Here is a 1,125,649-nt window from a genome sequence, read left to right on the forward strand (position 1 = left end):
CGCTGCTTCACGCTGCAAGAATGAGAAGGTACAGGGCACTTCAAGTGGAGATAATAACACTTTAAAGCTGGATCACAACCTTTAATCTGAGATCAAAGCCATGTAAATAAGTGAACAGAGATGAAGCCCTTAAGGCTGGATGGCAATTTTTCTGAACTTAGACTCCATGTCGATGAATTGTTGCTGGAGGGGAATATTTGACATCATTAAGTATATTCTCTCATATCATGACACGAACAAAGAATCCTTCCACTTTTGGAGAATGGAAGTCTATCAGGTGACTTCAGCATCACCCTGGACTCTCATGCCAGAGACCCAGTCCCCTCCCCTTCAGGGTGCACCCAGCCTGCCTTCCCTCCTGGACCAGTGGCCTGCCCTCCCACTTGCACCCCTGCTTCTGCTCTCAGCTGTTTGCACTCAACACAGCCCCACAGCAGTCCAAGTACAGCAGGTCACACCACTTACTCTCAGAAACCTTCAGGGCTCCTCCTTTCCAGGGTCTTCAGAAAAGGTCTCTAAGGATGCCACCTTGCATTGCCCTCTGAGCTCATCCTGCTCTTCTAGACCTTTTCACCCTCTTCCTAGAGCTCGCCCACCTTCAGGTCTCCTGAGCTTCACCTGGTCAGGGTCCTTCCCGACCACCCTGTTGGAAATAACTGCCTCCCCCTGCCCAGCCCCATGCTCTCCCCCCTTCCCTGTTTCACTATCTTATCATTCGAGGTTCTATCCAACCCCCTCCCCGAGTGCTCCAGAGTGGGGGCTTTGTGTGTGTGTGTGTTGGGGGGGGATCTCAAGTGCCGAGAACAGTGGCGAACACATGGTAAGTAGCCAAGAATACTTTGTGAGTGGGTGAACAAATAAATGATTTGAAAGAAATTGAAAAGAAAAAAATGATGCTCTTTAAATTGAGCCCCAGCCTGCTGAGTATCAGAGCTGCACTTGCCAAGGGAGCCCAGAACAAACCCGTGTCTTGTTCCCCAGCGATGTCAGAGAGGAGAGCCAGGCCAGCAGGCGGGTAAGAAATAGGACAAAGGGCTGGGCTGGTAGGACACCAAGGATCCAAAAAAAAAACCCCACCTTCTTAACTGAGGAATTTTTATTTAAGAGAATCAATGATACCACTGAGCAGATGCTACCAATACATTATCTATATATCCTTCTTAGAATAAACATGTCCATCATCCCTTTGGGGAAGTTGTTATTCAGGTATAAAAAGAAGGAATCACAATAAAAACATTTTTAAAAGAAAAAAAGGGAATCACAATAAAATGTGGGAAAAAAACCCAAAATATAAGCATCACTGTCAATGTTAGCAACATTTACTCTTGATAATAATGCACAAAACTTTTTGTAACATCTACCAACTACCTCTCCTCCTTATAGCTAAATTAAGTACAAAGTATGAAGTAATTTTAAAATGATTTTTAATTGCTTAGTAAGTAGATTATACAGTCAGTGACTATTCTTAATTAAAACGTTAAACAACCCAATTACCGTATTTTAAGGGTCATGGTGAAACAGTCCACTCCTGTCATAGAAAAAGCCTCAGTTCCTCTCAACCATTCACACCTCAGAAGCCTCCTACCAGAACACGGGCTGCATCCCGCCTGCTGCTGTGATACTGCTCTGCGGCATCTGCCGGAGCATCTTCTTGCTAGACATCCTTTCTGAGGCTCACTACTGAGTGCGCTCCTGCAGATGTCCTCAAGGTGTGGCCCAGCGATTCCCTCCCAAAGCCTTGCTTAAGTCCTTTAACAAACAAAACCACAATGTGGTCGCTCTGGAAGAATGACTGGTACATTCTCAAGCTATGATGTCTACTTTTAAAAAAACTTCAAGGAGGTAGGACAGACATCGGGGCAGGGTGGGGTGGAATTCTGGGGCCAGGGACTGAACCCGAGCTACAGCAGTGACAACACCAGATCCTTAACCTACTGAGCCACCAGGGAACTAGAACTGACATCTTAAGAAATACAAACAAATTGGTTTCCAATGTGAACCGAAAAAACAGTAACAGTATTTCACACTAAATTATCTAGTTGTAGAGAAAAAACAAAGTTCTAGCCCCGATTTTTTTTTCTTAAAGAAAAATTTATACTTAGAGAAAATTTTACATTTGGTAAGTAATTACTAACTCGAAATCTTTAGAGATGACATTTCTGTTCAAGTAACATGAAACATATGCACAAGATAGTATGACAAGCCCCTTCTGAGTCATCTAATTATGGAATATTGTTATTAGCACAGTGGGAACTCAACACTTGCAAATTAAGTATGTGATACCAGCTGTAGGAAACTGACAATTTAATGAATAACTAAAATGAAGATACTTCCATATGAAACAGAAATTTTAAAGGGTAAAGGAAGATTACTCCTGAGCAGACCTTCAACATTATTATCTGAAGAATACTATGATTACACAAATATACATATAAAAGGACCAATATTATTAAAAATAAGTCTAATTCTATGCAAATATTTTTACATCGTTCCCTTTAAATAGGAGATAAGACAAGTCACATAAAAGTCTAAGCAGGTAAAGGGAATGGAGAAGTTTCTTTTTAATACTTTCTAAGAAATGAGGTGTTCCTTTTCTACATCCCAGCGATGTGCTGCTCTAATTAAAGCAGGACTGCCCGTCTGACACCCACAGAGAACACTGCTGGGGAACTTCATGTTTCCACGGTCACTTCCATCACTCTCTTCCAATAATCATAATCGAAGATCTCAAAGGCATTAGGTATTAGTGCCACATCAGACGTAGGCTTTACAGAAAAAGTGAGCTATGGCAGCTTTATTTATATTCATTTTCACTCCTAAAAAAATAAGCTAGAATTATCTGTACAGTACAAATAAAATTAAAAAACAAACTCTATTTGGGAAACATGTAAACAATAGTCAAGAGCTTTTCTTTTCTTTTTTTTAATTCCTTTAACCTAAATATATGACTTCAACATTAACTGGGAAACGGTGACACCTGTTTTAGAACACATGATTTGTATTTGCATGAACATGTATTCTATTCCTCTATACATTTTTGCAAAGTAGCACAAAAATACAAAGCAATATCATATTTTGAACATATGAAAGCAAAAAAAGCGTGTTTTCAAATACATCTGCACTAGTAGATTTCTAGTCTCCTTTAGAAAACTCAAAAATTCATTATCCTGAGTCTCTTCAAGGCCACTTGATGTTGTGTGGTAATATCTTTAATTACATCTCCTCAAGACTTCTTCTAATTGCTTCTTCTAATTCCACATCTGCATTGAAAGAGAAGTTTAATATTTAGAGCAGAAACCAAATAAAGATATGCTTTATGTAAGCATCATCAACGAATATTTTCAGGAAGGAGAGGAAATACAAATTGGAGAAACTGAGGATAACTTAGCAGTTTCTTCTGACTCTTCTGAAATAAGGGAAGCTGGATATAATCGCAAACTGAATTCTAATATGTATGAGCCTACTATGCTAGGAAACTTGTAAATTATTTCCATTTAGGGATACAGAAAGTCAACAAACTTCCATAATCACTGACAGGTAATCACTAGATTGATCATGAAAAAAAAAAAAAAAAAAACCAAAAAAACAAAAACACCCAACTATGTATTTTCAAAAAGACTCAAGGCAATCACATAAGACTATAGAAATAAAAAGGCAAAACCATGAAATGACAAAATCTCAAAGGCAGTTTAAAAATTCAGTTTTCATAAAGCTTTTCTGGTATCTAAGGCAAAGGGTGAAACTCATGGCTGTATCATGTCTTCTGAGAAGGATTTATTATAGACACATGCATTCACTGAACAAATATTTACTGAACACCCACTGTATGCCAGGCACAGGCATACAACAGTGAGCAAGACAGACATTCCTGGGTTCCTAAAACCTTCTTTCCCTCTCCTGAGAATGATGATGTCCAAGAAGGTGGAGCTAGGTGTCCATCTATTGGTCTTCGCTAGCTTCTCACCCCAGATTTATCTCATCCCATCCTGTCCACAGTCACCCAGAGCCTGCATGGTTCACTGGTGCCAATAATTCCTCTAAGATACAGCTACACCTTCCTCTGAGCTGGGCACTAGTGTGGTATAGTCTGCAATTTAAAATATCACAAGCTACTACACACTGTGTTAGTTAAAGCTAGATTTAGGTCAGTGAGTTGCCCTAAGATGAATTCAAAGGGATGAAGAAATACACTAAAAAGTCAAGATGCTCTTTGCAAAGAAGAAAAAGGTGACAAGATTTATTTTTATGAAAACTTATTATAAAGTTACAATAACTAAGAATGTGGTACCAGTGCAAGAATAGATGAAGACACCAAGAGAACAGCATATATGACTCAGGAAACAGACCCATGCTTATATGGAATCTTGGCTGATAACAAAGGCAACACTGCAGAATGGTGAGGAATGTTGGGTTTTGTTGTTGTTTTTGTTTTTTTTACTGCATTTTAGGACTGCACTCTTGGCATATGAAAATTCCCAGGCTAGGGGTCAAATTGGAGCTACAGCCACCAGCCTGCACCACAGCCACACCAGATCCAAGCCTTGTCCATGACCCATACCGAAGCTCATGGCAATGCAGGATCCCCAACCCAGTAAGCAAGACCAGGGATCAAACGTGCATCCCCATGGATGCCAATCATGTTTGTTAGCATGGAGCCACAAGGGAACTCCAAAATTTTTTTTTAAAAAGACCAATAATTCTACAAAAGATGTAAATCAATGGGAACTCCTATCTACTAATGGAGTGAAAGAAATGGGAACAACCACCTTGGAAAAAATAAACCACATATGCAACCTACACCACATAACCACATATAACCACCTAAAGTGAACATAAGCAAGTCAATGCCTCAGTATGTATCCCGCGAAGCATGGACAGATGTGCACCAAGAGATGTGTGAAACTGCTCCCAGCAGCACCACTTGTAGCAGCCAACCGAATGTCTATAAACAATGAATAAACTGTGGTGTGTATGTAAAATGATTATACAGGTCCTGGAAACCAAAGCCATGTGCTAACAATCAGATGAATCTGTAAAACAGTGTTGACTGAAGGCATCCAGACCCAAAAGAATTCATGGCTCAGCAGAAACAAATCTGACATGCATCCATGAGGACGAAGGTTCGATCCCTGGCCTCACTCAGTGGGTTAAGGATCCGGCGTTGCCGTGAGCTATGGTGTAGGTTGCATATGTGGCTCGGAATCCCACACTGCTGTGGATGTGGTGTAGGCTGGCAGCTATAGCTCCAATTCGACCTCTAGCCTTGGAAGCTTCATACACTGCAGGTGTGGCCCTAAAAAGATAAAAAAATAAAATAAAACTTAGAGGAGTCGGTTCCTCAGTTAAACCAGATTTCAGATGCTTAATGGCCATGCATGACTCTTGGCAACCATATTAGTATAGAAATAGAACATATTCATCATCACAGAAAATTCTACTGAATGGTCTACATGATCCCATTTAGACCAAGTTCAATAGCAAGTGCTACTAAACTAGTGTTTCAAGACCTGACCATGGTCACTAACCTTTGGGAAGGAATGAAGGGGCAGTAACTGGAAAAAGGAATGAGGCACTGAAGAGCAACAAACATCATGCAGAAAAAGGAGAGAAGTTAATCACTGAAAGAAGTGAACTGCACAGGGTTAAATCTGCAGCTTTATGGTTTTGTTTTGGCTCTGCTTTGCCTTAGGGCATGCCTGAATCCTTGTGAGACAAGATGCAGAATTCCTTGTGGACTGAGGAGTGAGACAGTTGAGTGTGACAGAGACGCTGGAAGGTGGGGCTGGCGGCGGGGGTCGGGTGCAAAGAAAGAAGGCAACCAGCAGAAATAAGAAAGTAACAGAAGAGGATGCTCCTAATCTAAAAATCCTTGGTTGACTTCTGAACTGTGCATACCCAGGAGAGAAGCCAAGGTTCTCGGTGAAAAACAACAGTTGGACAGCTGAAGGAAGTAAGCAATTTTAGCTACTGCCTGCTGTGGAGGAAGCAGAGTTTGGAGTCTGAGCCTAGCAAGTTAACTACCTACCAAAAAAAAAAAAAAAAAATCCAAAAAACGACCGACATTCTTCAGATGAGGTTAACACAATTCAGAGAATCTAAACTATGCATCTACAAAATATCCAGTAAATATCAAAAATCACTTTATTTGCAAAGAAATAAGAAATGGTACCCATAGTCAAGAGGAAGAGGAGTCAAAAGAAACTGACCCCAAACAGCTAAGCTGCTGGAACCAGCAGAAAAAAAGACTTTAGAAAAGTTATATTCTCCAAGACTTAAAGTTGGGAGTCCCCTGGAGGCACAGCGAGTGAAGGCTCAGGTGTTGTCACTGCTGTAGCTTGGGTCACTCCCTGCATGCCCTGAGTGTGGCCAAAAAAAAAATACTAAGGCTGAGTGGATAGGAAATCTCAACAGAGAAATAAAAACTTAAAACAAACAACACAAAACAGCTAAATGAAAATTCTAGAACTGAGAAATACAGTATTTGAAATGGAAAATTTACTAGGTCAGCTTAACAATGGAGGTAGTAGAAGGGTTAACAATAAACATGAAGACTGAACAGAAATGACCAAATATGAAGAATGGAGAGAAAAAATACTGGAAGAAAAATGAATAAAACTGTGGATAAATTTAAGCTACCTATCATATGTATAACTGGAGTTCCAAAAGAAAAAAACAGACAGAAAGTGAGGCAAAAAACTGAGGAAATAATTGGGGGAACCTAGAAACTTACAGATACAAGGAACTAAGAAAACTCCGAGTAAGATACAAAGACACCACCACCTAGAGACATGATCAATAACTGCTAAAATCCAAGGACAAAGAGGAAATATTAAAAACAACAAGAGGGAAAAAATGATATTTTACATATAGTGGATCAATAATACAAATTATGGCAGCTTGTCATGACAAACAATGGAGGCCACAAGACAAGATAATGGAATAACATCTTTAAAGTGCTAAAGGAGGGTTCCCGTCATGGCTCAGTGGTTAATGAATCCAACTAGGAACCATGAGGTTGTGGGTTCAATCCCTGGCCGTGCTCAGTGGGTTAAGGATCTGGCGTTGCTGAGAGCTGTGGTGTAGGTCACAGATGTGGCTCGGATTCCGAGTTGTTATGGCTCTGGTGTAGGCTGGAGGCTACAGCTCCAATTCGACCCCTAGCCTGGGAACCTCCATGTGCCTTGGAAGTGGCCTTAAAAAAAGACAAAAAGACAAAATAAATAAATAAAGTGCTATAAGGAAAAAAATACTAGTCAACCAGAATTCTAAGGCCAGAAAAAATATTCTTCAAAATTAAAGGGAAAATAAAGATATTCTCATATGAACAAAACCAGAATATCTGACACTCACAAAACTGTATTACATAAGAACAGAAACGAAGTTCTTTAGGCTGAAGGAAAATGATACCAGATGGAAACTAATCTATTGGAAAGAATGATGGTCACTGGAAATGGTAACTATGTGGGTAAATATAAAAGACTATACATTTCTTCTTTTTCCTTAAAAAAGCATCATTGAAAGCAAAAAATAACATTTTCTTGTAGAGCTTATAACAAAAGGATAAAATACATATTGTAACCTTTAGAGCAACCATAAAAATTCAAGAAAAGGGCTAAAAAGTGAACAGACATTCCCACTGTGGCACAGTGGGTTAAATCTGACTGTGGCAGCTGGGGCAGCAGCACAGGTGTGGGTCCAATCTCCAGCCTAGCCAAGTGGGTCAAAGGATCTGGTGTTGGCTTAGATTCAATCCCCGGTCCAGGAACATCCATATGCTGCAAATGCAGCCATTAAAAAATATATTAAAAATTTTTTAAAAGTGAATTGAGGGTTAAGGATCTGGCATTGCCATGAACTGTGGTAGCTGCAGACACAGCTCGGACCCCACGTGGCTGTGGATGTGGTGAAGGCCGGCAGCTCCAGCTCCGATTTGACCCCTAGCCTGGGAACCTCCATATGCTGAGGTGCTAAAAGACAAAAAAAAAAAAAATTAAATTTAAAAATAAAAATAGAACTTCAGACAGAACTAAGAGAGAAAACAAATCTACAATCATTGATGAAGAACTTCATTGTTCCTACTGTAGCAATTGATCAACTAGATAAAAAAATCAGTAAGGATAAAGAAGATCCGATGTTATTAACCAGCTTGATCTAGTGACATTTATAAAGTACTTTACTCAAAAACACAGAAAATATATTCTGTTCAAGTACATATGGAATGTTCATCAAGACAACCATATGGCGGGCCATAAAAGTCTCAAAAAATTTCAAAAGATTTAAATTTTACATAGTACATTCTCTTACCACAAAAATTAAATTAGAAATGAAAAATAAGACATTCAAATATTTGGAAATTAAGCAGTATACTTCCCAAAAGCCAATAGGTCAAAGGAGAAAATATGAGTAAAATTAGAAAATATTTCAAACTGATAGTAAAAATATAAGATATAAAAAATGTGAAATACAGCAAAAAATAGTGTTAACAAACTATAGTCTGTGGGCCAAATCCAGTCCACTGGCAATCTTTATAATTAAAGTTGTGGTGTTGGGTTTCTCTGTCGTTTCGTTTTATCCTTTCTCTTCAGTGGTTAGATTGACTGATTGATTGATTGGCCGCACTCGGGGGACTGAACCCAAGCCACGTCAACACCGGATCCTTAATCTGCTGAGCCACACAGGAACTCTAAGTTTTATTGGCAATATCTACACTCCTGTGTATTGTGTATGGCTGCTTTCACGCTACAATCACAGAGCTGAGTAACTGTAACACAGACCACAGGACCCACAAAGCCTAAAATACTTACTACCTGGCATTTTTACAGAAAAAGCCTGCTCATTCTGGTTTAGAGGGAAATAAACAACTTAATGTTTACATGAAAAAATAAGAAGTCAACAATCTACGTGTCACATTAAGAAGCCATAAAAAAATGAGAAAATTAAACCCCACATAGACGAAAGTTAATAATAAAGAGCAGAAATCAATGAAACTGAAAGCAGACTAAAAAGAAATTATCAACTAAAGAAATGTTAATTCCTTGAAAAGATCAAATTAATTGATAAACTTCTAGTTACTGATCAAGAAAGAAAGAAAATACAAATTATCAATATCAGGAAAAAATGAGATCCTACAAGATCATACAGAAATAAATCATATATAATAAATACCAGAGTTCCTACTGTGGCACAGTAAGTAAGAATCTGACTGCAGTGGCTCAGGTTCAGTCCCCAGACCAGTGCAGTGGGTTAAAGGATCTGGCAAAGTTGCAGCTGTGGCCTGGATTCAATCCCTGGCCTGGGAACTATGCATGCACCCATTAAAAAAAAAAGGAATATTATTGCAAAAAACTTTACATTTGTACATTTGACAATCTAGGTAAAATTTCTTGAAAAACACAATTCTCCAAAACTGACACAAAATGAAAAAACAACCTTAATACCTATATATATTAAGAAAATAAATCTACTGTCAAAAGACTCTTCAGAAGGGAGTTCCCTTGTGGCACAGAAGGTTAAGGATCCTGTGATGTTCCTGTAGCAGCTCAGGTTTGATGCCTGGTCTAGGAACTTCAATATGACACAGTGGCTGGGAATCTCCATATGCCGTGGGTGCAACCCTAAAAAGACAAAAAAAGAAGAAGAAGAAATAAAATTAGTCTAGAGTGGTTACTCAAAAAAATGGTAGAACAGGCAGATCCAAACACCCATCGTTCCACAGAAACACTGAAAGAAAAGCAGGAACTGTCAGAAACAACTTTTATCAAAAGTCTACATTTACTCAAAGATTCACAGCAACCAAGGGAACACTAAATCAAGAAAAAGACCAACATAAAAACAGTAGGAAAGCCTAGTAGGTATTTTCACCTGCCCGTTCCCCACCATCTCCCTGTCTCTGCAGCAGTCTCATACTCCTACTGTGGAACCCTAGTCCCTGGTTCCAGACAGAGCAGAGCAGAACTTAAAAATTATTGTGTCTGTCTGTTCTAATCTGTCTGAGGACTACCTGAAGGACTGACACAAGGCGTTCATCTTTGCTTTACCAAGCTCAGAACCCACTCAGGGCAGAAAAGCAGCAGGCATTGCTCAAAAACGCTGTAATGCAAACAAAAAGCCCACATGGCCTGGGGAAAAGATTATAGTTGAGACATAAATAGAACACCTAATACTTGGGAGGAAAAGCCATGAAGAGAATCTCTTTGGGAAATTAGGGCATTGGAAAGCACCCATGTATACTGGGGAATTTAGAAAGCCAGGTCATACCCAGGACAGGGTGCATGCTCAGAAAATAACCGAGAAGATTCTAAGCCTTCACCACTGGCTCATCTGTAGGCTCCGTGCAAGCCTGGCTAAATGATGAAGGGCCCCAGCACAAAGTCAACCTGCAAAGCCTGTGAGAGGTTTGGTTTTGTGTTTATTTTAGCTCCTGCTAGTCAAGGAACTGTCTATCAAAATAGTAGCTGAACACAAGCCAAAGGAACAGAGACTTCAATGACCAGTAATGACATGGAATATAGCTTCTATAAAAAGAGTTTGTAAAAGTAACTGAACAAAATAGACAGCTGCAGTCTTTTAACAATCAAGGACTGCAAACTCAGGGGAAGAGACAGAATCTCATTTACTACATTATAATATTTGCATACCCAATTTTCAAAAAGAACAGAAATACAAATAACACTAAGAAATAGGAAAAGGATAGCCATTTGAAGAGAAAAAACCTGAGTTAAACTGTCCCTGAGGACACCTAGACACTGAACTTACTAAACAAAGACTTTAAACCAACTGTCTTAAATATGTATGTTCTGGAGTTCCCATTGTGGCGCAGCGGAAATGAATCCGAGTAGGAACCTTGAGGTTGCAGGTTCGATCCCTGGCCTCACTCAGTGGGTTAAGGATCCAGCGTTGCCATGAAATGTGGTGTAGGCCGAAGACGCAGCTTGGATTTGGCGTTGCTGTGGCTCTGGCATAGGCCGGCGGCTGTAGCTCTGATTAGACCCCAAGTCTGGGAAACTTCATATGCTGCAGGTGCAGCCCTAAAGACAAAAGACAAAAGATATATATATATACTTAAGAGCTAGAGTAAACCATGGTCAAAGAACTAAAGGAAACTAGGAAAACAACATATGAACAAAATGTGAATGTCAATAAAGAAAAATTATGGAAAGCCACCAAATACAAATTCTAGAGCTGAAAAGTACAATCAAAATGAAAAATTAATTTCATGAGATTAACAAATTTAAACAGACCAAAAAAAAAAAAAAAAGGCAAACTTGAAGACAGGACAATTTATCTTGTTTGATAAATTTATCTCATTTGATAAAGAACAGAAAGAAAACTGGAGAAAAGTTAAGCAGAGCCTAAGAGACATATGGGATACCATCAGATGGACTAAGATACATATTATAGGGTCACAGAAAGAGAAGAAAGGTGCAAAAAAGGGAGTTCCCTTGGGGCACAACAAGTTAAGGATCTGGCGTTGTCACTGAAGCAGCTTGGGTCACTGCTGTGGCACAGGTTCGATATCTGGCCCAGGAATTTCCACATGCCAAGGGCGTGGCCAAAAATAAAATAAAAGTGTTATTTAAACTTTCTGAGTTTTGCTATCAGGTCTGGACTAGAACATCACCTTGCTTCCACAGTGCAGGTCAACAAAACCAACCAAAATTCTCCCAGCCAAATGGCCTCTATCTTAATTTCCTTTATTCAGTTATAGGGAGATGGATCCTAGTAACTCTAATGTTTTAAGTTTATCTGTTCAGCAGTCACTTAGTGCCAAACGCTGTGCTAGGTGTGTTGAAATAAAGACAAATGAAACATGAACCTCCTCCCTAAGGAGCTCAGAGTCTAGTGAGGATGAGATGCACACAAAACAACGTTTCAATCAGGGGGGGGGCGTACACATTCGGTCACACACATCTCAGATTTCCTGGGTAAGCCAGGAGCCCACAAAACTGCCAAGGCTTCCCAAGTGTGGTTATTTAAAAGTTATAATTTTGTCTGGAACTTTCCATGGATAACAAACAAAGGCTGCAAAATCTGAATGACTCAGATACTCCATGGTGTTTATCTTTTCGTGGCCTTGATAAGCACCTTAGCTGGCAGTTTGTTTAAATCTCACAAAAGTTCTTTCTTCTGTTTAATTCATCATTACGTGGCTGCTAAGCACGGGCTAGACCTTGTAAGACCATGTTGGGAAAAGAGGGTGGTCAGAAAACTTGTTTCCAATTAGGCTGTAGATTTACTGCCAACTTTGTTTAATCAGTTAATTTTTACTATAAGAGCAAAAGATTGGAGTTTTCTACCTCACTAAATGGAAGACTCAATTCCACCGCCAGACTTAAATTTCCCACTATGCTTCTGGTCAGACTGACTGCATTCTAGGTGAGTACAAGAATGCACAGAAGCACAGCAGGGGCCATTCTGTTAGTGACTGTTCTGCCACGCTGCCCTCCCTCTTCACACATCCACATTCTCAAATCTCCACCAACAAATTCCACACTGGAATGTATCCAAAGATTCCTTCTGTTGACCTAAAATGTCAGAGATGCCAACATAAGAATTTCAACTTCTCCACTGAGGCTACAAGTACTTTCTAAAATTCACTGTTTCATTTTCCCCCATGGTTAGTAAAAAAAAAAAAAAAAATCTGTTATTAAAAAAAAAAGTAAAAACCACATCCCAATGGTGGTACAGCCAGTAAATGATCTAAGTAATAAAAAAGTTCTCTTTAACATATGGAAAGAAACAGCTTTTCTCTTAAGAAGAGAGGAAAAAGCTAATTTATAGAAAAAGTCCATTAATATACAGATATAAGTGCTTCCTTTCCACTGCGTAGTTTAAATATCCCTAATTTAATACTACTAAAAATAAAGTAAAATTAGGAAACTAAAATCTTTTCCTAGCCCTGTGGACAGGATCCTTTTCCTGCAAAGGCCCAAAAATAATTATTTTAGGCTTGGTTGTGGGACAGGGAGGATCTAAACTGTTTATGTCATGAACGCTCCCCTTGCTCCAGCAGTGTGCAAGCGGCAGCACAGACAGATACCTAAACCTATTTACAAACTAGACAGTGGACTGGCTGATTCCTCTTCTAGCCCCTAAATCATCTCACATGGGAAAATGCAAATTATCCTTTAAATGAGAGGACAGAAGACAAGAGAAGCCTCCTATATGTTGGTGTGAATGTAAACTGGTGCAACCATTACGGAGGACAGCATGGAGGTTCCTTAAAAAAAACTAAACATAGGAGTTCCTGATGTGGCACAGTGTCTTAAGAATCCAACTGCAGTGGCTCGGGTCACTGAAAAGGTGTGAGTTTGATCCCCAGCATGGTGCAGTGGGTTAAAAGATCTGTCGTTGACACAGCTGTGGCTTGAATTCAATCCCTGACCCAGGAATTTCCATATGATGTGGGTATGGACATAAAACAAACAAAAACTGAATAGAGGAATTCCCTGGTAGCTCAGTGGATTAAGAATCTGGCATTGTCAGTGCAATGGCTGGGGTGGCTGCTGTGGCACAGGTACAATCCCTGGCCTGGGAACTTCCACATGCCACGGGTGTAGCCAAAAAAACCAAATAAGAAAAACAAACAATTAAATATAGAACTACCATATGATCCAGCAATCCCGCTCCCGGGCACATATCCAGAGAAAACCATAATTTGAAAAGCTACATGCACCCCAATGTTCACTGAAGCACTATATACAATAGTCAAGACATAGAAGCAACTTAATACCCTTAGACCAAGGAATGGATAAAGAAGATGTGGTACATATATGCGATGGAATACAACTCAATCATAAAAAAGAACAAAGCATGTTTTTTGCAGCAACATGGATGGAAATTATCATTCTAAGTTAGATAAAGACAAAGATCATGTGATATCACTTATATGTAGAATTAAAAAGGGGGGGGAATCCCTTGTGGCTCAGAGGAAACCAACTCGACTAGTATCCATGAGGATGCAGGATTGACCCCTGGTCCCTCTCAGTGGGTTAAGGATCCAGCATTACCCTGAGCTGCGGTGTAGGTTGGATCTGGCATTGTTGTGGCTGTGGCTGTGGCTGGCAGCTGCAGCTCCAATTCTACCCTTAGCCTGGAAACTTCCATATGCCGCACCTGCAGCCCTAAAAAGCAAAGAAGATAGAAATGAACTTATTTATAAAGCAGAACCAAACTCCCAGATTTTGAAATCAAACTTAATGGTTACCAAAGGGGAAACTGCGGTGGCGGAGGGTGGAGGGTGGGAGGGTGGATAAATTAGGAAGTTGGGATTAAAGCATACACACGTCTATATGTTAAATAGGTAACTAACAAGGACCTACTCTATAGCACAGGAAAATCTGCTCAGCATTGTGTAATAACCCATGTGGGAAAAGAATTGGAAAAAGAATGGATATATATATATATAAAACTGATCCACTTTGCTATACCTGAAACTAATATAACACTGAAAGTCAACCATACTCCAATAAAATTTTAAAAACGAAAAAGAACAGCTTAATGGGGAGTTCCTGTCGTGGCGCAGAGGTTAACGAATCCGACTAGGAACCATGAGGTTGCGGGTTTGATCCCTGCCCTTGCTCAGTGGGTTAACGATCTGGCGTTGCCATGAGCTGTGGTGTAGGTTGCAGACGCAGCTTGGATCCCGCGTTGCTGCGGCTCTGGCGTAGGCCGGCGGCTACACCTCTGATTCAACCCCTAGCCTGGAACCTCCATATGCCGCGGGAACGGCCCAAGAAATAGCAAAAAAGACAAAAAAAAAAAAAAAAAAAAAGAAAAAGAACAACTTAAAAAAAAAAAAAACCCTCAGGGATAGAAGAGAGTAGGAAGAAGAAGTAAGAGAGGGAGAAATTAAAAACACATACAGATACAGTCAGGTTGGGAAAAGATTAAACTCCATTATATTACCTTCTGTGGATCTGAATTCTTCTCCCATTGAAGTACTTTTGATACCCAGGTTATCATCACTGTCACATTCTGTAAGGCAGAATCAATAAATGCAAATGTACTTCTGAAAAAGTTATTGTGCCATAATTTACGTAGCCTAAGACAATATTATTTTCAATGACCTCTCCCCACCCGAGCTTACTAATTACAATCCATCTGTATAGTATTACACAACTTTCCCTACAGGTTTGGCTTTTTAAAATCTTACCAAATAATAATACTTAAATCAAGAAAAAATTTTAAATGAATGAAGTAGGCAATTCAATTTTAGCTTCATATTCAAAAAATTATTTGAAAAAGTTCTTGTAGCATGTTGAAAAAATACACAATTCTAGCACTTTAAAAAAAACTATAAATTTCATAAAGCTGGTATGTTTATTTGGATCTCACAAATAAACTCTGTTTATCCTATTTTATTTTTTTGTTTGGGTTTTTTTGGCCGCACCCATGGCATTTGGAGGTTCCAGGGCCAGGGATCGAACCTGTGCTACGGCAGTGTCACCACCAGATCCTGTTACCTGCTGCATCACAAGGGAACTATTCCAATGTGTAATTTCCATGAAATCATTTTAATTTTTTTTAAAGTGGGACAGATAAAATTCTGCATTTTGAAAATCACATGCATTCATGTCTATAGAAACCATAGGTTTATATTAACTTTGCCTCTGCATGGTACAAACTCACTTGATGTCTTATATGCTTTGTAATGAAAGATCTAAGGCTCTGAAATAATGACACAACTGACCAGGTGTGACAAGTCACTTAAAATTTGAACATGGTTCCATTGGGGACCCAGTATTTGTCTTATCACTTTACCTTTAAATAAATTTCTATCAGAGTGACTGAATCAGGATTTAAACACCTTAACACAAATTATATGGACATACTTGCTTATGTGAAAATACGTAAAAACTTAAAATACGCACTTCAAAAATTAAAGATATCATTGGGTTTTTTCTTTTTTTCGTCTTTTTAGGGCCATACCCGAGGCATATGGAGGTTCCCAGGCTAGGGGTCCAATCGGAGCTGTAGCTGCCAGCCTATACCAGAGCCCCAGCAACGTGGGATCCAAGCCGCATCTGCGACCTTCACCACAGCTCACGGCAACAGCAGATCCTTAACCCACTGAGCAAGGGCAGGGATCGAACCCTCAACCTCTTGGAGGCTAGTCGGGCTTGTTAACTGCTGGGCCAGGATGGGAACTCCTATCATTGTTTATAAATAACTATATTTCTCTTATATTACTCTGCTATAAAAATCTACTACAAGTAACCTTTCACCACGGCAGCAAAGAAACCCACTATTGCAGCAAAAAAACAAACAAAAAAACCCAAAACTACTGCTCTTTTGATTATCTGTTATATACATCTACCACTTCAAATCTTTCAAGCTGTGGTGAAATATTCACAATTTGAAGAACAAAAAACTAAGTCTTAAGACATTAGGAACAAAGAGAAAATACCCAGGGTTTCTGTTATTACAATTCAAAGTCAAGGCCAGTCAAAAATAGCATGTTGTAACTGGCCTAAACAATTCATCTCTGCATCAAGCCTAAGGCAAAACTGCAGGTTTAAGTTATAAGGATTAGCTTGACATCAGGTTGTAAAGATTTTAAAAGGTTTCCTTTGGACTTCCATGTGACTCACAACATAACTACTTGGCATTGCTTCCACAGTGGCTGTGGCTCGACCTCTAGCTTGGAAACCTCCATATGCCACAGGTGTGGCCACTTGTTTTTTTTTTTTTTTTAAAAAAAGGTTTCCTTTGCCTCCAACGGCCCCACCTGCATAAGAGAGAAAATCATGAATATTCTTCCCTATTTTCATTAACTTGCACAGAATTAACTATATCTTATAGATATTTAGGATGGGGGCCCAAAGCAACAATCTACATGCTCTCATTAACAGGTTGAGGAAACAGCAGGCATCAACTATTTTATGCAGTGCCTGTTCAACAGGACATGGTACCACTTCAATCATCGACACTTTCGAGTATGGGTGAACTATTCTATTGTTCAATTTTTAAGATGACTTTATTTATTTATTGCTTTTACCTGCAGCATATGGAAATTTCCAGGCTAGGGGGTGAATCAGAGCTGCACCTACCAGCCTCAACCACAGCCACAGCAACACAGGATCTGAGCCGAGTATGCAATCTACGTCACAGCTCATGGCAACCCTGGACACTCAACCTGCTGAGTGAGACCAGGGATGAAAGCCGAAACCTCATGGATACTAGTTGAGTTCGTTTCCACTGAGCCACAACAGGAACTCCATGTTCATCCTTGCACTGCCTAAAAAAAATTCTAGGAAAGCTCATACTTTACATAAAACTAGAAGGAAGATGTTTAATTACTGAAGAACTAAAAACAACTGAATACACAAACTGTGTCTTTAAAAGGAAAATCCTGCATAAATCAAATCAATATTCTTGAAACTAACCTATAAGATATGGTCAAGTTCTATTATATAAACAGATCATTCAGAGTGCAGAGAATTTACTATATAAGCAATCGTGGTCACTAATTAAACAGCGGAATATGGCAACTCAGAAATTGAGTCCTCAAGTTGTGACTGAGGTAGGTGCAATAATCCAACAGTCTGGAAAGTAATAAAAGCAAACAAACAAAACAATTAACCTGTCCTGTCAGGGCAGCACAGTTATTTTATCTCACAGAGAGTGGCCTACAAGATGGAGCAAGGTCACAAGGGTATATAAAAAATGGTGCAGGTGTGGTGGCCTTAACTCAGCACATGCCCACCCGAAAGACTACTCCTCCACAGGTGGAAGGAAAGAAAATGGGGCTGCATGCTTTACCTCCAAGACAGAAGATCCTAGGGAACCTTCTTAGGCAACGCTTGACCATTCACTTTATAAAGTACCAGAACCCACAATCAAACCTCTTTTTCTTAAAAAACAAAAAGGACCTTCCTAAATATAAAAAAAAAAACAAACAAAAACAAACAAACAAAAAAACCCCTCTCATATTTGGCATCTGCACACACTGCAATATTGTCAGACTGACAGAACATATCCCAGCATCTTCATTCTTCAGGGACATGGTAAGAGCCTGGTTCTCTGTATCAGAAAGTCAGGTCAGTGTGTCAGTGAAAGCTTCCACCCTCGCAGGTGACACTGATAAAGAGAAAAACACCCGCTGTGTGACCCCAGGCAGCTACTTCAACCTTCCTGGACCTATGGCCCTCATGGTGTAGCAAAGAGGATTAAACAACATGTGTTAGAAGTTTTTGTAACATGTTTAAACATCTTCAAAAACCACACATATAAAGCAGACAGCACCATGGCTGGCTATGCACAACAGGCCTCAATAAAAGTTCCCTTTCTTCTTCTTGGAAACATTTAAGTGACAAGTGAAAACTGCATCTTTGAAACATGAGGCTTAGTTAGAATGAACACATATCTGTGAATAAAATGTAAAAGATTTAAAAGAAGAAAGTCTAGGAGTTCCTGCTGTGACTCAATGAGATCAGCAGTATTGCTGCAGCACTGGGATTAGACCACCAGACTGTGGGTTAAAGAGCCAGTGTTGCTGCAGCTGCAGCTTAGTTTAAAAAGTTGGCTTGGATCTGATCCATGGCTCAGGAACTCCGTATGCTGCAGGGCGGCCAAAATAGAAAAGAAAAGGAAAAGTCTACATGGCTCCTCTGATTAGGATCAAGAGAAAAGATCCATATATCTGGGCAAATTTTTATTTTTTAATTTTTAATTTTTTAACTTTATTTTTGGCTGCACCCACAGCATGGCAGTGACAATGCAGTGACAATGCTGGGTCCTCACCCTGCTGAGCCACAGGGGAACTCCTTGGCAAATTTTTAAAAAGTAAAAATGAGTACAAAATAAAATAGAATTGAAGAAGGATAAGGAGCCAAGGGTGTCAATTAAGAACAGATCAATATTTTTACATTATCTCTAAAGCTATTACCAAAATGCTGGTGCTGGTCCTGGAACCTTGATGCATAAAAGTAGAGGGAGTTTTCAGGGCAAAAACCATGACACATTCAAATCTCAAACTTAAGTCTACAGGCTCACCCTACAACAACAGAGGGTAACTGATTTACCCTAACCAAGTCAGAGACCTAAAGTTCCAGCCCCTACCAAGCAAAGACATAAGACCTTACAGCCAAATGACTGGACATTCTTATACAGAACCAGCAACTTCCAAATGCCTCTGTTTCTAATGAGATAAGGATCTCCTGAAGAAACATTCAATTCATTGAAAAACTGGCCAAGAAAAGTATAAGCTGCCATGTGATCACTCACTCTCCTGACAGTATTCAACAGACTCCTCCTGTTTACAGAGGAGGAACAGAGCCATTCACTGGTCCTAATAGTGGAATGTTTTGAAAAGTTAGGAATAAGCTGGAGTTCCTGTTATGGCTCAGTGGAAACAAATCTGACTAGCATCCATGAAGATGCAGGTTCGATCCCTGGCCTCGCTCAGTGGGTTAAGGATCTAGTGTTGCCGTGAGCTGTGGTGTAGGTCGCAGACACGGCTCGGATCCCGCATGGCTGCAGCTGTGGTGTAGGCTGGCGGCTACAACTTCAGTCCAACCCCTAGCTTGGGAACCTACATATGCTACCAGTGCAGCCCTAAAAAGAGAAAAACAAACAAAAAAGAAGTTCAAACTTGTATCATTTGTCTATGCTATGGCAGAGCTTTTTAGAACCTGAAAAACATCACACTGCTTCTAAAATAATGATAAATGAAAGAACCTTCGACTGTATGTTACTTATAGTATGAATTTTTGTCACATCCTAAAGATAAGAGAGTTCTGTGGTTGGCTGTTTGGTTACTAGGAGACTTGAAACTATAGATCCCCTGAAATTTGCATGTGATGTTGTATACACATGTACTTTATGGGATAAAGATTTTGTTAGATTCTTAAAAGGGTCCATTGACTCTTACCCCAAACCACACTGCCTTAAAATAACTGGTAGTCAAATCTGGGGCCGGAACACTGAGCTAATTAAGCTAGATGAAAAGAGTTATCCTGGTAACCATGTGATAACTAAAATTACCCTACAGGTCCAAAGAGAGCTGCAGTATTTGTGGACGTTGAGAGTTTTCTCAGTCCAAATACATATTAATTACTGTTTCTTAATAAAAACTATTACTCTACTGGTCACAAAGTCATTTGTTAGGAAAGGTGAAGGGAAAAAGTTATAAGAAAGTTACTGTTGTTTGATTTTCTTATTTTAAGGTTTATTATTAGGTAATTTGATTCCTTTCAGTTTTCCATGAAGAAAAAAATTTGTCTTAAATCAAACTGTCTGAACTATGATTCATCTTTTTTTTTTTTTTTTTTTTTTTTTTTGCTTTTTAGGGCCCCACCCTCGACATATGGAGAGTCCCAGGCTAGGGTTCCAATCAGAGCTATAGCTGCTGGCCCACCACAGTCACAGCAACACCAGATTCAAGCCATGTCTGCAACCTACACTGCAGCTCACAGCAATGCTGGATCCTTAACCCACTGAGTGAAGCCAGGGATCAAACCCGCAACCTCATGGTTTCTAGTTGGATTCATTTCTGCTGTGCCACGACTGGAACTCCATGATTCACCATTTTTTTTTTTTTAAGTTTAGAGTTAAAAAACATCTTTAAACTTAGACCTAAATAAAAAGTGTCCTAAGGACTATACTTTTTGGAGTTCCTGCTATGGTGCACCAGGTTTAAAATATGGCACTGCCCGGCTGTGACAAGGTTGCAGCTGCAGCTCAGATTTGATCCCTGGCCTGGGCACTTCCATATGCAGTGTGTATGGCCAAAACAAATATAAAAGACTACACTTTTTTGCTACTTAATTTTTAATAATTTTCATTACTTTTAAATTGCAGTGTGGCTATACAGCACATGAAAAGATGGTCAGTATCACTAACCATTACAGAAACGGAAATCAAAAACAAAATGAGATACTACTTTGCACCCATTAGGATGGCTAATATCAAAAACAAACAGGAGTTCCCATTGTGGCGCAGTGGTTAACAAATCCAACTAGGAACCATGAGGTTGCGGGTTAGATCCCTGGCCTTGCTCAGTGGGTTAAGGATCCGGCGTTGCCGTGAAATGTGGTGTAGGTTGCAGATGCGGTTCGGATACTGCATTGCCGTGGCTCTGGTGTAGGCCAGCAGCTACAGCTCTGATTTGACCCCTAGCCTGGGAACCTCCATATGCCGTGGGAGCAGTCCTAGAAATGGCAAAAAGACAAAACAAACAAACAAAAGTCAGAAAATAATAAGTGTTGGCAAGAATGTAGAAAAACTGGAACCACTGTGCACTATTGGTGGGAATGTAAAATGTATAGTCCATGTGGAAAGTCATATGGCGGTTTCTCAAAAAATTAAAAACAGTATTACCACATAATGCAGCAGTTCCACTTCTGGGTATATACTCCTAAGAACTGAAAGGATGGTCTTGAAGAGATATTTGTACACCCATGCTCAACAGCTAAAGCATGGCTGCAATCCCAATGTCTGTTAACAGGATAAATGGATAATTAAGCAAAAGGGGGCACATACATGTACATGGGTATACAATGGACTATTATTCAGCCTTAGAAAGGAAGCTCTGACAGAGGCTACAACATGGATGAACCTGGGGACATTATGCTCAGTGACCTAAGCCAGGCACAAAAACATAAAGCTTGTATGACTTCAGTTACACAAAGTACTTAGATTAGTCAAATTTATAGACAGGAAACAGGATGGTGGTTGTCAGGGGCTAGGGAAAAGGGGATGGGGAGTTAGTGTTTAATGGGTATGGAGTTTGTTTTGCAAAATGAAAATAATTTGGGGATGGATGGTGGTGATGGCTGCACAACAATGTAAATGCAGTTAATACCACTCAACTGTATACTTCAGAATGCTGGGAGTTCCCTTCATGGCTCAGTGGTTAACGAACCCGACTAGGATCCATGAGGATGTGGGTTTGATACCTGGCCTCAATCAGTGGATTAAGGATCCAGCATTGCCGTGAGCTGTGGTGCAGGTTGCAGACATGGCTCAGATCCCAAGTTGCTGTGGCAGAGGCCACAGCTGTAGCTACAATCCGACCCCTAGCCTGGGAACTTCTATAGGCCACAAGTGCAGCCCTAAAAAGGAAAAAAAAAAAAAAAAGAATGTGTTAGGATGGTAAATCTCACGTATATTTTGCCACAATTAAAATAAAAGAAAAGAGAAACTAAAAAAACATATACTGGTTAGTGCTGGCATTTTCTTTTTACAGCTGTCATAATTAACAATGGCTGCTACTTAGTATCTTCATTCAGTGTTTCCTATGCTATGCCAGACAATACACATATCACTAACTCCTAGAACCGTACAGATACGAGAAGTAAGGCTCAGAAAAAGCTGAATAACTTGCCTGAATTCACACAGCTAGGAGCAAAGTGAGCATTTGAACCAAAGCCCACACCCTGCAATGTATAATCTCTACTTCACAAAAACTCAGAATAAAGTACACATGTGCCCCAAAAGAGCAGCAAGTTCAAAAGAACACTGATTATGAATGAGTGATTTTTTAAAAAAATACCTAGATCATGAGATATTCAGTATATAACAGAATCCCATATCTTACCCCCAACCCTATTATACCCATGCAGACCTGCTCATGTGCAGCTCTCATTCCAAGTAAGGTTGAAAGAAAGGCAAATCCATAACAAGTTTCACATTCTTAATTACAAAAGAAATGCTCCTCAAAGCAACAGCACAGGAGAAAGACAAGGGGGTTGGCCTAAGTGGCAAAGGTGAAAATTTAAATAATTTACAAGATATTACGTAGATGTTAAGGATCTGGGAAAGGTTGGTTAAAGAGTGGAAGAAAAAGAGGTTTAAAAAGCCAAAGGTAGAAAAAGCAAATGAATGAAAACAAAAATTACAGAATAGGAAGATAGAATTCAGTACTAAAGCATGACCATACATATGCAAAACAGAGCTGATTTTCCTTTAAAGAGCACAGTTGTGCCAGTGGCTTAATGATCTGCAGAAGTGAACTGATCCCCTGCAATAAGCAATTAGAGCAAAATTTTTCAGAATAGATTTTCAACCAAAATGTGGTTCTAGGTATTCCCGTTACAGCACAGCGGTTTAAGAACTCGATTTGTATCCACAAGGATGCGGGTTCGACCCCTGGCTTTGCTCAGTGGGTTCAAGTATCCAGCACTGTGGTGAGCTATGCAGGTTGCAGATGAGGTTCAGATCTTGTGTTGCTGTGGCTGCAGTATAGCCTGGCAGCTGCAGCTCTGATTCAACCCCTATCCCAGGAACGTCCACATGTCACACGTACAGCCCTAAAGATTTAAAAACAAAAAAACAAAAAAAAAAATTGGCTCTAAATACACTGAAAGAAGAAAACTGCTGAGAGAGTAGACTTGGAAAATTTAAAGGCATACAATAAAAATTCCAAAAAGTAGTCAGTTTTTCATTGAGGTCATTTATCAATACCTTCAAATCCTATTCATGGCTGCAAGTTATTAGGATGTTTAAAAATTACTTTTATTCTCTTCTACTCTCATCTATTTCAGAAATTATGAGAAAACCCATCAGAATCTGTGGAATTACCCCTATTCTTAAATCCTGGTTAGTGCACGTCTCTTCACTGAACAACCTAATAGGAAGGCAGAGAAGAGTAAGGAGGGCCTAGTGCCCAGCCCTTCAAGGCCATAAAGATCCCTCAGGGCTTCACTATGTTACTTACTGTCAAGCCCAACCCTGAAAAGCTGTCTTTTTTCTGGTTTTTCCTATAAGCACTTTGCCTTTGAAAAACTAAAGAATTTTAGAAACAAAATGATTATCTAAACCCTGAGCTTTGCAAAACTGTACTAACATGTTTCAAATCCTAAGTATGTTATATCATATAAACGAATATAAATTTTATCCATTAGATTAAAAAAGGCTCCAGAAAATTATGTATTCATTCTCCCTCTAATACACTAAAGATGAATGTAAGAAAAAAAACAAACAAGGCTTGAAGTGCGGGCGCATGGCGGTTAGTGAGCAGGCAGCAGGGCACTAGCGGACAGCAGTTTTATTGGTCTCTCAGCAGTGAGGCCTCCTCCTCTTGGGCGGGTGGCCCCGTGTCTGCAGCTGCGTACCTTTGGTGGTATCAGATATGCTATTTAACAAGGCACACATCATGTCTCCCTCTAAGTGGTGAGGGTTCAGTATATGTGCTGGCCTCTGAGTCTTCTTAAATTGATTCTCTAGCTCCAGAAAACCTTGATCTCCAGAGAGAATGGTGAAAGGAATTTGCTTGGGCAGTTGTTCGTCGAGACGGCCAGCCTGAGTGGAACAAGGGGCATATGTTGATACAAATCAGCATGTGAGCTTCCAGCCAAGTTTCATCTAATTCATACAGCTTGCTCCCTTACTCCCACCAAAGTACGACATAAAGATCTTGCGCATAAATGACATATACCACATTTAACCAAAGATAAAGTGCTGTGATTGCAGGATAAGCTATTTTTATGTACCACTAAGAATGGAAAAAAAAAAAAAAAAAAAAAAAAAGCCAGAAGAGTCAAAAAAGGAGGCCCCCACATCAAGGTGGAGCATGAAAAGGGCTCCACACTCCACCTAAAGGGTAAATACAAAGAGAATCTGCCATAGAGAAAAGGGAGGCCAAGTAATTGGCATGACTCAATCTTAACACTGGCTGGATGGAAAAAGAAATTATCCTGTGGTTTCAAACGCCCCAGCAGTCAACAAGTTTCAGGGTACATTCATGATATCAGTGTGACACGTAAGCCCCCAAGCAGGCAGTTTCTCCAGGTGACTGGCAGAGCCAGAAACAAATGCAAATTCCCCCCGGGCCAACAGTGATTGTTAGGGTGCCTCCCAGTCTCAGAGATGTTACAGTGTTAAAGTGTCTCTGCATCAAGCAGAGTCATCTCCACATCATTCACTCAGGAATAGCTGAGGGTCCACTATGAGTAGCTGAGACTCTGCTAGGGAACTGGAGGTGAAGCAGTAAACATTTGCTATGGGTTCCTGCCCTCCACAGTCACAAGCGGAACCTGATGCAAATGCTTTTATACCAATACAGCACTGGAAATGAATCTACGGTGTCATTTTGATTCAAGTGGAGAAAAATCCAAATGGGTCCTAGAGTCACATTAGATTCTGAATAAAACAATGACTCACATGCATACAAATGGCAAAATCAGCAGCATCTTTTCTTTTACTACAGCGAGGATGAAGGAAGAAGCATCCAATTCTGTTCAGGTAATTATAGATCTTGCAGTTGATGGGAGGCTTCCAGTTGGTGTTTCCTCCTATAATTTTTAGGAAAGGCATAAAGAAAAGTCAAAAAGGAGAAAAAGAACAGAACACTTGATACAACTGAAAATTCTGTAAGGATAAACAAATGCTAAAACAATGTTTCTAGAGGGAAAGACCAGATCAGAAGGCAGGACAAGGCAGTCCTAGCGCAGGGATCAGCAGGAAAGAAGACTCCGAGTCTGCCTAGTCATCTGAAAACTCACAGGGATGTGAAGCCGACTCAAAGTAATGTGTGTCAAACTTCCTTGAATGGCATTATTCACAAACATATCACAGCTGCTTGGTGGACACAAACAATGAACCTAAGGAAAGCTGGACTTACTAAGAGGCTGTACTGTCATCCAGGTCAGCATGTTCCCATCCCAAATCCCAAGCCTCCTCTTTATATGCTGTTTCCTGCCTAACATGACAGGCGTACCTTTGCAATATTGTGTTTTTTACATGTTGAAGGTTTGAGGCAACCCTGCACTAAGCATTTATTGGTGTCATTTTCCAAAAACATTTGCTCACTTTGTGTCACATTCTGGTAGTATCTGCAATACTGCAAAATTTTTCATCATTATTACATCTGTTATCATGATCATTGATGTTACTACTGTCATTTTCCAAAAGCATTTGCTCACTTTGCGTCATATTCTGGTAATATCTGCAATACTGCGAAATTTTTCATCATTATTATATCTGTTATCATGATTGTTGATGTTACTATTGTAACTGTTTAGATTAGAGTACATGGGGACATGAATTCGATGCCTGGCTTTGCTCAGTGGGCTGGAGATCCAGCATTGCCATGAGCTGTGTGGTGTAGGTTGCAGACGAGGCTCGGATCCCATGTTGCTATGGCTGTGGCTGTGGCTGGCAGCTGCAGCTCCGACTGGACCCCTAGCCTGGGAACTTCCATATGCCACAGATTCAGCACTAAAAAGAAAAAAATGAAATGTCAACAGAAAAATATTCTAGCAGAGTAACCATAATGCAAAGTGACAACATATCTAATTATGTTCTTATCTTCTATTCAGAAAGGTTCCAGAGTAGTCCTATTAAAGCAAATCATAACTACAGTCAATATCCGTAGTAAACCATAACGGAAAAAAATATAAAGAACGTATGTACACACACACGTATATGTATAAGCGAATCACTTTGCTATACAGCAGAAATTAACATAACACTGTAAATCAACTATACATCAATTAAAAAAAAAAAAAAGGAAATCATATTCTAAGGGGAAAAGAGGGGAGGTTATCTCTAATGCTTCCCTTATTAACCATACCTTGAAAGCCCCAAATAAAGGTTCCTTGGTTAAGATGCCCTGGTAGATGACCAAAAAAGTTGGACCAGTTATCAAAGTCTACAAAGACGATGTGAGTCATGGTTCGCAGGTAATCCAAATCTGGAAGCTCAACATCTTCTTCACCTGAGAAGAGAGAACCACTGGTATGAGTTTGATAAGAATCAGCTAAAAACATCTGCCAGCTTAATATTAACCTTGCATGTTATTTATTTCTAGCTAAATTATTTCGAGAAATCCAAGTATGTACATGACATAGTATATTTATATCAGCTAAAAATATTTTGAATATTTCAAAAATGATTATCCTTTCTACAAATAAGTGGCAATGGTCCTAAGGCTTTCTTTGAAAGTCATTTTTAAAAACATTAGTGTACTGGGAGATATAGAAGATCAAGTTTTAAAGCTAAATAATTAAAAATTTGCTCCATCCATCCAAATAAAATTTCAAAGTTACCTGCTAAGAACTTTCTCCCCTGAGAGTATGTCTTCCTTTCCTAATCTGGACTCATTCATAGCATCCTCCAGCTCTGTGCTCACACACCCAGTGGGAGCAGTGTGGAGCACCTCCCACCACAGATGCGCTTCCTGGGTCCCTTCCAGGGCTTTCGCCCTCCACCATCCCTACCTCTTTTCCTCCCCCTTCTCCCTTCTTTCTTAGCTCTTCACCTTGACAAGGCCTTAAGTTTCTAGTGGTAGCAAATCAATCTCTAAATGTTTAAATTATGTTATGAATGCCTAGTTTCTACTCCACCTAATAGGGGCCGCTCAAATACACTCCCACCATCCCTCACATTTCCAAACCGCCCAGCTTATCTCTTCTTAAAATACTCAGTAAGTGTAGATTTAGGTACTACAATGACCTCCTACCAACAGACCATCACAAATTCCCCAAAATGGAGTTCCCTTTGTGGCTCAGCGGAAATGAATCTAACTAGTAACTATGAGGATGCAGGTTCAATCCCTGGCCTCACTCAGTGTAAGTATCCACCGTTGCCCTGAGTTGAGGTGTAGGTCACAGATGCAGCTCAGATCTGGTGTGGCTGTGGCTGTGGCGTAGGCCGGCTACAGCTCCCATTTGATCCCTAGCCTAGGAACTTCCATATGCTGTGGGTGTGGCCCTAAAAAGACCAAAAAAAAAAAAAAAAAAAAAATCCCCACAAGTAATCGGAAGAGCAAAAGAAAAACAAGAGAACATAAAACAGCATGACCACTGTTTCACAGAATGGGTCTGTGGTAGGTCATTTAATCCCTTCTCACACAAAACAGGCTGTGACCAAAGGTGATGCTGAGCCCCACATATGCTACAGAGCAAGCCTATGAAAGTTCCGTAGGTCATAAACATTTTATTAGCCAAAAATTTCATATATCTTCATTTTTTCACTCTATTATCATGTAACTTTTGAAGAGTTAATATTTATTTAAAAGTATATATACTTAAAATTATACTCTGAAGAAAATAATTCTATTTCTAAACAAAATGAAGACACTGCACTCTTCTAGACTTCCTTAATCTTATCACAGAAAAAGAAAAGTCTAGAGTGGGCACAAACAAGGACAGCCATACCTCAGTGTTCTCCTCTAAACTCTTCTCTTTTTTGGCCGCACCCATGGCACATAATAGTTCCCAGGACAGGGATGGAACCCTAGTCACAGCAGTGACAACTACGAGTCCCCAGCCACTAGGCCACCAGGGAAACTCCCTACAACTCTAACTCTAAATTCTATTTTAACTATAAGTAAAAGTCCTGCGCCCAAAAAAAAAAAAAAAAAAAAATTTACAATCTTAAAGTGACCTTTAAGTTTTCTCACACTTGCAGAATAATGCCAAAACAGAAACAAAAATAATTCGCTTCATTATCTTTTCACTGAACCTAAATCTAAATGACGGTAATATGGAGAAGTTTCAAATCTGACTTTCACAAAGACCATGTATTTCCCTCATCTTTCAAAATTCCATGCTTTTTGGAAAAGATAATGTTAACAGATATTCCTGTCCTGCTGAGTTTAGGGAGTGACTGAACCAAGGGGCAGGAATACAGCCCCTACCAAGTACATCGCTGACCACTGTGTCATCCCTCTCAGCTTTCACAGAAAAGACACCCACTGCCCGCGAACTTCCATGCCCACCCGTGAAATAGCACAGCATCAGAGCTGCCCAGCCGTACCCACGCTCTGGCAGCTGAGGTCCTTCTCCACCCCCTTCTCCGGGTCTGGGGTCATGGGACAGCTCGCTGCCTGTCTAGGCTTCCCCTCAGCTCGGGAGGAGCTGGTAGCTGTGGAGGGCGGGCCCGCTCGGGTGGCGCTGGGCTGCTGCAGGAAGCAGTGTTTCCAGTGGAAGTGCTGCTGGGCTCTGTCCGGGTCCTGGAAGGTTTTGGTGCAGGTGCCGCACTTGACTGTGAAGGGCGCCGCCCCGTCGGCAGACCTGCACTCTCCGTGCGCCAGACCCACGTGCGCAAGCAAGTCGGCGGCACTCTGCGCGGTGGCCGAGCAGGAGCTGCATCGGAACCAGAGTCTGCCTGTGGCCAGCAGGGCCTGGAGGCACCTGCCATGATCCTCCCTGCGGTTGACTCTGCAGACGTAGCTCTCACGGCAGCCGCACGTTAGCAGGGGGCTGGTCTCTGTTACTGGAAAGTCACTCTCAGTTTTAATGGAATTTTCCTTTTTCTCTGACACAAACACATAATCTAGGCTGTGGTGCTCCTTATAGTGACTCAAAAACGCTTCCTCCACATTGAAGGTCAGGTCGCAAAGCCCACAGAAGTACTTAAGCTTCATCTCGCCATCATGCTCATCTTGGCAATGTCGGGATAGCGTCTCCACCTTGTGAAACGTCTTCCTGCAGTGGGCACAGCTGTATCTGTGAAACTGGTGACTTGCCAGAGACGTGCAGTGCTGTTGGACACATTCCTGGGAGTCGAACATATCTTCACAAATTCGGCACTGCCACCTACCCTTTGGAGGGCTGCTGGCCGGGGAATGATCAATAACACTGACAGCTGAAGGACACTCCGCAGTCACGTCACTCGCCACGGTTGCAGAAGATGACGGCCGGGCTTTACCCTCCAGCTCATCCGTCTCATAAAAATACCTGTGTCCCCTGTGGAACTCAGTCACGTGGGCCATTATAGTCTCCTTCCTGCTCAGCTCCTTTCTGCACATCCGACACCAGAACAGAAAGTTATTTAAGTGCGCCCCTCCATGAATTCGGCTCATATGTAAACGGATGACCCCCAAGTCCTCGCACACCTTCCCACAGACCACGCACTTGTAACACATGGTGTTTGCAGCGAACACGTGCTTTTCTACTGCATCTTCACTAGCAAACTGCTGACGGCATTCACAAAACCAGGTTTTAACAACTGCTTTTTCCTTCTGAACAAAAACCACAGCTCCATGGCTTTCATCTCCTAAGTTCATCTTCTTTTTTGGAATGGTGCTGCAATCTTGGGAGCCAGATTCTCGAACAGACAGATTTCTTTTCAATGATGAAAACTCTGACTGATCTTGCAAAAGGTGCAAGTCAGAAGGAGGTCTGTTCCTTTCACTGCTGTGGCAGTAAAGTAAGACTGACTCTTCCATTGAGTTAATGGCTCGAACTTTGTGTCCTGAAGTCTGCCTATGAGTCTGGGTGCTGGCTTCATCCACAAAGACATGGCTGCAAAGTGGACAATACCCTCTTAATTTGAATTTCTCTGCCACCTGAGCAATGCTCTTCTCAGCAACAGCTACGGGACCAGCATTTCGACAACGAACTCTACATTGGATAAAAAAAATAAATAAATTTTAAGTATTTTCTGAATGAAATACCTCTGCTTTTTATCACAGAATTATAAACAATGTATACTTAAGCACTAAAAATTACTTTTCATTAAAATGCAGATGACAGAATAATATTCCATCATCTCAAAATACCTGAACATTACCTACATGTTGTGTATCCACATGCCAAAGGATAAAACTAGAATGAAAAGATTAAAAAAAATTCAGCGTTCCCATTGTAGCTCAGTGGTAATGAACCCAACTAGTATCCATGAGGGTGCGGGTTTGATCCCTGGTCTGGCTCAGTGGGTTAAGGATCTGGCATTGCTGTGATCTGAGGTGTAGGCGGCAGACAGGCTCGGATCCCATGTTGCTGTGGCTGTGGTGCAGCCTGCAGCTGCAGCTCCAATTTGACCCCTAGCCCAAGAATCTCCATATGTCATGAGTACAGCCCTAAATTAAAAATAAATAATTTTTTTAAAAGATTAAAAAATTCAGATAAACTTCAGAAACCTGAAATCAACATCAAACGCACTGACAGGAACCTTATGAGACAAGCAAATAATTAACTTCTCTATGTTTGGAGGAACACTATGTAAGATACTCAACAAGCTGGCTACTTTTATACTAAAGAACCAAGCTCAATCAAGATTACACACCATTCCTAACATTTACTCAAAGTAAGTCAACTTCTCTAGAAGAAAAGAAATTAGAACAACTGCGCTTCAACTGTCTTCCCCTCACTAAACTCCAGAGAACAGACATACTACCATGGTATATTTGTAATATATCTTAAAAGTGGGAAATTTTACAAAGTATGGTTTCTAATTATAGTGGAATTAAATTGGAAACAAGAAATAATAATAAAAATCCTTAAATATTTGGAAATTAAATCCCTACATCTTTATAAGTGAAATAACACTTTTCTAATAAATCTATGGGTCGAAGAAACCAAAAGATAAAAGGTAAAACATTTTTAACTGAGTAAAAATGAAAATAATTTATCAAAATCTGAGGGATGCAGGTAAAGCAATGCTTAGAGGGAAATTCATGTTTATTTAGAAAAAGAAGGTCCAAAGTCAATCTAAGCCTCTACTTTAAGAAGCTAGAAAAATAAGCAAATTAAACTTAAGGTTTAAAGAGCAGAACTCAACAAAATAAAAAATGGGCAGACAGAGAGAAGCATCAAAATCAAATGCTTGGGAATTCTTGCTGTGGCAAGGCAGAAATTAATCCTACTAGTATCCATGAGGATGCAGGTTCGATCCCTGGCCTCGCTCAGTGGGTTGGGGATCTGCCAACGTTGCCATGAGCTGTGGTGTGGGTCACAGATGTAGCTCGGATCCCAAGGTGTTATGGCTGTGATGTAGGCTGGCAGCTCTGTTTCAAACCAAAGGTGTTGTGGCTGTGATGTAGGCTGGTAGCTCTGTTTCAACCCTTAGCCTGGGAACTTGTACATACCGTGGGTGTGGCCCTAAGAATCAAAAAAAAAAAAAAAAAAAAAAAAAATCAAATGCCGTTTTTCTAAAAACCCCATTAAAACTTGAGATAGATTATAGAAATAAATATACAAGCTAAAAAAATTTTTTAAGCTAATTTTTTTTTTTTTTTTTTTTTTTGTCTTTTGTCTTTTTGTTGTTGTTGCTATTTCTTGGGCCGCTCCCGCGGCATATGGAGGTTCCCAGGCTAGGGGTCGAATCGGAGCTGTAGCCACCAGCCTACGCCAGAGCCACAGCAACGCGGGATCCGAGCCACGTCTGCAACCTACACCACAGCTCACGGCAACACCGGATCGTTAACCCACTGAGCAAGGGCAGGGACCGAACCCGCAACCTCATGGTTCCTAGTCGGATTCGTTAACCACTGCGCCACGACGGGAACTCCTAAGCTAAATTTTTTAAAATTGAAGAAATAAAATAAATTTCTGAGGCAAGAATAAGCAACTGTTGGAGTTCCTGTTGTGGTGCAGTGGAAACAAGCCTGACTAGGAACCATTAGGTTGTGGGATCAATCCCTGGCCTCACTCAGTGGGTTAAGGATCTGTTGTTGCTGTGGCTGTGGTATAGGCCAGCAGCTGTAGCTCCGATTAGACCCCAGCTTAGGAACCTCTATATGCCACAAGTGCGGCCCTAAAAAGCAAAAAAAAAAAAAAGAATAAGCAAACGTTTCTCAGACTGGACAGAGAAAGCATAACTATAAAAGTAAAAAAACAATTATATTTAATGAGATTTAAAGCTTCTGCTTATCAAAAGATGTAATTAACAACATATATTAAGAACTCCAACCCACTAAAGGCAAACAATCCAATTTTTAAAATCAGCAAAAGACCTAAATAGACATTTCCAAACAAAGACAAATGAATAGCCCATAAGCAAGTGCATGAAAAATCAGTGAATGTCACTGTTTATCAGGGAAATCCACAATGAGACACTCAAAAGAATAACTAAAATGAAAAAAGACTGGCAACCGGAATCCCCGGCAAGGATGCACAGGATCTGTTTCTCTCAGACCTTGCCAATAGGAAGGTACTCCATACAAACACTTTGGAAAAATGTCTAGTAATTTCTTATAAAACTAAATAGACACCTACTCTTTGATCCAGCAATTCCACTCCTAGATATTCACCTAAGAGAAATGAAAATGTGTCTATAAAAAGACCTGTGGCTTTATTCATAATAAACATGAGAATGAATAAACTGTGCTACAGAATACTACTCAAATACAAAGGAACAATGCACTGAACAATATGGATGAACCTCACAGATATTATGACAAATAGATAAGTGCATATTATACTAAATCCATTTAAATAAAGTTCTAGGGAGTTCCCATCATGGCACAGCAGAAATGAATCAGACTAGAACCATGAGGTTTTGGGTTAGATCCCTGGCCTTGCTCAGTGGGTTAAGGATCTGGGGTTGCCATGAGTTGTGGTGTAGGTCGCAGATGTGGCTGGGATCTGGCGTAAGCCAGCAGCTATAGCTCCAATTTGACCCCCTAGCCTGGGAACCTCCATATGCCGCAAGTGTAGGCCTAAAAAGCAAAATAAATAAATTAATTAATTAAATTAAAAATTTTTAAAAAATTAAATAAAGTTCTAAAAACCAATGTAAGGTGGAAAAAAGATCTGAATAGACTGGGTGTGAGGGTGGGAAATGACTGGGAAGGGACACAATAGATAAAAGGGTTAACAGAAGAATCCAGTTGTCAAAATCATAAAGGTTAAGATCTATATACTTTAACAGAGCGAAACTGTATCTCAAAAACAAAGAACTTTAAAACACAACTAAGGTCGGTAAATAGCATACAGATATAAAATAAGAATGGCAGTGTTCATTATAATTAAAGCTGGGAACGTGGGTAAGCTGAGGTTCATTATACTATTCTGTTGAATTTCATACAGTTGAAATTTTCCACGAAAAAAATTCAGAATAAAAATAAAAGGCAGAACCAGGATTTGAACTCATGAATTATAAGTTAGAACCAGAACTGTTAACATCAGTAACTATGCTGAGTATATACAGTTACTACATTCAAAGAACATATTTTACTTAAAGGTTTGTGAAAATAACTGTTCTACTTAAACAAATGTAACCATATCACTTAGTAGATAGAAACTTTTAATGTATTTTAAAGAAATAACAGGAAAAAAAAATACCTAGGAGACAGAGCATGTAAATGCAAAGTAAAGAATTTGGATTACGATTTCAACAAACCAAATGTAAAATTTCATAATCGACTAGGCATTTGATGACATTAAAAAACTACTAGAATTTTAAGGTATGATTAATGGGATTAGAGTCATTTTTCTTTACAAAGAGTCCCCTCTATATATATACAATATGTATTATATATACATACACAAATAATATGCCAAGATTTGCTTCAAAATAAGAACTTGCAGGGGTAAGAAGATAAATGAAACACACAACTGTTACGTGTTGGTAACTATTGAACCTGGTGAAAGGTACACTGGGGTTCATTATACCATTCTCTTTACTTTTATATATGGCTTGATAATTTCCATTGTAAAGACAAAAAAATCATACCCAATGATTTAATAAATTCGGCCTTTCATTAAAATTTGATTTGCCTCCTTTGTGATACTCTCTATTCTGGCTGACTCAAAGCCAAGGTTCTATTTTAACCCTCTCCTCCCCTATGCACACCCCTCAACAAAACACAGAAAATAAATGCACAACTCAGAGGAGTGTTAGCTTGTTTCACATTCACAGCAACACCAACATATCCACTTCTCCTTCAACTCTCACTTCTCTCATGCTAAATTTGGTAAGTTTCCAGGCGAATATACATTCTCTTTTTATTTATTTTATTTATTCATTTATTTATTCCATGTCCATGGCATGTGAAAGTTCCCAGGCCAGGGATTAAACCCGAGCCACAGCAGTAACAACACTGGGTCATTAGCCCACTGAGCCACCAGGGAACTCCTACATGTTCATTTTAGAAAAAGAAAAACAGGGAATAGAAAAGTCTTTGCTGAATCCTGCTGGCAAAGAGCTTCTTGGGCGGGACTCTCACAGCCCAAGGCTGGACCTGTACAAACCTGAAATGGGCAGTGAGCTCCATGTGGGAACGCAGTGTCTGGTGGCAGGCCACACACTTAACTTGAAATGGAACATCTTTGCACAGAGAGATCAAAAGTTTCTTTGCAAAAGATGGAAATGATATTGGATGTGCAATTCCCTTGTCATCTGAAAGACAAAATGAACTATAACTTGCAAAGATTTGAGTAGTGACCCAGACTTCCTCCCCTTTGCCCTTCTCAATATCTGTTGTACTAAGAGAAGACAGTTATTTTAGTGATTAAAAAAAAAATCTAAGAGAAGTCATTTTCTAGCCTCAGTTAAGTGCAAAGGATGCTGAACTCATGCTCAAATTAAAATTTGAATCTCAAAGGCAAAGAGACACCCAACTTCCCAGATGTCACAAATATACAAAAACATTACCCTGGAGAAATGTTTCCTTCCCAAGTTTCTCTTCACTCAAAGTTTTACTCTGAGGTACACAGAAATGCTGATAATCTTTTTTGAAAAATAAAAACTGAGATAAAACTCTTTCACCTTCATGGCTGAAACTAATGTGAAGGTAAGTTACCTCAAGAATTATCTGAGAAGTATGGTAATTCACCAAAAGTAAAGTAGTTTAATAATTTTCAGCAGAAGAGAGCATTAACATACCACCCAGTTTAAAATTCTGATGGAAATGATTCTTTCCAGACATATGCTTCAAACACTCATCCTTGCTGCTAAAAAGAAGGAAGCAATTTGGACACGCAAAACACTGAATAATCTGAGGAAGGAGGTTGTTTTTATGTCCATCATCTGCAGCTTCCTAAAATATAAGGCAAAGCTGTATTATAGACAACTAAAATCAATATTCATAAATCAACTTTTAAGATTTCCTATTTATTATTTATTTGGAATATTTTGTATCAGTCTTTAACATGAAAATTTTCTTCCCTGAGTGTGAACTACACAATTTTTCTTTATCATAAATGAGATAAAATTTCATAAATGAAAATTTAATTTTTGCTTAAAAACAAATTATTACCATCTTTCTTTGACAATAAACGTAGTTATACTTGCTTTCTATACATTTTTTTATCTACACATCCATATGCAATATTACATAAATGCATACGTTTTCACAACACATATACGTTTTCTTAGGTTTTGTTACTCTTCTCTGCACTATGAAGTACGTTTACAAATATGTATTCTTCTGTAAATTTCTTCATGCTTTTAATCATTTACAAAAATACAGAAATAGATACAAGGAACTGCCATTGTTTCATAACATACTGTCATCTTACAGATTCTTCTGCCTCTTGGTCTTCTTATTCCCCAATACCCAATGGAAATCCCTAAAAAATCAACTGGTGTAGTTCTCATTTATCCATCTTAATGGTTCAAACTACTCCATGGTGTGTATCTTCTAAGATTTAATCAACTATTCATTTCCAGACTTTTTTTTTTTGGCCACTATAAACAATGATTTTGTAAATAATGTTGAATACACATCCTTATTTATAGGTGCTTTTCTCTCATTATCAGGAGTGGCTCTACTGGGTTAAAAGGTTTATTAATTGAATATTAAAAGGTACCATATAATTGCTTTTCAAAAAGGCTCTACCAATTCAGGTATCTCCTAGCACTGAGTGAGCCTGGCATGATAGCTGTTATAGGTATTTTCATGTTTGCAGTCTAACAGATGTGAAACTCAGTGTTACTTTAATTTGCATTTCCTGTCTACCAGTGAGTTTGAGCATATACTCATACAATTCTGTGGCTGTTCCATATTCTGTGGTTTGTTTATTCCATATTCTTTAGCCTTATGTTTCGGTTGTTTTTGTTTTCTCCCCCTCTGGTCAACCTGTATCCATTCTTTGCTATCAAAACTAACTCGGTTTCATTCTCCATTTTCCAAATTTTTTTCACCAAAAGCTGTCAATGTTATTATATACAGTCATCTTAAATTCTGATATAGTCAAACAGCTATACTCTGTCTAGTGTGTAGGTTTCCAAACTTGGTTAAGAGCCTCCTCTGTCCTAAAATTGGAAATATACATTTTTTTTCTTTTTTGATCAAATCATGGCATATTAAAGTTCCTGAGCCAGAGATCAAATTCAATCAGCAGCTGAGACCTACACCACAGCTGCGGCAATGCTGGATCCTTAACCCACTATGCCACAGTGGGAACTTCTGGAAATATTTTGTGTGTATTTATACGTGTATGTGTATGTGTGCATGCTTGTATATAAATATAATTTAACTTCTTCGTAATGATCTTTAGACAAATGGCCTTAAAAGTTGTATTGTGTCTTGTAAACTTCCTATCATTAACATTAAGGGTATCAAATAATGTGTGTGGTTGCTTATGAGATGCACCAGGAGGAGGAAGAGGCCATTACATTTACATTTATATTCAGCACATGTCATGTACCACACTAGCATTCAAGTGTTTTTCCACTTAATTCTTACAATAACCCATGAAGAACTATTTACAAATGAGAAAACTGAAGTTTAGATAATGCAACAAAATCACCACTCCCCTTCTAGTTGTAACCTCAGGCAGAAGAGACAAGGCTACCATTCACACCCAGTTTCATATCTTTGGTGGTAAATCCTATGCTCTTTCCACTACGGTTCACCCCATTTTATTTTGGTGAGTGCCATGCAAAACATTACAGTTGGCAAGCTATTTTGCGTTTGAATTAGAAGGCTCCAAATAAGAGCTCTGAAAGCATTCACTAGCCGCCAATTTATACAAATGTTCCCTACTTGAAGAACTCTAAGGATATGAGCTTTAAGTCAATTGTGAGTTATAAATGGATTCAAATTAAGCTTCTTCAAATTGTTTGCTCAGGAGTTCCCCATCGTGGCTCAGTGCTCAACAAACCTGACTAGGAACCATGAGGTTGTGAGTTCAATCCCTGGCCTCACTCAGTGGGTTAAGGATCTGGTGTTGCTGTGGCTGTGGTGTAGGCCAGCAGTTACAACTCCGATGTGACCCCTAGCCTGGGAACCTCCATATGTCGTGGGAGTGGCCCTAAAAAGCAAAAAAAAAATAAATAAATAAATTTTAAAAAATAAATTATTTGCTCAATAAAACAAAGCTGTGATTCTACATTAAATTTTATTGACATATACTTATTGTACAAGTATAGCATATTTGAAAATATCTTCTACAAATTGGGAAAAGGGATGGGAAATAGGATGTCTGGTAAGTTAAAGTACTCAATACTTTAATTTTTGCTATTAAATTTCAAGCTATATTAAATTAAAATGTATCATATAAATTTGTGTATATAAAAATGCAGAACCACAGTAAGATACCACTCCACTGATACCCACTAGGATGGCTATTTTAAAATACAGATATTAAGTGTTGGCAAGAATATGAGGAAATCGGAACCCACACAATTTTTGGCGGGAAGATAAAATGATACACTGTGTTGGATAAACAATTTGGTGGATCTTCAAAAACTTAAAACATAATGACTACATGACCCAACAATTTGAGAAGTGAAAACATATGACCACACAAAGACTTGTACATTTGTTTATAGGAACTGAATTATTTACAACAGTCAAAAAGTGGAAACAGGAGTTCCCATGGTGGCTCCCACAAACCCTAGTAGCCATGAGGACTGGGGTTCGATCCCTGACCTCGATCAATGGGTTAAGGATCCTGTGTTGCCGTGAGCTGTGGTGCAGATCACAGACAAGGCTCAGATCCCACGTTGCTGTGGCTGTGGTGTAGGCTGGTGCCTCTGACTGGACCTTAGCCTGGGAACCTCCATATGCCATGGGTGTGGCCCTAAAAAGACCAAAAAAAAAAAGTGGAAACAATCCAAGTGTCCATCAACTGAACTGATAAAAAGTGGCATATGTCCATATAATGGAATATTACTTGGTAATAAAAAGGATGCTACAACATGGATAAGCATTGAAAACGTTATGGTAAGTGAAAGAATCTTGTCACAAAAGACCATATATTGTAGGACTCTATTTAAATGAAATGTCCAGAAAAGGCAAAACTGAAGAAAGTAGTTTACTGGGTGCCCAGGGCTGGGGAGGATAGACTAACAAGAGGAAAAGTCCCCTTTGATGACAGAATGAGAGCAAGAAGTGCAATGTCTATTGGCCCACAAGCAACACCGAGGCACACAGGGGCTGACAATATGTCTTCTGCCACCCCACCAGTACCAAGAGTGAGAGAAGCGGGAAGCCACCCGGTGACACACCCACTGGATAGCTTTAATATCAAGAAACACCTGCAACTCAAAGTGTGGCCCAAAGACCAGCAGCACTGCCATCACCTAGAAACCTAAATCTCAAATCCAAAGCCCCACATCAGATCTACTGAGTCAGAACCTGCATTTCCACAAGATTTCCAAGAAACTCCCATGCACATTAATGTCTGAGAGGCCCTAGTATAGACAGAAGAAATTGGAGATAAAAAGAAACAAGGACGAAGCGAGACAAATAATGCAAACTGTGGACAGTTCCACACTCTTTCAGTGAAGGACGTCATCTTCATGGAACAGAATTCATAGGGATACAATCTTCTAGAGACCTCTTCTGGCTGATTTAGATACCTAACTGCAGCCGACTGCACACTGGTTCCTTCCGAGTCCTTGAGTCAGACACTCCAAAGAATAAGCAATGAGGAGCTTTTGTTGTAAGGCCAGAAGTGCCTTATGCCAAATTATATTTTCTCTCAACAATCCTGTATGTAAGTACAACAATTCCACTTTAGAGATGAACTACTACTAAGCTCACAGATATTCTGCAACTATGTGAAAATACAGAGCTAAAAGAAGTGACAGAGGAATCCAGGCCTGTCTGATACCAAAACCTTTGCAATCATTGCTTCCCAGAAGGCTGAATATCACAGACTTACTTCCTGGAGAGACAGCAAAAGGGAAGGCAAAAAAGCATGGAATAAGTGATTCCCCAAAAAAAGGGAAACAAATTAATAAATTTGGGGAAATACAATTCAAATGAGTATTAACTAATTTTAAGGTTAAGATACCTACTCAGATTTACTACAGAAAAGAGATACCTGTGCTTACAGCATGGACTAGAGAAACATGTCCTGACAGAGCTCTAGTTCTGAAAAAGGCAGAGTATTGATGACCTACTACAAACACTAAAAACTATGGAACATAGTCATACCCTTTTCCTTTCTCTCCCCAAACCAGTGTTATGGCAACAGACAGCCCTATCATTTCTTTCTTCAGCTTGTAGCTTTCTTCCTTGTAGCTTCACTTTAAGGTTTTAATCCTAAATGCTGCTACCTAAGTAAGCCGTTTTCTCATCTCAAAGCTAAATTACTGCAAAAGTCACCCAACTGGTCTCTTTGCCCACATCTTTGAATCTACCCTGAATACTGAGACTCTTCTAATACCACTCAATCTCTTTGGTGTCCCCCCAAAAAAGGAGAAGGAATTTGGTTCTAGAATTTAAGGTCCCTCCAGCTCTGAAGACAGAAGCATTATTTTCATGTCACACCCTATGATAAAAATCCTGCCAATATCAGTTTAAAATCTTGTGCCTATATAGTCAAGTTACTACTTGTGTTGGGAGTCTCCGAGACCACTCCCAGGTCCGATGGTTGGTAGGAGGCACAGGACGTGGTGTTCACTAAAGTATTACAGTGAAAGGACACAAAGCAAAACCAGCGAAGTGCAGAGGAAAGCAGGTGTGAGACCCCAAGGCTCCTCTCCCAGGAGAGACTCACAAGGCACACTTAGCAATGAACTGTGACAACATACATGAACACCTTAGAGACTCACGGCCCAGGAGACTGGGGCACAGCTGCCTAATGCCAGACTCTCACATGGAAAGCAGGTATTCAGGACAGACCATGCTGTTTGCACCAACCATTTAGGCTCAATGAGCCACTCATACCAGAGTGGTAGGAATCTGCCAAAATCCAAGCTCCCAGACACCAGCCAAGTGCCAATCCTGCAAGCAAGTCAGTCTCAGGACACAAGCCTCACGGCTGCTGTGCTAACAGTTCTCTGCATACCACCTAGTCCACTATTCTGTTTAGGCCCATGTGCAGCCCCCCTGGAGGCACATCACTTGAGCTTTCTATGTACCCCAATCCAATCCCTAAGGACCTCTTTCCTCTGCAGTGCTTTGTCAATTGCCCTGCTACCTCTCTCCCCTTCCTCTGAACTCCTATCTCACCGTGTGATGTACCATTGAGGCGTAAGCATTCCCAGAGTTCACTGATTCCTCTTGGATCAAGTGACTGTCAGTCACTGCCCCAAACTGATGACTGAGTATATAACAAACTGCGTCAGGGTGCATGTCTACCCTGGCAAGGACTGCCAGCGCCAGAGCAGGGGTAAAGTCCACTGCAGAACTCAACCAGAGACACTTGCGAGCACAAGGTTTCATTCTCTGTGTGAACCTGTACAGAATCCAAGTCATTACCCACAGTTCTTCTCTAGTGTAGGTCCAGCTATTAGCAAATTCTGAAAATACAATTTAAAGAAAAACCCTACTACTCTCTGGACATTATCATTTTACTATTTTCAAAACCTATCAATACGGATCTTCTCATAGGTTTTTAGCCACAAGGGTATTTAATGTTACTGTTTTTAATAACAGAAAAAGTTAAACAATTAATTATCTAATAAGAAATGAAATCAACTATAATATTCGTGCAGTAAAATGCCATTCATTGATTTAAAATGTATGTACCGATTCAACAAATAAACATTTATGTTTCCGACAGTGCCTTTCTAAATTACAAAACAATTTAGATACTTTATTCTATGTAAAAATATTTACATATGGAGAAATAGCAGAAACACATATACAAAAATCTTAACAGTGGTTATCTGTAAGTTAGATTCAGAGGGATTTCTTATTTTATGTTAGTATTTTTTAAATTTTCCACAGTAAATATATTGCACAATTAACATTTTGTAGTGTTAATAAATCACTAAAAATCTCTAATATCAAATATAGTAAACACTCATTACAGAGTTAGTACACGAATTCGTTAATACCAAGAATCAACTTCACGTCCCTGCGATTTAACACTTAAGGCAAGTTACACAACACAGCCTTTTAAATACCAGATCTATTTCTTAATACTAGCATTAATAAAGGAATTGTTATTTACTACATGACTCCAACATTTCAACTAGCAGTGAACCGCAGTGCACTTAAGAATAACATTTGGGGAGTTCCCATCGTGGCGCAGTGGTTAATGAATCTGACTAGGAACCATGAGGTTGCAGGTTCAATCCCTAGCCTTGCTCAGTGGGTTAACGATCCTGCATTGCCGTGTGCAGATGCAACTCGGATCTGGTGTTATTGTGGCTCTGGTGTAGGCTGGCGGCTACAGCTCCGATTGGATCCCTAGCCTAGGAACCTCCATATGCCGCGGGAGTGACCCAAAAAAAGCAAAAAGACAAAACAAAAACAAAAACAAAAAACAATGTTCTAATTATCATGTGACTAACTCACAGAACATCTTGAACAAAGTAAGTTAATTTCATTGAGCAATTCCCTAAAAGGAAGGGTTTCTGTGATAATCTTTAGGATTGCTGGCTTTTGGCTATCAGGCTGACCCACCCAAGGTAATCTATTGTTCCAAATCATTTCATTCTCCACAATCACAATTTGGATCTTTATGTGCATCACTTTTGAATGCAAGCTTAAGAGCAACAAGAAAACACCTATATTCCACTCCACAGTTCTCTAGAAAAATGTCTACTCTTAATCTAGAATATGTTCTTACCTTAGCAAAAAGGTGATCCCTATATTGCTGTTGAGTAACAAAATGTTTATAACACACTACACAAGCAAAGGAACTGACGGAAGGCCCACGGAGTGTAATTGTTGGATCACATGGAGAGTGATCAAACCTGCTCAGCAAAAGAGAGGTAACATTAGAAAATCTGACATTCTTTCTTTCTTTTTTTTTTTTTGTCTTTTTACCATTTCTTGGGCCACTCCCACGGCATATGGAGGTTCCCAGGCTAGGGGTCGAATCTGAGCCGTAGCCACCAGCCTACACGACAGCCACAGCAACGCAGGATCCGAGCCGTGTCTGCGACCTACACCACAGCTCATGGCAACACCGGATCCTTAACCCACTGAGCAAGGCCAGGGATTGAACCCACAACCTCATGGTCTCTAGTTGGATTCGTTAACCACTGCGCCACGACGGGAACTCCCTTGAAAATCTGACATTCAAGGGGCAGACCTATGTTGTTTCATTTGTTAAGCTATGCGCACAACACATACATTCAAACTTTACAGTTTTTCTATTGAACTGTTAAATAATATTCTTCATATTCAAGAAATATCAAGCGGCTCCCCCATGCCATGCAATCTCTTCAACAGTAAACAACAACTTAAGATTTCATAAAAGTATTCAAGACCCATTTACCATGTCTTGCCAAACTGGTAAACTTCCAGTCTGAAAACTATAGAGCCATCATCTTTCTTCTTGCCTTATTTATCATAAATTGACACATAATTTTAAATGAAGAACTGGATAATACTCTCATGTCAAGGAGTTCCTGTGGTGGCTCAGTGGTAATGAACCCCACTAGGATCCATGAGGTCACGGGTTCAATCCCTGGCCTTGCTCAGTGGGTTAAGGATCTGACGTTGCCGTGAGTTGTGGTATAGGTCATAGATGCAGCTCGGATCTGGTTTTGCTGGATCTGGTTTTGCTGCGGCCAGCACCTGCAGCTCAGAATCGACCCCTAGCCTGGGAACTTCCATATGCCATGGGTGCGACCCTAAAAAGCAAATCATCGTCTCATATCAAGATTTCTGGTACACACTTATTTCATAAAAATGGCTTTTAATCCTTTCAATAGTATTTTAACCATCTGACAAATGTGTGTCATTTAAAACTATCTCAAAGATTTTGTAAAATACTCAAAATGCAGTATGCTACCCAGTTATCTGCAGGATGCCAAAACCCGTTCAGAAGGCTCTATTGGTAGCATAGGGTATAAGCAGAGCAAGGCATCTGGGAAAGCAGACTGAGAGCCACAAACTCTCGATTCCCATTTTTAAACTGTTGGCAGGGAGACTGTGAAGATAAGACTACTTCACACCTTTAATACTGCTTCCCTTGATACTTGCTTTCTCAAGCTCTCTAATCAAAAATTCAGTAAGATGGATTTCATAAATAAATTAAATAACAATACATTTATTGTTAATTTTGCTAAATTTGGTTTGCCTTTAGCATTTATTTTGTAATACCATATTAGTTTTCTTTGGGCTAGACCAAATATCTGTAAGTGCTTTGTGTCTTCTGAAATCTGCTAAATGCTGGATTTGCTAATGGACTGGATTTCTCTTAAATAGATCCAAATGCATATATCAATGCAAAAAGTCTGGTCAGATTTTATAAGACAGATAAAGATGCAACATCACAGAATAATCTGACTTCAACCCTTCTAGGAAGCCTAAGAAGCGTAAATTAGAAAAAAGTATATCATAATAGCACAAAACATGAGTTCAGAATACAACTGCTACAGCCACCGTGGTGGGGGCATCACACTTTCATTTCAGAAAGTCACTTTGTAACTCGCCTCATCTTCAGCAACCACCCTTCTGAGCACCACACTTACCTTTTCAAATGCCCTAAGAGAAGGTGCCCGTTATCAAACTCCTTGTTACAGTGCATTATGGGACATGAAATTGGTTTTCCAGACACTCGTATGTGGCCTCCTCTTCGGAATGAACTTTTTGTTCCAGAATTAATCGTGCCTGTTTTGAGTCCTACATCATTGGAATATAAATTCTTTAGTTTCTATTTCAGATACCTGTTCTTTAGATTAGTAATCGAAATTATGAAAAAACAATGAAAATATGGTGTAGCATCAACTAGGTGATCCTAATTGTAACTGTTAACAATCTTTCTTATAAAAGATATAACAACCTACAAGTAAATAGCTATTTGGGATAAGGAAAGCTGTTAACATACCCAAGTAACATTATCCCAAGGGAAAAAAAACTGTTTAACACCCAAGAAGTCAAAGGACGAACTCTACTAGCAAATCACTTGCTCTACAGAATTCTTATCCCTGCCCCTCTCCTTTTCATTTATACAACGTGGCAAAGACCTATTCTTCTAATTCTTACTTCTTCCTTTATCCATCTGAGACACCTTGTAAGTTTTAGTTATAGTACAGAGGATGTGAGTTCCACAAAAATATGTCAATAATGTAATTGGGAGGGCAGGAGGTGTGGAAAGGACAAGCCACAAGGGGAATGCCTTAATTACCCTACGACCCAGCCTTCACCCTTTTTCTCTGAATATAATCTTGGTCTTACAGTCACACAACCTTCCAGACTTGGCCAAATTTTGTTCCCAGGGAAACTCCCAATACATGTTACCCAAAGAAAAATTCAGAGTTATGTGGTATAAATGAAGAACGATAAAAACTGTCACGATTCTGACAAACAGATCATTTGATTATGGTCTTTTATTATAATTTCCTATAAATTGTTTCACTCAAATCTCTTGAATATTTCATACAACAAAACACTAGGTATTTATCTTCATGGCAGTTTCTACAAAGCCCCTAAGCATTTAACTAGAATAAAATGTTAATCCTTTAACATCATCTAGTTAAGATTATCTAGTTAACATCATCTATATAAATGGTTATCTACGTTAAAGGTTTCTTTCCTTCTGTTTTTTTGGCTGCACCTGTGGCATATGAAAGTTCTTGAGCCAGGGATTGAACTCTCGCCATAGCAGTGACATGAGCCACAGCAGTGACAACACTGAATGCTTAACCCACTGAGCCACCAGCAAACTCTTAAGGTTTCGATTGCTTTGTTGCTGTTTATGAAAGGAATGCCTCTATTAAATGCTGCCAAAATCCTTCTAAATGTGTTGTACCAATAGATGACTACTATTGACAGCATTAATCATTTTAATCTTAAAGAGGTATTAATGACAGCAACATATCTTTTCATGTTTAATTTTTAATGCCATCAGAATTATAACAATTTTGGAGTTTCCCTTGTGGCTCAGCAGGGGACCCAATTAGTATCCCTGGCCTTGATCAGTGGGTTAAGAATCCAGCAAGCTGTGGCATAGGCCGCAGATATGCCTCGGATCCGGTGTTGCTGCAGCTGTGGAATAGACCAGCAGCTGCAGCTCCCATTTGATCCCTACCCTAGGAACTTCCATATGCTGCAGGCGTAGCCCTAAAAAGCAAAAAAAAAAAAAAATTTAACAATTTTATTGTCTATCCACAGTGCAGGTGCTGCCCAGTAAGACCTTTATTTAGCCAAACAAGAGATTCTGGATAAAAATAAAATTAGAGAAAACAATCAACTGAAAGAAAATAAGCTTTTTTCCATAGAAAGGCAAAATACAGAGAGATTTAAACAGCTCTTTCCTTAAAGAGTATAGAGTGTTGTTTTAAAATTACTTAGTATTCAAATACATGCAAACTGGCCTACCTATGAAAGTCTTTAAAAAAATAAAAGATGGATTTCCAAAGTCTGAGTAATTACAAATAAAGTACTTAAACTACTTCTAATCAAATAACTGAATTACAATAGCTAGATACTTTGGAACATACTGAATGGGTCCCTTGAAGCTTCTTAGAAACAGAACCTCACTTTTTGCTTTAAGAGAACAACGCCTCATCTGTTTTCCCCAGTTTCACTCTCCTTAGATAGTAGATGGGCTTTAGTTCATCCATGGAACAGTCTGATGCTAAAGCAGCTCTTGCAGCAACAGATCCCAAACTTCAGTTTCCCAGTGTTGCAGGGACCAAGCAAAAACAGAAAACAATGCCATAATACAGCATAGCTCAAGACCTTAACTCAAGGCACAAGTTTATCAACTGCCAATGAACCAGGTGTGACCTGAAGTTATATAAACCACCACCTTGCCAAGAATCAGAAACAGCTAAGTCACTCATCTGTTCCTATGTGGTTGGCTCAGAGAAATACATAAACAGATATTCATGAATTCAGTGTATAATGAATTAAAATGTTCTGACAATCTAGAGGCCAGGGATTAGGCCTAAAGGGACATCTTACTGGTCCAGCGACCATTCTAGACAAGACTTGAAAGTGTTAAGTTCATACAATAGATGTTTAGAAGATATCTTGTAGAAGGAAGTCTTACAGTTATAGTCCATTTTCCTATCAAAATCATGTAGGAATCTTCTCAAGTCTACAGATGCCCTAGAATTATTTTTGGAAGTGAGGCAAAGACATGTATTTATTTAAGACTCACAGGTGTTTCCAATGCAACTAAGGACCATAGATTCTAAGTATCTTTTCTAAAGCACGTCTGGAATGCCAAGCAATTCTTTGGTTTAGCTTAAAGACAGTCATACTTGGAACCCAAGCTCTGGGCTACTTTTGTGTTCATATGCAAATGTGCAGAGCCCACCAGGTATAATGTTCAGCCAACACTTAATTGAGCATCTCTGTGCTAAGCCTTCTTTTTAGGCACTGTCACTAAAAAAGATTAATAAGCCTTGGTCTCTGTCCCCACAGAGCACAGAAGTCTAGTAGAATACACAGAGAGATAAATATATCAACCCAACATAACCAGGTAAAAACTCTATTAGAGAAATGAATAAAACACTCTGGGATCAAAGACAGCTGAGCAACCAAATATTAGCAGAAATAAATAAACCTAGCAACCTCTAGTACTGAGTACCATCCATGGGGCTAACCCCATAGGCAAGTAAGAAGAAAAAAAAGAGGAAAAGGTATTTAAAAGGGAAGACGGGGTAGGGTGGAAGTTTGCAAGGTACAAACAAATTAAGAGATGAGAAGGAAATAAAGTTTCAGGGAGTGGCCAAGTTGTCAAAATAGCTATAAATTATTGGGATTACTTTTAAAGTGGCAATTTGATTCTATTCAAAGAAAAGCCCTCTAAAAACTATAGAGCAAGATACCTAGGTTCAAAGTTGAGCACAACATATACTGATATTACTAAGGCCTTCTGCAATTAAACTTCTGCTAGATCAAATTCACAGCTGAAGTTTTTATGGATACCTCAAGCCTTGAAGGGCTCAGTGGATTTTCTACAGGACAGGCTAGAAAAGTTGCCAGGATGGGACTGGCTCTTAAAAATTTCACCAAATTATAGTTCCCACTGTGGTGCAATGGGATCGGCGGAGCACTGGGAAACCAGCTAGATCCCCAGCCTGGCATGGTGGGTTAAGGATCTGATGCTGATGTTGCCACAGCTGCAGCTTAAGATGCAACTGTGGCTTGGACTTGATCCCAGGCCCGGGAACTCCAAGTACTGCAGGGAAGCCAAAAAAAAAAAAAAAATTACCAGATTATCTGGTGGAAGGAAAAATACCCCACAATGACTTACAGGAATCTAAAGTCTGCACATTGTTAATAATGAAGAAGCCACCAGTGCTCTGACAGGCCTCCCATGCAGACACTTCCTTAAGAAAATAGCTACACAGCTTCTTGCACTGACAAATAATAAATAAATGCTAGTCTTTTTGCTCAGCTTAAATTCAATTTCCTTAGAGAAGCCTTTCCTGACCTCAAAAAAAACCTGTTACACACCCTCCCATAGACATATGTCCTATTTCAGGTAATAACTGAGACATATGAATGAATAAATAGGCAAGATCTAATCTGCTCAAGGATTATTTATACTTAAAATAAATCTAGCCAAAGTAGGAAGATAATTGGTAGAGTAGGCCCCCTGTTAAGTATCACTGAGACTAAATTTCAATGCTTTATATACTCATCAGCAACTGAATAAAACAGACACAATGCCTTAAAGGCTTCAGGAAGGCTCAGCAACCTTAGTGCTCAGCTCTGATCTCTAGAGAATACCTGGCATTTTTAACCACTGGTCCACACACAGTCTTGCTGCTTCTGTATCAGAATGTCCTCGAATAAATTCCAATTCTTGTAACCCATGTGCATGCTGAAAATCGATTTTTTCCTAAAGATATTAAGAAAAAAAAAATTAACCTATGATTACTAATCTGGTTTCCTTAAGAAAATGATTTTGTCACAACAGTGATCATAAAATACTGACTCTCCTTTATCCTTGTAACTCCACAGCTAGAAATCTATCCTAGAGAGTTAAGTCAAAACAAAGGTTCATGCTCTAAGATGTTGACCTCAGTGTCATCTACATTTGCACCAAGTGTGCAACAACTTAAATCTCTAACAACAGGGTACTGTTTACTTATGGTATGTACATTTCATAATAGTACACGGCCTATTATGCTATGGCTGTGTAATTATCCTATAGTATGTACAACACTAACCAAACTTTTTCAATGATGTAAGAATATACTTTTGATATCAAGGAGGTTACCGAACAATACTAAACAAACATGGCCAAATATAAACAAAGATCATTTCAAGATATATGTAACCCTATCTGCAGAGAGGGAAAAAGGCAGAAAATAAATATGATAAATGTCAATGGCTATCTCTGGAATGGAAATCTGAATGATTATTTCATCTTTAAATATTCATGCTTTTTTTTTCAAATTTTCCATATATACTCTGAAGTACACAGAAGCCTATTCAGTATTTGTTCAGTGAACAGTATTAGTAAGAGCAGATACTCATTAGTACCTAATATGTGCCAGTATAAAGCACCTATTGCCATCTAGATCAAAGGCTGGAAAACTTTTTCCATAAAGGGCCACAAAGTATATATATATATAAAATATATATATACATATATATTTTTTCAAATATGGAAAGAGACCATATTTGCAGCCCACATGGTCTCTTTCTCAACTACTCACTTCTGCTGTTGCAGTAGGTATAGATAATATGTAAACAAATGGGCATGGCTATGTTCCAATAAAACTTTATTTACAAAAACAGGCCCTAGGCCAGTGCCAACCACTAAACTAGATGCTTTAGACTGTTGCAGTTTCTAAATCTTTCTATCATGCTATCTATAAATCTATTTGTATACTCTCTAATCATGCTGTATCTAACAATTAACATCTATTAACCACTTACCATGTGCTAGGCACCATTCTAAAAGCACTTTATGGAGTTCCCGTCGTGACGCAGTGGTTAACGAATCCGACTAGGAACCATGAGGTTGCGGGTTTGATCCCTGGCCTTGCTCAGCGGGTTAAGGATCTGGCGTTGCCATGAGCTATGGTGTAGGTTGCAGACGCGGCTCGGATCCCGAGTTGCTGTGGCTCTGGTGTTGGCCAGTGGCTACAGCTCCGATTCGACCCTAGCCTGGGAACCTCCATATGCCAAGGGAGCAGCCCAAAGAAATAGCAAAAAGACAAAAAAAAAATTAAAAATAAAAAAATAAATAAAAACACTTTATATTTAATTCTCACAACAGGTACTATTATTGCTCCCATTTTATGGTGGGGAAACTGAGGCAAAAGGATAAATAATAATGCCAGTATTTAAACTCTCATTCTCCAATCCAATTCTAGAATCCATACACTTAACCAGTACACCATACTGTGTCTCAAAAGGGTTATCATATCCTTATAAAGAAATCACAAAGCCACAAAAGCTGGATTTGCAAAATATAGGCCAGAATATTGAATTGCCTAATTAGCACTATAACAGGACCTTCTATCAGGAAGCATAAGTGGGAGAACAGGGAGATTCAAGATTTTAATCTGAAAAAAAATCCTCCACACGACATTGTTCTACATAGGGCCATAGAATATTAAGTCTCCAAAGATCTCAATATGCACTATGTACACTTTTGAAAAATCCTCTGAGATCAAATTGAGTAAGTATAGGAATGATGGTTTCAATACAGAGTTTAAAAGGTTCCCTCAGGGCAGGATTTCCAAGCCTTAAGTGCTAACGCAACTGCGATTTTCCATACAGTGAATATGGAGTATCCTAATTTGCTAAGTCACCAAATTACTTTTTTTCCCCTCAAAGTGTATCCTAGAGGATCAGTGTTCTAAATAACATGCTATGGGAAACAAAATTAGTTTATCCAAGAAAGCAATATGGCAGGTCTCTGGTAGACTCTAAAGACATTTTCTTATGTACAAAATTAAAGCATCAATTAAAGTTCCTTACAAAAATCTATCACAATAAAAACTCTTAAAGAAATATAACTGAGATTAAATATTATTACATGCCACCCAAGAGCCTACTTTTTTTTTTTTTTTTTTTTTTTTGCTTTTTAGGGCCACACCTGCGGCATATGGAGGTTCCCAGGCTAGAGGTCCAATCAGAGCTGGAGCTGCCAGCCACAGTCACAGCCACAGCCATGCCAGATCCAAGCCACGTCTGCAACCTACACCACAGCTCATGGCAGTGCCGAATCCTTAACTAACTGAGCAAGGCCAGGGCTTGAACCCGCAACCTCATGGTTCCTAGTCAGGCTCGTTTCTGCTGCACCATGACGGGAACTCCTACTTTTTTCTGGCCACACTTATGGCATGAGGAAGTTTCTAGGCCAGCCAAGGATTGAATCCAAACCACAGCAGTGACAACACTGAATCCTTACACTGCTGTGCCACAAGAGAACTCCAGTAGCCTACTTATTTTAACCTACTGCCAAAAATTTTTTAAAAATGGATTTTTAAAAAAAGTTCTCTGCCATTTCTTTTAATGGAATTTGAATTCTATGGCCATACATAGCCAACTTTCAAAAAACATTTGCTGGTTGAAATCACCCCCAAATTAAAAACCACTGTCTTCTGTCACATAGCTACACAAACTTGAGGGGTACACACCTTCTTGCTTGTCATCTTAGCTTCTACAGCATCAATAAGCAAAGCTGGTAACTGGTCAACTAGTCAAGTGCAACACATTATTTCTGAAAGTGATCTATCCAGTCAAGATTCTAATAAATTTTCTTTCTTTTCTTTAAAATCTTTCCATCACAAAGATGGACAATAGTTTAATAGTAATCAACAGTTCCCAAAGGTCTAGAATCATTGGAAGACATTTTCTACTATATCTACTTTTAGTCACAGTTAACACCTACTAGAATTAAGAATCAGCTTTTTGGAGTTCCCGTCGTGGCGCAGTGGTTAACAAATCCGACTAGGAACCATAAGGTTGTGGGTTCGGTCTCTGCCCTTGCTCAGTGGGTTAATGATCCGGCATTGCCCTGAGCTGTGGTGTAGGTTGCAGACGCGGCTCGGATCCCACATTGCTGTGGCTCTGGCATAGGCCAGTGGCTACAGCTCCGATTCGACCCCTAGCCTGGGAACCTCCATATGCCGAGGGAGTGGCCCAAAGAAATAGCAAAAAGACCAAAAAAAAAAAAAAAAAAAAAAAGAATTAGCTTTTTTTCCCCCCAGTTTCACTATGTTCCTTTCTGGGTAGCAAGCAATGAGTTAAAATATCAGGATAGAATGAAATCTAGATAAACTTATCCTTTACAATTGGTTAAACAAGAATTTCAAAATTTCAAAAAATGTTCTTCAAGGCTAAGGTACAGTCTTTAACACAATGAATGAACATTTATATGTGTAAAAGCTGGAATGCCCTTGAGAAAGGCCCAGATGTCATAGTGACGATAAGATTCTGAATTCATCACAAAAGCTCTTTTATCTAAGCAGCGGTTAACACAGCCTGGGACGTCATCACTGAGGAAACCTGCACAAGAGAAGGGCAGCTTGCAAACCCCTCCTCTCTCAGAGATGCCCCCGTGACCCATAAACACACTTAACATAGTTTTGGGAAAGAATCTTCCTTAAAACTGAATAGTGTTTCTGCCAGGAAAGAAACAACTCTTTTTTTAAGAAAATATCACTAACAGGAGTTCCCATCATGGCTCAGCAGTTAAAGAACCTGACTAGAATCCATGAGGACATGGGTTCAATCCCGGGCCTCCCTTAGTGGGTTAAAGATCTGGCGTTGCCATGAGCTGTGGTGTGGGTCGCAGATGTGGCTCAGATCCTTTGTTGCTGTGGCTGTGGCGTAGACCGGACCCCAGCCTGGGAACCTCCATGTGCCGAGAGTGTGGCCCTAAAAAAAAGACAAAAAGACCAAAAAAAAAAAAACAAAAACAAAAAAACCACTAACACATATAAGCATTTTAAACATATGATTAGAATACTATGCTCTGATTTATTTGGTATTACATTATAAAGTTACCCAAAAACCCTACTTCTAAATTTAAAGATTGATATATTCCATATTAGATTAGAAGACACTAAGACAGAGGCTACAGAAATATATAAATTCCTTTAATAATAATTAATGGAACAAGGAATCAAAAACATACATGGTAAAATTATGCATGACTTTTTTTTCTTTTTATGGCTGTACCTGCAGCATATGGAGTTCCCAGACCAGAGACTGAATTCCAGCCACAGGTGCAACCTACACCATAGCTGTGGCAATACCAGATACTTAACCGACTGTGCCAGGCCAGGGATCAAACCTGAACCTCTGCAGTGACCCAAGCCACTGCAGTAGGAATCTTGACCCACTGTACCACAGTGGGAACTCCTCTATTTCCATTTTTAAACTCACAGTAAGAAGGTTTTTTTTGTGTGTGTGTGTCTTTTTAGGGCTGCACCCATGGTACATGGAGGTTCTCAGGCTAGGGGTTGAATCGGAGCTACAGTAGCAAGGCTACACCACAGCCATAGCAACGTGGGATGTGAGCTGCACCTGTGACCTACACAACTCATGGCAACGCTGGATCCTTAACCCACTGGGCCGAGGCCAGGGATCAAACCCTAGCCCTCATGGATACTAGACAGGTTTGTTAATTGCTGAGCCACAACAGGAACTCAGAAGAGGAATCTTTTTAAACTCAACTTACCAATAGTCTACTCCTAACAGACATTTGTCAGTATTGGGGGAGTTCTTTAAGGTGATTTTATTTGGTGTCTCTAAAGCAAGTCAAGTTTTTTTTGTTTGTTTGTTTTTTGTCTTTTTGCCTTTTCTAGGGCTGCACCCAAGGCATATGGAGGTTCCCAGGCTAGGGGTCCAATCAGAACTGTAGCTGCCGGCCTACGCCAGAGCCACAGCAACGTGGGATCCAAGCCTCGTCTGCGACCTACACCACAGCTCACAGCAACGCTGAATCCTTAACCCACTGGCAAGGCCAGGGATTGAACCAGCAACCTCATGGTTCCTAGTAGGATTCGTTAACCACTGAGCCATGACAGGAACTCCACAAGTCAAGTTTTAAAAGACTGATACCATGCAAGATTCTAAATTAGGCTTCATTTCCTTTCTTTTTTTTTTTTTTATTTGGTTGTTGTTGTTGTTGCTATTTCTTGGGCCGCTCCCACGGCATATGGAGGTTCCCAGGCTAGGGGTTGAATCGGAGCTGTAGCCACCGGCCTACGCCAGAGCCACAGCAACGCGGGATCCGAGCCGCGTCTGCAACCTACACCACAGCTCACGGCAACGCCGGATCATTAACCCACTGAGCAAGGGCAGGGACCGAACCTGCAAGCTCATGGTTCCTAGTCGGATTCGTTAACCACTGCGCCACGACGGGAACTCCAGGCTTCATTTTCTACATAGCAGCTCTTCTAGAGCCTGATTCAAAAATCTGAAGGGAGAGGCTGAAGTGAAAGTGGCCTGGCTCTATTTAGTAGAAAATAACCTTTCAACAGCTTGAATCTACAAAAGCTCTGATAGGCGTGTGATAAGGTAATTATAAATCCTTAATTGCTTATTGGCTCGAGAAATCCCATGATTTTTGATTCCCCAAAATATAGTCCACTCAATTCTATTTTTTGCCCCGTATACATATATGATGAGAATCCAACAAACTAGAAACAGATATAAAAAGCCATCATGAATTACTGATCAATCAGTGAGCTATCTAGAGTTTATGCTGAACTTGGATTCAATTATATGCTTTTTTGAATACACAAGTATCTCTCTAACTTACAAGCAATTCCATAATTTGATAACAGATCAACTGAAACAGCCACATACCCTGAAAGCTCTATTCTTCTCTTCTTTCTGCTGTTTCTCCACTTCAACATGGCGGGCCAAACGAGCCAAAGTTAAGGCGACTTTATCCTTCTGATGGTCAATATGGTCTTTATGCTTCACATTAGCCTATAATTGAAAAACCAGTTTTCATTCCTTTTAGCTAACAAAATTAGCTTTGGGATAACATATATCCATTTACCAAAGAGTTACTAAAGAATGATTTACTTTTATCATCATCAAGTTTCTAAGAACCTGTCCTGTGTGTTTTATATTTTAAAATTGTGGTATCTTGTAGGTCAGCCAATCACCCACCAGCATCTTTAGTTTTCGAAAAGTTACATAACCTACCTACCTACCATTATTTACTTTACAGTCCTTTGGATAGTGAAAGGTTTGGCACCACCTTGCTCTGAGCCTGTGAGGCAATGCCAAGGCCCAGAAGGTCTAACAGCACCAACATCTGGCTCTGGTTTTTTCAGCAATGCCTGGACAGCATTTATGTAAGAGAAATTACTCATTAAAAAGAAGAGATGTAACTTCTGGTTTCTGACCCAAGATGTGAGGAAGGAGCTTAGAAGTGGCCACTCCATCCCAAGGGCAAATGAAGAGCTGAACAAACTGTAGAGGCAACAGCTCTTCTTAGACCCTCCAGAGAAGCGAGGTTAGTGTATGTAAGTGGGGGCAGCAAAGATGGGAGAGACAGTGGGGCTGGTAGAGAGAGTCACAACCTAGCAGAAGCCTCGGCAGAACCAGTGCTGGGTGGGAAAACCTTAGCTGTAACTGACCGAGTGCTGAGAGCCCAGGGTGCACAAGTCTTAAGAGGACCTAAGGCCCCAGGGGGACCTGGTCATGAGGGCCCTCACTCTTCTTTGAGTTTACCCTCCCCCAGGTTCTCACGGGGACGACTGGAGAAAATCTCACGACGCAGGGGGGAAAGCAAAGTAAGCATTGTGAAATATGCCAGAGCGTTCTGTTCTTAACCATGCCTGCCCTCAAGAGAAACTACTTCATGAGAGCCTAACCAACCTGGGAGATGGGAAGGAGGCAATTTCAGGCCACTCAGGCCATGGTTCCCACATGAGAGGAAGGCCTGAGCAGCACTGCAGAGGGTCCAGCCCGGGGCACCGGCCATTCAAGGCTGACACCTGGTCACACGGCACACCACCACCTCCTCCAGAGCCACCACTGCACCACCGAAGGCCTACTGACCATAGTTCCTTTTACCTAACACAGTACATGCACCTTTCAACAAAAAATTACAAGGATACTGAAGGGCAAAAACAGAGTTTGAAGAGTCAGAGCAAGCACAAAATGGCAAACCAGGCATGATTAACAGGCTGAAGGCTCCCGTGGAAAAAAGCAGACAACATGGAAAACCAAGGTGTAATGTCACAAGGAGGGAAACCCTAAGGGAGAAGCACCAAGAAGTCAGAAATGAACAGTGCTTTGACGGTTCACCAGCAGATCACACACCACTGAGCAAAGAACCTCTGTGCCTGAGGACATGTCCACAAATAACTCCACAACCAAAAGACAGAAAAAAATCAAACAAAACAGAATCTCCAAGAACTGTTAAAAAAGATGTAGCATATGCTGGAGTTCCCATCGTGGCTCAGTGGTTAATGAATCTGACTAGGAATCATGAGGTTGCAGGTTTGATCCCTGGCCTTGCTCAGTGGGTTAAGGATCTGGCATTGCCGTGAGCTGTGGTATAGGTCGCAGACGCAGCTCAGGCTCAGATCCCACGTTGCTGTGGCTGTGGTGTAGTCCGGTGGCTGCAGCTCCGATTCGAACCCTAGCCTGGGAACCTCCATGTGCCGCGGGAGTGGCCCAAGAAATGATTAAAAAAAAAAAAAAAAAGTAACATATACAAAATAGGAATACAAGGAGAAAGAAAGAAAAGAACAGAAGAAATATCTGAAGCAATAATGACCGAGAATTTCCCCAAAGTAATGTCACACACAAAACCACAGGACAAAAAAGAAATAAAACCCCAAACCCAAAAGAAAACAAAAAGACAATTTACAGAATGGGAGAAAATAGTTTCAAATGATGCAACGGACAAGGGCTTAATCTCTAGAATATATAAACAACTTATACAACCCAACAGCAAAAAAGCCAATCAATCAATGGAAAAATGGGCAAAAGACCTGAATAGACATTTCTCCAAGGAAGATATACAGATATACATGAGAAAATGCTCAACATCGCTGATTATAAGAGAAATGCAAATCAAAACTACCATGAGATACTACCTCACACCAGTCAGAATGGCCATCACTGATTAAGTCCACAAATAACAAACGCTGGAGGGAGTGTGGAGAAAAGGGAACCCTCCTGCACTGTTGGTGGGAATGTAAACTGGTACAGCCAGTATGGAGAACAGTTTGGAGATACCTTGGAAATCTATACATAGAGCTTCCACATGACCCCGCAATCCCACTCTTGGGTATATATCCAGACAAAACTCTACTTAAAAGAGACAAATGAATCCGCATGTTCATTGCAGCACTATTCACAATAGCCAGGACACGGAAAAAATCCAAATGTCCATCAACAGTTGACTGGATTCGGAAGATGGGGTATATATACACAATGGAATACTACTCAGCTATAAAAAAAGAATGACATAATGCCATTTGCAGCAACATGGATGGAACTAGAGAAACTCATACTGAGTGAAATGAGCCAGAAAGACAAAAGACAAAGACAAATACCATATGATATCACTTATAACTGGAATCTAATATCCAGCACAAATGAACATCTCCACAGAAAAGAAAATCATGGACTTGGAAAATAGACTTCTGGCTGCCTGATGGGAGAGGGAGGGAATGGGAGGGATCGGGAGCTTGGGGTTATCAGACACAACTTAGATTTACAAGGAGATCCTGCTGAGTAGCATTGAAACTATGTCTAGATACTCATGCTGCAACAGAACAAAGGGTGGGGAATAAAAAATGTATACATGTAAGGATAACTTGATCCCCTTGCTGTACAGTGGGAAAATAAAATAAAAATAAAAATAAAGAAATAAAACCCCTTTCCTTGCAGATGACATGATCTTCCTAAAAAAAACAACATGCAAATAAAACAGTAATTAGGGGTGAAAGAGCCTGTGTAATGAGATCTTTATAGCCACTTTATTCATAACTGCCAAAACTTGGAAGCAACCATGTACCTTTAGCAGACAGATAGATAAACTGTGTGTATGTATCCAGATGATGGAATATTATTCAGCGTGAAAAACAAATGAGCTACCAAGCCATGAAAAGACATGGAAGAATACCTAAGTACACTGAACTAAATGAAAGAAGCCAATCTGAAAAAGCTACATACTGTATGATTCCAACTAGATAGCATATTGGAAAAGGCAAAATTAGGATGACAGTAAAAGATCAGTGGTTGCCGGGGTGAGGGGGTGGAATGAATGGGCAGAGTACAAAGGATTTTTAAGGCAGGAAATCTATCCTGAATGATACTAAAAAGGTAGATACCACATCACATTTGTCCAAACCCACAGAATGTATTAACGCCATGAATGAGTCCTAACATAATCTATGGACCCTGGGTGGTGATGTGCCCACGGAGGCTTATTGATTAGAACAAATTTACTGCTATGGTGGGGAAGGTGATAATGAGGAAGCTACACATGTGTATGTTGGGGTTGGGGGGTGGTTATAGGAAATCTCTTCTCCATTTTGCTGTGAGCCTAAAGCTTTTCTCAAAAATAAACTCTATTAAAAATATTTGGAGTTCCCATCATGGCTCAGCGGAAACAAATCTGACTAGCATCCATGAGGACACAGGTTCGATTCCTGGCCTTGCTAAGTGGGCTGAGGATCCGGCATTGCCATGAGCTGTGGTATAAGTGGCAGATGCCGCTTGGATCCCGCGTTGCTGTGGCCGGAAGCTACAGTTCTGAATGGACTCCTAGCCTGGGAACCTCCATATGCCACAGGTGTGGCCCTAAAAAGACAAAAAAAAAGGTAAAAAAAAAAAAAGTTTTTTGACTAGAAAGACTGTATTACTAACTAAAACATCAGTCTTTAAGCAAACCAGTCATATTTGTACAACCCAAATTTTATCTAAAGTTGGACAGAATGGCCTCAACCAAATCAAACCACAGGCATGATTTAAAAGTACACAACATATCCCACTGAAATGAGCATATATATATATATATATATATATAAGAAGGCCTAATTGGTATTTTTGGCATGAGGCTACATCGTTGCAGTAGGGAATGTTCTTGGGTCACTATGGGTGGAAATAGTCCCAAATTCATTTTCTGACCACTGTACCAGGTAGTACGATGCATTCTACTAACTTCAAAATGTTCTTTTGCAAGTCTCAGGACAATGAATCTTATTAAAAATAATAGCATGGAGTTCCCATGAGTTTGTGGCTCAGCAGTAATGAACCAAACAGTATCCATGAGGACACAGGTTCAATCCCTGGCCTTGCTCAGTGGGTTAAGGATCCAGCATTGCTGTGAGCTATGGTGTAGGTTGTAGACACGATTTGGATCTGGTGTTGCTCTGGCTGTAGTATAGGCCGGCAGCTGCAGATCCGATTCAACCCATAGCCTGGGAACCCTCATATGCTGCAGGTATGGCCCTAAAAAGACAAACAAATAAACAATAGCCATAGAAAGCTATTTAGTAGGAGTTCCTGCTGTGGCACAACAAGATTGGTGGTGTCTCTGGAGCGCTGGAACAGAGGTTCAAGGTATTTTTCTTATATTTAGCTTCAGTAGCCTATTATCTTTTATTTAACTATATGGTTATATTTAACAATATGGTCATATTGATAACAGGATTATTTATGTTAATTCCAAGTAATTCTGCTGATCTGTTCATTAACTTTCATGACTTTGAAGGGTTCAAAAGACCTAACAGCCTTGGTGCTGAAAACAAAAGACATCTAGAATTGTGTTTCGTTTCCTTCTCCACTAAGGTGGAAAGTTTCTGTTTTCCTCTAAGGAGAAAAAAGACGAACTCTGGCTACCTATATTCAAAGCAGATAAGCAGCACTGGGAGACAATCTGTTGGGAGTAGATGAAAGGAAATGGTAGCTAGAGAAAGGGAGAACTTCAACTTTGAAATCTTTGCCATTTAAAAGTGACAAAATGGAAGTACTTTAAACAAGACTGTTTCCTCTTAAAGGAGAAAAAAATTAAGCATGTGATATTTGCGCATCACAAACATGTGTTTTGGGATCAAGCTCCCTGGTTAAAGCCAGGCACGAGTGACAGGTTGTCTATAAGCACTCACTCTCTCCTGAAAGCTAAGTCCCTCGGATTTCCACTGTTAGAGATCCAATCTGGGCTGGCCTCTAAGTCTCATTCTTCTGTGCTTCTGGGAGAACATGTCCGCAGTGGAGAAACAGAGGGATCACTGATATTAAAATGCATGTTACAGATTTTACCCATTAGGCCACAGGTCTTATTTTGCACAGAAGTTTACAAGATAGTTCAAAGTCAGTATGTTCCGAAATAAATTTTCAACAAATGGAACGCAAGGGGGAAAACTTACTGGAGGCCACCTTATTAATGATCCAACTGCAGAACCAAAGCTACAGTGCCATCAGGAACATGGGCAGAAAGGGGCCAATAGTCAGATTTGGGAATGAACTCCCAACATTCTGTTAGAGCCACTGTGCTGAACTGTAATTTAAGGTGAAATCACAAAATTCCAGGGCTCTTCTGAGGCTGAATCTCTCCCAAAGCTTATAGTCTAAATAAGCATTTAGGCAAGGTGAGGCTTTCAGGCTTTTCAGCCTTAAGCTAGAAATGGAATTGGCTTTCAGTGATAACAGCGATAGGCTTTAAATTTACTTAGAATGTTAACAGCCATAGCATCCGAAGCTCTGCTTCATGAAGCACTTGCTGTCATCATCCTGGGTTAATTTCCATATGAAATACTACTAAAGAGTAACAGTAAAGAGTCCACAATGAGAGCAGATGACCAGCAATAAAACATATCACTCAGTTATTTTGGGGAAGTAGCACAGTCAAGTCCTAGGAAATATACCAGGGAGGGGAGAGTCTCTAGCTACCAGTATTTTAAACCACTCTTTCTGCATGTCTTCCTTCCATACCCACCCTCCTCCCAATGGGGAAGTTGTGCAGGGTCCTAACAAAATTAGGGAGAAAACTGTTTCGTCAGAAAAGGTTAAAAAGCAGATTCTAGTTCAGTTCCTATGCAAAAAAAAAAAAAAAAAAAAAAAAGACTAAAATGAAAACTCTGTGGATGATGAGGAGCTGGGAGGTTACAAGATGAGGGTCCCACTGGGTACAGGAGAGGTATTCCAGAAGCAGAAGCCAGGTGAATACAGCCTCCCCCTGCAACCCTGTCTGGCTCAGCCCTGGACACTAGGAAATTCTTTTATTTTCCAGTGTACTCCACATTCTTACTTGAAACCTGAGGTAAAACATGTTAAAGCAAATGTGGATTGTGTCCTAGAAATGCAGTCAGATTAAACTGGACTGCACACATCCATGAGAATCAAGCACAAAAGAGGGAAAAGTAGGCAAGAATTCTTTTGTTCTGGAGCTTGGTAGAGTTACGGCAAAAACTCCAAGTCTGGAAATATTAAACTTGGGCAGGAAAGGAAGAGGGCTTTCTTATGATAGCTAATCTGGAATAGTAGAGTTCAGTGGGTCTCCATAATTGGGATGGGAGATGGGACGAAAGCCTGATACAGCATTCCCTTATTTTGCCAAAGGCATTTTTAAAAAGGAACTAACAGCAATGGTCAGCATTGTGTCTTTTCATTTCAAAATTTCCCTTAGCAGTCTCATTACTGAACAAACTTTACCTTGTGAAAAACCATTTGCACTGTCCTGATTTTTTAATCCCTTTGCTACAGACCAATAACCACTTCAAACTCCAAATCAGTTCAGTTGAACCTGAAGCCAGTTCTGACCATAACCTCACAATCCTGATCATAAAAGATCATCAGGAATAATGTCCAATGAGAACTCTACTACTTAAGCAAAATTTTTACCAAAGCACTTAACACATTCATATACTAATCAAGTTTAATGAGCTAACAAAGATTTCCTGGAAACTATTACAATTTCTAACACTGCTATGAAACTGAACTGCTATGTGAACTGTAAAATAAATGCAAACAAAATCATTAAATAATTAATGACATGGCACAAAATCGCATTCACTAATGAAGCTATAATCTGTATACATTTCAACCTTTTTTTTTCCTCCTATCATTTATATTTATTAAGTGAAAATGAACCCATTTTACGATAAAAATATTTAAGTAAATCTAGAAGGCTATAAATCAAAATGATAAAAGTAGTCATTTCTGTCTAGAGAGTTTTTTTTTTCTTTTTTCTTTTTTAGGGTTAAGGTTAGGTTCTTAAGTAACAAAGCTATCAACTTTGGCATTTTCTACACAATTACTTTGATAGAAATACGCCTAGAGTCACTGAACTCTCCTTTTACCACACAGGAGGGGATACAAGCTAGAAGAAAGCCCTCTGTAATATCAGTTATTAATCAGACAGGTGGTCACAACAACCCAGCTCCCCATCTGACTCACCAAAGGTATTTTTATGGCTACTGAAAAAGCTAGTAATAAGAAAAGATGAAACTGGGGTGGGCATGAGGGGGACAGGAATGTAGAGGAGGCGACACAGACAGAACAGCCTCAGGCAGGGTTACTGTACTGATACCTCCCTGCATGTAGGCTAGCATTGATCCGTCACAGGGGCAGCACTGGAAGATCCCCTCCGACATCTGCATCTCCTGGGTAAGGGGTTCCGAGTTCAAAGAAAACTCAAAGATGCAACCAACTGCAAAAGCGGAATGAATTAACTTTGAAAATTATCACCATATTCATCTAATACACCTGTCTGAATGCAATTCCTGAAACAACTGCCTTCCTTCACACAAACTCAAATTTCAAAGCCTGCTTATTATTGCTCATTCCAAAGCTGCAGTCTGCAGTTAGGTCTGATAAGGTTTACGCCCCCAGAATAAGTTCTGTTTACCAGAATCCCCTTGTATCCCACTTATAATTGAAACCATACCCCAAAGAACATTTTGAAAAACAACAATTTTTCTGAGGAATTTTATATTCAAATACAAATAGAGTAGAAGAGAGAAACACAGCAAAGCAGTACAATATTTATTTATCATCTCCAGCAGCAAAACTTTGAAACCAGAAAACTCTTTGTACAAAGCAAACTCCTTCCCACCCCCAAACTGGTTATTGTTTACAAATACAAAGTACATAGAACATACGCTTTATACGAACAAATTTTAAAACATACATATAGTTATACCCCATTCTGTAAAGTACTACTCAGCTAAGAAGGCTAATACCACCAAACCTGTTAAAGAAGACTCTTCCAACGTTGTCTTTTGGGTAAATTGCCAATATCTATACTAGTAAAAATCCCCTCCTAGGAAGAATAACTTTGATTCTCCTTTGATACAAACCCCCCCAACCCCCTCCAAAAAGCAACCTTGGAGCTTAGGGAAACTGTTAATGATCTCCTAATGTGAAACTGTGACAAAGCAAAGAGGAATTACAATGCTTTAGCCCTAAGTGCCACTGCTCTACCTCTAGCACAGGAAGAAAAAGGATGAATTGTGGAGAGAGAAGAGGTGAATGTGGCAACCAGAGCAAGGAAAGATACTCCAAGCAGAGAAAACGCAAAAAGCAAGCTGACAACGTGTGTTCCAGGTGCTGCTGGAGATGCCACTGGCACAGGGCTCACAGGCCCTGCTTCAACGCCACATCTGCAAACTCCAATGAAGCAACAGCTTAAAGAAAACCCCTCCTTCTGCCCAAGTCCATCCTCAAGTTATCTGCAGGCCACACACAAGGAAGGCACGACATCCAGGCACACTGAGGACCCCTGGCCCAGGTGTCCCTGCCCATGAGTAGCAGCATTCTGCTCATGGGCACCAGGGCCCTAGCTCCTATCCATTGCTGGAGCCATCCCTGCATTGAGAGGAGCCTAATCCAGAGCCTTCCTTCGGCTCAGCTCAAGGAAGAAAAGGAACCTAGGTGTCCAGGATAGACAAACCAACTTCCAGAAAGACTACTTCTACAACCTCACTAGTAACGGCTCTACAAGCTTAGTGCGCTCAGCAGGTAGAAACCATTACATTTTCAGGGGTAATTTATCCTTTCTTCAACCTAACCTCCTTCAATTGTGACCATAAAGGCTATTCCTTCCACTTCTGAAATCAGAAACATGCTGTTCCTCACACCAGCATGCGGATTCCCTTGCCTGAATGCCTGGATCCTGTGGCTCCACTGGTCAGATGAGCTCCTCTCCAGTTGCAGCCACCTGGTGAGGAAAGGCTCTCTGACCCCTCTAGATGCCTCACCCCAGGCATCCCTCCAAACAGGACAATTCCATGACCAGTAGTTCTTTCCCTTAAGAGAACATTCATCTCTTCCTAACTCCCAGTATCCTCAGACCTTCCTCAGAGCCTGCCTGCACACAGCAGGTATGAAAAGGATGTTTTACAAATAAAGATTGTTTCCAACAGAGACACAAAATGACCAAACACCATCCATCAAAAATTGTATACTTATACCAACACATTCTAGCTCTTCATTCTACATCTTATTTTTTCCTTATTATTATAAGCATTCTTAGCTTGCACTTAAGAGACTATTTCACTTTAAATACATCTTTCAATGCCTTTCAATCCTTTATTGGGCCTGTATTATATGTAGATCAATGGCTCAGCTTTAAAAAAAATTGTAAATAGGGAACATGATGTGCTAACATGAAATGAATTACTACGTACTATTAAATACATCTTCAAGTATATCTGTATTTATATCCAATACCATCCCACAGTTATAAGAAATCTACAAACGTGGGCAGAAACAGCATAACTACTAAAGAAAGTAATCCATACTGGGCACTGAAGTTTCCAAAGTACTTCTGGGCATAGCCTCACTTGAGAGTAGGAAACTGAGTCTCAGAATTAATACCCACATCAAGGTCTCTGGAATTCAAATTCCACCTTCCTTCCATTAAGCCAATATCCTTAAGACACCAGTTTAAAAGAAAAAAAAAAAATTAAGCACATATCTGAAATGAAATGGGTATTATAATAAAGGTACAACAAATTAAAAAAGGATAAAAATGATCAGTACTGAAAATGAATGGGATACAAATAAGCAATACATGAAACCGAAGCCAACGACAACACATTAAGGATCACCTTAGTCCGGCACAGCAAAACTTTAGGGTTAGGGTTCCTGATCAGGCAAGTGAAATAACCAGGAATTAGTTACTACAAGACATCAGGTAATAAGGGATTAGAGTAGAGCCATAAATACAAAATCCAGGGAAGAAAAAGGGTAGTATTTGTCAAATTAACTTCTCAGAGAGGTTAAGATTTGAGTGGCACCTTGAAAAACAAACAAAGGCAGCTAAGTACAATGCTGAACTGAGACTTGGAGGAGAAGAGTGTATATTCAAAGCTGGTTCCACCATTTGAGCAAGTTGCTGGACATAAGTTCCATTTCCTCATCAGCAAAGTAAGGGTGAATTTCTGCCTCAAGAGTACCCTGCAACTAGCACAAAGCCTAGTACATAGAAGCTCTAAGGAAGGTTCTTTCCTCCATTCCTTCTAGTAGGAAGACAACAATTAAAGCCAATACTATCAAGGAGCTTCCAAGATCTGTCAAAATACATTCTTGTCAAAAGTAAAAGCAGGAGTTCCCGTTGTGGCTCAGTGGTTAATGAATCTGACTAGGAACCATGAGGTTGCTGGTTCGTTCCCCGGCCTCGCTCAGTGGGTTGAGGATCTGGCGTTGCCATGAGCTGTGGTGTAGGCTGCAGACACGGCTTGGATCCCACATTGCTAGGGCTCTGGTGTAGGCCGGCGGCTACAGCTCCGATTAGAACCCTAGCCTGGGAACCTCCATATGCCGTGGGAACGGCTCTAGAAAAGGCAAAAAGACCAAAAAAAAAAAAAAAGTAAAAGTGGTTATAAGCCATTAAACAAAGACCAACACGCATCCAACTCTGTGCTAAGCTTCTAAATGAGACCGATTACAAATAAACTATATTCTATCCAAGACAGAAAGGAGTGGGCTGCACAACTAGAAGCAAGCAGCTTAATGTAATTAAATAAGTCTTAAAACATGGAACTGAATCTAAAGCTGTGCTTAGTAACCTGGAAAATGTTTTCTCCAATCACCTACATCTCTGTCACCTCATTAAACAAAAGCAGTACAGATAAAGGGACCACGAACATGAAAATTATTTTAGCACATCACTACCTTGTGAGCCAAGGCCATCACAGATAACAAGAGGTCTAACTGTAGCCCTTAAAACTGAATGCTGTGACAGAGCCGCCCTTATAAGTGGGTAATGAAAGGAAACAGCACAGGATAGCTCATAGGAAAAATAGCCTGTGAGTTTAGTCTTACAAAGGGATGACTAACAGAACTCCTAAGACTTGAAGCATTTAAGGTCAAAGAACAATTTTTTTAATACCGCCAGATATAAAGCATTTATTTTCACTACCAAGGAACATACTACTCGGGAATATTAGAAAACTCAATACAACTTGAGAGATCTCCGAAGTCCTAAAAGAAACTACAGACAACCTGAGAACTCTTGTTGAAATGACAAGGCATCAGAAAATCCAATGGACCATCTGAAATAGACAGTTACCTCAACAAAACCAATAAAGCCTTAACCACCTAGAGAAAACCGATTAAGATAGGGCATATGTCAGGGCTGTACTATAAATTCATGGTGATGAGCTTAAAATTTTTATGAGAATGAAAAGATACAACTAACAACAGACTACATGTAATAATATATTTGTATAAGGACTATACAGAAATGAGAAAATACTACCATGGAATAAGAAGGCATTAAAAACTGGTGAAAGTTCAATAGCCAAACTGATAATAAGACTGAACTGCCCACATTAAAAAAAAAAAAAAAAAAAAAAAAAAAAAAAAAAAAAAAGGCGGGGAGGGGACATTTTTAAGCAAAAACTAGAAAATGCTGAAGGCATTGTATTTAAACATACAACTACAAAGCCACATCAAAATCCTGGCTAGGATACACTGGTAATGAAAAGTATAATCGACAAGGAGATTAAGGAAGACCAGACACCCTTTTAGAAAGAGGTGTTACATAAAGGGGAAGAAAAGATCAATACAAAGAATGAAATAACTGACATGTTTAACATCAAAAGGACATGGCTGGACTGTGATCACTTCCAGATATGGCCCACCAGAAGCAAACATAATTTCCAGTGATGAGATATCTCAGTGGTACCAAACACTACTATAAAAAAAGGTTCTCATTCCTACAAAGTCAAGCAAGTGAAAAAACAGAGTAGTACAAAAATATCATCCCACTAATCAATTCAAGAAAAAAAGATTTAATAAAACAATATTATGCTCATCATTCCTCCAGGAAGGAGAATTCCATAATATATATTAATGGCATAAAAAACTTATAATATCTGGAAAAATAACAAAAAAGTTTGCATTCAATACAGTGGTCATCATCAGTTTAGAGATAACTTCCACCTGCATGTTTTCTTAAGTGAAAAACGAAGACATGATTGGTGGAAACACTAATGAAGAACTATACAGAATGGTTCCAACCAACTGAATGGCATGCAGGAGATGCACACAGATACCACAATCAATGACTGGACGGGCCCCTAACACTAAGGAAGGAAGGGTACCTTTATAGAAACAAGGCAACTTAAACAGTACAAGTCTAGGCAAAACATGCCTCCCATTTAAACAAGAAAAGTTTTGTTATTGCAATCTTTAAGCTATCTCTATGAAGATCTAACACAGAATTTCTAACCTTTACCAGAATCCCAGTCAATTAATCATGTCCTCAAGAAGACAGGGTGGGGTTTTTAACTCTGTATCAAATTTTACAGCTAGAAGGGATTCTGGCTTGTGTCTGTTCCAGCCTCCTTGTTTACAGTACCTGAGAGGTTATCTTGGATGTAGCAGGCAGGCCCTTAAGGACATTATCAGTCAGGTCACTTAGGTACCATTCAGTATATTATTAGTAAAACACCAATGTAATATACTAAAACAGTACCCAAGAAGCCTGAGTTAATGATCCCCTCGAAGTATCATTTCGAGGGCTACATAAATAAATGGAATTATACTGATAAACAGCCACACAATAACAATAACAACAACAACAATAATAATAATAATATATAAGTCTAAATGTAAGTACACTGATGAGGAAGCTGTCACAAAGTCTAAAAAAAGAAAAAAGATAAAGTGTCAGCAAATGTACCGCTTTATCCTAATGTCTTTGTTTCTTCTCACCATGTAAACACATCCACTTATCAAATATGTGTGTTACCATGGCAAAAAATGAGATTAGATAGGAGACAAATGATTCAATCAGGAACCTAGAACCTACAGATAGAAAACAAAGCTGCCACGATGCCCAGAAAACTGAGCCAATCACTAATAACTATTGTGAAGTTATTTAAATAGTCATACTATACAACCTTCTGAAATGGATCAACAGTGCTGAAAAGAAAACTAACACTCAAAAGAAGTACATTTAGATAGTGCAATTGTATAGATGATGAATAAACTGCTATGAGATTAAAAATCAATGTACAGAATTCACATAAATATCACCAGCAACATATGCAAGACATTTAAATGTTGTTTTTAACAACAGCATGAAATTTAAAAAGGCACTTGATAGAACAATTAATGGAAACAGTATTTCTACGTACACACAGTAACTACAAGAAACCATATTGTCTCCGCATACATTTTATGTGTAGTCAAACAGTAACACTTTGAAGAAAAAGGATCATTAGATGCATCCCTTTTGAGAATACCAAATCAACCTGTGATGGTTCCAAGGCCTCCTAGAAAGCCTAGAGGTATTCAAACGCAAGGGGGAGAATCTTGCCAAAGGCTCTGCACAGGGCAGACGGGAGGTAAACACCTGTTCCCTGACTACGAATGAGTTCCATACACTACTGCAGGGCTGTTTCCCCAGACCAAGTCACCATTTTAGCTTATGACACCATCATCATTCAAGTATGCCAGACAAAGACTTTAAAATAACAAAAACAGGTTAAGGATATTGTTTCTTCTATAGTCAAGAGACCCATCTACAGCTAAACCCATTCCCACTCTACAGTGTTCTGCCCCAGCCTATGCAACCACCAAACCCTTCAGAAGCTAGTAGCCACCTGACTACCAACTCCATGATTCCTCAATACCTTTTTATTTTTAGGAAAAAGTCTCTGGAGGTGCTTGGGCACATCAGTTAGAGAGTGGTACAGCAACATTACTTATCTTTTTAATTAGTTATCTTTACAACTGAGCAACATAATACAAAGGAAAAAAAACAGCAGTGCTGTCATAAACATTTAGGAGAGGAGGAAGTGCACAACAGTGGGAATAGTCAACATGACTCAACTATACGCTTAAAAATGGTTATGATGGTAGACTTTAGGTTATGTCTTTTTTAACCACAATTTAAAATTTTAAAAAAAACTTAAAAGGAGAAGCATGTTAAGTGGAAATGCCAAAGCAGTTTCAGACAATCAGATCTTCAAGTACCATTTATTTTGGTTTGATTTCTGGAAAATAATCTCAAAAATCATCAAGTTTGTGACCAGCATCTAATTCAGGGCAGGGAAGGGGAGAAATGGCAAAGTGGGAGCTGTCCAAAGCAGCCTTCACTACTGGGAACTAAGGGCAGCCATACAGAAAGGCAGCATGGCCTCCCTCCCCAGCAAGGTCCCTGGTGGCTGATCCTTTCACAGAATGAAGTACAGCGTCACATCCAGGGGCAGAGACCGTGAACTGGTGCAGTGGCCAGCATCAGCTATAAAATCTGTGAGTTCTTAGGCCCTTGCTTCTTTTCAGTTAGTTATCAATGCTCTAGGGTTCAATTCAAAAGACAGTTTCTAGAGCACTGGCATGGACCTAAAAAAGCAGAAGCAAAACTTTGTGAAAAATATAGAAAAATTCAAGGTTAAATCTTAACTCTAGACATGACTTGACCAAATCTGCCAAGAGGAGACTCTACCAAGACTGAAGATTAAGCTTATCTACAAATAGGACAAACAGAGTCAATACAGAACCCTGAAATTATCTGACAAAATAAAAAAACTTCAAATAGGGATATATGCATCTTCAAACTCTACAGCACAAATAGGGAGACGAAGAAAAGTCGACACAAAGGGTGCTGACTATGGTTATGAGGAGGAGAGGGAATGCACTTCCAATAAGCTATGAAAAAGTGGGGCATCAGAGAAAGCGCTGATCACCACTGTTCCTGCAGGAAATAGAAACCACACAAAACCCAAAACAGTGTGTCAGTCCACTAACAGGAGACCCAAAATACTGTTCTCAAGCTGATGAAAAAGAAATGCAGATGTTTGACAAACCAGGAAATTACAAAACTGTAAGCCTGTCAATAAAACTTTTTCTATTTGGCAAAGCAAATAATACTAGATGACATATGCAGACCCCTCCAATTTAGCATTTTCTCCATCTCTGAAGTCAGGCTGCAAAGACCAAGGTCTCAGGGCTGGGACGCCATATAGCCATTGCCTGGAGACTAAAGATGCTGTGGGCCATGTAACTGAGCTATCTGCTGCCAGTGCCAGTCTGGAGGAGAAAGAGTAATGGGAAGAACTGGGAACAAAAAGGTGAGTCATCTCTCACAGCAGGAGTCTGACTAGATTAAGGGACCAATAAATCAAGAACGGGTCACTGCAGTCTTGACTTCAGATTCTCAAGAAATTGTTGATGGATATCCAGAAAGTGAATGTGTAGGGCGTTCTCTTTACCACCTCCAGTTTCATGTTAAATCACAAGGATTTCTCAGGAACGTCTAGATTGATGGCATCCCTCTTTATTACCATTAGAGGACCAGGCTGTCAGGCATGTTTGGTTCTTGCTCTTTCAAGAGCTCAGATATGCATGCCTGGATGATGTAACATCCTTTATTTCCAGGGCAATAGCCTGTGTTATCTTTGTTGTATCTGGAGTGTGATAAATTATCAGCTCAAAAAAGTGCAGAAGGGAGTCAAGAAGGTCATCTTGGTGAAGGGCCCAGACGATCCTGGGAGAGCACCAGGACTGGGTCTCACAGCCTGTCAGCAGATGAGAGCCTGGCAGTGCCAACTGCAGAGAACTCTCACCCGTAGCTTGCAGCTCCGGGTAGTGACAGTACAGCCGTCATCTGTCCTGCTGACGACAGGGCATTACTGCAGCAATTTCTACAGCGATGTCACAGGCAGGACAGTCGTCTTCTGGCTGTGTCCACAACACACCTGTAACATCCAGCCATCCTACTGGGTACAAACTGGATTGGCAAAGTTTGGTCTGAATTACAGTTCTTGTTGTATGGCTTCAAGTCTGATCCTGAAGCCTCCCAGAGCTGGAGAGCAGTGTGAACCCCTGGTGAGTTGATCATCCTGACATAGAGAGATTACAGCAGATTTGTCGTTTTGTGAGGATTTGATAAATTGAAGCCTAAACAAGGAAGCACTGATGACCTAAAAAGGAAGGATTTGCCTCTGGTGTTAGAGACCTAATGGTAGATTATTTCCAAACCCCAAATCTGCTATCCTCAGGTTACCACTAAGATTTTCCTGAGGAAGAAAGAAATCTTTGTATTTTTCCTTCATCACAAGAGAACTCAGATTTCTGAGCACCCTCCTCTAGACTTCTTTTGGACTAGAAATAATGGGTAAGCCTCTGTCCAGCCCTACCCAAAAGTCTCTACTGCTCACCCGGCCAACGAAGCATGAGTCTCTTTACTAATTACCTCATTCCAAAAGTCTACAATTCAAATGCCAGCTGTGATAACTCCATACATGCGTTCAGTCTCTGAGGTGACTTCTGGCCTGTAGGTCCTGTGAGTGGGAAGGGCAGGAGAAACAGCTGGCTCTCGGACAGCCACACTGCAGACCATGAAGGGTTATCAGTTCTTGTAACTGTGGCGCTCTGGAGAGTCTCCCTTCTTCCTATATCTGTAGGGGTGGTTTCGAGGTTTGTACCAATCCCCTCTGGAGTGGCCTCTACTGTGATAATGGGCTTTCTGATCGTGCCCATAAAAGTAGCGGTGTTGACTGTAGTATTTGCTGTGGTCTTTATACTCGTTTTCTTTTATACTGTTTTCTTCTGCAACAACAGCATTCGCATCTTGTCCAAAGAGGGAGGTACCATCAAAGGGCAAGTGTGAGATCTTCTCCTGGGTCTTCTTAGTGAGAGATGTGAGTCGAAGCCAAGCCTGCCTTCTGTAGTCTATTGCCATTGCCATAACTCTGACTACAGAGTCCATGATGTCCCTCGTGGTGCAAAGCTGCCAAAGGCCGGCATCCATACCATCAGATATTATACACCTTGCTTTCCCGCGATCAAACTCTGGGTCATGGACCAGATCCTCCATGTCTTCCCAGAGTTTACGCTGATACTGAGTCATATAGGCCATGTAGCTAGCAGCTCGGGCTGCGATGGAGGCAGCGTGGTAGAATCTACAGCCCATGACCTCCATTTCTTTGGAGGTAGAGTCCAGAGGCGAGGTGGTGCTCCCTCTCTTGCTGTGCTCTAACGCTTCAACAATGGGGCCCCCAGCTGGTGGATTTGGCTGGAAGGGAGAGGTGTCCTTGGCCACAGGATACACCCTGTGTCCCATGAAGGAAGAAGGATGACAATCAGCAGGGTCTTTAAAAACCTCCGTGGTGGCAATTTTCAGAAGAGGATGCAGTGGAGGAACCAAACGCTTTTTAGAGGTCACACAGTCAGGTTTCCCATCATAGGGTTCTGCTTCGGCCTGCAATGTCACTCTCTTTATCACACCTCTTTGTTCCATTCTCTTCAGGAGACCTGTGAAACTAGACTGACTGGGGTCTGCTGGCTGCCCTCTGTCATCGGCTGATGGGGATCTGCACTCGGCCTCCTCTTCAGCTGTGGACACGTGTTCTTCCCTGGAGGCAGAGACGTCCCAGGGAGCTGAGGAGCTCTCACTTGGCCTAGAGTGATGGAATCTGAAACAGCTCCTGGACTGCAGGTCACGGATCACTCGGGACATCTCGGCCACTTGTGTCTGGAGATAGAGGATGGCATCCTGCCCATGCTGGGGAGCTGAAGACTCTACAGGTAAGTCCTCCTTGACCTCCGAAGAGGCCAAAGATTCTCGGGGAACCAGAAGTGGAGGCGAAGGCAGAATCTGGTTATTTTGTGATGTCTCTGTCTCAGAGATCTTAGTATCTGAATTACTGGGATCATGTGTCTGGTTCTCCAATGGGTTCTCAACAGAAGAAGGTTGGGAAGCTATCTTTTGTGGACTGCTGGTGCAGTCCCCAGAGGAGGCGCTGCTGTCTCCAATGGGAAGAGGGACACTGCAGCCAGAGCACATCCCTGGGCGATGACTCTCAGAGGATGGCGCCTTAGACACAGGTGTGCTCTGAGTTATCCACATGAACAAGGAAACCAAGGGAGAAAAAAAATAGGCTTTTAATATAGTAACTTTCAAGTGCAGAGATGCATGTCCAGTAAGTAGAACTCAATTTTTAAACTATCATCATTAACAGTGAAAGATGCGATCCATTACAAGTCAGCAAGGGGATCAAAGACGTCAAATCCACAACCTTCACCACCCCAAAGGCCCAAGCCAACTACTGGCATTAAACTGGCACTGTCTATGAAAAAAGAGAGCAAAAACAAGCCCAGTTCACGATGCCATCCTAGCCGGCTGCTCGTTCCCATGCTAGAAGAGGTAGCAAGACTACTGGCAACAATTTTTAAAAATCCCCTTCAACATCTGTAAGTCAACAAGTAGAAGTTAATAACGGGAGAAAGACTTGGACAAAGGTCCACTGAGAAGAAAAAACTTTTCTAAAAGTTCCCCCTTGCAGAGTCACATTTTAAGTCCCTTTAAAAATTCTCTCATCCACTCTCCATGAGTAACAAAACTTTCAACTGCATGGCTCTACTTAACGGTTTACAGTTTTCAAGGAGCTTATGTATATATTTGTTACCTTATTTTATCCTCACAACAACCCTGTGAGGTAGGTATCACCGCATTATTCTTGTGTGATAAGGAAACTAGGATTAAAGGGCTACTTAGTTTACCCAAATTCAGAGAGTTAACAAGGAGTAAAGCTGAGACTAAAACCTAGGTATTCTAACTATAAGTCCAAGTCTCAATCGCTTACATCATGGAGCAAGACTTCTTCCGGCCACCCTCAACACATAGCTGGGCGTTTCCTAATCCATCACAAAAACAATCTATTAGTAGAAATTTGGGCTAAGACAAATCAAAGACAAGATTGCTACAAAGGGCTCAGCTAGTTTGGTTTCTCAGAGTCAGGGAAGTCTTCGTTTAAGGTCAAATCTACAACCAATAAATCAAAGGTTAAGAGAGAAAACTCCAAATATGAGGGAGGCAGAAGAGCTTAAAAGGAATGATGTCTGAATAACTTGGAACCCTTCCCCGCATCCCATTCCTGAAGAATCTTTATCTATCTTTTCTTCTAAGATAAAACAAATTTCCTGTAGCCACGTGGTTCTGGAAGAAAAGGATCCGGTTCTACAGGGCACATGAGGAGAGACGGGAAAGGAGAAGGGAGCCAAAAAGCTTGCAGTTTTTATTCCATTTCCCTTTTATCAGATATCATCTCCAAGGCACATAATCCTTTCTCATCCTCAAGGAAAGCAGAGGATCAAAGCTGGAAGTAGGGGATCTTCTGGGCAAAGGACCCCTTGGACTACTTCTTACTGCCCCTTTAACAGAAAAGGGCCATTCTGTAAAGCACAACAGCACCTGAACACAGCCATTACTGAGTTGATCGCTCTCTCTACAGAGGGCCTCTTAGATGCTGAAAGTGAAGAAATGCAAATCAAATGTAAAGTACTTACCTCAAGATGAGAGGTGCTAGGCTCTTCATCATCACTGCTGACCAGATCAATGTATTCCAGAACAGGTCGTAAAGGTCCCTCCTAGGATGGAATGAACAAATTAACAAGCATCTGGAGTTATCCCAACTACACCAGCACTTAAATCAATCCCTTTTTGATATTGGGAACTGCAAGAACTCCTCTGCAGAGGAAGCCTTATGGGTGGTAGAAAATAACCAGAACAAATGCAGAACCAAGAAATGATGACAAGACCTAGAAGAACCTAAGCCCAGGGAGGGTACTGAGACCTGTTGGTTTCTGGGGGAGAGGATTCCTAATATAGGAGAAGCGCTACAAGGACATAGCTACTAGAAGCCAGTGCGTTTCAGATGGGGTGGTGTCAGCAGTCTCTTAGAAATCTAAGCTCAAAACATGGAGCTCTCTGACTAGTGAGTGGGCTGTACCTCCCACACCTAGAGTCGCATATCAAACCTCCTTCATCCTTTCTTTCCATCCACACTGACTCCACCACAGACCAGGCCTGGAATGCTAAACTTAAAAGCCTAGATTTTACTCTACAGGCAAAAGGGAATCAGTAAATACTAAGATAGGAAAAATATCATGAGAGCTTACTTTAAGACTAGTCACCTAGAGGAGTATGGAGAGCACGAAAAGCTGGATAATGAATAAATCCAAGCACATAATAACACAAAACTAACATAGTGGCAGTGGGGAGAAAACAAACAAACCAAAAAAAACAGTGATGTCATGCTGCATATACAAGAGAATTCTGAGAAATAAAATCTGCCTGCCGGATCAGTAAACAGTGGATGTTCCAGTCACCAGCAACTGCAGTCACCTCCAAAGCTGAGCCCTGAGGGAACTCAAGAAGGAAACAGAGAATACCTGTGATCTATTGGGCAGCCCTCAAACCGCAGCCACTTCCAGGGGTGAGCCCTGAGAAAACTCAGGCTGCGAAAACACAGGATTTTGGCCCCAGACAGCCAAGACGAATATCAAAGGAACGATTTCAGTGAGCCCAGACCACTGCATCTTCCCATACACAGAAAAGCCCTAAATTCCTTGAGGTATCTAGCATTCTGTTATTAACAGTAATCTTTGTTCCCACTTCCTGCCCTTTGTTGCAAAACTCCTACATATCCTAGCTCCCACCTCACCTCCCTGGAGCAGTTTTCTCAGGGTTACCTGAGATGCTGCCTCCTGGGCTTAAGTCCTCATTTTGCCTCAAATAAAAATTAACTTTTGGAGTTCCAGTGGCTCAGTGGATAACAAACCAAACTACCAACCATGAGAACTCGGGTTCGATCCCTGGCCTCGATAAGTGGGTTAAGGATCCAGCATTGCCATGAGATGTGGTGTAGATCAGTAGCTACAGCTCCAATTCAGCCCCTAGCCTGGGAACCTCCATATGCTGCAGATATGGCCCTAAAAAGACAAAAAAACAAACAAACAAAACAAAAAAAAACCTTAACTTTCAACTTTTAGGTTGTGCTTTTTTTTTGAAGTCAACAATACACAGGTATAATGAAAATAAAAAACAAAAAATGGCTGGGGCTATTAAAAAAAACACACACACAAAACCCTGGAGTTCCCTGGTGGCTCAGCAGGTTAAGGATTCAGCATTGTCACTGCTGTGGCTCTGGTTACAGCTGTGGCGAGGGTTCGAACCCTAGCACAGGAACTTCTGCATGCCATGAGTGCAGCCAAAAAAAAACCAAAACCACACACACGCAAAAAAAAAAAAACAGAAAACCCAACAACAAGGAGTCCAAGTGATCATGGTCCCTCAGATTTCAAGCTTCAGCAACTACAAGGAGGATAAGTTTGGAATAGCATCACTTTGGAATTAGCCTAAGTCTGGAACACAGAGACAGAAAGCTGGCAACCTTTTGGACAGATGCCCAAGTGCTACACAGAGGCAGCTGGCCAACAGCTGGAAACGCAGGCCTGTGGACACAAGAACATGAGTAGAAATGGAGACTGGAAACTGCTCCCCTACGAAACTATCAACTCCAGAACAAAACCAAAACTATTTTGTTGCCAAAGAAGAAAGCAAAGAGGAGAAAGAGATCCAAGGAAGCTCTTGAGAAAATTATGGAATTTTAGGATACAGGAAGAGATAAGCAGGTAATCATATATCTGAGAAGAATCAGTGATACAGAATTTCAAAGAAGCTAAAGACAGAGAAAAACCTCAACAAAGCTGTCAATGCTAAATGTGGCCAAAACCACTGACCACCAAAAAAAGCCACTGAATTTAGCAACAAGATTTTTTTTTTGGCCACACTCATGGCATACAGAAGTTTATCAAGCCAGGGATCAAATCCAAACCACAGCAGTGACAATATTGAGTACTTAACTGCTAGGCTACCAGGGACCTCTAGCAACAAGGTTTTAAAATGCCTTTGAGACAGAGTTCCCTGGTGGTTTAGTAGGTTAAGGACCTGACGTGGTCACTGCTGTGGTTCAGATTTGATCCCTGGCTTGGCAAAAAAATAAAATAAATTAAAATGCCTTTGAAAGAGCAATGTTCAAGAAAATAGTGAGCAAAAAAGTCAGGGTCTAAAAAATTAAGAAGAAAATAAGCCAATAAAGGCCAAGAGTAAAGATTATTCTTTACAAAATTCTAATATGTTCAGAACAAGAGAAAGTAACACAAGGGAAGAATGTGGCTGGGGGAAAGATCTCTTAGGATGAGAAAAGATGGCAGTTGGTAAACCAGAGTGACATATGCAGTGGGAAAAACTAACAAAAGAGACCTCAGGGTCAGGAGACAGAAAGTGAGATCTAGCGGAAGATCCTCTTCCTGAGAAGAGATATCCAGTCTCAAAGAGTGCCCCGTTTCTCCTCTCCCTAGGCCACAACGTCTCTCTAAGCAGGAAATTGCTTTCCCTGCAGGCAGATAAACCAGAAAGCAAAACTTCTGGGCAGGGATCAAGTAATACAGTACTTAGGATTTCTCCCCAAACTGTAAAAATGGAAATTGTGAAAAGAGTATAAGAAGGACAGACATTCCCCAATGTATGGTCAAAAGATGCATCACCTACTCTAAAACCTACCACCTGTACTAAGATTGTCAACATCATACATTCAACCTAAGAAGGCAGTAGAGGAGATAAAAATATAACAGCTTGTGCTCTTCAAGAAATGTACATTAGGAATTCCTATTACATCCCCACTCATGTAGCACACCAAGAAAGACCCCAAGTTTCTAGAAATACAGAGGGTGGGCCAGAGCATCCATGAAGGGATAAAAGGCAGAGGAGAAAAGGAAGATAAAGGAGATTAACAGGGCACAAAGCAAAAATAGAATGGGCAGGAAAAAACAGTAAGGAAAATGGTCACAAACCAGATTAAATATCCTAATTTTAGGATAGAGGAAGAGATAAGCTGCAGAAATAGGAGAAAGGGCAAGAAAGAGAACAGACAAGAGAAGACTACCAGAAATTTCCTGTTGGCGTCAACCTTCACACTGATGGGCAGCCATTTCTGAACTACTGAAAAATGTCAATTTACGATTCACGTTAATTAGAGCAGATAAAAAAGAAACAGGATAGGAAATCCATAAATAAGAAAAAGCAGGAGTCAGTTAAGACTATTTTTTCATTCACGTGATAGAATGGCAGAAGACAGCATGTGTTTGAGACCCAAAACGGCGGAGGCTGAGTGGAAAAACAACACAAACAGGTGTCCCAAAGGAAATAAACTCTATGCTTCAGCTAATTTTCATAAATGAACAAATTTCCATGTAATAAACTTAAGGAATCAGAACACCTAGATACTCCATTTATTTTACCCTAATCTGCAACATTTGTCATGAGCATGAGCCCTGTACAGGCACTGTGCTCAACTTTTCACGTGCGTCATTTCACTTAATCCCCACAATTACTTTACTATTAGGCCATTTAACAAATGAGAAAACTAAGGTATACCTGTTTCCATAATTACATAATTGGCTGTGTGATCACTGTTATTCTGAAGCAGTTCAAAGCATACACACTACTTTTAAATCAATGTTTATTTCCTAAGTTCCTGAGATATTTTCTCTTCCTTTAATATGAGAAAAATGACTATCTGCTATTGTCTCCATCTCTGAAAAATTCATAACACTGACCAAAAAGTATGTTAATTCTCCCCAGAAAGTAATGTTTATAATACCATTATCAAGAGAAGGTAATTTTTTATGTTTATAATGACTGCTTATCTTAAAAAGTACAAATGCACATGGTCCTCCAATTACAACGTATTTTATTTAAATTTGCTCCATCCATCAACCACCATTTCATCCCCTTAGTACTGGGAAGTTTAAAAAAAATTTTTTTTTTTTGCAATTTCTAGGGCCACTTCCACGGCATATGGAGGTTCCCAGGCTAGGGGTCTAATCAGAGCTGTAGCCACCGGCCTACGCCAGAGCCACAGCAACGCGGGATCCAAGTCGCGTCTGCAATCCACACCACAGCTCACGGCAATGCTGGATCCCTTAACCCACTGAGCAAGGCCAGGGATGCGAACCCGCAACCTCGTGGTTCCTAGTCGGATTCATTAACCACTGCGCCATGACGGGAACTTCTAAAAAATATTTTTAATGACAGAGTTCCTGCTGTGGTGGGACATGTTAAGGATCCTGCAGTCTCTGCAACAGCACTGGTATGATCCCTGGCATGGTGCAGTGGGCTAAGGATCTGGAGTTGCTGCAGCTGTGGCTCAAGTTGCAGCTATGGCTTGGATTTGATCCCTGGCCTGGGAACTTCCATATGCCACAGGTGTGGCAAGAATATATATATATGCTTTCGTTCTTGTTATCAGAAAACTAATTCACAATACAAAACTAAAATACCAATTACCCACTAATTGGAAAGTGATGCCAATATACTTAGTCTACAAAAAAGCAATTTACCATTTAAAACAAAAACTATGGGAGTTCCTGCTGTGGCTCAGTGGTTAACGAATCCGACTAGGAACCATGAGGTTGCGGGTTCGATCCCTGGCCTTGTTCAGTGGGTCAAGGATCCAGCGTTGCCGTGAGCTGTGGTGTAGGTTGCAGACACAGCTGAGATCCCGCATTGCTGTGGCTCTGGCGTAGGCCAGCAGCTACAGCTCTGATTTGGCCCCTAGCCGGGGAACCTCCATATGCCATGGGAACGGCCCAAGAAATGGCAAAAAGACAAAAAAATAAATAAATAAATAAAACAAAGACTATGGATTTGAGCACAGACGCAAAATCTAATTAAAATCTTAGATAATTCATAGGCTTTTTCCACACAGAGAAGTTAGGGATATGGTTTACTTCTACAGTCCTGCCCAATTCAAAAATTTCCTTCTTTCTCTCTTTTGCTTCTTTTAGGGCCGCATCTAAGGCATATGAAAGTTTCCAGGCTCGGCATCGAATCGGAGCTGCAGCTGCCAGCCTACACCACAGCCACAGCAACACCAGATTCAAGCCATGTCTTCGATCTATACCACAGCTCACAGGAACACCAGATCCTTAACCCACTGAGCGAGGCTAGGGACTGAACCCACATCCTCATGGATACAAGTCAGATTCGTTTCCACTGTGCCATAACAGGAACTCCAACCAATTCAAAAATTTCAAATGATTCCCAAATGCCTGCTGTAAGTTCAAATTTAGTTCACAATTCAAAATCTAGAGTATCTGGCCCATCCTTCTCTCTCCTACTTAAAAAAAAAAAAAAAAAAAAAAAAAAAAAAAAAAAAAAAAAAAAAAAACGTATCCTTCATAATTAAGCATAATTCTCTCTTTCATTTTTATGACTTTCCTTATTTCATCTCAAAATACCCTTTTAAACACAAACTAAATGCTACCTATAGAAAAGTAATAAACTGAAAGCCTTATGTCTTTTTTTAATAGCACCGTGTATTTTTTATAAAATAACTTTCTACTAGAACTATTTACAATGTTCTCATCCCTATCTCATCTTTCATGCTGAAATGAGTAGGATGTACTTCCAATTAATCTTTGTAGCTCCGAGGCACTTAATTCATGAATTTACATATTGTGAGCTCTAACATTGTTTTTACTTACTGAGCTAATTACAGCCCCAAGACACCCAGCCAGAAGACAGCCTTAGTATTTGACCAAGACCCCCTTGTGCAGCTGAAGTATTATCACTTGACCTTTGGGCTCCTGAAGCAATTTATGAAATTATACCTTGATTTCCTTCACAAATTTCCACACTATACCAACAATCTTGGCTGAAGCGTAAACCTCATGGGCTTTTATCCAGATGATGACAGGCTGCCTCGGCAGTTTTTATACCTCTGTATCTAGAGCAGCACTGTGAATAATCATGTCATTAGCTCTTAAACACTTTCCTGGAAGTAAATTAACATATCTGCAATTTCAAAGAATGTAGATAATATATATGAAAGATGGTGGCTAAATAAGGGATATTATTAAATTAAACAAAAAATTAAAGCAGAAGACCTAAATGAAAAGTTTTGTTGTTTTTATTTTGTTTTTGTTTTTTTGTCTTTTGGCCTTTTCTAGGGCCGCTCCCACGGCATGTGGAGGTTCCCAGGCTAGGGGTCAAATCAGAGCTGTAGCCACTGGCCTACGCCACAGCCACAGCAACGCAGGATCCGAGCTGCATCTATGACCTACACCACAGCTCACGGCAATGCCGGATCCTTAACCCGCTGAGCAAGGCCAGGGATCAAACCTGTAACCTCATGGTTCCTAGTCAGATTCGTTAACCACTGCGCCATGACAGGAACTCCCTAAATGAAAAGTTTTTATGGTAACTTTTGTCTCCTGTTTAAGCACTGTTTTCACAAGCATGCTGGCTTTACAAAAATCGAATGGTACACTTATGAATTGTGCAGTCCTCTGTACGTGTATTTCAATAAAATTTAAATGAAACAGCTCAGTTTTGAAACTCCACATCTATATCCTTCCTTTTCTTCAGCATGCTATGTTTAGTTTCAAGCTCTATATTTTCCAAACCACGAAAAGACTGCTGTGCCACCATGCAGATTAAAAATGGGAAAATTAAACTAAGAACAAACTAAGAAATCCAAGTAGTAACATCACAGTGTTCTTTTTCTACCTGAAGAAATCTTAAGCAAAGAACTATCTGTTAACTTTATTGGACAAGCACTACTTGAAGGAGTCAAGATTGGCTTACAGAGAAGTAGAAGATTCCATCTCTAATGTATTTTAAAACAGAATTAAGGTATCATTAATTGTCATTGAAGTGTTATCACTAAAAAGGTAGAATGAATGTATTTAATAGGTTTCTTCTAATATTGTAATTGCATGTAATTCACTACACCACTTGAAGTATCAAACCTTTAAACCTATATTCAAAAACAGTTAAAAATAGGCTGCATCAAAATGGATACAAATACATTGTATATTTTTTATTCTCATGTAAAGATATAACAGATTCTCTACATTTAAAATACTACTTATTTTTGGAGTTCCCACTGTGGCGCAAAGGTATGAGCAGTGTCTCTGAAGCCACAGGACAGTTTCAATCCTTGGCCTGGCACAATGGGTTAAGGATCTGGCAATGCCACATCTGCAGCATAGGCTGCAACTGTGGCTCAGATCTGAACCCTGGCCCAGGAACTCCAAATGCCGTGGGGCAGCCAAAAAAATCTTATTTCTATTTAAAAAAAAAAAAAATTATGGCCACAGCGGCAGCATGTGGACACAGATGCCACAATGCTAAATCCTTTAACCTACTTCACCAGGCCAGGGATTGAACCCCGTGCCTCCACAGCGACCAGAGCCACTGCAGTCAGATTCTTACGCCACTGTGCCACAGCAGGAGCTCCTAAAATAAAGTTAAACTAAAAGAGAATTCTTAAACTTCAGTCTAATGCAAGCTTATATTAGGTACTCACAAACTACAGTTCTTCATTTCACAGGGTACCAAAAATATATTTTTTAAATCCTATTTTTGTGTATTCCATCTGTGATTATCAAAGTAAACTCCACAGTTCCTAAAAAAATGTCACTCTTACTTGAATTTCCCCAAAATATCAAGGTAAATATTCTCCATTCACAAATATACCAATATTCAAGGGGAACCTGAATATTTGTCCTGAAGGGCCTAACACACTTCAGTTCACAGTGAAGGAAGGGGCAGGATACATTTTTCTACCCTCATCCCCCAAGCCTTAAAGTTTAAAATAAAAAGGACAGAGCACCAAATGTAGAGGTAAAGATGAACAAAGCCAAGAAGTGATTTTGTGAAGGACTCCCAAACAAACCCACAAAAACACAACAATGGATCATCACACTGGCCTGACTTTGTGGTACATAGAGGACATTGCCTAATAATCAGTTTTTCAAAACCGTCCAAACCCAGCAAACACAGGTGCACCTCAGACAGTATATTAAAGAAAGATTATACACCTTTAACAGCAAACCTCAACTAACTACAGTTCATTCAAAACGAGCAGTTTACAGTAGAAAACTGCTTTAGCAAACTAAGACACTAGTTTAAGCAGAGGCTTTGTAAAACAGTTCGGGGTGGAAATTATCCCAAAATCTATCCTAGCACCCCCTTCCGTTTTTGGAACCAATCTTTACAAAGTGTGTTCAGAGAGTCATAGACCCCTGCCTCTGTGCCTAAAGGAAGATTCCTAGGCCCTCCCCTCTCCAAATTGATTCCACAGATCTGGACTGGGGTCCAGGAATCTATAAGTGTCCACTTGCTAATGCTTGAAAGGTACTGTGCTGCTGCTGAAGAGAATAAACACACAGACAGGGACCCTGTGCTCCTGCTGATGCAGGCGTTGCATTGTGAACATCACCTGCTGCTCTGTGCTGTAGCAGGATGATCTCAGAGCCTGGGGGGTCTTCAAGCTATCTGCCTGTGCACTAGGGATACACCCAGGCTCCGAGTCCCAGTTCCTGCAGCCTTTCTTGTTTTCCACTTCCTTCACCATCACCAGGGGTCCTTCTCCCTAACCTGTGTGGCACCTTTTAGAAGCTGCTCTTGTCCCGTTTCTAAACACAGCCTTAGGAAACCAGAACCTGGCACACCTTAAGTATCAAACGGTTCCAAGCGAAGGGGGAGAAGCGTGACTCAGGGTACAACAGGAACTGCAGGCCACAGTCTTTCTGGTGGCTGCTCAGAGACTCTGTGGGTATATTCCCTAATCCTGGGCCATGCCCCAAGGTGTCCAGTCCCCATCAGACAGTCACACGTGCCTTGTGAACGATGCACCGACAGGTGAGGGTTAATCACATCAGGGTTCAGCGTGCTGACTCGGAAAACCCGACCGTCGTGGCTACTTACACTGACAAACTGAATGTCATCTTCATTTTCCTCCGGGGTGGACTCGGACGCCTCAGGCCCAGCTGGAGGGACAGATTCTATCATCTATAAAAAGAAGCCAAGACACGCTGACCGACACAGCCACACACTTGCAAGAGATTTTTCCAAAAGGCACAAACTAGGGAAGGTCTCGAGAGGCCCGGCCGACCCTCCGCATCTCCGTCTCGGCGAGAAAGGGCGCGCTCGCTCCACCGCAGACTGCTGGCCTCGGCACCCACGCCGCGCCCACGGGCGGGGAGCGCCCCCGAGCCGGGCCGGGCCGGGCCGGGTCGGGCGGCCATTGTGGCTGCCAGGCCCTCGCCCCAGGTGTCTCACCCCACGTCCGTCGCCCCCTCGCTCCTCGCCCCAGACTCCCCACCACAGGCACCGCGCCTCTCACTCCAGGCCTGCCGCCCCAGGTCTGCCCGTGCACCGCCCCAGGCCGAGCCCGCTACTCACCTCCGACCCTGGGTCTCCCATCTCCCCAAAGGCCCGCCGGACAAAACCAGCGCCGCTGCCGTCCCCGCCACCTCCCCGCCCGCCGTGACCCGCCCCCACGTGCGCGCCAAGCAGCGGACGTTGCCGAGCCGCCGACGCCGCGGGCGGGAAGCGAGGTAGACCGCTTCCCCAAGAGGAGCGGCCTTCTGGGCCCGCAGCGCCGGGGCCGGCCTCACACAATCCCGTCCGCCCGCCTCCGCCGCGCGGGCCGCTGGGAACTGTAGTTCTGGCTGCACAGAGACTGGCTGTTAGCGGACCGAGAGTAAAAGGGCCGGGGGCGCGGCGCGTGCGCGCCTCGGAGTGACGTCACTGTCGCTCGCCGAGCGGTGGGCGGGCTGGGGACTAGAATGGAAGGAGATTTTGGAGATGAGGTTCGTGTGGCTATGGAAGCGAAGCTCACTGATTTGTTTGAGCCCAGAAAGCAGGTGGTGCGAACTAATTGATCAGTTCTCCTTTTTCTCTTTAAGGTTTGGAAGTATGGGTGCTTGGCTGGATTCTAAGATCAGCACGGATCTGAGGCGGCCTCACGCTGCTCATCTGTTCTCCATCTTTAGTCTCCGCCATTCAGAGCCTGTGTTCATGCACCTGAGGAAGAAACCCGGAACCCAGAGCTCTGGTCTCCATATGGAAAGCTGGCGAGGCCACGGAGTCCTGGCCCAGTAGGACAGGGAACCGAGACATCTCTAACTATCACTGAACCCTACCTTCTAAAGATGTTCTCAGATGGATCCTTAATAAAATAGAAGAGTTCACACGCAAAAATCTATAAAATAGTTCACCCATGTTCAAATATGTGTTCTCATTTTCTTTTCACTTACTGCCTTACCAAAAAGCCTCTCTTGTGGAATTCGGTGTCACAGCGGGTTAAGGATCCAGCATTGTCACTGCTGTGGCTCAGGTTGCTGCTGTGGCACAGGTTCCATCCCTGGCCAGGCATGCCATGGGAACAGGCAGAAAAGAAAAAAAAAAAAATTTTTTTTTTGAAACCTACTAAGATTTATTATAAGAGACATGCCTATCGTTCCCATCAGGCCAGGTTTGTTTGGCTTGGTGTAGCAAATGACAAACTAGGCAAAGCTTAATGGTCTCTCCAGAGATCCAGGTTGGGTGATTTTGTTTGTTTGTTTGCCTTTTAGGGCCCAACCCGCAGCATGTGGAAGTTCCCAGGCTATGGGTGGAATCAGAGCTATAGCTGCCAGCCTAGGCCACAGCAACGCAGGATCCCAGCCTCATCTGCAACCTACACCACCACTCGTGGCAACTCCAGAACTTTAACCCACTGAGGGAGGCCAGGGATTGAACCCCACATCCTCATGGATCCTAGTCGGGTTCATTAACTGCTGAGCCGCAAAGTGAATTCCCAAGATTGGGTGATTTTTAAGGTCAGTCTCTGTGTTAGGGAACTGGTTAAATGTCAAAGAAACAGATTGGTTCAGAGTTCAAAACGGAGACTTTTAACCATGGGAAAAGGTTTTTTGTGTGACAGGAAATTTTTTTTATGCTTCACTTGGACTGTGGATCTATTATTTTGCTTTCAGTTGAGATCTTGAAGGGAACAATTATTGGGTTCGATAACACCTCTAATTCAGTTCTCTTAGACTTGGTTGGAAGCAGCATTACAGTAGATTTCCAGATGTATATCATTGATACCATGCTGATATTCTTCCTTCAACTCATTGTACCAAGTAAGTGCAAGCTCAACCTAACTCCCTGTGCCACAACGGGAACTCCTCGATCAGTAATTATTGAGAAAAGCATTTTGGAATTTCCAGTTATAACTGTGGACATGTCTGTTTCTCCTTATTTCCACAAGTTTTGCTTCGTGTGTCTTCAAGCTCTGCTATTTGGTACTTAGAGCTTTACAATTGTCTCCGTGATGAATTGATCCTTTTATCATTATGGAATTCTTTGTTTTGAAATCTTTCGAGACCTAGGGTCCCCTAATTCAGTCTGTGTAATTTTGAGTGGCCCTTGATTTCAGAGGTCACACACACACACCCCCACACACTCACCCCCCCCCCAAGCACCACAGCCTTCAAATCCCACCAGCATTACATTGCACTTAAGGTGGGGGCTTATCTACTAAACTGATTATCTGAATGCCTGCTTGACCCCACTGTTAGGGCTTCTCTTCTTGGTGTGCCTCACAAAGTGTCTCTCCCTGCCGTTCTTGCCCATCGCCCAGCAGTCAAGGATAGACTGCTCTGACCTGTTATGTGACGCTCGGGATCCTGGTTATGGATAGAGATGGGTTGCCTTCTCTGTTCTGGTTAAGACCATCTCAGAAAAGTGAATCCTTGTGCTCTATTTGTGGGGATGTAGAATTATGCAACCACTATAGAAAACAATGTAAAGATACCTCAAAAAATAAAAAATGGGGGAGTTCCCTGTTGGCTCAATGGGTTAAGGATCCAGCATTGTCACTGCTGTGACTCTGGTGTGGGTTTGATCTCTGGCTTGGGAACTCCTGCATGCTGTCAGCACGGCCAAAAAAAAAAAAATTAAAAATAGAATTACCACGTGATCCAGAAATCCCATTTGTGGGTACATATCTGAAAGAAATGAAAACACTATCTTAAACGTATATCTACATTCCTGTGTTCATTTTAGCATTATTCACAATAGCCAAGACATGGAAACAACTTAAGAATCTATCAAATGGACAAAGAAAATGGGGTGTTTATTTATGTGGTGGAATATTATTCGGCCATGAAAAAGAAGGAAATTATGCCTTTTGTAATGACATGGATGGGCCTTGAGGGCATTATGCTAGTGAAATAAGAAAGAGAAAGAGAAATACTATATGTTCTCACTTATACACAGGATCTGTAAGAGCCAAACTCATGGAGAGTGGAAAGGTGGTGCCAGGGGTTGAGGGAAGGGGAGTGAAACAGAGGTTCTGGTCACAGGGCACAAGCTCCTAGAGTCAGATGAGCACATTCAGGGACAGTGTGGTGACTTTAATTTACAACATTGTATTTTTCATTTGAAGTTGTTTGTTTTTTTCTCTTTTTTGGCCACCCCTCAGCATATGGAGTTCCTGTGCCAGGGATCAGAGCTAAGCTGGACCTATGTCACAATTATGGCAACACAGGAGCCTTAACCCACTGTGCCAGGTGGGGAATCAAACCAGCCTCCCAGCACTCCATAGATGCCACTGATCCTATTGCACCACAGCAGGAACTCCTGTTGTTGTGTTTTGATTTGTTTTGTTTTGTTTTTATCTTTTGTCTTCTTAGGGCTTCACTCATGGCATATGGAGGTTCCCAGGCTAGGGGTCGAATCGGAGCTGTAGCCACTGACCTACACCACAGCTGCAGCAACTCGGGATCCGAGCTATGTCTGCAACCCATGCCACAGCTTACGGCAATGCTGGATCCCTAACTTCTGAGCAAGGCCAGGGATCGAACCTGCATCCTCATCGATGCTAGTCAGTTTCATTAACCACTGAGCCACGACACGAACTCCCCTGTTTGTTTTTTGGACCATGCACTCAAGACACAGCAGTGACACAAGAACAGCAGTGACCCAAGCACAGTGACAATGCAGAATACTTAACCCGCTGAGCTACCAGGGAATTCCTCATTAGTTTTCTTAATTTCTGACACATTTAGAACCACTATATGAGTGGATGCAAACTATTGCTCTTGGAATGGATTTACAATGAGATCCTGCTGTGTAGCATTGAGAACTATGTCTATACACTTATATCGCAACAGAAAAAAGAGAGGGAAAAAAATGTATATATGTAAGTGAAACTTGGTCCCCATGCTGTACAGAGGAAAAAAATAAAATTAAAATAAATAAATAAATAAATAACACCACACACACACACACACACACACACACAAACCTATGACAGAAGTGACACTGCAGAGAAGTGAGAATAAAGATTTTTTTTATAAATGGTAAAAAAAAAAAAAGAACCACTATATGAAGCTGAATTTAAAAGTATACATATATTCTATTATCCATAAAAATATCAACATAATCTCAAAACTTTACCGAAGGACCATAGAAGTTCTAGTTAAATAATAGTTATGTTTTGCAAAGGGAATTTTATTTACATTTGGTAGGCAAAACTTATTATTACAAAGTAGGGTTTTTTTTAAGATAATAGCATATTATCTTAGTGAGATTATCCTTTTGCAATAAAGCCGTGAACTTCCCTGAGCATTGTGTGTATGTCCTAATGGCACGGCTCTTTAGAAGACAAACGAGCCAGAGAAACACAGTCCAATTATAACGGTAGTGCCTCAGTGTGTGGGTAAGGAGCCATCAGCCTAGAAAACGATTTTCTCCCTAGATTTTATGCATTAATGAGAAACAGGAGTTCCTGTCTTGGCTCAGTTGTTAACGAATCCGACTAGGAACGATGAGGTTGCAGGTTCGATCCCTGGCCTCGCTCAGTGGGTTAAGGATCCGGCGTTGCCATGAGCTGTGGTGTAGGTTGCAGATGTGGCTCAGATCCTGCATTGCAGCTAGCTGTGGCGTAGGCCAGCAGCTACAGCTCCGATGAGACCCCCAGCCTGGGAACCTCCATATGCGGCAAGTGCGGCCCCAGAAAAGACAAAAAGACAGAAAAGAAAAGAAACAAGCAAATGCTTCTTATGTTTTCAGTGAGATTTACTTATATTTAAGTAAAAGTAGCAAATGTTAACACAAGCTGTTTCCCGAAGACTATTTATTTTGTACAACCACACTGTTATCAAGCAACTTTTACCGACTGTTCCTGGGACCACAGCACTGGACGTTCTAGCACATGCACCCTCCTCCAGTGTGAGCATGGCCTTGAGCACTGAAGATGCAGGGCCTGGGTTTGCAGAGCTGTCATGTGGGACCCCCTGAGGTCCAAGGAGAGACGTTGATAAAGAATGCTTTGTCTTTCATTCACTTACAAAATGGTATTTGTATGTGTGTGTGATTAGGAAACCCATATGATTTTGTTTTCACTTATTCTCTTCTGGCACAATGAAAACACATCAGTTAAAACTAAGCAGTGTAGCAGCATAACCAACCTGAAAACATTAGATTTTCTAACCTATGTACAAGGTTTCAGATGATATTGATGTTTTATATTACACACATGTATTCCATACTCTTTGGGGCAATAAAAAGAAGCAAGTGAACAAGGAAACATAAAAAAGACTTTTTAAAAAAGCTGATGCGTTATTTTAACAATCACAAAAACTTGGGCTTCTTTTTCAGGAGTGCAGTGAAATAGCTTCATATTAAAATAGAAAGTTCTTGTTGCTCTCATTTATTTTTCGGATTCCTGCTTTATACAATTTTATGTAACAGAACGATCCTGTAATTTTATTGCTAAAACACTATTACTTCGTTAGAACATGGTTATCAGCTTTTAGGCTGATTTTGCTACTCACGTTTTTGAACATTGATTATTTCATTGTTTACTTTCCCAAGCATGTACTTATACTAAAGAGCCAACAAAATGAAAATGGGGAGTCGTTGGTATTAAAAAATGTACAGGGATTGATTAGGACAATGACGAATCTTCTGGGTTAGAGTTTTTGTTGCTACGATAAGAGCTCTGATTATCCTGTTAAGATAGCTGTACAGGGAGGCATTTTGGGGAGGAAAAAATGCATATTTGCAAGAAACCATACTGCATGCTCTTGGGGCTGCTAGAAACCCTCCGGTTGGAAGCATCGCTGGTACTGAGGGTACAGTACACATGCAGGTTTTTGCAGGCCTGTGCTCTGTCAGGACAGCCCAGCGATGACACAGGTATTTCCCAGCCTGTCACTGTGCGTGTCTCTGTGCTCACTGCCTGGGAGGGTACAGTGTCTCCCACAAAGTCCAAGGTGAGATTGACAGCTGAAGGTGCCTTTGTGTCAGGGGCCTGTAATACCTATAAAAAGCAAATTTAAAAAAAAAAAGAGCAAACTTATAACTGAATTCTCATAGCATTTTAACAGTTATGTTATAATAACAATATGAGTTATTCATTTTTGTGTCAACTACAAATTTGTGCTTAAAAATACAAGTTGGTAATAAGAAATGTTACTACTGAGGTGACAAGAATTATTTTATGATCTATTCAGAGAAATTCCAGCATAGATAATAACTGAAATATTTAACACATATTTTTATCTCGAGTGGCTTTTATTTATTTATTTTTAAAATTAAAACCTTTTTTTCTTTTTCTTTTTTTCTTGACTGTACCCTGGGCATGTGGAAGTTCCCGGGCTAGGGACTGAACCTGCACCACAGCAGAGACCTGAGCTGCTGCAGTGACAACACCAGATCCTTAACCTGCTGAGCCACCAAGGAATCCATAAATATTTTAGTCACCATAAGGTTTATATATGGCAACCTATCTATACAAGATTATTTTAATTTGATAATGTCCTAAATTCAAACATAGTCTAATAACCCTGGACTTTTACTTCCTCCCCACCACATGGCATGTTTCTGACAGCATATTTACATATTTTGGTTTTGTGTACCCCTTAGCTACTTATTATGGATATAGATGATTTTCTCCTTTAACTTTCCTACCAGATTTATGGGTATTGAGTAAACTACATTTACTGTATGCTTGCCCTTACCAATGAGATTTTTTTTTCCTTTTGTAATATACATATATTTTTTTGGCCGTGCCCACAGTATGGAGAAGCTCCCAGGCCAGGGCTTGAACACGCACTACAGGAGTAACCCGTGCCACAGCATTGAAGACAACAGATCCTTAACCCTCTGAGCCCCTAGGAAACTGCTTCCTTTTGTAATTTTACAATTCTAGTTGTGGTCTTTCTTTTCCACTTAGAGAAATTCCTTTAACATTTCCTGTAAAAACAGTTTTTTTGTTTTTTTGGTTTTTTTTTGTCTTTTTGTTGTTGTTGTTGCTATTTCTTGGGCCGCTCCCGCAGCATATGGAGGTTCCCAGGCTAGGGGTTGAATCGGAGCTGTAGCCACAGGCCTACACCAGAGCCACAGCAATGTGGGATCCGAGCCGCATCTGCAACCTACACCACAGCTCACGGCAACGCCGGATTGTTAACCCACTGAGCAAGGACAGGGACCGAACCCACAACCTCATGGTTCCTAGTTGGATTCGTTAACCACTGCGCCACGATGGGAACTCCGATGTAAAAACAGTTTAATGGCGCTAAACACTTTTAGATTTTGCTTGTCTGGGAAATTCTTTTTTTTTTTCTTTCTTTCTTTCTTTTTTTTTCGTTTTAGGGCCACGCCCACGGCATTTGGAGGTTCCCAGGCTAGGGGTCTAATTGGAACTACAGCTGCCAGCCTACGCCACAGCCACACAGGATCCAAGCCGCGTCTGCAACCTATACCACAGCTTACAGTAACCCTGGATCCTTAACCCACTGAGAGAGGCCAGGGATCAAACCTGCAATCTCATGGTTCCTAGTTGGATTCGTTTTCACTGTGCCACGATGGGAACTCCAGGGAGATTCTTTATCTCTTCTCAATGCTCAATGATAGCCTTGCTGAGTGAAATTTTCTTGATTTAGGTTTCTCCTTTTCTTACTTCCCACTCTTCTGGCCTGCAACGTTTCTGCTGAAAAGTCAGCTGACAGTGTTAGGGCAGGTCCCTTCTGTACAACTAACTGTTCTTCCCTTGCTGCTTTTAAGATTTAATTTAATTAATTTAATATCTTTAATTTTTGCACTTCAGTTACGATGCATCCTGGTATAGACCTATTTGGGGTCATCTTCTTTGGGATTCTCTGTACTACCTGGACATGAATGTCCATTTCTTTTCCTGGGTTAGGGAAATTTCCAGTTATTGTCCCTTCAAATAAGTTCCCTGCCTCTTTCTCTCTCTCTTCTCCTTCTGGGACCCCAACAATAGGAATGTTAGTACTTTTGATGTAGTCTCAGAAGTATTTTGTCTGTCCTCTTTTTTTTTTTCTTTTCTTGTCTTTTTGCCTTTTCTACGGCCACTCCCTTGGCATATGGAGGTTCCCAGACTAGGAATCTAATCAGACCTGTGGTGACCAGTTGGCCTATGCCAGAGCCACAGCAATGCCAGATCTGAACCCTCAATCTCATGGTTCCTAGTTGGATTCGTTAACCACTGAGCCACGACGGGAACTCCATGTCCTCATTTCTTTTTTTAAATTTTTTTTGGTCTTTTTGTCTTTTTAGGGCTGCACCTGCAGCATATAGAGGTTCCCAGGCTAGGGGTCTAATCAGAGCTATAGTGGCCGGCCTACACCAGGGCAACAACAACACCAGATCTGAGCCAAGTCTTCGACCAACACCACAGCTCATGGCAACACAGATGCTTAACCCACTGAGTGAGGCCAGGGATCGAACCCACAACCTCATGGTTCCTAGTCAGATTCGTTAACCACTGAGCCACAATGGGAACTCCATGTCCTCATTTTTTTTAATTATTTTTTTCCCTTCCTCTTGGGTGATTTCCCCCTCTCTGTCTTTAAGTTTGCTGATCTGTTCTTCTGTATCATCTAACCTACTCTCGACTTCCTTCCAGTGTGTTTTTCATTTCAATTATTGTATCTGCGGCTGTTTGGTTCTTCTTTATATTTTCAGATCCATTGTTGAACTTCTCACTGTGTTCATCCATTCTTCTCCCAAGGTCGCTCAGCATCTTTATGATGACCTTGGACCTTTTCTCAGGCAGATTGCTTATCTTTGTTAGGTGTACATGTAGGTAAGTTGGTTGCACTTCCTGATCTTGGAGAAGTGGCTTGTTGTAGGAGGGGCTCAGCAGCACACTCCCCTCTGGTCTTCAGAGCTATATGCTCTAGAGGTGCCCCCATGTGGGCTGAGGGGGGCTTTCTGTTGTGGTGAGGCTGAGAACTTGGGGGGCACTGGCACACAGGACTGGCCCCTGGTCCAGTTGGCTGCCAGGCCCTGTCTCCTGCAGAAGCTACCGGCTGCTGGTGGATGGGGCTGTGTCCTGATGCAGCTGGCTGCATGGCCTGGGGAGTCCAGGGGCTGGTGCTGGCCCACTACTGAGTGAAGCAGGGTCCTAGAGAGGTTGGCTGCAGGTCTAGTGAGTGAGTCCACTGGTGTGCAGTGCTGGGTCCTGGCATGCTGGCTGTGGGGCCTGGGCCTCCCAGTGCTGATTCTGGCCTGTTAATGGGTGATACCAGCCTACCACTTGGTTGGACCAGGTCCTTCCTCAGCCTGAAGGGTATCAGGACTGGTGGTGACCAGTTGGCAGACAGGTAAGCCTCTGCACTAACAGACTAAAGAGAAGACTCCAAAACAGGGGCTTGGGAGTTCCCCTGTGGCACAACAGGATTGGCTGCATGTCTGGAATGCTGGGACAAAGGTTCAGTCCCCAGCCTGGCACAGTGGTTAAAGATCTGACATTGCCATGGCTGTTGCTTAGGTTGCCACTCCAGCTCTGATCTGATTCCTGGCCCAGGAACTTCATGTGGCACAGGGTGCCCAAAAAGGAAACAAAACAAAACAAAACAGGTGCTTGCAAACACCGGTGTTCTCATGATAGGATGCGTCCTCTCAAATAGCTGTTACTCATGCCTTCCCACCCCCGGGGGGCTGGGGGAGTGGTCCCAGCTGCCTGCTGCCCCTCCAGGAGGGTGTCCAAGGTCAGCAAGCGAGTCTGACCCAGGCTCCTTGAAGATTATTGCCTGCGAGCTAGGACTTGGAGCATGTGAGATTCTGCCCGGGCCCTTTAAGAATGGAGTTTCAGAGTTCCTGTTGTAGCTCAGCAGGTTAAGAATCCAACCAGTATCTATGAGGACGTGGGTTCGATCCCTGGCCTCACTCAGTGGGTTAAAAATCCAGTGTTTCTGCAAGCTGCATTGGCGTTGCTGCCACTGTGGTGTAGGGTAGCAGCTGCAGCTCTGATTCAGCCCTTAGCCTGGGAACTTCCACATGCTGCAAGTGCAGTCTGAAAAAGAAAAAGAAAAAAAAAAAGTGGAGTCTCTGTTTCCTATACCTCATACTGCCCTCCCACCCCGCCAGCACTCCCAAATGCAAGCCCCTGCCTTCAACTCCAGATGTTCTGGGGGATGGTCTTCCTGGTGCAGGGCCCCAGGGCTGGGAAGCCTAGTATGGAGTCTTGGACCCCACACTCCTTGGTGTGAACCTCTGCAATTGTGATGTCCTGCTGTTTATGAGTCGTTCACCCAGGGGTGTGGGCTTGACTATGCTGTGGCTCCACCCTTCCTACCCAGCTTGCCGTGGTTCCTTCTTTATATTTTTAGTGGTAGAAGACCTTTCCTGCCTGTTTACATGCTATTCTCATTGATAGATGCTCTGTAAGCAGTTGCAATCTTGGTGGGCTGCTGGAAGGAGGTGAGCTCAGGGGCTTCCTACCCCATCGTCTTGGCGATCAGGAAATCATTTGGATCAAGATTTCTCAACTTCAGCAGAACTGACCTTGGGGTGGGTAGTTCTTGGTGTGGGAGCTGTCTTATACTTTGTAGGATGTCCCGCAGCCCTGGCTCCCGCCAGCTAGAGGCCAGCAGTATCACCTCGTATGATAACACAAAATGTCCCCAGACATTTTCAAATATCACCTGTTTCACGGGCAGGGCACAAAAATCTCTCCTGCCTGTTCAAGCACTGCTGTATTTGATCATCTTTAAGTTATACGCATATGGCATATGATGGTAGAGATTTAAAAAAATGGGGCAGCTTCAGAAATTTCAGAAGGCTGTTTGGCTGCTTAGTGGGATGTTACAGAGGTGGTATTCTAATATTCTGTAATTTTTACAAATAAAGTTTTCTTTAGCTCTTGTAAGAAAAAAAGCAAAAAATGGAGGAAGGCCAGAAAGATTGGCAACATCAAGTCCTAGGCAAAGAGTGAGCTGCATGCAGGTTGAGGGCCGGTCTGGGAGTGAGAGCAAATAGATGAAATGGAGGGGGATGGAATTAAGCTCTCTCTCGCTTTTTTCTTTTTTTTTTTTGCTTTTTTTAAGGGCCACACCTGCTGCATGTGGAAGTCCCCAGGCTAGTGGTCAAATTGGAGCTACAGCTACTGGCCTAAGCCACAGCCACAGTAACTTGGAATCTGAGCCATGTCTGTGACCTACACTATAGTTCATGGCAATGCCAGATCCTTAACCCACTGAGCAGGGCCAAGGATTGAATCTGAGTCCTCATGGATAAGAGTCGGATTCGTTACTGCTGAGCCATGACGGGGAACTCCTGGGCTCTTATTCTCACAAAAATGAGTCTTAGTTGGGAGGTGATGGTCCTTTCAAATCTGGGCCAGGGGCCACTATGTGCTCAGTCCTGAGTGGAAGGCACGGTCTAGCAGGGCCCTCGAATTCTGAGACATCTATGTGATTTTTGCAGCATCTATTGTCTTGCTTTTTTGCTTTTCTTTTTAAGTTTTGGAAATAAGTTTATTTGTACCTTTTATTTTTTTGTACCTTTTTTTTAAAGTGACATAGTGTTTGTCTTTCTCTGCCTGACTCACTTCACTTAGTATGAAAATCTCTAGGTCCATCCATCCATCTGCAAATGGCATGATTTTGCTCTTTGTTGTGGCTGAGTAATATTCCATTGTATATTTGTACCACTTCTTTTTTTTTGGCTGCGCCCATGGCATATGGAAGTTCCTGGGCTCAGGATCAAACCCATACCACAGCAGGGACCCAAGCTACTGCAGTGACAATGCTAGATCCTTAACCCACTTTGCCACCAGGGGACTCCTGTACCACATCTTCTTTATCCATTCATTTGTCAGTGGATATTTAGATTACTTCCATGTCTTGGCTATTGTGAATAGTGCTGCTATGAACACTGAGGTGCATAGATCTTTTCAAATGATGGTTTTCTCTTTTTAGATGATGCCCAGGAGTGGGATTGTGGGATCACATGGTAGCTTTATTTTTTTTTTTTTAAGGAATATCTTACCTTGCTTATAGTCACGGAAGGACAATTATTTTTCCAAAGGATACTTTTGGGGGCAGGGTGAAGTTTGTCTAAATAGGCAATCACTGTAGGCTCCTGTTCGTCAAATGAGCAAGAAAAGTAAAATATAGCAGTATTCCACCAGAGGGAGCTATATCTAATTCATCAAACAGGCCTGAATTCAGTTTTCTGTGACCCTGTCTTTCCCAGTGTATTTTCTCAGGCTTTTTGAAATAATCTGGGAGTACCCTGGTGGCCTAGGAGTTAAGGACTCAGCGCTGTCACTGCTGTGGCTTGGGTTTGATCCCTGGCCTGGGAAGTTCTGCATGCTGTGGGTGTGGCTGGAAGAGAAAGAAAAGAATTTACAGCATTTAGCTATACTTCAAGTGAAAGGTACCTGCCAATTAAAAAAAAATTTCCAATGCAGTGTTAATCTCTACTTATAACTCAAAATATATGCATTTCTATTCCGAGCATCTTGGCTCGGGAGACACCAGCACAGACTGGGTTCATTACAGAAGACTTCATGCTGTTTTCAGTGTCTGTCAATGCCATGGCCAGGTGATGTAATAGCACCACTACCAGGAAGACAAGCAACACATATAAACACTTTTTACTTTTTTTCAATACTCTGCTGTTATCAAAGATGAGTTTTGTGCCTACCCACAGCAGCCTGAGCTCTGAAAAAGGCTGAAGTTAGGATATCGAAATGCCTTGCTGAGCTCTGAAACACAATAAAGTGCTCCAGGAGACGGCCCTATGACCTGGAATCTGTTTCCACAGCATTTAGACAGCAGCTCAGCTCCCTGACACCAGGACAACTCAGTAGCCTCTCATCAAAATGAAAAGTTCTCAATACTCAATATCCTGTGATAAACCATGATGGAAAGAATATGAAAAAGAATGTGTAGGAGGTTCCCTTGGGGTGCAGGGGGTTAAGGATCTAGCATTGTCATTGCAGCAGCTTGGGTTGATGCTATGGCAAAAGTTCAATTCTTGGCCCGGGAACTTCCATGGGTAGAGGATGTGGCCCAAAAATAAATAAATAAAATAAAGAAATACACAGAAGTCCTGATCTTAAAAAAAAAAAAAAGATATACATATAACTGAATCACTTTGCTGTAGAGTAGAAATTAACACAACATTGTAAATCAACTATACTTCAATAAAATAAATTTTAAAAAACTGACCAAAAAACCCCAAGAAGTTCTAAGGGCTCATTTATGCAGTTACCGCCTCACTGGGAAATTGTGAGATTCACAGCCTACCAACATTTTTAATCCCTTGGGGAGGAGTTCCCATTGTGGCACAGTGGAAACAAATCTGACTAGAAACCATGAGGTTGTGGGTTTGATCACCTGGTCTCGCTCAGTGGGTTAAGGATCTGGTGTTGCTGTGAGCTGTGGTGTAGGTCACAGACAAGGCTTGGATTTGGCGTTGCTGTGCCTGTGGCTTAGGTCGGCAGCTGCAGCTCCCACTCGACCCTTAGCCTGGGAACCTCCATATGCCACGGGTGCAGCCCTAAAAAGATTAAAAAAAAAAAAAATCCCTTGGGGAGAAAAAGGATATGGATAGCTTTATCCTTTATAAATCTTCAAGTCAGTCTAGCAGTGCAGATCAAAGCAAGGTTTTTTTGGTTAGTTTGTTTTGCTCTTTTTAGGGAAGACAGACTATTGCTGTCCCTCAACAGAGTAGCCTTAATTGTCCAGCAACCCAGTAAGGGACCCTCCAGGAGGATGGGGTGGGGGCCAGTTAGTGGGTGGGGGAACCACTGCATTACATGCAGGTCCACATGCACTTGAAACACGGTCAGAAGACAAGTGACATGGCCTCAAGGTGACTTGAGGCAGGGGAGGGGCAGGCAAAGTGGAAGTCAAAGACAGAAGTAAAGAAAACAGAGGGAACAAAATTCCCATTGTGGCTTAGCAGGTTAAGAACCTAACTAGTATCCATGAGGACTCGGCTTTGATCCCTGGCCTCGCTCAGTGGGTTAAGGATCTAGTGTTGCCGTGAGCTGTGGTGTAGGTCGCAGACACAGCTGGGATCCCATGTTGCTGTGGCTGTGGTGTAGGCTAGCAGCTGCAGTTCCGATTTGACCTCTAGCTTAGGAACTTCCATATGCTGAGGGTGTGGCCCTTATTTAAAAATAAAAAGAAAAGAAAAGAAAAGAAAGAAAGAAAGAAAGAAAGAAGGAAGGAAGGAAGGAAGGAAGGAAGGAAGGAAGGAAGGAAGGAAAGAAAGAAAGAAAGAAAGAAAGAAAGAAAGAAAGAAAGAAAGAAAGAAAGAAAGAAAGAAAATGGAAGGAAAACCTTGCCCTCATGTGTTTATCACATACCTCTATTATCAATTAAAATAATGAGTGTAACAATGCCTATTTGCCATATATTTTCCATTAAAATAATGGTGAGGAAGGACTCTGACTTCTAAAGTGAACACAGGAGTTTCCATCATGGCTCAGTGGTTAACGAATCCCACTAGGAACCATGAGGTTGTGGGTTCAATCCCTGGCCTTGCTCAGTGGGTTAAGGATCCAGCATTGCTATGAGCTGTGGTGTAGGTCGCAGACGCAGCTCGGATCCTGAGTTGCTGTGGCTCCGGCGTAGGCCAGCCGCTACAGCTCTGATTAGACCACTAGTCTGGGAACTTCCATATGCCATGGGTGTGGCCCTAGAAAAGGTAAAAAGACAAAAAAAAAAAAAAAGAAAAAGAAAAAGAAAAAAAAGAAAATAGAGATAAAGTGAACACAGAATCCCCGACACCACCCTGCCTAGAGCAGGGCCTGACCACAGAGTGTATTTCCTTCAGAATGCACTGAAACACATAATTCTTCCTTTAATTATAATACAAATATATTGTTAGGAATCCTCATCAAACAAAAACCGTAATAACTGACTTAAAGATTTGTTTGTCTGTTTTTGGCTGTGCCTGCAGCTTTTGGAAATTCCCAGCACAGGGATCAAAGTTGGACCACAGCAGCAACCTGAACCACAGCAGTGACGACGACAGATCCTTAACCTGATGAGCTACCAGGGAACTCTCTAAGGACTTAAAGATACAGAGAAGCAGGGTGAGGTGGCAGAGGGGGCCCTTCAACAGTCCCAGCCAGTCGTCTGTTCTTTGCTTAGTGATGGAAGTGCAGCCCATGATCTCAGCAATTTCCCCAGTGTCTGTAGCCCCTGTTGCGGGAAAACGTCCTAAACTGCCCTGTGTCCCTTCTGTGGCTCCTTCTCACTCCACCCACAAGGTCACATGTGTTCTGTGGAGAAAAGGAAAAATTCCTCCATCAAACACATTTGGAAAACATTACAGACTCTATCCACTTCTTAGGGATTGCTGATGCACTGGGGGGTATTTAAAGGGTATCAAGGGAGTTCCTGCTGTGGCTCAGCAGGTAAGGAACCCAATGTTGTCCCTGTGAGGATGCAGGTTTGATCCCTGGCCTTGATGAGTGGGTTGAGGATCTGGCGTTGCCTAAGCTGTGGTACAGTTTGCAGACGTGGTTCAGATCCGGTGTTGTTGTGGCTGTGGTATAGGCTGGCAGCTACAGCTCCAATTCAGCCCCTAGCCTGGGAATCTCCATATGCCGTGGGTGTGGCCATTAAATAAAATAATACTCATGTTAATAATAAAGAATATCAAAATATTTGAGAGGCTCTGGGAGAGAAAGCAGCGTCTGCATAACTGACTCAGCATTTCCCAAATTCAAACCCCCTTCCCTGTCCTCACTGTCACCCCCAGGACCACTGACTACAGCATCTCACAGGTCTCTCTAGGAGAGTGTTTGGAAAAAGCTATTTCATCTCCTTGCCATACTGAAAGGATTGTGAAGATTTATGAGACTTACCAAAAGGATCTACTTAATATCCTGAGAGTTCAGAATTTTGCTTAGATTTGGTTTCTTGGTACAGTTATTTAGCTTTTGCCCTATCATTCTCCTGATTGAAACATCATCTGTGTTGGGAAATAACTGCTTTGTGACTCCTGTAAAAAAAAAAAAAAAAAAAACAAAATATAGAAAAACACTTTGTCAGAAGGAAGCCGACTCACAGATACAGAGAACAAACCTGTGGGGAGAGGGAAGGGGAGGGGAATAAGGGGTCACAGATTCCGAGTTTAAAACTCATAGGTGTAAAATTAGCTACAGGGGGGTTCCCATAGTGGCTCAGCAGAAACAAGTCTGACTAGCATCCATGAAAATGCGGGTTTGATCCCTGGCCTTGCTCAGCAGGTTGAGGATCTGGCGTTGCCCTCAGCTGTGGTGTAGGTCACAAATGCGGCTCGGATCTGGCGTTGCTGACGCTCTGGCGTAGCCTGGCGCCTTCAGCTCCAGTTCAACCCCTAGCCTGAGAACCTCCATGTGCTGCAGGTGCAGACCTAAAAAAAAAAAGCTACAAGGATACATTGTACAACAAGGGGAATATAGCTAGTGCTTTATAATAACTGTCAAAGGAGTACAAACGCTAAAAATTGTGGATCACTAAGTGGTATACCTGTAATTTATATAACATTACACATCAACTATACTTCAGTACAAATTAATTCATTAATTTTACACACATCACTTTATCAGGCCTTTATATCTTAAAGTATGAATTGAGATAAAACACCAAGCAATTCACATTACAATTTTGTCTTCATTTTGAAAAAGCAACCAAACACCCATGAGACATTTAAATAGATGAATCCATAGGCAGGTTTTTCAAAGCAAAGTGAGAGATAACAAAGGTTTGCATCATAAACTGACACATACATATGTGTCTTCCAATGGGAGTACTCAACTTTAACCTTGCTTCTTGCTGAGAATGCCAAGTGCCCTTGATCCAAAATGCTAGGAAGTTATTTTTATCCATTCCTAACATCAGTTGAAACATGCAGATTCTGATGGACTCTTTTCCAACTAAGAAATGATGTACCACGGGCGTTCCCATTGTGGCACAGCGGAAATGAATCCAACTAGTACCCATGAGGATTTGGGTTTGATCCCTGGCCTCGCTCAGTGGGTCCAGGATCTGGGGTTGCTGTGAGCTATGCTGTAGGTCACAGATGAGGCTTGGATCCTGAGTTGCTGTGGCTGTGGTGTGGGCCGGCAGCTATGGCTCTGATTCGACCCCTAGCCTGAGAACTTCCATATGCCAAGGGTGGGGCCCTAAAAAGCAAAAAAAAAAAAAAAAAAAAAAAAATGTGCCATTAAAGTGTAGAGAACCAGGATTCACTGAGTCTTTAAATTTGTTGGGTATTTGCAAAAAACAAACAAAAAAACACTTAATAATCTATACTATTATATTCAAGGAGATTAACTTAAAAACCATAAGTAAGATGGTTAAATTAACCTCTGTTTTTCTGAACAAAAGATAAGGGATGTGTGTGTGTGTGTATATATATATATAACCAAGATAAGAAAGAGAAAATAAGATATAAACTGTTACTAGAATTTTTTTGAAAGAATTCTGAAAATTTACTTTTCTAAAGCTATGAATTTTATGACTCCAATCTTTTCACAGATATAGAATTTATTTTTATTTCAATAACCACTTTTAGTGTAAAGTTTTTCCACAAAATTCCCTATATATAATAAGAGGTTTAGGAGTTCCCTTCATGGCTCAGAGGTTAACAAACTCGAGTAGGATCCATGAGGATGCAGGTTCGATCCCTAGCCTCACTCAGTGCATTAAGGATCCGGCATTGCTGTGAGCTGTGGTATAGGTCACAGATGCGGCTTGGACTTCCATACGCTGCGGGTGCACCCCTAAAAAGCAAAAAAAAAAAAAAAAAAGAGGTTTAGGCTATACTGAGATTTCTTTCTCATAAAATAATTGATTTTTAGGAAAAAAATGATGATGAAATAACAACCTAACTTTGGTTTTTTGTTGTTTTGTTTTATAAATTGTATTGGAGTACAGCTGACTTACCAAGTTGTGTTAGTTTCAGGTGTACAGGGAAGTAAATCAGTTATACATATACACACATCCATTCCTTTTCAGATTCTTTTCCCAACTAGTTATTACCCAGTGTTGAGCAGATTTCCCTGAGCTGTAAGCAGGTCCTTGTTACCCATCCATTTTATATCCAGTAGTGTGTATATGGCAATTCCCAACTCCCTGATTTATCTTCCTCCCACCACATTTTCCCTTTGTAACCATAAATTTGGTTTCCAAAATCTTTAACAACTTAACTTTGAATGGTAAAATTATGTTAAATGCATGTGATAATGCAATGCAAAAGTATCATCACCTATGATTTCTTGGACTTCATTCTGATTCATGGCTGGTTTCACGGCCTTGTCTCTTGAAGTGGAGGATTTGGCCCCCGTCAGGCTGTGTGTGGCCATGTATTCATTGGTGTAAAGCACCTGCATTAAATCATTAATGAACTTCTGAGGCTTGCTCTTGTTACAACGGGCAATCTGCCATTTTTCAATCTTGAACTGAAAAATTGAAAAGAATAGTGGCAGTAACTGAAAAAGGAGAGAGCTGAGGAAATACATTGCTAATTGAATTCATACAGACCAGAAAACAAAATCAACGTTCTTTTTTTGTCTTTTTACGGCTGCACCTGCAGCATATGGAAGTTCCTAGGCTGGGGTCAAATCGGAGCCATGTCTGTGACCTACACTGTAGCTTGTGGCAATGCCAGGTCCTTAACCCAAGGAGCCAGGCCAGGGATCAAACCCACATCCTCATAGATACTAGTTGGGTTCTTAACCTGCTGAGCCACAACAGGAACTCCCAAAACCAACATTCTTAAAGGTGATGTGTGATTTTTTTTCTGTCTTTTTTTAGGGCCGCACTTTCAGCATATGGCAGTTCCCAGACTAGGGAGCTGTAGCTGCCAGCCTACACCAGAGCCACAGCAACTCGGGATCTGAGCCACCTCTGCGACCTACACCACAGCTCATGGGATGCCAGGTCTTTAACCCACTGAGTGAGGCCAAGGATCGAACCCACAACCTCATGGTTACCAGTTGGGTTCATTAACCACTGAGCCACGACAGGAACTCCCTGATACTTTTAACGTATATTTTACATTTCAGGGGTTAGCATTAAAGGTTATCTTGGAGATACTTCCCATTACTTAGGAGGTATTTGCTCCAGAGTGTACACAAACTCTTGTCATGTAATCTGGATGTGATGCCTTAAGCAGGCAGGATAATGACCCAGAGAAGATGTCCCAGCTCATCCCTGGGCCCTGTGAACACGGTACCTTATGTGGAAAATCCACTTTGTAGGTGAATGGGGAAGCTATCCTGGGCCAGCTCAGCCCAATCACATGAGCCCTTCAATGCAGAAGAGGGAGGCAGAAGAACATCAGAGAAAAGACAGGAGTTTTTTGGAGTTCCCATTGTGGCGCAGTGGTTAATGAATCTGACCAGGAACCATGAGGTTACAGGTTCAATCCCTGGCCTTGCTCAGTGGGTTAAGGACGTGGCGTTGCTGTGAGCTGTGGTGTAGGTTGCAGACGTGGCTCGGATCCTGCGTTGCTGTGGCTCTGGTGTAGGCCGGCAGCTATGGCTCTGATTAGACCCCTAGCCTGGGAACCTCCATATGCTGAGAAAGTGGCCCTAGAAAAGACAAAAAAAAAAAAAAAAGAAAGAAAAGACAGGAGTTTTTGTCGTGGCTCAGCAGGTTAAGAACCCAACTAGTATTTCATTCCTAGCCTTGCTCAGTGTGTTAAGGTTCCAGCAGCTCTGATTGGACCCCAGTCCAGAAACTTCCATATGCTGCAAGTATGGCCATAAAAAGTACCCCCTTCCAAAAAAAAAACAAAAAAAGAACCCAGAGAGGAGGGAAGAGAGCCTTGAAGAGTGAGCAGGGCTTTGCCTCCTTGACTGGCTTTGAAGGTGGTGGAGGTGGGCCATGAAAAAGGGAACTGGCTTGCCTGGAGATGGGGGAACAGCCTTCAGGTTACAGCCGAGGATAAAACAGAAAATGGGGAACTCAGCTCTACAACCACGAGAAACTGAGTTTTACAACCATGCCAAAGGGCAGGAAACGGGTTTTTTCCAGAGCCTCCAGAAAGGAGTGCACCTGCCAACACCTGGGTTTTCCCACACTTCTGAGCTGCAGAACCTGCAGGTGATGAGTTTGTGTTTTTAAAAAGCACCAAGTTTGTGGTAATCGGTTGCAGAGGAAGAGACTGGCACACGAAGTTTCGAATATTCTGAATATCAACATGAGCATTTAATTATTGCCCTTGAAGGCATATTTTCCCAGGCTGATTCTACCAAAACTTGTATTTTTAGCTTCTGTTTCTTGATTAAGAGATGCTGGGAAAACAAAAGACTCAAATTCAGCACATTTTATCTCAATGGTACAGTTTTATACCCTTTAATGCACAGTTGATCTGTCACAGGTTTAAGAATTTTCTAGTTTAATAATTTCATTGTTGTCCACGATTTGACCTTAATTTCCTCATCGGGATATTTGTTTCACAAATATTAGAGTCATTGTAAACAACTGTTTTAGGTAGTCAGGGTATTATGATTGTCCTCAAGTCACCTGGAGTGATCTGATAAGACAACTACTGTTTTGTAATCTTTTTTTTTTTTTTTTTTTAATTTGGCAGTGCCCACTGCATGCGGAAGTTCCCGGGCCAGGGACTGAACCTGCCACAGCAGTGACAATGCCAGATCCTTAACTGCTAGGTCATTTTGTACTCTTATATCTTATTTATTTACTTATTTTTTTTACAGCCAAGCCAAGGATCAAATTCAAGCCGTCGCCGAGACCTATAGCAATGCTGGATCCTCTGACCCACAGCACCCCAGCGGGAACTCCCCAACTCTTAATTTTATATATAGCTGCATCCCAGAGAACCACAGGGCAGGTGCTCCCGCTGACCTGTTTCTCATCAATGTGAGGTTCCTCTTCAGCCTTCAGCGAAATCGGGGAACTGGAGTTAGAATTGGAGTTACTGCATGTGGAGGCAAATGAATCGGGCGAAGCGTTATTTGTAGCTCGCCAGAGGGTGGACGCAGATGTGGACAGGGTTCCTCCGCCCTTGAGCAGGGCCTCTGCCATGCCAACCAGTTCTTCAAACTGGGTGACAGCGTGTGGTAACACTAAAAGGGCAAGAAAAAGCAGCACTTGACCAAGGCCTTTCATAACAGCAGCAGAGATGCTTTTGAAATTGTGTATTTGCAACCAGGTATGTAGAACAAATTATTAACACCTGCTCCTTTTGGAAAACGAACATGGGGAGTTCCTGTCGTGGCGCAGCAGAAACAAATCCGACTAAGAACCATGAGGTTGCGGGTTCGATCCCTGGCCTCTCAGTGGGCTAAGGCTCTGGCGCTGCCGTGAGCTGTGGTGTAGGTTGCAGACTCGGCTCAGATCTGGCATTGCTGTGGCTCTGGTGTAAGCCAGTGGCTACAGCTCCAATCACACCCCTAGCCTGGGAACCTCCACATGCTGCAGGAGCGGCCCTAAAGAGCAAAAAAAAAGAGATCGTGGTAAGAAGAGAGCTCAGAACATATTTACTTTTTATTATTAAATAACTTACTAACTGCTTAATAATAATACATCAATGAAAAAACATTGGGTGGTTGTATTCAAATGTATACGTATTACTTTATAACCAAAATGAATGTTTTTACAAGTTGATTCTCTTTCTAATTGCTCATGAGACTCTTTGAAGGTGTTGCTTCGGAGATATTACCGATTCTGCCATCACTCACCTTCTGTTGGGCCAGTTTAAGTGACAAGATAAAATAAACCACTTCTCATAGATTAAAATCCATTTTCTATGGCCTTAATGTGTCCTTTGCCAGGGAGTCCAAAGCCATCAAATTAGTAAGGATTCATTGTCATCATTCACATTGATGTGTTCATATATTAAATATGGGTTTTGGACGTCAACTTGAAAATTGTCTTTGTTCCTTTTTAAAGTGGAAATTTGCACATTCAAAGCTTTCATGCCTCCATGTAAAATGGTCTCTTCTGCTGTTATATCTACTTTGTTTCCTTAGGACAAAGAACATTTTGTTGGCATTGGAAGACATCTCGAACTCTAATTCAGCTCCTCACTCTGTGGTTGGGGGTAACGCCTGCTGGAGGGTTGAAAGGACTCTGAAACTTTGCCTTTTTCTTAGCATATTATTGAGCTCTAATCTTTATCTTTTTATTAAAAAATTCTTTTTCTTTTTACAGCCACACCTGTGACATAAGGAAGTTCCTGGGCTAGCAGTCGAATTGGAACTGCGGCTGCAGGCCTACATCGCAGCCACGGCAACGTGGATCTGAGCTACATCTGTGACCTATGCCAAAGCTTGCGGCAACACCAGATCCTTAGCCTACTGAGTGAGGCCAGGGATCAAACCTGCATCCTTGCATATACTATGTCTGGTTCTTAACCTGCTGAGCCACAATAGGAACTCCTAATGTTTAGAATAATAGTTGACTGGAGACCTAAAAATCAGGCGTATTGATGATATGTCCAAATCAATCCATTTAGTAATATATTAATGGAAAAATAGGAACACCTACAAAAGAAGAAAATTTTATTTTATATTCTTTCAATTAAAATTTGCAAAGCAACTCTCATGTGCCAGGCAGTTATTCAATCAGCAGTGATTTATTGAGCACTTAATAATATTAGATATTTATCTAGCTTTTACCCTGTGGCCAGGCACTCTTCTGGGAACTTTACTGATGTTCATTCATTTAATCTTCATTGCAATTCTCTGAGATAAGTATTATCATTACTCCCAATTTACAGACGAGGACAATTAGGCAATGGGGGTTTAAATAACCCGTCAGGGTCAACCCAGTTAGTAAAAAAGAAGAGCCAACATTCAAATTCAGACTCTACTAACTGCATCCTATAAACTGCATGTTACGCTGCCTCTCAGCACCTGCTGATCACTCTTTTAGGTGCTAGGGAGGAGACTGGAGGCAAAACCAGATGGGATCCTAGCCTTTTGGAACCGAGAGGGGATGGGGAGCTTTACTTTCATAACTGTGCGGTGTGTAAGAATTTGGCCTGCTCACAGCAAGGTCTGGCCTCCTGCCCTAACCAGTTCTTGGAAAGTAACCTCTAAACCTTGAATTTCCCCAGTGATAGTTGGAGTGTCTTTATAATTCCTGGTGAGCCCCTCAGAACACACCTGACCTATGTTTACACTGAGGGGTTTCTCAGGTGGGGACAGTCACACCCACTAGCCTTAGGGGAGAAGCTGGCCACAGCCAGAAAGCCAAAAAGACCAGATGGGCAATCGCTCAATCAATCAATCAATCAATCATGCTCACCCTCAGTAAAAACTCTCCACACCCAAGCTCAGTGAGCATCCTGGGTGGCCACTCCTCCGGGCATTTTGTAACCTGTAAATACCAGGAGATAATGTATTCCGGGGGCAAGGGAAGCTCTACATTTAGAAATCAGCCAGACTCTGCCCTCTGTGTCTCTTCCAACTCTGGCTGGTTCTAATTTGTATTCTTTCCCTGTAATAAATGTAACCATGAGTATAATGGGTTTCAGTGAATCGAATTTCTCTAGCAAATTAATGAACCTGAGAAATGGTTTTGGAAAACCCCTTAACTTGCAGTCGGTCTCAGAAGTCTCAGCAGATCTGGTTGGCCTGGAGGATGGTGCCCTTACCCTTGTGCTGTGGGTGACTCAAGGTGCATGCAAAGAAAGGAAAAATTATGAGGACAAATATTGATTGACGGATCAATTGAAGTATAGTTGATTTACGATGCTTTAGGTGCACAGCAAAGTGATTCAGTTATACATATACATATAGTTATTCATTCTTTTTGTTCCTGAGTAATATTTCATTATATGGCAATTAAACAATTATCATTCGCCTGCTGATGGGTTATTTTTCACTTGAACATGACTTTCAGGATTCTCTAATATTTCAAGGTATTGGTCTTCTAAAGTTTATTGAAATGCTCCTTTTTTTTTTGGAATTTAGGTTGCTTCTTTTCTTTTTTTTTTTTTTCTTTTTATCTTTTAAGGCCGCACCTGTGGCATATGGAGGTTCCCAGGCTAGGGGTCCAATTGGAGCTGTAGCTGCCGGCCTACACAGCAGCCACAGCAACTCGGGATCCAAGCTGCATCTGTAACCTACACCACAGCTCTTGGCAATGCTGAATCCTTTAGCCACTGGCGAGGCCAGGAATCAAACCCATGTCCTCATGGATGTTAGTCGGGTTCCCTAACCGCTGAGCCGCGACGGGAACTCCCAGTTTTTCTTGACTATAGACAAAACTCTCACACGCTACCGAGCATGCATATCTTTGTATGCATTGCTGATAGTGTCAATGCCATAAATTTCTGAAACATTCTGAGATATGAATGTTTTCCAGGCTCAATTGATATTGATGAAGGGCTCTCCAGAAAGATTCTTCCGTCTTATAGGCCCATGACTACGCATTAGCAAGGGGTGTTCATCATGGACCACAGTCTTAACTGTTTTGATAGGTTAAAATATTAGGACAACTTAAATTGCCAATACTTGATTATTGTGACATTAAATACATACTTAGTTGTTTATTGGTTATCTGAACTTCTATGAGATACTTATTAGACTAAGGGATATTATAACAGCTCTGATGGTTTCGTAAAGTGCTCATACAAGAACCTGGTATATTATAAGCACAGTGTATTAGCTATGATTATTAATTCCCAATGTCTTAAGCACTTTTACCTTTATTTGTCATAAGTTGCAAGTATTTTTCTTAGAGTGTTTATTTTCTTTTTGTGACTATTTTTTTTTTTTTAGGGCCGCACCTGTAGCACATGGAAGTTCCCAGGCTAGGGGTCCAATCGGAGCTATAGCTGCTGGCTTACACCACAGACACAGCACACAGGATCTGAACCGTGTCTGCAACCTACACCATAGCTCACGACAACACCAGATTCTTAACCCACAGAGCAAGACCAGGGATCGAACCTGTGTCCTCCTGGTTCCTAGTTGGATTCATTTCCACTGTGCCACGACGGGAACTCCTGATGCTTTATCTTTTATTTTTAGGGCTGCCCCCATGGCATATGGAGGTTCCCAGGCTAAGGGTCTAATCAGAGCTACAACTGCCAGCCTACACCACAGCCACAGCAACGCAGGATCCGAGCCATGTCTACAACCTATACCACAGCTCAAGGCAATACCGGATCCCCAACCCACTGAGCAAGGCCAGGGATCAAACCCGCAACCTCATGGTTCCTAGTTGGATTCATTTCCCCTGCGCCACAATGGGAACTCCATCTTTTTATGGTGCTTTAAAGCTGCATCTATTTTTAGTTTTTACTTCAGTTAACATAGCCGTCTTTTTCGTAGTATATTATTCATTTACTTTATGCTTAGAGAGTCATTCTGATCAGTTAAAACTCATCAGTTTCATACTGTTTAAACATCTCTTTTCTCAAGTAGGCTTTTTTCTATCTGGATATATTTGTTTCAATTTTTAATGGAAAAATTTAGACACACACTATAATAAACTCCCATATACTCCATACCCCAGTTTCAACTCCTGGTCAGTCTTGTTCCACTTGTACCCTCGCACACTTTCTCCCCACCCCCAGACAACTTCAAGGAAATCATAGGCATCATTTCACTTTATCTGTGAAGTTTCATGTGTCCCTCCAAAAAGGTAAGAAGTTAAAAAATATAAATACATATAACCATAACTCCATTGTCACAGCCAGAAATACTTAGCAATAGTTCCTGAATATTGTTTTAAAAAAATGAAAAAAAAAAAAAAAAGAGGAGTTCCTGTGGTGACTCAGCAGGTTAAGAACCCCATTAGTATCCGCGAGGATGTGGGCTTGATCCCCAGCTTCGCTTGGTGGGTTAAGAAGCTGGCATTGCCACAAGCTGTGGTGTAGGTTGTGAATGTGGTTCAGATCTGGCATTGCTGTGGCTGTGATGTAGGCCGGCAGCTACGGCTCTCATTCAACCTCTAGCCTGGGAACTTCCATATGCTGCAGGTGCAGCCCTCAAAAGACCAAAAAAAGAAAAAAGAAACCAGCCAATGTTCAAATTTTTCTGATTGTTTCATTTTTGTTGTAGTTTTTGCTTTGTGTGAATCAGAATCCAAATAAAGTCTATATACTACAATTAGTTGCTGTCTCTTTTACAAACTGTTGGTTTCCTTTTCCTCACCTAGTTTTTTTCCGAGCACTGTATTAGTTGAAGAAGCTGCGTCGTTTGTCCTGCAGGCTTTCCCATGGTTTGGATTTGGCTGACTGCACCCCTGAGGTGATATTTAACATATTCTCCCGTTCCCTGTATATACTGTAAATTGGTGGTTATTTCTAAATGCTTATTCTGTTTTAACTTCCACCAGGTGGCATTTAAGGCATGGTTAGCTTTTACTGTGATATTAGCAGTCAGGGATGACCACTGCTTAGATTCACTGCACTGCAAACAGTTGCAGGAGTTCCTGCTGTGGCACAGTAGGTTGAGAACCTAACTGCAGTGGCTCAGCTTGCTGCAGAGGTGCTGGTTCAATCCCTGGCCTGGCTCAGTAAATTAAGGATCTGGCATTGCCACAGCTGCAGCATAGGCCACAGCTGAGGCTTGGAGTCAATCCCTGGCCCTGAAACTTCCATATGCTGCAGGTGTGGCCAAAATATATATATACTTTGATGTATGATGTATGTATGATAACCCACTGCCAGGATCATTCTTATTGAGCTCAAACTGTCCCATCTTTGGCCAATGGGAATCTCTTCCAGTTGACACGTCTACAGGGTCTTCGCTGACCCTCTTGCTTTCTGGTAGGATGAGATTCTCATCTATATTCCTGTCCAAGGCTCCCGGCCAGGCTCATCTGTGCAAGCTCCAGTATCAGCCATTTCTCCAGGGAAGCCTGGCTCCCTTTAGTGGGACACGGTGCTACAAGACCTCATGCAGGTGCTAGGACTGGTCTTGTTTCTAACCCTTTTCAGTGAACAGCATTAGGAAATACATATTAGTGATTTTTTTTTTGTCTTTTTACCATTTCTTGGGCCACTCCCACGGCATATAGAGGTTCCCAGGCTAGGGGTCTAATCGGAGCTGTAGCTGCCAGCCTACACCACAGCCACAGAAACGCCAGATCCAAGCCGTGTCTGCGACCTACACCGTAGCTCATGGCAAGGCCGGATCCTTAGCCCACTGAGCAAGGCCAGGGATCGAACCCGCAACGTCATGGTTCCTAGTCGGATTCGTTAACCACTGAGCCACGACGGGAACACCCATATTAGTGATCTTTAAAGATAAAATTCATCAGGTGTTTAAACCAGTACTCATCAAATTCGGAACACCGAGGTTCTTTTTTAATATTTAAAAAAATTTCATTATAGTTGATTTACAATGTTCTGTCAAATTCTGTTGTACGGCAAAGTGGCTCAGTTATACACATATATAAGATCTTTTTCTCATATTATCTTCCTTTTTTTTTTTTTTTGCTTTTTAGGGCTGCACCTTCAGCATATGGAAGTTCCCAGGCTAGGGGTCAGATCGGAGCTACAGCTGCCAGCCTATACCACAGCCACAACAACTCGGGATCTGAGTCACATCTGTGACCAACACAACAGTTCATGGCAATGCCAGATCCTTAACTCACTGAGTGAGGCCAGAAATTGAGCCCGAGTTCTCATGGATACTAGTCAGGTTTGTTACCACTGAGCCGCTATGGGAACTCCCTCTCATATTATCTTTTATTGTGTTCTATCATAAGTGATTGGCTATAGTTCCCTGTGCTGTACAGCAGGACCTCATTGCTTATCCATTCTAAATGTCATAGTTTGCATCTACTAACCCCAAACTCCCCGTCCATCCCACTTCCTCCCCCTTCCCCTTGGCAACCACAGGTCTGGTCTCCATGTCTGTGAGTCTGTTTCTGTCAGAACACGGAATTTTAATTTAAACTGTAAGTTATGTTTTTAGCGCACCACATGGTGTGAAATGAGAATCGAGCTGCCCTCCCCTCCAAACTGTAATTATCAGTTTTCCCAGCACCACTGTTGAATAATTCATCCTTGTCCAGAATGGCTTGCAGGACTCGCTGCATAAGTTGCTAGGCCCATTGCAAAATGAAAACGCAGGACCCCATGTTCAAAGTTCCTTCAGCATTTCATCATGGTGACAGCTGAGCCTTAGCCAGTAACCAGTATGTGGGGCCTTCCCAGGAGCAGACCCTACATGACTGCACCTGTCACAGGATAAGGAAAGCAAACACTGTGCGGCACTTGCTTTGCCAGGCTCTGCCCTGAATGCTTTAATGTCACCCAGGTAAGTACTTTCATTATTTCCTTTTTTTTTTTTTTTTTTTTTTTTGTCTTTTTAGGCTTGCACCTGCAGCATATGGAAGTTCCCAGGTTAGGGGTCAAATCAGAGCTGCAGCTGCCGGCTATGCCACAGTCACAGTAATTCAGGATCTTCAACCCACTGAGCAGGACCAGGGATCAAACCCATGTCCTTGTGGATACTAGTTGGGTTCGTTACCGCTGAGCCACGATAGGAACTCCTGAGGCCTTTCTCCTTTAAAAATATTCAAGGAAATGTGATTATTTTCCAAATTACTCCTCCCAACCGCAAACCTCGAATTTAATATATGGAAGCTTTAATTCATTTTCTAGTACTCTCCTTAGAAGACGGGAATGAGATAAGTACAGCATGAACAACCTGACATATTCTGTTTACTGATCTTTTCTTTGCAGGCCTATATTCAATGCTCAATAAATATTCATTGGACATTATTAAATGAATAGGACATCGAGTGTTTTGTAGGAATAATCTAAAATCATCTAAGCAATAAAATAGAGACTTCAACAGAGTGCTTCTATGTTATGTAATCATAGATTTTCTTAAAAGTGTTTTTTGATTTTTTTTTCCTCTAAGGTACTGATTTTTTCATTCCTGACAGCTGATTTGCAATACTTTTCACTCATCACTTTTTCCTTTCATCTAAAAATGTAGTCAGTAATGAATCTGACTAAGAACCAGGAGGTTGTGGGTTCAATCCCTGGCCTTGCTCAGTGGGTTAGGGATCTGGCGTTGCTGTGAGCTGTGGTGTTGGTTGCAGACGTCTCAGATCCTATATTGCCATGAGCTGTGGTTTAGGCTGAAGGCTACAGCTCCGATTGGACCCTTAGCCTGGGAACCTCCATATGCCTCGGGTGTGGCCCTAAAAACAAAAAAACAAACAAATAAAAATATTGGTTTTCTCTACGTTTACCTTGAAGCATGACCAAAGACTGTCGAAGTCGGCTGTTCTCCTTCCGGGTGCTGCTTAGTTTTTGTTTCAGGCTTTTGATTTTCATGCACAATTCCTCCTTTGACAGTTCTGCTAAGGGCTCTTCCTCCTCACTGGAGCTCTCCCCGGGCAGAAAGGCATTGCCTGAGTAAGGGTCTCTCTGAAACACAAGGCAAGCACAACAAAAGCATCAAGGTGGCCCTGGTGGTGCGTTCTGTGTTCTAAGCACCCCTGGAGTTTCATCAGACCAGCAGGTACCTGATCTCCCAGGGCGGGAGCTGGGTCCTGCGAGTGATCTAGCCTCACCTGGTCCTCTGCCACCCCAGGAGTGGGGTGAACTCAGAACCAGCCAGGACCTCAAGGTATCCCGCACATGTTTCCTTCAAAGCAGTAACCAGGGTTCTGACTTTAGTGAAAAACGGACAGTAGAACAATAGCGCAACAGCAGAACCAACCAGACCATCATTCAGACCTTTGTAACTCAGACCCATCTGCCACTTCTCGCCCGACTCCCTGTTCACGGCCTCCCTATTGAGTCCAGGCCATGAGGCCCTTGCTGTGGTTTATTCCATCAGAGAGAGGATTTACCCAGAACACAACACTGATGCCTATATTTTATTTATTATTTTGCTTTTTAGGGCTGCATCCACGGCATATGGAGGTTCCCAGGCTAGGGATCGAATCAGAGCTGCAGCTGCTGGCCTATGCCACAGCCATTGCAACACCAGATCCTTAACCCACTAACAAGGCCAGGGATCGAACCCACAACCTCATGGACACTAGCTGGGTTCCTCACAGCTAAGCCACAATGGGAACTCCAGCCTTTTAGTTTAAAAAGCATTTTTTAAAGGACAGCAGGACAATAGTCTGAAAACGCATGCATGTGAGTTGTAAAAACCAGGCTGTGTTGAGACAGAAAAGAATTTTCTCCAATTACAAAGCTGGCCTTTATATTTATACAAATGCAAATGTGCAACACTGAAGCACAGAATGGAATTTACAAAGAACCAAACATAGAAGCCTGGAGTACGAAGTTTATTAAAAATCATTTTAGCATGGAAGACATAAAGGCCTAGCATCAAGAAAGTTCCTGCTGGGCGTTCCCGGGTGGCTTATCAGGTTAAAGACCCGGTATTGTCACTGCTGTGGCAAAGGTTCCAAGTTCCTGGCCTGGGAAGTAGCCAAAAAAAAAAAAATTTCTGCAGAATAGGAAGGGAAAAGACATCCTGGGGCCCAGCTAAGGAGCAGAAAAGGCAGGGAGTCAGATTCCAGGGTCTGTTCCTCCTGCCCTGAACTTGGGGGAAGAGAGGAGGGTCACGGGGCGGAGGCCGATGATAGAAACATCCAGAGCAGCAGGGCTGGCTCCATGCTCCTCACTCCATCAGATGCTCCCTAAAGGACCCATGTCCAGAAACGGCAGGGCCACACAGTGCCTGTCTGGGTCACAGATCAGAAATGGCCAAAACTAGAGTTCCTACTGTGGCACAATGGGATTGGCGGTGCCTTGGGAACGCCGGGATGCAGGTTCAATCCCCACCCGGCACAGTGGGTTAAGGATCCCTCGTTGCCTTAACTGCTATGGCTTTGGTAGTGACTGCAGCTCGGATCTGATCCCTGGCCTGGGAACTCCATGTGACACAGGGCGGCCAAAAAAAAAGGCCAAAACTGGTGTGGTGTCTGGATCAATGGGCCAGAGATAGTTCCAGACACCCCAGAGCTTGTGCAAAACAGCTGCAGAGTCGGAATGTCCCTGTGCCAGGAACTGGGTAAGTGCTGAGGGAACAGGAGAGGCAGAAACCATCCAGGATGTGGACAGGGATGCCACGGGTGCCAGAACCTTTCAGAAGGTGGCAGTGGGTACCAGCACGGCAGCCCTGACAGAAGCCCAGAGAGCTGGAGGGGCCTCAGCAGCAGCAGTGCTGGAGCCTTAGGAGCTGGCAGAGGCATTAGCGCCTCTGCATAGGACCTGCCGGATGCTGGGATGACATGTAAAGCTCCTGAAAACTTGAACTTCCTGAAGGAAAAAATAGGAAGTGGGGAAGGGTGCAAAAATCTGGTCTCCATTGAGACTTCATGCTGAAATGACCGAAATTACACCGATAGCCTGAAGAGACTTTTTTTGGCCCTGCCCACGGTATGTGGAAGTTCTCAGGCAAGGGATGGAACCCAAGCCACAGCAGTGGCAACAATGGATCCTTAACTGCTAGGCCCCCAGGGAACTCCTCAAAAGGACTTTTAAATACAAGAACACTAACTGTAATTCACTGTCGTTGGACAAATTTAAGTTCTCTCCCACCCCCTTTCTTGTCAAGGAGGGATGGAGAATTGAAAGCCAGATGAGGGGATCCCACCGCGGCACAGCAGAAACAAATCTGACTAGCATTCATGAGGATGCGGGCTCGATCCCTAGCCTTGCTCAGCGGGCTGGGGATTCATCTGTGGTGTAGGCTGCAGACGCAGCTCAGATCCCATGTTGCTGTGGCTGTGGTGTAGGCTGGCAGCTGCAGTTCTGATTCGACCCTTAGCCTGGGAACTTCCATGTGTGGGGGGATGCAGCCCTAAAAAAAGCCAAAAAAGAAAGGAAGAAAGAAAAGAAAGAAAGAAAAAAAGAAAGAAAGCCAGCCAGATGAGGTCAGTTAAAGAAAACACAGCAACATTTTAGTATGCTTGGTAATGTATACATTCAACTTCACTCCTTATTGTACAAACAAGTGAATCTGTGTATATGCATATATTTCATTATTCCATATGTATGAGTGACATATATAATATATCTAACACATATAATGGTAATGAAAATTACTTTTGTCCTGTGTGGGCAAATAGGTACTATATACATAAATCCTGAAGAAAGAAAATGATGGATTGAGTTAAATAGAAATGCATAAAAAAAAAACCCTGAAGGATGGAGTTCCTGTCGTGGCTCAGTGGTTAACGAATCTGACTAGGAACCATGAGGTTGTGGGTTCGATCCCTGGCCTTGCTCAGTAGGTTAAGGATCCGGCGTTGCCATGAGCTGTGGTGTAGGTTGCAGACGCAGTTTGGATTCTGCGTTGCTGTGGCTCTGGCATAGGCCGGTGGCTACAGCTCCAATTTGACCCTTAGCCTGGGAACCTCCATATGCTGCGGGTGTGACCCTAGAAAAGACAAAAAAAAAAAAAAAACAAACAAACCTGAGGATACCATTGAGATCATAGTTCTATGCAAAGTAACTGGAAAAAACCTAGAATGTATGGTGTAGTTCTTGTAGCAAGTTCCTACAAGAGAGAAGTGAATTCAAGGAGGAGTTCCCTGGTGGCTCAGTGGGTTAAGGATCAGCATTGTCACTGCTGTGGTGTGGGTTCAATCCCTGGTCTGGGAAGTTCCTGTACACTGTGGGTATGACCACAAAAAAAAAAAAAAAAAAAAGGAATCAAAGAAAAGTAAACCCATTTGGAAGCATCAATGGAAGACAAAGTTAATTGACAAATTGGGAGTTCCCGTCGTGGCGCAGTGGTTAACGAATCCGACTAGGAACCATGAGGTTGCGGGTTCGGTCCCTGCCCTTGCTCAGTGGGTTAACGATCCGGCGTTGCCGTGAGCTGTGGTGTAGGTTGCAGACACGGCTCGGATCCCGTGTTGCTGTGGCTCTGGCGTAGGCCGGTGGCTACAGCTCCGATTCGACCCCTAGCCTGGGAACCTCCATATGCCGCGGGAGCGGCCCAAAGAAATAGCAAAAAGACAAAAAAAAAAAAAAAAAAAAAAAAAAATTGACAAATTGAAGATATTTGCAAAATCTAAAACCACGTGAGACTAATTTCTACAATAGACAAGATATATATGCTAACTGATAAGAAGAGAACAGGAAACTCACAAGAATAGACTAAGAAACCTAACAGGAAGTATAAAAATTCAATAGAAAAGCAGATAGTGGGAGTTCCCATTGTGCCACAGTGGAAATGAATCCGACTAGGAACCATGAGGTTATGGGTTCAATCCCTGGCCTTGCTCAGTGGGTTGAGGATCTGGCATTGCCGTGAGCTGTGGTGTAGGTTGCAGACGTGGCTCGGATCTGGCATTGCTGTGGCTGTGGCATAGGCCAGTGGCTACAGCTCTGATTGCACCCCTAGCCTGGGAACTCCCGTATACTGAGGATGTGGCCCTATAAAGACAAAAAGACCAAAAAAAAAAAAAAAAAAGAAAAGAAAAGAAAAGAAAAGCAGATAATGGCAGAATCCACCAGCTACCTCCAGGTGCTTGTGTCCCCATTCTTCTACGGTAATGGGTTTTCAGCAGAGCAGGTAAGCTGTCTGCTAGAGTACATTTCCCAGACTCTGAGGCTGCTCAGTGTGGCTCTGTGACTAATCACATGTGAGAGAAACAGTGTGTGCCACCACTGGGTCATGACCTTGGAAGGAACAGGCTTGCCTTCTGCCTGAATTTTCCTTTTTCTGTTGGCAGAGAGGAAAGCATGGGGTGGGAGCTGGAGCAGTCACCTTGACCTTGTGTTCAGGAAGGGAGATGAAGCGAGCAGCCATAGCCACCAGGACTGCCCTTGCTGTTAGGGGACAGGGAAGTAAACGTCCATCGTTACAAACCACTGTCACCTTTGGGGATTCCTTACAGACTTTACCTAATGCAGACTTTGGTATCTAGCATTACAGTACTCCCAGACCTGACATATTTTTGAATTACTTAGAGGTCAAGTTGAGGGCACAAAGAGCACAGTTATAACAAGCTGGAAGGTGATGATAAAACTGTCACCTGCGGTGCTTTGGAAGGAAGACCATGTGCTTACTGAGGCTAGAAAAAGAAAGAATGTTGGCTTCCTGTCAGTGCTAGCTGGTTTGCAGAAATGGAAGTTTTCTCCTTCCATCTACATTAGAATGCAGCATGCAACAGAAAACGGAGTCCAGTAATGTTAAATCCTCAAGGCCTGAAAAAAAGCAATTACTTCTGCACCTAAGTAGCAGAAGGTAAGACTGTGACCTCAAGGCTTTCTCAAGAGCTTCTCTTTAAGTGTTTCCTGCCAGACACTGAAATCCATCCCAACAGTAAGCATCAGATTCACTGCATCCCCTTTAAGCTTTTTGCTTCACATGGTGACTAAGTAACTGCTGTAAGCTGGAGAGAACTCTGCCCTATTAAAAGAGGAGGGTTTTCAAGGTTATTTATGCCCAAATATGACCTCTGGCTGAAGGTACTTGCAAAGTAACCAAACAGAAATAAATCATTTGGGAAGCTATTAAGTTTTTGAGGAACACAAATTGCAAAAGACACCACAATACTGGCCTGCAAGAGCAGGTGATTTTCACCCTCCAGGAGCCACTGGATCCCTAAAACCTGCACCAGCAAACTGAAACAAGATATCATTTTCTCCCATCAACCACCACAATATGCAATATGACATAAATGCTGATAATTGGCAAGGAAGCCCAGCATGCACTCCTGCTGGGCAGGCAGGCAAGGCAATTTCATTGTCACATGAAAGCCATTACTCCCCTCTTTTGTGTTTATTCCAGAGACATCCTCACACCCCTTCTTTTATTTTTGTCTTTTTGCCTTTTCTAGGGCCACTACCATGGCACATGGAGATTCCCAGGCTAGGGGTTCAGAGCTGTAGCTGCCAGCCTATGCCAGAGCCACAGCAACGCAGGATCCGAGCAACATAGCTCATGGCAACACCGGATCCTTAACCCACTGAGCGAGGCCAGGGATTGAACCTACAACCTCATGGTTCCTAGTCAGATTCGTTAACCACTGAGCCATGACAGGAACTCCCTCACGCCCCTTCTTAAAAGGACTTGTATGAGGACATTTATTCTGCATTGTTGGTAGTACCAAGATGCTGGAGGCAATCTGGGTTGTTGTCATTGGAGAGAAGCATGAGTAAAATAGGGTGCTATGCTTGGTCAGACACCATGGAGCACGGGTGATAGCAAGAGAGACAGGTGTGAAAAACAGCACTGACTGCAAAATCAGAGACAGACTGAGGTGAATATTATGACGCCAATGTAGGAAATGATGTAGGAAATGATGTGGCCATAAGGCTGCACAGAGCAGTGATTTCTAAAAAGGAAAAGATTAGACACAAGCTGTACCTGTCCTAGGCGACTGGTTAAGTAAAGAACCATGTGGATGTCCAGCGGGATAATAGGGAGCCGTGAAAAAGGGAAAGTTCCTTTTTTTTCGTCTTTGGCCACGCCCACGGCATGTGAAAATTCCCACCCCAGAGATCAAACCTACACCATGCAGCGCTCAAAGCCACAGCAGTGACAATGCCGAGCCCTGTAACCACTAGGCTGCCAGGGAACTCCCCCAAAGGGAAAGTTCTTTATCTACTAATGAAAAGATTGTCAAAATACATTAGGTAAAAAAGCAAACTCAAAGCAGCCTGTCTAGTAAGTGGCTTTTTGTGCAAAAGAGGGGATGAGAATATTCATATGCATATTTGTTTTATGTGGACAAAGAAACACTGGGAGGAAAAATAAGAGAGCGGCAAAGGTGGTTATGGGTGGTAGGGGGGCGAGAGGCGGGAACAGAGTGGGCGGGAGATTTCTCACACACATACACTATATAGATATATGGATATATATTTTTTAGCCTTTGGATTTCTTTTTTAATTATCCCAAAAAGCTCCATTTAAAATTTAGATTTCAAGATTTCCTTTCATGGCTCAGCAGTAACAAACCTGACTAGTATCCATGAGGATATGAGTTCGATCCCTAGTCCTGCCCAGTGGGTTAAGGGTCCAGCGTTGCCATGAGCTGTGGTGAAGGTCACAGACTCGGCTCAGATCTGGCATTGCTGTGGCTGTGGTGTAGGCCGGCAGCTGCAGCTCCAATTCAACTCCTCTCCTGGGAACCTCCACATGCTTCGGGTGTGGCCCTAAAAAGACAAAAAATACAATTTAGATTTCTGACTTGAGCCTGTGGCTTCAACACTTTCACCAGGGCTTTCTGCTCCTGGGTAAGGAAAGCATGCACAGTCAGTCATTAGCAGACATGAACCCACAGGTCCTGCTGACATGTTTCTTTTTGAGAAAACCTTATAAGAACTTTAAGTCTCTGAGCACCTTCTTAGAGTCGGCCTGGGCACATTCCATGTGTGGACTCTGGTGCTTTCCCAACCTTCTGGGTTTAAACGTAAACAATTCTGTTCCCGGGGGTCCCGGACCACCTAGTTCTGTGAGAGGCGGCCTTGAGGGACAGCCGATGATGGACAGTAGGCCAAATGCTGGGTTAATATGAATGCCTCTGGACACCATCCCCAGGCACTGAAAGATACTTTAAACCATGAGGATGTACAGTATGTATTTTAAGATTTAAACAAAAATGCATGTACATCAACATTACACGTATGACAAAGACACAAATTAAAAGATAGAGAATAAACACATCAACAGTTCGTCTGCAGTGTAGGCAGAGAATGGGAGTGGGAAATTCAGATAAAAAAGGAATAAATACAAATAAAAAAGGGGCTCTGACCAAACCTGTGATGAGGATGGGCTACAAACTGGAGTCAAAAGAGAAAAGCAGGAGTTTCCTGGTGGCTCAGGGGGTGGGGGATCCAGCATGGTCACTGCAGTGGCTTTGGTTGCTGCTTGGCATGGGTTTGATCCTTGGCCTGGGAAGTTCTGCATGGCGCAGGCAGCCCCCCCCCCCCCAAAAAAAAGAAAAAGAAAAGCAGAAAGTAAATTTTAGAACAGGTATTCCAAATTCTCCAGTGAGTTCTGGGAAGAAAAAAATCATTTCTTGACAGTTTCATTTCCCAGGATACTGAGGAATGTCTGAACAGCGCATAATTGGCTGCACCTAAATAGGGGCGAGAAAAACGTCCTTCCAGTGTGTTTCCAATTCAACTCATTCAACATTAAAAAGAGAACATGAATTTTTTTTTCCTTCATTGAATAAGAAATTAAAAGGAAGAATAATACAAGAGGGGGAACATTAATAAATTAGTAAAGGAGTTATGGCATCAGGGCAGAGCAAGGTCAGAAAGCCACACCCCAGTACCAGGACACCAACCTGCCCTTTATCCACGTCACTGTTGACGTTCTCTGAGTCCATTGTCTCTGTCCTTTTCCTCTTTCCTTTTCTAAGAGCTTGGGTGTTGGTAATTTCCTCTGCTTGCAAGATCTTCTGCATTTTCTCAGTTAGTTACCAAAGGCTTTCTGAAACTGTAGGAGGAGGGAAAGCCCGTGAGATGGTGCTACTCTGGACGTGGTCCAAAAGTTAATGCTTTTCCTTAAAGTGAAAAACAGAGGGATACAGAATATGTTTACAACTGGGTGTTTCAAAGGCACTAGCTACTTAAGTGGACGCTTTTACTCAGTGCTTCCTGTCATTCCTCCTCCCCCGGGGCCAATGTAGATCACACTTTCACTGCTTCCAAAGTCTTCCCTTTCATCCCCATCATGAGGATGTCATGTTACCAGCGCAGAGGTTGAACCCAGGCCACACAGTGAAAGCGCTGAGTTATAAATCCGTTGATCCTACGTGTGTCCCCACAAGCAATCTCGAATCAAGGATATACAATTAAGGGCACTCCCCAGACAAAAACCCCACTTGTACCAAATCCCATTAGTCTGTTTGCTCAGGGCAAGGTCAGCACACATCTTCTGTGACGGGTCAGACAGTAAACATTTTAAGCTTTGCAAAAGCCAAGAGGCAAAACCAAGGATATTGTATTGGCATGCAGAAGCAAGAGAGAAAATACATCTTTGCAAAATTTTATTCATAAAATTGAAACTGTGCTTAATAATTGAATACAAGTCCCCCACCTCACCCCCTGCAGCATATGGAAGTTGCTGGGCCAGGGACTGAACCTGTGCCATAGCAGTGACCTGAGCCATAGCAGTGAATGTCAGATCCTTAATGGCTAGGTCACCATGGAAACTTGAATACAACTTTTGTAAGACAGCTCTACTAATGATAATGGAATTTTAAAAATAATATCTTGTTTAATTGAGTTCAAAGTGTTCTCCATCATCAAAATTAATGGCAAATGCTCATTTGTAATGCACTGTTAGATTTTATGTATTTCGTCTTTGAAAATGTCTCCCACACTGATAGGTACTGCCATGTACTGATACTAAACTATGAGTTTATAATTTTCTTAATTGAGATAAAAATCCACATAACATCGGAGTTCTTGTTGTGGCTCAGTGGGTTAAGAACCCGATGCTGTCTCTCTGAGGATGCCGGTTTGATCCCTAGCCTTGCTCCATGTGTAAAGTATCTTGCATTGCCACAAGTTGTGGCATAGGTAGCAGATGTGGCTCTGATTCAACCTCTGGCCAGGGAACTTCTATATGATGTGGATGTGGCCGTAAAAAGAAAAAAATTCACATAACATAATGTTTATCATTTTAACCATTTTAAGTGTATGTTCATTCAGTGTTTTTTTTTTCTAGCATATTCACAATATTGTTCAACTATTAAAGAAAGTTCATACCTCTCAATTTGAGCTTATAATTCTAATTATGCATATTCATCTATTACTAGACTTTTACAGAATTCTGTTAAATTCTTTTGATATTTTGCCTTTTAGTGTGCCACTACATTGTAGATTATTCCAGATTAAAGTTTGGGTGGAAATTCTTCAATTGCACAGTGAAATGCATTTCAAAGCATGGAAATTCCTTTTGCATTTGCAATGAAGTCTGAAAGACAATGCTGGAAATGTGCTTACTTTCTTTCTTTTTCTTTTTTTTTTTTTTTCTTGGCTCTTTAGGGCTGCACTCTCGGCATATGGAGGTCCCCAGGCTAGGGATTGAATGGGACCTACAGCTGGCAGCCTACACCACAGCCACAGCAATGCCAGATCCAAGCCATGTCTGTGACCTAGACCAGAGCTCATGGTAATGCCAGATCCTTAATCCACTGAATGAGGTCAGGAATAGAACCCACATCCTCATGGATCCTAGTTGGGTGCATTACTGCAGAGCCACGGTAGGAATTCTCTCAATTCCTATTTTAACTTTAGGCATCAAGGCAAGTATACAAAGCAATCTGACAGCACTCATGAGTCACATTTCGTTGTTATTGAAATGACTTGACCTCCTCAATGTAAATTTTCCAGCTAAGTACTGGTTTTGCCTTGAAATTTTATCTTGTAAGTTGTTAATGAACTCACTGTCAACATTATCAAGTGTGCAGCAAAAGCACAGTTTCAATCCTAAGAATATACCTAAGAGAAATGAAAACCTACATCCACACAAAACTTCACGCAAATATTCATGGCAGTATTATCCATAAGAACTAGAAAGTGAAAAACTGGAGTTCCTGTCATGGCTCAGTGGTTAACGAACCCGACTAGGAACCATGGGGTTGCAGGTTCAATCCCTGGCTTTGCTCAGCGGGTTGGGATCCGGCGTTACCGTGAGCTGTGGTGTAGGTCGCAGATGAGGCTCAGATCCGAGTTGCTGTGGCTCTGGTGTAGGCCAGTGGCTGCAGCTCCGATTCGACCCTTAGTCTGGGAACCTCCATATGCCGCAGGTGCGGTAGCCCTAGAAAAGGCAACAAGACAAAAAAAAAAAAAAAAGTGAAAACCCCCAAACGTCTATCTCATGGATAAGCAAAATGTGGTATATCCCTACAGTGAAATATGATTGAGCAACAAGAAGAAATGAAGTCCTGATACTCACACTACAGCATAAATGAGCCTTGGAAACGTGACATCACGTGCAAGACATTAGTCTCAGAGACCATACATAGTTTGGCCCTACATGAAATGTCAAGAACTGTCAAACTTCTAGAGACAGAAAATAGATTAGTCGTTTCTTAGGGGTGAGAGATTGTGGAATGTGGGGCCACATGACGGCTAACAGGGGTTTTTTTTAGTTTATTTTTTTCATTTTTTAAAGTTTGATTGAAGTATAGTTGAGTTACAATGTTGTGATGATTTCTGCTGTACAACAAAGTGATTCAGTTATACATGTACACACATCCATTCTTTTTCAGATTCTTTTCCCACCCAGGTTATCACCGAATATTGGGTAGAGTTCCCTGTGCTAGATAGACAGCAGGTCTGTGTTGGCCAATCATTTCATATAAGACAATGTGCGTATGCCAAACAGGTTTCTTCTAATGGGGACAAAAATGTTAAAAAAAAAAATCGGTCTATGGTGTTTGTTGCACAATCTTGTGAATATTAAAAAAAAAATTGAACTGGGAGTTCTCTGGTGGGCTTGTGATTAGGACTCAGTGCCACTGAGCCACAGGGTGGGCTGCATTTGCTAGCTTTGGGGCAATGTCCCTGCACCCACATAGGGTGGGGCTGAGGGCTTCCTCTGCTCATTCTTGACCGATGGTGCTTCAGAATCTTCTCCCAGTCTCAGGGTAGGCACGTGGGTGAGGTGATGCTGATGGAGCAGAGAATGAATTGATGCTGCAGAAGCTTTGGTATCTGTGTAGACCTGTATGGTTCTGATGATTCTTTTTATTTTTGGTAATAGCTCCTAAAGAACCTGGTGAGAACTGGATCGTGCTCCTCTAAAGAGTCACACAGGTTTACAATTAATTTCTGGTCCCTAGACTCCTGTTCTTGAATTCCAGGTTAAAAACTCCTATAGCAGTGAGGACCAGCTAGAAGAGGCTTTTAGGTTTTTGTTCTTCTGCTTTAAAATATAACATTTACTATATTCTAATTTAGTGGGTTTGCTGTTTTTAGTGGGTTTTCTGTTTGTCTCCCCTTTTACCCCAAAAAGCATTTTTGAACCACAGACATTTTAAGACACATTTTTCTTTCTGTTCCTAGATGCACAGGATGTCATTACACTGTGATAACTTCAGTGTCCTTTGAACTATGTGTTATTGAAACATCTTTTACTAATCATCAGTTACTCATCACCATTCCCATTCTCCTTGGTACACTTGCTTCCTCTGTGGTCTTAGTGACATTCTTTTAGACCATCAGCATATGGATACATTACCATACAAACCTATTACCACAAAACAGTTAATGCAAAAGTGCCACGAAAAATTATTGTAAGAAAAGGAGATAATTTAGCTATTAAACATTGCTGTTGTTTTATTAAGACAACCTGGAATTTAATTCATCAACATTAGTTAATCAAGAATTCATTCATCTCTGGATAAAGATGATGTGTATATCTATCTATCTATCTATCTATCTATCTATCTATCTAAAGATATGTATATAATAGAATACTACTCAGCCATAAAAAAGAATGAAATAAGGCCATTTGCAGCAACATGGATGGATCTAGAAATTATCATACTAAGTGAAGTCAAAAAGATAAAAGAAATTATCATACGATATCACATATATGTGGAATCTAAAATATGACACAAATGAACTTATCTAAAAAATAGAAACAGATTCACAGATATAGAGAAGAGACTTGTGGTGCTAAGGGGGAGGGGGTGAGGAGGGAAGGACTGGGAGTTCGGGGTTAAAAATGCAAGCTATTTATAAAGGATGGATAAAGAAGGTCCTACTGTGTAGCACAGGGAACTATATTCACTATCCTGTGATTAAACAATAATAGAAAAGAACTTGAAAAAAATATATCACTGAATCACTTTGCAATGCAGTAGAAATTAACATGACATCGTGAATCAACTACAATAAGATAAATTAGAAAAAAAAAAAGAAACTAGGGAGTTTTCCTGTGGAACAGAGGATTAAGGATCCGGTGTTGTCCTGCAGTGGCTTGGGTCACTGATGTGGCTTGAGTTCAATCCCTAGCCCGGGAACTTCCACATGCTGTGGGAGAGGCCAAGAATAAAAAATTAAAAAAACCCTAAACTGTCCCACATGGGAAAAAAGAGTATTAATCTCGTAACGTATTTACTATGCAGCTGTAAACCTTTTACCTCACTTTTCCCCCCTTTTCACCTAAGAATGTAGAAATGCTTGTTCCTGGCAACTCTTAGCTTAGATCTAGAAGGTAATGACCTCAGGTTTCAAACTTGCTTTGTAAGTTGTCCATTCTTAGAAATGGTGGAAATATTTCACACTATCTGAATAATAAAGAACAAGGCTTCTCAGTGATTTATAACTCTGAGAGCTTTATAATTTGACTTATGAACAGCTCTCAGATTTTCCACTGGCAGTTCATACAACTATGAGTAAATTTTCTGGCCAAATGACTCAGTGTTTTGCTGCATGACTAACCCCACACTCAATGTGGAAACTATACAAATGAATTCTATTTGCTTGTGGATAATAAATGATTACTTTCCAAAAGCTGCCTGCAAAGCATTATAGAGTAGATGAATTCAATTATATTGATGTTTTTAAACGCTCAAATGTAGACTTTTCTAAAGTCTGTAACGCTCACAAAAAAGAACATTCACCCCCAATGCCAGCATGTCATGGATTTTGCAACCCACAGGACAACCAGTCCTAATTCAGCTTATAGTTTCTAAAACGTTAAAAGAACAATTTAGGATGATTGCCTTTGAAATATTTTCTTTTACAATGATGCCTTTTTAAAGTTTTTGTTGTTTGTTTGTTGCTGAGCTCAAGGCATGCGGAAATTTCTGGGCTGGGGATCAAACCTGTACCATGGCAGTGACTCCTGAGCCACAGCAGTGACAACCTAGGTCCTTAATTGCTAGGCCACCGGGGAACTCCTTTAAAGCTTTTATTATGGTAAAATATAAAGTCCTTTCCTAGGATATGTTTGGTGAAAACAATATTTGATATCATTGCAAATAACAATTGTTTTTCCTTCCAAAACTCTAAATTTAGAAAGACTGCAGTAATCCATCCTTGTAGCTGGAAATAATCTCGGGAGATGACAGCAGATGCTGTAGGTTCTCCCAAATGGTGTAGCTCCTTGGTGTTTCAATACGAGAACAGGTACACCGTTGGCAGAGGCCCTAGTGTCAGACTGCCAGGAAAACCATTTGCACCTCTGCATCCCTCTCCGGCCCACTGCTGTCTCGTATCAGCCTCTCCCACTGCCATGCGCCAGGTCTCTGAAGGTGTCCAGAGGTCTCATCACCTCAGTCCTCCGCCTCCTTAACCGGGATGTGTGTCTGTCCCAGAGAGTCACTGAACCAGAGCATTCCCGCCGGCCTCCCGCTCCCTGCTCCAGGCTGCAAGGGGAAAGCTCTCCCCAAGCTCTGATTCCAGCTCTTCTCTCACCTTCTTGTCCTTAGTTGTTTCATCTGCATCCATGACTCCAACTATGATGGATGCTGGAGGCTCCCATCTGTCTCCCGTTCTGTCCTCCCCACCCTTGTTCCCGTGGGTAATTTCACACAGATGTCCTGTGGGCACCTCCACCTCAGTGGGTCTCATTCACTTTATCAAATTTTCCTTCAAGACCATCCCTTTCAGGAGTTCCCGTTGTGGCACAGCAGAAACAAATCCAACTAGGAACCATGAGGTTTCGGGTTTAATCCCTGGCCTCGCCCAGTGGGTTGAGGATCCAGTGTTGCTGTGAGCTGTGGTGTAGGTCGCAGACGAAGCTTGGATCTGGTGTTGCTGTGGCTGTGGTGTAGACTGGTAGCTGGAGCTCCGATTGGACCCCTAGCCTGGGAACCTCCATATGCTGCGGGCGTGGCCCTAAAAACGCCAAAAAAAAAAAAAAAAAAAAAAAAAAAAAAAAAGACGTTTCCTTCATCAGAGCTCAAAACTTGCATCATCTGCGATTCTTTCCATCCTGTCCCCTGGCCACCACTCAGCTTAGGGTGGAGCCTCCTCTTCTTCCCAAAGTTTCTTCCTGACCCGAAAATCAGGAATTCATGTGGCAGCTTCCTACCTCTAGGTACGCACTGCAGGAGATGTCTCTGCCACCTTATCAAAGCCCCTTACTCACTCTTTTTCTTTTTCCTTTTTAGGGCAGCATCCACATGGATCCTTAACCCATTGATTGAGGCCAGGGATCAAACCCGAGCCACAGCCGGGTGACAATGCCAGACCCTTAACCCACTGAGCCACCACAGAGTGGTGGCCAGGGAGCTTTAACTGGCCTTAAGCCTAAACCATGCACTTCAGTCTGACTTCATCCTGAATAAAGTTAATACTTAAAATTTCCTTTTGGTTCCTCTTGTGTGTTCTCAGTTTGGTTGGGATTCTAGAGGGAAAGGGCTGCATGACTAATCATCTTCTACATATCTGACATCAAATATCTCAACTAATTTCCCCAATTAATTCAACTTCTCCTGGGAGGCAGTGCTGTCACTATCATAAAAAGTAAAAAACTTACATATACTTTTCCTCTTTACTTTTTATTCTTTGGTAAGAAAGATTTAGCCATGGACCTTCCTCCTCCATCCCTACTCCAAAATTTAAAATTTGTGACTTTGATAGAATATCAATAGTTTTTTTAAATGAAAACCTATCAGAAAGGAAAAGTGTGAATTCGCCTAAATTAACTTCCAAAAAGGACTGACTGGCTGATTTAATAGTTATTGAATTCCACAATGTATTAGCTTCATATAAACACACAGAAAGAATTAATAACATGCCATTATTTGGAGAAGGAAATGATAAATTAGCAACAAATCAGAAAATAACAATGGAACCTAAATACTAAATTCTTTCAACGATTTGGTTCGCTTATTACGAGTATCCTTGAGTAAACTGATGCAAGGAACAGACATGAACGCATCTAAAAAGAAATATCTACAATCCTACTGCAGGGCAGTTAAGTATTTGCCTGCCAAAAGAGATAAATGATGTTCTTGTGTGCACTTGAAGCTTATAAATGGCTGCAGCTAGACTGCAGGATGATAACAATTGTGCTAAAGTCATAGTTCAGAAAACCATAATTGATATTTAGTTGCTTTTTGTTGTTATAAAGGCACAGTTTGGGGTAAATTGGTTACTCTGTTGTGTTTGTGGTCTTAGGCTGTTTCAAGGCTATTTATGCCATTTCAGTTCTCTCACAAATTTTAGCCAAAGAGAGGTATAAAGTAAAGATGACCTTCTTACATTCTATTAGTTATTTCTCCCAATGTTTGCGGAAGGTGAATTCAGTTTTGTTGTTGTTTTAAATTACTCCACCTGGCCACTGTGAGGCAATGCAGGTACAGAATTCCCTTCCTGATGTGCCCTGCAGGGTGGACTCCCAGGCTTCCCTTCCATAAGCTTAGTTCAACGGGTGGGAATGTGGTCTCTCACTGCAGTAGGCTGCGGCTGCAGGGCACCTCTGAGTCACCTGCAGGAGAAGCAGTGCTACCTGCCTGAGAGCCAGGGACCCAGGAAGCTCATCTTGCCCTGCAGTGCAGTGGGCACCCTGATTCACCATTCTCACCTTACAAAGCATCTGCAAGCACGGTCTATCTTCAAACCGGAAAAATGAGTTAATGCTTATTTTGTTTCAGGAAACAGGTTGTGCAGAAGAAAACTCAATCCACTGTTTCTCATGTTGATGAATCTGGCATTTAACAAATACATTAGGCAATGCCTTTTTGAGTGCTCTTTATTGGCTACACAGAAGGCAATGGTTAAGCCTTTAAGTAGAGCTGTACATTTGATTTTGACATAAAACCACATTGATTTTGCGATCCTACAAGCAAATAAGAAAACTTTATTGCCCTTGATTCTTTAACTTCTTTCCAGAATTTTACAAATTAATTTTTACGACACAATTTCTTCAAGTCTTCTAAGTAGTCCAAAGAGGCTACCTTGATGGTTATTAGAAACTCCACAAATGCACGCAAGTGCTCCCTTGTTACTATACACTGCAGTTTCCTTATGCGAGTAAATTAAGCAAAAAACCAACCCCACGCGGGAAAAGTCAGCACTGGCTCAGAGCCGCAGGACGTGGCACGGCGCCGGCCAGCCGGTCGAGGTCGCTGCCGCAGCGGTCCGTCCAGGTGGCCAGGCGGCCGCAGGGACGTCACTGCAGCGCCCCCGCCGCGCCACCCGCGTCCGCACTGCGCCAGCTACCCCGGGAAAATCTCCTGGCCGCCTTCGCTGGTTGAGAAGAAAGGCGAGGGGGCGAGAGGGAGTGTGTGCGTTTGAGTGTGAACATCATCTCCTCAGGTCTCCTACAAAATTTCTCCGCAAAACATTTACAAGCCAGTCTCCAACTTCCTCCATCTGACGGTTCCCTAAATCTGAATCTGCCTCTCCCTTCAAGTGCACTAAAAAAGGCAAGGTTTTAGGGTCAACGCAACGCATGGTTATGAGAGGATGCAAAGTGACCGTTACTCGGCTGCGAAACCGCGCCCCGTCAGGGGGGGAAGAGTTCAAGTCCGCAGACCGGAGCGCTCCGCTGGGGAGCGCGCCCAGTTTTGAGGGGCCGAAGAGGGCGGGCCCCCAGTCGTGGGGGACCCCGATTCCAGGGAAGGCCCTGCCCCGGGCTCACGCTTCCGCGTGCGAGGAACCCCCCCGCAAGCAATAGCTCACCCGGCTGCATCCTCCAAAGCCCCAGCCTCGGGGCGGGGCGCGGGGAGGTGGGAGGTGGGGCAGCACCGCCTGAAGGCTCCCGCCGGCGCCTCGCGGTCTACCCCCGGCTCCGTGGCGCCCCCTGTCGCCGGGTTCCCCAGCGATCCGGCAGCGGCAGGCTGGTGGCAGCCCGGGAGTCCGGGAGCCGAAGGGCGCCCGGCCCGTGCCCCCCGGACGGCGAGGACGGGCGGGCGGCCCCGCGGGAAGGCGCTGGGCGCTCAGGCCCGAGCGCAGCCCGCGGCCGCCGCCGCAGCCATGTCCGCGCGCCCGCGCTGCCGCAGCCCGGCCGTGATGTCATCCGCCGAACCCCCGCCGCGGCGCCCCACTCCCGCCCCCCGCGGGCCGCCGCGTCCCCGCCCCGCCCCACGTGTTCCCGGCTTCGGGGATGCCGAGGCCGGCGGCGGCCGCAGGACGATGCACGGAGCCCGGGTGGCCGCGGCGGCGGCGCTGCCCCTCCCCGCCCTCAGCGTCTCCGGCGGGGCTACGCCCGGGGGCTGCGCACGGACGGGGGCGGGGGAGCCTGGGGGGGGCGGGGAGGGCTCCCGGCCGCCAAGTGCCTGCCGGGTCGTCGTCTGCTGAGTCATGGCCAGAGCTGCCCGCAGTCCGGGCTCACTCGCGTAGCGCGGCGGGCGCGGGTGCGCAGCCATTGGGCCGGGCGCGGGGCCGCGAGCGCCGGGCATGACGCGCTGAGCCGCGCTCGCCCGTGCCCGCCGCTCCGCGTGCGCCCCGCGCGGGTGCCTGTGCCGCCGCCCTCCAGCCCCGCCGCCAGCCGCCCCCGCCTCGCCCGCACCATGATCGCCGCCGCTTTTCTCGTCTTGCTGAGACCCTACAGCATCCAATGTGCCCTCTTCCTCTTGTTGCTTCTGCTGGGCACCATCGCCACCATCATCTTCTTCTGCTGCTGGCACCGCAGGCTCCAGAAGGGGAGGCATCCGATGAAATCGGTCTTTTCGGGCCGTTCAAGGAGCCGAGGTAAGACACACCGCGACGGGTTTCTTCGGGCCAGGAGGAGCCTTTAAGCCGATTTGGAGAGGGAAGCGCGCTCGCTGCCTTCGGCGCTGCCGCTCCTTCGCCGTCCTCGCCCGCTCCCCCGGCCGAGTGCGTTTCCATGTTTAAGGTCCCTGTCCCCCTTCTCCGGCCCCCCAGGTTGGGGTGACCGCGGCAAGGCAGAGCGCGGTGAGGGAGGAACGCACCAGATGCTCGGTGTCAGCTTGCTTAAGCCCTGTGGGTGACTGGAGCGGAGTCCGGGCTGTGGCGGTCTCCTCACCTCCCCCAACCCCGGCCTGAGGTGTGGGGTGGGAAAGTGTGGCATGGACAGTTCGGGGCTCCCCAACTCCCCCAGAACTTTCCCTACAACTTCTCGCGGAGAAGTCATGTAGAGACTGATGGCCTCGTAGCCAACCCGCCTTGCAGGCTGTCCCCAGGCGTCTGCAACGCGCCTCCCCGACCCTGGTCTCCCAGGTGAGTCGTCGGTGACTCGGCAGGTGAAGCACAAGGAGTTAATTGAAGCCTCGTTTTTTGTTTTTTCTCCCCAGATGCTGTTTTGAGATCTCACCACTTTCGTTCCGAGGTAATTTATTTAGCGCGCACGCCCAAGGTCAGAAGTTCTCTTTCCAGAGTAGCAATAGTAATGACTTGCGTGTTCAGAAACCAGTAGGGTGTTGAATGGTGAGCACGCTGCTCCCAAGCCGAAAGGGACATGTTTCCTTTTAAGCGACTCCCTAACATGAGCGCCCGGGGAACGGTTTTAGCACATTTCTCGTGTCATGGAGCCGCAGCGCTGGGAGGGGAGAAACGGCCCCTAAAATCGGTCAGACCTCAGGAACTTCGCCCCCGGGGTGGATGTCGGCTTCTTTGGCGATCTTGTAACTGGCCGGAAGCTTTTGGGCGCAGTCGGCCGGCTGCTGGCTTGGGTGTCCAGCCACTCGAAGGAGCTTTTAGAGAGTTAGTGCGGAGCAGTCTGACCCATATGCATTCCACTCTAGACTTTGGAGTTTACGTTCCCTTCCACCCAGACAGCAGCGCTGGGTGTTTCCCTGGGGACATCTGGTGATTTTTGCAAAGTGTTGGTGGTAGTGATCTGGCATGACTCTCAAAATGCAGACCGTCTCTCCATGAACAGGTGACCTGGCTGCAGCGATTGGGTGGAACTGCTGTAAGACTAGTGCTGTAGGACTAGACAGACCAAACGAGAAACATACCCTCTCCCTGACCCAGCGTTTTTTGATGGGTTTCCAGGCCAACCCCTACTTAAAGCCAGATGATCTTTCCTCTTTTCCGGAAAAAGGTTGCTGTTAGCCATGCTTGCTGTGATTTGGTCATCTTAGCAAAGACTTTGTAGTTAGATACCCTCCTTCCGCTTGCCATTTACCTGAGAAGTCACTTCACATTTCATTTCACTAGTTAATCGGATGTTTTATTGCCCCTGGATGTTTTATTGGACGTTGGTTGCTTGAAAGCTTTAACTGCATTACTGTTACCTCATTATAATGCTGCACAGTGAGTAATTCTGCATGAAGCCCCAGCCAGGGAGAGGGGAGAGCTCTGTGCTCAGTTTAGGACTCTGAAGAGGATAAAATAACCAGTTGAATAATCAGAGGTTCTGTTCCTGGTTTTACACTAACTAGCTGTGTGATGTCCAGTTAACTCTCTCAACTTACCCCATCAGTCCCCCATCTGTAAAATAGGAGCAATAGGACCTTGTGGGGCTGTAGGGAGAGGGCAGGGTTTACAAGTACTTGTGTTAACAAACCCCATGTAGTTCATGGTAATTATTCAGTACTCGATAGCTAGCATTACAATTTGTAAAAATTGAGTTAAAAATGTGTAAAAATAAAAGGTCTGTTGCACATTTTGAAGTCTTTATTAGATTAATTAATTCATATTTATAGGAAACAACATAAACTGGGTCTTTTATGAACCCACACTCTTGAGATATCTGAGTCATTTAATAGAATAACCCATCTAGAGGTGGCAAAAAAACCACAATGACAAATAAATAAATAAATAAATAATGGTTGGAGTGTGAACATCAAAATTTAGGATTTTGATTTTAAAAAGAGGTGACCCGTCTAGTACACAGAAATGATAAAACCAGGAGAAGAATTCTGTTATGAGCCGTTCTGTTAGCCATCAAGTGTTTCAGCTAAAGCACAGACAGAAAACACCAGCTAGGACTATGTCTTATTTAGTTATCTCTGAGTTAAGCCTTTGTCCCGAGCTTGCCTTTGATTAGGAAAGCTGGAGCGACTATTTAATGTAATTCCTTTCAAAAGATTCCTGGTTCAGGCTGACACCCTGTCTGGGCTTCGCATTTGCCTCATCTGCTGGGCTGTGACCTTGTGACATGTGGCCATGTCTCTCTCATTTAGGGCTGTGTCCCCACTGCCGGGTATATACAATGGGTTATTAATACATGTGTATCGAATGAGTGAAAAATTCCTCTGTGAGTAGCAGGTCCCATCATACCGCTGAGAACTGGGCAGAAAAGAAAAATGCATGTTCTCAGGACATTGCTCAGAATTTAACATTTGTGGAATCTCAACTCCTATTTTATCTTTCTAGACTTTAAAATATTGTCCTGGAGTTTGTATTAAAAATGTGAATCACTAATTATAACCTAAGGGGTTTGGTTAGAATTTTTTTTTTCCTCAGAAACTTAAATGCGGTGTTAGCTTAATTTGTTCCTTGTTCCTTTTCTTACCAAGTTCCTTTGTTAAACTGCTCAAAGAATGTCATTTTATAAGTGCAAATCCTGCGACTGTTTCCTGAGAATGTCATATTTTATCACCGTTTAATGTTCACCACAAATAAAACATTTTCCCCTCAGGAAAACAGGAGATTCTCCCCCCCCCCTCCCCGCCTCTATCAAAATGCCATTTCCTGCAGGACTTTTTCCTTAAGCAATACCTCTGATTTTCTTGGCGTCTAGCATATTTGGAAATTAGGACTTGTGTAGCATAACGGCTGTTTGTCCTGTTGCTTTTTCAGCAGTAGTTGCTGCAAAAGAGAATAAAATAACCAGTTGGACAATCAGAGGTTCTGTTCCCGGTTTTACACTAACTAGCTGTGTGATGTCCGGTTAACTCTCTCAACTTAGCCCGTCTATCCCCCATCTGTAAAATAGGACCAGTGTTTTGATTTTCCCAGAAGCTATATTCCCATTGAATATTCTGTTCCCCATCCCAGTCTCAGGAAGTAGATAATTCACTGGGCTTTTAAGTAGTGGTCAAGTGAGGAAAAAGGGGTTAGGATCTGCTGACTCATTTGGAAATGGGCAAGAGCTTTGGGAAAGTCCTCGGGCATGTGGAGAAGTTCAGTTAGCACTTGGCTGCTTTACCTGGTGGAGGCTGTTGCTTCTGCTGTCAGTACATCCAGGGTGGAGTCCAGCTGGACAGGAAATTTCAGAATGTTTGTTTTTCGGTAGTGAGAGGAATACTTCTGCAGGGGGGACGCCGTGGCATCAGGACCCGGTGTCCTTTGTGACATTTTTAGCAGGGAAAAAAAGCTATGTCTCTTGTCTGAGGGGCTCTGGCTTTTTACTTCTCGCTGTGTTTAATCTCCACCTTTCTTCAACTCAGCTTCTTCCTCATGAGACTAGGAAGAAAAAAAAAAGAAATGATGCAGCTCTTTGTGAGATGTTTGGGTACCACCAGCAGCCTGTTTTATTTTCACATACTTGCAAACTCATCTTTCCTGGCGTAATAGTTCTCTAGATTTTTTTTTTTTTTCTTTTTAGGGCCGCACCTATGGCATATGGAAGTTCCCAGGCTAGGGGGTCAAATTGGAGCTGCAGCTGCTGGCTTACGCCACAGCCACAGCAACATGGGATCCTTAATCCACTAGAAGCCAGAGATCGAACCCTCGCCCTCATGATACTAGTTGGGTTTGTTATGGCTGAGCCACAACGGGAACTCCTTGTTCTCTAGATTTTAATAATACCATATGAAAATGTGAAATTACTAATCCATCCAGCAAGGGCTCAACAGTAGAACCCCAGTTCTCTGGCAGATTAAAAAAGGTCCAGTTAGATGGATAGAAATATGTGCTTTGTAGGAGTTCCCTGGGGGCTTAGTGGCTAAGGAGGCAGTGTTGTCACTGCTATGGCTTGGGTTTGATCACTGGCCCAGGAACTTCCACATGCTGCAGATATGGCCCAAAAAAAATACATGCTTTGTATATGAAAATAAAGAACTCATGCCATATACATATATACATTCATATATATATAGTCATAAACAACATATGTGTTGATGAAGAGAAGTGATTTCACGCTTTCATGTTGATGTCACACACAGTCTAGAAACCGGGTGTTCATTCTGTGTCTCTGGAAGGTACTTTTCCTGAGGACTTGTAGTGTTTTATGCTGTGACTTTACCCATCGCTTAGGCCTGTTACCCTAGATTCCTGTGGTAGAAATCAGACCATGGCAGCCCATGGTTTTAGGGAAGTTCTAGAAGGTGATATGGGTAATTGAGGGACCATTAGATCAGCAGCCGGAGTCCTGGGCGTCGAGTAGAATGAAGACAATTGCGTCCACTGTCCGTGGAGAATCCCCGGAGTGAACAGTGGTGAGTGATCCCTGTTCACCAGCTCGGCAGAATAAGGGCTACTTTGTTCGACATCGGGAGGAGGGGGTGCGTTTTGTGTCCAGCAGGGCAGAGTCAATGTCTTCACTTCCCGTTTCAGGTAAAGGGACGAAAAGAGTGACCTGGAGCAGCTCCCCAAGAGTCACGTAGCAAGAGGAGGCCTCAGTCAGACAAGAACTCCGTGGTGCGTTTTGTCTGCCTGTGGTTTTAGCTGTGTCACTCTCAGCGCAGAGTCAGATGCCCAAATTTCTCCATGAAAACGGGAAGCTAAGTTGGGTGGATTTGTGACAGACATTTCCTACAAAGCTGAAGAGGCAGAGCCTTTTGGTTTTTCCGGTGTCATCCACATGACCCTGGATGAAAGGTGGTCCACAGAGACCCTCTTGGCTTCCTGATGCTCCCAGAGTGTCCCTGCCCCAGGCCGAGGGAAGGGTAGTCAGCGAAAGAACCAGACTTCACAGCCTCGCCTGGAATTTGCATCTTCCATGAAGAATGACCAATTTAGGATTTCCGGTTGTGCCTCTGCTGGTTAAGGACCTGACATAGTGTCTGTGAGGATGTGGGTTCAATCCCTGGCCTTGCTCAGTGGGTTAAGGATCCAGCATTGTTGTGGCCATTATGTAGGCCAGCAGCTGCAGCTCCAGTTTGAGCCCCAGCCCTGGAACTTCCATGTGCTGCAGATGTGGCCCTAAGCAAAAAAAAGAAGGATTATCAATTTAGGGAGTTCCTGTTGTGGCTCAGTGGGTTAAGGACCCAACGTTGTCTCTGTGAGGATATGGTTTCTATCCCTGGCCTCGCTCAGTGGGTTAAGCATCCAGCATTGCTGCAGGCTGCTGCATAGGTACCACATATGGCTTGGCTCTGGTGTTGCTGTGGCTGTGGCGTAGACCTGCAGCTGCAGCTCTGATTCGACCCCTAGCCTAGGAACCTCCATATGCTGCAGGTGTGGCTGTAAAAAGAGAAAAAAAATTAACCAATTTAGTGGATTAGAGAAAATGATAGTTTATTATTTAGCTATATTTTATAATTAGGTTATCTTAATAAATAAATCCTTTGCCTAGAGTTAAATTCTAGGTCTAAATTAGTTTGTACTAATTAAGTCAGTCTTACATTGAATGCCACATGTGATGTAGTGTTCATTTTCCTTCGCTCAAAAATAAGCTTTTTTTTTTTTTTTTAAATTCATTATGAGGTCTGATATCGGATAGCAGGAATGACAGAAGGTCTGAGGTGGAGCCCCTGCCCTTGATGATTCCTTCTAGGTCACTCTCAATATCAATGCTGAAATTTTATAGTTACTGCTCTCTTGTGTTCCGGTAACCGAACTGCTGTGCGGTTTCCAACTGTGAATCATGCATGTGATGGGAGGCCAAGCTGTGCAGGTACAGCCGGTACATTTGGGAAGAAGAGAAATGAACCCCTAGAGTCACCAGAGTTACCACCACCGTATCATTTACTCCTATTTCAGCTACAGCGAGACAAAACAGAATGCTGAAAGCAAAAGAAAAAAAAGAAGAAAGAAACCTACTCCCCCCCAAGCAGCCAACCCTTTTAAATCCAATCCAGATGAAAGATGAAACGAAAGCTTTTTCAGAGACGCCTGAATCTTTGACCTTAGGGCTTAAGAATGACTCTTTTTGAGATTTTAATTACAAAATAGAACCAGGCTAGTAACAGGTATTGGTTTAGTGAAAAGAATGCAGGAATAAGAGTTCAGGATCTTGGTCCAGTCTCTTAGCGTCTCTGAGACTGCCTTGCTTTGCTCAGTGGTAACATGAAGCAGTTGCTGAAGCCCTTCAGAGTGACTGGCCGTGTTTCTGCTCCGGGCAGAGCATCATGCCAAAGAGGCATCATGTGAAATGTGATTCCTTCTAGGAACTTAAGGCAAGTAGAGATAAGGATGGAATTAGCATGAATACCGAGTGACAAATTCCGGATCGAAGAGGAACGGTTGGAATGATTCTGTTGACAGGACTGCTCCTGGCAGGGGTGATCAGAGAAGGCTTCCAAGGGGAGGTGGTATTTCTGCTGCTGCGTACAGGTTACAGGGAGGGGCTGAGAGCAAGCCCCCAGGCCACGGGATGGCAGGAGAAGAGGCACTGATTCGGAAAGGCATCTACATGCCTGTTTTCAGAGCTCAGAGCATACCAATATGATTACAAGAAAGGGTTCTTGATATCACATAAAGGAGTACAGAACTGGAAATAGAAGTGGGTGCCAGCTATAACACAAAATTCTGGGGAGTTCCCTGGTGGCACAGTGGGTTAAGGATGTGGCACTGTTACTAATGTGGCTCAGGTTCAATCCCTGGCCGGGAAACTTCTGCATGACTCTGGCATGGCCAAAAAAAAAGTCTGAAAAATTTGCCTTTTGATTTTTCTTCTAGCGTCTGTGGCCAAACAGCCCAATCAGTCTTTTTTCTGTGTCAGGGAGAGTGGAGAGTTGTGGCACCAGCCACAGAGGCCCGGGGTTGTGATGGGCTCTGGGCCTTTCTGGTCACCCTGACATTGTACACTTGCAGGGCACCAGGTTTCAGATCCAGCGCACAAGCATTGCTGGGTTTTATTGGACCTCGGACACCACATGTCTGGGGCTCTGTGATAGCTGGCCCCGGTGCTCCCTGTGGTCATTACAGAGCCTAACACAAAGCATAATACTGACACATAATACTTGCAGGCAGTTCACTATGTCCAACACCTTTTTTTTTATTGCCTTTTAGGGCCTTATCTTTGGCATATGGAAGTTCCCAGGTTAGGGGTTGAATCGGAGCTGCAACTGCCAGCCTACACCACAGCCACAGCCATGCGGGATGCATGCCCTGTCTGCGACCTACACCACAGCTCACGGCAGTGGGGGATCCTTCACCCACTGAGTGAGGCCAGGGATTGAACTCATGTCCCCGTGGATATTAGTCAGATTCTTAACCCGCCGAGCCACAATGGGAACTCCCAAGTCCATTTTCCAATAGGCCATTTCTATTCCATTTTGAAACAGACCACAGTTTTTTAAAGTATGTAAAATGTGTCTCTGCTTTTAAACTCCTTCCTCGAAAATCCCCCTCCTGTTGTATTCTTTCTAAATGTCTGCGTCCTCCTCAGATCCTCAGGCCCACCCTGTCACCGTCAGCAGGTGACTCCCCCCCCCACAGAGGACATCAGTGCCATCACATAATAGCACCTTCGGTGTCTTTGCCCTGCCAGCTAAGTGGCATCTTAAACCTTCCTCCCAGCCCAGGGAGAACTTCCTCCATCCCCACTAGCGGCCGTCTGTACTTGTGCTGTGAATTCCTGTCTTCCCATCTCATGGGGGTGTTGGTTCTGGGAGCCGACCCCTCCCTCCTCTTTTCTCTTCTGTTGCTCCCTTGCTGCTGGCCTCTTTCCCCGACACATAAACATCCTATGAGCATCCTTTTAAAAACGCCACCACAAACCTCCCTAAGGCACCAGTTCTTCTTTGGGCAAGAAAAGTTTCCCCCAAACGGTTCCACCTCCTGTTCCTCGCCTCTCAGTGAGTCCTGAACTTAGTGTAATCTGGCTTTTGCCGCTACTGTTTCAAACCACTCACCCTTAGCTCAGCAGTGGTTCCACATTGTTCCTTCAGATATTTCCATCTTTTTTTCTTTTTTGGTATTTTTAGGGCCACATCTGTGGCATGTGGAGGTTCCCAGGCTAGGGGTCCAATCGGAGCTGCAGCCACCGGCCTACGCCAGAGCCACAGCAACGCAGGATCCAAGCTGAGTCTTCGACCTACAGCACAGCTCATGGCAACACCAAATCCTTAACCCCTTGAGCAAGGCCAGGGATTGAACCCGCAACCTCATGGTTCCTAGTTGGATTCGTTTCCTCTGCGCCACGACGGGAACTCCAGATATTTCCGTATTCATCTTTTTTTTTTTTTTTTTTGTCTTTTTGCCATTTCTTGGGCCGCTCCCACGGCATATGGAGGTTCTCAGGCTAGGGGTCTAATCGGAGCTGTAGCCACCAGCCTACGCCAGAGCCACAGCAACGCAGGATCCGAGCCGCATCTGCAACCTACACCACAGCTCACGGCAATGCCGGATCCTTAACCCACTGGGCAAGGCCAGGGATCGAACCCGCAACCTCATGGCTCCTAGTCGGATTTGTTAACCACTGAGCCACTACAGGAACTCCCAGATTAATTCTTAAGACTTGTGTTCGTCAGGAAGACATTCAGATTTAAGCCATCCCAGCATGAGATGGTTACTAATGACAGGGATTTCTGTTCTCTTGTGCCAAGAAGTCCTTATGCTGGCTTTGCTGCCAGCGGCCCCACCATGTCATTCCTGTGTTTTGCGGGGGTAGTCCTGGCCTTTCCCTTGTGGCTACAGAATGGCTGGTGCTGCTCCAGACATCATGCTCCAATTCCAGGAAGGAAGGAGGGGAAAAGGCCTATCCAGTTCTGAAGGATATTCATCAGGACATCCAAGTCTTTGCCAGTGGCCTTTCCAGTTAGATTGCTTGCAGTCCACTGGTCCAGAACTGTGTCACAAGGTCATCTTTCAGTGTAAGGGGAGCTTTCATTTTTTCTGGCTTCTGTGATCGAGGCAGGCAGGGAGAAAGGCTTGGGTAAGCCACATTCCTTCTCTGCTTAAACCTCTGCAAGAATTTTCCACATCCTTCCAGGTAATAAAAGTTCGACCTTCTTAATGTGACCCCAGAGGGATCCCTTTACTGGTGTCCTGGTGATGGTTCTCATGTAACATTTGCCTTCCCTTCTTGTAATTCTCCAAACAGACCTTGAGCTTTTAGGATTATTCTTTTTGTTCATGTTATTTCCAGCTGAGAAAGCCCCCTTTTGTCTTCCTTCTCTCTCTTTGCCCACTCACCTCCAGCTAAAGCAAAAATACGCAGGCACAAAAGGCTAACTCCTGCTCGTCTTTCAGCAGCCAGCTTGTAGGTCATCCCCAGGACACTTTTTTAGCTCTCTTTTCATGGTAATAATTGAGCTTTTTTGTACATCTCTCCTACAAGGTTGGGGGTATCTTGAAGGTAGTCTGAATCCCTGGTTTTTAGTTCATTGTCTAGTACAGAATAAAGCTCAGCAAGCGGTTCCCTGGTGGCCTGGTGGTTAAAGGATCCAGCATTGTCAGTGCTATGGCTCAGTCGCTGCTGTGGCTCAGTCGCTGCTGTGGCTCAGTCGCTGCTGTGGCGTGGGATCAGTCCCTGGCTGGGAACTTCTGCCTGCCACGGTGTAGCCAAAAAATAAATAAATAGAGTTCAGCTAATGTTTGCTGAAGGAAGAGTTCTCTTGTGGCACAGCAGGTTAAGGATGCAGTGTTGTCACTGCAGTACCTTGGGTCGCTGCTCTGTCTCAGTTTGATCCCTGGCTCGGGAACTCTCACATGCCTTGGGTTCAGCCAAAAAAAAAAGTTTGCTGAAGTAAAGAATGTAGTTGACATTTTCTAAAGTCAGTTTAATTCTCAATTTTCATGGATTCCAACTTTCCAAATATTCCTGTACCCCCCTTTTATTTAAAGGGAAAGAGGCAGGAGTTCCCATCGTGGCACAGTGGAAACGAATCCACTAGGAACCGTGAGGTTGCGGGTTCGATCCCTGGCCTTGCTCATCGGGTCAAGGATCTGGCATTGCCGTGAGCTGTGGTGTAGGTCACAGACATGGCTTGGGTCTGGCCTTGCTGTGGCTCTGGCGTAGGCTGGCAGCAACAGCTCTGATTAGACCCCCAGCCTGGGACCCTCCGTATGCCACGGTGCGGCCCTAAAAGGACAAAAGACAAAAAAAAAAAAAGGAAAAGAAATAGAAAGAGACAGATGCATTTCACTTTTTATTTCACACATACAGTTCTGCCTTAATATCCTGTGTTTACTTTGAAAATATGCAGATTCAGGCACTTTTAAAAATGAGTTGAAAATGTTTCTTGACATTTCTGTTTATTGTTGAAGAGATTTTTATACTTGGATGTGAGTATTTTGAACAAGAGTTCTAATATTTCATGTTATTTCAATTTATAGTCTGAAAAACCAACATAAATATAAGAAATTTACCTTATCATCAATATTTGCACCCATTTCCATTGCCTGACTTTATATTTTGTTCACAGATTGTCACCAAGTGGTTTTGCTTTAAAAACTGTCATGATCTTAAGAGAAAAGACCATGGATAATTTTAATGTGTAATTTATGCATTTGTGCCAGGTGAAGGCTAAATAGTATACTTTGATTAGCTTTGTTAAACTAGTTTTAAGAAATACAGTGGTAAATTTGAATAAAGAGCATCAGAAATGCCAAATACCAAAGTAAATATAAAATACCATTTTATTCTTCCTAATTTCTTTAAAACACATATAATTGTTTAAAGTACAGGGGAGTGAATGGACTCCCCATATGAATGCAAAGTTTCTGCATTTTATATGAAGTGGCATATTAACTCTAAGTAGAGTCAAAAGTTAAGGATACATTTATTTTTTGGTCATGCCCATGGCCTGTGGAAGTTCCTGGGCCAGGGATCGAACCTGTGCCATAGCAGTAACCAGAGCCTCAACAGTGATGCCAGATGCTTAACCTGCTGAGCCACCAGAGAACTTTTAAGGATGAATATTTTAATCCTTAGAGAAACAAATAAAAATTAATGTGAAATCAGTAGATAAAACCAAATTAAATTCTAAAAAGTATCCAAATGATCCAGAGAAAGAAAGGACAAAGAAATAAAGGAACAAAAATAAAGGGGGCAGGACAGACTGAAAATAAGTAATAAGATGGTAGACCTAAATCCAGTCACATCCATAATTATATTAAATATTAATGGACTAAACACTCTTAATTAAGAGACCAAGATTATCAGAAGTTCCCATTGTGGTGCAGGAGAAATGAATCCAACTAGGAACCCTGAGGTTGCAGGTTTGGTCCCTGGCTTTGCTCAGTGGGTTAAGGATCTGGCATTGCCATGACCTGTGTTGTAGGTCATAGACACTGGATCTGACATTGCTGTTGCTGTGGCATAGGCTGGCAGCTGTAGCTTTGATAGTACCCATAGCCTGGTAACCTCCATGTGCCATGGGTGCAGCCCTAAAAAAAAGGAAAAAAAAAAGAAATAGAGAAAGACAGAGATTATTAGAATGAATAAATAATAAGACCTGAATATATGCCATTTATAAGAAATGCACCTAAAGACTTAGATTGAAAGATAAGGAATGGAAAACATACATCGTGTAAACAATAATCAGAAAAAGTTTGGGTTAATCTCAAATAAATTAGATATGAAGGCAAATAGTATTAACGAAGATAAAGAGGTATGTTCCTTAATAATAAACAGACTAATTTTTCAGGAAGACATAATTATAAACGTGTATGTACCTAATACGGAGCCTTAAAATGCATGGAATAAACATTGTCAAAATTAAAGGGGAGAAATAGTCAATTTTGTAATCATAGTTGATGATTTTAACATCCTTCTCTCAGCAATTGGTAGAACATCCATACAAAAAATAAGTAAAAATATATAATCCTATCAACTATCTTGACCTGTTATTTATAAAACACCATAGTCACATGACTCATTTTCAGAGACAGACTATATATCTTAGGCCATAAATCAATTCACAATAAATTTAACTTAAATTGAAAATGATTGAAATAATATCAAGTATATTCTCTAATAGTAACATCATCAAACTAGGAATTAATAGCAAAAATATCTTTAGGAAAACCTCAAATATTTGGAAATTAAATAGCATGCTTCACAAAGCTCATGCATCAAAAAAGAAACCATAAGGGAAATTAGAAAATACTTTGAATTGAATGATGATGAAAACACAGTATCTCAAAAGTGTGAGAGTGCTTTGTAGCCAAAACAGTGCTCAGAGGAAAACATACAGCCTTAACTGCTTATATTTTCAAAAAGAAGGGTCTAAAATCTTAGCAATTTTTAAACTTTAAGAAACTGAGGGATAAAAAGATAAAGTAAGAGTTCCCTTGTGGCTAAGTGGGTTAAGGATCTGGTGTTGGAGTTCCCTGGTGGCTCAGTGGGTTAAGGATCTGGTATTGTCACTGCTGTGGCATGGATTCAGTCCTTGGCCTGGGAACTTCCACATGCTGCAGGCACAGCCAAACCAAACCAAACCAAACCAAACCAAACCAAACCAAACCAAACCAAACCAAACCAAAAAAAAAAAAAGGAAAAGGAAAAGGAAATGCAAAATAAGTAGAACAAAGGAAATAATAAAAATATGAGTAGACGTCACTGATGAAATAGAAAAAAGACACACATGCTTTTGATATCATATATAAGAACACCTCACCCAGAGTCATGAAAATTTTCTGCTGCTTTTTTTTGGGAAATTTTACAGTTTTGATTCTTACATGAAGACTATGATCCATTTTGAGGTTTTTTTTCTTTCAATTATCTAAGTTTGTGGATTATTGGGATTATAATTCTTTAAATATTTGGTGGGATCCATCAGTGAAGCCATTTGAGGCTGTATTTTCTTTTTTCCTTTTCTTTTGTCTTTTTAGGGCCGCACCTGTGGCATATGGATGTTCCCAGGCTAGGGGGCCAATCGGAGCTGTAGTTGCTGGCCTACACCACAGCCACAGCAATGCGGGATCCAAGTTGTGTCCCTACACCACAGCTCACGGCAACGCCAGATCCTTAACCTACTGAACAAGGCCAGGAATCGAATGAACCTACGTCCTCATGGATACTAGTCAGAATCGTTTCCTCTGAGCCACAACGGGAACTCCGAGGCTGGTATTTTCTTTTTTTTTTGTCTTTTTGGTTGTTGTTACTGTTGCTATTTCTTGGGCCGCTCCCGCTCCCGAGGCATATGGAGGTTCCCAGGCTAGAGGTTGAATCGGAGCTGTAGCCACCGGCCTACGCCAGAGCCACAGCAACTCGGGATCCGAGCCGCGTCTGCAACCTACACCACAGCTCACGGCAACGCCGGATCGTTAACCCACTGAGCAAGGCCAGGGACCGAACCCGCAAGCTCATGGTTCCTAGTCGGATTCGTTAACCACTGCGCCACGACGGGAACTCCTGGTATTTTCTTTGTGGGAACATTTTAAGTTATCAACTTAAAATTTACATACTTGAATTCTTTACTTTATATATGCCTATTAAGATTCTCAATTTTTTCTTGAGCCAGTTTGGTAGTTCATGTCTTTCTAGAAATGTGTTCATTTTTATGTAGTCTAATTTGTTGGCTAACAGTGTAATTTGTTGGTCTCTTTTACCCCTTTTAATTTCTGTAGAGTTGGTAGTACTTTCAGGTTCCTTTTGTGTACATCTAGCAGAAAGTTGGGGTTTGTTTTCTGTTCTGTGGCACAATTCTGTGACTGTGCTTATGTCCGGGGCAGGTGTCAGGAAGAGAGAGAATAGAAAGTGGTGGGAGTTTGTCCCACTTTCTTGGCATTAGAGAGGAAGGTTTCTTTCTCAAGAGTTTTATTTTCTATTCCTTTGGGACTTCTAATGTCAGTGCTCGTGGAATTGCTTGAAAGCTGAGGCTCAAGAAAACTCAGAGAAAAAACGTGGGGGCCTTGTGCCCTGTGTCTGGGCCTTAGGGATTCCTTTCCTCACTCCTGAAGCCAGCATCAGGGGCTTCTCCTGGTGCTGTCTCTGCCTCAGCCTGTGTACCCAGTGCTGGGTTTCAGGCTGCACTGCTGCGTTCCATTCAGGCTGCGGGATAATGGGGAAGTCAGACATGATACTGGAAGCATGCTCATAGCTGGTTTGGTGGTGCTTCGAATTCTGGCCTCCCCCCGACCCCCCGCCACCGATCTGTGGCCTGTGGACGTTCCTGAGCCAGGGATCGAACCTGTGCCACAGCTCTAACTAGAGCCACAGCAATGAAAACACTGGCTCTGTAACTGTTGAGCCAGAAGGGGAATGCCCTGAATTCTAGCCTTTTTTGCTTCAAGCCCCTCGATACTCCTTACTTTTCAAAATCCTTAGAAGCTGATCAGTGCATTCTGTCTAGATGTATAGCTGTGCTTAGTGGGAGCCTGTGCTTGTTCTAATTTATTGTAATCAAATCTAGTCTGAGAGTTCCCGTTGTGGCTCAGCGGTTTAAGTACCCAGTGTAGTGTCTCTGGGGATGTGGGTTCGAGCCCTGGCCTCGCTTAGTGGGTTAAGGATCTGGTGAGGCTCTGAGCTGCAGCATAGGTTACAGATGTGGCTTGGATCTGCAGTTGTCATGGCTGTGGCTGTGTCGAAGGCTGGCAGCAGCAGCTCTGATTCGATCCCTAGCTCAGGAACTTCCATATGCCGCTGGTGCGGCCCTAAAAAGAAAAAAAGTTCTGTTTTTAATCAGTCTATACTCTCTTCACCTTAAGCCCATTGCTTTCCTGCTTTTATTTATTTACTTTTGGGAAGACTCATAGACTTGCCATCTAGTAAGACGAGGATGGTAGAGATGTGTGTTGCTGCATGTAACTCATGCAATGCTGAAGATTCCATGTGTTTTATCATTATACAGAATTTTTAGGAATCTACCTTCAGTACATTGTCATTTGAAGAAAACTTATGTTCTTTTCGCTCCATCTCATCATTCGCCAGATTTTCTGGCTTTTCCTCTAATTCTTGAAAACCAAATCGATTGTGATTAGAGAACTCCCTGCAAATTTCAGAGAAAACAATATACATTTCATCAAGTTTACTGATGTTCTTTACAAAGAGAACGGAGCATTCTCATTAAGAAGTAATTTAGCGGAGTTCTCATGGCTCTATGGGTTAAGAACCTGACTTAGTGTCTGTGAGGATGTGGATTCAATCACTGGCCTCACTCAGTGGGTTAAGGATCTGGCATGGCTGTGAGCTGTGATGTAGGTCACAGACGCAGCTCAGATCTGGCATTGCTGTGGCTGTGACCTACCAGATCTGGCATTGCTGTGGCTGTGACCTGCTGCAGCTTCCATTCCATCCCTAGCCTGGGAACTTCATATGCAGCAGGTGTGGCCATAAAAAGAAAAAAAAAAAAAAAACAACAAACTGATTTAGCAATACACTGTTAATAAATTATAGATAACTAACTGGCCACCTCTGAAGAATAATTAACAAAGCTCCAGTAGGTAAATTCCTGACCGTGGGTTGCAGGGAGGAGGCTGTGAACATTTCCAGTCCATCGAGATTGTAACTCTCTTGTTTCGAAATCTGCTGTAGGGCTTCCTGAAGGCTTCCCAAATATATTGGGGAGATTTCGTGAAATGGTCCGACTTTTTTTTTTTTAAAGCAATGCAGTCACAAATAGGAACTTAAAACATTTTAAATAAAATAATAATAATAATGAGGTCTAACTGATTTCTCCTGTTCTGAAGTCCTTTTGTGGGATCGATCTTAACCCTGGGGGGCATTCTGAGAAGCGATGAAAGCTGTGGTCCACATCTCTAGAACAATTAGGGATACACAGACATATGCTTCTGTATATACTTTCAAGGGCATGCAGGGGCCCTCCTCATGCTCATCTTGATTCTGAGGGCAGGGGAGACCCCGTGAAGTCCTGTGATAAGATGACCAGGTAGCCTTGCCTAGCTAGGATTATCCTGGGTCATGCCTTAGCAGGCAGGCTGAGCTCTAGTTCCTACTATGGTTCAGGTGTGAGATGCTGTAGAAAACCTCTTGTAAATTCCCTGTGATATTTGAAGAAATAGTAATTCACAAAGTCATCCCCAGTCCCCAGTACGCAGCTTGAAATGTCAACTCAGATACTTTCCCTGCAGCCAGGAGGCAGGAGGCACCCCTCAGGCTGATGTGCTTGCTGCAGTTGCAGGTTCATTTGCTTGTTTGTTTGGCCATGAAGCTGTGGAAGTTCCTGGGTTAGGGATGAAACCTGTGCTACAACAGTGACCTGAGCCCCAGCAGTGACAATGCTGGATCCTTAGCCCACTGAGCCACCAGGGAACTCCAGGTTTGTTTTAACTAAAGAAGTATGTGTTCAGGAATACAGGGGCTCCTTGGGGAGATGTTTGTCAGCCTCCCTTCAACATCCTGCAGTGACCCAGCCGTGCAAGAGGGACAGTGGGGAGGGTCCTGAACCAGCAGTGATGGGAGAGAGGGTCCTGTCTTAGGCATTGAAGGCCTAGGGTCAAGCCTGTTCTGTATTGCTGAATGTCACTTTCTCTTTTGCTAAACCAGAAATGGCAATACCCGTTCTATCTTTTTACAGGATGTTGTGAGGATCAGTGACCGTAATATAGGCGCTTTTTATTTAAAAAAATTTTTTTAAACTTTATTTTTTTGGCTGCGCCCACAGCATGCAGAAGTTCCCTGGCCAGGGATTGAACCTGCCCCATAGCAGGGACCCAAGCCATGGCAGTGACCCTGCTGGATCCTTAACCTGCTAGGCCACCTGTGTGTGCCTTTTGACACATGTCAGCCTATCACATTGAAAGGTAAAGGGACACGAAGCACAGCAGCTATGACAGAGTGGCACCTGTGTTCACTTAGCACACATGTGTTCATTAGTAAATACCTATAATCTAATGCTTGTGGGGCATCTTTAACTTCCCTGTGCTCCTGGTTCAGAATATGGCCCTTCTGTCTCTCAGTAGAATGTCTTCATTGTATACAGAAAAGAGAATAAAAGGAAGTTGGGTGAGAATGAGGAAGTCCGATGGTTTGGGTACCACTTAGGTTGGAAAGATCAGTAACTGAGTAGATTATATTAGTTCTTAAAATGAGAGTCAAAGGGAGCAGGATGATTTTCGGCGATTCTGAAAATAGTGAGATCTTGTCCTGCCCCACATCCTGTCCTGGAGTTGACCTAGTTGTGGGGGAAGTGCCGTTTTCTGAGAGCTCGTCTCTCTCCCCACGTGTCCTATCTCATTTAATCTGCACTTGCCCGAGGTCACGTGGTTCTCAGGGATGACATCCCAGCCCTGGTGTTTTTTTCCATTTTCAGTTTTACTTTAGGCCTTACCTGCGGAAGTTCGCAGGCCAGAGACTGAACCTGTGCCACAGCAGTGACAACACAAGGTCCTTACCCTCGGAGCTACCGGGGAACTCCCCAGCCCTGTTTCTTTTCCACAGAGTCCATGCTCACAGTTACCCAGAAGCAGGACGGTGGGGCTGATTACAGTGAGCTGAGCTGGCGTTTGCCTTTCCTGAGGTCATAGGGGTCAGTGTTAATTCACATTCTTCAACCTTGAAAGCCTCGGGACTTAGTGGTCATTGCCACCTGAGAGCGGGGTGGGGACTGAGATGGAATCAACCTTTAACTTTAGGAAATAAGGGTCTCGGGGTTTCCATCGTGGCTCAGTGGTTAACGAACCCGACTAGTATCTGTGCGAATGAGGGTTTGACCCCTGCCCTCACTCAGTGGGTTAAGGATCTGGCGTTGCCGTGAGCTGTGGTGTAGGTCACAGACGTGGCTCGGATCCTGTGTTGCTGTGGCTGTGGTATAGGCTGGCAGCTGCAGCTTCCATTTGAACCCTAACCTGGGCACCTTCATATGCCATGAGTGCAGTCCTAAAAAAACAAAAGACCAAAAAGAAAGAAAGAAAGAAAGAAGGGTCTCTGAGCTCCATTTTTTTTTTTTTCCTTTTTTTAGGGCCGTACCTGCAGCATATGGATCCTTAACCCATGGAGCGAGGCTAGGGATCGAACCTAAATCCTCATGGATACTAGTCCGGTTCATAACCTGATGAGCCACAAGGGGAGCTCCTGAGCTCCGCTTTTTAATTTACGAAATCCTTAACGAAATGAATTTCCATTATTTAATCTATTATCTATTCAATCTATTTTCTGAAATCCATTTCCATTACTTAATCTGTTTCTTGAATTTCCATTATTTAATCTGTTTTTTATCAAACATATTGGAAATTTTGAGTTATTTGAAGCCATGAGACAAGAAGATTATAATAACACACAAAGACAGTGCATTTTCTCCATTATTGTTCGAGAGAAATGTGCTGGTGTTTCCACCGATGCAGTCAGTGTGTTTGTTAGGCTGAACTCCCCTCCGTCTGGGTCTGCTGCCTTTGACTAAACCGCAGTCTGCTGGTTGCATTACTGACGTGGCAGAACAGAAGAAATCAAAGGCTGAATTTTAAATAACATTCCTGGTTGTTTAGACTCCCTTGAAATATTCAGAATACCTATCGAGATGTTGCCTGAGTCATTTGCTGTTCTGGGTGGGAGGTAAAATTGGGAAATTTTGGCTGGCTACCACTCTATTACAATTTCTCTAGAGAGATCTCAAGAAAATAATGGACTCAAGCATGCCTCGAGCTGTTCTCAGAGAAACTATGGCAACGGACCTTTTAATTAAAGCTGAAGTAGTGTGTGTAGCTTAGGAAAACAGAGAGATACTGCCAACTGATAGGGAGAGTGCATAGAAATAAGCCAGACAAATAAAAAATATATATCATTTTAGATATATTTGATAATTCTTTGTTCTCTATGTTGCTCAAAGAGAGAAATTCTGTTAGTGGCTATCAATATTTGACTTTGGAATATGCTATATATATATATATATATATACACACACACACACACACATACACACATTTATAGAGTATAATTGATTTACAGTGTTGAGTCAATTTCTGCTGTACAGCATAGGGACCCAGTCATATATATATATATTCTTTTTCCCAGATTATCTTCCATCGTGTTCTATCTCAAGAAACTGGATATAGTTCCCTGTGCTGTACTGTAGGACCTCATTGCTTATCCATTCTAAATGTCATAGTTTGCATCTACTGACCCCAAACTCCAAGTCTGTCCTCTTCCCTCCTCCTCCTCCCCATTGGCAAACACAAGTCTATTCTCTATGTCTGTGAGTCTGTTTCTGTTTTATAGATAGGTTCATTTGTGTCATATTTTAGTTTCCACATGTAAATGATAATCATACGGTATTTGTCTTTCTCTTTATGGTTTAGTTCACTTAGTATGAGGATCTCTAGATGCATCCATGTTGTCGCAAATGGCATTTTATTCTTTTTTATGGCTGAGTAGTATTCCATTGTAAATATAGACCACATCTTATATTTTAAGAGAATATAGTTTGCTGATTATGTTTTTTAAGATTACTATTCAAATTAATTTATATATTTTTAAGTACATGTTAACTCACAGTTGGAAAGCCAGCTGAGAGGGCAGCCAACCTACAATGGTCACAGAATGGATGATGACATTTCCGTTTTGATACCGTAGACTTTATGTGCCCCAATAAAATGCACTGGTGGGTTAATGATCAGCTAATGAACAAAATGTTCCCCTCTCGAGTTGAACAATTTACAACCCGCATGCCAGGACTTGTAACCTCAGAGCATACCAAAAAGTAATTTTAAAAAATCCGAAAACTCAGAGCTCCCTGGGGGCCTAGTGGGTTAAGGGTCTGGCGTTGTCCCTGCTGTGGCTCAGGTTGCTGCTGTGGCATGGATTTGATCCCTGGCCGGGGAACTTCTGAAAGCTGCAGGTGAGGCCAAAAAGCCCCGCAATGCCCCCCCCCCCCAAAAAAAACCCAGAAACGAAATGGAAAGCAAGAGTTGCCATTGTCTCGGATTAAACTATGCATTTTGCTAACAACCCCTAGTAATGGAGAGATTTGATCACCACCTTTGCCAGAAAGATGTGCATTTACACCTATTGTTTTGGCGCCCCCCTTCACACTTAAGGGTGTACCCGTTTGGAGGATGAATTGCACAGTCACTGGCAAGAGCAGTGGCTGGGAGGTGAGAAGCATGTGATGAAATGCAGTGTGGTAGCAACAGTCATAAAACTCTAAGCTGAGAACAGGGAAGGACCAGCTCTCATCATAGGCTGGTGCCTGGTCTCCTGGCCCCTGGCTTCTGGTCCCTCTTGCTGTATGGCTGCAGTCAGATCCGTCCCTGCAGCTCTGTCAGCCTGTGGGATTAACACACCTTTTCTCAACCCCAGCTCCACACCACCCGTCGAGGGTGGGAACCCTCAGCTGAGGGCCCAGCTGCTCCATGTTCACCGTCCTTCTATATTTTCATGCTATTCCCAGTGCTGGGCTCCTGCTAGTCTTTGTGTGGTAGTTCCTGCTCCTGCTTCAATGTGAGGATTAACCATCGCCTCTTTCCTCCATTTACCTCCCAGCTGCCCCTCACCCCCACTGCAGGTTCTCCCCCCGGAGGTCCAGCAGGCAGGTCCTTGTGTAGTTTCCATCCTGCCTCTGAGCCTCGTGTGACATCTAGCGTGAGATGGGTCCTTACTCACTGGGTTGACTAATGTTTGGGAAGCTCCCTGGTGGTGCAGCAAGTTAGGGATCTGGCCTTGTCACTGCTGTGGCTCAGGTCACTGCTGTGGTGCGGGTTCAATCCCCGACCCGGGCACTTCTGTAGGCCTCGGGTGCATCCAGGAAAAAAAAAACAAAAAAATATTTGCTGCTTGGTAAATATTGGATGAATGGGTCAGTGGGATGCAGTGGGTGGAATAGGGGCCCTGGGGCGCAGGTGAGAACACGCAGAGCGGTTGGGTTTGGTTCTCCTGCTTTTCCCTTTCCTCCTGCCCCTCTGGGCGCCACTGCTCTTGGGCTTCCCTAAAGGACACCTTCCTGGTCCCCTGAGCTCTGGCAGTCCCTTGGCTTTTGCTCCCCAGATTCCTACGTTCCGCCCCAGGCGGAGCGCCCTTTCCATCCCGAAGCACGCAGCTGGCTGTCATTAGCGGGGGTCCTGTCCCCCTGATTCATTCCAGGGCGTAGAAGATGGACTAGAGTGTGCCCGGGGTGCTCGTCTGCTCAGGTTGCTGCCTGAGTACATTGGCTTCCCTTTCAGGCAGCACGTTCGTGCTCTCCCCGCACAGGTCGCTATGCCAGGATTTGGATTATGTCATTCAGTCAGGACAAAGGAACATCTTAAGCGCTGCTGCCTGTAACCCGTTTTAGCAAAATTACTCTCTTTGTTCAGCAGCCTTTGTGCAATTATCTGAATATTTTCTTGTGTCTTTTGTTAAATGTAAGTGACTACACATTGCAAAAATGACTACTCACGCTGGTGATGGGAAATGAAGTTTCCTACAGCTAATGCCCTTTGGACGAAGGTATCCACAATCACCAGGGGAGGCAAGAGTCGATTTCGAGCTTCCAGTGGAGGCTGGTGGAATTGAAGCCCACGGGTGGTCTTTTATCACATGGGAAAAAAAAGCCAAAGGGATGGACATGTCTGGAATTCTGGAGCTCTGTCCTCGAAGGTTGGATATCCAAGGGGAGCTCTTACTCGGGATATTTTTTTTTTTTTTAAGTTTTATTGAAGTGTAGTTGATGTACAGTGTTATGATCTTTTCCGCTGTACAACGAAGTGATTGCAGTTGTGCATGTACACACGTCCATTCTTTTTTCAGATTCTTTTCCTGTGCGGATTATTACAGAATATTGGGTAGAGTTCCCTGTGCTATACAGCAGGTTACGAAGAATTTTTTAAATCCTATACTTTATTTTCTTCTTTTTCTCTCTTTTTTTTTTTTTTTCCATTTTTGGCCACCCTCTGGCATATGGAGTTCCTGGGCCAGGCATCAGATCCCAGCCACAGCTGTGACAATGCCGGATCTTTAACCCAGTGTTCCGGGCAGGGGGATGGATCCTGCTTCCTCGTGCTGCAGAGACACTGCCAATCCTGTTACACCACAGCAGGAACGTCTCTTTCTTTCCTTCTTTATTTTTTGTCTTTTTAGGGCCACACCCATGGCATATGGAGGTTCCCAGGCTAGGGGTCTAAGCAGAGCTGTAGCCACGGGCCTATACCACAGCCACAGCAACTTCGGATCTGAGCCTCGTCTGCCACCTACACCACAGCTCAAGGCAACGCCGGATCGTTAACCCACTGAGCAAGGCCAGGGATCGAACCTGCAACCTCATGGTTCCTGGTTGGATTCATTTCCACTGCTCCATGACGGGAACTCCCCTCTTTCTTTTTTTAATCTTGCAGTGGTGTATGAGGCAATGAGAAATTTGTCACTCATTCAAGCTAGTGTTATTGCTTCTTTTCTTCTCTCCTTTGGCTGTACCTTCTTTCTCCTGAATTTCTGTATCTTAGGTATAGAGTCAAAGGGTAATCGGAATTATGATGTGTTTGTTTGTTTGTTTCTGGCTTTACACATGAGATCTTAGTAACAGGGGAGCTCCCTGGTGGCCTAATGGGTTAAGAATTGTTGTCACTGCAGTGGCAAGGGTCGCTGCTGTGGTGCAGGTTTGATCTCTGGCCTGGGAACCTCTGTATGCTGCGGGTGTGGTCAAAAAAAAAAAAAAAAGAGAGAAAAAAAACATTTTAGTAATGGGATTTGGGGAGTGGGAAAGGTAACAGAAAGACTTTTTGGGAGCTCCCTTCATGCCTCAGTGGTTAACGAATCCGACTCGGAACCATGAAGTTTTGGGTTCGATCCCTGGCCTCACTCAGTAGGTTACAGTTCCAGTGTCACTGCAAGCTGTGGTGTAGGTCGCAGACTCGGATTGGATCTCGAGTTGCTGTGGCTGTGGTGTAGGCCAGTGGCTATAGCTCCAATTGGACCCCTAGCCTGGGAACCTCCATATGCCGTGGGTGTGGCCCAAAAGAGACTTTTTGTGGGCTGGTATCTCTTCCCAGACTTTGAAGAGTCTTCTCTTCAAAGACTCCAGTTTGTAGGGATTAAGTTTGGCAGCATTTTCTGTTATTCCTTATTTAATTTTTATTTTAATTTTGGTTTAAATTTTGCATAGGTAAAACATTCACATAATTCAAAAATTAAAAGAGGAGTTCCTTGGTGGCTCAACAGGTTAACAATCCAGTGTTGTCACTGCTGTGGCTCGGGTTTGAGCTCTAGCCCAGGAATTACTATGTGCCAAAAAAAAAAAAAAAAAAAAATTAAAACATATACAGATATATCAGTGAGAATTTTTGTTCCTCATTTTCTTTAGGAAATCTCTTATTCACTCTTCTTAGTTTCTTGTGAATCTTTTTAATTATTTTTTTATATACAGGGAAGTAAAAACACTTTAGTTTTTCTCTTTTTTATGGATAGTAACTGTATGCAGTGTTTTGCTTCTGGTTTTATTTACTTACTGCGCCTTGGAGAGCTTTCCATTGAGAGTGCTGCTTCTTTTTATAGCTGCATAGTATTCCATTAAATACTTGTGTATAGCTTAATTAGCCAGCCTCCGATTAATGACACTTGGGAATTTTCTAATCTTTCATTATTATAAACAATGCTGAAATGTAAAACCTTAGTCATATGGTGTGTGCATTTGTTACCTATAGGATAAACTCTCACAAGGAGAATTATGGGGCCAAAAATTCATATAGTTCCACCTTGATAAATATTACCACATGGGAGTTCCCATCATGGTTCAGTGGAAATGAATCTGACTAGCATCCATGAGGATGCAGGTTCAATCCCTGGCCTCGCTTAATGGGTTAAGGATCCCGCGTTGCTGTGAGCTGTGGTATAGGTTGCAGACACGGCTCAGATCTGGTGTTGCTGTGGCTGTGGTGTAGGCCATCGGCTTCAACTCCAGTTGGACTCATAGCCTGGGAACCTCCATGTGCCTCGGGTGTGGCCCTAAAAAGACAAAAAAAAAAAAATTACTATATAGCCCTTTGTAATGGTCTATTTTAATTATTGTGGCTTCATAGCATGCTGTAGTCCTCTCTCATTGAAAGGTGCTTTTGCTTTGCTCTTTTTTTTATGATTTCTTTCTTTTAGGTTGTCTCCTTCTAAGCAAAAAAGTATTTTTATTTGAGAGCATGTTATATGTGAATTCTGGTAAAGGAGAATTGAATCTTTATCATTTTGAGTTTTCCTATCTAAAAATTGGTATGCTTTTCTATTCAACTCTTCTTTTGTGGAAGAGTGGCTTTCATGGAATTCTTCCACATTTTTTGGTTAAGATTACTTCTAGTATTTTATCTTTTTGGTTGTGGTTAAAAATGGGTCTTTAAGAGTTCCTGCTATAACTCAGCGAGTTAGGGACCCAATGTTGTCTCTGTGAGGATGTGGGTTCGATCCCTGGCCTCATTCAGTGGGTTAAGGATCCAGCTGCAGTGTAGGTAGCAGATGAGGTTTGGATCTGGCGTTCTGTGGCTGTGGTGTAGGCTGGCAGCTATAGCTCTGATTCAACCCCTAGCCCAGGAACTTCCATATGGCACAGGTGCGACCATAAAAACAAAAAAAAAAAATTGGGTCTTTCTTTTCCATGATATCTTCTGTTTGTAGATTCTGTACATGAAAACTATTGGTTTCATTATCTTAATCTTATAATCTTCTAACCCCCTTAATTATTTTATGGTTTGTAGGACTTCTCAGTGGAGTCCCTTGGGATTTTCACGTATACAAATGCATCATCTGAGGGCAGAGATTTCTGTAATCCTCCTTTCCAACTTTGACATTTCCTACTGATTTCACGTGTGTGTTTGTATTGAGCAGGACATGCAGCCAAATGTCAATAAGAGTAGGTGTCCTCTTCCTGTTCCTGACTTCACCGTAATATTTCTGGTGTTTCCCTGTGAAGCATAAGCTGGCTGTCAGGTTGAGACATGCACACTTTACTATGCCTCAGAAGTACCCCTCTGTGCAGGTTGACCCTGACCTCCAGCTTCTCCTCGCCCTGTGATGCTGTACTCTGCTGACAGCTGCTTCCTGGTGGGGGATCTGTCCAGAGGGGGCGCTGGAGGGGGCCTGGAAGGTGACCAGAGGGTGGACACTCCCTGGCGCTTCTTCTCCTGGCAGAGGTGCCCCAAACCGGCTCTCACCACTGCCTCCAGCTCTTTCTCAAGCTTTGAGAACCAGCCCCATCACTCTGCAGAGGTGTGCGCCTGAGCCATGCACCCGCATCACAGGCCTGAGCGCCAGGTTTGGGGACCTCCCTTTGAGCGCCCAAGTTCTTGTAACCTGGTCTCCCCCTCCCCCAACTCTGTGGGTGGTAGCGAGTTGTTATCGCTGCTAGGTGACCTCTTTGGCTCTTCTAGTCCTCAAGGGGCTGTCTCACCAATTCCTTTTATTAAATTCCCTCTGTCGAAACACTTTCCATTTTGCTGAAAGGACCCAGTCTGATTTGTTCCTGTTTTACTGATTTTTTTTTTTTTCTGTCTGCACCTGTGGCATGTGGAAATCCCAGGCTAGGGATCAAACTCTTGCCACTGCAGTAACCGTAGCCACAGCAGTGACACCAGATCCTTAACCTGCTGTGCCACCAGGGAACTCCTATTTTATTGAATGTTTTTATCAAGATTTTTTTTCTGAAAGATTTTCCCTCAATGTGTTTTCAGTGCCAATGAGGATGATTGTGGATTTTTCTTTCTTTAGACTTAGGAAATATAATAATGGATTTTCTTTTTTTTTTGTCTTTTTAGGGCCGCACCTGCAGCATATAGAGGTTCCCAGGCTAGGGGTCCAATTGGAGCTGTAGTCGCCGGCCTACACCAGAGCCACAGCAACTTGGGATCTGAGCTGTATCTGCAACCTACACCACAGCTCGCGGCAATGCCAGATCCTTAACCCACTGAGCAAGGCCAGGGATCGAACCTGCAACCTCATGGTTCCTAGTCAGATTTGTTAAGCACTGAGCCACGATGGGAACTCCAATAATGGATTTTCTAGCATTAGATTCTTCTTGAATTGCTGGAATAAATTGCCTTTCACCGTGTATTCTTCCAATGGGCTGCTGATGCTACTCGCTGATGCTTTCATTAGGATTTTTGCATTAGTATTTGTGTAAGAGACTGGTCTGAAGTTTTTCTCTTTTTGGATAATCTGTGTCAGGTTTTTATTTCAGTGCTGTTATGTATATTGGAAAAATTTGCAGTTTCTGGATTTTCCTGGTGACACCTATTCTGATGTGGGTCCCTGCTGAGGTTGCCTACTACTGTCTGGTCCTGTTTTTGGGACATTAGCCTGAATAGAAATGCTTGCATTAAAAATTTTTTTAAATTTTATTTTATTGAAGTATAGTTGATTCACAATGCTGTAGTTAGTTTCTGGTGTGCAGCAAAATGAATCTGTTATATATATATGTGTGTGTGTGTCTAGTTATATGTTATTTTCCATTATGCTTTATTACAGGATAATGAATATATAGTTCCCTTTGCCAGGCATTGGTTTTTTTGTTTCTTGTTTGCTTTTCCATTATAGTTTATCACAGGATCTTGAGTGTAGTTCCCTGTGCTACACAGTGGGACCTTGTTGTTTATCCATCCTCGATATAACTTTTTGTATCTACTAACCCCAAACTACCAATCCATCCCCTTTCCCCTTGGCAACCACAAGTCTGTTCTCTATGACTGTGAGTCAATTTCTGTTTCTTAGGTAAGTTCATTTGTGTCATCATTTAGATTCCACATATGAGCAATATCATGCAGTATTTGTCTTTCCTTTTCTGACCTACGTCACATAGTATGAGAATCTCTAGTTGCATCCATGTGGCTGCAAATGGCACTATTTTGTTCTTTTTCATGGCTAATGTCCCATCGTATATATCTTCTGTTGATGGACATTTAGGTTGCATCCATGTCTTGGCTATTGAATAGTGTGCTGCAGTGAACATAGAGGTGTGTGTATCGAATTATAATTTTCTGCAGATATATGTCCAGAAGTGAGATTGCTGGCTCATAGGATAGTTCTATTTTTCGTTTTTTAAAGAATCTCCATACTGTTTTTCGTAGTGGTTGCCCCAGTTTACATTCCTCCCAACAGTGTAGGAGGGTTCCCTTTTCTCTGCATCCTCTTTAGCATTTATTGTCTGTAGACTTTTTGATGATGGCCATCGTGACTGGTGTGAAGGGGTACCTCATTGCAGTTTTGATTTGCATTTCTCTAATGATTAGTGATATTGAGCATCTTTTCATGTGCCTATTTGGCCATCTTTATGTCTTCTTTGGAGAAATGTCTATTTAGGTCTTCTCTAACCCACTGTGCTGGGCCAGGAATTGAATCTGCACCTCTGCCGTGACCCAAGCAGCTGCAGTCAGCTCCTTAACTCTTGCACCAGAGCGGGAACTCCTGTGTCTCCTCACTTGTTTCCAGGGCTCAGTACCATACTGCACATAGGGGGCCTCAAAAATCTTAGTGGATTATTGAATAAGTGAAACCCAAGTCAAAGTGGTTCCAAAGAAAGATGGCTGGCAAATGGATGAATGGAGCCTGAAGGGGCTTCAGTATCAGGTGCCAGATGCTAAAAGGGTGTTTAGAAAACATCCACTTGCAACTGTATGAAAGTAAACACCTTGTTTTCATTCCGAGGGCATTGGATTTATATCTGCTGTGTTTACACGGCAGATGCTTTCCTGACAGCACACGTTTTAGATAGGCTTACTCAGACAGTGTACATGAGAGGAAGTCAGAAAGACCATTTGCAAGGCCATGGAAATCTAAAATCCGCTGGCAGCTTTGTGATCGTTCACCTTTTGTATCAGGATATTTATTTTTTTCCTTCTTGCTTTAGAAATGTTGAGAGTAGAGGTGAAGGAATCGAAGGGATGATATGAGGGCTTAAGAATCGATCTGCTTAGAGGTGGACTGACTTGAAAGTGGAGGATTAAATTGAGGGGTTTGAGGCAAATCAAAGCTCTTTCCATGATGCCCTCACCTGCGGAATGTACATATAAGTAGAACTCGGGATTATGTTTTGCTGGAATGTGTTCCCATTTTGAGCTGCTGGAAAGTTTTTAATTGGCGAGCTGTGTTTGGATGGCAACGGGAAGACTCTAGAATTCTTTCTGGACCCACATTAGCCACAGAAATTATTCAGGGCCATCTAAATGCTGTCCTTACCTCACTGCTGCACTCCGTGCCCTCGGCCCACAATTCAGATCATGTGTTTGTGTGTTCTTTATTCTTACTCTCCATGTAGGTATTTTATTGCTGGTTTTTCTTATCAATGTATTATGTTTGGTGCACACATATGTATGTTTTATTATGGAATTGCATCAATTGCCAAAATTAATTGTTTGAGGAGTTCTCTGGTGGCTCATCGTTTAAGGACCTGGCATTGTTGCTGCTGTGATGCAGTTTTGATCCCTGACCCGGGAACTTCTGCCTGCTGAGGGCATGGCCAAAAACATTTACTCTTTTGAAAGAGTTTAGCATCACTCCAAAGGAAGGCCTGTGGTTTGGTGGTGACAGTATAAATTGGCTGATTTTATACCCTTGCTTCAGGAGTGTTTTCCTTTTCACTTTATCCACTGTGATAGAGGAAGGCTAATTCTTACCTGCGAATTGATGTGAGTGACTCATTCTACCCCCTCAGAGCTCGTTTCTGTCTTCTCTTTTTTTCTGCAGGGTGGCCACCCCGCAGCATATGGAGTTTCCAGGCCAGGAATGAGCTTGAGTCGCAGTGGAGACCTAAGCCACAGCTGCCACAATGCTGGATCCTTCACCCACTGTACCAGGTTGGGAATAGAACCTGCGTTCCAGTGCTGCAGCGATGCCCCTGATCCCACTGCAGCACAGGGAGGCCTCCGTTTCCGTCGAGGGGTGGGGGCCGTGGGTGCGGGATGGGGTCAGCCAGCGTTACCCCCACCCCGGGAGATGCTCCTCCTCTCCAGGGCCACACAGTGTGGACACCACTGCCGCCTCCCTTCCTTGAGTTGAGTGCACCTCGGGTCCCAGTGAGACTTGCAGCTTTAGTGCAGGCTTTAGACTGGGGCGGAGGGGGAGAGGCTCTGTCGGGGGCCAGCCCAGGCCATCCTTTGGGACTTGGATCCCTAGCTCTTCTGTTGTTACCTGGTCCTTTTCATCCTAAGCACTGGCATCTTCTCTGGTTTCTCTGTCCCAGACTTTACTCCCCCCCCCCCCGCCCCCGCTTCCTCACTACCCACCCCAGCCTCAGGCTCCTGTGACTTGATGCTTTCTCCTTCCCTCACTTTCTGGGCTCTGAGAAGGGCAGGGAGAGCTCTGACTCATGACTGCTGGCCCTGCCAGTCTCTCCAGGGTCCGGAGGAGGAAGTCACTCTTCTTACTTCACGCTGTTGTGACTGTGTGTTTTTTGTGACCCCTTGGCCCTGCATTCCTGTGCTAAGAAAGCTTTTTTTTTTTTTTTTTTTTTAATGCACGTGGAAGTTCCCATGCCAGGGGTGGAATCAGAGCTGCAGCTGCGACCTATGCCGTAGCTTGTGGCAACACTGGGTCCTTAACCCACTGAGCGAGGTCAGGGATGGAACCCCCATCCTCACAGAGACAACATCAGGTCCTTAACCTACTGAGTCACAATGGGGACTCCAAAAAAGCTTTTTAAATTAGCTAGCCATTAGGGTGGCCAAAGGAACAATCTTTAATCTTTATGATAAAAGAGCAGACATGGGGAGTTCCCTGGTGGCGTCATAGTTGAGATACGGTGCTTTCACTGCTGTGACCTGGGTTCAGTCGTTGGTCTGGGAGCTGAGATCCTATGTCATCAAGCTGCTGCACACTGTGGCCAAACAAAGTTTTAAAAATGAAGCAGATACAAATATAATGTTCGTCAATTCAATCAAAATTTTGCGTGAGATGGAATGTCATGGTCCTCCTTCTCCCCCCTCAGAAGATTAAGGAAAGTGATTATTTTTGGGGGGCGTACCTGTGGCATATGGAAATTCCCAGGCCAGGGCTCGAATCTGTTGCAGCTGCAGCATCACTAGATCCTTAACCCTCTGCGCCACAGTGGGAACTCCAGGCAATAATTTTTCTTAAAGCAAGCATTTGAACTTAGGGTTTTTCTTTAACCTCAAATGGCCACCTATGGAACTTGGGGGCCCCCCACCCCACAGCCAGTGCTCACAGAAGGGTGATGCTCACTGCTCTGGGGGAGGTGTCCGAACCACAGGGGTGAGAAAAACCAGCCCCTTCCCATCCTGCAAGAACAGAGCCTCTCATTCTAAACTATCTTGATTTAATTTTTTTTACTGTAATTAGAAGTTATTTAGGGAGCTCACATTGTGGCGCAGCGGAAAAGAATCCGACTAGGAACCATAAGGTTGCGGGTTCGATCCCTAGCTTCGTTCAGTGGATTAAGGATCTGGGGTTGCCATGAGTTGTGGTATAGGTGGTAGACGCATCTTGGATCTGGCACTGCTGTGGCTGTGGGGTAAGCCAGCAGCTGTAGCTCCGATTGGACCCCTAGCCTGGGAACCTCCATATGCCTCGGGTATGGCCCTGAAAAGCAAAAAAAAAAAAAAAAAATTATTTAGGAACATTTTAGGTACATCAGACGTGGTGAAATGAGAGACTGTTCCTCTACTGTGGAGGCAGTCCATGCTTCTGGTGATTAAATTAAAATAAGCAACATGCGTTCGGAAACTAGAAAGGAGGATTTTTCTGGTTTGTGCATTTACAGTGCTAAAGAAAGTCTGGCTTCCTGGACATATTTAGCTTATTTCTGCCACCATAAAAGAGTCTTAGTAGAAACCTAAGATGACTGAAGCTGAGAAGAAGTGGTATAAATCGTCAGCGAGACACCATGCTCTCCGATTCCCTGCATAAGCACATTAAGAATGTCCTCAGGCTGTCCTGGAAGAGGAAAACTGGGACTGAGTGGTGTACATGTATATAAACGTATCGGTATCGATGTAAAAATGTGAAGTCAGTCGCCTCCATCCGGTGGGGTCTGGAGCTGGCTTCTGTCAGAGCTGGACCACTTGTACGCATGTCTTTCCAGTTGTGTGTTCAGTGACATCATGGCTGTGATGGGAATATTTACACCATGGAAATTGGCAAACACGCTATCACAGCTCCCCCCTAAACCCCAGTCAGTCCGTTTACCAGCACCCCCTTTCTCCATCTAATCTAGGGAAGAAATCAAATATTCCCCAATAAGCATCCGCTATTCCCCAGACTGGTTATGGGGAAACACAGCTATAACAACAAGCTAGTTCATATTTTCAGTCAAATGCTTATTGAGTTTTGCATATTTATTTGTATCCCTTTATCGTACTCACCTCATAAGTTTGACAGTTTTTAACTGATTGCTTAGCTTTTCTAGAAATGTCGTCACATTTGTAAATGTTAATGATGACTTTTTTTTACTAATGCTTAGACGACTTCTTTTTTCTCTTCTATTTTTTTAGCTGTCGTCTCCTAAAATTTTAAAAGTAATTGTGATAATGAGTACCTTTGGCTTGGGTTTACTTTGAGTCATGCCTTTGTATTTCATATAAATCAGCGTTCGCTGTTGATTCCTGACATATAATCTTTTTAGCATTTAGAAAGTTTCCTTCTCTTTCTCTTTTACTCCCTTTTTCATCAACAGCTGCTCTTGAATTTATCTGCAATCTTGATGCACCTATTGATATTATTATTTTTTCTTTATTTTATAACTGTAATAAAGTATGGTGCTGGGTTCCCTGTTGTTGAGTTAGCCTTTAATTATTGGAACAAACCATTTAGTCTTGGAATTTTATTATTTGAACTCACTGCTTTCGTTCTGGTGTGATTTTATTTGGGATCTTTTAATTTATCTTTGTATGTTAGATGGGTCGATAGTTGCTTCTTCTCTGGAATTTACCAAGCTTTGTTTTTAGGCTTCGTAAGCATCTTAAAATGGGTTGAGAAATTTTGCTTATTTTTCTATCACTTGGAGTAATTTGAATAATATAGTAATGATCTGTTGCAAGGGTAGCTAGAACTTGACCGTGACTGCACAGCCTTTTTTTTTTTTTTTTTTTTTTTTTGTCTTTTTGCCATTTCTTGGGCCACTCCCGTGGCATATGGAGGTTCCCAGGGTAGGGGTCTAATCGGAGCTGTAGCCACCGGCCTACGCCAGAGCCACAGCAACGTGGGATCTGAGCCGCGTCTGCGACCTGTACCACAGCTCACGGCAACGCTGGATCCTTAACCCACTGAGCAAGGCCAGGAATCAAACCCGCAACCTCATGGTTCCTAGCCGGATTCGTTAACCACTGCACCGCGATGGGAACTCCTGCACAGCCTTTGTAACCTAAGTATCTGCTCCTGGAAATGAGGGTTTTAACGGAATCAGCGCTGTGGCCATGTCTTTCCTGCCACTGTCCGGTTCTCTTCCCTTTCAGTGGAATAAAACATTTCTCGTGGCCATTCTTCTAGCTGTGAGTCATCAAGCTGCTGGTCAGCCCTTCCACCAAGGATGTCCACCACATTGCATTTAGTTTCAGATCTTTGCTCTCTGTGTCTCTGATTGTTCCTTTAGAGTTGTCTTGAGTCTTTGTGAAACATGTTTTGTCACTCAGTGTGGCATGCTTTGTTTCTCTTGGCAAACACATCTAGAGCTTTCACTTTTTTGTCAGTAATGATGGGCCAAAACTTTTAGCCAGAAACGAAAATCAAGACAGGCTAGAGCGGGGCAATCATTACATATTGCAGCATAAGCTCAACGTGTAACACAACGCCCTGTAGCTGGCGGAGCTTGTGGCAAAGTGCGCTGGGGCTTTTAGCTGGTAGTCTGTGTACTGCCTGGAGCTTTGGGGGCATGTAGCATGTGGGAAACAGAACTTGAAATTGTTAATGGCTCTAGGAACTTAGAGTATATTTTAATGGCTCTAGGAATGTAGCGTATAAAGTATATATTATATATATAATCTGTTATTGAAATTAACATTATAACTAATAGATAATTGTCTTACTTATGTGCCTATACGTATTTTTATAGCATATCCCTGCACATAAAGTAAGTCATTTCAAGAGTTCCCACACAGCCATAACGAACCCAACTAGCATCCATGAGGACAAGGGTTTGATCCCTGGCCTCGCTCAGTGGGTTAAGGATCCAGCGTTGCTGTGAGCTGTGGTGTAGGTCGCAGACGTGCCTTGGATCCTGCATTGCTGTGGCTGTGGTGTAGGCTGGCAGCTGCAGATCTGACTCGACCCCTAGCCTGGGAACTTCCATATGCCATGGGTGCAGCCCTAAAAAGACAGAAAAAAAGGAAACCACCTCAGAAGCAAACTGTAGTATAATAACTCAGTGCTGTGTGGGTGGCATTAGATGAGACTATGTGTGTAAAACTCTTTGTGCTTGGAGCATTTTTCCATGTTGTATCTTATATCCTATTTAGTATATCCTGTGATCACTAGTCCATTTAGATTATTCTCACTCTTTTATATGTTAAAAATAAATGTACAAAGTGATGCAGATGCCCTTTTCTGCCAGTAGTCCTCACAGTTTTTTGGAGTTTTTTTTTTTTTTTTTTTGGTCTTTTTAGGGCTGAACCTGCGGCATATGGAGGTTCCCAGGCTAGGGGTCAAATCAGAGCTGTAACTACCAGCCTACATTACAGCCACAGCACTGCCAGATCCAAGCCACATCTTCGACCTACACCACAGCTCACGGCAATGCTGGATCCAAGCCCTCACAGTTTTGACTGTTAACCCCACCAGGAAAGTCGGATATGTATGTATTTATTTAAATTAGGTCGCATACCCCTGTGTTAATGTGTTATGTATAACAAATTTCATCTAGAGAAAAATATTAACATTATTAATTTTTAAGAAATCATTGCTTAACCCTGTACAAATTCAGTAATTCAAATGTCAGTTACTTTAAGCACAATTTATTTTTTTAATTTTAACTTTTTTAAAAATTTTATGGCCACATGTGTGACATATGGACTCCAAGCTGCAGCTTTGGCAGTGCTGGATCCTTTAACCCACTGTGCTGGGCTGGGAATTGAGCCCACACCTCCACCGTGACCCGAGCTGCTGTAGTTGGATTCTTTTGCTTTTCTTTTTTTTTTTTTTTTGGCAACCCTGAGATGCTGTGGATTCCATTGCACCACCATGGGAACACCTGCAGTTGGATTCTTAACCCACTGCATCATGACAGGAACTCAGTTAATTTTGATGTTTGGTTTTAGCCATTGTTATCGTGAAAAAGGTAACAAAAAATAGATTCAAGTGGGAAAATTGTACTAGTACCTGCTCTTAATAATCTCAACATTCATTTTTTAATTTCATTCATTGATTATGGTCCCTTAAATGGGGTGAGGGTGGGGGCGGGTTGGGAGGGGCTTAGATAGCCTGCCTGCCCCCTCAGTGGTGCTAGTCCCTGCTTTTGCTCCCAGCACCTCAGACCTGGCAGCTGGTTTGTGGCCTTTTTGTAACTTATTTTCCATAATGTGGGTGTGGTTACTTCATGCCTTGGAGATTCCTTGTATCGGTTATTCCAGGAGATGTTGGTCCAGGTGCAGGTGTAAGCACTGCAGCCACGGCGGCCCAAGGTCCCAGGCCCCAGCCTTTCTCGTGTTTACCTTCTTTGTTATATTTTGAAATTTTCCATAATAAAAATACACACATATTTAAAAAGGAAAAATAAAACAGTGTTTGGAGAAAGAATAGCTAGTTCAGTGGACATTACCTCCCTGGGAGGGAGGAAATTAGTCTGTACCTCACACTGTAGTCAGAATCTGATCTCAGGAGTTCCCTGGTAACACACTGGGTTAAGAAGCTGGCATTGTTGCTGAGGGGCTAGGGTCGCTGCTGTGGCATGGCTTTGATCCCTGGCCCAAGAACCTCCATATGCCATGGTGCAGCCAAAAAAATATTAATTTCATACAGATTAAACATATGCACATAGTTAATTCAAGAGGGATGATAAACATGCCCTCGAAGGATTTGAGGAATATAAGACAATAGAGGAGACCACTTGGTAATCTTGCAAATTGGGAGAAACTTTCTAGGAGAAAACAAAATTTCGGAGTCATAAAGGGAAAGATAGGCAGGTTTGAGTGAAATAATTGTAAACGTCTGTACAATAAGATTAAAAGACAGGTTGCAGCATAAATGGTAAATAATTGTATTCCTATTATATAAAAAGCTTCCACAAAATCAATGTGGCAGATACATATAATCTGTAGAAAAATGAGTAAAGGAGTCAAACAAACAACTCAAAAAAGAGTATAGGAGTTTCCGTCGTGGCTCAGTGGTTAACGAATCCTACTAGGAACCATGAGGTTGCGGGTTTGTTCCCTGGCCTTGCTCAGTGGGTTAAGGATCCGGCGTTGCGTGAGCTGTGGTGTTGGCTGCAAACGGGGCTCAGATCCCGTGTCGCTGTGGCTGTGCTGTAGGCCGGTGGCTACGGTTCCGATTGGACCCCTAGCCTGGGAACCTCCATATGCCGTGGGAGCAGCCCAAGAAATGGCAAAAAGACAAAAAAAAAAAAAAAAAAAAAAAAAAAGAGTACAAAATGGTTTATAAAAGTATGAAAAGATTCCCAGCATTACTCATAAAAAATGCAAATTAGACTAGTTTTTTGCCCATCAGACTGGCAACAAATAAAAAGATTGGTATCGCACAGTGTTGATGGGGAGAGGAGGGAATGGTGCTTTTTGAGTATGGCTGGTAATGTAATTGGTTCAACATTTTTAGGGACACATTTGGTAGTAGCTTTACAATGAGATTTTTCTGTGGCCTGGTAATCCCACATCTCAGTAAAGATTTAGTTCAAGATATCTATACATTTTGTTTATCACACTGTTTACAAAAGGAGAAACCTGAAGGATCTCACATTTTTAAACAGTGGGCCACACCACTTCTCCATGCCTTGGGTGCAGCTGAAAAAGTGTGCCACACCAGTGTATTGGAAAATTATTCAGTTGTTCAAAAGAATGTACCTCTGAAATGCTATCCACAGTATAAATAAATAAATAGAGCAAAGTGCGACACAATGTGTATAGCAAGATCCTTTTTCGTTAAAAATTATTATTTATCTGTAAATATCTGAATAAGCATAGGAAAAAAATCAGGATGCTATTTACCAGCTTCCCAGGTATTATTCTGGAGGGATGTGTTTTGAGGTACAAAACAGGGACATTCTTTGATTTTATATATGTATATATTTTTTATGGCCACACCTGCGACATATGGAAGTTCCTGGGCCAGGGATTGAATCCAGCGGCAGATGTGACCTATGCCACAGCTGTGGCAACATGGGATCCTTAACCCACTGCACCTGGCTGGGGATGGAACCCATGCCTCGGCAGCAACCCCTGCTGCTACAGTCAGGTTCTTAACCCACTACACCAAGGCAGGAACTCCTGACTTCATACACTTTAAAAAGAGCGTAGTATACTCTTTTGGAAGGGCTTAGGTTTCTAACTTGTTCTTTTCTGCAATTTTTAGGCAAATAGATCTTTGAAAAAGAAAATCAAACCCCAAACTTAATGAGAATCGACTCTGTGCCAGGTCTGGACAGGAACAAGGAGGATACTAAGGAAAGAGAAGCAGGTTTCTGTCCTCACATCCACGAGTACATTTGAAATGAGTCAGACCATGATTAATGCTGCAAAAGGCCACATGGAAATAAGCCCCACTTCCATGGTCTGCAGTGAGAGTCAGCAGGATCGAACGATGTGGGTTAAAAAATTCCTAGCTCCTGCCCAAATAGCTGCAGGCAGGTAACACAATCCCTTTCAAGCTTTCAGCTACGATCCAATAACATCCTCTCAGGAGAAAGGGTCAAGGTGACTTCTGAGGAGAAATTTTGTGGCAACCATGGGATGCAGGTCAAAGATTGAGCAGAAATGCACAGTGAGTGACAGGGCGGCTCGGCCAGCCTGTTCCGGTCTCACATTTCTCAGTCTCTCATCAGCTGTCCTTGTCCTTGGTCCCGTTAGCTCTCTGCTCCTTCTCTCTCTCTTCGCTTAGGATGAATTATCAGGAGATAGCAGGTCGTGAAAACATTCTTTTCTTCTTGCTGATCAGTATGTCTTCAGAGTAAGTGGACTCTGAGAGGCCCTGCGCTGCCAAAAAAGCATTTAAGACTTGAACACAGACCAAATCCATTCACTTAATTTCTTTGGGGGCAAAGGTTCAACCATCAGACTGTGGGTGGGAACGGTCAGTCCTTCCTGCTCTGCGTGTCCCCAGTGGGGGCTGTGATACTTCTAGATGTTTCTGACCGTAGCTGCATGTGCTGGGAGCTTCTGCCCAGGGAGTCTTAGTCTTGCCTCAAGTCAGGAACCTGGGCTTGATGGGAATCTGGGCTTGATGGGAGCCTGGGCTGGATGGGAAGCTGGGCTTGATGGGAGCCTGGGCTGGATGGGAAGCTGGGCTGGATGGGAAATTGGGCTGGATGGGAAACTGGGCTTGATGGGAAGCTGGGCTTGATGGGAGCCTGGGCTGGGCGGGAAGCTGGGCTTGATGGGAGCCTGGGCTGGATGGGAAGCTGGGCTTGATGGGAGCCTGGGCTGGATGGGAGCCTGGCAGGCATCTACCCGCCCCCACCCTCACCTTCCCACCCCACTCCCGCCTGGCCCGGGGTTGGGTATTGACTGCCTGCTTGCCTGTGTTCGTGCTGTCACTCACCTTTGGGACTTGGAGTCCTGCCCTGAACTCCAGCCCCAAAGCCTGATTAGCTTTCTTTAACCTTGTATGTTGGCAGAGGTGATGTTTAGAATATTTAGCAGTCAGTAGAACATGGGCACGGATCAATCAGAAGAGTGCCAACTGAAGCCTTTTAATTGTTTGACCCTGAGGACAATTTGGGAGGTCAGAGTGGGCAGGAGGTGAGCAATGGTGAGGACACACGGGGTCCTGGGGCTCCTACCCTTATGGCCGGTCACCTAGGTCCTGACCTGCCTGATTAATCATCCAGTGCTCTGAGCTCCTGCACGCCCGGCTGGAGCCTACACGGCAGTGCCTACCCACAGGCACATGCCTGCACAGACGCAGGACTCTCGGCAGGCCTGGCTTGCTGCTCCCTGTCACTTCTCGGCTACCCGGACCCCGGGGGGCCCCACCTGTCTCCTGCCTGAGTTGTCCTGAGTCACGATGACATCAGCCTGGCTTGCTACTCCCTGTCACCTCTCTGCCACCCGGACTCGGGGGGGCCCCACCTGTCTCCTGACTGAGTTGTCCTGAGTCATGATGACGTCAGACTTTCTCATAGAAGCAGTATTTTATTGGGATTATGTTGGGCCTTAAGCCTGAGCTATTACTTTAGAATAGCTTACTGGGGATGCTGTTAGTAGAGCCATAGTTGTAAGTTTAATTTATCCATCATTTTTCCCTTGTACAGAGTGTTAGCTGTTCGGTTTGCATGTACCTTTAGGTCTTTTATTTGTCTGCTTGGTTTTTTTCCACTGCCCTGTCTTGTCTTGGGTTGTTTCTGATGCACTGTCCGATAAAGTGACTTTAGTCTCTTAAAGACTGATTTTGGAAGTTCCCATCATGGCTCAGTGGTTAACAAACCTGACTAGCATCCAGGAGGATGCCAGTTTGATCCCTGGCCTCCCTCAGTGGGTTAAGGATCTGGCATTGCTGTGAGCTGTGGTGTAGGTTGCAGACGTGGCTCGGATCCCATGTTGCTGTGGCTGTGGTATAGGCTGGCGGCTACAGCTCCAATTCGACCCCTAGCCTGGGAACCTCCATCTGCTGTGGGTGCGGCCCTAAAAAGACAAAAAAAAAAAAAAAAAAAAAAAAAAAGATTCTGATTTTCAGTTCCCTGTGGCCTAGAGGTTAAGGATCTGGTGTTGTCACTACTGTGACAATAGGTTGCAGTTGCAGCTCAGGTTCAGTCCCTGGCCTGGGAACGTCCACATGCTGTCAGTGCGGCCAATAAATAAATAAGTAAAAAGAGACTCTGATTTTGTAACAGATATTGAAGGTACTTAAGGATGCTCTTGAAAAGACTTAGTGACCACTTAGTAGGTCTTTGCTGTGACTTGTTGCAAATTTGCACAAGTTCAGTTTTTTCCTCCTTTCCTATTTTCCTTTTGTCTTTTCTCTCTTTTTCCTTCCCCATCTTCATTTTCTCCTGCACGCTCAGGGGGCTGCACAGCCTCATCGTCTCCCTGCCTTTCCTCCCTTGTCGCTTCTCCCCCCCCCCCCCCCCGATGTGCTGTTTGGGTGCTATCTGGCATCTTAGCAGTTGGGACGCTATAAACACTTCATAAAACACACTTCGTTGTTTTATGTTATCTAGTTTTTTATCTTGAAAAGGTCGTGGTCCCTGGCATATTCCGATTTTGTTTCACTTTTTACATTTAATTTTTATCGTACACTGGAATATGGTCGACTTAACAATGTTGTGTTAGCTTCAGGGGCACAGCAACGTGAGTCAGTCATACATATACATATATCCATAATTTTCAGCATCTATTCCCATATAGGTGATTACAGAACACTGATAGGGACAGGCACATTCCTGTTGTGAATGGTGACTCTGCTTATTTTGTGGACACAGGGTCTGGTTACTGTCTGCAAGTGGGTGGCTCCGAAAAGGCTGCCTGCAAGCAGACTGTGCACAGGCTTCCAGTCTTCATCTGTGAGACCCCTGGCTCTGTAATTACAGAGCCTGGGCTGGGATTGGCTGGGGGTTTTGCTATTTATAGAGCTGTTACTGCGCATGACTGTCTGTGCCGGCAGCTCTGCCTGCGGGAGAGCGATTCCACAGAGGCAATTGCTTCGCAGGCAGCCATCCTCTCGCCATCCTCTCACCCTCCTTAGAGCTCGCCTTCCCTCCAGATCTCAGTCTACCCCGCCTCCCTTCCCAGACAGCTGCCGCTTCTCCAGCTTGATGCTCCCTGTGTTGCTGTGTGCACCACCCAGGGTTTTGCTCTTACTGTCATTTTTGATACTGATGGATTTGCTGTCCTGAGAAGCTCTTTATTGCTGTCATTGGATGTTAAATGTAGCGCATCAGTTATTGATGGCACAGTGTAAGAAATCAGACTTCCTGTTTGTTGTTTGGTCAGCTTCCCAGGGAAATTGACTTTTGAGATGGAGACTGGGTGCAGGGGACTGATGGGGGAGGGGGAGCAGCCCAGCAAGAGAAGGAGTGTGATGCATATGCAGCAGAGGCCTGGCTGATCCCAGGGAAGTTCTGGAGCTGAGAGGCCCTTCAGATTTACTCCTCACTGAGGCCAGCATGCCCCCTTTCCCCTGAGCAGCAGCGCTGGCCCTGGAGGACAGTGTGTGGCGAGGGCCAGGCAGCTGGCTTTCGCTGAGGGTAATTCCCACACAGGGGTTCAGCCAAAAGCCTCCTGAAGGTGGGGCTCAGGTGGTGCCCGCCAGCACCCGCTAAGATGTCCTTGTTCTAGTTTTGCCCAAGTAGATGCAGTTTCCACCCTACTATTAACTTGATTGAATGTGAACGCAGTGTGGGTTCCATGCTCTGAGTCTTGTAAAAACCAAGCATATTTATATTCTTTTTATGGCTCATCTTGGTGAAAAAAAATGCTGATGAATTCCATCTAAGAAAAAATAGAGTAGATAGGCTCGTTTCAACACAATAGGCCTTGCCTTACTGAATAGCCACTGACCATAAGATTCACTGTCCTCTGTGCTAATGGCTTTCTTTCTAAAAACTGGAGCAGGAGGTGGGAGGGGTGAAACCATTCGTATCCAAAGCCATCAGGTTGATCAGCTTGTGCAAACCTTTCACTTGGTAGTTACAGTCCAAACATAAAGGGAACAGACATAATCATTTTTAGAAAGTAATGCAGGTGCATCCTTGATAGTATCATCTCTGTGTTTGATGAAACCGCCCGACAGATGTTGTTTAATCTGCCTGTGAAACCACAAACAGATGGAGCAGACGAGGCTGCCAGAGGGGTAGTGGACTGACCTGTGTATCTCACAGGCCCAGTTGCCGGTGCAGAGCACAGATCAGCTGACCAGAACACTGAGTCAAAATTCCTTTTCAGAGTGATGGAATCAGAGTGCTCAGGGCCCCATAGGATACTGCAGCGCCCTATAGGATACTCCAACTGGGGATTGAAAAGGATTTTTTTCCTTCCTTCCTTTCTTTGTCTTTTTAGGGCCGTCCCCATGGCATATGGAGGTTCCCAGGCTAGGAAGGGGTTGAATTGGCACTGTAGCCGCTGTGGCCTCCACCACATCCACAGCAACGCCAGATCCAAGCCGCATCTTTGACTGACACCATAGCTCACAGCAATGCTGGATCCTTGACCCAACTGAGCGAGGCCTAGGATCGAACCTGTGTCTTCATGGATACTTGTCAGATTTGTTTTCTGTGAGCCACGGCAAGAACTCCCGGGAAGGATTTTGTATTAAAGATTTTTCTCTGTTTGGAGTTCCCATCGTAGCGCAGTGGAAACAAATCTGACTAGGTTCAATCCCTGGCCTCATTCAGTGGGTTAAGGATCTGGTGTTGCCTTGAGCTGTGGTGTAGGGTGCAGACTCGGCTCGGATTTGGTGTTGCTGTGGCTGTGGTGTAGGCCAGCAGCTGTAACTCTGATTTGACCCCTAGCCTGGGAACCTCTGGGTGCGGCCCTAAAAAGACCAAAAAAAAAAAAAAAAAAAGGAGTTCCTGTTGTGGCGCAGCGGAAATGAATCCGACTAGGAACCATGAGGTTGAGGGTTCAATCCCTGGCCTTGCTCAATGGGTTGAGGATCTGGTGTTACTGTGAGCTGTGGTATAGGTCGCAGATGCGGCTGGAGTCTGGCATGGCTCTGGCTCTGGCGTAGACCAGCAACTACAGCTCCAGTTGGACCCCTAGCCTGGGAATCTCCATATGCCACAGGTGCAGGCCTAAAAAGACAAAAAAAAAAAGATTTTCTTTGTTTAAAGACTTCACTATAATTATCTCTATATGTCTATTCATGTTATTGCAGACGGTATTATTTCATTCTTTTTTATGTCTGAGTAATATTCCACTGCATACATGTACCATATCATATCTTCTTTACCCTTCCTCTATTAATGGGCATTTAGGTTGTTTCCATGTCTTGGCTATTGTAAACAGTGCTGCAGTGAACATTGGGGTGCATGTATCTTTTCGAATTATAGTTTTCTCTGGATATATACCAATTATCATGTGAGCTCACTAACACATGGAATTTTTTTTTATTTTTTATTTTTTTGTCTTTTGTCTTTTTAGGGCCAGACCTGCAGCATATGGAGGTTCCCAGGCTAGGGGTCTAATCAGAGCTACAGCTGCTGGCCTACACCACAGCCACAGCAATGCCAGATCCGAGCCGTGTCTGCAACCTACACCACACCTCACAGCAACGCCATATCCTCAACCCACTGAATGAGACCAGGGATCAAACCCTCAACCTCATGGTTCCTAGTTGGATTCGTTTCCCCTGAGCCACAACAGGAACTCCTAACATGTCGAATCTAATAAAAAAAAGATACAAAGGAACTTACGAAACAAACAGATTCAAAGATTTAGAAACCACATTTACAGCCATCAAAGGGAACAGGTTGTGGGGGGAGGGATAAATTAAGAGTCTGTGATTAACATACACACCCTACTATATATAAAATAATCAACAAGGACCTGACATATAGCACAGGGAATTCTACTCAATATTCTATAACAACCTGTATGGGGAAAGAATCCGAAGAATGGATGCGTGTATGTGTATAATGGAATCACTTTGCCATACACCTTTGAGTCAAATATACTCCAAAACACACGACATTCTAAGTCAAATATACTCCAATAAAATTAAAAAAAAAAATTTTTTTTTTAACTTTGCAGCGTGTGTGAACTCTGATGCAGCTACTCAGCCGTGCTTCTTTCTAGCACAGAAGTAGCCGTGGGCAATGAGCATGAATGGGCATGGCTCTATTCCAACTTTGCAAAGATAGATAGTGGGTCAGATTTGGCCTGAGGGCCACAGTTTGCTGACCCCCTAATGGAGAACTGAGGTTTGGCTGCCAGAGTTTCAATCCTAGAGAAAAGACAGTCTACGTCTTAGGCAAACTTGTAAATGTCTCTTTTTTACATCTATAAAATGGCACTAAAATAGTACTCACTCCCTAAAAATACTACAAGAAACAATGAAATAATGCATGCACAGAATTTGGCACATGAGAAATGCTTTGTAATTAGAAATTATGATTTATGCAACTGTAAAGAGTTAGAGTTGCATGTAATTAACCAACTGGACAATGTTGGGAAAGCCTGAGATAAATGGGGCTCATGTTAAGTCTGGCTTTGTAACAAGGTGTGTGCAGGAGCTCTTGGTGTTAGTTTGTCTGAGTTGTGGTTGGTGAGGAGGAGAAGCAGAGGACTCAAAAAGGAGGTGCGTGGCTGTGCACCTGATTTGGGAACCAGCTCTGGGGTTGAGCCTGCTGTCGGGGCACGTGGCCTCTTCTCCTGACCACGTTTTCCAGCGTCCCTTGTAGGTCAGTGATGGCCACGTAACTGGGTTCTGGTTACCAAACTGCGAGAGGTGATGGGCACTGTTTGCAGGCCGGGCCCATGGACACCATCCACACCCAGTCCCAGCACCTTCTCTTTAAATTGGCATAAACTGGAGTTCCCGTCGTGGCTCAATGGTTGACGAATCCGACTAGGAACCATGAGGTTGCAGGTTCAGTCCCTGCCCTTGCTCAGTGGGTTAACGATCCGGCGTTGCCGTGAGCTGTGTGTGGTGTAGGTTGCAGATGCGGCTCGGATCCTGCATTGCTGTGGCTCTGGCGTAGGCCTGTGGCTACAGCTCCGATTCGACCCCTAGCCTGGGAACCTCCATATGTCGCGGGAGCGGCCCAAGAAATAGCTAAAAAGACAAAAATAGATAAATAAATAAATAAATAGGCATAAACTGGGAAGGCGCTGGGTGCTTCATGAGCTGCAAGGTGGAAGGGGCCTGTGCCCTGAACGACTGTGCAGCAGAGCCCCCATCGCACGCGCAGGTCCTGTGTCACTGTGCTGTGAGCCACACTTCAGCTTGCTTTGTGCTGAGGTGCAGAGATCTGGGTGTGGCTTGCTGCAGCAGTTAGCCCGCACTGATATTCAGAGTTGCCCACCACCTAATTTAAGCTCTGTGGGTAAAGGCTGAGTGTCCAGTGTTGAGAGGCTAGACCAGAGCTGTTGAGTAGAACTTTCTGAGACAATGGAAACATTTACCTGCATCCTGCCACATGCCACACGTGGCGCTGAACACTTGGAATGTGGCTGGCAAACCCCAGGGACTCAATGTTTAGTTTAATTTTAACTCTAAATTAAATTAAATTAAAATTTAAGTGATGTATAGCTTGGGTCACTACAGAGGCGTGTGTTTGATTCCCGGCTCTGCACAATGGGTTAAAGGATCCAGTGTTGCTGTGCTGTGGGTTGTAGCTGCAGCTAGAATTCAATCCCTGGCCCAGGAACTTCCATACGGCCTGGGTGCAGCCATAAAAATAAAATTTTAAATGCATATATATATATATGCAAAGAATATTTTTTTCAGTTTTTTTCCCTAAAAGGTTATTATAAGATATTAAATATACTTATCTGTGCTATAAAGTAGCTCTGTGTGGTCTGTTTGATATGTAGTAGTGTGTATTCGTTAATCTCAAATGCCTAATTTATCCCCCCCTTTCACCTTTGGCAACTATCAGTTTGTTTTCTATGTCTGTGGGTCTGTTTCTGTTACGTAACTAAGTTCATTCGTATAATTTTTTCTGAAAAATAATATATATGTATAACTGAATCACGGGCTATATACCAAAAACTAATATGACATTGTAAATCAATAATACTTCAATGAAAAAAATATGTAAAGCCTAAAATTTAAATGCAAATAGCCACATGGGGCAAGTGGCTACCTTATGGGATGGCTCAGGGTTGGAGGCTGGAAAATGTCTTTCTTTCCTCCTTTTTTTTTTTTTTTTTTTTTTTTTTTTATGGCAGTGCTGCATCCTTTAACTCACTGCGCCGAGCTGGGGATTGAACCCATGCCTCTGCAGTGACCCAAGCCGCTGCAGTCAGATCCTAGCCCACTGTGTCACAGCGGGAGCTCTGAGACTGGAAAATTTCTCAGTGGTGCCCCGAGAGTCTTGCTTTAAGCCCTCCTGCCCTTAATGAACCACTTTAGGAGATCATTAGGAAGCTTGACTGTGGCCTCAGAGATCATGTGCCAAGGTGGGTGCCAGACCGCATGTGACAGTTCCAAAGGACTAGAGACTGGCCGGCTGGCTGCCCTCGTAGTGGACAGAGCAGGGGGGCTGCAGGGGAAAACAGAATTGTCGGGGGAAGGGCACATGCGGTTTTTCTGTGGAGAAGCCTGCAGTCACTTTAAACCCTGTTCAGGAGGAAGCTGGGGGAGTGGTATGACCTCATTGGAATGGCACTGTTTTGTCATTAGAAGTGGCTGGAGGAGTTTTTAATTATCTGAGAACCACCAGAAAAATGATAGGATCTACCCCAGATTTTATGTAGGGTTGGGAGAAAACAAACTCCGTATGACGGGTTTGAGGGGTGGCTGGGAGGGAGACTAGGCTTGGTTTACCGGGTAGACGCTGGGAGCCCCGTGGGTGAACCTGATGGTTATAATTAAGAAATGCTCCAAGCTCCCTGCAGGAAATGATGCTGCGTCTCAAGTGGTTTCAACCTCAACATCTCCCCTTACTCCCCTTTCCACCCCTGCCTCCACGGAGGACATGTCCCAGCTCCTCTGGGGACAGCATCAGAGACCTACAAGATTTTAGGGCGTGGTCTAAGGGCATATGTGTCATTTCATGGAATTGAACGGAAAAACCCACCCCAAGGTCTGGCTTCACTGAGATGCGGCTCGGGGTGGGATGTGGACATGGCAAAGGTGTGACTCGGGTTTATTCCACCAGCTGCTGCTGCCTCTCACTTCGATGTCAGCTGGTTTTCCCCCCTCCCCTGGCCCCATCCCCTACCCCGCCTGCGTGAGGGCCACAAGGCCTCCATCAGGCCTTCTGCATCCTTGTTTGGTCTGCAGACCAGCAACACTGGGATTCCCTGGGAGCTTACTAGAAATGCAGAGTCTCAGGCCCCATGCTTTGCATTTTGATAAGAATCCTGGGCACTGCATATGCATAGTAAAGTTTGAGAACAACAGAAGGATTTTTTTTTTTCCCTCAGGTTCAAATTCTGTGCTAAGTGGCCCAGGCTTTTGGTGTTGCCGGGTCAGACTCTGGAGGGAGGGGCTCTGCCCAGGTACCAGGACCCATGACGTGAGAAGTGGGGGCCGTGGTACAGAGCACACTCCCCTGGCAGCGGGGGGAGGAGGGGGCTGTGTCGGAAAGGGAGTAATTGACATCAGGAAGGGATTGTACAAGACTGCTCTTTACAAAACTGCATTGACGTAATTCATTTGCAGTTTGAATAAACATCAAGCTCTCTGCTAGTAAGAGCTTCTGATCAGCAGGATTAATAACCAGGTGATACAGTATCGGTACATACTAAATTATATTACTAACCGGTGAAACCTTGTCTGAAATAAGTGTGGTATTTCTTAGAGTTTGCAAACATGAAAAATGGACTTTTGGGGGAGTTCCCAGTTGTGGATCAGTGATAACGAACCCAGCTATTATCCCTGAGGATGCAGTTCAACCCTTGGCCCCGCTCAGTGGGTTAAGGATCTGGGGTTGCTGTGGCTGTGGTGTAGGCCAGCAGCTGAAGGTCTGATTTGACCCCTAGCCTGTTACCCCTTTTTGTCAGGGAATTATTTGCTTTGAAGGCAAACAAGAGGTACTGGTGTTTCCTTAGGTCAGTCTCCCAAGCGAATAGAAATAAAAGCAAAAGTAAAAAATGGGACCAAATCAAACTTAGAAGCTTTTGTACAGCACAGGAAACCATCAGCAAAATGAAAAGACAACCTACAACCTATGGACTGGAAGAAAATATTTGCAAATAATGTGACTGACAGGGGCTTAATTTCCAAAATATACAAACAGCTCATACAGCTTAGTGACAAAAAACCAATAGCCCAGTCAAAAAGTGAGCAGAAGACTTCAGAGAAGACATGCAGATGGTCAGCAGGCCCATGAAAAGATAATTTAACATCGTTAATTATCAGAGACATGCAAATCAAAGCTACAATGAGGTGATCACCACACACTAGTCAAAATGGTATCATTAAAATGTCTGGTATTGTCGCTGTTGCAGTTCAGGTTGATGCTGTGGCTGGGTTTGATCCCTGGCCCAGAACTTCCACATGCTGTGGGTACAGACAAAAAAAAAAAAAAAGTCTATGAACAATAAATGCGGGAGAAGGTGTGGAGAAAAGGGAACCCTTGGTACAACCACAATGGAAAATGGTATGGAGGTTGCTCAAAAATCTAAAAATAGGAGTTCCCACTGTCGCACAGTGGGTTAATGATCCAGCTTGTCTCTCTGGAGATGCTGGTTTGATCCCCAGCCAGGTGCAGAGGGTTAAGGAGCCAGCGTTGCTGGAGCTGTGGTGTAGGTTTGAGCTCTGGCTTAGATCTGATCCCCAGGTTGAGAATTTCCATATGCCAAGAAGGTGCCAAAAAAGGAGAAAAAAAAAAAAGCTGAAAATAGAACTACAGTATCATCCTGCAGTCTCACTCCTGAACATATATCTGGAAGAGATAGAAGCTCTTAATTTGAAAAGATACACGCACCCGAGTGTCCATAGTGGCACTGTTCACAATAGCCAAGATATAGAAGCAACCTAAGTGTCCGTCGACCGAGCAATGGATAAAGAAGACATGGTGCATATATACGGTGGAATATTACCCAGCCGTAAAAAGAATGAAGAATGCCATTTGCAGCAACACTGATAGAACTAGAGATTATCATTCTAAGTAACGTTAGCCAGTGAAAGACAAACATCATATGATATCACTCATACGTGGAATCTAAAAAAAACAGTACAAATGAACTTATTTGTAAAAAAGAAGCAGACTCACAGACCCAGAAAACAGACTTATGGTTAACAAAGGGAGGGGCAGGAGAGGGATGAATTGACAGTTTGAGATTAATTACACACTAACACACCACCGTGTATAAAATAGATTATCAACAAGGATTTACTGTATGGCACAAGGAACTATATTCAATACCTTGTAATAAACTATAAGGAAAAGAATATGTATGTATGTATAACTGAATTAACTTTGCTATACACCTGAAACTAACACAATATTATAAATCAACTATATGTCAGTAAAAAACCATTTTTGACAGGGCAGTATGTGTACTTCTTTATTAATGCATAAAATTACAAGATCTAGTAGCAGATTTACTAACTACTGAGATTTTGAAGTAACAGTGAATGAACATAAATGGTACTTCAAGGTATGTGCAGCCGCTATAATTTAGTATTTAAATATCAGCATTCAGAGTTCCCATCGTGGCTTAGCAGAAATGAACCCAACTAGTATCCATGAGGATGCAGGTTCAGTCCCTGGCCTTGCTCAGTGGGTTTAGGATCTCACGTTGCCATGAGCTGTGGTGTAGGTCATAGATGCAGCTCGGATCCCGCATTTCTGTGGCTGTGGTGTAGGCTGGCAGCTGTAGCTTTGATTTGACCCTTGACCTGGGAGCATCCATATGCCACAGGTGCAGCCCTAAAAAGTTGAAAGACAAAAAAAAAATAAATAAATAAAAATAAAAATAAAAAATAAATAAATATCAGCATTTAAATATCTATGGCAGAAGTCACAGATCTGCTGATCACAGTCCAGGTTTATGGCCTACTTTCATGACTGAGGGATATGCTAAAGTTTTATCAGAATTTAGTGCAAATAAAGACATAAATTTTCCCCCAGTTGATAGATTGTTCACGCTGTCTCCCTTGAATTTTATCTGTGGATCCAAGATGCTCTATACTTTATTTCTAGCCTTTTTTTTTTTTTTTCTTCCTTCTTAGGGCCGCACCGGAGGCATTTGGAGGTTCCCAGGCTAGGGGTTGAATGGAGCTCTAGCCGCTGGTCTACACCACAGCCACAGCAACGTCAGATCCGAGCCACGTCTGCTACCTACACCACAGCTCACGGCAACACTGAATCCTTAACCCACTGAGAGAGGCCAGGGCTCGAACCCGCATCCTCATAGATGCTACAGATTCGTTTCCTCAGAGAGCCATGATGGGAACTCCTATTTCTAGCCTTGGTTGAGGAGAATCATAGTGTTTTTATGGGGAATTATATGCTTTATAAACATCAGCTTGCTGAGTTTCATAATATTTGAATGGTAGATTTGCATCTTGCCTTCCGATAAACCCCGGTTTTTCAGGTACAGCCATAACGCAAAAGCAACTTCATATAAATAATGCTGGATGATTCACTGATTTTCCTTTTGTTCAGATGCATCATCTCAATTTTGATCTTATATAACACTAATTCTTATTTGAAAATGTTCACCTTTTCAATTTCTGCCTCACGTACCTAACACCTTTGTAGATTTTTTTTTTTTTTTCTTTTTAGGGCCACATCCACAGTATATGGAAGTCCCCAGGCTGGGGAGCGAATTGGAGCTGCAGCTGCTGTCCTACACCACAGCCACAGCAACTCGGGATCGTTAACCCATTGAGCAAGGCCGGGGATCAAACCTGCATCTTCATGGATACTAGTCAGGTTCTTAATTTGCTGAGCCACAACGGGAACTCCCACTTCTTGTTTTAATCAGTCAGCATAGCTTCCTGAGCATCTCCGTGGCGCCCAGGCCAGTGAGTATATGCCGATCAGCTCTGAGTACATTACTGCCTTGTAATCTCTCTAGAGACCTGAGACAAAGCGGTAAGGACACCGGTTTGGAGTCATGTAGACCTGAGCTTTTTAAATTGCGAGTTCTTGGGTAGATTCCTTAATCCTGGCAAGCCTTGGTTTGCTGGTCTATGAAGTGGCTGTAAAGGGCTTAGCACTTGCGTGGTCTTTAGTAAATTATTGCTGTTAATACCTTCTCCACTTTTTGCACAAACAGCCTGCTTAAGTCTGAGTATTGGACGTGTGAAGAAAGTAACGAACACATTATGCCTCGGGTGTGGCCCTAAAAGACATAAATAAATAAATCCATACATACGTACCTAAATAAATAAAAGGAGTTCCCATCGTGGCGCAGTGGAAAAGAATCTGACTAGGAACCAAGAGGTTTTCGGGTTCCATCCCTGGCCTCACTCAGTGGGATCTGGCTTTGCCGTGAGCTGTGGTGTAGGTTGCAGACGCGGCTCAGATCCTACATTGCTGTGGCTGTGGTGTAGGCTGGTGGTTACAGCTCCAATTAGACCCCTAGCCTGGGAACTTCCATATGCCGTGAGTCCAGACCTAAAATTAGACAAAGAGAAAGAAAGAAAGGAAGTAGCTAACACATGAACACCTAACAGGAAGAGCGTGCCCTAGGGGTTTTGTTTGAAGCCCACGGAGTCTGACTCTGACAGCAAACAAAAGAGCATTTATGACACATGTGCGGTAGAACTCATGGTCAAGACTGTGTGTCTGGTTGGAACAGGCAGAAGTGGGCAGCCTCAGAAGGCCTTTGGGGCGGCCGCCAGACCGATGAATTCCTACTGCAGTTTTCAGTCTTTAGATCCCTCTGTTGAGTAGTCAGTGTCCAGGCAGAGAGGCTGCAGTTGGTTGAGCCTCGTGTGCCTCGCCAGGAACGTACCAGGTTATTAAGAAGCAAGGTCTCGAGGGGGCCATGGGGCCCCTGACTTAGTGGTGTATCAAGACCGTGCATCTAAGTTATTACCCAAAAGGTGCTAATGAATCAAGGTGGCCTAAAAATGGCAGACGTCCACGAAAAGAGCCTGCCAAGTGCCTGTCACCTGCTGGTTGAAGGGCTGGTTGAAGGGCATCCCGGCAAGATCAGATGCAGCGAGCAAGAAATGGACTTTATAGCCCGGCGCCATCAAATCCTGGGAGAGCTTAGAGCACCACCTACTGTTTTAAAAGAACATTTCCTTCTGTTAAAGTCGTGATTTATCTTCTGTAATATTTAGAACAAGCAAGCTTGATAAACCACAAACTCATAAATCAGTGCAATGGTTTAAGGAGATGAAAAAAAGATTCCTGGTCAGCGATGACTCCCTGCTGTTTGCAGTGTTTGTAGTCGTAGCTCTGAACTGCTGGCACGTGAGTTGTTGCTGCAGCGTCCAGGAAGTGAAATGGCAATGATCTTGTGTTGACAACCTGCTGTAATCTGGGTACGGCTCTAGGAGGCAGATGTGGACTGTCTCATCTAAATACCATGTAACTACGAGAGAGGTGGTATTGTATGCCTTTGGCAGGTGCAGAATCTGAGGCTCGGAGAAGGTGGACACCTAGTTAGTGGGAGAGCTGTTTTCCAGTCCATGTAGGTTGACCCCCCCCCCGCCCCCGCCCCGCAGGACAGCCAGTGCCTGGGTCGTTTGGAGCAAAGTGCTCTGTCCTGACGGTCAGGGTGGTTGGGAGCTCAAGTGTGTCTGTCAGCAGGGCCCACCTGCAGTGTGATTCACTTTCCTCTCTACAACTGATTATTAACACGCTTTTGTCTTTAAGAAGATCTTTTATTCACACAAACGGTATACCTAAAAAATCGTAGCCTACGCATATAGCAGTCTGTGCCAGACACATTTCTAAATATGTTACATACATCCACTCATTTATTCTTCTCCACAACTCTAGGAATTGAGTACTACTTTTTTTTTTTTAATGGCCATACCTGCAGGTATGGAAGTTCCAAGGCCAGGGATTGAATCTGAGCTGCAGCTATAGCAATGCCTGATCCTTTAACCCACTGCACTAGGCGGCCGGAGCCATTGCAGTTGGATTCTTAACCCACTGAGCCACAGCAGGAGCACTATTAAATACTACCTTGAATCTCCATTTTACAGATGAGGAAATGGTTAAGTAACTATTCAAGATCACATGACTAAGAAGTGAATGACAGTCTGTGAACCTAGGTAGTCTGGCTGCTGTCTGGGGTCTGCACTGCAGTTCTCATAAGAAGTTATTTTCAAATAGTACACGCATCTCCATAATGGTGCTCAGATCTTTAAAAAAAAAAATGTGAAGTTTAGGAAAGACTGATTTAAAAGGTTTCTGGTTTTTGTTACAAGCAAGGCTGGAATATCTTCCTGGGTCTCCTAGGTAACCTTTCTCAGGAGTGTGGATTTACTGAGTGGTTGTTCTCCAGAATCACTGTACCAACACATTTTAGTTTTTTGTTTTGGTCACTTGAGCGAGTTTTGTGTTTTCCTAAGTGTTTCTAGAATTCGTAGGCCATCAAGGACTGTTGTTAGTAATGGGACTTAAGTAGAATGTGCTTGCTTATAACTTCTAAGAGCATAAAGGAAGGAGAATATGAATTCTTTTTTTTTTTTTTTTTTTTGTCTTTTGTCTTTTTGTTGTTGTTGTTCTTGTTGTTGCTATTTCTTGGGCCGCTCCCGCGGCACATGGAGGTTCCCAGGCTAGGGGTTGAATCGGAGCTGTAGCCACCGGCCTACGCCAGAGCCACAGCAACGCAGGATCCGAGCTGCGTCTGCAACCTACACCACAGCTCACGGCAACGCCGGATTGTTAACCCACTGAGCAAGGGTAGGGACCGAACCCGCAACCTCATGGTTCCTAGTTGGATTCGTTAACCACTGCGCCACGACGGGAACTCCGAGAATATGAATTCTGAGCAAAGAATTACGCTCAGCTCACCCCCAGGACAGATGCTAGTGTCTCATCAGATACTCTTTTCATTCCGCCAGCACACACTCTTCTGAGCTAGAAGGGAGGCAGGGCTGTGGAATCAGTGACTGAACTCCCCACCCCTGCTCCGCCCTCGCCCGGGCCTCGGAGTGTGTGTGTCTGAGCGCGTTGAGTGTGTGCGTTTGTGTTTGCCTCAGCCCTAACTCTGGATCGGTGGCTATTTCTTTTCCATCCCCTTCACCACGGTTACTGCGCAGCCGCTGGATTTCGTGGTGCCTGGGGAGCTGCTGGGCCTGTTTGGGGTTGAGGGGCTCCCCTTTGGTGGCACATCGAGATGGGGTGAGAACATTCTCCTTTATTTGGGGTGAAGGGAAAGGGCCCCAGCTGGGACCTCAGGTTTGCGTTTCCCCCATGTTGACTCCTGTTGACCTCCGTGCACCTCCGACTCTGTGGGTCACCCCAGCTTCTGTCTTTTTCTCCCTCTTCATCCTCAGCCTGGTACCTGGGCCCCATGACCAGCCTGCAGGCCCTCCCGAGACACCCCTGCATGTGGGCCTCCCCTCGTGCTCTCCCCTGATGTCCCTGCTCTTAGTCTTTACACTCCCATTGCAGTCCAGGCCTTTATACGTCTTGTAAAGTTCAGAAGATCACCGCCTCCAAGAAGCCCTGGGGCTTTGTCCCTCTAATTCCCTCCAGACTTAGGGTGTGACTGTGATCTATCCCCAGCACATCATCAAATCGTTCTCTTGTTGCTGCATAAATGTTCCATCCATCAATCATTTTACTTCTTCATTCTCGCCTTATGTTGTTCCCTTGCCCGGAACTTCAATTCTATCCATTCTCGATACACACCTGCTCCACTGAGCTCACTTCATGGACTGATTCCTCCTGGGGGGGATCTGCCTGCACCCATGCCCTGCGCTGCCCCTCATCCTTCATCGCACAGCCCAGTCTACCCCTGAACTCCCAGACAGACTTCCACTCCGCAACCAATTGTCAGATACAGGACAGACGTTATTTTATGTAATTCTTTGATGTTTTCCGAAACCGTTGGCACCTTCCCAGATGCACAGCGTGGCTCAGCTAAATTTGTTTCCTTGTCTTTATACTCACCTTACACTAAAACAGAAGGAAAATGAACATTTTTATTGAACACCTGCTCTTTGCCAGATACTGTGCTTAGAATTTTGTTAACTATGACCTTGTTTCAAGAGAGAGAATATTATTAAACAGAGAACATCATCCATTTCTTAGGTTAGAAAAGTCAGATCATAAATGTTTTATGAATGTGTAGCTATAATGAACAGGTCAGTTTGGATCCAGGCCCACGTGACCCCCAAACTCATAGTCTTCAGTTCGTCTTACTGCCTCCATTTGTTGTTTTTTAATTTTTTAAATATTCATTTCTTAGTTAAAGTGTAGTTGATTAACAGTGTTGTGTTAGTTTCTGCTTTACAGAAAAGTGATTCAGTTATACACATGTGTACTCTTTTTCATATTCTTTTCCACCATAGATTCTCACAGGACATTGGATGTAGTTCTCTGTGCTGTACAGCAGGACCTCATTGTTTATCCATTCTAAATGAAATGGTTTGTGTCTACCAACCCCAAACTCCCCATCCATCCCATTCCTTTCCCCTCCCCCTTGGCAATCACAAGTCTGTTCTCCACGTCTGTGAGTCTGTTTCTGTTGTGTAGACAGGTTTGATTATGCCATACTTTAGATTCTGCATGTAAGTGATGTCATATGGTATTTGTCTTTCTCTTTCTGACTTACTTCACTTAGTATGATGATCTCTAGTTCCATCCATGCTGCTGCAGATGGCATTATGTTGTTCTTTTTTATGGCTGTGTAGTATTCCTTTTTGTATATGTACCACGTCTTCTTAATCCGTTTATCTGTCAATGGACATTTGGGTTGTTTTCATGTTTGGCTCTTGTGAATAGTGTTGCAGTGAACATAGGGGTACATGTATCTTTTTCAATGAAGGTTTTGTCCGGATATATGCCCAGGAGTGGGATTGCTGGATCATATGGTGGTTCTCTATTTAGTTTTCTGAGGAAGCCCCCTACTGTTTTCCATAGTGGTTGTACCAATTTACATTCTCACCAGCAGTGTAGGAGGGTTCCCTTTTCTCCACATCCTCTCCAGCATTTGTTATTTGTAGACTTTTTGACTGATGTATTCTGACTGATGTGAGGTATTACCTCACTGTAGTTTTGATTTGCTTTTCTCTAATAATTAGTGCATTTCTCTAAAAATGTTGAGCATTTTTCCATGTGTCTGCTGGTCCTCCATTGGTCTTAGATCTTCACTTACGGTTTTTCACGGCGATGCCTTGCATCCTGCCTTCCTTCCTGTGGTGCACTTTCCGGGAATGCGGAGTGGCCCTTCCCTGGGGTAATGCTGGGTCCCATCCCTAAACCATCTTCACGCCCACAAGGAGCCCCTTCTTCCTACTTAGTCGGACTTATATGCACACAAGTAAAGCAATGTGCCCATCTCCTTTTTTTTTTTTTTTTTTACATTAAAAAAAAATCAAAGTATAGTTGATTTGCAGTGTTGTGCCATTTTCTGCGGTACAGCAAAGTGACCTAGTCATACCTTCCCTTTCTTATATTACCTTCCATGACGATCTATCCCAAGAGACTAGATAGAGTTCCCTGTGCTGTACAACAGGACCTCCTTGCTTATCCATTCCTTTTTTTTTTTTTTTTTTTTTTTGTCTTTTTAGGGCTATACCTGCGGCATGTGGAGGTTCCCAGGCTAGGGGTTGTATAGGAGCTGTAGCTACTGGCCTACACCATAGCCACAGCAACACAGGATCCGAGCTACATCTGTAACCTACAGTTCACGGCAATGTGGGATCCTTAACCCATTGAGTGAGGCCAGGGATTGAACCTGGGTCTTCCCGGATGCTAGTCAGATTCATTTCCGCTGAGCCATGAAGGAAGCTCCTATACCAGATTTAATAGTTTGCATCTAGTAACCGCTCTTGCTGTGGAATAGCTCTGGCCCCCAGAACAAGAGGTGTTTTCCAGGACACGCAGGCCTTGCTACACACTGAGCCCATGTGTTGGCAGACTCCCTCCGAGAGCAGGGGGACTTTGGGGCTCTCTGTTCCCCTTCCCAGCAAACTCAGGACCCAGCTGCATTTGTTCTCTCTGTTTCTGCAGGGCTTCCGAGCCAGCCCTCGGCACCTTCGGAGACGGGCGGCAGCGGCAGCAGCTGCCCGGCTGGAGGAGGCCAAGCCGGTGGTGGAGGTTCACCACCAGAGCGAGCAGGAGGTTTCAGTGAGGAAGCGAAGACTCAAGAAGAGCAGCCGCGTGCAGCCAGAATTCTACCACTCCGTCCAAGGCGCGCCCGCCAGGAGGCCTGTAAGTAGAGAACTGTCTTCTGGGAGAATACGTTGTCGAATGCCACCGTCCTTCCTTTGGGCTTAAGAAGTGATCAGATGGGGGTTCCTGGTGGCTCCAGGGGGTTAAGGATCTGGCGTTGTCACAGCTGAGGCTCAGCTTGCTGCTGTGGCGCGGGTTCTACTCCTGACCTGGGAACTTCTGCATGCCTTGGGGGTGGCCAAAAAAGGTTGAAAAAAAAAATGTGATGAACTTGAAATACTCAGGTTTTTCTCTTGGTGTCCCCAACGCTTGGTGGTGAACTCACAGAGTGCCATCCAGGTGTGTGGTTTCAGAGGAAGCGCTGGGGCAGGTGTCCAAGAGGCCAGCTCTGGTTCCCGGGGGCAGGGGGTGAAAAACTGGTGAATCCTGGCCCAGAAGAGCAGGGTCCAGAGCAAGGATGGGGCCACAGAGTTAAGCTGAGGGCTGGAGTGACGAGAACAGAGGCAACAGCAAAGTGGCAGTGGGACTGGGGGCTCTCTGTTGCCTGGGGCAGTAAATACCTTCCCAGGATCCTTCCTTTACCTGCATCCCCCTTCCTTTGTCTGCATCTCCTGGAGGCGGAGGGTAGCAGGAGGTGTGGCTCCTTTGTGCTTCCTGTGCGCTCTGCTCTTCTGTCTTAGTTGGGGCTCCTTGGCAGGGACCTTTGCCCAGGCTGTGACACTTAGGGATCTGCAGCTTAGAAACTGACATTTTAAAACTTTTAAAAAAGCATTTTGTGACTGCAGTACTCTCATAGTGCTTTAGTATTAAAAAAAAGTTTCCCTTCGAGTGAGTCACTCCTGTGCTGTGGGAGCCAGCCCATTATTTTTTTATCTGATATTCCATTCGAATGTCAGATAAAAAAATGAGTGATTTTTTTTTTTTAGTATAAATGTATCCCAAATATTATATGGGTTAGACTTATGAAAAAAGAATCCCCTCCGCATTCATGGCTTATCTGAAGTTCAGTTTTAACCAGCCATCCTGTGTTTTGTTGTTGTTGTTAAAATATTGTTGATTTACACAGTTGGGCCAATCTCTGCTGTACAGCAAGGGGACTCAGTTATACATAGATGTGTATATCCCTTCTTTTTTTTTTTTTTATTAATTAATTAATTTCGTCTTTTTGCCTTTTCTAGGGCTACTCCCAGGTTAGGAGAGAGATTACTTCTAGGTTACTTCTAGGGAGATTCCCAGGTTAGGGGTCTAATTGGAGCTGTAGCCGCCAGCCTACACCACAGCCACAGCAACGAGGGATCCGAGTTGTGTTTGCAACCTACACCACAGCTCACTGCAACGCCAGATCCTCAACCCACTGAGCAAGGCCAGGGATCGAACCCTCAACCTCATGGTTCCTAGTTGGATTCATTAACCATTGCGCCACGACGGGAACTCCAATCCCTTCTTTTTTATATTCTTTGCCACCGCGGTTTTATCCCTGGAGACTGAATATGGTTCCCACTGCTGTACAGCAGGACCTCATTGCTTTATTCATCCTAAATGTCATAGTTTGCATCTACTAACCCCAAACTCCTACCCATCTCACTCCCTTCCCCTCTCTGCCTTGGCAACCACAAGTCTGTTCTCCATGTCTGTGAGTCTGTCTCCGTTGTGTGGACAGATTCATTTGGGGCATCCTGTGTTTGTAGTCCCTAAATTTAGCAACCCTAATCCATAGACAAGGATTGGGGAATGTGTGTTCTTTTTAAAATTTTACTGAAGTAGAGTTGATTTACAAAGTTGTATTAATTTCTGCTGTACAGCAGAGTGACTCAGTGATACATATGTGTATTCTTTTTCGTATTCTTTTCCCTCGTGGCTTATCACAGGGTACTGACTAGGTTTGCTGTGATAATGCGGCCCTGTAAATTATTCAGACAGATCTGCCCTTCTGTGGAGTAACTGTGTGGCAGATGCACATGGAATTTGCTAGAAGCCAGAGAATGACTCAGTGACCAGGCCAGTGACAGTGGCAAGAAGCTGAGTTCCTTTACAGAAAAGGTCCTGTTAACCGACTGTAATATAAGCACGTATTTAGAGTTGAGAGTCTTCCTGTCATGATTTAACAAAGGCTAAGTAGAATTTGGTATCTATGTGGGACAAAATCAAATAGTAAGAAAATTCATTCCACAAATGTAAGCTTTTTTGGGGGTGGGGGGTTTCTACCTGAGGTATGCAGAAGTTCCCAGGCCGGGGATTGAACCCACGCCACAGCAGTGACAATACTGGATCCTTAACCGCGAGGCCACAGAGAACTCCACACATAAGCTTTTTTTATTCAGGAAATAAGGGATGCACAGATATGTATTAATAATTAACGGGGTTGAGGGCTTCCTTGTGTAACAGGAGTTATTCTCTGTGACTCACTTAACAACCCTGTGAGGTAGATGCTGTTGTTATTCCCATTTTCTGGATGATGAAACTGAGGCCCAGAGGAGTAAACAACTTGTGTAAGGTGTTAGGTGTTTGGGGCCGAGTCTTGGGTTCGGGCCTGGGCAGCTGCCCCCAGAGCCAAACCCTTACCCGCCATCTGCGGCCACTGGCTTCCTGCCCCCCAGGACCTCACAGCTGAGGCACTGGACAGATGTGCACACGGGCCAGCATAGTGTGGGTCTTCGGAGCCACACCCGGGGCCCTGGAGACAGTGGTACTTGCAGAGCAGCTGGAGGGCGAAGGCCGGGCCGGGTCCCGCAGGGCCAGATCACGGAGGGTATGTCCCGCTGAACCCTTGGGTTGTCTTCTGTGATGGGGCCTCTGTTGAAGGCAGGGAGTAGGCACATTTATGCCTATTTGCTCAGAATCTAGTGAATTCCTTCCTCTTAGCTCGCATGTGGATCAGGATGCAGAAGGAAGGAGTGGCCATCAGAGTGCAGAAACCTCCCCCTCTGCTCTTCCCTCCTGAGCCCCGTACATTGCTGCCTTGGGTACCAGGACACGTCCGCCTGCCTCGCAACTTTGCCCTTAAATGCCTCTCCTCGTTCTGTTTCCCGGCCAGTTCCAGTTCCTCTGAGGACTGACTCCTGATGAGGCGGCTTGTTCAGAAAGCCGTTTCTGATCCTGCCTCTCAGAGTGTTCTGACCCTGGGCGCTTTGTGCAGATCTCCGGTTTAGCAGTTGCCCGAGTGAGAGAGAAGGCTCTGTAGCAGGATGGACATGGGTTCGACCTGGCTCCAGGCCTCTGGCAGGACACCAGGCCTCTGGCTGCCGCCCTAGGGGAGTTTGATGGGAGGACTGTTGCCAGAAGCGTGGGCAGGGCCAGCCTGCTGCACCAGCCTCAGCTGGAACCTCCTGGTCTGCAGGGGCGGCAGAGGCCGGGGTCTTGCTGGGTCTTGGTGGGAGGAGCTGAGCCCTGGAGCAGACCCCCAGAGCTGTGGGCAAGGAGTGCAGCTGAGCCCTGGAGTAGCCCCCCCCGGAGCCTGGGGTGGCAGGGGTAGGGGTGGAGGATCAGGAGGGGGGCAGGGTGAGCAGCCCCCCTTATAGCTACCGCTGGTGCCTTCCATGGACCCAATCCCATAGGCTGCAAGTCTTGCTAATAACCCTGTGCCCTCACAGGAACCTGTTAATGTGGAACAACCCTCGAGCCTGAGAATATTTATGTGTGGTGTTGGGGGTTCGATGATGGGAAATCCAAACTTGAGAGCCCCGAAGACAGCCAGCTCCCTGCCTCCGTCGCTGTCCCGTTGCACTGACCCCAGTTTTGTGCACATTTCAACCCCTTCACCTGCATGTCCTCAACTTAGACTCTCTGATGCTTTCTCAGGGAGGTGAAGGATCATCTGATTAAAACCCACCCTTGCCCCCAGGTCCCCACCAAGTGGTGGCTCTCCCCCAGGTCACCGCCCGGGTGCCGGCAAAGCGCTGCTCTGGGGCTCCTGCCCCAAGGCTGTTGATTCTGGAGCCCAGTACTTTTGACTCAGGGGTTGCAGGGCAGACAGGCTTTGCACAGGTGATCTGTGGGCCTGCTTTCTGAAAGGTGAATGCTGGGAAAGAAGCCGGTTAGGGTTGGGGGTGGAACTTGAATTTCCAGTTTGATCTGTTAAGTCTGAAATATCTGCGAGATTTCCTAGGGTCTGGACCTCAATGGGTCCTTAGTACATGAATGTCATCAAACCCACGAGGCTGGAAGGGACGACCCAGGGAGTGAAAACTGATGGATGAGGGAGTCGAGGGCTGAGCTGGGCGCTCTAGAGCCAAGAGGTCAGGAGGAGGATGGAGGTTCCCTTTAAGGGCCAAATCTTCCCTCAGAAATACGGACACCAGAGTTCCCGTCATGGCTCAGTGGTGAACGAACCCAACAAAGATCCATGAGGATGCAGGTTTGATCTCTGGCCTCTCCCAGTGGTTTAAGGATCCAGTGTTGCCATGAGCTATGGTGTAGATCGCAGATGCAGCTCGGATCCCATGTTGCTGCGGCTGTGGTGTAGGCCGGCAGCCATAGCTCTAATTTGACCCCTAGCCTGGGAACCTCCATGTGCTGTGGGTGTGGCCCTAAAAAAGTACAAAAGACAAAAAAAAAAAAAAAAAGAAAGAAAGAAAGAAAAGAAAAAAGAAATACAGACTCTGAGAGCAGACCAGTGGTGGCCAGAGATTGGGGGGGGGGGGTTTGCAATACATTTTGAGATGTACGAACATCTCAACACATCTGTTGTTTTCAGTGACACAGAAAAACAAACCCTTAAATACACCAAAAAGAAAAGGAAAAGAAAAAATAGAAAAAGAAAGAAAAATGGGGGGAAAAATACAGATGCTTTAGGCAGAGGTAGGTCCAGGGTTCTTGACTTTCAGTTGAGGATGTTCGTCTGAAACCAAGAACAAGGCATCTGAGACAGAAACCAGAGAAAGCAGCAGCAAAGAACTTCCCAGGCAAATGGATTACTCCCCCCTAGCCTCACCCTTTCTGCTGCTGGACCGTTTCCTCTACCTCACCCCTTTCCTTCTGTTGTTGGATTTTGTTTTCAAGTCTTGGGGGAATTTTTCTGCTTTTCTCTTTGCAGCTTAGGTCATTGTAAGTCTGCAGGATATTTTTGAACATTGCATAGCTTTTATTTATTTATTTTTTTATTAAAATTAGCAGGATTTCAGGTCATCTTTGTAGTTGGAACTTGCAGGGCAGAGAAGGCTAAGCACACATCCTTGCTCTCCTTGAGAATGTAGCTGTTTCTGTGTCCCTTTCCTGCTCAGGTTATTCAGGGGATCCTCCCTTCTCTTTCCGTTTCCAGCTTGTAGCCCCAGGCAACTTTATTTGAATAACCTTGGGACACTTCCCTCTCTGCTGAAGGCTTGACTCTACAGCTCACACCTTAATTTGGCTTAATTAATTGGCAGACACAAAGCTTCTAAAGGAAATATTTGTTTCCTTTCCTTCTTTGGAATTCTAGAAGAATGAATCTAGTCATGGAATGCATCAAGTCAAATTTCTTTTGCTAACTGCCTCGGAAGAGTTTTATGGAATTACATCCATTTAGCTTACTGAGTCTGTGCTCGTGTGGTGCCACGCCTCCCTTACTGTACCCTACAAAAGATATCCTTTATTTTTTTAAAATTTTTAATTACACAACTGGTTTCTTTATTTTTTGATGTCATTTATTGTAAATTTGCTGTCAGTGGGTATAAGGATAATAGCTGCACAGGAGCATGCAGGGAGGGGCACTGTACCGAATGGACGGTGCTAATAGGGACAGAATTTAGTTTCTCAGACAATTCATGAAACCAAGATGAAATTGGTGAAAGGATCCATATGCACTGCTTGGAGAAAAATAAACACATCTCCTAATTGATGATTCTCTTCCAAGTCAGCATCTTTTTTTTTTTGTCTTTTTAGGGTTGCACCCATGCCTTATGGAGGTTCCTGAGCTAGGGGTCAAATCAGAGCTGCAGCTGCTGACCTACACCACAGCCACAGCAATGTAGGATCCTTAACCCACTGAGCAAGGCCAGGGTTCGAACCTGCATCCTCATAGATACTACTAGTTGTATTCGTTACCACTGAGTCATGGTGGGAACTCCACCATTTTTTTTTTTTTTTTTTTTGATCACACCTGGGGCATATGGATTGAACCTGAGCCTCCACAGTGACCTCCAGCTGCTGCCTTTGGATCCTTAACCGGCTGTGCCACAGAGTGAACCAACCCCCCAAGTCAGCATTTTGGCTGCCACAGCCGTGTTGCCGTTTTTTGGATCTGGTTCACAGCATCACTCCTTGTTTTAAAAACCTTAAGTCCTTTCAGCTCCAGGCAAGGAAAACTTGCAGAAAATTTTTAGACAGGCGCTGGTGCCTTCAGAGTTTTCATGGACGACAGTGGGTCAGAGAGCTGAAAAGACAGCCCCTTAGCCCCTTGGGCTAGTTTATCATTCTACCTCTAACCAGAACAATCTTCACATTGTGAGGGGAGGGTGGATATAATCGTCTTTATTTTTTTTTCCTCTTTTTTTTTAAAATTAAATTCTGGGGGGAGGTGGGTATGGTGACATACAGTGCTGTGTTAGTTTCATGTGCACAGCAGAGTGAATCAGCCATAGGTATTTTCCCAGATTCTTTCCCATAGAGGTAATTACAGAATGGTGAGTTGGTTCCTCTGGGCTATACAGCAGGTCCTTGTTTGTTATCTGTTTTATATATAGTAGTGTGTATATGTTAATCCCAAACTTAATTTATCCCTTCTCCCCACATTTCCTCTTTGGTAACCTTACATTTGATTTTGAGATCTCTGTTTCTTCTTTGTAAATAAGTTCATTTGTGTCATTTTTATTAGATGCCACGTGTAAGTGATATCATGTGATATTTGTCTTTTTCTTTCTGACTTACTTAGTATGCTAATCTCTAGGTCCATCCATGTTGCTACATATGGCGTTATTTCATTCTCTTTGGTGGCTGAGTAATATTCCATTGTGTATATGTACCACATCTTCTTTCTCCAATCCTCTGTTGGTGGACATTTAGGTTGTTTCCATGTCTCGGCTACTGTATGTAATGTTGGCTTTGAACACGGGGATGCATGTATCTTTTCAAACTATGGTTTTCTCTGGATAGATGCCCAGGAGTGGGATTGCTGGATCATGTGATAGTTCTATTTTTTGTTTTTTAAGGAACCTCCATACTGTTCTTTGTAGTGATTGTACCAATTTGCATTCCCATCCATAGTGTAGGAGGGTTCCCTTTTCTCCACACCCTCTCCAGCATTTATTGTTTTGGTTTTTTGTTTTCTTTCTTTCTTTCAGGGCCACACCCATGGCACTTGGAAGTTCTCAGGCTAGGAGTCAAATTGGAACCTCAGCCATCGGCCCATGCCACAGCCACAGCAATGCCAGATCCCAGCCTTTGTCTGTGACCTACACCACAGCTCACGGCAACACTGGATCCTTAACCCACTGAGCGAAGTCAGAGTTAGAACCTACATCTTCATGGATGCCAGTGAGAGTTGTTTCCACTGAGCCCATCAGGAACTCCCTCCAGCATTTATTGTTTGTAGACTTTTTGATGATTGCCATTCTGACCGGTGTGAGATGGTCCCTCATTGTAGTTTTGTTTTGCATTTCTCTAATGATTAGCAATGTTGAGCATCTTTTCATGTGCTTTTTGGTCAACATCTTTATGTGAAAGGATGCTCTCAGAGTGTCCCTTAGGATTCTGTTTGTTGTATCACAGCCGTCTTTGCCTGGGGATGACTCCTTGATCTCTGCCCTAACTCCCAAGGGTTCCAGTTTAAGACTCTATCCAGTTGTGTCTTCAGTGAAGAGGGGGGAAGCAGCCCTCAGGCAACAGTGTGGCTCTCAGTCCTGGAGAAATGAGACTGCTGAAGGGCTGGAGCTCTCGGATGCCCCTTCGCCATACCTTCTGTGATGGGGCCCATTGTCTCACAGCTCTGCTTAGTAGCTGGTTAATTGTGCTCAAGGATCAGAGCTGTTTCTTATCTGGGCTCATGCTTCCTCCTCTCTGGACCTTTTCTCCTGGACCGAATTCTCAGTTTCCCCCAACATCACCGTGCACTCCTCTCGGCCCCTCTTGGTGCAGGCAGGAGCCCATCTGATTTGCCCCAGCAATGCCTTTTTTCTTTTTCTTTTCCAATTGTGAAATGATAAGTGTGGTTCCAAAAATAAAATCAAATGATGGAGATTGGGAGTTCCTGTTGTGGCTCAGCAGAAACGAATCCGACTAGGAACCATGAGGTTGCTGGTTCGATCCCTGGCCTTGCTCAGTGGGTTAAGGATCTGGCGTTGCTGTGAGCTGTGGTGTAGGTCGCAGATGTGGCTCAGATCCTGAGTTGCTGCGGCTGTGGTGTAGGCTGGCAGCTGTAGCTCTGATTCAACCCCTAACCTGGGAACCTCCATGTGCCGAGAGTGCAGCCCTAAAAAAAGTGAAAAAAAAAAGAAAAAAAGGACCATTCATTAAAAAAAAAAAAAAAAAAGATGGAAAATGAAAAGCTGAATATATCCAAACAGAATTTAGCTTGTGCCTTGGGAGAGGAGGGGTTGGTTCTTGGAATGATAGTGATATTTCAGGAAAACTACTGCTTTGAGGTAAGACTTATATATGTATATATTTTTTTGTCTTTTTTTTGCCATTTCTTGGGCCACTCCCGCGGCATATGGAGGTTCCCTGGCTAGGGGTCTAATTGGAGCTGTAGCCACTGGCCTACGCCAGAGCCACAGCAACACGGGATCCGAGCTGTGTCTGCAATCTACACCACAGTTCACGGTAACGCCGGATCCTTAACCCCCTGAGGAAGGCCAGGGTTGGAACCCGCAACCTCATGGTTCCTAGTCGGATTCATTAACCACTGTGCTACGACGGGAACTCCCAAGACTTCATATTTTGAAAAGCGTGTTGATATTCCTCATCTCATTTAATGGGCAGAACCACCGTGTGTGTGGTTTGGGGCATATATTGTTAAGGCTGTCTGACCTCGCTGAGTCTGAGAGAGTAAGGGACCCACCCGGGTGTGAGTTGAGATGGAAGGCGACTTCCCCATCCTTGACATCTGTTTGGGGAGTGTCGGCTCAACTGGCCCCTGGGGAACTAGGCGGGGGGTAAGTTTCAGGGGCGAGAAGGCAGATTCTGGTAGACTGGAGAAATCAGGCATTTCTTCATCCAGACTTGTTCCCAAGGAGTAGCTGGATATCCCTGAGAGTGAGCCCACAGGCTGCATTTTCTGGACGGCCACCCTGGGCACCGATGTGCTGGCAAGTCCTTTTTGGTCCAGTACTGCAAGTCATGCTGCAGCCTCTGCACATGCTGCTCAGTTATCATGTGGACAGAAGCTGATCCGCTCTGATCCTGGGACCTGTCAGCATCACCAGAGAGTGAAGATCAGATTCCTAAGTTGATCTGGTGTTAAAATGAGGTTTATGGAGTTCCCGTTGTGGCTCAGTGGTTAAGAACCTGACATAGTGTCTGTGAGGATGCGGGTTTGATCCATGGCCTCACTCAGTGGATTAAGGATCCATTGTTGCCAAAAGCTGTGGCATAGCTCACAGAGGTGGTTTGGATCCCGTGTTGTCGTGGCTGTGGTGAAGGCCAGCAACTGCTGCTCAGATTCAACCCCTACAGGCTGTGAACTTCCATATGCCGCAGATGCAGCTGTAAAAAGGAAAAAAAGATTATGATGGTAGATTTTAGGTTTTGTGTAGTTTACTGCAATTAAAAAAAATGAGTTTGGAGTTCCTTGGAGGATCTGGCGTTGTCACTGCTGTGGTGTGGGTTCAGTCCCTGGCCTGGGAACTTCTGCATGCTGCAGGTGTGGCCAAAGAAAAAATAAAGGAACAAAAGAAACTGAGTTTTATCAGCAGCCTCAGGGAAGGAGGCAGAAGAATAACAATGAAGATTCACAGAATAAGGGCCCAAATGATTAAAAAAAAAAAAAAAACCTCACAGAAAATATATTTCACTTATTTTAAGTAGAGTGATCGTGCAGTATGTGAGGGACAAGGTAATTAGAAGAAGCAAATGCTAAGAAAAGGACTGACTTACTGTGGAGGACATGTCCTTATACACCGGTGTGGCCACGACTGTGGACAGAATGTCACATGGCAAGACGTGCTGTTTCATGTGAATAAAATGACATTATTTTTCAAAAAAGAGAAACTACTTCGAAGGCAAAGTCTTAATTGAGGTTGTTTTGTTTTTTCGTTTGTTTGTTTTTTATTGTCCTTTTAGGGCCGCACCCATGGCATATGGAGGTTCCCAGGCTGGGGTCAAATCAGAGTTGTAGCCACCCGCCTACACCAGAGCCACAGCAACGCGGGATCCTAGCCGCATCTGTGATCTACACCACAGCTCACGGAAACGCCGGATCCTTAACCCACTGAGTGAGGCCAGGGATGCAACCTTCATCCTGGTGGATACTAGTCAGATTTGTTTCCGCTGAGCCATGATGTGAACTCCTTAGATGAAGTTTTAAGGGCTGTTGGATAATACATTTGTATGAGTTAAAACATTATAACCTAAAATAAGCAAGATTGCTTTAAATGCAAACTTGCATTTCAGGTCAAAAGATTGTATTCTTTTATGATCAATTTTTGTTTTTGTGTCAAAAAATTTCAGAAACTTATTTAGCAAGTAGATACGTTGATGTCAGAACCAGGATTTTCAGTTGGGAGAGAGAGGAGATGCAGGTATGAAATAAGAGAAATAAATCTGAAAAGTCCTAAAATGGAGTTGGAAATATCAGGTTGAACTCATAGTGAGTTTGTTCATTGAAAAAAATATTTCCTGCCTCTGGTCACTGAAACTGACCAACCCATTAGAAACGCCCCTGTTATGGTTTCCTGTGATTTCTTTTTAAAAATTAATTTTTAGGATTACACTTGCAGCATATGGACGTTCCCAGGCTAGGAGTTGAATTGGAGCTATAGCTGCTGGCCTACACCACAGCCACTGGATCCTTAATCCAGTGTGCAGGGCCAGGGATGGATCCTGTGTCCTCATGGATACTAGTCAGGTTTGTTACTGATGAGCCACAATGGGGACTCCCTAAAAATTAGTTATTTTTTTAACTCTGAGGGTTAAGGTGTCAATATTGTCTTGTTAAGATTCGAGTTTGATCCATAGCTCTGCTCAGTGGGTTAAAAATCCCGTATTGCCGTGAGCTGTGGTGTAGGTTGCTGATGCAGCTCGGATTCTGCGTTGCTATGGCTGTGGTGTAGGCCAACAGCTGCAGCTCTGATTCGACTCCTAGCCTGGGAATTTCCATATGCCACAGGTGTGGCCCTAAAAAGAAAAAAAGTTAATTTTTAAATGGACGTGTAGTTGATTATTTTGTTTCGCATGCACAGCACAGACCCAGCTTTGTGCAGACCAACCTCCCTTGCCGGTTATTACAAGATGGCTCTAGTTCCCTGGATCGTTTCTCCTGGAAACAAACTAAGGCTGTGTCTTCAGTTGGGTTCCAAAGGCAGAGCCTGGGAGGCGAGGGTGCTGCTGTGCAAGTGGTTTCTGGAGGGGGAGTGTCGGAGGGGCCCCGGGGAGGCGGCTGGGTGGGGCCCAGCCCGACAGCCAGGCTGTGGGTCTGGGGCACGGGCTCAGCCTGTTCCTGCATTGGCTCTGGATCACGAACTGCAGCATGGGCTTGTGTCACCTGGAAGCAAGCCTTTTGTCCCAGCTGACTTAGTTGCAGGCCTGGGGCTCTTGTGGGTGTGTGAGCAGGCTCGGGGTAGCTCCAAGGAGAGCTGGGAGGAAGGGCAGCTGTGAGCCATTGGCTCGGTCAGTAGCGAGATGGAGGGACTGGCTGATTCCAGCTCCGGAAGCCGGCACATCTTGTCAAACCAGAGGACCAGGAAGCATCAGAGACCGGGGTTGGCATGTGCACCCTGTGGTCTGTGGACTGGATTGTCAACAGGGACCTGCTGTGCAGTCCAGGGACCTCTACCCAACGTGCTGTGACACCCTGTATGGGAAAAGAAGCTGAAAAAGAATAGATGTGTGTTTGTGTGTAAGTGAGTCACTTTGCTGTATAGCAGAAATGATCACAACATTGTAAATCAACTGTATATAAATGAAACTTAAGGAAAAAGATGACTGTGTTCTGGTCAGAAGAACCAGGGCTGAACTTGGAGAGGCTCCTACTGCCCAGGCAATGAGAATAATGATCATACTCTAATTTAAAAATTTATTTATTTATTTATTTTGTTTTTTCTTTTTTTGTTTGTTTTTTCTTTCTTTTTTAATTACTCAGATGAATTTATCACATCTGTAGTTGTATAATGATCAGCACAATCTGATTTCACAGGATTTCCATCCCACAGCCCATGCGCATCCCCCCACTCCCCAACCTGTCTCCTCCAGAGACCATAAGTTTTTCAGTGTCTGTGAGTCAGCATCTGTTCTGTAAAGAAGTTCAGTCTGTCCTTTCTTCAGATTCCACATGTCAGTGAAAGCATTTGATGTTGGTGTCTCATTGTATGGCTGACTTCACTTAGCATGATAATTTCTAGGTCCATCCATGTTGCTAAAAATGCCGGTATTTTGTTCCTTTTAATGGCCGAGTAAGATTCCATTGTGTATATGTACCACATCTTCTGGATCCACTCCTCTGTCGATAGACATTTAGGTTGTTTCCATGTCTTGGCTACTGTAAATATTGCTGCAGTGAACATTGGAGTACATGTATCTTTGTGAGTCATGGTTTTCTCTGGGTAGATGCCCAGGAGTGGGATTGCTGGATCAAATGGTAGTTCTATGTTTAGTTTTCTGAGGAATCTCCATACTGCTTTCCACAGTGACTGCACCAATTTACAATCCCACCAACAGTGTACTAGGGTTCCTTTTTCTCCACACCCTCTCCAGCACTTACTGTTTGTAGACTTTTGGATGATGGCCATTCTGGCTGGTGTATGGTGGTGCCTCATAGTGGTTTTTATTTGCATTTCTCTAATAATGAGTGATGTTGAACATCTTTTCATGTGTTTTTTGGCCATGTGTATGTCTTCTTTGGAGAACTGTCTGTTTAGATCTTCTGCCCATTTTTTGATGGGGTTGTTTGTTTTTTTGGTATGGAGCTGCAGAAGGTGTTTATAAATTATGGAGATTAACCCCTTGTCAGTTGAATCACTTGCAAAGATTTTCTCCCATTCTGTGGGTTGTCTTTTTGTTTTGTTTAGGGTTTCCTTTGCTGTGCAGAAACTTTTCAGTTTGATTAGGTCCCATTTGTTTCTTTTTGTTTTTACCGTCATGACTCTAAGAGATGGATCTGAGAAGATGTTGCTGTCGTTTATGTCAGAGAGTGTTTGGTCTGTGTTTTCTTCTAAGAATTTTATAGTGTCAGGTCTTCTATCTAGGTCTTTAATCCATTTTGAGTTGATTTTTGTGTATGGTGTTAGGGAGTGTTCTAATTTCCTTCTTTTCCATGTGGCTGTCCAGTTTTCCCAGCACCACTTATTGAACAAGCTGTCCTTTCTCCATTGTATATTCTTGCCTCCATTGTCATAGATTAGTTGGCTGTGGGTGTGTGGGTTTAATTCTGGGCTTTCTATCCTGTTCCACTGATCTATATTTCTGTCTTTGTGCCAGTACTATATGGTTTTGATGATTGTTGCTTTGTAGTATAGTCTGAAGTCCAGGAGCCTGATTCCTCCAGCTCCATTTTTCCTTTTCAGGATGTCTTTGGCTATTCTGGGTCTTTTGTGCTTCCAAGCAAACTTTAAAATATTTTGTTCAAGTTCTGTGAAAAATGTCCTTGTTAATTTTTTTTTTTTTTTTTTTTTTGTCTTTTGTCTTTTTGTTGTTGTTGTTGTTGTTGTTGCTATTTCTTGGGCCGCTCCCGTGGCATATGGAGGTTCCCAGGCTAGGGGTTGAATCGAAGCTGTAGCCACCGGCCTATGCCAGAGCCACAGCAACACGGGAGTCTGCAACCTACACCACAGCTCACGGCAACGCCGGATCGTTAACCCACTGAGCAAGGGCAGGGACCGAACCCACAACCTCATGGTTCCTAGTTGGATTCGTTAACCACTGCGCCATAACGGGAACTCCTGTCCTTGTTAATTTGATAGGGATTTCATTGAATCTGTATATTGCCTTGGGTAGTATAGTCATTTTGATAATATTAACTCTTCCAATCCACGAGCATGGTATATCTTTCCATCTGTTTGTGTCATCTTTGATTTCTTTTATCAGTGTCTTATAGTTTTCGGAGTACAGGTCTTTTGTCTCTTTGGGTAGGTTTACTCCTAAGTGTTTTATTCTTTTGGATGCGATGGAAAATGGGATTGCTTCCCTAATTTCTTTTTCTGGTCTTTCATTGTTAGTGTATAGAAATGCCATCGATTTCTGTGTATTAATTTTGTGTCCTGCGACTTTGCCAAGTTCATGGATGAGCTCTAACAGTTTTCTGGTCGAGTCTTTAGGATTCTCTAGGTATAGTAAGTATCATGTCATCTGCAAATAGTGATAGTTTTACTTCTTCCTTTCCTATTTGCATTCCTTTTATCTCTTTTACTTTTGATTGCTGTGGCTAGGACTTCCAAAACTATGGTGAAGAATAGAGGCAAGAGCAGGATATCCTTGTCTTGTTCCTGTTCTCAGTGGGAATTCTTTCAGCTTTTTACCACTGAGAATGATGTTAGCTGTGGGTTTGTCATATATGGCCTTTATCATGTTGAGGTAGGTTCCCTCTATGCCCACTTTCTGAAGGGTTTTTATCAGAAATGGGTGTTGGATTTTGTCAAAGGCTTTTTCTGCGTCTATTGAGAGGATCATATGGTTTTTATTCTTCAGTTGGTTAATGTGTATCACACTGATTTATTTGCAGATATTGAAGAACCCTTGCATCTTGGGGATAAATCCCACTTGATCATGATGTACAATCCTTCTAATGTATTGTTGGATGCGGTTTACTAGTATTTTGTTGAGGATTTTTGCATCGATGTTCATCAGTGAAATTGGCCCATAGTTTTCTTTTTTTGTGGAATCTTTGTCTGGTTTTGGTACCATGGTGATGGTGGCCTCATAGAATGAGTTTGGGAGTATCACTTCCTCTGCAATTTTTTGAAATAGTTTCAGAAGGAGAGGTGTTAGCTCTTCTCTAAATGTTTGATAGAATTTGCCCTGGAGTTCCCGTCGTGGTGCAGTGGTTAACGAATCTGACTAGGAACCATGGGGTTGCAGGTTCGTTCCCTCACCTTGCTCAGTGGGCTAAGGATCCGGCATTGCCATGAGCTGTGGTGTAGGTCGCAGACGCGGCCTGGATCCCGCGTTGCTGTGGCTCTGGTGTAGGCCGGTGGTTACAGCTCCGATTAGAGCCCTAGCCTGGGAACCTCCATATGCCACGGGAGCTGCTCAAGAAAAGTCGGAAAGCACCACCCCCCCCCAAAAAAAAAAAAAAAAGAATTCTCCTGTGGAGCCATCTGGTCCTGGACTTTTTGTTTGTTGGAACTTTTTAAATCACAGTTTCAATTTCAGTTCTTGTGATTGGTCCATTCGTCTTTTCGATTTCATCTTGGTTTAGTCTTGGAAGATTGTACTTTTCTAAGAATTTGTCCATTTCTTCTAGGTTTTCCATTTTATTGGCATATAGTTACATATAGTAGTCTCTTATGATCCTTTGTATTTCTGTGATGTCCGTTGTTGCTTCTCCTTTTTCATTTCTAATTTTATTGACTTAAAATTTTTAAAAAATTTAATTTTTTTGGTTGTGCCCACGGCATTCAGAAGTTCACAGGCCAGGAATTGAACGTGGGCCACAGCAGCAACCCTAGCTGCTGCAGTGACAATGCCAGGTCCTTAACCCACCAAGCCACAGGAGAACTCCATTGTAATTTTTTTTAATGTAGAAAATGTGAACATTTTTCGTCCTCTACTTTGCTGACGTACTGTGTACTCCCTTGGTTGTAAAGACATCTGAGTCCACCCTTGCTTCTCCTTATACTCACCATGTGCAAATTTTTGGTGTGTTTTATAAGCTTTAGCTATGGTTATACAGCCTGTGTGACAGAATCTTGTTCTGCTGATTCTTCCTTATAAATATTAAAATGACTCCCCAATTCTTTTGCCAAAAAAAAAAAAAGAGTGATCGAAGTGGATTGAATCGCATCAGTATATTTAAAATCCATGACTCAGGATATTAAAAAAAAAAAAACGAAAAAACAAAACCTCATTGTTGACCTTCGGAGAATGCTAAATGAAGTAACTCACTTTTCTGGAAAATGCTGAAGGGAAAGAACCAAGCATTAGTGTGTCTTTGCTGTAAGGATTGTTATCATTATTGATTTTGGCTGTGCCTTTGGCATGTGAAAGTTCCTGGGGCTGGAGATAGAACCTGAGTCATGGTGGTGATTCGAGCCACTGTGGTGACAATATCGGGTCCTTAACCCACTGAGCCACCAGGGAGCTCCTGTATGGATTATTCTACACGGAAATCAAATGGTGGTGGAGGGAAGAAGAAATGATGGAATTAGATGTCACCATTTTGCAAATACCAGTGGATATTGACGATGACACTTAGGGGACACTGTCCATGATGGCTGACACTGCAGCAGAGACACCACACATCAGGTGCCTCCGATGAAAGGGTGGGGTCATGCTTAGGGTCTGGCCTCTTCTGGCTTTTGTTTTCCAGAGAGCAAGCCTACGTTTTTGTTAATATCATTTCCAGAGTTCAGAGATTTACTTAAATATTTTTAAATTGAAGTGTAGTTGATTTACAACGTTGTGTTAGTTTCTGGTGTACAGCAAAGTGATTCAGTTATACATATGTGTACATAGTCTTTTTCATGCTCAGATGTTTACTCTTAGAAGGTTTTTAGAAAAACAGAAGAAAGCATGATTTCCGTGACCATCTTCTGATGCTTTTCGTTTCTCTCCCTCTCTTTTTTTAATGGCCTCACCTGTGGCATGTGGAAGTTCCCAGGCCAGAGATAGAATTCGAACCACGGCTGCAGCCTACGCCATAGCTGCAACAATGCTGGATCCTTAACCCACTGCACAGCGACCTGAGCTACTGGCAGTCGGGTTCTTTACCCACTGTGCCACGGTGGGAACTCCCTTTTTTCCTTTAACAAAGGATTATTTGCTTGTCGGCTTTTTACTTGGAACATTTTATAATACCATGTTAGTGGGAAAAATGTACTTATTATTTAAAATCTAAACAAGTAGTGTAAAGCAGACAAGGCAATTATATAGGCATATTCTTCCTTTTTTTTTTTTTTTTCCTAATTGGCTTCACCTGCTGCTTATGGATATTCCCTGGTCAGGGATCAAATCCCAGATACAGCTGTGACCTACACCACAGCTGCAGCCATGCTGGATCCTTAACCCCCTGTGCTGCAGCGGGAACTCCCACAGTCTTCCATTTTACTATCTAAAAGCTTATTTTTTTCCCTGAAGTGGCTATTTTCGTTCTTCGTAGATGTATTGATGTGAAAATAGAATCATTATTGAAAAAAATTGACCCAAAGCCCACGTGCCGTCCATCGTGTGACTTTCTCTTGCTGAAACTCAAATGATGCTTCGTCTCAGTCTTTTCCTAGTGAAGTGGAATTCTTCTATTCCAGTATTACTTTACTCCAGCAAATTGCACTTATAGCTTCACAGGGCTCATGAAATTTTGATGCTGGCTGAAATGCAAGCTCTTGAGTTGCCTAATCGATTTGAGTTAATCGTTAATATTGACATCCCATTCCATTATGTGACTCTGCTCGGGAGATGGTTTTCCAGAGATAGATTATTGTCTTCATTTTACTGCTTGTGCTGGTACTTCTCCACTGCTGAATAGGCATGTGAGCCCATGATGATCGATGCAACTCTAGCTCTGTTTAAAGCTGGCTGTGAATTTTATTTATATAGTCGCCCTATTAGAAAGAGGCATGAATAGCTGAGAAAAACCAGAAAAACCTTGGCTAAGCTGGACAGCTAAGTGTAGCTCTTTAAGAAGCAACAGAATCCTTTGTGTGTGTGTGTGTGTGTGTGTGTGTGTGCTATTAATTTTTACAGCTTGCAGCTGCAGAAAAATAATTCTTTTGGAATAGGCAGCATAAGTGTTGAAAATGAGCTCTTTTTCTTAGCTGTCAGAGTAACCACTTTTCTTGAACTGTGGTTATAATCACTTGTGACATATCACTGTCACCCTTTTCTTCTCTGGCGTTCCAAGAAGGTTAAACATTATTGAGCCTCAACCTTTGTCCTAAGAGTTCAGAGGGACAAAAATCGTGCATTCAACCTCAACATATACTTTCCGGTGGATTTCTGTGTGTTCCCTGAGGTCTTTGGAGTTTAAAAAAAAAAAAAGAGATGTCAGGAGTTCTTGTTGTGGCTCAGGGGAAACGAATCTGACTAATATCCATGAGGACGCAGGTTCAATCGCTGGCCTCGCTTAGTGGGTTAAGGATCTGGCATTGCTGTGAGCTGTGGTGTAGATGGCACATGTGGCCCAGATCTGGCGTGGCTGTGGCTATGGCCAGCGGCTACAGCTCTGATTCAACCGCTAGCCAGGGAACCTCCACGTGCCACGGGTATGGCCCTAAAAAGACACACACACAAAAAAGTCAGAAAAGCCATTAGTCAGGATTCATTCTTTTTCCATCCTTTTCTTTTTTCTTTCTTTTTTTTTTTGCCTCAGTAAAACAGGATTTACTCTTTGTTTATTTAATAAAATATGAACTGCACTTGATTTCTTCTAGCAGTGACAAAGTCTAGAACTTTGTGATTTTCATCAATTAAAAAAAAATCACACGAATGGGATGGAACATGATGAGGTTAATGTGTGAAAAAGAATATGTGTGTGTGTGTGTGTGTATATATATATATATATACATGACTAGGTCACTTTTCTCTACAGCAGAAATTGACAGAACACTAAATTAACTGTAATAGAAACATAAAAATCTTTTAAAAAGGGGAAAAAAATCACACGGATGGAATATCTGACCGTTGATCTGCCTTAGAGTCATGTTATTGTCTCTTCTTAGGAGTCAGACTCAGGAGGAGGGTTGGAGAGTTTCAGAATTCTGTGGTCCATGGCCTGCTTCTAAAAACCTGGATGATTCCTTTTTTAATCTAAAAATAAAGTGTTGGGTCTGAAGGTGGAGGCAGGGTGGGAGCATGAGTCGGCTGGATGTCAGCCATGTCTGATTCTTCTGGGAATGACTTAGCATTCTTGGTTCTTTTGATTTCCCTGGGTATAGCTAACTTTGAGTAAGAGCGTATTTTGTATTGCTAAGCACTGTATACACATTGCATTAGTTGATAGTTTAAAATCTCTTTCAGTAATTGTAATTTGTCTTTACACCATTATCTCTTTATCTTAGTCCTGTCTCTACTCTGACCTTCTGTTTTTGTTTTGCCGTGGTGTGCAGCGCTTGATATGGGGTCTTAGTTCCAGGACTGACCTTTTTTTTCAATTGAAGTATAGTTGATTTGCAGTGTTGTGTTAGTTTCAGTATATAGCACAGTGATTCAGTTATACACATATACATATCATATCTATGCATGTATATATGTATCTATATCTATATGTATATACATGTATCTGTATCTATGTGTGTCTATGTATATATGTGTATCCACATCTTTATGTATAGATATATGTATCTATATCTATATGTATCTCCATCTTTTTTCAGATTCTTTCCCCCTGCAGGTTATTACAAGATATTGAGTATAGTTCCCTATGCAATACAGCAGGTCCTTATTGTTTGTCTGTTTTGCATATGGTAGTGTGTGTGTGCTAATCCCAACCTCCTAACTGATCTCTCCCTTCTCCTTTTCCCCTTTGGTAACAATAAGTTTATTTCCTATGTCTGTGGACCTATTTCTGTTTTGTAAATGAGTTCTTTTGCATGTTTTTTTTTTTTAAGATTCCACATATACACATGTCATATGATGTTTGTCTTTCTCTGTCCAATTTCACTTATCTACTCTGGGTGTAATCATGAGAAGAATAATGTCCTCTTAGAGGAAAGAGCCGGGATTTTGTGTTCTAAACCTCAGCCCTTGGGAATTGGGAGACTTCAATACATTTTTAATAATGACCCTCTGATCTCCGTTTTTTTCCTGGCTGGTTATTGCTTAGCCATTATGGAGTAAGAGCGAGTTGTAAGGTGAGAAGTCAGAGTGAGGAGGAGGGGAGGAAATGGCCAAGTAGCACACGGTCAAGTTAGACTGTATTTTGTGTAGCCAAAAGTCCCTTTCTTGATTATCATTTGAAAGGTATCTATTCATCGCGGGAACAGAAGTTTGAACATTTGTACATCACATGCTGCCATAGCAAGATGAGGGGCACAGGGTGTGGTGCGGTCCAGAGGCAAATATCTTGGGTTTTGTGTGTGTGGATCTTGAAATGTCTGTGAGGGATCCAAGGAGTGAGGTCTAGCAAGCAGTTGGCTATTAGTGTGTGGAATTCCCAGGGAAAGAGCAAGTGGGCAGGAGAGGCGAGGTGGTCCCTTCCTAAATCTGGGCGTGAATGAGGCTGGTCAGTGATGGAGGAGGGGCTGCAGGGTGAGGAAAGGCGACAGAGCACAGATACTGTGCTGACATTCCCAGTAGTGACATAGGAGGGTTCAGTGGTGGAGGAGAAAGTCATCCAGATGAAGCAAACAGAAGCAACCAGAGACCCAAGCAGGGAGAGTGACGTCACAGGAGAAAGAGAAGAGCACGTTGCAGAAGAGGCCTGGTAATGATATAAAATGTCAAAATGTTAGAATTTAATGTATACGTTTTATTAACAATGACAATGGTGTTAAGAAGGGTGAAGGATGAATTTTGTGCTCGGAATTTCAAGCCACAAAGAGGACTTTAATGGAGCTCCCTGGTAGTTCAGCAGGTGAAGGGTCCAGTGTTGTCACTGCTGTGGTGAAGGTTTGATCCCTGGCCCCGAACTTCCCTGTGCCCCGGGTATAGCCAAAAATAAATAAATAAATAAAAGAGGACTTTAGTGTGTGGGGAGGAGGAAATTTTAGTTGTATTTCAGTGGGTTAAAGGACTTTTGGGAGTTCCCGTTGTGGCGCAGTGGTTAACGAATCTGGCTAGGAACCATGAGGTTGCAGGTTCGATCCCTGGCCTTGCTCAGTGGGTGAAGGATCCAGTGTTGCCGTGAGCTGTGGTGTAGGTCGTGGACGCAGCTCGGATCCCGCGTTGCTGTGGCTGTGGGGTAGGCCAGCAGCTACAGCTCCGATTAGACCCCTAGCCTGGGAACCTCCATATGCCATGGGAGCGGCCCTAGAAAAGGCAAAAAGACAAAAAAAAAAAGAGTACACAGGACTTCTGATTTCAAGACAGCAAGTAAAAACCTTTCAGTTCCTGACTCCTCTCGCAAAAATCACTCCAAGTAACAAAGACAACAAGAAACCTCGACTGTCAGTGTTTGGTGAACCTGAGAGATGGTGTAGCCTTGAACCACAGTGGGTGGAGAGGAAAGCCAATGAAGACGGTGAAGGACTTGGCCATGCCCCCAACCCAGCACCCTGGCCCCACGGGAGCAGGAGTCACCAGCTTTGTTGCAGGCAGAAATGAGGTGGGCCCTGCAGGTGGGAAACTTTGAAAGTCTGCACAAGGAATGTTGTCACCAGGCACCTTCGTGACCCAGTCACACACCACCTTCCTCATTCCTGCAGGAGCCAAGAAATGTGCTTTCTGAATAAATTGGGTCAGAGAGGCTGTAGATGCAGGAAGGGGCCTGGAGGAAGGCGGGAGTGACCTGGGGGATGAGTAAATCCCATAAGGCCTCTGCACCGTCACCCCCAGCCCAGGACCCCGGCCTCCAGGCTCATCATTCCCAGCGTGGGTCTCCTGTGAAAAGGTCAACTGCCCCCAGGCCCTGGCAGTGAATCCCCAGAACACCAGTCCTGAGTGTGAACAAACAGCTAAGCATCACCAGAAAGTGGGGCAGGCCTCCAGCATAAAGGAGAGGGGACAACAGATCCCAGACTAAGAAAGGGGAAAAAAGAGGAACTCGGAGCAAACAATGACCCTGTGCGGGAGCTGAAGGGAATTCCTAACGAGTCTCAATATCCTCCAAAGGGTAAGAGGAGATCTTGCGTCTGTGAAAGTATAATGTTCAAAACTTTAAAATATGGCCTTTCTGCAAATATAAAATGAGCATGCGTTAAAGATTTTATTCAGCTCATTCACTAATGGGGAGCCCTTCAGATGATAAGGTCAATTCAGAGGAGAATCCGAAGGACATAGGTCATCAGTCAAGAATGCAGAAATGGGAGTTCCTGCTGTGGTTGAATGGGATAGGTGGCATCTCTGCAGCGCCAGGACACGGGTTTGATCCCTGGCCCGGCACAGTAGGTTAAGGATCCATGTTGCCACAGGTGTAGTGTAGGTCACAACTGCGGCTCAGATCTGATCTGTGGCCTGGGAATTCCATATGCTGTAGGTCGGCCAAGAAAGGAAAAAAAAAAGAATTCAGAAATGAATTTGCTAATAGGTGCAAAACTGGTCATATCCTATAGGGGAATAATGTGTGGTACTGAGGTAATCATTTTCTCAGGGTGGAAATTAAGTCAATTAGATAGATAGTGAACAAAACTCGTTTGCTTGACTCGAAGTTAACTTGATCGGCTTAGGGATGTACAATATAAATAGCCTGGTCTAGTGCTTCTCAAAATGGGGTTCCTAGTCCAGCAGCCTCAGAATCACCTGGGAACTTGTTCTTTGTTCCTTATCAACTGATTCCGAAATTCTGGGCGTAGGGTTCAGCAGTGTGGGTTTTGGCAAACCCTGTAGGAGGTACTGATGCATGACCACACCACTCGGGGGGACCACTTTTCTTTATCCATTTCTCTGTCACTGGACATCTAGGTTGTTTCCATGTCTTGGCCATTGTGAATAGTGCTGCTGGGAACATAGGGGTGCATGTATCTTTCTAAATTGTAGTTTTGTTTGGATAGATGCCCAGGAGTGGGATTGCTGGGTCATCTGGTAGTTCTATTCTTAGTTTTCTGAGGAACCTCCATACTGTTCTCCACAGTGGTTGCATCAGCTTACATTCCCACTAACAGTGTGAGAGGGTCCCCTTTTCTTCTTGGCAGTCTCTTTTCTTAACTCCTACTTTTGATGCACTTTCCTATCTTTATTTATTTATTTTTTTTGTCTTTTTGTGTTTTTCTAGGGCCACACCTGCGGCATATGGAGGTTCCCAGGTTAGGAATCGAATCAGAGCTGTAGCCGTCGGCCAACGCCACAGCCACAGCAACTCGGGATCCGAGCTGGGTCTGCAACCTACACCACAGCTCACGGCAACGCTGGATCCCTAACCCCCTAAGCAAGGTCAGGGAAGGAACCCGCGACCTCATGGTTCGTAGTTTGATTCGTTAACCACTGAGCCATGACGGGAGCTCCACTTTCCTATCTTTAAACAAATGAAATACACTTATTTTATATTTAATATCTGATAATTAATATTCAGGAGCTTTTGTTGGTGGATTTGTGTCTGTCTGTCCTTTCTGTAGTTCCACCAATTGTGTCATTATGTTTTGCAACTTTGTAAAAAAAATGAGGTGTAATTGATCGCCAATATTACCTTCCTTTCAGATGTACCACTTAATGGCTCGTATTAGTATCTGTTGCAGAATGATCACCGCATTGTCTAGTTAACATCCATCACCATGCATAACTAAACAATTTTTTTTCTTTTAAGATGTACTCTTAGGGGCGTTCTTGCTGTGGTGCAGTTGGTTAAGAATCCAATTGCAGTGGCTCAGGTCACTGTGGAGGTGTGGGTTTGATTCCCAGCCTGGTGCAGTGGGTTAAGGATCTGGCATTTTGTGTGTAGCCACAGCTCAGGTTCAGTCCCTGGCCCAGGAACTTCCATATGCTGGGGGTGGGAGTGGCCATAAAATTAAAAAAAAAAAAAAGGTATTCTTAGTAACTTTCAAATAGGCACTACAGTGTCATTAACTAGTCTCTGCCACGATTTGCTTTGCACCCTCTGGCTTATTTCCTTGGTCACTAGAGGTTTGTACCTGTGGACTCCTCCCCCACTTGGCCCACCTCTATCCTTGTTTTGCAGCTTTTTGTCCTGAGCTCTCCTTGGCTACAACTTTGTCGTCATTTTTGAGGCTTGGATTGAACATACATTTTCCCAGAGAGAATCTTACTGAATTTCCACCAAGCTGTATTGTTAACCAAGAGCAATCGAAAAATAAATTCCCTGGAGTTCTCGTCATGGCTCAGTGGTTAACGAATCTGACTAGGAACCGTGAGGTTGTGGGTTCGATCCCTGACCTTGCTCAGTGGGTTAAGGATCTGGCATTGCCATGAGCTGTGGTGTAGGTCACAGACGTGGCTTGGAACCCGAGTTGCCGTGGCTCTGGTGTAGGCCGGTGGCTACAGCTCCGATTAGACCCTTAGCCTGGGAGCCTCCATATGCTATAGGAGAGGCCCAAAAAATGGCAAAAAGACCAATAAATAAATAAATAAAATTAAATTTAAAAAAATTCCCTGCATCAGAAACCTTCTCACTGTGTAGGTGTCTTTGGCCACCAAAAACTCCTGAGACCCAGCGTTTGCTCCCCTGCTCCGGCCCCTGGCTTTATTGGTGACCGTTCCAGCCAGACTTGCTCACCTGCCTGTGTCCTGCCCCTGCCCAGCTGCTTGGCTGGCAGAGGGGAGCTTTCGGTCCCAGGGGTTAGCGAGTGTCCTGCTTGTGCTCGTGCTTCCCTTCTCTGGCCTCTGAGGATTCCCTTTACTTTTCTGCCACCTCACTGATGCACTGAAAAATAACCATCATCGTGTGATTCTTTTACCCACACCTTGTATGTGTTGTGTGGTGGGAAGGCTTGTTGGGTCTCATCTGCAATATGTCTGAGAAACTCTTGTCTTTTTATTTTATTTTTTATTATTTTTTTCTTTTTTGGCCGCCCCACCGCATATGGACTTTCCTGGGCCAGAGATCAGATCTGAGCCACAGCTGTGGCAACACCGGATCCTTAACCCACTGTGCTGGGCTGGGGGTCAAACCTTCATCCCCCCTGCTCCAAGGATGCTGCCAATCATGTTGCGCCACAGTGGGAATTCCTTTTAAAACATTTTTAATTTGGGAGTTCCTGTCGTGACGCAGTGGTTAACGAATCCGACTAGGAACCATAAGGTTGCGGGTTCGATCCCTGCCCTTGCTCAGTGGGTTAACGATCCGGCGTTGCCGTGAGCTGTGGTGTAGGTTGCAGACGTGGCTCGGATCCTGCGTTGCTGTGGCTCTGGCGTAGGCCGGTGGCTCCAGCTCCGATTCAACCCCTAGCCTGGGAACCTCCATATGCTGCAGGAGCGGCCCAAGAAATAGCAAAAAGACAAAAAAAAAAAAAAAAAAAAGACAAAAAACATTTTTAATTTGTATGATTATTCTGACTTAACAATTTTATTGAAGTATGGTTGGTTTACTATTATTATTATAAATAGTTGGTTTATTATTACTAAGTCGTGTTGATTTCTGCTGTACAACAAAGTGATTCTGTTATACATAGATTCTTTTCATATTCTTTTTGGTTTATCATGGTTTATTACAGGCTATCGAGTGTAGTTCCCTGTGCTGTACTGTAGGACCTTGTTCATTCACCCTACACATGCTAGTTTGCATCTCCTTGTCTTGTGTTCGTATGATGAAAGCAGGTCCCCAGAACGGGTCTCTCAGGTCAGAGCCGCGTGTCCCCAGGGTCCCAGCCTCCATCCCTGTGGCTGTGGGAAGTACGGCTCCTGCCACACTCATCTGTCCAGGATACCCCACGCCAGTCAGGGGCCAGGACTTGACTTACGTTCTTATTTCTAGGATAACATCTTTTCTCCTTAGGGCTTCGCAGTACTTGGAGGCAGTTGCCTCTTCTCTCTTAGTCCTAAGCAGGTGACACAATGCCTTCCCTTCCCACAGTGGAACTCATGCTGATGGAGCGTACTGAGAAGTTCTTTGGTCACTCGCTTATATCTCACATTTCTGTACAGGTTTGTCATTTCAGTTGAGCCGAATCCACTTCCTAATTGCAGTGTTCTGCTCTACTTGGAAGTGGAACCTAAAGCCTGTTAAGACCGGCCTAGACTTTGAAAAACTTCCAGTTACCAAAGGGACATGTGGGGGAGAGGATGCTGGGGCAGTTGGGATTCGTATATGCCCACTGAGGTATATGGAATCATAGGCCAGTGGGAACCTGCCATAAAGCCCAGAGAACTCTACGCAATAGTCTCTGACGATCTATGTGGGGAAGGCATCTGAGAGAAAATGGAGATATGCACGTGGATAACGGAATCACTTGGTTGTGCAGCAGGCATTGTCACGACCTTGAAAATCAACTGTATGTCAATAAAGCTTAAAAACGAAAGATCCACCCAATGATCTGCCTCCTCAGACGACCCCCATTACCCCTCTCCCCTCCCTCTGCTCCATCCCTAAAGCCTCACTTCTGTTCTCAGATCTCCTTCAGGCAGGTGCATCTCTAAGGGTCACGGCGCCTGTACTTTCTGCTTCCCAGGACCATCTTCCCTCAGATATCTGCACGACTCCCCTGCTTCCTCATCTCCTTTATTTTTTATTATTTATTTATTTATTTATTTATTTATTTATTTTTTGGTCTTTTTGCCATTTCTTGGGCCGCTCCCGCGGCATATGGAGGTTCCCAGGCTAGGGGTTGAATCGGAGCTGGAGCCACCGGCCTACGCCACAGCCACAGCAATGCTGGATCTGAGCCACGTCTGCGACCTACACCACAGCTCATGGCAACGCAGGATCCTTAACCCACTGAGCAAGGGCAGGGATCGAACCCGCAACATCATGGTTCCTAGTCAGATTCGTTAACTACTGTACCACGACGGGAACGCCTCATCTCCTTTATTTACTTACACTTAGCGTTCTTAGAGGGATCATCACCGAGAATTCTATTTAAACTGGACTACCACCCAGCCCTCCCTGCTTTATTTTTCTCCATAGCATTGATGACTTTCTAAGAGAAAATATTATTTCTTTGTTCTTCTCTAATGTCTGTCTTCCCCTCCAGAATGTAAATGCCACAAGGGGAGAAAATATTGATGTATTTTTATGACGAAAATGCAGATAAGTTATGGAGTATCAGTCGTGGTTGTCACGTACACCCGCAATTTATTTATTACTTTTATTTATTATTTTTGATGTATTGTTTTGAGTAATAACAACTTTGTGAAAAAATGTAGTCCCACTCGCATTTGTTTTCAAAGGGGAGCACGTTTTCCGTTTTCTTTCTTGCCTGTGAAACTCAGGACATGGTACGTGCAATTGATCAGTTTGTAAGCTTGCTTCAGGATAAGCATATTGTATAAATAGGCTCTGTGTAAGTGTGAGAACCAAACATTCAAGATACTGGAATTTGGACATCAAAAAAACTTGAAAGGTAGTAAAGGACCACTTCCCACTGGTCAGAATGGCCATCATTAGTAAGTCTCAAATAACAAATGCTGGACAGGGTGTGGAGAAAAGGGAACCTTCCTTTACTGTTGGTGGAAATGTAACTTGGGGCAGCTGCTATGGAAAACAGTATGGAAGTTCCTTAAAAGACTAAAAATAGAGCAGCCGTATGATCCAGCAAGCTCACTTCTGGCCATATATCTGGAGAAAACCATATTTTGAAAAGGTGCATGCAACCCAGTGCTCATTGCAGCACTATATACAATAGTGGAGACATGGAAACAACCTAAATGTCCATTGACAGAAAAATGGATGAAGAAAATGTGGTACATATGCACAATGGAATACTACTCAGCCATGAAAAAGAATGAAATAATGCCATTTGTAGCAACATGGATGCAGCTAGAGAGCCTCATACTAAGTGAAGTGAGTCAGAAAGAGAAAGACAAATACCATATGATATCACTTATATCTGGAATCTAAAACATGGCATAGATGAACCTATCTACAGAAAATAAGCAGACTCATAAACATAAAGAACAGACTTGTGGTTGCAAAGGGGAAGGGGGAGAGGAGGGAGTGGGATGGACTGGGAGTTTGGGATTAGTAGATGCAAAGTAGTCCATTTAGAATGGATAAGAAATGCGGGTCTTGCTACACAGTACAGGGAACTGTAACCAGTCTCTTGGGATAGAACATGATGGAAGATAACATGAGAAAAGAAATGTATATATGTACATGGCTGTGTCACTTTGCTGTACAAGCAGAAATTGGCACAACACTGTAAGTCAACTATACTTCAATATAAAAACTTTAAAGGTGATGAACTTGTGGATAATTTAGGGACCTCAAAAGTCATCCAGGCTGGGAGTTCCCATTGCAGCACAGCAGGTTAAGAACCCGACTAGTGTCCATGAGAATGCTGGTTCAATCCTGGCTTCGCTCAGTGGGTTAAGAATCCAGCATTGCTGCAAGTTGCGGTGTAGGTCGCAGATGTGCCTTGGATCTGGTGTTGCTGTGTCTGTGGCTGTGGCTGGCAGCAGCAGCTGCAATTCAACCCCTAACCTGGGAACTCCGTATGGCCCTAAAAAAACAAAAGGAAAAAAAAAAAAATCATCCAGCCTGGGTTGTCATTTTGAGAAAAGGAGGCCCAGAAACGTGACCTGAGATGCCAAACGTTATCCGTCACAACTGTACCAAGGACTTCCTTATTGAATGCACCCTTTTCTGGGCTGTATCGTTTCTTTTTTTTTTTTTTTTTTCGTTTCTTGTTTATATGCCCCGTTTAGCTAAACAGTTCAAATTCTTTACATCCATATATTTTTAAAAATATATATTTATGTTTTACAAAATGAACTGACTCCCTCCCCCCCCATGTTTAAAATTAATTTAGAAAATGCTGACATCTTACATTTTAAAAAGCTATGTAATAATATTTGGAATTTATGGGCATCTTAAGCAAACAACACAGATGTCTTAAGGTTATTTCTAGAATGCCTGTAATCACCATGCTTCCGGGCAAATTCATCTTATTATTGGAGCCAAAGAATCAGGAAGTCTGAGGTTGTAGACGGTTCAGGACGCTAGGGAAGTGAAAATGGCTTCTGAAATGAGAATGTTGCTTTTTATAAATAAAGAACCATCATTATTTTCCGGTTTTAGATCCTATGATAAACTGTTCGGGGACATCATTAGCTCCAGAGGTAACCATAAATAAGTGAAACTGTACAAGAGAGGTCGTAGAGACATGCAAACCTCTCACGTGACAGGATTTGTCCTGGTGCTGATGGTGATGGCAGCTGGCATTTCTTAATGGGAGCACTGGGCATTATGCTGGGCAGCGGGTGATAATGAGCTCACTTAATCCCCACAGCATCCTTAGACATTAATTCTCTTGATAGATGAGGAAACCAAAGCTCAGAGAGGTTCAGTGACTGGTTCCCCGTCACGGGGCAAGTGAGTGGGGAGGCTGGGAGGGGGGCGTGGTGCCCGCCAGACCCCAGGGCTGTGTGTGACCTCAAGTCTCTGATCCTTTCCAGCGAGCTTGCTGAGAAGGGTTTCACTTCTGCTTTGTGGTCAGAACGTTGACTGTGGGTTGGAGACTCTGTGATGCTTTGAACCCCTTTTCCTGAGACAGGCTTCAGGGCAAGTTTGAGAGGCAGTGATTGGGACGAGCTGGAGCAGAAGGAAGAAGAGAGGTGGATGCTGAGGGAGGAAGTCGGGGTTTCCTGGGCAGTGCAGATGCTTTGCAAACCCCACTCGCTGTTCATCCTTCCATTCTGCAGACATTGACTAAGTGCCTGCTATGGGTTTGTCACTGGGTGGGAACTGGTGACAAGACCAGGAAGAAGGAGTTCCCGTCGTGGCGCAGTGGTTAACGAATCCGACTAGGAACCATGAGGTTGCGGGTTCGGTCCCTGCCCTTGCTCAGTGGGTTAAGGATCCGGCGTTGCCGTGAGCTGTGGTGTAGGTTGCAGACGCAGCTCGGATCCCGCGTTGCTGTGGCTCTGGCGTAGGCCGGTGGCTACAGCTCCGATTCAACCCCTAGCCTGGGAACCTCCATATGCCGAGGGAGCGGCCCAAGAAATAGCAACAACAACAACAACAACAACAAAAAAAAAGGCAAAAGACAAAAAAAAAAAAAAAAAAAAAAAAAAAAAGACCAGGAAGAAAACAAAATCCCTATGCTTCAGAGGCGGAGACAGATAACACACAGGGTACCATGGACTCTGTGATGTGTTGGGTGGTGACAGGTGCTTGGGGAAGTTGAAGCAAGCTGAGGGGTCTGGAGTCATGGAGGGGAGTGGGTAATGTTACAGCACAGGGTTTTTTGGGAAGAACTTTCTTTTTTGAAAGGAAAAAAAAAAAAAAAACCTTCTGGTGTGTGGAAGTTCCTGGGCCAGGGTTTGAACCTGCCCCACGGCGGCAACCAGAGCCACAGCAGTGACAACCCCAGACCCTTAACCCACTGAGCAACAAGGGAAGTCCAGGACTTTCTTTCAAAAGGTGACATTTGAGGAGTTCCTGTCGTGGCTCAGGGGAAACAAATCTGACTAGGAACCATGATGTTGCGGGTTCGATCCCTGGCCTTGCTCAGTGGGTTAAGGATCTGGCATTGCTGTGAGCTGTGGTGTAGGTTGAAGATGTGGCTTGGATCTGGGGTTGCTGTGGTTGTAGCATAGGCTGGTGGCTACAGTTCCTATTTGACCCCTAGCCTGGGAACCCCCATACCCTAAAAAAACCAAAACCAAAACCAAACAAAAAACATGAAAACTGACATTTGAGCAGAAACCTAAAGACAGGTGGTGAAGCCATGTCGGCCAGGACACGGTGTGACATGGAGGTTTAAGGACAGGCAGGATGAACCCTGATGGCGTTGAAGACTTGGTCTAGCGTCTGTGTGGGGAGCAGGCTGTGCGGGAGCAGGTAGGATGGACGTGGAATAAGAACAGCGCAGCACTCATCTTTGCAGTGCCCGCTAAGCGCTTCTTGCCCACCACTCCGACCCTTTCAGGAATCTGGGTGAAGGACTCCATCCCTGCATAGCAGGTGGTGTGGCTGAAACTCTCCCGAGGGCTGAGCACTTGGCCTGAGACTCCACAGCTCTGACTCTGGGAACTCTCCCCAGTCAACAGGGTTGTTGCTGTTGTTGTTTGTTTTTTATGTCAGCACCCGGGGTATATGGAAGTTCCCAGGGGAGGGGTCAACTTGGAGCTGCAGCTGCAGCCTGCACCACAACCACAGCAACGCTAGATCTGAGACACATCTGAGACCTACACCATAGCTTGTGGCGACACAGGATCCTTAACCCACTGAGACAGTGGGAACTCCCAATAGGTAGCTTTGGGGCAGCTCTTTAAGGTGACCGCTGTCATTGCGAGGGGCCCTCTGTGCTGGACTTGGTGCTCGGAGCCTTGGCTCTATTACTCTTCCGTAACAACCCTGACAGGCAGGTGTTATTCCCATGTAGACAAGGAATCTAGGGTTCAAAGAAGCTGTGACCTAGGACTTGCAACAAGGCCACAGGGCTGTTAAATGACAATTGGGAGCCCTGATCTGTGGGCCTCCTACTTCATGGTGATAAGGCAGAGAATGTACAGAAGTGTGTTTGTGTTTCGGGATTGTTTTGGCCTCGCCTGTGACATGTGGAAGTTTCTAGGCCAGAAATGGAACCTGCACCACTGTGCCTGAGCCACTGCAGTGCTAATGCCAGACCCTTAACCCGTGGCACCACCAGGGAACTCCAAAATTGTCAACAGTGTTACTTTGGAGTTCCCACTGTGGCTCAGTGGTAACAAATTGGACTAGTATCTATGAGGATGTGAGTTCAATCCCTAGCCTCACTCAGTGGGTTAAGGATCTGGCGTTGCTGTGAGCTGTGGTGTAGGTAGCAGACACAGCTCGGACCTGGCATTGCTGTGGCTGTGGCCGGCAACTGCAGCTCCGATTTGACCCGTAGCCTGGGAACTGCCATATGCTGCAGGTGTGGGCCTAAAAAGATCCCCCCCCCCAACAAAAGAAAACTGGTGCTTTGGCAAGGAGGAGAGGGGGGAGGAGGGGGTCTTGTTGATGGCTGTGTGAGAGACAGACACTTGGCATCTCCAGACCTCGTTGGCTGGCCATCCTCACTGAGTCCCTCCTCCCCCTGGGATCCTCTACCCCCCAGTCCAGGCTGCTGAGCCAGTGATCCACTCAGCAGACAGTCACAGGTCCGCTACCGAGACTGGGGTTGGGACGTCAGGAGACAGGTGGGGCACATAGTGAGTTTGGATCTTATTCCGTGGGCTTGGCTGTGTCTTCATCCCAACTCAGGTTCTGACCCCCAGTCTCCCATCGTGCAGGGCCTTGTGGTCCTTACTCCCCCCACCTGGGGTCGCGTTAAGGTTTTAGAGTCTTATAAGATGCCAGAGCGTCAGTGGAGAGGAGGGAGCACAGGTGCCCCCAGGTTCGGCTGACACCCCCCGCCCCATGCCTGCTGCCCAGGCCCAGAGGTGGCTCTGGGTCACACTCGGGACAGGGATCTTTTGGAAGGTTGACCGTGTATGTGGTCTGTCCTCCTGGACATACCTTTTTGGGGTTCTAGAAGCCCTTTACCAGGATCCACAGAGGGACCCTTTAGCCCAAGGGACTCTTTTTTGGCTGGGGAAGGTCTTCTTCAGAATCCTCTGCCTTTTTCTAGAACCTTAGCCTCAGAAGATCTAGGTTTGCGGAAAGTAAAAGGCAGGTGTGCCTGCAGGCTGTTTCTGTTTCCTGCCTGCGCACCTGGCTTTGCCTGGGGATAAAGCGAGGCCAAGACAGCCCAGGTTACCTTCTTTCTTTTTCTTTTGTTTTCTTTTCTTTTCATTTATTTTCTTTTTGTTTTTTAGGGCCAGACCTGCAGCACATGGAAGTTCCCAAGCTGGGGGTTGAATCAGAGCTACAGCTGCCAGCCTATACCACAGCCTCAGCAACGCCAGATCAGAGCCACTTCTGCAACTTACGCCACAGCTCATGGCAATGCCAGATCGTTAGCCCGCTGAGTGAGGCCAGGGATCAAACCTGCATCCTCATGGATACTAATCGGATTCATTTCTGCTGAGCCACGATGGGAACTCCCCAGGTTACCTTCTGAGAGACAGATGTCATGAAGACCCAAGGGTTGATGTGGGGGCTTTGGACCGCAGGGTTGTTCTGCGTGGATTGCAAGCGCTCTGGGACTGGATGTGCAGCACATCTTATAGGGAAAAGTCAGGTATGAGTGAAGGGTGCTTGGAATGCACTTGGCGCCGTGATGGACGGGGTGGCCATCCTCCAGAGTGAAGCATCCCTGGCTGCGCAGTTTTCCAGCAAGCCCGCGTCAGGCCCTGCTCTGATCCCAGTGGGTGTGGCTTATGCCACAGGGTTATTTTCACTCAACACACCTGGAGCCAGCCCCGTTTTCCTCAGGAGGTGAAAATGGAGATGCTGGGCCCTGAAAGTGCCAAGGACCTGGCTTTTTTTTAGTGAAAAAGTAATTCTTCCTCTTAATCGCAATAGTAACTGAAGCTGTTGTCTGGAGGCTCATTAAGGAAGGCAAGTTGTGAAAAGAAAGGTAGAAAGACGTTGTCTCACATATGTTTCAACAGGGGAGAATTGAAGGTAATTGCTTTTTAATATAATGTGTTTGTCTAAGTTTTTGTTATGGCATTTAAAGGAGAAAAAAACAATTGAATTTAAAAGAATAAAAGAAGGAACGTATTGGAAAGATACAGGGTACCCCAAAGAACTAAAGGTTCAGTGACCAAGCTTAGGAAGGCTGGATGTGGGACAACATGGACCAGGTTAGTATGACCTGGTTCCAGTAACTTCCAGTGTCTCTGTTTGTTGTTTCAAATTTCCTGGAGTGACAGTCATACTGATCCAGCGACCTACTCCTCTACTCCTGGATCACACAGCCATCCCCATGCTCTTCCTTATTTTATTTTATTTTAATTTCATTTCATTTTTCTGGCTGTGGCGTGCAGCAGCAGGATATGGGATCTCAGTTCCCAGAAAAGGAATTGAACCCGGGCCACAGTGGTGAAAGCACAGAATCCTAACCACTGGACCACTAGGAAACTCCTTCCCCCCCACCTATTGGTTACCTTAATACTCCTTTTGGAATGAGGTGTGATAAGATAACATGTGAATGTGTAATATATGTGATGCTCCAGTTCACTGAAAGCTGTCTACACATTGGGCGCTGCTCTCAGTGCTTTTCAGGTACTGCTTATTCTGCCACCGCAGCCCCAAGTCTTAGGCACTCAGATGAGAAAACTAACGCGCAGCGAGGCCCAGCACTTTTTCAAGTTCATAAAGCCGTCCCCCAACACCCAGTCTTTGGCACATCAGGCACAGATGCTCCCCACAGGTGCAGCCAGAAAAAAATTAATAAATATAAGATGGCACAGTGGGTTAATGATCCGGCTTGTCTCTGTGCAGGTGCAGGTTCAGTCCCCAGCCTGGGGCAGTGGGTTAAGGATCGGCATTGCTGCAGCTCCCGTGACATAGGTTGTAGCTCTAGTTCAGATTTGATCCCTGGCCCAGGAATGTTCATATGCCATGGGGCATTTGGCGGGGGGGAGATTAAGTATTCTCTGAGTTCCCCTGTGGCTCAACAGGTTAAGGATCCAGCATCGTCACTGCTGTGGTTCAGGTCATTGCTGTGGCACATGCTAGATCCCTGGCCTGGGAATTTCTGCATGCCGCAGGTGCAGCCAAAAAAATAAACAAGATTAAGGATTCTCTAGGTAACGAGATGTTTTCTTCCTAATGTGTTTCTGTGTTGTGGGGCTATTGCCAGAGTTATATTTTGCTTTGCTTTTCGGCAGACTGTTTAGAGCATCCTTCCTCGGGTGGAAAAGCCTATTTGCAGATGCTCTAATGCAAACTAGGTCTCGATGCCTTGATTCCTATCATTTTAGTATGATTTCATTAAAGTGGATTTGCAAAAAAAATTCTGTGGTATTTTTGAAAGATTTTTACAATTTTCATAAAAAATCTGGTGTTTTCATACTTAGTTTTTCTTACATGTATCATCTGTTTGGGGAGAGGGTTCGGGGAGGGGTAGGAACACACAGGACCCCGGAATCTGGGGTTGGAAGAACTTGAGTCAGTGTGACGTCATCCCTGGGAAGGTGTGGCCCCTGAAGGAGTTTCCTCCTCTGAGTTGTTGCATCTTTTGGGATGGTTTTTCCTTATTGTGAATGGACACCTGGTCATGTCTGTGCTTGGGGCTGAGCACGGAACAAGTCTTATCATTTTGGGCAAATGAGTGGTTAGATTGTGGAGGGCTGTAAGAATGTTCTCTGTTCCTCCGAGGGTGTGGACCACATTCTAGGGCACTTGATGACAGAAGCTTTGGGATCCAAAGGACCTGCGGGGAAATCCAGGCCCCCCCTTGTGCTGACAGAATGGGTGGGATCAGTGACCTGACCTCTGTAAACCTCTGTTTCCTTAGTGGGTTTCAGTGAGTATTAAATAAGGTAGTTAGTCGGACAAGTAGAACAGCCTTGTGGTTGCTGGGGGTCGGGGGAGTGGGGATGGGGGGTGGAGTGGGAGGTTGGGGTTGGCAGGTGTCAGATATGATACGTGGAGGGGAGAAAAAAGGTTCTAGTATATAACGCAGAGAACTATATTTGATGCACTATGATAAACCGTGATGGAAAAGAATATTGAAAAGAATATATACATAAAAAGGAATATATACCTATATATAACTGAATCACTTTGCTGTGCAGCGGAAATTAACACAACATTGTAAATCAAACTAACTTCAATTAAAAAAAAATAGGGAGTTCCCGTTGTGGCTCAGCGGGTTAAGAACCCAACTAGACTCCCTGAGATGTGGGTTTGATCCCTGGCCTCGCTTAGTGGGTTAAGGATCCAGCGTTGCCATGAGGTGTGCCATAAGTCACAGATGGGGCTCGGATCCTGAGTTGCTGCGGCTTTGGTGTAGGCCGGCAGTTGTAGCTCTGATTCGACCCTTGGCCTGGAAACTTCCATATTCTGAAGGTGCGGCCCTAAAAAGAAAAAGAAAAAGAAGGTGGTAGGTGAAAATGCTTAGCACGGCCCCTGACGGCAGATGCTCAGTGAGTGTGATGCGTAGTCAGGGCTTGCTGGTTAGGTGGTGAGGAATTAAGTCTTGCTGGATGCCTTAGTCCTGAGCTACGATGGGCTGGAGGCCGTGGCCAGGCTCCTTGGCAACGAGCCTTTGGTCCTTACCTTGCAGAGCATCCCACTCAGCTACAGGGAAATGATGAGAGCACTACCCCTGCCTGTGCCCCAGGAACGGCCACTAAGGACAGGAGCCCGTGCACCATCTCACAGCCTAGGGGAGCGTGTGGCCGAATCCCAGGGCCCTTACTTCACAGGCTGATGCCCATGACCGGGCCTTTCCACCTAGAGAGAAACCTCTGCTTCCTTCACTGCCCCAAACCTCCTTCCTGACTCGGCCCAGGAACCTTCCAGCTTTCCCGCACTCTGACCCCCTGCTTCTCTAGCTGCACCAAACTGCCCTTCTGCTTTGGGTTTAAGGCTTCTGCATGTCTCCCCAAAAGGAGAGAGTGAGAGCCAACCTGGGTCCCACCAAGCCAGAGTGCCCCCCTCCTTACTATTTGTTTGTTTGCTTGTTTATCTTTCTTTTTAGGGCCCCATCTGCAGCATATGGAAGTTTCCAGGCTAGGGGTTGAATCGGAGCTGCAGCTGCCAGCCTACATGGCAGCCATAGCCACTCCAGATCCCCAAGTTGCGTCTTCAACCTACACCATAGCTCACGACTACACCAGATCCTTAACCCACTGAGTAGGCCAGGGATTGAACCTGCATCCTCACCGACACTATGTTGGGTTCTTAACCTGCTGAGTCACGATGGGAACTCCTCCTTTGTCTTTTTTTTTTTGGCTTTTTGCCTTTTCTAGGGCCGCTCCCATGGCATATGGAGGTTCCCAGGCTAGGGGTCTAATCGGAGCTGTAGCTGCCAGCCTAGGCCAGAGGCACAGCAACGTGGGATCCGAGCCACGTCTGTGACCTACACCACAGCTCACGGCAACGCCAGATCCTTAACCCACTGAGCAAGGCCAGGGATCGAACCCGCCACCTCATGGTTCCTAGTTGGATTCGTTAACCACCGTGCCACGACGGGAACTCCCTCCTTTGTCTTTTTGAATTTAGAAAAGCCTCTGCCTTTGGAGTGGGCATGTTTCATGACATGGGCTTTTTCCTTTTTCGAAGAGTCCAGGATACTTATCTTGTGCAATGACTTCCAATCGAAATTTGTCTCATTGATTTCTCACATATTTTTTATTTTTTTGGTTAAATTTTTGGAACTATGCCTATGGAAGTGTGCATACATCTTAGGATTGCAGGTTTGTGAAAGTCCACCTTCCAGGGACTTTCTGGGGTTCAAGAAGTCTGGCTGCTGCACAAGCCCTTATCTCTGCACTTGTTTCTTGCTGCCATCAGAGAATGCCTGGTGCCTCAGCAGCTTCCTGGCACTTTGCTCCCGATCAGGTGCTAAGGCTGGGCGCCTTCCGAGTAGGCAGTTCCATTGTGCTTATCTGAGCCCCCCACCGGGGTTCCGACTAGAGCAGGAATTGTTGAGTTCTCTTTCTAAAAATGTTGTATTATGCCATTATCCTGGCTTAAGGAGACTGGGGTTGTTTTTATACCCTGTGAATGAATTGGCAACTAGGAAAGTCATTTGAAAGCTTTTGGTGATCTAATTCAATTGTTAAATCTGGCCTTAATAAGTGGGTTGTAAGACCCAAAACATGTTTTTTTTTGTTCCGCACAATTTAGTGGGTTTTCTTGGTGGCTTACGCGCTTTGTCCTGAGGAGAGGTTTCTGTGGATTTCATCAACTTTTCAGGTGTCTGTGAGCCCCCAACAGTTAAAAACACGAGCTTAAGTGGTATTTCCTCCCAAGGCCTCTGATGTTTTCTGTGATCCTTGATAGAGTATTTTTTTCTTTTGAGTAATCTTTCTGTGTTATTTGTTTTGGTTTAAAAAAATCATGAGGAGTAAAATTCAATTCATTAATAATATTAGGAGTTCCCGTCGTGGCTCAGTGGTCAACAAATCCGACTAGGAACCATGAGGTTGCGGGTTTGATCCCTGGCCTCGCTCAGTGGGTTAAGGTGTTGCCGTGAGCTGTGGTGTAGGGTACAGACGTGGCTCGGATCTGGTGTTGCTGTGGCTCTGGCGTAGGCCGGTGGCTACAGCTCTGATTCGACCCCTTGCCAGGGAACCTCCATATGCCGAGGGAGCAGACCAAGAAATGGCAAAAAGACAAAAAAAAAAAAAAATTAGTCCTCACCCAGAGATAACTGCTGTTTGCAGACTGTAAATAGTTATCAGTTTCCTTATCATCTGTCCACCTATTTATCTTTAAATCAGGTCTGTCTACCCATCTCCACACACATGCACAGATTTTTTTTTTACGGCTGCACCCAAGGCATCTGGACATTCCCGGGCCAGAGACTGAATCCGAGCCGCAGCTGCAGTCTACACCACAGCTGCAGCAACACCAGATCCTTTAGCTCACTGTGCTGAGCCAGGATTGAACTCGAACTTCTGCGGTGATGCGAGCCACTGTAGTCACATTCTTAACCCACTGAGCCACAGCAGGAACTCCCGTGCACAGGTGTTTTTAAAGGAATCATTTTGTACGACCTCCTTCCACTTTGCTAAATGTAGATCAATATTTTTGTTTAATTGCTATAGAGTAGTCCATTGTATGAATATACTGTCATTTATTTAACCAATCCCCTATCAATGGAAAAGACATTTGTATACATATATTTTTTTACTTTTTATTTTTTGGCCACACCCATGGCATGCAGAAGTTCCTGGGCCAGGGATTAAACATAACCCAAAGCAGTAACCAAAGCCATGAATCCTCAGCCTTCTGAGCCACCAGGGAACTCCAGATATTTATATAGTTTTAAATTAAAAAAATTACTATTTTATTTTTATTTATTTATATATATATTTGCTATGCCCAAGGCATGTGGAAGTTCTTGGACCAGGAATCAAACCTGCACCACAGCAGTGACCTGAGCCCCTGCAATGACAATGCAGGATCCTTAACTCACTGAGCCACAAGGGAACTCCTACAGTCTGTCTGTCTGTCTGTCTGTCTGTCTGTCTTTCTTTCTTTCTTTCTTTCTTTCTTTCTTTCTGTCTTTCTTTCTGTCTTTCTGTCTTTCTTTCTTTCTAGTCTTTCTTTCTTTCTTTCTAGTCTGTCTGTCTTTCTTCCTTCCTTCCTTCTTTCCTTCTTCCTTTCTTTCTGTTTTTTTTATGGCTGTACCTGCAGCATACTGGAGTTCCTGATGTGGGGGCAGGGTGTTAGGGGTCAAACTGGAACTACAGCTTCAGCCTACACCACAGCTTGTGGCAACAATGGATTTTTTTTTTTAATAGTTATTTTCCCAATACAATTTTTTTTTCTACTGTACAGCATGGAGACCCAGTTACACATACATGTACACATTCTATTTTCACACATTATCCTGCTCCATCATAAGTGACTAGACATAGTTCCTAGTGCCACACAGCAGGATCTCATTGCTAATCCATTCCAAAGGCAATACTTTGTATTTATTAAGCCCAAGCTCCCCAATCACCCCACTCCCCCCCCCCACTCCTTGGCAACCACAAATCTATTCTCCAAGTCCTTGATTTTCTTTTCTGTGGAAAGGTTCATTAGTGCCATATATTAGATTCCAGATATAAGTGATATCATATGGTATTTGTCTTTGTCTTTCTGATTTACTTCACTCAGTATGAGAGTCTCTAGTTCCATCTTTGTTGCTGCAAATGGCATTATTTTGTTCTTTTTTATGGCTGAGTAGTATTCCATTGTGTATATATACCACATCTTCCTAATCCAATCATCTGTCGATGGACATTTGGGTTGTTTCCATTTCTTGGCTCTTGTGAATAGTGCTGCATTGAACATGTGGGTGTATGTGTCTTTTTCAAGGAAAGTTTTGTCCAGATATATGCCCAAGAGTGGGATTGCTGGGTCATATGGTAATTCTATGTATAGATTTCTAAGGTACCTCCATACTGATCTACCTAGTGGTTGTACCAGTTTACATTCCCACCAACAGTGCAGGAGAGTTCCCTTTTCTCCACACCCCCTCCAGCATTTGTTATTTGTGGACTTATTAATGATGGCCATTCTGACTGGTGTGAGGTGGTATCTCATGGTGTTTTGATTTGCATTTCTCTAATATTCAGTGATGTTGAGCATTTTTTCATGTGCTTGTTGGCCATCTGTACATCTTCCTTGGAGAAATGTCTATTCAAGTCTTTTGCCCATTGTTCAGTTGGGTTGTCGGCTTTTTTGCTATTGAGTTGTATAAGTTGCTTGTATATTCTAGAGATGAAGCCCTTGTCAGTTGTATCGTTTGAAACTATTTTCTCCCATTCTGTAAGTTGTCTTTTTGGTTTCTTTTTGGGTTCCTTTGCTGTGCAAAAGCTTGTCAGTTTGATTAGGTCCCATTGGTTTATTTTTATTCTTATTTCCGTTGCTTTGGGAGACTGACCTGAGAAAATATTCATAAGGTTGATGTCAGAGAATGTTTTGCTTATGTTCTCTTCCAGGAGTTTGATGGTATCTTGTTTTATATTTAAGTCTCTAAGCCATTTTGAGTTTATTTTCGTGCATGGTGTGAGGGTATGTTCCAGTTTCATTGATTTGCATGCAGCTGTCCAGGTTTCCCAGCAGTGCTTGCTGAAAAGACTGTCTTTTTCCCATTTTATGTTCTTGCCTCCCTTATCAAAGATTAACTGACCGTAGGTGTCTGGGTTTATTTCTGGGGTCTCTATTCTGTTCCATTTGTCTGTATGTCTGTTTTGGTACCAGTACCACACTGTCTTGATGACTGTAGCTTTGTAATATTGCCTGAAGTCTGGGAAAGTTATGCCTCCTGCTTGGTTTTTGTTTTTCAGAATTGCTTTGGCAATTCTGGGTCTTTTGTGGTTCCATATAAATTTTTGGATTGTTTATTCTAGTTCTGTGAGAAATGTCATGGGTAATTTGATAGGGATTGCATTGACTCTGTAGATTGCTCTGGGTAGTATGGCCATTTTTACAATATTAATTTTCCCAATCCAGGAGCGTGGAATATCTTTCCATTTCTTTACATCTTCTTTAATTTCCTTGATTAATGTTTTATAGTTCTCGGCATGTAAGTCCTTTACCTCCTTGGTCAGGTGTATTCCCAGATATTTGATTTTTTGGGGTGCAATTTTAAAAGGTACTGTATTTCTGTATTCCTTTTCTAATATTTCATTATTAGTATACAAAACACAACTGATTTCTGAATGTTAATCTTATGTCCTATTTTGCTGAATTTGTTGATCAGTTCAAGTAATTTTTGGGTTGAGTCCTTGAGGTTTTCTATATATAGTATCATGTCATCTGCATACAGTGACAGTTTTATCTCTTCTCTTCCTATTTGGATGCCTTTTCTTTTGTTTGTCTGATTGCTATGGCACACTGGATCTTTAACCCACTGAGCCAGGCCCGGGATCAAACCTGCATTCTCACAGAGACAATGCTGGGTCCTTCACCTGCTGAGCCACAGCAGGAGCTCCCGAATATTTATATTTTTAACAAGAACCAAACCTTTGGCCGTAAGTAGAACAAAAGACAGGAACTTGGCACTTTCTGGTTCCAGGAGTCCTCTTCCCCTGTCTCCCCATGTTCCCCTGTCTCCCCATCTTCCCCTGTCTCAGCATCTTCCATGTCTCAGCCTCTTCTGCCATCTAACTCTCTTCTGCCGTCTCACATTTCCCGTCGTCCACTGTCTTGCCTGCTTCCACTGCCTCGTCCTCTTCTGTTGTCCCCTGCCTTACTCTCTTGTGCTGTGTCACCCTCTTCCACTGTCTCACCTTCGTCCATTGTCTCGCCATCTTCTGCTGTCTCACCCTCCTCCACCATCTTACTCTCTTCCATTGTCTTACCTTCCAAGCCCCACCCCCACATCGAAGCTTAGCCTCTGGGCTCTGGGTCAAAGAACAGGTTTGCTTTTTCACAAAAGAAAGGAGAATGGTGCTCTCATGCTCTTCCCTCTAACCCCCAAGGTAGAGCCTTGAATTTGCAAGTCATTTCAAATCAATAAAGAATTGTTTTAGTGGGAGTTCCCATCGTGGTGCAGCAGAAATGAATCTGACTAGGAACCATGAGGTGGCAGGGTCAATCCTTGGCCTTGCTCAGTGGGTTAAGGATCTGGCGTAGCCGTGAGCTGTGGTGTAGGTCGCAGATGCGGCTTGGATCTGGCGTTGCTGTGGCTGTGGTGTAGGCCGGCGGCTACAGCTGTGATTATGCTCCTGGCCTGGGAACCTCCATATGCCACGGGTGTGGCTCTAAAAGACAAAAGACCAAAAAAAAAAAAAAAAAAAATTAAAGAATAGCTTTAGTGGCTCAGTGGACTTCAGACCAGCTTCACTGAGACCATTTGTAATTTTCAAGGTTCAAATGGGCCTAATTTTGTATAGCTTACTTTATACTTAACAAGTGTTTATGAAAAGTTATGGTGGGGAAAAACTGAATAATGGTTTAAACACTTGCATCCTGTAGCGTGCTTTCCCTCTGTCTGTGCATCTCTATTTCCCTGCGCCCCTGAAAGGGGTGTTGCTGTTGGTCCTGTCTTCCTTTCTTTCTGACCTGTTTGCCAAGGATGCTTCCAGGCTGGAGGCTGCACCAGTCAACACCCCTGGGTCCAGAGTAGTAACTGCTCCCATCTGGCGACGTGTGACTCATGGCCTTTATGTCAGAGTGTAAATCACTTCCTGCTGTTCCATCAGCTGAGACTCTGACCATTAAAAAAATTTATCTCCGAAAATCAATAGCCAGTGGGTTTTGGAAAGGAGCACTTCGTGAGCAGTTATGCTTTCAGTCTGTCTGTAAAGATAAGCAATCAAATTACTACACTCCCTGAAATAGAGCAGGCAACAGTGAGAAATGCACCCTCACAGATAAAGGATGACCTTAGTCAGGACAGGTAGGAAGCCACTTTAAGGAATGGCAACCAAGGAAACCCAGGACCCTTTGGGAAAAGTCCTGAAGGATGGCACCTTTTTCCCAGATCCAGCCAATGCAACCTCAGAGTTCAAGATGAATTTTCAGAAAAGCATGGAGAGAAGTTCCCGTTGTGGCTCAGCATGTTTAGAACCCGACTAAGTATCCATGAGGATGTGGACTGGATCCCTGGCCTCCTCGCTCAGTGGGTTAAGGATCTAGCGTGGCCGTGATTTGTGGTGTAGGTGGCAGATGCTGCTCAGATCCAGTATTGCTGTGGCTGTGGCCTAGGCTGGCAGCTGCAGCCTCAATTCAACCCCTAGCTTGGGAACCTCCATATGCCGCAGGTGCGGCCCTAAAAAGAAAAGAAAAGAAAAAACAAACTGTAGACAAGCATGAAGAATTAAGTGGGTTGATATATTAGCGTTCTGTGACGGACTTAATCCACACACAACTCTCTGGGGTCTGGGGAGTACAGCGAATAAATTTTATTTCTTTATTTGCCTAATAACATGATTGCCACTAGGAAAACATACAAAATGCAAATAATTATTAAATTAGCAAGGGTGATGACACTGCCTGTAAAATAAAATGAAAGAGTGCTTTTGTTGGGGGTGGGGAGGGGGTTAGGATAAAGCTAATGATAAATCTTAGATGATTACTTTACAGGAAATATTAGGCGTACTTTTAAAATGGTGGTGTTGGCCCCGTGTGGCAACATGCCTGAGTAGATGGAGGTGGGGTCCTGATTCACTTCTGGTTTATTCCCCCAGCCTTGGGGTGTTGTCACGAAGCCTGCTTTTGCTGCAGTTGCCACTGCCTTTGTGAGCAGCCCAGGCTTTCGGTTCCGATTGGAGCTCGCCTCACTGACTCCTGCCTGCCACTTGAATCTTGGGACTCTGCAGCTGCAAGGTCCATTTCAGGAATTGGAATTGTACTAGTTTTGCATCTTGAACCAGGGGCCCCAGCCAAGTTCGAAGCACAGATTTCCCTTGGATGCTTTGTCTTATTTATAAACCCGTTTACAGCAGGGATAGGTAGCCTCCTTGTTTCCGTGGTCACCTGGTGGGCCCCTAGATAATCCCAGAACTAACCCAACCCAGGAGGAAGGGAAAATGGCTGGTGCCTTTTCCCGTGATGGAGACAGGCCTTTAACACAGATATGCCTGGCTCCACGGAGGGGGGGACTGGGTCAGCACATCGCCTTTCTCGTTTTACTATGTGATGACCAGGGGGCGGAGGAGAGCTGTTTCCTGTCACTGCCGGCGTCATTTTCATTTCCATTATTGGCAGCTGTTACTTTGCTAGAAGTTGAAATGATCTCATGAACTCTGCACTGAGTTCAGATGTCTGTTTATTGGCGCTGCCTTCGGCTTCTGCAAACAGCCTTTTGTGTCCTGCGGGTCTTAAGAAAAGGCTCTTCTCAGAATCGGCTCTCCCCCCACCCCGCTTGCTCTCCGCTGGGAACCGGCCTCAAGCTCCGGAAGAAAATTAAATCAAGAGGACGAGGGGCTCCAGCCTGGTCTGAGGGGAGGCTGCGACCTGAAACGGAAAGGCATCGGGGCTCCACATCCTGCGTTTGTGCTTTTGTTGCTGAAACTTGGAGTTAGTTGCGTTAATGAATTAACCAGCAGCCGAGTCATGGAAAATGTCGGTCCTGGCCGGGTGGGGGAGCCAAATACTATAGATTTGTAACAGGAAGGCTGTTGATTCTGGCTTCATTGTTGGGCCGGTCATTTGGGAGCTGCTGGCCGGACGGCAGGCCACACACTTGGGTGCGAGTCCTCCACGAATGGGAGCTGCCTGGCTGCTGCTGCTGGTGTCCGAGCCGCGGCCCGGGGACGATGGTGAGCCCCGATGCGCGTGCTGGCTTGATTACCCGCTGGGCGCTGAGGGTGGTGCAGGACGGCGGACTCCGTCTGGGGGCAGGGAGGGGACTGCTGATGTGGACGAGCAGATGCGAGGGTCTTGCTTTTAACGCTTTTCTCCGTGTCACCCTCCGCAGAGTTCCGGGAACGCGTCCTACCGCTGCTCTATGTCTTCCTCTGCGGATTTTTCCGATGAGGATGATTTCAGCCAGAAATCTGGCTCTGCATCTCCAGCTCCTGGAGACACCTTACCTTGGAATTTGCCTAAACATGAGAGATCGAAGAGAAAGATCCACGGGGGCTCCGTGCTGGACCCCGCGGAGAGGGCAGTACTTCGGATAGCAGGTAAGAGCCGGTGGGGTAGAGTGGGGGCTGGGGCGGGAGGGGGGGAGTTGCAGAAATTCACCCATCTGCTTCCGGGGTGGGGGGGCTTCTGTCTGGCCTGGAGCTGATGCTCTGGGCAGAGGTCTGTGCTTCGGGTGGGGGAGAAGGGTGGCCGTGTTTATTTGATGTACCGATTTATCGAAAGAGCGCCTGCCTGCTGGTGACTAAGCTGTTTGGCCTTGTTTTCTGGTTGGATGAATCCATACCTTTGAAAAGGCAAGGGGATATTTACAGGCATCTGCATGAAAGTTTCCTGGTTCTGTGCAGTAGCCATCGTGACAATCTGAAAAGTATTAACTTAGTCATTCTCAGGGTGTTTGCTGGAAGCTTCTCGTCCCTGTCTGCCCAGGATCACTAAGCCACTGGCTTTCACAGGGGCGGGGGTTTCTTCTTGGGTTCTGGTACCCAAGCTTGCAGGGTATATTCTAGCAACCTGGATGCTGGTTCTTTTTTTGTTTTCCTTCTCTTTTTTTAAGTGTAGCCTCTCTGCCAGCATCCTGTGTTTGTAGCAGCGTCTGTCCCTGGTACTTTTGAGGGTTTAGCCACCAGGCGCTTCTAATTAATTAATAAATGGGAGGTGCCAGCCTTTCTCTTCTGTTGCCCGGTGTTCCCTTGTACTGGGTAAGTCTCAGAAGTGGTGGCTTCTTCCACCAACTGAAAGCTGAGCCCAGCGTGTAAATCTATCTCCAGGCCTGCAGGGCCCGAGTGGTTTGTGTGTAAATGAGCTATGCTTTCAGGGTCCGTGTCCCTCAGTCTTCCTCCGCCTCAGAAATGGTAATGGGGTTGTTGGGGTGTGTTTTGGGGGGCTGTCTTGCAAAGGCCAAAGGCCAGGTGTTTATCCTGTTTTTTTTCTGGGCGGATCATGCCTTTCCCCCTCCCCCACTCTCCCCCAGGCCTTTCCCTCTCACTTTTTTTGGCCTTCCACCTTAATCTTAATGCAGAGTGGATTCTCATCCAGTTTCTGGGAGGCTGGGGCGGAGGTGGGGGGTGGAAATGACTAGATCAGATTCCAGCCACCATGGCAGCTCAGAGTCCCTGAGGGTCCCCCCGCACCCCAGCGGGATTTTCTGATTACGGGAAAAACAAACAGCGCCAGCCAGCCGTTCTCTAGTCCGGGTTTCTGGGGCAACAGCCTTGAGCTTCTTCTGGCTTCCGTAGTGAGAAGCTGGCTGGTCTCACCCAGGCCTTTGAAGACGAGGGGGATGGGGAAATGATGGAGACAGGTTGGGGGCCAAGTGAGAGCGAGTGGGGGTGGCCTGGACAGGGGGCAGAGCTGGGCAGGTCCCCAAAAGTGTTTAGTCACAGAGGCCTGATTCCTTGTCCTGTTGGGACACCCAAGGGAGCCGGGAGACGTGCTGGCACCCGACACTTGACTCAGGCGAAAGGGAAGAGGGGCGAAAGGAGGGTGTGTGAGAAGTTGCTGGGTATCAAACAGGATGCCCTCCAGGCCTGAGAGTTCCGAGAGGTGGCAGACAGGATACTCGGCTATGAGTGGAGAAGCAAGGATTACAAGAGAAGGAAGGGCAGATGTTCATCAGTGGGAACGAGATTATATAAACCACTAGTCACGAAGTCAGGAGGAGCTGGTGGCAGTAGCCGGCCGTGTACACTGCCAGTGGGGAAGGGGTGGAGGAACTGGGGGTTCTGATGGGGTGCAGTGGGCACACAGGCGCTGGTGTCAGCAGACCCAGGGGGAGGTGGGGACTCTGGGAGGGCAGGGGCCATGTCTTGCTTGTGGTAAAATGTTTGCCATGAGGTCAGCAGTAAGTTGGTGCACTTGAGCCCTCCAAGTTACGTACTTTTAAGATGATATGAATTCTTAACAAATTGAACACCAGGACTTCCCGTCATGGCTCAGTGGGTTAAGAACCCGACTAGTATCCATGAGGATGAGGGTTCAATCCCTGGCCTTGCTCAGTGCATTAACGATCTGGTGTTGCTGTGGCTGTGGTGTAGGCTGCCAGCTGCAGCTCTGATTCGACCCCCAGTCTGGGCACTTCCATATGCCTCAGGTGCGGCCCTAAAAAGAAAAACAAAACAAATCCAAAAGAACAAAACCACGCAGCAAACAGAATAAGCAGCCCTAGTGTGGAAGTGTACTTTTTACCGTGTTTAAAATAAATTCTTGGTAAATTGGCTCTTGCCACAAAAATCATAATCAATCATCATATGTGGGGCATGGGCTCAAGGGCCAGTCTACAAATATCTGTTTCATTCTAATATGGCTAAAATATGAAATTCAGATAGACCATGTGTTAAACTTGCCACGGATCATCCAGTGTGAGGATGAGGGAACAAAGCATCTGAGGGAATTTGGGGCAGTGGATTAGATGGAAAAGATACTATTAAGATTTCAGGAATTCCCTGGTGGCTCAGTGGTTAAGGATCCGGCACTGTCACTGCTGAGGCTCAGTTGCTGCTGTGGTGCAGGTTTGATCCCTGGCCCAGTACTTCTGCATGCTGCGGGTGCCACCAAAAAAAAAAAAATTTCAATCTCTAATTTTATTAGAGATTTTCACACTTTGCCTGTAACTCTGCTGTCTGTGAAGTTCATCCCAATAAGAGACTAAGAGAAGGGGCAAGGTTCAGACATGGTGTGAAGATGTCCTAGCCTTTGTTACTTAGTAATAAAGGCACTGACAGCTTGGTAGTTTCACTTGTTTTTAAGGTTGTGAAACTAGAATTGAATGAAAACGTATAGAGTCAAAAAGACCCTAGGGGAGTTTTCTCCTGGCGCAGTGGATTAAGGATCCAGTGTTGTCACTGCAGTGGCTTGGGTTGCTGCTGTGGCATGGGTTCAATTCTTGGCCCTGGGAACTTCCCTATAAGTCATTCACATTTAAGATGTATTTATGGACCCCCCTGGAAAAAAATGATGACAGGCAGACAGTTCTGCCTTTAAAGGAGCCTTAGCCTTACAGGACAGTGGTGAGCTGAGACAGTTCCGGGGGGGGGGGCGGTTATTGGCTTCACAGGAGTACTTGTAGTAAAAAAAAAAAAAAAAAAAAACCCAGAGGAGGGTCTGATTAACCTGGACAGAGAAGGAAGGTGGGGGAAGTTCCTGGGAGGTTCCTGCAGGAATGCTACCTGAAGGGAGGTTTCCGGAGCTGAATGGAACTGGGGGGAAAGAGAGGGCCACTTGAGAGGAGGATGGCGCCACTGAAGTCAGGAGCTGGGTTCAAATGGAAACTGCAAGTCATCTGTGTAGAGAAAGCCTGGGATTTGTAAGGAAGAGGAGCAACTGGGATGATGCTTTCGGGCAGTTCCGAGGAGACTGGACGATTTATATTTATGCTCTCAATCGGAGGGAATCACTGAAAGATTTTTTAAGCAGTGGAGTGACATAGCCAGATTTACATTTCAGAATGTCTTATTGGCCATGGTGTCACATGTCTGATACGTCATATTTTTTAAAAGTGCTTTTGCATTTATTGTCACATCTTCATTTTAAAATCTGAGACTATCATATATATACCTTTTCTGTCTCCCGAGGGTCAAAGTGAGAATGACATGATCAAACAGAAGGAAAGGGGCTTTGTACCCACTGTATGGAGGCCTTTAACATCATAGCAAAACCCATCTGCTGTTTTTACCTGCAGGATATTGTAAGTTGGGTTTTTCAGTACCTGTAAAGGTACATGGTTTGTTAGTGACAGCGTTATTTTAAAAAATGGATATTTGTTCCATGTGAATTCCTTGGAGTCAGACTTGAAGGATCTTAGCAGTGTCAGACTTGGGACTTTCATTCCCGCTATATCACTAACCAGTTGTGTTTTCTGTTTTTCTTTCTTTCTTTCTTTCTTTCTCCCCCCGGGCTTTCCAGGGCTGCACATGCAGCATATGGAAGTTCCCAGGCTAGGGGTTAAATAAGAGCTACAGCTGCCAGCCTACACCACCGCCACAGCAGCTCGGGATCAGAGCCGCGTCTGCCACCTACCACCTACCACAGCTCACGGCAATGCCGGATGCTTAACCCACTGATTGAGGCCAGGGAGCAAACCCACATCCTCATGAATACTAGTTGGGTTCATTATTGCTGAGCCACAACGGGAACTCCACCAGTTGTGTTCTCTTGCACAATTTACTGAACAATTCTCAGCTTCATTTTTCTCTCTCAGAGGGTCATGGTTTTGGTGATTACATAAAGTAGTAAATGCAAAACGTTTTATACATTCCTTGGCACATGGAAAATACTTTGTAAACGATAGTTGACTGATGGCCAGATGCCCTCATTGGCACCAAATACATTATCTTATTTGGGCTTCCCAACAACCCTGTGAAGAAGGTACTATTATTTTCTATATTTTTCAGTCCAGAAATCTGCTGAGAGAGGAGGGACACTTCCCATAGTCATAGCAAGAAGTAGAATGAGGATCTGAATTCAGGCAGTTTAGATCCCAGAGGCCACGCTCTTAACTGCTGTGCTTCTGGAATTTCCGTAGTGGAATACACTATGATTATTGGCATATCAATCCCTGATTATCATTCCAAGAACACATGGGGGAAAGCCTGTAAGATTTTTTTTTTTAATTTTATTTTTTTTCTGTCTTTTTAGGGCCGCACCTGCGGCATCTGGAGGTTCCCAGGCTAGGGGTCTAATCGGAGCTGTAGCCATCTGGAGGTTCCCAGGCTAGGGGTCTAATCGGAGCTGTAGCCGCCGGCCTACGCCACAGCCACAACAACGCCAGATCTGAGCTGCGTCTGGGACCTACACCACAGCTCACAGCAATGCTGGATCCTTAACCCCCTGAGCAAGGCTAGGGATCGAACCCCCAACCTCATGGTTCCTAGTTGGATTCGTTTCCACTGCGCCATAATGGGAACAACAAACTTCTAACCACAACCCTAAATGTTGCTTGTTTATTTTGACTGGTTCCTTATAGGACAGTTAAAATCATGTAAGTGTGCCACGATTATATTTACAAAACTGGCTGCTACTGGGTATCAATTTGTGATGAAGGCTCAGAGTCTGCCCTCAGTGACCTACTCACTGTGAGGGAGACCGGTTTGAGAGATCTTTCTTTGGGGACATGTGTGGTCTGTATGTGGAGTGACCCTTAGGGATCAAACTGCTAACACTTTGACTTCGAGAAGGTGTCCTCTATGGTCCATGTTTGTTACTCCATAAACTGAATAACGTGCATATACACGTGTGCCAAATTGCAAGAAAACTCTGGGGATCCTATAAAGGCTGAGCGGGATGTCGGCTCAAACTCAGCTTGTAAGCCAGTCAGTGTGGTCAGGAGAGAAAAAGAAGCATGGTATTGCTTTGTTTGGAGTAACAACAATAGGCCAATTCCTGATAAGTAAAGCTTTCCAGTTCTACCTCAAGCGAGTTTTATTCAAGAATATACAGTTTGGGGAGTTCCCTGGTGGCTTAGCAGTTAGGGATTCAGCATTATCACTGCTGTGGCTTGGGTCACTGCTGTGCCCAGGTTTGATTCCTGGCTGGGAACTTCCACATGCTGCGGGTGTGGCCCAAACAAAAAACTGTATACATTCCCATCTAACAGTTAATGGAAGACGGTCCAGATTTTCAACATTGAAAAAGAAAAAAAGAATCATCAAGGACAAAAGGTCAGTACTTATGAAAGGAAGCAATAGGGAGGGAAGATGTGGGCCGAGGTGAAGCTGTCATAAAACGGAGGTCAGTAATGAGCTGGTTCATCTAATAATAATAACAGCCAACACTTATAGAACTGCTCAGTATCACAGCTTTATGAGGTAGGCACTATTCTCACCTCATTTTACTGATGAAAAGAGGATAAGTGATTTGGCCGTGTCGCATCCAGGGCCGCCTGACCTCGTCAGTACTCACCAACACACCCGGTTACGGGTCTGGCTACCGCCGGGTTCCTCCAGTGGCCCCTTAACGCACCACTTTAGTATATGATATGTCAGCGCGAGAGGAACTGCACCCGTGTTACTCACATTCAGCGGATATCAGTGCTGTGCGGCGTGAAAAATGGGAGGGAGACGGGCGGGGGCAAGGAGGAGGCACAGTGCGCCGGGCTGCGGTGGGTCCACACCGGCGGTGGCCGACTTCCCCGAGCGCCGCGGCAAATGCGCCGGCCGGCTCTGGGGGGCGGAAGGGAGGGACCGCCGGCTGGTCCCCGGGCCGCGGGGCGCGCAGGCGCAGGCGCCCCCAGGCTGTCGAGCCCTGCTGTGCGGGGCCACCTGCAGAGCCCCCCCACCCCCTACTCCCAGATGCGCCCGGGGGCGGACCCCCGGCCCTCTGCCCACGCTGCCGCCGGGACCTGGCCCTTCGGTGCCACCAGCTGGGTCCTCTTCTTTCCCGAGCCCCGCGGGGGCTGCGTGCGCCGGGGCCGGCGATCCGCGGCTTTGTTTCCCAGGCACCTGTTGTGGGTCCCAAATAGCAACCTCGCCCCTGGGATCCGGGCGGGCCGGCCAGCGTCCGGGGTGGGCGGGCTTGGCCGCGCGCTGGACCCGGTGGGCCGGCCGGGGAGGGGGCCCGACGCCGCGGCGTTGCCTGCGGGAGGGGCAGGGCGGCGTGGGTCGGAGCCGAGCCAGCCGGGGCGCTGACCGCGAGCCTCGCCCCCTCCCTTCCGCCCGCCCTCCTTCCCTCTCTCCGCCCTCCCTCCTTCCCTCCCTCCCTCTCCCCGGGGTGCGGGCGAGTGTCTGCGGCGCGGCGGCCAGGAAATGCTGCAGATGCGCCGCGCAGCATTCCGGGCGGTGGCAGCGCGCGCGTCCTCCCGGCCCCGAGCAGGCGCCCACCGCAGGGCCAGGGTGGCGGCCGCCACGGTCTCCGAGGGTCCCGGCGCCCGCGGTCCCCCGCCTGCCCCTGCCCGGCTCCAGGCTCCTCCGCGCGGCGTGGCGCTGCCGGTCGCCTCCCCCGGGTTAGCCGAGATTGGCCGCTGCTGAAACCCGAGAGGGACTACGGCTCCCGGGGGCCGGGCGGCCCCGCACCCGCTGCCCGCCAGGGGGCCTGGGCGTCTCCCCGGCGGGTTCCGGGCTCTGCCTCCCCCACGGCCCCGGCTCTGCGTCCCCCACTCTGCGCACCCCCCCCCCGGCTCTGCGCCCCCGCTCTGCGCCCCAGCCTGACCTGTTTCCGCGTTTCCGCTCCCAAGCCTGCGTCTTGCTGATTGCGATCCTATCGGGTTCGATCGGGAGAGGGGAGTCGGCTAGTCATCGCTTAGATAAACTTGGACATGGCGGGGTACCTCTCCCCAGCCGCTTACCTGTACGTGGAGGAGCAGGAGTACCTCCAGGCCTACGAGGATGTCCTGGAGAGGTATAAAGGTATGTAGTCCCCCGCGCTCGGGCAGCAGGGCTTGGCAGGGACCGGCGGGGTGACCCTTTGGCTGAAACCGGGCCACCGCTGCTTGGGCACAAATAACAGGTGTCTGGACCAGTCTTGGGAATGGACCATGTCTTTTTTGGATGGGGTTCAGTATCTCCTCGCAGGGAGGGTGGTGAGGTGGGCGACGGCCTGGAGACGCCCTAGGATGGGCGGTGTGGGGGGGAGGGGTTTGGTTTCCAAGAAGCACGTTGCGTTTTCTCTCCCTTGCAAAAGCTCTTAAGCACTAAGCTTCATCATAATTCTTCCTGGGAGGGTGGGTACGGATGAATTCGCCATGGGATTACTAAGGCATTGGTGCTCTTGCTTGGTGTGGGGTATTGGTTAACCCTATAAAAAAAGGTTCTTGAGTTCTAAAATAAATAACTGAGACGACCACCAAATCGTTTTTCTTAAAATGGTTTTATTTGAAAAAAAGTTTATGGTATGTGACTATATATCTATTTTTACGTATCATAAATAATATTGGATGGTGTGATGAATGACTTTCGTCAGCGAGTCCTTTGTGAATTTAAATGTAAAGGAGTACATTTTGACATGTCTTTCTGCCTGTCCTTTATGTGGGGGAAATTCTATGCCAACCTGGTAAATATTGATATTTTAGTATTATGTTTACTTTGGCTTTATAATTAAATACAGCGTTAGATAAAGGGCACCTTCTCATGTGAAAGGGTCTTTTTTGTCTCTGGAAATTATTTTTCAGTGTGTAGCAGAAGGTCTCCTTACTGTGGCTTCTTAGGATCCACACCCAGGGATAGCTCAAGAGCCTTAATATATATATAGTAATGGTGAATAGTTGCATGGTTGCGTTCAAGTGGTTTTGCATCTTTTGGATATTTGCTTTGGTTTTAAGAAACTCAGTTTCATTCAGTTGGATGGGGATTTTGTGGTTAAAGTGCACGTATTAATAGTTTTCTATTAGTAGAAAGTAAAAATACAGCATCCTGAAGTGAGTAATGACAGTACAAGACCCCCAAAAGCTCAAAATCGACCCGCGTATATGTTTCATCTCCTTCTGGAACATGTTTTGTTGTTGACATTCTTTTACTCCGTGTAGAATTCTGTAAACAGCACCATCAGAATTCCTTTGTGCCAAGACTCTATTGTGTATAATGCTGCCACCGAGCAAGTGCAGCGATATTTTAGGTTAAAGCCCATTTGTAGTATCTGTATGTGTACAGTCGCAATACGCTCATGTTTACATCTGTCCTTCCATTTAAAAATAAGGTTCTTCATCCGTTGTCCCAGAACTTTGAAAATGAGAAATATCGCAGTATACTATTAAACCTTCTTGAAGATGTTCACATGTGCTCTTTGAGAAAGAAAGAAAAACATAAAAGATTTCAGAAAGAAAAAAGGCCATGAAAAATTTCAGAAAGAGAAAAGGCCGAAAGTTTTTACTCTCAGAAGGAAAAAAAAAAAAAAGCCGTATGAATTTTTATCCCATCAAGTTTTACCTCCATGACATGTGGGTGATTTCAAGTGACTTTAAAAACAGAAATAACCAAAGTGCTGATTTGACCTGCCTTGAAGAAGCAGACTGTGTACAGTTATTTAAAAGGTGGTTTTTCTTTGCCTTTGGAAAGAAAAGGAAATTAACGATAGGCAGGCCATTGCGGTTCTCACTGCACCTCATTTTAAATAAAACCTAGTGATCAGTATCACACTGACATGGAGACTTTTTCAAACATAGGGTCCCCAGTTTCACTGAAAAAGTGAAAACTTCACTTTTGCTGCATTGTCTTTGTGGTTGGAAAATGCTTAGGTCATCAGTTTGTCCTGGGCTCTATCGATGTGCTGTGCTTCATCTGGTCTTGGAAAGGAGAGTAAGCGTTTTGGCCAGTGTATTACGTGAAATGCTGGAGACCTGGAAAACTCATTGTTTCCCTGTGTGTTTTGAAGCCGGTTGTGACTTCCCATCAGTATCCAGTGCGATGACTTCACTAGGGCGCTTATCCTGATGCCTTGCTGCGGGGCTGATCTAATCCGAAAAGAATTGTAGGCTTTGAATGGGGAGTGTCAGTTCACTCAACTTTCAAAGTACAGTTGTTCCACTTTCTGAAATCATGCATTGTTGGGAACGTTGTATGTTCCTATTTGAACTTAAGAGCTTGTTCTGATTTTCATTTCTGACAAAGTCCCCTGGTTACAGGATGACTCGGCATTTGGCTGGAGTATGATCAGGTTGCCGAGTGATCCTGTGCCCCAGCTGTTGAATGTGTAAGTGGTGGGGTCAGCTGGACCAAATTCAGTCTGTCTGTCAACAGAAATGTCGAATTCCAGTGATCTATACTGTTAGCTGTTCTGAATATTGGGGGTCGAAGTTGAGAGTTCCTTAGGCTTGGTCCTCGCATGGCTTTGGAAGGACTTCAGACCTCACCTTCTGTAGAGAAACAAGCATATTGGAGAGCGAGTGAACCCTAATTATTTATGGTGTGGTCTATTCTGGTGTCTTGCTTTGGTCTTTTACTTCTGAGTGAACATAGGCAACTGGTTTGCTGAATGAGAAGAACACAGCGAGTTATTTGCTGCAAAGAAGACTGCAGTGTTCTGATTTATATTCCAGACTCCTTCCTTCTAAAACATACTTGTTACCAGGATAGTCCAGGCACTGGACTAAAAAAAAAAAAAATCACATTACTTTGCAGCTTACCACCGTCAGCAGGAATAAAAGCATTTATTTACAAATAAAAGATATTTCTTTATTATGGTTTATGCTAGAAATTGCCCTTGTCACTGACTTTCTTTGATGTCTGTCATGAATTATCCGGCATATTTATCATGGACTGTAAATCATTTTTAGTAGCTTAGCATAAAAGATACAGGACATCCCTCTTGTCTTTCCTGTCAATATAAGAAAACTAACATACACACTGTTTCTATAATTATTATATGTTATTATATTATTAACATTAATTGGCTATCATTATAACCTGAAATTCTGCTGTCTGAGCCTATCATTGTAAGATTTTGTTTTCTCAACGCATTCTTTCTTGTTTTTAAAAAATTTTAATTTAATTAATTTATTTATTTTTGGCCACACCCACGGCCATCCCAGAAGTTTCTGGGCCAGGGATCAAACCCACACCACAGCAGTGCAGCGACCTGAGCCGCAGCAGTGACAACACCAGAACTCCTCAATACATTGTTACTTTAAAAAATTGGGGGAGTTCCCGTCATGGCGCAGTGGTTAACGAATCCGACTAGGAAACATGAGATTGCGGATTTGATCCCTGCCCTTGCTCAGTGGGTTAAGGATCCAACGTTGCCGTGAGCTGTAGTGTAGGTCGCAGAGGTGGCTCGGATCCTGAGTTTCTGTGGCTCTGGCATAGGCTGGCGGCTATGGCTCCGATTCGACCCCTAGCCTGGGAACCTCCATATGCCGCAGGAGCAGCCCTAGAAAAGGCAAAAAAAAAAAAAAGACAAAAAAAAAAATTGATGTTGTAATTCCCTGGTGGTTCAGTGAGTTAAGGATCACTGTAGCCCCTACCAAAATACTGATGGCGTTTCTCATAGAAGTAGAAAAAATACTTAAAAAATTTGTATGGAAACAGAAAAGCATTGTCACTGCGGTGATGAGGGATCGATGCCTGGCCCAGGAACTTCTGCATGCTGTGGGTGTGTAGCCAAAAAAAGAAAAGGAAAGAGAGTATTAAAAAAATAAAATTGATGATGTTAAGTGTGAAAATGAGATCACTAATGTGAACCCAAGAAATTCTGTTCTATACATTTTAGACTTAATTGACAAGGAAGGGATGTTATTTTGGTCCAAGAGAATGGGTATTTTTCCAGTGATCTGGAAATGTATTGGTTATCCCCAGACAACTGTAAAAAGTGTTTCATTATTATTCTTTATGAAAGCTGAGTGGCAGATTTCTTATTTATCAATAACTGCATATATATGTATATATGACTAAGAACCCTCTTCAGTTAAGAAAAAAGGCATCATGTTCGGTTTTCCACGGAAACGCTGAGTAAATGCTTTTTCTCCTCTCATCAGGACAGTGTGATTCCACTCATGGGCTTGGTGACTGAAGGAAATGAGAACTGTTCCAGCCGTAGTGGTCATTTTCAGTTCAGTTTTATGGCCTACTGGTGTATATGTGAATGGTCAAAATCTTGCCTTTTTGCTGTGTAAACTAACCCTGGTGCCAGTTGAATTGAAAGCTGGAGTGTAAAGGTTTCTGGGAACTTTGTCCCTTTGGTACGGAGTGGTTTTCAGCTGGCTTTGAGATTCTGCAGAAACTTGATTTCAGGTTTCATCTGCTCATGTTGGCTTCATGGTCAGTTGTATAACAAGTGACCTTTAACTGGGCTCCATCGTGATAGTGTTACATTGTAGCTAGTTATAACAACATTGGTCTGGGCTTTCTCTTTGCTCTTAAAAAATGAAATAGGCTTAATCCGGTAATGAGTGTTAGTTAAGATTGTGTTGGGCTGTTTGGAGCCGAAAACAGATGATGTCCTATCCCTTATTACCCGAAATCATCATTAAGCCAGAAGAGTAAGCATCTTCACATCGCTCCAGTAAAAAGTGTGCTTTTTTTTCCTTGGGGACTGAGAGGCCCCAGCTAGGACGGCCAGGCTGTAGGGCACCTCAATTTGGCGGTAGGATCCAGACTCCTATTATTTCTTCTCTGCCACTTGTGGTACATCATATGGTCATTCTCTCATTACAAGATGGCTGCTGCTCTTCCACCCTTTGCATTTCATTTCCACACGGGAAGAAGAGGAAGTGCAAGGACAAAGATCCAAAGATGCAGACTGGTTGATTCTGCCTCCTTTTGAAGAGCTTTTTTTAGAAGCCCACTGAGCACTTTTAGCTTATATTTCACTGGCCAAAACTGTTACAGGGGCCACTGCTGTCTGCAAGGTAGACTAGGAAAATACATACATTTCAGCTGGCCTCATTTAGTTCCTGAACAGAATTGATGTTCTGTTGGTAAAGAATAAGGAGAGAATTGGAGTTCCTGTCGTGGCTCAGTGGTTAATGAATCCATCTAGGAACCATGAGGTTGCGGGTTCGATCCCTGGCCTTGCTCAGTGGGTTAAGGATACAGCATTGCCGTGAGCTGTGGTGTAGGTTGCAGACGCAGCTCGGATCCCGAGTTGCTGTGGCTGTGGTGTAGGCCGGCAGCTACAGCTCCGATTGGACCCCTAGCCTGGAAACTTCCATATGCTGAAGGTGAAGCCCTAGAAAAGGCAAAAAGACCAAAAAAAAAAAAAAAAAGAAGAAGAGAGAATGGATATTGCGTTTGCAACCGGCAATGTCTGTCCTGAAATTGGAAACCTAAAGTCTGAACACGTTAATAACCATAACACGTATTTGACTTCACTGTAGTCGGAGAGAATAGCTGAGAGTCCAAGGATTTTCCAGATGACATAGTTGAGTATTTTATAGTGTTATTATTACATGGATTTGAAAAGTAATTGCTACCAAATAATTAGGGTTTAAATTGACTGAGGAATTTGTTCATTGCCTTACAGCATAAGAAACACATATCAGTTCAGGAATGTCACCAGTTATTAGATACTCTTGGTGAATTTAACTTTGAACCCAAAATATCACACTCATGCTCCTTTAGTCTTTGTCGTGTTGTTGTTGCTGTCCTGATTGAGCCTTGTACAGTTTTTCCAACAAGTTAGTCAACTCAGTTTAGTTAAGAATTTCAAAAAAAGCTGTATACTTTTTTCTTTACTTTTGTTAAATTCAGAAAAATTAAAACAAAATTTTTAGAGTTGAGGAAGACATTTTTATTTAGGAATAAAAATCAAAATGAGTGTCACCTTAATACAATAGGGTAGCCTATTTATCATATAAAATGTAATAATGATCCATAGCAGAAGTTCCTAAACAGGACAGTACATCAGAATCACCAGTGGAGACTAAAAATGCTTTTGCCCAGCCCTCAGCCAGTTCTAATTCAGAATCTTTTGAAGTGGGGCCTAGAGAGCTGTATTTTAAAACAAACTTTCTGATTTTTTTAAAAATTATTTTTATTAGAGTACCGTTGATTTACAGTGTGGTGTCAATTTCTTCTGTACAGTACACTGACCCCGACAAGCTATATGCTTTTTCAGACTTTTTATTGGAGTAATGTAAAGGTACTTGTTTTTCTGGCTTAATGATGATTTCAAGTAATAAGTGATTTGTAAGTCAAGATGGTGAGAACTCAATGTTCTAATGTTATTCTGCAGCCAGGCAGAGGCGTTTGTATGTTTCTGCCTTTGGGTCTAGGAGCCTGGCTCTGTGGGAGCTGGAGAGCTTGAACTGAGCCTGTTCATGAGACTGGGATTGGAAGAACTTTGAAAGTTGCAGAGGGGACACAAAAGATGGAATATCTGGGCTGTCCCATGTTCCTTTTTTTTTGATCATTAATATTCAGATTTTATTTCCTTTCTCTCAAGCTCTGATTTAAGTAAATGTTATATAACTCATTTAATCTTCACTATAACATTTTGAAATACTGTTATTATCCCGTATTTTACAGAGAGAAAATGAAGCAAAAAAAAAAAAAAAAGGTTAAACGTTTTTCTTTAATTCACAGAGTTGGAAAGTATCAAGGAAGACATAGTAGTTGTAAAAAAAAAAAAATCTCAAAATTGAAATAGCTAAGATTTCATGGAGGAAAACAGCACCAACAAGCTTCTTGTTTCTGTAATTTTTTTTTCCCCAAAAAAGTGGCACAAATCTTCCTAGTAAATCTTTTTTAGAAGAAAGACAAACCCTTTTAAACCCGTGTCTAACAGAGGATTGGCGTTTTCTGGAATCCCAGTATCTAAGTTTGCTGGAACCTGACTAATTAAAAAATACATATATATTGGAATATAGTTGACTGTTGACTGTGTTCTTTCCTGTTTTAGCTCCACAACTGAGTGTAAAAATGTATAAAACTCACTAAGGTTATTTGACTCCATAAGCCTGATGAATTGAGTGAGAAGCATTGTGGTTTTCAGCGTTTGGTATTTCACATGAATTAAAAAGCAACCCAGACGCTTCTGTTACCTGGGGCTCCTCTCTCTACAGTGACTTTCTTTTGGGGTATTCTAATAATCTAGGTTCATTTTATTTTGGGGGGCAATTTCTTTTTTAAAAAATTGCGTGGGAGTATGGTTGATTTCCAGTGTGGTGTTAGTTTACCACGGCTTTTGAAGAAGATCTGTGTCCATTTCTCAGCCCTTAGTAATTTATACAGATCTCATTCTGCTTACGACCGGAGGGGAATTTCAGGCAGCAGTCCGTTTGCTGAACTGTGTCATTATTCCTGTAAGTGATCAAATAAGGCTTTTTACAATTTATGTATTTGTTTATCCCTTTAATACAATTTTCTCAGCTATGTTTTCCACCCTACTTTCTCCTCTCTTAGAAGAGGGAGCAAACAGTTCTGCTTGGGTTGGGTGTTGGGAAAAGCTGTGTCCTGACAGTCAAATAGGATTTTACCCCCGGAAAGGGTGCGGGTACCAGGGGGGGAAACCTCAGGACAGCTGCACTTCTTGTACAGCCACAGAACCTTCTTTGAAACTTTGGCTGAAGTGCATGATCAGTTTTAGACTTTAGCGAACGTTAGGGCTGGGCTGAGGGTCTGGGAAGATGGATGTGGGCTCCGTGGACCAGATTGAAAAGAGCCTGGGGGGCCGCGGCTCGCACCAACTTTGGGGAGTCTTCTCTAGGCAGGGAGGGGAACTCTCATGGCTCCTGGCAGGATGTTACCAGTGGGATCTGCCTCAGGAGGATAACTGCTAGCAGTGTGGAGGGCTGAGTCAGGAGTGCGGCTCAGGAAACCAGGAGACAGAGCAGGGGGCCAGAGCACAGGGAGAGGCGAGGGATGGAAGGGAGGCTGGTCCCAGAAAAACCTCGGGAATGGACAGCACGGCAGACAGGTCATCTCTGTGGGTGGCGTCTGAAAAGGATGCAACAGCTTCTCTGTTGAATTTCTGGTTCAAGAAACCAGGAGTGTTTCCTTTTTAATTTGTAAACAATCCGTAGTCTGTGGTCATTAAAAAATACGGTATTGAAACAGCTTATTTTCTTTTTTAAAAAATTGAGGTAGGAGTTCCTGTCATGGTGCAGTGGTTAACGAATCTGACTAGGAACCATGAGGTTGCAGGTTCGATCCCTGCCCTTGCTCAGTGGATTAAGGATCTGGCATTGCCGTGAGCTGTGGTGTGGGTCACAGACGTGGCTTGGATCCTACATTGCTGTGGCTCTGGTGTAGGCTGGTGGCTATGGATCCAATTCGACCCCTAGCCTGGGAACCTCCGTATTCCGTGGGAGCGGCCCTAGAAATGGCAAAAATAGACATACACACACACACACACAAAAAAAAAATTGAGGTATAATTGGAGCTTCTATTGTGGCTTATCGGGTTAAGGACCGGATGTTGTCTCTGTGAGGATGCTGGTTCGATCCCTGGCTTTGCTCAGTGGGCTAAGGATTCAGCGTTACTCTGGCTGTGTCGGCCTGCAACTCCCATTCTACCCTTGGCTGGGAAACTTCCATATGCTGCAGGTGTGGCCATAAAAAGAAAAATTAAAAAAAAATTGAGGTATAGTTGACATAACATTAGAAACAAATTTTTAATATTAATCATTGTTAGACCTTCCTTGTTAGAGAAATGGAGCCAGTGCTGTTTTGCTTGACCTCAGAAATGCAGCAGTAGTGTGACCTAGAAACCTGGAATGTTCTATTTAACTCTACTGTATTCTTGTTGGGAATCCTCCGGGCGTGGTTTATAGTACTGTAGAGCAGTGAATCTGTTATCTAAAAGCAAATAAAGTGATTGGTTTCAGATCCTTTTTTTTCTTTTTAAGTATAGTTGATTTCCAATGTTGTGCCAGTTTCTGCTATATAGCAGAGTGACCCAACGATTCACACACACACACACACTCTCTCTCTCTCTTCCTTTCTCATATTATCTTCCATCTTGTTCTATCCCAAGAGACTGAATGTGGTTCCTTGTGCTGTGTAGTAGGACCTCATTGCCTATCCAATCAAAATGTAATAGTTTGCATCTACCAACCCAAACTCACAGTCCGTCCCACTCAGATCAGTTTTGGAAGTATTAGTGATGAAAAACCCATCTTTTAATATACTTCAATAAATTTTTTTGTTTGGCTTTATTAAAAAAAAAAAAAAGCTTCCTTAGGAGTTCCCATCATGGCACAGTGGAAACGAATCCAGCTAGGAACCATGAGGTTATGGGTTCAATCCCTGGCCTTGCTCAATGGGTTAAGGATCTGGCGTTGCCCTGAGCTGTCGTGTAGATCGCACATGTGGTTCAGATCCTGCGTTGCTGTGGCTGTGGTGTAGGCCAGCAGCTGTAGCTCCAATTGGACCCCTAGCCTGGGAACCTCCATATGCCACAAGTGTGGCCCTAAAAAGCAAAATAAATAAACAAATAAAAATTAAAAATAAAAAACCCTCCTTAATTTTTTTTTTACATAAACTTTAGCAAATATGTAGGGTTCATTTTATTTGGAATATAAGAAGGTCAGTGGGTATATGATCATTTAATATAAATTCTAAGCCATTCTTGAGTTTATGTGTTAATCTTTTCTAACTTAAAATAGTAAAAATAATAGCTAGCATTTATAAGCCTACCAGCTTATATGTCAGCCACAGTACTGGGTATTGCAAATGAGTTACTTATCATTTCTAAATCTCATAACTCTTTATCTTGACTAGAATTACTGCTATTTTACCAATATGGAAATCGAGAAGTTAACTTTCCTAAAATCATATAGCTAAAAGTGCTAGCAAGGACATTTAAATATATCAAGTGTATGTTTGACATAAACTATGTATTTTGGGTTTAGTTATATTGACTTGCAAATGTTGCAGAAATAGTGTTTATGAGCATGTTTTTATTAGCTTGTTGATTTTGATGGATACTAGAACTGAGATGTGTTAAATGGAGGCATGAAGTAAAAATTAATAGTTTAAAAATTCATAGAGATTTATTTCTATTCAAATATTCAGTAGACTTTGAGCTTGAATGGTTGTATGTTAGCTGGATGCTAAATTCAAATGTATAGGTATCTGGGAAAAGAAAAGAAAATTTTAGTAGGAGCCTTTTCAGTGTGTATTTAGATTGAGGGGATTTTAAAAAGAATTCAATTTGGTAAATGTCACCAGTGAATGTGGCCGCTTTGATACGTACATGCCTTAGATGTTTCTTGGAAAGAATCGTCAAAGAGAGTTGACAAAGTCCCAATTTTTCTCCAGTGGGTGAAAATATTTCCCAGTGAATCCTGGCATTAAAGACATTCTACAAAGATACCATTGTCCCAGGGAATTAAAAACCCGCTCATATATTCAGTGTTACAGTTCTCTGTGCTCTGCCTGTGCAAGTGTGACAGTTTGTATTCTTGACTTGGGGCGTGAAGGGAAACTCCTCGGTGGCTCATTTTATCCTTCCTACAGTTAGGGAGGCCAGTCTCCCTCACTTTCTACCTCACTGGGCTGATACAGGTGGGATAAAATAGGACATACGGAGTTTTTTGACCAGGAGAGGTTATATGGTCAGGGAATGAAGTAGACATAAGAATGCAGGTCTTCTGATTCCTTCTAGGCCAGTAGCTTTAAAAAATAGACCATATGTTAGAGCAGTTTTAGTTTTTCAGAAAAATTGAACAGAAAGCACAGAGTTCTTATGTGTTCCTTTCCCTCCCCACAATTTCCTCTCTGGTGTCTCACATTGGTATGGTACATTTGTTTTCACTGATGAACCAGTATTTTAAAGATCCAGTTTGAGTTAGTCACATTGTACAGTTCTTTCAGGGTTTTCTGTTCTATTCCACTGATCTATGTCTCTATTTTTGTGCCTGTACCACACTGTTTTGATGACTGTAGCTTTGAACTATAGTCTGAGATCAAGGAGCCTGATTCCTCCAGCTCTGTTTTTCTTTCTCAGGGTTGCTTTAGCTATTTTGGGTCTTGTGGGCTTCCATACAAATTTTGAAATTATTTGTTCTAGGTCTGTGAAAAATGCCATTGGTAATTTGATTGGGATTACACTGAATCTATAGATTGCCTTGAGCAGTATGATCATTTCAGCAATATTGATTCTTTCAATCCAAGAGCATGGTCTATCTTTCCATCCTTTTGTAGCATCTCCAATTTCTTTTTCATCAGTGTCTTATAATTTTCTGAGTACAGGTCTTTTACCTCTTTAGGTGGGTTTATTCCTAGGTATTTTCTTCTTTTTGATGCGATGGTAAATAGGATTGTTTCCTTAATTTCTTTCTGATAGTTCATTGTTAGTGTATAGAAATGCAATAGGTTTCTCTATGTTAATTTTGTATCCTGCAACCTTAGCAAATTCACTAATGAGCTCTAGTAGTTTACTGGTGGTGTCTTTAGGATTTTCCGTGTATAGTATCATGTCATCTGCAAAAGTGACAGTTTTACTTCTTTCTTTCTAATTTGGGTTCCTCTTACTTCTTTTTCTGGTCTGATTGCTATGGCTAGGACTTCTAAGACTATGTTGAATATTAAAATTCTCTGGGAGCTGACAAAGGTCATATAGACATGCAATATCATATAGAATAGTTTAACAGCCCCCAAATCCTGTGTTCTACCTGTTCATCTTCCTCATCCCCATACCTCTGGCAACCAGCGATCTTTCTTTGTCTCCGTATGGTTTTATCTCTTCCAGAACTTCCTGTAGTTGGAATCATACAATATGTAGCCTCTGAAGATTGGTTTCTTTCACTTAGGAATATGTGTTTAAGGTTCCTCTGTATTTCTTCATGGCTTGACAGCTCATTTCTTTTTATTGCTGAATAATATTCCATTGTATGGATTTACCACAGTGTGTTTATTCATTCATCTTTTGAAGGACGTCTTGATTGCTTTCAACTTTTGTCAGTTTTTTTTTTTGTTTGTTTGTTTTTTTTTTTTTGTCTTTTTGCCTTCTCTAGGGCTGTTCCCGAGGCATATGGAGGTTCCCAGGCTAGGGGTCTAATCAGAGCTGTAGCCGCCGGCCTACACCAGAGCCACAGCAACTCGGGATCCGAGCCGCGTCTGCAACCTACACCACAGCTTATGGCAATGCCAGATTCTTAACCCACTGAGCAAGGCCAGGGATTGAACCCTCAACCTTAGGGTTCCTAGTCGCATTCGTTGACCACTGAGCCACAACGGGAATGCCTAACTTTTGTCAGTTTTGAATAAAGCTGCTATAAAGGTTTGCCTGCAGGTTTTTGTGTAGATGTAAGTTTTCCAGCTCATTTGGGTAAATACCCGTGAATATGACTGCTGGCTCATAGGTGAGACTGTGTTTGCCTTATAAGAAACTGCTGAAGTGTCTTCCAGAGTGGCTGTACCATTTTTTGTTTCCACCAACAGTGAGTGAGGGTTTCTGTTGACCACATCTTTACCAGCATTTGGCGTTGTCAGTGTTTTGGATTTTAGCCATTCTGATAGGTGTGTAGGTGTGTAGTGGTGTTGAACCGTTTTGATTAACATTTCCCTAATGACGTATGATGTGGCACATCTGTTCATTTGTTTATTTGCATCCGTATCTCTCCTTTGGTGAGTTGTATATTCAGATCTCTTGCCTACTTTTGAATTGGGTTACTTTCTTTGTGTTGAGTTTTAAGTGTCCTTTGTATCAGCGACAGTTCTTTATCAGATAGGTGTTTGGCACGTGGTTAGTAGCCTTTTTATGTTGTTACCTGCTTTTGACACTTTTGAACCATTGCACATCACAGATGTTATTTGAATAAATTCTGCCCTGATTATTTCCTTTCACTCGGGCATGTTTTTCTTAAGCCCTGTTTTGTTTGGGGCACATATGCTGTGTGGACCAACTGCATGGACGTGCGTGGGGTGGCTCAGAGTTCAACAATCTGACAGTTTGCTTTAGTATCAACATATGCTGCTGCAGTTCAGGGGTCCAGTTAGCTGGCAACTAGGATGCTTTATAACACTTGAGTCTAAAATTAGGTGAAGCGTTCTATTTTAAGGATAGGCTGAAATTAGTAGCCCATGTCCTGCAAAACATGTGAAAGTTAAATGCTTAGGGTATCGAATTACTTCTTTTAAGATGTCATCAGATGTAGGGCTACTGAAAAAGTCATTTGTATAATTTTTTATAAAATTGTTGTTACGGTGATGTGACTCTAGCCCAGGCGTGATGCTGTATATACATAATGTCTACAGTTTTGCGTTGCCACTTAGAGTTACCTGGAGGGTAAATGATCATATTTAAGTTGTAAAAACATGAGTAATGGGGTAGAAGACCAAGACTGATTACTTGATTTTTTGGGAGTGTATTTGGAACTGCCACGGCCTGTAGATGTTTATGAATGCTGGAACACCATGGGTTGCCTTTGCTAGGAGAAAGTATATGGTTGTTCACTTGTGTGATCTTTGTGATAACTTTATAATGGAAACGAGAGAATATTGAAAATGCTTGGTAGATAAAATGCCAAGTGAGTGAAATTCAGAGTTTGATTTTGTATATAGTTTGAATTTTATCCCTTTTAAAGGGAGGGCTTATGGTTATGAAGACATTTGTAGTGTCATTTGAGCAATTTCAGAAGCTGTGACAACTTCGTTACTACAGATAACTTAGTCTTTATACTTTTCTTTGAAAAATGAAAAAGGATTGAAGAATTCGAAATTATAGAAGCAAAATGCCTTATGTTTCTTGTGGAAAAGCAGATATACTGGGGGTTCCTTGGTGGCCTAGCGGTTAAGGATCTGGTTTGTCACCGCTGTGGTGTGGGTTCAGTCCCTGTCCAGGAACTTCTGCATGCCATGGGTGGGGCCAAAACAAACAGCCAAAAAACATGTTACTTCATCTCCATGCTTTTCTATTTTGAAAACTACCTAGAAATTTAAATTTGTGTTTCAGTAGAATTAAGAAGATAAACAGAATAAAATGTCTTTTTTTTTTTTTTTTTTTTTTTTGTCTTTTGTCTTTTTAGGGCCACACCCACAGCATGTGGAGGTTCCCAGGCTAGGTGTTGAACCGGAGCTGTAGCTCCCGGCCTACACCCCAGCCACAGCAATGTGGGATCCGAGCCGTGTCTGCGACCTACACCACAGCCCACAGCAACACCAGATCCTTAACCCACTGAGCGAGGCCGGGGATTGAACCCCCATCCTCACGGATGCTAGTCGGGTTCATTTGCCACTGAGCTATGACAGGAACTCCAAAAATGCTTTTTTAACTAGCATTTCATTGAAGACATTCAAGCACCATTGTTCCCAGCCTCATATTTCTCATATTTCTAGTCAGAAATTAATGGAGGGCCTGCTTCAGGTGACAGATTACTGTGTCACTTACACCCTCTGCCCACCCCCACCAGCCTTCATCGTGTTTTCCAGTCAGTCAGTATTTCCTTCGGAAAAAGCTGGGGAGAAAGGAAGCACTTGGGGCCAGGAAAAATTGATCTTCACCAAATTGCCATATGTGGTTTTATTCTAAATGCTTACTGACGAATGCTTTAAAAACCATGCAGAGGAACGAGGGCCTGCAGAAGGAAGGGGGGACACGGGCTGCAGGGCTGCGACCCGTGGACGAGGAGAGCCAGGGAAGGTGGTGGGCCAGCTCCACACCATGTGACAGCCACAGAAAAGCGTCCAGGCGTCTCAGGGGAAGGAAGGAAGGAAGCCAGAATACCAGCAGGAGGAGGCTCTGTGTTGTTGGCAAGGGTGGGTGGTATCCGTGGACGGTTTTCTGCACTTTTCCATTTTATCTGGACGGTCTGACCTTGCTTCTCACTCTTAGCATTCTGGGAAGAGTTATCATCATAATGATTTAGTCAGTGCTTTAATAGAGTCCAGACACATTTTGCTTGTGGGATAATCAGTATTAGGTTGTACGTTTCACCCTTTATTTATTTATTTGTTTATTTTTGGCTGCACCTTCAGCATGTGGAAGCTCCCTAGCCAGGGGTCGAATCCAAGACTCAACTGTGGCAATGCCAGGTCCTTAACCCACTGCGCTGGGCCGAGGATCAAACCCAAGCCACCCAGAGGGAATGTGCCACAGTGGGACCTCCCTTATTTTCTATTTTAAAGAACTCTGCTAAGACCATAAATATAGTATTAAATCTGAGGCTTCAGTGGTGAGAAATGACCCTTAGACCTGGCTCAACAAATGTAAAGACTGAGTGAGACAGTCTTGTTTTTTGAGGAAGTCCTGAATAGCTATGAACTTCCCTTTGAGACTGTTTTTGTTGCAACCCATAGATTTTGTATGGTTGTGTTTTCTTTGTTGATTGAAACAATCTTAACATGGTGTAGGAAATTCCAAGTTAGATCGATGATCAGATGATCATAATTGTAACACCTTATGTGTTTATCATGTTTTTACGTAATGTAATTTCATTCTTATGCCTCCTCTCTGAGACACGACGCTTAAGAGCCAGTTCCCTAGTTTTATAGGAAGGAAGCCAGGTTCCCATGATGGCATTGAGGGGTGGCTGACTGGAGTTCTGGCAGCCAGTCCACAGAGCGCTCTAGTATAGGTAGTTGTGGCCCATCTTTATATGCGTTCAGTTATTATTAATAGTATGTTTTATAAGTAATGTACGTGATGAGAGGTTAGCATTCTCAGTTTCACTAAACAGCTATTTAATATGTCCTGGAATCACTGTTAGAGGTCTGTATTTAGGAAAGAAATATACAGTTTACATTTTGTTTAACGTTGTTTTGGGTTATCCTTAACCTCTAAACTTCAGTGAAAAGTTCTATTGCTGGCTACTGGGGGGAAAACTCCATTATGTTCTATTTCCATTGTTAATTGAAGCAGCTTTTAAAATTATAGGGTTTTACGTTTAGACAGGAAAACTATCACATTGACTAAAGGTGTAATTTCTGTATTACTCCGTGGAAAAGGAGGAACTGTATAAGCTTTTTTGAGAATGTGAGAAGAAAAATCGATGACACAAACTAGCTAGCTAGACATGTACAAAATATGAATAAATAGTCATCTGTAGTTCAGCTCTCCAAATATGCATGTATATAATTATACAATTATAAATATACAATAAATGTACAATTATATATATAATTGGTGCTCTGAAATATTTGCTCTCCTTTTCCATTTCTCTTTTCTCTTTAATGTATAAAATTTAAAAATTTGGACCATGTGTGTAATGTTCTGTATCCTGCTTATCCACTTAATATATCATGGTATTTTCTAGTGCCATTAAATATTCTTTCTGTGTGTGTGTGTGTGTGTTTGGTTGGTTTTTTTTTTTTTTTTTTGGTTTTATTTTTGGTTTGTTTTTTTTTGTTTTGTTTTCTAGGGCTGCACCTGAGGCATATGGAAGTTCCCAGGCTAGGGGTTGAATTGGAGCTACAACTGCTGGCCACAGCCACAGCCACAGCCACAGCAACACAGAATCCGAGCTATGTCTGCACCTACACCATAGCTCACGGCAATGCCAGATCCTTTACCCACTGAACGAGGCCAGGAATTGAACCTAGTTGGATACTAGTTGGGTTTGTTACTGCTAAGCCATAGTGGGAACTCCCTGTTTCAAAATATTTTTAATGACTGATGCCTGTATTCTATTATGTGTAGTGACAAGCAATGTCATGATACCATTTAAGCAGTTTTGTATCCTGGTGGATTTGCTGAGTATTATTCCATCGGGTATCTTTTGATCTAATTATAAGCTTCAGAAACACAAGTTTTCAAGATAAGAAAGAAACCACATTGATTATATAAGCCACTTACCAATTAACTTTTATCGGGTACTACCTAATTCATGATTGAGTAGATTCTTGAGTTATATATCCAATTAAAGAATTCTAATCACTCTGAATTCGAGAAATTCCACAATACAGGAAGCTATGACTAATAATCAATCAGAAGATCTGGCTTCCATTCCTGGCTCTTGATGCTCACTAGTGAGTCTTGCATGGACTCATGAATTAAATGAGTGGTGACCTCCTTATCCTATAGTACTTGCCTTAAGGAATTAATTCTTCATTTATTCGTTTAGAAAACACTTATTGCGTGTTTCTTGTGTGCGAGCATGTCACATCCTCAGGGTGACAGACCTAAGAAAGTTAGTCTTTTATTTTTCTTGTTGGGTTGCAGACGTTTCCCTTTATGCTCATACAATCTGGTTTTTCTTTCTTTCTTTCTTTCTTTCTTTTTGGTCTTTTTGCCATTTCTTGGGCTGCTCCCGCAGCATATGGAGGTTCCCAGGCTAGGGGTTGAATCGGAGCTGTAGCCACCGGCCCGCGCCAGAGCCACAGCAACTTGGGATCTGAGCCAAGTCTGCAACCTTCACCAAGCTCACGGCAACGCCAGGTCCTTAACCCACCGAGCAAGGGCAGGGATTGAGCCTGCAACCTCATGGTTCCTAGTCGGATTCGTTAACCACTGCGCCACGACGGGAACGCCGATCTGGTTATTCTTAACATCACTCTGATATACATCCATTGATTGTTTTTGGCATCAACCTCTTTTTTTTTTTTTTTAATCTGCTAGTTTTTTTTTTTTTTTTTAAATAATTGATTTACAATATTGTGCCAATTTCTGCTGTACAGCAAAGTGACCCGGTCATACAGATATACGCATTCTTTTTCTCATGTTATCGTCCATCAGGGTCTGTCCCAAGTGATTGGATATTGTTCCCTGTGCTGTACAGTAGGACCTCATTGCTCGTGCATTCTAAACTTAATGGTCTGTTAACCCCAAACTCCCATTCCATCCCGATCCCTTTTTTTTTTTTTTTTTAATTTTCCCACTGTACAGCAAGGGGGTCAGGTTATCCTTAGATGTATACATTGCAGTTACAGTTTTTTCCCCCACCCTTTCTTCTGTTGCGACATGAGTATCTAGACATAGTTCTCAATGATCCCTTTTTATTCAAAGTGATCACCACATTCCTAGGTTTAACTCATTTCTGCAACTATTATGACTTCTTTTGAAAACCTCTTGAAAGCGCCTTCAGGACGTTGGATAGAGGCTGTGATCATTGACTACATTTTCCTTTCATTACCTGTGCTGGTCTTCAGGATGGTACTCTTTGTTAATGGTACTGGATTAAGCAGCATTTGGGGGGCCTCGGTTTATCTGTAACATTGATGGGAGTAGACCTTTGGAAGAAGTTGGCAATTTAAAACGTTTTCCCACTCTTATCCTACGCATGCGTTAATGATGTGTGAACTTAGTGCCTTCAAATGTGTGCAAGTGACCTTCTGGGGGAGGTTTTTCTTTTTAAAAATTTTTTAAAAAAAATTAAAGCAGAGTGGGGAGTTCCCGTTGTGGCACAGTGGTTAACGAATCCGACTAGGAACCATGAGATTGCAGGTTCGATCCCTGGCCTTGCTCAGTGGGTTAAGGACCCGGCGTTGCCGTGAGCTGTGGTGAAGGTTGCAGACGCGGCTCGGATCCTGGCCCTGGCATAAGCCTGTGGGTACAGCTCCAATTCAACCCCTAGCCTGGGAACCTCCATATGCCTCGGAAGTGGCCCTAGAAAAGGCAAAAGGACAAAAAAAAAAAATTCAAGCAGAGTGGATTTACAATATTGTGCCAATTTCTGCTGTACAGCAAAGTGACCCAGCCTGACTTATGTATACATTCCCTTTCTTCTGTTATCTTGCATCATGATCTATCCCAGCAGATTGGATAGAGTTCCCTGTGCTGTACAGTAGGACCTCAATGCTTAGTTTGAGGTCATAGTTTGCATCTGGGGGGACATTTTTCCGTTGTTTTCTGCCTTAATCACTATGTGTTCTTCTTACATGTCTAGCTCTGTGTTTCTTTGGTGTTTAGTTCAAGGATGACCTTATACAGCTTCGGAAAGATCTAAACATGTCCCCTCAAGCCCCCTCCTCCTGCCTCTGGTTGAATGGAAGGTTCCCTGGTACTTGAAATTCTTCACTTTAGGAATGAACATGAACAGAAAACTCCTGGCTTCTCGGTCTTCGAGTCTGAGGTGAAGCAGCCCCCTCGGGACCAGGACTGGGGCCTGCAGCTCAGAAGTGGCTTTAATCTGCGGGCTGCTTAGCTGTTTTGATTTGGTTCTCTCTCCCCTCGTGAACTGCTCCCCCAGCCAGTGAACAGAATTCTAGCTCTGCCCTCACCCACCCATCTTTGAGAATGACTTTTGCTTGTGGTTGATGCAGAGAAAAGATAGGAACAGTGAGTGTGCTGATTTTCCGTCCCTTTATTTAATTTATTTTGTTTATTTTATTTGCTTTTTAGAGCCGCACCTGCAGCATATGGAAGTTCCCAGACCAGGGGTCAAATCAGACCAGCAGCTGCTGGCCCATACCACAGCCACAGCAACGCCAGATCTGAGCTGCGGCCACCACCTACACCACAGCTCATGGCAACACTGTATCTTTAACCCATTGAGCAAGGCCAGGGATCGAATCCACATCTTCACCGAGTCCACAGCGAATCCTTAACCTATTGAGCCACACTGGGAACTCCCCATCCTTTCATTTTATACTCAAGGAAACTGAAGTCCAGAGTAAGGGGGGTCCGCAGAGTGAAAAGCAGTGGCTGATCGGGGTCTCCTGTCCTCCGCGTCTCCTCAGTGCCTGTAGGTGGGAGAGGTGCTCTCATTGGTGGTTCTGAGCCACTTAGTGGAAAAGCCACGGCTTACGAGGGAATGAGCGTGGAAATGGGTCCAGAAGTGAGTGGAGAGAGTGAAGCCACAGCAGAGCGGGAAGGAGCATTGCCTGGTGGTGTGGAACATGCCGAGAGGCGTGCTGGTTTTAGTGCTGCGTTTGATGTTTACAGACTTTGAGGACTGGCCGGGTGTCCATGAAGATAAATTGCATGTGGCAGGCTTGTCCCTGATCTATTAAGAAATAGATGAAGCCGAATATAAATTGGATTCAAGACATGTAATTAAGATATTCCTCCACCTTGAAAGGTTCAGTTGGCTGCATCTTTGGGTCAGTGTGTAGCTATCTGGCTGTGTCCTCGTTAACCCAAGACTCAGGCTCTGGGCAATAGGGACCAGGCCACTGACCCCTCTCATTCTGTACCCCTTCCCCCACAGCCTCCTTCTGAGGGGCTGTGGGGGGTCCAGGGCCATCCCTCTGCTGTGGGTCAGGGCTCACAGAAGAGAGGATACCTTTGACCTCAGGTCTGGTCCACGTCCGGAGGAGGCATGGCATTGGCAGAAATGGGAGGTTGGGTTTGCTCACACCCAGGGGGCATGTGGGGTTTGTGGTGGAAGGGGGGTGGGTACAGCCGGAAGGGCATGGGAAGAGGAAGGGATGCTTACCTCCTGGCTTGATGGGAAGTTGGAGGGGGTCTTAGGTGAGTGGTGGCCGGGCAGCAGTGTGCATCTTTGGTACCTCCCCCCACCCCGTGCTCAGGTGTGCTTCTCCTGGCTGGTCCAGGTCCCCCCCACCCCGACCCCCGCCTCCCTGCCCTTGATGGCAGCAGGTAAATATGTGTTTGGAAGGATGTGATTCAGAAAATGCACTTCCAATAGGAACATGCCTGTTGTATGCATTTATTAAACTTTATTTTTAATAGATTTAGTGTTATATATTTTAATTATTCTAGATTTTAATTAAAATAGATTTTAATTATTCTAGATTGATTATAAATGTCAGTGTGTGTTGTACAGTTATAACGTACATTTTTTATTTTTATCTTTTATTATTTTTATTTTTTTGCTTTTTAGGGCCACACCCGGGGCACATGGAGGTTCCCAGGCTAGAGGACGAATGAGAGCTACAGCTGCTGAGCTGCGCCCCAGCCACAGCAATGCAGGATCCGAGCTGCATCTTCGAACTACACCACAGCTCACGGCAACACCATGATCCTTAACCCACTGAGTGAGGCCAGGGATCAAAATGACATCCTCATGGATACTAGTTGGATTTGTTTCCACTGCACCACCATGAAAACTCCCTGTTTTACTGTTTTTTTAATTAAAAATAAAGCTTTCCATTAACCTGGTTTATCTAATCTTTATTTAAAAAATTATTTTTATGGCTGCATCCATGGCATGTGGAAATTCCTAGGCCAGGGAATGAATCTGAGCTGCAGCTGCAGCTGCAGCCTCGACCTATGCATCTGTGAATCTGAACTGCAGCAATGCTGATCCTTAACCCACTGCCCCAGGCTGGGGATCCACCCCATGCCTCTGCAGTGACCTAAGCCACTGCAGTCAGATTCTTAACCTACTGCACCATAGCAGGAACTCCCTAATCTCCATTTAAATAGCATTTTTAAGAGAAAATGTGTTAAAAGTTTGTCGTTTGGCATTTACAAATGAATTTCTGTAGTAAAATTTTCACTGGTAATTTTTTTTTTTTTTTTTTTTTGGTCTTTTCATCTTTTAGGGCTGCTCCCCCTGGGCATATGGAGGTTCCCAGGCTAGGGGTCTAATTGGAGCTGTAGCTGCCAGCCTATGTCACAGCCACAGCAACACCAGATCCGAGCCATATCTGCGAGCTACACCACAGCACACGGCAATGCCGGATCCTTAACCCACTGAGCAAGGCCAGGGATCGAACCCGCGACCACATGGTTCCTAGCTGGCCGGATTCATTTCTGCTGCGCCACGATGGGAACTCCATCACTGGTAAATTTTTTACTGGAAGCAGGTCTATGAAGAAATATAAAGTGTTTTAGAAAAAAGTCAGAAATAGCATTTTTTTTAAGTCAGCAACTTTTTAAAAATTTTTTTATTTTTATTTTTTTTTGCTTTTTTAGGGCCGCACCCATGGCCAATGGAGGTTTCCCGGCTACACCACAGCCACAGCAACACTGGATCTGAGCCACATCCCTGATCTACACCGCAGCTCATGGCAACAACACCAGATCCTTAACCTGCTCAGTGAGGCCAGGGATCAAACCTGTTTTCCTCATGGATCCCAGTCAGATTAGTTTCCCCTGCACCAGGACCGGGAAGTTTTTTTTTTTTTAACTGCTTTTATTCTTACTGTCATCTTCCAAAAGCATTTAGTATAACATCCAGGACTGACAAGGATGTGGGGACAGAGGACTCCGTGCACTGCTTCTGACAGGGATTAGTTACCATCCTTGAGGAAGGAAAGTTGCTGCTGAAGGCATGTCCACTTTAACTGACCAGCATTTCTGTATCTTTCCTACAAGTAGATTCCATGGTAGAATTCAAGATTTTTTTTTTTTTTTTTTGGTCTTTCTAGGCTGGCAGCTGTAGCTCCAGTTTGACCCTAAGGCATATGGAAGTTCCCAGGCTCGGGGTCGAATTGGAGCTATAGCCACTGGCTTACACCACAGCCACAGCAACGCCACATCTGAACCGCATCTGGGACCTACACCACAGCTCACGGCCACACTGGATCCTTAACCCACTGAGTGAGGCCAGGGGTCGAACCTGAGTTCTCGTGGATACTAGTCGGGTTCGTTAACCGCTAAGCCATGACGGGAACTCCAAGATACTTATTGCGATATTGTTTAGAGTAGCGAAATACTGGAAGCAACCAGAATGACTATCCATTGGGAATAACTGAATCACTTTTGATACTTCTGTACCTTGAAATGTTAAGGAACTAGTAAAAAATATGAATTGGATGTTTATTGACCCATAGCATTTCCCTGATGTATTATTGAGGAAAATTAAAAGACAGAAGACTAGTGCACGTGGCACTTTTATGAAAGAAGCAAAAAGGAAAAATTCCATATGGAAACCTAGATGAAAGTTAGAAGCCAAACTTTGTTAGTAGTAGCTAACTCCAGAGGGTAGGATTTTTTTTTTTTTCAATCTCTGTATTTGACATTTTTTTAAAAGTGTCTCATTTCTGTAATAAATATAAATACCATCATAAATAAAGTAGGTTTAAAAGAAGAATGTCGGAGTTTCTGTCTTGGCACAGAGGAAACAAATCTGACTAGGAACCGTGAGGTTGAGTGTTCGACCTGCCCTTGCTCAGTGGTTAAGGATCCAGTGTTGCTATGAGCTGTGGTATAGGTTGCAGATGCGGTTTAGATCTGGCATTGCTGTGGCTCTGGCGTGGGCTGGCAGCTATGGCTCCGAGTTGACCCCTAGCCTGGGAACCTCTATATGCCACAGGTACGACCCTAAAAAGCCGAAAGATTAAAAAAAATTAAAAAAAAAAAAAAAAAAGGAAAGTCAGTAAGTATTTGTGTGTATGTAATGAGACTGCTGGTTTTTGAGCAAAGCTTTCTCCATGTGATTCTGACCAGTATAATTTATAAGCACCGTTGTGGGTATGAAGTGCTATTGACTCAACAGACCATCTGGCCCTTTCATTAACCCTGACTTGGGGTTTGTGTGGTCCATTACGGCTGAGGTGGGCCGTTATGACCTCAGCTCTCATTCTCAGCATCAGATTGATCAGACACTTGCAGGTGACGTCCAGGTGGGCAAGAAGGTACTGACTCATGGAACTGGGATCCCTGAGGCGTGCCTGTCCTCAGCCACAGTTCTCTTTGTTTTATCTGGCTTCATTTTTAACTCATTTATTTAACATTGTCTGAAAATGTATTGAGTGCCTATGGCATACACAAAGATGAAAAAAAATGGTGTTGCTTTTTGTTTTATGAGATCTTAGTCTGTTGGGGAAAACCATTGAGATGGATTATGGAATGACTGTGGTTTGGTACATTCAGCATGAATGAAGCATCCTCTGAGTGACTTCCTTAGACCGTTTATGGGGTGAGGCTAGCCTGTCCTGTATCCCTTAGCTTGTCTCCTAAGGTTTTATTTTTCTGACAAGTAGGAGCGAATACATTATGAGAGAGCCCTACTATAGTCTAACTTTTCCCCCTGTGGACTGGACTATAAGGTAAACCCATGATTATACAATAGTGAAAGATATGGAAACACAGCAAGGAAATTGATGAAAACAAATGGCATTTTTGTTTATGGGATCATTAAATAAGCACATATTGTATACTTTTGCCAGGTTGGGAACCTGTAAAAAATATTTTTAACGTCTTTTAAATATTTCCAGTGCTTATTATGTTAATTCGACATATTGTAGATGCTTAATAATTACTTGTTCTTTTGTGTTTTTTTATTTTTATTTTTTTTTAGAATGTGTTCCTTTTTTTTTAATTTTAATTTTTTTGCCATACCCACGTCATGTGGAAGTTCGTAGGCCAGTTGCAACCTGTGTCACGGCTGTGGCAATGCCGGATCCTTAACCCACTGCACCACATGGAAGCTTCGAGCTATGCTGCTTTTTAAATGATTGAATGAATGAATTTCTACTGAGGGTTTTGGGCTTTAAGATTTTTTGACTTCAGTTTCTTATTTACTCCGTCTTAAGGTTCACTAATGCGTTTTTCTGGCAGTGTCTACTTGTTGTTAATGCCCTCCAGTATATTTTTCATCTCTAGAAGTTCAGTTTGGGTCTTTTTTCACTTCTTCTGTGGCTCTTCACAACACGTTCATGCTTTCTTCTATCTTGCACAACACGTTCATGCTTTCTTCTATCTTGTTAGACTTGTGGTGTATGTTAATAAGAGCTGTTTTAATGTTCCGATAGACTTCTATTTTCTGTGTCATTTTCTGGGTCTGTTCCTTTGATTACCATTTCTCCACATTGTGGGTCACATTTTCCAATGTCATTTGCATGCTTCGTAATTCTTTGTATAGATGCCAGACCTTGTTAATTTTACTTCGTTGGGTGCTGCGGTTTTGTTTTTTTTTGTTTTTGTTTTTTTAAAGTTCTTTTAAGTGTTTTTGAGTTTTGTTTGTGATGCAGTTAAGTACTTATAATAGACTGCCCCTTTTAAGGTTTGCTTTATAAGCTTCGTAAAGCAGGGCAGGATCAGCTTGAGCCTGTGGCTCATTTTCCTCGCAACTGAGGCCACACCTTTTTGCATCCACCTGCTCCTTTGTGGTGTTTTTCACCTGGCTCTGGTAGCTTCCTTACACCTATGTACACAGCTAGCAGATCTCTGGAGTTGGCTTAGTGCAGCTTTTTCCTGTTCTCTGCACTGCGATTTGCACTGGCCTTGACCTTCTCAGGTTAACTGCCTGCTTCTTGAGGGAGCCTACCCTCTTTCCTTAAACCCGGTATCCCCGCCACCTCCAGGGCTACACCCCGGGCAGTAAGCTGGGGGTGATAGGGCTCCCTTCGTTTCCTTTTTCTCAGAAATCACTGTCTTCTGTTTTCGAATATCCAAAAGCTGTGGTTTCATAAATTTTGTCTCTCTTTTTAGAGATAAAAATGATTGTGTCACGTGAAAGAGTAAACCTCCTTCTTCCATCACGTCCAGAGGTGGCAGGTCCTCCTTTTATCTTTTTTTTTTCTTTTTCTTTTTTGTCTTTTTAGGGCCATACCTGTGGCATACGGAAGTTCCCAGGATAGGGGTTGAATCGGAGCTACAGCTGCTGGCCTATACCACAGCCACAGCAAGTCGGGATCCAGCCTCGTCTGTGACCTACACCACAGCTCACAGCAGCACTGGATCTTTAACCCACTGCTCGAGGCCACGGATCAAACCTGCATGGATATTAGTTGGGTTCTTTAACCCTTGAGCCATGACAGGAACTCCCCTCCTTTTATCTTTAAAGAAGCCTTGTGTACATGTAAATTGTGCATAATTTTCTTCTGTGACAGATGGACTCTAGAAATGTTGTCGACTTAAATCGCTCCAAGTCTTTCATATGTGCTTCATCCGCGCTTTAATTACCTTCCTTCTGTTTGGTGGGAGCTCTGGACTCAGCTGCTGAAAGCGTGGGAAGGAAAAAGCCTGGTCCTTACAGCAGAATTTGGCACAACAGTGTAAATCAGTTGTACTTTAATGACAAAAAAAAAAGAGAAAGAAAAGGCCTGGTCCTGGTTGCTGTGTTGCCTTTTTGGTGTAACCCTGTGATGGGAGTGTTGCTGACCCGCTGGAGACTGAAGAAAACATGGCACGATTAATGCAGGTGTTTCTGTTGATGTGATATTTAAGCTTGAGTCAGTATAATAAAACCACATTCTCATGGTCAGGCAGGAAGGGAAAAAAGATTCTTTTTTAACAGTTCTTTTTTTGAGGTCACCCTGCAGCATATAGAAGTTGCTGGGCTAGGGATTGAATTTGAGCTGGAGATGCGACCTACACCACAGACAGCTGTAGCAATGCCAGATCCTTAACCCACTATGCTGGCCTGGGGATCGAACCCATGTCCCTGACACCGAAGAGACCCTGTGGATCCTGTTGTGCCACAGTGGGAACTCCAGAAGAGATTCTGTGCTGTGTAAACTCTGTATGTGCTGTGCTTCTTTCTCCGGTTCCTGAGCAAGTCCAGGGGCCCAGCTGCGCCTTCCCTTGCAGGCTTCGTTCTGTGCTGTGTAAATTCTGCCGCACTTCTGAATGGGCACGTGAGGTCAGCCCCTCTGCACACATTACTCGTGTGTGTGTTGCACTGGGTCTTAACCAGACATGCAGTGAGCAGTTGGGAGCTGAGTGCATGACCATTATTTTCAAAGTTAATATTTGTGTTTCAGCTGGAGCGACTGCGGGCCTGTTGGATGTTGGCTTGTGTTGCTCAGTCCTGTCAGAAGGTCAGAACAGTTTTAAGAGATGCATGGACTGTACCTGATGACAGTTTGGCATTTGGCTTTTACCTCCTACAGGTGGCCTCCTTATGGAACGGTGGTGCATTAGCCCTGTTGTATTTTAAGATACCGAACTTGTCTGGTGTGGGCAGTGCGGGAAAGACGAGGCTAGCATGGTCCGTCCCCTTGTCTGTGAAGGACACAGTTTTGAAAAGGAGCCTGAATTTGGTGTCAGGTTTGTATATGCAGTGCCACAGAGGGACAAGGACACTTGAGGGCACTAATATTTGGATTCTCCACCTTTTTTTTTTTCCTGTGAAAAGGAAAGAGATTAAAGATGGTCTCTTATAATAATCACTGTAATAATTTACATTGTAATAATATACCAGTGATATGCTGGTCATTTGATAACCTATTCTTCCAGGGTAAAATTCTTGATTTATCTTCTCTGCTCTTTTCCATGGTGTAAATACTTTCAGCATGATTGAATTCAAGCTACCTCTTAATATCACTTTTACTCTTTGGCGGGGTTAGTGCAGCAGGTTGCCACGACCTGGCGCTTCCACCAGGCAGGTGGCACAGATGCAAACAGTAAGACGTAATGATGTCGTTAGTAAGTGATGAGATGGGAATATGTATTATCTTTGTTTTTTTGTTTGTTTGTTTGTTTTTGGTCTTTTTGTCTTTTCTAGGGCCGAACCCGTGGCATATGGAGGTTCCTAGGCTAGGGGTCGAATTGGAGCTGCAGCCGCCGGCCTACGCCAGAGCCACAGCAACGAGGGATCCGAGCCATGTCTGCAACCTCGACCACAGCTCATGGCAATGCCGGATCCTTAACCCACTGAGCGAGGCCAGGGATCAAACCCGCAACCTCATGGTTCCTAGTCAGATTCATTAACCACTGCGCCACAACAGGAACTCCTTATCTTTGTTTTTAATGTAGTTTGCTTAACTGTGGCTTTAGGTCATTTGATTTTTAATGTGGCTGTATTTGACAACTGGCTAGCAAAATTCTGGAAATTAAACAGCTCCCTGAAGCTATCATATCATTAAAGACAGGTCCCATTTATTGAGCCTGTACCATCTGCCAGGCGTCGTCTGAGTGTGGTATATGGATTATGTCCTCTTCCGAGTAGCCCTGTGAAGTAGGTGCTTAAATAGCCTCCACTGTGCAGTTGATGAAGTCGAGGCCACCAGAGGTCACAGTTTGGAAGTGGCTGAGCTGGGATTTGAAACTGGGCCACCTATTTCCGTCGCCTGTGCCCTTCACCACCTCACAGTTGTGCCCCTTGAGGTGAAAGATATTGTTGGACGTGAGGCACTAGTAGCCATGATACATTTTAAGGAAGACTGTTCATGCCTCAAAGTTACTTTATGACTTATTTTAGTAATTGTTTAGGTTTTATTTGAATTTTCACTTGTGACAAAGTGTTCCTCTCCTTAATATATGAAGTGTTTCCATAAATCAACAAGAAAAATGATACTCTCTCCACGTGAAAAGCAGCACGGAGACTTCAGTAGACCGTTGGTGAGAACTGACTTTGGCCTGTGACGTCAGCCGTGCAGAAGGCCTGACCCAGACCAGGGCTCCTCAAGGACCATTGCAATACCTGTCAATTTTTTACACGTCTTAATGAAGCCTGTATAAAGATTTGTTGACTTTTTCCTTGCATAAGGGTCTTTTCTAATGTTGCCTTCATTAAAGAATTGAGGAGTTCCTCTTGTGGCTCAGTGGATCAGCAACCTGATGTTGTCTATGTGAGGCTGTGGATTCGATCCCTGGCCTCGCTCAGTGAGTTAAGGATCCGATGTGGCCTGTGAGCTGTGGTGTAGGCTGGCAGCCATAGCTCTGATGCGACCCCTATGCTGGGAACTTCCATGTGCTGCAGGTGCAGCCCTAAAAAGACAAAAAAGAAAAAGAAATAAAAGAAAAAAAAATACACAATTCCGAGAGGTAGTCCTGTTCTCTCTGTCTGTGGTTCCATATCCGAGTTCTTGAAACGTGAGTCTTGGACCCTTCTCCGTATTCCAAAAAAACACCCCAAGTAAGGTTGGCCGGATTAGCAAATTCTTTTGTTTTCACCCGAGGTTATGTGAACTTCTTCTGAGTTTTATGTCAATCAGCATTTCTCAGTGGCCATGCCATGTGTCTAATTAAGAAGGAAAATTACCGTTTATCAAATGGAATTCAAACCTCGGGGCTGGTGAAGGGTGGGGCACAGAGAGAGTAAAGGGTCGTTGGGTCCCTCGAAGGTTCCTGGCTGTCCTCCTGTGGTCTCACTGCTCGCACCTCGGTCGGCTCATCACAGACATGACGCTGCTTAGCTGGGGTCTGCGTTTCCTTTGCTGAGCCCCACGAGGCAGGAACCTTTCCCACCTTCCTTTCCTCCCTCTCGCCCTTCGGTTCAGGATCGAGGTGGTTCTTGTTAAAAAAAAAAAAAATGGGCAGTTTGCTCCAGGATGGAATGGCATTCGTGTCCTACTGCAGTTCTAGCAAATTACCACCAACTCAGCAGCTTACATAACACAGCTCTATTATCGCACGGCTTTGGCGGTCGGAAGTCCAAAGTGGGTCTCACGGGCTCAGATCCAACGTCGGTCAGCAAAACTGGTCCTCCTGGGAGATGTGGGGGAGAGACCATCTCCCGCCCTTGTCTGGTTTCTAGAAACTGCCCTCACCTTGGCTTGTGGCTGAACCGCTCCCAGCTCTGCTTCTTTGTCACATCTTCCCTCCCCCGTGAAGACCCCTAGGATGACATGGGTCCTCCGGGGAACGCAGGCTGCCCTCCCCATTGTCTCTGAGATCTCGGCCGCCTCTGCCCCCGATGCCAAATACAAACACAGAGACCAAATGAAGGGAACAGAAAATGTAGCTTTCATTGCCAGACACAGGGGACCCAGCAGGCTAGTGCCTCAAGTTCTGTGTCCCCCTGGGGGACGGGTAGTGAGGGGTCTTCCAGTGTGTGAGGAGCAGGGCGCGGTCAGCTTGGGGACATTCTCCTGATTGATGGGTGGTGAGGTCATTGGGAGTCAGCATCCTTAACCTTCTGGTTCCATCGGGTCTGGGGTCTGTGTATATGTGGGCAGCATGCCCTTGACTTCTTCCACTTCGTGCAGCTTCAGCATCTGCCACACGGCTCCAAGGACATGGTTCAGAAGAGTATCTATCATCTTTGAAGAACTGAAGGTCCTTGACTTTGTTGACTGACTAAACTATTATTATTCTGTTTTGCTTGACTGTTTTCTTTTTTCTCTTTATTTTCTCACTTCTTGGATGAAATTGATTCTTTGACTAAAGTTTTTCCGTAGACAGAAGGTAGCAGAGGACATGGGTGGGGTCTGCTCTGGGAAGGCCTCCCAGGGTCCTGCTCCGTGACACCATCTCACAACCTTGAGCCCCATCACGTTTGCCAAGTCTCTTCTTGTACGGTTCACAGGTTCTTCGGATTAGGAGGTGGAAATCTTTGGGGAACGAGTTTTCTGCTTCCTGCCGCCATTTTTAGAACTTTCTGGTACTATATCAGAGAGCACTGCCTTTTCCTCTATTAGTTGATCAAAATGGAAACCAGAGATGGTGTCCACTAACTTTTAGAAGAATCATCATGATTTCCTTAAACACCATAAATATGATTTAATTAAAAAACACGACAAATTTGGCTACTCTGTGTTGCGCTGTTTTGAGTTAAAGTGGGGGAAAGTATTCAAAGGAAATGGGTCTTGATATTTTGCGTGAAGTTTAATGATAACCTGCTCTGGCTGTTGAGAAATAATAAAGCATCTAACCCACAGTATCCCATCAGAAGTCTTACTTTCACAGATTGCTTTGCACATATCCAATCTGTATGTACAAAGAACGTCTTTCATCTTCATCTGAAAGGGAAAATAAAGTCAAATGGCCCTTGGATGCTCTTCGAAAGGCTGTGCTATTTTTTGCAGTCGGTTTCAGTTGCCTTTAGAACTACTTAAATTCTTAATTCATCCAAGAAAATGATTAGATAGGTCAGGTTGCCTGGAGAGACTCTGTCTTTAGAAGGAGAAAAAGTGGTAGTCCTCACTGAAGTTTTATAAGCATTTTTTCGGCCTCTCTTTTTTTCTCAATATCTATTTAAATCCTTGGACTTTTTAAAAAAGGGGGCTTAAAGCAACACCCATTTGTTTTAGAGCATTGTGAAATCAGATTCGATCAGGGACCACAAAGATATTTGGTAGGAGAGTTTTTTTTTTTTTTTTTTTTCCTCCTTAGGGTCACACCTGTTGCATATGAAAGTTCCCAGGCTTAGGGGTCAAATCAGAGCTGCCGCTGCTGGTCTACACCACAGCCACAGCAATGGAGCCAGATCCAAGCTGCATCTGCAACCTACACCGCAGCTTGCGGCAATGCTGGATCCTTAACCCTCTGAGCGAGGCCAGGAATCGAACCTGCAACCTCACAGAGACAACGTCCTTAACCTGCTGAGCCATTATAGAAACTCCTGATTTATATTGTTGTACCAATTTCTGCTTGCAGTCCTACACATGTATACATTCCTTTTCTCAAACTATTTTCTATCTTGTTCTGTCCCAGGAGACTGGATATAGTTCCCTGTGCTGTACAGTAAGACCTCATTGTAATAAGCTATACTTTATATGTGGTGGGGAGACCCTGAAAAGTGGATAAAAGGCAGAAAAGCGGTCTCTTTAAAACAGTTTCTTCTCCTTAGAATATATTTCTGGAAGAATGAAACAGCGACGTACCAGACCAGGAACTCTGAGGCTTGTCAGATATTTCCTGCTCACTCACGTATGGATGGGGCTGCCTCTGGTCCTGCTTATGTCGTAAGGGAGGCTCACTGATAAACTGGCAGCATGCTCAGCAGCGAGCCAGCAGAGCAGTTGCAGGAGAGGCGGTTGCTCACCTTGACCTGCAGGCCCTCGATGATGCTGAGGGCCGCAGGTAAGGGTTTGAAGCCAGGCCACAGCTGTTTTCGCCCTGCCCTCCCGCTCTGCTCCCTGAGTCTGTGCAGCCCCCTCATTATGGAAAGCCGGGGAGGGGCTGTAGGGACCTAGGTTTCCCTGTTCTCCTGGAGGCTTATGGAGCTTCTTTTCACATTTGTTTGGTTTTCTGGGAAGCTAAAAAATATCAGGTAAGCAGTTTCTCACGGTTCATCAGTTCTCATCCATTCACTAAAATCTTACTCCCTGTGACTTGGTTATGGAACTGAACACATGCAGTGAGCTCTACAACTGGAACCCAGTCTGCAGGAGCTTTTAAGGAGGAAGGAGTGGGGCTGTGATGTTAATGAGACTTTTAGGGTATTCACTTTGCTACCCCAAAGTTACCCCATGATCAAAATTCAGGGATGCCCCTTACAGACATTTTATTGTTAGAACTGTAAGTTCCTGTGCACAGAGCAGGGGAAGAAAGAAAAATGAAACGAATCAATCCTCATTTTGTTCCCAGCCGGAGCATGAGGCTTTAACGTTCCATCATTTTATTATCCAGCACCTGCATTAGATGCAATAACCATTGCGTCTAAATGTTTGTATCTCTTAGATGATAGCCAGTTTGTGTTAATAGAATAAAATACATTTTTCTTGGCTGCACCCATGGCATGTGGAAGTTCCCAGGCCAGAGATTGAACTTGTGCCACAACAGCAACCAAGCTGTAGCAGTGACAATGCCAGATCCTTAACCTACTTCACTACCAGGAAACTCCTAAAATACATTTTATATAATGATTTGTAGGGCTTTTTGTTTCAATGTAATTGATGTTTTCATTTGAGTTATAATTGAATATATTGAAGTTAGAAATAGTGGGAAATCGATGTCGACACCAGTTTACAGTTTACTTTCAGGGTCTGCTGTTGCCATTTAGCCCCCTTTGCACCCCCTGTCCTAGCAGTGGCCTTGAACCCTCCAGTTAGAGGAGGCAGGGGCTGGGATGTGGGCTTTCAGAGGTCTCCGTCCCCCTCATGGGGGCCGTCTCTAAAGGTCATGTGTACAGACCTCTCACCCAGTTCTGAAAGTGGACGCTTTCACTGTGCTGGCCACATTGCTTGAATTGGTCTTTCTCCTTTTTGGGAAGATGTGGCAAACTCAGGTCAACTAATAGTTCTTTTGGCTAGTAAGACATCGTGTAGTAAGCTGTCTGGTCCTGTGAGAGTAGGATGGGTATAAATGTGCACAGTTCAAATTTGAATTTTTGGAGTTCTTGTCGTGGTGCAGCAGAAACGAATCCAACTAGGAACCATGAGGTTGTGGGTTTGATCCCTGGCCTCACTCAGTGGATTAAGGATTAGACTCCTTGCCTGGGAACTTCCATGGGCTGTGAATGCGGCCCTAAAAAGACCAAAAAAAAAAAAAAATTGAATTTTTATACCTTGCTGTGATGGGAAAATGTGGATACAATAGAAACAGGACTTGGAGTTCCCTGGTGGCCTAGTGGTTAAGGAGCTGTGTTGTCACTACAGTGGCTCAGGTCACTGCTGTAGTGTGGATTGCATCCCTGGCCCAGGAACTTCCACATGTTGTGCCCATGGCCAAAAAAACCCAACAACCAAGACATATATATATATATAGCACATTGGAGGGTGGTGTGCCTTGGCCCTATTTATCCATTTTCTATTCCTTTTCCCCTTCACACCTTTCCTTCCTAGGCTGACATTTTTTGTGACATTTGCATTTTTCCAGATTCTGTTCTAGATGCTTTGCATGTGTTAAGTTTTTCTGCACAACAGTCCCACTGGGTAAGTGTCATCCTTTCCATTTTGCTGTTGAGGAAATGGGCTCACGGAGGGGTAAGGGACCTGCCCCCCCCAGGTCACCTGGGGATGTAGTGAGTGGCAGAGCTCTGCTTCCTGGTGCCATTCTCCCACCTGCACTGCTGTCTCTGCCACAGTCCCACTGCTGTTTTATAATATTGTACTATAATTCAGTGAATAAGTTCACATCATTTTGGAACATGGTGGGAGTCCCAGTAGACAAATAGATGAGGAGTTCCCTTTGTGGCTCAGCAGGTTAAGAACCTGACTAGTATCCATGAGGATGTGGGTTTGATCCTTGGCCTTGCTTAGTAGGTTAAGGATCCAGCATTGCCATGAGCTGTGGAATAGCTGCAGACGCAGCTCAGATCTGGAGTTGCTGTGGCTGTGGTGTAGGCCGGCAGCTGTAGCTCCGATTCACCCCCTAGCCTGGGAACTTGCATATGCCTCTGGTGTGGTCCTATAAAGAAAAAAAAAAAGGCAAAAACAAATTGATGAAACCCTTCAGCCTATATTTTGCCTCTCTGTTTTTGTTCAGTGATGTATGTGTTTATAGATATTTAGTTTTATTGGAGGATAGTTGACTTACAGTGTTGTGTTAGTTTCAGGTTTAGTTATGTATAAATATACACATATCCATTCGTTTTCATATTCTTTTTTTTTCTTTCTTTTTTTTAGGACTGCACCCTCAGCATATGGACGTTCCCAGGCTAGGGGTCAAATTGGAGCTACAGCTGCCGGCCTATGCCACAGCCACAGCAACACCAGATCCGAGCCTCATCTGTCATGTTCGATGTAGCTCACGGCAATACCAGATCCTTAACTCACTGAGCAAGACCAGGAATAGAACCTGCATTATCACAGATACTAGTCGGGTTCTTAACCTACTGAGCCACAACGGGAACTCCTCAGGTTTTTTTCCAAATGTATTATCACAGAGTATTGAGTAGGTTTCCCTGTTCTATACTGTTGTGGCATCTTTGCATGGGGTGGTTAAACTTCTGAAGCTGTCATGAGCTCCTCTGACCAGAATGTCCCTCTGAAGCAGCCTTGCAGCCCTTGAATTCTGGCCGACGTCTCAAGAGTGACGAAGGCTGTTTTCCATGGTTCGGGGTTTGCTTTTGGCGGTTGTACCGTGCGGTCCATTGAGTGCGCAGCTGTGACCACTGTGGACAAATGCTGTCGGGGGAGCAGCTGCCTGGTGAGGGGGGTTAGGGGAGGGGCTGCAGTGACGTGTTCTCCTGGGTCTGTCCTGGGCTCAGTGGGTCAGGTCCTGCTGGGAAGGACCGTTAGTGGCAGGTGTTGCTCCTGTCACAGCGATGGTCCCTGCTCATTTTCCATGTGGTGACATCGCCACATGGAAGCATTCTGTCCTCCTCTCAATCCTCCCGTTTGTGGAAGGATTCCGGTCAAAGAGGGCTTTTTGCTTCTTGTTTATTTAGGGAGACAGCTTCACAGTGCACATAGAACCACGCCATGCAATGGTAAAATAAAATTAAAGTCAAATTGCCCATGTTCTTTGCTTGTTTCTCACTGGCCTGAATTTTGTACTTTAAAAACGAAGCCCTGTAGAAGCACACGTGCCCTCTGTGAAATACATTGTGTACAACAAGGTAATAATAAGTCATACATAATGAGTGACTTGGTTTCTGGGTTGGTACCATCACAATTATATTGGGGTTCTTAGTTTTTGTTTCTTTGAGAATCAACTTATTTTGAGTTAGTGAATGTTTAGGCTCAGTAATGTTTAAAAATGAGTAATGGAATTTCCGTTCTGGCTCAGTGGATTAAGAACCTGACTAGTATCCGGGAAGATGTGAGTTCGATCCATGGCCTCGTTCAGTAGGTTAAGGATCCAGTGTTGCCGCAAGCTGTGGGGTAGGTGGAAAATGTGGCTTGGATTGGGTGTTGCTGTGGCTGTGGTGTAGGTCCCTCCCGCAGTTCTCATTCGACTCCTAGCCTGGGAACTTTCATATGCCGCAGGTGTGGCTGCATACAGAAAAAAAAAAAAAAAAAAGAATAATGAAAGACAGTGGTTTCATTTATATTATGTGAAAAGATTGGCTGTGGGGGGTGGTAGTTAGTGTGTCTGGTGAGTAGGTTGGTTATATTAGGTTATCTCTAACTTCCCTTCTGGCTTGAACCTCACCTGCAGTGATCACAGTTTAGAAGGGGGTTCTTCAAAGATAAGAAAAATAGGATTTTTCGACATAGAATACACAAACTTTAACCATAGTTGAACAAGAAACTCCTTAAAATTAGCACGTTTGGAGTCGAGTATGTTATGAACAACTGACATGATCTCGGTATATTACTGTGAAAATGCCACAGTGTCCGGTGGGGCTGAATCGTGTTGTACAGAAACATGATATTAATGCAACACCTCAAACATGCTCTTTGGCTGTTTATTGAAAGTACAAGTTGTCACTTTTTTATTTTTCTGTACACCAATATATTAAGTGCTACCAGGAGACAAACATAAGAAAGTGAACTAATATTGATCAATGAAAATGTCGTATTTATTTATTTATTTTTTGTTGGAAAATGTCATATTTAAAATTCCTAAAAGTTAGCAAAATTTAAATGATGATGTGAGGTGAAGCAGAAATTTTTTTTTAAAAGTTGAACTCTTGTGATTGAAAATCTGTCTAAACTATGACCTCCTTTCTGGCATCCCCTAGTCCTTGTGTTGGCGTCGGGAGCCTGCAGGACGTTTGCTGTGGTTTCACCAGCTGTCTGCATGGAGGTTGAGTTGGCAGTCATTTGTATCTTAATCGTTTGCATTTTTTCTTTCAAGTAGAGCAGGGGATGGGATATTGGAGGCTGGATTTCTACTGTTTTGCTCCGTGATAAATTAATTAGAAGGTGGCAGTATTTAAAGGGGTAATTTATGCTGCCACCCAGCTGGCTAGGTTGGGAAACACAGTTGTCTAATGTGGTCCTGAAAGGCTCAGTGTGCCCCTTTTCGGGCAGCACCCTGACCCCGACTGGACCAAATACTGGGGCCCTGGTGGGGGTGGGGTGGGGGGTGGCAGGGCTGTGCCCTGGGGCCACCCCATTCCTTGCATGCTTGACTGGCTCTGAGGGGAGGGATTGAAGGAATCTGGGCTGGGGTGGTATCTGGAGCCTGGAGGGAGGGCATAAAGCAGCAAATCATGGGCACCAGAGCTGGGCCAGTGTCTTTCAAAAGAGTGGGGAGATTTGGGACAAGTGGCCAACGTGAATAGAGACCCTCACTCTATTCCCCCCACCCAGCTGTGGCCTTTGTGCCCAGATGCTGAGTGATTGACAGCCTAGGAGGTGATGGAGGAGGGCCATGGGTGATGGGGTGGGAGGTGGGGAGGGTTCGAGAAGAACCGGGAGACCCCACATTAGCGTCTGGCACCTGCGGTCCTTGTTAGGTCTCCTGTAACGCATTTGCCAGTTACCCGTTATTCAAAAATTATTGAAATCCTCATCACCGACTAATAAACACAGACCGCGAGCAGGTGGTAGAAAATGTCCAGTTTCTATGATTAGATTCTGTTTCATCTGCTAATTATAAAAATATCAGTGGTTCATTGTCTCTGACCTTTCAACTAAAGCTGAGTAAGGGAAAACATGGTAGACTGTTTCTTACTGGTTCTGGGGCATCATTTAAATATTTAATTTGAATACAGCTAGTAAATAGTGGGTAGAATCCTTCACCCCATCCCCCCAACCCCACAGCTGTGGCCTTTGCCCCCAGATGCTGAGTGACTGACAGTCTCCAAGGGCGGTGGGTGATGGGGGTGGGGGTTCATGCTGATTCCGAGTAGTACATTCGTAGTTTTCTTTATTAAAACAATGTTGGTTAGACTCAATTGTGTAGTTTCATTGTACTAATTTAGGAAATAATCACAAGATGTGATTCTTTAGTTTCATCTTTATAATTATTGAAAATGTATTTTATGGGTTTCCACCGTGTCAGATTTTGTTAATTCATGACTGTGGTTTTCTTTGTTTTCATTTCAAACCATTCATTTCTCTTTGCCCTCTTTGTTCCCAGACTTGTTGGAGCATTGAGTAGCAAGTGTTAACTCTCTCAACAGACCGAAGTAAACTTTCTCTATCTTTGGGAAGAAAAATCAGTGTGGGAGATTTCAACTGATTTCTTACACAGAGTCCAGGTTTTCAAAAGTACTGTTATAGTTAAAAGCAGGTGGAAGGAGAGAGGCTTTACTGGGGTTTGGGTGGGTGGTGTAGGAGTCATCATAGCCCAGGGTCTAGGTTTCGGTCTTGGTCTTATGGGTGTAGGAGCAGAGTCCTGTTAATGCCCCTGGCCCAGGGCACTGACTTGTTGTGCGTGGATGAACTCTCAGGACACTGCCGTGGAAACTGAAGCATCAGCCGATGGACGTGTGGTGAAAGGAACTCAGCTCTCAGCTAAACTGGACCTTCGTGCTGGATCCTCCTCGTCAGAAAAGCTGGGTGTGAAATGGGAATTCCATAGATCACTTTGAAGAGCAAACGTTTTTATGTGGATGAAGTCCAGTTTATCAGTGCTTTCTTTTGTGGTCCATCTTTTAATGTCATATTTAGAAGTCTTTGCCTAACCCAAGATCATAAAGATTTTTCAGCCATGTTTTCTTCTAGAAGTTGTATAATTTCGTCTCTTAAATTTAGGATTGCGGTCCTTTTTTTTTTTTTTTTTTTTTTTTTTTTTTTGTCTTTTTGCCATTTCTTGGGCTGCTCCCGCAGCATATGGAGGTTCCCAGGCTAGGGGTCCAATCGGAGCTGTAGCCGCCAGCCTACGCCAGAGCCACAGCAACGCGGGATCCGAGCCGTGTCTGCAACCTACACCACAGCTCACGGCAACGCCAGATCCTTAACCCACTGAGCAAGGCCAGGGATCGAACCCACAACCTCATGGTTCTTAGTCGGATTCTTAACCACTGTGCCACGACGGGAACTCCTGTGGTCAGTTTTGAATTAGTTTTTGTATACGGTGCTAGGTACCTCGGCCAGTTGTTCTGACACCATTTATTGAAAAGATTTTTTCCCGTTGAATTACCTTCACATCTTTAAGAACGTATTGACCATGTATGGTTGGGTTCTTCTGGTCTGTTCTTTTCCACTGATCCAGTTTTACTTTACTTTATTATTTTTAATTCTTTATTATATTACCTAAATTTATGCTACTACTGTACCATTTCGATGATTGTAGGTTTAAGCATTGAAATTAGGTAGTGTGTGGAGTTCCCTTGTGCGACATTGGGTTAAGGATCTGATGTTGTCAGTGCTGTGGCTCAGGTCACTGCGGTGGGGTGCAGGTTTGATCCCTGGCCCCAGAACTTCCACTTGTTGTGGGCACAGCCATAGAAAAATGAAGGCAAGAGGAAACCCTGTTGTGGCATAGACTTTTAACAGCCTCCTGATAGCCATTGTGTAACTAAGCCATTTTGCTGTACAACAGAAATTAGCACAAGGCTATAAATCAAACGTACTTCAGTTAAAAAAAAAAAAAGCCAAAAAAAAAAAAAAAAGGAAATTAAGGAACTTGAGTCCTACACTTTTGTTCTTTTACCGACGTGTTTTGGCTTTTCTGTTCCTTTCTCTCTCCATAAAAATTTTTGATCAGCTTATTCATCTCTATGGACAAAGTTAGCTGTGATTTGGATTGTGATTGTATTGAGTCTCTAGGTCAGTTGGGAAAAATTGAATGTTACATAATTTAATTAATCTATAATTAAATTACATAATTTAATTTAAATAATCTATTTATTTTCTTTTTTGGCCACCCCTCCGCATATGGAGTTCCCAGGCCAGGGATCAGATCCGAGCCATAGGTGTGACCTACAGGATAGCTGTGGCAACGCCAGATGCTTTAACCCACTGTGTTGGGCCGGGAATTGAACCTGCATCCTGGCACTGCAGAGAACCATTGATCCTGTTATGCCACAGAGGGAACTCCCAGGTGTCTATTTTAATGGTTAGTGGAGCATGGCCTGAAAACTCTGGTCTGGGCTCAGATCATGGCTCTACAAGTGACCTTGGAAGTGACCTTGGACAAGTGGCTGAGCTCCCGTGAGCCAAGGTGTCCTCCTGTAGGGGGCAGCACCTCCTAGTTTGATGTTAAGGGTTGGATGAAATAACATGAGTCCAGGGCCTGCTGTTGTTCCTGGCAGAGTTCAGCCCATAGTAAAAGTTAGTTGTCATCGCCATTGATGTTGTCCTTAACATCTCCCCCTCCCGGAGTGGCAGCTGGCACAGTGGACTCTGCCCAGCCCCCTCTCTGAGGCATGGCTGGCGACATCGCTCTGGGGCTCCCTGTGCCCCGACCCTCGCCCAGCAGGTCCTGGTCCGGCTTCTTTGCCTGTGTTCACACATCGACCAGACCACAGCATTCCTTCGCCTCCTGTCCGCTCTTGCCCGACTTTCCACTGCTCTCTGCTCTGACTTGGGACATTGCGTCCCAAAGGCTGGTCTTTTCCTAGGGCTCTATGACTCCTCCGGAGGTGCGTTTGAGGAGTTTCATGTGTATGAAGGTTGGGGCTGCCTCTCCCACCATCCCCTCCGTCTCCATTGGAAGGTTTCATAGATTGTGGGATAATTTACCTTGATTAGGGTGGTGGATCTTAATCGATTATGAAGGATTTTTACTTGTAAATTTTGCCTCATTGATGGGAAAGCGGGCCGGGGGGAACAGGATGAGATTTTTATTTTTTTCTAAAATACTTTAAAGATGCAAGCGCTGTTATAGAAAATCATGTGACATCGGCTCAGTCCCGTGTGGTTGTCATGCTCTGCTGTTTGGGAGCTAGACCTGCCCTCTCACCCTGTGTCCGGGGTTTGCGGGTGGCACTGTCCCTGCAGGGACCCCAGGGCAAAGGGAGGGGTCTCTCGGGAAGATTTGGGCTGTCTATCCCGTGTCTGCCTGCCCTGTGCATCCTGGGAAGCAGTGTCCTCTGTTTGGCTCTAAACATTCTACTCTTTTCTGAGTCATCAAATATTATTCATCAAATGCTATTTAATCTTCAAATATTTACTCAGTACTGATTTTACTTATTTATTTATTATAGTTGACTTACAATGATGTACCAATTTCTTCTGTACAGCAAAGTGACACAGTCAAACATGTATAGATAACATTCCTTTTCTCATATTATCTTCCATCCTGGTCTATCCCAAGAGACTGGGTATAGTTCCCTGGGCTGTACAGCAGGACCTCATTGCTTGTCCATTCTAAATGGAATAGTTGGCATCTACTAACCCCAAACTCCCAATCCGTCCCACTCCCTCGCCCTCCCCCTTGGCAACCACAAGTCTATATATTTATTTTTATTTTCATTTTGCGACCACACCTGCAGCATGTGGAAGTTCCCAGGCTAAGGGTCAAATTGAAGCTGCAGCTGCCAGTCCACCACAGCCACAGCAACACCAGATCCGAGCCACTTCTGCAACCTACACAGCAGCTCACGGCAACACCGGATCCTTAACCCAGTGAGTGAGGCCAGGGACTGAACCAGGAAGACTAACCAGGGTTCTTAACCTGCTGAGCCACAATGGGGACTCCTATTTATTATTTTTTAATTGACGCATAGTTCTTCTGTGTTAGTTTCTGGTGTCTAGCAGATAGATTCAGTTTTATATATATATATATATATATATATATATATATTCTTATATATATATATATATATTCTTTTCCAATTACAGGTTATTATAAGCTAAGGAGTAGAGTTCTCTGTGCTGTACAGTAAGTCCTTGTCATTTATCCCTTTTACATATCAGAGTGTGACTGTGTTAATCCTCAACTCCTAATTTATCCCTCTCCCTCTTCTCCTTTGGTGACCGTAACTTTGTTCTCTATGTCTGTGAGTCTGTTTCTGTTGTAATAAGTTCATTTGTGTCATATTTTTAGATTCCACATATAAGTGATATCATATGATATTTGTCTTCTGACTTTACAGTATTGATTTTGAACAAAACAGGCTACCCCTAACCATGTAATTCTGGGCAATGCACGTATCCTGTGTCTGCTTTCTTATCTCTAAATTGGGATTAATGAGAACTGGGGCCTATCTCCTTTGAGGGTTGTAGCGAGTAGAACTCTGAGAACAGGCTCTCGGTAAATGCTGGCTGTCTGTTTTAATCTAGTTCTTTTTCTTCTTCTTCTTCTTTTTCGTGCCCATACCCATAGCATGTGAGAGTTCCTGGGCCAGGGATCAAACCCACACCTCAGCAGTGGCAATGCTGGATCCTTAACCCACTGAGCCACCAGGGAACTCCTATTTTATTCTTTATGTCTTGGAAGAGGGACATCCTATGCTTGCTTTGGTCAGGAAAAACCCTTTGGCCAAATTAATGGTTTAAGTAGCTTTTTCATTCTTGAATCGTCCTGCTTAAATAGGGAAATACTGAGGTTTTCCTTTAAAACGTGCATGTCCTTGTTTTTACTTATGAGCTGGTGCAACTCCTGCAGCAGCTGAGAGGTAATCTTTTGACTCCATGGTGACATTATTTTCAAATATAGGGCAGTCAAGTTCAGTTTTATTTTTTAACATAACATGGAAATTTTATATTCAGACATTGAGTCTGATTTTCCAAAGATCCTGTCTTTCACCTTGTTTCTGCATCAACTGACTTGAGTCACGAGGAAGGTATTTGATTTGCTACCGGCCACATAGGAAATCACAATTCTTGGCTCTGAGTTTGTTTCTCTGGCCCCAGATGCTTGTTTCCCTAGAAACTGCATGAGACACGTGATGTATGAATCACAGATCAGGTTAGCTTAGGACCCTCTCAATTGTCTGGAACTTGTTTTAAAGACTTGACTTAAAAAAATAATCTGAGTAATTTTAATGAAGAAGAGCTTACTTAGGAATAAGTACACATTTATTTAAAGAAATAAAATTAATATATAAAATAAAAAATATGGAAATGATCTTCTTTGATTCAAACCTGCCACATTTTGTACTCCAGAAGGAAATTTGATGAAAAATCATTCAGAATTCACAGGGGGTCAGTATCATGTCTACATTTCTTCATTTTTGCCTTCTACTCTGAATTCCAAGTCAGATAAGCCGGGAGTTCCCACTGTGGTGCAAAAGAATCGGAGGCCTCTCTGCAGCACCAGGACACAGGTTCGATCCCCGGCCTGGCTTAGTGGATTAAGGATCCAGCATTGCTGTAGCTGTGGTATAGGTCACAATTGTGGCTTGGATCTGATCCCTGGCCTGAGAACTCCATATGTGGTGGGGTGGCCAAAGGAAGAAAAAAAAACCCAAAATTGGGTAAGCAGTTTTAGCTTAAAGTGATAGCTCTGGCTTCCTTAAGTCTTACAACCCCCCAGATTATGTCGGGGAGACACAGTGGTTAAAAAAAGTTCATTCGGAACCAGGGACACAACTTAAAATACTGCTGGGAAAAATATTCTGTAAAGACAAAGTAAAACAGGAATATAGAGCATTAAGGTAGAAACCAGAATTCAGTTTTCACATGCAAAAATACAGGAGCAAAAGTTGCTAATTCTACTTCTTATGACTCAGTCATGGAGAAGAGTGTTCTTATTTGTAAGAGATGACTTGTTATTATTATCCCCAGATGAAAAGTCTTGCTCTAAGAAGATCTGCAAAGGAGAGCTCCCATTGTGGCACAGTGGGAAGGAATCCCACTAGGAACCATGAGGTTTTGGTTCAATTCCTGATCTCGATCGGCTGGTTAAGGATCTGGTTTTGCTGTGAACTGTGGTATAGGTCGCAGAAGTGGCTCAGATCTGGTGTTGCTGTGACTGTGGTGTAGGCCGGCAACTGTAGCTCCTATTTGACCCCTAACCTGGGAACCTCCATATGCCGCTGGTGTGGCCCTAAAAAGCAAAAAAAAAAAAAAAAAAAAAAAAAAAGATCTGCAATTGGTTTAATACAGTTCAGTCCATCTCCTCTGTGATTCTGTATTTAATGCAGCCACTTCTCTGTGGTCACTAGGGTACTTCTGAGATGTGTCCTCGAGAAATGAGCTATCGCAGTGGAATTTCAGGTAAATTTGTATCTTACATTTTCAAACTTTTTTTTTTTTTTTTTTGTCTTTTCAGGGCTGCACCTGCGGCATATGGAGTCTCCCAAGCTAGGGGTTGAATCGGAGCTGTAGCCTCCGGCCTACACCACCGCCACAGCAACACGGGATCTGAGCTGCATCTTTGACCTTACCCCACAGCTCATAGCAACGCCTGTGAGCGAGGCCAGGGATCAAACCCGCAACCTCATGGTTCCTAGTCGGATTCGTTTCCGCTGCGCCATGACGGGAACTTCTTAATTTTTTTTTTTACGTTTATTTGCTCACTTACTTAATGATATCTTTTCCCAGAACTGGATTTCAAAGTCATTGCCATGACCTGTTCAAATTGGAAATTATCTAAACCGTATAGATTGCTGGTTTACGGATGATCTGTCTGATTACTGTCCCTTCGATCCTTCAGATAAAAACGAATTGTAGTTCATGAGAGTCTAGGCCTGTTTTACTACTTAATTATTCAGTGTATACACACAGGTGTGGCCTGCATCTTGATAGCTTGGTGTCACCAATGAAATCTGTAATTTAAGTGATATGTTGAAATTGACGTAGTCAAGAAAACAACTAAATTGTAATGATGTGGACAATTGAGTTTGGTCCTGTGTTTGGAGAGTCAGTGAGATGGGGTCATGGCCCTTGACCTCTGTGGTCTGCATTATTTATGGATTTTCTGTTTTTTATATTTTTTATTAAAGTATCTTTGATTTACAGTGTTGTGCCAGTTTCTGCTGTACAGCAGAGTGACCCAGTCGTACTTAGATACTCATTCCTTTTCTTCTGTTATCTTCCATCATGTTCTATCCCCAGAGACGGGGTATGTAGTGCTGTACAGTAGGACCTTGTGCACCCATCCTAAATGGAACAGTTCGCATCTGCTCACCCCAAGCTCTCAGTCCATCCCATTCCTTCCTCCTCCTTGGCAACCACAAGTCTGTGTTCTCTGCATTTATGTGGTGGGAACGCTGCCTCCATTTCCAGCGCCATCATGCCCACTTTAGGAAGTGGAGGCTGCAGAGAAATTGTACCCATGCTGTCCAGATTCCCTGTGAACCATGGAAATCCCTGCAGAGCGCCGCCTCAGGAATTGTCTTAAATCTTTAGCAGAGGAGGGGGATGCCGTGGAGTATGAGGGTCTCCACGCTTCCAGTCAGTGTTGGAGCTCTTGCTTTGTTAGGATGGGTGTCAACGTGGTGGCCAACTGGGTCTGCTTGTAAGATTCACATCAGCAGTTGTGGAACAGCACTTCCTTCTCGCTTTTTCATTGAAAAGGAGTTCTGCCTCTGGCAGGCACAGGCATGTTTGGTAGATGTTTGATCCTTTTATCCAAAGAGAAGCGCATTGGTGAATTTAAACAGCAGATGCTTGTACTCAAATTATTTCATTCAAGATGATCCTACAAATTCCTCCCTGCAGGGTCCTGGACACTGCAGAGACTTGAAGGTGTCACTATTGTAGAGATTAAGGAAGGGAAAAAAACTCTTCCCCTGGAAAACAGGGGAACCTATCAGCAAGATTGTAGCAGACATTTTAGAAGAATTTCCAAAGGAGTAGGCTGTTTCCAAACTGTGACTGTCAGTGGCCACATGCTACAGTGGATGGTAGACAGGCCATCGTATTTCATGAGTCCAAGGCTTTTATAATCTTGGATCTGCCAGTTTATCTCTTTAAAACTCACTGCCTCAGAGTTCCCATCATGGCTCAGTGGTTAACGAATCTGACTAGGAGCCATGAGGTTGCGGGTTTGATCCCTGGCCTTGCTCAGTGGGTTAAGGATCTGGCGTTGCCATGAGCCGTGGTGTAGGTTGCAGATGTGGCTCGGATCCGGCGTTGCTGTGGCTCTGACATAGGCTGGCGGCTACAGCTCCGATTGGACCCTTAGCCTGGGAACCTCCATATGCCACGGGAGTGGCCCAAGAAATGGCAAAAAGACAAATAATAATAATAATAATAATAAAATAAAATTCATTGCCTCACTTGCAAAATATAGTTAATACCCACTTACAGGATTTTTGTAAGAATGAAATGGGCTGATAGGTACGTAAAGCCTTCTGCCTAAGGGCAGCTACTATTGCATAGATTTTCTTGTCCGCTAGAGTGTTTTGGCCCCTTGGCCAGTATTGTTCTGTATGATATGTCCATGTTCTGGGCCCTCTTAAATATAATGATCCTCTTCTTTTCAAATTGCATGTTGACCTTTTCGATAGTCTGGAATTCCCTGGAGACAAGGAGTTAGCCAGCACTTCATGAATGGTGATGTTTATATTGGATTGGCTGGGAGCCAGGTGGCAGACACCCTTCAAAAGCAGACCTAAATTTTTCCTTTAACAAGAGGCCGTGTGGGGCCCCTCGCCTGCACCAGGCTGCCATGGAAATCAATGGTGTTATGTATGTGGGGCAAGAGAGGTCTTGCTGCTTAATGTAAGGCCATGTGCTGTATGAGGTAAATTAGTATGTTCCCATGAGCTCATGTTTGTCCTAAAAGGTGTCTTTGTCCTGAGGTCCTCAGAGTCCAGCTAGCAGGAAAGAATCAATATCTGGTACAGTTCTCAGTGGTAAAATGTTACTGAGATGTTCTGAGTTTGTCCAAAAAAAAAAAAAAAAAAAAAAAAGAAGGTATTAAAGCCCAGCCAAAAATACTTTATGAAAATCTTACATGTTACACTTTGTTAAAGTGATATTTGCTAGAGTTTATTCTTGTCACCAAATTTAAAAGGTTGATTTCAGTGTTTTCCCCAAGAGTTTTAAGATGAGTGTACTAGAAAGAAATTTTTTCTCATCCATGGAGATCAGAAAGTGTAATTCTAATCTCTCTCTCTCTCTTTACACCTGTGTATATATATATATAATGGAGTCACTTTGCTGTACACCTGAAACTAACACAACATTATGAATCAGCTATATTTCAATGTAAATTTAAAAAAATTAAAAAAGAAAATATAATTCTAATTATTTATAGAATTATATTCCAAAATTTAAATGTATTTTCTCATTATGTCATTTAATTCATGTGATACTTCATTCTACTTCTAATGCTCAGTTTTCAAACCCATTTTCTGACTCTTCCTTCAATATAAAAGTAGATTAATGAAAAAACAAGTAATCAAGAAGTAGAAATGGGAGTGGATATTAAGAAATTAGAAATCAGGAGTTCCCGTTGTGGTGCAGTGGTTAACGAATCCAACTAAGAATCATGAGGTTGCGGGTTCAGTCCCTGCCCTTGCTCAGTGGGTTAACGATCTGGCGTCGCCGTGAGCTGTGGTGTAGGTTGCAGACGCAGCTCGGATCCCGAGTTGCTGTGGCCCTGGCGCAGGCTGGTGGCTACAGCTCCGATTCGACCCCTAGCCTGGGAACCTCCATATGCCGCTGGAGCGGCCCAAAAAATAGCAAAAAAGACACACACACACACACACACACACAAAAAAAGAAATTAGAAATCAGCTTTAGTCTCTCCCTTAAGAGTTATTGTATGACGTATCATTAAGATTAGAACATTTAGGCGTTCCCATCGTGGTCCAACAGAAACGAAACCGACTAGGAACCATGAGGCTGCAGGTTCGATCCCTGGCCTCACTCCGTGGGTTAAGGATCCGGCCTTGCCGTGAGCTGTGGTGTAGGTTGAAGATGCGGCTCGGATCTGGCGTTGCTGTGACTCTGGCGGCTGGCAGCCGTAGCTCTGATTTGATCCCTAGCCTGGGAACTTCCATATGCTGTGGACGAGGCCCTAAAAAGACAAAAGAAAAAAAAAGATTAGAACATTTAGTAAGTTTTACATTATCGTTTCTTCAAACTTACAATTTTTTTCCCGTAAAAGTTTTAAAACATTTCAGTATATACAAGTCCTTTATGAACAAGTCAAGAGTCTTTGGTTTCTCTGTGTTATTTTAAAGATAAAGTTGGATGATCTAGTGAAAAAGAAAGGTCTTAATTACTTTTATAAAAGAGGATATCTTTGTCCTTGTCTAGCTTGTGAATAATACATATTAAGCAAAGACATACTCCTGGGAGGGAAAACAGAGGTACAGGGCCCTTTCCTGTCATTATCTTATTAGATATTCCCAGATAATGGTATTTGCTCATTTTACAGCGGAGGGCTCAGAAAGGTTAAAATGATTTATTTAGGTTTAATAGTTGATGCTGCTTAAACAAGTTTCTCCCGAGTGCAAGTGAAAAACAGCCCTGAGGCTGGGAAGATGTACATGCCTGTTGTCCTCGGGGTGGTATCCTGGCACAAAAAAAAAGACATTAGTGGAAAGACTTGTGAAATCCAAAGTCTGGAGTTTCGTGTTTCTAAAAAAAAAAGTATAAGGAGTTTAACATTCTTTGGAGAACACAGGACAAAAACCGTGAAGCTGAACGGATGAAACTATCGTGTGTGCAAGTAGATATAAGTGGGTTTTTTTTTTTTTTTAAATCATACCGTTGCTTTTATAGGGAAACTTTGGAAATAACCTGAGTGCCTGTCAATATCCTGATGGATAAATAGATGATCGTGTAATTGGACAGCGAGTGCTAAAGTTCATGTCAGTAAATCAAGTGGGTCACCCAAAAAGCCTGTTTAAAACACTTTCGAGTGCCTGTTGTGGCTTGGCAGGTTAACAACGTGACACAGTGTCCATGACGAGGCGGGTTCGATCCCTGGCCCTGCATTGCCGTGAACTGAGGTGTAGGTCCAGACGAGGCTCAGATCCCATGTTACTTTTTAGAACTGGGAGTTTGCACCTTTTGGCCAGTACCTGCCCATCTCCCTCACCCCTGGCAGCCGCCAGTCTGCTGTCTGTTTCTGTGAGGTTGGTGTTTTTATAATCCACACATCAGTAAGATTATATAGCACATCATTCTCTGTCCAGCTTATCCCACTCAGCATTACGCCCTCAGGCTTCATCCATGCGGTTTGGAATGGTGGGATTCCCTTTTTCTTTTACGGCTGAATGGTACCACTGCACCGTGTAAACATACATCATGTTTTCTGTATTCACTCATGGACATTGAGTGGGTTCCGTGTCCCGGCTGTTGCGAGGAGTGTTGCAGTGGACATAGGGGTACAGATACTTCGTCCAGGTGGTGATTTCATTTTCCCCAGATTTATGCCCAGAAGTGGGATTGATTTGGCATGTGATGGTGACATCCCAGGCTTTGGAGAGGCCTCCATACTAGTTTCCGCCGTGCCTGTACTGAGCTTTATCCGCGTGAGGGTCCCCTTCTTTCCCCTCTACGCCAACCCTTGTGTCTCTTGTCTTTTTGACAGTAGCCATTCTAGCAGGTGTGACATCCATTGTGGCTTTGATTTGCATGGCCCGGGTGATTCGTGATGCTGAGCATCCATCCGCTCCCTTGCTTGCTGGCATCGATGGCTTCCTCTTATTTTAGGGACCCAGTTTTCCCCTCCCTTCCTGTTCTCTTTCCTCTAAGTCCGTTTTTAAAAAGCTATCCCTGTTTTAGTGCCCTGCTTTCCTGTTAGAGGCTTGTCCTCAGCCCTCTGCCTTGGCTGCCCGATTGCTCCTTTTAAAGGCTGAGTGTGTGGAGGGTGTGTCAGCTTCAGCCTTTCCTGGGGGATACTCGGCTGGGCCATTGCATGGAGGGGGGGCATCCCTGCTATCAGCATCTTAGGGTTTTCCCTCTGGGGCTGGTGGGGTTTTCAGCCCCAGCTGCGGGAGGAGAATGGGTGGAAGATGCTGGGAAGGTGCCTGGGTTTCGTGAGAACACGCTCTTCACCACCTGTGTCACATGTGCTGCTCGTGTGGATGAGAGATCTTGTCTCTGGAACCTTTTGTGGGCCAGGCAGTCATGGGGTGGGGGCTCTGCTTCTGGCACCGCCCCTTCAGTTTCAAGCCCCCCCTCCCCACTTCTAGTGCTCCCTGATCCATCAGTGTCTGGTGGGGACTTTGCTGCGGGGTTCAGGTGTGAACCAGGTACTTCTGCTACTGGCTGAGGGTTCAGCTCTTTGACTGTTGGGTCAAGTTTTTGTTTTTTTTTTTTTGTTTGTTTGTTTGTTTTGGCTCTGGCTGAGTTTATGCTGTTTCTGTTCTTACTTTTAAGTAGGTTGGTCAATGAAGAACACACATTATGTGTAACCAAGGTTCTCTGCTAGTTCTAATGGCATCTGAAATTAATCGGAAAGAATACATGGAATGGGAACTCCAATTAGAAAGACAAACTGTGTGTGTATAATACTTAAATTTTTTTTTAATTTTATGGCCGTGCTCGCAGCATATGGAAGTTCCCAGACCAGAGATTGAATATGAACCGCGGTTGCGACCCATGCCACAGCTGTTGCCGGATCCTTAACCCACTCTGCCGGGGTGGGGATCAAACACCCACCTCTGCAGCGACCTGAGCCACTGCTGATGGATATTTTTTTTTCTTGTCTTTGTCTTTTTTTTTTTTTTTTAGAGCCATACCCACGGCATGTGGAGGTTCCCAGGCTAGGGGTTGAATCAGAGCTTTGGCTGCCAGCCTACACAACAGCCACAGCAACACCAGATCCAAGCTGTGTCTTTGACCTATACCACAGTTCACGGCCTTAACCCACTGAGCAAGGCCAGGGATGGAACCTGAAACCTCATGGTTCCTAGTAGGGTTCGTTTCTGCTGCGCCACGACGGGAACTCCCACTGTTGGATTTTTAACCCACTGCATCATGGCAGGAACTCCTGTGTGTACATTACTGGCTTAGATTTTGGAGCCTAACTGCTCACAAAAGGACTCATAGGTTTTTTTTTTTTTTTAATTGTTAGGCTGCAACATACCTGGTTTAATACAACAAAAAAGTGTTTAATCAAATGAAAAGTAATAAAGTGAACAATAAACAAACACTCAAAATACCTTCTATCAGAAACTTAAGATGAATATGGGGTCTCATTACCATGTTGCTGCAATTCCCTTATGTGTCACCAGCCTCCTTACTCCAGTTCTTCTGCTTTCTGCTTCCCGAATGTCATTCTTCACCATTCCTTTTCCTTTCTCCCTGTTTGTAGACTGGTGTCCTAAAAATAAATCTCCTGACTGTCAACGTGTGGGCTTTCAGGAGAGAGTAGAGGTGAACTGGGAGTTCAGGCTGCCTTCTTTAATCGGAACCAAGTAATGTGATTCTGATACGTGACATACGAAGAGATGGTAAAAGGCCTCAGGTTGTGTAATGACTTCTTTGCACATTGGCTCTGCCCTCCAGTCGGGTTCCTTGGTGTCTGAATGTCTGCGGGGACCTGGCAGTAGCTTGTGTTCCGTGCTCTTCCGTGGTGGGTCTTGCTGCCATTTAGTTGGACTGAGAGTTAAATTTGGAAAAGATATTTAAACTCTTCTGCTGCAATGCAGGTTGACAGCCTGTATTAAAATAAAATGTTTAGTTTAGAAACCCTAAAAATGCTCTGTTGGTTTCCACCAAAAGAGCTTACATTTTCCTCCTTAAATCAGTCATTATCAGTATTTTTAAACCTTCGTGTTTTCTCATTATCATTGGCAGGGTCCATGATCATTTGCTCTTCTTTCTGATGCTCAAATTGGCCCAAGTGTGACTAGTGCAGCTGGCTTCTGTGTCTTTTTGCCACGTTCTTGTTAATCTGGAAGCATTTCTTTGCTTTCTGGCACAGGATATTTCCAGTTCACCTTGAACTTTGCTTGCCCAGGATCTGCTGTCAGTGAGTCTATGAGTCCTGGTTTATTTAGGAAGGATTTGTGTTGAGAGGTTGAGATCTGGATGCGAGAAGCTCTTGTTGCTGGCTGGGTACCACTGCGTCTAGGTCCTTCCAATGGAAATAGTTAGAAAATAGATACCTATTTTTTTTTATTAAAAAAAATTTATTTGGCATATTGGAGTTCCCATTGTGGCTCAGTGGTTAACGAATCCGACTAGGAACCATGGGGTTTCAGGTTCGATCCCTGGCCTTGCTCAGTGGGTTAAGGATCTGGCATTGCCGTGAGCTGTGGTGTAGGTTGCAGATGCAGTTCGGATCTCATGTTGCTGTGGCTCTGGCGTAGGCCGGCGGCTATGGCTCCGATTCGACCCCTAGCCTGGGAACCTCCATATGCCGCAGGAGCAGCCCAAGAAACGGCAAAAAAGACAAAAAAAAATTATTGTCATATTGATTTACAGCGTAGTATTAATTGCTGCTGTACAGCAAAGTGATTTAGTTATACATATATACATGTCCATTCTCTTTCAGACTCTTTTCCCGTATAGGTTATCACAGAAGATTGGGTAGAGTTCCCAGTGCTATACTGTAGGTCCTTGTTAGTTACCTATTTTATTCCGTTTTTTTTATTTTTTAAATTTTATCGAAATACAGTTGGTTTACAATGTTGTGATCATTTCTGCTGTACAGCAAAGTGATTCAGTTATACATGTACACACATCCATTCTCTTTCAGATTCTTTTCCCATATAGATCATCAGAGAATACTGGGTAGAGTTCCCTGTGATGTACAGCAGGTCCCCCATTGGCCAGTCATTCCATGCAGCTCAGTGTGCACATGCCAATCCCAGACCCCCAGTCCATCCCTTCTCCCCATCATTCCCTTTTGTTCTCTATGTCTATGAATCTCTCTCTGTTTTGTAAATTTGTTCATTTGTTTCATTTTTTTAAAATTCCACATATACGTGATATCATATGATGTTTGTATTTCTCTGTCTTTTACTTCACTTACTATGAGAATCTCTGGTTGCATCTATGTTGCTACAAATGGCATGCTTTCATTCTTTTTTATGGCTGAGTAATATTCCATTGTATATAAGTACCACATCTTCTTTATCCAGTCCTCTGTTGATGGACATTTACATTGCTTCCATGTATTGGATGCTGTAAAAACTGCAGATCCTAAGTTCATTAGCAGTGCTCACTATTTGGATCTGTACACAGGTTCTTCTTCCCCTTCTCCCACTGAATCCTCCTGGTTGGTAACCACGTTCATATACTTAGCTAATTAATTGCTCTGTCCTGCAGTATACACGGAACAGGGCCTCCGTTACAACACCTCATCCTTACCAGTCTTACTTGGTTTCAAGATACAGAAACTTGTGAGGCAGCTACCTCCTGCGAAAGGATGCAAGGATAAAGGATTTGGTGTATGGATACCTAGTGGCCGAGATCTGAGGCAGCTTTTGGCATCAGCTGCTTCTGTCCACCGGGTCCCTTAGCCTTTGTTGGCATTTCTTTTTCATTCCAGGTGTGTTTGCTTTTCGTCTCCCAGCTTCAGTCTTCCCGTGGGGAGGAACTTAGCAGATTGCTTCTTTACCCTCTCATCAGTAGCATCCTACTGAGCGGGACCATTGGTACTGCTGGCCAAGGGCAGGCAGTGGGGTTACTCTCATTGAAGGATCTGGCTGCTTTCTTTTGTTCTGCAGCAAAATCAATCACTGGACACTTGTAGGTTTACTAGTACAATTTTCTTTTTCTTTCTTAGAATGGCTGTAGGTTCCTTCACCCAGAGTGTGGTTAATCGTGTGTTTTAAGCTCATCAGTAATTGAGAAAATACGGTAATAAAACATATTTAGTTTCCAGCCTACCAACCAGCAAACCATAGTTTCTTTCTGAACAAATGAAAGTCAATACGTGAGGTAGATATATTTAGTGACTGATGACATATTCTTAGAGGGGGCCCCAAAGGAGGAAAAGGGTGTGTTTTCTCCCCAGATTTCTGAATAAGAGAAAGTAAGTGTCTAAAGTGTGTAAGCTTGATGTTCTGAGAAGGGCAGTGTTTTTATCTATCATAGGTGTTAGTGACTGGAAATTAACAAGATAATTTGTAGCATAAAAGAATGAAGAGAACAGAAGCTTTAAACTTAGACATAAGTTGCTTGGCAGTTCATACTTTGAGACATCGGGTGAATGGCTAACACAGTCTGAGCCTCCGTTTTCTTTTTTGTAAAATCGGCATCGTAACACCTAATACCTACCGCGCTAGTAACTGTAAGTGAGTAATCATAGAGGATTAGACAAAAAAAAAAAAATTTTTTTTTTTACTCCACCCAGTGGAGATGTTTGTTCATTTTTCATTCCTCGTGCGTGATTTCTTTCTACAGTGGGTTGAATGTGCTCAGAAGTGGTACATTCTGGTCCAGCAGGTATGCGGAAGGTGTAGATATGTTCATGGGATTACTCTCACGCTCTCTCTCTCCTCTTGATGAAATCACTGGAGTTCTTTGTGCCAAGGACTTGGTCATAGTTTGACTGTATTTATGACTATTGGTGAGAAAGCACAGTATTTTATAGGGCAGCACCATCCACAAGAGCCAGGAGGTGGAAGCCACCTGAGGGTCCATCAGTGGCTGAGTAGATAAACAAAAGGTGGTCTCGACAGGCAATGGGATATTATTCCGCCTTAATAAGGAGGGAAATTCTGACTTGTGTTACAGCACAGATGGAACTTGAGGACCTTACGCTAAGGGACACAAGCCAGTCACAAAAAGACAAATACTGTGTGGTGCTACTTACATGTGGTCTCTAGAGTCGTCATATTCATAGACGCAGACAGTAGAGGGGTGGTCACCAGGGATGGGGGTGGGGGAACTTGTTTAAGGGGTACAGAGTTGCAGTTCTGTGATGAGACGTTCTGGAGGTTGGCTGAATCGCAGTGTGAATACATTTAACTCTAACGAACTCTACACTTAAAAATGGTTAAGATGGGAATTCCCATTGTGCCTTAGCATGTTATGAACCCACTAGTATCCATGAAAGTGGGGGTTCGATCCCTGGCCTCACTCAGCGGGTTAAGGATTCACCATTGCTGTGACCTGTGATGTAGGTCGAAGACGCTGCTCGGATCCCGAGTTTCTGTGGCTGTGGTGCAGGCTGGCATCTGTAGCTTCGATTCAGCTCCTATCCTGGAAACTTCCATATGTTGCAGGTGTGCCCCCCCCCCCCAAAAAATGGTTAAGGTGGTAAATTTTATGTTATGCATTTTTCCCTGCAATAAAAAAGCACAGTATTTTAAAAAGATACTGTTTGTATAATAGAGATGTGTGTATACATGTACACATATACGCACTAACTATATATATATATATAAAATATACTAATGTTTAAAAATTAGTGTAGACTTCTAGGTATTTCATATTGTGCTATTTCAAACAGTATTTCTTTTAAAGATACACAGACAGGAAATGATACAATATTTCTGCAGGATAAGGTATATATTCATGTTGACTGAAATTTCACTTTTAAGAAGTTATTACAAGGGGGAGTTCCTGTCGTGGCTCAGTGGTTAACGAATCCGACTAGGAACCATGAGGTTGCGGGTTCGATCCCTGCCCTTGCTCAGTGGGTTAAGGATCCGGCATTGCCATGAGCTGTGGTGTAGGTCGCAGACGGGCCTTGGATCCCGCGGTGCTGTGGCTCTGGTGTGGGCTGGCAGCTACAGCTCCGATTCGACCCCTAGCTTGGGAACCTCCATATGCCGCAGGTGCGGTGGCCCTAGAAAAGATAAAAACAAAAAACAAACAGAATTTATTAGAAGGGGAAATCAATTTGAATAAAGGTTTAACAAGGGTCTTGGTTACAGCGGTATTAATAGTAATCATGAAGAATTGGAAGCAGTTCTAACTGCTCAATATTGGGGAATTGGTTAGATTATGGCAGATCCATCATTTCATTGGAATAGACTCTTGTGTTGAGACATGTCTTGACATTGAAAAAATACCTTGCTTCTATTAATACTTGAAAAAAATGTGGGTTTCATGTGTAACTGACCGAACTCAAGGGTCTTAACTCTACAGATTGTGTGGTAGCCACATAGCGGAGGGGGGTCTCTTGATTATGCAAGTTATTCTAGCTTTTTTTTTTTCAAAAGCTGGACACTAACCAATAGAAGTATATCTTATACGGTTCAGTATTTACTAAGCTTTTCTTCTTCAAGATATTTGGCGAGGAAAAACTTAATAGCATCTTTCTTTATGAGTAACAATTAAATTCGAGTGTTGTTTGGAGTCTGATTTTTAAGAGCATGAATATTTCATGAAGGTTGTTTTTTTTCTTTACTAATATTTGTTTTATTAAGGTAACATTACTCATTTATGATAGAAAGTTATTAAAGAATTCCGTGTTAGAATCTCTTGGAGTTCCCCTTGTGGCGCAGTGGAAACAAATCCGACATATCCATGAGGACGCAGGTTCAATCCCTGGCCTTGCTCAGTGGGTTAAGGATCTGGCACTGCCCATGAGCTGTGGTGTGGGTTGCAGACACGGCTCAGATCTGGTGTGGCTGTGGCTGTGGCATAGGCCATCCGCTTCAACTTTGATTGGACCCCTAGCCTGGGAACCTCCATATGCCGCAGTGAAGCCCTAAAAAAAAAAAATAAATTTTAAAAAATTTCTATGTTAGAATCTCTTAATAGCCATGCTTTTTCTTTTTTAAACAAAGCCTGGCGTTTATTTGGTTATTAATAATCTCTGCATATGGGTATGATGAAGAAATACCCATGAGTAATTCTTATGTTTCTCTGTAACCTTTGAGTTTCATTCTGAAGAGGTGGAAGTCTAATTTTATCTTTTGTGGTGTGTGTTACAGTGTTTCATATTTTTCCATGCGAATAACTCTGGTGAGACTTGCAGCCTGTCTTGAATAATGAAGTGCTTAAGCCCATAAAATACCTAAGCTATTTTGTATCATTTTGTGCAGTGTCTAGGAATGCAAAGCATTTAGTCTAGTTTGGTTTAGAGAGCTGACCTTCCAAGTCCAGTCCTGATTTAAGTGACCTTGGTTAAATTACTCTACCTCTCTGCGCTTCAGTTTACTCATCTGAAATGAAATTGGAGGTGATAATGAGCAGACACGTACTTAATTTTTGTGACTACAGGATTGTTGGTTCCAGCTGCATTTACCTAAGGCAGGTTCACTGGGGGAGCCCACAGGCAGAGTCTGTCATGCTGTTTTGTGCTCTAGTTTGAACATCTTTGTACCTCGATTATAAAATGGGAGGAGCAGTTGTACATACTTCCTAGGGTTATGTGAGGTGGATGCGGGTTACTGCCTGAGATTTCTTGGCAGGGTGCCTGGCATATGGTAACTCAATAATGCAGTGGATGTTATTGTTATTCTCCTAATTCTGGAGTCCTGGATGGTACTTTGCAATTTAAAACTTTTAGGGAGTTCCCTGGTGGCCTAGGAGTTAAAGATCCTGCATAGTCACTGCTGTGGTGTGAGTTTGATCCCTGGCCTGGGAACTTCTGCATGCTGTGGGCATAGCCAAAACAAAAACAAAAACACAAAACCAAACAAACAAAACACAAAAAACCTTAAATTTTTTTTTTCATTTTTTAAAGTTTTGTTGAAGTATATAATGTTGTGATAATATCTGCTGTACAACAGTTACACAGGCACACACATCCATCCAAAAGACCTTTAATGTTTCAATAAATTAGTAGATTTTTTTTCACTATGAATCAAATCATAGTTTCAAGGAAAGTGCACTCTGCCCGGTGATCTATTTAGCTTCTGCTTTTCCAGGGAACTGATGTCCAATTGCAGTCAGCTGAGGTCAGAAGAAGCAGAGGATTCCAAAAATCAGGAATCTGTCTGACCTTGGAGTTGACAACGTACGCTCTTTTCTCCTGAATATCCTGATGGCCAATCAAGTCTTCCTGAACCTATTTTTTCAGCCATTACTGTCTGATGCTCCAGTGCTTAGACTTTTAAAAAGGCAGCCCATGACCCTCATTCAGGGGATGGGTGATTTTCTGCCCGTCACTGATGGACCTTTGGTTTCCATGCTGGGGACAATAGGACACTTTGCTTTTCTTAAGACATCTTGCTTAAAAATGCACTAGGACTAGGATGCTAAGTGTGTGCTATCAAGGGCAGGGATGATCTGGAATCACAGGGCTTGGCAGTAAACACAGAAGTTCCCAGGCCAGGGATCAAACTCACCCTTGGCTTTGTTCTGGACCGATGGGGAGCTCCACCACGGGGACCCGCTCAGACAAGATTAGTGTGAAATTCCAAAGAATTCAGACTTCCCATCTGCTAGGAGAACAAAGACACATTTATCAAATGCAAGGGGTCGCTAAAAATGGGGTGAGTGAACCTGCAAGTTGTAAGCATTCCATCTCATCATAATCCGTGTTTTGTGGGGCTGGGGGGAATCACGTCCCGGAAGCAGCTCTTATTGTTTTGCTTATGCAAGATTTAAAACCCACAGGCACTGACTTAACTTGCCTGTGGCAGGTGCTGAGCTGAGCGTAAGGATGAGCAGGAGGTTTCCAGAGAGGTGAGGATAATGGCTCAGCGCGAGGATGGAGGAAGATGAGGAGGCCCGTGGCTTACCTCACTCAGTATGGTTATCTCTAAGTCCATCCATGTTGCTGCCAGTGGCATGGTTTCCTTCTTTTTGATGGCTGAGTACTATTCCATTGTGTATACATACCAATCTTTACTTCAGTTTAGGTTTTATGGGAAGTAAAAGTGACATCTGGTCCTCCATTTGTCACCTTCTTTCTCTCCCCTCATCCATCCGTCTGTGTGATTTTTCTTCACCAGAGCTCATCTAGTTTATCTCATTTCTGAATAGGTTCAGGGTTTGACCAGGGAACGTGGTTTCCTACTTGCTGGATACGGATACCCTTACACATGGATGCCGTGCTCTCCTCATGCCTTGCATTTCTGAGTTTAATTACTTGCTGACTTATGGATCCTTGTCTGGTTTGTTAACCACTGAGCCACAAAGGGAACTCCTGATATTCATACTTAATAGCTGGTAAATTCATCTGTGGAGCACAGAGGGCCTAGGAGTGCCCATTAGTATAGCCCAAGGCATACCTACTCCTGTAATTGTTAAAATTTCCGATGAAGCAGTCCAGTGTCTGTATCCTCAAAACGTACTTTTTCCTTCAGGTGTTTCTTGAGTTGACTGTGATCTTTGAGTAGACAATTTATTTTTGTAATGCTATTCAGAATAAAATCTCTGGATATGATAAAGGAGGCCTAGTGAGCAAGGAAAAAATTTAAAGCCTTTTTAAAATTTTTGTTAAAGTATAGTTGATTTACAGTGTTGTGCCAATTTCTGCTGTACAGCATAGTGACCCAGTCATACGTATGTATACATTCTTTTTCTTACATTATCTTCCATCATGGTCTGTCCCAAGAGACTGGGTTTTGTTCCCTGTGCTGTACAGCAGGGCCTCATTGCTTATCCATTCTAAATGGAAGAGTTTGCATCTGCTAACCCCAAACTCCTCATCCATCCCACTCCCTCCCCCTCCCCCTTGGAAAGTACAAGTCTGAGTCTGTTTCTGTCCTATAGATAGGTTCATTTGTGCCACATTTTAGATTCCACATCTAAGTGATATTGTATGGTATTTGTCTTTCTCTTTATGATTTAGCTCACTCAGTATGAGAATCTCTATCCTGGGCATATATCTGGACAAAGCTACAAAAAAAATCCAAGCTCCCCTGTGTTCATAGCAGCACTATTCACAATAGCCAAGACATGGGAACAACCTAAATGTCCATTGACAGATGAATGGATTAAGAAGATATGGTGCATGTACACAATGGAATACTACTCAGCTGTAAACAGAGAAAAAAAATTTTTTAAATGCATCTTTAAGTTAGTGTTCAATCTTTACAAAATACTTTTAGAGTTCCCTTGTGGTGCAGTGGGTTAAGGGTCTGGCTTGTCACTGCAGGGAGTCAGGTCACTGCTGTGATGCAGATTGATTCCTGGCCCAGGAATCAATCCACATGTTGTGGGTGTGGCCGAAAAAGAAAAAAAATTTTTTTAGCATAAAGGTTAAGTCCAGAGTCCTCTTTTTCACTCAGAAAATTTTTAAAAATTAAAAAAATTAAGTATAACTTTACAAGGTTACTTTCCACTTAGAGCTATTACGCAAGACTGGCCCCATTCCCCGTGTTGTACATACATCCTTGAGTTTGTCTTACACACGAGAGTTCGTACCTCCCACTCTCTTCCCTGCAACTGGTAACCACTAATTCGTTCTCTGTCTCTCACTCAGAGAAATTTTTGAAATATGTGACTCTGAACGTTTTTTTTTAACTTAAAATGAGCTTTTAATTTTAGGAGAGTTTTAAGTTTTCAGACAAGTACAGATGGTTCCCGAAGTCGCTGTGTCCAACTTCCCGTTAGCATCTTACGTTAGTCTGTTCACTGGTCATGACTCATGGACCAGCATCGGTGCCTCCCCGTCAAGGACACCCCGTATTTGATGCGGGGTCCCAGAGCTTTTCCTTCTCACCCTGTTTCTGCTCCAGGACCCCGTGCGGGACACCGTAGTACACGTTGCTGCCCTGTCTCTGCTTCCTCTGGTCTGTGGCATTTTCTTAGACTTTTCCTTGTTTTCAATGACCTTTGCAGTTTGGGGGGGTTCTGGCTGGGTCTTGGGTAGAATGTCCTTCCAATTGCGGTTGTCTGATGTTTTTCTCATAGTGAGATTGGGGTTCTGGGTTTTTACAGGGGCGAAGTACCATTCTTTTTTTTTTGCTTTTCAGGGCCGCACCTATGGCATATGGAGATTCCCAGGCTAGGGGTCCAATCGGAGCTGTAGCCGCCGGCCTACCCCACAGCCACGGCAATGCCAGATCCTTGACCCACTGAGCGAGACTGGGCATCAAACCCAAGTCCTCCTGGATACTAGTCGAATTCGTTAACCGCTGAGCCATGACGGGAACTCCTGAAGTGCCATTCTCAACCTGTCACATCAAGGGTGCGTGACCCCAGCATGACCTCCTGTAACGGTGACCTCAGTAGCCTGGCTGAGGTTGTGTTTGCCGGGTCCTCCCCTCCCCCACGCTCCCTCCTCCGTGCTCTGTTCCTAGGATGCCAGTTACTCAGCGCAGCCCCAACTCAAGGGCAGGGGCGCTGAGCATCACACCCTTCAGAGGATCTGGCCCCGTCTGGGATCCTTCCGTGAAGGAAGCTTGTCTCTTCTTTCCAGAATTTCATTCATCCAGTCATTTACTGGTATTAGTGTGGACTTAGAGATATTTGCTTTGTGCTTTGGGTTATAATCCAGCATTCAGTTACTTGCTCTCTGGTCAGAATTATCTCAGTTTTGGCCACCAGGAGCTCCTTCGGGGTGGTTCCCGTGTGGTTTGGCTTGTCCCCTTGCTTTGTGTGTTGATCGCATCCTAACTTTCTTGGCATTACAGAATGTTCCAGGCTCATTTTCTATATTTCCTGCCCAGCCCTGGAATCAACCCTTCCTCCCAGGAGCCTTGGTTCCTTTTTTCTTTTTCTTTCTTTTTTTTTTTTTTTAGGGCCGCACCTGGGGCCTATGAAAGTTCCCAGGCTAGGGGTCGAAACAGAGCTGCAGCTGCCAGCCTACACCACAGCCACAGCAGTGCCAGCTCTGAGCCTCGTCTGTGACCTAAACCACAGCTCACAGCAATGCCGGATCCTTAACCCACTGAGCGAGGCTAGGGATCGAACCCTCATGCTCATGGATATTAGTCAGATTCGTTTCCGCTGAGCCAGATGAGAATTCCAGTTCCTTTTTTTGAAGACTGGCTTGATAAGCCATGATCTGAGCCCTGGGCCTTTGAAATGTTTTGTCATCTGTTTTTAAGAGTGGTGCTGGTGGCAGCACATGGGTGGACCTAGAGATGATCACACTAAGTGAAGTGAGTCAGAAAGAGAACGATAGTCATATGATATCACTTACACGTGGGACCTAAAAGATGATGCATGAGTTCCCGCTGTGATGCAGGGCTTGGTGGCATCTCTAGGGCACTGGGACCCTGGCTCCATCCCTGACCCAGCACAATGGCTTAAGGACCCAGCGTTGCTGCAGCTGCAGCATAGGTTGCAACTGTGGCTGGAATCTAATCCCTAGCCTGGGAACTCCATGTGCTGTGGGGCAGCCAAAAAAAAAAAAAAAAGAAAAGCGGAAAAAAAAAAAAGACAGAAATGAACATATCTGCAAAACAGGATAGACTCACAGACATAGAGAACAACCATGGATTTGTGGTTGCCAGCGGGGAGGGGGGAGGGAAGGCTTGGGAGTATGGAGTTAGCAGATGCAAACTGTAATACATAGAACGGATAAACAACAAGGTCTACTGTGCAGCACAGGGAACTGTGTTTAATATCCTGTGATAAACCATAATGGGAAAGAATATGTATGTATTACTGGATCACAGTGCTGTAGAGCAGAAATTAACACAACATTGTAAATCAGCTACACTTCAGTAAAATTTGAAAAAAAGGGAGAATAGTGCTGCTGTTTTGGCATCATATCTGGTAAAACATTAGACTGGTTTTCAGTTAATAAGGGAGCTATTTACTGGCACCTGTTTTATGCATAATTATGATGGCTGGACTTCTGTTCAGAGGTAAGATGGAGACAGTTAATGTTAATCAACCAAGCAGCTTGGATTCTGTGAGCCGGGAGATGCTGATGATGCCAGGGGTGCCCAGAATCCTGCAAGGCCCCTGCTGGCCCGGGAGGGCACAGGGGTGGGGTGGGGGAGGCTTCTTTATTGTGACGAATCATTGATTATTCCCAGCCCCCTTCCACTGTCACCTCCTTCCATGGATCCTGTCTTTGTGGAAGAGCTGGGTTTCTGCCCCATCGATTTCCCGAAGCACGCCTTGTTGTCGGTGCTAAGGGAGGGAGCTGCTTGCATCTCGCTGCCCCAGTGATCTGTGAGCAGCCTGACATCACGGACTGTGTATAGTCATCTTTGTGTATAGTCTTGAGCACCCAGTACAGTCAGGGAGGCCTCTGGGCTTCGTGGTTTGTGAATGAACCAAATCCAGTGTATCCTAGATACAGTATTACGGAATCACTACTCAACAGTCTAAGTGTTTGGAAAGCTGAATGAATATACCAGGTTCAAGTGCAAGTCCAAGATGGTAGCACCAGCCACTGACCCCAGGTTAATGATTACACGCGTGTTGTCACAGTGCTTGGCTGCAGGACTTCAGAAGCGGGCTGGGCAATCGAGAGGCTTTGCCGGAGGAAGGGACCTTTGGTTTCAGATGTGGGCGGGGTGTGGATGGGGCAGTGGGCTGGAACATTGTCAGCGTAAACACACGGTTCTTGCAGAGGGAGTCGGACAGGCTGCCGGAACAGAACATTCCCAAGGGGTCTGGGAGGCTGGAAGGGTAAGTTGGGGCCGTGTGCAAGCTGTGGTCAAAGCCAGGTGGAGTGGCTCCATTTCCCTTAAGAAGCTCACAGGTTCTTTTGAGGAAGGTGGATCCGAGAGAAATTCTAGGAAGATTAATTTAGAGTGGAGACCAGAAGTCGACGGTCCACAGGCTGAATCCAGACAGTAGCTACGTTTTATCCTGTGTACTATTGTAAAATTTTAAACTGTGTTTAAAAATTGGGCAATTTAGGAGTTCCCATCATGGCGCGGTGGGAACGAATCTGACTAGGAACCATGAGGTTTCGGGTTCGATCCCTGGCCTCGCTCAGTGGGTTAAGGATCCGGCGTTGCCATGAGCTGTGGTGTAGGTTGCAGACGCGGCTTGGATCCTGCGTTGCTGTGGCTGTGGTATAGGCAGGCAGCTCCAGCTCTGATTTGACCCCTAGCCTGGGAACCTCCATATGCTGCGGCCCTAAAAACCAAAAAAAAAAAAAAGGGGCAATTTCATTTACAAATGCAGAGGTTAGCCTTCTTTTGAAAAAACAAAACAGGCCATCTGGTAACCCTTGGCCCTCATATTCCAAGGCAACGATTGGCAGAAGCTGAGCAGGGGGTCACCCTGGTTCCTGCGTCCCCCTCGCCTTGAGCTCAGCCTGTTGCTGACCCTTGGCCTCTGTCTGTTGGTGCCAAATACAAATGCAGAGACAGGGTTTTGGGTGAAGGAGAGAGAACAAGATAGCTTTGTTGCTTTGCCAGGCAAAGGAGGCCACAGCAGACTAATGTCTTAAAGACTGTGCCCCCCCTGGGAGAGATTGGGAGGTGGTTTTATAGTTTGGGGAGTGGAAAACAGGGCCGCAGATAAGGATCAGGGGAGAGGCAAGCTTGCATGGCTTTTCAGAGCCGGTGATCCTTCTCTCTGGAAATGAAGAAGGCTTCATTGACATCTTCCATTTGTTGAGGGCTTTAGCTCTGTGGATGAACTCAAAAGTATTGTTATCCACGTTCCCGGAGGGGGACCAGGGCCCTGCCCCAAGGCTGTACCGCTGTCTCTTGACTGTTCCTCGCTGGTCTCTTCACCCCCCTCCCTTCCCGGATTAGCAACTCTCTGCACCTGCTTTTTGGAACCCAGGCAAGGTCAGGGAGGCTGAAGCCCATTCCCCAAAAACAAGAAATGGGGGATACAGGAAAGCCTGTGTGCGCAGGAGCCCACAAGGCCTTGCTTGGTCTCACCTCCCCATGGTCACGGACGGGGCGGGCCGGCCGGTCGGTCTCCTGAGTGTGTTGGGTAAGAGGTGTGCAGACGGCAGCCTTTTGTCTGTAGGTGTGTAGGCTTTTGTGGTGTTTGTCTGGGTCGGGGAGAGGAAGTGAAAAAAGCATGTTAATTCAGTATGGGGGTGGTTATACGGGACGCACAGTGAAGAAATGTTACCTGGTGACCAGTACTTAGGAGGGCCCGAGGCTCAGAAAAGAATATAAAGACAGGTCGGGAGTGCCCGCCATGGCTCAGCTGTTAATGAGTCTGACTAGCATCCATGAGGACACAGGTTTGATCCCTGGCCCTGCTCAGTGGGTTAAGGATCTGGTGTTGCCGTGAGCTGTGGTGTAGCTTGCAGATGTGGCTGGGATCCCGCGTTGCCGTGGCTGTGGTGTAGGCTGGCGGTTACAGCTCCAAATCAGCCCCTAGCCTGGGAACCTCTGTATGCTGTGGGTGAGGCCCTAAAAAACCAAAAAAAAAAAAAAAAAAAAAAAAAGACAAGTGTACTAGTTATCTATTCTGCATAACGAACGTTTAAAGTTGTGGAATAGTTGACCTACAATGTTGTGTTAGTATTTTTTTTTTAATTTTAATGATTTTAATTTTTTTTTCCATTATAGCTGGTTTGCAGGGTTCTGTCAGCTTTCTACTATACAGCAAGGTGACCCAGTTACGCATACATGTATACATTCTTTTTCTCACATTATCATGCTCCGTCATAAGTGACTAGATATAGTTCCCAGTGCTACACAGCAGGATCTCATTGCTTATCTGTTGTGTTAGTTTCAGGTGAACAGCAAAGTGATTCTGTTTTATATATATACTTTTTCAGATTCCTTTCCCATATAGGTTTTTATAGGATATTGAGTCACGTTCCCTGTGCTATACAGCAGATCCTTGTTGATTAATTCTTTTATGTATAGCAGTGTGTTTCTTTTAATCCAAAACTCCTAATTTATTCCCCTCCCACAACCAAAAGTTTGTTTTCTGTGTCTGAGTGTCTATTTCTGTTTCATGAAGTTCATCTGTATTATTTTTATTAGATTCCACCTGTTAGTGATCCCATATGAGATTTGTCTCTCTCTTACTTCACTTGGTTGGATCATCTCCATCCATGTTGCTGGGATTTTCCATGTAACAAATTACTCACCAGCCTAGAAGCTTTAAACAGTATTTACCATCTCACGGAGCCTGGGAGTGGCTTCGCTGGGAGTTGGGGGCTGGTCTGTCACCAGAAGGCAGGCAGCCTGGTCGTCAGGCCAACAGAAGGCGAGGGGTCCCGGGCTTACCCTGGGGGTTGTCCCCAGGGGCTGGCCACTGCTGTGATGTACCTGTGGCCACCACCTTCCTGAGGGCCCTGGGCCCTATGTAATGCCACTTCAGAGCACCCTGTGACAAAATGACCTGTGATCTGAAATGTTCTCTTCTGCTAAGTGACCCTGATTCTCACTGTTTACTTTTGAATATAAACCTGAATAAAAACAACGGGGAGTTTTAAAGAGCATGTCGTTTGTTGCCTTAGTTTTGTAGTTTTTTAGACTGGAGATGCTGCCTGGTAACCACGTGGTCAGAGTCACATGAAGGACCAGCTGCAGCTCTGGTAGTGGACAGAAGACATTTGTACGTTTGACTCGCAGGAGAGAGTAATCTGGCCACAGCCCCCCACCCGACCCCTGCCACACCGAGAGCATCGGAGCATAGAAACATCATTTAAGAAACATCTCTTGGAGTTCCAGTCATGGCTCAGTGGTTAACGAATCCGACTAGGAACCACGAGGTTGCGGGTTCGATCTCTGGACTCACTCAGTGGGTTAAGGACCTGGCGTTGTGAGCTGTGGTGTAGGTCGCAGATGCAGCTTGGATCCCGCGGTGCTGTGACTCTGGCGTAGGCCGGCGGCTACAGCTCCGATCCTAGCCTGGGAACCTCCATATGCCGCAGGAGCAGCCCTAGAAAAAGGCAAAAAGCCAAAAGAAAAAAAAAGAAAGAAAGAAACATCTCTTGATTCAGCTCATAAAGAACTTAGGTCTCTTTTTATTCATGTTTTCCCCTTCATAAAAGAATTCAGATGTTATACTGAAAAATTTACTCTGTCCATTAAGGTGTAAATTTGACATTTGGTTTTGCCAAATGATAAAGTGCTTATATGGCAGAAGTTGGCCCACAGTCTAAAATTATACTTACTTTTAAAAGTTGATATTTGGATAGGTCAGTTTTCTTCCCATTGCTCAACCCTGACGTTTAAAATAGCCTGGAGCCCACCTGATCAGGTGTAACTTTCCCCTGCTTCTGCTGCGGTGTCTCTTAAGGAAAGCAGTTTCTTAGTAATGCTGGGGTTCTTTTATTTTCTCGCTTGAATATTCACACTTGAGGTTATGATTGCACAGACCACGCACCAGCCTGGTGACTCTGATGTAACCTTGCAGTAGGGTGAGAAAACATTTTGCAGCTGAGCTTAAAAGGTCACGCACTCCCTGAACTTGTAGGTAAAATTTGGTGTCTGTGTACATGTGTGATGTGCATTTGAAAGGAAGCCTGCAGATTTCACCAGATTCTCCAAGGGACCTGTGATCCCCACACTGCTAATGACTCTGTGTTTTGTGCCATTTTAACCCCTGGTTGTGATTAATTTTGCTGTTATGTTTGTGCAGTCAGTGTTTGTGGCAAACAGGGAACAGATATTTCTATTTTTTGCATAGGCAAATGGAGTCTTGCCATTTTACCCACAAATACGCAAAACTAAAACATCTACGTGAATATTTTGACCCAGGGCCTTTGTACTTCTTTGACAATGATTTATAACTTTCGAATTGTTGGAGATAAACATTTTTACCATGTAATGTACAGACGTCCTCACACTCCACATTCGATTCGGGAAATTCTGGTGTCTCCTTAAATGACACTGCATTCTTGAACTATTACGTGACAGCCACAGCCAGAATGTCGGGGGACAACTGCTCTTCGCAGACAATTTTAGTCGCATACCAGGGTGAGGATTAGCGCTCATCTAAATTGGGGGCCCCGTGAAAAAGAATTTATGAACTTCCAAAGTGATGCCCAGTTTTCTTAGGTAATGTTTTTCATTCTGTTCCCTTTTGAAGAGACTCTATTATCTAACAGGAATTCAGTTAAAATACCTCTTGGTAATTGGATGGTCAGTGTTCATTTTAAAACACAAGTTATTCTGAGATGTGGTGGCTCTCAGGCTGTATGTATACTGTCCAGAAGAAAGGGTTTTTTTTTGTTGGTTTGTTTTTTAATAAACGGAGCTCTCTTTTCTCCAACTTCCACTTTATTCCTCAATAGTTAGTTTCCTGGCTGGTTATTTGTTTGTTTACATGCTTAAAGGCAGCAGGTTTTTTTGTTTGTTTGTTTGTTTGTTTGTTTGTTTTTCCCCCCCGAGAGTCCCACTTTAAGGAGCAGCAAAAACTAGTATGGGGAAGATTCTAGTTCATCTTTTCGAACCTGTATGACTTTGAAGAACTGGGCACAGGGAGCACGGCAGTTGTGTCCTATCAGCAGTGGTCGCAAAGCTCCAGTTCTGGGAAGATGAAGGGAACAGATTAGGGTGTCTCACGCTCAGGGTTGAAATTTACTCACAGGCTTTGACGTTAGGTGCAGTTACGATCTTTTGGATTAAATTAGGCTGGTGTCCTGCTTAACCACGAAGGTGTGTTTATTATGTCGCTACTTTGACAGCTGGAAGATAACGTGCACAACACAGGTCACATCGCCCTGTCTAGTGTCATGACAAGACCACAGTTCTGGGTGGGACAGTTTCAAGCTGGGACCTTTCTTATTTGTTTAAGTTCTCTGAACCTAACTTTTTACCACAGGTATGGCTTTCTGGTTACTGTTGTATTACTAATCTCCTTTACCTGCTTTGAAGGAGTCCAGTGGGGGCCTGACATCGATGACGTCATCACATACCTGTACCATTGTCACCGATGTGGATGCGGCGAAGGGCAGCTTCGTGGGGCAAGGAGAGAAATGACGGGGTTTGATGGAGGAAGTCATCTAAGGAACATTGAAACGTTACTCTTTAGCTCGAATCATGGAAATAGTTGTGGAGCTTTCCCCACTCTTGCTTCTTGAGATTTCATTTCCGCTTTCCGTGTCCCTTTTCTGTGTGTCATAGTAACTCCATTTGGGAATTGGGCAGGATATGGATCATAAGGTAACATGAGACTAAGCATTTTGAGGGCAGGGAATAATGTTTTAGATGAATAGCCTTTGAGAGCCGATTTTTACAACTGCGCTGCGCTCCGCCTGTTTATTCCTCTCTGCCCTCACGGATCTTTGTACCGCCTGTGTAGATTTTTGCCGTTTCCAGATTCCAGCTGTAGAATCATACAGCCTGCAGCCTTTTTGCATTTGTCTTTGTTCACTTTGCAGTGTACCGTGAAGGTTCCTCTGTATCTCCTCATGGCTTGATAGCTCATTTTTTCTTTGTCTAGCATTTACCTTTGTGTGTGTGTGTGTGTGTGTGTGTGTGTGTGTGTGTGTGTTTTAGGGCTGCACCTGCGGCATATGGAGTTTACCAGGCTAGAGGCAACTGAGGTCTACACCACAGCCACATCGGTGTAGGATCCAACCTGCATCTGCGATCTACACCACGGCTCATGGCAACGCCAGATCCTCAACCCAGTGAGGCCAGGGATCAGACTTGCATCTTCATGGATACTAATTGGGTTTGTAACTCGCTGAGTCACAACGTGAACTCCATCTTTTTCCAGCATTTACAATAAAAAAAAATAAGTGTTTCCCTGTGGCACAGTGAGTTAAGTATCCAGTGTTTTCACTGCTGTGGCTCAGGTTCAATCCCTGCCCCCAGAACTTCTGCATGCCACGGGTGTGGCAAAAAATATCAGAATTAAAAATCAGGCGTTCCCATTGTGGTTCAGTGGGTTAAGAACCCGACATAGTATCCGTGAGGATTCAGGTTCGATCCCTGGCCTCACTCAGTGGGTTAAGGATCCAGCATTGCCATGAGCTGTGGTGTAGGTTGCCGAGTCAGCTTGGATCCTCTATTGTGGTGGCTGTGGTGTAGGCCAGCAGCTACAGCTGCCATTAGACCCCTAGCCTGGGAACCTCCATATGCCAGAGGTGCAGCTCTAAAAAAAAAATTAAAGAAATAAAATTAAAAAATGAATAAAGCTTCTGTAATCATTGCGTGCACATTGTGTGTGGGCATAAGTTTTCATTTTGTCTGGGTAAATACCTGTGAGCGTGATTAATGGATTATATGGTGAGACTGTGTTTAGCTTTCTATGAAACTGTTAGTCTGTCTTCCAAAGTGGCTGTGCTGTTTGCATTTCTGTCAACAACAAATAAGAATTTCTGTGGCTCCATGTGCTTGTCAGCATTTGATGTTGTCTAGGGTTTTAGATTTTGTCCATTCTAAGAGGTGTGTCCTGGTATCTCCTTGTTGTTTTAGTTTGCGTTTCCCTAAGGCCTGTGACCGGGGCCTTTTCATGAGCTTGTTTGACATTCGTCTGTCTCCTTTGGTGAGGTGACTGTTTTGATGTTTTGCCACTTTTCTGTTGGCTTTTTTGTTTTCTTGTTACTGAGCTTTGGGAGTTCTTTGTATATTTCGTGTATTTTAGGTAATAGTGCTTTTTCAGATACGTAGTCTACAAATATGTTCTGTCAGTAGCTGGTCTTTTTCTCTTAACAGTATCTTCTGCAGAGCAGAAGTTTTTGATTTTAATAAAGTCCAACTTACTGCTTTTCGTGCTCATGGATGTGTTATTGTATTTACAAAGCTAGCGCAGGGAGTTCCCGTTGTGGCTCAGTGGTTAACAAACCTGACAAGTATCCATGAGGACGCCGGCTTGATCCCTGGCCTTGCTCAGTGAGTTAAGGATCTGGCGTTGCCGTGAGCTGGGGTGTAGGTTGCAGACACAGCTCAGATCCTGCGTTGCTGTGGCTGTGGTGTAGGCTGGCAGCTGCAGCTCTGATTCAACCCCTAATCTGGGAATTTCCATATGACTTGGGTGCGGCCCTAAAAAGACCAAAAAAAAAAAAAAAACAAAAAAAAGTAAAAAGCTATTAAGGAATCCAAGGTCACCTAGATTTTCTTCTGTTACTGTCTGGAAGTTTTATAGTTTTGCATGAAGGTCTGTGATCCGTTTTAAGTTAATTTTTATGAAAGGTCTGTGTCTAGATTCACGTATTGTGTATGTGGGTGTCCCGTTGTTCAGCATCATTTGCTGAAAGGGTTATCCTTTCTCTTTTGAATTGCCTTTGCTTTTGTCAGAGATGAGTGACATTGTGTTGTTCTATTTCTGGGTTCCCTGTTCTGTCCGATTGATGTGTGTGTCAGTCATCAAGATGGGTGTTGGCGAGAAGACAGTGGCTTCATAGTAAATCTTGAACTTGGGCGATGTCAGTCTGTCACCCTCGTTCTTCTTTAGTATTATGTTGTCTATTCCGGGCTGAAATATTTTTTTATACCTGAAGAAGAAGCACTTGGTAAATATTCTTTGTTGAGAATCTTTTTTTTCCCAAACATAGTAGCAATAGTGGTTTTTTTTTTTTTCTTTTTTTTTCTTTTTTTGGTCATGCCCATGGCATGCAGAAGTTTCTGGGCCAGGAATTGAACCAGAGCCACAGCAGTGACAACACCGGATCCTTAACCCACTGAGCCACCAGGGAACTCCCAATAGTGGGGTTTTACTTATTTTTATTTTTTGTATTGAGGGTCACTTGTGCAGTATATGAAAGTTCCCAGGGGAGGGGTCACATTGGAGCTGCAGCCACTGGCCTGCAACCCTAGCCACAGCAACACAGGATGCAAACCTCATCTGCAGTCTAAAGCACAGCTCACGGCAATGGCCAGATCCTTTACCCCACAGAGCAAGGCCAGGGCTGGCACTGCATCCTCATGGTTACTAGTTGGGTTCGTTACTGCTGAGCCACGACGGGAACTCCCCAATAGTGGTTTTTTAAATCATAAGTCCCATCTGTTAATTCTGCTGAAATCCCTCCAGTGGCTTCCCATTTCTGTGAGCGTCACGTTGAAGGTCCTTGCAATGGCTTGCCTGGTCCTCCAGGACCCAGCTGTCCTGGGGTTCCTCTCTGACGTCCTCTCTTCATGCTCTGTCCCCTCATCTTTTCCTTCTAGACACAGTGGCGCCCTGGGGCTTGCTTAAGCATGTCCTGTCCTAGGGCCTTAGCAGTAGCTGTGGTCGCTGCCTTGAATTTCTTCTCCTCGATGTCTTTTTTTTTTTTTCCTTTGTAGAGCCATACCCACGGCATAGGGAGGTTCCCAGGCTAGAGGGTGATTTTGAGCTGCAGCTGCCCGTCTACACCACAGCCCCAGCAACATGGGATCCCAGCTGCATCTGCAACCTACACCACAGCTCACGGCAATGCTGGAAACTTAACCCACTGAACAAGCCCAGGGATTGAACCCAAATCTTCATAAACGTTGTGTCAGGTTCTTAACCTGCTGAGCCACAATGGGAACTCCGAGTTTTGTAAGAAAATGCTTCTCGTGGAGTTCCTGTTGTGGCTCAGTGGTTGGCAAATCCAACCAGGAACCATGAGGTTTCGAGTTTGATCCCTGCCCTTGCTCAGTGGGTTAATGATCCAGCGCTGCCGTGAGCTGTTGGTGTAGGTTGCAGACACGGCTCGGATCCCACGTTGCTGTGGCTCTGGCGTAGGCCGGTGGCTCCAGCTCCGATTAGACCCCTAGCCTGGGAACCTCCATGTGCCACGGGAGTGGCCCTAGAAATGACAAAAAGACAAAAAGAGAAAAAAAGGAAATACTTCTCGTACTTTATCATAGCAGGTGTGAGTATGAGTGTGTGTGTATGTAAGACTGAATCACTGCGCTGTAGGCCAGAAACTAACACGAAGTTGTAAATCAGCTATACTTCAATTAAAAAAAATCAAAAAAATAGTTCCCTGGTGGCTTCGCAGTTAAGGATCCAGCATTGTTGCTGCCATGGCATAGGTTTGATACCTGGCCTGGGAACTTCCACATACTGCAAGTGTGGCCCAAAAAAAAAGTTTCCTGGTGACCTTCAGAAGCATGCTGAGCATGTGTACGTGTGTGAGACAGTAAGACTGTGGGATGAACAGGTCATGGGGTCTCTGGGAACATGGGCCACAGCCCAGTTACACTGCCACCAGGTGACAGCCCGGGCCCAGTGACCGAGCCCTCCCTGTCCATCCAGCAAGCCAATGGCCCGGGGTCACATACATATTTGCTGACTGTGGCTTTGGTGTCCTTTGCTTTTTCACTCTCCTGCCTCCTAACATGTTCCTTCCTAATGTCCTTCCTACTTCCTTCCTGTCCTAGTTTTCTTCCCCTTTTTTAAACCACATATTTGAATATCTTCTTCTCATCTGGGCAATGCACTTGCCGGGAACACAAAGAGATGAACCAAGGTCTTTGCTCTCCAATTGCGCCCTGACCAGAGAGGGGGCTGGGTTTGTATGCAGAGACCTGAACCTGCAGCCGGGGGTCCCAGGCCACTGGTGCAGGGGGAGTGAGGAAGGGCAAGTGTGTGATGGGGCTCCTGAAATTAGAGAAGAGTGACAGTGACCCAAGGTGGTGGCCCAACAGTTCAGATGATTTGACCAAAAATAGTCTTGGGAAAAGAGCTTGCTGCTTTGCTTGTGGGTGACGTGCACTTTTCAATGTGGCCACTAGGGGGCGCAGAACCACTGGGCTGTGACGGTCCCAGAGACTCCTGTCCAGGTAGGAGCTGTGGGAACCAGACTGTGTCTTGGTCTCTTCTCAGGACACCTGGGACCGTGAGTGTGGGAATGTGCGTGTGTGCGTGTGTGTGTGTGTGTGTGTGTGTGTGTGTGTGTGTGTGTGTGTGTGCATGCAAGTGTGTGTATGCTGCGAAACACTTTGCCTATGAGGAACAGGCGGTTAGATTGGCAGGAGACTTTTTACTGAACTGTAAACCACAGTTAGGTGGGATTATTATTAATCTGCATTTATAAAGCTGGTTATGTTATTATTCCATAATAATAATAAAATATTTGCAAACCTTGGGTAATTGTGTGCTAACTGTAAGTATATTGTCTGAAGGTAATAAGCATAGGTGAGAGAGCACTGGAGTTCTTGTGAGGTTAGACCAGTATTTCTTTTCTTTTTCTTTTTACAGCTGCACCTGCGGCATATGAAAGTTCCCAGGCTAGAGGTTGAATCGGAGCTGCCGCTGCCAGCCTACACCACAGCCACAGCCATGCCAAATCGTTAACCTACTGAGCGAGACCAGGGATCCAACCTGCATCCTCACAGAGATTATGTCAAGTTCTTAACCTCCTGAGCCACAGTGAGAACTCCTGGACAGTATTTCTTAAAGTAACAAGTCCTTTCGTCTTTTTTTCTCTCTCAGTTAAATTGATGACATTACTTGACCTAATGTGGGGTCTTTGGGGGTGTATCTGTGATGTGAGGGACTTCGGGGCCCGTCCAGTCCTGCTTGCATCTAAAACACTTTGTTTTCAGGCGGCAGTGTTTGGGCCATGTCAGCATCTTTATTGTCTGGGTTCCGAAATCCCTCACTGCACCAAACCAAGAAGGGAACTTGGCAGCATGCAGGTGGCAAGAGGATTGTACTGTCCTGGGGGTTCCTGATAGTCATGAACACTTTGGGAAATAGAAACGACGCCACCTGCTGATGATATAAAGTATAGCGAGAAAGTCATTCTAGTAGTTATAAGATTAGTTTCTTGAGATAGACATTGTTACTACTTGTGTTTGATGATTTTTATATTTTTTATTTTAAATTTATTATTATTATTATTTTTGGCCGCACTCACGGCACGTGGAAGTTCCCTAGCTGGGGATCAAACCTGCACCACAGCAGTGACAATGCTGGATTCTTAATTCACTGAGCCACCAGCGTGCATAAGTGTTTCTTAAAAGTTTCCTATAGAAGTTCCTGTTGTGGCTCAGTGGTTAATGAATCTGACTAGGAACTATGAGGTTTCAGGTTCAATCCCTGGCCTTGCTTAGTGGGTTAAGGATCTGGCGTTGCCATGAGCTGTGGTGTAGGTCGCAGACATGGCTCGGATCTGGCGTTGCTGTGGCTGTGGTGTAGGCCGGCGGCTACAGCTGTGATTAGACTCCTAGCCTGGGAACCTCCATATGCCGCGGGTGCGGCCCTGGAAAAGACGAAAAACCAAAAAAAAAAAATTTTTTTTTAAAGTTTGCTATAGAGACCCACAATAACAGTGGCTTAAAAATGATCTCTTTTGGAATGGACTTTCCAAAAATGCAGTTTCTTTGCTGCTTTCTGCATTGAAGGCTGGTTTCATCTCCTCCCCTGTAGCCTCTGAGTACCTGGGTCGCTTGTGACCAGCAGACTTTGGGGATGTGTCTTGTACACTTAGGTCAGGAACGGGGTGCCACTTCCACCCTGTTCCCTGGGACTCCCGTGCCAGAGCCCTGAGGTCACCGTTCCATAAGGCTGCACAGAGAGGCCCATGTCTGGTTGCAGCCCCAGAGGAGGTCCCAGCTTGAGGGGGAGTGAAGAGGCCTCCGCGTGACTCCAGCCTCCCGCCCTCAAGCCCTTCTAGCCTCTGGGTTTGGGCAGCTGAGGCTCCAGAAACAAGACGTTCCCCTGGGCTGGTGAGTTTCTGACCCCAGAGTTGGTGCGCAGAATACAGTGATTGTTTTACAGAGTTAAGTGTTGCAGGGGGTTGTTACCAGCATTGCGATGGCGGCAGAGACCCAGGTACCTTCTGTCGCTGTGCTTTGCCTTCCTAGCCTGTTACCCGCGCACGGTTCTTAGCTGTGTGGCCGCCACAGCCGGCTCCCAGCCAGCGGGACCAAGGATGTCCAGGAGGTGCTGCCTTCCTCTAAAGGACACGTCCCAGAAGGAGCACAGTCACTTCCGCTCACACCCCATCAGTGGAACCAGGACTTGGACGGCTGACTCGGGGGAGGGTCCCTGGGAGGGGAGTCTGTTCCTGTGCTCAGCTTCCCAGCCAGGAGAAAGGAAAAAAGAGGGAAGAAGGGACGAAGGGAACCCGTATCTTTCATAGAACATTCCTAGAAGTTACCCTGGGACACTTCTGTGTTCATTTCACTGACCAGAACTTTCTTATTTGGCCGTGCCGGCTGCAGGAAGGCAGGGAGGTGTAGTTTTCATTCCAGGCAGCCCTGTGCCCCTTGGAAATCAGAGTTCCTGTTGCTGAGGAACCTGATGGGAGTCCAGAAGGCTCAGTCAATTCAGAAAGAACTGTCGTCCACATGACACATTGCAACATTGAAAATGGAGAGTAAGATTGTGCTGGTTGACACGTGTGTCCACATGAGGCTCCCAGCCATCCCTCCCCCATCGGTACAAACCCTTGGGCCTGTGGGGACATCTGATGTTTACTGGCCGATGGCACATGGCCTGTACCGACTGTCACTGTCTTGGCCTCAGCTCCCAAAGCCTGTCCTGAAAGAGAACAAGCCTGTTTCTAGTATGTACATAATGGGGCCGCCTGTCACCGTTTCGCAACGGTCCAAAGTTGCTTTGTTTGAGGTTCTGCTTTTCTAAAAGCCGACTTTGCTCCCTGGAAGAACTCTTTTCTCCGTTTGTTTTAGAATTGGAATAATCGGAATGAATATCTTAGCTGTTTGTGGCCCAAGTCCGAACTAGTTGTGAGACACTGGTTCTTCCCTGGACCCCACAAAACTTTTAATACATCTCCGGGGAGGTGCCGAGACTGTTGTTCTCCGTGGAAAGCAGCTTTTCTGCCTGTGTAGTCGGGTGAATCGCGTGATTCATGGTTAGCCTTGGAAAGGCAGAGAACGCCTTTCTTTTCCAGCTACTCTGTGTCTTCCTGAGCTCCGTCCTCCGGGGAGTAAAGAAAATGTGCTAAGTTGCGCCTCTTCTCAAGGTCAGGGGTGGTCACGTGAACAGGCTCCGTGGTCCTGTCTCCTGGTTAAAAATGCCTGGTGGCAGGTAGGCCCTGTCTTGGTCTTTCCTCTGGGCACCTGGGGGAGAGGTGGCTTCTGCGACCTCATCCTCCTGGGGAGGAGCGTGCCGCGCTGCAGTCTTTCTCCTGCCTTTCAGCTCCTCTGCCTCCGGCTCCTTCCCAGCCTGATGCTCGGCCATGGCGTTTACTGGACTTCACCTTGGGTCCCGCTGGTGCGCACACCCCTGGGAGGTCTGGCTGGGGTGCACCCTGGCTCCCGTCCCATGTGACCTGCTCTGTTCCCCCAGCTACAGGGCCCCTTTGTCCAGCCAGGGGCGTCTGGCCAGCGCCCCAGCCAGGCTCACGGGTCCCGCTGTGTTTGGTCTGTACCACGTAGACCTGAGGTGGCCTCCTTGGCAGGGTCCCCGGTGGGGAGAGAGGCTAGGGGTCCCCTTCTGCCTCTGTCACTCCTCACCTCCTCCCACGACTGCAGCCTGGACCAGGGGCGCCAGTCTGGCTCCCGCCTCTCTCCCCTGTCTCCCAGCCCACACCCCGCTCCTTTTAGTGAGTCCCGTGGCTCTGCTGTCAGAGCTGGAAGGATGTCTTTTCTGCCGTGAAGGAGAATTCCATGACCTCCTGATGGAAAGGAGGCAGGAGGGGAAAGGAATAAATTTGTAAAATTCTCTTTAGATGATACATGGCTCACAAAGGTCAACCATCTTGCTGAATAATCCGAGTTTGCAAGTTGGAATCCATCTTTTTGTAGCATTTCTAATAATTTCTTTCTTTTTTTGTTTTGGCCATGCCTGTGGCAGGTGGAAGTTCCTGGGCCAGGGATCGAACCTCTGCCACAGCAGTGACCATGCTGAGTCCTTAACTGCTAGGCCGCCAGGAAACTCCTTTAATTTCTTTTCTTTTTCCTTCCTTTCTTTCTTCCTTCCTTTCCTTTCTTTCTTTTCTTTTCTTTCTTCCTTCCTTTCCTTTCTTTCTTTCTTTCTTTCTTTCTTTCTTCCTTCCTTCCTTCCTTCCTTCCTTTCTTTCTTCCTTCCTTCCTTCCTTTCCTTCCTTTCTTTCTTTCTTCCTTCCTTTCTTTCTTTCTTCTTTCCTTCCTTTCTTTCTTTCTTTCTTTCTTTCTTTCTTTCTTTCTTCCTTTCTTCCTTCCTTCCTTTCCTTCCTTTCTTTCTTCCTTCCTTTCTTCTTTCCTTTCTTCCTTTCTTCCTTCCTTCCTTCCTTCCTTCCTCCCTTTCTTTCTTTCTTTCTTTCTTTCTTTCTTTCTTTCTTTCTTTCTTTCTTTCTTTCTTCTTTTTAGGATTGCATCTGTGGCATATGGAAGTTCCCAGGCTAGGGGTAGAATTGAAGCTTAAGCTGTTGGCTTATGCCACAACCACACCAGATAGAGCTGCACCTGTAATCTGTGCTGCAGCTTGTGGCAACCCGGATCCTTAACCCACTGAGTGAGACCAGGGATCAAACCCGCATCGTCAAGGAGATTGGTCGGGTTCCTAACCCCCTCAGCCACAACGGGAACTCCAAATGTTTGTTCTTTTAGGCTGATTAACCCTTTGTGTCCAAAGGCAAAGGAGAACCTGTGACTCCTTTTCAAAGTATTATCTTACGCTGAATAATCTGAGTTTGCAAGTTGGAATCCATCTTTTTGTAGCATTGCAGGGTCCTTAAACTCTGCATCCTCCGGGTCAGTCTTTGGCAGTAGTTCTAGAAGGATGTGGGATTCGGTAATCCAGGGATAGGGTTCGAGGCCTGGTGACCAGCTAGGTAGGTGGTTTAAATCGCTCTCATTGTCTTGAGCCTCAGTCTTTTCATCCCGAGGTGTGAATCATCCCTAACTCAGAAAGTCTGTGTGCGTGTAAAGTGGGAGAACTGGGTGGCAGGAGGGCTGGAGCCAGTGTGTTCACGTCTGCTCACGCACATCTGCTCACCTGGAGCTGCTTCTCCAGGCTGTTCTGTCCTCCTGGGCCCAGGGGTCCTGGCGGGGGGTAGGTTTCGGACGATGCTGGTCACCCCGCCCTGATTCGCTCCTACAAGTGGCCAGCATGCTTCCCCTTCTGTGTCCGGTATCTTGTTTTTTGTTATCGCCTCTGTATAGGAAAAGCCATGATGGCAAAGGCTATATTTTATAGACTTATATCCATCCCATAATATTCCTCTATCATGAGCTCCTTTTAGCCAGTTCTTTCCACTTCTTATATATTTCATGCTTTTTAGGGTGTTTTTGGTACTTCTGGGGCACACTTTGCAGATGAAAAAAAAATAGGCATTGGTTGGTATTACCAGAAATTAGTGAGAGGATAATCCAGCTGTAATTACTTTATAATCCTATTTCCTGTCTGATCCCTTTCGGATTCTGAAAAATACCCTACCTCTGAATAACTTGTAACTAGCTGCATTTATCCAGGATGCATAAAATAAAGAACATAGGTCTCAATTTAAATATTTTGTCCATATGCAGTTTTGACTGAGAAGTATTTTTAGATTTAAGAACTGTGAGGGCCCTTAGGAAATGTATTGTATTACTAGGTGGGGTTTTCTCACCTGGCCTATTAATATTAGCTGCTCTGACCCTGACCATGATTGTGAATTTTCTTTTAGGGTCCCTAAAACTCAGAACAATGAGCTGAGTCTCCATCAAAAACTGTAACCTCCTGTTTATTAGTAGGGACGCTTCCACAATTGTGGGATGAGTTTATGCAGTTAACACCAGGCTATTAGCCTCCTGAATACTGAGGTTCTCTGCTGCTTTAAGCAACCCGCTCCCCAGTCTTGACAACATCTAAAACTGGTTTGGCACAGGAAGCTCTTGGCTTAAATATTTACTTATCACCCTCTTCATGTTTTAGCTATATTGCTTGTATTTTGCCCGTTTTATAAGATTATTGTTTCTTGTCTTACCAAACATGTAACTGAGCCTCCAACACAAATAATGATGACTAGGAGACCTGAAACAGTTAATCAAGTATAGGAGTTCCCTTTGTGGCTCAGCGGGTTAAGAACCGGACTAGTATCCATGAGGTTGTGGGTTCAATTCCTGGCCTGGCTCAGTGGGTTAAGGATCCAGTGTTGCTGTGAGCTGTGGTGTCGGTTGCAGACAACGCTCAGATCTCGCATCGCTGTGGCTGTGGTGTAGGCCAGCAGCTGCAGCTCCGATTCAGCCCCTAGCCTGGGAACCTCTATGTGCTGCAAGTGTGGCCCTAAAAAAAAAAAAAAAATCAAATTTATGGTTCTTTACCAGATCAGTTATTGTACTAGTGTAACTCTAGATATGAAGATGCGACAAGGGGGAATATTTTCCTGGACCCTAACAGACTTGTAAGGCAGGTGTGGTCCAGAAACTTTAGTCTGCTGTGATAAGGCCTAGTCCAGTAATAGCCCTTTGAATGGCCTACCAAGGATATTGTCACCACACCTGGGAAGTCATCTCTCTTTTATCACTCTAAACTCTTTATGGCTTACAGGTATTTTTTGACAGTTGCTGTGAATCTGCATCTAATGTTTGTGACATTTGGATTCTGGTGGTCATGTTTCTTAGCTCTGGATCTTCTCAAGGGTCGGTTACTATAATTACGCCGACTCAGATTTCGCATATATTTAGCTAAGGAATATTCTCGCAGCTCTGGAGATGATAAAGGAAATGGCCTATGTTCAGAGTCAGTTGAGCACAGTTTGCTCTTTAGTTCCTGTGGTGGATGACCTGCGGAAGTAAATTAAGTCTGCATCTCTTAGGGAGGGGCATAGGCTGCAAGAAGAATGATGTCCCCATCTGCAGATAGAATTAAAAAATTGTGTGGACAGAGAGAACAAAGCGGTGGTGGGAGAGCCAAGGGGGAGGGGCCAGTTGGGGGAGGGGATCAAAAGATGCTCACTACTGCGTATAAAATAAATGAGCTACAGAGTTTCCTGGTGGCTCAGCAGATTAAAGCTTTGGTGGTGTGGCTGTCACTTCTGTGGCTCAGGTTGCTGCTGTGGCACAGGTTCGATCCCTGGCCCGGGAACTTCTGCATGCCATGTGCGTGGCTGAAAAAAAAACACAGAGAAACATAGATCACAGAGAATATTGCTAATATTTTATAATAACTATAAATGTAGTACAACCTTTAAAAATTGTGACTCATTACGGGGGACCCTTGTAACTTATATAAGACTATCAACTATACCTCAAAAAAAACGATTAATAAAAAATAGAAAACATTGTATGACGTCAGACAAAAATCTGCCTTGATGTTGAAAGCCAATGTGTTTTCTTACACTTTTCTAAAGTGTATTTTCTTATGCTTTAGAAATATAAAGCATTAACAAGTAAGGTTTATATTTCTTCTGCTGAACGAGGGTTACAGTACTTCCACCAGAGGTCATTTGCAGGGTAGTGTCCACACTCTAGTACTTTCATTTAATTTTCATTCCTGTGGCTAAAAGGCACAGAAAGTTTTCTTTCTTTTGTAAGTCAAAATTTCATCATCAGTAGAAGAGGATTTCTGAAATGGTTGGTGTAACCACAGCGTGCTGTGTTCAGAAGCATTGCTGTGTTCTTTGCAGCAGGCTGCTTCTTGGCGCTGGGGGTTGGGGCTGTGGGGTTGCAGTCTCCCTGGAGCTGTTTTCTGTGATAGCAGGAACCTGTGAATGGTCTTGGTGTCCAATGAATGCAGTCCTGTTGCTGCTCCAGACCTCACTGTATTCCCTTGCGCTCACTCTTGTATCTCCCTAAAAATCTTCGCTAGAGAAAATTGGTTCATTTAATTCAAAAATAGGTTCAAAAACTGGAGGTAAATCTGCAGTGTCCGAGGCGGCGTGAAATTAGCAGAAGTCTCTCAGGGTGCTTTTGATGCTGCCCTGTCTTAGATTCCAGGACCTGTCAGGGGTGAGTGCATTTACATCCATCCTGCTGCACGGGAGGCTAAGCCGTCTCTTACCTGCGTGGCTTTCCTGGTTTCAGCCTCTCGATAAGTCTTTGAAATGGGGGCTGTTTTCTCCATTTTACAGAAGAAGAAAATAAATCTTAGGGAATTTTACTAACTTGCTCCAGCCTGCAGAGAGGGGATTTGAGGCCGGGTCTTTCTGTCTTCGAAAGATGCGTGCTAACCACTTCGCTAAGGTTTTTAAGAAATAAAGGTGGTCCCTCTTCCCTCTTTCGGATGCTGTCCTCAAAGAGTCGTAGTTCCTTAGCTGGCATATCTTTTGGGGTTTATTTTTTGTTTTTTGTTTTTTTGTTTGGTTTAGCTGACATCTTTAGAGATCCAGTCATCCAGGACTCTCTCTTCTCATGCATCCCGTGCTTTATCTGTGCCTAACATTACACCCTTAATTCTTGGCTTTCTCCCTGATGCATATTCCTTGAGAACCTCATTCGTTCCAACCTTACGCTCTTGCCTTCTTCCCCCTGCATTAAAAACACATACAAATAGGAAGTTCTGTGACTCAGTGAGTTAAGGATCTAGTGTTGCCACTGCTGTGGCTCTGGTTGCTGCTGTGGCTTGGGTTCGATCCCTGGCCTAGGAACCTCTGCATGCCACAGGTGCAGCCAAAACCAAACCCAAACACGTGCAAATACAGATCAAAGAGATGAACCAAAACAGATGATACTCAACCTTATTCATAGCAAATTGCTACTCTGCTGTTGGAAAGTGCCCAACATCCATCAGCAGATGAATGAATCACCAAACGGGTACATCCGTACAGGAAAATACCGCTCAACAGTCCTGCGGGACGACTCATGGACGCTTGCAGCAGCACTGGGGAATCTCAGAAATATTCGGCTGCATGAAAGAAGCTGGACTCAAATAGACTCTGTTTATGTGAAATTTTAGAACGAGCGAGACCATACTGATGAAAATCAGGCTGCCTGTGGGAGGGTGTGGGGATGAACTGCCAGGAAGCCCAAGAGGGTGGAATGTTTTCTATCTTGTTTTGGGTACCTCGCAGGACGCAAACAATTGTCGAAACTCCAAAGCAAACACTTCATATTTACTTGTTTTATCTTGTTAGTTAAACCTCAATTTTAAAAATAAGATAAAATCACAGAGTTCCCTTTGTGGCTCGGTGGTTAATGAACCTGACCAGGATCCATGAGGTTTCAGGTTTGATCCCTGGCCTCACTCAGTGGGTTAAGGATCTGGGCATTGCAGTGAGCTGCGGTGTAGGCTGGCAGCTACAGCTCCGATTCGACCCCTAGCCTGGGAACCTCCATATGCCTTGGGTGTGGCCCTAAAAAGCAAAAAAATAAAATAAAATAAAATAAAATCAGGCGAAGGTCCTTTTGCATCCATCTTTCATAGCACTTTTCCTGCAGTTTTTGCCACTTCCAGCTTCCCATCTCTTTCCTGCTGGACCCAGGCAGGCTAAGGGACTCAGGCCATTTTTTTGGGCCACGTCTACAGCATGCAGACGTTCCCAGGCCAGGGATCGAACCCTCGCCACAGCAGTGACAGTTCCAGATTCTAATGGCTAGGCCACCAGGGAATTCCCTCATGCCATTTTCTAGTGCCAGTACTGGGTACTTTCTGGCATTTCCTGCTGCTGGGGAGGAAGAAGCTTTCCTCTGCTGTTCTAGGTTCTTCTGGCTGATGTAAGAATTAAGTTGACACGAGCCTGATGAACAGGAGAAAATTAAAGGTTTAACAACAGATATACATGGGAAATATACAAACCCAGGAGAACCGAGTAGCTCCCAGAATGGCTGAAGCCCTCACCTTAAGTACCATTTTTAGCTAAAGGCAGAAGTGGATGCTGGGGGTCGTGGTCCAGAACGTCGGAGACAAGGAAGGCAGTTCCAAGCCGATGGGGAGGGAAGGTCTGGTAAAGGTTTGCCGGGCCCTGGGCAGGCAGTGGGCGGAACGGACTCTGGCCTCCAGCCCTGTTCCCCGGACCACATGTCACCCGTGTTCTTTGCAGACAACCCGGGTGACGTGTCTGTTCTGGGAACAGGCCCTCTATCTGAACCCTTCAGGCTTAGGGGAAGGTCCATCTTTCTTCCTGAGTCTTTTGTTTTCAGCTGGCAGTAATCCCGGGGCCAGAGCAGCGTGTTTGGGTGGCAGGTTTGTCCTCTACAGCGGGTTCTCAAGAGATGCTTGTTGAACCCATGGAATGCTACCTTCTGAAAAAGCCTGGCCCATTAAAAAAAAAAAGAGTAGGTTTGGGAATAGGGGCCTCCTGGAAGATTTTTTTTTTCTTTTAATCTCATTGCAGCAGTAGTTGATTTACAATGTTGCATTAGTTTCAGGTGTAGAGCAGAGAGAGTCAGTTATACACATACATGTATCCATTCTTGTTTTCCACGTAGGTTGTTACAAACTATTGAGCAGGTTTCCCAGTGCATTACAGTAGGTTTTTGTCAATCAGCTCTTTTATACGGTAGTGTGTGTGGATCTGCTACTCTCACCCCTCCAATTCCTCTCTTTCCCCAACAGTTGACCCCGTGGTAGATTGGTGTTGAAATCTGTGAGTTTGTTTTTGTTCTATAAACAAATTCCCTGTGTCATTTTTTATTAGACTGTGCGTATAAGTGATATCCTCTAATATTTATCTTTGTCTGGCTTACTTCACTCCGTGTGATCATCTCTAGGGCCAGTCCGTCCATAGTTGCTGCAGATGGCATGATGTCACTCATTTTTATGCTGAGGGATCAGGAAGACGTGTCATGTGATCCTCAGGTGCACAGAGGAAATCCGAGTTTCATGGGAGATGCAGGTCAAGCCGCTGTTAACTTAGGTAGTTACAGAGACTTGTATACAAAAAATAGAGACTGAGTTTGTATATTTTAATGGTTTTTTTTTTTTTTTCTTTGGTCTTTTTGCCTTTTTTAGGGCCATACCCATGGCTTATGGAGGTTCCCAGGCTAGGGGTCTAATCAGAGCTGTAGCCGCCACCCTACACCACAGCCACAGCATTAGGATCTGAGCCGAATCTGCGACCTACACCATAGCTCACGGCAACGCCGGGTCCTTAACCCACTGAGCATAGGACAGGGATCGAACCCGCAACCTCATGGTTCCTGGTCAGATTCGTTAACCACTAAGCTACGACGGGATCTCCTTTAATGCTGTTTTGAGCTTTCCGGTCTCTAGGCGTCAGGTGATGCCTAAAGTTTTACATCATTTCTCCAGCCATCTCCCCATTTTTGTTAGGAGTAGGTTCAACCTGGAGCAGACCGCTGAGTCACAGCTCTGGGCTTAGGGGCCTTGAAGGTACTTCATTGTTGAAATGGATTTTAGTTGACAATTTTCATTTCAGCAGCCGGGCAGAGGTGCTGAGAGCTCAGCTGATTTTTGGCCCTACGGAGGTGCCCCGCTCTGTGGGGGACCCACTAGTTTGTCTCCTAGAAAAAGTTCCACGCCCCTTTAAATGTCCCTCTAAGAGTTCCCGCTGTGGAATTGGTGGCATCTCTGAAGTGCTGGGATGCAGGTTCAGTCCCTAGCTTGTCACAGTGGGTAAAGAATCCAGCATTGCCATAGCTTTAGTGTAGGCCTCAGGGGCAGCTCGGATCTAATCCCTGTTCTGGGAAAGTCCATATGCCGCCCCGGGGGCCAAAAAAGGAAAGAAAAAAAAGTCCTCTGGAGCCTGGTGTTTCAGTGTCAGCCACACCTGTTAAAGGTGACAGCAGCAGCAGCCAGGAAAGGGAGGCAGAAGGCTTTTATAAAAAGTATTGCACAGATTGAGGGTTCTCAAAGCAAAACTCTTAGACGAATGCCTGCAGTGCAACCCTCCCTCCCAGTTGTAAATAGTAACATCTGTTTGTTCCTTGAGGAAAAATGGGAAGAAAATATTGATGCCGTAACTGGTGTTTTCCATGTCCCAGAAACTGTGCAGTGTTGCTTTTAGAAACGCGTGATCATTTTGTGGCAGTAACTCGGTTGATCATAACCTTTTTCTGTGAATAGGTAATAATGAATAATATCTGGACAAATTTTGAGTATTTATCAAGCAGGAATCTTATTTGGTGTTGAGATGAATATTTTCTTCTATGCATCGCCGTCTGAATTTTGGATTTTCTGCAGACTCCCTTCCAGAGGCAGTGGCTGGCAAGGGGGAGGTTAGGGGTGTGGAGTGGGGGCTGACTGCCTTGATTTGATTCCTCATTCTCTGCTAATCCAGCTAATAGGCAATATAAAATAAGCAGATGTATCTTGATATTAGTGAGAAATATTTCTCTTGTGTTGACTTCCTTCTAGTCCTCACTTGAAATATTGCACATATTCAGGGAGAAACAGGAGCTAGAGAGAGGCGGGTCCCTGACCTTTTTTGCTTTGCTTATTGCCTTTCGACCTTGGCCAAGTAACTTCCCAAGGCCTTTGTTTCCTGCGCTAATCGCTCCGCAGTGAGGATGCCAGCTGCTCCGTGCGGGGCCCAGCGCCCTGAGTGCAGGTAAATGTGCGCTGTTGTACCTGCCGTGTGAAAACGCGTGAGTGTTATGAACGTTATCAAAGCCCCTTCCTCACCGTCGCCAAATTCCCAAGGCTAACACCAGCGGGGTGTCCGCTCAGCACCACCTCCCAGGGCCTGACATCCACAAAGTTTCCTCTCGAGCATCTCCTGTCACTGGATGTGACCATTCACTTCTGTCCGTTTTTGAGGAGCCCTGGCTTTCGCTCTAAAATTTATCATTAACAAAAGCGTGCATTGACTATTCTCTTATATATATTTTCTTCTTTTTTAGGGGCATGGTGCTTTCTCATAAAGATGGGGGGAGGGTCATGGAACGGGCAGGTTGGGGACCATGGTTCTAACTCGATAATAAAGGTGGATCTTCAAGCAGAGGCTCCCCTGCCTCAGAGTTTGCCTTTGGTTCCCAAGGAGAAGAAGCAGGCGGGCAAGGCAGGCGTTCTGCAGAAAGTGGAGGCATGGAAGTGATCAGGGCGGTGGTCTGGTGGTGACCTGGGAGAAGCCCTGCTCCTGTGACGTCAGAGAGAGCTCTGTCCCTGTCTGCATCACCTGTGACGCTCTGGGTGCATGGTTGGGAGAGTGAGGCCCTGGCTGACACAGGTTCGGAGATCTTCTCTGCACAGGAGGCAGTAAGCCCCTCGGAAAGCTCTTCTGGCCCTGGGACACTCAGTGGTCAGTGCTCCTGGGAGGGGGATGGGGGTGGGGATAATAATGGAAGGGGTGGGGGAGGGGTGGCGGGGGTGGGGTTGGGAGTACTAGTGGGGGTGGTGATGGGGTGGGAGGGGTGCAGTGGTAGAGGTGATGGGATTGTCAGGATGAAAGGGCAATGGGAGGGTGTGGGGGGTGGTAGTGGTGGGGGGTGGTTTGGGGGTTTAGGAGTGGGGGTAGTGGGGATGGAGTGGAAGGGGTGCAGTGGTGGGGGTGTGGGGTAGAGTGGGATGGTCAGGGTGGGGATGGAGGTAGTGGTGGGAGTGATGATGGGGTGGGAAGGGAGGTAGGTAGGTGATGCGATAGATGGTAGTAGTGGGAGGAAGGGTGGTGGGGGTGGTGGTAGTGGTGGTGGGTGGTTGGCGGGTGCTTTGGGGTGGGGGAGGGGCAGTGGAATGGGAGGGGTGCAGGGGTGGGGTGGGGTGGTCAGGGTGGGGGTGAGGGGGGAGGGGGATTGGGGGTGGTGGTGATTTGGGGAGTGGGGTGGGCCAGTGGCTTCAGCTGCAGTGAAGCCTTCCAGGTTGGGGTTGGGTCAGCTGGGGTGTGGCTTCAGAAGCTCAGGGGCACACCTGGTGACCCCGTAACTATGGCAGGTGCCCCCAGCAGCCGTCACCTACACTTATGTGAAAACCCTGGGCAGGAGGCAGTCTCCTTAGGAAATGAGCCTGGGCTGAGGTTTTCCCAGTGCTCAGAGTCATCTTTGGTGTTCTCCACCTTTCTGTCCCTGCCGCTGACTCTGTCTGCCTGGCCCTGTTGGTTTAGGAGGGAGAGTGTGTGGGGGTCACTCTGTGGTGGCCGTGGGCAGAGTGGGTACTGTGCCACACACCTGCAAAAGCGTTAGCTCATGGACAGCACCTGCCTTCCACCCGTGTAACTGCGTAATTGGAAGCACCACGTTTTGAAGATGTTCAGTGGAGAAAGTAGAATAAAAGCAGGGGTTTTATATTCAATTCTTGGCCAGTCGTGAGAAACAGGTACCATAGATTCATCTTCAGTGCAGAACCCATTCGTCCCTCTTTGTTCCCAGCCAGGGACACTGTTGATCCCATGCTGTCACCACTCGGATCAGCTGGATCAGCTGCAACCCCTGCTCAGACAGTGGGTCACGTGACCTGGTCACGGCCGGGGGTGGGGCCGGAGATGCACAAAAGGGTATTTGTGTGAGGATTTGTGGGGTCCATTGTCCTGCACCACCCTTGCCTCGGCTTACTTAGCACATTCTACCCTTGTCCTAGTCCTGGATTCCCTGACAACCGGGGCAAAACCCTACTGCGTTTTTCCTCGGCGATTAATCTCCCCCCCAGCATACCCTCCAAGCAGGGTCATTTGTGAATATTTTCTGTTATTGATTCTCCTGTCAGAGCCTCTTTACAGCCTCATCATTGTTATCCCCTTCTGGACAGCTGCTCTCTGGAGGGGTGTCACCAGCCTCCTCCCCTCTCCTCCAGCCTCTAGCCCCTCCCTTCCCCTTCCCCCTCCCCCGCCCTCCCTTTCTCACTCCCTCCCCTCTTCCCTCCCCTCCTCCTCCCCATTCCCCTTCCCTCTCTCTTCTTCTCTCCCTCTCCCCTCCCCTCCACTCCCTCCCTCCCCCTCCTTTCCCCCTCCCCTCCCTTCTCCCCTCCCCTCTCTCCCCTTCCCCCTTTTCTGCTCCTCCCCTCCCTTCTCTCTCTCCCTCCCTCCCTCTCCCCTCCCTCTTGTCCCCTCTCCCCTCCTCCCTTCCTCCTGCCCCAGCCTAGAGCCAGCCTACCCACAGCTGCGTTGTTCCTCTCTCTTCAGATCCCAGTGGGGCACCAGCCTGTATCTGTCTTTTTTCTGTGTTTTCTCTAGAGTATACCGCAGTGTTGAATACACACACGAATAGAAACTTGAAATACTTCTCCCCTCACAGTTGCTGTCAATGGTGATACACAAATACATCTTCTTTGTCAAAGACTGAAATTATTTAGAAATATGCAGAAGGAAATAGGATATTTATCCCACCAACCCCTGCCCCTTCTGCTCTTCTCATGAAACTGCTCTCTCTCAATTCGATGGGCATCCTTTATATGCCTTTATCATTTTGCATTTTCCCACTCAACTATATATCTTGGAAGCTTTTTATGTCACTGTGCAAGCTTTCCCTTAACATTCTGTAAGGTTGGTGAAGTATAATTCATTCATCTGGCCTTCTACTGACTGACGTTTATGTGGTTTCAAATGTTTTGCTTGAGTAAACATCTTTGTACTCTGATCATCTGTATTCAAGTATTTCTTAAGGTTTCCTACAAGTGGAATTGTTGGTTCGGACAGGTGAATGCATTTTCATATGTAATGGATACTGACAAATCACCCTCAGATTTTTTTTTGCTGTCGCACACGTGGGACGACCTGTCTCTGTGTTATGTATTGTCAGTCTTAGGAACTTTATGCTGGGATGAAATTTGCTCCATGGGCATTTCCTGGCTGGAAGGCAGGGGGAGCCTTTCCCTGAATTTTATTGACCCTTTGCATTCCTTTTTTGTCCTTCTTTTTTGCGTTCCTTCTTTGAATTGTGTGCTCACCCCATTTGTAGTGAGGGAGGGGCTGTCTTTTTTTTTTTTTTTTTTTTTTAATTTCGTTCGTAGTGTCTGCGGTCATCAGGCTTTGTCAGATTTGTCAGCCGCAATGGGGTTTGGGCCTGGGAACTTGTTTTCAACACGCTCCCTACCCAACTTTTTTTTTTTTTTTTTTTTTTTTTAATTTGATGGCTAGTCCCACAGCATACCGAAGCTGCAGGCCAGGCACTGAACCCCCCAGTCACAGCTGCCGCAATGCTGGATCCTTAACCCACTGCTCCGGGTTGGGGATCAAAGCCGCACCGCCACAGTGACCCAAGCTGCTGCAGTCTGACTCTTAACCCACTGCGCCACTTCAGGAATGCCCAGCTATTTTTAAAACATAATTTTCTCTGTCTTTTTCAGAATGGTTTATTTGTTTTAAATTTTTCCTCCCTCCCATTTCTAGTAGTCTGTAATTTCCTGATGTCTTTGAAAGTTCCCAGGCCAAGGATTGAACCTGCGCCACAGCAGTAACCCGAGCCACTGCTGTGACATTGTGATGCTTCTGTGGGAATATTTGAGAAGCATTTTCCACCACAGTGAGAGCAGGGACCCCTGTCTCTTACTCATTGCATCTCTAGCCTCCAATCGGGTGATGTCTGCCGAGGCCACTGTGCCTGGTGTGTGAGGGTCCCATCAAGTGGGCAGGGCCCTTGTTACCGGGATGAGGCCCAGGCCCCCAGGTGACAAGGGGGTGAGGCTGCAGCGCACAGGGGGCTGGGGGGCTGATGGTGGAGCCGTGGCAGTGACAGGGGGTCGGACTCCCTCTCCTCCAGCTCCCTGGTCACAACTGGACATCGTCTGTCATTCTCAGGGGCTGGTCTTCTCGCTGACCCCAACTATTTCTTCCAGCCAGTTTTCCTTCTTCTGTAATGAAAGAGTTTTTCCTTGCTGTTTTCACTACGTTGTACTGCAGAGCGCTTTCATGGCAGCAGTGCAAAATTGCCCAGATCCCTTTTTTCCTTTTCCTCCCATCTTTTTTTCCCACACGACTCCACTGCTTCATCTTTTCTTTTTCCTCCCTCATTCCCTCCTTCCTTTCCAACCCGCCTCTTTCCTCCCTCTATCTTTCCCTCCTCCCCTTCCCCTCCCTCCCTTCTCCACTCCCTTCTCCCCTCCCTTCCTTCCTCCTCCCTCCTCCCCTCCCTCTGTCCGTCTCCTCCTCTCCCTCCTCCCCTCCCTCTTCCGTCCATCCTCTCCTCCCTCCTCCCCTCTCCATCCTTCCTTCCCTCCCTCTGTCCCTCCATCCTTTCTCTTTTCTCTGTCTTTTTTTAGATACAGCCTTGTGCAGAGTGTTTCTCATTCTTCTTCTAAAATTCACACCTGACTGTTATTAATAAATGCAGGCATCTTATCCTGGTCCTAAATTCAGATGTGACCCCCTACAAACCCCTGTGAGTACCCTTTTTCCTCACTTTAGAATCACCGATCTGCACAAGTTCACCTTTTGCCTCTTGTGTATCCCCTCCACCGCCACCCCCACTGAAGATTTGGCCAGGCTTCACTTTTTCCTTTTTGTCGTTTATTTCTTAAAACTTAGCCTTTTGTTTTTGTAGGATGAATGCTATTGAATATGCTTTGGCAGACTGCAGCCCCCGCGCTCTCTTCGCAGCTGTGTGATCCTGGGCAGTTTAGGCTCCACCTGCCCGGGGTCCTCCTGGGAGTGCCCACGACCTTGTGAGGGGTCTCATGAGGTTGCCACGCAGTCTGTGCGTGTTCCCTGCCTGTACGTGACATGTCACCTGGCACATGGCCCCTCCCAGAGTGTTTGCTCTTATCATCATCACTCTCTTTGGGGGAGATGGTTCAGGGTTTTTGGTGGCAGAGGTGAGGCTCTGAAACAGACAACGGGAAAGGGGGAGGAAGTGAGGCTGGTTTCAACTTCTGCCGAAGTTGATGTAATTGTGTCATTTGCAGTTGATTTAGTTTTAGAAACGGTTCGCGGATCTTTCAAGGCAGTTCGAAGCCACCCTTAACCTAGCAGCACCTTTTCCCCCCACGAGATCACAGCGGGCTGGTTCCCCGGTGCCGAAAGCAAGTAGTGGTCCTTTACCATTTGTTCTTGGAGTTCCTGTTTGTACAGTTCTTGTTCAGGCAGGTGCACTGAAGACAGGCGCTGTGGTGGCCTCTAGAACAAGGGTTCTCATTTCTTGGCATTCTTTTCATTGTGCTCAGAAGTGTGGTCTTGTAAATGAGAGACTGCTTGCTTTTCCTGCATTATTAGACCACGAAGTTCTGTTAATTAATTGATGACGTAGACAAGAAGTGGGTTTTGGACTCAGATTTCAGATCCCACGTAGGCTGTGGAATTTTAAGCTCGTTTCTTAATCTCTCCAAACCCTTTTTGTTACATCTTTGAAATGAAGATGTACAGGCATTCCTCATGGCTCAGCAGGTTAAGTGTCCAGCGTTTTCATTGCTGTGGCTCAGGCCTGGGGAACTTAAACGTGCAAAATATATATATATATAACTTAAAAATATATATATATGTATATATATAACTTAAAAAAGATAAAATAAAATGGGAGTTCTCGTCCTAGCTCAGTGGTAACAAACGCAACTAGTAGCCATGAGGATGTGGGTTTAATCCCTGACCTCACTCAGTGGGTTAGGGATCTGGCCTTGCTGTGAGCTGTGGTGTAGACTGGCAGCTACAGCTCCGATTTAACTCCTAGCTCAGGAACTTCTATATGCCGCAGGTGTGGCCCTAAAGAAGCAATAAATAAAATTAAAATAAACTTAAGATAAACCTTTCAGCTCAAAGAATTGTGGTGAGATTCACGTGAAAATATGCGTGAAGGTACATAAATACCTGGGAGTGGCGTTCCCCCTGAAGCAGATGGGCCTGGCCTGTAAACATCCCTCAAACACCTTCATAGCGCACGTATCAGGCTTGAGTTAAACTAGTCGGGCTGGTTGCGGCTTTTTATTCCAGAGGCATTCTGCCTGGGGTTTCAGAGGAGGGAATGTGATGAGCTAGGACCGGGGTGAAATCTGCCATCCGATGGCCTCGTTGCAAACAAGTTGGGAAAGCACAGCTCTCTCCTCAGGGCACTTCCATTGCATGGTTTTGAGCTGAGAAGGAGAAATGGAGAATCCATTCTGTTTCAGTCCCAGCTGTCCGCATCCCCTGTGGAATCGTGGAGGAGACTGGTTTGGCTCCTGTTTGTTTAAAAGGGGGAGTCAACTGGTTTTCGGCTTGGAAGTGGGCGTGTCGGTGTTTTCCTTTCTGCACCGAAAGTCAGCAGGACTCTGACACCTCCGGGCTGAGAGTGTGCAGAGCAGCTGAGCAGGTCCGAGCAGGATGATGGGGCAGGTCCGGAGACGTGACAGTGCCTGGAACGCCAGGCTGGCGGGGCTGATGTGCTGCCTGGGTCAGTACCACCTGTTGCCTCCCCTTTGAATGTCAGGATTGGGAAGGGGAAGCTGCAGGACCCGAGCCGGTTTGCACGGTGGGGCTGTCGGATTTTCAGAAGTCGGGACAGGCCCCTGTGCCAACTCCTGTGGCTCCCGGGACAGAACTTGTCCCTTCTGGGGACATAGGATAGGTGTTGAGATCATCTCCATATTTATTTTGTGACACCAAGTGGATTTACCTTTGATTGGATTTTGCTGAAGACCAGCCAGTGTAGGTTGTAATAACTGGTGCTGTTTTCATGCTTTTTGTTTTTCCCAAATCCTGCTGTTCTTTGCATACTCTGCCCTTATGGCATGTTCAGCCACGTTGTACTTTATAAGGTGATTCTACATGTGTATTCTCATTTCAAACGTTCTCTAGGAATGAAATGATTTTCTCGTAGAAGAAAGTTATAAAACTTTGTTCAGCAGAATAATCAGATAGTCTGTAAAACCAATAGCATCAGTTAAAAACTCAGGAATGAGGAGTTCCCACTGCGATGAAGTGAGTTAAGAATCCAACTGCAGTGGCTCAGGTTGCTGCGGAAGCACTGGTTCCCCGCCTGGGAACTTCCATATGCTGCAGGTGCAGCCATACAAATAAAATTAGAAAATAAAAATAAAAGGAAAACCTTCAGGGATGATTTTTCCTTTTGGTTGTCTTGGGGCCTCGCCCTGAATATAAATCTTAGTGTTGGACATCCCTCAGTGACATGAAATAAGGAACCCTTATGAGACTTGCCACTGGAAAATTAGACGGCGGCATTTGGATTACGCCCTTCTGCAGTAACTGCCTTTGGAAATAAAGTGTCTGGAAAGTGGCAAATCACAGTCTCCCAAGACTTAAATTATTCCTGGATTGTGAAGTTGCTTTCCTGCAGAAAGTCGAGCCCTAAAAGTCCACCTTAGCTCTGCTCTGGTGTTTGTGGTGCTGTGGGAGGCGTCCCACGTGTCAGAGAGCCCTGCTGGGTGTTCATATTATCATGTGATGATTTCAAGGAATTAATAAAATATTGGAAGATAATTACAGGAATATCTTCATCTCATGTTTTGTAACCGAGGGGCCACGTCTAGGTTTATCACGGTTTAAAAGAAAAGATTAGGTTGCTGCTGTTAGAAAACAGTTATCAGAACTTAGGAATCATGTGTCATTAGTTCGTTTTAGTCTTTAGTCTTTGTACCTTACCCAGTACTTAAGTGAATCTCATTGTTTGATCACTTGATTAAATCAGCTATACCTTGTGGCTAAGCAATCACTCTAAGCGATTAGTTTCTAAGAACATGCGTTCTGTTCTTTGTGTTCCTTAAATTAAATGTTTTATCAACTGTTCTGTACCAAGAGAAGTTTCTTTAATATACATCCTATGTTCAGTTTCATGGGAGAGAATATTTGTCGGTGTTCATATTATCATGTGATGATTTCAATGAATTAATAAAATTTTGGAAGATAGTTACAGGACTGTCTTCATTTCATGTTTTGTAACGTGATACAGAAGCTGTCTATACTTGAATTATAAGGATTGTTAATTAATAGTACACTGTGTTTTTTTTTTTCTTGATTGAACACTAAGGTCTCAGGTTATTAATTGGATGGTATGACTGTGGATGCTGCCTTCTTCTTCCTACTCTGTTTTCGCAGTAGGGGGGTTAGAAAAGCACTGCCAAAATGTGACAGGAGCCACTTTGGCCTGGAGATACCCTTATTTGCACTTGCTTGTCCAAAGTCCACAGCCCTGTCTGTGATTGGGGTGTGCTGAGCCCTCCCTCTGAGAGGCAGCAATAGTGAGACAAACACCACACCCTGTCACTTATATGTAGAATCTGAGAAGAGAATGTAAACGAGCCTATAGGCGGAACAGAAACAGCCTCATGGGCTTTGAAAACCTTAGGGTTACCAAAGGGGACAGATTGGGGTTGGGGAAGGATGGACTGCGGGTTTGGGATGGAAATGTTCTAGAATCAGGTTGCGATGATGGCTGTACAACTGTAAATATAAAATTCATTGAATTAGAAAAAGGTGGGAGGTCCCTTTGTGGCTCAGTGGGTTATGGACTCGATTAGTATCCATGAGGATGTGGGTTCGATCCCTGGCTTCACTCAGTGGCTTAAGGATCGGGTGTTGCTGTGGCTGTGGTGGAGAGCGGTAGCTGCAGCTCCAGTTTGACCCCTAGCCTGGGAGCGTCCGTATGCTGCAGGTGTGGCCTTAAAAAGCAAAAATAAATAAATAAATATTAAAAAATGAAAGGTGCAGAATCTTGGGGTGGAGGAAGCAACTCTGGGTGGGGGTGCTCAGAACACTTGGCTCTGAACTAAGGGTCCTTCCAGGAGATCAGGGTTTGGCTAGAGGAGTCTGCACTAGGCTGGCTTCTGTCTTGCTAATCTGCCTTCCCTCCCCCGTGCCCCTGCAGCCCTACTCAGTGGCTGGCCCCACTCGCTGACTGGCCAGGGTCAGGGGTGGGCTTTCTCGGTGCTCCCTGCGGTGCTCCCTGCATGGTGAGTGCCGCATCCTCTGCCCAGCTGGCCTTCCTGTCAGGTGCCCTCTCTAGGTGACAGCTGTGGAGAGCAAGGGCCAGCGCTCTTCCTGTCCAGCCTGGTGGTCCAGCACCACGTGGTGCTGGGCTCATCCCTGAGAGATGAGGGGATGAGGGAGGGAGGCTGGGACTGTGGATTGCTATGTTTCCTTTGCTCTTGCCTCCTGTACTGATTAGTTATTTGGGTTCATTCTGAACTCTTTAGGAATAGCAAGGCTGAAAGACCTTTATGACATCATTGTTACTTCAAGAGACATAGTAATGTATATACCATTGCATCTAAGTTTGTGAGTAATGATACCTTGTTACCCTGAGCTGGACCGTCTTTAGGGAAACGTAATTATTTCACACTGTGGGCATTTGTTTGTTGATTGCACAGAAGTGTCATGGCATCTGCTGTGGGGGAGGGGAAAATGGCTGAGGTCTCCGTCATGCCCCAGGGGACGTCAGTAAGGACATGGATTGTCTGCTGATGATGCTCGCAAGCAACAAAAGGCAAAGAAAGTATCAGACGTGTAAAATTATTTATGAGTAATTCATCCTTGTGAAAATCACACGCAACCTAAATTTCCAGCAATTGACAAGCCTGAGTAAACAAATTATGCAATATTTGTAACAGTAAATGTAATGCAAATGTTCAAAATCATGGAAAACAATGTTGAAACACATGGTGCATGTTCCTAATCTATTGTTAATCTTAAAAGTTTACAAGGTGGGGTCCTGTACAGTTCTGACTCTTGTTTCGTTTACAAGGAACTAAATTTACTTTTATAAACAAGAGGAAGCACAATCAATTTTTTAAACTTAATAAATTAATAAATACTGTGTGGATGGGAACGTTGGTTAGCAATTACGGATGTTATTGTTCTTGGCAGAGTAGTTTTAAGCAAAGTGCCTGGGGATTTTACATTGGGATTGGGCAAGCTGAACAATTTTAGCATAAATTCTGAGCCTTTATATTCAGAATTAGCAAGCTGCTTCTTTTTTTTTTTTCCCCTGCTTTTTAGAGCCCCACCTGCAGCATATGGAATTTCCCAGGCTAGGGGTTGAATTGGAGCTGCAGCTGCCTGCTTACACCACAGCCACAGCAACTCAGGATCCGAGCTGTGTCTGTGACCTGCACCACGGCTCACAGCAACACCAGATCCTTAACCCACTGAGCAAGGCCAGGGATAGAACCTGCGTCCTCATGGTCACTAATTGTATTGGTTTCCGCTGCGCCACTGTGGGAACGCCCAAGAGTTAGCAAGCTTCTTGGTCAGCTTCTCCAAGTTTTATATGCACTGGGAAGTCAAAAGTGAGACTGGAAGTTTGGGGCACCGAGAAGGAATTAGTTGTGGGCATTACCAAGAGAGGCTCTGTTTAGTGTCTTTTTGGTTCTCTCCCATGATGCTGGGAAGTGAAAAGGGCTTCAGGGAGGTACTTTGGAGAAGAAATGCTTATGCAAGGGAGGTCCCGTGGCCCCTGCCCCCTTTCACTTTGGCGTCGCAGGGTGGGAGAGCTCCAGGTAACAAGCTGTCACTGCCCAGGTCTGCAAAGAGTCTCCTCTGAACAAACCACTGGATTGCTTTACTAAGACTTACTCATCCATTTCCTTATCTCTGAATATTTAGGTCTTTTCTAAACTTTTATTTGGAAACATAACACTGGTTTATATTCTCATAGATACAGGTTTGTGTTCCACCATGGTTATAGTTTCAGGATAAACTTTATAGAAACGAATTTGCTGGGAAAGGGTGTATGTTTTTAGGGCTTTTGATATTTATTGGCAAATTGTCCTGCAGTGGTGCTGTCCAGTCAAAATTTTTGTGATGCTGGGAATGTTTTATATCTGTGATGTCCAATGTTAGTTTCTGCACCCTTGAATTGTAGCTATTGTAACCAAGGAATGGAATTGTTAATTTTATTTTGTTCTAATTAATTTTGCTTTGAAGTTAAATAGCCATATATGTGACCAGTCACTACAGTATTGATAGTGCAGGTCTCTTAAGATTTGAACCAAATTACGTTCCCTCTAGTAATATATATATATATATATATATCTGTTCCCTGTACCCTTGTCAACATGATTTTTTTTTCATAAAATCTGGGCAATTTGATAGGTTAAAAACCTTATTTATATTATTTTATATTATTATTTGCTAGTGAGGTTGAGTACCTGTGAGTACATGTAATGTTTTAATTTTTAAAATTAATTTCAATACATAATTTTTTATTATTTATTTATTCATTTACTTTTGGGTTGTGCCCACAGCATGCAGAGGTTCCCAGGCCAGGGATCGAACCCATGCCATAGCTGTAACCAGAGCCACAGCAGTGACAACACCAGATCTTTAACCTGCCACCAGAGAACGCAAAAAAAAAAAAAATCCTAAATTTTTCTAATTTTTTTCCTACATTAAATTCCTAGGAGTTCCCATCATGGCTCAGTGGAAACGAATCTGACTAACATCCGTGAGGATGCAGGTTGGATCCTGGCCTTGCTCAGTGGGTTAAAGATCTGGTATTGCCATGAGTTGTGGTGTAGGTCGAGGAAGCTCTCATCCCGAGTTGCTGTGGCTGTGACGTAAGCTGGCAGCTGCAGCTCCGATTTGACCCCCAGCCTGAGAACCTCCACATGCTGTGGGTGTGGCCCTAAAAAGACAAAAATAAATAAATAAATAAATTCCTAAAAATTTCCTAAATTTTGTTTCCTAAAAAAAAAAAAAAAACCAGAATTTTTAATCGTTTTCATTGTCTGCTTTTGCGCTGTTAACACATTAAGATGTTCATCTTTTTCTTTCTTGCTTATGTTTTTTTTTTTTTTGGACTGATGTTAGTAACTTCTACTTCATTTTATGGATAGTTTTCACAGTTGACGTATTTAAGTATTTTTGTTCATGTTTAAGTTACTGTAAGGCACATAAATACTTTCAGTAAGTAGGACAAGCATCTTCCAGGAAACTTTAGTTGCATTTAGGGTAGTTTACAGCTGGCAGGGGCGGGGGAGCAGGGCTCAATGATGATGAACAAGGAGGAAGAGGGATGAAGAGGGCGAGGCTTGTTTGCTCCCTGAGAAAGGATGGAGAAGGTGGAGTGGGTGGGAAAGGATAAGGGAGGCCCCCCACCTCATGCTGAGAGGATGCGGTAGGTATGGGATGACTCGACACCAGAGGGAGGGGGACATGGCAGGGCAGGGACTGCTGCCTGGGGTGGGGGATGCTGGAGCTTAGGATGCTTTTTGAAATAGTAACTTGATGAGCCAGGACACGGTGGTGCTCTTCCTTCTACCTAAGGCTGCCCCTCCCCCTTCTCTGTACCACGTCTGTAACCAGGACAGGGTCACCCTCTGTGGCAAGGATCTAATGGGCGTTTTGTTTCTACCAGATGGTTCAGCACAGGGGAGCAGCATGGTTAGAAATTAAACCACTGTCCACTTCAAGCTAGAGGACCTTTTATCAGAACTTGAAGTGGTTTGCTGACTATTCATGGACCAGTCTTTTAACCTCTTGGTTTCCTGTCCTGTGAGATGGGAATGACCTCCCCTGCCCCCCGGGGTTGTGAAGATCAGCTTGGGTGTAATCTATGGTCAGGGCTCTGGGAAGTTCCTGCAGGGGCTCACCCAGAGTGTCAGGTGTAGCTGAGAGGACTTCCTGGCGGCGGCGGCGGCAGTGATGGGGTTTATGTAGCAGAGCCGGCCGAGGCAGTGCTGGCAAATGCCACGCCACGAAGAGGCCTGTCTTTCTTTCCTCAAGGAGCTGTTGTTTAACAAGAAAATTCAAGTGCCCTAAACAGTATTTTTTGAACACCTTATTTTTGCTTATGTGCAGAGTCACTAGTAAAGTCTCCTCTTCATGGCTTTTACTAACCTTCTTTTATATCTTTTTTTCCCCTCTTCCAGATGAACGGGACAAAGTTCAAAAGAAGACGTTTACAAAATGGATAAATCAGCATCTCATGAAGGTCAGTATGTATCTCGTCCGCATCTTGGAACCATTAGGCAGACTTTATTGTGCACTACTTTTTTTTTCCTTTTTAGGGCTGTACCTGCGGCATATGGAGGTTCCCAGGCTAGGGGTCAAATCAGAGCTGCTGCTGCCAGCCTACACCACAGCCATAGCAACAAGGGACCCAAGCCACATCTGCAACCTACACAGCTCAAACACTGGATCCCTGACCCATTGAGCAAGGCCAGGGATTGAACCCATGTCCTCATGGATACTAGTTGGGCTCTTAACCCACTGAGCCACAAGGGAACTCCTTTTGTGCAGATTGTATGTCTCTGAAGCGCAGCTTTTCAGAATCCACTGGGAAGTTAGGGTTTCAGTTCTAGAGCATTTCCCATGCATTTCCAGCCTCTGTCATTATGTGGTGTGTGGCCTATGGTGATGGTGGGGGTGGGGATGAGTGCCGGTGGCTGCAGTGTGTTGTGTGATGTGAGTAAAAGCCCTCATTATTGGACTCTGAAAAATCTCAGCAGTTTAAGGAGTATATAAATATTTATATGTTAGGGCATAGACAAACTTCAGTTCGCAGGGAGATTTTTTTTTTCTCCTAAGATTCAAACCACATTCTGGCCTCAGATTTATATAGGTGGCAAAAGAGTCAGGTAGGGTAAGGATGGGTTGGAGATACAGAACGTCTAGATGCAGTTTCTCTCTTGTACTTAGTATGACCCAGAAATCCGCGCTTCTGCCTTTCTCAGTGAAGCAGTTAGGAGTCGTGGTTCTTAAGTTAATATTTATTTGTGCACCACTGGCTACTTTGAGACTCATGTAAGCTCTCCAAAAAAAAAAAAACCCAAAACAACAAAAAAAAACAAAACACTTATGTGCACAGAGCATTTGCGTATAATTTCATGGAGTTTTTGGATCCTGCCAAAGCTCTTCTATAAAAATCCTGTGGGATTTCACAATTAACTCTTACTTACTTTTTCCTCCTTTTGCGAATAGTTCTGTAATAGGAGAGGGGTGGTGTTTTAAGTCTGTTATTTGGGACCTGAAATAGTTTTCTCATATAGAAACATTATTTTAAATGTAGTTATATGCTTGGGCTATCCTACAGATTCTATTTAAACCGTCATGTAGCATAGGAGGTGGTACTAATACTGTAATAGCATCTCATAACTGTCTATAAAAGTGATTTTTTTATTATTATTATTTTTTAATGACTGCACCCGTGGCATATGGAAATTCCTGGGCCAGGGATTGAATCCGAGCCACAGCTGTGACCTACACCTCAGCTGCAGCAAAGCCAGATCCTTTAACCCACTGCCCCAGGTTGGGAATCGAACCTGCGCCTTCAAAGGGACCCGAGCAGCTGCAGTCAGATTCTTAACCCACTGCGCCATGGTGGGAACTTCTCTAAAAGTGATTTTTTTTTTTTTTTTTTTAGGGCCGTACCCACAGCATATGCAGGTTCTCAGACTAGGGGTCAGACCACAGCTCATGGCAATGCCGGATCCTTAACCCACTGAGTGAGGTCGGGGATTGAACCTGCATCCTCATGGATTCTAGTCAGATTCGTTTCCACTGAGCTACTACAGGAACTCCTCTAAAAGTGATTTTTATGTCAGAGGGCGTCACAGAATTTTAATAATAATTTTAGTCCCCTCTCATTGCTCATTGACAGAATCCTTTCCCAAAACCTGCTGGGTCCTTCAGGGGCCGTGTCCTCCACTCTCTCGCTGAGAATCACTTTTGTAGGGATTTTGGTTATTGATGGGGCTGAATCCCAAAGGGTGAGACTCTGCGCTGTAGGTGCCCTGGTGAGGAAGTGTGTCGTGAGCCCTCAGGAAGGCGTCCTACCAGCAGTTCAACTGCCGTCCGCCCCCTTGGCTGTGGTCTGGCCCTGTGTGTCCCCTGCTCAGGGCATGACAGGGACGCTTTCCAGGCTGGAGCAGAGGCAGACTGATGAGAGGCGGGGGGTGGAACCTGGGAGCTGAAGGCTCTGCCAGGATCTGCCACTTCTGAGTTGAGTCCTGGGGAAGCGTGGTTTTGGAGGAAGAGGTGCCCCTTGGTGGCTGTGGCCTGGCAGCTTCTGTGGCTGTGGCCACCTGGGGGCCGCAGAGGTCTGCCCTGTGTCCTCAGGAGCGTGGCTTTGTGGTTCCAGGTTGGTAATCAAGTCACAGCACTGGCAGTGGAGGGTGGAAGCCGGTGAGGGTGACCCCCCTGGGGATGCAGACTGGTGCCAGGCAGGTGTTCACTGGGGACTTGCTGGGCACCGGGAGACTAGGGCTGGACCACTCATCTCATCTTACGAGCAGCTTGTCAACTGGATGAATGGGCGAGAGGAGGCTGAAAATTATTCATAGTTGAGCTGTTTGGAGGCAAGGCTGCATTTTCCACTCCTAGGGCGCTTCGGGGGCCCCGGTGAGTGTATTCTCCCCAGGTGTGAGGTCCATGTGCACATGAACTCGCCGAAGCCTCCAGCAGCCCTCCAGAATGGTTAGTTTAGTGGTTATATACACAGCCTTCAGAGTCATACGGCAGGGGTTCAAATCCTGATTTACCTGGAATCCACAACCTCTCTTTTAGATAAAATGACAAATCTCAAAGATTTAAGGCTTACTTCTGCTGCAGCACTGTACGAATTAGGAAAATAAGCATTTTATGCACAATAGTCATTAGATGCCAGTCCAACCAGTTAGTTATATCAAATTAGTTTATTTGTTTCTTTTTTAAAAAAACGATAGATAGCCTTAACTTTAGTAGTCGAAATTACAAGAATAAAAGAACTTAATATTTTCTGAGGGAATTATTAAAATTGTCAATAATATCAATCAAAATGAACAAAATTACCAATTATTAATATGAACAATAGAGAAAGCAATTAGGACAGAATGGATAAAAACAATTTATCAAATAGAAAAATTACATTTTGAAACAGTGGGTTTTTGAAAAGATCCTCAAAATTATATAAACTTCTCTTGAGCCTTTTTTGCAGACAAAGGCAAAAGAAGAAAATAACAAGATAAAAAATTTTATGTAATAAAAATGTTACACTACAGTAAAGTAATTTATTGGCAAATATATTTGTGCCTATAGCAACAATTGCAAATACCTAGATGGATGATTTCTCTCTCTCTCTCTCTCTCTCTCTCTCTGTCTCTTTGGGGTTGCATTCTCAGCATATGAAGGTTCCCAGGCTAGGGGTAGAATCAGAGCTGTACCCGCCGGCCTGTGCCACAGCCACAGCCACAGCAATGCCAGATCCTAGCCGCCTCTGCAACCTACACCACAGCTCAGGGCAATGCCGGATCCTTAACCCACTGAGCGAGGCCAGGAATTGAACCTGCGTCCTCATGGATGCTAGTCAGATTCGTTTCCGCTGAGCCACGATGGGAATTCCCTGGATGATTTCTTAATACTTTAAGCAGATTTCCCCCAAAAAGAAATAATAAACTTGACTAGATGAGCTGAAGTGAATGTAAAAATAATTATAGCTTATTTATTTCTTGAAGTAGGTTGGAGTTTTAAAAAGTCCTCTTATTAAACGAGGAGCCATTGTAGGGAGGGGACAGCTGTACCAAAGTGTCTCCATTTCCTCCACTGGCAGCTGCTCCACTCTTGGTCTCTGCGTTAGAATTGGCTCAAAGTGGGCTTTCCCGTTCTCAGAACTGAGCTCTGAAATTTCTGACACAAAACTCAAATATATGAGAGTCTAGTTTTTTGATCTCTTATTCTTTTATGCCTAGAAGTTATAGCATTAGCCTCACGCGCAGAGAAATAATTAAATATCCCTGAACATTTTGGGGCCCCAGGCTGTGCAGGTTTGTGTTGGGACCAGAGTCCAGCCTTCATGTGACCTTGTCCATGTTTTAGCCAAGGGGTGGTAAAAGGGAGGCCGGACACGTTGGCTCTAAGTGGCCATTTGGTCATAATCCAGTTAGTAGGAAGTATAAGTGTTTGGATTTTAGATTAAAAATCTTCGTATTAGAAAGAAATATTTCTTTCTTCCTTTTTTTTTTTTTTTTTTTTCCTTAATCTTTTTAGAGCTGCACCTGCGGCATATGGAGGTTCCCAGGCTAGGGGTCTAATCAGAGCTGCAGCTCCCGGCCTGTGCCACAGCCACAGCAACGTGGGATCCGAGCCGAGTCTGCAACCTACACCACAGCTCACGGCAACGCCAGATCCTTAACCCACTGACCAAGGCCAGGGATCAAACCTGTATCCTTATGATCCCAGTCAGATTTCGTTTCCGCTGTGCCACAGTGAGAACTCCAGAAATATTTCTTCTGTATTGATTTTCTTATATACTTCTCTTGAAATATGGATCAGATTCAGGGAGAAATAGAGACAGGAGAGAAGCAGATCCCTGATCTTTCTTGCCTTGCTGTATTCCTTTTCAGCGAATGAAAAGTATGTTATTTGAAGAGGTTTTTTGTTTTGTTTTGTTTTTTGTCTTTTTGCCTTTTCTAGGGCCGCTCCTATGGCATATGGAGGTTCCCGGGCTAGGAGTCTAAATGGAGCCATAGCCACTGGCCTATGCCACAGCCACAGCAACGCCCAATCTGAGCCATGTCTGTGACCCACACCACAGCTCACGGCACACCAGATCCTTAACCCACTGAGTGAGGCCAGGTATCAAACCCGCAACCTCATGGCTCCCAGTCAGATTCGTTAACCACTGAGCCATGACGGGAACTCCAAGAGCTTGTTTTTAAATTCATGGCGCACCTGCGGCATACTGAAGTTCCCAGGCCAGGGATTGAACCTAAGCCACAGCTGCAACTTACACCACAGCTGCAGCAATGCCAGATCCTTAACCCACTGCGCCAGGCCAGGGATCAAATCCATGCCTCTGTAGCAACTCTAGACACTGCAGTCGGATGGATTCTTAACGACTACACCACAGTGGGAACTCTTTGAAGAGTTTTTGGTAGAATTAGATCACGTTATATAAAATGTTAAGGGAAAGAATGACGGGAAGGAATGAGTCAACACAATGAAAGAATAATTGATGGGTAAGGAGAGAAAAAAAGTAGGGAGAAAATCATTTGAGTAATTCTGTTGTACTTGCTCTGTCAGTTTAACTGTAGACCTTCCCCTTAAACCCTGGGGAAGGGAGGGGAAAAGTGGGTTTAGAGAAGAAAAGAGGGAAGGGGTTGAAGGGGTACTGGGGGGGTGCCTGCTCTGGGCCCTGGCTGCCCCCCCACAGCCTTGGCATCATGTGCTGGGACCTCACTCTGGGGACTTTGCCCTGTGCTCAGCCACCTCGGGGGCTGACTCAAGCTGGGGGTGTGCTCCCCATCTTTTGAAGTAATTCCTTTTTTTTTTTGGTTGTACTTGCAGCGAGCTGGGGTTCCCAGGCAAACCTGTGCCATAGCACTGACAGCCCCAGGTCCATAACCCACTGAGCCACCAGGGAACTCCATTAGTTTTGTGTTATATAATTTCTTTGCCCTGCTCTCTTGCCCCAGATGTGGTTCCAAGGAGACCTGTTCTGGGTAGTTCTGTTCCTTGGGCAGTGAAGCAAAGAGAGGTTCGTCCCAGACAGACCTCCTGAACCGGGTTTTCCTTTTTTTCTTGATAGTGTATTCTGCTAACTTAGAGCACTTGTCTTTGAAGATGACTGCCTCCTACAGGCTGTCACCTGTGGCACGGGAGGCAGAGCTGGGAGGCAGACAGCTCTGCGGTTATAGTTTGTGTGACCTTAACCATCTTGGGCTCCTCTGTCAAGAGTGGGGATGTGCAGAGTTCCTGACGCGGCTCAGTGATTAATGAATCCAACTAGGATCCATGAGGTTGCGGGTTCAATCCCTGGCCTTGCTCAGTGCATTAAGGATCCAGTGTTGCCATGAGCTGTAGTGTAGGTTGCACACTCGGCTCAGATCCTGCGTTGCTGTGGCTCTGGTGTAGGCCGGCGGCTACAGCTCTGATTAGACCCCTAGCCTGGGAACCTCCATATACCATGGGTGCGGCCATAGAAAACACACACACACATACACACATGCACACACACACAAGCTCACGCAAAATTAAAAAAAAAAAGTGTGGGGATGTGCTGCTGGAATGGAGTCAGGATTTGAATGAGATGGTCCAGCAAAGCCTCAGGCATTGACAGCTCAGTGAATGGGGGCTGGAGAGGAGAGTGGGCAGACTGGACCTAGCTTCTTTTCCTCTTAGTCCATTCATTTTAGGAGAAGCTGGGGTTTGTGGGTCAGAATCTATTGAGTCTAGCCTGGTTGTGGCCGCCTTGCCTGGGAATCCTGCTTGCGCTACCCCTCCCCCCTCCTCCTTAGTGGTCTGGGGGTTGATCTTGGGGCCCAGACACCCATTTTCCTCTTTTTCCTCTTCTCCCCCTCACTCCCCTCGCAGAAAGGGGTCTGAGAGGACTGTGCATGCTCCTGGCCGGTGATCTGACCTCCCCTGGATATGGGCTTGGAGAGCATCTTCCCGGTGGTCCTGCCGCTTCCCTCATTTAGCCTAAGGATCACCTGCCCCGGCCTCTCCTGGTCCAGCTGCACCGGGGTGGCTCAGCTCGGCCCCTGTGGGCGCTACATTTGCTGTGATGCAGAGCCACCCCAGGGGCCCCTTGGCTTAGACTGTTGACTTTTCTCTACCTTCTAGCTAGAGCCAGCAGTTTGCTAATTGATCCCCCGATGTAGGAAGTTGTGGTTAATCCACTGTCAAATAGCACCTACCCAGGAGATGCTTCCAGCAAGGTGGAATTTTTCAACATTGACGTGGTGGAGAAAAGTAATCATCATGGAGCTTTTCCATGATTGCTTCAGTTGCTGTGATGGCCAGATGTAAACCTGTTTCTTTAACACCCTTGGTTAGGATTTTTAAATAGAGCTTTTTCTCTGGCGGGGGGGGCGGGGGGAGAAAATATAGCCTTCAAAATATATATCAGAGCTAAAATTATATTTGTTTAAAGTCAACAGTTTGCTTAATTAAAACATATTTGTTGGGGAGCAGACACGTCTCTGGCCTCCCTCCAAATGTATTTAAATTTTCGAGCTCTGGCATTTCAGTTGTATGACTAAGGCTGTCCTCAAACGGATTGTTCTGGCAAGAGTGTTTTCCTTTTGATGCATCATTCTTCAGAATGAGGTAAGAATAGAGTGTAGCTGCCGAGGTCACGTCTGCTGCCTCTACAGGTCTCTTCACCCACTGAATATATTGGGTTATTTACCTTGCAGATTAGGAGCTCTTGGTAAACTGTTGCTATCAATAACAATTAAGTATTATTTTTTAGGAGTTCCCGTCGTGGCCCAGTGGTTAATGAATCCGACTAGGAACCATGAGATTGTGAGTTCGATCCCTGGCCTTGCTCAGTGGGTTAAGGATCCAGCGTTGCTGTGAGCTGTGGTGTAGGTCACAGATGCGGCTCGGATCTGGCCTTACTGTGACTCTGGCGTGGGCCGGTGGCTCCAGCTCCGATTATACCCCTAGCCTGGGAACCTCCATATGCTGAAGGAGCAGCCCTAGAAAAGACTAAAAAAAAAAAAAAAAAAAAAAAAAAAAAAAGAATTATTTTTTTAGTAGAGTTTAAATTATAGTACTAAAACGTGAGCTGCTTGTTATTGAAAGTACCCATGACGTCAGTTAGCTAAATTTTACCCAGAGAATTGTTCTAAAATATAAAATTAATGGCCATCTTCTATTACTTATAGTGTTTATTCCCATTGTACCCATGGCACTTTATGAGCCAGAGGGTCTTATGTTGTGTGTAATTTTTGTTATTCTTGATGACATGCAATTCTGTCTTGCTGTTTAGAAATGTATGAGAGCATATACATATATACGAGTGTGCGTGTGTGTGTTTGTGTGTGTGTGTGTATCACAGATGTACCCAGATCTGAGGTCGCGATGACATAGCTATTACTCTGCTCTGAGGAAACCAGAAGGAAGCCTTTTTCTTTTCTGAAACGCTTTAAAGATTAGAAGACTCTTTTTAACTCATTGTTTGCATGCGCCCAGAATTAGAACTTGAGCCCTGACTGAGAGGCTGCATTCAGTAATTTACGGGGAGGGACAATTTTTTGGAAGATCGGAGCCTGGAGGAGTTCATGTAATCCGTTTTCCTTGCATTGGATTCATCTGACTGGCCATTTATAGTGGAAATAGGTTCTTCAGCACTGGTTCGCTGCACTGTACCTTTTTCCCTTAACGTTGTCTATTGGGCTCCTTGGTCCCCTTTTTTTCTGTTGATACATCCATGCATTTGGAGAGGGAGGGGCCCTGGATTCCAGACTGGAGCCACACCCTGTTAGGAACCCTCTTGGTTCCCGCCTGGGAGAAGCCTAGCTACTGTCTCCTGTTTATCTCTGTCCCAGCTTGTCTTTGGAAAGCTTGGTTCACTCATGGCATGGAAATCTCTGCTCACGTGGTAAAGGCAACAGCTTCATGGCTTCGCTGAGTCAGTCGTACTGTTCTTTGCTTTGTGATTTGGTGGCTGGAAGGAAATGTCAGTCCCCAAGCTGAGAACACAGTGCTAACCTTGAGGGAATAGGAAAAAAGCTCCTTTTGCTCCATGTTCTAGACCGTTGCATATTTGAGTGGTTTTACCATCTGTGGGCCTTGCTGAGAAAGGAGAATTTTTGAAGTATTGCCTTTATAAAAGGCTAGTGGAAAAAAAAAAAACCTGTCTGAAAGTATAATGCAGGCTTTGGTTTTAAAATCTGCAACTAAAATATTTTTTCAGAGAAAGGGAATATATATATATGTTTGACTGGGTCATCTTGCTGTACAGTGGAAATGGACACAGCATTGTCAATCCACTATACTTTAATACAAATTTTTAAAAAATTTAAAAACTTTTGGAGTTCCCATCCTGGCTCAGCAGTTAACAAACCCAACTAGTATCCATGAGGATGTGGGTTCTATCCCTGGCCTTACTCAGTAGGTTAAGGATCTGGCATTGCCATGAGCTGTGGTGTAGGTTGCAGACATGGCTCGGATCCCGCATTGCTGTGGCTGTGGTGTAGGCCAGCAGCTACAGCTCCAATTGAACCCCTAGCCTGAGAACCTCCATATGCTGGGGGTGTGGCCCTAAAAAGCCAAAAAAAAAAAAATAATAATAATAATAAAATAAAAAGTAATTGAGAGACTTTTAAAAAGGATATTTTTTCAAGACCTTAGACTTCTTTAAGTGATTCTTAAACTTTAGCTGCATCATATTTACTTGGAGAGCTTGTTCAAGTAGCTTGTTGGTTCCATCCCAAGGGCTTCCGATTCACTAGACCTGGGATAGAGCCTGAAGGTGTCCATTTCTGACAAATCCCTGGAAATAGGATTTCTAACAAAGTGCTTTTGCTGAGCTGGGGCCACACTGCGAGAATACCTGCCACAGATGAAATGATAAATGTCGTGGAGGTCCCATCATAGCTCAGCAGAAACTAATCTGACTACTAACCATTAGAACTCAGGTTTGATCCCTGGCCTCGCTCAGTGGGTTAAGGATCCAGCATTGCCATGAACTGTGGCCTAGGTCACAGATGAGGCTTGGATCTGGCGTTGCTGTGGCTGTGGTGTAGGCTGGCAGCTGCAGCTCTGATTCAGCCTCTAGCCTGGGAACCTCCATATGCCTTGGGGGCGGCCCTAAAAAGACCAAAAAAAAAAAAGATAAATGTTGTAAGGAACCACCAGTTTCATTTGGAATAACGGGCAAATATTCTAAAATATTCTAATACGGTTTAGGAGGCAGTAGTAGCTCTTGCACCTCTACTGTAGGCTAGGGGCTTCAAAGTATCGTCAGTGATGGTGTTGGTGACAGCTGCTAATATCATCAGAGAGCAGACACATGCCAGGAGCTGTCACTTTCATATCTTAATGTATTTAATTCTCACAGAAATTCTTATAGTCAGATCCTTATTTTTTTTTTTTTTCCTTCTGCTTTTTAGGGCCAGATCTGCAGCATGTGGAAGTTCCCAGGCTGCATGTGGAAGTTCCCAGGCTGGGGTGGAATCGGAGCTACAGCTGCTAGCCTACACCACAGCCATAGCAATGAGGGATCCGAGCCATGTCTGTACGCCACAGCTTACACAGCAACGCTGAATCCTTAACCCACTGCACGGGGCCAGGGATCAAACTCGGGTCCTCATGGATGCTAGTCAGGTTCGTTAACCACTGAGTCACGAAGGGAACTCCTTTTTTTAAAATATATTTTATTGGTGTATAGTTGGTGTACGATGTTTGTGTAAGTCTCTGCAGCAGAGTGACTCAGTTGTACACAAATACACATTCCTTTTCATAGTCTTTTCCATTTTGGTTTCTCACAAGACACTGAGTATCTGTACTGCGCAGTAGGACCCTGTTGTTTATTCATTCTCTATGCAGTAGTTCGCATCTGCTAATCACAAACGCCCAGTCCCTCCCTCCCCCACCCTCCTTCTCCTTGGCAACCACAGGTTTGTTCTCTGAGTTTTTGAGCCTGTTTCTGTGTCGTGGATACTTGTGTTGTATTTTAGATTCCACCTATAGGTGATCTCATATGATACTTGTCTTTCTCTGTCCGACTAACTTCACTTAGGATGAGAATCTTTAGGTCTGCAAATGGTATTATTTCATTCTTTTTATGGCTGAGTAGTATTTCGTTGTGTATATATACCACATCTTCTTTATCCATTCATCTGGATCCAGATTATTATTATTATTATTATTATTATTATTATTATTATTATTATTATTACTTTGGTCCAGGCTATTCTTAATCCCCATGTTACAGATGATGAAACTCATGTCCAGAGAGGTTCCATAATTTCTCCAGGTCAATCAGCTCATAATTTCTCAGGGTGTGAGGAAAATCAGGCTGAGAGAGAATATGTAGGTCGGACACCTGTCTATGGAGGAAGTGAGGTTCACACCCAGTCTGCCTGAGTCCAGATCCTGTGCTTTCTCTACTGTGCAGAATTCTTAAGGGTGAATTTAGAGTTAAGGGGTTTTAGAGTCGACGTATGAAGGCTACAGGGGAGCTGAGCGTGGACACTGGTCCAGTATCTTCACAAATATGGTGAACGTTTTAAGTTATTTCTGTTGAGGTTGAAGAGATACACTCTGTATCTCTGAGATACAGCAGAGGAAGGATTGCAAGTTGGGAGAAATATCTGGGTAAAGGATCAAAATGTAGAATTAGACGCCAATCAGGTTTTTCTCCATGTGAAAAAATAATGAGGTAATCTTCACCATTTCACGATAGTAAGAGAGAACATAGCAGAGTCTGAAGTGCTTCCACGGAGATGACAGTTGCTTGGGTTTGAGAAATTCTCAGCATCATCTCATCATGAAGAATAATGATTTTGGGTGATAAATTCTTCATCAATTAAAAAAGTCCAGAATAACACTGTTTATTTTCAGCAGGGCTGTATGAACTTTGGTATTCTCAGGGCTACGTCTGAAATACCATTTAGGAAGGACAGTTTGCATGTGGCTTATTCTTTCATTGGTGGCATTGGATACATTTGTGTAAAACCATTAATGGTTGTGCCAGGCAGCATGGGATGAAGGACCAGAATGAGTGGCAAAAGTGAGGGTTTTAGGCAATCAGGCTGGGAGACTTGGTGCTCTTTGGCCATCAGGAGCTGTGCAGGGGGGAGAGGCGTTGAGTTGAGCTGAGCGCAGAGGGGGTGCCCAGGGCCGTGCTCAGTGAGCCTGAGCTGTTGGACTGATAGGTGTGGCTGTAAGGACATCAGGTTGGATAGAGACGGTGAAGCCCGGTGAGAAACAGTTGTGATTGGTTTGTCAGGGATGTTGTGGGGAGTTTTTGAAGACAAGAGCAATGTCATGTAGCTGGTACAGATTGCAGCTGTGGCGTGGGTTCAGTCCCTGGGCTGGGAATTACCACATGCTGTGGGCACAGGGAAAAAAACATTGGAAGAATATCAGCTAGAGCTAGATTTTCCTCCCTTGGGAATTCTCTAATAATGTATTGAACAAACGAATAGCTTCTCAGCAGCCTTCTTGCATGTTTTGGAGGAAGAAGAAATCTGGTCCCTGCCTGGGCTCTGTAGCAGAAATCGATGATCAAGAGAAAAGCGTCCGGAAGCATTTAGTACGAGTTTTTGTGGTCCGGGAGCCTTCCTAAGGGAGAAGGTTCTGTGGTCCAGAAGCCTTCCTCAGGAGGTAGGGAGCAGAGGAAACGGTTCTACCCAAGTGCTTGTCGCTCCAGATTCGGTGAGGAGTGGAGAGTCATGGAAAAATGTGACAGGACCAAAGGGTGTGAGCCGAGGGGGATACACTGGGGATGCCGAGGGAGGTCTGTTTGTCCAGATTCCGCCCGCATCCCTCCACCTGCAGAAGTAACCATGCACCTTTCCTCCAGGTGCAGGGAGGGCACCTCTCACCTGAGGGTATCAGGACCTGCTGCTGCAGCGGGGGCGGGGGGAGGCGGCGGTAATCAGAGCTGGGAGATGTCTCTCTAGCTCCCTTGCCTGAAATGCAGCATTCACTCTGCCCAGGTGTCCCGTTTGGGGACCCTATTCTGAGCCCTGCATTGCAGGTGTGGTTAGATGGTTAGATTTCTTTGATATTTTTTTTCATAGAATCACCCCATTTCCAGGCCCTGGTCAGGGTTTGCTGTGTTGCAACGCGGAGGGCAAACTCAGGAACTGGTTTTCTAAGGGGTTGCTAAGGAAGACGAGCAGCAAATGAGGCAGAAGCCAGTCGTGAGAGAGGGTGAGGGGGCCATGCTTAATGGGAGAGAATTTTGACACTGAAAGCGGCCCCTGGGAGTTCCCGCTGTGGTGCAGTGGGATCAGCAGTGTCTCCGTAGTGTCAGGATGCAGTTTTGATCCCCGGCCTGGCACAGTGGGTTAAGGCTACCACCTAAGTCGCAGTTGTGGCTCAGATCTGATCCCTGACCAGGAACTCCATGTGCCGTGGGGCAGCCAATAAAGAGGAAAAGAAAAAAAAAAAAAAAGAAGAAAGTGGCCACTGGGATGTCAGGGGCCATGACAGGTCATGGACTAGCCAGAACTTAGAAACTGTTGCCTGCATGATAGAGTCATTTCATCTTAATGTCTTGTAGAAAAATCTGTGTGTGAAAAAGGGAAAGAGTGACTTCAAAGGGAGGCTGTTGGAGCTGAGGAAACTGTTACATACTTCTGGAAACATTGAACTGGAGCTCCCTGGTGGCTCAAGGGGTTAAGGATCTGGCATTGTCACTGCTGTGATGCAGGTTTGATCCCTGGCCCGGGCATGGTCATAAACCACCCCCCAAGCACAAAAAAACTCTAAACTAAATGCCCGATGACCTGGGCTATTGATGTACAGTGTTAAGATATTCTGACACTGATGTTGGCTATAAAGAATTTGTGTTTTCCCTTCTTCCGGTTTTACTGAGATAGATGTATATTTTTGATATAGTTTAGGGTGTGCAGCCTAAGATCTGACTTCCATCCTGAAATGATGACCACAATAAGTTTAGTGAACATCTGTCGTCTCATAGAGAAACAAAAATAATAAAGGAAAATAGGAAAACTTTTTTCTTACCACGAAGTCTTAGTATTTACTCTATTCATAGTTCTCATATGTAACACACAGCAGTTTTAATTATATTAATAAAGCAGTGCATTGCATCCCTACTACTTATTGAGCCTTCTGTTTAAGGTGATTGTCATATGATTCTAAGTTCAATTTAGTGCAGGTTATTAACTGTTCTTTCATCTCTAAGGACCCACCTGTGTGTTCAGTCTACACCACTCTATTAACAAATCTGACTAGGAACCCTGAGGTTGAGGGTTCGATCCCTGGCCTTGCTCAGTGGGTTAAGGATCCGGCATTGCCACGAGCTGAGGTGTAGGATGCAGACCCGGCTTGGATCCCGCGTGGCTGTGGCTGTGGCGAAGGCCGGCGGCTCCAGCTCCGATTCGACCCCTGGCCTGGGAACCTCCATATGCCACGGGAGCGGCCCTAGAAAAAGGCAAAAAGGCAAAAAGGCAAAAAAAAAAAAAAATCTGCAGCACTCTAAGTGATCATGAAGAGTATAAAACTGGTAATAACTGGAATCTAACAACCTTAGTTTAAAGATGTGTAAATTTGGTCAAGTAATACAGCATTTTTAAGGCTAAGTATTCCTAGTTATAAATTAGTTGTATACATTTACCTGAGGTAATTACTTTATAATCGTGAAAGTACAAATGTGCAAACCAATATCTCTTTTATTCATGCTTTTCCTGAGCCTTTACCTGTTCTTGTCACTTCACTTGAATGGTTGCTACCAAATGACATACTCTCTCTCTCTCCTTTTTTTTTTTTTTTTTGTCTTTTTAGGGCTGAACTCATGGCATATGGAGGTTCCTAGGGTAGGGGTCAAATTGAAGCTACAGCTGCTGGCCTACATCACAACCACAACAACTCGGGATCTGAGCTATGCCTGCGACCTACACCACAGCTCATGGCAATGCCAGATCCTTAACCCGGTGAGCAAGGCCAGGAATTGAACCTGCGTCCTCATGGATCCTAGTCAGATTTGTTTCTGCTGAGCCACGGCTGGAACTCCAAACGACATATTCTAAGGAGTTTTCGTATCATAGGTTCACTTTCTATCACAGGACCCTAGGCTGATGTTTAATCTTTCCACGTATGATGTATTTATGTAAAATGTCCATGTTGAACAACTGGTTTTGTTCCCTATTTTATCGATTCTCAATGAAAAGAGAGATACATTATACAAATGAAATCAGCAAAAGATCAACCTGGTTTTAGGATTTCTAGACAAGATGTGGATCATGTGGTGTATGGGAAATAGAGTATCACTCCAATGCCAGGCTTGGTATTTCTGCATAGCCTTGAGATACCTTTGAGAGAGACTCAATAACTACAATAATTGTAAGACTATCTACCAACATGATATGGACAAGCACATATTTTTATTTTTATTACTTCCTTACAATGCATTTTTTTCATTCACAGCCCACATTTTCAGATTCCATTGGAATGAAAGCAAAAGTGGTCTAGGAATATGCCAGCCTGTAAATTGCATGACCTTTATAAGGGTATGGGAAATTATATGTATTGGCAGCCTCCAGGCCTTGTACTAGAAACTTTTTTTTAAACGAAAGTTGATTTTTTTAATTTTAATTTTTAAATTCTTTTTTTGGCTGCCCCACGGTGTATAGAGTTCCCAGGCCAGGGATCAGATCCGAGCTGCATCTGGGGCAACACTTAACCCACCATGTTGGCTGGGGATCGAACCAGCACCCCAGCACTCCAGAAATGCCACTGATCCTCTTGCACCATAGTGAGAACGCCTGTACTAGAAACTTCTAAATGTGTTATGTCTTGACTTTCTTACCTGCTTTAACGAATTCTTAGTGAAATTGTTCAAGTATTCTTGTTAGTGATTTTTAAAAAATCCATGGAAATATATCACCAGTTTTCAAATAAAGTTTAGGGACTCCATGACATGCATGATCAGATCTTTTTTAAAAAAATAGTTTTTATTGGAGTATAGTTGACGTACAATGTTGTATTAGCTTCAGGTGTCCAGTAAAATGATTCAGTTATACATGTACATATATCCATTTTTTCCCATGTAGGTTGTTACAGAATATTGAGTAGATTTCCCAGTTGGTTTTTGTTGGTTATTTATTTTATATATAGTAGTGTGTATACGTCAATCCCCACCTCCTAATTTATCCTTCCCCCAGTTTCCCCCTTGGAATTTGTTTTCAAAACCTGTGAGTCTGCTTCTGTTTTATAAGTAAGTTCCTTTGTATCATTTTTATTAGAGTCTACATCTAAGTAATATATGATATTTGTCTTTCTCTCTCTGACTCACTTCACTTAGTATGAACTTCTCTAGGTCCATCCATGTTGCTGCAGATGGCATTGTTTCGTTTTTTATGGCTGAGTAATATTCTGTTGTGATGGGATTGTGTTTTGTATAGAGTTGTCCTTCACACAAGTGGTACACTGGTCATTTTTAGAGGACGGCGTCTCCCTGTGGGGTTGAAATAGGTGCAGTGCTGCTCTTGTTCTCAGGCTCACCCACCAGGTGCTGTCAAGTCCTGATTTATGGATGTTAAGAGCTGAAGCCCTGAGATCAAGGACTCATAACACACTGAAGTGGGCCTGTCCGAACCTCACCCCAGCTGTGTAGGGTTCAGATCTCACTCTGCTTCTCAGACTCCCCCTGGTTTCCCCAGGGACCTGTTTGCGTGTGGGAACTGACCCTCTCGTCCCAGCATCTCCCTGCTTCATCCCGGGCTCCTGGGAAGGGTCAGGGGAAGCCTGATGGGAGAGACTGATGGATACTGGGTTCACCTCAGCCCATCAGAAATGGGGCACTCTGGGAGTTCCCTGGCAGCACAGCAGTTAAGGATCTAGCATTGTCACTGCTGTGGCTCTGGTAACTGTACTGGTGCAAGTTCAGTCCAGGGCCTGGGAACTTCCGCATGCCATGCGAGTGGCAAAAAAAAAGGGGGCGGGGGAAATAGAGCACTCCATCATCCTGCTGGAGTGTGCATGTCTGGTGGGACCTCGGACAGGCTGGAGAATGTTGCCGGGGGGTATAGGGGGGCCGCCTAGAAGTGAGCTTGGCCCTGCCTGGACTCTGTCCTGCTGGGTGGTTCTAAGCTCTTCCTGCCTTTTGCAGCCTCTGCCTTTGCTGCACTGTGGGGCCCGGGGGAGGTGGGCCCCTGTGGTGGGTGAAAGCCGGGCCCCCTGGGCAGCTGGGGGCCACACTGGAGGTGTGACCTTGACCCTGTCTAAGCCTTGGTTTCCGCATCTGTGGAACACAGAGCAGTGCCCTCTCTAGAGACCTTTAAGGTCATCAGAACCCTCTGCTTTGTCATCCTTTCTTCCGTAACAGTGGCAGCCGTGGTCCCGGTATTTGCATTTTTATGGCTTTGAGACATAACAGTCCTGCATATTGACCGGGGAGGCGGCCCCTATGTGCAGGGCATTGGTTTTCTATTGCGGTGTTGGGTGCTGGAAAGACGGTGAGGTCTCAACAAAGGAGCGTGGTTTTCGTGGTCTCAATAAGGCCCACCTAACACCTCTTCCCTCCTGGGGCTGTGACAGTCTGAGACGAGAGGCTGTGGGTGTTTGGCAGCCCCTGGATTCTTTGTGTGTCGTCACACCCCTGGTTGAGTTTAGCTCAGAGCAAAAACCCAGTAGAGCCACAAGCACAGCAGAGCATTTCAGCCTTGTGCCTTAGCAGAGCCTTAGCACTTATATTTTCTGGCAACACTTCCTTTTTTCGTTTTAGGGCTGCACCTGCGGCATATGGAGGTTTCCCAAGCTAGGGGTCAAATCAGAGCTGCAGCTGTTGGCCTACACCACAACCATAGCCACGCCAAATCGGAGCCACGTCTGCAACCTATGCTGCTGCTTGTGGAAACTCTGGATCCTTAACCCACTGAGAAAGGCCAGGGATCGAACTCCTATCCTCACAACACTATGTCAAGTTCTTAACCAGCTGAGCCACAGCAGGAACTCCAGCACTTATAATTTCTATAAGCATTAGCAGCCTTCCTGTATTTAAAACAAAAAAACAATAGGAGTAAAAACCCCAATACTTTAATATCTCCAAAAAACGGTACCTCTTGATGGATTCTTGAAGAATACTTGAACAATTTCATTTCTTAGGTTTTACAGTTACCCTAGAGAGATCTAATATCCATGCCCTGACTAGTTCTAAAAGTAGAGCTGTTTCCTATGGACCTATGTCCAAGTTCATGAATTTCTGTGTTATCCTGCTTTTAGTCTCACCCTTTGTCATTGTTCCCAAATGTTTTCACCATCTCTTATCACACATAAGCTTAAACAACTTAAGAAGCCGAAGTTCCGATCGTGGCTCAGCAGAAACAAATCTGACTAGCATCCATGAGGACGCAGGTTCGATCCCAGGCATCATTCAGTGGCTGGGGTATCTGGCATTGCCCTGAGCTGTGGGGTAGGTTACAGACTCGGATCCTGCATTGCTGTCACTCTGGTGTAGGCCAGCAGCTGTAACTCTGATTTGACCCCTAGCCTGGGAACCTCCATATGCCGCAGGGGTGGCCCTGAAAAAAAACAAAAACAAAACTTAAGCCATTTTGCAGACACTTTCGTTTTACCCAGTTTTGTATATAACAATTTAAAAAAATTCAGCTATAGTTGATGTATAGTATAATATAATTTTCAGGTGTATGACATAGTAATTCATAATTTTTTAAAGGTTATACTCTATAGTTATTATAAAATGTGGGCTATATTCCCTGTGTTATATAGTATATCTTTCTAGTTTGCTTATACAGAGTAGGTCGTACCTCTTAATCCCCTCCCCCTGTTGCCCCTCCCCCTCTCCTCTCCCCACTGGTAACCACTAGTTTGTTCTCTAGATCTGTGCATCAGAGCAAGTTTTTTCTTTTTTCTTTCTTTCTTTCTTTCTTTCTTTTTTTTTTTTTTTTTTTTTTTGTCTTTTTGCCATTTCTTGGGCCGCTCCCACGGCATATGGAGGTTCCCCGGCTAGGGGTCTAATTGGAGCTGTAGCTGCCAGCCTATGTCAGAGCCAGAGCAATGCAGGATCTGAGCTGCGTCTGCAACCTACGCCACTGAGCAAGGCCAGGGACCGAACCCGCAACCTCATGGTTCCTAGTCGGATTCGTTAACCACTGAGCCACGACGGGAACTCTGCAAGTTTTTTCTTAATAGTGGAGCAGTTTTAATGTTCTCGGTTGTTAACTTACAGACTTTTTTCTCGTAAATTTAACTTCTGGTTAAGATTTTTCTTGCTGGACTTAAAAATTAATCTTCCAGAGTTGACAAGATCAAATAACCACCCCCCTTTATTTTTTGGCAGAAGAGCAGCATTTTTCAACTCAGTTTCCCAGGAAACACCAGTGTTGTGAGATGCCTTGGGGGGGAAAATAGTTCCATTGCCAAAGAGTTTGGAAAGCAGCCTTCCTAGGTTGGGTTTTAGGATGTACATTAGCATATTCAAGATGCACATTAGCATATTCAAGATGCACATTAGCATAGTCCAGATGCACATTAGCATATTCAAGGATGAGCTTCTGTGGTAAAGACCCTTACACTTGTTTAATCCAGTGTTTCACAAATTCACTTGTCATGGATTCCTTTTATCAAAGAATATTTACTAACATCTCTTTGGGAAATCCTTCAGGAGAGTTTTAAAAATAACTGCATTTCAGCACATTTAATTAATTTAATATGCATTCAAATCCCAGATTTGGAGAGGATCTAGTTAATTTGGTTGTTGTTGCAGGAATATTTTCTCACAGCCTTGCTTATGGGTCATTGATTTTCTAGTTTATGGACAACTTACACTTTTAACCTACTTGAGTTGTGGCTTGAGCTCTTTCTTTCATTGTCCAGAATTTGCTCATTATAATTCCTACCCTCTTATCTTGGGATGGCCCCCAGAATGGTATAAAATGGTATATGTCAGAAAATAAACAGCAAGATCCTCCTGTACAGCACAGGGAACTGTATTCAATGTCCTGAGATAAACCACAATGGAAGAGAATGTGAAAAAGAATATACATAAAAAACAGAGTCACTTTGCTCTACAGCAGAAATTAACACAATATTATAAGCTGACTACAATAAAATTTTTTGGAGTTCCCTGGTGGCCTAATGGGTGAAGGATCAGCACTGTCATTGCTGTGGCTTGGGTCGCATCTTTGGCGCAGGTTTGATCCCTGGCCTGGGAACTTCTTTGTGCTGTGGGCGTAACTAAAAAAATAAATAAAATGAAACAAAAAAAATTTTAAATGCCAAAAAAAACCCCATCAAGAAACAAACTGCAGGAGTTCCCGTCGTGGCGCAGTGGTTAACGAATCCGACTAGGAACCATGAGGTTGCGGGTTCGGTCCCTGACCTTGCTCAGTGGGTTAACGATCCGGCGTTGCCGTGAGCTGTGGTGTAGGTTGCAGACGCGGCTCGGATCCCGAGTTGCTGTGGCTCTGGCGTAGGCCGGTGGCTGCAGCTCCGATTCAACCCCTAGCCTGGGAACCTCCATATGCAGTGGGAGCGGCCCAAGAAATAGCAACAACAACAACAAAAAAGACAAAAGACAAAAAAAAAAAAAAAAAGAAACAAACTGCAAAAGGAAAAAAACAAAAACAAATGTATATATGTCAGCTCTTAAATATGTGGAGAAGTATGTTGTCTCTTTCTTAAAACTTTTCTTGGGAGTTTCCATCTTGGTACATCGGAAACGAATCTGACTAGGAAACATGAGGTTTCGGGTTCGATCCCTGGCCTTGCTTAGTGGGTTAGGGATCCGACGTTGCTGTGAGCTGTGGTGTAGGTTGCAGATGAGGCTCAGATCCTGCGTTGCTGTGGCTCTGGTGTAGGCCGGAGGCTACAGCTCCGATTAGACCCCTACTCTGGGCACCTCCATAGGCTTCGGGTACAGCCCTAAAAAAAAGGACGAAAGACAAAAACAAAAAAAAACAACAAAACCAAAACCAAACCAAACAAAACTTGTCCATCAAATATTTCCATTCCCTTTATTTCATTTTTATGACGCAATTTTTGTGCCATACATTTATCTTTCTAGCATTCTGAAAATCTTTATGTTTGAAGTGAAGACTCTTTGAGTCGATGGCAGAGAATGAGTTGAAGGAACGTCTATCAGGTAAAACACAGCTCTGCACCGAGGGCCCAGACAAGTTACCTACTCCTCGGGTCATCTGCCTTTCTATTATCCCCAACTGAGTCGCTTTGCTGTACAGCAGCAATTATCACAACATTGTAAATCAACTCTACTTCAATGCAACTTTATTTATTTTTTATTTTTAATTTTGTCTTTTGTCTTTTTAGGGCCGCACCTGTAGCCTATGGAGGTTCCCAGGCGAGGGGTCAAATTGGAGCTATAGCTACAGCACAGCCACAGCAGCACCAGATCCGAGCTGTGTCTTCGACCTACACCACAGTCCATGGCAATGCCAGATCCTTAACCCACTGAGCAAGGCCAGGGATCGAACCCTCAATCTCATGGTTGCTAGTCGGATTCTCTTCCGCTGCACCACTACGGGAACTCCTCAGTGCAACTTTAAAAAATGAAAAAAAATCATTTCTGGCCTTTCCCCTTCCTACCTTAGTTCATGTTGAGCTGTTGACCTATTTATGTACCTTTACGGAGTCTTTTTTCTCTGTTGCAGAATAACCCCTTTAGTCTTAACTCTTCCAGGTTTTCTCCTAAGAAGAAGTATTGCTTTATTATCAGAAAAGAGCAAGATAAGGTCATTTTGTAAAATCTTAGTCTTTTCCATTCTGAACTTGCTATAGGAAGTCGGCTAATTCACCTCCTTCACAGAAGGGGCCTTAGACCCCCTAAGAGTGTTTGTGTTTCAGGCATCTTGATGGTGGTGCTTGGGGGGTGGGGGGAGGTCTGCAAATGTGGACCGAGGCCAAACCAAGCCCTTTTGGTACAGCCCAGGAGTTAAGAATTATTGTTACATTTTTATTTATTAAATTTTTGTTTTTTTAGGGCCGCACCCGCAGCATATGGAGGTTCCCAGGCTAGGGCTTGAATCAGAGCTGCAGCTGCAGGCCTACGCCAGAGCCACAGCAGCGCCAGATCTGAGCTTCGTCTGCAACCTACACCACAGCCCGTGGCAACGGCAGATCCCTAACCCACTGCTCGAGGCCAGGGATCGAACCCATGTCCTCATGGATGCTAGTCAGATTCATTTCCACTGAGACACAATGGGAACTCCTATTTTTGAAATTTTTTCAGCTAATGCAAATTACACGTGCTTTTTAAATGTACTTCAGGGGCATGTACTTCCGTGTTAGAAAGTCTGGTGTCCTGTCCTACATTCTGGGCGCTGTGCTTAAGTCCTTTTGTATTTCGAGGCAGGTACACATTCCCCGCGTGCATACATCACTGCCCCTCAGTGTGCCAGGGAGTGTGAGCCCACTGGCTTGAAGAGCGACTTTTTGGAGAGGTGTTGGGCACACCATAAAATTCGCTTGTTTGAAGTGCCCGAAATTGGATGGTTTTTAGCACCTTTACAGAATGGGACAGTCCCCACCAGTCTGATTTTAAAGCACTCCCATGGCCCTACAAAGAAACCTTGTCCCCTCTGCTCTCTTCTCCCCACTCCCCTGAGCCCTAGGGAATCATGGCTCGATCGTCTATCTCAGTAGACTTGTCTTTTCTGGGTATTTCACATACATAGAATCATATGGTTTTTGGTTTTTTGTTTTGATTCTGGCTTCTCCCGCTTAGCATAGTTTTTTTGTGTGTTCCGCTGAGTGGCAGCATGTATTCCTTCCTCTTTATTGTCCATGCATTTATCACAGTTGGCTTTTCCACTTAACAGTTGATGGGCATCTTTTGGCTGTTATGGAAATGCTGCTATAAATGCAAACGTGTAGGTCTTTGTAGGGACATATATTTTCATTTATTTTGGGTACACATCCAGGAGTGGGATTGTTGGGTGATTTGGTAAATCTAGGTCGACCGTGTAAGAAACTACCACACTATTTTCCAAAGTGGTTGCACCGTGTTGAATTTCCACTAGGGTGACGTGGGGGCGGGGGTGGGGGGCTGTCTCGGGCAGGGGGAGGGTCCAGTTTCTCTGAATTCTTGTGGACACTTAGAGTCTTTTTTATTTTAGCTGTCCTGGGGGGTGTGAAATGCTGTCTCATTGCGGTCTTGCTTTGTGTTTCTCTAACAACTACTGACGTTGAGCCTCTTTTCATGTACTTTTTGGCCATTTGTGTATCTTCTCTGGTGAAATATAGATTCAGATCTTTGCCTATTTTTTAATTTTTAAAAATTCTTTATTTAAAAATTTTTTTTTGCCTTTTGTCTTTTCAGGGCTGCACCCGTGGCATATGGAGGTTCCTAGGCTAGGGATCCAATGAGAGCTACAGCTGCCGGCCTGTGCCAGAGCCACAGCAACACCAGGTCTCAGCCGTGTCTGCGACCTGCATCACAGCTTACGGCAACGCTGGATCTTTAACCCACTGAACGAGGCCAGAGATCGAACCCGCAACTTCATGGTTCCTAGTCAGATTTGTTTCTGCTGTGCCACGATGGGAACTCCTATTTTTTAAATTGGGTTATGCACCCTCTTATTTGGGGGTTTTCTTTTTATTTATCACATACACTTTTGGTGTCATGTATTAGATGTCTTTACCCAAACCAAGGTCACAAAGATTGACTCTCATGCTTTCATCTAGCAGTTGTGTAGTTTGTATAGTTGTAGCTCTCTATTTGGGTCTCACATCTAGTTTGAGGACAAGGTTGAAATGAATCCTTTTGTATGTGGCTATTGCTTTCTCAGGCTCATCTTTTGAAAAGATGCAACACTGAATTGCTTTTGTTTGTCTTTCAAAAACCATTTGTGGAGTTCCCATCATGGCTCAGTGGTTAACAAGTCCCGACTAGGAACCATGAGATTTCGGGTTCTATCCCTGGCCTCGCTCAGTGGGTTAAGGATCCGGCATTGCCATGAGCTGTAGTGTAGGTTGCAGACGCAGCTCGGATCCCGCATTGCTGTGGCCCTGGCATAGGCCGGCAGCTACACCTGTGATTACACCCCTTGCCTGGGAATCTCCATGTGCTGCAGGTGCGGTCCTAGAAAAAGACAAAAAAAAAACCCAGAGCACCATTTGTCTATACATGTCTGAGTGTGTTTCTGGTCTCTCTCTCTGTTCCACTGGGGAACAGAAAAACGTCTATTTTTATCAAAAATATTTTTAAAAAGATTCTTTAAGTCTTAAAATTTGATTTACCTGAATACCATTTTGTCAGTCCTTTATCAGACCAGTTTCGATGGGTGAGGGGGAACAGGGCAGCCTTGGCCTTCAGCAGTGGACGTTGCCCTCTGTGTTAGTCATTCAGCAGTGTTTATTTAGCTCCAACTGTGTGACAGGACACAGTGCCAGGTACTCACTCTCACAGATGCCCTAGTGGCCCTGGAGCCAAAGACAAACCCCTGGCTTGGAAGTGGTGGGATGGAGCTCATCAGTCCATCTCCTGAGTGTCTCTTTTTTCTCCATCCCTGGGGAGGCCCCCAGGGCCCATAGCCAAGGGCACGGCTCAGGTCACAGGCAAAGCACAGATGACTAATCTTTTATTTATTGAATACAGCTTCTTTGTCTATTGTATGAAAGGCACTGAGTGAACATGAGGCATTTACAGGAGGGCCTAAGACACGGTCCTGTCTGTTCGAGGGGCTTGTACTTACGTATGTCATGTACATAAAACCGTTCTTTAAGGAGAATGGTGATCAGTGTCCTGGTATAAACCATGGAATAGGGGAGTGCAGCAGAGGGAAGCCTTTCACGGTTTGGGTGACACTGGAACTTGACCTTGAAGGAAAAGTAAGGATCAGTAGCTGGAGGAGGAGTGGGGACAGAACAGCATTTGGGGGGAGTTCCTGTTGTGGCTCAGGGGGTTAAACGCTGACTAGTATCCATGAGGACGCTGTTTTGATACCTGCCCTTGTGCAGTGGGTTAAGGAACCGGCATTGCCGTGAGCTGTGGCTTAGGTCACAGAGGCAGCTTGGATTCCAAGTTGCTGTGGCTGTGGTGTAGGCCAGCAGCTGTAGCTATGACTCAGCCCTTAGCCTGGGAACTTCCATATGCTGCAGGTTTGACACTAAAGTGAAAAAAAAAAAGCAGAGGATTTCCGTGAGTACAAGTAGGGAACTTGTACTTGACTGGGGCGGGGGGGTCGGGGGGTTGCAAATGTGACCTCCAGGATTCAGCCGGACTCGTTTCAGATTCCCTAAGCCCTTGGGGTTGGGACAGCTCTCCTGTTAGGGCACTGGGCCAATTTACCCCCAGCTGTGTCTTGGGTCCACCTTTGGAAATGTAGCCCCTGTCCAGCTAGGTGGTCCTGGCTCAAGCCTCCTCTTGTTTAAAAGACGGGGCTTGAGGGAAGATAACCTCCACTACGATTTTCGGCTTTATTTTATTTTTTTAATTGGCTGCATCTGCAGCATATGGACATTCCCAGGCTAGGGGATCGGGTCTGTGCCACAGCAATGCGGCATCCGAACCCCACTGCCCACTGAGCAAGGCCAGGGATCGAATCCGCATCCTCGTGGATACTAGCTGAGCCGCAAGGGAACTCCAAGATTTTAGGCTTTCGTATGCGACCTCAATGCGCACGCCCTCTGATTCTGGCCGGGAACACCCAGGCTGGCTGTTGAGCCTCTTTGCTCCACGGATCTCTGTGGAATGGATTGGGATCTGGAAATCCGGCAAAACCAGAATGCCATTTTGCAGGTGATCACTTGAAGGAATTGGTGGCGTCTTTGGAATTTTTTGTCTTCCCACCGAAGGGACAATTCCATGGCAGAGATTTAATCTTTAACGACCGCGTGTAGAACATTTGTCGATTTTGTTTTCCGTTAGGTTGTTAACGGAATGAAGCCATGTTTATGATCCCATCCCAGCCGAGCCACTCCCTCCCTCGAGGTGTTTATTTTGGAAACTAGATGTCCTGGTTCTGGGGGCTTGGAGTTTCATCGGGTTTAAGGAACCGTTTGAGCAGGAAGAGGTTTGAAGCGCTGGCCTGGGTGGGAGCCAAGGGCAGCGGAATCACGTCATCTGGGGGTGTCGTTAAAAATAGATCCCGTGTTCACCCCCTGCGACAGTTGTCTTGATCGCAGTCCCGGATTGCGTCCAAGCTTTCCTGCGGGGGATGCCCCAGTTGTTCTCGGTGGTGTGCTTGTTAGGACTTGGGGGGACGAGCGTGTGTGTAAAGAGTGCATTCGCTGCGTATGAAGTTTCAGCTGTTGTCACGGCCTCAGAAGTATAAACTATACTCCCCAGAGACCCTTAGTGTTTCCAGTCCTGGGGACTCAAAGAGGGATGAAGCCACCACTTGTGTGTCCCCACCTGCCCCCCAGCCCAACCAAAGAGCCCCCTCCCCCTCCCCTGAGGGGTCTCACTCAGTGTCCAGGACGGGACAGGGAAAGGGCTGGTGTTGGTGTGACCAGAAGACAGCCCTGCCGGCTGGCTCCCCCCGAGCCCTCCCCACAGCACCTGCCTGCCCACCCATTCCCTCCCAGCCTGAAGCCTGACTCTCAGCCTCATTGTCACCCTTCCAGCAAGTGGAAGGGCTCAGTTAGTTGTTTGCTTTCTTGTGTGCCCTGAGATTGGAATTATTTTTGCTCTAAACAGCTCTGTTGTAAAAGGTGTTTTTTAAATTGAAGTATACTTGATTTACAGTGTTGTGTTAATTTCTGTTGTACATCAAAGTGACTCAGTCATGTAGAAACACACACACACACACACACACACACACACACACACACACATATACACACAACTCCCTGAGCAAGGCCAGGTATCGAATCTGCATCCTCATGGATGCTAGTCGGGTTCTTGACCTGCTGAGCCACAATGAGACGCCTCTATTTTTACTGATTTTTATTTTCAAACATTTAATTGGAGTGTAGTTGATTTACGATGTTGGATTAGTTGCAGGTGTACTGCAAACTGAACCTGTTACACGTATATACATGTCCCTTCTTTTACAGATTGTTTTCTCATCTAGGTCTCTACAGAGAATGGCCCTGTGCTCACAGCAGGTCCTTGCTGGTTATCTGTTTTATATATAGGAGTGTGTATATGTTAATCCCAAACTCCTAATCCCCCTACCCCGTGATATCCTTGTTAAAGTGGCAGGTGCAGTCACGCCACATGCCCGGCCACCTTCCCCCCTCTGGGTCCCCCACCCCAGTCTCTTGGCTCCTGGGACCCTTCTTTCCTGGGTCTCCCCCCACCCTCCAACCAGCTGGCCTGCCTCTCTCTTCTGGTTCTTAGCCCCATCTTTGTGGGAGGGCTCAGTTCACCTGCTGTCATCCATCCTGCAGGCCTCATTTCTTACCTTCGCACTGTAGGAGTCAGTGATACCCAGGCGCCGGATGGGTACTCAGTAAATACTTAGCGACCTCAGCTGTGTTGGATGGAGCTCAGTAAACACTTAGTGACCTCGGCTGCAGCTCCAGGGTAGCAGGAAGCTGAAATCCGGGAGGTCAGATTTTTGTGGAATTTGTCTGGCTTGACATCAACCACAACAGAGTCAGACTTTGGAAAAAGGCGTCCTGAAACATTACATAAGCAGCTCTGTGAGGATCTGAGCTTCAGAGTTGAATTTGATGTAGCCCACGTAAAGTCTGACAATTGTAAGTTAAGGTACGGCTTTGAGAGTTGTGTGCGGAACAGTTAAGCCATTTAGGTGATGCAGACCTGGTGTAATCTAATAAATAGAACTGAAGTATTGCCTCTGTGGCCACCCTGAGCATCTGGTTTAGCATCTACGCCCACCCCAGCCCCCGGCCCCACCTTATTTCCCTTCCTTAGGAAATTCTTCTTGGGCAAAGACGGGCGCCTTCTGGGGGTAAAGGCAGGTGCAGTGCGCACATCGCCGAGCGCTGCAAAATCCTGCGAGTGCTGCGTGCAGCCCAGGAAGGGGTGCTTCGTCCTTGTTACGTAATTCCAGTTATATAATGTAATCCCGGGGTACCTCAAAGTGCCTTCACTTTGCTCATCACCGCCTCGAGCACTATTTATCCAGACAGCGTTCTGTCCCCCAGGGAGAGAATATCCAAAATGAGAAGAAGGAATGTTTTATTAAAAGATGAAAACGGAAGGTTATGACTGTTGGCAGGTGGCATAATCATCTGTGAAGGAACGTTACCAGGCCAGATGTCTGTGACTCAGACTTTGGGCAAAATAAGAGGCATTTCTGTGTCAGCTTAACTATTTAATTCTGTACTTTTTTTTTAAAACCCCAGTTGATCACATGATCAGATATCTCTCTTGAACCCCAGGTATTTCCATTTGGTTCATCCATGACCACGCCTTCCCCATAATATAGATTTTTAATTTTTATCTAACATTCTTTTATCCCATTCTTTTGTACTGAGGAAAATGAGCCAGAATTTATAAAGCATTTATGCAGGTGCGAGTAATAACTCATTATTTATGTATTTTTGTTAGTAATGGTGACATTTCTTTTCCATAGCGTGATAAAGATAATAATGATGTCTTACCTTTTTGGGTATGTTTTTCATTACAGTAATTCTCTGGATCTTCCGAATAATCACTTTAGACAGGAAAAATAAGCAATATTCCATAAAAGATGAGTCAGGGTTTTTTCAAACATTACAGAAGCTAAATTCATCTATTTCTGTAATTTTTCCCTAAAATTCTTAAGGAACTAAGCCACAAAGCTTAAGAGCAGCTTTTCATTTTACATATTTTCTTTAAAGTTAACATGTTCTTTTTTTTTTTTTTTTTTTTTTTTTTTTTTTTTTTTTTTTTTTTGTCTTTTGTCTCTTTAGGGCTGCACCGGCAGCATGTAGAAGTTCCCAGGCTAGGGGTCCAGTTAGAGCTTTAGCTGCCGGCCTGTAGCACAGCCTCAGCAACGCCAGATGCTTAACCCACTGATTGAGGCCAGGGATCGAACCCACATCCTCATGGATACTAGTTGGGTTTGTTAACTACGGAGACTCAACAGGAACTCCAACATGTTCATTTTTTTAAATGATGACAATTTTATTTTCAGCTCATAGCATTTTTGCTCTCTAGTTTGAAAAGGAGGCCTTCTGTTTTCAAATTTTTCTTTTTCTTTTTTGTCTTTTTGCCATTTCTTGGGCCCCTCCCATGTCATATGGAAATTCCCAGGCTAGGGGTCGAATTGGAGCTGTAGCCGCCAGCCTTCACCAGAGCCACAGCAACGCAGGATCTGAGCTGCATCTGCGACCTACACCACAGCTCATGGCAACGCCGGATCCTTAACCCACTAGAGCGAGGCCAGGGATCGAACCTGCAACCTCATGGTTCCTAGTCGGATTTGTTAACCACTGAGCCACGACGGGAACGCCTCAAATTTTTCTTTTGCAAGTGAGAAAAGAGGCCCAGAGAGTGTGGGTGACTGGTTCATGAGACCTATGGCAGAGGCAAGGCTAAGTGTAACCTATGTTTTGTCTTTTCCTAACTTGGTTTGGCCTGCCATGATGCCTGTCTTCTTTAAACATACCTAATTTTCTTTGCTGCTGCATAAATAAGGTGGTGAGAAGTGACACCTCGTTGTGGAACATGTCCCTGAGGGGATGGGTTGGTTTAGGCTGGCAAGATTGTTTTCCTGTGAACTGAGTGTTCAGAATCACACCCCATCTTGAACTGTCCTGGAAAGAGAAAGAGACAGGACATGGATCTGGACTGAAATACGACTCGGGCAGGGCTGCCTGGGTAAAGGGCCCAGAGCGAGTGGCCTTCAAGGCGCCGTGTATGGGTTACTGCCCTGGGGCCCCGTCCTGATGGTGGTCCTGGGTCCCCTTGTCCCTTCTGAAGATGGCAGGCCTTGGAGTTCCCGTCGTGGCGCAGTGGTTAACGAATCCGACTAGGAACCATGAGGTTGCGGGTTCAGTCCCTGCCCTTGCTCAGTGGGTTGACGATCTCGAGTTGCCGTGAGCTGTGGTGCAGGTCGCAGACGTGGCTCGGATCCTGCGTTGCTGTGGCTCTGGTGTAGGTTGGTGGCTATGGCTCTGATTAGACCCCTAGCCTGGGAATCTCCATATGCAAAATGACATTCATATAGATGTTATCTCTCCTGTTCCTGTTAAGGATTTGAGACTTAGTCTGCTTTCTGGTTACACTGGAGATATTTAGATTTAGATGCATCGAGGCCCATGAGACTCACAAGCTGATATTCCTGCTGCCTGGCCCAGCACGGTGGGTTAAGGATCTGGTGTTGCCACAGCTGCATTGTAGGTCATAACGTGGCTTGGATGTGATCCCTGGCCCAGGAAATCCATAAAAATGAAATACACAAGCTTAGTTCTTCTGCCTTTTTTATTTTTCCCGGCCTCACCTGCAGCATATGGAGGTTTCCAGGCCAGGGATAGAATCCCAGCCATGGCTGCGATCTATGCTGTAGCTGTAGCAACACTGGATCCTCTAACCCACTGGTGGGGGATTGAACCTTCACCTCTGCAGTGACCCTGCCTTGTTTTTTTCCCAGTCGGATTCGTTTACACCGCACCACGATGGGAACTCCCTTGCCCTGTTTTTTTAATTGAGGTATAATTAAAAAATAGCATTAGGAGTTCCCATCGTGGCTCAGTGGTTAACACACCCTACTGGGATCCATGAGGATGTGGGTTTGACCCCTAGCCTTGCTCAGTGGTTTAAGGATCTGGTGTTGCTGTGAGCTGTGGTGTAGGTCACAGATGTGGCTCGGATCCCACGTTCCTGTGGCTGTGGTGTAGGCTGGCAGCTGTAGCTCCAATTAGACCCCTAGCCTGGGAACCTCCATATGCTGCGGGTGTGGCCCTAAAAAGACACACACACAAAAAAAATTTAAAAGAAAATAATGTTAGGAGTTCCCGTCATGGCACAGTGATTAACAAATCCGACTAGGAACCTGAGGTTCGATCCCTGGCCTTGCTCAGTGGGTTAAGGATCCGGCGTTGCCGTGAGCTGTGATGTAGTTTGCAGACGCAGCTCGGATCCCAAGCTGCTGTGGCTCTGGCATGGGCCAGCGGCTACAGCTCCAATTAGACCCCCAGCATGGGAACCTCCATAGGCGGTGGGAGCGGCCCTAGAAAAGGCAAAAAGACAAAAATAAATAAATTAATTAATTAAATAAATGAAAGAAAGAAAGAAAGAAAATAATGTTGCATTGGTTTCAAGTGTACAACTTGATATTTGTGTATATTGCAAAATGGTCACCACAAGTCTAGTTACCACCCATCACCAGACAGATTTAACTTGGGGGATTTATTCTTTTGGCAGCTCTCAAGCGCGTGCTGCAACGTGATTCACTGTAGTCACTGTGCTTTCCGCTTTATGTGACATCCCCATGACTTATCTTTGAACTGGAAGCTTGTACCTTGTGACCCGTTTCATCTGTCTCACCCACTCCCCATGCCCCCTCCCCTCTGACAACCACCAGTTTGATGCTGAGTATCTATGATTCTTGTTTTGTTTTGCTCATTTGTTGTTTTTTAGATTTAACTTGTAAGTGAAATCATATGGTATTTGTTCTTTCTCTGACTTACTTCACTAAGTATGATCATCTCTAGGTCCCTCCATGTTGCTGCAGATGGCGTTATTCAGTTCTTTTTTATGGCTGTGTAATATTCCATTGTATATATAGGCCACGTCTTCTTTATTTGTTTATCCATCAATGGACACTCTTCTGCCATGTTTTTAAGTAGGCCCTTCGCCAGGTACATTCAGGCTGCTGGGTTGGAATGAGACAAGTGAATTCTTACATTGCTCTCATGTGTGACTAGATAATTAAGTATTAGGACTCATTTCATTAAGATGCTTATTTGCTTGCATGTGTGTTGTGTATGACATAGATGTGTTCCTGAAAAGACCTGTGGAAATTTGTTCATCTCTGAAATGTAATTGAGCATTTGAGAGGATTGTCATTTAATAGTATTTATTTAGTGGAAAGTAAATATTTTATGGAAGGGATAATCTGTTTGTAACTTATTTGGACATTTATGGATTTTCTAAATAAGGATCATCTAAAATGTGTTATGATATGATCTTTTTTTAGAGAACTGAAGTGTAAATCTTTCTTTCACTGTTATGTAATTATCTTAACACCAAAGAGTCAGCTGATGTTCTTTGGAAATTAGGAAATCAAAATAAAAATACTGATTTGTGAAAATGGGCCACTGTGTTAAAAGTAATTTGATCCAGGTTCTCGTGGCTCAGAAGGTTAAGGACCCGACATTGACTCTGTGTGGGTGTGGGTTTGATCTTTGGCCTTGCTTAAGGATCCAGCGTTTTCACAAGCTGTGGTGTAGGCAGCAGCTTCAGCTTCGATTTGACCCCTAGCCCAGGAACTTTCACATGCCACAGGTGGGGCCCTAAAAAGAAAAAAAAGAAAGAAAGAAAAAAGAAAAGTAATTTGATTCAGTTTGAGGTTTGCTATTTATAGGTACTGTTAGCATTATTAGTTACTTAGAGCTTTTGGGCCTGAGTTTAATACTTACATTATGTGCCATTAATGATGCATAGTTGGGTAATTGAATATTAAATTAATTGAGTGTTAAAAGGTTTTGTACCTTAGGCAGAAATTCTCAAAATACTTGTTATAGGAGCTGGTAGCTTTGATGTGAAGCTTTTAAGGGAATTTTTTCTTCACGAACCAGAAATATTTTCATGCAGGAGTTCCCCCTGTGGTGCAGTGGGTTAGGGATCTGGTGTTGCCATAGCTGTGGTGTAGGTTGCAGCTGTAGTTATGTCATGGGAGTGGCAAAAAAAAAAAAAGGGTTTCCATGCAAAACATGTTCATAGACAGTTAAGATGATAAAGTTTAGTGGTACTTAAGCTACATTTTTAGAATTGGCAGGCTTAACCATCAAAGGCTTGCTTCTAGTTCATATTAGGCCCTTTCTTGCTGGTTGCTCTGCCATCAGAGAGTTTGGATCTTTTCATTACTTTCTGCTGTAATAAATAAATAAAATGTAATAAAGCACAAAGGAGTTTAACTCATACGATCAGCCTTCAGAGTATATCATGGATGGGGCACGTGTAGGGCTGCGCCCGTGGGCCGCAGGTGGGATGCTGGTCCCGGCCTCTTCCTGGACCACTTCTTTGGCTGCTTTCCTGAGAGTGGCACTAAGTAACACAGCCTGGAGTCACCCCAAGGCAAGAATGTGGAAATGGGCCAGCCCAGAGTGGGATGGCCACCCCGGCAGCCTGCTGTGACCCTTGGGGGTCTGGCAGGAGCCTTAGTGTGCACTAGGCATTGGCAGAAGGTACACCGGTGTGGCACACTGAGCAGAACTTTGGGGAACCCTTGGTGGTTTAGCTCTGCAGTCACAAACTTAGAGGTTCCCAGCAGCAGAGAAGTTTAAGGATCCTGCATTGTCACTGCTGAGCTGTGAGTTTGATCCCTGGCCTGGGAATTTCTGTATGCCACAAGCACAGCTAAAAAATTTAAGAAATAAAATAACAGGCTTGGAACCCAGGCCTACGGACGGGAGGGAGAAGCTGTTATGGGTTGAGTATTAGCTTTCTGTTAATGTAGATGTGCTTATGAAAACTCCCTGCCAGAGTACCCTTTGTGGCTGGGCAGGTTAAGAACACGACTTCCTGTCCATGACGATGTGGGTTCGATCCCTGGCCTCTCTCAGTGGGTTAAGGATCTGGCGTTACTGCAGGTTGTGGCGTAGGTGGCAGATGTAGCTCAGATCTGGTGTTACCATGGCTTGGTGTAGGCCAGCAGCTATTGCTCTTATTCTACCCCTAGCCTGGGAACTTCCTGCCACGGGAAAGTTTACGTTGTGTGGTGGAATTTTGGACAGAGGTCTTACAACTTCACATATATGAATTTTAAAGAACTTTTAAATTTTAAAACCATCATACACTCACAAGAATTTTTATTTTTATTTATTTATTTTTTTAAATAGTACGTAGAATCTCATGTACGCTTTACCCAGCTTAGCATCTGTGGACTTTCCAGATGTGGAATGTGTACCTTTGGCTTCCCGGATCTTGTGGCCCAGAGGTTGGGAAAACTATGGGGGAGGGGGGGGCCCCATGTAAAAACTATCCCCTCTTGCTAATGTGGCTCTGTTTGCTGCACCAGAAATTGTAATTCAGCAGAGTTCCCTGGTGGCCTACCAGGTGAAGTATCTGACTTTGTCACTGCAGTGACTCGGGCTTGATTGTCCTGGCCCTGGGAACTTCCACATGCCAAGGGTGAGGCCAAAAATAAACAAACAAACAAAAAAAGGAATCATAATTCAGGTCAGAGCACTGCCTGTACTTTAAAAATCAGAACTCTGTGTAGTTGGCTTTTATTTGTTCTGATATGTTTAAAAATGTAATACTTCTCCTTGTCCTTATGAATTATTAATCTGAAAGTTACTTTGGCTTTTTTTTTTTTTTTTTTTTTTTTTTTTTGCTTTTTAGGGAGCTTCAGCCACACTGCAGCCACAGCAACACCTCAGCCATAGCAACACCAGATCCTTAACCCACTGAGCGAAGTCAGGGATTGAACACACAACCTCATGGTTCCTAGTCAGATTCATTTCCACTGTGCCACGATGGGAACTCCTTTTTCGCTTTTAAATTTTCCTTTTTAAATAGTGAAAGAATCCAAACCTTTTTGGAATTACTGCAGGAATGAATACATGGGGTGTCCCATGTGCAGTGTCCCTTGTTCCCCTTCCTTGTTGGAGTATCAAGGGTGATTGTGGCTTCTAGGATCAAGCGTTCTCAATTGCTTTTCTTCCCGTAGGTTCGGAAACATGTGAACGACCTCTACGAAGACTTAAGGGACGGACACAATTTGATCTCTCTTTTAGAGGTTCTTTCGGGAGACACCTTGGTAAGTTTTCAATTTTCTAATTTATCCTGAAGAACTTGAAACCCTCTTTTGCATAGGACTCATCTGTTTCCAGCACAGATTGTTCAGATTTTTGCAGCATTCATCTTTAGCGCTGCTGCGAATCTTGCCTGCAAAAAGTGTTCTGGTTCGGTCCCTAAGCATTTTCCGACTTCAAATGATGTGACTTCTGGAGGCGGAAGCACTTCGATGACCTTGCTTATGTAATTAGTTCTATAATTAAAATAAGACTTTTGTTCTTGCTTCTTTTTTCCTTTTGGGTTTTGTGTTGTTGGTTTTTTTTTTTTTTTTTTTTTGATCGGAAGTTGGATGCATACTATAACTAACTTATTGAAAGACTCACAAAGAGCAAGGAGATAAGCATCGCTTTCTGAAAACTGGTCTAACCCCGTCCACAAGTGTCATCTCCTTTTTTTGTGAACGCCCCTTCCCCTTCCTGGTTACCTGTTCTCCTTCATTATGTTCTGTTCATGCTCTTCTTTTCATTTCTGGTCTGTCTTGTGTCTTTGCTGTCCTATCTTCTGTCTGTTATATTCATTAGCCAAGGGAGCGAGATTTTTTGAAGACCTTACGATTGGTGAGTGCCACAGAAGCATGCGCGTATGAACAGCATGACGATGTGGAGGATGAGGATAAGGGGGTAGGTGTCAGCCCCCATAACTCAACTAACCTAGTCCAGTGCGGTGAGCACTAATGTGATAGCGAGTAACCCCTGGGTTCGGGCTCCTTCTTAGCACCCTGGAGAAAGGACCAGAACCCTCAGTGAGGTGGATGTGTGTGCACCAAAAAATTGGACAGAGGATGTATGTTCTCTTTCCATGGATTGATTGATGACTGCCCTGCATGGTATTGGCATCTCTGTACTTGAATCATAGGATGGGAGTTTAGCTACGGAAGTCGATATACATCTTGTATAAGTATGGACGTCTTACGACCAGCCTGCTCATGTTTATGCCAATCTATTTCCACTTCCGAAATTGATACTTCAGACATAACAATGACCTGTTGCTTAATTTGACGGAACTTATGGACATTTCTGTAATGTTTAAGAGTATGCTGGGGGGTACCCTGGTGGCGAAGCAGAGCAGGTTAAGGATCTGCCATTGTCACCGCGGGTTCGAACCCTGGCCCTGGAACTTCCCCATGCTGTGGGTTTGGACCAAAAAAAGTTTGTTTTAAATCATATCTATTGGTAGTAGGTAGTCGATGGCCCTTCTTTACCTATCTTCACGCATCTGGATTTACTTAGGGGGCATGTTTTAAACACTAGAGTCCTGACAGAGCTGTTTAACCCCTGGGATGCTCAGTTGACCCACCTCTGTTTGTAAGACAGATGTGCTTCTTGTGTCATCACATCTCTAGTGCCCCAGTGTCATGGAACTTGTGCTTTTTGGACCCATTGGGGAGTTCATCAGCCTCATGTCTCCCATTAGATGGAACTTACTTTCCCATCCCGTGTGATCTGCCGGCTGTTCCATTCTGCTGCCTTTGGCTGAGGCCACCTGTTTCTGTTTGAGCAGCTCAGCTGTCAGTTATTTTTTCTCTTTGGAAGATTTTATGTGGTACATTCCAGCTCCATTCTTTGTATTTTTGTTGAACATTTTCTCAGCTCTGTTTCCTTGTTTTCCTTCTGCTAACGTGTCACGTTTCTTAAGGGAAACGGCATCAAGGAAAAAGAACGATGAGTTGTCGGTTTTCCTGAAGCAGCAAATCACATGTCCATCCCCAGGCAGTGTAACCCTGTGATAAAGAGCCCAGCCGATTTTGTGCAAAAGCGCAAATAAAATACAGAGGAAATAGATTACCTGGCTTTAATTGCTTTTCTCTTGTCCTCTGTCATGGCTAAGTAAAACTCCACTGGCTTTCTCCTTCTTGGTGATTTTTTATACTAACTGCATGCTGCTTTTTATATCACTTTCATTAACATGCCATGCCTAGTTAATCATGAAGACCTTCCTGGCAATAGTCAGAGTTTATTAAGAAGGCAAAATGGGGAATGGTATTTAATTCTTGTTGTGCATCCATAGCTAAAAAGTCTAGGCTAGAATTGTAGTATAGTAACTATATAAACTTTGTATGTGCTATCGTATTTTCTCTTTTCCTTTTAAGAAAGGAAGAAAATGTTTTGAATAAAGCATCTGTTTATATAAAATGTTTTGAATAAAGCATCTGTTTATATAAAACACATTCAGAAAAATCCCTAGTATAAATTCAATCTCAGACAATGCAAAAAAAATTAAAAATACCATTTTAAAAGTTTAATGGATTTACCCAAACAGTAAATATTGTCTTGACGTAGTAAGATGAGCATAAAGTATATTTGTATCGTATATTCAGCATGAGTATACTTAGCATGGTCAGTGGCATCAGAAACTACAGTGTTTTTTATACCTTGCATTTTTTTATTCTTAGCCCCGAGAGAAAGGTCGGATGCGTTTTCACAGACTACAGAATGTACAAATTGCACTTGACTATTTGAAAAGACGCCAGGTATGATGTTTTTCAAAGACTATACACGTAACTGAACAAATCTGCGTAGCACCATGTTGGGGTATGAAGAAGTTAAATTTGCAGATTATGATAATTAAACTTGTGCTTTTGTGAGACAGATATTTTAAAATGATTTTAAACATTTGTTCCAAAGAAAAGGAAGTTAATAGTGGGCATAAGTCCAGAGCAATCATAAGTGGCTACATTTCTATCTGAATAAGAGCTGCTGATTTTCCTTCCTTGGGAATTGGAACACTTTTGCCAAGGAAGTTAATTTAATGACATTGTAGTAGCAATAGAATGTTAAGAATGTGAAGAGTTCTTAGTTGTGGGGAGACAATATTTTTTTATGCTCACCTTATAAAATTATGTTATTTTTATAAAAGCTAACTTTATATAATACTTCAAAAAACTTTGCATCTGTATTTTTCATACTTAGTAGTGAGGAGGCAATAGTTGCTTTTTTTTTTCTGGGCTACAGAGTGCAGTGGCTTCATGTGGGATCTCAGTTCCCAGACCAGGGAACAACCAATAGATGATTTTTTTTTTTTTTAATGAGTAGCTAAAACTGGGTAATTTATAAGTGGTTAAAAATAAAAGTTCTGGGAGTTCCCATTGTGACTCAGCACATTAAGAACCCAGCTAATATCCATGAGGATGCTGGTTCAATCCCTGGCGTCGCTCACTTGGTTGAGGATCTGACTTTGCTGTGAGCCGTAGTGTAGGTCACAGATGCAGCTTGGATCTGGTGTTGCTGTGGCTGTGGTGTAGGCTGGCAGCTGCAGTTCCAATTTGACCCCTAGCCTGGGAACTTCCATATGCTGTGGATGTGTCCCTAAAAAGAGGGGGAAAATAGCCAGTTCTGGAATCCTCCTGTGGCTCAGAGGGTTAAGTACCCATCGGTGTCACTCTGTGGCTCCAGTCGCTGCTGTGGTGCAGGCTCATTTCCTGGCCTGGGAGCTTCCACATGCCATGGGTGTGGCCATAAAAAGAAAAATTAAAAAACAAACAAAAAGACAATTTTGACAGCAATCCCCAACTGACTTGAGGTTTCAGAAGAAATCATAGAAAAGAATGAGCAACGTCTTGGACTTGATCTTGGTTAGTTAACACTGTGTGTCATAGTGATATAAGCCAAATAATTGGTAATTTTCAATGAGTAGAAAAAAAGAGATAAAGAAACTCAGGAGAACTGAAATTTACTGAAAAAAATGAAAAAGAAAGGGAGGGCCAGGAGGACAAAGAGACCCTGTCTGTTATTAATCCTCCATTTAGCTTCTTATGAACATCGAAATGGTTTTAGTTATTAAATGCTAGCAATTACTCTGTACTTATATTTTAGTAAATTTTATTGGTATTTGCCTTACCATTCTTAATTCTAGTGGAAGTTTCCAGAAGGACTAATGGTTAATTATGTCTCCTTGTCGAAATATTTTTGGCAGTGATTTGTCCAGGAAAGAAAATCTTAGGTGTTATTGTCTTTAATTCATGATATTTTGATTTGTTTTAATTCTTTTTCCAGGAAGTAAATGTTAGATACCATCATGACATTTATTTACCTGAATGTGTAATTTGACAGTTGATAAGCTTTAAGTCTGACTATTATATTATTTTTAAAGTTTTGAATCGTTTTCTAGTGACATATATTTATCTACCTTGGTAACAATTTATGGCAGACAAATAGAATAATAATGCTAGAGGTTGGGGGTTTTTTTACACTCGTTGTGACAGAAGTGTGAGAAAGTTATTATTATTTGATGGTTTGGAATAGTTTCCTACCTATTTGTTAAAAGAAAGCTTATTTTCAAAAGACAAAATTATTTCTGGGAGTTCCCGTTGTGGTGCAGCGGAAACAAATCCGACTAGTATCCATGAAGTTGTGGGTTTGATCCCTGGCCTTGGCTCAGTGAGTTAAGGATCTGGCGTTGCCATGAGCTGTGGTGTAGGTTGCATACTCGGCTCGATCCTGTATTGCTGTGGCTGAGGTGTAGGCCAGCAGCTGCAGCTCTGATTTGACCCCTTGCCTGGGAACTACCATATGCCATGGGTGCAGCCCTAAGAGACCAAAAAAAAAAAAAAAAATCTGATTTTAAAATTTTTAGGATTTCTTGCTTGAGTTGTGTTTTTGTTTTGACAAGTGTACTTTTAATGCTTGTTGTAGAAGACAAAACCAAAATAATACTAATTTTTTTTTGTAGTTACTCTATATTTAAAATCTAAAGTGAGTGGGGATGGGGGTAAAACAGTATTTTAAGGGTTATTAGTATTTAAATTTCTCAGGCTTTCTTTGTATGTGTAATGTAGAGTCACGTTTATGTAAGTAACAATGACTCGTGCTGGTTTGAAAAAACTGTTTTCTCTCTTCTTCACAAATAAAACAGGTGAAATTAGTGAATATTAGAAATGATGACATAACAGATGGAAATCCCAAATTGACTTTGGGATTAATATGGACAATAATTTTGCACTTTCAGGTAAGCCCGATTTTCCTACTTGTCATTTCATTTCGCCTCATTGCTAATTTTCAAGTGGTTCCTATGAAGGATGTGAATTCTGCATTCACATCCAAGGGAAGAAAATTAATTTCAGATTTGTTTCTTAAACCATAATTTGTATTGTTCCTTTCTGTAACATGCTGCTTGTGAACTTGGTACCCTGTTTCCTGGTGTGGAAAAGCTTGAAATGTTTTTAGGACAATATGTGTAATCTTAGAGTTGAAAGACAGAGATTTCTGTTGATTGAGGGTAGACACGTCTTTTGTTTACTCCACAGTATTACCTGATTTATTTTTTATTAAAAAATTTTTATTGAAGTATAATTGATTTATAGTGTTGTGCCAATTTCTGTTGTATAGCAGAGTGACTCAGTTAGACATGTATAGACATGCTTTTTTATATTCTTTTCCATCATGGTCTATCCCAGGAGATTGGGTATAGTTCCCTGTGCTATATATAGTAGGGTATTTTTTAATTTTTATTTATTAAACTTTTATTTTATTGAAGTATAGTTGATTTACAGTGTTGTGTTCATTTCCGTTGTGCTGCAAAGTGACGCAGCCATACACATGCACATGTCCATTCCCAAAGAGACTATTGGGTAGAGGTCCCCGTGGACCTTCCATTCTGTATACAATAGTGTGCATTTGCCAATCCCAAACCAGTCTTACCTGATGTAGACACATACATACTTTATGACTCAATCCTTAATCGGAATGGTTTTCATTGATATCATGGTTTCTCAATTGTGCCAACTATCTTCTCCCAGTTTTGACAGACACTAGATGGCAGTAGAGTTCACACAAAAAGATCTCCTGAATTAGAACTATCCATTTTGTGTAGAGCAGCACTTTCTCAAACAAGATTTCAGGAGAATAAAGGCAAATTTATTAACTATTAATTGGCATCTATTTACCAGTGCCAGATACAGGGTGATTTTGATTTTTGGTATTTGTAAAAGGATGCATTAAAGAAAAAAATCATCTTTGGAGTTCCTGTCGTGGCTCAGCGGTAACGAACCTGACTGCAGGTTCGATCACTGGTCTCACTCAGTGGGTTAAGGATCCAGCATTGCCGTGATCTATGGTGTAGGTCACAGAGGTGGCTCGGATCTGGCGTTGGCTGTGACTGGTGTGGGTCTCAGATGCCACTCGGATCCCATGTTGCTGTGGCTGTGGTGCAGGCCAGTAGCTGCCGCTCCGATTCCACCCCCTAGCCTGGGAACCCCCATATGATGCCAGTGCAGCACTAAAAAGACAAAAATAAATAAATAAAATAAATAAATAAATAAATAAAAATAAATCACCTTCACTTGGTGTAAGGTGAGTCCTAATTTTGGCACCTGCTTTGTTTTTTGGTTTATGGACCACGCAGCACTGTGTGCAGTGGACAGGGCCTGGCCTGTAGTGGGCACACTGATCAGCATCTTACTGATCAGCCACAGGTGTGGGGGCACTGGGAGCGGGAAGAGAGAGCTTACCAACTTCAGAAAGGAGCTGGGGTTTTGAACCAGATCTTGGGAGGAATAAGACTTCTTTCTTTCTTTCTTTTTTTTTTTTTTTTTTTTGGTCTTTTTAGGGCCACATGCACGGCATATGGAGGTTCCCAGGCTAGGGGTCCAATCGGAGCTGTAGCCACTGGCCTACACCACAGCCACAGCAACGTCAGATCCGAGCCATGTCCGCAACCTGCACCACAGGTCATGGCAACGCCAGATCCTTAACCCACTTAGTGAGGCCAGGGATCAAACCTGCGTCCTCATGGATGCTAGTCAGATTCGTTTCCGCTGAGCCATGGTGGGAACTTCCTTATTTCTTAATTTTTGAAAATTTGGGAGTTCCCTTGTAGCACAGCAGGTTAAGGATCCAGCGTTGTCACTGCAGTGGCTCAGGTTGCTGCTGGGCTCAGGCTCAGTCACTGGCCCGGGAACTTCCCCATGCCACAGGTGCAGCAAAAGATTATAATAATAACAGTACAAAATAAATAAATAAACAAAAATTTGACTGGGATACGGGATTTGTAGGGGAATGGTGGACGATAAGGTACCTGGAGCTCATTTGGGAGCAGGTTAAATCTGACAGGTGTGGACAGCCAGGGAAGTAGAGTCTCATAGGTGCCAGGATGGGGCAGGCAGCGGAGTCAGGCTGCAGCAGTAAAAAATTGGAGGATGAGACCCAGGGACCAGGAGACTGGGTAACCAGGTGTCAGCTGGCAGGATGACAGGGCAGGACAGGTGAATGTCCACTCAGCTGGGCTGTCGGTGGCTGGGACACTCAGGAACCGGAGTGGAGGCAGCAGGCTCCTGAAGGTCTAGGCATCCTTGTTGCTCGAGGAACCCCTCCTTCGGGGACCTGGGGTGGTGCGGGGTGGGGTTGGGCGTGGAGCCAGACCCCGGACCCTGTTACCAGAACTGGGGAGCTCTGAGAACTGACCAAAAAGCTGACTTCACCTGGAAGTCAGCTTTCCCAGGATCCGGAACTTTCAGTGGGGCTGAAACGCCAAGAGCCCCACGTGGGCTGGTCAGAGGCCTGTTGGGATGAGCTAGTCCCATCATTACCAACTGCTGGGGACAAGTTTGAATGTCAGGGAGGGAACCATGAGTGGGACCGAGGGGGCCCCAGGCTCTGGGGGGAGGCAGAGCGTTTGTCTGTGCCGTGGAGGCGTCGGCAGACCACCTGAGCCCTCTGCGCCTGAAGAATGACATTTGAGAAGTGTAGTCCACGGGCTGTAGTAAAGCAGCTGGAAACGACCCCAGTCTGTGGTAGAGACATAAGCTGAGGGGCGCCCTCTGGGTGGAGTGATAAAGGCCAGGATTCAGGTGGGCATGAAACGTTGAATCCAGCAAAGAGTTCCCTGGTGGCTCAGTGGGTTAAGGATTCAGCATTGTCACTGCTGTGGCATGGGTTCAATCCACAGCTCTGGAACTTCCACATGCTATTTAGTGGAAGTTTAGGCACGACCAAAAAATTTAAAAAATCCAGGGGGGCATTTTGAAGGAAGTAAGAGAGTTGGTGACAGGGTCTGGAGCATGAAGGATGGCGGGGGTGGGGGAAGCAGTTAAAGATGCCTTTGAACTGCTGAGTCTGGGAGGTAAAAACCAGCAGACTCTAGAAGGAGGGGGAGTGGGTGGGGGTGACAGTAAAGCCGAAGTGCTGGCCTGTGGGGCATCCAGGGCTTATGTCTGCCGAGCAGATGGGGGGTGTAAGCAGGGCTGGCCAGTCCGAGGAGGCACAGAACCTCGGTAGCCCTGGGAGGTTCCAGCGAGCACCTGGTCCTTGAATCTATCAGGGAGAAGGGATCTTCAGAGGATTCAGGGAAGAGCGTGTGTGGAGAATGTCACGGTCTATGCACGTCGGTTGGAAAAGAATTTTCGGATTCACATTGAGGTGAAAAGAAAGAAGAGTTTATTGAGACAAGAGATGCTCAGAGTTCCCGTCAAGGTTCAGTGGTTAACGAATCCGACTAGGAACCATGAGGTTGCGGGTTCGATCCCTGGCCTTGCTCAGTGGGTTAAGGATCCAGCGTTGCCGTGAGCTGTGCTGTAGGTCACAGACGCAGCTCGGATCCCACGTTGCTGTGGCTCTGACATAGGCCAGCACCTACAGCTCCGATTAGACCCTCTCCAGGGAACCTCCCTATGCCGCAGGAGCGGCCCAAGAAATGGCAAAAAGGAAAAAAAAAAAAAAGAGAGAGAGAGAGAGATGTTAAGTGCAGTGGGACGACTTCCTGATGATCAGAGAGAGCCGACCCGGGCACATGGTCGTGTGTTTTTGTAGCCCAGGGAGAGGAGAGGTCTCAGGATACACCTGCTGACCTGCTGACTGGTTGGGTGAAGAGGGGTCTCGCCATACACTTGATGGTTGGTTGGGGGCATCTAAGGCCCCTTTGGGGACGGGGCGAGGAGTGGGCCACATGCCTTTCCTGGTCGGGGGCGGGGAGGAGTAGGGTCAGTTGCTCAACAGGGGGGTGGGGTGGGGAATTCCAGTGAGGCGGTGGGGTGGTGATAAGGGCCTGGTCATTCTTGTCTCCACCAGAGGTTTGAGTTCCATCTCCTGGAAGGGGCCTTGAAGTTCTGCAGAAAAGAGCAGAGGGCAGAGGGCGGGAATCGGGAAGGCCAGGCCGAGGGCAGCAGGAGGAAACAGAGCTTGGGGAGGCCCCGCCTGGCAGCTGCCATTCCTCCAGCCAAGCGTCCCTCTAGTGTCAGTGACCCTTGCCCTTACTGTGGGAGACCCTCCCGAGCCTGCACGACACCCCCTCCTCTGCATCCTGTCTTCATTTGTGTGGAGCTAGATTCACCAGCCTGGATTACACTCAGTTTGGTGAACATTCTCCCAAGAGATAGGACAACGTATTTCATTTCCTGCGACAGCAACAAGGAAACGTAGTGTTGGTGAAACCAAGGAAGGAGAACTTCGGGTAGAAGGGGAGGCCGAGCAGGGGGAGCACTGCCAGAATCTGAGAAGATGAAGGCTGAGTTAGCGGTTTCCTCTCCAAAGACCTGGCAGCCTTGGAGAGGGTGCTCGGAGCTCCTGGGGGCAGAGCCCAGAGCAGAATGTGAAAGTGGTTGAAAGTAGAGGCAGTAGGTTTAGACCCTAGGTTGGAGGAAACAAAGCAAAAGTTCATTCGAAAAAGAATTATAGGCATTCCTGTTATGGCTCAGCGGGTTAAGGACCCAGTGTTGTCTCTGTGAGGGTGAGGGTTCGGTCCCTGGCCTCACTCAGCTCAGTGGGTAAAGGATCCGGTGTTTCCATGAGCTGTGGTGTAGGTCACAGATGCAGCTCGGATTCCACCCAGCCCTGGACGTCCATGTGCTGCAGGTGTGGCCATAAAAAGAAAGAAAAAAAAATTCTGTATTAAGAAAACTCTTTGGAGTTCAGCTATCTCTGGAGGAGAGATGAGGGCCAGCCATAAAAACACCAAAATAGGTTTTCCTAGTTCTTTTTTAAAAAAAATTTACTGAAGTATAGTTGATTTACAATGTGTTAATTTCCGCTGGATGGAAAAACGTTATAGACAAAACTGAATATGACTATATATATATATATATACTTCTTCATTGCCTTTTCCATATCACAGAATATTGAATACAGTTCCCTGTACTATACAGCAGGGCCTTGTTTAGCCATACTAGATGTAATCCTGTGCATTGCTAACCCCGAATGCCCAAGAGTTTTGTTTCTGATATGATTCTGTGGCATGTTATGAAATCCAGTGCATTTTAGGACTGAAATGACAAGCAGTTATGACTGTTACCACCAAGAGTTAAAAATTAGAACAAGATATACTGAAAATGGAACATTTCGGTGTTTTGGTAAAATAGAAATGCCCCTTTGTATCTAAAGAAATAACTGATCTTCACCCTATGATAATTTAAGATGAGAAGGATTTTGCTGGTCATGCCAAGCGAGATGGCTATTTATAGCAGTGGTCGTCATCCTTGCTGAAAGTGACTGGGCCTTTTCCCATCAGACTTTATGCAAATCCGGGAAGTAATTTCAGAAGACCAGTGTGTTTCTTTATTTAAAAGTATTTGTTGGAGTTCCTCTTGTGGCTCAGTGGTAATGAACCCTACTAGTGACCATGAGGATGTGGGTTCGATCCCTGACTTCACTCATTGGGTTAAGGATCTGGTGTTGCTCTGAGTGGGGCGTAGGTCACAGATGTGGCTCAGATCTCACGTTGCTGTGGCTGTGGTGCAGGCCAGCAGCTGCAGCTCTGATTCACCCCCTAGCCTGTGAACTCCCGTATGCCGCAGGTGCAGCCCCCCAACCCCTGCCCCCAATTTGCTCTGGGCATTGCTCATGGTCAGGCTGTCTGAAAGTAAGCATTACCCATACAATAGTCCTGTATTAACTACCATAAGCTAGATCAGAGACACAAAGGTAATGAAATATTTTGATCTATTGGGAGAATATTCATAAAATTGACTCTAATGTGGGGTGATGAGTCTATTGCAATAGCAATAAAAATAAGGATTTGGGGAGGGAGAGTTGGGTGAGGTGGGGCAGGCCTTAGAGAAAAGAGGAAATTGTCACTGATATTACAGATAGGCCTTGCAAGGTGAGTGCCAGCCACCTGCACACTGAAGCTGGGCCGTTTCTGGGAGAGAGCAACCAACAGTGGCCTGGAAATGGGCTTTTGCCAAGTTTGGTGGGGCTCAAAAGAAGCATTACGTCACTGGTTGTGCAGCTAGCCTGTCAGGACAAATACCAGCCGCTTACTGTTAACATTCTCCTAAATAATGTGTGTGAAGATGAAACTGATAGTATTGACGGCCTGAACCTAGCCAAAACCCAGATTGGGACTTGAACCCACGTCCCGGGCCTCGAACCCAGCCTACACCCAGATTGGGACTTGAATCCAAGGTTTTAAATTAGAATCTCTCGGCCTGTGTCTGGACTCACTGAGGCTCAGGTTCTTCATGTCTCTGCGCAGAAGGAATTCAGCAAGAGACAAAGTGATAGGCAAGAAATAGATTGATTAGGATAGGATGCTTGTGAGAGGTGCAAGCTCCGCCCCGAGGATCGGGTGGGCTACAGTTTTTATCATTCAAGGGGAGTGGGGGTTGGAAAAGCCCGCCTCTTCCTTTCTGAGAGTAGTAGCTCCTCCTCGGTATCCGATAAGGTGTGTATTCAAATCAGCTGAAGGGTGGTCCTCAAGCTCCTGCCCTTGGTCTGAATCTGAAAAGAGGCCTCATCCCACCCCCACCCAACAATCTGAGGCAGTTCTCAAGGCTCCACTAAGGAAGCAAGTCTGCCTTGTCTGATGGTTTTCTTGAGCAATTTACTAACTTACAATGATCTCCCAATATCCCGCCAGTTTCCCTCGTTAAATATAGTCCTTTTTCTTTTTTTTTTTTTTGTCTTTTCTAGGGCCGCACCCATGGCATATGGAGGTTCCCAGGTTAGGGGTCTAATCGGAGTTGTAGCTGCCAGTCTTCGCCACAGCCACAGCCACAACAACACGGGATCCAAGCCGCATCTGCGATCTACACCACAGCTCACAGCAATGCTGGATCGTTAACCCACTGAACGAGGCCAGGGATTGCACCCGCAATCTTATGGTTCCTAGTTGGATTTGTTAACCTCTGAGCCACCACGAGAATAAATATGGTCCTTTATCCGGGACTTCTGCCACTACCTGTGCCTACTCCATCCCTATCAAAGATATTGAAAATCAAATTGAAAACAAACATACACAAACAGACAAACCCAGAGCTTTGTTTTTGCCAGCTTGTCTTCTAGGATATTCAGGTTGGGTTGATGGCTCCATTAATTTCCTCTCAAAATGATTAAGGGAAATCTCATCACGCAGGTCTATTACTGACAAATGTCAGCACCATGGTGAATTTGACCATTGAGTGGAATTTTTTTCTTTTCAGGGCCACACCTATGGGCTATGGAAGTTTCTAGCCTGGGGGTCGAATTGGAATTGCAGCTGCCAGCCTACACCACAGCCACAGCACCACCGGATCAAAGCCGTGTGTGTGACCTGTGCTGCACTTTGCGGTGTCACTGAAATCCGGCCTCTGTCTGCTGGTGCCAAATACAAACGTGGCGACAAGAGTTTTGGGTGAAGTTGAAAAAGACAGCTGTAGTGCTTTGCCAGGCAAAGGGGGCCACAGCAGGCTAATAATGTCTTAAAGACTGTGCCTCCCCTGGAAGGGGTTAGGAGGTGGTTTTTTAGTTTGGGGAGTGGAAACTAGGGCTGTGGATAAGGATCAGGGTAGAGGCAAACTTGCATTGTCTTTCAAAGCTGGTGTTTAGGGGCCCTAGGACTGGTTCTGGTGGTTGTCCTCCTCCTGGAATGTAGAATTCTTCGTCAGGGAGTTCTTCCATTTGTTGGGGGTTTTAGTTCAAAGTATTGTGATGTATATTCTTTGAGGAGGAACCAGGACCTGCCCCAGGGCTGCACTATTGTCTCTTGATGGCTCCTCCCTGGTCTCTGGCCCCCTCCCTTCCCTGATGAGCAGCTGCCCTTTGGAACTCAGGGAAGGTTGTGGAGACTGAGGCTTATTCCCTATAAACAAGCGATGGGGGTCAAAAAAAGGCTTGTGTGCCCAGGAGCCCCTCAGGGTCCTGCTCAGTTACAGCAGCAATGCTGGATCCTTAGCCCACTGAGCCAGGCTAGGGATCAAACTGGAATCCTCATGGATACTATGTTGGTTCCTTACCCCGCTGAGCCGCAACAGGAACTCTTAATGGAATACTTTTATTTAAAAAAAGATGAGTTCCATCTTTTGATCAGTCTAAAGACAACCTAGATAGAGTTAAAGCAGTTATCAGTTTTTTATTAGTCAAGTGATTGTGGCTTACCTGTGACACTAGGCTTGCCATTGCTAATTTCCTTTTTACCATGTCTATGACTCAGTGTTAGAAATATGCACACCTTAGGTAATCAGATCCCATACGGATTTATTATTTATTCAGCATGGTCCTAGTAAAACTGCATAATATTTAACTAGGGTACAATTATAAAAGTTTCATGTAAAGTTCAACTGCCTTCATTCATGTGGAGCACACAGGTGTTTCTTTAGGCTGAGTGTTCTCTGCTTTAAATAATAAAAGTGACGCGTTTGCTTATATGAAAACCCTAATGATCATAAAAAAGAAGTGGATATTTACGTCATATGAAAATTATGACAAACTCTTCCAAGAGACTGATGTTAGAAACAGAGTTAGAGTTGTTTTAAGCATCCAGCCTGTATTCTCTCTCCTTCACCTACTGAATCTTCTTGTTATTTTTTTTGGCTTCTGGTTTTGAGTAAGAGACTTAATAAAATTTATAGAGGTCTTTGAGCCTTTTTCTTTTTTTGCACATACCTTAATTAGTTTATGTCTCTTCAGAAAGTAAATTGTATGCCAGCGACTCCCTGAAACTGAATTTGAAAGGCACTTTGAAACTGAGCCTGAAGGACATTTGCTAACCCTCTCCTGGCTGGAATTTGCTTTCTGTTCGTGTTCAGATTGGCTGAATCACCAGTAGTTCCAAAGGTTACCGCAAACTTGGGTCCTGTGACAGCGTTTCGGAAAACTGAAAGTTAAAGCGAGGGTCAGAATCTTTTCCTGCAGCGAAGCTAAAGGTTTGCCTGGAAAATGCTTCAGTGGGTGATTTGACAGTGAGCAGGGCTGTTTGTCTAAGAGGATTGGTGGCCAGAAATAAGCCACAGTGTCTAATGAGCCCCAGGGCCTGACCGGGCAGGGTGCCACAGCCTTGCTGGCGCGTGTCCCTCTCATAAGCAAAATGGCTTCGGGCTGAAGGGGATGGTCGTGAGGTCCGAGGAACCGGAGGACAGAGGGGGGGTCTGGGGACCTGGGGGCATCTGAGTAGGCCTCGGTTTTTGAAATGAGTGAGAGTGTGCAGCCGTGATTTCCTGCCAATCAAATGGGGAATGTCTGCGGCTGTGTCCGAGCCGAGAAGGAAGAACAGTTTCTGGATCCTGCCAAAACCCCTCTGAGACCCGAAAAGTGTTCAGCTGGAAGAAGGAAATACTTCAGAAGAGACCCGACCAAGGAAAGTGGGACTGACCCACAGTCCGGAGGGGCAAAGCATGAACAGGAGAAGAGGAGCGCTCCTCGGCTTCCCGGAGCGGGGGTGGCCCCCTGGCCAAGGGCGCTGCTGCGGGAGGGGCATGCGTGCCCCAGCCTGGCTCTGGAGGAGGGGGTCCGGCAGGGGTGTGGGGGCTCCAGCTTCACTCCAGAGGAGGGGGTCCAGCAGGGGTGTGTGAGCCCCAGCCTGGCTCTGGAGGAAGGGGTCCAGCAGGGATGTGGGAGCCCCAGCCTGGCTCTGGAGGAGGGGGTCCGGCAGGGACGTGGGGGCCCCAGCCTGGCTCTGGAGGAGGGGGTCCGGCAGGGGTGTGGGGGCTCCAGCCTGGCTCTGGAGGAGGGGGTCCAGCAGGGGTGTGGGGGCTCCAGCTTCACTCTGGAGGAAGGGGTCCAGCACAGGAAGGTGAGCAGCCAGTCTCATCTTGGGGGGCCCTCCCCTGCTCAAGACTGTGAGACAGAAGTCCGAGTTAATGAACTGGAGGAAGGGATTTCAGAAGACAGCACTCCTCGCTGTGCGAAAGGGATGGAACCTTTAGATGATGCCAACGCGGGAGAAATAACATTCCAGAGAAACAGGGATGGCTCTGCCTTCCAGACGGCAGCCAGTTTACCCCGGATGCATGGTGGCCCAGAGAGGTCGCTTGAAAAATGTGAATTTTTGGAAGACCCAGCAAAAAATGACAGCAGCGTTCAGGAAAAGCAAGACACGGAGAGATTTTGCCCTCACGCAACAGAGCACTTCCAGTTGGAAGAAAAGAGCTGTCGTTCTCTCTGTACTAATGTGTTCCTTTCTTCCAAGGATGCGGATGGGAAGGAGGTAAGTGCAGCTTGGAGCCCGAGTTTAACATGTAAATAAGGACGCCAGGTGTGCACAGCTGGCTGGGGGTCTGTAATCAGTCACTCGTAAATGTTTTGTGAGCACTGTAGAGTTCTTGGTGCATTTGACTCATAGCCTTGGGTTTGATGATGATTTTATTTTTTGTGATACATTCTTTAATCATAGCTTTATTTCAAGCCCTATAATTTAAAATTTTTCCTTTAATATTATTTTAAAAATTGTGCGGAAGCGTAGTTGATTTACAATGTTGTGTTTCTGCTGTCCGGCAAAGCGACTCGGTTATACGCATATACGTGCTTTTTCGTCTTCTTTTCCATTATGGTTCATTACAGAATTTCGAGTAGGGTTCCCTGCTGTGCAGTAGGACCTTGCTGGTCAATCCCTGTACATGTTTGGTATTGTTGTGAAGCACAGCTGGAAGAGAGTGAAGATCTTTTGTACTTTTGTAGATCATGGCCTTTGGCTTTTCTGATGGAATAGTCTTTGGAAACAAAAGTTAAATCACAAAGCAGTTATGACAGGAGTTCCCACTGTGGTGCACTGCGATCGGCAGCATCTCTGCATCATCAGGACACAGGTTCAATCTCGGGCTGGCACAGTGGGTTAAAGGATCCGGTGTTGCTCTAGCTGCAGCATACTTAGGTCTTAACTTTGACTTGGATCTGATCCCTGGCCCAGGAACTCCGTATGCCATTGGGGCAGCCAAAAAAGGAAAAAGAGGGAAAAAAGCCGTTATGACAAGACAGTAACTTCATGACAGATGAAGGGAGGCGACAGGACAAGGATCAGGCAGTACTGACTTGCTGATCGGTTTGAAAAGCCAGATTCTAGTTCTCCATCACTGCTTTCAATTCCACGTGTGTCTGTGTCTGTTTTGGGGGTGGTGGGCACAGATGAAACTGTCCAAATCTATTCCATCTCCTTGTTATATGGGTTATTCCCCTGCCCCGTCTAAAATCAGAACTCACTTGGGCAGCAAGTCACAGGAATTTGAATATGACTCAGCCTCAGATTGCTGGGAAGTCTGCAGCATATGGAGGTTCCCAGGCCAGGGGTCAAATTGGAGCTGCAGCTGCCAGTCTACACCATAGCTCACGGCAACACAGGATCCTTAACCCTCCTGGCAAGGCCAGGGTTTGAACTCATCAGGTTCATTACTGCTGAGCCACAACCGGAAATCCCGTTACTTGTTTGTAAATTGCAAGAGGATATTTATTTGCTGGAGAAGTGCATTACCAAAGCCACGTCCTTTAGGTGTTACCAGTTAGCAGTTGATGGCTTTTTCTTTAAGCTACTCCTGACATTGCCTTTTAAGAAGAAATCTGGACCAGATGGTATATATGGTGTGAAGTAGGCGTGGCAAGGTCATTGTCTGGCCTGGCAGAGATCCACCTTCCCGGTGATCGGATGTGGTTTCATTAGGGTCAGCTCATGCAGTCGTCACTGACTTTGGCCCTGGTCCTCCAGAAGCGGGTTCCCTGGTTTGTGTGCACCACTGCGCCATCCTGATGTCGTGTCATCCTTCTCTTTACATTTTACCGCGGTTACAGTGGATAAAGAAAGCATCCGGTCTGGGCCATCATCTGTGGGTCTGGCGTGAGGGTCAGTGCGAAAGAGAGCCACTTGGCTGCTGTGTGTTAGGAATGCAACCGCTTGCTTTGCTCACATATGTTTTCCATCTGTGTTTTGCCTAATTTGGCTTCAAGTAAGCCATACATGTTTTCATTAGTGGAAACTCCTAGAATCTGTTTCCTAAGTGGTGCACAAGCCTCCCCCCTCCCCTCATATTTTCCTCATGCCAAGGATTTTACCCCTTTCTAATTTGCGTGTCATTCATTTTATCTTCAGTGGAAAATACATGTAAAAATAAGTATAAACCTGTCATTCAGATGTGTTAAATGATTGTGATACGGAGGTACTCAAAGCCACATATCTTCTGGGGAGAGGCTGAATGGGTGGTGCTTATTTATTTATTTATTTTTTGGGCCACACCCACAGCATATGGAAGTTCCTGGGCTAGGGATTGAATCTGAGCCAAAGCTGCAGCCATGCCAGATCCTTAACCCCCTGAGCCACCAGGGAGCTCTGGGTAGTCCTTATTTTATCTGAGGGGTTTGACGTCTTAACCTACCTGTGGTCCAGATAAAGACCCTTCTGGGGCAGAGTCTGACCAACAGCTTAGCAGCCCCTCTCAGCACATTTTTCCTGGTACCTTGGAGCTGGGCTCTGCTTCATTATCTTTAGTTAGAACTATGCACAGTCCTCTTTATCTGGCTTTGGATTCTCCCTCTTTGATCACAGATTTAGATGCAAATGTGAGCTCTCAGTCCTTCCTTAGTTTCGCATCCCAGGAATGGCCCATTACCCAGCATTACTTTGCAAGGTACTGTGCCTTCAGTTATCTTTTTCACGTTGTCTCTACTTGAACCATGTTTGCTCCTATTCAGTTGTTTGCAGGATTGGGCTCAATGACATTTGAGTTAATCTCCATGTGGAATAGTGTACAATTCTTTGAACTCATCTTACCCTTAGATTTAGTCCAGGCCTCTGACTTTCCTGTCATTCTTAGTTGAGGTGACCAGCCCATTTCCTCTTCAGCCCTTGCCAACATGAGCTGACCCTGAGCAGCCCTCAGGCATGGGGGTTCTGGCGGGGGTGGGGGGGATCCTAAGCTGCCCCTGTTTGGGTACCTGCTGAATGTAAGTCTCAGAGCAGGTACATCTTTACTAGGGTAAGGAGGTGTAACTGCAAAAAAGGACTATCTCAGGTGGCATATGGAAGTTCCCAGGCTAGGGGTCTACTCGAACCTGCAGCTGAAGCCTATGCCACAGCCACAGCAACACTGATCTGAGCTGCATCTGTGACCTACACCACAGCTCACGGCATTGCTGGATCCTTGACCCATTGAATTAGGCCAGGGATTGAACCTGCATCCTAATGGACGCTATGTCAGGTTCTTTTTTTTTTATTAACTGAATGAATTTTATTACATTTATAGTTGTTTAGTGATCATTATAACCCAGTTTCATAGCATTTCCATCCCTAATCCCTAGACCACCGCCCTCAACCCGTCTTCTTTGGAAACCATACGTTTATCAAAGTCTGTGAGTCAGTATCTGTTCTGCTAAGGTTCTGCTAAGAACCTTTTTTTAGGTTCCACATGTAGGTGATAGCGTATGATGTTTGTGTCTCACTGTCTGACTTCACTTAGCATGATAATTTCTAAGTCCATCCATGTGGCTACGAATGCCATTATTTCTTTCCTTTTTATGGCTGAGTAATATTCCATTGTGTATATGTACCACATCTTCTTGATTCACTCCTCTGTCGATGGACATTTAGGTTGTTTCCATGTCTTGGGTATTGTATGTAGTGCCGCAATGAACATCGGAGTACATGTATCTTTTTGAGTCATGGATAGATGCCCAGGAGTGGGATTGCTAGACCCAATGGTACTTCTATTTTTAGTTTTTTAAGGAATCTCCATACTGTTTTCCATAGTGGTTGTACCAATTTACGTTCCCACCAACAGTGAAATAGGGTTCCCTTTTCTCTACACCCTGTCCAGTATTTATTGTTTGTAGACTTTTTGATGATGGCCATTCTGTCTGGTGTAAGGTGGTACCTCATAGTTTTGATTTGCATTTCTCTGATAATGAGTGATGTTGAACATTTTTTCATGTGTTTTTTGGCCATCTGTATGTCTTCTTTGGAGAATTGTCTATTTAGATCTTATGCCCATTTTTTTGATGGGGTTGTTTGTTTTTTTGAAATTGAGCTGCAGGAGGTGTTTATATATTTTGGAGATTAATCCCTTATCAGTTGCTTCATTTGCAAATGTTTTCTCTCAATCTGTGGGTTGTCTTTTGGTTTTGTTTAGCATTTCCTTTGCTATGCAGAAACTTTTTAAGTAATTAAGTCCCATTTGTTTATTTTTGTTTTTATTGTCATTTCTCTAGATATGTCAGGTTCTTAACCTTCTAAGCAGCAAGGGGAACTCTAGGACTATCTGAGATTCGCATATTGTTTTGAAATTGGAGAAACACTTTCAGACATATTGTATCTTTTGACCTTTCTAACAACTGCTTAAAAGGCCAAATAGAAGGTTCCTTTTGCATGGAATGAAGAAAGAGAAAGTGGGGTTAAGACAACACAGCCAGTGGGCGTGGCTGAGTTGAGAGGGCGCAGCATCCTACTTTGATGCGATGCGTTCTGGTTCTGCTGAGGTTGCTGTGCGCTGGAGCAGGGTTGGTGTTTGTGGGACTGGTGTTCACCTGTGACGCTCATGGCCTGTGGAGGGTGAGTGCTCCCAGCAGAGGTGACAGAGGCAGACCACGCCCGGGGGCAGGGAGTAAGGAGCTGGAGGTTGGCGCCTTGGCAGGGACCCTTTTTTGTCTGGCTCCTGTGCGCTCTGCTCTTGGGACCTGTCTCCACCTTTGCCCTCCAGTGCTTCTCTCTTGAGTTTCATAAGTCACACCTCTTCCCAGTTTTGTTATATTGATCTAAGCAAGGACAGTTGTTATGTCTTTTTCCAGCCCTTGGTTCTCTGACTCTTGTAAGCATCACCCGAGGAGCTCTTTGAAAATATAGATGCCTGGATGTCAGTCTGGTGACTCTGCTAGAACAGATCACTGTGATTCTGACATGGGGCTGTGATTCTGACTATCAAGGCTGTGGCTGGGATGCCCTGACTCTCTTGTGGGCGGTTCTCATGGTCAAGGGTATGGCTGGGGTGCCCCAACTCTCTTATGGTTGGTTCTCATGGTCAAGGCTGTGGCTGGGGTGCCCCGACTCTTGTGGTTGGTTCTCATGGTCAAGGCTATGGCTGGGTGCCCCGACTCTTCTTGTTGGTGATTTTGAAGGTCAAGGCTATGGCTGGGGCCCTGCCTCTCCTTTCTCTCACGTGACCCCAGGGTCCCTGTGGGGGAATCGTCTCCAGATGCAGCCTCACCCCCGATTCTGCTGGATGAGGCTGTCTTGTAGTTGAGCCTGAGAAGAGTGCGTACATTTCAGGCACCCTCTCACGTGTTTCTAGAAAGCGCCCTCTTTTTCTCTTCTCACCACGGGTTTTCTGACCAGCAGCGTGGATCCTGGACCCGGAGCGGGAGGTGGCAGCCCAGCTTTGCAACCAGAGAGCTAATGCGCTTGGTGCCTGTGTCTCTACAGGTCTCTGCTTCGTTTTCCAGAAATTGAGGGTATTGGACGAGATGCTGATACTGCTGTTAATAGAGATGGCATCTGTGGAGTCAGACACCTGCTAGACACCCCACTGTTGGGCTGTTTAACCACCAGGAAGTGGTTCTTGGAGTTCCCATTGTGGCTCAGCAGGTTAAGCACCTGACTGGTATCCAGGAGGATGTGAGTTGGATCCCTGGCCTCACTCAGTGGTTAAGGATCTGGTGTTGCCGTGAGCTGCTGCATAGGTTGCAGATAAGGCTCAAATCTGGCGTTGCTGTGACTGTGGGATAGCCCTCAGCTGCAGCTCTGATTCGACCCCTAGCCTGGGAACTTCCATATGCTGCAGGGTGTGGCCCTAAAAAGCAAAAAAACCCAAAATCCCCAGACCGTCCTGAAGTGGTTCTCTTGTGGCCCCATTCACAGAGGTCTTGGAGCCTCAGGAGATGTATGTGACATGCTCGGGTCACTCAGCCAGTACGAGGAAGGGCTTGCATGTCACCCAGAGTTACTCTGAGCCAATTGCCCCCCCCCCCCCGCCTTCCCCATCTCTTTAAGTTTTAAATTCCTCAGAATCCAGGTTAACCACTGCATACCTTCTTGTTTAGTGTTTTCAGCCCCTCCTTCATCCCTCTGCTCTTTAGTTTTTCTACCAACATGTATTATATACTCGTTCTATTTTGAACCAACACCAGGCACCTCTATCCTATTGTTTATTCCTAATGAATGACAGTGACCATGACTGTAAACCCAGTCACTTGCAAGGCTTTGGTGATGATGAGCATGAATACAGTTGCCCCCACCCCCAACCCGATCTGCAGGAGATGCCTCCCAAGGCCCCGAGTGGATGCCTGGAACTGCGATGGTACTGAACCCTGTGTGTGTTATGTTATACAGTGCTTTTTCCTGTGTAGTTAGTAGACCTGGCGCCGTAGGAGAATATGCGAGTTCCCGGCATCACTGCTTTTCACTTGGGGCCTCAATTAAGTAGAATACGGGTTCCTTGAATTGCAGGCATTGCGATGCCGTAGGTCCATCTGGTAACAAGACGTTACTAAATGACTAGTGGGCCAGGTACCCGGAACGAAGGGGTGGTTCCCCCGAGGGCAGGACAGATCTGGATGGTGCAGGCTTTCATCACGCTACCCACCACGTCATGCAGTTTAAAACTTAAGAATGATTTACCTCCGGAATTTTCCATTTAATATTTTTGGACTGTGGTTGACTGCAGACATTGAGACCACAGAGAGCAAGACTGTGGATAAAGGGGTACTGTTGGCCTTTTTTTTTTTGCTTTTTTTTTTTTGCTCTTTTTGCTTTTTAGGGCCACACCTGAGGCATATGGAGGTTCCCAGGCTAGGGGTTGAATTGGAGCTGCAGCTGCCGGCCTACACCACAGCCACAGCAGCACAGGATCCGAGCCATGTTTGTGACCTACACCACAGCTCATGGCAACACCTGATCCCCGACCCACTGAAATGAGGCCAGGGATCGAACTCGCATCCTCACTGATACTAGTTGGATTCGTTTCTGCGGCGCCACAATGGGAACTCCATGGACTGTTGTGCTTTCAATGTCCCATGTCATGTAGCCATGTTAACTACTGAAGTCTGAACTCGTGGAATGTTCCTTTTCATCCTTTGGTGAATCACAATGAACAGGGCTGTGACATAGAGAGAGAAGCCACGGTGGGAAGGGTGGGGTGAGTACATTGTAGAAATGACGTTATCAGTATCCAAGTAATGACAGGTTAGATATTTGTATGAATTGACTTTTGTATTATAAAAGCTTACAATAATTGAGAACCATCTCAAAATGTTAGACTAATACAGATACTCAGCCTCACTGACATATAATATTTATTCAATATGTTTTTCTTTAACCAAGTCTTTTATGAATCTTAGGCCACAAAACCATATTTTGAATTCAATAACTAGGATAAAATCTACATGTTTCTCCTTTTCTCTCGTAGCTTTGCTCTGCAGATCTTGAAAGCAAAGCTGACTCATTTCTTTCTGAATCAGTTCATCTTTTTGAATGAAAATGCGTGTATTGATTTTTTAAAAAAATGTCTAGCCATCATTTGGATTTCATAACCAGTTTGCAAAATATCATTTATAAAATTGCTGCAAAGAATTTGGCTCTATCAACATTTTAGAATGCCTCTGTCATGTCAGTTCAGTGGAGGACATCAAAGTTTCAAATCTTTTGCTTTATGAGAAAAATGGTTCTGTTAGTTTCTTTCTTTCTTTCTTTTTTTTTTTTTTTTTTTTTGTCTTTTTAGGGCCGCACCCTCGGCATATGGAGTTTCCCAGGCTAGGGGTTGAATCAGAGCTGTAGCCGCCGGCCTATACCACAGCCACGGCAACATCAGATCCTTAACCCACTGAGCAAGGCCAGAGATCGAACCCGCGTCCTCATGGATGCTAGTCAGATTCTTTTCCACTGAGCCACAATGGGAACTCCTTTCTGTTAGTTTCCACTTGTATTTGAATAAGAAACAAATGAGCCTTTGCTGAAGGTAGCCATCATTTTGAGCCTTAAACTCTTCCTTTTAGGGAGGCAGTTTTTCCACCAGATAGAATTTTCAAAATACGTGCGCCATCTTGGCAGCTAAGACTGTTTTGAGGAGCATTTTCACACATTTTTGCAACTTGGAAGCAGACACTAAAAATGTGTTTGATTACACTGGTTTCTGCCAAAATAGTTAAAACATCGTTGAAGAAATTGTCTTTGGAAGCAAATGTCTTGGCTTGGAAATATTTGCGTGTTTTGACAATTTCAGTATGGAATTTGCTTTCGCCCAACTGCAGTGTCACGCGCTGTGAGTAAAGGGTGCAAGGAATGGTCCTCTCCCTGGTGCAGGCACTTCCGATCACGTGGGGCTGGGACCAGCTGAACCTCGTGCGCAGGTGCACTGAGGCTCTCAGCATCCCAGAGGGGAGGAAGCCGTAGGGTTACGGATGGAATACAGATCACCACCTCCCGGCTTTGTTCTAACCTTCCAACGTTAAACTTCATTCTTGAAATAAGTCCGCTAAAAAAGTCGGGAAGTTCCTGTTGTGGCTCAGCGGATTAAGAACCTGACTAGTACCCATGAAGATGCGAGTTTGATCCCTGGCCTCGCTTAGTGGGTTAAGGATCCTGTGTTGCTGTGAGCTACAGAGTAAGTCGAAGATGCGGCTTGGATCTGGCATTGCTGTGGCTGTGGCATAGACTGGCAGCTGCAGCTCTGATTTGACCTCTAGGCTGGGAACTTCCATATGCTGCAGGCGTGGCCCTAAAAAGAAAAAGGAAAAAAAAAGTTGGGAGGCAGAAGAATCTTAAGATCACCTTTTCCAACCTGCTGCCTTCATCCTGTTAACACCTGAACTCTCTCAGGTTATACATGCTCTCGTTTATTTAAAAAAAAAAAAATATGTGGAGTTGCAATTCCTTTGACAATACTCTTGGATAATGCTCCCCGCCAGTAGGGATTTTGTGCTCGGCAGGAAGACCCTTTGACGAACTCCATTTCCGTATCCATCATGGGTCCCTTAAATCCATTTTTGCTGCTGTGAAGCAAGCTGTTTCATCAATGGAGAAAACTCTTCCCGAAATGTTGTAGGGAGTTGCTACAGCTTTGCAGCAGCAGAGACAAGGAGGCTGAGGAGCTCTGCATCAGAAGACTTGCTTTTCACCCCATCTGTGAACTAGGATGGTTTCTTTCTTTTTCTTTCTTTTTTTCCCTTTTTAGGGCCGCACCTACAGCATAAGGAAGTTCCCAGGCTAGGGGTCAAATTGGAGCCACAGCTGCTGACCTACACCACAGCCACACAGCAGCACCTCATCTGAGCCACATCTGCAACTTAACGCTACAGCTGGCAGCAATGCCGGATGCTTAACCGACTGAGTGAGGCCAGGGATCAGACCTGCATTCTCATGGATTTCGTCCGCTTCTTAACCCACTGAGCCTCAACGGGAATTCCTAGGATAGTTTCTTATTCTGAGCGTTTAATGAGGGGGGAGCACGTGGGAGAAAGACTTAGGAGGCTGTAGGCGCTGTGTAGCTTGGATATCACCATTGCTTCTTAGAAAAGAGGACACAGGAGTTCCTGTTGTGGCTCAGTGGTTAATGAACCCTACTAGCATCCATGAGGATGAGAGTTCGATCCATGGTTTCGCTCAGTGGGTTAAGGATCCGGTGATGCGGTGAGCTGTGGTGTAGGTTGCAGGTGCAGCTCGGAACCCAAGTTGCTGTGGCTGTGGCGTAGGCCAGCGGCTACAGCTCTGATTGGACCCTTAGCCTGGGAAGCTCCATATGCTGTGGGTGAGGCCCTAAAAAGACAAAAAAAACCCAAGAAACAAAAAACGAGGACACCTCTTGTGACCATCTTTTTTCTTTCCTTGGACCTTAGACTTAATTCGTCCACACCAGCAAAGGGCTGCCGCCTCCCTTCTCCCAGTCCATCCATCTTACCGTTTCTGCAGCAGATGTTTATTGAATACCTATTATGTATATTTCCTTAATTCCATAATTAGCTTAAAATTCTGTCCACCTGTTGGAACAGAACTAACCCCTGGGAGGATCCAGGTCTCAGAAACCAGTGTGCTTCTCTGCAGCTCAGGGCAGACGGCCAATTGCAGCAGCTCCCGAAGGAGAGCGGGGATGCCCTACTGGTCTGTGGGTCAAGGGTGTGAGCCTAGCCTAGCGAGGGGGCCCCTATGAACCCTGACGCTCATCACTTTCTCGGCGACACCCAGTGTGGGTCCCTCTGTGTAGCAGCTGCTTGGCCAGGACTTGACCTCAGTCGTAGGGCTGCCCGGGACCCCTCGCAGACCGTCCCCAGCAGGGCCTGTGCTCAGAGGGGGTACCCCCAGGGCTCCTGACCCGTGGGAAAGTCAGGCTGAGCCATAGGGGTAGATTTCTTTTTTCTTTTTCTTCCTTTTCTTTTTTTGCTCTTTTTAGGACTGCACCCTTGGCATATGGAGGCTCCCAGGCTAGAGGTTGAATCAGAGCTGTAGCCCCTGACCTACACTACAGCTTCCTCAGTGAGGGATGGGAGATGCATCTGTGATCTACAGCACAGCTCACAGCAATGCCGGATACTTAATCCAGTGAGTGAAGCCAGGGATCAAACCTGTGTCCTCATGGATTACTAGTCAGATTTGTTTCAGCTGAGCCATGACGGGAACTCCTAAATTTCTTTTCTAAATACGAAGGAATGAGAGATTCCCCCTCTCTCGCAGGTTCTGAACTGTAACTGAGGAGACAGGTACCAGCTCCCTTTCAGGGACCCCAGACAAGCCCGGTCCCCACCTTTGGCCTCAGCTTCTTTACCAGCGAAACGAGGGGCCTCCAGAGGGCTACCAGCTGTGATTTCCCCAGAATCCTTTATCCTTCCCTCTGTTTAAGAGTCTCTCCACACGGAACTTCTTAGTTCTCTTAACCTCAGATGCTGCCTTTCCCAGTGTTACCCATCCACTGTATAAACAGTAAACTCGAGCTCCCTGGTGGCTCACTGGGTTAAGGATCCACCTTTGTCACTGTGGTGGCTCCAGCCGGCTGTAGTGCAGGTTTGATCCTGGCCTGGGAACTTCTGCATGCCACTGGTGTAGCCAAAAAAAAAAAAAAAAAAAAAGGTAAATATGATTAAACTTTTAAATCTTGTCAGTAAATTAAAATTATTTTTTAAAAAGCTGCCTTCTTGGCCTTGCAGAGAACAAAATGCAAATGCGAAAAATCCCTCAGGGAGTGTGTGACTCAGCTTTGGAAGCTGGCTCCTGGTGTGGTCTCATGCCAGAACCATGACAGCATCTGTAAAAATAGGGTGTTGCTGCCGCCCAGTCGTCTGGTGGCATTGACTTTGCTCCCAGGACTTTCACATCTGCGGCCTCAGCTGACCAGCTCCCGGAGGCTGGGGCAGTTCACGTGGCAGGAAGTGGGCAGTCTGCAGACTCCAGTGTGCGCCCTGGGGTGGGGTGGGTTGGCTCCTGCTCTTTCATTGAGAAGATGTTTCTAGGCATCGCCCTGGGTTGGGGTTATGAAGTTGATTCACAAGAGATGACTCCACTGAAGCTTAGGTAACGGTGGGCTCTCTCTGAGTGACCCTTGGCCGGGGCTCAGTGCCAGGCATCCAGGGCAGTGTTGGGGGTCAGTGATTGCTGCAAATTGAGGGGAATTGGAAGACATTTACTTCCTAAGGGGACGAGGTTTACACAAGAGGCTGAAACTCATTCAAGCCAGTGAAAACACGCCATGTGTTCCTGATCTTTGGTACTTTTCACCCCTCCCTTCCCCTCCCTCTCGGCCCCTCCCTCCCCCCTTCTTCCCTTCTTCCCTCCCACTCCCTCTCCTTCCTCTCTCCCTCCCCCTTCCTCCCCTTTCCTCCCCCTTCTTTTCTTCCTTCTTCCCTCCGTCCCAGTCCCCCCCCCAGCCTTCTCCCTCCCCTTCACCTCCTCCCCCCTCCTTCCCCCCTCCCCTCCCCCTCTCTCCATCTCCCCCCACCCCCCTTACTCAGCACATCCTGCGGAGAGCCAGGTCAGGCCAGGTTGTGCAGGGTGAGGGGAGACTGAGGGGAGCAGTAGAAAGGCAGAAGTAGGGTAGGGAAGTGAGGGTGTATCATACTTTGTTTCCCATGGAAGAGGTCCTTCTGGAAAATTGAGGGTGAGGGGAAGCAGAGGGGTCAGGGCAGAAGAGGCACCAGCCTGCCTTGGGGTGGCAGCTGGCAGTGCCCTGGATGGAGCCCTCCTGCTGGTTGTTTGTGTTTGATGCTCCTGGTGGGCTGTGGGGGAGGGGCCTCAAGTCACAGGTCCTGCTCCTGAAATTGTGGGCAGGGCACGGTGCTCAGCCCATCCTGAGAACCACGCCAGGAGGTAGACATTGTCATGGCATCATTTACATTTTAAAAATGAGGAAAATCGATTTTAGAGAGACGATGTGAATATGATAGAGCGCTGGGTCTTTTTGAATTGTTAGAGTTGATTTACAGTCTTCCCTTGGTTTCAGGTATTCAGCAAAGTGATCGCTTATACGTATACTTTCTATATGCTTATGTATATCCTTTTTCAGATCATTATCCATTATACGTTATTACAAGATAGGGTATAGTTCTCTGTGCTGGACAGGAGGCCCTTGTGTTTATCTATTTTATTCATGGTAGTTTGTATCTGTTAATCCCAAACTCCTGAGGATCCCTCCCTGCCCCTTCCCCCTCTGGTAACAGCAAGTTTGTTTTCTGTGCCTGTGAGAGTTTGTTTCTGTTTTGTAAACAAGTTCATTGGCATTGGTTTTTTTTTTTTAAGATTCCACATACAAGTGATGTGGATTTGTCCTTCTCTGACTGACTTCATTTAGCCTGAGAGTCTCCATTGGAGGAGCTCTGGGTCTTAATCCCGTGAGTGGTTGGAGTTAGGATTGGAACCAGGCAGCAGGGGCTGAAACTGTCTCCTTCTCTGTGAGCCACTGTGATTTGAGGGGTGGAACCTTAATGACCTCCTAGAACCCAGCCTGGCGGGTCACTGAGGCAGAATTCAGCCGTGGCTGAAAATTCAGCATTTGGCTGAATGCACAGAGTTTGCATCAGGCATCATGAGTGAGAGCTGCAGATTTACAGTGTTTAGCATTTAATTTATTTTTCCTTTTTGTTTTGGTTGTACCCTATCATGTGTGATATACTCAGCTAGATAGTGGCTAATGGTAGCAGTGTATCTAAAATTGTCTTGGTTTCCATACAGGGAATAATACTCACTTAAATGGAAATCCCAGGAGAGGATGAAAGAGTTAAGGCGTGAGTGGTCTTTGATTGTTAAAGTTTGGTTCATAGGATATTGAATATGTAACATACAATTACTGCTTTCTACAGAAACAAGGTCACAGACACAGAGAACAGGCTTGTGGTTGCCCAGGGATGGGGGGGCGGGGGGAGCCCGCAGGGAGTGGGATGGACTGGGAGTTGGGTTAGTTGATCCAAACTATTACGTTTAGAATAGATAAGCAGTGAGGTCCTACGGTAGAGCACTGGGAACTACATCTAGTAATCTTGGGCTAGACCATGATGGAAAAGAATTTAAAAAGGAATATATAGGAGTCCTGTTGTGGCTCCGTGGGTCAAGAACCCAACTAGCATCCGTGAGGATGTGGGTTTGATCCCTGGCCTTGCACAGGGGGTGAAGGATCTGGCATTGCCACAAGCTGCGGCGTAGGTCACAGATGTGGCTTGGATCCGGCATTGCTGTGGCATATGCTGCAGCTCTAATTTGACCCCAGCCTGGGGGGGGAAAAAAGAATGTATGTTATGTGTATAACTGAGTCACTTTGCTGTGCGGAAATTGGCACATCATTGTAAATCAACTACACTTTCATAAAGTTTTTTAACAGTAAAGCCATTAAAGGTTTTTTTCCCAATTAAAAAAATTTTATTGAAGGATAGTTGATTTACAAGTTGTAATAATTTCTGTTGTACAACAAAGTGATGCAGTTACACATATACACACATCCGTTCTTTTTCAGACTCTTTTCCCATATAGATTCACAAAAGTATAGCTTTTTAAATAGTGTATGCATGAGTAATTATCAGATACAGTGTGTGTGAGTATAATAGGATGAAATATGGGATTTGGGAACTTATTTAATACAATCTGTTATTGGAGTCCCTGTCTGGCTCAGCAGGTTAAGGATCTGGCATTGTTACTGCCGTGGCTCAGGTCATTGCTGTGGCCTGGGTTCAGTCCCTGGCCTGGGAACTCCTGCAGGCTGTGTGTGGGTGCTGCAAAAAAGTTAATTACATAATGAATTAAAATCTTAAATACATTCTTTTCCCCTGGTTGATACTTAGCCATTTCAGACCTCTAAACCTCTCTTCCTTAATGTCCTTCCTTTCCGGGGTGTTGTGAGCTACGCTGCAACTTATTAAACTTAGCCCGTGATTGAAATGGGATGACTTCCCTAGTTAAGAGGTGATTACCACATAAAATACATCGTCAAAAAGAACCTGCTGTCTAGCACAGGAATGCTACCCAATATTCTGTGCTAACCTATATGAGGAAAGAATCTGACAAAGAATGGATATGTGTGTATGTAAAACTGAATTGCTTTGCTGTGCACTTGAAACTAACACAACATGGTAAGTTGTGTTATATATTGCAATAAAGTAAAAAATTAAAGAAATTGGAGTTCCCGCTGTGGCTCAGTGGTTAACAAATCCGACTAAGAACCATGAGGTTGCGGGTCTGGTCCCTGGCCTCGCTCGGTGGGTTAAGGATCCGGCATTGCCGTGAGTTGTGGTGTAGGTAGCAGACAGGCTTGGATCCCGTGTTGCTGTGGCTGTGGCGTAGCCCGGCGGCTACAGCTCTGATTAGACCCCTAGCCTGGGAACCTCCATATGCCGTGGGTGTGGCCCTAGAAAAAGAACCCCCCCCCCAAAAAAAATAGGCAATTACCTTTGTGACTGGACTGGCAAGGGCCCTTCTTGATGCTGCGGCAAAAGCCAGTAGCTGCCTCTTTGTACAGTAGCTGGAAATACCACCCACGAAGCTCCGGTGTCCTCAGGGTGCCCAGAAGCAGCTGATTTTATCATCAGTAAGGGCTGCTGGGGAATTTTACCTAGAGGTTCAGTTTCCTAGATGAGTTTCTTTGAGCCTTATTTTCATAGGTTTCAATTAGTTTGAGGTCACACATTTAAAAGCTTTATCTTTTTACTTCTTTTCCTAAGAGAATTGGGAGAAAAATAAAGCCAAGTTTTTGCTTCTCCCTGTGTCAAAAATAATTATGTTGACACGACATTGTCAATCAACTATAGTTTAATAAATTTTTCTTTTTTGGTCCTTCGTCTTTTTGAGGGCTGCACCCATGGCATATGGAGGTTCCCAGGCTAGAGGTCTAATTGGAGCTGTAGCCACTGGCCAATGCCATAGCCATAGCAACACCAGATATGAGCCACGTCTGCAACCTACACCGCAGCTCGTGGCAGAGCCGGATCCTTAACCCACTGAGTGTGGCCAGGGATCAAACCCTCAGCCTCACAGTTTCTAGTCGGATTCCTTTCCGCTGCACCATGACAGGAACACCAGTTTTTTAAAAAATAATTACAACCACAGCAATAAAATAGCCGACAAATTGAGTGTGTACCTACTATGATGTGCCAGGCCCTACTCTGTGTCCATGTGGTTGAATTCTCAGTATAGTGACTATTAGTCTCTCACTGTTTTACAAGTGAGAGAGGGTCTTGGAGCAGGTAAGTACCTTGAGCATGTCGGGGTTGGAGGTGGATTTGAACTCCTGGGATATGCTGGAAAGCATGACTTTAGGCCAGAGTATTAGTTGGAAGTTGGGTGATTTTTCTGCTCTTTTATACCCCACATTAAAGAAAAAAAAAAAAAAAGGAGTTGCCGCCGAGGCGCCCCTGGATTGGCGGTGTCTTGGGAGCACTGGGATGCAGGTTTGATACCCAGCCTCTGGCACAGTGGGTTAGGGATCCAGCATTGCTATAGTTGTGGCTTAGGTTGCAACTACAGCTCAGATCTGATCCCTTCCCCAGGAGCTCCATATGCCGTGGGATGCCCCCAAAAATAAATTAAAAAGAGAGAGCAAAATCCTCCGTGTATGCTGTCTCTTGTTCACACACATGGCTCTTTCCTGTGCTGCAGCAGTTAGATCGCTTCCCAGGGAAGATGATGCAGTTGAGACCCGCTCCACTCTCAGTCCTGGCCCCTGTGGGGCGGGCGGCTGCCTGGGCAGAGAGAGGCCCATGGGCCAGCGTTCCATCCAAGGGGCGCTGGCGGCCTAGGGTGGCCATAGCTGCCACACCTTCCTGTCCCAGGTCCCTGGGTTGGTATCTGGTCCTCAGGCTCCTGGGGCAGCAGTAGGAGCAAAGGGCTTCCCGTCTGGGCCCAGCATCCCCCAGAGGAAGACTCTTTAGTCTGGGTTTCTGCATTTCCTGCTTTCAGTTACCCGACTGCCTGGACCTCTGCCTTCTGTGCTGTATTCAGTCTCCTAGTGTCTCCAGCTTTAGGCTGACATGACTCTTCCACATCATCTGCTTCTGCCTCCTTTCTCCTCGTTTTATAGACGAGGACGTGGTCTCAGGGATGGGGGATGATGTGTTCGAAGCTCTGGGCCTGGTGCCAGAACTGGAGGCCAAAGTCATGACTTGAGGGACTTTCTTCCTGGTGCAGGAGGACACCCCATCTTGCTTCCCATCTCTGATTCGCTCATCCTGACCCTGGCTGGCTGGCTGACCTCCTGATCCCCTGGCTTTGAGTCCTGTGCAGACTGAGGAACCTTGTTGTTTGCTGGTGTTAATCCCAGTTAGGGAGTCACTGCGTGACCCTTGCCAGAGTCACTTGGTGCCTTAATGTCCTTATCAGCAGGTTAAGTGGGACCTGAAAGGAAGGGCTTCTTGGAAAAACATGGATTGTGTACACTAGTGACTCTTTGTTATCTTTCAATGGAAAGGACTTTTCAAAAACTATTCCATTTAGAATAGATAAGCAATGAGGTCCTACTGTACAGCACTGGGAACTGTATCCATCTCGGGATAGAACATGATGGAAGATATTATGAGAAAAAGAATGTGTATGTGTATATCTGTATGACTGGGTCCTTTGCTGTACAGCAGCAATTGATAAAACATGGTAAGTCGACCATAATACTGTAATAAAATTAAAATAAAAAAGGTATTGCAAAAAAAATAGGGAGAAATTGTTTGATAAAGGTTTTGTGTTGAATAGGATGAGGGAGAGAGAACTCGAAGAAAATGAGAGCCTTGAGGCCAAATTGTTCTGTAATGTGGCTAATTGGAGAGGGGACTGCTTTTTCCATCTTTGTTCTTTACACAGCATAGCTGTTGGCTCAAATTCTGCTCTGCAGGTGGGGACGTGGATTAACTCGTAGGTTCTACTTTGATCTCTTTGAACTTGGAAAAACATTTGTTTAAGTTGTTTTAACAGATCTGAATGGTAAAGAGGAATGTAGCATTTTCAATGCTGGAACGTTTTGGTATGAAAAAAAATGAGATGCTTGGGTTAAATCTGCCTTGTCAATCTCTTAACCTCTTCGAAATTCAATGTCCCTGTGTATAAAAAGGGAGAAGCACACTCAGCTTCTGAGTGAGAGTTATGAGGATTAAGGAAGATGGCACTTGTGTCAAGTGCATAGTAGGTTCTTTTTTTTCTTTCTTTTTTCTTTCCTTTCTTTTTTGTGGCTGCACCTGTGGCATATGGAAATTCCTGGGCTAGGGGTCAATTCGGAGCTGCAGCTGTCAGCCTACACCACAGCCACACCAGATCTGAGCCGCATCTGTGACCTACGCCACAGCGTACAGCAACGTTGGATCCTTAACCCACTGAGTGAGACCAGGGATTGAACCTACACCCTCATGGAGACAATATCAGGTCCTCAACCTGCTGAGCCACAGTGGGAACTCCTGCATTAGGTAGGTTCTTCATCTGCATTAGCTTCCTCCCTTGCTAAGGGCTTGCCGTTTTCTGTTCTGTGTAGATATCTGATATCCATGTTACTGGAGAATCAGAGGACATGTCTGCAAAAGAGAGGCTGTTACTGTGGACACAGCAGGCGACCGAGGGCTACGCGGGGATTCGGTGTGAAAACTTCACCACCTGCTGGAGAGATGGAAAACTCTTTAATGCCATCATTCACAAATACAGGTACGGAATTTGCGTGTTTGCTTTTTTTTTTTCCCCTTAGACAACTAAGAAAAGTATTTCTTTCCTTTCCAGATTTTAAGATCACCTTTTATTGTTAGGGATGCAATGCATGTGTGTGGCAGAAAATTAGAAAATACAGACAAGTAACAGAAGTCATTGCTCAGAGGTCTTCTCTAAGCCTGGGGCATAGGCGGACACACAGAGCTGTGGTGGGTCTTTGGACTTTGCCAAAGACTTGCAGATGGGAAGCTCTGATACCCGGAGTCTGGGGGGAGGACCAAGGTTGTGTTTCGAGAGAACTGACCCGTAGTGAGAGCTCATGGGTCCCCACGTCGCTGCCTCCCTGCCCGGTGGCCCTAGTGAGTGGCTGGGGTAACCATGGCCAAATGTGGGTGGCAGACCATTTCCGGGTGATGTTGTTCACCTCGGAATCTGAGGGATGGCACTTACTCAGTGCCAGGTGCTGTCCTAAGTCGTACACTTAATCCTCACGACACCCCTAAAGGAAACCTGTCCTCTGCAGGTTCCAGGCAGAAACTGAGATCAGAGTAAATCCTTGCTTCAGATCACACAACCAGCAAGGGGCAAGTTTGAGGTTCAAACCTAGGTGCTGTTGAGTCCTTGTGCCTGGTGCCTTATAAAAAACTCAGTTCTGGAGCTCCTGTCATGGCTCTGCGGTAACCAACCTGTCTAGTGTCCATGAGGATGCAGGTTTGATCCCTGGCCTCGTGCTCAGTGGGTTTAGGATCTGGTGTTGCCGTGAGCTGTGGTGCGGGTCGTAGATGTTGCTCAGATCCTGCGTTGCTGTGGCTGTGGCGTAGACCAGCATCGGTAGCAGTGATTTGACCCTTAGCCTGGGGTCCATATACTGCAGGTGCAGCTCTAAAAAGACCAAAAAAAAAAAAAAAAAAAAAAGCAGCAGCAGCAGCTCAGTCCATGAAGATGCTTTATTTTTGGAGCTCTCGTTGTGACTCAGGGGGTTAAGAACCTGACCAGTATCCACGAAGGTACAGGTTCAGTCCCTGGCCTTGCTCAGTGGGTTAAGGATCCGGCATTGCCGTGAGCTGTGGTGTAGGTCGCAGACTCAGCTCAGATCCTGCATTGCTGTGGCTGTGGTGTAGGCTGGCAGCTGTAGTTCTGATTAGACCCACAGCCTGGGAACTTCTGTGTGCTGCAGGTGCAGCCCAAAAAGCAAGCAAACCAACCAAAAGCTATGTCTTTCTTGATCTGAGTTATTTTTCTTCATTTTGTGAAGATTATGTCTTTTGCAAAGATTATGTTGTTGAAGAACTGAGTTATCTTCCTAAATAGAATAAGCCTGAGCTATAACTCACTAAACTAACAAACTTCTTTGATTATAACAAAAATAATAATGATGTGGAGTAGTTAACATTTTGAGAGCTTTCTGCACACTTGCTGCTAAGTGTACTCCGTGTGTTAGCTCATTCACATCTCCAGGAGCTGCTGTTAACCTGCTTACAGGTGGGCACCCCAGGTTTGCAAGGTCATAGTGCTGCCATTATGACAGGAGACGGGTTCTCCCCCCGTCTGTTTGCCTGGAAGCCCAATTCTCCCACATCCTTTCCCTTTTATCCTTGCCATTCTCTCCCCCTTTTTTCTTCCTCTTTTTAATTTTGGAGACTTTTTAAAAAAATGTGAATTAGGAGTTCCCGTCGTGGCGCAGTGGTTAACGAATCCGACTAGGAACCATGAGGTTGCGGGTTTGGTCCCTGCCCTTGCTCAGTGGGTTAACGATCCGGCGTTGCCATGAGCTGTGGTGTAGGTTGCAGACGCGGCTCGGATCCCGCGTTGCTGTGGCTCTGGCGTAGGCCGGTGGCTACAGCTCCGATTCAACCCCTAGCCTGGGAACCTCCATATGCCGCGGGAGCGGCCCAAGAAATAGCAACAACAACAACAGACAAAAGACAAAAAGACAAAAAAAAAAAAGTGAATTAAATGAAATTTTTGGCGGGGGAGCATCGTGCCTGAGGCATGTGTAAGTTCCCTGGCTAGGGACTGAACCCACGTCATAGCTGCAACCTGGGCAGCTGCAGTGACACCACAAGCTCCTTAACCTGCTAAGCCACAAGGGAACTCTGAAATGAACTTGGTTTTTTACTGTCGTTTTAGATTTACAGAGAGATTGTGAATATAGTTCAGAGCGATTCCATCTATCCCAAACCGTTTCTCCTATGATGAACATCTGACAGTCCTATAGCATGTGTGTCACAAATAATGAGCCAATATTGACAAATTATCATTAACGAAGGTCCATACTTTTTTCAGATCTGCATGGTTTGTATCTGATGTTCTTTTTCTGTTCCAAGATAATCCCTATGTCCTCTTAGGCGCCTCTTGGCTGTGATGGGTTCTTGGATTGTTACTGTGTTTGATGACCTTGACCGTTTTGAGGACAACTGCTTACGGCTATTGCAGGGTGTGCCTCTGTTGGAGTTTTCCTTGTGTTTAGACTGGTTTATGGTTTCTGGGAGGAAGACCGCAGGGCTAAAGTGCCATCTTCATCACCTCCATCAGGGGTGCGTTGTTTTGGAGGCCCTGACATCTCTAAAGCTGTCACATGTCCACACCCAGGAGTCCCCTCCCCATCCTCCCTCCCCGCCCTCCCCCCCAAACACCATCACAGTCGGCTTTCTTTACAAAACTACGTTTCAGGAGAGGTGGGTGTGGGTTGCTGAGTTCGAAAGTAAATCCAGGATTGACGATTGACGTGCCAACACTTGTCCAGAATAAAGTGCCAGCGCTCCTTCGAGTGACTCGGTGCCAATAGGGCCCCGTGGTCACAGACTTTGTGACAATCACAGCAAACTTCCACGTGACTTAAAACACGAGGCTGTCAGAAGGTGGACACCCCTGTCCCAGGGGCGATTAGATCTTCTGAGACCAGCAGGTTGGTCTCACGAAGCATTTTGAGGGTGTGATTTGCTCCCTGCCTTGAAGGTTTTGAGGTGGAAGCAGAGTTTTTAGAGGCCAGCTGTTGTTGACTTTCTACAGCAATGGTCTCATACTTCAGGAAGATCAAGTGCAAGTAGACACAGACCTGTAGTGCGTGGTGCGTTTTCTCCTACGTACTCAAAGAAGCCAGTGGCCTGGCTGAGACCCAGCAGCTCCCTGCTCAGTGTTACTGAGCTCCGTTCTTTAGGAGACGATTTGGATCCTGTGAATGTAACTTGCTTTGAACTTTTACTTCAGCAGGTGATCCTTTAACATAATTGTGTAGCATTCCCTTTGAACTTTGATTTCCTAGAGTGCTTAGTTTTCCTTTGTTAGAATTTATAGTCGAAACACTGAATACCTGGTTTAAATGCTTACAAGATTTCTTTGCTGTTGGAGTTTTGTGAAGTTATCCTGTGCCCGAAATATGACTGTGGTTTCTTTTACCAGATGAAACCTTTCATCTGTAGAGCTGGTTTTTTTTTTTTTTTCTTTAAGTCCTTGGGCCTTTCTTTTTACTTAAAAAACAATTGAGTACTTTTTTCCTTATACGTGTAAGAATTGAACAGATGACATTGAATTAATTATAACCTAGTTTTCTTTGTGGATGCCTTGATTTACTCTGAAGACAAAAGAGGCAGAGTTGTGAACAATTGAGAAATTCCTCTGTAAGCAGATTTTTGGCTATTGGATGGTCATAATCACATTTAGAGACTGTTTTATTTAAGGGTTGTTTTTACTTGATAATTACTCTCTTAAATTTTGTAATGTATTTTGGGAGTTCCCGTTGTAGCACAGTGGAAACAAATACACCAGTATCCATGAGGATGTGGGTTTGATCCCTGGCCTCTCTCAGTGTGTCGGAGATCCGGCATTGCCGAGAGCTGTGGTGAAGGTCAGAGACTCAGCTCGGATCCCACATTGCTGTGGCTGTGGTGTAGGCCAGCAGCTGCAGCTCTGATTCAACCCCTAGCCTGGGAACCTCCATGTGCTGTGGGTGCAGCCTTAAAAAGCAAAACAAACAAACAAACAAAAAACCTTTGTAATGTATTTCAATTTGCTGTGAAACAATGCCCACTTAATTGGGCTTTGGGTTTTTTTTTTTTTTTAAGATAAAAAGTTTTGTTATTTGAATTTTATTTGACTTCTGTAATTCAGGTTCTCTGAGGGGGGCCCCTGGGTTTGGTTTCTACTCAGATGCCAAGTCTAGCCATTTGGGATCCTTTGTTGGGAAGTCCCCTGGGAGGGGGTGAGGACTGCGTAGGGAACAACCTCGTGGCTGGGTGGGGTGATGGGTGGAAGGAGGGGTGTGGTATCTCTGCCGTGGCAAGGTCCCCTGCTCTAGATAGTGTGAGAGATTCCTCTGCAGATGAGAAGGAAAATAGATGGTACCTGTCATTTAAAAGTAAGCCGTCATTACTTTGTGTACCATCGTCCCCCGCTACCTGCCGGGGATTGGTTCCAGGACTCCCTCGGATAACAGCGCCCACGGATGCTCAAGTGTAAAATGATGTGGTCCCCCGTGTACTTTAACCAACTCTATGTTATTTCTAATACCTAACGCACTGTAAATGCCCTGTAAGTGGTTGCCAGCACACCGCACATTCAAGTTTTGCTTTTGGGAACTTGCTGGAATTTTTTTTCAAATACTTTTTTGATCCATGGTTAGTTGAACGCCAGGCCAATGTACATAATGTCTTCTGAAGATTAAGGAATAAGATCTGAAGTGGAGTTCCCATCGTGGCGCAGTGGTTAACGAATCTGACTAGGAACCATGAGGTTGTGGGTTCGATCCCTGCCCTTGCTCAGTGGATCCAGCATTGCCGTGAGCTGTGGTGTAGGTCGCAGACGTGGCTCGGATCCTGTGTTGCTGTGGCCTAGGCCGGTGGCTACAGCTCCGATTAGACCCCTAGCCTGGGAACCTCCATATGCCGCAGGAGCGGCCCTAGAAAAGGCAAAAAGACAAAAAAAAAAAAAAAAAAGAAATATGATTTGAAGTGGGAAGAGTAATAGCATCCTTCAGATTCTGTATTCACATGAATACTGTCAACAGCAGTTAGTCTAGCCCATGAATTTGGATTGTCTGGCATATTTCTGTTGGTGTCCCACGAGACTACGACTTTTGAAAACAGAGAGAGTATTTGTTAATCCCAATGAACAGCACTTGACTCGTGTTCACAGCAACTTAACTTTCTAAGGTTCTGTTTCTGGAAAGAACTCTGACATGTAATAAAAGTGGAGAGAAATCTGTACAGTAAGACTGAATTATAGATGTTGTGCAATAAAATTCTCCATGAACATCAAAAGAAAGTCACAGTCGCCGAGCAGGTACCCAAGAAGTAGATGCAGGGTGTTGACCCTGAGTCACTTCGTGCCTGGCCTGGTTTTTGGTTTTTTTTTGGTCTTTTTGCCATTTCTTGGGCCGCTTCCGTGGCTTATGGCGGTTCCCAGGCTAGGGGTCTAATCAGAGCTACAGCTGCCGGCCTACCCCACAGCCACAGCAACGCCAGGTCCGAGCCGCATCTGCAACCCACACCACAGCTCATGGCAATGCCGGATCGTTAACCCACTAAGTGAGGTCAGGGATCGAACCTTCATCCTCATGGTTCCCAGTTATATTTGTTTCTGCCGAGCCACAACGGAAACTCCAGAGACATATGGAATTCTTGAAGAATTTGAGAAATTGTTACCCCTCCTTGGTGGGTAAAGAGCCTAAAGACACAACCAAGCAAAGCTCAGGAGAAGGAAGGATTGATTCCTCTCGAGGAAGGAGTCCACGGGGATCTTTCCCCAAAAGCAGCGTCCCCCCAGCCGCAAAACTGGGAAGGGTGCATGCTAAGGGTACCTGCATATTCATGAGGGGGCTTGAACGGCCACACAGTCCAAGCATGAGTTCACGGAAGTCCTGAGGGTCAGAAAAGGTGGACATCCTCCTCCTTTAGCTTCCAGTTAACCGGCGTTTGAGCTTTTCAGGCCACTCTTCACCATTGAAACAGAACTGAGGGTCTTTATAACTGATAGATTATCTTCGCTGTTGTTGCTTCTGCCTGATAACAGTAGTTTGTTTCTGCCTTCTTTTGTTCCTTAAGATCATTAATGGAGTTCCCATTGTGGCTCAGCGGGTTAAGGGCCCCACTAATACCCATGAAGATGAGGGTTCAGTCCCTGGCCTCGCTCCGTGGGTTAAGGATCCAGTGTTGCTGCAAGCTTCATTGTAGGTCGCAGAGGCAGCTCACATCTGGTGTTGTTGTGGCTGTGGTGTAGGCCGGCTGCTGCAGCTCCAACTCAACCCCTAGCCTGGGAATGTCCACATGCCACCAGGGCAGCCCTAAAAAAAAAAAAAAATAGATCATTAGTTACTGTGACCTGTTCAAGGACAAGCATTGTGGCCAGGCTCACATCACACAATGGCTTCTCAGGTCAAGAAAGCCGTGCCTGTTTCTCTTTCTCCAAGGATCCGCTCCCCGGTCTGCTTACAAAATGACTGAGTGGATAGTACCCTGTATAACTGTCATCAGTTAGTGAGAGGCAACATTAATTGTTTAACTTAGAATCAGCCGTCTATGAAAATAGCATCAGCGGCATCTGTAATGTAGTGAGGAAGATTGTAGGTAATAAGAGAACATTGAAACACTTAGTACCAGTAAGAGCAAAGTCACACATGAACTGTTGTGTAGGTTTTGTGTGCCGTGTTATCCTACAGAGGATGGAGAGCCTGGACCGTGCGGTGGATAGTGAAGTGATGGGATTTAGTGGAAGAGCTTACAAGGGCTGCTTCTATAGGTTCTGTTTAAATAGGTCACTGATAAATACTTTGTTTTTATTTTGTTATTAAGGTTGCACCTGCAGCATATGGAAATTCCCAGGCTAGGGGTTGAGTTGGAGCTGCAGCTGCTGGTGTACACCACAGCCATAGACATACAGAATCCAAGCTGCGTCTGGGACCTGCACCACAGCTTGTGGCAACCGCCGGATCCTTAACTCAGTGAGTGAGGCCAGGAACTGAACCCGCATCAGGTTCTTAACCCTCTGAGCCACAACAGGAACTCCAATACTTTGTTTTTATATTAAGCCACTTAGGAAATTCTGTTCCAAATTCCTTCTAGGAATGTCCATTTGCTGTGTTCAGTTTTTAATTGCAGAGGATTCGAATAATAAAAAATACCATATCCTATACTAGTTTCTACTTGTATGGTTTGTATAGTTTGCATAGTTTTCTTTAACACAGATTAAAATCTTTTCAATGGAAACCACAGCTGGTGAGAAATTTTAGGTAAATAAGCCTCACCTTACTTTTCATTCAGAAGAATAATCAGAAGGCTTGGGTTGGATGGACTTAGATCTGAAGGATGTCACAAAGCACTGGAGGAGTAAGTAGCTTAAAAGCAAGAGAGGATTGAAGCCAATTTACTGAGGACCAGGAGCCTCTGGGTCCTAGGAGCCACGAGCTGATGGATAAGTCATCAAAGCTTAAGACAGACAGACAGAGGGGTCATTTTCCTGCCAGCCAAGGTCTTTAGAGGTAGGATTCAGCTCAGAGCTCCATGCTATGATTTAAGTGTGCTCAGATACACAAGAAAATTGACATTTTCTTCTTCTATTTTTTTCGTTTCCCTAAGGGCTGTACCAGGCATATTGAAGTTCTCAGGCTAGAGGCGGAATCGGAACTGCAGCTGCCGGCCTACACCACAGCCACAGCAACACGGGATCCAAGCTACATCTGCAACACACCACAGCTCATGGCAATGCTGGATCCTTAACCCATTAAGCGCGGCTAGGGATCCAACCTGCGTCCTCGTGGATCCCAGTCGGGTTTGTTTCCGCCTCACCGCCGTAGGAACATTTTCTTCTGAGAGGAGGAAAGCTCTGACTTTCAGCGTGAGGTTCAGCCCCCACCTCGTCTGACTTTATTGTCTCTGTGTGGGGACACTGATCAACCCCCGGGAAGTTCCACCCTGGCAGCCCCCCAGAGTCGCTCAGTGTGAAAGCATTTCTGTCTGACAGGCAGGGACAGGCATGGGCGTCCCTGGGCCAGAAGGAGCAGTGCAGACTGTGCCCGGGCCCAGGAGCCTCAGGTGGCGACACGGCAAGATGCTGGAATGTCAGGACTGAGAGGCTGGGGTGCTTTGAGGAGAGATGATTGCTGCTCACTAGTTTCTGCTTGTCCTCTGCTTGTTCACAATTTACCCTGTTCATTGACTTAAATCGCCTTTTCAGGCTGCTGGCATTCTTTTCACAAGCATGTTTTCAAGATACTATCCCAGTAAGACTCGACATTTTTGGATGAGTTTGTATTCAGGAGCTTGACACTTAAATATTTTCTAATTAGGCAGCGAGATATTGTTCGCTTGTCCGAGTGTGTAGTTGGGTAGCGATTAATTTGTTGGTTGTTTGCATTTCAAATTAAAATTTAATGGGACGATCTGTTTCATTATGTTGCATGTTTAAAGATGCTGTCATCGCAAAGGTTAGACTGTGAGGCTATGGGCAGAGTCATTTAATACGACCTGGAGGCTATGATTCAGCCTCGTGTTGGATTCAGCCACACCTTACAGGCTAAACTGGGTCGGACTGGTTTAATACTAGGAGAAGGCCCTGTAGGGCTTGAAATGTTCCCAGAGGAAGTTGGATTAGTGATGACTTGGGAATTCTTTTTTCTCAGAACCTGGTCTGCCCTAGGCTGCAGAACCCAGAGGTATGAGGGTGTGTGTATACAGGCGTGTGCGTGTATGTGCACGTGTGTGTGAACAGGTAAGGTGTGTGTGGCCGTGGGCAGGCAAGGCACAGACAGAGCCCATTCCTTTTTTAGAAAGTCACAAACAGGAGTTCCCATCGTGGCTCAGTGGTATCGAACCCACCTAGTATCCATGAGGATGCGGGTTTGATCCCTGGCCTCGCTCAGTGGGTTAAGAATCCAGCGTTGCCATGAGCTGTGGTGTAGGTCACAGACACGGCTTGGATCTGGTGTTGCCGTGGCTGTGGTGTAGGCCAGCAGCTGCAGCTCTGATTCGACTCCTAGCCTGGGAACCTCCGTATGCCACACGTGCAGCCCTAAAAAGACCAAAAAGAAAAAAAGGAAAAAAGCAACCAATAACAAGAACAAAAAAGCAAATAGTAATTAACATAGTAAAACATTCCAATAGAATAAGAGAGTATGTATTGAAATGGGATTTCTTTCTCCAGATTCCCAGGCCCTTACCTCAGAGGCAGCTGTTAAGTTTCTTTCATTTTCTTCCAGAAATTTTCTCTGCATAGACTCTTATTTTGGGGGGGGAAGTTTGGTTTTTTGAGTTATCGTTTACATTTACACCTAAGCTTTAATGTATTTATAATCTTTTCTAAAATACAAATGAGAGGATAGTATATGTTATTTAACATTTTTCCCCTTAATATATTTTTGCACATCTTCTCATATCCACACAAATAGCTTTACCTTATTCTTTTTTTTTTTTTTTTTTTCCGTTTTTTTGCCATTTCTTGGGCCGCTCTTGTGGCATATGGAGATTCCCAGGCTAGGGGTCTAATGGGAACTGTAGCTGCCAGCCTACACCAGGGTCAGAGCAACACAGGGTCTGAGCCACGTCTGCGACCTACACCACAGCTCACGGCAACGCCGGATCCTTAACCCACTGAGCAAGGGCAGGTACCGAACCAGCAACCTCATGGTTCCTAGTCGGATTCCTTAATTGCTGAGCCACAACAGGAACTCCTGTACTGAATCATATATGTGTCTCTGTGCAGATATGTGAATGTGTCTGTAGGATTAGGTCCTAGACATAGAGTTTCTGGACCCTGTAAAATTTTAAGACAAGTCTAGACCTTGTCGGCAAAGAGGTGCATGGATACAACGGCCTTCTGCGCCATCTCTGCTCCACGCTGCCTTCAACAGAGAAACTTTTCCTCACTCATTTGTTGTGTTCTGGCAGATACAAGCCCCGTTCCTTTTTTTCTTCTTCTTTTAAAATTTACCCGTTTATTCATAAAATTAATTTTCTTCAGCTTTTCAGCTCTGTGCTGAGCTGACATGCCAGCCCCACCTGTCCCTCTGTTTGGGGTGCAGACTCTTTGTCTAAACATGTATGTGTTAGGAGTTGAGGGGAAAAAAATGACCACATAAATTGGCCAATTTCCAAGTGATGTGATCACTTAAGAAGTTAGAGTACTAGCAGAAGAGGGGTGTTGAGATAATAGATAAGAGGTTGCCTGCCGTGTGAGAAACCTGAGTTTCCTTCTGTCCCTCCAGGCTGCTGCTCACCCGCCAGTGACAAGGCTGGGATGACAAGGCTCGGGAGAAGATGGGCTCAGATTAAAGATGCCCCTTAACGCTACCCCGACACATTCTTCCATTCTTGTGTTGTTCTCTGATGGAAGTAGTTTAATATTTTCTCCCAGAGTAAACATGTTGATGGGTCACCCCCCCCCTCTTTTTTGCAGGGAAGGGTGTTATTTATCCTCTAGACTTACTTAAAATTTACTCACTTAAATATAGGGACCAAAGGAGCTCTTCCTTTATTAAAATCAGTACTTTCCTCTAAACTTATTAACACCTCTAAGGCTGTTACAGGGTTTGTGGTTTTGTTTTGTTTTGTTTTCCAATGGCTGCATCTGGAGCATTTGGAAGTTCCTGGGCCAGGGGTTGAATCTGAGCCGCAGCTGCGACCTATGCCGCAGCTGGGGCAACACCGTATCCTTAACCCACGGCACAGGGCCGGGAATCAAACCCCAGCGTCTGCCACCCAAGCCAATGCCGCTGGGTTCTTAACCCACTGTGCCACAGTGGGAGCTCTGGGTTTGTAGCTCTTTGTGCAGGAAGAGTCCTGATTCCTGACTTGTCATGTCCAGCATTGGGGTCTCATCTGGAAGTCTTGTCAGTGTGGCTGTGCAGTCCAGGCTTCTGTCTTCCCTTTCTGCCTTGTCGGGAGGGGGGAGTCCCTTTGCAGGAAAAAGAGAGAAGGATACTGGGAGTAAATTCAAGCATCTTGTTTGGAGAAAAGGGAAGGTTACTTTTATATCGTGTTGCTGCCTCAGAGCCCTCGGCTTTGTTTCTTCAACAATATGTACCCAAATGTGATCATAAAAAAAGTCTACACCCAGTTATGCAACCGTGGGTGGGTCTCCTGCACGCTCAGAGTTATTTGCTGGAGGAGGGAGAGGACCATATTTCAGGTCTTTTTTTTCTCCTCCCTTGGAGGGGGCCGAGTTGAGATGCTTTTTCTACCAGTAAGAACGGTGAGAATCTGCTCAGCCTGAACATGATTCAATACAAATAGTCATCATTAGGAATTTGTTATGGTGACTGTTCTGCCATCACAGGCCACGTGAGGCGTCTTTAATACATGTGGGTGTCTAAGAGCAGATATGAGGTGACACAGACAGCTGGGTGCACCTGTGTGTGAGCTGTGTGCTGGAGCATGCAGCTCGGCTGAGACAGGTCTCCAGGTGAATAGAGTGGGCTTCTCTATTTTCTTATTTTGTTTTTTGTTTGTTTGTTTGTTTTTTGTTTTTGTCTTTTTTTTTTTTTTGGCCTTGTTATGCAGTGGCTTGATGTGGGATTTCAGTTCCTAGACCGGGGATCTGGGCCACGGTGGTGAAAGCACTGAATCCTAACTACTGGATCACCAGGGAGCTCCCTCTCAATCACCTTTTCCTCACTCTTGCTTTCAGAGCATTTTTGAAGCCAGCAAGTGGAAAGTCTGGTTTTTGCTGCCAAAAATACAACCCCCCTTCCACCTAGCCATCTTTGCATCTGGTTTTTGCTTTGTTTTTGCCCATGCTCTGGGCATGCAGAAGTTCCTCGGGCCAGGGATAGAACCTGCGCCCACAGCAGTGACATCGCCAGATCCTCAGCTCGCTGCGCTGCACGGGCGCTTCCCTTTGCTTCTGTTTAACGGGCATCCTTCCCACCTGCCCAGGCCTGTCCTCTCCTCCCACCTCAGCTCTTGCCTCAGAAAGCTTCCTCATCATAGTCAACTTTTTATTTTTAAGATTTTTGTTTTTTTTTCTGTTATAGTTGATTTATAATGTTCGGTCAGTTTCTGCTGTACAGCAGACCAGTCATACATACACAAACACACACACACACACACACATTCTTTTTCTCATATTATCCTCCTCATGTTCCATCACAAGTGACTAGATGTATGGTTCCCTGTGTTATAGAGGAGAATCTCACTACTTATCCACTCCACATGGGATAGTTTACATCTACTAACCCCAAACTCCCATCCCCCTCCCTCCCCCTCCCCCTCGGCAACCACAAGGCCATTCTCCATGTCCATGAGTTTGTTTCTTTTCTGTAGAAACTTTGATTTGTGCTGTATATTAAATTCCATATATAAGTGATATCAGGAGTTCCCGTCGTTGCTCAGTGGTTAACGAATCCGACTAGGAACCATGAGGTTGCGGGTTTGATCCCTGGCCTTGCTCAGTGGATTAAGGATCTAGCGTTGCTGTGAGCTGTGGTGTAGGTCGCAGATGCGGCTCGGATCTGGTGTTTCTGTGATTGTAGTATAGGCCAGCGGCTACAGCTCTGATTCGACCCCTAGCCTGGGAACCTCCATGTGCCACAGGTGTGGCCCTAGAAAAGACAAAAAAAGACAACAACAACAACAAAAAGTGATGTCATATGGTATTTGTCTTTCTCTTTCTGACTTAACTTCACTTGGTATGAGAGTCTCTAGTTGCATCCATGTTGCTGCCAATGGCATTATTTTGTTCTTTTTTGTGGCTGAGTAGTATTCCATTGTATATATGTACCATATCTTTTTAATCCATTCATAATCTTTCCTGCTGGATTTTAAGCACACTGAAGCCTCTTCACTAAGAAAACAACAAACAACACAAAAATCACCCTCGAACCCATGCTTTTTCCATTGGCTGCCTTAGGTCATTTCATTCTTTTTTTTTTTTTTTTTTTCTATTTCTTGGGCCGCCCTTGCGGCATATGGAGGTTCCCAGGCTAGGGGTCGAATCAGAGCCATAGCCACCGGCCTACGCCAGAGCCACAGCAATGCGGGATCCGAGCCACATCTGCAACCTACACCACAGCTCACGGCAACGCCGGATCGTTAACCCACTGAGCAAGGGCAGGGACCGAACCCGCAATGTCATGGTTCCTAGTCGGATTCGTTAACCACTGCACCACGACGGGAACTCCCCAGGTCATTTCATTCTTTAAGCCCACTCTGATCTGCCATAATCCATTAGAACTGCTCCTTCTAGGGTCCTGAGGGCTTTGGGGTAAGTGTGGATAAGTCCAGGGCCCATTTTCCAGGCCTCATCTTACTTCTCATGGGACCATCTTTTCTTCCTGAAAAGCTCTTTTCCTTTTATGGCGCTGCCCTGCCCTGGGTTTCCTCCTGATTCCTGGGCTGTTCCTGCTCGGCACCCTTTCCAGACTCGGCCACTCTCTCAGGCCAGTGGATGGGAGGCTTTTTTAACATTGCCTGTCTGCCCTGTCACACCCCTGTGTTGACCCTCGTCCAGGCTCCCAGCCCTGGTAAAACTAGGCTCTGTACTTGACCTTCTGAACATCTCCTGGCCCGTCCACTCTCCCCACTGCTGCCTCGTTCCTTTCCAAGTCAGCCTGGTCTTTACCTGGACTTCTAGCCCGTGACGTTTCTTCTCCATCTGACCTCAGAGCTGAGCATTTAATCTCTTAATCCTCCTTCATGCATTTTAATGGTTTTCTGTAGTTTTGGGGAAAATGTTCACAATCCTTTAAGAAGTTCAGGAGATGCTGCATCCTCTGGGCTTCTGCCCTTTATCCAGCCTCATCTCCCCTGTGTTCCCCTGCCCCTGCCTCCCATCCCAAGGGCTACTTTCTGTAATCAGCTCCCTCTGAGCACAGGGCATCTCTCCTGCGTCCCCCCGGCCCTGGCTCTCATCCTGAGGGCTGGTCCCTTGTGCCCAGCTCCCTCTAACAGCTCACTGTGTGATTTTGACCCCACCTGGCGCTCTCGCACCAGGTTCTCTTGCACCAGATTCTCTCCTGATTTTCCCCCAGCTCCCTTTGGGACTCTGAGCTCGCCATCCCTACACACTGTCCTATATCCTTCGTGCCTTGCTGCCCAGGGCATAATAGATGCTTATTAAACACTGAGTGGAGGAGTGAACTGCTAGCTTGTTACTGGGGAGAACTATTTATTATTCGCTTGTCAAAGCACCAGTTCTGTCTTTTCTGATCACATTGTGTTCCATTGTTTATTTGCCCATAGGTACTTGGTAGTCATTTCTCTTTATACTTCCTTTCACAAAGCACTTTCATGTGAATCCTCTCTTGAGACTTTGGCCAAATCAGTGGCAGCGGGGGGAGTGGTGGGCTTCAAACCTTACAGCCACAGCCCCTGGTGTCTCCCCTTGGCCACCACACGCACTTCCAGATGCTCCCTGGGGTGGGGTTGCTGGATGCTCCATGATTCTTGCCAGTTCCTGGTGTTCATTTTTTGTAACGGGAAGTGAGACACAGGTATCTGGAGGTGTGTTCAGAGTCAAAGCAAGTTAGGACTAAATCACAGGATGCCTGAATCACAGCCCTCTTACTTTTTTCCACGTCAGGATAGCCTTTTCTCCCAAAGAGGTAAAAATTATCTCTAACATTTTTTTGAAAGTTTTAAAATCTGTGGGAAAACATACAGTCAGCGCTCTGTATGCGCAGGTTCTGGCACCTGCAGATTCAGACACCCACAGATCAAAAATACTAGGAGATCTGGGCTTGATTGAATCCACTGATTCCAAGCTGCCACTGCAGAGGCAGACGGTAAGGGAATTGAATGCCCATGGATTTGGGGGTCCTGGAACCAATCCACCACGGCTACTGAGGGACCATGGCACATAATAGACAGTTAACCATCTTAACCGCTTTTAAGTGTACAGCTCACTGTAAATTAAATCCATTCAGAGTGCCGTGTGGTCATTGCCACTCTCCATCTGCAGAATTTGTTCCGTCTTGCAAAACTGAAACCCCACACCTGTTAAATAGAACCTCCTCTCCCCCCAGACCCTGGGAGCCACCATTCTGTTTCTATTTTTCTCCACTGAGAAGGAAAATTCATGTTTAGCGTCCTTTAGGATGATCAGTTATCTCAAATCACAAGGTTTATTACTTAAGCAGCTTTGATTTTTAATTTTTTAAAAAAATCTGTTATCACATGGCATCTTTTCCAGACGTCATCAATCATTCTATAGTGTATTCCAGAGTTAGAGCAACAGGAAATACGCCTCCCCCACTGCAGTCCTCAGCAGGTGCTTTTCTCTAGATTCATTTATTTATTTCCTTTTTAGAGCTGCACCTGTGGCATATGGAGCTTCCCAGGCTAGGGGTAGAATAGAGCTACAGCTGCCAGCCTACATAGCCACAGCAGTGCAGGATCCGAGCTGTGTCTGTGACCTACACCACAGCTCACAGCAACACCAGATCCTTAACCCACTGAATGAGGCAAGGGATCGAACCTGTGTCCTTATGGATGCTAGTCAGATTGGTTTCCGCTGAGCCACAACAGGAACTCCTTCTGCATTTTTTCTATCTGGATTTGTCACTTCATGTTGGATATTACTGCTGGATCAGCTCTCAGTGTACAGGGCCAGCACAGTGCAGTGGGCTGCCCAGACTTTGCCCTGAGACAAACCTGGGTTCGAGTACTGGCTGTCTTTGGTCAGATTTTGCCCTTGTCTGAGCTCTGGAGCCTGAAACTTCAGATTTTCCATCTCTAAGTTCAGGACGATAACAGGGTTGGAGAGAGGATTCAGTGAGATGGTGCCTTTGAAGCCTCTGTGCACTGGCTGGCACACAGTAGCTATCCGTACATGTCCCTGTCATGGGTTTGTGACTGTCGTTATTCTGCAGTAACAGCGCAACAGCAGCTTGGCCAAAAGCTGAAGCCAAGGGCCCATGAAAAGGGAGGGTTCAGAACCTGGAGCCATAATTGATGCTTTCGGAAACATTGCAGTTTATCCCTTGCATGGTTTTTTTTTAACCTCACCCTTTTTTCTCAGATTGTTTTCAGCAAAGAAAAAGCCCTTAGGAAACCTCAGAACCCCGCATGTTTATGCAGACGATGGGGGCGCTGTGACATGGGTCCTGTTTCCTCTTCCAGTCCTGATAGGAAGCCACGGATGGTGGCTTTGTCAGTAGAGATTAGAGTGGAGAGCGTCTGCTGAACTTTGAATCAGGGGTGTCTTCCAGGCCAGAAATAAAGGTAGCAGAGAACATGGAGAAGGGAGAAAAGCATTTCCTGGAGGAGATGATGGTGGAAGCAGGAGAATTTGCGTTGACGTGGTGGTGCGTGTTGGGGTGGGGGTTGCAGTGGACATTTCCTGAACAAAGGGGACCCAAGAACAACCCCATGCATTTTTATTCCGTATTAATGGACTCTGCTTCCCTCTGTCATGACTTGTAAAGTAAAGGGAAAATTTCTCAAAGGTTCAGTTCAAAACTTCCGGCTGTATCCACTCCACACATCATTGTTCAGTGCCAATACAACCCAGCAAACCCTGAATTTATTTATTTATTTCCTTTCTTTCTTTCTTTCTTTCTTTCTTTCTTTCTTTCTTTCTTTCTTTCTTTCTTTCTTTCTTAGGGCTGCACCCACAGCATATGGAGGTTCCCAGGCTGGGGGTTGAATCAGAGCTGTAGCTGCCGGTCTACGCCAGGGCCACAGCAACACGGGATCCAAACCACATCTGGACCCACACGACAGCTCACGGCAACGCCGGATCCCTAACCCACTGAGCGAGGCCAGGGATGGAACCCTCCACTTCATGGTTCCTAGTCGGATTCATTTCCCCTGAGTCTCGACAGGAACTCCCAAACTCTGGATTTAATCATTTCTATGCCTAGTTTGAGAACAAATCCTGACCTGGCCTTGGTTGATATTCCTGATGTCTGTCCTTCCGGCGGTTGCCCCATTTCTGGTTCAGGCCTTGGTAATCTTGGGTCTGTACGTAAGAGGTTTTCAACTCTTCGCTAACTGTGATCAGTGCCTCCTCTAGGACGTTCCGGTGGCAGTTTCTAAGTCCTTTCTTCCATGCTGACTTTACTTCCTGCTCCTCGTATCAGAGCTCCTTGGGGTTTGACATGATATAATGTGGAAGCTGTTTATCACGCTGCATGAGCCACATTTTCTCTCCGAATCCTATCTGATTCTTAGGTGAGCTAATATATTGATAAAGTATCTAAACCAAAACATCTTTTATGCAGTTTTAAAGTTCCTCTAGTTTGACTATGAATGTTGGTGGCAATATCTTTATATTATGAGAGCAAGGGATCCAAATACCTCTATATTCAGAGTTCCCGTTGTGGCTCAGCAGGTTAAGAACCCGACTAGTATCTGGGAGGATGTGAGTTCCATCCCTGGCCTTGCTCAGTGGGCTAAGGATCTGGCATTGCTGTGACTGTGGCATAGGCCTGCAGCTGTAGCTACAATTCGACCCCTGGCCCAGGAACTTCCATATGATCAGGTGTGGCCTCAGAAGAAAAAGAAACAAACCAACAAAACCCCAAATACCTCTATACCCATAAGTGCCACACATACACCTGTGTGTACTTGTGGGTGCATGTGTGTCTGTTTCGTCCAGGGAGAATGGTCTTTTAAGATGGATGTTGGATGGGAGTTCCCATTGTGGTGCAGCAGAAACAAATCTGACTAGTATCCATGAGGATGCACGTTTGATCCCTGGCCAGGGATCGAACCGCTAAGTGGGTTAAGGATCCGGTGTTGCCGTGAGCTGTGGCATAGGTTGCAGACGCCACTCAGGTCCTGTGTTGCTGTGGCTGTGCCGTAAGCTGGCAGCTGCAATTCAACCCGTGGCCTGGGAACTTCCATATGCTGCGGGTATGGCCATAAAAAGAAGAAGAAAAAAAAAAGGATGGATATTGGATAAAGATAAGCGTTATTTCTATCCAAAATTATTTTGTGTTATGACACTGGGCATTTTGTCTGACACCTTTCTGTCCTGTGTTTTTGGAACAAATTAAAGGCTCTAAGCGTGCCCGGCAGTATTCTTTCCTTTTTGGCCTTAATTTCAACAGTATCATATGGCCTTATCTTGGTTTTATACTTACTATTTAAAATGTATGTGGTCACCTCCTGTTTTCTTTCTTTGTCAGTTCTTTTTATTGATTTCATGGGATGGAGGTAGGATATAAATTTATGTTTTTTAAAAGTGCTGCCCAGGATGTGTCGGAGTCATTTAGCAAATGTTGCATTTTCACAGAATAATACAAGTAAGCTGTATTTTCTGTAAAAAGCCTGGGTGACCCAGGATTTCATTCTATGATTTTGAGTCGTTTTGAGAAAACAGGGACGTTAGAAGAGGTGGTGCTGAACTATCTGTGATTAATACAGGAGCCAAGTCGCTCACCTTTTGTCTCTGCTTGGTCAGACCTAAGATGGGAACAGAGAATTTCCTGTCAAAGTTCCACAAAAAGGAGACGAGATGGTGAAATGGAACCTTCGGGATGAAACTATAAATCCTCTGTGTGTGGAGAATTGCCGACCTTTTGAAAGGTGGTATGATCCCAGTGAGGCTGGGAAGGAAGTGAGGAAGGCTCGCAGCACAGGGGCTTCTGGAAGCTTCTGGCACCTGCCTGAGCCCGGCAGCCAGGAGGCTGAAAAGGAGCCCCCAGAGGAGGGCGGGTTTCTGACATTCAAGTGCTGCTTTCTCATTGTTTTAAGGCACTTTTTGCCTCATTGATTTTTGTCCACTTCAGCCTTTTATTGGGGGAAAACCACTGCCGGTTTGGTTCCACGGCAGAGTTAACCATCGTGGCAAAAGCGGGGACTTGCCCGCCATCGGACAGGGCTGCTTTTGTGTCATTCTGAGGGAGGCTTTGTGTGTTATCCTCCCGTGGAGCCCGGGCTTCTTCAATGACCGTATTCATTCTGGGGATTACTCAGTGTTTACCCCCTTTGCTGAAGGCAGGCTTTGCAGGGCGACGTGTCCTCTCTTGTTGAGCGGTTTGGCAAACTCAGAAACGCTGGGTTTTAGTTCTCCAAAAGGTCTGAACTTCATGGATGCGCAACAGTTTTAGGAACTTCAGGTGTGTTTTTTTTTTTTTTTTTTTTTTTTTTTTTTGTCTTTTTGCTATTTCTTGGGCCGCTCCCGTGGTATATGGAGGTTCCCAGGCTAGGGGTCTAATCGGAGCTGTAGCCACCAGCCTAACCAGAGCCACAGCAACGCGGGATCCGAGCCGCGTCTGCAACCCACACCACAGCTCACGGCAACGCCGGATCGTCAACCCACTGAGCAAGGGCAGGGACCGAACCCGCAACCTCATGGTTCCCAGTCGGATTCGTTAACCACTGCACCACGACGGGAACTCCAGATGTTTGTTTTTGTCTAGACTTATACAGACCTGTTTAGTATCGTGAAGTTGGCAGATTCTTCAAAATACGGGTTTTTTGGAGGCATGTCGTGTATGTACCTCTTGTTGTCAGTAGATTGTGTCTGTGATAAAGGGAGGGTCCCTTTTCAGCAGTCATTGGTGGCAACGTGAAAAGCGCTGAAGAATTTCCCCATAATTCTTGGGCAGTGGGTCAGTAGCTATGTTTCAAGGTTGCGAACACTTCAAAGTGCTTTAAAGCTCTAAGTGGCTTTCTTTAGGTAAAAATAATGACACATATTGCTGTTTACCTTCCTGAGATGAGCGAGATGTTTCCCAAGAGCTCCTCCTGTAAACAGCCTTTATTTCATCCTCCCTCTGCCCGGCCCTCCCACCCTTCCTGCGGATCCCCTTGGGGTTATTTGGAGACAAACCGAACACCCCTGGAGGTGCAGGGAGCCTTTCCTTGAAAGTTGAGAAACAGGTTCTTACTCAGAGATTTAGGGGGTGGGTACCACCCTTTCTGAAGGCTTTACTTAAGTTTTCACATTTGTTTCTGCATTCTTCAGTGCTTTGTTTTTGAGAGGAAAGTTTCCTGACTGGCTCTTGGCCTCAAGTTAAGTTTCCAACTTCTTATTCGAGGAGTCCTTAGGAAGTCTGTGCTTTTTTTTTTTTTTTTTTTTTTTTTTCCTTTTTGGTGGTTGTGTCCGTGGCCTGCAAATGTTCCCGGGGCCAGGGATGGAACCTGTGCCCCAGCAGTGAGCTGAGCCACAGCAGTAACAATACCGGGTCCTTAAGGAGCCCGCAAGGCCTGCAGGGAACTCCTGGGAAATTTGTTGTTGTCTGTATGTAGCTACGACGACTAGCTTTACTTCATCCCTGTGGTTTATTTGGAGGGTCATGGAAGTCTCACATTAGAAAGAGGTGAAAAGTCTCGTGTGTGAGTAATGCATGCTTGTGAAGGTGAATTACTGTCAAACAAATGAAAAAAGTGTCATGTATGAAAATTGGGATAGTCATTTTGTCCCTTTTGTTAGCATTCTGTTCTGGCACCAAAGAGAATGATTGAATGAATAACTGAACCATATTTATAAGGGCTTTGTATTCAAGAAAAAAGATTATTAAAAAACACAAAACAAAACCCACCTGGTTCCTGCTCTCTTCAGTTGACCCATTGGGATCAACAGGATGTGCCTGCACATTGAACAGTGAATTGATCGGGCAAAGAAGTAGATGGTTATTCCAAGGGTCCCGTTAACTGGCACAGGCCCGGGACTCTAAGGAATTCAGGGAACAGAAGGAGAAAAACAAGGGCTGGGAAGGTTAGTGAGCTCTAACTAACAGAGCTCACAGAGGAGGTGGGCTTGATCTCTGCTTCCAGGATGAGAAGGTTTGGAAAACAGCAGTGACAGGACAGGGCGACCCGCGTGGGGGTGTCCTGGGGGTGACAGTGCCCTGGCATAAGCTCTTTGTGTTTGGGAGGAAACACAGAGAAATTGCTTCTAGGATTCAAAGGATCATCTTCAAGTGGTGGAGCTTAAACAGGCTGCGCAGCACAGATCAGCAGATATATTCTGATCATGAGGAATTTGTACACTTTGCTGAGAGCTTATGCTGAAGTTGTTCTGTTTTCTTTGCTGCATTTGACTTTGGTGCACAGATGTTTCTGAGAGAAATGAACAGTGTTCAAGGTTGGATGAAATACTGTATTTGGGAACTTTCCTGGTGCCCTAGCAGTTCAAGGATGTGCCATTGTCACTGTAGCTGCTCACGTCCTGTGCAGGGTCAGTCCCCGGCCTGGGAACTTACACGTGTTATGGGTGTAGCCAAACAAAAAAACCTCTGTATTTCCTCTTTTTTTAATTAGATTTATTTTTTATTGGGGTGTAGTTGATTTACAGTGTTGAGTCAGTTTCTGCTGTACCGCACAGTGACTCAGTCCTACATACGTGTTCATTCCCTTTCTTCTATCATCTTCCATCATGTTCTATCCCAAGACACTGGATAGAGTCCCTTGTGTTGTACTGCAGGACCTCATTGCTTGTCTGCTGTAAATGGAATAGTTTGCATCTACTAACCCCAGACTCCCGTCCATCCCACGACTCCATCCTCTCCCTCCCCCTCGGCAACCACAAATCTCTTTTCTATGTCCGTGATTCTAAAATTCTATATTTCGGAGTTCCCATCGTGGTGCAGCAGAAACGAATCCGACTAGGAACCATGAGGTGGCGGGTTCGATCCCTGGCCTCGCTCAGCGGGTTAAGGATCCGGCGTTGCCATGCACTTTGGTGTAGGTCGCAGGCACAGCTCAGATCCCGTTGCTATAGCTATGGTGTAGGCCCTCGGCTATAGCTCCAATTCGACCCCTAGCCTGGGAACCTCCATAGGCTGCGGGTGAGGCCCTAAAAAGACAATAAATAAATAAATAAAATTCTATATTTCAACTCAGGCTTAGTATGAAGATTTGCAGGGCTTGTGATGTCAAGAGATACACATGTAAATGTCATGCTGAATTGGCACGTGAGAAACATCACTGATGTGCTGAATTTTTTCCTAGGCCTGACCTGATAGACATGAATACTGTTGCTGTTCAAAGCAACCTTGCAAATTTAGAGCACGCTTTCTACGTAGCAGAGAAAATCGGTGTTATTCGACTTCTGGATCCAGAAGGTGAGTGATTACCTTGACCAGGTATGGGCCGGCTGGAAAGTCTGATCCAGAGTGATTGACCAGCATTGTGAGATAATGCCTGTCGCTGCTTTTAGATGTTGATGTCTCCTCACCTGATGAAAAGTCAGTAATAACTTATGTGTCGTCTCTCTATGATGCGTTTCCCAAAGTCCCCGAGGGCGGCGAAGGCATCAGTGCAAATGTGAGTATTGAGCTTTCCACCTGAGGCTTCTGACTCAGAAAGGACCAGTTGACCGAATTCTTTCATAGTGCTTTTTACAGATTTTATTTTATTTTTTTAATTTTTAATTTTATTTTTGCCTTTTAAGGCCACTCCTGCTGCATATGGAAGTTCCTAGGCTAGGGGTTGAATTGGAGGTATAGCCACCAGCCTACAGCAATGCGGGATTGGCACCATAGCTCGCGGCAATGCTGGATCCTTAACTCACTGAGCAAAGCCCAGAGATCGAACCTGTGTCCTCAGGATACTAGTCAGGTTCGTTTACGCTGAGCCACAATGGGAACTCCCCAGCTTTTTATAGATTTTAGATGTCAGGAGTTCCCGTCGTGGCGCAGTGGTTGACGAATCCGACTAGGAACCATGAGGTTGAGGGTTCGGTCCCTGCCCTTGCTCAGTGGGTGAAGGATCCAGCGTTGCCGTGAGCTGTGGTGTAGGTTGCAGACGCGGCTCGGATCCCGCGTTGCTGTGGCTCTGGCGTAGGCCTGTGGCTACAGCTCCGATTCGACCCCTAGCCTGGGAATCTCCATATGCTGCAGGAGCGGCCCAAGAAATAGCAAAAAAAAAAAAAAAAAGACAAAAAAAAAAAAGATTAAAAAAAAAATGTCAGATAGTTTTTCAAGGATTCACGTTAATAGGCTACTAAATGAATGAATACTGTGTGCATTTGAAGGACACCCTTCTACCACGACAATTCAGGTGTAATGGACAAACGTTTCTCTGTCATAAATAAAACAGGCACTTGAGAGTTGCATGGCATCTTATAAATAAAAGCTGCAACCCCTCAACTTGCAGATTCTCTTTCGTACCTTGCCGCTGTTTTCCAGCCGCCCTCTTTGAGAGCCATCTCTGTGTGTAGAATATCACACACAGGTTTGTGATCATTTCTAGGCGGACTTCTGTGATCCCAGGAGATGAGATGGTTTGCACTGTTTTCTGATAATAAAAGTGAGGCCCAGAGGAAGGGGATTTGGTTTTTACCAAACTCTCAGCTACTTTGTAGCAGGGTGAGGTCTCTGGCAGGGAGCTTTGGAGGCTTTATTCGCCCCCTGCTTCTCTATGCAGTTGGTTTCAGCCTTCAGCCGTGTACTTTGTGCTGGTTCTGCTGGCAGGTGCCGTGTGCATTTGGGGGGACAGGAACCCCGTACACGTGCATTTGGGAGGGCCCCCCCCCCCACCTCACCCTGGCTGCTCACTCCTGCAGACTCCTCCCGCATGTTATTGCACGCTGGAGATTCGGAGCTCGGCTTTCTGGCATCTTATTTCGCCTCTGTGTGCTGCTGCTGTCTTTCCTCCCCTCTCCTCTCCTCTTTTCGCTTTTCTTTTCTGTCTTTCCTTTTCTCTTCTTATTTTTCTTTTCTGGCCGCCCTGTGGCTTATGGAGTTCCCAGGCCAGGGATCACATCTGAGCTGCAGTTATGACCTAAGCCACCAGATGCTAAACCCACGGTTCCAGGCCGGGATCTAACTAACCTGTGTCCTGGTGCTGCAGAGACGCGGCTGATCCCTTTGCGCCATAGTGGGAACTCCTGTATGCTACAGTTTTAGTTTTGTTCTCTCCTGTCCTTTCTCTCAAAGGCTGGTCCCCAAGTCACTTGCTCTGTGCTTGTCCTCTGCTCCAGGGTCTGCCAGTGATGGGGGTTGAGCGTTGCTCCAGAATGTTCTTGTGGCATCGCTGAAATGAGGAGGGGAGCTTGCTTGAGGGTTTACTGTCTCCATTGCTCTTCTCATCAGTTCTGCACGTCATGCCAAAACTTAGCTTGCGAACGTTCTGTGGCTCTGTGTGGCTTGCAAGGTTAAACCTTGTCCAGATGTTGTGACATCCATGGTTCTCCATATGTCACTTCTGTGTACCTGTGTCTCACCTGTGACGTGCCCGACACGAGCCCTTTGTGGTACCCAGGGTGTTTCTGTTTCAGGGTCCTTCTGTTTCAGGGTCCTGGCTCCCTTGGGACACCCCCATCTTTTTTCTGGTCCTTCCTGTCACCCACCAACAATATCGCACACCTGCCCAGGGATTGCCTCTCCCAGGAAGCCTTCAGTGACCGTTTTGAGGCACATCTGTAGTCACTGTTTATATTATGACTCTCTCTTGCCTCCTCATCTAGACAGAAACTCTTTGATAAAAGGCATCATGGGAGTTCCTATGGTGGCTCAGCGGTAACGAGCCTGACTAGGATCCATGAGGACACGGGTTTGATCCTTGGCCTGGTTCAATGGGTTAAGGATCCGGCATTACGGTGAACTGTGGTATAGGTCGCAGACGTGGCTTGGATCCCATATTGCTGTGGCTGTGGTGTAGGCTGGTGGCTACAGCAAGTCCTGGGATCGAACCCACATCCTCATGGATCCTAGTTGGGCTTGTTACCGCTGAGCCACCATGGGAACTCCCATGATGCCTTTTATCAAAGAGTTCCTGTTTCAACCCCTAGTCTGGGAACTTCCATGTGCTACAGGTGTGGCCCTAAAAAGATGGAAAAAAAAAAAAGAAAAAGGCATCATGAGTTAAAGTATTGTGTTTTTATTACAGCATTTAGGACAGTACTCTGAACACTCATCAAATACTTAATTTCACATAGCTGCTGACAATCTTCCAGTGTCTAACATTTTTTGAAAAGTTTGCTTAATGAGTACTTGAATGATCCTGCCAGATACTTTTTTCCCGTAATTTTCATTCCTGTCTAGTTCCCTATGTATTTGTAGCTCTCTTGAGTGTCAGCCATACAGTGGCCTTGGAGAAGCTGGCCGAGAGGGCACCTGACCCAGCTTATGGATGCTTTTGAGTGCCTGAAAAACACCCTGCATTGATCACAGTGTTTGTTCTGCTATGTTTCAATGTAGCCTCAGAAACTTTCTTAACCCAGTGCTTCAGGCAGCCTCTGTCCCTGGATCAGAGTCTTAGGGGTCAGGTGTTGACACTGTGTCCTTAAAGCTATTGGGGTGAAAAGAATGGGGACAGTAAGAAAGCCTTCAGCTGGTCCTCTCTGTCAGGCTTAAGGACGCGTCAATGCACTGATCCACTGCTGACTAAACTGGCTTGGATGAGAGTGTCCCGATCTGCAGACGTGGACCTTGTCTGTCGTCTTCTTGTTCTAGGATGTTGAAGTCAAGTGGATCGAATACCAGAACATGGTCAACTACCTCATCCAGTGGATCCGACACCACGTGACCACCATGTCCGAGAGAACATTCCCTAATAACCCTGTGGAACTAAAGGTCTGGGTCCTTACAGATATTGAGTGTGATTGCGTTTATTATGAAACTGTTAAATGATGCTAACATAGTTCTGTAATATCAGAAATTTAAGAAAAGTTGAGCTTGGGGAGTTCCCATCGTGGCTCAGTGGTTAATGAATCCAACTAGGAACCATGAGGTTGAGGGTTCGATCCCTGACCTTGCTCAGTGGGTTAAGGATCTGGCGTTGCCGTGAGCTGTGGTGTAGGTTGCAGATGCGGCTTGGATCCCACATTGCTGTGGCTCTGGTGTAGGCCAGTGGCTACAGCTCCAATTGGATCCCTGGCCTGGGAACTTCCATATGCTGCGGGAGCAGCCCTAGAAAAGGCAAAAAGACAAAAAATAAGAAAAGAAAAGTTGTGCTTGGCAGGGTAGGCAGATTATTTATTCATCTATTATAAGAGAATATGCATGTAAACATCGGTAGTGAAAGCGTAAGAGCAGCAACATCCTAAAGAAACTCATAGTCCTTTGGGTCTGAATTGTTGCAGGTTCTAAGGTTTATTTGTGAGGGTCTCTGGAAGTGGCATTGCCAGGTGGTTCTGGGTGCAGAAGAGGCGCCTGGAGCCAGCAGGTGGCCGAGGCAGCAGGGAGTGAGAAGCCTGTCAACGGGACAGAGGCGGGCGTGTGCCTGTGGTCACATCCTGCTACAAACCGGCCTTAGAGGCTTCTATTGCATGGCCAGAGATACATACAATATTTCTCCATGAACTTGAAACTAGAGACCCGGCTCCAGCCTGAATGAGTTCATGGTTTAGTAGAACATTCACGGCTACCTAAGAACTCGGGGCCGTCTCTCTGAGGCAGAGACGTTATTGAAATATTGCGAGACGGCACATGTGTAAACATACAGAAGATAAAGTGTCTCATTTTGTCCCTTTGGATTTCTAATAGCCACGTAGTATCCTGTGTTTCAAGAAATGGGTCATGTGAATATCATCGAATTCCTCGAATGGTAGATATTGTTCTGACCAGACTAAAATTGCAAAAACCCAGGGCACTGACCAGGGTGGGCCCTGCTGAAGGTAGTGATGACCACGCGTCTGCCCCGAATGTCTGTGGAGCAGCTTTCACTCCTGCTGCCACAGGGGGTTTGTCCTTGGCATGAAGTTCCTGTGTCTCCTGGATGCTCTTTAATTTCCCCGAGTTGTTTGTCCGCCTGCGTAGACAGGGACCTCTCCGGGCAGGAACCCTTTGCCCCTTTTTGTCACCACATCTCTGCAAACAGCGCTTAGCGCCCAGGACAGCATTCCGTGCTTGCTCACCGACGGGCTCCTACAATGTTGCATTTTGAGTTTAAAACAATTTTCAGATTTCAAGTTCCGCTTCTTTCCAGATGGGTTCCTGGTGTCGGGGACATTTGAGTACATGTGTGCTGGCTTCTGGTTAATGCAGATTCATAAGTTATTAGAGAAGTTGGGGTGACTACACAGATTCCTTGCTTGGTGTCTAGGACAGGACAGGACACAGGAAAAGTATCATGGGGGATTATCAGTTTTCTTAGCCAGCAAAAACATTGAATGGAATCCTTCAGAGAAATGTGTCTGCCTGGATAATTGAAGGGATTTGTTTTAAAGCAGCACGAATCAGGATGTAATAATTGTATATGTTTATTGAATGTGAAGACAGCTTATCAGTATAATCCTTATAAGGTCGTTTTATGTATTTATTTGTTTTTATTTTGTCTTTTTGTTTTTTTAGGGCTGCACCTATGGCATATGGAGGTTCTCAGGCTAGGGGTCTAATTGGAGCTGTAGCCGCCAGCCTATGCCACAGCCACAGCAACACGGGATCCGAGCCGCATCTGCAACCTACACCACAGCTCACAGCAACACCGGATCCTTAACCCACTGAGCAAGGCCAGGGATCAAACCGGCTACCTCACGGTTCCTAGTCAGATTCGTTAACCACTGTGCCACAGTGGGAACTCCCAGGTCCTTTTAAATAAGTATGATAAACATATATTTAAGAGAGTCCCAAGCTAATATCTATAAATTATGTAGATATTATATGAACTATATGTTTCAACCTTCTATAATGATAGCAGCACATAGTAGCATCTTTCATCATTTACCATAACGTCTGCTTCACTGGGCCAATGGGACATCGAAATCAAATTTTTGGTCCTGTCTGTCCAATAAGAATTCTGCTTTCAGAGTTCCTGTTGTGGGTCAACAGGTTAAGCATGCATGAGGATGTGGGTTTGATCCCCGGCATTGCTCCTGGGTCAAGGATTCAGCTTTGCCATGAACTGTGGCATAGATTGTAGATGTGGCTCAGGGCTGGCGTTGCTGTGGCTGTGGTGTAGGCCAGCAGCCGGCAGCTGCAACTCTGATTCGACCACTAGCCTGGGAACTTCCATGTGCTGCAGGTACAGCCATTAAAAAAAAATTTTGTTTTCAAGACTAGACCATGAAACTGGGAGTTCCCACTATGGCACCGTGGGTTTAGAGTCCAAATACAGCAGCTTAGGTCACTGCGGAGTTGAGGTTTGATCCCTGGCCCAGGGCACTGAGTTAAGGATCCGGTGTTGCTGCGGCTGTGGCTGTGGTGTAGGCTGCAGCTGTGGCTCAGACCCTGGCCCAGGAACTTCCTTATCCTTCGGGTTTGGTCACAAAATTTTAAAAAGGATAGACCGTGTGAAATAGAGGAGATGACCCCAGCACCCCTTTCATGGGAGTCGTCAGATTATTTTTTCCAAAAACAAAAAGCTCAAATACAGGGTTTGGAAAGTGAATCTTGTCTTTTTTTTTTTTTTTCTCTTTTGTCGTTTTTTAGGGCCGCACCCTCAGCATGTGGAGGTTCCTAGGCTAGGGGTCTAATCGGAGCTGTTGCTGCCAGCCTACACCACGGCCACAGCAACACAGGATCCAAGCCGCGTCTGCAACCTACACCACAGCTCATGGTAACGGCACATCCTTAACCCACTGAGCAAGGCCAAGGATCGAACCCAAAACCTCTTGGTTCCTAGTCGGATTCCTTTTGGCTGTGCCACCATGGGAACTCTGCGTCTTGTCTTCTCGTCTGGACGATGGGAGGCTGTTAGCAGGGCCAGAGTGGACATGGCCCTGGTCCTGACTGTGCAGATCCCAGTGGGGTGAGGGCTCAGACCAGTCATCACACCCTCCTCCGACCCCATACAGCCTGGCCACCACCTGGCTGGGAGTCAGTGGTGCTCTCGAATATCAGTTTATTTCATTTTTTTAGCTGTATTCTTGGCATGTGGCGGTTTCAGGGCCAAGGACTGAGCCCACTCCATAGCATTGGCAACACCCCACCACCGGGGAACTCCCTGTCACTTTGGTAAAGGAATTCCACCAAAGGCAGGCAACAGAGCAGATAGCACTTGCAGTGGTGACCTTACGTGATGTGATCATGAAAATAGGTCTTTGAAGTTTGCTCATTTGCCTCCCCTTTCATTTTAGGCACTTTATAACCAGTATTTACAGTTTAAAGAAACAGAAATCCCACCGAAGGAGACAGAAAAATCAAAAATTAAACGCCTGTATAAATTGTTAGAGGTGAGAGAAACTTCCTTTGTATTGACAGACAATGTTTATTTTATGGTCTTTCTCTAGGGAACGTGGGTTTTTACGTCCCGGCTTCACAGGGCCTTTTCTGTGCTTCCCCCTAGATCTGGATCGAGTTCGGACGCATCAAACTGCTTCAAGGTTACCACCCCAACGACGTGGAGAAGGAGTGGGGGAAGCTCATCATCGCCATGCTCGAGAGGGAGAAGGCCCTGCGGCCCGAGGTGGAGAGGTGAGCGGGCAGGTGGCGGGCGCTCGGGGAGAACTTTGGCTTTGGGGACAGGCCAGCCCGGGACTGACATTTATCCTTGGCCTTTGGCTGGGCTGTGTGTCCTGGGAGAAGTCACTCGGTCTCTCTGGTCCTCCATTTCCGCATCTAGAAGCTCTTGTCTGAGGTTTGATGCGAGTCAGTGAAGCCAGGGTCACAGAGGGCCTAGGCTGTGTGTGAACAGAAGTGTCACCTAAGGCGGTGGTTACGGTCTTAAGGCCAATCAGGGTCCTGGGACCCGGATGCTCATACCTGCACAGCATAGCTCAACAGTGAACTTCTTTTGTTCATTGCTGTGGTTTGGCTCCAGGGCAGGAAACCTGGTCGGAAGGGCAGTGAGGTGGCGTCTCGAGGAAGCTCAGTCAACGCAGGTTCAAGCCTCTAGAAATGCATGATCCTTGGTCCTCTGGATGGGTCTGTCTCCATCACTGTCCTTGTGTCCCAGGCTGACTCGGGGTGTGTGGGACTTGGGGTCTGGTCCCCCGGGCTGGCCTTACAGGGTGGGGCCCGGCATCACCCCCTGGCCCTGCCCCAGCTCTGATGCGCCAGGGCACAGCCACCCTGCTGACGGGATCTTTGCACATCTACCCCTCGGGAGGGAAGCCTGTCTCACCCTCCCCTCCCTTCGAGCACCTCCCCTGGGTCTCCCCGGCCGGTTCACGGGTCTTGGTCCTCAGTCTCCCATGGACACGCGTTGTAATTTTGCATTTGTGTCTGCAGTTGTTTGATGAACGGCTGCCTGTCCACAGTCGTGAGTTCTGACAAGGTGGAGACAGACTCCTGGTTTTTCTGTCCCTGTGTTGCCGGCACTTAACACCGTGCCTGCTACCCAGAGGCCCTGGGTACACAGGGTTCTCTTTGCCCCCGTGACCTCCCATGGATGATGTGGGGCAGGCCTGACTTGTCAGGCCACTGTTCAGCTTGTGATGGCACACTTGTCGAAGCACATAACTGGATCATTAGAACCAGAACTTGTTAACAATACCCAGGATGGGCCGTTTGTGGAGGAGATGATTCTGGGTGATTAAACAGAGATGCTTAGCTTATCATTTGAAATAAAAGGATGTCAGGAAGGGATATGGAGTAGATGCTAGTGGTCTGAAGAGCAGCTGCGTTTTCATGTATGGTAGTAAAAGACTGTGATTCAAGGTTTGGGAGCGAGTCCTTCCCAGGGGAATTATTAGCTCAGTTTCCAAGCAGTGTGGTCTTCTATTTTTGTTGTGTGTTGGTGGTTTTTTTTTTTTTTTTTTTTAATTTTAAAAATTACGGTTGATTCACAATGTTGTGCCAATTCTATTGCACATCAAAGTGACTCAGTTATGCATAGATATACATTCTTTTTCTCATGTTATCTTCCATCATGTTCTATCACAAGCGATTGGATAGAGCCCCCTGTGCTGTACAGCAGGACCTCATTGCTTATTCATGCCAAATGCAATAGTTTGCATCTACTAACCCCAAACTCCCCGTCCATCCCACTCCCTCCCCCCACCCCCCCGCCGCCCCAGCAACCACAAGCCTGTTCTCCATGTCTGTGAGTCTGTTTCTGTTTTGTAGACAGGTTCATCTGTGCCATATTTTAGATTCCACATGTAAGTGATGTCATCTAAGCCATGTGATCTTAGACTCACTAACCTCTCTAAGCTTCAGTTTCCTCCTTTATGAGCAGGATAGGATAGCATCTACTGCATTTGGTGGTGGTAAGTATGTCTATAAAAGGATGAGTTCATTTTCTGGCACACAACAATTGCTTAACAAATGTCAGGAGAGAAGTTGACAGAACACTGCCACGGCCACAGCAACACGGGATTCAAGCAGTGTCTGCAACCTATACCACAGCTTATGGCAATGCTGGATCCCTACCCACTGAGTGAGGCCAGGGATCGAACCCACATCCTCATGGATACTAGTCAGGTTTGCAACCCACTGAGCCACAATGGGAGCTCCTGGTGCTTTATTCTGTGTACTAACCACATTTGACACCTCACTCTCAAATTCCCCTTTCTTACTTTCTGAAAAGAAAAGTATTCCCCCAGGTGGAGAAGCAGCAGTTGGGCTTTGCAGTGTTGGAGGGTAGGAAATTATTTAGGAGCTTGGCTGGATAAATGCCTTCATTTTTCTTGATGCAACAAGTTTTTTGGCATTGACTCTATTGCAAAATAATAGCCATGTGGCCTGGGAGTGTGTCAAAGACAAATGGGAAAGAGCCAATGATCGTATGCCAGTTAATAACCTAGAGGAAGGAAAAACAAGCACGGACAAAGTAACCTTGCAAGCATTGCATTGGTAGTCTTCTTAGCGTCTTGGCTTTTAAAAATATAAAATAAATGAAAAATACTAAGATTAGACATAACATTCGGGGAATTCGGATAAAGAAAGGTAAACGGATAATTTACTTTAACCTAATCAGCAGACCCCATGGTAGTTTAAAAGGAGAGGGCCTTTGCTTCTAGTCTAACTCATTTGTTGGTAGGTGTTTTTAAGTATCAGATTTCAACTCTGTTTTTCATTGTAGACTTGGCCTTTTGCAAAAGGCACTGACCAGGCTAGGATGGACTGTTTGTGTTCTTTTAGCTGATGAATGGGTATTGCCAGAGTAAATCTTAATGAAGTGTACCTGGGCTTCTGTGAGGCATCGGAATTGTTTTTGTGGTGGTTGTTAAGTGGGTGACGCTTGGTGAAAATATTTGGCAAGTCTTTTCCAGTGACGCCCGTCAGCCGGCCTTGTCCTTACATGTAGGGCTTTCGTGCTGGCTGCAAAAGGCAGCCTTCAGCCAGCAAAAGCCTGGCTGGAGGCAAGATTCTTCTGAGTGGTTATTAGCATCTTATTTGCTGAGTATTGAATATGCATGTTAGGTCCTATTTAAGGAGCCATTAAACGCTGGAACATTCTGCTGCCGCTTTTCACCATTAGACTAGACGCAGACCGTGTATTTGTGAGGCTCCTATTCCTGCTCGAAGGAAGAGCATCATTTCAGGGTCAGGATGCATAGCAGTAGTTACAGCTACCGTAGCAGCGACTCTGTGTTTAGTAACACCACCAGCACTCGGACGAGTCTCGATTCAAATGAAAACTTCCTCTCCGTCCATTGTGGTCCGACCCTGGTCAACTCCTGCATTAGCTTTGGCAATGAATCCTTGGATGGACACAGGTACGGGCTTCGTGGCGTGGGACGGCGTTTTTCTTTCACAAGGCGGTGTTTTTCAGGAACGGCGACCTTTCTGACTTCTAAGGGAGAGGCTTGATTTCATGCGTTCCCTTCTTTCAGGTTGGAAATGTTGCAGCAGATTGCGAGCCGAGTTCAGAGGGACAGCGTCGTCTGTGAAGACAAACTGTTACTTGCCCGAAACGCTCTCCAGGCTGTACGTTAATATCAGGAACTTTTGGGGGTTGGGGTGAGGGTGGGGTCTCTGCATCCCCATGAACTAAAACTTGGCATAACCTTAGTCAGTTTGTGTCCTGAAACGTACAGTTTGTTAAAGATTCTGATCGTTTTGTTCTTCCAAGGGAAAACATGTTTTCCAAAAGGGAAAACAAAAAATCTGAGATTCTGTCCACTCTTTTATTTGAGGCAAGTTTGGATACTTGTTCGCAGAATTGATACTGAGTTCTTTTGAAATTCAGGATTCTAAACGATTAGAATCAGGGGTGCAGTTTCAGAATGAAGCAGAAGTTGCCGGGTATATCCTGGAATGCGAGAACCTTTTACGCCAGCATGTAATTGATGTACAGATTCTTACTGATGGAAAATACTACCAGGCAGACCAGTTGGTACAGAGGTAAGTGTGTTTCTTGTCATCCCTGTCCTGTCCATCTGTGTGACCATTTCATGGCACTTGGAATATGGGAATGTAGAGAGTGACAAATGTATGACATATTTCTTATGCTCTTTTTTGTTGAAAATGGGCATCACATTAGTTTTGTTCTGTTTCGTTAACTACGTTTCGCTCAAAGATGAGTAATAGAAAAAGCTTTATGATACACATAATATTTAATGCTGTAGTCACTAATGTACAGTTGAAATATTCATGTGTGATACTGGAGAGAGGAAAAATGAAAGAAAATTATCTTTTAAGTCAACTTCTCAGTTTTGCTAACAAAATATTGGAAAAATATGTATACAAAAATCTGTATCTCTGTGAAGTGGATTTGGGGGTAGGAATGGAACCTTTTAGGAGGTGTACTATATATTATACATATGTAAATATCTAAAGATGTGAGGTATGTAGAAAGCAGAAATGATAGATGATGCTTTGATCCAGTAATTCCACTTTTAGGAATCTATAGTAATATTCTAAATGTGGAAAATGTCTAAATAAATATGGGGGAAAGCCCTTGTTCACATCGGAAATATTTTATAGTAACAAAAATTTGGACTCCTAGGTGCCAAATAATAGGAGAAGGCTCATATCCTAGTGTAGAATTATTGTATCTTGTAGTTATGAGGAGTGTGTGATAAGATGGGAAGTGCTCATAGGTCAACACACAAATGATGCAAACTTTTATCCATGTGATTACAATGGTGTTTTAAAATAGAGGTTGTTTGTGCAGTTCAGGTTTACAGAAAAACAAGTACTGAGTTCCTATACCCCCTAAAACCTCTCTCCCATTATTACCATCTTGCATTGTGTGCTGCACTTGTTACCACTGCTGAGCCAATATTGACAGATACAATTTTGTTAATCAAAGTCCTGGGTTTACATTAGGGTTCACTTTCTGTAAAACTGTCTCTTCTGTCTTAGCTTAACGCTTTTGACGTTCTTTTCAGAGTGGCAAAACTGCGCGATGACATCATGGCCTTAAGGAATGAATGTTCCTCAATGTACAGCAAAGGCCGCGTGCTGACGACAGAGCAGACGAGGCTCATGATCTCAGGAATCACGCAGAGTTTAAACTCGGGATTCGCACAGACCATGAACTCCAGTCTGAACTCAGGGCTGACGCCCTCCCTGACCCCACCCAGTGTGACCTCGGGCCTGACTTCCCGCCTGACCCCATCTGTCACTCCTGCGTATACACCTGGCTTCCCATCTGGAGTGCTTCCAAATTTCAGCTCAGGGGTAGAGACAAATTCACTGCAGACTCTGAAGCTGATGCAGATTCGAAAGCCTCTTATGAAGTCATCTCTGCTGGATCAGAATTTAACCGAAGAGGAAATCAACATGAAGTTTGTTCAGGATCTGTTGAATTGGGTTGATGAGATGCAGGTAAAAAACCTTTACTTTATCTGAGAGTTTCAGGCTTTCCCGCTCCCAGGTTGCTTTTTTGTTTTTTTGTTTTTTTTAACCTCATATTTTTCTGTTTGAAGGTGCAGCTGGACCGCACAGAGTGGGGATCAGACCTGCCGAGTGTTGAAAGCCATTTAGAGAATCATAAAAATGTTCACCGAGCTATTGAAGAATTTGAAGCCAGCCTCAAAGAAGCTAAGATCAGTGAGGTCTGTGAATTTCAAATCTGTATGTATTTCATTCCAGCTTTGGCTCTTCCTCTAAAGACCCTGTAACAGGATAATAGATACCTTGCCTGTGAGTCAGAGTTGCTTAAGAATCCTAAGCTTGAGGTCCTACTGTACAGCACAGGGAACTATATCTGATCTCTTGGGGTAGAACATGATGGAAGATAGTAGGAGAAAAAGAATGTATATGTGTGTATGATGGGATCACTTTGCTGTATAGCAGAAATGGGCACAACACTGTAAATCAACTATACTTTAATAAAAATGTATGTGATAGGAAAATATCCCCCCCCCAAACAAGATTGCTAACCCTGCCATCTTTTTATCCCATGTTACAGATCCAGATGACAGCACCTCTTAAACTTACTTACACAGAAAAGTTGCACAGGTTGGAGAGTCAGTATGCAAAACTCTTGGTAAGTTGTGTTTTTTTTTTTTTTTTTTTTTTAACTTTCCGTCTTCCTCATCTCTACATGGCAAAAATGCAATTCTTACGGTGATTTTCCTTGTAAAGAATACATCTAGGAATCAGGAACGCCACCTCGATACACTCCATAATTTTGTAACTCGGGCCACTAATGAACTCATCTGGTTGAATGAAAAAGAAGAGGAGGAAGTTGCCTACGACTGGAGTGAAAGAAACACCAACATAGCCCGGAAGAGCGAATATCACGCCGTGAGTGCCGCTTCTGTGATTGGGTGGGGATGGGGGTATTTCCGAGTCTTTCTTCCTCTAACACCTTTCTCGACTCTTTCTTTAAATTAGGAGTTAATGAGAGAGCTTGATCAAAAGGAAGAAAATATCAAAGCAGTGCAGGAGATAGCGGAACAGCTACTTCTGGAAAATCACCCAGCTCGGTTAACCATTGAGGTAAGTCAGAAAGGGTGACAGCCGTGGTTGAAGGGGACATTTGATGATTGCCACCCCAGTTCTTTGATTGCTGGTGGTGGCACATGCACACTGTCAGACGCCTGTGACAGCCTGGCTGAAAAACCTTGTTTCTGTCAAGTCAGGCTGATCTGTCTTCAGTTCTGCTCCATGGGTCACCCCCTCGCTGCTTACAGTAATCGTTCTCTCTGTGGCCGGAGAGATGCGTCCCAGGGACCGGGAAGGGCCTTCCAGCTTTGACTCAGATTTCTTCCTGACTCTGGGACCTTGCACCAGTAGTGGCCCTGTCGCACCCCATTCACTTGCCCCAACTGGGGGCGAGGGCTCCTAACCTGTGGAGTTGTGATGACGAAGAGAAGGCAGCGCTTAGTTCAGTTTGTGGGACACAGCAGGTGCTCCGAGGTGCTAGTTATTATTACTTAACTTATTCTTTGTGTTCGGGACCTGCTTTGGGAGGCGTGTGCAAGACCTCAGGGTATTAACACACTTGTTTCACACCCAGAAGGGGGGTGTTGATGTGGGGTTTACCAGGCTGCCCGCGTGGTGGGATGGAGGTGGGTGTTTCAATTTTTAGGTCTAATAGCTACTAGAGCTAGTGACTTTGTAAATGTGTGCGGGGGGATATGTAAGAGGGCAGGGAGAAGCCAGTGTGAACAGATGGAAGGAAAATGAACAAAGATGAAGCTGTGCTGAAAATGTGACCTGCAGCTGAGGCAAGGAATCTTTGTCCACTGAAGTAAGTCGTCATGACACCCAGATGGGAAAATTCTAGGCCTCGCTGGGAGTTTAGCTGACCTTCTTTTGCATAAAATTGTGGTTTTCATCCCCTTAGGAGTAGGAAGGATGTTGGGCTGGGGAAGGGGAAGGAAATTAGAAACCTGCAGGGTCTGGATGTACTTTGTTTGTACAACGATGCGCTAAAAGCACGGGGTGTTCCTTAGAGCAGAGAGGTGAAAGCTGCTAGGAAACGTGGTTCCCGGTCAAGAATCGTGATGGGAGTGGCAGGTGTGGGTGTGAACTATCCCCACCTTGTGTAGAGATGTTCATCTAATTTGTCTAATTAACCTCCATTGTCTTGTGGGTCAGCGATGAGAGTTAATTATCAACACTGTTTTATATTTTATGAGAACAAGAAACTGATACTCTTTAACAATGCCTGATATGTCTTTTCTAGCCAGTTTACTCAGAGTAGCTTCATTGGAGGGAGCAGGTGCCGTGACCACGATGAGCTGAAAGGTTTTTCAGCGATGCCTGTGCATTCTGCTCGGAAAACTGCCCATGTGCAGCAGGGGTGGTTTTCCAGGTGGAAACACAGGCAAGCCCCTGGGGCGCCCTCTCCTGGAAGCTAGTGAATTGCACCTTAACTGTAAAAGGGTATTTTTTTGTTGCCTCTACTAAGTGGGGTTCTTTTCTGCTTTCATGAAAGATGAACCTATTAAATCAATAAAAATTCAAGTAGAAAACATTTTCAGTCAAAATTCCTAGGATCGTAACTATTATAATTCCAGAATTGCACCGATGGGGGATTGCATATTCCCTTCTCCACCCTCCCCAAGCAGTGCTGGTAAAAACATGCAAATGACTCACCCCCACCCCGAGAGCTTCCAGTCCAGTTTTGGAAGCAAAGACAGACAAAGAGAAAACTACAGACCATGTGTTTCTGTGTCAGGTACTTTATGATCCATTAATGCAAAAATTCAGAGGAAAGAACAGTGAAGGAAAATGCCACGAAGGAGGCATAGCTGAGGCTTCCCCACAGTGAAGTGCTGGCCTGGAGGGAGTGGGGGCTGGTTTTCCAAAACCCCAGGAGAGCTTGCCTCCATTTCCAGCGTTCCATGGGTTTCCGTGGAAGAACAGCTAGTGTTAGCTTTTTCCATCTATTTTAGGAAAAAATGTCAAGAAGCTTAGGATTGGGAAGAAATTGGACCGATTTAAAAATATATGTTTGGAGGGGAGTTCCCATTGTGGCTGAGCGGGAACAAACCTGACTAGTATCCATGAGGACGTGGGTTCAATCCCTGCCCTCTCTCAGTGGGTTAAGGATCCAGCGTTGCTGGGAGCTGTGGTATAGGACACAGACACAGCTTGGATCTGGCATTTCTGTGGCTGTGGTGTAGGCCGGCAGCTGCAGCTCTGATTTGACCCTTCCCTAGCCTGGGAACCTCCATATGCTGTGGGTGTGGCCCTAAAAAGAAAGAAAAAAAAAGGATGTTCACGCTTTCAGGACTGGTTTTGTGCAGGTGGGAGTGCTTAGGTTTGTGGCCCGATTGTCCATCTGACTCTGGTGAAGGACCCTCGTCCTCTGTAGGTAGTGGAGGCTCTGAGACCCTTGGGAGGCAGGCTGTGTGTCCTCACTGGCCAGACGGTGACAGCGGCTGTGTTCTGCCCACAGGCCTACCGAGCGGCGATGCAGACGCAGTGGAGCTGGGTCCTGCAGCTGTGCCAGTGTGTGGAACAGCACATCAAGGACAACAGTGCCTACTTCGAGGTAGGGGGCACAGGACCCATGTCACCACGCAGTGTTGCAGTGCCAGCTGAATTACAGAAAACGTCTCCATTTCTGGAGAAATCCGCTAAAATGTCTTTATGGGATACAGGGGTATATGTCCTTTAAGATAAAGAGAAGCATTCTAGAAGGGAGGAAGTACTTTCAAAACCACTTAGAATGTCAGAAAATCGTAATTTTGTCCGTGCTTCTCTTCTTAAAGAAACATCTCATTACAGAGAGTTTTCTTCCCGTGCTTCCGAAGTTTTAAAATATTCTTGCAATTTCACTCCGCACTTAACCAACATTGGACCCTAAAGCAAAACAGACTTTCAATCAAACTAACACAGGGTCCAGAAGTTCCGTGGTGGCCTAGTGCTTAAGGATTTGGTGGTGGTGTTGCGGCGTGGGTTTGACCCTTGGGCTGGGAGCTTCCACATGCTGTGGGCATAGCCAAAAAAACAAAAAACAAAACAAAAAACCAACAAAAATAATGTAGGGGCCAAGCTGCACTATAGACTCACGCTTTGACAGTGGGCATTCATTCATTGTCATCCAAGTTCAAGAGCTGGTGTTTGGTTAGAGGAAGGATTTAGGCTACGCGGTTTGTGGTTTTATTCTGTTCCCACATAGGAGAGCTGCACACGGGGCTCTGTATTCAGACCCCACAGCTCCGGGCTTTGCTGACATTTCCGACCCTTTAACTCCCGGTTCTCATCTCTCCGTAGTTCTTCAATGATGCCAAAGAAGCCGCTGATTACCTAAGGAATCTAAAGGATGCCATTCAGCGGAAGTACAGCTGCGACAGGTCCAGCAGCCTTCACAAGCTGGAGGACCTGCTTCAGGAGTCGATGGTAGGACCCTGAAAAGCCCCAGGTTCAGCGGTGGTGTGTGGTGGGGACGAGGGTAGAGCTTTATGAGATTTTGCAGGTACAGAACCTCACATTTTATCGGTGCTCGTGACATTTCCAGCTCATTCAAGCGAGCATTTAAACATTCAGTTTTAACTTCGGCTCGGATCTGATCCCTGGCCTGGGAACTCCATATGCCATGGGACAGCCAAAAAAGAAAAAAAAAAAGAAAGATGAAAATTCAGTTTTTGTGTCTTTTTGGTAAGAAATACAGCAGATGTGGCTTTTCTGTGTGATTGCCTTAATGGTTAAAAATGCTGTCGCAGGGTTGTGTGTGTGTGTGTGTGTGTGTGTGTGTGTGTGTGTGTGTTTAGTCGTTCATTCCATCAATGCTAGTTAAGCAGTTCTCATCTCCCAGGCACAGTTTAGCAGTGAGCAAAACAGTGAGACGCCTGCCTACGAGATGCGGCAAGGGCCCAAGAAATGGCAGAAAGACCAAAAAAAATTAAATAAAATCCATTTTCCTTATTCTCTAGGAAGAGAAAGAAGAGCTTTTGCAGTATAAAAGCACGGTAGCCAGCCTGATGGGGAGAGCCAAAACAATCATTCAGCTAAAGCCACGAAACCCTGACTGTTCACTGAAAACGTCCATTCCCATCAAAGCCATCTGTGACTACCGACAAATTGAGGTACCATAACCCCAGGACCCAGATGGCTTCCAGCCTTACTCAGATATTTAACAAACGATATGGTAGGAGTTCCCTGGCGGCTCAGCAGGTTAAGGATCCAGCACTGTCAGTGCTGTGGCGAGGGTTTGATCCCTGGTCTGGGAACTTCTGCATGCTGCCTTGCAGGCAGGGAGGGGTCCAAAAAAAATGAGGTCATAATACTCATTTAGGGGCCAAGTTTTCCACCTCAAAAGTACAAAAAGATTCCCAAGATTGGGTGTGGAAGACGGTGAGTCCACAGTGCCCTCATTTGGTTATTCTGTTCTTTTTTTTTTTTTTTTAATCTTTTTTTTTTCTCTTCTTTTTTCTGTTTGGGGCCGCCCTGTGGCATATGGTGTTCCTGGGCCAGAGATCAGATATGAGCCACAGTTGCAATTCCAGAGCCTTAACCCACTATGCCCAGTGGGGATCGAACCTGCGTCTCAGTGCTGCAGAGGTGCCTCCACTCCCCTTGCACCACGGCAGAAACGCCTGTTCTGTTCTTTTAAAACCAGATCACCATTTTCAAAGACGATGAGTGCGTTTTGGCCAACAACTCTCATCGCGCCAAGTGGAAGGTCATCAGCCCCACGGGGAACGAGGCCATGGTCCCCGCCGTGTGCTTCACCATCCCGCCTCCAAACAAAGAAGCCGTCGACTTTGCAAACAGGTTCGTGTGCCTTCGCCCCGCACAGAGCTGGCCCCGGAGTCTCTCTGCGGGTTAAAGGAACAACTGCTGCTTCCCCCAAGGCCTGTAGGATTGGAAGGACCGAGAGCTTGTAAACCTGGGGCATTTCCTGAAGGCAGAGGAAGGCAGTGGCATGTTTTCAGAGGGAGTGGAAAGGCGTCACCCGAGTTCTCTTCCGTCTGTTTCAGGATCGAGCAGCAGTATCAGAACGTCCTGACGCTCTGGCACGAGTCTCACATCAACATGAAGAGCGTGGTGTCCTGGCACTACCTCGTCAGCGAGATCGACAGGATTCGAGCCAGCAACGTGGCCTCAGTGAGTACAGAGCTGCATGTCCATCCAGCCCGTCCGAGTGGGCATTTTATTTGCTCAGCAGGGGTGGATATTGTATTAGCTCTGGAGCAGGATGGAGCCCATGCAGACACTCATCCATTCCAGTGTAGCTGCTGGCCTACACCACAGCCACAGCACAGGATCTAAGCCATGTCTATGACCTACACCCCAGAATCCTTAACCCACTCAGCGAGGCCCAGGGACCCAACCTGTGTCCTCATAGATACTAGTCAGATTCTTGTCTGCTGAGCCACAACAGGAACTCCTGGTCCTATTTTAAATGTCCCTCTTGTACCAACGTCACTTAATTATGTGGGTCGTTGGTCTTCTTTAGGTAAAGACAATGTTACCTGGTGAACACCAGCAAGTTCTGAGTAATCTACAATCTCGCTTTGAAGATTTTCTCGAAGATAGCCAGGAATCGCAAATATTTTCAGGCTCCGATATAACACAATTGGAAAAGGAGGTGAATGTATGTAAGCAGTATTACCAAGAGCTTCTCAAATCTGCAGAAAGAGGTAAAGCATGGGAACCCATGCCTTTTTTTTTTCCCTCATGGGTGGTTAGTTCAGGCTATTATCGACTGTCAGTGCGATCTAATCTTAGGTATATGATGTCATTCAGCCTGTGACATATAGAAACAGTTACTGGAACATTAAACACATATTTGGGGTAGGGAGATTCAAAGAGGGATTCATTTATTTCCAAATGGCAAATTCATAAAAAGATGCCAACCAAAGAGTATGGCAAACGATGAATTCTGAATGCATCTCCTTTTAAACATTTTCATTGTTTTGTAATGTAACGTTCAAAATGATGGTCTTTTAGTTTCAGAAAAGGTTCGGTTATTTTTCTACATACCAAACTTGGGTTTTTTTCCTCAAGACTCTTTTTTTTTTTTTTTTAAAGAGCAAATTTAGATTAATAGCTAATGAAAAAGCAAGGTGTGGAAATGTCCCATAATCAAGCCTGGATTTTATACAGGGGTTAAAGGTGAAGCTTTTGTCTAGTTAACTTTTGTTAAATACAAATTTTATCCGGAAATCTTGAGTTTCCTTAGAGACAAAAAAATTATAGTAGTCATATTTACTTTAAAACCATCTAAACATTAACAGTCTTTACCTCTAATTTTAAAGGATTTTAATTTACATTGCCACCGATATAATTCACATGTTTGTGAACCTAAAACGGAGCAATACATTATTTTCCTTAGACGTCATAACTCAGATATTGGTGCTCGAAGTGGCAGGAGGGAAGTTTTATTAGCTCTTTGTAAATTGTAAGGTCCACTCTTTCAAGGTTTATATCTGTGGGGTGGGTTCGTGATGGTAACTGGTCACATTTATTTATGAGCCCTGGCCCAGTAGTAAAACTGCATCATTAGAACATAAGCAAAGCATCCAGAAAGTAGAAAACAAAGTATTTTCTGAATATCACATGCGCTTTCACAGAGGAGCAGGAGGAGTCAGCTTACAATCTCTACATCTCGGAAGTTCGGAACCTCAGGCTTCGGCTGGAGAGCTGTGAAGACCGTCTGATCAGACAGATCCGGACGCCCCTGGAGAGGGACGACCTGCAGGAAAGCGTGTTCCGACTCGGGGAGCAGGAGGTGAGGCTGAGGGGGTGTGGGGATGAGATCACCACTGATGCTGTCTCAGGGGCTTGGCTGTTGATCCCTGCCTTCTCACATGCTCCCCTCTGCCTGCGGCTGCTGCCGCTGGGTGAAGTCTGATTGCATATTTATCCCTGCCTGTAGGCAGGATTCTGTAATTCACTTCTGCCTCTGACTCAGGTAAACACAGGTAAACCCAATTCTAGGGAGGCTGTGAGGCTTCTCATTGTCTCTCCTCTGCTCAACCCACAAGCTCTGGGTTAGATGGATGCTTGGGCTGAGGAGATGGGCAGTAAGGGAAGCATTAAACTTGATGGGTTTTGCCTTTGTTTCCTTGATAGACAGTAATGTATACGTACCTGTTTAAGTCAGTGAAATGTGTTTTTTTTTTTTTTTTTGATGGAATTTTATTTTATTTTATTTGGATGTGGTGTGCAATGGCTTGATATGGGATCTCAGTTCCCAGACCAGGGATCAACCCCAGGCCACAGCTGTGAAAGAGTCCCAACCACTTGATCACTAGGGAACTCCTCTGCAGTGTGTTTTTTGGTTGGTTTTTTTTTTTGTCTTTTTTCTATTTCTTTGGGCCGCTTCCGCGGCATATGGAGGTTCCCAGGCTAGGGGTCTAATTGGAGCTGTAGTTGCCGACCTACGCCAGAGCCACAGCAACGTGGGATCCGAACTGCGTCTGCAACCTACACCACAGCTCATGGCAACGCCGGATCGTTAACCCACTGAGCAAGGGCAGGGACCGAACCCACAACCTCATGGTTCCTAGTCGGATTCGTTAACCACTGCGCCACGACGGGAACTCCAGTGTGTGTTTTTAAAGTCTTTGAAGGAAGAGACCCCATCTGGAGTGGTGGCCTGACCCCCATCTTTGTTCTCTGTTTTATAGAAACTAAAGAAAGAGCTGGAGCGACTTAAAGATGACTTGGCCACCATCACAAACAAATGTGAAGACTTCTTCAGTCAAGCAGCTGCTTCTTCCTCAGCCCCCACATTGCGCTCTGAGCTCAGTGTGGTCGTCCAGAGCATGAACCACGTCTATTCCATGTCCTCCACCTACATTGAAAAGTACATACTATAAACTGTATAAACTGGCTTCGCACAATGGCCATTTTTATATACGTGCTGCTCTTTTTTAAGAATATAGATTTTCTTGTCTTAAGGACACATATATTTATGATTTCTATTGATTTATGCTGTTTCTTCATGTTGAAAGGGAGGGGGTCTCGGAGACCAGAGCATTCAGGGCATTAGTGATCTTCCCACTTTCTGCCTGTAGTTTTGGTAGCTCACCTGTTGTAGAGTATAGGACTTTCCTCCCAGGCTTGGTCCAAAGTAGGTTTGAAAGAAGCCTTATTCTGGTCTCCTGCTAAAGGCCACCACTGGGGCAGGGCGTGGGTTCTGTAAGCAGACAGTTAGCTGGACGTTAATCTGGTAGTAAATGTGTTGGTGTCCCAAGATGAAGAACATACTGTATCATGCCCCCTAATGGTGCTTTAGGACTGCACTGTGGGAAAATAAATGCTTACCAAAAGGGGGAAATGTTTGATTCTCTTTTCTAGGCTGAAAACTGTTAACTTGGTGTTAAAAAACACTCAAGCTGCAGAAGCCCTTGTAAAGCTCTATGAAACGAAACTGTGTGAAGAGGAAGCAGTTATAGCTGACAAAAATAACATTGAGAATCTAATAAGTACTTTAAAGGTATGACCTTACTGCTGGCTATTTTTTCAGATTGTCTTTTAAAAGTATTTCTCTAGCACTTGACTCAGGTCTTCAGACACCAAACATTAAATATCTTCACTTGAATACATTTATATTCATTCCGTGTCCTGTCATGACTTACTGTAAATAAGTTACATTGTCATTTTTAATTTGAGGTGAGTTCTTGTTTGAAGTTTTGTGGTTTTTTTTTTCATTGAAGTGCAGTTGATTTATAATGTTGTGTTAGTGTCAGGTGTGCAGCACAGTGATTCAGTTATATATATACATATATATATTCTTTTTCAGATTCTTTTCTTTGCAGATTTAGTTTGAAATTTGAATCTTTTTGACAGGTTTTTATAGGCAGTTCATGTTGGCAACAAGAGGAGTTGAAGCTAAAAAGTAAATATTTGTAATAGTTTCCTTAAAGAAGCAGTTACTTTAAGAAATCAAGGAAATAAGTAGGGGAGTTAGTTAATCTAGGAAGAAAAAAGACTGGTAGTTGTGCTTGACTATTTCTGTTATTCTGTTCAGAAAACCCTGAGTAAAGCTGGTGCATAGTAGTTGTGAAAAGTTATCTCAGTGACTTTTAATGCATGTATTCATTTTTAAACAATGAAAAAGACTTATTGAGGTAGCAGACTTGCTTATGGAATTTGTTTTATTTTATTCGTATGTAGATTCTCTTAGGCCGAACTTTATTAAATTGTTGATTTTTTAAAAAAATCGGATGATCTTTTGTGGGGGTTTTTGGCCATGGTCAAGGCATGTGGAAGTTGCTGGGCTAGGGATCGAACCCTCCCCATGGCAGTGACCCAAGACACAGTAGTGGCAATACTGGATCCTTAACCCACTGAGACACCAGGGAACTCCCTAAGATTATTGATTTTTTTTTTTTTAGGTCAAAATACAGTTAAATATTGGCTTTTTATAAGTACAGCCTCGTGTAATATTATGTCTATGAAAGATATTCTTTCCATTGTCTGGTTTTATCTCAGTCATTTGTAAGAATTGTAAAATCAGGTGAATAATGTGTTCGCCCAGGGAGGGGTCGACACCTTTCATTAACTTTCACCAACTGGTGTGTTTCAGCGATGGAGATCAGAGGTTGATGAAAAGAGAGAGGTCTTCCACGCTCTGGAGGATGAGCTGCAGAGAGCCAAGACCATCAGTGATGAGATGTTTAAAACTTACAAGGAGCGTGACCTTGACCTTGACTGGCACAAAGAAAAAGCAGATCAGCTGGTGGAGAGGTGGCAAAATGTTCACATACAGATTGACAATAGGTCAGTGCCTTTTCCATTCGATTTTAGCTCAGATTTAATCTTTCTCTTGAGTATTCTGGGTAAAGTCTTGGCGTGTTAGGCATTTATCTGCCTTATGTAATTAATTCTGTAGAGTTAATATCCATATAAAGTTCGTTGTGTTCATTGCAAGGCTCTAATTCCATTTCTTTTTCATAGGATGGACTTTAGCAAGATCTTTAACTTACAAATAAATATTTTTAGTTCCATGTTATGACAACTATTGATCTACTCTGACATGTGTATGGTTAGTCTATTTGCCTTTTTTTGAAGGAAAAAAACAATATAGTTCTCTAATTTTCAACAAGTTGTAATGTCCAAATAACCATGACTTAGTAAGAGGAGCGTGGGTCATGCATTTCCTAGAGCTGGATGTAACATTTACACTAGATAAATAAATAGATAAATAAATAAATAGATAAATAAATAAAGATAAATAAAGAGAGTTCCCTGGTGGCTCAGTGGGTTAAAGATCCGGCGTTGTCACTGCTGTGGTGCCGCAGGTTCCATCCCTGACCTGGGAACTTCCACATGCTGCAGGTATAGCCAGAAAAAAAAAGAGGTGTAAAGAAACGGAAACGCCCTGATGCTCATTTTATTTTATTTTATTTTATTTTATTTTATTTTATGTTGTCTTTTTTTGCCCTTTTCTAGGGCCTCCCATGGCATATGGAGGTTCCCAGGCTAGGCGTCTAATCGGAGCTACCGCTGCCGGCCTACACCAGAGCCACAGCAATGCTGGACCTGAGCCTCGTCTTCGACCTACACCACAGCTCATGGCAACACCGGATCCTTAACCCACTGAGAGAGGCCAGGGATCGAACCCGCAACCTCATGGCTCCTAGTCAGATTCATTAACCGCTGAGCCACAACGGGAACTCCCCTGATGCTCATTTTCATCAAAGATATAAGAAAGTTGAAATGATTTCCCAGTGACTGAAATGAAAAAGCAGAGGGAAATAGGTGGTATGGGAGGCTCATCCTAACACAAAAGGAATAGTCTTATTCATTTTTTTACGGGTTTTTTTTCCTTTTTAGGGCTGCACCTGCAGCACATGGAAGTTTCCAGACTAGGGGTCAAATGGGAGCTGTAGCCACCAGCCTACACCACAGCCACAGCAACCCGGGATCCGAGCTGCATCTGTGACCTACACCATAGCTCACGGCAACGCCGGATCCTTAACCCACTGAGAGAAACCCGGTATTGAATGCACATCCTCATGGATTCTAATTGGGTTCTTAACCTGCTCAGCCACAACAGGAACTCCCCAATTTTCCTGCTTTTAGTCTCTTGGGCTCATTCCCAGGATAATCAGTACAACAGTGGGAGTAAACTAGTTTAAAAGCTCAACCGAGGCAGGGGGGGACCTTGGAGATGGGCCTGGGGTGCTGTGGCTTTAGTTCCTGGACACACCCCTGTGGTGCTGGCTGCACCCCAGGACAGTTACTTTGTCCCTCCTTCTCCACACCTCCCACCTCTGCTGGAAGCCGTGACTGTTCCGTGGTTCCTCTCTCAGGTTACGTGACCTGGAAGGCCTGGGCAAGTCGCTGAAGCAGTACAGAGACTCCTATCATCCTCTGGATGACTGGATCCAGCAGGTTGAGACGACTCAGAGAAAGATTCAGGAAAATCAGCCTGAAAATAGCAAAACCCTCGCCACACAGTTGAATCAGCAAAAGGTGCGTCGATAACGATTCCTTGTACTGAGGTTGTGTCTGCATTTGGTCGCTCACGACTTTTATCTTCCTTTCTCATTCAAAGAATAAGTCATCCAATGTAAAAAAAAAGAAAAGAAAAAAGATAAGTCCACTTTTGAGGGAGGGGGATGGGGAGTCCTAAATACTAAGATCTTACTCAGACATGCCTGCATTGCATGGATTTCTTGGATGTCATTTTTGAAGGCGTACGGAATAATATAAAGCAGCGTGCTGGCACAGTGTTCCAAGTCCTAATAATCATTTCATCCCGGCATGGAAATCTCTCTGGCACTTTTCCTGCGATCCTAGATAACTAGAGATTGTTAGTTGTAGAAAACTGAGCAGCCGCATTTGACAGTTAAATGCTTTGGGATTTTTGTTCCATCCTGATGGCCAGTCATTTCTAGCCTCTTTAGATCGGGATTACGTGGGGACCAAGGGTCTCGAGTCTCCTTTTAGATCGTTCCTGTGGAGTTTCGTAATTTCTGCTGTGGAAGCCCCGTGAGGGTGTGTCACTTAGTGGCTTACCGTTGAAAGTTTGTGCTCTAGCCGCAAGCCAGAGGACATCAAGTGCTGCCGGGGGAAAGGGCTGTGTTATTAAGTGGTGTGGGTATTCCTTGGGGCCTGGGATCTTAGTTACCGGACAGTATAGACATCCTTGTCCTCTTTTTCCTCCACTGTGTGTTTATAGATGCTGGTGTCGGAAATAGAAATGAAACAGAGCAAAATGGATGAGTGTCAGAAATTCGCAGAACAGTACTCCGTGGCCGTGAAGGTGAGCGGGCTGGTTCCTTGCGTCCAGGGTAACGTGCAGGGGTGGCTTCGTTCCGTCTCTGCTAAAACTGAGAACCATGTTGGCTTGAGTCTCTTGGACAGTTATCTGTTCATTCTTTGTGGGAACCTGAGTCCCAGGGTGACCCTGGGTTCTTTCATGCCTCCGCCACACATGTGCATAGCACACCCACCCCACGTAGCTCTGGAATCTGACTCTTACCGCCTTGCTGATCCCTCCCCACCTTGCTGGAACTTTCCACGGGAGAACTTCGACCTTAGGACTGTCCTCCCTGTGCTGAGTCGCCCCCCAAGCTCAGCTTCCACCACCTAGATCCTCAGATCTACTTCCTCACCAGAGGAGAGGGAGGCTGGGAATACCAGTGCATTGGCCCTAAGTGTCCCCACGGGATGTGGGACCTTTCCTGGCCACCCTGAATGTTTCTGACTTGTATCACCCCCTGGAAACATCTCGGGATTGGAGCGATTCCTGAAAACGGGGTTCTGCAGTATTTTCTGAAAGTTGGCGAGACCCGGTTAGGTTTCCCTGCGTTAGATCACAGTAGAGGGACCCCCCCAGGCGGAGCTGGGTGAACGTGACCTCACTGGTTCCTTTGCACAGGACTACGAGTTACAGACGATGACCTACCGGGCCATGGTGGACTCGCAGCAGAAGTCTCCGGTGAAACGCAGGAGGGTGCAGAGCTCGGCCGACCTTGTCATCCAAGAGGTGATGCACAGAGGGAGGGTGTAACAGGCAGAAGCCTCGCTTTCACAATCTTGCACTTAGACATTTGTCTTGTGGTCACGTGCGCCTAATAGGAAGTTCACCATCCTGGCCATTTGTAAACGTACAGTTCAGCGGCCTTCAGTACATTCATAACGTACTTGACCACGAGCCATTTTCAGAACATTTCATCATCCCCAATAGAAGCGCTCTGCCTATAACAACGCATTTATTAAGGGTTTTAAAAAACCCTTTGAAAATCTTTATTTTTTCTCCTGCAGCGTAGGGACGTTCCCAGGTTAGGGGTTGAATTGGAGGTCGAGCTGCAGGCCTACACCACAGCCACAGCCACACCAGATCTGAGCTGCATCTGTGACCTACACTACAGCTTGTGGCAACGCCCCATCCTTAACCCACTGAGCAAGGCCAGGGATCAAATCTGCATCTTTGAAGATACCTGTTAGGTTCTTAACCTGTTGAGCCACAGCAGAAACTCTGGAAATATCCATTCAAGGTTAATTAATGCAGAATAATAAATGTACCTCATGATTAAATTTAGAAGAGGATTATCAGCAAGTGCAGTTTGCACACAAGTGATCTCATTCTTGGTGGCTCAGCAGGTTAAGGATCTGGCATTGTCACTGCTGTAGCTCGGGTTTCATCCCTGGCTCCAGGAACTTCCAAATGCCGCAATGGTGCCACCCCCCAAAAAATCTCATTCCTCTGCGGTTATCATTACAGGGCAGTTGTGGACTTCCCTGTCACAAAGCCTTGTTAAGATTTTAATTATTCCTCAGCGTTCATTCCACTCATTTAGGGCAACTGGGGATGACATTTTTATTATGTTTTCCTTACTTGCAGTTCATGGACCTAAGGACACGGTATACTGCTCTGGTCACCCTCATGACACAGTATATTAAATTTGCTGGCGACTCTCTGAAGAGGCTGGAAGAGGAGGAGGTAACCATTAACCACGGGCAGGTCACTGAAAAGGAGCCATGAGGTGGTTGCATGATACGCTCACATGGTTGAGAGCTGATATATAAGTGATGAATTATAAAATTACTGGGAAAAAGAGAAGCTTAGGATTTGGCAGTTGTTATTAAGATTCTCTCGGATTGAAAACCATTTTTTTTGCTTTTTAGGGCCGCCACTCCTGCATATGGAGGTTCCCAGGCTAGGGGTGGAATCAGAGCTGCAGCTGCCTGCCTATGCCCCAGCCACAGCAACGCCAGATCCGAGCCGCATCTGCCACCTACACCAGAGCTTACAGCAACGTCCACTGAGCGAGGCCAGGGATTGAGCCCACAAGCTCATGGTTCCTAGTCGGATTCATTTCCGCTGCGCCATGATGGGAACTCTGAATTGAAAAATATTTTTATTTTTCGCTCTAAGGACTCTCATATGATGGGATTGAAGGTCTTAAGTGGTTCTTTTTCAATTATGGACTGTTGGCAGTTTGGCAGAATATTTTTCAGTTTTCTCACAGTTGAGCAGTAAACTTCTTTGAAGTATTCTTACTACTGTTATGAGGTCTGCAGAAACACTACATAAACACCTTTGTTTTGTGCATTTTAAATTAATTTACCTCTTCAAGGCTTTAAAACAAAAGCCATTAAGTTAGAAGTGCCAGGTATTTATACAAAACAGTAGTGCTTTTTAAGAATTGCAGATTTTGTTTTTGCTTTTGTTCTTGTTTTTGCCAAATATGTTTTCATAAAAGCCTGTTGTATCTAATTCTAAAGGTATTATGCTATGCTCTAGTCTCTTGATTTGCTTCCTATTCCTAACCTCAGAACAGACAAAAATAGTAAACTGAATGCTACAATAAGAAAATTGTGGGGCCTTAGCTATTTAAATCAGACCATTGTTGACGTTCTGAAGGTGACTCCATTCGTATCATGAGAGAATCAAAAGGGTGTCCAATGTCTAAGAGATGTCACTTTCTTAGCTTCAGAAGTGTGACAGCTTTTGTAAGCTATTTTAGTCTGTTCAGAGTTAACAGTTTTCTCAGCTAAATCACTAACGTAGCCTCTCGCACGTCTTTACCACTAGCTTCCTTTGGGCTTAGAAAGGAGGACAGCGTATTTTCCCATGGAAATAATTGGCAAACATTTTTCGTCTATGAAAGAACATCCATCATTTGTTTACGTCTTAGTTTTTAAGAGCTATGATTCCGCTTTAAATGGTGTGCAGGTCTTTTCAATTATATGCCTATAACTTCAATATAAAGTAAAATATCATGTCCTTTCCTTTCTAATAGCGTATATGTGAGTACACATATATGAGTGCTTTGCTCAATTTATCTGAAGAGTTAGAATACTAGAAGTTTCTGGAACCAAAAGATATTTCAGAAAGCTGGAAATATATCCAGATTATGTGTGTCATTCTTCGGAATGTACATAACTTCTATTGACTTGAACCTCCAAACAATATCGTTCATGGAAGCTCATGCAACAATGATTGTAATTTTAAATAGATTTTAAAATTCCTTACTAAAAATTCACCACTTAAGGATCTTAATAATGGAATGACTTATAAAAGAGCCATAGCTCAGACTCCAAAGAGCAGTGTTTCTGGGTTTGTAAAAACGCACATCAGCAATCTTGGTCAGAGAGAAGAGTTTTCATTAACGCACAGAGCGTGGAAGAGGGGGGCAAGTTAATTTCAAAGATGATAGTGGATTGGGTACAGAAATGTTAGTAGAGTATCTGAAATGGGTATTAGACGGAGAAAGAGGTTTTTCTCGTCTGTGTTGAACAGCAAAATATACTAAATGTTAATCGCTGAGATTAACAGACAGCATGCCTCCTTGGGGGAACATGTAGATAAAACTCGAAGTTCTTTTTATGGGAATAAGTTTGAGATCAATAAGAAAGCAAATCAGTAATAGAACTAAATTACATCGAGTCATTTTTCTAATAGGTGCTAACAATTCAGAGTTATTTAGGCAACATGAGATAAAATGACTCCAAGACACTCAGAGTTTAACCATCAACTTTTTTTTTCTGAGAGAATTTGTATTCTTTTTAAATCTCAGAGCATGACCAAGAAGAAAAGGGAGAGGTTCAAAACTTAGCAATAGCTACGTTTTAAGGGAAGGTAGATGAGGAATTGAGAAAGACTCTACTTCTGTTTAAATTATTGCTAATGAGTTTGAGTTGATGATATAACACCGATAACCTATGGTATTGATAACGAGAAATTAAACTGTGATTATACACTAGCCTTGATCGCATCCTCTTGAGGTCAGTGCAAAGCAGATCCCTCCCCGCTGAGATCAATTCTGTAATCAATAAAGTGAACAAATTTTCTTCATTGGAGTTGACACTCTAGGTATTTTTACCAGCATTTGTATTTAACAAATATTTTTATGTTCGTGGAGGATCTAAAGGTACTTGTGGAGGTGGAGTCATGTGAGGCTGGTCTCTAACAACCGCCACCAGATCTGTGAGTATATGAAGCACGTTTTTTTCTAAAGCCACCAGGGACTGTGGCTGCCTTTGCATTAGCAATTCTGATTATGATTAAGTGTCATAAGAGGGCAAATATGAATTAGTAAGAAATTACAAATCTTGACAATGAGATCCTGCTGTGCAGCACCGAGAACTATGTCCAGATACTTACATCGCAACACAACAGTGGGAGGAAAACGTATGTGTACATGTATGTGTAACTGGGACCCCATGCTGTACAGTGGAAAAAAAACTTAAGAAATTACAAACCTTTATAGAATTTTCCTCCGTCATTAGAAATTACAGATTTTTAGATAATTTTCCTCCTTCCTGTTAGGCATTATTTCCTGATTTGGCTCTCTCTTCCAAAGTTCTCTATTTTGTTTCATTAACCATAAAACAGGAGGAGGTAAACGTTATTTTAAATGTCCACCGGGCGAGGCACGGAAAGCTGAATTTTCTAACGTCATTCGGTTCCTGGATGTTGTACGTTCTTAGCCTGTAGGACGCAGCTGTGGGTGAGAACACAAGGAGCACAGTTGTGAGGTTTGGGGTTCGACTTTGTCCCTCACCTGCTGTGTGAGTTTTCAAAATTAGGGAGCCTCCCTAGACCTCAGTTTTCTCACCTGTAAAAGGCTGAAGCGGTGCTATAAGGTTCCTTCTTGCCGTAACATGCTGGGCTCGCTCATATTAAAACCAAAACTCTTCCGAAGAGGAAAAACAGATTCCTTGGTTCAGAAAACCTGACGCAGGTTTTTGTCTCCTGCCCGTGCTGACTTCCTGCAGCTTCGTCTCTGAAGAAGGTGGCGGAGTTGGTGGTGGGTTTGCTCCTGCCTGTGGCTTCCCTTGTTTGTCCAAGTGCTTTTCTGAGCCTGGCTTCGGCGTTTTGGGAGAGAGATTGGCGTAGAACGGATGTGACCCTTCTGACCGTCTCTTATAGATGAAAAGGTGTCAGGAGGCTTCTGAACACGGGGCCTATTCGGACCTGCTCCAGCGCCAGGAGGCCACGGCGATGGAGAATCGCAAGCTCACGGGCAAGATAAGTGAGCTGGAGAGGATGCTGGCCGAGCTGGAGAGGCAGAAGTCCCGCATGGAGGAGGAGCTGCCCAAGGTCAGGGAGGCCGCGGAGACCCAGCTAAGGAAGCAGCAGAGGGACGCGGCCGACATCGCCCTGCAGAAGATGCGGGCAGAGGGCGAGGCCCAGCGGTACCGCCGGGAGCTGGAGGCCGTCGAAGGGGAGAAGGAGGCGGCACAGCGGGAGCTGGAGCACGTGCGGAGGCTCACGGCTGAGGCCGAGGCCCGGAGGGCAGCTGTGGAGCAGGACCTGCGTGGCTTCCAGAGCCAGCTGGAGGTGCACAGCCTGGCCAGGAGGGCCCTGGAGGACCAGCTGCAGAGGAAGGCCTCCAGCCTCCACAGCCTGGAGCAGCAGAAGGACGAGCTGCTGGAGGAGCTGCGGAGGAAGCAGGATCGCGAGCATGAGCTCCGGAAGCTGATGGAGCAGATGGAGAAGGACCTCACCTTCCAAAAGCAGGTGGCAGAGGCCCAGCTGAGAGAGAAGCAGCGAATTGAATCGGAAGCCCGAAGGCAGGTCGCTGAGGTCCAGTGCTCGAGCCGAGAAAGTGCACTGCCCACATGCTCTACCGCCCAGGCCCGGGAGCTCCGGCAGCAAGTGGATGAGCTGACGGTGGCCAATCGCAAGGCCGAGAAGGACATGAGGGAGCTCAAGAATGAGCTCAGTGCCCTGCAGCTGGAGAAGACTTCGTCTGAGGAGAAGGCTCGCTTGCTCCGAGCCAAGCTGGACGAGACCAACACGGCGCTGAGGGGCCTGAAGCTGGAGCTGGAGAGGAAGGACCGGGCCGAAGAGGGCTACTCCCGGCGGCTCCAGGACCTGGGCAGGCAGCTGAGCCAGACCACGGGCAGAGCTGAGGAGGTCAGGCAGGAGGCCGATGACCTTAGCAGGGTGAAGCACAGCTATGAGCTGGAACTGCAGTCTCTTCAGCAGGAGAGAGGGAAGCTGCAGAGGGAGGCAGACCGGGTTGCGAGGACCCGGGCCACCACTGAGCGGGACGTCCAGCATTTACATCCGAACACGGTTGCTTTGCAGGGAGACCCGGAGGCCTCCAAGGAGAGGGCAGGATCCTGCCAGAGGAAGTCAGACCACCTCAGAGAACCGTTTGAGAAAAGCCACATGCAGCTACTTGAGCACAGTCAGGCCGAACGGGAAAACCACGCAAAGATCCAGAAGCTTAAAGAGGACCTGGAGAGGAGCAATGCAAGTGCAGACATGCTGAAACGCAAGGTGGACGAGCTCACCAAGCAGAATAACGAAACCAAGTCACTGATGCAGAGACTCCAGGCAGAGTCAGCGAATGTGGTCTTAGAGAAACAGGCCATCCAGCAGAGATGCGAAGCCCTGAGGGTTCAGGCGGATGGGTTTAAAGACCAGCTCCGCCACACAAATGAGCACCTGCACAAGCAGACCAAGACGGAACAGGATTTCCAGAGAAGGATCAAAAGCCTGGAAGAAGACCTGGCCAAAAGCCAAACTCTAGTCAGTGAGTTTAAGCAGAAGTGCGACCAGCAGAACCTCATCATCCAGAACACGGAGGAGGAGGTGAGAAGTCTGAGTGCCAAGCTGAGCGCATCCAAGGAGGAGAAGCGCCTCGGGGAGCAGCAGGTGCAGCAGCAGCAGGCCCAGGTACAGGAGTTGAACGACCAGTTGAAAAAGGTGCAGGGCGAGCTGCACTTGAAGACCATCGAGGAGCAGGTGACACACAGGAAGATGGTCCTGTTTCAGGAGGAGTCTGAGAAATTCAAGCGCTCCGCGGAGGAGTTTCGGAAGAAGGTGGAAAGACTGATGGACGCCAAAGTCATCACGGAAAACGATCTCTCGGGCATCCAGCTGGACTTCGTGTCCCTTCAGCGGGAGAACTGCAGGGCCCAGGAGAATGCCAGGCTCTGTGAAACAAACATCCGAGAACTCGAGAGGCAGCTTCAGCAGTATCGTGAGCAGACGCCGAAGGGGCAGGGTGGGGATGCAGTTCATGTCCAGAAGTGTCGGAAGCTCCAGGAAGAGCTGGTGGCCCAGAAGCGGCAGGTGGAGAACCTGAAACAGAAGATGGACCAGCAGATAAAGGAACACGAGCATCAGTTAGTGCTGCTCCAGTGTGAGATCCAGAGGAAGAGCCCAGCCTCCAAGGCAGACTCTGAGCTAGGGGGGAAGGAGCGTCAGCGCCCTGGGGATCTCGCCTCTGGGACCACGGAGCCTCGGACCCCCCTGACCAGGTCCCCTCTGCAGAGGTGGCCTCAGGAACCGCAGCCGTCGGAGGAAAGATGGCCGTGGCGGGTTGCGAACCAGATGTCCAAGGAGGTCCAGGGCAGCCTGTCGGGGGCTCCAGTTGAGCAAGAGAAGAGTCCCCAGTGTTACTCTGAGTACTTTTCCCAAACAAGCACTGAAGTACAGATAACTTTTGATGAGACAAAGCAGCCTATTATCCCAAGACTGTCAGAAATAGAGAATCTAAGAGAACAAGCTCTGTACAATTCCAGGCCCGCTGTCAGGTACCAAGATGACAAGTGTGAAATGGACCTGGTGACGCTTTTGACGCCCTTAGAGGTATACTGTGGGTCCTGGGGCCCCGTCAGCTTCCCTGTGTGTGCTCTCCGCTCCTGTTTCCTTTCTCTTCTGGGCTGAATTCTCCAACGGTGTCGAGTGCCATCGGCTCCCTGTAGTTCCAACAGAAGATAAGGCTGTCATTTTCTAGTGACTTACTTAATCTTTACTCTGAACTCTATTCTTTCATTTTTAAATGTGTGAGATTAAAAACACAGATGTCGTGACTAAGCCATTCTGTCTATGGGATTGTGTTCTGAAAATGTCTGACTATAAAAAAGCCAGAAAAAGCAAGCAGTTAACTAATATGTGTTGGGGACAAAACTTCATCTCTGTCTTTTTTGGTTTTTATTTATTTATTATTATTATTATTATTATTATTATTTTTTTTTTTTTTTTTTTTTTTATGTCCACACCTGCAGCCTGTGGAAGTTCCCAGGCCAGGAATGGAATCCAAGCTGCGGCTGTGACCTGTGCCACAACTGCGGCAATGCTGGGTCCTTTAACCCACTGCACAGGGCCAGGGATCAAACCCACACCTCCGCAGTGACCTGAGCCACTGCAGTCGGATTCTTGGTTAAGAATCCCCCACAGCGGGAACTCCACCTCCGTTTAGACGTATCATTTTAATACCTTAATTGTCATCTAACGTTTAAACTTCAGACTCTCAAAATAGTAGCATTTGTTCCTGAACCCTCTTTGGCTTTTCTTCTCTCCTCTTTGCTGTTCTGTGAATTCTGTTCGGATTAAGAGTGGGTGATGTGATGTTCTTTAGGTGACCGTTAATGTGTCGTCAATTCCCGTTGCAGATAGCTAAGAGCAAGCAGTACGCTGTGCACACCGAAGTCACAGCGTTCAAGCGGGAGAAGAGCCCGGTGCCCAGTGCTGACGCCTGGATGCTTGAAGGCTGCGTGGCATCTGGGGCACCCACAAGAGAGTTTCCTAAGAAGGGCTCAGAGTCAGAGGCCCCCCAGACCCTGGATGGCGACCACGCGTGCTCGGTCAGGGAGGATGAGTTTCAATTCCAAGGGCTCCGGCACGCCGTGAGTGCCAGGCAGCTGGTCGAAGCTAAGCTTCTGGACATGAAAACAGTCGAGCAGCTGCGGCTTGGCCTGAAGACGGTAGAGGAGGTTCAGAAAAGCCTCAGCAAGTTTTTGACAACACCCACCTCCATCGCGGGGCTTTATCTAGAATCCACAAAGGAAAAGATGTCCTTTTCCTCAGCCGCCAAGAAGATCCTAATAGACAAGATGATGGCTCTGGCGTTTTTAGAAGCTCAGGCAGCAACGGGCTTCATAATCGACCCGCTTTCAGGTCAGACCTACTCTGTGGAGGACGCCGTCCTTCAAGGAGTTGTTGAGCCGGAATTCAAAGTCCGGCTCCTGGAGGCTGAGAAGGCAGCCCTGGGGTACCCGTGCGCTTCTAAGGTGCTGTCAGTGTTCCAAGCCATGGAGAACCGGATGCTTGACAGGCAGAGGGGCAAGCACACGTTGGAGGCCCAGATCGCCTGTGGGGGGGTCATCGATCCTGTGCGGGGCATCCGCGTTCCTGCAGAAGTTGCCCTGCAGCTGGGGCTGTTGAATAACGCCATCCTGCAGTTCCTGCATGAGCCGTCCAGCAACACCAGGGTCTTTCCCAATCCCAACAACAAGCAGGCGCTGTACTATGCGGAGTTACTGCGCATGTGCGTGTTCGACGTGGCTGGCCAGTGCTTCCTGTTTCCATTCGGGGAGAGGAACGTTTCCAATCTCAGCATCGCAAAAACCCACAGGATCTGCGTTGTGGACACCAGGACTGGAGCAGAGCTGACGGCGCCCGAGGCCTTCCAGGCCAACCTCATCGAGAGAAGCATGTACCTGCAGCTCTCGGAGCAGCAGTATCAGTGGAAGGCAGCCACGTTCTTTGAGTCCTGTGGGCGGCCTTGTCAGGTGCTGGCCGACGCGAAGACAGGGTTGCAGTTCAACGTCAGTGAGGCTGTGGCGCAGGGCACGGTTGACAGGGCCTTGGTCCGAAAGCATCAGGACGGCCTCCTCACGTCGACAGAACTGGCCGATGCCCTGCTGACCCGGCTGGTCCCTAAGAAGGATGCACAGAGTCCGGTGGCCGGGTATTGGCTGACTTCCAGTGGGGAGAGGATCTCTGTGCTCAAGGCCTCTCGGCGGAACCTGGTCGACAGGACCACCGCCCTGCGGTGCCTCGAGGCCCAGGTCAGCACCGGGGGCGTCATCGACCCCCTGACCGGCAAGAGGTACCGGGTGGCCGAAGCTTTGCACAGGGGCCTGGTGGACGAGGGCTTTGCCCAGCAGCTGCGGCAGTGTGAGCTGGTGATCACGGGTGTCGGGCACCCGGTCACCCACAAAGTGATGTCGGTGCTGGAGGCCGTGAGCGCGAACATCATTAGCAGGGACTTGGGAATTCGCTGCTTGGAATTTCAATACCTGACGGGGGGGCTGGTGGAGCCCCAGACGCAGACCCGGTTGTCCATCGAAGAGGCCTTGCAAGTCGGGATTATAGATGTTTTCATCGCGACCAGACTCAAAGACCAGAAGTCCTATGCCAGAAGCATCCTGTGCCCCCAGACCAAGAGGAAGTTGACGTACAAAGAAGCCTTGGAGAAAGCCGACTTTGATTTCCACACGGGACTGAAACTCTTAGAAGTCTCGGAGCCCTTGATGACAGGCATCTCTAGTCTCTACTATTCCTCGTAATGGGATGCATCTAGATAGCCGGGCGCAGGGGTGAGGCCGTCCGTCCCGTGTGCCCGCAGCCTGATGGTGTCGGGTGCACAGGCTAGGAATAGTAACCGTGTCACCATTTGTTTCTCGAGGGCTGGAAGTAGCTGACTGCACAGAAGAGAGGAGATTTTTTTTTTTACATCAAAAACACTAAGATTGACTGTTCCCAGTAATGGTTCCCTTTAGCTTTGAGATTAGCTTTTACTCTCCCACTGAAATAGAGGCATCTTACCTGGAACACAGCCTAAGCCTGAGGAGCTGCAGCAAGCGTACAGAGCTCTCCATCACGGGGGTGGAGGCAGGGGGACCAGCCTGGTCTTAGGGCTTATTCAATGATTCGTCACATTCACCGACAGCACCTGCAGAAGCACCGTGCCAAACAAAGGGGAAAATGTTAGTTTGCTCCCACGTTCGTGAGGCTGTCGTATTTCACATCACCTCGAAAAGGAAGAGGTTTAGTTTTTCTTATGTAGTTAACACTGTGCCCTATCCCCAGTTAAGACTCTGTAATTAAAAGCAGCATAAATGAATGGGTTATGTGATGGCAGAGAGGCAAAGTTTTTCTTTATTCTCTGGATTTTCTGGTTTTGTGGAGACTGGATTCTTTCCGCTTTCCACTGTCTGATGCGCTTCTGTCAAGAAAATTGTGATTGTGATGCTAATGCAAAGGCAGCAATTCAAAGATTTTCTTGTGCTTCATGAATAAAGAATTTTTAATGTGTCCTCTCGATTGACCAGCTGGGAGGGAGACTGATCCTTCTAGACGGCTTGTCCACAGCCTCCTTTGCTCTCCTAAACCTTTTGCAAGTATATCTGCCATGTGACATGATGAGTATGGTTAAGTAAATGAATAAAATCTCTTAGTAACCTGTGTGTGATGAAAAAATGCTTTTACATCATGGTTTTCTGTGGAGAGGTCGCTGTAACAGTTCAATAATTTACTGGAATATATCTTTTTTTTTTTTTTTTTAATTTTACCACTCACACCTGTCAGAAGTCACTGGATGAAGAAAAGAAAGAGCATGTTGAGAAAGCCAAAGAATTACAGAAATGGGTATCCAGTATCAGCAAGACATTGAGAGATGGAGAGAAGGCTGGCAGGTCCTCCTTGTCCAGGCCAAAGGTACTCACTTTGTCCTGGTTTTAATAAAAACAGCGGTGGGGAGGGCGTACCCATCGTTGCGAAGGAGAAATGAATCCGAGAAGCAGAATCGAATCCAACTAGTACACATGAGGATGTGGGTTCAATCCCTGGCCTCGCTCAGGGGATCCAGTGTTGCCATGAGCTGTGGTGTAGGTTGCAGACGTGGCTCAGATCCCGTGTTGCTGTGGCTGTGGTATAGGCTGGCAGCTGTAGCTCCAATTCTTCCCCTAGCCTGGGAACTTCTATATGCCGTGGGTCGGGCCCTAAAAAGCAAAAAAAAAAAAAAAAAGATGCCCCCAAAACAGTAGTAGGGAGGTTACACTGAGTTGATACAGTCCACCTAAAAAATGCTTCCGTTCTTGACTTTGGTCTTCCCCGTTTCTATAGGTGATTGTAGTGAAGATCAGAGAGGTTAAGTAACTTGCGTGGGCACTCACAGTACGTGGCAGGAGGACGCTGAACTGTGTCAGTGTTAGTCTATCAGTAAACTGCTGCTCTTCCCTTGAGAGTAGATCTGCTTCCTGATTGGTAGGTGGGATTTGCAGGAGAGCAGCATCCTTCTTTTGGGGGCCCAGAGTACATCCACACTCTCTTCTGTGTCATAAAGAGATGCGGGCTCATTCTCACAGTGAGAACAGACGGTTTTAAGAACAATGATACAAACCGAAAGGTTGTGTTTAGGGGGATCGAATTTAGTTGTGTTTTTCCTGGATCTTTGCCATTTCCTTAATAAGTGTTCAGCAGTCCCCATGGAAGTGCTGGGTTCTTCCTTCCCTAACTTGCGTCCTCGGGCTGTGTTCTAAATCCCACTACTTGGCATCAATTGGGAGGCGTCAGTGCTCCGGGGTGTCCCCTGGAGGCTCTCTGGGCGCTGGGTTCAGCTGAGCAGTGTTGCTGCTGCTGTGACAGCGCTGGAATGGCTATCTCATTAAAAATGAATTCCCACCAATTAAGCAGCATTTTCCTTGAACACTTTTTTACTGCACCCTCTTGCTCCTGCCTGACCGGACATTACAGAGGTGAGCAGCAGCTTCCCTTTCTGGCTCTGCATCAGTGCTCTTGTCATCACTTGAAACAGACTTTTTTTTTGGCCACACCCGTGGCACGTGGACGTTCTGGGGCCAGGCATCAAACCTGCACCATAGTAGTGACCTGAACTGCTGCAGTGACAATACCTGATCCTTAACCCACAGCACCACAAGGGAACTTCTGAAACGGACATTCCTCTCATCCCTGAAACAGGCACCGTTGACATAATTCAATAGCGGAAACCATCAGCATCTTGTCTGATTTTGCCTGAGGTTTGAGGCAGATATGCCTTATCTGAGATCCCCCCTTGGAGAGGTTTATAGACTGAGTATTTACTTGAGTTCTTCTTCAGCTGAAATAAAGCCAGCCTAGCTCCTGGTCTGGCATGCTATATTTTTTATAGTGGGGAAGAAATAAGTTGGAATGCAACACATTGAGTGTTTTAAATCCCAAACCTTCAGAGTAATTTTATGTAAACATTCAAGTTTCAAATATCTTTGTCTGCCCCCTGTCACATAGGAAAAGAGCCAAAAATAGGGACATAAACAGTAGCCGGGATCTCTTGGGAGAACAGGTTTCTTTTGAGGAATGCGGCTTAATAACCCTTGGTATTTCATTCGGTAGTTGTAGAGTCTCTGAAATTTGACACATCAGTTCAGTTCAGTTGTAGTTTTAGACTTAGCAGACATAAAAGTAGACAGATGCTTTTCCAATCCAAATCATGGCCTAAATTGAGAGTCTTGAATAACACTCAATGGCTTCCCTGTTAAAGGTTTAAGGTGATTTGATGTGAGGAATACACGTGTCTTTCAAAAAGCTCCGTGTGACCTGATTACCTATAACCACGGAAAAGAGTCTTTAAAGTGCCTCTAAATGGAATATATGTGGGGCAAGTAGACCTGTTCATTGGCCCCTCCTTTCCTCTCAGTTCTGCTCACCTGAGAGAACGGCGATTCCTTTTTGCTGTTACATCCTCAGAAATGTTATATGGAGGAATCAAGACACAGTAATAGAATAGCTTGCTTCCTTCCAACAGATCGATTTCTCTGTCACAGGTGACTTTTGCAAGCCATTCTTAGTCATGGACATTATTTAATCTTGATCTGCAGGTCTAGAGATGGGCTCCTTCTGCCATAATTCTTTCAAGGAGCATTGTATCCAGGGCCCTGTGGGAGTGGGGGCTGTCTTGTTCCCCCTTCCTGTATCTTTTTGGGACCGAGATGTTTCAGGGCTGCACCCCTGGTACCTGGGTCGTCATTAAGGCAACCTTTATTCCTGGTTGGCCTGGGACAAACGCGAGAACCACGTAGTGCTGTATGATCTTTTCCTCGTGGAAATGATGGCGTTAGGGTTAGAGAGAAGGGCTTTCGTTAAACCTGCATTCCAAGCAAAGCTGTCTTCCCATCTGGGCCCACGGACCCTTGATAACTGATGGGTTGTTGCCTTGGGTCCCCCAGAAAATAGACCTATCATGTGGGTCTTGATGGAAACTTGGGTTAGTTTGTAACGTTACTGTTGTCTAGTCTTTGTGAAGGAAGAGTTTGAGTGTGTTTTCTTTACCTTGTAGATTTCCAGTGAGGAAATATCAGTCAAGAAGGAACAGTTATCTGAAGCACTGCAAACCATGCAGCTCTTTCTGGCTAAACATGGAGACAAGTATGTCAGTTTTCATCAGGTCTTTAATTTGAAGTTAGGGAAATGATTTTTTTTTTTTTTAATTTGACATGGTGTTTATTTTAGGAAAAAAAAATGGGTAAGAGATTACCATAGGAAATGAGTAAAGGTATAAAGTCCAGTTAAAAGGTACACACTTTCAGGTTAGTAGAAGCAAACTATGACATTTAGAATGGATAAGCCATGGGTCCTACAATTCCCAGCACAGGGAATTGTATCCAGTCTCTTGGGATAGACCATGATGGAAGATAATAGGAGAAAAAGAATGTATATGTATGTATGACTGGATCACTTTGCTGTACAGCAGAAATTGATGCAACAGTGTAAATCAGCTCTACTTTAGTAATAAAGAGATAAGTAGGTCCTGAAGATATGCAGCATGGTGACTATAGTTAATGATATTACAGATTTGAAAGTTACCGAGAGAGTAGTAGACCTTACAAGTTCTCATCACAAGAAAAGATATTTGTAACTGTATATGGTGATAAGTGTTAATTAGACTCATTACTGTGTTCATTTCACAACGTACGCAAATATTGAATCATATTGTCCACCTAAAACTAATGTTATGTGCCAATTATATCTCAATTAAAAAAAAACTTACCATACAGGGACTAGGTGGTCCATAAAATAATTGTTTTATGCTGAAAACAGTGTTTATCTTGTTGCTTAAACGTTATTGGAGTAGAGTTGACTTACAGCCTTGTGTTAGTTTCAGGTATACAGCAAAGCAAGCCAGTCATGTGTATACCTAGATCCTTTCTTTGAAGAATTGATCTTAAAAGCACTCAGCAAAGTAGAAGATGGGCAACTTCAATTGAGAGTTTAAAAACGGAACTCAATCGCAGATTTACTTTGTAATGTAATAGCCTGATGATAGACTTAGCAATTTAATTAACTGTCATGTTTAGTCACTCTTAGTCTTCACCAGAACCGTGAAATGTACTTACTCTCCCCCATATATTGCTGATAAGACCACAGGCTCTGAGAATCATAGCTAGTGACTTGTAAAGATGCCAAGCCAAGTCCTAATTCTAATTAGTACTTTCTCTCCAAGGGCCTGATGTTGAAAAGGTGTGCAAATATGTTCATTTTCTCAGCAGAGACCTCTGGCAACCTAATTTCTCGTGGCTCCATCCTGCTGTTTGCCACAAGGCATCTCCTGTAGTTCAGCTGATGCCTCAGACAGGGGAGGGATCTACCCTTTTCTTAAATCCTTCTCTGGCTGTCAGCTTTAGAACTATTCCGGAAGGATTTTGTGTTGCCCTGTAGCAAATCTGGTTAATTTCCTTATAAACGTCCTCTTTAGTCATCCTTCTGCTTAAACAAGTTTGACCTTGAGTAGTAGCTTGCTTGTCCCTTTTCCATGTGGGACCTAATAGTGGGGTCTTTCCCTCTGTCAGATAATAACAACCATTATTTTAGATGAACTGTTATAGAAATGTGTATATGCCAGAGCAGCGCTGATATTGTACAGGAGAGAGAAGGGCCTTAAGGACCATCCTTAATTTTCACATACAGCCATTCAAAAAACCTGAGCATTGAGGTTATAGTATACATAAGACTGGGTTGTATGAGGTTATATATGTATTATATGTAATATTACATGAGATAACATATGAGATTGTGTCACCATGTGCTTATTTTGCAAAGTATTTTTTACAAAATCATGGAGCCTAATATTTCATCTTTATCACTGACATTCCTCATTGCGCACTTTCTGATTGTTTTAGAATGACAGATGAAGAACGAATGGAGTTAGAAAAACAAGTGAAAACTCTGCAAGAGAGCTACAGTGTATTCTTCAGTGAATCCCTGAAACAGCTACAGCAGCTACAAACCTCGGCAGAGATAAAGGTAGAGGAGAAGGTAACGTTATTTATTTAGAACATGAAGCTGTTTCAAGACGCTTAGTTTAGTGGCATGATTGTAGAAATAGGTGTCAGTGACAAAGAAAGGACCTTGGATTGTGTACGTGGGAAGAACACAGGTGGAGTTCCTGTAAGTGCTTGGAGATTTGAGTGTTGTTTATTTAATGCGGTCTTACTCTTGCTGTCATCAGTTTCCATGACATCTTAATCTCTGCCTTGCATGGTAAAAGGAAAGAATCATTCATTTTCTAACTCTTCTCTTTTGAAGCCATTCGTCTGCTATAGTAGGTATCTTGCTTTGTAAATACAGTGTTGTGAAATAGTCTTAAGAATCACTGGAAAGGTGACCTTGGAGTGTTGGGGGGAGGGGGGTTGTCTGATTTGCAGAGACACCCGTGAGATTTAGTTGAGTAACACTGGCCCAGATGTTTTAGTGGGGTTATTCTGGCATCTTCTTCAACTATAACCAAAGTTGGTTCAAATTCGGCCTGTGCTTAAACTTTTAGAACTTGGCAATGTGTGTTCACGATATGCAGCACAGTATCCAGTATCCAAAAAGTTATCTGTATATGCCATTCCCTTCCTTCTTGGAATATTTCCCACACTAGGGGTTGCATTTTGAGGGTAGGTAAGAATGCTGGTCCCTCAGGTGCTGGCCCTCTCTGAGAAGGTCTGTATGCTGTAAACATCATAGCATGGGGTCTGAACCTCTCTTCCACGTCCGTACACTAATCCCGCCGACGGCAGGGAGCATGGTTTGTCTCCTAGGCGCGTGCCCCGTTTCCTCACCCTCATGGCGTCCTCGGTTGTGTCCTCACTAACCTCTTGACAGGCACAGTATGAAGTTTTCGATTCACAGATGCATGTTGTTTCCAAAGCTTTGATCACATCCTGTGCTGTTGACTAGATCACTGACATAGATCACTTGTGCATTCGAGCTGCCTAACATTCACAGCCTTGCTGCGCCTCGGTAAGTAGAGGACTTCATGTTGAAGTGTATTCTTTATTCGCAAAGGCACCCGGAGTTTCGTGGCTCTGGTCGCCCTCGTGTCCCCCCACTGAGAGCGTCCTGCTTCCTTTTCAGCTGGATAAAGTGATTGCGGGCACTGTTGACCGGAGCACGGGAGAGGTCCTGTCCATCTTCCAGGCGGTCCTGAGAGGCCTCGTGGATTACGACACCGGGATCCGACTGCTCGAGACCCAGCTGCTGATTTCCGGCCTCATCTCCCCAGCGTTAAGAAAATGCTTTGACCTCAAAGATGCCCAGAGCCACGGCCTTATTGATGAGCAAGTTCTGAGCCACCTCCAAGAACTCAACGAGGCGAAGGCAGTGATGTCCGCCGTGTCGCCCGCCACTGTTCCCGTGCTGGATGCCCTGGCTAAAGGGGTGATCTCAGAACCCACGGCCATCAGGGTCCTTGAGATCCTGCTTTCCACGGGCTCTCTGGTTATTCCGGCCACAGGAGAGCAGCTGACCCTGCAGAAGGCCTTCCAGCAGCACTGGATTTCCTCCGCGTTGTTTTCTAAAATCCTGGAAAGGCAAAATACGTGTAAAGATCTGATTGACCCCTCCACCTCCGAGAAGGTGTCTTTACTGGATCTCCTGCAGAGAAGCGTTTTGCAGGAAAACACTGGGGTGCGGCTTCTCCCTGTGAGGCCTCAAGAAGGAGGCAGGATAACGTTGAAAGGTGGGAGAAGCATAAGCATTTTGAGGGCCGCCCACGAAGGTCTCGTAGACCGTGAAACCATGTTCCGCTTGTTGGGCGCACAGCTGCTCTCTGGGGGGCTGATCGACGCCACGTCCGGCCGGAGGCTGACCGTGGAGGAAGCCGTGGCAGAGGGGGTGATGGACAGGGACACTGCCAACAGCATCCTCACCTACCAGGTCGAAACAGGCGGAATCATCCACTCCAACCCCGCCAGACGCTTGACTGTGGACGAGGCGGTCCAGTGTGATTTAATCACCTCGAGCAGCGCCCTTCTGGTGCTTGAGGCCCAGCGAGGCTACGTGGGCCTCATCTGGCCTCACTCGGGGGAAATATTCCCCACCTCTTCTTCTCTGCAGCAGGAGCTGATTACGAATGAATTGGCCTGCAAGATCCTGAACGGCAGACAGAAAATAGCCGCTCTCTATATGCCAGAAACTTCCCAAGTCGTTGGGCTGGAGCTTGCCGCACAGCTAGGGATTATAGATAATAACACGGCATCGATTTTGAAAAATATAGTACTGCCCGATAAAATGCCCGATTTGGGAGATCTAGAAGCCTGTAAAAATGCCAGGAGGTGGCTCTCTTTTTGTAAATTCCAACCATCGACTGCCCACGATTATCGGCCGGAAGAGGATGTTTTTGATGAAGAAGAGCCGGTGGCGACGCAGAGCTCAGAGCAAACTAAGAAATTATTCCTGTCTTACTTGATGATAAATAGCTATATGGATGCGAACACAGGGCAGAGGCTTTTGCTGTATGATGGAGCCTTGGGCGAGGCTGTTGAAATGCTCCACGAAGGCTGCGGTGCGGAATTGGGGGAGGACACGCCCGGAAAAGAAGGTCTGGGTGTCTTAGGACTCCCTGGTGTGTTTCCCAGTCACACTTCCAGTACAGAAACAGGTGAAAGTACAGCTTCCCCAAGTAGTTGGGAAACACGTCATGGCAGAGAACCAAAGCGTAAGGAAGTCCCTGAGAACAGGAAACAGGCCTTTGATGAAATGTGTCAGGACATGGGAACTGATGTTCCCAGGAGTGAGATTCGCCCATCAGGGAACCCAGCAGGTAGACTAGCAGCTGGCCCTCAAGTGAGTTCATCCAGCGTGTGTCTTCCTGGCTCCCCAGCGCGTTTAACACAGCCTGGCCTTGCTGAGGTCCTCAGGCAGGAGTCCGCCAACAGACTTGAAAACGGCGAACACCAGAAGCAGATTGAGACAAAGGATCGTGCAGATGAGTGTCGTCCTTCTGTAAACCTTCTAAACCTTGCAAGCGGTTTGATACCAGATCCTCTTGTGAAATCGAAAACTGGTAGAATCTGTGACATGAATGAGGCGGAGTGTGAAGATGGTGTGAGCCGGCATTCAGCTCTCTTCGACTATTCCCCCAGGCTCAGTGCCTTGTTAAGTCACGATAAGCTGAGGACCCATCCGGGAGGCCGTGAGCACGTCCACCCTGCAGAGAGCAATGGACACCCACGCGAGGCCTCCGCCTTGCCGGTCAGTGACCAAACCATGCCGCTGGGTCAAAGAATGGGGGCAGGATTTCAAGACCAGTTTCTGGGCATTGCCGCTATTAACATCAGTTTACAGGGAGAACACGCTGCACAAAAACCTTCCCATGTTGGTTGCGATCGTCCTCAGATGCAGAATCAAGATCATAAGGATAGTTCAGACGCTTGTGGTGGAGACGAAGAGATGCTTGCTTCTGCTTGGCAGAAACCCGAAGACAAACCTCGTGTGTCCCCGGGGGAAGGGCGTGCCTGTGCCTCGTCCCTGAGGGGGACCGGTGCTCAAGCACCCCCGGCTGATGCTCATTCCCCAGTGTTTGAAGAACCTGCTGGCGCTGGGGCTGGAGACTATGAGACGTCACTCCTGGACCATGGGCAGAGTGACACCGAGACGGACACGGAGAGCAGCGAGGACTTTTATGACACGCCCTTGTCTGAAGATGACGACCACGACTCCCTGCTCCTGCAGGGGGACGACCGTGATTGTCTGCAGCCTGAGGACTGTGACTCGCTGCCAGAAGAAGAAGACAGGGCTGCTCCCCCCGGAGAGGTTTTCTATGATGTTTCTAAGGAGGGGGCCCCCGGGGCACCAGCTGATGGCTTCAGTGTTGGGGGAGAAGCTGAGTCTCTGCAGGGCTTTCTGGTTGGTTCCGAGACCCCTGAACTCAGTTCAGGTGGGGGACTCCACTTCAGTGCACTTGGCTCCTATGAGGGGGGTGGACCGTGGACGGAAACTGCATGGGAAATGGACGGCCCAGATCACCTTGACAGTGATGAGTCTGACTCGCTGAGCGACGGTGACCTTGGAGGAGGAGAAGAGGGCTTCAGGACTGCGTTAGAACCTGACGACACTGGCTCTTGGGGAGGGAGAGAGGGAGAGCGTGCCGCTGGACGAGAACTGAAACCTAAGGCTGGTCACTTAGATCCTACGCAAAATGGGGACAGTTGTGGGGACTCTGTGTGTGACAGTGGTGGTGATGATGACGATGGTGACGCTGAAGAAGAAGGAGCAGGGAGCGAGGGTGGAAAGCCCATGACCCAGGGTGAGGCTGAGGATGCGGGTGTCGGGGCGGGTGTTGCTGCGGTGCACGAGGCAGAGAGCCATCGCGAAACTCAGGAGAGCAATCAGATGATCCTCCCGGATGAAAAGCACAGTCCTAGTCCTTCAGAAAAACAGCAGGATGTACATGTTTTACGGCTCGAATCAAATAGTGAAAGTAGCTTAGTCGCTGAAAGAAACAACCTTCCAGAACCTACAATGGAGTGTGTTCAGAAAAGCAAAGGACACGTGTTGCGGCACGAGATGGCCCTTAAGGACGTCTTGCAGCCTGTCGTGAAAGGCACTGAGTCAGGAAACACTCTTGGCCCTGTCCGTGTTTCACCCAATCCTGATGTCAGTTCGGCTTCTGAACTTGAGTATGAGCTCAAGAACATGGGTGGTGAGTTGATTCAAGGGCCAGGATCTGCTGACGCGGTGGAAGGCGGACATCCGTATTGCGAGAACGTGACTCTTCAAGCCGACTCCTCTTCTGAGAAAGAGGAGCCTGATGCAGTAGGAACACCCGGCAGGGAATGCCAGTCGTCAACCCCAGTCTCTGCGGTGGACCAAGGGGATCGAGGAAGGCGAGGAGAGCAGGTTGAAGAGAGAGCTGTCGGAGGCAGGGTGCTGCCGGAAGGTGGGACGTCAGGGCGTCAAGCGTGCGCGGATGAAGGGGAGGTGCCTACAGAAGGCCCTGCAGAGGGTGACGCGTGCCGCCAGCTTTTGCCCAGTGAAAGAACAAGGGAGCACCTGGGGTTAGCTAATAGTCAGCTTCCCGTCCCACACATTGCCGTCAGTGAGCACCCTCAGGAAGGAAGCCTTCACAGAGCAGCTGTGACTCTGACAGAGGAAGCCCGGAGTCCACCAGCCATGGTTAGTAAGAGTCCCGTTCAGTTTGAGGACCTCGAAGAAATATTTGACTCACCAGTTTGCCAAGTGATGGGTGGGGATGCGACTTCCGGGCTGACCTTGTCTGAAGGGAACACAAGAACGCAGAGAGAGCCAGTCACCCCTGGACCTGAAAGAGAGCCCCCTCTGTGGACTCATTTGAAACCTTGTGCACCGAATGTAAAAGCCAAAGATGTGCTGAAACTGAATGGCGATGCCCCCAGCTCTGTTCTCCCAGCCTCCCTCCCCAGGAAAGAGCACCTGCAGTCAGGAGTTAAGAATGCAGAGGACGAGGCCAGGCTTGCTCTGGAGGAATCACCACTCATGGAGGGAGCCCAGCGGGATGACATTCCTGCTAAAGAAAGCGACTCAGAAGGAGGAACAGAGGGTCCTGAGTTCGCACTGGAAAATGGTGAAACTCCTCCAGCCTCACCTCTTAGACGTGTGGGAGGCCTTGGGAAACATACCGATTCTGTGCGGTCAGAACTCTGTGCAGATGGCATCAGAAGTGACAGCTCTAGTGGCCCTTTAAGCCCTGACTTCTCGTCCTTGGAAATTAACCACAAGGAAGACATCCTTAAGCAGCCACCACAAAAAGCACAAGCCTCCTTTCCAGGACTCCGGGAAAAGGAAGTTCAGGTTCCTGGGGTGTCACAGGTCTGTGCTGAGGATGTGAAGGATGCCTTAAAAGGGAGATTAGAAGAATGTCACAGGACCCCTCAAGAGGCTGAGGAACCATCCACCTGCGCAGATGCTAAAATCTCGATTCAAAACCTAATTAAGAGGGTCAGTGCATCACTGTTGGTACCCGAAGCATCTGGTGGGCACAGCGACTCTGAAACTGGTGACCGTCCTGGCGCTTCCCCATTGATTAACTCACCAGAGCTGCAGGCAGAGGACAGAGCTGATCCGTTCTGTATTGCAAACCTCAAGTCTGAGCTTCCCCCCCACACACTCAGGCAAAATCAGCCTAGCCAGAAAATCACAGGAGCCTTGGAACTGATGAAAGAGTTAACTCGGATGGGGTGTGAGCTAGAGAAAGGAGGTGTTACATCCGAAGGACTTCCTGGGCAGCTCGGAAGTATTTTCTCCAAGCTGTTTGCTGATGGATATTCAGAGAAAGTTGAACAGGGTGGAAACTTGGGTCCAGAATCATCTACAGCTTCTGAGCAGGTGGACGAGCAGCCCCATGTTCCTGACGATCTGAAAAGCAAGGAGAGAAATCATTGTTCTCTTCATGTACAAACTGCAAACGACAGTGGACCAGAAAACTCTCCGACCTCTGCATCAGCATCTCCAAGAGATGGGAGGCTGGAAGAGCTTTTCACCAAATCCCCGAACCATTTGGAATGTATTTCACGGTCCAAAGAAATGGCTTCTGGAGACAGCACGATGGGACAAGTAAGTTGACTTTACATTTTATAAGGAAGTAGCTGCATGGAACATTCGGGAATAATCCCCTACCTTCTCTTTGCTTAAAAAAATCTGTGTAAAGCCTGTTGAATCACAGTGTCCACATTTGTGTTTAGTTCTCCAATGAGATGCAGCAGTGTTTACAGCACAGATCAAAAATGTGCGAGTATTTGGCTTTGCTTCAAGATATGAAGCCCCCCTTGGACAACTGGGAGTCTCCAGAGAACAACCTAGAAGCTCTGAAGAACCAGCTTAAACAGTTGGAGGTAAGAACTGTCCGCTGCCAGTTATGGAGCGTGGTCGACGGACCTTAATTTGGAAAATTAATCAGCCCTTTTAAACTTTGAGTAGGAGTCCCATTTGTGTTGCTCGCTAAATGGATCTGGGGTATGCTTTTTTTTTTTTTTTTTTTTTTTTTTCCTTACAGATGTTTGAATTGGGATTGACTCCAATCGCTGTGATTCTAAGAAAGGACATGGAGCTGGCAGAAGAATTTTTGAAGTCTCTGCCGGCTGACTTCCCAAGGGGACCTCTTGAGGACCTGCACCTAAGCCTCCAGAGTCTGCGGTCAGCCTTCTCATCCCTCAGCACTGCATCTTCAGAAAGAATGACCCACATTACGTGGGCCATCAACTCTGAGACGGTAGGTACCAGACCATCGGATACCCAGTTATAATGCAAGTCTGGAAGAAAAGTGATGATCTGAGATTTTAGTCCTAAGATAAATTATTTCATTCTCAAACTGTTAAGCCCTTAAAACAGGATCATTATTTGCAGGAGTTTGAAATTCGGGGCAGACGAGGTGAATGTGTGGTTTTATTTTCTAGTCTAAACTGGCAGTTTCCCATGAAGAATTCCTGCACAGACTTCAGTCGTTCTCTTGTTGGGTCTCGGAGAAGAGCAGGTCTGTGAAGGGTATGGAGGCTGTGAAGGTTCAAGATACTGAACATGTCAGGCAAAGCTTGGAGTTCCTCAAGGCAAGTGTCAAGATGCATAAGACAAAGTACATCCAGCAACCTGGGCAGTCAGTAGAACATGTGTTTAGGCAAAATAGGACTTTGCTAAAGCTATGGAGAATCATTTCCTTTCTCTCTCAGCTGACGCTGCTGTAAGATAACCACAGTCTCATAGATGTTGTTCTGAAGCTACTCCAGAAGCCTTTTTGCAGCTCTTAACTATTGCGTGTCGAGATGTGTATTTGTGCATTTATTTATATATCAGTCACATAAAGACAGTAATGCTTTTATGGCCACGCACATGGCATGTGGAAATTCCCAGGTCAGGGATTGAATCTGAGCTGCAGCTGTGGCAACACCAGATCCTTAACCCACTGTGCCCGGCCAGGGATTGAACCTGTACCTCTGCAGTGACCTGAGCCGCTGCAGTCAGATTCTTAACCCACTGCACCATGACAGGGACTCCAAGACAATCACATAGATGCAGCATAGTATTTGTCAATGTTTGTAATACCTTCCCCCATCAAGTTCCTAATTTGAACAGCCTGCCTTGTGAATAGCAGTCAGCTATACATCTGGCCTTGCAAGTCAGAAAAGTGAAATTCTGGCCCATTGGATTTATGTTTTCAATTCCCCGTAGTCTCATGTATGTGCTGCCACAGTTACATGGATTTTGTAAATACTAGCAAACAATATTTTAATGTTGATGTTCCCCTTCAATGTGCTAAATGTATACAAGTTAGATCTTTTTTTTTTTTTTTTTTTTTTTTTTTGTCTTTTTGCCATTTTCTTGGGCTGCTCTCACGGCATATGGAGGTTCCCAGGCTAGGGGTTGAATCGGAGCTGTAGCTGCCGCCAGAGCCACAGCAATGTGGGATCTGAGCCGCGTCTGCAACCTACACCACAGCTCACGGCAACGCCGGATCCTTAACCCACTGAGCAAGGCCAGGGATCGAACCCGCAACCTCATGGTTCCTAGTCGGATTCGTTAACCACTGCGCCACAATGGGAACTCCTACAAGTTAGATCTTTACCTTTTGTCAGAGTTATGTTTTATGTGTTAAGTAACTCTGCCAGACGAGGTTAAAATATTCTGAGGGACTATTTCTATATAATATTAGTTATTATATATAGTATGGAAATAATTTTATCACTGCCATTCATTACTAATGCATAGATTGACTAAATGATTTTGAAAAAAATGTCATTAAAAGCTTGAGTCACAGTTCCCATTGTAGTGCAGTGGAAACGAATCCAACTAGGAACCATGACATTGTAGGTTCGACCCCTGACCTCACTCAGTGGGTTAAGGATCCGGCATTGCTGTGAGCTGTGGTGTAGATCTCAGACATGGCTCAGATCCTGTGTGGCTGTGGCTGTGGTGCAGGCCAGCAGCTATAGCTCTCATTCAACCCCTAGCCTGGGAACCTCCATATACTGCGGGTACGGACCTAAAAAGACAAAAGACAGAAAAAAAAAAGCTTGAGTCCCTTGGGGGTTCCTGCCATGGAGCAGCAGGTTAAAGATTAGGCATTGTCTCTACAGTGGCTCTGGTCACTGCTGAGGCACAGGTTCGATCTCCAGCTGAGTGCAGTGGGTTAAAGGATCTGGCGTTGCTGTAGCTGCGGCTCAGATTCAGTTCCAGGTGCAGCCAAAAAAAAAAAAAAAAAAAAAAAAAGAGCATGTTTTGTGATAAATATTATTGTTAATATAAACTTTTCACTGATGTTTAATTCCCTGTTGGTAACTCGTACTATTTTGTCCGCAGAATGTGTTAAAAGACCTTGGACACACCAAAACGCAGCTGGAGGCCACCGCCTTTGACGTGCAGTTCTTCATTTCTGAACATGCACAAGATCTGTCCCCTACCCAGAGCCGGCAGCTGCTGAACCTCCTAAACACAACGCAGAAGGGTATCCTTGACGCCCAGGGGTCCGTGGCTGCCCAGGTGGAGCGTTTAGAAGCGCAGTTACAGCTCGAACAAGAGCTTGATCATCAGAAGGTCTGCCTGTCTTTGTGGGCTGGGAATTCTCCGTCTTTAGTTCTTCAGGGTGAAGCCTGTAATGTAGATGCCAGGGGTTGTGGAGAGGAAGAGTTAGGAAAATTTTTCTAGCATGGCAGTCAAAGGACAGCATATAAAGTCAAAAATCCTTCAATATATGGAAGTGTTGCTGGAGTTCTCGGGTGGCCTAGTGGTTAGGAATCCCGTGTTGTCACTGTTGTGGTGCAGGTTCAATCCCTGGCCCTGGAACTTCCACGTGACACAGGTGTAGCTGGGAAAAAAAGTATTGCTTTCCATAATAATGCTGTAATTAATTGATTTTAATTTTCACAACTCCCTGAAACCACTGTTTTCAGAGGAGAGTTTTAATTTTTTTTTTTTCTAGGCGTGGGAAATACAGATGCCCTGAGAAATTTCCAGGGATAAATGGATGAGGGTGTGGAGAGCCAAGGTTAAGGATTTCTCTTTCCGCTGGGCGGTGGGCTGGCACAGTGGAGGGCTGGGCTCTGGCGTCAGGCTGCTCCAGTTTACACCCCTTCAGCACCACTCCCTTGCTGTCCATTACGGAACCAGTTCTCTTTTGCGAAACTGGCAAGAGCAGCAGTGCTTACCTGGTGGTGTCGTGGGCATTGATGAAAGAAAGACGTTAAAACTCTCGGGACGTTGGCCAGCAGGTGTCAGGCTTCTCGTCTAGATCTATGGCTATAGAATAAATAACCCGTGTGTGTACAATAGGAAAATGAAGATGCAAGTAGGTACTGAGTTAATCTCTGAGGAAGGTGTAATGGATCTTATTAGAGCAGCGCAGTGAACAGCAGGGGTGAGCAGAGGCGGGATGGAAGGGGCCTCAGTGACTAAAGAGGGACACTGCCCGCGGCGCTCCTTCTGCCACTTCCGGGAGCACGCGCATGGTCTCCAGCATGATAACCGGTCTACACGCGACGGGTATGTTAACAGACACATCTAACTTCTGTTTTGCTATCCTTTTGCAGAATTAACTGTGTGTGTCGCAGGTGTCAAGAGCTTGAGAAAACGGGATGTTTCCTCCTGTGGGTCAGAAGTGCCACCTCTTTCCCATGTGCATGGCCAGTATTCTCTTGACATTGTCACCCTGACGTGATCTCCTTCTTCATACTGGAGATGCGCTCTCACTTTCCGTGTCACTCGCCAGCGTGCACCCCACTGCTATCATGTTTACAGCATACTCGGGGAAGCCTGTTAGGGACACTTGCCAGTGTCTTGTAGGACAGGGTTGTCAGGCAGCGAGTTTGGGACCGCATTCAGCCCACTTTGGTTTTGCTCCCCTTCAGGTGGTGGCAGAGCGCCAGCAGGAGTACAGAGAGAAGCTCCAGGGCATCTGCGACCTCCTCACCCAAACTGAGAACCGCCTGATCGGTCACCAGGAAGCCTTCGTGATTGGAGATGGCACGGCCGACTTGAAGAAGTACCAGTCCAGGCAGGAGGTAGAGTACGCTTTGCATCAGGGGTTGGTGGGTCGCGTGACATTGGGATCGATCACAGGGCTTTGGAAAGCTCTTGGGTCCTGGAAACTAGCACGGTCATACTTCTCTGAGGCCAGGCGCACCTGAGCGGACTCTCTGCCCCCGCAGAGCTGAGCTTGAAACTTTATTCTAAGCTGTGCCAGTTCACCTGCAGCAAGCCTGGTAATGTCCCTGACTGATCTGGGGTGACATGTTGGGTGGAAGAGACACGAACCAAAGAGGTTTGATGGTGGAAGTACCTGTGTGATGAGTTAGTTAGAATCTGGACTCCTCTGAGGCCCACCCACGCCCTGGCAGATCAGGAGACAGGGCTGTGAGTTTGGGTTCCTTCTCTTTCCTAGTTTCTTCCTGTTCCTTCCATCCTTCTCTGAAATGTGCTCCTTTTGATCGAAGGAACAAACCATAACAACAGAGGAAGAAATCTTTATTTTGGTGTCAGGAAACCCATAATCAGGTGGCTCCTGGTTCTGGTCCCAGACTCTGTACATTGTCAGCCTTTCTTTTTCTTGTCTTTTCTTTTTTTTTCCCCCCAATTTTTATATTTTTTAAAGTAACGTTTATTTACAGTGTTGTGTCAATTTCTACTGTACAGCAGAGTGAACCCGTCATACATACATATTTACAACCCATTCTTATTATCAGCTTTCCAGCTTCCTCTCTCTGAGCCCTGCTGTCTTCGTTTCTCATACTTTGACTCTTGTGTTATTGTCAGTGATGTAAATATTATGTTAAGTGACCAGTGGTTACTCTCACATAGTAGTGGCTCAGTAAAGTGTATCTCTCTCTCTCTCTTTTTATAAAGTTACATTTTATTTTATTTTATTTTGTTTTATATTTCTTTTTAGGACCACACCCTTGGCATATGGAAGTTCCCAGGCTAGAGGTCAAATCAGAGCTACAGCCGCCAGCCTACTCCACAGCCACAGCAACACCAGATCTGAGCCACATCTGCAACCTACACCACAGCTCATGGCAGTGCCAGATCCTTAACCCACTGAACCAGGCCAGGGATCGAACCCGCCTCCTCATGAATACTAGTTGGATTCATTTCAGCTGAGCCATGACAGAAACTCCAGGGTATTTCTCTTTTTTTTTTTTAAATTAATTTATTGATTTATTTTTGTTAAAGTATAGTTGACTTAAAATGTTCAGTTAGTTTCAGGTGTACAACACAGTGGTTGAACGTTTTTATGGATTATGCTCCATTTAAAGTTATTGTACAGTATTGGCCATATTTCCTGGGCTGTACTATGTATCCTCATATCTCTTTGATCTTATACATAGTGTTCATGAATTGAAAGAATCAATATTCTTAAAATGTCTGTACTACCCCAAGCAGTCGACAGGGTCAATGCGATCCCTATTAAGATACCTGTGACATTTTTCACAAAACTTGAACAGATAATCCTAAAATTTTTTTTTTTTTTTTGTCTTTTGTCTTTTGTCTTTTGTTGTTGTTGTTGTTGTTGTTGTTGTTGCTATTTCTTGGGCCGCTCCCGCGGCATATGGAGGTTCCCAGGCTAGGGGTTGAATCGGAGCTGTAGCCACCGGCCCGCGCCAGAGCCACAGCAATGCGGGATCCGAGCCGCATCTGCAACCTACACCACAGCCCACGGCAACGCCGGATCGTTAACCCACTGAGCAAGGGCAGGGACCGAACCCGCAACCTCATGGTTCCTAGTCGGATTCGTTAACCACTGCGCCACGACGGGAACTCCAGATAATCCTAAAATTTGTGTGGAAACTTAAAAGACTGAATAGCCAAAGCAATCTTGAGAAAGAACAAAGCCAGAGTTATCAAGCTTCTGGATTTCAAACTGTCCGCCCATACTGTAGTAATCAAAACAGCATGGTACTGGTGCAGAAACAGAGTAGAGAATGGAACAGAATGGGACAGAATAGAGACCAGAAATAAACCCACCCACCTATGGTCAGTTAATCTGTGACTAAGGAGACAAAAATGGGGAAAAGAGAGTCTCTTCACTCAGTGGTGCTGAGAAAGTTGGACAATATCGCTTTCAATTCAGATACTTCCCCCCAAAATGTGGGGAAGTTTGGAATAAAAGTATGGAGAGAAAAAATATGAAGACCCAAATGTAGTACAACATAGAGAAATGAAAGTGTGAAGGATGAAAAGAAGAGGAAAAATTTCCTAGAGAAAGCCAGACAGAGGAAAGCTGTAAATGTTGAGGAAAAGTCTTACTCTTGAGCTTCCTAGCAGCCAGGGCAAAGAGGCAGACATGGGTATTACAGAGATGGTGCATTTAGAAGAAATCATCTTTGTATAGAAATAGTGATTGGAACAACCTAACTCATAACTTCGAGAACTATTTGTTTTCATCCAGAGCAGTAGATACATGTTAAAAGTAAATGTTCAGAAACAGAATAGATACTATTACCATGTACTTAAAAGCTTTTATAAAGGTACTCATATAATTTGTGTGCAAGTTTGTTTAGATTATTTACTAAATATTTCACTATTTTCAATGTTTTACAAACCACATTGATGTGTTAAACATGAAACCTCTGACCTTCCTTTAATGCTCTTTGAGGTTTCAAACTATGTTACATATTGTAGTTGAAATAAACCCCACTCAAATTAACATAGTATTGAGTGTGCTTTTTCAACCTATATGTGCCAGATTCTCCTCTGCCCACCCCCTCGTTTAGAATTATAACCCTGGAGGAATTAAATAGATAGTAATTTCTGAATATATGTATTTTTTCTTTTGTGTTATAAGGAATTACAGAAAGATATGCAAGGAAGTGCCCAGGCTTTGGCAGAAATAGTGAAAAACACAGAGAATTTCTTGAAAGAGTGTGGCGAAAAGCTGTCCCAAGAAGATAAGGCTCTGATCGAACAGAAACTTAATGAAGCGAAGATAAAGTGTGAGCAGCTCAATTTAAAGGCAGAACAGTCGAGAAAAGAGCTGGATAAAGTTGTGACGACAGCAATCAAGGAAGAAACAGAAAAGGTCCTTATTGAGATACGTGGTACCCTTTGCCCTTGGCTTTGTTCAGAATGGTGACCGTAATGGCACTTTGGTATTTTAAGTGGTATCAGGTGGTCTTAAGTCATGATTCTCACCAGAAACTAGAATTCTGGGTTTTCATGTATGAAATGACCAAATACTGCAGACTTTGAAGAGTTGGCTTTTTTGAACTTAAGAAGTTTTTTTAATTGAGATATAGTTCATGTACAATATTATATAAATTTCAGGTGTGCAGCCTAGTGATTCACAACTTTAAAGGTTATATTCCATTTATAGTTATTGTTAAATACTGGCTGTCTTCCCTGGACTATGCAATATATCCTTGTAGCTTATTTTATGCTTAATAGTTTTTACGCTTTGTTGAATTTTTTAAAAAAAAATTTAAATGCTGTTTTGAGACTTCCTATTTGGGAAATGTGTGAGGTCTCATCATTTATAATTAAAATTTTGCAATGTATTTTTAAGAACAATGAAAACTTCGAAGTAACGACCTGTTGTAAGGCTTCATTTCAGTGTGTTCAGTTTCCCCATGTGGGTCTGGTTTCAGTTTCCCTGCTGAAATTTTAAATGATCTACATATTTGCTTTTGGAATGTCTTCAAACGAATGGCTCAGTCCACACTCATGAATACCTGTTGTGGACCTTTCTGCCCAGGTTGCAGCCGTGAAGCAGCTGGAAGAGAGCAAAACCAAAATAGAAAACCTTTTGGACTGGTTGTCAAATGTTGACAGAGACTCAGGAAGGGCAGAGATGGAACAGAAACAGGTCATTGAGCAAAACGGGACTCATTTTCAAGAGGATGATGGCAAGTCAGTGATGGGAGAAGAGGATGAGGTTAATGGGAACCTGTTGGATACGGACGTTGATGGGCAGGTTGGGGCCCCGGAGGAGAACCTGAACCAGCAGTACCAGAGGATGAAGGTATGTTGTTTTAGACACACCGTCTTGTTAAATTCACTCTTTGGGTCTGTCAAGATGAGACGAACTTAGCACGTGAGTTATCTCTTCCAACCTCAGGGGCCCTTGAGCGTAAAGTCCTTTTTCTTTTCTTTTCTTTTCTTTTTTGTTTTTTTGTTTTTTTGCCTATTTCTGAGCTGCTTCCTCCAGCACATGGAGGTTCCCAGGGTAGGGGTCTAATCAGAGCTGTAGCCACCGGCCTACGCCAGAGCCACAGCAATGCGGGATCCAAGCCGCGTCTGCAACCTACACCACAGCTCACGGCAATGCCGGATCCTTAACCCACTGAGCAAGGCCAGGGATCGAACCCGCAACCTCATGGTTCCTAGTCGGATTCGTTAACCACTGAGCCATGGCAGGAACCCCCCATAAAGTCCTTTTTCTAGGCTCGTCATTATGTCAGTGTAAGTTAGGTGTGAATCCTAAGCAAGTCAGAGACGACGGGAAACAGATGAGATGTGGCGTTCTTCTCCATGAAGCAGAGAGGTAAGGAATTAACAGAGGAGCAGTAACAGCCAGCGTTTGTAGATCAGCGCAGGTGGGGCAGGCACTCTTCAAGCTCATTAGGTGCCCCCGCTGCTCTGTAAGATGAGAATATGATCATTCTGATGATGGTGAGAGTATCAGGTATAATCTTCTCATCTTACAGATGAGGAAACTGTAACTTAGGAAAGTAAGGTACCTTGCTGAGGTTACACACCTAGTAAGGGGTGGAGTTGGGGATTCAAATTCAAAGTAGGCCATGAGCTCCGTCTGGCTGCTCAACTCCAGTCCGTGTTTGTAGACTGGCTTGCTGTGCCCTCCTGAGTTCATGCACGTTCTGTCTGAGCCTCAGCTCATGGGGACAGTGAAGGCTCTTGTTGAGAAGAGGGGTGAAAATCCAGGACATGGAGGAAATTAAAGCTGCTGCTTATGTACCTGATGGAGCCAAGGGAACATTTGAAAATATTTTCATTTTTATTTTTGGCTGCACCCAGAGCATGCAGAAGTTCCCCGGCCAGGGATCAAAGCAGTGACAACACCAAATCCTTAACCACTAGGCCACCAGGGAGCTCCTGAAAAGCCGTTTTGGAAGTCACACAGTGAATCGTTTTATTTCCGTGCTGGGCTTTTGTGGGCAGATGTCTAGGCTTTAGGGACCTTTGCAGTTTTGTCGTCTGCCTCTGAGTTTTTGTCTTTGGAGTGTTTGGAATAGAATTCTTTTTGTGAAGCTCTTATTATAGGAAGTTTAACATGAACCAGTGGGAGAGGGGGGATATTCATTATAGCACATTTCAAGGGGCTATTCCAGAATCTTACTGCAGTTGTCTCTAAAAAATGACAAATCCAATGAATTCTTAAAGGAACCTTATGAATCAGTTGCAAAGGCATCAGGAAAGATTAGTGACTTGACCAAGGAGAAATCCCAGGGTGGACTCAGACATACGGGTGCCCCACAGGAAACCCTTGGTTTTGTTTTTTAAAGTATTTTTTGGCCACACCCACGGAATGCTAAAGTTCCCAGGCCAGGAGTCGAACCCATATCACAGCAGTGACAACACCGGATCCATAACTTCTGGGCCACCAGGGAACCCTTGTCTTTAGCCACAGCATGCCATTTGCCTTCTGACCTTTTTGCTACCAAGAATTTGGAACTCTGAAAGTGTGTCAGCCCCTCCTGTGCTCCTGGCAGCATGGGGAGGCAGCCTGGAGGCACGGAAGCCGTCAGGGTTCTGGACTAAGCTCTCTGCTTGCGCTCTATGTCCGGGGCCAAGTGCTTGTGTGCGGTTATCTGGGTATGTCCCAGAGAAGATAGGGAGCCTTCCAATCAGCCCCCTGTGCCCTCGGGAAGTTCCCTGGTCGGAGGGAAGGGCTGGGCTCCCAGACTGGGTGTGTGGGAATCAGCTATGGGCCTGCGGGTCCTTGGTGGGCAGCCCCACAGCCTCATGACCTGGGCTCTGCTCTCCCGCAGGCCCAGCACGAGGAGCTGGCGGCCCAGCACCAGGCCGTCCTCCTGGCCACCCAGGCGGCCCAGGCCTTGCTGGACAAGCAGGGCCACCACCTGTCCCCGGAGGAGCGGGAGAAGCTGCAGCGGAAGGCCAAGGAGCTGCAGGCGCATTACCAGACGGCCCTGGCCGAGTCGGAGAGGAGGGTGCGCCTGACCCGCTCCCTGCAGGAGGAGCTGGAGAAGTTCGAGGCCGACTGTGGCGAGTTTGAGCTCTGGCTGCAGCAGTCGGAGCAAGAGCTCGTGAACCTGGAGGCCGGGGCCGACGACCTCGCAGGCCTGAGGGCCAAACTCAAGAGGCAGAGGAGCTTCTCGGAAGACGTCATCTCGCACAAAGGGGACCTGAGGTACATCACCATCTCGGGAAGCAGGGTGCTGGAAGCGGCCAAGTCTTGCAGTCGGAGAGAGGGCGGCGGCCGGGCTGAGCCCATGGACACCTCTGCCACCCACAGGGAGGTGCAGGCCCGGCTGGACCGCGCCACCGACCGCTTCCGGTCCCTCTACACGAAGGTAATTCCACTCTTGACTTTCCGAGGGACCATGAATCTGTGCCTGTACTTCCCACTCTGTCCTCTTAACTTTGCCTATTTAGTTTTGTGGAAGTTCCCAGGCCAGGGGTGGAACCCATGCCACACCTACGACCAAGCCAGATCCTTAACCTGGTGCAGCACCAGGGAACTCCCTGTAATCTTAACTTTTGTTTTGAAAGTGGAAGCAAGAAATCTAAAAACCAAAGCAGGGACAATGAGGTATTTTCATCCTGCTTTGCTTGGTTTTATTCATCTGCTTTGCTGCTACAAAGTGGGTCTAGAGATGAGGAACATAAATTTATTTATTTAGTTCATTCAGAGTGATTTCCAGGCAGCTTCGTCAAACTCTCTAAGACCCAATTAAAAAATATGTATTGGAGTATAGTTGACTTACAATGTTGTGTTAGTTTCAGGTATATAGCAAAAGTCAATCAGTTATCTCTCTCTATATATCCATTCTTTTTCCCCATATAGGTTATTACACAACATCGAGTAGATTTCCCTGTGCTGTACAGCAGGTCCTTGTTAGTTATCTGTTTTGTATAAAGTAGTGTGTACATGTTAATACCATCCTCCTATTTTATCCCTCCCCTCGCTGTTTCCCCTTTGGTAACCATAAATTTGGTTTTGAAATCTGAGTTTGTTCCTGTGCTTTTGTAGCTTTTTTTTTTTTGGTCTTTTTAGGGCCGCACCTGTGGCATATGGGAGTTCCCAGGCTAGAGGTTGAATCAGAGCCACAGCAATGCCAGTTCCAGCTGAGTCTGCAGTCCACACCACAGCTCATGGCAACGCCGGATCCTTAACCCACTGAGCAAAGTCAGGGATTGAACCCGAATCCTCACAGAGACATCAGCTCCTTAACACGCTGAGCCACAACGGGAACTCCTTCACTTCCTCTGGTCCAGATTGTCTGCCCTCCTTGTGTTCATCCGCCTTGGGCAGCACATAGAAATGATTTATAAAGTACCTGAAAGCCCTTCCATCCAGGGCACGTGCATACCTGGTGTGTGAACTCCGCGGGGACGATTGACACGTAACTCTTCACTGCAGTTCACACTCGGCCCCTGTGCTTGTGTTTTTGAATTGGCGTAAACCTAGACCGTCTCTGCCTTTGGTGGTGCCTCTGACCCGTTGGGGGATGCCTCTCCCTGTAAAGGAGACCCTTTAAAGGAGAAGCCTTGTGCTTCTCCTGGACTCTGGTTGGAGTCTGGTGTTTGGAGGTTGCAGGATTATATGGAAAAGTAGTGGGTTTTAATCCCCACCCTCCTCCCTTCTGCTTTTTAGTGCAACGTTCTGGGGAATAACCTCAAAGATCTGGTGGATAAATACCAGCACTATGAGGATGCTTCGTGCGGCCTCCTTTCTGGGCTCCAGGCCTACGAGGCCTCAGCCAGCAGACACCTCTCCGAGCCCATTGCCGTGGACCCTGAAAACCTGCAGAGGCAGCTGGAAGAGACCAAGGTGAGAGGAAGAGAGAGACTCACCCCCAGGAGCCCGCTGAAACCCCCACGGGAAGGGAGCGAGGGAGCCCACCGTGTGTCTCCATCTGGGGGCAGTACCACCCCCGTCTCCCCCATCCCTTGGGTTTCTCTTTATTTTATTCTTTTAGGGCTGCACCCAAGGCATCTGGAGTTTCCCAGGCCAAAGGTCAAATTGAAGCTACCACTGCTGGCCTACGCCACAGCCATAGCAACACCGGATCCTTAACCCACTGGGCGAGGCCAGGGATCAGACCCGCATCCTCATGGGTACTTGTCGGGTTCTTAACCTGCTGAGCCACAACGGGAACTCCTGGTTTCTTTCTGGTGAGAGTGTTTCTTCACCTTGGTTGGTGCAGCTGGTTTGACGCCACCGTGACTTCGTCACCCGCCCCTCCTCCGCAGACAAGGCCCAGGCCAGTCTGGGCCACTTAGGATCCTGATAGTTATTTGTTCATTGTCTTCTCCTCCTTTAGCACCGAGTGCCAGAGGGCAGGTGTTTGGTCTGTTTAGTCCCCTGCTGTGACCCCAGTCCATTGAACCGTCCCCGGGGCCCTGTGGGTCCTCAGTGAACGTTTGTATGAACAGGGGGACAGAGGGGGTGTCACGCTCCCTGTGATTCCTGTTGACTCGCCCCTGATTCACAGAGGTTCGTGTCTCGGTTATTCCCCAGCTCCCTGCTTGGAGAAGCCGCCTGCCCTTTTGAAAAGCAGGCTTGGTGTGGGAATTGTGTCTCAGCCACACCCATGGTGGCACAGTGTCCAGCCCATTGCTTGCATTTCAAGTCTATGTTAAAATCCTGATGTAAAGGGAGAGAATTTTTGAAATACTTTATCCTGCTCCCATATGACCAGTAAGTCTGAGCTGGAAAGTACCATTTCTCAAATCTGTTCTGTGCTTTTGGCAGGTGGGTAGCAACAAATTGTGGTGCCCAGGGCAGAGGGTAAACACTGCATTACCAGTGCAACCACTGCCTTTCAGAATGTGGTTGCATGTGGCAGGTACAGAGTCAGAAATCACCGCTGTGCTGTTAACAGGGGAAGCAGGTACCCTTCTGACTTCACTGTTAGGTTTTGCTTGAGGCCAGTGCCTTGCAGCTGGAAGGAAGCTAAGTCCTGGTGGGGGTGAAACATGGCAGGTTAAGGCCAGGCAGAGAGAAGGGGGTAAGCACAGGCTAAGGGGAGGGAGGAGGGCCTGGGGTGGCCGGAGAGGGCGCTGTCATTCTGGCTGCAGTTCCCCCAGCCCTGCTCCAGGCACCGGGGGGATGTCCTGGGCCAGGTCAGCCTCCACATCGTGCAGCCTCCCAGGGGTTGCCTCCTCCCTTCAGGATACATTTCTAGTCCTGGGCACTTTTCTCACAAGCCCAAGAACAGATTTGTGCTAATTAAGATTTCAGTCCCCACTAGATGCCTTGTCCAAGGACAGTGTGTGTTAGAAGAGATGTCGTTACGTTAAAGCCATTATTTTATTTGTTTCTTTCTGCTTTTCAGGGTCACACCTTCAACATATGGAAGTTCCCAGGCTAGAGGTCAGAGCGGCAGCTGCCGGCCTACACCACAGCCACAGCAACACAGGATCCAAGCCGAGTCTGTAACCTATACCTCAGCTCACAGGTAACCCACTGAGTGAGGCCACAATTGAACCCACATCCTCACAGGCTCTATATCAGGTTCTTAACTCACTGAGCCGCAATATGAACTCCCAAGGCCATTATTTTAATAGGAAATTGAAGGAGCTTAAACTATTAAGATTGCTTATATTACACTGAATTAGGAAGTTACGTATTTTCAGCATAGGAAAGCATATAAAACAGAAATAGCACGTTAGATCTGTATTAGAAAATGGATTACATCCTGTGTAAAAGGAATTTAAAGAACCTCAAAATGAGGAGTTCCTGCTGTGGCGCAGTGGGCTAAAGGATGCAGCATTGCCGCAGCTGCAGTGTAGGTCACAGCTGCAGCTTGGATTCAGTCCCTGGCCTGGGAACTTCCATATGCTGAGGGTGTGACCTTAAAAAAAAAAGTAAAGAAAAAACAGAACACTGAAATGAATACTATAGCTTTATAATGAGATCGAAGCACAGATTAATTATAAAACCAGAAGACCTTCTTGTGCCACGGAAGAGGGCTTCTCTCGTCCTAAGGCACCCAGAGAAATAGAAAATCGAGCAGCATCTCAAAGGAGAATGCATCTCAATTAAGCCACAGCATAATTTTAGAAATTGAACATGTGATTAACGTTGTTCTGGCACTTGGGCGTGTTTCCTTCACAGACGATCTCAGCAGGTAGCAGGGATACAGTTTCTTCAGGATTGATTAGTCACCATGGCTTTCATTTTATTAACCACATCTTACAGTTATTTTTCTTGTAACAATAGTACAAACACCTAAGATTGCCTCAAAACCATCTTTTCTCCATTTGCCATACTGTATACACACACACACACACACACACACACACAGAGTGATAATACTTGCAGTCTCTTGTATGATAAATGTGATTTGGGACACTCCTTTGGTCCATTTGAACTCTTTTTGGCCAGTAACACATGGTTATTAATTTTATTACTCAAATAGCTGTGTCTGTATTGTCCGCCGTCTGGGCTAGAACGTGGTAGAATCTTCAAAATCTGCTTCCAGGGAAACCAGTGGACAAAACAATATTTTAACTCCATCTGAGGCCCAGAAAGGCAGGATCCCAGGACCGGCTGGAGGCCTGGGTTTGGAGCCGGGCACAGGGCCAGGTCACGGTGACAGCACGGACCCTCCATGCTCGCTTTGATCTCAGCCGGGGGTGATGTGTGTCAGGAAACTTTTATGAGCTGGACGCGCGCCCACAGCTTCATGAATTTCAGCCTTTTCTGGTCCAGGCCGGAGACCAAGGTCATAATTGTCAGCATTCCCTGTCACAGATGTTCCTTTCATGTCTCAGTTTCATTGAAATTCGTTAAAAATAATAGATGGCGCCCATTTGAATACTTTAATAGGCAGTTTTGTTCCAAATGGTATTGTAAGCCACTGCTCGAGCTAAATCGAAACCTGGTTACGTATTAGGCACTAAAAATTATTGACTCACTTGAACATAATTACGAAGAGAGGCATCGATGTTTTGAAGAGGTGAGGAAGAGACGCTCTTGGTAAAATCCATCTCTAAGTCTTAGACGGGTCACCGCTGGTACTGGATGTTTTTAATCAAACCATGATCACTTTTACATAAATATATTCATTTGGAGACAGTTTTGGGCCAGGCCCACTGTTAGATTTTGTAAAGACACAAAGAGGTCAGGACCCCACGTCTGCCCTTGGGAAACTTGCGTTCTGAAAAATTTTTTTTAGGAGGTGCCTTTAATTTCATTTCCTGATAACTGTGTGATGTAAATAAGTTGTCTGTGTGGCTTAGGTAAATACAATTACAGGTTAAAGAAAAAGTTACAGGTAAAAATTAGAGGTCACGTTCCTATTATGAGGAATTTCTTACCCTTACTGTAACTAAACCTGAGGGAGAATGCCCCAAACCAGTGACTCTGATGCAGATTCTTTGGCCTCTTGGAAAAGCTCTAGGAGCTGGGATTCAGATCATAGATCCCATGCTGGTCATGGTTTTTTGGGCCTTTGGACAAATTTGCAGCTGCCTGTATCTATCATCGTAGAGTCTTGGGTATGAGAATTCAGTGAGAAGATGTTTGCCACTGGCTTTAGGCATTTTTGTTGCTGTTGGTATTGTTTAAGGCTGAAATAGAGGGGGACCTTTAAAAATCTTACACCTCATATCTTTACCTAGTTACTTAATTACTCACTTACTTCTGCCAGAAATTTGTATCAAGGCCTGGTGTGCACAGCCCTCGGCCAGGCAGTAATAGCAGAAGCCCTGAATGGTATCAATTCCTCGTTCTCAAGGAGGTTCCACTTTGAGAAAAGAGACACATCAGGGCAGTGTTCTTCTTCAGAGGCCGTCTGTGGGGTCTTCTGGGGGCTGAACTTCCAACTAGGGGTGAGGAGAGTCAGGGAGGGCTTCCCAGCTGAATGTTAAAAGTGAGAACCAAACTCAGGGTTACCCTGCCAAGGTCGGTGTGTGCAGACACAATGGCCTTGGGTCTGCCTTGAGCAAGTTGCTAAGGGAGCACTGAGTCATGGGATATTTCTGGAATAAGATGGGGGAGGAAGAGGAGGTTGAAGAGAATTAAAGGATAGATGTCTTTGGACCGTTGGCAGCAGGCTCCAGCATCCCCTTTATCACAAAGCAGTAGGAAGCTATGAAGGATTTTAAAGAGGGGAGTGTGGTGTGTGTCTTCCATAAAACACAGCAGGCGGCCATATCGGGAGAGACTGGAGGCAGGGCACATGGTTAGGATGTGTTTGCCAGTTAACCAGAGATACCCTGCAGTGATTCAGAGACCCAGGGCAAAAGCCCAATTTAAAGTGTTTAGCAGGTGAATTTTTTGGCTTGCTGGTTGGTTTGCATGTGGACAGGAGGGGGAGAGGCTCAGCTATTACCTGGGAGATGGTGCAGCCCCAGGAGGACGAACAGGTGCACAGAAGAGCAGGCTGAGCTCAAGTCACACATGGACAGACAGGTGTGCAGAAGAGGATGCTGAGCTCTGGTCACACATGGACAGACAGATGTGCAGAAGAGGATGCTGAGCTCAGATCACACATGGATGGACAGGTGTGCAGAAGAAGATGTTGGGTTCAGGTCATACACGGAGGGACAGATGCACAGAGAAGGATGCTGGGCTCAGGTCACACATGGATGGGCAGGTGTGCAGAAGAGGATGCTGGGCTCAGGTCACACATGGAAACATTCAGGAAGCAGCTGGAAACCAGGGCCCATGCTGGAGCTGAGTCCATCCACCATGGACATGTGGGAATTTGAACCTGAAATCGAGCATGAGGCTAGAGGTCATGCATCTCCAGTGAAATGACAGCCAAGCACTGCCCAGTGCTGGGCAGCCTGCATGGACTGAGGTGTTGGCAATGCATGGCCAGACTCCAGAGGATGGCTTCCTGGTTCCCTTATCCTTTCTGAAACAGCTGCCTCTGCTACCCTTTCCCCTTTCTCTCTTCCTTTAAGCTCTGGGGACAGACTCACCCATTTCCATCTCCCTGACCACATTTGTCCTGTCTCTTCTGCTTTCCTCGTCACTTACACGTAATTGCCCCCATGGTTCTGTGTGGCCTCCACCCCGGCACCTCTGTCCCTCCTCTGCCGTCTCCTCCTGGACCTTGACCGTGGTGCTTTCTGTCCCTTCCAGCCTGCACTCTGAGCTGCCTCCACTTCCAGCTTTGCTGTTCTTTCAGCAAATGGGAAACATGAGGGTTCTTCCTGAAAGCACTTTGAAGTTATAAATTCCCAACAGACTCTCCTCTGCCCCTAAACTGCCCCACTTCTGTTTAACGAGTACCATTCATTTCCCAGGCCCCACACTTTGAGTCCTCCTGCCGTCTTATCTCCTTTTGCCCTTTGTGGCTGCCAGCTCAGGCTGAGATGCCCACAGTAAACAGGGGTGAACAGTCCAGCATCTGAAATGAAACATGCACTAAGCGGAATCAGTAGCAGAATAACTGAGGCAAAAGAATGGATCAGTGAGCCAGAAGACAGAATGGTGGAGATCACTGCCTCCAAACAGAATCAAGGAAGAGGAATGAAAAGAAATGAGGACAGTCTCAGCGACCTCTGGGACAACATTAAACACACCAACATTCACATTATAGGGGTGCCAGAAGGAGGAGAGAGAGAAGAGGGGCCTGAGAAAACAGCACTACTGCGGGAAAGGAAACATTCAAGTCCAGGAAGCACAGAGTCCCGTATGGGATAAATCCAAGGAGGAGCACGCCAAGCCGCATACTAATCCGGCCGTGGTGCCCAGTACATCGTTCTGTGATGATGGAAGGGCCCACAGTCTGCTCTGACCAACGTGGGACCACTGGTCACTCCTGGCTGCTTAGCACTGGACACATGGCTGCTGCAGGGGAGGAGCTGAGTGTTTGGTTTTGACCTCACTTCGTATAAATTTGCAAGCTCGTGTAGTTGGTGGCAACCCCGTTGAACAGCACAGTTTTAGATGATCAGCCACCAAGCCCTCTGGACTCTTCTCAACCCTGTAACCCATTCTCCTTTCCCAGCTCAGCAGGCCTTTCACACTTTCCTGCTGCTGAAGTTGCCCTGAGCAGGTTTCTCTGCTTCCTTTTTTTCCCTGTTCAATGTCCCCCGCACAGCGTTACCGTTGAGCCTTCCCATAAGACAGCCGTGAGCAGCTCCCCAATGGCGGGAGAAAACGTCCACCCCTAACCTGACGCTGAGGCCTTTGCACTCCTGTGACTCTTCCTTACTCACCACACACACCAGCCCCAATGTTTGGTCCATGTCTGTGTTCCTTCTGTTTGTTCTTTCTCCCCTCCTCTTCTACAGCCCAAGTCCAGCTTCCCCAGGGCCACCCCCCGGAGGCAGCCCCATCTCCCACCTCTAGTTACACCCCCCGCCCCCGAACCTTTTCTTCTCGTCTTTGGCACTTACCACTTCTTGCCTTAGACAAGAAGATCCCTATGGGAAAGCTTTGTGTCTGCTTGATTTTTGTATTCTCACAAAACGTAGCAAGATTTTTTTGAAGTGATTAGCTGTTGAGTAACTTTTGTTGTATCAATGGAAATAAGTGTGACTCAGCATCGACTCATGATGTTTGCATTCCTGGTTTTCACTTGCCTGTTTTCTGGGGGTAGCGAGGTTTTGTGCAGAGCCTAGAAGTGGGATTGAGGGGGACTCAGGCTAAGGGTAGAGGTTGCAGGACCAGGAATGAGGCCAGTTACTATGAACACATGCTGAGGGGCTGTTCCAGGACTGAAATGAATGATCCTGACCCGCTGACGGTCTTGCTCATGTCACCTTCTAACTGGCCTTGTTCTAAGAATTCTGGAGTGAGTTTCTACTGATGACGCGGTCTTCCGTCCGGTCTGACTTGATCTTACTTGAGTCCATATTGGAAGTCTGTAATCGAGTCCTGCTGAGTGTAATTGAGGTGTTCGCTTCCCCAGGTTCTGCAAGGACAGATATCAAGTCAGCAGGTTGCTGTGGAGAAACTGAAGAAGACGGCCGAAGTGCTTCTGGACGCCAGGGGGTCTTTGCTTCCAGCCAAGAATGACATTCAGAAAACACTGGGTAAGTGCTCATTTCCTTGGCTTCCGGCCTCACAGGGACTTTGTAAATGAAGTTCTCGTAATAGATACGGAGGCACCTCTCACTCTGTGTCACTGAAGAAGGCCCCGCTCCTCAGCAGGTGTATTTGGGTCTTGGGAGCAGTGGCTGGCCTGGGTGGTTCAAAAAGAATATGCCTTAAAGTTTTTAATTATTTTATTATTTCTAATGTATGTATAATATCAATATATAAATATAGTTATAATATAAATGTAAATACAGAATGTAAAGTTGTGTATAAAATAATGATTTCATGGTTATTTAGAAAATATAGCAAAAAAAATCCCTTTCTTTGTGTGATAGTCACAGAAAGTGGGACCTCACAAGCTTCTGCTGGTTGGTGGGATTGGGCTGAGTTAGACCAGAGCAGACCCTTGGCGGGATCTGTCTGCCAGAGGTGGGAGCATGGGCTTGAGAGGTGGGGGTTCCACTCTTCTTGGCTTTCTCTTCTAGGGTCTCTTCTCAGCCTCCCACATTCCTCAGTGTCACTCGAAACTCTGTCCAGTCACAGCGATGCTTTTGTCTCCCATGGGATGGGGGGTTTCTTGGGAGAAGAGCTGTTGTGTGTGACCTTTGTATCTCCTCACAGTCTTGATTGATTGATTGATTTTTAATCTTATGGCCACACCCACAGCATATGGAAGTTCCCAGGCAAGGGACTGAATCTGAGCCTCAGTGGTGACCTACGCTGCAGCCCAGCAACGCCAGATCCTTTAACCCATTGCACTGGGCCAGGGATGGAACTCAAGCCACTGCAGGGATTCCTAACCCACCGCACCATGGCGGGAACTCCTCACAGTCTTGAAACTGAATGCCCAGTGGATTATCCATCAATGTGGCTGTTGTACTTTTTGTTTCGACTTTGCTGCTTTTTTCTACATGTAATGTGGGGTTTGAGGTTATTAAATACTTCTCTGGATGAGATGAAAACCTCAATAGAGCATATGGTTAACATACGTTTCAAGCCAAAAGAGCTTGCCTTAAAGTCTGAGTGGAAATTTTAGACAACGTGTAGTTGTGGCCGAGTGGTTAAGACAATGGACTAGAAGTTTTAGACAAAAGGATGAAACTGCCCTTCTAAAACCACTCTGTAGAAGAGAAATCTTTTTTTCATTCTTACATTTAGAATCTTTAGATCATGTGCCCGTGAAGTTATTTTCAGCAAGTGTATTTAGATACTCAGAGGTACACTCTGCTTATAAATCCCATACACATATTACTGTCTTATGTGCATTATAAGACAGAAAATATAAAATGTTAAAATAAAAGATGAAAATATGAATAGCGATTTCCTATCGTGGCTCAGCAGGCTTAAGGACCCGACCACCTGACGGTTGTCTCTGAGAGGATGTGGGTTCCATCCCTGACCTCCCTCACTTTGGGGTGAAGGGCCCGGTGCTGTAGGCCAGCAGCTGCAGCTTTCATTCAAACTCTAGCCCAGGAACTTCCATATGCCACAGTTCCGGGCATAAAAAGAAAAAAAAAGATAGGAATGGAAGTTCTAAGATTTTGTTCCTGTGTCCTGTTTCACTGTCCTGTCCTCACATATTGGCAACCATTGTTGTAAAGACTTGAGCACAGGGCCCTGGAGAGAAAAAAGCCTATATTATATGTAATTCTCTTATTTGAATTTGAAGAGTCATTTTGACATTTTTCCCCATTTGACCCTTTGACTTTTATTTGCTTAAAATCCATGGTACGTTATTTTAAGACCAAAACTTCTCTCAGGTATAGTTTCCTAGGAACAGGTGAAAGTATATTTAAGATATAGGAGTCTCTTTAAGATCTATTGGACTCCGAAGAAAACCAGCCACTTAAAAAATAAATCACATTCTTGGAGTCTCCTGGTGGCTCAGCAGGTTGAGGATCTGGCGTTGGCACTGCCGTGGCTTACTTAGGTCACCACAATGGTGTGGGTTCGATTCCTGGCCCAGGAACTTCCACATGCCGCAGGTGCAGGCAAAGATAAATGTTTAGCCTTTTATTTTCCACTGGGATCTTCTTTACTTTCTTTTTTGGGTTTTGGTGGTGCTCTGATAATGCATGATGAATTTATCACTTAAACCATTTTTCCTCCTCCAGTTTTAGTGTGGGAATTCTGTGACTCTCCTTAGTGTGTTTTGAGAAGGACTGGGACGAGGAGAATGCAGTGGTTAACATTTCCTGATCCTTTTTCGCTAGATGACATTGTCGGGAGATACGACAGCCTTTCCAGGTCCGTGAGTGAACGAAATGAGAAGCTGCAGGTAACAGTGACCCGGTCCCTGAGCGTGCAGGACGGGCTGGACGAGATGCTGGACTGGATGGGGGGCGTGGAGCGCTCCCTGAGAGAGGACGGCCAGGTGCCCCTGAACTCTGCTGCCCTGCAGGACATCATCAGTAAAAACATCGTGAGTGACCTAAAACTCCAAGCAGCCGCTTGTAGATGGAAACAAAACAAAACACCCAGATTTCCCAGCAGCATTTCAGACTATTCAAAACGTGTAGATATTTTCATGCTCTGCCTGGATCAAACCTTTCACTGATCCTCACTACATACCTATTTTCATCCCTAAAATTCATATATCCTGGGTTTTTCCACGTGCAGACAGAAACCTCTGTGTGAAGAGCGTGAAAGCATTAGCATAACATTATTGATGTATCTTCCTCAGTGTGTGGGTCTTGGGTTATAAACATCATTCTAGGCAGCAGGGACCAGAACCCCGTGATTCTTTTTAGGAAAAAACAGACTTACTCTCCCCAGTAACTCGAATTATCTCTGCTCTTGGGTTCTCTTGCTCAAACAGCACTTGATATGGGATAAATTAAAAATAATTATATGATAGCGTCAAGAGTCCTGAACACTGGTATAAGTTACTAAAAGTAGGTATATTAGTCTAGATTCATTAAAGTTGTACACAGTGAATGAGTGTCTGATTCAGAATTTTATTTTCAAGTTTGGGAAATATTGAGTAGAGAAACATATAAAAATGAATGTTAAAAAGAAATTGATTTTATCAAGTAATTGCTTAATAAACTATAAGTTACCATGCAAGGTTATGTGCATAAAGCCGTTAAACAAAAACACAGTTCGCATCCCCCAAAATAATAATTGTGTGAGGAGTTCCTTGGTGGCTCAGTGGGTTAAGGATCTGGTGGTGTTACTGCAATAGCTCGGGTCACTGTTGTGGTGTGGGTTCGATCCCTGGCCCCGGAACTTCCACATGCCATGGGCGCAGCCAAAAAAATGTTTGAAAGTTATTCAGAGATCTTAAAAGTTTTCATCACAGGAAGAAACCTTGTAAGTATATGTGATGATAGATGTTGACGAGACTTAGTGTGGTGACCATTTGGAAATATTTACCACTCTCAAGTCATTCTGTTGTGTACCTGAAACTAACATACTGTTTTAACATTCTTATAGCAGATAATGTTATATATATGTCAATTATTATTATCTTTAGAAAAGAAAACAGTCATTTTACAACTCTGGTTTTTTTTTTTTTTTTTTTTTTTTTTGGTTTTTTTGTCTTTTTGTCTTTTTATGGCCACACCTGAGGCATATGGAGGTTCCCAGGCTAGTGGACTAATCAGAGCTGTAGCCGCCGGCCTGCACCACAGCCACAGCCAAGCCAGATCTAAGCCACATCTGCAGCCTATACCGCTGCTCCTGGCAATGCCGGATCCCTAACCCATTGAGCAAGGCCAGGAATTGAACCCACAGCTTCATAGTTCCCAGTCAAATTTGTTTCCACTGTGCCACGACAGAAATTCCTACAGCTCATTTAATTGCAGCTGGTGATCATCAAATTCGCAGTGGTTATCTTCAGAAGTTATTACACTAGCTGTGCTATCATTTCTCGGGGTTGATCAGATACCTACAGTCAGGAACGTTGTCCCCATAAGATGAATCATATAAATCAGACTTGGTTTCTCACCAGCATTGGTAAAACCAGGCGCAGGGAAAGAACTAGGTCTGGGAACACGTGCCTGTTCTCAGGATAGCAGCTGTTTAGCCTGCCCTGATTACTGTACATACATATGTCAGTTCTATCTCACTTATAAAAGTTGTCATATACTGGGAAAAAAAAAACCAGTATAATAAACTTCAAAGATGGGTCAGTTTGAGATGAGTTGAAGCATAAAGAGATCTTTCCTGGATATAACAGCGAGGAAGGAGTTCTCACCCAGAGACAAGGGTGTGAAGTGATTTTCCGGGAAGGGGCGTGGAAGGGCTGAGTGTGCTATTTCATGAATATCATTCTTTTTTATCTTTTCTTTTTTTCTTTTTGGGGCCATACCTGCAGTACAGGGAAGTTCCCAGGCTAGGGGTCATATAGGAGCTGCAGCTGAGGCACGCATCATAGCCATGGCAACACGGGATCTGAGCCGCATCAGTGACCTACGCCATAGCTTGCAGCAGCAATGGATCCATAATACACTGAATGAGGCCAGGGTTTGAACCTGCATCCTCATGGATACTAGTCACGCTCTTAACCTACTGAGCCACAACAGGAACTCTTGAACATCATACTTTGAAGAGGGTGGCCCCACACACCTGCTTGTTCAGCAGGGCCTCTGCCAGCTGCCCAGGTTAATCAGATCCATCTTCTTGGTGTCTAGCCTTTTAAAAATCAGACCTGTGGGAGTTCCCTTTGTGGCTCAGCAGGTTAAAGACCTGATGTTGTCTCTGTGAGGATGTGGGTTTGATCCCTGGCCTCACTCAGTGGGTTCAGGATCCCACATTGCCACAAACTGTGATGTAGTTCACAGATGTGGCTCAGATGTGGCATTGCTGTGGCTTTGTTGTAGGTCACAGCTGCAACTCTGATTCGACCTCTGGCCCAGGAACTTCCATATGCTGCAGGTGTGACCCTAAAAATTAAAAAAAAAAAAAAGAGTCAGGACCGTGGATAATCTTGGGTTCCAGGAGATGCTGGGGTCACCTTTCCAGGGCACCCAGCCAGCTGTTGTCCTCTGTCCTCGTGGGGGCTGGGGATGGGACTTCCCCAGGGGTGGATCAGCTTGTCAGGGCATCCCCTTAGCCTGTGTTGTTATGATGAGTAGTTGCGAACACCCCGTGACTGCATTTCTAAGCATCCTTAGGTTATAAACCACAGGCCCCGTTTGGTTCGTTTCAGATGTTGGACCAGGACATCTCCGGGCGGCAGAGCCGACTCAAGGCCATGACCGAGAAGGTGGAGAGGTTCACGGAGACCTCGGATCCATCCACCGCGTCCTCGCTGCAGGCCCGGGTGAAGGACTTGTCCCTCCGGTTTTCTGAAGCCAGTCACCGACACAAAGAAAAACTTGCCAAAATGGAAGAACTCAAAACCAAAGTGGAGCTGTTTGAGAACCTCTCAGAGAAGCTCCAGACCTTCCTAGAAACAAAAACCCAGGCTCTCACGGAGGCAGACGTGCCCGGGCGCGATGTCACCGAGTTGTCCCAGTACCTGCAGGTGTGTCCTCTGCCAAATTCGTGAGGCCGATTAAGTCTCTCAGCAGCTAAGACCTGCTCGTATGTTTATTGGAAGAGTTAATAATTAATAAGCATCATTTTAATAGATGAGTAAAGATCTATTTTTCCTCCTTTAAAACTTCAGAGACCATCTTCTCCTTGAAGCCTTTGCTCATTGCTCACAAGTGAAGGTCATGTCTTATTTTCCATACATCCTAGGTGATGTTTGTTATCTATGTGCCAGAACCCAGACAGATTATGAAGAGTGCATTTTTTTCACATTAACTCTTCATCCATTTATTTTAAATCTACATGTGTCTTTAAATTTGAAGTGCATTCTTATAACACAGAATTGGGTCTTGTTTTTTGAGCCATTCTGACAGTCTCTGTCTTTTAATTGGTGCATTTTTTTTCAATTTAATTTTTATTTTATGTTGGTGTATAGTTGACTTACAATGTTGCATTAGTTTCAGGTGCATGGCAAAGTGATTCAGTGATACGTATACATATATTCATTCTTTGTCAGGTTCTTTTCCCGTCCAAGTGATTACAGAGTATTGATTAGAGTTTCCTGTGCAGTACAGTAGGTCCTTGTCAATTAACTCTTGTATAGAGGAGTGTGTATCTATTGATCCCAGACTCCTAATTTATCCCTCCCCACCACACTTCACCTTTGGTATCCATAAGGCTGAGAGTCTGCTTCTGTTTTGCAAATAAGTTCGTTTGGTATCGTATTTTTAGATTCCACTCCACAGTTAAGTGATATCATGTGATATTTGTCTCTCTCTAACTACCTTCACTTAGTATGATAATTTCTAGGTCCATCCATTTTGCTGCACATAGCATTATTTTTCTTTTTATGGCTAAATAATATTCCATTGTATGTATATGTACCACATCTTATTTATCCATTCATCTGTCACTGGACATTTAAGTTGTTTCCACATCTTGACTGTTGTGAATAGTGCTGCTGTGAACATCAGGGTGCATGTATCTTTTTGATGTATGGTTTTCTCTGGATATATGCTCAGAAGTGGGATTGCTGAATTATATGGTAGTTCTATATATAGTTTTTGAAGGAATCCCCATACTTTTCTCCATAGTGGTTGCACCAATTTACATTCCCACCCTCAGTGTAGGAGGGTTCCCTTTTCTCCACACCCTCTCCAGTATTTATTGTTTGTAGACTTTTTGTGATGGCCATTCTGACAGGGGCTTTGCGTTTCTCTAGTAATTTCATAATTATTTCTCTAACAATTAGTGATGTTGAGTATCTTTTCATGTGGTTTTCAGCCATCTATATATGTCTTTGGAAAAACGTCTATTTAGGTTTTCTACGTCTTTTTTGATTGGGTTGTCTTTTTTTTAATATTGAACTGCAGGAGGTGTTTATGTATTTTGGAAATTAATCTCTTGTTGGACACTTTGTTTGCAAATATTTTCTTCTATTCTGTGGGTTGTCTTTTCATTTTATTTATGATTTCCTTTGCTGAGCAAAAGCTTTTAAGTTTAATTAGATCCCATTTGTTTGTTTTTATTTTCATTACCCTAGGAGACAGATGTGAAAAGATATTGCTGCAATTTATGTCAGAACTTTCTGCCTTTGTTTTCATCTAAAGTTTATAGTATCCGGTCTTAGATTTAGGTCTTCACTCCATTTTGAGTTTATTTTTGTATGTGGTGTTAGAGAATGTTCTCATTTCATTCTTTTACATGCAGCTATCAAGTTTTTGCAGCACCACTTATTGAAGAGACTGTCTTTTCTCCACTGTATGTTCTTTCCTCCTTTGTCATAGATTAGTTGACCACAGGTGTATGGGTTTTTCTCTGGGCTTTCTATTCTGTGTCACTGATCTATAATTCTGTTTTTGTGCCAGTTACACTGTTTTGATGACTGTAGCTTTGTGGTATAGTCTGAAGGCAGGAAGCCTGTTTCCTCTGGCTCCATTTTTCTTTCTCAGGATTGCTTTAGCTATTTGGGGATCTTTTGGGTTTCCATACACGTTTTAAAATTTTTTGTTCTAGTTCTGTGAAGAATGTCAGTGGTAATTTGATAGGGGTTGCAGTGAATCTGTAGATTTCCCTGTATAATATGGTTATTTTGATAATATTGATTCTTCCAATCCAAGAACATGGTATATTTTTTCCATCTGTTTGTGTCATCTTCAATTTCTTTCATTAGCAAAAGAGTGCATTTTGAAATTAAGGTCACCGTATTCTCTTTCAAACAACCTGCCTGCATGTTTATAAGGTGCTGACCGTGGGCAGGGTCATTCTGTGACATTCCAAACAGAGCCATTCTGGACCCATGCAAATGCCTACATCCTGACAGAATGCCGTTTGGAGATCTTGTAACCTCTCATATTGATGAAATATCTAAATGTTTTGTAGGAATCAACTTATGAATTGCAAGAATGCAAGAAAGATCTTGAAGTTTTGCAGAATCTCTTGAAGGAAATCTCCAACCATGGTTTGCCAGGTGATAAGGCTCTGGTCTTTGAAAAAACAAATAACTTGTCAAAGAAATTCAGGGAAATGGAGGATACCGTCAAAGAAAAGTAAGCACCACTTAGGAAATTCGGTTTTGTTCTACTTTTATTTATTTATTTATTTATTTATTTATTTATTTTGCTATTTTAGGGCTGCACCCGAGGCATATGGAGGTTCCCAAGCTAGGGGTCAAATCAGCCTACCCCACAGCCACAACAACATGGGATCCAAGCTGTGTCTGCGACTTACACCACAGCTCACAGCAATGACGGATCCCCAACCCACTGAGCGAGGCCAGGAATCAAACCCACATCCTCATGGATCCTAGTCGAGTTCATTAACCACTGAGCCATGAAGGGAACTCCAGATTTTGTTCTACTTGATAGGAATTAGAATGAATGTTTTTATTTATTTATATAGATACCTGGAACAGTTTTGGAAACTTGAGGATAAGCACAGGGCTACTTTATGAGTGCTTTTATTTTTTTTAATTTAATTTTAATTTTATTTAGGTTTTTTTTTTTTTTTTTTTTGGCTACACCTGTGGCATGTGAACATTCTCAGGCTAGTGGTTGAACCCTTGCCACAGCAGTGATAATGCGGGATCTTTTACCTGCTGCACCATATGGAAACTCCTATAAGTGCTTTTATGTTAATTTTTGCTATTAAAATCAAGTGTATTTTTGTTAAAATATTTAGGAGAGAAATTCGGTTTTTTGTTTTTTGGTTTTTTCTTTGGTCTTTTTGCCTTTTTCTAGGGCCACACCCATGGCATATGGAGGTTCCCAGGCTAGGGGTCTAATCGGAGCTACAGCTGGCAGCCTACACCACAGCCACTGCAATGTGGGATCTGAGCCGCGTCTGGGACCTACACAACAGCTCACAGCAGCGCCAGATCCTTAACCCACTGAGGGTTAAATTACGTTTTCCACAATTTTAGATCAGACATGATTCCATGAACATATAAGAAACAAGAGAATGAACCTCAACTAAGATAAAAAACTACTGGGACATAAAGCTTGTGACGATACCGTGCTAGTTTTAGAATCTATGTCTGGCTTTTGCTCAAGTTCACACAGAAGCCTCCCCAAGATAGAAAGTAGTCATTTCCCTTTTAATTGTTCTTAATTTCTTCAGAATTCTCTCCCTACAACTCTGTTTTTTTGGATCTTTTGGTGGGTTTTTTTTGGGGGGGGTTATGACATGTGAAAGTTCCCAAGCCAGGGATTGAACCCAAGCCACAGTAGTGACAATGCCAGGTCCTTAACCTGCTGAGCCACCAGGGAGCTCTTTTCCTTACAATTTTGGGGTGCTCTCTGTACTACTGATGGAGCACGGTTTCCAAGACATTTAGTTCCCATTGCACAGAAGAAATATTCTCGATTTTCCTGGGTAAAACTCTAGCTTGTTTCTTTTGTCACGTGGTCCAATTAAAACCACGTGGTCATCAGTGGTTGGCTAATGTGCGCTGGACTCTGATGTGCCGTCATTCCCGTCATTCCACATGGTGCACGTTGCCATTCACATCTCATGCAGGAAACAAATCTACCTGCCCTCCCAGAGGCTGGTCTGCTGGTGTGTGCTGCGTGCACGGGGGTCCATGTAGTCACAGTAGAGCTCCCTGAATCTCCGTGGGGGCGTACCCATTACAGGCCGGCCTCACTCAGTCTCAGCTTATCTTTGGAGCTTTGAATCTGTCCTCTCTTAAGACCCGGTTTACCCAATTTAGATAGAAATTTCACTCCAAGTATTATATTAGCAAAGTAGTGAGGCACTCATCCTTGAAATCATGGGGGGAGAAAACTGGACAATATACTTAGACCAGTGATAAGTTAGTAAGTACAGAAGGATCAGTGCTCACAACGACTTTGGAAACATGCAGGTGATTTTCGTTTTCTTTAGGTGTTTACATCTTGGTACGTCATTGCATTTCAGGATTTTCAAGTAGCAGGAGGATGCCATTATATCCACTTCAGTTTGAAATATTCTTATTTGAACATTATTTGCTAGAATAACATTTTTTTTCCCTAAAGCTCGGGAGTTCCCTGGTGGCTCAGTGGGTTAAGGATTTGTTGTTGTCACCGCTGTGGCTCCAGTCGCTACTGTGGCACAAGTTTGATCCCTGGCCCAGGAACTTCCACATGCGGCAGCCAAAAAAATAATAATAAGCTTATTTTACTCATATATCAGAAGCAATAAAAATTCTAGTTTATTTCTTTATAAAGGTCTTGCAACTACGCAGTTTTTGCTTTAACCTTTAAGAGAATCACAATTCATTGTGTCATGTAAATACTGTTCCTCATGTTGATTTTCTGCTTGAGAATGTGTTTTGTGTATGAGAAAGAAAAGGCATTTCACTGGGGAATGTTTTCATTGCGGAATAGCACAGAAATAAGCAGTTTGTGTGAGTTTTCAGATGTATGTTAAAGCATCGAATTTATACACTGAATTTCAACTTGACTTAGGCTGTGTCTATCTGTTTTTAGTAACTTGAAGTATAATCAGCTAAAACGGTATAAAATATCAAAGTAAGCCTTATTTTTTAAAAGGTATTTACCACAGTCTTCATGTTTTCATCATTTTTTAAACGTCTAAATTTTCTGCTAGGACATTTGTTTGATGCTTTGGTGCAGAATTAATATAAGTAGTTCTCAGTCATGAAAAAAAGAAACAAAGGGAATTCTCTTTGGTGCAGCAGGTTGAGGATCCAGTGTTGTTACTGTAGCGGCTCAGGTTGCTGCTATGGCATGGGTTTGATCCTTGGCCCAGGAAAGCAGACAAGAACAAAAGTTTTAAGACCCAGTTTCCCTACCTTCAGAAGTGAGTGTAGTGTGATGCAGATACCACCAGGTGGTGCTGCCTTTCCCTCAGGTCAGTGATTGTCTGTTTCCCTTCTGGTTCCCAGCCTGCTGGCTTTAGGTACCATATAAAGTGTACAGATCAAAGCTGACTGCCTCTAAATAATGGTAGAACCATTTATATGGCCATAGAGTTTGTGCAGCATTGCAGAGTGCTGTTGCATATGGGTTACAGGTTTCCTGCCTTTGTCTGTGGGCTTTTCCTGAGCAGACAAGGGTTTTTTAGCTGATTTCACCTGCCACCTATGAAACTTCCCTCCTGGGTCAAGGTCAGAGGGGACAGAGGAAGACTATTCCTTAATGTCAAGCCTGATGTGGGAAGAATAATTGACTGGTGAGTAGTCCTTTGGCATATCTCCTTTCATGGCTTAAATCTGTCAATGATTTTGTCATCCAGAAAAGAAGCTGTATCTTCCTGTCAAGAACAGATGGACGCCTTTCAAGTCCTTGTTCAATCCTTAAAGTCGTGGATAAAAGAAACCACAGAAAGAGTTCCCGTTGTGCAGTCTTCTTTCGGTGCAGAGGATTTGGGGAAATCTTTGGAAGAAACTAAGGTGAATCATTGTCTAACACTAATTTCTCATGTGCCCAAGTCAGTATTTACCCAACATCCTGTAAGTTAGAGCCTTGTGTATGTACAGTGTTCATTGATGACATTTGGAAATGGTGACACGGGCTTAACTCCTTTTGAGGAAGGAGACAAACTTCCAGTTAATTTGCCTTTTTAAAAAGATGTATTAGTGGGTTGCTGTTCCAAGTTTCTTTCCCTACCACGTCTCAGTTATTTTTTTTTTTTTAACAAAACTAAACAGTTTTATTTAATGCTGAGTGTTTTATAGTCTTTTTCAGTACTGGTTTATTTTTAAAGTGTTACTGGGGTATAGTCGGAGTACAATGTTTATTCATTTCAGGTGTGCAGCGTCGTGATTCACATATACATATATTTATGTATCTATTCTTTTTCAGGTTCTTTTCCCATATAGGTTATTACAGAATATTGTGTAGCTAGGACCTGAGCTATATGATAGGTTCTTGTTGGTTTATCTATTTTATACATAGTAGTGTGTATATGTTAATCCCAGATTCCTAATTTATCCCTCCCCCTTAGTTTCACATTTTTAATACCGTTCCTCATAATGTTAAATAACAGATCCCGTCATTATCTATTTTATATATGGTCGTGTGTATATGTATTAATCCCAACCTCCTAATTTACCCCTCCCCCACAGTTTTAGGGTTTTTAATATCATTTCTCATAATGTTAAATGACAGACTCTGTCGTCACCCCAGCATTTTTCTCTCTCTCTTGGATATACCGCTCTAACCTGTGTTTGAGGATAGTTTTTTTTGAATCCCTAGTACAAATACGTAGTGTGTCTTCTGTCACCTGACTCAAGTCCGAAAGCCCGTTATGACAACTTTACTGCTCCGCACTTGTGGAGTTGTGGGTATTTTAAAATCTGTTGACGTTTTGATGATTAAAATTCACTAAGAAATGGAATTCTGAATTTCCTTTTTTTTTTTTTTTTTTTAATTGTTTTGGGTACGTTTCCTCTTGTAGCTGGGCTGTTGCTGGTGCAGTTGTGCGGACTTACAGTTGACAGTTACTTTAGAATCATGGCAGCTGGGGCCAGGGGGGCTTCCACTGAGATCGGGAGCAGAATGCAGGATGGACCCCACCCACTCCTCACTGCCAACCGTGCCAACAGTCACCTGGGCTGTTGGAACAAATAGGGATGCTGGCCCTTTCTTCCATCCACCCTCCCCGCAGTCAGAACCCACAGTCATCACTGTTTTAAGATCTGTTTAAGACATTGAAGTAAAATGTGAGACTGTCACAACTGAAAAATAATGCGTTTTTGTAGAAATTACAAGAAAAGTGGAGCTTAAAAACACCAGAGATTCAGAAAGTCAGCAACAGCGGGATCTCGCTATGTAACCTAATAAGTGCTGTGACGACCCCTGCAAAGGCCATAGCAGCAGTGAAGTCAGGTAGGTGTTTTCTTTACATTCATGGCAAAAGCAAAAGTGGGTCCACCCATGCTGATGGGATTTGGGTATGTTATTTTATGTCTTAACGAATGCATGAAATAATCTCAGAAATACAAAGGGAAAGTGACAGGAAAGATGACCTATAAACATGCTAAAAACTGCCATAAAAAATGTCTATTCTAGTCAAATTTCAGATCTCTTATGTTTCATTTTATTAAAGACTGCAATTTAAAATGTAGCCAAATTGGAACTCCTGTTGTGGCTCAGAGGGTTAAGGACCCGAATAGCATCCATGCAGACGTGGATTGGATCCCTGGCCTCTCTCAGTAGGTTAAGGATCCAGCGTTGCCATGAGCTGTGGCGTAGGTCACAGATGCGGCTTAGATCCCGCGTTGTTGTGGCTGTGGTGTAGGACTCAGCTGCAGCTATGACCCTTCGCCTGGGAACTTCCATATGCCGTAGGTGTGGCCCTAAGATGAAAAAAATTTTTTTAAATGTAGCCAAATTAATATGTAAGAATAAGGAGCTTTGTTGGGGGGAAGGGAAGAGATCAAGTTCCAGTTTGTTTTTACCTTCATTAATGGAGACGTAGAAATTCGATTTGAAATATTTGCTAGAGAAACGAGTCTGACTTCCCGGGAAGGAAGTGAGGGAAAGAAACAGGATTTTTCTGTCTAGTGGGACCTGTCCTCCTTCGTTCCCTTCTGCTTCGTTCCTTACACGATGCCCAAGCCAGCCGTCGTGTCCCGTGTCAGCCAGTGTGGCTGAACCAGGGGCTTGTCAGGCTGGAGCCCCGCTTTTCAACAGAAGGCCAGCGTCATGTATAAACAGTGGTTCCAAAATTAAATCGTGGATGGAGTTTTCAGTTGAAAACATGTTTACATTGTGGTTGCTATCAGGTTTTAAATCCTCCAAGAACAGACAGAAGGCCGGTCCCGTGACTTTATTCTGAGACTGTCTCGGGACCCTCCCTGGTTTATCTGCTCTGCCCGGCCCCCAGCCGTGCCCATTGTCAGGCTGGGCCAGCTGGGCCCCTTCCACCCCCGTTTATTCCGCTCTGTTAATCCCATTTCGGGGAAGACTCCCAGTATATATGTGTGATAAGCACTCCTTGCTCTCCTAATCAGATTTCCTGAAATGTCGAGGTTTTTGTTTTGGGGGATTTTTTGTTTGTTTTTTTTGTAAGGAAAGGAATGCTATTGTGTTTTATATTAGTTCTTCACATCCACTTTATACTTACCATACGTAAAAAGTATTTTTTTCCTACTCTCGACCGCCCCCAAGTACAGTAGGAATTAATCTTTAACATCAATAGGACCTTTTCACTTACATTTGAAATGTCATCGTGTGTGATTTTCTTTTTTTTAAAGAACAAAACTTAAAGATTCACATATGGCAGTGTTTTTGTTTAGGAAGTTCCCGTTGTGGCTCAGTGGGTTAAGAATCCAACATACTGCCCCTGAGGATTCGAGTTCAATCCCTGGCCTCACTCGGTGCGTTAGGATCCAGAGTTGCTGTGACTCTGTTATAGGCCAGCAGCCAAAATTCCAGTTCATCCCCTAGCCTGGAAAGCTTGTGGTCATGTCATGGGTGCAGCCCTAAATTTAAAGAAAGAAAGAATAAATTTTATATAAGAGTTCCTGTCGTGGCTCAGCAGAAACGAATCTGACTAGTTTGCATGAGGACGCAGGTTTGATCCCTGACCTCACTCAGTGAGTTAAGAATCCAGCATTGCCGTGAGCTATGGTGTAGATCGCAGATGCGGCTCAGATTCCCTGTGGCTGTGGCTGTGGCATAGACCAGCAGCTGTAGGTCCAATTGGACCACTAGCCTGGGACTCTCCATGTGCTGAATGTTTGGCCCTAAAAAGACCAAAAAAATAAAAATTTATGTAGAAGAGAGCATACAGCTTGATCTTTACATTTTAGGCCTTCATTTGATTTTGAAGTTGAATCAGTGTTTTGTTTTGTTTTGTTTTTGTCTTTTTGTCTTTTTTAAGACCGCAGCGGCGCCATATGGAAGTTCCCAGGCTAGAGGTCTAATAGCAGCTATAGTCACCGGCCTACACCACAGCCACGGCAATGCCAGATCCTTAACCCACGGAGCGAGACCAGGGATCATACTGCGTCCTCTTGGATGCTAGTCGGGTTCGTTAAGTGCTGAGCCATGACGGGAACTCCTTGAATCAGTGTTTTACGCTTTCCAATAGTAACAACATTTTTAAATGCTTCCTGTTTAAGGGGTTTTATTTAATGCTGTCTGCTATTACTAGAAATACGACAGAACTGTATGATAACCTCAGTGTTAATGTTTTTGCAGGTGGAGTGATATTAAATGGTGACGGAACAGCCACAGATACTCAGGAAATTTTGGGAAATAAAGGTGAATAATAACTTTGAGTGCTTATTGATTAAAAGACTTGGGATTTTTTTTTTTTTTTGAGAGGAAATCTTTTATGGATAAAACAGTAACAGTAGTTGTATTGAAATTTCAAACTTGAATTTAAAACAGTGTTAAGTAGGGAGTTCCTGTTGTGGCTCAGCAATTAATGAACCTGACTGGCATCCATGAGGATGCAGGTTCAATCCCTGGTCTCGCTTGATGTGTTAAGGATCCAGCGTTGCAGTGAGCTGTGGTGTAGGCTGCAGATGTGGCTCAGATCCCACATTGCAGTAGCTGTGGTATATGCTGGCAGCTGTAGCTCTGATTGGACCCCTAGCCTGGGAACCTCCATATGCCATGGGTGCAGCCCTAAAACGACAAAAACACAAAACAGAAAAACAGTGTTAAGTACAGTCGTATTCTCTGTAAATAACGTGTTTATATAACATTCCATGCAGTGTTGTTCATCTGAAGTTAGTGAACGCTGGTAAATCAGTTTGGCATTTGGTCATATTTCCTTCTTTTTTGGTTAATTGGAGATATTTTGTCGCCTGGAATAACATTATTTGAGCCATTTTCTTTTAATGTGATGCCTGAGGAATTAATGAGTCACATTTCATGGTTTGGGGATTTTATTCATTTAGCGTGTCGATCTCATTTCACTTGTTTTGTGCAGTGTCCCTAAATCATCTGTCACGAGGCAGCATCGTAAGAAGATGTAACATTCCAGTCCTAAAAACTCGGTGACTTTATCACAGTGGGTTCATGTTGTCGAAATTGAAGGAAATGTCATCTAAAACAAAATTTTATTTCTAGAGCTCTACTCTCAACCCCCTCAAAGCGTGCCAGTATAATTCTTCTGTCTTATGTTTAGAATTAACGTCCGTTAAAAAGGATATGACCGACATAAGCCACGACTATGAAGATCTTGGCCTCTTACTTAAGGACAAAATAGCTGAGCTGAATACCAAACTCTCCAAACTGCAAAAGGCCCAGGATGAATCCAGTGCGATGATGCAGTGGCTTCAGAAGATGAACACAACTGCCACGACGTGGCAGCAGGCCCCCACCCCGACAGACACCGAGGCCGTGAAGAGTCAGGTGGAGCAGAACAAGGTATGTTCGGTGGCTACGAATCCTGAAGATGAAACAGATGAGTGCTGAGAGCAGAGCCCTGGGGTCAGGCACTGGTCCCTGTCCCTTCCTCTGTAACCTTCAGTAAATAAAACCTGATGAAAATAGCCACCTGTGTTTGCACATATGGATGCGAGCACTCTGGGTGTCAGCAACTTTGCCGCCTTTAAATTGGGTTAATGGAGTTCCTGTCGAGGCTCCGCGGGTTAAGAACCTGACATAGTGTCTGGGAGGATGCAGGGTCCGTCCCTGGCCTCACTCAGTGGGTTAAGCCGCAGTGTAGGTGGAAGACGAGGCTCGGCTCTCGCATTGCTGTGGCTGTGGCATCGGCCGGCAACGGCAGCTCTGCTTTGACCCCTAACCTGGGCACGTCCCTCGGCCATGGGTGTGGCCATTAAAAACAATAATAAAATGAAATGAAATACAATAAAATCAGTGGGGTTCAGTCTGGGATTTTTAACCAGCCCACTCTTGGAAAAGATTGACTTAAGGGCTAAGTATTAGGGACATGTTCGGTCCAGTATAAAACAGGGCAGCTCAGGCTTTCCCTTCCTTTTACAGATGGCATTGCTGTAACTGTCAGGGTGGGGGAAATGGTTTTGTGCTCTGGCAGTGCCGGCAAAAATGTCTACATATTGCAAAGCTATCTTTGAACTCTTTGAGGGGTTGTCTAGAAAAGTGCTCATTCACTAGTGCTCATTCGCTAGTAGACTCTGAGAGCTTGCAGCCTTTTTCAAGACTGATTTTCTGGTTAATTATCATCTCCCTGATGTCGCCTTCCTTTTTTCCAAAGAGGTTTGCGAATAATACGAAGTTCGTTCTAGGCAATGACTTAAGGGTCCTTAGCTCCATAGCTGTAACATTCCCCTAAGGAGTCATTTGCCAAAGAGTTGATGAGTGGTGAAGAGGAAGGGAAAATACAGCTGCTGAACCCAGGTTGTCTCCCCGCTTTTGTTCATGTGACAGAAACAAGAGTGTCCATTGTCGTGATTTTGTCTTTTGATGTCAACCTACTTTAACGTTAGTCCCTTTCTTTTCCGTGTTAGTTGTTTGAGGCTGAACTGAAGCAAAATGTAAACAAAGTGCAGGAGTTGAAAGACAAATTGACAGAGCTGGTGGAGGAGAACCCAGACGCGCCGGAGGCCCCCAAGTGGAAGCAGATGTTGAAGGAAATCGGTACGTCCCCTCGCGCCAGAGGCCACCAGCAGAAGCGCAGGGCTTTTTTTCTTCAAATCATAATCCTTATCTGAAAACATCTATCCAGCCCCTTTTTGGGATCTGCTTTTTTTTTTTTTTTGGCTTCGCCCGAGGCTTGTAGACGTTCCCCAGTCAGGGATGAAACCCGCACCACAGCAGCAACACGAGCCGCTGCAGTGACAACACCGGATCCTGAATGCCCTGCACCACCAGGGATTTGCTTCAATGTTTCAGAATCTGTATTTGCAGGTTCAGAAGTGGCAGTTCATGTCACATGGCACAGGGAGTTGGCGTATCTTGTGTTTTTCTTGGTAAACACAGTGATGGAAATGATTTTTTTTCTTTCTTCTTTTTATTAAAGTATCGTTGATTTACAGTCTCTCTTTCTGCTGTACAGCAAAGTGACCCTGACCTATACACACACGCACATTCTCTTTCTCATACTATCTTCCATCCTGGTCTATCCCAAGAGACTGGGTATAGTTCCCTGGGCTGTACAGCAGGACCTCATTGCTTGTCCATTCTAAATGGAATAGTTGGCATCTACTAACCCCAAACTCCCCATCCATCCCACTCTCTCCCCCTCAGCAACCACAGTCTGGTCTCCATGTCTTCCTGTTTCTATTTCTATAGATAGGTTCATTTGTGCCATATTTTAGATTCTGCATATAAGTGATATCATCTGGTGTTTGTCTTTCTCTTTCTAACTTACTTCACCTAGCACAAGACTCTCTAGTTGCATCCATGTTGCTGCAAATGGCATGATTTTGTTCTTTTTTATGGCCAAGTAGTACTCCATTTTGTACATGTACTTTTTTTTTTTTTTCTTTTTGCCATTTTCTTGGGCCGCTCTCGCAACATATGGAGGTTCCCAGGCTAAGGGTCGAATTGGAGCTGTAGCCCCCAGCCTACGCCAGAGCCACAGCAACGTGGGATCCGAGCCGCATCTGCAGCCTACACCACAGCTCACGGCAACGCCGGGTCGTTAACCCACTGAGCAAGGCCAGGGATCGAACCCGCAACCTCACGGTTCCTAGTCGGATTCGTTAACCACTGCGCCACCACGGGAACTCCACATGTACTTATTTTTATGAAGAAAGTACATACTGGTTAATACAATGCTGTGCCTTGAGTATCATGTATTTTTATTGTGGTTTTTTACTAGGTTTTTGGTGCTTCTAATTTTTATGCTTTAGTATATTTTCGTGTAGATAGTCCCTTTCATTTATTCATCTGGAAAAGGTGGGCTCCCTCCTCCCCCACCGAGCCCCTCCTGGGTCCCGTGTAGCCCCTGCTTCATGCCATCAGTCTCCCCGACCATCCCGAGGAGGTGGTTCCCAACAGAGGTCTGGGGTTTGCTCATTCCAAAAACCATTGAAGATTTGTTATTAAAGCAAAAGACGGCTGTTGCTTGTTCTCGTGGGTCAGTCCTAGACGAATAAACAGACGTTGAAGGGCTTCTAGAAGGAAGGAAGCCTCTCAGGAATAGCCCACAATCTTACAGCATCTTCCAAAGTCAGATTCAGATTTACTTTTCTTCGGTTGACACACAATCATCAGGACCATAAAATCTGGATCCTTACATGCAGTTAGTTATCTCTTAGGTTAGGCTTTAACCAGCTGTAAGGAGAGTTATCAGATGGCATGACAGCCTTGGTGAGTTGTTTGGAGTCCTGTCCTGCCATCTTCAGAGATACAGTTGTGTTAAGTATATAAGAACCAAACGCCGGAGTTCCCGTCGTGGCGCAGTGGTTAACGAATCCGACTAGGAACCATGAGGTTGCGGGTTTGATCCCTGGCCTTGTTCAGTGGGTTAAGGATCCGGCGTTGCCGTGAGCTGTGGTGTAGGTCGAAGACGTGGCTCAGATCCTGAATTGCTGTGGCTGTGGCTCTGGTGTAGGCTGGCGGCTACAGCTCCGATTAGACGCCTAGCCTGGGAACCTCCATATGCCGCGAGAGCAGCCCAAGAAAAGGCAAAAAGACAAAAAAAAAAAAGAACCAAACACCAGTTTCAGACTTTTTTTTTCCCCCTTAGATTCTAAGTGGCAAGATCTCAATCAGTTTACTGTTGAAAGACAGCAAAAACTGGAAGAATCATCAAATAATCTAACCCAGTTCCAGACCATAGAGGCTCAGTTGAAGCAGTGGCTTGTGGAAAAAGAACTGATGGTCAGTGTCCTCGGGCCCTTGTCGATTGACCCGAATATGCTCAACACACAGAGGCAACAGGTGCAGGTGAGTGGTGAGGTTTTCCTGACTTAGCAGATGTTTTCATGATAAATACACGAGCATGGGGTTCCCTTTGTGGCTCAGCGGTTAACCATTCTGACTAGGATCCATGAGGATATGGGTTTGATCCCTGACCTCGCTCTGTGGGTTAAGGATCCGGAGTTGCCATGATCCATGGTGGAGGTTGCAGACATGGCTCGGATCTGGTGTTGCCGTGGCTGTGACGTAGGCTGGCGGCTGCAGCTCTGATTCGACCCTTGGCCTGGGAACTTCCATCTGCCTCGGATGCAGTCCTAAAAAGCAAAAATAAGTAAATAAATACACGAGCATGGACAGCATGTGTGCTGCCCCGCTTGAACTGTGTTTGTAATGTGTCCGGGGCCCATAGGGTACCATCCTGAGGCTGGTGGGACCCTCCCAGAGAACCAAAGGATGCTGCAGAGCATCCCTGAGTCGTCCCCCGAGCCCACGGATGGTCAGGTCCCATGGTCCTTTCAGCCACATGGCGGATGTGCAGACCCTGTTAAAGAGGATCCTCTTTGAAGTATTAATGTGATTGCGTAAGTTTTCACATTTTTATGAGAAACTGGTATATGCTTTTTATTGTTTAGACAGCACTCCTTTGAGGTTTTATTCATTTCGATTGCCGTAGTAGATAGTGAAACATATAAAGATCATGCAATACAGCCCACATGCGGGGAGAGACAGAAAGAGACGAGAGGAAAGAGTTAGGGAAGCAGAGAAGGACCCTTGAAACCTGGAGGGCTGGTTTACTTAGACTCCTCTGATTATAAGTGGATAAATCTGCAAGGGGGGGACGATGCATAAAATGTGAGTCAGACGAAATCGCAGGGGCTCCGCTGTGGTTTCAGTGAGCTTTCTTTCTGTGCTGCTGATGGATCAGCCGGGAGGCCAATCCATACTCTGCAAATACAGGTCAGTCCTGGTCATTGAGCCACATGCAGTTACCTGTAACTAGTCTTATATGCTCTTCATCTGAGCAGAGTGAAAACAACAGATGGAAAGACACATTGAGGGAGAACTTGTCTGTAGTCTCCCCGAGATGGATCACATCTTATCCTCAAAGAAGCACATTTTGAGGTCATTCATTTTATAGTAAGAGTTGGCATGAGCCCGCCCCCTCGAAGCCACATGATTTATTGGCTAAATCATTACAGTAAAGACGGTAGTCATCAGTCATATGTTTAAGAAGAGCCTTTGTAATCAGTACACCATGGGTTAATGTTATCATTTCCTTTGGGGTGGAAATGCTATAGAGCATTTTTTAAAAATCCTATAAAAAGGAAAATAGAAGGAGTTCCCGCCATGGCCCAGAGGCTTAATGATCTGGCTTGTCTCTGTGGAGGCTCTGGTTTGATCCCTGGCCGGGGGCAGTGAGTGAAGGACCCAATGTTGCTGCAGCTGTGGTGTATATAGGTCACAGCTCCGGCTCGAATTCGATCCTTAGCGTGAGACCTTCCATATGCTATTAGGCAGGCAGCTGAAACAGAAAAGAAAAATACACGTAGGAAAAGTCAGGTTTGGTGTTAGTGTGATGTGAATTGTGTAAAAGCAGTGTTGCCCTTTGTATGTGAAAATCCGTACGTGAATTTTTGTTCCTTTCCTGCAACTACCAAAAATATTTCTTCTTTTTTTTCTCCTTCTTTGGGGGAGATATTATTTTAGACAAAATGTGACCTATGCCAGGCACTGTCACACCTCAGATTCATTTATGATGATTTCATTGCCTTGGAAATGAACACCAGGATAACAGTAACAAAAAGCAAGAATAAATAAATCCTAGATAAATAACTACCAGTTCTGTCTGCTTAGAGACGTAAAGCGACGTTCTCTGTAATTCATCATCCGATCACACGTGTTTGCTTCTCCACGTTCCCGCTTCACCTTAGATTCTGCTGCAGGAGTTTGAGACCAGGAAGCCTCAGTACCAACAGCTCACAGCGGCTGGTCAGAGCATCCTGAACAGACCCGGGGAGCACCCTGCCTTCCACGGGGTCGTAAAGGAGCAGCTGGCAGCCGTGACCCAGAAGTGGGACAGCCTCACGGGACAGCTGAAGGACAGATGTGAGCGCATCGACCAGGCCATCGTGAAGAGCACCCAGTATCAGAGCCTGCTGAGACGCCTGGCCGAGAAGCTGGCCGATGTGGACGAGAAACTCAGCAGCAAGGCGGCTGGGGGCGCCACCCCCGACGCCATGAACCAGCAGCTGGAAACAGCCCAGAAAGTGAAGCAGGAGATCGAGCAGGAATCGAAGCAAATCCGGGTGGCCCAGGCCCTGTGCGAGGAGCTGTCAGCCCTGGTCAGGGAGGAGTACTTGAAAGCAGAGCTCGGTCGGCAGCTCGAAGGCATCGTAAAGTCCTTTAAGGATGTTGAACAAAGAGCAGGTTTGTGTGTCTTCTTTTAACGCACATCTTTCCCAGAAAAGGGGGTCAGTGAACTGCCTGTGTCCAAGCTGTCGGGTAAACGAGGCCCCTAAAGAGAGCCTGCCCATGGTGAGGGGTACATGCTGCAAGGAGGCAGTTATGGCCGAGAAGAGGGCAGATCTGGCCTCACAGACACACACAGCACTGGGGGGTCTGCACAGATGATGGGGGACCAGGTGTAGGCCAAGTCCACTTCCTATTGGCCCGTGGAAATTTCAAGTAGTCCAGATTGGTTTCTACAGACTCACAGACATAGGAACAGATTTACAGTCGCCAAGGTGAGGGAGGGGGCGTGTGAGGGGGTAGGTGGGATGGACCGGGAATTTGGGAGCAGTAGATAAACAAGGTCCTGCTGTACAGCACAGGGAACTATATTCAAAATCCTAGGGAGTTCCCGTCGTGGCACATGGTTAATGAATCCGACTAGAAACCATGAGGTTGCGGGTTCGATCCCTGGCCTTGCTCAGTGGGTAAGGATCCGGCATTGCCGTGAGCTGTGGTGTAGGTCGCAGACGCGGCTCAGATCCCGAGTTGCTGTGGCTCTGGCGTAGGCTGGCAGCTACAGCTCTGATTAGACCCCTAGCCTGGGAACCTCCATATGCCACGGGAGTGGCCCTAGAAAAGGCAAAAAGACAAAAAAAAAAAAAAATCCTGGGATAAAACCTAATGGAAAAGAATGTGGGGCTCCCCTTGTGGCTCAGAGGTAAAGAACCCAACTACCCAGCTAGTACCCATGAGGAAGCAGGTTGGATCCCTGGCTCTGCTCCATATGTTAAGGATCCAGCAATGCTGTGAGCTGTGGTGTAGGTCACAGATACAGCTTAGATGTTGCTGTGGCTGTGGTGTCAGTCGGCAGCTGCAGCTCCAATTCAGCTCCGAGCCTGGGAACGTCCATATGCCACGGGTACAGCCCTATGAAAAAAGGAAAAAAGAATGTATATATATACACATAACTGTATAACTGGATCACTGTGCTATACAGCAGAAATTAATAACATTATTAAGTCAAACTGTATTTCAATTATTAAGAAATTTTTTTAGAGAGTTTCCGTCTTGGCTCAGTTGGTTAACGAATCCGACTAGGAACCATGAGATTGCAGGTTCAATCCCTGGCCTTGCTCAGTGGGTTAAGGATCCATTGTTGCCGTGAGCTGTGGTGTAGGTTGCAGACACCGCTTGGATCCTACGTTGCTGTGGCTGTGGTGTAGGCCAGCAGCTGTAGCTCTGATTCAACCCCTCGCCTGGGAACTTCCATATGCGTCAAGTGCAGCCCTAAAAAAAAAAAGAAATTTTTTAAAAACCGAATTCGTCTTTTTTGTTATTATTTTATTTTTGGCCATGCCTGCAGCATGTAGAAATCCCAGGGCCAGGGACTGAACCTGCACCATAGCAGCAACCTGAGCTGCAGCATTGACAGTGCCAGATCCTTAACCCACTGAGCTACCAGGGAACTCTCCAAATTGGTTTTTAAAGATGTAAACACTTCTGCTGTGACACAGTCTTGTTTCACCAGAAAAGGAGATGAGTACAGTTATTCGAAAGGTCAGGCATTATTTTCTTGTCAGCAGTTCTGGCTCCGTCACAGCAGCTTTTCCGTAGAAACACGTGGGAGAGAAGTGTTACCATGCGTTTCTTTCCAGCCACTGCTCTGCATCACTGAGGCAGCAGGGACTTCCTTGGCCCGAGAAGGGCTGGCCAGGGGAGAGAGCAAGTTGGCTGCTGTGTTTGTTGCAACGTAACACAGGCACTCAGTTCAGGGTTTTTAAAAAATATTTTTTTATTTACCAAAGTAGGGTTGATTTACAATGTTGGGTCAATTTCTGCTGTACAGCAAAGTGACCCAGTCATACATGTATATGTACATTCTTTTTCCTCATATTATCTTCTATCCTGCTCTATCCCAAGAGAAAGGATAGAGTTGGCTGTGCTGTGCAGTAGAACTTTATTGATTATGCACTCTAAATGTAATAGTTTGCATCTACTAACCCCAAACTCCCCATCCATCCCCTTCCCCTCTCCACCCACCCCCACTCCCTTGGCAACCACAAGTCTGTTCTCCATGTCTGTGAGTCTGTTTCTGTTCTATAGATAGGTTCATTTGTGCCATATTTTAGATGCCACATATAAATGATAGCATACGGTATTTGTCTTTCTCTTTTTGACTTACTTCACTTAGTTTGAGAATCTCTGGTTGCATCCATGTTGCTACAAATGGCATGATTTTGTTCTTTTTTATGGCTGAGTAGTATTCCATTGTGTGTATGTACCGCATCTTCTCGATTCCTTTGTCGATGGACATTTAGGTTGTTTCCATGTCTTGGCTATAATGAACAGTGCTGTGATGAACATAGGGGTGCATGTATCTTTTTGAATTTTTAATAATTGATTGCATTTGTTTACTGATCAGAGCAACTGTTTCATGCTTACTCCTTGATTATGACATGATATTGATAATAAATATTAGTTATTATGATCAGGATGGTTATAGAGAAAGACTTTTCGTGACAGGCATTCAGCTCAGAGCGTTACTGGATGTCCCATCATTTCCTTGCCACCTCGTGTCTCTCTGCGTTGCTAAGTCACATTTGAGAACATGATGCTAAACAAGGCTTAGAGGGTGCATCATTGGCCCCAGCCCTCCAGCTCTGGAAAGGCTGAGTTGGGATCCAGGCTCACATGGTTGCCATGAGCTGTCTCATGTTGCCTCCGTGACAGGTGAAAATCACACAGGTGATTTGATCAAGCCACATTTGCCTCCGTGACAGGTGAAAATCACACAGGTGATTTTATCAAGCCACATTTGATAAGAGGTGGATTGACCAGGGTCACGTCCCCACGCTGGGCTGTGGAGGTGGCTGGCGTCCAGCCTCCTGGTCTCTTTCTTGCTGGAATGCCCACCCCTTGTCCTTCTCCCGCTTTGTCCATAACCTAAGCTCTCTGGCAGGTCTCAGATCAGTGCTGATGGCCTTGGCCATCAGACCGTACACGGATTTGGTGGTTTTTCTCTTGGCTTTTCACAGGTTAATCCCACATTTGGAGGTAAACGAAACATTTCTGTGATTTCCTTTTTAGAAAACCACGTCCAGCACCTTCAGTCAGCCTGTGCCAGCTCTCATCAGTTCCAGCAAATGTCTAGAGATTTCCAGACATGGCTGGAGACGAAGAAAGAAGAGCAGAGCAAGGCTCCTCCCATATCCGCCAAACTCGAGGTCTTGGAGTCGCTAATTAAAGATCAGAAAGACTTCAGGAGAACGCTGACCGCTCAGTCTCACATTTATGAGAAAACCATCGCGGAGGGTGAAAATCTGTTGTTCAAAACACAAGGGGCTGAGAAGGTAGCCTTGCAGTCACAACTGAACACGATGAAAACCAACTGGGATGGCTTTAACAAGCTGGTGAGAGAAAGAGAAGACAGAGTCAAGGATTCCCTGGAGAAAGCCCTCAAATTCAAAGAGCACGTGGAGAGCCTCCGGCCATGGATTGACAGATGTCAGAATAGCCTGGAGGAAATCAAGTTTGGCCTGGACCCTGCTGAGATGGAGACCTCTCTTGGCCGGTTAAAGTCTCTGCAGAAGGATATGGACCAGCACTTTGGGATGGTGGAACAGCTGGAGGGCGCAGCCAGCAGCCTGCTCAGTGTGTGCGAGGCGGACAGGGAGGGGGTTGCCGAGGAGAAAGATGCGCTGGTCCAGAAGGTGGATCTGGTCACTGAGCAAGTGCACAAGAAGAAGTTCTCTCTGGAGAGCCTGGCCCAGAAGTTTAAAGAATTTCAGGAAGTTTCCAAAGAAGCCCAAAGGCAGCTTCAGGGTGCCAAGGAACAGCTGGATGGACTCGAGTCCCTGGGGCCCCAGGCGCACAGCAGCAAGTCCCTGACCATGTTGCAGACGCAGCAGAAGGCACTTCAGACCTTGAGGCCCCAGGTGGATCTGGCCCAGGGCCTCGCCAAGGACCTGGTGGCCGGGGCCTCGGACCCAGGGGGCACCTCCGAGGTTTTACTGCAGGCGGAAAGCTTGGCCCAGGAGCACAGCGCCCTCAGCCAGCAGGTGGAGGAAAAGTGCTCCTTCTTAGAAACCAAGCTTCAGGGCATCGGGCATTTCCAGAACACCATCCGAGAGATGTTTTCCCAGTTCGCGGAGTTCGATGATGAGCTGGATAGCATGGCGCCAGTGGGAAGGGATGGGGAAACCCTGCAGAAGCAAAAGGAGGCTATCGAAGCCTTCCTGAAGAAACTGGAAGCCCTCATCGCCAGCAACGCCAACGCCAACAAGACGTGCAAGATGATGCTGGCCACTGAGGAAGCCTGTCCCGACCTCGTGGGGATCCGACGGGACCTGGAGGCTTTAAGCAAACAGTGCAACAAGCTCCGGGACCGAGCCCAAGCCCGGGAAGAGCAGGTCCTGGGGACCGTGGCACGCCTGGAAGAATTCTACAGCAAACTGAAGGAATTCTGCACTCTGCTCCAGGACGCTGAAGAGCACGAGGAGTCGCAAGGTCCTGTAGGCATGGAGACGGAGGCGATCAACCAGCAGCTTGAGGTGTTCAAGGTAGGGAGTGCCTCCTTGCACGGAGCGTGTCTGTTATTAAAAGGCATCGCTGATGGGGAGGGAGGTGGGCCATCTTGTAGCGCCTTCCAGCCGGATGGCCACTCAGGGCTTGAATGAGCATCTGTGGGGCTATTGTCCAGGCACGTGGGGTGGATCCACACCAACTGGGGATTTGGGTCCTTGTGTTGGGTGAGGACTGAGATGCATTAGGAGGTCCAGGGGTGCTTGGAAGGCCGGCGTCTGTTTCTAATGTCACTCACAGTTGACCTCTAGGGGGACCAGGAGCATGTTTTGAGCTCTACGGCCGAGGCTGGTCCGTCACAGAAAAGGGCTGTTCTTGTCGCGTTTGTCTCCCAGCGTTCTCTTTCCCAGTGAATGATAGATCATCTTTTCCCACTTTTTCCTTTTTTTATAGTCTTTTTATCCCTCTGAATTTCTTGCCCAATTTCCTCTTTTAAAAGGCAGAGGAGACTTCCCTGATGTAATCCTGGTTTTAGAAAACAAAGATCTTGGGCGCAGGCCCCAGAGGGTTGGAAGTAAATTCTTTCTAAAGGGACAGTGAGCACCTTGGGGCCAAGAAAGGTCTCCCATCAGGGGTACCCAGTGATGCTCAAGGAAGCCGGCGGGGGGAGCCAGGAGCCAGGATCAGTGTCAGTGATGCAGACCCGCCCAGGGTGTGGGTGTGGAACTGCCGTCCCGACTGGGTCAGAAGCAGGTCCCCCACTCAGGGACGGTCCTGAGCACCAAGCCTTTGCCGCATGGGGTTCTCGGGGACCTGTGGGGTCGATGGGGTCCCATTCCGTCCAGGAGGTACTTTTTCCTTCCCAGTAAAGACTGATTGCTGCCAAGGCCCACCACCCGCCCAGGAAGCATCAGATAGAATCAGAGAGAAACGGAATTGGCAGAGACACAAGTCGTTTTCCGGGAGAAATGATAGGACTTGAGCAGATGCCCCAATCCTGTGCTGCTGTATCTGACACCCTCTTTCCTTCTCCTTCGTGACATTATTTTTAGGTGACCGAATCTCAAAAAATAACTTCGCCGTAGCTTCTTCTTCTTCCTCTTCTGTGTCACTGTCTGTAAGGCCTTGGAAGTCCAGGTCCTTCAGGGCATAACCCGTGGTTCTGCATTTAGGTCTTGATTCTCGAGGGTGAAGGAAGCTGCATCCCCATCGACTTCCTTCATTACTCTGTCAAACTTCACGCAAAATAAAGATTTCACGGGAGAGAATTCTCTGTTAGAAACACAGAGTTCTGTGGCAGTTGCTGCTTGGAAGGTAGGGAGCCCTCAGGAGCGAGTCTCTGGAATTTTCTGACAGGTTGAGGGCTTTCGTGACAGTGACGAGGTGGGCTTCGGCCTGATGAAAGTTGAGCATGCCCGCTGCCTTCGCGTGGCACTGCCATTTCTCTGTGACTTTGTGCTAAAAAAGAGCAGGCCTCCTTGTCACCGCATGGCGTCAAGTACTTGTAGGAACACAGGCCAAAGGAAGAGTGTTGGTGCCACTGCTGGTGGATGTTCTTCTTGGGTCCCCAGGCCTGAGGACCGGGGACAGCATGGCTCTGCTTGTGGAGAATTCTCTGGAAAGGAGGCCGAAGCAAGAGCATGGAGGGCTCTCTCACCGATGCTTTGAAAGTGTTGGCAAACTGAAAAGCACTACAGAAGCGTCATTACCCTTCATGGTTACAGAGATTGTTTTATTTGATTGTGAAAAAAAATAAAGTGACCGGGTCTTCTAAAATAAGCCACTTATAGGGAGTTCCCATCGTGGCTCAGTGGAAACAAGCCCAACTAGTATCCATGAGGATGCAGGTTTGATCCTTGGCCTCACTCAGTGTGGTGTAGGTCGCAGACATGGCTTGGATCCCTCGTTGCTGTGGCTGTGGCGTAGGCCGGCAGCTATAGCTCGGATTTGACCCCTAGCCTGGGAACCTCCATATGCCTCGAGTGTGGCCTTAAAAAGCAAAATAAATAAGATAAAATAAGTCACTTAGAGCATGCTGTGTTTGTTTGGTCTCTGATCACTTTGGAAGGAGTTGACTGACTTTAATGAAATTCACGACCCCCCATCTGTGTCTTGAGACCCGTCCTAGTGGACAGTCATCAAGATGCACTTGGTATGGTCCAGCCCCAGAGGTCCAAAAGAACAATACCGTTGCGGTTAATAAAGACGGTAGCTTACACAGTCCCTAAATCGGGGATGGGGTGGGGTGTGTGCACGCGTGTGTGTGCGTGCACCTACACGTGCTTACACGTGCATGTTCTAAAAAGTCACAGACAGTTAAGGTTTACTGTGGGCTTTCTATGTGTAAAGCGTGACTCTAGACTGTCTGTAATCCTATTCGCAGTCCTGAGAGTGGGGTGCTGTTATTACCCCCATCTTCCTGAAAGGGAGCCGAGGCCCAGGGAAGGGAAGCGACTTGGCCAAGGTCCCACGGGTTGTGACTGTCAGAGCCTGGAGATGTCGGTGGATAGAAGGTGGTCTCTGCATTCCCGTTATTCATCACGTTGCTCATCTTCTGTGTTCTCGGGGACACTGTCAAATCATCTCAGCTGTCGACCGAGTTGAGTGGCCCGAGATTCGGGCCATGGTTGGTTTGTTTTCATCCAGAATGCCAGGGACACTCACTTGGGAACGTGTTCTGTTAAGCCGGCTGCTGATGATAAGAAGAGAGGAGCGTGTGTGAGGTTGTCTTGGAAACAGATCCGTAGATGCCGTGTGGGGGACAGTGACCACCAGCGCCACCACTGCCAAAGGGAACCAAACATTTCCTCTTCTTAGTGGTTCCGTCCTTCTTGAATGAAATCATCAATTCAGGCCTTAATCTCATTTTTCTCGGCATGAACGCTTGGGTGGAATGAGAGTTTTGACATGATGTTTTAGGAAGATTTAAACATTGTTAAAACAGTGTTCCCAAAGTGGACTAATTAGTATTGAGTAAGAAACCCGTTGCTGGCTCTTGCATAGCTTCCCAAAATGAAAGAGAAAAGCTCTGGAGGGCTGGCTCTGTTTTCATTGTTGACTTTGAACTTTCATTGTTGACTAATGCAATGTGACATTGCTCTCTGTCTGGTGGCTTTAACCTCATGCCATGGATCAGTTTTTTCAGAGCAGTTCTGAAGCTTCAGAGCTATTATCCAGTTACTCGGTAGGGGGTGCCTTATACTCAGGAGGGGGAGCTTAATGGATTTAAATCATCCATTACCCAGTTTAAATAACTAGGTGAGACAGACTGCTTGAGTGCCCCTCATTTTCCCCCTAAAACTTAACCTAAGACATAGCAGTCAGCATCCTGGAAAGGATACAATTAATTCCTGTTTAATCCCAACCCAAACATCATGATTGAAAACAAATGCTCTTCTGAGCCCAAGGCCTGAGTCAGTGAAAGCTGTCCCAAGTTTCTGAAAAGAGGTTGGTGCCACCTTCTGCGTTAGTTTACCCTCGTTTTTCAACCATTTGGAGCATTTTTCCCCCTATTTGTAAATAATAGTCCCTGGACTAAAACGTCTAAAGACGGAGGCATTTCAAGTAGTCAAATAAACCAAATTTAGGAAGAAAAGATAAACCAGTCCAGTTCTGCCCTGCGTACGAGTTCTTTTCTGTCATCCAGAGAGGTCTTTGGAATCTGATTCTGGGTAACAAGATAAATATACAAGTTGCTGCCATAAACACCAATAGGGCATTAATAGTACACATTCCACCTCGAATCAGAATCTGTTGGGATCATCACTGGTAGTGTTAGTTGAAATCTGTTTAATAAAATAGGCCCACAGTAATTTAATCATGGCACATCCTTACAGGGCATTTTCCCAGGGCACTTCCTGCTTCCCAGCCGTACTGCACCCACCCTCTGCTCCGTCTTCTCCACTTGACGTTGTGCAGGAGAGGAGGCGCTGCCTCTCTCTACACCGGCGAGGGCTCACCGTGCCAGTGGGCAGGTAGTGAGCCCTGTGTGATGGACGGTTGAACTTATGAATGAATTATCTGTGCAGTTTTACAGGTGTACTCTTCACCTCAATGGTGAGGTTACTGGCATGGCATGACATGGCATAGAATAGAATGGAATAGAACTAGTGACCCAGAGTTAGAGCCTAAGGTGGGCTGAATGAGGGCTATTCTTCCCTGTGAAAGGTTCTGTGAGGGTCTCAGGATGTTTCAAGGAACACCCTCCTGCCCATTCCATGGAAATTTTATTATGCCCATAGCTATGAATAAGTAGCTTTCTTACCTGTCAAGATAGTGGAGGTTGGCAGGCAGGTCTTTAGTCTCTGCTAATTCCTGCCTAGTGCCTGACCATTCATACGTGATAACTGTAGGCACGTTTTTTCTTTGTCTTATAGTCTGCAGGTCAGAACAGCCTGTGTGCTCAGACACCACAGGATCCAGGGCTTGTTGAAGTACTTCTTGGCTATGAAAAGTGGGCATTGACGTGGTGAGAGCCACAGCATAATCGTATTGCTATGGATCTTTTCCCTTAGAGATGGCTATACATATTTTTTTCCAACTTAATCATGGCCACCTACTGAGGGGCATTCAATAATTTGTTGAGTGGGTATGTTACCCACAGAGTTGTGTCTGGAGATAGATTTTTTTTTTTAAATTCCGTTCTTAGGTTTATAAAAATCATTTGGGAATAATCTCTCCCATGAACAGTACGAAAGTTCCTCCCCTCCTCTTGCCTGTAAAGTCATCAGAGAAAGTATACGGCGGTTTTTACTAGAACTGCGGTTTTTACTAGAACTGTCTTCACTTCGGGTCAGCAGTTTTACTTATGTCCAAATGATTATCTTGTGAGACTGAGGCAAGAAAATCTGCCTGCTGTCTTCTATTCTGGCATTGGTACTTATTTCGTAAAGAATGGATAGATTTGATCTTATTTTTAATAAAACTATGAATGCCCCTCCCTCCCCCAAAGGCTAAGATTTGGCTTGCCAGATTTATTTTCAGTCTTTTAATAGGCTGTTTGTTGAGTAGATAAAAATCTGTGGATGTGATTTTGTTTCCTTATACCCAGAGTTGCTTAACTGCTCTTGATCTTTGCCTGAGCCTGGCCATACCCACGGGGACTGCATGGTTATTAGTAATATTCACATGTGTGCGGCACCCTTAAGGATCGTGGACTCGCCTTGAACTTGGGCTTGGGGAAGAAGGACACTGCATTCCACTTGGAAGGGAGATGAAGGGAGACGCACTGTGCATCCAGATAGCAAACACTGAGAGTCCACGCCAGAGCGTGCTGGGGTGTGCTTTCCCCAGTGACCAGATCTAGCTCTGGTCCCCGTCCCTGGTTCCTAGTCCTATTCGTGGGTCGCTTCCGCCCCTGCTCGCTGGCCCCTCCCCGGCGGCCCTCCTCTCCCCTCCCCTCCCCGGTGAGCAGGTCTGCAAGCCGAGCCCAGCCCGAGCCGCCTGCTCCCCCTTCCAGGAGGGGTCTGGCTGGCGCTGATGTCACCGGCGGGCGGTGGCCTCGCCGGCGCGCAGCCTCGGGGCACCTCCCCCTGAAAGGCTCACGGGCCGGGGCCAGAGTCGGGGCCATGCCTGCAGAGCCCGGCCTGGGGAGTGCGTAGCAGCGGAGCGGGAGCCCCGGCCCTGTGGCAAGGGGCGCGCGGAGCAGATGCGCCCCGGGGAGCGCGCGGGCTCGGGGACGCCGGCCCGGCCAGAGGAGCCCCGGCCTCCTTGCTGCTGCCCGCGCCTTGGAAGAAGCCCCGAGTTCTTCTCGGCTGCAGTTGCCTCAGGTGGAACAAGTCGTCTTAAGGAGGATCAGATAAAACTCTCCGAAAATGGATTTTTTTTTTTTTTTTTTGAAAAAAGGGGAGTTCAGAGTCCACCATGCTTTCTGTTTACTTTAAACCGTTGCTGGATTGTGCTGGCCTGGCCGTCCAAAAGTCTATTTTCCCTCCCTTTGGATAGTTGGGAATAGCCTCGAAGAAGCTTAATATGGGAAGAAAAACTGCCTTTTGGATTGAGATTATTTATAGCTACTCCCAAAAAGAGTAAAAGGAAATTTTAACTTTCTTGCAGCGCTTGACTTAACTTATTTTTCTCCGAAGACTTGTTCTGTGCCTTCATCTGAACAGTACATGGTTGCCGCGGTTTGTCTTTTAAGTTTCTGAACCTTGGTTTATTTATAAAAGGGATGGAGTTTTGCAAGCCATCTTTAAGCGGGTTCCAGTTTGCCAGAGGGCCGCTGAAATGAACATTCAGCCCATCGAGATGCTCGCTCCTTTGGAAATTTTAATCTGGAACTCTCAGACGCAGAATTAGAATAACAAGGGAAATGGACTGACAAAAGAACGTTCTGAGTGTTTGAACCACCGTTAAGTGTGTATTTGTTTTCTTTTTTCTGTGTTCTGGAGTGTGTGAAAGGGAACTTGGGGGCGTGGGGCAGGAGAAGGACAGATCTCTGTCCTTGATGCACTTTATTTTTGAGAATCCTTCTCAAACAACCAGTGGAGGGGTGGTTGCATTTCCACTGGTGCCCTGCTGATGGCCTTAAATGCTTCGTCTCTTAAGACGTGTGTCATTCGGGGTGCACCTTTGGGCTGGAGACCCTTGATGGTCCCGTGGAGAAGCCGTGAGCTCTGCTGCAAGATGCGTGGCCTTACTGCCTCCTTTCTGGATCGAGAGCTGCAGCATTTGCCTTAACTGCCTTGGAAATGGGGAAGCCGCTGAGCAGACCAGACTGTTTACGTCAGAATCCCCCCTGTGTGGGGAAGGGTGGGGAGGAGGAGGACCTCAACATCGAGGACTGCTACGTCCCCCAGCGCTCCATCTACGACACCGTCAGGCTGAACGAGCAGATCGACTCTGGTTCCAAAGGGAGCCTGTCTTCCAGGCATTTCACCGACCGGACTTTACCCTACAGCCACCGGACACTGGAGGTCAGTTCTCTGTGCTCCAATGGGGCCCTGGCTTCTTCCAGTGCGTTTGAGCTCAGAGGCCGCGAGGCTCACAAACTGGATGAAAAGATGATATTTGATGCCCTCAAACTCAATAGTGATATCATCCGAAGCACAGGAGTACCCAGGGCCCGCTGTCAGGCCGAAAAAAAAGAGCACAGACGGTCGTGGCGAATGTTTGTCCCAGCCAATTTTATGGATTATGCAAACAAAAGTGAAAGCTCTTTTGTTGAACCTACTGATCTGTCAGATGCTGTTCCCAAGGCCAGCAGGTGCAGATGGGGGACCAATTCTCTCACGTCGGAGGAGGGCGACGTGGGGTGCTGCAGACCCCCCGCGGAGAGGGAAGAAAACCAGGGCCTTTTAACCGGGGACCCGCCACCACGCATTAGAAGCTTGTCTTCTGCTCAGGATGCTCACGTAGCAGAGCAGTATGGACCCTTTTATTCTGTTAGTCCCGTCAACGAACAGAAAATTCCGCTGCTGTCAGGCAGAGGTGCCCACCTGGATGAAACCTTCAAAATGATTTTCCACGATGTTTCCCTCCCCGCGGAAACACAGCGTGTCTGCGGTCAGAAGGAAAGCCGTGGGCCAAACTGCTGCCCGCAGAGGGATCTCAAAGCCAGCTCTATCAAGGGCCACCCCTTCGCTTCGACACAAGAGGGAGAACACAGGTGTATTTCTGACCCCGGAGGAGGAGGAGAAACACCTGGACCTGGAGAATTCCAAAGTAGGGAGGGTGTGGGTGCCTCGCCCCAGGAATCAGCCCCCCCTTACGCAGATCTGGGGGAAGGTGATGGAGATGGCGATGGTACAGGTTTCGGGGAACACCTGCCGCGACCGACACAGCATGATTCAGAGGAATCCAACACGGCACATGTAGAGGACGCGGAGGCCCCCCTTTCCGCCCCAGAGGTGGAGGTGATCCATAGGCAGTGCTCCCCCAAATCCAGAGCGGTAGGAAGGAAGACCGCTTCCAGAAAAACAAGGACCCAGGCAGGGCGGTGGGACCCCGTCTGCAATGGCTTTCACTCAGCTCAGGTAATTACTGGTGACTCTGGGAAGTCCTTCTGTTGTCAGGTGGCCTCCGGCGTTTCTCATGAATGATCCATCCAGGATCTGACTCATCCCCTAGGAGATGGCAGATCTTGATAAGTTGGTCCTGACAACAGACTCATTAGGGGCGGCGTTTGAGGAGCTTGATGAGCCCCAGCTGTCGGCAGGCCTGCTCCTGATGCTGCGAGGGTGGCTGTCCCCCTTCGCTGAGAATGCCTCCGAGGGGCATCTCCATTCACCTGAGGCTTTTAGCCCCGTTGTGGTTTAAGACCCCGCCACTTAAGGGCAGTTACATTGGGTTGATGGCGCTTGAGCAGGGCTTTGTCAGGAAGGTGCAAAGCCAGGATGATCTTGTTGGGGTCTGAGAAGTGCTCCAGCCACCTTGAGGGCTTTTCACCCTGGAAAGGGTCTCGCGGGGGCTCGGCCTGTGGGAGGGATTTGCTGTGCTGTGCTTTGCAGTCATTAGGGTGCCGGCCTTTCTGGGAGGGGTGCAGGAGCTAAGAAAGTAAAGGGTGCAGCCTCCTAACAAGAAGAGGTTGTTGGGTCAAGCCTGTAATTTTTTTCTCCCCACTTGGAGTGAAGTTCAGCTATTTTGGTACTTTTCCTAAGCTCTTCTGGTAAACTTTGCCTCAGAGGTCATTTTATTTTATTTTAAGCTTCTCTTGAGTCTGTGTCCCGACGGGTTAGGTCTGGGGAGAGCCTGTCTTCCTGGGTGTTTTGTTCCTGAGTGATAAGGAATTTGGGCAGTACCCATCGTCTGTGGACTAGTTGCTCTCCGCAGCCGTGCCCTCCCTGTGAGCATCAGTTAAATGGCCTGCTGGTTTGAAAGCTTCGCCAAGTCCTTTTTTGCTGTAAAGCATCTTGCAGTGCCTTTGTAGAAAGTGATTAAACTCTTAGGAGTATATAGATTCTTTTTTAACCTTTCAGGTATTTGAGGGAGCATTTTAGAAAATTACCACAGACACACCTCGAACCGCTCTGATATGCGACCCTGAAATTCATTTCTTTTAAACCAAGAGCAGAGGTTCAGGCAGTTTACTGGAACATTTTAATTTGTTTGATTATTGCCCTGAAAATTAGCTGTGAGGAAGAATAAAACTTTTCCCCTGAATTCGTATATCCCAGACAAATTCCTGGAATTTAAATTTAGCAGTCCCCCTCCCCCCCCCTTTTTTTGTACCTAGTAGAACATATTTACAGCTCTTAGTTCTTAGAAATAGAAACTTCGAAAGTGGTACAGAAAAGAAGTAAGATCACAGTACCAAATTCTGCTTTTACTGCCTTGCTATAAGGGTCTCCTCACTAATTAGGTAAATAATGCCTTTTTTAAAAAACTATGAAAAAGCGTTTGGGGGGGCGTTTCATTGATTTGGGGAATTCTTAGAATTCTTTGTTTACATGTAATTGACTTATATTTAGTATCCTTGTGTAGAAAGGGTTAGGCAGCGTGGAAATTCTGGGCTCTTCCTTGGAAGAAGAAGTTTGGGCTTTTTGATAAGAGGGGACTTTCAGAAGAGATGATCATTTATATGTTTGCTGTTCCTTAATTTCCTCATTCAGACCATAACACGGAAGTAGCTGGTGTGCTGGGCTTGGGCCAGAGTCTGGAAAGCTGGTCTCTTGCAGCCTTGACAGCTTTCAAAAGTATTTTCCATGCTGTGCCTGTAATTTTTTTCTTAGGTTCTATTTTGATATTTGCTTTTATTATGTTTTCGTATATTCTGTTTACTGTTCATTCACTTGGACTGTGGCTGTATTTACATAGTGACTCAGCGCCCCAAACCTTGTCTTACCTTAATATCGAGCTGAAGCTCTCCTTCCTTAGTTAAATATTTATTTCCTTTGTGGCATCCTTCAAGACCTATATTAAAAAACATTTGTTTAAAAAAAGAGAGAAAAGGATTTCCTTGGTGGCTTAGTGGCTTGGGGAGCCAGTTTGTCACTGATGTGGTGCAAGTTTGATCTCTGGCTTGGGAACTTCTGCATGTTGCAGGCTCAGCCAAAAAGACTGTGTGTTATCTATGAAAGAGTTGATGTGCCACCACTATTATCTATTGATGGGTTATCACTGTCCCCTCAAGATATAAATACAATTTTCTGTACTGATATTCATTCGACACATAATTATGAGGTCCGTGTTTCAAGCTAGGTCCTGTGGTAGGTCTCGGGTATAGAACTACTGCTGTAAGGAGAACAGAAATGGGTGCTTGTATGGAACTTGCATTTTACTCTGTCACATGAATTAGATCTTTTGCCGGTTGCAGGCAGTGGGGCCTCTGGGTCCGGCAGGATGGTGAGGAAGAGGGGAGCGTGCTGGACAGTGCAGGCAGTGACCACGGGTTGACCAGAGTCGCTCCACTGATGACCTATGATCAGATGCCTGGGGCGAGCCCTCCGGGCCCCTTGCAGGCCCTTCGGCATCTTGATGATGTAGTGGGGCTGGATGTGTAGGGATTGACATTACTGCAGATCAGGGCTGCGTCTTTTTTCTGTCCCCGTCCCTGTGTTTGGCCCCTCTGGCTCACCTCATCACCCGGACAGTCACACCCACTTCGAGGTTGAGCCTCGCAGTCGTTCTCTAGCTCGAAGCCAGTGTCCTTGGAAGAGCCTGTAAGGATCCTTGCCTGGGAGGGTCCATCTCGGGCCCATCTTAACATTTTGCTCCTTTGCATTTTCCATGTGGTTCTAAGAGCGTTTGATCGGAGTGATGGGGGATTCTTGCTGCTGTGCTGATAAAGCCCTAAGGAGAAGACACATATACTCTTTTCTTGGTTTTATGGGTAAACCTGATTCAGGCCACTTGGAAACTCATTCTTTAAGATTCCTGAGTGCTTTTGATAATATCATGAACCTAATTTACTTTACTTTCTCACAGGCGTTTGTAAGGTAGCCATAACATATGTATAAGCATTAAGAATCACCTTTATGTCTAATCATTAATACCCAACGATGGAACAGATGTTGGCAGTTGGTGGATGTTAGGTAGGATAATCCCTGTGATTACTGCTCTTCCAACCGCAGGTGTTCCAAAAGGAAGAGATCGAGCCTCTGCAGGTGAAGCAGCAGGATGTGAACTGGCTGGGCCAGGGCCTCATTCAGAGCGCGGCAAAGGGCACCAGCACCCAGGCCCTGGAGCACGACCTGGACAGTGCCAGCACGCGGTGGAAGACCCTCAACAAGAAGGTGACGTCTGCAGCCCCGTGGTGTCATTTCTGGGGATTGTTCTCTTTTTTTAAATTGATTGACAATGACGTGTCAGTTTCAGGTGCGCAGCACAGCCTTTCCGGTGTGTGTGTGTGTGTGTGTGTGTGCACGTTCGTTCTTGTTTGGGTTCTTTTCCACTCCAGGTTCTTACACGGTGTTGAGCACCATCCCATCCTGTGCCGTAGGTCCTCCTCGATGATCTGCTCTGTGTACAGCAGGGCGTATCTGTTAATCCCAACCTAACCGAGCCCCTCCCACTTGGGTCACCGTAATGTGTTTCTATGTCTTCAAGTCGCTGGATTGTGATCCCCTGGCATTTGCTGTGACCACCGCCCATGTTAATAGCAGTGAAGCTTCCCCAGACCTGCTTACCCCACGGCCCGCGCTGGGTGCCCCCTGGGCTCGGCAGGCGGTGTACATGCAGGGAGCGAACTGAGCAAGACAGCCGCCTTGCCCCTACCGCCACAGTGGGGACCACGCCGTACAGCTGGTATGGCAGGAGGCCAGGCCCACAGCCCTGGGCTGGGAGCACACAGGGGCTGCTTGGCTCCACAAATCAGTGTCGCAGAGGGATCTGGGCTCCCTATGGCCAGATCATGTACTTATTTTCCAAACAACTCAGAAATCTGACGTTGTCCGTGAAGTCTGATTGTCAGACGTCAGTAGCTCCCTTCATGGTGTGTGATAGGCCAGACGGTGAGGTGAAGGTAGCTGCATTCTGTCACTGGGACTCAGGGTTTGCCACCTGACTAGACCATTAAACCCAAATATCATTGTACTCAAAATGTGGATCCCACCCTTTCCTAACTGTCCATGATGGAAAGTGATGCTCTGATGTCTTATGGAGGTAAATGCCAACGCACAGTGGCTGCCCTTAGCGAGGCCTAAGTGGTCAGGAAAGTGTTGCCAGTTGGTAATGCTCACCTGGGGGTGCGGGGGTTCCCCACTGACATCTTCACAGGTCCCCTCTAAATGACACTCACCCTTCTTGAAAGTCCGACTCGCTTTGCAGGGCTCCTCAGAAACAGCTGGGATGCAGGGTCAGGGTAAATCTATTCCGTGGTGCTTAAAGGATCTTGCCAGCTACCTTTTCAGTCCAAAAAGAAAAGACCTTTGAGAGGGGCGATCGGATATCTCTGTGCAGGACACAGAGACTCCATTGACTGCGAGACAAAGGCCCTGGCTTGTCAAGAGAGCACTCGAGAGCATGGAGCTGGGGGAATTTAATTGGATACTTCATGCTTATTTTGCCCAGCAAAACAGATCTGATTCTCTCTACAATAATAGTTGTTTTTGGGTTTTTTTTTTTTATTCTTAGTCTATTTATTTATTTATTTATTTATTTATTTATTTGTGTCTTTTTGCCTTTTCTATGGCCGCTTCCTGCGGCATATGGAGGTTCTGAGGCTAGGGGTCTAATCGGAGCTGTAGCCGCCGGCCTACACCAGAGCCACAGCACCGCGGGATCCGAGCCACGTATTCGACCTACAGCACAGCTCATGGCAATGCCGGATCCTTAACCCACTGAGCAAGGCCAGGGATCGAACCCACAATCTCATGGTTCCTAGTCGGATTTGTTAACCACTGCACCACGACGGGAACTCCGACTCTCAGTCTTTTTAAAACCTTGATATTCAACAGGGGAAAATAAAAGTATAAATCCCAGGGGTAACGATAAAAGTGAATATTGCATGAGATGGATGGGGAGTTTGGGGTTAGTCAATGCAAACTAGTCCCTTTAGAATGGATAAACAATGAGGTCCTGCTGTACAGCCCAGGGAACGATATCCAGTCACTTGTGATGAAACATGATAGAAGATAACATGAAAAAAAGAATGTATATATAAAAAGAATGTATATATGGGTATGACAATGTTCTGTCAATTTCTGCTGTACAGCAAAGTCATTGTAAATCAACTATGATTTAAAAAACTTTTTTTTCCTACATGAATAGGGCACTGGGAGTTCCCTGGTGGCTTGGTGGGTTAAGGATCTGGCATTGTCACAGCAGTGGCTCAGATTCGATCTCTGACCCCAGAACTTCCACATGCCACAGACATGGCCCAAAAAAAAGGCATTGTTTCTTTCAGTGACCTTTAGATATTGGAACCATCCATTGCTAATCATGAATGTATTGGACACTCCAAAGTCTCAAAGGATCTCCCCTCTTGCAAGGACTGGTTGGGGTGGCAACCTTATCTCCTTGGCTTACTGGCCAAGTTTGTCTGCTTTCCGTCCGACTCTTGCCCACTGTCAATGCTTTGGGTAAATGTTAAGTGAAAAGGAAAAGTTGTGACCCAAAGAGAAGGTGAGCCTGCAAAGTGCTGGCAGTGGGCAGGTTTCATGTCTCAGGGACAGGAAGGTAACATGGGTCCCTGGCACCTCACAGGTGGCCCAGCGGGCAGCCGAGCTGCAGGAGGCCCTACTGCACTGTGGCAGGTTCCAGGACGCACTGGAGTCCCTGCTCAGCTGGATGGAGGACACCGAGGAACTTGTGGCCCATCAGAAGCCCCCGTCAGCCGAGTTCAAGGTGGTGAAGGCCCAGATCCAAGAGCAGAAGGTAAGCCAGCAGAACATCCGGGCTCTTTTTCATGTTCGGTCTTAATAAGGAGGGAAAACTTGACCTTGGGACTCTTTACATTAACAGGGTGTCCTAGCTAACTGGTCATCCAGGCTCTATACATTGTTTTGTTAGTCATTCAACAAATATTTATTGACCATCTGCCACAGGTCAGCTGTTGCCCCAGGGGTTGGAAAGACATCATCAAAGAAAACAGTAGAAACTGCTGTTTTAAGGTTTAGTGGGAAGGGAGGGCCAGGGAAGGAGAGACAGTGAACAAAGCTGACAAGTAAGTGGTGATGCGTTAGCCTTTGATAAGTAAAACGGGGTGGGGAGGAAGATGAGAATTAGGACTTGACAGCACGTGCACAATTTAAGAAATAGAGTAGCCGGGCCCACCTTGCTCAGCAAAAAGGCAACTTTGCACAGAAACATCGTTGTTCCTTCCGTGTTGGGTTGATCCATCTACGGTTGCCTCTTTGATAGATTTATTTATTTATTTATTTATTTACTCATTGTCTTTTTGTCTTTTCTAGGGCTGATTCTCTCGGCATATGGAGGTTCCCAGGCTAGGGGTCGAATCGGAGCTGTAGCCGCTGGCCTATGCCAGAGCCACAGCAACTCGGGATCCGAGCCGAGTCTGCAACCTACACCACAGCTCACAGCAACGCCAGATCATTAACCCACTGAGTGGGGCCAGGGATTGAACCTGCAACCTCATGCTTCCTAGTTGGGTTTGTTAACCCCTGTGCCATGCATGACGGGAACTCCGCCTCTTTGATAGATTAATATGAGTGGTTTCTTATGGTCCATCCTATACAAGGCAGAGGTGATTCACATATGCCAGGAACCTGCCACTGTGTCCTTTGATGCTGCAAATACAGGACCCAACTGGAAACACACCCCTTAGGGGACAGTGACTATGTGGGACCCCATGTACAACTTCTGTGTTCATTTAAGGAGCATTGAGTGACCTATCCAGTGTTAATTTGTCAGTCATGACTTGAAATAACATGCAGGGTGGGGGTTGGTAAGGTTTCTCTTTAAAAAGATGGAAACTTGGAGTTCCTGTTCTGGCTCAGAACCCGACATAGTGTCCTTGAGGTTGTGGGTTCAATCCCTGGCCCCACTCAGTGGGTTAATGATCCAGCGTTGCTGCAAGTTGCAGTGTAGGTCGAAGATGTGGCTTGGATCCCGAGTTGCTGCAGCTGTGGTATAGTCCAGCAGCTGCAACTCCAATTCCACCCCTAGCATGGAAATTTCCATATGCCGAGGGCGCGGGCCTAAAAAAAAAAAATGAAAATACAGGAACTTGAAAAAGAAGGGACTGGACAAAGAGGCTTAATTTTATTTTAACATTCAGTACTGCTCTCTAAAAATTCTTTGACATCTTTGTCATACTGGGAAATTATTATAAGTAGCTTTAGCAGTACAGATTAAAGAAGCATGCCAGGAAAAACATAGCATTTCTTTGATTTTTGAGAAAAAAAATAGGACAATATATAATATGTGGTCTGTAATAACAATATAAGTATATATTTGTCATATATAATAATAAATATGTCATAATATAACATAGTATTAAATATAACTGCTACCGTTCAATGATTTAATTTAAACCTTTATTATTCCCCCAGAGTGAATCAGCAGTGTTTAGCCAACAAAACCTGTTTGTTGATTTTGCTTTCTTAATTGCTTGGGCTTTGCTGTTGATATTTACCCAAAGTCACCACCCAGTCGTGTTTACTGCCTGAACCACCTGTTACACTTTGCTGTTCCAATGACCCTGACCCACGTCAGGGGAGGGTGTCCCTCCCCTCCTCTGGGACCCTGCCCCTGTCCCCTCCTGCTCCGTGGTCCTGGTCTCGCAGTGACAGAGAAAGAGCAGACAGCCTCCCAGGTGTTCCTTCTGGGTCGTCGTCCGTGCCTTTGGTCCTGGAGCATCAGTCAGGCTCAGCTTGAGGAAGCCACTCCTTACGCCGTAGCATCTCATTGACCTGTGCCTTCCTCACTGCTTCCCACTGGGCTTGGCCACAGCCCAGCTGCTCACAAACTTGCTTTGATTCATGGGAGGGAAGGAGTCCTGGTTTCTGGCTCTCTGAGCCAAATATTCCATTTTAGGCTTCTTGAAGGGTTAAATGGATTTTTTTTTTCTGCTGCTAAATCCTGAAATATTGGTCGTACTTAGCCAGCTGTGGGGATTTCTGACAGGTTTCACCCTCGGTTCACTGTGGAGATGGTATTTAAAGGCTCTTTTTTAGTTTTCATCCTCATAAAGGATTTGAGGAGCCTCTTCTCACTCATGAAAGGAGCCAAGAACCTCTGGTTTGAACCTCATTAGCTTGGGAACTGGGCAGGAGGCTCCCTGTCTGTGGTGCGTGGTGGGGGGTTTTTTCGGTTTTTTTAGCTTTTTGTGTTTTTCACTGATTAATTTTATTTCATACCTGACACCACCAGTGTTGTCCATGCCCTTCAGCCAACACCGAGCATCTTTTATCTAGTGACATGCAGGGCTTTGCCTTCAGGCCCAGGCAGGAAAACAGGGAAGGGGAGAAAGATGATCTTTGACTGTGGTGCATTGTTTAACATGGGAAGAAGCTTTGGAAACAGCAACGATTTGTAACCATCTTTTCTGCCCCAGTGGCGCGGATCATTAGTGAGCATTTAGGGCATCCCCGTTTCATTACGGTGGTGGGGAATCTTGCGCTTTCGATGCAGTGGAGTTGCCCTGAGCAGCACAAGTTAATCTCGAATGGTTTCCTGGCCTTATCCATATTAGTTTTATTTACTTCCAAATGCCCCCCCACACACACACTGCCTGACACAGTAGTAATGAAGCATTCAACAAATGAGTGGGTATTTTTCAGTCCTACTTCTCAGATGCTTTTGTACGTGTGCACACACACGAGATCATTTTTGTCACATGTCCAAAGTTCCTAGCCTGTGTTTTCTACCCGTGGATACAGTTATTCCTGTGCTTCCGTTCTATTTATTCATATTTTTCATTGTCATACTCTGCCTGCAGCTTCTCCAGAGGCTGTTGGATGACCGCAAGTCCACCGTGGAGGTAATCAAACGGGAAGGAGAAAAAATTGCCGCCACCGCGGAACCTGCAGATAAAGTAAAGATTTTGAAACAGCTGAGCCTCCTGGGCAGTCGGTGGGAAGCGCTGCTCAGTAAGGCTGAGAGCAGGTAACTTAAGTGCCTCCAGGCTTCCAGGAGGGCTGGCAAGGGCTTTCATACCACGTCTTGTGTTTCGGTAGTACTGTTCTTCCAGCTGTTACTTTCCTGTTTAGTGCGTTTTGTGAACACAGCAGGTGGGGCAGTGGCCCCTCCCTGCTCATCCCCTCAGGGTCCTGTCTCGAGCTCCCCAAGGATATCCCACCTCTTTGTTTGAAGGAAAGTGTTTCCCTCGGGGGTGGCTCATTCACTCACTCCTAAGATAGTTTTCTGGCCTGCCTGTCGTGCATCAGGCAGAGCAGGGCCATCCAGGGTGAGCCGGTCAGAGCATCTCTGCCCTCAGACAGGGGGCAGCCTGGCAGGGTTTTAGTTGCTGGAGAGAAATGACCAGTGTGCTGATGGTTCAAAGCAAAACCTGGACACAGGGTGCTGTGGAGGCAGAGAGCAGGGGCAGGGAGCATTTTAACAGAAAGAGTGGGAATCAGCTGGGGAAGGAGGCAGGGAGGGCGCCGTGACCTTGGCAAAGGCAGGATGGGCACCGTGACCTTGGCAAAGCCAGGGCACCGGAGCATGGCCGCACCACGCTTCATTACGTTCCTTCACCTTCTTAGTGGGCACCACTTTGACCAGGTTCAGATTGTAGTTACATCCTAGTGTAGACTGTTGTATAGACCCCTGGACAGAGCGAGCATTTCCATTCAGTCCTACCTTCTTTGGAACCAAGATGGTACAGAGAAGGTTCATCTAATTTTGAATTTGGAGTAGAAGAGATGACTCTTCTAGGACAGTTGCTCCCAAGGCGGCTGGAAGTTTCATGTCCTTTTTTTGTTTTCATTTTTGGCCACCCTGCAGCATATGGAGTTCCCAGGCCGGGGATCGGATCCGAGCCAAAGTCGAGACCTACACTGCATCTGCAGCCACGCCGGATCCTTAACCCACTCTTCCCAGCCAGGGATCGAACCTGGGTCCTGTTGCTCCCAAGATGCTGTCGATCCCGTTGCGTCACAGTGGGAACTCCCCACATCGTCCTTTAATGTGTCGGGAGCTTTTTCCTTCTGTGTGATCCCCACCCTAACCCCCATGGGAGAGACTCTCAGCACTTCGGCTGCGTCCATGGGATGCGGAAGTTCCTGGCCTTGGATCCTAACCCCAAGCCACAACGGTGACAGTACCCATTCCTAACTCCCTGAGCCACCAGGGAACTCCTCTCAGTGCTTTTTTTAAAATGAAAGAGTAAATGTTTAGCCTCCTTTTCCTAAGCCTTCCTCACAGCAAGTTAAGTGGAGAGCGAGAGAGGACGGTCATATTATGATTCACACACGGTTAATAGAGTCCCTCCCAGTTTAAATCACAGTCCGTTAAACCTGGTCGCAGAGTAGTCATTTCTCCTGATTCTAGATGTTGGGATATGAGAATTTAGGAAAAAAGAGTCATAAATAGTGATAATCCAGAAGTCAAAAGGAACACAGTAATGTTACTCATTTTTTAAAGATCAGATGTGCTTCAACCCAAAGTTTTTTAAAATCTGTGCATGTGTGGTTTGTGATACGAAGACACAGAACTTGTATGCAGCATGGGCCAGTTTTCCAAAAGTCCCTTTGTCCCCATAGGAAGCTCATGTCTGGAATCATGCACTTTCCTAGGAGGGAACATGACAGCAGGGGAAGACAGTGGCTCTTGGTCACAGCAGAAATGATTGACCGGGTTGGATGCTGGATCAGGTGGCCTGTGCACACCCCCCGCACAGTCACGTGGCCTAGATGAAAACCAGGGCAGTGGAAGTAGGTTTTACCGTACATAGTACCTTTTAGCAGAGAAAACAATGAGTTTTCTAAAAGTATTTCAAACTACAATACAGGTCAAAGTCTGAGGGATATTTCTCCTCTTTTGCAGTATTTTAGTCCATAAAACATTAACTGTTGGAGTTCCCTGGTGATATAGTGGGTTAAGGATCCAGTGTTGTCACCCCTGTGGCGCAGGTTTGATCCCTGGCCCGGGAACTTCTGTGGGCCAGGGGTACAGCCAAAAAATATATTCAGTGTTGCTTTGGGGAAATAGACCTGACACTGTACTTTTGAAAGGAGGAGTCAGTATTAATTCCACTGTGGGGGCCGCTATAGTTAGTCTTCAGCATTTGAATCTAATTTTGACCATTTGATTAAAGCCATCTCAGTAACTGGTATCCTGACTGAAGTTAACGAATGTATACAGCCTGACCCTGTGTTCAGTAAATATTACCTATTTTCAGCATTATGATTGCTGCTTTCTTTTTATTATAACCTTACCATTATTATATCTGCTATTATCGTAAGAACTATAATCAGGTTATTTAAGACTCTCGTAAGACTCAGGCACTAGAGGTTGGTCTGTGGTTCAGCTTTCATTTTATATCACAGGAGAACTATTGTAAGGTGTCCTTTCAGTGTGAGAGGTGTTCATTTTAGCCTGAGACGTTTCCCACAACAGCTGCTCAGAGGGCAAGGCAGGGGCATGGGTCTCTGTGGATGGTCTCCCATGCCTCCCCCCCGCCCCCGCCTCTGTGACCTTCCTCTTGGCACTTGCAGGAACCGCCAGTTGGAAGGCATCTCCGTGGTTGCCCAGCAATTCCATGAAACCCTTGAGCCACTGAACGAGTGGCTGACAACCGTCGAAAAGAGGCTGGCGAACTGCGAGCCCATCGGAACCCAGGCGTCCAAACTGGAGGAGCAGATCGCACAGCACAAAGTAAGGTCCCGTCACTGTGGGTCTGAGCTTTGGGTCTCCGGTCCCGGGGCGGTTTCACACGTTGGCGTTAGGTGCCTTTGTCTCAGGCATCATCGCGCCTTTAGACCCATCGCACGTGCCATCTTTTTGTTCCATTTATGTTTTCATTTTTATTTGTCCATTCTCTTTGTGTTTCCTTTTTTTCTTTTTTAACTTTGCTTAGGCCTTAGAAGATGAGATCATCCATCACAGTAAACATTTACACCAGGCCGTTAGCGTTGGCCAGTCCTTAAAGGTTTTGAGCTCCAGGGAGGACAGAGATGTGGTGCAGAGTCAATTAGACTCCTCTCAAGTCTGGTACATTGAGATCCAAGAGAAAAGCCACAGCAGGTCCGAGCTCCTCCAGCAGGCCCTGTGCAATGCTAAGATTTTTGGGGAAGATGAAGTGGAGCTGATGAATTGGCTGAGTGAAGTTCACGGCAAGCTGAGTAGGCTCTCGGTCCAGGACTTCAGCCTGGAGGGGCTGTGGACACAGCAGGCTGAACTGCGGGTATTTTGATGTATTTTATTTTACTTTTTCATTTCAGTTGTCATTATTTTCTCCATCCTCCTCATTTCTGTATTGGTTTATGTTCATTATGATTTTGGTGAATTTCTGTACTCAAAAAAAGGCTTTGCCTGAGTGTACAATTAACTTTTTTTTAAATTGCAGTGTAGTTGACTTACAATGTTGTGTTAGTTTCAAGTGAACAGCACAGTGATTCCATATCCATATCCATTCTTTTTTTTGGGGGGGGGGTCTTTTTAGGGCCGCACCCATGGCATATAGAAGTTTCCAGGCTAGGGGTTGAATTGGAGCTGCCGCTGCCAGCCTGCACTGCAGCCACAGCAACACAGGATCCGAGCCACGTCTGCGACCTACAGCACAGCTCACAGCAACACCAGGTCCTTAACCCACTGAGCAAGGCCAGGGATCAAACCTGCATCCTCACGAATACTAGTCAGATTCTTAATCCACTGAGCCACAGTTGGAACTCCACACATAGCCATTCTTTTTCAGATTCTTTTCCCCATACGGTTATTACAAAATACCGAGTAGTGTCCCCTGTGCTGTACAGTAGGTCCTTGTTATTTACCTATTTTATATATAGTAGGGTGTGCTTTTAATGAAGTCACATGTAAGAAGAGATTGAATTTATCCAGTAGCTGGGTTTTTCACTTTTCATCTTATTATTTCGCTGTCGTATACAAAGGCCCATAATTAACCAGTACCCCAGCATCTCTGTGTGGCCCATTTTTGGGGGAAGAGAGGAGTGAGTTATAACCGATGAACAAGGGACATGAGACCAATGGTAAAAAAAGGAGGGTAAACATGAGAACGGATGTGAGGTGTTGACTCACATCAGTGAAGCCTTGTTGCAGTTCTCTTAACATCAACCAGTGATGCTGATGCTTATTTAAAGTTTTTTCCCCACATTAAAAATGGTACCTGTGTTTTAGGTTCTACAAGAGGACATCCTACTCAGAAAACAAAATGTAGATCAGGCCTTACTCAATGGTTTAGAACTACTTAAACAGACAACAGGTGAGATTTCTTTGAAATCAAATAATCCTGCGGTGAGCATTTTGCATTGCTGTCAGAATGTTTTAGAGCTGGGGGGGAAACAGAAAACACTGTATAATTTTGGGGCCACTCCAAGCCTCTTCCTCTGGAGCATGCTTTGAAGGCCGATCTAGGGGGTTTGGGGGTATGATCTCACTTTTTTTCCCATGATCTCACTGAGTTCCTAAGGGACGTTTTATATATTACTCATACCACCCAGTGCCGTGGCACAGGAGACAGAGGATCCCACGGCGGAGAGAAATTAGTTTCCCCCTTACGGAAGGCAGTGGTTCTAGGTGAGCATGTAGGTTGTGGATGATTTTTTTTTTTTTTTTTAATTTTGAGAGAGACAGCATTCAGAGATACACAGAGTGACCACACCCAGGCTCTCTTTCTCCTTGCTTGAACCCACAAAGAAAAGAGATACTGACTTGTTTGGGTAATTCCTTGGGCCATTGGAAAGTCCTTCTACAAATATGTGTGGTGGGGGCAAGTGCCATTCATTATGGACTGGAGGAACACAATGGAATCTCCAGAGCCTGGCGCTGTGGGTCTGAAGCTCAAGACACAGTTTCTGTCTGTGTCTTCAAAGTAAGTAGAGGCAGAGAAGGGTCTGCTAGAAGAGGGCAGGTGAGTTTATTATCTTTAGCACCGCAGATACTGAGATTACACATGTGCATGTGCAGACACCCGCCAGGCACTGTTCTAAACCCTAGGCCAGTATGCACTGAATTTCTATCACAGCCTTGTGATAGTAGGTTCTTTTTTTCTCCTCCTGCCGTGGTGAGTTGCCTGGGCACAGAGAGATCGGGTCTCTTGTGCAGGGTCATAAGCCACCAAAGTCAGTGTCTGAACCCCGGTGGTTTTTAACCCCCATGCCTGCAAATGGGAAGCACCATGCAGATGGATGCAAAGGGGATGCGTTCCTCATCACAGAAGACACTGTAGCCCTTTGTGTGGTTTATATTTGCATTTTCAGAGCTCATTTACATTTGCCAGAACACCTGAGAAAGAGTCACACCCAGGAAAGGGCTTCTCTTGGGTCAGAACCTCTTTAGAAAAAAATGTCTCCTCACCGCCTCTCCCCCTGAATATCTCATCACTGCAACCTAATCGAGGAAATAAACCCTTTTTTCTTTCCCCCCTTTCATAAGATCTAACATGCCTTTGAAATTGTAGGTGATGAAGTTTTAATAATTCAAGATAAATTGGAAGCCATTAAAGCCAGGTACAAGGATATCACTAAACTGAGCACGGACGTGGCCGAGACCCTGGAGCAGGCCCTGCAGCTCGCACGGCGACTGCACACCACACACGAGGAGCTGTGCACCTGGCTGGACGCCGTGGAGAGCGAGATGCTCTCGTACGAAACGCAGGTCCTGAAAGGGGACGCGGCCGGTCAAGCACACGCGAGGCAAAAAGTACGTTCCAACTCCCGCTCCTTGGAGCTGCTTGTCATCTCTCAGGGGGTCTTAACACAGGGACGAAATGAGGTTTGTCGTTACTGATATGCAGCAGGGTGCCCCAGTGGGTGAGGACCCAACAGAAACCGGTCATGGATCCCCTGTTGAAACTTTCAGGGGCCCAGAGATGAAAACAGTGTATTCTGAGTTGTTTCTAGAATCTTTTTTTTTTTTTTTTTTTTTTTTTGCCATTTCTTGGGCCATATCTGCGGTATATGGAGGTTCCCAGGCTAGGGGTGTAATCAGAGCTGCAGCCACCGGCCTACGCCACAGCCACAGCCACAGCAACGTGGGATCCAAGTCGAGTCTGCAACCTACACCACAGCTCACGGCAACACTGGATCCTTAACCCACTGAGCAAGGCCAGGGATGGAACCCGCAACCTCATGGTTCCTAGTCAGATTCATTAACCACTGAGCCACGATGGGAACTCCCTAGAATCTTTTTTATTTTTTATTTTTTTATGGCCATATCTGCAGCATATGGAGTTCCCAGGCTAGGGGTTGAACCAAAGCTGCAGCTGCCAGCCTACACCACAGCTCACAGCAACTCGTGATCCTTAACCCACTGAGCAAGGCCAGGGATGGGAACCCTCATCCTCATGGATACTGGTCAGGTTCTGAACCTGCTGAGCCACAATGGGAACTCCACATTTCTAGAATTTTATGGTGGGGGAGTATGGTTTATCATACCAGAAACAGAGTGATGGTGAAAAAAAAAAAAAAAAAAAAGGGAAAATGATCATTGTGTCAGTAACACCCGTCGTTTGGTTAGAAGAGTGAGATCTTTATGAGACAGATGCATAGCATGGGGTGGCTTTTCTAATTATATTGCAGAAGTGGAGTTCTCCCTGCTGATCATCCTTCTTCTCAGAGTTCTCAGAGAAGGAAGCCTCTGTTCTGATCGCCCCTGGTCACACGTGGGTGGCGAGGTCAGCGATGTCAGACTCAGTGAGCTGGGAATGACTCAGCCAGGATGCTTAAAGCCAGCGTGTCCTTATCCTGAGGGCCCCTTGATTCCGGCTGGGACGTTACCCCTTTACTTTTCTGGCACCGGATGACTTAGAGGTGACCAGCAAACTGAGAATAATCCATGTTAACTTGCTTGTTTGGGTTCCCAATTTTTTTTTCTTTTTTGACCACCCTGCAACGTATGGAGTTCCTGAACCACAGTTGTGACCTATACTGCTGCAGCAACACCAGATCCTTTACCCCACTGTGCCTGCCGGGCCAGGCATTGAACCTGTGTCCTGGTGCTGCAGAGACATCACCCATCCCGTTACGCCACAACACGAACTCCAGTTTTTAAACATTTAGATTACATTTCCGAGAGAAAATCTTGCCATGTTGACAAAGGAATGATGGCTCTTTTGAACCTCTCAGGGCACATTTTCCTTTTGCACAACAGCTTTAGATCGCAAGGGTTTATAGAGTGTAGCCAAATCTAAGGGGACCAGCACGTCACATCGGCCTGGGAAGGCCTTTAGCCCCAGTACAGTCGTGGGGCGGGGAAGCCTGTTCAAACTCATGGGCATCACTGCAGGCTGGCGTCTTCCTCCTTCTGATTCAGGAGCTGAAGAAGGAAGCTAAGAGCAGCAGGGCCCTGCTGGATTCCCTCAACGAAGTGAGTGCCGCGCTGCTGGAGCTGGTGCCCTGGAGAGCGAGGGAAGGGCTTGAAAAAATGGTGGCCGAGGACAACGAGCGCTTCCGCTTAGTGAGCGACACCATCACGCAGAGGGTGGAGGAGATGGACGCGGCCGTCCTGCGGGCCCAGCAGGTAGGCACGTGTGCGGGCGTCCGGGCAGCTCGTGTCCACCACTTGCTCCCAGAGCCTCGGCCTCAACAGAGGTGTCTGGGCATGCTGTTCCCGTGCATGGGGAATGCTTCCAAAATGCAAACAGGGATGCGAGCAGAATGTAGCCAGGTCCTTGGACCCCTGAGTGCCGGGCAGGGCTCACCTGGACCTTGTTGATGGCCGTCTGCCACCTGCCTCCCAGCCTCGTCCTCGCCAGGTCAGCGCCAGGACCAGCCCCACTCACCTCTGTCCAGATACCATGCCTCTGTCTACTCGTGTGCGTGCTGTGCGTGTTAATTTCCCGCCCTAAGTCCAATCTGAGTGCATAGGTCAAGTTATCATCTAAGTCCGTATTGACCGATGGTTGGCATACATGGCAGAGAAAGGTTGAAAGCTTTCTGAAAAGGCACCACTTGTATTGGCAATGTCGTTTGTGTGTGTGTGTGTGTATCTGAAGATGACTGACAGGGGGAATGATAGTTTCTGGGCCCATCTGCAGCTGGTACAGAGTTTCTAGTTCCAGGGAGTATAACAGGCTCCAGCCCCCAGCCCCGGCTCCGTCAGAGCCTGTGGTGTATGTACGTGGCTTATAGGACAGGTTTTGATGAACTCGTATTGAATCTCTGAATACTTTGATGAAGTCGTCAGCGTCTCCTTGCAGACTTTCTCTGACGGGTTCGGTGTAGCTTTGCCAGGTACCGCAGAGCAGAGCTCAGGATGGTGGGTGATTCAGCCTTTACTCATCCAAGCCACAAGCCTCAAACACTGATCAAGTAGGCAGGGGGTGCCATTGAAAATTCATCCGCTAAGGTTGCCCTAAAAGTCTCACTCACCTCGTTGGAAGGCACACCCCTCACTGCTTGCAGCGCTGTGCTCTGGATTCACACCACGATAGCAGCAGGATGTTTTTGCACGGATGGGGGCAGGTATTCACACGCAGGCAGGGCCTCCGCAAGGCTCTGTTTTCCATGTTGGGAGGGATGTGTACCCCTGTTATCCTAGGAAAATAAGCGTGTTTATTTGTGACATTTATGCACCTTTTTGAAAACTCTTGAATTTCTTTCACCAAAATTCATTTCGGCCTTTCAGTGTTGGCCCTGAAGACTGCTCTCAGTAGCTAGACAGATTGCCTGTCCTCTTGGGAGTTGGGTTTTCTGGAGAAGCTGACTGTGGTTGGCTGGTTCAGCGAGGGAAGATGTAATAAGGCCAGGTGACGGGCTGCGCGCCAATGGGGTCATTAACTGCGGCCCGGTTCTTTCAAGGCTTGGCCAATGTTTCCCCAGCTTAGAAAAAGTAACCAGGTCGATATGTGTTTTTTGGAACCCCAAACAGATCCTGCAGGGAATTTACAATTAATGGGGTTTTTCCTTGATCAAAACATTTCTTACTGGAAACGTGGACTTTGTGAAAGAATGAATACAAGAAAACTCCTGGAAGAAAGAATGTGTCAGCACTGTGGTCTGTGTCCCTCAAGCCTTCGTGTGGGAGAGGGAGCATGTGGTACAAGCAGGTCACTGCCAAGAGGTCATGCAGCTAATGTGGGTGCCATCGATGTATTAATTAACATCCCCCGGGTTGTTCATAGGTATTTATTCTGTACTCAGATGGGCATCCCTTTGAAATGCCTGCAAGTCTGTTCAGTGAAATCCCTCCAGTAATAAAGAAGACCAAGATGCCCTTAAGCCAGTTAAAGAAAAGGGAAAAAGGAAGAGAAACTCCTCCTGGTCAGGTCGAGGTGCCCATTTGGGGCTTATGAGCAGTGTGAGGTCAGTGGAGGGTCTTGCCTGGGGTCCCACAGCCAGTGCATGGTGGAGGTGTAACTAGAACTTACTCCAGATCTCATTCCACCCCACTCTAGGGCCTCTTGGGTAGAGGGGAGAACTCCTAAGGGGTGGCCCAGTTTTTTCTCACCTCCTTCAATAATCTGAGGCGAGGGGCCCTCATTGCCGCCCAGTGGGCTTATGAGTATATTTCCAGCCATAGGCCTGGGAGACGTGGGCGTGCGTGCTCAGAGAATGGTGAAAACGCTCTCTCGAGACACGTTTAAGAATAAATCAGTACCTGTCTTTCTGGGTTGGTAGAGGTTTTGTTTTGCACTTAGAATTGTTTCTAAACGCATGATTTCCAAGTTTATAGAGAGCTCATAGATGGCTAATGAAATTATAACTTTGCCCACTGATAGAGGTTTGGCATTAGGCCCAGAGTACAGTTTGATGCTAAAGTGTTTGTTTTCTGTTTATCCAACTGTAATACATGTGTAAACTACAAAAAGAATGATGCAGAAAACAATTTTTAGACTTGGATGTTGGACACATATTTCGCACTATTTATGTTGCGTAAGCGGATCACCTGCGGTTCCCTTTCTCCTCCATCCGAACCATGGACATCGTCTGACCACAGACCATCTTCTTAGACTGTGCCATCGAGCTTGTTTTATTAAGGGTGCCCCTTCCAGAGCCATCCCTCCAACAAGAGTCACACCTCGTTTTTTATTTTGTGTTGCTTTGGGGATTTTTTTGGCCACACTTGCCGCCCATGGATGTTCCCAGGCCAGGGATCGAACCTGCCGCACAGCAGTGACAACACGGGCTTCTTAACCTCTAGGCCCCTGGGAACTCCTGCAGCTTGGTCATTTTTTAAATTTCTGGATTTCCTGTGTTGTTCCTGAATAATCTGACTAGATGTAGTAAACTAGATTTGAAATAACTGACTGGGTTGTTTTCTAAGTGGATTTCTCTTAGATGCTTCAGTGTCTTGACCTTGAGCTTGTGTACAGACCTACCTCCTTGATAATGTGGTCACCTGCACCTTGGAATTCAGCAGCTGCGTAGGGACATTGTGAAAAATCTGGCCACCGTCACAGGGCGTTGTGGCTTCCAGACACCAGGGGAAGATGTCAGGCAGACGTGGAGAAGAGGAGGGAAGGGCACACAGATGCCCCCTGATTGGCATGTACTTTGTCACTGCCTGGCGTACGTTTAGTTTTCAGAAAACTTCCGACGCGTGGTTAGATTTTTTTCCTGTTAATTCTGTATTGTGCCACCGTTTTGGAAAGATGTGTCGTTGAATTTTGAGGTCATAGGGCCATGAGCCTTATGTACATTGACCTTTAGGAATGTTCTGGAAATAGGGGAACAGCCTCTGTTATAAGCTAATATGTAAGGACTGTGTGCACCCATGTGACCAGTTGATCAGTCTGACTCTAGATTTGCAGGCATTGATAGTCTGAAGAAGGTTGTTTTTTTTTTTTTAATAGAGTAATTGGGCCTCTTCATAACTTTTAGGAAAAATCTGAGTGGGATAAGACAGCTTGGTAAATAGCAGTGGTGAGTGTATAAAACAAAGCAAAACAGCTGCCCCCTCCTCACACCTCCTGCCATTATCTGGGTTAGAAACCGTAGGAATTTTTGCCCATTAAACCTACCCAAAGTAACACAGCTCTGTTGCTTTCTTTCACTAATCGCAAGTTGAACCACACGAGCCACTGGAAAGGGGAAAAGATGCTTTTGCTTAAGCGATGTATCGACTTAACAGCCTGAATTCAGATCACGGGGTTTGTCTAAACCCACAAGCATTTTGCTGTCCTTGTGCCTTGTAAATGTACAGTTATCAGAAGGTGCCAACGTGTGTGTCACTGGGTCTGGACATTCCAGGCACCCTCTGGCAGTTCACATTGCCTGGTAAGCCATATTTATTGGGCCATAATAACTCCCCACTATAAAGGTACCTGGGTGCAATTAAAATAAGCAGCTCATGGGGTCATTAGGAACCAGCCTTGGAGAAAAATAACACCTGTTTATTTCTTGTAGCAAAAGAGAAGGAACCCTCCCCCCCAAGGGAAGTGAGATTTGCTTAGAAGACCCCCCTCCAGGCGTTGGGGTGGGAAAACATGGGCTGTGTTATGAATAATATGGGAAAATGGAAGGAAATGCGAATGAAAAGAAAGATAAGATCCTTGCCAGGGGAAGGGAGTAAGAGTCTGTTCTTGAGATTAATCACTCGTCTCTCTTAAACCTCTACTTCTACTCGAGGAACTTTCTAGATAAGGACAAAAGCCGTTTGCAGAGATTGGAGAAACGTTTACAAAGTTCAAACCTACCACTTACTGACTATGGTGGTAGTTGAGCCAGTTTCAGTGAAATCACAGGACTGTGCCCTCTTGAGCCCCGCTCTGTACAGGCGCAGGCCACCTGACAGGGCAGCTCTGAGCCCCGGCTGGTACCTCTGGGGGAGTCTGTTCAGCCCGCTCTGCCTCGGCTGTAGGTGGAATTAGTGGTGATGCCCCCGTTACACGTTGCTGTCAGGACAAAAGGAGATACTCCTTCATGTTCTGCAGTCAGAACCTGTGTGTTCAGGAGGCTGTTGGCCCTTAGTGTTGTAGCGAACGTTTTTCAGAAACATTTGGAGGTAAGCCAATGAAAATGCCTTTCACCAACTCGGAGGGAATTTCTGAAACACTAGCTCAACTACACTAGGAATTACAGTAGCTGGGGTTGGTGAGCCGCCGTGAGTGATAGCCCGCTAGACTAGAATGCACTTACGGGATGCTGCCATTACAGTTCACTGGAAGTCACTTTTCGCTGTGTATGAACAGTGAGCAAATTTATTCAAATTTGGGGCCGTAAGGTTGCTGTGTCGTGTCACTCACCTGTAAAGTAGGCTGTTTTGAATGGCCCGTCAGTAGTCTCTTGAAAGAGTCACGGGCCTAAATAAACCACCTCGCTTGACTGTAAATCGCTTAATATAGACCCGGGGGCCTTCCTTTCATTCTTGGACAATAAATATTTTCTGATTTAATAAAAAAATGTCAAAAGACAGAAGGGAAATTTCTGCTTGAAGTCCTGTTTTCTTTCAGCAAGCAAATATTTGCCTTGGTTAAAGAAGCAGTGTTTGAGTTTCAGCTTTCCATTTTGTCAACTTGCATGGTACTGTCATACATTTTCCTTGGATGCTTTTTTTTTTTTTTTTTAAGAGAGGGAGACTTAATATTACACTAATATTAACTAATAGCCTGACTTTCTTTATTAGGACTGTCCTATAAATACCAAAAAATAGCCTGAACGCAAACAAGAGGCGTGGGGGCATCATTTTATTTTTTCAGGGACCAGGAAGAGGAAAAGCAAATCTCTCCTGTTCAGTGTGATTCTGCCGTCTTGCAGCATTTGCCCTCAGGTAGTAAGACCTGGGCTGTTTTTTCTCAGTTTTGTGCTGAGTGCATCAGCCTCAGTGGAGCCAAACCCTGGTGTTCATCATGTGTGGCGTGAAAGCGAAGGATGCGGGCAGAGGAGACTGCCTCTTGCCCTCCAGGACCGTTTCTTTTCCTGCATCGGAAGCTGCTGTGTGATTTGACCAGAAAAAGATATTTTTTTCTCTTTTTCACATTGGTCAGCAATCGCTCATGAGTAGTTGCATTTGAAACAAAGTCATGTCCTAACAGTTATGGTACCAGATGAAGGTAGAATTTCACAAGTGGTTTTATTGCGATTCCTCTGGAGTCTGTCTTGTCCTGACTTGTCCCCATAACATCAAAAGTACTGAATTAGTGAGCTGAACATGCATGAACACCGCTACGTGCAGACAGCGAGGCGGGTTCAAAAAAACAAGCTGTTAGGGGAAGCACAGGAAAAACAAGTACTCCTGCTTGTGTGAGTGAATGTGCAGTCAGCTTAGAAGTACCACCCCTACGATGGTACTGCAGCTCTGCATCTCTGTCTGGGGTCCCTTCACCTGTCAGGATCCTCTGAGTGTGATGCTTGGGCAGAGCCCGTGGGACAAGTGTCCAGTTAGCACACGTGACAGTGTGACTGCTGCCCACATACTGGGGGAGCTTCAGAACAGCCTGGCTCTGCATTATGTTCCATTAGATGCTGTTGATACTCAGTTTTATTTGGGTAGCGCCTCTGGAGATTGTTAGGTAAAGGTCTTTTAAACCACATCTTCCCTTTGATACGCTAATGCCATTGGTTTCTAAAGGTAAATGTAAAAGCATTATTTTAACGCCTGTTATATTTCTGGGCCCATAGTTTAGGTGATGATCCAAAATTTTTTTTTCTGTCTCAATTGTTGATTGAAATCAATTGACTTGCAAAGAGCTTCAGTATTTACTCACTCGTTACTTGGTAAAAGCAAGTCATTTCGTGATATGTTTAAAAAACTTAATACAAATTCAGTAATAGTATTAAGAATTTTTCACTTCTGTAACTTGTTATTTTTTAGTAGTGAGATTGGAACCATACCAGTGACTTAATCGGTGCTATTGTTTGTGCCAGGCCATGCTGACAGGGTGTGCCCTGATCGTTAAGGAAACTCCACCAATAAGCTTGACAAAGATTATTTTAAAAATTAATTATACCCCATGTAAATGAGAGGACAGCCAGACTCTGCTTGTGGGAATACTGTTACCAACCTGCGTTCCTTAATCAATAGAAATCAATAAAGAGGCCAGATGAGAAATTCAGGCAAGGCTTTTGGCTTTCTTGGGCCCCCTGCTGCAGGGGGACGGAGTAGGGGGCGGTGTTGAATGGACACAAAAACAAGTATCAGAAACAAGTAGCAGGTTCCCTGACATGAGGGAGGGGAGGGGTGGGTACTTTGGTGCTATGGGCAGGGGGCATGCATAGCATCTACTTTTGCTCTCTGTTCTTCAGAAGTGGCAGTTGGTTTTTTAGTCTTTTTGTAGATTGTTGCCCATAATTTGCCTTAACTCTGCCCGCACGCAGTTATTTTTAGTCCCTTAGCTTCTTTGTATTTTGTTGCTCTAGGAGCTGTCTGTTCACTGCAGGAAAGGGTCCCTGTCCCAGGTCGCAGCCTGGCTCAGTGGAAACCAGTACATGCTGTCTGAAGGGCACCTTTGTAGAAAATGCCAACACAGCTTACGGATGAGAGGTTACCCACACAGAGCTGTGTTATTAAATTACTTGTTCTAAGGCAATTGTAGATTATTTTATGATCTGCAGTATGATTGTAGACTCACACGCCGCTGTATTAATACAGAGGTCCCGTCGTACCATGCCCACCTCCCCAGGTGTAGCCATTTGCGCTATTAGGTTGTAATTACGGTACTAAGTCAGGAGCCGGAAACGGACACCCACCCAGTGAGACAGAACCTTTCCATCCCAGGTACTCCTCTGGCTGTTCTTCACCAGCCACGTCCATCCCCTTCTGCCTCTGCCTCTGCCTCCTCCTCAGTTCCGAGAAACCAACCGTGTCTCTAATTTTATTATTTCAAGAATGTTTAAGTACTTTTCAGCTGCAGCCACTTTCTCCTCTCCTGGAACTCGGTGACTTCGAGCTTTTATTATAGTTCCTCGGGCTCTGAGGCGCTGGTCTTTTTTTTTTTTTTTTTTTTTTTTTTAATCTATTTTCTATTATTCGGGTCAGGCAATTTGATTTCTGTCCTTCTGTCTCCTACGTCACTGATTCTTTCCTCTGTCCTCCTTCTTGGTCTCATCCACTGAGCTTTTATATCAGTAGATACACACACACACACACACACACACACACACACACATTTTTTTATGGCTGCACCCATAGCCTGTGGAAGTTCCTGGGCCAGGGATCAAATCAGAGCCACAGCTATGACCCACGCTACAGCTGCAGCAACGCCAGATCCATTAACCCACTGCACGGGCCGGAGACCAAACCCACGCCTCCTCAGAGACAAGCCAGTTCCTCAACGTGCTGCAGCTCAGCAGCATCCCCTCAGTGGTTATATGTTTAAGTTCTGAAATTTCCATTGGGTTCCTCTCGGTGTGTTCTGTGTCTTAGCTGGGACTTCATATTTGGTTGTGGAAGCTCTCATTCCCATTGGTTTCAGCTGTGTCTGAGGTTGGGCATGGAGCAGGTTAATCCAGGTTAATTTGAGATCATCCAGGTATCAGCCTCTGCTGACAACCCTCCTGAATGCGATGAGTTACGCTGGGCTCCAGGTCTTAACTGAGCTTTCTGATCAGCTGGCTGTCCCTGATGCCACTCTAGCAGAGGCAGTGGCAGGGACAGAAGCCCAGACCCCAGCAATGCCGTGTGATGCCTGAGAGTGGCGCCCCTCACTCCTGCAGGATGGAGTGGGCATCCCAGCCACCTGATGCCTGAGTGGTGCGGGAACCCCAGCTGTCCTCAGGTCTTCCCTGATGCCACCCTGACGAGCAGGAGGGCCAGCCCGTTACTTCTGTGGGGGGAGGGGGTGGAAGTCCTGGGCGGGGTTCCCCTGGGCTCCCCCCACCCCAGGCAGAGCCTTGTGATCACCCGTGGGCGTGAGAGTTCCAGCTTGCATGGCCTTTGATGATGTCATCCTGGCAGGGGTGTCGGGCTCAGGAGGGGCGAGGAGAGCAGTTATTGTCTAAAATTCTCCGTCTTTTGAGACTGCCAATTTCCTGCTCTCTGACTAGAGAGAGGCTTTGCCTTCGCCTCTGAGTAGCCAGTTTCTCCAGCATCTAGTCCAGGGCACTTGCCCCCCCCGTGCTGTTCCCCGGGCCCAGGCCCACAGCAGCTCAGCCGTCTCCCCTCTCCTCCCAGAGGCTCCTGGCCTGTGTTACAGGATAAGGCCCGGGGCCCTGGGGTGTGCCCATGAGAAAGGGGAAAGTCCGTCACCCCGTCGGGCTGGGAGTCGAAGGGCTGTTGCATTGGGATCCAATGTATGAATGATTTTCCAGTTTGGTTTCTTGCCCCCCCTCTTCTCTCCCCTCACCTAGTTACCCCGGACCCCAATCTGGATCTCCAGGTGCCCTTGAAACGTGATTGGTTCTCACAGTTCTGAACTTGAACTTCACCGTGTCCCCTCCCCCTAAAGTCTTCCCACTGAGGCATCGTTGATTACCGTGGGTGGTGGCTGCTGTGGTGTCGCCTGTCGGCTTGACTCGTTTGTGATAACTGGCAGGCAGGAGGCTGACCGGGTGCCCAGTGTTGATGGTCTTCATGCTCTTGACCTGGCGGTCAAATCTCCCCTAAGGACCGAATCAGAGATGCCAACAGAGATTTACATACAAGGGTAGTCATTACAGGGTTGTTTATATAATAGCAAAAAAAAAAAAAAGAAATGCAGAGAGCCTAAATGAGAATATCCAGGTATGTGAGAATACAATGGTGTTATTTTTTAAAAAATCACACTTCTAAGACATGGGAGATGTTCATGATAAATGAAAAAGCAGGATATGAAACTGTTTATGTAGTATTATCCCAGACCTTCATAAGTCTGTCTCAGCCCCTGGAAGAAAATCCACTAAAATACCAACAGCATTCGCTCCAAGTTTTAATTTTCTTCTGTATATTTTTCTGTACTTTGTAACACTCTACCATGAATTGCTGTTATGAGCAAGAAAAGACAGTCTCTTAAAATATTTAAAAATGTTCTTGAAAATGTCTTTCTGCCGTTATTAAATGAGTTCTGGAAAAATCATACCTGAGACATTCGGGGATGTGCCCAATATACATAGAAACTTTATACAGGTTTTCTATATACACACACAGTATAAATAAATGGGGATCTTTAAATCTTTTTGCTAGGAATTGTGTGCTTTGATAGCAGAATGCTACCTGCATATCATACAGGTTAAAATGAAAGATGAAATGATTGGGAGTTCCCGCTGTGGCACAGTGGGTTAGGAACCTGACTATGGGGGCTCGGGTCCCTGGTACAGGGTTATTCCTTGGCCTGGCACAGTGGGTGAAGGATCCTGTGTTGCCACAGCTGCAGCTCGGATTCAATCCCTGGCCTGGGAATTTCCATGTGCTGTGGGTGCAGCCATAAAAAAATAAACAAACACAAAATTTTAAAAAGGTGAAATGATTGAAAGCTAATGACTTTTGTAGCTGGGCGCTTTGGGTGGTATTCTGGGGAGAAAATCCTTACTGCCACCAAGGAGAAGGCAACAGTTAGCTATCCTCAAATCATTAACACTGTGGTATGGATTCAGCATGTTTTTTTTTTGTTGTTGTTGTTGTTGTTGTTGCTATTTCTTGGGCCGCTCCCACGGCATATGGAGGTTCCCAGGCTTGGGGTTGAATCGGAGCTGTAGCCACCGGCCTATGCCAGAGCCACAGCAACGCGGGATCCGAGCCGCGTCTGCAACCTACACCACAGCTCACGGCAACGCCGGATCGTTAACCCACTGAGCAAGGGCAGGGACTGAACCCGCAACCTCATAGTTCCTAGTTGGATTCGTTAACCACTGCGCCACGACGGGAACTCCAGCACGTTTTTTGGTTTTGTTCTGGGGTCTTTTGTTTGTTTGTTTTGGCCCCTGGCTCGTGAAGTTCCTGGGCCTGGGATGGAATGCACATCATGAAGCAACCTGAGCCGCTGCAGTGGCAACACCAGATCCTTAACCCGCTGCTATGCAGGGAAACTCCCAGATTCAGCATGTTTTAAGAGGTTGTGTTTAATTTCTCTCTGGAAAGTTCTTTTTTCTTTATACCACCCATCATGATCATGAATTGTCTCAGGTTGCTGTGAAGAGACAAGCTCAGATTTCCCACTTGTGCCGTGAGGCTCTTTAAAAGAACTGTAGGTAGGTATTTCTCTGGCACCAGTTACGAGAACTCACGGACCTGATTATTTATCTTTTGTTTAGTTTGACCAAGCAGCCGATGCGGAGTTATCCTGGATTACTGAAACAGAGGAGAAATTGGCGTCTCTGGGTGACATCAGGCTTGAGCAAGACCAGACCTCTGCTCAGCTGCAGGTTCAAAAGGTGAAGACACACACATTTCCAGTTGCACCAACCGCGTTTGCTCCACAGCTGGAAAAAGCGCTTGCATGATCGTGTTTGCGAGAACCCCAGCTAGGTCGTTTCTCCTGCTTTGCCTATTTTCCCTTTGGTCATATGCTCTCTTTTTTAAAGAATCTTTATTGTTTTGGTAAATGCAGACATTCACCATGGAGATCTTACGACACAAGGACCTTATTGATGAGCTGGTTAATTCGGGACATCAGCTCATGAGCACGTGCAGCGAAGAGGAAAAGCAGGCCATGAAGGTAGGTAGGGTCTTTGCGTACGTGGCTGGTGTGAGGCTCGAACCAACAGCATGGGTGGGGCTTTCACTCCCAGAAAAGCGCTTTTCTACAGCTGCCGTTTGAACAGTTTCAACTAGAGTTTTAAAGAAGGCATTTTTCACATCGATAGAATAGCTGTGGGGGAAAAAAATATTCCTTAAGGGACCCATCCTGGGCTAATCTTTTCTAATGGACAGAAGAGCTATTAAGGTTTGAGCCCTTGAGTCACCAGGACCCATTAAGCATTCAATTAATGTCCTCTGTTATCGCCATTCTTATCAGCGTAAATTGTTATTCTGTGTGTCAACTCTTGTTTATGGGCTTCAGGAACACTGGGGCCTCTTGAGCTGAAACAAAACCCAAAATATGTGGTTCTCTCTAACAGAAATCTGTTTGGTGTAAAGTTACAGTAATCCGTACAGGAAAAAAAAAATGAGTGGAATCATTGAGGAGACATTCAGTTTATGTAGTTTTAACGATCCTTTAAATTGATGGAAAACTGGCCCCAATAAAAATGTTTAGTTCATATTTAGACATCTGAGCAGCCTAAAGAAATTAATGCGTATTAATGCTTCTGGCAGGAAAACAGCCCAGGAGCATAAATATACATACACATCTCTGTGCCCAAGGTCACATTTAAAAGAGAGTGCACTGCTTTTAAGCTATACCATAGGCAAAATAACAGAATGCCCACTGTGTATTGAGACTTTCTCGTTTATTTAGATAATCTACAGTGGCCCCTCTTTAGAATTCGGTCTTACCTTCATTATTTTTGCAGAGATTCTGATATGAAAAATACAGATGATCATGAAATAATCTCTGTTATTCTCTGGTTTACTGGATTATTGTGCTTCATCTTTTGCTCTTAGATTATGAAGTGAATTTACACCATGATCGAGGTCATTGTGAGCACCCCATAAAAATCAGTGGATAACGCAATATTCTACTTTTTTTGCGGGGGCGGGGGGAGTGTTAGGCGTATGGAAGTTCCCAGGCCAGGAGTCGAATTGGAGCTATGGGTGCCACGCAACGCCAGATCTGAGCTGCATTTGTGACCACCACCACAGCTCAAGACAGAACGGGATCCTTAACTCCCTGAGCAAAGCCAGGGATCAAACCCATGTCCTCATGGATACTTGTTGGATTCGTTACCACTGAGCCGCAATAGGAACTCCCGCAATGTTCTATTTTGCATCTAATCTGTGCAGTTAATTTTTCTGACTAGCAGTTCCTCTTAGAATTTCTTTTGTGAGAGAAAGTCCTTATATTTCAACAGAAAGGATAGAAATGTTGCTAGATCTGCGTGAAACCATTTTCTCACAGAGAAGCTCCTGGAAGAATGGCTGGAGAATTTTCCCTATTATATTTGGAGAGCTCAGTGTCTCATTTATAAAAATGGGCTGTTTATTTATTTATTTGGGGAGTTTCGTCACCTAATTTTTTGAGATGTTCTCTCTGTCATTATATCCCATGATTTTTGATGACTACCTAGAAATCCATTGCATGAATACATCATCATTTATTAGCCTGCTCTCCAGTTGTTGCACTTTTGTTTTCTATGTTTTTGTTATTTTCTACACATGTGTAGGACATTTTTTTAAGTTGTAGTAAGGGTGCAACATTAGCATACCATGGAATATCATTCAGCCTTTAAAAGGCGGGTGTTCCTGCCATATGCAGCATTGGAGGGCCCTTCTTTAATTTAAAAGGAATTTTTATCCATAGCAGCAGTTAACATCTAAGTAGCCTCTGTTGCTTTCTTCATTTGTGGATGACGGCTTGCCCTGAGCCTGTGCATAGTGCTAGACAAAGCTTTCTCTACCATATGTGCTACCTGGCCGCCTGACCCGTTAAACTCATCTTATCGTCTGATTTTCTAGAAAAAGCTGGACAAGGTATTGAAGAACTATGATGCCATCTGCCAGATGAACTCAGAGAGGTACCTGCAGTTAGAGCGGGCACAGTCCCTGGTGAACCAGTTCTGGGAAACCTATGAGGAACTGTGGCCTTGGCTGATGGACACACAGCAAACCATCTCCCAGCTTCCTGCCCCCGCCCTCGAGTATGAAACCCTGAGGCAGCAGCAGGAGGAGCACCGGGTAAGCTCGGGGCCAGAGAGGATTGGGAGACCCTGTGAAAAAGAAGCTCGATCTGTGCAGTATTTGTGGTGGTTGTGATACAGGCGCCGTCCAGGACCGGGCCCCTTCTGCAGCACCGAGCTCCGGTGTGCACAGTGGGTTTGCCTCGGAGTTGGGGCCCTTTTACCCAGTGTGCCCTGGGAGGACGCACGTGGGCAGGCCACCCCGTGTGTGTCATCACTGACACGGCTTTTGCCTAGTTGTATGCAGGATAAATGAGCAGACATAAAATCCTCACTTTGAAATGACAGTAAGATAAGCTTTTGAAGTACTTCCAGGGGAGCATGTTGAATGGCTTTCAATTCACACAAATCTGGCTAAGCTGTATACTTTCTGTATATAGTGGTTCGAGCCATTTAGAACATACGCCAGGGATAGAAATATATAGAAGCAGCATTACAGACAAGGCCATTGAGTGCGGAGAAAAATGTTTGAGATAACCAATATGTCAAAATGGCATTATCGTGAAATCTAACTCTATGAAAAGGAAAAAGGGCTGAAGTTTCAAGACAGCAGAGAGACCTGTCCCCCTCCTCTTTGTGTGTGTGTTTGTGTGTGTGTGTGCTTTATGTACATGGAAATCTTTTGAAGTTCTCTGTTCCTATAAATTGGCATGAGTAAACTAGAGAGTGTGTTTACATCTACAAATATATCATGTTTTAAACATACACAACGGCATCACGAAGCCCTCATTTCTGCTGTCACCTAAAAGTTAATGTAGCTTAAGATTTTGCAAGGGTTTGAGCAAAAGGCTGTCAGAAAAAAGTCTGGGATTCTTGTTATTTATGGTCTCACGAACTTCCTTGCTTCCCCAGATCTATACATGATATACCCTGAGACTCATCGGTGTGCGTGTGTGTGTGTGTGTGTGTGTGTGTGTGTGTACAGTCTAACTCAGGATACATTACATCATTGCTTGAAGTATGTAACATCCTTATTAATCTTACTTGTTTACTTTATTATTATATTGGCGTTGAAGAATATCTCTAAGTGTTTGTTGAGAAGAGCTTTAGAGGACACTTAATGCAGAATGGAAAGTTTATGGTGTTCTATCTAAATCATTCAGTGGAAGAAAGACTTATCAACTATATAGACTTTAATTTTACTAGAAAGGTTATTTTTGGCAGAACTCCTGATGCCTACCCACTGAATGATTTTTTTCTTCTTAATGTCCACACCCACATCATACGGAAGTTCCCCAGCCAGGGATTGAAGCTGAGCTGCAGCTGCAACCTATGCCACAGCTGTAGCAACACCAGACCCTTTAACCCACTGCACCAGGCTGGGGATTGAACACAGCAACCTGAGCCACTGCAGTTGGGTTCTTAGCCCATTGCATCACAGCAGGAACTCCAATTTTTAATATAAGATGTTGCATGGATTTCTTCTCCTCTGAGGTGAGATTCAATTAGCCATTTTCTAGCATAACATCACACAGTGTGCAAAGGATCCTTATTCTAACAAGGAATGAAAAATGTTCCCCAGAGCCTTTTGACAAAACGGTAGCTGTCCCGAGGTCACACTGAGCATCTCCAGCATGAGTGGACTCAAAACAGTTGCCAGGAACCTCGTTTGGTTACGTATGAGGCAAAAGACGTTTCCTGCCAGGCCCTTTGTCCCCACACACATGTACCCCGGCGGGCATCCTGGGCTGTTTCCTTGTCTGTCGTGGAACAGCCTTCAGGAAGCTCCTCCAGCCGCGTCCCAGCAAAGGTATCTGGAGGTGCTTCACTCCGACTCCACGTCTCCAGGACTCTCTGCAGAGACACCCCTCGCTTTCTGAGTCTCCTGATGACAGTGTGAGCTCGTTTCACCAACACGCCTGGTAGAATATTGACACCAGCACTTGTGTGGCACGCACATCTTCCATGCGATTGCATGTTCGCGGATGTTACATGCAGATACCTTCCAATAACGTAAAACACAAGTAGGAGAGTGCAGCCTGGACCACCCAGGGGCCGGGCACAGCACGTTCAATTAGACCATCCTCCTTTTTTGGTAAAGTTGACTTTGTGTATATTTAGCTCTTTTCAAAAGTGTTTTGAGACCCCCTTCAGAAACACTTCAAAAATAGTTGGGGATTGTTAATGATGTAGTGAAGCAATTTTCTCAACCCCTTTGGAAATGACGTGACTGATCTTCGTGGGCACTCTGAACAAAAACCCAGGGCTGTGGCCATCCTCCTTCTTCTTGATGAATGCTGGAAGTTAAATATTTACAGGGAAAGATAGCTTTTCTCTAGGCTGTCTTGCCCAAATATCATTTCTCTCAGAGAAGCTTTTATCAGGGGCTGGATAGGACACGCCTTCTGGTGAGGATTAGGGAAGCTCATGCATGAGTCATGGGGTGAAACAAAGGGGACCTCAGTGCTGCAGGAGGACCCTGCAGGCAGTGGGGGTGGGGGTTCCGTGGAGGGTAGAGCTGCCAGAGTGATCCCCATCCCCGGAAGGAACGGGGTCCACCTGGATTGCACACTCACTCGTAACTCTCAATATCTCTGTATTTTCTGACTAGATGATGTGATGCGAAATATTCACATGTCACATATTTTCCCTTAAATACATCTTACAGGTAACGTTCCATCTCCAGCTGTGTATGTGATAGGTCCATCACCCTTGCAGCCATTAACATTTAAAAAGAAATGTTCCCGTCATGGCTCAGCAGGTTAAGGACCCACCATAGTGCCTGCGAGGATTCGAGTTCGACCCCTGGCCTCGCTCAGTGGGTTAAGGATGTGGTGTTGTGGTGTCTGTAGCGTGGGTCACAGATGCAGCTTGGATCCCGCATTGCTGTGGCGGTGGTGTAGGCTGGCGGCTGCCACTCCGATTTAACCCCTAGCCTGAGAACTTTCATATGCTACTAGGTGTGGCCCTAAAAAGAAAAGAAGAAAATTTTTTTAATAAATTCAGAAAATAAGGAGTTCCTGTCGTGGGGCAGTGATTAACGAATCTGACTAGGAACCATGAGGTTGTGGGTTCAATCCCTGGCCTCGCTCAGTGGGTTAAGGATCCAGCGTTGCCATGAGCTGTGGTGTAGGTTGCAGATGTGGCTCGGATCCCTTGTTGCTGTGGCTGTGGCGTAGGCCGGTGGCTACAGCTCCAACTGGACCCCTAGCCTGGGAACCTCCATGTGCCGTGGGAGCGGCCCTAGAAAAGGCAAAAAGACAAAAAAATAAAATAAAAAATAAATTCAGAAAATAAATAAATCTGTACTAATAGATTTGTTCATGTGTATGGACCATATGTATCCTATATGTACACGGAATAGCTCTTGTAACATCATGTATGTGTCCATGCTGTAAATTGGTTTACATACGCCACCATGGCCGTGGCTGTGGGCTTACGTTCCCCTGACTTAGCTTGATCTGGAGCGCTTTTCTTGAGCGTTGTGTCTACCTTCAGCTGAGCTTCTTTCCTCCTCCCTCCTTCCTCGCCCTCCCTCCCTTTTTATAAAGTAATTTTAATGCAAAGCATGAATGCTCCGAAAGGGACGCCGAGAGTTATGGCTTGGTCTCTAGGTTGGGACAGAGCGAGTGCGTAATCCTTGGACGTGATGTGACCCTTGGCTCACACCCTTGTCAGGATGTGCTGCTCTTGGTGGGAAATAATGATGAAACTGGAATTCATTATTCTGCTCCACTCGCATTGTTGCGTGTACCCCGAAAGGCACTTTGAACGACCGGGCTGTTGTTTCATCTCTGTGTCAGGGGGCATCTCTTGCTGGCAGAGAGGTGTGCGTCCAGGGCCTGGGGGTGGGGGGGTGTTTGGCGTTTCTTGCCAGGTGGATGCAGGCGGTTGTCGACAGCCATACTGAGACGTGTGTCCCCCAGATGCTGAGATGCTCTTTGCTCTGTTGCAGCAACTGCGAGAGTTGATAGCGGAACACAAGCCTCACATAGATAAGATGAACAAAACTGGGCCACAGTTGCTGGAACTGAGCCCGAGGGAAGGCTTTTCCATCCAAGAGAAATACGTGGCTGCCGACACCCTCTACAGTCAAATTAAAGAAGACGTCAAAAGACGGGCCATGGCGCTGGATGAGGCTATTTCTCAGTCTACGCAGGTAAGGCTTTAGGCAGAGGTGCACTGGGTCCCCCACGGCAGAGATGGGGCGGCGTGGCCCCGGTCTCCTGACTCAATTCCAGCAAAATCGTTTCACTCCATTAGCTCTGAGTATCGATGTCTCGGTCTCAGAGGTGATATTTGCCTGCACCCAGCCCTTATCCTTCTCTATCGGCTTGCATACCATAAAACATAGTTTTCAATGACTTAAGAAACATACGATTGCCATCATTGTCCAGCTAGCCAAATAAGTGTCCATCCAGAGTAGAATGCAGTATTTGCAGTTGGAAGAGCTAAATGAAAGTGCTATTATCATTTTTGATAAAACACTCCCAAGATGACAGTAAGGAGAAAGACTATGAATGGTAGGCTGAGTAAGAAGGAAAAAATGTGCCATTGGAAATTGCTTTTTTTTCCTTTTTTGAAAGTATCTTTTTGAAGAAGTCGATTTGCAGTTACCAATAGGTTTTCTGTTTTGCAGGTTTGGTTTTTATCATTAGTGTCCATTTTCTGTAATTCCGAGCAACGATTCCTTTACAGTTGAGGGAATGTATAAATGATGGAATTTATAGATTCTATAAATGCTATAATCTATAGTGTAGAATCTATAAATGGTATAAATGAACAGGTTTTTACAACTTTGTTTCATTGTCTAAGGTACATGTGCCAACGGAAGTTTAAAATTCTTCCATGAGTCTAACTGTGGATTTGACCATTTCCATTACAACAACATCAGGGAGGTTTATCGTGTTGAGTTTTTTAACTTTTTCTTTTTAGTTCAGGAAACTCATACCTTAAAAATTGCTTAGTCTATTCACGACTGCCCATGAATCTCACATTGAATAATATAACTTGTTTAGGACGCCACAATAATCCATGTAAGTCAATAAAACCATCAGTTCTGACAGAAAAATACCCAGATAACTGAACCTAGTTTTTTAAATGAATTTGAATTATGATCACAGGATGAAGCGGTCGGTAAAATGCTGCTGTCAGGTGGTCCAACTGTCTATTTACCTGTGTTTCTTAATGAACTCACCCAGTTATGGGCAAGAAGCAGTCCTGTCTCCATAAATAGTGGGGGCCAGGGGGGCATGTGAGCTGTGATTTTTAGGACTGTCTTTCCACACCCACTGGATGGAACTGTTTGGATGTTAACAGAAAGGCCAAGGTTAATTCTCGCTGGTGACCACACATAGATGTGTGGTCATTTCATTGCCACCCTTGGTGTCACCAGTCTCTCCCCACAAGTGGCCCCTCTCTCTCTCTCTCACCTCCGCCCCCCACCCCCACCCCGACCCCACCCTAGTTCCACGACAAGATCGACCAGATCCTGGAGAGCCTGGAGCGCATCGTGGAGCGTCTGCGGCAGCCGCCGTCCATCTCCGCAGAGGTGGAGAAGGTCAAGGAGCAGATCAGCGAGAACAAGAACGTGGCGGTGGACATGGAGAAGCTGCAGCCTCTGTACGAAACCCTCCGGAAGCGGGGGGAGGAGATGATCGCCCGGTCCCAGGGCACTGACAAGGACATCTCTGCCAAAGGTAACCCAGAGGACGGGGGCGCCCTTGAACTTGACTCTTGAAACCTTAAGTGTTTGCCACTGACGGTCCAGTAGTACAGCAGCGCCTGATTGTAGGAAAGGTAGCAGATGGGCCGTGTTTGGGGCTAAAGGGCTAAAGTGCAGAGCGATCCCTTGTTAATATCTCCTGTGTTCACAGAGTCAGGCGGTTAAACACAACCTGCACCATGACACACAAATCTGTGTTCTCCGGGCCCTTTAAAGCAGTTGGTGAAAGCATAGTGCTGATAAGTCCAAACCTGGGCGTGTTTTCTCCTCATTGGACCACCCTACCCCACGTAGTGGGTTCCCCAGCTCGTGGCCTCAGGAGTGGTAGCCAGGACTGTAGCCAGCTACGGTAAAGGTCTGAGCTGGGGTCGACAGGACAAGGCTATGCGGAGGTCAGTGGAAATTCATTGTAAGGGATGCCAGAAACAAACCCAAAACATGTAACCTGTGTCATCCTATTCCTGGGACTGCACCGGCATCTCCATTCTTGGTGGTGGTGTTATTTTCGCTTTTTAGTGTTTGGCTTTCTTGGAAGAGAGGCCAGCCTTGGTGAAGTCAGGTCTGCTCTGAGCTCAGGGGCCCCTGGGCATCATCTTTCATCCAGAAGCCTTGGTTCCAGAGGAACAAAGTCTTGCCTTTGGTTGGAAAGGCCGCAGTGATACCCAGGCAACCAGAACGTGGTCCAGGTTTAGATGCTTGGCACATTGAACCACTGTCTGTGTGTGAACTAGAACCTCCTGCTTCAGGCTTAAAGGGCACCTTTTTGATGTTGTTTGGCTCTACAGCTGTTCAGGATAAGCTTGACCGAATGGTTTTTATTTGGGAGAACATACACACGCTGGTGGAGGAAAGGGAAGCCAAGCTACTGGACGTGATGGAATTAGCAGAGAAGTTCTGGTGCGACCACATGTCACTGGTGGTGACCACCAAGGACACTCAGGACTTCATCCGGGATCTGGAGGACCCTGGGATTGACCCCTCCGTGGTGAAACAACAGCAGGAAGCAGCAGAGGTGAGCAGAAGATATCAAGTGAAAAAACAAGTTGTGCTATCACGGATCCTGGATTCCTTCTGTAAATGTTTGGAATTACTCTACTGCAATTTATAGTTGGTGGGAGTTCCCTGGTGGCGCAGCAGGTTAAGGATCCGGCATTGTCACACGCTGTGGGTGCAACCAAAGAAAAGAAACAGTGTATCCTTGGTTCTGCAAGTGTATATTTAGAAAGTTTCTCTCCATAGACACTGCTTCTGCCTTATTTCTGGCCCTGTTAATCTCTTTTTCACTTCGAAAGTACCCCTGCCTGCAAGAGTCTGTCTCCCCACCCACCCCTAAGCTCGATGCCTGCCGTCCCCCCAGATCTTCCTGGGCTGCTGATTAAAAGCCCGCAGAGGTGTCCACTGCCTGCTGCCTGGAGTCCAGACAACCCAGGACAGGGTTCCGGCCTCTTATGTCCCAGCCCAGCCCACACCCGTGTTTCCAAAGCCCTTTTTTTCCTGCTGCTCCTTTACCAAGCTCCTTCTCTTAATTACCAAAGGGGCTTTCTCCAGAACATCCGTGCTCTTTTTAGCATCTGAAGCCCTGCACATGTTACCCCCTTGCCCTAGAATGTCTTTCCTGCCCCCTTCTGGCACATTCCACTCAAATGTCAGGTGCAGTGGGATGGTCACTCTGCAAGCAAAGCCTCTATACCCAGCCAAGTCCATCTCTCCCCTAACAGTCTTGTCACACACAGGGCGGTGCCCAGGGTGACTTGGTGCTGATTATGCCTCTGTCTTCGCTGTTGGACTCAAGTGGTACTGGATTTTTCCTGTATCTCTGATGCCTGGTTTAGGGCTTTGTTCATCCTTGGTAAATAAGTGCATCATGAAAGAATACATGTTCTTAACTAAGAAAAAAAAAAAGCACAGGTAGAAAACTGCACTTCTGTCACAGTCATTTTGGTGGTTTCCACGACCTAGGGTAAGGGTGAAAATTCAGGGCCAGACTATCCTAAATCTCCTACATTAAACACATTAATTTGTGCAAGGTTTTTTCTTTTCTTTTTACGGTCACACCTGTGGCCTGTGAAAGCTCCTGGGCCAGGGGTCAAATCGGAGCTGCAGCTGAGGGCTAGGCCACAGCCACAGCAACGCCAGATTCCAGCCACATCTGTGACCTATACTGCAGCTTGTGGCAACGCCGGATCCTTAACCTACTAAGCAAGGCCAGGGATCGAACCCACCTCCTCACAGAAACAATGTTGAGTCTTTAACTGGCTGAGCTACAATGGGAACTACATTTCTGCGAAGTTTTTGGACTCATATATTCCTGTGTCTGTTTGAAATGTGTATGGCCAGATGAGTTGGTTTGAAAAACAAAAGCCAAAATTCTTTCTCTGCTTTTCAGTATTGTTGATACTTTTAAAAAACTTATTCCAAACCCAAGAATATTTCTTTAATATTGCCTTCATAATAAACATTTGACATTTGTTCCTCGAAGAACCCTGTCTTTACAGTGGTTCTTCGGTGCTCTTGTCAGAAAAACTTGGGGCAGAAACTTCGGGAGAGGAAGAAGGAAATAAAAGTTGATTATAGCCCCACCTCCTTGAATCCCACCTACCGTGCATCTTCTTGGTTTCACTGTGGTTTAGCTTGAAAGCAAAACTGCTGTTTCTTCCTCCAGGCCGTACGGGAGGAGATAGACGGGCTGCAGGAAGAGCTGGATATGGTTATTAACCTGGGTTCCGAGCTCATGGCCGCGTGCGGGGACCCCGACAAGCCCATCGTCAAGAAGAGCATAGACGAGGTACCGCTCCCGTTTTTTCCGCTCATACCCAAGTGATTTTCTTCAAGGAGTTTGTGTGCGAAAGCACACTCAAGGGAAGCAGGCGAACACTTAGCCTATGACACTGAAAGCGCTCTAATATTTACGTTGCAGTTAAACTCGGCGTGGGATTCTCTAAACAAAGCTTGGAAAGACCGGGTGGACAGGCTAGAGGAGGCGATGCAGGCCGCCGTTCAGTACCAGGATGGACTGCAGGTAAGGGGGTGCGGCGTCTGCTGCAAGGACAGACCACGGATCAGTGATACTAAGTGACATCCACGCATTCATGCATGGGTGTCGCCCTGGGCGGCAGGTGTGACGCAGGTAACTCACCTGCTTCAGTTCGTGTTTGGCCTTTTTGAAGATGTTTCTGATGCTAAATCCGACGCACAGATTTAGAGCCGCACCTCAGCACCGTCTTATATGCACACCGAGTGACATGTACTTGGAAAAGACATACTTTCTGTTTTTTAAGTACAACTCAGTGTCCCCACAATTTATGTATTTTTCATAAATGGCTCAACAGCAGCCAGTGCAACGGAGCCGAGGCCCGAGTCCGAGTTGAGTGGAGTCAGATGAAAGGAGTAAACACGCTCTAAAAATATCACCAAGTTGAGCTCAAGTCAGAAGTAAAGAAATTTGATGTGAAGCCAGGGTTCTCCGTGAACTGAAATAGATTTCTGTTTTATTAGGTCATAAGCTGCCGTGTAAAAGTGTTTTCGCCTTTCCCACGTGTATAATTCCTTTTAACAGTTGTTTTTCACGTCCCTTAAGGGTTCTCCCCCCGTTCATTAACCCGTTTTTACATTTGTTTTTCTTTTTTTTTTTAGTGTTAAAAATTCTTAATTCGGGGACATTTCTCTCCCCACCTTCCTTAACTTGATTCCGTTTCCTCACAGGCTGGCAGGGGTTTAATCCTTCATCCAAACATATGGAAAAGGCCTCTCTAAGTATTTCCATCACACCAAGAGAATATTATTTTTAAAGCTCAGATGAGAACATCTTTTCCGCTATATTAAGGCACTTCATTTCTATATTTGTAAAAATAAATGTCACATGCCCGGCTTTCTGCCAGCTGAAAAGTGTTTTGAACTTTGGAAATATATTTTTAAAAATTCACCAGTGACACCTTATTGTAACCCTTCCCCCCCTTTTTTGAACCAAAGTGATCATTTATTGATTGGGTAGCAGTGGCCACTGCCAGTCAGGCTCCATCTCCATCTGTGAGGCCAGATCATATGTTCGCCTTTATGTTCAGCAAGTCCCGGAGGCCAGAGGGACTGGGCCCTCAGGAGGTCAAGGTCACTGCTGGACCACCGAGGCTCGTCTCATCACTGCTGCTGGAAGAACAATTGCCCATCACAGGCCTTGGCTGGTCCTGGACCATTAGCATCACCTATGGGGATTAAGGGCAGAGGGTGGTTAAAGAACTGTAGCAAGATAGCCAAGGCTGCAGACATGCAGAGTTCCAAGGTTTGTATTTCCCAAGTTGCCGCTTAAGTTCTTAGCATCAATTAATGGTAACTTTAAAATACCAGGTATTTTCCAAGGTTTTTTCCTCCCTACGCTATTGTCTGGTGCTTCATTAAAGGGCAGAATGATTTTGTGTATTCAGTCCCTGGGGGGGAAAAAATGCGAGTAGAACCTTTTTAGAATTTTTTTTTTAATTTTTAATTTTTTTTAAAATTTGTCTTTTTAGGGCCGCACCCACAGCATATGGAAGTTCCCAAGCTAGGGGTGGAAATGGAGCTGCAGCTATTGGCCTACGCCACAGCTGCAGCAATGCCAGATGCTTGACCCACTGAGCAAGGCCAGGCATGGAACTCGCATCCTCCTGGATCCTAGTCCAGTTCGTTACCACTGAGCCACAACAGGAGCTCCTAGAATGTTTATATGTCTTAAAATGAAGAGGAAAAGTAAGAGATTTTGAAGTTTTGCAGATCAGAATAACAGTCTTAATAGTAATCATTACACATGCAGAATTTTAATGCTCATCTAAATAACATAAGGGTTTGCTTGGAGGCAAAGAGGTTCCTCAAGTGCCAAACAATAAACTTCTTGATTATTTGAATAAACATGTGGGTTTGAATCTTTTCTTTCAGTGTATGTACATAATCTGCATTTTAGAAAGACAGACAGTATAGAGAATTTTACTTCATGTGGTGAATTTTGAAAACTTTTTTCCAAATAGACTTTTCTTGAGAGTTCTCAATAGTCTAAGATTCTATTCAAGATAAGAGTTTCTTTTGCAAATTTGGATTCAGCCTTGGAGGTTTTATCTATTTCATATTTGGGGTAACTGTTTCAGTAGATTGCTAACTTTGCTTTATAAAGGAGGCTCATTGCATAGTCATTTTATAGATTGATGATTGACTTGTCTGTCACCCTTGAGGTGTTGTCATTTCAAAGGTGCCATGAGAGTAACACTGAACGAATTTGTTCTTCAGGCAATATTCGACTGGGTGGATATTGCAGGTGGTAAATTGGCTTCCATGTCTCCAGTTGGGACAGATCTTGAAACTGTCAAGCAGCAGATGGAAGAGCTAAAGGTATGGGGAGAGGCCGAGAAACTGAGCAGAGACTTTGCATTTTTAGGTTCTTGATTCATGGGTGCCTTATGCAAATTTATTTACTTTCACATAATTGAAGTATTCCATTTTGATTATGAAACTGGTTTAATATAGTGCCCCGCCCATAATAAGCGATGAATAATCGCTCATTCAGCAAAGGGTACAAAATACTAGTAGTTTTTCTTAATCAGGACGTGGTCATGAGAGAAAAATCAGAAAACGCAAATAAGCACAAAGTGGGGTATTTTTAAAGCCCCCCAAAACCTTATGTTCCCAGGGGCAGCCAATCTTAAGATTTGATTTACAGCCTTTCAGATATCCTCACACTGGGGGTAGGGGAGGTATGAGAGAGAGAGAGTGTGTGTGTGTTTACACACATAGGCCACACTGTAAGGATTTTTATAACTTCAGTATTCAGTAGTCTGTTATTTGCAGTGCTACATGTACAGCAACATTTGTTATTCTCTTGCTTGTGTTCAGAATAATTCAATTAGCCTGTAATTCAGTTAGTCCAACAGGCTAAAGAAGGATGGGGGTGGGGAGGGGATTGGATGAGATAATAGTGTTTGCCCAAATGGTTGTTTTGTAACTGTTTGTGTTTTCCTCTGTAATTTTTTTTTTTTTTTTTTTTTTGCGTGGGTGTGGTTCTTGATCTCCAGCTGTGAAAATGGCTAAGTCTCACCATTTCCTCTGAATCCCTCTGCTGATGAACATTTATCAAAGTGGGAGTGGCTCTTTCCACCCTAATTTGAAGTCTCCTACAGAGACATCACACTATTTCCAGTGAACTCCACTAGATTTTTACATAAAATTATTATCCGGATTTAAAGTTATAGCATTTTCGTCTCTAAGTGTGATGTGGAATATTTTGTTTAGGAAAAACATGTCTTTTTGAGAGGTTTTCTCTTGGGATTACAATTTTTTTTCTTTTTACTCTGGTCATGTACTAAGCATGTGACATCCTTTATGCACAGGGACAGATGTGGAGGAGGGTTTATTTTGGGTTTCCCATGTATCTCCATGGTCTGCAGGTGGTAGACCAGGTGGGGTGCCTGCCCTGAGCTCAGGGGTCTTAGAACACATCCCCCTTCATCCACTTACTCGCCACATGGCCTCACAAAATTTATCTAACTGCTTTTAACTTCTGTGTCCTTCACTTAATTGAGGATAAAAGTATTTTCTCTAAGTTTGTTGAGAACAGTTTGACCGTAGCAAGTGTTCACGATACCTTTGTCATGGCTGTTAATTATTATTTTAATTTGCTTGGAAAAAAAGGACTGCTTAGCCATTCATTAGTTGCTGTTTAATTATCTACTGTTACAGATTAAAATCAATACTTTATGCAAAGACAGTTTCCTTTACGAGTCACCACTGGCTAACCTGGGTTAGTTGGCAAAGCCAAGATTATATAAATATATGTCTTTAAGCACCAGGAGAGGGAGTTATGTTCTTCCGAGTCAGCAATGGGCGAGGCAGAGGGTAAATATATATTAATAAACACAGCTTAGCTGCAGGAAGCATATAATAATGTTCGGTGATGCAAGACGTGTGTGTGTTTGAGCAGGAAATATTAATTTGAATAGAGATTTTTTTCTGGGTTTCATGTATGTCAGTATACATTTTGTTTTCTTCTTTTCTGTAATTTCAAAGCTCACTTATTGAATATGTATAATTAGACATTGGAATAAGTTCAGCCTTGACATTTCTTAAATTTTGATTATAGAGAACAGGAGTGAAGTATCAAAATAAATAAATAAAAACATCTTTCTATCAGAAAATGTTGAATAAAGAGAAGAGATTTCTTTCATCCCTTTTTAACTGGAATTTTTCCATCAGTAAACCCTGTGCTGGATTTTTATTCCTCTTCACCCTGCCCCAATCGGAAGTGTGGGTTCAAATTAAAATCTAGCCCATAGAATTTTTGTTTGTTTAAAGTTTCTGATGTATACCAAGTTTTCCTTTGTATTCTTCTTTTTAAAAAAAATAAAATAGCAATTTAAGTCAGAGGCCTATCAGCAGCAGATAGAAATGGAGAGACTTCACCACCAGGCTGAGCTGCTGCTGAAGAAAGTAACAGAGGAAAGCGACAAACACACTGTTCTGGATCCACTGATGGAGCTGAAATTGATATGGGACAGTCTGGATGAGAGAATCGTCAACAGACAGGTAAAGACCAATTTTAGTACCTGTATTAATGTAAAATAACGATTAAAAAGTAGATTTAGGAGTTCCCCCGGTGGCTCATCAGGTTAAGGATTGGGCTTTGTCATTGCAGTGGCTCAGGTCACTGGCTGTGGTGTGGGTTCAGTCCCTTACCTGGGAACTTGTGCATGCCATGGGCACAGCTGAAATTATTATTATTATTTTTTTTTTTTTTGGTCTTTTTGCCTTTTCTAGGGCCGCTCCCACAGCATATGGAGGTTCCCAGGCTAGGGGTCCAATCAGAGCTGTAGCCACTGGCCTACGCAAGAGCCACAGCAACGCAGGATCCAAGCCATGTCTGCAACCTACACCACAGCTCATGGTAACACCAGATCCTTAACCCACTGAGTGAGGCCATGGATCAAACCCGCAACCTCATGGTTCCTAGTCAAATAAATTCGTTAACCACTGAGCCACAACAGGAACTCCCCCCAATTTTTTTTTTACTGAATGCAAACTTTCAAAGCCTCAAATTCCCTTATTTCCTTAGAACTCGTCCTGCTTCTCCCATGCTGTTTTGTAACCACAAAGAGTTTCAGACTTTCACTGTAGAAGGATGAGACCATCAGCATACAGATTTATGCAGCACGAAGTGATTGATTTTTTTGCTCTTGTTTTACGAATGTGTGTCATCCATCCTACCAGACTTGTGGACTGATTTTCCTCCTCTCCTGTCTTCCTGCAGCACAAGCTGGAGGGCGCTCTGTTAGCGCTGGGGCAGTTCCAGCACGCCCTGGACGAGCTGCTGGTGTGGCTCACACACACAGAGGACTTGCTGGGAGAACAGAAGCCAGTCGGAGGAGACCCCAAGGCCATTGAGATTGAGCTCGCCAAGCATCATGTACGTAGCTATTCCCACGGACTATTTCTGGTCTGCTTTTTCTGTGCTTTTATGATGTTGAACTCAAATTCGTATTTGACATTCACAGGTCAAGGTTAAACTACTTAGACCACCCTTCTTAAAAGTCGATCGTCAGAAAGCTTCTCTCATTGGTCAAGGCAGTCATTATCCAAAGTAGCAGAATGAGAAGTTTCTGGCTAGATATCTTGAGGGCTACATGACCAACAGTGGTTAAATCCCTGATGTTACCTGTCCTTGGATTAAGGTAGCATTGTTTTGAACTTGTTGTGGGTGGCTGACAAGTCACAGTTCCCCTGCAGGCCGGGTGCCTGTTTCTTTTTGGCTTGTCATGTATTTCTGTCCATCTTTAATCTCTTGTCATGTTGGGGTTTGTCTTTCTGTTTCTTTCTTCCTCTTACTTTTCAGTGGCTCTTTGTGTCTTATTCTTCTCTGAGTTTCTGTTTAAATATGTATTATGTTCAGAAGAATCTTTACATGTCCTGTACTCCATTAAAAGCTTCTAAACGGAAATTTTTTTTAATCTTGAGATACATGCACAACAATTTCATATTGTTGTCGTCTTGGTAACAGTTGATTGATTCTTTCTTTCTTTCTTTCTTTCTTTTGGTCTTTTTGCCTTTTCTAGAACTGATTCCCGTGGCATTTGGAGGTTCCCAGGCTAGGGGTCGAATCGGAGCTGTAGCCGCCGGCCTACACCAGAGCCACAGCAACTCCGGATCCGAGCCGCCTCTGCGACCTACACCACAGCTCACAGCAACGCCGGATCCTTGACCCCCTGAGCAAGGCCAGGGATCGAACCCGCAACCTCATGGTTCCTAGTCAGATTCCTTAACACTGCGCCACGACGGGAACTCGAAGTTGATTGATTCTTCAAAGAAGGTTCCGGAGTTCCCGTCGTGGCGCAGTGGTTAACGAATCTGACTAGGAACCATGAGGTTGCGGGTTCGGTCCCTGCCCTTGCTCAGTGGGTTAACGATCCGGCGTTGCAGTGAGCTGTGGTGTAGGTTGCAGACGCGGCTCGGATCCCGAGTTGCTGTGGCTCTGGCGTAGGCCGGTGGCTACAGCTCCGATTGGACCCCTAGCCTGGGAACCTCCATATGCCGTGGGAACGGCCCAAGAAATAGCAAAAAGACAAAAAAAAAAAAAAAAGAAGGTTCCCCCACTCTTAAGTCAGAAGTCTGGATGAATAAAAGTTATTCTCTGTAGAGTTTCTCCTGACCTTGGGCAGACATTCATAGAACTTTGAACATTCACATTGTAGTGGTATCTTATTTAAAGTTAGGTCCTCAGTGCTAATCTTAAATGTTTTTCCTTGATCATGTAGAAAATTCTGATTATTTTACATTATTAATTAATGAATGCTCTTTTAAAAGAGCATTCTAAAATAAATGTTTTTTAGGTGTTCCCACTGTGGCACAACGGGATAGGACAAGGGTTCCATCCCCAGCCCAGCACAGTGGGTGGAAGGATCCAGCATTGCCGCAGTGATCCCTGGCCCAAGAACTCCATGTTCTGCGGGGCGGCCAAAAATACATTAATTAATTAAATAAGATAAAATAAAGTAAAATGTTCTTAGCACGTTGAGATCATGAGACACAGTTTTTGCCTATTCTTGCTTTAATTCTCTTTCCTTCATACTTTTCCCTTTAATACTTGTTCCCCAGTTTAAATTTTTCATCCTTTTTCACCTCGTTCTGTCTGTAGTCACTGCCCAACCATGTCTGATTAAGAAGTTCGGACATGTTGTGCATTGTTTATATTTGTCCTCATTCAGTGTCTGTGTCAGACCTTTGCTGAGAGCAGTGGTGACCAGTCAGACTGACTGCAGGAAAACAAAACATGTATTCTCAGAATGCGTGTTTAGAGCTTACATCTCCATAAGCTTAGCCATTGTCCTAAAAGTCGCATGATTGGTGACAGGGACTCTGTAGGATACGCTGGAGGTGGGAAAGTGAAGCATCCTGGCCCGGTGACTTTGGTGGGGATGCGTTAGGGGCCTTTAGTTAGGGACATTCTCTCTTCCACTTGTAAAGGTCACAGTTCAAGGACTCAAAGTTGCCATCACACCTGCTGGAGGGAGGGATGGAAGGACTGTTTCCATCTTGGTCCCACTGCCTTCTCAGCCTCCTCCGCTGTGGCTTAGGTAGCAGGGCCCTAACCAGTTAGAAAAACAAACTTTATGGAATTATCTTTTATGTTTTGACCGTGAGAATTTTTAACTCTTACCTTTTGAAAGTGGCTCCTACTGTGAATTTATCAAAGTACACGCTTCCTACAAAGCTTGCCTTACTCATTTTGAAAACACTCGCTGGCCAGATGCCTGGCAACGTGAGTGAACATCGGGGGATCGGTGAGCATGGATGGTTCGTGCTCGCGGCTGAAGTCCTCACGGTCTGGGTCTCCCAGACGTGGGATGTCCCACTAGCACAACGGAGGACACTCTTTGTTTCTCCTGTTGGGTTATCGTCCACTTTGATTTGGCCACACCTGCCGCATGCAGAAGATCCACGGCCAGGGATCAAACCCATGTCACAGCAAACCCAAGTCTTTAACTGCTAGGCTGCCAGGGAACTCCCATCATCAACTTTGGCTAACAGTTGGACAAGGTTTCTTCTGGTTTCCAAAAGCAGAGCAGAGTCTCCTTGAAAGGAAACTGTTACTAAACTGTATTTGTTAATTGTAATTCTTTTCCATATAAGAAATTGAATTTTTAGCCTTGTGGTTGCTGTCTCTCTTGCCCTGTGTTAGTGATTTCAGTGTTAATCTATTCTTCTGTTTCCACGGGATAATAGGATGATAATAGGATAGGAAGGCGTTATTTGCCGGGAATCTGTCATAGGCATTTCATATGCGTACTTTCTGGTAAGACAACAGCTGAATCGTGGAATGCTAGACTCAGCGATCTCTGATATACAATGAAGTCTTTCCCTTTAATGTTAAGACTTCCTGGGGTTCCTTAGCAGTTAATTCTAGCGCTCCTAAAACCAGATTTAAAACATTCTATGATCATTTGTTTCCCTTTGGAGTGCTTCTTGTCAAATGTGCGATGTATTCATTTTACACTTGAATATAGAGAGATCTTTGAAGTTGTTTACTTAAGATATGAAAATTATGCTCAATTAAACTTGGATCAAATACCTTTGGAGCCTCTTAATTATAATCTCTAGTTCTAATGTCATCAACGGCATAGCTCTTCTAACGGGAAGAACTAGTCATGTTCTCATACGATCATTTCAGGAGACATCTGCTGACTGAAGGTATACTCAGGAAAGCTACAAAATTAAGGAAAAAGAAGTTCATCATTTTAAAAAATTCATTAAAATTTCATGGGTATGATGGTCTTGTTTTAGACTGTTCCATAACCAGGAAATAAAACAGTTGCATTAGAGGCGATGTTAACATGTTACAAACTAGCAAACAGCATCATCTTAATATTTTCAGGTGCTCCAAAATGACGTGTTAGCCCATCAGTCTACAGTGGAAGCTGTTAATAAAGCAGGAAATGATCTCATTGCCTCAAGCGCAGGAGAAGAAGCGAGCAGCCTCCAGAACAAGCTAGAGGTTTTAAATCAACGCTGGCAGAACGTCCTGGAGAAAACGGAACAGAGGAAGCAGCAGCTGGATGGAGCCTTGCGCCAGGTGAGCGAGAGACCAAATCCTGAAACTTTCTGCAGCCTTCGAGACCAAGAGGGCATGGCATTCCTCTGTTGGTCTGCAGACCCTGGTATAATTTGTACATCTCAGGGAGAGGAGGAGACGGAAGTGGGGACAGGGACAGAAAGCTGGTGCGAGAGCAGCTCTGCAGTCTTAGCGCGACAGTTTGGCGGCTGGCTGTCCTGATGAGGAAAGGCAGGGCGGTCCACTGCCCCTGCTGCAGTTCAAAGTCCATGGTGGGGCCGAGGCAACCAGGATTGTTGAAGCCTTGTTCTCAGCTTGAAAGTGAAAATATTTGGGGCCCAAATTTGAAACTCTCTCTCTCTCCAGGCCAAGGGTTTCCACGGTGAAATCGAGGATTTGCAGCAGTGGCTGAGCGACACGGAGCGCCACCTGTTAGCATCCAAGCCTCTCGGAGGTTTGCCAGAAACAGCCAGGGAGCAGCTCAACGCTCACTTGGTAAGTGTGTGGTTTCCTCCCACTCCAGCCTCCGGTTAAGAAACTGACCACTCCGTGTCGGCCCTGGTGATGAACACGTCACGGAAGAAGGTCGAAAGGACAAACAGTTCCGGAGCTCCCTGGCGGCCTAGCAGTGAAGGGCTCGGCATTGTCACTGCTGTGGCTCAGATCACTGCCACATCGCAGGTTCAATCCCTGGCCTGGGAACGTCTGCATGCTGTGGGCCCAGCCAAAAAGAAAAAAGAAATGGGCCGTTGTATCTGCAAGTCCATACACTTTGGAATGTCTAATGTTACTGTAAGATCTTACTAAAACTGCACTTATTTGGAATAATTTTGAATTCAGTGATTTTGGAAAGGAAGTGACCCTCTCGTAGGTGGTGGGGAGAAATTTCACAATTGCTGTGAGCAGTTAAACCCTATCCATCTAGGAGAGCATTTTTTAGAATCCTCTCTTCATTGTTTAAGAAAATTATTGTGTGTGTGGTTTTCTTGTTGTTATTATGGGGTTGAGTTTTTTGGGTTTTTTTTTTTTTTTTGATGCCATTAAGGGACCCATTTGTTCACTGAAAAAGTAACTGACTAAATAACTTGTCTTTTCCATAAAATCTGGCTGCTGTCCAGATACCTCCTTACCTAGCAGTACCTGCATAGCTATGACAGTGCCCACTATGGATAAAGTCTAATGAATTCTTGAACCAACATGCTTAGACTGATTCTCTAGTAGCAAATATTTTTTTAAATGTTAATTCAGAAGAATGTAAATAAATGCCTGGAAGGCAAAGAGCTCTAATATTTTTTCAGAAAAATATTACACATCACATATTTGGTTTGGGTGGGATGTTTAAAATGAATTTGCAGATACCATGTCCAGGTTATAGAATTCTATGATTTAAGGAATTTTAAAAAGTTACAGATATTTGTCATAATGTTTTAATAATGTTCTTTTGATTTGATTGTGTTAGACCTGCAGGAAACTAGAAAAGCTGGAACATTACAGTTTCTTGAGGTTTATCTATATTTATAAGCTAGCTTTGCTTTAATTAAAAGCTTTTAGTAGTTGATATTGTCAATATGTTTAAAAAGAGTCCCCCCACCCCCAAGGCTTAAGAAATTACGAAGTTTTGAGGCAAGAAAAATGTTCTGAAATTAGTACTGATGGTTGCATGTCCCTGTGAATATGTTAAAAAACACTGAATTCTAGATATTAAAAGGGTGATTTTTATGGATTGCATCTCAGTTTTAAAAATTGCAAAGTTGGCTGGGGTTTGGGATGGAAATGCTATAAAACTGGGCTGTGATGATTGTTGTACCACTATAAATGTAATAAGCTTCTTTGAGTAATTAAAAAATATAAAGTTGAAAATGTTAGGATATAGCGTTTCAGTTGGAGCTGAAAAACTCACATTTTAATGGAATCAGTGGATTAGAACAGTCTTCTTAATTTTTTACATGACTTGTGAGTGTTGTTTCATTGATCTTAAATTCTGAATTTGTCTAAGCAGTATTTTTTATATTCTCTGTAGAAGACATACGCTGTATTCTAGTTGAAAGTTTTAAGAAATGTTACAAGTGAGAACAATAGTCATGGTTTGGCTTTTGTGGTTTCAAAGTCTGCGTAATCGACTTAAATGTCTTACCATGTTGCGTCTTTACCTCCTGTCCACGGGGTGTTTTCTGAGCCCAGAATTAAATTACGTCCTGAGTATTATAGTCATTGTCTAGTGTTCCAAGGAGAATTGGAGACTTACAGAGGGGGAGACTGAGGCTCAGGTGAGCTTCTTTCCTCACTCAGGGTCACCGGGCTGATTGGTTACCATGAAGTGAAACCTCCCTTGCTTACATTTAAAATACCACTTCAGGGAGTTCCCAATGTGGAGTTCCCCTAGCATTCACGAGGATGTGGGTTCGATCCCTGGCTTCGCCCAGTGGGTTAAGGATCAGGCATTGCCATGAGCTGTGGTGTTGGTCACAGATGCCGCTCAGCTCCCGCATTGCTGTGGCTGTGGCGTAGGCTGGCAGCTGCAGCTCCAGTTCAACTCCTAGCCTGGGAACTTCTGGATGCTGCAAGTGCAGCCCTAAAAAGCAAAAATAAAAATAAAAAATACTGCTTCAGAAATCTTAGCACACAGGATGGGTTGATAGCAATAGTGTGGTAGGCAGGGCGCCCTGCCTTGGGGTTATTCCGTGTTCTGGACAGAGCTGAGTGTAAGATGAGAAACTTGGGCTTGATGACCTGGAAAAAGAACTCAGATTTTGTTCTCCTAAAAATGATGTAACTTGAAGGATCTCTCCATTTAGGAAATCTGTGCTGCCTTTGATGGTAAAGAAGAAACATATAAGAGTCTGGTGCAGAGAGGCCAGCAGGTGCTTGAAAAATGCCCCCAGTCTGCAGAGACGAATATCGACCAGGACATAAACAACTTGAAGGAAAAATGGGAGTCGGTGGAAACCAAACTCAACGAAAGGAAGGTCCGTGCCTGGATTAATATCAGAGAATGAATGTTTTACCTGTTTCACTTCATGGGCTTTCCCTTAATCTCTGAGTGGGATTGTCAACAGAAGGTTTAATGATTCACATTTAAACATTCCTTGTATACGTTTAGATGTTTCATGGGTTCAGTTGAAAATGGCATTCTAGTGAGTTCTCACTGTGGCTCGGCAGAAACGAATCTGACTAGTATCCATGAGGACGAAGGTTCGATCCCTGGCCTCGCTCAGTGGGTTAAGGAGCCAGTGTTGCCATGAGCTGTGGTGTAGGTCGCAGATGCGGCTCGGATCTGGAGTTGCTGTGGCTCTGGTGTAGGCTGGCGGCTACAGCTCCAATGGGACCCTTAGCCTGGGAACCTCCATATGCTGCAGGTGTACCCCTAAAAAAAGACCCCCCCCCAAAAAAAATGGCATTCTGTCTAAGCTCAGGAGAACAGAGCTGAAGGAATCTATTCAGCACAGGTTAAGGTATATCATAGGTCAGGGGTTACCAGGTATACTTTACAGTCCATTAACAACTCAGCTTCTGGGTGGTTACATCATCCTGTTCACACTCACTAAGCAAAAGCCAGGCTATAAAACAACAAGGTCCTAGGGCAGAGGACAGAGAACCACAGTCCGTGTCCTGTGATAAACCACAGTGGAGAAGAAGACTGAAAAAATCCTGTGTGTTTAGGTATAACTGAGTCACTGTGCTGTATGCAGGAATGACCATTTGTAAATTACGTTTGTAAATAGTGTAGATTACAGTATCGTAAATCAACTCTACTTCATTTAAAAGGAAAAAAAAAAGCTAAGTGGGGCGGCAGCGGAGACCAAGAGAGTGAAATGATTGTGTATATTATACGTACTTACACAGCAATAATCAGTGAGGAGGGGTAAAAATATCACTGTTTAATGCTCTAAGTGATGGGGAGTTCCCGTTGAGGCTCAGTGGCTTAAGAACCTGACGAACATCCAAGAGCATTATGGGTTGATCCCTGGCCTCGCTCAGTGGTTAAGAATCCGGTGTTGCCACCAGCTGTGGTGTGGGTCACAGATGCAACTCGGGGTCTGGTGTTGCTGTGGCTGTGGTGTAGGTGGGCAGCTGCCGCTCAATTCGACCTCTGGCCTGGGAACCTCCACATGCTGCAGATGTGGCCCTAAAAAAGAAAAGAAAAGAAAAAAAAGAAGAAAGAAAGAAGGATAGAAAGAAAAAGAAAAGTGGTGAACCGGGACTGCTCGACACTGTGGGCTCACTGCCAGAGCATAATGTATATTTCATAGTAGTTTGACACCCTCTCTCCCCCCCGGTCCCCCGTTAATCATATGCCCATCAGCTTTTGTTTTTTTAGATTCTATTTAGTAATTCTGTCCTGTGGTTCATTGCTCTCGAGCCACAATTTTCCTATATATTAAAATTGTTTGAGCTGCAGCGAGATGATGTCAAGAGATATTGAAGGGGCCTGGTTTGTGAAGATAAACCAGGAGATACAGATGCTGCATAAATCAAGTATGGCTGAGGGAAATCTGCAAGAGTGGTTACATTGGGGGGGCGGAAATACAAGCCTGTGAGGCCATGAAACACTGACTTATCTGTCCTGGCAGGTGAAACTGGAAGAGGCCCTCGCCTTGGCAGTGGATTTCCATAACTCCCTCCAGGACTTCATCAACTGGCTCACCCAGGCCGAGCAGACCCTAAACGTGGCTTCTCGGCCAAGCCTCATCTTGGACACCGTCTTGTTCCAAATCGACGAACACAAGGTGAGCTGCAACTCAGTCTGTGACAGGCGGCAGGCTGTTTTCATGGCAGAAAGCGTGAATTTGGTAGTGGGAACACTGTCTTTTGTCCCTGGCAACAGTTTCAACTTGTGTGATGCCCAGCGGTGGTTTCCAGATGGATCTGTTTTCCGTTTGTGTCTAACTGTACCTCCCTCTTCTTTTGGGGAAAGGTCTTTGCCAATGAAGTAAATTCTCACCGGGAGCAAATCATAGAGTTGGACAAAACTGGAACCCACCTGAAGTATTTCAGTCAGAAGCAAGATGTCGTGCTTATCAAGAATCTGCTGATCAGCGTGCAGAGTCGGTGGGAGAAAGTGGTCCAGCGCTTGGTCGAGAGAGGAAGGTCTTTAGATGATGCCAGGAAGAGGGCCAAGCAGGTGAGCCTTTACAGAGACTCTCCGCATTCGGCAGGGGTCAGTTCTGTTGTGTAATAGACGCTGTGTTGGTCAAGTCCTTTTGTGGCAGGCCGTGCTTTGTGTGACAGTCGTGGCACGACGCCGAGTGGTTAATGTCCTCAAAGGGCTGAGGCCTGAGCTTGCATGCTGACATCACTGGGTGGTCTGACAGCAACCTCAGGTCCTGGGGACCAGCCTGTGTAGGTCCCAGCTGTGGCTCGAATTCAGTCCCTGGCCTGGGAACTTCCACATGCCGTGGGTGAGGCCCAAAAAAAAAACCAGTGTTCCCGCTGAGCCTCTCAGTTTCCCAGTGTGTGCAGCCTGCTTTGTAGTGGAGGCATTTGGGTTATGAATGTCTTGATTTAGGAAAGTCTTTGGGAGCCACCTGTCAGATGTCTGCCCTCTTCCTCCTGTCTCCATTTAGTCAACTGTATTTTCTCAGTGTGTTGAATTAAATTTATGAGGATTTTTTTTTAATTGTTCTTGGTGAAAAGGATGGCATTTCTTCTATTTATACAGCTTAAAAATAGTTTTGAGACATTTCCTGATGGCCTAGTGGTTAAGGATCTGGCATGTGCTCAGTATTAGGAGTGAGTCTCTGGAACAGAATTGGCCATTGTGGCTGGTGTAGTATGTTCATTCACTGGCCAGGGAACTTCTGCATGCCGTGGGCATGGCCAAAAAAGAAAGAAAAATAGTCTTAAAAGTAGGACCAGCCTCAGAACCTGTGCATTTTTATCATTGAGTTACCATCCAGCTGATAGAGGCTGTACTGCTTGCAGTGAGCTGGCGCATTGCTGGCTGTCTCTTTCTTCCTTTATTCTACTATCTCAGGTTTGGGTTCTGAGGTCAACCACAGCTCTCTGACTTGGGCAATTGATGTGCCTCTTCTGGCCTCTCTGTTTCCATGTTTCTGTGTCTTTCTGTTATTCCACTATTCACATCCTTTGATATAAAACTTTTTTGCTTTTAGAGCCACACCCACAGCATATGAAAGTTCCCAGAATAGGGGTCGAATCGGAGCTGTAGCTGCTGGCCTATACCCACAGCCACATGGGGTCCGAGCTGCGTCTGCAACCTACACCACAGCTCACGGCAATGCCAGATCTTTAACCCGCTGAGTAAGGCCAGGGATCGAACCCACATCCTCATGGATACGGGTCAGATTCCTTTCCGCTGAGCCATGACGGGAACTCCCCAAACAGATTTTATTTTGATGACTCAAGTTTTTGTTATAAGGAACTAAAGGGAACAGATGCATAAGAACTAATTTATAAGCAGTTTCCCAATTTGGTCTCCCCAGGTGGTACCTGCTATTTCTCTGTGATAAACAGAGAGGAGACCACAGGTAGACTCAGACACACACAGCTCTGTGCACCAGAACAGCTGTAGGTCACAGATGCAGGAGAGAATTACATTTTGTTAGAACTCCGTACTGTGGGCGCTTTTCCATACAACACCGATACACAAGGCACAGGCGTTGATTTGAGGATTTTGATAGCAGCCCTAAAGATGTGGAACTAGCTTTGCATTAAATAGGAATGTAACAGCCTCTTTTCATGAAAAGGAATTTTCAGACTTTATCCCCCCCCTTTCTGAAATCTCTTTCTTAACCTAGGAATTAAACACCTTAGATGTAAACCCAGATCTGTCAGGAGACAATACCAAGCCAAAAAAAGGAATTCTCTAAGAGTTTCTGTTACTTATTAAACAAAAGAAAGGGTCAGCCTTTCTACCTGCTGTGCCCTAACTGCTTCTAGGGCCATTTCTATTTTTGCTAAAGTTGATGCATTTGAATGAGTTACAATAAAGTGACCATGGGTCTTGGCCACAGAAGCCAAGCCCTAACAAGACGTTTTGTAATCTGCTGATGAAAATAGTGCTTTGTGAGTTCCTGTTGTAGCTCAGTGTCTGTGAGGACACTGGTTCGATCCCTGGCCTCTATCAGTGGGTTAAGGATCTGGTGTCGCCCCAAGCTGTGGCGTAGGCCGGCAGCTGCCGCTCCAGTTTGACCCTGAGCCTGGAAACTTCTATATGCCGCAGGTGTGGCTCTAAAAAGGAAAAAGCAAAGAAAAAATAGTCTTCCTTTTTCTTCTTTAGGGAAATTTTTGAATTAATAATTTTTAACATTTCCAGTTACTGATTTCTGTTTAAAATGTACTAGATTTCTGATACAGTGGGTACGTCTGAAAATTTCGTGTACGAAGGTGTGGGTTTCTTTTACAGTTCCATGAAGCCTGGAGTAAGCTTATGGAATGGTTGGAAGAGTCAGAAAAGTCTTTGGATGCTGAGCTGGAAATTGCCAACGACCCAGACAAAATCAAAACCCAGCTGGCCCAGCACAAGGTGGGTCTGAGTGAGCAAAGCACGTTGTGTCTTATGTGTATCACTCAAGCGCTTTTTCAACTTTCTTAGCTGATTGCGTGTTTCTTCCTCACTAGAGAAAAAAGGCTGTCTATCCAGCGTGAACCTATCTTAAATTTAACAATGTCAGTTGCCCTTGACATTGGTCAGGTGGCAGGACTATGTTTACTCTCCGGGGATCTTCTGGTTATGATTCCAGGGTTAATTGTTAACACCTACAGAATGAAAACTGCAAATCTTCTACAATCTAAACCACATCAGGGCCAAACATTGGCATTTCAGTTGTTCCCAGCTGTCTTCCTTGTCGTTTCCTCCACAGACCAGGTGCCTTGCAGGAGGTAATTCTGTACTAAACCTAGTATAGATTTTGCCCTTGAGTTTCCTTTAAACAGCACAGTGGGGAAGTTTGATCGCCCCCTTCCTACGTGGGTATTAGCACATATGTGCATGAAATCTGCCCCTGCCCTTAAAGACACACAGTCACTGGCCTCCTTGTGTACACAGGGAGCTATGGAAACACTGTTACTTTATATTTTCCAACTTTTGTGTTCCTACCACATGCCACGCAAAGCGCACACCCCGCCTCCCAATTCTCCCAACTGTTTTGAATTTGGGTTTTTGTATCATTCTGTTTGTAAAGTGACATCAGCCCTTGGGGTGAGGATGTGGGTAAAAGAAGGGTGTTCCCACAAGCTGTTTTATAATGTCAGGCATCTTCGTATCAATCACGGCTCGAAACATGATAATTTCTAAAAAGCAGGGAAGAAAATGAATGATGTCTGTGTTGGCATCATCAGAAAATTCGAGGCGTCGCCTTCTGGGCCGCTTGCTTCCACCGGTGGTCTCACTGACCGCAGGGTTGTGACCCCAGGATAATGGGGGACAGGCTGAGGTCCTTTCTTTGGCCAGACGCGGCTTTAGAAGTGGCTTAGCCTATTGGCCGTGCAGTCACCGTGACCAGCTCCCTCCTCCCTCCCCCCTCCTAAAAATAGAACATTTTGTTTGAACTTGAATGTGGATGTTGTGTTATGCAGTCTGATGAAAGCACATGAAGTTAGAGAGCCCTGGAAATAAGAACAGGTAAAGCACTGTCATTTTCCCCTTTTCCTCATGCGGCCTAGTGCCCGTCACCGTTCCTCTGAGATAAGGATAAGCCCGTTTCAAAAAGAAATCTTTTCAGGTCACCTTCGGGGGACCTTTCCTTTGTCTTCAAAAAGTTTTATTCCGACCTGTACTCAGCAATCACATTTATTGTGTGTCTGCTGTGTGAAGAACATCTGTGTCAAGACCGTGAGTCTCAAACTTGCGTTCGGCTCAGCATAACATGAGACAGTGATCATTACAAAAACCGAACTACAGAAATAGTGAGATATTGTAAGGGTGTCTCTTGCCAAAAAATTCCCAGATGTAGTTGCCTCCTATTATAAAGATATGTGTGTGTGTGTATATATATATATATATATATATATAAATAACATAGTATTATTAAGACACCGAAGGTGTGTAGCTTTCTAAAGACCATTCGGTTAATTAGGTAATGGTGAGCTCGAGGTTAGTTTGGGAAATGGCACACTTGCGTAGCATGTTACTCTCTGGGGTGATTCGTATGTACCCCCAGGATTGAGAATCTCTGTCTTAGTGTTCCCTTGGCATTTTGTGAGCTTCTGAGCTGCGCTTGAAGTTGGCCCTTTTTCTTTTCATCACGGAGATGATACAAACACCGTCCACATGTAAGATGATAATAAGGGTCCTCAGAGGTAATTCCCCCTGCTCTGTAAAAGCGTATAGTTGACTTACAGAGAAGGATTACGTGGACATCTGTACATCCATCCATTCCTTTTCAGACTCTTTCCCCATAGAGGTCACTACAGCGTATTGGGTGGAGAGACGTGTGTATTGGTATAACCGATTCACTTTGCTGTACAACCAAAACTAACACAACATTGTAAGTCAACTCTACTCCATTACAATTGAATTTTTCCAAGCTTTTAAAAAAATTTTCAAAAGACTACCATTTCCCCCTCCCCCACGTACATGTGTACACACACACACACGGTTCACTGACACTGTAAAAGCTGCAGAGAATTAAGTATTCTATTAGCCACGTAGCTAAAGTCCTCTCTAGACCTTTGGAGATGTGGGTAGGGCCCTGTGGACGAGTGGGGGGCGGGGGGTGCCTGGGTGTGTGTGGAATGAGTGGGTCCAAACACAGGAACCCAGGAATGGGGTTCATCTTTGCCCCTCCTCCCAGCTCACAGAGCATGTGACATTACCGTGAGAATCCAAAATGAATGCCAGTACATCTGGCTGATGACAAAAAGAACTAACAACTGTAGTAAATGCAGACACTGCTGTGTCCATACTGGACCCACAGTCCCTCAGAGCAGAGCTGCCTTTTCCTCTCCAAACTCTGGGGGTTTTCAGTAGTTTATTCGCAGTTCCACTTTACCGTATTGTTAATACTGTTTGTAGTTTTTATCTACAAGGGCTTCAGGATTTGTTTGGCTTTGAACTTGCTTTTTGCTAATAGTTGCTCTTGGCTCCTGAGACCGGTTCATCCTACACCTGACCATCTGAAGGCTCTTTTCTGCCCTGGGGTGTCCCGTGTAGAGTACACACCACAGCTCGTGGGGCACCCGACCTGGCTGGGGCCGGTGTCGCCAGGGTTGGGACGCTGTGTGTTTTCAGGGATGCTCTGTCCCACCGCCTCTCACCCATGCGTGTGTCAGGCTGAGCAGACACGCACGCTCTTGTCTCGTTGAATGCACAGGAGTTCCAGAAGTCTCTGGGGGCCAAGCATTCGGTCTACGACACCACGCACAGGACCGGGCGCTCGCTCAAGGAGAAGACCTCGCTGGCCGACGACAACCTGAAGCTGGACGACATGCTGAGTGAGCTCCGAGACAAGTGGGACACCATCTGCGGAAAGTCCGTGGAGAGGTGAGGGGCTCCCCCGAGAGGCTCTGCCGTTTGCTAAGATTTATCTTTAAGTGTTCAGCTCCCTCAAAAACGGCAAACTCAGAGTTCCCACTGTGACCCACTGGGTCAGGAACCGAACTGCAGTGGTTCAGGTCACTGCAGAGGGGTGGGTTCAATCCCCGGCCCAGCACAGTGGTCCTTTTTACAGAACAGAAGCAGACTCATAGACATAATAGAGAACAGACTTGTTGCTGAGGGGAGGGCGGGTTGGGAATTTGGGATTAGTAAATGCAGACTATCATATGTATATAGAGCTGAAGCACTTTGCTATACACTAGAAAGTAGCACAGCATCATAAATCAACTATACTTCAATGAAATAAATTTTTAAAGGCATCCTCCTCCAAGTCCCATGTATCCCACAGGCAACCACAGCACCTGCCGTTGGACAGGCCGCCCTCTGCCATCATCCCCTTGGTCCCATTTCCACTGACCACCAGGCCAGTCTTCACACATACGTGGGACTTGTCCCCCCTGCTTCCCGGCCATTAGCGGCTTACCCCTGCCTGTGGACTGGGTCACGGGCCCCCCACGGTGGCTGGCAGGGTCCTGCCAGCTTGACCCCACCCCCTCCCTCATCATGACATCCCAACCAAGAAAACCCAAGGCTTTAAATTTTTTTAAAGTACCTAAGAAAGTAAAAGAGTAGTAGAAGGGTTCAAATATCTTATCATGGCTTTTGAATTTTTCTTCAATCCTTAGTCTAATTAATTACTTCATCAGCATCAAGATTCAATAGAATATTATATTCCTGGAGTTCCCGTCATGGCATGTGAAAACTAATCTGACTAGGAACCATAAGGTTGTGGGTTTGATCCCTGGCCTCGCTCAGCGGGTTAAGGATCCAGCGTTACGGTGAGCTGTGGTGTAGGTCACAAGCGCAGCTTGGATCCGGTGTTACTGTGGCTCTCGTAGGCCAGTGGCGACACCTCTGATTAGACCCTTAGCCTGGGAACCTCCATATGCCGAAGGTGTGGCCCTAAAAAGCAAAAAAAAAAAAAAAAAAAAAAAGAATATTATATTCCAGTCTAGGGAACTTCATAATAAGATTTTTTGAGCATTAATTCCAGACAGAAGGCCACAGTGAAGGACAGGCCCGTGCGTGGCAGATGTTTGTGGCTGTGCCCGTGAAGAGCCAGCCTGAGGCAGGTTTCGGGGTGGTAGACTGTCCTGTGTCTTGATTGCACTGATGTGACAGGAATATATACGTGTTAAAATCCAGAGACTTGTACACCCTAGAAGTGAAACTTACTGCGTGATGCTTTAAAACTTGCATCTTTTAAATTGAAAAGGCACCGTTTTATGAAGAAACTAAAAGCTCAATGAGATGATGCTGAGGGAATGTTCCTGAAACAGACGCCGTGTATTTAAGGAATGAAAAAGAAAATTGGAGGCAAGTGTTGTTATTTTCCAAGGAAAGCAGAGAAACAGCCATGAACCCCAGCGTAGTCTTGAGGGCTGCTCTGCCTGCAGAGGTGAATTGAAGATGTTCGGATATATAGGGTGGCTCTTCGGTTGCTCAGATGAGTTTTTTTCCATTTTGCCCCCTAGACAAAACAAACTGGAGGAAGCCCTCTTATTTTCTGGACAATTCACGGACGCCCTGCAGGCCCTCATTGACTGGCTGTACAGGGTCGAGCCCCAGCTGGCTGAGGACCAGCCCGTCCACGGTGACATCGATTTGGTGATGAATCTTATCGATAATCACAAGGTACTGTTACCTGGGACATTCAGCTTTATCTCCTTTGGTTATTCTGAGTATAGAGAGAACTGTAACCACTTCTTTTGGCCTTTTAAAATCTAGAGACTCTGTATCATACTACAGAATAGTCTTCGATATTGAAATATATGTACATTTGAGCAGAAGCAGGAAGCCAACTTTAAAAGTGATCAGGATTCAGTTCTCTTGTGGCTCAGTGGGTTAAGGATCCAGTGTTGTCACTGCAGAGGCTCAGGTTGCTGCTGTGACGCAGGTTCAACCTCTGGCCCCGGAACTTGCGAGTGCCACAAGTACAGCCAAAGAAGGGAAAAAAAAAAAAAAAAAAGTGATGCAGAAAATTACTTTCGTGCCAGGGAAATGCTTTTGTTTTTCATTTCCATAGCCAAAGCCTTGCTAGAACTTGGAAAGCGATTTCATGGTCTGGCGCTTCAAAACATGTTTTGGGAATGTTTTACGATCTTTGGTTATGCAGTTAAATCATTATGTAATAGAATTTAAAATCATTCGTTCGGGGGGCCCAGAACTAGGTCATTGCTTCAAGATGAGATTTGTGACATGACCTGTGGGGGTCCTGTTCAGCTCCTTTTATTTTTTCAAAACGGTTTTAACCTTGACCCTTGAACTCTGTGTTTGTGAGACAGTAGCATATGCCATTAAGGGCTTGACCCTTACCTCAAGGAGATTGGTTTCCTTGCCGTCTCCAGATATGTGTGTTGAACTGTGGTGCAGACCAAAGGAGATGGATAATTTGAGATGTCCTGGTCCTAAATTATGATCAAATGCTGTGTTACAGCTTCACCTTAAAAACGACCTGAAGCCTTGTACCAATGCAGAGGGCGGTGTCAAGGCTGGCTCTTGTCCAATTAGCTTATAGCACTGCCCTGGAGTTCATGTCATATTTTCTCCCTGTAATTTTTGAGTTCAGAACATTTATTTCATTTTAAAATGTTCTCTTTCTATCTCCCTGATGAGGCTGTTTTGATCCGACCTGTGCTTTTTTGAAATGGCTGGTCCTTTTGCATGTTTTTTTTCCCCTTTCGTGGTCCCACTGTCTCATTACTTCCATAGAAGAGCGTTTGCTACGTTTGATCATGAACAGAAAATAAAAGAATAGATGAAGAACATCCATAGAGCAGGCCGACAGACAGTTTCAGAACTTTAAGTTGGGTTGCTTTGCCTGTATTGAAATAAATGTTTTGTGCATGATTAATACAGACGTTTCCATTCCCTGGCCCTCATTCAATGAGAAATGAAGAAAGTAATGTTACTTTTCACATAAATGCAATTTTTATAAGCTCACTGTCTAAATATTTACTCCCCTAGGCACTTGCCAGGTTTTTTAACATACCAAAGGTCAACAAAAATGAATTAATCATTCAGCATTAGTAATGCAATTGGAAGGCCCAATAAGAAGTATACAAAGTCCTTTGGCAAGCTGACTCAGAGCTGTCAGACCAGTCCTGTCACAAACGGATGCTGTCCGTTGGATGCTGTCACCTTCGAGCCCTGTGCGGCTGTGTGCGTCTCTGCGGGCACATCTCATTTGATGCTTTCAGCGTAAAACCAGCCAAAAATTCATCACACTGTTTTTGGATTATTCTTTGTGGGCTCACTTCTATCAGTGATCTGAGTAGCAAATGGGAATTCATGGGCCTAGCCAAAATGATAAAATGTGCTCCATAATATGCATCTGTGATGATTTCTTAGAAAAATAAGTTAATTTTAGTTTCTATGTGAAGCTGGTCATTTGAAAGCTCAGAGTCAAAGCAGGGACTTTGGTTAGAGAGGGATTAAGTCTGTGGACAAAATAAGACATTTGAACCATCATGGTTCATCAACACGAGGCGGGAGAGAAAAAAGCTTTTCCTCCAAGGTGACAGATAAGGATTCAGGTGATATTATGGTTTAGGGCTGAGAATGCTGCAAAAGGCATGCCAAAGGATTGTTCTAGAAAAAAAAGACAGTGTGTCAAGCCCATACTCTCCACCCCCACCACCCAGGGATCCCTGCCATTGCCTCCGAGGGCCGCTTGGCCATTGGTCAGTCCCTTGGGTGTGTGTGCTGATGGGGGGCAGCGAGGTGGCCAGCACACACTGGGAACGGCCACGGACGGTTCCAGTGGGATTGGGACAGTGTATTAAAGGCTCTCAGAAGGATGTGAGAAGGAAATGATAGATGTGAGTGTTTAAGGGAAACTGACACTGCTTTGTTAAATCGACTATATTCCAATATAAAATAGAAATCAAATTAAAAATTAACTGGGAATTCCCTGGTGACCTAGCAGTTAAGGATCTGGCATTGTCACTGCTGTGACCTAGGAATTTCCACATGGCATAGGCACAGCCAAATAAGATTGATAATAAATTAATCAGTTAAATAATAAACTGTCACGGAAAAAAAACGTGATGCATTTTAGTGTGGGATTGAAGATGACGAAGGATGACACCATCATTTAAATCCACCGTGTCATTTAAAAAGTAGCATTTGCTCAGGAGAACATTACAAGATTGAGCCAGGTGGGAGTTCCTGTTGTCACTCAAGCAAGTTACGAACCCAACAGAGTGTCTATGAGGATGCCTGGGTTCGATCCCTGGCCTCACTCAGTGGGTTAAGGATCTAGCATTGCTGAAAGCTGCAGTATAGGTCACTGGTGCAGCTCAGATCCAGCGTTGCTGTGTCTATGGTGTAGCTCTTGGCTGCGGCTCTGATTCAACCCCTAGCCCAGGAACTTTCATATGCTGCAGGTGCAGCTCTAAAAAGCAAAAAATAAAAATAAAAATTAGCACTCCGTTTCATCGAATTCTGTAAAACAGGAATATCCATGTCTTAAAAAAATGAGCCAGTTGATACAGGCCTGGTTGTGTGTCTTGTATTTTCTAAAGATTCTGCAGAAAACATGGGTCCTTAAGCTGTAGGCCTTGGCAGTACCTGATGTGGTGTGCGCAGACATACCTCACATAGGACGAGTTCCTGTCTTGGCTTTGTCATCGGAAATTCATTTTTTTTTTTTTTAATTTGGTTTTCCTAGGTCTTCCAGAAGGAGCTGGGGAAGAGGACCAGCAGCGTGCAGGCACTGAAACGCTCTGCCCGGGAGCTCGTGGAGGGCAGCCGGGATGACTCCTCCTGGGTCCGGGTCCAGATGCAGGAGCTGAGCACGCGCTGGGAGACCGTGTGCGCGCTCTCCATATCCAAGCAGACCCGGCTGGAGGCGGCCCTGCGCCAGGTGAGGGCCGCAGTGACGGCGAGGGGAGTGCTGACCATGGTCCTGAACCCCAGCGGGACCCGTTCCCCCGAAGGACCACGGGCTCCGTGTGTCAGCCAGGACCCTCATGGGGAGGAAGTTCTTAGAGCATCCTTGCTGGGTCCTCCCCCAGCTCCTGCCCAGGGAATGTCAGTTACCCACAGGGAGAGCTTCCTAATTTTCACAGAAAAGTGCTTCTTGAGCATGTTTTCCAACTGCCTGGCGGGCTGCCGGTCATCTAAAATCAGAGTGTGAAAATGTGAATTCTTCTTCCTCTAGGCCTTCTTGATACGTTAGGTGTCTTCTTACATTCGTAAAATGCAAGCACTGTAACTCTTATCTTTTTCACGGGAACAATGCATCCCAGGAACCAATTTAAATTCGAGGCTTTTTTTTTTTCTTTCCATCGAGTGGAAGAATCTGCCCTCCTAACAAGCATGTTTGGGAATCTCTTCCGGGGGGGGTGTGTGTGAACCATTAGGCAGAGGAGTTTCACGCGGTGGTCCACGCCCTCCTGGAGTGGCTGGCGGAAGCCGAGCAGACCCTTCGTTTCCATGGCGTTCTCCCAGACGATGAAGATGCACTTCGGACGCTCATCGATCAGCATAAAGTGAGTTATATTAATGTGCAGTAAAACTAAATGAGAAAGCCAAGCAAATAGAGAAAACAGACTTGGGGTTGCCTGAGCATGTTCCTTCCTGAGAAGCAGGGAAGGATCTGGCACATTGGAGAATGTGCCTGGGTTCTCCTTGCTCACATAAGCCCTGCCCCCTGCCCCTCCGCACACGTGTGTAGCTGTCTTTTTATGTTTTCTTTGCAGGAGATGGTTGTTCTAAAAATAGGCACTCTCTCTAGGAAGCCTGTTTCTCTAGGGGGTTATTTGGCTCCTGACCAAAACTGGTCACTTCTGTTGCGCATGTACGTTCATTTCAAAGATGAAACTTCCTTAGTGTGGCATTTATGAAATTACACCATTAGGATTGCAAATTAATAGTTTTTACCTTTGTAAGGAAGACCAGCAGGTAGTTGAACAACTGGTCTTTGAGTTTTATTTTTAAGCCTCTGCCAATTCTGTTTTTAATCAAGAGCTGCTTCAGGAGTTCCTGTCATGGTGCAGCAGAAATGAATCCGACTAGGAACCATGAGGTTGCAGGTTCAATCCCTGGCCTTGCTCAGTGGCTCAAGGATCTGGCATTGCCCTGAGCTGTGGTGTAGCTCACAGACGTGGCTCGGATCCTGCGTTGCTGTGGCTGTGGTGTAGGCCAGCAGCTGCAGCTCGTATCAGAGCCCTCGCCTGGGAACCTCCATATGCTGCCGGTGTGGTCTTAAAAAGACAAAAGACCAAAAAAAAAAGAAGAGCTTCTTTAAATTCTTTTGAGAAGTAACCCATAGTATAAGTTATAAATGTTAAATTTAATATAAATTTAAAAATCAGTTCTGTAATAGCTATGTATATGTACTGTAGTTATATGTAGTATATATATCACTTGATTACATGTGATATATACTATAAGTAAAAGTCTGGCCATTGAGTGTTCAGGTCAAGATTTTTCCTGTGATGATACATAGAACTAGAAAAACCCTTAAGAGACGAGTCTAGGTAGCTCCTAATGGATGGCTTTTTTTTCGTCTTTGACTCTGAAAGTCAGGAATTTGCACTGTAGTATTGATGTCAGCATTTCCCATTAACTTTAAAGGATTTTTTTAACACGACTGAATAACCTTGTGTTTCAAGGTCAAGTTGGAAATACATCATTCATCCCAGTGTAGCGTGGATGACATCATCTGTGGAGACTTCCTATTTTAATGATGACCCTCTCTCAGTGATGGGTTGCCTGACCGATAATAGCAATGGAATACTGTCTTACTGTTACTAAAAGGGATATGAGCTTGTGTAACACTGTCTGGAGGAATGAAAGGCTGCCCACACCTCTTAGTTGAAGCTAGTCTGTAAGAGCAGGAAAGTTACACCACATTTACTGTAAATTTGTGATTGAGTTGGATATTTTGAAAATCTCGTTTATGTTACTGCAGGCTGACCACCAGGCGTCATTGGGTCCCCGTGACACACTTGGGTTTGGGTCTCCAAGTGTCCTCTGAAGCCCAGGGTGCATATCTGAACCCACTCCCAGTCACCACCATCACCACAGGGCCAGGAAACCCCCAGAAACATCAGGGGGCCGGGGTAGTGGCTTTTATAGCAAATAATCTTTAAGTATTTTTAAATAGCATGAAATGTCATGCAATTTTATAAAGGCCTTCTTTGTAATAATCATATTTTGCAGTAACACAGTTCATTCCTTTTCATTTCTTCTGCTTCCCTTGACATATTCTCTGATAGAAGAAAGACAGACTATTTCATTTCTTGGCCCTAAGACTAGAGACTTCTTAGTATAATCTAATTTCTAAAAGTGGCAAACTTTCCCACATAAGCGCAAATCGCTGAAGGCAGTGCTTAGATGGGATGGGCCTGGGGGAGCCCAGATACAGGAGGGAGCTGTTGGCCAGGGCACAGCATCAGGCAGGACCCATCTCCCAGGCGGGGCAGCGATTACAAGCACATGGCTGGACCAGTCGTCCTCTGGAGAAGCACAGCTCTGAGCAAGCTCTGGTTTTCTCTCTTCCGAGTCAGGTTTTTCTTTCACTTGAAGTGGGGGTCTATACTGGGGGAAATTTAAATGTTTTTAAAGTAGGTCACAATATTTTAAAAGTAGGTCAGGAGTTCCCCTCATGGCACAGTGGTTAATGAATCGTACTAGGAACCATGAGTTTGCAGGTTCGATCCCTGGCCTCACTCAGTGGGTTAAGGATCCCGCGTTGCTGTGAGCTGTGGTGTAGGTCGCAGACGTGGCTTGGATCCCGTGTTGCTGTGGCTCTGGCGTAGGCCAGTAGCTATAGCTCTGATTAGACTGCTAGCCTGGGAACCTCTATGTCCTGGAGGAAGCAGCCCTGGAAAAGACAAAAAAAAAAAAAAAAGGTCGGAGTTGCCGCTGTGGTGCAGTGAGATCTCTAGCATCTCTGCAGCTCTGGGCTGTAGGTCCAGTCCCCGGCCAGGCACAGTCGGTTAAGGATCCGGCGTTGTCGCATCTGTGGCATAGATCTCAACTGCAGCTCAGATGTGATCCCTGGCCCGGGGACTCCATGTGTGGCAGGGCAGCCTGAAGAAAAAGGAAAAAACGTAAATAGTAGATCATATTACAGAGTAATTCAGCCTTGACTCCCCACCAGTAAAAATGGGAAGATAAAGGGTTAAAGAGCGTCTGTTCAGTCACAAAGGTACAAAGCCGATAAGATGCAGTCTTTGACTTTGTGGCGCTCTACATGGTAGAGGTGTAGTCAAACCGATTGTTTTATCACCGAAACACGCCAGAGTAGGAGGCATATGACAGCTGCTTTAGAGGCTAGAAACAAAGGTCACTAGACGTGCTAGTAACAAAGGACCCCGGGCTCCACGACGTGGGTTACACCAGTGCCATCCACGCCTGCAGCCTCTGGCACCCTCATCTTAGAAAGGGGTCCAGATGGATCGGGGGCGGGGTGGGGGGGTGGTCAGTGGATTCTTGAAATTCAGTGCAGGCTTTGGGAGGCGTCTCACATGTTTTAGGGCAGAGGTCCTCATTTTTCAGCTTTCAGAGTTCCGTGATCCATGCATGCATCCGTGGATTCCTTTTGATGAAGAAGTATAGTTTGTATGTGAGGTCTTTATTTAAAAAAAAAAAAAAAGGTTGATTTGAAAGGGACACTTTTCACAGAGATGGCCACTGTCAGGCCCCCTTGATCCAGCCTCACCTGACTCCTTCACACCCACAGCCCAGCCATTTCTACTTCACTGCCAGCCTGCTCTCTTCCCTTGGCACTTTTTGGTATCTATTCCTGTTGCAGTTAAAGCCGCTTTAAACGCTAATCTCCTTGTCTTCACGCTTTTGAATCAATATTATTTCTACCTCTGGGATTAGTGTCACTCCCAATTCTATAGTAAACTAGTGTATTGATAATCAAGTTGAGGCGAGTGTGTTACTGAAGAGTGTATTTTATAAAGCACAAGCCATGATCCTAGACCTGTATTTTGAGATGGTGTTAGAAAGTACTTTATCCAGTTTTTTGTAACTTCCCCTCCCTTCATTTGTCAATGAGCGGATGGTTTCCAGCAGTTAGTAAACTGCCTTTAGTCTTTGCTTATTGGCGTAACTCTGTCTGGTGGACGTGACTGGCGTTTTGTTTTCAGCCCAGGCCCACAGCTGACAGGCGTCTTTTTTTCTGCCGTAGGAATTCATGAAGAGGCTGGAGGAAAAGCGCACCGCCCTCAATAAGGCCACCACCATGGGGGACGCGATCCTGGCCATCTGCCACCCGGACTCCATCACCACCATCAAGCACTGGATCACCATCATCCGGGCCAGGTTCGAGGAGGTCGGTAGCCTTGAGACTGCGGGGGGGGAAGGGGGTGACGTGGAAACTTGAGGAGTTAACAGTGCATTTCCAGCCGAGGGACCATGGGGCCTCTGCAGAGAAAAATGTGTTTCAGGAGACCATTCCTCTGAGTATTACCTGTCCTGCAACCTGCTTTTCTTTAAAAAATTAAAGAGTATTAGGAGTTCCCGCCGTGGTGCAGGGAGTTAATGATCTGGCTCATCTCTGTGGTGCTGCTGGTTCAATTCCCGGCCTGGCACAGTGAGTTAAAGGAGCCAGCGTTGTCGCAGCTTTGGTTCGGATTCAATCCCTGGCCTGGGAACTTCCGTGGGCTGCAAGTGCAGCCAAAAAAGAAAAAAAAAAAGTTAAGGGAATTCTGCAGTATGTCCCTGATAGACAAAAAGGCAAATATTTCCATACCACATCGAGTGAATAGGCTTTCCCAAGCAGGGTGTGCTTGGGGAGTGAACTGTACACACAAGTAAACTCATTCTGTATTTTGGATCTTAGCTGTTTTTATCTCCACCCTGTGCCTCATGGAGTGAGCCTACCTGATCCATGAGGGAATGCATATTTGAACTTACTTACATCAAAAGGAGGAGTTCCTATTGTGACTCAGTGGTTAAGGAACCTGACTAGTATCCATGAGGACGTGGGTTCAATCCCCAGCCTTACTTGGTGGTTAAGGATCTGGCATTGCTGTGGCTGTGGTGTAAGCCTGCGGCTACAGCTCCGATTCGACCCCTAGCCTGGGAACTTCATGTGCTGTGGGTGCTGCCCTAAAGAGCAAAAAAAAAAAAGAAAAGAAAAAGAGACCAAAAAAAATAAATGAATTAAAAGGAAAGGGAAGCCTGGGGGCAGAGGTGGGGTGTGGATGTAGGTCTCCAAGCTCCTGAGGCTGCCCAGCATCGCAAAGGGCTCCCACATGCTCCGCAGACTGGGTCTTGGTACCACTGATGGGATCTACAGAGAGCCTCATTTACCTTGACATGCCGGGTATTTTCCATCGGTTGACTTCTTCCCTGAGATGGAAGAAATCCAGGAAGTTTCTGTTCTCCCGACAGGTGCTGGCCTGGGCGAAGCAGCACCAGCAGAGGTTGGCCAGCGCCCTGGCCGGGCTCATCGCTAAGCAGGAGCTGTTGGAGGCGCTGCTGGCTTGGCTGCAGTGGGCCGAGACCACCCTGACTGACAAGGACAAGGAGGTCATCCCCCAGGAGATCGAGGAGGTGAAGGCCCTCATCGCGGAACACCAGGTAAACCGCGGTCCTTCCATCCCGTCCTCCCTGCGTTTCCGCCTCCACCGCTGTCCAGGCTGCTCTGCCCAGTCCCTTGGTTTTGTCACGTTCCTTCCTGTTGGCTCCATGGAGCTGGGCTTCTGCCCTGCCCCCCCCCGCATCCTGTCCTCACTGCCCATAGGTCTCTCTCTCCCCCCTCCACTGGCCCCCCCCCCCCCCCCGGTTTACTGGTCCATGTCTGCATCTTCTCTGCTGCTCAGCACCTCCCGAGAAGACCGTCATGTCTCTAAGGGAACATGTCGTCTTGCTCAATCGCTCAAAACATGACTTCTGTACAGCCCGCCTCTTTCCCGTTCTGAAATGACATGCATCACACTGAATTATTTGTTTGCTTACTTGTCTGTTCAATATGTGTTTATTGGAGTCCCGTTGTGACTCAGCGGGGTAAGGACCTGATATCTCAAGAGGATTCGTGTTCAATCCCTGGCCTTGCTCAGTGGGTTAAAGATCCGGCGTTCCTGCAAACTGCAGTGTAGTCTGCAGATGCAGTTCAGATCCAGTGTTGCTATGGCTGTAGTATAGACCGCAGCTGCAGCTTCACTTTGACCCCTACCTAGCCCAGGAAGTTTTATATGCTGCAGGTGTGGCCATAAAAAGGAAAAAAATGCATTTATGAGGAGAATCAGGAAGTGTCAGCTTAGTTGGCTAGGCAGGTAACACTGTTGTTGTATTTTAATAAAAGTATAAGAAATTGATAACTTGGAGTTACCTGGTGGCTCAGCAGGTTAAGGATCTGGTATTGTCACAGCTATGGCTCTAGTCACTGCAGTGGTACAGGTTCAGTCTCTGGCCTGGGGACTTTTGCATTCCATGGGCTCAGCCAAAAAAAAAGAAAGAAAGAACTTGATGCCTGTGATGGCCCTGAAGTGTGCTGGGCCGTGTTCTCTGTTGTCCAGGGTACCAAAGTGATCGGCATTCTCCGGTTTGGGAGACACTGAAGACCTGTGTTGCTTCATTTCTCACTTTAGTGGGCCTCGTCCTCCTCCCACCACTTTTCCCATCTCCGTCTCTGTGACACATCCTGGTCACCTGCTCCCTGCAGCGGGAAGCCTGAGATGAGGGAAAAGGCCAGACAGTCCACCCTGTGAAATGCATGTGAATGACTGTGACCCTCCTTGGCAGAGTGTACTTCCTGAGGGGGGTATTTTAAATGTGTCCACGTTTCCTGTGGCTGCTTTGTGTCTGGGCAGATCAAAGCCACCTTAACCCTAAACCTCTCGCTATGGAGGGGAGCTGTGCCATCTCACAGGTTGTGTTTCTCACCCAGCTGCTCCCCTGTGGTCCTCAGTCTAAAGCAGATTGCCTTCATGATGCTGTAGTTACTTACCAGCTACAGCATTTCAGTCTTCATTTATTTTTTGGTTTGGGGTTTTTTTTTTTTTTTTGCCTTTTCTAGGGCCGCTCCTGTGGCACATGGAGGTTCCTAGGCTAGGGGTCCAACTGGAACCGTGGCCGCCGGCCTACACCAGAACCACAGCAATGCAGGATCCAAGCCACATCTGCGACCCACACCACAGCTCACGGCAATGCTGGATCCTTAACCCACTGAGCAAGGCCAGGGATCGAACCTGCAACCTCATGGTTCTTAGTCGGATTCGTTAACCACTGAGCCACGACAGGAACTCCTGATAGATAGTCTTTGTGTTTTTTTTAATTTTATTGTTTGGGTTTCGGTTTTTGGTTTTGGTTTTTGTTTTTGTCACGCCCTGGCATGCAGAAGCTCCTGGCCAGAGATCAAACCTGCGCCACAGAAGTGACCATGCCAGACCCTTAACCTGCTGAGCTACCAGGGAACTCCTGTAGTCTTTAGAAATGAGTAAATGCTATATTATGATGGTTAGATTTTTTTTCCCCCTTAGATAAGACATGCTGTTTTATTCCTTTTTCAGAAATAATCCTGTGTTCCTTTCATCCTTTTTTTCTAATTCATTTCTAAAGGTGGTCTTCTCTAGTATACTTGTGTCTTTTAAACTTTTATCGAAGTGTAGTTGAATTACAGGGTTGTGATCATTTCTGCTCTACAACAAAGTGACTCAGTTATTCGTATCCACACGTCCATTTTCCTTCACATTCTCTTCCCACGCAGACCATCCCACGATACTGGGCAGAGCTCTGTGTGCTGTACGGCAGGTCCCCATCGGCCACTCATCCATACACCTCCATCTGCACATGCCAATCCCAGACCTCCAGTCTACCCTTCCCCGCTCCCACCTGCCCACTTTGGGAACTCTACGTTTGTTTTCAGGGTCTCTGAGTCTGTTTCTGTTCTGCAAATAAGGTCGTTTGTATCTTTTGGTTTTTTTTGTTTTTGTTTTTTTTTTGATTTCCCGTATGACATCCACAAGTGATACCATGTATTTGTTTTTTTTCTCTGACTTACTTTACTTAGTATAATAGTCTCTAGGTCCATCCATGTTGCTGCAAATGACATGCTTTCATTTCTTTGGCTGAGTGCAAGTCCGTCATGGTATATGTTTATCTAACTGACATCATTTCGTTCTTCCAGAGCTTCATGGAGGAAATGACCAGGAAACAACCTGATGTGGATAAAGTCACCAAGACCTACAAGAGGAGAGCTGCTGACCCCTCCTCCCTGCAGTCCCACATCCCGGTCTTGGATAAGGGGCGAGCCGGAAGTAAGCAAGGCCCACTCTCTCTAAAATGAGGATGGTTAGGAGGTCTCATCATGGCTCAGGGTTTAGCGCACCCAACTAGCATCCATAAGGATGCAGGTTCGATCCCTGGCCTTGCTCAGTGGGTTAAAGGTCCAGCGTTGCCGTGAGCTGTGGGGTAGGTCACAGACAGCTCAGATCCCGAGTTGCTGTGGCTCTGGTGTAGGCCAGCGGCTACAGCTCTGATTCAACCCCTAGCCTGGGAACCTCCATGTGCTGCAGGCATGGCCCTAAAAAGACAAAACAAAAACCAAAAAAAAAAAGGAAAAAAAGGGGATTGTTAAGCGAGGAAGTTTGTTTCCTTTATTTTGAGTTAAGGTTTGAAAACTTTGGACCAAGTAGTGATTCTCCACGGGCTCTCTATGAGATTGTCGTGAAAGAATACATGGGCTAAGTATTAGAGCAACTTATTTAAAACTAAAAAGACAGATGCAGGTCTCTATATGTAACTCCATGTGCTCGAAGTCCATCGTTCAGATTAGCCAGAAGAAATTAGAAAAATCTGCAGCAAGAACAGCAATCAGTCACCCCCTTTGAATGGTCTCCCTTTGCTTCTGTTATATAAATAACCTTCAGCTGGAATGGAACAGGAGTGACCATGACCTGGATAAAGGTCACGACCTGCCTGCTCATTCGTGACAAGCATCTGATAGATTTTGCTCATGTTCCTATGACTTCCAGCCCTATGTACGTACTTCCTAGGCTGCCTTGACCCAAGGAATTGACATGAACTAGTAGTAGCTAGTGTGGATAAGCTTTCAAAGAAGGACGATTTGTACCAGGCAGTTTTGTGTATTTCTGAATGGTGCCTTAGTAAAATATGGCTGGGGGCCTGTCGCAGTCATGTTTTGCCCAAGGAGGCAAGGGGACAAAGTGGTTGGGAACTGGGCACAGGCTGCTTGGCTGTCCCCACCCCCCAGCTGGGACATGGAACCTTGGCCACGTTACTTAAACCCTCCCTGAGCCTCTACTTGCTGGTCTGTAAAAGGGGAGTGACAGTCTCGTTGGACTGTGGTGAAGAGTTAATGAGCTGATGGGGATGGAGTGCTTAGCACGCCTCTGGGATAAATATTCGCTCGTGATCTTTTTAACAGAGTCCCACGGGGGTTAGGCGTTCTGGGCAAACCTCCGCTTGGACACAGATTTCCTTTAGAATCATGGGCCAGAAATTGATTTTCCCAGGTTGTTTTGAGCCATTTAGTTAGATGAGGAAACGCTCTGTGAAGTTATAGAAACTCTCGTGAGCAATAACCAGAATGAGGGGGGACCATAGGAGGGCGGGGGTTAGGATGTGAGGTGATGCAGGGCAGACAGTCTCAGTGGATAGCGGACTCGGGGAGGTGGGATCCTGGGCAAACACTTCGGTCCTTGATGGGGAATTTGTGGCATCTTGCTGTGGCTCCAGCGAACGCCTGGAGTCCCCTGCCCACACCTCCCTCCTCCCAGCCCCTTCCTCAAAGAACTGGGTTTGCTGGAACCGTTCTCATACATGGAAGCAAAGAGGGGGACCCTCGGCTGCTGGTCACCAAATCGGCGCAGGTCTTAGGCTGGAAGTTCATCGTGAATTTATGGAACGTGTTCCAGGACCCAAGGGCTCCTGTCACACAGATTTCTCTGCTGTCTCTGGGTGCTCTGTGATCCTTCTTAAGGACCCAGACATCACGCATCATCTAAATTAGGGTGTTTCTACTTGGAACCCCCAGTAATCAGGGTGATTCCGAATCGTCAAGGTCAAGTCCTAATAGATTTCAAAACCCCGGACACTTTGCCGTCCTAACCACCGTCCTATTTTAACAGGAAAACGCTTCCCAGCCTCAAGCTTCTATCCCTCTGGGTCCCAGACACAAATCGAAACCAAGAATCCCAGGGTCAACTTACTGGTCAGCAAATGGCAGCAGGTCTGGCTCCTGGCCTTGGAGAGGAGGAGAAAGCTGAACGATGCCTTGGACAGACTGGAAGAGGTAAGAAAACCCACACCTTCGCCACCAGATTGTCATTTGCCCTCATTCAATGTAACGCAATGCCAAAGCATGGACTTCTCAACCTTTCTGATAACAGATGCACAGACTTTTTTTTTTTTTTTTTTTTTTTTTTTGCTTTTTAGGGCCGCACACGCAGCATATGGAGGTTCCCAGACTAGGAGTCTAATCGGAGCTGCAGCTGCCAGCCTACACCACAGCCACAGCAATGCCAGATCCAAGCTGTGTCTGCCACCTACAGCACAGGTCACACTGGATCCTTAACCCACAGAGCGAGGCCAGGGATTGAACCTGGATGGATACTAGGTGTGCTGAGCCACAATGGGAACTCCAATAAATAAACTCTTGATGTTTGAGTGCCTGTTTTACTTCTAAAATGAATGTCACAAGTATGAGTACATTTTTATGGGGAAATAAACCCTGATAAATGGAATTTGGGGTTTAGGGAATCAAGGTTAAAAAACAGATGTGTTTTTAACATAATCAGAAACTGACTCCTTAGGAAAAGGTCAGCCTTGACCTGCGTTTGCTGGAAGCATCAGCTGGCAACCATCATCATTCATAATGCAGCTCTTTTAATTATGTATATACCCTGTGATCTGCAGTTGAGGGTTTCAGATGCTGGAACTTGAAAATTTTAGAAGGTGGGGAGTTCAGCAGGGCTGGTGGCACAGTGTGAGAGGGGTTAGATAGGGGCTGTGGAGCTGGGCCTGCACCCCAGGGCACGGCGTTAACGTCAGCTTGGGCCACACCACCTCTCTGACTTCAGCACTATCAGAATTTCTGACCTTTTTGTTCTCAATTTTCAAAATAGTGTTTGTTTTTCTGCCGCACCCATGGCATGTGGAAGTTCCCAGGCCAGGGATCGAACCCGAGCCACAGCTGCAGCAATGCTAGATTCTTAACCCTCTGCACCACAAGGCAACTTCCAAAATAGTGGGATTTTTTTTTTAATTGAAGTATAGTTGATTTACAGTGTTATGTTAATTTCTGCTGTATAACCAAGTGATGTAGTTATACATATATATGCATTTTTTAAATATCCTTTTCCATTATGATTTATCTTAGGATATTGTAGTTTGGCTTTTTGAGGAGTTTTATATGGTTCCTCTATTTGTAAAGAAAAAACAGTGACAGTAATAAATAAACTTCAGGAAACAGATGATTGAGTCCCCTTTGCAAGATCACACCTGTATTTGCAGGGGCGATGTGTGTGTTTTCTAGAAGATCGTTAGAAATAACATTATCAGGTTGTATAAGATGTAATTCGAGCACAGCAGTAGCTCAGTCAACATGCCTTTCACCCTTTCCAGCTGAGGGAATTCGCCAACTTCGATTTCGATATCTGGCGCAAAAAGTACATGCGGTGGATGAACCACAAGAAATCCCGAGTGATGGACTTTTTCCGGAGGATCGATAAGGACCAGGATGGGAAAATAACCCGACAAGAATTTATTGACGGGATTCTTTCCTCAAGTAAGTCCTAAGAGAAGCTCTGTGACCAATGTATTGAAAGGAACTGAGCACAGTTTAAACCCGGGGAGCTTGTGTTACTCATGAAGCATCACCTTTAAACTTGGCTGTGAAGTCACTGCCCTCAAAAAAATGTGTCCTTGGTTCGAGTTTATGGCTTTGGGCACACCTGCTGACTATAACCACAGATAAACGCAGTCCCTCCAGGCTGCTGTGCCCTTACGGTAATGAGGTTAATAATCCTCAATTCTCAGATCGAGTTGTCTAGCCTAAAATCGCACATCGATCAGTGCGAGCCTGTCTCTTGCCTTTTTTGTGCTAATTCCCATTCTGATCTAATACTGTCATTAGCAGGAAATGAGAACACTATAAAAATTCTTAAGGTCTTCCATCATCTTCTCATTTGACAGTTTAGTCAGGTATATGGGATTTCTCTGGCTGATGTTCCTAGAAGCCATTCTTAGTAAATTCCATACAATTTACTCAAAGTGATAGTTGGACCATGTGAAATTTGCTAGTATTACAACACTCTTTAGCCTAGAAAAACAGACATTGCATAAGATTCATCCTAATAATAATTAAAGGTAAGTTCAGATCACATATATAGTGGTTGTGTTTGGATGATGTAAATCAAGGAATTTTTTTTTTTTTTAATGGCCACACCTGTCACATATGGAAGTTTCCAGGCCAGGGATCAAATCCAAACCTTAGCTGCAACCTACACCACAGCAATGCTGGATCCTCTAACCCACTGCACCAGGTCAGGGATCCAACCTGCACCTCAGCAGCAACCCGAGCTGCTGCAGTTGGATTCTTAACCTGCTGGGCCATGGCAAGAACTCCTCAGAGATTTTTTTTTTTTTTTTTTTTTAAGGATTTTAATACATTTGATCATCCTGATAACTGAGTTGGCCTCACGATGATTAAAATGTACAATGGAGAATGTCTGGGGACAGCATTAACAAGTTAACATGACTTTTTAAAGACTTAAGTCTTTTTGTAAAATATTATTGTAAGTCGAAAATCCATCACCTTTCAGTGGGGCTGTCGTAGGACTTAGAATATCTTCATTGTCTCTTGTATGTGGAGCCTAAACAAAGTCAAACTCACAGAGACAGAGGGTAGACCAGCGGTTTCCAGGGGCTGGGAGGTGGGAGAAGTGGGGAGAGGCTGGTAAAAGGGACACATTTTCAGCTGAATCAGGTCTGAGGCTCTAACGTGTGCAGCGTGGGGACAGAGTTGCTAACGCTGTGTCGTGTAACTGAAATTGGCTGAGAGGGTGAATTCTCACCAGGAGGGAGGTATTTGCACCGGAAAGAGTCAGGGATGAATATGAGAGGGGATGGATGCGTTCACACCGGCGGGGGTTCACCCAGAGCGTGTCTGTGTCAGATTGCTCCGGTCGCACTTTAAATTCCTTACCTTTTCTTTCTCGGTGACCCCCGTGACGCTCCGTACCTGTTGTCTTGAACACGGCAGAGTTCCCCACCAGCCGTCTGGAGATGAGCGCGGTCGCAGACATCTTCGACAGGGACGGCGACGGCTACATCGACTACTATGAATTTGTAGCCGCCCTTCACCCCAATAAGGATGCATATAAGCCCATCACGGACGCCGACAAAATCGAAGATGAGGTAGCTTTGCTCACCTCCCCCCGACCCCCACCAGCCTCCAGCTGCCCCGTGCGCTCGCCCGACCTCGGGCACGATTGGTGCCACTGTTTCCTTTATTTCCGTGATGAGGGATTGTGGCAAGGCTTTGAGGATTCCGTAATGTCATGTTTAAGGTGAAAAGTGAACATGGTCTCGTTGCTTTTGGCAGGTGACAAGGCAGGTAGCTAAGTGCAAATGTGCGAAGCGATTCCAAGTGGAACAGATCGGAGATAACAAGTACAGGGTAAGTTTTCGAGACGGCTGTGTCCTTCCCTGAAAGGGTGAAACATTGAACATTTGATCAGCATTGTTTCCCAGGAATGCTGATCATTTCCTTTCGCCTTCCATCAAAATGGGACGGTGTGTGAAACTCTGCCTTCTGTCCCTTTAAATTCCACAAAGACAGCTTGCATGTTGTGTGTTGGGCCATGTCTTTCACATGGACGACATGTACATTCCTTTTAAGGAGAAAAAAATACACAAGAAAACACAGCTCCTCTATGTAGGTGGCTTCATATTCCTTCATAATATATCTTACGGGTGTTTAGAGGTAAGTCGTCATATTTTCAAAAACAAAGCTACTCCAAGCCGGGAAATGAACAACGTGGACCCATTTTTATAAACGGCAAAAAGAGGCAGTGTTTTCCACTTCGGCAGAAAAGTTTTTAAATTTAAATCTCAGTGATTCAGTTCACCTTCAAAACACTCACTAGGGTTGTGTCACTCTTTTTCTCTTTGGGGAACATTTCTCATTGGCAGTAGCCACGTGGGAAATGTGCTAATGTCCCTCGTCCCACAGCTTACTCACAAAAGAAACATCATTTTACTTTTCTGTTTCCACAGTGAAAAATACTCATCTCCATATTTGAATTTCTAACTTAGATTTGAAACCCAAAGACTTTCTAAAACACTTGCATAGAAGGTTTTTTGTTTTGTTTTTGTTTTTCTTTCTTTTTTAAGGATGGCATCTGTGGCATATGGAGGTCCCCAGGCTAGGGGTCGAATTGGAGCTGCAGCTGCCGGCCCACACCACAGCCACAGCAACTTGGGATCATTAACCCACTGAGTGAGGCCAGAGGTCAAACCCACATCCTCATAGATAGTAGGTGGGTTCATTACTGCTGAGCCACAGTGGGAACTCCTCTGATGATTTGAAGTTGGGAAGGATGGGTACCTGTGCACTTCTAAACTAGGTATTATGTCCAAAAGCCCGGGATATGAACGTGTGTGTGTGGGTGTGTGTGTATATGTATGTTCTAGAGTCATACAGAAAGTTTCCTGTCGAACTAATTGTATCTTTCTTCCATTTTTCATTTTTTTTTTTTTTTATCAGTTCTTCCTGGGAAATCAGGTATAAACCAGTGGAATGTATTCTCAAGTTGCCCATGGTTTTTTTTTAACTTGACCTCATAGTCATTAAAGCTTTTGCCCTGGCCGGTCTTTCCCATGCTGTCCCCTGGCTATTACATTGTCGGTTGGCGTGGTGTTTCTGTCAACGCTTAAGGGTCCTTGATCCAGGATTCCTTTCTGCCTTGTGTCTCAAATGAGGAGATTACCTTTAAGGAAACCAGATAATGAACTGTAGCTCGGCTGGCTACAGCGTCCCAAACGCAGTTTCCAGTTCCTACTTTTCGTAACACTGTCTACGTAGGTCTTAGGCAAGTCCTCGTGGCCGCCCAGGGCGGACTGTGCTCAGGTCTCAGTGTAGCCCCCTTGGTGTCTGACCACTAAGGATGCACTCAGAGTAGCTGGAGAAGGGCCAGCACTGCGGTGACCTGGGAAGACAGCAGGGAGGGGCACCATGGCACCGGCCACGGGTGCGGAGCAGCTGCCAACCGTGTGCCCGGCTTCACTGATTCAGGGCTTTGCAGACTCAGTAGAAACGGTAACTCAGGAGGCCTGAAATGCTGTCCTTCCTTTTGAGGAAATCTCTCTCTTGTACCTTATATGACACCTTAGCCGTATGTTATGCCATTTTGACCTCACATTTAAGTCCGTATAAACCATCCCGAGCACTGCGTCATGAGCAGAGTTTTAGAACTGAAGAGAAATCATGTTTTGACTGAAACAAGGAAAATGTTTTACCCTGTGCTTTGGGGGCAGCCCTGCTGTCCACACCCTGACCACATTGTCTTAGTGCTTACCCTGCCACTCAGTTTCCAAGCCCAGTGACATCTTCAGTGTCCAATTACCTATTGTCCCCATTTCTTGCAAGCACATAATTTTTTCTAATAGTTTTTCAGTTATCTTGAACAGGATGTTTTGAAAACTTCCATTCATTTCCATAAAAAGTTACTTTTCTATTCTTGTTTTCCATCCAGTTCTTGCTTATTTTCTGAGTTAGTCATAAAGATAGCATCTTTTACTTATGGACAGGATGAAGTACCTCAAGAGATTTAATTCACTGAAAGCACAAAGACCAACATTATTTTTTTGTCGGGTTTTTTTTTTTTTTTCCCCCTTGGTCTCACAGTTTAGCCGTTGAGAAAATTAGGGCAATTCTAAAGACAGAGTCAGTTGTCAGACAATGCTTCTTAAAATTGAAAATCATTCATACTTATTATAATTGAAATATCATCTCTGTAAAATACTTTGTTTATATCCTTAAAACTTGTTTTGAACATGGTCTTGGACCAAAAGTGTATGGTCTTATTATCTGGTTTCTTAAGGGTAATTTTCTTTAAATCCTCTCCTTTTTTCCCTTTGCTTATTAGCAGCACCAAATTTTTTTCTAACAAAATAAGTATTTTGGTCTTCAAATTTTAATTGCCATTGCAAGAGCAGGTTCAATTCCAGGAAAGTTTAAGTCTCCAGGCTTGGAAACCGTCTTAGAAAAATAGTGACCTGAAAAGGTTTGAGGTCCTGCACCAGTCCCACTGGTGCACTTTTTGTGCTTTCCAGGCCTTCTGAGTGTCAGTGTCTGGCATGGTTGGCTTCGTTCTAGGGAGTTCTTCCTAGAACTCAGTGGTACAGTTGATTGAAAAGTAGATTAAAAAAAAAAAGGAGCAAGTTGTTTCTACTTAAGGTGATCTGCTTATCCATCATGAGCCCAAATAGTCACAATTGTTACCTGCCTGAAAAAGCAGCTATTGATATCCAGGTGACTGTTCATTTCACTCTGGTATCCGCCAGGTTGGCAACCATGAAATTCACTCTGGTGCTTTTTTTCCCTCGGTTGTCCATGAGCTTATTAGAAATGATTGAAATGTATAAAATCATTTCTCATGGGCTTTCACGGTACATAAACCTTATGATCTGAAATGACCTGCAGTCTAGACATTTATTCAAGATCAGCAGAATCTGTAGCTTGAGTGATTGGAGAGCCACTGAAAGGGCAAGAAAAAGACAAGTGTCTCAGGGCCAGTGGTTTTGGTACCCACGGCTTTAAGAGGCCTTTTAGAGTTGAAAGCTGCAACGTGAATAATGTGTCTGTAACGGTTCTATGTTACAGAAATCTAAGATGGCACATTAATCCAGCCTTTGACACACTGGCCTACCCGTTCATTAGTGATGCAGAAATTTTATTCAGCTGCGCAAGTTTTATTAGTCACATTCGTTTACTACTTTCTCGAAGTCAGAAATGCTTAGAGAACACAAAATGAGTTGATGACCCAGTTTCTCCCACAGACTTCAGTGGGAAACAGTTTTAGGTGTAAGAGGAAGTTTTCCTGAAGAAGAATCTCTGTAGGATCAGCTTACTGCATAGAAGCCCAGGGCGAGTGGGCCAGTGCTTCTTTTCATGGCTGTGTTCAATTGCTAGAAATATTTTTCGAATACTGCCTTACTAATGTTGTCTCTGTCATAAGAAAGAAAAGTCAGTGTTTAGAAGAGAGCTTCAGGATCACACGGGATAACCTTTGTCATCTTTCCCACCCTGTTTCCTTTGGGCTAAATCAGCATGCAGCCGTCTAACGCCGATCAGTACAAACCCCTCTCTCTGAGATCGTACTAATCGCTGTGACCTAAGCAACAAGTTAGAGTTGGGTGCTTACGCAAATCTCAGACCTTGGGTTGAGAGTGCCTCCTGACAACGAGAGGGTCTCCTTTCTTCCTCTCCGCAGTTCGGAGACTCCCAGCAGCTGCGGCTTGTCCGAATCCTGCGAAGCACCGTCATGGTCCGCGTTGGAGGTGGATGGATGGCGCTGGATGAGTTCTTAGTGAAAAATGACCCCTGCAGGGGTAAGGAGAGTCCTGTGTCAAGATGATACACTTTCATGGCGTTATCAATTTTGCATTCTTTCCCAGCATCAAAAACATACAGGTCTAATTCGGGTCCTTTACTGCGGTGATGAATGTGTCCCACTGGTCTGTCCCCCTCGGGTTCCCAGAGCACTTGGGGTAGTCAGTAAACTGTGTTCCTCTCATCGTTTTCTCACTTCTACTGGGTAACTGGGAGGCGGGAAACAGGAGAACAGGTCTTTTTCTTTATGACACTCCCATCTGCAACTTTCAAAAGGAGCCATTCTACCGGCCCAGGAAGGGATTTTATCTGTCATTAAATAGCAAAGGAACAGGAAAGAAGGAAGATTCAAGCTGCATTAAAGTAAACATTTACCAGCACAGGTTTTTATGAAATTAGGGGAAGATAGGAAAGCAGCATTTTTCAACTTTTTTAAATAATAAACTGCTACCGTGACTCTAACTTTGAAGTTACAGATTAGAGCATTAAAAGAATGCTCTAATAATTCTAATAAGAATTCCCTGGTGGTTAAGGATCTGGTGTGGTCACTGCTGTGGCTCAGGTTGCTGCTGTGGTGCAGGTTGGATCCCTGGCCCAGGAACTTCTGCTTTGGGCACAGCCGAAAAAGACAACAAAGGCTCTCCTTTGTTTTATATTTTGAAAATAGGGCAGGCTAAAGAAATGCAGCCACATTTATGAGACAAAGAAATGGAAATATTGGAGTTCCCATTGTGGCTCAGCGGGTTAAGAACCCAACTAGTATCCATGAGGATGCGGGTTCCATCCCTGGCCTTGCTCGGTGGGTTAAGGATCTGGCGTGGCTGTGTCTGTAGCGTAGGCCGGCAGGTGCAGCTCCAGTTCGACCCCTTGCCTGGGAACCTCCACATGGCCTACATGCGGCCCTAAAAAGAAAGAAATGTGAATGCACCACTTTCTGTGGGGCCACCTCAGAGAGTTAGCGTAAACCCGGGCCCGGTCTTTCCAGTTCATCTCTTTCTCTGAGTCAGATCTCCTTTTCCTGATGCGACTTTTCTTCTCAGTTGTGTGCTAGAGGCCCGAGCTGAGCCACCTTTGCGTATTCAGCTACTGTACTTTATTTCTGCTCCTGCTAACAGTATTCCTGAATGTGATTGGTCTCCTGTGTCATTTTTTCTAGTTCATCATCATGGGAGTAAAATGTTACGTTCGGAATCAAACTCTTCAATTACTACTACTCAGCCTACTATAGGTTGGCGACCCCTCTCTTTGCCTCCCCTGCTGACCGCGCCTCTTTCCTACTTTACATTCTCGCTTTAACCATTTGTTTTCAAATAACATGCTTCATCCATCACGTATGGCTTAACTCATATCCAACTGAGCTGGTGCTTCCAAATTCCAATTCCGGACACCTGACACCCTGCTGGTCGGTGTTGCACACTCTAGGGGTCGTGTCAGTGATCAGACACACGCCCACACCCTGCGCGTGAGGGTCCGGTGGCGCCTTCTCCACGTGCACGTGTGTGGGGCGGGGTGTTGCATCACGGGTCCCCTCGCAGGTCCCTTGGGTCTGGTGTTTGTGATTGCATGTCGTAAAACAGTTTTTCAGGCATAAAAAAGACCTGCTGCCTCCCTGAAGTGAAAAACCCGAAAGTTTATACGTGTTGTCATCCTGATTAACAAACCATCCCTCATTCTGTGGAATCCTATCGCTCAATTAATCCCAATGGTAAAATACTGGCCTTCTCCTCACCTCAGTAGTACATGCAAAGGACACTGCCCCTGCTGCACTGGCCCGTCCCCCAGGGCGGGGACGGGTGGTGACACCCTGCGGGCATCGGTAGTGGGTGGATTAACAACATGGGAGCATGAGCTTTTCATTTCCATGCTGACTCTCCCTTCAATAGTGGTTCTTCTTGCTGGTGTCTAGTGTTAGAACAAGCACACTTTTGTTTCTTTCCCAAACTTACTTGTATCCGAAAGGAATGCATTGGAAAGGAATGCATTTGACTTTTTGTTGTGCTGCGTTGGAGTTGGCATGGCAAAAAGGTGTCCTTGAGACCCTCCGCGTGGTCCCTGGTGCCAGGTGGCCCTTCTCCCCCACACGCCTGAGTGCCTTTCTGTGTTTTTCCCTTCCTCTCTCATGGGCTGTCTTGCCGCGTGTGCCGGAATCAGCTAAAGGACGGACGAACATGGAACTCCGGGAGAAGTTCATTCTGGCGGACGGAGCCAGTCAGGGCATGGCTGCCTTCCGGCCCCGGGGCCGGAGATCGAGGCCCTCGTCTCGGGGAGCCTCCCCCAACCGATCCACCTCCGTGTCCAGCCAGGCTGGCCAGGCGGCCACCCCACCCGTCCCCGCCACCAGCACACCCAAGGTAGGACCACTTCCTCCTCCCATTCCCACGTCGGCTAAAGCGCGCTTCTCAGGGTGTGGGGACCCGAGAATTTGTAGGACCAGCTTTCTCCAAATGTGTTTCTTCCCATAATGTGGCAAATGAAGGATTTTTTTAAAAATATTTACATATGTAATACACGCACATATATAAACACACACATATATATATCTGTATTGATTGACCAATCCATAGATACCTATATATATGCTTTTGCCTTGTGGTTCCTATAGAAATGACCTATTTAGGGGATTGGTCACCTTTTAGGTTTTTGTTTTTAAAGCTTCATTCACGTTTTTGGTATGTGTGATCTGCCATCAAAGCTTTCCATTTTTTTAAAGTATCGTTGATTTACAGTGTTCTGTCCATTTCTGCTCTACAGCAGAGTCATGCATGTACATTCCGTTATCTCCATCGTGTTCTATCCAAAGAGACTGGATACAGCTCCCTGTGCTGTACAGCACTGCTTGTCCATTCCTATTCATTCTCAATGTAGTGATTACCAGTCTCACTGTGAAATGTGACCCTTGCCTAGAAATACCTGTTTCTGTGGCTTGTTTTTGTTTTTTATCTGCTCTTTTACGTTTGATTTGCCATTGTTCCACACAGATTCTCCACCCTTTAACTCGCAATTACGGTAAACCCTGGTTGACAAACAGCAAAGTGTCAACTCCTTGTAAACCAGCAGAGTGCTCAGACTTGCCCATGTCATCTCCAGAGGTACCGTAAGGCCCAGATCGCAGCCTAACAGCCTGCTGTCGCACACGTGGTCACCTACTAACACGGCCTGGCCCGGCCCTGAATTAATGTGCTCCTGATAATACTGTGTCTTTTTTCAGACTAATATACGTCTCAACCCAGCATTTCTAGGAAGACTTGAAAGTCAGGGGGAACAGAAAAGACAGTTTGTAGCCCCTTGAATGGCCTCAACTGAACCTGGTCACAGCTGCAAGCTTAAGACCTCGTTTGTTTAGGGTTTTTTTGTTTTTTCATCTTTGTTTTGTTGTTGTTGTTCTCTTCTTCATTCCTCATTTTCTTTTCTCTCCTGGGAGAGTGGAATACAAGAGATTATACCCAGACCTAAGTCAGGTTCTTTTGAAAGCTGACAGTCTGCTTCTGCTTCTCAACATAATGTGGGCAAGAAATGCTCTAACCCTTTCTAGGAGAGAGTGAGGGGCAGTTTTGTTTGCAAAATGACTTAAAACAGTGAGGACTGAGAGTGATCACTCTGAGCAAGGTCCTGCTGAATGTCTGCTACGGTTATTTCTGCCCAGGAACACCGGGTGGGTGAGACATAAACCTTTTAGTTATCAGTGCAGAGGCTGGGGGCTCAGGTAGGCAGAAAGTTTGCTGTCATTTTCAAAAGCTATGTATCTTTATTAGACTTAATGATTACTATTCAGGATGCTCTTTTTTTTTTTTTTTTATTCAAGTATGGTTGGTTTACAAGTACAGTTCTTAACTTTTTTAAATGACATGCACTATGTGGATAAGACAGGTGATATAGAATCTGCCAAGATTAACACATAGATCATGTAATTCAACTGGAAGTCAATCATATCTCCTTTTAAAAATGACAGAAGCACCAAATAATCACATATTTTATTAAAATCACAGTAATTGGGGGGGGGTAGGTAATCCCTAAATTATATTTATGGAAACCAAGGAGGTATTTCATATTCAAGGCAAGGATGCTTGGGTAGAAGTAATTTGGTGCCTTGAGAAAGCCTCTCATGTTTTCCGGAACTCTCACCTGGGATTTAATCCGCACACCAGTCATGAGAGGTGGGCAGTCAATGTCCGTGTTCCTGTGACTGGGGCTGAAGTGATGGAAATGGAAATTGCTGATGGGGTGGAACTGGGGCGGGAACACACCCCTCAAGGCCCCCCCCCCCCAGTGAGTGGTGTTAGCATCACATCACACCTGCAGGTGGCTGTCACTCCTGATGGCTCTGTTGTAGCCCAAGCTGAGAATAGCTGAAAGAACCTTAAGTGACGTGTTTTAAATATTTAAGGTGGAGCTGCTCTGTGAGGTCAAATTTGTAAAAAGTGTAAACTCCCCAAAATGCACATCTAAGCCGATTATTTTGGCTCATGCAAAATTAGGCAACAGCCTCATACAGAGCAATGGCATGTCTGCGGGAGGGTCTTCAAGAGTATGCGACAGGCTTGGGGCAAAGTCAGAACCGCCAAGGCACCTGAAAAGAATGCACTCAGTCTTTTGTGGTAACAAACTCTGTTACCTCAGGGGACACATTCACAGTGTGCGGGACCTTGCTCTCTCCTGTGTCACCGACTTTCTCACTTAGGGCTTTCCCTGGAGCAGGGCTGTGAGATTTCTGGCAGATGACTTCCTTGCTCAGACTGTCATCCTTCACATTTATGAAACTGATGCATGAGGAGTAACTGTGGTTAGACGATGAGAGTATGTTGAGGATTTGTGGATTCTATGTATGCAAACTCCATACAAATACTATACTAAAATATATGTAGAGCATATGTAGTAAATGAATTATGAATATCATTGCTATTGATAATTTGCAACTCTGATGTAGCAAAAGGTCTTACATATGCTTCCTTAAACATTTGAAACTATTTAATAAAGCAGAGTTAATTTGTTTAAAAGGCATATGTAATGGCATAGATTTGACTTCCTCCAAACAGCTCCCTAACTATGAGTTCCTTCGAGAAGATGACAACCTTGTATTTCTCAGGAGATTTATTTTTTAACTTTAGGAGAATTGTAGAATGTTACAGTGATCTCGAAAAAGTGCAGTGGTTTTAGACTTAGAATGAAATTTCATAGTGTGCTGGCTTTAGATATTCTTTACAAGCTCCTGTAAGAATTTTAGGAGAATCATCTGCAAACGTGGCTTAGGTGCCTTGGGTGTAGGGACCAGAGAAGGTGCCAAGGCCACGAGATGAAGTGACACGCTTCTAAGTTGTGAAATGTCACTGGAAGGGGGGGTGCAATTAGGCTTCCCTAAAAGAGGGCGGTCTAGGCATTGCTTATATTCCTCTCATTCTGTGTCTGCTTGTCAATTTCTGTCTAGTTCCTTGAAAGCCCCGCAAGTAGCGGGGTGTCCAAGCACAGGCTTTCAGAGCCTTCTCACCATCCCCATCTTCTGGCTGTCCTCACTCTGTAATCCCACCCGTGGTCTAAAAGGCACTAACATACTCACCGTCTGCCTTGGTTTCCTTGGGAAATCTCCACTTCTATGTTTTCAACACGAATTCATCTTCTGTAGACGGTTCCCTTTGAATTCGGGAAGAGAGGAAGAAATTAGTGGAGAAAAGCAGGTGTCTGTTTCACTGAGGGGTTCTCTTCCTGGTCCCCACGTGTCTGGCGGGGGTTTCCTACCTACCTGTGCGCTGATGTCGCTGGAGCTTCCTGGGACGGGGCCAGTGTCTGAAACATCTTTTCGGTCATCAAACACAGGGAACGCCCATCCAAGGGAGCAAGCTTCGACTGCCCGGGTACCTATCAGGGAAAGGTTTCCACTCCGGGGAGGACAGCGGCTTGATCACGACCGCAGCCGCCAGGGTGCGGACGCAGTTCCCCGGTGAGTGTGGAGTGTATCTTCTTTCACAGCTTTGCCACGTGCTCTGAAGGTTAAAATCCTGTTACTTCCTAATTGGGAAAGAAGTTATGAACTGATGCTACTGTGTATTTTTTTTTGACCATTGTTTTTATGTTACTGGAGTATAGTTGACTTGCAATGCTGTGTTGGTTTCAGGTGTACAGCACAGTGAGTCAGTTATATGTGCATATATATGTACACACACATATATGTCCATGCTTTTCTTCCATATGTTATTACAAACTATTGAGTAGACTTCCCTGTGCTATACAGTAGGTCCTTGTTAATTAACTGTTTTATGTGTTATTTTATGTTTTATGTGTTATGTCCACCCTTCTAATCCCCCCCACAACGGTTTTCCTGTGGTGACCCTAAGGTTGGTTTTGAAATCTGTGATCTGTATTCTTTTGAAATGACAGGTGGTCCCCATCCTGCATCAAAGGTAGGGGATCCGTGAGTCATGGACTAAGTGACCCCAAAATCCCTTTTGGAAAGTACAAGAAAGATGAGCAAATGAAAGGAAAACTGCCGGGGTATCTGCGTCCCCAGGCTGCAAGGTCTTGCCTCCTCTGCTGCTTGGCAAAGGCACTGGGCCCTGGTCTTGGGTGGTTGGAAAACCCCAGCTACGGGGCACTTCACTGAATTGTGGACCTTTCCCCAGGGGCCTGAGCACCACAGGCCTAAGCTTCTTGAAACTTTAAGTCTTATCAAATTCCTTTGTGCTTTTTTTTCTGTGTTTTGTTTTTTTACCTCTGCACCTGCAGCATAAGGAAGTTTTCCCAGGCTAGGGGTCGAACTGCAGCTGCCAGCCTACACCACAGCCTTCACACCGCGGGATCTGAGCCACATCTGTGACCTACACCACAGCTTGCAGCACTGCCAGATCCTCAACCCACTGAGCAAGGCCAGGTTCTTAACCCATGGAGCCACAGCGGGAACTCCCTTTTGTGCTTCGAATTACTTATTCTCAGCTAAACCTTGCACCTAAGCATGTGCTGTGTGTTTGCACTGTACACGTGCTAAAGTTTGGACAACACGATCTTAAAGGAGACATCTGTTCCTTATGGAATAAGTAAATGGAGTCCCGTTTTAAGCGGGGTTGCCCCAAACCTGCTTTTTTCTGTAAATCTTGTCTACTTCAAGTGAGGGTCCTCTCCCTGTGGGAGCAAGGCCAGGCATCCCCTGGTGATTCCCAAGGGCCTGCCAGGTGACCGGCAGACTTGCTGAGATTCAGAGCATCTGAGTGCCCAGCACTGCAGCATTTGGACCCCATAGGAAGGATGACCCATCTCCGCCTTCTGTCCTCAGATCCCAAGAAGACGCCCAGCCGGCCTGGCAGCCGGGCAGGCAGCAAAGCCGGCAGTCGGGCCAGCAGCCGCCGCGGCAGCGATGCATCTGACTTCGACATCTCCGAGATCCAGTCCGTGTGCTCAGACGTGGAGGCCGTGCCCCCCACGCATAGGCCAACGCCGCGGGCGCGCTCTCGGCCGTCCTCGGCCAAGCCTTCCAAAATCCCCACACCCCAGAGGAGGCCAGCCGCCAGCAAAGTGGACAAGTCCTCCAAGAGATAGTGCAGTTGGGTCCCCCCGGCCCTTCCTAGAACGTTTACTATTTAAGTTGGAAAAGATGTAAAATACGATGTAGAAAATATTGGGAAATATTGCGAGAGGCGCGTTTAAAAATTCTGCAGATGGCCTTATTTGTGTATTTGTCTTTTATTCTCTGTATAATTTCTGGTCAGCTGTTCGGGGGTGACGGTCACATTGTGGGGTGGGGGGAGAGAGTGGACAGGCACGTGGAGCCCGGCGGGGTGCCTGATGGAATCAGTCACTGTACCTGCAGGTAAGTCCACGGCCTCTTGCCGCTCACAACCCTCCACCAGGGGCTGGCGTTCAGGATACCTCATGACACCATCATCTTGATTTTGTGGAAACTCTGAAAAGCCAAAAGACGCCCACAGAGTTACTATATTCTGAAATGACCTAAGTGTAAACTGAGATGGCGGCACAGAGACCCACACACTCACTGCAGTTCTCAGCATCATCCCTGGCAGAGAACCCCCAGGAAGTTCCTTTCAGCTCCTGCCCCATTTCCGGGCCACTGCTTGGCCCGAGGCCGGAGGCGTCCTGGACATGAGACCCGTTATCCTGTGTAAGAGCATCATTATAAAGCGCATTCACGTAAATGTCAGGTTTTCTTTTGCTTGAGTGGAAGTAGCACCTGCATCCTCGAACTCATTTTGTATCAGAGCAGTTTCGCTTGCAGAAAAGCTATGAAATAAAACGTGTCCCTTAACTACATTGCTATGGAATTAATTCTTTTTTCCCCCTGGGGGGAGAAAAAATCAGTGTATTTTTTTATGAGCAATATCCGTTTGGAGTGACCAAAAGAGACTTTAAAAAATGGGTTTATTTTGATTTCTCATCTGAAATAATCATGTTCTGGTATTATATCTATATTTAATAAATATATACATTTTAATTTATTATGTATACTCACATACTATAGAAAGATATCAGTATGCATTTAATAAAACATATTCACTTGAACATATGGAATACCTGCTTATTTAAAGTGAACTTTTGCTATTTATTTGTTTTAAATAAAAGTTATGTGGACAATATGTTTTTACTCACCGTGTGGCAGGCTAAGTTTGGGATACATTAAACTCAAGGATTTAATATATAATAAGTGATAAAAATAGGAGTTCCCTTTGTGGCTCAGTGGGTTAAGAACCCAACTGGTCTCCATGAGGATGCAGGTTCAATCCCTGGGTTGAGGATCCAGCATTGCTGTGAGCTGCGGTGTAGGTCACAGGTACAACTCAGATCTGGTGTTGCTGTGGCTGGGTGCAGGCTGGCAGCTGCAACTCCAATTTGACCCCTAGCCTGGGAACATCCATGTGCCACAGCTGCAGCCCTAAAAAAATAAATATTAAAAAAATAAAAATAACATCAGTCATTCCACAAACATTTTTTTAATAAGTACCAACTGTGTGCCAGCCACTGTTGGTGACCCTGAGGCTTAGGGTACTGATCCTCTTAGATCCAAGGGGGAAACAGTTAAATTATTCAAACACACCAACTAAAGCTAGGGGATGTGTGATAGGTTTTGTTAATAAGGTAATGTCATTATATTCTTTTGGCCTGAGTACCTTTAAAAATCAAATGATGGGATTTTTTTAAACATAAAAATGGCATCAGATATAATTAGAAGAATGGCAGGTTGCTCCTTTGGGCATGAGGGGTCACAGCTTTGCCCATGGCTTTGAAAATGTGTTTCAGCAAACATCAGTGGTGACGTTCAGGTTCAAGGGCAGCCTCATGTTTTCCCCACTGGGTCTTCCTCCCAGAGACCAACGTTGAAAGGGTCTGCGGTGTCCACGGATGGACATCTAGGGCCACTTAAAAGTGACAGCGACTCCTCCTTTCTCAAGCATGGGTCCCCGGGAAGGGTCATTCGCACCTAAGAGATTGTCTTTCACTCGTCTGACCTGTCATCTGAGGAGGCGGGAGGCTGCTCTGCCGAAGATCACATTTCACTTCAAAGACCAACTCCAGGGAAGGGCTTACCTCAGCCCATTTGAATGTCGCCCTGTGAAAGAGCTAAGGGTTTTGCTTTTTGTCGGAGGAAACTAAGCTTTTGGAGAAAGCTAAGTGGTCAAGGATGTTTCGGGGCCTGACGGAACCGCTCCCAGTTGCAGCATCTGCCTGCCGAGGAGCCTTTCACTCCGTGGTGCCCAGTGTTTGATCCTCCGAGCTGGCTCCCAGCCCTGCCCCAGCTGCCTCTCCCCTCCCCTCCGCACGCACCTCCTCTGCCTTTTCGTCTCTTTCTTGTTTTCTTTCTCATTTCAAAAAGACATAGGAATGAATCTCAGCACTAAAAATCTTAAAGGTTGGTTCTGTTCAAAGATAAACTGTGACATGTTAAGAATTTTAAGATTTGAGCAAAAGCCAGTTCTGATCAGGCAGCGCCAAGCCAGAGGCAGTTGGGCGTCCCCACCGACAGGAGCTGGGAGACCCTACCGAGACCAGCAGAGGCTGTAGCTCAGAGCCTAGCCGGCTGTGCAACTGACTGTCCTTAGGTTCTGCTTTCCTAACTTTGAGGCATTTGCAGAATTAGACTTTGGTTTGCTTTCCTAGGCCTCTGAGGCATTAGGGCCACGTGGGTTGAAAGGACTCCTTGTTTAATTAACTGAATGGTTCTTGTTCTTTTTTTGCTTTTTAGGGTCGCACCCAAGGGATATATAGGTTCCCAGGCTAGGGGCTGAGTTGGAGCTGCAGCTGCGCCACACCACAGCCACGCCACAGCCACACAGTGATCCAAGCTGCAACCTACATCTACAGAACCGAGTCTGCAACCTACACCACAGCTCACGGCAACACCAGATCCTTAACCCACTGAGCAAGGCCAAGCATCAAACCTCATGGATACTAGTCAGGTTCATTAACCACTGAGCCACGATGGGAACTCCAATTGAGTGGTTCTTAAGCATATAGGAAGCTGAATCAAGAAACAGACTTTTTTTGCCTTAAAAAAGACTCATTTTCCTGTGCTGCTACCTTTTGACAAAATGGAGCACAGAAGTGATTGGGCCTGGCTGGATCTCAGTTCTGGGCTGGGAAAGGATCTTGTTCCCTTTTGATCATTTTAGAACTTGCTTTACCTGTTTGCAACAAGGGACACTGTAATGCGGTGTAGCTGTTTACTGCCGTTTTGACAGAGTGCTTTGAAATGCATGGGGTTGTTTGGTTAAACAGGAAATATGATCACCCACAATACATTGACAGGTACTGATGACACGGCCACCTGGCTGTGAACTCACCTCTTGGGGCCCACAGAGATGGTAAGGACACTTTGTCTTCCAGTGCTTTAATAACTAAGTTCCCTTGAGTCCTGCAGGGCTTAACTTGATGGTAACCACCGTCTCCTTGGAAGTGAGTAAGGTCCTCAATGAGGCGTGTGAGCCAGAGTAGTTCAATTTCACATCTCTGACCTACAGAGCTCCCTGGTGGCACAGGTACTGTCACTGCAGCAGCTCAGGTCGCTGCTCTGGCTCGGGTTCAGTCCCCAGCCTGGGAATTTCCACATGGCGATGGTATGACCAAAAAAAACAAAAACCTGACCTACTCTGTGGAATTACACAACTTTGATTTTATATAATTTGGTGTCTGTGAAGAGGCTGACTTCTAGTTACGATGAAGAGCAACAAAAATACAAAAATTCTTCCTTGCTTCTGCTTCCACGTGCTAAGAGCACATGCAAAGCAAAATGTGTTCAAAGGAATTGCATATTCATTTACCCACACTTTTATTGTGGCCCATTATTTGAAATTAAAGATGCACGGGAGATGAGAATAAAAAGATTATGAAGTTTTCAGAAGTCACCCTCAGGAAAAAAAAAATGCAATGTTGTATTAAAGCTTAGGTGCTTTTGCCCCAGGGCAAAGACCAGGAAATGTAGCTCCTACAGCCTAGGACTCTTAGCTCCTCTGCCAGGGGCTCCCCACTTCTCTGATGGCACAGTTCCACCAATAAGAACTTTCTGAGCAAACACTTCCAATGTGTGCATGTTTTTTCCATGTACTTTCACTAGCCAACTTCTCAAGCCTCAGAATAATCTTAGAGTGAGATTTGCCTTTAACAACACTGGTGTAGGAATATAAACTTACTTCAAATAGCCTTGACAAGTTTTTGGCCCAAATCTTGTCAAATCTGATGAGACCGTCCCTGGTTTAACATACAATGTGACCAATAAAGGGCTTGTTCCAAGGGTGTCATCGCTGCCATTTTCTTGTTTGTTCCTGGCATGTTTTTTTTGGCCATACGCACGGCATGTGGAAGTTCCCAGGCCAGGGGTTGAATCTGAGCCACAGCCACAACCTGCGCCATAGGTGCAGAAACACCAGAGCCTTTAACCCACTGCACAGCTAAGGATCAAACCTGTACCTCCAGAGGGACCCAAGCTGCTGCGGGCAGATTTATTTTTTTTCTTTGAAGGGCCACTCCTGCAGCATATGCAAGTTTTTCAGGCTAGAGGTCGAATCAGAGCTGCAGCTGCCAGCCTACGCTGCAACCTTGGCAACACCAGATCCAAGCCGCCTCTGCAACCTACACTGAAGCTCATGGCAATGGCGGATTTTTTACCTACTGAGTCACAGCAGGAACTCCTGCTCCATACATTTTAAGTGTCTTAAATCCATAGGTTTTGGTTTTTGCAGGGATCCATTCAAGCCACATTTTGTAAAAATTATTTCATTAAAAAAGAGATACGATCTCTTCACTCACCCAGCCTGACATAGGTAAAGTGCCATCCACCACACGGGCTGAGAGCAAAGTGAGCAGCCAAGAGCTGTGCGTGTCGCACTGTGTCCTCCTGTCCACAGGGGCACAGACCGTGAGAGGGTGCCCTGGGTACCACTGTGGGGCCCGCACCTCTGTGGGTCTCTAGTTGGTCCACAGAAGCGGATTCCCTCCCCCTTTTAGATGAGATGCAAATATAAGCAGACGTCTTATCTTCCCACATCCTATTTTGGAGATGACTGTTCTGCTCTGTTTTGGCCTCCCCCTCCACTCCAGTCACGCAAGAACACGCACACCTGGGCCAGCGCTTCTCAAGTGATTCTCTTCCTGCTTACCTGCTTGAAAATTCGAGTTTAGTTCTGGGCCTGGTTACCTCTCCCTTGTGCTACTACAACAACCCCTGTTTAACCCCTCAACTTCCATGTCTTCTCCAGACGTCAGGCTGGAGGAACTGGCCTCCTGGGGAGGGACAGGCCTTTTGATAAGGAAGCACAAAAAGGAGGGGTGGTTAAGATGGGAAAAGAGACATGCCTTCAACTTAACGCTCTGGGTCGATCATACAAAACCAGAAGGACAAAAAAGGCTAGCAAAAGAAGTTGAGAGAGTTATGTTACCTGACATGACTGACTGAATTTCTTTCAGAAGATTAGAAGCGAGAGTGTCCTGCCTGGAATGAAGGAGAGGCCATAGGTTAAGGTGTCTGAGTTGAGCAGAGAAGGTTTGAAATAGCCGAGACCATGGGTCTGTAGTTACCCTGACCTATAGGCAACAGCCTGGTGTAGGAACAGGGGGAACAGAAAGTAAACTAAAAATAGAGCTGTCATATAATCCAGCAATCCCATTCCTGGGCATCTATCCAGACAAAACTATAATTCAAAAAGATATATGCACCTGAAAGTTCATAGCAGTATTCACAATAGCCAGGATGTGGAAACAACGTAACTGTCCATCGACAGATGAATGGATCAAGGTGTGATACATATACACACAATGGAATTCTACTTAGCCATAAGAAAAGGACAAAAATAATGCCATTTGCAGCAAAGTGGATGCAGCTAGAGATTCTCATACTAAGTGAAGTCAGAAGGAGAAAGACAAATACCATATGATTATCACACATATGTCAAATCTAAAATATGGACAAATGAACCTATCTACAAAACAGACTCATAGACAAGGAGAGCAGACTTGTGGTTGCCAAGGGGGAGGAGAAGGGAGTGGGATGGATGGGGAGTTTGGGGTTTGTAGATGCAAACTATTCCATTTAGAATGGATAAGCAATGAGGTAGGTCCTGCTGGACAGCCCAGGGAACTGTGTCCAGTCTCCTGGGATAGGCCAGGATAAAAGATAATATGAGAAAAAGAATGTATATCTAACTGAATCACTTTGCTGTACAGTAGACACTGACATGCTGTAAATCAATGATACTTCAGTTTTTTTTGATCAAAAAATAGTTCAGAGCTAGAGTGTTTTTCAGTCAGGCTCAACAGGACAAGCAAGGGGTTGGAGCAGTGGGAAGCAGCAGGGGTCAGGTATACCTGTGATTTTGATTTGCATTTCTCTAATAATTAGTGATGTGATCCTCTCAGGTGCCTGTTGGCCATCTATATGTGTTCTTTGAAGAAATGTCCATTTAGATCTTCTGCTTTTTTTTTTTTTTTTTTTATTGCCTTTTCTAAGGCCACACCTGCAGCATATGGAGGTTTCCAGGCTAGGGGTCTAATCGGAGCTGTAGCTGCTGGCCTACACCACAGCCACAGCAACGGAGGATCCAAGCCACCTCTGCGACATACACCACAACTCCGACCTACACCACAGCTCACGACCAGGGATAGAACTCGCAACCTCATGGTTCCTAGTCAGATTTGTTAGCCACTGAGCCACGACGGGAACTCCTGCCCATTTCTTTTTGACTGGGTTGTTTGGGGGTTTTTTTTTGGTTGTTAACATTGAGCTGTATGAGTTATCTGTATACTTTCAATGAATATTAGTGAGCTATAAGGAAGAATAAAATAATGCCATTTGTAGCAACATGGACCTAGAGATGATCATACTAAGAAAGTCAGAAAGAGACAAATATCACATGATATTGCTTATATGTGAAATCTTAAAAAAAAAGAGAGAGAGAGAGATACAAATGAACGTATTTACAAAACAGAGAAGAGTCTCAGAGAAAACAAACTTATGGTTACCAAAGGGCAAAGGGAAGAGAGGAATAAGTTAGGAGTTTGGAATTAACACAGACAGATTACTATATATAAAACAGATAATCAACCAGCTCCTACTGTATAGCACAGGGAATTCTAATCAATATCTCGTAATAATTTATAATGGAGAAGAATCTTAAAAATATATACATACATATAAACCAAAACACTTTGCTGTACACCTGAAACTACCACGATATTGTAAATCAGCTGCACGCCATTATTTTTTTTAAAGCCATAAAATGCAGAAAATACACAAAAGTAACCATTCAGTGTATGATGATCTGGTCAACAACTGAGTCACAAAATATCTGCTTAGGAATTGATCAGCGAACCTGGGAGGACAGATAGGTTTGAAGCAATGTCTTCCTTCAGACATAAAGCATCAATTTGACAATGTCTCATCTCATCATGGATTGACTTACAACTATTTCTCCTGGGTAAGCTTTTGCTTTTTTAGGTCCCTTATTATGCTCAGACTGATTTTTAGAGTTTATAAAGCTCTCCACACAAATATATATCTTATATGATGTTCCCAACCGGTCACTGAAATAGTAGCTAAGTATTATTTGAACTTGATGAATAATTTAAACAAAGCTAGAAAGGCTGTTATTTGTCCAGGCTCCCATGGCTAAAAATGGCCCAGTGGATAAATAGTTTCCTGCTGAGACCAGTAATCAGCCCACCACAGCTCACCGTCACGCCAGGGCCTCTGCGTCCCCGAGTAAGAGGGTCACTTCCTGAGGAAGACCAGGTCATGACTCGCAGGGACCAGGGCACATGTGCATTTCCCAGAGCCGCAGACATTGTCTGGAGATAGTTTTAGACTCTCCTTTAAAGCACTGGAAGTGTCTTGGCTTTTGTAAAACGAATTTTCCATTGTTCTATGTCTCATCAAATTACCCAGTCTCAAAAAAGCAGTGACCTTTTCAAAGTGGTTTGCTGGGTCAGAGGGTCTGCTTCGAGGCAGCTCATCTTTAATACCATTTTCTCTCTGATCATCACAAGATGTGTCCCAAGCACCCCTGGAAAGTCCTGATTCCTTCTGCTACCAGACGGCTGCGTTAGGTGACCTCCTCCCACCAGACCTTTGAATCGTCTGCCTCTTGCGCTCAGTTCACTGGTACTGCGTGTGCATGAATGTTGGAATCCCTCACTGACAATGTCATGGTGCAGTGTTTTCATTTATTTCAGGTAAGGAGACATACATAATGGGAACTAGCCAAAAAAAATTTCATAAAGCCATCTAAGGAATGATGTGCTTTCTTCCTGCTTCGTTTTTGGTCCATTTGTAGGGCTTTACAAGGTGGTCCCAGGCGTTTATCCCAATCCCACTACTGAAATATACTTCTGACCCCGTTAGTACTTTCATGCGTGCATCCTTTTGCTAACTTAACTCTTCCTCTCACCTCTAAAAGTGCATCTTTGAAGTATCAGCTTAATATACCAATGTCAGAACCATTTGCTTTTGTCAAGCGGTGTTGGAAAGGTAGTTAACTCAGTGAAGAACTTCCATTTGGGACATTCCTTTGATTGAGATTGACAGCATTTTACATTCAATGATCCAGTTTATCATCCATTTCTGATTATAACTCTAGACTTGTTCATTGTAGAAAATGTGGACAAATACATTAAAGTACAAAGAGGAAATAAAATCACCCATCCCCCCTACTACTCAGAATAAATCGCTGATCAATTTTGGGGGGTGACTGTTACTTTGTTTTGAATTTCTGACTCATTTTGCTATCTCCAATGACATATTTAAAATGAGAAAAGCCAAAGGCACTTTAACTTATCCATAGTTACTTTAGTCTTTGAAATTGGAAGTAGGGTGATACTTGTGTTGCTTTTCATTGCTGGACAACAGATGCCCTAAAGTGTGGTGATTGCAAAGAGTTTATCTCAGTGTTTGCGTGACCAGGAAATTCAGGCAAAGCTTGTCGGAGCCTCAGCTTCAGGGTTGCTTCTGAGGCTGCAAAGTTCCAGCTGGAGTCACCATCATCTGTACCTCAATTCATTAGAAGCTGGGAATGCTTTCAAGTTCACACCTCGTGGGTTGTTGGACTAAGGGCCACAGTTCTTGCTAGCTGTTGGCTGGCGGCCACCCTCCGTCCTTGCCACAGGGCCCTTCCCAGCATGGCAGCTGGCTTCATCCAACTGGACAAGCCAAGAAGGCAAGGGAGGCCAATAAGACAGGGTCCCAGTCTTGCATAACCTCTGTACAGAAGTGATGTCGTATCACTTTAACACATTCTCTTGCTTAGAACACTGCCAGGTCCAGCCCACACCCAGGGGCAGGGGTTCCACAGGCCATGACTGCCAGCAGGACAAGTCACTGAGCACCGTCTTTAAAGGCCACCTACCCCAGCCTTCATTAGCAACACCGTGTTCTAACCCCTCAGCTTCTTTATGTAATGAAGAGACTGATTTTAACATTTTCAAAATCCTTTTCATCACTCCATGGTTTCAAGTGTGACACACCAAACATCAAGGACAAGTTCAACACAAGCTGGACTGGAAAAGGAATGCTTCTTCAAAACTCCACTAAAGCATTACTCCGCGTAATACTGGGAAAGGAGCATCCTGAATTAGAGGGTAAATAGGCAGCTTTGACTCCCTGGAAAGAACAATGAGAGGCCCAGGGCAGTCAATGGACAAGTTCTCCAAACACAGGGAGAGGGCAGGTGGGGGACCAGAAGCGCCTCACCCCCTTCCTGATTAAATGCCGCCCTGACTCATTCTCCTAACTCCCTTCACCTTGTGAGGCCGGAGGCTCTGTGTTGCTGGCATGTGTCACATTCGGTCCTCTCCACGGGGACGCCTAATTCTCACAGCCAGGCACCTGTGCTGGTGGTCCCTGGCACCTCAGCCTCTACTGACCTAGGAGCTCCTGGGAGTTAACTTCCTGGCCAAGGTTCCCCGCATTCATGTTTCCTTCCAAGGGATCCCACGTGTGCAGCACACACATTTCAAAGGCTCGTACTCTCCTGAAGCGGGGAGAATAAGCTTGGCAGCAGATGAAATGTGTTCCCAGGTTCTCCCCCCTTGTGCCACATCCCAGTGCGGCCTGACAGTCGATTCTCCTGGTGAGACCATGCTCACACTCAGAGGACCCGCTTCATAAGGCCGCCTGGAAAACACCTCCTGAGCAGGCACTGGCTCGTGGACATAGAACCAAAGTTGGTCCAAGAAACGTTATGGAGAAGGAGGCAACAGTGCAGCAGCCATGGGCCAGCTTGCTTATGAAGTATTATTAAACAGTCCGTAAACAATTGAGATCGTGTTTTTCATTATATATGTGCATATATATACACACACACACATATCAGCTTTCAGGGGCAGAGCTGTTTTCCAGTTTTCATTACTTGTAGAGAGAAGCTAAAGGATACTGGAGCCATTTTGGAGAGCACGACTCCCCCAAACGCCGCTGACAGTGGCGAAAGGCAGGCAGGTCTTTCTGAGGCAGGAACCATGTTGCCTCAATTCTCCTCCAACCCTTCGAGAAAGGAGTTATCCCAACTGCAGGTTAGGAATTTGAGGAGGCCAAGGCTCCGAGAATTACATGCCCGAGGTCACCAGTTAACAAGCAGAGGGATCCATGTTTACCAGCCGGTTCTGTCTGAATCAAAGCCTGCAGTGGTTTTGGGGCAGGTACCACCCTGAGCGAGCTATTATTTTTCACATTTATTTTTTGTGCCCTAGCTCACATCTTACTCTGTCTGGGGGCCTTATTTGTTCCTCTTGTGAGTGCTTTAGCAACTCAAAAATATGAAAGTATGTTCTTCCCCATCCTGCTTCTCCCACCAACAAAAAAGTTAAAAAGCACATTTTTTTTTTTTTTGGATTTTTTTTAAGTTTCATTGAAGTACAGTTGATTTACAAGGTTGTGGTAATTCCTGCTGTACAAAGCGCATTATTTCCTAGTTTATGGAAACATTCCTTCCCTGGGAGTTGCACACGGGGAGAAATTGGAAAGGTGAAGACGACCAAAGGACTGAAGATGCCCACTTGGAGGCAAAAAGCACGTGGGTCTTGAACATGATGAGGTCAGGTCAAACTGCCCAAGTTATCTGTGCTCAGCTTTGCAGGGAAATCCTTGGCTTTAGAGGATAATATGCAAACACTGTTTAGGATTAGGCTGAATTATGGTTCCAACTGGGTGGAGGAGTCCATCTTCTGGGCCAAGAATCCGGGATCTTGGCTTAGAATTGCCTCTTATCTCTTTGACACGTGGTGCTGGGTCTCTTAGGATAGTGGATGGCCTTTGGAGTGAAGCGCCTTTTTCTTGCCCACCGTTCAGATAGAAAGCTGCTCCCAAGCTAGATACACGGGCTGCACATGCCAGAACGACCACACCCTCCCCTGTGCACCTACCAACAGGTTTGTGGGAAAATAACAGGGAAGAACAATCACCTGGTTCTAGTATACATTCTAGAACACAGGAGGAAAATGCAGAATTGGGCTTGTTTTTCTACAGAGCTCAGAACAAGGCAAAGACCTTTGATCTCTGTCGGTTACCTTCCCAGCCTCGGCTGTGCTAGGAAAAAGATGCACTAGATTCGTCATCTGGTCCCCACGCTGTCTGGTAATTGACCAGACAATTGCTCCTAAGAACCTTCCCCACCTTACTCCACCCCTGCCATATACACACTCCAATATATTCCTACACAGACAGAAGGGCTCTCTCTTTTTTTTTTTTTTTTTTTTAATGCACCAGTGGCATATGGAAGTTCTCAGGCTAGGGGTCAAATCAGAGCTGTAGCTGAGGCCTAAGCCATGGCCATGTCAATTAGGGATCCTTAACCTACTGAGCGAGGCCAGGAATCAAACCACATCCTCATGGACACTATGTTAAGTTCTTAACCCAATGAACTACAATTTGAACTCCATTTCTTAATTGTTTTAATTTAGTTTTTATTTTTGTCTTTTGTTTTTTGAGGGCCGCACCAGTGGCATATGGAGGTTCCCAGGCAAGGGGTCTAATTAGAGCTACAGCTGCTGGCCTGTGCCACAGCCACAGCCAACGCCAGATCGGAGCCTCATCTGAAACCTAGACTGCAGCTCACAGCAACACCAGATCCTTAACCCACTGATCGAGGCCAGGGATCGAACCCACAACCTCATGGTTCCTAGTCAAATTCGTTAACCACTGAGCCACGACAGGAACTCCCATTACTTAGTTTTTAAACCTAAGAATCCGTAGGCATCTTTTCTCAAAGCTTGCGTTTATCATGGACTATTTAAAAAACAAACAGACGGTAATTGAAGCTTTAGAGGAGCTGAAAGCCATCTGCATGTGCAAGACTGATGACCTACATGTAAAAGCAAAAATGTAGTAAGTTTTATAAATGGGACTGAGAAAACCAAATGGAGGCTGTAAGATAAGTTTATCCACAGTGCATATAAGAGGGGAAAAAAGTTGTGAGTTGACAGCTCAAGGGTGGTCAGCAGATGATGTGTAAATGACCTTGAACTGCATCAGGGGACATGCCGGGAAGGGAGGAGATGGAGAAAATCCTGATCCACTGTGGTTCCTCCCTGTAAGGGTGCGCACCTGGCCGCTTCTACAGGTGAGGGCTGGATGCAGCTCAGAACCGTATTGGAAATGGGCATAGCCATCTATGCGGAAGAGTGAGATTTTTATGCTGTTTTAATATAAATGCCTGCAAGGTCATTATGCCAAGGAAATTTTTTTTTTTTTTTTTTTGTCTTTTGTCTTTTGTCCTTTTAGGCCCGCACTCGCAGCATATGGAGGTTCCCAGGTTAGGGGTCTAATTGAGCTGTAGCCACCAGCCTACACCAGAGCCACAGCAACACAGGATCTGAGGTCTGCAACCTACACCACACCTCACAGCAACGCCAGATCCTTAACCCACTGAGCAAGGCCAGGGATCGAACCCGCAACCTTGGGGTTGGTTCCTAGTCGGATTCATTTCTGCTGCGCCACAACAGGAACTCCAAGGAAATCTATTTTTGCAAGAGAAACTGCACAGCTTATATTCCACTTACTTTAATTATAACAAGTGAGGGAAACTGCGGGACAAATTTGATTAAAAAAAAGATTTAAGAGTTTTTTTTTGTTTTTTTTTTTTTGTTTTTTTTTTTTTTTTGGCTTTTTAGGGCCATATGTGCAGTGCAGTGATTAAAAGCACAAAGGGTCACATGGAGATGTGGTGTTGTGGGTCCGAGAGAGTGAGTTGAGATTTCAAGATGGGGGGGGGTCCGGTCCAGATTTCCTCATCTTCACGACGTCTCCTTTGGGTCCGGAGCTGGGCTAGATAGATGCTGTGGGGAGGGGGGTGGCAAATGACTCCACAGTTTGCCACTTCAAGGAACACTAGCTTTCTAGGATCTTCCCATTTTTTCTGTTTTTTGGGTTCTTTTCACACAATCATCTCACTGCTCTCCAGCCCCTAGTAGACACAGGGGACAGTGGAGGGAGCAAAAGAGAGTGACAGTTTGCTCATTCTTGTTTCTTGACCTGTGTTGGTGGTGAGGCCCTTGGGAACACATTTTCCATGGGTGATCTGTGGTCTTACCAGGAACTCTGGAAATTTCACCACCAAGATTCAGCCTGTAAAATATATTTTTCTGTTTTGTTCCCCCAAAGAATATGGCATAAGAAGAATTTTTCATAGAGAAGAGGATTAGGGTAAATAACCTCTGGCAGACCCTCCGAATCACATAAGAAGATAAGTTAAAAGTTGGCCCTATTTTGAAGTTGATGAATCCATTGCTTTGGAAACGTTTCTTAATGTTTCTGAATAAAACACTTGAGGAGGATTCTTGCTTAATGGATGTCTTACAGCACAGTCTTAACGATCTGTCACATGAAATCCAGAGAGCTGCTCCACACTGATAATTGACAAACAACAAAGTTCAGCAGAGGCCCCTTTTTCCAACTTGGTCTCCCACGAGGGGTGACCTGTTTACTAGAGACGGTTGCTAGGACTGTAAAAACAGCTGGTCTTGGTGCAGGGACAGAGTGCAGCCTGCTGAGGCCTGACCACCCTGTCCCGCACTGCCTTGGTGGTAGTGACGCTGCCCTGGATGTATTTTCAGGTTACAACCATGGGGAAAATGAAAACACCACCACGAGTCAGGGCCAGAGTCGTGATGTCTTTGGGGAACCAATATATAAGAAAAATACCCCATGTTATAAATTGTCTTTTATTATTTTAACCGGTAGTACCTGCTTTCCCTTAAAATAAGACTCTGTTAATGTTCCCTATCCAGACCGAAACTGAAAAATTCTGATAACACAAGAGAAAATTTAAAGATATAGACTTTTAGGAGTCCCTGCTGTAGTGACACCTCTGGAGCGCTGAGATGCAGGTTCCATCCCCTGCCTGGCACAGTGGGGTAAAGGATCTGGCATTGCCACAGCTGCAGCATAGGTCACAGCCTGCGGCTTGGATCTGGTCCCTGGCCTAGAAACTCCATATGCTGTGGGGAAGCCCCCCCCAAAAAAAAATATATATATTATGTATATACATAATTATTAAAATTATATATAAAAATCATATATTATGTACACTTTTAGAGTGATGAAAGCTGTCCCAAGCAAGAAACAAAATGTCATGAAGAAAAGGTGGATAAATGTTTGTCTGTCAAAAATTATTCCCAGAGTTCCCTGCTGGCTCAGCAGGTTAAGGATCAGGTGTTGTCACTGCTGTGGCGGAGGTTCAATCCCTGGCCCAGGAACTTCTGCATGCTACATGAGCAGCCAAAAAAAGGAAAAACTACCCCCAAGTCAAAAGAAAAACCGGGAGAAGTAGTATAAAATTACATAAGGATAACTGCATATAATGTAAAGGATGACATTTTCTAAGTATACTTGAAAGTACAATTCACATTAAAGGACTAGAAAAGGCCAATTACTCAAATGTAAGAGACATGAGATCACAGTCTCCCCAGTCCTTGGACAAACATGGAAAAGTCTGACATGCACAGAGCCAGCCGGCTGTGGTTAGAGCCACCCCCGGACCCTGTTGTTGAAGCCGCTCTAAGCTCACGTGCCCTTTGACTCAGTGATGCTAGTTCTGGAAATGCCTCCAACACGAATGTGTGCTACCCTAGAACAGCTGTCCAGGAAAAAGAACATTCCCCTCACCAGACCCTGGTGCTTTGCCAACCAATGACCCCCTGGCTGCATGGCCACCCAGGCGCAATCTGCTGGGCTTGAAACAGGGTGGGCACACAGCTTGTGAACTGAAAGCCCACGCCAAGAGCAGTCTGGCAGAGGGAGGTAGGACCCTAGTCTTCCGTGCTGCAGGGATGGGGCCCCCATGTGTGTTCATGCCTCCCGCCAAGACTGCCTTTGAGACACCCCAGGTTCCTCCCATCTGACTCTAGCCCAGTGTTTAAAGCTGCCTCGTTGCTCTTTTCCGCCTTGAGCCCTAGGTTCCCAGATCCTCCAGGCAACATGAATTCACCTCCTCCTGGGACCACGGTTCCCTTCACCTGCAACATGCAAATCTCCAAGGACACTGCCAGTCCTCCCTCCTCTGTATTTTCCACCCTCAGCAAGAGGCTGGGCCTCTGTGGTCCCCTGCAGGGGGGCACTCCATCCTGCTCTGGAAGTCTCAGACCCTCGCCCCTTGTCTCCTACAAGGGTTTCCCGTTAATCTCACAGTCCTCTCAGGGGACACTTGGAGTGGAGTCCCGGTTGTGTCCACTCGCTCCCAAGCCCCAGGAGGCTGGAGAATCAACCCTTGTTCCACTGGCTCTTCTGTCCTCAGCTTTGCTGTTTCTCAGATTTTTTTTTTAATGTCTTCATTTTTTGGCCACATCCACAGCATTCAGAAGTTCTCGGGTCAGGGATGGAACCTGCGCCATAGCAGTGACCTCAGTCACAGCATTGATAACACCAGATCCTGCCTGCTGAGCCACCAGGGAACTCCTAACCTTTTTTTTAAAATAAGCTATATATTTACATGATGCAAAAGCTAAAACTAGGAAAAGATGTACACAAGAAGTCTTACTGCCCATCCTATTTTATTAGTTTCCCATTTCTTTTTCCAATGGTTCTTGATATGAGTATGTTTGTGTGTATGCATGCCAGCTGGGACCAAGAGGGAGCTTCAGAGGCTCAGGACAGTGTGGCAGCCATCCAGCAGTGGGCAAGGCAGAGAGACCAGCACAGAAGGTCCAGGCTCCCTCTCTGCACTTCGCAGCCTGAGACACGCTTCTGCTGGTGTGATGGTGGCTGAGGCTGACACTCAGGCTTCAGCTGACAGACCCAGGAAAGGACTGGACCTGGCTGCATGGAGACAACCCAAAGAGGCTGGAGTGTGGTCTGAGCCCATAGGAAGGAGCCCACATCTGCCATAGAAGCCCCACTGTCAACAACATGAAGAGAGGGATGGGCCCCGCCACAGCAGCCTCAATCATGTACACTCACAATAGGCGAGGCTCTGAGTTCTGGGAGTGCAGGTACCAGCAGGTTGCCCACACACAGAGGCAGGGCTGATATCTGAGCCCTGTCCTGGAGGTTTGGCAGATTTATTCCTTTGTAGGCTCAATACCTACAGGACATCTGGGAAGGTTACCAGTGCTCCCATGGCTGAGGTGGGTTGGCCCTTAGGAGTCAGAGTTTTGCGGTGCTCACTCATGGGGGCTGGTGGGGGGCTGGGCTGACTCCATAGTTCCCATGGAGGGTCCAGGTGTGGAACTACAACAAGGTCCTGGGATGTGACTTTGGCGCATCTGTGCTGGTGGCTCTGTGAACATCCAAGCTGACTGCCTGCATCCCTGTAGTTGAGGTGGGGCCAAGGGCAGGACCAACAGCAGTGCACTCTATGAGCCCACCCAAGGATCACAAGGATTGATGGGTGACATCTCAGAGCACCTCCAGGGGACAGCTCCTGCAGAGGGTTGCTCAGTGGCTCCCTTCCCAGTGGAAGTGCTCCAGTTCCACCTATTTCACACCAAAGCTCAGGAACAGATCCAGGGGCTTCTACTCCAACAACTGGAGAGCAGACATGGTCCCCAGTAGGGTTTTGACAACCACAGAGCCAAGAGGAGCCATGCTTAACATCCAGTGCAGGCTCTGGTCACCACAATACTAATCGTATCCCCATCAGAGGGATAGAGGCTAGCACACCCTGAGGAAATCCATGGCAGCATCTATACCAAAAATATCCCTTTCACCAAAAACATTAGGCTCATGCAGGCTACATAGGGACATTCCCACGTAAAAAAAACCCTTCAAGCCCACAGTAGATAACTGTTTCTCCTAAGTTCATAGATTCAGAGTAATGTAAGTAACATGAAAAAGTAGAACTACTCCCAATTAAAAGAACAAGAGAATTCCCCTGAAAGAACAATGAAACAGATCTCTCCAGTCTACCAGACCCAGAATTCAAAAAGGAGGGAGTAAAAATGCCAAAGCAATATCATAAAGCCACAGTCAGTAAGACAGTGTGGTACTGGTACCAAAACAGGCATACAGACCAATGGAACAGAATAGAGACCCCAGAAATAAACCCAGACACCTATGGTCAGTTAATCTTTGACAAAGGAGGCAAGAACACAAAATGGGAAAAAGACAGTCTTTTCAGCAAGCACTGCTGGGAAACCTGGACAGCTGCATGCAAATCAGTGAAACCAGAACACACCCTCACACCACACATGAAAATAAACTCAAAATGGCTTAGAGACTTAAATATAAAACAAGATACCATCAAACTCCTGGAAAAGAACATAAGCAAAACATTCTCTGACATCAACATCATGAATATTTTCTCAGGTCAGTCTCCCAAAGCAACAGAAATTAGAGCAAAAATAAACCAATGGGACCTAATCAATCTGACAAGCTTTTGCATAGCAAAGGAAACCAAAAAGAAATCAAAAAGACAACTTACAGAATGGGAGAAAACAGTTTCAAATGATACAACTGACAAGGGCTTCATCTCTAGAATATACAAGCAACTTATACAACTCAACAGCAAAAAAGCCGACAACCCAACTGAACAATGGGCAAAAGACCTGAATAGACATTTCTCCAAGGAAGATGTACAGATGGCCAACAAGCACATGAAAAAACGCTCAATACCACTGAATATTAGAGAAATGCAAATCAAAACACCATGAGATACCACCTCACACCAGTCAGAATGGCCATCATTAATAAGTCCACAAATAACAAATGCTGAAGCAGGTGTGGAGAAAAGGGAACCCTCCTGCACTACTGGTGGGAATGTAAACTGGTACAACCACTAGGTAGATCAGTATGGAGGTACCTTAGAAATCTATACATAGAACTACCATATGACCCAGCAATCCCATTCTTGGACATATATCTGGACAAAACTTTCCTTGAAAAAGACACATACACCTGCATGTTCAATGAAGCACTATTCACAAGAGCCAAGACATGGAAACAACCCAAATGTCCATCAACAGATGATTGGATTAGGAAGATGTGGTATATATACACAATGGAATACTACTCAGCCATAAAAAGGAACAAAATAATGCCATTTGCAGCAACAAAGATGGAACTAGAGACTCTCATACTGAGTGAAGTAAATCAGAAAGAGAAAGACAAATACCATATGATATCACTTATACCTGGAATCTAATATATGGCACAAATGAACCTTTCCACAGAAAAGAAAATCAAGGACTTGGAGAATACACTTGTGGTTGCCAAGGGGGAGAGGGAGAGAGTGGGGGGTTGGGGAGCTTGGGGTTAATAGATACAAACCATTGCCTTTGGAATGGATTAGCAATGAGATCCTGCTGTGTGGCACTAGGAACTATGTCTAGTCACTTATGATGGAGCAGGATAATGTGCGAAAATAGAATGTGTACATGTATGTGTAACTGGGTCACCATGCTCTACAGTAGAAAAAAATTATATTGGGGAAATAACTATTTAAAAAAATGAAAAAAGAAAAAAATTAAAATGTCGAAGGAATTATTCTATTGATAAAAATGTACATCACTGTAACAAGGGGCTAGAAACTATAAAGAGAAACCAATTAAAAGTAGAAAACTCCTTTGCCAAGACAAAAGTTGAGGTAAAGCAATAAATAACAAAATGCAGAATAATGTATGTCATTTGGAAGACAGAATAATGGAAATCACCCAATCAGAAGAGGAGGCAAAAAGACAAATTCAAAAAATGAAAGCAATATACTGACCTATAGAATAATATGAAGCATGTCAATCTATGTATCATAGGAGTCCCAGAAGGTGAAGAAAGAGGAAAGAGGATTGAAAATATATCTGAAGAAATGATAGCTGAAAACTTCCCAAATCTCAGAAGGAAAAGATATCCAGACACAGGACATAGAGTCCCAAACAAGATGAACCCAAACAGATGCACACCAAGACACAGTATAATTAAAATGGCAAAGGGAAAGAGGATTCTACAGGAAGCAAGGGAAAAACAAAGAGTTAGTTAGGAGGGAACTCTCATAAGGCAATCAGGTCATTTCTCTACACAAATGTTGCAGGCCAGATAAGGAGTGGCAAGATATACCCAAAGTCCTGAAAGGGAAAAACCTGCAAGCTAGGATACTCTACCCAGCAAGATTATCATTGAGAATAGAAGGAGAAATAAATAATCTCTCAGATAAGTGAAAATGAAAAGAACACAAAAATCTAAGCCTATCCTAAAAGAAATACTGAAAAGTCTTCCCTAACTAGGAAAGAATATATTAAAAAGAGAAAATCACAATTGGAAATGTGGTAATGATAATAAAGAGCAAAAGAATAAACAGGTAGAAGTAAAAGAGAACAAAACATCAAAAATCATAAAATGTGGACAAGGGGAGCCAGGAAATGTAAATTTTTTTAAAGATTGTGTTTAGGGGAGTTCCCACTGTGCTAAGCAGTAACTAAATCAACTAGTATCCATGAGGATATGGTTTCGATCCCAGCCCTTGCTCCGTGGGTTAAGGATGTGGTGCCACAGTGAGCTGTGGTATAGACAGCAGATGCAGCTCAGATCCCACATTGCTGTGGCTGTGGTGCAGGCCAGCAGCTGTAGCTCTGATTAGACCCCTAGCCTGGGAACCTCCATACACTGCAGGAAGTGGCCCTAGAAAAGGCAAAAGGACAAAAAAAAGAGAGAGAGAGAACTAAAGTGTGATACAAAAGAAAATCAATCACAAATAAACTTAAAACTTACACTTAAGGCAACTAGAGAAGGAAGAACAGACAAAGCCCAAAGTTAGTAAAATAAATCATAAAGATCAGAACAGATATAAATGGAATAGAGACAAAGAAAAAACAATAGAGAAGATGAATGAAACCAAAAGTTGGTTCTTCACCAACAAAATTGATAAACCTTTAGCCAGGTTCATCAAGAAAAGGAAGAAAATCAATAAAGTTAGAAATGAAAAAGAATTTACAACAGACACCACAGAAATACAAAGGATCATAAGAGACTACTACAAGCATCTATATGCCAATAAAATGGACAACCTAGAAGAAATGGACAGACTCTTACAAAGATACAACCCTCTAAGAATGAACCAGGAAGAAATAGAAAATATGAATAGACAAATCACAAATAATAAAATTGAAACTCTGGTATAAAAACTTCCCACAGATTGTGGGCATTAAGATGGCAGAATAGAAGGATTGGAGCTCAACTTCTCTCCTAAAAACAACAAAAGTACAGCCAAATGCTGAACAATCTTCAACCAAATGGACCAGAAACTTTCAAAAAAAATATCCTACTCCAGAAGACAAAGAGGAGGCCACATCAAGAGGTAAGAGGGGTAATTACATGATATAAGCAACCCCATACCTCCTGGGTGGGAAGCCCCACAGACTGGAAAGTAACTGTATCACAGAGACTCACCTACAGGAGTAAGAGTTCAGAGTCCCACATCAAGTCCCCACACGTGGGATCTGGCACTGGGAGAAAGATCCCCTGGAACATCTGGCATTGAAGACCAGTGGGGCTTGTGAGCAGGAGCTCCATGGGATTGGGGGAAATGGAGACCCCGTTCTTTTTTTTTTTTTTTTTTTTGTCTTTTTGCTATTTCTTTGGGCCACTCCCGCGGCATATGGAGGTTCCCAGGCTAGGGGTCAAATCAGAGCTGTAGCCACCAGCCTACGCTAGAGCCACAGCAATGCGGGATCCGAGCCGAGTCTGCAACCTACACCACAGCTCACGGCAACGCCGGATCGTTAACCCACCGAGCAAGAGCAGGGACCAAACCCGCAACCTCATGGTTCCTAGTCGGATTTGTCAACCACTGTGCCATGACGGGAACTCCAGAGACCCCATTCTTAAAAGGTGCACACCCAGACTTTCACGTGCACTGGGTCCCAGGGCAAAGCAAAGTCTCCATAGGAATCTGGGTCAAACCTGACTGCAGTTCTTGGAAGACTCCCTGGGAAAATAGGGGGTGAGTGTGGCTTGTGGGGGAAGGGCCTTGGAAGCAAAGCTCTTGGGAATATTCATCAGCTTGTGTTTCTCCAGAGGTGGCCATTTTGGGAAAATCTGGCCCCACCCATCAGTGCTGAGAAGCCCCAGGGCAAACAACAATCCAGGTGGGATCACAGCCTGGCCCATCAGTAAACAGACTGCCTAAAGACCCCCTTGGCACACAGCCACCTCTAATCTCACCCAGAGACAAAGCCCTACCCACCAGAGGGATAGGAATCGGCTCCACCTACCAGTGGGCAGGCATCAGTCCCTCCCATCAGGAAGCCTATAGCAAGCCCCCATATCAAATTCAGCCACAAGGGGGGCAGACACCAGAAGTAAGAGAGGTTACAACTCTATTATCTGCAAAAAGGTTACCACACCAAAAACCTATAAAAATGAAAAGACAGAGAACTATAACTCAGATAAGGGAGAAAGAAAAAAAAAAAAAAAACAGAAAAAGAGCTCCACAGATAAGCAAAAGCTAAGAGAAGTCAGCAACACTAAACCAGCTTTACAACAAATACTAAAGGAACTTTTCTAGGCAGAAAAGAAAAGGCCACGACCAGAAACAAAAATCCCATAAATGATTATAGTTCACCAGTAAAGCTATACATACAGTAAAGATATAAAATCAACCATGTGCAATTATGCCACCAAAATCAGAAATCGTGAGAAGGGGAGGGTACAAATACAGGACGCTGGAGATGCACTTGCATTAAGAGACCAACAACTTAAACAACCTCATATATATACACGCAGACCCTTATATCAAAAGTTCAGAGTAACTGCAAACTAAAAATCTACAATTGATACACAAACAGGTAGGAAAAATCAACTCAAATACAAACCAGAAGAGGAGAGAACAAGAGAAAGGAAGAAAAAAGAACAAAAAAATCCAAAGCAATTAATAAAATGGCAATAAGAACATACATATCAATAATTACCTTAAATGTAAATGGACTAAATGCCCCAACCAAAAGACACAGACTGGCTGAATGGATACAAAAACAAGACCCATGTATATATACTGTCTTCAAGAGACCACTTCAGTTCTGGGGACACAAACAAATTGAAAGTGAGAGGATGGAAGAAAATATTCCATGCAAATGGGAATCAAAAGAAAGGTGGAGAGGCAATACTCATATCAGACAAAATAGACTTTAAAATGAAGAATATTTTAAGGGACAAGGAAGGTCACTACCTAGTGATCAAATGATCAATCCAAGAAGAAGATATAACAATTTTTTTTGGTCTTTTTGCCATTTCTTGGGCTGCTCCCACAGCATATGGAGGTTCTCAGGCTAGGGGTCTAATCAGAGCTGTAGCTGCCAGGTTATGCCAGAGCCACAGCAACATGGGATCCGAGCCACGTCTGTGACCTACACCACAGCTGGATCATTAACCCACTGAGCAAGGGCAGGGATCGAACCTGCAACATCATGGTTCCTAGTCGGATTCGTTAACCACTGCGCCACAATGGGAACTCCAGATATAACAATTTTAAATATCTATGCACCCAACATAGGTTCATCACAATATATAAGGCAACTGCTAACAACCTTAAAAGGACAAATTGACAATAACACATTAATAGTGGAGGACCTTAACACCCACTTACAGCAATGGACAGATCATCCAGACAGAAAATCAATAAGGAAACACAGGCCCTGAATGAAGCATTAGACCAGATGGACTTAATAGGTATTTATAGGACATTCCATCCAAAAGCAAAAGAATACACATTCTTCTCAAGTGCACATGGAACATTCTCTAAGATTGATCACATCCTGGGCTACAAATCAAGCCTTGGTAACTTTAAGAAAACTGAAATCATATCAAGCATCTTTTCTGACCACAACACTATACAACTGGAAATTAACGACAAGAAAAAAACAGCAAAAAACACAAACACATGGAGACTAAACAACATGCTACTAAATAACCAATGTATCACTGAAGAAATCAAAGAGGAAATTAAAAAATACCTAGAAGCAAATGACAACAAAAATACAACACTTCAAAACTTATGGGATGCAGCAAAAGACGTTCTAAGAGGAAACTTTATAGCAATACAAGCCTACCTCAGGAAACAAGAAAAAGCTCAAATAAACAAGCTAACTTTACATCTAAAGCAGCTAGAGAGAGAAAAACAGACAAGACCTAAAGTGAGCAGAAGAAATCATAAAGATCAGAGCAGAAATCAATGAAATAGAAATGAAGAAAACCATTGAAAAGATCAATGAAACGAAAAGCTCGTTCTTTGAAAAGGACAACAAAATTGATAAACCCATAGCCAGACTCATCAGGAAAAAAAGAGAGAGGACTCAAATAAATAAAATTAGATGTGAAAAAGGAGAAGTAACAATGGACATCACAGAAATACAAAGGATCATAAAAGACTGCAACTATATGCCAATAAAACAGAAAAACTACAAGAAATGGACAAGTTCTTAAAAAAGTACAATCTTCCAAGACTAAACCAAGATGAAATAGAAAAGATGAACGGACCAATCGCAAGTACTGAAATTGAAACTGTGATTTAAAAACTTCCAACAAACAAAAGTCCAGGACCAGATGGCTTCACAGGTGAATTCTATCAAACATTTAGAGAAGAACTAACACCTATTCTTCTGAAACTATTCCAGAAAATTCCATAGGAAGGGATACTCCCAAACTTATTCTATGAGGCTACCATCACCCTGATACCAAAACCAGACAAAGACTCCACAAAAAAAGAAAACTACAGGCCAATTTCACTGAAGAACATTGATACAAAAATCCTCAACAAAATACCAGCAAACTACATCCAACAATACATTAGAAGGATTGTACATCATGATCAAGTGGGATTTATCCCAGGGATTGCAAGGGTTCTTCAATATCCACAAATCAATCAGTGTGATACACCACATTAACAAACTGAAGAATAAAAACCATATGATCCTCTCAAGAGAGGCAGAAAAAACCTTTGACAAAATCCAACACCCATTTCTAATAAAAATCCTTCAGAAAGTGGGCATGGAGGGAACCTACCTCAACATAATAGAGGCCATATATGACAAACCCACAGCTAACACCATCCTCCATGGTGAAAAGCTGAAAGAATTCCTGAGATCAGGAACAAGACAAGGATGTCTGCTCTTGCCTCTACTCTTCAACATAGTTTTGGAAGTCCTAGCCACAGCAATCAGAGAAGTAAAAGAGATAAAAGGAATCCAAATTAGAAAGGAAGAAGTAAAACTATCACCATTTGCAGATGACATTGTACTACACCTAGAGAATCCTAAAGACTTGACCAGAAAACTGTTAGAGCTCATCCGTGAATTTGGCAAAGTCGCAGGATACAAAATTAATACACGGAAATCGACGACATTTCTATACACTAACAAAGAAAGATCAGAAAAAGAAATTAGGGAAGCAATCCCATTTTCCATCGCATTCAAAAGAATAAAATACCTAGGAGTAAACCTACCTAAAGAGACAAAAGACCTGTACTCTGAAAAAAATAAGACACTGATGAAAGAAATCAAAGACGACACAAATAGATGGAAAGATATACACTGCTCTTGGATTGGAAGAGTTAGTATTATCAAAATGACTATACTAGCGAAGGCAATCTACAGATTCAATCCAATCCCTATCAAATTACCAAGGACATTTTTCAGAGAACTCAAACGAAATATTTTAAAGTTTGTTTGGAAGCACAAAAGACCCAGAATAGCCAAAGACATCCTGAAAAAGAAAAATGGAGCTGGAGGAATCAGACTTCCTGATTTCAGACTACACTACAAAGCAACAAAAACCGTATGGTACTGGCACAAAGACAGAAATATAGATCAGTGGAACAGGATAGAAAGCCCAGAATTAAACCCACACACCCACAGCCAACTAATCTATGACAAAGGAGGCAAGAATATACAATGGAGAAAGGACAGCCTGCTCAATAAGTGGTGCTGGGAAAACTGGACAGCCACATGTAAAAGAATGAAATTAGAACACTCCCTAACACCATACACAAAAATCAACTCAAAATGGATTAAAGACCTAGATAGAAGACCAGATACTATAAAACTCTTGGAGGAAAACACAGGTCAAACACTCTCTGACATAAACGACAGCAACGTCTTCTCAGATCCACTTCTTAGAGTCATGAGAGTAAAAACAAAAATAAACAACTGGGACCTAATTAAACTTAAAAGTTTCTGCACAGCAAAGGAAACCCTAAACAAAAGCAAAAGAAAACCCACAGAATGGGAGGAAATATTTGCAAATGAATCGACAGACAAGGGATTAATCTACAAAATTTATAAACACCTCCTACTGCTCAATACCAAAAAAAAAAACCACCCCATCCAAAAATGGGCAGAATATCTAAATAGACAGTTCTCTGCAGATGACATACAGGTGGCCAAAAACCACATGAAAAGATGTTCAACATCACTCATTGTTAGAGAAATGCAAATCAAAACCACCATGAGGTACCACCTTACACCAGTCAGAATGGCTATCATCAAAAAGTCTACAAACAATAAGTGCTGGAGAGGGTGTGGAGAAAAGGAAATCCTCATATGCTGTTGGTGGGAATGTAAATTGGTGCAACCACTGTGGAAAACAGTATGGGGATGCCTCAGAAAACTAAAAATAGAACTACCATTTGATCCAGCAATCCTACTCCTGGGCATCTATCCAGAAAAGACCGTGACTCACAAAGACACATGTACTCCAGTGTTCATTACAGCACTATTTTCAATAGCCAAGACATGGAAACAACCTAAATGTCCATCGACAGAGGAGTGGATAAACAAGATGTGGTATATATATGCAATGGAATATTACTCAGCCATGAAAAGGAACGAAATACCGGCATTTTTAGCGACATGGATGGACCCAGAAATTATCATGCTAGGTGAAGTCAGCCATACAATGAGATGCCAACATCCAATGCTTTCACTGGCATGTGGAATCTGAAAAAAGGACAGACTGAACTTCTTTACAGAATAGATGCTGACTCACAGACATTGAAAAACTTATGGTCTCTGGAGGAGACAGGTTGGGGGGTAGGGGGATGTGCTTGGGTTGTGGGATGGAAACGCTGTGAAATTGGATTGTGCTGATCATTATACAACTACAGATGTTATAAATTCATTTGAGCAATAAAAAAATTAACAAAAAAATAAAAATTAAAAAATGTAAAAAAGAATAATAATATAAAACAAAAATAAATAAGGGGACATAATTAAAATTAAACAGTTATAAAAAGCTAAGAAACCCAGCAATAAAATGAAAAGACAACCAACAGAATGAAAAAAAATAGTTGCATGTGAAGGCAATGAAAAGAGATTAATCTCCAAAAATAGAGAAAATGACACAGACCATTATACTTAAAAACGGGCAGAAGGCCTAAGTAGGAATTTCTCCAAAGAAATAAAGATGGCCCAGAGACATAAGAAGAGATGCTCAACACAGATACAGATTAGACAAATGCAATCAAAACTACAATGAGATTTATATCTCACATCAGTCAGAATGACCATTAACAAAAAATAGACCAACAGCAGTGGTGAAAGTGTAGAGAAAAGGTGATGAAAATATTTACAAAACAGAAAGAGACTCACAGACTTTGATAACAAAATTATGGTTACCAAAGAGTATAGATGGGAGATGGATTGGGATTAATGTATATACACCATTATGCATAAAATAAGGTAGGAGTTCCCGGCCTGCAGCAGAAATGAATCTGACTAGGAACCATGAGGTTGCGGGTTTGATCCCTGGCCTCACTAACTGGGTTACGGATCTGGCGCTGCTGTGAGCTGTGGTGTAGGTTGCGGATATGGCTCCAATCCCAAGTTGCTGTGGTTGTGGTGTGGGCTGGCAGCTGTAGCTCCGATTCAGCCCCTAGCCAGGGAAGCTCCATACGCCATGGGTACAGCCACAAAATAAATAAATAAATAAATAAATAAAATAAAATAATATCATCAGCAAGGACACTGAACAAGACAGGGCGCACTCCTCAATATCCAGGAATATCTTACAGAGAAAAGAAAATGAAAAAAAAAAAAAAAACTGGTATATGTATGAATAAATCACATTGCTATACACCTGAAACAAAAACAACCCTGTCACTCAACTATACTCAAAGAGAAAATAAAACTGACGTTGGGGAAAAGGGTAAAGATGGAGGAGGAATAGAACGTGGCACTCACCTTCCCAACAAAACCATCAAACACATCTACATGGGGAAAGATTTGCACAGAAAAAAACTAAAATGAAAAAATTTTTAAAAATAGCTTAATTATATATGTATAAGACAAGATACCATGAAATTCCTAGACGAGAACAGAGGCAAAACATTCTCTGACAACTGTCATGGCCATGGTTTCCTTGATCAGTCCTACAAGGCAATAGAAAGGAAAGCAATACTCCTCAAACAGGACATAATCAAAGTCATGCCCTGGTACCCAGCCACGGAAACCACAAGGGGAAACTACAACGTATGGACAGGGAACAAAATCTGCACGCTCTGCCAGCACCCCAGGGCTTGAGTGCCAAAATATACAAACAGCTCCTACATTCAATAAGGAGAAAACAAGCCACCCAAACGCAAAGAGGGCCAAAGCCCTAAACAGCGTGTCTCCAGAGACAGATGGCCAGCCAAGATGCACATGAAAAGATGCTCAGAAGAGTCATGGACTGGAGAGCCGCGAGTCAAAACCAAAACAGGGGATCCCCCTCACAGCAGCCAGAATGACCATCACTGCAAATTGACAAACAAGGGAGGTGGGAGACGGGGTGGAGTAAAGGGAAGCCTCCTGAAATGTTGGGGGAAGTGCCACCTGTTACAATCAGTGTGGAAGTTAATTTACAGCTTTCTTAAAAAGGACTAAAAAGAGAATAACCATTAAGATCTCCCAATCCCACTCCCGGGCATATATCCAGAGAAACCCATTACTCGAAAAGACCCAGGCACCCCAGTGCTCATGGAAGCATGATTCCCCACGGCCAAGACGTGGAGACGCCCTAAATGTCCATCAATAGAGGCGTGGACATTGAGTATGTTGGACACACATGCAGTGGAATATGACTCAGCCGTAGAAGAGAATGAACACAGGCCTCAGGAACATGGATACACGTAGAGATAATTATACGAATGGAAGCAGGTCAGACCAAGACAAAGATCACATTTTATCACTTAGAGGCGGAATCCAAGAAATGAAACACAGGAAAACCTATCTCCAAAACAGAAGCAGACTCGCAGATGTTGGAAACAAACTCAGGACTCCCAAAGGTGAGAGGCGGGGGGAGGGACTGGGAGAACCACATACACACAACTATGCGGAGAATAAGATAGTCCATGAGAACCTACTGTATAACCGGGAGCACTCCCCTCCATATGGTGTAAGAATCTGAGAAAAGAATTGACATACATACCTGCAGAACTTAATCACTTTGCGGAACACATGGCACTCACAGGACGTGGCACATCAACTATTATTTCTTAAACCTGAAATTAAAATGAAAAAACAAAAACAAACAAAAGGGCTTAGCACAATACCTATAAGCCAAGATACCATAAAACTCTGGTATGAGGAGAACAGACGCAAAACATTCTCTGACATAAAATCATAGCAATGTCTTCTTAAGTCAGTCTTACAGGGCAACGGAAATGAAAGTAATACTAACCAAATGGGACATAAAAGCCACAGCGTTTTGCATAGCAAAGAAAACCACAAGCAGAAAACAGAGCCCACGGACTGGGGAGAAAGTTGCAACCTCTGCCAAAGCTCAGGGGCTCGATTCCCAACATATACAAACAGCTCTCACCATTCAACAATGAAAGAAAACAAACAACACAATTGAAAAAAGGGCAGAAGACCTAAACAGACATTTCTCCAGAGACATACAGATGGCCAGAGGCACAGGAAAAGGCGCTCCACACAGCTACCGATCAGAGAAATGCAAATCACAACCACAATGAGGTATCCCCTCAGGGCAGCCAGAGTGACCATCATCGCAAATTGACATACAGAAGAGGGTGGGCAACAGGGAACAGTCCTACACTCTAGGGCGAGTGTTAACTGGTCCAACCAGGATGGAAATCGTTACACTGGTTCCCTAAAAAAGACTAAACATAGAAGTACTGCAAGGTCTATCAATCCCACTTCTGGGCATACATCCAGAGAAATCCTTAATCCAAAAAGATACATTCATGCCAATGCGCACAGCAGCACTATTCACAATAGCCAAGATATGGCAGCAACCAAATGTCCGTCGATAGAGGAATGGATAAAGAAGACAACGTGGAGTACAGTGGAATATGTATATATGTGTTGTGTGTGTGTATATACATACACACAATGGAATATTACTCAACTGTAATAAAGAATTAAATAACGCCACTTACAGCAACATGCATAAACCTAGAGATTATCATACTATGTGAAGCAGGTTAGACAGGGAAAGACAAGTATCTTATGATATCACTTGTATGAGGAATCTAAAATATGACAAAAACTTATCTACAAAACAGAATCAGACTCACAGACATAGAAAACAACCTTATTGTTGGGTCAATGAGGAAATCAAGAAGGAAATCAAAAAATACCTTGAAACAAATGATAATGAAGACGCAACCTCTCAAAATCTATGGGATGCTGCAAAAGCAGTGCTCAGAGGGAAATTTATAGCAATACAGGCCTTTCTCAAAAAAGAAGAAAGATCCCAAATTGACAACTTAACCCTCCACCTAAACGAATTAGAAAAAGAACAAAAAAGACCTAAAGTCAGCAGAAAGAAGGAAATTATAAAGATCAAAGAAGAAATCAGTAAAATAGAGATTCAAAAAACAATAGAGAATATTAATAAAACCAAGACCTGGTTCTTTGAAAAGGTAAACAAAATTGACAAACCCCTGGCCAGACTCACTAAAAAGAGGAGAGAAAGAACCCAAATAAACAAAATTATAAATGAAAAAGGAGAAATCACAACGGATACAGCAGAAATACAAAAAACCATAAGAGAATACTATGAACAACTACATGGCAACAAGTTTGACAATCTGGAAGAAATGGACAATTTTCTAGAATCTTACAGCCTGCCAAAACTGAATCAAAAAGAAACAGACCAACTGAACAGACCGACCACTAGAAATGAAATTGAAGATGTCATAAAAACACTCCCTACAAATAAAAGTCCAGGACCAGATGGCTTCACAGGCGAATTCTATCAAACATATAAAGAGGAACTGGTGCCCATCCTCCTTAAACTCTTTCAAAAGGTTGAAGAAGAAGGAATACTCCCAAAGACATTCTATGATGCCACCATCACCCTAATTCCAAAACCAGACAGAGATACCACCAAAAAAGAAAACTATCGCCCAATATCATTGATGAATATAGATGCAAAAATTCTCAACAAAATCTTAGCCAACCGAATCCAACAACATATCAAAAAAATCATACACCATGACCAGGTAGGGTTCATCCCAGGTACACAAGGATGGTTCAACATACACAAATCAATCAACGTCATACACCACATTAACAAAAGAAAAGTCAAAAATCATATGATCATCTCAATAGATGCAGAAAAAGCATTTGACAAAGTCCAACATCCATTCATGATCAAGACCCTCACCAAAGTGGGTAGAGAGGGAACATTCCTGAACATAATCAAAGCCATTTATGATAAACCCACAGCAAATATAATACTCAATGGGGAAAAACTGAAAGCCTTCGCACTCAAATCTGGAACAAGACAGGGATGCCCACTCTCACCACTGCTCTTCAACATAGTTTTGGAAGTCCTAGCCACAACAATTAGACAAACAAAAGAAATAAAAGGCATCCATATACGAAGAGAAGAGATTAAACTGTCACTGTATGCAGATGACATGATACTATACATAGAAAACCCTAAGGACTCAACCCAAAAACTACTTGAACTGATTAATAAATTCAGCAAAGTAGCAGGATATAAGATTCACATTCAGAAGCCAGTCACATTTCTGTATGCCAGCAATGAAATATTAGAAAAGGAATACAAAAATACAGTACCTTTTAAAATTGCACCTCACAAAATCAAATACCTCAGAATACACCTGACCAAAGAGGTAAAGGACTTATATGCCGAGAACTATAAAACTTTAATCAAAGAAATCAAAGAAGATGTAAAGAAGTGGAAAGATATTCCATGTTCATGGATTGGGAAAATCAATATTGTAAAAATGGCCATACTACCCAAAGCAATCTACAGATTCAATGCAATCCCTATCAAATTACCCATGACATTTTCATTGCTTTTTTCATTTTCACAGAACTAGAACAAACAATCCAAAATTTCATATGGAACCACAAAAGACCTAGAATCGCCAAAGCAATCCTGAGAAACAAAAACCAAGCAGGAGGCATAAATCTCCCAGACTTCAAGAAATATTACAAAGCCACAGTCATCAAAACAGTCTGGTACTGGTATCAAAACAGACAGACAGACCAATGGAACAGAATAGAGAATCCGGAAATAAACCTGACACCTATGGCCAATTGATCTTTGACAAGGGAGGCAAGAACATAAAATGGAAAAAAGAAAGTCTATTCAGCAAGCATTGCTGGGAAACCTGGACAGCTGCATGCAAAGCAATGAAACTAGAACACACCCTCACACCATGCATGAAAATAAACTCAAAATGGCTTAAAGACTTAAATATACGACAGGACACCATCAAACTCCTAGAAGAGAACATAGGCAAAACACTCTCTGACATCAACATCATGAATATTTTCTCAGGTCAGTCTCCCAAAGCAATAGAAATTAGAGCAAAAATAAACCCATGGGACCTCATCAAACTGAAAAGCTTTTGCACAGCAAAGGAAACCCAAAAGAAAACAAAAAGACAACTTACAGAATGGGAGAAAATAGTTTCAAATGATGCAACCAACAAGAGCTTAATCTCTAGAATATATAAGCAACTTATACAACCCAACAGCAAAAAAGCCGACAACCCAACTGAACAATGGGCAAAAGACCTGAATAGACATTTCTCCAAGGAAGATGTACAGATGGCCAGCAAACACATGAAAAATGCTCAACATCGCTGATTATAAGAGAAATGCACATCAAAAATACCATGAGATACCACCTCACACCAGTCAGAATGGCCATCATTAATAAGTCCACAAATAACAAGTGCTGGAGGGGCTGTGGAGAAAAGGGAACCCTCCTGCACTGCTGGTGGGAATGGAAACTGGTACAGCCACTATGGAGAACAGTTTGGAGATACCTTAGAAATCTATACATAGAACTTCCATATGACCCCACAATCCCACTCTTGGGCATCTATCCTGACAAAACTCTACTTAAAAGAGACACATGCACCCGCATGTTCATTGCAGCACTGTTCACAATAGCCAGGACATGGAAACAACCCAAATGTCCATCAACAGATGATTGGATTAGGAAGATGTGGTGTATATATACACAATGGAATACTACTCAGCCATAAAAAAGAATGACATAATGCCATTTGCAGCAACATGGATGGGACTAGAGAATCTCATACTGAGTGAAACGAGTCAGAAAGACAAAGAAAAATACCATATGATATCACTTATAACTGGAACCTAATATCCAGCACAAATGAACATCTCAGAAAAGAAAATCATGGACTTAGAGAAAAGACTTGTGGCTGCCTGATGGGAGGGGGAGGGAGTGGGAGGGATCGGGAGTTTGGGCTTATCAGACACAACTTAGAATAGATTTACAAGCAGATTCTGCTGAGTAGCATTGAGAACTTTGTCTAGATACTCATGTTGCAACAGAACAAAGTGTGGGGGAAAAAAATGTAATTGTAATGTATACATGTAAGGATAACTTGATCCCCTTGCTGTACAGTGGGAAAATAAAATAAAATAAAGACAACAACCTTATTGTTACCAAGTTTAGCAGTTCCGGGAATCATTTAAAAGCACAACTAAAGATCTAGAATTGTTTAAATATCATCTGGATTCCGAGATTGTTATCAGTGAATTTAAAGGAACAACTGTCATGCAATCTATTGTTTTAAAGAGGGAGGGGTAAATTAGAAGTTTGGAGTAAGCAGATACAGCTATTATACATAAAATAGAAAAACAATAAGGTCCTACCGTATAGCACAGGTAACTACATTCAATATTGTATAATAAACTCTAACGGAAAATAGTTTGAAAAAGACTATATGTATATATATCTGAGTCACTTTTCTGTACATCAGAAACACAACATTGTTAATCAACCATATTCCAGGTAAAAAAAAGAAAAAAATAACATAAAGAAGAGGCTCATGATTCATGGTGTCTCTGTTACTGTAACCCTTCAGGTTCTGACACTCCTTCCAGACTCTGGGTTTCGTGGCACCATCAGGAGGGGCCCACGAAGTTATTAATTCTAGGTCTGCTGAAAGCTCCGTTATTCCAACGACCCTGAGGATGGAGAGACTCCAGCTTCTCAGGTTTGGCTATTTTGCTACCTGCTGTTCCCAGGGTTCTGACAGGGCTCACTGGAATCTGGGCATAATCCCTCATAGGTGATCAGTATTTCCATCCACTCCTGCACTCTGACACTCACCCAACCACACTTGAAATAACACATCCTGTTCTCAATCTTTCTCCAACCCGCCTCCATCAGCAGCTCCCACTTCTGGATGTACTTTGGAATCAGCTGGAGAGATTTTTAAAAGCTCGCACCTGGGTTCCCCTCCCAGTGGATTTAATCCTTTGGTCTAGAGGTAGCCTGAGCATTGCCATTCTACTGGGGGTGGGGTGCGGGTCAGGGTCAAGAAATACGGAAATCTGGGGAACAATCAATAAATCTTATTAATGAATGGTATTAATAAATCTTCTTAAACCACCCCCACCCCACCATCTCTCAGTAGTATCCTACTGTGGGCTCTCTAGTTCTCCCGGCTTGGTTCTCTGGCCCTCTGCTAATTATCTTGCTTCCCAGGCTTCCAGTCCCTTTCCTAAGTCCAGCTATAAAAGGTATGTGCCTCTTTGGACCTTTCATCACTCTCTAATCCGTCCGTCCGGAACAGAGCAGAATAAACTATCTTTCCTGTCCCACCCTGCACGCCCTTAACAGGCAAGAATACACCCTGGCACATACTGGATTCAAAGCTGGTTGGAAAACCTCTGGAACCCGGTTTCTATGATTCTAGGATTCTGCTAAAAGTTACTTTTGTCTAAATATACCCAGCGGCGCATCTGTTTCCTTAAAAGACACATAGGCAGCTGGGAAGCCAAGCAACATTGGGTCTAGCAGAGAAATGGGTAGAAGTGATAAGGCGGTTGATGGGCTGCCCTGCGCAGGCCAGCCAGCTGTGTGGTTGTCCAGCCTCAAAACCGAAGAAAGAGCCAGGAGAGAGCATCAAGGACCCTGTGGGGATGACTTACCTGTCTGAAACCAGGTCCTGGAGGGACGCAGCACCACGCGGAGCAGCCGGCGGGAAGGGCAAGGCGGCCATGTTTGCTATGGGGGAGGGGGAGACCGCTACCTTTTATAGGTGGAACCTACTGACGTCAGGCTGACTCATCAGTTACCAGGGAAACCAGCGGCTGGGGCAGGGGGCAAGTGTGGAGGCAGTTCCTAGCTGAGCCCTGTAATTAAGAGGATGGGATGGTCATGTGAGTGAGGCAGGGGCTGGCTTGGATACAGAGAGGGCAGAAGAGCAGCCATCCTGAGCCCTGGACCACACAGAGGACTCTGGGCAATGTGAAGGCTCTGGACAAGGCAGTTTCCCTCTCTTTGGAGACTTCAGACTTCTTTGCTCTTAGGTAGTCCCCCGATTGCTTTCAGGTGTACCACTTCTAGCCCATTAAACATTCTTTACTTGATAGTAATTGGGGTGCGCCAATGCTTATGGGGAAGGGAAGGAAGAAGACCTTTTCTCCAACATGTGCTCCTTTTGAGGCAAGAGGTAGCTGGGCCCCAGGGGCTGGGAACAGCTGGGACTTATCAGGCCAAGTGAATTGGACCTTGCTTCTCTTTGACACGTCAAGGGAAAAATTAATGGCAGGAGCCGAGCTCTGCTGGAGTAGAAAGATAAGAAGACCACTTCAATCACTCCTGGGATCAAGGAGAGCTCTCCAGTTACACATGCGCAGTAAGACTCCTAGGGATCAGAAAGGGAGTCAGTGCCAGGCCATAATAAGTCCAGATACTGTCCCAGCACACTTTGCTCTGGAATCCATCTTGGTCAAAAGGTGTGCACGTAGGTCAGGGGAGGGCTCTGGGTGCAGTCAGGTGTGAGAACTAAGACAGGATAATTGACCAGAGGAAAACAAAGACCTAGAAGAACCGTGCTGTATAAGTGATTTAAATCACCCCTCTGGCGGGCTCCTCACCCCGGGGGGGATGCCTGCACCCACACTCCTCTTTACCATGCGTATTACCTCTTTGCTTCTAACTTAAACTACTTCTCTGTGTGCTCTCCCACATGTTGTACTGTGACTCACTCTAACAATAAACTTTAGACCTATTTTCAGTCCTTGCCTCCTTGAAACATTCTTGCTTTCAACAGGGTGCAAGAATCAGGGCAGTTCTACTTTTAGCCTCTAGCCAGTCCAGAGGCTGGGATTCCTGGTTTTCAACCAGGCTGCCCAGATTCAATTCCCGAGCAGATAATTAAGATCTCGCTTCAAGCCCTCACTCACTGCTGTCTCTCCGAGATCACCTGGGGAAGCCGTCTCTGCTTTAGGTCTCCACAGCAGTCCCGGTTCACAGCTGTTTGGGCTGGATGAGGACGGAAGATGTAGATAGACCAGCCTCTGGGTCAGAGCTCTCCAGGAGTCAGAGATCCACGTGGTCTACCAAAAAAAAAAAAAAAAAAAACCCTCTTATTAGTCAACATGCTATTAACCTGCCAACTGAAGACCCTCAACCCCATGCCCTGGAAGGCAGGAAGGATTGTCTAGGCTCCTGGTACAACCCATCGCATCCACTTACATCCCTGGTTTTTTACTCTGAGAAAGGAATCCTGTTTATTCATAAACAAGTTTATGAATTTACCTTAAAAAAAAGGACTGACCAGTCTCTGCATATCTTTGTGAGGCCTCTGTCACTGTCAGCTCAGGCTACTAAAACAAACTACTGTAGACCGGGTGGCTTAAACAACAGGCCCTTATGGCTCACGGTTCTGAAGCTGGAAAGTCCAAATCCAGGTGCTGGCAGGTTTAGTTCTCAGTGAGGACCCACCTCCTGGTCCATAGATGGTTGACTTCGGGTACCCTCACCAGGTGGAAGGCAGAGGAACAAGCCCTCTCATGTCCCTTCCTCTGAGGGCACTAACCCCATCATGAGGGCTCCACCCTCCCGACCTCATCACCTCCTGAAGGTCTCACCTCCTAATACCCTGGCACTGGGATTAGAGTTTCAACATGTGGGTCTGCGAAGGACACAGCATGCTGTCCCTAACAGCCCTTCTCTGTGCCCCGACCTCATCAGCATCCAGGAATCCTCTTGATGAGTTAGCACTGTCACCCACCTGCCAGCCTTCCTGCCTACTCCTGACTCCACCATCACTGTGCCTGATGGACACCCAACAACTCAGGTTCAACCTACCCAACCACATACCTCTGTGGTCCCAGATCTCAAATCCCTGCCTCCAGCTAAGCTGCTTCCCGGGTCCCATTGCGGTGCCACAGAACCTGCCCATTTCAGTGACCCAGCCCGGGCCCCAACCTCACCCTGGCCTCATCTTGCAGGTCTATTAACAAACAGATATGGATATTCAGGTAATTATTGGCAAGGCTGTAATGCTGAGGTGCAACACAAATGTCCAGAAAGCAAGCTTTTGTCGATCTAAAAATAAAGCTTCTAGGATATGGTGGGAATCATGAAAGGGTCTGGCCAAACCCCCAGAAGCCTCTACTTTGGTAGGACTGTACCACTAACTAAAACAAACATCCTGCATAAATCAACTAAGCTTTGATTTAAAAATCTAAAAAAAAAAAATAGAGACTTCAAATCATCAAAATATGCTCAATTATGTTTATCTATTAAGTTGGCAAAGCCTCAAAATTATATCTATAGATTTTATAAATATTAATTGTAATGCCTAAATTAACCAGAAAACTCAATATAGCCAGGTGCTTTGCACTGGGAAATACAGGTTGTTGAGACATTGCTGTCTGTGAAGCTGTTCAGCTGTGACATTGTCAAGTGATTTTATGATAATGTAAAAGCCAGGTGCAATAGACACAATTGGCTCAAGAATGAATCCAGGATTTTAGGGCCAAGTACAGGAAGAATATAGTTGCCATTTACTATGACAAGAACCATGTAGGAAGAGCCAGGTTGGGAGGGAAATGAAGGATTTTGTTTCAATCACATTGTTTGAGATACATATTAGAGATCCGAATTCACTCATCAAGAAGGCAGTTGTATGTAGGAGTCTGGATTTCAAAGGAAAGGTCTGGAGTTCCTGTCATGGTGTAGGGGAAACGAATCTGACTAGGAACCATGAGGTCGCCGGTTCAGTCCCTGGCCTCACTCAGTGGGTTAAGGATCCAGTGTTGCCCTGAGCTGTGGCGTAGGTCACAGATGCGGCTCAGATCCTGCATTGCTGTGGCTGTGGTGTAGGCCAGTGGCTACAGCCCCGATTCAACCCCTAACCTGGGAACCTCCATATGCAGCGAGTGTGCCCTTTAAAAAAGCAAAAAAAAAAAAAAAAAAAAAAACCCGAAAATGAAAAAAACAAAGGAAAGGTCTGAACTAGAGACCTAAATTAGGAGTAACCAATATCCCAGGCCATTTAAAGAGAAGGAAAGAAGGGAGCTCCAAGGATCTATTCCAGAGATTGGGACGGTGAGGAGGGACCAGCCATGGAGACTGATGAGGAGCGATTGGCAAGGAAGAGAGAAAACAGAGAGAGTCTGGAAACCAAGGGAAGAGAGTGTTCCGGGAGGGAGGGAAAGGTTAACTGTGTCAAATGCTGCTGTTGGATGGAAACAACGAAGACGAAGAACTCTATCCATGACCACAGAGGAAGCTGTTCTTACTGAGTGATACGGGCCAGAGTCTGCTGTGGATTCCGAGTGGGATGACGGGAAGGAAGTGGGCACGGCTGGTTTAGCGGCTTCTATGTGGGTTTTGGCTAGAAGGGCGGCAGAATGGTGCTGTGATGGCTAGAGGCAGACATGAGTTCCAGCGTGTTCCTGCCTCCTCTTCCTCTCGTCCCCACCACCCAGCATCTTTTCTAACTTGCGTGCCAATGGGAAGGATTCTCTGGAGAGGGAAAACTGATGACGCAGGATCAAGAGAGGGTGATGACGGCATCTCTGCTCTCGAGTAAGGGGGTGGTGTGATGGAATTCATAACCACCGAAAGAGCTGGCCGTGGAGAGGGGCTAGGACCACACATCCATTTTCAATGGCAGTAAAGGCAGAGTGGAAGGACACTGATGCAGGGAGACCGGGGGGGTTGGTGGTGGTGGCACGGGGACGCTTTCTTCTGACCACATCTATTTATTTGATGAAATAAGAAGCAAGGACGTCAACTGAGGATGAGGATGGGAATGGAGATGTTGAAGTTCCGGCAAGAAAGGAGAAGGAGTGAAATATTAACCTAGGGCCATAGGAGCGGGGAAGGGAGAAGAAAGGGTGTTGGTGCTGATACTCAGGCCCAGCTGGGTCTACTGGTCACAAGGTTGAGACCAGTCGGCATGGTCACCTGATTTTCTTACAGCCACGTTCAACGGTGTAGGGGCATGTGTGGTGTGGCGTGGGTGGAACCAGGGTCTGGCCAAGAGAATGTGGCAAAATAGGAGAGCAGAGCATGAGTGCAAAGTAGTCCTGAGGGGCTCTGGGGGTAGGGGGGCTGGGGAAGGGGGGCTGGAGGAGAGACAGTCAAGGAGCCAAGCAGCTGGAGTGTTGGGTAGATCATCTCCATATTGACACACCTAGTGTGCCCGCCGGGGGCGTGCTGGAGAAAAGGGCCACAAGCCAGGCGCTGCGATCTTCATGGAGCGAGGGGAAGTGACCCCGAGATGGTCTAACAAAAGCGGTGGCTGATGGAGTGTCTGCACTTGAGCTTCGGAGGAACGGCAGAGTGGTCCTGGGGGGAGCAGGTAGACGTGGAAATGGTGAGGAGGCCCCGTGGCGTGGGGGACGTGGGAGAGGAAATAGCCAAGACTGGCCTGGGATGCCTGGAAAGCTATTGCTTTAGGAGAGGCCGGGTCTCTCTGAAGATCAGAAAGTGAAGGGAATCTTCAGAAAAGAAATTGAGGAAGTTCCCGTTATGGCTCAACAGGTTAAGAACCCAATATAGTGTCTGTGGCTTGGATCTGGCATTGCTGTGGCTGCGGTGTAGGCCAGTAGATGCAGCTCTAATTCAACCCCTAGACTGGGAACTTCCATATGTCCTGGAAAGCAAAAATTAAAAAAAAAAAATTGTATCTCATTAAAAATTCAGATTTAGGGAGTTCCCGTCTTGGCACAGCAGAAACAAATCCCACTAGGAAGCATGAGGTTTCTGGTTCGATCCCTGGCCTCGCTTAGTGGGTTAGGGATCCGACATTGCTGTGAGCTGTGGTATAGGTTGCAGACGCAGCTCGGATCTGGTGTTGCTGTGGCTGTGGTATAGGCCAGCAGCTGCAGCTCTGATTAGACCCCTAGCCTGGGAACCTCCATATGCCGTGGGTGGGGCCCTAAAAAGATAAAAATGAATAAATAAATTAAATTAAATTAATTAAAAATTCAGATTTATAATTCTTGAGGGAGAGGGTGCTGGGACTAGACTTTCAGAACAGATTCCCCCCTCTACGGCCCACATGGGCTCAGTCTGTCTCCTTCAACCCCCACCCCCCCCACCCCGCCCCCCCCACCCCACAGAGGACACCTCCAGTCTTTGACCCGAGGGCAGTAAGGCCAGCCCCCAGGCTACTATGCACTGGAAGGGGGTCTGGATGTCCCTCTATTTCTCTGCCTAACTTTTGTCAGATTCTTTGGCTTCCATCCCCTCCCGCACCCCCCTCGATCCCCTTAACTTTCATCGGTGCTGCTTTGACTTGACGTGCTCTGGAGCCCACACCCACTGCTGGCCCAGTGTTCGTTCCCACGTCTTGTCCATCTGCTTCCAGCTTCTAAGATCGCTCAGCTGTCATCTCTTCTATGATGCTCTTTGTACTACTGAGTTTATGCTTACAGCTTCTCTCTAACTGTCACTTTTGTGGGCTTTTGAAAGATAGATGAGATCAATGTGTTGCTTTAACAGGATTTTTTTTTTTTTTTTGTCTTTTTAGGGCCACACCTGTGGCATATGGAGGTTCCCAGGCTAGGGGTTGCAGAGGGGCTGTAGCCGCTGGCCACAGCCACAGCCACAGCAATGCTGGATCTGAGCCGCATCTGTGACCTACACCACAGCTCATGGCAACACCAAATCCTTAACCCACTGAGCAAGGCCAGGGATCAAACCTGCGTCCTCTTGGATGCTAGTCAGATTCATTTCCGCTGAGCCACGGCGGGAACTCCTAATGGGAATTATTAACCCTTCTTTTTCGTTGGTGCTGACCCTCTGGTCTCCATGGTGATGACAGTGAGCTACTGCACTGCTATGTGTGATGACAGCTTCCTGTTTGAAAAGAGAGATACTCGGAGGCCCCATATTTCAACACAGCACAAGTTTACAAATGTTTCCCTGCCCTAATTTGTTGACTTTGGTTTATTTAAGCCTAGTAGCTGAGGACAAGGGCTGAGAGTCAGCTCCGCTTTGGAGGGATGCTTGACTTTCCAAGCCTGCGAGGGAGGGTAGAGGATATTTACTTTATGCACCTCCCACCATACTGCGCCACTTTCTTGCCACCGGTCTGATCTTTCCATGAGAAACACCTGTCCCCCGATCTCTGTCTGTTTGGAGACATAGTGACCTGGCTTGTTCCATAGACAAGGTCAGCCTCTGGCCACTGGGGTTGGTTCAAGGGTGAGCATCTGACCCAAATCAGTCCAATGTAGCCCCGTCCAGAACTTCCATGGGAGCCTTTCAGAAGAAATGATCTTTCTCGCTGGGCCCGTGAGGCCGTGAGGCTGGGAGGCCAAAGGCGCTGATGGTCATCCGACCCCATGCAGGCAAATGCCTGCGCAGGAATGAAGGAAAGGAGAGAGACTGAGCCGAGGCCTAACGGTGGTGCCTGTCGCTAGAACCCCTAGGTCATCAGTGCTTGAAAATCTGCCCTTGGGGAGTTCCCATCGTGGCTCAGTGGTTAACAAATCCGACTAGGAACCATGAGGTTTTGGGTTCGATCCCTGGCCTTGCTCAGTGGGTTAAGGATCCGGCGTTGCCATGAGCTGTGGTATAGGTCGCAGACGTGGCTCAGATCCCATATTGCTGTGGCTCTGGTGTAGGCTGGTGGCTACAGCTCCGATTAGACCCCTAGCCTGGGAACCTCCATAGAGGCCCCAGAAAAGGCAAAAAGACAAAAAAAAAAAAAAAAAAAAAAAACAACAACACAACAAAATCTGCCCTTGGACTTTCTCTTTCTGGTTAGACGAACCAATGAATTTTAACTTGTATAATTAGTTTGTGTTGGGTTTCTGCTTTGTGCAACCGTAGGGATTATAACCAAAGTAGAATGTATACAAGGCCGTGTGTGTGTGTGTGTGTGTGTGTGTGTGATAGAGAGAGAGAGAGAGACACACACAGAGAAAGAGACAGAGAGAGACAGAAAGAGAAAGAATTTCGAGAAATCATTACTGATCCTTCTCACTTTCTTAAGTAGAAATATAATGCCATTGTGCTTATGGGAATCAGTAAAGCTAAATTGGTCCTGTGAATATTGACTTTCTTATGTGTGAACAAAACAAGAAAACATGATGCTTGAGATATGCCTCTTTGATAAAGTTCTTTTCAGAGCCTTTGAGGATGATTTCATCTAATGCTAGTGGCTCGCAGGGGAATTTCAGAGGATAAGGAAAAAAAAAAAAAAAAGAACCTTACATGATTCCACCAGATGTGGGATAAGAGAATCATTTTAGAATTTAAATAAGTCAAAGTGCCTCTGGGGTGCCTCTGATGTTTCCGTATATGCAAATTAGATTTTATATGATGCATCTCATAATATAGCCAACAACACAGTGGAATTGCACTTTAATTGAAAGCAGAGCTGGGGAAAGCTGGGCCTGGAAGGCACCCTTTCCAGTTATGTATGCCGCATATCCAGACGAGGCCCTCCTCTTAGACAACATTAGAAATAGATGGATACAAAGGAATTCACTCCAAAGAATGGAAGCAGGTTGAGAGGCACAGGGTAAAATCTTACATACTTGGTAATCATTCATATGTAAGGAATATAAATCGTGATGCATAATGTTAAGAACTGTCCACAGCAAAGCAGTGAATAGGGAAAGGAATAAAATAATGCTCTTTGAGTAGCACAGCTGATATGTAATACTACAGAACAGACACGGTGTTGACATGGATCCTGTTAGTTTTTAATTACATTTTCTGCAGTTTTCATATTAGATATCTGCTGGAGTCATAATCCAACCCACATAACCCTGAAACCTAATTACAGGATCGTAGAATGCTCCCCCTCCCCCACCCCCAGCTGCTACCTTCCTGACGTCCATTTACACCAGTTCCTTTTACCCAGTACGTCAGGCTGGGCTCTCAAGGAAAAATTACGAGGCATATCGAAAGGGAAGAAACAGGTTAAAGAGGCAGCGAAAGCATCAGAACCAGACTCTGATTAGGCAGGGATGTTGGTACGGTCACACGGGGCATTTAAAACTGGACGAATATACGAAAAGCTCCCATGGATATAGCAGATAGCATCTAATAACCAAAGGGCTATGTAAGCAGAGAGATGGAAACTCTAAGGAGAGAACAGCCAAAAAGAAAGGATAGGCACAAAAATCACTGTTACAGGCATTCCCGTTGTGGCTCAGTGGGTTACAAACCCAACTAGTATCCATGAGGGTGTGCGTTTGATCCCTAGCCTCACTCAGTGGGTTAAGGATCCAGCGTTGCTGTGAGCTGTGGTGGAAGTCACAGACGCAGCTCTGATCTGGCGTTGATGTGGCTGTGGTGTAAGCCGGCAGCTGCAGCTCCGATTCGACCCCTAGTCTGGGAACTTCCATATGTGCAGAGGTAGCCCTAAAAAGAAGAGAAAAGCAAAACAAAACAATAAAGCTACTAAGTTTGGAGGTGGTTTGTAATGAAGACTTAGATAAGCGGAACAAACCTTTACCTGCCAGGCAGGTTACGACTCTACGTACAAAGGTGTAATTTGCCTCTTTCTCTTGCATGCGAAAGACTCTAGAAGTACCCAGAACCAAAACACATTGCCAGGACTGTTTGGGGGTGTCGAATTACACAGAATTTTTAGCTATTCCCTTGGGTTTTCTGTGATCTACAGATTATCTGGAATTGGTATCGTAGTTATTACTTCTATCATTAGAGACAGTCAATACGTGAAAAATGAATGAATGAACAGGGAAGAATGAAGCACATCTGAAAAGGCCTGGATAACCTTTTAATGCTAAATACCTGTTTACAGGGTGACACGGGATAGAGCATCTCATTCTGACATGCACTTATTAAAATGCTGACGGTCACAGTGTGCCGAGCTCTCTGGCTTCAGAGAGCCGCATCTCAGGGTAGGACCACAACCTGGGAGGAAATAAACACATCTCCTGGTGGCTGCCTAGTGACTCGTATCCATGGGAACTACCATTAAACCTATTTTCATCAATAGTTGTATGCCTTGAAAAAAGCAGCTGGACTGACTCTGGGCTCTGGGTATTTATAATTGTGCTATTTATTCTTCATATAATGACTCATGGAGAAGAGAAGTCCATATGGCTTAAATGGGCGTCTTATTTACAGCAGTGTAAGCTGGTCATTGGTCTAACGTGCATTCAACAACATTCCAATGCCTGGTGAAGATCCTCAGAAGAGAATAATCAGTCTTCTCTCTGGATGTATCAGATGCTCCTCCCGCAGAGGGGGAAACCAGAAAAACAGTGTCGCTTCTTGGCTCGTTGGGTGATTCTGCAGACTGGTTGGCTGGTGATGACATTTGCTTACTCTTTGCACATCAAACAAGTAGAGGAAGTTGCTCTTAGTAAAAAGTAATTAAAATTTTTGTCCCCAGGGAAAGATGTCATGGTCACAAGAGGCTTAGATTTGGTCTAGAAGCATCGGGTGGTTCTTGTAGTAACCCATGAAAGTGTGTTATATATTTTTACTGTGTCAGGATGAGGCCAAAACGTAGACAAACAAGAGAAGGAAATTTATCTTTGCTTTCAGAACCCTGGAACAGGTCCATTTTAATAATGTTGGAGGCAAGAGTGAGCTGGGTTCCCAGCCCGGCTATAAATAGCTTGTTCATTAGTTCAAGTTCAAGCTGCAGAAGGTCTTTGAGCATCCTCTGACCGGCTGTGCCATCGTCTGAACGTCACAGCAATTTCCCCCCCTTTCATTTCCTGGCATTGTGAAAACATTAGCTGCAGTGTGACATCAAAAGCCCTGGAGAATGACAGCACTCAGCTTTCACTTATTGAGTGGTTATTGGGTGCCAGACACGAAGGGTCATGTCCTTACTTAATCCTCCTAATAGCCCCTTGAGGTAGAAAACACCATTATCCCCATTTTATAGATGAAAACACTAAAGCAAAGAGAGAACACTGCCTAAGACCACCCAGCTAATATGCAGCAGAGCTTGGATTATAGAGAAATAATAAACACGTTCTCATAGTTTCAGCACTTATTATGTAGCAGGCTCTTTGCTAAATATTTTTGGCATATTAGGAAAATTACCTCAAACTTGGAAATAAGGCAAAGTGATGACTCTATGTCTTTTCATGCTGGAATATCGACTAACAGGACCTCCCAAGGATTATCTAATTCTCTAGGCCTACGTCTTCGTTTGACTTCCCAATTACTATTGATTCAGGCCCAGGTAGAACTAGATGCCACTTTGAAACAGATGCATTTCCAATAATTTTGGAATGGCAGAAATACAAATAATTTCCACAGAACAGATAACCCCAATAAAACTCTTAGAGGAAAACATAGGCCGAACACTCTCCAACATAAACCACAGTAGCATCTTCTCAGATCCACCACCTAGAGTAATGACGATAAAAACAAAAATAAACAAATGGGACTTCATTAAACCTAAAAGTTTCTGCATAGCAAAGGAAACCCTAAACAAAACGAAAAGACAACCCACAGAATGGGAGAAAATATTTGCAAATGAAGCAACTAAAAAGGGATTAATCTCCAAAATTTATAAACATCTTCTGCAGCTCCATACCAAAAAAAACACAAATGACCCCATCAAAAAATGGGCAGAAGATCTAAACAGACGATTCTCCAAAGAAGACTTACAGATGGCCAAAACACACATGAAAAAATATACAACATCACTCATTGTTAGAGAAATGCAAATCAAAACCACTATGAGGTACCACCTTACACCAGCCAGAAGGGCCATCATCAAAAAGTCTACAAACAATAAGTGCTGGAGAGGGTGTGGAGAAAAGGAAATCCTCATATGCTGTTGGTGGGAATGTAAATTGGTGCAACCACTGTGGAAAACAGTATGGAGATTCCTCAGAAAACTAAAAATAGATTTACCATTTGATCCAACAATCCCACTCCTGGGCATTTATCCAGAGAAAACCATGACTCAAAAAGACATATGTACTCCAATGTTCATTGCAGCACTATACATAGTAGCCAAGACATGGAAACCACCTAAATGCCCATCGACAGAGGAGTAGATCAAAAAAGTGGTATATATACACAATGGAATATTACTCAGCCGTTAAAAGGAAAGAAATAACAGCATTTGTTAAATGAAGTCAGTCAGACAATGAGGTACCAACATCAAGTGCTATCACTGACATGTGGAATCTAAAAAAAGGACACAGTGAACTTCTTTGAAGAACAGATACTGACTCACAGACTTTGAAAAACTTATGGTTTCCAAATGAGTCAGGTTGGGGGTGGGGGGATGCACTGAAATGCTATAAAATTCGGTTGTGATGATTGTTGTACAACTATAACTGTAATAAAATTCATTGAGTAATAAACAAAAGATAACCCCAAACATTAAGTTTTACTACTCTGTAGGATGTCACCAGTTTAAAAATAATCTTCTTCTAGCAGTCTGTTTCATTTACTATGTGTACAAGTCTCTCCCATGTGCCTTTGACTCAGCTTTGTAACCCTCCTGGTTTCCTTATTTGTGAGTTAAACAATCCTCTGTCTCATGTTCCACAGAGGTTTGGAAGATGATCATGTCTTTAACATTTTGAGGATTATACAATTTAGCTCCCACAAAGTCCAGGGAAGTAGATGAGGTAGTTTCCTCTGTTTTAAAAAGAACCTTAGGATTGGAGAGGTCAAAGAGCCAGCCCGAGATTTCACCTTCATAAGGGAAGGAGTTGGGGCACAGACCTGGGGCTGTCTGGTTAGAGACCATGTTTGAATCAAAGTGTGCAACTCCCTGTTTCTGAGTCATTGGGGGCAGGGCCTTGTTCTATTCATTTATATAAAACAACCTGCCATCATAGACACTTGGTAAACCTTCATGCCAAAATCAATTCCAGAAACAATCTTAAGTCTTGTTGGAATAAGATAGGATATAAAAAAATTTTTTAAAATTTCTTTAATGATGAGGGAAATTGTCCAACTCCAGATGTGATCTAAAGAAAGATCATTTCTGCTAATGGCTTAAAATGTTGTAATTGTCAGACTTTCTTTAAGGTTGTTTGGAGTTAGGGAAGCTAGACATTTTTAAGACAATGTTTTTACTAAGATGATATTCTGGGAGTTCCCATTGTGGCTCAGTGGTGACAAACCCGACTAGTATCCATGAGGACTCAGAGTTCCATCCCTGGCCTCACTCAGTGGGTTAAGGATCCAGCATTGCCGTGAGCTGCAGAGTAGGTCAAGGACATGGCTAGGGTCTGGCATTGCTGTGGCTGTGGTAAAGGCCAGCAACTGTAGCTTGGATTCAACCCCTAGCCTGGGAACGTCCATATACCACAGGTGTGTCCCTAAAAAGACAAAATAACAATAATAAGATTATGTTCTTACTAAGATGATGTTCCTACTGAGTTCTTATTAAGGGCAAGAGCCATCCGGTCACTAAGTTACAGCTTGGAGTCCTTTCTCTTGGCTCCAGTAGAGTAACAATCTCTCTAATGGAAAATTAGGATGCTTCCTTGTCTTTTTTATTTTTTATGTTTGGGTTTGGCTAGCTAAGCTCTTGTTCTCTCCTAAAAACTTTTGAACCTGTAACTAGTTGCCTATTGTATTACTCTTCTCAGATTTTAAACAGACCCCTAGGAACTCTAACACTCACACTCAGTAACTGGCTTGGTTCAAACTCTGAAGACCTGGGCTCTTGTCCTTAATTTTTTGAGCAATTCACTGCTTAATTCTGTGTTTAAAATTTCTCATTTATTTAAGCAGGAATAACAGCATTTGTTCTACAGACAGTAGATGATCGTAGCTTGAATCCAAAGATGCTGGCCAAACTTCCACAAAAGTTGGTAGAGACAAGGTCCTGAAATCTCTCAGGAGGGATGTACCTGGGGTCAGGCTTAGATCACCCTGGAAGGCAGAACTGATTTGGAAACAGAATTATCAGGAAGTGATGAACTATCCTTATAGGAATCTGCTAGAGGGATTCAACAGCATGTTTTGGTTGGTGAGAGAAAAAAATCAGCAGACTTGAATCTAGAGCAATAGAGATTATGCAATCCAAAGAACAGAAAAAAAATATTTTAAAAATGAAGAAATTCTCAGAAAAATGTGGGACAGCGTTAATCGCACCAAAATATGTGTAATGGGAATACCAAAATGAAATGACAGAGAAGAGGCATTAAAAACAACCCAAAGAAATAATGATTGAAAATTTCCCAAATTTAATTTTAAAAAAATTAACCTACTCTTCAAACAGCTCGATGGACCCCAAGAAGGATAAACGCAAAAACAGCCACAGTCAGGCACATCATAGTCAAACAGAGAGAAAGAGAAAATCTTGAAAGCAGCGAGGAAACAATGACTCTACACATAGAAGTGAAGCCTATTAAGGTGAACAGCTGAATTTTATCAGAAACAGTGAAATCCAGAAGAAAGTGGAATAACATATTCAATGTGCTGGAAAAATGTCAACAAAGAACCTTATATCCAGTAAAATTCTCTTTCAAAAGCGAAGGCAAAATATGGAGTTCCCATTGTGGTTCAGCAGTGAGGACACAGGTTCAATCCCTGGCCTCACTCAGTGGTTTAAGGATCCAGTGTTGTCATGAGCTGTGGTGTAGGTCACAGACATGGTTCCGATCCCGCATTGCTGTGGCTGTGGTGTAGACGAGCAGCCGCACATCTGATTTGACCCCTAGCCTGGAACTTCCATTTGTCATGGGTGTGGCCCTAAAAAGACAAAAAAAATTTTTTTAATGAAGGCAAAATAAAGAATTTCCAGATAAACAAAAACTGAGATAACTCATTGCTAGCATAGTTGACTTACAGGAAATATTAAAGGAGTTCCCATCGTGGCTCAGTGGTTAACGAATCCAACTAGGAACCATGAGGTTTCAGGCTCAATCCCTGGCCTTGCTCAGTGGGTTAGGGATCCAGCATTGCCGTGAGCTGTGGTGTAGGTTGCAGATATGGCTCGGATCCCACATTGCCGTGGCTATAGTGTAGGCTGGAGGCTATAGCTCCGATTAGACCCCTGGCCTGGGAACCTCCATATGCCATGGGAAGTGGTTCTAGAAAAGGCAAAAAGACAAAAAAAAAAAAAAAAAAGAATTTCCAGAGAAACAAAAACTGAGGTAACTCATTGCTAGCATAGCTGGCTTACAAGAAATATTAAAGGAAGTTCATGGATGAGAACAAATTCAGCCAGAGAATAATTTGATTTCACATAGAAAACCAAAGTACACTCACTAAAGGCAATTATGTAGGTAGCTCTAAAAGAAAGTCTCTCCCTGCATCCAGGCTGACCTGAAATGGAGGGATAATGGCATCTTTTCTACAAACCATCATAGATTTGGAGACAAGAAAACATTAGCTCTCTCATTCGGAGAAATTCCACACACAAGATCCCCTCTGCTTATTAGACTTCCCAGTTTCTTCACTTTTAGGGTTCCTATTTTGTGCTTCCGAGGAGCTGGAACTCGCAGACCAGACCTGTTCTTTCAGTTTTTCATGGTCTGGTACTGGTGGGTCTTAAAAATTTGGTGGGAGTTCCCGCTGTGGCACAGCGGGTTAAGAATCTGACTGCAACAGCTAGGATCACTGCAGAGGCACAGGTTCAACCCCTGCCCTGGCATGGTAGGTTAAAAAAGATCCAGCATTCCCAAAGCTGTGGCTCTGATTCAATCCCTGGTCTGGAAGCTTCCATATGCTGTGGGTATGCCATTAAAGAAAAAAAAAAAAAAAAGACTGGTGAATGATTAGGGAAAATTCTATAGAAAAGGAAAGCTTTTATCACACACAGCTTCTTCCTTTGGGAAATGTCACGTCCTACATCCACAAGACCTTATCAGGCATCTTTCACGGGCTCCACGCTCCGGGGCCATGGAAAGAACGTCTCCCCCAAGCTGGGACAATTGTAAAGACACGTTCCTCTAGTGACATGATTGGGGGATGGGTGGCATGTGACAGCCCTGCTCAAAGATCAATTAGATCCCTGCCCAGATTGACAGACACGGAAGAGAGAAGTTCCTTTCATGTTGGGTTAAGCTGGGTCATTGGGACCTCAGGGCAGCTGTTTGCAATCAGATTCTTATTTGCAAGCTGTAGAAAACCACTCTGGTTGATTCAAGTAGAGAAGAAATTTGTGGAAAGGTTACTGGGTATCAGAAGGAATCCCTGGGAGAGCCAGAGCCCAGGGTACATGGTCCACAGTGGGGAGTGTGGCCCCAGTACACCCAGGTCAAGTCTGGTGGGGACTGCAGCTGCACATGGAGGCCTTGACCTGCAGAGCGGACCCTGCGCCCAGGCCCCAGGACCCTAGACACCACCAGGAACGCAAGCTCCCCAAGGGAGAGGTCCCTCCACGTTCCTGCTCTTCCTCCTTTTCTTTTTCTTTGCTGCATCTACTGCGGGTTCCAGATCTAGGACGGCGCCCGGGTTACACCCCTGAGGCCCCAGCTGGAAAGGCGTTTGGGAAAAGAAGCATCTGACATTGTCAGCCTCTGCGGGGGGGCAGGGGGGACTCAGGAGGGGAGCAGGTCCCAGGACCCAGAGGAGTTCCAGATGCTGCCAAACAAAAGTCATGGGAGAAATAGGCTGCAGAATTCAGCCTAGGTAGAGAGGGAGGAAGAGCCAAGAAACAGAGAGACAGACAAAACCCAGATGATATGGAAACCCCTGCATCTAGATGTGCCTCAGACTTTAAAAAACAAAAACCTGACCTATTTATGTTAGCTGATAAATTCCTCTTTTGGCCTAAGTTGCAAACTCTCATTTGCCTCGAGCGCGAGCAAGTGAGCATCTGTCACTGTAAACAAGAGCCTCCTGCCTTATATGGTGCTGCTTTTGCAGTGAGGACACATCCCATTCCCGCTGCTTCCCGGGACGCTTTGCCTGAGTTCTCTCCGCCAGTGCCTTCTGAGTACACTTGACATGTGGTGGGCACATGGACAGCCCAGGTGACAAGGGGACACAGCCCTTCCTGCCAGCTGGCCAGCATCCTAGGGGGGCTCTGCACCACTCTCCCCCACCCCCTGCCCACTTCTCTCAGACTTTGCTCCTGTCTCCTGTGTTTTAAGGAATATGATTCTCGGCTGGGGAGCCTTCCAGGACCACGTTCTGTGTCCAGATGTGGGTTAAGGAACCAAAATGCACGTGTGGGATCTGTGTAAGCACAGAGCCAGGAGCCAGAGTCTCGCTCTCCGGGAATGGGCATACCTGGGCTCCATGCAACTGGTTTTCTGGTATAGGACATACCCCCCAAAATTTATCCCCTAGAGGAAGTCACGTCTCAGAGCTGTGCCCTCAGTCCTTTGGGCAGATCTCCTGTTGCTGGTCCCCCTTCGTCCTCTGCCCTCTGCCCTCTCCCCTACTTCCCGGGCTCACCCTGGGGCCTCACCCCAGCTTCACGGAGCAGGGATCACAGGATGAGGCTGGACACCCTTTCTGCCGTCTGCTTTCTTTCCTTCTCCGATGCCCTGGGGGCTGAGGCCTTGGGGGCTTTGGCCCTGGAGAAGTGGGTGAGGAGTCCAGGAGCTTAGGGCCAGGAGCAGGAAGTTCAGGCCTCCCTGGCCTCCGAAATGTCCACCTTCCTCCTGGGCAGCTGAGATGCTCTGTGAAGAGTGTGGCTCCCTCGCTTGAGCTCCCTGGAAAGCTGGACAGCAGATTCTGCACGTTCCCCGGGGTATGAGAGCTGACCCCTCGGCCCAAACTGTCCCTTCCGTGGAAACTGATAAATTTGGGGCTGGTACCTGGGCAGGGGAAGAAAGGATGGGGAAACCGTGCTGGCCTCTGTGAGGCTTCAAGGCCCCTTCAGAGATGGACCTCAAAGCCTCTGGCCAAGACAAGAATGACCAGCTGCCTCATTGTAATGCCCCCCCACCCCCACCTTAAGCAACTTGCCCTACTCCTCCCTGCCCCCCCCACTAGGAAAGGCATGTGACCCACTCCTCACCCGGCCCTCACAGAGACCTTACACGCCCCCTGCCAACCAGCAAGTGTATCCTGACACTCCTCTTTCCCCAACAATCAGCAGGTCAGCAGGTGCATCCTGAGCCCTCTCCTCTCCCTGGGCTATAAAAACAGACATGACCATGCACCCCCGGGGTCAGCTCTCCCTGATTAAAGGGAAGTTGTCCCGCTGGGTTAACAGCATCTCTCTCCCCCCAATAAACGTGTCTTTTCTTCACCTTGCTCTGAATCCAAAAAATTCTTTTTTCCAATGACGTGCACAGACCACCACAGCTTCCCCTCACCTGCCGGCCCCCAGGGCACCTGAAGCCAGGGGGGCTGTGAGTCGACGAGGTCTTGCTGGTCAGGAAGCAGCAGGTGGGCCGTGATGCTCTGTGGTCTCACTGAGCCAAAGCCAAACAACTGCTAAGACATCCCCCAGCTCAGCCCCCCCAACCCCGCTGGTGTTGCCATCTAGACTCTAAATCCTCTCCCTGCGCTCAGATTTGCAGTGAACCTACTGCGTAAATAGCAGATGCCAAAAACAGAGGGACGATATGTTTCTGACTTTTTAAACACGGATGACATTTAACTTCTCTTGAAACTTCCAGGCTCCGGGCTGGATCACACCCGTTGGCCTCCTTTCCTTTTGAACCCGCAGGGTTTGCAGCAGATGTGAGCAGAGGTCACGGTCAGCATGTGGTGTGGCTCCCGGAGGAAGTGAAAGCAGGTTTTTCAAATGACCTTTCAATTCTTGAAGGCATTTCCTTTTCCCATTAAAAAAAAAAAAAAAAAAAAAAATTATACCTTAACCTGATTAGGAATATGTAAATAAGCTGCTTTCTTCCTCTTATGTTCTCCCATCGGTTGCGCTGCAACACCCGTCCTTCCCCTGGAAATGGGAGGGTCTGATGCAATTATTCTCCATGAAGGACAATGCAGGCCTCTGGGGTCCTTGCCAAGTACGCTTCCTGCCAGGCCCGCTCCTTCCCTCGGTTTAATTATGAGCGATTGTTTGGGCTGCGATGTGAAGAAATATTAGAGAATGGAAAACAAGACCAGGGTTCAGAATATCAGGCTGTAACTGATTCATGTTCTGGCAAGAATCCTCCACTCGATCTCACGCTTCAGCCTGGTGACAGGTCCAGGGAGCAGCCTTGCCCTATAAGCACATGAAGCCCAATTCCCCCATTTATTTTGAAAAGGTCCAAATAGAAGCATTTGAAAAATGCAGGGACAGCCCCAGGCCACAGGGCAAAGGTCTGTGTTAGCCGTGGGCAGTGCCCTTTTCCCAGAGCCCACGGTCCTTTTAAACTGGATATGAGCACCCCCAAGACGGAGCTGGTGTGTCAGATTTTATTGCTTAGTTTTCATGTATTTGACTTGTCTCACGTTTTGCAGGAAGGCTCTGATTCGTTCTCACGGCGTGTCTCAGGGAGGAAAGCCGGGCCCGAGGGGAAGCAGGGGACAGAGGTTTTGACTCTAGATGGGGGTCTGAATCAGCCCCTGAGTCAAAGCGTCAAGTGACCCCTGATGGGAGAGGGGAGCCGGGTGAGAAAGTCAGATCAGACCACCAGGGGCATTTCTTGTTTCTGCATTTTGGTGATTAAATAAAAGACTGTGAATGAAAAATGCCACCTGCCATCTCAGTAAACAGAGGATGTGGCCACCAGCCGCCGTGACAGCTGCCCTAATGGAGAGCCCAGAGGGAGCTCAGGATGGAGACGGAATGACCACCATCAAATCATCAGACTCTGCAGCCCACACCCCCACCCCGACTCCCCCAGGGGGCTCCCTGAGAAGGAAAGCACAGGATGCTGGCCCCAGAGAGCCGAGGTGCGTATCAAAGGCATGCTTGCGGTGAGTTCAGACTTTCCATCTTCCCATACATAGGAAAGCTCTAAATTCCTTAACTTGAGAGATCTGGTTTTCATTAATTACCAGTAATCTCTTGAAGCTCCAACTACCTGGTCCTTGCTGCAAAAACTCCTATATGTCCTGCCTCCCCCCACCCCCACCTCTTCCTTAGAGCTATCTGAGAAGCTGCCGCCCAGGCTCCAAGTCCTCAAATTCTGCCGAATAATACTTCACTCCCCTTCCCCCCACCCCCCTCCCTTCCCCCTTGGCAACCACAAGTCTGTTCATGTCTGTGAGTCTGTTTCTGTTCTGTCGATAGGTTCATCTGTGCCATATTTTGGATTCCATATAAGTGATGAGATCTTACCATAAAGCACAGGGAACTCTATCCAGTCCTTGGGCTAGAACATGATGGAAGATAACATGAGACAAAGAATATCCTGAGAGTTCCTGTCATGGCTCAATGGAAACGAATCCAACTAGGAACCATGAGATTGCAGGTTCAATCCCTGGCCTCGCTCACTGGGTTAAGGATCCGGTATTGCTGTCAGCTGTGGTGTAGGTTGCAGACGCATCTCAGATCTGGTGTTGCTGTGGCCCTGGTGTAAGCTGACAGCTGTAGCTCTGATTAGACCCCTAGCCTGGGAACTTCCATGTGCTGTGGGTCCCGCCCTAAAAAAAAAAAGCAAAAAAAAAAAATTGTCTGTATATATATGACTGGGTCACCGTGACCTACAGCAGAAATTGACACAACACTGTAAATCAATGATACTTTAATTAAAAATTAAAAAAAGAAACTATGGGACCAAACTTTTAAAAAGAAATTACGTATTTCAACCAAAAAACCCATAACTCAACTGTTAGGTTGTGCTTTTTTTTTTTTTTTTTTTTCAGTTGACAAGACATAGACAGAAAAGCATAAAAAGAAATTTTAAATTGCCTCATACCTCACTGCCTAGCGATAACACCTGTGCACCTTCGAGTCTTTTCCTGTGCATGTATTTTTGAATAATTACAAACATTCAACTAAACTCTTTTGTAATATACTTTTACAATAAAAATATATCATGAGTATCTCCCTTGCTGTTAATTCTGAGGAAATAAGTTTTAGTGACTGGATACAATTACATTTCACAGCTGCACAAGCACCCTGAGTGTTAGGAGGTTTTGTGTAAATTTATATCCTGGTTGCTTTATTGAGAGTTTATTTGAATATCATTGAGGTTAAGCAGTTTTTTTTTCATATTTATGCCCATTTCTGTAATTCTCTTTTGGTGAAATACCTATTCCTGTCTTTGTCTATATTTCCATTAGGTGAGCTTGAATTCATCTTAATTAATTAGAAAGATTTCTCTCTGTGTGAACCATATTACCATAAGTTTATAGCTGTTTGCCTTCTTATTTTGTTCAGGGTTTTTTTTGTTTTTGTTTTTAGGGCCGCACCCATACCATATGGAGGTTCCCAGGCTAGGGGTCAAATCAGAGTTGTAGCTTCCTGCCTACGCCAGAGCCACAAAAATGCCAGATCTGAGCTGCATCTGCAACCTACACCACAGCTCACGGCAACATCGGATCCTTAACTCACTTAGCAAGGCCAGGGATCAAACCTTCGACCTCATGGATGTTAGGTTCATCTCCGCTGAGCCACGATGGGAACTCCAAGGGTGTTTGTTTGTTTGTCTGTCTTTTGTCTTTGTAGGGCCAAACCCAAGGCGTATGGAGGTTCCCAGGCTAGGGATCCAATTGGAGCTACAGCTGCTGGCCTACACCACAGCCACAGCAATGCAGGATCTGAGCCGTATCTGCAACCTACACCGCAGCTCATGGCAAAAACAAATCCTTAGCCCCCTGAGTGAGGCTGGGGATTGAACCTGAAACCTCGTGTTTCCTGGTCAGATTCATTTCCGCTGCGCCATGATGGGAACTCCAAGGGTTTTTATTTTTAAGGTAGGAAGATTTACAATCGTATGTGGTCACAGATATCAGGTTTTTTCTTTACCTCTCCTTGTGATTTTTTGGCCCCCAAAAGCCTCTGGGCCCCCAGAGTGTGTACTTTCCAACCCTTTCTTTCGATTTTTTTTGCAAATTTTACATTCAGCTCCCTCTTACTGGAATTCCTGTTGCTGTGTGATATGCAGGATGGCTTTGAATTGTCCTTGCACTTGTGGAGTGTCCTTTTCTGTTCGGAATTGCAGTGCAGGTCACAGCTGCAGCTTCGATTCAGTCCCTGGCCCGGGAACTTCCATATGCCGAAGGAGCAGCCATTTAAAAAAAATCAGTTTGGGGTGAAAAATAACATACAATAGCTGATAATTTCCTATGCTACATTTATGCACTATTGAGATATTCTGAGTCCTCGTAGAGAAGAATGATTTCTAATATCTGAACATAGCAAATCAGGTGTTTTCAAAATTTTTTTTTTCTTGCCAAACATGCCACAGAAGTTTAGATATTTAAAACACTCTATAATTTGCTATATGTTTACTGGAAATTTTCAATAAGCTTTCTTCACCTTATGATCCTACATATCCAATCAGAAAGAGAAGCTAATCATTTTATTAACTGACTATCCCCTCTTTACAAAGCCTCAATGACTGAAATGATTTTTCACCTTAAACGAATGTCTTCAATTGACTCAAAGGGCCTAGTTAGGAAAGATGACCAAAGCAATTGTTTCTTCATGTCCAGCTAAGAGTCGGTATTCTAGATTTATAATTAGGGCTTATTTGCATTGACTTCAGAGCCATTTGTACTCAACTTGTTTGTCCAAAGACGGAAGAAAATGCGATGTCGCCCATTCTACAGATGGTCTCAGCAAGGCATGCACACGACTAGAAGGATTATTTTGACACCTTTCTCCCCTAGTAGCTTCAGTTCAGTGAAATGAGCAGTAAACCAGCACATATCTGAAGACTGCTGTGCCGGACTGAGAATTAGGTGCCATTGAGAAATTAGCTTCCTCAGCACTGTCAAGAGCAGGAACAGGAAATGCCCCAGGGGACCCTTGATGACAGGGAATTAATGGTAGGAAGTGACCTCAAAGTTTCTGTTCCCAAGCAATATAAACAAACTTTCCCTGGCAGCCAAAGGCAAAAAATGCTGAAACAAAGGGGACAGTGTGAATGAACTTAAATGGGAGTGGGAAGAGAGTGTAGGGCGCAGACCCCGTTCCAAGTGTGACCACTCTCTTTTTTTGGCTGGCACATGGAGGTTCCCAGGCCAGGGATCGAACTCATGCCACAGCAGCAACCTGAAACACAGCAGTGACACCTGATCCTTAACCCACTGAGCCACCAGGGAACTCCACCACTTAAAATCGTAATCATCACTTAGATGTGGAACCTAAAATATGGCACAAATGAACCTATCTACAGAACAGAAACAGACTCAGAGACATGGAGAGCAGACTTGGGGTTGCCAGGGGGAGGGGACAGGGAGGGAGATGGACAGGGAGTTTGGGGTTAGTAGATGCAAATTCTTACATTTAGAATGGATAAGCAATGAGGTCCTACTATACAGCTCAGGGAACTACATCCGGGGTCTTGAGATGGATCATGATGGAAGATAGTATGAGGGAATGTATCTAAATGAATGACTGGGTCAACAAGCTCTACAGCAAAAATTGACACAACATTCTAAATCAACTATACCCTAATAAAAAAAATCTTAATCAGGTGACAAAGTAGTTGCCGTCCTGCGTGTCTACTTTTGCATCTTGACCAAAAGTCCTTTCGGCCACAGAAAATCAAACCATTTAGTATTTAGTATTTTTCTACTGCAATGAGTCAAATGTGTCAATGTGAATTTCATATAAAAATGCCATTTATCTCTTTTTGATTAATCTACATACCTACTACCTATAGGACATAACTTTAAAGTCTATAGAAGCAGTGTGGTTTTTATCTAGTCCACGAATCATAAATTATAAAGGAATGAGGGGAGTTCTCTCTCTGGCACAGCAGAAACAAATCCGACTAGTATCCACAAGAATGCAGGTTCAATCCCTGGCCTCAATCAGTGGGTCGGGTATCTGGCATTGCCATGAGCTATGGTGTAGGTAGCAGCAGATGCAGCTTGGATCCTGAGTTGCTGGGGCTGCGGCGTAGGCCAGCAGCTGTAGCTCCAATTCAGCCCTAGCCTGGGAACTTCCATATGTCTCAGGTGTGGCCCTAAAAAGCAAAAAAATTACAAATTTAAAAAAATGAGGGAATCATTGTAAAGGGTAAGATTCTTCTAGAATGATTTATATTAATTTTTAGAATCACTTACAAAATATGAAAATATAAATACTCTGCAAATACCATCCTGTTCCACCTTGTTGAGTCACAGGAGAGACTGTTAACAGTTCCTGATTCGAGCGTTGAGATCAGTACAAATTCAAAATGCTTGATTTTAGGGCAGCTAAAGCAATTGTACTCAAGTGCACCTGCGGCATACGGAGCTTCCCAGGCTAGGGCTTGTATCAGAGCCGCAGCTGGAGCCCACAGCAACGCCAGATCTGAACTGTGAACTGTCACATCTTGGGCAACACTCGATCCTTAACCCACTGAGCAAGGCCAGGATTGAACCCTCATCCTCACAGAGACAATACTGAGTCCTTAACCCACTGAGCCACAATGGGAACTCCAATCGGTTCTAAATATTTTAATGTTGATTTAAGTAAAAAGCAAAAGCTACTGAAGTTACACATTTCTAATGTGCCATTAACATTTGTAAGATCACAGAGAATTTACACATTCTTGACATTTTAAGCTCCTAATCTAGGTGTATCTTTGAGAATTGTTTCTTTGCTAAGTCAATGAAGGTGTATGCAGGTACATTTTTCCCAGTACAAAGAATACCCCTGCCATTAGCCTGCTGTGGTCGACCAGTTCTCCCTCCAAACATAAACTGTCCCAGTGGGAAGGAAACTTCTTACAAGCTATTGCTTCATCAGTTGCTAGACTCACTGTGCTCTTTTTCTTGCCATGAAACAATTTTCCTCTCATGGTGCTGGGAAAACACTCATCTGGAAGAAACCTGCCTTTGTCCTTTTGGAGGTGCTGGCTGAGAGTTCAAACCAAATCCCATCCACCTAATTGCTCCTGCCACCGCGTCTCGGAGTGAAGAATCCCTCTTTGTTTGCAACCTGACAGAGGGCAGAGCTCCCGAGATGTATTGCTTGTAGGAGAGGAGAGAAATACGGCTGCACATGACATCCTCCTCCTGGTGGAGTGGCTTGTCTGGCACTGCGTGGTTATACGTTTGGATGCTGCTGCGTTTTATAAAACACAACTCTTTTCAAATGGGAGCAGCCCACGCACACTCCCGATACTAAGCTTCTGAGCGTGGACGTGATCTCAACCAGACGCTCGTCAGATTTTCCTGCCGTAAGACTTGGCCCCTGCACAGGCCCAGGTCTCCCGTTTTGCAGCTCGAGCGTCATGGGAGGAGTGAGCCAGCATAGGCTCAGCCTGGAGGCCTGGGCTGGGCTCAAGCTTTCATCAGCGTCACACCGTCTCACATTTGGGTCCTTGAGCCTGTTCACACTCCCTCCTGCTGCAGCTTTCCTATCTTCATCCTTTTTAATAATCCCTTTCCTTCTATTAAAATGTAATCACAGAAAAGGAATCCAATAAACTCAGTCCTGTACAAGGGAAAGTGCTATAAAGCTAGGGACAAATTTGCATCAAATTTGCATCAATCCTTCCCTTGAACTTGCAAGTGAGAAACATCCCTAAGTCAAAGGATACTTATCTATGACACTTTAGTCTCCAGTAAAACTAGTACAAAAGATTTTCTTTCCTCTTTTCCTTTCTTTTTTTTTTTTTGGAAAGGCTGGAATTTGTCCTGAGGACCTTAACACCCTTCCATATAGTGAGGTGCTCCCTGGTATGAGAGAGGGGTTGCGGTGAAATAAAAAGAACGGGAGAGGAGTTCCCATCGTGGCTCAGAGGTAATGAACCCGACTAGTATCCATGAGGATGCGGGTTTGATCCCTGGCCTCGCTCTGTGTGTTAAGGATTTGGCGTTGCCGTGAGGTTCAGCATAGGCTGGAGACGAGCCTCTGCTCCCGAGTTGCTGTGGCTGTGGTGTAAGCGGGCAGCTGTAGCTTCAACTCAACCCCTAGTCTGGGAACTTCCATGTGCCTCAGGGGCAACCCTAAAAAGACTGGGAGAGAAATGATTGTTACAGATAATGTAAAGTTTCAGAGTTTAACCCTCTGATCATTGAAACTGCTCCACAGCAAAGCCAGCTCTCCTCCCTCCCCACCTCTGAGGCTTTGACAGGAGGACTGTGGGGGCATTTTGCACCATGTCGGAACCCATGGGCTTGCGACCTTGGGCGGTCTTTTGGCTTTACTAGTGAACCAGGTTAAGGATCTGGGGTTATTGCAAGCTGCGGCATAGGTTGCAGATATGGCTCAGATCCAGTGTTGCAGCTGCAGCTCCGATTCAACCTCTGGCCCTGGGAACTTCCATATGCCACAGAGGTGACCCTAAAAAAAACAAACAACAACAACAAAAATTCCAATAAGTTAAAGGGTAAGAGTAGTTTTATATCAGAAAATTACTAGAGGGTGTTCCTGTTGTGGCTTACCTCTTAACAAACCCAACCAGCATCCATGAGGACTGGGTTCAATCTCTGGCCTCCCTCAGTGGGTGAAGGATCTGGCATTGCCGTGAGCTGTGGTGTAGGTTGCAGACGCGGCTCGGATCCTGAATTGCTGTGGCTGTGGTGTAGGGTGGCCGCTACAGCTCCAATTCAACCCCTAGGCTGGGAAGCTCCATATGCCACAGGTGCAGCCCTAAAAGACAAAAAAAGGAAAGAAAATTACTGGAGTTCCCTGATGCCACAGCAGGTTAAGGATTCAGCATTTCGCTGCTGTGGCATGAGTTCAGTCCTGGGTCTGGGAACTTCCACATGCCAAGGGTGCGGCCAAAACAAGAAAAAGAAAATTACTTATAACTGACTATTCTTTGGAGCATAAAACCTTATCCTGGCCTTAAAATCAAGAAGCAACTGAGGGGTACACAGGTCTCGTGCGCTTCTTTAATCATCAGGAGAGAAAAAATCCTAGCTTTCCACTCAGGAAGGAATCTATTTTGCAGGATTTTATATGGGGGACACTGAACGTAAAGAAGAAAAGATGAGGTATTACCGGTAAGTCATTCGGTCAAAAGTGGATGGCTATTTAAAATTATCAGAGATTTGAAGGAGTTCCCGTAGTGGCTCGGTGGTTAATGAATCCGACTAGGAACCATGAGGTTGCGGGTTCGATCCCTGGCCTTGCTCACTGGGTTAAGGATCCGGCGTGGCCGTGAGCTGTGGATGCCACGGCTCGGATCCCGCTGCTGTGGCTGTGGTGTAGGCTGGCAGCTACAGCTCCAATTAGATCCCTAGCCTGGGAACCTCCGTATGCCATGGGAGCGGCTCAAGAAAAGGCAAAAAAGGGCAAAAAGACCAAAAAAAAAAAAATTATTAGAGGCTCGAGAAGTTTGCGGACCAAGAGGCCGTGATGAGCTGGTTTTTTGGAGGTGGGGGGTTCCTGATAAATTTGAGTCCTGACTGTTTAGGATGCTTGAGACTATTAAAATAGGTACTAAATCTATTTTTACAAACCTCAAAAAATGTTTTCTGGACTGTTATCTAGGAAGCAAATTTCTGGAGCGCTGCATTGAGCTCCACCCCCACCCCCCAGCATCCTCTCTTGAGGAAGAGACTTTACACAACCCCACAGGGCTGTTAGAGTACTCAATTTGTCTGGGACTCAGAGACAAAAATGGAATCAAACACTTTCTTGAAACCGGTGTAGTCCCTCTTGGATGAGCCTGAGAATGTGCCCAGCCATCGCCAAAGCGGGCGACTGTGCCTGAGCAGGACAGAGCAGACAGCTTGAATTCCTGAATCTTTTTTCCTTTCCCCCTGGGCTCTTGAAAGAGAGAGATAACACCTAGCAAGCTGGGGAGACTAAGATCAGAGCTGCTTTTGCCGAGTTATCTTTACTCAGGGAAAAGCAAACGGCAGCTCCAAAGCCACCCAGGATAAAGCAAGCGGCACCCAGCTCTGGGTTCTGAGAGCCCGCAGTGCGGGGCGGGAAAGCAGTGGGGAGCAAAGCCCTCCCCCAGCCGCCCTGTGATTCCCTGGGTTTGCTGTGGATTTAGGGGAGGGGGTCTCCCCACAGGGTCTCAGCACGCCATCCCCTCTCCTGCTGGGCAAACGGGAACGTTGTTCATTTCTTAACCACCTCCAGGAGAAAACAGCGCGTGAAAATGGAATCTGGGCAAAGGCCCTGTGTGCTCGTAAAAGAAACTTAAAAGAAACTTCTCGTTTCCATGGAGATGGAGGCGTGACCGAGGCTGCTGATGCTGCCTGCCTCCTTTCTGAAAGGGCCCTACCTAGATTTTCTCATTTCCAGCACCTGACGCGGCCACAGCTGCTGGGCCCATGAGTACTGCCTGGGTGGCTCCCATTGCCAGTCAGGAAGGATTTGACCTTCCCGAGGGTCTGAGATACGAAAGGGCTCGTCATCGCCACCTCAAGGGAGGGGGGAGGGACACGCGCTGCGGCCCAGAGGTAGAGGTTTGCTTTTTCCATCCCCATGAAATCATAAGCCTCATGATGCTCAATAAAGCATTGGTCTAGGCCGCTGACTGCGGGAAAGCTCAGGGATCCCATCAGCCTGAGCAGATGTGCAGCTCCTAGTGAGCACCGGTCAGTCCATTTCACCGGTCCCTGCCCTGTCCAGTCATTATCTGCCCTTTGATCTAATTGCTGTTCTGAGTGTCACCTTTCACAGCAGAGCCTCTCGGATCCCGAAGTAGCTCTCATCCGGGGAAGTCATCATTGCCCCTGGGTGTCTGGAAATAGGGTGGGGGGAGCCCTATTTAGTAGACATGGTTCAAGGATGCTGCCCACCCTGAAAGGTGTAGACAGACCCACCCAGGAAGGACTGCCTCACCTGGATGCTCCAGGTGAGCACGGACTGAGAAATACTGCCTGATGTCTACCTCTCGGACCCACGTCAGCGCCTCCTCAGATCCTCTTACGTCCATCTGAAGCGAGTCTCCTGAAACACACAACCAACTGGTAGAGCCACAGGTGATCAGCCTCACAACTGCCCCCACAATGACCTGTGATGCGATAGAGGCCACCTCCAATCAAGCCCCAAACTTTGAACCTAAGCTTCTAACATTGGTCAGTGAGTGACACCTGCCAAAGGCCTTGGTTTTGGGATCAGTAAGATGAAGGTGAAAAAACCCACCTCACACAGCTTTGAGCATTAAAATAGATGAGGAGGATGAGGCGCAAGTGACCAGGTGACACCTATTGTGTCTGCACCACCTGGCGCCTCTCCTGCCCGGGACACTGACTCAGAACCAAGAGGCCTAAGCCTGGTCCCCAGAAGGTCAAGGGTCTTGCAAAGCATGTGTTCACGTATTCGTTTAGGGAAGGCAGGCTCAGCTTATAAAATCATGCCTATTTATTGTAGAAAATTTAGAAAACAGGGATAAGCAAAAATAAAAATGTTTAAGGCGCTTGGAATCCCACAGAGAGACTCATGACTAACATTTTAGTGAATTTCAATGATGTGTTCTTACCGATATCCAAGTTTAAAAAAAAAAACTGAGATCACCACTTACATGCTTTTTTCTTTTTCATTCGTGAGACTGTATCTTTCTCGTGTGGCTGTTGGCCTCTCTCACCCGCGTTTGGTCATCCGGTGAAGTCAGAAGGGCCTCTGCTCGGGCATGGGGTGGGGGCCGGGGCAGGGGGCCGGGTGGGAGGGTTTCCAGGGGAAACTGCTCATCCCGTTGACCTGGAGACCTGATTCATATCCGCCAGGCGACCAGGAAGGCGGCCAAAGGAAAAGGTGACTCCGCTTGAATGCAGTGCTCAGGCCCCTGGGGGAACCGCAGGGGCCCGGCTTCACTTCCTGGCTCTGCTTCACTAGAGCTGGGCTTGGGGGGGGTTTCAGAAAGAGACCCCCGAGCTCTCGGTGTCTAGGTTGTGGCAAAGGCCCCCCCCACCAAAGGCATGATCCCCACCCCCACTCCCACAGATCAGAGACTGCTGTTAGATTTTTTATTTTTGTGCTTTAGCCTTTGGTTCTTAATTTACTTTTTTCTTGAAGTGTAGTCGACGTACAGTGTTGTGTTAGTTTCTGCTACACAGCCAAGTGGCTCAGTTACATGTACATATACATTCTTTTTTGTATCCGTCTCCACCAGGGTTCAGCTCAGGACAGTGAATGTGGTTTTCTGTGCTATACATGGGACCTTGCTGTTCATCCTTTCTATTTTTTAATCTTTAAATTGTTTTTTTTTCTGTCATTTTAGGGCTGCACCCATGGCACATGGAGGTTCCCAGGCTAGGGGTCCAATCGGAGCTGTAGCCACCGGCCTACGCCAGAGCCACAGCAACGCAGGATCCGAGCCATGTCTGCAACCTACACCACAGCTCATGGCAATGCCGGATCCTTAACCCACTGAGCAAGGCCAGGGATGGAACCCTCAACCTCATGGTTCCTAGTCGGATTCGTTTACCACTGAGCCACGATGGGAACTCCTATCCTTTCTATTTTTTAATCTTTAATTTTTTTTTTTCTGTCATTTTAGGGCTGCACCCATGGCATATGGAGGTTCCCAGGCTAGGGGTGGAATCAGAGCTATAGCCGCCAGCCTACACCACAGCCACAGCAACACAGGATCCCAGCCACATCTACGACCTACACCACAGCTCATGGCAATGCCGGATTCTTAACCCACTGAGCAAGGCCAGGGATAGAACCCACAACCTCATGGTTCCTAGTCAGATTCGTTTCTGCTGAGCCATGACAGCAACTCCCCTAATTTTTAAAAATTTTATTGAAGTATAAATTGACTTACAATGTTGTATTAATTTTTGCTGTACAGCAAAGCGACTCCGTTATACATAGATATATATTCTTTTTCATATTCTTTTCCAATGTGGTTTATTATAAGATATTGAATAGAGTTCCCCGTGCAATACAGTAGGACACTGTTGTTTATGCATTCTCGGTATCTAACGCTTTGCATCTGTTAACCCCAAACTCCCTGTCCATCCCTCCTCCACCCCCTCCTCCTTGGCAACCACTAGTCTGTTCTCCATGTCTATGAGTCTGTTTCTGTTTTGTAGCCAGGTGCGTTTGTGTCAAAAATTTTAGATTCCACATATAAGTGGTATCATATGGTATTTGTCTTTTTCTGTTTTGGTCTTCATTTAAAATGACCCCACCAACCAGAGATGAACGCTGTCAGCATTGAAATGTCATTATTTATTTGAAACACCAGTGTCGTCATTCTGCTTGGCAGCTTCTTTTTCTCCCTGCAACAACCTCGCATGAACATATTCCCGAGTGTTGGATGGTGGACATTCTTTCAAAGGGACTCCTGGTCGTCCACTGAATGTATTAGAAAAATGGGGAAAGTTTCCTACTGTTGAGCATTTAGCTTTTTTACAGCTTTAGACTTGTTTTCAAATAGTCTTTGTCATGTTAAAAAGAGAGTTAAGCAAATAATTGTGTGCCCTGCAAACAAAATCATGATTAATACTCCTGGTTATTGATGTGTGAGAAAGACCATCACCCCTAAAACACTCAGGACACGGACGTGACTCTGGCTCTGCTTTTAAAAAACGTAGTTTAGTCTAAGCCTCTTTTTCACACTGTAGGAACCTGAGAGTCAGCAAAGCGAACTACCTGTCCAATCACGTGATGAGCAAACACTAACTTTTTTTTCTTTTTTGTTTTTCAGGGCCGCCCTCGAGGCATAAGCAAGTTCCTGGGGGTTGAATCGGAGCTACAGCTGCCAGCCTCAGACTCAGCCGTGAGGGATCTGAGCCCCGTCTGCAACCTACACCACAGCTCTTAGCAGCACTGGATCCTTAACCCACTGAGCGAGACCACGGATCAAATCTGAGTCCTCATGGATACTAGTTGGGTTCATTACCACTGAGCCAGGACGGGAACTCCCGGTTAACATTTAAATTCAACAGTCTCATGTAAATATTAAATAAGAGTGGAAGAAGGTAGGGGTTGCTGTTAAGAATTCCAGTGTTCAGAGTTCCTGCTGTGGCTAAGTGGAAATGAATCTGACTAGCATCCATGAAGACGAAGGTTCGAATTCTGGCCTCGCTCAGTGGGTTAAAGATCCCGTTGCCCTGAGCTGTGGTGTAGGTTGCAGACACGGCTCAGATCCCATGTCGCTGTGGCTGTGGTGTAGGCTGGCAGCTTCTGCTCTGATTCGACCCCTAGCCTGGGAACCTCCACATGCCGTGGGCACCACCTTAAAAAAAAAAAAGAAAAGAATTCCGATATTCTATTTACCTAAGGCCTATAGAAGAAATAAGTTTTCGTTATCCAAATATATTTCCATTTATTTCTGAGGAACGGTACCCTGGGAAGGCAACCCGGGTGTTCGTTCTCTGCAACCCACACCATTTCCATTTGAAGCTTTTCCAGTGCCTTTTCTATTCACGCTGCCCACTCTTTGCCAAGACCCTTCACCTGCCTGGTGGCCTTGCCCTGTCTCCTGCTCTTTCAGCTTCTGTTTCTGTGAACTCCCAGGACATGTCACCTCAATTAATGCTCAGGGATTTCTTTTTTCATTTAATAAAGGGGCCTGTTTACGTCTTTCTTCAGGTTTGCAAAAATCCCAGGCACATCCCTGAGCCCACAGCCTCTGCCCTTCCAGAGGGTCACGGTTTTGAATCCCGCTGTTGTGACGTCAAGGTGGTCAGACACCCAGGGGTGAGGCTGAAGGAGCGGGGCGCATGCAGCACAAGCTCTCCCCGCCCCCACTCCCGGGGCTCCGCACATCACCCTTGTCCACGAGGCCCCCCAACTCCAGGAGGAGAGCTAGAATCCTACCAAAACTTCAGCGCTGCGATATCCCCTCTTTCTTTTTAGGATCATCTTCGGATGTTCTTTTATGCACATGATTATTTATTCACGGTAAAAAAATAAAATTGTTATTCCCTGCTGTCCCGAGCACACCACATCTTGCTATTTTCCTGTTCATCAGTCTGCAATGACTTAATTCTCAGAGAGGATCACAGATTAGATTAAGGGAGAATTCCTTTTCCTTTGATGTGGGACACGCAGATGGGACTTCAGAGGCACTGGCAATTCTTCTGTCTTGCTTCTCAGCCTCACGTAATGGAACATCAGTCTTGCAAAGGATCCTTCTGCTCAGAGCACCCTGTTTAATTTAATAGGCTACTCGGCTGAGACTGGGGGCCTGGGTCGTCCATCCTACATTAATGAGTCCATCCTGAGCTCAAAGAAAACTGGAATATTGCTCAGGAAGAGAAATTTGAGGCTGTGCTCAGACATAGCTCTTAGAAAAATTGATGACAAATGTTCTAATACCTGTTTCAGGTTTTAAAAATGTAACTTTAATTGAGTTCCCTGCCGACCTAGGGGTTAAGGACCTGGCATTGTCACTGCTGTGGTGCAGATTCAGTCCCTGGCCCAGGAACTTCCCTACGCCGAAAAAAAGCAACTTTATTAATCAACATAATAAAAGACTTACAAGACATAAACAGAAAAACAATCAGGCCCTGATTTCTTGGTGAACCAAGAGCAGAAGAAAAGTATTATGAGGTGCTCTGCTGCCCCCTCGTGGCTAATTGGCCCCATGACACAGACATGGCTCTTCAGCTGTTTGATAAATACTGCCAAGAAAATTCTACAGAGGCATTTTTTTTTCTTTTTTCTTTTGTCTCTTTGCCTTTTCTAGGCTGCTTCCCGCGGCATATGGAGCTTCCCAGGCTAGGGGTCGAATCGGAGCTGTAGACCCCAGCCTACACCAGAGCCACAGCAGCGTAGGATCTGAGCCACGTCTGCGAGCTAAACCACAGCTCACGGCAACGCCAGATGGTTAACTCACTGAGCGAGGTCAGGGATCGAACCCACAACCTCATGGTTCCTAGTCGGATTCATTAACCACTGTGCCATGATGGGAAGTTCACTATAGAGTAATTTTGATGTGGAATCAGCTGATACATTCTAAGATAACTTTTGATAGGCAATTCTAATTTGGAGCTGATAATCACTTACAATTCTTTTTAAATTCTATGAAAGTTTTAATGAAAATTATTGTGTGTATAACAGGGAGAAAATACTGAAAATGTGTTCCCGTCGTGGCTCAGTGGTTAACGAACCCAACTAGTATCTGTGAGGTCACAAGTTCGATCCCTGGCCTCACTCCGAGGGTTAAGGATCCGGTGTTGCCAAGCTGTGGTGTAGGTCGCAGATGTGGCTGGGATCTAGCGTTGCTGTGGCTGTGGTGTAGGCCAGCAGCTGTAGCTCTGATTCGACCCCTAGCCTGGGAACCTCCATATGCTGCAAGTGGAGCTAAAAAGAGAGAAGACCAAAAAGTAAAGAAAAGAAAAGAAAAGAAAATATTGAAAGAATATAAAACAAGCTTTGCTTTTGGTAAACATCTATGTAATAGAAAACTTTTGCCATTCAGATTTGCCATTTGATGTGTATATTCCACATTGTACTGTTTGTATAAAACAAAGGCTCTACACTCATTTTGATACTCTGTTTATCCATTTGGACATAACAGGTATTTTCATACAGGTATTTCAACTCCTTTTCCCAGAATGCTTGGAGATCTTAGATATTTCTTTGCTTTTTTTTCTTTCTTTCTTTCTTTTTTTTTTTTTTTTTTTTTTTTTTTTTGTCTTTTTGTCTTTTCCAGGGCCGCACCCATGGCATATGGAAGTTCCCAGGCTAGGGGTCCAATCGGAGCTGCAGCTGCCAGCCTACACCAGAGCCACAGCAATACGGGATCTGAGCCACATCTGCGACCTACACCACAGCTCACAGCAACGCCGGATCCTTAACCCACTGAGCAAGGTCAGGGATCGAACCCACAACCTCATGGTTCCCAGTCGGATTCGTTAACCACTGCGCCACAACAGGAACTCCATTTTTGCTTCCGTAATTCTTTGAGTATCTTTCCTGACTTAGGACCATTCTTGGGGGGATTTCATACTCAAATGTTGTTCCTTTCTTCTGAATTCCTTTAAATTCCAGTGAGATTAAATCAAAAGCATTAGAAGCAGAGGGATGGGCTGGGAGTTTGGGGTTAGTAGAGGCAAACTATACATTTAGAGAAGAGAAACAACAAGGTTCTACTGTACAGCACGGGGAACTATATCCAATCTCCTGGGATAGACTGTGATGAAAGAATAGTTAAAGGAACATGTATGTATATAACTGAGTCACTTTGCTGTACAGCAGAAAGTGCCCTGAAATTGTAAATCAACAATAATTTAAATTAAAAATTTTTAAGTGCTACAAGCTTAATGACACAGCGGTCTGAGTCATGGGCGCATAAGCCAGCGAGTTGGAGCTGTCTAGGTTTCTGTTCTCGTGCTCTGCCTGTATCCTGATGCCGCTGGGCCCCTACCACATAGCCAAGACAGCCAGGCAGAGAAGTGAAGGGAGAATGTCGTGCAGATGACACCCTGCAGTCGTTACTTGGAGGTTCAAATTCACAAGGGAGGAGTTCCTGTTGTGGCTCAGTGGTTAATGAATCCGACTAGGAACCATGAGGTTGCAGGTTCGATCCCTGGCCTCACTCAGTGGGTTAAGGATCCGGCGTTGCTGTGAGCTGTGGTGTAGGTTGCAGACGCAGCTCGGATCTGGGGTTGCTGTGGCTGTGGTGTAGACTGGCAGCTGTAGCTCCGATTAGACCCGTGGCCTGGGAACCTCCATATGCTGAGGGTGTAACCCTAGAAAAGACAAAAAAAAAAAAAAAAAGAGAGACAGAGAGAGAGACAAATTCACGAGGAAATTATTAGCTTTGAAAGGACATCAGTGTGTGGGTTATAATAGAGCATCGCCTGTCCTGCACCTGCTGTGGGGATTTTTTTTTTTTTTTTGTCTTTTTTTTTTTGCCTTTTCTAGGGCCGCTTCCCTCAGCATATGGAGGTTCCCAGGCTAGGGGTTGAATCGGAGCTGTAGCCACCAGCCTACACCAGAACTACAGCAACTCGGGATTTGTGCCGCGTCTGCGACCTACACCACAGCTCACGGCAACGCCAGATCCTTAACCCACTGATCGAGGCCAGGGATCGAACCCACAACCTCCTGGTTCCTAGTCGGATTCGTTGACCACTGCGCCACGATGGGAACTCTGGATTTTTTTTTTTTTTTTTTTTTTTTGTCTTTTTGTCTTTTTGTTGTTGTTGTTGTTGCTATTTCTTGGGCCGCTCCCGCGGCATATGGAGGTTCCCAGGCTAGGGGTTGAATCGGAGCTGTAGCCACCGGCCTACGCCAGAGCCACAGCAACGCGGGATCCGAGCCGCGTCTGCAACCTACACCACAGCTCACAGCAACGCCGGATTGTTAACCCACTGAGCAAGGCCAGGGATCGAACCCGCAACCTCATGGTTCCTAGTCGGATTCGTTAACCACTGCGCCACGACGGGAACTCCTGGATTTTTTTTTTTTTTACATAATAAATTTGTAGATGATCCTCAGACGTTGCCTGTTGAATCAGCCAGATTTTTTTTTTTTTTTTGTCTTTTTGTCTTTTTGTTGTTGTTGTTTACACAGTCCTAAGGACAACTTCTACAGCTTATCGGAGCCAAATCAAGTGAGCCACTGTGGTGGCCTCGTCTGTGTCACAGTCTCTCGGTTCCAAAACAGATGGCAGCTACAGCATCTTTTTATGTATCACCAAGGAAGAAAATAATGAGCAATTCAAGTATCACTAACTGCATTATGATCAGGTAGAGTTTTTGTCATATAAATGTTGAAGGGGGAGTTCCCGTCGTGGAGCAGCGGAAACGAATCTGACTAGGAACCATGAGGTTGTGGGTTCAATCCCTGGCTTTGCTCAGTGGGTTTAGAATCCAGCATTGCTGTGGTTGTGGTGTAGGCCGGCGACTACAGCTCTGATTAAACCCCTAGCCTGGGAACACCATATGCCTCCAGTACGGCACCAAAAAGACAAAAAACAAAGAAAAAAAAAATGTTGAAGGGGTTGTTTTAAATTTAGCTAAATGATTTATTTCATCAGCTATCACCCTGGTGCACATATAACTAGGAAAATACAAGCAAATTCAGTTGGCTTAGGAATTCTTGAAAGTTTTGTTTGTTTATTGCATTCAGAGTTTATCTTTATTGAATCACTCTTTACTGAGGATTGTTGAAGTTCTTGCTTCTCTATCCAGTATTGCCTTTTTTTTTTTTTTGGCTACGCACACGGCACATGGAAGTTCCTGGGTCAGGGATCAAACCCGTGCCACAGCAGGGACCCAAGCCTCTGGGTCTCTATTGTGACTGCTCCCTGCCCCTGCCCCCGCCCCCATCAGGGGTCTAAGATGCTGTAGACAGTAAGATGCATTCCCACGCAGGAGATGCTCGGATGTGGGAGAAACATGCTTTTCCAAATCAGTGAAGTATGCTGTGGTGCCCTTAAAACTGGATTAGAACCCTATGGGGTAGAAATGGTTGTTTTCAGACTTACAGTTCATTCCGAGAGGCCAGCGCCCTGAAGGGAGATTAGCAAATACAGAAAACAGACGTTCCAAGAGGGGTGGTGGCCTCGAAGTAACTGGGAGAAATGAACAGTGGCTGTTCCCGTTCACGTCGCCTAACGTCGGAGACCCTATTTACAAAGAAGCACATTTATTACGAATGTGTTCAGAAGACCCAGAAAAAAAACCTCACAAGTTACTGTGGAATTTCAAAAGCTTGGATAAAGTGTAAGCAGCCTTTGCTAATGCTTTCTGAAAAACAAAGAAAGAGGTGTTCCATAACGTTTTCGCCCCGCATCTTGTTACAAAGTTATGGAAGCGGCCGTGATGGCTTCAGGATCCTGAGACCAGGCTGTTGATGTTCTTTTTTTTTTTTTTTTTTTTTTTTTTTCTTTTCTTTTTTTCTTTTTTTCTTTCTGCCTTTTCTTGGGCCGATCCCACGGCACATGGAGGTTCCCAGGCTAGGGGTCTAATCGGAGCTGTAGCCACCGGCCTACACCACAGCCATAGCAACTCGGGATCCGAGCCGCGTCTGCAATCTACACCACAGCTCACGGCAACGCTAGATCCCTAACCCACTGAGCAAGGCCAGGGATGGAACCTGCAACCTCATGGTTCCTATTCATTAACCATTGCGCCACGACGGGAACTCCTGTTGATGTTCTTTTTGTAAATGGGCAACCAGGCTCCTCCGTGGAGACGTTTAAATCACTCGGGAAAGACACAAAAGCCTCTTCAGAAAAAGTGTTTCACAGCAGGACTTGGTGGCTAAGAGATCCAGCTAATTGAGAAAAGAATGTTTCAACAAGGCGCTGCTTGAGAAATGTAAGCTTCGAGCCCAGCTGTCCCCAGCTGGCCTCGAAGGCTATCGTCTATCAGGAAATCACACTGTTATTCTACAAGGCAGTTGTCTTGCACGGGCCGTGCCCCATGCCCCCTGTAATTACGGTGAAGACATTGTGTTGAAGTAACCTCTTTTTGTCCACACAGCGGGTGTTGGTGGTGGTAGTGCTACTGGTGTGTAGGGGTAGAGGACCAGAATGCTGCTGACTGTCCCACTGTAACCAAGCAGGACCGTCTGGAACAGACCCCTCCCCCCTTGTCCTCTTTCCACCTCTTCACAGAAAAGCCGTAGCCTCCCAGTCCTCCTCTGAGTCACAAAAGTCTGGATCGAGAATGAACGATGGGGAGTTCCCGTCGTGGCTCAGTGGTTAACGAATCCAACTGGGAACCACGAGGTTGTGGTTTCGATCCCTGGCCTTGCTCAGTGGGTTAAGCATCCGGCGTTGCCGTGAGCTGTGGTGTAGGTTACAGATGCGGCTCGGATCCCGAGTTGCTGTGGCTCTGGCATAGGCCGGTGGCTACAGCTCTGATTCGACTCCTAGCCTGGGAATCTCCATATGCTACGGGAGCGGCCCTAGAAATGGCAAAAACACACACACACAAAAAAAAAAAAAAGAAAAAAGAAAAAAAAAAAGAAAAAAGAAAGAAAGAAAGAAAAGAAAGAATGAATGAATGATGGGAAGGATGTGAACATGGATTGACAAAAATAAGTTGGGCCAGGAGCGCTGGTAAGAATTTAAACAGTAAGTCAGCCATAGAGCCGTCACAGAATCTTTAGCTCCCCCCTGAAGTACCTAGGTAACTGTACTTACCTACTTAGAATAACCTCGAGAACTCTCTGATTTTGAGGGGAAATGGCATTCTGATAAGAGGTGGCATGGCTGCTTGGGAAGCCTCTGTTTGAGGACAACCTTCTGTGAGTTGGGGCCCTTTGGCCAAAAATGGCTAAAACCCTACTGAAATTAGCTTGACTGTGACAGAAACCTTTTGGCTCATGCAACTTTTCTATCTGGGGATCCACAAGCTCCAGGCATGGTGAAACCCAGCATCTCAAAACGATTTCTTCTCTGTCGTTGCTTGGCCTCATTCTGCTGGCAGGCTGTCCACACCTTGGGAAAGACAGGCTCACTTAACAGCCCCCACACACCCACCACCCAGCTCCGACGACTCTCATCCCACAGCCCGTGTTGTTTTCTTCTGGGTTCTCCGTCCCCTCCTCCATCCCAACCCCGATTATTTTCGCACAAATCCCAGAATCGTATCATTTTATCCATAAATGTAATCATTAATAAACACATGTGGGCAGATTTGTTTATGAATTTCCTCTTATTCATGCTGGCTTCCTGCACACTTTGGCTGATTCATCACCTTGCTGGCATTTACTGTCTTTTCTTTACCTTATGTGGAATTTTGTGCTGAAGGACAAAACACAGCAACCAAATATAGGAGAGGCTAAGTCGGCCAGCCTGGTTTAATTTCCTATTATTTTATTTCACATGTTCGAAAGTAGCTTACAAAGTGGAAATATGTGAGGCTGCACATAAGTTAAAACCATAGCTGTGTTTTTATTTAGGAGGAGAAAGGAGAGATCTTAACCAGAGGGGAGAGATGAGAGAGAATCCAGACGCTGCTTACTTTCCTTTCAGGGGCATACTAGCTACTGTTAAGGTAGGATGTAAAAGTCCAGTTCGAGAGGACACACAGAGAGCTCCCAGGATCAAGAGCTCTTCCGAGGGACCGGTTTTCGTAGGAAGAATTAGCTGAAGCCAAAACTAGAAGTGAGAAATAAGATATTGCTGAAGGTGACAGTTTGGTCAGAAAATACAAAGCTGTATAAACAGCAGAAATGCAGTTTCAGAAAATAGGAATGATTTCTTTCAGACCCTGAAATACGATCTCTTTTTCTGGCCGCAGCATGGTCGAACCCGCGCCACAGGGATTGAACACGCGCCACAGCTGTAACCAGAGCCACGGCAGTGACGATGCCAGATCCACAACCAACTGAGCCACCAAGGAACTCGCCTGAAATACGATCTTTCATATACACCTGTATCCAGTGATGGTAAATGAACTTAGTGCATCAACTAAATCAATAAAAGTGCACATCATTGGGGTTGGCTGGTCTGGAAGAGGACGATGACAGTCCATTGAGAGCTGTCTCTTTCAGCCGTTTCTTTCCATCTTCTTGTCTTTAACTACCAATCAGAGCTAATTTATTCTTTTGACGGACGTGAGTTACAGTACTTTATTCCTAGGGGTGCCACTTACACATTTGGAGGAACAAGAAAAGTCAGTCTCTGAGTTTTCAAACATAAATCTAGCACTCTCAAATTTATCAAGCTGAAATTCCCTGTTAGGTGACTGAGCAGAAAGCTTCCCTGTATCCACTGCATTCACACACGCATAATGATTTTCAGCTGAACAGAATGTATCAGGTGAGCTGATTCTCCTCCATGCTTGAACTCTGAGGCCTCCGGATTAAATGAATTGCTAAAGGCCACACAGCTAAAAGTATCAGTTCAGGAGTTCCCTTCGTGGCTCAGTGGTTCATAAGCCCGACTATTATCCGTGAGGACGCAGACTCGATCCCTGGCCTCGCTCAATGGGTTAAGGATCCAGTGTTGCCATGAGCTGTGGTGTAGGTCGCAGACGTGGCTCAGATCCTGCGTTGCTGTGGCCGTGGTGTAGGCTGGTGGCTACAGCTCCAATTCGACCCCTAGCCTGGGAACCTCCATATGCCATGGATGTGGCCCTAAACAAACAAACAAACAAAAAACTCTCAGTTCAGAGCCAAGAAACCAACTACCTTGCCTTCTAGGTTGGGGTGTGGCCTCCCAAATATTGTAGAAGGTGAGATTTATCTCAAGTGGCAAATGAAGAAAATTATTTGATTCTGTTAACTCTGATGGTATAGAAATCTGTGCTTCATATATGTGTGTGTGACTGGGTCACCCTGCTGTACAGTAGAAAACTGACAGAATGCTGTAAACCAGCTACGATGGAAAAAATAAAAATCATTAAAAAAGAAAAAAAATCTGCACTTCAATAAAATGTCTTTGAATATAAGTTGTTTCAAGGAGTTACATGAATTTTAAGGTCCCTTCAAGCTCATGATGAGTTTATAAAAAGAGGTCCTATTTTACATTTTTTCCAAAACAAACAACTGTTTATTGAAGCATAGTTGATTTATAACCTTGTGTTATTTTCTGGTGTACAGCAAAGTGATTCAGTTCTGCATATATATTCTTTTTTATTTTTTATTTCATTTTATTTTATTGGCTGTGCCCGCAGCTTGTGAAAGTTTCTAGGCCAGGAATTTAACTCACACTGCAGCAGTGACCCGGGTCCCTGCAGTGACAATGCCAGATCCTTAACCCATTGTGCCACAAGGGAACTCCCTATATATCCTTTTTTAGATTCTTTTCCATAATAGGTTATTGCAGGATATTACATATAGGTCCCCGTGCGATACAGGAGGTCCTTGTTTATCTTTTACATGCAGTAGTACATGTATCTTGTGTATCTGTTAATCCCAACCTCTAATACATCCCTTCCCTCTCCCCTCCCCCTTTTGGAGACATAAGTTTGTTTTCTATGTCTGTGAGTTCATTTCTCTTTTGTAAATAAGTTCTTTTGTATCATTTTTTAAGATTCCACATATAAGCGATATCATGATATTTGTCTTTCTCTGTCTGACTTCTTTCACTTTCTATGATAATCTCCAGGTCCATCCTTGTTGCTGCAAATGGCGTTATTTCATTCTTTTTTGTGACTGAGTAATATTCCATTCCATGTGTGCATTACTTCTTCTTTATCTGTTCCTCTCCTACGTGGCATTTTTAAAAAGTTGAACACCATATTTTGCATAAACTAATGTAATAAACTCTGCCAAGTACTTCCAAAAAGTCAAATAGAGGAGAAAAGAGGGGGTCAAGAGTCTCTATTTTTGATATTCCTCGAAGGTGATTATACGGTTGTTGTTGTGCTGCGCCGATAATAGCAATCTCCCCACACCCTCAGCTTTTGCTGTGAAGGCTTCCTCCAGTCTCTTGACCTTAATCACAGTCTGGCTCAACCTTGATTCTACCACCCTCGAACCCCTTAGATGCAGGGCTGGGGGTGAGCGTGTCCTCCCCACTCCTCATCACTCTGTTCAGGTCATTTCTCCTCCATCCTCAGACCATACGTCCAGCTTCCAACCATACATGCAGGTTTTCTGCAGACACAACAGCAGCAGCTGCTCCAGAGCCCACCCCTCACATCCCACTGTCGATTCTACATGTGTCCAGCAGTCACCGACTCAGAGGAAGATGCAGCTGCCCAGGGCCAAACCTGGGCACTGTACTCGGCCCCTCCTGACCTCACCCCATTCTGGCAAATTCACATTCTATTGATTCTACCAGGTAACTGTACCTCCAGTCTGTTCGCTGCTCTCCAAACCCATGACTCCGATTGTGTCCGGTCACCCCTGTCTCTTTCTTGCCACAGCCCCCACCCCACCCTGAGACACAGCCCCTTCCCATCTATGTATCTGCTTGGGGACAACCACCTGAAAGGAATTTTTTCCTTCTAGCATCCATACTGCTTTCATAATAGAAAGTGAACATCAGAACAACCCAAATATTTGCTCACACTAACACAACGCTTGAGTGTGAACTAGGGATTCTGGCGTTCCCGTCGTGGCTCAGCAGAAACGAATCTGACTAGCATCCATGAGGACACAGGTTCGATCCTGGCCTCACTCAATGGATTAGGGATCCAGCGTTGTCATGAGCTGCAGTGTAGGTGGCAGACGCGGCTTGGATCCCGTGTGGCTGTGGTGTAGGCCAGCAGCTACAGCTCTGATTCAACCCCTAGCCTTGGAACCTCCATATGCCATGGGTGAGTCCCTGAAAAGACCAAAAAAAAAAAAAAAAAAAAAAAAGAACTAGCGATTCTGACTCCTTCCTAGGGTTCCACTAACTTCCGGAGGGTCCTTCTGCAGGTCTTGAGACGTGTGCCTCCCCAAAAAGATAAATAGTAAAGAAAACTGAGGCCTCAGCACAGGATAAAGGGATAGAAGGTTCAAAGCCTTTAAACCCTTAGCTCCTAAATGTTTAAAGGTTTAAAACGTAATGTTCAGCTGCTCAAAGGACAAATTCTGAGTCATCACAATGGCATTTAGATGCCATCAGTCTACAGTGTTGTGACCTTTCGAGGGGACCATAACCTTATTGTGTGTAGCTTGTTTCTACTTTCCAATATGTCATTTTATTATCATTCTAATCATGCTCGTTTTTTAAGGCCTTTGTTAAATTGCCCTCAGTGAAGAACAAAGTTATTCTTTGGTCAGAGTTGAAACAATCCGTCGCCCATGAAGTCAAATTTTTAAAAGTTACAATCAATGCAAGAACATCATTCATATCTTCATTATTCTTGGCTACACTTTTCCAGGTTGGAATTATTTCACAATATGAGAGAACATTAAGCAAAGTAAAAATATGTATGTTGGCCCACATACAGGGACCTTTTTTGCAAGGTCAGATGGCTACAGATCAAATTTTAAGGTCAGTGAAAAGTAATCTCAAGGTTCGCCTGATTTAAGCTGGAAAGAATAAACAAAACAATGAGATGGGTAGAAGGAAATTTGGAATATGCAGGTTTTGGGGGGAACTTAATGAGCCAACTTTGAAGGGTAAGAAAAAAAGGTCCTATAAATTTCCTGGCATATAAAATTAAATATGTTAGAGTAACCCAGTTCATATTCCATTTTAAAGGAAGTTTTTTAATACACTTACTAGAAAGAATGGCAGTTTTCAGGAACTATTACAACTTACTCGAATCCATCAGTGCAATAGACCACATCAACAAAAGAAAGGACAAAAACCACATGATTTTCTCAAGAGATGAAGAAAAAATAACGGATGCAATTCAACATCCATTCATGATTTTAAAAAATCTTACCCAAGTGGATCTAGAAGGAACATATCTCAACACAATAAAATTACTTATGACAAACCCACAACCAACATGATACTCCTGGGTGAGAAGCTTTGAATGAATTCTAAACGCTGGGCTTGATGAACTGTAAACCCGGGAGGGAGGACTTTCGCTAGGGGGCAGAAGCGCACCGGGAACGCTCACGTACAGCCCCAGCCCGCAGCACAGGGTGATGCCACCGGGAGATGCTGCTGCTCCCAGGGAGGACATTGCGGGCCAGTGACGGTCCCCAGCTGTGCCCTCTGTGGGCGCTGAGCCCGGGGCTCACCCACCTGCTTCTGTCATGGCCACCGGGGCATATCCGGGGGTGCCTGGAAGAGGAGGAACGGGAGCCTCAGGCCCCCGGGGTGTTCTTGGAGGGAGCTGAGATGCCTGAAGATTTGAGTTTGGCTCACTGGTCCCCTGGAAAGTTAAAGGACCCCAAGTCTCCTGGAGGGTCTTGTTTTGTTGCACAACAAACTGCACAGCTCAGATTTTTTTTTTTTTACAGTCATCTAGGGAAGGGCCAAGAACCAGAGGGATGACAAGTTGCTTTTGTTTGTAATAGTTTGAAATAGAAGGGGTAACAAAGGAAATATTTAGCTTTTAAGAGAACACAGAAACTGCACTCATCTTTCTCCCACTGAAAATACTGTAAGACGATAAACCACAGCGAAGCCGTGGTTTGTATCCTTGGCCCTGGGAGAGAATTGTGATTAAAGTAGGACTTGCTGCCAAGCTATGGACTGACTTGAGGTAACTTGTCTAGAAGTCAGGGTAGATGAAAATTGACAGTCTCTGCAGCAGAACTATAATGTGCACTGGGAGCTCACTGACATGCAGACTCTGAACCAATAGATGTGCCGGAGATAAGGCTACCGACTGTCAACTCCAACCTGCCCTGCCAAGCTTGGCTCTGGGAGACTGGACAGGATGCAGCAAACCATCTCTGAGCTTATTCACAATAGCCAAGACATGGAAACCACCTAAATGTCCATCAGCAGATGAGTGGATACAGAAGAGGTGGGACAAGTACAGAATGGAATACTACTCAGCCATTAAAAAGGACAAAATAATTCCATTCGAAGCAACATGGCTGCAACTAGAGATTCTCATACTAAGTGAAGTAAGTCAGACAGAAAAAGACAGAGACCATAATACATCACTTATATGTGGAATCTAAAACATCGCACAGATGAACCTATCTACAGAATAGAAACAGACTCTCAGACATAGAGAACAGGCTTGTGGTTGCCGAGAGGGGGGAGGAAGAGGCATGTTTTGGGAGGTTGGGGTTAGTAGATGAAAACTATTTCATTTAGAATGGATAAGCAATGACGTCCTACTGCATAGCACAGGGAACTATATCCAGTCTCTTGGGATAGACCAGGATGGAAAAGAATATTTTTTAAAAAGTGTGTATACATATCTGTGTATAACTGAGCCACTTTGATGTGCAGCAGAAATTGGCACAACTTTGTTAATCAACTATACTTTAATTTCTAAAATGATTTTTAAAAAATTAAAAAAATACCACTTCTGCCTTGCCAGCTGGATCTTGCTAGGCTTTTCCAGTAGGGGGCGCTCGAGGGAGCCCACAAAGCCAGAGCCCAGAGCAGGGGCATTATCTGCTTTTCTCCCCTGGGCATCATCCCCACAAGGCTACTTGCCACCCCACCCCACCCCCCGCCGGCCCCCTGCACCCAAGCAGCTCTTTCCTGTCGCATCAACTTCCAGTTTTCAGGCTTTCCAACACTTTACCCCAGCACAGGCCAAAGAGCTCCCCAGTCAGAGTCCAGTCTCTCCTTTTGTTTTGTCTTCTTTAGGGTCACACCCTTGGCATATGGAAGTTCCCAGGCCAGGGTCAGAATCGGAGCTCTAGCTGCCGGCCTACACCACTGCCACAGCAACACCAGATCCCCTCTGCATCTGCAACCTACACGGAAGCTCATGGCAACACCAGATCCTTAACCCACTGAGCGAGGCAGGGATCAAACTGCATCCTCAGAGACAGCATCAAATTCTTACCCCACTGGCCACCACGGGAACTCTTAGAGCAGAAGTTTTCGTGGTTTCCCTACAGTTGGAGGTGGCTCGGTGGGAGAGGCCCAGGATGCTCTGAGCATCCCCTAAGGAACAGATGGTTTCACCCCAAATATCAAAAATGCCAGGGCTGGGAAACCCTGATCTAGATGTAGTGAGGTCGACCCATTCATCTCTTGATCTATTTGCTCATTCCTTTACTCATACAGATATACCCTTGGAGCTTCCGCTGCAGGCTTTCTAGACGTAGGGGACTGCAGAGGTCTGAGAGCAAGGATGCTCCATCACCTCCACAGAGAGACGCTGGTCCCATCATGTGCTCGTTGAGTAGAGGCACAGGCTTTGTGTTTTCTAGGTCCTGGAAGTTGACTGCAGCGCGAGGCTTCCAAGTGTGTGTACAGCCTGCAAGGACTCTCCCAGACCCTACTCTGTCCCATCCTGTATTTCAGGCAAGCACACTGGTGTCACTATCAAGAATGACAGTTCAAGAGGTCCCGCCGTGGCACAGTGGAATTGGTGGCATCGCCGGAGTCCCGGGATGCAGGTTAACTGTGGCTTTTATCTGATCCCTGGCCCGGGAACTCCATATGCTGCGGGGTGGCCAAAAAAGAAAAGAAAAAAAAAAAAAAAGGAATGACAGTTCAAAGCAGAAGCAGATACAGAGAACAAGCTAGTGGTTACCAGAGGAGAGAGGGAAGGGGAAGGGGCAGTGGAAGGGCGGGGGGCCGATAGGTACAAACTATTAGGTATAAAATAGATGACAAGGACATATTATCCAACATGGGGACTATAGCTAATATTTTATAGTAACTATAAATGGATTATAATCTTCAAAAATTGTGACTCACTATATTGTACACTTGTAACATATATATTGTATGTCAACTATACATCACATTAAAAAAGAACGATAGGGAGTTCCCGTTGTGACTCAGCAGAAACGCATCTGACCAGTATCCTTGAGGACGTATATTCAATCCCTGGCCTCACTCAGTGGGTTAAGGATCCGGCATTGCTGTGAGCTGTGGTGTAGATCTGGCGTTGCTGTGGCTGTGACATAGGCCAGCAGCCACAGTTCTGATTCAACCCCTAGCCTGGAAACTTCCATATGCTGCAGGTGCAGCCCTAAAAACACCAAAAAAAAAAAAAAAAAGAATGATAGTCTAGTCGTTCCCACTGTGGTGCAGCGGGTTAACCATCTGCCTTGTCTCTGTGGAGGCGCCAGTTCAATCACCAGCCTGGTGCAGTGGGTTAAGGATCTGGTGATGCCGAAGCTGTGGTGTAGATAGGAGCTGTGGCTTGGATTCAGTCCTTGGCCCAGGAACTTCCATATGCCGCAGGTGCAGCCAAAAAAAGAAAAAAGAATTAAAAAAAAAAAAAAAAAAAAGAATGACGGTTCAAAGTAGAGAATAAGCTGGTCTGTTTCTGAGCCTCCATTTAGCCGCTAGCGTGTACTCAGTGCACATTCTTAAGAAATGAGACATCAACTTCAGTGAGAAGGAAGGCGGACTTGCTAGTGGATGATAATTTCTGCTGGCTAGGACTCGACTGTGTGCCAGGCGCTTTGTGAGGCCCTCTCCATATGTCACCTTTGGTCCTTTGAGGGATTTGTTCACTCTGTTGTAAAGTTAGTCGGGTCCGTTTTCCATAACTTATAAGAGCCAGGGCTGGTGTCACTTCAGAAAGTGCCATCCCGGCATCTATTCCACTAGGAATACCAGGAATTTCTGGAGTTCCCTGGTGGCCTATAGGGTTAAGGATTCACATCGCTGCAGTGGCACGGTTCTGTCCCTGGCCTAGGAACGTCTGTGTGCCTCAGGCATGGCCAAAAAAGAAGAATACCAGAGATTTCTGTCCTGGTCATGATGTGTCACTTGCAGTGGCCCCGGCAGTGTGGCATCAGAGCTGTAATAGGACTGGCAACTGGCGCCCTCAGTGCCCTGTCTTCCTGCCACCAGCATTGCCCCTGAGTTGTGAGCACAGGGTTCTGTCTCCCCCTGGGTGCAGAGCGGTGGGGGAGTTTCCCAGGCTCCTTCAGCTTGGCGGGAGCCTCCCACTGAACCCCAACCCGGAGGCCAGGCGGCTGTGGCCAGCACCTGCTTCCTCAGCTGTTCTCTTGGCTGTCCACTGACTCGTCCTCTGCTGGCCCCTGGCACGTCAGCCTGGTGTGCACATGGGCAACATGTCCTTCAAAGGCAGCAAACACCAAGTCATTTTCAAGTTCATCCAGCTCCTGAGCCTACTTGCAGAAACCATTTTGATGACATCACCAAATTCATAACAGAGCTTCTCCCTTCCTGCCATGGAAATTCTACCAGAGCTATTCTTACTTATACCCCCCGGGGCGGTGTTTTCCACACCGGAAATGCTGTGAAACCCCCATGAGCCATGCAGTCAGGTGGCTGGCATTTACTAAACAAACAAACAAACAAAAAAACCCCCACCAAAATGTGGAGTTCCTGTTGTGGTTCAATGGATTAGGAACCCGACATAGTGTCCATGAGGATGCAGGTTCGGTCCCTGGCCTCACCCAGTGGGTTAAGGATCCACCATTGCCACAAGCTGTGGTGGAGGTTGCAGAAGCAGCTCAGATCTGGCATTATCCTGGCTGTGGTGTAGGTGAACAGCTGCAGCTCTGATTCAGCCCCTAACCTGGAAACTTCCATATGCTTCAGGTGCAGCCATAAAAGAAAAGAAAAAAAGGATAAACTGAAATAGAATAAAAATTATCAGAGATACTTCCATGGAATTTTGCTCTATGAATATATTTCTCTCTGAGACCTGTATTATCTTCCTATTGCTGCGGGAACAAATTGCCACACTTTTCAAGGTGTAAAACAACACAGATTTATTCTCTACAGCTGTGGTAGAGATCTGATTCCCTAGCCCAGAAACCCTGTATGCTATGGGGCAGCCAAAAAAAAAAAAAAAAAGCAGCTCCAAACTCTCTCGATCCTGAGATCCTTCTGTCTCTCTGTGGTCATTCTTTTCATCTCCAGCCTTGTTCTATATGACACATCCTTCTCATGCTCGCTCACCCTTTCACAGGCATGCAATCAAGAGCCATCAGCTTTGAACAGCTCGGGAACTATGAGATCAGCAGGGACCATCAGCATAGATTTCAGGTGGGGAAAACAAGATGTTATGTGATGAGGATGGGTGCACCAAGGTAGAAAACCGTGTAAATATTTTTTTTTTTTGCTTTTTAGAGCCGCACCTGCGGCCTATGGAGGTTCCCAGGCTAGGGGTCCAATCAGAGCTACAGCTGCCGGCCTACACTGCAGCCACAGCAACGCCAGATCCGAGCCGCATCTTCAACCTACACCACAGCTCACAGCAGCACTGGATCCTTAACCCACTGAGAGAGGCCAGGGATCGAACCCTCAACCTCATGGTTCCCAGTCGGATTTGTTTCCAAAGCACCACAACGGGAACTCCAGAAAACCGTGTCAACATTTTGAGTTTGCTTGTATGTGTAGAGTACTTCATGTGGGCTCAGCCCGGAGCTGAGTGCCATGGGGCATAGATGCCATGGTACCAGCCTCATTGAGCTTGGGATTTTGGCTGAGAGGTAAGAGACGAGTGTGTGTACTTGGGCTTGTGTGCACGTCTATATGCCTGGGTATATGGACACGGGCAGGAGTGTGTGAGCGTGGATGCATGTATGTGTGTCTGCCTTTGCAAGCAATCAGGTATGTGCATGTGTGCCCATGGCAGTGTGTGTGCAGCTGAATGCCATTGGCAGCAGGGCACTCGGGCATGCACATGCAGCTTTGAATCTAACTGGCTTCTCAATCCTCTTTCGTGGCTGTCTTCTCTCTATTTTTTTTTTTTTCTTTTTGGCCACGCCCACAGCACACAGAAGTTCCCTAGCCAGGGATGGAACCTGTGCCACAGCAGTGACAATGCTGGATCCTTAACCCGCTGAGCTGCCAGGGAACTCCTTCTCTATTTTGTTTTCAGCAGGTCCTGTTTCAGCATTGCAGAAAACTGTATCATAGCCTCATTCAAAGCCTAAACACACCCTAGCACCATTTCTGATTGGCCAGTTAATGAAGATTTATTAACGGAGACCTTAAGGCCTTTGCTCTTTTGGACTTTTCTGTTTCAAGAAACAGAGTGAGCTAGTGAAACCCACATTTAATGAACTGGCAGTATAAACCTTAGGAAAAAGCAAAAAAAAAAAAAAAAAAAAATAGCATTCCTGTTCCCTTCTCCTGGGAGCGTCGTCGGAAGTGGAACAAGTTGGTCTGCCGGGAAGAAAAGAGTAAGCAAACTGTATTTGGGAGATTTGCAAACTTTGTTGCAAAGAGTGCCTGCAGGAGGATAAGAGGAGGGGCTGCTAGGGAGAGGGGCGGCCCAGGAAGAGAGGTTGAAGGGGTGGGAACAGCACCCCTAGCATTTGCTGGAGAGAGAATGGGAGCCGAGGGAGGGTGCTGGCAGAGAACAATTCATCTAAATACTACATCACATGAACTCTTCCTCTCCAGGTAGCTGCTGTGGTAGTGGTTCAGTTGCCCATGGGCAGCTCATGGTCCAGGCCTAGGAGCTACCCATCCTCAAGGTCCCAGAGATGTCGGGTTACCCGAGACGTCGGGTTACCCAGATCAATGCTCAAGTAGCCTGGCTAGAGGGCATCGCTCCAGAAGATCAAGTTGTGCTCCCGGCAGGCAGGCCTCTGGAGGATGAGGCTGCCCCTGGCCAGAGGCAGAGGTGGGGTGGAGGCTGTCACACCCTACAAGGAGCTGGCTGCAGGCTTGGAGGTCAAGTCCGTGGTTCCCTTGTCCGGTCTGGGAAAGGATGAGGTCAGACTCCCAAGGTGGCCAAACAGAAGGAAGAAGAGCATTGGAGCCCAGAGGCGAATTCTCTACAGCCAGGACTTTGTCCATGCTGTGCCCACCTTTGGTAGGAAGGAGGCCCTGTGGCAGCTCTTAAATCCTTGGTAATCCAGGCTTTCTCTAATAAAGCCACTTAGCCCCATCAAAAATATAAAAGAACTATTACATCACATGGGTACTAGAGACGACTTTACACTAATTTTAGAGTCACTTCTTTTTCGCATATATTTTCTTCTTGCTGTCCTCACCCCCCCCAAAAAAAAAAAAAAAGAATAAGATTCTACTTCATATAGATATGTTTGTGAAGGAATTGTACTTACAATTACCAAGAATAAAACTATTTGGAAACTAACGTTTTTTCAAACTGTGAACTCCTTGTGCTGTCTTAAGAACAAACTCAGAGTTCTAACCTAAGGACATGGAATTTTAACATCCTTTCCAGATCTAAAATATACAAAGTTAGGATAATGTTAAAAAGAAGCGAGAGCCTGCCATCTCCGCTAAGCGATGCTCTTTAGGAAGCAGCCATTTAAGATCATGCTTAAAAGCTGGAAAATCCACCGATGATTTCAGTGAAGCAGCACAACTTTTAATTGCTTTCCTCTTCTGTGCCAGCCTTTATGTTTAGTGCCGAGCAGGAAGGAAGGAAGAGGAAGAGGCTAGATATAAATATGCACATGTTTGGCCCGTAAAAGGCGCACGATAAATGAGATGAATGTGATTCAGTGGACAGACAAGACCCCACTGTTGATTGATTCCGTTTGTGGGGGACAGGAGGCACCGGGGAGACAGACACGGAAATAAATGGAGATGGATAGAGGCTAGGTCAGTGGTTCTTAACAGCTGCCTACACATTGGAACCATCTGGGAACTTAAAAAAAAAAAAAATGCTAATGCTCAGATACCAACCCTAAGGGAGTCTGACTTGGTTTGAAGGCAAAGAAAAAAGGTGGAGGGAAAACCATGCCCAAGGTCCCAGGAACTTGGAAAAGCAAGGCATGCCTGGAGAAAGATGAGTGGGAAAAGTGCAGGGTGAGCTGATCGTAGCCAGAAAACAGACCTTCGGGACAGAAGACGGACAGGTGGGTGGAGCTCAGCTCTCCATGGCCTGGGTTGCCATTGCCATGAGGTGGATTTTTCTTCCGCAGCCTGCAAGCCAAGGATGGATTGTAAGGAAGGGCCATTGGGAGCTTCATACTTGGGAACAGCCGGTCCTGGAATGGGTGGGGCTCGTGGCTGGGGAGGGACAGACAGCGTTGCCAGCAGGCTCTTGCGCTAGTCCAGGTGAATCAAACACTGGCACTGGGGATGGAAATGGAAAGCCACAGGCAATAAACACTTCTGGGGCAGACTCACACCATCCCGCTCACCAGCTGGCTGAGGTCGAGGAGGAAAGAAAGAGGATCCCAAGATAACACCAGATTTTCCAGACTCTGCTTTTAAGCATAAAGATCACTTTTTTAACATCAGCTGAGAAACTTCAGCCATCCACATCCTAGTAATTGCAGTTTTAGTGTCTGTTGATTGAGAAAATCAAAGTAACTGGCAAGGTTGCTCCAGCTGAAGAAGGGTGTGTATGTACGTGTGTGTGTGTCCTCCTGAGACTGCTCTCTTTTATTGGCATTTCTGAGTGACGGCACACTTTTCAGCAAGGTTTGTTTAAAACATGGGTTCTCTTACATTCGTGTGTGCTTTTCATTGCTTTGCCTCTTAGCACTTTACTTCCTTATGTGTGTTCTTCTCACCTGTCACCAATCATTATGCCTAGGTTTCTGTCGCTGGGCAACAAGAGACAGAAATGATTTATTTACCTTTGGTCTATGTCTTTCTTTAAATAAGAGCACATGTACTCCGATGTTCATTGCAGCACCCTTTTCAATAGCCAAGACATGGAAAAAACCTAAATGTCCATCGACAGAGGAGTGAATCAAGAAGATGTGGTACATATACACAATGGAATATTACTCAGCCATTAAAAGGAACAAAATACCAGCATTTTTAGCGACATGAATGGACCTAGAAATTATCATGCTAAGTGAAGCCAGCCATACAATGAGACACCAACATCTAATACTTTCACTTACATGTGGAATCTGAAAAAAGGACAGACTGGACTTCTTTGCAGAACAGATACTGACTCACAGACTTTGAAAAACTTACGGTCTCTGGAGGAGACAGTTTGGGGGGTGGGGGGATGTTCTTGGGTTGTGGGATGGAAATCCTATAAAATTGGATTGTGATGACCATTGTACAACTACAAATGTAATAAATTCATTGAGTAATTTTTTTAAAAAAATCACATGTTCATTGTAAATACAAATAAAATGTAAATGAGTTGAAAAAGAACGATTCAAAACATTGCTCTCTAAAGCTATTAGCATCTTGGTTTCAAGTTGCCTTTGGTTTGTGCCTACACTTACTTGTGAAGTTAAGAGATGGCTCCCAAGAAGATTTTTATTCTCCCTTGCAACTTTTTTTCTCTTAACCTTGGCCTATAAGAATTCCTCCACATGATTAAATATTTTGCTAGAAAAACAAGTGAAATATTTGTTAATGACATATTCCAATAAATGGATTAATAATAATTTTTTTACTCATGCTCCTTTGTTGGGCTTTTTCAGTTATATATATAGTGCTACACTGAGAACTTTGCAGGTGAATCTTTTTACAAGTTCTGATTCCCTTAAGACAGCTGTTTAAAAGAAGGATTATTGTGTTAAACTATATTTATCTTTGAAGATCTTTTACATAGATTGCTAAAGAAATTTTTTTTACCTTTTTTAAGGTATAATTGATTGACAATGCTGTGCCAAATTCTGCTGTACAGCAAAGTGATTCAGTTATACATAGAATATATATATATTCTTTTTCTCATATCTTCTGTCATGTTCTATCCCAAGAGACAGGATACAGTTCCCTGTGCTTTACAGCGGGACCTCATTGCTTATCCATTCTAAATGTAATAGTTTGCATCTACTAACCCCAAACTCCCCGTCCATCCCACTCCCTCCCCCTTCCCCCTTGGCAACCACAAGTCTATTCTCCATGTCTGTTCTATAGATAGTTTCATTTGTGTCATATTTTAGATTCCACAGATAAGTGATATCATATGGTATATTTCTCTTTCTGACTTACTTTTCTTAGGATGAGACTCTCTAGTTGCATCCATTTGGCTGCAAAGGGCATGGTTTCACTCTTTTCTATGACTGAGTAGTATTCCATTGTATATATGCACCACATCTTCTTAATCCATTCATCTGTTGATGGACATTTAGATTTTTTCCATGTCTTGGCTGTTGTGAATGGTGCTAGAATGCTAAAGTAGTTTTCAAAACTTCTGAGCATATTTACTGAGTGTAAGAATATATTTTGCTTTTTTCCATAATATTTTATAATGGTAATCAACATTTCTTCTGACCTACACTGAAAGTTTTTTAAATGAGAAGGATTAACCCTAAAAGTACATCTTCGTTGAGAAAACCATGGGAAAAAATAGCCATGGGGAGATAAAAACATGAATAGGCTATGATGCAGCCTGGTAAGTGGATATAACATATCCTTATTTTTTTTTTAATAGTAATGAAGTGGCTTATTTTTTAAGAACTGGAGTTCATTAACTCAGTGGGCCCCGAGGTGGTTTTGTAACACGGTTCTGGGTGACAAGGAATCTTGCTTACTGAGTAAGTACTGATCATTTTTGTCAGAGGAACATAATCTATCATCCAGGTAACTCGTATACAGATAAAATCCTTCCCTGAAAGATAATTCAATTCAACCTGTACATTTCTTGGGAAGGCTTTTTCTGTATGAACATTGCATGAGGCTTACAAGGGTCTGGATCTGGTTTATTTAATCCAACACACAAATAATGCATCTGGAAGACATCCTTATGCTGGGCCTGCTGGTCTGACCTCAGAGGGGTCTGTGCTGGACACACTCTGAACCATTTATATCATGTATCTGGCTTCCAAAATTCTCTCTGACCATGCATGTTTCATTACAATAGAATAATAGAAATATGACTCTAGTCTTTGTACCTTCTCACAAAAATATCTTCCCCCCCCTCACCCCGGGAAGCTTTGCTCTAAATTTTTTTTCTTAGAATGGAAAAACCATGCATATAAGAGAAAATGAAATCTCATTTTGTATTAAATTTACCACCATCCCCCAACAGGAAATCATCTCTTGTTCACCCTTTCCAGCTTAAAATTTTCCATTGTTTCCTTCTTTCCTTCAGGGTTCCACCAAAATCCCAACTGATACTTAGAATATCAACATTTGATGGCAGCCAGGATGTCTGAGGTGCTTCTCTCATCTGGGAACACAGACTTTTGTGTATGGCCTCAATCAGCATTTCCTTATTTTACATGCTTGGAGCTATAATTTGAAGGCACCAGAGCTTTTAGAATTCCTCCCAAATATTTTAAATGGAAACTTACCACTTAGAAAATAGCAATCCTAAAAACCCATTCTGGACACGTCATCTCCCAAAACAACAGCAAAGTTATTCAATCTATTGAGGAAGATTTTCTAAGAGTGTCTAGGATTCAATATTTCTCCCTTTTGAATTCCCACATCTTTTTTTTTTTGCCACATTTTTATGACTCTTCTTAGGGTCTTAGAGTTATGCAACTATAGGCTTTATCATCCAAATCCAGACAGTCTGCTTCACCCCTCTGCTTAGCCTTCTGTAACCAAATGCCACGCACTCAGCAGGTGAGGCCAAATGGAAACGTTGGGAGTTTGGAGCAAACAAAAGTTTATTTCAGGGCTATGCAAAGAGAAGGGGGCTCAAGCTCCCCAAACTCTGAACCCCTGGAAGAGTTTCAGCAAAACACTTCTAAAGATAAGGTGAGGGAGGGGCTTGGTTAGTTGTTGCAAACTTCTTGGTGCAGGAATCCTTTGTTCTTGCCTCTGCCAAGGTCCTGTCCCCTTTGGTGAGGTTGGGTTGTTCTCTTGTTCCTGAAAACCTCCTACAAGACAAATGTGATTCTCTGTTCTGCAACTTTGTATCTCTATATGAATGAACTCTTAAAGGTAGAGCCTTGAGAATAGGCTTTTCTGTGTATTTCAAGCTATAGGCAACATTCTGCTACAAAAGGTGCAGAGTCAGCATGACTAAGCAGAGGCAAGAGAGCACAAGGGTTAAAGTAGAAGGAACAGATCTAATACAGAGTCAGGGTTGCTTTTCCATATTACCCTCCCGGGTGGTCTGTGCTCAGCCAGTGCAATGATTGGGTACTTCCTGGATAACATGGATCTATCATTGCTTAATTTTTCAACCTGAGACCTGAGGCAGCCACTCAACTGACAGGTCCTGGAAGTTCTGTCCCAGGTTAGCAGTGGGAGGTTAGCTGGGGAGGTTAGCTTGGGTAAAGAAGGACATGGATAACTTAGTACAGCACTGGTAAAACAGTCATTGTCTATGATGAGAAAGGACATTTTGTTTTTATAACATGCTGAAAGTTTCTTGAAGGCTCACTCTCACTAGCATGAGTCCTTGCTTGGGCTGACAATGACAACCTTGGTGGTGGTGGTGGGGGGATGAAGTTTCTTCCTTGCTTTTCCTCATTATGCCATTTATGTCTTTCAAAATTCTTTTAGACTCTCTCTTAGTTTTGCCATGTAGTGAAATGAAATGCAATGTGAAATGGCTTTGGAACGTGTAACTTTAAAACGGTTATTTGAGATTATCATTATCCATGGAAAGGTATCTATCTTTGAAGACTTATAAAGGCTTCCACTTTCTTTCTTTCTGTCGGACCCCCCCCCCCCATGCCAGGCTGTGGTCCTGTGGGAAGACCTGGGCTGGGAGGGCTGCAGGGATGCAGAGCTCTGAACATCCTAGGAGAGAAAGTACAATGTGATGGAAGGAAATGTGCCTTGGCCTCAGACACACTGGGGTAAGTCTTGTCACCCTCCTAGCCTCAGCTTCCTCACTCCTAGAACGATGATAACAAAATCTCCATCATCCAGAAGATCAGGGCTGTTAAGACGCAGCCCGGTCATACGGTGTGCATCCTTCCCGGGATGGCCATGGCCTTTGTTTGGCCGGGCTTCACTCAGCATATCATGGTCCCTCCTTAAATGCTGAGTCCTTCAGGGGCAGGGATTGTCTTCGATCCGCCTTTCATGTCCAGTGACCAGCTCAGTTCCCGGCAGGAACTGGAGGCCCTGTAAGTGGCCGTGACAATGAGATGCATTCAACTGTGCAGAAGGATCCACAGTAAAAGCAGGCATTTGGAGGAGCGTTGAGAAACTTGGAAGGAAGGAAAGAACAATAAAAACCTGGCCCCGTGCCCCTGAATCAAATTCATCTCCGGATCATTTGGGGCTTAGTCCATACCTGTTGAATGAGGGTTAAGAAAAAGAAAAATAAATAAAAGAGAAAGAAAAGAAGAAGAGCTATAAACGAGCCCCCCGGGAAAGGTATGTGATGGAGGTTTCGGTGACCCAGCTTGCATGCTTGGCTGAATAAATATTCACTGAATCCGTGCAAAAGTGATTCCATAAATAGAAGACATACAGCTAACTCATGGGTGATAGTTAAGCAAAACATTCTTTGGAAGGGAATGCGTGTAATGGGAGGTGGTAACCATCTCTATGCCAACCTGATTCACACAGCAGGTGCTCTTCATGCCCATACTGAAGAGTCCCTACTGCCCTGGTTGTTGGAGGAGTGTGTGTGTGTGCGTGTGCGTGTGCGTGTGCGTGTGCGTGTGTGTGTGTGTGTAACAAAGAGACAGAGCCTGAACCACCAAGGGGGAGCTGAGTGCTTTATCAGGCTGCATTTCCTTTTATTGTTGTTACTTACGAATCTAGGTCATTGAAGGATACTGGTGGTCTCAGAGACAGAGGGAGCGTTCTCATCTGACTCAGACGGAGGGATACAAAGCTATCCCACTGTGGTGGATGGAGAGAGAGATGGCCCCTTGTTGCTCTTGCTAGTTTACCTGCTTGCAGACAGGGTTGTTCACCAGCATAAACTGTGAGGCAGGAAAAAGAACCTACTTTGATGTTTTTTGCAAGCAATTCAACCAATGCAGCTTTTATTTTGCACCTGAGGGTTGTTAGTCACCCCTAAGTATTTCCAGTGTTTTTCCTGCACAAGCCTGGAGTTATCAAATCTGGCAACAGACGCTGAATGGGTCCTCCGAGGGGGAGAAAGGAGTGGGCACTGCCTCCAGGCCAAGAGAAAAATACCCCTGGCCCCTGCTCTGGGCCGTTCCAGGAAACACAGGGGCCCAGGCAGAGAGGCCAGCAGCCAGCACTGCTGCAGACAAGCCCCCCGGGACCCCCTTCAGCCCCATCCTACTGCCAGGAATTCTTGGCTCAGGGTTAAGCAGCTTCATTCCCCATAGGGCTGGGAGATGAAGGATTTCATTATTATCAGGAGGGAAGTGTTGAGAAAATCAGAGGAATTCAGGTGTTCGGGGAGGTGTTAAGGGAGGGGCAGTCCTTGGAGGTTTAGCTTGGGCTCAGTTGTTCACCAGGCGTGAGGTGGGGAGTCCCTGCCCGCCCCCAGCCCCAGCCGCAGTTCCTCACTGAGATGCTTGTGAAACACACAATGTGGGTGTGCATTCAGTGTCTATGTTGTATACTGTGCAGATCTGGAAGGGAGGGGACGAGGAGACAAGAGAGGGAGCCTCTCGGGCTGTGATCGGGAATCTGGCCAGCTGAGGGGACAGTGGGGTGCAGAGTTCAGAGGCTCCTCCCCAGCCACAGTATCGCACCTCGAAAGGAGGAGGGACCGAGAGGGATGAACTTAAACGAATCCTCTTCTTTCTCTCCTTCTCCCAACTCCCCGCTCTCCTCAAACCTCCTGCACCCTTTGGGCTTTGGCACAGGCCGGTGTCACCCCAAGTGCCCTCGGAGATGGTGAAGGCTAACCTCCAGGCAGCATTTCAGGGTTTTGCAAACATCGCCCCATTCATTCGAGCCTATTCACATCAAGAAGAGAGGCTGGTGTGGGTCAGAACTCTTCAGGGGAAGGAAGATGAAAGTTGCTGGGGCTTGTTTAAGTTGGGGTTTGCCAAATGGAAAATGGACAAAAGCAAACTGCAATCTAAGCGACACTAAATATCCAAAACTGTTGAGAAATCAAGTCCAGATCCAGAGGACATTAGTTGCCACTTTGAACAATGTTATTATTTCATGTTCCAACAAATAAAAGATGTTGCAGAGGGCTTTCCATTTCCATCAGCATTAAGAAACATGAGAATTAGCATAAATCTAAGTAGGATTCCTGGTGCCTTCGTAGAATTAGTACAAATACCATTCCCTTGTCAGGTGTGTAAGTCTGTGCCTTGTTAATCACTTTCACATCTTATCTGAATTCACAAACCATTCTGGTTTTGGCCACGCCTGCGACATGCAGAAGTTCCCAAGTCGGGGATGGAACTGGCGCCATAGCAATACCTGAGTCACAGTGGTGACAATGCCGGATCCTTCACCTGAGCCACCGGGGAGCTTCTGAAACAGGAATCTTGATTGGCAGGGGGCTTGGCCTTGGCTGTATGCTGTGGAAAGTACGTAGACGTGAATGAGTCAATAGGAACTATTAAAATTAACTTCACAAAGGAAAAGAATGGTCCATTTATTTCCTTTTCTTGGTCTTAGTTTGATGTAGATAATCTTCATCAAATACATCCTTTAAGGAACAAAAGTGATACTTAAAATAAGTTTAATAAAGCATTGTCCTTTATGACTCATTTCCTTCAGATACTATAAATGAAAATGTTACATGTGGGTAGAAATTCTCCATGTCTGTCTGTCTGTCTGTCTATCCATTTATCCATCCATCTATCCAACCACCCTTCCATCAATCCATTTATCAGTCCATCTACCTGTCTAGGTATCTATGTATGTATGTATATACCATGCATGTGTACATGTGTCTCTGTCATGTATGTGTGTATCTATCATCTGTGTGTATCTCTGTGTATGCATGTCTGTATGTCTAGTGTCTATGTATGTCTGTCTCTACATACACATGTATGTATACATGTGTGTGTTTTTATATAACTGTCTATCGAAATGAGTCCTACCAGAAAAGGTTCAGGTGCTCAGGTACTTTTCTTTCAAAGGAAAATAGCCATTCTAGCATCACTAGAAATTTCGCATCACAGATGGAGCGGGAGTCACCAAACATTTTCTGTGAAATGCCAGCTTGTACCTATTTGAGGCTTCACAGGCCATACAGTCTCTGTCAGTTATAACTACTCATCTGGGCTGTTCTGGTGGGAAAGACTCTGCAGACAATAGGTAAAGAAATCCTTGGGAATTTGTTTTATTCAATAAAGCTTTTTTTTTTTTTTTGGTCTTTTTAGGCCTGCACCCACAGCATATGGAGGTTACCAGGCTAGGGGTCTAATCGGAGCTGTAGCCACCAGCCTACACCATGGCCACAGCAACGCCAGATCCGAGCCATTCTGCAGCCTACACCACAGCTCACAGCAACGCCAGATCCTTAACCCACTGAGCAAGGCCGGGGATCGAACCCGCAACCTCATGGTTCCTAGTTGGATTCGTTAACCACTGAGCCTTGATGGGAACTCCCCAATAAAGCTTTTTTCACAGACACAAGCAGCAGCCCAGATTTGGTGCAAGGGCTGTGGTTGACGGCCTCCTGCTCCTGAGGCGTCAGTACTGTTTTAAAAGGATTACATTCTCGAACTTGATGTTGGCTGTTCAGGACATTTCATGAAGTTGCTTTCTCCCTACAGTGTTTGGAATTTTACTTTGCCTTTGATTTTTGGTGGGGAGAAAAACCATGACCTAAGATAATGCTGACTAATTCACCGTGTCCTTTGTCATCAGTATTAATGAAGCCATAAATCATAATCATGCTGGCATGTTCTATTAAACCGCAGGCCTGGAAAGGCTATTGATTACGCAGAGGAAAACTGCCCCATTAAAAGCATTGGGAGAAAGCCTTCAGTAACTGCTGAAGAAGGCCCCTTTAAGCCTTTCTTATTAACTTTAGTTTTTAGTGAAACTTTGGTTGTGTGTATTTGTTTATTTTTCTTTCCACTGATAGATGGTATTTAATTGTCTTCCTTCAAAAGCTTTGCCCTGTAAGACTCCAGGTACCATCAATCATTCGATGCAATATTTTCAAACTATCCGGGAGAGACCATTTCTTAAAATATGGTCATCAGCGAGTCAAGTGAAAAAATACGAAACAACCCTGCACTTGGCAGAAGCACATGAAGAGACCTACTTCAGTGATGTGGGCAGAAGTAGGCCCACTTCCCTGCCAAATTCACGGTGGGAATCTGTCGGTATGGGAAGCATGGGCCATGGAGTCTTCTTGAAGTGATGGAATTTGGAATTGTGACACCTCCCGCATTCATTTATGAACCACGTGTTTTTGTTTTTTTGCTTTTCAGGGCTGCACCCTCAGCATATGGAGGTTCCCAGGCTAGGGGTCCAATCGGAGCTACAGCTGCCGGCCTCTGCCACAGCCACAGCAATGCCGGATCCAAGCCACATCTGCAACCTGCACCACAGCTTATGGCCACATCACTCAGTGGGTTAAGCACCTCGCTTAACCCACTGAGCGAGGCCAGGGATCGAATCCACAACCTCATGGTTCCTAGTCGGATTCGTTTCTGCTGCACCACGACGGGAACTCCTGTACCACGTGTTTTTGAACTAGACCTTAGATTCACCTTGCAGTGGGGTGGGGGGGGTCTCTCATCATCTGACCCTAGATCAGGCCCTTCTGTGCGTGGAGTGGGGAGACAGGAAGGGAGAGGATGGTGTCTCGCTGCTGGACCCTTGAGATGCTGGTTCTTGCTTTTCCTGGACTAACACTGACCAGCCTCTGGTGACTCGTGTGAAAGGCAACGACATTCTGGCTCCTCGTGAACAGCTTGCATGCCTTCTACGACCTCTTCCAACTTCCCCCTTAGCATCTGCCCAGGGCAGGCCACCCTAGAGCCTCTGGCGCCTGGGGTCCCCATCAAGAGTTACAGGATGTCCACTTGACTCATGCCAAAATACACAGTCTTTATTTTTCCAAGTAGCCTGTAGACTATTTCATTGCCAGCCCTGTCTTCACTCTCACTCCAACCATCTTCTCTTGCTCAAATCAGTACAGTGGTGGGGGGGGTGTCTCCAAGACCCCTGTGTAAGCAGTCGTCCACCCTGGAATGAGATGCCGGCCTTCCCTTCCTGTAGGCCTCTCCAGTCTGAGTGACTCTTGTAGTTTCTCCCTCCCTGGTTGGTGAGAAGTCCCTTCCCTCCCCCATGTGTAGGGAAAGGAAAGACTTTATCAAAAGCCACTGATGACTCCTGGGCAGCAAGGAAGTCCTACTTGACATCCTGTTTCAGTGTCTCGGGCGAGGTTCATGGTGGTGGTGAAGGATGGAAGTGGATAGATTAGAACATTCAGGGAGTCCCCCCAAGGGCCCAGCCGGTTAAGGATCTGGCCTTGCTGTAGCTGTGGTGTAGGTCGCAACTGCAGCTCAAATCTGACCCCTGACCCAGGAACTTCTATATGCCGCAGGTGCTGCTGAAAAAGAAAAGGAAAAAAAAAGGGGAACTTTTTTTTTTTAGGACATGATACTGATGGGACTTGGTGAGTAGACCATTAGAGTAAAGAAGACAGGGTGAGAGAGGACAGTGCAGAGCTGGGTAAGGTTGGGGGTTCATTATCTCAAATTCGGCTTTTGGTATGTTGAGTTCTATGTGCTACTACGGGCACTGAGATGGAAATGTAATACTGGCAAATAGAGGCCAGGTCTTGAAGTAGATACACATTTATTTTTTTTATTTTTTATTTATTTATTTATTTTTTGTCTTTTGTCTTTTTGTTGTTGTTGTTGTTGTTGCTGCTATTTCTTGGGCCGCTCCCGCGGCATATGGAGGTTCCCAAGGCTAGGGGTTGAATCAGAGCTGCAGCCACCAGCCTACGCCAGAGCCACAGCAACGCGGGATCCAAGCCGCGTCTGCAACCTACACCACAGCTCACGGCAATGCCAGATCCTTAACCCACTGAGCAAGGGCAGGGATCGAACCCGCAACCTCATGGTTCCTAGTCGGATTCATTAACCACTGCGCCACGACGGGAACTCCTAGATACGCATTTATGAGTCTTGGGAACCACATATTCTACGGCGAGAGTACAGGGCAAAATGAGAGTGTCTAGAATCGAACTCGGAGGAGCTGGGACATGTAGTGGCTGTGGGTGGGAATAACTCCAAGGACCTGGGGAAGCATCAGAGAGGGAGAAGGGAAACCGGGAGACAGCATCCAAGGTGATGGAGATTAAATCCAAGCGAAGTGCTGGGTCAGGAGTGCGTGGTGGACAGTGACGTGCCTTAATCTGTGTGTGCTGCTCCTAAGTGGATGCAAACTAAGTGGAAATGCAAATGTACTTGGAAATGGAAATGGAAGCAGCATGGAACTTGTGGAGTTTTCTGGAATGTTCATGCTTCTAAATAAAAATTTATTTGCTTCCCATGTGTGTTATAATCAGTTCCAGAGAGTCCTCATTTATCATAAAGGCGATGCTTTATGTATCATAAGGAAAACATTACAGACTGAGGAATAGCCCCATAAAGGAATATAATTTCATCCTTTATGGATTTAAAAAAAATCTTTGTGTGTGTGTGTGTGTGTGTGATTCTGTTTATAAAGCCAAAGTTATCATTTCTGCTAAGATTTCTTATAGTGTCTCTTCTGCTGCGTGCTGGGTTAACGATCAAATATCAGGACAATGCTTAAATAAGTGCCTGAATTGTATAAAACTTATAAAAGAGAATGGTAAGCAGCTGTTTTCCATTTCTCCTGATAAAAAACAAGAACACAGCTTCATCGGGTAACAAAATAAATGGACTTTTGCCTAGAACAGAACAATGGTGAGTTCCCAGAGTGCAGCAAACACATGGCTTAATGCAACCACGATTTGGCAATGTTCTCTTGGGCATGCTCTTGGTTTCCATGTGTGCGGACGCTGCTACAAGTGGGGCTTTCTTTTGAAACACACCCAGTTCTTAACTTCTCTCTGACGTAAGCATCTTGTCCACTCTGAAGATGGCAAAGCTTCCACGATTTGATGCCAATATGCTTCTTAAGCCTTATTTCCCACTACTCCCCCTGGCCCTCCAATTCGGTAAGCCTGCAGTCTCCAAAGACAGCCTTTGTGCCACTGGGTCTGACTTTTCTCTAAGTCTTTGGAATATCTGGTTCTGATGTACTTCTGCCATGGAACCTTCCAGAACACCCAGGTAAAATGCACTTTCTCCTTCTTATTGATTACTTTAGGCTTTCTTGAAAGGCCATTCATTTAAAACTCATTCATTCTTTCCAATAAATGTTTATATTGAGTGTCAACTGTGTCAGGCCCTATAGTTGTTTTTGTTTATCTGTTTGTATTGGCCTTGCCTGTGGCGTGCAAAAGTTCCCTGGCCCGGGATCAACCCAACCACAGCAACAACCCAAGCCGCCACGGTGACAACGCTGGGTCCTTAACCTGCTGCACCACCAGGGAACTCCTGGGCCTCTGTTTGTGACCGGTGCTGGGGATAAAGCAGTTCCTGCTTCTGTGGAGTTTGCATTCCTGTGGCAGGCTGGTGGTTGAAGACTCTGTGCTCCGAGGCCAGCTCTTCCTGGTTTGCATGTTATCCTCTAGCTGTGTCATCTTGCTCAAAGTGTTATATTTCTGGGCATCAGTGTCTTCATCCAAAAACTGGAAATAAATCACAACTACTGGAACCAACCAGATCCGTGTCTTCACCTTGCTTTCCAGCTGGAGCCTTTCTTGTGACATCATCTTCCCTGGGGCACGGAGGCAGGCTGTGGCCATGACTCTCGACCTGGGTCCTGCTTCTGGTCCAATGGGAGCTGGGATGGACTTTTCAGAGACATGGCAGTGAGCACTCTCCTGCATCACTGAGTATCTTTTGATTTCCTGAGAGCACCCAGTTTGGCTGCAAAGCCATGGACATCTCTATATCATCTGCTTGGGTCCCTTCTTCCCAGCCCACTGCCCTTGTCTTACCTCTTGTTTCCCTGGCACTGCCCACCTAGTTCAGGGCTGACCCATATGCTTAGGGCTCAGGTGTTTTCTAGGTGAGCGTGGTGCATGAGGACACCACTTCAATGGCTTATTGTGAGGGTTTGATGGAAAGTGTCCAGAACCATAAGGGGCACAGAGGAGATGATAAACACTGGCTGTATTACTGTGGGAGAGAGGGTCTAGGTTGAGGGCGGGAGGGTTCTGTAAGGATCCTCAGGGGAAATGCTGTCTAAGCCAGGACCCCGAGGTCGAATGCATAGGGGGTGTACACCAGGCAGACAGGAGATTTGTGTTTAAACACCTGGGGATAAGAAAGAGCCTGAGTTTGAGCAACCGGATACATTAATAGGTAAAATTCATGTTTGTTGTTTTCAGTTTTGGTTTCTTGCATACATACGTTTAACAGGACAGTAAAGTTGCTCTTCCCCGGTCCCCTGGTAGTTCCGAATAATGACATGTCAAGGGGTGGCCTATGTCACTTCTGGGCTGAGGCAGAGTCAGATCCATACTCTTCTTCCACTGCAGTGATCAGAGACCACGTGTTCCAGAGGGAGGGATATGAGCAAGAGAGAATCCTTTGTGGCGCTAAGCCCTCTGGAATTTTGGAACTGGTTCGTTATTACAGCATCACCCAGCTTATCCTGACTAATGCAGCTGTGACTCTTCCTAGTCACAGTGTTAGCTTCCGGATCAGGGCTGTGCCTGGGGCAAAGCAAGAACGATGTGCATGTGGTGTGAAATGAAAGGAGGCACTTACCCCCAGGTTTGTGCAAACCAGTGATGTCAAGACCCAGGCAGAGCAAGCACGTGGGAGATGAAGTCTAAGAGGTATGGCTTCAAAGACCTTTGACTTTGTGGCAGAATTATATAGTTCACTTCTTATTTTCCATCAAGTAAGGCAAGGACATTTCAAAAGCTAGAAGAATTCATATAGGCATCGACAACTTGCTTTCATTATTTAAAGCAAAGTTGTACTTCAAAAGGGAGTTTTTTTGAGAAGAAGATTATCTTCTGCTTTCACTTTCTGAAAAACCCTCACTGGAGATTCCACTTTGTTTGTAATAATATAAGAGCATTTCAAACTTCCATTGAGTCTTTTTTCCACCCAAGACTTTCTTGTGAATCAAGTCCATGATTACGGAAGAACTGCTCTATCAGGTATAGAGTCATTTCTTGAGGGAGGATGAAGAATAATTTAGCTTAAGCCTAGATTCCTGAACAATATTCTCCTGTTAAAAGAGACTTACTCTTGGTCCCAGCTCTCTTTTTAACTGTTGTTGAATTTGAAACACGCTGTGTGTGTGTGTGTGTGTGTGTGTGTGTGGTGGGGTGGTAGCGTGTCTCGCCTACACTGTGGGTTAGAATCCAAATGTTCGTTGAGAAAGTATGTCACGCTTTTGCTACTTGATAAAGAGACTTATCTGCAAATGCCCAGAACGAATCCAGGATATCATACTGTGACTTGGAAACCAACAAATGCTGAATTGGCGATGCATTTTTCTTTTCTTTTTTTCTCCCTGGAAGGACCTTTTTTTTTTTTAACTGTTTTTTTTTTAATTGAAGAATAGTTGATTTACAATATTGTGCCAAACCATGCATTTCTTTAAGCTCTAGTTATAAGGGGCACATGTTGCCATCTGAAATGACTACTTTTGTGAAATCTCTCCTAAGTAGCAGCCATGTTCCGAGTCCTTTGCAGACTGACTATAGAAATTTGCTTTTGGGAAAAGTACATGTTTTTCTAAGAAGTTATTAATCGAATTAAGGATACATGTGTAATTGTCCCTGGTGATTGGATATTTGAAGGATACTGCCAAAAAAGAAACAATGGGATGCATTCAGAGAAGACTGTATATTGGATGCGCTCAATTCTTAGAAAAATAAATACGGGAACAACTAATCTCACCACAGTTGGATACATATGTTTTTGCAGATGGAATATAATTTTCTAAAAATGTCAGCTGTGTATGGCTCATAAACACTGAAAACATATGCTAATTTTTGGCAGCAGCCAAGGGAAGCCTTGGAGCCTTAAATTTAAATTCGAATGCACAATTGGTGAGTGAGCCTCCAGCAATGATGGGAATGTCCTGGAGTGATGGCACATGGGGAGCAGAGTCGGAGATGGATGGAAGGAGAAGCTGCAGGTGGAGCAGGGGGAGCTGAAGGCACTCAGGGGTCTGGTAGAAATGCAGGTGGTGGCAGTGCCAAAGCAGCTGAGGATGCCGTGGACCCCAGGCCAGGACGGGTCTGAATCAGAGTCTGACCATCCCAGTCCCAGGCAGAAGGCCTTGAGGGATGCTGGAGGGTGTTATCCCACCCCCTTTACAGACCAGCTCTTCCACTGGCGGGCAGGCTAGCCCCTCGCTGTACCTTGGAGCTGGATGTATTGGGCGAGGGCCGGGTGGGGAAAGGGAGGCTGAAACGAAGTTTGGGATGCAATGAGTATGTTACTCACCTGGGCTCTTGGCCTTCCTTAATCAATACAAGTGGATAAAAGACCAGACAAGAAATTCATGCAAGGCTTTATCTGGGCCTCTGCTGCAGCAGAAGGAGCAAAAGCAAACAGGTTCCCTCCCTCCTTCCCTCCCTCCCTGAGGTGAGGGGAGGGGAGGAGGGCTAGTTCCTCACGTGGGCCAAGGTAGTGGCGGGTCCAGGAGTCTGGCCCGAGGGGTGGTTCAGATGGTCTGCCCCCCTTTGATGGGGGCAAGGGGGTTGCGTAGCACCTGCTTTTGCTTCCCACACCCTGCTTTTGCTCTGGGATCTTCAGAAGTGGCCACTGATTTTTTTAGGGTTTTTTGGGGGGTATCTTCTTGCCCATAGCTTGCCCCAACTGAGCATGGACACAGTTGTTTTCACTCCCGTATCGTTTCTTCATATTTTGTTGCTGGAGGAGAGGTTTGTCCAGGTGCAGCCACTGCAGCCACTGCAGCAAAGGGTCCCCGATTCCAGCCTGTCTCAAGGTGAACAGTGTTAAGTGGCTCTCTTTAATTTTGGACTTTGCAAAGTCAGGCACATATATATATGTATATATATATATAGAGAGAGAGACTCATAATTCATATATGTATGCATATATGTATGAATTACGAGTCTCTAAAATGGAATATGTATGCAGCATCTCTCAAAATGATCTAAACGCAGATTTTTTTCCCCTTGTGAGAGCTCATAGGACAAGTGTTTGTGAAATATGCTTGGGAAAAGCTGGCTTGGATGCCTGAGATTTGCCTGTCAGCTAATTATTCAATGGAGTTAAGATATTAAGATTCCAAATGTCCTGTTAAGATAAATAGAAAGCTACTTCCAGAGGTCCTGCAGAGTGAGCCGCTATCTGGTGTGCACCCCACAGCACCGACGCAGCAAGCGACGGGCGGTTTTGTTAACTGACCTTGAGCCAATAACAGGTGAGCTGGAGGTGGGGGAATGGGGTGTGTGCACCGTGGACTTGGAACCGTGGCAGCGGCGAGCCTCTGATGTTGGAGGCATGCACCTGAGATGCTGGGCTGGATGCAGGGCGGTGAGGAAGTTGGAGGCGGTACAGAGCCTGTCGGGGTGGGGCAGGGGCGGGAAGGCGAGGGCTGCACGCACTTGCTAGGTAGGTGCCCAGGGCTGGGAGGGACATGAAAAAATGAAGAAGACAGATTCTGACTTGGGGGCTAAGTTCTATGTATTTAATAAGTAAAATAAATAAATTGTGTGGCTTTTTTTTTTTTTTTTGGTTGGTGTTGTTTAAAAGTTATTCCTAAGAAATAGTGTGAGCTTGGTCAAGAACTTCAGAATGTCCAGAGTTTCTGAGTAATGTGTAAAGAATGAGAAAAAAAATGAACCTTCTTAGCCAAAAAAGTTCTTCTTAAAACATCATTTTCGATCTTAAAACAACATGTACTTATTGTAGAAAACTCCAAAAAATGTAAAAAATAAAGACGAAAAGAGAAACCACCCTTGTCATCCATAATCTCTCAATTTAGGAAAAACTATAAATCTTTTAGCATATTATCTTCTGGTCTCCCCTCCCGTCTCTTTACCTCTGTTTCTCAAATGGTGCAGTTTTGACTGATTTTTTTTTTTTTTAAGTTTTTTTTTTGGCCGCCCCTTGGCACATGGAGTTTCTGGGCCTGGCATCAGATCTCAGCCGCAGCTGTGGCAATGCTGGATCCTTAACCTACTGTACAGGGTTGGGGATCGATCCTGTGTCCCAGTGCTCCGAGATGCCTCCGATCCCATTGCACCACAGCAGGAACTCCTTAAAAAGTACTTTTTTAGAAAAGTATTTTATTGACATATAGATGATTTATAATATTCTTTTAGTTTCTGCTCTACAGCAAAGTGACTCAGTTATATATGCATATGCATTCTTTTTCATATTCTTTTCCGTTGTAGTTTATCACAGGAGGTGAATATCATTCATCTTGACTGATATTGAATAATAAACATAACAATTTTAATGATGATAAAATAACTTAGTTGAGTGGTTGGCAAATCTGGCCTGCCACCTATTTTTGTAAAACCCCTGAGCTAAGAATGGTTTTTGTTTTTGTTTTTGTTTTGTCTTTTTGCCTTTTCTAGGGCCACTCCCGTGGCATATGGAGGTTCCCAGGCTAGGGGTCCAATCGGAGCTGTAGCCTCTGGCCTACGCCAGAGCCACAGCAATGCGGGATCTGAGCCATGTCTGCAACCTACACCACAGCTCATGGCAATGCCAGATCCCTAACCCATTGAGCGAGGCCAGGGATTGAACCTGCGTCCTCATGGTTCCTAGTCGGATTCATTAAACACTGAGCCACAACGGGAACTCCCAAGAATGGATTTTACATCTCTAAATTGTTGAAAAGATCAAATAATAATTTCATATTTGAAAATTCTATGAATTCACATTTTAGTGTCCATTAGTAAGGTTTTAGGGGAACCCAACCATGCCCACTTGTTTACTGTTTCTGTGCTGCTTTTGTCTCACAAGGACACAGTGGTAGTTATGACAGAGTGAGCATGGGCTGCAAAGCCAAAGTACATCCTTTATAGAAAATGTTTGCTGACCTCTAGTTTAACCAGTCCACAATGTGAGGGCTTCTGTTTGTTTCTTTGTTATTCTTTTGCCCATTGTAAGTAATGTTTTAGGAGTTTCCATTGTGGCTCAGCGGGTTAAGGACCTAATGCTGTCTCTGTGAGGATTCAGGTTCAACCCCTTGCCCTGCTTGTTGGGTTAAGGACCCAGTGTTGCTGTGGCTGTGGTGTGGGCTTCAGCTTCAGCTCCAATTCAGTCCCTGGCCTGGGAACTGTCATGTGATGCAGGTGCAGCTGTGAAATGAAAAAAAAATTTTAACTGATAGCTTCGCACGTAAATCTTTGCCTACTCTTCTGGTTATTCTGTTGGGCGTTTTCCTAAAAACAGACAGTAAGTGTCAAAATGTATGACTATTGTAAGGCTCCTGATGTATGCATACCAATTTTTTTTCCAGAAAGCTCAAACTAAGTTTTACTTCCACCAGAAGCATACAAAAGCTGTAAAGATTTTCCTTTTGGCAATATAGTCTCTGTACTACCCTGCCTTGAACTATTTTCAGTTTCATAATGAAACCGAGTGTTAATCAAATCCAGCTTTGCTAGTAATGAGGATTTGCTGGGGGAGCAACTGTCATATGCTTTCTAATTTTTCTCTCTCCTTTCTATGCAGCCCTGACTGCTTTTAATACTTTCTGTTGGTGAAACCTCATACAACATGCCTATTCTTCAGTAGTGGTAGATAGGAGAATTTAATGGAGAGAAGGAAATATCAGATTCACTAGAATTTGCATCTTATTCTGTGTAAACCTGAGGTTCGGGCTCCTTTACCTTTGTACGTGAACATAATTGTATTTTGCATGACTGGCTTTAGACACATCATTACAGATTCCACTAAATCTGCCTCTACCCATTCTCCTTCAACTGATACATATCCTTGCCTCCTGAACAGGGAATCATTGTGGGGTTTTCTGTGTGTGTGTGTGTGTGTGTGTGTGTGTGTGTAAGTGTGTACGTTTAACAGCCTTACCTGCAGCATATGGAAATTCCTGGGCCAGGAGTTGAATCAGAGTTGCAGCTGAGGCCATGGCAACACCAGATCTGAGCCACAGCTACCCCGAAGCTTGTGGCAACACCCGATCCTTAACTCAGTGAGCTGGGCCAGGGATCACCAGCTGAGCCACAAGAGGAACTCCAAGCCTTGTTAGTTCCACTTCCTTGGTGGACTGAAAAGGGTGTGGCTCTGCCCATCAAAAGGCCTAGTGACCCTCATTTTAATGTTATTTGGTTAGAGGTGGAGGAGAATAAATATTTAGGCTTCAGAATCTTAAGTATAGCTTTTACCTGTCCATAATGTAACATAATTTATGTTATAGAGAATAGAGGTTTTTAAATTTTATTTATTATTAGTGATAGTATTTTTTTAGGCAAAAAATAGATTTATTAGGATAGGACGCTTGTGAGAGATGCAAGCGGGCAGGCACGGAAGCTCTGCTTTATTAGCATCATTATTATTTGGCTGTGATGTGCAGCAGCTTGATGTAGGATCTCAGTTTCCAGACCAGGGATTGAACATGAGCCGCAGTGGTGAAATCACTAGAGTCCTAACCCCTAGACCATCAGAGAACTCCTTTAAATCATTTTTTATTGAAGCATAATTGATTTGCAATGTTTCAGGTATACAGCAAAGTGATTCAGTTATATATATATAACTGAAACATATGTAACAGTTATATGTATTCTTTTTCAGATTCTTTTCCATTGTAGGTTAGTGCAAGATATTGAGTAGAGTTCCCTGTACTGTGCAGTATAGGTCCTTGTTGTTTATCTCTTTTAGGTATAGTAGTGTGTATATGTTAATCCCAACCTTCTAATCTATCCCTCCCTCCCCCTTTCCCCTTTGGTAACCACAAATTATTTTTCTATGTCAGTGAGTCTATTTCTGTTTTGTAAATAAGTTCATTTGTATCAATTTTTTAGATTCCACATATAAGTGATATCATGTCCTATTTGTTGTTTTCTGATTTACTTCACTTAGCATGATAATCTCTAGGTCCATCCATGTTGCTGTACATGGCACTATTTCACTATTTTTATGGCTGAGTAATATTCCACTGTATATATGTACCACATCTTCCTGATCCATTCATCATACAGTTTTGAATCTCTTTCTGTTTAAGCTTTACTTCCAACATTGCACAAAATTTATGCTTCGGTCGTGTTTCTGAATGTTTCCTTTTCAGGTTTTCAAAGATCTAATTTGATCCTAATGTTAAACTTTTCCATTTTCTATCCATAGGGAAAACTTTTTTTTTTAAGATTTTTTTTTTTTTTCTTTTTAGGGCCACACCTGCAGCATATGGAGGTTCCCAGGCTAGAGGTCTAATCAGAGCTACAGCTGCTGGCCTACACCACAGCCACAGCAACGTGGGATCCGAGCCATGTCTGCAATCTACACCACAGCTCACAGGAACACTGGATCCTTAACCCACTGAGCGAGGCTAGGGATCGAAGGCAACCTCATGGTTCCTAGTTGGATTCGTTTCCACTATGCCATAATGAGACCTGCTAGGGAAAACTATTTTTAAGAAACCTTGGCCAACACAAAACATATTTCACCTAGAAGGAAAGTGCAGGTATTAAGGTACATCCTATTAGGATTTGAAGGGAAAATACAAGGTTTTTATGAGATGAGTACTTCCCATTTCTGTGTACATCCCTATATCCACCAAAAATAAAGACTGGATCTGAAGCACTCTTGATGATGCTTTCCATATTCCTACAGAAGAGCAGGGTGAGAGCTGTTACTGACCTGGGTCCTTGGCCTCCTTAATCAATAGACATTATAAGAGACCAGATTAGAAATTCAGGCAAGGCTTTCTTGGACCCCCTGCTGCAGTGGGAGAGATTGAGAACAAATAAAGATGCCCTTGCTCACTCCTGGGGGGTGGAAGGGGGCAAGCTGGTCCCTTACATGGGGAGGGGAGGCGCAGGCCAGGGGTCAGGCCAGAGGGGTGGCTTAGGTGGTGTGCCCACCCCTTTGGTGGTGCTGTGTTCAGGGCATGCACAATACCTGCTTTTGTTCCTGGCTACAAGGGGCAGTGGGTCTTTGGTCTTTTCATATCTTGTTTCCCATAATTTGCCCCGACTGAGCATGCATGCAGGTCTCTTTAGTCTCTTAGAGTTTCTCCCTATTCTGTTGCTGGAGGAGGCATGTGTCCAGGTGCAGCCAGTGCAGCCCCTGCAGCCGAGGGTGCCAGGTCCCAGATCCCACATCCCAGTCTGTCTCAGAGGGACCCGGGCTGAAAAGTGTCGGGAGACCACTCACTTCTTTGCCTTTAATCACCTTAGCCTGGCCATCGGCTAGCTGTCATCTAGAGAAACTTGTTCCTTTATTTGGCAGAGATTGAATGGGTTGGTTGCTATGAAAAATACTCTCGAACCCCTTAACTTTTCCTTTGGGAAAAAAAAATCAGAAAAAAATTCCCGGGAGACTGTAGAAGCATTGCAGTTCACAGCAGATGAGCCAGCCTGGGCAAGCAACCCCTCCTTCCGCTGAGCCAGGCAGACCTCCGAGATCAGCACTGCTGGGGCTTCGAGGGAGCCTGTAGAGACGGCCTTATCCACTCCTCTCCTCTCTGGGACCTGCCGAGCGAGAGTGGGGCTGGAACTTTTGGGGTCGTTTTGTTTTTTGGCCACCCTGCAGCCTATGGAGTTCCCACTGTGCCGGGCCGGGGAGCGGATCCAAGACACAGTGGTGACCTAGACCGCTGTGGCAACGCAGCAGCCTTTAACCCCACTGTGCCAGGCCAGGGATCGAACCTGCGTTCTGGTGCTGCAGAGACACCGCTGATCTCATTGCACCACAGCAGGAACTCCCTGGACATGTTTTAAACCTTGTTCTTAGCAGGTGCTTCGTGAGTTTCTCTGGTTCAGGCTCAACGACATTCTCAAACTGGAGCTTTTTGGAGGTCTGGGGCGGGGGGGCACCACGTCTCTCCTGCACACAAATTCTAGCAGAATGGCCACCCCAGCAGAGAGGCTGTGCCTTTTGAGTAACTGGACATTTTCGAAGGCCCCGGGCAGATAGCCAAGGGGTTAGCCCCAGGAGGCCTCCCAAGGATGCTTTCCACCAGGAAGAAACCTCCACAGAGCGTGAGGGAGCGACTTCTGTCCCTGCTCTTTGCAACAGGACGTCATGCAGGCAGGTGGCCTAATTTACAATGGCACATTCTAGAAAGAGTCTCTCCTAAAGAAGCTGCATGCATCCTCAAGAAAAGATTAGCTTCCATGCAGACACTAAGGACACACACACGGTCTCCCTCTAAAGGACAATGATCAGTCTAGAAGGCTACGAAAGAAAGGTTTTATACCCAAAACTGAAAAAGTGATGAATCCAGAAGACAGTTGACTAAAATGAGCTAATTCCCAGAATATGGGAAGTAAGGAAAATGCAGGTTATCACGTATGATTGTAACTATGGTGTGACCGTCCCCACAGAGGCCATAAAGGTCCAAGCAAGCTCTTTAGATCTGGAAAAGGATCACAGATACCATTTCATCCATCCTCCTAATTGTTCACGTGACATATGATGAACTGTGTCTTAAATATGCACAAAGTGGCTTCGATTTTGAAAAAGCATTTGGAATTAAGTGGAATTAAAATTTAAGAGACTGAGTCCTGAGTTATTTACCTGGAAAAAAACCAAGTTGGATAATAATAAATGACTTATGATGACAGGGATTATTCGTATGAATTGTGAAGCCAAATGGTATTGGATGGTTTTTCTTTCTTAAAGCAGGCAGCATTCTGCGGGGTGTCTTCTGCAAGGCATCACTGATAATTTCCTGTGAATGATTACTCAGGGGCTTTTACAGTGCTTGAAGAAATCTCAGAGGCGTGCTAAGAAAATGATGGGAGAAATAAAAAGATGAACTTTAAGCAGAGGAACTGGGATTGTTAGAGGTTTTGGAAAAATATGTTAAAGGAACATCAAAATCTTCAGATTATTTTCCATTCTCTCTCCTTCCTGCTCTCCTCCCCCAAACACACAGACATATACACGCTCATTGGAACTTCAAACAATTTAAATCTGAGGAAAGTTGAGTTCGCCTTTCAGCCTGAAGATAAAAGTACAAGAAATGTGACCCAAACCCTGGGGAATATGAATTCACTCAGTGTTCTCTTGGCCAGAAAAACATGGGACTCTGAAACTGAGAAGGAAGGAAAGAAGCTATACAAATGGAAGCATTCTCTCCAAACTTTCTCAGACGGCACTTTGCATACATTTGTAATTTTAGGTTTTGCATCGTTACCTGCCCATGTGGGGGTCTTACAGTTAGATTTAAGAACATGCCCTGAGACAAAAGACACTCAGGTAGCCCAACAAAATTAGAATATAAGTCAAATTTCCTTGGGCTTTTAGATTTTTAAGGGAACTGATAAAAATAGCCATTATTGGTGCTAAGCTGCGCTATTAAGCATTGATAGTATTCAAAGTTATAATTTTAAGCAAGACTTAGGGTATGAAAGGATCTTATATTGACATTCTGTTTTCTTAAGAGTCTTTCAGCTTTGGAATTGCTTTGGGTGTTTAATTTAGGGCTCTTCTGGTGTTTTTGGTTTTTTTTTCTTTTACAGCCACACCTGTAGCATATGGAAGTTCCCAGTCTAGGAGTCAAATCAGAGCTACAGCTGTCTGCCACAGCCACAGCAATGTGGGATGGAGCTGCCTCTGTGACCTACACTGTAGCTTGTCGCAACACTCCATCCTTAACCCAATGAGCAAGGCTGGGGATCAAATCTGAATCCTCATGGACACTAGGTCAGGGTTTTAACCGGCTGAGTCACAGTGGGAACTCCAGCTTTTCTGGTTGAGAGCAACAGAAACCCAAGCCAAATGAGCTTAATGAACGCAAAAGGGGCTCATGAGCTCCCATAAGGGAAAAACCCAGAAGTAAGCCTAGTTTCCAAACCCTTGGTCTCATCACATTGGGGTCATTCCTTCACGCAGTAAAGCCTTTTTGTTGTTCGCATGGGGACGCAGTGCTGAGCAGTACAGATGTGGCCCTTAGTGCCTCGTGACATTGACTCTTGGGCGTAGCTGTGCAGCTCAGTGGTGGCAGAGTGAGGAAAGGGGCTTTAGGTGTTGAGACCTAAATGCCATAAGAGAACAAATATTTAGTCCTAACGAGGTATAGGTCTAACCAGTCAAGGCAAAAGGCGTTTCTGAAGTGGCCTGCTTGGATATGCGGCTCCCCCCAAAGGGACATTCACAGCACAGCTGTGAACAGTGAGTCAGTTGCTGGATTGGGGTCTGACCAGGCTTCTCTCCATCCCTCCGAGCCCTTGACACGACTCTCACCCTCCTCCCCCCCTTATTGCTGTTTTCTGTCTGTTAAGACATCATCCTTCTGGTTTCCTGTAGCTTTTGGTCTGTAGTTTCTTTTCACTCTTTGAGGGTAGTTAAGGCAGCTGATATGAGGTCTTTTCTGGTGAATCCAACGTCTGTGCTTTCTGGGGACAGTCTGTATTATTTCTCCTATGAATGGGCCCTACTTTCTTGTTTTTTTCCAGGCTTGATAATACTTTCTAGAAAACTGCACATTTCGGGAGTTCCCGTCGTGGCTCAGTGGTTAACGAATCTGACTAAGAACCATGAGGTTGCAGGTTTGATCCCTGGCCTTGCTCAGTGGGTTAAGGATCTGGCGTTGCTGTGAGCTGTGGTGTAGGTTGCAGACGCGGCTCGGATCCCGCGTTGCTGTGGCTCTGGCGTAGGCCAGAGGCTACAGCTCCGATTGGACCCCTAGCCTGGGAACCTCCATATGCCGCGGGAGCAGCCCAAGAAATGGCAAAAAGACAAAAAGACCAAAAAATAAAAAAAAGAAAACTGGACATTTCAAATATTACAAGATGCATTAGTTGTTGAGACAAATGCAATAAGAGAGCAGATACATAGGCTTATTCTTCTAGAGAAGACGAAGAGTTATTAACTTGAGCAGAAGAGAGTCCTAAGGAGTCAGGCAGAAGGCATTTCTAAGAGGGCGATACTTCTTTTCCTTCCTTCCTTTCTTCCTTTCTCTCTCTTTTCTTTTCTTCTTTTATATTTCTTTTTAGGGCTGCACCTGCCAGCCTGCAGAAGGTGATACTTCAATTCCAGGCCATCTTCGTATAGCACAGCACCTTCTATATCCATAGCCTGGCTTAGGATGAGGCTGAGATTAGACAAAGGTGAGACTTTTTTAGTTTTCTTCTGTTCTAATTTTGGGGTCTATGACTTAGAGCTCTGTCATGGAGGAGAAAGAGGCTGTAGATTTGGGTACAATAAAATGTTCTCAGACAAAAATTGGGAAATCTTGGAGTTTCCTCTGTGGCACAGTAGGTTAAGGATTTGGTGTTGCTGCAGCTGTGGCATAGAACACAGTTGTGGTTTGGATTCAATCCCTGGCCTGGGAACTTCCATTGGCCAGGGGGTGCAGCTAAAAAAGAGAAAAAATGGGAAATTTTACTTGGCAAGCATATTCTTTTCTAATTTTTTTTCTTTTTTTGTCTTTTTGCCATTTCTTGGGCCGCTCCCGCGGCATATGGAGATTCCCAGGCTAGGGGTCGAATCAGAGCTGTAGCTGCCAGCCTACACCAGAGCCACGTCTGCAACCTACACCACAGCTCACGGCAATGCTGGATCCTCAACTCACTGAGCAAGGCCAGGGATGGAACCCACAACCTCATGGTTCCTAATTGGATTTGTTAACCACTGAGCCACGACGGGAACTCCTCTCTTTTCTAATTTTTAAATTTAAACACTGACATGCAAGTATTAAGTAAGCATTTGAGAAGTATTAAATATACTTATTAAATTGTTAAACAAATCAATATGAAATAATTAATAAATGAAATCTTTACTGAAGGATATGACAACTAAACAATTTTTTTGGCCACGCCTGTGGCATGTGGAAGTTCCAAAGGCCAGGGATCGAACCCTCACCACAACAGTAACAATGGATCCTTAACTACTGGGCCACCAGGGAACTCTGACAACTAAAATAACATTAATCAGATCTTAAAATAAGTTTATTAAAACTTGGGGAATTCTGACTCTGCTGGGATAGCTGGGCTTATGGTCACTGTCGTTTCTCTTCTTGTGTAACAAAGTGCCACAAACTTAGAAGCTTAAACAACACAACACACATGAGTTCCAGCACAGCATCTGGAGACAAGAAAGTCTGGTCACGGAGGGTCCAGGGCAGCAGAAATGCAGTGTGGCTGGTGTTTAGAGGATAAGAGGGGAGGGGTGGGGCAGGAAGCACCTTGGAGACCTTCAGGAGCTCAGACCTGATATATTTTTTTCTTTTTTGGCTGCCCTACAGCATATGGAGTACCCAGGTCAGGGATCAGATCCCAGCTGGATCCTGGGCAACGTCAGATCACCAACCATTGTGTCTGACTGGGGACTGAACCTGTGTCCTGGCTCTGCAAAGACGTCACGAATCCCATTGTTCCACAGCAGGATCTCCCAGAGCTGATTTTAAGAGCAGCAGGAGAGCTGTCTCTTTCCTCTGGGGGAGCTGAGATGTACTTCAGAGATGAGACTGCGGCAAAGTCTGGCCGGAGAAAGTGGATGAGTGGTGGGTGGAGCCTTTGGGAAAGACGGAGCAGAGAGGAGACGCAGCTGTCCTAGAGGGACAGAAAGATAACGAATGCAGGTCTGAACACGTTTTCTTCCAAATGCCTGTCGTTCGTATAAGATGTCCAGTGGACAGTTGGGCTACTGACCAAAAGTTGGAGAAAGAGCCCAGGGCTGGAGAGGTAGACGTGGGAACACAGATTTAACCTTGGTTTGGGGGCAGGGGGTCATGCTTTGAGAGTCTAAAATTTCTCCCAGGTGGGAGTGAAGCTATGCACGAGGATAAAATGGTTTAAGGCAAGTTCACTGGGAGAAGAGAAGGCTGAGGGGTGGGCACCTAGTGGGGAGTGGAAGAGGAGGAGCCTGCAGCATGGATGAACAGGGGGGCACAGAGACAGTAAGTGCAGGAGAAGGAAGTATTTCAAGAATAGGGTGAAGGGAGTTCCTGTCGTGGCTCAGTGGTTAACAAATCCGTCTAGGAACCATGAGGTTGCAGGTTCGATCCCTGGCCTCGCTCAGTGGGTTAAGGATCCGGTGTTGCTCTGAGCTGTGGTGTAGGTTGCAGACACAGCTCGGATCCCGCGTTGCTGTGGCTCTGGCAAAGGCCAGGCACTACAGCTCTGATTTGACCCCTAGCCTGGGAACCTCCATATGCCGCGGGAGTGGCCCAAGAAATGGCAAAAAGACAAAAAAAAAAAAAAGTAGGGTAAAGGCCAGCTAGATAAAAAACCTACTGAGAGGAGTTCCCGTCGTGGCGCAGTGGTTAACGAATCCGACTAGGAACCATGAGGTTGCGGGTTCGGTCCCTGCCCTTGCTCAGTGGGTTAACGATCCGGCGTTGCCGTGAGCTGTGGTGTAGGTTGCAGACGCGGCTCGGATCCCGCGTTGCTGTGGCTCTGGCGTAGGCCGGTGGCTACAGCTCTGATTGGACCCCTAGCCTGGGAACCTCCATATGCCGAGGAGCGGCCCAAGAAATGGCAACAACAACAAAAGACAAAAAAAAAAAAAAAAAAAAAAAAAAAACCTACTGAGAGATTAAGAAAAAGAAGAACTGTGATGTGCAGCCTTTGCAACAGTGCTTTTACAAAAGTGTATATTGGAGTTCCCTGGTGGCTCAGTGGGTTAAGCACCTTGCATGGTCACTGCTGTGGTGGGTTACTGCTGTGGCAGGGGTTCAATCCCTGGCCTGGGAAATTCGGTATGTGTCAGGCGCAGCCAAAAAAAAAAAAAGTATATACTATAATCACATAGTGAGGAGTTTCTGCAAACTGTGGATCCCAAGACCCCATCACCAGCACCCTGAATCAGAATCTGGCAAAGTACTCCTGGACCACTGAATATAGTCAACCCTCCATATCCACTGGTTCTGCATCCTCGGATTCAACCAACCATGGATAGAAAATATTCCCCCCAAATCCCAGAAAGTTCCAAAAAGCAAAACTTGAATTTGCTGTGTGTTGGAAAACTACTTACAAAGAGTTTCCATTGTATCTACAACAATTTACTTAGCATTTAATCATACTTGTTATTATAAATAATTTATAAATGATTTAAAGTACATAGGGGAATACGCATAAGTTCTATGCAAATACCATGCCATTTTACTATGGAACCTGAGTCCTTGGGGGTCTGTTGGCGTCCTCAGATGAATCCCTGGAGATACCCCAGGACAGCTTTGCAGGAGATTATAAGCAAACATGGCTGGAGCATTTCAGGAAGTCCTAAGAGCACAAGCAGGGAATGCGTTTGGATAGAAGAGTCTGGAGTCAGTTCAAATAAACTATTCAAGAGGAAGAGGTTAAAGATACAAGAGAGATGGACACATCAACAGGGTGGTTCCTAAGGAGACAGAAAGACTGGGACAAGGAAGCAGAAGCAAGTGGGGGTCCAGCTGGTTTGGGCAGGCTTCCATTTCTTCTGCAAAGGAGAAGGGACCATTTATGGAGAGGCTGAGATGTATCCCCTTCATTAATAAGAGTATTGTTAGGAAATTGCTATCTATGTCTTTATATTGGAAAATTATTATATTTTCATGGATATGACCCATGATGGAACACATCTGCGTAACAGTGGACTGAACCACGAATGTCTAAATGAAGGAATGAGGAAACGTGGGAAATGGCTACCATCCCAAGACATTTGTGTCTGACCTGAACTCAGTAGGATTCCCTTATGGAAGGAAGGCATTTCTTTGTGAAGGTTCTCCCCTGTCGAGAAGTTAATCCGCACATTTATTCAACGGGTCTTTCTTGAGCACCTACTTGATTCCAGGTATTGGTCAAGCTGCTGAGGATAAAGCTGGGAGTAAGACCAATTCTCTGCCCAGGAGAGCTTGCCTTTGAGATGGATGTGAGACACAAGAGCAGTTAACACATGGTGACATTTCATAGGGTGATAAGCGACCCGTTGGAAAGTGGGGTCGGGGGTGGGAATGGTGGTGGGCGGTTGGGTCTGGAGTGTGTGTGCATAAGTGACACTATGGAGGTGACGTTTGAGATCTAAAGCAGGCACCTCTGAGAAGGTCTGGGACAGAACTTTGGAGGCGGAAGAAGAAGCGAGTGAGACTAGAACACACTAGAACGAAGGGCAGAGACGCCACAGAGGGGGCGGAGGGGGCAGCAGGGTGAGAAGTGGGGAGGTGACAGGTGAGAGCCAGCCGGGTTCAGAGCATGCTCGGGTCTAAGCTCAAGAACGTTAAAGAACGTTCCCGCCGCTCCGAAAGGGGCAGAGCTCAAAGCATCCTTTTATAGTCTAAGACAGTCACTTTATTCCAGAACTTCCCGGAACTAAGTCCTTGCAGGTAATACTGCATGGTTTTCTGGCAGCTGCTACCTGAGGTCAAAGACAGGTCGTCGGTCAGCTGTGGGACAGATCACGTGACTGACCCTAGCGCCTGAGGCCAGGTGGGGGCCTTCCGGGATCCGCGCAGGTGATGCGCCCAAGCCCTGCCTGGATCGGCGCTCGCCGTTTCCACCGCTGAGCGCCTCAGCTCCTGCAGCTTCCCGGGAATGCCTCATCCAGCCTCTCCCCAGTCCTGGCCGGACGTGCAGGAGCTGCTTTCTGCCAGGGTTCCCTAGCAGCTCGCACTGGAGATCCAGATCCAAAACCCACCCTCTGGCCACGGCCCCCGGAAAGGGGGCGGGTGGGGGCGCGAACCTTATCTCGGGCTCCGCCTCCAGGGGCCGGAGCGTCCAGCGCGCGCTGCACCGGCCACCGCAGGCAGACGGGCTCCGGTCTCGGAGAAGGTGAGGGCTGCTGACCCGCTCCAGCCCAGGTCGTGCCCGGGCCGCGGTCTGTCACTCCCGGGACCTCCCAGGACCTCCCGGCCCCCGCGGAGCGCGCGGCTGCAGCTACAGCACCTCTGACCCAGGACGCGCGCCAGGTAAGGTAGCACTTCCTTCTCCCCTGTCCCCGCCGGCATGACACACAGAGGACCTCAGGCTAGCCTTCCCGCGGCTGCAGTTTGCACTTTGCAACCCCCAGGGTGCAGTTTCTCCCTCGCGCGCGGAGGCGGTGGGCGAACCGCGAGGTGGAGTGCGCGCTCGGGCAGGAGGCTGGGACCGAGCGCTGGACCCAGGCTTTGTCCTGCAAAGTCACCGGGCAGTCCTATAATTTTGGGAGCCTCTCTGGGCGCTGGTTTCTGCTCACAACACTTGGCCTCTGAGTATGAATAATGTGGCGTGATTTACTACCCCCAGCTCATCCCCGTCCGCCTAGCTCTTTGTGGAAGGGGCTGCGGTGTCCACACGTGGGGCGCGCGGGGCCGTGGGCTGTACGGGTTGCACCCGAAGTGCTTTTAGGGGCTCACTTGGGGGAGCCTAAAAATTCTGGTGCTGGACCTGCACCCCGATCGGTAAAATCGGAGTCGCTCGGAGTGGGGCTTCGCGCACCCACAGTTTCGAAACCTCTCAGTTGATTCCCTGGTGGAGTAGTTTGGGAACCGGTGAGTGACAGCCGGGGTGCTCAAAGGAAAAGGGAGGGAGCGGGGGTCTCTGGCTGGCGGCGGCGGCAGCAGCAGCATCACATGGGAACTTTTAGAAGTGCAAAATCTAGGGCCCGGCTGCGGAGGCCTAGTGCCCCTGGGTCTGAAACTCTGAGGTGGGGGCCCAGCCCGCTGGGTCTTTAATGGGCCGTCCAGGTCCTGCTGGGCTGGCTCCCTCTGGAGAACTCTGGGTTGGATCCCAGTGGAGGGAGGGCAGCCGCCTTGGAATTTCCCTCCAGAGTTAGGAGGAGGAGGAGACAGACCCCTTTTCAGAAAATCTTAATTATTTATCCGTAGGGTTTTACTCATCTTTGAAAAAATACAGTGGGCTTTAGAGGATCCTATAAAGGACAGAGACTTAGCCATCATCTCCCGCAATGTTTGCTAGTTGAGAACATTTTTCTCTTTATTTAGAGGAAAGCCAAAGAATAAATGTACCTGAGTCTTCTGGCTGGAAGAACATGAATATTGGCTCTTGAGAAGATGGTCCCTCATCCTCCCTGGCATCAGGGAACCTTACGGGACTCGTGTGAAGTTTTTCCTTTTTAAGCAATTGAAGGTTTAAAGGAATCACACCCGTTCTCCAGAGTGCATTGCAGGTCTCTGGATTATCTGAGTGGCTTTTTTTTTTTTTTTTTTTTTTTTTTCTTTTAATAGAGATCTGAGATTTCAAAATTTTGGCTAAAAAAAAAAAATTCCAGCTGTTCCTAAGTCATTAGTACAGAAATAGAATGACTTTGCAAACAGGCCTAAACACATTAGAAAATCTGACATTGGGTAAAAAAGCTAGAATAGGCATTACTGCAGCCCTAGCACAGTGTGCTGGGTGGACATGGTGCTGAGTGTACCAAGACTTTCTGTGCAGAAAACACTTATTTCCAAGATGCCCTTTTCAGTGCCCATTTGGGATGACAAAAAGACTTGTTAGGGGGCAGGTACTAAGCTTGCGTGTGCAGAAGTGGGGGACATATAGGTAGTGGCTAGGACTGGGCACCTCCAAGTGAGGCTCAAGCTGCAGGTTCACGACCTACTCTCCCTCTCTGTACTCTGGGACATTTGGATAACTCAGTGAGCCTCACTTTCCTCATCTGTAAAATGGGCACTGTTACAGTGCAACACATACTTCTTAATTCTCACCTCGTCAGCATTAAAGGAAATCATGCTTCTAAAGCATCTAGCATAGTAAATTAAATATTCGTTAGCTCGAAATGTGCACACACGCACAAACTAAAAAACAAAACAGAAAGACAAATACCATATGATATCATTTATATGCAGAATCAAAACTTCTCAACACAAATGAACTTAATTACAAAACAGAAACAGACATAGAGAGCAGACTTGTGGTTGCCAAGGGGGAGAAGGATGGGCGAGGGATGGCCTGGGAGTTTGGATTCGTAGATGCAAACTGTTACATCTAGGATGGAGAAACAACAAGGTCCAACAGTATACACAGGGAATGATAGTCAATATCCTGCGATAAACCATCATGGGCAAGAATATGGAAAGGATACATATACAGGTATACATAGTACTTTGCCCTACAGCAGAAATTAACACAACATTGCAAATTAACAGTAACATTTTAAAACAACAACAGCAAAAAACCTAATCCCCAAACACTTTGGAATGAAACATACGTTGATAACATGGTCACATTGCCTTTTTACACGTGTTTATATCCCAACCTCACCCTTCGAATTCACAGTTTTTCCTTCTTACTAGAATGTGAACATGTGGACATCCTCAAATTATCTTCATGATTTTTATTATTGTATGTTTTATATAGAACTTTCTAGGAAAAAAATATGGTAGATTATCTTCAAATTAACAGGCTAGTTTTTTGCTGTTTTGTTTTTTCATCTACTCACTGTCTTTGGTAAAGGATCTCGCCATCTGGTGGAATTTGTAATCTGTTCACACTCACATTTAAATAACCTTAAACCTGGCTTTCCAGAATATCATTCCTTATAGAAGAAAATTCAGATGGTAAGCATGGCATGCTGTGGCCAAGAGAACCTGTTGAGAAGTGGTATCTGGTATTTCCTAGGTTCTTGAGAGAGTGAAAAATGAAACCTTATCCAGTTACATCAAGACCATGTAAGACAATATAAGAGAGAGCAAATTGAGGACACAGTAAGAACGGGCCTAAACTGGCAGAAAGGGTAGGTGAGGTAATTCGTGTCCTTTTTCTCTTTAGCTGCAATAATTTTAGAATGCTTCAAAACCCACATACAGAAAAAGCAATTCTTTTTGTGTTATTTGATTGGGACTGATCTGGATCGTCCTCTTAGGACCAAATAGTTCTAGTAAAAGAAATTTATGGGTATTAATTCCAAAAAGGATGCAAATGATTCTGTACTTTGAAATTAGTCTTGTTTGTTTGTTTGTCTGTCTTTTTGCCATTTCTTGGGCCACTCCCGAGGCATATGGAGGTTCCCAGGCTAGGAGTCTAATCAGAGCTGTAGCCACCGGCCTACACCAGAGCCATAGCAACGCGGGATCCGAGCCACGTCTGCAACCTACGCCACAGCTCACGGCAACGCTGGATCCTTAACCCACTGAGCAAGGCCAGGGATCGAACCTGCAACCTCATGGTTCCTAGTTGGATTCGTTAACCACTGAGCCAGGATGGGAACTCCTTGTTTGTTTTGTTTTGTTTGGCCATGCCTGTGGAGGTTCTGGGGTCAGGGATGGAACCCCATCCACAGCAGTGATCCAAACTACAGCAATGACAGTGCCAGATGCTTAACCCACTGAGCCACCAGGGGACTCTGAAATTAGTCTCGATTCTCCTTTCATTTCAGGGCTCAACTGAATATTAGATTTCTAACTTCGAGTGCCTTTTTTAGGACTCATCTCCCATCTCTAAATGGAAGAGGTTGAATCCTTCCTGCTCCTCTCTTCTCTGACTTCTGCAAGACGAGGCATAATGCGGGTACTGCACATCGGCCTCTTAGTAACTCCTCCACTCAGGAAATCAGGTCTTTATTGGGATCCTTTTGAAATGAGAATGTAATGTTCTTAAATTGGATATAGTTAGAATTCAGCATTAGTAAATTGAATGTAGTTACAGTTTAACGGAAGTGGGATTTTCTCGGGCTCCCTGTGTACGAAGTGAGCTGTGGACGTGGGAGGAGAAGAGGCCCAGCTCTCAATGGGAACAACGAAGGCGGGTGGCAGCAAATTCACAGGCTCGGTAATCAAATTGTGTCTCCCGGATAACGTAACTCAAGGGCTGAGAGTCTGTGGTGTCGCAATTCAGCCACAGGATGTGGCAGCACCCTTGCTGCGTGGCCAATTAGGAATGATGCTTATTGCAACGTTCCACAAGGATTTTATGATGCTCCGCTGTGGGCACCAGGCCCAGAGCAGAGCTCATCAAAGACGTTAGCTTAATTGCACTGGGTTTTCACAAGCGGGCTCACCTGGAAAGGTTTTGACGGCATTCATTGAGGTTCATTTATGGCAAGGGCCCCATTTGTTCCAGAGGTGATGGTTTTAACTATTCAGGTGGATCTTGAAAGTCTTGTGAGTAAAACACATCACAGGAAATGGGTACATGTTTTTATTTGGTATTTGTTATCTTTGCATTGGATTGCTCAGCGTGCAGCAGTAATGCCTTCGCTGGACTCATCATTCTTGTGAGAACGTTGAAAGGTTTCTTTCAGACAAGTGAGCCAGTCTCACGCGCAGAGGTAGCCGTGTAGGCTGGCTCTCCGGCTCACTCCATCTCCTGGTTAAGGACAGGCACTCCGCAGTCACGATGCCAAGCCTTCAACCCCGATTCCGTCCCTTACTGGTTGTGTGAACTTCGACAAGTTGCGAAACCTTCCTTTGCTTGTGTTTCCTTGTTGGTAAAATTGAGGTGATGGTACCTACCTCGGTGGGACTGTCCCAAAGAGTCAGTGAATTCCCATCTATAAAGTTCTCCTCACAGTGCCTGGCTCAGAGTATACACTTGATAAGAATTTGCTGTCAGACATGACTGATGGTTTAAGCTGATGCTCTCTTTTTTGTTTTCACTTCTGAAAATGTAGGTTACATTCATTCAATGCTTTTCCTGTTTTAGCTAGCGGAAGAATTTGTTTCCAAAGAAGTGAAGTACTTCAAGTTTCTCAGAAAATAATACAACCTTTTACTGTATTGGGGTGTGTGTGTGTGTGTGTGTGTGTGTGGCGGGGGGCAGGCCAAGGCATGCAGAAGTTCCCAGGCCCAGGGATCAAACCCATCCCACAGCAGACAGCCAAGCCACAGTAGTGACAGTACCAGATCTGTAACCCACTGAGCCACCAGGGAACTCCATGAAAACAGTACAGCCTTTCGAACAACATTCTAGAAGTTCTCAGATGCTGCTGCTGCTGCTGCTGCTGTGTCCTGAGACCACACTTTGCAAATCGATGCTTTGCCCCACTGGTTCCCAAACGCCGCAGCACATTGGAATGGCCTGAGAACAGTTTTCTAGCATGTTGATGCCTAAACTGATTAAAAAGTTAATCAGTTGGGTTAATTTATTGTGAAAAGGAATAAAGTAATCATGTGCTTAAAAAAAGAGAGGCCATGTAGCATTACACAGCAACTGTATTCAGGGGGGTCCCCTGTACACATAGAGTTTTTAGAAGGGTAAGGGATGTTAGAATCGGTCTAATACAGTTGAGGATGCAGCATCCTGGAGACGTCACCCTTGGCCAACAGCTCAGATCACAGGGACACCAAATAACAACTCAGGTTTTCTGTGTTCTGCTCCATACAGTTTTTTTGTTGTTGTTGTTGTTGTTGTTGTTGTTGCTGCTATTTCTTGGGCCGCTCCCGCAGCATATGGAGGTTCCCAGGCTAGGGGTTGAATCGGAGCTGTAGCCACCGGCCTACGCCAGAGCCATAGCAACGCGGGATCCGAGGCGCGTCTGCAACCACCACCACAGCTCACAGCAACGCCGGATCGTTAACCCACTGAGCAAGGTCAGGGATCGAACCTGCAACCTCATGGTTCCTAGTTGGATTCGTTAACCACTGCGCCACGACGGGAACTCCCCTGCTCCATACATTTTTAATTCAATTACCTTGTCTTCTGAAAAGTCAGATGCTGTGACGAGGCATATAATCCAAGATAGAGTGCCATGGGGATTCTACAGACCTGTCTGTCCCTCTTGACCCAGTTTGATTTCAGGGTTATTTATTGAAAGGATCTTCTAAATAAAAACCCACTGAAACCAATACGGCCAACACGTGGGAACCTATAGCCATTGATTGGGAAAAGGATGATTTTTTTTTCCCACTAGATTTATCAGTTCTAAGGATTCAATTCTGTTTCTTTAGCATTTTGGTTTTTACTAATGAAAAACTCAAGAGCTATCTTTGAAAATTTTAGGAAACGTTGACAGTTTTCTTAAGTCCAAGTGTGGGGACCTTCTGGGAATCCTGCCTGTTGCTTGTGTTTGATTCAACATTGGATTTTTGTTTTGACTTGTTTTGTTTTGATCTAGGTCAGTGTAGCCATGATTGCAGTGTTAGGTTACCCGTTAACTGTTTGCTTTTACAGTTATTGTGTCAAGAAGAAAAGATTAAGGACCAACAAGAGTTTCTTTTTAAATTCTCAGTAAAAAGGAAGTTCTAGGGAAGTTGGGGCTTGATAGGAAGTTCTTCTAAAAATGTCCTTTGGAAATTTCATTTTCAAATGTCTTATATGTAATGGGACAAAAAAAAAACACTCAGAATATATGTATTATATTTTAATGGCAATTTGCAAATCCAGAGGGGATTCAGTGATTGAAACAACTTGTTGAAATATATACTTTTTAAAATGCTAACCCTGGAGTTCTCACCATGGTGCAGTGGGTTAAGAATCCAACTGCGCAGCTTAGGTCACTGCAGAGGCGCCGATTTGATCCCCGGCCGAGAGCAGTGAGTTAAAGGATCCAGTGTTGCCACAGCTACAGTGAAAGTCGCAGCTGCAGCTTGGATTCAGTCCCTGGCCAGGGAACTTCCATATCCTGTGGGTGTGGTCATTAAAAAAAAAAAAATGCGGAGTTCCTGTCGTGGCTCAGTGGTTAATGAATCCGACTAGGAACCATGAGGTTTTGGGTTCGATCCCTGACCTTGCTCAGTGGGTTAAGGATCCAGCATTGCTGTGAGCTGTGGTGTGGGTTGCAGATGCGGCTTGGATCCTGCATTGCTGTGGTTCTGGTCTAGGCCTTCGGCTGCAGCTCTGATTAGACCCCTAGCCTGGGGAACCTCCATATGCCGAGGGAGCAGCCCTAGAAAAGGCAAAAAAAAAAAAAAAAAAAGCTAATCCTGTCGAATATATTTTTTTCTACTCAATGAGGAAGAGAGAATTTGATTCCACCTTGGGGGAGTGTCCAGGCATGTGTTTTCCAGTGGTACCAGAATTCGCAAGACTGTTAAAGATAAGATGGGGGGGGGGCATTCTTTGTTAGGAGTTCCCCTACTCATCAGATGGCGATGGAGAGCTCAGCTATCCTGGGGGATTCGGAGAAATTGCTGTGTTCAGTTCAGTAGGTCTATTAATAGCCAATTGGCAGTTTTCTTTTTTTTAATGGAAAGCTCCCTTTAATTTATTATATAAAAATGACATTTTGTACATATTTTAAATGAAAACATGTATAAGGCAAAAATAGCTCTGACTTAAACTTAGAAAATTAACAAGCATAGCGTGATGTGGCACTTTGTTTCTTCAACCATTTTTTTTGTTTGTTTTTTAGGGCCACATCCGCGGCCTATGGAAGCTCCCAGGCTAGGGGTCGAATCAAGCTACAGCGGCTGGCCTACACCACAACCACAGCAATGCAGGAGCTGAGCCATGTCTGCAACCTACACCACAGCTCAGGGCAATGCTGAATCCTTAACCCACTGAGCATGGCCAGGGATCGAACCCATATCCTCATGGATCCTAGTCAGGTTCCTTAACTGCTGAGCCATGAAGGGAGCTCCCTCAAACTACTTTTGATTCTCATTTAACATAATGTCCTGAATCAGTCTTTGGAATGGGTTGAGTTTTTTTTTTACAAATTTTTTATTGAAATATAGTTGATTTACAATGTTGAGTTAGTTCCAGGCGTACAGCAAAGTGATTCCATTACACAGATACATACTCTTTTTTAGATTCTTTTCCATTAGAGGTTATTACAAGATACTGAGTAGAGTTCCCTGTGCTGTACAGTAGGTCCTTGCTGGTTATCTATTTTATGTACAGTAATATGTAAATATGTTAATCCCTAACTCCTAATTTATCCATCCTCCCTTCTTTCTCACAAGTTTTTTTTCTATGTGAGTCTATTTCTGTTTTATAAATTAGTTCATGTATATCATATTTTTAGATTTCACATATAAGCAGTATTGTATATTTATCTTTGTCTGACTTCACTTAGTATAATCTCTAGGTCCATCCATGTCATTACAAATGGCATTGTTTCATTCTTTTTTATGGCTGAGTAGTATTCCATTGTGTATATATACCACATCTTCTTTATCCATTGATACATGCACCCCAGTGTTCATGGCAGCGCTATTTACAATAGCCAAGACATGGAAGCAACCCAAATGTCTCAATGACAGATGAATGTGATTTGAATTTATATCTTGGCAAGAAGTAGAGAGGTTACCCCAGAGAAAGGCACTACAGAAAAGAAAAACAAGATGCCAAGAATGTGGGCAATGGCACTACCTCCCCGTAGAAACCCCATCCCTTGGGCAGTCTGCCTTTCCATCCTTGCACAGTTCCTTCACTTTCTCCCCCTGTTCAGATCCCTTGTTAGCCAGCATGTCTGCACTAAGGTTTGATGAGAGAGAATGAAAGATGCTCTGTGGGGAGCAGGGCTGCCATGGTAACTGCCTTAGCCTAAATGGTCCAGGCACTTCCTCCTTAGGTCCCTTTGGAGTGAGGAAGGAGCAGGGATGAAAAGAAAAGGTGGGATTCAGAGCTCGTAATGGGACGTGGAGGCACATGGAACCTTATTCGAACTCCTGTATATTTCATGGCAGGAAGAATGTGAGTGTGGAGGATGAGCAAGTAGGCACCTACCGTCTAAGCTGTGTGTCATTTCCATTCTACCATTTGAATAATAGTAATAATATTTATACCTGAAGTGCTAAATAAACACCCTCATTATTTTCAAGAAGGGTGTGGACCAGCAAATGAGAAACCTGGTTTCTCATTCCAGTCTACCACCAAGTTAACTGAGAAGTTGGTACCTGGAGTTCCCGTCGTGGCGCAGTGGTTAACGAATCCGACTAGGAACCATGAGGTTGCGGGTTCGGTCCCTGCCCTTGCTCAGTGGGTTAATGATCCGGCGTTGCCGTGAGCTGTGGTGTAGGTTGCATACGCGGCTCAGATCCTGCATTGCTGTGGCTGTGGTGTAGGCCAGAGGCTACAGCTCCGATTCGACCCCTAGCCTGGGAACCTCCATATGCCGTGGATGTGGCCCTAAAAGACAAAAAGACAAAAAAAAAAAAAAAAAAAAAAAAAGAACCGCAGCTTACAGCATCATTCCCCCCTTTAGGAAATGAGCTTCCTGAGAAATGTAGCATTCATTTTTCTTTTTCTTTTCTTTTTTTAAAAATTATAGTTGATTTACAGTGTTGTGTCAATTTCTGCTGTACAGCATAGTGACTCAGTTGTATACACACACACACACATCCTTTTTCTCATATTATCTCCCATCATGTTCTGTCACAAGTGATTGGATAGAGTTCCCTGTGCTATACAGCAGGACCTCGTTGCTTATCCATTTAAAATGTCACGGTTTGCATCTACTAATCCTAACATTCTTAAAATCCTCATAATAACGCTCTTGAATATTCACCGAAGATGGATGAATGGGAAGTAATGAAATAACAGATCTCTTTATTCAAGAAAACTATATTTTCCTTATCTTGATGCCCAAACCAGTTTTTCTTTGGCCTTCACGTGGGAATTATCTAAATGATTTTCAGTGGTTTTTTTCAACACTTGAAAAAAATTTTTTTCTGTTTAATTGTGGGTTCTCTGAGGGAAAGCATGTTTATATGAGTAATCAAATTATATTTTTGTGCTTGAAATTGCATGTTTCCCCAAATGTTAACAATTGTGTTTGGGAAGTAGCATAATAGATATTTTCTTTCCTGCTTTTCTTTTTCACTATTTTTTAATACACATATATTACTTTAATAATGCAAAAATGAATGCATAACTACCTGCTTTGTAGAAGATAACATTTGAAATTGTATTTTTTTTTCCCCTCTTTTTTGGCTGCCCCATGGCATATGTCATATCCCGGGTCAGGGATCAGATCTGAGTTGCAATGCCAACCAACCCACTGTGCCGGGCCAAGGATTGAACCCAGGGCTCCCAAGACGCCACCCACCCCCTTGTGCCACTGCAGAACTCCTTGAAAATGTAATTTTAAATTCCTATAAACAGGAGTTCCCGTCGTGGCTCAGTGGTTAACGAATCTGACTAGGAACCATGGGGTTGCAGGTTTGATCCCTGGCCTCACTCAGTGGGTTAAGGATCCGGCATTGCCATGAGCTGTGGTGTAGGTCGCAGACCCGGCTCAGATCCTGCGTTGCTGTGGCTCTGGTTTAGGCCGGCAGCTACAGCTCCCATTTGACCCCTAGCCTGGGAACCTCCATATGCCGTGGGTGCAGCCCTAGAAAAGACAAAAACAAAAAAAACAAAAACAAAAAACAAAAAAAAACACCAAAAAAAATTCCCATAAACATAGAAATAATGACACTACAGTGTGACCAATTTATGTTCCTGTAACTGATAAAGTACACACTGTGCCAGATGTACTTTTAAATACCAGACACACTAATTACAAATAGTAAAATCTGGCTATAGTGACACAAGGAATTTTTCCTAAAAGCACAAAATCACTTAATAACTCCCTGCCAATGCCAAAAGAATTATTATGAACTCCAGTACCTTAGAGCCATATAATAGCTGAGGCGGGGGCTACAGGCATGGCCCTGAGACTTGGCACCTGTGTGACCTCATACGAGGTATTTAAAAGCAAAGCAAATTGATCTGTCAGGCATCATCTGTCAAGATGCTCATAGGACCTGCTTCATGAGGAATCAGTGGAATAACACGGACCTTTTAGATAGTGCCTGGCCTTAATGAATCCGACTAGGATCCGTGGCTTCACTCAGTGGGTTAAGGATCCGGCGTTGCAGTCAGCTGTGGTGTAGGTCACAGACATAGCTTGGATCTGGCATTGCTGTGGCTCTGGCGTAGGCTGGCAGCTCTAGCTCTGATTTGACCCCTAGCCTGGGAACTTCCATAGGCCGCAGGTGCAGCCTTAAAAAAATAGGTATAAAAAAAGAGTGCCTGGCGGTTCAAAGCACTCAAATTAGCTCTTATCATAAGTATTATATTCTCCCTGCTTCTGAGCTTGTTCACACCTGGGACTGGAGGTCTTGCTTGTGGAAGATGTGGCGCCACATCAGACGAGGCTGTCCTCCATAGTGTCCTCCAGGACGCCTGGGTCATGGCGCAGAGGCAAATCCGGATTGTCACCCTTCTCCACGTTGTGCTGGGATTGCCAGGGAGTATGTGTGCCCAGGCTAGCCACACACTGGTGGCGATGACAGGCTCTTGAGAGCAACTGCTATGACTCTTGAGTGTCGATTCTGGAGTCTGAGAGGCTGACACCCTTTGCCCGAAGCATGTCCCCAGTCACTGTGGTTGGTTCCTGGCTGGGGCTGAGGGTGTCTTCAGGTCCATCTTGCTGCTGCAGGTGGTTTTTTCACGAGCTCCTGGGTCAAACACTTGCAGAGGCCTCTGGTTGGGGCCCTGGAGAGCTCATCTTAAGCCTTTGTGACAGTAAGGTCACATTTGTCTCCTCAACCAGGCACCTTTGTGCTGCTATAGCCCAGATGTTGATGCATCTGTATAGAATATGCATTCATTCATCCATTGGGCAAATATTTTTTCAGCTGTCTTGGGGGGCGGCGGGGCTTGTGCCTTAGGCATGAAGAAATTCCCAGACTGGGATCAAATCTGCTCCACAGCGGTGACCTGAGCTGCTGCAGTGACAATGCCAGGTCCTTAACCACTAGGCCACCAGGGAACTCCTTTTTCAGCTCTTTCTATAGATTAATCTAGATTGTAGGGAGACAGCAATAAATGAGACAAGATCCCTGTCCCCAAGGACTCACAATCTCTGCACACTTCCCCACAGCTTCTTTGTAGATCAGGGTTGGCTGTCAGACCACGAAGCTCCCACCCCTGTTCCACCACTGCTCAGAGTAGAGTGTTTCGGGGGAAGCAGTGGTTGAGTTCCTGTGTTAATTGCCTCCACACCCACTCTTCTGAAGGTTATTGTTTATTGTTAGGGTCCCTGGTTGGGTCTGTGTCCTCCAAACTGTGGTGAAGTCTATACACATAATATACATCAGTAAGTTTCTACAGGGTATTTAGACTGGGCACGCAGCCTGCTAATCCAAAAACTAAACAGAACAAAAAACCGTGATAAACTGAATTGAATCAACTGAGATTTGACAGATGGAAGTGATGGAGACACTGGGAAAATCAGAATCGATTATTTTTAGACTACACATGTCAGAGCCCTGGGAAAAATGTAAATATGTTTGAGCTCGGATTCATTCTCAGTTAGTTAATTAAATGAATGTCTGGCCCGTTACCAATATAGGATAGTTAGAGCCATTTCTGTGTCTGTGTTCCCTTAACTGTGCCTCTAAATTCTTTTAATTTTTAGCTGGAGAGTGTCATTTCATTCTGGACAGCTTTTGGCCTGACCTAGTACATCGTTAAATGCTAAGCTGGAGTAGTTACAGTGAGCTTGTGCCTTTAAAATATTTCTACATCATCTTGGATAAGGCTGCCAAGTTGAATTCCACATCCCCCTTCTAGTAACCTGCCATGTTTTCAATCTTCGGGCCTAAAGCAGTCTCAGTAAGACTAGGGAAGCCTTACAGTTTCATAGTTTTAAACTGGATTCGAATACGACTGACTTAAATTTAAAAATAACTGTGCGTCATCTATGAATTCGATGACACTAGGTACCTCGTATAAGTGGAACCACACAGTATTTGCTGTTTTGTGATTGGCATATTTCATTCTGCATCATTTTTATTTTTATTTATTTATTTATTTATGTTTGTCTTTTATCTTTTTAGGGCCACACCCACGGCATATAGGTTCCCAGGCTAGGGGTTTAATCGGAGCTGTAGCTGCCGGCCTATGCCATGGCCACCCACCGCCACGCCAGATCCAAGCCGTGTCTGCAACCTACACCACAGCTCACGGCAACGCTGGATCCTTAACCCACTGAGCGAGGCCAGGGATGGAACCTGCAACCTCACCGTTTCTAGTTGGATTTGTTTCTGCTGCGCCACGACGGGAACTCTCATTCTGCATCATTTTTAAATTTTATTTTTATGAGGGTAGAGTTGATTTACAGTGTTGTGCCAATTTCTGCTGTTCCGCAGAGTGACGCAGTTATATGTATATATACATTCTTTTATATCCTCTTCCATCCTGGTCTATCCCAAGAGACTGGTTATGGTTCCCTGTGCTGTACCGTAGGACCTCATTGCTTATCCATTCGAAATGGAATAGTTTGCATCTGCCAACCCCAACTCCGCATCCATCCCTCTCCCTCCCCCCTCCCCCTTGGCGAAATGCATAGAGACAGAAAGCAGACCCTTGGTTTCCAGCAACAGGGGGAGGAGGCGTGGGGAGTTACTGTTTAATGTGACTGATTGGTGGGAACAGAGGACCAGTCTGGGAAGATGGAAGAGGTTCTGTAGATGGATTTAGTGAAGGCCGTACACCAGTGTGAATGTGCTTAATACGCTGAACTGTGCCCTTAATAAATGGTCCTCCTGATGGTAAATGTTTAAATAAATAAGTAAATGTGTGTGTGTGTGTGTTCCGCCTTCCCCTTCATCCCCTCTCCCAGTGTTTTTTTCCCCCAAGATGAGCACTTATCACAAAGGCAGCTACGGAAGAAACTTCTTCCGTTTGCCTTGCTTTCATTGTTTTAGGCCAGTCTGCTTTCATTGTTTTAGGCCAGTCTGTTGTACCCGAGACAGTGTCCTCAGGGAATCCGGTGACAGTCTTCCCAAACTGCAGTCAGGGCTCCATCAGCCCCCCTTCTCCAGGGTGCAAGACTGCACTGCCGTTGCTCTGGACTCTAGAGAATCTCAGATTGGGACTTTTTTCCTTCAAAACCTTTCTCCTAGGATTTCTGAGTTCTCAGAGCCATCATGTGATGTGTTCTAAAGCAAATGGGGAAGGAAGAAGGTGGATTTTATGATCTGCAGAAGCTGCCAGAGTGGGTTTCCATTGCCCTCATTAGGGAGTTGAGACATTTCAAATGGAAGATACAGAATTTTGAGTTTTGAATATCAAGAGGGGAGAAGGGACAGAAGAACTCCCAAGGAAGCCCTTACTGTGACTTTCATCACTTTGACAACAAGGAGCTGTGGATAATTATAAAAACATTGGTATGTGCTATATGGGAGAAGAAAAGCAACAAGTCAGCAAAATAAATTTCAGTGGCTCTCTTGGTGCCCAGTAGACTGAGGTTGGCCATGGCCCCAGGTTGCTTATGACACAGTTGGGAAATGGACTATTTCTTTTCTTTTCTTTTTGTCTTTTTAGGGCCGCACCTGTGCACATGGAGGTTCCCAGGCTAGGGGTCGAAGCAGAGCTACAGCTGCCGGCCTACACCACAGCCACAGCAACTCGGGATCCTTAACCCACCGAGTGAGGCCAGGGATCGAACCCGCAACCTCATGGTTACTAGTCGGGTTTGTTAACCACTGAGCCACTACCAGAACTCGGAGATGGACTATTTCAAATATAATTTTTAGAAGCAAAATAAGACTGAGCTCTAATCAGAGCTGTAGCCACCGGCCTATGCCAGAGCCACAGCAACACCAAATCCAAGCCGTGTCTGCGGCCGACACCACAGCTCACAGCAATGCTGGATCCTTAGCCCACTGAGCGAGGCCAGGGATCAAACCCGCAACCTCATAGTTCCTAGTCGGATTCATTAACCACTGAGCCACGATGGGAACTCCGAAATGTGACATTCTAAAACTGCCCCTTTGGGGGGGCCATGGTTTGTAGTTAATCTCCAGTCTGGTCAGCCTTCTGTGGATGCACTGAATTTTGATTCATTTTGACCATTGGTTGCTGAAGAAAGGGTGTAACCTTGTTCTTTTCTCCCTGTCGCCCAAGCACAGACTCATTTTTGGCAGCCAGCACAGATTGGTGACTTCAGCCTGCCATTAGCTAAGGCCTTCTGTCTGCTCAGCCCTCCTGCTATCGAGCCAGCTGATTCTTTTGAAACATTCCACAGTCCAGAGTCCAGATCCTAGGATTTTTGTGCGTTCCTTTTGAATTTTGTCTTACTGCAGTTGGCTCATTATTTACCCAGCTGAGATCTTTGGAAATCTACAGGCTTTCATTCAATCAGTCAGAAATCTCTCCTCACTTTACTTTGTCTACGTTTGTGATTTGCAGGTCATCATTTTCTTCAAATGGTGACTGACCAATGAACTCCATAGGAACATGGCAGGAGTCTAAACTACCTCACCAGAAACCTCCTGGCGGGTTGGCACCCACTGATACTCTCCATTGGGGGGCCATTATAATGAGTTTTAGCTTCATAAATGTAAATCTGTTTACCAGGTGACATTTATCTGCTTTCAGTTTTGAAAGACCATAAGCCCAGTCTTCTGAGGTCAGCCTAGTACTCCTTTCAAAAGATTGCAGGTCAGTTTGATGTGATTTCTTTCTTGGCATTTAACAAGCATCATGTAGTGTTTCTGACTCATGCTTTTTTTTTTTTTTTTTTTTAAGTGCTCGCAAACAGGAGTGAGTTTTAGAATATTTAACAAACCGAAAAGCCAGGGCAGCCTTTGTGCAGTGCAGGCCCAGGGTGGTGAGAAGAGATCGCACAGCAGCTTCGCTCTGTGTCAGCTGACATGGGCAGGCTCACCACTGGTTTAAACCTGTGTTTATGAGAGGCATAGGTGCTCTTGACCTTCAGAGCTATTGCTCGTCTCCTTTCTGTTTCTGGTGTGTATTACTCACCCCCCGAGTGCTGGTCTACACCTCGCAAATTATGATGTGCAGTATAGAGGCTTAGAACTGGCTTAGGTAAGGGGCTTGGTGTGACCTGCCTGATGGGAAGGGAGGGTTTCCTGGGGGCAGAGTAAGAAATGAGATGTTTTGATACACGGCACCCGGAGCCCTGCCATAGAAATGGCCACCAGAGGGAGTTCCCGTCGTGGCGCAGTGGTTAATGAATCCAACTAGGAACCACAAGGTTGCGGGTTCGATCCCTGCCCTTGCTCAGTGAGTTAAGGATCCGGCATTGCCGTGAGCTGTAGTGTAGGTCACAGACGCGGCTCAGATCCCACGTTGCTGTGGCTATGGTATAGGCCGGCAGCTACAGCTCCGATTCGACCCCTAGCCTAGGTAGGAACCTCTACATGCTGCGGGAGCAGCCCAAGAAAAGGCAAAAAAGACAAAAAAAAAAAAAAAAAAAAAAAAAAGAAAGAAAAGAAAAAGAAAGGAAAGAAAGAAATGGCCACCAGAGCAGTGAGGGTGTTGTCATCTCTGGGTGTGGGGTGGTAGCCAACTGGCTGTTCACAGATCTATCAATCACAGGCCGGAAAGAAAAAGTCCAGAAGAAGACCTGTCAAGACAAGGGATAGCTTTCAAGAGGCACCGAAGAAAAACTGCCAAGGGTGCAGTAAATGGAGAAGATCTCAAAGAAGAATAGCTCTTGGAGTGCCTGCTGTGGTGCAGTGGGATCAGCGGCATCTCTGCAGCGCTAGGAGGTTCGATCTTTGGCCAGCACAGTGGGTTAAAGGATCTGGTGTTGCTGCGAGGCTGGGATATGAGCCCTGGCCTGGGAACTCCATATGCTGCAAGGCAGCCAAAAAAGAAAGAAGACTCTCCTGGGGTATATGTTCTAAAGCAGAGGGCTATGGGGTGTGGGTGAGGGAAGCCACGTGAAGTTGGGAAATAAGGTCGTGAATATTCAGGTGAGTGTTTCCATTGGTGATGGGGCTGTAAGTGCAGCTTTATTGAACCTTGGAGAATGTGAATGATGAGCTTTTGAAGGTGGAAGAAGTGTATGATCATTGCTTCGGGTGTACGGTCAATGGAGAACAGTAGGAAAACTCTAAAGGGGGCAGCGTTAAGCAGAGAAACGTACCCTTTCTGCCTTTCCTAGTTAACATTACAGTTTCATTGTTACAAAATACTCCTTCATTAAAGAGAATAATTAATGTGGCAGTGTGATTACAGAACTCGCCCCTCAGTCCTGTACCCTGTCTGGAGCCGTGATTGTGGCTCATGGGTTGTGGCTCAAGGGCTCAAAGTGCTGATTAATTGGCGAAATATCCTGCACACAAAAGGGGCAAGATTTGTGCCCCTCCAGTTTTAGAACTATTCAGCCCTGGCCATCTCCGAATCCAGGAAGGGGAAGGGATTTTGAAGAAAAGGAAGAAGAAGGGTAGGTATGAGGACTGGAAAAGCCGCGGAAAGTTTTCTGTGGACAGCTCTGAATTCCACATAAGTCCTTCCAGATGGTTCTGGGCTGTCCTGGGACCTCCCTTAATCCCTGAGCCGGAGGGCTTTTCTCCCCTAGCAGTTGTCTTAGGTTTATTTTTACGGAGTTGGTATATTCTTATGAAAGGAACTGTTGAGAGGGAAGACAGGTCTGCAGCTCACTCTTCAAGGTTATTGTCAACTTACTCGTAGAGATGCCCCATTTAATGGGAAGAGCGGTATCTGGCGTTAACAGTGGACCAACCTACAGGTGGTGGCTCCAAGCTCTCCAGAAGTGTCCGTGTGGGCAGGACCAGATCCACCAGCTCCCGTGTTCCCAGCATCCATTTCTCTTTCTGTCTGATGACCTGAGGGTCTGAGAGTCTGAGGTTCAGCTGGCTGGTGGGTCTGTAAGTTGGGTTATTAATCTTATTGCCTCTCTAGCCTTTTTCCCCCGGGTTACTCTGACAATATTCTAAAGTACCTGTAATTGTGAAGGAGTTCCCATCGTGGCTCAGTGGATAGCGAATCCACCTGGAGACCATGAGGTTGCGGGTTTGGTCCCTGGCCTTGCTCAGTGGGTTAACAATCTGGCGTTGCCGTGAGTTGTGGTGTAGGTTGCGTATGCGGCTCGGATCCCGCGTTGCTGTGGCTCTGGTGTAGGCCGGTGGCTCCAGCTCCGATTTGACCCCTAGCCTGGGAACCTCCATATGCCGTGAGAGCGGCCCAAGAAAATGGCAAAAAGACCAAAAAAATAAAATAAAATAAAAGTACCTGTGATTGTGGAAAGGAACAAAAGTCATTGTGGCACCTGCTTTATTACTTCCGCGACGAAGTGAATATTTGGGGCCAAGCAAAGAGGTGGACGCTGTCATTGCTCCTTTGGGCTGTTGGGTGCTGTGGCTTTAGGGGTGTCATTTGCAGTTTCTCCTGAGCAGCATGTGGATGACAGAGAAAAGAAAGAACATCTCCTTTTGGATCATTCTGACATATTGTAATTCTGAGCCTGCCCTTGGCACTTGCTAGAGAAATGTCAGTTTTCCAGCAGGAACCGCGTCCAATGCAGCTGTTTCTGCTTCCCCGGGGAGTTTGTAAGTCTGGATCGTGACCGACCGTTTGGGAGGGAACCATCCGAGATGAGAGTTTCCACCTCGTGAGTTTCCTACACTGTAGATGGCACATTTGACAGCAGTTCGACTACTTAGGATCCCTTGTAGGACTCCTTTCCGCAATAATTTTTATACATCTTTAGTGGCAGTGCCACCTCTATACTTCAGTGTCTTTCTCACACAGGTCTCGCCTAGCAGGGATGTAGAGATAACTTTAAAGATATCCTTTAAACGTTCATCTGTTCCCGTTTGCCAAGGTGCATACTCAAATATTTACAAAGTAGGATGTTTTCTAGTTCTCTTGGGGTTGGTTTTTCCTAGGAAAGTTTCATTATTTACTCAGTTTGAAGTACAGTATTGTCACTTTCCAGAATACCAGGCATAGTTTTATTCAAGTATAAGAATAAAGCACATTCCAATGCTCAATTGCACACCGCCGCCCCCGCCTCCACTCTTCGCCATTTAAGAATCTCTCCCTTGGTTTTCTCCACCGTCCAGGTTGGCAGAAAGTCACCATTTGACTGTGGTATTTGCTTGCTAATGTGTGTGTGTGTGTTGGGGAGAACGATGTAAAATAATTTAAGAAATCCCGCATCTTAGGATCCACAGCCCTAAACTGCAAGCAGTCATTTCGATTTGTGTATTTGCCATTTGTTTAAAAGGAGGACTGTTTTCAAAGGATCATCTTTTGTCTGATGGCTTAGCAGTGACAACAACAACAAAACTCTAGTGAAAGGAGAATGATCAGATCGCTTCTATGTGGAATCTAATAAAAAATGATAGAGAAGAACTTTAAAACAGAAATAAATGTATAGATTTTGAAATCAAACTTGTGGTTTACCATAGGGGAAACCATGGGGGAGGGGGGATAAATGAAGAGGATGGGAATAACATGCACAGACTACTGTATATAAAATAGATAACTTTGAGTTCCCATCATGGCTCAGTGGTTAATGAATCCAACTGGGAACCATGAGGTTGCGGGTTCGATCCCTGGCCTTGCTCAATGGGTTAAGGATCTGGCCGTGAGCTGCCATCATGTGGATGGCAGATGAGGCTCAGATCCCATGTTGCTGTGGCTCTGGCATAGGCTGTTGGCTACAGCTCCGATTCGACCCCTAGCCTCGGAACCTCTATATGCTGCAGAAGTGGCCCAAGAAATGGCAAAAAGACAAAAAATAAATTAATTAATAAAATAGATAACTTACAAAGACCTACTGTGCAACGCAGGGAGACCTACTCAATATTCTATAATCACCTATGTGGGAAAAAAGAATGTATATATATACAGTATAACTGAATCACTTTGCCATACACTGAAACTAATACAACATTATAAGTCGCCTACACTCTAACAACAAATTTTTTTTTCCTTTTTGGCCACCCTGTGACACTGGAGCTCCTGGTCCAGGGATCAGATCTGGTCCAGGGATCAGATCCGAGCCACAGTTGTGACCTACCTTGTGGCTACATAACGCCAGATCATTTAATCCTTAACCTACGTCCTGGTGCCGCAGAGATGCCACCAGTCCCATTGCACCATAGCAGGAGCTCCAATTTTTTTTTTTAAGGAAAAAAAAAGGAGAATGATCAGAAAGATATTGTGCATGTCTCTGGAGCTCTTTAAATATAATAGAAGTATGATAATTTTGATTACAAAATGCTAACTTCTATACAGAAGTAAATCAGGCAGAACGTGGTAATTTTCAGTTTTGAGTTTCATGCTACAGACTTTAAATCTGAACAACATACATGTATATATTGAAAAGAAAAAAAATGCTAACTTCTAGAAAATTCAGAGTGTATTAGATCTGGTGGATCCACGTTGGAATAGTGGGGGAAAATGGCCTTTGGGGGGGTTTGTTTTAAGAAGCAAAGTATTAACCTTGTATTTATTTAATGGACTAAATAATTAGATAAACTACTTATGAGAACAGAACTGAAGCACATTGGAGAGGGGGCAATCCTCCAACCTACTGATGTCCAGCCAGGCTTGTTTTCTTGCCCAGATTCCTCCAGGGTCCGAGTGGCCTTGCAGGGTCTGGGACACAGAAGGTCCAGTATAGTCCTTGTTGCCCACACCTGGCTGAGTCAGGCCAGGAAGGAACTGAATATTGTGACTCATTACTTTTAAACAAGTGAGTATTACTGAACTGAATATAATGCTTTTTTAATGAACAAATGCAGGATGTTCATCATTTTCCGTGCCGGAGCTTCCTTTTATATGGTTAAAAAAAAAGAACTGCACACTAGTGTATTTTTTGAGGGTGGTCTTTTCATTTTTCTGTCCTTTTACTGCAGTTAGTCATGTTTTACTTGGTTCCTTGAGTGTTGGGATGGTAGGTTGTAATACTTCATGCTGGCCTTTTCTTTCCCCAGGAAACCTCTCTGGCATCTCTGGGGAAGCAGTGGAGCCATTGGGAGGTAAAGGAAAATTGTCCTTTGCGTGAGGCATTTATTTGTTATTCTTGGCTGTTAAGCAAGCATTTTCCCCTTGGAAACAAAAGGCGGCTTTTGAGTGGGCAGTGCTGTGAAGGGTACGTAGGAAAAGCAGGACAGTGTGCTGGGGGGAAGGTTAGGAAACACTGAAGTGGGTTGAGATTCTTGCATTTAAATAAACACAAACATTTCACCTGCAAGGTAGAATGTAAGAGTTCAGATGAATCCATTTTGGAAATGAGAAATTTGAAACTAAATCAATAAATCCTGCATTTTCCCCATAAGCAAACACATAGAATGTACATATTTCAAATTTGTATTTTCTTTCCTTTGTTTTTTTTTTTTCTCTTTACAGCTATACATGTCGCTTATGGACGTTCCTGGGCTAGGGGTCAAATCACAGCTGCAGCTGCAGGCTTATGCCACATCCACAGCCACACCAGATTCCAGCCGCATCTGTGACCCACACTGCAGCTTTGAGCACGTGGGATCCTTAACCCACTGAGTGAGGCCAGGGATCGAAGCTGCATCCTCACGGACGCAATGTCAGATCCTTAAATCCTGCTGAGCCACAACAGGAACTCCTCAAATTTCTATATTCTTAGTTGCAGATAAAAAGTAGACGGTTGAGAATGGAGACTCTGAAGTCTGTGACGAGGAGTTTAGATCCAGTAGGTGCTCGTCCGTGACAGTGTTTTCTAAGTTAATAGCAATACAAAGTGAAAGAAGTTTTACTTCCATTCTTCTTGGTCAAGGATGCCCATTGGAATTAATGTAAGAATTATATATATTCCTAACCAATAAAATGAATCTCTGTAGAACTAGGAACATCTTTTGAAGCCTGAAATTTTTTATTTTAGGAGAAATAAAAAGTAGCGGAGTTCTTAAATGTTGAAAGGTGCTAAAAATATAAATAACTTCATGGTATTTCTTAATTGGTTTATTATTACTTTTCTTTTTTAAAACATTAAGGTATAGTTCATTTACAATGTTGTGCCAATTTCTGCTGTACAGCAAAGTGATTCAGTTATAGGTATATAAACATTCTTGGAGTTCCCATCATGGCTCAGTGGAAACGAATCTGACTAGTATCCATGAGGACGTAGGTTTGATCCCTGGCCTCAGTCTGTGCGTTAAGGATCTGGCATTGCCATGAGCTATGGTGTAGGTTGCAGATGCAGCTCAGATCCTGCATTGCTATGGCTGTGGCATAGGCTGGTGGCTAGAGCTCCAATTGGACCCCCTAGCCTGGGAACCTCCATATGCTGGCCTCGCTCAGTGGGTTTAAGAATCTGGCATTGCCATGAGCTGCAGCGTAGGTCGACACCTGCAGCTCTGATTGGACCCCTAGCCTGGAAACGCCCATATGCCGAGGGTGTGGCCCTAAAAAGCAAAAACAAATCTTCATTTCTGATTTTAAAACAATATATGGGAGTTCCCAGTGTGGTGCAGTGGGTTTAGGATCCAGCATTGTCCCTGCTGTGGCACAGGTCATTGCTGTGGCTTGGGTTCTATCCTGGGAACTTCTGAATGCTGAGAGTGTGGCCGAAAAAAAAGGTATGTGCTCTGTATAGGAAAATTAGGAAAACATAATGAAAAAATTACATATTCATAATACTACTACCTAGGAAGCAGTTTTTTACATTTCTGTGAAAGATATATATATGTGTATGTATATATATGTAAATATATATATATATATACTTTTACATAATTAGCTTACTCTATGGTTTTGTGTTTTGCTTTTCCTCTTACTGTGTTTTTATGTCATTAAATATTCTTGGAACACATGCATTCATGCCTCTGTGTGTGTGTATATCCACCCTTGTCCTGAGAGACACTTGGTTTTGTTTAACACAGAGTTCGAATGAACTAGAATCTCAGGCCTTGGCACCCAGAGCAAACAGGAAGCCAGAGCAGGACCTGCATCCACTGACTCAACTTCAGTTGCATCGTCTCATTCCCCCTCTGGGCGCATAGTGGGTCCACACACACACTATCCAGTGAGCAGTTCCACGTGTACGGACATCATATGAAGCTTATATTTCGTCTTCTAAAACCTGAGAAGCCTTTTTTATTTCCTCTCCTCCATCCCCCGGCAAACAATTTGGTTTTCCTCCTGAGTTCTCTCTCAGGAAAGGATGCCACCATCTACTGGACACATCAGCTAGAGGCCGGCTCCTTCCTCTTCTCCGCTCCACACGGATCTGCTCAGTCACAGCTGGCCTGTCTCCACTCCACTGAATACCTCTCGCCTCCAGGCCCTGCCCCGTCCTGCCTTGCAGGGCCCTTTCCCTGCATCATTCTCTCGTGTGCTGCCGGAGTGAGCTTTCTAAAATGTGAACCACAGTATGTCCACTCTGCTGAAAATCTCCCAGCGAAATCCTAGACAGAGTTTTCAAGACAAAAATCTAATCCTCTTGATTGAAGAGGCCCTTCTTGGATCGCCAGCCAGCTTCCTCAGCGTCTGCTGTGCCCTGAATTGTGTCTCCTAAGTCCCACGTTAAAGCTGGCACCGTATTTGGAGATAGGATCTAAGGGAGAGAGTTCAAGTTCAAGGAGGATGGAAGTGGGGGCTATAGGATTATTGTTCTTATAAGAAGAGACAGCAGAGGGCTTGCCCCTGGTGCCACCCAACATGCACAGCCAGCAAGAAGGCAGCCCACCTGCAAAGCCTCTCACCAGAACCTGCCCCGCTGGCACCCTCTTCGGATGTCCCACTGGCCTCCAGAACTGTGAGAAGTGCCTGCTGTTCGAGGCCCACCCCCACCCCGGGTCACTGGTATTTCGTGATGGCAGCCCGACCTGGCCAAGACCCTGCCCCTCGCCCCACACGGATACTTCACTCCAGAAATCGTGCTTCAGAACTGCCGTCTCCCTGAGTGCTCCCATCCTGTACCTCGGTGATTCCAGCCATAACCTACCAGCATCGTCCTCTCCTGCTAAGCATTCCCACCAGCCCCTTCAAGCTGGGCCTCCTTCAAGTCAGACTTCACCTCCTCTTGCAAAGCTTTCCCACCTCCTCCCGGGTGGGTGCAGTCAGGGCTGCGTTTCCCTGAGCTGCCCTTGCCCCCGGCCCATGCCTCCGTTAATACACGTTCTCCTCTGTGGCCACTGCCCATTTGATGCCTTTCTACTGAACCCTGCCTTTTGTAAGGCCATTCGCTAAGGTTTTCCATCTTTGTACCCCCAGTGCTTCAGATGATGCCCGCTGCCTGAAATGTGGTCATAAATATTGTTGACTGAATAGACAAATGCTAGTGGGAAAGGAGTCATTCATTTATTAACTTTGATCTCTTGAAGATTTTTTTCCTCTCTCATCCTATCCAAACAACCAAGCTTCATATATCCTTATCAAAACCAGCTGTTGGAGGTCCCGTTGTGGTGCAGTGGAAATCAATCCGACTAGGAACCATGAGGTTTCAGGTTCGATCTCTGGCCTTGCTCAGTGGGTTAAGGATCCCGCATGGCTGTAAGCTGCGGTGTAGGTCGTAGATGTGGCTCGGATCCCCTGTTGCTGTGGCTGTAGTGTAGGCCAGCAGCTACAGCTCCACTTTGACCCATAGCCTGGGAATCTCCACATGCCGCGGGTTCGGCCCTAAAAAGCAAAAAAAAAAAAAAACAAAAAAAACCAGCTGTCAAGACAGGATTTAAAATTCATTGACCCTGAAATATAAATAACGGATTAATACTTTACATCTCCCAAAGGAATTTCCATTTTAACGGGGCTGGAATTCTTAATATAAAGAAATAAATCTTTCTTGCTGGAATTTCAGGCTTAACAAGCATATGGGATTGGTTTTCACTGGGGCTGGGGTTGGGCTGGGGCTTAAGAAGTTTTCTCTGCCCCAGATTCAGACCCCGTTGACTCTGCCACACGTGAAACCAGGCCCATCACCTGCAGGCTCAGGGATGCGCTGGCAGGTCAGGCTCACCGCAGATTCACTTTTGTTTCTACTGCTCCACATAGATCATGGAAACGTCACATCTGGTAAACGTTTGCACAGGAAATGTGCATCTGCCAAGCATTGTGGTTTCCTGGTACATCCCAGTGGCTCTGAGTCAAGGTCACAAAACCAGCCTTGCCGAGTTTTGGTGATTTGGAACTCGTCCTGCTTTTCGTTATTGAGAAAGTCTCTCTCCCAGTCCTTTGAAGACCCTCCATGCCACCATTATGGGCTTGGAAAAGCACTCGCATGATTCAAAGTCCATTTGCATGATTCAAAGTCCATTTTCATTCAACCGTTTGAAGTCTGCCCAGGGGGGTGAGACTCTCCTCTACTTAAAAGAAAAAAAAAAAATCTCAGAAAGTGTTTCCCAGTTTTTTCTCAATGACCCATTTTCACATCTGATAGTCTCATCAAGAGTTTCATTTCGATGCTAACTTAAATTCTGCCTAACTGAGCTTTGACACCGCAAGGGAAGAGCGTCTGATTTTCATAGAAACTGCAACCCTGAAGATGCCAAGCCGTACGTTGTTCCATAAAAGCGAAGCAAACCAAAGAACTCCCTCCCCCAAACAATTCAAGCTAAATTAAGTTAGGAAAATGGGGTTTTCTGAACACAGTGTGTCTCAAAGCAGACCCGCTAGTTAGTGAGTCTACTGCTTAGACTGGGAAGCTCGACATTTTGGTGTGTTGTTTCTATTCTCAATGTCCCCAGTGAATTCTGTCCCAAAAAAACCAGGTAACATCAATATAATTGAGGAACTGGTTTATTTTATATTGTTTTAATTCAGAAATCAGTTAAAGCATGTCTTTCTTTTTTAAAAAAATCTTTATTGGGGTATAGTTGATTTACGATGTTATAGTAGTTTCAAGTGTATGGCCAAGTGCATCAGTTACATGTATACATACATCCATTCTTTTTTCTCATATAGGATGTTACAAACTATTGAGTAGGTTTCCCAGGGCATTACAGTAGGTTCTTGTTAATCACCTCTTTTATATAGCAGTGTGTATAGTATTCCCACCCTCCCAATTCCTCCTTCCCCCTAATGGTTTCACCTATGGTAACCATCATATTGGATCTGACATTTTGATTTCAAAATCTGTGAGTTTGTTTCTGTTTTATAAATAAGTCCTCTTGTATCATTTTTATTAGATTCCACCCATAAGTGATATCATAGGGTATTTGTCTTTCTCTGACTTACTTTACTCAGTATGATAATCTCTGGGTCCATCCATGTTGCTGCAAATGGCATTATTTCACTCTTTTTTATGGCTGAGTAATATTCCATTGTGTATATGTACCGCATCTTCTTTATCCATTCATCTTTCAATAGACATTTAGGTTGTTTCCATATCTTGACTATTGGAAATAGTGCTGCTCTGAGCATTGGGGTGCATGTATCTTTTCAGTTATGCTTTTCTCCAGGTAGATCCCCAGGAGTGGGATTGCTGGATCATATGGTAATTCTACTTATAGTTTTTTCAGGAAGCTCCATGCTGTTTTCCACAGTGGTTGTACCAATTTACATTCTCACCAACAGTGTAAAAGGATTCCTTTTTCTCCGCACCCTCTCCAGCTTTTATTGTTTACAGACTTTTCGATGATGGCCATTCTGACTGGTGTGAGGTGATAGCTCATTGTAGTTTTGATTTGCATTAATTTAATAATTAGTGATGTTGAGCATCTTTTCATGTGCCTACTGGCCATCTGTATGTCTTCTTTGCAGAAATGTCCTTTTAGGTCTCCTGCCCATTTTTGGATTGGGTTTTTTGTTTTATTGACATAAAGCTCCATGAGATGTGGTAGTTCTCTTTTTCCTCCAGGATTATGAAGGAGAGGGACACATACTTGTCTCTTGAAAAGTAGAGTCATTTAGTAGAGGGATCCATGTAAATTCAGCGATGAGGGAGATGTGGTGAAAAGTGACCTGTCTCTAGTTTCTGGAAAGAAATAACATGACATTCCTGTTATTCCAGGGGAGGACATCAAACTGCCTGGTCTTGGTACAGACCTGAGGGAAAGCCACCTGGTTGACTCTTCTGCTGTGATTTATCATTTCAGTCTTTTTCCATTTGGCGAATGAATGAACAGTTGGTAACATTTCTGATGTTGGGTTTGAAGAGTAAAATCCAAGACACATGGATTCTTTAAACAATTCTGTTAAGTATTTGTACTCTGTTGATTCTTAGGGAAAGTATTTAAAATACAGTGAAAGAAAGCACAGGCCATCAGGCATAATACTGATGGTAACTTCCGTAACTATATATACCTTTAAAGAGGGAGTTCCTGTTGTGGCTCACTGGGTTAAGAATCCGACTCTTCGTGAGGATGCAGGTTTGACCCTGAACTCGCTCAGTGGGGTAAGCCCCCATTGCCACAAGCTGCAGTGTAGGTCACAGATGTGCCTCTGATCTGGTGTTGCTGTGGCCATGGCGTAGGCTGGCAGCTGCAGCTCTGATTCGTCCTCTAGTCTAGGAACTTCCATATGCCATGGGTGTGGCCATAAAAATAAAAATAAAAAATAAATTTCAAATAAATAAAATAAAAGCCATGAATATATTTAAAATTTCCATAACTTTGCTTGTGATTCGTATTAGTTACACATTCTTACCATTTGAAGCCTTTTTTTTTTTAAAGTGATCTTTTCATGCTGAGTCCTTACCAGATTCTTTCATAATGTTTCCTTTTCCTGGAGTACCTGAAACTGGCACCTTCTTTGGCCAGGACCAAGCTGAAAATTCACCCAAGTGGCAGCTTCGAGGCCACCCAAAGTGCCAGGGCTCTGCTTTCATTGCACCAATTACTGTGGGTTCTCTCTGTACTTGAGCAGAGAACTTAGCTTCTTAAAGCTTTCAAGTTTCCTTGCTGATGAACCGGTGGCAACCCCTGATTCTGTAAAGGGTTTCAGAAACTTCGAGTCATTGCCTTGCTCCACAGCAGGTGTTCTGAACCAGTGATGATCAGCTGATCCCATGATGAGGTAGGTTCTTGTCAGCTCTGGGTTTCAAAATGATTTACAGAAAGGGCCATTTCGTTCAGAGGAAGTCGTTTGCCTTAATAGCAGCCTTATTGTAACTTGTATCATGTTAAAGGAAAATGGAATATTTTAAGGGTTTTGTGGGGGGCGGATTTAAATTGTGGCTTTCAAGGAGTCAGTGGTGTTTAAAGTAATTGAGTGGTTAGAATGCTCCTTTTTAGAATTTTGAGAAAAGGGAAATCTTTCTGATTTTTTTTGTTTGTTTGTTTTCCTGGAGGGTAAGAATTTTGTCTTTCTTTCCCTGTTTACTTAAGTATTTGTTTTATGGTATAATTTACATTGCCTGGTGTCTTACCCAAGAGCCTTGCTATTCCCCCTCCTTGTCAGTTTCGACAGAGCTAAGAAAAGTGGTTGGCGTGATTTGGTTCACAAGTCGTGACAGTTAATGCAGTACTTTTTGTTAAATACATTCACGTAATGGAGTTACACAGAATGGGATACTGTCCAGCTGCAACATTTCAGCATGCTTGTCCAAGTGAAACCTAGTATGTCATTATTTTCATCAAATGGCTCATCTCGATGTGCTTTTTTCCAGTAAAGGACCTGGTAAAATAGAGCGATGTCAGGAAAACCAACAGCTCATAGTGTCCCTGTTTTTATGTTTTGATTCAGTCAAATCTGCTGATCGTAAGAAACACAACCTCTTTTTGAGTGTTAAATATGATTTTTTTTGCGTATATCCACCATGTTCCAAAGAGATGGAGGTTTGTTAATTAGCAGTTGTTTATTGAAATAAACTATATAGGTTTCCAGGGTGGAAAATGTTAAAACGATTTGTGTTTTTATTTTAACTGTGTCTAACATAAACTATTGACTATAGTATATACGTTTGCTAGAGAAAATTGTAAATCTAGATAATAAATAATGGCATTTGGTTATACATAGTGATTTGGCCTTTTCAACAAATAGCTATCATGGGTCTACTCTGCTTACTTCAAGAATTGTGAAGAGTCTGAGATTTTACCCTACTTGCAGTCTAACAGGCTAGTCTGCCATGGTTTTAGGTTGGAGACTCTTGGATCAGAGAGGAGAGACTTTATCACTCACGACAGAGCAGACAGCATGTCTGCATTGGTTCCTCTCACCCCTAAGTCCCACAAGAGTGACGTGGATGACCCAGATGCCATATACATGGTGGTTTATGTTACAGCTGAGAAGCTCTGAGCTTAGGAAATCCCTTTTGTAAGATCCGTGCACCCCTATGTTCATAGCAGCACTATTCACTATAGCCAAGACAGAGAAACAACCTAAATGTCCATCAGTGGATGAATGGATTAAAATGATGTGGTACATATACACAGTGGAATACTACTCAGCCATAAAAAAGAATGCGATAATGCCATTTGCTGCAACATGGATGCAACTAAAGATTCTCATACTAAGTGAAATAAGTCGGAAAGGGAAAGACAGGAGTTCCCGTTGTGGCACAGTGGTTAACGAATCTGACTAGGAACCATGAGGTTCTGGGTTCGATCCCTGCCCTTGCTCAGTGGGTTAAGGGTCCGGCATTGCCGTGAGCTGTGGTGTAGGTTGCAGACATAGCTCAGATCCCGTGTTGCTGTGGCTCTGGCGTAGGCCAGTGGCTACAGCTCTGATTCGACCCCTAGCCTGGGAACCTCCATATGCCGCAAGAGCTGCCCAAAGAAATAGCAAAAAGACAAAAAAAAAGAAAGAGAAAGACAAATACCGTATGATATCACTTACATGTGGAATCTAAAATATGGCACAGATGAACCTATCTACAAAACAGAAGCAGACTTACAGACATAGAGAACAGAGTTGTAGTTGCCAAAGGCAGGGACAGGGTAGGGAGTGAGATGGACTGGGAGTTTGGGGTTAGTAGAGAAAACTATTACATTTAGAATGGATAAGCAGTGGGGTCCTATTGTACAGCACAGGGAACTATAGCCTGTCTTCTGGGATAGCACATGATGGAAGATAATATTGGAAAAGAATTTATTTATACATATGACTGGGTCATTTTGCTGTACAGTGGAAATTAGCACAGTAAGAGTTCTCACTGTGGTGCCATGGAATCAGCAGAAGATCAGCAGTGCCAGGACGCAGGTTTGATCCCCAGCCCGGCACAGTGGGTTAAAGGATCCGGTGTTGCCGCAGATGCAGTGTAGGTCACCACTGGCTCAGATCTGATCCTTGGCCTGGGAACTTCCCCGTACCATGGGTGTGCCCCCCCATATATATTTAAAAAATAAATAAATAAATAAAAAACAAGAAGAAGCAAAGAATATCGAAAAGAACACATTACTGCCGTCTCTTCCACTGATATTCCTGTCGCTACCAGCCTTTCTTCAAATGAACACAGCTTGTACATGGATTGATCATCATGAAAGCAATGGTGGCGGGACTGTTTTTAGCCCAGAAGGGAATGGCCATGGCCTCGCTAGGGATCGCCAACGTCTTTTATTCTGAATAGACCAAGGCTTTGTCTGCCCTCAATAGGAACCTTCTTAGCATTGAATAAAAAATAAATACACGAGCCCCTTGCATGAGATCTCTTTGGTATGAGAACAAAAATGGAAAGGATGGGAACAGGAAGGGACGAGGAAGGAGTTCAGTCTCTCCCATTGCCAAACTCACCAAGCAGCCTAGTTTCTTTGAAATCTGAAAGTTTTAACCTGTGTGATCCACTTTGAAATTCCCCCAACACCTCCCTGGGAGTCCCTTTTTTGGGAAAAAATATGGGCTTAAAGTAAAATACATCCAATTGACCATCACATGAAAATCCTCTAGGCTCCAAGCCAAAGTATCTTTTTGTACATGATTTTTTTCTGAACCTTAAATGTAACCAGATGAACTTTTGTTTAGCACTATCCTATTCGATGGATTTAAATGAATGTCTTCCAAGGGGAAATCTGCATTTCATCATAGAGATGGATTACAGGCTTCAAACTTTACTCCCAAAGAAGCAGCACCTCTTTTATAGTATATTCTTTAGTCTTTTTTTTTTTTTTTTTTGGCCGCACCCGAGGCATACAGAAGTTCTGGGGCCAGGAATCGAACATGCACCACGCCAGCGACCTGAGCCCCAGCAGTGACAACCCCTGATCCTTAAGCTGCTGAACTACCAGAGAACTCCTGGAGTATATTCTTTAAATGTATTAAAGACTCAGATTATATAACAGTTTCATTATAGCCATGATATATTTGAGCTTTGCACATGTATGGATTAAGAAACAGGAAAAATAAAACCACCATCATCATGTGAGTGAAGTAATGAAAATTCCCATAGGTAGCATTATTATAGTCTTTGACAATTAGTTGTCTTGAAACCAGAATAAAATAGGAGGAAAATACTTTCCATTTTAAAGGGACTCTCTTGTTTACGGAAAAAAAAGAAAAAAAAGAAAAGCAAATACAAGCAATGAAATTGTGTGCTGCTTTCTGTATCTCCTTTTAAATTATTATTATTTTGGGAACATACCTGATCTACTTATTTAAGAACATTTGATTCTGAAATAGAAGCAAAAGCCCAGAAACTCTGATAGTAGAAGAGTTGAGTTTGTGTCAGGACTGAAACAGAACCAACAAATTCTTTTTAACACCTTAAACGAACTGATGCTTCTACCTTACTGCCTTATCCTTTGGACAAAGGATTTTGAACATGGCGGTTGATTCTCCATATGAGATGGAAGACTTAGAAAGTTCAAGTGCACTTTCATTCACTAAGGTCTTCCAAGTGCCAATCCTTGAGGCGAGCCTCTGTTGACTCAGTCTGTGGTTTTCAGTGGGGTTGATTTTTGTTCCCCGCCATGTCTGGGAACAACTTTAGTGGTCACAACTGGAAGGGGGCACTGTTGGGATCTATTGGGTTAGGGCCAGGGATGCTGCAGACATCCTAATATGTGCAGAACAGACACCATGATAAAGACTCATCTGGTCCCAGATGTCAGTAGTTGGGAAGCCCTGGGCTAAGTTAACAGCAGTACATTTACTGCATAAAGAGGAGCCGCAGAATATCAATCAGCAGGAGACAGACTTTTGCTTCAAGAGCAGCTTTGATGGGTCTGGTAGAAAGCAGGGGCCATGTGGCCTCAGAGGGACTTGGTTCAAACTTTATTCTGCTTTTGTGTGACCAGTGTTTTAAAAATCTCTCTGAGGAATGGATAAAGATGGATACATATACAATGGAATATTACTCAGCCATAGAATAGAATGAAATAATGCCATCTGCAGCAACATGGATGGACCTAGAGATTATCCTACAAGTGAAGTTAAGACAGAGAAAGACAGGAGTTGCTGTCGTGGCTCAGTGGTTAACGAATCCGACTAGGAACCATGAGGTTGCGAGTTCAATCCCTGGCCTTGCTCAGTGGGTTAAGGATCTGGCGTTGCCATGAGCTGTGGTGTAGGTTGCAGATGCCACTCGGATCTGGCGTTGCTGTGGCTCTGGCATAGGCTGGAGGCTATGGCTCCGATTCAACCCCTTGCCTGGGAACCTCCATATGCCTCGAAAGCGGCCCGAGAAATGGCAAAAAGACAAAAAAAAAAAAGAAAAAAAAGACAGAGAAAGACAAACATCATCTGATATCAAAGATACAAATGAAATAATTTACAAAACAGACTCAGAGACTGCAAAAACAAAACTTACAGTTACCAAAGGGGACAGGTGGGGGGGGGGTGGGAGGGATGGACTGGGGATTGGGGATTTGGGATTGGCATGTGCACACTGGTGTATATGGAATGATTGTCCAATGGTGACCTGCTATCTAGCACAGGGAACTCTACCCAATACTCTGTGATAACTTACAGGGGAAAAGAATCTAAAAAAGAATGGATGCGTGTGTATGTGTAACTGAATCACTTTGCAGTACAGCAGGAATAAACACAGCATTGTAAATCAACTGTACTTGAGTAAGATTTTCTGACTCAGTCACTCTGAGCCATGCAGTTCAACTGTAAGTAGAACCAACAGTACAGTTGCTACTTCCAGGGCTCGTAGCATTGCGTGAAATCCTGTAATTGCTTAATCCATTGCCTGCTTCCTATAGGATCTCAGTGAAGTTAGCTGCTATTCAGGAAGAACCATGTAGCAACAAGAACTATCTAAAAATTGTTGTTTAAGAGGTAGCAAGCTTTCTTTCTTGAATAAGTTCAAGCAGTTTAGGGGCCCCACCACCCTGAACATGCCCAGTCTCATCTGATTAAAGTCAGGAACACAACCTCTTGTGTTCCTTTTTACTCTCTATAAGAGAGGTTCCATTCTTCTTAGACCATTCCTAAACAAAACATAAAATGACGGTTTTGTTTGCATCTTTAAGAAATTTTAGAGTCTTCCCATCTTGGCTCAGCAGTAATGAACCCCACTAATATCCATGAGGGTGCAGGTTCAATCCCTGGGCTTGCTCAGTGGGTTAAGGATCTGGCATTGCCGTGAGCTATGGTGTAGGTCAAAGATGCGGCTCTGATCCCGTGTTGCTGTGGCTGTGGTGTAGGCTGGCGGCTACAGCTCTGATTCAGCCCCTAGCCTGGGAACCTCCATATGCTGTGGGTGCAGCCATAGAAAAGACAAAAGACTAAAAAATTAAAAACTAAAAATTAAAAAAAATCCTTTAAAAATAAAAAATTTAAGGTACATATTCAGCTCATGCCCTAAAAGATTTTTTTTTTTTTACATAGGAGAAACAGGATGCATTTACAGTAAACTTCCTCTACACAGTTAAGTGCTTTGATTAAAATGTGATTGTTGCATCTTCATAATATCTCAGTACTCATCAGGCATTCGTAAATGTCAGGTCCTCAGTAATGTTTGCTCAAGAAGAGACAAAGTGCCTTTCAGTGCAAAATATTCATTGCAGCAAAAGTCAGTTGCTTGATGAATCTTAACTGTGTATCTTTTTTTTTTTTTTTTTTTTTGTCTTTTTGGGGCTACACCTGAGGCATATGGAGAGTCCCAGGCTAGGGGTCTAACCAGAGCTGTAGCCACCGGCCTACACCAGAGCCACAGCAGCTTGAGATCCTAGCCGCGTCTGCAACCTACACCACAGCTCACAGCAATGGTCTTCTTCTTTTTTTCTTTTTCTTTTTTTGTCTTTTTGCCTTTTCTAGGGCCGCACCCTCAGCATATGGAGGTTCCCAGGCTAGGGTCTAATCGGAGATGCTGGCGCCAGCCTATGCCACAGCCACAGCAATGTAGGATCCGAGCTGTGTCTGTGACCTACACCACAGCTCACGGCAATGCCAGATCCTTAACCCACCGAGCAAGGTCAGGGATCGAACCCGCAACCTCTTGGTTCCTAGTCGGATTCATTCACCACTGAGCCACGACGGAACTCCTCGATGCAAAATTCTAATGAGGACAACCTCCTTGCTGGAGAAGGCTTTTTCTCCAAGAGTCAAGTATCAGTTTTTGGACCCTGTCATTAACCTCATCCCTGATTTTAGTCAGCCACCTGGGGTCCTGAAATACATACTTAGACCAAGTTAATTTTTTTCTTCCCACTTTATGTGGAGCAATAGAAATACTGAAATTATGTCTGAGATAAAGACAGCTCGAGGAGAATCCTTTGACTTTGCTAATACCATTCCAAGATTTAAAAACAAGTCTGAAAGAGTACATGCCAGGACAAAAACCCCAAGCAGATGTGTTCAAGATTTTATAATATATACAACAGAAAGAAGGGAGCCATGATACTCCAAGAATTAAAAGGCATCTCAAGAAGTTATGTAATAACCCTTATTTCACACAAGGAAAATAATGACTTTAAAATGGTGCTTGTGTGATAGGAACTACAGAATTCTGTATATTGAGTATTCTCTCTGTGATTGAAATGGATGAGGGATGCATTTTTTCTCCATCTAAGAGGGAGATGTTACCTTGTAGATCTATAGCAATGACACCTCACGTGGTGATTTTATGACACAATTAATTTAAGGAAGAGCTTTGGATTTTAAGAGTTGTCGGGAAATGTGCTAAGAACAAAATAATGATTAGCAACTTTCTTGAAGTTATACTAATGTTTTGCTTGTGGTTTCTTTTTTTACAAAGTGAAATACTTTGGTGCCTGGAAATAGTGTCAGAGAACAGTTAGGGAAGTTCCCATTGCAGTCAGCAGGTTAAGGACCTGACTTGTATCCATGAGGACATGGGTTAGATATCTGGCCCCACTCAGTGGGTTAAGGATCCAGTGTTGCCGTGAGCTATGATGTAGGGTTACAGATGTGGCTCGGATCTGGCGTTGCTGTGGCTCTGGTGTAGGCCGGCAGCTGCAGCTCCAATTCGACCTCTAGCCTGGCCGCGAACTTCCATATGCCATGGGTTCAGCCCTAAGAAAACAGAGAAACAGCTAGGAGTATAAAACTATTGAATATTCATCAAGGAATGTTTTCTCTATACTTTGAAAACATGGTACCTTAGAAAAGTTTTGGGGTACGTTTCTAATATTTTGTACCAAGCTAGTGTTCTATAAATATTTTAATGCATTTTTCTTTAAAGAAAAGGATACTGACTTGTATTAAGATAGTTTTATAGTATGTATCAAGGACTGAGTATCTTCTCATTTGGGGACAGAGTTCGTCATACTTTGTGTAGCATGTCCCAGTGTGAGACACTACAGTGATCACATTTAGTTCCCGCTGGAGTAGGACTGGCCCCCCGTCTCTGGACACCCATGTGGCCTCCAGCTCTCGGAGACCAGGAGGATGATGGAGCTGGTGCCTGGCTGAGCCGTCACTGGTGTGTGACAGTTGTGCTACGTGTAAGGAGTGGATGGAGCTTTCTTGAGGTTCCTGAGATACTGCAGGTGTTCAAGCCTGACTCTTACAGATTGCTTCTCGAGCAATACCTCTGAACCTTTTCCCACTTAAGGGGGAGAGCACCATGGCCCATGGGGGAGAGGACACTATTTTGGGAACACAGTTTCTGGTCCCTGCATTTAATATTGTTTAGAATATTTAACCTTCTTGAGCCCCAGCTTCTCTGTTAAAACCAGTGAAAGTGGGGTCACTGGGACTTTCTCGCACCTATCCATCCTCTTGTTCATTTTTCTTGCTTTCTTTTTTATTTTTAGGGCCACACCCATGGCATATCAAAGTTCTCAAGCAAGGGGTGGAATCGGAGCTGTAGCTGCCAGCCTCCACCACAGCCACAGCAACGCCAGATCCTTAACCCACTGCACCGCAAGATAAGTCCCAGGACTCACCTTCTGCATACCCACATTTCTTTTCTCATGTACTTAATTTTCAGAGAGAAACGACTGTAATTATCTTATTTTATTTTATTTTATTTTATTTATTTATTTTTCTTGTCTTTTTGCTATTTCTTGGGCCACTCCCACAGCATATGCAGGTTCCCAGGCTAGGGGTCGAATTGGAGCTGTAGCCACTGGCCTACGCCAGAGCCGTGGGATCCGAGCCGCGTCTGCAACCTACACCACAGCTCACGGCAACGCCGGATCGTTAACCCACTGAGCAAGGGCAGGGACCGAACCCGCAACCTCATGGTTCCTAGACGGATTTGTTAACCACTGTGCCACGACGGGAACTCCCCTTTTTTTTCTTTTTAAATTATCTTATTTTAAAAGGAGATTGAGGCAAAGGATCTCATAATTTATAAAAAAAAAAAAAATGTTGTTGACCAGTGCAAACAGATGTGGGGAAATGCAGCTTCGCTTGTCCTATGTGAAGTCTTGACCTGGCTTAAAAGCGAGTGTCAAGGAAATACAGCTCCGAGGCTGCAGGTGGTTGGGGAGGGGACTTGAGCTGGAATCTTGCTGCTGTCAGAGGCGGTGAGTGATACGGACCTGGCCCTGGCTGCATCCAGCTGTCCACCCTCACATGTGTGGGGGGTTGACTGTCCTCAAGACGCTCTGGTGATGATTCCACTGGGGATTCGTTAGGATGACAGAGCACAGGGTAGAAGGAGAGAGAAAGGGATTCTCAGCCTCCCTTTGAGTCATCCTCGTGTGGATTGGGCTTTCAAAGACATCCTTGGCCAAAAAGGAAGTTGATGTGTCTGTGAACAGGGAATGGGGATCTTCAGGCTGTTTTTGTATTTTGTTGTATCTCCTCTTGGTTCTGCTTGGTTCAGAGTTTCAAAGCTTAAAATATGAAGCCTCTAAAAAAATCAACTCTTCTCCAGAAATAATAATGTGGGTGTTCCCTGTGGGGTTGGATGGTGCCTGGGCTGGCTCGGTGGGTCGCCTGGACCATGGCCACTGGTGAGAGAAACGGTCCTTGGTGCCAGCTGACTTTGTCGCCCTCCGCGACCACATTCAGAACACTTTGTCCTGGCTCATCACTGATGTGTGACCCTAAAGAAGTCATCTAGGAAGGTGCAGATGGATTCGTGTAAATCTGTCACCTTTGTGAGAGCAAATAAAACTAAGACATGGTGGTGGATGAGCCATGAAAATGTTTAACCGAGTGCCCATAATGTGTAAAGTGTAGTGTCGCAAAGGAAATGAGTAGCTTTCAACCCTGCCCAGGAGGAAATCACAGTCAACCAGGAAATACCCGTGAGTGTATATTAGCCTACAGGGAAGTGATAGATGCCTGCTTAAAATGTGCTGATAATGGCCTATGAGTATTCAAGGAACAGGGATTCTTTGCAACTATAGCAATCATTCTTTTTCCACTCCTATTTTTGCAAATCCTGGTGTTAAAACATTTAAGGAGAAGGGAAGAAAAATATTACTTATTGAGTTCTTACAGTGGGTGAGAGACTTTACAAGGTGCTATTCGCTATTTCATTTTGTATTCACAACACCCCTTCAAGGGAGATAGGTAGGTTTATTTCTGATTTCAAAGAGGAGAAAAGGAAGCTTCAGCGAGATTAGGAAGCTTATTTGAAGCCATACAGTAAGTCGTAGATGAAGAATTTAAATCCGTTTTTGTTTTTTTCTTTTTTTCTTTTTACAGCCACACCCACGGCATATGGAAGTTCCCGGGCCAGGGGATGAATTGGAGCTACAGCTGCTGGCCTGCACCAGAGCCACAGCAACGCAGGATCTGAGCCACACCTGTGACCTACACCACAGCTCATGGCAACGCCAGTTCCTTAACCCACTGAGCAAGGTCAGGGATCTTCACAAAGACAACGTCGGGTCCTTAACCCACTGAGCCACAGGGGAACTCCTTTAATCTGTTTTAATGGAAAGCCTGTCCTCTTTCTACTATGCCACGGTTTCTCGCAGTATATGCAGGAAAATACAGAAGTGCCTAGATTTGGGCAAATCTCCAAAAACATTTCCATCTTGATCTACAGATAATGGCATTTCTGCAGACCTTGATCTAAGATAATGGCATTTCTTCTTCAGGAGTGGGCACCCGAAGAAAGAGGGACAGAGGCCACCCAAACCCTCAGAGCCCCCAGGGTTGGGCAGGTGTGTACTCCAGTCCTTTCTTGGCAGAGAACATCTCTCCCTCCAGTAACAGGAAGCTGGTGGGAAGCAAGGCTGGCATTCAGCAGAGGCTGTCTGTATACCTGGCCATCCATCCCCCATTGACTGAATTTCTGATACCTGAAAGCAGCAGGAAATACACTGGGGTAGAGATAAATTAGGTATATCTCTATCTTTAGGGGTTACCAAGGCGGGGACAGAAGGGAGGAAGGGCACAGTAATGGTACAGGGTCAAGAGGTACAAACAAGTATGAGTAAAGTAAAGAAACTAGAGAGTTCCCTGGTGGCCTAGGAGTTAAGGACCTGGCATTTGTCACTGCACTGCCCAAAATAAATAAATTAATTAATTAAATTAAATAAACTACAAAGATATGCTGGACAACACAGGGAATATAGGCAGTATTTTAATAATAACTACACATGGAGGATCACCTTTAGAAATTGTGAGCTTAGTTATACATCTCTAACATACAATGTTGTAGATGAACTATATCTCAGCAAAAACAAAACAGCGCAAATCTTTATAATTGCCATCATTTTGAAATAAATGCTAATATCCAGTGGTACAAATTTGTTCCTCACTTTTCTTCCTCAAAAATTGTCTTGGCTAATTTTGGCCTGTTTTTCTTCCATCGAAATTTTTTGGTCAGCTCACCAGCTTTCACATCCATACTTAAACACAAAACACCTCAGTTTTGAGGAATTTCATTGAATACATAGATTAATTTGAGGGAGAATCTGTCACCTCTATGATACTAAGTCTTAGTGTATGAATGTATTTATTTTTCCATATTTTTAGAACATTTTGGCCTTCCATTACAATTTTGTTCTGTTCAGTTTAGATATGCCATTATTTTTCTTGCTGTTGTAACATCTTCAAAAATACATTTTTGAATGTCTTGCTGCTGGAATAAGGGAGTAGTGTTTAATTTTTTTAAAGCTTCGTTGTATGTGTAACAACTTTGCTGATATATGTTATTTTAAATTATTTTTATGGCATTTTTTAAATTTAGATAACTCCCGTAATAATACGGATACTTTTATTTTTCTCAGTCTGTGTACTTTATTTTCCTAGAGTGTCTATTAAGTGCTAAATAGAGGTGGTTACAGACATCCATGTATTATTTCTTTATTCAAAGAGAATTTTTCTAACATTTCACCATTAATTCTATTTACCAATGGTTTTGGTTTTGTCACATCAAATAAGCTTGTCTTTTGGTTTTAAAATAAGGGGTGGGTGTTGTATATTTCAAAATAACCAGTAAGTGTTGAAATTCCCAAATGTTTGTCTTCTGCCTCGGTTTCAGTAGTAGAGGTAGATATGAAATGATAAAGCCCCAAGCGTTGACTAGAAGATAGAGAATAACAATTTTTCAGGAATAGATTTTTTTTCTCTTTAATTTTTTTATTAGAGTATAGTTGATTTACAAAGTTCTGTCAATTTCTGCTATACAGCAAAGTGAACCAGTCATACATATATATATACATTCCCTTGCTTATATTATCTTCCATCCTGGTCTATCCCAAGAGACTGGATAGAGTTCCTTGTGCTGTACAGCAGGACCTCATTGCTTATCCATTCTAAATGGAATAGTTTGCATCTACTAACCCCAAACTCCCCGTCCATCCCACTCCCTCCCTCCTGGCAACCACAAGGCTGTTTTCCAAGTCTGTGAGTCTCCTTCTATTCTGTAGGTAGGTTCATTTGTGCCGTGTTTGAGACTCCACATATAGGTGATATCATATGGCATTTGTCTTTCTCTTTCTGACTTACTTCACTTAATACTAGAATCTCTAGTCACATCCATGTTGCTGCAAATGGCATTATTTCATTCTTTTTAATAACGGAGTAGTATTCCATTGAATAGATATACCACAGCTTCTTCATCTTCATCTGTCAGTGGACATTTAGGTGACTTCCATGTCTGGGCTGTTGTGAACAGTGCCGCTATGAACATGTGGCTGCATGTATCTTTTTTAAATTGTGGTTTCGTCTGAGTATATGCCCAGGAGTGGGACTGCTGGATCATATGGTTTTACTTTTCTGAAGAATCTCCATACTGTTTTCTATAGTGGTTGTACCAATGTACAGGGAATAGCTTTTGAGCTCAATTCAAGATTTGTTGAAACTAAGATCCATGTCAGCTCTATCAAAGTTGCTGTTCACTGGACTTTGGGATGTAATTATTTATTTAAAGACAGACTCTTGAATGAAAGAGGGAGGTGTGCTCTGGAGATAAACATTTGTCATCCAGTGGCATCCAAGTGGAAGTTTAAGCTGTAGGGGAGGATGAAGTTCTCCAGTGAAAGAAAAGCAGAGGCTCAGGCTAGGCTAGACTCCAGGAATCTGAACACACAGTGGGCAGTAGGAGGGACTCTGAGGAGTCTGAGAAGAAGTCACTCCCACGGTAGGTGGTGTCAGGAAGCCTTAGGGAGAAAGTTGGGGGGAAAAAAGCCATTTCTATGAGTCCAGTGCAGGGGACGGGGAAGAAAGATGGCCAGACAGCCTACTTTGGCAAAAGGAAATCACCAGTGCCCTTAACAGGAGCAGTCTGGGCAGCGTGCTGGCATCAGACATTGGGTGGCAGTGGGTGAGGCTTTAGCAGAAGGTGGGGAAATGGAGGAAAATAGTGAAGCCCTTGTTCACGACCCTTGGCCGTGAGGGAGGGAGAGGAGCACGAAGAGAGTCAAGGGAAGAGGGATCTCTTGAGAATTAAACCCAAGTTCCCCCGTTTGGGGGACTGTCAGCTGGGTAAGGCGTAGAACGTTGCACTTTAGTAAAAAGTGACTGCAATGTGCTGCATTGCTGATCGAGCTTATGTGACTGGACACTGTTCAATCCGAGCTGATGGTCTGGGTGCATATTAGCCTGGCCTTCAGCTCTCCTGACTTCTGTCTGAAAGCACCCGGTCATGCAAAAGAAATTCATGAGAGGCAAATTCAAAGGCTGGAGCCAATCCCTGTATGACAGCAAAGTCCATAAGTACGGGGGAAACCTTTAATAAAAGTAAAACACAGGACAGAAATGTTTTTAAAATCATTACTATAAAACATAAACATTGTGGTGTCTTATTTGCGGCCTCACAACTATATGCCAGGGATCAAACGGATCTCTAATTTGAAAACAACAATCTAAATGAAAAAAAAAAAAAAAAAAAGGCTTCCTCTTTGGGATAGATTGCGAGTCTATTTTGGTTATCATGATTCAGTGAAAGCTATTAAACCCGTAGACTCTGTTTGTCTGTAATAGAGGAAGCCCTTGTCCCTGTTCTTGCTCCAACATTAGAATCAGAGAACCATATTCTAGATTCTATTTATTCTGGCACAGCTTCACTCATTGGATTTGTTTCCAGTTTAAATGATATCTTTGCCAGGTGAAGTTGGCAATGATTAAAGCCGTTTAAAAATATGCCTTTAATCCAAGTAAGATGCTTTCCATGTAGTCAGCTATCATTTGAAAGTTATATTCTTGATAAGATGGGGTAAATTTTTTAAGTTGCCAAGTTTATTTTTATGGTTGAAATTAGCCAAAATGGCCAACTGAAGTTGGGCTGCAGCAAACCAGTTCAGGGTTTCCATGGAAACATGATTTCATCCCATCTATGAAAACCCATTTTGTTTTTTCTCCTTTATCATGGAATTTGAATCTCTGCAATGTTTTTTCTGCGAGTCCCACTCCAAGAAAAAGAGACCAGGTTTCCAATTAGACAGAAATTCACATTTTGCCCATTAAAGTTTCACTCCCAGAGGCTTTCCTTTAGGGAGATAAACAATAGCCATAGCCAAAAATCCTTCCTCTTTAGGTACTGATAGGCGTTTTTGGTATTTTTGTTTTGTGTTTTTAAATACTTGGGTCTACCTCTAGTTGCAAGGGTTCCAAGTCGTGTTAAAATTACTTCATACTTCTCACAGCCTTATTGTATGGTATCTAGCTGATTTAGAAATTCTTCAGTGAAAAAGCTTTAACAGTTTTCTTCATTTCTTTTATTTTTCGTATAGTTGATTTACAGGGTTGTGTCAATTTCTGCTGTACAGCAGAGTGACCCAGTCATACTTGCATATACATTCTTTTTCTCATACTATTCATCTTTCTTTTCACCATGCCTGTCCCAAAGCCTGCCGCAAGTTGATTCTCAATAAACTCTTATCGAGTCAATGCTGCAACAAATATTTCTGTGCCTTCCGTGAACTTAGCATTGTCCAGGGGTCTGCAGGATGCACAAGACGTGGATGAGATATTTTCCCATTTGTAGTTAGGATTCTAGGGAGGATAAAGAATGAAAGGTCAGTGCTGGCTACTCACTACTTAACCTCACACGAGCCAGAGAAGGGCTGTTTCTTGTTTCCGATGAAGAAAGTGTGACTAAGCAAGGCTGGAAGAGGTCCATGCCCGGGCTAGGAATCGGGGGACCAGGGTTTGCATTCCAGCCCTGCACTGACAAGTACACTTGCTAGCTGGAGGGATGATTCTTCCCCACAGAAAACAATTAGTGAGCTAGTAGGTATTTTTGGTTTTAAGGAGCCCAGACAAGGAACAATTAGTGATGAGAGTCATCATGGCCCTTGTAAAGGCAAGGACAAGACGGCAGAGTAGAAGAACTTGCGCTCACCTCCCCGCACCAGATCACAACTGACTGCTCCGCAACCATCCATAAAACAGACTGGAACGGGAGTTCCCGTCGCAGCTCAGTGGTTAACGAATCCGACTAGGAACCATGAGGTTGCGGGTTCGATCCCTGGCCTTGTTCAGTGGGTTAAGGATCCAGCGTTGCCGTGAGCTGTGGTGTAGGTTGCAGACGTGGCCCAGATTCCGCGTTGCTGTGGCTCTGGCATAGGCCGGCGGCTACAGCTCCGATTGGACCCCTAGTCTGGGAACCTCCATATGCCAAGGGAGCAGCCCAAGAAATGGCAAAAAGACAAAAACAACAACAAAAAAAAACAAAAAAACAGACTGGAACGGTAAACACAATCACTGCACGGTGAGCTTCAGACGGTACATCTAATCAGCAGTGTGTTTTATCTGCTGGCATACAACATCTTGGCTCTTAGGCTTGTTTCTTCAATGTCTAGGATTTGGGTTTTTTGTTTGTTTTTTTTTTGAAAAATCAGACAATGCAGTGGTACGGTCATACCATTTTATTAAAACACACACACACACACACACAAAGCAGACATGAAAATTGATTTTCCTGACTATCATAGATTCATAGAATGTCAGACTGGACAGTCCTCTTGTTATAGAAAAGGGACCAAGGCCCAGACAGCAGTCCCAGCTGATTTTTTTTCTTTCTCTCTTGCTTCAATTCACATAATGGCAGAATCGGGCTAAATACTGTCTTCTGACACCCAGTCTAATTTTTTTAAGGCACATAATGCTTTCACTTATTGGTTTGTAGCAGATAGGTATACATCATTAATGAATAAAAAAAATTCTAATAATTTTTGAGTGGATTTCTCTTGTCTCATGCTTTGATAAGCTGTTTAAGAAATATCCAACATGCGGGAGTTCCTGTGGCACAGTGGAAACAAATCTGACTACGAACCATGAGGCTTCGGGTTGGATCCCTGGCCTCACTCACTGGGTTAAGGATCTGCCGTTGCCATGAGCTGTGGTGTAGGTTGCAGGCGCTGCTCGGATCCTGCGTTGCTGTGGTGTAGGCTGGCAGCTGTAGTTTGACTTTGACCCCTAGCCTGGGAACCTCCATGCGCCTCGGGTGCGGCCCTAAAGAGCAAAAAAAAAAAAAAAGACAGAAATATCCAACATGCATGGAAACTATGCATTTAACCACTTCATACAAAATAGTTAGCAATCAGTAAGAACCTTAATACATTATCAATGAACCTTAATATATTAAATTAGATGATGATGCTTTGTACTTATCCTTTGCCTCTTTTTTGTGCCTTTTTCTTGGTGATAGTTTGTCAATGATTTTTTGATTTTTAAAGTTTTATTGAGGTATACTTGATTTACAGTGTTGTGATAATTTCTGCTATACAACAAAGTGATTCATTTAATACACATACACACATCCATTCTTTTTCAGATTTGTTTCCCACTTAGGTTATCACAGAATATTGAGTGGATTCCCTGGGCTGTACAGCAGGTCCCTGTTTGTCTCTGTCAACGACTTCACATTTCGGTTCTCCCCTGTGTTGTCTCTTGGGTGCCACATAAGTGCCATAGCATTTTTATTTTCTGAGATTAGTTGTTTTCCTTGAAAGGCAATAGTTATAAGTTCAGAAAGATAATTATAGCAGTTCCCTTTGTGGCTCAGTGGGTTAAGAACTCGATATAGTATCCATGAGGATTCAGGTTTGATCCCTGACCTTGCTCAATGGGTTGAGGATCTGGCGGTGCCATGAGCTGCCATGTAGGCTTGGACCTGGCACTGCTGTGGCTGTGGCATAGGCTGTGATTCAGCCCCTAGCCTAGGAACTTCCATATGCCACAGTGCAGCTGTTAAAAAAAGAAGACCAAAATAAGTAAATAAATAAAGGTCAAGAGATAGTTATACTGTTCTACTTAAATGCTAAGTCTTCATCAGTGTCTTATTAGTCTGACAAACCTAATATTTGTCCTGTAAAACTAGAATACCTTGGAGTAGGATCAGTTATTGTATTTGTAGTAAAACTATATTATAAAATCACCTAGGTGGTTCATATTCATTATAGGAAATCTTATTATTTTGTGAAGGGCTCAGTCCCTGATGAGCAACTAATATTAAGTAATACGTCAGTGGTTCTCTCAACAGCCGTCACAGAGCGATGATAATTCAGATAGAAGAATAATGATCTCAACCTTTAAAAATGAACCTAAGTACACAGTACATATCAATTATATGAGCCCCCAAGTTACCATAAAGCATTTTTAGGAAACCCTCTAGTGTGTCTTAAGTATGGTTTGAATAAGGAGAATGTTAATGAAATACTTAGCACTAACTTGCTAAGAATTGAGAAGGAATTAGGGGTAAATTATTCAGGTTAAACCAAGTCTCTTAATCTTCCCAGGAAATTTGAATTAGTGCCATCCTTTTCTCCAGTGTTCATGTGACAGTTTCACAATCTTTGCAGCTCATCAGACTTATTTAGAAAAATCAGAAAACAACTCATAATATTATGCTTCAAATTGCTGATAGGGGCCTAAACCCTCATTGCATTTTGATAGTGGTATAGAGGTGTTTCACTAACTAGGCAGCTTTAAATTAGTTTAATTAGACACCGGAAACTGAGAGGGGGGCAACTTAATGAAGAAAAATAAATTTCAATTTTCAGAGGATGACCCAGCGAAATAACATTTGTTTCAAAGGCTGGGGCGGACATTGCACCAATCACTGTGTGTCACACATGCCTTCGAGCCACACCCCCCTCGACTCCCCCCCTCCAGTGTGGTTACTTAGCCTGGAGCGGACACACTGCAAACCAGACAAGGAGGTTTTTTGTTTTCGTTTTTGTTTTTGATTTTGGAATAGAGGTAAATAATTCACTATAGTGCTTTTGTCCTCATCATGGCTGGGGTTTACATTATTATCATGTCTGCTCTATGAGAATACTGCTGCTGTACTCTCTGAGAGATTTGATTTGTGACATTTTATTTATTTATTTATTTTTGTCTTTTTGCTGTTTCTTGGGCCGCTCCCACAGCATATGGAGGTTCCCAGGCCAGGGGTCGAATCAGAGCTGTAGCCACTGGCCTATGCCAGAGCCACAGCGACGTGGGATCTGAGCCGCGTCTGCGACCTACACCACAGCTCATGGCAATGCCAGATCCTTAACCCACTGAGCAAGGGCAGGGACCGAACCCGCAACCTCATGGTTCCTAGTCGGATTCGTTAACCACTGCGCCACGACGGGAACTCCTGTGACATATTTTTTAGTGAACTCTGTCCCAAAGAAAAAGACAGACAAAGCAAACTGGTTTTATTGTTCATCCTAGAAAACATTCAGAACAGAAAAATTGTGTTCTCCGTATGACTTTTTTGTTGATTTTATTCTCTTACAAATGTTTTTCCTCCACTGGCTGACTTGTACTTTTACTATTTTTATATTTTTTTTCTTCAAATCCTTAAAAAAAAACTAAAGCCAACTACCCTGGTAAGATCACATCCAATGAATTTTTTAAAATAGCGCATGTTGGAGTTTCCATTGTGGTACAGCGGGTTAAGTCTCCGATTGCAGTGGCTCCAGTCCCTGTGGAGGCGCAGGTTCGATCCCCAGCCCAGCACAGTGGGTTAAAGATCCAGTGTGGCCACTTCTGTGGCACAGGTCACAGGTTCAGCTTGGATTCAGTCCCTGGCCCGGGACCTTCCATAGGCTGTGAGTGAGGCCATCATTTTATTTTTAAACTTGCATATGATCTAATATTCAGTCCATGTTTAGCTTTCTTGGTCTCAAAAATATCTAGCTTATTGTTTAAATCCAGATTCCAACAATGTCCACATCTGCGTTGTAGTCCCCTTACTTTTATTTTCATGCCACACAGAAATCGTACAGGTTTCCGCTTTCGCTGATCTCATCCTCTGAGTGTCGTTGAACACATTCTTGAATTGCTTAGAATTGTGGAAATACAGACCTGAGTCGATTCGGGTGTTATTCTCTATTGGCCAAAAGTAACTCACAGATGAAAATGCGTTCCTGTTCTGACCTGTCTGGAGGGACGTACGTCTTATTCCCCCTTAACGCTGCTCAGGTGGGTAAGTGGGTTCCGGTGTAGTCGGGTGAGGCGGCTGTCCTGATTCCCTGTCCTCATTCCTTTCACCCAATCATGTTGGCAGCGCTGGTGACCCTTGCCTCGATCCATTATTTCCTTAGTGGGTACAAAATATGGTTTTCTAATTCTGTTGTATCTTCTGGCATTTATTAACTGTTGCTCATTAATAACTCTTATTTTATTTTATTTCTGTCTTTTGTCTTTTTTAGGGCCACACCCGAAGCATATAGAGGTTCCCAGGCTAGGGGTCTAATCGGAGCGGTAGCCTCCGGCCTACGCCACAGCCACAGCAACGCCAGATCCAAGCTGCATCTGTAACCTACACCACAGCTCACGGCAATGCCAGATCTTTAACCCACTGAGTGAGGCCAGGGATCGAACCCACAACCTCGTGGTTCCTAATTGGATTCATTTTCCATTGAGCCACGGCAGGAACGCTAATAACTCTTTTGTTGCCCTGAAATATTATCCATGAAGGAAAGGTAGGATACATGCCTGATTCTTTGTCTTTATTTGTACCCTGGCAATCTCCAAAGGTGACCAGTGGCGGGGGTGTTGGGGGGGTGGTTTTGCTTTTTGTATTTTATGAATGAATAGGTTTAGTAATTTACCCATTGTGGTAAATTTTTTTTCAAGATCAGATGGTTTTCTCTTTAGCTAATAGGAGCCCCTCCCCTTAGCTCTTGGGTCCTTGACCCCCAGTAGCTTTTAAGACTTTCCCTGGTCTAAGAATGACAAGATTTCTCTGTCTCATGTCTCATGTCCTCCGGATCTGCAATCAGCTATTTTCCCTGAAGAGCCCTGGTTTCTTTTCATGGGAAGTGGTATTGAGAAACCACAGGTGGCATGCTGGGGTGGATTACTGGTGATTTTACGCAAAACGTGAACATTAATTGCTCATTTTCACCCATTTTCTTTCACCCTGGCTGCTCTTCTGCCCGCGATATTTATTTTCTACTTAGCGCCCTGTATTGCTGTTTGGCTTTGTATAGGCTAACCTTTTATTTTCTAAGTAGCAAGCAAGGAACATCTAGGGCGAGACTCCCGTTGCATGACTCCCAAACCATTATCGGGTGTTCTTTTTGGTGTACCACGGGAGAGCTGGAAGATTTGGAGGCTGGAGAACAATTTGACCTGAGTTAGATGTTTAGAACATCATTAGTTTTTCCCTTTGGGAATTGATGTCTTTGCTTTTTCTGATACTTTATTGTAAAAATTAGAGCTGAGTTAAAAAATAAAAATGAGGCTAATGTATGTTAATATAACAGGAAGGTAGGGATAGGGGAAAAAGGGGGCTACATTTATAAGCACAGCTTAAAATTACTGACAGAATTCCATGGTATGATTTTAGTGGATCTGCTGGCACGGGCCAATAAAGTACACTGTTCCCCATGTTCCTTGGCGATCTTTTTACTGGTCTCATTTTGAACGATTACACAGACATGTATATCCTTTCATTGCCTGAATATTGAGAAGCTGCTGTGGCCAGATGGGATTTTAAACCCCTCCGCCAAATTACAGGCAGGTCGCTGCCACTCACTTTTTCGTGTGTCGCTTATATTAATGGGTGCGATGCAATGTACTCTACAGACACACCAAGCAAGCGGTCCCCCACCCACTCTGCAGTGTGAGAGCAAACTCTGCAAAGAGTAAAAGAATGGCTTCTGGGAATCTGTCAGCCCCCTGGCTGTGAAAGGGGATTTATAATTGCCTGTCTGTCTACCCTCCTAGATTTTTGTTTAGGGAAATGTGATGGCAAATGTGCATTGTTTAGTTAACCATAAATTGCTTTATACAATCGAGGTGGCATTAATTACTTATTTAAGAGGGTATGATTTGACCTATGAAGTTCAAAAAGTTAGAACTATAGTTCTTTTGTTTTAATGATAACTCAAACAAACCAAACTCAGCATACATACATATATACCTGAACTCATTCTTTTTTTTTTTTTTAATCTTTTTAGGGCCACACCCGCAGCATATGGAGGTTCCCAGGCCAGGGGTCCAATCAGAGCTGTAGACACTGGCCTACACCACAGCCACAGCAACTCCAGATCCGAGCTGCCTCTGCAGCCTACACCACAGCTCACAGCAATGCCAGATCCTTAACCCACTGAGTGAGGCCGGGGATCGAACCTGCATCCTCATGGTTGCCAGTCTGATTCATTTCCACTGAGCCATGACGGGAACTCCCTGAACTCATTCTTTTTTTTTTTTTTTTTTTTTTTACTCAAATGAATTTATCACATCTGTAGTTGTGTAATGATCATAACAATCTGATTTCACAGGATTTCTATCCCACAGTCCAAGCACATCTCCCCCCCGCCCAAAGCTGTCTCCTCCGGAGACCACCTGAACTCATTCCTAATTCTTTACTGGTTTGCCAGCATTTTGCCTCTGTCAAGTCTGGTGTCCCAACTGGGGCTTCCTTCCACCACCTTAATGTTATACATAGAATACACAGGGTGTGTGTTTGGGTGGGGGTGCGCGCACATGTGTAGAAATGTGGAGACCAGAATTTCAGTTTCCCCACATCTTCTTGTTTTACAGTATAGTTCAAAGACAGCGTGTATAAATAAGCATGCGTGTTAGTGTCTCATGAGGGAACTATTTTTAGTCTTCAAATTTATTTCAAGGTTTTACAACCAAGCTCAGCAACCTCATTTCGAGAGGGCATTTTTCCTGACAGTCCCTGGCTTTTACGCATTTTAAAAGCTTTCAGGCATTCCTGGTCGCTCCCCACACGAATTCCCATGCCTTTCCTGTCATTGGACCCAGTGCGATACACCCATCTCAAGGAGACAAGGACTTGGCTTTCATCTGTATCCACTCTTCTCAGAATTTTAGTGACAGGCATTTATTTTGATTTTAATAAAATATTAGCAATGGTGGCAGTGGACTATGATTCAGATAAGGAGATGGAAGGAGGAGGAAAAGTAGAACAGAACAGTCACCCATTGATCTCGTTTCTCTGGGAATTATTTTTATTAAAGTATAGTTGATTTGCAATGTTGAGTCCATTTCCAATGTACAGCAAAGTGATCCAGTCATACATATGTAGATATATTTTTTCTCATATTATCTTCTATTATGGTCTATCCCAAGACACTGAATTTTAGAGAACTCTCGACTTTGAGTGGGTTGCGCTGCTCATTGTGAACCCCTTGCCATGCTGCACGCGAGCGTCACATCTTCCATGTCCACTTTGCATTTCGGGGAAGGGTCCTAACGGTCACACACTCCCCAGGGTCCCCCTTTCGGGGAAGGGTCCTAACGGTCACACACTCCCCGGGGTCCCCCTACCTGGTCGTAGCCCTGCCCTTCTGCCTCCTCCTCCCTCGCCTCTCCTCATGGACCTTCCTTTTGTTCCAAGAACAAGCAAACGTGCTCCACCCTCAGCAGGAAGGTTGGTCCTCAGTGCCAGGCAAGGATGGCTCTGTCACCTTCCCCAAGTGTCAGCTCATCAGCATCCTTTCAGACACCTTCTCCGACCTCCAGACTGAAGGCAGCCCTTCTTGCTCCTGGCCCATGTTATACATGACTGTATTCATGTCTTTCTTTTTATTAGTTTATTTTTTATTTTTGAAGTGTTATTGATTTACCGTGTTGTGCCAATTTCTACTGTACGGCAAAGTGACCCAGCCATATCTATATGTGTACACACACACACACACACACACACACACACACACACACACTGCTTTTCTCATAGTATCTTCTGTCATGTTCTATCCCAAGAGACTGGACCCAGTTCCCTGTGCTGTACAGTAGGACCTCATTGCTTATCCACTCTAAATGGAATAGGTTGCATCTACCAACCCCATTTCTTTATACTACCCACCACGAGCTGAAATGATCTCACCCAACCATTTATTTAGTGTCTGGCAGAAAAACTCTAGGAAAGCAGATTCCTGATCTAGTATGGTCCCTGCTGAATCCCCCGCACCTGAAAGAGTCACATGACAGGAGCCTGATAAATATTTGTTGTTGAATGAACTGAGCGGAAAGAATTCTGGAGTGAGAACCTGAGTGTAAGTTGTGGGTCTGTTGCTTATTGGGGTGCAGGCGAGAGGCAAGCTGTGGTATCCAGGTCAGCCTCAACACCTCCCAAGGTTAAATGACCTAGTACTGTCTCCAGCAGTGTAAACTGTACACTTTTCTTATCACAATAATCCTATGAGGTTCTTGATTATGGATCACCTTCTCTGTAGTTGAAAGGAAGATTACAGATCTCCAGTTTCACCGTGGTTTTTTTTTGAACATTAGAGCATGGTAAGAAAGTTAGTTAGTGGCAGTGTTAAATCTGTAGCCTGGATTACGTGGTAGAGGATTAGCCTAGTGTATGTTCCACATTAGCCGGCGAGCTCAATCTAAATTGCTTCATTCGGGGAGTTCCCCGGTGGCACAGTGTGTTAAGGATCTGGCGCTGTCACTGCTGTAGCTCAGGTCACTACTGCGGCAGGCGTTGGATCCCTGGCCCTGGAACTTCCACATGCTGTGGGCACAGGCATTAAAGGAAGAAAAGAAAGGGAGGGAGGAAAGAAGGAAGAAAGGAAGAAAGAAAACAAATGCCTACGTTCTGTTAAAAGTAATTTCCTCCATTTTCACTATCTCTGAAGAGCTCTTACGGTAGCACTGAGAGGTTAAATTCTTACAAAACAGAACCGTCCATCATTAAAGGTGGCATCTGTTCCCGTGTTCCTTAGAGGCCTGTTCACTAGATGGGAAGCAGCAATTATGGATGTTAGGGACCATCAGCATCATCTGGGAGCTTATTAGACGTGAACCATCTTAGGTCATATACAAAACCCACTGAATCAGAACCTGCATTGTGACACGCTCTCTAAGCGATTTCTGTGCATGTTAACGTTTGCAAAATGCGGACGCTGAAGTTACTCTGAGTAGCCAACCTCTAGAAATTCTTGAATATAGAGCTTCTCTGAATTTTGCTCTCCTCTTTGGGGTTGCTAACTTGCTTCTCTACCAGGGGAATAGGAAGTTGTTTTTTTCTTATCATTTCTGCATTGCCTTACACCAGAATTTCTAGACATTTGGTGTACATTAGCATATGGGAAGATTTTTATTTTATTTATTTCATTTCATTTCGATTTATGTGTTCGACCCCTTGCCCCGCAGTCTGAAGCTAATGGTAGGGCCAGGGTATCTATATGTGTAACAAGCCCCTAGGTGATGGAAGTAAATGGTAACCTTATATGCCTCAGCTTATATGCATCATGTGTAAGCATCTGTACAATTAAATAGCTGTAAAATATTTTTTTAATTTTTCTAATTTTTTCCCGCTATACAGCATGGGGATCAAATTATTCTTACATGCATACATTTTCCCCCACCCTTTGTCCTGTTGCAATATGAGTATCTAGACAAAGTTATCAATGCTACTCAGCAGAATCTGCTTGTAAATCTATTCTAAGTTATGTCTGATAAGCCCAAGCTCCCAATCCCTCCCACTCCCTCCCTCTCCCATCAGGCAGCCACAAGTCTGTTTTCCAAGTCCATGATTTTCTTTTCTGAGGAGATGTTCATTTGTGCTGGATATTAGATTCCAGTTATAAGTGATATCATATGGTATTTGTCTTTGTCTTTCTGGTTCATTTCACTCAGTATGAGATTCTCTAGTTCCACCCATGTTGCTGCAAATGGCATTATGTCATTCTTTTTTATGGCTGAGTAGTATTCCATTGTGTATATATACCCCATCTTCCTAATCCAATCATCTGTTGATGGACATTTGGGTTGTTTCCATGTCCTGGCTCTTGTGAATAGTGCTGCAATGAACATGTGGGTGCATGTGTCTCTTTTAAGTAGAGTTTTGTCAGGATAGATGCCCAAGAGTGGGATTGTGGGGTCATATGGAAGTTCTATGTATAGATTTCTAAGGTATCTCCAAACTGTTCTCCATAGTGGCTGTACCAGTTTACATTCCCACCAACAGTGCAGAAGGGTTCCCTTTTCTCCACAGCCCCTCCAGCACTTGTTCTTTGTGGACTTATTAATGATGGCCATTCTGACTGGTGTGAGGTGGTATCTCATGGTAGTTTTGATGTGCATTTCTCTTATAATCAGCGATGTTGAGCATTTTTCATGTGTTTGCTGGCTGTCTGTATATCTTCCTTGGAGAAATGTCTATTCAGGTCTTTTGCCCATTTTTCCATTGATTGGCTTTTTTGCTGTTGAGTTGTATAAGTTGCTTATATATTCTAGAGATTAAGCCCTTGTCAGTTGCATCATTTGAAACTATTATCTCCCATTCTGTAAGTTGTCTTTTTGTTTTCTTTTGGGTTTCCTTTGCTATGCAAAAGCTTTTCAGTTTGATTAGGTCCCATGGATTTATTTTTGCTCTAATTTCTATTGCTTTGGGAGACTGACCTGAGAAAATACTCATGATGTTGATGTCAGAGAGTGTTTTGCCTATGTTTTCTTCTAGGAGTTTCATGGTGTCCTGTCGTATATTTAAGTCTTTCAGCCATTTTGAGTTTATTTTCATGCATGGTGTGAGGGTGTGTTCTAATTTCATTGCTTTGCATGCAGCTGTCCAGGTTTCCCAGCAATGCTTGCTGAATAGACTTTCTTTTTTCCATTTTATGTTCTGGCCTCCCTTGTCAAAGATTAATTGACCATAGGTGTCAGGTTTATTTCCGGATTCTCTATTCTGTTCCATTGGTCTGTCTGTCTGTTTTGATACCAGTACCACACTGTTTTGATGACTGTGGCTTTGTAGTATTTCTTGAAGTCTGGGAGAGTTATGCCTCCTGCTTGGTTTTTGTTTCTCAGGATTGCTTTGGCGATTCTGGGTCTTTTGTGGTTCCATATAAAATTTTGGCTTGTTTGTTCTACTTCTGTGAAAAATGTCATGGGTAATTTGATAGGGATTGCATTGAATCTGTAGATTGCCTTGGGTAGTATGGCCATTTTTACAATATTGATTTTCCCAATCCATGAACATGGAATATCTTTCCACTTGTTTACATCTTCTTTGATTTCTTTGATTAAAGTTTTATAGTTCTCGGCATATAGGTCCTTTACCTCCTTGGTCAGGTGTATTCTGAGGTATTTGATTTTGTGAGGTGCAATTTTAAAAGGTATTGTATTTTTGTGTTCCTTTTCTAATATTTCATTGCTGGTATACAGAAATGCAACTGACTTCTGAATGTGAATCTTATATCCTACTACTTTGCTGAATTTATTAATCAGTTCAAGTAGTTTTGGGGTTGAGTCCTTAGGGTTTTCTAGGTATAGTATCATGTCATCTGCATACAGTGACAGTTTGATCTCTTCTCTTCCTATATGGATGCCTTTTATTTCTTTTGTTTGTCTAATTGCTGTGGCTAGGACTTCCAAAACTGTGTTGAAAAACAGTGGTGAGAGTGGGCATCCCTGTCTTGTTCCAGATTTGAGTGAGAAGGCTTTCAGTTTTTCCCCATTGAGTATTATATTTGCTGTGGGTTTATCATAAATGGCTTTGATTATGTTCAGGAATGTTCCCTCTATACCCACTTTGGTGAGGGTCTTGATCATGAATGGATGTTGAAGTTTGTCAAATGCTTTTTCTGCGTCTATTGAGATGATCATATGATTTTTGACTTTTCTTTTGTTAATGTGGTGTATGACATTGATTGATCTGCGTATGTTGAACCATCCTTGTGTACCTGGGATGAACCCTACCTGGCCATGGTGTATAATTTTTTTGATATGTTGTTGGATTCGGTTGGCTAAGATTTTGTTTATGTAAAATATATTTATTAAATATACTAGTTATGTTTCAGTGGTGAAATAAAATGGCAGTAATAGGTAGTTAATGCCTTTTTCATATCACCTGCTTTAGTGGGTACCAGTCTAGAATATGCCAAATGCCATTGACAGTTAACTTTAGTCCAAGGATTCTGAAGGAATCAGATACTACATAGAAATAATGAGGATGTTTTTGGTAGCAGACCAAAATAACTTAATTTTGAGGCTTTGGGGGGAGGAAGTTAGTCAATATTTATTAGTACACATTGTTGCCATAAAACAGTACCTCCTAGATATGACTCACGAAAAATGCTTCTCACTGACATTTTTTGACCTTTATAGCTCTTTGCCCAGAGGGCCAGCCTCATTTTAAAAAGGACAATGATGATTTTGGACTCATTGATGTTTGTCAAGATATAAATCATATGCAACAAATTATACAGTTTTTAAGCTTTCAGCATAATGGCCCCAGACCATGCACCCCAGTATCACACTGTAAATGCAGACTTTCTAACATCCAGCAAGTTTGTTTTTTTTTTGTGCCGCGTTCCTGTTGACTTCTCCCACCAAAGGGAGATGGTTCCTGATTTCTAACCCTGAAGGTTAGTTTCCTACCTTGGGACTTCATATCGGTAGAGTCATGCTCTGTGTATTCTTTTGTATTTGGCTGGTTTCATCAAATAGAACGTATTTAAAATGCATGCCTGTTATTCATGTATAACACTAATTTATTATTTTTTTTGTTGCTCTGTTCTGTTAGGTGACTCTCACCAACTTGTTGGTCCATTTTCCTGTGGATAGCATTTGAGTTATTTCGAGTTTGGAACTGTTATGAGTAAAACCGCTATAAACACTGTTCAAGTCTTTTTGTTGGCACGTTTTCACTTCTCTTGGTTATATACTTAGCAGAAGAGTTTCTGAGCAGAGTTTAATTTTGTAAGAAACTGAACCTAACAGTTCTCCAAAGTGGTTACATCATTTTTCACTCTTACCAAAAATGTAGGAGTTCCTATTTCTCCACATAGCCTCATAAATATTCAATATTGTCAGACTCTTAATGTTAGCCATTTTAGAGGGTATGAAATGATATCTTATTGTGGTTTTAGCATATACTTCTCTGAGGACTAATAATGAGAACCATTTCACATGTTACTGGCTATTTCTACATTTTTAAAGTAATAATTAAAAAGTCTGTTACAAGAATCCGACTAGGAACCATGAGGTTTCAGGTTCGATCCCTGGCCTTGCTTAGTGGGTTAAGGATCCGGCGTTGCTATGAGCTGTGGTGTAGGTCACAGACACGGCTCCAATCTGACATGGCTGTGGCTGTGGTTAGGCTGGTGGCTACAGCTCCAATTAGACCCCTAGCCTGGGAACCTCCATGTGCTGCAGGTGCGGCCCGAAAAAGATTAAAAAAAGACCAAAAAAAAAAAAAAAGTCTGTTTAATACTTTTATTCTTTTTAAAAAATGGATTGTTTTCTTTTTATTGTTGATTTGTAGAAGTTTTAAAATCTATGTACAGTCTGTATGCAAGTCATTTTTTGTTAAGTGTTTTACTCTGAATATTGGCTTATATTCTTAATGGCATCTTTTGAGGAACAGAAATGTTGAAGTTTGGTAAAATCTAATGTGTCTCTGTTTTTAAAATTGATAGCAGCTTTGGGGTCCTAAGAAAATTTGCCTCATCTCGCAGTTGTGAAGATACTCCCTTGTGTTTTCTTCTAGAAGCCTTAAAGCTTTAGCTTTTACATTTAGATCTCTGCTTTATCTAATTTTTGTATATGGAATGAAATGGGGTCAAGGTTCATTTTCTTGTTTATTCAGTTGATCCAGCATCATTTATTGAAAAGACTTTCCTTTACTATGCAGTTACTTAGACACTTTTATTGCACATCAGCTGACCATGTAAGTGTGGGTCTATTTCTGAACTTCACTGCCTCTTACTTTATATGTATATATGTATATTTTTAACTTTTATAATGATTTTTATTTTTTCCATTATATTTATCCTTACACCAACAGCAAGCACACTTGCTTGACTGCTGTAGCTAGATTACTCTAAGTCAAAATCAGATAGTGTAAATTCCCCAGCTTAGTGTGCTTCTTAATCACAATCGTTCTTTCTTTCTTTTCTTTTCTTTTTAGGGCCGCACCCGCAGCATATGGAGGTTCCAGGCTAGGGGTCTAATCAGAGCTGCAGCTGCTGGCTACAGCCAGAGCCACATGGGATAGGAGCTGCGTCTTCAACCTGCACCACAGCTCATGACAACACTGGATCCTTAACACACTGAGCGAGGACGGGGATCGAACTCACAACCTCATGGTTCCTAGTCATATTTTTTTCTGCTGCGCCACAACGGGAACTGCAAATCCGTATTTAAAAGAAGGATGTGTGCTGCCATTGAGGTAACTGAAAAGGATGCGCTAAAGCACTGTGGGCTATGCTAAAAGGAGGGATTCTAGTAAATATTTTGAGCAAAGCCTAAAGTTGTAGAGAAGTTTTTGCTTTTCCAAGATGATTATGAATTTCAAAAATTTTATCATGGTCTTCCTCAGTTCCCATTCATTGCTGTCTTGTGTTGATATAGTTGAAGTATGGCTATTTTGAACATGTATGTTAATTCTAAAGTCAGTACAAATTAGCTTTGATTTACAGATTCAAACTCATCATGTTTAGGTATTTGTCTTTATTTTTCTATTGTATGTAACTTTCTTTCTTTCTTTCTTTTTTTCTTATAGGAATTCTAAAACCAAAACAGAAACATGGCTCATCAGATTACATTTCTGCGGATGGTTTTGGTCCTGCTTCTTCAGAATTCTGTGTTAGCGGAAGATGGGGAAATAAGATCAAGTAAGAATCACCAGCATTTTCTGCTTTGATTGTGGGAATCAAATCAAAGGAGCTCCAGCAGTGGCTTTAAGGATTTTATTGTCTGTAATTCCCTAAAATAAATGAATCATTCTGTTACACAATAACTGTAGGAAAAGCTATCAGAAGTCATTCTGAGAAAATTCGATTGTAATAGTTTATTTCATTAACCCATCAGGCTCTGGAATAAACAGTCTGGTATTAAGTCCATATTCAGCCATTTATATAAGCTTCAGCCATTTATATAAGCCTAGGAGTTCCTATTGTGGTGCAGTGGAAACAAATCCAACTGGTAATCATGAGGTTTCGGGTTCGATTTCTGGCCGTGCTCAGTGGGTTCAGGATCCAGCATTGCCGTGAGCTGTGGTGTAGGTTGCAGACGCAGCTTGGATCCTGCATTGCTGCGCCTGTGGTGTAGGCCAGCAGCTGTAGCTCTGATTCAACCCCTAGCCTGGGAACTTCCACACCTACTGTAAATGAATCATGGTTTTTCTGTAACAGTTAAACTAGATGTTTGGACAATGTGATTCAACCTGGCTTTTTAGGTGCAGCCTTAAAAAGAAAAAAAAAAAAAAGTACCTGCTTCATAGGATGGTTATCAGGACCATCCTGTCAGTTTATCACGTAGAGATAGTGAGATAATGCCTGTCAATAAGATAATGCGTATAAATGGCTTAGCACAGTGCCGTCTCAGTAAGTGATAACTGTATTTTTCTACAAGCCTGTGGGAAGTCTTACATTGGAGAAGAAAGGATATGTTAATTTTTTTTGTCTTTCTTTTTTTTTTAGGGCTGTACCCATGGCACATGCAGGTTCCCAGGCTAGGGATCTAATAAGAGCTGTAGCCACTGGCCACAGCCACAGCTACAGCAAAGCCAGATCTGAGCCATGTCTGCGACCTACTCCACAGCTCACGGCAACCCCAGATCCTTAACCCACTGAGTGAGGCCAGGGATCAAACCTGCGTCTGTGGATGCTGGTCAGATTCGTTTCTGCTGAGCTGCAGTGGGAGCTCCGGGGCTGTGTTAATCAAAGTTCTTCTACCAGGCCATCCTTTATCAACATCATGCTTCTTTTTAAAAGTTGGCTTATATTCGTATTTTCAAACACATAACCCTACACACCTACTGTAAATGAATCATGGTTTTTCTGTAACAGTTAAATCAGATGTTTGGACAATGTGATTCAGCCTGGCCTAAGAGTTATCAAAATAATAATTGTTCATGTTTGCATAACACTCTTAAGTTTAGTCCACCCAAGTGCTCTACAAGGCAGGTACTCTGTTTTTTGAGCAATAAAAGCAATTCATCAAATTTCAGGGGCTAGTGTGTTGCCGTACATATATCTGGTTAGAGCCATGGCTGGTATTTGAACCGTACTTTTGATCTTCACTGTGTTCCTTTCCTGTGACACCAGGGACCCCCTGTTCCGAGACAGCCTCTGGGGGTGATGTTTCATCTGGGTTTATAAACGGCAGTACTTGCCTTTGTACCCATGCTCTTGGCCAACCTTGCAGTTATGAGATATATGGCCCATGGCTCTGGAACGGGGTAGAAGGGGCCAAGAATAACGCCATCAGGGTTTATTGCCACTGAGTGGGGTGGTACACAGACCCTGGCAGGTCCAGGCAGTACCGAGCCTCAGAGCACCAAGAAAGGGCAACGTTGAAGCGTCCTGAAGACACAAGCTTCCTGTCCTTTTGTCTCCCCCACAAAACTCCAATAAAAGCCTTGCCCTGTCATCCCCATTCTGCTTCCAAAAACAACAGGACAGCTGCATTCCCTTGGGTTAGAACATTTGCCTCTGCAAGGGCTCCACCTCTGCCCCTGCCCTGAACTCTGGCCGTGGCCATCTCGGCAGAGGTTACTGGAATAGCATCCCAAACACCCCCTGCACTGCGACACCACCTGCCCCATAGCCCCTTAGGAGTGATGTCGTAATCACAGTTACATCTTTGAGCCAAAGCCATGTTTTGGCAATTCGGAAGGGAGGGTGACTTTGGGACTCTGCTGTGTGTCCTCCTGACAAGGGTTTACTCCCGCTGGTTACAGTGATACGGAGTCAACTGTAAGACCGGTTTCTTCGTATTAGCCTGTCTTCATCCCAGGTATGTAAGTAGACAAAGATAAGGAAAAGAATGAAAGGGAAGGAAAGAAAAAGAGGGCGTAAGAAAGGTGAAGGGAGGGAGACATGGATTGACCAATTGATTGACTCCAAGGAGATGCAAAAACTCTTACTTGTCATCAAACAGTTTTTTTTTCCTCCAGTACCATTCTTTGCAATTTTGATATCTTATTTGCAATATATCCAAAAAATAAATCATTTTAATTATAACTTTGTAAAGAGCATCTGATCACGACTCTAGGGAGACCATTAATCTGAGTAAAACTACAGGATTTGACATTTGCTGTCCCATCAGCCTGACTCACTTTATCCTCTTCTGACTCACCATCTCCAGAGATGTGGGATTCCTTACCGTAGGGGCCCTAAATGCTTTGAGTGCAGACGTTAGAGAAGAAAAGGCAAGCAGAGCTGTTCCTTCCTGTTCTCTCTGCCGGCCGCTCCAAATCATTGGAGTGACCCGGACAAACCAGTTTGTCTTTCAGCGTGTTACTGTCACTCACCTCTGGACCTTTGCACTTGCCGTCCCCTCTAACCAGAACGTCCTCCTTTTGACCTGGTGAAAGCTCTGCTTCCCAGTCTCATTGCCTGTCAGCTTTCTCACAAAACTGCCCCTGACCTTGCACAGTTAAGCTGCACCCCACCCCCCAAACATTCTCATCATTCTTCCTACCTTCTAGAACCAGCCAGCTGTTCCTCCTACTCGGCTGTGAGCTTTGAGATATTTCATGTAATCAGTATACCCTGCAAGAATGAGGTGGAGTTCGAGCCATGCTGTGGACTGTGGAAAAGAGAGTTAAGATTGGTTTTTATTGCAGTCTAGTTGATATACGATATTGTGTTAGTTTCTGCTGTACAGCAAAGTGATTCAGTCATACATATGTATACATTTTTATATTCTTTTCCATTATGGTTTATCACAGGATGTTGAATAGAGTTCCCTGTGCTACACAGTAGTAGGACCTTGTTGTTTATCCATCCTCGATATAATAGTTTGTATCTACTAATCCCCAGATTCTCAGCTCTTCCCTTTCCCTCGGCAACCACGAGTCTGTTCTCTGTGTCTGTGAGTCTGTTTCTGCTTTTTAGATAGCTTCATTTGCATCTTATTTTATTTTTTTGGCTTTTTGCCTCTTCTAGGGCCGCTTCCCGCGGCATATGGAGGTTCCCAGGCTAGGGGTCCAATCGGAGCTGTAGCCACCGGCCAACGCCAGAGCCACAGCAACTCGGGATCCAAGCTGAGTCTGCGACCTACACCACAGCTCACAGCAACGCTGGATCCTTAACCCACTGAGCGAGGCCAGGGATCGAACCTACAACCTCATGGTTCCTAGTCGGATTCGTTAACCACTGCGCCACGACGGAAGCTCCCATTTGCATCTTATTTTAGAGGGGCTCAAACTTGTACCTCTGTAGCCGCCGGAGGCGCTCCAGTCAGATTCTTCGCCCCTGTGCCACAGCAGGAGCTCTTCCTTTGTATTACATGTCAGCTTTATTGCAGTATAAGTGACACATAAAATTGTAAGACATTTAAAGCATATGTCATGGTGACATTACATATATTGTGAAAGGGTTTCCCCCGTGTGGTTAATGACAAATTCGTGCATTTAAAACCTCCCACTTCGGGTTTTCCTGTGACGGTTTTCGTTTTCTCGTAGGTTGTCGGACTGCCCCTACAGATTTAGTTTTCATCTTGGATGGCTCTTACAGCGTTGGCCCAGAAAACTTTGAAATCGTCAAGAAGTGGCTCGTCAATATCACGAAGAACTTTGACATTGGCCCAAAGTTTATTCAGGTGGGGGTGGTTCAGTACAGTGACTACCCCGTCCTGGAGATTCCCCTCGGAAGGCACGAGTCGGGGGAGAAGTTGCTGGCAGCCGTGGGCTCCATCCACTACTTGGGAGGAAACACGCGGACCGGCAAGGCCATCCAGTTTGCCCTCGACTACCTTTTCGCCAAGTCCTCCCGATTTCTGACGAAGATTGCGGTGGTCCTGACAGACGGCAAATCCCAAGACGAAGTCAAGGATGCCGCAGAAGCAGCAAGAGACAGTAAAATCACATTATTTGCCATTGGTGTTGGTTCGGAAACAGAAGATGCGGAGCTGAGAGCTATCGCCAACAAGCCTTCGTCCACGTATGTGTTTCATGTGGAAGACTATATAGCAATATCCAAGATCCGGGAGGTGATGAAGCAGAAACTCTGCGAAGGTAAGCCTTCCTGGGACCCGGAAGCAGCAAATGGTTGTGCTTTCGTGTATTGGGGTGTAACCTGTCCATTTTCCCTGGGGGAGATGTTTGTATCGCATGTCAAATTATCCAAGTTCCAACTAGGCGAGCACACATTTTTGTGTTACTTATGCTGCATAAGTTTTGTTTTTAGGAACAATTGCTTTCCTTATAAAAGCTACAGTTGGAAAACAGAATACTTTGTTATTTTTTGTTTTTTCCTTTTAGTTACAATTATTTATTGTGGAGATGGGAGAAAATAAAGACATGCAAAGAATACAAACACGTGTGGAACACACAGAATCGATCATATCCACTCCTGTTAACAAGTTTTTCTGTCTTTTCATTCCAGTCTTTTCCTTTTCTTATTTCAGTGTGTATGAGAGTTTATTCATGCTCCCAAGTAAGGATAATAGTGTATATATAATTTCATACTCTATTTTCATATTATCATATACTCTGTTATTGTGTGTGTAATTTTCATGCTCTGTTTAACATGATAGCTGTTAAGATAATTTATTTAAAAGATATCTTTTAAGATAATTTATTTAATAGTTTCTCCGTTTTTGTATGTTTGGCTTATTTCTAAGTTTTTCTAATACAAATAACAGTGAATATTCTCGTAGCTAATTCCAAATGAGACTCTCTATTTCTCCAGAAAACAAAGATCAAATTACTAACATTTTTAAAATTTGGGGGAGTTCCCTTTGTGGTTCAGCAGTAACGAATGAACCTGCCTAATATTCATGAGAATGCGGATTTGATCCCTGGCCTTGCTCAGTGGATTAAGGATCCGGCATTGCCATGAACTGTGGTGTGGGTCACAGATGCGACCCCAATCTGGCATTGCTGTGGCGGTGGTGTAGGCTGTCAGCTGCAGTTCCAATTCCATCCCTAGCCTGGGATCTTCCATATGCTGCAGGTGCGGCCCTTAAAAAAAAAAAAAAAAAAAAGAGCAAAAAGAAAAATAAAATAAAATTTTGGAAGAATGTTAAAAATTCCACTTAAGAAACACACTCACACCAGAAGTGAGAGAGTATTTGAAAATCTTGTACTTAATCAGTTTATTAATTTTGCTTATATCATTCCATAAAGTCTAACTTCATGTTTAAGATCGCTCCTCGGTATGGGAAAGTTCCAGTTTTTGGTAAAATTAATCCTGTTGGGGTATAGACATGCTTGTGTTCACATTATTTGGAGGGAGAATAATTTATTCATATCTTTTATTTTTAATATTATATGCATTTAATATACCATATATCTTTAAAAATACTATTCATTTTAATGGAAATGCCTTTTATCTAGTTTACCTACAAAACCTCTAAAAATAGGTTGGCTCACTTTTGATAGAAAAATTTGTAAATGATTGTGGCTTAGAAGACAGTTAATTCCTCTATTTCTTTCATATTTTGGGGGGATCGGGTAGAGAAAAACATTTTAAAGTTTTTTAGATTATTTTTTAAAGTATAGAAAATTAAGAATTTTCTTTAATAAAAATTTTTAAAAGGTATTAACAAGCTCAAATGATCATTGTAGTTATTCTTTTTATGAGTCTCTTTCTAATAGACTGTGCCGACTTTTTTTTGTCTTTTGGCCATTTCTCGGGCCACTCCCGTGGCACGTGGAGGTTCCCAGGCTTGGAGTCCAAACGGAGCTGTAGCCACCGGCCAATACCAGAGCCACAGCAACGCGGGATCAGAGCTGCATCTGCAACCTACACCACAGCTCGTGGCAACACCAGATCCTTAACCCACTGAGCAAGGCCAGGGATCGAACCTGCAACCTCTTGGTTCCTAGTCAGATTCGTTAACCAATGAGTTAAGGATCCGGTGTTGCTGTGAGCTATGGTGTAGGTCACAGACGAGGCTCGAGAGGCTCGGATCCCGAGTTGCTGTGGCTGTGGTGTAGGCCGGCAGCTACAGCTCCGATTAGACCCCCTAACCTGGGAACCTCCATATGCCAAGGGTGCAGCCCTAGAAAAGGCAAAAAGGCCAAAAGTCAAAAAAAAAAAAAAATTACTCCTACTTTGTTCTGCCCTTTGCTTGGAGATTGCTGGATAATTTGATTATCTAATTCAAGCCTCATGGTACTTTGTCATAATGGCCTGGTGTATCACTCTCCCCTACTTAGTTTATCTTGCATTTCGGTAGAAGCCAAAAAAGGTAAAGGTAGACACATCAGGAGCCATGGCCAGGACAACCGAGCTGTTCTTAGAGGTAGTGAGTATTTTAGCTTCTGTGCTTCTGTGACATGTATGTGATGAACTTCCCTGCCCTCACATGACACTGATTTCTTCCTTTCTGCCTTTCTGCTCGTGGTACATACACATATGCTTGAATTCCCACCCACAGACCTGGAGCACAGGAAGATGAGAGGGCGGCGGTGGGCTGAGTTTGGTAGACGGGATAGGACTGAGTATAATATTTCATAAAGCCTCATCACATATTCAGGGGAATCACTTTGTATCCTATCTAGAGGGCAAAAGAATCTAAATCTAATCTGCCTTGGAGACAACCTATATTGTCAATGGCTTGTAGATATCCAAAAATATGAATTTTCCATTCATTTAATTAGAGAGGCTGGAGCTATGTCTCAAGTAAAGAAATACTATATGTTTATATTTTATGTGAACAGCAATGTTTGGGTATTAGATTGGAAAAAGGATGACTGTGGTATAACTCAGAAAATACACAAATTATAGCATTCAGCAGACAGTGTTTATCATCTAGATGCAGCTGCCTAAGTTGATTATTGCTAGGAAAGAAAGAAACAAGAAAGCATTCAGAATAATTTTCATAAGAATGTTTAAAACTTGTATGAGGAGTTCCCATCAGAAACAAATCTGACTAGTATCCAAGAGGACACAGGTTTGATCCCTGCCCTCGCTCAGTGGGTTAAGGATTCGGCATTGCCATGAGCTGTGGTGTAGGTCGCAGATGCATTTCTGTGGCTGTGGCATAGGCTGGCGGGTACAGCTCCGATTGGACTCCTAGCCTGGGAACCTCCATACGCCGTGGTACAGACCTAAAAAGACCCGGAAAAACTTGTGTGAATAGCTCTTTGTCCCATCCTTTCTCTCTCTCTAAAATATTATTATGTGTAATAGCTGTTACCTAATGACATATTTTATTCTCATAACAGCTTCATGCTTTTTAAGTGACAGTTGGCACATAGTGGGAGTGAAAATTGCGACAACCACTCTGGAAAGGTCCTTAACATTATGGATTATAGCAAAACCTATACTGTTATCCTATGAAACCGAAATTCTACTTCTAGATGTTGAACTATGAGAAATAAGTTCACGTGTTTACCGAAAGACTATTCAGGAATGTTCATAACAGCTTTAAGACAAATAGCCCCAAGCTGGAAACAGCTCAAATGATTCCCCACAGGAAAACAGATAAGTACATCATCGTCTAATTCATACAGTGGAATACTACACAGCACCACCCCACCAACAGCAAAAAACCACATCCTGTTGTATGCAAAAACATGGCATTGTGTTGAGTAAGAAAAGTTGAATTTAAAAAAATAGATGCTGGAGTTCCCGTCACGGCGCAGTGGTTAACGAATCCGACTAGGAACCATGAGGTTGTGGGTTCAATCCCTGGCCTTGCTCAGTGGGTTAAGGATCCGGCGTTGCCATGAGCTGTGGTGTAGGTTGCAGACGTGGCTCGGATCCCATGTTGCTGTGGCTCTGGCGTAGGCTGGTGGCTACAGCTCCGATTAGACCCCTAGCCTGGGAACCTCCATATGCTGCAGGAAGCGGCCCTAGAAAAGGCAAAAAGACAAAACAAAACAAAAAAGATACTGCATGGGTCATTTATATTAAGTTCAAGAACAGACAACGCAAAATTAATCAATGGGGATATAAATCATACCAGTGGTGGCTGCTGGTGGTGGTGGTTATTATCTGTGAAGGATCATGAGGTGACTTTCAAGATGTTGTCTGGTCTGGGTGCTAGTTATATAAGTGTATGCATGTGTGCCCACATATGCATATAACTGGGCGCTAATTATAAATGCATGTAACTGGGTGCTAGTTACATAAGGGTATTCATTCATATGAGCTGTTGTACACTTGAGACTAGGGCATTTTACTGAATTAGGTTGTATCTTAATAGAAAGGGGTTTTTCTGTTGTTTGAATTCAGTAAACAGAATGTCTATTAAAATAAAGCTCTTGATGGTTTTCTCTGTAAACCTGAAGCCATATAATTATATGGTGGACCAGCCCAATCCCTGGAGTTAGACCTGGATGGGGATTTGGTTCCTGACTTTGTCAATATCACGTTCTTGAAGTGTGATACTAGGCTAAGTGACTGGCTCCAACCTTGGTGATACAGACCTTTTTATTTTATTTTATTTTAAATCTATTTTTTATTGCCATTTCCTCCAACACCCTTTTTTTTCCCCACTGTACAGCATGGGGACCCAGTTACACATACATGTATACATAATTTTTTTCTCCCATTGTAGTGCTGTGTTGTAAGTATCTAGACATAATTCTCAGTGCTACACAGCAGGATCTCATTATTAATCCATTCCAAGAGCAATAGTTTGCATCTATTAACCCCAAGCTTCCAGCCTCCACCCCCCCCCCTCCGCCTCCACCCCTGGCAACCACAAGTCTATTCTCCAAGTCCATGATTTTCTTTTCTGTGGAAAGGGTCATTTGGGCTGTATGTTAGCTACCAGACATGAGTGATATCATATGATATTTGTCTTTCTCTTTCTGACTTAACTTCTCTCAGTATGAGAGTCTGGGAATGTAAGCTGGTACAGCCACTATGGAGAACAGTATGGAGGTACCTTAGAAATCTATACATAGAACTATTTTATTTTATTTTATTTTATTTTTTGCATTTTAAAGAATAGTAACTTTTTTGGCCACATCCTCAGCATGTGGAAGTTCCTGGGCCAGAGACTGAACCTGAGCTGCAGTTGACCCGCATCACAGCTGTGGCAACACTGGATCCTTAACCCACTGTGCCACATGGGAACTTCCAATGGTAACGTTTATTATATTGTACAGTTTCTGTGGATTAGGGACATGGGCAAAACTGAGCTGAATGGTCATGACTCAAGTTCTCTCAAGGAATCGAAGTCAAGATGTCAGTGGGGCAGCAGTCAGCTGAAGGCTTGACTGGGGCTGGAGGACCTACTTTTAAGGCGACTCACTCAAGCGGTTGCTGAGTCAGTCCTGGCTGTTGGCAGGCGGCCGCCGTTCCTGGTCACATGGACTTCTCCAAGGAGCTGCTTGAACGTCCTTACAACATGCCAGCTGGCTTCCCCCAGGGTGAGTGGTCCCAGAGAGCCAGGGGAAGCTGCAGTATCTTTCATGGTCTAGACTTGGAAGCCACACCTCTTCATTTCGGAAATATCCTGTTGGTTACAGAGGTCATTCCTATGAGGGAGAGAAGAGAGACCACATTTTATGAACATTAATTAATATCAGTATGCTAGAGAAGCAAAGGGATGTGTTTAAGGTGACTTGATGTCTGGTTTGAAAAAAAATAGCATTCGTATGTTAAAATGTGGCATAACTGTAATATCTGACAAAAGGTTTTTCTCGGTTTTGGGGGTTTTTTGGTTTGTTTTAGGGTTGCTTTTTTTTTTTTTTTTTTGGCTTTTTAGCACTGTACCCACAGCATATGGAAGTTCCCAGGCTAGGGGTCTTATCAGAGCTGCAGCTGGGGGCCTACACCCCAGCCACGGCAATGCCAGATCTGAGCTACATCTGTGACCTACACCACAGTTCACGGCAACACCGGATCCCTAACCCACTGAGTGGGGCCAGGAATCGAATCCACATCCTCATGGATACTAGTTGGGTTTGCTACTGCTGAGCACAACAGGAACTCCAAAAGTTCTTCCCATCCAATCAAAAATGAAGAAAAGGAGTAAAGAATGGGTTAAAGGAATTGTTCCGTACTATTGTCTGGATATGTGCAAAAGCAAAACACCTTTCTTCATCTATAGTGTTCAGGTAGAAGAAAGGATAACAAAAAGTTCATCACATAATCAAAGCTTTTAAAATGAAAAAATGGCAAAACCAGATGAGTTTTGTAATTTTGTAAGCCTTTAAAGTTGTATTCTAACTATTTTCTATGTCCAGGATGGATTTCCATTTTCTTACATTTTTTCTTATTGTTCAAAAACAATATATCCTATGTTAGTGAGGTTTCTTACCAGTAAAGTAGACTGTAACTTTTCTAGTTTGTGCACAGCTTTTACTTAAGGCCAGTTGGTGGTTCTTGTTCCAGTGACTTATCCTGAAAGGAGTATGATCAGAATCTCTACTTAGCATGTCACACTGTCCAGCAGCCAGGTGTTTGGCAAACATCTTCCACTGATAAAGGAGGGTTGACCCTAAATCAGCCTGTATTTCAAGACAGTGGGGCTGTTCTCTGGTCAGCAGGATTAAAGCATTCACTCTGTGATGAGAAGAGAAATTTTGTGAAATCAGGCTTTGGTAAGAGGATTTCTGCTTGGATGCTTTATTTTGGAATTGCTGTTGTGAGTTCATTGTATTTCCAGTACGAGGTCATGGAGTCGAAGTTATCACAGTCTTAGTACTAAATTGAGACAATAGCAAATATGCCTCCTTTTTTATGAACTTATACATGATGTTAAAGTACATGATGGTATAGGAGTTCCCTGGTGGCATAGTAGGTTAAGGATTAGGCGTTGTCACTTCTTTTTTTTTTTTTTTTTTTTGTCTTTTTGCCTTTTCTAGGGCCCTCCCGCAAATGGTTCCCAGGCTAGGAGTCTAATCAGAGCTGTAGCCACCGGCCTACGCCAGAGCCACAGCAACACGGGATCTGAGCCGTGTCTGTGACCTATACCACAGCTCACAGCAACGCCGGATCCTTAACCCACTAAGCAAGGCCAGGGATCGAACCCGCAATGTCATGGTTCTTAGTCGGGTTCGTTAACCACTGCACCACAACGGGAACTCCTGGACTGGGAACTTCTGCATGCCACAATTGTGGGGAAAAAAAAAAATCTAATAGGCTTTCGTGAAGGCACCATATTAAATTGCCACTGAACGCTGCTGAGAGGTGTGTTTCAATGGCACATTTACTCATGTTGCCTCACTATTGAAACAAAGTCCAGTCCAGGCAAGTTTAAAGAAGCTGCTTCGCACAGAGCTGAGCTGTCCCAGAGGGACCACAGACAACTATGTTTCAGTGGGATCTTGGTCTGGATCCGTAGAATTACTTTTGATGTCTGACCACAAATCTCCTTATAAAATCTTCTAGTTCTCGATAAAACATGTGACTTACAAACAGTCTGGCAATGTGGAGCTGGGTTGACTGGGAACTTACAAACTAAGCTAGGTGTGCTCTGGAGTAATGTATTCATCATGAATTCATATAATTGTGCCCCTATAATGTTAACTTACAGGTAGAAGGGTGTAGCTGGACACGTGTGATGGTGCTGGTTCGACTTAAGATAGGCAGTGTCTATGCCCCTTTGCATGGCAAGATTTTAAACAAAACACATTGATAAGACTGAATCACTTGGGCTACTAAGCCCTGAGATTTACCGAAAAGCATTGTTACTGGATCCATCCCAGAAAGCATTCCTTTTCTGAATACTCTCTGAACATATTGGAGTAAAATTAAATTTTAGCTGTGTCTGTGGGAAACCATTTGTGAACTTAGGGCTTCTGAGGGTTTTTGGTCCTTGCTCCTGAATGCATTCCTTTAAACTAACGTGTTTTATCTAGATTGTTCTTCCTACCTGTTGTAAGCATTATATCAAAGCCCCAGCTGGCTCTCTTTAACGTTTGCTTTTCCTCAGATGTAAGAAGATAACTTTCAAGTTTGAGCTTTTACTTCAGTTTCCATTCCCCTTTCTGGATGTGGTTGTATACTTGTACATGCATTTCTTTTTTCTACACAATAGGAAGGTAATTATTTACTTCTGTTACCCTGGAAGTTGGTGGAAAATTGTTGGCTGGCAATCAAAGTAGCTTTTTATATATGGAAAGTTTCTTTCTTTTTTTTTTTTTTTCTTTTTGGCCGCAGCCATGGCATGCGAAAGTTCCCTGGGCCAGGGATCGAACCCGCACCATAGCAGTGACCCAGGGCACTATAGTTACAACACCAAATCCTTAAGCTACTGAGCCACAGGAAAACTCCTATGGAAACGCTTCTACCTGTTTCCCCATAACTGGGTGTTACATATACCGAGCTATTTCAACTTCTTTACTACATTTTAATTTTCAGTTCCCATGTGTAAGGATATCTTATCATTCTCATAGCTGAGCAAATTGAGAAGAAAAATTATTTCTTCAAGAAAATATAATTATTGGAGTTTCCATTGTGTTTCAGCGGGTTAAGAATCTGACATAGTATATCCATGAGGATGTGAGTTCAATCCCTGTCATCACTCAGTGGGTTAAGGATCCAGTGTTACCACCAGCTGCAGTATAGGTTGCAGATGCGGCTCAGATCTGACATTGCTGTGGCTGTGGTGTAGGCCTCAGCTGCAGCTCCTGTTCAACCCCTAGCCTGGGAACTTCCTTTTTTATTTTTAGTATTATTTTTTTTATTTTATTTTTTATTATTTTTTTATTTTTTTGCTTTTTAGGGCCGCACCTGCAGCATATGGAGGTTCCCAGGCTAGGGGTCTAATCGGAGCTGTTGCTGCCAGCCTACACCAGAGCCACAGCAACGCCAGATCCGAGCCACATCTATGACCTACACCACAGCTCACAGCACTGCCAGATCCTCAACCCCCTGAGCGAGGCCAGGAATCGAACCTGCAACCTCATGGTTTCTAGTTGGATTCATTTCCACTGTGCCTTTGCTGCAGGTGCGGCCCTAAAAAATAAATAAATTTTTAAAAAGAAAATAGAATTAGTTAAATACCTTTCCCCTAATGAGATGTGCTAGGTGATCATGAAAACATGGCTGTACTAAAGTTATTAACGTGCAGCCCCCAGTTTGCGAACCATGCCACGCTGCTGCCTATACTCTGAGGATTAGAATATAGTGCAGAAGGTGTTGCTGTAGAAAGAGGATGGACACAGCACCTGCTCCCCCCCCCCTCCCCACGGCACTGGTGTCTGCTTTGGAGTTAACACAGCACTTTCCCACGAGTGCTCACGTTTCCTCCTCAGACACACCCCTGGGGAGAAGATCGCTGTTCGGGCTTCACGGATGAGAATCCACCGGTTCCTGGGGGTTCCGTTCCAAAGAGGCTGAGGTCCGAACCTCAGGTTCTGGTCTTCAGTTGGGCCCCTTTGTTCGACATCTTAATAACTTCTCTTTTGTAAAGCAAATCAAAGGAGCAGTTCCAGTCTAAATGGGTCGTGTTTAACTCATGTTCTTTTCGGCTGAACCTCTTTCTTTCGCAATTTTTTTTTGAATATTTAATAGTGGTATAAGTTACTTAACATATAAACTGCACATAAGTATACATTTTCATGGTTTTCCTAAAACCAAAAGTTTCGTTGAAAACGAAAGACAATCTGTAATAATTACTTAGTTAAACTTTTCAGTTACATACCAATTATCCAAGAAACACCAATTATTCAAGAAAACAGAGCAGGCAAGATATTTGAAGCACAGATAATTCTTGAGAAAATAACCAACAAAACTTTGAAGATATTTTCCTCATAAAGGATCCAAAAGAACGCATGTTAAAAGTTGAGATGCCGTTTTGAATTAAATTTTTTGAGGTGACGCGTCCATATTCTCTGTTCCCTTGCGCCCTCCCTAAAACAAATTCGGCATCACAGTGACAGGAACATTTTAACTTAATTTATTGATTTATGATGTCAACTGAGTCACACAGTGTTATTGGGACACCTGTTCCCTGCTTCTTGAGGAGGAGCTTTAGCTAAACTGGCTTTTTTTAAAATAAGCCATCCTGATTTTATATGAAAATGAGTTTTAAAATTATACCAAATCTCAGATTTAGGTAGAGGTGGAAAAGTTTGTTAAACACTAGCAAATGTAGTCCAGTAGGGTGGTAAAGGAGTAATATTTGTCAGAAGAGGGGTGATTTCAAAATGCAAAAATGGTTTAATATCAAAGTCCAGTTTGTCACTCCTCTGCTCAGAATTCACCCGAACTGACGCTTCTCCTGACTCAGGCAATTTGTTGTTGGTTGGTTCTCATTCTTCGAAACCAAAAGCAGTGCCATGAGGAGTATATAGATTGACTTTTCAGATCTCTCTCCACCTTCTCTCACGCCTCAGCACAGATGAGAAAATGTGTTTTGGGTGTTCCTGTCTTGGCTCAGTGGTAACAAACCCAATCAGCAACCATGAAGACGCAGGTTTGAACCCTGGCCTTGCTCGGTGGGTTAAGGATCCCAGCATTGCCGAGAGCTGTGGTGTAGGTCGCAGACACGGCTCGGATCCTGCGTGGCTGTGGCTCTGGCGTAGGCTAGCAGCTGCGGCTCCCATTTGACCCTTAGCCTGGGAACTTCCATATGCCCTGGGTGCGGCCCTAAAGAGAAACGAAAAAAAAGAAAAGAAAATGTGTTTGGGGATACGAGCCTTTGATGAAAGTAGCTGGTCACAGTTGGCAGAGTGTCTTTGGCTTTCTTCTCTTTGGATCAGCAGACTGTGGAGCTGGGGTTCCATTTCCTCTTTAGGCCACGTGTGAGCTCCATGAGCAGGTCCTGGCCTCGGCCAGCTGGGGAGTAAATCAGCCCAGGAGGGTGTGGTGAATTGTGCTGCAGTCTCAAGAGACTCCCTGGATCACCCTCGAACCAGCATCTTCTCTTTGTCCTGTTCCTATAGCTTCTCATCACTTAGCTCTAAGCTTCCCAGGGGAAGAAGCATGTGATGGACTAGGTCCCTTCAAAACTCAGCAGCTTCAGATCCAAAGGAGAAAATACTCCTCCCTTCCCAGGCATGCGTCTAATTGTATTTAGATCAAACCTTTATTTTGTTTCAAATAGTCTATGGTACAAATTATGACAGTAGGTATTAGGCTAATGAAATACATCTCATCACTCTTATTGTATTTTAAGTGCGGTACCTTTCCTTCTCCTTAGTGTTATGTAAGAAAGTGATTGTCTTAAAGCACATTTAGTGCAGTTTGTTCTTATTTTCTTCTCTAAGCTACTCTATAAAATATAAGTAGTCATGGTCAGTGCGTGTTATATGATGGCCTTGGAAGAGTCTGAAAATACTGCAACATTCCTACAGTATAACAGCCTAATAGCATTTCAACCATACAAAATTTTCCATATAATTTGAGACACTAGTTTCCCAGAGAAGTGAAAATATTACCATATTTTTATAATTTATATAGTTGACTTCTCATGCAAACCTTAATGATTCTTTTAAAGGAAACAGTCTTTATTTATAAATACGATTAATAGAATATATAATATAATCATAGATGAGGTCATAGGCCCCTTTGAAGAATTTCCAGGAACAGAAAAGACCCACAGTTTTTTCCAGCGTGACAGAAGCAATGCTATTTCGAACTGTAGAATTATAAACTGCTAGAACTGGAAAGTCTATCAGGAATGACGCACATTATTTCACCCCTCAAATGCTGGGACCGCAAGGAAGCAGTCAGAGTTGTCTCCGAGATCTGGGAGATGTAAGAGCAGTATCCAAGGGCACGTGACTGACTACAGCAAATCCGGGGTGAGGATCTGGAATCCTGCTCCAGGGCTTTCCTACCTGCTGGGTATCAGGTCGCCTCTTATTCAAGGTAGTGAAGGGTAAACGTCAGCAGAGCGCTGTCCTTAAACCATTAGCAAATGTTCCCTTTACACGGTCGTTTTACTTGGATCGTTTATGGGGGAAAAAGACAATTGCGAATTCATTCTTAAATACTAAAAACAATCCCACATGCTTTCTGAGAAAATACATTTACATACATTTGTGTGCATATGTTTTATAATTCTACATTCTTTGTTTTTTGTTTGTTTGTTTTGGCCGTTCCCAAGGCATGCCGAAGTTCCGGGGGCAGGGATCGAACCAGCGCCACAGCAGCACCCAAGCACAACACCAAGTCCTTAACCTGCTCCAATTCTATGTTCATATTGCTCCCTTTCTTTTCTTCTTCAAGTAACCCAGGATCAATCAACTTTTAACCACTTTTGCTTTTGCTTTTGCTTTATAGAATCCGTCTGTCCAACACGAATTCCAGTGGCCGCGCGTGATGAGAAGGGGTTTGATATTCTTTTAGGCTTGGGTGTAAAGAAAAAGGCTAAGAAGAGAATTCAGCTTTCGCCAACGAAGATAAAAGGATATGAAGTAACATCAAAAGTGGATTTATCAGAATCCACAAGGTAAGCGTGCTGTGTTGCCCGGCTTTTCCCTGCTGTCTGCAGACGAGCTGAGAACCCCTCACGCTCATATATGTTCTTCTTTTTCCAGCAATGTGTTCCCAGAAGGTCTTCCTCCATCATACGTGTTTGTCTCCACTCAGAGATTTAAGGTCAAGAAAATGTGGGATTTATGGAGAATTTTAACTATGGATGGAAGGCCACAAATAGCAGTTACCTTAAATGGAGTGGACAAAACGTTACTGTTTACCACAACCAGCGTCATTAATGGATCACAGGTGGTCACCTTTGCTGACCCTCGAGTTAAGGTAAAGATGCCTGGGGATAACCATCGGGTTTGTGTGTTTGGGGGAAGGAGAGCCATAATTTTAACATGACTGAAAAGATGTTGACTGCATGTTTTAAATTTGCGTTACGGAATAAAAGCAACAACAGAAAAATGTTTTTTTAATTCATAAGAAATTGAAGGGTGGGGAAGCTAACATTTTTTTGAGTACCTGCTACCAGGTGCCCAGAGTATTTAATTATGAAAATCACCCAAGGAAGAAGCTCCTGCTCTCATTTTTAGGTCTGGTCAGTTTCCACGTCTGTGTTGGTCTGTTTTATACTTCCACGTCCTACGGGATGTTGAGGTAAAGTCCTGTTTGTCAGATCATTAAATACAGGGGTAATGGGTACAGAATTCCCATTTATTAGGAGGACACTTTATATCCCCCAAAGGAACATATATTTAATAAAATCCATAAACTAAAATTAAAAGTGCATTTCTGATATCACATGTGTTCAAAAAACAATGCAATGATAAAGTAATTACATTTTGATTATTACTCTATGATGTCTAATGGTACATTATATAGCACTTAGGAAATATACAAGGCTAGAAATGAAATTACGCATGGATGGAATTTCTTCGTTTGGTGAGCAGATTAAATCTTGTAAAAAGTTGTTGTCTGCCATTTTCATTAAACGCAATGTGCTAGGTTCCGTAAGAAGTGATAAATGAATAAGGCATATTTCTCACCTTCAAGGAGCTTATTTACATTAGGCTATTCAGTGCTTCTGGTATCTAACGGAAAGAACTTCAAAGCATTAATGGAGCATAGAGGAAAGAGTAGATTCTAACAGAAAATGTGGGAAAGTCTTCATATGAGAAGGTTTTTTGAATGGACTCGGAAGGGTGCGAAGACGTGTAGGTCAGTGGTTCATTATTGTATAGTCACGTGCCGTGCAGTGAAGTACAGGGTTTTATTTAGAGAATAGAAAGTGGTGTCCCTATGTTTGGAGTATCAGATACATGAAAGAAAAAGCTAGCAGGGTATAAGCTCAACCTGCAAGGACCTGTGAACTGTTTGAAGGGTTTTGCACTCCATGCAGTGGGTGATGGAATTCCATCACAAGGTGTTGATCATTCTTTTTTAAGGCTGAGTAATATTCCACTGTATATATGTATCATACCTTCTTTATCCATTTGTCTATCAGTGGGCATTGAGGTTGCTTCCATGTCTTGGCTATTATGAATGGTTCTGCTGTAAATATTGGGTACATGTATCTTTTCGAATTATAGTTTTTTTCTCAGATAGATGCCCAGGAGTGGGATTGCTGGGACATATGATAGTTCTATACATAGTTTTTTGTGGAACCTCCATACTGTTCTCAAAAACTAATACAACATTGTAAGTCAACTGTCCTCCAATAAAAAAAAATTTTTTAAAGGGATGTTGAGGCATTCCCGTTGTGGCGCAGGGGAAACGAATCTGACTAGGAACCATGAGGTTTCGGGTTGGATCCCTGGCCACACTCAGTGGGTTAAGGATCCGGCATTGCTGTGAGCTGTGGTGTAGGTTGCAGATGTGGCTCAGATCTGATGTTGCTGTGGCTGTGGTGTAAGCCAGTAGCTGTAGTGCTAACTGGATCCCGAGCCTGGGAACCTCCATATGCTGTGGGTGTGGCCCTAAAAAGCAAAAAATAAAAAATAATAAAAAATAAAAAAGGAAGTTCCCAGGCTAGGGGGTGAACTGGAGCTGCAGCTGAGGCCTACACCACAGCCACAGCCATGTCAGATCTGAGCCGCATCTGCAACCTATACTGCAGCTGGTGGTAACACTGGATCCTTAACCCACTGAGTGATGCCAGGGATTGAACTCACATCCTCATGGATACTTTGTCAGATTAATGGACAAAAATTAAATAAATAAATAAATAAATAAATAAATAAAAGATGGTTGGCGTCATGGAAGCTGAGTGAGACCATTGAGGCAGGCAGACTAGTTACAGGGTCCACAGCTGCAGTGAAGTGAGTAGGAGACGGGAATGAGAGAATCCCTTGGATCAGGACATTAGGAACTTACTTGTGACCTCGAGGGAGTCTCAGTAAATAATTTGGTACAGCTACTTTGGGATATGCAGTGGAAACCCAGTGAGGGGATTAATACAATAATGGGCAGGCCGCCTTTGAGGCCCAGCTTGGGTCAGGGTGAATTCGAATGTCATACAGCCAATCTGCGTGGTGTGGATTTATGGTTGATAGCAAAGGAATAGAAAAACAAAGAAAATAAAAGATTGTTGGGAATTTTACTTATGACTCTTCCGTATTTTCTTCCTTTAGACATTATATGATGAAGGCTGGCATCAAATCCGTCTCTTAGTAACAGAGCAAGATGTAACTCTGTATATCGACGATCAACAAATTGAAAACAAGCCCTTGCATCCTGTGTTAGGGATCTTTATCAGCGGACAAACCCAAATCGGAAAATACTCTGGGAAAGAAGAAACCGTTCAGGTGGATAAAAATGATCTGCTTTTTGAATCGTATAAAACAGAGCTTTAGTGCTAGCATTTATCACATTTAGCTATATTTTTTTTAAGGGCTGTGGTTGTGGCATATGGAGGTTCCCAGGCTAGGGTTCGAATCAGAGCTGCAGCTGCCAGCCTATGCCACAGCCACAGCCACGCCAGATCTGAGCCACGGCTGCGACCTACACCACAGCTCACGGCAACACCGGATCCTTAACCCACTGAGAAAGGCCAGGGATGGAACCCCCATCCTCATGGATACCAGTCAGATTCATTTCCACTGAGCCACAGTGGGAACTCCCACATTTAACTGTGTTTAACTTAATTCCTTTACAGTACTTAATCAAAAATGTGGCCAGTTCATTAGTGAAATTGTGTGTTTGTGTGTGTGTATGAAAAAGAAAAATCAGACTTAATATAATTCTTAGAAATGCATTCCCCCGTGTACAGATAGAATTCTTTGTTCTTATGAAACATGAACTTCATATTTCCCAGGAGAAGCCAAGATTATATATATAATGGATTTGGAAAAGAGGATATGATTAAAGCGGCAAGTGGGGGTTATAAAAATTTCTTTGCAGCTATGAGGATAAAATTAGATTAATGATGGGGTTCCCTTGTGGCTCACTGGGTCGGGAATCTGGCATTGTCACTGATCGAGTTACTGCTGTGGTGCACGTTTGATCCCTGGCCCAGGAACTTCTCTGCATGCCATGGCTGCAGCCAAAAATTTTAAAAAAATAAGGGAGTTCCCATCATGGCTCAGTGGTTAATAAATCCAACTGGGAACCACGAGGTTGTGGGTTCGATCCCTGGCCTCGCTCAATGGGTTGAGTTTCCAGTGTTGCCGTGAGCTGTGGTATAGGTTGCAGATGCAGCTCGGATCCCACATTGCTGTGGCTCTGGTGTAGGCTAGCAGCAACAGCTCTGATTAGACCCCTGGCCTGGGAACCTCCATATGCCACGGGTGCGGCCCTAGAAAAGATAAAAAAGACAAAAAAAAAAAAAAAGAGTTCCTGCTGTGGCACACTGGGTTAAGAATCTGACTGCAGCCACAACAGCAAGCTTTAAGTGCTCTAGAAAGTGCGCTCTACACTAGCCCTTAATACAAAGATACTGCAACAGCCACCTGGGTCTCCCAAGGAAATCAGAGATTTTTTTTTTATGCTACAGAACTTTCCTTAGGAGTTGCATAATAGCTTTATACTATGTGTTAAGTATTCATATTTTGTGTTTTTATTGTTTATTGTATTTTTATTGCTATCAAATCTAAATGCTCAGATCCAAATCTTACCTGGAGTTTCCATTATAGCTCAGTGGGTTAAGAACCCTAGTATCCATGGGGATACAAGTTGGATCCCTGGCCTTGCTCAGTGGGTTAAAAATCCAGTGTTGCCACAGCTACAGCATAGGTTGCAGCTGCAGCTCTGATTCAACGCCTGGCTCAGGAACTTCCATGGGCCACAGGTCCAGCCATAAAAAGGAAAAAAATGACAAGTAGGAGTTCCCCTTGCAGCACAGTGGATGTGAGTTCAATCCCTGGCCTCACTCAGTGGGTCGTGGATCTGGCATTGCCATGATCTGTGATGTAGGTTGCAGACTTGGCTCAGATCTGGTGTTGCTGTGGCTGTGCTGTAGGCCAGCAGCTGCAGCTCCAATTCGATCCCTAGCCTGGGAACTTCTGTATTCCTCACATGTGGCCCTAAAGAACCAAAAAATAAAAATAAAAAAAATAAGTAAATAAAAATAAATCTTTCCTGATTACTAATTTTGGTAGCCGCTCTCATGTATCTGAGTTGCTTTTATAAAAACAATTTGCTTGTGCCTCAACTTTAACTTTGTTGGTTTAATGTTTCTAGTTTGATGTCCAAAAGTTACGAATCTACTGTGACCCAGAACAGAACAACCGGGAGACAGCATGTGAGATTCCTGGATTTGTGAGTAGGATGGATGATTTTTTCCCCAAGTGGTGCCCCAGTACTTTCAAAGCCATGAGTAAAATACATATGCCCACGCTTTAATTTAACATGTAAAGTTCACTTGTGTCTTCGTTGTCCATGCAAATAAAGTGACATTGATTAACACATATTTCTAGATTCATAATTGAAATAAGATTACAGGAGTTCCTATCGTGGTGCAACAGAAACGAATCCGACTAGGAACCATGAGGTTGCAGGTTCGATCCCTGGCCTTGCTCAGTGGGTTCAGGATCCGGCGTTGCTGTGAGCTGTGGTGTAGGTTGCAGACACGGTTCGGATCCTGCGCTGCTGTGGCTGTGGCGTAGGCTGGCAACTGTAGCTCTGATTCGACCCCTAGCCTGGGAACCTCCATATGCCACAGGTGTGGCCCTAGAAAGACAAAAGACAAAAAATAAGTAAATAGGTAAGATCACAATGTATGATCGTGCAAGTGTAAATGAAAGGCCTCAGGCAGTATTTTCTGGTCATTTCAGAGTGTCGCTGTTAGACCACTCGAGTGAAGCAGGGCTGAACCTGCTCTAGAAAAAACAGAATTCCTTATCTGAGTGTGTAAAATACATTCATACGTCAACGTGTCGGCAGAACACCCCCACGCAGCAAAATCCTGACGGGTAGAAAATGATTTGCTTTTGTCTTCACTAGCGTGTGTTCTCAAACCGTAATGAATATCAATTTTTCTTTTTGCTGTTGTCACCCAAGTAAGATTTTCTTGTATTTCTAGGACATAGGCACCTTTCTGTTTACTTAGCTATTTTTATTGATGCATTAGGAAGAAAAAGATTGTAAGCTAAAATGTTATAGAGTCTGATTATACATGCGTGTGTGTGTGAGGGTGTGTGAGTATGTATGTGTGAGTGTGTGTGTGTGTGTATGTGTGAGTGTGTGTGTATGTGTATGTGTGAGTGTGTGTGTGCGTGTGATCAATTCCTTTTCCCCTGGGCCAAAAATAGTATGTCGTACGTGATGCAGATAAAGTGAAATGTTGTAAAACGTCCGAGCAGCGTGGGTTCCCAGTGATGTGGAGTCCTCGGTGGTTCTTTTCGTTTCTATAATCATGCAATCATGCTCTTTTTCTCTGTCAAACTGAATAACTTTTGGATCCACGTGTTCTAAAAATTTGAGCTGATATAGCAGCAGATTTAAAAGATTTATAGGAGTTCCGGTCATGGCTCAGTGGTTAACGAACCCGAGTAGCACCCCTGAGGTCGAGGGTTCGATCCCTGGCCTCGCTCAGTGGGTTAAGGATCCGGCATTGCCATGAGCTGTGGTGTAGGTCACAGAGGAGGCTTGGATCTAATGTTGCCAGGGGCTGTGGTGCAGACCAGCAGCTATAGCTCCAATTCAACCCCCGGCCTGGGAACCTCCATATGCCAGAGGCGCAGCCTAAAAACACCAAAAAAAAAAAAAAAAAAAAAAGATTTATAATAAAATCAAAGATGGAAACTTTTAGAGATGATTCATTCTGAGTTTCCTATGTAGGTAACTGTTTAAACACTGTAACTTTTATTTTACACTTATAACTTGGAATATAAATCTCTGGTGTTTAAACACTGTAAGGTTTATTTTAGGTATTTATAACTTGAAATATAAATCCCTCCTCAGAGCATTAGGAAGTCATAGCATTTTGAGGGGCCATTGCACATCCTGATTTAGTGACAGTCCTCTAGCGATGCGACCACGACGGTTACCTGCCCCGCGTAAGAGAAGCACAGCATGAAACTGTAGATTCTGAGTTCTCGCACCCACTTTCCTGTGTTTTTACAACTTACTCCCAGGTGTGACTTTTTCAGGCAGGTCTGCCTTCATCCATCTTCATTCCCAGCTTCTCATTTTCTGACCTCCATTGTTACAGTTTGGAAAGATGATTAACCTGCTTAAAATCGGGTGTTTTTCAGTAAGAAGTTAATTGTTTAGTGAGCAGCTCCCCTAAAGCGAAGCACATACAAGTCGATGCTTCCCGTTTGTGACTCACCTAGATGGGTTTTGGCTCATTCTCTGGCTCCTTAAGTGATCTCTAGAAGGTTCAATAGAGCATATAAACGCCACCTTGAGGCCTCTTTGTCCCGCGTGGCCATCATAGCTCCGCTTAGGATTTCATTTTCTCCCTCTACTCTCTGTTATTGCTAATTGCCTTCCTCCATCCAGTTATAAATGTCAGAATAAGATGTAATTTTTTAGGCTAGTTGCAAGCAAATATTGGTTTTGATATGTCCTTGATCTCTACCCCAGACAAGGATATATTTGTAAATTAGGAAAATAGCTTGGAAACGAATGAAACGCATGTTTTAAAACCCATTTGTTGTTGTCTTTCTTTCAGAATGGTGAGGTAGGCCTGGCTACTATTATTCTCCTTAAGGTAATATTTACATTGTGGGACCGTTTAGCGTCTTCCTTCTATCAATTGTAAGTATGTTAGATAAATAAAACTCATTTTTGTGTCATTTGAGTATGTCTGGTATTCACTATTCTAGAGTATGTCTAGCTTTTTTATGATCCAGAATTTCTTGTTGGCTTGGGCAGCGTAAATTGAAAAGTTAAGTGTTCAATGTCTTGACCATTTCACACACACATACAGACACACGCACCCGTGTGCAAATGCATACGTCATTCCGTGTGGTTTATCTCCATCTCTGTCTTTTAGTGCCTCAATGGACCCAGTGATGTAGGCTCAACTGAAGCTCCCTGTATCTGTCCTCCGGGAAAACCAGGGCTACAAGGTCGCAAAGTGAGTATCACCCAACCTGCTGCTCTTGTTAATAAACATGCAAAGGAGAGCCGAGCCGATACCCAATTTCTAGTCACCACGACCCTGTTTCGAAATGTCTGCCTAATACCTTGGAAGAGTTTAAAATGCAGGTTTCAGGAGTTCTCTTGTCGGGGAGTGGGTTAAGGATCTGGCATGGCCACTGCCGTGGCGTGGGTGCGATCCCTGGCCCGGGAACTTCCTCATGCTGCGGAAAATAAAGTGCAAGTTTTAGTGACTTTTTTAAAATGTATTCTAATCTTTAATTGCCTTTGAATCTAGAACTGATACCACAGTCGAGTGAGGGAGGATTATTAGTTCATTTCCTTGACTGTTGTTCCCCAAAAACCGCTGCCATGATGCAGGAATGATGCCACCTTACAATATGGTAAAAAATGAAGGAAGGGCATTTGTTAAGATGTGTGCTGAATTCTTAAATGCCTGCATTCTTAATCTGCCAAGATGATTCTCAGGCAGAAACATAAATCAGAAAATTTTAAGTTGGGGAATTCTCTGATGGCCTAGTCGGTTGAGGCTCCTGCATTCTCAGGGCTGTGGCTCTGGTGGCTGCCGTGTGGCATAGGTTCAGTTCCTGACCCAGGAATTCCCACATACTGCCTGTGTGGCAAGAAAGAAAAAAACAAGAAAAACAAGAAAGCACCTGAAATAAATGTTGCACTCTCATTAAAAAAAAAAAAAAATTTAAGTTGATTTGAATGTCAAATTTGATGTAAAATTCTAAAAAGAGAGGGGGGTGTGTGTGTGTATTTATTTTACTGAATCATATAGTAATTACTTTTAGGAAATATATTCTTTTAGTCATATTCTTATATGCATATGTCCAGTTTCATTTATATATTTGTGTGTGTATATGTATATTATTTGTGTGTGTGTACTATTTGTGTGTATATGTATTGTTTGTGTGTATGTGTATAAACATTTACATGTTTATTTGTGTCCACATTTGTATATGATTGGAACCCTCATGTGCGTACTACTTTCTAACTAGTTACTTTTTACACCACAGATACTCTGAATATGTTTCTATGTATTAAATATAAATGACTAAGCTTTTTAAGTTGATACTCACTGACATCACTTAGATGCAGCCCAAGATACGAGATGATAAGTGGTTTGTCCACTGTAGATAAATCTTGTTTATTTAAAAATGTCATCTAAGATCATTGTACAACTATAAATGTAATCAAAGGCATTGAGTAATTTAAAACAATGTCATCTAAAAAAAATAATGTCTAACTTGAAAAGCAAGTATGATTTCCTGGCCAGAAAGAATGTTTGTGTATTAATCATCTATCATTTGAAGTGACCATAATAAAGCTTGTTAAATATGAATTGTAGGAGTTCCTGTCCTGGCTCAGTGGTTGATGAATCTGACTAAGAAGCATGAGGTTTCGGGTTCGATCCCTGGCCTTGCTCACTGGGTTAAGGATCTGGCATTGCCGTGAGCCATGGTGTAGGTCGAAGACATGACTCTGATCCCGAGTTACTGTGGCTCTGGCGTAGGCCGGCAGCTACAGCTCTGATTAGATCCCTAGCCTGGGAACCTCCATATGCCGAGGGAGCGGCCCTAGAAAGGACAAAAAGACCCCAAAAAAAAAAAAAAAAAAAAAAAAAAGTAATGTTCATTTAGATGGAATTTTCTGAGAGTTTCGGTCATCACAGCTAAAAAAATATTCAGCTTTTAAACTGCTGATATGAGAGAACTGAACTCTTCCTGCCTTTTCTACATGTTTCTCCATCCAGCTTTCAGGGGATAGTTCATGACTTGCTTCAAACCTACCTGTTAAAATAAAAAATGCAGGCGTTCCCGTTGTGGCTCAGCAGAAAAGACCCCGACTCGTATCCCTGAGAATATGGGTTCGATCCCTGGCCTTGCTTAATGGGTTAAGGATCCAGCATTGGCGTGAGCTGAGGTGTGGGTTGCAGACGCGGCTCGGATCCTGCGTTGCTGTGGCTGTGGCGTAGGCCGGCAGCTGCAGCTCCAATTTGACCTCTAGCCAAGGAACTTCCATATGCCTCATATGCGGCCCTGAAAAGCAAAGAAAGAAAAAAAGCAATGCAATTAAAGCAGTAAAATTATACACTCAATGCTTCGGAACCTTATAATGGATTTACTGTTGTAAACTGTTTTTAGATGACATTAGGAAAGTCAAGCCAAGTGTTCTCCGTGAAAGTAACGACCTCTTATTTAGGATGACTTGATGTAGAGAAGCACTCACAAGATGCTGCTGGGAGAATTTACCTGGCAAGGGAGCCTGGTGTGACCTACCAGCAGACTATCTTTTAAAACATATTGATACAACTTATTCAACTTGTAAATTATACATAGAACCTATTTGATGTGCAAGAGATGAAGTGTGGAAATGAGAGTCCCATGACCTCTGACCCCTCCAAGCCCAGTGCTCCTTCCAGCTCCTCGGTGAAGTTCAGTTCACCCCCCAAGGGCTCTGAGGGGGTCCACTCCGCGGGGAGGGCAGACACCTCTGTTGTGTCCTGATTCTCATTCGTGGTCCACAAGGCATCTTGTAGTGACACCAATTGTTACGCATGTATGTTTACAGCAGGTTTTTAGCACACCCTTTGTCTTATCTGTAAAGCCTCTGATTTTCAGCACTTCCAAGTTTCAAATGTTCCTCATTTTCCTTCTCTTTTCTTAGTCATAATCCAGCCCCATTGCCACCTACTCCTTTAAGCAAAATTGCAGTTTTCCACCAGTCTTCAAGCTGGCGTGCCTTCTTAATCTGCTTTCCATTTTCTCCAGAAAATCTGGCAGGAGGACAAGAACACACACACGCTCTTCCATCCTTTCAAGACTCTTTCCCCGGAGGTGCTTCCCTCGCCACATCAGGGACCTGTCTCTGAAAAACAGAATCCCTAGCAACACCCTGGGTTGTCCTTCCTTTGGAGACCTTATGGCCTGGAAAATTGATAGGTTTGAATTAGTTCAACAGCATCAGAACTAAAACAGATGAAGCCGTTTTACTATAAATCCAACTGAGACATATTGGCTGTTTTTGTTCGATGCTCTCTGGAAAGTTTTGCAGATTGCCGTCCAATAGAGTTACCTGTGCAGGACAATCTAATCTTGGCAGTAGCCAGGAAGAGGGTTCTGGAAGCTGAGAATTGAGTCATGAAACTGAAAGAGAGGAGAAATTCTTGGGTGGATTGGGGGGGGGGGCTAAGTGCTTTTTCTAAGGTAAAATCAGTCATCTGCTTTGAGTTCTCTCAATTTCCAGCAAATATGACAACCCCATTGCAAAGCTAGGATAAATGAAGCATGGGATCCCATATGGCTTATCATGGCATTATAACCCTCCAGTAAGCATAAGAAAATATATTGGTCGAAGTTCCCACTGTGGTGCAATAGGATCGACAGTGTCTCTGGAGCGCTGGGATGCAGGTTCCATCCCTGGCCCCACACAATAGGTTAAGAATCCAGCATTGCTCCACCTGCCTCTTAGGTTGAAACCGTGGCTCAGATCTGATCCCTGGCCTGGGAACTCCATCTGCCACGGGGCAAGCAAAACAGAAAAGTGTATCTGTCACTGGGCTGTAGCCCTATGTAAGCCTGGCTTATTCCTTCTGTGTCCCTAAGGTCAAAGAAAGGGGTAATTAAATTAATGAATCTCTTGGAATGGTTTTTATATGCAAGCATTTCCCAGTGAAGATTATTTTTATTATTATTATTATTATTACTATTATTATTTTTGTCTTTTTGCCTTTTCTAGGGCTGCTTCCCGTGGCATATGGAGGTTCCCAGGCTAGGGGTCTAATCAGAGCTGTAGCCGCCGGCCTACGCCAGAGCCACAGCAATGTGGGATCTGAGCCACGTCTGCAACCTACACCACAGCTCATGACCATGCCAGATCCTTAACCCACCAAGCAAGGCCAGGGATCGAACCCAAAACCTCATGGTTCCTAGTCAGATTTGTTAACCACTGTGCCATGACGGGAACTCCCCCAGTGAAGATTAAAACAAACTAAATTCTCCTTTGGAACTCCAGTGTCTAGAGCAGTGCTTAATAGTGATATTTTTATTTAACAACTCATGAAGTCATTGAAAAAATAAGATCCCCCTTTCCTCCCAGTTACCCCATGTGGAATGCCTTTGTTCTATAGGAAAGATCCAGGCAATCCCCAGTTTACAGACACCTCCCTTCCAGAGACCTATCCATGCAAATGGCAGTGGCTTCCTCCCCTTCAAAGCTGGACAACCATTTGTGGTAATAGACTCCCCAACGTTTGATTTAATCTTAAATGTTAGATCTATTGCTGCAAAAGTAGAAAGAAGACATTTTTTTCCCCTTTCCTAGGAAGTAGCAATTTCTTTCTTTCTTTTTTCTTTTTTGGCCACACCCACAGCACATTAGAAGTTCCCCAGGCCAACAGCAGTGACAACATCATATCCTTCCTTAACCCATGGTGCCACCAGGGAACTCCCAGAAGGAGCAATTCCTTAATAACTTACTTTCTCTGAAGTACCATTCTCTCTACAACTGTATCCCTGCTAATGTTTCACCCTGATCATTCTACTGACTAGAGATTCATATGGATGATCAAAGTTGCTTCTGTCTAAAATGTAAAAACCGGAGTTCCCGTTGCAGCTCAGCAGGTTAAGAACCCAGCTAGTATCCATGAGGATGCGGATTCGATCCCTGGCCTCACTCAGTGGGTTAAGGATCCGGCTTTGTCATGAGCTACGGTGTAGGTTGCAGACATGGCTGGGATCCCACGTTGCTGGGGCTGTGTTGTAGGCCGGCATCTGCAGCTGTGATTCAACCCCTAGCCTGGGGATTTCCGTATGCCGCACATGCAGCTGTAAAAAGAAAAAAATAAAATATAAAAACCTTTGGAAAATTTCGGGGACCACTGGGCGTTCACAGTTTTATGTTGATTTTCCCAAACTAAGTGGATTCCCTCCAGCCGAAGAGAGAGGGTGTTTGAGTTTGAGTTTCAAGGGCAAGTAAGAGGTTGGTTTTGGAGAAGGGACTAGATCTGAGATCAGACACATCGGTGAAGGCCGGTGGGTTTTGAGAAGAGAGCTTGCAAACAAGGGATTTGGGCCTCGGAGATGTTGGCTTCCAACGAGGAACTGAAAACACTAGCTTACTTTTGCAAGCACAACCGTTTCTCACTTTAATTACTCACATTTGCACAACTTGAGAGGCCGTGTGCAGGGATGTTCTAACTCCATCCATGACATTTCCACTCCTGTCAGCCACTCAGAAATCCCGTGGCTCAGAGTCAATGCCTCGTAAGAATTGCTTTTCAGCTGAATACTTATTTTTTAAATGGCACATGTTTCAACCAAGAAGAAAGTAGATTGGGGAATTAGTCACAGTTGTATAATTGTAGGTCATGTGTCGAATTGAATGTATTTGGAAAACTTTGTCCACGTTAGATTTGCTCCCTGTCCCCAGGCTGCGTTCTGATCAGTGTATGGGTTTTAATGTGGGCACAGAAAGTGGTGTTTAGGAGCATGAGGTCTGGGGCCGACCTGACTGAATTTGAGTCCCATCTCTCCTGCTGCTGTGTGACCTTGGGCAGGTTACCTAACCTTCCTGGGCGTCAGTGTGGACTTTTTTTTTTTTTTTTTTTTTGAAGTTTCATTGAAGCACTGTTGATTTCCAATGTTGGGATCGTTTCTGCTGTACAAGAAAGCAATTCAGTTACACATGGACCCACATCCATTCTCCTTCAGATTCTCTTCCTGTACAGGTTATCACAGAGTAGAGAGCAGGTAGAGGTCCTTGTGCTGCGCAGCAGGTCCCTGTTGGCCCGTCATTCCATATACCTCACTGTGCTCCGTTTTCTTATATATAAAGTGAGAAGAGTAATATTCTACTTGTTTCAAGGGGTCATTATGAGAATTAAGTAATTTGATACATGTAAATCTTTTAGAGACGTGTTGAACATACAAGAAACAGTCAGTGAAGGTTGAGTGTCAGCTTTTATTACAGCAGTAGAATTGAGTTTAAGGGAGGGAGTGGGATGGACTGGGAATTGGGGGTTAATAGATGCAAACTATTGCCTTTGGAATGGATAAGCAATGAGATCCTGCTGTGTAGCCCTGGGAACGCTATCCAATCTCTTATGAGGGAGCATGATCATGTGAGAAAAAGAATGTATACATGTATGTGTGACTGGGTCACCTTGCTGTGCAGTAGAAAATTGACAGAACCCTGTAAACCAGCTATGATGGAAAACATAAAAATCATTTTAAAAAAATAAAAACTGATAAAATTGAATTTGGGGGGCCCCGCCCACAGCATGTGAAAGTTTCTGGGCCATGGACTGAACCCCCACCATAGCAGTGACAATGCCAGATCCCTAACCACTAGGCCACCAGGAAACTCCATAAAATTGAATTTTTATCTCTATTGGCCTTCTCTTCAAAATCTGTTAGGACTTTATTCTTCCAATTTTATGGAAACAATAGCAAGCCTACCTGAATTTTGCAAATAAACCAGTAGCGCAACAGTCAAAATAGCCAGTAAAACCCACCAGGAGTCCTTGAACCTGGAAAAGGGGTTATTTTCCCTCTCGGGGCTATTGACCGGTGTTCTGATCGGAAAGAAATCACACTGGATTTATCTCATGGGTGATTTCTTTTTCCCTTGGAAACTTAGTTCTGATTCATTTAAAATGTTACTGTTAAATGTTTTTGTACTTTTATGCAGCCTAAAAACACAAATCCCGTTTCTTATTGTGCCAAAGCTTTATTTCAGCCTCATCATAGTAGAAGGTAAACCGTCTCAGATCCTTTTGTTGTCCTAGGTTTTGCCGATAATTAATATTCTGCAAGGAAAGAGGTATCAATAGGAAATTTGATCTCACTGGAAATAATCAGCAAATTATTATTGAACCCCTATTTGATATGCAGCATGCCCCTCCCAGAGAAATAGAAAATATTGACCACGTTTTCAAGGAGCATCAACCCAAATGATAAAGGCAGACCAATCAGGTGGAAGTTTTGAGAGAACGCTGGTTATGAATAAGTGGCCAGAGATGTGGAGCTGCTGTAGCATCACAGTAGGACAAGACATCAGGATAATATGCAGCAACACAGAAGGGGCAGGGATAGGAAATTTTGGTCTATTGACTCAAATGGAAAAGGAAGAAAATCTTCCCAGGAGGGAGGAGGAAAAAAAAAAAAAAAAAGATGGAATTTGTTGAAAGGCAGCAAGTCCAGCCTGAACACGGTTAAAGAAGGATAACAAGAAGGCCAGAAGTGACTGTGGGTCCTCTCGAAATAAGAAGAAAAAATTCCGACCCCTGTTACTCCCTTGCTGACCCTGGAAGTCTTTGGACTAAGATGGCAAATTAAACGTCTTCAACAAGAAAGAATGTGCGGCTGCATTATTTTTTTCCCTGGGTTTATAGCTATTCTTTCGCTATCGTGTTTTAAAATGGCATTTCCCTTCTTCTCAGCGTTTCCACATGCGAAACCTCTTGGGCGGCCCTGAGCAAAAAGCTCATTATTCCTTCTGCACTGGCTCCTCAAAAAAAAAAGTTCTTTCCTTTTTTCCTGTTCAGTTTCAGGAACAAATATCCTCAGCCAGTGGACTGAAGTAGAATTTCAGAGCAGCCCACTGGGCTCTGTGGAAGTAACCTTAGCACTGGTGTTTTGTTAAGATATAATCGCTATGGTACGTGTAAATATAAAACGATATTGACTAGAAATAAGGAGCCTCTCAGAGTTCCCTGGCGGCATAGCAGGTTAAGGATCTGGTGCTGTCACTGCAGCAGCTCGGGTCCCTGCTGTGGCCCAGGTTTGATCCCTGGCTCCAGAACGTCCACATGGCCAAAAACAAAACAAAAAAGATACCATTGCCTCTGTGCAGGAGTTTACTGATGCTGCTGGCCAGATTGTTATGTTTTCAGCAAGATGCCCCATGTGGACCTCATGGACGCCATAATGCATGAGTAAAATATTCTTTTTGAAGTATTTCTTCAAAGTAAGTTATAAGACACCCTCACCTCACAAAAATGTTGCTTCTGTTGCTTTTTCTTGTGGATGGTGACCACCTGACTGGTCAGTACAGGCCATTGGACAACACGCCACAGCTCTATAGAATGCACCTAGGTTCACGGCCAGGCTGCACTAATAATGTTCCCTGCAGGGATCTGGTTTGCAAGGGCAAAGGTCATTTCTCAGGTGTTACCTCAAGGATGATGGGGGATTAGGCAGAGTTGTTTGGCTTGGGCCTTGAGCTCATGAAAATATTCAGACTTTAGAAATTCAACATTTTGGAGTTCCCGTCATGGCGCAGTGGTTAACGAATCCGACTGGGAACCATGAGGTTGCGGGTTCGGTCCCTGCCCTTGCTCAGTGGGTTAACGATCCAGTGTTGCCGTGAGCTGTGGTGTAGGTTGCAGACGCAGCTCGGATCCTGCGTTGCTGTGGCTCTGGCGTAGGCTAGTGGCTACAGCTCCGATTCGACCCCTAGCCTGGGAACCTCCATATGCCGCTGGAGCGGCCCAAAGAAATAGCAAAAAGACCAAAAAAAAAAAAAAAAAAAAGAAATTCAACATTTTGTTAAAATGAGATTATGGGTGTAGGCAGAAACACACTGTATTGAATGAAATGACTGTTATGGGGCTTGAAACTTGAGTCCCACATGGAAGGTCAGATGCCTGTGGACTGTTTTTACGGAAAAGTAATTATGAATTGAAGCATCACGTCACAGGTCATTGATATCTGTAGTGTCACATTTAGAATAGAATTAAATCTTTAGATATCTGAGCCAAATATTGCTGTCATGGAAACCATAGTTGCTATGACATTGCAGTTTGTTCAGAATTCTAAAAATGTCTCGCCATAAATATTGATGTTTTCTGGAGTTCCCATCGTGGCTCAGTGATTAATGAATCTGACTAGGAACCATGAGGTTGCAGGTTCAATCCCTGGTCTTGCTTAGTGGGTTAAGGATCCGGCATTGCCGTGAGCTGTGATGTAGGTCGCAGACGCAGCTCAGATCCTGCGTTGCTGTGGCTCTGGCGTAGGCTGGCAGCTGCAGCTCCGATTAGACCCCTAGCCTGGGAACCTCTATATGCCGCGGGAGCGACCCTAGAAAAGGCAAAAAGACAAGAAAAAATATATATATATTGATGTTTTCTGTTGCTGAGAAGTACTTCCCTAGGTATAACTATTTTGCCCACAGAGTTAAATCCTTGAAAGTTTTACATGATAAAAGGCCTTTAATTTTTAAAGTAGATAATCGTATCTTTTCTCTAACCCTATTTTGGTGTTTCTGGGAGTTTTTGCTTGTTTTTCAACATAAAAAATTTGCAAATAATAGAATTGGCTTTGACCCTTGATCGGCTCTGACTGAATCATTGTGGTTGGTTGTCTTGGACTGAGAAATATTTTTTTTTCCTTTTTAGGGTGACCCTGGACAGCCTGGGAACCCTGGCTATCCTGGACAGCCTGGTCAAGATGGTAAGCCTGTGAGTACTGAAAGCTTAGTCATCTCCAGTACTGGGATTATAAGGTCAAAGTAAAATTGCACTGGGCCGAGTTCAACAAGCGAGGAAGACTTTATTCAAGACTATTGTAATAGGGGAGAGAGCCTCAACTCCACAGAGCTGAAACAGGGAGATGTGGAGGGTTTGAGTCACTGGGGCGAGCTGGGAGCAAAGTACTGGAGGAGGTTGATCCATGGGATGGAGCAAGTGGAGTTATTTCTGGGTGTGGTGGATGTTTTCCATGCCGTTGGGCCGTCTGTGTCTGCTAATTGGCACCTGTCAAAGTTAGACTCCTCCCCTGTCGCAGGGACTGGGACATCCCAGTGCTGTTTCCTTAATGGTTGTGTTTCAAAGGGATGGCTTCTGGGTCCCGGAGAACTATGTTCTTTTTTTTGGTCTTTTTAGGGCCACACCTGCAGCATATGGAGGTTCCCAGGCTAGGGGTCTAATCAGAGCTACAGCTGCTGGCCTATACCACAGCCACAGCAACACCAGATCCAAGCCGCATCTGCGACCTACACCACAGCTCATGGAAACACCAGATCCTCAACCCACTGAGCAAGGCCAGGGATCGAACCCACAACCTCATGGTTCCATGATTCGTTTCCACTGCACCACGACAGGAACTCCAGCTTTTGATTCTTAAATAATTATCACCAAAAGAAGGTATCTCCCAGGAAACTTTCTTTAGCATGAGATATTAACCCTTGTTGTATGGAACACAGGAAAGTTTATACTGTGAGTCAATAATTTTCAAGGCATAAAGCAACCACAGGTGTAATGTTAAACCATCAATTCCCCAACCATCAGGAGAGAAGAGCTTACATCCCTGAGAGAGAGGGCTGCTGACAAATCTAATACAAAAAATAGAGCCAACTTTTGAAGTAGCAATATGCTGGCATCTTTTACACCAGTTGCCTGGAAAAGGGGTTAAAGATACAGGTGAGCGTCTCTGAGATGGTCAAAGAGGGGAGTCTGAACACGTGACAGTGGTGTCACCTGAGCTGCAGAACGCTGAAGGAGCTGTCCGTTGTGACACTGCTGCCAAGGAGGTGGATAAAAATGAGGTCTGTGCCTAGAGCTTTGGACTGACTTGCCTCCTGGAAGTCACCGAGGACCTTGGTGAACGGGGTTTCAGGGGAGCGCTGGATGGCAGTGGGTTCAAGAGAGATAAATGGTGACAGTGAGCACGTATGCTCCCGAGAGATGTCCTAGAGAACAGAGAAGTGGAGCAGTGGCATGGGGACAGTGCGGGGAAGGGCGTTGTTAAATGATATAAGATGTTAGAGCATATTTTTACAAAATGAGGCCAAAGGGGGAAATTTGATGATTTGGAGACAAGGGATATTTGCAGGAAGAAAAATGCATTGGCTCCAGTCACAGAGGAAGGAGAGTGTGGCTTGGATAAGGTTACCGGCAGTTAAACCTTGATGGAGTAGAGAGCCAAGCCAGTAAGTTCAGAAAGAGCTAGGTGGGGGTGTCCCCAGGAACTAGGAGAATTTTCATCAGCTTGCTTTTAGTGGATTGAATGAAATGAATGGATTCCAGACCTAATATTTCCCCTTCTGCCTTTATCCTTAGCTCCCATTTTGCGCCAACACTTGCCTTGTAGTTTCTCCTATAACCCATTCCTTTCGCGATAACTGCGAGGGTCCTGTGACACTGGTGCATTGCCTCAGTGCCGCTCCTTAGTCCCACTGAAGATGCTGCCCGAGGGTCTGTGGGAGACCTGCCTTAATCCCTCGGGGGTGGGGGCTATGAAGGTGAGCCCTCTCTGCCTGGAGACCTCCTCCCTGGGACCCACTCTCTGTGTTAGAGGAAGTTGCGGTGCTGTCTCACCCCCAGAATAGAGACACTTCCCATGTGACGTCATCCGCATCATCATGACGTCATGTCATCAGCTGGCCCTCAGGATGCCACGGAGCTCCCCAGACAGAGCTGCAGATGGGTTAGGCTTTTGTCTTTTCAGGGGTGAAATTCCTGGGCAGTAAGTATTTCGAGGTGAGTGCCTTCCACAGGCGAGCAGCTCTGTCTGCCCTTATCGCCATGAATGAAGGACTGGAAAATAGTTCTACTGACGCCATAAATCATGCGCATTACTCTGGGACGCTCATTGAAGCTGCAACAGGCTTACTGTCTCATCTCGCTCAGCACATGTATATTTATGTGTGTGCCCATGCATAGCGGTCACTCTGTAGCATCTGACATTAAACGTTAGATGTTGTCAGGTGGTATCTGAGGAAGATCAAGCCAACGGTAGTGGGCAGGATAATGTTCACACCCCAGGATCTCCGAGGCCCATGGCTCTGTGACCTTCCACGGCTGAAGGGACTTTCAGATGCAGGCGTAGGTCTCTGTGGCGCAGCGTCATCACGAGGGTTCTTCAAGGAGGGAGGCAGGAGAAGCCGACAGAGGAGGAGATGGGGAGAGGGAAGCAGAGATCAGAGGAGGCAGCCGAGCACCGAGAGGTATATGGCTTCTGGAAGCTGGGAACGGGAAGGAAGATTCTCCCCTAGAGCCCCTGCAGGGAAGGCAGCCCAGGGACCCCCAAGAGTTTCACTTTCTAAGACCCATTTTGGACTTCGGACCTCCAGACCCATAAGGAGGTGCTGTGTTAAGCCACTCTGTCTGGGGGAATTTGTTCCAGCAGCAATGGGAAACCGAAACACCACCCCCAAATCTGATGTACCCAAGGGGCTGCCTTTTTCTTCAATATCTCCCTTTCCCTGCAGGCTTTTTCCCTCTGCAGGAGATGTGAGGTTGGGTGGCCAGGCAGGAAGAGAAAGTGAGCCTGGGAGCCAGAACAGCTGAGGGTCATTAGTGTGTGTCCAGGGCCAGCACAGCAGGGGTGGGGAGGTGTGGGTGGAGCCTCTGGCTGGTGATGGAAGCCATCTGGCCAAGGAAACTTGGATGGAACAATTCGAAGGGAATTCTGCTTTGTTTGGATTTGGTTCTGTGCAACCCCCCTCAATAAGCAATTTGAATCTTTTTCACATTATAACCAGGCCAAGTCAACTGAAGCTTTAAATAGGAAATTATTCCACTCTGGAGAAATACTAATTTTCGTAAGGAAAATGCCTTCAACCAAAATTGAAGAGCTATTTTCAAATCCTTCCACTCCTTTCTCATTCCTTTATCAGTTAAGCAACTTCTCTCAGCACAGTGTCTGAGCAATTTACTCTGTACTCTTGTATCCTTATCCAAAGAGAGGCCGAAGAACTATCTATAGATTCCGCTAGGTAATCCAAAGAGTACAACTATCAAAGGCACTGCCGCTGTGACATTTTTTTTTTTTTAAGAAGGCCTTTTATGGAAACTTCGTAGGACTATTTTATGATTTTGTAGAAGTTGACGTTTTTACGGTGCTCTTTTCTGTTGTCAGGAATTAGTCCTCACGAATGAAATTCTTCACTGAACCCAGAGCCCCAGCTCGTTGTTGGAGAGACACAGGGCTGTTTCGCCCTTCGTTTTGCTTTTCAAAGTTGTTTTGCTTTCATGGGCCTCAGTTTTTGCATCTGGAAAAAAAAAGAAGAAGAAGAAGACGGTGGTGCCAGATGAGGCCCCTGTTTTCTCCTGTGCTGGTTGTCTGAGATTTCGTGAAAGCTGTTATATTTGCTGAGAGAGAGAGAAAGGTGGGCTAGACCCCGTGCAGCATCCGGGAGGGGTGAGTTTTCCACGTTGGCCTTAAGCGTGGATTCAGGGAGACTGACGGAGCGCTCCCACCAATAGACCAGAGGGCATCGGTCAGCCACTCCCCCCCTCCTCTGTCCCCCAGCCCCTCAGCGTGTCCCTGCCGGTCTAGAGACTCCAGAAGGGGCCAGCTTTCTCCGTGGGACTTAAACCTCATGAAAGTGGGAGTCAGCGCGGGTGGGGAATGTCAAAGTTACACACCCTCCTCCAGCCACACATGAAGGTGGGGGTGCAGGTGCTGGAGCTGAAGCAGGAGGGAAGCAGGAGGAAGGAGGGTTCCGTAGGCCCTCGGGACGGCTCGACTTGAGCTTTCAGTTGCAGTGACCTTCAGGAGCCATGGAATAAAGGACTGATGTCCTCTGACTTGGATTTTGGTCTTTTTTGTCTTTTGGGGGGGTTTTTTTGGCCGACCCTGGGGCATACAGTGTTCCTGGGTCGGGGATCAGATCCAAGGGACAGTTTTGACCTAAGCCACAGCTGTGACAACGCTGGATCCTTAACCCACTGTGCTGGGCCAGGGATTGAACCTGCGTCCCAGCGCTCCCAAGAGACCAGCGTGGGGGTGGTGGGAGTGGGTGAGGGGAGGGGCTTATGTTTGGGGTATCTGGAAGTTAGAGGCCGCAACTTGCTGATGTTTTGGGGGTGTGGGGTGTGAGTCAGAGAGGAGTCAAGGGTGACTCCAGCGAGGTGTGGGCAGGTGAGATGGAGAAAGTAGGCGGGGCTCAGGAGTTTGCATTGGGATGTAGCAGATTTTTACACTAGAAGGTCAAGTCGAAATTTTCAGTGGGTGGCTGAGGATGGAAGTCTGGTGTTCAGGAGTTCTCTTTTTCTGGACTGTCCCTTCTCGTCCTCTGCCCACACTCCACAGAGGTCATGATATTCTGCCTATGGATTAGTGAGCTTCTAATACGTTAAGATAATTAATCCTTTGCTATCTATGTTGTAAACATCTATTTATTTGGCTTATACATTTTTTTAAATTTTTTGTTGAAGTATAGTTGATTGACAATGGTCTGTCAATTTCTCCTGTACAGCAAAGTGACCCAGTTATATTTCAGTAATTTTTTATTTTTAGATGTTTTTTAAAGTATTGCTGATTTAGTGTTGTGCCAATTTCTGCTGTACAGCAAAGTGACCCAGTCATACATATATGTATGTATATATGTATACATTTTTTTCCTCATAGTATCTTCCATCACGTTCTATCCCAAAAGATTGGATATAGTTCCCTGTGCTGTATAGTAGAAGCTCATTGCTTATCCATTCTACATGTAATAGTATATGTTGGTTTTTAATATTTAGAATTGTCCAGTTTCACCACAATTTATTCTTTTCTCTTGCTATTTCTTCCAGGGTTCTTTTTTGAGCATTAGATACTCTGAGATAGGTTCATTGACTTTCTGTAATTTTCAAGAATTGTTGATCCTTGACGTTCCTGTTGTGGCTCAACAGCAATGAACCCGACTAGCATCCATGAGGATGTGGGTTTGATCCCTAGCCTCTCTCAGTGGGTTAAGGATCCTGCATTGCCGTGAGCTGTGGTGTAGGTCACAGATCCTGCCTCACTGTGGTTGTGGCGTAGGCCAGCAGCTGCAGCTCTTATTCGACCCCTAGCCTGGGAACTTCCATACGCTGCAGGTGCACCCCTCCCCCCAGAACAAAGAACTGTTGATCCTTGACTTCATTTGGGGAATTCACTTTGGCATTTGAGCTGATGTGCAGATCCTAAACAATTTGGTGAATGTGGAGAATGGCTATTCTGACAGAGTGCAGTTCGACTGGAGTATTTGTCTGGGAGGTGGTATTCAAATGCAACCTTGTCGAGAGAGGAATTAACCCGTGTAAGGTGATGCCTGAAAGGCTAAAGCAGATGTTGGCTTTGTTGGTAATACATGATGTCTGTGTTAGGAAAGACTGCAGCCCTGCTGTTGGAGGCTTGGATCTGGTTTAGGACCCTACCCTTCAGGGGTACATGGGTCTGGAATTCCCTTGGAAGGAAGTCTGTTGGAGAGGGGTTCCTGAGCTTCAGGTGTCATCCGAGCAAAGATGCTGCTCTGAAATTCTAAAATCCTCTGGAAAGGTAGTGCACAAAGGAAGAACAGGGAGGAAACAGCTTTTAGCCTTTCCGAATAAGCTTGACAGGGGTGAACAATTAGTCAGAGAACAATAGGACCCAGGAGACGGGCTTTTTATGTCTTCCTCTCTTCAGACTCTTAATGCAACATGGACTCAATAGTTTAAAAGCTGGGGGAATGCGAGGCTGAGTGCTGCAAAGAGGCAGGACCTGGAAAATGGTATATGTTAGGAGAAAAGCCAAAGGAATAGCTATTATGTAGCTTGGAAAAGAGAGTTACAAGAAGCAGCCTCATTATGAAGAACATGAAACATCCTTCTAGAGAGAACAGCTTCTACCCCAACTCTCACTTCCCTTCAATGCGGGATCCTTTGCCAAAATGTTTGCCTTACTCTCTCCCGCTGCCACTGAGCGCATGTGCGCACACTCACACACACGCTCCTGAGAGTCTCACCAATAAACCACACACACACACATGCACAATCCTGAGAGTCTCACCAATAAACTAAAATGTGGATGTTTCCTCAGATAGAATACCCAGTTTATCTTCCTTCTCTCTAATCAAATGTTATTGAAAACTTGTCTCTTCTATAAAGCTTTGCCGGACAAAGCTTTACTTCATTTTTCTGCAACTCCGCTAATGTAAATCTCACCAATGGATCTTTCTATGTTTATCTCATGCATCTCTTATGTAGATGACTTCTATTTTATATATTATATGGGGTACGTACAGCAGTGGTGGTGTGTGCATAGGCATTATATATGCGTGAATGTTGTCTGTATATTTAATTTAAATTATTCAAGGAATTGTTTGGGGCACATCTAGCATTTGTGATTTTTTTTAATTTTTATTACTCAAATGAATATATCACATCTGTAGTTGTATAATGATCATAACAATCTGATTTCACAGGATTTCCATCCCACAGCCCAGGCACATCCCTCCACCCCCCAAACTGTCTCCTATGGAGACCATAAGTTTTTCAATGTTTGTGAGTCAGCATCTGTTCTGCAAAGAAGTTCCGTCTGTCCTTTTTTCAGATTCCACATGTCAGTGAAAGCATTGGATGTTGGTGTCTCATTGTATGGCTGACTTCACTTAGCATGATAGTTTCTAGGTCCATCCATGTTGCAAAAAATGCCAGTATTTCATTCTTTTTAATGGCTGAGTAATATTCCATTGTGTATATGTACCACATCTTTTGGATCCACTCCTCTGTCGATGGACATTTGGGTTGCTTCCATGTCTTGGCTATTGAAAATAGTGCTACAATGAATATTGGAGTACATGTGTCTTTGCGAGTTGTCGTTTTCTCTGGGTAGATGCCCAGGAGCAGGATTGCTGGATCAAATGGTAGTTCTATGTTTAGGTTTCTGAGGAATCTCCATACTGCTTTCCACAGCGGTTGCACCAATTTACAATCCCACCAACAGTGTTCCTTTTTCTTCACACTCTCTCCAGCACTTATTGTTTGTAGACTTTTGGATGATGGCCATTCCAGCTGGTGTGAGGTGGTACCTCGGAGTGGTTTTGATTTGCATCTCTCTAATAATGAGTGACGTTGAACATCTTTTCATGTGTTTCTTGGCCATCTGCATGTCGTCTTTGCAGAAATGTCTTTTTAGGTCTTCTGCCCATTTTTTGATAGGCTTCTTTGTGTTTTTGGTATGGAGCTGCAGAAGGTGTTTATAAATTTTGGAGATTAATCCCTTGTCAGTCAATTCACTTGCAAAGATTTTCTCCCATTCTGTGGGTTGTCTTTTTGTTTTGTTTAGGGTTTCCTTTGCTGTGCAGAAACTTTGAAGTTTGAGTAGGTCCCATTTGTTTATTTTTGTTTTTGTTGTCAATACTCTGATAGGTGGATCTGAGAAGATGTTGCTGTCGTTTATGTCAGAGAGTGTTTGGCCTATGTTTTCCCCTAGGAGTTTGATAGTGTCTGGTCTTATATCTAGGTCTTTAATCCATTTTGAGTTTATTTTTGTGTATGGTGTTAGGAAGTGTTCTAATTTCATTCTTTTACATGTGGCTGTCCAGTTTTCCCAGCACCACTTCTTGAACAAGCTGTCCTTTCTCCATTGTATATTCTTGCCTCCTTTGTCATAGATTAGTTGGCTGTAGGTGCGTGGGTTTAATTCTGGGCTTTCTATCCTGTTCCACTGATCTATATGTCTGTCTTTGTGCCAGTACCATGTGGTTTTGATGACTGTTGCTTTGTAGTGTAGTCTGAAATCAGGAAGCCTGATTCCTGCAGCTCCATTTTTCTTTCTCAGGATGTCTTTGGCTAATTCTGGGTCTTTTGTGCTTCCAAACAAACTTTAAAATATTTTGTTTGAGTTCTGTGAAAAATAGCATTTGTGATTTTAAAGGTCCGTTTCTGCCTACATTGCGTGGTCTTTTGATTGGAATCTGCATGAATGCAGAGCTGTCTCTACTATTATTCTCAGAGCTCTGGATAGTGGTGCCTGGTTGGACTCAATATTTATATGTTTGCTTATTTATTTATTCTTTCATTCATCCACACACAGGCCACATATTTGTTGGGTGTTTACTGTTTTTCTGACGCTCTTCTAGACTAAGGGAGTAGAGAATGAACAAAACAGAAAACATATCCTGCTGTTTTGATGCTCACATCCCAGTAGGGAGGATAGATAATAAATTTTAGTGATAAAATAATAAATCAGTAAATCATATCAGAGAGTAGGCAGCACTATGGTGAAAAGATAGCGGGTCAAGAGGGAATGAGGTTAGCTGTCCTCATCCTTTTATCATAAAGCCTAAGTGTCGAGATTTAGGTTGGAAAATAAGAATTATTACATTGATGATCCATTACCTTAAAAAGCTGTGCCCTCTTCTTTTGAAAGAAGCTTGGCATAACTTTAAGTGTAGCCTCTCTCAGAGAACAAGGCAATTTACCAAAGTGTGACCCAATCTGTGTCTGAGGACAGAGCTGTCTCTGCAGAGATTGTGAAAACAAGGCAATGTTTTCCTTCCACGTGCTTCAACTCAAGGCACCTTATTATAGGAAAGTGGATGGTGTTACTTCGTCATCATCACCCCCCTTTACCTCAGGGAGGGAGACTTAGAGCCGGATTAAGTTTCACCTACAGACACCGCCCTCGATTTCGGGTGTTTTGACGTCATGATTTTTCAGCTTTACCATGGGGCAGAAGCGAAATGCTTTCAGGGGAAACTGTGCTTCAGATTTTGAATGTTGGTCTTTTCCAGGGCCAGCAATGTGGAGGTCAATGGTTTTGCCCAACTGGAGGCCAACGGACGTGTTCGGAGCCGCTAAAGGCAGGCCGGGATTGGCCATGGTCATGGATAGGCTGGGTGTACTCAATGCATTCTTAACGCAGGATATTTTCAACTTAAGACAGGTTTTTCTGGACGTAACCCCATTGAAAGTCAAAGAAGATCCATATGGTTTGCTTTCATTTGAAGTGGGAGTTCCGTTAAGGATCCGGTGTTGCTGTGAGCTGCAGTGTAGGTCACAGACACAGCTCGGATCTGGCGTTGCTGTGGCTGTGGTGTAGGCCGGCAGCTGTAGCTCTGATTTGACCCCTAGCCTGGGAACCTCCATATTCCACGGGTGCAGCCCTAAAAAGGAAAAATAATGATGATGATGATGAAGTGGAAGTTCTATTTTTTTTATTCCCCAGAAGCGTACAGCTTCTCAAATTGTTTATATGCATCCATAAAAATATTTTTCAAATGTTTGTGCTACTTCATATTAAACTATATTTTCCTTAGAGACTCTCTCCCAGTCAGTGCTATCATCAGCCATCTCGCCACATAAGCCAGACTGGGGCATCTCACCACAAGTCCAGCCCCCCCCCCCCCCCCGGAGTGGACGCGGGTCCTGCCTCCCATTCTCTCCTGCAGGTTCTCCCAGCTCATCTTCATGCGTTTCCCTCCTGGCTCATCTGTCCTGCATGGCAGAGCAGATGATCTTGCAAAGCTCACGTCTGATGTTGGGAGCCCCTGGTCGAGGGGCTTGGGTGAAGATCACAGTCCATCATCAGACCCACAAAGCTGCGTGCCCGCCCTCCAGCCCCCATTCTGGTCCTGTTTGGCAGCCTCCTCCCCCCACCCCCCTTCTTCACCTTGGATGTGCCTCACCCTGTCACGCTGCAGCATACACTGATGCACTGTGCTCCCTTAACGGTGTCTTTGAGCTTGTCCTTTCCGAAAGCTTCCCTTACCTGCCCGGCATCCCCTGTAACATCACAGTGCTTTCTGAGATCTTCCTGCGGGCATAATTTTACATATCTTTATGTGGTCCATTACTCAAGAAATTAGGGCAATCAGTGAAAGTATAGAAATGGGTTAGGCGGTTAGTCTCTCTAGTAGTTAGTGCTGGAAAGACAGATTCACACGCACATCTTAGAACTCAGCTGTATAGAGCTATCAAGTCCGCCAACAACTGGAAGAATCTGCAGTGGCCATTAAGAGTATACATTTGATGCTAGTTACCTAGTTACCCCGGCTGTGTGCCTAAGAAAATCTTTTGGAACTTGGGGAAACATTGAAGAAAACTATTTAAATATAAAGCAGAAATTTAAATCACATTCGTACATGTGAAAAAGAAGAGTGACATCCAAAGTAATTTCTCTCAGATTTTATTCTCGTTTCTAAGTTTAGAGTATTTAAAGGAAGCCAGTAACTCTCTCCTCACGACTGAAAAAAAGATCTATAAGTTTCGATCAGCAGAATGTTTTACGGTATGATTAGAATGGGGCTCCAAAGAGATGGTGACCCTTGCATAGTCGATGGTTTTATTTTCTTAATTTCCTTTTCAAAGCTATACATCTTTCCTGGAGCATTGTAGCTATGAATCATGGAAGGAAAGAAATGGATTCTGTATTCTTCAACCCTACAATTTGGCAGCGAGAATATTTTTTTCCTAAAAGATGACTCATTTACAGAGACTTTGCATGAACATGGAAAAGACTTACATACTGTCAGAAATCTTGCAGTTGGGGATAGGGTGGGTATTTGGACCTGCTAATAATTGCAAATGGCAAAACTCATGTTGAACAGAATTAAGCAGTCAGGGATCCTGTGACAGCCACAGTTCTGTGAAGAAACATAAAACGTGTGTATTCAGTAAGCCATACAAAAAGCTTAGCATTTTTCCTATTGCTGGGCATTTTTCTTGTTTTAGTGTACCCTGCGATGAGTCAACCAATGTTTCATTTCTTACTCCTCTTGGAAATTGTTCTGCGTTGTAAATATTCCTCCTCGTTAACCTTTATTTTCCTGATTTTTTTTTCATCCGAAGTTGGTTTTTCCGAATTTCATCCAATTTCTTCTGGGGACTTGCCCTGGGATCCCCAGCTTGGATGTGGTTTTGGTTTTTCTTTACTTTGTTGCTAATCATGCTTCCTCTAGCTTCTAAAATAATCTTTGAATTTCTTTATACAACTAAGTTTTCGAGAATGCCTCTCATTGTGCATTAAAAAAGCACCAGGCTGGCTCTCAGACCGTGGGAAGCGTTTATTATTCCTATATTGCAGTCTTCCGAAGACAAAGCAAATGGGGCCATTAGGAAATACACAGAGGCCTTGTTCCCATGTTCAGCCTTAGATCTGCAGGCATGTTGAACAAAAGGCAAGCCAGGGTGTGATGGCCGGACCTGCCCTTCCTCATTCCCTAGAGGTGGCCGTTAAGGCTCCAGCATACGCTTGTGCAGATGTGTCCTATGCTTTATACGCTAGTCACTGAATCTGAAGAAGAGAGAGCAGCTGGCATTTACTGAGATGCTCACGCCTGCCAAACATTTTCACCTGTGAGTCCATGTGTTTCTTTTCAGAAGTGAAGTGGTTATTATTCTCCTGCTTTATGGGAAGAAACTGAGGCTAAACTCGGCAAAATGACTTGGCCAAAGTCCCACAGAAAGTCGAGGGAAGAGTAGAAATTCTTTTCCAATTTTAAAAATCATTGTCTTTCCACTTCACTGCGATGCCTTCCCGGGATTTGGGGTGTGACGACTCTGCCTGAGGTCAGTCACACTGTGAGTCAGAGGTGAGCTGGGAACACTGTCTGGGTCAACTCCACGTTGCTTTAAGCCATTAAAATATGATGCGTCCTCTGGAACAAATGCCACACATCAAGTTACCTCTTCTTCGAAAGGGTGACATGAGCACGGCCACTCTTGATCTTCTATAGAAGATGAACTTTCTGAAAAAAAGTCATAAAGCAGATACGACATTTGGCGTAACTTTAAAAAAAAAAAGTGAAAGAAAATAATCCATGAAATGTGAACTTTGCTGATGACCAACGATTTTGATAAATAGTCTCCATGGTAACTTTCTTTTGAGGAATCTTACGAGCATTCCTTTCCTCTGGGTCTTCAGAATGCTAGACGATTGAAAAGGAATCTGGCAAATGGACTTCCTTGAACCTTTCTAGAATCGTAGTGTCTAACGACCAGGCAGCATTTGCGGACAAGAGGGTGTTTCCATCCGCCCTGTCAACTTCCCAGTGATGTGACTTTGGCCAAGTTACTCAGCTTCTGTGCCTCAGTTTCCTCATCTGAAAATGAGGATAGTGTAGAACCTGCGTTAAAGGGTGGTCATGAGGATTAAGCGAATTAACACATGTCAAGTCCTGAGGCTGGAAGGTGAGAAATACTATGTACACCGCTGCGATGATTATTTCTCCCAATTACAACAGCGTGTTGTTCGGTCAGACTGTCCAGAGGGTGCACACAGGGTTTTGAAGGATCTGAGAAATACCCTAGGCAGTGGCATTGATAGGTCAACGCCACTAGGGGGTTCCTGTTGTGTCTCAGCAGTAAGGAACCCAACTAGTATCCATAAGGATGCGGGTTCAATCCCTGACCTCTCTCAGTGGGTTAAGGATCCAGCACTACTGTGGCTATGGTGTAGGTCGCAGATGTGGCTTGGATCCGGCATTGCTGTGGCTGTGGCTAAAAACTGCAGCTCCAATTCGACCCCTAGCCTGGAAACATCCATATGCCACAGGTGTGACCCTCAAAAGACAAAAAGTAAGCTAACTCTGTGTAGGCGGGTGTGAGCAGTGAACACTGACATGCACTCCCAGGTCCCTCTACTTCCACAGTGGCTGAGGTGAGGACAGTGATAACCAGAGTGGCAGGCACACCAGCTTTCTTCTCACTGACCGTGAGAACGTGAGCCACATGGTGTTACTAAATTTCAGTTTGCTCTTGGAAGCCACCCAAGCAAACATGGTTCTTGGGGCGAGAGATTTTTCACACTTGTGTGCGGCGTGGATGACTTGGAGGTGAATTCTTCCAATGTTTGATTAACAAAAAATGTGGCCAATGCTCTGTTCAAGGCAAAAAATATACAAATAAATGATACCCAGTCCCTCATCTCAAAGGAGCACATAATCCAGTAACAGAGCCAGAGTCACCCCAGGGAGCAAATGGTGGGTTTGAAAAATTCAGGGCTTTTGGTTTTTTGGGGTTTTTTTGTCTTTTGTCCTTTTTAGAGCCGCACCCGCAGCACATGGAGGTTTCCAGGCTAGGGGTCTAATCAGAGCTGTAGCCGCCGGCCTACACCACAGCCACAGCAACGCCAGATCCAAGCCGAATCTGCGACCTACACCATAGCTCGGGGCAATGCTGGATCCTTAACCCACTGAGCAAGGCCGGGGATCGAGCCCACAACCTCATAGTTCCTAGTCAGATTCATTAACCACTGCACCATGATGGGAACTCCTGAAAAATGCAGTTGTTTTGTATGGAGTATGAAAAGGTTGGTTATGAGATGGGTTCATGGGTGAAATAAGATGTTTAAGGATGGGGCCGTGGACTCAAGAGCAACATTTTAGCCTGAGGAGTGCTGGAGAAAGCATAAGGTACATTGTACGAATAACCAAATGAGGTGTGGAGGAAGGGCTGATGGTTGGTGATAGAAATTATGTAGTCCCCCCGCCTTCCCGCAGTGACTGGGAGCATCTTACAAAATGAGAAATGCAAGTGCATGTCAAAGAAAAAACAATAACCTGAGACTGGTCTTTCTGAGACAACCATTATTATTATTGCTATTGTTATTAAAGCTAGCAAAGAATGGTAAAAGGCATATTTGAAAATGGGAGTGGAAAAGCAGGGAATTCTGATGTCTCTAAAATCGCAGCAAAAGGGGGTTCCCTGGTGGCCTAGTGGTTAAGGATCCGGCATCATCAGTGCTGTGGCAGGATTTGATCCCTGGCCCAGGAACTTCCACATGCCATGACACAGCCAAAAATTAAAATAAAATGAAGTGGTGCTCCCGTCGTGGCGCCGCGGTTAACGAATCTGACTAACATCCATGAGGACGCAGGTTCGATCCCTGGCCTTGCTCAGTGGGTTAAGGATCTGGCGTTGCCGTGAGCTGTGCTGTAGGTCGCAGACGCAGCTCGGATCCCACATGGCTGTGGCTGTGGTACAGGCCGGCAGCTACAGCTCTGATTGGACCCCTAGCCTGGGAACCTCCAGATGCCACAGGTGCAGCCCTAAATGGCAAAAATAATAATAATAATAAAGTAAAATAAAGTAAAAGCAGCTAAAAATGTACTGACAAGTGAGCGGGTGAATACAAGATCTATGCAGCTATCTATGAGCAGCCACACAGAAGTGAAGTGTTTAGATTTGAGAACGAATCTGTAACTGGACCCATTAGTGAGGTCTGTTAATAACTATTGATGATAGAAAACTACCCAAACCCACGAGATCCGAGAAAGAAGGAACGTGAATAAGAGGGTAGATGTTGGCAGGTGCCAGGTGGTCCAGCTCATCCCTGGGAAAGCTAGATAAATGTTGAGGACCTGCAGGTTTATTTTGGAGTTTCATTGCCATGAGCTGAGTGAATAGTGAATAGCTGAATAGTTTGCCTCTGTCTGAAAGCGTTGTGCTGTGTTACCAAGGCTCTGGTTTCTGGAGGAGTGTGTAGGGAGCAGTGGAGAGGAAAGGGGCCCTTACTTCAGCAGACAGGTCACAGCCATGCTCCTGGGTCACATCAGGAATGTGATGTGCAGCCCAGAGTCTGTTGCATACGTACCCTGAAGGATGACATTTATCCAGGTGTCGTTTATTCCAGAGCTTAACTCAGGTGGCTTAAAAGTATATTACGTTTGTTTAATCCCGGGAGTTCCCATTGTGGCTCAGTGGTAACAAACCCGACTAGTACCCATGAGGACGTGGATTCGATCCCTGGCCCCACTCAGTGGGTTAAGGATCCAGCGTTGCAGTGAGCTGTGGTGTAGGTCGCAGCCTCAGCTCAGATCCCGAGTTGCTGTGGCTAGGGCACAGGCTGGTGGCTACAGCTCTGATTCAACCCCTTGCCTGGGAACTTCCATATGCCACAGATGCGGCCCTAAAAAGACAAAAAATACAATAAAAGTCTGTAACGTTTGTTTAATCCTCCAATCAGGTGTTTTCTCTTAAATATATATTGAGTATGTTTTTAACGTGCTGAATATTTCTTTTAATTTTTTTTTTTTTTTTTTTTTTTTTTTTTTTGCTTTTTAGGGCCGCACCCATGGCATATGGAGGTTCCCAGGCTAGGGCATGAGTTGGAGGTACAGCTGCAAGCCCACACCACAGCCACAGCAACACCAGATCCGAGCTGTGTCTGTGATCTACACCACAGCTCACAGTAACGCCAGATCCTTAACCCACTGAGCAAGACCAGGAATCGAACCCGCAACCTTATGGTTCCTCATTCCTTTCCGCTGAGCCATGTCAGGAACTCCTAAACATTTCTTTAGGAACTATGAACGTTAGCTCTGTATTTCCCTCCCAGAGCCTTCCTTTTCAGTGAAGCGTTTCTGGAGAATTGTATTGAACAAGAGATATTCAAGGCTTTGTTCCTAAAGACTGAAGGATGTGAATTCCTTATTAAGCATTGGCCACTTTGTTACTTTGGTTTCTTAAACAGTCACTGGGTGAAGTCATAGCTGTAAGAACATGAGAAGGAGTGAATTCTGAAACGGGGGGGCCGCTCTTCATGAACATGTTGAAATATAAATTATTTTTTATTTGCTTTTCTTCAGGGATATCAGGGCGTGGCGGGATCCCCAGGTGTTCCAGGATCCCCAGGAATACAAGTATGTGATCCTTCTGTCCATATTTGAGAGATACCATTTTTAGTGAACCAACAGACATAACTAACAGAATTTTATTCTGCCGTTCATTTAGGGAGCACGCGGACTTCCGGGGTACAGAGGAGAACCAGGGAGAGATGGTGAAAAGGTAAATCCACTCAGACAAAGGTGTGTCTGGTTGTTCCGGTCCCTGAAAGACCAAGGAGACTGTGTGTGGTGACGCTCATTCAGTAGTGATCACCTCCGTGAATTCCAAGACGTGGGCTCAGAATTTGTCCCTGCCCTTGGCTGATCCAGCTCATAGGCTTCCATCACTTGCTCAAGGTGGCTCTGCCAGATGACCCTGGGCAGATGGAACAGGTATTGGCATTGCCCTGGTCCTCTGTTCTCCCTCTTGGTGAAGTTCAATAGGCAGCTCCCTTCTTAGAGGGAAGAGAATTACATGAGCGGAACGTGTTCCACGTTAACCGAAGATGGCCTGATACGCATGTGTCCATCTCAAGGGACACCTACCGCTACGACCCCGCTTCCTGGACCCTGTTCTCCCGCGTGGATTCAGTGAGCCCAGACAACGTTTGTCTTTTCCACTCTTCATTTCCACCGCTCTGAGATTTGCCAAGCTTCCTATTGATGTACATGTCCTTTAAATACGTTCAGTATGGTGGTACCTCCCCATGGATCCAGCCATGTGTCCAGGGAGCTGGTTCACATCCAAAATGCCCATTTGAAGTTGCTCAGATGCCCAAGATGATGAGCTGAATTCCTAAAGCACAGTCTTTATTTCTAAGTTCTTTCAAGGCATTCTGCTGTTTGCTCCTGAGAAAAACATATACTCATTTTCAGGAGTTCCCTGGTGGCTCAATGGGTTAAGGACCCAGCACTGTCACTGCTGCTGTGTCTCTGGTCACTGCTGTGGCATGGGTTCAGTCCCTGGCCCAGAAACTTCAGCATGTCATGGTTACAGCCAAAAACAGACCAACAAACAAACAAAAACCAAAAAAACTGCACTCATTTTCTAGCTATAATCCTCTTAAAATTATTACTTTTTTTTTTCCCACTGTACAGCAAGGGAATCAAGTTATCCTTACATGTATACATTACATTTTCCCCCCACCCTTTGTTCTTTTGCAACATGAGTATCTAGACATAGTTCTCAATGCTACTCAGCAGGATCTCCTTATAAATCTATTCTAAGTTGTGTCTGATAAGCCCAAGTTCACGATCCCTCCCATTCCCTCCCTCTCCCATCAGGCAGCCACAAGTCTGTTTTCCAAGTCCATGATTTTCTTTTCTGTGGAGATGTTCATTTGTGCTGGATATTAGGTTCCAGTTATAAGTGATATCATATGGTATTTGTCTTTGTCTTTCTGGCTCATTTCACTCAGTATGAGATTCTCTAGTTCCATCCATGTTGCTGCAAATGGCATTATGTCATTCTTTTTTATGGCTGAGTAGTATTCCATTGTGTATATATACACCACATCTTCCTAATCCAATCATCTGTCGATGGACATTTGGGTTGTTTCCATGTCCTGGCTATTGTGAATAGTGCTGCAGTGAACATGCGGGTGCATGTGTCTCTTTTAAGTAGAGTTTTGTCCAGATATATGCCCAGATATATGGGATTGCAGGGTCATATGGAAGTTCTATGTGTAGATTTCTAAGGTATCTCCAAACTGTTCTCCATAGTGGCTGTACCAGTTTACATTCCCACCAACAGTGCAGAAGGGTTCCCTTTTCTCCACACCCCCTCCAGCACTTGTTCTTTGTGGATTTATTAATGATGGCCGTTCTGACTGGTGTGAGGTGGTATCTCATGGTAGTTTTGATTTTCATTTCTCTTACAATCAGTGATGTTGAGCATTTTTTCATGTGTTTGCTGGCCGTCTGTATATCTTCCTTGGAGAACAGTCTATTCAGGTCTTGTGCCCATTTTTCCATTGATTGATTGGCTTTTTTGCTGTTGGGGTATATAAATTGCTTATATATTCTAGAGATTAAGCCCTTGTCGGTTGCATCGTTTGAAACTATTTTCTCCCATTCTGAAAGTTTTTTAAATTAGGGTGCACAGCATTCACATCTGAGAAACATTGCCCTGGACTCCATCCACTTCATGTTTGATGGTTGCTGATGCTGGTTGCAGAAAACTGCAGCTGCTGGTGTACCACCTGGGAGTGGCCCTCTGGCCGGTCTCCCCTCATGGATCTGCTGCTTGCAAGCTGTTTGATCTTGGGCACATGACTAGATTCCTTTGAATCTCATTTTCTTCATTGACGCAATGGGGATTTCTTTATGGTTTATTATAAGGATTAAATGAGATCATCTACAGAATGTACTTAGTAGGGTCCCTGATACAAAGTTTTCCTTAAAATAAATGTTTGTTGTTTTGTTGTTCTGTTTACTAGGTAGCGAGGTTGGGATGTCGCATGGGGAGGGCTGGCAGCCGTGGGTCATGGGCAAGACGTGTTAGAGAAGACAGGAGGGTAGTGACCGGAAAAGGAGCAGAGACGATGCTGTCACTCAGGGCAGCCCTGTAATGTGCAGAGAGTTAGGGAAGGCCCAGCAACGGCAGCAGGTGGTCGTTCTGGCCCAAGGGGCACACATCCTCCCACTGGCTCCGGGGCCGTGGCCTCTCTGGATCTTTTTGCCGCTGTCAGTCTCCACCTCCTTTAATCGATGGAGGTGCATCTTAAGAGGTGATACAGAGCAGGTCAGGTTCCCAGGTGTGTGCTCTGGGGATGTCACAAGAGACCCCTGACCTCTTCCAGATGAAGGGGGAATCCATTGGGAGGGTGAATTCCAAATGCCACCTCGCTGCGTCCTAGGATCATGCCATTTCTTTAACATTCACACAACCAGCCTGCTTTGGGGGCAGAGGGAATATATGAATATATATTCATATGAATATATGTATGTATAAATGAATAAATGTATAAATAAATGTATTTAGGAAGGGGTGAACAAATAAACTTACTTATTTTTGCAGTTACTTGGGGTTTTGAGACCAAAAATAAAAGAGGGGCTTTTTATTTGTTCATCATAAAAGACTTGGAGTAAAATACCTAATTTAAAAATAAATAGACTCACAGACATAAAGAACGAATCTGTGGTTGCCAAGGGGGAGAGGGACAGATTGAGAGTTTGGGATTAGTAGAATCAAACTAGTATATATAGGAATTCCCGTCGTGGCGCAGTGGTTAACGAAGCCGACTAGGAACCATGAGGTTGCGGGTTCCATCCCTGGCCTTGCTCAGTGGGTTAAGGATCCGGCATTGCCATGAGCTGCTTTCAATGTAGGTTGCAGACACGGCTCGGATCCCGTGTTGCTGTGGCTCTGGCGTAGGCCGGTGGCTACAGCTCCGATTCAACCCCTAGCCTGGCAACCTCCATGTGCCGCAGGAGCAGCCCAAGAAATAGCAAAAAAGCCAAAAAGCCAAAAAGCCAAAAAAAAAAACAAAAAAAACTAGTATATATAGAATGGATAGGGAGTTATCTGGTAGCCTAGCGGTTAAGGATCTGGTGTGTCACTCTGTGGCACAGATTCAATCCCTGGCCTGAGAATGTCTGCATGTTGTGGGCAGAGCCAAAAAGAATGGTTAAACAGCAAGGTCCTACTTACACAGGGAATCATATTCAATATTCTGTAATAACCATAATGAAAAGAGTCTGTGTGTATGCATTCTTTTTTTTTTCTTTTTTGGCCACCCCACAGCATATGGAATTCCCTGGCCTGGGATCAGATCCAAGCCATGGTCATGACCTAAGCTGCAGCTGTGGCAGCACGGGATCCTTAACCCACTATGCCAGCCAGGGATCAAACCTGCATCCCATCGCTCCCAGGACACCACCAATCCCAATGTGACACAGCGAGAACTCCTGCATTCTTTTTCTCGTACTGTCTTCCATCGTGCCCTGTGATAAGTGATGGGATGTGTAATTCCCTGTGCTCTACAGAAGGACCCCATTGCTCACCCATTCTAAAGGTAACAGTTTGCATCTACTAACCCCACATTCCCAGTCCATCCCACTCCATCCCCCGTGGCAATGACAAGTCTGTTCTCCATGTCCGTGAGCCTATTTCTGTTTTGTAGATAGATTCATTTGTGCCATATCTTAATTTTTTTTTATTTCCCCAATACATTTTTTTTGCTACTGTACAGCATGGTGACCCAGTTACACATACATGTATACATTCTTTTTTCTCACATTATCAGGCTCCATCATAAGTGAATAGACATAGTTCCCAGTGCTACACAGCAGGATCTCATTGTTAATCCATTCCAAATGTGCCCTATTTTAGATTCCAAATTTAAGTTATATTATATGGTATTTGTCTTTCTCTTTCTGACTTACCTCACTTAGTACGAGGATCTCTATTTGCATCCATGTTGGTGCAAATGGCATTATTTCATTCTTTTTTATGTCTGGGTAGTATTCCATTGTGTATCTGTACATCTTAATCTATTCATCTGTCAGTGGACACTTAGGTTTTTTTTCCATGTCTTGGCTGTTGTGACTAGTGCTGCAGTGAACATACAGGTGCATGTATCTTTTTGAATTGCAGGTTTGTCTGGATATATAATCCTGTTAGTTGTATCTTAAACTCACTGCTCTATCGCTTTGGGTCTCTGTGCTATCTTTAAAATAGAAGTGTGTGAATTTTACAAAGCCAGGCATGCTCTTGAATGAGATAAGATGAGGAAGATGTATGTGAATGTGAAGTTCTCTATTTTCAGCCCAGCAGTGATTTCAGTGTTGTTTTCTGAAATTCACTGTTTGGGCGTAAGCTTCAACAGAGTCACTGTGGACCTCAAATCACCATGTGCCACCCCCACATTCCGTCCTCACATCCCACGTGGCTGCAGGAAAATCTTTGCCTGGAGCTACAGGAATCTAGTGAGTTAGTCAAAGGCTTTGTCTCAGTTCGTCCTCCGTAAGACAGTTTCTTTCAGAAACGGGAAGGCTGAAAACATACCGTGGTAACAGTCTTGCCTTGTGTTTGGGGCATGTTTTCCAGGCGTCCCATGTGGCCTTAGGGGGTTTGTTCCACACAGCCCTGTTCTCTATTAGAATCTTTTCCCAGAATAATTTCCATTTTGTGGATTTCCTCTGCAAACTCCCATAGTAGGAGTTTCCACTTAAGATAATTAAAATTACATGCACTTTTTGCTGACTGTAACATTTGTTCCTCGCATATCAAACAATAGACTGTGTATAGATTTTGCATATTTTTCCCCCTGAATTTACAAAATGAAAAGGAGCCCTTATCCACCAAAGAGTTACTCATTTTATAACATGCTTTAAAGCTGTTCCTTGGACTCTAAGAGATACTTTAAGAGGTTCAGAACCCTTCCTCAGCTTCGAGGAAACCTGATGTGTTTAAATCGGAGAAATGTAAGGCTTCGCTAAACCTTAACTTTGGTTACCTGAGATGTAGTTAAGAGTCGTCTGTTTTGTTTCATCTGAGTCTGGAGAAATCATGAAGGTGTCACAAGCTGAGAGTTTTCAGGAAATCTTCATCTACTTTTTATGGAAGGAGTGGTACCCTGTTTGCCTTCTTTCCTACACCCTTTCTCAGAGGCTTTTCTTCTAAAGCAGCACCAGCAGTGCCTCCCACAGTGTCCTCTGGAGCCAGGCTAGACTGACCAGCCCTCCCTTGGGTCCACGTGGTACTGAGCCGTGCATGCATTTCTTCACTTCCTCTGGAGACGCCTCTGCAAAGTCTTGATTGTTTCCTGATCTTCCTCCCTCTTTGCTACGAAGGCCCTGCAATGGATTCAGCATCTCAGTCTATGAGGAAGAACCATTCACTCCATGTCCGGCCTCATTTACTGACCGCTGTGCCCCTTTCTGCCCTGGTGGTGTTTTGTTGTGTTTTGTTTTGTTGTGTCTCTCTCTCTACTAACATCATGGGGAAGCTTAACAACTTTTACTGACTTTTTGACAGACGGCTCCATCTTTTCTTGGTTCTCAACTCTGATGTCTTGTCTTCACTTTGGGTGTGGTCTGCCTCATGGTCATTGGTAAACTATGGCAGTGACCCCATAGGAGGGACTTGGACACCTGCTTTTTTCCTAGGCCTGACTGGCTCAGGGCTGACTCCCCAGCCCCAGGGGAATGCCCATCACTGTGGTAGAGGGGGGACGTTTTAGTAGATTCCCACCATTCCCAGGAAGTCGGGGTGGCCTGGGCCTGTGAGAGGCTTAGTGTTGGTTTTTATCTGAGGGGAGAAGGAGCAAGGTAGGTGTGTAAGGCTTTGATACATTGGGTGCTTGAAGGCATTTGCAGCTGTGTGTACAATGGGTTTTTTTGGTTTTGTTTTTGTTTTTGTCTTTTTGCCTCTTCTAGGGCTGCTTCCCACGGCATATGGAGGTTCCCAGGCTAGGGGTTCAATCGGAGCTGTAGCTGCCGGCCTACACCACAGCCACAGCAACGAGGGGTCCGAGCCACGTCTGCGACCTACGCCACAGCTCACGGCAACGCCAGATCCTTAACCCGCTCAGCGAGGCCAGGGATCAAACCTGCAACCTCATGGTTCCTAGACAGATTTGTTAACCACTGCGCCACAACGGGAACTCCGACAATGTTTTATTTTTAGATGTATTTTGCACGGTCTTATCCTTGTGCGAGCCTTGTCACATGCCATCCTCACAAGAAGTCCTAGCGGGTTGAGGAGTCCCCATTGACATTGCTGTGGCACCAGGTTCAATCCCTGGCCTGGGAACTTCCACATGCTGCAGGCATGGCCACAAAAAAAAGTCCTGTGAAATTAGAAGAGCAAGTCATACACTGAGGCCCTCTTACAAGGATCGGGAGTTGAAATAAAATCTCTTTATCTCCATCCATCTTTCTTTTCACTCTATCTTTCTGCATTGGCCAGAATGTGTGTGTTTTGTTCCTCTTTTGCTTTTTTTTTTTTTTTTTTAAGGCCACACCCATGGCATATGGAAGTTCCCCGGCCAGGGATGGAATCCTAGCTGCAGCTGTGACCTAAAACAGTTCATCAGAGGCACGTTCATCCGCCACAAAATTTTGGAGGCAACCTGTAGAAAATGGATCCGTCTTACTGTGAATCTTGGATTCTCCTTTATTCTCAACTCCTGTAAACTCAGGTGGAACCAAGAGTGGGACCCTTCAAAATAGTTATGTTATTGGAATTTTTCTGGGAGCTCTCAACAGTGTTTACTCTATTTTAGAAAGTGACAGTAGTTTTGTATATGCAGTAAATTGTCGTTAGTCATAGGCAAGACATCAGCTAGGAGAGACTAGGTTAGGCTGCAGTAACAGACACATCCCAAATGCCTCTGCCCTAAAAGAAAAAGATGGTTTGTTTTTTGTTTTTTTGAAAGATTGTGTGGGTTTTATTTATTTTTTATAATGATTTTTATTTTTTCCATTATAGTTGATTCACATGTTCTGTCAATTTTCTGCTGCACAGCAAGGTGACCCAGCCACACATACATGTATACATTCTTTCTTCTCACATTATCATGCTCCATCACAAGTGACCAGACATAGTTCCCAGTGCTATACAGTAGATCCCATTGCTTACCCATTCCAGAGGCAATAGTTTGCATCTATTAACCCCAAATTCCCAGTCCATCCCACTCCCTCCCCCTCCCCCTTGGCAACCACAAGTCTATTCTCCATGTCCATTTTCTTTTCTGTGGAAAGATTCAGTTGTGCCATATATTAGATTCCAGATATAAGTGAAATCATATGGCACTTGTCTTTCTCTTTCTGACTTACTTCACTTAGTGTGAAAGTCTCTAGTTCCATCCAAGTTGCTGCAAATGGCATTATTTTGTCCTTTTTTATCGCTGAGTAGTATTTGATTGTGTATATATACTACATCTTCTTAATCCAGTTGTCTGTCAATGGACATTTAGGTTGTTTCCATGTCTTGGCTATTGTGAAAAGTGCTGCAGTGAACATGCGGGTGCATGTGTCTTTTTCAAGGAAAGTTTTGTCCGGGTATATGCCCAAGAGTGGGATGGCTGGGTCGTATGGTAGTACCAATTTACATTCCCACCAACAGTGCAGGAGGGTTCCCTTTTCTCCACCCCCTCTCCAGCATTTTAAAACAGAGCGGTCTATTGTTCATCAGACTATACCTTGTTAGCAGCAGTGAGGGGTCCTCCGCAGTCCTCCCGTGGAGACAAAGGCTGACAAAAGTTTCACTGTCTAGATTATAACTAATTACGGTAGCAGGTGTATGGAAAATCCATCAGTGGCTCTTCAACCACTTCCACTTGCCCTTCATCAGCCAGAGTGAACTTGGTAAACCGCACCAACTTCAAGCATCAGGAAGTGTGATTGCCCCATATCCTTGGAAGTAGAGAGAATTTGGATATTGATAAATAGTGATCATATTTACTGGGACAAACAGGAGTGAATCAGGAATGGGTTTTTTTTTTTCTCCAAGAGTAAATGTTAAGTGCCAAAGGTGAGAGTTGACTCAAACTCTCTAGGCATTTAGAGGAAAGTTGAAAATTCAAAAAGAAAAGAAACTGCAAACAGAAGATTAATCATAGCTACAGACTGTGGGGGCTGTTCTTATCCAATTTAAGAAATCTCTGGAGTTCCCTTCGTGGCTGAGTGGTTAACAAACCGCACTAATATCCATGAGAGTGCAGGTTCGATCCCTGGGCTCACTCAGTGGGTTAAGGATCGGGCATTGCCACGAGCTGTGGTGTAAGTCGCAGATGCGGCTTGGATCTGGTGTTGCTGTGGCTGTGGTGTAGGCCGGCAGCTCCAGCTCCTATTTGACCCCTAGCCCAGGAACCTCCATATGCCGCAGATGCTGCCCTTAAAAAAAAAAAATCAACTCTAACTTAGGGGTGCTGTGGTTCCTTACTGTCCTTCGTGTGTGTGTGTGTGTGTGTGTGTGTGTGTGTCATCAACAAGACTATAATGAACATCTTTGTTTATATTTCTCAGTAAATTTTTCTGAGCATACCCATAGGAAAATTTCCCATAAATGGAATTGATTATAGAATCAAAGGGTTAACTTCATAGTTAAACTCTGATGCAAATTGCCTATGACTTTCCAGAAAGTGTGTAGGACTGCCACAAGTATGTGAAAACATCTTGCCTCACACTCTTATTGGCACTGGGTCTCATGAAAGTTTCTAATTTTCATCAATATGTGTTACAAATGGTCCTGGTTGGATTTGCACTTCTGTATTAGTGAGTAAGATACGGGACCTTTTCTGTGATTGGGAAAAATATTGTTACCTCCCTGCAATTTGCTTTTTGTTCATATCCTTTTTTTCCTACTGGGCTGTTCATTTTTTTAAAAATTGACTTTTTCATGGACTTGGAGAATAGACTCCTGGTTGCCAGGGGGGAGGGGGAGGGAGCGGGATGGATTGGGAGCTTGGGGTTAATAGATGCAGACTATTGCCTTTGGAATGGATTAGCAATGAGATCCTGCTGTGTGGCACTGGGAACTATGTCTCGTCACTTATGATGGAGCATGATAATGTGAGAAAAAAGAATGTGTACATGTATGCGTAACTGGCTCACCATGCTGTACAGTAGAAAAAAAATTGTATTGGGGAAATAAAATTTTTTTTAATTTTTTAAATTGATTTTTATATGCATGTTATAAATTGTGTGAAAATATTTTTCCTGGCTTATGGAATGTATTTTGATTTGGTTTGGGGAATTTTAGCCATGCAGAAGTATAAATGTTTATATATGTAATTTTTCTCTTTTTCCCTCTCCTTTGTTTGTACCTGAATAGAAAGGTTCAACATGCTAACATTTTGAATATAAGTACTCATGATTTTATTTTTAGAATTTCTATTATTTTATGTTTTAATCTTAAAATTTTTGATATCTAGTAAAGTTAGATGAGCATTTGTATTTTTCCCTTTCTTCTTCTAAAAGGATAACCAGTTATGACAATAGTATTTATGAAATTTCACTTCTTTCTCTGTTTATTTGAAAAACCGTCATTATCACTAAATTTCCATTTGCGCTTGGGTCTGATGTTTTTGGCTTCCCACCCTGTTCCATTTATCTGTCCACATCTTCTCCTCTGCCAAATTGTTTTAATTATTGCCACTTCATAAGATGATTTAATGTTGGCAAGCCTAGTCCTTCCTCATTATTCTTTATGGTCAAAATTTTCCTGGCCGTTCTTGCATGCTTATTTTTCCAGATAAAGCTCAGTATCTTTTCTTCAGCATTTTAGAAATTCCTATTTACATTTCAGTTAGGAGTCCTTTGACTTTATGGATTAATTTTAGACGCACTGACATAATTTAAACACCGAGTTTTCCTATTTCCAGATTATGATTTATCTTTTTTTTTTTTTTGTCTTTTTGCTATTTCTTGGGCCGCTCCCGCGGCATATGGAGGTTCCCAGGCTAGGGGTTGAATCGGAGCTGTAGCCACCGGCCTACGCCAGAGCCACAGCAACGCGGGATCCGAGCCGCGTCTGCAACCTACACCACAGCTCACGGCAACGCCGGATCGCTAACCCACTGAGCAAGGGCAGGGACCGAACCCGCAACCTCATGGTTCCTAGTCGGATTCGTTAACCACTGCGCCACGACGGGAACTCCTGATTTATCTTCCTTTTTTATTTTTTGTTTTATTGAAACTCAATAGAAGAGTATTAAAAATTTTTGATATTGGGTCTCAACATTACCTAGGTTTGTATGTAGGGATTTTTAACCTCTTTTGTTCCTATTATAAATGGAATTTTTCTTTAATATATTTTATATTGGTTATTGTTTAATTTTTTAAATGGCAATTAACTGATATCTATTATTTTAGGGTATTAGGTATATTGGCTTATTAGATGTATAATCATAAAAAAAAAGATAATTTGAGGACCTCTTATCCTAAGTGGGTTTTTCCTCCAATTGCAGAGCTTGGGTGTACCAGTATACAGTTACTTTACTTTGAGTGTAAAGGTGTACAGTTATGTCACCCCCTAGATTTTCTCTGATTGTTAGTGTATTATTCTGTGCTTAACACATAGCACCCTTCAAGCTGCCTGTCCATTGATCTTTATTTCAAAAATCTGTATATGTGGCCAGCATTGTTTGACAGTGAAATTTAAGTGTTAATAAAATGGTATGCCCATTAAAAAGAGGTAATTTGTTTTCCACCTTCTAGGTTTTACCTCTTGTATTTTTTTTTTTTTTTTTTGTCTTTTTTTTTTTTGCTATTTCTTGGGCCGCTCCCGCGGCATATAGAGGTTCCCAGGCTAGGGGTCCAATCGGAGCTGTAGTCTCCGGCCTATGCCGGAGGCACAGCAACACGGGATCCGAGCCACGTCTGCAACCTACAGCACAGCTCACGGCAACGCCAGATCGTTAACCCACTGAGCAAGCGCAGGGACCGAACCCTCAACCTCATGGTTCCTAGTCTGATTCGTTAACCACTGCGCCACGACGGGAACTCCCTACCTCTCGTATTTTTATATCTTATCTAAATTCATGGGCTAGTCAACACTGGCTAGAAATATACCAAAAACAGTAGAGCTACCGGGCAACTTTGCTTTAAAGTTTCCAACAGTCACAGTCTCTTTTAGTCCAGGTCGGTGGCGCTTTTGGTAGACTAATCCTCCCAGCATCAGATGTGTATTTGTAGTTTTAGCAATTCTCAGCATGTCTGAATTCCATAAAATAGTTCCTTGTCAAATACAGCCACTAACCAATCAATCCATGATGCCAACATTGGTTTCTCAGTTCTTTAGCTATAAATTTATCTGATGCATTATTTGCCTTTGCTCTGGCGTAGGCCCGTGGCTACAGCTCCAATTAGACCCCTAGCCTGGGATCCCCTCCATATGCCACGGGAACGGCCCTAGAAAAGGCAAAAAAAAGACAAAAAAAAAAGAGTGCATCTTAGTCTACCTGGCCTTCAGCTGCTCATCTCAGTGTAGCCTGAGTTACTGCAAGTTGTTCTCACACCTTTAATTTATAAGATAGGGCTGGAAGCTGGAACGTGGCAGTAACCACATGGTTTAGGGGATTGAAATCAGACTGATAATGGCGGTGTAGCATGGAAAGACTTGCCTTTGAAGGATTCTATGCCTTAAATCACTGTGTTACTCTTTAAAACACATAGCTAAATGAACTTTATTAAAATTGGGATTTTTAAGAATTACATCATAGGTACCCAGTCACATCCTCTCCTCTCTGTACTGGACAAACTGAGACTATAATGAATTGTATGTCATGTCTCAATTTGCCTAAATAAAAGTGAATCGACCCAAACCTTGTGGTGCCGACCATTGGTCTTAACCATGTCTTCACACTTTGTGTATCAGATTTCGAAGCTAAGACAAGACCGTCTGGTGTTTCCTACAGAAATAGGTCTTAAAACCGTGTCCACTAGATAGCTAGCTGCTGGAGTTCCCTGGTGGCTCAGTAGGTTAAGGACCAGCATTTTCACTGCTGTGGTACGGGTTCGGTCTCTGGCCTGGGAACTTCCACATGCTGCAATTAATAAATAAATAAATAGCTGTTGGACTTTTCTCCATCTGTCTCCTTTTGGGTGTCACTTACGGCCTTTCCCTTCCATAGATGCCTCTGAAGAGGTACCTCCTCTAAACAGTTTCCTGGGATGGGCACTTGGGGAAGAGCTCCACCGAATCCTATAGGGCTCTGAGGCTTTGAGCGCAGGGTCTGTCCTCATTGGGCTGGGTGACTCTCTCCAGAGAGTGTTGGCTTTGAACTATTTCTCTTAAGTCCCAGGTCCTGCCACTGTAAGAGCCTGAGCCTGTTTAGGCTAGACGTCTGCTCTCTACGGGTGGGGTCAGGATTGCTGACGAGACTCCCCCTGGCCCCAAATGCCTCCCTTCTCTGATCATAAATGAAGAGTAGTCTTTCAGGGTTAAGTTTTGATGTAGATGTGCATCTAACTGTGTGCAGATTTATCTATTTATTTCTGATGGATTTTGATAAGAATGAGGTTGAAGAATGTATGTTGAGGAGTTCCCATCATGGCTCCCGGTAATGAGCCTGGCTAGTATCCATAAGGATGTGGGTTCAATCCCTGGCCTTGTTCAGTGGGCTGGCAGCTGCAGCTCCAATCCATTGGACCCCTAGCTTGGGAACTTCCATATGCCTCAGATGTGACCCTAAAATGTAAGAAAAAAAAAAAAAAAAAGAATGTGTGTTGATATTTTTTTAGGCTGAAATGTGTTTTCTTTAATAATTTTAGTTTCATTTGCAGGGTGACCGTGGACTTCCTGGTTTTCCTGGACTTCATGGAATGCCAGGCTCAAAGGTGGAAAAAATCTGTTCTCTTGAAAATTAGGCCATGCCACTTTTAATTTAAAATTGAAAGTACTTTGTGTTACAAATATATTATTATGAATAAATGTGCATATATAAATTAAAGTATATTGAAATAAATGATTGGACTAAGATTAATGTCTAGTTTACATAGTGCTTTTACAAATTTCCTTTGAAGTTTTCAGTCATAAGTCTTATAGTATTTAAAAATTGGTGAGTAAGTTTCACTATATATAAATTCTCTTACCTATCAGCCTTTTACTGTAAGGCCCTTTTATAGTAACAAATGTCCTTATTTTTCCTTGTTTTATTTATAAAGCTTGGGTATAGGACTTTTGTAAACAAACTTTAAATTATTTTATTTCCATTTTATTTTGATGTTGGCATATTAAACTCTGTTGTTTATAATTGGTATTATTTTTTCCTTATATATAAAAGAAATATTAGTATTTCTCTAAAATTCAGGATTTACATTTTGTCTTTTAGGGTGAAATGGGCCCCAAAGGAGATAAAGGATCACCTGGATTTTATGGCAAAAAGGAAAGTATAGATCACAAAATAAAGTATCCATATTGTAATTTCAGTGTAATGGAAATAGAAAATTTGAATTTCACACCCAGCCCACCACTAGAGCAATTAGCTCTGTTCACCTTTCTCAGGGGATTTATTCAGAATAATGAAAAACTGGAAGAAGGCATGTATTCTATAAGAATACTTTGTGTCCTTGGAGTTCCCGTCGTGGCGCAGCAGAAACAAATCTGACTAGGAACCATGAGGTTGTGGGTTCGATCCCTGGCCTTGCTCGGTGGGTTAAGAATCTGGCATTGCCATGAACTGTGGTGTAGGTTGCAGACGTGGCTCGGATCTGGCATTGCTGTGGCTGTGGTGTAGGCCGGCAGCTGTAGCTCTTATTCGACTCCTAGCCTGGGAACTTCTGTATGCCACAGGTGCAGCCCTAAAAGGACAAGACAAAAAAAAAAAAAAAAAAAAAAAAAAAAGAATACTTTGTGTTCTTGATCCATCTGAACTTTAAAAATATTTACATAGATTTCCCATTGTAGCTCAGTGGGTTAAGAACTTGACCGAGGGTCTATGGGGATGCAGGTTTGATCCCTGACCTCACTCAGTGGGTTAAGGATCTAGCATTGCCATGAGCTATGTTGCAGGTTGCAGACATGGCTTGGATCTGGCGTTGCTGTGGCTGGGATGTAGGTCGCAGACGCAGCTCGGATCCTGCGTGCTGTTGTGTAGGCTGGCAGCTGCAGCTCCAATTTAACCCCTAGCCTGGGAACTTCCATGTGCCGCAGGTGTGGCCCTAAAAATAAGAAAAAATTTACAGAGAGAGACCCCTTGGAAGTGTAACATTCAATCATGTGTCCATTGAAAATCCTGTTTTTTCACATTGAAGAGAATTATATTCTCTCTGTATTTAATATGCATTTAAGATACACACTACTTTTTTTTTTTTTTTTTGGCTGCATCCATAGCATCAAACGTGCACCACAGCAGCAACCAGAGCCACGGCAGTGACACCACCAGATCCTTACCCCGCTGAGCCACCAGGGGACTCCAAGATACACTTTGCTTTTTGATTTTTCCAAGATTGTTTCTGTGGTTAGGTGCCTTATAATTTTGCATCCACCTTATTCCAGGGTCTTGTTGTATCCTGGTAAGATAATATCTTGCCAAAAGCCACAGGGCCAACACAAGCTATGGTTCCATGAATTCTATCGCTACATAAGGAAGTTAACTTACTTTCCTGTTTAAGTTTGAGTTGGAATTTCAAACCATTACTGTAAGGATTGTTTTTAAGTGTTTGTTTTTAATACAGGGTGCGAAAGGTGAAAAGGGGACTGTTGGTTTTCCTGGCCTTCCTGGACGTGCTGTGAGTTTGATAGAAAAGTTCTTAAGTATTTTACTTTAAATAAAATTTGTCCTATACTATTTTCCTTTAAAAAGAAAAATTAGTGCCAAAAAATATGAAAATGCATGTATTTACTTTTCAGGGAGAACCAGGAAGACATGGAAAGGATGGATTAATGGGTAGCCCTGGTTATAAGGTATTTACAAAAAAACTCAAATCCAATGACTTTTTCTTTTTTTAATTTTTTATTATAGTTGATTTATAATGTTCTGTCAATTTCTGCTGTACAGCACAGTGACCCAGTCACACATATATATACATTCTCTCCCTCATACTATCTTCCATCATGTTCCATCACAAATGATGGGAAATAGTTCCCTGTGCTATATCAGTAACTTTTTCTAACTAGCTGTATGTTCTTTGTCAAATTCTTTGATCTTCAGTTTTCTCGGCTTCAGAAATGGAGTAAAAGTTACTTACCACTTGGAATGGTAGAGACTAAAATAAGGGAATAAGTGTTTAATAAGGAGTTATTTATTTGCCTATTTTTTTTTTAATTTGAACATAGCTTTAAGATCCCTTTTGAGCTTTTTTTTTTTTTTAAAGCAAAAAGACCACTTTTTTGGGAGTTTCCGTCGTGGCGTGGTGAAAATGAATCCCACTAGGAACCGTGAGGATGCGGGTTCGATCCCCGGCCTTGAGCAGAGGCTTAAGGATCCAGCATTGCTCTGAGCTGTGGTGTAGGTCACAGACTCGGCTCGGATCCTGCGTTGCTGTGGCTGTGGTGTAGGCCAGCAGCTACAGCTCTGATTAGACCCCTAGCCTGGGAACTTCCGTATGCCTTGGCTATGGCCCTAAAAAACAAAAAGGCCATTTTTTTAAGGTATGATTGACATACAAAAAGATGCACATATTTAATGTATACACCTTGGTGCGTACTGCACTGAGCGCAAGTGGTGACAGTGGGATCCTTGCCTTGTTCACAATCTTAGAGGAAAAGCTTTTCACCATTGAGTGTGATGTTAGCTCTGGTCTTCATTGTGTTGAGGTAAGTTTTTTCTGTATCTCACTTGTTGAGAGGTTTTATCCTGAAATGGTGTTGAACTTTGTCAGATGCTTTTTTCTGCATCTATTGAGATGATTGTGTGATTCTTATCTTCATTCTATTGGTGGTATCTTGTGGTATATCACATTGATTTGCATATATTGAACCATCTTTGCATCCCAGGGATGACTCCCACTGGATCATGGTATATGATCCTTTTAACATGCTGTTGAATTCAGTTTGCTGATGTTTGCTGAGGATTTTTGCATGTTTGGTCATCAAGTGTATTGGTCTGTAGTTTTCTTGCAGTGTTTTGTCTGGCTTTAGTATCAGGCTGATACCAGCCTCACAAAATGAGTTGGGAAGTGTTCTCTCTTCTTGTATTTTTTGGAAGATTTTAGGAAGAATTGGCATTAATTATTTAAAAGTTTGGTAGACATATGATATCACTTATAACTGGAATCTAATATCCAGCACAAATGAACATCTCCTCAGAAAAGAAAATCATGGACTTGGAGAAGAGACTTGTGGCTGCCTGATGGGAGGGGGAGGGAGTGGGAGGGATCGGGAGTTTGGGCTTATCAGACACAACTTAGAATAGATTTACAAGGAGATCCTGCTGAGTAGCATTGAGAACTTTGTCTAGATACTCATGTTGCAACAGAACAAAGGGTGGGGGAAAAATGTAATTGTAATGTATACATGTAAGGATAACCTGACCCCCTTGCTGTACAGTGGGAAATTTTTTAAAAATTATTTAAAAAATAAAAAATAAATTAAAAAAAAAAAGTTTGGTAGAATATACCTGTGAAGTCATCTGGTCTTGGGACTTTCCTTCTTTATTGGGAGTGATTTTTGATTACTTCTACAATCTCTTTTATTTGTCATTCATTGGTCTAATCAGCCTTCCTATTTTTTCTGAATTCAGTCTTGGTAGATTGTTCATTTCTAGGAGTTTATTCCTTCTAATTTATCCAATTTGTTGGCATGGAATTCGTAACAGTCTCTTTGATCTTTTTTTTTTTTCAATTTATGGGACATCAATTGTAATATCTTTCTTGTGTTTCTGATTTTTTGAGTCTTTTTTTCTTTCTTAATTAGTCTCGCGGGGGATTTGTCCATCTCTTTTCAAAAACACAGCTCTAGCTTTATTTATTTTTTCTGTTGTTTTTCTATTCTCTGTTTCATATTTTTGCAATAATTAATTATTTCCTTCCTTCTGCTCACTTGGGCTTAGTTTGTCCTTCTTCTTCTGGTCCCTTGCCCTTTTTGACATTAGTCCAGGTACCATATTTGGATGCACATACTCACAACGGCAAACCTCAATTCACTCTTTGTTAACAGTTTATTGATAATAAGTTGAACACATCAGAGTTCCCGTCGTGGCTCAGTGGTTAACAAATCCAACTAGGAACCATGAGGTTGCGGGTTCGATCCCTGACCTTGCTCAGTGGGTTAAGGATCTGGCATTGCCGTGAGCTGTGGTGTAGGTCACAGACTCGGCTCAGATCCCATGTTGCTGTGGCTCTGGCATAGGCTGGTGGCTACAGCTCCAATTCGACCCCTAGCCTGGCAACCTCCATATGCCGTGGAGAAAAGACAAAAATAAATAAATAAATAAGTTGAACATATCCTACAACTTACCCACTTAATGTGTGGTTTTTCCTATATTTACTGAGTTAGTCAATCATCACTACAATCTGGAGTTCCCATCGTAGCGCAGAGGTTAACGAACCCAGCTAGGAACCATGAGGTTGCAGGTTCAATCCCTGGCCTCGCTCAGTGGGTTAAGGATCCGGCATTGCCGTGAGCTGTGGTGTAGGTTGCAGACGCGGCTCGGATCCTGCATTGCTATGGCTATGGTGTAGGCCAGCAGCTACTACTCTGATCAGACCCCTAGGCTGGGAACCTCCATATGCCGTGGGAGCAGCCCTAGAAAAGGCTGAAAGACAGGAAAAAAAAAAATTTCATCACTACAATCTAATTTTAGAACATTTTCATCACCTCAAAAAAAAAAAAAAAAAAACCCTCTACCCATTAGCGGTCACTCCCTATTTCCTCCCAGCTCTACTCAGCCTCTAATCTACTTTCTGTCTCTAGGCATTTGCCCATTATGGACATTTCATACAAATTGAATCATGAAATATGTGGTCTTTTGTGGCTAACCTCTTGGCTCACCATAACATTTTCGAGGTTCATCTATGTTTTGTCCTGTATTAGTACTTTATTCCTTCTTGCTGCTGCTAATATTTCATTGTATGAATATGTGCATTTTATTCCTTCATTCGTGGATGGACATTTAGGCTGTTGATATTTGGGGGGCTGTTACGAATAGTGCCTTATGAACATTTATGCACAAGTTTTTGCGTGGACCTATGTGTTATCATTTCTCATAAGTATATTTCTCTAGTGGAATGGCTGGAGCATATGAGTGTGTTTAATGTCTTGAGGTCAGTTCACTCTTTTTTTTTTTTTTTTTTTTTTTTGGTGGAGATCTTTTTAGGGTTGCACCTACGGCATATGGAGGTTCCCAGGTTAGGGGTCGAATCAGAGCTGTAGCCGCCAGCCTACACCACAGCCACAGCAACCCAGATCTGAGCTGCATCTGTGACCGACACCACAGCTCACGGCAACACCGGATCCTTAACCCACTGATCAAGACCAAGGATTGAACCCACATCCTCATGGATCCTAGTCGGGGGTTCATTACTGTTGAGCCACAATGGGAACTCCAAGGTCAGGTCACTCCTGATATTTACTTTCTTGATAGGCTCATCCTACCCTGCGTATCTAACCTTGGTTTTGGTCTCCATTTTCTAACTAGTGTGGATCTCCTAATAGAATTCGGTTAATCCCTTCTTGTCTTGTTTGTAATTTGTAACTGCCATCACAATTTTCAAAGCCCATTTAATTTTTAAGTTAAAATTATAAAACAGACTTTATTTTCATAGCGGTGGTAGGTTCACAGCAAAACTGATCAGAAAGTGCCGAGTTCCCGTATATCCCCGTCTCCTGCGCCCTGTAGGTTTCCCCACAGTCAGCTTCCCACAGCACAGTGGTACTTTTCTTTTTGTTTTTTTACAATTGATGAACTTAAGCATTGTCACTCAAAGTCCACTTTTTTTTTGTTTGTTTTTTTGTTTTTTTTGTCTTTTCTTGGACCGCACTCGCAGCATATGGAGGTTCCCAGGCTAGGGGTTGAATCAGAGCTGTAGCCACCGGCCTACACCATGGCCACAGCAATGCAGGATTCAAGCTGCGTCTACAATCTACACCACAGCTCATGGCAACGCCAGATCCTTAACCCACTGAGCAAGGGCAGGGATCGAACCCGCAACTTCATGGTTCCTAGTCAGATTCATTAACCACTGAGCCACGACAGGAACTCCCTCAAAGTCCACTTTTACAGTAGGATCTGCTCTTGGTGTTGCACATTCTGTGGCTTTGGATGAATGTATAATGACATGTATCCACCACTCTAGTATCATCTGGAACAGGTTCCCTGCCCTGAATATCCTCCGTGCTGGGCTTATTTATCTTTCCCTTCCCCTAACCTCTGACAACACCTGATCTTTTTACTATGTCATAGTTTTTCCTTTCCAGAAGTCACTCAATTGAAGGCATGCAGTTTGTAGCCCTTACAGATTGGCTTCTTTTCCTTGGGAATATGTGTTGAAGCTCCTGCCATATCTTTTCATGGCTTGCCAGCGCCTTTCCTTTTGAGTGCTGCATTCTGTTCTTTTGTCTGAATAGTCCACAGTTTATATTTCCTTCTTGGAATCTTTAAATAATGAATCATACCCAATTTTTTCTGACCTTATTAAAATCTGTTTCCTTCCTCCCACCCAGCTTTTTGTTTTGAAATTTGTCAATCCTACAGAAAATTGAGCCGCCGAAACATATGAACATTTTTTTCTTTTTTTTTTTTCTTGGCTGAGCCACTGGAAAGTAAATTATAGACACCCTGAATTCTCTCCTAAACACTTTAGCCTATATCTCCTGAGAAAACTTTAATTTCATTATGATACCCAAGAGATTTAATATCAATACAGCACTATTTTCTAACATGAGCCCATATTCAGATTTTTTGGATTGTCCAAAAAGTGTCCTAAATAGTCATGATTTTTTGCTTGATACAGTCAAGATTTGTGCATTGCATTTGGTTGGGTATTAGTTAGAGTTTTCCAGAGAAACAAAACCAATAGGATGTGTTAATACACGTGTATTTTTATTATTTATGTTTGTGTCAGTATATAAATTATATTTGTATAGCACATAATGAAAATTTTCATGTGTCTATATGAAGGGAGGGATGAGGGGTGAAGGGAAGGGAAGAGGAGAGGGAGGGGTGGAGGCTGATCCATTCATTCATCAAAAGAATTGTCTTATGCCACGGTGGGACCTCTGCCTTCTCTCACGACAGTTTTACCACTCTGACCATTTCAGTCAATATAATCATCCAGTGTTTAGTCATATGGACATATGATAGTTGGTTTTTTCATAGTTGGTTTTTTCATTCATCAGCTTAAACATTTACATCGTTTCCTATATTTGGCATTTCTGATAGTGTTTTGAAGGGTTTTTTTGTTTTTTGTCTTTTTAGGGCTGCACCCACAGCATGTGAAGGTTCCCAGGCTAGGGGTCGAATCGGAGCTGCAGCTGCCAGCTTACACCACAGCCACGGCAACGTCAGATCCGAGCCACATCTGCGACCTACACCGCGCCTCATGGTAACACCAGATCCTTAACCCACTGATCGAAGCCAAGGATCCTCATGGATACTACTAGGGTTTGTTACCGCTGAGCCGTGATGGGAACTCCTCTTGTTGATGTGGATATTCTTTGACTCATCTGCACTGGACGTGCTTTTCACGTCTCTGGGGTAGACACCTAGTAGGACTGCTGGAGTGTGTGGTGAATGTATGCTTGACTTCCTAAGAAAATTCCAAACTAGTTTCCAAAGTGGTGGCGTTCTTCTCCGTTTCCGTCAGCAGTTTATGGGAATTCCAGTTTAACCACATCCTGCAAACACTTAGTACTTTATATTTTAGCTCTTTTAGTTGGTGCTTAATGGTATCTCGTGTGGTTTTCGTTTGCATCTTTCAGATGACTGACAGTGTTGACATCTTTTTATGGGCTGGTTGGCCATTTTTATGTTTTCTTTTGTAGAGTGTCTATTGAAAACATCTGACGATTTAAAAAAAGACTGGGTTGTTTGTCCACTTGTTAATGAGTTGTGAGAGCTCTTTATATATTCTGGATAGGCCCTTTCTTGGATACATGTTTGCAAATATTGTCTCTCAATCTTTGGGTCGCCTTTCATTTTCTTAATGAAAGGTGAGTTTTGATGGGGAAAAGTTTTTCATCTGAATGAGTCTGATTTCTTAAAATTTTTTTCAGCTCATGCCTTTTGTGCCCTGTGTCAGAATCTTTTACCTAACTTAAGGTCACAGATTTTTCTTCTAGCTTTTCTTCCAAAAGAAAATATTTTAGATCTGCTAAACATATTTAGAACATTATATTTTCTAAAATTGTATCATCTTAGCTTATGAATTTAGCTCCGGGATTCGCTTTGATGATTCTAATCTTTATGTGTGGCGTGAGGTCAAAGTTAAAGTCCATTTATTTTTCCATTTGAAGACCTCGTTATTCCAGCACCATTTATGGACGAGATTATCACTTCCTATTGAATTACCTGAGTATTTTTGCTAAGCGTCAGTTGATCAATACCTGTGTGAAACTATTTTTGGACCTTGATTCTGTTTTCTTCATCTATACCTCTAATCTTTTGTCCATAACGCACTGTCTTGATTACCAGAGCTTTAGAATAAGTCCCGGAATCAGGTAGTGTAAGTACCTAAATTTCTTTTCTTTTTCTTTTCCTTTTTGTTATCTTATTATGCGTATCCTACTCTACTTACTAAACTTCTTTTTGAATGTGGTCCGTTGTTTTTTACTTTTTGCCTTTATTTTCTTGGGACTTCAGAAGATTTTTATATTTTTTCCAGTGGTCCTTTTTTCCTCCCAGTTCTGTTGAGGTAATGGACACACAGCACTGTTTATTGTGAGACGCTCATTGCAGTAAGTTTAGTGAACATTGATCAACTCATGTAGGTACAAAAAAATTGAAAAAAATAAATGTTTTCCTTCTGATGAGAACTCTTAGGATCGACTCTCAACAACTTTCAAGTGAACCATAGAGCAGTGTTAACTACTAATGGTCTTTATATGAATACATTTTAAAAATACATTTTAGGGTTCCTTTATTCCCCCTTAGTCTTACTGAGACCCATATTCTTTGTTTTGTTAACTTTAAAGGATACACTATCATCTGTGTGGAAATTAATGTTTATTTTCCTCTTTTCCTTTTCTTCTTGTTTCTCATGCTTCTGCTTTTTCAGATCACATTATATTTCTAAACTGTCCTGCACCCACCTTAGCTTCCAGTTTGCAGTTGACATACTTGGTGTCCAGCACCAGCCCCGTCACCAAGGTCCCATTGTCACCATTTGTGTGGGTGGAGCTTCTCCCTCGTAGTATGTGCTTTAGGGAGGGCTTGTGAACATACCGTTCTCTGAATTCTTGTATTTTAACAGGGTTTTCTGTATTCTTATTACTTGAATAACAGCTTGGCTGTCATTGTCTTATTGTCACTGTCACTATAAACCCTCCTCTCACTGCCATTTGCTATTTTTCTTTGAATTTCTTGGAAATGTTGCTTCATTGCTGTCCTATGTGTTGCTGAGGCTGACCTAATTGTCTTTCCCTTGTAAGTGACTTTGTCTTTTTGTGCAGAGAGTAAAAAATACTTTATGTTTAACGTCTAATAGTATAACTTGTGTCTCAGAATTAACAATTTCCTTACCCCAAATCCTTCCAATAAGTGGATTCAGAGATTTTAATTCTAGAATATTCTCTTGGATGATAGTTTAGTTTTTTGGTTTGGTTTAGTTTGGTTTGATTTTTGTTTGTTTGTTTGTTTGTTTTGGTGGCGGCGGTGTTTTTTTCTTTTTTTTTTTTTTTTTTTTTGGCTGCACCCACAGTATGTGGAAGTTCCTGGGCCAGGGACTGAACCCAATCCACAGCGCCACCCCAAGCTGCTGCAGTGACAATGCCAGATCCTTACCCTGCTGAGCCACAAGAGAACTCCTTGGGTTATAGTTTTAAATAAACATCCTGTTACATTGTTCTGTTTTTTTACCCAAGAACTCCAATTATAGACACGTTGAGACTGTATTCTGCAACTCAATTCCTGATCCTTTTTAATCTCTCTTAAAATTTTATTTTGGGGGAATCATGTTTAGTTTTCTCTTCAATGCCCTTTACGATTTTAAGGTAAATCTGTTTTCCCTTGGTTTCTACTAATTTCATCCTAATAGCTGCAATCCTTCTGTCTTTTCCAGTTATTTCCTGAGTTAATTTAATTCTTTTTCACGTCCTCCTTTTTACATCTGAGAACACTTGCACGATGCTCATCTAGGTTCCTGCCTCTTGGTGCAGTCTTCTACTTCATGTTTATTTTTGCATGAGGGACATTTACTGAAATGTTTTGATTCTCATTTTCTGTATTTTCTTTTAGTAATTTTGTTTGAATATCGTCTGCCAACTCTTTGTCGGTTTGAGACGTCTTATGTAATTGAGACCTACCATGACAGGCATGAGTGTAAAAGTGCAAATGGCGTAATAGGTTCCTTAGTTCACGAGGGCCTCCTTCTCTGTGTACAGCGACACTGGATGTTTTTTAATCAATGGAATTGTTTATTGGGAAGGGTTTAGCATGTCGTCTGTTGTGGAGGTGCAGAGATGAGCAGTACAGTGTGTCGATTTAACATTCCTATGCACGTCCAGAGTTCCCTGGTGGGCAGCAGGTTAAGGATCCAGCGTCATCACTATAGTGGTTCGGGTCACTACTGTGGCACAGGAACTTCCACATGCCATGGATGCAGCCAGGAAAAAAGAAAAAAAAAAAAAAAAAGATTCCTGAGCACATCCAAGAATAGATATCCAGCAAGTAATTAGATCCAGATCAGATAGGGAGAGGGGAGGGAGGGGGAGACTGAACAGTGTTAGGGGTTTTTTAGGCTGTATGAGGGATACTCATTTCACTGTAAAGGAAAAAGAGGAGGGACGGATGGAGCAAATGCAGGAGAGTATGTTGGTTTGTTGGCAGGATGTTTGACTTGGGTTTTCTCAAAGGAAGTGGGAATTGTCACCTCCTGGGGGAGGCAGTTTTTGTTGCGTGCAGAGCTTTCTATATAGCTGTGTAGGAAATGTGGCAGAGAGACGACGGAAACAGAAGCTGCACTGAAGTCTGGTGGAAGCTGGAAGGTACCGTCTGCGTGACTGCGGTCCCTCCCACAGCCGTACTTAGCCATAACCCACGTGCAGGTCTGAAGAGGTTCGAGGTGTGATTTCTTCAGCATTGGGGTTTGCACCGGAACGTGCCATAGGTAAATGATGCGGTAAAAGGGGTTTTAGTTAGAGAGCCGTTTAAATACCAAACTGTGTGTTTAAACTGAGTATAAAAAGAAATGAACACGAGAGCGGAGAGATTTTAACAAAAGACAGCATTTACTGGATACTTACTACATGCCCGGCTTTTTTCCCAGCACTTTACATGCATCCTCACATTAATCTCACCAATCATTATGTGTGTTACAAGTAAGAGAATTTTGTCCTTTTATAGATCAGAAAACTAAAGCATGGAGAGATTAACTTGTCAAAGACCACATAGCCATACTTTAATAACTAACTAAAATGTCTTTCATCACATTGTTGAAAAATAATATAATATTCAAATAGTATTTCCCGAAGTTAGAAAATTATGAGACCATTGACTTCACTATTTTTATGACATTTTAACTAGCTTAAAATAAAGATTGACCTTACGTTTAAAAATATTTGTGTTGTGGAGTTCCCACTGCGGCTCAGCGGTTAGTGAATCTGACTAGCATCCATGAGATGCAGATTCGATCCCTGGCCTCGCTCAGTGGGTTAAGGATCCTGCGTTCTGTGGCTGTGGCGTAGGCCTGAAGCTACAGCTCCGATTGGACCCCTAGCCTGGGAACCTCCGTATGCCATGGGTGCAGCCCTAAAAAGCAAAAATATATATATATATAAAATATAAATATATAAAAATATAAATATATGTATATATTTGTGTGGGAAATCAATCAAGACGGCAAAGCAGGAGGACATGGAACTCCCCCCTCCTCCATGAACACATCAAATACATACATATGTGGCACAATTCTCACTAAAAATTAATTGGAAACTGGGAAAAAAAACTCCTGTACAGCAAGGCTATAGGAAGATCCACATGGAATCAGACAGGAAGGGAAGAGAAGCCATCAGGTAGGGACCTGTGCCCCTGAGAGGGGTCTCAGAGGAAAAGGGAGGTTATACAGGTGGAGATCTGCCCTGGGGACTCAGTGGTTCCAGCCACATTTGGGGCGCCTGAGTCCTGAGGCCCGAAGCAGTGAAGATGAGCCCCCTTGGCTGGCTGGAGGGCCGATTGGCCTCACGGGAGGGCTGTGGGAAGCCTGGACCCCACTCGTGAGGAGCATGCGTGCTCAGTTGCCCCCAGAGGCAGGGCGGGGAGGGCAGATGGCGGGCCGCTCAGTGCTGCCTGGTCTCCCATGGCAGCCCCCCTGCAGACCCCAGCCTGAGCCAAGTGAGAACTCCAGTCCCACTCACTTCCCCCCGCAATCCCCCACTGGAGAAGGGCTGCCACGACCAGGGCAGGAGCCCTGCTGCTCGACGCAGAGGTGACTTGGACCTGGGGAGACATCGAGCACGATGGGGGCAGCCGTTGCTGACCCATAAATGGGCAGAGCTCCAGGGATGGTCCCGACATCAGGCTGTGGCCAGACCGCAACGGCCCATGCCCCATACAAGCCGAGGGCCCAGGGGGCTCCCCTACCCTGCACCTCGGCTCTACGCCAGGGCTGCGGCAGTGGAAGCTCAGTAGAACAGGCCTTGAGGAACAAAGGAGACTCAGATGAAGCAAAGGCTCCCATTGCTGGTAGATGCACAGGTGCTGCATTGGAGGCAGCCTAGACCTCTGTATGTGGCCAGCCTCTTGCAGCTAACATCCCACCTTGAGCTCAAGCCTACATGGGCCCCTCCTCCCCCAGGACAGCTTCCCTCTGGGACAGGGATTCCAGCTCTGCAAGAGGAGAGGGAACACACTTCAAGGCAAAAGAGTCAGCTCAGTCCTGACCCTCAGGGCTTCTCCATCATCAACCTGGAGTCTGACCCACCCCTGATAGGGTGGTGACAGCCACTGAGCAGAGGGGAAGCCCTGGCTTACACCTGGCTCCAGCCCTAAACCCCACCATCTCTAGTCCCTACCTCCTACCAAGGTGACACCTGCCAGCACACCCTGAGGAATGATGTGACTTGTGTTCACATCAAATCCAGCTCTCCCACCAAAGACACTGGGCACACACAGGCTGTGTAGGGAGGCTCCCACATAAGGATATGACGGTTTCACCTAAATCCATACATACAGAGAAAGTTAAGCAAAGGGAAAAAGGACAGAGGAACTGGTCTCAATGGAAAGAGCAAGAGAAAACCCTGAAAAAAATAATGAAACAGAAATAAATTACTGGATAAAGAATTCAAAACATTATTGATAAAAATGCTAACTGAATTAAAAGAATGGATGAATACAAGGAGAATTTTAACAAGGAACTAGGAAATATTAAAAAAAAAAAAGCACCAGTCAGAAATGAAGAGTACAATAACTGAAATGAAAAAAAAAAAAAAAACACTAGAAGAAATGAATAGCAGACTAAGTGATGAAGCAGACATAAGTGACCTGGAAGATACGTAAGTGACCTGGAATAATGGAAATCACCCAATTAGAAGAGTAGAAAGTTACTTAATTAATCAGTTAAAAGTGGAACATTTTGAGAGATCTTGGGGATAACATGAAGCATGCAACATTCACATTATAAAGGTCTGAAGGAGAAGAGAGAGAAGGGAGTTGGAAATGTATTTGGTAAAATCATGGCTGAAAATTTCCCAAACCTGAAGAGGGAAACAGATATCCAGGTATAGGAAGCACAGAGGGTCCCCAACCGGATGAACCTGAACAGCCCCACAATAAGACATCATAATTAAAATGGCAAAAGTTAAACACCACAAGTTCCCGTCATGGCTCAGTGGAAACAAATCTGACTGGTATCCATGAGGACACAGGTTCAGTCCCTGGCCTCACTCAGCAGGTTAACGATCCAGTGTTGCCATGAGCTGTGGCATAGGTTGAGGTGGCTTGGATCTGGCATTGCTGTGGCTGTGGCATAGGCTGGCAGCTACAGCTCCAATTCGACCCCTAGCCTGGGAACCTCCATATGCTGCAGGTGTGGCCCCAAAAAGACAAAAAGGAAAAAAAGAAAAATACAATGAGATATCACCTCCTATCTCTTAGAATGACCATCATCAGAAAGTCTACAAGTGGGAGTTCCTGTCATGGCTCAGTGGTTAATGAATCCACCTAGGAACCATGAGGTTGCAGGTTCGATACCCGGCCTTGCTCAGTGGGTTAAGGATCTGGCGTTGCCGTGAGCTGTGGTGTAGGTTGCAGACGCAGCTCAGATCTCGCGTTGCTGTGGCTCTGGTGTAGGCCAGTGGCTACAGCTCTGATTCGACCCCTAGCCTGGGAACCTCCATATGCCGCAGGAGCGGCCCTAGAAAAGGCAAAAAGGCAAAAAAAAAGAAAGAAAGTCTACAGGTAACAAATGTTGGAGAGAGTGTAGAGAAAAGGGGACCCTCATACACTGTTGGTAGGAATATAAATTGGTGAAGGCATTGTGAAAAACAATATGAAAAAAACTAAAAATAGAACATTACGTGATCCAGCCACTCTACTCCTGGGTATATGTTTGAATAAATGAAAACACTAATTCAAAAAAGTACATGTACCCAGTGTTCATAGGAGCCAAGACATAGGAGCAACCTAGGTGTTCATCAACATATGAGTGGATAAAGAAGATGTGGCACATATAGACAGTGGAATATTATTCAGCCATAAAAAAGAATGAAATTCTGCTATTCGCAACAATATGGATGGACCTAGAGATTATTTTGCTTAGTGAAATAAGTTGGACAGGAGCAGACAAATACTGATGTTATCACTTATATGTGAAATCCAAAAATAAAACAAAAGAATGTATGTAACAAAACAGAAATAGACGCAGAGAGAACAAACTATTGGTTACGTGTGGGGAGAGGGAAAGGGGAGGGGCAACATAAGGGTAGGGGAATAAGAGGTACAACCTGCTACATATAAAGCAGATAAGAGCAAGACTATATTGTAGAGCACATGGAAATATAGCCATTACTTTGTAATGACTTCAAAGAGAATACAAATCATTAAAAAAAAATTGAACCACCGTGCTGTATACCTGAAACTGCCTATAATATTGTAAATCAAGTATATTCCAATAGATAGGGGGAAACAACATGAATATGTAATTCTCAAAACCAAAAAACCAAAAGATGTAAAATGGCCCTTAAACATATGCAGATGTTCAGCATCATTCATAATCAGAGAAATGGAAATTAAAACTATGCCAAGAAATTGTAATTTCCCACCCATCAGATTGGCGTACGTTTAAAAGCTTGATCGTACAATCTGTTTGGCAAGGCTGTGAGTAAGCAGGCATTTGACACAGTGCTGGTAGTGAGACAAAACAGGACAACCCTTACGGGGTATGTGACAATAATTGTAGCAGGCGTACTTGAAGGTGGCTCCCTTTTCCCGGGGCTCATACCTTTTTATAACCCCCCTCCTCTGAGTCTGCCGGCGACCTACAAGTTGCTTCTAACCAACAGGTGTCACTCCTGTAATTGTGTTACCTTATGAAAGGCTCCACCGTTTAGAGCCTGCTTGCTCTGGACAGTGTCCCTGCTGGCTTGATGAAGTCGCATTTCCTGGCAGCCCAGGAGACCAGGCGCTGGGAGAGGCCTCTAGGCACTGAGACAGGCTTCCCGCCCTCCATCCACAGGAGGCCAGGGCCTCAACCACAATGAAAGGAACCCCGCCAACTGTGAGCATGAGCGAGGATGTGGATACTTCCACAGTCAAGCTGCTAGACGAGAACACAGACCAGCAACCCTCTATCCCAATGACCGCCTTGTTCTCGTCTGCACAGAGAACTCAGTCAACCCATGCCCAGACTTCTGGCCCCAGAAACTATGAGATAATGAATGCGTAGTGTTTCAAGCAGCTAAAAAACAATTCATTTTGCCTAAAGGATGATGCCAAACCATAGCAGGACAGATTTAAAAATAACATATTATTGGAAAATAGTGTACCCGAGACAAATCATAAAAGTAAAGAACTGTTAAAACTCCAGCTCCTGGAGTTCCCTTTGTGGCTCAGTGGTAATGAACCCAGCTAGCATCCATGAGGATGCGGGTTTGATCCTTGGCCTCACTCAGTGGATTAAGGGTCTGGCATTGCCTTGAGCTGCAGTGTAGGTTGCAGATGCAGCTCAGATCTGGCATTGCTCTGGCTGTGGTGGAGACCCACAGCTGCAGCTCCAATGCAACCCCTAGCCTGGCAACGTCCATATGCTGTGAGTGTGGCCCTAAAAAGCAAAAAAAAAAAAAAAAAAAAAAAGCACAAAACTCCAGCTCTTTTCTTTGGTGGCAGCAGAGTCGCTAACTTTTCTGGGTCTCCCCCTCTTATTTCCCTTAAAAAAAAAAATCTGTGAAGTTGGAAATATTAATGTCATTTTGACAATAAGATCAGGTTTAGAGAGATGAAAGCATTTGCTCCAACGTGCAAGTCAGTTCCATGGCAGAGCTAGAATTCCAGGCCTAGTTGTGTGACCCCTTTTATGCATGATGCTTTCCAATCTTGTATGTTTATTCGGTCAGCCAGGAGAAGCTCCCCTGAGGCTTCCATCTTCAGTATAACCCCTGGCATGCTAGAGATTGGTTTATTGACATACCAAGAGCAAACCATGCAGTGAGATCAAAGTCAAAGTATTTAATAACAAAGGAAGGATCTTCTTCAAAATTAAATTATATTTTAATGGTCACACACCTTCCACCTGATTCTGAGGGTTGCTATGGCTGCAAACTAGATTACTCTTCCTCCTTTAATTCTTTTGTGGGTAAGTACCAAAGACCACAGCATGAAAGGAAATACACATGCAATGCAAGTTTCTCGTCTCTGTTTTTGGTTAAACTTGCTTTTTCACAAGAACTGGTATGTTGTGGAATAAATCATCTTTGACATTAGAGGCAGAGATTGGATTGAGGGAAAATGTCTAGCATGACGTTTTTCTCAGTTGTTTCACATCAAGAAGGAATTAATAATAGAATAGCAAAATGATAAATTAGAGGTAGAGATATGCCATTTGCCATTTTCCACCAGCCAGATGTCCTGGTCTGTATCAGATCCTCCAGGTCATGAAAGTGATTGAATGATCTGGCTGAGCTCTGGTGACACCCCTGAATTCCATACACTCGTTGTGTATTGTGTTGGATGATTTTACAGAAACAACTAAGAAATCATCTCCCAGTGAAACATTGTTGAAAGAATGAAGAGGAGTTCCCCTTGTGGCTCAGCAGGTTAAGAACCTGACTTAGTATCCATAAGGATGCAGGTTTGATCCCTGGCCTCATCCAGTGGGTTCCATGAGCTGTGGGGTAGGTCACAGATGCCACTTGGATCTGGCGTTGCTGTGGCTGTGGTGTAGGCCGGTGGCTACAGCTCCAATTCAAAACCCCTAGCCTGGAAACGTCCATATGCCTCAGATTTGGCAGTAAAAAGAAAAAAAAAAAAAAAAAGAATGAAGAGACCATTCCTAGGAAAAGATTCCCAGCCATCCTTTTGCTTTGGGTATATATATATATCTATATAGATATATATAGTCAATTTACAATGTTCTGTCAATTTCTTCTTTAGCTGGCTGTCATTTTTTGATAATTACTCAGCCCTATCCACAGATGTTTTTCCCAATTTTCTTTATACTCTCAAAATCAAGCCCTTAAGAATAAACAGTCCATGGAGTTCCCTGGTGGCCTAGGGGTTAAAGATCCAGCATAGTACAGGTTCAATCCCTGGCTTACTTCCACTTGCCCCAGGTGCAGCCAAAAATAAAGATTTGGAAGGTGTGCTTGGGCCAGAGATGAGTAGAGGGGCAGGGCGGGTGCTGGTTTAAGGTTGGTGACAAGACAAAGGGACTTTCTGCAGAGGGCTCTTTCCTGCCGCAAGCTGCTTATACTGGGGACTGATGATTTCAGAATTGTTAGTGTATCATTTCCCTCTGGTGTTAGGCCCGACATGGCCTTTTCCGCCGATTGTTCAGGCTTTTCAAGTTGTAGCTTTTGTGACCCTAACATACATCTTTGTTTCTCTTTGACATTTTCATAAGCTTTTCTGTGAATTGGCAAGACCTCCCCTTCCCCTAGTTTGGTTAATTTACAGGAAAACATTCTTTGCTCCTTCTGTCCTCAACTGTCATCTTGTGTTTGTAAATAAAATTGGAAGAGATGAAATATTTGGCTTTAGTTGGTGTTTCACTGTGCTAATGAAATGCAAGAATTCATAAATGTGGGAGAAGCAGTGTTTATATAATGTGATATGGCTTGATTTGTTTCCTGAGGGCTGATTCTGTTAGCCAAGTTTTATTGCTTCTCCCTTCTGTGGTTCATTTTGTACAGTTTTGAGAGTTCATTAGAATATGAAGTTGTGGGAAACGGTGTTGATAGGTGCTTCAGTACATGAATTCTAAGACTCTTTCCCCATTAAACTTATTTTTGACTCAGGTATTTGAGGCATTTACAAGAAAAATGTTTTTGTTTCTGTTTTACTTTCTCTCTTGCTCTCATGTAGGATGAAATGTTCTCCCTGATGTGATGCGAGTGTGACATGACCGTTTCCAGAGCACTTGTTAAGATATAATACTTTGCAGAGTTCCCTGGTGGCTCGGGGGTTACAGAGCCGGCATTGTCACTGACGAGGCTCTGGTTTCAGCTGCGGCACAGAGAACTTCCGCGGGCCGTGGGTGTGGCCAAAAAATAAATAAATAAAACACGTAATGCTTTTCTGGACAGACGCAACATCGTAACATCGTGGCTCTTGGTGATTGATAGGTTTCAAGAAGTCAGTATTTGAGGGTGTGTGCGATGGGTATTCCAGGAGGCTCTCATCAACTGCCCTTTATTTTTGCCCAGGCAGTTTAATAGCTGTATTGATCTGTGGATACAATACATTTTAGGATTAAATTCAGCTAATACGTATTGTTTTAGTAAACATAGTGACAGATACCTTTTTTCACACTAGCTATTTATTCATTTGGGAAACACTTGTAGTGTGTCAGAAAGTGGATGCAAAATAAGGTGCATAAATAATTTTCGCAGAGTAATTTAAAGATATGCAATTAGGAGTTCCCATTGTAAGAACCCAACCTAGTATTCATGAGGATGCAAGTTCGATCCCTTGCCTCACTCAGCGGATGGAGGATCCAGCAGTGTCGCTGTGGCTGTGGCATAGCTCGCGCATGCAGCTCAGATCTGGTGTTGCTGTGGCTGTGGTGTAGGCCTGCAGCTGCAGCTCTGACTTGACCTCTAGCCTAGGAATTTCTATATGCCACAGGTCAGCTGTTAAAAAAAAAAAAAAAAAAAAAGATATGTAATTGAAAACTATTATAATCCTAAGAGCTACCTAAAATACACATTTCAGATGTGATTTTTTTTTTAATGGCATATGGAAGTTCCCAGGCCAGGGGTCAAAGCAAAGCTACAGCTGCTGGCCTACCCCACAGCTCCCAGCAACGCCGGATCCTTAACCCACTGAGTGAGGCCAGGGACCTGCATCCTCATGAATCCTAGTCAGGTTCATTAACCACTGAACCACGAAGGGAACGCCTAGGTGTTTATTTTAAATAGATACTAAAGTCAAATAATTTCAAGTAGGAACCCATAAATAACTCCATTCTTAATGAAAGTTTTGATTTTAAAATGCCGTTCGGGGGAGGCAAGGTTGCGTTATATCCAACAGGATGATCAATTTTAAAGTAAAAAGAAAAAGAAAAGGATTGATACAGATGTGATATAAATCACATTTACTCTGAAATAAGAAAGATGAATCCTGTTCTTAAAAGAATGATCATACACGTACCATAGTTCTTTTATAACAACTCAATTATCTGCTGTCATGTATTGATTTTGCATGTGTATAGTCACTTTATGAGCTTCAGAATGAGTTATTTGATGTCAGGAAGAGTTAATGTCAATAATCCAGACACAAGGTCCTACTGTATAGCATAGGGAACTGTATTCAATATCTTGTAATAACCTATGATGGAAAAGAACCTGAAAAAAAGAGTATATGTCTGTATATATGTATAGCTATGTGTGTGTTTATATATATATATATATATATATATATAGAAGCCGAATCACTTTGCTGTATACCTGAAACTAACACAATATGGTAAATCAACTAAACTTTAAAAAAAGGAAAGGAAAAAAATAACCCAGAAGCAATTTTTATTTTTGTTTGTAACCAATGTGCTTTCGTATGTAATGTTATGTAGCATTGTGTTGGTCAGCATAGCTGAATGTGGGATTCTCTCTCTCTTTTTGTCACGGAAAGGGAGAAGCAGGACCTCCAGGAGCCCCAGGGCAGGATGGATTGCGGGGAGAGCCTGTGAGTACCTTCTCCATTCAGTTCTAAAGGGTGAAGTTCTTGTCCTGTCCTGAAACCCTTTGACTATTAAAATCCTCCCAGATGCCCTGTCCTTGCTCAGTGACTTCCAGGTTCTGATGTTGCGGAAGCTCTTTGCAGAACGCTGTAAAGTATTAGAGTATTCGATCCTCTTTTGCAAACTGGGCAGAGTTTTGCTAACAGGAGAGATGTGTGTGCACTGTGAATCACGGCCACAAGCGCCCACACCCACAGGGACACAAGCCACAGGTCCATGGCGCAGCCTCTAGCCAGTGTCACTTTGCCACTTGCTCAGTGTTTCATAGTGTGCTTGCTGGGATCATATATGTTCAATAAAAATCGGGTAAAGAAGTATGTGGTTGAGAAGGTACTGAATCTGAATTCTGAATCAAAGTGTTTTTAGTGAGCATACCGGATGACACCTGCTCTTGCGTTTTGGAAATGTGGTTTCCCCCCGCCTTTTATCCTTTTATTCCTCTAACTCATGGCCAACACTGGCCCCCGTTCAAATATCAACAGGTCTCATGTTATTTATCAAAAGTGCTGTAGTTCCCATCGTGGCGCAGTGGTTAACGAATCCGACTAGGAACCATGAGGTTGAGGGTTCGATCCCTGGCCTTGCTCAGTGGGTTAACGATCCGGCGTTGCCGTGAGCTGTGGTGTAGGTCGCAGACGCAGCTCGGATCCCGCATTGCTGTGGCTCTGGCATAGGCCGGTGGCTACAGCTCCAATTCGACCCCTAGCCTGGGAACCTCCATATGCCGCGGGAGCAGCCCAAGAAATAGCAAAAAGACAAAAAAAAAAGTGCCTATCTTCAGGGAGTTTGCCATCTGTTTGGGGGGACATGAGTCACAAAATTAATAATAGCCAAGGTGTATTATTGCAGTTTATCACCGAGTGTTCAGTCAAGGTCTCAGAATCTCGATATTAGACGTCAGAGGGAGAGAGAAATCACCACGGCGTCCCCCGGCGGGGTCAGGGCTTGCCGCACTCTTAGAATCACCCCATCAAATACGCACTGACGTCTCCTCTTGTGTATTCTGACACCCTGAGACAAATTTTCCACATGCCGCTGCCTGCAACCTCATAATCTTGTTTGGGAAACCTTGAAAGGTGATGCAAATGATGACCGCCCAAGGCAGTAAATGCCAACTAGGGGTTTAACACGGAGTCAGAATGCGGAGGGAGGCGTGGGGGGCGAGGGGAGCTTGGATAGACCACTTCATGTCTCTGAAAAGCCCTCTCCTCATCTGGAAAGTGTACAGACTTAGCATGTCTACTTCTGAGGGTTGTCGTGAGGCCAACGAAGGCAACGGATGAAAGAATTGGGAAGACCCTGCATCCATGCGTGAGGTTCTCCTAACCTCAGGGGGAGTGCGGGAAGGGGTCCTGAGGAGGCCCAGGACCTTTGTGAAGGATTTGGTTGGACAGGTGGTGAGAGGTTGGCCGGGAGTGAAGGAAGAGGAGTCAGGTGAGCAAGGGCCCGGGGAAGGGGTTAAAAGCATGCCTAACAGCCATTCCTGCTGTGGCACCGCTGCAGGATTGGTGCACTAGGATACAGGTTCAACCCCCGGCCCCGCACAGCAGGTTAAGGATCCAGTGTTGCCCCAGCTGCAGCATGGATTGCAACTTTGCTCAGATCTGATCCCTGGCCCAGGAATTCCATATGCTGAGGGACGGCCAAAAAGAAGGGAAAAAACGTGCCCAAGAGATGAAGAATGGTGTTGACTAGGTCTCAGCACAGGGAATGGTCCTGGTGGGCTTCAAAGCAGAGTTGGGGGGTTCCCACTGTGGCACAGTGGGTTAGTGATCTGACTTGTCTCTGTGGCATTTCCGAGTTCCATCCCCAGCCCTGCACAGTGGGTTAAGGAGCCAGCATTGCCCCAGCTGTGGCATAGGTCGCAGCTGCTGCTCAGATTTCATCCCTGACCTGGGAACTTCCATAGGCTGCAGAGTGGGTGAAAAAAGTGAAGGGGGAAAAAAAACAAAACAGGAGGTCCCGTTGTGGCTCAGCAGAAATGAATCCGCCTAGGAACCATGAGGTTGTGGGTTCAATCCCTGGCCTCACTCAGTGGGTTAAGGATCCAGCGTTGCCATGAGCTGTGGTGTAGGTCGCAGGCACTGCTTGGATCTGGCGTTGCTGTGGCTGTGGTGTAGGCTGGCAGCTATAGCTCCGATTTGACCCCTAGCCTGGGAACCTCCATGTGCCGTGGGTGCGGCCCTAAAAAGCAAAAAAAAAAACAAAACAAAACAGAGTTGGGAAGGTGGTTAAGATCATAGTGTAGACATTCTGGGCTATGAGTTTGGGAAGGAAACTTGACTCACTTGACGTGGAAGTTTTGTGAGCAAAAAAGAGAAAGCAGATGGAAAGAAGAGACAGTTGGAAGCCGCTGCTGTGCCGGGCCGGTGCAGGGTAGACAGTGCAGGGTAGACAGGATGAGGGTGCTGACTCGCCAGCTGTGGGTGGACCAGCCTCTACGGGTTGGGGTGACCCCCTCAACGGGGGTGATGCTGGGAGTGGAGAGAATTCAGTAGGGATGGTGGGAGCTCCGTTCCACACACCACCATCTCTGTCATTAAGGGACTTGGTAACTGGATTGAGACTGGGGGGGGGGGGTTTGTTTATGTTCTTGTTTCAGAAGGAATATAAAATGTGTGTGTGTGTGTGTGAGCACAAACGTGTGGGTGTGGGTGTGAACATGAAGACGGGCATGGGTTGGGGAGGGAGAGACAAAGCGGGGAGAGGGGAAGCTGAAAGGAAAGAAGAGAGAAGGAAGAAAAGAGAGGGAGGTGGGAGAAGATGGGCCTGAGGGCCAGGGTGTAGACGGAGTTGATTGTGTTGGTGTGGGAGTCAGGGATCTGGAATCTGTGACTCATTTTCCCACAGAACCAGTGTCACAAAGGGCAGGCTGAACAGGCGTCTCTGTAGAGCATCCTGCAACAGGAGCAGCCTACGTTTGCTTTGAAAATAATGCTATTGTGCTCCTATTAATAAAACCAAACAAAGAAAAGCCTAAGTGGGAAATGGGGGTGGGTGGGGTGGGGGATGCTGGAGGCGGTGTGTCCTTCCCAAGGCTGCCCATCCTGCCCATCGGGCAGAAGTGGACGCTGACGGGAGATCCTGCCTGCACCGGCATAAATTTACTGTTGTTCCCCCGCTGTTGTCAGCTGCCTGGTGCATGGCCCTTCTGATTTCAACCTTTTCTTTCTTGTCTGCTTTCTCCCCTCGCTCACTGCATTCCTGGAGTGTGTGAGGCATTGGGTTTAATGAGGAGAGAAACTGGGGACTTACCCCAAGGGGATTTACAGTTTCATAAGAGAGACAAACAGTAAAAAGATAACAAAATCTGAATTACTGAGTTGTTTTTTAAAAAAGACAAGCAAGGAGTTCCCTCGTGGTGCAGTGGGTCAAGGACACAGTTGTCATGGCTGTGGCTTGGGTCGCTGCTGTGGAGCAGGTTCAATCCCTGGCCCGAGAAACATCCGCATGCTAAAAAAAAAAAAAAGCCAATCCAGGTCTGAGACAAGGAAGGATGGTAGGAGGGTAATGGAGATTATTTAGATGTAATCTCTCCTCCTAACGCAGCCAGAAAACTTGGAGCTCCAGAGTGAGGCTTCAGCCCCTCTCCCACCCCATCCCATCAGGTCAGGGGCAAGAAAGGATCCCTTACTCATTTTTCTCTGACTTCTCTGTCTTCTGCTGAGTGGTGGAGAGGAAGCCAGGTTTCCTGGGCCAGGAGACATACTCTGTTGGGAAAGCAATGAGTAGGTTCAGCATCTAACATTTGCACATGTTAGCTGGGCATCATTCTTCTGGTCTGTATTCTCTCCCAATTAAGAACACATAGCATTATATAATGGCAAAGACATGGAAACAACCTAAATATCCATCGACAGAGGAATGGATTAAGAAGATATTGTACATATATACAATGGAATACTACTTAGCCATAAAAAAGAACAAAATAGTGCCATTTGCAGCAATATGGATGCATTAGATCATACTAAGTGAAGTAAGTCAGAAAGAGAAAGACAAATACCATATGATATCACTTATGTGTGGAATCTAAAATATGGCACAAATGAACCTATCTAGAGAACAGAAACAGACTTATAGACATGGAAAATAGACTTGTGATTGCCAAGGGGGAAGGATGAGGGAGTGGGAAGGATGGGGAGTTTGGGGTTAGTAGATGCAAACTATTCCATTTAGAATGGATAAGCAATGAGGTCCTGCTGTACAGCACAGGAAACTATATCCAGTCTCTTGGAATGGAACATGCTAGAAGATTAAATAAGAAAAGGAATGTATATATATGTATGACTGGGTCACTTTGCTAAACGAAGTGGCACAACGTTGTAAATCAACTATACTCTAGTAATTGAAAAAAAAGACACATACCATTATGTGCCTCTGTTATTTTGACAATGAAAACTTGGCAGTTAGAAGCACATCCCATGAAGACTCTTCCGTTGTGTGCGGATGCTGGTTTTAAGGGTTTGTAATGAATGATTTGGCCCTACTAAAAAGGGACATGTTGGGATTGATGTCGTGGCTCAGTGGTTAACAAACCCAACTAGCATCCATGAGGATGGGTTCAATCCCTGGCTTCGCTCAGTGGGTTAAGGATCTGGCGTTGCCATGAGCTGTGGTGTAGGTCACAGACACAGCTTGGATCCCGAGTTGCTGTGGCTGTGGTGTAGGCCGGCAGGTACAACTCCAATTCAACCCCTAGCCTGGGAACTTCCATATACCGCAGGTGCGGACCTAAAAAGAAAAATAAATTAAAAATTAAAAAGTGATAAGTTGGCTAAAAGCAAGTAGATAAACAGATTTAAATGGCAACTTGTTTAAAAGCAATCCTCCTCAATCACTAATATTTTCTGACTCATCCATTTTGTTAAACTTTAATGTGTTTTCCAGAACTTTTTTTTTTTGTCCTTTTTTTTGGGGGGGTGCCCACACCCATAGCATATGGAGGTTCCCAGGCTATGGGTCGACCAGAGCTCTAGCCACTGGCCTACACCACAGCCACAGCAACTCAGATTCAAGCTGCTTCTGCAACCTACACCTCAGCTCATGGCAACGCCAGATCTGTAACCCACTGAGTGAAGCCAGGGATCGAACCTGTGTCCTCATGGATGCTAGTCAGACTCGTTTCCACTGAGCCATGACGGGAACTCCTCAAAAACTTCTTTTGAGTTCCCATTGTGACCTAGTGGGATAGGGACCTAAGGTTGTCTCCGAGAGGATACGGTTAGATCCCTGGCCTCACTCAGTGGGTTAAAGATTCACTGTTGCCGAACATTGCAGCATAGGTCACAGGTGCAGTTCCAATCCAGTGTGGCTGTGGCTGTGGCTGTTGACCGACAGCTGCAGCTCAGATTTGACGCCTGGCCTGGGAACTTCCATATGCTGCAGGCGCAACCCTAAAAAGAAAATTTTTTTAAAAAACATCTTTTGTACACTTGATATTTTTCTACATTTTTGCATTATTCTATTTAGTAACTTTTAGCCCTGTATGTCTTCTCTGTACTATTCATCATATTGCAAAATTGGAACCAAAATGTCTGATACTCAATGTTTTATGTATGTAAATCATAGTGTTAAAATATAACATTCTATGAATATGTATGCATAAGAAAGGATCTACATGGCAAATGAGTTTGGGCTACTTTGCTTATTTTTTCCCCCCAGGTTGCTTTTTGATGTCTCTTTTATTCCATTTTTGCTTATCTGTATTTTATTTTCTCCCATGAGCATTGTAGTGGTTCGGTAACACATTATAAAAAGAATTAAGGGAGTTCCCATTGTGGCATAGCAGAAACAAATCCAACTAGGAACCATGAGGTTTCGGGTTCAATCCCCAGCCTCTCTCGGTGGGTTAAGGCTCCAGCGTTGCCCTGAGCTGTGGTGTAGGTTACAGATGCAGCTCGGATCTGGCGTTGCTGTGCCTGTGATGTAGGCCAGCTGCTGTAGGTCCGATTTGACCCTCTATTCTGGGAACTTCCATTTGCCACACAGCCCTTAAAAAGCAAAAAAAAAAAGAAAGAAAGAAAAAAGATTTAAGACCTGGCTTTTGAGAGTTTTGCAGTGTTTCTTTTTCAAACACGTTTAGCTTGTCAAACTGTGTTTTCATTTTTGTGCCAAGGAATGAGGAACAATCAGATTCCTTCAAAGCCTCTTCAGCTGTTGGAAATGTGTTTCCCAGCTTTTCAGAAAATCACTCCGCTTTTATCCTGTGCAGTTAGGTGGATGGGGAAACAGGCCAGCACAGGAGCAAAAGTACACCAGATTCACTTGTAGTCGAAACACCGCAACTGGACACGTTCAATTTCGACCAGATCAGCTTGTACACCAGATGACCCTGCCATCAGCTGCTTTGCCTTGGCCACTGGTTGCCGACCGAGTTACCTGCACCGTCATCATTACCCCCGCTGTTGTCAGCTGCCTGGTGCTGGTCCAAGCCCGATGATGCTTAGCTCAGCATCTCTCCTCGGGCCTCTGAACCATCAGACCCCTGGTTCTCTGTGCACCAGCCAACCCACTGTGTATAGGGCACCGAGGCTTGAGGTGAAGGCTCGGAGGCAGGACTTGGGTTCCACTCTGAGCCGAGATCCCTGGAGCTCCAGCGGAGGAGAGAAAGGATGCCACATTTTCTGGATCCACAGAGGTGAGCACATCTTTCTTAAGGATGCCTTCTGTCCTTTTCTTCTGGACATGTTTGCTGTATCATTTTTATAGGAATGAAGATGTGGGGAGATTGTTGTACTATATTTAAGGACCTTGGCTTATAGGGGCTTTTGTTTCCTTTCCCCATGCCTTTTGAATTCTTGCTAAACCACATGTACTGCTTGTCTTAATGGGTGTATGTTAAACGCCCAGGGGTCCAGTCGTCACTGACTTAAGAGACAAGTAGTTTTCGTTTAATCACCTTTTTTGAGGGGTGATTATGTGACATGCCATTTTACACACAGAGGCCAAAACCATGCATAAAAATCCTTGGGGGAAGTTCATGTTGCATTGCTGTGGTGGTTTCCCATGTGGAATAATCCACTTTGTTATCCTGTTGATGTGGAGGTGTCTTTATTCACCCACTCGACTATATTTTTTATTTAGATTAGGAAGAAAGAGAAGGAAAAAACTCCATCTGTTGTGACGTTGTTCTTATTTGATGTGCAATTGCATGGCAAGCCTTTTAACGTCAGTACCTGGAGTTCCCGTTGTGGCTCAGCGGGTTACACACCCGACTAGTATCCCATGAGACTGCAGGTTCGATCCCTGGCCTTACCCAGTGGGTTAAGGATCCCGCATTGCAGTGAGCTGCAGTGTGGGTTGCAGATGAGGCTCGGATCCCACGTTGCTGTGGCTGTGGTGTAGGCCAACAGCTGCAGCTCCACTTTGACTCCTAGCCTGGGAATTTCCATATGCCACAGATACAGCCCTGAAAAGCAAAAAAAAAAAAAAAAAAAAAGTAAAAATACTGTCGGTACCTGTTTGTAACACTTTCTCCCACTCCTCTTTCAGAACCAGGGTGGCATCCCCGTATGTGTGGAGTGAGCCCCCCTTGACCTGATATCTGCTGTTCAGAAGTCCACGTGGCCCTTCTTAGTGTGAAGGCAGCCCACCTGTAACAACTGAGAACATTTTGAAAATTCCATTGTACTTACTATTGTAATCATGCTAGTTCCAGGATTATGTTTTTAAGCCCCATTGAGAATAACTCTTAGAATGCATTTTGAGGTAGGTTTTATCTGAATTAAATAATGGAAATGTCCAGTTTATCTCCAGGAATGACTACACATGTAAATAATACCTACAGCCTTCTGGTCTTCCCAAGTACGGCGTCTGGCTTTGTCATGACTGCAGAAATAAGATATCTTTTTCTTTAACCTTACAAAGCAAAGGTTGGCCCATTATCTGTACAGATGAGTTAATAAAGTCCCACCCAGTTTAATTATGGATGTGTTTTCTATTTTAAATGACTTTGTTGATATAGCAAAAACTAGACCACTATGAAACAACTTTGTAAAGCAACATCATGGATTTGAAATTTAGGAGATCTGTTCCCTTGGTACAGACCATTTTTGTTACTGTTGTTCCGAAGAAATCTTTTTATTTTATTTTATTTTTATTTATTTATTTATTTATTGTCTTTTTGCTATTTCTTGGGCCATTCCCGCAGCATATGGAGGTTCCCAGGCTAGGGGTCGAATCGGAGCTGTAGCCACTGGCCTATGCCAGAGCCACAGCAACTCGGGATCCGAGCTGTGTCTGCAACCTACACCACAGCTCACGGCAACACAGGATCGTTAACCCACTGAGCAAGGGCAGGGATTGAACCCGCAACCTCATGGTTCCTAGTCGGATTCGTTAACCACTGCGCCACGACAGGAACTCCCAGAAATCTTTTTATTTTTTTTTTTTTTTTTTGTCTTTTGTCTTTTTTTGTTGTTGTTGTTGTTGTTGTTGCTATTTCTTGGGCTGCTGCCACGGCATATGGAGGTTCCCAGGCTAGGGGTTGAATCGGAGCTGTAGCCACCGGCCTACGCCAGAGCCACAGCAACTCGGGATCCGAGCCGCGTCTGCAACCTACACCACAGCTCACGGCAACGCCAGATCGTTAACCCACTGAGCAAGGGCAGGGACCGAACCCGCAACCTCATGGTTCCTAGTCGGATTCATTAACCACTGCGCCACGACGGGAACTCCCCAGAAATCTTTTTAAATGTGATCATTCTAAGATCATGAATAAGCATTAAAGTATGCTTATTCGAATCTTCTTCTTATTCATTTCTTTATCATTTGAAAGAGGCTTTATTGAACTCTGAAATGGCAAGAGGAATAAATTCAGTTGAACACATAAAATGATGCATGATTATTTCTCAGAACAGGTGGCATATCCTCTAAGTAAAATGTCACTGTTGGTTCCATGGGCTCTAAGTCTCTGCTGGCTCAGGGGCTGGTGACATCCATCTCTGTCCTGAAGAGAATGAGAGGAAATTTATACCACATTCTGTACAGGATTTTGAGTCTGGATTTAAAGGCTTTCAGGACTTCAGCTTTAAAACTATGTTCTGTAGTCATACGGGGTTGGGGTGGTTTTGTCTACTTTCATTAAAAACCTCTGGGGGGAGTCCCCGTCATGGCTCAGTGGTTAACGAATCCGACTAGGAACCATGACATTGCGGGTTCAGTCCCTGCGCTTGCTCAGTGGATTAAGGATCTGGCATTGCCGTAAGCTGTGGTGTAGGTCGCAGACTCGGCTCAGATCCCAGGTTGCTGTGGCTATGGTGTAGGGCAGTGACTACAGCTCCGATTCGACGCCTAGCCTTGGAGCCTCCATATGCTGCAGGAAGCGGCCCAAGAAAAGGAAAAAAGACAAAAAAAAACACCAAAAAAAAAACCTCTGGGGAGTTCCCATCGTGGCTCAGTGGTAATGAACCCGACTAATATCTATGAGGACATGGGTTCAATTCCTGGCCTTTATCAGTGGGTTAAGGATCCGGCATTGCTATGAGCCGTGGTGTAGGTTGCAAATGCAGCTCGGGCCTGACGTTGCTATTGCTGTGGCTGTGGTGTAGGCTGGCAGCTGCAGCTTTGATTCCACCCGCAGCCTGGGAACCTCCAAAGGCGGTGGGTGCGGCCCTAAAAAGACAACAACAACAACAAAAAGCTTTGGTATAAGGTACTTATGTGATATTCTTGAGTTAGTCCAAGTATGTTCTCCACTTTCAAAGCGTGAAAATGCAGAATTAACAAAAGTGTTGTTCAAGATAAGGCGTATTTATTTTATTTTATTTATTTATTTTCTTTTTTTTTTTTTTTTTTTTTTTGTCTATTTGCCATTTCCAGGGCCACTCCTGAAGCATACGGAGGTTCCCAGGCTAGGCGTCTAATCTGAGCTGTAGCCGCCAGCCTGCACCACAGCCACAGCAATGAGGGATCTGAGCCGCGTCTGCAACCTACACCACAGCTCATAGCAACGCCGGATCCTTAACCCACTGAGCAAGGGCAGGGACCGAACCTGCAACCTCATGGTTCCTAGTCGGATTCATTAACCACTGCACCACGATGGGAACTCCAAGGCATATTTATTTTAATGCTCAGTTCATGATCCACATAAATGGCTGTTTTAGCAGATGAAATGAGACTGTTTTACATCCAGTCTACTTCCGTGAGTGTGGAAACTGTATTTTTTATATGATCTTATGAACACACACTTAGGTCACTAGGTCATTTTATTCTAAAAACCTCTTTATTGTTTTTTATGCTTAAAAAAATATTTTCAGGAGTTCCTGTTGTGGCTCAGTGGTTAACAAACCTGACTGGCATCCATGAGGATGCAGGTTCGATCCCTGGCCTCGCTCAGTGAGTTAGGGATCCAGCATTGCTGTGAGCTGTGGTGTAGGTCGAAGACGTGGCTCAGATCCTGCGTTGCTGTGGCTGTGGTGTAGGCTGGCGGCTACAGCTCCAATTAGACCCCTAGCTGGGAACCTCCATATTCCTCAGGTGTGGCCCTAAAAAGAGAGAAAGACAGGCATATATATATATTTTTTTTTTCAAAATGCTTGGGTATGCACCGCATTGAACACTACACAAATGTTTGATGCCTCTGAGAATTGACACCAGAAAATCATGTATATTCTGGGTGTGTTTAAGGGATGTGAAAATACAGAGGGGGAGTTTTTGAGAAAGAGCACTTGAAAGTTTTGGTTTGTATCAAAATGTGTTTTTATTTTGGAGAATCAGGTAATAATTAGCTAACCGATTGCCAATAGTTCCAGGTATTTAGATGGTTTATAAAATGATTTTTCTAACTTTAAATACTGAACTGAAGTGTTCCATTGTTTGACATAGGAATCATCGAGTCATAGTTAGGTGTGTTGCTCAGTTTTAATTTGGGTTCTTTAAAAGATTATGGCTTTGGGAGCTCCCTGGTGGCTCAGTGGGCTAAGGATCCAGCATTGTCATTGCTGTAGCACAGCTCTGATCCCTGGCCTGGGAACTTTCATAGGCTGCAGGCACTGGAAACAAAAAAAAAGATTATGGCTTGGCAATGCTTTTGGCAGAGATACACACCTTGGGGGTTGTAGAAATTAAAGCAAGGTATGTCTGAACAAAAGATTATGTTCATCGTGGGCAGATTAGTATTTATGAACACATTCCAGAAGTCATGTCCTACTCTAATGGTTCACAATGAATGTAATCAAATGGACATTATCAACACAAGGCATTAGAGTATAAATTTCTTTCAGTAATTGAATGAGAACATAGGTATTAGGCTTTTTCAATGAAAGTATTTCTTACAAATGAAGTATAAAGCGTAATTTGATAAATTAAAATTAAACCAGGGTAAAGGAGTTTCCTAATGATTTATTTGTTCTAAGAACTATGAATAGTTCCTTTGTTGTGATCGAATTTTCTTCCTTTCTGTTGTCTACATAAAAAGAAAGCACTTAATTATAGATTTAGGTGAAATATGAAGAACTTCTGAGCAATAAATCTCAAAAATGGATTGAAACCACCACCAGAGAGCTTTAGAATCACTGCAGATTCTTATTCAGATGTGTCATCAGATGCTAATATTTGCTGAACAATCAGAAAATGTGCAACATTGTACCAGGTGGTTTTAAATGGAACGTCTATTGTCCAGTTAGGGAAATAGAAAATTCACTTAGGAAACAGCAGTACAGTGTTTATCAAAATCCTGTGGTGGATTAAGACCTGTAAAAGCCATTAAAGACAAGTGAATCTAATCATCAAAGGCAGAATATTAGGAATCTCAGTTTAAAGATGGGTGGGAAGAGGATCTACGGTTGTATTTAACCAGAGAGGCATAAATGGGTTATATGAAAATTCAGGAGTTCCCGTCGTGGCGCAGTGGTTAACAAATCGGACTAAGAACCATGACATTGCGGGTTCGGTCCCTGGCCTTGCTCAGTGGGTTAAGGATCCGGTGTTGCCGTGAGCTGTGGTGTAGGTTGCAGACGCGGCTCGGATCCCACGTTGCTGTGGCTCTGGTGTAGGCCGGTGGCTACAGCTCCGATTCAACCCCTAGCCTGGGAACCTCCATATGCCACGGGAACGGCCCAAGAAATAGCAAAAAAAAGACAAAAAAAAAAAAAAATAGAGAAGAAAATTCATTTGGTAGAAAATCATAAATCAAATTAAAAACTCCTTGAGGACTATTCTAGCTTAAAACCCTAACACAAATAATTTTCAAAAGAGTTTTTTTTTTTAAATAGAGGGCACTATTTCTACAACTGTCGCCCAGAGACCCTTAGCCAGAATCTCCAGGGATGGCTATTAAAATCCATGTTCCTGGGCCCCCCATCCCCATGAATCAGCTTCAGGACTGAAGCCCAGGAAACTGCATTTGAATGGCTTCCCTATGTGGGTCTCATGTAAAGTTTGATAACTAGTTATAGTGGATGCTGTGATACAGGATGATCAAAAAAAAAAGGCAGGTGAAGGTAGTAGAAAGACAGAAATTACCCACTCGAGGAGAACAATTGTTTTTGGTATTATTCTTTTTTTTTAATGTTCTGGTTTTTTTCCCACATTATCATGCTCCATTGTAAGTGACTGGACATGGTTCCCAGTGCACGATTTTAGTGTCACTGGCTAAAGGAAAATGGAATTAAGACATCTTATTATCCTTTTAGGCCATAAGTGCTTTAATATCCTTCTCTGACTAAATAAACTTTAATACTGCCATAAATGATAATATGAAACTTTATTTCCAAATAGATTAAGTCCTCTTAGTATATTTAAAATACTTTATTAATTTTGGATGAAATCACCGTTCTACCTTGTGCAACAAAGATGCATCTATATGCACCTGAACAAGACTAAACTTGTTTATATGAAAATTGATAAACTTTACAAAGATATGGATTCTGTGTTATTATATCTTGAGGTTTTTGTTTTTTGTTTTTTTTTCTTCTGGCCATACCTGCAGCATGCAGAAGTTCCCAGACCAGGGATCAAACCCAAGCCACCACAATGACAACATCAGATCCTTAACCAGTAGGCCACCAGGGAACTCCTATCTTCAAGTTTAGGTGAAATTTTTAGACTCTTTATTCCCCTTGAAATTTACTTTAAAGATGAATATAGTATTTAAAGATAAAACAATCTTTAGGTCTGATGTATTACTATTTTTATTTTGGAAATGTTAACTGCTGTTACCTTAGGAAAATGGGACATGCTCTCTGGTATTGTTTTAGGGTTTGGGGGACTTGGGGGGTTTTTTTTTAAGCAAATGATAGCCACGGCCGTTAAAAAACTTTTGAAAAGACTGAGGTGTAGGAGTTCCCGTCATGGCGCATCGGAAAGTAATCTGAGGAACCATGAGGTTGCAGGTTCAATCCCTGGCCTCACTCAATGGGTTAAGGATCCGGCATTGCTGTAAGCTGTGGTGTAGGCCAGCAGCTGTAGCTCCAATTCGACCCCTAGCCTGAGAACCTCCATATGCCGAGAGTTCAGCCCTAAAAAAAGCAAAAGAAAAAAAAGAAAAGATTGAGGTTTAACAAGAGTTTCTTGGGTGACTTAAGTGTGAGGAAAAAGAACTTAGGGTTTTTTTTCCTAAGAGCTTTTTGAAATATTCATAGGTTAACTATTTATGATTTATTGTACATTTTATTGTACATATTATATATTTATTATATAATATTTATTTTATTCATTATTTGTATTATTTATCTAACTGCTCTTAAATAAGTAAAAAAACATAGGAGTTGTGTTGTAAATTTGAAATCTGCCTTCACTTACCCAAATCCCATTACCAGCCCCAGAGACAATAACATTCATTCAATGAAGTTCTTTCCAAACTTTTCCCTTGCATTTACAAATACATAAACAAAACACACGTTTTTATAATAATTCATTTGCTAAATAGTCAACTAGTCAACTAAGTCATTAATATTTATCACTTCAATAAAAAAGATGTGTTTTTGTTTTTAAAAAACAGTTTTTAAAAGTTTGAAAAATAGTGTTCATTGAAACTAACTTCACAATGTTAAGGACATTGTACCATATGTGGTTAAAAGAGAGGATATGAAATTGATTTCATTTCATTTTGTTTACAGCATGGATGCATTTCATCTAATAACCTCTCCTGCTGATGTTACATATGTTTTCCTCCCCGAGGCCACAGTCCACCCCCAAATTTTTCTTCTTTTAGGGTCAGAGTTAGGGTTAGGGTTAAGGTTAAGGTTTTATTGCATTAGAAAGAAATTATGCAGGAGTTCTCTTCGTGGCTTAATGGAAATGAATCTGACTAGCATCCATGAGGACACAGGTTTGATCCCTGGCCTCGATCAGTGGGTTAAGGATCCGATGTTGCCACGAGCTGTGGTGTAGATTGCAGTCGAGGTTCAGATCCTGCGTTGCTGTGGCTGTGGTGTAGGCCAGCAGCTGCAACTCCAATTAGACCCTGAGCCTGGGAACCTCCATATGCTATAGGTACAGCCATAAAAAGACAAAAGAAGAAAAATATACAACATTTTGGGGGGAAAAGATGTATTTGAATTTATTACTTCAAAATATACCTCCTGTGGAGTTCCCGTCATGGAGCAGTGGTTAACGAATCCAACTAGGAACCATGAGGTTGTGGGTTCGATCCCTGGCCTTGCTCAGTGGGTTAAGGATCCGGCGTTGCTGTGAGCTGTGGTGTAGGTTGCAGACGCGGCTGGGATCCCACGTTGCTGTGGCTCTGGCGCAGGCCGGCGGCTACAGCTCCAGTTCGACCCCTAGTTTGGGAACCTCCATATGCCATGGGAGCGGCCCAAGAAATCGCAAAAAGACCAAAAAAAAAAAAAAAAAATACTCCTACCTCCTGTGTAGGAGTACCCTAGTAGCCTAGGAGGTTAAGGATCCAGCATTGTCATTGCTGTGGATCAGGTTCGATCCCTGGCCCAGGAACTTCTGCATGCTGTGGGTACAGCCAAAAAAATTTTTTTTAAATATATAGCCTACACTTTCTACCTGATTTTAAGTGGAATGTCTAGTGTTTCATCAGCTATGATGTTTACAGTCAGTTTCTGATTGATTCAGATTCAGGTTTACAAAGTTCTAGTGCTAAACTAGTAAGAGTTTTTACTAAATAATGCAAGATAGGTTGTACAAAATGCATCTTTTTAGAAGATTTTGTATTTTTTCTCTAAATAATATAGTAACGTGTATGAGCATAACATATTAATGGGTAGATTCCTTGATAGTGAACACTCATTGTATCCTGAAACAAGACGTATTTAATCATACTTTACTTTTTTTCTAGTGCACTGCTGTATTTGATTTACTAACGTTATAGTAAACCATTTGCATTTGTATTAACAAATTAGGCTTGTAGATTTATTTTTTAGGCATTATTCTTTTTTGTAGTTAACTTAGTTGTGTTAGTTTCAGGCGTACAGCAAAGTAAAGCAGTTATAGATATACGTACACCTGTTCCTTTTCAGATTCTTTTCCCATATAGGTTATTACACAGCATTGAGTGTGCTGTACAGTAGGTCCTTGCAATCTATCTATTTTATATGTAGTAGTGTGTATATGTCAATCCCAACCCCCTAATTTATCCCTCCCACCCCACATGTCCCCTTTGGTAACCATAAATTTGGTTTCAAAATTTTGAGTCTGTTTTTGTCTAATCGGAGCTACAGCCGCTGACCTACACCACAGCCACAGCAACATCAGATCTGAGCCTTGTCTGTGACCTACACCACAGCTCACATCAACACCAGATTCTTAACCCACTGAGCGAGGCCAGGGATCAAACCTACATCCTCAAGGGTGCTAGTTAGATTCATTTCCTCCGAGCCATGATGGGAACTCCGAGTCTGTTTCTTGACTGGTTTTGTGAAAATTATAATGGCCTCATGATTTAGATTTAGATGAGCTCCATTTTTTTTGTTTGTTTTTTGTTTTGCTTTTTAGGGCTGCACCTGTGTCCTACGGAGGTTCCCAGGCTAGGCGTCAAATTGGAGCTACAGCTGCCGGCCTACACCACAGCTCACAGCAACACAGGATCCTTAACCCTCTGAGCAAGGCCAGGGATTGAACCCAAAACCTCATGGTTCCTAGTCGGATTCATTTCCACTGCGCCACAACGGGAACACCAGCTCTTTTTTTTTTTTTTTTTTAATGCCCTGGATAAGTTTAAATAAGGTGAAAACTATCTGGTCCTAGAATAGCAGATATTTCTGGGGGAGGGACAATAACGACTCCCCCTGCCCCCAAAAGATAGCCACATCATGATCCCTGGAACCCTGGAGCGTGTGCATGTTACCCACGTGGTAAAAGGGCTTTGCCGATATAGCGAAGGTTAATGACCTTGAGATGACGCTCTTGTCCTGGATTGTCTGGATGGACCCAACCTATTCATGAGCAATGAAGAGTGGAAAACGGTGAATGAGGAAATGGGGCGAACTCAACTTGAGATGGATCTGACCAGCCATTGCTGGTGTTGAAGGTGGAGGAAGGCGGTCATGAGCCAAGGAATGTGGAGCCTTCCAGAAGCTGGGAGTGGCGCTCTGCTTGCAGCCATGGAGGAAATGGAGCCCTCGGTCCTTCGGCTGCAAGGACTTCGTTTCTGCTGGTAACCTGAATGGACAGGAAATGGATTCTTTCCTGAAGGCTTCAGAAAGCCATGCAGCCTTGCCAACTTCGTGAAGGTGGCCCAGTGAGACCCATGCCGGACCCCTGCCCTCAGAACTGTAAGATAGATAGTAAATGTTTGTGGCTTTAGGCCCCTGAGTGTGTGGTAATTTGTCCTGAGTTAATAGAAAAGTAATATAATTTCCTTAAGTTTTTTTTCCTTTAGTGAATGTTCATTGGTCTGTCTTCTCATTATTTTTCAGTAGGAAAAAATGGGAATGTTTATATAACCATAAAAAGATTCACAGTGGGCTGAGTTGAATAACGGTGATTTAGATGTAACTGTATATGCGTAGCTCAAAAATATGACATCATAAATAAGACACATAGGGAGTTCCCTGGTAGTGCAGTGGAAATGAACCCGACCAGTATCCATGAGAATGTGGGTTCAATCCCTGGCCTCACTCAGTAAGAATCTGACATCGCCGTGAGCTACGGTGTAGGCTGGCAGCTGCAGCTCTGAATCGACCCCTAGCCTGGGAATTTCCATAGGCTTGGCCCTAAAAAGCAAAAAAAAAAAAAAAAAAAAAAAAAAGTATGACATTATACGTAAGACACATAGGGAGTCCTCTTGTGGCTCAGCAGGATATGGATCCAGTGTAGTCACTGCTGTAGTGCAGGTTCGATCCCTGGCCCCAGAACTTCTGTATGCCCAGGGCACAACCAAATAAATAAATAAGACACATAGAAGAAAGAAAATTAGATACAATTTTCAAATAATTGGTTTTTTATTTTTTAACCATGTGAATTAACTAAGGCTAAAAATTCGTCTGTTTGTTTCCTCCGTCAAATTAGCTTCACCTTTGATTGGACAGCTTAAAATGTTTTTGTTTGGTGACTTCTATGATTATGAAATTGCAAAAAAATTAATACAGTTTTCAGATTTCTCTGGAAAATGGTATATAACTTCTCCTTAGCTACTGAGTCAGCTAGAAAGGGCTTTGAAAAATCCAGTTTTGGTTTTCTCCTTCATGAGAAATCTGCCACAGTTTATTTTGAGTTCTAACAAGTGATGGTTCAGAAACCCAGAAGTGTGGTCTGTACCTTTTAGGTCTTCAGAGGATCCCATTTGAGAACAGCTCTGGTATATTGTCTCGGAACTTTTTCCTTCAAGTGGAACTGCTGTGCAGTTTTACATACGTCTACTTGCATATGCTCCTTTAACCCACTGATGTGTTTCACACACATGATCTCCAGTGACTTGCAGATGCAGAGGGTGGGTTGTTTTTCTGGACGTTGGGGGTTCAGGGCAGTTTCGTGGCTTCCCCATGATGTGGCAATGCAGATTCTGTGCCTGGCTCGCCCAGTCCTCTCCCTTGCCTTCTCTAGGTTTCAGACTGTATTATTTGAATTTGCAAAACATTCGCCTTTTCTTTTTCTTGTCTTGGAAGCTTATGCTTTTACAACACTAAAAGTAGGTTAGACTGTCTTCTGGGCTTTTAAAATGTAGATATGACTTTAGGGACAAAAGAGAAACATAAAGAGTTCCTGTCGTGGCTCAGTGGTTAACGAATCCAACTAGGAACCATGAGGTTGTGGGTTCGATCCCTGGCCTTCCTCAGTGGGTTGGGGATCCACTGTTGCCGTGAGCTGTGGTGTAGGTCACAGACGCAGCTCGGATCCCGTGTTGCTGTGGCTCTGGCATAGGCTGGTGGCTACAGGTCCAATTCGACCCCTAGCCTGGGAACCTCCATATGCCACGGGAGAGGCCCTAGAAAAGGCAAAAAGACCAAAAAAAAAGAGAGAGAGAGAGAGAGAGAGAAACGCAAGTCACATGAAGTGATTTTGCACAGGCACCTAAATAGCTCTTACTCCCCACGAGAGCCCTGGTCTCGTTCTGTAACCGGCTACGCCACACTGGTGACTTTTTCTGTTGTCTGTAGATCAAAAGTATTTACCAAGGTGTTTGTTTTTTTTGTTTGTTTTTGTTTTTGTTTTTGTTTTTTTTGTCTTTTTGCTTTTTCTAGGGCCACTTTGGCGGCATATGGAGGTTCCCAGGCTAGGTGTTGAATCGGAGCTGTAGCCACCAGCCTACGCCAGAGCCACAGCAACGCGGGATCCGAGCCGCGTCTGCAACCTACACCACAGCTCACGGCAACGCCGGATCCTTAACCCACTGAGCAAGGGCAGGGACCGAACCCGCAACCTCATGGTTCCTAGCTGGGTTCGTTAACCACTGCGCCACGACGGGAACTCTACCAAGGTGTTTTTTAATTGAAATTATTTATCTTTGGGGTATCTGGAGTTCAGGTGGTCTGTAGACTGGGGAGAATAAATTCATCCAGTTAGTTACTTGGATTACTTTTTTCCCCGTAAAGATGAAAGGGAGAAGTAAAACTGTATTAAAGTTTATTTATTTATTGAAGATAATCTACATGGGGAAAGACCCTGAAAAAGAATGGATGTGTGTATATGTATGACCGAATGCCTCTGGTGTACGGCTGAAATGATCACAATGTGGTAAATCAACTCTATTTCAGTAAAACTTTTTAAAAGAAGGAATTAAAGGAGTTCCCACTGTGGCACAACGGAAATGAATCCGACTAAGAACCATGAGGTGGCGGGTTCGATCCCTGACCTCCCTCAGTGGGTTAAGGATCTGGCATTGCCGTGAGCTGTGGTATAGGTCGCAGATGCGGCTCAGATCTGGCGTTGCTGTGGCTGTAGTGTAGGCCAGTGGCCACAGCTCTGATTGGACCCCTAGCCTGGGAACCCCCAAATGCCTCGGGTGTGGCCCTGAAAAGATAAAAAAGACAAAAAAAGCCAAGAAGGAATTAAAGGGAATAGTAAAACTGGTCATTTCCTTACTAAGGTTTATTGCAAGTACTTGTGCACTGGTTTCTTTCAGGTCTGGCAACTGTGCTTGTGAGTTAGTTGTCTTTATAGAGTTACTGCAGAATAATTTTTTGTGCATCATTCATAATGATCTGTCAGTGTGGAATTTTTAAAAATTGAAAAATATTGTGGACTTCAACAGCAAGTATGTTTGAAGCTTTTAGCCATATTTTTCTGGAAAAACAAAGGGTTGGTGCCCTGGCATAGGAGCTGCTTTGGAGGGGTGCCGGGGCAGCCTGCTGGGCAGGATGGGGCAGGAGCTGCCTTGAGTAGCTGGCCAGGGCAGGTCCTCTGGGGGGATGCTGGAGTGGGCTGCAAGGTGGTAGCTGGGTTGATGGGGAATGACAGAAGTGGTGCCCACCACCACCAGGCCAGCTAGAAAGGAGAGTAAAAAAGACAGTGGTGCCTGTCGGAGCTTCTGTCCCCAGAGAAAGTTCCGGCAGATCCCTGTCCCTCCAGCACATACCCTAAAATGAGTCAGTGAATCTCCTTCCTGTGTGACCCGGCTGCTTTGAAAGCTGCTTCCTCAGCACTGGGACTGGAAATGAGGGTAACCACACCAGTTTTCAAAGCCAAGCTTTATGGGGATAATCTTCCCAGTGCAAGTCCCCCAGCCTGGGGACCTGACATACGGCTGGCATCCTCACTCCTCAGGGGCACCTCTGCCATGGTGACATCCCTCCCACACACCGGGGATGTGGACTCTAACCAGACTGCTTCTCTGCCCCTCTTACCTGCATCCCTGTGTGGCCTCTTCTTCATGTCCTTAGTTGTCCTGCTGATTCTCAGGGATGGCCGTTCTCTATGCAGTTTGATTCAGGTGTGTCCCTGGGAGAAAGTGAGCTCAGGGGCTTTCCAATTTTCTGTCTTGATCTGGAACCCGATTGTCGTGTTTGGTGATCAAAGTCAGTGAAAGGTGAAAGGCGAAGGTAATGAATGAGGACTTGTTGGCGCCCCCTAGTGGGAAGCCTGAGATTGCCAGAGTCATGTCGCATACGCTCAACTCTAGGGAACCAGGCAGACAAAGGCAGGGTGGAAAGACAAAAAAAGAAAGAGATATCCTCAAATGGAGGAAAAGAAGAACAAATGTTGAGACATGGAAGAGAACTGACCTCATCTGTTTTGCAACTTTCAAAGGTCAGGAAGGAGCTGTGAAACGTCACAAAAATGTGTTCACTTTAGTCTCCATGCTGAGCTAAGTGCTTGTGAGAAGTAATTGATAATAATGTACCAACCCCATGAGTTAAGTTCTGCTATTTTTCCCCATGTGTCAAATGGGGACCCAGAAATTCCAATTTAAATAACTGGCCTGGAGTCGATCAGCACTAGATTATGGGCTGGTTGGCTACAGTGTCTAAATTTTTAACTACTTCTTCTGTGCTCTTTATTAATAATCATTGTAATGTTTGCAGCTAATAAGAATGATACTGTCAGCATATATGTATATTTTATTCATTGCATCTTTAGAAATGAATAAATCACATTGATATGATAGAAGAAAACATAATATGCTCCTAATGTTTTAATAACTACAATATTAAATATCTCTACAACTGTTTAGGAAGATTGAAATCTTTGATTTAAAAATACCATTAACTGAATAGATTTGAAGAGATGCTTTTAGTACCTTGAAATTATTGACTTACTTAACAGCAGATTTGATCCAAGATGCTCTAATGTCAGAGGAAAGTAATGCATCCATTGCATGTGGAAAAGTATAAAGCGATATTTTGTTTTCTCTAAGTAATGTATCCTAAACACATTTCCTTCATTATAAAGTGGCCTCTAGGAAACAGGAGCCAAACCCTTTATTCAAAATTATGCATTTCTATTTTTAATGACTTTTTGTTATACAACAATGGTTTAATGGTTACATAGAAGCTTCTAGAACATTTTTTCATGTCAGCATTCTTTCTCCACCACATTACACAGAATTTTCCATTTGACTTTCTTCTCTTCCTCAAACCCGAACTGAAATCACAGAAGTGGAGGAAATGTGTCCCTTTATTCTCACCAAATAAAATACTTGTTTCTGTCTTTACTTATACATGTTCGCAGTTGCCTGAACCCAAAACCACACAGGCAGAAAATGAAATATAAAATACTCTACTTGGAAAAACATTTACCCTATGAAGTAATTGTTACCAAATACTTTTGGATCAACAAACTGGTAACTTTCAAATCATTTTGAATATTTCTACTAATGCAAAATGGGCAAAGTTTAGTCAATTTCAGTAAACATATTGGGAGCCCAGGAAAATATTGTCTAGGAGAATTTCATTAACAAAGATATCTCTGAGTGGTTTCTGTTCTTCTGGTGAACCTCCCTCTCAACAGTCTTTTATTCCATGCTGCTCATAGTTTTTGATTAGCTGGACCAAGAATTGCTTTTGTAAATCAGTTACGTTTTATTCTTTTTTTTTTTTTTTTTTTTTTTTTTTTGTCTTTTTGCCTTTTCTAGGGCCGCTCCTTCGGCATATGAAGGTTCCCAGGCTGGGAGTCAAATCCGAGCTGTAGCCACCGGCCTACGCTAGAGCCACAGCAACGCGGGATCTGAGCCACGTCTGCAACCTACACCACAGCTCATGGAAATGCCGGATCCTTAACCCACTGAGCGAGGCCAGGGACCGAACTCACAACCTCATGGTTCCTAGTCGGATTCGTTAACCACTGCGCCGCAACAGGAACTCCTTACATTTTATTCTTTAATGTTACATAGTTTTATATATTTTTGGCTTGGTATTTATAAAATAAGTATTTAATACTTCTTGGTATAGTTGGACCTAGAAGATATTATGACGTCTTTCCATATCTATGACACATACTAATGTTTTACTAACAAAGACAGTCAACAGCCACAGGAATCTGGTTTTTTTCCTAATATGAAATCCCCCAAATATTTTCAATATCTGATACGTTGAACTAATGTAAGATGTGTGGCTATGTCCTAATGTAGACGGTGCTCAGAATTAGAATTATTCAGATAAAAGGTGTTTGATCAAATCCAGGGATTGAACCGGGCAGTGGGGGGCGCTCTCGAGGCCTCCCGGAAGGTGGAGGCCAGGACGCTGCTTTGGGATGCCTGGGTATAATTTCATTTTTCCCAGAAGGAGCATGTAGCCTTGCTGACAGTGGGATAAGGCTTAAGAAACAGAAGTAACTGGAGTTCCTGTCGTGGTTCAGTGGTTAACGAATCCAACTAGGAACCATGAGGTTGCGGGTTCGATCCCTGGCCTTCCTCAGTGGGTTGCCGTGAGCTGTGGTGTAGGTCACAGACGCAGCTCGGATCCTGCATCGCTGTGGCTCTGGTGTAGGCCGGTGGCTACAGCTCTGATTCGACCCCTACCCTGGGAACCGCCGTATGCCGTGGGAGCGGCCCAAGAAATGGTAAAAGACAAAAAAAAAAAAAAAAAAAAAAAGAAGAAGAAAGAAAAAGAAAAAAGAAACAGAAGTAACTAATTCCTACTAATTAGGTTGCCTCAGACCTTGGAGATTTGAATGGGGATGAAACCTGAAGTCTCCAAAGACTCTGCAGCATGAAGCTCAGTTTCTCAGGACCCACTGCATGGGGGCAAATGCAAGATCTCTTTAGGGATTCTTGGGGCCAAGGGACATGGCATCAACACAGCTGCACCAGGTTTAGCATAGAACAATGTATGGCCGCCTTACATCTGATACGATTTTACAGACAGATCTTATTTAAATTCAGAACTTAATCATTATGGTGAGTTTGTGTGAGTGTGTATTTGAACGGGAGTTGGTTACGGGTGGTTTCTTGCCACGTCATGGTCTGTTGCTTTCATTTTGAACCATATCAAATTTGATTGCACTGAGAATATGCATTTTCTGCCCTAGAAAGTCACAGTTCATATCACTCTATTTCTTTATGCTCATAACTCAATTCTTTACTTTTGCTTTATGTTTAGAGTGCTGATAGGGTACACCGTGCTTTATATTTTTATATTTTATATTATTCTCTAGTTGGTATGTTTATAAAGGCTAGTGTTTTCAGCTGATACGCTTAGCTGGTCATGGCTCTCAGACACATTTTGTTTTCTATGGTGCCACGGTGAACTGAATTGAGCCAAATAGAATCAGACCGAATTCCAGTTAATGATTTGAAGTTTGGATCTTAAAGTTAGAACACAGAGTTCCTGTTGTGGCTCAGCAGGTTAAGAACCCAACATCGTGACCCTGATGATGCAGGTTTGATCCTGGGCTACAGTCACTGGGTTAAGGATCCAGCATTGCCACAAGCGTAGGTCACAGATGCAGCTCTGATCCAGTGTTGCTATGGCTGTGGCGTAGGCCGCAGCTGCAGCTCTAATTCCACCCCTAGCCCAGGAACTTCCATATGCTGCAGGTGTGGCCGTAAAAAGAAAGGAAAAAAAATCTGGAATTATGTGCTGTATCCTGCACCATAATTGTGGCTAACACATGGGCCAGTATTAATAAAAGTCAAGATGTGAAAATGAAAACATTGACAGCCCCTCCCTAGGATAGAAGATGCTTCATCTCACTGTCAGTGGTCTCTCCACCTGCCCTGATTTACTGAGGACCAGTGCTGTTCTTGGAAAACCCTCATGATGCCAAGATACTGATGGGGCCCAATTTCCATGTTTTTCAAATTTCAAATTCCCTTTTTTGCCATAGTCTGTGTGTGTGTGTGTATACACATACACATATATATCCATAATTTCAACTGAAGTGTTATCAAGAAAGGAGGTAAGAAAAATGAATAAGAAATAAAAAGGGATCACTGTTGGTTTGGGGTGAGAAATGATCATTTTGGTCAATGCATTGAATGACTGATAACAGAATTGCTTTCCCTTTAATAATTGTTCTCACGTTATTCTCAAATTTAGACAATTAACATAAATTTCCTCTGAATCTTGCTAGAGAACCTGTATTTTGGGGTTGAGCCATGTGAAAGAGCTCTTTCTATGGTTCTGTCCCTCTGCAAACTGGTCTGCATTTTCTCCCTGATTTTATCAGCAAGGGAATCACTAGGAGGGAGCTCCCCAAATCTTACACCAGGAGTTAGGTTCCTGGGCATTCCACGGCTCAATTCAGAGGAAATTGTTTAGTTTCAATTTGAAGGAAGTCGTTTAGTTTCATTTGTTTTTAATTAGAGTCAGGAAACTATGAGAGCCTTTGAAACTGTTGTGCTGAATCTGAATTCCTATGAACTGGCAGTCCTTTTGCAATTAGAAGTAACTTAGGAAAGTGTTCCAGTGAAATATCTTATCGCTTACATTGGTCTGAAAGAAGAGGCAAGGTTAATATCCTTGTGCCTTTCTTTTTCTTTTTTTCCTTCTTTTTTTTTTTTTTTTTTTTTTTTTTTTTTTGTCTTTTTGCCTTTTCTAGGGCCTCTCCCGCAGCATATGGAGGTTCCCAGGCTAGGGGTCTCATCAGAGCTGTAGCCGCCAGCCTATGCCACAGCCACAGTAATGCGGGATCTGAGCCACGTCTGCAACCGACACCACAGCTCACGGCAACACCAGATCCTTAACCCACTGAGCAAGGCCAGGGACCAAACCCGCACCTCATTGTCCCTAGACCGATTCATTAAACACTGAGCCATGACGGGAACGCCTCCTTATTTAAAACTTTAGGGAGTTCCCATTGTGGCTCAGTGGTTGACGAATCTGACTAGGAACCATGAGGTTGCAGGTTCAATCCCTGGCCTTGCTCAGTGGGTTAAGGATCTGGTGTTGCAGTGAGCTGTGTTGTAGGTTGCGGACTCAGCTCAGCTCGGATCCCTCCTTGCTGTGGCTCTGGCATAGCCTGGCAGCTATAGCTCCAATTAGACCCCTAGCCTGGGAACCTCCATATGCTGCGGGAGTGGCCCTAGAAAAGGCAAAAAGACCAAAAAAAAAACCTTTAAATATCAGTGGATGTTCATGTAACACTGTATCTCATAAATTTTTCCTTTTCCAAAATTTTGTTATTGTAAGTAGCTGTTTTATGCTGTCGATAGATATGTTTGATGATCTGCATTATCTAGAAGTTAAAACTCCATTTGTGACCTATTCTTCTTTAATGATACATCTAAAATTTTTTGTTAAAAATCTACTTTGTTTCTTTTCAGGGAATCCCAGGATTTCCTGGAAACCAAGGATTAATGGGACAAAAAGTAAGTATTAATGAAAGTTGAAAAATTTGGGCCTTGGGATCTGCTTATGAAAAGGACAAAATGGTAAAAATACATTTTTACCACATTCATGGCAACAGTTAGTGGTTCCAACATGATGTAATTTCAGAAGCTATTATTTTGACCTTATGATTTTTTCATTGTTGTATACAGATAATATAAATTTGGATTTGCATACATGCTTTCTATTTTATTTGGTTACTTCTCTACCTTGTATTCCTAGACCATCCTTTGGGGGTCATTTTACTATTTCCTAAACTGTATCTTTAGACATTCCTTTAGTACAGATGTCTTGGGTATAAACTTTCAGCTTTTATTAAATTACCAATATTTTTATTTTAACTCTTACTTTTGAGAAATCATTTTTTAGGGTATGCAACTCAAAGTTGATGATTATTGCCTCTTAGTATATTGAGAATTTCCTCTTGTCATCCAACTTCCATGCTTAACTATCAAAAATCTACTCTCATTTTGCAAGTGGTCTGTCCCTTCCTTTGAGATTCTTTTAAGATATTCAGTTTGTTTTCAGGGTTCGTAAGACCCCCTGCAGCGTATCTAGATGTGGATTTTGCTTCTTCATCCTGCTGGGAATTCAGTTTTCTTCCTAGGTCTGTGGAATTATTTCCATTGACTCAGCCCTTATCTCCATGATGCTTCTCCTCATTCCCTGCTGTTCCCTCTCTCTAGAACTCTAGTTAGACATATTTTATTCCTTGTCATTTTGTCCTCTATGTCTCTCTTTTTTTTTTCTTTTTTTGTCTTTTCTAGGGCCGCTCCTGCAGCATATGGAGGTTCCCAGGCTAGGAGTCTAATCGGAGCTATAGCTGCCAAGCCTGCGCCAGAGCTGCAGCAATTCTGGGACCTGAGCTGTGTCTGTGACCTACACCACAGCTCACGGCAACGCCAGATCCTTAACCCACTGAGCAAGGCCAGGGACCAAACACGAAACCTCATGGTTACTACTCAGATTCATTAACCACTGAGCCATAACGGGAACTCCCTCTACGCCTCCAAACAGGTTATTTTTGCATCCTTGATTCTTAAGTTCTGGTTAAAATTTTTGGATATATTTTCCAGTCTGTTTATTCTTCCTTTCACTGTGCCTGATCTGCTGTTTAAGCCATCAATTGATTTTTTAATCTAAATAATTTAAACAATCATGTTTTTCATTCCTAGAAATTCAAAATTTTAATGTCTTTTTCTTTCTGATTTTTAGGGCCGCGGGTACTGCATACGGAGTTCCCAGGCTAGGGGTCAAATCTGAGCTGCAGCTGCCAGCCTACACCACAGGCGCAGCAACACAGAATCCAAGCTGCATCTTTGACCTACACCACAGCTCATGACAACACCAGATCCTTAACCCACTGAGCAAGGCCAAGGATCAAAGCCACATCCTCATGGATACTAGTTGGTTCCACTGAGCCACAATGGGAACTCCAAATTTTTAGTATCTTTTTTTTTTTTTTTTTGTCTTTTTGTTATTTCTTTGGGCCCACCCCCACGGCATATGGAGGTTCCCAGGCTAGGGGTCAAATCGGAGCTGTAGCCACTGGCCTACTCCAGAGCCACAGCAACACGGGATCCGAGCCGAGTCTGCAACCTACACAACAGCTCACGGCAACGCTGGATCCCTAACCCACTGAGCAAGGCCAGGGATCGAACCCACAACCTCATGGTTCCTAGTCAGATTCGTTAACCACTGCGCCACGACGGGAACTCCCCAAATTTTTAGTATCTTTTTATTCCTGATGGTCTTTTGTCCTAATAGTCTTTCATGATTCCATTCTTTTGTGTGTAAAGATTTCACATCTAGGAGTTCCCATTGTGGCACAGTGGTTAATGAATCCGACTAGGAACCATGAGGTTGTGGGTTTGATCCCTGGCCTCGCTCGGTGGGTTAAGGATCCAGCATTGCTGTGAGCTGTGGTGTAGGTCACAGACGCGGCTCAGATCTGGCGTTGCTGTGGCTGTGGTGTAGGCCAGCAGCTATAGCTCCGATTAGACCCCTAGCCTGGGAACTTCCATATGCCGAGGGTGCGGCCTAAAAGGACAAAAGACAAAAATAAATAAATAAATAAATAAATAGTTCAGATCTAGTATACATGTATGTGTAACTGGGTCACCATGCTGTACAGTAGGAAAAAAAAGAAAAAATGTAAGAACCTACCTTAAAAAAAAAAAAAAAGATTTTGCATCTAGTTCTAAATTCTGTTTCTAGCAGTTCTAACACCTGTGGTTCATTGTTACTCCTGTGGACTCTCAGTCTTGCGGGTTTTCTGCCTCCCTGTCTTTATTCTTGATTCTGAGCTCATTGCTTCATCCTCACTGGTGGCTGGCCTGTCAGCCTACCTGGGGCGTGGAGGGCCACCTGCTGGTGGCCCTGGGTATCCTTTCAGCCCCCTTGGTGAGTCCCGAGCCATTGTGGGTATCAGAGACTGCCCTCTGACCATGGCTGGCCCAATATTCAGTTTCCTAAGAGCTGAGCATGTACCTCAGACCCCTCCAGCCCTCTTGTTTCCTGCGTCTTAACCTCTGGCAGGTTTCTGTGGTTCCAAATCCTCATACTGAGTCCTAACCCAGAGTGTATTTTATTAAAATAGGCAGTTTTGGAAGACTTTCTCTGCTTCTCATAAGACCAGCACTCTCTCGGAGGATGTGCCTTCCAGGGTTTTTGTTCTGGATTCAGACAACCTCTTGGAATATCAGGCCAGCCACAGTCCTAAAAGCGCAAGTCTAAACACTATCATTCTGTATGCCGATTTTTTTAAAATTCGTGTTTACTATCATAGCTCTTAAATTATGAAAAAATAAGGAAAATCTTCATGCAATTTTTTTTTTTTTCTTTTCCTCTTTTGGTCTCACCTCACCAACTCAGTGTGAACTGCTAGGTCTTCCTTCAGAAAAAATGACAGTGCTGTTCCTGATTTCCTAATGAAATAGTTGACCTAGTAATTCCACAGACCCTAGCCCAGGTCTTCAAGGTGTTAGATTCCTGATCTTTCTTCCTTACATTTCTTCTGTTTTACCGTAGGGGAAGGGGAGGCAGACAAACTGGGCGGATTGGTATTGAGTTTCATTCCCTACTGTTTTAGGAGGACATTCGTATAAATAAATTGATATTTTACAGTTTTGAATTTGATCTGTATTTGTTTTTTAGGGAGAAATTGGGCCTCCAGGACCACTAGGGAAAAAAGGAGCTCCAGGGATACCTGTATGTTAATGTCATTCTTATCGGGTTGTTTGAAATATCAGGATGTTACTTTGTACCAGGAATTCTTATTCTAAAGTTCACAAAACTGGGGGGTGAGGTGAGGGCAGGATGCAGCAAAGAGATTGTTGGAGTCCACAAATACCATCCATTTGTATGAAAAAGGTTATGTCCATTTTTCTGGAGGAGTCTAGATGTCTTCAGATCTTCAAAAAGTTGGCTACCCAAATAAAGATTAAGAATCCTTATTTAGATAAACCAGAAAACAAATATTCTAGCTATTTATTTTTAAAAACCACCAAGTACCATGAAAAAGTCTAAAACTGAACAATTGTTCTGTTTTTCATTTTTTTAGAAAATGTATAAATGTATTACACTAATGAGGGAGATATATTCAGAACAGATAGTCTAGGAAGATATGAAAAGAGTTAAATAATTTTAGAAGGTTGGAGAGTGGAGAGGACATAAATTTGATACCAGAAATTATGAAAATCTGGGAGTTCCCGTCATGGCTCAGTGGAAACGAATCTGACTAGCATCCGTGAAGACGAAGGTTCGATCCTTGGCCTCACTCAGTTAAGGATCCAGTGTTGCCACGAGCTGTGGTGTAGGTGGCAGATGCAGCTCAGATCTGGTGTTGCTGTGGCTGTGGTGTAGGCCAGTGGCTGCAGCTAGATTCGACCCCTAGCCTGGGAACTTCCATATGCCGTGGGTATGGCCCTAAAAAGACAAAAGACACACACAAAAAAAAGAAAGACATTATGAAAATTCTATTGTGTGTCAGGTTCCATAAACAACTGCTAAGAGTTTATTGCTATAAGTGAGGTTGATTTTAATCTATGAATTAAAATGCCTGTAATAGCTTTTTTTAAGTAAAAAGTTTTGTTTTGTTTTGTTTTTTGTCTTTTCCGCTGCACCATGGTGGGAACCCTGTTGTAAAAAGCATTTATGTAAAAACATGTTTGATAGCTTATGGCTTTTAATTTATTTATGTGTATTTAAAAAGCAGATATTTTTGGAGTTCTCATCGTGGTGCAGCGGAAACAAATCCGACTGGGAACCATGAGGTTGCAGGTTTGATCCCAGGCCTCACTCAGTGGGTTTAAGGATCCAGCATTGCTGTGAGCTGTGGTGTAGGTCACAGATTCGGGTCATATCTCGAGTTGCTGTGGCTGTGGAGTAGACTGGCAACTGTAGCTCCGATTAGACCCCTAGCCTGGGAACCTCCATATGCCTTGGGTGTGGCCCTAAAAAGCAATAAATAAATAAATAAATAATACAAAGCAGATATTTTTATATAGTGCTTGGTGAAAAGATTTGGTGAATTTTTCGTGTAAGAGTAAATAGGAAAAATATTGTCCATTAGGTAGGAATTCAAGTTTGGGGGAGGTTTAAAAGAAGATTCTTCCTTCTTAAATGGAATACTCTTTCCTACCTCCACCATCACAGCCAAGTTATTTGTTCATTACAACACTAAGTTAAGCTTGATTATTTACCAGCATTTAAGTTCACCACTAGAAAATGAAGGTATTGAATAGAACTTCATTTAACTTCAAGAATATCTGTATTTAACCTTTCTAATATTTTATACACCATGCTATGAACTAGTATATTTAACATTTTTAGTTGCAATAATGCCCTAAATTGATAGCAAAGCAGAGTAATGATATCCTATTTTCAATATGACCGTATTGAGATTATGTTTTTTCTGATGATATTAATTGAATTTTTTTAACTCATCACATTTCCTTTGTTATGTTCAAGAGAAAGGAAATATTTTCAATGTAATAGTTTTGTTTTTGGGTTTTTTGGGGTTTTTTTTTTTTTTTTTTGGCTTTTTAGGGCCACACTTGCAGCATATGGAAGTTCCCAGGCTAGGGGTCAAATCAGAGCTGCAGCTGCCAGCCTACACCACAGCCACAGTAACTCAGGATCCAAGCCGCATCTGTGACCTACACCACAGCTCACAGCAACACCAGATCCCTGACCCACTGACAGAGGCAGTGAAGCCAGGGATCGAACCCAAATCCTCATGGATTCTAGTCAGATTCATTTCTGCTGCACCATGAAGGGAACTCCTAATGTAATAGTATTTAAAAATGGAATTTAAGGGTTCCGGCTGTGGCACAGTGGGTTAACAATCTGACTGCATCAGCTGGGGACGCTGCAGAGGTGCAGATTGGATCCCCAGCCCCACGCAGTGGGTTAAAGGATCCAGCATTGCCACAGCTGAGGTGTAGGTCACAGCTGCAGCTCAGATTCAATCCCTGGCCTGGGAACTTCCATATGCCTTGGGGACAGCCATAATAACTAATTAATTAATTTAAATGGGATCTAAATTAAATCATTTCCTTGTTGAAATAGTTATCATTGACTTAATTTGAATCATATGGTTAGTTTAAAATATAGCCACCTGTAACTTGAAGAGAGATTATTATTTTCAGAGAATTTATTAGATTTTAACCTTTTCAAAATATTACTCAAGAAAATAGAAAATGTAAGTAAAATTGCAAGATAACATCTACGAAGAAATCTAATTCTTAGCCATTGTGACGAAAGGAAGAAAGTGAGAGTGCAGAAAAAAATAAACTTTTCTTTACATTTGTCTTTTACTAGCTCTCCAATAATTTTTTTGGTAGGTGAATTGAGCAACCAAGTTGTAAGGGCTTTGCTGGCCTTCACGCTATCTTCCATAGTTGATTCTTTATTTTCCTTTATTTGGATGTGTATAGGAAGTTTGCATTATATGCAAACATATGTTGCATTATATTTTAGTGGATTCATTATTATGGGAATTTACAACCTGAAATGGATTTAATATTCTTCTCTAAATTACTCTTGCAATCCCCAACTAACATATAGGGCTTGATGGGAAGCGATGGGCCCCCAGGTCAGCCCGGAACACCAGGACCTAAGGTAAGAAAAAGGATCCTGCACTGCACTGGGCTGGGGATTGAACCCATGCCTCAGCAAAGACCGGAGCCACTGCAATAGGATTCTTAACCCACTGCACGTTGGCAGGAATTCCTGATACCTCCTTTTTGGATAACCGTTAGTCTACCGTACTAAATTCCAGTTTTGTAAAATATTATCTAAGTGACGTCAAGGTATATTGACACAGTCAAGTCCTGTAACCTTTGGCAAGTCCTGTCGCCCCTGAGAGTTTCAGCTTGATCACTTGGAAAATTAGAAAATTTAAGCAGCCACTGTTCTATTGTACAATAATGTTGTTATGTGCTGAATGCTTTAAGTCAGTCCAACTATTATGGTCACATGTCCCCCAATGTGAGTTGAAAACGAATTTGGCTTCCTTTACTGACCAGTGAGCCCAGCTTGGCTCTGGGTGGCCACTGACCTCCCGTTCCTGGCATCACACCAATCTCTTCCATTGCGGGCTTTTGCCAGACCTTGACAAGGTTGTGATTTCAGCTGTCAAAGTGTATCTGAAAGCCAGCGACCTCTGACAGTTTATCCTGATTAGCCAGGAGGTGTGTCCTCTTTTTTAATAACCGATCCCCTTTTCCTGTCTTACATTCTCTGCCCCGTCAGCCGGTCTTGGCCTCCAAGATTCTGTGAGCAAGGACTGCGTTAGAAGCTAGACTGCTAGGGAAAAAAATCGCACAGACTAAACGTTTTCTGAAGCACGCTTCTTCCAAAATCCCACTGTGCTTTGGAGGCTAATTTTCTTTCCTTCACTGCATACAGAGAAAGTGAATCAGGGAAAGATGGAGATTCCCAGCCTAGAGGATGCCGTTTGAATACACGACTCCAGCCCGTGCAGTACCGAGACCTTGGTGGTTAGTGCTGGTCCCTAAGGATTTGAATCTCTTTCCTTAAGTGGAGCCGCCAGCCTAAAACAGGCTTGTAGAAAGCTTTATAAATATGCACATGCACTTCCTTGCTTAAAAGAATTTTTCTTAATAAGCAGGCCTCACATAGAGATTCTAAGTTTCAAGCTCTTGGAAAGTTGAAAATGTAGAAACGATTTAAATTATATTCCTTGAAGGGTCTATGTCAGATATCTGGTGACTAAACCTTTAAAAATTCAAATGGTTGTGATGCCTTGACAGGGAAATAAAGGTGAACCTGGACTCCAGGGACTGCCGGGGGCTTCTGGGCTCAAGGTAGGTGTGATATGATGTATTTGGAAATGTTTTCAAAGAATGATGAGTGCCTCCCTTATATGATGAGATTAATATTTATGTCCCTGGAGAAAAGATCCATGACCTGAAAGATTACCTCTTGTCATAAAATTAAGCTACCTGAAGGCAAATAGTGAATGTGGGCCAATTCTATCTCTGTTTTAAGGATGTTTTATCATAGTTTGAGTAATAAAGGCATGAAGGATGCTTTGATTTGGTTTTTCTAGTGTTGGTAAAAGTTGGGTGCTCCCGAGCATCCTCTCTGGTCCCGAGACCGTCTCCATCCTGTGTAGCTGAACAGAGGGGCTTTTCCCTTGATGTGATGGATGGAACTTTATTTTCAGTTTGGAACTCAGAGGCCTTCACCCCTTTCTTCTAGACCAAATGATAGACGTTTCTTTCCATCCGATTTTCAGTTCCCGTCTAGCCTTTAAAAATCTACTATAAAATTCAGCAGTTCAGGAGTAGGCAGAGTGAGCAAAGAGAACAAAACTTAGTTTCCACAGAAGAGAGTGGTTTTTATTTTATTTTATTTTATTTTATGTTTTTGTCTTTTTACGGCCACACCTGAATCATATGGAGGTTCCCAGGCTAGGGGCCCAGTTGGAGCTACAGCTGCCAGCCTATGGCTGAGTCACGGCCATAAGGGATCTGAGCCGGGTCTGCCACCCACACCACAGGTCACAGCAACGCCGGATCCTCAACCCACTGAGCAAGGCCAGGCATCGAACCCGCAACCTCATGGTTCCTAGTCAGATTCCTTTCCCCTGCGCCACGACAGGAACTCCAAGAGTGGTTTTTAATTACCATGACAGAGTTTGAGACTAGTGGTGAAACCAAGAAAGCAAAACCGAAACAGACACCATGAAGCAGGAAGCACGTACGTGGGAACATGCCTTCTTTCACAGGTTTAACATAAATATTGTTAAACATCATCATTATGTGCGTTCACATTATGCCTTTCTTATTTAAGGCTTTTAAAGGAAGGAATAATGCCCATGAGATGATAGGGAGTGGACAAGTTGAGTTACGATAACTCAGGGCATATTCCTTGTCCCTGAAATCAGCTCAGCTCAAGAATTTATGTCTGAGGAAAGTATATGTGGCGAAGCAGAAATGAATCCAACTAGGAACTGCGAAGCTACAGGTTCGATCCCTGGCCTCACTCAGTGGGTTAAAGATCTGGCGCTGCCATGGGCTGTGGTGTAGGTCACAGGCACAGTTCGGATCTGGCGTTGCTGTGGCTGTGGCTACAGCTCCGATTAGACCCCTAACCTGGGAACCTCCATATGCCGAGGGTGCAGCCCTACAAAGACAAAAGACAAAAAAAAAAAAAAAAAAAAAGAATATTCCATATATAAAAAGGACAATCATAAATATGCATGTTTAATTATAAGAATGCTCACCCCAGTCTTGTTCCTAAAAGTAAAAATTATGAAAATGAATGTTTAATGATGGGTATTTTATTACATGTGGTAAATCAATACTGTTGAATACTATTCTATAATTTTAAATTTTAAAAATATATAATGGGAAGTTCCCATCGTGGCTCAGTGGTTTACGAATCCCTCTAGGAACCATGAGGTTGCCGGTTCCATCCCTGGCCTTGCTCAGTGAATTAAGGCGTTGCTGTGGCTGTGGTGCAGGCCAGCAGCTGTAGCTCTGATTAGACCCCTAGCCTGGGAACCTCCATATGGCCATGGGTGTGGCCTTAAAAAGCCAAAATAAATATGTGTGTGTGTGTGTGTGTGTGTGTAATGGCATATAAACAACTCACAATATTAGTATATTTTGAAGTAAAAGATAAAATTATGCATACATAGTACATTTTAGTAACTAAGTTGTGTATATGAAAGGTAGAGAAAATGTATAACTAAATTAAAAGAGTGGGTATTGAGATTTTCAATAATTTTATTACTTCTGTTTCCTTACCAGTTCTATAACAATAAAATAAGGTTTTTTATTTATTTATTTATTTTTAATTTTTATTTTTTGTCTTTTTGCTATTTCTTGGGCCACTCCCGCGGCATATGGAGGTTCCCAGGCTAGGGGGTCTCATCGGAGCCGTAGCCACCGGCCTACGCCAGAACCACAGCAACTTGGGATCCGAGCCGCGTCTGCAACCTACACCACAGCTCACGGCAACGCCGGATCGTTAACCCACTGAGCAAGGGCAGGGACCGAACCCGCAACCTCATGGTTCCTAGTCGGATTCGTTAACCGCTGCGCCACGACGGGAACTCCCATTTTTTTTTTTTAATTTTTACAATAAAATAAGTTTTTTTAAAAAAGAGTTAGGAGAAAAAGCAATTTCAAGAAGAAAGAGAAAGTATTAGTAAATACAAAGATCCCTGTGTTTATTATTTTCACTGCTTTATTATTTACTTTATTGTTGAAGTTATAAATATAATAAAAATACCAAATATTTATAACATTTTAAAATATGATATATTCTCAGAATTCTTTAACCAGCAAAAATAAGAAAAAAATATAGGACGTTGTATTGAGGCTCCGGTGGACTTTTCATTCTTTGCCATTTCTGGAATAAGAACTCTAAATGTCAACAAATTTTGCAGCTCTCTGTTTTAAATTTGAGATGTATGTAGAGATAAAAACAGTGGTGTTTTTCCCAGCAGTAGCTCTGTGATCCTCATGTGTCTTTTGTGTTAACCCAGGGAGAACCAGGAGCAGTGGGTCCCCCAGGAGAACCAGGATACCTGGGCTTACCTGGAATTCAAGGGAAAAAGGTACGGTACCTAGGAGATACTGTGCAATGATAATCAGCTTAACCATGTAAGTTTTCCTTTTGTGCAAGTAGCATCAAGGACCGATGAAGCGTTCAGTGATGGAGCAACCACTGGGTCTGGTGCATGTACAGTGTTCCCAAGCCCACACTGAGCTCTGGCACCTTTCATGCCCCCACCTGGGTACTGTCTCCCAGATGAGGACCTTGGAAGAGACAGATCAAAAAATATAAACGTCCAATTAGGCACTATCCTGTAAACTCAGATTGTTCTGTGGTCAATCCAGGTGAGGCAATTTTTTAAGAGAAGTCTTCAACCTGAGGCAGTCCTACTAAAATGACAGGAGTTCCTGTCATGGTGCAGCGGAGACAAATCCGACTAGGAATTTGACTAGGAACCATGAGGTTTCAGATTCAGTCCCTGGCCTCACTCAGTGGGTTAAAGATCTGGCGTTACCATGAGCTGCGGTGTAGGTTGCAGAAGTGACTCGGATCCCAGGTTGCTGTGGCTGTGGTGTAGGCTGGCAGCTGCAGCCCCAATTCAGCCCCTAGCCTGGGACCCTCCATATGCTGCGGGTGCAGCCCTAAAAAGACAAAAAAAAAAAAAAAAAAAAATCAAAAAATTGTCTTCTCCCTTGTAAAATAGAAATTGTAGTAAATTTTCTTCTGCAGGTAAGTAAGAGCACAAGAAAGTGCTTTTTCAGAACATCATTTTGACATCACGTGGTTTCCCCTGTCTTCCCACGTGTCATGTTGGAGTCAGCTTCTGTGTATAAGGCACTTGTGGAAGTTGCATGAGACCATGTATTTTTCTTTGCTGAAAGAAAACATGTTTATTTGAAAGGATGCAGAGGGAGTTCTTATTGTGGCTCAGTGAGTTAGGAACCCGATTAGAATCCATGAGGATGCGGATTCCATGCCTGACCACATTCGGTGGGTTAAGGATCCGGCATTGCCAGGAGATGTGGTGTAGGTCGCAGATGTGACTCGGATCCAGTGTTGCTGTGGCTGTGGTGTAGGCTGGCAGCTGCAGCTCTGATTCAGTCCCTAGCCTGGGAACCTCCATATGCCACCCTAAAAAGCAAAAATGAATGAATGAATGAAATAAAACGATACAGGATATACTAGATTACAATACATATCCAACTGCCTTTTTCAGGGGGACAAAGGAAATCAAGGTGAAAAAGGCATTCAGGTAGGTGCTGGCTTTGGGGAGGTGGGCAGGGCTTGGCAAAAAAATCAGGACTTCGTTCTTTTTAATTCTTACATGGCTTTTCCAGTTCCTTCCTCTTTCGCCATGGATATCTAACTGTTAAATCCCAGCTTTCTCCTTCTGCTACTTAACTTTTCAGAACACCCATCAAATCTGACTTAGAGAATCTTCACCCCATCGCTGTTGTAGGAAGCTTGGAAACCAAGTGGTTCAAGAAAATAAATATACAGATTTTGTTACCTACCTCTAATATCTACTTATTTATATATTGAGTAGTGCGTTGGTTTCCACAAATGATTTGACGTGGCTGGTGGCACAAAGAAATGTGATGAGAAACCGTTAACATCAAATAGAAAACATAGTCAAGCTAATAAACAGAAGGGGAAGTATACCAGAAAATTGGATCGGAAAGTTATGTCATCTAGGCTGATTTAGAAGGATGTTTGGTTTGGGGTGTCTTAGCAACAAACGAAGAGGAGAAACATGCTACTTTGAGAAATAAGGACAGGAGTTCCCATCGTGGCGCAGTGGTTAACGAATCCGACTAGGAACCATGAGGTTGCAGGTTCGGTCCCTGCCCTTGCTCAGTGGGTTAACGATCCGGCGTTGCCGTGAGCTGTGGTGTAGGTTGCAGACGCGGCTCGGATCCCGAGTTGCTGTGGCTGTGGCGTAGGCCAGTGGCTACAGCTCCGATTCGACCCCTAGCCTGGGAACCTCCATATGCCACGGAAGCAGCCCAAAGAAATAGCAAAAAGACAAAAAAAAAAAAAGAAAAAGAAAAAGAAATAAGGACACATCTCCTCTGGTCTGATGGGGGTTCTTAACTGAACCCTCGAAGGGGTTCTTAACTGAACCCTGACCCCTTGAGCAGAACTCGCCAGCTGAATCAGTGATGCACTGATCTGGAAGAAACTACCTGTGTTTGTCTTTCAGTCTTTTAAGTTTTAGAGATATAAGACTTTTCCAACATAAATTACAACTCTAGTGTTCAGGCAGTACTTTGATGTTTTTAAGCTGACAGTGCTCAGTCCTGGTGGCTGAGTTTTGCTTAACAGAGAGAGAAGAACACTGCAAAATTTCACAGAATGTTCAAAGCTCTAGAGTATCTGGAGGCATAAAAGGACATTTCAAATGTAGGTAATAATAGAGTCAAATCAGCTCAGGTCACAATCTCAACAGTGTTTCAGACAATGAAGCTGCAGCAGGGCTCCTTCTCTGTGTCCCACTGTCATTGTCATTGCTTGTCATGGATCCTGGGTGACAGCAGTGTCCTTCTACCTGGTCTCCTGAGTCCAGGCCACCCCTTCTCCCCACTTTTACCAGCGTCAATAACTAAGCTACAGAAGGAATGGATGTGTGTGTGTGTATAACTGATTTACTTTGCTGTACACCTGAGAGTAACACAACTTTGTAAGTCCACTACATTCCAATAAAACTTACAAAATAAACAACTAAGCTACACATCTGGCTAGGAACCCTTCAGTGACATCCCACACATTTCTAGATAAAGCCCATCCCATAAAGGATCTCCTGGTTTGCCTGAATCTTCTTCCCACTCTGCCCACTATTGTCCATTCCTGCCCCGCTGCTTCGGCCAGGAGGAATCTCTGGTGTTTGTCCTGTGTCCATTCTCCCAGGTTCCCCACCGAGGTGGGCCTCTCTCCCCACCCCCTGAAGCTGTGCTCAGGTTTCCCCCCCTCCTTATCAGATGCCCCACTCTGTGTCCCAGTCATATGCGTCCCAAATGAATAATTACACACCATACTCACCAGACAGTATTCTCATCATTCCTTATGTAGTTACTAATCCCTTGCACCACGCAGTAAGCTCATAACACTGGGGATACCTGCTACAGACTCTCACCCGCAAATAGGGCCCTTGAAATATGTGCTGGGGATGCATTTATGGAAGCCAGTAAATGAACAAACTGCTCTGCAGGAGTGATTTAAAATTTCAGGAGTTCCCATTGTGGCTCAGCACATTAAGAACCCAACTAGTATCCATAAGGATATGGGCCTAATCCCTGGCCTCGATCAGTGGGTTAAGAATAGGGCATTGCCACAAGCTGTGATATAGGTTGCAGATGTGGCTCAGATCTGGCGTTGCTATGGCTGTGGCGTAAGCCGGCAGCTGCAGCTTCAGTTCAGCCCCTAGCCTGGGAACTTCCATATGCCACAGGTGCAGCCGTGAAAAGAAAAAAAGAAAAAAAGGAAAAAGAAATTTCAGTCACTAGATCTTTAGTTGATTATATATCTAGGCATATGTTTCCTAGAAACTGCTGATTATCCTTTTCAACATAGGGATAAGTAGGAGTGCCCATTGTGGCACAGAGGAAAAGAGTCCAACTAGGAACCATGAGGTTGCGGGTTCGATGCCTGGCCTTGCTCAGTGGGTTAAGGATCCAGCATTGCTGTGAGCTGTGGTGTAGGTCACAGACGCCCCTTGGATCTGGCGTTGCTGTGGCTGTGGTGTAGGCCAGCAGCTGTAGCTCTGATTCAACCCCTAGCCTGGGAACCTCCATATGCTGTGGGTGTGGCCCTAAAAAGCCAAAAAAAATAGGGATAAGTAATCGTACTTTAGGAGTTCTCATTGTGACTGAGGTAACAAACCCGACTAGTATCCACGAGGTTGTGGGTTCGATCCCTGGCCTTGCTCAGTGGGTTAAGGATCCGGTGTTGCCGTGAGCTGTGGTGTGGGTCACAGGCACAGTTCAGATCTGGCATTGCTGTGGCTGTGGCATAGGCCAGTGGCTACAGCTCCAAATTGTCTCCTAGCCCGGAAACTTCCATACGCTGCATGTGTGGCCCCTAAAAAGAAAAAAAATCATGCTTCAGGGTCTGGTCCAGTGTCTTATCCAGAGTGGATATCTAAAAATATTAATGGGGAGTTCCCTGGTGGCGCAGCAAGTTAAGGACCCTGTGTTGTCACTACAGTGGCTCAGGTGGCTGCTGTTGTGCAGGTTTGATCCCCCCGGGAACTTGCACGTGCCGAGAGTGAGGCCAAAAACACAAAAACCCAAAAATATTAATTGAATATAACATTTAAAGGTTAAATAGGGAGTGTTAACATCTTCATAGTAGAGTTTACTGTTTAAACTCTACTGATTGTTTAGGGTTTTTGTCAAAGAGAATATGTGCATTGCTTGTAGAGTTTATTTCAACCCATCTGTTGGTTAGTTTGTCATTGTTTGGGTGAATAAAACGTTTTTTCTATGTATTAATAAAAATTAATTGAATGGGCAAATATGTTTGTATCTCTTATTTGTCCTGATTTAAAGATCTTCATTCAAAAAGGTCTCTACAGTATGTTTTTAATTTTAAAAAATTTCTTGGAGTTCCTGTCGTGGGTCAGTGGTTAACAAATCCATCTAGGAACCATGAGGTTGCGGATTCAATCCCTGGCCTTGCTTGGTGAGTTAGGGATCCGGCGTAGGTCGTAGACATGGCTTGGATCTGGCCTGGCTGTGGCTGTGGCTGCGGCGTAGGCCGGAAGCTGTAGCTCCAACTGGACCCCTAGCCTGGGAATCTCCATACGCCACGGGTGAGACCCCAGAAAAGACAAAAAGACAAAAAAAAAAAAAAAAAATTCTTCAAAGAGGGATTCTTGCCCTCACGTGTGTGTAATCAACATTGAACAGAAATGTCATTGAAATGAATCGAGTGACCACGACCACTGGATTTGTTCATGATTCTCTCATGCTGGGCAGGTGGACTCTGCAGGTTGTCCTCGGCTGTATGAAATCATGTACCAGCTCCCCCAGATGAGTGGTTTGTTCCCGTCTCTGTCCATCTTAACTGTAGGATTAGGCTGACTTCCCTCCCACCTCTTTTTTCCTTCTCTGAGACTAATTTCCCATCTCGCATGTCACTTTACGTATTTGCATTACTGCTTTGGTGACCTTTTTCTAGACGACAGCATTGTGTTGTATATGGGGTTGCATCTTATCTGTGCAAACCAATGAATAACATGTCATTACATTTTAAAGGGCCAAAAGGGAGAAAACGGAAGACCAGGAATTCCAGGGCAACAGGTATTTTTGTTTGTTTGTTTTTTTGATGGAAAATGAAATAACGAACCACATAACTGAACTGCACTGAGAGGGGGTTACTTGCAAATACGAATGGGGGGGCTCCGTGTTATGTGCATTCTAAGACGATGCGAAAGCTAGACGGTGACACTGATCACCGCCTGCTCTGGGCGTTTGTTTGTTTGTTTTCGTTTTTCCATGCTGATTCTGTCGGCAGCTGTGAAACTTGACTTTCAGTGCTTTTATCTGACCAAGTAAAGGACTCAAGGTGGCAGCTGCTCCCCTTCCTTGGAGCGGTAGTGGCCTAGGACAGCCATACCCTAGCAGCATCTCCATACCTATTGTTTAGTTTTGATTTTATCCTTTTTTTTAATTGTTATTTCCCAAGACAATTGTTTTTCCCACTGTACAGCATGGGGACCCTGATTTTATTCTTGAAATGTGAGCGCTGAGGCCATAGGTAGTGAAAGAATGGACTGGTTTCCCTCTAGTTTGTTCAGAGACAGAATTTACGACGCTGGAGACTGATTAAAATGCTATCTTGGGAGTTCTCTTCATGGCTCTGTGGTTAACGAACCCGTCTAGGAACCATGAGGATGCGGGTTCAATCCTTGCTCAGTGGGTTAAGGATCCAACATTGCCGTGAGCTGTGGTGTAGGTCGCAGACGCAGCTCGGATCCCATGTTGCTGTGGCAGCTCCGATTTGACCCCTAGCCTGGGAACTTCCACATGCCTTGAGTGCGGCCCTAAAAATGCAAAAAAAAAAAAGAAAAACTAGCCTAAGAATGATGGAGTTCCCTGGTGGCCTTGGTGGGTTGGGGATCTGGCAGTGTCACTGCTATGGTGTGGGTTCAATACCTGGCTAGGGAACTTCCGAATGCCGGGGGCGTGACCTGAATTAATTAATGAATTAAATAAAACACGGGAAATTTTTTTTTTTTAAATGCTATCTTGGAGTTCCCTGATGGGTTAGTTAAGGATTTGGTGCTGTCGCTGCTGTGGCTCGGGTTCCATCCCTGGCCTGAGAACTTTCACATGCTGTAGGTGTGGCCAAAAATAATAATAAAATAAAATGCTACCTTGAGCAACTGTGCTGTGGAGTAGATACATAATAAGATAGCCTTGCTTCTTCCCTGGCTAAATCCTCATTAAGTGTTGTCTCAGGGAGTTCCCCATGTAGGGAGGTTCTGTCAGAGCCAAATTGGCCAAATCAAAGCATTGATCCGATGATTACTTCCAGAGCTTAGCCACTTCTGGTCTACTGGGCGGCTCCTTGGCTCTGCCCATAACTCAGAGTACTGGGCGGGGCCCCAGTGAGGTGCTCTGGAAAGCAGGCTCGGTGAGTGCCCCCCAGAGAGTGTGCCTGGGAGATGCCGTGATTATCCTGATTCTGGAGGCAGGGAGATAAAACGGTGAGGTGATGCCTCCAAGGACAGGGGTCTCTGTATTCCTCACTCGGAGGAGTGGGAGTGACCCTGGTGAAGGGTCTTTAAAGACAGTGGTACCCAGGTTGTCTGGGATGGCAGGTGAGCGCTGTGCAGATCTTTGAAGCTGCTACACATTAGAGCTGGAGTCAGAGCAGAGACATGGAGCGAGTTTCCTGCGAACAATTATGTGCAATTTTTTTAAATGGCTTTTTTTACGGAGTTCCTGCTGTGGCGCAAGGGGATGAGCAGCGTCTCTGCAGCGCACCAGGAGCGATCCCCAGCCGGCACGGTGGGTTAAGGGATCTGGTGTTGCAGCAGCTGCAGTATAGGGCACACTGCAGCTCGGATTCAATCACTGGCCCAGGAACTCCATATGCCGTGGGGTGCCCCCCCGCAAAAAAAAAATCTTTTACTGCGAATGGAGCAGAGTGGAGCTGCCCTCCACCCTCAGACGACACAGCCCACTCTGCCCCCTCCCCCTCCCATCCGCCAACCTGGGCATAGCATCTGTACATGGTCCCTCTCCCAGGAGGACCCTCGCCTCTGCATCCCTTCACCCTCTACCACCCAGCCTTTGACCCCAAGCTGGTATGTACAGATAACGCTCTAAAAGTAAGTCATTTCCCTTGGCATTTGAGCTCACAGCTCTGCCGGCTCACTGGTTGACAGGTGACACTTTCTGGAAGGTCCCTCAACTCACTTCTCAAGGGAAAAGAGCACGTTGGCTCCCCCAAGGCAGGATTTGGGTTCCCCAGGAAGCTTCTGTCCTGGGATTTTTAGGAGCTGCATTCCCAACCCCAGGAACTGCGTCTGAAAGGAGAATGGGGGGGGGGGGGGGGAACAGAGGGGCAGGGCAGCTGTGGCTTCTCAGCAGCTGAGTAGTGATCCAAGGCTCTCCCAAGTAAACCAAGTCCTGGTCACCTGCCATCCTACCCAGAGCTGCACGTGTGCACTGCTTCAGGTCTAAGTATTTCTCCCCCAGAATCATCTCAGCGGAGTCCTGGATGACAGCAGTCTTCAGTTTCAGCTCTAATTTGGTTCCAGTTCTGAGTTTCATCTTTCCTCTCACCCTAGGCCCAGGATTCTGTCTGGTCGGGCATACCCCTGTATTTCTTCAAGAACCTCAATATTTAAAGAATAGCTCTGCAGAGAGTATGGCACTCACTGATTGATTTTTACATGAAAACGAAATCTTATTTTTTTATGCTCACATCTTGAGACTGTCTTTCTCTGTGCCATACCCTGATTTTGTCTAATATTTTCTTGCCTTTTGTCTAGTTTGGATATGCATGTTTGAAGAAACTGAGCATAAATCAAAATAAAAATTTAGGAAGTTCTGTGGCTCATCGAGTTAAGAATCCAACTAGTAGCCATGAGGATTCGGGTTCCTAGCCTTACTCAGTGGGTTAGGATCTGGCTGTGGTGTAGGCATGCAGGCTGCAGCTCCAATTCAAACCCCTAGCCCAGGAACTTCTATATTCCACAGGTGAGGCCCTAAAAAGAAAATAAAAAGGAATATAAAATTGAGAAAAAATAGAATATGCATTTTAATCACAGAATAAAAGAATATACCTTGTTTTACCTGATTTAAGTTTATTTTATTGAAGTATAGTTAATATACAATATTGTGGAAGTTGCAGGTATTACAATATAGTGATTCACAATTTTTAAATGTTAGACTCCATTTACAGTTATTATAAAATATTGGCTATATTCCCTGATTTGAGTTTTAATTTTCCTTTAGATAACACTATATTTTAAAATCAGAATAAAGTTTAAATGAACTTTGATAGAATGCCTTTCTAACCTACATACTTTGACCTGCAATCTATGAAAATATTCACAGAGAAAATGAAGCAAAAAACAAACAAAAAAAGAAGGAGTTGCCGTCGTGGCACAGCAGAATCGAATCCTACTGGGAACCGTGAGGTTTCAGGCTCAATATCTGTCCTGTCTCAGTGGGTTAAGGATCCGGCATTGCTGTGGCTGTGGTGTAGGCCGGCAGCTACATCTCCGATTGGACCCCTAGTCTGGGAATCTCCATATGCCAAGGGTGCGGCCCTAAAAAGCAAAAAAAAAAAAAAAAAAAGAAAGAAACAGTTATGTAAATTAACTTTTTATATTATCTAGTTACCATATTTTCTAGTCATTAGTCTCCTTAAAAAGTGAAAAAATAGGAGTTCCCGTCGTGGCTCAGTGGTTAACGAATCCGACTAGGAACCATGACGTTGCGGGTTCAATCCCTGGCCTTGCTCAGTGGGTTAAGGATCCAGTATTGCCGTAAGCTGTGATGTAGGTCACGTCACAGACAGGACTCGGATCCCGCGTTGCTGTGGCTGTGGTGTAGGCCAGCAGCTGTAGCTCCTATTACACCCACAGCCTGGGAACCTCCATATGCCTAGGGAAGCCGCCCTAGAAAAGACCAAAAAAAAAAGGAGTTCCCGTCATGGCTCAGTGGTTAACAGTGGTTAACAAATCTGACTAGGAACCATGAGGTTGCGGGTTCGGTCCCTGCCCTTGCTCAGTGGGTTAGGGATCCAGCGTTGCCGTGAGCTGTGGTGTAGGTTGCAGATGCAGCTCACATCCTGAGTTGCTGTGGCTCTGGTGTAGGCCGGTGGCTATAGCTCCAATTCGACCCCTAGCCTGGGAACCTCCATATGCCACGGGAGCGGCCCAAGAAATGGCAAAAAGACCAAAAAAAAGTGAAAAAATAAAAAAGATCTCTCGTATGTGTAATTTTGTCACTATTTCTAACAATGTTTTCCAAACTGAAGATTACAGTGTGATTAAACGTGTGATAAAGTGTACATGCCACCTTGTTATTACTGTAGCTCACACACTTATTTGTTTTTGTTTTTGTTTTTTTTCCTGTTACTTTTCAAAGGGAATTCAAGGCCATCCTGGTGCAAAAGGAGAGGTATGTTTCTCTATATATTTTGCTCCATCTGCTCAGTCATCATGGCTTGATTTTCAATACTGTATATAAATCTAGCTATTGACATCTTTCATGTTCTTTAGTAGTTCCTAAATAGAGCTTTTCAGAATATGTAGATTCGTTGAATTAGCTATGAAACATTACATATTTGCCAATGATATTGATTCCTCTTCTAAATTAAGGGCTAAGTTTTTTCTGCATATTTTTCAGTGAAGAATAGTTCTACAGCTGCCTTTCTCTCTAGAATTTAAACTCCTTGGGAGCAGGACTCTGTCACATTTGCTGTTGTACCTCCGGCCCTATGTGTATTGCCTAGTCCATACACAGAATAAGTGGTGGTGATTTGTAGGGTTGGGTGGATGGTTGGAGGGGTGGATAAAACACAGTTTAATATAATGTGAAACTTCCCTGCTGATCAAGCACAGTGTTTCCCAGAGTGTTTCCTATATAACTTACAGATACATGTTTGCATATATTCCTATCTATTTCCTTAAAGACATTTATGATGCAGTCACATGTCCTGGAATATATAAATAGAACTTTTCTTTAGGTTTGATTGAAGTGTAGTTAATTGACAAGATTGTAACGATTTCTGCTATATAATAAAGTGACCCAGTCATACATATATGATAGAACTTTTGAAGATTTCCTTTGTTTTTAGAGAGGTGAAAAGGGAGAGCCTGGTGCCAGAGGTGCCACTGGACCAAAAGGAGAGTCTGGGGTGGACGGTGTGATGGGGCCTGCAGGTCCCCAGGGACAGCCTGGGGAAACAGGGCCCCAGGGCCCCCCGGGCCTGGACGGCAAGCCTGTACGTATTCGCCTTTTTTCACAGCTCTCATGTTTTCATTGCTTTGTACTTGGTATGTACAAGTTCTAACCCCTAATAATTTGATGCAGGGAAGAGAATTTTCAGAGCAGTTTATTCGGCAAGTTTGCACTGATGTATTAAGAGGTAAGTCTCAAACTAGAGATTTTAATACCATTCACATTTCAAAAGTAAAACAAATTCTTTTTAGAAACTTTAAAAGTTGTAAGTCAGATAAAGAAGAAAATAAGGGACATTTATAAACTTTTGTCTCTTTTTTCCTAGATAAGTATTCTTATAAAGGTAAAATATTGGGAATTCTCTGAGTTCCCTGGTGGCTCAGTATGTTAAGGATCTGGCATTATCATTGCAGTGGCTCAGGTCACTGCCATGGCACAGATTTGATTCCAGGCCTGGGAACTTCTGCATGCCACAGGCGTGGCCAAAAAAAAAGATAAAATATTTTATGTATGCTTTGTAATCTTTTTTTTTTTTTTTTTTTTTTTTTTTGGCTGCACCTATAGCATACAGAAGTTCCTGGAACTGGGATCAAACCTGCACCACAGTAGTTACACTATCGGATCCTTAACCTGCTGCACCACAAGAGAATATAATAGTTTTAATAAAGCAATTTATCATTACTTTATGATTGATTAAATTCTCTTTTCTGACATAACTGGTAATTTTATTCATAAATATGATGTCTATTATTTGCCAATTTCTTTGGGGGGCACTTACTTTTTCCCTTTTTTGTAGCAATTGCCACAATAATGTTGCATTGAGCAATGAGTATTTCCACAGTGAAATTTTTAGAAGTGAAATTTTTGGCAAGAGGTACACATCTTAAATGTGAAAAGCATCGTGCCTGATATTTTTTTTTTTTTGATAGGCAAGATATAGAGTCTTTAGGATAGGACGCTTGTGAGAGTTGCAAGCAGGCAGGCAAGGAGGGTTAGGTCGTGAGTGATGTTATTGATGCCCATTCATCATCGTGTAAACATAAGGGGTGGGGTTTCTTTGTTTCCAAGCCCAGCTACCAGCCTTGCTCCAGAGTGGGAGAATTCAAAGTTGTGACCATTGCCAGTCCCAGCACGGCTCCCCCGGGATTCCTGGGCCACCTGGTCCCATGGGCCCAGAAGGTCCCCGAGGCTTCCCTGGTTTGCCTGGAAGAGATGGTGTTCCAGGACTAATGGGTGCTCCCGGACGCCCAGGTGCCAAAGGATTAAAAGGTACTTCGGAGTTCCCGTTGTGGCGCAGTGGTTAACGAATCCGACTAAGAACCATGAGGCTGCAGGTTTGGTCCCTGCCCTTGCTCAGTGGGTTGATGATCCGGCGTTGCCGTGAGCTGTGGTGTAGGTTGTAGAGGCGGCTCGGATCCCGTGTTGCTATGGCTCTGGCGCAGGCCGGCAGCTGTAGCTCCGATTCGACCCCTAGCCTGGGAACCTCCATATGCCGCGGGAGCGGCCCAAAGAAATAGCAAAAAGACAAAAAAAAAAAAAAAAAAAAAAAAGTACTTCGTTAGCATGCGTAAGCCGATGAGCAAAACAAAAGGGTATCTTTTGCATGCACACCCTAGACCGACTTAACAGGAAAGAGCTCATCACTGTTTTCTTGAAGACAAAAAATGTTTGTATCCATAAGTCTTTAAATAATTTGTCACCTAGATTAAAGAACAGTTATTCTATCTCTTGAAAGTTAGAAATCAGGACATGTTGATGAAGCATGTAGAAATTTGGCTTGAGTCCAATAAGTTCTTTAAACAGAACACCATAGGCGTTCCCACTGTGGCTCCGTGGGTTAAGAACCCAACTTGAGGATCTGGCAGGTGTTGCTCTGAGCTGTGGTGCAGCTCAAAGATGTGGCTTGGGTCCCAAAGCTGCAGCTCCAATTCGACCCCTAGCCTGGGAACTTCCATATGCCACAGGTGCTACTGGCCTAAACCACAGCCACAGCAACAACCCATCCAAGCCGAGTCGAAGCTCACTGAAGCACCAGATCCTTTAACCCACCGAGCAAGGCCAGAGATTGAACCTGCATCCTCATGGATACTAGTCGGGTTCTTAACCCACTGAGCCACAACAGGAACTCCCCATTCTCCTTTCTTAATATTTCATCTCCATTCAATTTTTCTAGAGCACTGGTCATTTTAAAAATGTTTGCGTCAAACCTTCTGTGTCCCATTAGTAATAAAGGTGGTAAGCTATTTTTTTTAAAGATCTATGCTAATGTATTATATATCAGTTACACATCAGTTTAAAAATTTTTAATTATACCTCAATAAATTTTAAAAAGGTGGAGAAGGAAAAAAGATTTATGTTTCCTTTAATGTGTGTATTAACAGCTTTGAAAAAAACAGTCTAGGAGTTCCCATCGTGCCTCAGTGGTTAATGAACCTGACCAGTATCCATGAGGACTTGGGTTCGATCCCTGTCCTCAATCAGTGGGCTGAGGATCTGGTGTTGCCCTGAGCTGTGGTGTAGGTTGCAGACACAGCTCGGATCTGGAGTTGCTGTGGCTGTGGTGGGCCCGGGGCTACAGCTCCAATTCGCCCCCTCACCTGGGAACCTCCATACGCCATGGGTGCAGCCCTAAAAAAAAAAAAAAAAAAAAAAAAAAGAGAGAGAAAGAAAACAATCTCGGAGGAAGTGATTTTATGGGAAAAGTAAGCTTACTGCCCCCTCTCTGACTCTCTGCAGGTCTACCGGGACGAAATGGGGCAAAGGGGAGCCAAGGGCTTGGGTACCCTGGAGAACAAGGCCCTCCTGGTCCACCAGGTAAGAACTGGCAAGTGTTCACAAGTGTTGCTGCCCATTTTGCTTGAAGAAAATCATCATAGGAGTTCCCGTCATGGCGCATCGGAAACAAATCCAACTAGGAACCATGAGGTTGCAGGTTCGATCCCTGACCTCACTCAGTGGGTTAAGGATTCAGCGTTGTGGTGCAGGTCAGATCCCAAGTTGCTGTGGCTCTGGTGTAGGTTGGCAGCTGTAGCTCCAATTGGACCCCTAGCCTGGGAATCTCCATATGCCAGGGGTGCAGCCCTAAAAAGGAAAAGAAAGAAAGAAAGAAAATCATCATAAATCTGTGTCCAAAGATTTGAAAACAAGACCTTTGTTTCTTTCTTTTGGGGGGTGGGGGGATTCATATTCCACACCCTGAACTCTAACTATTAGAAGTGTTTTTCCTGGAGTTCCCGTCATGGCGCAGTGGTTAATGAATCCAACTAGGAACCCTGAGGTTTCGGGTTCGGTCCCTGGCCTTGCTCAGTGGGTTAACGATCTGGCGTTGCTGTGCGCTGTGGTGTAGGTCGCAGACACGGCTCGGATTCCACGTTGCTATGGCTCTGGCGTAGGCCGGTGGCTACAGCTCCGATTGGACCCCTAGCCTGGGAACCTCCATATGCCGCGGGAGCGGCCCAAAGAAATAGCAAAAAGACAAAAAAAAAAAAAAAAAAAAAAAGAATTGTTTTTCCTGTATTTCATTCATGAATCATTCAGGATTTTCTTTGGCTTATCTTGGAACACAGCTCCTCAGATGAGGTCTCAGATGGTTTCAGTCTCCCTGCTTATCTAGGGCACATACAGTTTAATCTGTAAGATCCTCATGGAAGCAGAATAATGTTCTTAAATCGTCCTCTGCTGCTGTACTCTTTAAGCCTCCCCATTTCCAGAACAGTTAGGAGATGCCTTCTGCATCATGACATTGAAGGAAGATGAGGCGAGTTAATTCACATAGAGCTTTCAGAACAGTGCATGACCGTCACAGTCAGGTCTTCAACACTTGTGCACTGTCATTGTTCTTTTTTGCCTTTTAGGGCCACACCCACAGCATATGGAAGTTCCCAGGCTGAGGGTCAAATCCAAGCTGCAGCTGCCGGCCTACACCACAGCCAGAGCCACACAGGATCCAAGCCACATCTGTGACCTGCACCACAGCTCATGGCAACGCCCGATCCTTAACCCACTGAGCAAGGGCAGGGATCAAACCCGCATCCTCATGGATCCTAGTTGGGTTCATTAACCACTGAGCTACGAAGGAAACGCCTCCTCTCCTCATTATTATTTTAGATGTTATCATCGATTGAAGCTTTTGGGTAGATCAAATTATTTAATACTCTTTATGTAAAACATTTTGAACAATGCCTACAATTACAGATAAATGCTGAGTAAATGTCTATTAGGGAGTTCCCATAGTGGCTCAGCTGTAATGAACCCAACTAGTATCCAGGTGGACACAGGTTCGATCCCTTGCCTTGCTTAGTTGGTTAAGGTGTTGCCGTGAACTGTGTTGTCGGTCACAGATATGGCTCAGATATGGAGCTGCGGAGCTGTGGAGCTGTGACTCAGCGGAAACGAATTTGACTAGTATCCAAGAGGACGAAGGTTCGATCCCTGGCCTCGCTGAGTGGGTTAAGGATCCAGCATTGCCATAGCTGTGGTGTAGGTCGCAGACACAGCTTGGATCCATGTTGCTATGGCTGTGGTGTAGGTTGGCGGCTACAGCTCTGATTCGACCCCTAGCCTGGGAGCCTCCATATACCACAGGTGTGACCCTAAAAGGACAGGAGAAATTTAAAAAAAAAAAGATCTGGCACCATGGCTGTGGTGTAGGCCAGCAGTTGTATCTCCGATTAGACTTCCATATGCTGTGGGTACGGCCCTAAAAAGACAAAAAAAAAAAAAAATTTAAATGTCTATTAGTAGTAGCAGTAGCAGGAAGTATTACTGGCAGGAAATGCCGGGGCCCACTCTGCTCCACTTCAAAACCTGAATATTTGGCTTTTGTTATTTTGGGTCATCAACTTTAAAAGACCAATATCTTTACTGTTTTTTTTTTTTAATGTATTTATTTTTTTACTTTTTGAAGCTGCACCCTTGGCATATGGAAGTTCCCAGGCTAGGGGTCAAATCGGAGCTATAACTGCTGGCCTACACCACAGCCACAGCCATGTGGGATCCGAGCCGCATCTGCAACCTACACCACAGCTCACGGCAATGCCGGATCCTTAACCCACTGAGCAAGGCCAGGGATCAAACGCAACCTCATGGTTCCTAGTCGGATTCATTTCTGCTGTGCCATAACAGGACTTTTTTTTTAGGGCCACACCCACAGCATTTGGAAGTTCCCAGATTAGGGGTCAGATTGGAGCTGCAACTGCCAACCTACGCCACAGACATAGCAATGTGGGATCTGAGCCGCATCTGTGACTTGCATCACAGCCCGTGGCAACGCCAGATCACTGACCCACTGAGTGAGGGCAGGGATCGAACCCACATCCTCATGGATACTAGTCAGATTCATTTCCACTGTGCCACAACGGGAACTCCTTAAAGACCAAAGTCTTGAGGTAAGTTTCCTTTGTTTGTGCATGCTAACTAAACTGATTAGGTTAGGGTTGACAGATTTAGTGCTTTACACCTTTGTGTGTTTATTTCTGTTTTACTGTGATAATGGCAATGTATTTTGATGTGGAAACTGAAACTATATGTACAAGGGAAATAATCGTTTTCGAGTTAGTGAGAGAATACCTCCTTTCACGTGGGTGCAAATGTGAAAAGTTTTCAAGAGAGTCATTTTTGCAGTTGAAATGTTTTACAGATTCAGTTGTGTTGGCACCCAAAACAAACGCCTCTGTTCATATATTCCTAATATAGGAGGTAATATATGTATTACTAATGTCCCGCCCCAGGTCCAGAGGGCCCCCCTGGAATAAGCAAAGAAGGTCCTCCCGGAGATCCTGGTCTCCCCGGGAAAGACGGAGACCATGGAAAACCTGGAACCCAAGGGCAGCCTGGCCCCCCGGGCATCTGCGACCCCTCGCTGTGTTTCAGTGTCATTGTCGGAAGAGATCCCTTCAGAAAAGGACCAAACTATTAGCGTCTGATGCCTCATTCAGCAGCCTGGGCATGGTGCTGTTCTTTCGTGGTCTTTGCATCTCAGGAAGAGAACAACAGTAATCCCTTGAAAAGAAACTAAAGTACCTCGGTGTTTTTATTATTGTTTTTTTCCTTAAGGAAAAATATAAAAGGTCACGTATACTGATTGTAAAGGCGCCGCGGTTATTCGGAGCCTTTAGATTCGTAGCATTAACTAAATCTCAAGGGTTTCTTATAAGTCCATTCGTTTTAATCAAAAGTCGAATATTAAAAAAGCCACCATCGCCTGTCAGCCGGTCAGTTTCCGTCACTGTGAAAAGTTTCACATTCAGCTTCCGGGCAGCAGAGTATTTGAGTTCGATTTCTTGTCTGTGTGAATTTGTTTCGTATCTCCTAGCGCGTGCTTCTGCACTAGCCCAGCTGTGCCGCTGGCCGTGGGAAAGGAGGTGAGGACTGATGTTCAGTTGGGGACAGACCACAGAGCCATACCCGCTCCAGGGTCTGTGCTCCCTGAGCAGGGCTGATGGGAGTTAAATATTCAGCGTGTTAAATATCACCTCTGAAAGAGATGGATATGCTTCTTATCCCATCGGCAAATTTGCAAATCATTTGATGAATGATGATGCTAAGAAAGAGCATTGATGACATCAGGAGGGGTCAAAATATGTAACATTAAAAACGTTCTGGAAGAAAAAGTTTCACTGTACCTGGTCAGGATGTTCAGAGGAGTCAAGTTCAGAAGAACTAAAAAGACTTTCTTCTTCATACTTGCTTATTAAGTGGAATGTTCGTTGCATGCTTTCATTTTCCATTTCACTTATTATCTGTGTATGTTCATATATGTTAACTTTTATTGTAGCAAAGCTAATGGGCATCAGTGCTCTAGTTGACAGGAAAGGCAACTCCACAGATCCTAGGATGTCTTGATATTTTTAGCAGACTTTAAAATATTATAAACGGTCTTTGTGTACTGTACTTAATGCTTCGTTGTTAAGGAACATAATTTGAGATATTTCATCCTTATCATGCTCTAAATTTTGTTACATGCTTCTTATTCAAAGTACAATAAAATTTTGTACAGGCCTGAATGCAGTGTCCTTTTTGTGCTTCATTTTAACTGATTATTGAGTATATGATCAATATCAAAGGGTCATTGATTTCGTGGTATCATTTGTTAAATTATTTACCCTACCTTTTTCCTTTTTGGCTGAGCACAGAGCCTGCAGAGAGGTTCCCGGGCCACAAATTAAACCTGCGCCACGCCAGGGACTGGAGGTACAGGTAAGGAAACAGGTGATTCCAATACATTCAGCCTGAGAAAGGAGAAAGTGCTACCTAAATGTACAGGGGGAGGCTATGGACTAAATGGTGTCCCTCCCAAATTCATGTGTGGAAGCCTGGACCTCCACAGGACCCTAATTGGAGACAGGGCTTCTAGGTGGGATTAAGGTTAAATTAGGTTAACAAGGATGGGGTGCTAATCCAGTAGGATTGGTGGCCTTATAAAAAGAGGACGAGGGAGGGAGTTCCCTATGTGGCTCAGCAGGGTTCGACTAGTGTCAATGAGAATGAGAGTTCAATCCCTGGCCACACTCAGTGGGTTAATGATCTGGTGTTTCCATGAGCGGAGGCATAGATCACAGATGTGGCTCAGATCCCAAGTTGCTGTAGCTGTAGCTGTGGCATAGGCTGGCAGCTGAAGCTCCGATTCGCCCCCTAGCCTGGGAACTTCCACATGCCATGAGTGTGGCCCTAAAAAGACAAAAAAAAAAAAAATTCCATCATGAGGAGGTTTTTCCATTGAGATGAAGCTGAAGCGGCAGATCATTCTTTTGATCCCCAGTAGAGGGCAGCAAACTACATATGTATACAAACACCCCCAGACTCAGAAACAAGCTGTAACCTCTAGTTCTACTTACATTAATCATATAAACTATCACCATGCATATTTAGCCTGAACATCTTCTCAGTTTTTGTGACTACGGTTAAATGTATATCCTCAGAGCTTAATAATTCCAAAGAGGAAAAAAATCACAAGGTTTTTATAAAGTGAGTAGCTAAATCACAGTTCTTGCAGCCATTTACATTTTGGTGTCTTGCCTCTTTTCCTTTCCTTGGTATGATTTCATTTATCTAGTTAAAGGGCTCTGGCTTAACACAGACATACACTTTATATAAAATAGATAACTAACAAGGTCCTAACTGTATAGCCCAGGGAGGTTTACTCAATGTTCTGTAATAACCTATGTGGATAAAAGGATATGTGTACATATAACTGATTCACTTTTGTAGTATACGTGAAATTAACACAATATTGTAAGTCAACTATGCTCCAATAAAATTAAAAATAAATAAAGTGCTTGGGCCAGGACCTTTGGTTTTACCTTAAGATTGATAACTTAATTGTCAAGGGAGCGGTTTGAAACTGACTCCTGGTGGTCCTTAGTTACAGATCCCACCCTTTGGCTGCGATTTTAGCCGTACTGTGCTGGGGTAGGGAGGGGTCAGAAAACTATCATCATTTTCTGGAGATTCCAAGGAATCCTCCAACCACCACACATCCTATAGTCTGGGCACAGGGACCCTGTATAAATTGTCAGCTGTGACTGAAGCATTGAGAGGCTCGTTTTTGAGGGCTATGGGGCATGACAGGGAGAAAGAGGGAAACTCAAACTAAAGGAAAGGCCGGAAATAAAGCCATGCTTTGAACTGAGCTGAAAGATTTTAACAAAGCTTTATCTTAAAAGCTACATAGATTTTATTTTGCCCCAATAACACTTTCAAAATAAGGAACATTGGGAGTTTCCATTTTGGCTCAGTGGAAACGAATCTGACTAGCATCCAGGAGGACACAGGTTCAACCCCTGGCTTCACTCAGTGGGTTAAGGATCCAGCGTTGCCGTGAGCTGCGGTATAGATCACAGATGCGGCTCAGATCTGGTGTTGCTGTGGCTGTGGCGTAAACCGGCAGCTATAGTTCAGATTCGACCTCTAGCCTGGGAACCTCCACATGCTGCGGGTGCGGCCCTAAAAAAATGCTTTAAAAAAGACAAAATAGGGAACATTACTGCTCTACTCACTAAGTTATTCCTGGGTTCTGCCTTCCCCAAAGTAGCTTTTCATGGAGAAATTTTGAACAAATAGATTTCAAAAGTCTTGTACTGATAATCTCAGACAAAAAGGACAACTTGCAGGAGCTGACTGGAGTTTCATTCTGAATAAGGGCGAGTGACACACAGACGGGGACAGGACTTTTCCTTCGTGTCCCCAGCTCAGTGCCATTTCAAAATAATAATCAAATTTGAAAAGTGGTTACTGCTCTTATAGAGTGAAATTCAAAGGGAGATTTGGAAGTCATTTTCACAAAAAAAAAAAAAAAAAAGTTAAAGCAAGGCCTGTGATGTGTGACCTTGGATGAATCTGATAACTTCCCTGATTTATTTTTTAATCTCTAAATACAAAGGGTTTTAATTACCATGTTTTCCTCCCTGTCTGTGCCTTAGAATTACTGAGGGAGTTTTTTTGGGGGCGGAGGGTTGGTATTTTTAAGGCTGCACCCAAGGCATATGAGGTTCCCAGGTAGGGCTAGCTACAGCTGCTGGCCTACACCACAGCCACAGCAACGCCTCTGCCACCTGTACCGAAGCTCAGGGCAACACCGGATCCTTCACCCACTGAGTGAGGCCAGGGACTGAACCCGCATCCTCATGGATGCTAGTCAGGTTTGCTCCCGCTGAGCCACAGCAGGAACTCCACAAAGGGAGCTTTAAAGCTTCCCTTGCCCAGTCCCAGGGTCATTGATGTCCTTCCAGGCCTCCACCCAGAGAATATGGCTCCAGCTCCGAGGAAATGAAAACCATTCTGGATTTTCAGGTCTGGGAAAGCTGGTGGAAGCGGGGTCATGCAGGTGGTGAACCTTAAGGGTAGGGATGTGGGGGGTGGGAAGGGGGTGGAGAGGGAGGAAGGCGATACCAAAGAACCTCGCAGAGGAAGTAGCAGGAAGCGGTTTGCATTGCAGGTAGGTCACTCTGGCTACCGGGAGAGTAGGTGAAACCAGGCAAGCGAGTTAAGTGGAAAAGTTAATTAAACGCCCTCCCGGTGGCACTGGGGGAATAGGGTGAGACAGGCAGTGCCTAGGGCAGGAGGCCATCCATGTATTAGTCCTGGCACAATCCTGGGTAACCCCCAGGATCTACCCTCTGTGTCCTCTGTGACCCCAGGGAGGCAAGGGTTACTGTTACATGGTGAAATATGATATGAAGCAATCTTTTGTGGGATGGGGGGAGGAGGAGCCGGGCATGCCACAGCCTGAAGCAGGATCTCACTGCTCAGGTCAGGGACTGAACCCAGACAGTGGTGAAAGCACCGAAATCTTCACCACTAGCCCACCAGGGAGCTCCCTCAACCAACCTTTCTGTACCTGGTTCTTGCACACAGGATGTGCTAGTTTGCAGGACTCAGGACTGCGTTTTGAAAATGGGGGAAGGGTCCGTATGGGAACCATGGTTGGGGAAGTGAGTGGCAAGATACTCATTTCTGGCTTCTGCTGGGGCGAGGCAACCCAGCCGGGTTCTGAAGTTGATAGGGATAGAGTAGGCACAGGTAGTTGCAGATGTCCCAATAAGGGACCATAGATAAAGAGGGAAACCTAGGGGACGTTGGGAGACCACAGGAAGTTCAAGAAAGCCATCAGAGGAGTTCCCGTCATGGCGTAGTGGTTAAGAATCCAACTAGGAACCATGAGGTTGCGGGTTCGATCCCTGGCCTTGCTCAGTGGGTTAAGGATCCGATATTGCCATGAGCTGTGGTGTAGGTCGCAGACGTGGCTCGGATCCCGCGTTGCTGTGGCTCTGGCGCAGGCCGGAGACTACAGCTCCGATTAGACCCCTAGCCTGGGAATCTCCACATGCTGCGGGACCGGGCCCAAAGAAATAACAAAAAGACAAAAAAAAAAGAGAGAGAGAGAGAAAGCTGTCAGAAAAAGGCAGGCTTGCTTGATGAGTGAAGGTGTGAGAATTGCCTCAGGTCATTGGGTGGGGGTGGGATGAGGCCTCCCTTCAGATTCAGACCACGGGCAGGAGTTTGAGGACCGCCCTTCAGCTGATTTGAATACACACCTTACCGGATACTGAGGAGGAGCTTCCACTCCCAGAAAGGAAGAGGTGGGCTTTTCCCACCACCACGCCCCTTGGCTGATAAAACTGTAGCCCACCGGATCCTGGGGCAGAGCTTCCGTGCCTGCCGGCTTGCATCTCTTATGAGCGTCCTATCTTAACAAGTCTACTTCTTGCTATCTCTTTGTCTCTCGCTGAATTCCTTCTGCGTGGAGGCATGAAGAACCCGAAGCTCAGTGAGTCCAGACTCTGGGTGAGTGATTCTAATTTAAAGCCATGGGTTCACGTCCCAGGCTGGGTTTAGGCTGGGTTCGAGTCCCAGCCTGTGCGTTCAGGTTCCAATCCGGGTTCTGGCTAGGTTCAGGCCATTGGTGCTGTCAGTTTCAAAGTCACCACTGGTGTGGCTATGCCAGCCTAAAAAATGTGTTTCTCTTTCTCCCTGGTGCCCAAGGATGTATGAGAATATTGTTGTCCTGGTGATGCCATCCTCCAAGAATGTGTGGTGGTATGAATGCGGGCCCCCTCCTCACCTGATTGGGGGTGACAAGGGCATCTTATACCTGTGGGCACTATGCAAAGCAGGCGGCCTGTGATGAGGGGCCCAAGGTCTGCAAAACGGACGTTGCCTTGCCTGGAAACGCTGAATAAATTAGCTGCTTAGGTCTCCCCAGGTCAGTTGCAGTCGGTCTAAACTCTAGGTGGAAACACCTTCCAGAGGAAAACCCCTTAAACCAGAGATAGTTAACTAGCAGGTTTTAAAGCCAAATCCCAGCAACTGTTACTGATTGCCTAGAAGAACAGAAAATCTCATTTAGGTGTGATTTTCTTCTTTGCCTTGGCCTGAAGCGGTGAGATGGGGTAGGGGGTGGGGAGTAGCCAGGAAGTGGGGACCTGAGGCCGTGGGCTGAATTTAGAGGGAAATCAAGTAGACAGTGTGTTCTTTCCCATCTGGCCCTCTCCTAAGAATTTTCCAGCAACACACTTGGTTCTGAAAACTTGAATAATACCTTTATTCATCCTGGAACTCACTGTATTAAGTACGTATATTTTATGCATTTACATATGGAAGAAACTCAGGTGAAGATTTTTCACGGTTCCATAGGAATTTGGAAAACAGTAAGGATTCACACCTGATCCTTCTGTCTCCAAAGGCAGCCGTGTTCTGTCGCATTGGACTCGCCTATGAGAACCAGAGTAAGTCAATTGTTGGAGTTCCTGTTGTGGCTCAGTCTTGCTCAGTGGATTGATGATCAGGCATTGCCATGAGCTGTGCTCGCAGACACGGCTCGGATCCTGTGTTGCTGTGGGGTGGCGTAGGCTGGCAGCTGTAGCTCAGATTCCAGCCATAGCCTGAGAACTTCCATATGCAGGAAGTGCCGCAGTGAAAAAATAAATAAAGAGGAGTTCCTGTTGTGGCTCAGTGATTAAGAAACTGATTAGAATCTATGAGGACTCAGGTTCGATCTCTGGGCTTGCTCAGTGGGTTAAGGATCCGGCATTGCTGTGACCTGGGGTGTAAGTCGCAGACTCGCTCGGATCCTGCTTCGCTGTGGCGTGGGCCCCTAGCATGGGAATCTCCACATGCCTCAGAGTGTGGCCCTAAAAAGACATACACAAAAAAACCCATCCCTGCTGATAATTGCCATTGATTCACTCATTAAATGCATTCATTCAGTAAAATTCATTCATTAAGTAAATCCTTGGAGGTAAAGTAAAGGACTTGCTTTCTTCCATGATTCTGGTGAAACGGATTTTTATTATTTGCCTGAAACCTGCTGTGATCTAGATAACCAAAAGTGGGGAGTTCCCATTGAGGTGCAACAGAAACGAATCCGGCTAGTATCCGTGAGGACCGGGGTTCCATCCCTGGACTCACTCAGTGGGTCAGGGATCTGGTGTTGCCGTGAGCTGTGGTGTAGGTCGCAGCTGTGGCTAGGATCCTGTGTTGCTGTGGTGTAGACAGGCTCCTGCAGCTCCGATTTGACCCCTAGCCTGGGAACTTTCATATGCATTTAGGATGTGGCCCTAAAAAGCAAAAAAAAAGATTAAAAATAGATAACCAAAATTGTACCCAAACATACTTTTTTTCCATTTTAAAACTTGTGAAAAACAGAAAGTGCTGAGATGTCTGAATCAACATCCCCAAATCCCGTGTTGTTTTATAGTAAATAGAAAAATAAGGCTTTGAAGAATATTAAGCTTTCAAGCTAATTGAGTGTCTTGAAAAGATTGACCTAAGGGATAGAAAATTAGCTTGGGAGAAAAGTAGGGGAGTAGATAATAGGAAAAAATACATGTGCTGCTGAGGAAAGTCATAATCCCCAGTTAAATTGTTTCTGGTGTTTAATATTCGTGCTTTCTAGGGACATAACCATATTATCTAATTGTCAGTGGAATAATGTGGTTTTCTGGTGCCAAATTCTGCATTCCGCAAGACTGCTGATGAAATTAGGAGAGCTTGTTGACTATGAGAGATTCTGGTCTTTTGGCGTGAAAATTAAAGAAAACTGTCCAACCGCATAATTTTCTATGCCAAGTATTGTCTAATTTCTGCATTGGAAATTGGCAAAGAAAAATTTTCCCCAAAATATATGTATTTATATGAAAATCGGTACAAATGCCTATGAAATGAAATTCGTCCACAATGTTACTCAGGGGAAAGGAAATTCTGAGGGCAAAAATAATTACAATGGTTTTGTATTTCTGATTACACAAAAGATCCTTCAAATAAAAATAAAGAAATTAAATAACTATTTCCCTCTCCTCATTTCATAATTTCAGAACTGCCCGAAATTGAACTGTATTCCATTTTTCTACTCCTGCCTTTTTCTTTCTTCTCCTTTTTTTCCCTAAAGTCCAAACTATAAACTAAAACTTGATTTTGTTTACTGCATATATTTAATAAGTATTATAGGCTAACTTAAAAAACAACTTTATTGAAATATAATTTATATACAATCAAATGCACCCATTTTTAAGTATATATTTTGCTAGGTTTTGACGAATGTATGTGCCCATGAAACAATTCAGCTCTAGAACATTTTCATCACCCCTAAAATGTCGTCTTATGCCTTTCTTCAGATAATTTACCCCTCTTGGAGCTGCAGTAAGCCCTGATCTGCTTTCCGTCACTATAGATTAAAATTTTATCTAAGGTTCCATGTAAATGGAATCCTACACTATGTATGCTTTTGTTTCTGGCTTCTTTCATTCAGCATAATGTTTATTTTGTCTTTTTTGGCCATTCCATGGCATATGGAGTTCCCCAGCCAGGGTCGCGAGCCAAGGGTCAGCTCTGAGCCAAAGTTTCAACCTACATTGTTTTGTTTTGTTGTTTTTTAGGGCCTCACCCTTTGCATATGGAAGCTCCCAGGCTAGGGGTCAAATCAGAGCTAGAGCTGCTGGCCTATGCCACAGCCACAGCAACGCAGGATCCAAGCCCAGTTTGCAACCTATACCAGAGCTCAGGGCAACGCTGGATCCTTAACCCACTGCTCAAGGCCAGGGATTAAATCCCAATCCTCATGGTACTAGTTGGGTTTGTTACTGCTGAGCCACAATGGAGACTCCCTCATTTTTTAAAAGGTAGTATATGTGTAGAACAAATGCATTCTTTTTACATACTAAACCTATTAGAAGATAAGAATAAAGAAAAATATAATAAAGAATAGATGGAACAAACTAAAAACAAGTAGAAAGATGGTAGCTATATATTCAATTAGATTAATAATTACTTTAAATTTAAATAATCCTGGAGTTCCCGTCACGGCGCAGTGGTTGACAAATCCGACTAGGAACCGTGAGGTTGCGGGTTCGATCTCTGGCCTTGCTCAGTGAGTTGGGGATCCGGCGTTGCCGTGAGCTGTGGTGTAGGTTGCAGGCACGGCTTGGATCCCGCATTGCTGTGGCTCTGGCGAAGGCCGGTGGCTGCAGCTCCGATTGGACCCCAAGCCTGGAAACCTCCATGAGCCGCGGGAGCAGCCCAAGAAAAGGCAAAAAGACAAAAAAAAAAAAAAAAAAAAAAAAAAAAATTAAATAGTCCAACTGGAGGTCAGCATACTGGCTAGGAACTGATCCCTGGCCCAGGAACTGTACGTGCCTCGGGGCAAAAAAAAAATACTCTTTGGGGTCTTAAAAATTTTTTTATAATTGAAGTACTGTTCATCTACAATATTGTATTAGTTTCAGGTATACAACATAGGGATTCTTTTTTTGCAGATTAGATTCCATTATAAGTTAATACAAGATATTGGGTATAATTCCCTCTGCTATACAGTATATCCTTGTTGCTTATCTATTTTATATATATAGTTTGTATCTGCTAATCCCATATTCCTATACTTTATAGTTTTTATTTATTTATTTTGTCTATTTTGCACATCCATGGCATATGGAAGTTCCCAGGCTAGGGGTCAAATCAGAGCTACAACTACTGGCCTATGCCACAGCCTCAGCAACACAGGATCCGAGCCGAGTCTGTGACCTACACCACAGCAGCTCATGGCAATGCTGGATCCTTAACCCACTGAGCAAGGCCAGGGTTTGAACCCGCTTCCTCATGGATCCTACCTAGTCAGGCTCATTAACCACTGAGCCACAACGAGAACTCCCTATAGTTTTTAAAATAAGAAAAAAAGTTACTTGATTTTAGAAAAATTAAAAAGTAGATGGGAGTGGGAAAAAGCAACCTGCAGCAAGCTTATCGAGTTTGAAGCTATGTTATCAAATATTTAGCAAACATGGTTGACCTCCAATAAAACTTACACAGGGAAACGATGGAAAGCAAAGGATAAATATTTCTTAGGGGGAGGGGATGGAGTGGGATGGATTGGGAATTTGGAGTTAATAGATACAAACTATTGCCTTTAGAGTGGATAAGCAATGAGATCGTGCTGTATAGCATTGGGAACTCTATCTGGTCACTTATGATGGAGCATGATAATGTGAGAAAAAAAGAATGTATACATGTATGTGTGACTGGGTCACCTTGCTGTACAGTAGAAAATTGACAGAACACTGTAAACTAGCTATGATGGAAAAAATAAAAATCATTACAAAATTAGAAATATATATTTCTTTTTTTTTTTTTTTTTTTTTTTTTGTCTTTTGTCTTTTTCTTTTGTTGTTGTTGTTGTTGCTATTTCTTGGGCCGCTCCCGCGGCATATGGAGGTTCCCAGGCTAGGGGTTGAATCGGAGCTGCAGCCACCGGCCTACGCCAGAGCCACAGCAACGCGGGATCCGAGCCGCGTCTGCAACCTACACCACAGCTCACGGCAACGCCGGATCGTTAACCCACTGAGCAAGGCCAGGGACCGAACCCGCAACCTCATGGTTCCTAGTCGGATTCGTTAACCACTGCGCCACGACGGGAACTCCAGAAATATATATTTCTTTTAATTTTTTAAAAAATATATATATATATTTCTTAACTGACTAATGGGTTATTTAACAAGAGAGAGGCACACAAAGCACAGGCCACTGCAATCCTAAATTAAGGGAACAAAGAAGAGCCCAGGAGATTATACAAGGATCAAGGCGGCTTTGCCTGTAGACGCCAAAATATAAAAATCTCATCAAAACCCAAGAGACTCCTTGATGGTCATTTGTAAGGTGGCAGTCAGGGAAAGAACTAGGAGAGGGACTCTTTGTGTCTGACTTTTGAACCTCGTGAAAAAAAGCTCTGAGGTGTTCTGAAATGATCCCCGGGTTTGCAGAAGCAGGTGACAGCCCCACGCCACCTGAGCTGGCAGCCTTGGACAGTGACTTTGCAAAGGTCCCCTTCGCTTCAGTGTGCCTCCTCTCCCAGCGGCTTCTGGCTCAGCTTCCCCAGATCAGAGCCTGGCTGATGATTTCTGCACCTATTACCAGCAGAGCTCAATCTTGTTAAAGAGATGGGTTCAAGCTGAAAGCAAGCGAATGCATTGCATTGGCAGGTTATTAACTTACACAAGGCACTCTCCTACAGGATGGTGTATAATTAAAATTTCAGAGAAAGAAAAAGGAGTTCCTGTCATGGTTCAGTGGTTAATGAACCCGACTAGTATCCATGAGGACGTGGTTCGATTCCTGACCTTGCCCAGTGGGTTAAAGATCCGGTGTTGCCATGAGCTGTGGTGTAGGTCGAAGATGTGGCTTGGATCCCGTGTTGGTGTGGCTGTGGTGTAGGCTGGCAGCTACAGCTCCAGTTCGACCTCTAGCCTGGGAGCCTCCATGTGCCACGGGTACAGCCCTAAAAAGACAAAAAAAAAAAAAAAAAAAAAAAATTTTTTTTCAGAGAAAGGATGAATTGGAAAAGGACACTGGATTGTCAGGAACATTCATCTGCTCCTTCAGGACTCTTCTGAGAGAGCTGGACAAGAGCCAGCTGTTTGTTTTTCTACAGCTACTTTGAGAAAAAGGGAGGAAAGGGAAAAGAACGGAGGGGGAGGGAAAGAGGGGGAGAGAAGAGAAAATTGATGGTGAAAGAAAAGGGGGAGAGAGAAACAGATGAAAGTATTTCCAAAAGTCCAGTGAAACACCATCCTGCTTGTGACCTTCAGGAAAGAGCAGAGGACTTGGCTGCACTTTGAAATGAGGACTGTGGGTGTCTCTGAAGTTGCTGCAAGCATCACAGTCCTGTATTTCAATCAGTGTGTGGAGAGAGTGGTGAAATCCACTTGGATGTGGCCCTGACTGGAAAGAGTGACCCGGGTCCAGCCTGAAAGGGCCATGGCTCCCTCTGTTGCCGAAACTCGGCCTCTGTCCACAGAGTTTGGGGTGAAGGAGAAAAAGATAGTTTATTGCTTGGCCAGGCAAAGGCAGCCACTGGGGGCGAATGGCTTCAAGTCTGTGTCCTCCTTCGGAGGGAACCAGAGATGGTCTTACAATATGGAAGTGAAAAATAGGGCCACAGATAAGGATGGGGGGATGCAAGCTTGCATTCTTCAAAGTGTGTGTGTACTGGCCCCAGGGCTGGTTCTGGTGGTCCTCCTTTCTGGAATGAAGAAGAATGCTTCCTCGAGCAGTTAGCAGCTTTCATTTGTTGGGGATTTTAGTTCTGCAGAAGAATTCAAAGATTGTTATGTGTGTCTTTGAGGAGGACCCAGGACCCTGCCGCAAGGCCACACTACGGAGTCTTGCTTGTTCCTCCCTGGTTTCGGCATCCCCTCCCTTCTCTGATTAGCCCCCTGATTAGCCCCTACCCTTAGGAGCTTTTCTTTTAAATTCGGATTAAACATGTGTGTCTATAGTCTTTGCAAAGGAAAGGAAAGGAAAGGAAAAGAGTAAGTTATAAAACACTTGTATTTGTTGAAAGAGCCTTGCAAAGAGATGGTAGATTTGGGAGGACAGTGTTATTGGTCTCATTAAAGAAATTTCACCTTCCAAAGAAAGCTTGCGCCCTGTGACCTGAATGGGGCAAGTGTTTTTAACGCGCTTTAGAGAAGGATGCTGACGCAAATAATGGTCGACTTTGCTAAAGTCATGTATCTGGTTAAAAATCGAGAGTATGGCAATATTTTTATCTCTTCATTCTCAGCACAGAGTGTTTTCTTCTCAGCTCTGCTACCTCACCCTGAACCCAAGTCAAAACACCTGTTAAAAATCCTGCATAGGAGTTCTCTCTGTGGTGCAATGGGATCAGTGTTGTCTCAGGCCCTGGGATGCAGGTTCGATTCCCCAGCCTGCCACAGTGGGTTAAGGATCCAGTGTTGTCACAGCTTCGGTATAGGTCACAACAGTGGCTCAGATCTGATCCCTGGCCTGGGAACTCCACATGATGCAGGGCGCCAAAAAAAGGGGGAAAAAATAATCCTGCATAAATCTTTGTGGACACTGCAATCTAAGGCAATATTAGTAAACAGTTTGACGAGCTGCAGCACATACTGTAGATCTTGGATTTGAACAATAAGAACTGATGATTACATGTCTCTTAATGATTGCAAATTACATTCTTGAAATAACCATGTTTCCCAATTGCAAACTTCCTTATATTGTTCTTTCTTAATATGAGGATTAGAGCATATTTGATTATTCCTTTTTATTAACATATTTTTGACAATGTAGCACATTTTTATGAACTCTGAAGCAATCTACTCTGGGGATTACAAGTATTTCTTTTCCTTGGATTTTCAAGAATTGAGATTCTTGGCCCGTCATCTGAGTTCTGCACTCCAGTAAATAGTCTGGATAATCATAATATTGAGGGAAGGTCATATTTGGAACTAATTTTTACTTTGGCTTCGGCTTTTACAGAACATGTACTCAAAATTCCTCTGAAATGCGTGTAATCACTCAGGTTTTTGAAGCAAAATTAAAAGATATTATTACTAAAGCTTGAAAGCTAGAATAGAGGGTAAAAAGGTAGTAACTACTTTTTTTCAAACCTTGTTTAGACCTTTTTTCAAACAAAACTGGCACAAAATACCTTTGAGACAACGGGGAAATTTGAGTATGGACTGGTATTACATGATACTGTTAGTTTGTTAATTGCTTTTTAGGGCCGAACCCTTGGCATATGGAGGTTCCCAGGCCTAGGGGTCAAATCTGAGCTGCAGCTGCCAGCCTACACCACAGCCACAGCAACACCTCAGATCCTTAACCCACTGAGTGAAACCAGGGATCACACCCACATCCTCATTATGGACTATGGACTAGTCAGGTCCATAATCCACTGAAGCACAACAGGAACGCCTTAGTATCATTTTAAAATTCTCTACAGACAACGCACCCTCTAACTGCCTTGGAAAAATACTGAACTTCAGTCTGAGGTTACTGCAAATAGAATGTTCGAGTTCCCCTTATGGCACAGTGGAAACGAACTGGAATGGTATTCATGAGGATGCAGGTTTGATCTCTGGCCTTGATCAGTGGGTTAAGGATCCCAAGTTGCTGTGGCTGTGGTGTAGGCCAGCAGCTGTAGTTCCAATTCCACCCCTAGCCTGGGAACATCCATATTCCCTGGGTGCAGCCCTAAAAAGGAAAAAAAAAAGCAAAAAAAAAAAAAAAAAAAAAAGAGAGAGAGAGAGATGGGCTGTGTCTTTGCAGCACCAGGATGCAGGTTCCATACCCGGCTAGGCACAGTGGGTTAAAGGATCTGGTACTGCAGCTGCAGTGTAGGTTGCAAGTGCAGCTCAGATCTGATTCCTAGCCTGGAAATTCCATATGCCATAGGGCGGCCAAAAAAAAAAAAAAAGGAAAAGAAATAACTTCGGGACAAGTTGAGGGCACAGAGGTGTAGAAATGGAGTGATGTGTCCTTCAAGGACGGAGGTCCCTTAGCATCCTCGGGCACTGTCACTACCCATAAGGATGCCTCCAAGTCCTTCCTGTATGACACTAGGAAGGACAGGGACCCAGGTACCAGGCACAGATGTGAGCCTGAAATGAGGACACTGACAGCTCCCCCCACCCTACCACCCCCCCGCAAGGAGTGACCCCCTGATGCGTCTGCTCTGTGAGGCCAGAGCGTGTCATCAGCAAAGGGAAGAAATGAGGGAGAAGTTGGAGGGCAGTGGTATCAGCCAGAAGTTGGGAGTTTCAGCCCAGTGTCTCAAGGACCCATGTAAGCCCCGGGACAGGATGTTTCTAGGCTGAAGGGAAAGTCTCTCGGGTTGCTTTAGCCTGAAGGGGGCGCGGGAGGAGTCTCGCTGCCTTGGGCCAACCAGGCAGCAGAAATGCTAGTGGCTTGGGCCATGGAGACCCTTCCCCTGGTAGATGCTGCCCCCTGGAGGCCAGCAGAGGTATCTCACGCTGCCCTGTCTCCTTTTGTGCCATCCTGAGACTGTTGGTCAGAGGGCTCCTGCGCGCTCTCGGGCAGTTCGACCTCAGTACCCCCTGGCTCCAAAACGGGAGCCTCCTCACTCTGCAGCAGTGACCCTCAGTGAGGCCTGCAAAAGACTGTGCTTGTCGGAGCATGAACACTGGGGCTGGGGATAGCTAGGGGCAGAGAAGGTCAGAAGTTGGAAAACCAAGGTGCCTACACGCACATTCCTTCTCCCAACCGAGGTCGACTTCGATGAAATCGCCTGTCTCGGCAATCTCCTTTGTGGGATATGCAGAGACGCAGAGATTCCCTCTCTGGGAAACCGCTCTGTCTCCCAGGTCCCAGCCGTGAACCCTCCTGCTCTCCTCGAACTGCGCAGGGATCAGGTCAAATGTGAGAACGTGAGGCACCCCTGGTGGGGGCGAGGGACAGGAAAGAGAGGTGATGGGACAGCAGACTCCTGGGGCAGGCAGGCCTCTGGGGATGTCAGGTGTTCTGGCATGCCGGGTGAGCCAGGAGGCCCGCGGGGAGGAGAGGAAGTGGCGGCGAAGTGGTGAAGTCAGGGAAGGGCGCTATCCTGATTCCATCCCTGTGGTGTCTGAGCCAATCAGGAGCCGCTCTGAGTCTCCAGCCTCCCTACTGACTCGGGAGGCGGAGCTGAAGCTTAGAAATAGGGCTCCCAAAGCCAATCAGCGCGCTGTTTTTGGAGACAAGGCGGCCTCGCCACACCCCCTCTGCACGGGAGCCCATCGACAGAGCCCGCCACTACCCCAGCTCCGCCTCCCGGCGTTCGGGCCCCAAGCAGCGCCCTTTCCTGCGTGTGTAGGAGCTGCGTAGTCGCTGCCTTCGCAGCTGGCTGGTACCGCACCCAGACTGCGAGAAGCCACTTTTCTTTCACCACCCGCTGGGGGGAATGAGTAGGCCCCAAATTACCATTTTCTCCTGACTGTCCAGGCCTTCCCCCTGGGGATCCACAGGAGTCTCCAAGTCTCTCCCTCTAGAGAAGGCGCAGGTCAACCCAGAAATGGATAGACTGTCACAGTGCAAGCCTGGCCCAGCCCCGCCCCAGTAGTCTGCGTGCTGCAGCCTCCGGCAAAGAGCTAGGAAGCAGACAGTGAAGGAGAGGAGGCAACCCTAGGGGTCAGCTGGAGGAGGCAGGAGGCCAGGTAGCCCTTGGATGCAATGCCTGAGGCCCACAACCCTTGATGCATCTGCCATTATGACCAGGGGCCACCTTCCTCCACTCCCCTAAAACCAGTAGCTAGAGGTCAGAGGTTACTATGCCCCTACTTTCTAGACACCCACCAGAAGGGATGTAGGCCCAGGAGGTAGTCAGAGAGCAAAGGGACCCTGGAGCAGAGATGGGGCTAAGTGAAAGTCCCAGGAGGAAGGAGAAAGGAAACAGGCGAAGGGTTTTATGTCATATTAAACATTTATTGTTTTCTGCAGACTGACCTTGGATGGAGTAACTCTCAAGCCAGGAGGGGACTGGTTAGTGTTCAAGTTGCTGAGATCTTAGGTCAAAAAGCTACAGAAAAGGATCACTTTGAGTAGGAAAAAAAAAATCAACTGTTATGAGGCAGTCTCCCCTGCTACACCAACTCCAAGAGCTGAGGCTTCACACCTGACACCAGGGGGTAAGAGCTGAGTGAACCAAAGATGTGGCAGCGAGGGTTTCACCAGCAGAAGAAAAGGGCAGGGCGGTGTAGGGGGAAGAGGAATGAGAAAATTGGAAAAATAACCAAGGTTATTTTGGAAGCCCAGGGGGGAGTGGTCCTGGAAACCTGAGGACAGGAGGTTCAGAAAGCCACGGTGACCCAGCTTATCCTGAGGAGGCAGGTGCCTGGGGTGAAGGCGGGTGCGGCATGTCAAGAGCCTGCATCCTCAAATTTCTTCTGGCCAGGGGCAAACCGGAAGGGGGACCCCGAGGGAAGAAGTTCATGGGGAGGGCCGGTGGCTCCAGCATCTGGTGTGTCAGAAGTTGGGCTTGTGCTTCTTGAGCTCCACCATGAGGTGGTGGATGTTGATAAGCTCAGCACGGGCTGGGAGGGCTCGGAGCTGGGGCTGGGACAGCACACGGTGGAAGCGGTGGTAGAGCTGGATCAGCTGGGTTAGTGCTCCCTGCTTGGAGAAAACCACCAAGGGATGAGGTATGGGGTGGTACCAGGGTGACGATTAGGATCATGTCAGGGCACAGGACTTGGGGTCCAGATGGAATGAAAATCAAGGGTCACTTGTATGATTCTGAGCCCAGAGAAAGGGGTGGGGGAGTTCCATGGTGGCTCAGTGGGTTAAGGAGCCAGCATTGTCACTGCTATGGCTCAGGTTCCATCCCTGGCCTGGGAACTTTGGCACGCCACGGGCGCAGCCAAAAAAGAAAAGCGGGGGGAAATCAGTGGTGGGTGGGTGGGACTGGGGACTGCAGGTCACCTGGATGATGCTGGTTCCATTCCTGAAGTTGGTGAAGCTCCGCATGACATCCTGGCTCAGGGACTCCACAGACGACTTCCAGGAACTGCCAAAGCCCCGGATCAGCTGAGTAACGCGGGCTGGTCGTGGGGGGAGAGGTAATAGCCATGTGATGTTTGATCCCTCTAGGCTCTCCACCAGGCACCGCCATCCTCACCATGCAACCCCTTTTCACCAACCCACCCTTCCCTGCTCTACCACTGCCCCCCCACCCCCCGCAATGTGATCTGCATCCTCAAATTTCTTCTTTCCTGGGAGTTCCCTTTGTGGCACAGGGGAAACAAATCCAACTAGGAACCATGAGCTTGTGGGTTTGATCCCTGGCCTCGCTCAGTGGGTTAAGGATCCGGTGTTGCCGTGAGCTGTGGTGTAGGTCACAGACGGGGCTCGGATCTGGTGTTGCTGTGGCCGTGGTGTAGGTTGGCAGCTGTAGCTCCAATTAGACCCCTAGCCTGGGAACCTCCATATGCTGAGAGTTCGGCCCTAAAAAGCAAATAAAATAATTCAAAAAAATTTAAATTTCTTCTTTCCCGTTCACCTCTCACTGACCCCACCCACCCTTCTTACCTTCTTCCCCTCGGAGTCGTTCGGCTTGCCCACGCTCAATCAGGGCCTCAGCTTCCTTCACAAATGCCACCAGACCCCCAAAAGGGGGAGATAGCAGCTCTTCGATGAATTCCTGTAGAGACACACACACACACAGTCGAGTTTCCTGATGTCTGCAGGTCCTCCCAGGTCTGGCGTCATGACCACCTGGGTCCTTAGAACACTCCTGTAACAGCACAGCTCATCTCTAGAAAGGTCTCCCAGAGCTAAGGGAAATCTCCAAGGACTACCCTCCTCAAAATAATTAATTCATTAAATGGTTTACAAAATGGAGCTGGGAGCAGAGGGCTGGAACCAGGGAAGTGGGCAACTGGGAGAGGCAGGGCTGCCAGAGGTAAGTGGCCATGGCCACCTGCTACCCAGAAGCTGAGCGGGATGCCAGCCTTGAGTGGGAAGCTGAGCTGCCTCTCTCACGAGAGCCTCTAACAGGTGGCAGTGTAGACCCAGGGGGAGGGCATTTTTCAGTGACTGTAAAAGGAGATGCCAACCTTCTCTGAAAAACCCTCAGTCCCAGCGCAGGGCCCTGGGACTCCCCCGATTAAGGTCAAGGAGAGGAGTCAAAGACCAGCAGTCGTAAGAAAGAGACTACCAGGAAAATTAGCACAGACAGTACACCCAAGAGCGCCCAAGACAGCCAACGTTACACTGCCACATACACAGCAGCTGGGCCTTCTGTATGAAATGTTCAAAGAAATTAAAGATACAGACACACACATGATCAATTCACAAGATTAGGAATGGACAGCTTTGAAACAATGGAATTTTAAAGAAATGATTTAAAAGTAACACTTTTTCTGGGAGTCCCTGTCATGGCGCAGTGGTTAACAAACCCAGCTAGGAACCATGAGGTTGCAGGTTCGACCCCTGGCCTTGCTCATTGGGTTAAGGATCCAGCATTGCCATGAGCTGTGGTGTAGGTTGCAGACGCGGCTTGGATCCTGCATTGCTGTGGCTCTGGTGTAGGCTGGCGGCTATAGCTCCGATTAGACCCCTAGCCTGGGAACCTCCATATGCCTTGGGAAGCGGCCCTAGAAAGGGCAAAAGACCAAAAAAAAAAAAAAAAAAAAAGGTAACACTTTCTTTGGTCACACCAGCAGCATGTAGAAGTTCTCAGGCCAGGAATGGAACCTGGGCCATAGCAGCAACCTGAGCTGCAGCACGACAATGCCAGGTCCTTAACCCAGTGTGCCACCAGGGAACTCTGCATCATATTTCAATTGGACAGCACCAGTCTAGACTTGGATGAACTTTAAGCTCTCAATCCAGCAAAAGAGAAGTTCTGGCAGCAGAGGAATGGAAAGAAGGAAGGGGTGCCCTGGGCTTTGGCTAGCAATCTGTCCCATGACACCGAGCAGCAGCCCCCAAAAAGGCCAGGGAGCGCTGGTGACAGCTGGCTCCCCACCATAGCAAATGCCTCAGTGCCTCAGCTGCTCCCAGCAGGGTCCACTGGTTGTGGGGTCAGAGGGCAAGGGAACTGCACTTCTGAGGAAGAACTGATATTCCCTCTGTCCCCTAACTGTGCAGGTAAGGACAACAGCTTCCTTTCTCAGCCATGATACATGTTTATGTTACTAAACAGAGAATGGAATGGGAATGTTTAACCTACAACTAACCAGATCCCTGGACAGAAAAAAGACTGGAGGAATGTAAGGTTAAAAAAGATACTGGTTCGGAGTTCCCGTCGTGGCTCAGTGGTTAACGAATCCGACTGGTAACCATGAGGATGCGGGTTCGATCCCTGGCCTTGCTCAGTGGGTTAAGGATCCAGCATTGCCATGAGCTGTGGTGTAGGCTGCAGACTCGGCTCGGATCACATGTTGCTGTGGCTGTGGTGTAGGCCAGCAGCTGTAGCTCTGATTCGACCCCTAGCCTGGGAACCTCCATATGCCTGGGTGCGGCCCTAAAAAGACAAAAGACAAAAAAAAAAAAAAAAAAAAAAAAAAAGATACTAGTTCTATAGGCTGGCAGCTGTAGCTCTGATTCAACCCCTAGCCTGGGAACCTCATATTCAGTAGATGCAGCCCTAAAAATCAGACACACACACATACAAATACTGGTTCCGGGACTGTGGCGCAGTGGTTAAAGAATCTGACTAGGAACCATCAGGTTGCGGGTTTGATCCCTGGCCTTGCTCCGTGGGCTAAGGATCTGGCATTGCCGTGAGCTGTGGTATAGGCTGCAGATGGCGGCTTGGATCCCATGTTGCTGGGGCTCTGGCGTAGGCCAGCAGCTACAGCTCCTATTGGATACCTAGCCTGGGAACCTCCATATGCCGCGGGAGTGGCCCAAGAAATGGTAAAAAGACAAAAAAATAATAATACTGGTTCTGGGGGAGGGGCAAAAGAGGGGTAAGGTTAAGGGACTAAGAAAGCCAAACTATTATGCATAAAATAAATAAGAAACTAGGGAGTTCCCCGTCATGGCTCAGTGGTAAATGAACCTGACTAATATCCATGAGGACATGGGTTCAATCCCTGGCCTCGCTGAGTGGGTTAAGGATCTGGTGTTGCCATGAGCTATGGTGTAGTTTGCAGGTGTGGCTCAGATCCTGCATTGCTGTGGCTGTGGTGTAGGCCAGCAGCTACAGCTCAAATTCAGTCCCCAGCCTGGGAACCTCCATATGCCACAGGTGCAGCCCTAAAAAGACAAAAAAAAAAAAAAAAAAAAAAAAAAAAAGTAAGAAAATAAATAAACTAGAATACTCCCTCGCACCATACACAAACATAAACTCAAAATGACTTAAAGACTTAAACATAAGATACTATAAAGATACTATAAAATTCCTAGAAGAGAACATAGGCAAAACATTCTCTGACATCAACCATACACATGTCTTCTTAGGTCAGTCACCCAAGGCAATAGAAATAAAAACAAAAATAGGCCAATGGGACCTAATCAAACTCACAAGCTTCACATAGCAAAGGAAACCATAAAAAAAAGACAACCTACGGAACGGGAGAAAAGAGTTGTAAACGATGCAACTGACAAAGGCTTCATCTCCAAAATATACAAACAACTCATACAACAGCAAAAAAAAAAAAAAAATCCACAATCGAAAAAGGGGCAGAAAACCTGAACAGACAATTCTCCAAAGAAGACATACAGGAGTTCCCATTGTGGCACAGCAGAAACAACTCCAACTAGGAATCATGAGGTTGCGGGTTCGGATCCCTGGCCTTGCTCAGTGGGTTAAGGATCCGGTGTTGCTGTGAGCTGTGGCATAGGTCACAGACAGCTCGGACCCCGAATTGCTGTGGCTGTGGCATAGGCCAGCAGCTGTAGCTCCGATTAGACCCCTAGCCTGGGAACCCCCATATGCCGCAGGTGCAGCCCTACAAAAGACAGAAATGGCCAAAAGGCACGTGAAAAAATGCTCAACATCACTAATTATTAGAGAAATGCTAATCAAAACTACAATGTACCACCTCACACCGGTGAGAATGGCTACCATTAATAAGTCTACAAATAACAAATGCTGGAGAAGATGTGGAGAAAAGGGAACCTTCCTACACTGTCAGTGGGAATGTACCTTGGTACAGCCACTATGGAAAACAGTATGGAGGTAGCTTAGAAAACTAAATATAGAACTACCATATGACCCAGCAATCCCACTCCTGGGCATATATCCAAACAAAAACTCACTGAAAAAGATACTGCATCCCTATGTTCACTGCAGCACTAGTAACAAGAGCCAAGACATGGAAACAACCTAAATGTCCAACAACAGGTGAATGGATTAAGAAGACGTGGTACATATACACAATGGAATACTACTTGGCCATAAAAAAGAACAAAATAATGCCATTTGCAGCAACTTGGATAGAACTAGAGACTCTCATGCTAAGTGAAGTAAGTCAGAAAGAGAAAGACAAACACCATATGATATCACTTATGTGTGGAATCTAAAATATGGCACAAATGAACCTATCTACAAAACAGAAACAGACTCTCAGACATGGAGAACGGAATTGTGGTTGCCAAGGAGGAGGGGCAGGGAGTGGGATGGACTGGGAGTCTGGGGTTAGTAGATGCAAACTATTACACTTAGAATGGATAAGCAATGAAGTCCTGCTGTACAGCACGGGGAACTATAGCCAATCACTAGGGACAGGACATGATGGAGTGTGAGAAAAGGAACGTATCTATACATGTTTGGGTCACTTTGCTGTACAGCAGAAATTAGCATATCATTGTAAATCACCATACTTTAAAAAATAAGCAAGGTAGAAGGATATACTGGAAAACACAGAATAAAGTAAATATTTTATAAGAACCATAAATGGCACATAACCTTTTTTTTTTTTCTTTTTAGGGCCACTCCAGGTGTTGCTGTGATTTAGGAACCCACAACATATGGAAGTTTCCAGGCTAGGGGTCAAATCAGAGCTGCAGCTGCTGGCCTATACAACCCACAGCAACGCCAGATTCCTGACCCCCTGAGCGAGGCCAAGGATCGAACCTGCATCCTCATGGACACTAGTCAGGTGTGTTTCCACTGCACCACAACAGAAACTCCTGGCACATAACCTTTTAAAATTGTGACTCCCTGTGTTGTAGACCTGTAATTTACATGAGATTGTACTTCAAAAATATCTCCATTTTATTTTGTTTTAATTTTTGTCTTTTTGCCTTTTCTAGGGCCGCCTACGGAGGTTCCCAGGCTAAGGGTCTAATTGGAGCTATAGCCACTGGCCTATGCCAGAGCCACAGCAACGTGGGATCCGAGCCGCATCTGCAACCTACACCACAGCTCACAGCAATGCCGGATCCTTAACCCACTGAGCAAGGCCAGGGATCGAACCCGCAACCTCATGATTACCAGTCGGATTCATTAACCACTGAGCCACGACGGGAACTCCTTTATTTATTTATTTTATTATTATTTTTTTTTTTGCTATTTTAGGGCCACACCTGTGGCATATGGAGGTTCCCAGGCTAGGGGTCAAATCGGAGCTGTAGCTGCCAGCCTACACCACAGCCACAGCAACCCAGGAACTGAGCTGCATCTGCGACCTACACCACAGCTCATGGCAATGCCAGATCCTTAACCCACTGAGAGAGCGAGGTCAGGGATCGAACTCTAACGGATCCTAGTCAGGTTTATTGACTGCTGAGCCACAAAGGGAACTCCAATATCTCCATTTTAAAAGTAAATAAAATTTAGGAGTTTCCATGGTGACTCAGAGGTAATGAACCCAACTAGTATCCAGGAAGACATGTTTTGATCCCCGGCCTCACTCAGTGGGTTAAGGATCCAGTGTTGCCATGACCTATAATGTACGTCACAGACACAGCTCAGATCTGGAGTTGCTGTGGCTGCGGTGTAGGCCGGCAGCTGTAGCTCCAATTCATCGCCTAGCCTGCAAACTTCTATATGCCGCAGGTGCGGCCCTTTAAAGCAAATAAAAATTAAAATAAATTTAAAAAAAACACAAAAATAAAATAGACCAGTAATGACAGCCTGGTCTGAACCAAGTGTTACAAAGCATTACAATTCCAGTTCTGTGTACCTGGAGTCCACTAATTGCCACTCCACACCCACACTCTGAACAAAAACAAATACGGCACACAGGTCCTCCTTCCCTTCCCCACACCCCTACCTGTGTCCGAGCATTGAGCAGCTGCTGGAAACTTTCAACCTCTTTGCTGTCATCAGCAGCCCTCTCCTAAGAGGAGACAGAGCAAAACCTAAGGTTGTGGAGAAGCCGCATTTCAAGTCTGCGAGCCCCTCCCTCCCACGTTGGCCAGACGCCGTGCCAGGTGCCGAGAATCAAACACTGAACGAGGTCAGCAGGGTCTTGGCTCTCACGGAGCTGAGAGAGCGGTGGGGGGCCCGAAGGGAGCCAGAGGGGCCCTTACCATCAGCACGCCCAGCATCATGTCATAGTTGTTGATCAGAAACACAAGCTGCTCCTTCCTTGAGGAGAACTCGGCTGCTACTCGGAGGACAAAATTCTCCACCTCCACCTGAAAAAGTGGCAGGAGGCGGTGACTCGGAAGGCAGGGGCCTTCTGCAACCCAGCCACTGCCCTGCCCCTGCCCTCACCTGTAGCTGACCCAGCAGCTGCATCGTCCGCTCATTGGGAATCGTCTGATTGATGCTGACGAGGGCAGAGGAGAACTCTGCATATCGGCGTGTGATCTGGGAGGCAGAAGGCAGGAGAAAAAAATCCTACCTGTGCCCTGGCCCAACCAACAAGCCCCTGGAAGCCCTTGAAGCTGGTCAAGCAGCCTCTGGGTGACTCCCGTCTCGGATCCCTCCCCACCACCGTGTGTGTCCCATTCCAACCCAGTCTAATCATACTCCTCGCTGCTTCTCACCCAGTGAAGCTGCATATGCTGCACCATGACCATGACCCTGGGCAACCCCATGGCCAAGCGTGGAGCCCTGCTTCCCAAACCAGTTACCCTCGCCCCCCCTCACATAGTGAGGCCGAGTGTCCAGCCCCCCGAGGCGCTGGGGGTCAGTGCTCCGGACGCTCTGGACGTTCATCTCCAGGATCAGCTCAAACCGCGGCCACAGCAAGGCAAGCACCTGTTCCCAGTACCTGTGGGCTTCGCCAGAATCAGAGATAGCAGCAAGGAGCACAGGGGTGGGGAGGTGGGGTTGGGGTGTGTGCGGGCACCCTGACCGGCACAGGGGCAGGAGGGTGTGAAAGCTGGGTCTGGAAGCAAGAGCACTGCTTCCCAGCAGACACACAGGGACAGGGCCAATGGGATGAGGCCACTAGGAGCCCAAGGGTCAGGGCAGGTGTGTAGGAGACCAAGAGCTCAAGGCTGGTGGGGGGGGGCGTCGAGAACCAGAATTCAGCACCTGTCCAGGGCGGGGACATCCCTCTTTGCTGCAATGTTTCGGAACCGGAGAACAATATGGATACAGAGAAAAACCGCTATGGCATCGTAGCAGTCGGCCAGGTAAGACTCCAGGTGCTTCTGTGATTTAGGAACAGGAAGGGGATTGGAGGATTGTGTTTGGGACTCTGTCATTCAAGTGGCTACAGACAAATGCACGGGCTCCTCTGGGGATGTGGGGGGGGGGACGATCTAAAAGGAAAATGCTCCCTCCTTCCCTGCCCACCGATCCTCTGCCTTGCTCACCAGATCTGTGGTCACAGGCCCATCACAGCACAATTCAGGGCTGAACACCAAGGTTTAAGGGCCCCTGAGTTTTCAGGTGCTATTGCCTGGTGTGGGTCTGCGGCAGGGGTGTTCTGGGAGACCCCAAGCTGTGGTGGTTCCATGGGGAGTCACACAGCTTTAGAAAGAGGGCATCTGGTTGCAGTCTGTCCAGAGCCCTGACCTCAGTGATGAGTAAGGAGGACCTGGAGGGCAGAGAGCAGGGGAGCCAGGGCACTTACCAGCGTCATGCTGAGGGTGCGGCCCATGACAGCGTGGAAGAGGTCGTGTGCAGCCGGGCCAGACACCACGAAGAACTCGCAGATGAAAAGATATTCTCGGCAGGAGTTGTCCAGGAGGGCATAGTGCTGGCTGCGGAAGAGTGCCTCAAAAGGGTACTAGAAAAAAAATTAAATTAAATTTTAAAAAAATAAAATAAAAAAAAAAAAAGGAGTTCCCGTCGTGGCACAGTGGTTAATGAATCCGACTAGGAACCATGAGGTTGCGGGTTCGATCCCTGCCCTCGCTCAGTGGGTTGGCGATCCGGCGTTGCCGTGAGCTGTGCAGGTTGCAGACTCGGCTCGGATCCCGCGTGGCTGTGGCTCTGGTGTAGGCTGGTGGCTACAGCTCCGATTAGACCCCTAGCCTGGGAATCTCCATATGCCGCGGGAGCGGCCCAAGAAATAGCAAAAAAGACAAAAAAAAAAAAAAAAAAGGGTACTAGGAGGGGAGGGAAAAAGAGGGGAGAGAGAAGGGTTGACGTGGCTGAAAGACCAGGAAAGCTGGGCAAGGAGAGCACAGGAGGCACTCCCCTCTAACCCGAGTCCAGGCTTCGAGAGGGCATCCTGAATGGGGACTGAAGAGGTGGGGGCACAGGAGGAGAGCACCCCCCACCCCCCGCCTGCCGCTGCTGCTGCTCCTGCCCCCACCCCCAGGCCTGCCTCCTGACCCGGTGACTGGCCGGGGGATTCACTCAGGGGTCTGCCTCCTCCTCCTCCTACCCTCTGTTCTCCCCGCTGCGCTGTGTGCGGCACAAGGATGGGGGCTTCCAGTTCAGTGGGCGAGATGACGGAGCCACGGGTCCCCAGGGTGAAAATGGTGTTCCTGCTGCGGAGGGACGGCTTTGAGAAGAAGCGTGCAGGGTCACAATCAAGGAATACAGTACTGTCACTGCAGTGATGGAAGATCAAAGCCTTGGGAACTCCATTGGGCCCTGGCAGCCAGACAGCCTCAGCATCCCCCAGGACCAGGGCCCCACTTCAACGGATGTCTGCAAATGGGCCCCAGGGAGCCTCTCCACCCCTGACATGACATGCAAAACAACACATCAAAGTGATTTGCGCATTTTCTTGAGGGAGAAAGTCATAGCTTTTATCACGCTCCCAGAGGTGAGCAGCAGAGCCCCAGAGGCTGGACCCAGAAGCCCCGCCCGCCCCAGGCCCAGCAGGAGCGGTCCTCAGCTGCAGGATATCTTTCTTTGCTGTGTCCTCCACGCCCATCAGATCATCCTTCTCAGCGACTTCCTCATACTAAAGAAAAGAGAAAGGAGCCCTGGTACCCAACCCTTTCCAGAGTGCAACAAGAAAGGGCTCTCGGCTCTGAGCCAGGGCAGGGGCCGCCTTTCTCCTGGCCTCACCTGCACCTTCATGAGCCGCCCCAGGTAGGAGCGGTAGTAAGACAGGTACATCTTGCTCAGCGTCTCCACGTATTCGTCCCTGACCTCCTTGGCCGTGGCCCGCTCATTGCCCAGCAGGAACTGATAGAAGAACCTGGAGTGGCAGGGACGGGTCAGCCCCGTCACCTGCACCACCAGACACCACGCGTGCTGCGCAAAAGCTGGGAGTCCCCCCCTCCCCCCAAGACGGTCTTTCGTTCAGGTGGCCACCTGTACTTCAGTAGGGCCGTTTGGGGGATCTGATAGTTGGTCATTGGTTTCCTGAAGGAATAGATCTTCTGAAGGATGAACTCTCGGATCTTTGTTACCGCCTGGACACGGAGGACCAAACACAGGGTGTGAGGCTGCAACCTTCTCACTGTTTGGGAGGCACTGAGGGATGTAATGAATGCTGAACACAGGAGGAGAAACAGCAGAGAATATCTCTTGCATATTTAAGACCCTTAGGGAACCCAGAGAGGTGAGGATGTGCCCTGCCAAATAAAGGCAGGGCAAGGTTTTCGGGGACAGGCTACGGGAGACCCAGGGTGAAGGTCTCAGGGACGCTGGTTCAGGAAGTCTGGACAATCCACCCCCATGCACCACCTTGACCCGGAGCCGGTCCAGCACGCCCCTGACATCTGCACAGGCCGCTGTGCCTCTAGCCTCCTGCTCCCGGACTGCAGCTGCCTTGGCATCCAGCTCCTGCAGCTGTTCCAGGAACCGGGGCTCTGTCACTGGCGCCTCCAGAATTGCCCTGGGAAGCAGAGAGGGATGGGATGGGTTAGGAGATCCAGACATAGCTAGGCCCTAACCACACCCCTTCCATCCAGCCCATCTCCTCTCCCTTCTTACGCTATATCAGAGAGTCAGGGCACATGTGTACCAAGTTTCCTGTTCCTGGACACACACACCTCCACCACCCACAAGCCTTGGACCCCCTCACTACATGCCTGACCCTGGATGATTCCTAATCTTTGATGCCTAAAGCACATGTCAAGGCTAGAAAGAGTTGTCAACCCACTCATCAGTTTCTGAAAGGAACTTGACGACCTGGAGCCGGAAGACCCACGAGATAAGCAGGGCAGGTCACTCCAGCTCATCTACTTGCTGTTGACATCATGACCATTCAAACTGGTGACTCACGTGACCAGAGCAGAGGGCACCACCAGACCATCGACAAGCTCCCCGAGCTTCCCACGGACAGCCTGGCGGTTTCGAAGCCTAATGTTCATGGCTCCTGACTGTTCCTGCAGCGTCCGGATCTCAGAGCTGATGGAGCTGAGGTCACTCTGAAAAGCTCCCAACATTTGCTCCATGCGCTGGGGGGAAGGCAGAAGTGTTGCTGAATTGCCATTGGGTTGGGACGGGATGAGGGAATCACCCAAGTCCATGAGGGTAGTGGGTGCTGAGGGAAGAGGTACCCCAAAAGTCCCTGGCAAATAGCATTCATCACGGCAGCAGCAACAAATAAAAAAGGCTGCTGAGATCATCCTGATGGCAACTCAAATGGTCCCCACCTGAGGCTAATGACCTAGAGAATGGTACCAGAGACCATGACCTGGGTTCAGGGTTATCAGGGGTCCCAGGTCAGGGTTATTAACCTCAAGGACAGCATCGCAGGCTGTGATCTGATTGTGCAGAGATGCTATGTTCTCACTTTCTTGGATATCTGACCACAAAAGTCAAGGCCTTACTGTGCAGATAGAGCTCCTTGGACCAGCAGGACCTCTCCTTCTCTCTTAGCTGATGGAGGGCAGCTGTGGCGGGGCTGTCAGCACCATGCCCCACAAAATACTCCTTTTTTTTTTCTTCTTTTTTAGGGCCGCACCCACAGCATATGGAAGTTCCCAGGCTAGGGGTAGAGTCGGAGCTACAGCTGCCGGCCACAGCCACAGAAACACCAGATCCAAATTGCATTTTCGACCTAGGCCACAGCTCACAGCAACACTGGATCCTTTTTTTTTTTTTTTTTTTTTTTGGTCTTTTTGCTACTTCTTTGGGCCGCTTCCGCAGCATATGGAGGTTCCCAGGTTAGGGGTCTAATCGGAGCTGTAGCCGCTGGCCTACGCCAGAGCCACAGCAATGCGGGATCCAAGCCGCATCTGCAACCTACACCACAGCCCATGGCAACGCTGGATCGTTAACCCACTGAGCAAGGGCAGGGACCAAACCCGCAACCTCATGGTTCCTAGTCAGATTCGTTAACCACTGCGCCACAACGGGAACTCCAACACTGGATCCTTAACCCACTAAACGAGGCCAGGGAGTGAACCCGAATCTTCAAGGACACTATGTTAGGTCCTTAACCCACTGAGCCACAATGGGAACTCCCAAACGCCCGTTTTAGTAACACCACCCTTCCCTCTGCCAGAGGATACAATCACGAATGGATTTCTGCTCAATCTGCTGTAGCTCCAGTTCAACCTGCTTTGAATAGTGACGGAGATCCACACCCTGGAAGAGCATAAACACGATGGGTTGGGGGGGGCAGTCAGAGAAGGGACACTGCAACAAAGTCAACAAAGGATTTGGGGAGAAGACATTAAGATATTACACGAAGAGACTGTTTTCTTCTTTGAGGGGAGGGTGAGTGGAGGGGCAGATTAGGAGAGCAGAAAACCTCACCGTTTTAAGAGCTTCCTTTACTAACTCATCCTCCAGATTTGCCTGAATGTGAACTGGAAAGAGAAGTTTATCATAAGGGTCCAAAGGGCTCCACAGCGCCCGCTACCCACATCCGAACATCTGCACACCAATTCCTGCCTTATTACCTCCAGCCCCCATGCCTCTTAAGATGACAGGCACTGCGGCCACCTCGTGCCATCACTTACCATCAACTTCATCCAGGATGAATTCATCAGAGGTGAGGTCCAACTCTCCAAGTTGCAGTGGCTCCTGGAGACCTGGACCACCCCCCTGGAGAGGGGCAGGTTAATGGGAAAGGGAGGGGGAGAACAAAATATAATGGGGAGAGAGGACTTTCACTGGGAAACCAGAGAGAAATGCTGAGTCCAAAAAATTCCAAAATCTCATATTGTCCCAATCTACTCATTGGGGCTGATGGGTAGGGAATATGACAAGGAGCCAGCAAACCCACAGAGGTGACCAAATGAGGAAAATTAGGAGATGCAGGGACAGAGCAGAACTTGCAGTTGAACTTAGGGTCTCCAGACTCCTTCTATCTTAGATGTTCTGTTACAATCCCCGTGGGGAGCTCCAGCCTTTCTAGAAATGTCAGTTAACACAGTGTTCACCATCGTGCCAGGTGTCATCCTACATTCACCTAATCCTAACCGACAACCTCTACAGTAAGTCTTATTTTTTCACTTTATAAGTGTTAAGAGTGATGACACAGAGAGGCTAGTTAACTTGCCCAAACACACACAGCATAAGTGGCTGAGCTGGAATTAGAACCGAGGCAGTCTGGCCATGTTCCTAGCATTTACTCTACACCGCTTCTCTATCCTGCGCAAATATCTGGAGTTTAACTGAAACTGTGGCCCCAGAACCTAAGTATCAGCCATTCTAGTCCCCACTTTGGTCCAGGTCCGATCCGGGGAGGGGTATGGAGAGCCAGACCAGGCAGCATCACCGGTAGCAGCCGAGCTCCCAACCTTGCGCGAAACCCAGCCCAGACCTTTCTGACGTGAGAAGACCGGACGAGACTCTGGAGGAGAAACAGCCCTGCGTCCTCACCAGTGGGCCCTCCTCCTCCTCCATATCTGAGGCCCCGGACCGCAACACCAGCTCCCGGGCGGCTGCCGCCATGGTAGCAGCGGCAGCCATTCCGCGCAGCCCCACTTCCGGCAGCTGTCGGGCAGGTCCGTTCCCCTGAGTGGAACTGCAAGTTCTGGGGCGTGATGCACGAAACCGTTCCCAGATATTTGAGTTAAACAGACTGCCTCTAGCTCTCCCCTTTTCTCTAAGCTCTTCGCCCAAGTCCAAATGGAAACTGAAAGTCTTAAAAAGAGAATCTCAACCCGGAACTCTCGTGGCTCTCACGCGCAAAAACTTTACGATCTGTAAAGAGAGACGGCACCGGAAGTTGTGGCGCGCAGTTCTGACTCAGAGGCCTAGCCGGCTCAGGTACAAGGAGTTTCCGGAAGCGCTTCGCCAAGGTCGCTCCGCCTCTTCCGCCTGGAAGCTATATAAGAATGTCACGTCACTTCCGCTCTCTCTTCCACTGGAGGCCTACACGCCGCCGCCCGCGCTGCAGCCATGGTAAGAGTTGGGTTCGTTCGGGTATCTGGCGACATCGGAGCCGGGACAGGGAAGGCTTGCTGTCAGAGCGCCGAAAATGTCCTGGCCTGGGGGCTCGCAGCGTTTTGTGTGGAGCCTTGGGCCTCATTCCTGGAGAAGGACGACAAAGCACCCAGTTCTAGGCAGCGGGGCCCGAGGATGAGCGCTCCCCGGGCTCTGGGAAGGCTTGGGAGCGCGTGGGCCCTCCGTCCCGCCGCTTGGGAGCGGGCAGGAGGCGTTCTCCTCCGGAGATGGCGTTCTCCGATCCTGGACGCTTCCTGTTGTGCTGTCGGCAGGACCAGGGAGTCGTGTTGTGTCGTGAAGACCTGACGGGGGCTCTTTGCACCTTGCGTGACAAGCTTCACGCTCGTGTTTGGGGTTAACGGTTTGGCGGGAATTAGCGAAGTCTGACATCTCCCCCCATCTCTATCAGTCTCTAGTAATCCCTGAGAAGTTCCAGCACATTTTGCGAGTACTCAACACCAACATCGATGGGCGGCGGAAAATTGCCTTTGCTATCACTGCGATTAAGGTAAAGGAGCTGGGGGTGTGAAGGAAACTTGGGTAAACACCTGAGGTGTAAGCGAAAGTCTCAACCGTGTCACCTGGGCTGCTGGGTAAAAACAATGGTCAGGGTCCATCTAAGCCCTTGCCACATTTGCCGCAAAAGGTAAGTGGTAAAAGCCAAAGAACCGTCTTAGGTGAAGCAAAGTTGTTTTCACCTAGGGGTTGGGGAAAGGCTTTGGTTGTCTGCCAGCATTTGTTCACTAAACCGGCCTGGACCATCAGCAGTCAACTTATAAGGTCCCTGCTATATAGGTTTTTGCTCCTCCTAGTGCATCATAAGAGCAATTCTTGTGAAATGTGTATGTCCTGGAAATGGGATAATGGTACACTCTGAAGGGAGAGTAGAAAGGCCAAGAGATTCCAAGCATGAAGAAACCAGGAAATGGGGGGGGGGTCACTATTTCATAACAAGGTCAGTGAGCACAGGCTTAACTAACATAAAAAAATGACCTTACCAGTATGTTTATGTTATGTGGTGCCAGGGCTAAGCCTTTCTTGCTCACAATCCCCAAAGGACACCACAGTAAGTATTTTATAGATAGGTTGTTAATTTAAAATGGTGAATCACAAGCTTTGCTTTATAAGAGCCATCATGTTTACTTTGAATTCTTTTCATTCTGTAATTCAGGGTGCACAACTTTCGGTCTTAAGTGGTGCATGAGGAGACTGCTTCCTTCTATTGTGAAACTAGTAAGGCGGTGCACAGTAGAGGCTTATTTTATTGCACTTTACAGATAACCTCTTTTTTGTGGCAACCCTGTCTTGAGCAAATCATTTTTCCAACAGCATTTGTTCACTTGGTGTCTTCTGTCACATTTTGGTGATTCTCACAATATTTCAGACATTTTCATTGTTATATTTGTTACAGCGATCCATTGTCATTGACTTTTGTTACTATTGCACAAAGGCTCAGATGATGGTTAGCACTTTTTAATAAAGTATCTTTTCATTAAGGCATGTATGTATGTTTTTTTAACGTTAAGACTATTGCTCACTTAATAACCTACATAACTTACATGCACTGGGAAAACAAACAGATTTTGTGTAGCTCCCTTTATTGCAACATTCACTTTTCCGAGTGGTGTAGAACTGAGCCCTGAGTATCTCCACACGTTGGTTGTCTGTTCCCTTTTTAGGGGTTGTTAGGAGGCTTAAGTAAGTGAAAATAAAAGATTAGCATCATTCATTAATAGGCTGCTTCTGTTAAACCCTTTCTGCCTCCTTAACTGGTATTTACTTTAATTATGCAGCCTAACCTTTGTAGTTGCTGAAAACAGTTGAACCAAAGTTTCTGGTGCTTAATGAGTTTTTTGATAATCTCTTAAGGATCCTGAGGCTCTGCTTATCACTGGGAGGTATTGGGGTTTTGCTAATTGTACGGAGAGCCAGCTTTTGCTCTCTTCCTCTGGTGAAAACTGAAGCTTGGAGGTATTTTAAGGATCTAAAGAAGGGGGGAAATACTTGGAAACTGAAAATCTAAAACATGTAGTTAAAGGAGGAGATTGATTGGCCAGGGAAGGGTGAAGTGTTGACTGACACAGAAAAAAGCAACCCCCAGCTGCCGCCACCCCCACCACCCCCCCAAAAAAAACCCGTAAGGTGGGGGGGGTGCTTTTTAAGGCTGCACCCAAGCCATATGGAAGTTCCCAGGCTTGGGATCTAATTGTAGCTGCAGCTGCCAGCCTATACCACAGTCACAGCAATTCAGGATCCTTAACCCACTGAGTGAGGGCAGACTTGTTGGCTTAAATCTCCGTTCTGGTTGCCAAACATTTAAATCGAGGTGTAAGCAGGGGCCATGCTCCCTCTGGAGGCTCTAAGAGTCCTTTCCTGTCTTACCTTCTGTCTTCTGGTGGCTGACAACAATCCTTGGAACCTTGTCTTAGAGCTGCATCACTCTGGTGTTATCACATGGCCTTCTTGCTCTGTGTCTGCTCTTGTAAGAATACCAGACAGACAGTGGTTTTAATCCAGTTTGACCTCATTTTAACTATATTTGCAAAGATCCTATTTCCAAACAATCACCTTTGGAGGTTTCAGATGGACATACACTTAGTGGGACACAGCTCAACCCAATACACCATCCTTCACTATCCAAATCTGACTCATGAGTTCAGGTGGCAAGGAGCACTGGTGTTGGTGATATGCCACTGATTTAAGCAGTAGTTGATATTGATTGTAGAGATGGAATGACCTGCCCAAAGAATCATGACCCATGGCCCAAGTGAGCAACTGACCCTTTTATTTCAGAATACTTTAGGATGGTTTGGTCTTTTTAGGGCCCCATCCATGGCACATGGAGCTTCCCAGGCTAGGATTCAAATTGGAGCTATAGCTGCCAGCCAACACCAAACCTGCTGCAGCAACTCCAGATCCTTAACCCACTGGGCAAGGCCAGGGATCAAATGTCAGTTGGGGTTAATTAACTAGTGGGCCACAGCGGGAACTCCCAAAATACCTTAGTCTTGGTACTTTGTTGCTACCTCAGCTTGGAGAGACACTAGCTTTGCCCTCCACAGTGCAGAAGTTGGGAGGTGCTGCTCCTCAGTGTGCTGGGCAACATGTAAAAAAAGATTCTGCTTTGGGGGGTGTGGGCATCTGCCACGAGTTCTTCATTCATGGTCCAACCCTCCCCAAAGCTTTTTCTCCTTTAACAGTTAAGACTTCCTGTCTAGGAATGTGTGCAAGCACTGGCTCTACCTTTGTTTTTCGAATCTTGGGTCTATGATGGAAACCAAGAAAATCACTCATCCAGCTCCCAAACTTCTCCTCAGGGTGTAGGACGGAGATATGCTCATGTGGTGTTGAGGAAAGCAGACATCGACCTCACCAAGAGGGCAGGAGAGCTCACAGAGGATGAGGTGAGGATGAGAGGGGGCTGTGGGTTGGCCCTGAGGGGGACCACCTGGACCTGACCTGAGTCTTTGCCTGCCAGGTGGAACGTGTAATCACCATTATGCAGAATCCTCGCCAATACAAGATTCCAGACTGGTTCTTAAATAGACAGAAGGATGTGAAGGATGGGAAGTACAGCCAGGTGTGTATTGGGATGGGCGGGTGTGCAGGTGGAGCCCAGGGGAACAGGTAGAGCAAGTGACCCTCGCCGCCACCTCTGCAGGTCCTGGCCAACGGTCTGGATAACAAACTCCGTGAAGACTTGGAGCGACTGAAGAAGATTCGGGCCCACAGAGGGCTGCGCCACTTCTGGGGGTGAGTGGGGCGGGGGTGTCATCTCTGCCTCCCCCTGGACCCCCACAGAATTCTCACGTTCCATCTTTCCCCAGACCTTTGCTTTGTGTGGTGTGTGACTCCTCTCTTTTCCCACTTGCAGACTGCGTGTCCGAGGCCAGCACACCAAGACCACAGGCCGCCGTGGCCGCACCGTGGGTGTGTCCAAGAAGAAATAAATGTGTCGGTGCTGCCTGTTAATAAATAGTTTATACAGTTATGGCTTGCTTTCTGGTTCTTTTGGTCATTTTCTCCCTTAGCTGATGGTCCAGATTTAAACTATGATATTCAGTGCCCCACCCTGAGTTGGGAGGGAGGAGGATCACGAGCTGCTGGCCTTGAGGGGAACCCTTACGGGGCTGGGGCTGGCATGCTGTGTAGGCGGCCAGGCCAGGCCAGCCCGGACAAAGCGAGCGGCTGCGGATCTTTACCGCCCAAGCCGTCGGGACCGGAAGTCGGGAGGCGGGAATGTTGCTTTCGGTGACCCGGAAGAGTAGTTCCGTGTTTGGGAGGAGGTCGCTGCGGATCGTCCCGCGGCCCCGAACCCACTCCTGCCGCGTCTCGGCGAGAACGCCGCGCCCTCCGTTCAGGTTCTGCCTTCCGAGGGGGCGAGAGCTTCACCCCGGACGCCGGGACCTGCAGGCCCCGCCCACCCAGCGAGGGGCGGGGCCGGGGCTGACCAGGTAACTTGCCGGCGCCGAGCTCCCAGCTCACCTCGTGCGGGTCGTGGCGGGTTCGGCAGGCTAGTGTCCCGGAGCCGACCTGACCAACCTCCCTTCTTCCCCTCCAGCTCACCAACGACCGTCGCCCACCATGCGCCTAAGCCTCTCCCGGCGCCTGCTCCTCGCCGCCCTGCTGTTGGTGATTATCTGGACTCTATTTGGACCCTCAGGCCTCGGGGAGGAGCTGCTGAGTCTCTCGCTGGCCTCCCTGCTCCCAGCCCCGGCCTCTCCTGGGCCGCCCCTGGCCTTGCCTCGCCTCTTGATCCCCAACGAGGAGGCGTGTGGCGGGCCCGGCGTTCCTCCGTTCCTGCTAATCCTGGTTTGCACAGCCCCGGACAACCTGAACCAGAGGAATGCCATTCGGGCCTCGTGGGGCCGGCTGCGCGAGGCCCGGGGGCTCAGGGTGCAGACTCTCTTTCTGCTGGGAGAGCCTAGCGGAGGCTCCAGAGAGAACGACCTGGCCAGGGAGTCAGCTGCCCATGGGGATATCGTGCAGGCGGCCTTCCAGGACTCCTATCGCAATCTCACCCTCAAGACCCTCAGCGGGCTGAACTGGGCTGACAAACACTGCCCCATGGCCCGCTACATTCTCAAGACTGACGACGACGTGTTTGTCAATGTCCCAGAGCTGGTATCAGAGCTGGTCCGGCGAGGGGGCCATTGGGAGCAATGGGAGCAGGAGCCCCAGAGAAAGGCTAAGGTTGGTGATGAGGAGGGTGGGGAAGGAAGCCCCACCTCGGGGAGCCAGCCGGTGCCTCTCTTGTACTTGGGCCGGGTGCACTGGCGGGTGCACCCTTCTAGGACGCCAGGAGGCAGGCACCAGATAGCAGAGGAGCAGTGGCCTCCCGCCTGGGGCCCCTTCCCCCCTTACGCCTCAGGAACGGGATACCTGCTGTCAGCATCTGCTGTGGAGCTCATCCTGAAAGTGGCCAGCAGAGCACCCCCTCTGCCACTGGAGGATGTCTTTGTGGGGGTAAGTGCCCGACGAGGAGGCCTCACCCCCACCCACTGTGTCAGGCTGGCTGGCGCCACCCACTACCCCCTGGACCGGTGCTGCTACGGGAGGTTCCTGCTGACCTCCCATAGGTTGGACCCCAGGGAGATGCAGGAGGCCTGGGAGCTGGTGGGTGGCTCTGATGGCCGAAGAACTGTACCCTTCTGCTCCTGGCTGCAGGGAGTGCTGGGCATCCTCCGGTGTCGGGTCATAGCCTGGCTTCACAGCTGAGTGCCAGGGGCACAGGGTCCTGTCAGCAGCCCCCTCCCCACCTTTTCCCTCCCTGGCGGCTGCAGCTGGTCAGTCTCTCCCATACCAGATGCTTGGTCACTGAAGGCAGAGATACAGGAGACAGGGCAGATTGGGTTGTTCTCTCTAAACAAAGCAGGAGCCAGGTACGAGCCCCTCAATAAACTTGTCTCTCTTCCTCTCCAAGTACAATGTGGTCCTCACCAGGAGTCCCAGAACACACACCTGGGGAGCCCAGAAGTCGCCAGTCCCCACTGGATGGGAAGGACACCTCGGGATGGGAGAAAGGGAAGTCAGCCTCTTCATAGAGGACAGCCCTAAGGAGCAGACTAAGGCCACAGAGGTGGCAAAACGTGGGGCGGGTGCAGAGGAAGCCAGCAAGACCCCACCCCCACCCCCCAGCCCTGATCCGAGAGTAGCCCATGCCAGCACGGGGGGAATGGGTCCACAGGATGATCCAGACACAAGATGCAAAACCCTCCTTCCTCTTTAATACCCATCCACCCAGAGCCAGCTGGCCACCCCCCTCACCCCTCCAACCCCCGGCCCAATGGGGAAGGGCTCAATGCTCTCTGCGCGTTCCAGGGAACAGGTCATTCCCCACTGGTGGGAGAACATTGTTCTCAGGCCACCTTGGAGCGGGGCTCAGCGCACAAATCGGTCCAGGGCAGATGGCCGGGCCCCTGTGGGCTTGGCCTTCTCTTGCTTCTGCTGCTGCTGCTGTTTAAGGCTCTGCCGGACTTTGTCCTGGGGAAGGAGAAAGGGGCGAGGTGCAAGGGGTGGGCCGGAAGCCAAACCCACAGAGGGAGGGCCTGGCCTGCAGGATGCCACCGTGACCCAGTGCTCGTTTACCCTGTGTTCTTCATCCATGACCTTCTTCTTCCTCTTCACTAGACTTGCTGTGGAGCTGCGGCCCTTCTGCTTTGGCTTTGGCTGGAAGGGAGCCTTGGCCTCGGGATCATAGCCCTGAGGGAGGGGACAGGAGTGAAACCTGTAACAGGCTCCAAAGCAGGGGACCATGGCAGCACCTGCCCTCAGAGCTATACTGGTGGGGACGCAGTGGGGACAGGAGGTGGGTGTGAGGAAGGCCCAGGCCCTGCTCCATACCAGCCTCTCGATCCGTTCCTTCTTCTCCTGCTCCAAGGAGACCACATCTACCTCTGCGAGGGCTCGGGGGTCCAGGCAGATGAGCTCTGCTGGCACCTGGACGTGTCAGAGGGACAGCAAAGGGTGAGGAGGTGGGAATCTGGGAGGCTGCTGAGCCCCACACTGCAGACCCCCACCCAGAGCACAGTCCTCACCTTCTCCAGCAGGGCCTTCACCTCCCACTCCTGGCGCTGCTTGCGGCTCCGGTAAGGATTACTCTCCAGCCCATCAAAGTTGGGCTCAGCAGCCCCTGGAGGGAAGGAGGGAGGGAGAAGCCATAACTGACCAGCTCCTGTTCTGCCCAGCGTTCACCCCCCTGCACGCCCGCCCCTGCCACTTACCAGGGGCCAGCATGCTGGTGACGCCCCCGCTGTGTCCCACCCCGAGCACATCCTCAAAGGGGCAGAACTGCAGGCCGTGCACGTGGCCAGTGAGCCGGTGGGTGAGGTAGGGCCGCTCCAGGCAGGGGGCACCAGCCCCACCCGGCCCTGCCCACACGTTGACCACATCGCCCAGTCCTGCAGCCAGCAGCCCACGCTGGGAGAAGGCCAGATGCCCCGCCCCCTGGGGCAGGGTCCGTGCACTCAGGGGCTGGAACGTTCCCCGCAAGTCAAAGATCTTCAGCTGGTGGTCCAGGCCAGAGGTAGCCATGTGCCTGGGGGAGGAGAGCAATTGATGGGTTGCAGAAGCTTTCTGGGCAAGCGCATGGCCAAGTCCAGGCATCGAGCCCTCTGTTGAGGACCAATGGTGACAGTAGCCACCACCGTCACACCCCATGCACCACAGGCCTCCTCACAGCCAGGCAGCACACAGTGGAACTATTTCACTGAGGAAACCGAAGCTGAGAAAGGAAATCGGAGTGAGCAGTAGAGCTATAATTCAGGTCAGACCTGGGTCTTAGGACACGAGAGTGACAGGGAGAACACCCAGGACAGCCTGCACTGAGCCATGGGGTCCCCATAGACCTGCACACCAGCGGTCAGCGAAGGCAAGGACTGACCACAGTGGTCAGGGAGGGCTTCGTGGGAAAACCAGATTTAAGCCATTCTAGGTAATTCTCAAGGAAGCAAAAGAAACATACAGAAGGTACCAATGAAATAACATCAGAGCATGCAGACAAAGAGACAGGGATCTGTGGACCAGATGGGGGGGGAAACAGGGTCAGGAGCAGACAAACTGCAGGGGCTCTTCAAAGTCAGACCAGAGACTATTAGTCCCCAACACTGCTAACAGGTACACGCCACACAGTGACAACTGCATAGCCTTAGAAAGCCTTAAAGAGCGAGGGAGTGATGCACTAGTGGCCCTAGGAGGACGGAAGGTGAGCTGGTGACCACCCCCCAAGGAGTCAAAAGTCATTTACTCTCTGACTGGAGTTTCTATTGATGATTAAGTGGCCCCTCAGAGAGAGAGGCTGAAAGGGACCAGGCAGACAAGTGGTTCTGTTTTTTCAGGAGCCAAGGACTTGTTCTAGCCTTGGCTTGTGCACCTGCGGGAGGCCCTGAAGAGTCCCTCTGAGCAGCCTCAGCTGGTGACAGGGTGAACAGAGGCCCCACTGGACGCGTCTCCTGACCAGACAGCCAGGGCCCAATTCTGCTAGCGTGAATGGCCAGAGCGCCAATCAGGAGCTACTGAGGGCTCCTGGGAGTACAGGGCCACCCCTTCCACTGAACCAACAACTCAAGGCCACACACCAGCTCCTCACCCCACGTGCCCACCTTTGGGATCTCCTGTGCAGATGCCAACCCAGTGCCAGCCAGGCACCCAGGCCACACTAGCATAGGCCAGACTCACAAGAAACAGTTCAGCTTTGAAAATCCAATCCAGTCCTGATGGAAGCTTCCAGAAAGCTTCCAGAGGACGTAAGTCTCATCTCCAGAGCCCCGTGGTCTGTGGGGCAGGCCTGAGGAGGACCAGAGATATGCAGGGGTGGGCCTCAGATCAAAGACCAGAGCCTCTCAGCGTCAGGCTGGTGACCAAACCTCTGGACAAACTGCCTAAGCCCCAGGCACAGGAGGAGCTGACCCAGTGCAGTGGCCCATAGAGGCAGAAAGCTCAGGACAGGCCTCCCACCCCCTAGAGCCAGAGTGGCACAGACATGGAGTAGAAAGGGCAGGACTAAACCACGTGTCCACAAAGATACAACCCCGAGGGCCAAGGGGTCTGGCACCCAGAGGCTTCCTGATTTGCTTTAAAACGACTGGAACACTGATATTTAAAGTTCCCACTGTGGCACAGTGGGTTGAGAATTTGACTGCAGCAGCTCAGGTCACTGCAGAACATGCAGGTTCAATCCCCGGTCCAGCACAGTGAGTTAAAGGATCTAGAGTTGCTGCAGTTGTGGCTCGAATTCAGTCCTTGGCCTGGGAACTTCCATGTGCCTCAGGTGTGGCCAAAAAATTAAAAAGTAAAAATTAAGGGGAAAAAAAAAAGGAGATATTTAAAGTAGGAGGCTCCTGAGCTGTAGTGTACAAGGAGGCGAGAAGTGTGGAAAAGAGCATCCTGCCCACAGCACCCAGCATCCAGCGCCAGGAAGAACCAAGCCAGTGAGTATGGCGAGAAAGAGAACTTGGGAGTTCCCATCGTGGCTCAGCAGCAACAAACTTGACTAGTATCCATGAGGACACAGGTTGGATCCCTGGCCTCGCTCAGTGGGTGTTGCCATGACCCATGGTGTAAGTCACAGATGTGGCTCACATCCCACATTGCTGTGACTATGGTGTATGTAGGCTGGCAGCTGCAGCTCCAATTCAACCCCTAGACTGGGAACCTCCATATGCTATGGGTGCCGCCCTAAAAAGCATAAAAAAAAAAAAAAAAAAAAAAAAAAAAAGAAAGAAAGAAACAGAGCTTGGAGGAGCCCTGGACGGGAAAGCAGTCAAGACCCTGAAGGGCCCTGGGCAGTCACAAAGTGAGGCCACCAAAGCAGGATAGAGCTGGGGTGCCCAAGGAGCACTCACGGTGCTCCTACCTCTGTAACCAGTAGCTCAAGATCACCAGGCCGGAGGTGTCAAATTTGGGACCTGGGCAACAGTGCAGGTGGCCCAAGAAACGGCCTTAGGGCAAGCCATCCACCAGGGGACAAGGGAGATCTGGGTGGTACCGACAAATGAGTAGAAGCTGAGTGCTTCACCCAGCCCCTCGTTCCCAAAAACTACAGCCACCTGAGCGTGTAAACAAAACGGAACTGCAGAGGCCCCGGGGCAGGTTCATCCTGATGCCCCCAGAACCTCAGCACAGAGCCTACCCGCAGAGGTGCCTGACAAATGCCTGACAGACAATGAATGGATTAGAAACACTAGAAATTCAGGGGGTGGGGGGTGGGGGGGAGCAAATCATCCAGAGGGTCCAGATACACAGAAATAGCAACAACCATGAAAATGCAAACACTCTCCCAGGAAGAGCAGAAGTTCAAAGCAGACCCTCCACCCCAACCCTCCCATCACCGGCCAGACCTGAAGAGAACCATCGTATTGAGGGTGATGGTGAAACATGGGGCTCCCTACCCACCAGACATCACACTGAACCCGAGATGCCTTAACACATGCATCGGTTTTAGGAGCTGAGCCCAGGCCTGGCAAACTAAGACCCGTAAGCCAACAAAGCCAGCCCACCACCTATTTCTGTACGGCCCACAGCTGTAGGCAATGTCCTTTTTTTTTTTCCTTTGGCTTTTTAGCGCCACACCCTTGGCATATGGAAGTTCCCAGGCTAGGGGCTGAATCAGAGCTACAGCTGCCGGCCTACAGCACAGCCACAGCAACACAGGATCCAAGCCAAGTCTGTGACCTACACCACAGCTCACGGCAACACCAGATCCTTAACCCACTGAGTGAGGCCAGGGATCGAACTTGAAACCTCATAGATCCTAGTCAGGATCGTTAACAGTGAGCCACAAAGGGAACTTCCATGTACAGAATGGTTTTTAATGTTGAGTAGCTGAGGGGGAAAAAAATCAAAAGACATATATTTCAAGATGTGCAAATGATTTGAAACTCAAATCGAAGGGGCCACAAATAAAGTTTCAGTGAACTCATTAGCAGCCACATTCATGAAGTTACTTATCCTGCGGCTGCTTATTGCTCTGAAACGGCACAGTACATGGTAGACACACCAAAGGCATCTTATCTCTTTGCACTGTGCCCTGCGCCATGCAGTCTCGGTGACAACACCTATCTCTCGATAGCACCCCCATGTCATCATCTATCTGTGTGAAAAGGTATTTACAAAGATGAAACACACAAAATCTCTCCACAGATCAGCATCTAAACATTTCCAATTGAGTGTGAAGATTCAGAACACTAACTCTGAACCTCAAGTGAACAAAATACTAGTCTTAAAAACGCGAATCCGATTCTTCCCAATAGTAGACCAATATTACAAAAATAGCGTTCAATTTCTTAAAAAAAACACTGCTTAAAAACTCACGATGCTCTGTTTCCTCTTCTTATTTAAGCACCTACATAAAATGCTCAAGGATGCCCCGCTGCCTACAAAGCCTGAAATTCTTACCATGCAGCTCTTTACTGAAAAGGTTTTCTGGAGTTCCCGTTGTGGTGCAGTGGTTAACGAATCTGACTAGGAACCATGAGGTTGCAGGTTCGATCCCTGGCCTTGCTCAGTGGGTTAAGGATCCGGTGTTGCCGTGAGCTGTGGTGTAGGTCGAGAGACCCAGCTCGGATCCTGTGTTTTGTGGCTCTGGACTAGGCCGGCAGCTACAGCTCCGATTTGACCCCTAGCCTGGGAACCTCCATATGCCGAGAGAGCGGCCCAAGAAATGGTAAAAAAAAAAAAAAAAAAAAAAAAAAAAGAAAAGGTTTTCTGACTCCTGAGTTGGACACTCATGTCCCCCCTCTCAGGGTGAGGAAAGTGTATGGTCACTGAGGTCACCAGCATGGCTGGTCAGCGGTCACCAGAATTTAAGCCGAAGCAGCTTAGCTACAGAGTCTGTGCTCTAGAGGTACACTGCCTTCTAGTTCTTTCTGACCCACTGTGGCCACGCCCCCCAGCACCTCACACCAAACAAGTGACTTACGTGCCTGTAGGATCGACTGCCACGGCCCGCACCCCACCGCGGTGACACAGAATCTTTGCCAGCGGTTCCTTCACTGCAGGGCTCCATAAAGACACAGTCCCTGGATATCAGAGAAGAGCTCAAGTTACTAAGAGGGCGCTGAGGCAACTAAACTGGGGAAAGAGGGGACTGGAGGCCAAGAGGTAACACGAGAGGAAAGTAAAGGGGCAGTTTGAGTTTCGGGGACTTGTTAAGTACAAATCTAGAACAGCAGGTCAGGAGGACGATCAAGATTCAGCCAAGGACCGACCGTTGCTGTGTCCGAGGTGGACGATGGCATTGTAAGGGTTCTGGGTCATGACGTCGAGCCGTCCAGCCCGGGCGTTCAGAGCTGCCACGATCTTGCCCACTGACACGTCCAAGTAGGTCAGAAACCCTGTCTCTGACTGAGAGAGAAAGGATGAGTCCCAGCTGCCCACTGGGCTCCCTCTACTGGGTCCCAGGGGAGGATCAGTCTTCATGGGGGGCTGCCACCCCGGCCCTGTGCTCCACAGCCACTCACAGCCGTGGCCAGGAGGAAGTGGAAGGGCAGGAACTCAAGCCGGGTGATGCGGTCACAGCGGCGGACGCAATGGAGCTCGATGCCCTGGTTGTCGTAAATGTGAAGCCAACGGTTCTGAGCAACAGCAAGCAGTGCCTCTGAGTGCAGAAACCTAGGAGGAGCAGGAGTGGTGGGGGTGACAGAGAGTCACTGGCAGTCACTCAGTCGGGGATGGGCTGTCTCACCACCCACCGCCGCCGCCATCACCACCACCACCACCAGAGCCCACGGACCGGATGTCCCGCACCGCCTCCATGACGTTGATCTCGCACATAAGCTTCTTTGTCACCCAGTCGAGGGCGGCCACATGACCCCGTCGCCCTCCCAAAGCCAGGTGCCTGTTGGAGGTGGAGGACAGGCAGGGTGTCAGTACAGGGAGCACCCTGCCTCTGAGGTCTGCCCTCACCAGCTTCCCTCCACGCTCACCCTCACACGCGAGCAGGTCACAAGAGTCTCCCACATCAACAGCCCAAATGTACGCTCATGTATGTACACATAGGTATATACACACCCAAACATGCACACAACGCGTCAGGGGTGGGCAAGGCTGCAGCAATGAAGGAGACTCAACCACACCCTAGTTCAAATCACTGGAAGTCAACCTTACCTCCCTGTTCGAGAGTAATTCAGCCTGTAGGGTCCAAACTGCCTCAAGTTCAAGTCAAAGTGCTGGAAAAGGGAATAGCGGAGAAAAAAAGAAAGAAAAAAATTGGGTCCCTTCAGTAATATTTTCTTCTAGCCCCACTTCCATCCTGCTCTGCACCCCAGTCAGCCCGCTGGATCCTTTTACACCCTCAGGCTCACCTTGGCTGCACTTGCAATATCCACAGCCTCTGCGATGTCAGCCTGGCGTATCCTTGCTGTGTCCTCCCCATCCTCACCTTCCAGAAACCTGCCAGTGAATGTCAGGGTTGCATTCAGCTTTCCGATGTGAAGTCAGTGTATCAACATAAAAGTGAGAAATGAGAGCCTCATAAACCAGGAGCTGGGGAGGCCCACATTACGGTCCACTTACCCAGGTTCCTCAGCCAGCAGCAGCTCAGAACGAGCAGCTTTGACGCTTATTTCCTCTTCCTCAGCTTCAGCAGCATCAAGCCGGCTTTGGGCTTTGGACTTGGAACGGGGCAGCTACAATCATTGGTGGGAGAGGAATGGGCGAGTATGGGGGTTACAGGAGAGCCACCTGACCGCGCCTCCATCCAGCTCACCCAGACACTCCCTGCCTGCAACTCCTCCCCACTCTCCGACCGGTTCTCACCTTTTTGGATTTGTCGATGCGACGGAACTTTCGAACTACCTCCACAGGGACAGGGGCGGGGCCTGCAAACGGGTCCTGGGCCTGGGACAGGAATGGGGCAATTAGTAAACAGGCTCGGGTTGATCCCAACTCTCGTACCCTCAAAGCACGAGGAGACTTGCCTCGCCACCGTATAAGGTCCCAGGCTCACCCCAGACAAGCTCCGCTGAGGGCCTGGACTCCTCCATTCTTGGGATTTCTTTGGGACCTGGGGCTTCTTGGGGAACCGAGACTTCTTTTGGATGGGAGCGTTCTTTGGCTTCTGAGGGCGGGCCTCTCGATTCTTCTTCTGTTTACGAGGGGGACCCGGAGAGGCTCCGGCAGCTGTCGGAGCGGTCTCTTCCTCCCAGTATCGCCGAGGTTTCTGCTGGCAGATCAGGACCCCTGATATTCCGCTGCCTCCTCCCCGCCCCTCCAACCCCTCAGCCAAAAACTTTCCTTTCAACCCAAGGAGGTCTCTACCTTTCTCTTGGCCTGAAGTCTGTCCTTCTTGGGCGGGACATCACTGCCAGGCTTGGGGGCTGTCTCCATCAAGCCCACCCGAACCGCGACACACGTGCAAACTCCTCTCAGCTGTCCCACAGTCGGATTGAAAACTCCCGGAAGTCTTCCGGCCCTCATCCAATCAGCTCCGCCCCAGGTTCGAAGCCCTCGAGGCGCCATCTTGGGTGAGGGCGCTCTCTCCAGTGAGGTGGGGGGCAGACCTTGGCCCCGCCCCCGTGAGGCAGTTTATGCTTGAGTAATGAAAGAGAGGTGGTCCGGAGCCAGGACTCAAGTTGACTGTGCAGTTCCTTTTTCCAGCTTCGTTTCCGCATGTTGCCTAGAACGTTCCGAGTCCAGCCTTTTAGAAAAACGCCACTCGTCTAACAAGTGAGAACTACAGTTCCCGGCATGCGTCAGACGAGAGCTTCCGGCGCCGTCTCTTCCCAGCATTCTCTGTTTACTTCCGGGTTCACCAACACTGAAAGAAGAACGTGAGTAGATAGAGCAGGCGTTCGGTTGAGGGCTCTGGGGTCTCTTTTCCCCCGCTGCCGCCTAGAGCAGGGGTGGAGTCGATATCTCGGACGGGGGGAGACTGCGGTGCCCCGAGGGGCTGCTTCTCAAGAGGGCTGTCATTTCCGCAGGCCGGAAAGGGGAGCTCGGGTACCTTCCAGAGTGTGCAACCCAGCGCCCCTCTCCCTCTTCCCGCGGAGTTTCGTCCTCGCCATGGCTGAGCTGATCCAGAAGAAGCTACAGGGAGAAGTGGAGAAATATCAACAGCTACAGAAGGGTAGGGGAACGGGGTTGTCCCGGTTCTCTCACTACCCGAAGCCTTACAAGATGCGTCCTGCCCCTCTCCATCCCACCCGTGCCCCTTCCCCACCTCCATGGTGTTCCCGTCCTTGTCGCTCCATTTCTCACCAGGACGGTAGGGATTGGGTGGCATATCTGATGTCTTTAATCAAGTCTTCCCTCCCACCCGCCAGACTTGAGTAAGTCCATGTCAGGGAGGCAGAAACTAGAAGCACAACTAACAGAAAATAATATCGTGAAGGAGGTGAGAGCACAGGATTTGTGGGGCGAGGAGGGAACTTGTCCTGGCAATGTTTCTGATCACAGATGTCCTGCCCCTCCATCAGGAACTGGCCCTGCTGGATGGATCCAACGTGGTCTTTAAACTTCTGGGTCCCGTGCTGGTCAAACAGGAGCTGGGAGAGGCTCGAGCCACAGTGGGGAAAAGGCTGGACTACATCACAGCTGAAATGTGAGTCTTTGTTCCAGCACCTTCTGACAGACATGCCACGGTGGAAGACGTGTTGAGAAAGCCTTGTAGAGTAGCTTCCAGAGCTGTTCCCACCACCACCACCACCCAGTTCCTCCAGCCGCTTTCCTTTTAACCCCTCTTCTCCTCCCTCCCTTGGATCTCACGTTCCCCACCAATCTCCTTCCTGCCTTCAGCATCCTCAGCAGTAAGTCTCATTAAGACCTCACCGTTTTTGGTGTTCTGTCTTCCTCAGTAAGCGATACGAATCCCAACTCCGGGAACTGGAGCGCCAGTCAGAGCAACAGAGGGAGACCCTGGCTCAGCTGCAGCAGGAGTTCCAGCGGGCCCAGGCAGCCAAGGCAGGGGCTCCTGGGAAGGCCTGACCCTGTGGAGGGGGGAGGGAGGGGGTGGGAATGAGGCAGCTCAAGGGTCTCTACTGTAGTGAATAAAATGTGAAAACACCTGGCTGTTTTCTCACCAGCCACTTCTGTTGTAATCATCTCCACCTTTTCCCCTGGTCCCTTCTCCCCTTATATGTTTATCGCTTCTGTGACTCCCTCAGGTCCAGACTCTTGCAACTGGGCACTCTGAGGCCGAGTAAGCCTTCTTTATTGAGACTGAAATATGAAATATCTCAAATCTCATTTTTCCTGTATATGCAGCCCTTAGGTCTCCATTATCCTGGTTGGAAACATGAGAAGGGCATTTGCAATGCAGTGGTTTTGGGTAAAGTGAGTTTAATTGAACTCAGAATTTTCTAAGCTGTGACCCCAGAATGAAACATGGGGACCCTCCCTGCTGATTTCCCATCATCTTCAAAATAGCCCTGGCATCCCTCTAATTCGTTTTAGTCTTTTTTTCTTAGAATTTGCTTGAATGTAGCTTAAACTGATTTAAAATCTCAACACCTAACGCTCTGATATCATACGTCCTCCATGTTTATACGTTGTCCACAATGTTGTTCTTCCGTTTCTTTGTCCTCAAATTGTTTCTTACACATTCACAGGTGTGGGGGTTTTTGCACGGATCACTTTAATCAGGTGGCTAGAACTTGACAAGGTTTTGTAACAGCTGAGGAGAAAAGTTTAAGAGCAAATAAAGGGATGGAGAGGTTGCCAGGGAGGCAGAAACCATACTGAGGAGACCATCTCCAGCAGCTCCTCGCTTTCAGCTCTTCATGGACGGAAAACACAGCCCCTCTTATTCCACAGTATCCACTCTCAGCCTGCCCCCCTGCCCCCGCCCCCGCAGCATCAGTGGCCCACGCTGCAAGGAATAGAATTCAGGTAGTGTTTTGGTTTATTAGTGTTGTCACAGTGACAGGAATCCCTAGAGCAGGAAAAGGAACTCCTACTTGCCATTCCCTTTGCCTGGGGCTCAGAGCCTCTAGGCTTTTCCCTTCTCCCACTTCTAGGCCCTTCTTGGGCCTGGGCATGCGAGGGTGTGGCCAGGTGTCAGGAACCAGCTGTGTGCCACACTTTTGGAAATCGGGAAGAGCTACACACAGGTTGTCCACCTTGGGATCCGAGGTGACCAGTCCCACAGGCTGGGTCTTGGCTGCCTGGTAACCTGGCAGCACTTCACTGCCCCAGGGTAGTTGGCCGCCTTGCTGGATTTTCTCCCAACGTAGCGCCCCCGTCTGGTATGGCCGCAGTGAGTTCTGTGAGCCGAGGCTCTCCCCTCAGAACAGTGCCCGGGCAATCTTCCTCCCCGTGGCTTTGATCCTGGGGAAGGAGCCCCCTCCCCCCGCGCTCGGGGGCGTCCCCGAGGCAGAGGGGCCCAGCGTAGCAGTAGAGGGCCTGCGCCGCTGCCGCAGGAGGAAATCGTGGGACGCACCATCCATGGCGTAGAAGACGTTGGCCGAGGCGGGGATGGTCAGCTCTGGAGGTTCCAAAAGGGGTGTCAGGCACAGCCCCGGGAAGGGATGGGGGGGTGAGGAAGCACCCCACCACAGCACCGCTCCCCTGCCCCCAGCCTCTGACCTCGCTCCCCTGGTAGCAGCTGCACCAGCTCATACTCTGAAGCCACTGCAGAATCACGATTGTTTTTCTTAAGGACACGACTGATGACACTTGGAGCTTTGTCCTGGCTTGTTACCTGGCAGGACAGCAGACCAAAAGGGCAGTAAATTGGCCATGATGACCTTTGCTTTCCATCTTCCCAACCATAGCCAGCGATCCCAACCAGAAAAGGCTACCTGTCCAAGCCCTTCGAGTAAACAGGACAGCCCTCTGTGGTGGCCCCTGTGCTGCACCTGCCAGCCCACATGCTTTCAGGGCTGTTCCCTGTGCAGAGATTGCTGTTGGCTCTGAAAACCTAACAGCCTCTGGAAGCTCAGGTGCAGCAGCTAATGCAAAGTAACCTTCTGAATAAAACATGGCCGCTAAAACCAAGGGTCAGTGAAAACCAAAACCTTCCTCCCGCTTGGTTCTTGAAACCACAGGGCACCATCCCTCACCCTCGCCCCCACCCCCAGCCTGCAGCTCCCTCACCAAGATGCTCTTGTAGACACTGCCGTCTTCCCCCAGCTCCATCTGGACGCGGATGATCCGGCAATCAGACGCCCCTGGCCCAGACCCACATCCAGCCCCCCTGGAGGCCCCATCTGCTCCCCCACTGAGTGGGGAGCCACACGAGGCTGATCGGCGGTGACCTCGAGAAGGCTTCGGGGAGGAAGTGGGGGGTGAGAGGTGGCTGGGGTTAACCGGACTCTGTAGGGTAGGGGTGCCGTCCAGGGCAGAGTCCAGGGACGAGACAGACGGCCACTTCATGTGCTGGGGACAGACAACATGGGGGGGGGCTGGCATGAAGGTGGGGAGGGCAAGGAAAGACCCCCAAAGTCAGGGTCAGTGTAGAGGTCAAGGGCCAGGAACAGGGCTCACCTGGGCCAGCCGAGTCAGCAGTGGGGCGGGGGTTCCAGCTGCCTCATCTGCCCCCACACTGGGCCGGTCCCAGGAGACAAGGGGGGTGGGGCCCCCAACAGAACCCAGAACCCTGGAGTGGCAGGAGATTGGGAGGGTCAGGGGAAGAAGGGCGGGTCCCCAAGAGACCGCCCTCCGACCACTGCCTCCCTCACTCTGTCCACTGGGAGATGACCAGCGTTGGCCGGAGCACCCGCGGTGCAGGAGGATCACCAGTCCCAAGTGGCTCCACCTCACAGGACACACGATGGCTGAGGGGGAGAAAGAGACGTGAGACACGGACCCCCACACTCAGTCTGAGCCCTGGAGCCCCAACCCAGCCAGCCAGTCACCTCTGGGCCTCTGTCAGTGGCCGGAGGCCCTGCAGCCACCGCTGGATTTCAGGGTCAGGTCGGAGATCATAGCCGCGACATTCATTCTGGAGCCGCCGCAGCTCAGATAGGACAGCAAACTCCTAGGAAGGAGCCCAAATTTAGGGGCCCCCAGCCCTGCCCGCCTCTCCCCTTCCCGGGACTCGGCCAGGGGTATCCAGCATCTGGCCCCAGCACCCCCTCACCTTCCTCCGCTTGTCAAAATTGATGTATCCATTCTGCAGGAAGAAAGGGGATGGTGAGCGGCGCCCCCGCCAGAGGACAGTGCCACCCAGGCCGGTGCAGACCCACATCCAACTCGCACACACTCGCTTGGCCCCCTGCTCCTCCCCCCTCCCCTGCCAGACCCTAGCCACTACCTCACCCTTCACCTGAATGTCACAGGTACAGTGGTGTCCACTCTACAGATGAGAAAATCAGGACTCAGAAGATAAGGAAGTTGCCCAAGATCCCAGTTTATGTAGTGAACTCTCTTAAGTTTACATCTCAGGCAGTTTTTTTTTTTTTTTTTTCTGGACACACTCGTGGCATGTGCAAGCTCCCAGGCCACCAGGGACTGAACCCATGCCACATGCCACACTGAAACCTACACAACAGCTGCAGCAACACCAGGTCCTTAACTTGCTGCACTACCAGGGAACTCCTCAGGCGCGTTCTGAGCACTAAGCAGACATTAATTCATTTCACCCTCGTCATAAACAAGGTAGGTACTAACTTCCCATTTACAGATCCCCAAGCATTGAGAGGTTAAGCAAAACTCACCCAAGTAACAGAAGCCTGGCGCTGAGAACTTAAGCCTTGCAGCCCCTTCGAGAAGGAGGTCTGTCTGACCCTAAGCCCCCCCACTCACACGCACACACACAACCACTGACCTCCAGCTCATCCTTGGAGGCTGCATCCAGCATCACAAGGTCCTTCAAGAAGGTGCCAAGGTATGGGACCACACCCTGAGGTCAAATGACAGTCTGTCACCCCTGCCACGGACCTGAGGGCTCCCCGTGCCTCCACGCTTTTCCTATCCCAGGGCCTCAGAGACCAAGTTCAATTCCCCTGACCCTGCTGTGCCTCCCTCTGGTCCTCAGACTGCTTCTACCGCCACACGCCCTCCTCCCTCCGACTGCCCCCCCAGCCACTCACTCACCCCACCCCGGGAGCCAGATCTCGGGGACTTCTTGGAAGTTGGCTCCAGAGAGGGCTGCAGCTTCCCCTCCTGCTGGTGACAAAAGAAGGGGATGTGGAGGTGGGCAGGGGGCAGGATGGCTGGGCCGCCAGGGACAGGCCTCACCTGCAGGAGGAGCTCCCGACTCTGTGAGTAATTATCCTCCTCCGAGAAAATCTGGCAGAGGTTGGAGAAGACTCTGAGGCTGTCCCTGGGGGCGGAGGGCGGTGGCCTTGAGACTGGCCTGCCTCAGCCCCCGTGGCCCAGCCTCCACACCCAGCCAGGGCCCCATCCTCCCACCTGGCTGCTTCCCCCCAGGCTGCTCGAAGCCTGTGGACGGGGCTGGACTGCAGGGCCGACACGACAGCATACACGGAAGAGAAATTCCGGAGCAGGCGGCACTCCTGTGGGGTCACAGCGGGAGGCCGCGGCTGTGGGACCACCCTCCACACCACAGTCCCCAGCCGGGCGATCCTCACTCACCTCTGCCACACGGATCCACTTCTCCAGGAGCCGAGCCCTCTGGGGGGGGCGAAGTGGCCGGACGGTCACCTCTCCAGGCCCCTCCCCGGTTGAGGTGGCCCCCAGGACGGAGCTGACCACTGCCCCTGCCACTCTGTTAAACTGCGTGACAGTAGCCCGGACAGATGGGCAGAGGTGGGCATGTCCTGGTCGGTCTCTGTGACCCCACAGGGCCCCCAGGCACTGAGAGGGGACCAGATTGAGAAACAGCTCCTGTGGGGCAGAGGTCAGAGATTAAAGTTTATAGTCAGGTCAAGTCAGCCTCCCAATATCAGGGGTTTGAGGCTCTCAGGTGGCCAAGGGACCAGAGGGGCAGAGGATTTGAAGGACAATAACCAGGGCGATGGGAGATGGGGGAGGTCAAAACCGGGGGGACAGATGAGACTGGGAGCTGAGTGGGGATGGACTGGAGTCAGGGACAGGTGAGTAGGGGGCGGGGGCGGGGGGGTCAGAAGTCAGGGTCTCACCGCATCTAGCAGGGTCAGCTGCTCGGCCAAGTGGTCAGCGAGGAACACCAGGACATCCGTGGGGTCAGCAGGGGGGTCGCCGGGGAGGGCCAGGGGCTTAGGAAGGTCGGGGGGCTGGGGGTCCACCCGGGACCGGAGGTTGCGGATGAGGTCAGCGCCGCCCCCCCCAACACCCTCCCCGGCTGCATACCCTGTCTGCAGTAAGAAGCTCTCAAGCCGGTCAAGCTGACCCTTGACCTCAGAGCCAAAATCCTCAGGGTGAGAGGCCAGCCAGGTTGACAGTACAGAGATGGCTACCCTGGGAGAAGGAGAAGCAGCCAAGGGTCAAAGGTCAGGCTGCAGTTTGGGCTGAGGGAACTGCGAGGTCCGAACCAAGGCCACTCACCCTTTTGTCCTCTCTAGTTCATCAGGAGGACGAGATTCAAGGGCTTCCAGCCTGGGGAAGGGGAGAGATTCTGTTCATCCCCCCCCCCCAGGAGCTTTAACTATTCTGGTGGAAGGTTCTGGTTTAAGATTAAGTCCAGACACTTCCACAACCCTTGGTCCCTTATGACCCTGACCTGTCTGCCACCAGTCCTAGCACAGCAGGTGTGGAGGTGAAGGCCCTGTGAGTGGCCAGGAAGGCGGCCGTGAAGGTCACGTCAGCCCCCGATGTCCCGGCATCCAGCAGGTGTCTGACAAGGGCCTCCAAAGTTCCGGCTCGGAGCCTCCGAGAGAAACGCGGGGGAGGCCTTGGGGCCTGGGGAGACAGAGGGCCAGTCACTGACCCTTTTTTCCCCTCTGCCCTAGACCTCCGGGGGAAATCCCAGCCATAGGAGACATCCAGGCTCAATGTGTTACCATTCAGAGAGGACAAGACTTGACCTAAGTCACACAGCAGAGTCCCATCTCCAAACCTCCTACCTACCCTGGGGCCAAAGGGAGGGGAACTGAGAGGGGGTGGGTCAGAGGTGAGAAGTCAAAGTTCTGATCTCACCAAAGGATCAGGAGGCTGATACTGGCGACTTGTGACAGTAAAGGTGGCACCATCCTCCTCCTCATTCCAGGCAGACACGGGGGCCTGGGGGGCAAGGAAGAGGAGGTCAGACAGCTCTACGCCAGGCCCCACTGCCCAGCCTTCACCCCGGGCCCTGCTCCTCCCTCGGCACCCCTCACCTGTTGCGGAGGGGGACAGTACCAGCGAGTACGTGGGGTGGGGGGGGCTGGTGACCCCAGGTCTCCCCTGCTGGGGCCCAGACAGCCCCCCCCAAGCCGCCTTAGAGCCCGGTGGAGTCTAGGGGGTTGCAGTGAGGGGCTGAATGGAATGCAGGAACCCTGGTCCTGGAGACCGCTGTAGCCCCTTCCCCCCAGAGCTGAACCCCACAACAGCAAAAGCCAAGGTGCGAAGCGGGGGTAGAGGGGAAGGGATAGAGGCAGAAAGCCCGAGGCAGAGACCTTGAGAAGCTGCAACCTCAGTCACGGCACAGCCGCATGCTCCGCCCTCCCCCGCGGAACTGGCCAAGCCCACAGACTGAATCCTGCCCTTTAGCCCCCTTTCCCCGGGCCCCTCAGCCCTGGAGACCCCCCGTCAAGGTGGCGGCTCCGATCCCGGGACAGGAAGGAGAAGGGGAAGTGGGGATGGGGGGGGTAGACTCAGAGAGTCATGTGACCCCAGCCCCTCCCCCAACCGATCCCGAAAAACCAGCCCTGCTAGTCACCCAGCCCTCACCCAGACTCTGGACCCAGGAGTCCAAAGCCTCGGGGCCCCAAATCCAACTTCTGGCCCCTCCCGAGGCCCCAGTCCTACTCCGGGCCAGCGCCATTAGTCCCCGGGAAAAGCAGGTGACCACCCTCCACTCCGCCTGGGATGGCCCCTCCAAGGTCCGAGAACCTTGACTTCCCGCCTCCGCCGCGAGGGAGGCGGGGAGGGGTCACGAAATCGAAGGGTTCCCTCCCCAATCCCAGAGCCAGAGGAGCGGGTTACTGTGGAAACAAACCCCTCCCCGCCAAACAAAAACCGGGAGGGAGACAGGGACCTAGACAAAGCGCCCAGAGAGACCAGCACACTCGGGCGTAGGCGGAGAGGGCCAGAGACCCGCAGGACAGCCGGCCAGACGCTCCCGCAGGAGCAGGGCAGGTCCCTGCGGGCAGGTCCTGAGTCACACCGCCACGCGAAGCCACAGAAGCGCCGGGACCCCGCCGCGGGGAGAGGGACAGACACCGACCAGAGGCGCGGACGGAAATGAAGCGGGGGGAAGCGAGCAATGGGCAGAGTCGCGGAGAGAAAGGCGGAGAGTCTCCGAAATACACACCCTCTACCTCCCACCTCTCGCGTCTCACCTCGTCTTCTTCCTCCTCCTCCTCCTCCTCCTGCCCCCCGCCCACGCCCCGGCCACCTGGGCCCCCACCCTCTTCGGGGTCTCGGCTCCGGAAGCTGCTCAGCACGACTCCCCCGGGGGGGCTCGTGTCCCAAAGCAGCCGCAGGGGCCGCGGGAGCATGGCCGAGTGAAGCAATCAGCGGGGTCGGGCCATGGGGGCGCCTGGGGAGAGACGGGAGGGGAGGCGGGTGGAGAGTCAGGTGGGCGCGGAGGAGCCGGGAAGGGAGGTACTTGGGGAGTTCTAGGTAACCGGATGGGAGTTCTGCAGGAAGGCTGGGCAGGGGGCAACACAGGGGTGGAATATGGGGGGGGCTGCGTTTGGGGGATGAAAGGGGTCACGAGTACGGGAACGGGCAGGGTCACAGGGTGCTCTGGCTCTGACCTTCTCAGTAGGGGTGGGGACCGCGCGGGTCCCGGGCCGCTCGTCCCCGTCGGTCTCCGGCCCCCGATCAAGTCCCCGGACGGAGTCCCCTCCCCGGCTTTTCCGCACCCCCGGCACCCCCCCTCGCCAGACTCCCGAGCCCTCCCGCCCTTTCCGCTCCCCCCCACGTCCGCCCGCTCCGAGAGCAGGAGCCAAAAAGGGAAGGAAGTGAGGACAGGAGCCAGGGCCGTGGACTAGCGGAGCGCTGGACATCCAGGGGCCGAGACCCAGAAGCCCGGGTCCCCACCTTCGCTGTCCTCGCCCCCAACCCCGACTCGGGGATCCTGTAACCCAAGTCGCGCCCCGCACTGAATTGGGATAAAGAGTCCAGTCTCCAGCCCCCGGAGAAGGGCAGGAGCAGAAGTTGACATTTCTTCCCCTCAGCACCACTTTGAGGCTAAGACTCCCACCAGGAACGTTTTAGGGGCGAATGGACCCAGTTACTACAGGCCGCGGGACTACACTCCCGCCCCTGCCCCCGCGCGTAGCGGGTGCAGTGGGCGGAAATCCACCCCGGCTTTTCCGAGGAGCCGGCTGTGCCGGCCCGCTCGGAAGGGGGCGGAGCAGGAAGCCACCACTTCCGGTTCCAGACTGCGCTCCGGGGCTTCCGGTGCCGAGGCCGCGTACCCGCGCTCCGATGGTCGCGGCCGGGGCCCGCCGCTGCAGGGCTTCCTGTCCGCGGCCAGGCGCGCCTGACCCCACGTTCTCCCGAAGGGGGGTTGGATGTCGCCGAGGCGTTTGAGTGATCTGGGTCACGTGACTAGAAGTGTCCGTGTGCTTGGAAAGGGGAGCCCCGAGCAGAACTGAGACACCCCATTGGAAGCACCGGGACAACTTTATTCCCACACGCCAGGCCCGCTCCCCGCGTCGGTCTGGCCAGCAGTCCTGCCCTCGAAGACCCCTAAGCCGAAGAGCCGCTTCCTTCCTCCAGTAGTTATTGGATCCAGTACCCGGCTTTGAATACTTAAGACGCAAAACGACTAACTTCTTAGGTGGAGCGCCTCCAGCGGGCGCCAGGCCCTGTGCCCGCGCAGGGGACGCAGCAGTGGACAGGTTCGACCTCGACAGTCCGGGCGGGGAGACAGACGGGCAGTTTACAACGACTCGCACAATCACTTCAATGCAACCTTGGGCAACCGCACAAGAGGGGCACGGTCGGAGAACATGCGATGATGCGGCTGACCAGGGAGGGCGAGGGTGAACCAAGCAGCAGGGCCGGAACTCGGGAGTCCAAGGAGGGTGGGAGGCTGTTGTTGGAAAGGATTCGCCTTCGGTGCGAGGAGCAGTGAGAGGAGGGCTGGAGACAGGGGGAAAGGGGCGGAGGGCGCTTGAAGAGGTAAGCAGTGGCTGGAGCGCAGGGGTGCAGAGAGCAGGGCAAAAATGGATGTGGCCTCTAGAGCACTGGTTCCTGTCCCAGAGGTCCCTGAGACTACTTCAGAGGGTATGCAAAGGTTAGACTATTTTCCTAACAACACTAAACTGTTATTTGCCTTTTCACTCTCATTCTCTGAAAAACATACAGCAGAGTTTTCCTAAAGCTACGTGATACCGACACCCTCACAGTTAATGAACTGTGTGCTTGTGTATTCAGTTGTTCTCCGTTTTAAATTCTAGCACAATAAATACTTAGTTTTTAAGCAAAAGCTCTATAGAGTCTTTGATCAATTTTAAGAGGTTCTGAGACCAAAACTTTTGAGAACCTCTGCCCTAGAGCTCTAAGAGGGTGTCTTTTAAGAAAGCATTCTGGGAGTTCCCGTTGTGGCTTAGCAGAAAGGAATCCCACTAGGAACCATGAGATTGCTGGGTGGGTTAAGGGTCCGGCATTTTCATGAGCTGTGCTGTAGGTCGAAGACACTGCTCAGATCCTGTGTGGCTGTGGCTGTGGCTGGCAGCTGTAGCTCCAATTTGACTCCTAGCCTGGGAACCTCCATATGCCACAGGTGTGGCCCTAAAAAGCAAAAATTAAATTAAATTTTAAAAAATAATAATAATAAAAGAAAGCATTCTGGCTGCTCAGTGGAGAGAGGTTGGAAGGAGCAGTAACAGAGGGTGGGTGCAATTAGGGGAAGTTACTACAGTAGCTCAGATGAGAGACGAAGCCAGCTTCCCCTGCATGGTGGCCAGTGACCTCACTCAGTTTTCTGGAAGAGAAGTAAAAAGGAGGTAAGGAATTTGGGGTCTCAGAAAGCAAGGTGAAATGGTTGTGGTCATTCCAGAGGCAAAGGAACATCATGGCCACAGAGGGTGGCAGGAGAAAGAGGCTAGCATTTTCCACGTGTTTTCTGCCTGGCAGATGCTGTGCCAAGTGCTATTGCTCTTATACCTCTGAGGAGATGCCCCACCTCTTTTAATCATTCTAACAGCTCCCCCGTCCCCTACACTCTGCTGTCCAGTGCAGTAGCCTCCACCCACCGTGTCTGTGGAACGTTTGAGATGCGGCTACTCTGAATTGAGGTGTGCTGGCAGTGTAAAATAAACCCCTGTTCAACAGGATCAGCAGCATCTCTGCAGCGCCAGGGTGCAGGTTCAAGCCCCTGCCCAGCAGTGGGTTAAGGATCCAGCATTGCCACATCTGCAGCACAGATTTCAACTGTGGCTTGGATCTTATCCCAGGCCCAGGGAACTCTGTTTGCTGCAGGGTGGCCAAAAATGAAAAAAATAAAATAACCCCCCCCTGTTTTTGAAGACTTACGAAGGAAAAAATACTGTAACTTTTTATTTATTTTTTGTTTTAGGGCCGCACCTCCGGCATACGGAAGTTCCAGGGCTAGGGGTCAAAGCGGAGCTACAGCTGCTGGCCTACGTCACGGCCACAGCAACTCAGGGATCCGAGCTGAGTCTTCGACCTACACCACAGCTCACAGCAACACCGGATCTTTAACCCACTCAGCAAGGCCAGGGATCGAACCCACATCCTTATGGATCCCAGTTGGGTTTGTTAACTGCTGAGCCACAAAGGGAACTCCTATAACTTTTTGTATAGATTACGTGTTATGATGATAACTTTGGATATATTAGATAACATTTTTGTCATTTTAAGGCAGTCACTAGGTTATGGTATTTTATATGGTTTTATATTTCTATTGGACAGCGCTGCCTAGGTCATTTTATCCCTACACCCAAGGCAACAGGTGAAGTATGTTCTTGGTGGCAGGATTTGACAGGTCTGTGTGAATTCCAAGTCCCTGGCTTGCCCACCAGGCCTGCGGCCTTGCTCTTGAGTGAGGAGTTGGGGGAGGGGATACAACGAGAAGAGAGAGATGAGGGAGGAGGACTGTTACCTTTTGCGTTGAGTCCCTGGAAGCGGCCAGATGGGCAGCTGTGGAGGAAGATGGAGAAAGGATGGGCTGGGCATCAACCTTCTTCGGGGAAGCAGGCAGAGAGTAGCTGCCCACCAAGGTCTTGACCAGGATGGGGCTTACACTTACCAGCCCAGCCCAGTGCCTTGATGAGCCCAAGGAGGAGAAAGGCAGACAGGAAGAGGCCCACGCCGTCCTCGAGAGAGGGCCCCGAGAGACCTGGCAGGCAATGGGGAGCAGAGTGAGCCTTAAATTCCTGGGCACACCTCCCGCCCCCAGCCCCACCCGGTTTCTCCATCCTCCTGCCACATACCTGCCACCTGCAGGGTGATCTCAGACCTGCGCCCCAAGGCAGGCAGGCTCGGGTGGTGGACTCTGCAGGCATAGCGGGCCCCATGCTGTTCGGTGGTGACTGGGGGCAGCTGCAGGTGTGCGGACAGGCTGACAGAGCCATCTGCATGGTGGCTCAGGGCAGAGTGCCAACTCTGCCCCTCGGCCTTCTGAAAGCGACCCTGTGGGCCACCCCGGAGCTCCCACTCCACCTCCAGGCCCTCGGAGGGGTAGAAGTGAGACACCAGGCAGAGCAACTCTGGAGGAGCCTCTCCGGGGGCAGCCCACACAAGGGGCGCTGGTGTCAGGGACACTTTGGGGGACTCTGGGGAGAGAGGAGGAAAAGAGCATGGGGGATCCATCTGCACTCTCCTCCCGCAGAGACCAAAGCATGCCCTCATGCTCCCCCAAACTCTGGGGGTTCAGGTTTTTCTCCCGGGATGGGGAGCCCACTGCCATTGCACAGAAATCTCCATGCCAAAGCCCCCATTCCCAAGGACCTTCTGACTCCCAGGGCCCCCCAGGCTCTCTCCCCCACCACCCTTCTCCATCATGGTGCCCCCATCATCCCAGTGCCCACCTCTACCCATGGAGACCACATCCCCTCACTCACTCTGTACAGCAAGATCCATGGCAACCTGCCCTTGCAGGTATGGCAGGTGTACAGTGGCCAGATAGGTGCCCTCCTGGAAGGGCTGCACTGCAGGCAGCCAGAAGCTGCCATTTCCGGTCCATGGCCCCCAGGGCTCATCATCATCCCAAGCAGCAAAGGCTACTGCCCCCTCTCGGGCAGCTGGCACCTGCCCACTCAGCCCTGGAGTTGCAGCCAAGAGGAGGTGCCCCTTGCCCAGGTGCTGGCGTCGCCACTCCAGCCCAAAGGGAGGGGGACCTGGGGCTAGAGATATAGCAGCCTTGGAGGTGGGGGGCACATAGGCAAAGCTCAAGTCCAGTAGGGCATCTTGTCCCAGTCGGATGCGAGGGGCGGGTGTGTGGGTGATGACAGTGAGCACAGCTGGGGAAGATGCAGGAGAGAAAGAAAAAGAGAGGAATGGAGTTATGGGGACTTGATGCTGTTGACCTACCCCTCCCCTCAGAGCAGACCTCCTATCTGATCCTGGCCATCTCCCAGCCTCCCCGCAAACCCCCTTGGCCCTGGGACTGGGTGGGATCCAGTGGCACTGAGAGTGAGCAGAGCAGTCTGGAGGTGAGTAGGAGCAAGGTGAAGGCTGCTCGGAGCACACAGCCCACCTGAGCCCTGGGGACAGCAGGATCTGAGTGTTCTTGTGACCCAAGCCAGTCTTCACGCCCCACCCCCCAAGGGTTTGCTAGTGAAGACAGCGGTGCCTCATGACGGTCAATCCTCTATTGCTATACACAGTGTTTACAACCCTGGAAGGTTCTGGCTCGAGCCTACACCTGAACACAGGCCTCTGTGCTCTACCGAGGCCGTATATGCCTGTTAAGTGCCTGGCGCCTGGCTGCCTTGGTTAATCCCAACTTCGTGTCTATTTTTATGGCCTTGGACCAGTTACTTTACTCTCCCGTGGCTCAATTTCCTAATCTCCTCAATGGGCACAATGATGATAGCGCCTAGCCCAGGGGCTGGAGTGAAGCTTAAATCTGCCCAGCTGTATTCAGCTGCCCAGATGTAGTCAATTCCTGATTCTGGGTAACAAAGACACCAGGATATGGAAGGAGCTCAGATCACTGCCTGGAACACAGGAAGTGTGCCAAAGTGTCTGCTGTGGTGCACCCAGTTGCATGTCAGACAAACAAGTGCCCCAGCTCAATAGCACCTCTGCAACATCCCCCCACCCTGCTCCATCTTCCCTGCCCCAAGACCCATCACCACCAGCCCCCAGGCATGAAAGGCAAGCACCTGGAGTCCCTAAGTGCTTTCTTCTACGTCAGTCATTCAACTAATATTTATTGAGCCCTTAGGATGTTAGGTAGACGAGAGTGCTAAGGGCAGCCCCTGGCCCTCAAATTGCATGCAGTCTAACACGGGAGACAGACGGCCAGACCCCTACTTTGTCTCTTAAATAGATGTGACATCTGTTTCCAGCTCAAGTTCTCAGCAATATACGTTTGGACACTTAACAACAGCCTCTCCCTGTCCTTCGTATCTCTCTCTCTCCTTCATCCTCCACACTATAACATGGCTACAAGTCTGATCCGGGGAGTTCCCTTGTGGCCTAGCTGGCAAGGATCCAGTGGTTGTCACTGCTATGGCTTGGGTTCCAATCCCTGGCCCAGAAACTTCCACATACTGTGGGCCAGACCAAAAGAACAAGTCTGATGGGGGCACTTGCCTGGTTTTTTTGTTTTTGTTTTCATTTTTTTGTGTGTGTGGGTTTTTTTTTGCCATTTCTAGGGCCTCTCCCGCAGCATATGGAGGTTCCTGGGCTAGGGGTTGAATCGGAGCTGTAGCTGCCGGCCTATGCCAGATCTGAGCCACGTCTGTGACCTACACCACAGCTTGCAGCAACACCGGATCCTCAGCCCACTGAGCAAGGCCAGGGATCGAACCCGCAACCTCATGGTTCCTAGTTAGATTCATTAACCACTGAGCCACGACGGGAACTCCCCACTTGCCCGTTTAAAAACCCCAGCTACCTAGGAAGCCAGCAACCAATAGCACGGGCTGGAGCTAGACGGCTGGGTTTCCTGCTTCTTACAAGTTGTGTTCCCTGGGCAAGTCACCTCTCTGCTCTGTGTCTCACTTTTTTCATCAGTGACATGGGGATAAGATCAGTACCGAGTTCTTATGGTTGTTGCAAGGAATAAATAAGATGAAGCCCATAAAGTGCTTAGAACAGAACCTGACAGATAGAAAGCACTTAGCTGGCATGATTTTCACTACTGTCATCATCACGGACTTCCTGGGCATCTTGGGAAAATGACTTAATCTCCATTTCTCCATTAGTCCAGTGACCTGACCCTTGCCTACCTTTGTAAAAATCAAGTAAAACAACAGGCTTTTGGAGAATCGGCACACACACAAACACACACAAAACTTTTTTTTTTGCTTTTTAGGGCAGCAGCATATGGAAGTTCCCAGGCTAGGGGTCACATCGGAGCCACTGCTACTGGCCTACATCACGGCCACAACAACATGGCATCTGAGCTGCATCTGCGAACTACACCACAGCTCAAGGCAATGCCAGATCCCCAATCCACTGAGTGAGGCCAGGGATTGAACCCACATCTTCATGGTTACTAGTTGGATTCATTTCCACTGTGCCATAATGAGAACTCCTCTTGGTATTATTACTATTATTATTATTATTATTATTATTATTATTTTGTCTTTTGTCTTTTCAGGGTTGCACCTGCAGCATAGGGAGGTTCCCAGGCTACGGGTCGAATTGGAGCCGTAGCTGTCAGCCTACAACACAGCCACAACAACTTGCAATCCGAGCCACATCTGCAACCTACACCACAGCTCATGGCAACGCCAGATCCCCAATCCCCAATGACCCGAGTCGTCATTGTTGCTAGTCAGGTTCGTTAACCACTGAACCACGATGGGAACTCCATCTCTTGGGATTATTTTTATGTAATTTTTAATCCTAGCTTCTGAGGCTTACAAGATTCAAGGTCTCTGAACCTTGTGGGATTGTTTTTGTTTAATAGAGTAATAAAAGTAAGCAATTTCACTTAATTAAAATCCAAAAACATATTTGGAATGGTTAAAATCAATCCTTAGGATTAATAAACAAAACCTAAAGATTTTACAGTTCAACTCTTAAGCTAACAACGGTCTTTTTTTGGTGGGGTGGAGGTCACACCCACAGCCTGTAGAAGTTCCCAGGCCAGGGATCAAACCTGATCCACAAAAGCAACCCAAGATACAGCAGTGACAATGCAGGATCTGTAACCCTCTGAGCCACCAGGGAATTCTGTCAATTTCTATTCTACATTATGCGTGACAAATCTTTTGAGAACCTTCCTGAGAGTAGCTTCTACATCTGATCACTTTTTGACCCTTCGAAGTACCCAGGGTTGCCCCAGAGATTCTGATTTCATTTGTCTGGAGTAGGACTCAGGTTTCAGTTTATTTTAGAAACCTCCAAAAGGATTCTTATTTGCAGCCTGGACTGAGAACTACCAGTTCCTAATTTATTCTTTTTTTTTTTTTTTTTTTTTTTTTTGTCTTTTGTCTTTTTTGTTGTTGTTGTTGTTGTTGTTGTTGCTATTTCTTGGGCCGCTCCCGCGGCATATGGAGGTTCCCAGGCTAGGGGTTGAATCGGAGCTGTAGCCACCGGCATACGCCAGAGCCACAGCAACGCGGGATCCGAGCCGCGTCTGCAACCTACACCACAGCTCACGGCAACGCCAGATCATTAACCCACTGAGCAAGGGCAGGGACCGAACCCGCAACCTCATGGTTCCTAGTCGGATTCGTTAACCACTGCGCCACGACGGGAACTCCGCTAATTTATTCTTGGTGCTAATAAATATTTATTTAATCAGTAAATAAATTAACAAAGTGTCTCCCTTAATCGTCACAACAACGGAAAGGGAGATGGGAAATACCAACCACATTTTAGAGCTGGAAAAGCAGACTCAGAGAGAAAAGGACATTCTCTCACCCCCACCTTGGGAAGCCAACAGCCTGAGAAATATTCCTACCTACTCGGAATACTGTTGCCAGAATAAGCGGCTCGCCTCTGCCCCTGTCCACGTCTGGGGACTGAGAATGGAGGTGTAGGTGCAGGTCAGGGTTGCAGGGTGGGCACTGAGCCCTGTGGGTGTAGGGACTCCTGGCAAATGGAGGGTGTAGGGTTCAGCTGGGCTTGACCAACCCAGGCTGGTCAAGTTGTATTGTTTCCACAAAATTGCTTAAGCCTGAAGGAAGCCAAGGACTCTGTTTATATCCTGCCCACCGTCCACAGAATAGTTCCTAGAAATTCCAAGTCCTGGACAGGTCAGATCTTCCCTACTCTTGCATTTTCCACCCACTCCCTCTCTGCGCCCAACCCTGACCCCTGGACCCCAAATTGCGTAGCATGATGCAATAAGTGGTCCTTGCAGCTGGAACCATCTGCTCTCCCGCCTCCTCTCTTCCATGCACTCAAGCCCACTATTTGGTGACCACAGGGTCAACACGTCCTCACAAGGAGCTGTCGGGGAGGTCAAGAAGCTTGTGCTCAAGAGCCCGTGCTTAGCTATCTGCCAAGGATGTCTAAACTAAGCGAACCGCAAAGGAGGGGGCACCTAGCAAGATCTAGGCGGGAAAGGAGAAAAATTCCTTCTCCCGAGACACTCCAAGACCCATCGCCCCACCCCCCCAAAGCCCCGCCCCCGGAATACTGCGAAGCCCCGCCCCAAGCCGCAAGTCTTTAAAAAAACTGGGCTGGGCCTAGAGGCAGCAGTAGGTATAGCTAAATTTTAGCTGAACTGCCTGGATCTACAAATAAGGAAACTGAGACCCCACTGGGGAACCGGCTTTTCTGGACCCTTAGAATGTACCCATTTATTTCCACTTCCCCTCCTTAGCTACCTGTTGCCATGGTGATGAGAGCAGGCTCCAGCTGAGGCTCAGACTGCGGCTGAAGGAAGCTGGAAAGGCTGAGTACCGGGCTGGACATACTGACCATTAGCCACTTCCCGTCCAGGGCCCGCGGGCACCTCTGCTCCGGAGTCAAGCCGCTGACCCAGTCGGGCGAGGCGGGGAGCGGGATATAGTGGCTCATCTCGCAGCGTGGCGCGGGGGCGTCCCGGGGGTACTGCCTGAAGGCGGCTAGGAGGGCTCCCGCAGGGTCTGTGAGAGCAGAGAAGGGAGGTGTAACTGTAGAGTCGCCGCCAGCAAAGGGGCAGGAAGGCGGGATTTCAAACCGGCAAACCACCCGGTAGTGAGCGATTCACAGGTATTCCAGCTTCATTTTACGGAGGAGGAAACAGGCCCGCGGACACTACAAGACCCAAAGAGGAGAGGCTTTCGGTGGAGGCGACGGAATTGGGAGCGAGTCGGGGAAGGCTCACCGTGCACTTTGAGGTAGAGCTCTGGCTCGAGGTCCGGCCGAGGAGGTGGGCTCCCGGGGCCCTGGCGCAGCAGCAGGGCAGCGGGTTTCTTGGACAGCTGGCCCCGGCCCGCATCCTCCACGAACCAGCACTCGATCACCGCGGGACCCGCCGAGACGGTGGACGCCAAGCCTGGGGTGGAAGGGTGCGGGTGAGGTGTTGGCCCCAATATCAGGTGGTCTGACCTCTCCCCACCCCCTACCCCCCACCCCTGCCGTGGCGGGGTCACCTCCCACCGCTTCTCTGAGCAGAGAGTCGCGGGGTTAGCTCACCCAAAGCTACTACAGAGAGGAGCAGAGACAGAGGCTTCATGGCGTCGCGATCCTCTCAGCTCCGCAGCCTCCTCTTCCCCCTTTCACTTTCACTTTCCTCCAAAGGCCGCAGGTGGGACGGAGGAAATCCCCGCTCGGGTTAGGTGAAGGCGGGGGAGGCAGGTGCTTCCCCGCAGGCTGCACCGGAACCTCCTCTCCAGTTCTGGTCTGGGGACCTCAGTCGCACCCACTCCCCCCCCCCGCCCTCCTGGACCACCCAACACCACAAAGTCCGGAGCCCTCCCGCCCTCTGGGCTCCCCCTTCCTCTCCGCCAGAATCCCCTTCCCTGAGAACCATCCCTCCACCATCCCCCACCTGTGCCAAGTCCCCAGCAAACACATAGGGGGTGTCGGGAAGCCAAGTGAAATGACCAATAAATATTTTAATCACCATTTAAAAAAAATAAGATTTAAAATAAAAACTCCTACAACTTACTCCCTCCTTGTCTTCACTCCCCCCTCCCCAGTGAGAATCAAGGTGGGGGACGCCAAGGTGGGGGAGGAGAGGTTAGGGTGGAAATAAGGGGCACATCCTTTGAGGGACAGGGTATGTTCCAGGACAAGGGTGGGGCTCAAAGACCTGGTCCCCACAACAACACAAACACAGACTTCAGGTACAGACTACAACCACCTGACCCTTGACCCAGCGACTCCAGGATGCTCCACTAGCCCCCTCTCCCTCCCCACTCCCCACCGAGTGCGCCCTATTCTACTCTGGGGCTGGGGCTTCAGTGTACCCATCTGAGGGGGACGAAGGGCTGGGTTTGGGGATACTTTGGGGAGGAGGGGCTGCAGAGTGGAAAGGGGTGATCCGTGGTGCAACGCGGTCCCAACTCCAGAATATGTACAAGTCTATTGAGATAGGAAGACAGTAGGTGTGTGGGGACACCACGTAAGAGCCACAGGGCCCCTGGCTCCCGTTCCTCTTCCCTCCTTCGCAGGCTACCCCCAGTAGCCCGCCTCTTCAGTTTGCTCCTCCGCCCCCACCGAAGCCCATTTCCACCTTATGGACACTGGGCGGGGACCAGACCCGTCGGCTGGGCGGGGGCGTGGTCCCACTCGCCTCGTCGCCGCTGCCCCGGCCTGGAGACTCTCTCTTGGGTTGCACGGCTGGCCCGGTGGGCCCCCCGGGTCCCGCCCCAGCCCCGGCCCCGGCCCCGCCCCCACCTAGGCGGTGCCGGCGCTCACAGTGTCCCCGGTGGCGCATGAAGCTGTCTCGCCACATGAACTTCTTGGCGCAGACGCCGCACTCGTAGGGCTTGAGGCCTGTGTGAGTCTTCATGTGCTCCGTCAGGTGATGCTTCATCTTGAACTTCTTGTTGCACACGGGGCAGTCAAAGGGCCGCAGGTTCAGGTGCATGTTCACGTGCCGATCGCGCATGCTCTTATGGGAGAAGGCCTTCCCGCAGTGGCACAGAAAGATCTTATTTCCATCCCCACTGCCTGTTCCTCCAGGGGTCCCACCAGTGCCACCCGGCATGCCCAGGGCCCCTGCTGACGCGCCCCCCAGCGTCACAGCCCCGTGTTCAGTTTGGTTCCCTGGTGGCTGGCCTGGAGCCTGTGAGGAGGAGGAGGAGGTGGATGAAGAGGATGGGAAGACTAGGATCTGGTTGCCCTGCATGTCCAGCGGAAGCAGGGGCCTAGGAGGGTGGGAGGGAGCATAGGAGGAAGGGGTTGGTCCCCCTGAATCCTCAAGCCCCCCTCCGGGACCCCCACTCTCATAGGGGCCAAAGTCATTGGAGGACTCACAGAAATTGACCTGCTCCTCTCCCTTGTCTGGAGGCTCAGACAGGGTCCGGACATCACTAATGCTAAGGGTCGTCTCAGGTTCTCCCCCTGGTGGAACATGGGAGCCACCCCCCAGCTCTTCATCTTCATCATCCTCACAGGTCAACACCAAGTCTTCCTCCTCCTCATCTTCCTCCAGGTCTGGGTCTTGGGGAGCCAGGGGTGCTGGTGCGGGGCAGGTTCCACCCCGCTTCACGTACACCCAGTGTTTCTGTGGTACGATGCTGGGGGGTGCATAGACCGGCCGCCGGAGCCCAGCCCCAGGGACCACCGCCCCCCTCCCATCCCCGCCATCATCACACAGCTCATCTGCCTCCAGCAGCAGCTTCCCAGAGGTAGCCCCTCCACTGCCAACCACCGGGGCTGGGAACACAGGGCCACCACCTCGACGCTCCCCGCTGCCCACTGCAGAAGCCGCAAAAGCCTCTTGGGATGAAGAGGAGAAATCAGTGGACTCCCGGGGGCTGAAGTAGTTGCTGCTGCTGGGGGACTGATTCTCACTGGCCCGGCTGGAGGCATGAGAGCGCACGGAGCCCACAGCAGCAGGGGCTACACTGCCCCCACTCCCGGGGGGGACCCCTGCACCAGGGACAGTGACGGATGTTGCTGCAGCAGTAGTGACGGTGGTGGTGGTGGCTGAAGCCCGGCCCTCTCGGAGGAGTTCAGTGCACTTGTCCACGATGTGCCACATCTGGAGCACAGACCCCACTGTGAGGAAGTTGACAATGTCGGCAGCGGCCATGCTGAGCCGGCCAGTGTAAGCTGAAGCCAACACAGTCTCGAAGGCTCCGGGGTCCATGACGCTGGGCAGTGAGATGGAGGTCATGCCCTTGAGTAAGACCTGGTCGTGGAAATAAGGGGAGGACGCAGCCAAAACAGCACGATGAGCCCTGAACTCCCGTCCCTGCACTCGGATGGACACATCACAGAGCTGGCCCTGCAGCCGCTGTTGATTGAGGGACTCCAGGAGGGCACTGGTCACCTCAGGGAAGGACACGTGTACCACCGCAGCCGCAGGCAGGGGCAGTGGCGGGGGGGCCAGTGATAGAGGCAGAGGGAGTGCGGCCCCACCCGGAGACATAGGAGATGGCTCCATGGTGTGGAGGGGAGGGGTACCCCCCCAGCCACAGGAACAAGGGGAGGAGGAGGGCGGCCGGGGGGGTCTCTGGAAAGGAAAAGAAAGAAGAAAGATAACATCTCATAATGACACAGCCCTGTACAGTTTAAAAGCTTGTTCGCACTTATTCTCCAAGTAACTTCCCACAACGACACTGTAAGGTGGGTATTCCTGTCAACCCCACTTGACGGATGAGGAAACTGAGGCTCAGAAAGAGTAAGAGATTATCCAAGGTCACACTAGTAAGGGGCAGCGCCCACAAATGCAGGTGTTCTAACTGCAAATCCAGTGCTCCTTCCTTGTAGGTTAAGAGAAACAAGAAGCTCTTGGGGAGCTGGGTGCCTCCCTTCAGAAATTCACAATTGCCTGAGAGCTTGAGTTTCCAAAATTTACCCTTTTGGAGTTTTGTACCTTTTCCTTGGTAGGGGCGCAGGTCAGCTCTCAGTATTGAAAACCACCGCTCTCTCCATTTCCCTTTAGGCTAAGACCCCTGGATCTTTTGCCGGCCACGCCCCTTGCCCCCAGTTATCGCTAACCACGCCCGTTTTCGACCACGCCCACCATAGACCCGCCCCCACGGCCTTTTGGCTCCGCCCCCTGTGTACCCCCCGCCCACATCGGACTCCGCCCCCCTCTGCTCCGCCCCAAGCGCTACAACGATCTCCTCTCCCACCCGGAAGGCGCCCCCCAACCCCGCGCGTCCCCGCTTACCGGGCCGCGCGCCCCCGGGCCCCCCCGCCCCTCACTCGGCGGCCAGAGCCGCAGCCCGGGCCCCTCCCGCCGCCATCTTGCGCCGACTCCCTCCGCCCTCCGCCTCCGCTTCGCCTCCCGCCTCTCCGGCTTTAAAGGCACAAGCCGGCACCCCGCCCGAGCCGCTGGGCAATACTCGGCCGACTCGGCCACTTCTCCTTTAACGAACCACGGCCTCATTCCATCTTAAAGGTACCGGGTCTCTTCCGCCGCTGGGGGCTCAGGACACGGTTCGGCCGAGGCTCTCCTTCCCCTTTAATTCCGTAAGCCTGCCTCTTCCCAGTGGCAAGGAGTCCAGGCCCTCGCCGCCTGGCCCCGCCCCTGTGCTGTGGTCATTAGCGGGACTGTGGGATCTCCTCGCAGTGGCCTCCTAGCTTGACAGTCCCCCAAGCCCCGCCCCACACAGGCCTGGATTGGCCGACTCACTCCGAGTCGGCCCCCTGATTGGCCGCCCCGAGTGGGAAAGTAAAGTCCGCCTCGAGTCGGGCGGAGGGCGCGGGGTCCATCCGTCCCAGGCCTGAGACTAGACAGCCGCCAGGGCAAGACAAGGAAGACATGGGTACCATAAGAAAAGAACTTTATTGTTTATTAATGTTTCTGTGTAAAACTTAAGCTTTGTGTTTTTAAAAGAAACCACCAAACGGGGACCAGCTCAGTGCCTCCTGCCTCCATCCTCTGTCCCGAGCGCAGTGGAGCAGGGAGCGCGGGGGCAGCTAGTCGGAGTCCGAGAGCACGATGATCTCCTCGGGGTCGCACTGCGTGGCCACACTCATCTGCGGGGAGCGAGACGGTCAGCACGGCCCGGGGCGGAGGGGAGGGCTGCGGTGGGCGCGCCAGGAACCGAGTCGGGGGACAGCTTCCCCTCTCACCTTACAGGTACTGGGTCTGGAGGGCTGGGCCTGGGGGTTCTGGGCCAACCGGGCTGGACATGGGCTAGAGAGGGAGCTGGTCACCAGGCCGTGGCTGGGAGAGTCCACCCTGGTCGAGGAGTCAGCAACCGGAGCCACGGAGGCCAAGGGGGAAGGGGGGCTGGGCAGGGCCCGCGTCCTCTTCCCCTCCTTCTCTCGCACTGCCCTTGGCCTTGCCACGCAGCTGAGGACAGAAACGTATGGTGTGGAGGCTTAGGGCAGCCTGAGGCTGCGAGGCAGCGTCCACTTCTCCCAGCAGCCTGGGCTCCGCAACAGTGCCCTCAGAAAGCCCCCCGCAGGCCCTCCTTGGCTTCCCTCTTGCTCCTCCTTGTGCAGTTACCTGTTTCCTAATGGCCCTGTTTCTCTTGGCTTCTCCCTCCGAGATTTCTTGCAGGGGGGAATGCAGTCCCCCCAGGTGTGTGGAGAGACACCGCCATTGAAGGAAGTGGAGGTGACCATGGCTGCTCCGTTCTCCAGGACAGTGGTGAGGGGCTCCTCGGATGGCTTCCTGGAAGACGACACATCCCTCTCCTCAGGGGACGGGGTAGTATCCAGGGGCAAGGCTTCAATCTCTAGCTCAAAGAGCTGAGACGCAGGGCTCTCCTCCTCCAGGGGCAACTCCTCAAGACGCTCGCCACTGCTTTCAGCATCAATGCTGGAGGGGGCCGGGGGCTCTTCTGACAGTGAAGATGGCGACACCCCAAGTGCTTTGCTTCGCTGCTCCCCTGAAGACCTGCTGATCCCTTTGCCAGGCTCCATGTTCTTCTCAGTGGAGATCTGTAGTGGGGACATGGGGCTCTTATCTCCATCCTTATCTGGAAAAGAAAAGAGGAGAGGATAGAGTAAGAACTAGGGGAAGAGAAGTGCTGAGAGGATGGGAAGGATCTCAGATGATGGGGCTGGTGCCCAACAGTCGAGGGAGCTGACACACGAGAAGACTGTCTTCCTGACATACCTGCTTCCTCCTCCTCCTCCTCCTCCTCCTCTTCATCGTCCCCCTGACCTTCCTGCATCTGTTCCAGATCCTCCTCCTCTTCTTCGGAATCTGTGGCCTCCTCGTCTTCCTCCTCATCCTCCTCCTCTTCTTCCTCGTCCTCCTCCTCCTCCTCATCACTTTCCTCATCTTCCTCATCATCTGTCTCAGCCTTGGAAGTGGTCGAGCACTCCTGGGAGGCCATCCCACTAGGGCCCTTCGGGGGACAAAGGAGTTTCTCTAAGGAATCCCTTGCCCCCTTGAGGGACTGGTTCTTGCATCCCTTCTGCACACTCCGCCATCAGTCCCAAGGACTCCCTCCTGGCCAGTGCAGGGGAAGGACAGGGTCTCTCTCAAGGGTGTGGCCCTTCCATACCTCGCCAGAATCCAAGGAGGCTTTGGGGGGTTCTGCAGAGTGGGCAGAGGTGGCCTGGGGGAGCCGAGCCCTTCTCTTCTGTCTCTCGCCCTCCTCACTCTTGTCTTGCATCATTGCATATTTGGAGATGACCTCATCCAGTCGGCTCATAGCCAAGCTCCGGTTCTCCCGCAGGCGCCGGGCTAGGACAGGATCTGACAGGGCAGGATCGACACCTGCATGGGAAGACATAGGTCAGAGCACTCACCCAGAATCCTAGAAGGAGGGACTCCAGAGAGCTTCCTCCAGCATAGGCCAACACACCAAGGGACTGGGGAGACCCTGCTAAGGCCTACCTGGCCTGTAGTCGTCTGTGAGGTGACAGCCGAAGTTGTAGATGAGATCGAGGTGGCGACGTTCCTGCAACCTGATGCCCACATCTCGGAAGGCATCCTGAGCCATGAGCTGGAGCTGCTGTCGGGGGAGGCCAAGGCTGTGCCGAGCAGCTGCCTTCTCGACAGCCCGAAGTACGTCTCCATAGTCAGGGAAGGTATCAGGCCCTGGCTTGTTGATGAGCCGCTCGATGCGCCTGTTCACCTCCGGGTAGCGGGTGCCCCGGTAGGGGATGCGCTGCTCTATGACCCGGCCCGTCAGAGAAGAGCATTCTTTGAGCTCACACAGCCGCCCAAAGAGGCGGATCAGCTTACGCTTCAGTCTGGCCTCCTGCAGGTAAGTGGAGTCCGGGTCGTCCAGTTCTGAGAGATCCAGCTCCTTTTCCTGCAGCCGCCGGATCTCTGCCACATAGAGCGCAAGAAGCTGCTCCAAGCGCTGGATCTGCCGCCGGGAACCACGGGTCCTTGGGGCCTCAGAGGCAGTGGTCTCAGCATTTATGGGGTCCGAGGAGGGGCCTGTGGGGGGGTCATTCCCGGAGGGCTCACTAGAGGTGGTGGCAGCAGGGGCCAGGTTCATCTTCTTCTTGGCCGAGTTGGCCTTGAGAACAGTGCAGAGCTCGTTAATGTAGACATAGAGCTTGGCGGGCCGGCTCTGAGCCCGGGAAAGGACCCGAGAGAGGATGTTGTGGAACTCCGCCGAGGCCAAAAACAGTGAGTGGGCCCGCTGCTGCCGGCTAGAGAGGAACGGGACCACCTCAGGGTGGTCTGCTGTCTGCCTCCTACACAGTTCAAGGAACTGGAAGGTTCACGGGGAAAGGGACAAGGGATGGGTTGAGAGAAAGAAGGCGAGGTGGGGTTAGTGGGGAAGACAAGACAAGAGAGCCAGTCGGCCAGCCCCCTCCCTGGAGTACAAGAATCCTCTCCCCTAAAGCTCACCTCTTTAAACAGCTTCTCATTCTCCAACTTGTAGCATTTCTTGCCGCCCGAACTACTGCCTCCTCCAGCCCCATGGGGCTGGGAGGAGCCAGGGGCTTCTGCCCTGGGTGAGGCTGGAATGGGGGCTGCCCTGGGTGAGGCTGGGTTGGGGGGTGGGTGGGAGGGCCCTGGCTGAGCAGCTGCTTCATCTTCGTCATCATCATCCAGCACGATGATGCTGTTAGCGGTGGCCATGGGGGATCAAATCCCCCGGAGGGAGGAAGTGGTGGGGTTTTCGTGATTCCTGCTGGAAGGGGACGGGGCCTCAGAAAGAGCCCCTCCAGCAGAGCCCCATCCCTTCATCTCACACATTTTTGTCTTCTTGGTTTTCAAAAACACCCAGCCATGCCCAACAGTGTCCTCACTGCCTGTCTTCAGCAACCATTAGTACCGTGTTTTTCTGTCCCTTTACTACGAGAGCCCCAAACCCTCGGAAAACCTGAAGTCCCACCCCCAGCTCCACCCCTCACGTCGACATCCGGTCTTTCGGTTGCATTTCCCCACTATTTCTCATAGGTGGCAAGTTGATTCTTCTCAACCCCGGACCACCTCTCACACTGCACTCCAGATTTCCTCGACACCCCCTGGAACAGATACCACACCCTCGTTGGCACCACCTCCCCGTGTCCCCCTTCCGCTCTCCCACAGGTTCGCCCCGTCCTGTAGGATCACCCCAACTCCCAGCCTCTCCGAGGCGAGGGTTGGTCCTCCCCACATCCACTCCCCTTTCTCCTGCCAAGACCACCTCCCTACCCCGCCCTCCGGTGGGTCTCCTCCAGCCGGGGCGGCAGTCGGAGATAGCTCGGCTCCAGTCCCCTCTCTCTCACACCAACCCGAGCCTCCCCATTCTCTCCGTGTGACCTGTAAGCGACCGTGGGCCCCACACTGGTCTCTCCTGCTTGCTCTCACACTCTAGTCCTGAGGCCGGCCCTGCCCCCGGAGGAGCTTCCCGCCAAGTCCCCCTCCCCCAGTTCAGCCCCCGGCCCCCCCACACCCCTTCAGGGATAGTAAGGAAGGTACCTCAGCCTGCCCCTCAGACTCAACGCCCAGGACTCCCGAGTACCTCGACCTCGACATTCCCGCCCCGCCTTCGCCCCCCGCACCGCCCGGCCCCCACCTCAGAAACGGTCTCTCGAGGCGACACTCGCCGCGGATCTCAGAACCTCGCATGGTTCCCTCCGCCTTCCTTCCCCCTCCCACCGCAGGCCCTACTCCGGACCGGAAGCGGCGGAGTTTCCGCCTACAGGCTCCTGGGTGCGGCCATGTTGCCGTACGGATCCCAGTCTCCCCAGTGGCCGGAAGTGACAGTAGGCCCGCCTCCTCGAGCACCTCCAGTGCCGCCCACATAGTCTGAGGCGCCTTTCTCCCTGACCTGCAGGGGGCGGATTTGCGCCCCTCCATCCCCCATTCGGGGCCTCTCAAGGTACATGCGGGCCGCCATTTTCCCGTACGGCGTTGGCTACGCCCCGAGTGGGGGCGCGCCGCCAGTGAAGCTCTTTTCACCCGGTGCTTCTGCGACTCGGCCAATCAGAAGCTTCCCGCAGCCGGCCAACCGCCAGCGCGTCGCGTGCGGGGAGGACAGAGCCACCTTCCCAAGGGGGGGGGGGGGGGGTACGGAACAGAGCAGCAAAGGAATTGAGCCCTCCGAGGCTGCACAGGGATGCACGGAATGGGGGGAGCCTCTTGAGAGGAAAATAAAACCTTTTCCATCCGCGGCGCTATTGACAAGCCCTCTGGCGCCGATTTCCTACCTGCCAGGTACCAGTTTCCCTGGCTTAATCGACTGTACCTGCCATTCCCTTCTATGGGCCCGCTCTCCTTTTCGCTGTCCAGCTGCTACTTCTACCGACAGGTGCCTACTTCGCCCAATTGCGAAGTCCTAACACGGGATACAAATGAGCACCACGAGCTGTACAAATGTGTTTTATTATTATTGTTATTGTTGCTGGTTTGCTTTCCACTACAGAACTATTGGCCAACCAAGTAGGTAGAATCTAGGTGGTTCTACGACGTCTTTTCTGGAGGAGGTCCCCGAGGCGGAGGCGATGATGGCCGGGAGGCCGGGCTTTGTCCAGAAGCTCCAGGGCCTGAGGACGGGCGTTGTGAGGAGGAGGAGGCTCTGAGGAGAATCTGCAGATTGCCGCTGTATGGACTGTGAGACGAAATGAGGCTCGTAAAAGGCCTCGGAGTCTCGTCTTTTCTTCTGGAAGTGCTGATGAAAGAACAAAAAGAGAAGAAACCAACTTTGACGCCCGCCTCGCCTGGACCCCCACCTAGCCCAGCTTTAGGGAAGCTGGAGGGACTCACGGAAGCAAAGCTGGGTCCAAAGGTGAACTTCTGGGGAAACCAAAAAGTTAACACCGGTCCAGTCGCTGAGTTTCCCACCTCTTGGATCCCTGCATACTCCACAAATGTTGGGCATCTTGCCACTTTATTTTCTTGTTGCACATTTAAAGATAAATTTTATTAAAATATAGCAGAAGAGTTTCCGTAGTGGCTCAGTGGTTAACAGACCCCACTAGTCCCCATGAGGTTCAATCCCTGGCCCCGCTCAGTGGGTTAAGGATCCGGCGTTGCCGTGAGCGGTGGTGTAGGTCGCAGATGCCACTGGGATCTGGTGTTGCTATGGCTCTGGTGTAGGCTGGAAGCCGAAACTCCAATTAGGCCCCTAGGCTGGGAACCTCCTTAAGTCCGGGGTGCGGTCCTAAAAAAGCAAAAAAAAAAAAACAAAAAAAAAACCAAAACCTGAGGAAACGTCAGGTGACTGGCCCAAGGTCACGCTCACACAGCTTTCTCCTTTTTTTTTTTTTTTCGGTCTTTTTGCCTTTTTTCTAGGGCCTCTCCTGCGGCATATGTAGGGTCCAGTCAGCTGTAGCCACCGGCCCATGCCAGAGCCACAGCACCACCGGATCCGAGCTGTGTCTGCGACCTACACCACAGCTCACGGCAATGCCGGGTCCTTAACCCACTGAGCAAGGCCAGGGATCGAACCTGCAACCTCATGGTTCCTAGTTGGACTCGTTAACCACTGCGCCACGACGGGAACTCCAGCTTTCTCCTTTTTTCATCTTTTTTTTTTTTTTTGATCTTTTGGCTTTTTAGGACCCCACAAGTGGTATATGGAAGTTCCTAGGCTAGGTGTCTAAGGTGTCTAATTGGAGCTGTAGCTGCAGGCTTGCACCACAGCCACACAGCAACGCCAGATCTGAGCCGCTTCTGCAACCTACACCACAGCTCACGGCAATGCCGGATCCTTAACCCACTGAGCAAGGCCAGGGACTGAACCCACAAACTCACGGTTCCTAGTCGGATTCGTTTCCGCTGCACCACAAAGGGAACCCCCCCAACTTTCTCCTTAAAAAAAAAAAAAAAATGCAAGAATAGTTCTCAACCATGAAAGCTCCTGGGGATAATCTTACCTTGTCTTAAATAAAGAAGAGACATGTAGCCTGTTTCTTTCATCAATGTATCATAAATATCATTTGTCTCATTTTTTTATTTTGATTTTTGGCCTTGCCCGCAGCATGCATACATTCGAAGGGGCAAGGATCAAATCTGCACCACAGTATCGACCCAAGCCACAACAGTGACAATGCCAGATCCTTAAACCACTAAGCCTCCAGGCAGTTCCTGCTTATCTCATTTTAAATGTAATTCTTTTTTGTCTTTCTGTCTTTTCTAGGGCCGCACCTGTGGCATGTGGAGGTTCCCAGGCTAGGGGTCTAATCGGAGATGTAGCCGCCAGCCTACACCAGAGCCACAGCAACACGGAATCTGAGCAGAATCTGCAACCTACACCACAGCCCACGGCAACGCCAGATCCTTAACCCACTGAGCGAGGCCAGGGATCTAACCCGCAACCTCATGGTTGCTAGTCAGATTCGTTAACCACTGAGCCATGATGGGAACTCCTAAATGTAGTTTTTATTTTAACCATTATGAATATGTGTACAATCTTTATGCTATTTGATCAAGTCTGCTCTCATAATAATTGTAATGATAAGAATTCCTGTTGTGGCTCAGCGGTAAAAAACCCGACTAGTATCCATGAGGATGTGGGTTCAATCCCTGGTCTCACTCAGTGTGTTAAAGATCTGGCGTTGCCGTGAACTGTTGTGTAAGCTGGCAGCTACAGCTCTGATTCACCCCTAACTTGGGAACTTCTATATGCTGCAGGTGCAGCCCCAAAAAGACACACACACGACAAAATTGTAATGATAACCCAGAAGAAATTTTTCTAAAAACTAGTCTTGGAGTTCCCACTGTGGTGATGTGGGTTAAGGATCTGACTGCAGTGGCTCAGGTAGATGCGGAGGCACAGTTTGGATCCTACGAACCCCAGCTGGGCAGCAGTGGGTTAAAGGATCCCCTGTTGCCACAGCTGCAGTGTAGGCCTGCAGCTGCAGCTTGGATTCCATTCCTGGCCTGGGAACTACCAATATGCTGCAGGCATGGCCAAAAATTAAACAATAAATAAAAGATTAGACAACTAGAGTCTTATGGTCGCAAGAAAGAAAAATATTTTTCACCTCAATAAATATATACATAGACAAACAAAATTGTGATAGATTGGTCAATAAAAGCATAAAATTATCTGTGGGGAAGTGGCATGGTAATAGGAGTTCCAGGAGAAAAAAGAATGCTGGAAGAAGAAAGAAAAGGAAAGATTCTCAATTGTATTTTTTTTTTTTTTTTTTTGGTCTTTTTGCTATTTCTTTGGGCCACTTCCGAGGCATGTGGAGGTTCCCAGGCTAGGGGTCTAATCGCAGCTGTAGCCACCGGCCTATGCCAGAGCCACAGCAACGCAGGATCCGAGCCGCGTCTGCAACCTACACCACAGCTCAGGGCAACGCCGGATCATCAACCCACTGAGCAAGGGCAGGGACCGAACCCACCACCTCATGGTTCCTAGTCGGATTTGTTAACCACTGCGCCACGATGGGAACTCCCTCAATTGTATTTTTAAATGAGTTCGTGGTGGGTATCAAGGCACTCATATTTCAAATCCCTCATATTTCAAAGCCCCAACAGTGCCATTTCCCTCTTCTCACCTCCTTGCGTGGGGGAGGATGTTTACAGGAAGGGTGGTCATAGTTCCAGCTCTTCCTCCTTCTGAGGTGTTCTCAGGAGCCAGTCTCCAAACTTTGCCCATGGTAGCAGCCACAGCAGCTTATAAACAGCCTCCATCATCAACAGTGTCAGGACGAAGACCAGGAAGATAAAGAAAGCCTTATCCATGGCCCGACGCAGGGGACCCCTGGGTGGAGAGGGCTGCCGGCCAAATGCCAGGAACACATCCTCCTCGTCCACATCGCCCTCCTCCTCAGCCATACTAACCCGCAGTCGGACAGCTGGTTGGGTCAAGGAGGTTGGGATGGAAGCCCTTACTCAGCGTTGCCACGATTAAGGGGCGTGGTGTTGGCAAGTCCTGCACCTGCCGAGCTTGACCCCAATTCCCCCAATGGAGAGAAAGAAAGGATAGGAGGGCCTCTGAGCCTTTGGAACAGTCAATGCAATGTGAATGGTCCTGATTAAATCATTGCCAAAGTCTGTCCAGCTTTGCTATCCTGTTTCTCGGAAACTGAAGGCCCAACAGAGACCTGCCAGCTGGGACTGTCGATGTCATTCTGGTTCTCTCGGCTTAAGGCTCAGGGTCTTGGGCCTCTCCGGACAAATAAAGAGCAGGTGGACCTAGTCGGCTACCGTGAGCCGCCGTCAGTCAAGCACCTAAAGCCCTTTCTGGCTTTGCAGTGGGTCGTGGTGGGTGGGCACCGACTTTCCTAACCGAGGGGGAGGGGGTGCGAGCAGTGGCGGCTCCAACGCGCGCGCAGGCGTGGTCGCTCCCCGGGCTTGTAGTTCTGCTGGCCGCGGAGGGATGGGGCTGAGATCCCTGCGCGCTCCCTCCGTGGCTTCGAGGACGGTCCTAACTGGACTGCAGGGGCCCAAGCGGAGCTTTATGAGATGAAAAAGACTACGATCGGTCGATCCGTCAGTCAGCGGGGCGAGGGGGGGATGGTTGGGACTTAACTGTAGGGGCCGTAATAGAGGAGAGTGCGGCTGCGCAGGAGGGGTCCGGGTCTGGGAGCTGCGGCTGGGAAATGTGCGGGAGGCTGTCTCCGGAGCAAGGGCTGCAGGCCTTTTTCTTGATCTTGTTCCTCAGACACAGAAGGTTCGCAAGGGAGATTGAAGTCCATGTGCAGACGTGCGTCCACACCCCGTAAGTGGTGGTTGCGGTGGAGCGTGGACAGCGGAGGAAGCGGCCCACGAGGTAGTGGACCTCAGATCTGGAGCCTCTGGGGTCTGAACTCCGTGTTGACCTTATGAAGAAGACTGTTGCGGGGGGAGGGGAGACCTTGTTTACTCCCCAAATGAAGCAGACATAGCACAATTTTGTTTAGTGTCAACTCCTGTTCTTTACTGCCACCGCAGGAGGTCGCGAGTCAAAGAAGACTGGATCAGATCGGAACTAATCGCTTATTAGTTCTATTAAGTTAATTAAACCAAGAGGCCATTAGACCGAGGTGGTTCTAATGTCACGGAGGTCTAGTCAAACAAGCCAAAATTTAAACCCATAAATGCCTCAAGATTACCTAATCAAAACGCTCAAGGACAGCCAATCATAAACAGGCATTAAGCTACAGCCAATCAAGTAATTTCCATCCTCTGCTTCTGCACTTTATCCATTTAAGTCTTTCCTCTGGCTCAGGTCTGAGGAGTGCTCACAACCACTTCTTGTTTGGCCCAGGCCCATTCCAATGCATTTTTGCTCAAGTGAACTTAAAAGACCTTAACATGCCTCAGTTTATTTATTTATTTTTATTTTATTTTTGTCTTTTTGCCTTTTCTAGGGCCGCTCCCGCAGCACCATATGGAGGTTCCCAGGCTAGGGGCCTAATTGGAGCTGTAGCCACTGGCCTACGCCAGAGCCACAGCAACGTGGGATCCGAGCCGTGTCTGCCACCTACACCACAGCTCATGGCAACACTGGACCTTGACCCACTGGGTGGGGCCAGGGATCGAACCCGCAACCTCATGGTTCCTAGTCGGATTCGTTAACCACTGCACCACGATGGGAACTCCGTAACATGCCTCAGTTTATCGTCAACAGTTGTGTGAGCATGACCTTGGGCCATTTTTTGTTTTTGTCTTTTGTCTTTTTAGGGCCACACTCATGGCACATGGAGGTTTCCAGGCTCGGGGTCAAATCCGAGCTGTAGCCGCCGGCCTATGACACAGCCATAGCAACGCCAGAGCCAAGCCTTATCTGCGACCTATACCACAGGTCAAGGCAACGCACTTATCCCACTGAGCGAAGCTAGGGATGGTACCCAGTCCTCATGGATGCTAGTTGGGTTCCTTAACCACTGAGCCATGAAGGGAACTCATCTTCAGTATTTTTCTTTTTTGCTTTTTAGGGCCGCACTCGTTGCATATGGAGGTTCCCAGGCTAGGGATTGAATTGGAGCTACAGCTGCTGGCCTACACCACAGTCATGGCAAAGCGGGATCTGAGCTGTGTCTGTGACCTACACCACAGCTCAGAGCAATGCTGGATCCTTAACCCACTGAGAGAGGCCAGGGATCAAACCCGCAACCTCATGGTTCCTAGTCGGATTTGTTTCCGCTGTGCCATGAGGAGAACTCTTCAGTTTTTCAATAAAATTGAAAAAACTTCTACCTCACAGAGTTGTCATGAGAGACAAATGAAATGAGATTTTATTGGCCTCGGGGGGCAGGGGGGGCAGGCACAGAGCTTACCTGTGGCATGCAGAAGTTCCCAGGCCAGGGGTCAGGTCCACACTACAGCAGTGACAATGCTGGATCCTTACCCCTCTGAGCCACCAGGCAACTCCAATTTTTTTTTTGGGGGGGGATTATGAAGCGCTGTGTAAATACAATGTATTAATTTCCAATACCCTCACTCAGGTAGGTTTGCAATAAGACCCCCCAACACTTTGATCATTTCCCTGTGGTAGGTCAGCACTAAGACCTTGTATAACACAAACCCAGCACTATATCGAATTTTTTAAAAACAATTTTTTTTGTCTTTTTGCTATTTCTTGGGCCGCTCCCGCGGCATATGGAGGTTCCCAGGCTAGGGGTCCAATCGGAGCTGTGGCCACTGGCCTATGCCAGAGCCACAGCAACGCAAGATCCAAGCCGCGTCTGCAACCTACACCACAGCTCAGGGCAATGCCGGATCGTTAACCCACTGAGCAAGGGCAGGGACCAAACCCGCAACCTCATGGTTCCTAGTCGGATTCGTTAACCACTGTGTCACGACGGGAACTCCAAAAATTTTTTGAGGTAATCTCAAATTTATAGAAAACATTTAAGAACATATCGGTTCAGCCATAAAAAAGGACAAAATACTGCCATTGGCAGCAACATGGGTGGAACTAGAGGCTCTCATACTAAGTGAACTAAGAAAGAGGACAAACACCATATGATACCACTTACATGTGGAGTCTAAAATATGGCACAAATGATCTGTCTACAAAACAGAAACAGATCATAGTCATGGAGGGCAGACTTGTGTTTGCCAGGGGGGAAAGGGGAGAGACAGAGCTGACGGGGAGGTTGGGGTTGGAAGATGCAGACTGTTACATGTAGAACCCATGGGTGATGGGGTCCTGCTCCACAGTACAGGGAACTGTATCCAGTCTCTTGTCTAAGAACCTGAGGGAGGAGTTCCCGTTGTGGCGCAGTGGTTAACGAATCCGACCGGGAACCATGAGGCTGCAGGTTTGGTCCCTGGCCTTGCTCAGTGGGTTAAGGATTCGGTGTTGCTGTGAGCTGTGGTGTAGGTCGTAGGCGCGGCTCGGATCCTCCGTTGCTGTGGTGTGGGCCAGCGGCTACAACTCCGATTTGAGCCCTAGCCTGGGAACTTCCATGTGCCACAGGTGCGGCCCCAAAAAGACAAAAAAGAGGGGGGTGGGGGGTGGGATTTGGACACAGCCCTCCAGACAATGAGAAAGTCATGCGAAGGTGAAAGCAAAGATAGGGTTGATGTGTCTACAGGTCAAGGAATGCGGAGGTTGTCAGCAAACCCCCAGAAGCCAGGGAGAGGCATGGAATAGACCTCTCTGCCACAGCAGCGGAAAGGACCAACCCTGTCCATTCTTTGATTTCTGACTTCCTGGCCTTCAGAACTGTAATAATATACTTCTATTGTTTAAGCCATTTAGGCCTGTGTTACTTTGTTACAGCAGCCTTGGCAAAACGTATACATCATCCTAGACTGTAAGTCCACATCACTATCTAGTTCATAGTATACTTCCAATTTCATCAGCTGTCCCAGAAACGTCTCTGTCCTTCCTGGTCCAGGATCACATACTGCAGTCTTTTTCAATGTGGGTGGTTCCTCTGACCTCTGTATTACATGAATCACTTTTTTTTTTTCAGTTAAAAAAATTTTATTACAGTTGATTTACAATGTTGTGTCAATTTCTGCTGTACAGCGAAGTAAACCAGTCAGACATATATACATATTCTTTTTCTCATATTATCTTCCATTATGTTCTATCACAAGAGATTGTATATAGTTCCCCGTGCTGTATAGTAGGACCTCATTACTTATTCATTCTAAATGTAATGTATGGCAGTTTCTCAGGAAACTAAATATAGAACTACCATATGTTCCAGAAATCCATTCCTATATATCCAGACAAAACTTTCGTTGAAAAAGGTGCATGCACCCCTATGTTCACTGCAGCACTATTCACAATAGCTGAGACATGGAAACAACCTAAATGTCCATCAACAGATGAATGGATTAAGATGTGATACTGGAGCTCCCATCATGGCTCAGTGGTAATGAACCTGACTAGGATCCATGAGGATGCGGGTTCAATCCCTGGCCTCACTCAGTAGGTTAAGGATCTGGCATTGCCTTGAGCTGTGGTGTAGGTCACAGATGAAGATGGTTCAGATCCTATGTTGCTGTGGCTGTGGTGTAGGCGGGCAGCTGTAGGTCTGATTTGACCCCTAGCCTGGGAACTCTCATATGCCGCAGAAAAAAAAAAGAAGAAGAAAGTATGGTACATATACACAATGGAACACTACTCAGCCATAAAAAGAATGAAATAATGCCATTTGCAGCAACGTGGATGCAACCAGAGATTCTCATACTAAGTGAAGTCAGAAAGAGAAAACAAATACCATTTGATATTACTCATATGTGGAATCTAATATATAGCACAAATAAACCTATCTACAAAACAGAAATAGCCTCAGAGACCTGGAGAATAGATTTGTGATTGCCAAGTTGGAGGGGGAGGGAGTGGGATGGATGGGGGATTTGGGGTTAGTAGATGCAAACTATTACATTTAGAACAAATCACTGTTGGGTTTTTTTGTTTGTTTTTTGCTTTTTAGGGCTGCAGGTGAGGCATATGAAAGTTCCCAGGCTGGGGGTCAAATTGGAGCTCCAGCTGACAGCCTACACCACAGCCACAGCAACATGGGATCCAAGCCATGTTTGGAACTTACACCACAACTCAGGGCAACGCTGTATCCTTCACCCACTGAGTGAGGCCAGGGATAGAACCTGCATCCTCCAGATCCTAGTCGGGTTGTTACAGCTGAGCCACAACGGGAACTCCCTGGAATGAATCACTTTATTTTACTTTTTTATTATTTTTAGGGCTGCACCAGGGTATATGGAGGTTCCCAGGCTAGGGGTCGAACTGGAACCACAGCTGCTGGCCTAGGTCACAGCCACAGCAACATCAGATTTGAGTGGCATCTGCGACATACACCACAGCTCATGGCAATGCCAGATCCTTAACCTACTGAGCAAGGCCAGGGTTTAAAACTTCATGGTTCCTAGTCTGATTTGTTTCCGCTGCGCCATGACAGGAAATCCAGAATCACTTTTTTTTTTTTTTTTTTTTTTTTTGGTCTTTTCTTGGGCCGCTCCCGTGGCATATGGAGGTTCCCAGGCTAGGGGTCGAATCGCACCTATAGCCACTGGCCTACACCAGAGCCACAGCAGCGCAGGATCCAAGCCGAGTCTGCGACCTACACCACAGCTCATGGCAACGCCAGATCCTTAACCCACTGAGCAAGGGCAGGGATCGAACCTGCAACCTCATGGTTCCCAGTCAGATTCATTAACCACTGCGCCACCACAAGAACTCCCAGAATCACTTTTAAAGAGTACAGGCCTTTCATTTCTGCAAGATGTCTCTCAAGCCCAAGTGTGCATAAGGACAGGAGAGAAATGGGGAGCACGTCTCAGTTCACAGCATCGAAAGTTCTCACGGCACAGCATTTAAAGTTGCAAGAGGCGAAACCATCTCACTCTGGTGCTGCCAAACCAGTCTGGCAGGTTTCTCCACCATAAAGCACTGTCCCTTTGTAATGCCTGTGTCTGGTACCTCACCAAATCTCCACCGATCTGCCTTAGCATCCATTGATGACTTGTCAGAATAAGCATGAGGACGTTTATAAAATGGTGATTTTTTTTTTTTTTTTTGATCCCACCTGTGGCAAGTGTAAGTTCCCAGGCCAGAGACTGAACCTGTGCCACAGCAGTGACAATGCTGGATCCTTAACCTGCTAAGCCACCAGAGAACCCCATGAATGGTGATTTTTAAAATTCCATCATTTCTCCTTCATTTTCAGTCAACAGTCTACCAAAAAAGAGACCATTCCTGTCTCTTTCCCTCTCCCTGTGGACCCCAGTTGGTGGGCGGAGGGGAAGAGGGCTTCCCTGGTACAGGCTCCAACCCCTCAAACTTCCCACCACCACAGAGGAGATCCTTGCAAGCTGACTGAAGAACGGGATATCCTGGCGCTGATGGGGGTGGAGATGGAAGAGAAGGGGAGCATCCATCACCTGCATCTCACCCAGGCCACATCCTCAAAGAACTCCACCGCAAGGACCAGCTGCTGGCCACTGGCCATGGCTGTCATCCTCAAGAAGAATGCATTCCTTTTGGCCTTTGGGTCATCCCCTGCTGGCCTAGGGAGGACCTCAGGTTGCCCCTGTTGAACAGCCTTGTACCCCTGGGGCACTAGGCGACAGTGCTGACTTGCTGGTGACCTGGCACCCTCTCTTGTTTCCTCCTAAAGCAAGGTCCTTAAGTCTGGGACCTCAGACTCTGCCCAGGGGACACCCACAATTATGACTTGGTCTACTCCTCCCCACTTACACCCCCAGCCCCAAGTTTACCTTGCAGGTTCTGGTTGAGCAGAGGCTTGGGAACCACTGGCCTGGAAACTCATCCCCTGGGGGATGCTGGCAGCATGTCCAAGGACTGTTGAGTTTGGGGAGAGAACACCCTCAGCTTGGCCAGCAGTCAGAGATAACTCTTCTGCATGTAGTGATAGGAGATCCAGGTTACACCAGTTCTCTTGTTTTTGTGCTTTTCCTTCCCATGGGCAGCCTGTGACTCTGAAGGGGACTGGCAGCTCTGTGCCTCTCCTTCCTAGGACTTCCCTTCCCAGGGGCCCTCTGCAAGGGGGAGGAGGTGACCTGTCAATGGAGATCCAGCTGGCCAGGGACTTAGGTCTATCCTGTTATGTTTGCTGCTGGTTACAATTCCAACTTTCTGTACAATTAGACTGAAGTTTTCACTGTGTTTACAAAACAAATTAAAACGGAGAGTGAGGTTAAAAAAACAATTCAGTTCCTGTTGTGGCTCATCCAGTTAGGAACCTCGGAGTTCCCGCTGTTGCTCAGCAGAAACAAATCTGACTAGCATCCATGAAGATGCAGGTTTGATCCCTGGCCTTGCTCAGTGGGTTAAGGATCTGGCGTTGCAGTGAGCTGTGGTGTAGGTCGTAGACTCAGCTTGGATCTGGCATGGCTGTGGCGTAGGACGGCAACTGGAGCTCCGATTCAACCCCTAGCTTGGGAACCTCCATATGCCGAGGGCGAGGCCCTTAAAACACACACACACACACATGAACTTGACATAAGTGTCTGTGAGGATACAGGTTCAATCCCCAGCCTTGCTCAGCCGATTCAACCCTTGGCCTGGGAACTTTGATATGCTGCAGGTGCAGCCTTAAAAAAAGAAAAAAAAAATTCTCCCAGCAGTTCCTGTTGTGGCTCACCAGGTTAAGGACCCAGCGTCTTTTTGAGGATTCAGGTTCAATCCCTGGCCTCGTAGAATGGATTAAGTTTCCAGCATTGTACTGTTCAGGTTTGATCCCTGGCCCAGGAATTTCCACATGCTCTGGGTGCAGCCAAAGTAAATTTTTTTTAAAAAAGGATTTTTTAACATGGATATATCTTGGGATTATTGAGAGCAGGTTTCCTTCTTCTTAAAAGGAATGCTTTCAACTTCATTATGGTGATGTGTGCTCTTGGATATTTGAAGATTGCCTTTATCAGGTTATTTTTTCCCCCAATATCAATGGGTAGTGACCATTTTGAGTAGTTTTGCATCAAGATGAATCAACTTTTTCCCCTTTAATGCCCATAGTTTTCTCGTCTAACATTTGCTCTTTAACTTCAACAAATGCCTCTTGGTATACATTTCTTCTCAGGTTTCCCTTCTCAGTTCTCTTTCCTCATCCATTAAGTGTTGGTCTTCTCCAGTTTCTTCCATCACTACCCACTGTTCAAGCTCCTGCTCTTTGTAGGTTTCCTAGGATTTTAAAGGTTGGGGGATGATGACAGAGTTTTCAAACACTGTGTCTCCCCACAGTCTCTCCTCTCCACTAGCACATGTGATTTCAAGTTAAAGCCCTGGATAGGAAACTAGGTGGCTCGACTTCCGGTTCTGTCAATCTCCAATTAGGCAGCAAGACAATCCCTTAGTGCCCTGCCTTTCAGTCTCCTAAATAAAACCCCTGCCTTGCGTACCTCCAGGACTGTTTGGCATACCACCCTGTAAATCATTCACAGGTAAGGGGCTGCTGTTTGTGTTACTAAGATTACAACAAGAAGTGTGAGATAACCATAGCCTGGATTTGGAAGCTAGTGAACTCCAGATCCAGTCTCGGTGAGCAGTGTGACTTAGTACTTGTTACTTAACCTTTCTTTAGAAAGGTTTAGGTTGACCTGGTTCCTTCATCTGGCTTGCAGGTAAGAAATGCGAAGCACTTGGCACATAGAGCACAATGAATTAGCTAGCGAAGAGATGATGCACGTTAAGTTAGTCTGAAAAGTATAAAATACTCCACAAATGGAAGCAGTTGTCTCTCGGTGGGTTCTAGGATGGGAAGGTCTCAAGCCCGTTCTGCAACACCAGGAACAGCGCCCAGGTCGTAGAAGGCAGGGGGAGGAAAGTCACTGCAGAGAAAAGTCCTCCCCTGGTCCTCGAATCCCCCACGTTGCGCTCTCCTGGAGCGCCGAGCGGTGCTCGAAGTCCTTCAGTTCGATGACAGATGCCAAAAAGAGAGGGGAACGGGCAGGCTTGGCCACTCGCACCTCCGCAGGAGGGACACAGCTTCCGCTGCCGGGATCAGTTCCGCGAGGCGGAGAGACGACGCGCACTGGCGATAACCGTCTTAACCCCGTCGGGGCTGACGAGTGCGCATCCTGTCGCTGCCGATAGGGGCACTCGTCCTGCCACGCGCCCGGCACGGTCCCCTTTGCGCATGCGTAGTTCCTTCCGGCCAGCGTCCCCACCCCCACAGGAGTTACGTACGGGCGGGGTGTTCCCTGCACTTTCCGAGGCGGCGAGCGGCGGCCCGGACCAACCGGAAGTCCAGCGCGACAACCGCTAGAGGAGAGGTAGGGTAGGAGGAGAAGCTGTGGAGCCGGAAGTGTGACCAACCAGCTTTTCTACCCGGGCGGGGAAGCCGGAAGGAGACGGCGCCGGCAGGCGGGGCGTGGCCTCGGCGGCGGCGGGCGCTAGGATTGGCCCGCGGCTGCGGCCACGGCGAGGATTGGTCCTGGCGTGCGGAGCGAGGTGAGCTGGCGGCAGCCGTTGAAATTCGAAAGTGGCGGGTGTGGCGCGGGGCTGTGGCGCGGGTGCCCGGAGCGCGCGTGCAGTGTGGCGAGCGCGCGCGAAAGCGGGTCCCGGGAGCCCCGGCGCCGTGTCCTCCTGCATCGAGCTTCCCGGGCGTGCGTGGCGCGGAGCAGACATGGAGACGCTGGTGAGTAGGGGCGGCGCGGGGGCGACAGATGCTGACGCGCAGCGGAGCCCCTGACGCCCGGCAGCCCCAGCCCTGCCTCCCTGGAGGGCCGAGGCCCGCGCGCCCCCACCCAGCAAAAGGGGTGGGGAACGGAGAGTGGGGAAGACAGGGGTCAGCCCGGAGGTCGGGGCGCCGACCCGCCTCCCCCGGCTCCGGGGAGTCGCCTGCACCCTTGCTCACTTTCGTGTTGCCACGATTTCCCGTTTCGAATAATCGGGCTTGCAGTGTGTAATTGAGAAGGACGGATTCTGAGATGACCCTTGGCTCAGGGAAATGGTGTCTGAGGCCAGATCCTACTGGTGGCCTTTCGTGTCCTCTTTGCTGCCATCGCGGGGTGTGGGAAGGGGAGAGCGCGAATGGATACTCTGAGCCGAAGGGCTGCTCGTTCTTTCTCCTTCCCCAGGTTTTGCAGAGATCTCTGCTCAGTGGGACGGGTCGGTGCCCTGCTGCGCCCGACAGCCACCTGCAGCCTCCTCTCTCCGGTGGAGAGGGCTGTGTTTGTGACAGTGCGAGTGGATAGGCTGCTGGTTCCAGAAGAGGGCTCCTGCCCGAACCCTATGTTTACTGATAGTTGACATTCGGATTTACCCAAAGTCAAGTTTCATCTTGAAGAGGCATTCTTTGTATCCTGCAGCCAGAGGGGAGAAGTGGGAGGTGATAGTGAAAAAGAATAGAAGCCTCCTCCTATTTATTCATGGAATACTTACTGAGCATCTATTATGTGCTTGGACTGCAGCATTTAACAAGCAAAGGTTCCTGTCTTCTTGGAGCTGCCATTCTATGGGGAAACAGTATGTGATAAGTAAATTATATGATCCCATTAAGAAAATAAGTGCCATGGAGAAAGGAAAAATTTGAACAGATTAAGGGGAGGGAGGGGAGACCAGCTGGTATGATAGACTATTAAATAGGGTGGGAGGAGTTCAAGTCGTGGTGGCTCAATGAAAACAACCCTGCTAGCATCTATGAGGACTCAGGTTCGATCCCTGGCTTTGCTCAGTGGGTTAAGGATCCAACTTTGTTGGGAGCTGTGGTGTAGGTTGCAGACACGGCTCGGATTCCACATTGCTATGGCTGTGGGGTAGGCCAACAGCTGTAGCTCCAAATGGACCCTAGCCTGGGAACTTGCATCATATGCTGTGGGTGTGGCCCTAAGAAGGAAAAAAAAAAAGTTGAGAGTTGAATAAAGACTTGGAGGAGGGCATTCCCTGGTGGCTCAGCTGGTTAAGGATCAAGCATTAAAGATCCAGCGTTGTCACTGCTAATGGCATGGGTTCCTGGACCTGGAGGAACCACATGCTTGTGGGCATGGCCAAAAAAAAGGACTTTCTCTTTTTTTTTTTGTCTCTTTGCTATTTCTTGGGCCGCTCTCACGGCATATGGAGGTTCCCAGGCTAGGGGTCGAATCAGAGCTGTAGCTGCCGGCCTACGCCAGAGTCACAGCAATGCAGGATCCTTAACTCACTGAGCAAGGGCAGGGATTGAACCCGCAACCTCATGGTTCCTAGTTGGATTCGTTAACCACTGCGCCACGACGGGAACTCCAAAAAGGACTTTCTAAGTGGTTTTTGAGGGGATAATATTTCAGACAGAGGGGATCTGCTGGAGCCAAGTCTCTAGAACTGTATGGCAAAGCTGGAATGGAGAGAGCGAAGGGGAAATTGTGGGGTGGGAAGCCAGGTAACTTAAAGGGGGTTTGTTGATCCCACTGCTTTTTTTTTTTTTTTTTTGTCTTTTTGCTATTTCTTGGGCCGCTCCCGGGGCATATGGAGGTTCCCAGGCTAGGGATCTAATCGGAGATGTAGCTGCCGGCCTATGCCAGAGCTACAGCAACACGAGATCTGAGCCGCGTCTGCGAACTACACCACACCAGGTCCTTAACCCACTGAGCAAGGCCGGGACTGAACCCGCAACCTCATGGTTCCTAGTTGGATTCTTTAACCACTGAGCCACGATGGGAACTCCGATCCCACTGCTTCTTTCAGGGGCTATTGTGAGGACTTTGATTTCTATTCCGAGTGAGATGGGGAATCATTGGATGGTTTTAAGGAGAGAGAGGTGAGACCAGCCTTACATTATTGTAAGAGAACCACCACAATGGTCCTGAGGTCAGACTGTAAGGGAGCAAAGATTGAAACAAGGAGAACTGATAGGAATGGGATAGGTTTTCTCAGCTTTCACATTACTGACATTTTGTTGTGGGAGCTGTCCTGTGCCTGGGCTGAGGTTTAACAGCATTCCTGGCTTCTACCCACTAGGTGACAGTAGCAACCCCCACCTAATCATGACAGGCCGAGTGTCTCCAGACATGGTCCCCTGGGGAGTAAAGACATCCCTAGTTGAGAACCAGTGGAGTACAGTGATCTGGGTGAGAGATGAGGGTGACCCAGGTCATGGGTGTGGCGGTGGAAGTAGTAACAAGTGGTCAGATTCTGGAGGTCCTTGAGAGAGGGAGTCTGCCAAGTTGGCTGGCATTAGACTTGAGAGGGAAGAGAATTAGAGTCTTGGGGTGTATTTGCTTGAGCAGCTGATGCTCAAGTTGATGGAGTTACATTACCTGAGATGGAGAGGCTTCCAGAGCAAGTTGGAAGGAGAGTTGGACATCAGGAGGTCAGACGGGTGTGTTACCTTTGATATGCTTATTAGACTTGTAAGTGGAGACATTGAGAAGGCAGGAGTTCAGGGGCAGAGTCAAGGGCTGGAGATAGAAACGTAGGAGTTGTCAGCATATCAGTGGTGTTCAAAGGCACGCAAGTGGACTACAGTGTAGTTAGGGAATAGAAAGACTGCTGTTAAAGTTATGGGAGGGGAGTTCCCATTGTGGCCCAGCAGAAACAAATACGACTAGGAACCATGAGGTTGCGGGTTCGATCCCTGACCTTGCTCAGTGGGTTAAGGATCCGGCGTTGCTGTGAGCTGTGGTGTAGGTCGCGGATGTGGCTTGGATCTCGAGTTGCTGTGGCTCCGGCATAGGCCAGCAGCTGTAGCTTTGGTTAGACTCCTAGCCTGGGAACCTCCATATGCTGCGGGTATGGCCCCAAAAGGACAAAAATAAATAAATAAATAAGTAAATAAAGTTATGGGAGATCTAACCAGTAGAAGAAGATCCACTGGTGAGGTAGGAAAATCAGGAGCTGATGGTCTCCAGGAAGCTAAAAGAGGAGAATGTACCAAGAGGGAGTGATCGGCTCTAGCAAATGCAGCTGATGGGTCAAAAAACAGGAAGCTGAATTGACTTAGCAATACCTGCTTACCTGTGACCTTGAGAGCAGTTTTGGTGGAATGGTGGGGGAGTGAAAGCCTGATTAGGATGGGTTAGGAAGTATAATGGCATGTATCGTGTACTGATTGGGATGGTCCAGGAGAGAGTGAAGATGATGGTGTAGAGGAGAGCAGGAAGGGGTGCTGGGGTGATCCTGAGTAGGGGAGGGTGGGGTCCGATGCACAGTGGAGGCAGGGAATGGACTCTGATCCTGGAGAGTAGGTAAAGGAGGGATTCAATGAATATCTGTTTTGTTTTGATTTTTCATCTTATGGCCACACTTTTGGCACATGGAGTTCCCAGGCCAGGGATTGAATCCGAGCCATAGCTGTGACCTATGCCACAGATGTAGCAACTCCAGATCCTTAATCCACTGTGCCATGCCAAGGATTGAACCTCTTTGCAGGACTTGAGGCGCTGCACTTGGACTCTTTTTTTTTTTGCCATTTCTTGGGCCACTCCTGTGGCATATGGAGTTTCCCAGGCTAGGGGTCTAATTGGAGCTGTAGCTGCCAGCCTACACCAGAACCACAGCAACGCAGGATCTGAGCCACATCTGCAACCTACACCACAGTTCATGGCAACGCCAGATCATTAACCCACTTAGCAAGGGCAGGGATCGAACCCGCAACCTCATGGTTCCCAGTCGGATTCGTTAACCACTGCGCCATGACGGGAACTCCGTGCACTTGGACTCTTTTTTTTTTTTTTTTTTTGTCTTTTTGTCTTTTTTTTGTTGTTGTTGTTGTTGCTATTTCTTGGGCCGCTCCCTCGGCATATGGAGGTTCCCAGGCTACGGGTCGAATCGGAGCTGTAGCCACCAGCCTACGCCAGAGCCACAGCAACGCGGGATCCAAGCCGCGTCTGCGACCTACACCACAGCTCATGGCAATGCCGGATCCTTAACCCACTGAGCAAGGGCAGGGATCGAACCCGCAACCTCATGGTTCCTAGTCGGATTCGTTAACCACTGCGCCACGACGGGAACTCCCACTTGGACTCTTAACCCACTGTGGCATAGCAACAACTTCAGTGAATATCTGTTTTTATAGAAGGTTTATTGTGGAAAGTTGGGAGTCATCATATCTATCCTTACAGATGGGAGAAAAAGACTACTCTTTGCAGATGTCCTTTGAACACGTTTTCTGCACCCACACAAATTCCAGGGAGGTAGATCTTCAGTAGGTCCACTACCATAGTCTAGAGAATGAAGGACACAGGCTATTTAAAAAGTTGGTGTTTGACCTTGAAATAAAGAAAAATACAGGAGTTCCTATTTTGGCTCAGTGGTTAGCGAACCCGACCAGCACCCATGAAGATGCAGGTTCGATACCTGGCCTTGCTCAGTGGGTTAAGGATCCAACATTGCCCTGAACTGTGGTTGGTCTCAGACTCGGCTCAGATCCTGAATTGCTGTGGCTATGGTGCAGGCCGGCAACTGTAGCTCTGATTCGACCCCTAGCCTGGGAACCTCCATATGCCACAGGTGCGGCCCTAAAAAGGCAAAAAGACCAAAAAAAAAAAAAAAAAAGAAAGAAAGAAAGAAAATTCAGTTTTCATACCACATTTGATTAAACTGAATTAAAATAAGCATTCTTTGTTCACATTTCTGCAGGTGGCAAGAAAAAGAATGCCACCTTCTCTTTTCCTTTTTCTATTGGTATTGGATGTATCACAGTTTATTTAAGTATGCCCCTGCTGGTGGACATCTGATTTCATTCCTTTAGAAACGTACTGAGTCCTGCCTTGTAGCAGACATTGTACTATACACTCTGGTTACACAGTTGCGAACAAAACAGACATGTTCTTGTGATGCTCACAGTCTAATGTAAAGAAAGATAATAGGCCAATAAACTGAAACAAAAATTTTTTTTCCCTGAAAGTTTGGCATATGGAAGTTCCAAGGCTAGGGACTGAGTCTGAACCACAGCTGCAGCAACATTGGATCCTTAACCTACTGTACCACAGCAGAAATTCCCAAGCTAAAATTTTTAAAACTGATTGTTTCAGAGTTTTCTCTGTAGTGATGTTCTGTGAACAACCTTGAATGTATCTCTTTGGGTCCCAGGTAGCCCAACCTCACTTTCCCAAAGTTGAACTTAGTGTCTCTTAAAAAACTAGTCCTTTACAGAGTTCTCTTGTGGCTCATCTGGTTAAGGATCCAGCTTGCATCACTGCTGCCAGGCAGGTTCCATCCCTGGCCTGGGAACTTCTGCATGCTGTGGGTACAGCCAAAAACAAAAACTAGCCCTTCGGGTATTCTTGGATTTCTCCATGTTATTTCTTTTTTTTTTTTTTTTTTTTTTGCCTTTTTTTTTTTGTCTTTTGTTGTTGCCGTTGCTATTTCTTGGGCCGCTCCCGCGGCATGTGGAGGTTCCCAGGCTAGGGGTCTAATCGGAGCTGTAGCCCCTAGCCTACGCCAGAGCCACAGCAACGCAGGATCCGAGCCACGTCTGCAACCTACACCACAGCTCGCGGCAACGCCGGATCGTTAACCCACTGAGCAAGGGCAGGGACCGAACCCGCAACCTCATGGTTCCTAGTCGGATTCGTTAACCACTGCGCCACGACGGGAACTCCTCCATGTTATTTCTTACAACTGCATGTGAATCTACAGTGGTCTTTTTTTTTTTTTTGTCCGTGCCCAAATTTTTTTTGGCCATCCAAAATTCCCCGGGCGGGGGATCAGACCTGCACCATAGCAGTGACAACACCAGATCCTTAACCTTCTGAGGCACCAGGGAACTTCTACAGTGATTTTATCTTATTTTTCTATTTGTTTATTTGTTTATTTTTGTCTTTTTGCTGTTTCTTGGGCCGCTCCTGCGGCCTATGGAGGTTCCCAGGCTAGGGGTCCAATCAGAGCTGTAGCCACCGGCCTACGCCACAGCAACACAGGGATCTGAGCCGCATCTGCAACCTACACCACAGCTCATGGCAACGCCGGATCCCTAACCCACTGAGCAAGGCCAGGGATCGAACCCGAAACCTCATGGTTCCTAGTCGGATTCGTTAACCACTGAGCCATGATGGGAACTCTTTCTACAGTGATTTTAAAATGAAAAGTGCAATTAAAAAACAAAACAGGAGTTCCTGTCATGCCCTTGCTCTTGGGTCCGGGATCCAGCGTTGCTGTGTGCTGTAGTGTAGATCACAGATGCAGCTCAGACCCATTGTTGCTGTGGCGTAGAGCAGCAGCTGTAGCTCCGATTCGACCCTAGCCTGGGAACTTCCATATGCCTCAGGTGTGGCCCTAAAAAATAAAACAAAACAAATCAAATCCAGCTTTTCCTCCTGATGTTGGCTAATGGACCCATGGGAGATTTCTTGGAGTCAGCCTGGACTCCTCCATCTCCCCCACTGTCTGCCTTTGACCGCCCTCCCCTAGCCAGCCTCCCCCTCAGGTCCATACCTGGTTTCATCCTCCTCTTCATCCCCACTGCCTGGCTCTCTCTTAGATGGGTTTCTGCTTAGTCCTCAGACCCTTATAACGTCTCCTCTCCCTGCGTTCCAGGAGGATTAAGCTCTAATGCCCTAAGGCCTCCTTTGTATCTAGTGAAGTAACTAATCTCTTAGGTACCTAGAATGGTAAGAGCTGTTTACATTCTTTTTTTTTTTTTTTTTAAGTTTTATTGGAGTATAGTTAATTTAAAAGACTGATTTCTTCTGTCCAACAAAATGACCTAGTCATACATATCCACACATCCATTCTCTCTGATTCTTTTTTTGGTCTTTTTGCCATTTCTTGGGCCGCTCCTATGGCATGTGGAGGTTCCCAGGCTAGGGGTGGAATCGGAGCTGTAGCTGCTGGCCTACGCCAGAGCCACAGCGCGGGATCCGAGCTGAGTCTGCGACCTACACCACAGCTCACGGCAACACCAGATCCTCAACCCACTGAGCAAGGCCAGGGATCGAACCCGCAACCTCATGGTTCCTAGTCAGATTTGTTAGCCACTGAGCCACGATGGGAACTCCTCTCTCTGATTCTTTTAAGAGCTGTGTACATCCTTGGGAAAATTGAGAAAATGGGTCCTTTCTGTTAAGCTCACTTCTCTGTGCCCAGTATGAAAAGGCTGCCCTAGGACATGACTCTGGGAGGGCATAGCCTCTCCATCCATCCCCACGCCCCAGGGAGCAGCTGTCATTCAGCAGACCTAGCTCAGCAAATCCTGTGGATTGGATGAGTGAGGGAAGGATGCTGTTCCTCTGCAGGGATAAGCCTCACCTACTTCCGTTCGTTCCTTGCATTGCTCTCAGTTCACTTTTCAGAAGAAATCTAGACATACCCTTCCCCTGTCCAAAACTTAGTTGGCTTCAGAAAACCCCAGACTCTCAGCACAGCACAGAGCTGCCACATCTTCCCCTTCTGCCTCTCTTCTCACCTCCCCACTCGCTGTGCATGTGCCTGGGTCCAGTTGAACAGAGTAAGTGGTCATTCCTGGCACGTACCTCTCTTGCTTTCTGCGTAGAGGGCTCTTCCTTGGCCCAGGCCCTTCAAAGCCAGCTCTTTCTCATCCTCAAGGCTCAGCCTAGAAAGACTTCTTAGACGCAGGTCTGACGTGCTCCACTTCCAAACTGGATGTCTACCCCCTCCTTCAGGATTCATTTATGATAGCACTCAGTAAAGATTTCATCACTTTTTTTTTGTCTTTTTAGGGTGGCACCTGTGGCACATGGAGACATGGAGGTTCCCAGGCTAGGGGTCTAATCCAAGCAACAGCTGCCGGCCTACACCAGAGCCACAGCCTCCAGCCTACATCACAGCCACACCAGATCCAAGCTGCGTCTGCGACCTACACCACAGATCATGGCAATGCCAAATCCTTAACCCACTGAGCAAGGCCAGGGACTGAGCTGGCAACCTCATGATTCCTGGTTGGATTTGTTTCCACTACGCCACGACGGGAACTCCTCATCACTTCTTTTTAAAATTTATTTTTTTGTCTTTTTAGGGCCACACCTGTGGCATATGGAGGTTCTCAGGCTAGGGTTTGAATCGGAGTCGTCATCTCTTTAAATGCTTCGCCTGCCTATTGTCCTGTGGGCCGTCTTGGGGGTAGGGGCCACGTCTGTATTTCCAGAATGCAGATCATTTCCTGGCATGTAACTGGCAAATCACCATAGGTGGTCACCCTCCTCCTGGGCATATCATGATAGGTGACCACCTTCTCTGCACGGATTTGCACAGGAATGGAAAGGAATTGCTTTTAGCACTGAAAGTCCTGTGTCCCAGGAAACCCCTCAGTCCTTAGCAAACAAAAAAGGTTGGTTACCCTAAGTAGGGGCAACCACAGGGTGGGTGAAACCTCCAGGCCCTGAACCGAGGAGAGGGTCTTCTTTCTTTCCCACTGCTCCCACCTCATACTTAGGCTTCGATGGCCGTCACACTGGTCATGCAACTACTTCCTGGTCTTCCCCGTGCAGGTCAGCCCACTCGAACCTCATTGGTATTTATTATTTATAATAGGCTCTTTCGTGTATTTTTCACATGCCTGGTCAGAAACTGAATCCGACTCTCCATGCACTCCAGGCTAAAGCCTAAACTCCTGAGCTGGGCATCAATTCCCAATGGGACAGTGTGGTCCAGTGGCTAAAACGTGGCCTCCAGAACCAGACTGTCTAGGTTCTAAAGCTGGCTCTGCCTTTTGTTCGCTGATGACCTTGACCAGCTCTTTGACCTCTCAGTGCCTTCCTTCCCTCATTCGCAAGATGAGGCTCATAATAGCACCCACCTGTGTGCTGAGGTTGACGTTGATGAGCTTTTTTTGGGGGGGGACGCACTTGTGACATATGAAAGTTCCCAGGCTAGGGGTCGAATCAGAGCCACCGCTGCCAGCCTACACCACAGCTCACAGCAACACCAGATCCTTAACTCAGATGGGGCCAGGGATCAAACCCACAACCTCATGGATACTAGTCAAGTTTGTTACCACAATGGAAACTCCCAGATAAGCTTTTTTCTTTTCTTTTCTTTTCCTTTTTTTTTTTTTTTTTTTTTTTTTTTTTTTGTCTTTTTTCTTTTTAGGGCCGCACCTGTGGCATATGGAGGTTCCCAGGCTAGGGGTCTAATGGAAGCTATAGCTGTGGGCCTATGCCACAAGCCACAGGAACACCACATCCGAGCCCAGTCTGTGACCTATACCACAGCTCATGGCAATGCTGGATTCTTAACCCACTGAGCAAAGCCAGAGATCGAACCCACACCTCATGGTTCCTAGTCGGATTTGTTTCTGCTGTACCGCTATGGGAACTTCTCCAGATAAGCTTTTAGGACAGTTCCTAATAAATGTTACCTTCTCCTCCCACCCAGTCTTCAGCCTTACCTTTCTTCCGACTCTCCCTTGTTTAAAATTCTCAGCTTTAACTAAAAGGGCCCTTTGGGAATTCCCTGATGGCTCTACAGGTTAAGGATCCAGCATCGTCACTCCTGTGGCGCAGGTTCAATCCTTGACCTAGAAACTTCCACATGCCACAGGTGCAGCCAAAAGATAAAATAAAAGGGCCTAAGTTCCCACTGTGGCTCAGCAGGTTAAGAACCCAACTAGTATCCATGGGGATGTGGTTTCAGCCCCCGACATCGCTCCGCTCAGTGGGTTAAGGATCCAGTATTGCTGTGAGCTGTGGTGTAGGTCACAGATAGGGCTCAGATCTCATGTTGCTGTGGCTGTCGTGTAGGCCAGTGGTTACAGTTCCGATTGGACCGCTAGCCTGGGAACTTCCATGAGCCTCGGGTGGGGCCCTAAAACCCCAAAAAAAAAAAAAAAAAAAAAAAAAAAAAAAAGAGGGTATTGATTTCTCAGCCATACTATGTGCAGGCCTGACCTTTTGCCTTCCAAAAGGAGAGTGTTCTTTTTTCTCTGCTTGTTTGAGTGTCATCCTTAAAGTTAGCTAAAGTCCAAGGTCTGTCCGGCTTTTCCCTTTGATCTTAGTGATTGTATCATGTCCCACCTCTCTCCATGGGGTCTGGCTGGCACATAATCCATGAGCCCCAGTTTGTGGCACAAGAGGTACCCAGTTAATGCTTGTTGGTGGTGATGTTGAGAATTAGGCTTGGGGGTGCTGAAGAGGGGATTCTTGGGACATTTGGGCCCCAGTGTATTGTCTTAAGGGTCTCTCTTCCCAGCAGAGGTCGCCCTTGTTGGAAGTGAAGGGGAACATAGAGGTAAAGAGACCCCTGCCCAAGCCCCCTTCCCGGCTGCCCTTGTCAGGAAGCAGACTTAAGAGGGGGCCTGAGCAGATGGAGGAGGCCTTGGAACCTGAGAAGGTAAGCAGGTTTGGAAACCGGTGGGGGGTGTGGGTGTGTGCCTGAGAGAGAGAGAGAGAGAGTGTGTGTGTGTGTGTGTGTGTGTGTGTGTGTGTGAGAGAAAGTGTAAGAGAGAGGAACAGTCGGAGGGTAACTCCAGACCCCCCATCCTTGTCTTTCCCCAGAAAAGGACGCGAGGCCTGGGCACCAAAATCGCCCCGTCCCGCCCCAGAGCAGCGTTGCTCACCGCAGTGCCTCAGACGCAGGGCCAGGCTGCAGGTGGGTTGTAGGGCTGGACAGGGACCAAGGGCCCACATCCACCTCTCTTCAACTCACTTCTTTTTCTCTTCTTTCCATTTTAGCTTTTTTTTTTTTTGCCTTTTCTAGGGCTGCTTCTGCGGCATATGGAGGTTCCCAGGCTAGGGGTCTAATTGGAGCTGTAGCTGTCACCCTACACCAGAGCCACAGCAACGTGGGATCTGAGCTGTGTCTGCAACCTACACCACAGTTCACGGCAACGCCGGATCCTTAACCCACTGAGCAAGGCCAGGGATTGAACCCGCAGCCTTGTGGTTCCTAGTCGGATTCGTTAACCACTGCACCACAATGGGAACTCCTCCATTTTAGCTTATTTTGAGTAGGTAGTACAGGTCACTTGTTAGAAAAGTACAAAAGTGGTCAGACGGTGAGAAGTCTGCCTGTGTTCCCCACACCCAGTCCTGCTCCCCAGGGGCACCTGTGTGTGTGTCCCACCAGGGGTTTCTGTGGGTTTTCAGGCAGTCATGGGCGTGTTACCCAGTGTGTTTTACACAGATGTGCCCCTGCTTTACACACGGCTCTTCCTGTTAATCTTGGTCTAACTCGTTGCTTGGCATGTTGGTCCTCGGAAGGGTATCTTTAGGAGTTGGTCAGACTTAGGGAAAGAGGCAAGTCATCTTATTTCTTTTTGTGTGTGTGCGTTTTGATTTTTTTTTTCTCATGGCCATGCCCATGGCATACTGGAAGTTCCTGGGCCAGGGATCGAACCCAAGCCTCTGCAGCAACTCCAGCTGCTGCAGTTGGATTCTTATCCACTGTACCACAGTGGGAACTCCTTATTTCATTTTTTGTTTGTTTGGCCACAGCCAAGGCATGTGGAAGTTCCTGGGCCAGGGATTGAACCCTCGACACAGCAGCTCCCCAGGCTGCTGCAGTGATAATGCTGGATCCTAACCTGCTAAGCCACCAGGGAACTCCCAGTTATTTATAATCCTCTGAAAAAGCAGCTCCTCTGCCTTTGGCCTAGGCAGAGTACCTGCCACCCTGAGAGTCACAACTCTTCCTTTCCTCCCTCCCATCTTCCGACAGCGCGCACGGCTCCCAAGAAGACAGGACCCCGCTGTCCCACAGCTGTTGCCACAGGTAACAGTGTTCCAGTGCCGGGGCTGAGAAGGGCTTGGGGCACGTGATGGGAAAGTGATGGAGGTGAAGGGACTCTGGTGCTATAATTCCTTGTGTCACCCCCTCCCCATTCTCTAGTGCTGAAGAATCAGAAGCCAGGCCCTGCTGTTCCTGCCCAGAAGCCTGGCAGTAGGTGACAAATACAGTCATTGGGTGAGAGCTGGGGCGGGAGGAGGAGGTGGTGAGTACCCAGAACATCCTTTTGGTCTCTGCCTTGTCTGGAGGAGCAGGAGATGTGGCATCAGGTGCGGAGGCCCTGAGGAGAGGAGGGAGGAGAGCCATGACCTGCCTGACCTTGGTCCCCTCTGTGCCCTTCTCAGCAGCTGCCCCTCCCATGGTGGGAGGGAAGAAGCCCAGCAAACGTCCGGCCTGGGACTTAAAGGGTCAGTTATGTGACCGAATGGCAGAGCTGAAATGCTGCCGTGAGAGGAATCAGATTTTGGATCAGGAGAACCAACAGCTGCGGGACCAGCTTAGGGAGGCCCAGCAGCAGGCCTCGACCCTGGGCGCAGAGCGCCGGACACTGGAAGAGGAGTTGGCCCGGGTTCGGGTCCAGGCTGAGCAGGGCCAGCAGGAGCTGGGGAGGCTGAGTGCCCAGGTTCTGGAGCTGGAGGAGCGGCTGGGCACGCAGGAGGGCTTGGTGCAAGTGCTTCAGAGAGAGCAGCTGGGGCTGCAGGAGGAGCGGAGGGGGCTGGCCACCCGGCTGGAGGAGCAGGAGGTGAGGGCCAGCTTCTTACCTAGTGCTGACCCCGAAATGTCCAGGCTGGGGATCCCCACCTCCCCACCCCAAGCCTCTCTCTGAGACTGTCTCGCTTTCAGCCTCGTTTCACCCCACCCTGGCTGTTTTCACAGCACCCCTCCAGATCTCTGTCTCCTCAACTTCTCCACCTGCCTTGCTTTCTATCTCCGTCTTTTCTGACAAAAATCCTGTGTATCCTCTCCCTCCTCTCGCCCGTTTGGCTCCTAAGCACCAGCGCACTGAGCTGCTGCGGTCTTTCCAGTGACCGATTCTCCACTTGTGTTTCCTCTTTGTCCCCCATCCTGCCCTTGCTCCTCCCATACTTGTGGTGTCATCTCCTGCCCCTTCTGGATGGTCTGAGCTGCTCCTCTTTCTAGTACTGCCATTCCTCTTTCCTTATCTCTCTCCTCAGTAGATGGTGAAGCCCTTGAGGGCAGGGAGCAGGCCCCATCCCATGGCTACTTGTTCTTGTTCTTGGTTGCGTCTCACCCTATGTGTTTATTCCTTTCTGGACAGCGGAGGCTGCAGGCATCGGAGGCAGCGCTGTCGGACAGCCAGGCGGAGGTGGCATCTCTTCGCCAGGAGGCTGCGGCCCAGGCAGTCTTGCTGGCCGAGCGGGAAGACCGCCTGCACGGGCTGGAGATGGAGCGCCGGCGGCTCCACAACCAGCTTCAGGAGCTCAAAGGCAACATCCGCGTGTTCTGCCGTGTCCGCCCAGTCCTCCCTGGGGAGCCCACCCCGAACCCCGGCTTCCTCCTGTTCCCTGGCGGGCCCGCTGACCCTCCAACACGCCTCAGCCTCTCCCGGTCTGACGAACGGCGTGGGACCCTGAGTGGGGCACCGGCCCCCCCCACGCGACACGACTTCTCCTTTGACCGGGTCTTCCCACCAGGGAGCAGGCAGGATGAAGTGTTTGAGGAGATTGCCATGCTTGTGCAGTCTGCCCTGGATGGTTACCCAGTGTGCATCTTTGCCTATGGCCAGACCGGCAGTGGCAAGACCTTCACCATGGAGGGTGGGCCTGCGGGAGACCCCCAGGTGGAGGGACTGATCCCCCGGGCCCTGCGGCACCTCTTCTCTGTGGCACAGGAGCTCAGTGGCCAGGGCTGGACCTACAGCTTTGTGGCCAGTTACGTCGAGATCTACAACGAGACTGTCCGAGACCTGCTGGCCACTGGAACCCGGAAGGGCCAGGCGGGTGAGTGTGAGATTCGCCGGGCAGGGCCAGGGAGTGAGGAGCTTACTGTCACCAACGCCCGCTACGTTCCTGTCTCCTGTGAGAAAGAGGTAGGCATGCAGGGGCGCTGGGGCTGGAGAACGGGGAGGCCTCGCTCTGTGGGTTACAGATCTGGTGTTCCCGTGAGCTGTGGTGTAGGTCGAAGACGCCGCTCGGATCTGGTGTTGCTGGGGCTGTGGCATAGGCCGGCAGCTACAGCTCCGATTCAACCCCTAGCCTGGGAACTTCCATATGTTGTGGGCATGGCCCTAAAAAGACAAAACAAAAATAAGAACCAAGGAGGGGAGAGAAGAGGTGCCCCTGGGCCCCAGCCACTGCTCTCAGCTTCTCACCTCCTCCCACTGTCCTTGCTCACTTCATCCGTGCTTACCTCCCAGCTGTCCCTTTCGGGTCAGGGCCTTGGCACTTGCTATCTGCTTTGCCTGAATGCCCTTCTCCCGGGGTGGCTAGCTCCCTTAAGATTTTAAGGCATTGGGGAGTTCCTGTCATGGCACAGCAGAAATGAATCCTACCAGGAACCATGAGGTTGTTGGTTCAATCCCTGGCCTTGCTCAGTGGGTTAAGGATCCGGCGTTGCCGTGAGCTGTGCCGTAGGTCTCAGACGCAGCTCAGATCTGATGGTGCTATGGCTGTGGTGTAGGCCAGCAGCTGAGGCTCCAATTGGACCCCTAGCCTGGGAACCTCCATATGCTGTGGGTATGGCCCTAAAGGGAAAAAAATGGGGGGAGGGTTTAAGGGATTGGGGCCATCCCTGGTCATCCTGTCAGAAACTGCAACCCTCACTCTCCCACACTATTTTCCCATTTTATTTGGCCCCTTAGTATGAATTCTGGGTCATCCCATGTATTTCACTTACCGATTTTCTTTTGCTGCCTAGAAAGCAGGGTCCTGGAGGGCAGGTGCCCATGTCTGGGCTGCCGTGCCTGGCACCTTTCACTGACTCCCTGCTTACCTTTGCCTCTTGCTGCTCCCTGTCCCCAGGTACAGGCCCTGCTCCATCTGGCCCGCCAGAACCGGGCTGTGGCCCGCACAGCCCAGAATGAACGGTCATCACGCAGTCATAGCGTGTTCCAGCTGCAGATCTCTGGGGAACACGCGGCCCGAGGCCTGCAGTGCATCGCCCCGCTCAGTCTTGTGGACCTGGCCGGGAGCGAGCGGCTGGATTCCGGCCTCGCCCTTGGCCCTGGGGAGCGGGAACGCCTTCGGGAAACACAGTCCATTAACAGCAGCTTGTCCACACTGGGGCTGGTCATCATGGCCTTGAGCAACAAGGTGGGAATTGGGGGGGGGACGACAGGTGGGATCTGGGAGCTGGCCACTCCAAACCCTACCCCAGCCCCTTCACCTGTCCTGCTTTACCCTCCAGGAGCCCCATGTGCCTTACCGGAACAGCAAGCTCACCTACCTGCTGCAGAACTCTCTGGGTGGCAGCGCTAAGATGTAAGAGGAAGGGGTCGGGGTAGGAGAGGCGAAGTAATTGAGACCTGGTCCAGGCTCCTCCCAGCCGCTGACCCTGTAGCTGGCCCTCTCCTGTCTCCACAGGCTCATGTTCGTGAACATCTCCCCCCTGGAAGAGAATGTCTCTGAGTCTCTCAACTCCTTGCGCTTTGCTTCCAAGGTGTGGTCAATACCCATCCCTCTTGGGCCTCCTGGTGTTGGTGGCTTCTCTATCCTGACCCCATCTGTCCTGCAGGCCAGAGGGCCCAGTGCTCTAGAAGGGAGGCATCTGGGGTACTTCTACCTGGATCCACTTTTTTTTTTTTTAAACTATTGATTTTTGGGGGTTTTGAATTTAGTTTTAAAAGACAGGTAGTTGGGGAGTTCCTGTCATGGCGCAGCGGAAATGAATCTGACTAGGAACCATGAGGTTTTAGGTTCGCTCCCTGGCCTTGCTCAGTGGGTTAAGGATCTGGCATTGCTATGAGCTGTGGTGTAGGTCGCAGATGCAGCTTGGATCTGGAGTTGCTGTGGCTCTGGCGTAGGCCAGCAGCTACGGCTCCGATTAAACCCCTAGCCTGGGAAGGAGTTTCCGTCGTGGCTCAGTGGTTAATGAATCTGATTAGGAATCATGAGGTTGCGGGTTCCATCCCTGGCCTTACTCAGTGGGTTAAGGATCCGGTGTTGCCGGTGTTGCTGCAAGCTGTGGTGTAGGTTGCAGACTCGGCTCGGATTTTGCCTTGCTGTGGCTGTGGTGTAGGCCGGCAGCTACAGCTCCGATTAGCCTGGGACTCTCAATATGCCGCAGGAGTGGCCCTCAAAAGGCAAAAAGACAAAAAAAAAACCCTACCCTGGGAACCTCCATATGTCCTGGGTGTGGCCCTAAAAAGAAAAAAAAAAAAAAAAAAGAAAATTCCAAACTCTACAGAAAGCTGTACACAATAAATGAAATTTTTACCACCACCCTTCTCTACCCCATCCTCACCTGCCCTACTAGTCAACTTTTACATTTACCGTTTTACTTATCTTTCCAGTGTTTCCTTTTGCAAATAGAAGCAACATGTATGTGTGTATTCCCTCCCTCTTAGAGAAGACTTCTCTTTCCTCTCTCTCTCATGTATATGTTGTCCCACACCTTTTTATTTTCCACCCCTGATTAACAAGGTGGCCCCAGGATTCTTCCCCACTGGCACACAGAGATCATTCTATTATTTTTATGTCTGCCCAGGACTCCACTGTGTGGATGCACCAAGGTTTATCCACCAGTTCCCTCTACTGGACACTTGGATTGTTTCCATCCTTTTTCTCTCACAAACAAGGCCATTTTGACTAACCTTGGACATATGTTTACTCTTTTATTTATATCTAACTATCTGAGGAGAGAGTCCTTCAAATGGGATTCCTTGTTTTTCCAACCATTCCAAATAGTGTTAATTCAGGCTCCAACTCCCATGCAGGTCAGCTGTGTCTATGGCTGTGAGTTCTCTAGGAGACTTAGATTCCCTCAAGTCGGGAAGTTTCTTTACTGCCTGCCTCCTGGGGGGTGGTGGCAGGGAGGGGTTGAGGATAATGTTTTCCTGAGGCTGCAGCTTTATAGGGCATTTCTCTGGCTTTGTTCAGGGTCTCTGAGCAGGTCTTCTGCTGTACTGTTGCTGCCATGGAAGTAGCCACCATAGCAGCCTGCCTTAAGTTTCCCCTCATTGTCTCAGAAATGTCTTTTATACTTTAGGTTTGTTACCATCAAGATCAAAGCAAGGGCCACCCATTTCATTTGTTTCATTTTGACTCTAAGGTATCTTTTTTTTTTTTTTTGGTCTTTTCTAGGCGGCACCCAGGACATAGGGAGGTTCCCAGGCTAGGGGGTCTAATTGGAGTTGTAGCTGCTGGCCTACACCACAGCCACAGCAACGCCTGATCCTTATTAACCCACTGAGCAATGCCAGAGATCAAACTCGAAACCTCATGGTTCCTAGTCGGATTCGTTAACCACTGAGCCACTACAGGAACTCCCTCTTTTTTTTGCTTTGCTTTTTTAGGGCCATATCTGCGGCATATGGAGGTTCCCAGGCTAGGGGTCCAATTGGAGCTACTGCCGGCCTACACTACAGCCTCAGCAACATCAGACCTGAGCTGCATCTACCACCTACACCACAGCTCACAGCAACGCCAAATCTTTAACCCACTGAGCAAGGCTGGGGATTGAACCTGCAACCTCATCGTTTCTAGTCAGATTCTTTTCCACTGTGCTACAATGGGAATGCCAGTTCTAAAGTATCTTTTATTTGGGAATTCCCATCGCGGCTCAGTGGTTAACGAATCCAACTAGGAACTATGAGGTTGCGGGTTTGATCCTTGGCCTTGCTCAGTGGGTTAAGGATCCGGCATTGCCGTGAGCTGTGGTGTAGGTTGCAGATGCGGCTCGGATCCCTAGTGGCTGTGGCTGTGGTGTAGGCTGGTGGCTGTAGCTCTGATTCGACCCCTAGCCTGGGAACATCCACATGCTGCCAGAGCAGCCCTAGAAAAGACCAAAAAAAAAAAGTACCTTTTATTTAATCTGTAATAATCTCACCCACTTTTACAGCTTTAATTTGTTTAAAAAAGAGGGTCATTTGTCCTCTGGAAAATGTCCTATTCTGGATTTTGGCTGGTTGCCTCATTTTCTCCATAATTATTTTTTCTGGTAGTTAAATTTAGAGGCTTAATTTGAATCAGGTTCAAATTTCTTGGCAAGAAAACTTAGATGGTGTTTTACACTTTCTATTGCATCACATCAGAAGACACCTAATAACTAATTGTTCCACTTTTAATGATATAAAAATTGGTCACTGGATTTGGGTATTGTGAGCTTGATTTATCCATTTTAAAACTCCCTATCTACTTTTTCCCCTAATGATTTTTTTTTAATGGGCACACCCACTACGTATAGAAGTTTCCCAGCCAGGGACTGAATCTGAGCTGTAGCTGCAGGTCCTTTAACCCACTGCTCTGGGCTGAGAAACCTGCACCTCTGCAGTGACTAGAGATGCCACACTCTGATTCTTAACCCACTGGCTGCAGTGGGAACTCCTCCCTGGGAGGTGATTTGGGGAAAACTGTTTGTAGTTACTGTGAACTTTTTTTTTTCTGTTTGTCTAAACCCCTGCCCACAGGTGAACCAATGTGTCATTGGTACTGCCCAAGCCAACAAGAAATGAAGACGGATCTAGAGTGTGTGTGTGTGTGTGTGTGTGTGTGTGTGTGTGTGACACACACGGGGAAGGGAGGTGGGTGCGGGTGCTTTCTTGGTGGGGGGTGCTGTGATATCTGGGCCTATCAAATAAAGAAGAGGTTTTTTCGCTGTTTTTAAATAAAGGTTTTATTAGCGGTTGCCCAATCAGGGAGATACTTTTCATATCTGTAAAGATGGGAACTGTGGCTCTTCTGTTCTACCCAACAGGCCATGCCCATGCCTTCAGCTCCCATACCCTGTCTCGTGGTCCCCACCTGGGAGGTGTGCCCACCAGGTGGCCAGCCTCCCCTGTGCCACGGCCCCCGCCTGGCAAGAGCACCCCTGGTACTTGTGGGAGGTGGGCGGGGCCGGCGCGCCCTCCCACAAACTGCTGGCTCTCTCCCGCTCTTTCCCTGCCTTCGCGTTCGAACCGCCAGGCCTGCCCCGTCCGCTGCCCATTGGCTGGCTGCTGGTCCGAGCACCCGCCTTGGGAGCGCGGGGCGGGACGCAAGCCCGGACTCTCTCGCGCCAACTGCCTGGGCCACCGCCCGGTGAGGGGGGGGCTCGGTCCTCCCAGGTGCCGCGCGCGGGAGGAGCCACGCGTGCGCAGAAGCGCGACTGCGGGCGGGGCGGGGGGGGCGGGACACAACCCAGCCACGGGGAGGGCGGGGCCGGGGCGGAGGCGGGAGGAGGGCGTGGCGGGGCAATGGGAAGGGTGAATGGAGGGCGGGGTCGTGAACTGAGCCGGGGGGCGGGACTTGGAGTGACCATGAAGGCTGGGGGGGCAGTTAACGGATGTGGCACAGTGCGGGGGCCAGGCCGGAGGCCGGCGGTGGGGAAAGGGGATTCCCTCCTGCCCCGAGGGCAGGTCTCCCTTTGGAGGAAGGGGCTACGGGGATTCCCTCTCACGGCCGGTCCGACTGTCCGCCTGCCCCAGCCGCGGAGAGGCCGCCGCTTGCTTGGCGCCCTCCAGGCCTGCTGGAGGTGAGGGAGGTGGGGTGAGGTGGTGCCCGCCCCCCCACTCCGGCTCCTCCTTCCCCCCAGTCCTTCCCTCCCACCACCCTCCCCCCGAGCCGGTTTGTCCCTCCCCTCCCCTCCTCTCCCCTCCTTCCCCCCGCCGCCTCCTCCTGCCGCTGCCGCTGCTTTGGCTGCTGCGTCATACGCCCCAGAGCTGCCGGGACGGAGGGGCTGGGCCTGGGGACCCCCGGGTCGCTGCCTGCACGCCCCCCGACGCCCAGACGTGCCCTCCCGGCGCGAGGGGTTCGCCTGGGTATCCCACGTCTGCCTCTGCCCGGCTCCCGGCGGCCCCAGCTGTCACTGGTAAGGAGGTGGCGGGAGGCGCCCGTGGGGGGGGGGGCAGGGAGCCGGGGGTCGGCGCGCAGGGCGCGGGCGGGAGAGCCGCGCCGCCCTTGCATCGGGTCGGGCTGGGCCGTCTCAAGTCCCCTCTCTCGGACTCGCGGTCCTGGGGAGTAGAGACCGGGACTGGGACACGCCCCCCTCCCGGGGCACTCAAGGAAGTTATCTAACCCAGGGGCCGGGAGCCCCGAATTTGAGGGTGACCTGACATAACCTGGTACCAGGATGATTGTTCTGAATGAGACACGCGGGTCGGGGAGGCAGCCGTTCTCACTCTGGAAAACATCTCCAGAAAAGCTCCCAAAACACATCTCTGGAAAACAGCACCCCAATTATGACACCCCTAAAGAGCAGTAGAAGGTGACAGTAAAAACAGAGTGGTAACCTTTGCTTCTGCAACCATCACTTTTGCTAAAATCTCAAGGCCAGGATATAACATCCCAAGGGAGCCGGAAACTAGAGAACTAGGTTGGGGAGGGGGTGCATGGTAGGGAGAAGAGAGCCAGGGGTGGCTCCGGTGAGGCTGAGGAAGGGCCTGGAGGTTCCCTTGCACCCTCTCAGGGATATGGAGACTGGGACACACCTGCTTGAGTCCTTGACAGAGAAATACACAAGGAAAATGGGGACCAGTTCCTCAGCATTCAAAACTTTCTCCTCCCATCCCGCTTCTGGCTAGGCCCCCCCAGGATGCAATGGCACAGCCCCCCCGGCTGAGCCGCTCTGCTGCCCCCCCACTTTGGGACCCAGCTTCCTCTGCTTCCACCTCAGGCCCCAGGCCTCGACTTTGGGAGGGTCAAGATGTGCTGGCCAGGTGGACAGATGGGCTGCTATACTTGGGGACCATCAAAAAGGTATGACCTTTGACTTCTGACCTGTCACCTTTTCCCCATTCCTCCTATCTAGTTCTGATTCCCATTTGATCTTCTGGGCTCACCCATTGCAGGTGGACAGTGCTCGGGAGGTGTGTCTGGTCCAGTTTGAGGATGATTCCCAGTTTCTGGTTCTATGGAAAGACATTAGCCCTGGTGAGAGGCCTGCATCCCATGGATAACAGATACCTGGCATGGGGGTTGGACAGGCCCCCTGAACGTTGTGTTCCTCCCCAACAGCTGCCCTCCCTGGGGAGGAACTCCTCTGCTGTGTATGTCGCTCTGAGACTGTGGTCCCTGGAAATCGGCTGGTCAGCTGTGAAAAGTGTCGCCATGGTGAGAGGGCAGGACACCTGAAGGACCCAGCTTGCCCTGGGTCTTCCAGGCTGCCTCTCCCCCCTTCCCTCCAGCAGTGGTTCTTATGTCACCTGCCCTGGCCGGTCTCCTCAACCCTGTAACCTCACTCCCTCCCTGTACAGGGAGAGGCACCCATGGGTGGAGATGTGTGAGCTTTGCAGGCAGAGGGTACTTCAGGTACACCTTTTTCTAAGCACATGACCTTGGGCCAGTTCCTAAACCTCTAAGAGCCACAGTTCCCTCCCCTGCTTTTTTTTTTTGGTCACTTTGGAGAAAGAATTCAGCAGAGATTGAGGACAAGTGAGGCTATTAAGTGTTTATTTAGAGAGCGAAGATAGGTGCAGAGAAAATATAGGTACAGGCAGGCTGGGCAGGGGAGGGGGGTGGGAAGGGAGAGAGAAAAAGAGAAAGAGCAAGAGAGGAAGAGCCTTCCCTGCTTATAAAGTAAAGGTCATACACCCACCCTGCAGGACCATGATCAAGAAGGAAATGAGAATTTCCAGCTGTGGCTCAGTGGGTTAAGGACCCAGTGCTGTTTCTGTGAGGATGCAGGTTCAATCCCTGGCCTCAGTGGGTTAAGGATCCCATGTTGCCATGAACTGCAGCATAGGTCACAGATGTGGCTTGGATCTGGTGGCGGTGGTTGTGGTGTAGGCCGGCAGCTGCAGCTTTGATTTGACCTCTAGCCTGGGAACTTCCATGTGCTGCAAGTGCAGCTGTTAACAGAGAAAAGAAGGAAATCAGATAAGACTCTTCCCATCCCAATACCTGGCACACACAGGTCTGCAGGCCGTAAGTAGCCTACTCTCAACATTGTCCTTATTCAGCTTATCACCAGGATTGCCACGTGCCAAGGGCCCCAGCCCCCGGAGAGGGAGAGGGCACACCCTGGGTCTGCCGCCAGTGCGTCTTTGCCATCGCCACCAAGGTAAAGGCATCTTCCCCAGGAGCCCTGGACTGCAACCTGCCCTGGGCCCTTCCTTTCCCCATGTCTCTGAGGCACCCCACCTGTCCCCTCTGCAGAGAGGCGGTGCCCTGAAGAAGGGCCCCTATGCCCGGGCCATGCTGGGCATGAAGCTCTCTCTGCCGTACGGACTAAAGGGCTTGGACTGGGATGCAGGGCATCTGAGCAACCGGCAGCAGAGCTACTGTTACTGTGGTGGCCCTGGGGAGTGAGTAACAGGGTGGGGGTCCCAGGGAAGGAGGGAGAGAGACAGGGTGAGGGGTGGGGGCAGAGAGGGAGGGGTGCTGGGAGGTCACTAGTCCAGCGTCTCTGTTCAGATGGAACCTGAAGATGCTGCAGTGCCGGAGCTGCCTGCAGTGGTTCCATGAGGCCTGCACCCAGTGTTTGAGCAAGCCGCTCCTCTATGGGGACAGGTGAGCCCCGGCAGCCCTCCCCAGCCCTCCCAGTCAGTTCGTCTCTTCCCAGCCTCTGAAGCTGGGCTCACCTGGCAGTCCCACAAAGGGTGTGTTTTCTGCCTCTCGCCCAGATTCTATGAGTTTGAATGCTGTGTGTGTCGGGGGGGCCCTGAGAAGGTCCGGAGGTTGCAGCTTCGCTGGTGAGCCGCGCTGGGGGCCACCTCAGTGTGATCCCTCCCCTCACGCCCCTTTTCACCTCACATGCCCCAGCCCCGCCGCGGGTCCCCCTGGCTCCTGTAATACTTCCACCACCATGATGAGTCCGAGTTTCTCCAGGGTGGATGTGGCGCATCTTGTCCTCTATCACCTCAGCGTTTGCTGTAAGAAGAAGTACTTTGATTTTGACCGTGAGATCCTCCCCTTCACCTCTGAGAATTGGGACAGTTTGCTCCTTGGGGAGGTAAGGGGTGGTGACCTTGGGGGTTGGGGTGGAACAGGGAGACATGAAGAATGGGGAACGCTCACTGCTCCCCTGGCCCCATCTTCCCCACCCCCAGCTCTCTGACACCCCCAAGGGAGAACGCTCTTCCAAGCTCCTCTTGGCTCTCAACAGCCACAAGGACCGGTGAGCTGGGGGGAGGCTCAGGAGGTGGAGACGGGGGATGTGGGAGCCTCAGAGGGGAGGGGCCGCAGCCCACCTGCCAGATCCTGTATTCGCAAGGGGGGGTCCCCTCTCCACCGCACTGACCCTGTACCATTTGTCCCCTCACCCCAGTTTCATTTCAGGGAGGGAGATTAAGAAGAGGAAATGCTTGTTTGGCCTCCATGCTCGGACCCCTCCCCCCGTGGAGCCCCCAACTGGCAGTGGAGCCCCCACCAGGTCACTGGTCCAGAGGGGGTGGGAAGTTCTCCGGGGGATACATATGGCAACTGGAAACAGGGAGGTCTTTGGGGCGTCGGGGAGGGGGCTGGGGGGATAAGGAGGCCTCTTACAGCTTCCCTTCAGGGCAGGGCCCTGGGGGAGGGGTCTCACGTCCCCTGGGGAAGCGCCGGAGGCCGGAGCCAGAGCCCCTGAGGAGGAGGCAGAAGGGGAAACTGGAGGAGCTGGGGCCAGCCTCAGCAGTGCGCCGTCAGCCCGAGGCCCAGGAGCAGAGGGAGCGGGCTCGTCTGCAGAGGGCGCTGCAGGTACAGGGCCGGGGCCGCCTGTGGGCCGAGGCGGTGCGGGGAGGAAGCAGGGCTTAGCTCTCAGTCCTCTGCTCCCTCCAGGCTTCAGTGTCTCCACCGCCCTCCAGCCCTAACCAGAGTTACCAGGGCAGCAGCGGCTACAACTTCCGCCCCACGGATGCCCGCTGCCTGCCCAGGTCAGTGCTCCTCCCTCCAGCCACGCCTGCTCCCGCTCCCTTGGAACCTCTCTTCCAATCTGTCTCCATCTTCGGGACTTCCTCACCCAGAATTCTTTTCTCTCTCCCCTTTGGCTGCCCACTTCTTGTCCCAGAGAGACTTCTAGAACCAGGGTCTGCTCCCCAGTGTTCTGGGGGTGGGGGTTCCAGGAGGGTCGTGTTTGAGCTCTGCCCTTCTCAGGGGAGAGGGTCCTGCTCCCGCTTCAGTCCTGACTTTCCCCTCCCCGACCCCAGCAGTCCCATCCGGATGTTCGCTTCCTTCCACCCCTCTGCCAGCACCGCAGGGACCTCTGGGGACGGTGAACCCCCAGACAGGTGAGATTCCGCCCCTTAACCTGTGATAACCTGTCTTCACCTCTGTGTCCTGAAGTTCCTCAGTCTTAACTATGGTCTTGTTCCACTGCTCCACACACAGCCTCCGCTTCTGGTCAGATTGTCTGGACTGACAGCTGCTTTCTCTCCCCAGGTCACCCCTGGAACTTCACATTGGTTTCCCCACAGACATCCCCAAAAGCACCCCCAACTCGATGACTGCCTCATCCTCCTCAGTCCCAACCCCCTCCCCAAGTCTTCCTAGACGCTCAGCACCTCCTTCTCCCCTGGGCCGCAGTTTGTCTCCTGGGACTGGGGGAGGAGTCCGAGGCGGGGCTGGCTACCTGTCCCGAGGGGACCCCGTCCGGGTCCTGGCTCGGAGAGTGCGGCCCGATGGCTCTGTGCAGTACCTGGTTGAGTGGGGAGGTGGGGGCATCTTCTGAACAGCTTGCCTCTGCCTGCTTCCCCATTCACACACGCCGGCACTTTCATACCCTGACCTCTGACCTCACCTACAGCTGGGATGTACCTGGGGCGGTAGCGGGTACTTCTCTCTGCTGCCCAGGCTGGAATCCAGGCGGGGAGGTCGGGGAAGAGGCCCTCTCTTCTCCACCCCCTTTGTGATTCCTGACCCTCTCCCCATTCCTCTTCCCATTTCCTTTGATGTTATTTTGTTACAGCTTTTTAAATATTTTTTAAAATTATTTAACCCCTGGGACGGAGACTGAGGAGGGGAGGAGGATAAAGGATCCTGGGCTCTGTATGATTGAAATAAAGATACATGAACAAACTCAGCAGCCCAGAGTCATTCTGAAAGAAGAGTGCAAAGGAACTAGAAGCACTTCCAACCTTAACAACAAATCCACTTTTTGACAAGGAAAGAGACAAATGGCAGAGAGAACTAAGGGTTTATTAAGGCTCCAGTCATGGCCTGAAAGTCAGAGGACACTGAAGGGGAACCTGGCAAGAGCAAAGGCTCGTCATGGTAGGACTGTGCCAGAGTCAGGCACTGATTCTGTAACCTGGCGCACCCAGTGCAGGTATGGGGAGTTCCCCTGCTCCACTGGCAGTGCAATCACCTCGGCCACTTCGTAAGGGTGTACAGAGCTGCAGAAAAGATGGGGGGCAGCGATCACTCAAAAGATTTACCCAAAGGCGCTCACCCTCTCAGACTGCCCAGCAAGGCTCACCCCACAGTACACACCCTCACCTCTACCCATATCAAAGTTCTCACCGAACGAAATCTGTCAAAGCTGGAACCAAGGAACTCTGGGTTTTAATCATCTAAGGGGTGAAGAGGAACATGGTTGAATCAAGAAATTATGTTAATTTCAGGATCTCAGAGGAGAGGTAAAGGTCAAAGCAAGTGGTCAGGGAATTAAGTTTTGCTTGGGTGGGGAATATTTCTCACCATCAGCACTTCACTGTCCTCCTCAATCTTGCCTTTCCACTCATAGCTGAAAAGGTCACGGAGAAAGTGTTGTGGGAGCATAGATCTTCCCCAAAGAAAAAGACTGCCAATCCGCCCCTAGAGTTAGGTCAACCCCCCCAATCCCATGACTCACATGGATGTAATCTGAGGGATGAGGTTGACACAGGCTGCCAGGCGCTTCTCCACCACAGCCCTGAACGTGAGGAGACACCCCCATTTAGAGCCCCCACAACCCAGGTTTTTGCACTGGCTTGCAGGAAGCAGCGGGAGGGCTGCTTCTCTCCACCCCCAACTCTTCCTTCATGAGCATCCTTTCTCGCTCCACACTGAGATCCCCACCTGGCGATCTCCTTGGCGACCTTCTCGTTGGGGCAGGTGACAAAGGCTGCAGAGACCGAGCCGGGAACATAGGCGGAGCCCGAGGCCGGCGTGGGCTGGGTCGGGGGGCTTCCTGAAGCCATGGACAGCAGGGCTCGGGGTAGCAACAGAAGGCGGGAGACTATGGGCAGCAGTGCTGGCATCCAAAGAAGCGACAGGAGCAGAGTGGCCTGAGAGCAGGAGGTGAATTCGGTGTCTCCCGATAAACACCCCAGGAAACTGTCTACCGCTTGCATAGACACTCAGGCTCTGCCCTCCCCCTTCTGTACCCCAAAGAAAAAAGTCCTTGAAGCTGGGAGAGAAGGGTGAAAATTAAGGCAAAGACTCGGTGTCCACTCTCTCCTCCGGGGCCAACCTCTAGGATTTTGAGAGCGGGTAGTGGTCCAGGTTCCGAGGACCGGAAGGGGCGGGGCTGGTAACTCACCCCTCCGCCGAGCAGGATTGCGGGAGCCCGCACCCCCCTCATGCAGCCTATGCTGGTAAAGGAGGGCAGAATATCAAAGACCACATGGTACGCGGAGAAAGTACCCCAAACCCAGGAAGAGAGGCCTCTTCTTACCTGGGCGACAGCCACGTGATAAGAAAACAGCGCACACCACGTGACAAGCCGAGCCACCCTAACATCCAGAGCCAGCCAATCCTTGCCCTCACGTGGGCCGGCTTGCCCCGCCTCCAGCTATGGGCGGAGCTAAGGGGGATCCAGCCAATCAACAGCCGGATCTGCAGCCGTGCACGGAAATGGCCCTCCCGTTTCCGTGTAAGCCGGAAACGGCCAATGGCAGGCGGAGGCGAGCCGCGGCAGCTTTCCACTGTCACGTGAGGGGGCCGGTCCCCTCAGGCGGCGGTACCTCGAGAAGCTATGCGAAGAGGCCAATCGCGGAGCACCCTCGTGAGCACGTGACGAGAGAACTGGCTCTAGGAAAGGAGGGCTAGAGATCCCGCAGAGTCGATGCGTCAGGTTGTGGCGCGGGGAGTCATCCTTAAGCCCTAGAATGCTCCTAGTAACAGCCCCTGCACGGAGGCCTTAAGGAGCCCAAGGGCCGTGGGAGGCTGGACCTCGGGGCTAGAGGGAGCGCCCCCTGCTGTTGTGGTCAGGACTGACATGCCAGAATTGAGGGGGCCCAAGTAGGAGCTCAGAAGCACTCTGTTCTAGGGTAGGGGGCGTGATTAGGCAGCTAGTCCATGGCTAGGTCAGGAAGAATGCACTTCGAAAAGACATAGGGAGTCCCTGAAAATGGATAGAGGGTGATTAAAAAGGGACCCAGGGCGCCTCAGCTTTCTGAACTGAAACCTGAAGCTGAAGACAGACTGGCAAATCGGGAGAGGAGGGCTGCAGGTTGGGCATCTGGAGAGAACACCAGAAAATAGTGTTGGTCTTTTCGTCCCTTATCCCCTTCCTGTTTCGCTCTCCCGGACTTGTCTACTTCTCAGTCTTGGGTCTCCTTCCCTTAACCCATCCCCCTAGGAGCCAGGACCTGCCCTACATAACCTCCCTGGGGCCCAAGCGTATCCTGTGACCCAAAAATTGAGAGAGGGGCCAAGGAGAGGCGAAAGAAGAGGGAGGCGGCAAGGAGAAAGAGGCTCTTTCTACTTCCCCTACCCAGCATTTCCCCCTCCCTCCTAGGTCTGGGGTCTCTGCTCCGCTGGGCGGGTGTGACTGGGCATTCCCCAGGCAGAGTTTTTGCACACGTAGTTCTTAGGGGTTGGGATCTCCCTGAGACCTCTGTCTTGGGCTTTGGAGTCTGCTGCTGAGATAGATCTCTGTGGGGTCTTGCAGTATTTGCATTGGGATCTTTCTTAGGACTGAGTTCCCTTGTTTTTTGTTTGGGGTTTTTCTGGGTCCATGTTCACCCTCTCTCTGAGGTCTTTGAAATTCTTTATGAGTTTGTGGTCTCTGAGTTCTCTATCTCTGGGCTAGATGGGAGTCTCTTCTTCCACCTCCCCACTTCCCCTGGTCCTCAGGTCTGGAATTTCTGTGTCTCTAAGCTATCAGTCTCTGAGTCTGCAGTTTCTTTTTCTTGAGATCTAGGGCTGGGGTCGCTGATAAGTTCTCTGTGGGTCTGAGCTCTTCAAGACCGGATTCCCAATCTGGGTTTCACCTTTTTCTTTGAGTCCAGGTCTTAAGTCTTGGTCCCTGAAATCACTGAAATCTGAGTCTGGAGTCTTAAGATTTCTGCGGCTCTGGAGAGCCGTTTGAAAACTGGATGCTCAGATTCTTGACCTTTGACCCATCTCTCGGGGGTAGTCTGGGGTATTTTTTTTTTTTTTTCCTGAGCTTGGGGTCTCTTTTCCTCTAGACTTTGGGTTTGTGTCTTAGGTTATCCCCGCCCCCTCCCCTTCAGTGGCAAGGTATCTTTCTCTGTGGGTCTGGGGTCTCCCAATCTCAGGGTCTGGGGTCTGCATCTTTGGAACTGCTGTCTCTCTTGGGTGTGTTTTTGAGTCAGGGGCTCTTCCTCTCGGGTTCTTACTGAGTAGGGGTGGGGGCTGCAGAGTCTCTCTCTCCTCCTCCTGCTCTCTCCTCTCGCTCACTCCCCCGCCCCCCTCTTTCTCTCTCTCTCTCTCTCTCTCTCTCTCTCTCCCGGCTGCCGCTGCTGCCGTTGGCTCCCATTCTCCTCCTCCTCCTCCTCTCTCCTCCTTTCCGCTCCTCTCCGCTCCTCTCTCCTCCTCTCTCCTCCTCCTCCTCCACCTCCTCCTCCTCCTTCTCCCCCTCTCTCTCCCCCTCTTTCTCTCTTCTCTTTCTCCCCCGGCCCCCCCGCCCCCTCCCCCCCAGGCCTGATGAGCAGGTCTCGCGCTTCCATCCATCGGGGGAGCATCCCCGCGATGTCCTATGCCCCCTTCAGAGGTACGGTGGTGAGGGGAGGGGGAGGGCCAGTGGGGGGGGAGGGGGAGGGGCAGGGTGGGGGGTGGACAGAGCTGGAGCCAAGGAAGGGAACAGCTGAAATGCAGGGAGAGAGGAGGACCGGGAAGGCAGAGGTGGGAGCAGTGGGGAAGGAAGGATTGGAGGCCAGAGGGTAGGGGTAGGTAGGGGCGGAGGGGCCAGGAAGCAGGCCTTGAAGGGGGCTGAGGGGAAAGTGATGAGGGGGAAAGAGATCGCCAGCGAGGGTGGGAAGATAGAAGGGTAGGTTGGGGGAAGAGCTGCAGAAATAATTTGGAGGTGGGAGCTGAGAGAGGAGGAAAATATCAAGGAAAGAGGAGGACAGAGTCTTAGGAGAAGGGCTAGGAGGGGAAAATGAAAACATAATGGGGGAAGAGCAGCCAAGAAGATAGGGGGCAGAATGTGGTGGGGGGCTCAGGATGGTAGGGGGTAGGAAAAGACAGGAGATGGAGGGAGAGAAGAAGGGGCCAGATGGAGAGAGAGGGAGGCAGTGGGGGGGAGTGGAGGAATGGAGGGTCCAGATGGAGGGAAGAGAGGAGAGAGGGAGTGGGGAATGGGTTGGGGGAGGAGAGACCAGGGCAGGGGGAGGGCCAAATAATGTATTTGTTGAGGGGGGCAGGGGGCAATACAGGTAAGATTGAGTGCTGGGAGTAAGGGGCAGGTTAGGACCCTGCCCCAGGCTCTGACCCTCCTTAAGGCCCTTGGGCATGGAAATGTAAATCCCTGGGGCCTTATCCACTTCCTTTACTTCACCACTTCAGCCCCCCTCCCCCCCTCCAATCCTTATTTCCATTCCCCCTCCCTCCTCTGGTGTCCATCACCTATATCTTTCCCCCCATATGGTGTCCGTTCCTTATATGAGTCCCCCTTCTGTCCTTCCCCCGTATCAGCCCCTTCTCTGGTGTCCATTCTGTCTCACTCTCTTCTTCCCTTACATCTCTACCACCTCTTCACCACCCCCTTTTTGACCCCCTTGGCCTGGTACCCCTCTTAGGTTCGCCTCTTGCCTCTGCCCCTTGTCCATTGGGGCCCTTCTGGTAGATTCCCTTGTCCCTAGAGATTTACCATCATGCCTGTCTCCCTTTCTTGTAGGTCCATCCCTGTTATTTCTTCTCTGCTCCGTCCTCTGTTCCCCATCTCATCACAAGTCTGTGCCCACTTTCCCCTAACACCCCAGCTCTCATCACCCGTTCCTCTTTTTTTTCTCCTCTGCTTCCCGGGTGTTGGAAGCTTGGGGAGCAAAGACACAGGTTTTGATACCAAAACAAGACCTCTAAAAGATCCCCATCTGAGCCCTGTGGGGTTTCTCATCCTAGTAAATCCTTCCCCTTCGCAACTGTGTTCCTCTGACTCTTGTATCTGCCTCCCAGAATCATCCCAACTTAAGTCCAGACAGTATTTGTGTGTATGCATTTCTAGAGTTGCTCCCAAGCTAAGTCCCTGCTCCCAGGAGGAGAGCGTCCCCTGAGCCTAACCTGCCTCCTTGTGGCTGCCGCCTGAACCAGTCAGTCCCTGCATGGCAATGACATGTGTCAACAGATGTCTGCTCTGGGGGTCCTCAGGGTCCGAGTGCAGTGGGTGTGTTGCCTGCAGTGTCCGCAGCCCGAGAGGCTGCATTTGGGTTTCTCTGTGTCTAAAGCTGTTGCCTCTAGGTGGTGGAGCTTCAGAATTTGGGGGTTTCTAGATACCTGTAGTCTAGGGGTTCATCCTGACTCTGGCCTGCAGATTGGGTAAATTTGAAGCATGTTTGCAGCCAGAAAGGGGCTAGATTTTTCAAAACTCTCCTACTCAGAGCTGTCAGTCAGAATGAATCTCAAAGTCCAGTTCTTTTCCTCCAATATACCCATGGTTAATTATCCCGTGAAGGTAATAGAATTCAGTTTTTCTTCCTCCAAACTCTCTCTCTGATTCCTTAAGCCTGTTTTCTATCACTTTGATGTCACCAGTTTGATTTCTCTCTTAGTTCTGTAGGGCCTGCCTCTATGCCCCTCTGATGGGGTGTGACATTGGCGTTTAAAGCAGAGGCAGTTTGGCAGGGATGGGGGCATGGGACGATGAACTGCAGAGCTGGGGAAGGGGGACCCTCGGGGCATCTCTGAGCATGGGTGGCTCTGTTTCTACTCTTCTTTTCTAGAAGTTTTGTCCCTATTCCCCTTGTCTATGTCACAGGCCTGGCTCTTCCGTTCTTCCCCAAGCTCCTCACTGTGCCCTGGAGAGTTTCCTCACTTGTGGGGTTGGCCTCCATCCTGTCCACAGAGACTGGGGCTGGGGGGTGGGGAGAGATCGGCTCATCTCCATCCTAACAAGAGCATATTTCCTACCTCCTAACCCCCCAGCCCTGCCACAGCCGGATGCTGACAGGACCCGTCCCCCCCTGTCCCCAGGAGAACTGGCCCTTTCTCCCAAAGGGAGCAGGGTTGGGCAAGGGGAGGAGGGAGCAGAGGCAGGAGGGGAGACCCTCTCATGCCTCTGACTCTGGGACCAGGTTCGCTCCCCACTGCCTCTCTTTTCCAGCTGTTCCACTCTTAGAATCCCATGACCCTGCATGGGCAGTGCCTGCATCTGCCTGCCCGTTCCTTTCCTCCTGTCATCTTCCAAACCCCTGTCCTCTGCAGCTGTCGGATGTCCTCCCTCCTCCCAGACACTTGCCACCAACCTCTCTGTGTGTTTCTCCTGCCAGTGTTGCAGCACCCCCCACCTTTTTACCTTTTGCTCAAGTGGATGGAGGGCACCTTCCTCTTTCTCTGCCTCCAAACTTCTGCTCTCTGTGGGGAAATGGTCCCCTCTCTGAGCATCAGCTCTCTCTCCTTCCCCCAGTGATTCAGGTCCCTTCACTTCTCTTTCCCCAGAGAGCAAAACTGACCTCTGTTCCCCTGGAGTTACCAGGCACCTCTCCCCACCTGTGATCCTCAAGGCGGGTGGGGGCCCCTTTTCCCACTTTATGTGGGAATCTGGTCATTGGAGACGAATGCCTCCCAAATGCATAGAGCTTCCATTACGGTTGGTTTCTGTGTGTCTCTGTCCCACAGATGTACGGGGACCCCCCATGCACCGAACCCAATACGTTCACTCCCCATATGACCGTCCTGGTTGGAACCCCCGGTTCTGCATCATCTCGGGGAACCAGCTTCTCATGCTGGATGAGGACGAGGTGAGCAGGGTGGGAAGGTCGGGCTGAGATGGCTGGTTCGTGGGGGAAATGGGGGGAGAAGGATGGAGAGAATCCCTCCTAGCGAAGAGGTGAGAGCCACCGAGAAGGCAAAGAGAACCTTGAGATTGGGGTCGGGATGTCAGGAGGGGCAAGCGGGGCAAGCGGGGCAAGCGTGCTCTCGCCTTGGCCTTGGGCCTTTGAGGAGCACGCACAGTGTTGGAGAGGAGATGTGGTTCTTAAGATTTGGGGGCACCTCCTGTTTTCAGTCTGCTCACCCTTGGGTAGCTTGGGATGGGAAAGGGAACGCAAAGGCCTTGGAGAAGGGGTGAAGAAGTGGGGATCATTTGGAGGGGTCACCTCACAGCGATCCTCGGGACCCCCTCCCATACCCCCATTGAGCGAGATCCAACTGACCACTGCCAGCCCTTGCCCCCCCGCCAGCGCTGTGGGCAGAGGGCAAAGACTCCAAGAGTGGGGTCTCTGGGAAACTAGGAGAGAGGACAGAGGTCATGGATCTTGGTGAGGGTGGCAGTGAAGACTGGGCAGGCTGGGATCAGGGTTTGGAGACACTGGGAGGGAAGGAGATGTGGAGGCGGCCTGGGAGCATGGGAAGTGGCTAAAGGAGTAAGGGGGGGATGAGCGGGAACTAGCCAGAGTGAGAGATGAAGTGAACAGGGATCCTTGCGGAGGTGGTGGCCGAGCAGGATGATTAGAGAGCTGGGGGAGCGTGGGTTCTGCCTTTGGAGCTGGGTCAGCAGTGGTGGGCCTTCAGAGGGAACAGAAGATGTGAATATGAGGTGTGATGCAGGGAGTGGGGGTGACTTGGGGGGCTGGCCTCAGAGAGTGATGGGGAGCCTGCAAGACCAGAGAGGTGAGAGATGCACCCCAAAACCTGTTGGGGAGGGCGTGGTGAGGCTGACCAGGGTTTCCAGGGGTCTTGGGGGCAGGTGTGGAGAGAGGGCTGGAGGGAGAGTTCGCAGGCCAGAGTAGAACATCTAGGGAGCACAGGTGACCAAAGGGGGAGGTGGTTTGGGGAGGCAAAGATTTAGGTATTCAGGGGGCCTTTGAATGATTCACCAGTGGTCACTAGTCTTGACCAGGGGTTTGGGGTCTGCAGGTTGAACTGGGGAATCTGGGGACTGCTTGAGGATGAAGAGGAAGGACAGTGCATAGGGTCATGAAGGAATGACAGAGGTGGCGACAGGTTGGGGTCCTGGTGGCCAGCAAGCTGAGAGAAACACCAGTGGCCAGAGACTGAAGCAGGAAGGCTGGGACGGGGGCTGGGGGAGGGTCGGTTGGGACTTTGGGACCGAGAAGATGACCAATGTAGGGCCACAGGGAGCTGGAACTGGTTGGGTTGTGGAACTGGGGCTGGGGACCAGTGGGGTGGCTGGTTCATTGTAGGGGTGGAGACTGGAGGGCTGGAGTGGGGGAAGGTTGGGAAGGAGGTGGCAGGAAAAGTTGGGGGAGAGGCTTAGGGAGGGGTAAGGGCTGAGGGGAAGAAGGGACTGAGTGGGGGGCGATGGAAGATGACGGTGGGGGTAGGTGACCAGACCCTCTGGGGGGTGGGGAGGTTGGGTCCCATTCTGGCCGCGAGCCTGGCCGTGGGAGGGAGACAAGCTGTGGATCCTGATTATAAATGCAGCTTCTGCTACCCCCGTGACAGCCACGGAGGGGGGAGGGGGAGGGAGGTGGGAGGTGGGGAGGAACACGGGGAGAATGGAGGAACTGAAGGTCAAGGGGAAAGGGGACTCGGGGAGCAGCCCAGTCCAGAGGGACTGCGGGAAGAGCTGAGAGGGGTTTGGGAACTCTCCCGGGAGGCTGTTTCAAAAGAGAAGAGGAGGGTGGGACGCAGGGCATGAGGGAGACGGACTGGTGGAGGGAAGGGAAGGAGACACTTAGGGGCGGGGTGGGGGTGGGGGGTGGAGGGCGGTCAGGCCTGGGGGAGGGGGGGAGGGGCGGCCTGGGCCCGTGCGGTCTGACACCCCCCCCATCCCCTAGATACACCCCCTTCTGATCCGGGACCGGAGGAGCGAGTCCAGCCGCAACAAACTGCTGAGACGCACAGTCTCCGTGCCGGTGGAGGGGCGGCCGCACGGCGAGCATGGTACGGCGCCGGGCGGGTCCGGCCAGTGCGGGGAGAGGGCCGAAGGTGGGCCGGCGGCAGGGGAGGGGGCGGCCGGGAACCGAGGGGTCTCGAGGCGCGGGGGAGGCGGAGGCGGAGTCCGGCCTCCAGCGGGTGGGGGCTGGGAGGGGAAGGCGCCCTCCTCTGGGATCTGAGTGGCACTCGGGCTGCGGGAAGAGGACCCCGTAGTCCTTGCTGTTTGGCTCCCTTTTTCCTTTCCAGCAGCGAAGTTTGACTGTTTCCCTGGTGCTTGTAAAAATAGTCTCCTTAGATCTTTAGCTTCCCGGAGGCCTCGCTGCCCCTGTCCCCCGCCCCCAGCCCTTGGCCGGGGATCTCGGAGAGAATGACCCAGTTCCTGCCCCACCCCCAAACCCCGACCTCTGCCCCACCCCACGCTCCTGGTTCTGCTCCCAGACCTTCTGGCCTGTGGACCCGGCCCCTCTTCTTGCCCTCTTTCCCCTCTTCCCATGGCTGCCTCTAATTTCTGCAATTCTGTCACCCTCTTTCTCTTTCCTCCCTGATTTTTCTTATTTTCTCCATCTCTTCCGAATCCTCCGCCTTGCCCCTCTGCTCCTTGTGGAACTCCGTCAGACCCCCTTCTCCTGTCCCTTTCTGTCTGTAGAGCACTGCGCTCTGTCTCTCCAACTCTCTCCCTCTCTCCATCTGTCTCTTCCCCTCCCTCCCTCTTTCTGCCCCCCTCCACCCCCCTCTTTAGTCATTTAAAAAAAGATTTTTGTCTTCCTGAGAAGTTCGCTTTAAAGGTTTCCATGGGAACAGTGAGGGGAGATGAAGGCAGAGAACAGAGATCTGCAGCCAAGGTGCAGAGAGCCACCCTCAGCCCCGGGAGCCCCTGTCACTGCCCCCTTCCACGACCAAGGGTCCAGGGCCCTCATCCCCCCCAACTCCTGGTGACCCCTTTCTTCCAGGAGCTCCCCCTCCCCTCAGGGCCAGGCTTCCAGTTTCCCTTCCTTAAGCCAGTGGCCTGCCTCCACCCCTGGGGGTCCCTTCAGCTCTCTTCTGTTAGGCCCAGGCCTTAACTGACATTGGAGCCCCCTCTGGGTCCCTGGTGCTTGGGCGGCCAGGGATGTGTGTCATTGTCATGGAAACTTCTGACCACAGGGGTGTGTGGGTAGCACATCTATGTGAGGCAAAGCCAGGTGGTGGTGGTGGTGGTGGTGGTGGAGGAGTGTGTACAGAGAATGTGTGTGATGTCTGGCACATCTGTGTGTGTGAGAGTCAGTCACGTCCATGTCTACGAAATGTTTGTGTCCATGTGTGCATACCTGTGCGTCCAGGCCAGAATGGTCACGTGCTCACGGAGCATGTTTATCATATAGCGGCTGGTTGGGGTCTCTGCCCACATATTCCCATCTTTCTCCTTACCCTCAGTCCTCGGGGTCTGGGGTCTCCGGGGTGGGTCTCCTGTGTGTGTGTGTGGGGGGGTGAGGGCACACGTGTGTTGGAGGTTCAATGGGAGTTGGGAGGGGGGCCAGGTGTATATATTTTGGGGGGAGGGTTTAGCGAAAGAGTTGATAGCTGGTGAATGATTGGGGTTTTCAGAGGGACATGGAATGTGTAAAGGGCACGGAAGATGTGCAGGGAACATAGTCTTTGGGGCCTTGGGGGCCTGGGTCCGAGATGGTCTGTGCAGAGGCTGTGGACTCTCAGCCCAGGAGAGGTCGCCTGGACCTTTGAGGGCCATTGGCATCCGCGGCTCCTCCTCTGCTGGGTGGAGCCGCTGCCCCTCAGTCCCTCCGCGGTTTTGATGGGGGGTCCTGCTCCGGGGGCGATGGTGGGAGGCCCGCTTGGTTTGGGGGGTCCCCTCGCCCCCCCCCGTCTCTCTCGCGCTGTCTCCGGGCGACGGGGCTCGTGACAGAGGCGGCCACGGCAGCAGCGGTCGCCTAGCAACGGCGGCGGGGCCCGGGCAACGGCGGCAGCGGCGGGAGCGGCGGCGGAGGGAGCCGTTCCCGCGGCCGTCACCGCGCGGCCGTCCCGGCCGTCCCGGGCCCCGCCGCCGCCGCCGCCGCTGCCGCCGCCGCCGCCGCCGCCGCCCCCACGAAGCCGGGCGGCGCGAGCCGGGCCGCGCCGCCCCCTCTCCCGCCGCACCCCGCCCCTCCCCCGCGCAGGGGCGGGGCCCCTCCCCCCACCGGGGACACCCCCCCCGACCCTCCCGGGGGGGGCGGTGCGAGGTAAGGGCGGGGCCGGGCGTTTGTGGAGCGTGTGTGTGTGTCGGGGGGGGCGCCGCGCTCGTGGGGGCGGGGGTGCGCGTGTGCGTGGGCACGGGGGAGGGGGTGGGGAGGCCGCGGTGGTGGCGGCGGCGGCGGCGGCGGCGGCGGCAGCGGCAGCTGCTCCCTCCGCATGTTCTCGCTGCATCTTCCGAGTGGGGGGAGTTATGGTAACTGGAGGGGGGCAACGGAGGTCGGGGGGCAGGGGACCGGCCTCGTGGGGCCAGAGTCTCGTGCGCCGCGCGGGGGCGGCTGGTGTGGGGTGGTCTTGGAGCCTCTCGGTGGAGGTGGCAGCCTGGGTATCGGCATGTGTGTTTGTGTCCAGGCTCGTCCCCTGTGTGTCGGTGCCATGTGCACGCGGGGCCCGGTTCCTCCTGCACAAGGTGCAAGCCTGTCCTATCCTGCCTCTGCCTGATCTTGCCTAGGGGGCTGCTGGGCTGGCCCTTGGCTTGTGGGGCAGTCCTCTGTGGTACTGGTACCTGTGACCTGTGACCTGTGACCCTGGGAATGCGTGTCCTTTGCCCTGGCTTACCTCCTCCCAATCTCCTGTGTGTGGGGCTGTGGGGCTGCATGAGAAGGATTTTCTGTGTCCCTGGCGGCAGGTGTGTGTCTTTGCATGTGTGTTCCATCATTGGCCTGGGTATCTGTGTCAATCCTAGCATGGGTATCCAGGGCGTGTCTGGACGTGGGTGGTATGCAGGTGCGGGGAGAGAGAGTAAGGGTGTGAGTGTGTGTTCTTTGGTATCTTGTCATACATAGACATCTTTGGGCCGCAGGGCAGGTGTGAGCCCTTGCCCGGTTAGGGAAGGGACAGAAAAGCTGAAAAGGGAAAGAGTGGGGTCAGGAGGAAAAGTGAGGAGTTGGGGAGAGGAGGAAGGTGAGAAGAGAGCCAGGGAGAAAGAAGAGGTGGATCCTGGGGTTGTGGGGGATCTTGAAGCCAGATTTAGAAGAGAGGATAAGAGGGTTTAAGATTGGGAACTAGATGGAGATGGGGGAGAAGGGGCCCCAGAAGCTGGGGTGGGGATGCTGAGGAGAGAGACAGGCCTTCGAGAAGGTGGGCTCCGAGAGAAGAAAGGGGCCACTTGGGAGACAGCATGGGATTCGCGTAGGCCTGGATCAGGGGAGGCCATGGTAGAGGCTGGCTCAGGGGGAGGCCTGTCACGGTGGGAAGTGTCATTAGAGGTTCCAGTTCCCAATGCAGAGTTTTGCCCCCCATCTCTCTGCTCTCTGACCAACTCTGTTCCTCACGCTGCTTGGGCAGCCTCCCTCTGTGGCTTCCCCTGAGAGCTGCCAGCTGTGTGTGACAGAGAAGAAAGGCCAAAGGGAAGGTTGGGAATTTGGGGGATTGAAGGGTGAGGGGGTTCTGGGGGTGATGGCAAGATTAAGAGGTTGGAGAGGCGGGAGTTCCAGCCCTTGCTCTGTGTGTGTGTGTGTGCAATTGTGTGTATATACAGGGTGTGTACGTGTGTGGGTGTGTGCACAATGCCTGTGTTACGGGTCTGTGTAGGTGGCTGTTATGCGTGTGCACTCGTGTACACATCGTGCAGTGACGGGACATGGAGACCCAGGATCGCGGTGTGTGCTTCTCAGGTTTGCTCTGTGTGTGGACAGAGGCGCGGGCTGTGTTTTCTTTACATGTCACTGCATGCAGCACTAATAACAGGATGTCCTGTGTTTCTGCCTCTTTTTCCTCTGTTTCTGCTCTTTTTCCTCATTGTAACAGTGAGAGTCTTTGTAAGCATTTGTGTATGTGGCCTCTTCCTGTGACTTACATGTGAGTTCATGGACCTTAGTGCCTGGTTATATGTGTAAGGTTATATTACTTCCAAGAATCAAGCAAACCAATTAGCAAATTCATTTTTCTTCTATTAATTTCTCAGTTCTAAAGCAAGATTTTAGTGGATTTGAAGTTAGACTTTATGTCTTTATTGTAAAAGCTTACCTATGAAAATAATGGCTGAGCTCCTTTCCACAGAGTGAGAATGAGGCAGCCATATCTGAGAAATGCAGAGATTAAGAAAAAGACATCCTGATCCCTTAGATGCATTGCTGAGTGTGTAACAGAAGGATAATTAGTGCATTTGTCCCCCATTTTCCCTTCATTGTGGGCACAGTCACAGGTTCCTGCATTGGAGTACGGGAAGGGCTGAGGGAGAAGGACTTGTCCTGAGACACTGGTTGTGGTTTTTGTGTGAATGAAAGACATTTGTGGTTTTGGGGATCCGGGGTACCTTGATGGGGTCAGGACCATAGTGTACTCAGGCATGTACCTCAGAGATTAGAGTGGCCTCCCCTCTCTGGGTGCCATGTGTGTGTCTCTGGGCTCAGTGTCCCTTTCTGTAACATGCTGCCCAGTGATTGCCTAAGAGATTCGGGCCGCAGGTCCACACCAGCAGCTCTCATGTGGGTGTCTGGGCTCAAAATGTACTCCCCTGTGGCAGTGCGCACATATGTCTAAGCATGTATCCCATGCAGTGTGTGGGCCACGGGGTCTCAGAACGTGGACCGTGGGGGCCCATGCTCACAGTTGTCTGTATGTCTCATAAGCACCATGTCGTGGCTCTCATGCACACATACCACCGAAGCTCAGTGTGTGTTTCTGGCTCTACACATGTGTTCTTGAGGGGCTCCTGTGTCATGGGGCCCACAGTTCTGCATGTGGACCTCCTAGCTCCTGGGTTTTAGAGGCCTAGGGAAGCTGGGGACTGATTCTAGGGCAATTTGCTGTTCTGGAAGCAGTCAGTGATCATGTAGCTGTGGCCCTCCCTTGCTCTGGAAACTAAAGGGTTAACAGGCAGCTCTTCCGGTTCCCCCACCCCAGCCTGTAGCTTCTCGTTGCCTTGGAGATGGTAGCCCCGCCCCTGATGCAGCACCTGCCCCCCCATTGGCTGCAGTGGTGACTGTGGGGCTGAGGGGGAGCCCAGGCCTGGGCAGCCATTCTGAAGCTGGAGCCGGAGCGTGGCATCCCCCCACTTCCATGCTCCTCTAGCCCCCAGCTCCTCTAGCCCCCCTTCCCCCCTAAATCCCCTGGCAGCATAGCTTCCGCTCCCCTTCTCCTCCTCCCGGCGGCCATCCCCTAGGCCCTGGGCAGGCAGGCCGGGCTCCAGGGGCCTTCATCGCCCCCCCTCCCCCCCCACCTTCACCTGGGAGTCCCCGGAGCCCCCACTACCTGTCCTCCCCACTCCCTGCCCACTCCCCTGCATTCTTATCTGTCCCCTTCCCCCCCTTCCCTTCAGAGCCCCTGCCACTGCAGTGCACGTGGAGCCAGCCCTTCTCCCCTCCCCCCAGCCCCTTCCTTGAATTTTCTGTCCCTGGCTTCCGCTTCCACTCCTCACTGGTCCCTTCTCAGACTTGCCCCTCCAACCCAGGGAGGGGGTCATGGGAGGCAGCCCTGGCCCTCCAGACTGACAGGGGTTCCAGAAGCGGGGACAGGTGGAAGGAGTGCCCACCGAGGGAGGAGGAGAGCCTGCCTCTGGTCAATGACCTTTAACCTACCCCCCCCAGCTGGCCCTTTCCTGGGGGGTGGGCACTAAGGACCTAGAACTGGTGGCTCTCCGGTGTCCTTTATGCCTGGAGTTTTAGTGCTCCTCTCAGCCATGACCCTTTGCTGACGGCTAGCCCCAGCCCCAGCCATGGGCCTAAGGCCTCCCACCCCGTCCCCCTCCGGGGGCTCCGGCTCGGGTTCCTTGCCCCCTCCTTCCCGCCGCCAGCCTCTCCGCCGCCGCTGCTCTTCCTGCTGCTTTCCGGGGGGTAGGTGAGGCTGGAGCTGAGGCACAGGGGGAGGTGGGCGCATGTCCGTGCGGGCCGGGGCTGGAAACCTGGGCTAACAGCGCCCCCTCCCCAACCCCCCCCCCCAGAATACCACTTGGGTCGCTCGAGGAGGAAGAGCGTCCCAGGGGGGAAGCAGTACAGCATGGAGGCCGCCCCCGCCGCACCCTTCCGGCCCTCGGTGAGTGAAGGTGCCTGCCAGATGTGGCTCAGCTGGGTCCCCTCCCCTCCAGCCGCAGCTGGAGCCTAGGGATTTTGAGCCGGGGCAGGAGGGGGAGAGAGAGAGTGTATGAGAGCGTGTGTCCCCACCTCTTTGGTTTCCCCCTCCTTGGCCCTGCCCCCCCCCAGACCAGCCCTCCCACCTTCTCCTGGCTGGTGTGTGTGTGTGTGTGTGTGTGTGTGTGTGTGTGTGCGTGCGTGCGCGTGTGTGCGCGCGCTCGTGCGCACACACCCTTGGGAGCAAAGGAAGACAAATTGGTAGCAAGGCTCTTGTCCCCCTTTCCTCGTCTCTGGAGACTTTCCTTTTCCCCATTCCATCTTCGCCCAGGGACTCTAGCAACTGAGGGGTGACCCTGTCCCAATCCACCCCTCTCCCCTTTTCTCCCCCTCCTAGCAAGGCTTCCTGAGCCGGAGGCTAAAAAGCTCTATCAAACGCACGAAGTCACAACCCAAACTTGACCGGACCAGCAGCTTTCGACAGATCCTGCCTCGCTTTCGAAGTGCTGACCATGACCGGTGAGGAGCTGGATCCCATGGAGTTGGTTGCAGGGGAGCTGGAGTGAGATTGGTGGACAGGGGTTATCTGAGGGCATAGCGAAGGCTTCAGATGGACTGAGAGGTGTTACGAGAGGTGCTGGGGGCAGGGGCCACGGGTTGGGGGGGGGCAGGGTGCAGGCAGGAAGGGATGAAGGGGAAGCCAAAGGCCTCTTCTGGCCCACGAGGTGGGCTCCTGCCCAGGATGGAAGGAGGGGACAGCAAAGGAACCTGGTTTGGTAGGAGGGAGCGGTGTGGTCGAGGCAGAGGGAAGGACAGCAGGTTGGGGTGCGGAGGGCAGGTGTTAATGGAGCAGGACCGGGAAGGGGAGGCAGCACAGGTGTGAGCTTGCCAGCCCTGGTGGAGGGAGGCGGGTACCCTCAGAGAAGTCCAGAGGGCACTGTCTCCAAGGCTGGGCCTCTGTGGTCTGCTTCTTGGGGTCCCTCTTTGGGTCCCCCTCCACCAGGGCCTCCCCAGGGAGAACCTCATCCTTTGTTTCCCCTGGGACTGGGCAGGTAGGGAGGTTGGGGTCGGTGAGTCACCCGTCCCCTCCCCCTCCTGGCACCGAGCTGGGTTGGGGCCGGCGTCGGGGGGTGAGGGCCTGGTATTCCTGGCCGCGGGGGCGGGGGGCCGGGGGAGCGTGGCGCTGACGGCAACAGAGCCCGATGATGACGGGGCTGCTATAAATAGCCTCACGGAGGCTCCCACACCCGAGCTCCCCCTCCCGCTTGCTTTCCTCTGCTCTTACTCTTCATCCCCTGGCCTCCTCCTTGCCGCTCACTAGCCTGTGGCCTGTACCCTGCCCTCTTGCCCCCACCTGCCTCCTGGGGTCTTTCTGCCCAGACCTTCCCCCCTCTTCTTCTCCTTCTGCCCTGCCTGTCTCCATGCCCCAGTCCCCGTTTTCAGCCCATTGTCTCCATCCTCAGTCTTCTGCCCACAGCCTTCTCCTGTTTCCTGGGATTTTTCCCTCATTCTCTCCCTTGATTCTGCCAAAACTTGTCGTCTTGGCTCACTCATTCTTTGATCCACAAAGTGCTTGTTAGGCACTGCCTGCGTGCCAGGCCCAGACAGACGTCTGTCTCTGTGCTTCTTGTGCTTTACTTCCCTCTTGTACTGAGGCTCTGGTTTGGGAGGGTCACCTAGAGTCACCTAGGGTCACCTAGAGTCTGAGGCCCGCCTGCTCTCTTTGTTCAGCTCTGGTCCGTTTTTGGGTTGAGGTAGTTCTCAGGGTCCCCAGGCTGCACAGCCGCTCAGGCGCCGAGCTGAGGGAAGGGGCTTTCTCAAAGGGCTCTGGTGACTCGCACATCTCTTGTGTCCTTCCCCAGGGGTGGGCTGGGCTTCTCTGGCCTGTTGGTGTCAGGGTCCATGTGGGTTCCAGTGAGTCTGGCAGGCCCTTTCCCCGGGTCTCCAGCCCAGAGGCAGGCTGGTGATGCAGGCCTCTAGGTGTGCAAGCAGCCTGGGGCCCTGACCTTCCTCCTGGACCCCTCTTGCCACCCAGGGCCCGGCTGATGCAGAGCTTTAAGGAGTCACACTCCCATGAGTCCTTGCTGAGTCCCAGCAGCGCTGCCGAGGCCTTGGAGCTCAACTTGGATGAAGACTCCATCATCAAGCCAGTGCATAGCTCCATCCTGGGCCAGGAGTTCTGTTTTGAGGTATGGGTGTAGAGGGCTGGGGAAGGTCAAGGGGCAGGGGTCATGTAGGGTGAGAACAGAGGGAGCAGCCTAGGTTGGGAAGTCAAGGAAGCAGACACCTCTGGGGCTGGGAGAAAGGACCATAGGCCAGGGAGGAGACGGTTGTTGGTCTCAGTCCGTAGGAGTCCCCTTCCCTCTGGAGCCCATCTCAGCCCATCTACACCCTCTCTAGGTAACCACGTCATCAGGAACGAAATGTTTTGCCTGTCGTTCTGCGGCCGAAAGGGACAAATGGATCGAGAATCTACAGCGGGCAGTAAAACCCAACAAGGTACTGGGAATAAAGGAGACAAGGTGAAGGTCAAGCTACAGGAGAAGCTGGGGGCCCGGGGTGGGGAGAGGACCCAGGTGGGTACTTGGGTGAGCAGGAGACCCCCATTTGTCTCTGAGGCCCTGTTTCTTTTCCCCTTCTTTCTTCCTTAGGATCTGTTTTTCTGCCTTAGAAATCATAGACTTAAAGTGGCTGGGGCTCTGGGAGCCCTCTGGTCTGTTCCCCCTGCAAGCAGGGGTGTCCCACTACTACCCGGACAGGCGGCCCTCCAGCCCCTGCTTGCAGTGTTTCTGCAGGACACGCAGAGCCATCAGTTAGCCTCGTCTGTAGACCTTGGTTCCCTCTGTAAGACTGCTGCCATTGGGGTTGAACTGATGACTTCTGAAATCCCTTTGGCTTGGAGTTCTTATTGTGGTTCAGAAGGTTAAGAACCTGACTAGTATCCCTGAGAATGTGGTTTTAATCCCTGGCCTTGCTCAGTGGGTTAAGGATCCGTTGTTGCTGTGAACTGCAGTTTAGCTCACAGATGCAGCTGGGATCTGGCGTGGCTGCGGCTGTGTTGTAGGCCGGAAGCTGCAGCTCCAATTCGGCCCCTAGCCTGGGAACTTCTATATGCTGCAAGTGCAGCCATAAAAAGAAAAAAAAATAAAAAGTCCCTTTGGCTCAAAAATTCTGTGAGTCTATGTCCTTCCCTGGACTTCTACTTCCCAGGAGAAGTGTTCCCAGTCTGTCAGCTGTTCTCTGTTGCCCAGTTTCCAGTGGGCTCACAGGCCTGGTGACCCTCCTCTGTGGGAACCCTTGTTTGTCATCGTCCTTCTTAAAAACTAGACCCAAGATGCTGGCTGCAGCCTACCCCTCATGGAGTCCAAGCAACACACTCCTTTCCCATTGCGACTTGAGCTTCAGAGGAACTTGTGTTCGATTGTAACCCCTTAGGCCCTTTTCCCACTAACTACATAGTCTCATCTTCTGCATTTATGCAGTTGTTTTGTTTGTGTTTTTGTTTTTTTGGGTTTTTGTTTGTCTTTTTTGCCTTTTCTAGGGCTGTACCCGTGGCATGTGGAGGTTCCCAGGCTAGGGGTCTAATCGGAGCTGTAGCCCCTGGCCTATGCCAGAGTCACAGCAACGCGGGATCCAAGCCGTGTCTTCGACCTACACCACAGCTCACGGCAATGCCGGATTCTTAACCCACAGAGCTAGGCCAGGGACCAAACCTGCAACCTCATGGTTCCTAGTCAGATTCCTTTACCACTGAGCCACACCGGGAACTCTTTTTTTTTTTTTTTTTTTGGTGATTAATTTCTGATTGTGTTTGAAGGACTCCTCAGTTCTCCTGTCCAAATTCTACCTTAATGTTTTTGGTTTATGCTCTAGCTTTTATAATTTTCCCCAATGTTAAGTGTGTTGTCTCGTGTATGAACAACCCTTTTGTATCAATTTCCTGTAGCCGCTGTAACACATCTTCACAAACTGGGCTGCTTAAGACAACAGACAAGTCCCGCTATGGTACAGTGGCTTAAGGATCCGGCATTGTCATTGCATCGACTCGGGTCACTGCTGAGGCATGGGCTCGATCCCCAACCCAGTGCAGTGGGTTAGGATTCTGGTGTTGTTGTAGCAGTGGTGTAGGTTGCAGCTGCAGCTCAGCTTCCGTCCCTGACCCAGAAACTTCTATATGCTCCAGGTGCAGCCAAAAAAGAAAACAAAAAACAAAAACAACAGTAATTTATTCTCTGATAGTTCAGGAAACTGGAGATCTAAAATCAAGGTGTTGGCAGGGCCTTGCTCATACTGAAGCTCTGGGAAGGACCCTCCCTCCCTCGGCAGACCTCCTGCTGGTGGCCGGCAGTCTCAGGCCTTCTCTGACTTGGAGCTGCATCTGTGTGGTTTCTGCTTCATCCCCATGTGGTCATCTTCCCCTCGTGTCTCTGGGCTCCAAATCACTCTCTCCATATATGTGCCAGACACTGGGTTTAGGGCCCTCCCTAATTCGGTGTGACCGCACCTTAATATGATTCCACCTGCCGTGGCCCATTTGTAAGTAAGGTCACATTCTTAGTTTCCGCGTAGACGTGAACTTGGGATGGGGGACACTGTTCCGTCCAGTGTACCCCTTCTGAGCCCCGTGGCTGCTGTCTCATGAGCTGTTTCGTCTTTTCACTCTCCTTTCGGTGTCTCTGTTGCCCTGTCCCTTGCCCTCTCTCTGCCGTGCCCACCTGACCATGCCAGGACAACAGCCGCCGGGTGGACAACGTATTGAAGCTGTGGATCATCGAGGCCCGGGAGCTGCCGCCCAAGAAGCGGTACTACTGCGAGCTCTGCCTGGACGACATGCTGTATGCGCGCACCACCTCCAAGCCGCGCTCGGCCTCGGGGGACACCGTCTTCTGGGGCGAGCACTTCGAGTTTAACAACCTGCCGGCTGTGCGGGCCCTGCGGCTGCATCTGTACCGTGACTCAGACAAAAAGCGCAAGAAGGACAAGGCGGGCTATGTTGGCCTGGTGACTGTGCCTGTGGCCACCCTGGCCGGGCGCCACTTCACAGAGCAGTGGTACCCCGTCACCCTGCCGACGGGCAGTGGGGGCTCTGGGGGCATGGGGGGCTCCGGCGGGGGCGGGGGCTCCGGGGGCGGCTCCGGGGGCAAGGGCAAGGGCGGCTGCCCGGCCGTGCGGCTGAAGGCACGCTACCAGACCATGAGCATCCTGCCCATGGAGCTGTACAAGGAGTTCGCTGAGTACGTCACCAACCATTACCGGATGCTGTGTGCCGTGCTGGAGCCCGCCCTGAATGTCAAGGGCAAGGAGGAGGTGGCCAGCGCGCTGGTCCACATCCTGCAGAGCACAGGCAAGGCCAAGGTGAGCGCCATGCCGTCCCCTCACCTGTGGGACCGTCGGGGTGGGGCACCTCGGTCTTAACAAGCTTGGGTCGGGCAGAGGCTGACCCCTGGGTCTTCCTGGGCCCAGGACTTCCTTTCCGACATGGCCATGTCTGAGGTGGACCGGTTCATGGAACGGGAGCACCTCATATTCCGCGAGAACACGCTCGCCACTAAAGCCATAGAAGAGTACATGAGGCTGATCGGTCAGAAGTACCTCAAGGACGCCATCGGTACGGCCGCCCCAGGTCTTCCGCAGCCCCGCCTGCAGCCTCCTCCCCTGCCCTCAGAAAGTGTGACCACCCCTGTCGTGCCCCCAGGGGAGTTCATCCGTGCGCTGTACGAGTCTGAGGAGAACTGTGAGGTGGACCCCATCAAGTGCACGGCGTCCAGTCTGGCAGAGCACCAGGCCAACCTGCGGATGTGCTGTGAGTTGGCCCTGTGCAAGGTGGTCAACTCCCACTGGTGAGACTGGGAACGCTGGGCTGGGGGGCCGGGGTCGGGAGTGGTGTGTTCATCTGTTCATCCATCTGTCCATCCCCAGAGAGGACTGAGACTGGTGGTGGGCAGAGCCTTGGGCTCGGTGCTGTAGAGCAGACGGAGGGATGAGGCTTGGCCTCTGCCCTCAGAGGGCTTCCACCAGGATGGGGAGGGACAAATTAGATACCCCAGAAAGCCACAGAGCAGTGGAGTGTGTGTTACCCTCCAAGTAAGGGTCCCCCTGCCCCTGCCCCCGCCCCTAGCCCACAGTGCAGCAGCAAATCAGAGAAGGCAGTTTTGACTGAGAGATGTAGGGAAGGCTTCCTGGAGGAGGCAGCCCCTGGGTTAGGTTCTGATGTAGAGGATATGGTGGGCCCAGAAGACATTTCAGGAGAGGGTTGTGGAACAGGCACATGAAATTGGGGGGGTCCTGGGACAGCAGGTAGAATTGGTGTGTAGAGCATGGGGCCCACAGTGGAGGGTGGGGGTAGAGCTGACTGGACGGGCGAGTAGATTAGAATCTGGAAGACCTCCGGTGCCAGGCGAAGGGTTTGAGTTCATTGGTGGGCCATGGGGTGCCATTCAGTGTCCTGATTGAGATGATGACTCTTTGACTTGAGGGGTGGGGGTGGGGGGCGCTGGCATGGGAAGTCCAGGCTGGCTGGGGGCTGGTGCCAAGAAGTGTCCCGATTGAGGTGATGATTCCTTGAGTCAAGGTCGGGGCGGGGGGTGGCTGGAGTGGGACCTCCAGGCTGGCTGGGGCTAGCTGGTCAGGGGCCAGGCCTGGGGATCAGGGCGGAGCCAAGGAGCAGGCATCATCCTCTGGTTGCACAGGGGGCGTGTCGGGGGTCAGGATGACTCAGGCGAGGCCTCATTGACAGAAGGGAGTAGGGAGGAGGAGCCGTTGGAGGTGTGGGGGCGACTGCAGCTCCTCTTTACACACAGTTGAAGGTGTCACTGGGACAGTGAGAGGAGGACCGGGAGTGGGGGAGTGTGCTCTGAGCCGCTCCTGGGCCAGGGTCACATCTGGGCACCTCCATCCCCATTTCCCTGGAGTCCAGAAGCGTGGGGGGTCCGAGCTCCCTGAACCTCAAGTGACCCACCATCTCTCTCCCATCTCTGTCTCTTCCTGGTGTCTGTCTCTCTTCTCCTCCTCTCCTGGTCTCTCTCCCGCGTGTCTCTCCCCTCCTCTCTCCCTGCCGTTTCCGCCCTGACCTGCCGGCCCCACTGCCCCCAGCAGCCTCCGTCTTCCTGCTGGGTCCCTGTCTCCTGGTCTCTCTCCCTCTGTTTCCGCCCTCACCTCCTACCACCCCCCTCAGCATGTTTCCTGGAAGCTGAGGGTCTCTGGGGCTCAGTCCCTCTCTCTCTCTCTCTCTTTCTCTCTGTCTCCCCACCTCTCCCCCCCAGCGTGTTCCCGAGGGAGCTGAAGGAGGTGTTCGCGTCCTGGCGGCTGCGCTGCGCGGAGCGGGGCCGGGAGGACATCGCCGACAGGCTCATCAGTGCCTCGCTCTTCCTGCGCTTCCTCTGCCCCGCCATCATGTCGCCCAGCCTCTTTGGGCTCATGCAGGAGTACCCGGACGAACAGACCTCTCGAACCCTCACCCTCATCGCCAAGGTCATCCAGAACCTGGCCAACTTTTCCAAGTGAGGGAAGCCTCAGGCAGGGGTGGGAGGCCTCGGCCCCTGGAGACAGGGTGGGTGCGAGGCCTTCCGTGTGATGCTTTGGCCAGGTTTACTTCAAAGGAGGACTTTCTGGGCTTCATGAATGAGTTCTTGGAGCTGGAGTGGGGCTCCATGCAGCAGTTCCTGTACGAGATCTCCAACCTGGACACGCTGACCAACAGCAGCAGCTTTGAGGGCTACATCGACTTGGGCCGCGAGCTCTCCACGCTGCACGCCCTGCTCTGGGAGGTGCTGCCCCAGCTCAGCAAGGTCAGCACGGACCCCTCGGCCTGTCCTCAGAGGGTTCTGGGGGCCGAGAGACCACCCCCCGCTACTCCCAGACATGTCCCTGCCACTCCCTGGCTCTGACATCTCACCTCAACCCTCCGAGGCCCCCTGGGAGCTGTGCACGTAGCCCCCAGGTAACAGCCTCCCCTTCCAGGAAGCCCTTCTGAAGCTGGGCCCGCTGCCCCGGCTCCTCAACGACATCAGCACAGCCCTGAGGAACCCCAACATCCAGAGGCAGCCGAGCCGGCAGAGCGAGCGGCCCCGGCCCCAGCCCGTGGTGCTACGGGGCCCTTCGGCTGAGATGCAGGGCTACGTGATGCGGGACCTCAACAGGTGAGTGCCCGGGCCCACACCATGTGCTAGGAGCCCTGACGTCTCTGTCCTGGATACACGCCACGGGGCTCCAGGTGCGTTTCGAGGGCTCGAAAGAAAGGAAAGGGAAGCAGGTTCTCATAGTAGATGGTGAGGAGGAGGTCCAGTCAGTACAGAGGCTGAGAGGCAGAGGGAGCAAGCGCCCCGGAAGCGAGGGCTTGGCAGGAGCCCCGATGGAGCTTGTCCGTCTGCCTGCTCATGCCTGTTCCAGGGCTGAGGTTCCCCAGTATGCAGGGCGCAGCCACCTGGTATCAAGACACTCCCATATCACTGTACCAGTTGGTACAGAAGCGCCCCCAGGCCCGCTCCCCAGCCCTGCAGACCCTGTGACCCGGGCAGATCCAGTGCCGGGGTAGCAGCACCTGGACCCACAAGGCCTCCCCCTCAGCAGCGGCTTTGCTGACTGCCCTGCTTGTTCCTCCGCATTCTTCCCTCCATGACGCCATCCCCATCCCACCATCCCGCTCACCTTCGTACGTTCCCAACTTCTGCTCGCTTCTCTCCTTCTCTCTCTGTGCTCGCCCCTCTGCCCATCTCTCTCCAGCTCCATCGACCTTCAGTCCTTCATGGCTCGAGGCCTCAACAGGTGAGGGGCTCTCCCCTCCCCCTCCTGTCTGCTCCCTCTCCCACTGCGGTGGCCATCACCCTCCTCCACCTGTCCTCCCCAGCGCACCCTCATCTCCTCCACATCTGCCCCACCTGCCCCATTCCTCCTCTTGCCGCCCCAGCTTCCCCCAGGCCGCCCTCCCTGGAGGGGCCTCGTCCTATCGGTCCCCTCGCATCCCCCACCCCTGCCTGCCTGCCTCTCTGGAGCTGCGCCGCCAGCTCTCAGCCCTTCCCTGCCGGTCTGCATCTCACCCCATGCCCCGTGCCGGTGCTCATGCCGCGCTGGACCAAAGCGGCTCAGCTGCCGCTGTCTTGGCCTGACCTGCAGCTCGTGTGCCCCTTGCCTCTGACAGCTCCATGGACATGGCTCGCCTCCCCTCCCCAACCAAGGAGAAGCCTCCCCCACCGCCACCTGGCGGCGGGAAAGACCTGTTCTACGTGAGCCGCCCGCCCTTGGCCCGGTCCTCGCCGGCGTACTGTACCAGCAGTTCGGACATCACAGAGCCAGAGCAGAAGATGCTGAGTGTTAATAAGAGCGTCTCCATGCTGGACCTGCAGGGTGACGGGCCCGGAGGCCGCCTCAACAGCAGCAGCGTGTCCAACCTGGCAGCCGTCGGGGACCTGCTGCACTCGAGCCAGGCCTCCCTGACAGCGGCCTTGGGGCTACGGCCTGCGCCCGCTGGACGCCTCTCCCAGGGGAGCGGCTCGTCCATCACGGCGGCTGGTATGCGCCTCAGCCAGATGGGCGTCACCACGGACGGTGTCCCAGCCCAGCAGCTACGAGTCCCCCTCTCTTTCCAGAACCCTCTCTTCCACATGGCTGCGGATGGGCCAGGCCCCCCAGGGGGCCATGCTGGGGGTGGTGGCCATGGCCCACCCTCCTCCCACCACCACCACCACCACCACCACCACCACCGAGGGGGAGAGCCCCCGGGGGACACCTTTGCCCCGTTCCACGGCTACAGCAAGAGCGAGGACCTCTCCTCAGGGGTCCCTAAGCCCCCCGCCGCTTCCATCCTTCACAGCCACAGCTACAGTGATGAGTTTGGACCCTCTGGCACTGACTTCACCCGTCGGCAGCTCTCACTCCAGGACAACCTGCAGCACATGCTGTCCCCTCCCCAGATCACCATCGGTCCCCAGAGGCCTGTCCCCCCAGGGCCTGGAGGTGGGAGCGGCGGTGGGGGCAGTGGCGGGGGTGGCGGGGGCCAGCCACCTCCACTGCAGAGGGGCAAGTCTCAGCAGTTGACAGTCAGCGCTGCCCAGAAGCCCCGGCCGTCCAGCGGGAATCTATTGCAGTCACCAGAGCCGAGTTACGGCCCTGCACGCCCACGGCAACAGAGCCTCAGCAAGGAGGGCAGCATTGGGGGCAGCGGGGGCAGCGGTGGCGGAGGGGGTGGGGGGCTCAAGCCCTCCATCACCAAGCAGGTAGGTGAGGGTGGGAGGAAGGCCGGGGATGAAAGCGTGGAGGGAGGAAGTGTGTGGTGTCGGTGAGGGCGGAACAGCATGTGGTCTGAAGTCACTCAGTTGTAGAGTTCCCTGGTGGCGTAGCGGGTTCAGGATCTGGTGGTGCTGTTGTGGCAAGGGTCAGCCTCTGGCCTGGGAACTAACACGTGCCTTGTGCCACAGGCACGGGCCCCCAAAAGAGCTACTCCATTTTCTCATTTCTTTCATTCACTGAACACACTGCAGAGGGCCTGCTTCGGGCCCCATGCTGTTGTAGGCCCTGGGCAGGAGTGATGCTCCTGTTAGGGGTTGGGAGGAGCAGGAGAACCGAGTGATAAAGCATTCTGGGGTGACCTGTGCTGGGCAGGGGGCGGACTCGGGCCCCCTCCCTGAGCGTGCTCTGCCTTCTCCCACCTTCCTTCTGTCCCTGCCCCCACCCGACCCCACCCCAGCATTCTCAGACGCCATCCACGCTGAACCCCACGATGCCAGCCTCCGAGCGGACGGTGGCCTGGGTCTCCAATATGCCCCACCTGTCAGCCGACATCGAGAGCGCCCACATCGAGCGGGAGGAGTACAAGCTCAAGGAGTACTCCAAGTCGATGGACGAGAGCCGGCTGGATAGGGTATGTGGCCCGGCCAGCCCCAACCCCCCTTCCCTCCCCCCGGGCAGGTAGGCTTCCGGTCCTTTCCAGGGGCAGCCTGCAGGGAAAGGAGGGGCACAGACCCGATCCCTCTCTCAGGAGCTCTTGGTCTGTCAGGGGAAGCCAGGTCCAGTCAGTCTGTTGAAAAGCCAGTTTTAGCCGTGCTGTGGGTCTCCGTGTTGTGGAACGCCCGGGGACATGCGCTGTGTTGGCTGGCCTCCTGTTCTTCCCAAGGGGGATCTAAGCCCTGGCCCCTGGGACTGCTCGGGAAGGGCGAGGTTGCTTCACTAGCAGTGTGAGCTGTGAGGGCAGAGAGGTGGCCATGGTACCACTTACCCAGCCCCGTCCTGAGGGCAACAGTGACAGGCGTGGGGGTCAGCGTGTGTGTGGGGCAGAGTGGCATGTGGTGGTCCAGAGCAAAAGACAGCAAAAGCTGTGGGGTCCACCTGCTTATTAGCACAAAGTCCCTGGGGGAAGCCGTTGCTGCAGGATTATGTGTAAAGAATATATGACCCCAGCTTGGGGGAGCAGAGAGGTTTTGAGGGGAAGTGGTCTCTAAGCAAAGGAAAATGTTGGGATGGATTTAGATGGACTTAAACTAAGAGGATATCTTCAGGCCTTTTATCGATTTACTTCCAGCAATACTGGAAGTGGAGGACAAAATGCATTCAGGGTGTGTCCTGGAGTCTGTGTGCAAGCGTGGACCTCTCAGGGTCTGGGGTCTCGGATCTTGCTCCGTCTAGAGGGAACCTCAGCCCCACAGAAGGGCCTTCTTAGCGGCTGTGTGTGTGTGTGTGTGTCTGTGTGTCTGTGTGAGGGAGGGGCTGGAAGTGCGGCTGGAAGGCTCGGCCCACAGAGCCCCTCACAGTGCGGGGTCGTGTGCCCGGCGGGCAGGTGAAGGAGTACGAGGAGGAGATCCACTCACTCAAAGAGCGGCTGCACATGTCCAACCGCAAGCTGGAGGAGTACGAGCGGCGGCTGCTGTCCCAGGAGGAGCAGACCAGCAAAATCCTGATGCAGTATCAGGCCCGGCTGGAGCAGAGCGAGAAGAGGCTCAGGCAGCAGCAGGTGGAAAAGGACTCGCAGATCAAGAGCATCATTGGCAGGTGAGGGGCGGCCCGGGGAGGGTGGCCAGGGAAAGCCTGAGGCCTCAAGGGGGCCAGCGAGCTCCCCCTGCAGCACTCCACTCAGGACACCAGGAAGAAAGCCCACCACCCCCTCCTGGGCTGCCCCAAGCCCTGGCCCCAGCTAGAGAGGTTGCCTTGCTTAGTACACTAAACGTCCCTTTGCTGAACCCTGCCCTCTCTCCCATAGAGTGACGTCTGAAGCCCTTGGACAGTGTACCCCTTACTGTCCAGCCGTCACTGTGTGTCTGGACCCGGCCTAGGCTGGGACTCTCCACTGGTTGTTCTCAAGCCAACCTGTGATGCTTTCGCCAAACCTAAGCAGGGGTCCCCCGCTGGGCACACCCTCCCTCTCTGACCTTGAAAGAGTGATCCATTAGAAAGTGGATACATTTGGTTTAGCCTGCGCACAATTTCAACTGCTCTGCTGAGGCCTGGGCTCCAAAGGAGGCGTCTCAACAAGGACACCTCCGTATCCTGAGAACTGAGTGGGACCCAGGGGCCCCACTCTAGCCAGCGCCAGCTCCATCTCTATCCATTCTACATGTATTTGGGGAGTTCCCGTGGCGGCTCAGCAGGTTACAGACCCGACAAGTATTCTTGTGGATACAGGCTCCATCCCTGTATGGATCAGGGGTTAAGAATCTGGGGTTGCTGTGAGCCGTGGTGTAGATCAGCGGCTGCGGCTCCAAAGACACCTAGTCTGGGAACTTCCGTATGCTGCAGATGTGGCTCTAAAAAGCAAAACCAAACAGAAAATGTATTTTTGAGTAATGTTAATGAGAAAAAGGCTTGACCTGAAACTTTTTTGAAAACCGTTGCTCCGACAGCCTTTATGAGAAGGGTTGCTCAAAAACAGGCAGACACTGAGAGTGATGACTGCAAAGACTTCCCTTGGCGAGAGCATCCAGGGCTGCCCTGGAGATGGGCTGGGCTGGGTTCGGTGGCTTGGGGGTGGGGGGCATAGCAGCTTGTGGGGAGCAAGGTCCTAATAGGGGCGAGGAGTGCCCAAATGTCCAGCAGGAGAGGTCTTTGAGGCACAGAAGCCCATCCCTAGCAGGGCCATAAGCGTCCCTGGAGGAAGGTGAATGGCAGGGTGTCTTTGGGGAACTGCGTGGAGGAGGCGGCCGGGGGCTTCTCGGTACCAGGAGCCGCAAAGGCAGGCTCCCGGCGTGCCCGCCACTAACCCCACTGAAGCCCGTCCCTTCAGGCTGATGCTGGTGGAGGAGGAGCTGCGCCGGGACCACCCTGCCATGGCTGAGCCGCTGCCCGAACCCAAGAAGAGGCTGCTCGACGCTCAGGTGGAAATTACAATGTCATTTATCTTCTCCGTGTCCCATCCCCATCCATCCCACTGTCCTTTGTGCTGTCACTGCACTGCCACCCCAGCCCCATGGCCATCTGTCTCTCCGTCGTCCTCTGTCTGTCCACCCGCGGCCCCATCTCCATCCCACGGTCTGTGCCTTTGTCACTCCCAGCAGCGTCAGCCCCACCCGATCTTTCCCACCCCAGCTGCGTTTCAGGGCCTCCCAGCAGAACCTCAGTCTCTGCCCTCTGAGCCCGCCCCTTTCCTGGGAGCCTGCGCGTCTGGGCCCGCTCCTGGTCCAGTTGGGGCTCTCCTGGGGCCAGAGGGCCGAGGCTGCAGTTTGCTGGCACGGGGCACAGGCAGTGCGAGGCCTAGTCTCCCCAGGCTCAGGCTCTGGCTGGCACCCTGGGCGCTTGGGGTCCTCTTGGCCCCTAGCTCCTCTCACTCCTGACAGCTCTGCTTAGCTTCCTCCTCCAACTCCTCAGATCCTGAGGGCTCCCCCGGGCACCCCTTCCACCCTCCGTGGTGCAGTCCAGCTTCTTCGGCCTCCTTCCCTCTGTCCTCACACTGGCCAAGCTCTCTGGCCCCTGCTGCCTCCCCTCCACCCCCCCACCAGCCTTGAGGACCTCCCTCCCCCTTCCCCCTTGTTCTCCCCCAGTTCTGCCCACTTGCCCACCCACGTGCCTCTTTCCTCTGACCTCCAGGCTTCCCCGCCACGCCACCAAGGCTCCTGACCCCATGACCCCACTCTCTCCCCCTGCAGCTCCTCATCAGGTAATTCTCCTGGTTCCGCTTTGACCACGGGCGGAGGACACAGGGGGAGGTGACTCCGGACCACTGCAGGTTGGTCATGAAGCCCACTCCCCTCTGACTCTCCGGAGCCTCTCCCCTTCACTGTCGCCCTCACACCGGGAACCTCCGCAGACCCTACCCTCTGACACCACACAGACCCCTCCCTAGGCACTGCCCCCAGCACTGCGCAGTGACACCCGCCGTCCCAGCACCCCAGGCCACACTCCCTGCCCTTGGAGTCTGCCCCAGCCTCCTCTGACTCTCAGTCCTCCTCCTCCTCTCCAGTGTATGTCTGTCACCCCCCATTTCACCAAAGCGTCCTTGGGGCCTGGGCCGTTGGGGTGGGTTTGTTAAGGGGGGGGGTTTGTTAAAGGGGTGGTGGTAATGGGCAGGGGCCCTGGCTGGAGGGCTCTGCTGCCTGCACACCTGCCTGCAGGTAGGTGGGGGTCTCCTCTTCCTCCCCCTCCCCTCAGCTCTTCAGGGAACCTTCCTTCCTTCCCATTCACCTCTGTCCTTGCCTTACACCACGAGGTGGAAGGCTTCTCGGGGCCCCTCCTTGGCCCCACTGGATGTGAATTAGGAGCAGGTAGTTCATCTGGGGTGGCTTTGGAGACCTGGCCAGGATGCTGTTCAGCTGCCGGGACAGTAGGCAGGGCGAGTGGAGCAAGAAGAAGTGAGAAAGGGACCTTGGCGGATGTTAGTGTGGGCTGGCGCAGGCGGCCTGGGAGCTGCCAGTGGGGCCTGGGTCCTCCTAGGTGAGGCCATGGCTGGACAGCTGATTCCTGGGCAGAGGTGGCAGAATAGCAGCTTAAATAAGTGCTCACATCCCTGGCCTGCTGATGTCCCTCACCCACCTCTTTCAGTGGCCTTGCCGGACACAGTCCCACGTAAAAAGCCAGGGACCGGAACCTGTCAGCCACTGATATTGGTCCTGGGATGCTCTCTTTCCCGTGGGCCTGCTCTGCAGTGAGCAGTGGCCCCTCGCACTGTAATTTAACTCTGCCTGCCCAGCCTCTCTGTCAGAGTAGTTAGTGATTGGAAAACAGATGCTATGAGACACCAGGGGACCTCACCATTTAAAGGACTCCTGCAGTGAAGTCTTTTGTTAAGTGAATAATGGCACCCTAATTTATCTCCTTTCTAAATCTGGGTCCCTGGGGGTGTGGGGGGCATGCCTGTGTGCCACTGCCAGCAGACAGGCAGAGAGAAGGGAATGAGAGGTGTCCCCCCCACCCCGCACTCTGCTGCCACACTTGGGGCACCCCATAGCCACACGCATGCAGCTTCCTCTCACCCATGGGGGGGGCGGTGTGAGATACCAGCAAGCCAAGAGGGTGCCCGCTTCAGTCTGGGCTTGTGGGGCCTGCTGAGAGGTGAGCTCTTTGACTTGGAGGGCAAGCTGACTGGGGAGCCTCTGGTTGGAATGTTTTTGCTCTTCTTGACGTTTGGTCCAACCCAGCTAGGCTGCCAGGCTTCAGTGCTCTGTGGCCCAGGAAATAATTAGGACCCTTTTTCTAAACCACTGTCACGTAGTGGTTCCTTGGCCACTCAGTGGTTACTGTAAAAATTAATCTTGTGCCTGTATTTTTAAAAGCCGAAGTGTGGAAGCCATCCACGGTTTTCTCTCCCTCTCTCTGCAGAGAACAGAAGCCAGAGCTGGGGGTGGGAGCCGGCGGCTACCCCAGGGTGGAGGGGGTAGATGGGGCTGGGGCTGGGAGTCGGTTTGGCACCGTCACCCTCAGCCTGGGAGCCCCGGGTGAGGGATGAAAGGACCGTGGAGGTGGAGAGGCATGAGCCTTGTGCTTCTTGGGGGTGCAGGGACCGGGGCCTGCTGTGTCCCGTCCTTTCTGTTCTGCTCCCAGCAGAAGCAACACACCCACGTCATTCCCTTCCCACCTCCCTGCCCTGAGCTCCTGTCTCCGTCCAGTTCAGCCTTTCGTTACATTTGAGAAGATGGCCTCTTGGGATAAATGAGGGGCTGAGTGACAGTGTCTATTTAATGAAATGCATGTCTTCAAAACATATCCAGTGAGTAGAATTGGATGAAGGAGGCCGCGGGGAGCCTGCAGAACCAGTAGCTGGGCTTGAAAGGTCTGCTTCTGGTGGAGGTGAAGCAGCTCCGCCCACAGCCTCATTTCGACCATTCATCTGCTTAGCACACCCTTTCTTCACAGATGAAGGAAAACTCAGGCCCAGTTTTTGTTCAAATTATGAAAGAATTCCAAACCCCGTGGGTTTGGATTAATGAGGTTTTGCTGAACTGCCTCCCCTGTTCCCTGGACGCGAAGTTCCCACCTCAGGTCAGAAGCTTCGAGGCTTAGGTTGGGGGTGAGATGGGAGCCTGCTGGTTTCCTGGTGTGACTCCCTGGGTTGAAGGCCCTGGTTAGGAGTCAGGGGCGAGAGCCTCTTCTCCCCGGCCTCAGGAGATGTAACAGCTCTGCAGGTGAGGACAAACTAGGAGGATGCGGGTGGGGGTGTCCTGGGAGGCGGGGTGGATGTGGCTTAAGGAGTGGGTTGGCTGTGGGGGAGCCACTGCTAGGGGGCTGGCACCCAGGCCCCCGCGAAGCGTCTCAATAAGTCCGCGCTCCACTCTTTGGTGTCTTGCAGGAGAGGCAGCTTCCCCCCTTGGGTCCAGCAAACCCGCGTGTGACGCTGGCACCCCCTTGGAACGGCCTGGCCCCCCCAGCCCCGCCCCCCCCACCCCGGCTGCAGATCACCGAGAACGGCGAGTTCCGAAACACCGCAGAACACTAGCCCACCCAGCATCACAGGCTCCCCGTGCACCCCACCCTGGAGCAGCACCCACCACCAGGACCGGACGTCGCCGAGGGACCTCGGGATTGCCTCCCTGAAGGGCCCCTGGGGGCACCTGGCCCCACCCCCACTGCACCATCTCCAGGAGGGAGAGCAGGAACCCTTGGCTGCCCCCTTTTCCTTCCTGTTGGGGTGCTGCCCCTTTGACCCCCAGGACACCACCTACCCCATACAGACCCCTTCACTCTGGGGTGCTATCCCCATCCTCTGCCTCAATAGTCCCCTGAGCACTGGGGGACACCCTCGCCCCACCCTGGGGGCGTGGCACCTCCAAACTTTCAACTTCAGGGTGATTTTTTAGCAGTAACCAGAGCTGACAATCTAACTCCCCTCCACCGCCCCATTTTGGCCTCCCCTGTCCCCCTTGTTATGGGGAGGGGACCCCGGGTGAGGGGGCCCTGTTACCCCTTGATTTCTCAGGAGCGTCTGGGGGGGCTCAGCACGCACAAACCCCTTCTCCTCTTCCCACTCTCAAATTTACTTCCTCCCCACCCAGAACCCAGATGGGGTGGAGGGGCCACCGGGGCAGGGAGGGGGCGGCCAGGGGGGAATGGGGGTGGTCTCCCCTTCTTCCCATACCTGATCTGCTCTTGGCTGGTCCCAGAGCGGGGTGAGGGGGCTTATGCCCCCCCCTCCCCCAGTGTGTTGGGTGGGGCACAGTTGAGGTTAGGGTGAGGGGTTAGGGTTTGGGAGGGGGTGTCTGTAGGGGAGAACTCCCCTGGCACACACAGCCCCCCTGCCCCTGCCCCTCTCTGCTTGGTCTCTACTCCCAGGGGGAGGGGGAACTTACTCTAGGAAAAGCCATGTCTCTCTCCCCCAGGGTGGGGGAACCTGTGTTGGAGGAGGGGTGTTGGGGGCCCCCTTCCATGACTCTGTCCCCGGGGGGGAGGCAGGACTGGGCTGGGCTTCCCTCTCATCCTCCCCCCCCTCCCCAATCCCCTTCCTCCTCCCTCCCGCCAGCTCCACAATTTTTCGGTGTTTCTCTGTACATAGCTCTCTGGCGGGATAGGGGAGGTAGGGTGGATGGGGTTTGGGGGGGCTAGGTCACAGGAGGGAAGAGGCCCCTCCTTGGCATCCCCTTTTCCCCGACTGCCGCCCCCTCCCCAGCCTAGTCCCTCACCCCTTCTTGCGTTTGGTATTGAGACTCTTCCCAGACTCCACTCTTCTTTCTTTTGTATGGACAGTTCCCCTTCAGTCCCATCCCCTACACACCTACACCCAGCCGGGGCCAAATTTATACTTATATAAAAGTTGTAAATATGTGAAATTTTATCCCTGTGCCCTTTCCTCGCTTTCCCAACCTCAGATCCTACCCCTGGACTCCCCCTTCCTCTTCTCTTTGGCTGTTGTAATTATCTGGGGTTTGTACTGTACATATCCGGGGTGTGTGTGTGTGGGCTGGGGGCGACCCCTCTGTACAGAGCTTCCTGGCCCCCTGCCCCCCAGACTTTCCTCCCCACCCACACCCTAAGGGTAGGAGATATTCTTCCTACCTGTTTTATTTTGTTTTCTCGTTCTCCCTCCCCACCCCACCCTACCCCCAGACTACTCTATCCCCCACCACTGCCTCTTTTTCTCCACTCCCAGCCCCATTTCCTTTTTTTCTGGAGTGTGTGGTGAAACAAAAATCATGTTTAATAAACGGAGATTGTTCTTTTATCGCTGCGCTGACTTTCCTAGGCCGGGACCTCTAGGAGGACCAGCAGAGCGATAGGATCTGCTTTTTGAAGGGAATGTTGACAGCCTGGGAGCAACTCTATGTCCCTGCGTGGTGCCACAGGCTTCCCCTAGGATATCCCTATCCCAACCAGCGAGGAGACTTACTGTCTGAGGGAGGGGGCTTTGCACTGGCCCAGCTTACCCAGTCCATCTCCCCTCACCACTGCACCACTTAACCCGAGTAAAGAGGTCAAGGAACATAGCATTCCCTTATAAAAGATGCCAAGTATATGTTTACGCACACCTCAAAACAATCACCTAGAAAGGGAAATTTATTTAACTGCTGGTTAGAATGCTCCCGTGCGTAATGGGGAAAAGACTGTGGTTCCTTGGCGGATCTGGGTTCCAACCCCAGGCCCGCCGCTCGCGATTTCCCCCGAGGAGACTCAGGATTGGCAACACCTATCTCGCAGGTGGCCGGGGGCGAGGGTACAAGGTGATGGGGAGCATTCCCTAGCCCATACTGCGGGTGCCACTTGGTCGCGCCCTCTCAGCACCTGCCGGAGGGGGGCGCTACATCTAATTACCGGAAAGGCTCCCGGGTCGCTCACTCCGTCGGGGTGCGCCGTTCTGCGGCTGGGCCTCCAGACCTGCCGTCCGGGTGGAAGCCGCGGTCTCCCACCCTCATCGCCCTCTCCCGTACAACCAATCAGTGCGAGGCTTGTAGATCGGCGCTCCCCGATTGGCTGCAGCTCCGGCCCCGCCCTCTGCGTCGGCGTCCGGCGGGGAGGCGGCGACTTCCGGTCGGGGCGGCGAGGTGGCTGTAGAGGCGCTCGGGACGCCGCGGGGGCCGCGTGTGTAGCGGCGGGGGCGTGGCGGCGGGAACTTGGCCGGCGCTCGTGGTCTCCCCGGCGGCGACCGCCTGGGAGCCGGGCAGTCTGAGCGCACGAGTGGGAGCGAAGCGGCGGGCGGGAGCCGACCCGGCCGGCGATCCCGGCTCGTGGCCGAAGGATTCATCCCCCCCCAGGCCTTGAGGTTAAAGCCGCGGTCGGTGCTTTGGCGTGGAGACTGTTTTGGCTTCCTCTGCGGGGCAGTGCGGGGGCATTCGGGGAGACGCGGTGCCCCCAGCACGGCTCCCGCGACCCTTCTCTCCTTCCTAGCGTCCGTCCCGCGCCGGCCTGCCCCGTCGCCTGTACGCGACCCTCGGAGATCTCTTACCCACGAGGCCATGGCTGCCTCGACGCCTGTGCCTCCCGGGGCCCCCTCCCCCGCCTGCAACCCTGCCCCGCGGACGATCCAGATCGAGTTCCCCCAGCACAGCTCCTTGCTGCTGGAAGCCCTGAACCGCCACCGGCTGGAGGGGAAGTTCTGTGACGTGTCCCTCCTGGTTCAGGGCCGCGAGCTTCGGGCACACAAAGCAGTGCTGGCGGCTGCCTCTCCTTACTTCCATGACAAGCTGCTTTTGGGGGATGCGCCACGGCTCACTCTGCCCAGTGTCATTGAAGCCGATGCCTTCGAGGGGCTGCTGCAGCTCATTTATTCAGGGCGCCTCCGTCTGCCACTGGATGCCCTCCCAGCCCACCTGCTTGTGGCCAGTGGCCTCCAGATGTGGCAGGTAGTAGATCAGTGCTCAGAAATTCTTAAAGAACTGGAGAACTCAGGTGGTGGACTTTCAGCCCGGGCAGCCACCCCTTTCCACGCACTTCTTTCCACCACAGCCTCTCCAGGAGGCTGGTGCATTCGCTCTTCCTCTTTCCAGACCCCAGCGCAGGCTTCGGCTTCTACTGAGAGCCCCGTCGTAGGGGACGGCAGTGAACTGGGAGAGGTGTTGCAGATTCAAGTGGAGGAAGAGGAGGAGGAGGAAGAAGAGGAGGAAGAGGAGGGCCAGAGGTCGGCAGCATCCTCTCAGACTCCGCAGCCTCCAAGAGCATCAGGGAGCTTTCCCCGCCCTCCTGGATCCCACACGCTGCCCACATCCAGTACTCCACGCAGGCTTCCAGAGGGTGACAGCGCTCTGCTGGAGCCTCCTGCCCCTCACACTGCGCTGCCCCCCAAGATATTCTACATTAAGCAGGAACCCTTTGAGCCCAAGGAGGAGATAGTAGGAGGCGGAACGCAATCTGGAGGATCGAAGGAAGAGACCGGAGTGCTTCCTGCAGGGGACGTGGAAGGGAACGGGGAGCTGGGCTTCTTGCTGCCCTCAGGCGCAGGGTCAACATCGGGAGGAGGAGGTCCATCCTGGAAGCCGGTGGATCTTCATGGGAATGAAATCCTGTCGGGGGGTGCGGGCCCTGGGGGAGCAGGGCAGGCTGTGCATGGGCCTGTGAAGCTGGGGGGGGCACCGCCTGCAGATGGAAAGCGCTTTGGCTGTTTGTGTGGGAAGCGGTTTGCGGTGAAGCCGAAGCGTGACCGGCACATCATGCTGACCTTCAGCCTTCGGCCCTTTGGCTGTGGCGTCTGCAACAAGCGCTTCAAGCTGAAGCACCATCTGACGGAGCACATGAAGACCCACGCAGGAGCCTTGCACGCCTGTCCCCACTGCGGCCGTCGGTTCCGAGTGCATGCCTGTTTCCTTCGCCACCGAGACCTGTGCAAGGGCCAGGGCTGGGCCACTGCTCACTGGACGTACAAGTGACTGCTGAGGCTGTGTGCTGACTCCCAGGACAAGGGAGCCCCTGCTGCTGATGGAGCCCCTGCTTATCCTCACTACCCTGGCACCCCAGTCTGGGGTCTCGTTAATCATGCCCAAAGGGTAGATAATTAATGAGCCTCATGGTCTTGGGTGTGGGCGTCAACCTGGCAGATTTGGAAGTTCCAGTTCCTTCTCTCAGCCCGGGTTCTTGCTGACTATCCTACAGGAAAATGGCTTATAGCCATTCGTAAATTGATCACTTGTCCATGCTATGGTTTCATGCAGGAAATCGTATTTCAAAGTAGTTGATCTGATGAGAGAAGAGTTAGAGCAGAAAACCGTAATGGTAAATGTTTCATTCACGCTCTTTTGAGTTAAAGGAGCTGGTCTCCATCCAGAGATACATTTGATTCAGAGTCCTGGTAATTCAGAGACTAAGTGCTAAGCTCTCCTCCCTCATCATTGCGGCAATTATGTGAGTAGAGTTCTTTTGATATCCTCCTTTTGTCGTATCTTTCCATGAGCTCTTTAGATCCTCAATTGTGTTCTCACCAGTAGGAACTTTTCCAACACCTGTCTCTGTACGTTGTAGTTGAGCACTTTAACCAGTCGAGCATTCTGCGGGTCACTTAGAACAGTCTTTAGTGGAGGGCACTCCCTCTACAGTCTGTGCCTCTTCTCTGCCTTTGACCCCCCTGATCACTCAGGTGATCACGGTGACTGGAATGTGACCAGGGGACTCAGGGGGTGGCCCCTGACCATCTCAGGGGTTGCACCACTGCTCTGAACAAGTGGTCACGGTCAGAGGGACTCAGGGCTGAGATGGCGCATGCTGAAAACTAGAGAATAATTGCACAGCGGGACCATAGCCCCTCTCCTTCCGTCCCACCCACACGCGACAGCCCTTGGTGGACAGGTAGAAGGGTAGATATTGGAGTGGGGAGATTGGTGTAGGTGTCTTAATTTCTTCAAATAAACTTTGCCCTGAAATCAAAGCTGACAGTGAACTGAATTGAGTCATTTATGTGGGAGAGACAGTGAGAACAGAGCTGCAAGGACTTGGATGTATTCCTTATGCAGCTGGGTCATGTTGCCAGGGGAAGAATGGGATGGTGTCAGGCTGGTGCAGAGAACACTGTCCTGAACTTGAGTGGGCCAGATTCTCTACCCTGACCTGCCACTGAATAGCCTCTGGTAAGTTGCCTTATTTTGCAGAGTCTGAACTGTTTAATTAGTTCATTAATTGAAAAAAAAATTTTGGCGGGGTGGTAGGTACCTCCTAACTGGTCCTCTGTCTTTTTTTTTTAAAGGGGTGGGTTCGCATATCTCTGCCCAATGTCCCCTGACTTCGTGCATGATGTCTGTGGTTTGGTTATTGTCTGGTTTGTTCACATTTCGTGCGCGACGCTGCACTGGACCCTGAGTTCTACTCCCTTCTCAGTAGCACAGCTAGACAGATAGAGCACAAGCCACTGTGGTGGTCCAGAGCAGACCGAGCAGAGACCTGCTCGGGCTCACCAGAGGGTTCACAGAGAACTCCACTGCCAGAATATGGTGATGGGTGTGGGTGGCGGAACTGGTCAACAGTAGTTGAAGTCACCGTAGAGCCAGGAGTGATGGCCTTTAATCGTGGTCCTCAAAAGTTCTTAGGTATGGAACCTAGAGGGGTTAAAAAAATGTGACTTCATGGCTGAGAAGGTGAATTCTGGCTGGGATCTGTCAGCGGTTCTGAGGAGCCCTGCTGTGGGACCATCCCCGTGGTGAGGACTGACTGCATTGAGAGAGGGGTTGGGGATGAGGGCTGCCAATCTTGGGTCTGCTGCACTGCCACCCACCTGTCATCTTGGCACACGTTCTGCAGGTGACTACATCCAGGGGCCAGGATCCTTGGGTTGCAAGCAATGGCTGACTAGCCTTATCAAAACAGGAATTGGAAGCATGTGGGGTGCACCCAAAGTGGGAGGAATGGCTTGAAGACCAATCTTTGGAAGAATAAGACCTGAGTCATCCAGGGGTTCGAGCAGGAACTCCTGGGGGAGTCTTCAGGTCGTATGTTTTGGGACGATGACCCTGTCGGTCATTTCTTTGTCACTCATCTCAAGATAAAACTTCCCAGGAGAGAACTCAGCCTCAGGTCCACTCTCTGGGCAGAGCACCTTGATCATAAGTTCCACTGAGACACCAAATCTTGAACTCCTCAAGGGACTGAAGTTCAGGGACAGAAGAGTGTGCTGGCCAGCCCACAGGAACAGAAACCCACCCATACAGTCTCCATATATTGCCCATCTTGGGATATGTAAAGCCTCAAATACACCTGGCACTTATTAAGTGTTCAGGTAATACCAAACCTGGAGCTCTTGCTGTGGTGCAGTGGATTAATGATCTGGCTTGTCTCTGGCGTTGCTGGTTCAATCCCTGGCCCAGCACAGTGGGTTAAGGATCTGGCGTTGTCATAGCTGTGGCCTAGATCCCAGATAAGGCTGGGATTCAGTCCCCTGCCTGGGAACTTCCACATGCCTTGGATGCGGCTGAAGATGGGGAAAAAAAAAAAACCTGCCCAACTTCCACCTCTACCCTCCAAACTTAGGGCAGAATTGGGCAGAATTCTCCTTAATCCCCATAGCATTTTATTGCTTCTGTAAAGCCAATTAAAACACTATGTTAGAAGTTTGGGAGTTTTGTGAGTTTTTTGAGGGTTTTTTTGGCTGTACCAGTAGATGCAGAAGTAGGGAACTCCAGAAGTTTGTGGGTTTTTTTAAATTTAAATTATTAGGTATTATAGGAAATCAAGTTCCATGATGCAGGATTTTGGTTTAAACAAATTTAAGCGTGTGCCTCTCTACCTCTCCTTTCCTCCTTATTGTGGAAGAGATGTCCCTTGTCCTGTAAGGCTAGTCCCCTGCCTAGGGCCTCTGCTGGTAATCATCCTCTGTGTCCAAATCTTCACCCTCTGTCTGTGTAGTTTCTCATAAGCATTTAATATGCTCATAGGCTTTGCGAGAATTAACACGTGAAATGCTGAGAACAGTATCTTGCACTCAGTCTATTCAGTAAACGTCAGCAGCTACTATGAGAAAAACATTAGTTCTCCACACCTTTTTAGGAATCATTTCTTTCAGGGAGGGGGTCACATAAAGGGAAAATATTTTCGGGGAGTTCCCGTCATGGCGCAGTGGGTCTGGGGGTCAGGAAAACTGGACATGGAAAACTAAGCGTCATCTGTATTGAAATAGTTTAACTCTGAGTTCCCGTCGTGGCACAGTGGTTAACGAATCCGACTAGGAACCATGAGGTTGCTGTTTCGATCCCTGGCCTTGCTCAGTGGGTTAACGATCTGGCGTTGCCGTGAGCTGTGGTGTAGGTTGCAGATGCGGCTCGGATCCCGTGTTGCTGTGGCTCTGGCGTAGGCCAGCAGCAATAGCTGCGATTCGACCCCTAGCCTGGGAACCTCCATATGCCGTGGGAGTGGCCCCAGGGGAAAAAAAAAAAAAATTTCAACTAAAGAGGAAATGAGGCATTCAGCACTCAGGAAGAAATAGATGTTATTTTAATTATTACATTTCTCATAAATGCTAGTGGTTTTCAGGGCTCTTTTTACTGTCTTCTAACTTTATACACCTCTAGGTGGTTTTTATCCACTTTCCTGAGTTAAACCATTTCTTTCTTTTTTTTTTTTTTGTTGATCTTTTTGCCATTTCTTGGGCTGCTCCCACGGCATATGGAGGTTCCCAGGCTAGGGGTCCAATTGGAGCTGCAGCTGCCAGCCTACGCCAGAGCCACAGCAACTCGGGATCCGAGCTGCATCTGCGAGACCCACACCACAGCTCACGGTAACGCTGGATCCTTAACCCACTGAGCAAGGCCAGGGATCGAACCCACAACCTCATGGTTCCTAGTCGGATTCGTTAACTACTGCGCCACGACGGGAACTCATCGTGTTAATAGTTAAATAGCTAAACTATTTCATTGCAGATGATGCTTAGATTTCCATGTCCAGTTTTCCTGATCCCCAGACCCACTTGGATGTCTTCCCTCTTTTTGTTCCTTTGTCAGTAAGTATCTGCTGTGTACCAGTCACTATGAGAGAAGCAGATGGATCACAGGGGCTGGCAACTCTGGATTGCACTTTAAGAGAAGGATGTTTAAACCAGCTATGCAGCTTCTTTGTAGATAAGTCAGATGGGAAAGGAAGTAAGCAAGGCAATAAGGTGGAGAGTAACAGAAAAGGGAGGCGCTGATCTAGGATTCAAAGGAAAAGAAAGAGCAGACATGCAAAGCTGGGCAAAGAAAATGATTCTGGTAATGTGTTCAGCAGATGTAAAGGCCGAGAGAGAGAAAGGTGTTTGATGAGGGCACCCATGGACCCAGAGAGGAACAGGATGTTGTCTTGGTCCATCCCAGCATCTCCAGCAGGATGCCACAGTCTGGGTGGCCTGTAGACAGTAGAAGTTTCTCACGGTTCTGGAGGCTGGAAATTCCAAGATCAAGCACCAGAAGACCCAGTGTCATGAGGACCTGCTTCCTAGTTCTTAGATGTCTCGTCTCCCTGTATCTTAACACATGCAAAGAGAAAGGGGCGCTCCAGCTCTCTTATGAGGGCACTAATCCCATTCGTGAGGTGTTCACCTTCCTGCCTAATCACCCAAACCCACCTCCTCATACCATCACCTTGGTGATTAGGATGTCGACATATGATTTTGGGGGACACATACATTGTTCATTGCAGGTGTGATTAAAGAGGCAGGCTGGGGAGTTCCTGTGGTGGCTCGCGGTAACAAACATGCCTAGCATCCATGAGGGCCCAGAATCAATCCCTGGCCTCACTCAGTGGGTTAAGGATCTGGTGTTGCCGTGAGCGGTGGTGTAGGTCACAGACGTGGCTCAGATCCCACGTTGCTGTGGCTGTGGTGTAGGCAGGCAGCTTCAGCTCTGATTCGACCCCTAGCCTGGGAACCTCCATATGCTGCAAGTGCGGCCCTGAAAAGACAAAAAAAAAAGAAAAAAAAGAGGCAGGTTGGGGCTGGGCTTGCAGATTGTGACAAGGAATTTGGATTTTGTTCTATGCATGTTCTCTCTCTCTCTCTCTCTCTTTTTTTTTTTTTTTTTTTTTGGCTGCATCTGGGGCGTGCAGAAGTTACTAGGCCAGGGATCGAGCCCTTGCCACAGTGGTGACAACGCCAGATTCTTAACCTACTGAGCCACCAGGAAACTCCCTTGATTTTATTTTAAATGCAATGAGAAGCCAGTAAGTTTAAAGTAGGCGTTTCCATTGTGGCGCAGTGGAAATGAATCCGACTAGTATCACGAGGATGCAGGTTCAATCTCTGGCCTTGTTTGGTGGTTTAAGATTCTAGCGTTGTCGTGAGCCATGGTGTAGGTCACAGATGTGGCTGGGATCCAGCGTTGCTGTGGCTGTGGTGTAGGCCGACAGCTACAGCTCCAATTCGACCCCTAGCCTGGGAACTGCCACATGCTGTGGATTTGGCCCTAAAAAGCAAAGCAAAAAAAACCCCAAAAAACAACTTTTAAATTTTGTGGGAAAGTGACAAATCAAGGACGATTCCAGAGTTTGGCTTGAGCAGTTGAGTTAGAGGCTTTTTAATGAGTGGGAGACAGGCATAGAACTTGGGAGTGGGTCAAGATTCTATTTGAATGACCAGAAGCTATCCAGTGGGTAGCTGGGTGTGCTTGACCAGGGGTTGGCAAACTATAAAGGTTCACATAGTTGGAGTTCCCTGGTGGCTCAGCAGGTTAAAGATCCAGGCGTTGTTACCACTGTAGCTGAGGTTCAGTCCCTGGCCTGGAACTTCTGCATGCCACAGGCACAGCCAAAAAAAAAAAAAAAAAAAAGTTCAGAGAGTAAATGCTAGGATTTGCATGCCAAGAAACAACATCAGGGATATTATATAAGTACATAAAAATTAAGGAAAACAAAATTTCCACAGCTTGAATTAATTGACAAAATGCAAAATATAATAATCAAGTATAATAAGTATAATTTCTGTATATGTCTGCTGCTTAATTGGGGCTCAAAGTTAGTGCTTCCTATCTAAAATCAATTGTAAACGTTCATCTGTTAGTACTGATCTATAATGAGATTTTATAACTTCATTTTTGAAAATGGCTTCACTCAGATACTGCCAAATACTGACATCAATCCAAGAGCATATGATTTTAATTGTGCATATTCATCACTTGAAAGGCATTTATAGAATTCTGTGATTTATAGTCTCTTGACACTTGCCTTTTATCACGTCATTACATTGTAGGTTAATCACATCCAGTGGAAGGTTAGGTGGAAGCTCCTCAATTGCACAATTAAATGAAACACAGGGAGAGCCTTCTGTGGCAGTGCAGGCTGGATCCCCAGCCCAGGAACTTCCATATGCCTTGTGTGTGGCCAAAAAGAAAAAAAGAAACACAGAAATTTACTTTGTACTTGCACTGAGGTCTGAAAACATTGCTGAAAGTGTAATTTCAGCTCAGCAAATGTATCTTGCAAACCTGTGAGGGAATATGGAGAACTCGCTTACTGTTCTTGACCTTACCCGTGACTCAAACCACTTTAATGACTCTGCTGCCGTGTATGTTTTGCCCACAAGCTCTGTTTTGCCTTGTAATTTTTTGCCTTGTAAGAAATGATACCACACCCACAGTGTATCCACCGATTAGTATATGTATATCAAAATAGGATATGTTCATACAATGGAATGTTAGCCTTAAAAATGAAGAAAATTCTGGAGTTCCCGTCGTGGCGCAGTGGTTAACGAATCCGACTAGAAACCATGAGGTTGCGGGTTCGATCCCTGGCCTTGCTCAGTGGGTTAAGGATCCGGCGTTGCCGTGAGCTGTGGTGTAGGTTGCAGACGCGGCTTGGATCCCATGTGGCTGTGGCTGTGGCTGTGGCTGTGGCTGTGGTGTAGGCCGGTGGCTACAGCTCCAATTAGACCCCTAGCCTGGGAACCTCCATATGCCGTGGGAAGCGGCCCTAGAAAAGGCAAAAAGGCCAAAAAAAAAAAAAAAGGAAATTCTGGAGTTCCCATTGTGACTCAGCAGGTTAAGAGCCCACTAGTATCCAAAAGGATGTGGGTTCCATCCCTGGCCTTGCTCAGTGGGTTAAGGATCCCGCGTTGCTCTGAGCTGTGGTATAGGTTGCAGATGAGGCTTGGATGTGGCATTGCGGTGGCCGTGGCATAGGCTGGCAGCTGTAACTCCAATTCAACCCCTAGCCTGGGAACCTTCATATGCCGCGGGAGTGGCCCAAGAAATAGCAAAAAGACAAATAAAATAAAATAAAAATAAAAAATGAAAGAAATTCTGACACAGATGCCAACACGGGTGAGCCTTGAACACATATATGTTAAGTGAAATAAACCAGGCGCAAAAGGAAGAACGCTGTGTGATTCCTCCTCTTTGAGGGACTAGGAGCAGTCAAGTCCTGGAGACAGAAAGAATGGTTGCTGCCAGGGGCTGGAGTCAGAGGGTAGGGAGTTAGTGTTTAATGGGGACAGAGTGTCAGGTTAGGGAAGATGGAAAAAGTTCTGCAAGGTGGATGGTGGTAATGGTTGCATACAACTACTTGATGCCACTGAATTGTACACATAAAAATTGTAAATTTTGTTAGGTGTGTTTTACCACCATAAAAGCATCAATAAATGAACCACTAACGAGCTAATGGGTCTAGGCATTGAGCATCACTGGCTGCTGATACCACAAAAAGGAAACAGCCAGACATTACCTGCTTCTTATGGAAAATGCCACCACCACTTACTAATTAGTCTGGCCAAAAGTATTGAACTTGAATGTGATCAAGCCTCAGGATATAACTACTGGTTCACAGAAAATGCAGAAGGCAGGGGACATGTTAAACCACAGGGACCTGTTTGGGGTGTGCTCAGAGGACATCCTGGCCCCTTTTAGGTGATGTAGGGAGCCTGGGCCGTCAATGGCATCCTGGCCTTCTCACAGTAGGTCTCATGGGGTGTGGACCAGGCCCCAGTGATATCCCTAGTTCCCCACAGTCTAGTAAGAATGCTAGCCCCCACCCCCTCCAGTAGTTCCCTGATCTGGGAGTGAGAGCCACATGGTAGGAAAAGACATGTGAAAGCCCCAAACAGCCTCTCCTACTCCTGCCCAGGTAAGTTAGAAGTAGTTTTGTTTTGTTTTGTTTTTTTGTCTTTTGTCTTTTTGTTGTTGTTGTTGTTGTTGTTGTTGCTATTTCTTGGGCCGCTCCCTCGGCATATGGAGGTTCCCAGGCTAGGGGTTGAATCGGAGCTGTAGCCACCGGCCTACGCCAGAGCCACAGCAACGCAGGATCCGAGCCGCGTCTGCAACCTACACCACAGCTCACGGCAACGCCGGATCGTTAACCCACTGAGCAAGGGCAGGGACTGAACCCGCAACCTCATGGTTCCTAGTCGGATTCGTTAACCACTGCGCCACGACGGGAACTCCAGAAGTAGTTTTGCATTCTGCATCGCACTGTGGCTCCTGTGAAACCAGATTGAGGAGTTCCCTGGTAGTGCAATGGGTTAAGGACCCAGCATTGTCACTGCAGCGGCTCAGGTCACTGCTGTGGTGTGGGTTCCATCCCTGCCCAGGAACTTGCACATTCTGTGGGTGCAGCCAACCCTCCCCGCCTCAAAAAAAAAAAAAAACCCTCACAAAAAACTAGATTGATTACAAAGGATGGTGGTAGAATATTTGATAACCCAGCATAGCCCCTGTCTCTTGTTCACAGCTTTTCCAAGTGGTAATTGTATTCTTTCCCATCGCAGTCAGGAAGGAAGAACAGAAGCAGGTCACGTGGAATTCCATGGAACAGACAGCAGTGTACAGTCATGGTCTTTCCCAGGCCCTCTCTTCTGCTCCCTCTCTCTCCGTCTCCCTATACAATAGAGGCTAACGTGACCTTGATCATCTGAACATTCCCGGGAGTATTATACTGATCCACTGCACTGAACACATCTTAGACCAGGAGCAAGGAGTAGCAACACTCTGGATGCCCCATAAGACACAGGTATACCGGGGTAGGAGGTAAACTACACACAGACCCAGGGGTATCTCATTGGTGAAGGATTAAGAGTCCAGGGACGACTTTTTTTTTTTTTTTTTTTTTAAGTAGGACCACACCGGTGGCATATGGAATTTCCCAGGGTAGGATTTGACTCAGAGCTGCAGCTGCCAGTCTATGCCAGAGCCACAGTAATGCGGGATCTGAGCCACATCTGCAACCTACACCACAGCCACAGCAACACTGGATCCTTAACCCACTGAGCAAGGCCAGGGATCAAACCCACCTCCTCATGGATACTAGTCGCGCTTGTTACCGCTGAGCCACAAGGGGAACTCCAGGAGTCCAGTGACTTTGGACATGATGAGCCTTGTTGCTGAAGTAGACAAAGGTTTCCTGGTCAGAGTTTTAGAAAATCACACCAGCCACATTCCCTTCAGTCAAAGCCTCAAGATTGATGCCCTAATCCTCTTCAGTTCTAGGAAGGCTGGGAGAGGTGAGGAAGCTGCAGAAGAAAGCCTGAAGCTGGCAGAGCTTGGTTCATGAGGTTTAACCAAAGAAGCCATCTCTATAACGAACGTGAAAGTGCAAAGTGAAGCAGTAAGTGCTGGTGTAGAAGCTGCAGGAAGTTACCCAGAAGATCGAGCTCAGATCATTCGTGAAAGGACTACACTAAACAACAGGTTTTCAGTGCCTTATTTTGGAAGAAGATGCCTTCTAGGATTTGCATGGTTAAGGAGGAAAAGTCAATGCCTGGCTTCAAAACATCAAAGGACAGGCTGACTCTCTTGTTAGGGGCTAATGCAGCCGGTGACTTCAAGCTGAAGCCAATGCTTCTTTGCCCTTTCCAAAACCCTAGGGCCCTTAAGAATTATACTAAATCTACTCTGCCCGTGCTCTGTAAATGGAGCAGCAAAGCCTGGATGACAGCACCTCTGTTTGCAACATGGTTTCCTGAATATTTTAAGCCCACTATTGAGACCTACTGGTCAGAAAAAGACTCCTTTCAAAATATTACTGCTGGAGTTCCCATCGTGGCACAGCGGGAAAAAATCTGACTAGGAACCATGAGGTTGCTGGTTCAATCCCTGGCCTTGCTCAGTGGGTTAAGGATCTGGCGTTGCCCTGAGCTATGGTGTAGGTCACAGACACGGCTTGGATCTGGTGTTGCTGTGGCTGTGGCATAGGCTGGTGGCTGTAGCTCCCATTCCACCCCTAACCTGGGAACCTCCATATGTCACAAGTGTGGTCCTAAAAAGCAAAATATATATATATAATGGGTATATATGTATATACGTGTGTGTGTGTGTGTGTGTGTGTGTGTGTGTGTGTATAATGGATGGTGAGATTCATGTCTTCCTGCCTGCTGACACAGCATCCATTCTGCAGCCTATGGATCAAGGAATCATTTTGACTTTCACGTGTTATTTTTTAAGAAATATATTACGTGGAGTTCCCACTGCATTGCACTGGGATCAGTGGCATCTCTCTAGTGCTGGATGCACGTTCGATCCCTGGCCCAGCACAGTGGGTTAAAGGATCCGGTGTTGCCACAGCTGTGGCATGGGTCACAAACCAGCTTGGATCTGATCTCTGGCCTGGGAACTTCATGTGTCTCAGGGTGGCCAGAAAAGAAGAAAGACATTTCATGTGGCTACAGCTGCCATAGATAGGGATTCTTCTGATGGATCTGCGCAGAGTGAATTGAAAATCTTCTGGAAAGGATTCACCATTCTAGATGCCGTTAAGAACATTTGTGATTCATGAGAAGAGGTCAAAATGTCAACATTAACAGGAACTTGGAAGAAGTTGATTACTATCCTCATGGATGACTTTGAGAGATTCAAGACTTCACTGAAGGTAGTAAATGCAGATATGGTGGAAATAGCAAGAGAACTAGAATTAAAAGTGGAGCCTAGGAATTCCCGATATGGCACAGTGGGTTAAAAATCTGACTGCAGTGGCTTGGGTCCCTGCAGAGACACAGGTTTGATCACTGGCCAGTGCTATGGGTTAAAGGATCTGGCGCTGCCACAGCTGTGGCTCAGATTCAGTGCCTGGCTTCCATATGCCATGGGTGCAGCCATAAATAAATGAACAGCTTGAAAGACGTGACAATTGCTGCAATCTCAGGATAAAACTTTAACAGACAAGGAGTTGTTTCTTATGGACGAGCAAAGAAAGTGGTGGTGAAGATGCTGTGAAGATTGTCGAAATGACAACAATGAATTTAGACTATGATATAAACTGTATTAATAAAGCAGCAGCAGGGTTTGAGAGAATTGACTCTAATTTTGATAGAAGTTACACTGTGGGTAAAATGCTCTCAAACAGCACTACATGCTACAGAGAAACCATTTGTGATAGGAAGTCAATTGATGCAGTAAACTGCATTGTTGTTTTATTTTAAGAAATTACCACAGCAACCCCAGCTTTCAGCAGCTACCAAGCTGATCAGTCTGCAGCCATTAACACAGAGGCAAGATCTTCCAAGAGCAAAAAGATTATGATTTGCTGAAGGCTCAGATGGTATTTTTTTTTTTAGCAATAAACGATTTTTAATTAAAATTTAATATTTGGGAGTTCCCGTCGTGGCTCAGTGGTTAACGAATCCGACTAGCAACAATGAGGTTGCAGGTTTGGTCCCTGGCCTTGCTCAGTGGGTTAACGATCCGGCGTTGCCGCGAGCTGTGGTGTAGGTTGCAGGCGCGGCTCAGATCCCGCGTTGCTGTGGCTCTGGCGTAGGCTGGTGGCTACAGCTCTGATTCAACCCCTAGCCTGGGAACCTCCATATGCCGTGGGAGCGGCCCAAGAAATAGCAACAATAACAACAACAACAACAACAACAAAAAAGACAAAAGACAGAAAAAAAAAAATTTAATATTTTATTTTATTTTATTTTGTCTTTTTGCCTTTTCTAGGGCCGCTCCTGTGGCATATGGAGGTTCCCAGGCTAGGGGTCTAATTGGAGCTGTAGCTGCCGGCCTACACCAGAGCCACAGCAACATGGGATCTGAGCCGTGTCTGTGACCTACATCACAGCTCACAGCAACGCTGGATCCTTAATCCACTGAGCAAGGCCAGGGACCAAACCTGCAGCCTCATTGTTGCTAGTCGGATTCGTTAACCACTGTGCCATAATGAGAACTCCAAAAATTTAGTATTTTAATTAAAACTTAGTGTGTTCAATTCCTGGCCCGGAGCAATGGGTTAAAGGATCTGGCATTGCCACAGCCATGGCATAGGTAGCAGCTAAAAATCAGCTTGAGTCCCTGGTCCGGGAACTTCTACAAGCTGCAAGTGTGGCCATAAAAAATTTTTTTTTAAAATTGTTTTTTTTTTTAGACAAAATGCTATTGCACACTTAATAGACTATAGTATATATATATATATATTTTTTGGGGGGGGTGTCTTTTTTTGTCATTTCTTGGGCTGCTCCCACGGCATATGGAGGTTCCCAGGCTAGGGGTCTATTCGGAGCTGAAGCCGCTGGCCTACACCAGGGCCACAGCAATGCAGCATCCGAGCTGTGTCTGTGACCTACACCACAGCTCACGGCAATGCCAGATCCTTAACCCACTGAGCAAGGGCAGGGATCGAACCTGCAACCTCATGGTTCCTAGTCGGATTCGTTAACCACTGCGCCACGATGGGAACTCCTAGACTATAGTATATTTACAATAGCCAAGATATGGAAGCAGCCTGTGTCCACCAACAGATGAATAGATAAAGATATAAAGAGATAAATAGATAGGGAGCTAGCTAGCTAGCTAGTTAGAGATATGCACATACAATGGAATGCTACCTAGCCATAAAAAAGAATGGAATTTTACCAATTGCATCAACTTGGATAAATTTCGAGGGTATTATGTTAAGTGAAAGAAGTTAGAGAAAGACAAATACTGTATGATATCACTTATATATGGAACCTAAAAAATACAACAAATGTCAATATAACCAAAAAACAGACTGACAAATATAGAGAACAAACTAGTAATTACCAGTGGATAAACGGGAAGGGGGGAGATGGGGGTAGGGGTCTTAAAAATTTTTTTTTATTGAAGAATAATTGATTTACAATATATTGGTTTCAGGCATACAGCACAGTAATTCATATATATATATATATATATAAAATGCATATACATTATTTTTCAGAATCTTTTCTCTTATTGGTTATTATAAAATATTGCATATAGTTCCCTATGCTGTACAGTCAGTAAACTCTTACTGAGTATCTATTTTATGTGTAGTAGTGCACATATGTCAGTCCCAACCTCCTTATTTATCCCTCCCCCCAGTGTTTACCATTTGGTAACCATAAGTTTGTTTTCTGTGTCTATGAGTCTCTTTCTGTTTTGGAAATAAGTTCATTTATAAGGGGCAGGGGATTAAGAGGTACAAACTACTATGTAAGAAATAAGCCACAAAGTATGTAATATAACAGAAGGACTATAGCCAATATTTTACAATAACTGTAAATGGAATATAATCTTTAAATATTGTACCTCTATAATATATATAATATCATATATCAACTATATCTCAATTAAAAAAAAGACTACAGTATAGTGTAAACGTAACTTGTGTATGTGCTGGAAAAACAAAAAATTCAGCGTGACTTGCTTTATTGCAATATTTGCTTTATTGAATTGGTCTAGAACCAAACCTGCAGTATTTCTGAGATCTGCCTGCTTCGGTGAGGGGATCATCCACAGCCTTGATCGCTCTCCAATGTTTTGCTCTCCATTGTGGCCAGTGAGGACTGTAGAGGATGCCTGATTTCCGTGAGGAGGATGACTTTGCTGTAGCCAAGGCCAAGTGTGAGCACTGAACCATCAACTGCAAAGGGCAACAGGGATATTTCAGTACTCAGAACATCTTGGTCCTCCGAAATCTTTAGTGGTAGCTGATTGGTCATGCTGTCCCTAGGAAAGAAATACATAATCGACCTACTAGAAATATTGCTTGATGTATGTAAAGAAAAACTCCAGGTCCGGAGTTCCTGTCATGGCTCAGTGGTTAACGAATCCAACTAGGAACCATGAGGTTGCAGTTTCGATCCCTGGACTTGCTCAGTGGATTAAGGATCTGGCGTTACTGTGAACTGTGGTGTAGGTCGCAGACATGGCTCAGATCCCATGTTGCTGTGGCTCTGGTGTAGGCCAGTGGCTACAGCTCCGATCAGACCCCTAGCCTGAGAATCTCCATATGCCTCGGGAGCAGCCCTAAAAAAGGCAAAAAGGTGAAAGAAGGAAGGAAAGAAAGAAAGAAAGAAAGAAAGAAAGAAAGAAAGAAAGAAAGAAAGAAAGGAAGGAAGGAAGGAAGGAAGGAAGGAAGGAAGGAAGGAAGGAAGGAAGGAAGGAAGGGAGAGAGAGAGAGAGAGAGAGAGAGAGAGAGAGAGAGAGAGAAAGAGAGAAAGAATGAAAGAAAAAGAAAAGAAAACAACTCCAGGTCTGGTAGCCAAAAACTTGGCTTGAATTGCCCTAGTAGAGAATGATGGCCTCACCCAGTTTCCAGCCTTAAGTCAGATCCCAGACCCAGAGCCCTCTGAAAAGACCAGTTCCCCTTGAGGAAGGACCTTGCACCACTGCCACAAGTGAGCACCTAATCTTCCTTCCAGCACTTCCCCATGGGACCTGAGCCACTTACTAGAGTCATTGTACCCTGGGGGAAGGAAATAACTCACCCTGTGGTTATCTCCCTAGTTACTGAGTGTATAATTGGAATAGATATATTTGGCAACTGGCAGAGTCCCCACATTGGCTCTGACCCATGGGGTCATTACAGGGTCACTGTGGTCAGCAGGGCTAAGCGGAAGCCTCTGGAACTTCCACCCTTGCCAAGATAGGAAACCAGAAGCAATACTGCATCCTGGGGGAAATGAGACATTGATGCTCCCATCAAAGGCTTGAAAGAAGCATGGGTGGAAGCTCCAAGTCCTGCCCAGTTAATTCACCAGTTTGGCCGATGCGAAAGCAGGTGGTTTTCAGAAAAATTACTGTGGACTCTGACTGCAGCCACCATCCTGGTGTAGTCTCTCCTGCACTATATTTTACAGGCCCTATGATTCATCTAGAAGTTGGGTGTCTGTATTTTAAATTAAAAAAAATATATGGAATTTTAAAAATATCTTTAAAAATTGGGGTTCCCATTGTGTCTCAGCCATAATGAACCCAACAAATATCCATGAGGACTTGCTCATTGGGTTAAAGATCAGGTGTTGCCCTGAGGTGTGATGTAGGTAGCAAATGTGGCTCAGATCCTGAGTTGCTGTGGCTGTGGTGTAGGCTGGCAGCTGTAGCTCCAACTCCACCCCTATTCTGGGAACTTTCATATGCAGCAGATGCGCCCTAAAAAATAATAATAAAATAATTAAAAGCACCTTAAAAAATAGATTTCTATGCACATCAAAACTACCATGAGATACCACCTCACACCAGTCAGAATGGCCATCATTAATAAATCCACAAATAACAAGTGCTGGAGGGGCTGTGGAGAAAAGGGAACCCTCCTGCACTGCTGGTGGGAATGTAAACTGGTACAGCCACTATGGAGAACAGTTTGGAGATACCTTAGAAATCTATACATAGAACTTCCATATGACCCTGCAATCCCACTCTTGGGCATCTATCCGGACAAAGCTCTACTTAAAAGAGACACATGCACCCGCATGTTCATTGCAGCACTATTCACAATAGCCAGGACATGGAAACAATCCAAATGTCCATCGACAGATGATTGGATTCGGAAGATGTGGTATATATACACAATGGAATACTACTCAGCCATAAAAAAAGGATGACATCATGCCATTTGCAGCAACATGGATGGAACTAGAGAATCTCATACTGAGTGAAATGAGCCAGAAAGACAAAGACAAATACCATATGATATCACTTATAACTGGAATCTAATATCCAGCACAAATGAACATCTCCTCAGAAAAGAAAATCATGGACTTGGAGAAGAGACTTGTGGTTGCCTGATGGGAGGGGGAGGGAGTGGGAGGGATCGGGAGCTTGGGCTTATCAGACACAACCTAGAATAGATTTACAAGGAGATCCTGCTGAATAGCATTGAGAACTATGTCTAGATACTCATGTCGCAACAGAAGAAAGGGTGGGGGAAAAAACTGTAACTGCAATGTATACATGTAAGGATAACCTGACCCCCTTGCTGTACAGTGGGAAAATAAAAAAAAAAAAGTAGATTTCTAACTTAATTGTTTTGTGGTCTAAGCACATGGAATTATATGATAATAATGTTGCAATTTGTGAAGACATTTCGTGTCCTAATAGTCAATTTTTGCTGTTTTGTAGATGTCCCATGTGTACTTGATAGGAATGTGAATTATCTTTTTTCTTTTTTTTCTTCTTGGGGCCGCACCCATAGTATATGGATATTCCCAGGCTAGGGGTCCAATTGGCGCTACAGCTGCCGGCCCACACCACAGCCACAGCAACACCAGATCTGAGCCACTCTTCGACCTACATCACAGCTCACAGCAACGCCGGATCCTTAACCCACTGAGCAAGGCCAGGGACCGAACCCACTACCTCATGGTTCCTAGTTGGATTCGTTTGATTGCACCACAACGGGAACTCCTGAATTATCTAAGTATAATATCCAAGATTGCTTATCTATGGTGTGCTGATACATTTCTTTTTTCTCTCTCTCCTTTTTTTTCCTCTCTCTCTCTCTTTTTTTTTTTTTTTTTTTTTTGCCTTTTCTGGGGCCGCTCCCACGGCATATGGAGGTTCCCAGGCTAGGGGTCTAATCAGAGCCGTAGCCGCTGGCCTACGCCAGAGCCACAGCAACGTGGGATCTGAGCCATGTCTGTGACCTACATCACAGCTCACAGCAACGCTGGATCCTTAACCCACTAAGCAAGGCCAGGGACCAAACCTGCAACCTCATGGTTCCTAGTCGGACTCGTTAACCACTGAATCACAACCCCTCTTTTTTTTTTCTCTTTAGGGCCGCACTTGTGGCATATGCAAGTTCCTGGGTTGGGGTGGAATCAGAGCTGCAGCTGCAGGCCTACACTACAATCACAGCAATGGTAACACCAGATCCAAGCCGTATCTGCAACCTATACCCTCAGCTCACGGCAACACTGGATCCTTAATCCACTGAATGATACCAGGGATCAAACTAGCATCCTCATGGATACTAGTGGGTTCTTAACCACTGAGCCACAATGGGAACTCCTATGGTGTACTAGTACATTTCTTAATAAGTTTATCTCCTTGATCTAGAAATTTCTGAGAGCTGTATCTTAAAATGTCCCACTGTCTTTGGGAATTATAGATCCCTCCTTGTAATTCTGTCAGTTTTTGCTTTTTATATTTATAGACTGTTATTTGATATATAAAAATTAAGAATTATTAATTCCTCCTTATGAATTATGTCATCTGTGATTATGTAGAGATCCTCTTCATTTCCTTTCTTTTCTTTCTTTTTCTTTTAGTTATGGCGTGAAGCATCTTGATGTGTGAAAGCACCAAGTCCTAACCACTGGGCCACCAGGGAGCTCCCTCCTCTTCATTTCTTTCTCTTTTTCTTTTTTTACTTTTTAGGGCTACACTTGCAGCACATGGAAGTTCCCAGTCTAAGGGTTGATCAGATCTGTAGCCACCAGCCTATGCCACGCCCATGCCAACGCCAGATCTGAGCCGTGTCTGCGACCTTCACCCCACAGTTCATGGCAACACCAGATCCTTAACCCACTGAGCGGGCTAGGGATTGAACCTGAGTCCTCATGAATACTAGCTGGGTTTGTTATCACTGAGCCAAGATGGGAACTCCCCTATCTCTATTCTTTTAGTAAATATATTTTCTATTTTAACATGCATACTTGACAGCCAAAAGATGGTTAATTTCAGAACTGGGGCCTCTGATGGCTACTGCACTGACCACCGTCCTCCCATCCGGTGTGTTAGTATGTCCAACATTCGAGTCTTATTTTATATCTTCCATACTGATGTTATTCTTATTGCCCTGAACAGTCAACACCTGTTTAAATGTCCTCAGTCTTTATTTGTGTACTTCTCTCTTGCATTTCACTGCTCGGTTTCCTTATCCTGAAATAGGTACCTTAGGAATCTTTCTGTAAGTGATAAATTCTGAGATTTTCTTTGAATAGAAATGACTTTATTTCACCTTTTTAAAAAATTAACTTGCTTTATGTTTTAAAAATCCATAATTTAGGAGTTCCCTTCGTGACTCAGTGGTTAACGAATCCAACTAGGAACCATAAGTTTTCGGGTTTGATCCCTGGCCTCGCTCAGTGAGTTAAAGATCCCACGTTGCTCTGGCTGCGGTGTAGGCCGGCAGCTGTAGCTCTGATTAGACCCCTAGCCTGGGAACCTCCATATGCCATGGATGCAGCTCTAGAAAAGGCAAAAAAAGATTTTTAAAAAATCTATAATTTAGATGTCTTGATATGCCAAAGTTAAATATTTGTGTCTGTACTTTTTCTTTTGCAGCCGCACCTGTGGCATATGGAGGTTCCTAGGCTAGGGGTCAAATTGGAGCTGTAGCTGCCAGCCTACTCCACAGCCACAGCAGCACCATATCTGAGCTTCGTCTATGACCTACACCATAGCTCACGGCAATGCCAGATCCTTAACCCACTGAGTGAGGCCAGGGATGGAACCCACATCCTCATGGATACTAGTTGAGTTTATAACCTGCTGAGCCACAATGGGAACTCCTGCCCTTTCTAATCTTGATTGGTACTCAGTTTGTTTGTTTGTTTTGGTGTTTTGTTTTGGCCCATGTAACGTGGACGTTCCCTGGCCCAGAGATCGAACTCGAGCCGTAACAGTGACAATGCCTGATCCTTAACCTGCTGCACCACAAGAGAACTTGAAAGGTCCCTTTTTCATGACACTGATTAGCTGAATAGGCATGGCTGGTGGTCTTATGGGATAGTCCGCCTTCTGGGTCTGATTGCTTCCATGTGGGTGTATTTAGCAGGTTTCTGTTTCCTCTAGATTCCTTTAAACGGTAAGTCAGAGCCAAAGGCTTGATGAGACTGAAGTCCAGCATTATTGGCCAGATCATATCACAAGGGATGCAGTGTTCAGATCAGAAGACAATGCTCTCTTACTTATCCACCTGTTATGTAAGAATTCTTGTACAAAAGTTATACATGCTAAGATTGTGTCTTTTGTTAATACTTTGTTTCAGATTGTTTCTGGACAGAACTTCTGTGAGGCTGGTCCCAGTGAGGCTACAACAAAGGGGAAACTGGGAGGAGTGGTGGAAACACATGGAGGAGATGGTGGCCTATACCTGTAACCTGTAACTAGCATGAGCTGTGACCACCTGGAATATGCGTCTGCATAGGTAGGAGAATTTTTCTAGGATGTAAATCTAAAGAGTAATGTTGCTGGGCTGGAGGGAATTGCATCTCCAACCTCGAGGAGGTTGTGATACCAGATACCAGATTACTGTGGCATACCAGATTACTGTGTGATACCAGATTACTCTCCAATTAACGCGTTTACACCTGTGTGATACCAGATTACTCTCCAATTAACGCATTTACACCTCCGCCAGCAACATGGAGATGTTTCTTTTCCCCAATGCATGGGATTTTCAGATTTTTAAGAAACTTTTGCTGAAATCATTGTGTGAAATAATATCTCATTGTGGTTTTTTAAAAGTTATTGCACACATCATGACATTTTGCCCCTAAATTCTAGACTATTCATCTTATGAAAATAAGGACATTTCCTACTTAAGCGCAGTATCACTATCACTAATAAAAGAATAATTCCTGGGAGTTCCCTGGTGGCCCAGTGGTTAAGGATCCAGTGTTGTTACTGCTGTGGTGTGGTTTCGATCTGTGGCCTGGGAACTTCTACATGTCACAGGCGTGGCGAAAAACACACAAAACAACCAAAAAACCCTCATATGATGATACGTCGCAAGTCCAGGTGAAAATAAAATCTCATTGAAACCAATATATAGAGGGCAAGAATGACCCATCAGTCCATGCTACATGTAAAAACAAACAAATGAACCAAAAAACCCACTACAGTGACATGCTTAAACCATTAAACCCTGGCAAGAATCACACAAGGGAATAATACTAAAAACTCTCTACAGGAAGTACCCTGGTGGCCTAGAGGGTTGGGGATCCAGTGTTGTCACTGCTGTGGCTCGGGTCACTGCTGAGGCTCAGGATCAGTCCCTGGCCTGGAAACCTCTACATGCTACAAGCACCGCCAAAATAAAACCTCTCTCCCCTGCGCCAGGCACTTTGCTCATGTTATCTTTAACCTTCATAACAACTGCAGTGAAGGTGATATTCCCACTTTACAGATAGAAATTGTAACAGGATCATTAATTTATAGCTAATTGGGGAACCCCAGTTAAAACCCAGGTCTGGATGATTGTGAAGTTCATGCTCTTTCAAATTCACCCCATTATCCTTCAAAACTGTTATTAGAGGAGTTCCCATAGTGGCTCCGCGGCTGACAAACCCAACTAGGATCCATTAGGATGCTGGTTTGATCCCTAGCCTCGCTGTGAGCTGTGGTGAAGGTTGCAGACTCCGCTTGGATCCCACGTGGCTGTGGCTGTGGCTGTGGCTGTGGCTGTGGCTGTGGTGTAGACTGGCAGCTGTAGCTCCAATTCAACCCCCAGCCTGGGAACTTCCATATGCGGCCCTAAAAAACCAAATCAAAACAAAAAACTGTTATTAGATAAAATATCATCATTTACACTGTGTGTGGGTTTTTTCCCAGTTTCAATTTTCTTTTTTCCTTTTTGTCTTTTTAGGGCCACACCCTTGGCATATGAAGGTTCCCAGGCTACAACTGGAATTGGAGCTACAGCTGCTGGCCTACAACAGCCACAGCAACACTGGATCCCTGACCCACTGATCTAGGCCAGGGATCGAACCCATATCCTCATGGATACTAGCCACATTCGTTACCATTGAGCCATGATGGGAACTCCCCCAGTTTCGGTTTTAATTCAGGCCAGTTACCCCCATGGATCATAAAAATGTGTTAAATAATTAATGAAAAAGAGTGCGTAAAACTACAAAAGGATTGAATTTTAAGTAGAGACATTTTAGTTTTTCATTTTCTTTCATTTTTCCAATTTGGGATTTTTGTTTATGTATAAAAAATACAATTAACAAGAAGTTTACAAGAAGTTTTTTATGTATAAAAAATACAATTAACAAGAAACCCGTAGAGATCAAAAAATCTAATAAAAATGTATGGGAACTGAGCATTTTATTTATTTATTTAGTTTTTGGTTTTTTTTTTTGTCTTTTGTCTTTTGTTGTTGTTGTTGTTGCTATTTCTTGGGCCGCTCCCGCGGCATATGGAGGTTCCCAGGCTAGGGGTTGAATCGGAGCTGTAGCCACCGGCCTACACCAGAGCCACAGCAACGCGGGATCCGAGCCACGTCTGCAACCTACACCACAGCTCACGGCAACGCCGGATCGTTAACCCACTGAGCAAGGCCAGGGACCAAACCCGCAACCTCATGGTTCCTAGTCGGATTCGTTAACCACTGCGCCACGACGGGAACTCCTGGAGCTGAGCATTTTAAATCCAACAAAGCTAACAAGTGTAAATTGAATTCCTTCATAAGGAGTTTGGAAGCGTAGCCTTAACATAAACAATTTTACATCAACAAACCAGGAAGCATTAAAGCCAGTTGGTGGACAATACATTTTAATAGTCAATCCTTTGCTGTCCAGGCCCAGACAGGCTGATGGGATGTGCCCACTGGGAATGCCCTGGTCTGGGCTGATCCCTCTCCCCTGTCAGGCTCCTCAAAGCTCACCTTCCAGGGCTGAGCCTGGGATGTTTAGGGATTGACAACTGTTTTTTTCTGTTGTTGTTGTTAGCTTTGAGTTTTCTGCTGTTGTTGCTTTGTTGGGTTTTCTGCTGTTTTGTTTTTGGCTGTGCCTGTGGCACGAGGAAGTTTCCAGGTCTGGGATGGAACCTGTGCCCCAGTTGCAATCTGTGCCACACCCAACTGCAGTAACACTGGATCCTTAATCTGCTGTGCCACAAGAAAACTTCCTTGCCAACTGCTTTAAATATTATCAATATGGAGTTCCTGTTGCGGCTCAGCAGGTTAAGAACCTGACATCTCTGTAAGGATATGATCCCTGGCCTGGCTCAGTGGGTCAAGGATCCAATGCTGCCACAAGCTGTGGCATATGTCACAGATGCAGCTTGGATATGGTTTTGCTGTGGCTGTGGTGTAGGCCTCAACTGCAGCTCCAATTCGATCCCTGGCCTGGAAACTTTCATATGCCACAGGTGTGACTATAAAAATAAAAAAATAATAGGAGTTCCTGTCGTGGCACAGTGGAAACAAATCTGATTAGGAACCATGAGGTTGTGGGTTCCATCTCTGGCCTCGCTCAGTGGGTTAAGGATCTGGCGTTGCCCTGAGCTGTGGTGTGGGTCACAGACGTGGCTCGAATCCTGCATTGCTCCATATGTGGCATAGGCTGGCAGCTGCAGCTCCGATTTGACCCCTAGCCTGGGAACCTCCATATGCCACAGGTGTGACTCTAAAAGGCAAAATAATAATAATAATAATAATAATGATAAATAAATAAATATTATTAAAATAAATTGCACATAGTATTATTTGGAGTTAGGGGATCTGATTTTCATAAGGTAGATTCAGTTCACTATTTAAAATATAAGGTATGAGTTTACTTAGGGTATAGGTCTGGCTCTCTTGATTTAATCAACATTCCACCAAAAGTTGGTGCTTGTCATTTGATTATAAATGCCTAATCAGAGTTCCCTGGTGGCCTAGTGGTTAAGGATCCAATGTTTTCACTGCCATGGCCTGGAAATTTCTGTGTGACATGGGTATAGCAACAACAAGAAAATTTAATACCTAATCTTCATATCTTATATTTGGCTGTAGGTTACATTTTATTATATGAACTTTAAAATATTTAATGCTATTAAATAATTAACTAAATAATTAATCATTAACATCGCACATGCATCCAAAGAAATGCAAAGGTGATTTTAACATATTTATCAAAAGTAGGTGATGCAGATAATTGGAGTCACTGGGAGATTAACTCGTTCCAACTAATTGGTTGGATTTGCATCTTGGCTGTGAGTTTATTTTTGCCAGACTCTGAGAAATTGCCTATATTAGTCCTTGTCTAATAGGGGTCTTAGGGGTGAAAATGTCTTGTGGTTTCTTTGCCCTTTTCTGAATCACAGGGCATTAGGGATTAGTGTCCATCTATGCATAGGTATACTCCCTGTAGTAAACAAGGCCTGTGGGGATGTTACTCCCTGGAGCCCTTAAGCTACAAATGTTAATCAATAGCCACATCAGGAGTTCTCATCATGGCGCAGCAGAAATGAATCCGACTAGGAACCATGAGGTTGCGGGTGCGATCCCTGGCCTCGCTCAGCAGGTTAAGGATCCCGAGTTGCTGTGAACTGTGGTGTAGGTCACAGAAATGGCTCAGATCTGGCCAGAAGCTGTAGCTCCAATTAGGCCCCTAAACCAGGAATCTCCATATGCCGCGGGTGCGGCCCTAAAAAAAAAAGACAAAATCCAAAAAAAAAAAAAAAAAAACCATATCAAAGAATGCATTGAAGTCCAAACTCCTACACTGACTACATGAGTCATTACTCTGCCTCACTAGGGCAGTGGATTGGGGCCTGCTTTCCTCATGTCCCAAGTTATCTTTAAGTCCTCCATTATATTTGAGAAATTGCAGGAATAATTTGAGGGCCAGGGTGAAGGGACTTCTTCCACAGAGAATCTGTTTTGCTTCTCCCAGGATCCTGGGTGCATGCATCGTCAGTGCCGAGTCCCCCAAAGTCAAGGGTTAGGACCCGGGGTAACCCAGGCAGACAGAACCAGGAGTGGCAGCCCACTCCACTCTCCTCCTGGCTGACTGGGGGAGGGTGTCTCCTGTTTGACCTCCCACAGGGCAGGACAGTTCCCGTCACTAGTCATCTCAAGAGCCCTCAGAAGAAAAGTTCCACCCTCCCCTGGTGGGCAACAGTCCTGGGGGTCGGGGGCGGGGGAAAATGGGGGAGCAGCCTCTGGGCTCCTCCCTCCTGGGCACCCTTGACCTCAGAGTAAAGCTGTCACATCTACTTGGTTCTTTAGAGGATGTTTTCAATGCTTATCCAGCTTATTTAGTGGTTTTCAGCAGGAGGGTTGCTGGAGAGTTATCTAGCTATTTCCGGAAAAAGAAGTCCTGTTGTTTTAATTTGCATTTCTTTGATTCGTGATTAATCCAGCATCCCTTCTCACACTGGTAACAGTTCAAGTCTCCTCTTCTGTGAAATGCCCTTTTTTCTCATGGCCTCCTGTCTTTCTCTGGTTGATTTGCACATTTTCCTTAAATATTCTAGGTATTAATTCTGTGCTCATTTGCTATAATACCTTTCCCTTGTCAGTTACACATCCAGTCATTACCTTGAAGGTGTCCTTTACTAAACAGACATCCTTGATTTTTTTTCCTTTTTGGCCACACCTGCAGCAGGTGGAAATTCCCAGGTCAGGAATCAAACCCCGTGCCATAGCAGCAATCGGAGCCACAGCAGTGTCAACGCCAGATCCTTAACCCACTGTGCCACCAGGGAACTCCTGAAATCCTTGATTGTGATGTGGGCAGACTTAACGTGCTGTTCTCCCCTAGCAGGTGTGCAGTGTGTCGGCCTTGTCCTTCACCGCTCTTATTCAGACCAAGCCAGTTCTTCCAGCCCCATTTGACCTGCCCAAAGTAGGGGGCACTGGCCTCCCCCTGTCGTTCATCAAGCTTGATTTCCACAGGCTACGTCTGCAGTGCCGGTGGCCTTGCCACATCGCTGCTTCCTTTATCAGCTTCCCATAGAACCCCCACGTCCTCATATGGGTTCCTGTTAAACCAGGTAACCCCTCACCCTGTGCTTATGAAGTTAAGTTTTAGACTTTAGGGCAGAATACAGATCTCTATTATTTTTCATCCTGATTCAGCCCACCGTTCCAGACTGCTAAGTTATTTTTGGACTCTGATTCTGTCATCCAGTGCTTTGGCTGTCCCAGTTTTTTGCCACCTGAAACTTTGATAAATATGTCATCCATCCCCATGTCCAGGAAGCTGGTAGGAATGTGGGACATGAGAGGCCTCAGGCCAGAGGCCTAGACCATGTGTCTGGAGTTCTCTTTCAGGCAAGTATTGATTAATTAATGATAACATTCCACCAAGACTTATTAAGGAGCATCTAAAAGCCGGAGCCTGGGCGTTCCATCATGGCCCAGCGGAAACAAATCTGACTAGTATACATGAGGATACAGGTTCAATCCCTGGCCTCCCTCAGTGGGGTAAGGATCCGGCATTACAGTGACCTGTGGTGTAGGTCACAGATGTGGCTCTGATCCCACATTGCTGTGACTGCGGCATAGGCCAGGGGCTACAGCTATGATTCAACCCCTAGCCTGATAGGCTGTGAGTGTGGCCCTAAAAAGACAAAAAAGTGAAAAATGAGTAAAAGCCAGAGCCTGGCCTGTGCTGGGAATACAAAGGTGGCAAATGAAATACTTTCTCCACTCTCAGAGGGTTCACATTCTAGTGGAGAAGACAGATGCAGTTAACCATGATATAAATTATAACACACTTGTTCAGTGCTTTGGGGTTTTTGTGGCCACGCCTGTGGCATATGGAAGTTCCTGGGCCAGGGGTTGAACCCCAGTCACAGCAGTGCCCAGAGCAATGCTGGATTCTTAACCGGCTAGGCCACCAGGGAGCTTCAATGCTTTTGTTTTTACAAAGAACTCCCTCTGGGACTCTCTCTTTTGAGCCCTGGAATAAATTTATTTAACTACAAACCAGCCCAACTTTCCCAAAGTATCCTTAAGGCTATTAGGAAATGAGTCAGGAGTTCCCATCATGGCGCAACAGAAATGAATCCAACAAGGAACCATGAAGTTTCAGTTTCAATCCCTGGCCTTGATCAGTGGGTTAAGGATCCAGCATTGCCGTGAGCTGTGGTGTAGGTCACAGACGCGGCTCGGATCCCGCATTGATGTGGCTGTGGGTGTGGCTGTGGTGTAGGCCAGCAGCTGTAGCTCTGATTAGACCCTTAGCCTGGGAACCTCCATGTGCCGAGAGTGCAGCCCTAAAAAGCAAAAAAAAAAAAAAAAAAAAAAAAGGAAATGAGTCAGACACTCTGCTGAAATGCAGGTGCCCTGTGTCCACAGCACTAGTAGAAGAATTTGTTTTTAAATTATTATTATTATTATTATTATTGTTATTATTATTTCTTTTTAGGGCTGCACCCATGGCATATGGAAGTTCCCAGGCTAGGGGTCTAATCAGAGCTTCAGCTGCCAACCTACACCACAGCCACAGCAACGCCAAATCCGAGCCACATCTGTGACCTAAGCCGCTGGATACTTAACCCAACCCACTTATTGAGGCCAGGGATGGAACCCACATCCTCATGGATAACTAGTCAGGTTCTTAACACACTGAACCACAGTGGGAGCTCCCGAGTAGAAGTATTTCTAATAGGACAGAGATCAGTTTGGCCTGTATGTTCCATGGAGTACATGCAGTGCCTCTTTATATCATGGTCTGTGCACATAGGTTGGAAGAATTTCTAGACTTATAGTGAGGTGAAGAGAGAGAGGAGTTCATTGAGATAAGAGAAGCTGCAAGCACAGCGGGATGACTTCCTGTTAATCAGGGAGAGCCGACCCTGGGCTCCTGGTCATGTATGTTTTTATAGCCCAGGGAGAGGAGAGGTCTCAGAATACACCTGCTGACCTGCTGATTGGTTGGGGAAGGAAGGGCCTCAGGATACACTTGCTGATTGGTTGGGGGTGTATAAGGCTCCTCTGGGGGGCTGGGTGAGGTGTGGGCCACATGCCTTTCCTAGTTGGGGGCGGGGAGGAGTAGGGCAGGTTGCTCAAGGTGGGGGTGGATCACAGTGAGGCGGGTGGGGTGACGATAAGGGTCTGGTCATTCTTGTCTTGGCCAGAGGCTTTGGGTTCCATCTCCTGGAAGGAGCCTTGAAGTCCCACACTTTATAGCTGCTTATCATAATTCACTGCCAGGTGTATCCGTGGCCCATCCTCACAGTCTGAGGCACGTTCTCACTCTGCTGGGATGTAACCAGCTGAAGACGACCTGCAGTCCTCACTGTTTAGCTGAGAGGGCATCTACCCGTCTGGCCAGCAACTCAGGGGAGCCTGGCAGCCCTTTTCAGGGTCCATCCCAGCCCCTCTACTGCTGGGAGGTGGTAACATAGTGTTTCCCCAGCTGGGGGTCCTGGCCCATTAATGAATTAGAAAATCCACTCAGCAGGTCCTTTTTTTTTTTTTTTTTTTTTTTTGTCTCTTGTTTTTTTTAAGGCCACACCCACAGCATAAGGAGGTTCCCAGGTTAGGGGTCAAATCAGGCTGGCCACAGCCGCAATAACACAGGATCTGAGCTGTGTCTGCAACCTACACCACAGCTCACACCAACGCTGGATCCTAACCCACTGAGCAAGGACAGGGATCGAACCCACATCTTCATGGATACTAGTCAGGTTCTTTAACCACTGAGCTACGACAGGAACTCCAGCAAGTCCTTTTAAATAAAATAGAATGGAATGAATATACTAGAAAGAGTTGGAGAGTACTGTGGTAAGGGTTCATGTTATTTTATGAAACTTTTCTTTCGATTAAATATTATCCATGTGCTCTGGGTCAGGATGTAAAATATATCTCCTCTTGTGGGTCTCAGTCAAAAAAGTTTGAAAGCTACTGGCATAGTGATTAATTAAATCAACTGAGTTCAGCGATGTGCCTTTGGACAGGTTATTCAACCTAAGAAAATTTCCTTATCATTGATAAAACAAGATTGTGGAGTTCCTGTTGTGGCTCATTGGTAACGAACCCAATTAATATCCATGAGGACGTGGGTTCAATCCCTGGCCTCACTCAGTGGGATAGGATTTAGCATTGCCGTGAGCCATGGTGTAGGTTGCAGGCAGTGCTCAGATCTGGCATTGCTGTGGCTGTGACATAGGCCAGCAGCTGCGGCTCAATTCGACCCCTAGACTGGGAACTTCCATATGCCACAGGAGCATAAAAAGTTTAAAAAAGGAAAAAAAAAATATATATATATATATACATATATATATGGTCATACCTATCTCCTTGCGTTGTTGTGAGGCTTAAATGACATAATAAGTGCAAATTCCTCAGTTCAGGACCCAGACTGTAATGTGTTCAGGAGATGCTTTGAAGGTAGGTGCACATGGCCTTGTTCCTCTCATTCCCAGTGCGGTTAATTTCACTTCCTACTTTCTATTTTAAGCAGTTTGGGAAGCAAGTCTGCGGCTTTCTAGCAATCCTGGATTTTACGGATATTGGCTCTCTCATCTCAGAGGGTTTCAAGGCCCATGAACCTGCTCCTCCTGTGGCTCCTGCAGTTTGGGGAGGATCCTCGCCCAACTCACCTGCCTCTTGGATTACGGGGTAGGAGTAGAGTTTTGTTTTTAAAAGTAGGCTGTCTCCTTCCTTTTCCTCTGTGGGAACAAGCCTCCCCCCACCCCAACTTGTCCTCCCAGTTCTCTCCCCTCTGGGGTCTGGAGGCGTCTCATGCTCCTCCTTGCAACCTGCTCCTTGGCTAGGGGCCCAGGTGCACTCAGCCTGCTGCCTGGAGATGCTCGAGCACCTGCCCGTTTGAGCTTGGGGGCCACCAGGCTGTAACCCCCTCTCCAGTCAGCCCAAGGGCCGCGATGGGCAGATTTTGGACCCATCTGGCTCAGGAGCAGGTCCCTGGTTGGCCCCAGTGGCCATGAGAAAAGAAGGGCAGCCTCACTGTTCCATCCTTGCTCCATCAAGGGCAAGGGTACCAGGCTAAGTGTCTGCCTCTGGTTTCAGAAAGCTCAGTTTAATTCCACACCCCCCCCAAATTCTGTATTAAGCAGCAGGCGAGGTGGGTGGGGAGACCTCTAAGCAGTTTCTAACAGTGGAAATTACCTATCTTAATAATAAAATTTAAAGTCAAATATGTAAGAGTTCATAAAGTAAGGACCAGGGGTTCTTGCTGTGGTGCTACTGGATCACCGCCTCTCTGGAGCACTGGGACACATGTTCAATCTGAGCCCGAGCACAGTGAGTTAAGGATCTAACATTGCCATATGCCCTGGGGTGGCCCAAAAAAATTAAAAAAATAAATAAAAAATAGGAGTTCCCACTGTGGTGCAGTGGAAACAAATCCGACAAGGAACCATGAGGTTGCCGGTTTGATCCCTGGCTTTGCTTAGTGGGTTAAGGATCTGGTGCTGCCGTGAGCTGTGCTGTAGGTCCCAGACGCGGCTCAGATCTGTCGTTACATAGGCCGGAAGCTGTGGCATAGGCTGGCAGCTGCAGCTCCATTTGACCCCTAACCTGGGAACCTCCATATACCACGGGTGTGGCCCTAGAAAAGGCAACCCCCCCTAAAAAAAGTAAGGAACAGAATCAAGATCAAAGAAATCTGAGGGATGAAGCAAGGTTTGCTTTTAAAAAAGACTATTCCTGGAGTTCCCATCGTGGCTCAGTGGTTAACGAATCCGACTAGGAACCATGAGGTTGCCGGTTCAGTCCCTGGCCTTGCTCAGTGGGTTAAGGATCTGGCATTGCCGTGAGCTGTGGTGTAGGTCACAGACACAGCTCGGATACTGCATTGCTGTGGCTGTGGTGCAGGCTGGTGCCAGCATCTCCAGTTAAACCCCTAGCCTGGGAACCTCCATATGCTGAGGGTGCGACCCTAGAAAAGGCAAAAAGACAAAAAAAGAAAAAGAAAAAAAGAAGACCATTCCCATTTCGAGGGTTTTCCTCTTAAATTGTCTATGCAACAAGAACCGTCCTGGTTTTTATTTTCAGATTACGTATGTGTCAAGAGGGTCGCAGGATATGGGAGCATCGTTTCCTGGCCACATTGAATGCAGGGTTACACCCAGAAACCTAGGGTTTTAAAGGCCACTGCATTTCTGAAGACAGGTCCCTGAGTGACTGTGGGACCTTCTCCTCTTCTCACAGCTGGCCAGTAAGCATTGCTGAGAAAAACCTTTGCAATTGGCACACTAGACGGCAGTGAAATGGGTACTTCTCAAGTATCCCAGAGTTAAACACCTTTTTCAGCAATCCTATTAGAAGCAGGCTTTAATCTTTAAAATGGCCACTTGATTAAATAGAAACTATTTTCCTACAATCTTTGTTTAGCCAAAAAAAGTTATAAATGTTTTTAAAATTTTTATTTATTTATTTTTTTGGCCAAGTCCATGGTATACAGAAGTTCCCAGACCGCTCGAACCCATGCCACAGCAGTGACCCAAGGTGCTGCAGTGACAACACTGGATCCTTAACTGCTAGGCTGTGAGGGAACTCCGTAAGTTTTTTTTTTTTTTTTAGTCTGTGCTTTACAAACCATTTGGACTTTGTGTGTCATAACAGTTACATTCTAAGAGTTCCCTTGTGGCACAATGGGTTAAGGATCTGGTGTTGTCACTGCAGCAGTTTTCACTGCTGCTGTGGCTCAGGTTTTATCCCTGGCCTGGGAACTTCACCTGCCACTGGCATGGCCAAAAAACAATGACAACAACAATAACAAAAAAGAAGTACATCTGAGCTATGGGAGCCCTGGAGGAGGTGGAGGGGCTTGTGCTGGGGTTGGGGGTGACACCCTGTCAGCACCCCCATAGCATTTCTTCAGCTAGGATTGGCTGAGACAGAACGGGAAACTGGGAGGAGGGATGACTTGAAGGAAACCCTCCAATGTGGCACTGCTCAGTCTGGAAATAAGGACAAGAAGGGAAAGAGCTGGGAGGTGGCCAGTAATTCGTGCGGTGACAGTGGAGGCCAATGAGGCAAACCCTTGGAGGGAGGGCTGCATACAGGCCACCCTTAGTCCCTCCCCCGAGGGACACACACACACACACACACACACACACACACACACACACACACACACACACACACGTGCTGTGCAGGGCACAGAGCTCACACAACAGCTCCTGCAGGGACTGGTGGCAGGGACTGTGGTCCTCCTGGACGTCACATGAACTGCTCAGAGCAGAGTGCTCTCCCGGGGAAGGCAGGTGATTCTCCCTGCCTTTCTCTTCCAGTTCATTCCATCAGCATTAAACAGGACGCTGGCTGAGTCCTGTGTCTCAGAGCCACCCTCCTAGGCCAAAGATAGATGCTAAATGAGTAAAAGAGAGACCCACCTTACTTAGGGGTGTGCCTTGGAAAACTTTTTTTTTTTTTTTTTTTTTTTTTGCTTTTTAGGGCCTCACCTGCAGCATATGGAGGTTCCCAGGCTAGGGGTCGAATCAGAGCTGTAGCCGCTGGCCTACACCAGAGCCACAGCAGTACAGAATCTCAGCCACATCTGCAACCTACACCACAGCTCACAGCAATGCCGGATCCTTAGCCTACTGAGCAAGGCCAGGGATGGAACCTGTGTCCTCATGGATTCCAGTCAGTTTCATTAACCACTGAGCCACGATGGAAAACCTTTCATTGTTGTCAACGAAGACTTGAAATACACCCTCCCTCAGCAGCCATCTTCCTCCAGCTGCCATGCCTGCCAAGGACTTATTTCATCCTGGCGTCACCATCTCTGTCTGAGCATCCACATCCAGCCCACTCCGGCCAAGGCCCCTTCCCAAGTCCAGTTTTTCATTCAAGGTTGAGCTCACCTGAAGCTACCACTCCCCAGAGCCCACCCCTGGCTGTGTCCCTGTCTGGAGATGCCACGTGGAATGGCCCAGGGTGGGCTTTGGCCAGCCAAGATCTGGGCACTGGCCTCAATGTCAAGCCTGGTGCCGGCTCCCAGCTCCTGTGGGAAATGCCGCCTGTGTCTCCTGGAAGCTGGGGAGGTGGGTTTAGCATTGGGAGGACACATGTCCTGTGGTTGCAGGAGGACAGGAGGCGGGTTTGGGGATAGCTCCCTGGGAAACCAAGGCGGCCACTTCCGGCACACCTTTGGGGCTCGGCCTTGGTAAGTCTGTTCTCTCTACCTCCCGCCCACCTGTCTTGGCGTGCTGGCCTCCGCCCCCAGTCAAGCTCATGCAGCTTCCAGGCAGTGAGAGACCCGACGCCCACGGCCCTGGCTGATTCCAGAAAGGCGTGTGGGGCTCATCCTACATAAGAGTCGGTATAACAGGCAAGAGTGAGTCAGTCTTACCCTCTTGCTCTACGCATGCTTGCCGTCTGCGCTCCCTCTGCCCCCGTTCTCTCCAGAACCCGCTCATGTGCTTTACCCACCCCCCCACTGACGAAACCTGCAGGGAGTGGTTTTTTTTTTTTTTTTTTTTTTTGGTCTTTTTTGTCTTTTTGCCATTTCTAGGGCCACTTCCACGGCATATGGAGGTTCCCAGGCTAGGGGTCTAATCGGAGATGTAGCCGCCAGCCTATACCACAGCCACAGCAATGCGGGATCCGAGCCGCGTCTGCAACCTACACCACAGCTCACGGCAACGCCGGATTCTTAACCCACTGAGCAAGGCCAGGGATCGAACCGGCAACTTCATGATTCCTAGTCAGATTCCTTAACCACTGAGCCATGATGGGAACTCCCAGTGAGTGGGTTGAATGGTGCCCCACAGAAGAGAAATCCCCATCTTAACCCTAGAACCCACGAGTGTTAACTCATTTGGCAAAAAGTTGTGTGCAGATGTAACTAAGGATCTTGAGATGGTCCTGGATTTTCAGGTGATCCCGAAATCCAATGGCAAGGGACCCAAGAAATACAGATGGAAGGAACAGAGGGCTTTGTAAAGACGGAGGCAGAGGGTGGAGTTTGACAGCCACAGACTGAGGAACCGCTGCAGCCACCAGGTGCTGGAGGAGGCAGAGTGTTAGCCCCTGGAGCTTTTAGAAGCAGCCCAGCCCTGCTGGGACCTGCAGTCTGGACAGCTGGCCTCCAGAATTGTGAGAATAAAATTCCTGCAGTTTTAAGCCACCAGCTGGTGGTAATATGCTATGGCAGCCCCAGGGGACTCATACCACCCAGGTGCAAACCCAGCATCTTAGTCCAAGTGTGGCCCCAACCCACCTGGTGAGGGCCCTTGGAAGTGAGCATCCACCCTTCAGACCCTCTCTCCACCCTGCTCTCCTGGTGCCACAGGACAAGTTCACGGTCTTCTGTGCCAATCCCTCACTTCCTCCTGACTTCTAAGTAGTGGACTCCCCCCCCCCCAACCTTCATGTATCCCCCTGGAGAGAGCACCGTCCATGGCTCTAAGCCACCTGCATCCAATACCAGTACATTCACCTCTGCAGGGACTGGCACAAAGTTGGGCTGAAAAACTACTGGAGAGAGAGTCGTTTCATGTAAATCACCTTTTCTTTTCTTTTTCTTTTTTTTTTTTTTTTGTTGTTGTTGTTGTTGCTATTTCTTGGGCCGCTCCCGCGGCATATGGAGGTTCCCAGGCTAGGGGTTGAATCGGAGCTGTAGCCACCGGCCTACGCCAGAGCCACAGCAATGCGGGATCCGAGCCGCGTCTGCAACCTACACCACAGCTCACGGCAACGCCGGATCGTTAACCCACTGAGCAAGGGCAGGGACCGAACCCGCAACCTCATGGTTCCTAGTCGGATTCGTTAACCACTGCACCACGACGGGAACTCCTCTTTTTCTTTTTTAATTTTAAAGAGCTGCTCACTCTCAGAGTTCCCGTCATGGCTCAGCAATCAACGAACGCAACAAGGAACCATGAGGTTGCTGGTTCTATCCCTGGCCTCACTCAGCGGGTTAAGGATCTGATGTTGCTGTGAGCTGTGGTGTAGGTCGCAGATGAGGCTCGGATCGGCTGTGGTGTAGGCCAGCGTCTTCAGCTCTGATTCGACCCCTAGCCTGGGAACCTCCATATGCCGAGGGTGCAGCCCCCAAAAAGCAAAAAAAAATAAAGAAAAGAGCTGCTCACTCTCAGAATTGTACCGCACTTTTGTGACTCTGATAATAAATGTCTCCTTTTATTGATGTATTTAGCCTTACCACAGCATGAGGAAGTTCCTGGGCCAGGGATTAGATCTGAGCTGCAGTTACAACCAACCTAAGGCTGCAGCTGCAGCAGTGCAGGATCCTTAACCCATGGTGCCAGGCCAGAGGTCGAACCTGAGTCCTTATGGATACTACTCGGGTTCCTTACCCCTGAGCCACAGCAGGAACTCAAGAGCACTTTTAGATAAACTGAAGCCAAAGTTTCAGTTTATCTCAAGCCCTGGAGCTCAAGCCCTGGAGGTTTGGTGTGACTGAGTACCAATCCTTGGGATCTGAGGTGGGGCCCCAGTCCCAGGATCCACCGAGCACATCCTGATGTCCTCTGAGGGCCATGCTCCTGCTCATGCTCTTCTGTGGTTTTTCCGTAGAAGGAATTTGATCAGAGGACTCTGCCCTCTGACGATGAAGGCTTCTAAGAGGTTTCTCTCTAGGTCAGACATTGGCAAAGAATGGCCTATAGGCCAGATCTGGCTGGTGGCCCATTTTCCTTGTAGTTTTGTTTCTAGGTTGGGGGGGGGGTGGTGTTGGAGAGTGGGCTATCACTGTACCTGCACCGTGTGAAAGTTCTCAGGCCAGGGATTGACCCACACCACAGTTGCAGCCTGCACCACAGCTGCCACAATACCAGATCCTTAACCCCCTGTGCCACCAGGGAACTTCCTGGTGGCCCGTTTTGGACAGGAAGTCTTCCTGGAACACAGCCGCGCTTGTTCATGCTCCGACAGCAGCGCTAAGTAGCTACAGAGATGTGTGACCCTCAAAGCCAGCCACACATCCTTTCTGGCCCTTTACCGAGCTTGCTGGCCCCTGCTCTGGAACAGACAGGCTACAGGGAGGGCTGTCCCTCCTCCGTCAGTCTGTACGTCTGTTTCCACATTGGCTCCGGGACTGAGTATGCTGTGGCTTTTCTGTTTTCCCACTCATCACACTCACGGGGTCTGAAGGCGGCGGATTCTACTGTGTTAATGAAGGTCTCCATGGTTACTCACAACCTTCCCCCTCCTCCCTCCTGGGTGCTGCCTCTCCCCAGACTGGAGTCTTTGGTGACTAATAAGTTAATAATGTCGGTAAGGTCTCCCCACACCTGCGATCCCAGGTGTCCCTCCTGGGGAGGAGGGAAACTCTTCTTTTTTTTTTTTCTTTTTAGGGCTGCACCCGTAGCATATGGAGGTTCCCAGGCTAGGGGTCGAATTGGAGCTGTAGCCACCGGCCTACGCCAGAGCCACAGCAACGCGGGATTGTTAACCCACTGAGCAAGGCCAGGGATAGAACCCGCAACCTCACGGTTCTTAGTCAGATTCGTTAACCACTGTGCCACGACAGGAACTCCAGTAGTCTTGTTCTTAACCCGCTGAGCCACAACAGGAACTCCACTTCTGGCATTCTTCAGGCTTCTTCACAATGGAAACACTCTGATGGGTGACGCTGTGGAGCCGAGCCCTGAAGGCTATTCCCCAAGATACACACTAAGGACAGTTTTTCTCTACTGTGGACTGTTTGACCAGCAATAACAGCAGCCTCCTGGAGTTCCCACTGAGGAGGCAGAGTTTAAAGATCTGACTTTGTGGGGTCGCTGCTGTGACACAGGTTTGATCCCTGGCCTGGGTACTTCTCTATGCCTAGGGTGTGGCCATAAACATTTATTTATTTATTTATTTTTACAGCTGTACTTGGGGCATATGGCAGTTCCCAGGCTAGGGGTCCCATTGGGACTGCAGCTGCTGGCTTGCGCCACAGCCACAACCACAGAGCAGCAATTGCGACCTACGCTGCAGCTTGTGGAAAGACTGGATCTTTTTTTTTTTTTACAGTTAGGAAGTGGGGGACCAGGAGGCACTCTGTTCTGCAGAACAAAGGTGCCTAGGCTTTAGCCCACAAGACTTTTGTTAAGGAAGGTGATAAGATTAGTGGGGAAGGTGACGAGATTAGTATTAGTGGGATTAAGGAAGGTGACAAGATTAGTGGGCAAGACTGGATCCTTAACCCACCATTCAAGGCCAGGGATCAAACCCTTGTCCTCACGGACACCTCCTCAGGTCCTTAACACACTCAGTCACAACAAAGAACTCCAAAAAATATTTTTTTAAAAGTGGCCTCCAGGAGTTCCCATTGTGGCTCAGGGGTAATGAACCTGACTAGTACCCGTGAGGACGCCGGTTCCATCCCTGGCCTCGCTCAGTAGGTTAAGGATCTGGCTTTGCAGCACCTGCAGCTTAGGTCTCAATTGTGGCTTGGATCCAATCTCTGGCCCAGGAACTGCACATAACACCGTGTGGCCAACAAAAAAAATTGGCCTCCTGAGAAAAGACCTCCGAACTCCTTGCAGGTGCACAGCTTCCCCTGTGCTCGCTGGGGAAGCTTCTGCCCTGGGCCCTGAGAGTGGATGTGCAGTGGGTGGTGGGCTCTGCTGTTCCCCCCCTCACCCCCCAGGCTCTCGTGCTCTGACTCCTCCCCGGTGAGCCGGGCACCAGGCCTACAGGTTTCATCATGTTCACACTCACAGGCCTTCTCTCTGCAGGGGACAGTCACAGCCCAGGACTCACAGACCTTCTCATGCCCGCTGCAGGTGTGGGGTTTCCATGTGCCAGGAGTGCCCTGACGCATGGGAAGGCGTGCCGGTTTCTTGTGCTTGCTTACCCTCCGGATCTCAGACTCCTGCCTGCAGAAGTCCTGGGGAAGTCCTCCTCCAGGAAGTCCTCCAGGTGGGCTGCAGGCCATGAGGGCAGCCTCTGCACAGATGCTCTGACAAGCAGCAGGCTGGGACATCCCCCCAGGCCATACTGTGAGCCCTGTGCTCGAAGGGTCCTTTCTTCTGAGGCCTTTTGTGGTCTCTTGATTCAGGAGATTCTCCAAAATTTGATCTCTGGAGCCCAGCCTTTGAGAGATGTCCCAGTGCCTCCCCAACACGGAGTGACCTCAGAGACGTCCTGCTGACACCACCTTCCTGGTTCTGCTGTCACCAGCTGACAGGTAACACGACAGGCCATGATGCCCATTCTGAGCAAAAACCAATCTGAGCCGAATCGAGTGACCAAGTACAGCAGGGAGAGAGTGACAGCATCCAGCACTCATCTCACGCCCCTTAAGAACAATGTTACCGCCCAGGGTGCTTGGGCTCCTTAATCAATAGAAACTGATGAGAAGCCGGATGGGAAAATTCAGGCAAGGCTTTGATGGAGCCCCTGTGGCAGCGGACGGGAGCAGAAACAAAGAACAGTTTCCCTTGCTCGCTCCCTGAGGTGAGGCCAGCTGCTTTCTACATGGGTGAGGGTAGGAGCTGGTCCTAGGGTCTGGCGGGAGGGGGACTTAGTTGGTCTGCCCACCCCTTTGGTGGTGCTGTGGGGGGGGGCATGGGTAGTACCTGCTTCAGCTTCCTTCATGCAGCTTTTGTTCTGGGCTCTGCAGAAGCAACAGTTTGGTTTTTAGATTTTTTGTATCTTCTTGCCCATAATTTGCCCCAACTATGCATGTCTGAAGTTACTTTTAGTCCCGTATAGGTTCTTTGTATTTTGTTGCTCCAGAAGATGTTTGTCCAAGTGCAAACTCTGCAGCCACTGCTGCAAAGGGTCCCTGGTCCCAGGTCCCAGCCCAGATTTTGGTAAGGTCAGGAATGGGGCCAAAACGGAAACGGCCAACAGCCAGCAGACAAAGAGCGTACTGGTGATGCAGGAAGAAGGAGAGGGAGGAAAGAGGGGATGGAGAGGGAGGTCAGTGGGAAAGGGGCGAGAAAACAAAACAGGTAAAGGCAATGGCTGAGGGCCAAAGGTCCTTGGCACCTTCCCCCGATGCAGGCTGACCAGGCCTCCTGGCTTTCCTCTACAGAGGGTGTTCACTTTAGGGTCACGAGTGGCAGAGGCTGAGAGTTCCCTTCGTGGCGCAGTGGAAATGACTAGTAACCATGAGGTTGCAGGTTTGATCCCTGGCCTTGCTCACTGGGTCAGGGATCCGGTGTTTCCCTGAGCTGTGGTGTGGGTTGCAGATGTGGCTCGATTCTGGCTTTGCCATGGCTGTGGCGAAGGCCAGCAGCTGTAGTTCTGATTAGACCCCTAGCCTGGGAACCTCCATATGTTGCAGGTGTGGCCCTGAAAAAAAAAAAAAGAAGGAGTTCCCGTTGTGGCGCAGTGGTTAACGAATCCGACTAGGAACCATGAGGTTGCGGGTTTGATCCCTGCCCTTGCTCAGTGGGTTAACGATCTAGCGCTGCCGTGAGCTGTGGTGTAGGCCACAGACGCAGCTCAGATCCCACGTTGCTGTGGCTCTGGTGTAGGCCAGCGCCTACAGCTCCAATTAAACCCCTAGCCTGGGAACCTCCATATGCCACGGGAGTGGCCCTAGAAAAGACAAAAAAAAAAAAAAAAAAAATTAAAAAATCTGGAGTTCCGGTCACAGTGCAGTGGAAACAAATCCAACTAAGAACTATAGGTTGCAGGCTTGATCCCTAGCCTCACCCAGTAGGTTCAGGATCTGGCATTGCTGTGCGCTTCGGTGTAGGTTGCAGATGTGGCTGGGATCTGGCATTGCTGCGCCTGTGATGCAGGCCAGCAGCTGCAGTTTCAATTTGACCCCTGGCCTGGAAACTTCCGTATGCTGCAAGTGTGGTCCTAAAAAACAAAAAATAAACCCCAAAAAAGTTTTCTTTCAGAAATTTTCATTATGGGAGTTCTCCCTGTGGCACAGTGGGTTAAGAATCTAACTAGAGCAGCTTGAGCTGCTGTGGAGGTAAGGGTTTGATCCCAGTTCCAAAGCAGTGGGCTAAAGGATCTGGCGTTAAACCAACTGTGGCTTAGGTTGCAGCTGCAGCTTGGATTCAATTCCTGGCAGATGTCACAGCCTGTTGCCATGGCTGTGGCCTAGAACTCAGCTGCAGCTCCAATGCAACCCTTGGCCCAGAAACTTCCATATGCCACAGGTGCAGCCCCTATAAATTTTTTTATTATAGTAAAATATAGGCATAAAATATATTTATTTCTTAAACAACAGCAAAGACTTATTTCTTACTCTATGGTTCTTGAGGGCTCTGGTTGGCTATGGCTTTGCTCCATGGCATCCAGACCAAAAAAAAAAATTCCTAATCAAGACTTTCTCAGTGTTTCCATCATGGCTCAGCAGAAACAAATCTGACTAGTATCCATGAGGATGCAGGTTCGATCCCTGGCCGGGCTCAGTGGGTTGAGGATCCGGCATTGCTGTGAGCTGTGGTGTAGGTCAGAGATGCTGCTTGGATCCCCCATTGCTGTGGCTGTGGTGTAGGCCGGCAGCTGTAGATCCAATTCAACCCCTAGCCTGGGGACCTCCATATGCCTTGGGTGTGGCCCTAAAAAAAGACAAAAAAAAAAAAAAAGAAAAAGAAAGACTTTCTCACAGCTGAGCCCAGCCAGAAGTCATTCTTTTTTAAAAAGGTGTGGTAAAATGTATATAACATAAAATGTACCGTGTTAAAAATTTTGAAGTGGCATGGGTACCACATGTGTGTACCATGCTGTGAGGAACCAGCCCCACTATCCGCTTCTATGAAACTTTTTTCATCTTCCCAAACTGTAATTCCACACACATTAAACGTACCCACCCTTCTTTCCTCCCAGCCACTGGCAACCACATCCTACTTTCTGTCCCTAAGATTTTGTCTCCTCTAGGTACTGCATATAAGTGGAATCCATAAGTATTTGTCCTTTTGTTATGGTCTTATTTCCTGAGCGTAATGTCCTCAGGGTTGGTTCATGTTGTAGCCTGTGTCAGAATTGCCTTCACTTTTAAGGCTGCATAACATTCCACTGTATGGACGTACCTCATTTTGTTTACCCAGTCATCCACTGATGAACACCTGGATGGCTTCCCCCTCTTGGCCATTGCAGATAATGCTGCTGTGAACATGCATGTGCAAATAGCCACTGGAGTGTCCGTTTCCGGTTCTTTTCTCAGCGCCTCCCAAATTCCACAAGAAGTGGAATTGCTGCATCATGTCTTTAAATTTTTTTGAGGAACTACCACACTATTTTCCAGAGCAGCTGCCCCATTTTCCATTTCTACCAGCATCGCGCAGGGTTCCAACTTCTCACAGCCTCCCCAACACTTGTTATTTTCTGGTTTGGGGGGTTTTTGTTTGTTTGTTTGTTTTCATAATAACCATCCTAATGGGTGTGAATTGGTATCTCATTGTGGGTTTGGTTTTTTGTTTGTTTGTTTTTTTCTTGTCTTTTGTCTTTTTTGTCTTTTTAGGGTCACACCCGTGGCATATGGAGGTTCCCAGGCTAGGGGTCAAATCAGAGCTACAGCTGCCAGCCTACGCCACATCCACAGCAACACCAAATTCCAGCTGCATCTGTGACCTACACCACAGCTCACAGCAATGCTGGATCCTTAACCCACTGAGCGAGGCCAGGGATCAAACCCGCAACCTCATGGTTCCTAGTTGGATTCATTTCCACTGCGCCACCTCAGGAACTCCTCATTGTGTTTTTGATTTGCATTCCAATAGTGATTAAGGATGTGGAGCTTCTTTTCAAGTGTTTATTAGCATTTGCATATCTTCTTTTGGAGAAATGTCTATTCAAGTCCTTTCTCCATTTTGTAATGGAGTGGGTTTTTTGTTGTTGAATTGTAAGAGTACTTTACATATTCTGGATAACTTTCAAATTTTCAAAAACTTTCTAAGAAAACTTTTTAAATGGAAAATTTCTTAACATTCACAAAAGTAGGGGATTGACTATGATGGAAGAAAGGAAAAGTACATACATGTATGACTGGGTCACTCTGCTATACAGGAGAAATTAGCACTTTTTAGGAGTTCCCGTCGTGGCACAGTGGTTAACGAATCCGACTAGGAACCACGAGGTTTCGGGTTCGGTCCCTGGCCTTGCTCAGTGGGTTAAGGATCCGGCATTGCCGTGAGCTATGGTGTAGGTTGCAGACGCGGCTCGGATCCCACGTTGCCGTGGCTCTGGCGTAGGCCGGTGGCTACATCTCTGACCCCTAGCCTGGGCACCTCCATATGCCACAGGAGCGGCCCAAGAAATGGCAAAAAGACCAAAAAAAAAAAAAAAAAAAAGGAAGAAAGAAAAAAGAAAAGAAATTGGCACATTTTAAATCAACTATATTTTAACAAAAAAATTAAAAAATTTTTGGAGCTCCCGTTGTGGCTCAGGAGGTTAAGAACCTGACTAGTATCAATGAGGATGCAGGTTTGATCCCTGGCCTCTATCAATGGGTTAAGGATTGGGCTTTGCTGCCAACGGCAGTGTAGGTTGAAGATGTGGCTTGGATCCTGCATTGCGTTGACTGCGGCTGCGGCTTCAATTTGACCCCTAGCCTGGGAACTTGATATGCCATAGGTACTGTTGTAAAAAGAAAAAAAAAAAAAAAAAAAAAAAAGTCGAGCAGGAGAGCGGATCTCTTTTGGCTCATCTCAGCCCCTCCCAAAGACCAATTTCACAAATCAGAATAGGAAAACTGTAGTAGAGAGAATTTTTATCCAGGAAGAATGACAAGGTCCATCACTTCGTATATATTACAAAGTTATTTTGGTTTCGCCGAAAACATCCTCAGGAAAACATTTCCATACAGGGTAGGCAATGGAAATCATACTTTCTACTAAAAATGAACTGTAACTGTTAATGGAGCAGATTTTTTTTTTTAAAGTTGACAATGTGGAATTCCCTTTGGCACAGCAGGTTAAGGATCTGGTGTTGTCACTGCAGTGGTTCAAGGTTGCTGCAATGGAGCCAGTTCCATCCCTGGCCCAGCTCAACTTCTGCATGCCTAGCTCAAAGCCAAAAACAGAAACACACAAAAAACAAACAAACAAAAGTTGACAATGTGATCTGAGTCACCTACCAACACCACTCTCTTCTCTCCTACTAACAGAAACACACTGTATTCAGGGTGACCAAGTGCTCAGCTAAAAAGCCCACATCTCCCAGCCTCTCCTGCAGCCAGGCCTGGTTACAGGATGCGGTTTTGACCAATGAAATGAAGCAGGAGCCACTGGACAGGGCTTGCAGAGGGTTCTTTAAAGCCTCTGAAGTGCAATACTTGGTTAGAAATGCAGAATCCTAGTGTAAATTCCAGATCTTCACCTGAAAACTATCTACTTTTGTGCCAGGAAGAAAAAACCACTGTGAACTGGTAAATAGAGGTGTGGCTAGGGAGACCCTGCCATGCGTGACGATGGCACTGTCCTTGATGTAACTTCGAAAGCTGCACTCATTCCAGCGTGTATCAATGGGCTATCACATTGCTTGATCAAAGTCCCTTTTTTGAATCCTGTGATGCAATTTGATTTTCTACATACTTTCTTACAGGGAAAAGATGTGTGACCAACTTGCAGAAATAGTCCTGTTTGCTTGCCAGATATAGTTCTCATTGTAAATCTGCATGCTGGCTGACTATAACAGCTTGGAAGTTACATAAATGTCCAACAATAGGGAATCAGTTCGGAACAAAATTCATTATAGGGCATATATATATATATATATATATATATATATATATTTATAAGACTATGCAGGCATTAAAAAACATGACGTAAAAGAGTAGATACTGCCATGGCAAAATGTTCACAATTGAGGACATTTAAAAAATCAGGCTAGAAAACAGATGTACCAAATGGTCCCAGCTATGTTTAAAAATATATATACTCGGAGGAAAAAAACCTGGCAGAACCTTACTAAACATGAGGTTATGTCTCAGGGTGCAATTAGAGATGACTGGTTTCATTTTGTAATTTTGTAAATTTATGTCCTTATTTTTCTGTATTTTCCAAATTTTCTGTATGAACAGTAATTCTATAATTGGAAAATAAGAAGCAATAATTTTTTTTTTTTTGGTCTTTTTAGGGCCACACCCACAGCACATGGAAGTTCCCAGGCTAGGGGTTGAATTAGAGCTGCAGCTGCCGGCCTACACCACAGCCACAGCAACGCAAGATCTGAGCTGCGTCTTCGACCTACACCCCAGCTCATGGCAATGCCGGATCCTTAACCCACTGATAAAGGCCAGGGATTGAACCCGAGTCCTCATGGATTCTAGTCAGATTCGTTTCCGCTGAGCCACGACAGGAACTCCAGAAGCAATATATATATATATACATATACATATACATATACATATATATATATATATATATATATATATTTTTTTTTTTTTTGTCTTTTCTAGGGCCACTCCCGTGGCATATGGAGTTTCCCAGGCTAGGGGTTTAATCGGAGCTGTAGGCACTGGCCTACGCCAGAGCCACAGCAACGTGGGATCTGAGCCGCGTCTGTGGCCTACACCACAGCTCACGGCAACGCCAGATCCTTAACCCACTGAGCAAGGGCAGGGATCGAACCCGCAAACTCATGGTTCCTAGTCGGATTCGTTAACCACTGCGCCATGACAGGAACTCCAGAAGCAATAATTTTTAAGTGCTCAAAAGAATATGGCTTTAATTATTGATGATAAAAATAAGATATACCCATTGTAGAAATGCATCCAAATATAAAGCAGGAAATAACAATCATCCATAAATCTGCTGTTCCAATATAATCACTGTACCATTATGACATATTATTCTGGTTTTCTAAATAATGCTACGTAGTGCATTTCTTTGTTATGAAAAATTTCAAACATATACAAAAGTCAAATGATAAATACAGTGAATAACTATGTATCTTCCACTTAGATTTAATACCTATATACATATACATACATACATAAACACACACACACATATATGTTTTCTTTGCTTTTTAGGGCCAAACCCTCAGCATATGGAAGTCCCCAGGCTAGGGGTCGAATGGAAGCTGCAGCTGCCTGGCCCACACCACAGCCACAGCAACTCGGGATCTGAGCAATGTCTGCGACCTGCACCACAGCTCATGGCAACTCCAGATCCTTAACCCACTGAGCAAGGCCAAGGATGGAACCTGTGTCCTCATGGATGCTAGTCGGGCTCGTTAAGAGGGTTAACCTCTGAGCCACAATGGAACTCCAGATTTAATAATTATAAATACTTTGCCATAATTGCTTTATTTATATGTATGTGTGTTTGTGTATATTTTTCTTTTCTTTCTTTTTTTTTTGGCTGTGCCCACAACATGTGGAAGTTCCCAGGCCAGGGTTTAAACCCCTTTGACAGCAGCAATCCAAGCCACCCCAGTGACACCACCAGATCCTCAACCCACTGCGCCACCAGGGAGTTCCAGTTCAACTTATTTTAAAACCCTGCACTGGCCTAACAACCCACACCTACCCTGGAGGTGCCCTGGTTTGTACATTACCATATTAACAGAGAACAATTTGAAGTGGTCTGAATTTTATAGGTTTTTGCATAGGACCTGCCTGCCAGACAATGTTCCATTTTCTTCAGGGTATTTTTTTTTTTTTTTTTTTTTTTTTTTTTTTTTTTTTTTTTTGGTCTTTTTGCTATTTCTTTGGGCCGCTCCCACGGCATATGGAGGTTCCCAGGCTAGGGGTCGAATCAGAGCTGTAGCCGCCGGGCTATGCCAGAGCCACAGCAATGCGGGATCTGAGCCGTGTCTGTGACCTACACCACAGCTCACGGCAACGCCGGATCGTTAACCCACTGAGCAAGGGCAGGGACCGAACCTGCAACCTCATGGTTCCTAGTCGGATTCGTTAACCACTGCGCCACGACGGGAACTCCTCTTCAGGGTATTTACAACTGGGTTTCAAATATTTTTCAGCCTTTGAGTGAGAATTGTTAAAGACTACAGCAAAGGAACGGTTTTCATCCTCACATAGAATCAGTGGCCACAGTAATAACAGAAACCAGCTGCATGACCTGCCTGTAGTAAGAAAAGGATTCCTGGGTGCACAGTTGAGGGTTAGTCTGACTGGTTCCAGTCAGAAAGGATGGCTGGCCGGGGAGGGAATTCAGAGAGTAGGAACTGATACTGGAGAAATGTGATCTGCACTGGAATTCCAGGGACTGCATGATTTCTTGTGGCAATGGGGGTTCTTCTTACTTCTGAGAGTGAAAGGGGATGCTCTTAATAATTGCACTGGGGGGGAGTTCCCATTGTGGCGAAGTGGAAACGAACCTGACTAGGATCCATGAGGACATGGGTTCCATCCCTGGCCTTGCTCAGTGGGTTAAGTTTCTGGAATTGCCCTGAGCTGTGGTGTAGGTCGCAGACGAGGCTCAGATCCTGAATAATCATTGGCAAAAGTAAAATCAACCAGGAGGAGAAAACTAACTCAAATGAGCCTATATTCTTTTCTGTTTTGTTTCAGGGCTGTGCCTGCAGCATATGGAAGTACCCAGGCCAGGGGTCAAATCAGAGCTGCAGCTGCCAGCCTACACCACAGGCACAGCCACACAACATCTGAGCCGCGTCTGCGATCTACACCACAACTCACGGTAATGCTGGGTCCTTAACCCACTGAGCGAGGCCAGGGCAAACCCAAAACCTCCTGGTTACTAGTCAGGTTCATTACTATTGAGCCACAACGGGAACTCCCTGAGCCTATATTCTTAACAAAGAACTCCCAAGCCTTTAGAATTACTTACTATCAGAGCTCCTGTTGTGGCATGGCAAAAATGAATCCGACTGGCGACCATGGGGTTGCGGATTCGATCCCTGGCCTGTCTCAGTGGGTTAGGGATCCGGTGTTGCCGTGAGCTATGGTGTAGGATCTGACATGGCTCAGATCTGGTGTTGCTGTGGCTATGGCATAGGCCGGCAGCTGAAGCTCAGATTGGACCCCTAGCCTGGGAACCTCCATATGCCACGAGTGCGGCCCTGAAAAAAAAAAAAATTACTCACTATCATCGGTACCAGCAGAAGGCAGGGCAGGTCAGTGGCACCAAAGACCTTTATGCACTCTGCTGTCTGGCTCTGGTTCTTTGGCCCCTGTAAACAAGGCCTCCCCTTTTTTCTCACAGCTTATGATCTCAGGTTTATAAATGGAAAATTATATTTGTGGGCAAGGAAAAGGGTCAGCATGTCAAGGAATCAAAGTACCAGGGCAGTTGTTCTGGCAAGCCCCGAGTTTCCCAGCCAGTCAGGCTAGCTGTCCTCTTTGTCCCCACCCCTTGGCCCCTTCCCACAGGCTCTAGTACTCATTTCCTTCCTCTTTTTTTTCTCCTGGGACTCGCTGAAACCTTTTCAGCTTTCTGCTTTGTTGCTGTCCACTCTCACTTTAAAAAGCTGCTCCAGAGTTCCTGTTGTGGTGCACTGGAAACTAATCCGACTAGGAACCATGAGGCGGCGGGTTCAATCTCTGGCCTCGCTCGGTGGGTTAAGGATCCGGCATTGCCATGAGCTGTGGTGTAGGCTACAGACGCAGCGTGGATCCCATGTGGCTGTGGCTGTGGTGTAGGCCAGCAGCTGTAGCTCCAATTCGACCTCTAGCCTGGGAACCTCCATATGCAGCGGATACGGCCCTGAAAAGCAAAAATAAAATAAAATAAAATAAAATAAAGAGCTGCTCAGGAGTTCCCATTTGGCACAACAGAAACGAATCCAACTAGGAACCATGAGGTTGCAGGTTTCATCCCTGGCCTTGCTCACTGGGTTAAGGATCCGGCGTTGCTGTGGCTGTGACCTAGGCGGGCAGCTGCAGCTCTGATTCAACCCCTAGCCTGGGAACCTTCATATGCTGCAGGTGTGCCCCCCCCAAATAAATCCATTGTATCTGTGATTTTCCTTTTTATTTTAAATTTTGTTTAATTTTTTTTTTTTTTTTTTTTTTTTTTTTTTTTTTGTCTTTTTGCTATTTCTTTGGGCCGCTCCCGCGGCATATGGAGGTTCCCAGGCTAGGGGTCGAATCAGAGCTGTAGCCACTGGCCTGCGCCAGAGCCACAGCAACGCGGGATCCGAGCGGCGTCTGCAACCTACGCCACAGCTCACGGCAACACCGGATCGTTAACCCACTGAGCAAGGGCAGGGACCGAACCCGCAACCTCATGGTTCCCAGTCAGATTCGTTAACCACTGAGCCACGACGGGAACTCCAAATTTTGTTTAATTTTTTGGCTGCACACCCCGGCATGCAGAAGTTCCCCCGGCCAGGGATCTAACACAAGCAGCAGCTGTAACCAGAGCCAGAGCAGTGACAACGCCAGATCCTTAACCTGCTGAACCACCAGGGAATACCAAGGACTCCTTTTCTAACTACAAAGTATGAGGGGCTGGCAAATTCCAGCCCCCACCTTAATGTCCCCCGAAATTTAATCTAAGGAAATCATTTTGTTACAGGGTTATGGTGATAAAAGGAGCTAAAGACTCGTTTCAAATCTTTGGAGAAGCTGGCGAAATGTGCTTCCTCCGGGGTCAGAACATACTGAAGCCTGAAAGGCAGTGTGATCCCTGTGAAGGAATCTTTGTTGTGTGTCTTTTGGGATCACCTGAAAGACAGTGGGAGTGGGCAGCCACCCTAGAAACTCACCAGTCAGCCCCAGGCCTGGGACCCTGCTGACAGAACTACAGGCATGAGAAAGGCAATAATTCAGAAGGCTCAGAAACAGCCCACTTTTTTTTTTTTTTCTTTTTAGGGCGGAGCCTGCAGCATATGGAGGTTCCCAGGCTAGGGGTCGAATCAGAGCTACAGCTGCCGGCCTGCATCACAGCCACAGCAACGAAGGGTCCAAGCCATGTCTGTGACCTACACCACAGCTCATGGCAATGCCAGATGCTTAACCCACTGAGCAAGATCATAGATCAAATCTGCAAACTCATGGTTACTAGTCAGATTTTTTTCCACTGCGCCACACAACGGGAACTCCCCAGAAACATCCCCTTTTAACAGATAACGTCTACCAGTAGAAATATCTTTCCCCAGGGACCAGAAGCACTTCCAGGCTCCCTGTCAACAGAGGGGGATCAGGAACAGTATAGGTCCATTCAGCAGCCCTCTCACTAGAAGAGGACTCGCCGTACCAACAACGAACAGACACAGGCAAGTTACAAGGCTTCCAAGAGACATAAAAAATAAATAATGTAGGAAGGTCCCACGGTGGCAGTAACGAACCAGACGAGTATCCATGAGGATGTGAATTCCATCCTTGGCTTCACTTGGTGGGTTAAGGATCCAGCGTTGCTGTGAGCTGGCTCCTTAGGTCACAACTGTGGCTTGGATCTGATCACTGGCCCGGACTCTCCATATGCCACGGGGTGGCCAAAAACAAAAACGAAACTGGTAATCTAGTCCCCTGAACATGCAGAAGTTCAATTAACCAAACCAGAGGAATGAGGAAGGGGTTGTTGGAACCTCAGCTCTATAGCCGGTCTGTAAGAAGCATCTGGACTTGCAACAGGAGTTGGGGGTGGGGGGCGGTTCTTCAGTGACGGAAGTCAAGTGTCAGATCTGAGTTAACTTGTGGGACTCCCAGCTTTGCCAGGGAAGGGGAAAACAAGGTCAGTAAGAGAGGCAGCCGTGGCCCTGAGCTGGGTCTCATCCAGTGTCAGCGAGCCGGGCTAGGGGCAGCTTCCAGCTGGAGGCCCTTCCTGTCATCACCCTGCGTCCGTGTGGAGCTGGCATGAGAAAGCAGCCTTGTCAGTCAGGCAACACAGGCTGCTTGGCACCACAGTCTGGATTTGGGGTGCCAGCATGCCAGGAACCAGATGCCTCAGGCCTTGGGGATAGTACTGTGCCCCCAACTAGCCTGGAAGGGGGGCACAGAATAGCCCCCATTCCAGCAAGAAGCTGAACTTGGGTGTGGCTCCTGGCACTGAAAGAAGGGAGGAGGCCACTCCTAGCCAGCCCATTGTCCAGGCCAGTCAAGGTCATGTGAAGACAGTCTGGTCTGTTACACTATACATGACAGCCAGGGAGGGGGGACCACCCCACCTCCTTACCAGGAGAGCGTTTGGCTTTTAGCCTGCACTCAGCCCTTCTCACACACAGCCTGGTAGCAGTGTCACTCAGGAAATCTTTTTCAGGAGCTGTAGGGACCCCCCCGCCCCCATCCCACCCAACACAGGGCCTCCTGTGCACCATCCACACTCCAGAGGTGCTGGTCATGCCAGAGTCACCCTGCTGCAGGCCTCCTGAGAATTAAGCCAAATGTTCTCACTCCTGAGGAAACCTAACCATCTTTTGCTCTTAGTGGGGTCAGAGGTCCAGTCAGAAAGAGGTCAGGTCAAAATGAGAAGGCTGGTGAGCCCAGCTTCCATGCAGCCGATCATCACAAAATTCTGTGCCGTGAACTCTGCCCAGCAGGTTCCCTGCCTGATATGCTGAAGCAGAAAACTTTGAAGAATCGTGTTCTTAGCCAGGGCTGGGAAAACTTGAGCCACTGGGCACCAGCAATGATGCCAAGATTGCAAAGGAAGAGATAAGTGGAGCTGAGAGGTGCTTTCATTTCCTTGTGGTTCCACTTAAATGTTATTACCCCCCCCCACACACACACACAGGCACACTCTCACCCTCACAGGCAGCCTGGCCCTCCTGCATCCACGGCCAGATCCCACACCCCAGGGGCACGGAGATCCTGTTTTGTCTCTTCAGCTCTTGACTTTTCTCAGAAAAGTCCAGTTTGTGTCCATGTTATTCCATCGCTTGATCTTGGTCTGGAGAGTCTGCCCGTCTTTTGAATCATCCATACAATTTGCCAGCGATCTCCTTCCAGTAGGCCAGACCACTGCTCTTTGTTCCTATTACCTGCTGGGCCAAATCCCTCCTCTTCTCTTCTATATCCCAGCAGTCTGGTGTTCTGATGTTCACTTTTTTTTTTTTTTTTTTTTTTTGCCTTTTTCTTGAGCCGCTCCCGTGGCATATAGGAGGTTCCCAGGCTAGGGATTCTAATTGGAGCTGTAGCTGCCGGCCTATACCAGAGCCGCAGCAACGCGGGATCCACAGCTCATGGCAACGCCGGATCCTTAACCCACTGAGCAAGGCCAGGGACCGAACCCGCA

General features: G+C 46.0%; 21 protein-coding genes, 1 long non-coding RNA gene and 1 other non-coding gene across 181 annotated transcripts; 12 read left to right on the forward strand and 11 right to left on the reverse strand.

Annotated features, from left to right (window-relative positions):
• Positions 1 to 1,081: 1,081 nt before the first annotated feature.
• Positions 1,082 to 84,558, reverse strand: ZNF451 (zinc finger protein 451). Of its 15 annotated transcripts, XR_014809947.1 has the most exons (16): positions 84,372 to 84,558; positions 83,895 to 83,978; positions 74,624 to 74,704; positions 71,529 to 73,169; positions 54,710 to 54,835; positions 48,659 to 48,770; positions 44,443 to 44,593; positions 42,588 to 42,714; positions 35,497 to 35,650; positions 34,863 to 35,010; positions 28,702 to 30,290; positions 26,516 to 26,659; positions 25,105 to 25,235; positions 24,057 to 24,243; positions 14,908 to 14,976; positions 1,082 to 3,260 (listed from the first exon to the last, which is right to left on the reverse strand). XR_014809947.1 is itself a non-coding variant. In XM_001924600.6 (15 exons), the coding sequence occupies exons 1-15, from the start codon at positions 84,390 to 84,392 to the stop codon at positions 3,214 to 3,216; spliced, it is 3,171 nt and encodes a 1,056-aa protein (XP_001924635.1). In that variant the 5' UTR covers positions 84,393 to 84,558; the 3' UTR covers positions 1,082 to 3,213. The 15 variants fall into 15 exon arrangements, 12 of the variants coding, with proteins under 12 accessions (XP_001924635.1, XP_084823995.1, XP_084823996.1 ...); XM_001924600.6 differs by lacking the exon at positions 71,529 to 73,169; XM_084967869.1 differs by lacking the exons at positions 48,659 to 48,770; positions 71,529 to 73,169.
• A 173-nt stretch (positions 84,559 to 84,731) lies between these two features.
• On the forward strand, positions 84,732 to 85,200 carry LOC100522935 (uncharacterized). Its single transcript, XR_304390.4, has 2 exons — positions 84,732 to 84,781; positions 84,878 to 85,200. It is a non-coding gene; the product is annotated as an uncharacterized LOC100522935 (long non-coding RNA).
• Positions 85,201 to 89,018: 3,818 nt separating this feature from the next.
• On the reverse strand, positions 89,019 to 131,092 carry BEND6 (BEN domain containing 6). Of its 4 annotated transcripts, none has more exons than XM_005665866.4 (7): positions 130,754 to 131,092; positions 121,444 to 121,595; positions 113,420 to 113,597; positions 105,095 to 105,315; positions 102,489 to 102,606; positions 100,102 to 100,238; positions 89,019 to 90,282 (listed from the first exon to the last, which is right to left on the reverse strand). In XM_005665866.4, the coding sequence occupies exons 2-6, from the start codon at positions 121,561 to 121,563 to the stop codon at positions 100,111 to 100,113; spliced, it is 765 nt and encodes a 254-aa protein (XP_005665923.1). In that variant the 5' UTR covers positions 121,564 to 121,595; positions 130,754 to 131,092; the 3' UTR covers positions 89,019 to 90,282; positions 100,102 to 100,110. The 4 variants fall into 4 exon arrangements, with proteins under 4 accessions (XP_005665923.1, XP_001925236.1, XP_084824098.1 ...); XM_001925201.7 differs by having other exon boundaries at positions 102,489 to 102,681; XM_084967972.1 differs by having other exon boundaries at positions 102,489 to 102,681; positions 121,444 to 121,662.
• Positions 131,093 to 131,157: 65 nt separating this feature from the next.
• On the forward strand, positions 131,158 to 619,377 carry DST (dystonin). 49 transcript variants are annotated; one of them, XM_084967821.1, is made up of 105 exons: positions 131,158 to 131,764; positions 132,328 to 132,362; positions 187,693 to 187,893; positions 232,722 to 232,929; positions 338,154 to 338,215; positions 372,396 to 372,485; positions 373,045 to 373,080; positions 374,916 to 374,993; positions 377,375 to 377,467; positions 405,525 to 405,691; positions 427,522 to 427,634; positions 427,730 to 427,836; positions 430,968 to 431,087; positions 434,531 to 434,626; positions 434,740 to 434,867; positions 438,026 to 438,055; positions 438,173 to 438,266; positions 438,529 to 438,683; positions 439,673 to 440,111; positions 440,213 to 440,341; positions 440,698 to 440,775; positions 440,874 to 441,035; positions 441,126 to 441,230; positions 443,641 to 443,736; positions 444,462 to 444,587; positions 445,121 to 445,273; positions 445,807 to 445,961; positions 446,168 to 446,294; positions 446,647 to 446,830; positions 447,764 to 447,921; positions 448,823 to 449,001; positions 449,496 to 449,634; positions 450,727 to 450,920; positions 452,456 to 452,618; positions 453,328 to 453,411; positions 454,030 to 454,137; positions 454,996 to 455,094; positions 464,932 to 465,060; positions 467,678 to 467,766; positions 469,518 to 469,653; positions 470,740 to 476,196; positions 476,325 to 476,474; positions 476,636 to 476,851; positions 477,036 to 477,185; positions 478,933 to 479,166; positions 480,477 to 480,629; positions 483,410 to 483,643; positions 484,316 to 484,582; positions 486,570 to 487,112; positions 488,417 to 488,593; positions 495,639 to 495,762; positions 497,980 to 498,188; positions 500,919 to 501,236; positions 503,627 to 503,793; positions 506,981 to 507,137; positions 508,449 to 508,575; positions 510,895 to 510,957; positions 511,832 to 512,073; positions 513,138 to 513,267; positions 515,324 to 515,523; positions 517,428 to 517,923; positions 521,035 to 522,506; positions 533,478 to 533,639; positions 536,050 to 536,220; positions 539,246 to 539,412; positions 541,965 to 542,124; positions 542,327 to 542,653; positions 543,604 to 543,688; positions 544,886 to 545,127; positions 546,739 to 546,945; positions 557,532 to 557,651; positions 557,828 to 557,935; positions 559,834 to 560,052; positions 563,950 to 564,153; positions 565,462 to 565,693; positions 566,505 to 566,731; positions 568,382 to 568,504; positions 568,637 to 568,738; positions 570,970 to 571,071; positions 573,085 to 573,258; positions 573,980 to 574,135; positions 577,598 to 577,795; positions 578,141 to 578,269; positions 580,570 to 580,740; positions 582,346 to 582,501; positions 582,690 to 582,896; positions 585,141 to 585,260; positions 588,049 to 588,218; positions 589,808 to 589,967; positions 593,005 to 593,199; positions 593,699 to 593,827; positions 597,484 to 597,627; positions 598,692 to 598,880; positions 601,429 to 601,558; positions 603,392 to 603,555; positions 604,887 to 605,049; positions 606,526 to 606,680; positions 606,868 to 606,942; positions 608,032 to 608,049; positions 610,760 to 610,877; positions 612,035 to 612,106; positions 613,030 to 613,229; positions 613,857 to 613,967; positions 616,687 to 616,810; positions 618,137 to 619,377. In XM_084967821.1, the coding sequence occupies exons 1-105, from the start codon at positions 131,584 to 131,586 to the stop codon at positions 618,397 to 618,399; spliced, it is 23,361 nt and encodes a 7,786-aa protein (XP_084823947.1). In that variant the 5' UTR covers positions 131,158 to 131,583; the 3' UTR covers positions 618,400 to 619,377. The 49 variants fall into 49 exon arrangements, with proteins under 49 accessions (XP_084823947.1, XP_020954228.2, XP_084823908.1 ...); XM_021098569.2 differs by lacking the exon at positions 438,026 to 438,055; XM_084967782.1 differs by lacking the exon at positions 438,026 to 438,055 and having other exon boundaries at positions 469,518 to 469,641.
• LOC146401500 (uncharacterized) lies at positions 238,798 to 241,696 on the forward strand. The gene has a single exon (XM_084967971.1). The coding sequence runs from the start codon at positions 238,934 to 238,936 to the stop codon at positions 239,828 to 239,830; it is 897 nt and encodes a 298-aa protein (XP_084824097.1). The 5' UTR covers positions 238,798 to 238,933; the 3' UTR covers positions 239,831 to 241,696.
• LOC146401501 (desmoplakin-like) lies at positions 457,561 to 464,658 on the forward strand. Its single transcript, XM_084967922.1, has 2 exons — positions 457,561 to 457,584; positions 462,012 to 464,658. The coding sequence occupies exon 2, from the start codon at positions 462,099 to 462,101 to the stop codon at positions 463,908 to 463,910; it is 1,812 nt and encodes a 603-aa protein (XP_084824048.1). The 5' UTR covers positions 457,561 to 457,584; positions 462,012 to 462,098; the 3' UTR covers positions 463,911 to 464,658.
• LOC146401502 (small nucleolar RNA SNORA72) lies at positions 499,707 to 499,838 on the reverse strand. Its single transcript, XR_014811616.1, has one exon. It is a non-coding gene; the product is annotated as a small nucleolar RNA SNORA72 (small nucleolar RNA).
• A 114,862-nt stretch (positions 619,378 to 734,239) lies between the features above and the next one.
• Positions 734,240 to 928,227, forward strand: COL21A1 (collagen type XXI alpha 1 chain). Of its 3 annotated transcripts, XM_084967938.1 has the most exons (30): positions 734,240 to 734,436; positions 791,661 to 791,772; positions 795,570 to 796,121; positions 808,246 to 808,414; positions 808,503 to 808,719; positions 811,017 to 811,190; positions 813,064 to 813,141; positions 815,501 to 815,509; positions 815,825 to 815,908; positions 825,335 to 825,397; positions 841,201 to 841,254; positions 841,346 to 841,399; positions 854,452 to 854,505; positions 855,000 to 855,051; positions 856,343 to 856,398; positions 856,520 to 856,573; positions 875,043 to 875,096; positions 900,701 to 900,745; positions 903,921 to 903,974; positions 906,834 to 906,887; positions 908,042 to 908,095; positions 910,789 to 910,860; positions 912,016 to 912,051; positions 916,055 to 916,099; positions 920,408 to 920,440; positions 921,120 to 921,266; positions 921,356 to 921,410; positions 922,292 to 922,492; positions 923,960 to 924,037; positions 926,953 to 928,227. In XM_084967938.1, the coding sequence occupies exons 2-30, from the start codon at positions 791,685 to 791,687 to the stop codon at positions 927,138 to 927,140; spliced, it is 2,874 nt and encodes a 957-aa protein (XP_084824064.1). In that variant the 5' UTR covers positions 734,240 to 734,436; positions 791,661 to 791,684; the 3' UTR covers positions 927,141 to 928,227. The 3 variants fall into 3 exon arrangements, with proteins under 3 accessions (XP_084824064.1, XP_084824062.1, XP_084824063.1); XM_084967936.1 differs by lacking the exons at positions 734,240 to 734,436; positions 791,661 to 791,772; positions 795,570 to 796,121; ... (3 more) ...; positions 813,064 to 813,141; positions 815,501 to 815,509 and having other exon boundaries at positions 815,776 to 815,908; positions 855,000 to 855,057; positions 856,345 to 856,398; XM_084967937.1 differs by lacking the exons at positions 734,240 to 734,436; positions 791,661 to 791,772; positions 795,570 to 796,121; ... (3 more) ...; positions 813,064 to 813,141; positions 815,501 to 815,509 and having other exon boundaries at positions 815,776 to 815,908; positions 825,335 to 825,389.
• A 15,181-nt stretch (positions 928,228 to 943,408) lies between these two features.
• On the reverse strand, positions 943,409 to 957,632 carry VPS52 (VPS52 subunit of GARP complex). Its single transcript, XM_001925393.6, has 20 exons — positions 957,540 to 957,632; positions 956,675 to 956,759; positions 956,469 to 956,521; positions 956,222 to 956,297; positions 955,445 to 955,512; positions 954,987 to 955,162; positions 954,447 to 954,597; positions 954,072 to 954,172; positions 953,823 to 953,955; positions 953,658 to 953,715; positions 953,188 to 953,321; positions 952,429 to 952,584; positions 951,885 to 952,003; positions 951,495 to 951,618; positions 951,117 to 951,212; positions 950,930 to 951,037; positions 950,671 to 950,736; positions 945,032 to 945,143; positions 944,426 to 944,544; positions 943,409 to 944,116 (listed from the first exon to the last, which is right to left on the reverse strand). Exons 1-20 carry the CDS (start codon positions 957,627 to 957,629, stop codon positions 943,970 to 943,972), a joined length of 2,172 nt encoding a protein of 723 aa, XP_001925428.2. The 5' UTR covers positions 957,630 to 957,632; the 3' UTR covers positions 943,409 to 943,969.
• A 407-nt stretch (positions 957,633 to 958,039) lies between these two features.
• Positions 958,040 to 962,096, forward strand: RPS18 (ribosomal protein S18). Its single transcript, NM_213940.1, is given in 6 exon segments — positions 958,040 to 958,064; positions 958,516 to 958,614; positions 961,424 to 961,510; positions 961,585 to 961,686; positions 961,768 to 961,859; positions 961,981 to 962,096. Coding segments are annotated over 6 exon segments (459 nt in total). The 5' UTR covers positions 958,040 to 958,061; the 3' UTR covers positions 962,057 to 962,096.
• Positions 962,097 to 962,364: 268 nt separating this feature from the next.
• B3GALT4 (beta-1,3-galactosyltransferase 4) lies at positions 962,365 to 964,028 on the forward strand. Its single transcript, XM_001927568.6, has 2 exons — positions 962,365 to 962,560; positions 962,668 to 964,028. Exon 2 carries the CDS (start codon positions 962,691 to 962,693, stop codon positions 963,822 to 963,824), a length of 1,134 nt encoding a protein of 377 aa, XP_001927603.1. The 5' UTR covers positions 962,365 to 962,560; positions 962,668 to 962,690; the 3' UTR covers positions 963,825 to 964,028.
• A 283-nt stretch (positions 964,029 to 964,311) lies between these two features.
• Positions 964,312 to 972,705, reverse strand: WDR46 (WD repeat domain 46). Of its 4 annotated transcripts, none has more exons than XR_014809971.1 (15): positions 972,363 to 972,705; positions 972,052 to 972,264; positions 971,862 to 971,942; positions 971,619 to 971,731; positions 971,408 to 971,495; positions 971,211 to 971,272; positions 970,837 to 970,941; positions 970,565 to 970,715; positions 970,313 to 970,448; positions 970,028 to 970,123; positions 965,330 to 965,643; positions 965,144 to 965,238; positions 964,950 to 965,045; positions 964,695 to 964,808; positions 964,312 to 964,589 (listed from the first exon to the last, which is right to left on the reverse strand). XR_014809971.1 is itself a non-coding variant. In XM_001927613.7 (15 exons), the coding sequence occupies exons 1-15, from the start codon at positions 972,561 to 972,563 to the stop codon at positions 964,488 to 964,490; spliced, it is 1,971 nt and encodes a 656-aa protein (XP_001927648.4). In that variant the 5' UTR covers positions 972,564 to 972,705; the 3' UTR covers positions 964,312 to 964,487. The 4 variants fall into 4 exon arrangements, 2 of the variants coding, with proteins under 2 accessions (XP_001927648.4, XP_005665939.1); XR_014809970.1 differs by having other exon boundaries at positions 972,052 to 972,267; XM_001927613.7 differs by having other exon boundaries at positions 970,024 to 970,123.
• A 156-nt stretch (positions 972,706 to 972,861) lies between these two features.
• Positions 972,862 to 974,128, forward strand: PFDN6 (prefoldin subunit 6). 2 transcript variants are annotated; one of them, NM_001185179.1, is made up of 5 exons: positions 972,862 to 972,874; positions 973,025 to 973,170; positions 973,367 to 973,437; positions 973,520 to 973,644; positions 973,898 to 974,128. In NM_001185179.1, exons 2-5 carry the CDS (start codon positions 973,107 to 973,109, stop codon positions 974,025 to 974,027), a joined length of 390 nt encoding a protein of 129 aa, NP_001172108.1. In that variant the 5' UTR covers positions 972,862 to 972,874; positions 973,025 to 973,106; the 3' UTR covers positions 974,028 to 974,128. The 2 variants fall into 2 exon arrangements, with proteins under 2 accessions (NP_001172108.1, NP_001172109.1); NM_001185180.1 differs by lacking the exon at positions 972,862 to 972,874 and having other exon boundaries at positions 972,882 to 973,170.
• Positions 974,129 to 974,920: 792 nt separating this feature from the next.
• Positions 974,921 to 982,375, reverse strand: RGL2 (ral guanine nucleotide dissociation stimulator like 2). 8 transcript variants are annotated; one of them, XM_084966035.1, is made up of 18 exons: positions 981,824 to 981,915; positions 981,404 to 981,603; positions 980,061 to 980,144; positions 979,645 to 979,823; positions 979,470 to 979,520; positions 979,085 to 979,382; positions 978,579 to 978,830; positions 978,396 to 978,499; positions 978,222 to 978,306; positions 978,078 to 978,149; positions 977,809 to 977,883; positions 977,122 to 977,154; positions 976,898 to 977,019; positions 976,721 to 976,816; positions 976,527 to 976,638; positions 976,137 to 976,418; positions 975,627 to 975,741; positions 974,921 to 975,525 (listed from the first exon to the last, which is right to left on the reverse strand). In XM_084966035.1, the coding sequence occupies exons 2-18, from the start codon at positions 981,560 to 981,562 to the stop codon at positions 975,326 to 975,328; spliced, it is 2,319 nt and encodes a 772-aa protein (XP_084822161.1). In that variant the 5' UTR covers positions 981,563 to 981,603; positions 981,824 to 981,915; the 3' UTR covers positions 974,921 to 975,325. The 8 variants fall into 8 exon arrangements, with proteins under 8 accessions (XP_084822161.1, XP_084822160.1, XP_084822159.1 ...); XM_084966034.1 differs by having other exon boundaries at positions 978,078 to 978,146; positions 978,396 to 978,526; XM_084966033.1 differs by having other exon boundaries at positions 978,396 to 978,526.
• Positions 982,376 to 982,678: 303 nt separating this feature from the next.
• On the reverse strand, positions 982,679 to 991,867 carry TAPBP (TAP binding protein). 2 transcript variants are annotated; one of them, XM_005665884.4, is made up of 8 exons: positions 991,791 to 991,867; positions 991,480 to 991,650; positions 990,998 to 991,258; positions 986,105 to 986,503; positions 985,475 to 985,816; positions 985,291 to 985,380; positions 985,144 to 985,181; positions 982,679 to 984,003 (listed from the first exon to the last, which is right to left on the reverse strand). In XM_005665884.4, the coding sequence occupies exons 1-8, from the start codon at positions 991,828 to 991,830 to the stop codon at positions 983,992 to 983,994; spliced, it is 1,353 nt and encodes a 450-aa protein (XP_005665941.1). In that variant the 5' UTR covers positions 991,831 to 991,867; the 3' UTR covers positions 982,679 to 983,991. The 2 variants fall into 2 exon arrangements, with proteins under 2 accessions (XP_005665941.1, XP_084824080.1); XM_084967954.1 differs by lacking the exon at positions 982,679 to 984,003 and adding an exon at positions 984,566 to 984,827.
• Positions 991,868 to 992,192: 325 nt separating this feature from the next.
• ZBTB22 (zinc finger and BTB domain containing 22) lies at positions 992,193 to 995,536 on the reverse strand. The gene is made up of 2 exons (XM_001927786.5): positions 995,446 to 995,536; positions 992,193 to 994,782 (listed from the first exon to the last, which is right to left on the reverse strand). Exon 2 carries the CDS (start codon positions 994,711 to 994,713, stop codon positions 992,794 to 992,796), a length of 1,920 nt encoding a protein of 639 aa, XP_001927821.3. The 5' UTR covers positions 994,714 to 994,782; positions 995,446 to 995,536; the 3' UTR covers positions 992,193 to 992,793.
• A 508-nt stretch (positions 995,537 to 996,044) lies between these two features.
• On the reverse strand, positions 996,045 to 1,000,297 carry DAXX (death domain associated protein). Of its 9 annotated transcripts, none has more exons than XR_014809954.1 (8): positions 1,000,108 to 1,000,297; positions 999,049 to 999,334; positions 998,077 to 998,908; positions 997,742 to 997,956; positions 997,396 to 997,582; positions 996,733 to 997,169; positions 996,354 to 996,576; positions 996,045 to 996,257 (listed from the first exon to the last, which is right to left on the reverse strand). XR_014809954.1 is itself a non-coding variant. In XM_005665886.4 (8 exons), the coding sequence occupies exons 2-8, from the start codon at positions 999,280 to 999,282 to the stop codon at positions 996,198 to 996,200; spliced, it is 2,274 nt and encodes a 757-aa protein (XP_005665943.1). In that variant the 5' UTR covers positions 999,283 to 999,331; positions 1,000,205 to 1,000,297; the 3' UTR covers positions 996,045 to 996,197. The 9 variants fall into 9 exon arrangements, 6 of the variants coding, with proteins under 6 accessions (XP_005665943.1, XP_020954250.1, XP_005665942.1 ...); XM_005665886.4 differs by having other exon boundaries at positions 996,733 to 997,207; positions 997,348 to 997,582; positions 999,049 to 999,331; positions 1,000,205 to 1,000,297; XM_021098591.2 differs by having other exon boundaries at positions 996,733 to 997,207; positions 1,000,205 to 1,000,297.
• Positions 1,000,298 to 1,000,997: 700 nt separating this feature from the next.
• SMIM40 (small integral membrane protein 40) lies at positions 1,000,998 to 1,013,493 on the reverse strand. Of its 3 annotated transcripts, XR_014810054.1 has the most exons (4): positions 1,011,265 to 1,013,493; positions 1,006,845 to 1,006,970; positions 1,004,139 to 1,005,417; positions 1,000,998 to 1,001,299 (listed from the first exon to the last, which is right to left on the reverse strand). XR_014810054.1 is itself a non-coding variant. In XM_084967977.1 (2 exons), the coding sequence occupies exon 1, from the start codon at positions 1,004,416 to 1,004,418 to the stop codon at positions 1,004,176 to 1,004,178; it is 243 nt and encodes an 80-aa protein (XP_084824103.1). In that variant the 5' UTR covers positions 1,004,419 to 1,004,535; the 3' UTR covers positions 1,000,998 to 1,001,299; positions 1,004,139 to 1,004,175. The 3 variants fall into 3 exon arrangements, 1 of the variants encoding a protein (XP_084824103.1); XR_014810055.1 differs by lacking the exon at positions 1,006,845 to 1,006,970; XM_084967977.1 differs by lacking the exons at positions 1,006,845 to 1,006,970; positions 1,011,265 to 1,013,493 and having other exon boundaries at positions 1,004,139 to 1,004,535.
• A 435-nt stretch (positions 1,013,494 to 1,013,928) lies between these two features.
• Positions 1,013,929 to 1,032,913, forward strand: KIFC1 (kinesin family member C1). 24 transcript variants are annotated; one of them, XM_084967887.1, is made up of 12 exons: positions 1,013,929 to 1,013,956; positions 1,014,586 to 1,014,973; positions 1,024,571 to 1,024,708; positions 1,024,873 to 1,024,966; positions 1,026,035 to 1,026,088; positions 1,026,206 to 1,026,256; positions 1,026,448 to 1,026,845; positions 1,027,383 to 1,028,153; positions 1,029,085 to 1,029,375; positions 1,029,470 to 1,029,543; positions 1,029,646 to 1,029,721; positions 1,032,690 to 1,032,913. In XM_084967887.1, the coding sequence occupies exons 3-12, from the start codon at positions 1,024,682 to 1,024,684 to the stop codon at positions 1,032,732 to 1,032,734; spliced, it is 1,881 nt and encodes a 626-aa protein (XP_084824013.1). In that variant the 5' UTR covers positions 1,013,929 to 1,013,956; positions 1,014,586 to 1,014,973; positions 1,024,571 to 1,024,681; the 3' UTR covers positions 1,032,735 to 1,032,913. The 24 variants fall into 24 exon arrangements, 10 of the variants coding, with proteins under 10 accessions (XP_084824013.1, XP_084824016.1, XP_084824014.1 ...); XM_084967890.1 differs by having other exon boundaries at positions 1,026,451 to 1,026,845; XR_014809965.1 differs by lacking the exon at positions 1,013,929 to 1,013,956 and adding an exon at positions 1,013,977 to 1,014,143 and having other exon boundaries at positions 1,024,568 to 1,024,708; positions 1,029,646 to 1,030,116; positions 1,032,024 to 1,032,913.
• A 595-nt stretch (positions 1,032,914 to 1,033,508) lies between these two features.
• Positions 1,033,509 to 1,039,191, forward strand: PHF1 (PHD finger protein 1). 11 transcript variants are annotated; one of them, XR_014810006.1, is made up of 15 exons: positions 1,033,509 to 1,034,068; positions 1,034,781 to 1,034,955; positions 1,035,048 to 1,035,129; positions 1,035,214 to 1,035,309; positions 1,036,158 to 1,036,258; positions 1,036,354 to 1,036,502; positions 1,036,612 to 1,036,707; positions 1,036,821 to 1,036,889; positions 1,037,026 to 1,037,149; positions 1,037,247 to 1,037,314; positions 1,037,465 to 1,037,569; positions 1,037,696 to 1,037,874; positions 1,037,956 to 1,038,050; positions 1,038,324 to 1,038,404; positions 1,038,556 to 1,039,191. XR_014810006.1 is itself a non-coding variant. In XM_001927881.7 (15 exons), the coding sequence occupies exons 2-15, from the start codon at positions 1,034,797 to 1,034,799 to the stop codon at positions 1,038,842 to 1,038,844; spliced, it is 1,704 nt and encodes a 567-aa protein (XP_001927916.1). In that variant the 5' UTR covers positions 1,033,509 to 1,034,068; positions 1,034,781 to 1,034,796; the 3' UTR covers positions 1,038,845 to 1,039,191. The 11 variants fall into 11 exon arrangements, 4 of the variants coding, with proteins under 4 accessions (XP_001927916.1, XP_005665947.1, XP_005665948.1 ...); XR_014810007.1 differs by having other exon boundaries at positions 1,038,327 to 1,038,404; XR_014810009.1 differs by having other exon boundaries at positions 1,037,476 to 1,037,569; positions 1,037,685 to 1,037,874.
• Positions 1,039,192 to 1,039,292: 101 nt separating this feature from the next.
• Positions 1,039,293 to 1,040,805, reverse strand: CUTA (cutA divalent cation tolerance homolog). 5 transcript variants are annotated; one of them, XM_084967974.1, is made up of 7 exons: positions 1,040,771 to 1,040,805; positions 1,040,636 to 1,040,687; positions 1,040,173 to 1,040,347; positions 1,039,967 to 1,040,026; positions 1,039,813 to 1,039,858; positions 1,039,636 to 1,039,685; positions 1,039,293 to 1,039,508 (listed from the first exon to the last, which is right to left on the reverse strand). In XM_084967974.1, the coding sequence occupies exons 3-7, from the start codon at positions 1,040,292 to 1,040,294 to the stop codon at positions 1,039,382 to 1,039,384; spliced, it is 405 nt and encodes a 134-aa protein (XP_084824100.1). In that variant the 5' UTR covers positions 1,040,295 to 1,040,347; positions 1,040,636 to 1,040,687; positions 1,040,771 to 1,040,805; the 3' UTR covers positions 1,039,293 to 1,039,381. The 5 variants fall into 5 exon arrangements, with proteins under 5 accessions (XP_084824100.1, XP_005665946.3, XP_084824101.1 ...); XM_005665889.4 differs by having other exon boundaries at positions 1,040,173 to 1,040,381; XM_084967975.1 differs by lacking the exon at positions 1,040,636 to 1,040,687.
• A 170-nt stretch (positions 1,040,806 to 1,040,975) lies between these two features.
• Positions 1,040,976 to 1,073,139, forward strand: SYNGAP1 (synaptic Ras GTPase activating protein 1). Of its 30 annotated transcripts, none has more exons than XR_014809927.1 (20): positions 1,042,844 to 1,043,053; positions 1,046,116 to 1,046,237; positions 1,048,239 to 1,048,389; positions 1,054,445 to 1,054,536; positions 1,054,969 to 1,055,090; positions 1,056,607 to 1,056,760; positions 1,056,972 to 1,057,070; positions 1,059,300 to 1,059,926; positions 1,060,035 to 1,060,179; positions 1,060,267 to 1,060,411; positions 1,061,834 to 1,062,070; positions 1,062,157 to 1,062,358; positions 1,062,531 to 1,062,709; positions 1,063,293 to 1,063,334; positions 1,063,708 to 1,064,782; positions 1,065,253 to 1,065,426; positions 1,066,339 to 1,066,550; positions 1,067,779 to 1,067,869; positions 1,068,638 to 1,068,717; positions 1,071,274 to 1,071,410. XR_014809927.1 is itself a non-coding variant. In XM_084967838.1 (19 exons), exons 2-19 carry the CDS (start codon positions 1,046,133 to 1,046,135, stop codon positions 1,071,418 to 1,071,420), a joined length of 3,999 nt encoding a protein of 1,332 aa, XP_084823964.1. In that variant the 5' UTR covers positions 1,040,976 to 1,041,169; positions 1,046,116 to 1,046,132; the 3' UTR covers positions 1,071,421 to 1,073,139. The 30 variants fall into 30 exon arrangements, 26 of the variants coding, with proteins under 26 accessions (XP_084823964.1, XP_084823968.1, XP_084823971.1 ...); XR_014809929.1 differs by having other exon boundaries at positions 1,067,766 to 1,067,869; positions 1,071,274 to 1,071,333; XR_014809928.1 differs by lacking the exon at positions 1,071,274 to 1,071,410 and adding an exon at positions 1,070,841 to 1,070,966.
• A 786-nt stretch (positions 1,073,140 to 1,073,925) lies between these two features.
• Positions 1,073,926 to 1,114,155, forward strand: ZBTB9 (zinc finger and BTB domain containing 9). 4 transcript variants are annotated; one of them, XM_084967946.1, is made up of 4 exons: positions 1,073,926 to 1,076,246; positions 1,094,982 to 1,095,140; positions 1,104,118 to 1,104,275; positions 1,112,635 to 1,114,155. In XM_084967946.1, exon 1 carries the CDS (start codon positions 1,074,368 to 1,074,370, stop codon positions 1,075,772 to 1,075,774), a length of 1,407 nt encoding a protein of 468 aa, XP_084824072.1. In that variant the 5' UTR covers positions 1,073,926 to 1,074,367; the 3' UTR covers positions 1,075,775 to 1,076,246; positions 1,094,982 to 1,095,140; positions 1,104,118 to 1,104,275; positions 1,112,635 to 1,114,155. The 4 variants fall into 4 exon arrangements, with proteins under 4 accessions (XP_084824072.1, XP_084824073.1, XP_003128391.1 ...); XM_084967947.1 differs by lacking the exon at positions 1,104,118 to 1,104,275; XM_003128343.5 differs by lacking the exons at positions 1,104,118 to 1,104,275; positions 1,112,635 to 1,114,155 and having other exon boundaries at positions 1,094,982 to 1,097,039.
• Positions 1,114,156 to 1,125,649: the final 11,494 nt, after the last annotated feature.

The sequence above is a fragment of the Sus scrofa genome, chromosome 7, assembly GCF_054392235.1.
Source record: "Sus scrofa isolate SSC_HxYL_T2T_F1_AM1 chromosome 7, Sscrofa_HxYL_maternal_Yorkshire_Landrace_v2.0, whole genome shotgun sequence".
In the NCBI taxonomy this organism is placed as follows: domain Eukaryota; kingdom Metazoa; phylum Chordata; class Mammalia; order Artiodactyla; family Suidae; genus Sus; species Sus scrofa.

Coding starts and splice junctions, on each gene's coding strand:
- COL21A1 (XM_084967938.1), top strand. CDS start 791,685: ATGGCTCATCAGATTACATTTCTGCGGATGGTTTTGGTCCTGCTTCTT. Junction 910,861..912,015: donor CTGGAATTCAAGGGAAAAAG/GTACGGTACCTA, acceptor TGCCTTTTTCAG/GGGGACAAAGGAAATCAAGG. Junction 921,411..922,291: donor TTGCACTGATGTATTAAGAG/GTAAGTCTCAAA, acceptor TTTGTTTCCAAG/CCCAGCTACCAGCCTTGCTC.
- DAXX (XM_005665886.4), bottom strand. CDS start 999,282: ATGGCCACCGCTAACAGCATCATCGTGCTGGATGATGATGACGAAGAT. Junction 998,909..999,048: donor ATGAGAAGCTGTTTAAAGAG/GTGAGCTTTAGG, acceptor TGAACCTTCCAG/TTCCTTGAACTGTGTAGGAG. Junction 997,583..997,741: donor CCTCCTTGGATTCTGGCGAG/GTATGGAAGGGC, acceptor TGTCCCCCGAAG/GGCCCTAGTGGGATGGCCTC.
- DST (XM_084967821.1), top strand. CDS start 131,584: ATGATCGCCGCCGCTTTTCTCGTCTTGCTGAGACCCTACAGCATCCAA. Junction 598,881..601,428: donor CCCTCATCGCGGAACACCAG/GTAAACCGCGGT, acceptor TCGTTCTTCCAG/AGCTTCATGGAGGAAATGAC. Junction 606,681..606,867: donor CCGACAAAATCGAAGATGAG/GTAGCTTTGCTC, acceptor TGCTTTTGGCAG/GTGACAAGGCAGGTAGCTAA.
- LOC146401501 (XM_084967922.1), top strand. CDS start 462,099: ATGCTTGAAGGCTGCGTGGCATCTGGGGCACCCACAAGAGAGTTTCCT.
- PHF1 (XM_084967923.1), top strand. CDS start 1,034,343: ATGAGACACGCGGGTCGGGGAGGCAGCCGTTCTCACTCTGGAAAACAT. Junction 1,037,150..1,037,246: donor ACAGTTTGCTCCTTGGGGAG/GTAAGGGGTGGT, acceptor CCCCACCCCCAG/CTCTCTGACACCCCCAAGGG. Junction 1,037,875..1,037,955: donor GTCTGCAGAGGGCGCTGCAG/GTACAGGGCCGG, acceptor TGCTCCCTCCAG/GCTTCAGTGTCTCCACCGCC.
- CUTA (XM_084967973.1), bottom strand. CDS start 1,040,447: ATGCAAGCGGTAGACAGTTTCCTGGGGTGTTTATCGGGAGACACCGAA. Junction 1,039,859..1,039,966: donor ATCCCTCAGATTACATCCAT/GTGAGTCATGGG, acceptor TGACCTTTTCAG/CTATGAGTGGAAAGGCAAGA. Junction 1,039,686..1,039,812: donor AGGACAGTGAAGTGCTGATG/GTGAGAAATATT, acceptor TTCACCCCTTAG/ATGATTAAAACCCAGAGTTC.
- SMIM40 (XM_084967977.1), bottom strand. CDS start 1,004,418: ATGGCTGAGGAGGAGGGCGATGTGGACGAGGAGGATGTGTTCCTGGCA.
- ZBTB9 (XM_084967946.1), top strand. CDS start 1,074,368: ATGGCTGCCTCGACGCCTGTGCCTCCCGGGGCCCCCTCCCCCGCCTGC.
- KIFC1 (XM_021098594.2), top strand. Junction 1,026,089..1,026,205: donor TCCCACAGCTGTTGCCACAG/GTAACAGTGTTC, acceptor CCCATTCTCTAG/TGCTGAAGAATCAGAAGCCA. Junction 1,028,154..1,029,084: donor CTGTCTCCTGTGAGAAAGAG/GTAGGCATGCAG, acceptor CCCTGTCCCCAG/GTACAGGCCCTGCTCCATCT.
- BEND6 (XM_001925201.7), bottom strand. CDS start 121,563: ATGCAGAAGATCTTGCAAGCAGAGGAAATTACCAACACCCAAGCTCTT. Junction 113,598..121,443: donor GTGACGTGGATAAAGGGCAG/GTTGGTGTCCTG, acceptor CTTGTGTTTCAG/AGAGACCCTTACTCAGGCAA. Junction 102,682..105,094: donor CTCACATTGATGAGAAACAG/GTCAGCGGGAGC, acceptor TCAATTTTTCAG/TTCAAGATTGAAAAATGGCA.
- ZNF451 (XM_001924600.6), bottom strand. CDS start 84,392: ATGGGAGACCCAGGGTCGGAG. Junction 83,979..84,371: donor TGGGAGACCCAGGGTCGGAG/GTGAGTAGCGGG, acceptor TTCTTTTTATAG/ATGATAGAATCTGTCCCTCC. Junction 44,594..48,658: donor CCAGTGGTTAAAAATGCCAG/GTATTCTCTAGA, acceptor CCAATGATGTAG/GACTCAAAACAGGCACGATT.
- SYNGAP1 (XM_084967858.1), top strand. CDS start 1,047,767: ATGACGGTGGGGGTAGGTGACCAGACCCTCTGGGGGGTGGGGAGGTTG. Junction 1,060,412..1,061,833: donor AAGGTGGTCAACTCCCACTG/GTGAGACTGGGA, acceptor TCTCCCCCCCAG/CGTGTTCCCGAGGGAGCTGA. Junction 1,066,551..1,067,778: donor ATCAAGAGCATCATTGGCAG/GTGAGGGGCGGC, acceptor CCGTCCCTTCAG/GCTGATGCTGGTGGAGGAGG.
- LOC146401500 (XM_084967971.1), top strand. CDS start 238,934: ATGGGAGGGAGACGGGCGGGGGCAAGGAGGAGGCACAGTGCGCCGGGC.
- B3GALT4 (XM_001927568.6), top strand. CDS start 962,691: ATGCGCCTAAGCCTCTCCCGGCGCCTGCTCCTCGCCGCCCTGCTGTTG.
- VPS52 (XM_001925393.6), bottom strand. CDS start 957,629: ATGGCTGCCGCTGCTACCATGGCGGCAGCCGCCCGGGAGCTGGTGTTG. Junction 954,598..954,986: donor GTGCCCTCTGCTCTGGTCAC/GTGAGTCACCAG, acceptor TCTGCTTCCCAG/GGCAATTCTGGAGGCGCCAG. Junction 952,004..952,428: donor GCACCCTCAGCATGACGCTG/GTAAGTGCCCTG, acceptor CCTAAATCACAG/AAGCACCTGGAGTCTTACCT.
- ZBTB22 (XM_001927786.5), bottom strand. CDS start 994,713: ATGGAGCCATCTCCTATGTCTCCGGGTGGGGCCGCACTCCCTCTGCCT.
- TAPBP (XM_084967954.1), bottom strand. CDS start 991,830: ATGAAGCCTCTGTCTCTGCTCCTCTCTGTAGTAGCTTTGG. Junction 991,259..991,479: donor GCTCTACCTCAAAGTGCACG/GTGAGCCTTCCC, acceptor CTGCTCTCACAG/ACCCTGCGGGAGCCCTCCTA. Junction 986,504..990,997: donor TCTCATCACCATGGCAACAG/GTAGCTAAGGAG, acceptor CATCTTCCCCAG/CTGTGCTCACTGTCATCACC.
- WDR46 (XM_005665882.4), bottom strand. CDS start 972,563: ATGGCGCCTCGAGGGCTTCGAACCTGGGGCGGAGCTGATTGGATGAGG. Junction 971,273..971,407: donor ATATTGCAAGTGCAGCCAAG/GTGAGCCTGAGG, acceptor TCCCTTTTCCAG/CACTTTGACTTGAACTTGAG. Junction 964,590..964,694: donor TCATGGATGAAGAACACAGG/GTAAACGAGCAC, acceptor CTCCTTCCCCAG/GACAAAGTCCGGCAGAGCCT.
- RGL2 (XM_084966029.1), bottom strand. CDS start 982,075: ATGTCCAGCGCTCCGCTAGTCCACGGCCCTGGCTCCTGTCCTCACTTC. Junction 979,521..979,644: donor CTAGGACTGGTGGCAGACAG/GTCAGGGTCATA, acceptor CCCCTTCCCCAG/GCTGGAAGCCCTTGAATCTC. Junction 979,383..979,469: donor GAACTAGAGAGGACAAAAGG/GTGAGTGGCCTT, acceptor TCCTTCTCCCAG/GGTAGCCATCTCTGTACTGT.
- PFDN6 (NM_001185179.1), top strand. CDS start 973,107: ATGGCTGAGCTGATCCAGAAGAAGCTACAGGGAGAAGTGGAGAAATAT. Junction 973,171..973,366: donor ATATCAACAGCTACAGAAGG/GTAGGGGAACGG, acceptor CCCACCCGCCAG/ACTTGAGTAAGTCCATGTCA. Junction 973,645..973,897: donor GACTACATCACAGCTGAAAT/GTGAGTCTTTGT, acceptor TGTCTTCCTCAG/TAAGCGATACGAATCCCAAC.